The 1,108,040-nt window shown below is 43.2% G+C and overlaps 20 protein-coding genes, 11 long non-coding RNA genes, 3 other non-coding genes and 2 pseudogenes across 112 annotated transcripts; 17 read left to right on the forward strand and 19 right to left on the reverse strand.

Annotated features, from left to right (window-relative positions):
- Positions 1–360: 360 nt before the first annotated feature.
- On the reverse strand, positions 361–15,560 carry CC2D1B (coiled-coil and C2 domain containing 1B). 4 transcript variants are annotated; one of them, XM_045035835.1, is made up of 25 exons: positions 15,418–15,560; positions 13,765–13,851; positions 12,335–12,479; positions 11,435–11,544; positions 10,914–11,072; positions 10,360–10,485; positions 10,026–10,185; positions 9,633–9,814; positions 9,396–9,471; positions 9,175–9,285; positions 8,962–9,092; positions 8,676–8,748; positions 8,337–8,491; positions 7,918–8,035; positions 7,658–7,833; positions 7,137–7,262; positions 6,574–6,632; positions 6,369–6,485; positions 5,920–5,993; positions 5,716–5,774; positions 5,435–5,486; positions 4,927–5,026; positions 4,672–4,762; positions 3,331–3,460; positions 361–3,057 (listed from the first exon to the last, which is right to left on the reverse strand). In XM_045035835.1, exons 2-24 carry the CDS (start codon positions 13,828–13,830, stop codon positions 3,332–3,334), a joined length of 2,595 nt encoding a protein of 864 aa, XP_044891770.1. In that variant the 5' UTR covers positions 13,831–13,851; positions 15,418–15,560; the 3' UTR covers positions 361–3,057; position 3,331. The 4 variants fall into 4 exon arrangements, with proteins under 4 accessions (XP_044891770.1, XP_044891768.1, XP_006934803.2 ...); XM_045035833.1 differs by having other exon boundaries at positions 7,918–8,053; XM_006934741.5 differs by having other exon boundaries at positions 7,918–8,053; positions 8,337–8,473; positions 15,418–15,559.
- Positions 15,561–15,583: 23 nt separating this feature from the next.
- On the forward strand, positions 15,584–28,772 carry LOC123379608. Of its 2 annotated transcripts, XR_006584276.1 has the most exons (4): positions 15,584–15,679; positions 22,225–22,313; positions 25,506–25,701; positions 26,862–28,772. It is a non-coding gene; the product is annotated as an uncharacterized LOC123379608 (long non-coding RNA). The 2 variants fall into 2 exon arrangements; XR_006584275.1 differs by lacking the exon at positions 22,225–22,313 and having other exon boundaries at positions 15,600–15,679.
- ORC1 (origin recognition complex subunit 1) lies at positions 18,040–50,209 on the reverse strand. Of its 6 annotated transcripts, XM_045035837.1 has the most exons (20): positions 50,056–50,209; positions 49,819–49,867; positions 49,605–49,711; positions 45,774–45,873; positions 43,986–44,085; positions 43,222–43,349; positions 41,041–41,219; positions 39,295–39,613; positions 34,107–34,473; positions 32,893–32,997; positions 32,117–32,312; positions 29,579–29,676; positions 28,633–28,734; positions 28,059–28,230; positions 27,351–27,458; positions 26,914–27,063; positions 25,618–25,737; positions 21,393–21,562; positions 20,090–20,177; positions 18,040–18,380 (listed from the first exon to the last, which is right to left on the reverse strand). In XM_045035837.1, the coding sequence occupies exons 5-20, from the start codon at positions 44,078–44,080 to the stop codon at positions 18,189–18,191; spliced, it is 2,589 nt and encodes an 862-aa protein (XP_044891772.1). In that variant the 5' UTR covers positions 44,081–44,085; positions 45,774–45,873; positions 49,605–49,711; positions 49,819–49,867; positions 50,056–50,209; the 3' UTR covers positions 18,040–18,188. The 6 variants fall into 6 exon arrangements, 5 of the variants coding, with proteins under 5 accessions (XP_044891772.1, XP_044891771.1, XP_044891773.1 ...); XM_045035836.1 differs by lacking the exon at positions 49,605–49,711; XR_006584274.1 differs by lacking the exon at positions 49,605–49,711 and having other exon boundaries at positions 18,306–18,380; positions 20,090–20,155; positions 50,056–50,208.
- A 180-nt stretch (positions 50,210–50,389) lies between these two features.
- Positions 50,390–65,029, forward strand: PRPF38A (pre-mRNA processing factor 38A). Of its 2 annotated transcripts, none has more exons than XM_006934744.5 (10): positions 50,390–50,667; positions 52,965–53,124; positions 54,834–54,955; positions 56,458–56,543; positions 59,415–59,525; positions 62,330–62,442; positions 63,049–63,075; positions 63,172–63,281; positions 63,762–63,810; positions 64,624–65,029. In XM_006934744.5, exons 1-10 carry the CDS (start codon positions 50,538–50,540, stop codon positions 64,664–64,666), a joined length of 951 nt encoding a protein of 316 aa, XP_006934806.1. In that variant the 5' UTR covers positions 50,390–50,537; the 3' UTR covers positions 64,667–65,029. The 2 variants fall into 2 exon arrangements, with proteins under 2 accessions (XP_006934806.1, XP_003990153.1); XM_003990104.6 differs by having other exon boundaries at positions 63,184–63,281.
- On the reverse strand, positions 57,260–210,002 carry TUT4 (terminal uridylyl transferase 4). Of its 19 annotated transcripts, XR_006584268.1 has the most exons (34): positions 209,869–209,994; positions 183,336–183,448; positions 181,027–181,878; positions 172,540–172,703; positions 166,932–167,048; positions 149,487–149,664; positions 147,438–147,526; positions 146,301–146,352; positions 143,829–143,898; positions 141,815–141,941; positions 132,486–132,605; positions 132,104–132,316; positions 127,984–128,158; positions 124,364–125,064; positions 120,550–120,700; positions 107,636–107,722; positions 105,598–105,701; positions 102,619–102,676; positions 102,421–102,524; positions 102,048–102,137; positions 99,009–99,122; positions 93,864–93,941; positions 93,552–93,729; positions 93,257–93,304; positions 93,085–93,167; positions 85,438–85,553; positions 84,296–84,519; positions 83,445–83,545; positions 80,009–80,456; positions 75,038–75,196; positions 73,476–73,591; positions 72,144–72,261; positions 66,346–66,420; positions 57,260–57,742 (listed from the first exon to the last, which is right to left on the reverse strand). XR_006584268.1 is itself a non-coding variant. In XM_045035819.1 (33 exons), exons 4-32 carry the CDS (start codon positions 181,784–181,786, stop codon positions 73,503–73,505), a joined length of 4,998 nt encoding a protein of 1,665 aa, XP_044891754.1. In that variant the 5' UTR covers positions 181,787–181,878; positions 183,336–183,448; positions 190,361–190,394; positions 209,869–210,001; the 3' UTR covers positions 71,265–72,261; positions 73,476–73,502. The 19 variants fall into 19 exon arrangements, 15 of the variants coding, with proteins under 15 accessions (XP_044891754.1, XP_044891760.1, XP_044891759.1 ...); XR_006584269.1 differs by lacking the exon at positions 66,346–66,420; XR_006584267.1 differs by lacking the exon at positions 57,260–57,742 and having other exon boundaries at positions 64,787–66,420.
- Positions 210,003–214,645: 4,643 nt separating this feature from the next.
- On the forward strand, positions 214,646–241,381 carry LOC111561741. The gene is made up of 2 exons (XR_002744486.2): positions 214,646–215,218; positions 241,215–241,381. It is a non-coding gene; the product is annotated as an uncharacterized LOC111561741 (long non-coding RNA).
- TRNAE-CUC lies at positions 218,390–218,462 on the forward strand. The gene has a single exon. It is a non-coding gene; the product is annotated as a tRNA-Glu (tRNA).
- On the forward strand, positions 219,547–220,928 carry LOC101091387 (ataxin-7-like protein 3B). Its single transcript, XM_045035842.1, has one exon. The coding sequence runs from the start codon at positions 220,434–220,436 to the stop codon at positions 220,722–220,724; it is 291 nt and encodes a 96-aa protein (XP_044891777.1). The 5' UTR covers positions 219,547–220,433; the 3' UTR covers positions 220,725–220,928.
- Positions 241,382–260,352: 18,971 nt separating the features above from the next.
- On the reverse strand, positions 260,353–285,236 carry LOC111561740. The gene is made up of 3 exons (XR_006584277.1): positions 285,111–285,236; positions 262,770–262,870; positions 260,353–261,706 (listed from the first exon to the last, which is right to left on the reverse strand). It is a non-coding gene; the product is annotated as an uncharacterized LOC111561740 (long non-coding RNA).
- Positions 265,385–272,960, forward strand: GPX7 (glutathione peroxidase 7). Its single transcript, XM_003990106.5, has 3 exons — positions 265,385–265,593; positions 270,506–270,767; positions 272,314–272,960. The coding sequence occupies exons 1-3, from the start codon at positions 265,459–265,461 to the stop codon at positions 272,475–272,477; spliced, it is 561 nt and encodes a 186-aa protein (XP_003990155.1). The 5' UTR covers positions 265,385–265,458; the 3' UTR covers positions 272,478–272,960.
- Positions 285,237–285,316: 80 nt separating the features above from the next.
- SHISAL2A (shisa like 2A) lies at positions 285,317–300,939 on the forward strand. 2 transcript variants are annotated; one of them, XM_045035841.1, is made up of 3 exons: positions 285,317–285,498; positions 290,882–291,021; positions 300,646–300,939. In XM_045035841.1, exons 1-3 carry the CDS (start codon positions 285,317–285,319, stop codon positions 300,912–300,914), a joined length of 591 nt encoding a protein of 196 aa, XP_044891776.1. In that variant the 3' UTR covers positions 300,915–300,939. The 2 variants fall into 2 exon arrangements, with proteins under 2 accessions (XP_044891776.1, XP_011283332.1); XM_011285030.4 differs by having other exon boundaries at positions 300,661–300,939.
- A 25,203-nt stretch (positions 300,940–326,142) lies between these two features.
- On the reverse strand, positions 326,143–344,133 carry COA7 (cytochrome c oxidase assembly factor 7). The gene is made up of 3 exons (XM_003990107.5): positions 343,947–344,133; positions 340,360–340,500; positions 326,143–327,418 (listed from the first exon to the last, which is right to left on the reverse strand). The coding sequence occupies exons 1-3, from the start codon at positions 344,050–344,052 to the stop codon at positions 326,970–326,972; spliced, it is 696 nt and encodes a 231-aa protein (XP_003990156.1). The 5' UTR covers positions 344,053–344,133; the 3' UTR covers positions 326,143–326,969.
- Positions 344,134–364,123: 19,990 nt separating this feature from the next.
- Positions 364,124–364,971, reverse strand: LOC109503098. Its single transcript, XR_002161996.2, has 2 exons — positions 364,703–364,971; positions 364,124–364,496 (listed from the first exon to the last, which is right to left on the reverse strand). It is a non-coding gene; the product is annotated as an uncharacterized LOC109503098 (long non-coding RNA).
- A 9,406-nt stretch (positions 364,972–374,377) lies between these two features.
- ZYG11B (zyg-11 family member B, cell cycle regulator) lies at positions 374,378–467,093 on the forward strand. Its single transcript, XM_006934745.5, has 14 exons — positions 374,378–374,609; positions 400,582–400,747; positions 411,660–412,414; positions 420,882–421,022; positions 423,673–423,849; positions 425,206–425,270; positions 429,093–429,192; positions 429,693–429,743; positions 432,198–432,359; positions 432,465–432,512; positions 436,206–436,403; positions 436,537–436,589; positions 442,717–442,814; positions 462,356–467,093. The coding sequence occupies exons 1-14, from the start codon at positions 374,607–374,609 to the stop codon at positions 462,544–462,546; spliced, it is 2,208 nt and encodes a 735-aa protein (XP_006934807.1). The 5' UTR covers positions 374,378–374,606; the 3' UTR covers positions 462,547–467,093.
- A 9,122-nt stretch (positions 467,094–476,215) lies between these two features.
- On the forward strand, positions 476,216–560,538 carry ZYG11A (zyg-11 family member A, cell cycle regulator). Of its 6 annotated transcripts, XR_006584278.1 has the most exons (15): positions 476,224–476,737; positions 490,772–490,937; positions 506,733–507,484; positions 522,947–523,087; positions 525,624–525,800; positions 527,894–527,958; positions 534,159–534,258; positions 534,355–534,408; positions 539,112–539,273; positions 539,349–539,393; positions 544,371–544,565; positions 547,991–548,052; positions 548,445–548,542; positions 552,925–553,194; positions 554,578–560,538. XR_006584278.1 is itself a non-coding variant. In XM_045035845.1 (14 exons), exons 1-14 carry the CDS (start codon positions 476,648–476,650, stop codon positions 552,946–552,948), a joined length of 2,127 nt encoding a protein of 708 aa, XP_044891780.1. In that variant the 5' UTR covers positions 476,219–476,647; the 3' UTR covers positions 552,949–553,099. The 6 variants fall into 6 exon arrangements, 5 of the variants coding, with proteins under 5 accessions (XP_044891781.1, XP_044891780.1, XP_044891778.1 ...); XM_045035845.1 differs by lacking the exon at positions 554,578–560,538 and having other exon boundaries at positions 476,219–476,737; positions 552,929–553,099; XM_003990190.5 differs by having other exon boundaries at positions 552,925–560,538.
- LOC111562059 lies at positions 508,076–508,182 on the reverse strand. The gene has a single exon (XR_002745118.1). It is a non-coding gene; the product is annotated as a U6 spliceosomal RNA (small nuclear RNA).
- LOC123379609 lies at positions 529,811–535,192 on the reverse strand. The gene is made up of 2 exons (XR_006584281.1): positions 533,948–535,192; positions 529,811–530,730 (listed from the first exon to the last, which is right to left on the reverse strand). It is a non-coding gene; the product is annotated as an uncharacterized LOC123379609 (long non-coding RNA).
- On the reverse strand, positions 539,558–542,736 carry LOC109502316. Its single transcript, XR_002160865.2, has 2 exons — positions 542,457–542,736; positions 539,558–540,693 (listed from the first exon to the last, which is right to left on the reverse strand). It is a non-coding gene; the product is annotated as an uncharacterized LOC109502316 (long non-coding RNA).
- ECHDC2 (enoyl-CoA hydratase domain containing 2) lies at positions 555,391–574,043 on the reverse strand. Of its 10 annotated transcripts, none has more exons than XM_006934746.4 (10): positions 573,800–574,043; positions 568,145–568,212; positions 567,977–568,064; positions 564,991–565,077; positions 564,066–564,158; positions 562,575–562,634; positions 562,170–562,357; positions 558,409–558,459; positions 556,865–556,912; positions 555,391–555,989 (listed from the first exon to the last, which is right to left on the reverse strand). In XM_006934746.4, the coding sequence occupies exons 1-10, from the start codon at positions 573,930–573,932 to the stop codon at positions 555,912–555,914; spliced, it is 894 nt and encodes a 297-aa protein (XP_006934808.2). In that variant the 5' UTR covers positions 573,933–574,043; the 3' UTR covers positions 555,391–555,911. The 10 variants fall into 10 exon arrangements, with proteins under 10 accessions (XP_006934808.2, XP_044891794.1, XP_044891793.1 ...); XM_045035859.1 differs by having other exon boundaries at positions 562,575–562,631; positions 564,066–564,155; positions 573,800–574,032; XM_045035858.1 differs by having other exon boundaries at positions 564,066–564,155; positions 573,800–574,032.
- A 4,038-nt stretch (positions 574,044–578,081) lies between these two features.
- SCP2 (sterol carrier protein 2) lies at positions 578,082–703,652 on the forward strand. Of its 3 annotated transcripts, none has more exons than XM_011284984.4 (16): positions 578,082–578,270; positions 586,040–586,097; positions 586,721–586,792; positions 590,566–590,697; positions 593,376–593,452; positions 605,399–605,525; positions 617,039–617,102; positions 622,641–622,727; positions 624,092–624,242; positions 625,860–626,007; positions 635,606–635,713; positions 665,118–665,271; positions 682,159–682,252; positions 687,604–687,733; positions 699,357–699,436; positions 702,632–703,652. In XM_011284984.4, the coding sequence occupies exons 1-16, from the start codon at positions 578,202–578,204 to the stop codon at positions 702,725–702,727; spliced, it is 1,647 nt and encodes a 548-aa protein (XP_011283286.1). In that variant the 5' UTR covers positions 578,082–578,201; the 3' UTR covers positions 702,728–703,652. The 3 variants fall into 3 exon arrangements, with proteins under 3 accessions (XP_011283286.1, XP_044891791.1, XP_044891792.1); XM_045035857.1 differs by lacking the exon at positions 578,082–578,270 and adding an exon at positions 578,277–578,499; XM_045035856.1 differs by lacking the exon at positions 590,566–590,697.
- On the reverse strand, positions 611,779–613,225 carry LOC111556264 (annotated as a pseudogene).
- Positions 669,833–669,949, reverse strand: LOC111562208 (annotated as a pseudogene).
- Positions 698,164–715,176, reverse strand: LOC105260831. The gene is made up of 3 exons (XR_002744488.2): positions 714,968–715,176; positions 712,971–713,063; positions 698,164–698,368 (listed from the first exon to the last, which is right to left on the reverse strand). It is a non-coding gene; the product is annotated as an uncharacterized LOC105260831 (long non-coding RNA).
- On the forward strand, positions 713,832–738,800 carry PODN (podocan). 5 transcript variants are annotated; one of them, XM_045035848.1, is made up of 11 exons: positions 713,832–714,181; positions 721,098–721,439; positions 722,679–722,772; positions 724,329–724,393; positions 725,968–726,077; positions 727,209–727,365; positions 727,666–727,781; positions 728,555–729,299; positions 732,431–732,579; positions 733,722–733,932; positions 738,056–738,800. In XM_045035848.1, exons 1-10 carry the CDS (start codon positions 714,092–714,094, stop codon positions 733,903–733,905), a joined length of 2,052 nt encoding a protein of 683 aa, XP_044891783.1. In that variant the 5' UTR covers positions 713,832–714,091; the 3' UTR covers positions 733,906–733,932; positions 738,056–738,800. The 5 variants fall into 5 exon arrangements, with proteins under 5 accessions (XP_044891783.1, XP_044891782.1, XP_023114459.1 ...); XM_045035847.1 differs by lacking the exon at positions 738,056–738,800 and adding an exon at positions 736,332–737,326 and having other exon boundaries at positions 713,839–714,181; XM_023258691.2 differs by lacking the exon at positions 738,056–738,800 and adding an exon at positions 736,332–737,326 and having other exon boundaries at positions 713,852–714,181; positions 728,555–729,212.
- A 214-nt stretch (positions 738,801–739,014) lies between these two features.
- Positions 739,015–817,118, reverse strand: SLC1A7 (solute carrier family 1 member 7). Of its 11 annotated transcripts, none has more exons than XM_045035851.1 (13): positions 784,303–784,782; positions 779,312–779,416; positions 778,482–778,561; positions 775,902–775,979; positions 759,699–759,914; positions 751,444–751,486; positions 749,007–749,229; positions 745,293–745,392; positions 744,369–744,602; positions 742,222–742,416; positions 741,287–741,421; positions 740,739–740,841; positions 739,015–740,179 (listed from the first exon to the last, which is right to left on the reverse strand). In XM_045035851.1, the coding sequence occupies exons 1-13, from the start codon at positions 784,513–784,515 to the stop codon at positions 739,961–739,963; spliced, it is 1,944 nt and encodes a 647-aa protein (XP_044891786.1). In that variant the 5' UTR covers positions 784,516–784,782; the 3' UTR covers positions 739,015–739,960. The 11 variants fall into 11 exon arrangements, with proteins under 11 accessions (XP_044891786.1, XP_023114462.1, XP_023114463.1 ...); XM_023258694.2 differs by having other exon boundaries at positions 784,344–784,781; XM_045035853.1 differs by having other exon boundaries at positions 740,029–740,198; positions 784,303–784,783.
- Positions 817,119–818,496: 1,378 nt separating this feature from the next.
- Positions 818,497–845,023, forward strand: CPT2 (carnitine palmitoyltransferase 2). Of its 6 annotated transcripts, XM_006934753.5 has the most exons (7): positions 818,497–819,007; positions 823,434–823,519; positions 836,827–836,907; positions 838,663–838,769; positions 841,339–841,441; positions 842,124–843,428; positions 844,404–845,023. In XM_006934753.5, exons 5-7 carry the CDS (start codon positions 841,357–841,359, stop codon positions 844,733–844,735), a joined length of 1,722 nt encoding a protein of 573 aa, XP_006934815.1. In that variant the 5' UTR covers positions 818,497–819,007; positions 823,434–823,519; positions 836,827–836,907; positions 838,663–838,769; positions 841,339–841,356; the 3' UTR covers positions 844,736–845,023. The 6 variants fall into 6 exon arrangements, with proteins under 6 accessions (XP_006934815.1, XP_019692583.1, XP_019692580.1 ...); XM_019837024.3 differs by lacking the exons at positions 838,663–838,769; positions 841,339–841,441 and having other exon boundaries at positions 818,498–819,007; XM_003990112.5 differs by lacking the exons at positions 818,497–819,007; positions 823,434–823,519; positions 841,339–841,441 and adding an exon at positions 826,293–826,593.
- Positions 845,024–846,472: 1,449 nt separating this feature from the next.
- On the forward strand, positions 846,473–856,175 carry LOC109502318. Its single transcript, XR_002160867.2, has 2 exons — positions 846,473–851,065; positions 853,350–856,175. It is a non-coding gene; the product is annotated as an uncharacterized LOC109502318 (long non-coding RNA).
- On the reverse strand, positions 853,844–859,840 carry CZIB (CXXC motif containing zinc binding protein). Of its 6 annotated transcripts, none has more exons than XM_045035865.1 (8): positions 859,681–859,840; positions 859,409–859,492; positions 858,226–858,282; positions 857,777–857,858; positions 857,538–857,638; positions 855,697–855,774; positions 854,969–855,034; positions 853,844–854,104 (listed from the first exon to the last, which is right to left on the reverse strand). In XM_045035865.1, exons 1-8 carry the CDS (start codon positions 859,684–859,686, stop codon positions 854,027–854,029), a joined length of 552 nt encoding a protein of 183 aa, XP_044891800.1. In that variant the 5' UTR covers positions 859,687–859,840; the 3' UTR covers positions 853,844–854,026. The 6 variants fall into 6 exon arrangements, with proteins under 6 accessions (XP_044891800.1, XP_003990162.1, XP_044891801.1 ...); XM_003990113.4 differs by having other exon boundaries at positions 857,538–857,569; positions 859,681–859,839; XM_045035866.1 differs by having other exon boundaries at positions 858,226–858,335; positions 859,681–859,737.
- Positions 859,841–861,466: 1,626 nt separating this feature from the next.
- Positions 861,467–870,422, reverse strand: MAGOH (mago homolog, exon junction complex subunit). Its single transcript, XM_003990114.4, has 5 exons — positions 870,237–870,422; positions 868,042–868,100; positions 867,546–867,656; positions 862,818–862,900; positions 861,467–861,706 (listed from the first exon to the last, which is right to left on the reverse strand). The coding sequence occupies exons 1-5, from the start codon at positions 870,322–870,324 to the stop codon at positions 861,607–861,609; spliced, it is 441 nt and encodes a 146-aa protein (XP_003990163.1). The 5' UTR covers positions 870,325–870,422; the 3' UTR covers positions 861,467–861,606.
- Positions 870,423–870,479: 57 nt separating this feature from the next.
- LOC123379610 lies at positions 870,480–878,236 on the forward strand. Its single transcript, XR_006584282.1, has 2 exons — positions 870,480–870,716; positions 877,733–878,236. It is a non-coding gene; the product is annotated as an uncharacterized LOC123379610 (long non-coding RNA).
- TRNAK-CUU lies at positions 874,972–875,044 on the reverse strand. The gene has a single exon. It is a non-coding gene; the product is annotated as a tRNA-Lys (tRNA).
- On the reverse strand, positions 875,172–955,355 carry LRP8 (LDL receptor related protein 8). 10 transcript variants are annotated; one of them, XM_023258707.2, is made up of 20 exons: positions 955,199–955,355; positions 954,305–954,424; positions 919,452–919,574; positions 911,639–911,767; positions 908,120–908,515; positions 907,076–907,198; positions 904,099–904,137; positions 902,501–902,620; positions 902,283–902,408; positions 899,054–899,228; positions 896,537–896,764; positions 893,617–893,735; positions 893,224–893,363; positions 891,676–891,817; positions 890,056–890,208; positions 888,959–889,183; positions 886,983–887,051; positions 883,242–883,414; positions 882,022–882,198; positions 875,172–879,749 (listed from the first exon to the last, which is right to left on the reverse strand). In XM_023258707.2, exons 1-20 carry the CDS (start codon positions 955,305–955,307, stop codon positions 879,711–879,713), a joined length of 2,925 nt encoding a protein of 974 aa, XP_023114475.1. In that variant the 5' UTR covers positions 955,308–955,355; the 3' UTR covers positions 875,172–879,710. The 10 variants fall into 10 exon arrangements, with proteins under 10 accessions (XP_023114475.1, XP_023114474.1, XP_023114476.1 ...); XM_023258706.2 differs by lacking the exon at positions 904,099–904,137 and adding an exon at positions 906,155–906,277; XM_023258708.2 differs by lacking the exon at positions 904,099–904,137.
- A 254-nt stretch (positions 955,356–955,609) lies between these two features.
- On the forward strand, positions 955,610–961,120 carry LOC111561949. The gene is made up of 2 exons (XR_002745007.2): positions 955,610–955,802; positions 960,232–961,120. It is a non-coding gene; the product is annotated as an uncharacterized LOC111561949 (long non-coding RNA).
- A 66,447-nt stretch (positions 961,121–1,027,567) lies between these two features.
- LOC109502319 lies at positions 1,027,568–1,040,681 on the forward strand. The gene is made up of 3 exons (XR_002160868.3): positions 1,027,568–1,028,707; positions 1,037,355–1,037,589; positions 1,039,892–1,040,681. It is a non-coding gene; the product is annotated as an uncharacterized LOC109502319 (long non-coding RNA).
- Positions 1,040,682–1,046,692: 6,011 nt separating this feature from the next.
- On the reverse strand, positions 1,046,693–1,049,649 carry LOC101093288 (phosphate carrier protein, mitochondrial-like). The gene is made up of 2 exons (XM_045035869.1): positions 1,049,407–1,049,649; positions 1,046,693–1,049,206 (listed from the first exon to the last, which is right to left on the reverse strand). The coding sequence occupies exon 2, from the start codon at positions 1,049,056–1,049,058 to the stop codon at positions 1,048,054–1,048,056; it is 1,005 nt and encodes a 334-aa protein (XP_044891804.1). The 5' UTR covers positions 1,049,059–1,049,206; positions 1,049,407–1,049,649; the 3' UTR covers positions 1,046,693–1,048,053.
- A 13,043-nt stretch (positions 1,049,650–1,062,692) lies between these two features.
- On the forward strand, positions 1,062,693–1,071,656 carry DMRTB1 (DMRT like family B with proline rich C-terminal 1). The gene is made up of 4 exons (XM_023258714.2): positions 1,062,693–1,063,936; positions 1,065,543–1,065,748; positions 1,069,129–1,069,318; positions 1,070,682–1,071,656. The coding sequence occupies exons 1-4, from the start codon at positions 1,063,339–1,063,341 to the stop codon at positions 1,070,846–1,070,848; spliced, it is 1,161 nt and encodes a 386-aa protein (XP_023114482.2). The 5' UTR covers positions 1,062,693–1,063,338; the 3' UTR covers positions 1,070,849–1,071,656.
- The last annotated feature ends 36,384 nt before the right edge of the window (positions 1,071,657–1,108,040 follow it).

Raw genomic sequence — 1,108,040 nt, forward strand, 5'->3', positions numbered from 1 at the left:
ACTTAAAAGACTGATGAGATAATAGAGATCTTTGTAAGGAAAAAAAGAATTGCCATTGTGGTAACTTACTAAATTTTTAAAAAAAAAAATTTTTTTTTCAACGTTTATTTATTTTTTTGGGGACAGAGAGAGACAGAGCATGAATGGGGGAGGGGCAGAGAGAGAGAGGGAGACACAGAATCGGAAACAGGCTCCAGGCTCTGAGCCATCAGCCCAGAGCCTGACGCGGGGCTCGAACTCACGGATCGCGAGATCGTGACCTGGCTGAAGTCGGACGCTTAACCGACTGCGCCACCCAGGCGCCCCGTAACTTACTAAATTTTTAAAAAAATTACTGAATTCTTACCAAATGCCAGGCAGTGTAGTTTCTCCATGTATTTTTATTGACACTTTCTGAGCACTTGCTGGTCTCCAGGGCTACAGAAACTTTGCCCTAAGTTCCCATCTAATGTCTTCCATCATCCACAGTGGTTCCTGAATGCTGGTGGGCCCCAAATTTCAAAATGGATTTACTTCTATCATAACCACTGGGGAATAATTTTTGCATCTAATGTGTTTCAGTCATCAAGCAATGTGAACACTGTTTCTATAACATGTTTGTGGTAGTGGTTGCTATTTTAATAATAATGGTAATGAGATTTTTAGGGACTGAATGTGTGGCCAGAAGGGCCAAAGAATAGAGCAGGAATGATAATGCCCAGTTTAGAGCTTGGGAATCTGAGGCCCTGAGAGGGAAGAATCTGTCTGTGATGGCACTGGACCAGGTGCAAGCTTCCTGGCTCTACCAGTCTCAGCCCCACAGTTTCATCCTAAAAGGAACTACTTTTACTTAAGGGACAAAATCTTTTAGGAGCTGCCCAGAAACATTTAGAAAACATGCTCAGAATTTAGAAGTAATAATGCAGGTTTCACAATGGTGCTGTAAGAAAGGGAAGTAATGTTAAAGTCACAAAATATTTTTGCCCTTTAATAAGATAAATTTCTAAAAAAATATTTTATTCCATATTTTGTTCATTTCAGTAATTCTGAAGAAAGCATGTCTTGCGCTAGATAGGAGAATTTAAAATGTAAAGCTATCTGGGTTGTGCCTGGTTCCCAAATGCCCAGGAATCACTGATCTCTGATGTTTGGTTGTTACATTAGGACAAATCTTGGGACAAGGAGGCGGAGTAGGCTCCTCCCACTACCAGTGACCCCTGCATGCCTTGGCTGCAACAAAGGCCTTTTAAGAATCTCAGTTTCCAAGTCCAATGGGCGGCTTTGTCTTGCCTTCCTTAGCCTGGAGGTTCTGTTTTCCAAAAGCAAAGGGTAATGAAACAGACTGAAGTAGAACAGGTTGTGAAGGGAAATCCTTGAGGCACAGAAAACTTCCTATCACTTTGGAATAGGGCATTTCTAGCACAGGCCTGGGTTCAAAAATTCCTAGGGCTGGTTGTTGAAACCTTTGAGGATAAATAGCCACAGCTGTCCATGTGGCCCTCTTAGTAAGCACCATGTTGGGTGCAAACCCTTAGGGGGAGACTAGGTTGGGTCAGGAACCCTCCTGACCACCCCTCTTTGCTCTAGGTCACCTTAAGAATCCCAACAATCCTTTTTAATTCTAGATTACTGCTTGTTTGACACACAGATAGGATTGCAATGAAGTGTTAAATCTCACATCTGTGGAAATGTTGGTAGTTCACACATAGGTAAGTAAGACTGGCCAGAAAGCTTTTAGAAAACAGTCTTGTCATTCCTGTCCTGTTATCCACTAACAGCTCTACTCTTAAGGGCAGGAAGCATGGTCCAGCCCTATCCTGGGAAAAGACACATAAAAGCTCAATCCCTGAGCTGTGCTTATGCAATACTATAGTGACCAGTAAGCTGAATGTATTTGCTTCACTCGTAGCCTTTAAAAAATCTTGAGGAATGCTTTGTTGAACCTAAGTTAATGCTTCAAAAAAGGGGGGGGGAAATGAGATATTAAAGTTTATTTCTAAGAAATGCAAAATATTGCAGTTTTGAATATTAAATCTATTGTAATTTACAAATCCCTCCATCGTCTCCATCCATTCAGAAAAACAAAGCCAAAGGAGGATCTCTTAGGAAGGAACTAAGGGATTCTTCTCACTGATCCTCGGAAGACACAAGGCTTCCCCTTGCCCTCTCTCAAAAGAGGAAGCCATAGCAGCAGTTTCTGTCAATTAACAAATGTTACTGCCACTCCTGCTTTAAAAGTGACAGGGAACAGGGCTTTTATTTAGGACTTTGATGATCACTCTTCATATAGAGTGTAAAACCCCTATAATGAATTAGATCTAGTTTCTTAAATAAAAACGGCTACATAAAATTACATACATATATATATATATATATGTATATGTGTGTGTATATATATATATATATATTATTTTTTTTTCTTCTAGTTAACAGTCATTTAGTCTTAAATGCATGGACCAAACCCGAGATCCAACCTCACCCTTATTTCCCACCACACATTCCCTCCTCCTCCACTGAAGCTCTGGGAAGCAGGGAGGCGAGTGCAGCAGCAGTCAGGAACCAAGGCACAGGCACAGCTGGGGTAAACGGAGTCATGTGGGATAGGCTGCCACTGACTAAGCAGGAGTCACGGAACCCTGCCTGCACCCTAGGCAGGGGGTTTCCCGATCACCCTCAAGTTCTCCCATCCCTTAGTTAGATCTTTTAAAGGCACATCCAGAAACGTTGCAACTGGAGGCTGTGGTAAGCTCCACACAGTTGCCAAACAGGGGTTAAGGGGCTGTAAGACTCAGTCACAGAGCGATGAGGCTATCCTTGCCTTCTCTCAGCAGGAGGGGGAGGCAAGGGAAGGGGGGAGGGGACTCCTGGAATCCAGCCTGCTTTTGTGGAGGTCCAGGGAGGGGCCAGCAACAGGAAAGACCTTGATGTCTGTCAGTACTGCACATACTTAACAGATCTTTGGTGCTTGAGTAGCAGCATCTTCCTATGTACAAAGGCTTCTGTAGCCAGCAGAGCTGAGAAAAGTATGCTCCTGCACACAGTTGCTGGCCTGACTCCTCTCCCAGTACTGACAATCTCCTGCACAAGGACACAAAGCATACACAGTAAGTCTAAACCGCAGTGAATGTGCTAACAGTTTAGAAAAGATTTCCTGCGACAGACCTGGGAAGGTTAACTTCCCTTCTCAGTTCTCTTGAGGATCATGAGAAACTCAGCCCAAGCCCTACCCAACAGTTTTGCCTCCTAGTTGTCCTCACAGGTGAGAAATTCCTACGTCTTCTCCCCAGATAGGAGGGGAGTACTGGAAGGGTCTCTGAGGGCAGAAGTTTGAGGACTTAGATGGATGCCCACCTTATAGGCCTCTGGGCTCCAGGACCAGCCAGTTCTCAGTGACCATCTGCACATCCTGGCCACTCAGAGGCTCCCGCAGCCTCACTTTCACCTCCAGCTTGCCTCCAGTGGGCTTCCTTCCATCCAGGACCTGTGAGGACCACAGAGGGAGACGGTAAGTGAGATGGGCCAGGGACTGGGAGCAGACCACTCCCTATGCTCACAGGAAAGAAAGGAGCGCAACTGTCCTTCAGTGTCAACACAAGAGTCTCCATGACAATGCTGCCCTCCTGCTTTTTGGTGGTTTTAGGTTAAGTCTTATAAAAACTAACATGGAAATCCAAAGAAGTGTCAATGCTCTAAAGAGACAAGAAACCCAGAGCTCTGCCCACTCAGTTTCCTCACAGTTCCTGGAAAAAGTGCTCTGGCTTCATGCTATAGCCTGAAACCACTAAGCCCAAACCCATACTTCACAGATGGCTCAGAAAGTAGTGAATGGTAAGGCTACGAAACCACCGTGTGGCAAGGTCAGGACTAGAACCCAGGCCAAGAGTTCCTTTCCACCCATCACACTGCTCCCTTCCTTCCAAGCAGGAGCCTGGGCTGCTAGAGTACAAAGCAGGACTACAGGCTCAAGAAGTCTGCCTGTAGTTGGGCAAACACAGAGCAGACCTGGCTTAAGAACATCCCCCCACCGGGCCCCCACAAAACAGGCAGGGAGTGAGGGCAGGCACACTGTAGAGGGAAAAGCCCTGGCCTACAAATGCATCAGCAAGGATCTGGGCTGAGGTCTGCCAGGGACACAATATTTGTGCTTACGGAACACCCTTGTCACTGGACCTTAGTTTCCTCACCTGTCATAGACAAGCTCTCGGAGTCCCTGCCTATGAAATTCACGTAAGTTCATACAAGTTTAAGGAGCTGTCTGGAGCCAATTCCTAAACACAGACTAGCTGCATTCTTGTGGGCCCCCAATCTGGAACTACCTTATCAGCTTTATGTCTAGAGCCTATTCCACTTCTTCATGATGGCTAGACAACTGCCCCACCCACAATTCTGCCCCCCAAAACCTAGGGATTTATGTATGCCAAGTTGACAGCAATGATCAGACCCCTCAAGAGCCACCATACCTGGGAGCTTAGGTGACTCAGAGTATTGTGGAAAGAGTATCACTGCTTCTTGTGATGCTATGAAATTTTCTCAGATCCTCTGAATCTCTTCATTTGTGAAACAGGAATAGCACCTAGTCTACAGCGCATTTGTGGATATTTTTTCATTAATGGGCACAAAAAACCTACAGTAGGGAGTGGATGTTCAGTGAATGTGGGGTATTTGCCAAGTTGTCTGGTTTGCCCATCCTACCTCCACAATCTCTCTGATCTCACACTCATTCTCCAGTCGCTCCAGCTTCAGGTGGGCTGTGCCAACCAGCTTGTCACTTCTGAAGAAGGATCTGGAGAACCAAGAATCAGCAGGGTATTGGACTGGGAAAAGCAGGGAAGGCAGGAATGAGCTGGCCGTGCCCAATGCAGGAAGACTGAATAGCAATAGGGGCAGCAACAGAAGCCCTTCCTTCCACCCAGCCCATCTTGGCAATGTACCTGACAAGGGCCTCACCCTTTGTGGAAGATTTCAAACTTGATTCCTTTGCTTTGGATCACCCTCCTGAAGCCCCGGTGGTTTCGGTTGATGTTTAGTTTGAAGAGCTGATCAAATTCTGCAATGGGAGAAGACAAGAAGTGGCGTGGGCTCCCAGGGATTTCCTGAGAAAGTGGAAACAGAGGTCCAGAGTTGGCCTCCCCTCTCTCTGCCAGCAATTCAAAGGGACTGCATCAGAGGATGGTAGAGCATCTAGGTCCTGGCCTTGAAAGTCCACTCGGACAATTTTTGTAGTCTTATTAGACACAGATTATACCAAAATGGGATTCAACTCCCATTTCTACCACCTCCTTGCTATGGGGCCCTAGGCAAGTCCCTCTACCTCTCTGAGCCTCAGTTTCCCCAACTACTTTTATCTCCCAAGTTGAGTAAACCAGCTAAGAGAACAGATCTGAAAGCACTCTGAAAAAAAAAAATGCTGCACACATATCAGAGAATGAGAGAGAAGAGAGAAAGCGGTCCTCACCTGGAGAGTTTGTGTTCTTCACCACAGCTGTTTTGCTTTTTTGAGCCTGGTCCTAAAGCAGTAAGATGGGAGAGGTAAGGATAGCTTGAAAAAACAGCTGTATAGGGCAAAGAACTCTAGGCTAAATGTTGAGGGAAGTGACTTCCCCCTGTGAAGAATGCATCCAAGGGTCTTCAAACCGCTCCCTGTAGCCAGACCTCCCAGGGAATGCAGAGAAATTGTGCACAGGGTCCTGGATGGAAGATGGGTGTCAGGGGATCCTACCTCTCCCTGAACCTCACCGAGTTAGGGTAGTGGAACTCAAACCGCACAAAAGCATCCAAGTCATCAGGAGTCACTCCTATGAAGGAGAAATGAGAGTCAGGGTCAGAAGAAGTACCACGGAGCCCAGTGCTTGATATGGAGGATGAGCCAATGCCTCTCTATATTGACCGGGGGTGAAGTGTCTGGGCAACAGTCTGAAGTAAAGGTGGCTCTTGGGTTACCTGAAGGGGCTGGGAGGTTCATTCCCCGGACAATGATCAGATGCATTTCTGTGCTGTTGAGTTCTGAGAAGATCCTACAGCCAAGAAACAAGGAGAAAGCACAAAGTGAAGCAGGTGGTAGGAAAAGGTCCTCTCTTCCAGTGCCTGTTTGCCTGCCCAGTGGAGAAGTGGTCAGGAGAGTAAGCCCAGGGAAGCAAAGATTGTCTGGGCTAACGGTGGCAGAGCTGGTATACAGACAGATCTCAGACCTATATGACCTCCAGTCCAGAGTTCCTTCCACAGCCACCACCCAGCTCTGAGCTTCTCACAGGCAGGTAGCTAAGCCCACTCCTCCCAACCCCAGCGCCTATGGCCAGGCCAAGCCTGGGAAGCCTCACTATAGGGGCCTAAGTCTCCAGTCCCTTGTCCTATCCCTGCATGGAGCCACTGTTTCCCTTAGGCTTTGGCACCTCACAGTCTGGAATGTCTTCAACTCAAAGTGGTGGCCGGGAGGGTCAAGGCCCTGAGCCTGGGCCAGCTGCAGGATCTCAAGCTGCTTCTTACGGTCCTGAGCGAGTTTCTCAAACCTGACAGGGATGGGTGGGCATGTCAGCACTGCAGGGCTCACTTTCTCCTTCCCACCCAATAAGCCCCAGCCCGAGGCCTTGCACTTACCGGGTGGTCTCGGCCACATTGCCCTGGTGCATGAACTGCTTGGAGAATAGCAGGCATTTCTAAAAATAAGGGCCCAGAGTGACTGCAGAGCCCACAGTGGAACATCTAGGTTGGCATTTGAAGCCTGACTTCTGAAAGTCCCAACCTTCTTCTGTAGCCTCACCCCTCCTTCTCCCAACACCTACCATATCCAAGGCCACTGTTCCCAAGTTCCATCAGACTCTTCTAAGTTTTTGTTGTTTCCTTTCCTGAGGATAGCCATTCCCCAAAATTCACTTAGCAAACTCCCTATTTTTCCTTCAAAACCTAATAGAAACATCACTTCACAAGCAGACTTAAAGGCAGCAGTTCAGATAGATATACACATACAAAAATATACATCTATATCCATCTCCCTTGAAACTTTCTTCCTCCCATCTATAAAGTACTTTACCCATTGTCACACAACCAGTAAGTGGAAGAGCTAGAATTTGAATCCAGGCCTATTTGATCTGGGCCCCATAACTTTACCCAAAGGATGCTGTGGGCACTGAAAGGGGAAGACAGACCAGCAGTCCACTGACCTCATGTTGCTCCAGAAGCATTTTTTGTAGCTGGGCATATACTTCCTCAGCCTTCTGGGAGAGTCGCAGGTCCTCATGGTGAATGAGGATGAAGTCACCCTCCTCATCCGTCAAGGGTGAAGGGACCTGCTCAGGTCACAAGGCCCCTCAGGGGCCCCAAGAGTCAGATTATTCCTCTACTGAGCCTAACAAATGCAGAAGCAAAACTAAATGTTTCTCCAGTTTCTACTAACCTCCAGTGATGGGAACTCATTGCCTCCCCATTCTATCCCAAGCTTTGCTCTGCTTTCCACTAGCCTTGCCATGCCTCGTCATCTCTGACCACAGGCAGCCCGCCTGGCCTTCCCTGGTCTCTCTTCGGGCAATGGGGTAGAGCAGCATAAGCAACAAGCTCTTTCTGTCTGCATCCTATCTGCATCGCATCCCCTCCAAGCAGCTGCTTCATTCACCGCCCTGCCTGTCAAGCCTGCCAATGCCTCCTCTGCCTGAGAAGTCCAGCTGCTTAAACAAGTGAAACTCACCTTGGAGAAGTCCACAGGTCGGCCAGCTCGTCGTACCTGGGTGATCTGAGCTTCAAGGCATTTGGCTACCCGCAGATGGGCTTTGGCCTGCTCCAGGTCCTGGCTGCGCTTGGCCTGCAGGGCTGCCCGTTGGTATTGCAGTTTCCGTGCCTCTAGCAATGCCAGCTGCTCGCGCACTGAAGGGCAAGGGATAATGGTTAGAATCATGCCTGTCCCTCACTACAGTCTTCACTCTTCCATCCCTCTTCTCCCCAACTCACCAGAGGGACTCAATGATTCCTTAGAACTCGAGGCCTTGGTCTCTGGCAGGGCACGGAATGAAGGGACCACAGGCTGCGCTGGCTTCTTGGCCACTGGGGCCTGGGCTGGGAGCTTATCCTGCAGGTTCCCGGGAAGCTGTCACACAGAATCTGTTCTCCACCCAGGCTCTCCTCCTAAGGCTGCACTAACTTACAGGGTTATGTGGACTGAACCAGGGCTCTGGAGTTAGACCTGGTTTGAATCTAGCTCTGCTAACCCCTAGCTGGGTACCCTTGGCTAAGTTTTTTCTCTGTAAAGCAGAAGAAAGCATACCTACCTCCCCGGGCTTGTTAGTATGGATAACAACAGGGTCTGGGTTTACTCCTCATCTGGGGTTTCCCCCCACCAGCCCCTGGAAGTCCCAGGCCCTGAGCCAAACCTCATCCTCATCCTCATTTTCCTCTGCTGGGGCTGTATCCTCCGAGGAAGCCAGTTTCTGGGCAGCTGCTAAAGTAGCTGCCACTACATCCCCATCAGTGCCCACAATGGGCTCCAGGCCAGGAATGGGGGGGAATCCTGTGGAAGAAAAGAGAGCTGGGAGAGGATAGGTAGCCTTGGGGAAGCACAGGCTGCTGTGGGCCTTGGCTGGGTCTTCCTGGCCATGGCTGGGAGAGGTGGCTCCCACAGAGTAGAGGCAGATACAGGAGAAATCATTTCCCCTTCCCCCTTTCTTGCTCAGAGACCTCCTCTAAAAGCCCCTAGGCCAAGCCCCACTCACCTGGAGGAACAGGTAACTCAGCAAAGTCAACTCTCCGTCCTGCCCGGTGTGCTCGAATGGCATCTTGATATTGCTGCAAGGGAAGGAAGGGAGAACTTACAGTGGGCTGCAGTCTACAGGCCCCACACAGGGAGAGGAAGACTGAAAGCAGTCTTAGAAGGAAAAAGACCCCAGAGGCAGTAGGAAGTCCAGAAAGAGAGACAGATAGATGGAGACTCAAAGACCAGGACTAACTGCAGCAACAGAAGGCTGACATGGGGCAGGGGTTGTGCAGCTGTGGGCCCACCTTGGCAATGCGCTCATGCATCCGGGCCTTGCGCTCATCCCCACTGCCCCGGGCCTGGATGCCTGCCTCACGGTACTTGTTCAGTCTCTGCTGCAGGGCATCCAGCACTGTCTGTGGCTCAGCAGGGACCACTTGAAAGTATACAGGAGATGGTGTCAGTTCTGCTGCCTCTCTCCAGGTCCCCCACTCCACAGTCCCACCATCCCATCCTACCTGGGGCTGCTGGAGTGTCGGGGGCCATCACTGGCTGCACTCGCTCCACTGCTGGGGGTACAACTGAGGGTTCTGTGAGGGCCTTGGAAGCCTGTGAGAGGGGCTTCAGGTCTGGGGACCCAGAGTAGAGGTGTAGATGGGGGTCCCTGGGCAGCCCCAGCCCTGAAATTTCCCCCCAACCTCACCCTGAGCAGGCCTCACCCCACTGGCTCCATACTGACCCTCAGGTGCCGGGGGTATGGCACTCAGGTCCACAGGCTGCCCCTTCTCCAGGGCCTCCAGAACTGCACCAAATCTCTATAATAGGAAAAGCAGATGTGGGCATAAAACCAGGGTAAACTCTGGGCTGAAACCTCCACCCCTCCCTCCCTGCCCCCGACCAGACTTACTCCAGGTCACTGTGGCCCCCTATGTGAAACAAAGGCTTGAATACAGGGCCTCTGATTCAGACATCATACCTTCCCAATCCTCATGAGCTCTCGGGCACGGTCTAAGTCTCCAGCCCGCTTGGCATTCAGGGCAGCCAATTTATACTCTCTCTGTCGGGCTGACAACAGGGCCTGTGGATCTGGGTCTGAATCAGATGGGGCAGAAATGCCAGGACTGCCCAAGAGGCTTGTCTCAGGTTGGCAGGGGTTGTCTATTAAGAAACAAAAAGCCCGAAGAGGGGGCATGAGGGTCAAAGAAGGTACATACCATGGGTTCCCAGTGCCTACTGCCTACAGATCTGGTTGGCCTGAGAACCTTTCAGAGAAGGTGCATCTGATGACAATGGACAGTGTGGCAGGATGGGGAGGTGGGCCATGGGCTCTGACTCGAAACTAGGACAGAACCTAAAGGTCTCCAGATACCTGGCTCCATCATGAAGGGAGCTGGGGCATCTGCCTCAGGGTTCCTGTCAGCTGTTTCCTGGGCGGCCAGCTGTTTCTTGCCCAAAGCCACTGGAGGTGGAATCTCATCCTCACTGATCTTCCTGCCTTTCCTCACAGCAGCCAGTTGGGACTCCAGAGTCTGAGAGAGAGAACCCAGAAATCCAGCCAGCCATCTTAGCCTGAACCCTGCGTGAAGACAGGCCAGGAATCCTTCACCTCCACAAGCCAGAGGGGAAGCACCTCCCCTCTTGTTTCACCCACTGTCCTCTGCCCCACTCCACGCAGCCCTGCTCTCTGGCAAGGCCCAACCCACCTTTAGGCCACGTTCACAGCGCCTGGCTTTGGCTGCTTCACCTGCCTCCTTGGCACTGGCTGCAGCCTCCCGGTAGTTGTGGATCCGATCCTCCAGCAGAGCCTGCAGTCCCTGAGGCCCTCCAGCCTGTAGATACTTCAGTTCAGGGCATGGCCACTCCAGGGCCAGCTAGGCCCCTGCTGCTCCCTCCCTGCAAGGAAGCTGCCCCAGAAAATGGAGCTCTTGGATTCAAGGAGAAGGAAGAGCCTAAGAGCCTCAAGCTACGAGGCAAAGACTCACTGGAGAGGCCAGAGGCCGTGTCAGAGGCAAACACAGAGGCCTGGACAGTCTGTGGAAGCCAGGAAATGACTGTAGGGGGTGGTTTGGGAGAACAGAGAGGCCTTTGAGGCTGGCCAGCCACCAAGCAGTTTCTCAGGCTTTGTCTCTGCTTGGGGCAGCTGCTGGAGGGCCCTGGGAGGGGTTATTGCAGCCTTCCTATGCAAACCACGCTACATGCATGTTATACACAGACATGTAGGGGCATCAAAGGCACACAAGATCCCTCCAGAACCTACCTGAGCTGCTGGGACTGAAGCTGTTAGTAGAGCTGTCTGTCCTGGAGGTTCAATGTTTTCCTGTCCCTTCTCTTCCTCAGAGCCACCTGGGCTGGCTGTCTTATCACCATCCAGTGGCCCAGCCTCCTCACCTTCACCCAGGACCTCCTGCAGTTCAGTCTGGGGAGACACAAGTCTCAGGAGCTTGGAAGCCTCATGGCCATATACATGATAGGATATAAGAATAAAGGGCCTTTTCCCCACAGCGGTATTTCCCAATATCAGTCACTGTGCCTAAAAGTCTTTTTTACCATTAATCTGACCAAGGAGAGCCTTAAAAACAGTAAACACTACAAATCTAAAAATCCCCAAATGCATAGTTCATTCCACACACCAAAGGGGATTAGTCTCACAGTGTAGTTGGGAAAATGGGCCCAAAAAGAGCAAGGCACTCACTCAACCTCAGAACACACGAGACAAACCCCAGGCCTCCTCCACAGGTTTGACCACAGAGCCCTCAGACACAAGCCTGGCAGACGCACCAGCAAGTCTGCATCGTCCTCCAGCCCTTCTTCCTCCTCCTCCTCCTCCTCCTCCACATCCCGCATACAGTCTGCAGCCAACTTCTCGATGTGGGCCATAGGCAGGGGAGCTGAGGGAAGAGGGTTACAGAGGCTCAGGGCAACTCAGAAAAAGTCCATGAGGAGTGTCTTCAATTCACTGTGACAGCAGGACACACCCAGGTAGAAATCTTCCTTCCCTTCCACAGCCAAAGTCCCACCTGGAAAATTCCTGCTCCTCCTTTGTGACCCAGCTCAAAAGACCCTCAGCTGGGAAAGCTTCCTGGCTCCTCCAACAAGCAATAAGTTGTTCCCTTCTTGGCATTTTTGTGTTGTAGTTATTCATAGACATTCCCCAACCACACCTTTCACATATGTAAGATTTTTAACATCCACTGAAGCTTCACAACAATTATGCAAGATAAATAATATAATCTCCATTTTAAAGAGTAAACTGATAATAAAACCAAAGATAATCTTCCTAACAGTGCAGTCCTAGTAAGGGGCAGAGCGATGACTCAAACCCAGGCTCATCTAATCATCTACTTACACATTTGACACAATTTCTGTGAATTTATTATGTGCCCAATGCAGTCCATGCTGAGCCCCTCCTCTATACTGGGCCCTGGCTACATCTAAGACAGAGACCTGAGTCAGAGAATCAGACTGCTGATTGTCCACAATGGGGAGGGGGGCAGTCAGAGGAGTGAGCTTCCCTTCACACAGGGGAAGATGGCCTCTTGGTGGGAATGCTGCACAAGAATGGATATCAGAAGGACCAGGATATCTAATGGGCTCCTGCCAGTTGTGAGGAGAGAACCTCTCTACCTGCCTGAACCCATCTGGTCCCAGCACTGAGCCAGCCCAATGACACAAACTCACCCTGCCCCTTGGGTGCTGGCTTCTTGTCAGTGACCCCTGCTTCCCCTGTGAGGGCCAGTAGTTCAGCCTCCAGGTCCCCATCATCTTCAGTTTCCTCCATCCCCAGCAGCATGTCCTCTGGGCTGAATTCCACAAAGAGCCCCAGCTGAGAGCAGAGAAGGGTTCTTAGGAACCATACAATGAGGCCCAACCCCAGGGCCAGTCTCAGGCAGTCAGTGACTCCTTCACTATGTGTGAAGCCCAATGTGCAAATAGGGAAACTGAGGCCTGAAACATTAGCCTTTGGAAGAATTATCTCCCTGGTGACTATAAAGAACCCAGTAAGACTACACTGCCATTATTATTACTCACAACATAATAGCACTAGATGCCAGGCACTGTACTTAGCACTCTATATAATTATTTTCATTAATTCTCATAATCCTGAGAAGTAGGTCCTATTTTATTTTAATTGCGGTAAAACATATCTAACATACAAATGATCATCTTAACCATTTTCTTTAAAGCTTTACACCCAACATGGGGCTTGAACTCAGGATCCCGAGATCAAGAGCTACCTGCTCCACTGACTGAGCCAGCCAGGTGCCCCTCACCTTAACCATTTTCAAGCGTACAGTTGAGTGGCATGAAGCCCATTCACACTGTTGGGCTACCATCACCATCATCCATCTACAGAACTCTTTTCATCTTATTAAACAACTCCCCTCTTCCCCCTCCCCCTGTCCATTACCATTCTACTTTCTGTCTCTATGAATTTGACTACTCTAGGAAAAGGTAGTCCTATTTTTATCTCCAAGTTCAGATGAAACTGAGACAGCCTTGTAAGTGGCAGACCTAGAATTTAAAAATAAAGGTCTTATGACTTCAGTGTATGCTCTTTATCCCACAACCTCCCATACTCGCCTCTTTTAAGACATTAAGAATGGACTAAGAAGTTTCAGGACTTGGACCCAGAAGAAATAAAGGGAGATTAGAGAATAGACTTCTGTCTCCCACCTGGGCCACAGCCCTGTGTCCCTAAGCAGCAAAACTCTCCAGGCACAGTCCTCAAGCCCTGGTATCCTTGGCTAGCAAGCAAAATCATGGCAGTAAATGAGAAACCCATAACAGTGCTGACACCCCATCAGAACACCCTAAATTTGGTGGTTCCTGAATCCTCCCGATCACTCATAGGGAGATGGCCATGGCAGGAGGATGCCTGGGTTGAAACACAAAAGAGTTCAGGCCTCATCTCCCACAGGTGGGTGGCAGGGGCTAGTCACAGGGTCTCTGCCAACTGTAGGAGGAACTGCTCAAAGTCTCTGCACTAATGGGGAAGTGCAAATGACCCCGTTTGCCCAAGCTGTCTAGAGACCACCCCCCACCCCCACCCCCAACCTCAGTGGTGAAGTGAAGTGAAGAGAAGTGAAGGAGGCTGTGTGTGTCCATACCTGCTTTGCAGCTGCCACACCCTGACCACTGGCCTGAGGGCCTTTCCGAGGTCTTGGCCCTGGCATCTCGACAGCCTAGACACCTGTCTGGCGGGGAGAGGAAGAGACTCAGACTGGAGCAGCCTATAAGCCCCACCTCCAATACTGCAACCTTGTGGTAAGGTGTGGTTATAGTAAACTCCCAGAGAGAAAAGGCAATGTTTAACACCAAAGGATGAAATACTAACTCTGGAATCATAGCAATGAAGCAAGCAATATGGGAGATGGAAGGGATGGGACCCACCTGTTAATGGGTTTAAGCGGGGAGTGTGGACACACAGTAAAACTTACTGAACTGACTGACCAATTTGGATTAAACCCAAGAGGTTGAGTGAGGGGGAGTGGCATAGGAAAGTAGATTCAGGAACAGGGCTGGTACAGGCCGGGTGGGATTCCAAAAGGCTCTAAAACTGTGCCAAACATGGTAGCCATCTATGGCTTTTAACTTTAAATTAATTAAATAAAATTTAAAGTCCAGTTCCTCAGCTGGTGGCTACCACTGGCCAGCACAAACACTGAACATTTTCATCACCACACAAAGTCCTAATAGACATTATGCTCTAGAGAAATCTGACTCAGCATTCTGATTCAGAGATCTCACAACCTCTCACAGGAGTATGTGAAAATCTGTGCCGGGCACTGGGAGAGCAGGAATGAATCTGACATGTCTCAACCCTCAAAGAACATTTACATGGTGGGGACAGCCTCTTCAGTGGACAGAAACCGTACAGGGTAGCTCCAGGGAACCGGGATCCCCAGGAGTGGCCAATTATCCAGCACAGACAGAAAAGGCATCTTAGAGAAAGTGATGCTTGTGCTGCGTCATGAAAAAGTTGGAGGTAAGGAAGGGGTATGGAATTCCAAAAAGAGGGAACAACCTGACAGTGGTTCTAAGGTGAGAAACAGTGTGGTCTCCACAAGAAAGCTAAAGACCTGGGATTACTGGGGCATAAAGTGTGAGACAAGAAATGGTACAAGCGAAGCTTGTAATCTCTACAGGGGGCAAAACAGAAAAACCTGTAAGCCTAAAGGGCGTCTGGCATTATCCTGAGGGCAGTGGACGTGAAGGGACCAGGTCAACGACTCAGAAACTCCCGCTGGCGAAAGAGGGGAAGGGGTAGGAGGAGAATGGAGGCTGGAAGCCTTCTCGGTACAGAACATCTCGCAACGTTCCCGCAAAAGAGGTGAGCAAAGGGAGCACGGGAGGCAGAGAAGCGGATGGATTCCACCGTCAGAGAGTAAAACCAACAGGGCTCCGAGGTTAACTGGATGTAGGCGCACGGGATGGGGCGCTCAGGGTAACTCCAAGCGTCAGAGTTCACTGACTTAGGTGAATGGCGGGCCGTCACCTGAGCGGGGGGCACGGAGCGAGCGAACTTGGGGAAGAGACGAGGTCAGTCAGACATGCCGAGTCTGCGGCTCCGGGGCAACGGGTAGGGCCGTCGGTGTTGGGCCCAGATTCTGGAGAGAAGCGGATAGCGGAAGCCGCAGGGGAGGCGAAGCCGAGGGACCCCACTCCGGCGCGGCAGGACGCGCAGCCCTGCCCGGCCCCAGGCCTCCATCTCCCCCGCCGCCCGGTATCTCCCCTCGCCGAGGGGCAGGTACGCTGCATACCTCGCGGCGGATCCAAAACCTGCCCGGGCCTTATCCACCCGGCTTCACCTAGGGCTCCCGCGGCCCCCGGGCGGCCGCAGTGGCAGCGGGTACAGCTGCTGCCGTGACAGGAAGCGACTCTGCGGGAGACTGCTCGCGCCCTCACACGTGACTCCGCGGCCCGTAAGGCGCGCACTACGCATGCGCAATACGAGGTGGGCGTGACGAACCAACAGGTGACTCCAAGGGCGAGGTTTTCCAACGCGCAGGCGCCTTTGGGCAGGTAGGGCGAGGCTTGCGGAGAGGGTCGTTGGTTGGTGTTGGGTTGTAGCGCTGAGGGCGCAAATGCAGTAGGTTCGTCCTCTGCCTTTTGTATTTACAAGTTCCTCGCTATGCTTCCTCCCCTACTCCCAGTATGAAGCTCCTGGGCGCACTCTCCAGACCTACATGGCCTCACGCCCTCGCCCCGCCCCACTCTGAATGGAGGCGGGGCTTGTTTGCCACCCTCGTCAGTGTTGTCTTTGTAAATGAGTCTAGAGAAATAGAAATGGGGCTCACCATTTGTTTCCTAATCATTCAGCAACTGAATGTACCTTTTCCAGTCAGAAGGCGGGTTGAACACCTAAGATAAGACTGGCAGTGTCCATTGAACCTCTTCATGAAGTCGCTTCAGTTTAAAACCGAGATAACGCCTATAACCAGCAGGACGATGAAATGGCGGGTGGATGGGGCGTTAAAGAGAATCTTCATCTTAAAATCTTGCAATGCGCACCTGCCTAAATTCCAAACTTTTAAGCTATTACTGTTTTGCGGTTTGTAGTTAGAGGTTTAAAAAATCTCCCAGTTTTTTTTGGACAAAGGGCTTTTCCATCTCCTTACTGCTTTTGGGTGATTTTCCAAGGAGACCGTCTTTACCACTTTAAAACTGAAGTTTCAAAAATAAAAAAGTTGAAGTTTCACTCCCATATTTCTTCTCATTAAACGTTTTATAATGAAATATTTAATATATACACAGATCTACAATATTTGCTTGAATGCAAGCTCCATAAAAGCATAAAATTCACCCAAGTTCTCTCTGGTGCCTAGAGCAGTGCATGCATGGACATGGTAGGTACTCAAAATAAATAGTTCCTATTTTTTGTGTGAATTGACATAAATACGAGGGTGCCTACCACAGTTTAAGAAAAAAACAGTACAATAGAGTGGAAAGCTGAGCTGTCAGCATAGAGCCCGTCGTAGGCCTGGAATCCATAAACTGTGAGCTCATGACCTGAGCCAAAGTCTGACCTTAACTGACTGAGCCACCCAGGTACCCCTACAATGAACATTCTTGTACACAACTCCTGGGGTACACATGTTTTTTAGGGTAGGAGTGGGATCGCTGGCTCATAGGATTTCTGCATTTTCCAGATTAGATATTACCAAATTATGTCCAAAGTAGTTTCAATTTATATTCCCATCAGTGGGGCGTTTGGGTTCCAGTTGTTGCCTTATTGTCATGGAAACCTTCTCTAATACATGTGGAAATGTTTTGGCTTGCAAGTCTCATTTACTATGTTGCCATTTTGTTGGTCATTCAGGTTTCTTACTTTGTAGATGACTCATTTTTCCTTTTTATTATGTAATTCTTCATTCTGATACGGATCCTCCTTTATATGCAGTTATAAATATATGTGCATATTTTTTTCTGAATTGAGATTTGCAGATATTCTATTTCACTCATAAATATTTCATCATAATTCTCCTAAGAACAAGGGCATTCTCCTACATAACTACGGTATTTTCCACTCACAAAGTTTCACATTTACATAATACTTACATAATATATAGTCCATAGTTTTGTTTATAATTGTATCTCTTAAGTCCAGACCCAATCAAGTTTCACACAGTACATTTAGCCATGTCTCATTTCCCTATTCTCCCATGGTTTTTTGGTCTTTTGTGATACTATTTTTGAAGAGGAACAGTTGCTTTGTGTAATATTTTCCCCCAATTTTGATTTATCTGATAATTTTCTCATCAGCAGATTTGGGTCAAACACTCCTGGCATGATTATTACATCATAAGGAGGTTTTAGATGTCCGTTCCACTGTTGGCTGGAAATATAAATATGAGAATTGCAAAGTAACACAAAAAACCCTGCCAAGATTTTGACTGCAATAGATCTGTATTTAGAGATTAATTACATCTCTTTATTACATATATTTCTTGATACCTTATATTTTGTGCCTTCTAAGTTTATTTAAATATTTGTTTTTATGATAACTTTTAAAAATTATATTTTCTAGCTATTTGTTGGTATGGATTACTTGTCACTGGTATTATTTATTTCCAGCAGTTCTTTTTTATAAACTAAGTTTGTTATATTTACATTGTTAAAAAGATACATGACATACAGTAAGTCTTCCTCTAATCCCTGACCATAGCCATCTAGTTCTTGTCCAGAGGGAACCAATGTAACCAATTTCTTACATATTCTTCCACAACTATTTTATAGATACATATAATTGTGTATATACCACCTTACCATTAAGTAAATGGCAGGGCCACTAACAAATAAAAATCACAAGGAGGGCTTATAGTAGGAAGGATGGTTTGGTTTTATAATCTGATGTTTGTAATGTCTGCAAACTTCTCAAACACTCTAGAAAAAGCAAATTATTTAATGGAAAATTCCAAAATACATGACAGCCATTTCCATTCAGTATACTTTGCTACAATTTGATGTGCTTAGAAAAAGGAAATCAAGCTCTTCGAAAACATCTGATCACAGTCCTTCCTTGTGAAGCTCTTCACTCCTTCAGCGCGTACAGCACATCATCCTGGCTGACATTGAGCCGCACACGAAGGAGCAGATCATTCCTGCTGGACTCCACAAGGAGAAGGCGACAAGAGCCCAGATGAGAGCACACTGCCATTGTCTCTGACATGGTAGGGTACGGAAGTCCCTCCATTCTGCACAGTGCCACGTGTTGACTGTATACCTAGAAACAAAAAGCAAATCTGAGGTCAAATGCCAGAAAGTTTAAGAGGAAAGGTAGTCCTGATTCTGTACCTGATCATTTATTTCTTCTTTTAGGAAAGTCAGACACTTCTTGTCCAGGATACTCAATACCCTGAAAGCATCAACAGGTGCCCCAATGGGGCACAAATGCAGGGGCAGAATGCTATTCTGGCTTTGGAATCAGAGCAGGTCTGAATCCTGGTTCTACCATTCACCTAAATATGCAACCCTGGGCAAGTGATTTCACTTTTTGAGCTTCAGTTTTATCTATTAAATATACTGCCACATCCCTCATGTGTTAATGGATATAAAATATCTAGTAATTGTCACTCATACAAACAATCCTAGTCTCCAGGGAGAATTGAGAGTTCCAATTGAGATTTTCATAATTCAGGTTAAATTTTACTACAAGGGTATTTTCCTTAGCAGATAATAGCACACAGGTACTAAAGCATGACCTCTGGAAAAGCAGAAAGGCCCAGGAAGAATGCTGCACAAGACAGGCAGGAAGATAATGGGAAACAGATTCCTAAAGCGCCCCAGTGTGTCAGGCAAGTCTGAAGCACTTCCTGGTCACTCTTATTCTATTTATAAATCACCCCAATCCCCACTCCCATCCAGGCTGGGAGCTTCTCAGGAGCCAGGGATATTGACCAATTCAGCTCAGGGTTCCTGGATCACATCACAGGATTGACACACTGCAGATGTTCAGGAAATGTTTACAAACTGAAATGAAGGCTGCTTTCTACAGAAGAGCTGTCTCAGGCCCTAGAAGAACAACAATGGGCAAACATAACCAACACCTAAATGTTTAAAACAGAATTTAAAGAAAACGTGAAAGGAAGTAAAGAAATAGCTGGAAGGAAAATGTCTTCCTGACCTCTCCATTTGTATGTCTAAAACATAGTGACACACACACACAAACATATACACTCCCAGGTATACACTCAAACACCTTCAATAATATTTTAAGGCAGCTCATTACCTATGGACACTAGTTTTCAACAGAACTCTAAGGTACATGCCCTAGTGATTCCTTTTACTTGATACACTTGAAACTATGCTCAAAGGAGGTTTGGATTGGTCTAATTTGTTTTTAAAATGGGTCATTCTGGGGAGGCCTGGGTGGCTTAGTCCGTTAAGTGTCAGACTCTTGATTTTGGGCTCAGGTCATGATCTCATGGTTCATGAGATAGAGCACCATATGGGGCTCTGGAAAATGGAATTTTCCATTAAATTAAGATTCTCTCTCTCTCCCTCTCTCTACCCCTCCCCTGCTCATATTCATTGGCCCCCTCGCCCTCTCTCTTTAGCACATAAAATAAATAAATTAAAATTAAAGAAAAAAATGGGTCATTCTGAGAGCCTTATCCCCACCACACAAGCTTTATTAGGGCAATATCTCTTGTTCCTACTCATCTTTAAATCTCTTACTCCTAAAACAGTATCTGGCACATAGTACTCCTTCAACCTAATATGCAGAAACCAGTTGCTAAAAGTCTCTTCTCATACAACTAAATAAAAATATCACATAAAAATAGGTGTTGGTCTGATATTCTGTAACATAACAGGTTGGCACAAATAAAGACTAACTGTTACACAGTGATTGAAATTCCCACCCATTTAAGAAGCACCAAAACCAAAATCTAGAAGGATTTGGGAAAAAAAAAAAAAAAAAAAATCACGTACCTGTTGAAATGTTGCTTCTTCTAGTCCTGATCGGCGGAACTCAGCAAGTATGGCTCTCAGGAAACTCTGTTCCAGAACAGAGGAGTTTCTCAAAGAAAATGAGATGTGAATTCTCATAAGTGGCTATACCACCAGCCCAGAGAAAAGTCAAATATTAAGTTTTTCTGTCTTTAGAGAAAAGAGAAGAAAAAACTGGGAAATACTTTCTCCTATATTATTCAGCAAGTTTTCTCCTACCCCCTAAAGTTTCAAAATGATCTAGAAAATGCCACTTCGGAAGCCAGGCAACACAGCAACTGTATCTGGAAATATACCAGCACACTCATTTCATGAGCAGAGTGTATCATTCAGTGTAAGAGGACTAGTCCAATAGCACTTTACTTCACTCAGTAAGTGGTCACAGTTCTCCTGTACGAAGTTTGCATTTCTTTATTTTTTCTTTTATTTATTTATTTATTTATTTATTTATTTATTTAACGTTTATTTATTTTTGAGATAGAGAGGGACAGAACATGAACGGGGGAGGGTCAAAGAGAGGGAGACACAGAATCTGAAACAGGCTCCAGGCTCTGAGCTGTCAGCACAGAGCCTGATGCAGGGCTCGAACTCATGGACCGCAAGATCCATGACCTGAGCTGAAGTTGGCCGCCCAACCGACTGAGCCACCCAGGCGCCCCTCTTTTATTTTTTTAAAAGTTTTATTTACGTAATCTCTACATCCCATGTGGGGCTTGATCTCACCTCAAGATCAACAGTCACACATTCTTCTGACTGAGTCAGCCAGGTGCCCCAGATTTGCATTTCTATTTCTCTGTAGACTATGCCCCTTAAGAAAAGGATAGTGTCTGGGGCACCTGGGTGGCTCGGTCAGTTGATCGTCTGACTCTTTATCTCAGCTCAGGTCTTGATCTCAGGGTCGTGAGTTCAAGCCCCATGCTGGGCCGTGCACTGGGTGTGAAGCCTACTTAAAGAAAGAAAGAAGTGGGGGAGGGAGGGAAAAGGACAGTGTCTTCAGTAAATGCAGTTCTGAATGAGTAAAAGCTTAGAAACTTCTATGGCCTTCCTAGAATGTGGACCTCTCCAGAGGTTTTCCAAGGAAGGTCCAGGATCAGGAAGCAAAAGAATCTTACTTTTTAAAACACTGAATACATTTTGACATATAACATTATGCACTTTTAGGATTTACAAATGTGTTACTCTGAAACATTTGTATATTGTAATATAATTGCCTTTACAGCTATACTTATCAAGTTACATAATCATAGTACAATATTGTTATCCACATCCATTAGAAGCAACTTACTTGATGGCAGTGATATATGATGACGAAAACATCTCATCTACTGCTTGCAGCAAGTGGGCTACAGTGACCAGGCCAGGGGAGTCGGGCTTCTGGCAGGAGAACTCACAGATCTCTGTGGCACGCCTACAAATGTCCAGGCAGCGTCGTGCATCTCCAGAAAGGGCTGCTACCTACAAGAGGGAATATTTTATTCCTTGAGGTCCCTTTACCATCTCAGCCCAGGAGAAAAACCAACAGGTTCTTTGTTCAGCTAAAAAGGAAAGGCAGTGCTGGGAATGGGCTTAAGCCTGATGTTATGTACTTAGACCCAGTAGGAACCTGGTGGAAGCCCGGGTATAAATTACTAAAACGTACCTGGGACTCTTCCTTTAGTCCAAACCTTTATTTTGGGTTTACAGATAAATCCATAATGGAAAGGGCAGGGATTCTCAGCTTTATTTAAAATTTGGGATATGGGGGCGCCTGGGTGGCTCAGTCTGTTGAGCGTCCAACTTCAGCTCAGGTCATGATCTCCTGGTTGGTGAGTTCCAGCCCTATGTTGGGACTCTGTCTCCTCTCACTCTGCCCCTTCTCCACTCATGTGGCACATGCACACGTGCTCTCTCTCTCAAAAAAGTAAATAAATAAAACTTAAAAAAAAAAAAAAAAAAGAGGGAAGGGAGCCACAAAGCTGAAGGACACAGAGGATTCTGTGGTTAGATGAATCAGACCAACCCACAATGCCAACAACTCCGCTGTTGCTCCTTTCTTTCCACATGCAGATTCCCTTCACAGGGAATCCTGTACTCTGCCAAACTGACTCAGAAAGCCACTTGCACTTTAAATTTCACAGAGGGAATTCCTGGACTCTGCAGCCTGCAAGGATCTCAGTATTCCAATATCGGCCAGCAATCCCCACCACTTGCCCAACAACAATCACAGGTAACGATGTCCTGCCTGACAACATCCTGAAATGATTACTTCCTTCCAAAATTCCATGTTAAGTTTAAAAGAGCAAATTGTATAGGCATATAAATACACAACACACCAAGATTAAAAGCAGTCACTTGAGGGAAGTGAGATTATAGGAGTCTTTAATTTTTTTTTTTTTTTTCAACGTTTATTTATTTTTGGGACAGAAAGAGACAGAGCATGAACGGGGGAGGGGCAGAGAGAGAGGGAGACACAGAATCGGAAACAGGCTCCAGGCTCAGGAGTCTTTAAATGTTTTGTGTATATTAGTTTCCAGAATGCAAATTTAAGACATTCTAAAGGTCACTCTTCTAGTAACCCAAGACAAGAACAGGAGTATCAGTTTATATTCTTCCTTTCTCTAATTTCCCATTTAGTTGGTAAAGATGTCCCATGGATGTTTCCACCTATCACTTCTTCCCTCCAATCACCATTCCCACTGCCTTGTGAGGCAGCACCGTGTAGTGGCTTGTAACATGGACTCAAGAGCTACCTCAAAGAACAAAGAACAAAGTGAACAGGTGACCCTGGAAAGCAAGAAAACACCCAAAGCAGTTCTTGCCCAGTTCTTATCCACAAACTTTGATGACCATAAATCCCCCTTTTTAACTGCTCTGGGGTGCAGGAGACGAAAGAAAAGCTAGGGCCCATCCAACATGGAATCTAACAGAAGACCCTGTATAAACTTGGGCTGTGACCTCCAATACAGCCTCAGCATGAGGGTGAATGAAAGACCCATCATGCAAGAGATGGCAAGAAAAATGGCCTGTTTAGACCTTGGTGCTAGGTAGGTGTAAAAACCAAACTATAACTACAAGCCTTCCCGTGGATTTGAAGCCCAAATTTCTGTTGTGTCTCCTAAAAACCTCAAGTGGAGAATTTTGTTTAAAAAACGGTCCCAGTTGATAGTGACCCTTGGTAACTGACAGAAGGAAAAACAAAACAAATTCTAAATGAACTAATTTCAACCCAGTCCTCAATTCTTAGAGAAAGCCCTAAGGAACATGAGCATACAATAGGAAAAACAAAAACAAACAAACAAAAAAAAAATTCAAGACCCAGAAATAAGGAAACAAGGGCACATATGCAGGGAAACAGTAATCAATAGGGTTAGATCCACAAAGACTCAGGTAAGATACAGAACATAAGATACATTTGTTTCTTTATGTGTAAAGAAATGGAAGAGAGGTCTGAAATGACAGGTAAGAGTTTTGAGTAAAAAAAGCATCTAAATTCGATGCCTTGTGAAACCAAGAACCCTAAAAGGATGGGAAGCAACAGGGGGAATAGTGGCTTATAGAATAGCCAATTCTGTAAGTTGGCAGAGTAGTGGTTGACTCTGCAGACCAGAGAAAGCCAATTCCTAAGCCAGTATTAAGGAATCCAAGAACGAATCAAAGTTACACTATATATCTTCAAAATGCTCAGACAATAGTGACACTGGAACTGGAGGTAAAGGGGGATGTTTGGCTAAAATAAGGAGGACTGGTTGAAAGTTAAGAAATTGATGCCCTAGATTAGGAGTCAGCAAACTACAGCTTGCCATACATTTTTGTACATTTAAAAAGTTTTATTGGAACACAACTGTGAGCATTCATTTAATATACTGTGCATGGCTGCATTCAAGACGCAAGGGCAGAGGTGAATAGTGGTGACAGAGACCATTATAAAAAAAGCCTACAACATTTCCTTCCTGGCCTTTCAGAGAAAAAGTTTGCTGACCCTTGCCCTAGATCCCTCCCCCATTTCATGCTGCTGGGTAAACATTAGGGCCACTGAGGAAGTTTTAGGGCTCTGTAGGAAAATTTTGTGCCTTGGTAATTTGTACTGTTTCCATAAAACTCTTTGCCTGGGAGATTATCCCTCTTCTGCCATGGCATGAGTTGAGAGATTTATTCTCAAATAAAGATAAAAAGTCTCTGAACCAGGGAACACTAGGTATTATTGCAGGGGAGGGGATGTCCCTCACTAGATATAAATGGTTACTGTTTGCATGCTGGATTTGAAGACCTCTACCCTCTCTGACTCCAGCCTACCTCCCCCACTCCCAGAATACTGCCCTCCAGGCAGGACCTGGGACACCCAGTCTGGGAAATCTGCCTATCCTAATGGGAAAGAACTGGAGATACTGAAATTGGCCCAATCAGATTACCCCACAGTGAAGCTCCCAGAGAACAAGCCCCACTCATGTGCTCAACGCTCCCAAAAGCTTTTTAATCTTTACTCATACACCAGAGTGGGCAACCAAGACATCTGAGGAAAGTCTCCAACCATGCAGGACAGAGACTAAATTCAAAAGACAAAAGCATCTTGGAGGAAAAGTGAGAAGACAACCTCAAATAAACAGAACAGCATAAGAAAAAAGGACCCTTCGGAGAGAGAGAGAGAGAGGAAAAAAAAGAACTTTTAAAAGTGCATGATAGCAAAAGTGAAAAACTACCTAACAGAAAGGTTAGATGGTAACTTTGAGGATCTTGCTCCTGGAAAGCAAACCTTAGAGACAAGCACCGTATCTGGCTTGCCTCTGACCCCAGCACCCAGCTCTGAGCTGGCATTACATGTGCTGCTATAGGCACTCAGAATTCAGATCATTTCAACCAAGAAGAACCAGAAAAAAGTTTGTATTTCTTTTAAGTGCTGAAATGCTGTGGATGTGTGGTTTCTTGCACTTAGCCTGAAGCAGACATTTAAACTATTTTATTCCTCAGCAGGCTTGGAGAATAGTCTTGGTTGGCATTCTCCCAGTGAGCTTGGAGGATGTGCATGTCCAATACCTCGCACCTATCCTGGAGTGTGCACCTTACTAGGCACATTACAGACATGATCTCATTTAATTCCCTATTATTATTATTCCCATTTATTTATTATTTCCTATTATTATTTCCATTTTTTCAAAGAAAACTAAGGCTCAGGAAGTTTTTAAGTAACTTTCATATAACCTTCCAATGCCTATTAAGTATTAGAGCCAGAACTTAAACCAGGTTTGCTACCTGACTGCCTATACAACCCTTTTCATTATACAAAGCTGCCTGTTACCTGAATCAATTAATCTTCGTTTGTATATAAGCCCACCACACTCACAGCCTGCTAATTAATTATACAATAAGAAGGTTAAGGAATTGTTCCCAATTTTGTTTCTACTTTTGGTATTTATTTTTATAGGACTTTCTAAATTTCTCTTCATCTTCAGAGCACCTAACACAAGGCAGGTGCTCGGCAAAGACTTGCCGCCTGGTTTGTAGGTGCAAGTAGGAGCTCCCTGAAAGTGACTTACCTTCCTAGCTACCAGTTGGATGGCATCATCCTCAAAGGCCTTTACATGTTTGAGTCGGGATATTAGGATCTGCTGCAGTTGGCTGTGAGTATAGGGCTGGAAGGACATCCTGGTAAGACCCTGGGGAAGACAAGATAATAGACGAATAAGTTCATTAATTGCCCACTCTGACAGTCCTGCTGGACAGCCACCCTCAAGTTCCCAAACTGGTTCCCAAGTCCCATAGAACACGTGACACATTTCATCCTGGGACCGCCACAGATTCCAGTTCCTTTCACTACTGACAATGGCCAGTGGTATCCTGCAGGGCAACAGTAGTTCCCAAGTATTTTTTCATCTTGTTTAAAACAACTTTTATTCTACCAGAATCATTATTTATTTTATTTGAGAGAGATAGAGCATGAGTGGGGTAGGGGCAGAGAGAGACAGAAAGAGACAATCCCAAGCAGGCTCTGCACGGCCAGCACAGAGCCTGATGCGGGGCTCAAACTCACAAAACCGTGAGATCATGACCTGAGCCAAAACCAAGAGTCAGACACTTAACCGACTGAGCCGCCCAGGCAACCCTCTACCAGAATCATTTAGAAGTAGATGAAGGAAGAGGTGCTCTAATTACAGTGGTTGTGACCATCTTGGGCTCTACAATAAGCACAGGCACAGCTCCTGGCTTCACTCATCACCCTTGTAAGTACTTGATATTGTGCTTCCTGATGAACCACCAGGTCTGTGAGGGCAGAGGCTGTGTCTGCCTTGTTCACTGCTATGCTCCATGCTTGAACACTGCCTGGCAGGGGTGAGTGCTTATATGTGTATATACATACATATATGTACACACACACACACACACACGTGTGTGTGTATATATATAGTTTTTATTTTAGAGAGAGAGTGCATGAGTGGAAGAGGGGCAGAGAGAGAGAATCTCAAGCAGGCTCCACACTCAGCATGGAGCCTGACGTGGGGCTCGATCCCACCACCTTGGGATCATGACCTGAGCCAAAATCAAGAGCTGGATGCTCAACCAGCTGAGCCACCCAAGCACCCTGAGTGCTTCAATATTTTTAATAAATTATTAGACCCTTAGGGCTCTGTGCAGTTTAAGAGGGCCCAGGTAGAATACCAAGAAGATGGGGTTTGCGGAAAATCATGCAATGGTGACATATTTAATTTAAATGTAAGAATTTCAGAAATCACATTTTGTACTTTTCTCATTTACTTTAGTTTTCTGTGTATTCATTTTTTAGAACTCAGCTTATGGATCTGTAAGAACAGCTTGAGAACAGCCTTAGGACCTACCAGTCGGCTTGATACCCGGTTCATCATGATGCGCTCTGGCAGATCCATTGTGTTGGCAATGGTCAGGACCACAAGCTGGGCCTCCTTGTGAGTGGGCCAGTCAAAGAGATTGTACATTATGTCTTGTTTCTGAGTCCATAGAAGGTCGAGCTGCCAGTAAATGGAGAGAGATGTCAAGATCAAGCATAGACACAGAGCCAGGGCCCAGAATGAAGCTCTGTTACTCCTGCTTTAGCTGCATGTGCTTCTAGGGTCACACCACGAAAGCAGCAAGGAAGTCCGTGGATACATGCCTCTCACCACCAAAGAACAGGCTCAGATGAATGAAGGATGAAAGAAGGGAGGCAGGACTCCCCCCACAACCCAGCATTTGCCCCTGGAACACCACAGTCAAGTACCATGCCACTTTTGCGGTGCTCCCGTGGGGACCTCCGTACCTCATCCACGAGCAGCACGGTGGTTTCCTGAGAGGACCTTCGGGTGAGGAATCGCTTTGCCAGCAGTTCTGCCGCATGGTTAGCTGTTGCCTTTTGGCCTGTCAGCTTCTGCAATGGGGGGAAAAGTAGGTGTGGTAAATGGTAAGGATTTTACTCCCCTGAGCTTGATGTTAAATTTGCAATCAAGTCTGGAAGCAATTTAGTCTGAGGACTTTAGTATCCTAAACTCTGCCTTCCAGTCTAGTCTCAACCTTAACCTGGAGGGATGAGAAGGTACCAAAAGAGATGACAGAGTCCATGTTTGGAATGCAAATGAGCCACAGGCTGGTCCCAGAAGCCTCTTCAAAATCATTACGGCATGACTGTTTATACCTGGATATTACTTGTTCCAAGAAAACAACTAATGAATACGAGAGTGAGGTTCAAACTCCAGCTACCTCTAATCCCTTTTCTAGTCTGCCACAGTACCTCCTGTGTGCAAACAGTTTTTGCCATATTAATAAGTCCTGGCTTGCAGTAATTCATGTCCAGCCCCTAGACTTTAAGGTCCCTGATGTCCCTGCCTTCTTTGCCCATGCTACCTCATACAAAGGACAACACCTGGCACATCATAAACATAGAAATAAGCACAAAATTAAGTAAACCTTTCCTTTTTCATGTACCACTAAGAAACTGTACTTTCCAAAAAACCCAAACAGCTTTACTCACCTGCAAGATTTGCACATAGACTTGGTGGGGTTCTGTCAGCTTCATGCCATTGACCTCGATGTATTGAAAGGAAGGAACGTCATTTGCTTGGGCTGCCTGCTGCAGGCAGCGTATCACCTCGTGCACAGTGGCAGTCTTCCCTGTCCCAGGGACCCCGGAGATGTACATGCACCTATGGCAAGAAAGGAGGACCTGTGGGCTAGGTCTGTGCCAGCTGCCTCACACTATTGTCAGAGGTATGGGGATATGTGCTGAGGGAAGGACCCAGACCCCTAAAATGTGGAGATGGGGTCAATAAGGGCCATCCTTGGAAGCTAGTCAGAACAGGACCTGGTTATACAGAATCATTCATTCTACAAGCAATGCTGTATTTTCATTTTCTCTGAAAGACAGAATTTCTATTCCTATCGAATTACGTGGACAACAGAAGCTGCTTTAGAAGCCTTAAGTTTGAGCAACGATTTTGCCTGTTGTGACACTGGGGAGAGACCATTTGGTTGACTGTGCCACCTGAGATGGTATATGCTAGCAGGGGCCTTCCCCTGACCGTCTTATCTGCCTCAGCAGGACTCACCCTCCCGTATGGTCAAGGAGTTTGCTCTCCACAAAGTTGTAGATGTTTTGGAATTCCTGTTCCCGACAGGGAAGAGTCTCAGGTACAGCAGAAACATGCAGCCTATAATTGGTGATAAATAAAGGAAAAGGAGGACTTCAGGAATATGTCACCATATACTCAGTAACAAATGGGAAAGGATTATCTATAGTTTCCACATGAAACCCCAGTCACAAATCCATGGGAATGCCTTCATTCTCAAATCTCTTCATTTCGCCTCATAATCCCTTTCTCCACCCAAATTAGCTAACTCATAGGTTCTCACTATGGGTACATATCACATGGGGAGCTTTCCCCAAATCATAGGGATGGACCTCATCCCACAAGAGATTCTGATTTACTTGTTTTCTGATGATCCAGGCTTATGTATTTTGAAAAGTTCCCTGCATAGTTCTAAAGGGTACCAAAACTGAGAAGCAGTGTTCTGACTCATCAGTCACCTTTTATCCCTGAGCAAGTGGTGGCAGTAGACTGGAAGGTTACTCTTTCAAGAACCTGTCCACATTAGCTCACCCAGACTTGAAGGGTTTCTTCTCTCTAAAACACACATGTTCATTTTATTCCCTACCTTTATTATGTACACAAATGACTACAAATTACTTGTTTTTCTAAAAAAAAATTTTTTTTCAGTTTTATTTATTTAGTTTGAGGAAGACAGAGACAGTGCGAGTGGTGGAGGGGCAGAGAGAAAGAGAGAGAGAATCCCAAGCAGGCTCTGCACTATCAGTGCAGAGCCTGATGCAGGGCTCGAACCCAGGAAACCGTGAGATCACGACCTAAGTCAAAACCAAGAATTGGACGCTTACCTGACTGAGCTACCCAGGCACCCCACAAATTATTTGTTTTATGTGAATGAAAGCAGAGTCCCATTTCTGCCTATCTAAAAGGGGCCCACGAGCAGTGTCACCTCAGCCGGGCCTCCTCCAGTACGCTGGCTGGCTCCTGGGCAGCCAGGTTTCGGCTACGGATCTGGGGAGTGGCATGACGTGGCGTACTAGGCTTGGGCTGTATTCAAAAAAAAGATAACATATTTTAGAAGGAAAAAAAACAAAGCAAAACAGCATCTAGGACACATCAGCAAATCTGATTCCTGATGATCTGATAAAAAGAGAGGTGGTGAATTCCTCTTGGTTCCCTTCTGTATAAAGTACCATGGTTGTCCCTCTCTCCACATGGTATATACACTGTTCACAGGCCAAATACAATTTCTTGTTTCTAATTTACACATAGTATTAGGATTTGAAAATGTCAATCTAAGTAAAGACTGAATGAAAGTATGGATTAAATACTATTTAAAGTATGGACGGACTAAATACTATTAAAATCTTATCCTGAAAGACAAGTTATTAAGAAACCCTAACTACTCTGCCCAATACAGGGTAGGGTCGGAGGTATAAACCAAGTTTGACTCATAGGCTTCTCCTCTAGATTTGGTTGAAAATTTGGTCAAACTTTAGCTCAGGACTTCCATAATCCACAGACTTGGAGAGACCCCACCAGATTTTTCCACTCCAAACCCCAAGGTCACTGTTCAGTCTGAGCTAACAGCCCTAGTCTCTTTTCTTTCTTGCTACTGGCTCACTAGAGCAGGCCTGCCACCCCATCTTTATGGTCTTTCCACAAAGCACTCCCTTCTGTGGGGGCATTTCACCTACCCACCTGCTTCCCACCAGGCTGTAGGGTAATAACAATCTCTCCACCTCTTACTCAGACAGAAAGACCCTAACAGTTTTATATCTATTAAATAAATACCCCTTGTTCTGGGTGGGACCCAGCAGATGCAATGAGAACATTGCTGAGCTATTTGCATAATGAGGAACTCCAGGTAAGATTACCCCTAATCCAAAGGAGATCTACTTGATTTTCTTCCCTGGAGGTCTTTTTTGACTTCAAGCCAAGCCCAATCACATTTCTCTTGATGTGGAAAAATGGAGATCAGCTCTAGGAAAAGTCTCCGAAACAGGCATTTCCTTAAAACAATATGCTCCATGAAAAAAGTTTCCTGATCAAAGACTCACACACTAATGCTCTCTTGAAAGATCACAGTAACATTAATAAATTAATGGCCTTGAGAAGTCCTATGACAATGAACCAATTTAACTGTGTAATCCAAACATTTCTCAAACACATTTGAACATGGGAAAGACCCTCTTTTAATAGCTTTCAACATTCTGCTACAATTCCAGGAAGCGGAAGAGATGTCCATTTATCTCTTCCATCTTACTTTACACAATTCATTACCAACACTTCAGTAGTGCTCCCTGTTTCTCAGGTGAATCAGGGGGCACAGCAAACCAACAACAGCTCTGGATTCAATACCCACTAAACACCTGAAAGAGGACTGTACTGCTATTTTGACCTTATTTAGTTGTCTTTCTAGCTTATCTCTTAATGTGGGCAAAGTATCCCATGATGGTAACTGAAACTACCCCTCAAAAGCAATCAGAACTGCTCTGATGCCAGCAAGACCCTGCATGACTGGCCCCGAGACAATGATCAACCTGACCTTTACTGCCCACTTGCACTTATCCACTCACTTTTGTCCCACATTTTCCTTGTATGAACCTGTTAAGTATTGCTGGCGTTTTGGACACAGTCTTTGAGATGCTGGTCTACTGTTTTCCCAGTGTTGGCCTCACTGAAATAAATTCCTTTCCTGTTTCACCAACATTCCTCTCTCTGCCTTTGAGATTTTTGTCAGCGGCGAGTGGCTGAACCTGGTCTGTCTGGGGCCCCCGGGCAGGTGCTCTTGCACCCCTGCGTCCCAGCTACACAGATTATGCATAAAACACTCTGCTAGTGTTTGTGGAAAATGAAGATATAGAGCCAAGTCTTGTTCCTTCCTCAAGAAGTTTGGCCTTTGGCTATTTGGTTCTGTATCTTTAAAAAAGATTTTTTTAATGTTTATTTTTGAGAGAGACAGAGACAGAGCATGAGAGGGCGAGGGGTAGAGAGAGAGGGAGACACAGAATCTGAAGCAGGCTCCAGGCACCCCTGGTTCTGTACTTTAAAAGGAACATGGATTCAGGGGTGCCTGAGTGGCTCAGTAGGTTGGGCAACCGACTTCAGCTCAGGTCATGATCTCACGGTTTGTGAGCTCGAGCCCTGCGTCGGGTTCTGTGCTGACAGCTCAGAGCCTGGAGCCTGCTTCGGATGCTGTGTCTCCCTCTCTCTCTACCCCTTGCCCGCTCACACTCTGTCTCTTTCAAAAAAAAACATTAAAAAAAAAAAAAAAGGAATATGGATTCAAAATCAACTGGTTTCATTTTCAGTCCTAGGGTTCACTTAGGTCCTTTCCTCTATGAATATTCCAAGTGGAATAACTTTAGGTATGACAGACCTGTGTTCAGAATCCAGCTGTTACTAACTGTATGACCTTAGCCATCACAATTTTAAAATTAAGAGAAGGATGCTTCCTTGGAAAACAAATCTAAAAGAACCTTACAGTTTTCTTTGGTGTCTTTGAGGGGGTCTGTAAGGATGACTTCATGGAAGAGCATAGGTTCCTGGACAACCTACTGGATGTTCTCCTTGGAAGGGGTGGTGTGGAAGTCTCTTCCTCTTCACTGCTAGAGTCTGAAATCTCTGCTGCCGGCAGAAACTCATCCTCTTCTTGGTTACTTTTACTATTACCTAAAAACCTGAATGGTGGGACACATTATTTTCTGATGTTCAGTGTCTAAATAAGAAGTTCCCTAGTAGGTCAGTGTGGATTAGAAGTATCACAGTCTTTCCTGCAACCAAGTAACAAAAGATGTGCTCTGCTTCTTGGGCCCTTGCTACTGTGATACTCTGCTAAGGGCTTTATTTATATTATCTTGTTAAATTCCTCAACAACCTTGTGACTTGTATTTTGTCATTCCCATCTTGTAGAAGAGGAAACCGAAGCTTAGAAAGGTTAAGTAACCTTCCCAAGGTTACATAGTACAACAAAGCTCAGGTTCAAATCCAAGCTGCCAGAATCAAAGTTCATTCTTTTAGGCACTTCACTAAGTCTTGCTGGGTGCAATTATGAAGTCCTGGGAGCCACCTGATGCCAGGGTAGTGTTTCTTGCCGCTTTCAAATTATGACATTTATGTGAAATTAACATAATCCCAGACATACTTAGTAAAAGGTAAATCTAACAAATAACAAAAAAATATGCCAGGCTTTAAGAAATAAGATTATAGATATCATAGATGGTAGTGAAAAACATTTTCTGCCTGCTAAGGAAGTCTTACCGAAGCTGCTGCCTAATCCGATTCAAAGTCAAGAGAGAACTCTTTCTATGGATCCGATGGGGGGTAGTGGTAGCTCCATCCTGAGCCTCTGGTTCTTCTGCCTCCCTGCAAGATATTACAGCAAGATTACAAGAAATGGTTTTGAGCACTAGGAATCAGTGGCAGCATCCAAAGTAGTCAAGGGGACTAATGGGTTCCTATTCTTTTTACAGCTACATTGGAGGAACCAATAACACTCTGCGAAAATGTTTATAATCGAAGTCTGACTCAAAAACAAAGTTTGACTAAAGCTTATCATTTAAATCAGACTCGTGCCCTTCTCAACTACAGACCAGAGTATACTAATCCCAGGCAGTTTGTCTTTTGTTGATTCTGAGGTATTGATGGATTTCCTGTCCAGTCTCAAGGTTAGCAGAAATGTAGCTACATATTAAATACAAAGCATTTACCAAGCAAACCTATTATTGACCAGGTGCTGGAGTCTCTGAGCAGGAAATATTGAAATGTGTAATTTCTGTCTTGTGACATTATTTGTGCAGCCCATTATTTACAAACATTGTCTAGTGTCAAACTGTAAAGTTTGTTCTAGATGCATTATCTTCTTGTACTATATGTATTTGAGAATGGTTTCCAGTTAAAAAAAACAACAACAGGGGTGCCTGGGTGGCTCAGTTGGTTGAGCGTCCAACACTTGATTTTGGCTCAGGGCATGATCCCAGAGTCATAGGATCGAGCGCTGCATCAGGCTCCGCACTGAGTGTGGAGCCTGCCTAAGATTCTCTCTCTCTCCCCCCCTTCCTCTGCTTGTGCTCTCTCATTCTCTCAAACAACAAGAACAACAACAACAACAAATCCAACCCAACAGACTAAGAAACTGACTGTTAATATGTGGTGAAGAGCCATACCAGGACTGTGAAGCAATCCAGGTTTGGGAAATTATCTTCCAGAGCAGTGACCCCCCAAATGACAGCTAGGTATATCAGAATCATCTAAAAAGCATTTCTAAATGCAGATTCCTGGGCCTCACACTTGGAGATTCACAATGTCTGGGAAGAGGCTCCAAAATCTGTGTTTTGGAAAGGCTCCTCGGTGATTCTACAGCAGTCAGATATGAGATCTGCTGCTCTAACTTTAGCAACTCTGTCCCACACATTTCACATCATGTGAAGGATCTCAATTTGCTCTGTGGGAGGCAGGGTAACACCCCCAATCACCTCTTTTTGATGTTTTCTGGTTTCAGAACCACAGAAGGCACCGAGGATTTCCAGCCCCCCCTGATAGGGGTAAGTGTTCTTTCCTCACAAATCTCTGTGGTTTTCAAAGCTGGGACTCGGGTTCTCAGGATCCTGTGACAGTCAGGTGAAGCCTTCTTGTCATCCTTGGCACATGAGCTTTGAATCTCTCCAGTTTTCTGCGGGGCTTTCAGAGCTGGAGACGAGGTATGAAGTCTATCAGGCTGAGACCTCTTAGTAGGTGAGATGATTTCAGAGAGGGTCACTTTTCGTTTACTTCTTCCAGGAGAATCCAACGAGGCCCCTGAATTCTGCTGGGAAATCCTAGTGTTGGGTGTCCTAGGGAAACCTAATCCCAAGAGAAATCACCACAGACGATGTATGAATTTTGTAATAAGCACTATTAACACCCTCAATCTCATTCTAGCTAAATTCATCCCCTGAAGTTACACAAAGACATGCACTGTCCATATTTGTAATTACTGCATGCTTTCTTTCCCCAGGCCAGGAAGCTCTTATTATTTTTTGTCTCTCCTAAATTCCATGGATGATTTTCCTGGTTAGAACCATAAGTCAACCGTTAAATCAGCTTTTGTGATTCAGCAATTTCCCTGAAGTAATCTACCAAAACAGTGGTTCTTAACCAAGGGTGATACTGCAACCTCTTAGCCCCCATTCAACAGCATTTGAAACAATTTCTATCAGTAGCTGCATTCAATAACACCAAGGCCTAGATTTTTCTTAACTCAGATTATATCTATCCATAGAGATGAGATGGATCCCTGGGGGCAATCAAATGGGTTCTGTGAATGCACAGACCCACATTTGGATTTGCCCCTTTACCATGACCAAAGGCACCAGGAACTCAGCCATTCATTCAGATATCAGCAGAGCTGTAAAAATGGCAGGGTGTGTGCCAGGTGATAGGAGAAAACAAAAACTGAATGAAACTCAATCCTGGTCCCTATTCACAGGATGTTCTAGTCTAACTGGGGAGATGATACATGTAAATGTCTATAATATGAAGTAAAATCATCCTAAAGCACCTAAGTGCTAATAAATATGGCTTTTGAGATAGACCTTGAAAAAAAGACAAGATTTCAACAGAGCTGAAAGGGGAGGGAAGGGGGCATATAGGGAGAGAATAGATCAGACCGATGTGAGTGAAGACAACAAGGCAAGAAAGCACTGGGCACAGAGGAGTTCACTTTAGTCACAGCACATGGTTTTGTTGGGAACAGCTGCAGGTAAGGTGAAGAAAGCCATCTATACCTGTGTGATGAATATGAGGGTAACTCATATCTAGATTGATGTAAAAATGTTCCAATGTCCTGGTCTCCTTCATACCTCATTTTCCCATCTTTCTGTTAAAAACAATCTAAAAATTTTTCATCATATCCTCTCTCCTCTAATTATGTAACTGTGTCAAGTCTAAATTTCTTAACCCAACTGTCAAGGTCCTGCAAATTCAAGTCAAAAAAATACCACCATTTATTTCTAAATGGCAATGTTGCCAATTATTTCTTTAGTAATCTTCTGGTTATTTCCCAAATGTTTTACAAATTTATATTCAACTCCTAAATATAGACTGTACTAAGGGGCTATCAAGAACACAAATAACTTATGCCCAACAAACTTGGCACATACACAAAGAATTCAGGACTAATGACACATAATAGGATGAGCTCTCAGAACCGCCATGAAGTGTCTTCAAATACATTAGAAGTGAAAAAAGTAAGATGAAAAGGGATATATCCAGTATGCTACTCTACTGGATAAGAAAAAAAAAATTATATGCATGTTTTAGTATATGTGTCTGTCTGTATGTGTGTGTGTATATATGTATGTATGTATGTATGTGTACACACACACACACACATCTGATTTTTGCAAAAAAACAAAAAACACACACACAGAAAAAACAAACCAGAAACTAATAAAATTGATTACCTACAAAAGATGGAATGGAAACAGGGTACAAGGGCAAAGAAAGGAATGGGTCTTCTCTGAATACACTTGTTTTAAATAGCTTTGACTCTTATTTTACTGTTTTGCATGCTTGAAAAAATTAATCACAGGTGGGAAAGGCCCTAAAATTAAACAGAAATAAAAGAACCTAACTGCCTATCACCAATAATATAACCATCAGAGGGAAAAGAAAAAAAACAATCAAAATAACTTTACTCCCTCAGTGGGATATATTCTAAAGGCATAAAGAACTGCAAATAAATTTTGAACTTTAGTTGGTAAGTTAACTGTTGGTAGTAGTATTGGTATAGCAATCGTGAAATTACTTTGTACTGGGATTGCTCCTGAGAACCAAGGCTCTTCTTAAAGAAGGGAGATACAATTATGGAATATGGGAAGGCGAGGAAGAACCCTGTGGTATAGATTAAAAGTATCAGTATGAATTTAAGAGTTTTAAAATACGTATTTCTTATCTCCTCTACAAGGATCTAAAAGCAAGGTCATCTTAATAAGCAAAGCTTTCGAAGATATAGGGCTCAACATTACTAATCATTAGGGAACAATTATGTAACAATGACATCCCTCACATCCATGAGGCTGGCTACTATAAAAACACAGAAAACAGGAAGTGTTGGTGAGGATGTGGGGAAATTGGAACCTTTGTGCACTGTTGGTGAAAATGTAAAATGATGCAGCTACTATGGAAAACAGTATGGTGGTTCCTAGAAAAATTAAAAATACAACCTAACATATGACCCAGCAATTCCACTTCTGGGTATATACCCAAAATGAAAGCAGACACTTGAGCAGATATTTATACACCCATGTTCATAGCAATAAGTTACAATAGCCAAAAGGTGAAAGGAACCCAAGTATCCACTGACAGATGAATGGATAATCAAAATGTGGTATATATATACTATAGACTATTATTTAGCCTTAAAAAGGAAATTTTACCTCAAATAGCCAAAGCAATCTTGAGAAAGAAGAACAAAGCTGGAGGCATCACGCTCCCTGATTTCAAACTATATTACAAACCTATAGTAATCAAAACAGTAGGGTATTGGCATAAAAACATACATATAGATCTGTGGTACAGAATAGAAAGTCCCAAAATAAACCCCCACACACGGTCAATTAATTTACAAAAAAGGAGCCAAGAATATACAATGGGGAAAAGATAGTCTCTTCAATAAATGGTCCTGGGAGAACTGGACAGCCACATGCAAAAAAAAAAAATGAAATGGGACCCTATCTTCCACCATACACAAAAACCAACTCAAAATGGACTAAAAATTTGAATGTCGACCTGAAACCATAAAATTCCTAGGAGAAAACGTAGGTGGTAAGCTCTTTGACATTGGTCTTGGAGATGATTTTTTGGATCTGAAACCAAAAGCAAAAACAAAGCAAAAATAAACAAGTGGAACTACATCAAACCAAAAAGTTTCTGCATCAACAAAATGAAAAGGCAAATCTATGAGTGAGAGAAAATATTTACAAATCATTTACTGGCTAAGGGGTTGATATCCAAAAAAGACAAAGAACTCATATAACTCAACAGCAAAAAGACAAACAATCTGATTAAAAAATAGGCAGAAGATCTGAATAGACAGTTTTCCAAAGAGGACATACAGATAGCCAACAGGTACATGGAAAGATGCTCAGTATCACTAATCATCAGGGAAATGCAAATCAAAATTAGAAGACAACACGTCATATCTGTCAGAATGGCTATTATCAAAAAGACAAGTGTTGATGAGGACATGGAAGAAAAGGAACCCTCATGCACTCTTGGCAGGAATGTAAATTGGTATAACCACTGTGGAAAACAGTATGAAGGTTCTTCAGAAAATTAAATAGAAATATCATTCATTCTAGCAATTCTACTTTTGTGTATTTATCTGAAGAAAAGGAAAACACTAACTTGAAAAGGTATGTGTACCTCCAATGCAGTATTAGATACAATAGTCAAGATATGGAAGCAACTTAAGTATCCATCAATGAATGAATGGATAAAGATACACACACACACACACACACACACACACACACACACACACACACACAGAGGAATATTTTTCAGCCAAAAAAGGGATAAAATCCTGCCATTTTCAACAACATGAATGGAGCTTCAGGGCTTTCCACTAAGTGATATAAGTCAGAGAGAGAAAGACAAATATCCTATGACCTCACTTATATGTGGACTCTAAATTTAAAAAAGTGAAAACACAAAAAACAAGCTCATAGATACAGGGAACAGATTGGTGATCACCAAAATCAGGGGATGGGTGAAATGGGTGAAGGAGGTGAAAACTTACTAACTTCCAGTTGCAAAGTAAGTAAGTCATGAGGATATAGTGTACATGGAGATATAATAGCAACTATTGTTAAGAATACAGTTATTGCATATCTGAAAGTTGGTAAGAGAGTCAATCTTACAAGTTCTCATCTCAAGAAAAAGTTATCTGAACCATGAGTGGTGACAGATGTTAACAAATCATTATGTTGTATAACTGAAACTAATATAATGTTATGTTAATTACACCTCAATTTTCTTTAAAAAGGGAAAATTTGACACATGCTACAACATGGATGGTCCTTGAGGACATTATGCTAATTTAAACCAGTCAGAAAAGGGTAAATTCTGTATGATTCCACTTCTATGAGGTATCTAGAGTAGTCAAATTCAGTAAAAGAAAGCAGAATGGTGGTAGTCACCCAGGGATGGTGGATGGGGAATTGGGAGTTATTGTCTAATGGTTGCAGAGTTTCAGTTTTAGAAGATGATGGTGATGGTTGCACAAAAACAAATGTATTTAATGCCATTTAACTGTACACTTAAAAATGACTAAAATGGGAGATGGTTAAGCATCAGGTCATGATCTCGCCGTTTGTGAGTTCAAGCCCTGTGCCCGGCTCTGTGCTGACAGCTCAGAGCCTGGAACCTGCTTCTGATTCTGTGTCTCCCTATCTCTCTGCTCCTCCCCTGTTTCCTCTCTCTCAAAAAAAAATAAACATTTTTTAAAAACTAAAAAATTATAAAATGGTAAATTTTATACTCTGTGTGTTTCAACATGTGTCCAATCAGTACCTGGCCCACTGCTCAATACTATAGCACTAACTCAATACTATATGAGTTAATATTTTATCATATTCCTTTAGTCTCAATATTGCCCACTGTGACCCATCTCACACTTACCATTGAGCTCCAGTTTCTTCTTTGCCCTTGGGGTGACAGGATGAGAAGGAGTTCGGCGAGATTTGGAGGTAGAATGCCTTGATTCAATCCTTTTGATCGCATGCTCTGCTGTGGTCCTAGAAGGGCTTTCTATGCTCTTGGTCTTGACTCCCACAGGCTTCTGGCTCCTCGGGCTGCCTTCTTGTAGCTTATCAAACTCTGCAAATAGTTCTGGGGATAGTGGTCTGAATGCCTTCTCATTCCAAGACAGTTTCACAAAGAGTATCTTCTCATCTTTCAGATCCATAGGTAACACTTCATCTGGGCCTAATGCTACTACCTGAATTTAGGATGTACAGGTGAACAGGAAGAAATGTGAACCAAATGAGCCAAGGAATTCTTCATGAGAGTGATGATTAAAAATCATTTAATCTGTATCCTTACCTGGAATGTCACTCTTCCAAACTAAAGAGGCACAGACATGGCATAGCAAATTTCCAGACTCCTAGCTGACACTCCTACACTGAGCTGTTTTCTTTCCCAGTCCAATCTACTCACTCATGTCAAATTTCCCCACAACTTCTCTAAGCACGCTCCCCTGCTCAAGTCCATAATGGCTCCCAGCTCCAGCAAGATCTGATTATTAAACTGGTTTTTGGTACCTTCTAAAATCTGGCCCCACTCTACCTCCTGAGTGCTCAGTATCTTCCAAATGGCCTTCCATCACTATTTGAGCTTGGCTTGTCACAGCCCTGCTTATCCCCCACACCCCATTAGGTTCCTACCTAAATACCTTCTTCCCACTCTGCCTTTCCAAATTGACCCATTTTGCTACTTCAACTTCTATATCTGCCTTTTACTCCTTCACTCTTTTAACTCCAGAGACAAATTATTTTGAGGCATATGCTATGCTGGGCTCACAGACTGGAAAAGAAAACAGACTATGGTCATGCCATACCTAAGTCTCTTTGCCCTACCATTAAACCAACTACTTAGGAGAGCCTGGGTGGCTCAGTCAGTTAAGCGTCGACTTCAGCTCAGGTCACGATCTCGCGGTCTGTGAGTTCGAGCCCTGCGTCAGGCTCTGGGCTGATGGCTCAGAGCCTGGAGCCTGCTTCCAATTCTGTGGCTCCCTCTCTCTCTGCCCCTCCCCCGTTCATGCTCTGTCTCTGTCTCAAAAATAAATAAACGTTAAAAAAAAAAAAATAAATAAACCGACTACTTAATCACCATGAGACCTTATTTCATATCATGATCTAACCCCATTTTAGGGGCCTGAAGTAGCTCAAAAAATAATCTGTATCTTAGTTTCCAAACCAGTGTCTCAATTAATTCTACAGTTCATCGGAACCTGATTTATCACAAAATCACGTAAAATAAATTTGCCCTAAGCAACTAACACTCTTTGTACTGATCTACTCAAGGTGAAGTCCTCATTTAAGCAAGTGTATTCACCCTTGCAATGCTTTGTCTGCCACAATCACAGCTAAATATAATTTCCCACTGAGATACATTTGCTAATTCCTGCTCATCCCTCAGGTCACAACCTAAATGTCACTTCCTCCAGGAGGCTCCTAACACACAGTAAGTGCTCTCCATAAATATTTGTTGAGATAAAGTAGGCAGGTAAGCAGAAAAGATGACAAACAGGAAAAAATGCATTTCTGTAGGGTAAATTAAAGCCAGTAATATTTCTGAGGTCACGCAGTTTAGGAGGCAGCCAGAAATAAACTTCAATATAGAACTGGGTGTCAAGGCATCACCTACCTGCACATGGCCAATGATGGTCTCAGCATTAATGTTGCTATTACAGGCAGGGTAATCATACCAGAATATCTCCTGTGCTGCAGGCTTCCGCCCCAGCAAATGCCGTTTACTGACAGGCACTTCACAGAATCTGATAAACCACTGGACTCGAGCACGTTTCTTGGAATGAGGTTCAGAATCTAGGAGGGATAGGTGGAAAAGGGAGGGTTAAGAAAATGCAAGAACATTTTATTAAACACTTCCTATGTGCCAGACACTGTACTAAGCACCTGATAATACTTGATTGACATATTATTTTTAATCCTCACATTAACCCTACAAGGTAGGTATTATGGCTATCTCTCTTTTACAGGCAAAGTAATCAAGTTACAGGGACCTTAAGTAATTTGTCAAAGGTCATAGGATCAACCAGCAGCGATCTGACTCCACCAGCACCCATGTCTTTCTCATTTTGTTCCACTTCCTAATGAGGCTATCGGTCATCAAAGAAGTTACAAAAGGCATTTGAGAGGAGCAATTCTAAACACAGGCACTGAACAAATCTGGCAAATCAGGGATTATAAAGAAGCCACCAAAAATAGCAAAACAAAAATTGTGGCAAAAATTAGAGCATTAGCCACTGAGGTGACTTCCAGCAAACGTATGCTTGCATTTTTTAGCTTTATCTTTATACATTAATATGATATTAATATACATTAATATCACTCCATACCAGCATCAGGCCCAAGTGAAAGGACATACACAATCACTAGCACCACCATCATCATCGCCTCTTCTCTTCCCTCACTTCAGATAAAGACTGAAACCATCCAATGGAGCAACACACAAAGATTCTAAAATCTAATCACAAAGGCCCGTAGCTCAAATACAGAAGCCCACCGTGCCAATGTGCTCCCCCTGGTGGATGTTAGTTTCATGAGGTTTTCCTCCACATTCCTTTTAGGCATACAAACTGCCACAGGAATACCTATCCTGTCATTCTCTGCCTAGCTTTTGGAAGACACAGTTTTATGTAGTTTCTAATTGCTATCTTTCTTCTTCTTCTTGTTTTTTTAAAGTTTATTTATTTATTTTTGAGAGAGAGAGAGAAAGAGGGACAGAGGATCTGAAGAGGGCCCTGTGCTGACAGCAGAGAACTTGATGTGGAGCTTGAACTCACAAACCATGAGATCATAACCTGAGCCGAAGTTGGACGCTTGACTGACTGAGCCACCCAGGAGCTCCTGCTATCTTTAGTCTTAATTCCCCTTTTGGAACTCTGCCCCATTCCTACCTTTCTGCTTTGCAGAGGGTTAAAAGTTCAGAAAGTCAGTTGAGGGCTGTGAGTGTGGACATGCAGCCTCTGGTTAACACTACCTTCCCTTTTGTTCCTCTAGAATTAGGGGTAGTAATGGCTTTCTGCACTTACTGATCTCTGGGAAATACCACCTTTTGTTCCTCCAGCCTTCTCAACACTTATATACAAGTCCCTATGGGAAAAACTAAAGATCTTTTTGTTTTCTTGATTGAACATCAACTGACATACCTTCCCAATCCAACTTATCTCCTCCCTTGTAAAAAAAAAGTTACATTTTCAAAATTCATCACTATCTTCCTCATACTAAAATTAAAGGACACCAGGGTGCCTGGGTGGCTCCGTCAGTTAAGCATCTGACTTTGGCTCAGGTTATGATCTCGCAGTTCGTGAGTTTGAGCCCCACATTGGGCTCTGTGCTAACAGCTCAGAGCCTGGAGCCTGCTTTGGATCCTGTGTCTCCCTCTCTCTGCCCCTCTCCTGCTCACATTCTGTCTCTCTCTCTCTCAAAAATAAACATTAAAAAAAAATTTTGTTAATTAAATTTAAAGGACACGTCTGTATCATCTATTTTTTTTCCTTCCCCCTTCCTCCTGAATTTATCCTTTATCCAAAACTGCCTTAAGGACCATTTTTACCCACTCCTAAAAATAATGGAAAACCTAATTCTTGAACTCCGCCAATCCCATTTTTACCCACTACTGCTCTAGCGAGCAAAAAAGTTTACTAGACGTAACAGGGTACAGCTAGTGCTTAAGTGACCCCACCTCAGAATCTAGGGTTCACACCCTCTATGTTGCAGTGAACAGAAAAATCAGCAATCAGAAATCTTGCAGCTCCCAATCATTCATGATAAGGAATGGTTCTCATTCCAGCCCCAAACTCACCATCTTCAAACAACTCAACCAATTTAGCAACATACGGATTTTCATCATCATCCCCTTCAATCAACACGAATTGTCCAACTTGGATGTGAATCTCAGTCAAACTACCTTCTATTTTGACACTCATTTCTCTAGGAGGGAGAGAAACATGTTAGGAAATCGTTTAGGATGGGTCAACCTCTTCCGACTCTCTGGGCACAGATGAAAGTGCTCTCCAACTGGAAATCCCCGAAATAGTTTCTCTCTGATGACCAATTCTCCTATTAGGAAACCAATTCACCCATAAAGTCATATGCCAGAAGAGATGAAATGGGTTGAATCAATTGTTTCAGTGTGAATGATTAATCTAGAGGCCTTACTATGAACCCTAACTTCTCTCAGTTATTGACAAAGAACAAAGGCTTCCCAAGCATGAAAGCTGCCCAGTAACAGTATCAAATTCTTCAGAGACCTCTAGGGCTGAGAGGACATCTAAACAACATCAAATCCCACCCTATTATTATGCAGAAATACACAGAACCCACCTTAAATAGATATAACATTATCATACCTACCAAATTTTATTAATGATATAACGTCTTACTGTATCACTGCTTTATTTATGCTATCATCTTACATTAAACAAAACCCTTCCTTATAATCTATTCATATTTATTGTCCCTCAACTCTCAATCTGTAATAACTAGAACAGGCTGGATACAAGTTATTAATAGTTTAGTGTGGAGAAGCTATTATTTCCAGGACACCCAACAGAGTCCATCACTCACTTGTAGATGTGGTAGTGTAGTTTTTGATCCAACAATGGCCTGCCAACCCACGAGTAAGTTTGTCTGGTCTTCAGCCTTGTAGGGTAGTATGCCATGGCTCCTATGTGAAAGTCACTAACTGAGTTAACATGACAATGCTCTGATGGATTCTAGTACACAGTTCCCTGCCTTCGGTGAGTTTGGCCTACTCTTCTGCCCCCAATACATTTTATATCCAGATTTTAGATTTAGAAAACATTTTCTTTGATGAAAAAGTCAAGTTCTATACAGACTGAACACAGGAAATTTAGTATCATCTGTGTATGTCTTGTACTGTCTTATCTGTTCCTATGCACAGTCAATATGTAAGAAAAGAAACTATAAATATTTAGAAGTACCTACTAGCTACAATGCACAATGATAGGTATTAAACATTCAACAACTCGAAACTAAATACAGTGATACAATGGTTGTAAGCATCTTCATAACACTTATAAACCAGGTCTTAAGGCTGTTGAAGTAGCAAAGGCTCCCTACAGGGGTTTTCTGAACTGAATATTGAATAGTAAGTAAATATTGATAAGATAAAATTAAATGAGGGATTCTAAGGGATGGAGGGAAAAACATGCAAGAGGCATTTAGGGGAATGGTAATGGGTTTTAACAAGTGTATCATTACACTTACATTGAAGACAAAAAACACAAAACCTCTCTGACATTTGAAAGGGGACTTTTCCTGTGCATCTGACAGACCCTAGCTGTAAGTAGTGTGAATAGCAAAAAGAAATGCTTATGTTAAAGTACATGGGGAAAAAAAGGAGACACTTTTACTGATAAAAACAGAAATGTGAATGAAAAATCCAAGGATATCTGACAATCCTCTCTACAATTTGAGAGCTGCAATCTCTTAGTCCTAATAATAATGCCAATCTATTATTTTAAGTTTAAGTAATTAAGATAATAAATCTTTCCTCTAAATTCAATGCTTTTTTTATGAAACTAAAATTTGACAAAACTGGGGCTAAATAAAAAATTTTTTAATCCTTTTGACAGAATTACTCTGAATTACTGATAGATGGGCCAATAATTTCAGGCTGTGTTGAAAACAACATCCTGATTAAACAAGCTGGTTTCCTAAAGTTCAGTAGCATGTCCTATATTCTAACTTGGGAACATTCTGACCTATAAGATTTTCAGCTTTTGAAAAAGGTATTTTTTATGGGGCACCTGGGTAGCTCAGTAGGTTAAATGTCTGACTTCAGCTCAGGTCATGATCTCCCAATCTGTGAGCTGGGAGTCCTGCATCGGGCTCTCTGCTGTCAGCTTGGCCCACTTGGGATCCTCTGTGTCCCCCTCTCTCTGCCCCTCCCCTGCTCACGCTCTCTCTCTCCCTCCCTCCCTCTCTCAAAAATAAACAAAAAAACCCCACACTGAACATTTAAAAAAATAAATTTAAAAAAATAAAAAAGGTATTTTTTTCCTATGCTTTGAGGAAACTAATTAGCAAAAAGAAGAAAAGATACTAAGTCATTAGTAAATACACAGCTTAGAAAGGATGCCTAAATGATTGCTATTAAAAACATTAACAGTACTATATAATTCACACAATACTATTAAAATGAATCTAATTTTAATTAAGTACATCACAGAAATGAACAAATAGCAAAGACTAAGGAGTAAAAAATGTAGGAGACTTGTGCTCAAATAAAAAGTGAATTTGGATTCATTATAACCAATCATCTCTTGGTAAAAATTAGTAAAACGTTTTGAATCACAATAAATGTTAAGGAAATACAGAACACTAACTTACCTTACAATATATGTTTCTTTTAATGGATGATCTAACACAGAACTGTCAGTAGTAAACTTGGATCTTTTCACCTTTCCACAATGCAACCAGGCAAAATAGGCTACAGAGGTAACAAAAGATGCAAATAAATTACAGATCTCACTAAACCCTGTCATTAAAAAAAAACAAAAACCTGGAATATCACTGAGAGTACTTTGCAGCAAACTGGTCTCCCTGAAAACTTTCTATAATTCCCGAATAATCTAAGTGTAGAATAAATCACCTGATTTGCCACTTTGACTATAATATTTGACTCCACTGAAACAACATTTTCATTCTTTCAACCCCCAAATTGGCAAAGAGAAGGACAACCACCTATAAGGTACTCATGTATACCTAAGGGAATCAAATCCAAGCTCTCAGCTTTTTATAATACGATGATATTTTAGCTTACTAAAGCAGACATCCTCCTTCAAAAACCAATCCAAGATAAAATTTCTAGGTCATGAGCTATGATCAATGAGACCAGTATGTGGGGTGCCTGGGTGGCTCAGTCAGTTAAGCGTCCAACTCGATTTCAGCTCAGGTCATGATCTCACGGTTCGTGGGATTGAGCTCCACACTGGGCTCTATGCTGACAGTGCAGAGCCTGCTTGCAATTCTCTCCTTCTCTCTGTCCCTCCCCACCTCAAAAGAATAAAAAATAAAAAAAATGAGACCAGTATATGGGCATATATATACAAGGGTGGGTGGTTTATCCTAGGCTGAACAAACAGGGATACTGGAAGAAAGACTGTCTGGGCTTAGACATATAACCTGCCTCCCACTGCTCTATCACTATGCTTCAAGCCTGCTTTCCCAAACTTTAAGCAGATCAAGGTTGTTGGTGTCCTCAGATGTATTACACAGTTGCTGTTCTCTCTTCTTGCATATCTTTGCAGGGATGGCTCAGGTCTCAGCCCCAATAAAACTTTCTCAGATAGGCTTTCACTGATACCCAATGGAAAGTTACCCTGTTACTCCCTTATACTGTCCATCATGTTCCATTACCCCACCCTATGATCAAAGCAATAAACACTATATTAATTTCTTATTTATTGTACTTCCTATACTAGAATGTTAACCTCCAGGGGGGCCTGGGTGGCTCAGTCAGTTAAGCACCTGGCTCTTGATTTTGGCTCAGTTCATCAATTTCATGGATTCATGAGTTTGAGCCCCACATCAGGCTCTGTGCTGATGGCATCGAGCCTGCTTGGGATTCTCCCTCTTTCTGCCTCTCCCCAGCTCACACTCTCTCTCAAAATAAATAAACTTAAAAAAAAAAAAAAAAAAGAATGTTAGCTTCCAAAAAAGCACAGATATTGGGACCTTGTCTATCTTATTCATAACTGTATCCCCAGAGCCTAGGTTAGTACTTGGCACACAAAAGGTGAATGAATGAATGAAAAAACAAATTGATTTTAAAAATTGTCTGACTCTTGATTTTGGATCAGGTCATGATCTCATGGTTCATGAGCCCCATGGTGGGCTCCATGCTGACAGTGCAGAGCCCGCTTGGGATTCTCTCTCATTTCCTCTCTCCCTCTCCCCTGCTTGCACTCTCTTTATCTCAAAATAAGTAAATAAACTTAAAAAAAAAGGATTTAAAAAATCATTAGTGTCAATTAATACCAAGTGTGGTATGGACAGAGAACAGCCAGAAATCTCATACACTGCTGAAGGGCACATAAATTGGTAAAACTGCTTTGGAAAATGGGCAGTATCTACTAAAACTGAACATATGAACATCCTATGACCCAGGAATTCCAAAAGAATATACCCAACAGAAAAACATACAAACCATTGAAAGACATGAACCAGAATGTTCACAGCAGCTCTATACAGCAATGAAATTCAACAAACTATAACTGCACACATGGGGAAAATGTCACAAAGTAACAATGAACTAAAGAAATCAGACACCAGAAAATATACTATATCAATTCCATTTATATAAAGTTCAAAAATAGGTAAAAGTAACCTATGGTGTTAGAAGTCGTAATAGAAGGTAACCTAGGTGACTGAAAGGGAATATGGTGGGAAGCCAGATGTTTCTGGGACGCTGGTCATGTTTCTTGATCTGCATGCTGGTTGCACAGGTATGTTCTCTTTAAGAAAATTCATTGACCTGTACATTTGATATGTTCACTTGTCTGTAAATATTTTTCAATGAAAAGTTCAAAAAATTAATGGAGAGTCCATCTAAAGGGGCAGCATAAGATGTCAAGCCTCTTTGTACTGTTATCCCACTTTCTTACCTTATGACCCAGCATTTCATCTCATCCACCATCAGCGGAGAGATCACCCAAGAGGGGTGATGAATGGGGTAGAAAGGCAGTCAGTCTGACTTGGCCTAGCAAAGGCTTTGGCTTCTAGGAGATACCCACAACAGACTCTCAGTGTTGCAGATACCAGAAATCGGGAACATACATACCACCCAGTGCAGGGTGCCACACCCAAGGAAAACATAAGGGAGTCATGGTTGCAGTAAAAATGATAGCGGATACATATTGAGCCAATATTATGATAGAAGGTGGAGCCAAAACTCTATGAATTTATCTCATTTAATCCTCAAAATAATCCTAGAACAATGCTAGTACATATTAAGTGCACAGTAGGTACTCAATAATAAATATTTGCTGAATGAAAGGTAGGTGCTATTAGCCCTTCAAAATGATTAACTTGTCCTGGGGCGCCTGGGTGGCTTGGTCAGTTAAGCGCCCGACTTCAGCTCAGGTCATGATCTCACAGTTCATGGGCCGGAGCCCTGCGTCAGGAAGTGTTCACAGCTCAGAGCCTGGAGCCTGCTTTAGATTCTGTGTCTCTTTCTCTCTCTGCCCCTCCCCCACTCATGCTGTCTCTGTCTCTCAAAAAAGTGAATAAATGTTAAAAATTTTTTTAAAAATGATTAACTTGTCTCAATGTTACTCTAGATGGCACAGCCTTAATTAGAACCCTGAGCAGCCAGATTCCAATGAACTCTAAACCACTTCACTTTACAACACCTGTGTGAAAGTGGATACTGTTAATACATGTCTAAGAGAACTTGCTTCTGTTGTGCTTACTACAATAAGTCAGGCTTCCCAGGCCACTAACCGGGAAGTCAAATGTATCCCCATTTTCTTACCCACAACATGGGGATAATAATAGACTCTTCCTTCTATTCAACAAAAAACTTTAATCACCCATTGTGTGCCAGGCACTATTCTAGAATTAAGTGAGAAAATGCAAAAATGGTAAAAATCACTTGCCCACTCCCTAATCCCTTGCATTTATTTTTAAGAGATAGTGGTTCTTTTTTTTTTAAATAATTTGATGAACGTTATGAAACTCTCATACAATTCACACAAAATTTTGCTTTTAATTTCAGGGGATTCATAAACCTTATAAAATCCACATATTGCCCTCTATTACGTTAAAAACTGTTGCAGAAGGACGTGGTAAATTATGCTGTCACATCGGAAACCTCCGTTGGCATTCACAAGTACCCAAAAACAGCACGGAAGAGGGTACCATTTTTACGGACAACTAAAAGAGAAAACTGACACATCTAATCATTGTAGTTTCGCAGATAGTAGCCCCGGATAGGAATCTCACATCTCATGTGTCTAAGTCCAGTGCTTTTTCCAACTGTAAAAACAGACGGCCTTTCTATTCCGGGGTTAGCCTAGAGGAAGTAAAAGACGTGCCAGTAGACTTCTCTCCTAGAAAGAAGGTGGATGAGAGTCCAGCAGTTAAGAGCAACTCATCTGGGGGTTAAAAAAAAAAAAAAAAAGAAGAAGACCTGGGTAGGAGCCCAGGCCTCTTACTCACAGAAAGCGACCTAGACAAGTCTCTCTCTGGGCTCAATTGATACATCCGTAAAATGGAGTCATAACTTCTGCTGCTTTGCCTTCCCTGTGGTGCTTGGTTCACGATGGCTCAAAGGAGGAAAAGATGCAAATGCATCACAAGGGCAAAGCCGATAGAAGATATGGTTACGATCATTAAATGAGAACCTCAGGGCGCTGTGGCCAGGAATACTCACGCTTTTCTGCTGTTGGCTTCCGGTTTCCCCAACTGCAAAGTCTCCGTCCCTGAAGGAGTGGGAAGCCTTTTACAAATCGGAATGTGGAAAAGAAGAATGCTCCTAATGGGCTTAGAATTTAACAGGCGCTTAGTATATATCTCCTGAACGAATCAATGATTGAGTGCGTCCACAGAGAAAAACTTCCGCAGTCCCCCTGGCTCAGATCCCCCTCCAGCCCCGGAACTCCACACTCACCAGTTGCCTAAGCCCTCCGATTCCACCGTCTCTGCTTCAGGAGCTCGTGGAGCCGCAGCAATTCTAACCTGCCCCAGCTGGACTCCTCTTACAGTCACTGGCCGCACGCCGGAGACAAAGCGGGAGCCTACCTGGGAAAGTAGAGAAGATGGAGAAAAGAAAATTTCGCGCCAAACGTCGTGGCCCCGCCCCCAGGCTGTCTCCACGTTCCGTCACCAGCCAGCCAGCCAGCCCCGCCCACTTGGGAGGGGATGCACGCCGCTCGTCGGCAAACGTGCAGCAGCCATCATTGATTCGGTCAGCGACGCTGTTAAGCGGAGAGAAGTTCCTTTTCTTGCAGCATTTCCGGTATCAAGATGGTGGCTTCAGCTATTTAAAGACTTTCTGAACCCTTCTCCGTCCCTTTGTGGATTTTTTTTTTTTTTAAACTGGATGTGACGCATTAAAGGAACCGACGGAAGTAGAACCGAAGGAGTTCGAAAATGGCGAACCGTACGGTGAAGGATGCGCATAGCATCCACGGCACCAATCCTCAGTATTTGGTGGAGAAGATCATTCGGACGCGAATCTACGAGTCTAAGTACTGGAAAGAGGAGTGCTTTGGACTGACGGGTGAGCGGGAGCGCGCGGACTCTTTTCCGCCGCCGTGTGGCCCAGTTCTGACTGGGCGCCTCCAAGACTGGCCCAAGGGGGTGAAACAGAGGGGAATCTGTCAGTCGTTCAGAAAAATCTGAGCGCCTACTGTGTATCCAGTTTTGTGTTGATCTCTGGGGATACTTGTGAATATGCTAGCGCCTTAGTCGGAGGCATGTCTGAGTTGGGTTCTGTGGGTCTTTCCATATTTCATAATTATCTGCTGAGTTCCCAAACATTGGTAAGCTCGGGGACCCTAAAGTTCTTAAAGGAACGTTAACATACCTGATACCCAACTCATGGTCTTACTGTCCCTAAATCTGGACCATTTGCAGTATTCCCACGTTCGGATCCTAATAGAAATATCAGTTCTTCAGAGAAGAACTGGTAGTCTTTCAGTCTTTGAATTTTGGCTCCTCATTTTAGTAGCTCTGTTACCCAGTGAACCATGGCTGCTTCTTACTGTAAAATGAGTTTAATGCCCACCTCAAAGGTTTGTTCTAAGGGCGAAATACAATAATGTACAAAAAGTATGGGGCTCTCTGGGTGGCTCAGTCGGTTCAGCCTTCCACTTGGCTCAGGTCATGATCTCATGGTTCCTGGGTTCGAGCCCCCACATCGGGCTCTGCGCTGACAGTACAGAGCCTGCTTGGGATTCTCTCTCTGCCCCTCTGTCTATGCCCCTCCTCCACTCGCGCTTTCTCTCTCAAAATAAATAAACTTTAAAAAAAGTACAAGAAGTATTTGGTATAGGGGCGCCTGGGTGGCTTAGTGGTTAAGCTTCCCACCCTTGGTTTCCGCTCAGTCATGATCCCAGGGTTGGTGGGATGGATCCCCTGCCTTGGGTTCTTCCTCTGTCAGCGGGGAGCCTGCTTGGGATTTTCTCTCCCAATCAATCTGTCCCTCCCTCACCTACTGCTGCCGCCGCACCTGTGCTTTCTCTCTCTCGAAATAAGTAAACTTAAAAAAAAAAAAACAAAAAACAAAGTTACAGGTAAATATTTTAAGAAGTATTCAGCAGTGTGCTAGTTGTTACCTATGCCGTTACTGTTAACTCCACCTATGCCATTACTGTTGTTGCCACCACTGCTAACTGTGTGTCCATGGACAAGTCATATTGTTTCTCTCAGTCGCCATTAAATTTTGGAGTCATGTCAATTTTGGGGCCTTTTCTCATTACATAATTCTCTCCTTGGATGATTTCCACACTGTAGTTACATGTTATATGTAGATGCCTTCAAATTTATCTCTCCCTCTGAGATCTAAATCTCTTGATTCCAAAACATGCCAACTCGGTATATCCAAAAGTGAACTCATGATCTTTTCTCCCCCAACACTAAGATTATGTTCCCGTCATATAATTTTATGCATCCTGCATCTTCTTTCAACTGTTCATCACAATTTCAATTATTTTTTCAATGCTTTCTGCCTTGCCAGACTGTAAACTCTGTAAGAGTAGTAATTTTGTCCTTCTTTATCCCTTTACCTGTTTCTCTAGTATTTAGCACCTGGCTATAAGTTGTCAACTGTAGTGTTGAATGAATTAATACAGAATTTATCGTAAAGGAACTTGAAATCTGATTTATAAGACACTAATGGTGTCTCTCACACATTATTTGCTGTGTGTCAGGTGTTAACATTTGTTTTGTCTCACTTGATTGTCACTATAGCCCTTAAACTTTGTACCTTTATCATTCAGATTTGAACTGACAGGTTAAAAAGTAAAATGACTTGTCCTAGTTCACACAGCTTGTGTTTGCTTTTGAAAACACTTGTGAAAGATTATTATCCCCATTCTGTAGAGGACAATTACTCAGGGTTATGTAGTTATAGAGTGGTCTGTTGTTGTTATTTAACTCTTGATCTGGCAGTTTTTTGGCAAACAATGGTGACAAGCATGGACTCTGAAATTAGACTGCTTGCATGTAAATCCAGGCCCTGCTACCCTCTGGCTGTGCACCTTGAGCAAGTCACTTAACCTTTCTTAGCCCTTATTTTTCTTAGCTGAAAACAGCCTCAGTGCAGGAACTTGAGCTTGTGAAGATTGAGATTATATGAAATGCTTAGCAGAGTATCTCGCATATAGTGACACTTCAGTGTATATTGGCTGCTGCTATTATTCCTACTCAGACATGCTTATTCTCCTAATACGAAATTATTGATTAGTATGCAGGAGTACCAAAGCTTGAACTAACTTCTCTCCACTTCACACTGGGAAAAGCTGGGCCTAATGTGTCTGAGATGCCACTTTATTTTGTTTTTGTTTTTGTTTTTAGCTGAACTTGTAGTCGATAAAGCCATGGAGTTGAGGTTTGTGGGTGGTGTCTATGGTGGCAACATAAAGCCAACTCCCTTTCTGTGTTTGACCTTGAAGATGCTTCAAATTCAACCCGAGAAGGATATCATTGTAGAGTTTATCAAAAATGAAGATTTCAAGTGAGTGAAATGTTGATTAGCTAATATAAAAGCTTCAATTTCAGTGATCCAGAATTTGGCTTTGGTTAAGAAGAGTGAAAGCAATGTATCTTATTTCTATAGAGTTCCACCCTACAGACTTTGCTCCTGAGTTCTTGAGTTTGTATTTTGTTTGTTCTGATGGTTTTGATCTTCTTTACATTCTTAGTCTTGGTAACTCCCCCCACCCCCTTGCCGCTGCCACCCAAAAAGCATTTCACAAATTCACTGAACATAGATTAAGCAGAAGTGAGTGCCTAATATGTTGGTAACACTGGATGCTCAAAGATGAAGAAAACTACATTGTGTGGTAGACAAATAGGAAAACTTTCATGTAGATATAGGTTCATGTCCAGACTCTGTTACTTATTGTGACCTTGGAGAAGTTACTACATTTTCTGAGCTTTATTTATCTGTAAAATGGAGATGAGGATACCAATTCAGGATTGATATGAGAGTTAAAAAAGATAGTGCTGGGGGCCTAGGTGGTGCCTGAGCCCTGACTCATGGTTATGGCATCGAGCCCTGTGTCAGGGTCTGTGCTAAGTGTGGAGCCTGCTTAAGATTCTCTCCCTCCCTCTGCCCTTCTCCCCACTTGTGCATTCTTCTCTCTCTGAAATAAAATTTAAAATTTTATTTAAAAAAGACAGTGCAGTGCCTGTCGCATGGTAAACACCCCCAAAATGTAAGCTGCTCATACTATTTTATTATTCATTCTCAAGGAGCTCACAGACAAGTATAGGAGACAGACATGATAGCTTATTAGGTGCCACCCTCTATTCTAAGGGAGTTACATATAGGTATTTAACCTTCACAACAACCCTATAAAGTTATTACCCCTGTCATACAGGGGAGGAAACCTAGCACAGAGAAATTAAGTAATTTCCTCAAGGTCAAACAGCTAGTAAGTGGCAAAGCTGGCTTCAGTGTACACATTCTTTTGTACTTTATTCTGTTTGTCATATAAAGAAACTGCTGAGTTTGAAATGCCTACTAGTTACTCCAAGTGGAGATTTGAGTGGGTAGTTGGATACAGGAGAAAAGAAAAAGGAATTTTAACAAAACATTAACAGCTAGAAAATAGCTAACTTTTATTAGGCACTATATGCTATGCTTAGCACTGCATGCACATTTCTCACTAAATACACCAAGCCATTAAATTAGGCATTATCATCTCCATTTTACAAGGATTGAGAAAGTAAGTAACTTGCTTAATATAACAAAATCAGTAAGTTATGGACTCAGAATGGTAACCTAGATGACTTTGACTTTTTTCCAGAACCAGCCTTCTGTGCTGCCTAGCAACAATTTATATATTCACATCTATGTATATTATTTCTTGTATTGTTAGTAAATATGGATGTCCTGTTGTTAAATTCAGTATCTGATTTGATTCTTACAGCAATCCTGTGAGGTAAATAAGTTCTATCTTCATGTTACATAGACTCTGAAAGTTGATCAACATGTCCCAAGTTCCCACAGCAAGTAAATGGTAGAATGGGAACTTGATGCCAGGTCTCCATATTTTAACTATCTTTCTGCTGCCCTATGTTGCCTCTAAAATTGTAGTTTTCTCATATGCCAAAGAAGAGAAAGAACTTGTTCATCCACTACTGATATGAAAAGAGGCAGGTGTGAAACTCAAGAATTTTTTTGAATGGCCTGTAGCTTCACTGTCCTCTGTCTGTCAGGTATGTCCGCATGTTGGGAGCACTTTACATGAGGCTGACAGGCACTGCAATTGATTGCTACAAGTACTTAGAGCCTCTGTACAACGACTATCGAAAAATCAAGAGCCAGAACCGAAATGGGGGTGAGTATGTTGCCAAATGTCTGGACCTTCCTCCCTGAACCAGTTTTTATTTCACCAGTATCTCTCCCTTCACATTGTAACATACGTTGTGAATGTTCCTCTTCATCCATTACTTTACCATCTTCATTCAGCTTCTCCACCACCTGCACGGAGTACTCCATCAGACTTCCTGTTAGCCTTACCCAGTCTGTCCCTGGTTGCCTACCTTTTCAATTGCATCTTGTGTCAATCTCAGCCTTCCATCATGTGTTCCCTCCACATGTGCTCCATCCCATAAGATCTACCTTTAGAATGACCTCTGTAAAAGCCTTCCCCAAACCTCCCAAAGTTAGTTTTCCCTATGTTATATATCATTACAGTTATTTTTAGTGGTGTCTCTTCTAGCACTTTATTTCACACTGCAGTATAGATTAAGTATACTTATACTTCTGTAGGAATCCCCTGAAAAATAGTATGTCCAATGGGGGCAGCTCCATACATTTTACAAAAAGGTATTTTTTGTGGTAGAGTGGGATTCAGGGTAATACAGTCAAAATATTTTTCTTCTCACTTAGTGTCATAACCAAAGATTAGGAACATTTGCCTTTCCCTTCTAGATGTAACATTAAGCAGTAGAAAGTTAAGATTTTGGTGTTTTACTTTAAATTTTATTAACTTGTTAATTTGTTTATTGAATAAATACATAGTAACTACCAATATCATGCCAGATTCTGTGCTAATACTGGAAATAACATGGTGAACAAGGTGGACATGGTCATGGCCATCATGGAATTACTTATTTATGGTTATACTATGTTAAACTAAAATGGGGTTTCTCAACCTGTCAATGACCGTTTGATCCAGATGATTCTTTGTTGGGGGGAGCTGTCCAGCCCATTGTAGGATGTTTAGCCATTATCCCTGGACTCTACCCACTAAGATGCCAGTAGCATCCCCATTAGTTGTGGGTAGCAAAGTGACCCCTGGTTGAGAACCACTGAACTAAGGTAATGTTTACGATAAGAATCCTGAAAAGGCTATTGTTTACCATATAAGATACATGTTCTATATTTAAAAACATAGTGCGTTCACATAAGAATTTGTACTTGAGTTATATGATCTGTTCAAGAACATCACCCCTATACAATTCAGGACTGTTTGCACTTGCTTTTGTGTTGGGTCTCCTGCTAATTCGGACAGCTTTATTCATCCCTTTATCGCCTGCTCTAAGAAGAGGCCTGTTTCATAGATGGCCTCAGTAAAGGTGAACTGAATGAATGAAGATAAGTGATGACAAGGCTGTGAATGGCTATAGTTTGAGCCAGGTTTGTCAGTAATCCCTTCTCTGTAACTGCCACACTGAATAGCTTTACTAATGAATATGCAGGAAGGGGAGGCTGCAGAGGGTTTACACTTTCTATACCAAGTACTCTATATTTTACATATAGAGTCTTAAACTTCTTTTACTTGTTGGCTATATAAATTTATTTCCAAGTTGCTTAAGCTTATGACTTTTCTTTCAGAGTTTGAACTGATGCATGTGGATGAGTTTATTGATGAACTGCTGCACAGTGAGAGAGTCTGTGATATCATTCTACCCCGGCTACAGGTAAAAGATAAAGGTCTCTTATCAGAGTCGCCCTTCTCTCCCCAAGACAGGCAGACAGACAAGTACACATACATAATAAAACACCGGAGCTCTAGGATCCTAGGGGTCCTCTTATTAAGCAGTCTTACTACTATGAAAAAGGGGATTGGGAGTGAAAGGAAAACAGATAAAGTATTTGAAGAGTAGGGCTTTAAAAGTGAGTTAACACAGCAAGACTTTCTTCTTTAAAATATTATAAGGAAATTGCAGGATATAAAACAGGAGAGTCAGGAGTGGTAGACTGAGATCTGAACCCCTTAAATATCTTTATAACCCTGCTCCCTTTCCTAATGATTATCCATGTAGCACCTTTCAGGAATGGGTTTTGCAGACTATGATTTTAAACCTACTGTCATAAAGTACATAGGGAAAACAGATAAAGTAGGTTGCCTAAAGAGAAAGGGAATGGTCTGTAATGGAGAAATGAGCAGGGAATTAGGAGATTAAATTTCTGGGTTGTTGTTATAGCTGACTAGCTGTGGGACCTGGTTTTATTTCCCCATCTATAAAATAGGGAAATTAGACTATTTCAGTGGTCTTTAAAATGTTCTGTGGAACTGTTTTAAGGCTACTGAGAGCAATAAGAGGAAAAAGCCCCACATATTCAATCACAGCAACTCCTTTTTTCTCCAAGTTACATATTGGGCTTGAGAGTGAGATTTCATTTGAACAAAGACTTTTGCTCTTTTAAATGGCTTTATTATTAAAGTGTAACTGACATACATTAAACTACATACAATTTGATAAGTGTACAATTTGGTAAGTTTTGCCATATGTATACACCCTTGAAACTGTCCTCACAATCAAAAATAGTGAACATATCCATTATCCCAAAAGTTTCCTTTTTTCCTTTTGGGTAATCCCTTCCTTCCCTCCTCCCTCACCCTTAAGCAACCATTGATAGGCTGTCACAAAGATTAGTTTGTGTTTTGGAATTGATACAGTATATACTCTTCTTTTTTTGTCTTCTTTCACTCAGCAAAGTAATATTTATTTCATAATAATTAATTCAAAGTAGGGAATAGAGTGAAATGCAGGTATCTGATAAACGGGTCAGATGAGGCAGCAAATCAGCTGGATAAAAAGCAGTTGGTAGGTAAGTGCTCACATTTAAATGCAGTGAACCAATTCTTCCTCCATAGTGACCCAGTTAAAGGAACCTATAAAATAAAAATCCTGAAAATGAATGTGATATGTATTTCCTGTTATGTATTGGCTATTGTAGACTGTAGTAAAGAGAGTAAGATTTTGGGGTGCCTGGGTGGCTCAGTAGTTGGTTAAGCACCTGACTCTTGATTTCAGCTCAGGTTATAATCTCACCATTCATGAGACTGAGCCCTGCGTCGGGCTCTGCACTGACAGCACAGAGCCTGCTTAGGGTTCTCTCTCTCCCTCTCCCTCTCTCAAAATAAACAAACTCTAAAAAAAAGAGTAAGATTTCAAAACTGAAAGCATGCTTTCAGGGCCCAGTTCTCACACTTCATTATGGTTATGTTAGCAATCGTTATTAGCTGCTATCATTTTTAAAAATACTACAAGAAATGGATTACTTTCAAGTGCAATCAGTTTGTAGCCAAAGGATTGAAAGTCCATTCAGCTTTAAGCAAGACTATTGATGTAAAGAAGATGGTCTGCATAGAGTCTAGAAGACCACAAAACATGCACCGAGAGAGAAAATTGAAATCTGACTGATGTATATCACCAAGAAGTGTGGTCTGGTGTGGGCCTCTATCTGTTCTGGATGAAGTGATCCTTAACACTTTCTTTTGTTCTGATTCTGTCCTTGCTAAGTACCTCATTAATTTAGCTTCTGATGTGCCTGGACATTGGCAACAAGCTGCTCTGGGATGAATTCAAATTTCATCAAACACAAATACAATGAATTAATATAGTGATTTTAGTAGCTTCTGAGTCTTGTGAGCATTAGGGATTTGGGATGCCCTGTCTGATGCAGTCTTAGATCACAAACTGGTAATCCTGTGACTGGAGGGCCTTCTTCCAAGGAGCTCTTTAATGAGGTATTGACTTCACTGAGAGGCATCTTTGTCTCATTTCTCCCAAACTTCATAGAATTTTGTTAGGGATGAGTGAGATGTAAGCTAAATATTACTATTTATTCTAGGGCTGTCCAACATTCTTTATGTCCTAGACAGGAGAAAATGGTAAAGGGATCTTATGACCCAGCAAGTCCATTTGGCATTTAACTCATCTTTGCCTTTCAGTTCCTTAATCATAGATAAGCCTGCTAAGTCACATCTCAGAAGAAAATGGAATCAGGAGTTCCAGTGTTCACACTGAATGACTCACACTGAACTGTATAGACAGTTCTCTAAATCCTGAGTCAGGTAGAGAGTTGGTGGTATTCCAGAGCAGGACCCAAGGCACTCTTTAGTCGCCAAACTGGGCTGAGCCTCAGTGGGTCTCTTAGGGGAGATTCTGCTCTGAGCCCGTTGCAACTACCAGCCACCAGAGTCACAGCTGTGAACATACTGGTCCTTGTATATGAGGCTCCATTTTTTATTCAAGGCTATACCTATACGGCTTGATATTTCAGTGACTGGAAGAGTAAAAGACCACAGAGAATAAGCCAACAGAAAATGAAGTTGTTACCTTCAACTTTGTATTTATGTGTTTCCAGGGGGATATGTGAGTATTGGTTCCAAGTATGTTAGATTCCTTAGGAAAATCTTGAACTGTCTAGGATGTCTTTGAAATGAAATTGCCTCAGCTGTTGCTCCCTAGTCTTCCTGTCAATCCCAGAAGCCCAGTGTTGGGGCTTCAAGACATAGATGAGAGAACAAGGCCCTCTAACTCTCATTTTGCTTTCCATAGAAACGCTATGTGCTAGAGGAAGCTGAGCAACTGGAGCCTCGGGTTAGCGCTCTAGAAGAGGACATGGATGATGTGGAGTCCAGTGAAGAGGAAGAAGAGGAAGATGAGAAGGTCAGGCTCTCTGGGAGCTTAACAGTTGAAGGAGGGATAATTATGGGGAAGGGATGGGGGAATGGTCCTTTCTTGTTTTGTTTTCAGACTTTACTTTTTAACTTTCTTTAACCAAAAAATACGATATTTAAGAGTATGAGCATTGAATTAAATAGACTTTGATTCGTATCTCAGCTCTCCATAATCTTGTCCAAATTAATTTCAGTCTTTTCTTTTGTAAAGCAAGGCTAATGATACCTTTCTCTTAGGATTGTTATGGATATTAATAAAAGGATATATACAACGCCCTTAGCACAGTACTGGGACATTATAATTGCCTCATAGTTGGTAGCTATTTAAATAAATACTTAGGACAAGAATAATAATACTGTTCATAGTTGAACCTACCCTAAGGAGTAAGCCTAGTTTAGAAAAAGAAAATAGCTGAGGTGCCTGGGTGGCTCTGTCAGTTAAATGTCCAACTTTGGCTCAGGTCATGATCTCACGGTCAGTGAGTTCAAGTCCCACGTTGGGCTCTGTGCTAACAGCTTAGAGCCTAGAGCCTGCTTTGGATTCTGTGTCTCCCTCTCTCTCTGCCCCTCCCCACCTTGCGCACATGCTCTCTCTTGCTCTAATAAACATTAAAAAAATTTTTTTAAAGAAAAATACCTACTGCATGATCATGTTCTTTACTAGTTATAATGCTGAAAAATTGAAAGGAACCCAGCTGTCAGGGAACACTCAGGTAAACTATTACAACTATTAGCCATTAAAACTGTTATGAAAAGTACTGTATATGATAATGTAGAAGTATTTATGGTTGAATTAGAACAGAAGGATCTGAAACATTTGTGATTAAAATATGTATAAAAAAAAGGCTGGGCTGGGGGGGGGGGGACAAGAAATGCTGGATTATGGATTCTGACTGCAAATGGAAGTGTAGTTCTGAGCCAGTAGGCTCCCTTTAAGGTGAGTGCCAACAGAAACATTCATGAATTGAAAGCCATGCAAGGCTGAGGTGCTCTTATGCGGTGAGTAAACCAAAAGTAGGCATTCTGTTTTTCTTTTCTTTTTCTTTTAAAGTTTATTTATTTTGAGTGAGAGAAAGCACAAGCGGGGTAGAAGCAGAGAGAGGGAGAGAGAAAATCCCAAGCAAGTTCTGCATTTAATGCAGTGCCCAGTGCAGAGCTCAATCTCCTGAATGCTGAGATAATGACTTGAGCCAAAATCAAGAGTCAGATACTTAACCAAAAGAGCAACCCAGGCACTCCTGTTTTTCCACTTTTTTGATGGAAAATTTCAATCATGTGCTAAAGTGGAGAATGTGCCTCCATTTATCCATTACCTAGCCTCTATAATATCAACTCAGCCATTTTATTTCTTCTGTATATCTATACCAAATTGCCCCCACACCAATTTTCTTGACCTATATCACAGCTATCCTGTATGTCATCCGTATTTCAGACAAGGCCTAACTGTGTTACCATTAGCACCTCCAAATTAACAGTAATTCTTTAATATCAGATATTCAGTGTTGAAATTAAAACTATATGTTAACTAGAATTTAAATTAACCTTGAAACAAGGAAAAAGACAAATATTCAGGATTCACATATCCCCAATTGCCCTATATTTTTTAAGTTTGAATTAGTATTCAAAAAAGAGCCATAAAACAAGTCATGTTATTCTATACAGATTTTTACAATCTGTGTTTTTCTGATTGTGTCCCTGTGGGGTCACTTAAATTTGTCCCTTATATTTCCTATAAACAAATTCTTAGATCTGAAGGTTCAGTTGGATTTGAGGTAGAGTAGAGCAACACTCCTTTATAGGTACTGGTGTGTACTTCCCCAAGGGTGAGCAAAGTCTGGCTGTCTTTTTTTTGTCAAATTAGGAGCTATGGTGCCTAGATGATCTCTGCCTAGACCCATTAGCGGTTGTAAGATGGTGATGTTCTAATTTGTCTTTTCATCATTTGTTACCTAAAACATTGCTGTAAAGAGAAATCTCCCACATCAACACTTAATTTTTCCTAGCTACAGTTGATATAGAAAAAAAGATCAATACTTGATTATTTCTCTCTCAGTTTCTAAAATAATTAGTTGACTCCGTAGTATCCTCCCAATGTGATCAATGTGCTTTTGTGCCCGGTAACATTGTGAACTCATGGATTTAAGCAAATTGGATGTTTGGAACCATCATGGTCCTTGCTGATGCTGAAATTGTCCCCTCTTTGGCCAGTGGGGGACCCCCAACTTGACTCAAGAGACTGATATAATCATGGTAGTCTCAGCCTTCTTGCTTCTGATACATTCTAGTCATGTCTTCAAAGCTTCTGCCCCAAACCTGAAATTAGCCATTTTTCCAGGGAGCCCTTGGTTTCATTTAAAGGGATAATGGTATTTAGATACCACAGTCTGGGCACTATAAATGCTCATTGCTATGGGTTTGGTCAATATTTCTAGGTCTTTACAGTTGGCAGACCTGGAGGAAATTTTTAAGATTAAAGTACAGCATGAGTTTATACTTTAATCTTCTTGATTTTACATCTGTATCTCTTCTTTCTCATTGGAAATCCAGCTTCTTAAGGAGATAAACAGAATTACTTCTCACTAGTCTCACATTGTCCCAGAATAAAGGTACCAACACTAGAATAATAGTGGGATTATTGGAAACCATTCAGTTTATTTGGTAGTTCTTTTTGTCCTTAGGGTTCTCTGTGTATTTGTTATTTTAAAGTCACTTGGAGGTGGAATTTGGGCCAGGATGAGGAGGGGGTGTATATACTGTTCCTAAATGGTTCTGTGTAAGTTATCTCTTTTCCAGTTGGAGAGAGTGCCATCACCTGATCATCGCCGGAGAAGCTACCGAGACTTGGACAAGCCCCGTCGTTCTCCCACACTGCGCTACAGGAGGAGTAGAAGCCGGTCTCCCAGAAGGTAAGGCCCTAGTCATTGGCCTCTTCCAGAGAGACTTTTAGCATGGTAGCAAAGAAGTTTGGACTTCAAAGAAGGAAAAAATTCAGATTGTGAAGAATGTTTGCCTAGTGTATTAATTGCTATAGAACCACCACCTGCAAAACCTCTGTGGCAGACAGTAACCATTTATGTAGTTCACAAGGTTATAGTCAGTGATTTGAAGCTGGGCTAGAATAGAATAGGCAGTGTAAGTTCACTCACCCATTTTGTGGTCAGCTGTCTGTTGGCTAGTATAAGATGGCTTTTAACTAAGATGACTGAGGCAACTCATCTCTTCTCCATGTGTCTCATTCTAGGCTAAGTTAGGCATGTTCTCATGGAAGTGGTAGAATTCAAGAGCAGACAGCCTCAGTCACACAAGTTTCCTTCCAGTATCTGTTAGTATCCCATCTGCGAATACCCCACTGGCAAAGCAGATGACATGGCCAATCCCAGACTTAGAGTGGGAGGGTGTTAATAAAAAGTTACAGAACAAAGGGCATGGATACGAGTGAAGAATTTGGACAGTTTTTGGAATCTACAACTGCAGTGCACCTACTAAGGTTTTCCTCTTTTCTCTCTGTATAGGCGGAGTAGGTCTCCTAAAAGGAGGAGGTAAGCCTTCAGTTGATTTGTAATGAAAGATAGGGTTTTGGGGAAGGGGGGGTGCTGTTGTGGTGAATATATTGTCAGATAAAGGAATCTGACCAGTCATCTCCACAGCCCCTCCCCTCGCCGAGAAAGGCATCGGAGCAAAAGTCCAAGACGTCACCGCAGCAGGTCTCGAGATAGAAGGCACAGATCCCGCTCCAAGTCTCCAGGTATAGCCTTTGGGCCTTTTGCTATTGGTTGTCTTAAAGAACTGTAATTAGCCTAGTCAGCCTCCTGCAGTACAGAAGTGCCTGACTGTATTATTGCTTGAAAAGAAAAGGAAATGAACTTAGAATATGAAAGTTAAGAGTTCACATCTTGACTCTCCTTTATAAGATTTGCTAAAAAGATGATGAGCTTCAGTTTTTTCATCTGAAATTATAGGAACACCACCCAACAGAGTAGTGGTAAATAAATGTGATTTTTGTGCAATCAGCCATAAAGCCTTGAATGTATATAAAGTGGGTTCAGTTCTTCTGACCACCGCCCCCACAACACACACATTTCAGAGAAGTGCTACCAACAAGAGCTGTCTCTAGCATAAGCCAAAAAAAATATTAAGCCAATTAAAGGGATTGGGGGAAGTGAAAATGACAGTGAAGGAGTAGGTAGGTAGAATACCACTCATCCAGTGGCCCTTTTTTCCCTAGGTCATCACCGTAGTCACAGACATAGGAGCCACTCAAAGTCTCCTGAAAGGTATGGACTGATCTCTATTTTGACTTAAGAATTTTTTCTTTATTCAGAAATTAAAGCCCCAATCATAACTAAGTTAGACCTGAAATTTTGTTTTGATGGGAATATTTAGGAATTTTCCTTTATTACAGGACAAAATTGGCCTTTGCCCCGAGAATTTTTAGAACTATATATGCTTCGTGTTCATTTGTTTTTTCCTCATAGGATTACAGCTTTGGATAGTGGTAAGGACATGAGCTTTGGTCTCAGGAGACCTGTGATTAAATCCCAACTTTTAACACTTAACAGTTGAGTGACATTGGACAAAGTCACTTTCATTTCATAAATTTTCATTAGAAACCTCTATATGCTATTATACACTGTCAGGTGCACTCTTAACCTCTCAGAGCCCATTTTCTCAATGGCAAACTTTGGATAGTAATGCGTCACTCAGTGTTGCTCTGAGACAGTACACCAAGCACATTTAATAAATATTAGGTATTGGGGTGCCTGGGTGGCTCAGTCAGTTGAGCATCTGACTTCGGCTCAGGTCATGATCTCACAGCTCATGGGTTTGAGCCCCGCATCGGACTCTGTGCTAACAGCTCGGAGCCTGGAGACTGCTTCTGATTCTGTGCCTCCCTCTCTCTCTACCCCTAATCTACTCCCATTCTTTCTCTGTCTCTCTCAAAAATAAATAAACATTAAAAAGATAATACTAAATAAATATTAGGTATCTCCATCCCCATCAGTATCTGCATGCCCCTGTCTTCCTCAGAAGTTCTTGCCTAGCTCCTTTAACACCTGTATTATGATTTGTATGTGTTACCATTTCAGATCTAAGAAAAGCCACAAGAAGAGCCGGAGAGGGAATGAGTAATGGACTCAGTTTGGTTTTAGTCCAAATGGCCTCATGTGGATCTGAAGTCACCTGTCTATGTGGAAGTATCAAGACCTATACCTTAGGCAGCTATGAGAATATTTTAGCTCTTTTTAACCAGTTTCTCCACTTTTTTTTTTTTTAAATGAAAGAGGTGCTGAGTTTTGTATCGCTCTTTGAATCATAATCCACATTTGAGGGATAGCACTTCCCAAGGGCTGCTTTCGACCCCTCTGTACAACCAACCTTGACTGTACTCAACTTTGTAAGGGATTTGAGGGGTGGAGAGGATGAATGACAAGGAGAGGATGTGGCTGCATGGTGACCCTTTTATTATTAAATTTTACACATCCACTTTCCGTATTTCTGTAGTTTAGTTTTGGTTTGCTCCGTGATTAGAACTGTTCTGAGAATCCTGAGATTTGTGCTGCTGCTGTTACACTCAAAAGTCAAGTCAGTAAAACCTATTCTCTCCCAGACTTTTTTTCATCAGCACTATGTAATAAACATGAAAACTGATGAGTTAGCAGCAGCTTTGTAAGAACAGAATGTATTCAAATGTTAAGACTTCTTCTGGATCATTTAATCCAGTTGCATTGAACAGTTCAACAATGGAACTTAACACCTTTTACACAACATTCTTATATAATGTTTTTTCTTCCCCATAAGCCTTGAATTCTAGGTTATGGTGCTCAGCCTTTACCTTGAAAAGACTGTCATTATTTTCTAAGTTTAGTCGGTAGCAGTGGGCCTATAAGATTGAAAAGGAGAGTTAAGTATCTAATACCATTCACGGTTTTGACTTCATTTGCTGGCAAATAGTGCCATTTATTCACAAAGTTAGAAAGTACAGCAGGAAGAGGCCAAGCTTTAGAGGGGGCAGGTGGTGAAAGTTCTTTTGGTAGTAAAAATGATGCATTCAATTTTACTTAAAGTATAGAGACTGCTACGGTATATCTAGATAAAGCCCAGGTTGTTAGAAGTAGGAATTGGAGTTGAGCATAGTGATCTAACCCTGAATTGACAACATTTAGGTAATTGTGGAAGATGTAGAATTAAATGGGGGCTGCCCAGGAAGTGTATGTTTATGTAAGAAAAGCCAACAACAGAAGCGTAGGCAACACTCAACACTGGTGAGAGAAAGCAATGCAGTCAACCACCTGAAAATGGAAATGAACTTTCAGAAAGGTAGAAGAATTAGGAGACAGTATATCAAAGAAGCTAAGGGTTTGAGGACTTAGAAGCAAAATAAGAACTGCAAAGTGTCCGTGGGCATTGATAATCAAGAAGGTGTTGAGATCTTTGCTAGAAGAGTTCATTCTACTAGTACTTAACTTTTTTCCTTTAAAAAGGAAACAGTGGAAAAAAAGAGGGGTGGGGGGAAGTGATTGGACTTCCCACAGCTCTGGACCTACCAAGAATTCTGAAGACCAATTGCCTCATACGATCTAGTTTCTTGGGAAGCCAGATCTGGTCACAGGATTAACATTCTTTTGCTTGCTGTTGAACTGAAGGACTTTTGCAGCAATGTTAAAGCATTTTGGGAGATTTGAGATTTTACATTCTTCAACGATTCCTCACCTGGTAATACTTGAGCTGATAAAAGTCATCCATAAGAGCTAATGTTATTCATCATACAACTATATATAAGACTGCCTTTAAGAATTAAATATAAGCACCTCTATTGAAGTCCTAGAAGTTAGTTCTTTACCAAAGTGATCCGGATGGAAAGAAATGTCTTCTGGCTTAATGACCTATGGACCAACCAAGTATATTGTTAAAATACTCATTTTAAAGTATAAGATTAAGAAATTGAAAAACCTGCAAAAAAAAAAACCCACAAAAACTCGACAATCTTAAATAACAGAAATAAGCCTCGCTTCCTCAAACAAACTATAAACTTAAAGCATTACTTATTTAGGTGTATGGAGAGATCTGAACCAAATTGTAGTACAGCCAGCCTAAAACAGGAAGCAGATTGTTCCTATTCTTTTATTAGTGACAAAGAATTGCAGACGAGATGAAGTCTAAGGACAAACTTTGCTGAAGGGCCATTTCTGTCATCTGTGTGCTAGCCTACTGGATGAGGCCTTGGAACTGTAGCTTTGTAAACCTTTTTTGACTGTAGCCTGTATTAAGAAACATTTTACATTTTACCCCTTTACACATGTATTCTATACTGAAACATTTCAGGAAAAAAAACATGGAAAATGCTCCTGATATTTCCTATACAGTATTTTGTGGGTTTTTAAAAATTTTTTTTAAGGTTGAGAGAGAGAGAGACAGAGCAGGAGCAGAGAAGGGGCAGAGCAAGAGAGGGACACAGAACCCAAAGCAGCTCCAGGCTCCGAGCTGTCAGCACAGAGCCCAAAACGGGGCTCGAACTCACAAGCCATGAAATCATGACCTGAGCCGAAGTTGGATGCTCAACTGACTGAGCCACCTAGGCACCCCTTAATACATTTTTAACACTGGATGCAAACTACTAAATTGATTTCACTTCCCACAATTAATTTGGTTAAATCTTCCAATATAAGAACTCAACTGAAAGCCTCATTCCCTGAGCCCCTTTCTGTTATTTCCCGCATATAGACTGATCTGAGGTTAAATAAGCATTACTCAGAAAAGAAAGACCACAGATGCTGGTCACTCCCTGCAGAAAGTTAAAGTAACAAGTTCTCCAGACTCAAAAAAAGACCATTAACAGGATGCATGGGTGGCTCAGTCAAGCATCTGACATGATCTCACAGTTTGAGTTTGAGCCCTGCATCAGGCTCTGTGCTGACAGCTCCAAGCCTGGAGCCTGCTTCTAAATCTGTGTCTCCCTCTCTGCCCCTCCCCCACTCATGCTCATTAGCTCACTCTCAAAAATAAATAAACATTGAAAAAAAAGACCATTAACAAAGTGATGTTTTAAAAAAATGTGAAGTATACATGTTCAAAGATGAGACTAAATAAGCTTAGAGCTTAAATGATTTAAAAAACTGGACAAATAAAAGCCTTATTATAAAGCAATATAAAATAAATATAAGGCATACAAGAAATAGGCTGGAGAAAATAAAAATGGGAAATAATTTTTAAAAGACATATAAAGGTAGTAAAACACTTGAAATCCTACATATGCATAATTCACATTCCTGATGAAGAAAATTGAGCAAATTTAAATATCCAGATACAAGAAAATTTTCTTGAAATAATGAACAATCTATTAAGAAATAGCCTGATGAAGGTAAGACACAAAGAATTACAAGGACGTCTAAGCAGAGAAATCAAGTCCTGTATAATGAGGGGGAAAAAAACAAGCTGGTCTCAGATCTTAGAACAAACTTCACAAGGCAGTGAAGCAAAAGGCTCTAGGGGTAAAGTTGTGAAAGGAATTTTATACCCACCCAAAGTTGTCTTTAAAATGTAAAAAGGGGGTGGGGCGCCTGGATGGCTCAATCAGTTGAGCAATGGACTTGCTAGGGTCATGATCTCGCAGTTCCAGTTTGTGGGGTTGACCCTGTGTCTGGCTCTGTGATGGCAGCTTGGAGCCTGGAGCCTGCTTTGGACCTCTCTCTCTGCCCCTCCCCCATGTGCTAGCTCTCTCTCAAAACATAAAAAAAAATTTTTTTTAACACAAAGGGAAAGGACGCCTGGGTGGCTCAGTTGGTTAAGCGTCTGACTTCAGCTCAGGTCATGATCTCATGTTTTTGAGTTCAAGTCCTGCTCTGTGCTGTCAGCACAGAGCCTGGAGCCTACTTTGGATTCTGTGTCTCCCTCTCTCTCTGCCCCTTCCGGGCTCCTGCTCTGCCTCTCTCTCTCAAAAATAAACAGTAAAAAAAATTAAGAACAAAATGTTAAAGGGAATATGCATTCTAATCACTTAGGAGAAAAATGCCTGACAATAAAATCACCCAACAAGAAATTAATCAAATTCAGGATTTAGGAATAAAAAGCAGCAGTGAAAGGAATGGTAGTAAACATTTTAAAAACTAAATAAAAATGGGAAATAGTTTTAGGACTTGATGTGAACAAAATGTGTGGAATTTGTTTTTCATAATAGGAGTCCTACACTTCATTAAAACATACATGAAAACCAGGAAAAAATAACTCCAGCCTCTTTAATGTTTTCTATAATTGCCCTTAATTTTAAGAGGAGTCTTTTAGTGGGGCGCCTGGGTGGCTCAGTGGGTTGAACATCTAACTTTTGATTTTAGCTCAGGTCATGATCCCAGTGTTTGTGAGATCAAGCCCCGTGTCGGGCTCCACACTGAGCATGGAGCCTGCTTAATTAAGATTCTCTCTCTCCCTCTGCCCCTCTCCCCTGCTCATTCTCTAAAATTAAAAAAAAATTTTAAGGAAACCTTTTAGAACTACCATAGAAAAAAATTTTTAAGTTGAGCAGTTCATTTCACTTTTTGTTAAATCCAAGTAAAATTAATTTGCTATATTTACTGAACATAGCACATGAGCCCACTTTCTAAAAACTCTTTGTATGTATGTTTGTCTATGTTTAAGAGAGATAGTTGGGGGTTGCCTGGCTGGTTCAGACAGAAGAGCATATAGCTCTTGACTGGGGATGAGTTTAAGCCCTACATTGAGTATAAAGATTACTTAAATAACTCTGCTTTGGGTCCTCTGTTCCCCCCGCTCTGCCCTCCCCTGCTTTTGACACTCTCTGTCTCAAAAATAAACATTAAAAAATAGTAGTAAAATAGGGGCGCCTGGGTGGCGCAGTCGGTTAAGCGTCCGACTTCAGCCAGGTCACGATCTCGCGTTCCGTGAGTTCGAGCCCCGCGTCAGGCTCTGGGCTGATGGCTCGGAGCCTGGAGCCTGGTTCCGATTCTGTGTCTCCCTCTCTCTCTGCCCCTCCCCCGTTCATGCTCTGTCTCTCTCTGTCCCAAAAATAAATAAACGTTGAAAAAAAAAATTAAAAAAAAAAAAAAATAGTAGTAAAATAAACCTGAGGCGTGCCTGGGTGGCTCAGGCAGTTGAGCGTCCAGCTTCGGCTCAGGTCATGATCTCATCGTGAGTTCGAGCCTGGTGTCGAGCTCTGTACTGACAGCTCAGAGCCTGGAGCCTGCTTTGGATTCTGTGTCCCCCTCTCTCTGCCCCACCCCTGCTTGTGCTCTGTCTCTGTCTTTTAAAAATGAATAAACATAAAAAAAAATTTTTTTAATAAAAAAATAAAGTAAACCTGAGGTTTAAAAAGTATTTCTGATTGATGGATGATTTCTATACTTTGTTCCTTTATTTAATACTTTTTTTAAATGAATACATTTAAATTATCCTTCACAAGGGAAAAAATTAGTTACTCCGACTTTAAAGCTATTTTATAAGCTCACCAACACATTTGATGTATTTTTGGGGACCACAAAATGGTAACCACCTTCCTGGAGGCAGGTTGGCAATATATAGCAGGAATCCTAAAACTTCTACCTTTTTTACCTAATAATCCCATATACAAATATAAATATATATCTATATATATTCACCATGCTAGAATATATACAAAAATAGCTTTATCCCATCATCTTATATAATTTTTAATATATGAGGAAAAAACAGCAAAAATGTCCATCTGTAGGGCACTTAAATAAATTATATGGTACAAAATTAATATTCATACTTTGAATAATCTTTAATGGCAATGGAAGATACTAATCTCTCCATGTCATTAAACATACAAAACATTTCAAAACAATATGGTCTTAAGTGTGGTGTGTGTGTGTACTCTGAATAAAGATTGATAATTTTGGCACTTCCAACTGCTCTACAATGAATTTGAATTCACAATCAAAAACTTTTAAGTTTACAACTTCTAAGAGAAGTTTACAAACTTATAAAACTGAGCTGCTGCTGGTATAAATTACAAACTTAGAGTATTATTACAGTTTTCCACTTGGAACAGTTTTGCCAGTTACTGAGCACTGGTAATTGCTGAAGGAGGGACAAGTGAGATACTGAAAATTACTATATAGAACACTGTCACAAAAGTAAAGCCTAAATTACTGGGCTTTATAAAACCCCCAAAATACGTTTTTCCAGGTGATATATACCTCTTTCCTTTAGAAAGTAAAGCTGAATTAGGGACAGTCTCTTATTGGAGATTTAGTAATTTCAATACCTAACAGGGTGCTCAAACTCACAACCCCAAGATCAAGAGCTGCATGCTCTTAAGACTGGGTGCCTCAGAGATTTTTTTTTTTAACGAAAGTTTCAAATAAATTCAAAAGAACAGTAAAATGCACACTTTACATACCTCATCATCTGTTCTCCAAGACTTGAAAAAAGATTAAATACATGAACGCTATTTAAAAAAAACCTGAATGCTGAGTGTCTAGGTGGCTCAGTCAATTAAGCATCATCTGACTTCGGCTCAGGTCATAATCTCACAGTTCATGAGTTTGAGCCTCACATTGGACTCTGCTGTCATCGCAGAGCCTACTTCAGATCCTCTGTCTCCCCCTCTCTCTGCTCCTCCCCCACTTGCTCTCACTCTCTCTTCCTCAAAACTAAAAACATTAAAAAAAACAAAAAACCACCAATGTTCCAAGTCATATAGGCATACCTCGTTTTACTGCACTTCACTTACTGCCCCTCAAAGATACTGAGGTGTTTTGTTTTGTTTTGTTTTGTTTTGACCAATTGAGGATTTATGGCAACCCTGCATGGAGCAAGTCTATTGGTGCCTTTTTTTCTGATAGCATTTGATGACTTTGCGTCTCTATCACATTTTGGTAATTCTCACAATATTTCAAAGTTTTGTATTATTGTATTTATCACGGTGATCTGTGCCATGGTTTTGGGTGTCACAAACCATGCCCATATAAGATAGCAAACTTAATAAATGCGTGTGTTCTGACTGCTCTACCAATCAGCCATTTCCTCATCTCTCTCCCCTTGGGCTTCCCTTTTCCCTGAGACATAATATTGAAATTAGGCTAATTTAGAACCCTACAGTGGCATCTATGTGTTCAAGTGAAAGGAAAAAATCAATCTATGTGGCAAAACTACATTTTTGTCTTATTTTAAGAAATTGTTACAGCCAACTCAACCTTCAGCAACAACCACCTGATCAGTCAGCACTCAAGTCAAGACCCTCCACCAGCAAAAAGATTATGACTCACTGAATTTCAGCTGATGGTTAACATATTTTAGCAATAAAATTAAGGCATGTACATTTTCGACAATGCTACTGTACACTTAAATCAACTACAGGATAAGTGTAAACGTAACTTACATGCACTGGGAAATCAAAAAAGGCATTTGACTCACTTTAATGCGATACTCGCTTTATTGCAGTGATGTGGGACCTAATCTGCAACATCTCCGAGGTATGCCTATATTTTAACAAAAACATACACTGGGCCAGCTATCTCATTAACAGAACAAATGAGCAAACTCCACCATTTAGTAGGATTCTGAGAGATACTGAAGTTTTAATATGAAGAACTTACAGTAAATAGACCTGATCTTAACATTTAATAAATACCTTTTCAGGGCTGTAAATATGGCAGGAAAGCCCTCAACCTCCTGCAATAGATTTCAAGCATCTTCCAAGTTGGAAAATATGGCAAAAGCCCAGAGTCTCCTATTTAAGTAATGCATATCTGAGGAAGCAGAACAAAGATAATACACTGTCCTTAAAATACATTTGTATTTACTTATTCTGCAGATTTCCAAATAAATCTATAGGATCATTTAGTCCAAAATCCCTGTCAAATATGTAATTGGGAGGTTTAGACAAAATGACCTCAGCTCAATGGATAGTACCAAAAAGAGCTAAAATACTACTAACAACACAAGTTTAATTTCAACTATAATCAGTTACCACAACCATTATTGATTGGTAAACACCATCCTGGCAAGTGTGCATTCCAGGTAGTAACAGAACTCAGAATGGATAGTCTGGCACATACTAGTACCTCAGTAAGTAAGAAATCTCTTCCCTCCACTCAAATTGCCAGTATCAGTCTCAGTGTTTAAAAACTCTTCTTCAAAAGATCTGTTTCCATTCTCTTTCCAACATAGAAGTGTGCTACCTTGGAATTCACTTTATTGTTTTGCACCTCTGTTTTCTCAATGATGAACAGACATGAAGACAGTATATGTTTCTATCAACTTCATATGGGTGTTGTGAAGATCCAGTAAAATAAAGGACATTAAAAAAGATTCTTGGTTCTCTAAGTCTGTAATTTAGAATGCTCCATTCACTGAGAGTAAAACAAATCTCTAAATTGTTACATATCTCCATGATCTAAACAACCATATGAATTAACCAAATTTGACTCTTGTCAAAAAGATTTATTAACTTAAAATAGAATTACTTCAAATACAGACAAAAGCAACTTTCTGTTCAATTTTGAATATTTTCAATATACAAGAATGTAAAAGAAAAAATTCTGAATCTTCACGTTGTAGTTTTATTTTATTATTATTTTTTTTTTTTTTTAGCTTTTAAAAAGTTTTTGGCACTACAAGGTTCTGTAAAGAATAGAAGTGACAAATTTAAAACACATGAAAGTTTTTCCTAATTCTTAAGAACAATATATATAAAGTCTGAAGCAACCAAAGTATGAATACAGCTAATAGAAAATAAAGAATGTAATTTTTTAAATTCTCTCTTTATACAATTCATCAAGATTAAACAAAACATAAAATTCCCTTAAAAATAGGGTAATAAAATAGATGAAATTTGTATCACTCAATTTGGTGATACTAGTAAAAACTATAGTTCATATTTATATACAAATAATACAGTCTTTAAAAACAGTCTTAGAATTTAAATAAGCTATCTAAACGTGTTAAAATTTTAAATCAGGACCTGATTTGTTTTGCTTTCCATTAAATGTCACTTTTTCTGCTGAATGTAACTGACATTGAGGTACGGATACCCTTGAGACAGCAGGATTGGCTGGTTGCTGTGCATCGGTAGACCAGCTGAAAGAAAATGGACTCGCATTACTCCGACACGTTTCCTCTTGGTGGGTGGGGACAACGCTCTCTACACCGACGGGTGGCACATCTGTCTGTTGGACACAACACAGACAGGAAACTGAAAGGCTTGTGCCTATATATCTGACAACCCTTAGAATTAATAACTTGTAGCTAGTTCTCTTTTTTTCTATTTATATAGTAAAGAGGAGATAAAGCATGTAAAAACATTTCGCAGGAGAAAGAAGAGGAGAGCAGGGAAACATGGGTATGTGAAAGAAAAGAGAGATGAAGGGGAAGTACCAAAGGCAACAAATTCATCAGGGAAGAATTTCAGACTCCCCCCAACCAGCCCACCAGCCCACCAAGCCCTTATATGATTAATAATAACTTTTTTCAACCTTAGTTCTTTACTCAGAAGATTAAGTCCACCACAGTCAATGTTCTGCCATTCTATAATATAGGGATGCCCCAGCAATACACGGATAGTTTACAAAGGCTTAAATGAATCAAGCCTGAAACTTGTACCAGGGTTTCCCCTTAAAGTTACCATTTAATTAGTCAGCATTTCTTGAGTGCCTTTCTTTAATTTCTTGAACTCCTAGTTTAAGTGTCGTAAGTAACTGACTCTAGTTTTTTAATTCATAGGTTAACGAAGAGCTGAGGGCCAGACTCAGACATTCCCTATTAGAACTGAAATACCTTCGAGGCAAGTAGGCTAGATAAAATGCTACAAGTTCTCCTTAGTTTGTAATATTCATTACTTAGATCAAACCTATTATTGGTATGTCAGCACTAACAGAATAAATGAATTCTAATGTCATTCAAGTTCAACTAATTTTGACTATGTCACTATTCAACTCAAAAACTTCTATTAAATTCACACTACTTACTAAACATAGTCCAAAAAGTTTTTCATAATATGGCCTCAGCCTACCTTCTCTAGCCTCATCATGTACACATCTTTCCCATCCACTTCATCCTCTAGTCCTATTATTTTCTCTTCTCTTTTCCTCACTATGCCAGGCAAAACTCCTCGACTTTACATATATATTCCCTCAGCTAAGAATACTCTTCCCCTATAATCTCTAACAAATCTCTAGGAAAAACAAATCCTGTATCTCTTTCACAGTCTAATTCAAATGTCAAAATCTTGTGTGATTTGATCCTTGGTGTCCATATCTCCTATAAACTCTGCTAGGATAACATTTAACTGACTCCTTCTAAGTTCCTATCCTTGTCTATTTTACATGTCTGGCTCTTCTAAGTGTACAGGTTTTACTTAATTCTTGCCTGAACAAGCACCTAGCACAGTGTGACACACAGTATGCTCTCAATAAAATGTTTACTGAATGCATAAAATCTCACTCCTGGTTCCTTGCCTTCACAAAGCCACCTTTGTCCCAGAACAAAACCCACCCAGCCTCTTAATGAATTTGTAAACAACGGTACCTTGAGTATAGAACGGTTTGTTGGGCTGAAATCTGGCATTTCCCTGATGCATGAAGTTTTGATGCAAACCATAAGGCCACGAAGCTGGGACAAGAGGGAAATGGGGACGTGGTGCATGTTCCCAAGGAATTGGAGGATTTAGTCCTGGAAAGCCTGGCTCTGCATTTCAACAAGACAGGAAAGACATACTTAAAATATCAGTTTGTTCATTTAAATATTCCTTCATTCCACAAAGATTTATTGAGTACCTACCACCGGACAAGAACAATGCTAAATGCAGAGGATACCAATTTTTTTTTAGAATCAAACACTGCTCAAATTATTCATAAAAGAGACATATAAAAGGTAGAGATACAATAATAAGTAGTCATTGCTATAAGAGATTGGTGGAAGGTGCTCTAAAGAGGGAACTAGGGGGGCGCCTGGGTGGCGCAGTCGGTTAAGCGTCCGACTTCAGCCGGGTCACGATCTCGCGGTCTGTGAGTTCGAGCCCTGCGTCGGGCTCTGGGCTGATGGCTCGGAGCCTGGAGCCTGTTTCCGATTCTATGTCTCCCTCTCTCTCTGCCCCTCCCCCGTTCATGCTCTGTCTCTCTCTGTCCCAAAAATAAATAAAAAACGTTGAAAAAAAAAATTAAAAAAAAAAAAAAGAGGGAACTAGGGTGCCTGAGTGGCTCAGCTGGTTAAGTGACTGACTCTTGGTTTCAGCCTGGGTTTGGTTTGCGAGTTCAAGCCCTGCATCGGGCTCTGTGCTGACAGTGTGGAGCCTGCTTGGGATTCTCTCTCTCCTCTCTCTCTGTCCCTCCCCTGCTTGCTTGGGCACTCTCTCTCTCAAAATAAATATTAAAAAAAAATAATAATAATGAAAAATAAAGAGGGGGCTAACCTATTTGGTTCAAGGCTAGAGAAGGTTTTCCTAAGATGATTGACTAAACTAAATTTTAAAGCACAAGGAATTGTTAGGCAAAACAGGGCAAAGAGGGCATTTTAAACAGAAGGAATAACAAGTACAATAGCCAGGAAACAGGACAGTACAGCAAGTTTGGGAAGCTGCAAAAACAATCAGCAGTACCACTAAGGAGTAAAAGGAGGCAATGAAAGAAAAAAAGGCTGGATGGATAAGGTAGGATTTACATTTTAAAGAACCTTAGTACATCATTAAGGAGCTTCCACTTTTTCCTAAAGACAATGCCACTATCCTAGAAACAACTGTATCATGGTTCAAAAGACAATTCTATTAGAAACTGAAGCACTGTGGTGTAATGGTTGAGAACTTGGGCTTTGGAGCCAACCAGGTCAAAGTTCAAATCCCAGTTCCAAAAATTACTAAAGTTCAATTATGCACCTCTGGCTGTTGTGAGGATTAAATTAGATAACAAAAACAATGTGGCTTGCACAAGTTGTGGTATATAAGTAGAGACTCAAAAAATAGGAGTGCTATCCATTCTATGGCAAACAACCCCCACAATCTACTTCCCTTTAAGACAGAAGTACATCTTTCAAAGTGCATCTTTTCAAATTACTCCTAAGTAATTACTCCTAAATCTTTTGCATCATTTCTGGTGGCTTTTCTCATCCAGGGTCACAATGTGGCAGGAAATAATCTGAAAGACACTCCCCTCATTCACTAAACTTCCTAGCAGACTCAAATTAAGAGGTACTGGATAGGGAGGAGTACACAGCCAGAAAACTAAAACCCATACTAGCCATACTCTTAACAAACTCAGTCTTCTCAGGAGGTAAGCAGAAAAACAAAGCAGCTGCTTTGCTGAAAGTTCATAAAACCAAGTTACAATTAAGAGCTGAAGCTACAGGGTATATTTTTTGCTTTAAATGAGACTGGGTATATATATTAAGGTCTTGACCAACTGAGAAATGTGTTTTGACATCAAAGGGTATTTCTTAGGATATATTCCAATCTCCCTCGGCCATTTTTCACAACTAAATATTTTCATAATATATTCTCACCCAATCCTTCCATTTTCAACAAATTAGTAATTTTAGCTGTAATATTAACTAGGAGTTGTAAATCCATTCCACATATAACAATATAACATTTACTGAGTAATCATTATATAATAAAAATAATATATTATATGAATAATGTATCTACCATACATCCGGGCACTATATTGGACACGATGGAGACAGTGATAGAGAAGAAACAATTCACGGCTAATGGGTTCAGCCTAATGGGTTATGCAAACAAGTAAACTGGCAATTTCATAAGTATAAAGATATAGACATTAAGGAAACATGGAAAAGAAAAAGGATACCTAGCACAATTGGAGGACAAAATCAACAAGAGGGGTTCCTGTTAGAAAGTGAGCTAAATTTAAAAATGGAAGATGAATGAGTCACCCAAGCTTTGGAGCAAAGCAAAAGGAGGTGAGAGTAAGAAGGAGAGATAGGGAGAGGATTTTTCCAGGCAGAAGGAACAACTTTAGTAAACAATTAGGGGTAAGAGATAATACAGTATGTTCCTAGGATGTTAATTAATTAGTTCATTATGACTGACAGAGATCAACTAGTGGTGGTACTGGGAAGAATAAAACTGTAAAAACTGAGCCACTGTATCAAAGGGCAAGACACTGGGTCTGTGTTCATTATATAACCCAGTGACTATCATGGTACATGTCATAGCATATATACAATAAACATTTGTTAATGACAGAAACAGAGATCACATTAGAATGAAGATGTATGGGGTGCCTAGGTGCTAGGTGGCTCAGCCCGTTAAGCATGTGACTCTTGATTTCAGCTTAGGTTATGATCTTGCAGCTTGTAGGTTTCCAGCACCACACTGGGCTATGTGCTGACAGTTCAGAGCCTGCTTGGGAGTCTTTTTCTCCCTCTCTCTCCCCCTCTCTGTGCCCCTCCCCATTTACACTCATTCTCTCTCAAAATAAATTAAAAAAAAAAAAAAAAAAAAAAAAAAGAATGGTCATATATGCCACATATCCTTTGATCTTGGAAATCTGAATGAATTCCCATACTTTGACATTTCTGCTCAGCAAAATACATTATATGTATTGTTCCAAAGAGAGCAGAGGTACTTCTTCCATCATGGTACTCTAAGCAATAGCATATTTTTGTATAAAAAGTACTAAAATACTTGTGAAAATTGATAAAGGGAAAGAATCAAGCTTTTAGTCTTTTCCTATATTTCAGGATAATCAAGTAGTTAATAAGAAAAAGTTCTTTATAGAAGAATCACAAGCAGTAAATAGAAAATCATCATTTTACAACCCCTAGTAAAATAGCAATTATCAGAAATAATTATCAATAACAACTAAAACTATTATGTAAAAATTAATGGGACGCTTCATAATGGACAGAACACACTTATATCACCTAACTCATTGATCAATCTTAGATCACTAAAAGAGGAACAGTGAGAGTAAGTTCTTTTTGAAGTGAGGGAACAAGAAACATACAGGACCAATCAAGAGATAAATTCTTGCCAACAAAAATAACCTGAATCTAATCCAGCTTCTGGACCTAACTTCCAATTTATAGGAAATATGGGGACAGAGGTACATGTTAAATAATGCCACAAAGATACAATTCAGCCAACATCAGAATATAAGAAGTTCTACAGTTTCTTTAATAAACAGTTTATATGGGGGAAAAAATAGTGAAGAGAAAGTATTACATATTAAAGGAGACTTAAGAAATAAAATAAGCATACACTTATAATGTAAGGGCTTTGTTTGAATCCTGATTCAAATAAATCAACAATAACAGTAATTTTAGAAAAAGAATAAAAATGAACAGGTATTAGGTGATACGGGGTATGGTAATGGTCTTGTGATTTTTTTTTTTAAAGAGATACAAACAGGTTTATAAGGAAATTTGATCCAATGTCTGAGATTTGATTAAATACTAAAGCCAAAAGAATTTTTTAAATGAGGTAAAGGGGTCAAAGAATAGCAAATATTGGTAACTGTTAAAAGCTGGGTAACAGGGTGCTTGTCCTACTTTAAAACTCCCTCCTCCTGTGTACATTTCAAAAAAGTTTTTAAAATAAAAATATAATCAACTAAAACGTTGAATATTAAACAAGATTTATGGTATATGTATTTTTAATTATGCAAATATTTAAAAAATGGATGGTAACACACTTAAGTATTACTTGGCAATTATGTCTAGGAATTGAGATTATGGATTATCTTTTATTTTTCAAATGTCCTATAATGAAAATGTATTACTTACATATCAGAAAAAACTAGTAGTTTTTAATGCTACAAAGTGCTAGTAATAGCTTTTTAAAGAATTGCTCCTTACTTATTAGTAAGAATTGTTTCTTACTAGGGCAAAGAACAAAGTTTTGAAGAAAGAAATTGATCTAAAACTTGGATCTATTATGATTAATTACAAGAGCATGATAGTAAGTTACTTAACCCTACAGTTTCCTAAATTATAAAATGAATGCTAGTAATTCACCAAGCAGGATTGCAGTGAAACTTTAAAATAATCATAAAGCTGACTCTTAAAAACTGAGAACAAACTGAGGGTTGATGGGGGGGTGGGAGGGAGGGTAGGTGATGGGTATTGAAGAGGGCATCGGATGAGCACTGGGTGTTGTATGGAAACCAATTTGACAATAAATTTCATATATTAAAAAAATATATATATAATAAAGTAAAATAAAATAATCATAAAGTGACATTTATGTATATTACCTCATTTAATATTCACAACATCCCTGTGAGTTAGATGCTATTAATATCCTTATTTTACAGATGAAATCAATGCATAAAGAGATTAAGCAACTGCCTAATCCCACATAATAAATGGCAGAGCCAGGATTCAAATCTAGGCAGTCTGAATACATAGCCCATATACTGTATCTAATCCTATACTTGCCCCTCTGTAAATATTTCCTCACTTTTATTTCCCCCAGTTCAACCAATAAAACCAACCACCCAACCTTTCTATAGACATATACAAAAGAAGAAAAGGAAGGGTTACCCGAATTTCCCACTGTACCATTGTTCACCAGGGAATTTGGAGCCACAGTACGAGGCCAGTGTCCATCATGAGAGGAGTTAGGGATCGCCACAGGTCTGGCAGCAGGCTGTGCAAAGATGATGCTGGGATCGTTCAGGCCAATATTGCTGGGGGCACTGCCTGGTGCAGAGTGGATCACTGGGCCGTGAATAGGCCAGGACGGGGCAGGGATCTGGAGAGGGTGCATTGGCAACAGTCCCATATTGTGCATGGGAGAATACTGAGCTGGTGGTGACTGGGGAAAGTTATACATAGGCATCTGGACCTGATGTGGGGGCTGGGCTCCCTGCTGAGGTGGGCCAAGCTTGGGTTGGGATCCTGGCTGGGATGGAGACTGGGTAATGGCAGCTGACTGGGATGAGTTCTGTGGAAATGGTTGGGGCTGAGGAGAGTAAGATGGTGAATCAGACTGCAAAGAGAAAAAGATAACATTTTAAAATTAATTTTAAAACATCTTACTATTATAAAAGCAGAGATAATCAAAATACAAAATTATGGAGTTATTTCATTAGAACATTATAAACAGAACTCTATAATGTGTATAATAAACAATAATAGAGCCTCATTTTACATGAAAATAGAATTTTCTTCAAGATCCTCAAACTCTCTCTGACATATGTACTACCCTATAAACCCTTTCACTATCCAAAGAAAAAAGACCCCAGACGTCATCCCATCATGCAGAACCCACATTTCCAACTGTAACTAGAAACTTATATCTAAATATCTCACAGCCACTTTGATTCAGTCCCTCAACAAGTGTTGATTACGTCTGGGCATTGTTTTAGGTGTTAAAAATACAACACTAACATATATGCCCTCATGGAACTTAAAGTTTATGGGGAAAAGGAAGAAGAGCACATGAAGATTACACAAGCAATCAAAATAAATTAAAATGATTACTATGATAAAGAATGTATAATGTATAGTGTATAAGGAAATCCCAAAGCAGGAACACCTAAAAGTACTTTGGGAAGAGAGAAAGATGAATGAAAGTGGAAATCAAGGAGAGCTTCCCAAAGGAAGCTGAGACTCAAGGGTAATAGAACTCAGTCTGATAAAAGAGAATAGGGATAAGGGGAAGGAAAGAGTGTTTTGAGCAGAGAAAACAACATGACTGAAGGTCTCTAGGCTCATGAACACCTGGCTTTTTTAAGTAATGGGATTGTGAAATAAGTTTAATATTACTGGAGTACAAAGGCAGGGGAACAGCAGATTTGAGGTTAAGAACCAATGAGGGGCAAGATAATGAAGGGTACTACAGCCCTTGTAGTTAAGACTTTATCCTGAGGGCACTGGAAAATGACCAAAGGGTTTTAAGTGGGTCAGGAACACCATCAATATGTGTTTTAGAAAAAATTATTCTGGCTTAACAGGAACGAAACAGAAAATATTAGGGGGGAAAAACACTAATGAGACTGATTAAAAGGCTGCTACAATAAATAGTCCTGAGATGATGGTAAGCTAGGCTACAAAATAGGGACAGGGAAGCAAATGGCTGTGAGCTCTTTTTTATAGGTAGAAACAACAGGATTTGGTGACTGATTTGGATGTGTGAATTGAGGGAGAGGAGTAGTTCTGGAAACCAGAGAATAGCACCATTCAATGAGATGGAGAACACAGGAGCAAGAAGAGGCCAGTCTAGCGATTTGGAGAAAAATGTTACATTCCAGACATTTTGAAGTTAAAGTGCTTTGTGAGACATCAGAACAGCAGTGTCCATTAGGCTCTTATCCAAATATCAGGTAACAAAAAAGTGAGTGGTGGAAGCAAAGGGTAGAGTAGAAGCAGCAAGGAAAGTGGTTAGAGCATAGGTTTTGAAGACAGAGCCTGAGGGTTCAAGTTCAATTTACAAGTGTGTTTTGACCTCAGGCAAAAAACTTAAATCTGGTTTTTTTACCTGTAATGTATAAATAATGAACTGAATCTACCTCATAGGTTTTTGTGTAGTTTAATTAAAATACATGTGGAAATATAAACACCAAATTAAGGATAGTAGATACATTTGAGTAGCTAGGAAGGGATGGTAGGAAGGTTTTAAGATCCAATACGAATGCATAGGGATTGTTGACTATGGGTAATTTTTTAATAAATCAAAGATAACAAAATGTTAAGACTTAAAGTCTGGTGGTACTACATGAATGTTTATTATTTTCTGTACTTTTCTAATATTTTACAGGAAGAAATAGAAAAAAGCATATATACAGTACATAGCACTCAACAATGTTAGCTAATATTACCGCTGTTATGTAACATTTATGAAAATGTCAGACCCATAGTAGGTACGCAAATACTACAGGTGAGGATAGTGGGCTGCTTAATGTTCCCAATCTCTCCCTATATTGATCTTCATATACTCTTGGAATTTTTTTCTAGTGGGCGCCTGGGTGGCTCAGTTAAGCCTCCGACTCCCGGTTTCAGGTCAGGTCATGATCTCACCTTTTGTGAGTCTGAGCCTTGCATGAGGCTCTGCACTGTCTGCAGAGCCTGCTTGAGAATCAATCAATCTCTCTCTCTCTGCCCCTCTCCTGCTCATTCTAGGTCTCTCTCAAAATAAATAAACCTTAAAAAAATTCTTAAAGATTTTTTTCTAAAACACAGATATCAGATTTAGCATGTTTAATAGTTAACAGCTTTGAAGCTACACAAACCTAGGTTTGAATCTTTTAGTTTCTCTTATTCTCAGCTTCCCAATTTGTAAAATTTGATCACACTAACACCTTCTACTTCACATGGCCGCCCAAAGGATTAAGTGTCACAAACCAAAACATAATGTCACATTTAGAGTAAGCAAACATTCGATTGGTACTGAATTAATTAATTTAAGAAGTGCAAGATGAATACAGATTTACATAAAGGTAAAAAGCAACTCAGCAAATATGAAACTTGTGAATCTGAACTCTAATTCAATATTCTGCTTTCACAGGATATATTTCACTAGGTATTCAAATTAGCTATGAGAAGACACATAAAAGCTTCAAGCAAGTGCAATACCATGCATGTACTGCCTTAACAGTATTAAACCCCAACACATCTCAATTTTTGTGTCTATTTTTACAAATGTTGCTGATATTTTTCCACTAGGCAAAGCCTAGAACCTCAAAGTCATTACCTTATTTTAATCTACCAACAAACATATTAGTAGTTGTTATCTTACTTTACAAAGAAGAAGGCAGAGTCACTGAAGTTAAGTAGCTTGCCCATAGATACAAACCCAGATATACATCACTCCAAAAGTAATGCTCATTCCACCTCAGGTGACTAGCAAGAATACCACTACAAAGCACCAAGTAATCTGGATGATTGTATTTGAAGTCTGAAAGATCAACCCTATCACCCATCAAAGATAGTACTATCTTCCTGCCAAGACTAATCCATTTGCAGGTTCAGTACTTACACATTCTGAGGACTGTCTAGTCCTTACGGACTGATCACCCTGTTGCTGGGCTGAACCAGCCACTTGTTGGGCATTTACGAGGTTGCGGACCAACTGGGCTGCTAAGAGAAGACATCAGAAAGAAAATCAACAGATAATGAAAACAGCAGAGAAATGACAATCAATAAACTCCCTTTCTCTGTTAAAGAGTCTCAAATCTTAGATTTGTACTTTTAAACTATGATTATGCATGTGAAGGACTTGTAACAACATTTTTGTTAAAGTCATTTTTCAATCTTGTAAATCACTAAAAAAATATGCTGTGGAGGACGCCTGGGTGGCTCAGCTGATTAAGCTTCCGACTCTTGATTTCGGTTCAGGTCATGATGAGGTTCATGAGTTCGAGTCCCACATCAGGCTCCGTGCTGACAGCACAGAGCCTACTTGGGATTCTTTATCTCCCTCTCTGTCCCTCTCCCAAGTGTACACGTGTGCATGCACACACTCTTCTGTCTCAAAAATAAATAAACTTAAAAAAAAAACTGGGAATAGAAAGGACAAAAAGACAAATACTGCTTTTCTAAAGGAGACAATATATTTCAGAAAATACCTTCTGCAGGGCGCCTGGGTGGCTCAGTCAGTTAAGCAACCAACTCTTGCTTTCAGCTCAGATCATGATCTCACGTTGTGAGAGCAAGCCCTGAGTCTGTCTCCACCCTGGGCATGGAGCCTGCTTAAGATATTCTCTCTTCCTCTCCCTGCTCATGCACACATATACTATCTCTCTTTCAAAACAATAAATACATTAAAAATGTTATCAACACAAATGACCTTATTTCTACCAGAAACTACTTTTGGCTTGTTCTATTTACCAGCCACACTGCTATTCCTCTGACGGGCCAGCTTGACCTCTGGGCACTCCCTTCGTACATGTCCAGCATCTCCACATATGAAGCATCTGAGGTCTCTGGGGTCTCTAAACTCTCGAGTGTCATGGAGGTCTCGGGGATCAAGAAGGTCTCGGGAGTCTTTCTCCTCTTCATTCCCATCCTTCTCTTCTTCACTGTCTTTCTTCTTTAGTCTAAACAGTAAACTGCTGATACCAATAATGTGGGGCTAGGGACTTGTAAACTGAGTGAATCACAGAACAAACTAAACTATACAAGTCTCACAATAAAGGGATTAACATGCTCATGGTTTCATGCATCTTTTTTAAGGCAAAAGAACTCATATTTAAAGCACATCTACTCATATGGCAGCAACTGGGTATTCTAGTAGTTTTATAATACATTATCAAATTAGAAAAAATTTTTAGTATTGAATTTTAATCTTATAACAATCAAACAGAGGCTGGTATTTATTAACTCCATTTTACAGAATAAGAAGTAGATGCTTAGAGAAAGCATCTTCTCATTTAACAATCAGTAAATAGCACTGATGCAACCTAGGAGTTCATTCTGTCTGATAAGCTCTAAGATCTTTATATTAGGCAGGACTTGATTCCTACAGAAGGGATTTTCTTGGCCTACTAAATACAGGAAAGTATATTTCATAAATATATCCTCAGGGGGTAGAGAGAATAAATATTCCTCAAAATATGTATTATATAGGTATACCTCACAGTAGATACCTCAAACATTTAGTTAATTATATATTATAATTATTGGTTTGCATTACTGTGAGGTGAGAACCCCATGTCTCTTTTTTTTCTTGACTCCTAGCACAGTTTCCAATAAAGAAGGTATCAATAAATCCTTCTTCAATTTAAAAAAAAAGAAAGAAACACAAAGCCACAATGAATTAATGAATAAATGAACAAACGAGTATTTTAAGATACCATTGCACCACAAATAAATCTCACTCTATTAACAAAATTCCACTCCAATATACATTTACCCAACGTCCAATTTAAGCCCTGAACTTTCTCACTTAAACATATATGAACACAGTTATAGCTACAATTGGCCTCACATTTATTTTCCCTGTAATGTCAACATATAATCATTTTGCCAACCTTCTCCTTTTAGGGCAGTCTTTCATGTAGTGGCCTATTTTTCCACACACACGACAGCATCGATCATTGGGAGCCAGTTCTCCATCTGTTAATACTCTGGAATCAAAGAAGTACTCCTAGGGAGAAAATAAAAGTTTGCTAGAAAAAAACTATGAATTTTGGAATCCAAATGGAAATAAGACCAAGATGTAAAAGTGGTTTTAAAAAAAGGGAATAGCCACTTGGGTGGCTCAGTCAGTAAAGCATCTGACTCTTTTTTTTTTTTTTTTTTAATTTTTTTTTCAACGTTTATTTTTGGGACAGAGAGAGACAGAGCATGAACGGGGGAGGGGCAGAGAGAGAGGGAGACACAGAATCGGAAACAGGCTCCAGGCTCTGAGCCATCAGCCCAGAGCCTGACGCGGGGCTCAAACTCACGGACCGCGAGATCGTGACCTGGCTGAAGTCGGACGCTTAACCGACTGCGCCACCCAGGCGCCCCAAGCATCCGACTCTTGATCTTGGGTCAGGTCATGATCTCATGGTCGTGAGATCAAGCCCTGTATCAGGCTCTATACTGACAGTGCTTGGGATTCTCTCTAGTTCTCTGCCTCTCCCCTACACACACACACACACTCTCTCTCTCTCTCTCTCTCTCAAAATAAATAAACTTTAAAAAAGGAAATAAATATCAACAAATATTTCACGATAACTAAAATCATGATACGAAAATAAGATTAAAAATTATCATCAATATCACAGCTGCAAACAGTACTAATCACTTTATATCCACATTATTTCCTCATTCATTTGTGGCATCTTTCCATAATTTTTTTTTTTTTATTAAAAAAAAATTTTTTTTTCAACGTTTATTTATTTTTGGGGCAGAGAGAGACAGAGCATGAACGGGGGAGGGGCAGAAAGAGAGGGAGACACAGAATCGGAAACAGGCTCCAGGCTCTGAGTCATCGGCCCAGAGCCCGACACGGGGCTCGAACCCACGGACCGCGAGATCGTGACCTGGCTGAAGTCGGACGCTTAACCGACTGTGCCACCCAGGCGCCCCTTTCCATAATATTTCAATAAAGTAGATAGTATTTTCCAAATTTATTTTTGAGAGAGCACAAGTGGAGGAAGGACAGAGAGAGGGACAGAGGATCTGAAGCGGGATCTGCACTGACAGGCTGACAGCAGTGAGCCTGACGTGGTGCTTGAACTCATGAACTGCGGGATGATGACCTGAACCAAAGTCAGGAGTTCAACTGACTAAGCCACCCAGGTGTCCCTAAAATAGATACTATTTTAATCCTCATTTTATAGATGAGGAAATGGAGGTTCAGAGAGTTCAAGTCATTTGCCCAAAGTAAAAAAAGCTGGTAAGTAAGCAGGATTTAAAGCTAAGTCTGTCTGACTACAAATCTCATATTTTCTGCCTTACCAGGCTACTTCTAGAAAAAAAACCCATGCTCTTTACAAAAAGCTCTATGTAAATAAAGCAATCCTCTGGTTTATTTAAAATATGATTGGATTTTCTTATAACATCTCAAGAACATGTAACATTTATTATGCAAGCAGGGTATACCTAAAGAGAAGGTAGAGAACCAATACGAAGCAAGTCATTTTCCCAAATCATTTTTCCTTCATCCTAGCACCTGGCTTATTCTAAGCTTTAGCTCAGTTTTGTTTTTCAATATCACAAAGACTAATATGTCCTAACAGTACCCACATCTCTGGAAGGCAAGAGAATATGTCCATACAGCAATCTTCAAACCTATCTAAAGTCAGATATAAAAGAGACACACTTACTAGGATGGCTATCATAAAAAGAAAATGGATGTGGATGAAATGGAACCCACATATATTGCTAGTGGGAATATAAAATAACACAGCTACTTTAAAAAAGTTTGGCAGCAGGGCGCCTGGGTAGTGCTCAGTCAGTTGAGCGTCCGACTTTGGCTCAGGTCATGACCTCATGGTTCACGAGTTCGAGCCCCGCGTCGGGCTCTGTGCTGACAGCTCAGAACCTGGAGCCTGTTTCAGATTCTGTGTCTCCCTCTCTCTCTGACCCTCCCCTGCTCATACTCTGTCTCTCTCTTTCAAAAATAAATAAAACATTAAAAAAAAAAGTTTTGCAGCACCTCAGGAAGTTAAAAATAAATTTATCAAAATGACCCAGCAATTCTGTTAGATATATAACCAAAAGAAAACATACATCCGCATGAAAATTTGTGCACAAATATTCACAGCATTACTCATAATATCCAAGAAGTAGAAACAACTCAAATGTCCAACACAGGTGATGAATAAATAAAATCTGATATATCCATATAATGGAATACCATTCAACCATAAAAAGGAATGAAGTACTGATACATGAACAAACCCTGAGAACATTAGCCCAAATGAAAGAAGCCAGTCACAAAAGGCTCCACATATGATTCCATTCATACAAAATGTCCACACAGTCAAATCTACAGAGACAAAAAAAACAGATTGATGGTTTTGAGGGGTAGGAGTAAAAACAGGAGTGGGGATAGGGGTTTCCTTGAGAGAAAAACAAAATGTTCTAAATTGGATTGGGTGAAGGCTGCACAATCCCGTGAATAAACTATAAACCAGTGAATTAACTGTTCACTGTATATCAGTGAATTATAGAGTATATGAATTATATCAATAAAGCTGCATTTTAAAAAACAGATAAAAGAATTCTTCACAGTTATTATTGATGAAACCAATGTCCCTAATTAAAATCTTCATCATCATATTTTCTTCCAAGACAAAATGAAAGCCTATGTCAGTTCACCCAGTTGCTTAATGCAGAAACCTAGGAATCATCCTGAACTTGGTCTCCTTCACCCATCACCTTTAATTAATCACCAGTTGTAACCACTTTATTCTTGAATCTCTAATCCACGTTGCTCCATTCCCCCATCCCAGTTAAGGTGGCTTACACCTGAGGGTCAGCAAACTTCTCCTGTAACAGCGAGTAAATATTTTAGGTGTTGTGACAAAATTGAAGGTATTATGTACCTTCTCTCTTAACAAGAGAGAAAGCAAATTTCCACTAAATTTTTATTGAAGAATTTCAAAATATACTACTACTAATAACGGAGTTTTTTTGTTTTTTTTGTAATAGAAGTTTACTAATTGAAGAAAGTAATTCTTTCTGGGGGAGACATTTTGCCTGAGGTTCAAAATTAGTGTTCCCTATCATTAAAATCAATAGTAAATGCTCATCTCTTAATGCTAATCTGTAATTATGTTTTATGTATTTCATCTTTGAAAATGTTTTTCACAGATGAAGAGACTAAAGATTCAAGGTAAAGGGACTAACAAATGGAACTAGAATGCAAATGAAGGACTAGTCTCTGATAAAGAAAATGTATCTGTGGGGCACCTGGATGGCTCAGTCAGTTGAATGTCCGACTTCAGCTCAGGTCATGACCTCATGGTTGGTTGAGTTCAAGCCCCATATAGGGCTTGCTGCTATCATAACAGAGCCCCTCTGTTCCCCTCTCTCTCTGCCCCTCCCGTTTGTGCTCTCTCTCTCTCAAAAATAAATGAACATTTAAAAAAAATGTATCTGCAGATGCAGGCAGATTTATAGATTTACAGAAACTTGAAGGAATATTGGTCTGATACTATCTTTGTCTCTGAGGGAAAACTTCTAAGCATAAGAAGGGCAGAGGTGAAAGGGTGGACAAAACACAACAGGTATTGAATTTTGAGTAAAATAAGACCTGAATTAGTTTTTATCAAATAGGAGATATAGATAACTAAAGAAATGTAATAAGAGGAGCACCTGGGTGGCTCAGTTAAGTGTCTAACTTTTGGTTTCGGATCAGTTCATGATCTCATGTAATGGGATCGAGCCCCGCATCAGGCTCTGCACTACCATTGCAGAGCCTGCTTGGGATTATCCATCCTTCTCTCTCTGACCCTCCCTCTGTCTCAAAATAAATAAATATACTTTAAAAAAAAATGTAGGGGCGCCTGGATGGTTCAGTTGGTTAAATGTCCAACTTTGGCTCAGGTCGTGATCTTGCAGTCTGTGAGTTCAAGCTGTGCATCGGGCTCTGTGCTAACAGCTCAGAGCCTAGAGCCTGCCTTGGATTCTGTGTTTCCCTCTCTCTCTGTCCCTTCCTTGCTCATGCTCTGTCACTCTCTCTCTCTCAAAAATAAATAAACATTAAAAAAAAATTTTTTTTAATGTAGTAAGAATGTCACATGGTACCGAAAGTCTAATTTAGGCCAGTAAACATTAATTTATAGTTGTACTATATAAATAAAACCACCTAGCTTTATGACTTTTTTCCATAGTGCTTAGCTGCCCAAGCACAGACAGATGGTGGATGAGTGAATTCATGTAAGGCTGAACACATAAGGGTGCAAAAGAAAGGAAGGCCTGGGTAGCTCAGTCAGTTGAGCATTCAACTCTTGCTTTTGGCTCAGGTCATGATTCCAGGTTTGGGACTGAGCCCCATGTCAGGCTCTTCCCTGAGCATGGAGCCTGCTTGAGATTCTCTCTCTCCTTCTACCCCTCTTCCCTTGCCTGTGCTCTCTCTCTCTTAACAAAACAAAACAAAAAAATAAACAAAAACAAAGAAAAAAGGTGCAAAAGAGGACAATGGTGCAAAGGAATTGAAAATGTAGGCCACATTGGGGCACCTAGGTGGCTCAGTCAACTGAGTGTCCAACTCTTGATTTTGGCTCAGGTCATGATCCCAGGGTTGTGGGATTGAGCCCTATGTCAGGCTCTTCCCTGAGCATGGAGCCTGCTTGAGATTCTCTCTCTCCCCCATGCTTGCACATGCTTTCTCTTGCTCTCTCAAATAAAAAAACAAATTTTTTTAATTAATGAAAGTATATGGCACAGTACTGTCAACAATAGCCAAACTATGGAGAAAGCCCAAATGTCCATCAACTGATGAATAGGTAAAGATGTGTGTGTGTGGGGGGGAGGGGGGGTGTGTATACACACACACGCACATACATACATACAATGGAATATTACTCAGCCATCAAAATGAATGAAATCTTGCCATATGTAATGTGGATGGAGCTAGAATGCATTATGCAAAGTGAAATAAGTCAGAGAAAGACAAATACCATATGATTTCACCCATACATGGAATTTAAGAAACAGAACAGATGAACATATAAAAATGGGGGGAGAGGAGAAAGGGAAACAAACCATAAGAGACTCTTAATAATAAAGAAACTGAGGGTTGATGGAGGAAGGTGGGTGAGAAATGGGCTAGATGGGTGATGGATATTCAGGAGCGCACTTGTTGTGATAAGCATATGTAAGTGATGAATCACTAAATTCTACTCCTGAAACCAACATTTGCACTATATGTTAACTAAAATTTAAGTTAAAAAAAAAAAAAGGAAAAATAAAGAAAGTATATGCAAGAGAACAGACCAGGAAATCTAACTTGAATAGGAAGAAAAATGAAGACAGAAGATAGCTGACAGAATGGGAGAAAATGGGTCAGTATAGTAGAGGACCTGATGGTGTAGAATAGTTGAAGTGGGAATACATAAGTGAAAAAGATGAATAGAAAATATACTTGTCTTCATTTTCATTAGTGTAAGAATGAAACACATCTATTTTGTATACTTATAAGCCTTGTCAGTACATAGCAATCAGTACAAGTAGGAATTCAATAAATATGCATTGAAAGAATAAATTTTACTATGGCAAGTATAAGCATGAAAGACTATTTAACAAGGGTATTTTTTAATAGCATCAGTTGTAACACTGATATAATGAAAACAATCTAAATGCCTGTCAAAGGAGAACAGACTAGAATACACAAGCCATAGAATACTATATATTAACTTTAAAAAGGAAAAATTCGATCAAAAAATGGTTAGCCAACTCATAGGCCCAGACTTCTGATAGGCCCCAAACCGATATTTGACTTTTATACCAAATGATATTCAAGACCAAAGACTGATATCTGTTAGAACTGCTTATAACATACTGAGTTATTATGAGTTACTAAAATCTTATATTCATAGACTAAAGTTAGCACATTTCCAGTTTACTAAGTATTCTAATTTAATATTCTACTAAAAAGTCTGACAACATGAAACTGCTGGGTTCTATGGAACACATGCATGTATATATATGTATATACACACACTAATAATTGGAATTCCCACAATTTTCAGGTAAAATGTTTTATAAGTGCATCATCAGATTTGTTCTGATCTGACTGTGCTCTTTACTTATTGCTATTTTAATGAGTATGTTAGTAAAATTATTGTTGGATTTTCCGTTTGTTTGACATTTTTATTCTTATACAACTTTTGTGTCATTTCAAATTTTACTGTTATTTTATTTCTTTCCATTATAATTATTATCACCCCCCAAAAGGTAGGAAAAAAAATGCTCCAAGGGAATAAAGCTCTAGACTTTTCTATTTTTCTTACCCTACATCCCAAAAAAAGAGAGTGGAAATTGTACTGAACAAGATTGAGGATATTAATTAGGCAATAGTAGAGACACAGTTTCTTCTCTCTTGAGATTGCTTCTCTTGGAAGTTTCTGTGAAACTTAGACCTCCTCCCATTAGAAAGCAAGCAAAAATACAGAATGAGACCAAGAAGAATGGGAAACACTATGCCACCCAGTTCAGGTAAAAGGAATCCTCTCAGTTCCATGCCATCAAATTCAGCTTACCAGGGCTACACCAAAATTAGGGCAGAAGCCTCAGCAAACAATAAAGTATTTCTTTGGTGCTGTCCTCTCTGTTTGTATTTTCATTTAGATTTCAAGGGATAAGGGGCACCTAGGTAGCTCAGTGAGTTAAGCACCCAACCCCTGATTTCGGCTCAGGTCATGATCTCAAGGTTTGTGAGATCGAGCCCTGAGTTAGGCTCTGCACTGACAGTGGCAGAGCCTGCTTAGGACACTCTCTCTCTCTCCTTCTCTCTCTGTCCCTCCCCTGTTCTCTCTCTCTCAAAATAAATATATAAACATTAAAAAAAAAAGACTTCTAGAGATGGAAGAGGAGCAGTAGGCAACAATTCAAATTTAGGATTTAAAGGGGCACCTGGGTGGCTCAGTCGGTTAAGCATCCAACTTTGGTTCAGGTCATGAGATCATAGGTTCGTGAGTTCAAGCCCCATATCAGGCTCTGTGCTGACAGCTTGGAGCCTGGAGCCTGTTTCAGAATCTGTATCTCCCTCTCTCTCCACCCCTCCTCCATTCGAGCATTCTCTCTCCTTCTCTCGCTCGCTCAAAGATAAACATTAAAAAAGGTGTTTTTAAAACACATTTAAAAAAAAATTCAAACTTTAAGGATACTGACTCTTGAATATCTACCCTCACTCATTCAACAAATGCTTATCTGATACATCCTATGTGCCAGGCACTACGATAGGTACTAGAGGTATGACGGTGAAGAGACCTGTCTTCATGGAGCTACAGTCTAATGAGGAAGACAAAATTTAACAGATTAACAAACACACAACATTTAGCAAATAGGTATCTCATTATGGACTATGACAAGTGCAATAAAAAAACAATACAGGGAGCTTATAATCATCTCTTTCCCCTATTCCTAACACCAACTTGAAAACAGGATAAGGCTTCCTGTATTACAAAGAACAGTTCTTATAAGAAAAAATATTCAGAATTCAAATTATGTAAACTTACAGCTTCTCTGCCAATGAGTGGATAAAAGGGGGTACCAAAAAGTTTCCTTCCATTGATAAATGCCTTCATGATAAAATTGGTCACTATTGAAAAAAGAAGAAAATAATAAAGATGCAGACCTTAATGTATAAGAGAGCTTTAAAAACAGGAGATTTCTATATTTCAAACTTACTTTTCCTAGAAACTCCAGCACCAAGGTTATGATTCAAGTCAAAAGGATCTAAAAAAGAAATATTTATTTTTTAATTAAAAATTATGTTCACTATAACATAAACTTAGGAGCCATAACTAGAGTCTAATACTATATAACTCAGACCATTCAAATCAGCAAATTATTCTTTTAAAAATTATAGATTAAAAGAGGAAGAATCTTCCGAATTCTAATGTGTTTTAGAATTTCCTTCCCAAATGAAACTCTAGCTTTTTGTTTTATTTTGTTCCTCAGGTAATATCAGTTAAATGATTACCTTCAATTGCAATGCATTTGGATGTCCACTGTTTCTCAAAAGTTGTCAACAGCTTTTTCTGCCGAATGCTAATTACATATTCCTTGAAATCAAACTCTTCAGTATAGAAGCGAAGCAGTCCCAACCAAAGCTCTCCTAACGTTTCTGTATTCTTTCCAAGTGAAGGTAAACGCTTTTTCTATAAGTGAGAACAAAGAGAGAGAGATGTCAATACCCACCCAAAATATGGACCTCAAGTAAAATTATTAAATTATTCAAATCCTAACATGTATCAGTGAGCATTCTGTAACATAAAGGTTACGAAAAAATTACCAGCTCTTCTGTTTTATCAAAGAAAAATGCATTCCATCCATCAACCATTCGCTGTGGAATCTGTTTTCCATCAAAGATCTGCAAAAACAATTTTATTATCAGATTTCAAGTCATCCAACCCAAAAGCCTAAGTATTCTCAAATCATTTCAGAATGTAGCTATAAAAGACACATTAAAATACTCTTCCAAAAGGAACATGTCAGGATAGTATAATTTGATGCCAAGTTTTTAATGAATAAAATGTATCTGGAAGGTCAAAGCATGAGACTCTCCAAATTGACACATTTGATGTTATCTATTTGGCCTGTCCAAACACATCCAGCCAAAAAATAAGGAAGTAAAACTAAAGAAAAAAACAATGAAAACCAAATTTTCATCAAAGGATCATAGATGCAGAAACACATAATACCTATTGATATGTACACCCAAAAGAAATCAATGGAACTGATTGTTTTGGGGAAGGGGTCTAGTACTTTTAATCAGTTATCTGTGTCAGATGAAGCTGAAAAGTCCCTGGGCATTGATTTCTTTAGAGAGAAAATTAGGTAGATTTCCCTGACATCTTCATAAAAACTGTAAAATCTTCATGATAAAAAATTTTTTTTTATGTTTATATATTTCTGAGACAGAAAGAAACGGAGCATGAGTGGGGGAGGGACAGAGACAGAGGGAGACACAGAATCCGAAGCAGGCTCCAGGCTCTGGGCTGTCAGCACAGAGCCCAATGTGGGGTTTGAACCCACAAACCACAAGATCATGACCTGAGCCTAAGTCGGACGCCCAACTGACTGAGCCACCCAGGTGCCCCTGATATTTTTTTTAAACATGTTTTTTTTTAAGGTTTTATTTTATTTTTGAGACAGACAGAGACAGCACAAGTAGGGGAGGGGCAGAGAGAGAGAGGGAGACAGAGAATCCCAAACAGGCTCCACACTGCCAGCACAGAGCCTGATGCAGCGCTTGAACTCACAAACTGTGAGATCATGACCTGAGCTGAAACAAAGGGTCCAACACTTAACTGACTGAGCCACCCATGTGCCCCCAAAAGCTTCATGATTAATTATGCATAATAATTCACTGTCCCGACCAAGGAGAGGAAGGGGGCAGTGAGTAATGCTACTTTACTAGAAGAAAAGTATCCCATGAGATTTTTTTAAAAAAAAAGATGCAATAAAGTAGAAAGTTGCAATAGGTTCACAGTCAGCAGACTTCATTTCTAGTCTTAGTCCTGCCAAGTAGTGATTCTGGATAAGACAATTATCCTCTTAAACCCTTAGGTATTCTCAATGAAAATTAGAGATTAGATTAATTAGGTCAGTTGTCTCCTTTTTTCTTTTCCTCTTAAGCTGTAGAAACTTCTCCTAAAATGCAACCTTCCTAGGAGCTTAATAGGTAAAACAGATAAAAAGCAGAGGTACTCTGATAGAAGCCTGAGTACAGGAAACATACCCCATTTTTCTTTATCTCACTTCTCACATGTACACTAATGAGTCCCCAGAGCTTACCAGAAAATACTCCAAAACCATCAGATAAGGTGGTCCTCCCTCATCACCCCTTCCATTTTAGATGGTATAGTGATTTACAAAATTAACATGTCTGGCCCACCTAATCTCACTCTCAGCTTTATGTTCCTTGTAGGCAAAAACTGTAACTTTCCACTGGAGCCAAAATTCCTACTACATCACAGCCTGTCATATAGAGAATACTTAATACATGTTTGTTGAATGAATATATTTACTCTGAAAGCATGTTCATAAAGTGATTAAGTTTCCAGAAACTTAAGCTAATAAGTTGCTTTTTATTTATATGTAACTTAAATACAGTTACCACTTATCTACCATAAATTCTGACACTTCATAAAACAAACAACGGAGAGCCTGGCAATTACAGATACTGGTATCTAAAACAAAAGATATGGGATCTTGCCCTGAAAAAAGAAATGAAGGCTTCAAAGGAGCCAAAGTGTAATATTTTACCCTTATAGATTATTTTACCCTTATGGATACTATTATAGATATTACATGGAAAATAATACAAGCTACCACTTTAGACCTTGATTCTTTTTGATATAATTCTTATTTCTGAGTAACCACCATGATCCAAACTCAACTATGTTGGCTGATTAACACAGGAAGTGGACCCTGGGGGGTGAGCCTTGGAAGGTGTTTAATCACTGATTTGCCAATTTTTTTTATGAGCTCTCATATTCCATTTTCTAACTTTCCACTCTTTCAGCCCTTAGAAAAAGCATTAATTCTATCCTCCCTTTCTCTTACACACGCACACACTTACTCTTTCCATTTCTCTCTTCTCTTTCTCTCTCTCAACACCATCATTTTCTATTCAAGCACTCAGTACTCCCTCTAAAACTTCATGACACATCTCAATCATATTTGTACAAGGAGTGACCCTGTATGTTTTCCATATTTACTTTTATATTTAATTGTAGTATTTTAGTATCTACTGCTATATTTAATTTTTGTTTGAGAGAGAGAGAGAGAGAGAGAGAGAGAGAGAGAGAGAACGAGCAGGGAAGGGGCAGAGAAAGAGGGAGACACAGATTCCAAAGCAGGTTCCAGGCTCTGAGCTGCCAGCACAGAGCCCGACGTGGGGATTCAAACTCACCAGCCATGAGATCATGACCTGAGCCAAAGTCGGATGCTTAACCAACTGAGCCACCCAGGTGCCCCTCTACTACTGCTATATTTAAATTGCAATTTTTTTACACATAACATAATGATATGTTATGTGTACACATAACAAATACACACAACAAATGATTATGATGTAAATTTTATAAGTGTACAGTTCAGTGGCATTAAGCACACTCACATTGTTGTACACCATCACCATCATCCACCCACAGAATTCTTTTCATGAAACACTGAAAAGAAATGAAACACTGAAACTATTAAACAATAATTCCCTCTTCCTCTCTCTCCTAGCCCCTGAAAACCACCATTCCACTTTCCATCTCTTTGGATTTGACTACCTCACTTAAGTGGAATCACACAATATTTCTCCGACTGTTTTATCTTACTTAACATACTGCCCTCAAAATTCATCCATTCAATGGCAATTTTTAAGCTGATATAAGCTAAGAAAACATAGTGGTTCATAGTATCAAGTGTGAAAACACTCCCTAATTCTTTTTTAGCATTTTTATATGAAAATGTACTTTACTTACGATGATTTTCTAGAATACAGCAAAACCATTCTCTTAGGAAAGCTCCTTCTGACCTACATAACTTTGTACTGTTAACCATGAAAAATACACTTAGTAGAACATTACTTATACCCAGTCACTTCAAGTCTAGGTTCAATTACAAATGGAGTCAAAGATCATCATCTTCATTAAACATATCCTTACCCTTAAAAGTTGATCAATGCCAAAGACCAATACTTAAATGATGCCAAGAATGGACAATGGGGTCCCATATGACAAGCAAAAATGCCAGAAGCAAAATCCATATATCATCAGTTCATATGTATCACAAAGCCCCCCACAATCAGAGCTCATTATGATGGAAAACATTCCATGGACTGCCTCTCATTTCATCAAGCACTGTTATGCAGATAATGGGAGAGTTCTTGAAGTTGGCTACTATAGTCCTGCCTACATTTTCCCAGTAATAATATTTAAAAATCTGCTAATGATGATGATGATAATAAAACATGCACCATTTAGCACCTACTATATGCAAAAGCATCCGATTTCTCTGTACCTTATATCAATACTGAAATAATACTACTACATTATTACTGTTGATGAAACTCAGACTAGTGGCCGTTAGGCAACTTTTTGAAAGCCACAATGTCAGAATTAGGATTCAGATCAGGTATCTCTGGCTCCAAAATCATGCGCCTGCTCTTTCCATTATATAGTGCTACCTTAGTGGTATCTCATTCATGGGTAATGTAATTACACAACACAGACAAACCACCATGAAAACAAATTTTGTGTTCCATTTTAGTCATGGTATTCTGTCGAAGTCATAGCAAATCATAGTAAATGGCTGCTATGGTATTCCTGGGCAATAATGCATTTAAGATCCCCAAATTTAAAGCCGTTAACAATGGACTAATACAGAGAATGATCCTGGCCTTGTCAGGCCTCATTAATTCATGATAAATTTTAAGCATCCTACTGTGAACAACTTTGTCAAAAACCACATCATTCAACATAAATTCAGCAACTTAAAATTTTCTGCCAAGAAAGGATATTTGAAATTTTTGATTCCTTTCCATTGTTATCTTAAAAAGGGGCAAGGAAATGCTGCTATAAGCACATGACATTCATTAGAACTTTTTAAAATTTACTAGGGCTATCTGACATTCACCATTTGGCTTGCTTATTGTGTGATTTTCTTTTCTGCCATGATTATCGGTTTATGTGAAGTCAGAATATGTGAACTGCCAAGCAATTCTAACTGATTCTTCTCTTTATGTGAAAATAAACACTTTCCTAAGAAATTAGAACTGGATTCCCCTAATGCTTGCAAATACACATTGTGCCAAGAATGAGGAGGAAAAGACAGATGATTAAGAAATCCCTTAAATCTATAACAGAGTATAAATTGGCTACAAAAAGAGAATCCTTAAGTCACCAAATCTGAATGAAAAGGAGTACAATCTGTTTCTTCTGATGTACACTCTTACACTTACTGCAATTAACATACCCTTACAGAGATGAGGAAGAATTTCCTTGGGTTTTCTCTCAACAAAAATTCACAAAGTTGACCAAAGTATACACAAGAATATACCAAACCTCATTGCCAGGCAGGGGAAGGGAGAATACTATGGAGAGAAGAAACTTTATATTTGCATCTGAGATGATATAATGTATGAGTTCATCGATGGCTACAAGACTTTCATAATCATCTGCAATACTCTAATACTATGAAATACAAAACTGTTGCAAAAGATATTTAATAGTTCTGTTCATCTATTATTCTTTTGGTAGTCTATATTCTCCCATAATGAATTTTGCAAAAAAGTTCATTATATGATTATAACATTAAAGGAAGAAGAAAACTCAGAATTGTCCATGCTGGAAAAATTCCTTCATGATCTCATAAACTACACAAGATCTACTATGTGTAGATCAATTTTCACAAGAAACTCCTTTACACTTTAAAAACCTACCTCTTGTAGAACTGGGATAACAGGTGGTTTTCTCTGCTGCAGAAAGTACAGCACCATAAGGATATAAGCATATGAAGATAAACTTCCCCTGGAAGCATCTCCAATGTCACATCGCTAAAGAAACAGAAATATTATTGAACATAAAACTTCAGAATCTTATTCCATGCAGAAGTACTGACTACATGAAGACACTATTTTTTTAACCCATCAAAATGTCAAATATCCAAAAGCTAACAACAAACTATTATGAGGATGGGCAAACAGGCCCTCTTGTACATTACAGATGGCAGTATAAATTAGCATAAAATCTATGAAGAATAATTTGGCAATATCAAAATTACAAAAGTATATCTTACTTAACCTAGCAATTCTGTTCTAAGGATTTATCCTGCAAAAACACCAAAAAACATGTGAAATAACTTAAATTTTTTTTTTATTATAGCACTATTTTAACAGCAAAAAAATAGAAACAAGACTCATCAGTGGGGCACAGGTTTTAAAAAACTGATGACTACACTATGGAACAGGGTGTCACCATTAAAAAAGAACAAGGAAAAAAAAAGGAACAAAAAAGCTCTAGTATACTAATAGAAAATAATTTCTATCTATTATTCAGTGAGGAAAGCAAAATACAAAACAATGTTTTCAGTATATTTATACCTGTAATAAAAAGGAGATAAGAAATTTATGTATTTGCTTATACTGACATATTTATGGGAAGGCACAGAGGAACTTTTTAACACCAGTTGCCTCCAGCAAGGTGCACTGGTTAGCTAGGAGACAGGTGTGGACAAGAGATTTTCCAGCAGAAATCCCTTTAGACCTTTTAAATTCAAAACACATGAATAAGTTGACTATTCAAAACAAAATTTTTAATTGAAAAATATCATGAAAGAATTCTCAGAGACTTCCACTAAGACTTTAGCTGACATATAAAGGGAGAGGAATGATTTCTGATATGAAACACTTTTAAATTTCATTGCCACAACTCCACAAGAGTACAGACCCATGATGCTAAAATTACTTTTTTTAAATTTTAACTTGTTTTATTTTTTATTTTTTAAAATTTACATCCAAGTTATTTAGCATATAGTGCAACAATGACTTCAGGAGTAGATTCCTTAGTGCCCCTTACCCATTTAGCCCATCCCCCCCTCCCACAACCTCTCCCCGTAACCCTCAGTTTGTTCTCCATATTTATGAGTCTCTTCTGTTTTGTCCCTCCCTGTTTTTATATTTTTGTTTCCCTTCCCTTATGTTCATCTATTTTGTCTCTTAAAGTCCTGATATGATTGAAGTCATATGATTTTTGTCTTTCTCTGACTAATTTCACTTAGCATAATACCCTCCAGTTCCATCCACGTAGTTGCAAATGGTCATGCTAAAATTATTCTGTGAGGTGAATCCAAAAGTAGCCATATCAAATATGATTTGAGAATGTGTCTGAATGCCATTCTTTTCTTTTTTTAAAATTGTTTTAAATGTTTGTTTATTTTTGAGAGAGAAAGAGTGCCAGCAGAGGAGGGGCAGAGAGAGAGGGAGACACAGAATCTGAAGCAGACTCCAGGCTCTGAACTATCTGCACAGAGCCCGATGTGGGGCTCAAACCCACAAACTGTGAGATCATGACCTGAGCCGAAGTCGGATGCTTAACTAAGCCACCCAGGCACTCCATCATTCTTTTCTAAGATGACCTCTGTCCACAGACATGCTAAAGGAATATCTAAACAAATATGTCTTCCTGCTGGAAGAGTGGATTTTACTAAATGAAAATGTGACCAACTCACTCCACTACTAGAAGTCTTCCACAAACACATTCACAAAATTAACTGTTTACTGAATAGCTACCACAAAGCTGGTACGCTAAACTGGGGATACAGGTCTCCATCTTCATAGAGTTTACACACTTAGTGAAAAACAAGAAAACAGAATTCAGTTTATAAGTGTTATAACAGAAGAAACACAACATTTTATTGTTTTGTTTTCTTAGAAAAATTTATGACTAGACCCAAATCTCAGATTTCCTAACTCAGAGATTCTTACCTAACTCAGTATGATATGCCAACTCCCAGACCTGGGGCTGAAAATCTTTACTCCACTGAGAAATTTACGAAAGTATTGCACATAGGAATAGAGCACACACAGGAAAAAACTAAGAAGACTCACCCTACTCTAACAGGTATAAATTTAAACCATTTAATAGAGTGCTTCCCTTTAAAAGCTCAGATAAGTAATGAGGCACCTGAGTGGCTCTGTTGGTTGGGCATCCAACTCTTGATTTCGGATTAGGTCATGATCTCAGTCATGAATTCGAGCCCTGCATCTGGCTCTGTGTTGACAGTGTGGAGCCTGCTTGGGATTCTCTCTTCTTCTCTGTCCCTACCTTGCTACACACAAGTGTTAGCACGTGCACATGCCCTCTCTCTCTCTCTCTCAAAACAAATAAACAGGGGCATCTGGGTGCTCAGTTGGTTAAGCATCCACCTCTTGATTTTGGCTCAGGTCATGCATTCATGGTTTGTGGAACTGAGCCCCACATTGGGCTCTGCATTACACGGACACCATGGAGCCTGTTTGGGATTCTCTCTCTCCCTCTCTCTGCCCCTCCCCCACTCACTCACACTCTCTTACACAAAATAAAAAAATAAGCTTTTTTTTTTTTAATTTTTTTTTTCAACATTTATTTATTTTTGGGACAGAGAGAGACAGAGCATGAACAAGGGAGGGGCAGAGAGAGAGGGAGACACAGAATCAGAAACAGGCTCCAGGCTCTGAGCCGTCAGCCCAGAGCCCGACACGGGGCTCGAACTCACAGACCGCGAGATCGTGACCTGGCTGAAGTCGGACGCTTAACCGACTGCGCCACCCAGGCGCCCCAAAAAATAAGCTTTAAAAACAAGTACACATTAAAAATAATAAAATAAAAGCTCAGCCAAGTAAAACTGAGAAGATATTTGCCACAAGTCTGACATCCATATATATCATCTTAACTATCATGAGTATTATAACAAAGCAGATCATTAACTATTTAATAAATACCTTTGCAAACACTTTCATAGTATATCCCAAGTATTGTACTCTAGGATCAATAGCTGCATAAGTAGCTAGCATTCTTGTGTTATGTTGAGCCTGAAAAATAATTACATATTGGAAAGCATTTCAAATTTATTAAAATTAAACTCAGAAATCAGATAAAAAGATATAATACAATCCAAATAAAATATATAATTGTAAAACTTAAAATACCTATAAATGAATCAAAAACTAATCACAATGTGAAGGAAATATCAAGACGAGTCATAAAAATATTTTTGTCTTAAAATACATTTGAAACATCTAAACATAAATGGTCAGTGATCTGTAAACTTTTAAAATAACAAATACCTGGGTCTATACAGAAAGAGAAACTCACCAATGTATTATATAAACTGATATCGCCTTCTAAACCACTTCGTCTATGTTCAAATTTTACTATAGGCACTTTGGCAGTAGTTATAGGCAAAATGTTTCTTAAACCTGATTTAAGACAAACAAACACAAAAATTTCATTATGTTTTTCATAAAGCTAAAAAATATTTTGTTGTTTTAAAGCTATAATTTAAATTCATACCTGGATGTCTCTTAAGAATTTTTGCCAAATTTTCAATTATTTCCTTACAGTTTAATTTCTAAAAAACAAAAGAAACAAATAATAAAGTTTGTCTAACTCAATTTGGCCTTGTGCAAATTCTACTGTAATGAGGCATTTAATACTAGCATTTCAAATCTCCAGCTAGCTATAAGCTCTACTTATATATGTATAAGGGTATACAAATACACCCTTGCTACTCAAAGTATGTGGTCTATAGACCTGCAGTATCAGCATCGTCTGGAAACTTGACAGAAAGACAGAATCTCAGGCCCCGCCCCAATCTAGTGAATCATAATCTGCATTTTAACAAGATTCCCAGGTAATTCACATCCACATTAAAGTGTGAGAAGCACAAAGACAAGAGAATACTGTTTTCAAATATGTGAATATGTAACTAAGGATGGATATGGTGAAGGTAAAACAGTACAGTGATTAAGAACATAGGCTCTGAATTTAGACAAACAATCTTCAACTAAGTATTAACTAGCTGTGTGACTGTGAATCCTTAACCCTCGGAGCCTAATACTATAAAATCAAGATAATGATAAATGTCTACCCTACCAAGTAGTTGGAAGAATTACACGAGACATGTATGAAAGCATTAAGCAGCATGCTTGGCACAAAATAAGCACTTTAAGTCTGTGAGCTATTATTATTATTATTATTATTACTATGTTGATGAGGAAAAGTAATCCAATTATTACACAATCTACTTTTTCAAGAAAATTCTTACCCCCACAAATTGAAATATATTGATTTTTTTTAAACCAGAGACAGCAGAGTTGAAATGTAACAATAACCGTGATACAAGGAATAGGGAGATAATGGCATTATAAATTAAATGGATTAAGTTGAATGGTATATACATCAGTGCCCACACTTTCTACTAAAATCACTTTTGTATATCCCTAACGTGCTCTTTTTAGCTATAAGAGACCAGAAGCTATTACAACTTAACGTGAGGATTTCAAGGGAACCTTTAGTTACTAATTAACACATAATAAAATAAGAGATAATTTTTCTCTTTATTATGCAAGGATACAATTTATGCTAAATTATAAGTTTCAACTATGGCTCATCTAGAAGCAAATTTAATTTTTTTTATTGTTTCAACTTTCCAATGTTAATGGCACAGATTATATATATAACAGACAAACCCTTAGTGACTAGAGTCTGACTATTAAATTTTACATAGAAGGTATCTAAACCCTAACCTCTTCCCTGGGTAAAATCATTTCCTACTCCCTCAATTCTTGCTCTTCAAAATGGAGAGGGGAAGCCTATTTCCAAGTAGATGGCACCGAGCAGAAGTTAGTTAAGGAGAACTAAAACATTTACAACTTTTCCATTTTTTAAAGAATAAGATATTAAGGGCGCCTGGGTGGCTCAACTGGTTAAGCATCAACTTTTGATTTCAGCTCAGGTCATGATCTCACAGTCATGAGACGGAGCCCTGCATCAGCCTCTGCACTGGGCATGGAGCCTGCTTAAGAATCTCTCTCTCCCTTTCCTTCCTGCCCCTCCCCTACTCACATGCACACAAATGCACGCTCTCTCTCTCTCCCAGAAAGAATTAACTAATTACAAGGAAAAAAAAGAATAAGATGTTAATACTAGAAGCAGTTTCTTAGGGCCAGAAATAAGGATCAACCAGACATGTTTACTCTGCCATCTTTACTATGGTTCTGCCATCTTCACTCTGATTCTAACAATTTAAAAGCCACCTTTTGAAAAAATGTTCAGAAACCCACAGTACACGATTCTGAATTCTTTTATAATAACACTCTATACTGACACCACTACAGATGCCAGAAGCTTGGCCACACCCCAATCTTGCAAGCAGTCCCTGATCTTGAAACATAAATTCCAACAGCTATGTTCCTAAAGGAATGAGCAACTATAGGGATCCCCTCCTTTTTAGTGGCTGCTAGGAAGGCCTGGGATACTTCCCTGTCCAATCAGTCCCTTTCTTTAGTGGAGCTTGGACAATCTTGTTCCCACTACTGAAGGCTGATACACGAAGAAAGAAAGCACAAGTACCCACTCTCACTGCTGAGACTGCTCTGGGGGAAGGTCTGCTCCTGGCATCTCACAGTGAAATTCCAAAAGTAGTGATTAGGTTCTACAGTACTATTAGTACTAAATTTCAGCTACATTATGGGTTAAATAAATTACAGAGAAGCAGTGAGATACAATGGAAAGAGCATGAACTGTGGAGTCAGACAGACCTGGGTACGAATCCCGGCTCGAACATTTACTAGCTGTGTGAACTTGGGCAAGTCAGTATATCTCTCAAAGCCTCAGTTTCCTCATCTGTAAAATGGGGGAAATTATCTACCTCGAAGGTGGTTGTAAGAATGAAATGAGGCCTCAATAACTGTTAGTTCCCCTTCCCACCCAAAATGCGTTTCTTTACTAGAAGCTATCCTAGAATGCAACATTTATAATAATGCTTTATGGGAAAAAATGTCTTCTAATTGCTCACAAATTCTAAATAACTTGTACAATACAACCTACTTATAAATTAGATGCCCACCTTTATTTTCTATCTTTAGTGATACAAAGATATCACTTAACAGAAGAGATATGAAAAGACAGAGAAAGTGAGATCAATGTTCACTCGTAGTGTAGCACCAGCTTCCCATTGGTTCTAATGGAAAAAACTACAACTCTATGGTATATTAACTTCTCCCAAAAATTCAATACAAAGCACTTTTAACTCAGTGACATTGTTTTCATGATATAAAATTATTGAAACAGTAAATTTACTTAGAGATTTGAATGTCTTCTAAAATGATAGTGCTAAATGCTTTTACATTTCAAATACTACAATTGCTGATATATTTACACAAAGAATGGTACCATATATTTTTACCAATACTACATACATAATTTCAAATATATTCACCACTGGAAAAAAATAAACTTCCACATCCCTTTCCAGACACTAGCTCTTACCTCTGCATTTTCATGGCCTTCCAGGGTCATACAAATATCCAGATCACTATCACGAAATCCAAATCCATTCTTAGAAGAGCCAAATAAGCACAATCTGGCCTTTTCTAAGTAAAGGAAAACAAAAGTCAAAAGTTTTATAATTCGTAGGAAAGAGAAGTCTTTTATTACCTACTAATGGACTAACACAAGATGCTCTTGTCCACTTTGACAGCTTAAATTACCTTCCGTTGCCAGATATACTGAGAAATTCCAAAACATTCATCTAAAGCCCAGATCTTTTGCCCAAGTTCCCACAACCCATGTTTCTAACTGCTATTTACATTTTTCTACAGACATCATAAATTCAACAAGTCAAAACTAAACCTTCAACTTCACCTCAAACCTACTATTGCTCCTATAATCCCTATTCTCAGCAAATAGTATTTTTACCCAATTGCCCACATCAGAGATATATGTGTTATTCTTAATACCACTCTCTCTCAGCTTCTACATCCAAACAATCACCAAGTCCATTAGCTGCTTTCAATGTAACTAACTCATAAATTCATCCACTTTTCTTCATTCTCCACAACACTACCAATAGTAAAGTTTAATATTTAGAGATTTACCTCCTAGAAATTAGTAAACTAGTTTTTTCGGGGCACAATTCAAGTAGTTTTACAAATATCACCTAAGTACATAGAATTAATTCTCCTCCCAAAGTGAGTGATTAATCCATTTGATATAAATTATGATGGGATTATCCTTTCATATTTAGTGTCAGTCAGTAACAGCTACCACTTCAAACAAGCTGTACCTTAACTGGATTGGATTTCTTTCCATATTAATTCCTGTAGATTACACAGTTAAAAAACAAATTCTACATTTTCAAAACCTAATCCTCCAATTCAGTTCTGATGTCCAACTTGAAATTTCAATGGCAACTGAGAAACATGAAAGAAGCTATGTTCATCAGCAAATAAAAATGTGCATAAGCTAAATATAATACTTAGATTTGATCAGGACTGTATATACTAGCAAATATAATGGAAAATGTAATCTTATATAACAGATCTTTCATAATATACATTCATTCCATTATAAATCAACTCTTTATCATTTCCTAAAATATTTGGCCACAAAACTCTCGATTCTTCATCCCCATGCCCAAAACCTATTCCTTCTACTATTTTTGCCATCTCAGTTAAACAGTACCACCCAACTACTCAGGTAAAAGCTTTGAAACTGTCCTTGACACCTTTTTTTTCCTTCATATCTAACATGTAAGACTTCAGCAAATCTTATTAGTTCTACACTCAAAATATGTCCTAAATTTGACCCCCTTTCATTGACTCTTTCAGATGTTATTATGTCTCATCTGAATGTATACAACAGTTTTTAAATGTTCCACTTGCTTCTATTCTTATGGACCCATACTCTACTCTCTCAGATCATACCACTTAAGTGTTAACTTCCAGAAGCTTCTCATTAGACACTCAAAATTCAAAGTCCTTCTACCAACATCTATAAGGCCCTAATGACTCAATCTCTAGACTATGTCTCAGACCTCATCTTTCTATTACAGTCTACCTCACAACTCCACTCCAGACACACTGACTTCCTGCATGGCCTTCAAGCATACCAAACATAATTCAACCTTGGAGTATTTGTACTTGCTACTCTTTCTCTCTAGAATGTTCTCTCCTTAGACATTCATATAACTTGCTCCCTCATATTATTCATGGCTCTCTTCAAATGTGACTTTATCAGAGAACTACCATAATAGTAGAGAGAACTACTCCATCACTATCCTTTCAACTCCTGTACTTCAATAGCATTTATTATTTCCTGATATTAAATTGTATACCTGTTAGTTGACTCTGTCTATTCCTCTTAATATAAGTTTTATGAAAGCAGGTTTCACCTTTTGTATTGGTACTATATTCCCAGCACCTGTTTTAGTACCTAACCATAACATTCAATGAACACTTAAAATAAACAAAACTCTGATTGGGTGGCTATAATAACAAAAACAATCAATTTTTAACATATGACATACCATCATATTCTTTTTGAATAAACTTTTCCAAGCCAATTAAAATTTGCTCCCTGTTGTGTTGTTCAGAAAAGGGTGGTGATAACTCATCTAAAAAAAGAAAAAGGAAAAAAGTAAGGAAAACAGAATCTGAAAAAGTCATCAATTTTTTATCCTAAACTCTTTACTTAAAATTTCATTATTTGTGGGGTGCCTGGGTGGTTCAGTCAGTTAAGCGTCTGACTTCGGCTCGTCATGATCTCACGGTCTGTGGGTTCGAGCCCCGCATCAGGCTCTGTGCTGACAGCTCAGAGCATGTAGCCTGCTTCAGATTCTGTAACTCCCTCTCTCTCTCTGCCCCTGCCCTGCTCATGCTCACTCACTTGCTCTCTCTCAAAAATAAACAAAACATTAAAAAAAAATTTTTTTAATTTCATTATTTGTTAACTTCTCTGACTTTAAAATCGTAAATATTACTAGGGAAGGAAGGGGCAGAGGGAGCACAGAAAAATATTTTTTATAGGTCTATGTACATTTCACATGATCATTCCTCTATGAAATATCTGCAAAATATATTTACTTCTACAAATTATTTAATATTGTTTTCTGCAGACATTCTGCTCGCTCCCAAAAAATGCTTGTTTTTCCTACCTGTTAAATCAATACTCATCTTGTTATGCGAGGTACCTGACCCATTCAAACCTAGCAGTTCCCTCAAATACATGGTCAAGATCTTTTCTATAAACTGCTTTGCCCAACCACAGCCTTCAATGACTTCTCCTTAAATTAATTTCCTTAGTTCTCCAAAGCACTTGCCAATTTGTACTAACCATTTAATTTTCTAGGTATTCCATTTATGTTCACATTATTTTTCCACATAAGACCAAATATTCTTTTTTTTTTTTTTAACGTTTATTTATTTTTGAGACAGAGAGAGGCAGAGCATGAACGGGGGAGGGTCAGAGAGAGGGAGACACAGAATCTGAAACAGGCTCCAGGCTCTGAGCTGTCAGCACAGAGCCCGACGCGGGGCTCGAACTCACGGACCACGAGATCATGACCTGAGCCGAAGTCGGCCGCTTAACCGACTGATCCACCCAGGTGCCCCAAGACCAAATATTCTTAAGAGTACTCTTTTTCCGGGGCACCTGGGTGGCTCAGTCAGTTAAGCATCCGACTTCGGGTCAGGTCATGAACTCACAGCTTGTGGGTTCGAGCCCTGTGTCAGGCTCTGTGCTGACAGCTCGGAGCCTGGAGCCTGCTTCGGATTCTGTGTCTCCCTCTCTCTCTGTTCCTCCCCCGCTTGCACTCTGTCTGTCTGTCTGTCTCTCTCTCTCAAAAATAAATAAAGATTAAAAAAAAAATTCAAATACCAATTAAAAAAAATAAAAAGAGTAATCGTTTTTCTTTTCTATCGCCTCCTCTAGACTCATCCCCAAGAGTTAATACAGTAATAGGAACAAAGGAGTAATTTACTGTAATGATTTAAACTAATATTCAACTTTTGAAAAACAAATGTAGCATCTGTGTTTGCAAGCTGAATACAGGCATACCTCATTTTATTACACTTTGCTTTACTGCCCTTTGCAGATACTGTGATTTTCACAAAATGAAGTTCTGTGGCAACCCTACACTGAGCAAGTCTACCAAGCACCATTTCTCCAACAGCACTTGCTCACTTCATGTCTGTGTCACATTTTAGTAATTCTCACGACATTTCTTTTTTTTTCTTTTTTTTTTCTTTTTGTTCCTATCTTTGTTTTTTTGTTTTTTACTTTTATTTTTTTTTCAATATATGAAATTTATTGTCAGATTGGTTTCCATACAACACCCAGTGCTCATCCCAAAAGGTGCCCTCCTTAATACCTATCACCCACCTTCCCCTCCCTCCCACCCCCCATCAATCTCACAACATTTCAAACTTTTTCATTATTATATGTTATGATTACCTATGTTCAGTGACCTTTGATGCTACCATTGTAATTGTCTTGGGGTGCCATAAACTGTACCCACATAAGATGACAAACTTAATAAATTTTGTGTGTGTTCTGGATGCTCCACTGACCACCCATTTCCCCCACCTCTCTCCCTCTCCTTAGGGCTCTCCATTTTCTGAGACAACATGCTACTGAAATTAGACCAGTCAATAACCTTATTATGGCCTCTAAGTGTTCAAATGAAAACAAGTATCACATGTCTCTCACTTTAACTCAAAAGCTAGAAATAATAAAGCTTGTAAGGAAGGCATGTCAGAAGTCAAGATAGGCTGAGCGCTAGGCTCTTGCACCAAACAGCCAAGTTGTGAATACAAAGGAAAAGTTCTTGAAGGAAATTAAAAGTGGTACTCCAGTGAACACACGAATGATAAGAGAGTGAAACAGCCTTATTACTGACATGGAGAAAGTATAAGTGGGTCTGAATAGATCAAACCAGCCACAACATTCGCTTAAGCCAAAGCCTAATCCAGAGCAAGTTTCTAATTCTCTTCAATTCTATGAAGGCTGAGGTGAGGAAGCTGCAAAACAAAAAGCTTGAAGCTAGCAGAGGTTCACGAGGTTTAAGAAAAGCAGCAATCTGAACAAAATACAGCATCCTTTCTTGATTAAAAACCCTCAAGAAAGTAGGGATAGAAGGAACATACCTCAACATCATAAAGGCCATATACGAAAGACTCACAGCTAATATCATCCTCAATGGGGAAAAACTGAGAGCTTTCCCCCTAAGGTCAGGAACACGACAGGGATGTCCACTCTCACCACTGTTGTTCAACATAGTGCTGGAAATCCTAGCCTCAGCAATCAGACAACAAAAAGAAATAAAAGGTATCCAAATCAGCAAGGAAGAAGTCAACTTTCACTCTCTGCAGATGACATGATACTCTACATGGAAAACCTGAAAGACTCCACCAAAAAACTGCTAAAACTGATACATGAATTCAGCAAAGTGGCAGGATATAAAATCAATTAACAGAAATCAGTTGCATTTCTATACACCAATAATGAAGCAGCAAAAAAAGAGAAATCAAGGAATCGATCCCATTTACAATTGCACCAAAACCCATAAAATACCTAGGAATATACCTAACCAAAGAGGTAAAAGATATGTATGATGAAAACAATAGAAAGCTTATGGAAGAAACTGAAGATGACACAAAGAAATGGAAAAACATTCCATGCTCATGGATCAAAAGAATAAATATTGTTAAAATGTCAATACTACCCAAAGCAATCTACACATTCGATGCAATCCCTATCAAAATAACATCAGCATTCTTCACAGAGCTAGAACAAACAATTCTAAAATTTGTATGGAACCAACAAAAGGCCCTAAATGGCCAAAGTCCTGTTGAAAAAGAAAACCAAAGCTGGAGGCATCACAATTACAGACTTCAAGCTATATTACAAAGCTGTTATCATCAAGACAGTATGGTACTGGTGAAAAAACAGACACACAAATCAAGGAAATAATAGAGAACCCAGAAATGGGCCCACAAACGTATGGCCAACTAATCTTCGACAAAGCAGGAAAGAATAACCAATGGAAAAAAGATAACCTCTTCAGCAAATGGTGTTGGGAAAACTGGACAGTGACATGCAGGAGAATGAACTTACACCATACACAAAAACAAACTAAAAATGAACGAAAGACCTAAATGTAAGATAGGAAACCATCAAAATCCTAGAGGAGAAAACAGGCAACAACCCCTTTGACCTCGACCACAGCAACTTCTTACTAGGCATGTCTCTGGAGGCTAGGGAAACAAAAGCAAAAATGAACTACTGGGACCTCATCAAGTTTATAAAAACCTTCAGCACAGCAAAAGAACATTCAACAAAACTAAAAGGCACCGACAGAATGGGAGAAGATATTTGCAAATGACTTATCATATAAAGGGTTAGTATCCAAAATTTATAAAGAACTTATCAAACTCAACACCCAAAAACAAATAATCCAGTGAAGGAATGGGCAAAAGACATGAACACTTTTTCAAAGAAGACATCCAGATGGCTAACAGACACATGAAAAGATGTTCAATATCACTCATCATCAGGGAAACAGAAATCAAAACCACAATGAGATACCACCTCACACTTGTGAGAATGGCTAAAATTAACAATTCAGGAAACAAAAGATGTTGGCAAGGATGCGGAGAAAGGGGAACACTTTTATACTGTGGGTGGGAATGCAAACTAGTGCAGCCACTCTGAAAAATAGTATGGAGGTTCCTCAAAAAATTAAAAATAAAGTTACCCTATGACCAAGCACCAGTAGGTGTTTATCCAAAAGATACAAAAATGCTGATTCAAAGGGCACAGGCACCCCAATGTTTGTAACAATACTATTAACGATAGCCAAATTATAGAAAAAGAGCCCAAATTTCCACTGACTGATGAATGGATAAAGATGTGCAGTGTGTGTGTAAGTTTGGGTCATGAACCCACAGTTCGTGGGGTCGAGCCCCACGTCAGGCTCTATGCTGGCCTCTCAGAGCCTTGAGCTTGTTTTGGATTCTGTGTCTCCCTCCCTCTCTGCCCCTCCCCCACTCATACTCTGTCTCTCTCTCTGTCTCTCTCTCTCAAAAATAAACATTAAAAAAAAAAAGTGAAAACAAAAGAGATGAGTATAAGGGAAAGAAATAAAAACAGAGAGGGAGGCAAACCACAAGAGACTCCTAAACACAGAGAACAAACTGAGAGTCTCTGGAGGGGTGCTGGGGGGGGATGGGCTAAATGGGTGATGGGCATTAAGGAGGGCACCTGTTGGGATGAGCACTGGGTGTTACATATGTAAATGATGAAGCATTAAATTCTACTCCTGAAACCATTATTATACTATATGTTACCTAACTTGGATGTACATAAAATTTTTTAAAAAGAGAGAGAGGAAGCCATTTGAGTAACATAAAAGTGCAAGGTGAAGCAACAAGTGATCCACTATATCTAGCTGAGATCATTAATGAAGGTGGCCACACTAAACAATGCAGACAAAACAGCCTTATAATGGAAGAAGATACTATCTAGGACTTTCATGGCTAGACAGGAAAAGTCAATGCCTGCCTTCAAAGCTTCAAGGGACAGGCTGACTATCTTGTTAGGGGCTGATGTAGCTGGAGTCTTGAAGTTGGAACCAATGTTCATTTACCATTCTAAAAATCCTAGAGTTTAAGAATTATGTAATCTACTATGCCTGTGTTTTATAAATGAACAAAGCCTGGATGACAGCAAAACTGTTTGTAACATGGTTTACTGAATATTTTAAGCCCACTGTTGAGACATAATGCAGAAAAAAAAAAATTGCTTTCAACATGTTCCATTGACAATGCACCTGGGCACTCAAGAGCTCTGGCAGAGATCTATAGTAAGATTAATGTTTTCATGCCTGCTAAGCCAACATCCATTTATTCCACAGTCCATGGATCAGGAGTCATTTAAACTTTCAAGTCTTATCATTTAAGAAATCTATTTTGTGGGGTACCTGGGTGGCTCAGTCATTTAAATGTCATGATATCACAGTTTGTGAGTTCAGCACAGAGCTTGCTTGGGATTCTCTCCCCACCCCACCCCACCCCACCCCCCACCTCTGTGCCTCCCCTGCTCACTCTCTCTTTCTCTCTCTCAAAATAAATTTAAAAACTTAAAAAAAGAAATCCATTCTGTAAGTTTATAGCTGCCATAGTGATTCCTCTTTTAGAGCTGTACAAAATAAACTGAAAATCTTCTGGGAAAGGAATCACTATTCTAGACGCCATTAAGAGCATCTGTGATTCATGGGAAGAAATCAAAATAGAAACCTAAACAGGAGGAGTCTGAAAGAAGTTGATTCCAACCCTCATGGGTGACTCTGAGGGGTTCAAGACTTCAGTGGAGGAGTAACTAAAGATGTGGTGCAGAGAGCAAGGGAACTAGAATAAGAAATGGAGCCTGAAGATGTGACTGAATTGCTGCAATCTCATGATATAATTTGAATGGATGAGGAGTTGCTTCTAATGGAAGCGCAATAAAGTGGCTTACTGAGATAGATTCTCTGAACTTCTGAAGATGCTGCAAAGATTGTCGAAATGACAACAAAGGATTCAGAATATGACATAACTTTGTTGATAAAGTTGATAAACTTAAGTTGATAAAACTGACTCCAACTTTGAAAGAAGTTCCACTATGGATAAAACAGCTACCTAAGGGCACCTAGGTGGCTCAGTTGGCTAAGTGTCTGACTTTAGCTCAGGTCATGATCTCATGGTTCATGGGTTTGGGACCCACATTGGGCTTTATGCTGACAGCACAGAGCCTACTTGGGATTCTGTCTCTCCCTTGTTGCTCTCTGCCCCTTCCCCCACAAATAAACATTAAAAAAAATAGCTATCTAACAGCATCACATACTACAGAGAAATCATTCATAACAGGAAGAGTTAATGTGGCAAACTTCATTGCTGTCTTATTTTAGAAATTGTCATAGCCACCCTGATCAGTCAGCAGCCATTAACAATGAGACAAGACCCTCTACAAACAAAAAGACTATGATTCGCTGAAAGCTCAGATGATGGTTAGCATTTTTTAGCAATAAGGCATTTTTTAATCAAGGTATATACATTGTTCTTCTTTAGACACAATGCTATTGGACACTTAATAGATGACAGAGTAGTGTAAACATAACTTTTATATGCAGTGGGAAACAAAAAAATTCACTTAATTCACTTTACTGTGGTACTCACTTCATTGTGGTGGTCTGGAACCCAACCCACAATATCTCTGAGGTATACCTATAGCTGAATTACAGGTGATTTTTTTATTATTATTAAAGTGGTAAAACTATTCTGTATGATACCATAATGGTAAATACAGGATACAATGCACTTGTCAAAATCCATAGAACTTTGCAGTACAAAGAGTAAACTTTACAGTAGGCAAATTTTAAAAATATCATCTAGGTGGTTGGGGACTAGGATGGAATGCAGGCTGTGACAAAAAGAATCTACATGTGTAAGACAATTTCACTCAAAGTGAAACACACACTTCACTGTAAGACTAAGGGCAAAAGGGATTATGCATAAGTACTATAGTTGATAAAAGTTATTTCCCATAGGGGTATTAGATAATAGTTCTGATAATGTTATACATGTGTACTTAAATGTAACAACTGAATAAATGGGTAGCAGATGATGGGGCCAGTTTTTTCACTGTTGGAGTGGGAAATTTACAGATAAGCAGAAAGAAGAGACTTGAATGAGCCATGTGGTAATGTATTCAAGTTGGAGACATCAGTACAAAAGTCATGTTTAACTTAATATAAGATGGTCACATATAGAAATTTTTATAGATACAAGCATATATTTAAGTTAGTGCATATACCTAATTTTCTCACTCAGAGAGGGCCTAGAAGCAACAACAGCCCATAACAGCAAGCACGATAGCATCCAGATCTTGGTTTCTAACACCATTCTCCAATAAAAGGAACCAAGGATCTTTGGAGACGTATCTAATTCCAGGACTGGGGCAGAAAACATACATGATGAGCCTGGAGCATCTTGTAGTACCAGAAAGTAAGGAAGTGCTTAAAAAAATAAATAAAAAATAAAACGAACAAGCAAACAAAAAAAAACCCCGCACACTGATGGGAGTATAAGTCACAGGAACCAACTGAAAGAATTCCCAATGGCCAAATCTGGAACAATTTGAGCAAAAGAAAAAGTAGTATTAGATAATAACCCAAAGTACAAAATATCCGTGAGCTCATATAAAGACATATAAATGAATAAATAAATAAAAACAAATGTACTGTATTGTATCTTAATAAAGCTGTGGGGAAAAATGTGCCACAAACCAGCTATTCAATGCCTTGGTATTACCTAAGAGAAATCAAAATGTACATCCATTCCCAGACCTGCACATAGATATACAGAGCAGATTTATTTATAATAATCAAAACTTAGAAATGAGCCAAATTTGTAGCAACAGGTGGATGGTAAACAAATTGTGGCTCTTCCATATAATGGAACACAACTCAGCAATAAAAATGAATAAACTATTTATACACATAACATGGATGAATCTCAAAATAATTATGCTAAATGAAAGAAGCCAGGACCCCAACTCAGAAAAAGAGTACATTCTAGGTGATTCTATTTATATAAAACTTTAGAGAATGCAAACTAATGGATAGCAATTAAAAGCAGGTAAGTGGTTGCCTGGCAAGAGGGTGGGATAGGAAATAAGTGGGAGATATTACAATGGGGAACTAAATGTTATTACATCAAAAATTTTAACTTATCTGGGCACAGCAAATAATTTAAAAAAATATTTGTTGAGTGAAGGTTTATCCCAGGTTCACCATAAGTGTTTGTTGAATAAAATTATGTAAGGCATTTCCCAAAATATCTTTATAGCCTTTTCTCCCTCAATTATCTTTCTTATACTCTACCAAACCTAAGGCAATTATTCTCCCAAAGAAATTATACACCCTACACTTTTGTGTATAATCTCCTAGATCTGAAAAAGAGTTCAAGGTCCAACTCAAATGCCACATCATTAATTCCAATCCCTGTGTTCTACCCCAGTTAAAATACTGTTTGCCCTGCATTTTGTTTCCTACTACTACAGCATGTAATACATTCTGCTTCCAATTATGGCAATTTTTATACATATCATACTTCCATCTAGAGCAGAACTGTGCAAGAGCAATGCAGTGATGGAAATGTTGCCTATCTGGCCTGTCCAATTCAGCAGCCACCAGCCACATGTAACTACTCACTACTCGGGTTGTGGCTACTAAAAATGAGGAATTTAATTTTTAATTTTAATTAATTTCAATTTAAATAGTGGCTACCATATTAGACAGCACAGATCCAGAGTCTAAGCTCTTTAAAAGCAACACATAATTACAAGAAACATAATGCCAATAAACTCATATCTTTCAGTACTCACTCTAAATCTCAATGGACTAAATGCTCCAAACAAAGACATAGGGTAACAGAATGGATAAGAAAACAAGATCCATCTATATGCTGTTTACAAGAGACGCACTTTAGACCTAAAGACACCTTCAGATTCAAAGTAAGGGGATGGAGAACCATCTAATGTGTTAGTGGTCAACGAAAGAAAGCCGGAGTAGCCATACTTACATCAGACAATCTGGACTTTAAAATAAAGACTGTATCAAGAGATGAAGAAGGGTATTATATCATAATTAAGAGGCCTATCCACCAAGAAGACCTAACAATTGTAAATAGTTATGCTCCAAATGTGAAGCACCCAAATATATAAATCAATTAATCATACACATAAAGAAACTCATTGATAATAATACCATAATATTAGAGGACTTCAACACGCTACTTACAGCAATGGACAGATCATCTCAACAGAAAATCAACAAGGAAACAATGGCTTTGAATGATACACTGGACCAGATGGACTTAACAGATACATTCAAAACATTTCAGCCTAAAGCAGCAGAATATATATTCTTCTCCAGTGCACATAGAACATTCTCTAGAATACATCACATACTGGCACACAAATCAGCCCTCAACAAGTACAAAAAGATCAAGATCATACCGTGATTTTCAGACCACAATGCTATGGAACTTGAAATCAACCACAAGAAAAAATTGGGGAGGTAGCAAATACTTGGAGACTAAAGAATAGCCTACTAAAGAATGAATGGACTAACCAAGAAGTTAAAGAGGAAATTTAAAACTACATGGAAGCCAATGAAAATGATAACACCACAGCCCAAAACCTCTGGGATGCAGCAAAGGTGGCCATAAGAGGGAAGTATATAGCCATCCAGGCCTTCCTAAAGAAGGAAGAAAGATCTCAGATACACAACCTAACCTCATGCCTTAAAGAGCTGAAAAAAGAACAGCATATAAAACCCCAAACCAGCAGAAGACAGGAAATAATAAAGATTAGAGCAGAAATCAATGCTATCAAAACCAAAAAAGCAGTAGAACAGAGCAATGATACCAGAAGCTGGTTCTTTGAAAGAATTAACAAAATTGACAAACCCCTAGCCAGTTTGATCAAAAAGAAAAAGGAAAGGACCCAAATAAATAAAATCAAGAAAGAAAGAAGAGCGATCACAACCAACACAGCAGAAATACAAACAATAATAAGAGAATGTTATAAGCAATTATATGTCAATAAAATGCGCAATCTGGAAGAAATGGACAAATTCCTAGAAATATATAAACTACCAAAACTGAAACAGGGAGAAATAGAAAATTTGAACAGACCCATAACCAGTAAAGAAAGCGAATTAGTAATCGAAACTCTCCCAAAAAACAAGAGTCCAGGGCCAAATGGCTTTCCAGGGAAATTCTATCAAACATGTAAGGAAGAGTTAACACCTATCCTCAAAGCTGTTCCAAAAAATAGAAATGGAAGGAAAACTTCTAAACTCTTTCTATGAAGTCAGCACTACCTCAATTCCAAAACCAGACAAAGACCCCACTAAAAAGAACTATAGACCAATTTCCCTAAAAACATGGACGCAAAAATCCTCACCAAGATAGCAGCCAACTGGATCCAACAATACGTTAAAAAAATTATTCACTACGACCATGTGGGATTTATACCTGGGATGCAGGGCTGGATCAATATCTGCAAAACAATCAATGTGATTCATCACATCAATAAAAAGAAAGGACAAGAACCACATGATCCTCTCAACAGATGCACAGAAAGCATTTGACAAAATACAGCATCCTTTCTTGATAAAAACCCTCAAGAAAATAGGGATAGAAGGATCATACCTCGAGATCATAAAAGCCATATATGAAAGACTCAACGCTAATATCATCCTCAATGGGGAAAAACTGAGAGCTTTCCCCCCTAAGGTCAGGGAGAAGACAGGGATGTCCACTCTTACCACCATTATTCAACATAGTATTGGAGGCTTAGCCTCAGCAATCAGAGAACACAAAGAAATAAAAGGCATCCAAATTGGCCAGGAGGACGTCAAACTTTCACTCTTCGCAGAAGACAGGATACTCCATATGGAAAACCCAAAAGACTCCAAAAAACTGCTAGAATGGATCCATGAATTCAGCAAAGTCACAGGATATAAAATCAATGCACAGAAATCGGTTGCATTCCTATAGACGAACAATGAAGCAAAAGAAAGAGAAATCAAGGAATTGATCCCATTTACAATTGCAACAAAAACCATAAAATACCTAAGAATAAATCTAACCAAAGAGGTGAAAAATCTATACACTGAAAACTATAGAAAGACCCCAAATAGCCAAAGTAATCTTGAAAAATAAAACCAAAGCTGGAGGTATCACAATCCCAGAGTTCAAGCTATATTACAAAGCTATAATCATCAAGACAGTATGGTACTGGCACAAGAAAAGACACTGAGATCAATGGAACAGAGAACCCAGAAATGGATCCACAAATGTATGGCCAACTAATCTTTGACAAAGCAGGAAAGAATATCCAATGGAATAAAGACAGTCTCTTCAGCAAGTAGTGCTGGGAAAACTGGACAGCGACATGCAGAAAAATGAATCTGGACTGCTTTCTTATATCATACACAAAAATAAATTCAAAATGGATGAAAGACTTAAATATAAGACAGGAAACCACCAAAATCCTCGAGAAGAAAGCAGGCAAAAACCTCTTTGACCTTGGCCGCAGCAACTTCTTATTCAACACTCCTCCAGAGGCAAGGGAAACAAAAGCACAAATGAACTACTGGGACCTCATCAAAATAAAAAGCTTCTGCACAGCGAAGGAAACAATCAGCAAAACTAAAAGGCAACCGATGGAATGGGAGGAGATATTTGCAAACAACATATCAGATAAAGGGTTAGTATCCAAAATCTATAAACAACTTATCAAACTCAACACCCAAAAACAAATAATCCAATGAAGAAACGACATGAATGACACTTCTCCAAAGAAGACATCCAGATGGCCTCCTGACACATTAAAAAATGCTCAACATCACTCATCATCAGGGAAATACAAATCAAAACCACAAGATACCACCTCACACCTGTCAGAATGGCTAACATTAACAACTCAGGCAACAACAGATGTTGACGAGGATGCAGAGAAAGAGGATCTCTTTTGCACTGCTGGTGGGAATGCAAACTGGTGCAGCCACTGTGGAAACAATTATGGAGGTTCCTCAAAAAATCAAAAATGGAACTACCCTATAACCCAGCAATTGCACTACTAGGTATTTATCCAAGGGATACAGGTATGCTGTTTCAAAGGGGCACATGCACCCCAGCGTTTATAGCAGCATTATCAATAATAGCCAAAGTATGGAAAGAGCGCAAATGTCCATCGATGGGTGAATGGATAAAGAAATGTGGTATATATATACAATAGAATATTACTCAGCAATCAAAAAGAATGAAATCTTGCCATTTGCAACTATGTGGATGGAACTAGAGCATATTATGCTAAGCAATATTAGTCAGAGAAAGACAAGTATCATATGACTTCACTCATGAGGACTTTAAGACACAGAACAGATGAATATAAGGGAAGGGAAGCAAAAATAATATAAAAACAGGGAGGGGGACAAAACATAAGAGACTCTTAAATATGGAGAACAAAGAGAGGGTTGCTGGAGGGGTTGTGGGAGGGGGGATGGGCTAAATGGGTAAGGAGCATTAAGGAATCCACTCCTGAAATCATTGTTGCAGTGTATGCTAACTTGGATGTAAGTTAAAAAAATAAATTAAATAAAAATTAAAATAAATAAATAAAAGCAACACATAACGGACTCTGTATTCCCTTTGGCATTTACCACAGTGCTGTGCATTTAATAGGCATTTAATAAATATCTGTTGTTGGGTGTCTAAACTATTAAATAACCTGTACCAAAACAAAACGTAAGCAAACTGTTTTTAAATAAGAAAATAAATATTCAAAATCTAACAAAGAATCTATTCACAATAGCCCTAATAATAAAAGACTTACCAAAACATCTTTTACATACTAAATCAAGTATTTCCCGAAATCGATTTGTCATTGGTGGTAGAGGTTTTAGATCAATTTTCCTGAAATCCTCTGGACAATCATTTTTTGAATGGCCATCTTTTTTGCAGATGCTGCATACTATCGTTGGTGGCTATACAAATGTAAAAAAAAAAATTATCTAATAAACTATTGAGGGACTTCATCACCACTTAGAAAGCAGGTCCAAAAAGACTCTTCTATTTAACTCAATTCTGATAACCTGTGCTTTCAGGAGGTTAAAAAAAAAAAGCATATAAATAAAATGCAGTATTAAATGTAAAAAACACATTTTTGAGCAAACACTTTAATGTTTCTTCCCCACTAAAATGGTATTATCAAGATGAGATTTACCCAAATACATAAGATACAGAAAATACCTGAAGAGGTAATACATATGGGTTAATGCAAACATTTTGGTCAGCTCCCAAAATGAAATCTGTGCATTAATTTTAACCTACTAAAATCTTTTTTTTTTTTAATTTTTTTTTTCAACGTTTATTTATTTTTGGGACAGAGAGAGACAGAGCATGAATGGGGGAGGGGCAGAGAGAGAGGGAGACACAGAATCGGAAACAGGCTCCAGGCTCCGAGCCATCAGCCCAGAGCCTGACGCGGGGCTCGAACTCACGGACCGCGAGATCGTGACCTGGCTGAAGTCGGACGCTTAACCGACTGCGCCACCCAGGCGCCCCAAACCTACTAAAATCTTTAACAACGTAGACTATAAAGAAATTTCATGGTTTTTTTTTTTTATGTTTATTTAATTTTGAGAGAGAGAGACAGAGAGACAGAGAGCAAGCGAGGGAGGGGCAGAGAGAGGGAGACACAGAATCAAAGCAGGCTCCAGGCTCTGAGGTGTCAGCACAGAGCCTGACGTGGGGCTCAAATTCACGGACTGCGAGATCATGACCTGAGCTGAAGTCAGACACTTAACTGTCTGAGCCACCCAGACGCCCTGATTATAAAGAAATTTCAAAAAAAGGAAGGAAGAAAAGAAAAGGAAGAAAAGAAAAGAAAAGAAAAGAAAAGAAAAGAAAAGAAAAGAAAAGAAAAGAAAAGAAAAGAAAAAAGAAAGAGAAGAGAAGAGAAAAGAAAAAAGAAAAGAAAAGAAAAGAAAGGAAAAAAGAAAAGAAAGGAAAAGAAGAAATAAGAAGAAGGGAAAGAATGGAAGGAAAGGAAGGAAGAAATAAATTTGAAGTGGCAGTTTTCATTTCACTCCAAACACTTTCTATCTTCATAGTCAATTGTAAAACCCTCCACTTGGCTAGTTGGTTCAATTTATTACATTAGCATGGTACTCAAGAAACCAAACTGTAAGGCTGACCTCTAAAAATAACTTTGCTTCATACAAGGAATAACTCTTATGCAATAGCCACAAAGTTAACTGCAAACCCTATACCACCATTTAAAATGTATTCCAATGGTGGGGCACCTGAATGGCTCAGTCAGTTAGGCATCCAACTCTTGGTTTCGGCTCAGTTCATGATGTCACAATTTTGGGAGCTCAAGCCCCACATTGGGATCTGTGCTGGTGTGGAAGCCTGCTTGGGATTCTCTCTCTTCCTCTCTCTCTGCCCCTCCCCCACTCACTGTCTCAATCTCTCTCAAAATAAACTTAAAATTTTTTTTAAATAATAAAAAAATTAAATTAAATTAAATTAAATAAGATGTATTCCAATGGACTATCAGACAGGTAGTGAAAACAGTAAAAATGTATCCCAACTACTTGAACAAAACACATAGTGAAGGAAGAGCACCACTCCTTTCTTTATTGTAATATGCCTAGATTTCAAAGAGCTTCCTCCTCCAGGATTAGCTTAGATATTTACCTAGCCATGACCTCTGATGCAAATTACATACAAAAACCTCTACGTGTGGCAATGCTGTGCTATAGGCTAATTAACAGTACCATGGGAATTTTTCTTAGCTTTCAAAACTTCTTTTTAAAAGATTTATCAGAAAATACTAGAAAAATGTTACATATATCTAGAAAAAAATTTTAATTGGATAAATAGTTATCTTAAAATAACTGGGTGGCTCAGTCGGTTAAGCATATGACTTTGGCTCAGGTAATGATCTCACTGCTCGTGAGTTCAAGCCCCACATAGGACTCTGTGCTGACAGCTCAGAGCCTAGATAGATCCTGTTTCCAATTATGTGTCGCCCTCTCTCTCTGCCCCTCCCCTGCTCACATTGTCTTTCTCAAAAATGAAATAAAATGTTAAAATAAATAAACATTAAAGAAAAAAGATAAGTTTCCAAGGGGTATAAGAAGTATATGGGGCGCCTGGGTGGCTCAGTCAGTTAAGCATCTGATTTCAGCTTAGGTCATTATCTCAAGGTTCACGAGTTCAAACCCCGCGCTGGGCTCTGTGCTGACAGCTCAGAGTCTAGAGCCTGCTTCTGATTTTCTGTCATCCTCTGTCTCTGCCCCTCCCTCATTCATGTTCGGTCTTTCTCTCTGTCGGTCGGTCTCTCTCTCTCTCCCTCTCTCTCAAAAAAAAAAACATTTTAAAAATTTACAAAAAAAAAGCATACACTGCAGTTATATAATTCAGAGGGTTTTCTAAAAACCTGCCATTTAATCTATCCTTTCTACAGTCCATATGTCCTAAACACCACAACCTAAAAAAAAAAAAAAATGCAATATATGTATTCTTACAAAGAATAAAGAAGCACAGCTTAGTAATTAGGTTAAAAAATTTTAAGCTTGTCAATAAATAATTATTGATAAAACAATAAAACTGGGTAACTTTCTAGATTTTTTCAAAAACATTCTTCTTGGTTTACATATGACCTATATAATCATTTTTTCATCTTGGGTGCTGATATTTCAATTATGTACCCTGCAATTGAAGCAATGTGACTTAGCTAAACCTTTCTTTTATTAACAAAGTAGTCACTGCTTATTTTCTGTTATTGGGTATTTTATTTTCTATAATTTATCAAGTTGAAGTTCAGACTATCCCACTTGAACAGTAGAAAAGTTAAGACTCCATTAGTTTATAAAGGATATGCCAATATCCAAAGGAAAGCTCAAAGGCAGAGACAGAATCTGAATTCTTCACGCTTTTGGTTCCTGATCTTAGTTTCTGCTCAACTATCTTCATTAAATTTATATTCTATGTGGCTCAGTTGGTTATGAGTCTGACTCTGGGTCTCGGCTTAGGTCACGATCTCATGGTTCGTGAATTCAGGCCACGTGAATTCAGGCCCTGTGCTGACATCGTGGAGTCTGCTTGAAATTGTCTCCATCTTTATCTGCCCCTCCCCCGCTTGCTCTCTGTCTCTTTCTCAAAATAAATAAAAATTTAAAAAAAATTTTTAAAAATTTATATTCACCCACCCCATAGGGGTAAAAACCACCTTTAAAGTGGAATACTATTAGAATTTACAAACCTTATAATCTTCTTTGTGGAAGATAAAGTAAACATATACATAGAAAATTAACAAAATTTAAAATATTTGCTGCTTTTGCCAAACTGATCTTTATAAAATGCCTGATGAATCCTTTCATATGTGAGAAAGTTAAGCAAACCAACTAGTAATAGAGTACTGAAACCTTTTGAGGTTTTACATACATTCTTTAAAGACAACTACAGAAAAAAATAAAAAAAGGAAAAGTGAAAATATCAATCAAATACACCAAAATATCAATGGAAAATAACAGTCTACCATCATAGAAGCTATTTTTACATTTCTGAATCTAAAAACTATAAATACAGTCCTACAACAACCACAAAATCTTACAGACTGTTTACAAACGGTATCCTACCTTGCCAGAGGTTAAAATAAACTTATCAAACACATAATATAATTCCTGGGTGGGGTGGTTATCATCATCATTAAAGTCAGAAGCATCTTCTGTAGCTTTGCAGTTGCAGGAGGTAGCAGATGTGTCAGTGCTCACAATCTGATGTGAACTCTCTGTTTCTATATTTGACTGGCAGTCTGTACCAGAAGATTCATCTGGGTCAGGGGATTTATAACCAATGCAATTACACTGGCTGAGTTCCTTTTTTAGACAGGTTTCTGACGGTGCTAAATCATCTTGTTTCTTAATTGATTTTGGCTCTAATTCACTGCCTCCACTGGTAGAAAGAGATGAAGATTCCTGTCCAAGTTCAGCCAAATCTAGCTCATTTACCAACAAACTGTCATCTTCAGTAATACATCTCTGTGATGTACATTCCATTTCATCATATTTATCAGGTTGACCTCTTTCTGCATTTATTTTTTCTGTGCTTTCTCCATGTAGAATGCAACAACTGGATGCCATATTGTCAGACTTCACTGGTTTCTTATTGCTTATTTTTCCCTTCTCTTTTTTCATGGAATCCACTGTAGATTTATTTCCACCCTTCCTCTGAGGACAGGCAAAATACCGATAAGCTGCCCTGAATCTCTCCACAACGTATTCATAAACAAGCTGGCTGTTTAAGCTCCGTGCAACATTCCTCTTAACTGAAAATGGATCTAGTAAAAAAAGAAATGGTCAGTAGCTAAGTATCCATCAACGAACTACAATTCCAAGCTTACCCAAACAGATTGAAACTGCTATATTCTCAGCACAGTACATTCTCCCAAAGCTTTTTTAACCTAAGGTCAAAGTGAGAGTTCCTACAAACTGAGTAGGAAAAATACAAGAGCAACATCTTTTCCTTTCTTCTGTCATAAAATAAAAAATTAAAAGGAAAAGAGAGAAAAGAATAAGGTTAATTAATGAGAGAATGGCCAAAGAGACCAACTCAATAATTACACAATTTTTTTTTTAATTTATTTAAGTACTCACTACAACCAACATGGGGCTCAAACTCACAACCCCGAGATTAAGAATTGCATACTGTTGCAGACACCATGGTAATTACAAAATTACAATGATAAAACTGGCAGAAAAAGCCATGCCATTTATACCTTCCTGAACTGTTACTGAATAAAATTTTCCAAACCTCTAGGACCCATTAATAATTTTCATCTCTTATCATAACATTCTTTAGCGACATGCTCCTTGCAACTTAAATAAATGATAACCTAAAATTCTTAAAGCTTCAAGTTAAAAAGTACGGATTTTGGGGAGCCTGAGTAGCTCAGTCAGTTAAGCCTCCAACTCTTAGATTTCAGCTCAGGTCCTGATCTCTGTGAGATTGAGCCCCATAGAGGCTGGGCATGGAGCCTGCTTAAGATTCTCTCTCTTGCTCTGCCCTTCCCCTGCTCATGGCCGCTCACTCTCTCTAAAAAAAACAAAAAGGAAATACTGATTTTACCATTTAACTTCAATGAGTTCAAAAAATTAAAGAAAGGAAAAATTGAAAAGTAGGAAGAAAGAGACCAAAGAAAGTAAAAATTAAACCAAAAGTTAAATTTTTTTTTTTTTAACTCTAAGGTCTTCTTTTCTTTTTTTTTTTAACGTTTATTTTTATTTTTGAGACAGAGAGAGACAGAGCATGAACGGGGGAGGGTCAGAGAGAGGGAGACACAGAATCTGAAACAGGCTCCAGGCTCTGAGCTGTCAGCACAGAGCCCGACGCGGGGCTCGAACTCACAGACCGTGAGATCATGACCTGAGCCAAAGTCAGCCGCTCAACTGACTGAGCTACCCAGGCGCCCCCCAAAAGTTAAATTTTAATCCAGTCTAAAATGAGTATATATCAACCACATTTTCATTATTAAGAAAATATAAAAGACTTCTAAATGTTTATGGGTTTTTGGACTTTATAAACCTAAAATACAAATATGCCCCAGGAAAAAAGAATAAATAGATGAAAGCCAAAAGACAATGCACATTTTCTCCACTACTGAAGATCATGAAGTAAAAGGATTAACAGGACAGGCTTCAGATTGTTAACAGGTTTGGGCATCTGTGACTTTTTGCTGTTATCTAAATCCACAGGCTGTTCTCTACACTCAAAGGCCTTTCCTGGCCTTTTTGCTCCTTGTAGAAGAAGAAAAAGACAAGAGAAAACAAATTATGATAGTTATAGGCTTCAGAGCTCATTGATTTACTGTATGTAAGTGTACAAGATGTGAGTAACTGAGTGTATAAGAAAATTTGTGGGTTTAGGGGTGCCTGGGTGGCTCAGTTGGTTAAAGCATCTAACTCTTGATTTTGGCTCAGGTCATGATCTCCTGGTTCATGAGATCAAGCCCCGAGTCAGGCTCTGCACTTACAGAGTAGAGCCTGCTTGGGATTCTCTCTCTCCTCACTCTTCCCCTCCCGTGCTTGCTCTCTCTTTCTCAAAAACAAATAATATATTAATATCATTAACATTTTTTAATACATTTTTAAAAAATTATTTGTGGGTTGGGGTGCCTGGGTGGCTCAATCGGTTAAGCTTCCAACTTTGGCTCAGGTCATGATCCTGCAGTTCATGTGTTTGAGTCCCATGTCGGGCTCTGTGCTGACAGCTCAGAGCCTGGAGCTTGCTTCAGATTCTGTGTCTATCTCTTTCTGCCCCTTCCCCACACATGATCTGCCTCTCTCTCTCTCAAAAATAGAAAAAACATTAAAATTTTTAAAAAAATATTTACGGGTCAGAGAAGGCCAAAAGAGGACTGAGGGAACAGAAAAATATGTAGTCTAAGCAAACTAAAATGATGGACAGAAATTCAATTTCCTATCCATAAAAGTGAGTGAAATGCTGCATGATTTAAATTTTCTAAAAACCACTCTATCAATTTGCATCCCTAAAGATCTTAATATTCTTGGGATTTAATATGAAACTTTTTGTCAACATCAATTTTTTTTTCTTCAAGTCAATCTTTTTTTTTTTAATCTTTAACCATATTTAAGCTGAGGTGCTTTTTTTTGTTTTTGAAGTATAACTGACATACAATGTTACACATTATAGTTTAGGTGTACAACATAGTGATTCAACAATTCTGTAGTTAATGCTATGCTCACCAGAAGTATAGCTACCATCTGTCACCCTACAATGCTATTACAACACCACTGGCTGTATTCTGTATATATACTCCAATGACTTACACATTCCATAGAGATGAGGTTAGAGGACAATGAAAACCTGTATTTTAAAGTTATACTTTAACATGATTTTATGACAGAACCTTATAGGAATAAGATTGTTCTGAATAACTATTCTATGTGTCTATATTTTTGAAGTTTTTCATAACTAAAAAATAAACATAAAGGTATGTAATAAGCTAATAATCCTAACCAATATAGTATTTATAGATTGGAAACCTTAAAGTAAGTATTAATCCTATAAAACTATCATGGACTTGATAAAGAATTTATCTAAAATATATAATGACAACCTAGTGGTATATATAGTGCTATAAAGCCAAGGGATGTAATTTATAGCACTGTATTAGAAACAGATGATGAATAGCACACAAAAACATATTCTCTAAATGAAATATAACGTATCATCTCACCTTCAATGGCTATTCGCCTTTTAGGCCAGTTTTTGTTTTCTCTTGTTAAAATATCTTGTATCCGTACACATATGACATATTCTTCCAAAGCAAAATCCAGTGTGTAAAATTTTAGCAGCTCTAACCATAATTGTCCCAGGGATACCTGATTTGGTGTTCCCAATGTTAAAGGAGACTAGAAAAGAAAAAATACTTTTCATTTAAGCTTCACAAAACTATAGAATGATTGAATTTTCAGTGTGAAAAGACCTAAGAGATTAACTTTACAAAAACTGAAGCATAAAGAAGTAACTTGCCAAAAAGCAGTTTGTGGCCCAGCTGGGAACATAGTCCTAGTTTACCGACTCCTAGAATTTTATGTTCTTCCCAATAAACCAGTGATTCTCAACCTTGACTGCAAATCAGAATCACATTGGGACCATCACAGTATACTAAATACCTGAGCTTCATACCATTCCTACCTCCCATACCCTTCCCAAGATTCTGATTTAACTGACCTTGGCTACATACTAGATCCTGGGATTTTTAAAGCCTCCTAAGTGATTCATGTGCATCCAAGGTTGCAAACCACTGCACAGCAAATACTAAACTATTATAGGTCCTTATTGCAGCAATTACTTTAAATATCTAAGTAAATGCCCTGGGCTTTCAAAAGCTAATTCCTTCATTCGGCAAACTTTATTTAGAACCTACTATGTCCTGTGCTGAGGATATAAAAAAATAATGAGAGCTCACGCTTAAACATAATGGTCACCATGCATCATTCACTCCTTTAAATGCTGCAAATACAGTAGCTATTAATTCTAACAATTCTATGAAGTAGATACTACAGGGCAAGGATTTGACTCAGGACCACCTGGCTACTGAATTTGTTGCTAATCACTACACCTACCATACTGCCACTCAAATAAGGTGAGGTTCTCCCTTCACAGATTATTAGAAGAGGAAGAGACAATTTAACAATTACAGTAGACTCTGTGCTAAAATGGGCCTCTAAATCGGGGGGGGGGGGGTAGTTAACAAAAGAGGTAATACCTGAATTCTAAAGGAATTAGCTAGATGAAGACTGGCTAAAAGTGACCACTAAGGAGCATAAAGACATGAAACAGTCATTCACTCATTCAATTCTACAACTATTCATTGAGTACCTACTATGTGCCAGGCACTTGGGATATATCCGTGGAAAAAAAAAACAACCACCTTGCCTTAGTATATCTTACTTTCTAAGGAAAGAAGATAACAAACAACAACTTAATAAGTACATTACATAGCAAGTTACAAAAAGGAAAAGTGCTGTGGAAGTAAGAAAAAGTCGAGTAGGTTTAGTAAAAAGGGGATGGGAGTATGGAGCAGGACGTGGTTTCAGTGAAACAGAGTGGTCAGGATAGTCTTGCTCAGAAGGTATCATTTGAAGAAGAGGGAAAAGTGTTCTAGGAATAGGGAACAGATAGACCAAACACACTAAATAGAAGTGACTAGCTTTAAAAAGAAAACCATGAAAGCTAATGTGGTAAAGAAGGGAAGAAGAGAAGACGAAAACAAAGAGCTACTAAGTTAAAGAGTCAGCTTTTATTCTAAATTAAATGAGGAGTGACTGAAGGGTTCTGAGTGTGGAGAGGAGGAAGGACATGATAAGACTTAAGTTTTTGAAGAACCATTCTGCCAAGAAGTGGTCAAATTCTGAAAATATTTTGAAGCAGAAATGACAGGATTTCCTGACAGACTTGATATGGGGTATAAAAGAGAGAAGTAAAGGATGATTCCAAGGCTTCTGACTAACTGAAAGGATGCAGTGCCATCAACTGAGATGCAAAAACTGTATGTGGAGCAAGAGGAAGACCAGGAGTCCAGTTTCAGGCATGTTAAGTTTAAGACATCTGTTAGGAGGGAGCCTGGGTAGGTCGGTTGGTTAAGGGTCCGACTCTTGATTTTGGCTCAGGTCATTATCTCACACTTCATGAGATCCAGCCCCATGTCGGGGCTCTGCTGGCAGTGTGTTGCCTGCTTGTGATTCCCTCTCTCCCACTCTCTCTGCCCCTCTCCTGCTCATGCACGTGCATGCAGGCTCTCTCTAAATAAATAAATAAATAAACATTAAAAAAGTAAAATAAAAAAAAAAGACATCTCTTAGACATCTAAGTAGAGAAAGTATATAGGCAGTTGGAGATACAACTATAGAGTTCAGGAGAGAGGTTTGGCCAAAGATTTAAATTTGGGAGTATCATACAGATGGTATGTAAAATGCATGCAACTGAATGAGATCACCAACAGAGTGCAGATAGAGAAGAAAAGCAGTGAGAAGGGAGGATCGAGGACTGAGCCCTGGAGCATGCCACCATTAGGAGACTAGAGAGAAAGGGAGAAGACAAAGACAGCAAAGGAGACTGAGAAGGAATAATCTGCCATGGGTGTGCTACCCTGAAAGTTAAGACATTTTTCAGAAGGGGCACCTGGGTGGCTCAGTCGGTTAAGCGTCCGACTTCAGCTCAGATCATGATCTCTCGGTCTGTGGGTTTGAGCCCCACATCAGGCTCTGTGCTGACAGCTCAGAGTCTGAAGCCTGCTTCGGATCCTATATCTCCCTCTCCCTCTGCCTCACGTCTGCTCATGCTCTCTCCTCATCTTTCAAAATTGAATAAAAGCTAAAAAAAAAAAAAAAAAAAAAAAAAAAAATTAAAAAAAAATTCTTTTTTTCAGAGAAGAAAATAATCAACTGGTAAATATGGCTGATAAGTCCAAAGAGATAAAAACTGAGAAGTGACAACTGGATTTAGCAATGTGGAGGATAACGACATTTGATGATACAAGTTTTGGTAGACTGACAAGGGTGGAAGACTGAATGCAGTGAGTTAATAGGAAACAGAAATCAGAAATAGGGAATGTGGACAATTCTTTCAAGAAGCTGTACTGCAAACGGGTGCAAAGGAGTAACTGGGAAGGAAAATGATGTCCTTATTTTGCTTTAAAATGGTGGGGGGCGGGGGGGAAGGAGGCACCTGTGTGGCTCAGTCAAACAACTGAGTCTTGATTTTAGTTCTTTCGTGATCTCAGGGTTTGTGGATCAAAACCTTGCCCCTCACCCACCCCCCCCAACGCTGGGCGTAGAGTCTGCTTAAGATTCTCTCTCTTCCTCTCACCACGTGTTCTATCAAAAAAATAATAATAATAATAATAAATTAAATTAAATGGGAGAAATAAAAGCGTGTTTGATTCAATAAAGAATGAAAAATTGCTAACTTAGGCAGGAAAGAGAAGAATTGCTAGAGCAAAGTTCTAGTATAAACAAGAAGGGATGGGATTAAATACACAAGTGTAGAAAATGACTTTAGATAGCAACTAGGGAAGTTCCTTTATGAAAGGAGGCATCAAAGCAGACTATGTGAATGTAGATAGTAGCAGGCGATAGTGGGAGTATGTAGAAGTTCTTTTGACTGCTTCAGTTTTCTCAGTAAACAAGCAAAAGCATTAGCTAAGTATTGGTGGTTTGAAAAGAGAGTAGAAAGAAGTCTAGGAAAGTAGGAGTGTTGAAGGGACTAAGAATAAATGTTCAGGGAACTACATAAAATTCAATATAGCTAGAGTAATCATTTCAGTAATGCTTACATTTCTGTAGTAATATGTCTATTTCAGAAGACTACATACTTCTGGAGGACACAATGGCTATTCATATTTCGTTCTCAGGCCCTCAAGATAATGTCTGGCACATAGCAGGTCCTTAATAAATGAATGTTGAATGATTAAATAAGCAAGCCACCCCCTAGGGGAGGAAAGGGCCTTTATTTTTCCACCAATCTGGCAATATTATTCCCACATGCTAAAGTTTTGGTCACCGCCCAACTCCTGAAGGAAATTTTCCTTGTCTAAATGAAAAAGATACAAAGAATTACCATGACATGATTCAAACAATACACGTCTTCCAAAATGAGGTATAAATTCATTAGAGAATCTCAGTACTGAAAAACTAAACCAGATCAACCCCTCACTTTACAGATGAGGAAAATGAGGCCAAGAGGCTTACGCAAAGTCAGTCCAGTCAATCTACTATTAAAATAGCTTCAATCGAAGGCATCACAAATCCTACAGATAGAAAAGCCAAAAACAAAAACAAAAAAAAGCTTACTTTGCCATGTTTTTCCTTCATGGCATTACTTTGGTTGTCTGTTTCTGTCTTCTTGGTATCATCTTTTGGTTGGTCTGCCTTAGCTTTGTTTTCCTCAGCAATTGAGTTTTTCTCAGTTGCACTACTTGAATTATATTCCCACTTCACAAACTTCTCTTCTACTATGCCCTTCAGCTGAAAGTCATCCATTCTTTTTGGGTCAAAGCCTTCAATCTATATAAAAAGGCATTCCAAATTGGTAGTGGAAAAATTATTTACAAAAAAAAAAAAAAGATGGACAAACAGACAAACCAGAATTCCAGCTTAATATGTTTGAACAGAGCACTCTGCAAGAGCAAACTACGTATATACATGCAAATATATGTCACAAATTCATGCTTACCCAACTTCCAAGTAAGCAAGGAAGAAGAGGGGGTTTTCTTTGTTGTAGAAAAAACATCACCATTAAAGCAAAACAGTAAGAAGGGATTCCGCCATCAGTTTGGGAGTCAATATAGCATAACTGCAAAACGAAGGGGGAAAAAGTACTGCCATTTAGCTTTAATTTTCTTTGTTCCCCTCACAATAGGAGCAGCTGGTTTTTTCCTGCTATAATCACTGTAAAACGTTTAAACAATAAAAATTATAAGGAATGACCTGAAATCACACTACCCTGAGATAAAATTAACATACTGATCTTTCCATTCATTTCTTTATTGTATATAAAGTCACATATATATTTTAGTTTAATGGAATATCATACATAGTGCTTTTACTGTATACACATTTTTAAAATATTATTTTATCTTGCTTCTACTTCTGCCTCAATGTTAACAATACTCTATATACTCTTTCATGCCTTTTTCTCTATCTATACTCTAGTAATCATATACAAATATATTCCTATTTTCTATATAAATGCAGGAAATATTTTATGTTTTATGTCACTCTTACCAAAATTGTGTATTATAGACATGTCTCTGTATATTCTGTATATATTCTTCTCCCTTAATAATGTACAAAGTTCCTCTAAGTCAATTAGTACAGATCTAATACATTTTTTTAAGTTTATTTATTTTGAGAGAGAGACAGAGAGACAGAGAGACAGAGAGAGAGAGAGAGAGAGAGAGAGAGAGAGAGAGAGAGAGAGAGAACGCTGACATGCAGTGCCTGATATGGGGCTCAAACTCACAAACCGTGAGATCATGACCTGAGCCAAAACCAAGGGTTGGACACTTAACCGCCTGAGTCACCCAGGTACCCCATCTAATACATTCTTTTAAGTGCTTAAATTATAGTCTACAATCTGGATGGCTACTCAACAGATTCCCCAGCAAAGATATTTATATTCTGTTCCCAATTACTGCCATTTTAAGCAATGCTGTAATATATTTAAGCAATGCTGTAATATATTTTTATATATTCCTTATATATATTTCCTAATTACTAGTGCTTATTTATATGAGCTATATTCCCAGCACTGTGTTTACTGGATTTAAAAATGTGTGATATATCTGAATTCTAATAAATAAGATTGTTTTCCAAAATCACTACAAAAATTGTTCTTTTCACCAGTAACATGAGTGTACACATACATGTTCCAACACTCAGTATTACCACTTTTTAAAAATGCCAATAGGATGTATAAGATGTAATTATCTAAGAATTATTTCAATTTGCATTTCCTCAATGCTAAGAGATTATACAATTTTCTTAAGTTTAGTAACCATTTAGATTTGCTCTTTTCTGAACTGCCTATTGAATCTTTTGCCAATTTTTCTATTTGCATGCACTGTCTATCAATTTGTATAGATTCATTTTACATTATAGTTAATAACCCTTTATAGCTGATATATGCACTTCAACGTTATTTTTCCCAATCTGTTTTTATTCTGACATTATTTAGGGTACTTTTTATCATATAAAATATATTAATGCACATATAAATATGCTTATGTAATATAGCTTCAAGGTTTCCTATCATGGCAAAAAGGTTTCTCCAAACTACAGACAACATATACATACTCTTAAGTGTTCTTCTAAAATTTTGATTTTTCATTTAAGTAGAATTTATTTTTGCATTTAGTGTCCTAAGGATCCAACATTATTTTGTTTAAGAAATATACAGTGTGACACCACCATTTAACAAATAAACCATTGTTTTATCACTGAAATCTTTTATTTTTTCATTACATTAAAATTTCATTTACAGTAGGATCTACTTCTGGGACTTCTATTCTGTTCCACAGATCTATTTGTCTATCCCTACGGCAATGGCATATACTTGACTAAAGCAGTTTTATAGTGGTAAAGTAGGTCCCGTTCACTAGTCTTCTCTTTTTGAATTCTTTTGGCTATTCTCATTCTTCCATATTAACTTTAAGATCATTTTATCAACTTTTAAAAAAACTCTTGGTAATTAGAACTACTGTACATTTGAAAATTAAATTAAGGCAATATTACATTTTAAGGGTACCATTTCCCTATCTGAGATCTTTGTATCTTTACATTTTCCAAAATTTTTGGAGTTGTCATCAATTACTCACTTCCCCTCCACTCTCATATCCAATACCTCTACAAGTCCTACCTCCAAAACCATCCCAAATGAGTCTGCTATGCTTCATATCCATTCTAACCCTGCAAAGACCATTATCACCTCTGGCTGATATATTACAGCAGCCTGCTTACCGGGCTCCCTATTTATAATCTTTACCCCAGAAAGATCTTTTCAAAGCATAAATCACATCAAGTCATACACCACTTTTAAAACTCTTCCCGTGCTTTCTCGCCACAATGAAAATCCAAATTCCTTACCACAAGAACTTTCACTCTCACTTGCTTCATTCCAGCCACTCCTGCCTTCCTTTCTGTTCCTCACAAGCTCATTTGTACCTTAGAAGCTTCGTACTAGCTATTTGTTGGATGCTATTCCCTCAGACTTTCAAGTGGCTGGTTACTCATGCTCTGAGTTTAAATATCACTTTCCCTAACCATCTAGTGTAATGTCACTCTCATATCACATCATCTCATCTTTACAGCACTAAACTCTACCAGATATTGTGTTACTTATATATTTGTTTACTGGCTGATTCTTCCACAAATATGTGAGCTTCCTGATAGCAGGACCCTACATAATCTTGTTAGATGTTTCCAGCACCTAGAATATATCTGGCCCATAGGAAGCATTTAACAAATGTTTGCTGAATAAATGAATTTGTTCGGATTTCATTTTTACCTATCAATAATATAACTTGCTTCCTATACCCTTGTTATTAAGTTTATTCTTTAGTATTCTATAATTTGTGACATGGTCACAAAGGTAATATTTTTGTTTCCACTCTACCAGGTTATTTTTATGACAGAGAAAACCAATTATTGCATATTTAGTCATCTTACAAATTCCCTTATTAATCCCAATAATTTTTAAAAAAATTTTTAAACGTTTATTTTTGAGAGAGAGACACACACACACACAGTGTGAGTGAGGGAGGAGCAGAGAGACAGAAAGACACACAATCAGAAGCAGGCTCCTGGCTCTGAGCTGTCAGCACAGTGCCCAACGTGGGGCTCGAACCCACAAACCACAAGATCATGACCTGAGTTGAAGTCGGATGCTTAACCGACTGAGCCACCCAGGCACCCCTAATCCCAATAGTTTTTTAACTAAAGTTTTGCAGGTATACAATCATATCATTAATAAATTTTACTGTTTTTCCAATATATACATTATTTCATTTCATTTTCTTATTTTATTTTTTAAATCTCCCAAAACGATGTACAACTTCACTGGTGAACTTCTCTGTTGTATTCTTAATTCTAACACATATGGTTTGAGTAATTCACGATTTAAATGATGTTTATTTTTTTTTAGTAAACAGCCTTTATTATTAATTTCCACTACTAGTTAAGAGCTTTTTTTATGAAGAATATGTCTTTTCAGCATCCATGTTTTTTTCCACTTCAAACTGTTAATATAATAAATTATGTTAAGAGGTTTCCTGATATTAAACCATTCGTATATTCCTGAAATCCTGCATAGTCATGGCATATAACCTTTTGTATTCCACTTGTTTATATTTCATCTAGACTTTTGCATCTATATAAGTAAGATTAGTCTATACTTGGATTTTTTTTACTTTTTATTTTTCATTCTCTTATTTATACAATAAAGATAATAATCACTATAGTTTAATGGCTTAGTAAATTTAAGAATACAGAGTCCTGGCTGGATCAGTCAGTAGAGCATATGACTCTTGATCTTGAGGCCATGAGTTCAAGCCCCATATTAGGTGTATGGCTTACTTAAAAAAAAGAAAAAAAAAAGTACAATTAAAAATGAAAGGATAAAGAACACTTATAACAAGAGCTTCAATCTGGGGCAACTGGGTGGTTCAGTCGGTTAAGTGTCTGACTCTTGATTTCGGTTCAGGTCATGATTTCACAGGTTCATGAGTTTGAGCCTTGTGTCAGGCTCTGCACTAACAGCTAACAATTCCACTTGGGATTCTGTCTCCCTCTCTCTCTGTCCCACCCCTGCTTGCACACACATGCACGCTCTCTCTCAAAATAAATAAACATTTTTAAGAAATTAAATAGGGGGGGCGCCTGGGTGGCGCAGTCGGTTAAGCGTCCGACTTCAGCCAGGTCACGATCTCGCGGTCCGTGAGTTCGAGCCCCGCGTCGGGCTCTGGGCTGATGGCTCGGAGCCTGGAGCCTGTTTCTGATTCTGTGTCTCCCTCTCTCTCTGCCCCTCCCCCGTTCATGCTCTGTCTCTCTCTGTCCCAAAAATAAATAAACGTTGAAAAAAAAAATTAAAAAAAAAAAAATTAAATAGGGGCGCCTGAGTGGTTCAGTTGGTTAAGCGTCCAACTTTAGCTCAGGTCGTATCTCACAGCTCGTGGGTTTGAGCCCCACGTCAGGCCCCGAACTGACAGCTCAGAGCCTGGAGCCTGCCCAGATTCTGTGTCTCCCTCTCTCTGCGCCTCTCCCGCTCATACTCAGTCTCTCTCTCTCTCCCTCAAAAATTAACATTAAAAAAATTTTTTAATTAAATAAAATAAATAAGAGCTTCAACTATTCCACTAGAATAAATTCTCATTTCTACAGAGTACTATGAAAGGAGTAATGGCCTAATGACTAAGTCAAGTTAACTACAAACTTTTTTGCAACTGTAAGAAACTGTTAATGTATGCTGTTAACACTATTGGACATCTCACAGAGGAGTAACATTAAGGTAGTTTAAGAGAGAGCTCTTAAAACACAGGGATCTCATAGCCAAGCTGTGGGAACAACCTTAAAGTCTATCAACAAATAAAGAGATAAAGAAAAATTGGTATACAAATACAATGGAATCTTATTCAGCCTTAAAAAAGAGAATTCTCGCATTTGCAATAATGTGGATGGACCTACAGTACATTTTGGTAAGTGAAAGAAACTAAATATAGTAAGACAAATGCTTATCTCCCTTATGTGCAGAATCTAAAACAGTCAAACTCAAAGGAGGAGAGAGGTTAGAATGGTGATTACCAGAGGCTGGAGGAGAGGGAAATGGAGAGAATTTGGTCAAAAGATACAAAATGTCAGTTATACAAGATGAGTAAGTTCTGGTGATCTAATGTATAGCATGGTGACTATAGGTAATACTACTGTTAGTATATACCTAAAATTTGCTAGGAAGGTACATCCCAAGCATTCTCAACACACACACAAAAGGTAACTATGACAGGTAACAGACTGGTGATTATTTCACAATTAATACATATATCAAATTATCAAGTTGTACAAGTTGTATTTATACACACACACACACACACACACACACACACACACACACCCTGCCTAGGGATCTCTTTTTTATCCTTGTATGAGTATTTTTTAATTGCCTGTCAGCTGGGCCTCCGGAATTTTTTAAACTAAATTATAACTGACACATTACATTAGTTTCAGGTGTACAACACTGTGATTCAACAACTCTATATGTCATGCTATGCACACCACAAGTGACTATACTGACTATCGTCCCAATGCTATACCTTTCACCCATGTGACTTATTCATTCCACAAACGAAAGCCTGTACCTCCCACTCCTCTTCACCCAGTTTGCCCATCACCCTACCCTCTTCTCCTCTGGTAACCACCAGTTTGTTCTCTGTATTTATAGGCCTGTTCCTTCTTTTTTTGTTTGTTTTTTAGATTCCAGATATAAGTGAAATCATATTGTATTTGTCTTTCTTTGCCTAACTTATTTCACTTAGTATAATGCCCTCTATGACCATCCATGATATCACAAATGGCAAGGTCTTTCTTTTTTAATGGCTGAGTAATATTTCATTGTGTATGTGTACACACACACACGCACGCACACGCACACACACACACACACAATCTTCTTTATCCATTCATCTATCAATGGATAGTTGTGTCATTCCCTTATCTTGGCTACTGTAAATAATGCCAATAAACACAGAGGTGCACATGTCTTTTGGAGTGTTTTCTTTTTCTTTGAGTAAATACCCAGGAGTGGAATTACTGAATTGTATAGTACTTTTGATTTTAATTTTTTGAGGAACCTCCATACTATTTTCCACAGTGGCTGCAGCAATTTACATTCCCATCAACCTTGCAAGAAGGTTTCTTTTACTTTACATTCTCACCAACACCAGCTATTTCTTATCTTTTGATAAGACAAAGTGTAATGGCGCTTTTTTTTTTTTTTTTTTGGAATGGCGCTTTTGATGTGCATTTTCCTGATGATTAGTGATATTGACATCTTTCCATCTGTTGGCCAGCTATATGTCTTCTTTGGAAAAATGTCAATTCAGGTCCTCTGCCCATTTTTTAACTGGATTATTTGGTATTTTGGTACTGACTTGTAAAAGTTCTTTACACATTTTGGATATTAAGCACTTATCAAATACATCATCTGCAAATATCTTTTCCCATTCAGTGGGCTGCCTTTTTATTTTGTTGATGGTTTCCTTATAAGCACAAAACCTTTGGGGCGTCTGGGTGGCGCAGTCGGTTAAGCGTCCGACTTCAGCCAGGTCACGATCTCGCGGTCCGTGAGTTCGAGCCCCGCGTCGGGCTCTGTGCTGACGGCTCAGAGCCTGGAGCCTGTTTCCGATTCTGTGTCTCCCTCTCTCTGCCCCTCCCCCATTCATGCTCTGTCTCTCTCTGTCCCAAAAAATAAATAAACGTTGAAAAAAAAAATTTTTTTTTTTAAATAAAAAAAAAAAATAAGTACAAAACCTTTTTATTTTGGTGTAGTCCTGATAGTTTATTTTTATTTTTGCTTCCCTTGCCTAAAAAAACACATCTAGAAAAAGGTTGCTAAGGCTGATGTCAAAGACATTACTGCCTATGTTTTCTTCTAAGAGTTTTATGGTTTCAGGTCTCACATTTAGGTCTTTAATCCATGTTAAGTTTGTTTTTGTGTATAGTATAAGAAAGTGGTCCAGTTTCATTTTTTTCCATGTAGTGGTCTCCAGGAATTTCTTTCAGATGTCAAATACTGCTAAAATTAATTCTTTTTTTCTTTAAAATTTTTTTAAATGTTTGTTTATTTTTGAGAGAGAGAGAGAGACAGAGCATGAGTGGGGGAGGGGCAGACAGAGAGGGAGACACAGAATCTGAAGCAGGCTCCAGCCTCTGAGCTGTCCACAAAGAGCTTGACACAGGGCTCGAACTCATGAACCGTGAGATCATGACCTGAGCCGAAGTCGGACGCTCAACCAACTGAGCCACTCAGGCGCCCCTAATTCTTATGTTAACCAAAGAAAAGTGACTCTGAGTCAGGAAACTTGACTATAAAGGGCTGATAAGGCTAAATAGTTTTAAAAGGCTTTACTTAAAAACTATTTCCTATTACTGGGAGGCTAAAATTAAGAGACAGCCAGAGAATAATCAAGAGCAATTTCATTACATCAGTTACAGAATAAATTATATTCATATACTAGAATTTTTCTGAACTCTCAAATTGTGGAAAATCTGTGCTTTATTATAAAATGTACAATGTGGCTTAAAACCTCAAGATAAATAAAGCTGTTTTAAAAAAAGTCTTTGAGAGAAAAAATACACCAGGAATTATTTCTAGGTTTCTTACAATAAACTCAGCAAATGAAAACCATGAAAAAAAGCTCTTTGCAACCAACACAAGAGCCAAAAATCAGGCACACTGTTCTGTTGGATCTAATAGAAAAGAGCCACTCTTAACCAGCTTCATACTGCATTTTTTTAGTGTACTTCATTGACTAGTACATTCAGAATCAACAGAAGTTTGAGAAATCTTCTAAGAGCCACTTTAGGAAACAAAGTTAATAGACTACATTTTTTTTTTCCAAATGAAAGTAACTTGTATGAATATCATTCATATTCTTCTCACACAGTCTACCTTAGTTGAATAAAAGAATATCTTAAGAAAACGTAAACTATTTTCTAATAACTAAACTTAGGACATAGTTAAGAAGTATTATCCAAGGGGCTACTGTTTACACTTTCATCCCTTATGAAGCCACTAACCTTCCCAGAGTTGGTACACTGAGTTTCCTGAATGATAGCTATGCTTCATGTACCAGTCTCATCCCACACTCTGAGAAACCTTGGTTACTAGCGTTGTCCTCACAGACTTCACAACTTCATGGAAGAAAACAGATCACAAACAAATAAATATATGTATGGCAGGTGGTAGTAAGTGCTATGAAAAAAATAAAGCAGGGTAAAGACAGGGAGAATGATGAAGGCAATGCTATTTTATATATGGCTTCCCTTGTCAGGGAACCCTGACAAGGTAAAATTTAAGCAAAAATTTGAAAAGAGGAAAAAAGTAACCATGCTGGGTATGTGTATTAAGAACATTCTAGATGAAGAGAACAGCAAACACAAAGGTCTTGAGTTGAAAAAACCCCAACCTTAGAATCCTGACTGCTCCTCCTTACTCAACCAGCTGGTTCTGCCCCACTCCTGAGTTCAATCCTCTTATCAGAGTCCAAACAAAAAAATTCCAAGAAGAATCCTCTAGCAGTTTTTGCTCTCAATTTACTCATTTCACCACCACTCCCTTAATCCATCTTCTTTATATTAAAGACTGAGAATTTATACTCATCACTACTGTAACAAGTGATGAATACTATACTGATAAGAACACACTCAGAAAGGCTAATAAACTCTCTCTCTCTCTCTCTCTCTAGTCTTTTGGACTGATAATGGTAGTGACTTTATCACTCCTCCTTACCTCCATACCAAAGAAATGACAACAAAGGATACCGCAGCCTTTCAAAATTAATTCTAATTTAAGAAACAGATAACTGATTCTCAGCAGTTACACGAGTAGAAATTGCTGTAGGTTATCAGTAACTTAGAGGAAAGAGAACAATGTTCTGAGACAGAGACAGGAAAAAAGATGCTCACAAAAAAACCTTGCAAACCTATGCATTAACTTGCATAACCACATCTTACAACTTTAACTTACATTAAGGGTGAAAACTTGAGCCTCATTTGTTATGTGAAAGAAAATGTTTCTGTACTACATAAAAGGAGAATAATAAAATATATCAATTACTCTGTATGTCTAGGAGACTTCATTTTCATGTCCATAATCAGAACCTGCCACATCATTTTCTGTCTGGCACAGATAACTATTTTATCCCCATATATTATGATTTATCTTACATGTTAGTACAGGAAAAAGCCTGAGTTATCTTAAAGATAAGTACTTTTTTCTTCTGTTCCACTTACCTTAGCCCAGTAGCGAAAGGCTAACACCAAAGGAGTAAAAACAGGTTCCGTCTTGCCAAGAGCAGCAAGTAAATCAGTAGTGAGGCATGCCATATCATTTCCTGCACTCACTCTACAAAGTAAACCACTGTGAATGAGAAAGAAACAAATTTCACTGTATTAAAACCTTAAGAACCAGAATATTCCAAATCCTATGGTTATTCTTTCCAGTCACCGTATTTTAATACCAAGGAAGTCATAATAAAAACAAATAGATTTTAATAGATTGAGAGATAACTGGAAACGACAAATCATTTCTATCACTAGAGTTCCATAAAAAGTAAAGATGTTTTCAATACTCATTTGTACTTCAGAAATGAATTTCAACCTCACTTAGTATTTAAATTCTTCAGAAATTAATTTCAAGGGGTGCCTGGTGGGTGGCTAAGTGGGTAAGCATCCAACTCTTGATTTCAGTTCAAGTCATGATCTCACGGTTCATGGGACAGAGCCCCATGTCAGGTTCTGTGCTGATAGTGCGGAGCCCACTTAGGATTCTCTCTCTCCCTGCCCCTCCCCTGCTCTTGTGAGTGAATGCATGCACTCTCAAATAAATTTAAAAAAAAATTTAATTTCAAAAGCAGCATTAACATTCACCAAAATTTGATTTATATCAGAGAAAAGGCATTGATCTCATCAATGTCAAGTAGTGTAACATACCTTCCTGGCTCATTCTTTTTGCTCTGCACATGATAAAAAGAAAAAATGAAATACTGAAGTAACCAGCTATACTTCTTGACTCGAATTTTTCCTATCTAAGCTTTCATGATTTTACTGATATGCTACTTTGGATTAGAAAGGACGTACATATGAACCCTCAAATAATGCTTAAATGTAAGTGAAAATAGGAGCTATATTAAAGGAGTGACGGAATTATAGTAGAGATATTTGGTGGCAGGGAGAAGAATGTATCTGAGGTTCCACAAAGAGGCAATTTGACACATTGTGGATACAAAACAAAAAACAGAAAACACTAGGAGTCAGAATACTTCCATTCTGATCCTGATTTTACTCTAAATGTTGTGAATCTGGCCAAATCATTTAATCCCTCCAGATTCCAATTTTTTAATTAGAAAATAACAAAGTTGAATTAGATCTCCATAGATTCTTCTAACTTTGAATAAGAAAATATAGTACTCTTAAAATGTAAGATATACAAGTTAGTATTCAATAAAAGAACACTTAAAGAACACTTAATTACTTCTGTATTGTTTTTATGTCTCCCACATTGATCGCAAATGGGATTATCTCAGTTTCCTTTTTGACAGGCGCTTTGCTCTCAATCCTATATACATCAGACTAAAAAGGCAACATTAGTCTTCAGTGACTCATTCAATTTCCGTGAACTAAAAATTAGATTCTAAAAGATTGTGGGCTCCTTGAGAAGAGCGGCTATTTCCTATTTATGTTTGTATCCTTACAGCAAAGCAGTACCTAACATACAGTAAATGCACAATGCTGTTGGGTGAATGAACTTCTCTAAGAAAAAAATGGAAGTTCTGCCTTACTGTGTTTTGTGTTTAATTGGTAACTCTCCTTTTATGACATGCTTTTAGTAAGGTTTTATTTTTAATAGATAGTATATTAATCTAAGGAGAAATCTAAAGCAAAATTTTCTGGAGCGCCTGGTGGGTCAGTCAGTTGAGCGTCTGACTCTTGATTGCAGCTCAGGTCATGACCTCATGGTTCATGGGATAGAGCCCCAACTCAGGATTCTGTCTCTCCTTCTCTGTCCCTACCCTGTGCATGCACATTCGCATGTGTGCATTCTCTCTCTCAATAAATAAACTTTAATAATAAAATAAAATAAAATAAAATAAAATAAAATAAAATAAAATAAAATAAAATAAAATAAAATACAATACAATAAAATAAAATAAAATAAAACAAAACAAATAAAATTTTCTGCCTTGGAAATGTTCACTGTATATTTACTTGTTATTTCAAAAACTATTTTCTTTTCATTGTTACTAACCTTTTCCGATCTTTGCACACCACAACAGGAACTTTGGCATGAAAATCAGATTCCACATCTATATATAATACTAATAAGGAAAAAAATAAAACAAGTAAGCTATTGCCAACATCTCTCAAATATTTACTTTATGGTAAACATTAAGTGATAGTTTCCTTCTAAAAATCATTTGCATTGCTTCTGCGGGATAATACACACTCCACATTATAAGCATCAACCCAACAGAATCTCCTACCTCTCTTGGTGTCATTTGCTATATATCATAAATGACAGGCACAGTCCCAAATATTGTCCAAAAATTATAATGAGCTTAAGAAGGTCTTAACATCTCTAAAAATTTGAACATTTTCCAGTAAGTATATAATCTAGTCAAAGTGATTAAACCTTCAAAAATATGGCAAACAACAAACACCACTTACTTCTATTTCCAAAGGAGTCATGAAATGAAAACCTACAATGCTTTGACAATTTAGTTGTTTTAAGTTATCCATGCAAGTAAAAGGCTAACTCTGCTGGCCCCATTTCCTGTTACTATATGAAAAGCTTGCCCTAATCAATCAAAGAGCCTAAGGAAGAAGAGGGTAAAGCACACTTCCACTCTGAAGTCTTTCTCTACATCTCCCAGGAAGGCCCCATGACATAAATGTCCAATCTGATGAAAACAGATAGTTTAATTTATTTCATCTGAAGTTAAAAGAAAATCTCTTAGTAGTACTTGTTGGAATTATTAATTTATTAAAAATTCATGTGCTGAAGACTTATATGCCAGGAATTGCATTATGCATAGTGGTTATGACAATTAATTAGTAAGACACAAAGAGCTCAATTAAGGGTTTGCAAAACATACACAAATCCTGTAAATAACAAGACAGAGATCTTAAAGGAATACAATGAAGGCTTAAAGAAGGTAATAGTTTTTGAATCAGACTGAATTTTATAAACCTATGTTATGTGACTTAAGATGATCTAGTCATGTATTTAATATACATTTGCTAGGCTGATACTGTCCAGTGAATCTAAAGAGGTAAAAGCTCTATATCCATCTCTTATCTGTAATATGCTTTAGTTTTTGTGCAGTAACAGGCAAGTATTTATTACGAAAGAAAACTATATTAAAATCCCTTTACAAGATTAATTACATCGAATTATTTTCATAAAAACTAATTTCCCAGGAAAATGGCTAACAAGAAGCTGACAAATAATGGCGAGCTGACAGGGCAGAGAGAGAGAGAGAGAGAGAGAAACAGAGAGAGAGAAGGAAGTTAGAGCTGACTATGAAGTCAATGACAGGGTAAAGGAGGGTCAATAAGCGATCTTTTCTAAGCCAAACTGAAAATATTTTTGCCAGATATTTGTAACTCATAAAATTTAAGATGATAATAGGATTAATAACAACAATCACAGCAGCAAAAATTTAGTAAGAAGTCACTGCATGTAAACCAAGCACTTCTAAGCTGTGGCTTAACCCATTTCATCCTCCCAACAATCTTCTCATCAAAAAGATACTATACTGGACTGCCTGGGTAGCTCAGTCAGTTAAGCATCTGACATTTGGTTTCGGCTCAGGTTATGATCTCACAGATTATAAGCTCAAGGCCCATGTTCAGCTCTGGGCTGACAGCATGGAGCCTGTTTAGAATTCTCTCTCCCCCTTCTCTCTGCCCCACCCCTGCTTGTATTCTCTCTCTCTCAAAATAAGTAACCTTAAAAAAAACAAAACAAAAAAACCACACTATATTACTGCCATTTTATAGATGAGAAAACTGAAGCATTAACACTTCAGTAATTTGTCAAAGGATACAACCAATAAGTGGCAGAAGTAAAATTTGAGCCCAGTTAAGTCTGGCTCCATATCCTGAGCTCTTAGGCATTTACTTTTAACAAGAAAAGCAATAAATAAAAAAACAAGAAAATAATATTGTACTACCTGACTTAGGGGGTGGTTTAAGACAGATGTAATTTAAAAACTTTTTTATTTTGAAAGTATTTTTACCTATACGAATGTCCATTTTACATCAAAAACAATCCAGACAGACAAGAAAGATATGAGAAACATACTAGGTATGACTTGGTTAATGTAATATAAATGATTAATTATTATTTTAAGTGGAAAAAAAAATACTTACTCAATGCATGCAGCACACATTTTTTCCCAAGTCTCTCCTAAATCTTCCTTCATCAGTGACTTCTAATGATTACAGGTTTTCTGTCTTCTTTTACACAAGAAATGCCCATAACATTTTTAAATTACCCAATAGGCAGTACTTTTTTACATACCAATTTTAAATATACTTTTTATCTAATGACATGTAAATTTTACAGCACACCTATTCAACAAATATGTAAATGTATGTAATATAATGACTCATATATGCTACTACAAGTGTTAAACTTGGTTAGCCATATATAAAAAACACAGTGCACATACCCTCAAAGAATTTTCTTTAGAAAGACAAAAAAAAAGAAACTCACCACTTTTTTTTAAAATCCCAAGCACTTGTATCAGAAGATCTGGATGATTCATCTAAAAAAATTCAAAGTAAATCAATATACTAATTTCAAAGTTCAAGGTGCAAACATTAGAGAGAATTCGATTTCATTAAATATTTAAATAAAACCAATCTATTTTAAAATAATGAAAAAAGAATAGTTAAAATACTTTTATGGTAACATATCTTGTTCATGGAACTAGAATATAATAAATCATGTAGTGCTATTCTTCCAGCAATATTTATAGAATTAATAAGTTCTTAAAATGAGAAAAGATTCTGGAATTTCACAGCAAAATAAACAGAAAAGAAACCAGTTTGCCAAATAGCCTTCAAAGAGAAGTTGGTGAGATAGGAAATTTAAGAGATACTGGTAACTGGCAGCATGGTCAAAAGGTTTAGATTAGATACTACTTTAAAATACAAACTTGTCAAATGCTTAGTTTAGTATGTACTTTGCTGCTAAAGTATTTAATAATCATGTACTAATGGTAAGTAAATAACTGTATGAGATAAGAAATTAAAACATCAAGTTTTCACCTAAATCATTAATTTTCACCTAAGCATTAAAATTATTTAATAACATGTAAAATGTCAACCAACTATTTTAAATGTTTCATAGGTCAATAAATAAATAATGTTAGCAGTGCTAATTACTACTTATGGTAAGTACCCAGAATGTACCAGGCACACTATACAAAAATGTTTGGTATACAGCATCTTATTTAATATAAAAGTTATTATTATCCCTGTTTTAGAAATTAAAAAACTGAGTCATAAAAAGGCCAAGTCACTTGCTCATTGCAACCAAGACTTGAACACAGAAGTATGATTTTAAAGTTATTTTCACTTTCTATACTGCCTACAAGTGATAACTATTCAACACCATCAAATATGTACAAGCATTTTCCCTTTTTACTGCATTCCCCTGCTTCCTTCTTTCTCTCCCTTATTTTAATTCCACCTATATCTAGTACCTAATAGTTTCCAAAATCACATTTAATTACACTATAAACCAAAATCTTATAGTCCCCTACACCTTCTCTAAAAAGATAATCAACTAAAAATTACCAAGTACTAGTTAAGAACCACATAAAAAAGTGTTTTCATAATTACTTACCCTGGGAGGAAATTTTATATCTATATTAACATCACTACTTTTCAGAGCAAACTTAGTCAGAGATGAGCCATACAACCTAAGTGAACACTCTGGAAATAAAGGAAAAAATATGAAAGCATGAAATAGTGTGCAAATATGAGAAATTTCTTAAAAACGATAATAGGAAAATTACATATATTTCAATTCTGTGTCTTCAATTCTAGGACAACATTTACAGAAGAATGACATCCTTTCTAACTGATCTGCAAAAAAATAAAAATGTTTCTCAGTTATGGGATTCAGGGACAGAGAAGGAAGAAATTACTCATAAAAGTCCAGTGTTTACACACAAAATATTAGTAATAGTTCATTTAGGAATGACTAGAAGTATGTTTGATATTTAATATGTAACAGTGAAAATGTACTAACCTAGGTATAGCTACTGTCATAAACTACATTTATTTACTCTTAGATATTTATATTTATGTAAGAGATAATAGCACTTTAAATGGGGAAGGGATCATAGACATTGAATGCCAATGCTCTTTAAAAATACAAAATGAAGGCTCGTCACTTGATGTTATAAACCTAAACTGCCCCCCCAAGAAAAAACAAAACACAAACAAAAAACCCTGTGGTGTTTCAAGATTTCATAGACCAAAATATATAGGAATAATAACATACAACTTGTATCTTTTTCAAACTATCAAATACATTATTCAAAAATCATCGTAAGGTAAATTTTAAAAGGCTCTCACCAGAGGGCAAGTTGAAAATAACATGATTGGGACTACTCAGGCAGGTTCAGTTTCTTAGAAAGTGTGAGTTTATACTCATTTGTATAGACAGAAGTCTACTGTTCAAGTTCACAAAACGTCTGAAAATCACTGAAATCATTAACATCATAAAAACTTCCTTTCTGTCCATTTTTTAATATATTTTACTTATTTTTTTAAAGTAGGCTCCACAGGGGCGCCTGGGTGGCTCAGTCGGTTAAGCGCCCGACTTCAGCTCAGGTCATGATCTCATGGTTTCTGAGTTCGAGCCCCATGTGGGACTCTGTGCTGACAGCTCAGAGAATGGAGCCTCCTTTGGATTCTATGTCTCCCTCTCTCTCTGCCCCTCCCCCACTCATGCTCTGTCTCTCACCTTCAAAAATTAAACATAAAAAAAAAAAAAATTTAAAGTAGGCTCCACACACAACATGGGGCTCGAACTCACAACCCCAAGATCAAGAGCTGCAGGCTCTACCGACTGAGCCAGCCAGGTGTCTGCATTTTTCTTCCCAAAATAGTAAATTATTTCTGTATATAATTTAAATTAGTATTCATTATACTTTAGGTAGAAAACCACATTACAGATATAAAATGAAATGAAAATGTTTTCCATTTTTTAATTTCAATTTTATATTTTCTTATAAATCTCACAAATGGCTCTATATAAAACTAATTTGTCAACTGTCCAAAATCCCGCTGGTGGTGAGAAATAAGTTTTATTGAATAGACATTTACTTAAATTCAATATTGATGCAAAAACAGTATTAAGTGTTAAGCAAATATAATCTTTATATAAATGTCTACAATAAACCTGGCACAACTCCCCCTTACACCAAAAATATAAGCTTTCTGTAAAGAAAGAGCAGAGTCAAAAAGAAATAAAAGGGCAAATTTTACTTGTAATGACCCTACTTAAAGTAAATTAATTTTTCCCCACCATCGGCCATAAGAATCTTTTTCAGTGACTAGCTGGAATATACGCACTGAAAATAATATAATTAAAATGTCCACTCAGAAGTCAAAGATACTGAAAAATAATATAAAATATAATATTTGACCTATAAGAAATTTTCCTATATCTGACATTTTAAAACTCTTCTTATTGTCATAATTCTCTATTTTACTTTTCTGAAATATTTCCCAAAAACTCACTTATAAAATAATTAAATTCATCTACTTTTAAGATGGGAGAAACAAACAGAAAGGAAACATTAAGAAATTTACACTAAGTTTAGCAAGAAGCAAGGGGAAAAGTTGTATGATTTTACTAATTAAGCATAAAGCATATCTGTACCTGGTAAAAATGTTGTTATAACCTTTGACATTTCCTCCACAATTTCCTGACGGACTCTGAGGTCATCATCTGTTATTCCGTGTTCTTTTGCTAATTCAATAACTGCAACACTTAAAGCAGCCAAGTGGGCAGGGGAAGGAGGTGGCAGAGAACGAAGCTCACTTTCTTCCTGTTTTTCCTGTTAATGTAACATTTAACAATAACATAAAATTTTTTTTTTCTACTTTAATGTCCTTATATTTAGGATAGAAGAACATAAATATATTAACTCAACAAATATTCACCTTCTATATGCCAGATTTAATTTAAGACACCTAGGATATGGAAATGAACAAGGATATGGAAATGTTGTAAGTACTGGAAGATTAAGAAGTCTTTGGGGGGAGGTTATTATTAAACATTAAAAACTAAAACTTGTTCTACTGTACTGTCTTCATAAATTCTGAAATGCTACATCAAAGCCAAAATACTGTAAGTAAAACACTTAGCTGATAATTCTGTGGATAATTTTGCTGCAGCAAAAAGATTGTTTCAGATGGAGGAGAAAGTCTTGAATCCTCTCTGATCTGCACATGATACCAGATTAAACGGTCACAGGAAAACATCCTAGACACTATCATCACATTTGTTATACAGAATACTATTTACATTTGATTTCTTTCTGTTCTTTTATCCATCTAATACTAGGCAAAATGTCTCCCAAAACCCTGATTCTACTGAAAGTTTAAAAGCCAATTTAAACCAAAAAGCTAAAGAGAGACTATATTATATATACACGATTTTTAAAGATTGATTTATTATTCTGATTTTTAAAATTTTTTTTAAGTTTATTTATTTGAGAGACAGAGAGTGAGTGAGGGAGGGGCAGAGAGAGATAGAGGGAGAGAGAGAATCCCAAGTAGGCTCCACACTGTCAGCACGAAGCCTGATGCAAGCTTGAACCCACAAACCATGATACCATGACCCAAGCCGAAACCAAGAGTCAGACACTCAACCAACTGAGCCACCCAGGTGCCCCTATTATTTTGATTTTTTAAAAAAATACATGCTAACTGCAAAAGCTACATAAAACATAGGAAAATACAAAGAAGAAAATCATCCACACAATCTCGTCCTGTTTCCTTTACTTTTTTTTTTACAACGAAGACCATATCATTTCTTTAATATTATAATAATGGCATTTTCTATTACCACATTTTAGTCAAGAGACATTCTCTTATTTTTGATACATGTAGTTCCCAACAAATTGAAAAGTCAGAAGTAGTTTGTTCGCTCTCCTCCACCCCTACACTGCACTTAAACAAAGACTGGTCTATTCCTAATTTTATTCATTGTTACTATATTCAGTCTTAACATAAGTAAAGTTTACCTAAGGTATAGAAAATCAAACATGGCCATAAGACAGCTTCATTTTTCTTCCAAATTTTTAGTTAAATTCTAGTTAGAGGAAATAGACAACAAATAAATATATACATTCACGTCAGATAAAGCTTTGAAGAAAAATCAAACAGGGTGAGAGACGAATTTGATGGGTAGGGGGTATTATTTTAGAATAGAGTGGACAAAGGTAACTCTAAGCAGGTAATATTTGGCAGAAACCTAAAAATGAAGAACAGAAATGTTTAAATTTATGAGGGAAGAGCATTCAGACACAGAGATGATAAATGCAAAGACTTAAGAGGCAACAAAGTACCTACCTAATGTTATTTGAAGAGATCAATGTGATTAAAGAGGTAACTAAATGATGAGGCTGAAAAGTTAACTAGAAGCCAAATATTGTATGACCTTATGATACGTGATAAGGACTTAAACTTTTATTCTAAGTTGGGAAGCCAGTGAAGAGCTATAAGCAGAAAGTAACATGTTATGACATGTTGTTGTTTTTTTTTTTTTTTAAGTTTATTTATTTTGAAACAGAGAGAATTCCAAGCAGGCTCCACACCATCAGCACAGAACCCGATGCAGGGCTCAAACCCACGAACCAGGAGATCATGACCCAAGCCAAAGTCAAGAGTTGGGCGCTCAACTGACTAAGCCACCTAAGTGCCCCCACATGTTATAACATATTTTAAAAGAACAGTCGTGGCTGATAAATGAAAAAAGAATGGACTGTGGGGGGCAAGAAGGAAGGGTAAATTGGAAAGAGTCCAGGTTAAAGATGGTGGTAACTTAGACTAAAACAAAAAGAGTAGAAGTGCCTGGCTGATTCAGTTGGGAGAACATGGGACTTTTGATCTCAGGATCATGCATTTGAGCCCTACACTGGGCATAGAGACTAGTTTAAAAAAAAAAAAAAATCCCAGAGGCACCTGGGTGGCTCAGTCGGTTAATATTGGACTTTGATTCAGGTCATGATCTCAGGGTTCATGAGTCTGAGCCCCACACTGGGCTCTGTTCTAACAGCTCAGAGCCTGGAGCTTGCTTCAGATTCTGTGTCTCCCCCTCTGCCCTTCCCCCACTCATGCTCTCTCTCTCAAAAATAAACATTAAAAATAATTTAAACCCTAGGGATGGTAATAGCTTTCCACTATTAAACAAACAAGAAAATTCCAAACAGAAAGAGTAGAGTGTGTGCAAATGACTCAATTTGGAATATATAATGTTTCAAGGTAAACGCTATAGAATTTGTTAACAGTTTGAATGTGGGATGTAGATGAGAGAGACAAATCAAAGATGACTCAAAAGTGCTTGTCCAAAGCAACTGGGTAAACAAATGGTGGTGTTTCTGGTGATATCTGGTAAGTTCTGGAAAGAATTAGTTTAGTCTAAGAAAACATGCCTGGGGCACCAGGGTGGCTCAGATAAGCGTCCGACTTTGGCTCAGGTCATGATCTCGCAGTTTGTGGGTTTGAGCCCCGCGTCGGGCTCTGTGCTGCCAGCTCAGAGCCTGGAGCCTGTTTCTGATTCTGTGTCTCCCTATCTCTCTGCTCCTCCCCTGTTCATGCTCTGTCTCTCTCAAAAGTCAGTAAACATTAAAATATATGTATATATGGTGTGTGTGTGTGTGTATATATATATATATATATATAGAGAGAGAGAGAGAGAGAGAGACAGGGAGAGAGAGAGAGAGAGAGAGAGAGAGAGAGAGAGAGAGAGAGAGAGAGAAAACATGCCCAAGAAGTAAGAGCTTGCTAACGAGTCATCTATTTCCACTCTCTGGCCATTCATCCCATTCCCCTTACATCTACCAGTTAGTCTCCTACTTCAAAACGTTCAGTAAATCCTCAACAGAATACTAGCAAACCAAATGCAGCAAAATATTAAATAGATTATATAGCATGACCAAGTGCAATTTATTCCTGTAATGCAAGAAGAGTTCAACATACAATATTCAATCAACGTAATCACCATCTTAATAAATGAAAGAAAAAAAATGACTTGAATATCTTGATACAGAAAAAGCATTTGACAAAATTCACCCTTTTGTGGTTAAAAAAAACAAAAACAAAACCAAAAACACTCACCAAACTAGGAATAAAAGGAAATGACCTCAACATAATAAAGACCTATATAAAAACTCACAGCTAACATTAAACTCAGTGGTTAAAGACTAAAAGCTTTTTCTCTAAGATCAGGAATAAGTCAAGAATGCCAATTTTCGGGGTGTCTAGGTTGCTCAGTTGATTCAGCATCCGACTTCAGCTCAGGTCATGATCTCATGGTTCATGAGTTAGAACCCCACACTGGGCTCACTGCTGACAGTGCAGAGCACACTTCAGATACTCAGTCCCTCTCTCTCTCTGCTCCTCCCCTGCTCGCACTCCCTCTCAAAAATAAACGTTAAAAAAAAAAAAAAGAATGCCATTTTTACCACTTCTATTCAACATATTATTAGAAGTGCTAGCCAGAGGAATTAGGCAAGAAAAAGAAATAATAGGCAACTAACTTGGAATGGAAGAAATAAAATTATCTCTATTAATAGATAACAAGCTAATATGTAAAAAACCCTAAAGATGCCATTAAAAAAAACCTGTTAGAACTAATGAACAAATTCAGTAAAGTAGAATACAAATCAACATGCAAAAATCAGTTGCATTTCTATACACTAACAATACACAATCTGAAAAGGAAATTAAGAAAACAACTCCATTCAACACAGCCTCAAAAAGGAACACCTGGGTGTCTCAGCTGGTTAAGCATCAAACTCTTGACTTAGGCTCAGGTCTTGATCTCACGATCATGAGACTGAGCCCCATGCTGGACTCCACGCTGACTGTGGAGCCTACTGGGGATTCATTCTCTCTCTCTCTCTCTCTCTCTCTCTCTCTCTCTCTCTCTCTCTCTCTCTCTCTCTCTCCTCCCCCCACCCCACTCTCTCTCTCAAAATAAATTTAAAACAAATAATAAAATAACCTCAAAAAGAATAAAATACTTAGAAATTAACTTAACCAAAGAGATGAATGACTTTGTACACTGAAAACAATAAAACACTTAAAGAAATAAAAGAAGACATGAATAAACAGAAAGACATCCCATGTTCATGGACTGGCAGGCTTAATATTGTTAAGATGATGTCAATACTACTCAAAGTAATCTACAGATTCAATACAATCCCATTAACATGGGATTGATTTTTTTTGCAAAAATAGGAAAATTAATCCTAAAATTCACATAGCATCTTAAGGGACCCTAAACAGCCAAAACAATCTTTAAAAACAACAACGAAGTTACAGAATCCACATTTCCTGACTTTGAAACTTACTCTAACAGCCACAGTAACCAAGACAGTATGGTACTGGTATAAAGACAGATGTATAGGTCAACAGAATAAAACACATAGCCCAGAAATAGATACTCATATATATAGCCAAATGATTTTTAATAAGGGTGTCAAGACTGTCCAATGGCAAATGGACTGGCTTTTCAACAAATCATGCTAGGAAAACTGGACATCCATATGCAGTACAGACCCTTATCTTATACCAATATACAAAAATTAGCTCAAAATGGATCAAAGACCTAAATGTAAGAGAAAAATTATAAAACTCTTAGAAGAAAACAGAAAAGTTTCATGACACTAGATTTGGCAATGATTTATTGGATATGAAACATAAAAAAAAACACACAGACAAAGAAAAATTAGACAAATTGGAATTTATGAAAATCAAACTTCAGTGCATCAAACAACACAATTAACAGAGTAAAAAGGCAACCCACAGAATAGGAGAAAATATTTGCAAATCATATATATGATAAGGGATTAATATCCAGAACATATAAAGATCTCCTAAAACTTAACAACAAGAAAACAACCCAATTCAAAAGTGGTCAAAGGACTTGAATAGACATTTCTCCAAAGAAGATATACAAATGGGCAGTAAGTACACAAAAAGGTGTTCAAACTCAGTAATCATTAGGAAAATGGAAATAAAAAGGACAATGAAATACCAATTCACATTTAGTAAGATAACTATTACGAAACAGAAAAAAACAAAAGTTTTGTGAATATAGAGAAATTGAACCCTTGGGCATTGCTAGTAGGAATCTAAAATGGTGTAGCCACTGTAGAAAATAGTATGGCAGTTCCTCAAAAAATTTAACATGTATTTACCATTTGATCCAGCAATTCCACTTCTGGGTATATACACAAATGAAATGAAAGTAGGGATTCGAACAAGTATTTCCTCTACCAATATTCATACCAGTATCATTCACAATACCCAAAAAGTAGAAATGACCCAAATAGAATAAATGGATGGATGAATGGATACACAAAACATGGTACTATGGACTACTATTCAACATTAACAGGAAGGAAATCTAATACATACTACATTATGGTTGAACCTTTAAGATAAAATACTAAGTGAAATTTGCAGAAAAGGACAAACATTGTAGGATTCCACTTATATGAGGTACCTACAATAGCTAGCCAAGTACACAGACACAAAACCAGGGGCAAAGGGAAGAGGGGAATGAGGAGTTACTGTATAATGGGTACAGAGTTTTAATATGGGATGATAAAAAGTTCTACAGATGCATAGTGCAGATGGTTGTACAATCATGTGAATGTACTTAATGTCACTGAACTGTACACTTAAAAATGGAAAAAATAATAAATTTTATGTCATATATATTTTACTGCAATAAAAATCATTTTTTAAAACCTTCAATGGCACACACAAAAAAACAAAACACCTTCAAGGGCACCAATAAGATAATGCCCCATCCTTTTAATAAGGAATTCACAGCAATTTAGTTTCAGCTTGCCTTTTTAAGCCCTCCTCCAACCATTCCTCCTACTTCTGCTAAAATTTTAGGCAATATCCATAGTTAAATAGTTACCAGCCATAAAATACTATATGTGCTATTGGGCCTCCAGGTCTTTACTTTCTGTCTCTATTCTTCCTATTTTACTGATCATTCTCCAGTCTATTGGTTGCTCTTCTTCTACTAGTCCCTTAAACATTTGTATTCTTTGATCTTCTCTCCTGGTTCCTTTGGGTTATCTCACCCACACCCATGACTTCAATACGCTAAAGATTACCAAATCTGAATTTGTAGCTCCTATTATAAATTCCAGATCATTAGATTCAACTTATTGGTGGACATCTCTAATTGAAATACCCTGCAAGTGTTTCAAATTCAGTATATTCAAAAACTTTTTTTTTTATTTCCTGAGTAAATGGCACCACAACCTATAATAACACCTCAAATCAAATACCTTATGATCACTCTAGACATCCTAGGCCTCCACCTCCACAATTTTACATCCTAAATCTCTTAAAGTTCTAACCTCAACTCCATTCTGACTATCTACTCCTTCTTATCAAATGTTCATCATTGCCTGACTGGATTATCATGAGAGACTAACTGGTCTCCCCAAACCTAGACCTTTCAAAAGATTCTTTTTTTTTTTTTTTTAATTTACTTCCAAATTAGTTAGTATATAGTGCAACAATGATTTCAGAAGTAGATTCCTTAGTGCCCCTTACGCATTTAGCCCATCCCCCCTCCCACAACCCCTCCAGTAACCCTCAGTTTGTTCTCCATATTTATGAGTCTCTTCTGTTTAGTCCCCCTCCCTGTTTTTATATTATTTTTGTTTCCCTTCCCTTATGTTCATCTGTTTTGTCCCTTAAAGTCCTCATATGAGTGAAGTCATATGATGTTTGTATTTCTCTAATTTCACTTAGCCTAATACCCTCCAGTTCTATCCATGTCGTTGCAAATGGCAAGATTTCATTCTTTTTGATTGCGGAGTAATACTCCATTGTATATATATATACCACATCTTCTTTATCCATTCATCCATCGAGGGACATTTGGGCTCTTTCCATACTTTGGCTATTGTTGACAGTGCTGCTATAAACATGGGGGTGCATGTGTCCCTTCAAAACAGCACACCTGTATCCCTTGGATAAATACCTAGTAGTGCAATTGCTGGGTAGTAGGGTAGTTCTATTTTGATTTTTTTGAGGAACCTCCATACTGTTTTCCAAGCTGGCTGCACCAGCTTGCATTCCCACCAACAATGCAAAAGAGATCCTCTTTCTCCGCATCCTCATCAACATCTGTTGTTGCCTGAATTGTTAATGTTAGCCATTCTGACAGGTGTCAAGTGGTTCAAAAGATTCTTTCACACTTGAGTATGAAAGAGTTTGCAAAATACATGTCATTAAGCTCCATAAACCTCAAAATAAAATTCAGTGTAAGTATACATATTCATTCATGATCAGGCTTTTGCCTAACTGTCCAATTATCCATATATTTCATCCTCTCCTTTGTGTGCTTCAGTTATGCTAAACTACTACTTGTTTCCTGAACACACTCTGCCATTTCTTGCCTCAAACCAACCCTCCACGTGATGGTTTCTCTTCCATAAAGATACATTCTCATTTCTACATTTGGCTAACATTATTAAGAACCAGGATCAGGGGCGCCTGGGTGGCGCAGTCGGTTAAGCGTCTGACTTCAGCCAGGTCACGATCTCGCGGTCCGTGAGTTCGAGCCCCGCGTCAGGCTCTGGGCTGATGGCTCAGAGCCTGGAGCCTGCTTCCGATTCTGTGTCTCCCTCTCTCTCTGCCCCTCCCCCGTTCATGCTCTGTCTCTCTCTGTCCCAAAAATAAATAATAAACGTTGAAAAAAAAAATTAAAGAACCAGGATCATATTCTCTATTCACCTTTTCTGACTCACTACACAAACTGTTACATAAGTCCCAATCTGCTGTCATACCATATTCTAAAAACCATCTACTATGACACTTAACCACATTCTTTCTCAATCAACCATTTGCTTATATGCCTGCAAACTCCTTATGTCCACAGGTTATGGAGCTGTACTTCTTTTTACATTTCCGTAGCAGCAGTACCTAAAGCAGAAGCTGAAGGTACACAATAAATTCTTTATAAATTAAAAAAAAAATCTATATTAGTCTTTTTACTGGAAAATATAGTTCAATTATCTTTTTGGATATGCATAAAATTAGTATGATTGAGCTTTTTAATCTGTTTTTCCTGACACCATCAAGCCTTGTGCCCTACCCCAAATCTGCCCATTGTTTGGGATGGAGGCTTTTTCATTATCTTATTCAATCTTTCTACCTCTAATAGTTCAGAGGTTATACTTTTTTGCTACTCATAAAATGTATACCCTAGGTATTTCAACATGGATACTTAACCTAACAATATCTAAAACAAACCAGTATCTTTTATTCTCCTCCAAACCAGAAAATCTTTTTAAAGTTTTAATTTGGTAACCCTCTCGAAATTTACATCCTATTATTGTTAGTATTTTAGTACTAGACTGCATTTTTCTCCATGACAAACTGAATGCTATTGTTGTTGTTGTTGTTACTGTCATTTTATTCAACCGATGTATCTTTAACTCTCCAATCCTTCTTCCAACTCTCTTATTTCCTCAAAGATCATTTTTAGTCTAAAATACAGCCTTTAGAACTTCCTTTACTGAGGGTCTTTTGGAGGTTAACTCACTTCATTTATCCATCAATATATTCTGTGCTTAGTATTGTTAGATATTGTTAAGATATTGTGCTAAGATATTGTTAGATACACCTTTAAGGGTGACCCCACCTTTTCTTTTTGACTGCTTTTATAAAAAGTACTTTACTGAAATATAATTGACATAAACAGCACAAATATAAAGTTTACAATTTGGCTGATATCTGACATACATATACCACCATAAAGCCATCACTGTAGTCAACGTAATAAATGTATCAATCACACATAAAAATTCCTTCATATCCCTTTGTGACCACTCTCCCACCCTTTTACACACATACTTGAGCAACCAATGACCTGCTTTTGACAACTACAGTTTAGTTTGCATTTTCTAGAGTTTTACATAAATGGAATCACACAATACATACTCATTTTTATCTGGCTTCTTTCACTCATGTTAATTATGTTAAGATTCATCTGTGTTGTATATATCAACAGATCATTCCTTTTTATGCCAAACAGAGTAACATGGTATGAATATATACCACAATTTGTATATCCTTTCACCTACCTATTCATGTACATTTGGCTTCTCTGCATTTTTTGGCTAATAATTGCATATAAAGCTGCCATAAACATTAGTATACAAGTATTTGTACAGACATATGCTTTCACTTCTACTGGGTAAATACATAGTAATAGAATAGCTGATAGTGTATTAGGTGTATGTTTAACTTCTTTCAAACTGCTGAAGTGTTTTCAAAAGTGGATGTACTACCACATGATCCAACAATTCCACTTCTGGGTACTTACCCAAAGGAAACAAAAACGCTAACTCAAAAAGATATTGTACCTCCTCATGTTCACTGCAGCATTACTTCTAATAGCCAATACATGGAAACAACCTAAGTACCCATGAATGGATGAATGAAAAATGTGATAGATATAGATATATACTTCCCATTGTGTATGTGTGTATATATACAACAGAAATTACTCAGTCATGGGGCGCCTGGGTGGCGCAGTCGGTTAAGCGTCCGACTTCAGCCAGGTCACGATCTCGCGGTCCGTGAGTTCGAGCCCCGCGTCAGGCTCTGGGCTGATGGCTCGGAGCCTGGAGCCTGTTTCCAATTCTGTGTCTCCCTCTCTCTCTGCCCCTCCCCCGTTCATGCTCTGTCTCTCTCTGTCCCAAAAATAAAATAAAAAACGTTGGAAAAAAAAATTTTTTTTTAAAAAATAAAAAAAAAAGAAATTACTCAGCCAAAAAAAGAAAGACATTTATAACAGGGATGGATGCTGAGGTCATTATGTTAAGTGAAATAAGACAGAGAAAGAAATCCTACATGATCTCACTTATACGTGGAATCTAAAAAACACAAACTGAACTCATAAATACAGAGAACTGATACCAGCATTCTTCTCGAAGCTAGAACAAGCAATTCTAAAATTCATATGGAAACACAAAAGGCCCCGAATAGCCAAAGTAATTTTGAAGAAGAAGACCAAAGCAGGAGGCATCAAAATCCCAGACTTTAGCCTCTACTACAAAGCTGTAATCATCAAGACAGCATGGTATTGGCACAAAAACAGACACAAAGACCAATGGAATAGAATAGAAACCCCAGAACTAGAGCCACAAACGTATGGCCAACTAATCTTTGACAAAGCAGGAAAGAATATCCAACGGAAAAAAGACAGGGTCTCTTTAACAAATAGTGCTGGGAGAACTGGACAGCAACATGCAGAAGGTTGAAACTAGACCACTTTCTTACACCATTCACAAAAATAAACTCAAAATGGATAAAGGACCTGAATGTGAGACAGGAATTTACCCAAGGGATACAGGAGTACTGATGCATAGGGGCACTTGTACCCCAATGTTTATAGCAGCACTCTCAACAATAGCCAAATTGTGGAAAGAGCCTAATGTCCATCAACTGATGAATGGATAAAGAAATTGTGGTTTATATACACAATGGAGTACTATATGGCAATGAGAAAGAATGAAATATGGCCCTTTGTAGCAACGTGGATGGAACCAGAGAGTGTGATGCTAAGTGAAATAAGCCATAGAGAGAAAGACAGATACCATATGTTTTCACTCTTCTGTGGATCCTGAGAAACTTAACAGAAACCCATGGGGGAGGGGAAGGAAAAAAAAAAAAAGAGGTTAGAGTGGGAGAGAGCCAGAGCATAAGAGACTCTTAAAAACTGAGAACAAACTGAAGGGTGATGGGGGGTGGGAGGGAGGGGAGGGTGGGCGATGGGTATTGAGGAGGGCACCTTTTGGGATGAGCACTGGGTGTTGTATGGAAACCAATTTGACAATAAATTTCATATATTGAAAATAAATAAATAGATACATACATACATACATACACACATACAGAGAACTGATTGGTCGGGATGAGCAAGATGGGTGAAAGTGATTAGATGGTACAAACTTTCAGTTATAAAATAAATAAATCTTAGGAATGTAATGTACAGCATGGTGACCACAATTAGTAATAATGCATTGTATATTTGAAAGTTGCTAAGAGAGTCAATCTTAAAAGTTCTCACCTCAAGACAAAAAATTTATTATGTGTGGTGCTGTACAACCAGACTTATTGTGATCATTTTGCAAAACGTATAGTGAATCATTATGCTGTCTACCTAAAACTATGTATCTCAATTAAATCTCAATTATATCTCAATTAAAAAATTATTGAAAATAACTAAAAGTTTTTAAAAAGTGCAAGTACTACTTTACATTTCCATCAGTACTGTTTGTGACTTACAGTTCGGTGTCCACATCCTTGACAAACCTTGGTACAGTTATTTTTTTTTTATTTTTAGCTATTCTTGTATTGATTTCCCTAATGTAAAGATACAGAACGTTGAACATCTTTTCATGTGTTTGATATCTGTATATCTTTTGTAATGAAGTGTCAACTCCAATCTTCTGCCCATACTTTTATTGGACTGTTTATTACTGAGGTTTTTAATTTTTTTATTGAAGTATAATTAACATACAATGTTGTATTAGTTTCAGATACACAATATAATGATTCAACAATTTTATACATTTCTCAGTGCTCATTATGCTTATTAGTGAGCTTTCAAAGTTGTTTCTACCTTCTACATATAAATTATTGCCAGATACATGATTTGCAAGTATTTTCTCCCAGTCTGTAGCTAATATCATCATTTTTTGAATAGTATCTTCCAAGGAACTGAAGTTTGCAATTTTGAGGAAGTCTCATTAATCATTTGTGTCCTTTAGTGTCATATTTTTTAAAATTGTGACTAACCCAAGGTTATAAACATTTTTTCCTATAGTTTCTTCTGGAAATTTTATGCTTTTAGGTTTTACATTTATGTCTGTTATTCATTTTGAGTAATTTTTTTATACAGTACAACTTATGGATCTAATTATTCTAGAGCCATACATTTAGAAGACTATCATTTCTCCACTGAATTGCTTTTGAACGTCAAAAATCAGTTGTTCACACATGTGTGGGCCTATTTCTAGACTCACCATTCTGTTCCACTGATCTATTAGTCCACTTGATGCCAGTACCACACTGTCTTGATTATTGTGGCTTTGTTAAGTCTGGAAATAAAGTGTATTAGTCTTCCACCTTTGTTCTCTTTCAAGGTTGTTTTGGATCTTCTAGATAGAGCCTTTGTGTTCTCATATGAATTTTAGAATCAGTTTTTAAATCAGGATTTTGGCTGGGATTATGTTGAATCTATTCATCAGTTTAGAAAGAACTGACAATAATATTAATTCTTCTAACACCCAAACAAGACGATTTCTCCATTTATTTAGCTCTTTGATTTCTCTCAGGAATGTTTTATAGTTTTCTGTACACAAGCTTTGCATATTTTGATGCTATTTTAAATAGGGTTTTTTTTAACTTCTAGATTTCACTAAATATTCTATATAAACAATTATATTGTCTATAAATACAGTTTTGCTATTTCTTTTAGACCCTCTAATACAATATTGAATAAAAGTGTTAAGAGTGAACATTATCTTCTTTCTTCTCCAATTTTTTTAAAGTCATAAAATATACACCACATAAATTTCACTATCTTAACTGTTTAGGGTACATTTCAGTGACATTAAGTAAATTCATACTGTACAACCATCACTATCATCCATCCACAGAATTTCCATCTTACAAAACTGATACTCTATATCCATTCATGATAACTCCCCATTCCCTCATCTCTGCAAGGTTCTGGCAACCACCATTCTACTTTCTCTATGATTTTGTCTATTCTAAATATCTCAGGTAAATGAATTCATATTGTATTTGTCTTTTTGTTACTGGCTTACTTTATTTAGCAAAATGTCCTCAAGATTCATCCATGTTATAGTATATCAGAATTTCCTTCCTTTTTATCACCCATTGTATGTTTATATAACATTTTGCTGACCCATTCATCTACAGATGGACACTTGGGTGGCTTCTATGTTTTAGTCATTATGAATGATGCACTATGAACACAGGTGTACAAATATTTCTTCAAGACCCTGCTCTCAGTTCTTCCAAGCATACACTCAGAAGTGTAACTGCTGGATCATATGGTAATTCTTTTTTTTTTTTTAATGTTTATTTATTTATTTTTGAGAGGGAGAGAGCACAAGCAGGGGAGGGGCAGAGAAAGAGAGGGAGACACAGAATCTGAAGCAGGCTCCAGACTGATCTGCCAGCACAGAGCCCAACGCAGGGCTCAAACTCATGAACCATGAGATCATGACCCTGAGCCGAAGTCAGATGCTTGACTGACCCACCCAGGCACCCCAGTAATTCTACTTTTAATTTCTTGAGGAAACACAATACTATTTTCACAAGAGCTATACCATTTTTTTTTAATGTTTTTATTTATTTTTGAGACAGAGAGAGACAGAGCATGGTCAGGGGAGGGGCAGAGAGAGAGGGAGACACAGAATCTGAAGCAGGATCCAGGCTCTGAGCTGTCAGCACAGAGCCCGACACGGGGCTTGAGCTCATAGACTGTGAGATCATGACCTGAGCTGAAGTCAGACACTTAACTGACTGAGCCACGCAGGCGCCCCAAGCTATACCATTTTCGTATCTATCTTTTCTCCTAATCTTAGGGAGACAGTGAGTGTTCAGTCTTTCACCATTAAGTATGATATTAGCTGTATGTTTTTCATAGATGTTCTTTATCACATTGAGGAAGTTCTCTTCTATCCCTAGCTTTGCAGAGCCTGATGCAGGGCTTGAACTCATCAACTTGAGACCTGAGTCGAGATCAAGAGTTGGACACTTAACCGACTGAGCCACCCAGGAGCCCCTTGCTGAGACTTTTTATAAGAACTTTTTTAAATGCTTTTTCAGCATCTACTGAAATGATCAAATAGTTTTTTTGGTTTGTTAATATGATAAATTACATTCATTGGTTTTCTAAACCAAAACTGCACTCTTGGAATAAAGCCCCACTTGGTCATAATATATTTCTTCCTTAAAATTATTCTTAGATTCAACTTGCTAAAATAATTTAGAATTTTTGCATTTTTATTCATGAGGGATATAGGGCTTAAGTTTTCTTTTATTGTAATGTCTTTTTCTGGTTTTGGTATCAGAATAACATAGGCCTCATGGACTCAATTAGGAAGCCATACTCTTCTTCAGTGTTCTGGAATATGTGTACTGGCACACAAATTATCAATTATCCCAGAGTTCAAGGGTGACCTTTTATTTCTTTTTTTCAAGTTTTTTCCTCTTTCTATTTCATTTTGGATGGCCTCCATTATCGTATGTTCAAGTTCACTTTTTCTTTTGCAACGTCTGATCTGCCATTAGTCCTACCCAGTGTATTTTTCATCTTAGACCCTGTAGTTTTCATTACTATAAATTCAATTGTAATCTTTTTTATATCTTCCAAGTCTCTATTTAATTTTTGGAATATCAGGAATATAGTTAACTGCCTTGATGTCTTCCTCTGCTAAGTCTCGAGTCAATTTAATCAGTTTTTCCCCTCATCATGGTTTGTGTTCTCCTGCTTCATTGTATGCCTGATAATCTTTGAATGCCAACATGAACTTTTTTTGTGGTGATGGATATACTGTGTTTCTATAAACATTCTCAACCTTTGGTCTGAAACACTGGAAACTGTACTTTTGGGTCTTGTCTTTTAAATACTTTAGTCAGGGTCAGACTGCATTTAGTTTAGAGTTATATACTCCCCACTCCTGAAACAGAATCTTTCTGCATACTCCACCCAATGCCCATGAAGGTTTTCCAGTCTGGATAGTGGCAAGGTACTTACTATTCAAAGCCCTATGTGAGCATCAAGCACTGTTTGAATTCCATCAGATGATTCTTTCCCTGGCTCTAGGCAGCTTTCTCACATGCATGTACCAATCAGTACTGTATTGAATACTCTGAGGGGACTGTCTTTACACCTATGGATTTCTTTTTTTTTTTTTTTCTTTTTTGTCAAGTTTATTTATTTATTTTGAGAGAAAGAGAGAGAGAGCACAAGCAGGGGAGGGGCAAAGAGACGGGGAAAGAATCCTAAGCAGGCTCTGTGCTGTCAGCAAGGCTCGAACTAGCAAACTGTGAGATCATGACCAAAGCCAAACCCAAGTGGAATGCTTAACCGACTAAGCCAACTGGGCACCCCTTTCTCTTTTTTGTTTCTTCAACAAAAAAGCTTTCTCTTTTTTGTTTCTTCAACAAAAAAGCTTTCTCTTTTTTGTTATTCTATCCTACAAACTCTAGCCACCCTGGATTCCCTGGACTAAAGTTCACCTCACCTCTGGGAGTTCATTGGGTTCCTCTCCCTATAATGCAGTATGGAAATCAAACTGGAGTAATTATTGGGTTCACCTCATTTGTTTTCCATTCACTGCCTGTCCTTCATTGCTTGAAAACCACTGTTAGCTATTTTTATCCTTTTTTCCCCTTTGGTTATTTCAAGAGTGAGGTAAATCTAGTCCTTTTTATTCCAATTTCAACAAAAGCAGAAGTCCAGTACGACTGTTTTTAAGGTTTGTTTGCTTTTTTGTAATGTTCTAACATTTCCTTATAAAGTATATAATGTGTATTGGCTTTCTTTTTAAGTTTCTTGTTTGGAACTCCCTGAGGTTCCTGGAATTAATGAGTAGCATCATTCAACATTTCTTGAAATTTCTCAGTTATTATCTCCTAAACTACCACTTTGTCTCTGTTCCATTAAGTCTTATGAAGCTCTAATTAAATCAAAATAGGCTAATAAAATCTGAATTTCTTTTCCGAATTTCTGATTTTCTTCAATGCATTCATTTTTTCAAGAAAGATGTACTGAACACCTACTATGTGTCAGACACTGTCCTAAGCAATATAGAAACAAAAATAAGACACTAAACCTACCTGCTAGAATACTGGATATTGAAAGTGTAGAAGAAAAGGAGAGAAAGCAGACATGCACAATACATTCTGATCAAGCTGCTATGCAAGCACAGAAATACCTAATCCAGACTTTTTGGGAAGATCAGGTAAGAGTATTTCTCAGAGAAAACACACCAGCAGAGACTGAGACATAAGTAGATTACATAGTATTAATATTACAACTTTGAAAAGAAAAAATTAAATAGCTAAAATACTAATCATTTTTAAAAACACTATTCATATCTATGTCTACGAAATGTTCAAACAAAAATAGCTAACTAAAAAATTATGAATTCCCAAAGTCTAATCATCATAAAGCCCTACATGGTCTGGACTTCTCTACCTTCACCTCACATCATTTTCGTCCTATCTCTCTTTGCCCCAGTCACACTAGACATTTTCAGTTCCTAATATGCCACATCATTTCCTAACTTAGAGAACTTTATTCATACTTTTTTGTGTAAAATGCCCTCAGCTTACTCCTCTGTGCCATTCACCTTTCTTTTAAATTACTTCAAAGTTCAACTCAAATGACACTTTCTCAGATAAACTGTCTCTGTTGCAGACTAAGTAAAACATTCTTGTACACTTCCTTAGCACCACATTTCTCCCTTTAATAAAACTCGTTATACTTAAATTCTTTTTCAGTGTACGCCTTCACCAATACTTTAGACACTCTGAGGGTAGGAATCATGACTATCTTGTTCACCGCTGCCTAGACCAAGCACATAAAATCTCAATAAATATCAGGTGGACTGACTGTACCTGACAGTTATGTATGTATGTAAGTATGTATGTATTCATTCATGCATTCATTTCGGTTTTATTTTTAAGTTATCTATACACCCAACATGGGGCTCAAATTTACAACCTGGAGATCAAGAGTCACATGCTCTACCAAATAAGACAGCCAGGAGCCCCTCTCTGACAGTTTTAAACTTAGTAATCAACATACTTTAGGATGAAAAGACTGGTCTCTGAAAAGAACCTCCTGACCACCTAAGATAAAGTCAATCACAGTTTTTAATGCTATCATTTTAGTTACTAATATAAGACTGGACAAATGCCTCATTTTTGGTTTCATAAATAAATCTTTGATATAGTTTTACCATTCAAAATATAAATAAAATATTTTGTAAAAAGAACTCACCAAAATATTTTTCTTATGTCGTTTCTCCTTTATATGTTTATGAGCTCCCTGGATGTTTTCAATGTGAATTAAGCAAAGTTTGCATAGATATCGGCAATTGGTATATTCTGGTGAGCGCTGAAAAGTCAAAAAATACATTTTCAGAAAACAGAGAAGTAAATTTTTGACTATATATTTGGATGACATAAATATAAGTAACAAAAATAGGCATTAAAGGAATAAATTTTTAATAAACAAATCAGTACTTATATACCGAAAAGATAGTTGTCCTTTTCAAAACAGTCACCATAGGCGATTATACACTAATTTCAAACAACATGATAATGTAATATAGTCTTTAGAATCCAATGTAGGATAAAAAAGTCAGTCTTGTTACTTAGTCTTATTCCAATGTTGTCCCAAAAACCAGTTTCAAACTTTGTCTTTTTATTATAAAAATAAAATCCACCCTCAAATAGGGGATTTCAAAAGAATGAACTGCAAATATGGAAGACAGTTTCAAAAGCTGAGTTCCAAAATCACTCCAATGAATCTCAAGCTCATGGGAATAAATGGATACTCTCTTGAGTCAACTATTCCGAAGGGAACGATTCTGACACACAAAATTATCATAGTACTTTAGTCATACTTTATAAATCTACTCTTGAAATAATTTTTAAAAACTTAGTAATTTCAAAGGGCCTGTTATGTGCTAGGCACCATACTAGGTGTGTTCACATATAATTTGTCACTTTAATACCCCTAATAATCCAATTAGATTGGTATTATCTTCATTCTATACATGTGAAAACAAAAGCTCATACAGCTTGTAACTTTCACAAGGATACAACATTAAGTAGGAGATGCTGAATTTAAATTCATGTATATCTGAATCCAAAACCAGCTCTATCCATATTGATTACACAATGAAAAATTATAAAAACACAATAAATACACATTGAATTTAAAATATTATTTCTAGTGCCTTATACTGAAATTGCAGCAATGCTTAAATTTTTATCTCAGATCGATCTTCAATAGGCTGCAATTCCTGACAAAAAGATTCTCACCCCAAATTTACCAACAATCCTACCAGACTAAAAATAAATATAGCCATCATTTAATGATTCCACATTTTACTGGCAAAGCAACTAAATCTCAAGAATTAAATAATCTGTCCAAGGCAACAAGCAAAAAGGAAAATTCAGTTCGATAGTCATTTCGATTTGTAGTATAAAAATCCTTTCACCATTTGCAAAGATATGGATGGAGCGAGAGTTATGCTAAGTGAAATAAGTCAGAGAAAGACAAATACCATGTGATTTCACTCATATGTAGAATTTAAGAAACAAAACAAACGAGCAAAGGGGAGAAGGGGGGGCAAAGCAAGAAACAGATGCTTAACTACAGAGAACAAACTGGTTACCAAAAGAGAAGTGGGTAGGAGGATGGGTTAAATAGGTGATAGGAATTAAGGAGAGCACTTGTGATCAGCACCAAGTGTTGTATGGAAGTGCTGAATCACTATACTTTACACCTGACACTATCATTACACTGTATGTTAACTGGAATTTAAATAAAAACTTAAAGACAAAAAACAAACCAAAAAAACTCTTTCAAATCTGTCCTTCTTGGGGAACGAATTAAGACTTTGCAGAGACTCCTACCTCTTAGTTTCTAACCACAACTAATACTTAACTCCCTAAACCTTCTTAGCTCATACTATGTCAGACATTTATCTAGGAGCTGGGGAAATACATACAAAACAAATTCTCTGTTCTCACAGTTTACATTCTAGTGTACAGAGACATGTAATAAATAAACAAATGTACAAATTAATAGGAATATGGTGTGGGAGTATTAACTACTTTTTTAAAAAAGGGTCCTCACTTAAGATTTACTGATAAACTTAAAGGAAGTGAAGGATTAAGCTGGGTGGATATTTGGTAAGAGACATTCTAAGCAGAAGGAAATGTTAATGCTAAGGCCCTGAGGCAGGAATGTGCTAATATGTTTGAGAAACTGCAAAAAGCCTAGTGTATGACTGGCAGAGGGGTAATTGGGGCCAGGTCACAGGCCCCTTAAAAAGACCCTGGCTTTTATTCCAAGTGTGAGACACTGAAGGTTTTCAAGCAGAGAATTACAAGATCTAATCTACTTTTAAAGGGATCACTTGCCTTCTTCCTAATTCCTTCAAGAACAGAAGCAGGAAGAGCTTATTGTCATTATGAGCATACTGCAACAATCCAGAAGAGAGATGATGTTGACTTGGTTCAAGAAGAGTGGTGAATGTGGCAAGAAGGGTCAATTCAGGAGTCAAAAGCATAAATACAGAACACCTGAAGCTATGAATATTGATGAGGGAGTCATGAAATCACTTACGACACGAGTTTTCCAGCTGTAAAATATTAGCGGACAAGGACTTGTCTGGATTTTTTTTATAAGAAAAATTTGTTGTAACACTGAACGGGGAGTCAGAAAGCTTGAGATGACATCTCAATTGACCTTGGATAAATCTCTAACACTGAAAACTGCTTCTATCATCTTAGAATGTAATAATAAAAATTGCTCTCCTTGGTAAATTCAATTCTACAAATAGCTGATCTTTATTTAGTGGTTACTACATACCAGGCACTATGCCAAGAACTTTACTTGTATTACTGTATTTAGCCCTCCTAAAAGCCAATGAGCTGTTATTTTTTTTTTATCAACTCTATTCTAATGATGAAGAAACTGAGGTTTAAAGAAGTTAAATAACTTATCCAATGTTACCCAACCAGTAAGTGGCAGAGATAGACCCCATGACTCCGAAACCCATACACTTTAATCACTAAGCAAACTACCTCCAATTATTGGCTAACTTCTATGTGCAAGGCAATATATTAAGTACAACAGGAAATAGGACAAAAATGTTCTATCATGAAGCTTCTAGTTTCACAGGAGAAACAAATAAAAAAATGTTTTAAAATTCCTTTATTATAGTTATATTTTATTTTGCCATTAAACACACACACTAATAAACCTTTTTCTGGGCATGGAAATTCTAGTCAACAATACTAGTCAACTAGTATTTCCTAGTCAACATTTAACACTCACTATGGGGAAATTTACCCTTCTGATCTAAGAGCTTGGATTCATTCCTTCTTTGGTACAGTTTAAAAATCTACATCTTTACTCCTCAATCAGATAATCTATGGGTATAGTGTGAACCAAAGGACCTGATGAAACCAAAAGCAAGTAGTTAAGAATATTCTTAATGGGGGCGCCTGGGTGGCTCAGTGGGTTTCGTGTCCGACTTCGGCTCAGGTCATGATCTCACGGTCCATGGGTTCGAGCCCCGCATCGGGCTCTGTGCTGACAGCTCAGAGCCTGGAGCCTGTTTCGGATTCTGTGTCTCCCTCTCTCTCTGACCCTCCCCCGTTCGTGCTGTGTCTCTCCCTGTCTCAAAAATAAACGTTAAAAAAAAAATTAAAAAAAAAAAAAGAATATTCTTAATGAATGTCTAAAGCTGGTAAAAAAAAAAAAAAAAAAAAAGGTTAACTAAGAGTACACTCAACAACTGGGGCACCTGGTTGGCTCAGCTGTGCTGACAGCTCAGCGCCTAGAGCCTGCTTCAGATTCTGTGTCTCCCTCTCTCTCTGCTCCTACTCTTCCCCTGCTCATGCTTGGTCTCTCTGTCTCTCTCAAAAATAAACAAAACATTAAAAAAAAAAAGTACACTCAATTGAAACGAGAGGTTTTGGAGGACAAAGAGGTGCCAGGAAGAAAAGAGATTACAGACATCTATGCTGGTACTTGCACACTCATTTTATATAATTATTGCCTAAATTCAAATAAACAAATTCAAACAACAAATAATACGTCTTCCACACTTCCAAGCTTTTCTTTTACCCCAGGCCATTCTTTCCCACCACCATCAAATATCCATTCCACCCCAACTTCTTCCTTCTCCCAAGAATTGATCTTTCCTGCTTCATATCTTACCCCATCCAGTTCCCAACTTGTCTTAAAAACACATCTTTCATATTTCCTTTATATATGCCATATAATATTCACCTATATCAGCCTTCCCCAATTCACCAAGTCAATTCCTAACTACTCCTTCAGACTCCATTCCAATGTTACCTCTTTATAAAGCATTCAAGCTGGTCACTCTTTTAAGATCCCATTTTCAAACAACAATGTTACTATTACTGTTATTTGCTTACATGTTTTTCTCTAATCAGTAAACTCCTAGAGGAGAAGCATCATGTTTTTAAAAATGCCACACACGTCCAATTCAACTTTTTATCACTAGATCATGGTACATGAAAAGCACTCAATATTTATCTTAACAATACACAGATCCAGAATAGCACTAATTCCAGACTTAGGGAAAAGAAAATGATAGGAAAGAGAGGACTAAGTAAAATAGCAAATTGCAAAAGACTTCCTTCTAACTAGCTTGGGAGACTAGCTAGTACAGAACCTAAATTCTCTTCTACATTATGGGCCCCGACGCCCTTAATATTCCTTTCTATTTTCAGAGGGTGACTACTCTGTCCTATTAATAACCCAGGATCGCCTTCTTCAATTTAGATATGACCTCATTTTTCTAAACTCTACAAAATTATACCATTTCTTTCTTCCCTTTCTTATTTATCAAGAATGATTACCTATTTCCTTGTATACATATTCACAAATATCCCAAATATCTATTTATGAACAGATTGATTTATGATTCTTTCCTTCAATACCTAGCAGTGTTTTTATTAAGGCTAGGAAGGTGTATTTCTAGATTAAAAAATTAATTAATACTCAGGAACAAGATACAAATGGCTACAACAGTTCCTAATACACTGAAGATACTCAGTAAATTTGGGAGAAAAAAGAGGAAAAGGTAGAAAACCAAGGAAAAGGGGTTAAAGTGTAATACATCATAGAGTATTTACTAATTTACCATTCCAAATGGACTGTTCACTTCTAATTCATAAACTGCCACTTTCACCAATATATCCCCAGTGCCTAGCATAGTACCTAGAAAGTAACAAGCACTCCGTATCTATTGATGAGTGAATAAATCAAGGGTCAACAAACTTCTTCTGTAAAGGGACAAAGTAATACTTTGGTAAATATTTTACTTTGGTAAATATTTTGGTAAATATTTACTTTGGCAAATAATGAATATTTTATGCTTTGATAAATAATAAATATTTTATGCTTTGCAAGCTATATGCTCTCTAGAGCAACTACTCAATGCAACTCTGCCATGGTAGCATGAAAGCAGCCACAGACAATAGGTAAACAAATGGGCATGGCTGTGTACCAATAAAACTTTGTTTATAAAAACAAGGAGTAGGGGTTTTTTTAATCACAATTAAAAAAACACAAAACTCACCAACCAAAAAGCAAAAAAAGAGGATAACCCCATAGTTTGTTGACCCCTGGAATGAGAATGAATGAAGTCAGATTCACAGATATAAGGATTTACTGAACAAAGGGAGAGAAGAAAGAAGGAAAGAGGGAAGTTAGGAAAAATGAAAGCTATCTCTGCCTTAGCAATAAAAGAAAAAAAAAAAGAGCTGTACTTGGCAAAGGAAAGTTATGAAACATGCATCTTCCTCCAAACAACTAAAATGACATAGTATACTTTTTCAAGTCGAAAGATGTGATCTCTTTCTAAGCGTTCTTCTGCTTGTTTCAAGCCTAGCCTCTGCTCAGGTGTCAATGCAGATTCATCTATCACAGTAGCATTTTCTAAATAGTCCATCTCTGAAGAATTTTCTTTATTAGATTCATCATTCTTCATTTTACCTGGAAAAGGAAGCAACCACTTAGTTACCATCAGCAGAACTGATAAATTTTAAAAAAATTTAATGGAAAACATTCAATTTCTGCACATACAGAAAAAAGATTCTTATACATTCCTTAGTTGTACAAGTTGGTATACTTATGTAAGATTCAAGTAAGAGATATACATGGTATCAGAATTCACAAAGAAAAATCTATGTCATGGGTCAAATGCCTATCGTGTTCTTCCAACCTATCAAGAGAGACAAATCTAACTGACATTCACTGCAGAAGGCTAACACACTATAACCATCTTGCAAAATGTCTGAAGTATGATAAAAAGCTATTTGAAGTTCCAAAGATTAATCACTAAAATCAGTTTAGTGACTTCATCAATATACACTAGCAGCCAAAATAACATACATACTCTAGACCACAAACCCACACCAAGCTCCTCCCTCTCTCTTTGCTTTCACTGAACTCATGGATATCTCTACCATATCAATATTTCTTTCTTTGCTTCCCTACCTCATAGCTACATTGCAATCTCTTCAAGGCAAAGACTGGGTGCTGTCATCTTTTCATTTTCAGCACGTAGCATTATATACCTAGCATACAGTAGGTTCCACCATCACTGTGATTCTTCTAAATACATAATGAATCATGTTATTCTCTTGCTTAAAATATATAAGGCTTTCAAAGAGTTCAAGATAAAGTTTAAACTCTCTAGCTTATTACATGTCATTCTTGCCTTCATGAAGGCAGTAAACAGAGTAACTACAATAATTACAAGTTGTAGCAAGTGTTATAAAAGGGGAAATGCAAGTAACTGAGAAGGAGACTTTAGATATGGGAGTCAGTGAAGGCTTCTCTCAGATTTTAAACCAAGACCTTCAGAAAGAGAGCTAAGTTCTCTATATCTCTAACCTTATATTCTGCCTTAAGCAATCTTTCATTTCATTCATACCAAATGTGCTAGAATGGATCATTGCTACTTCAAGTCTCAATGTCCTTTATATATGTTTTTTCTTCCACCATCAAGGCCCTCCTCACTTCAACTAGTAATGTTTACCTGTCCTGCAAAATTCAGCTTGAGCTTAACCTAATTCAGAAGACAGTCTGATATTCTTTATACAGTTGACACTTGAACAATACTGGGGCTTGGGGTGCCAAAATCTGCATGTAACTTTTGACTGCCCAAAACCTTTACTATTAATAGCCTATTTTTGACCAAAAGCCTAATGATTAACAGTTGATAGACACACATTTTGCATGTTATATATACTATATATTTTATTCTTACAGTAAGGTAAGCTAGAAAAAAGAAACTTATTAAAAAAATCATGAGAAAATAGATTTACAGTACCATACTATATTTACTAAAAAAAAAAAAAAAAAAATCAGGGGTGCCTGGCTGGCTCAGTCAGTAGAGCATGTGACTCTTGATCTTGAGATTATAAACTGAGCCCCATGCTGAGTGTAGTGATACTTTTAAAAAAATGAAAATATTAAAAAAAAAATTTTAAGCTTATTTTTATTTATTCTTAGAAAGAAAAGGAGAAAGAGCACAAGAGAGGGAGGAGCAGAGAGAGAGAGAGAGGGAGAGAGAATCCCAACCAGGCTCCATGCTGTAAGCACAGAGCCCAACTCGGGGCTCCATCCCACGAACGATGAGATCATGACCTGAGCCAAAATCAAGAGTCAGACACTTACCCAATTGAGCCACCCAGGTGCCCCCCAAAATAATATTTTTTTTTAATTAAAAAAAAATCCATATAAGTGGACCTGTGCAATTCAAACCTGTGTTATTCAATTATACAACTGTATTCTCGTAACACTCTCTATTGTTTCACATTTGCATAATAATGTAATTTGTATTCATTTATCTATCTCCTACTTCACATGATAGGTTCCTTGATGCTAATGACTAGGTATTATTTAACTTTGTATTTTCAGATTTTAATACCTAGACCAGAGAAGACACATAATAAAAGTGTACTGAACAAATAAATTTGGATGTATCTAAAAACACTACTTAGGGGCGCCTGGGTGGCGCAGTCGGTTAAGCGTCCGACTTCAGCCAGGTCACGATCTCACGGTCCGTGAGTTCGAGCCCCGCATCAGGATCTGGGCTGATGGCTCGGAGCCTGGAGCCTGTTTCCGATTCTGTGTCTCCCTCTCTCTCTGCCCCTCCCCCGTTCATGCTCTGTCTCTCTCTGTCCCAAAAATAAATAAAAACGTTGAAAACAATGTAAAAAAAATAAATAAAAACACTACTTAAAGTAAACGTTCATGGACAACAGATCTCTCCATTCTGCTCTCAAAAGCCAACTGCATGCCATCTACAAGAACCATGACAGTCAATTCTACCTTTTGATAACATGAATTTTCTAAACAAAGAAGAAAGGATAGGCCTTTGGAAATGAAGTGTTTCCTACCACAAGGACACAGAAGTCTCTAGAGTCAGGTGGCAAACTCTTAAGATGTTATTAGAAGGATTCAAACATAAGAATTATGTTAGGTTGGCTAATTAATTCTTAAATTATTGTCAGGGAAAGACTGATGCACAATAAGTAATTTGCAATTGTATCCTAGTATTTAGAAAAATAATTTAGCTTTTTAGTAACAATTTTATGACGGTAATGTAAAATAAAAGGTAAAATTCTAGTTTTATTTCTACATTTCATGATAAAGAACAGTAGTAAGAATATTCTAACCTTTTTCTCTTTTCTATATGTACAATTTGCCAAGCACTACAAGGCAACATCAGCAAATCTTGTAAAACTGTCATTTCTGCCAATATAAATAATTATAGAAAGTTACATACCTTCTTTAAAATTCAGAAATAAATTATTTATTTTTCTAAAATCAACATGAATATAAAATAACATCTGGCAGAAGTTCCCAAATTTCTTCCATCAAACTCCAGTTCTGTGAGATGTTAATACTATCCCAAAACAACAAGAGTTCAAAACAGGTATTCAAACAAAAACCTCTACATGAATGTTCATAGCAGCACTATTCACAATAGTCAAATGTGGAAATGACCCAAATGTCCAATCACTGATAAACATAAACAAAATGTGGCATATCTGCACAGTGGAATATTATTCAACTGTCTTAACTCAGGTTGTCATAACAAAATACCATAGACTTAACAGGGATTTATTTTCTCACAGTTCTAGAGGCAGGAAAGCCCAACATCAAGGTGCCAGCAGGTTTGGTGTCTAATTAGAGCTCTCTCCTTGGATTGCAGACAGTTGCTTTCTTGCTGTGTCCTCACAAGGCCATTCCTTGGTTCATGCATACAATGAGACAGATGCCTCTATTCCTCTTCTTATAAGGTTTCAATCCCATTGTATTAGGAACCTACCCTTATGACCTCATTTAATCTTAATTACCTACTAAAAGCTCTTATCTCCAAATGCAATCATACCGGGAGTTGAGATTTTAGCATACAAAATTTAAGGGGACACAATTCAGTCTATAGCATCAGCCTTAAAAAGGAAAAGTCCTGGGGGGTGCCTGGGGGACTCAGTCAGTTAAGCATCCTACTATCTGCTCAGGTCACCACCATGATTCCATGGTCATGAGATCGAGTTTCACATCAGGCTCTGCACTGGGTGTGGAGCCTGGTAGAGATTCTCTCTCCCTCTGCCCCTCCCCTGCTTTTCCATGCTTGCTCTCTCTCTCTAAAAAAAAAAAAAAAAAAAAAGTATACTGATATATATAACACAAATGAACCTTGAAAACACGATGCTTAATGAAGGAGCCAGACATACAAAACAACATACATGATTCCATTTCTATGAAATATCCAGAAAAGGTAAATATATAGAAACAGAAAGCTTCGTATTAGTGATTGTCAGAAGATGACAGGAGGAGGGCAAAAGGATGTGAATCTTAATGAGTAGAGTGTTTCCTTTTGGGGTGATGAAAAAGTTCTGCAATTAGATAGTGGTGATGGTTGTACAACACTATAAATGTACTTAATGTCACTAAATTATATACTTTTAAATGGTTAAGACAGTAGATATCATATGACTCAGAACTCTACTTCAACATATATATCAAGGAGAAATGAATACAGACACCCACACAGAAATTTTTAAATAAATGTTCAAAAAAAATGTTCATTGCAGGGTTATTTATACTAGGCAAAAGATGGAAACAATTCAATTATCTATCAGCTGATAAAAGGATAAGTAAAACATGGTATAGCCATAAGATGGAATATTATTCAGCAATAAAAAGGAGTAAGGTACTAGTACATGCTACAACATGTATGAATCTTGAAAACATTCTGCTAAGTGTAAAAAGCCACACACAAAAGGCCACATGTTATATGATTCCCTTTATATAAAACAGGGAAATCTATAGAGACAGAAAGTAGATTACTGGCTGGCAATGTCTAGGAGGAGGGAGTAATGAGTAAGTGACTTCTAATGGGTACAGTTTCTTTTGGGGGTGATAAAAATTTTCAGGAATTAGACAGTGGCTATATCTACACAACTCTATGAATACAGTACTAAAAACCTCTAAACTGTATGTTTTTAAATGAGACATTTTGGCATGTGAACTGTATCTCAATAAAACTATTATATAAAAAGGTAAATAAGAAAAATTTTAAATATGACAAATAGTAATAAAGACTATGGAGAAAGGCACCTGAGCATCTGACTCCTGGTTTCAGCTCAGGTTATGATCTCACAGTTCATGAGTTCGAGCCGAGTCAGGCTCTGAGGGGCTGGTGCAGAGCCTGCTTGGGATTCTCTCTCTTCCTCCCTCTCTACCCCTCCCTCACTCACACTCTCTCTTAAAATAAATAAATGAACTTAAAAAAAAAATAAGACTACTGAGAACAATTAAAAAGAGTAAAGACTGTAAATTCCTCCTTCAGTGAAAAGGTGAAGGAGGTAAGGGAGCAAGCCATGTGGACATCTCAGGGAAGAATGTTCCAAGCAAAGGAAGAGCAAATGTGAAGACCATTCTCCATATTCGAGGAAATGCAAGGAAACCATGCAGTTGGAGCAGAGAAGGGGAGAGGGAAAAAATGTAGAATGAAAATAGAGAAGTGGAACAGTAGCACAGATCACAGTAGCACAGATCACATAGGGCCTCACAGGTCACTGCAAGGATGCTAACTATTACTCTAACGTATAGGAAACTAGTAAAACACTTTGAAGAGTAGTAACATGATCTGAATAATTTTAAAAGGATTATTCTGGCTGTGTAAAAAGTAAAATGAAGGGTGGTGTAAATGAAAGTAAGGAAATGAGTTGGGTTATCCTGCTCAAAAGCATATCTTACTCAGGAGCTTTTTAAAAATCCAGTATCTTGGAGCCCATGAGTGGCTCAGTCGGTTAAGCATCCAAATCTTGGTTTTGGCCCAGGTCATTATCTCACAATTTCTTGAGTTCAAGCCCCATGTAAGTCTCTGTGCTGGCAGCATGAAGTCTGCTTGGGATTCTCTCTCTGCCTCTTTCTCCCCACCCTCTCACTTGCACTGTCTTGTCTGTCTCTCTCAAAATAAATAAACTTGAAAAAAAATTTTTCAATACTAAAAGGGGACCTAGGTGGCTTAGCTGGTTAAGAGTCTGACTTTAGCTCATGCCATGAATTCTCGGTTGGTGAGTTCGAGCCCCACATCAGGCTGTCTGCTGTCAGCACGGAGCCCACTTCAGATCCTCTGCCTCCCTCTCTCTCTAACCTCCCGTTTGTGCTCTTTCAAAAATAAACATAAAATAATAAAAATTAATATTAAAAAATAATCCTATGGTCGCCTGTATGGGTCAGTCTATTCAACATCTAACTCTTGATTTTGGCTCAGGTCATGATCCCATGGTTGTGGGACTGAGCCCTGTCTCAGGCTTAGCAAGGGCTCAGCGCTGAACATGGAGCCTGCTTAAGATTCTCTATCTCTCCTGTTGTCCCTCTTCCTTGCTTGTGATCTCTCTCAAATAAAAATAAATAAATAAATCTTTAATTTAGATTTTTCACTAACTCAAGTGGTCAAACCATTATAAGTGATCTTTAAGCAACTTCAAGCATTCACAGGGGTACCTGGGTGGCTCAGCTGGTTATCAGAGCCTGCTTAGGATCCTCTGTCTCCCTCTCTCTCTGTCCTAGCCCTGCTCACATCCTTGCTCTCTCAAAAATAAATACATTTCAAAGAAAAAATCATTGGGGCGCCTCAGTGGCTCAGTTGGTTAAGCATCTGGCATCAGCTCAGGTCATAATCTCGTAGTTAGTGAGTTTGAACCCCACACTGGGCTCTCTGCTGTCAGCTCCTGTCTTAGTATCATCTGTCTCACTCTCTGCTCCTCCCTGCCAGCGCTCTCTCAAAAATAAATAAACATTAAAAAAAAAAAATCATTCATGGGGCTCCTGGGTGGTTTAAATAGCTGAGTGACTTCAGCTCAGGTCATGATCTCGCAGTTAATGTGTTCAAGCCTCTGTGCTGACAGCTGGAGACTGGAGCCTGCTTCGGATTCTGTGTCTCCCTCTCTCTCTTCCTCTCCCCTACTCATGCTCTATCTCTCTCAAAAATAAACATTTAAAAAAATTTTTTTTATTCATTCATTGGGGTGCCTGGGCGACTCAGTTGATTAAGCATCTGACTCAGTTATAACTCAGGTCATGATTGCATTAGTTTCATTGGGTTTGAACCCCACAATGGGTTTTGTGCTGATGGTGCAGAGCCTACTTGGGATTCTCTCTCTTCGCCCTTTCCCTTTGCCCCTCCCCAGCTCGTGCTATCTCTGTCTAAATAATAAACTTAAAAATTTTTAATACAAAAAATAAATTAAAAAAAATCATTCACATGTTATCATGTTCAGATTTGCTTATCTAAACATTATCAGTAGTATTATTTATTTGATACTATCTTTAAATTGACTTGCTTTTTTTGTCCTTCTCCTAAAGCATATCTTTAAAATTATGAAGTTGGTATTTTTCTTATGCATATAAAAATACGTCTATTAAAATTAAAAAAAAAAAATTCTGTCAACATACTGTCACCAGAAATAAAAAGAAACTATTTCTAAACTCTTTACCGGAGGTTCTCAAAGTGTGAAATAGCTTTCTTTTGTTATTCATATACCAAGAAAAGGTTTTATCCAACTAGCCACAGAAACATGAGGAAAAAAGATTGGTAAGAAAAATCCATTAAGTTAAACAGAATCAGGATTACTCAAAAGACATAGACAACATTTATAAGCAATTAATTAAAACTAAGATCAAAATCCCCAAAGAAAATGAATTTTATACCAATAGCTCAAGTAAATTCCAAGGGTCCTAACCAATCTGTGCTTCCATTCTTGTTCCTGTCAAAAAATTTGCTGCACTGCAGCCAAAAAGATTAAAAATATGTATCTGTATCTGATCATAGCACTACCTTACTTAAAATTCTTTAGTGTCTTCCAAAACACTCATAATAAAGTCCAAACTGCCTATCATGTCCTAAAAGGTCCTTCATTCTCCAATTGTTCTAAGACTTTTCAGCTGTATCATTTGCTACTTTTCCCCTCAATTCTTTTCCAGTCATACTCAATCTCAGTCATACTCTCCGTCTCACATTTATGTCCTACATTTTCTCAATCTAAAATCTAAATCCCTCAATTAAATCATGTACTCTCTCAACTCTTAAGTTTTTGGCACTGAACTAAACCACCACTTTATCTGTATCACCCCCCATCAAACTAGAAGCTTCCTTGAGGTCTGGGGCTGTATTTTTGGGGTTTTTCATTGTAAACATATGCTTGGCATATAAAAGGAACTCAATACATACATGTTTGTTGAATGAATGAGTTACATATTACCAGGACCACTTAAAAAGTGTTTGTGTGTGTACACATGCACATACCTACATACTGGACTATAGGAGCCACTAATTTCTATTTGCACAGGCTTTTTACCCATCTCAATAAATGTAAACGTCCTTTTTTAGCTTAAAAAGCCATATTATTGGGGCACCTGGGTGGCTCAGTTGGTTAAGCATCTTACTCTTGATTTCAGCTCAGGTCATAATCTGATGGTTGTGAGATCAAGCCCTGTGTCAGGCTCTGCACTGAGTGCAGGGCCTGCTTGGGATTCTCTTTCTCTCTCTCTCTCTCTCTCTCTCTCTCTCTCTCTCTCTCTCTCTTTCTGCCCCTCCTCTGCTCACACACGCACACTTGTGCTCTTTCTCTCCCTCTCAAAATAAACAAACATTTTTAAAAAGCCGTATTATTAATGTCCTTCTTGTAATTAAAGTAGTTAAAATCAAACTGGTGATAATCTAAACACTATTAACATAGGAAAAATCTCTCCAAAAATGTGACCCTGGGATAATCTAATTTGTACTTACTCAAATCATCTGATATGTCTTCAATTCCCGAAGCACTATCATCAGAATCACCAGTATTATCTGTACATGCTTGTTGCTTCTGAGATCGTGGTGAGTTTTCCAAAGCAGATTTTTCTCCCTCTATAACATCAATATTCACTTTGTCCAGAGAAGTAAAGGAACTTGGAATTTTTCTTCCAATCTGCTGTAATTCTATCTGTCGCATGTTTTCTTTTAAAGGTAAACTGGGTGCCTTCTCTGGTTCTGTTAGCGAACCAGGGACCTTTTCTGATTTCATCTGAGCAATGGGTACTTTTTCTGTTTTCCTCTGTGAACTAAGTGCCTTTTCTGCTGCTATTGCCTGGGAGCTGGATGTCTTTTCTGTTTTCACTGGTGAATTAGATGACTTTGGTGACTTTTCTGCTTTTGCCTGTGAAACAGGTACCTTCTCTGCTTTTACCGGTGAATTAGGTGATTTTTTTGTTTTGCAATGACTTTGATCTCGAAGGACTAATCCCAAATCTTTAGGACTTGCTATGTTGGCAGCATTTACTTTACATGATTTAACTTCTGTCTTTTCTATACAAATATCATTTTGCTTATTTTTTTTACTACTATTCCTACTTGGAGAGCTGGTCCCAATTTCTTTTATGGATTTATCATTTCTAGCTTTCAAAGTTTGATTAGATATAACTTTAACTGCTTTGCTTTCTTCAGAAAGAGCCCAAGCATTCTTCTTTGGTTCATGATTTTCATTTTTAGAGGTCTTAGACTCTTCCATTATTTGAAAACCTGCTTCTTCCCAATTGTGATACTGTAAAATGGCAGATTTCTAGTAGTTGAATTGCTTCAAGTCCAGATTAGGCAAACAAACTATTGGATTGGGAAAAAAAAGAAAAATCTGTTATTTAAAACACAAAAGCCACTTTTTTTTAATTGGTGAGACTTTCAAAATTTGTTCTTAAAACTAAAGAAATAGTAAAAAATTAAAAACTCTGAAAACCATATGAGGAGTTAAAACCCACTTAGTAAATAACAACCAAATGCTCATAAAGAAGGTTGTAATGTAATTATGGCAATATGACATCAAAACAATTTTAGAAGTAAAATTTGTTTTACATTACCCAATAAGAATTTCAACTAAAAGGGAAATAAAACCTGCAATTGATGTACCACAATTAACATAAAAGGAAATGGAACAAAGAAAACACAAAAACCCTAATCTAGGGGAGCCTGGCTGGCTCAACCAATGGAGCATTTGATTCTTGGGGTCGTGAGTTCAAGTCCCACATGGTGTATACAGATGACTTAAATAAACAAAGCTTTTAAAAAAAGAATCCAAATTTATAGGCAATATAGGGAATCAGTTTATAGAGGCCCAAATTGAAAGATTTTGCCTACATGACTTTCCTACTAAACACTACCTATTTATACTGCTAACCTACTTCAAACTTGATTTTCTAAAGATGGGGAAATAATGTCAACAGACTTTCTCCACCTCTAAAGTATAAAGGAGTTTAAATTAATTTTTCTGAGATTAAAAAATTTAAAAATAGGAACCCAGAATTAAAAAATGATAGTAATATTTTATATGATATAATGGTGGATACATGACATTACACATTATACAAAATCGATAGAATATATACCATTAAAAGTGAACCCTAACATAAACTATGGACTTTGGGTGATAGTGACATGTCAATGTAGGTTCACTGACATAACAAATATACCACCCTGGGATGATGATAGGGAGGCTATTCCTGTATTGGGGAAGGGAGTTTATGAGCCTTCTGTATTTTCTGGTCAATTCTGCTATAAAAATTTAAACTGCTATATAAAAACGAATGTTTAAAAAAGAAAGATGATAGAATACTAAAATCAGTCAGAACTCATCTTGTTCTAAAATATAATAGAAACAATTATACATTTACCACTGAGCACAAACTACAAACAAATTAAAATGCTGCATTTTGTTAAGTTATTTCTATATTAGAAATACCCTGTATACTGTATTTTACAGAAATAAGAATTTTTTTTTACTGTTCACTTTGCCCTGTATGCCTTAAATTCAGATCTATGCTTCTAAACAGATAACTAATATGAATAAAAATTAAAGTCAGCTAAAACAAAATGTAAGTGGCATCTTTGATTTTACTTAATTTATTCAACTACAAATTTGGGCAAATGAACACCTCTAATCATATAACCATACATCATATAAATGCAAAAAAATTGCCTAAAATAAAAAGTCCAAAACATCAAGTCATATCCTCCCAACTATCTATTTATACCAAAACCTATGTCCAAATTAAAGAAACTAAACTTACCTAGCTATGTCTCCACCACAACATCTTACTCAACGTGCACCTAAGTTTTATAATTCCTATTGTAGAAAGCAGTATGTATCCTCTGCCTTGATCTCTGTCCAGATTGACATTCTCTTTTATTTAAAACAAAAACAAAAACAAAAACAATTAGATTCTTCTTTCTAAATTATTTTATGGACACCTGGGTGCCTCAGTCATTTAAGCATCCAACTCTTGGTTTTGGTTTGGTTTTTGCAGTTTCATGGGTTTGAGCTCTACACATCGGGGCTCTGTGCTGGCAGCATGGAGTTTGCTTGGGATTCTCTCTCTCTCTCTCTCTCTCTCTCTCTGTCCCTCTCCCACTTATGCTGTCTCTCAATAAATAAATAAACTAAAAAAATAATTTTATAAAGTAAATTTTTCAAATTATAAAATTTAAGCCAAAAAAAAAACTTTAAGCCAAAACCATTCTAGATTTTCACCATTAATGTCTTCTGTGACTAACATTATTTTCTAGTAAAAAGCTGTAGCACTCTTAGCTATAAAAGAATGTTTATATTCCTGGTTTTTGGATATTTGAATTTATTAAATTTATACATTCTGCTCTCAATATTCTTCATAAGGTGTTTCACATAAATGTCAAAACAGTTACCAAATATGACTATATCTAAATTCTTGTAGAAACTACTGCACATTCTTAATTTTAAAAATAAAAATGGATTCTATTTTTAAAAGATTAGTTTTACCTTATCCAGAAACCAAAATATTTTAAATTTTCTAATTCTATTCTATGATGATGACTCTAATAATTTTGTAGATGTCATCTCCCTGACAAAAGCCATAATACAACAAACACTTGATTGAGCTACACTGATCCACAATTCCATTTATAAAACTTTTTAGAGGAGCGCCTGGGAGGCTCAGTTGGTTTAGCGTAGGACTCTTGATTTTGACTCAAGTCATGATTTCACTGTTCGTGGGTTTGAGCCCCATGTTGGGCTCCATGCTGGTGGCACAGAGCCTGCTTAAGAGGATTCCCTCCCTCTTTCTCTGCCCCTCCCCAGCTTGCACTCTCTCTCTCAAAAATAAACTTAAAAAAAAACTTTTAAAGATTTTTTTTTAAATGTTTATTCATTTTTGAGAGAGACAGAGCACGAGTGGGGTAGGGGCAGAGAGAGAGGAAGACACAGAATCTGAAGCAGACTCCAGGCTCTGAGCTGTCAGCACAGAGTCCGACGCAGGATCCAAACCCACGAACTGTGAGATCATGACCTGAGCCAAATTTGAACATTTAACCAACTGAGCCACCCAGGCCCCAACAGAACTTTCTAGATACACTATTCTTCCACTCAAAAAAAACTATATAAATCGGGGTGCCTGGGTGGCTCAGTCAGTTGAGCGTCTGACTTCGGCTCAGGTCATGATCTCAAAGTTCATGGGTTCGAGCCCCGCATAGGGCTCTGTGCTGACAATTCAGAGCCTGGAGCCTGGTTCGGATTCTGCCTCTCCCTCTCTCTCTCTGCCCCTCCCCCACTTGTTCTCTCTCCCTCTCTCTCTTAAAAAAAATAAACATTAAAAATTTTTAAAAAAACTCTATAAATCAAGTTTGTATACATAAATTAAAGCTACAAACATTTAAAAAATTAATGTACTTAATATAGATAAATGCTAGTTCAAGACTCAGAAAATTGCTACATTTCACTTTGATTAATTTGGTTCATGTAACTAAAAGTACATTTAAATTTTTAACAGGAACATGTTATTAAAAACAAGCTTTACTTAATTTCTAATCTTCCTCATCTTCTTATAAGAGTAACAGATGTCCTATTCAAAAAAAAAAAAAGCATGGTAATATTATACAGCAAAATTCCTATTTTAAGCTATCAACAGTATAAATTTTTCCCAAAAAAGTTGTAATTTCTAGAAATGAAGTTCTCTCTGAGGAGGTTAAGATTTTGAAAATAAGGTTCACTGCTTCCCACTGCACACTCATAGCAAAATTGGTTGAACAAAATAAAAATGTCAGACCTATGTTCTAGTTCCTGGCTACATTTCTCCAATGTAGTAAATGAGGATTAAATGAGGTTCCAACCTTGAATGCACTATTATTGTCAAGAAGATACAAAGAATTTTTAATAAATTTTAAAAAGGTGTTTGAATATAGAAAACAATAGCATTTAGAATGTATCCCATTTCATTTTTATATTATTAAGATATCACTTCACTTCTTACTTCTAGTTCTAACCATGTCTTCCTTTCTTGAATTCTTACAATGCCTACAGATACTGGAGACTGAGGGAGTTCTCAGGCCCTGAGACTTCAACTAACAACTAGTGCCAGGTTCCTGACTTTGCTGTGAAAAAGAATTCAAGGACAAGTCAGAGTGAAATACAGCAGAGGAAGCTTTACTACAAAGCGAAAGTACACACCTGAAGGAAAGAGGAGTCCGTACAGGCACACTCAGAATCTAAGTAGCGCCGGGTGGATATGGGGCTGATTTTTATTGGTGGTTATAATTTGGGGATGAAATATTCATATGGGGTTCTGCAGAATAGGCAGAGATTTCTAGGAATTCTGCATAATACTACATATGCCCTATGATGGCTACTATGCACAGGTGCAGTCTGATTTCAGGCTAACTGGGTCTTGGTGTGCATGTAGGTTAAGCAACAGCAGGATGCTTATTATCATTAGAAACCACAGAGCTATCAGAGGTTTGCTTAATCGCCACAATCTGTCAGGTATCAGACTAGGTTCCCCGTTTTTTTTGTTCCTCCTGCAAATATCTAGCACTTCCCTATTCCACCTGCCCCACTACCACAATGCTGGGTACTCAAAAGACATTCAAAATCACTACCAATTAAAATATCCATTCCAGACTGATGGCCAAACACGGGGCCTGTAGTTGTGCCTGTGCCTCAGTAAGTCTAATTGTGGCATTGAGTATTAACAAAAACTTGAAAATATTAAGTCCCATTCTCCAAAGTGCATTTTATCCATAATAAAAAAGGATAATCTAATCTCCATATGCTTCTTCTGTCTTTCCCAATTTGTTCAGGATTCAGGAAAGGAAAGAGTGCTATTTATTATTGGTCCCCGTAAGCCCCAAGAAGTAGGTAAATTTTATAAGACTCTGAATGTCTTAAATGTCTATCCTATCTTCATATTTTGTTTAATTAAGTTTAAAATTCTAGGTTAGAAATCATTCACTTAAAATGCTACAGAAATCATTCACTCAAAATCATTGTTTCAATGATTTCTAGTTTCTAGTATTACTAGGGAAAATCATGCCATTCTTATTTTCCATTTCTTTTTTTAATGTTTATTTACGAGACAGGGAGAAAGACAGTGAGAGAGTGATGAGGGCAGACAAAGAGAGAATCCCAAGCAAGCTCCATGTTATCAGTACAGAGCCCAATGTAGGGCTAAAACCCATGAACTGTGAGATCATGACTGAGCCAAAACCAAAGCCAGATGCCCGTATTTTCCATCTTTTTTACTGAACTGTTTCTTTTCTGTATGGAAACTTAGGATATTCTCTTTGTCTCGGTGTTCTGTAATTTTTTTTTCAATTTAGGTTTGAGTTAGTTAACATAGAGTGTAGTTAGTATTGGTTTCGAGTGCTCTGTAATTTCTCTTTTTTTTTTTAAATTTTTTTAACGTTTTTATTTATTTTTGAGACAGAGAGAGACAGAGCATGAATGGGGGAGGAGCAGAGAGAGAGGGAGACACAGAATCGGAAGCAGGCTCCAGGCTCTGAGCCATCAGCCCAGAGCCCGACGCGGGACTCAAACTCACGGACCGCGAGATCGTGACCTGATCTGAAGTCGGATGCTTAACCGACTGAGCCACCCAGGCGCCCCATGTAATTTCTAATTGATAAACCATGGAGCAGATATTTCTTCAAACATTTGTCTGGGTATTTAGTTGGCTGTTTTAATCTCTAACTCAAGTTCCCCAGTTTTGACAATTTTTTCTTATATTATGTCTTGTATCTTTTCCTCCCTTTCATTTTCTCCGTCCTTTTTCTCTATCTCCTATTAATTGGCCTTTATGTCTCCTACATTGATTCTACATTTATCTTACCTTTCTCTCCATTTTCTATCTCTTTATTTTCTTTCCTCAGTGATTTCCTTACCTTTATCTTCCAAATCTTCTGCATTTAAGAGGAGAGGAGCATTTTCATTTCTAAAAATGCCTTAACTCTCTGATTATTCCTTTTTACGACACTCTGTTCTTGTCTCATGATTATTATCTCTTATTTCTGAATGCTAATAGTTTTCTTAAATTTTTTTCTGCTCCCTGTAGTTTCCTGACTTTCTTATTTGTTTTCTTCTCTATCAAGCATAATAGGAATCTCAGGAGAAAAAGAGAATAAAGGAGACAGAAGAATACTTGAAGAAATAGTCAAAAACTTCCCAAATCAGATGAAAGACACAATTATACACAACCAAAAAGACCAATAACTCCAAGCAGAATAAACTAAAAAAATCCACACCAAGACCAACTACTACTCAATTTTGATAAACAATGAGAGAATTTTGAAAGCAGTAAGAGAGAAGCAGCTTTTCATATACTAAGAATTCACAATAAGATTAAAAGATGATTTCCCATCAGAAACCATGAAAATCAGAAAAAAGATGACATATTTAAAGTTCTGAATGAAAAAAATGTCAACCAAGCATTCTCTAGCCTTGTGGCAAAACTATACTCTACAAAGGAGGAATTATGACATTCCAGATAAACCTCCTGGAAATCAGGAAGTATTTAAGCTCATGTGACTTACAGCCCCCAAGGAAGGGGAGAGCTGGAAGACTATTCTACTCTTACTATTCTTCTTACTGTTCTTATCATTTACTTTAAAGGATTAAGCACTCCACCCCTTGCTTACTGTTATTAAGCTCAAAAATCCCAAGAATGGTTTAGGAGCTTTTTTCCCAGAGCTGCCAAAAGCTAGACACTAGGCAAAATTCATGATATGCAGCCCACTGTGCACTCACTCACTTCCTTCTCTGAAGTTATCACCAATAACTTATATTGTTAACAATATTGGGTTTTGTTTTGTTAAGTTTATTTATTTTGAGGGGTAGGGGGAGGGGGGAGAGAGAGGGAGAGGGAGAGGGAGAGGGAGAGGGAGAGGGAGAGGGAGAGGGAGAGGGAGAGGGAGAGAGAGAGAGAGAGAGAGAGAAAGCAAAAGTGGGAGGAGTAGATAGAGAGGGAGAAAGAGAATCCAGAGCAGGCTCCATGATGTCACCCAGAGCCCCAGGAGATCATAACCTGAGCTGAAATCAGGAGCTGGGAACTCAAACCGACAGAGCTACCCAGGCACCCCTATCGTTAACAATATTGTTAAGATGCCAACACTACCCAAAGCAATCTAAAAACTGAATGCACTATCAAAATCTCAATGGTATTTTTTGCAGAAATAGAAAACCTCATCCTAAAATTCATATGGAATTTCAAAAAACTCTGACTAGCCAAATCAACCTAGAAAAAGAAGAAAAAAGAACTGGAAGACTCACACTTCCTGATTTCAAAACTTAATACAAGCTACAGTAATCAAACAGCATGATACTGGCATAAAAAAAAAAAAAAAAAAAACCACACAGATCAATAGAATAAAACAGAGAGCCCCAGAATAAACCCTCACATATGTGGTCAACTGATTTGACATTGATGCTAATAGTATTCAGTGGGGAAAGGACAGTTTTTTCAAGAAATGGTGCTGCAAAAACCAGATATGTACATTCAAAGGAATGAATTTGGACCCTGACCTTATACCGGTTACAAGAATTTACTCAAAATGGATCAACTTAAGCACTAATTATAAAGCAAAAGACTGGAACAAAATTCAAATGGCCGATAATGCTAAATTGGTAAGGAAAACTATCACAAAATCATAAAATATATTACCATAGCAGCCATTAAACAGAGTAAGTTTCTACTCTGCTATGGAGCGATAGTGAAGACATACTGTTAAACAAAGAAAGTAATAACATAGGAGTATGCACTACAGTAAATCTATGCAAGAAAGAAGACAGTGGGGCACCTGGATGGCTCAGTCAGCAGAGCGTGTGACTCTTGATCTCAGGGTTGTAGGTTCGAGCCCCAGGTTGGGTGTAGAGATTACTTAAAAATAAAAACTTGAAAGAAAAGAAAAGAAAAGAAAAGAAAAGAAAAGAAAAGAAAAGAAAAGAAAAGAAAAGAAAAGAAAAGAATATATATACTTAAAATTTCACATACTATATAAAAACTGTAAGTCTTCAGGACTTTGGGTCTGGCAACAGCTTCTTAAGTATGACATTAGAAGCAGACAAGGGCACCTGTCTGGCTCAGTAGGTGGCATATGTGACTCTTGATCTCGGGGGTCATGACTTCAAGCCCCGACAAAAATAAATATATAAACTTTAAATATAAATAAATAAACTTAAAAAAAACATACAACAAAGAAATAAATACTGGATCATCAAAATTTAAATTTTTTCTTTGACATCTGTCTTGGCAATGATTTTTCGGATTTGACACCAAAACCAAAGACAACTGGGGGCACCTGGGTAGCGGTCAGTTGGGCGTCTGGCTTTGGCTCAGGTTACAATCTCACAGTTCGTGGGTTCCAGCCTGGAGCCTGCTTCGGATTCTGTGTCTCCCTCTCTCTCTCTGCCCCTCCCCTGCTCATACTCTGTGTCTCTCTCAAAAATAAACAAACATTAAAATATATTTTTTTTCAAAACCAAAGAAACCAAAGCAAAAATAAACAAGGAAGACTATCAAATTAAAAAGCTTCTACAGAGCAAAGGAAACCATCAGCAAAATAAAAGGGCAACCTGCCCTGCAAGAGACACTAAGGTCATGGTCTCACGGTTTATCAGTTCGAGCCCCGCATCAGACTCTGTGCTGACAGCTCAGAGCCTGGAGCCTGCTTCAGATTCTGTCTCCTTCTCTCTCTCTGTCCCTCCCCCACTTGCACACGCACACATGTGTGGGCTCTCTCTCTCTCAAAAATAAATAAAGTTAAAAAAAATTTTTTTAATTAAAAAGAGAAATACCATATGATCCAGCAATTCCACTTCTGGGCATTTACTGAAAGGAAACAAAAACACTAAGTCAAAAAGATATCTGCACCCCCATGTTCTTTGCGGTGTTTATTTACAATAGCCAAGACATGGAAGCAACCTGTGTCTACTCACAGATGAACTGATAAAGAAAATGTGATAACAGATGAACTGATAAAGAAAATGACAATGCAATATTATTCAGCCCTGAAAAAGTAGAAAACCTTGCTATTTATAACAACTTGGATAGACCCTGAAGGCATTATGCTAAGCGAAGTAAGTCAGACAAATACTGTTATGATCTCATTTACATGTAAAATCTAAAACAAACAAAAATGAACTCACAGCTATAGAGAACAGCTTGATAGATGCCATAGGCTGGGGCTGGGGCAGGGGAAGGGCAAAATAGGTCAAAGCGGTGGGGTGCCTGGGTGGCTCAGTCAGTTAAGTGACTGACTCCATTTCAGCTCAGGTCATGATCTATCTCATGGTTCATGAGTTCGAGCCCCACATCAGACTCCACAATGTCACAAGTGTGAGTCTGCTTTGGTTTCTCTCTCTCCGCCCTTCATATGCACTCTCTCTCTCAAAATAAATAAACTTAAAAAAAGTTTTTTAAAATAGGTCAAAGTGGTCAAAACATGAACTTACATTTATTAAAGAAAATAAATTCTGGGGATGTAACATATAGCATGCTGACTATAGTTAATAATACCGTCTTGTATATTTGAAAGTTGCTAATAGAGTAAATCTTAAAGGTACTCATCACAAAAAAAAATAATTTATTAACTATGTGATGATGGATGTTAATAACTAGACTTACTGTGGAGATCATTTCACAATATATACAAATATCAGAGCATTATGTTGTACACCTGAAACTAATATAATGTTGTATATATGTATATATATACATACATATACACATATGTAATGTGTATGTTAATTATATCTCAACCAAAAAAAATTAAAACATCTGTTCAGCAAGGACACTACCAAAAAAGTGAAAAAATTACCAACAGAATGGGAGGAAATATATGCAAATCACATATTTAAATAAGGGTCTAGTATCCAGAATATATAAAAAACTCCTTACAACTTACCAACAAAAAACACAAACAACCCACTTAACAAATCGGCAAAAGACTTGAATAGACATTGCTCCAAAGATAAATGGTCAATAAGTGCATGAAAAAATGCTGAACATCATTAGTCATTAGGGAAATGTAAATCAAAACTACAATAAAACACCACTTCATTCTTACTAGGATTATCAAAAAAGCAGAAAATAACAAATGTTGGTGAGGATATGGAAAGATTGGAATCCTCACGCAACTGCCGGTGAGAATAAAATGATGCAGCCAATGCAGAAAACAGTTAGGCAGTTCCTTGAAAAATATATAGAGGGGCGCCTGGGTGGCGCAGTCGGTTAAGCGTCCGACTTCAGCCAGGTCACGATCTCGCAGTCTGTGAGTTCGAGCCCCACGTCGGGCTCTGGGCTGATGGCTCAAAGCCTGGAGCCTGTTTCCGATTCTGTGTCTCCCTCTCTCTCTGCCCCTCGCCCGTTCATGCTCTGTCTCTCTCTGTCCCAAAAATAAATAAACGTTGAAAAAAAAATTTTTTTTTAAAAAAAGAAAAATATATAGAGAATTACCATATGATCCAGCAATTCTACCCATAGCATATATTCCAAAGAGCTGAAACCCGGGACTCGAACAGTTATTTGTATGCCCATGTTCACTACAACATCATTCACAATAGCCAAAATGTAGAAGCAACCCAAGTGACTAACAGATGAATGGATAAGCAAATTGTGGTATATACAAAACAATGGAATTTTAGTCAGCCATTGAAAGAAATTCTGACACATGCTACAACATGGCTGAAACTTGACAACACTGTACTAAATGAAATGTCAGTCACAAAAGGACAAATTTGGGAGCACCTGGGTGGTTCAGTTAAGCATCCGACTCAGGTCATGAAAAGGTCATGATCTCAGTTCATAGGAATCAGAGACCTGTGTTGGGTCTGCGATGACAGCAAACAGCCTACTTGGGATTCTCTCCCTCTCGTTCTGCACCCCCCACCCCTGCCCTCTGTCTTTCTCTGTCAAAATAAATAAATAAACTTTAAAAAATAAAAGGAGAGGGGTGCCTGGGTGATTCAGTTGGTTGGGCATTATGATCTCGCAGTCCATGAGTTCAAGCCCCAAGTCAGGCTCTGTGCTAACAGCTCAGAGCCTGGAGCCTGCTTCAGATTCTGTGTCTCCCTCTCTCTGCCCCACCCCACTCATGCTCTGTCTCCCTCCCTCTCTCTCTCAAAAATAAATACACATAAAAAAAGGACAAATATTGTATAACTCCAATTATAAGATATTTAAAATAAGTATATTCATAAAGACAGAAAATAGAACAGAAGTTATCAGGGAATGGAGGAAGAAGGGAATGAGAAGTAACTATTTAATGGGTTTCTGTTTGGGATGATTAAAAAAAGTTCTGGAAATAGTCGTGATGATGATATAACATTGCAAATGCATTGATGCTACTAAGTTGTACATTTAACTGGTAAGTTCTATGTTATTTATATTTTTCAACAAAAAACTTAAAACTCAAGGGGCGCCTGGGTGGCTCAGTCAGTTACGCATCCAACTTCGGCTCAGGCCATGATCTCACAGTTTGTGGGTTTGAGCCCCGTTTCAGGCTCTGTGCTGACAGCTCAGAGCCTGGAACCTGCTTTGGATTATGTGTCTCCCTCTCTCTCCGCTCCTCCCCCACTCATGCTGTCTCTCTCTGTCACTCAAAGATAAAAAAAAATAAAACATTAAAAAAAAATTTTAACTTAAAACTCAAAAAATTGGGGCGCCTGGGTGGCGCAGTCGGTTAAGCGTCCGACTTCAGCCAGGTCACGATCTCGCGGTCCGTGAGTTCGAGCCCCGCGTCGGGCTCTGGGCTGATGGCTCAGAGCCTGGAGCCTGTTTCCGATTCTGTGTCTCCCTCTCTCTCTGCTGCTCCCCCGCTCATGCTCTGTCTCTCTCTGTCCCAAAAATAAATAAACGTTGAAAAAAAAAAAAACTCAAAAAATTATAATCAAAATAATGTGCATGCACTGACCTTATGTAAGATATCATAGACCTCAAATCTTAATCACTCTCAAATAGCTAAAGGTTTTTTAAAAAATACTTTTTATATGGGTAAAATCAACTGACAGAATTTTTATGATCAAAGGCAAGTGCAAGTGTGCCCCCTTCTCCCAAAGCCAGTTTTATGAATAAACAGGATTTCCAAACTAAATTACCTATATACTCACCCAAAGTCCAATTACGTAAAGCTTTCTGGATTGATTAGTCAATCTTTTTTCCTTCTTTGTTCATCTGGTAAGCCTTTTTGGACATTTTATTATATACTAGAATCTTTACCAGCAATAGACAAAATAAATTTAAGTTATGCTTCTTTTCACAAGCAATTTGTTGGCCTCACATTGCCAACTGTTTTAGGGGTTTTTTTTTTTTCCTAATGAGATATGGAGATTATGTGGATCCCCAAATTACCCAAGACACAATTTCCTTTTCTTCCTTATAATCAAGAATTAGCACTACAGATGAAAAGTTCTGTGAAAGAATTGCCAGAGAGCTCTTGATTCTTCTATTATCAAGCAGCTCCTGAGTATTTATAATGATATACCTAACACCTTTTGAGTGGGTTTACTTGTTTACTGGGGATACCTATTATATCCCGTAGATCCAAATATCATGATGTGTAACTGTGCTGGTCCTACAAAGCTTTTGAAATTTGACAAACTATAATTCAAAATAAGCCAGGTTACACTGCAGTAACAACCTCTTTAACTCAGTGCTGATCACAACATAAATTGATTTATTAACTCATGTAAAATCCTCTGTAAGTTCAGGTGCTCTCCAAGGCAGCTGTCCTTCATGCATCAGCTCAACATTCCAAGCTGCTTAATCTTATGCTACCTCTCACTTTTAATAAAACAGGGAGAGAAAGACTAGCACTGGTTAGTTTTGCTCACATTTAATTTACCTTAACAGGTCACTGGGCTCCACCAAACTTCAAGGCACACAGCCCTCAGAATGCCTCAAAATAAAAAGTAGTAACAATTCTTATCACATTGGTACAAGGTGAAATATGGCAACCTCTTTGTCTCAATGCATGTTACTGTTTCCCTCCAATCCTTTTATTCAGGACTAATTTCATAAACATGTGATGTGTACCATCACACAGGGCTCCCATCTCAGAAAAGAAAGACTCTGTGCTTGTTTTAAAACTGCTGTCACTGCAGGGCCTGGGTGGCTCAGTCAGTTAAGCATCAGACTACTGCTAAGGTCATGATCTCATGGTTTGTGAGTTCAAGCCCTGCATCAGGCTCTCTGCTGTCAGCACAGAGTCCACTTTGGATCCTCTGTCTCTGTCTCTCTCAAACATAAACATTAAAAAAAAAAAAAAAAAAAAAAAAAAAAAAAAAAAAAAAAGCTTCTGTCACCATCTTGAAATTCTTAATAATTTTATCTTTGAATTTGTGTTTTGTAGTCTAATGGGACAATGGAACATGCATAGGAGCAGTGGAGATACATGCAAAATGCATGTCTGACATTCCTTTCTACTTCATTCTCATATAGCTTTGGTGATACACCATGAGCACAGAATTTCAGTGGATCCACAATATATGTGGGAGTTCAGCAAGACTTAAAGTGAGTGAGTATAAAGTAAGCATGCTGTCTACAACTAAGCAAGCAGTGGTACTAACAGCCGAAGAACCTTCATTTTCTATTTCAACCATAATTTGCTTCAAACACAGAACAAAGACAATGGTATTCTAAGAAACACAAATGACAGAAAAGAAAAATAAAAACCTTTTATATCTTTTCTTACTCATGTTACTTCCCTGTATTAACCAACTAATTATGCTAAAAGTGATGACACAGAAAGAAAGGGAAAGATAGAACAAGTCACAGTTTCTTCTTGTTTCAGTCCTGCCATGGTCAAAGGTAGAGCATATTGGGCCACCTGGCTGGCTCAGATGGAAGAGCATGGGACTCTGCATCTCAGGATTGTGAGTTCAAGCCCCACCACACTGAGTGTAGAAATTATATATATTATATAATCATAACATATATATTATATGTTATATTATATATAATATATATATTTTTTAAGTAGAGAGTGTTGATGGAATGTGCAAGTATAAGAAGTAAAATAAAAATAGTTGAGGGGTAGGGGTGCTGGGTGGCTCAGTTGGTTAAGTGTCTGACTTCAGCTCACGTCGCGATCTCATGGTTCATGGGCTTGAGCCCCATGTGGGCTCTACACTGACAGCGCAGAGCCTGCTTGGGATTCTCATTCTCATTCTCATTCTCTCTCTCTCTCTCTCTCTCTCTCTCTCTCTTCTCTCTTCTCTCTCTCTCTGCCCTTCCCCTGCTTGCTCTAAGTAAGTAAATAAATAACTTTATATTTTAAAAAATTAGTTGAGGGGCACCTAGGTGGCTCAGTCCGTTAAGTGTCCAATTCTTGATTTCAGCTCAGGTCATGATCTCATGATTCATCCCACTTTGGGATCCATGCTGACAGCGTGGAGCCTGCTTGCGATTATCTGTCTCCCCTTCTCTTTGCCCCTTCCCCATGCTCCCTCTCTCAAAAATAAATAAACATTAAAAAAAAATAACTGAGTTAAGTTTTGTGCAGTGTTTTCCGTGTTCTGGTAAAAATGAAATATGAATTCACAAACTATGAAATACCAGCAATTCCACATAAGAGTTAAATAGCCTTATATTTGCACTTAGAGATGACGCTACACAAAATAAAGATGAATAGTAAAACTTATGCTTAATAACTTAAATTTTTAAATTGTTCTATGTTTAGAATAACATTTACAAGTAAATCAAAAATAAGTAAATGGGACGCCTGGATGGCTCAGTTGGTTAGACGTTCAACTTTGGCTCTGATCTCGGGATTCTTAAGTTCAAGCTCGGCAGGGCTCTATGCTGACAGCTCAGAGCCTGGAGTCTGCTTCTGATTCTGTGCCTCTCTCCCACTCTCTCTCTCTTAAAAATAAACATTAAAAAAATTTTTAAATAAATTAAATACCTAAAAATTAAAGTAAATTAAAATCACCATAACAAGTTGAGAAAAAGATCGCAGAGGAAAAGAAAGAGCTTTATATTTTAGTAACTTGTTTAAGATTTTATTTTTAAGTAACCTCTACACCCAACATGGGGCTCAAACTTACAACCCTGAGATCAAGAGTGGCATGCTAAATCAGCTGAGCTAGTAGCCAGGAGCCCCTATATTTTAGTAACTTTATTACCAACTTTTTTCCTACTTTTTCAGCAAGGGCTTTGCATTTTCATTTTACATTTCGCCCTGCAAATTACGTAGCTGGGCCTGCATTTGTTCAGGTAAATAAATATAAATCTAGAATTTGTTTTAACAAAGATCATTTGCCAACATTCACATATAAGGTGCTGGGTTAAAAGCTGAAGATACAATGATAAATAATGGGCTCATGCCTGAAAGGGGAGACAGTCATATAAACAAGTAATGACAATATATTATGTGACCATGTTATGGAAAGCCTGTGGAAAGAGCCTTAGAAAAGCGTTCATCATGGAGCTAACAGTTGGGCTGAGAAAGAACTTCCCACTTAGGAGAGAAAGTGAGAAGGGATAGTCCTAATAATAAGACCTGTATATACTAAACAAAATGTATTTATAAAATTTTGGCAAGTTTTTTGGGACCATAAAATAGCACGCATAATGATGAATACAGGAGACGAACTGAGAATGTAAATTGGTGCACACATTTGCATACCAAGTCAGGTTTACACTTTAAGCAAAAAGAAGGCATAGATTTATAAGCAGAAGAGTGGCACAACTTCTGTTTTAGACTAACTTCAGAATAGGAAGACAGAGTGGAGAGAAAAATGAGATAAATCTGTAAAGTAAGTAATAGTAATTATCAGTAATAGTAAAAAGCATTCACTTATTTAGGGTCTTATCATAAGCAATTTTAGTGGGGTTAGAAAGGGGAAAAGGCTGTGTTAAAGGAGTTTCTTTCTAGAAGAACCTTTCACACTCTTTAATATGCTAATAAGCACTGCAAATCTCTAAGAGAGAGATAATTTGCAACATTTCCCAGATTTATTGGACTAAAGAAACCTCTTTTGCCAGGACCACCACTGAAGAACTGTGAGGGACACAATTTTAACATTTTTCTATTAAAGAGAAGACAGCACTTAGTGAGGAAAGCAGAGGGCAGTAGAGGGCTTAATATGGGGTAAAACAATAGGAAATGTGAGAAACAGAAAGAAATCTAACTAAAGTCCTGTCAAGCTGTATTAAGGGCCTGACTAAATATATAAAATACCAGTCTATTAATTTATACAATTAGAAAATATTTTAATTCACACTGGGTAGGGGGCTGACAGAATGAATATCTCAACAGAAATAAGGGGAAAAAAATAGTAATGATATGAGTGGGGGAAGGAATAAAGCCAAAAAGATGTTACATCCAGAGATTTAGGATAGTTCAGAAAACTAAAGAAATGAAAAGCATGCACATATCGGTATTTAGGAGAGTCTGATCAGAAGTAGAACCATTTTTGAACCACATTAATAGATGTGCCAAGGAACACAGAATTGAGTATCACTGGAATATAGAAATTAAGAAAAAATAAACTTAAGGTGTTAGATGACCTTCAATGTCCAACTGCCAATATGATGTCAAGAATTAATCCAGTATCAGGGCACCTGAGTGGTTCAGTCAGTTAAGCATCTGACTCTTGATTTCGGCTGAGGTCATGATCTCTGTGCTGACAGTACGGGAGTATACTTGAGATTCTCTTCCCTTTCTCTGCCTCTCCCTACCCTCTCTCTCAAAATAAACATTTTCAAAAAAATTTTTTCAAAGAAAATTACATCCACTAACAGTGAATATAAGGGAATAACCTAGAGGTTCCTAGACTGAAATGACAAAATCAGATAAGAAATAATAGGCACGGGGCGCCTGGGTGGCTCAGTCGGTTGGGCGTCTGACTTCGGCTCAGATCATGTCTTGCAGTCTGTGAGTTCAAGCCCCATGTTGGGCTCTGCGCTGACATCTCAGAGCCTGGAGCCTGCTTCAGACTCTATCTATCTCTACCCCTCCCTGCTCTCACTGTCTCAGTCTCTCTGTCTCTCTGTCTCTGTCTCTGTCTCTCTCAAAAATAAAATAAAAACATAAAAGTTTTTTTTAAAGAAATAATAGGCAGCAGGTCACCCGCCTTAAAAGAAGAGGAACTACAGAGAAACAGAAAAGAATAAATAGATGGGGCGCCTGGATGTCCCAGTCGGTGAAGCGTCTGACTCTTGACTCAGGCTCAGGTCATGATCTCACAGTTCATGCGTTCAAGCCCCACATCAAGTTCCGTGCTAACTGTTGGGAGACTGCTTGGAATTCTCTCTCTCTCAAAATAAGTAAACTTAAAAAAAAAAAAGAATAAATACATAAAAGTATAGGGGCGCCTGGGTGGCGCAGTCGGTTAAGCGTCCGACTTCAGCCAGGTCACGATCTCGCGGTCCGTGAGTTCGAGCCCCGCGTCAGGCTCTGGGCTGATGGCTCAGAGCCTGGAGCCTGTTTCCGATTCTGTGTCTCCCTCTCTCTCTGCCCCTCCCCCGTTCATGCTTTGTCTCTCTCTGTTCCAAAAATAAATAAACGTTGAAAAAAAAAAAAATTTAAAAAAAAAAAAAAAAAGTATAAAAATATGGATCTGGTTTCCTGGCTGTGAGGAAAATAAGCATATTCTTACAGGATTAGAACAAAGTAATGGTTCTCAATCTTTTTTCTGTTCCAACACATCTGAGAAATAGAGAATATACATTCCCAACAGAAATAAAGAGGAACAAAAGAATGAGGAAGAGGGAGGATAAATGTGAGTGGTTCCTAAGGCCTTCCAAAATAATTATAAAAAGACTTCCTAAGGAAGTGTAACTCTCATATATTGAAAATCACTAGTTTAAAACTGCTGCTACCACAGAAAACTTAAATAAAGTTCCAAAGACAAACAATTTTTTATCTGTGTGACAGAATTCAAGACGCTATCACATAAGACAAGTTCCTGCAAAAAGTCCCAGAGCTCTTTCAGTTAAAAAAAAAAAAAATTGTTTTTGAAGATACAGCATCAGCTAATACATGTCTAGTATGTTCATTCATTTATATTTACACATTTATGAAATTAATACAATCTTTTAGTATTTCCATTTTATACACTAATGAGGCACCCTAAGTTTGTGACTTGCCTAAAGTGACACAAACCAGACTGGTTTATAACTATAAGAAACAAGAGTCCCAATTTTTGTTTCAATGCTTAAGCACTAGGGTAGGTCTATTCATGTACACCAGAAGCAGTTCTCAAATTTTTTTATCTCAGGATGTGTTTATATTCTTAAAAATTACTGAAGATCCAAAGAACTTCTTTGTGTACGGATTATAACTACTAATACTCATGTCATTAGATATTAAAACAAATTTTTCACATACAAAAATACACTATTAACTCATTCTGTAAGGCCAGTATAACCCTAATACCAAAACCAGACAAAGACATCATAAGAAAATTATGGTCCGGGGCACCTGGGTGGCTCAGTCGGTTAAGTGTCTGACTTCGGCTCAGGTCATGATCTCACAGTTCGTGAGTTCAAGCCCCACATCAAGCTCTGCACCGATAGTGCAGAACCTGCCTGGGATTCTCTCTCTACCACTCTTTCTCTGCCTCTCCCCAATTCATGTATGCATGTGCTCACTCTCTCTCTCAAAAATAAATAAACTTAAAAACAAAATGTGGACCAATGTTTCTTATGAACATAGATGCAAATTTTTCAACAAAATACTAGCAAACCAAAGACAGCAACAAAGGATTGTACCCCAGGATACCAAGTAGTATGTGTCCCAGGAATGCAAGGTTGGTTCAACATATGAAAATCACTCAACATAATACACCATATTAGTTGAATAAAGGACAAAAACCACAGTCATCTCAATAAATGCAAAATGCATTTGATAGGGGCATCTGGGTGGCTCAGTCGGTTAAGTTTCTGACTCTTGATTTCGGCTCAGGTCATGATCCCAAAGTGGTGGCATAGAGCCCACATCAGTCTCCAGGCTGAGCATGGAGCGAGCGTGCTTAAGATTTTCTCTCTCCCTTCCTCTGCCCCTCTCACCTGCTCACACACTTTCTACAATAAAATTATTAAAAATGCATTTGATAAAACCTAACACCCTTTTATGATAAAACAACAACAACAACAACACTCAATCAACTAAGAATAGAAAGGAACTGCCTCAACCTGACAAAGCCCATCTAAGAAAAACCCACAGGTGACATCATACTTTACGGTGAAAGACTAGATGTTCTCTTCTCTAAGAGAACACAGGATGAGGATGTCTGCTGTCTCCAATTCTATTCATCATTGTACTACCCAGAGCAATTAGACAAGAAAAAGAAATTAAAAGTATCCAGATCAGGAAGGAAAAAACAAAACTATATCTAATTTGCAGATGACATGATCTTACATACAGAAAATCAGAAGAAATCCACAAAAAAATTTAGAGCTAGTAAATGAGTCCAGCCAGGTTGCTATCCAAAATCAATATACAAAAATTAGTTATATTTCTACACACTAGCAATGAACAATCCAAAAATGAAATTAAAAAAAAAATTTCATTTACAATAGCATCAAAAAGAATAAAATACTTAGGAATAAATGTAATAAAAGAAGAACAAAATTTGTACACTAAAAACCACAAAATGCTGTTGAAATAAATAGGTAAAGGCCTATTTAATGGAAATGAAAAGTAAGTGCACAAACATCTCATATTCACAGATTGGGAGACTTAATATTAAGATGACAATACCAGGGTACCTGGGTGGCTCATTCAGTTAAGCATCCCAACTCTTGGTTCCAGCTCAGGTCATGACTTCACAGTCTGTAAGTTAGAGCCCCACATCAGGCTCTGAACTAACAGTGTAGAGCCTGCTTGGGATTCTCTCTCTCTCTGCCCTCCCCCACTCACTCCCACACTCTCTCTCAAAATAAATAAACTTAAAAAAAAAAAAAAAGATGACAATACTCCCCAGGTTAATCACCAGATTCAACACAATTCCTTTCAAAACTCCAGATGCTCTTTTTTTTTTTTTTTTTTTTTGGGCAGAAATTGATATACTGATCCTAAAATTCATATCAAATTGCAAGGGACTCTACAAAACAATCTTGAAAAAGAACAAAGTTGGAAGACTCACACTTTCAGATTTCAAAACTCTGTACAAAGCTACAGTAGTCAATACTGGGTGGTAGTGGCGTAAGAACAAATATATATATAGATCAATGGAGAATCCAGAAACAATTGAGAATCCACAAATAAACACAGACATTTATGATCAATTGATTTTCAACAAGGATGCCAAGACCATTCAATAAGGGAAAGAACAGTCTTGTCAATTAATGGTGGGACAACTGGATAGTCACATGGAAAAGAATAAAGTTGAACATCTACCTCACACCACATACAAAAATTAACTCAAAATGGATCAAAGACCTAAATAGAAAAGCTAAAACTATAAAACTGTTCAATGAAAACAGAGGTTTAAACTCTTATAATCCTGGATTAGGCGATTATTTCTAAGGTATGACCCCAAAGCACAAATACCCAAAGAAAAAATAAATCAAACTTTATTAAAACTGAAAACTTATGTTCTTCAAAAACATATTTTATTCAAAAAAATGAAAAAAACCAACATGGCAAATCCTCAAAAAGCTAAATATAAATTTACTATATCATCAGCAATTCCAATTCTGGGTATATGCCCAAAGAGCTGAAAGCAGGGGCTCAAACAGATATTTGTATGCCCATATGCAAAGCAATATTACTCACAATAGCCAAAAGGTGGAAGGAACCCAAATGTTGATCAACAGATGAATAAACAAAATGTGGTATATAATACAACAGAATATTATTCAGCCTTAAAAAGAAAGAAAATTTTGACACATGTGACAACATGGAAGAACTTTGAAGACACTGTGCTAAATGAAGTATCAGTCACAAAGGGACAAATATTGAGGGGCAGTCAGCTGGCTCAGTCATTGGAGCACATAACTCTCAATCTCAAGGTCATGAGTTCAAGCCCCACATTGGGTGTGGAGTGTACTTTAAAAAAAAAAAAAAAAGGGACAAAAATTGTATGACTCTAATTACATATAGTAGTCAAATTCATTGTGACAGAAAGTAGAATGGTAGTTTCTAAGGGGTGGGAGGAGGGAATGGGAAGTCATTGCTTAAAAGGTACAGAGTTTTAGTCTGCAAAAAATGAAAAAGTTCTGGGGATGGATAGTGGTGACGGTTTGCACAACAATGTGAATGTACCTAATGTCACTGAATGTACTCATAAAAATCATTAAAATGGTTTAAAATGGTAAATTTGGTGTTAGGAATATTTTACCACAATTTTTTTAAGTTTATTTATTTACTTTGAGAGAGAGAGAGAGAGAGAGAGAGAGCATAGAGGAGACAGGGGGAGAGAGAGAATCCCAAGCAGGCTCCACACCATCAGCACAGACTCTGAAAAAGGGCTTAAACTCAAAAACCTCGAGATCATGACCTGAGCTGAAATTAAGAGTCAGACACTTATCCAGCTAAGCTACCCAGGCACCCCTATTTTACAACTACTAAAATTTAAAAAAAGAAATTGAAAAAACAACCCACAAAAATGGAAGAACATTTTTACAAATTATATATCTGATAAAAAGTCCAGTATCAAAAATATATAAAGAATTCTTACAACTCAGGGGCGCCTGGGTGGCGCAGTCGGTTAAGCGTCCGACTTCAGCCCTGTCACGATCTCGCGGTCCGTGAGTTCGAGCCCCGCGTCGGGCTCTGGGCTGATGGCTCAGAGCCTGGAGCCTGTTTCCGATTCTGTGTCTCCCTCTCTCTCTGACCCTCCCCCATTCATGCTCTGTCTCTCTCTGTCCCAAAAATAAATAAACGTTGAAAAAAAAAAATTCTTACAACTCAACAATAAAAAGACAAATAACCCCGGCACTTGGGTGGCTCAGTCAGTCAAGCATCCAGCTCTTGAATTGGGCTCAGGTCATGATCTCATGGTTAGTGGGATTGAGTCCCGAGTCTGCCTCTGCACTGACAACTCAGAGCTGCTTGAGATTCTCTCTCTCTCCCTCTCTCCCTTCCCTACATTCGAGTGCACACACGCTCTCTCTGCCTCTCCTTCAGAATAAATAAACTTAAAAAAAAAAAAAAAGGACAGCCTAGTTTTTTTAAATAGGCAAAGGATGTGAGTAGACCTTTCTCCAAATAAGATATACAAATGGCCAAAAGGCATATGAAGAGATTGTCAACATCATCATCATCAGTTACTAGGGAAATGCAAATCAAAACCACAATGAGATACCACTTCACCTACTAGGATGGCTATAATTAAAAGATGGGGGGTGGGGGGCACTTGGTTAGCTCAGCAAGTTGAACATCTGACTTTTGACTTCAGCTCAGGTCATCATGTCGTGGTTCGTCAGTTCAAGCCCCGCATGGGGGCTCTGTGCTGAGCATGGAACCTACTTAAGATTCTCTCCCTCTCTCACTCTGTCCCTCTTCCCCACCTGCTCTCTTCTCTCAAAAAAGAAAAAAGATGAACAATAACAAGTATTGGTGAGGATGTGGAGAAATTAGAACTCTCATACATTGTTAGTGGGAATATAAAATGGTGCAGTCTTTTAGGAAAATAGTTTGGTAGGTCCTTATAAAGTTAAACTTAAATGTAACAAACCACTCAGGAATTCCACTCCGGGGTGTATACCCAAGAGAAATGAAAACATACATCCACAAAAACTTTCACATGAATTTTCATAGGAATATTATTCATAATAGCCAAAAAAAGTGGAAATAAGCCAAATGACTATCAAATGATGAATGGATAAACAAAACATGGTATCTCCACAGAACACATTCCATAGAATGAAGTATTGTAAAAAGGAATGAAGTACTAATACTTGACATAACATGGATAAACCTTGAAAACATTCTGCTTAGTGAAAGAAATCAGGCACAAAAAGCCACACACATATGATTCCATTTACATGACATGTCCAGAACCAGCAAATCCACAGACAGAAAATAGCTTAGTGGTTGCCAAAGGCTTGGAGCAGAGGCGAATAAGGAGTGACTGCTAATGGACACAGGATTTCTATTCTTTTTTTAATGTTTATTTTTGAGAGAGAGACAAAGTACAAGCAAGCGGGGGGGGGGGGGGGGGGGGGGGGGTAGACACAGAATCTAAAGCAGGCTCCAGGCTCTCAGCTGTCAGCAGAACCCAACGCAGGGGCTCAAACTCAGGAATGGCAAGATCATGACCTGAGCCCAAGTCAGACACTTAACCAGCTGAGCCACCCAGGCACCCCCAGGATTTCGTTTTGGAAAGATGAAAATGTTCTGGAATTAGATAGTGATGGTTACAGAACCTTATGAATATATACTTAACACTATACTTTAAAAGGGTGAGTTTTATTTGGTTTTGTTTTTTGAGAGAGAGAGAAAGCATGCGGGGGGGGGCAGGCAAGGGGGGGAGGAAGAGGGAAGAGGAGGGGGGAGAGGGAGAGAAGGGGGAGGGGGGGAGAGAGGAGGACAGAGAGGGGGACAGAGAGGGGGAAGGGGGAAGAGAGGGGGGAGAGAGAGGGAGGAGGGAGGGGGGAGGGAGGGAGGGAGAGAGAGAGAGAGAGAGTGAGAGAGCGAGAGAGAGAGAGAGCGAGAGCGAGAGAGAGAGAGAGAGAGAGAGAGAGATGGAGAATATCAAGCAGGCTCTATGCTCAGCGCTTTCTGACTGGGGGTTTGATCCCACAATCCTGGGATTATGTTATGACCTGGGCCAAAATCAAGAGCTGGATGTTCAACCAGCTGAGCCAGCCAGGTACCCCTGACTGATCAATTTTAATGATAATTATTTAAACTACGATGTACAAGACAGACAAAATGCAAGCAGATTTCACTATTATGTATAATTCATTCTTTATGTTCTTACAACATACAGTAATACCTTGGATTGCGAACAACTTGTTCTGCAAGATGAGCAAACATTTCCAATAAATTTTAATGTCATAAACAAGCAACGTCTTGCAATACCAGTAGTACATGACACCCAATGTCACATGATCACAACTGAGCCAATGGTGCTTGAAATTCACTTTGATATACAAGTGCTTTGGATTACAAGCATGTTTCCAGAAGAATTATGCTCACAAACCAAGGTTTTTTTCTCACAACATATTTTTGACAACCTATGTAACTATACTGAACACCCCCTGCATATTAAATTAAAAAAAAATTTTTTTAACCTTTATTTTTTAGAGAGAGTGTGCATGCACGTGGGAGAGGGGCAGAGAAAGGGAGAGAGAGAATCCCAAGTAGGCTCCATGTTCTCAGCACAGAGCACGATGTGGGGCTTGAACTCACAAACAATGACATCATGACCTGAGCAGAAATCAAGAGTCAGCCGCTTAACCAACTGAGGCACCCAGGCACCCCTGCATACTAAATTCTGACAACCCAAGCTTGAGGTGCAACAGAGTATAGTGGCTGAGAGCTCTGACTCCAGACTCAGATACCCTGAATATGAATGCTAACTCTGAGGCAAAGTAGCTATGAAATCTTGTCCAAGATACTTAACCCTTCTGCACCTCTTTTCCTCACCCGTAAATGAGGATAATACCAAAAGGTTGTTGTGAAAACTGAATACTTAAGCTCTTTAGAAAGAGGGGCACCTGGCTGGCTCAGTTGGAAAAGCATATACAACTCTTGATCTCAGGGTCATGAGTTCAAGCCACACATTGGGTGTGGAAATTACTAAAAACAAACAAGTAAATTTAAAAATTTGTAAAAAGATCTTTAGAAAGAAATTACACATCGCAAATATGCAGTAAGTTATCTATTATCATTATAAATCAAATACCCACTTAAAACTACCACACTATTTGGGCACCTGGCTGGCTCAGTGGGTGGAGCATGTGACTCTATCTCAGGGTTGTGAATTTGAGTCCTTGGTTGAGTGTAAAGATTACCTAAAAATAAAATCTTTGGGGCACCTGGGTGGCTCAGTTGGTTAAGTGGCCAACTCTTGATTTCAGCTTAAGTCATGATCTCACTGTTCATGAGTTTGAGCCCCCCATCAGGCTCTATGCTATCAGCTGGGAGCCTGCCTGGGATTCTCTCTCTGCCTCTCCCCTGCTTGTGTGCTGTCTCTCTCTCTCTCAAAATAAGTAAACACTAAAAAAAAATAATAATAATAACAAAATCTTTGAAAATTAATAAATAAAACTACCAGACGACTGACTTACAAACATACTTACTGATTTCGTCTTGAAAGTACAGGCTACTTTGTGCAAAGATTAAGACTTTGCACATCTTTACTGATGAACACAGAGCTTGCAGGAAGCCCACACTCCCCAATTCCCCCATGCTATTGCTTTCCAGTACTAAACTAGAAAGTAGTCAACTAACCCTTAGGAGTGAAAAAACTTCCTAAGAAACTATAACAAGGTTATTTCCCCCAGAGGTATTTTTATGGCAAAAGAACCTTCTAAGAAATTTAACATTCAGGATCCTCAAAAAAACAATGTGAATTATAGCAACTACTAAGAGGAGAAAAGAGTGGCATGGAAAAGGTGGCTTGACTATCCACTGAAAACAGGGCTAAACTCTGTTGGTATAAGGAAGCTGAAGAGAAAGAAATATTAAAGTTGGAGTCAGAAAACACACTTCTAATCACAACTCAACCACTAGCTCACTTGGTGATCTCATTTGGTAAAATTGAAAGGCCTTAATTCAAAATACACAATAACTTTCACAATCTGACTACTGTTTCCAAACATTTCTCTCACCACTCTACCCATAAATCCTCAATTCCCGCCACACTGAATTTCTCACTTTTCTACTCTGAGCCCCATAACAACTTATCTTTGCATATGTTACTCACTAACTGTGAGACCATGACCTGAGCTGAAATCAAGAGTCCACTTAACCAAATGAGCCACCCAGGCACCCCTCACATATCCTGCTTTAAACTAGCATTTTTTCTTTGTTTTAGGTATTTCTGGAACTGTTCTTTTTTAGAACATATTTCTGTCTGCAGTAATGACTTTCAATGAATTTTGTAAAATTATTTTACCAATTCTAGCATTTGTAGTTTACATTAGAAAGTAACACATCTCACTGAATTGTTATATCAAAATGGTCTGATTTTTTTTTTAAGGATAAACAAAATGTACCAGTATCAGCGTCTCCGGGTAAGGCTTACTGATGGTCTGGAAACAAACTTTCTGTAGGAAATAAAGTCAAACACCATTCTCTACCCACAGATCCTGATTTGACATTCTATAAATAACACATTAAAAAAAACACACACACAAACACAGCATAATTAATGATGCTTATTATGCATGTCAAGGTTAACTCTGAGGTCAAAAAAAGTTCTCTACTTACTAAACTGAATCTGCTCTGAGAACTAATAAAAATTCTCTTTAAACAGTTTTTTATTAATCAGAAATATTAATAATTGCCATTGTAACTTGATTTTAAGTTTTAAAATTATAACAGACACTGTACTGTTCTAGTTTAATGAACTAAAATTAAATGTAATTCACGGTGTGATTTAGGAATTACAAAATTGAATTAAACTTTTAAGTGCATGATAACATCTTATAAATTTATCTGCTAACAACCTGACCTAGGACAATGAAAAGACCTTAGTTTCCCCTTTGTATTTAGACATTTGCTACACTTAAAACATTAAATGTCAATAACTTTCACTTCCGCTTCTGTATTATTTCAAGGAAGCTTTACTTTTTCATTTTCCACACTAGTCAAATGAAAAATTGAAAATAGGAAAATTTACCAAAAAGAGCTCTTTTTCAAACCAACTTTCTTTTGTTTATATGAAACGTCACATTTTTAAAGCCTAAAACGGCTTAAAATTCTTATCTTCCCAAAAGTATGATTTTTAAGAAGCACCCTTTAAAATGTGTTTATAAAAGCATCATAGCACACTAGACACTAGTGAATTCGTTAATACAGCATTCTAAATGAAGTAATATTTCATAATTTTACAAGTTGTGACTAATAAGTACTAGGATGCAATGCTGTGCAGCTATTTTCAAGGAGACATTACAGGGTGCTGAGCCTAAAGAAAATTTCAGCGTACAATCTACTCATATACAGAACATGTTGACTGACACAACAAAAAAAAGTCAACTTTTTTTAACCATCCACAATTCACCGCCTTATTATGGCACTCTCTCTAAATGGTCGTATCCAGTTGGGATTCTCCAATTTTATTAGCTAATAGTTCTCATTACTTTAAAAACAGAAACAGGATACGTTCTGTTTCACCAAGTATTACACGTTTCGCTACTACAAGACTTGGCAGGGGGAGGGGGACATTTAGGAAACAAAAGGTAATCTGATCCACTCCAGCTAATTACTAAATGCACGCCAACAATACACAATTTGAATTGCGTTTCTAGTCACTAAGAAGATCACAAAAGGAGGCTGAATGTCTAATGTGTAAGGAACTAGTTTTGTATCAAAAATATATCAAAATGAAGAAACAGGGTATACGGAAACAAGATCTCGCACAAGGTTCAAAATTCATCTGATTAAAGATCTGATAAACTTACGATAATAAAATGTTCAATTAGCGTCGTTAAAATAACAGTAATTCATCCCATTCAGGTATGACTAAAAATCCCGATGATGTGCTTCTTTCGGGTCTAAATATCTCATTCTTTTACAATCCGGATACCAAACGGACCCGAAACCTCTCGCGGAGGCGTGCAACACACACGGCTGGTGCTGTCTGTTTACAAATACGAATCTCACAGTTTCCCACGTCAAAAGCGTTCATTACCACCATTCGACTGGGGGGCGGGGGAGAGAGAAGGCGGGCAAGCAAGAAACGAAATCTATACAGGCACCTCTGCCTTCCCTCTTCCCGAAAAGGGTGAGCTTGTGTATTACAGGAGTGTGTATATTTACATGTTATATATGTACGTCCGTGTCTAAGCGGGGATGAAAGAAAAGGCATACATGACAAGGAATCGTACTGGACCCAAACGAATGCTTACGCCAATCCCGTTAACTCAAAATCCACCTCCCGAGGTCTACAGGTTTCGGCCCGGGGCCGAGAACCTCAGCCTCTCTGTGAAGTTCGGCCCCCAAAGCGCCCCAATGCCCTCCTCAGGCCGCCAGGCCGCCGCCCCTACCTCCCTTATCTCTGCCTTTCCTTGGGACACCCGAAGCCCATTCCCGCAAAGAAAGAAGTGTCAGGCCCCAAGGGGGCGACTGGGCCCCCGACACCTGCGAGGCGCGGCACCTGAGGAGGCGGACAGGGGGCCGCCTGGCCTTCCCCGAGCACACCCCTCGGCGCGGAGCGCTGAGTCGCGGCCGGAACCTCCGTACCTGAGAGGCCCGCGAGCTACAGGCGCGCGCGGCGCCTCCTCATCTCAGTGGCTCCCGCTCCCCCCGCCGCCTCCCGCTGCCGCCGCCGCCGTCACTGCCGCCGCCGCTGGAGGCCGGGACACGACGAGCTCAGGACTCCACCGCCATGTCCGCCGCGCCGCGAACTGCATTGTGGGGGGGAAGGGATGGGGTGGGGGAGGAGGAGGGAGAGGGAGAGAAAAAGGAGGACCCGCTGAGGGGAGGGGGCCGAGGGGGAGCCAGGGAAGGGGGGAGGGGAGAGAGGGACGGAATCTTGACGAGTCCTGACCCCGAGGGTTGGGCAGGGGAGAGTCGCGGAGGAGACCCTGGAGAGGAGACGCAGAGGGTTGAGTTCAGGGGTACCCCCCCTTAGTTCTGGGGGCCCGTAGGCGCCGCTTAAACCGGGGAAAGTGGGGGCGGTAAACACCAATGGGGGGAGGGGTTGCGTTTGGAGGCTTGTGGTGGCGTCGTGAAACAATAGGGAGGGGCCGAGGTGGGAGGGCAGCACACTCACACTCAAAGCCGAGGGAAAGGGCGCGCGCGCGCGCGAGGACACTCGTTAGCCCCCGAGGAGGGGGCGGGGCCCTCCAGCGTTGGGGGAGGGTCGAAGTCACCACGGGCTCGCGGGGAGGGGCGGGGCCACCGAGCCGGGGTCGCTAGGTCCCGGTACCCGCCTACCCGCCGGGGCCCCACTGGGGAGACGGAGGACGCCGGCATGCCTGCGGAGGCCCGGGCTTGCGGGCACGGCCGCGCCACTCAGCTCTAGCTCCTGGGCTGCGGGCCGCCCTACCAAGGCCCCCAAGCGAGAAGGACCAGAAAGCCGCCTCCACGCCTTCCTCCAAAAGCTGTCCCCTCACCTCACAAGGAGGCCAGGCGCTGGACGTGCACCTTGTGGCCTGGCACACGGACCCGGCCTGACCTGTGCCTCCGTGGACCCTCGGCGCCTAGCGCGGGCTTCTGAGCATCAAGGTGGAGCTAGACGAAGGAAGCCGGGGTCGACACCCGTGTATTCACCTTTGCCACCAGTCCACCAAAGCTGGAATTCTTTTCTTCTTTAAAATGCAGCCAACCTAGGAGTTAAGGAACTCAGCAGAAAAATCTCAAGAGCATCCCCCCACCCCGGGGAAGATTTCAGAATCATTTATTTAGTTTCACTTGGGTTTGCAATCAACCCATGGGCCCCTCCTTCCTTTGCTTTTAATGTGTTAGGTTCGTCTGCATAGTTATTTAAAGTCACGATCCGAGAGAACCTATGATTTAATTAGTTTTTTTTTTAAGACCCCACCATGGACATTATTTAACCAACCTCTGACCTCAAAGCTGGACAAATCACACAACTACAATCCTTGCCTTTGACACACACACTAAGCAGGAAAAGAATGTAACCGGTGGACAAGGGTGGACATGGTGAAGGAGGATGCTAAATCTTACGTGTTTACAAAATATTGCCTTGTGAAATTTCTTATAATATGTCTCAGAGGATAGAACCTATGTGTAGTCCATCTACTTCTCACTACACCTCAGAACTGGATACTTATTTATCTGTTCATGTACATAAGAATTTGAAGCTTGTGAGAAGGGACCAAGCATTGCCCAGTAAGTGCTAAGCCTTGAGCTAGGGACTTCACATATTTCACCCCGTTTAACCCTCATAACAATCCCATGTGGTCCGTACTATTGCTCTCATTTACAAAGGAAAAACCAGAGCTTTGAGAATAAGTGCATTTACCCCTACTTGTCTGATGCCACATGGCCCCAATACAGTGCAGAGAGTAGTGGATTTCAAGTCAAAAGAGCCCTGCTTGGCTTCAGAACCTAGCTGGATCACTGGACAAATGGCACCCTCTGAGTTTCCTCATCTCTAAGTTTTTAAAGGCAAAAAAGACTCTACTTCACAGGGATGATGTAAGAAAAACAGCAGGACACAAAAGTTGAAGCCTATAGAGACATGAAGATGATACCAACATGTCCTTCACTTTAGTGAGTGATACAATGTCCTTGGAACAAGTTCAGTTGAATAAAATTTCCTGATTATTTAATAAGAGCAAAGCATTGAGTTCAGTACCAGATTCCCATCTCCAAAAAGTTCACCATTAAGCAAGGAAGTGGTTCTATTAAGCTATAATAAAAGCAAGGGGTCATATGAACAAGGGCCTGGGCTAATATAGAGGAAAGCACTGTAAATTTCACCTGGGTGAGGCTGGAAGGGAAGAGGTAGAAGCTGGGCCTTGGAGGCTTGCCTGCTATGTGCCAGACACATGCTTGATTCAGAGAACATCATTTAGTATGAAGTGTGCAGAAGATAATGAGTATGAAAATAAAAGCTGGGGGCAGATTGAGAATCCCAGTACCTCTCTGTTCTTATCCCTTCCAGATGACTCTTTCTATCACCTTTCCTATTCCTCCAGACCCAGCTCAACTCCTATCTCCTTTATTAAATATACCTGATCACATCCCCTGCCTCCACTAAATGTAATCCATCCTTTCTCTAGATCCTTACATGTTACTTTTATAAGTCTGACCCCAATAGAATATAAACTTGAATACAAATACTTATATTTGTATTCCTTATAATACATACTTGCTGAGTTAAAATTTTGGGCAACTAAAATTGTATATAGTCAGAAAGTATATGTAGAACACTACATATACTTTTGGGCAACTAAAATTGTATATAGTCAGAAAGTATATGTATAAAATTGTATATAGTCAGAAAGTATATGTAGAACAAATATTATTTCTACCTGAATAATCAGAAAACTTAGTACATAAGAGGTTTAATTAGAAACCAGGATCATACAGGAAGTCACAGGCAGGACTAGACCAGTCCTGTGTTCTTTCCATTGAATCACAGCTCATTGAGAAATAAGATGGTAAATGACTGCTCTACAAAAATAGGAGTCACTGAGGAGGGCACCTGGGTGGCTCAGTCACTTAAGCATCTGGCTTCAGCTCAGGTCATGATATCACAGTTCATGAGTTGGAGCCCCACACTGGGCTCTCTGCTGTCAACACAGAGCCCACTTCAGATCTTCTATCCCCCGTCTCTCTCTGCCCCTTCCCCACTCATGCGCTTTCTCTCTCTCTCTCAAAAATAATAAATAAAAAAATTTTTTTAAATACACTGAGGACTTACATCTGGTACTTGCAAGGAAGACATTCATAATTGTGGTTAAGTCTCTAAATTTAGCCTTCCAGTCCAGAAGTTCTGGGAACAATTTCATCTAAACTCAGGTGAAAATTACTGGTAGCAAAAGTCTTATTTCATCATACATAATGAGAAATATAAATGCCCAGTGGATCAATATTCATATTATATTCTCTTCCTAGGTGATAGAAAAGCCTATAAAGCAAAAGATATATGTTCAAAGTTTAAAACTTTTGTAATGCTTACAAATACACAATACCAAAGATCCTACAGTATGTTTCCACCTGAAAGACAGTGTAAAGGATCTATTCCTTTGTCTTTTTGCATTCTTAAAATTAAATAATCTAAAATATGTTTAAATGTCTATTATATGGGTGCCTGGCTGGCTTAGTTGGTAGAGCATGCGACTCTTGATTTCAGGGTCATGAGTTCAACCCCTACATTGGGCACAGAGCTTACTTAAAAAATAATAATAAATGTCTATTATATAGTAAACATTCACCAAATGTTAATTCCCTTTCTTATTAAAATCGAGTGATAGGATCAACAAGACTTAAATGACTTATCAAATGTGTTGTGCATGTTAGAGATGAAGGCTTTCATGTGAACAAGGCCATTCTTGTCCAGGGAAGTTTCTCCAGTGCCAACTCTCAACATTGAGTAGCGGCTGCTGGTGCACAGTTTAGGAAAAGAACCTAAAACTCAATCGAGGCATAATAAGAAAGAATGATGAATAATAATATCTGCCATGATGCAGAATAGGAGAGTCCAGCACATGACAGATATTTAGCATTCCTATTGTCAGGCAGAGGAAACATAAAAATGTACTATGTGGTTTGTTTGTTTTTTTTAAGTTTATTTACTTATTTGAAAGAGAGCAGGGGAAGGGCAGAGAGAGAGGGAAAGAATCCCAAGCAGGCTTCCCACTGCCAGCACAGAGACTGATATAGGACTCGAACTCACGAACCAAACCCAGAGATCATGGGTTTGAAATCAATCATGGAGCTGAAAGAGTCGGAGCTTAACCAAGGGAGCCACCCAAGCGCCTCTGGACTACATGTTTCAAAGAATACTTATGGTGGGCACCTGGGTGGCTCCCTCAGTTAAGCGTCCGACTGTGGCTCAGGTCATGATCTCACAGTTCGTGAGTTTGAGCCCCTAGTGGGGCTCTGTGCTGGCAGCTGGGACCCTGGAGCCTGCTTTGGATTCTGTGTCTCCCTCTCTCTCTACCCCTCCCCTGCTCGTGCTCTGTCTCTGTCTCTGTCTCTCTCTCTCTCTCTCAAAAATTAATAAACATTAAAAAGAAATTAAAAACAAAAAAAATAATACTATAGCATGGGGGCCTGGCTGGCTCAGTTAGAAGAGCATGCAACTCTTGATCTCGGGGTCGTGAGTTTAAGCCCCATGTTGGGCATAGAGCAGACTTAAAAAAAAAAAATCATAGGGGCACCTGGGTGGCTCAGTTAGTTAAGCATCCAACTCTTGATTTCGGCTCAGGTCATAATCTCACAGTTCATGGGATCAAGCCCTGTGTCAGGCCCTGAGCTGAACCTGCTTGGGATTCTCTCTCTCTCTCTCTCTCTCTCTCTCTCTCTCTCTGTCCCTCTCTTCTCTGTATGCACACTCCTTAAATAAATAGACATTTATAAATAAATACATAAATACATAAATAAACAAGCATACATGTCTATTATATAGTAAACATTCACCAAAAATTAATTCCCTTTTTTTAAAATTAAATTTGTTCTCATCTGCCCCAGTTTGGATTTCATGTGCCCTTATACTCACAGTAGCACATGTGTGTACCTGCTACCCATTGATTCCATTTAGTTGTTCCTAGGATTCTATGTGTGGAATTTTAAGCTATAGCCACACCCTTTAGCTTACTTCCTTGAAGCATTAGAAACAGTCTGTTTTATTAAGATGGTTGTTTTATTTTTTTTTTTAATTTGAGTAAGATCTGAGAATTAAAAATGACAGATCTCACAATACAGTTAGATATATCAAGAACACAGATACCTGGCAGGAAATGATGCTATATAGGTAGCCTGGGACCACATCTTAAGGGTTATGTATGCCATTTCAAAAAGCAGGCCCTTATCCTGAAGTTAATGGGCAGTCCTGGAATATTCACAAGCAAGGAAGAGAAATGATCAGACCTACCTTCTACAGCAAAACTTACAGGTGATCATCCAACTTCCGTTTGAATATCTGTAGTTATAGAGTTCATTCTTTAATCTAGCTATTCCAGATGTTAGAAATTCTTCCTTCACTAAGTTGAAATCTTTCTTCTATAATGTCTTGTTGGATTTTGTTTTGTTTTGTTTTGTTTTGTTTTGTTTTGTTTTGTTTTGTTTTGTTTTGGTAATTCTGATCTCAAGAGAAACATAAGCCCTCTTTTTCTTCATATATAAAAACAAGGATGTGAACTAGATGAACTAGGCAGGAAAGGGGTTTGAGGTCTACAATTCTGACATGAACTCCTTTTAAGTCAGCTGTTTTACCTCCTTCTAAAATCATTTCTCTTTTGTTTTCTCTAAAACAAAAATGAGATCCAACTCCATTCTAACAACCTCCTTATGACCAATATAGTGTGTTAGGACAATCTGATTCATCTTTGTATCCTATGAAATGCCATGCACTCTACCCAGAAATAAACCCTCACCTATATGGTGAGGCACCCATGGCAGTAATTTTTTGGATATGACACCAAAGGCACAGACAACCAAAGAAAATAAAGACAAACTGGACTTTATAAAAATTAAATTTTTGTGTATCAAAAGACAGTATCATCAGAGTAAAAAGGCAACCGAGAGAATGGGAGCAAATGTTTGCAAATCCTATCTCTGATAAAGGATTAATATCCAGAATATGTAGAGAACTAGAAGTCAACAACAACAAAAAAAACATATTCAAAAAACGGGCAAAGGACTTGAATACACAACACTCCAAAGAAGATCTGCAAATGGCCAATGAGCACATGAAAAGATGCTCAACATCACCAATCATTAGGGAAGTGCAAATCAAAAGTACAATGAGATGTTCACCTCACATTCATTAGGATGTCTACTACCAAAAACAAAAACAGGGACATCTGGGTGTCTCAGCTGGTTGAGCATCGGACTTTGGCTCAGGTCATGATCTCATGGCTCATGGGTTCGAGCCCCGCGTCAGGCTTTGCACAGATAGCGTGGAGCCTGCTTCGTATTCTCCATCTTCCTCTTTCTCTGCCCCTTCCCCACTGGTGCACACATGCTCTCTCTCTCTCAAAAATAAAATAAACATTAAAAGAAAAAACATAGAAAACAATAAGTATTGGTGTGGATATGGAGAAATTGGAACCCCATGAGCATTGTTGATGGGAAAGTAAAATGGTGCAGCCACAGTGGAAAACAGTATAGTGGTTCCTCAAAAAATTAAACATAGAATTACCATATGATCCAGCAATTCCACTTCTGAGCAAATACTCAAAGGAATTGAAAGCAGAGATTTATACACTCATATTCATAGCAGCATTATTCACAATAACTAACAAGCAAAAGCAATCCAAGTGTCCATTGACAGATGAATGGATAAGCAAATTGTGGTATATACATACAGTGGAATATTATTTGGCCTTCAAAAGGAAGGAAATATTGATACATGCTACAACATGAATGAACCTTGAAGACATTGTGCCAAATAAAATAAGCCAGCCACAAAAAAAAAACAAATACTGTGTGATCCCAGTTATAGGGGGTACTTAAAGTAGCCAACTTCACAGACAGTAGAATGGTGGTTGCCAGAGGTTAGGTGGAGAGGAGAATGAGGAGTTGTTTAGTAAGTATGGAGTTTCAGTTTTGCAAGATGAAAAGAGTTCTAGAGATAGATGATGGTGATAGCTGCATGACCATAAAACTATACTTAGCACTACTGAACTGTACACTTGAAAATGATAAAGATGGTGACCTTCATGTTATGTGTATTTTAGCACAATTTTTTTTAATTGTAAAAAACAGGGTGCCTGGGTGGCTCAGTCAGTGAAGCATTGAGCTTTTGATCTCAGCTCAGGTCTTGATCTCAGGGTCATGAATTCAAGCCACACATTGGGCTCTGTGCTAGGTGTGAAGCCTACTAAATAAGTAAACAAACAAACAAACAAACAAACAAACAAATAAATGTAAAAACAGATATCATTCACTGATGAGTTCTGGAGCTGCAAAGCTCTCTTCCCTCAAAGAACTCTTAGAAATGTAAACAGATAATAATACAACATGATAATTGTCATAATAAGGATATGTATAAAGTATTATGAGGATACAAACAAGGGATAATTAGTTTTGCCTGGGAGAGAAAAATCATTTGTTAGGGAAAGAATGACCAATAAAGGTTTGTATAATAAATATCCTTGAAATGTCCTTATAGAGTGAAGGAGACTTAGCCATTTAGAAAAGAAAAGCAAGATTAGAGGAGAGAGGCGCCTGGGTGGCTCAGCCAGTTGATTTGAGCATCCAACTCTTGACTTCGGCTCAGGTCATGATCTCACAGTTCATGGGTTTGAGCCCCACATCAGGCCCTGCGCTGACAGCATGGAGCCTGCTTGGGGTTCTGTCTCCCTCTCTCTCTCTGCCCCCCTCCTGCTTGCTCTCTATCTCTCTCTCAACATAAATAAAACTTTAAAAGGAAAGATTAGAGGAGAAAGAGGGCAGGGCATGTTGCAGAAACCTGCAAGCTGCTGGCACACTGGAAGGCAGTGTGACAGGAGATGACACTGGGGAGATGGGCAGGACCAGATCACAAGACCTGCAATACCATGCTAACCACTTGGGCTTAACCTGAAAGATAGTCCCTTAAAGGTTTTAACCAGGAGAATGACGTAGTATATCATATTTGCATATGTAAAAAAAGATTCATCAGCAGTGTGTGGAAAAGAATAGAGATGCCAAAATTGAAGTTAAGGAAAACAGTGAGGGGTTGTTGTAGAAAATCAGGTGAGAGATTATGAAAGTTTGCAATAAGCAGAGAAGTGAGAATGGATAAAAGGGACAGATTGGAAAGATATTACAGTGATAGGATCAATAAATCTTAAATGACTTACCAGATATGTTGCACGTGGTAGATGAGGGCTTTCATGTGAACTTGTCCAGGGAAGTTTCTCCAGTGCAAACTCTCAACAATGAGTAGTGGCTGCTGGTACACAGTTTAGGAAAAGAACCTAAAACTCAACTGAAGCATAATAAGAAAGAAAAATGAATTAGTAATATCTGCCATGATGCAGAAAGGGAGAGTCCAGCACATGACAGATACTTAGCATTCCTATTGTCAGGCAAAGGAAACATAAAAATGTACTTTGTGTTTTAAGGAATACATAGGGGTGCCTGGCTGGCTCAGTTGGTAGAGCATGTGACTCTCAATCTCAGGGTCGTGAGTTCAAGCCCCATGTTGGGCATAGAGCTTACTTTAAAAAAAGAGAGAAAGATGGGGCGCCTGGGTGGCTCAGTCAGTTAAGTGGCCGACTTCGGTTCAGGTCATGATCTCTCGGTCTGTGAGTTCAAGCCCCACGTCGAGCTCTGTGCTGACAACTCAGAGCCTGGAGCCTGTTTCAGATTCTGTGTCTCCCTCTTTCTAACCCTCCTCTGTTCATGCTCTGTCTCTCCCTGTCTCAAAAATAAATAAAACATTTAAAAAAAATTTTTTTAAAAGAGAGAGAAAGAGAATACATATGGTGTATTTCCATTTTTTTAAGTTAAAGAACAGACAAACCTTTGTTGATGGAAGTCAAAATAGTGTAGATATGGACTAAGGGGGGTATAGGGGAGCCATCTAGAGTTTAGAAACGTTCTAGATTTTGATCGTGTGTATACATACATGAACAACCATTGAGTTGTACACTTAAGTTTGGTGCTCCTTATTATATGAATGGTATACATCAATAAAATGTGAAAAAAAGTTAATACGTGTTTAAGGAATGGCAAGTAGTCTGATGTAACATAGGGTAAGGAAGGAAAAAAAAGGTTAGCAGATTACTGGGACATAAAGTTGGAGAGGTAGAATAACAGTAGATTATGAAGGGACTTGAGAGCCATATTAAAGAGTTTGGACTTGAACCTGCAGGCGCTGGGGTTTTGAGGTAAGAGAAATATATGCTCATATCTCTATTTTGGCTGTAGATAATCTGGAGAGAAAAGATGCAGAGAAAGATGGAGAGAAAATTTAGAGAGAAAAAGATGTTTCTTTGACCCAGATAGGATCTCAGACCCTGTATCTTCTTGTCTAAAGGGATATCAATTTTATGACATCGAAAGGAAGAGAATCATGAAAATCATGAAAAGGAAGAGAATTCAAAAATTACCTGTGAAAGCACAGAGAGTGACTTTAATTCAAACTTCAAATATTTTTGTTATAGATCTATCATAACCACATTGTAAAATTTCAAGCCTAAAGAAAAGTGGCATAAACTACCAATAAATCCACCACAGTATTATTAGCATTTTGATATACTGAATTTCCTATGTCTTTTTTTTTTTTTTTTAAACAGTTAGCTCTTCAAGATAAGGCAGCTGGCTTATGCTGATAGGAGAGTACCAGGGGCTAGGTCAGATATGGAGAAGCATTGCCAAAAGTAGTCTCTGAGTATATTTTGGCCGGAGCAAGGCAGAATCTAAATGAAAACCAAGTCAGAAATACATGTCTAAAAAGAGGAAGTAGGGGCATCTGGCTGGCTCAGTTGGTGGAGCATGCAACTCTTGATCTTGGGGTGGTGAGTTTGAGCTCCACTTTGTCCATTTGCCAAGCCTATGCCACCAGGTGGGGTGCAAGACAAAGGGCTCTGTTCAGCAAAAGGCTGAAGAGGAAGTAAGGGGCAAGAGTGCAAAGGATGAGAAGTTCAAGAGCTAGCCTTTGCAAGAAAGCAGTATCTATAGGAAAGTCCTTTTTCTGGGCACCACTCTATATCGTTGCTTACAATGTTGGCCTAAATAGTTGTAATCTTAATTATTTTGGCCCCTTTGCACATAGCCTTAAATCATAAGCATTTCTCACGTTGTTATGTTGTCTTCATGACTACTTGTGTTTTCAAAGGCTGCTTTATTTTTAATAAAATGAAAATCAAAAATAATATTAAAAAAAAAAGCTTTGGGGGGTCGGGCTGTGTGTGCATGGAGACTGTCTGGTGTTGAATCCTGGGCCAGCCCCAGCTCAAAGTCCCAGACCCAGGGGACACCAGAAGAAGCTAAAGGACTTGAGGTTCAGGAGCAGTCCTGCTGGCTGCTGCCTCTGCTGCTCTGCCTGGGCCCCTGCCACCTGAGGACTCGGCCCTGACAGCCTCTAGGCCTAGTGTAGCCAGAGGAGCCCTACACGCTGCTGCCTGCCGGTGCTGCTGTAATATGAGCACCTTCTCCACAGTTGTTTAGAAATTAAAATGAAGGACAGTTCTTTGTCTAACCGAGATACCAACAAGCTAGAGGCCATTGCTCAGGAGATATATGTAGACCTAATAGAGGATTCTTGTTTGGGCCTCTGCTTTGAGGTACACCGGGCAGTCAAGTGTGACTACTTCTACCCAGAGTTCGAAGAAACTGGCAGCATGAAGGATTTTGGCACTCAGCCAGTAGAAGATAAAGGAGCGTGCTGCCTCCAGCTTTGCTCCCTTCCTGGAGAATCTGGGAATAGGCCCGATCAGCAGCTGCAACGCTCACCCAGAGAATTCTAGTAGCTGCTCCATGAAAGAGTCAGAGGGTGACCAGGACAATAACATAGACCGGTCCTGTGGTTTGGAGAAGTTAGGTATCTAAGTAGAAAAAGAAAAAAAAAAAAAAAATCGGACAAAAATCCCAATTTCCCATTGAAGATTCCAGCCTTTAAAAACCCAAAGTGGAGGGGTACCTGGGTGACTTAGTCAGTTAAACAGCAGACTGAGATCATGATCTCACGGTTCATAAGGTCGAGCCCCGCATGGGTCCCCACATAGGCCCCTATTGACAGTGCAGAGCCTGCTTGGGATTCTCTCTCCCTCTCTTTCTGTCTGCTCCTCCCCTACTCTCTCTCTCTCTCTCTCTCTCTCTCTCTCTCTCTCTCTCTGTGTCACTCAAAATAAGTAAACCTAAAAAAGAAAAAAAACCCAAGTGGACAATTTAGGAATTTTGATCCTTTTATATTACCTGGAATCAGCTTTGAAACCCTGGGCAGGGGGAGCTGTGCATCCCGACACCATACCATGCAGGTAATCTCCACACAAGGAAGTGCACAAGATCTATTGTTTCCCATGCACAGGTGAGCATCTGTGTGCCCGGTGTATAAATCCTTTGGTTCCTCAGGCTTTCTATCTATCTGATGTCAGGGCTTTCTGGATAACTGATAGATGAACGTGGCTGATGGTCAGGCCTTTATCATTGGGCCTCAGTGGGACTGCTCCTCTGATCTCTGAGCCTGATTCGGACTTCCTCAAAACAAATGCAAGTCAGGTGAGAGATCTGGATATTAACAGTTCCAATTTGGGAAACCAAGAAAAAGAATTACAACTGAATCTGATAAGCAAAGCTCTGTGATCTTGGCTCCAACAAGAAGAAAAGGACAATGCTACCAGTTTCCAAAATATCTAGCATTTATAGTGACTTGAACAGACTTGGGGACAAGGGCAAATTTGCTGAACAGAGCCCTTTGTCTTGCACCCCACCTGGTAGCATAGGTTTGGCAAATGGACAACTTGGTTATCTAGGCAGGTTGAGGATTCAGTTATGATCCCCTGAAGAGGCAGCAGGGGCTTCTACAACTATGTACCATCTCTTAAACTGCAAGATCATATCTGGATATATTATGCTGTGAACAACAGTTTTGTGGGGCAGTCATTTTCCTACTCTGGGTTGTTAGTTACCTAGCCAGTCCATGTGTCTGATTTGGTCCAGGTCACTACCTGCCTTCCATGCCAGGGGCAGGCCTGAATTATAGAAGAGCATAATGGCTGTAGAGACTGTGGTTTGAAAGCTGAGCCCAGAAGGGACCTCTTCCAACTGCCCTCAATGTTAATAGGTTAGTACTAGGAGCCAAGGACCAAGGCTGGGTCTCTCATCTGATGGCAGTATCCTACTGAATGTCCCTGTTCCTTGGGTTGGGCAGTCGAAGCTCTGTTATGGTGAACATACAGACTGCCACCACCTGTTGTCCCTCATGAGGGGCAGCCCCTTTCTATTCAGTCCCTTTTGAACATTCTCGACAAGAGCTGTCCTTTTGTTGTCAGAAGTCAGGTAATGGGATAGGCAAGGATGGGAAATGTGAGCCACATATCAAAACTACCTTCCACTTTACTTTCTTATCGAGGGTTTATGAAGTGTAGAGGTGTGAGAGCCCCAAAGTGAACGGGAACAGTGCTGCCTTATTTGAAATGTTTTCTTAAACCTCATTCTGTGCCCCAGTAAGGGGCCCAGCCTCGTCTGTCTGGCTTGGCCCCATGTCCCCTGCTCCACTGCCCATCTGGTGTAGCTCATGACCCAGGTACTGCCTGCCACCCTGCTTTCATACTGACCAATTTCAATTCATCTCTCTTGATGCTCCTGCTTCTGAAGCCTGCCCAGTTTCCCTTTCCTTAGCTTCTTTTAAGTTTTTCTTTTTCTTGTTCCCCGCCCCCACCCTTGTTCTTTTAGGAGATCCAGAGAAGAATCTTGCTGGTAGGTTCCTCTGTTGGGATCAAGATGGGGAGACAACCAGGGTGCCTGAGTGGCCCAGTAGGTTCAAACTCTAACCCTTGATTCCTTCCTTCAGCTTTTGGCTCCAGTAGTGGTCTCACAGTCCGTGGGATCGGGCCCTGACTCAGGCTCTGCACTGGCAGCATGGATCTTGCTTGGGATTCTCTCTCTCCTCTCTTTCTCTTTCTCTTTCTCTTTCTCTTTCTCTTTCTCTCTCTCTCTCCCCCTACCCCCACCCCGCTTGTGCTCCCCCCACCTCACTTGTGCCCCTCTCCCTCACTTGTGTGCTCTCTCTCTTTCAAAATAAATAAATAAACATTTTTAAAAATTCTTTAAAAAATAAAGATGGGGAGAGAACATAATTTTTTGTGTATGAAAGGCAGTATCATGCATAAGCATTGTTCCTATAGGACTGCCTTGCTAGATGCCTTCCTGCTGTGTCTTACTTCATAAGGAATTACATCTTCCCACCTCCATTTGGATACTGTCTCTTAGGACCTAAGTAGAAGACCAGGAAAGGCTAAATGACACACACAGGGATGGAGTGGGTACTAATCTATTTTCTCTAACCCCTGGGAATGCATCCTTCCTTACCTGAGAAGGAACTGTTTGGACTATATGGACTAATTAGTGTTACATATAGACTTTAAGGGAACCATAGTAATAGGCCTCAAGACTGTCTATTATTGTATTCTCCCCCTAAAATTGTCCAGGTCAGGGTTGAGGTGTAATTACAGACTGGTCTGTCAATCCAAGAATTGTGATCACTTCTTAGAAAGGTAAACCTTGGCAAGAGCTAAAATAATTTTGGGTGTTCTGCCCTTGACTTTATAGACATATCCTTCTAAGGAGATACAGAGGAAAAGGAGAGTCCAAGTAAATTTGGCCTACTTCCAAACAATGTCTGGGAAACAAGCTGAAAGTAAGGTCATGGTCCACTCTTCCTTCAGAGAGGGAGCTCTGATTGTGGGAGGAAGAAGTAGAAATAATTTTGAAAAATCATTGGTTCATATTAACTCCCTCTTATTTATTGTTTTTGGCTTTTGCCCTCCCATTACTAGGGCAATAGTCCTAGGCCTGTCCTGGATGGGTAAGAGGTGGGCTAGGTAGAACAGGTTCCCTGAGGGGGACAAACTAACTCCTTTCTTCTCTGGGGAGTGAATGTTCCCCACCATATAGTTTACAGTGGTTAGGAACTTGCCCTTTCCCTACCCATCTTCCCTCTAATAGCAGAATTCCTATCCTTCCTTCCTCAGTTAAGTATAGTGATCACCCTGTGATTCTATTATGTATCTGAATGTGTGTGTGTGTGTGTGTGTGTGTGTGTGCGCACGTGCATGGGGGGGGAAGGGGGTTCTTTACAAATTTTTGTAGTTTGTGACTTTTTCTTCCATACATTTGTTCCCACCACCGCATATCCAGGGGCCATTGCCTGGCATAATCACATCCTGGAACCATTGGGGAAGTGTTGTGAAACTCTCCACTGTCCTTTGTTTTGGAGATTATTATTTTTGCATAAGTAGTTGATCCTATACAGATTGCTAACTAACTGTCTATTCCCCTTGCCCCTATGGCTGCTGGTGTAAATAAACTGCATCTCCGCTTTGGTAAAAGTACTAATAAAAAATTTTTAATAGTTAAAAAAATAAATAAATACATAAATAAAAATAAAAGTTTTATTGCATTCCTTTTAATAATTTTTTTATTTCCTTTAGAATTTTATTAAAAAAGTTTTTTTAATGTTTTTTTTTTCTTCAATGGGGAAAAACTGAGAGTTTTTCCCCTAAGGTCAGAAAAATGATAGGGATGTCCATTCTCACCACTGTTGTTCAACATAGTACTGGAAGTCCTAGTTTCAGCAATCAGACAACACAAAGGAATAAAAGGCATCCAAATTGGCAAGGAGGAAGTCAACCTGTCACTTTTCGCAGATGACATACTACTCTATATGGAAAACTCAAAAGATTCCACCAAAGCACTGCTAGAACTGATCCATGAATTCAGCAAAGTTGCACAGAAATCGGTTGCATTCTATACACCAACAATGAAGCAACAGAAAGAGAAATCAAGGAATCAATCCCATTTACAATTGCACCAAAAACCATAAAATACCTAGGAATAAACCTAACCAAAAAGGTGAAAAATTTACACACTGAAAACTATAGAAAGCTTATGAAACAAATTGAAGAAGACACACACAAAAAAGGAAAAATATTCCATGCTCATGGATTGGAAGAACAAATATTGTTAAAATGTTGATACTACCCAAAGCAATCTACATATTCAATGCAATCCTTATCAAAATAACACCAGCATTCTTCACAGAGCCAGAACAAACAATCCTAAAAGTTGTGTGGAACCAGAAAAGACCCTGAATAGCCAAAGTAATCCTGAAAAAGAAAACCAAAGCTGGAGGCATCACAATCCCGGACTTCAAGATGTATTACAAAGCTGTAATTATCAAGACAGTATGGTACTGGCACAAAAACAGACACTTAGATAAATGGAACAGAATAGAGAACCCAGAAATGGACCCACAAACATATGGCTAACTAATCTTTGACAAAGCAGGAAAGAATATCCAATGGAATAAAGGAAGTCTCTTCAGCAAACGGTGCTAGGAAAACTTGACAGCAGCATGCAGAAAAATGAACCTGGACCACTTTCTCACACCATACACAAAAATAAACTCAAAATGGATGAAAGACCTAAATGTGAGACAGGAACCCATCAAAATTCTCGAGGAGAAAGCAGGCAAAAACCTCTTTGACCTCAGCCACAGCAACTTCTTACCATACAAGTTTCCAGAGGCAAGGGAAACAAAAGCAAAAATGAACTATTGGGACCTCATCAAGATAAAAAGCTTCTGCACAGCGAAGGAAACAATCAGCTAAACTAAAAGGCAACCAACAGAATGGGAGAAGATATTTGCAAATGATTTAGTAGATAAAGGGTTAGTATCCAAAATCTATAAAGAACCTATCAAACTCAACACCCAAAAAACAAATAATCCAGTGAAGAAATGGGCAAAAGACATGAACAGACACTTTTCCAAAGAAGACATCCAGATGGCTAACAGACACATGAAAAGATGCTCAACATCACTCATCATCAGGGAAATACAAATCAAAACCACAATGAAATACCACCTCACACCAGTCATAATGGCTAAAATTAATAACTCAGGCAACAGATGTTGGGGAGGAGGCAGAGAAAGAGGACCTCTTTTGCATTGCTGGTGGGAATGCAAACTGGTGCAGCCACTCTGGAAAATAGTGTGGAGGTTCCTCAAAAAATTAAAAATAGAACTACCCTATGGCTCAGCAATTGCACTACTAGGTATTTATCCAAAGGATACAAAAATACTAATTCGAAGTGGCACATGCACCCCCCAATGTTTATAGCAGCATTATCAACAATAGCCAAAGTATGGAAAGATCCCAAATGTCCATCGACAAATGAATGGATAATGAAGATGTGGTATATATACACAATGGAGTATTAGTTGGCAATCAAATAGAATGAAATCTTGCCATTTACAACTAAATGGATGGAACTAGAGGGTATTATGCTAAACGAAATGAGTCAGTCAGAGACAGACAAATATATGACTTCACTCATATGTGGAATTTAAGATACAAAACAGATGAACATAATGGAAGGGAAGCAAAAATAATATAAAAACAGGGAAGGGGACAAAACATAAGAGACTCTTAAATACAGAGAACAAACTGAGGGTTGCTGGAGTGGTTGGGGGTGGGGGTGGGGATGGGCTAAATGGGTAAGGGGAATTAAGGAAGATACTTGTTGGGAAGAGCACCAGGTGTTATACATATGGGATGAATCACTGGAATCTGCTCCTGAAATCATTATTGCACTATATGCTAACTGACTTAGATATAAATATAAAACATAAGTAAATAAATAAAAATTTTTTAAAAATGTTTATTTTTGAGAGAGAAAGAGACAGAGCACAAGCAGGGAAGGGGCAGAGAGAGAGGGAGACACAGAATCCAAAACCAGCTACAGGCTCTGAGCTGTCAGACCAGAGCCCAACATGGGGCTCAAACCCACGAACACTGAGATCACTACCTAAGGTGAAGACCTATGTGCTGCCTTTAGCATTTTTTAAAATACTGACTTTTTTTTTAAGTTTATTTATTTTGAGAGAGAGACACAGAGACCATAAGCACGTGAGGGGCAGAAAGAGAGGGAGGGAGAGAATCCCAAGCAGGCCCAGCACTGTCAGCACAGAGCCGGATCGGGCTTTCAAGAACTGAAAGATCATGACCTGAGCCAAAATCAAGAGCCAAATGCTTAACCAACATGAGCCACCCAGGCATGTCTACTTGATGTTTTATCTTAAGTATTTCTCCACATCACTAAGAATTCTTTGTAAATATAATTTTAGCAGCTCCAAAATATTACATAAGAGAGGTGCTAGCGGTGACTGGGTACTTCAGTCAGTTAAGCATCCAACTCTTGATTTTGGCTCAAGTAATGATCTCACGGTTCTTGAGTTTGAGCCCCACATCAGGGCATCCCTGCTTGGGATTCCCTCCCTTTCTCTCTCTACCCATCCCCTACTCGTGTTCGGGAGCACACGTGCTTTCTCTCTCTCCCACCCACCTCCCCTTGCCAAAAAAAACCCCAGTCTTTTCAGAATCTCTGAGCAAAGGCTATAGTAATCTACAAAAGTATTTTCCTTCAAAAAATAAATACTGTCTGGTAGCATAGAAGTCCCAGATTTAGGGAGAAGCAGGGACTTCCACACTTCACTCACTTTGATGTTTCCCAAGAACCTGAGAAACACACTTTTAAACTACTAAGTACCCCCATCTTGCAAGCCAGCAATGTTTTAGAGAGAGGTTTCCTGAAGGTTAGACGACATCAACAAAACATCTGTCTGGGTTTCCACAATTCCCCAGAGAGTATCACCCAAGATCACTTTACAGCTTTGAGGGGGGCTAGGCTCTCTAGGGGATCCCTCGAGGGATCACCAGTTCTAGCAGACAGCAAATGCAGCTTTGAGTTTTCTTGTTTGCACAGCCCTTGGTCCAGTTCCAAAATCTTTTCCCAGCCTTAGATCTCTCCCAACTCTCCCCCAGACTTTCACAACCTTGAGAGAAACTTCAGGTTTCCCATTTGTCTCTCTTGCCCTTGCCTGCTTGCTTGCTCTAGCTCCCCCACCCCCTACTCCAACCTCATTCTTCCGCTCTGGTTCTTCCTAGCCTTTCTTCCTTTCCTCCCACCTGCCTGAGTCTGTCTTTCAAGATTTTCTGTAAGTTTCTCTTTTAATGCTATTCTCTCTCTCTCTCTCTCTCTCTCTCTCTCTCTCTCTCTCTCTTTCCCTCCCTCCCTCCCTCCTTCTTTCTCCTCTGAGCGTTTGTATAACTTTCTTTCAAGATCTCTCCGTCCTGGTTTTCTCAAATTTTCAGCCTTTTCCTCTTCAATGGGGACACAGCTGACCTTCACTAGAAGCAGCCTTTCCCTATTTTGTTCCCAAACTTCTCTCCCTTGGACTTTTCTATTATCTCCAAATGGCACAAAAACATACTTAATTTTGCAAGAGTACCTCCCAGCGTCTTTCACACCAAAGATGGCTTTTTTACACCCTGTTACCAAGGAATACTCTTTAGGAATACTCTGAGCACTGTTATCCCTCTAATCTCCAGCATAACTTCCTTCTGGTATTTATCCTTATCATAAAGGCCAAGAAAGTATCACTTGTATCACACCTATATTTTCCCCTCTATCCAAATTGGGATACACAAGAGCACACATTTATAAGCATACTTATAGTTACAACAGGATAGGATATTTGAAATCTGGGCTGTCCTCAAAAATCTGGGACATACGTTGCTATAAATTCACCTATCCAGAATCTAGCTTTCAAACAATTTCACAGGCAAGAACTCTGAGCATCCTCAGAGTTGTCAGGAAGTTTGTGTTTGATATATTGCACTCATACTAAAAACAAGGTTTTCTCCTCTTTTCGTCCCCTCTGGGAATCAGAATTTTGACTGCACACGGTAGGATCTAGCCATGCATATTGCTATCTATAGGTCATACATAGAGGGATTCTCTAACTGGAGACTTTTTTCTAAGCTTATTTATTTTGAGTGGGGGGCATGAGTGGGGGAAGGGGAGAGAGAGAGAGAGAGAGAGAGAGAGAGAGAGAGAGAGAGAGAGAGAGAGAGAATCCCAAGTAGGCTCTGTGCTGTCAGCCCAGAGCTCGACTCGGGCTCAAACTCATGAACCATGAGATCATGACCTGAGCCAAAATGAAGAGTTGGACACTTAACCAGCTGAGCCACCCAGGCACCCCTCTAACTGGAGACCTTATGAAGGTCATATAAGGGTTCACTGAGAAAAACTGAACCCATACTCTGAAATGAGAGTATACAGTTCACTACCCATTGACTTACACATAAATATGTATGAAGATCTTCAAAGGTGGTTTAATAGGTTCTGGTTTAGGCTTTCAGTTCCTCCTCCTTAAAAAAAAAAAAAAAGTAATAAAAATAAAAAAATAAAAAAGATTAAAAAATGAGGGAAACCTACCAACTAACTGAATTCCTCAGGTCCGATTTGGGAACTTTCCTACTTACACTGCCCAAGTTCTGCTGATTCTCTTCTGTCTGGAAACTTTAGTCTAAATCTTCATGGTCGCAGGGTGCCTGGGTGGCTCAGCAGATAAAGCGTCTGACTTTTGATTTCAGCCCAAGTCATGATTTCATGGTTCCTGAATTCAAGCTCCACGTCAGGCTCTTTGCTGTCAGCATGGAACCTGCTTCAGATCCTCTGTCCTCCACTCTCTCTGCCCATCCCCCACTCATGCTCGCTAGCTCTCTCTCTCTCTCACACACAAAAAATAAATAAACTTAAAAAAATAAACCTTCATGGTTGCATTTGCTCAGGGTTCACTTCAAGTACAGTCTTAATCAATCCTATTTCTGAGGAAGTTTGCTTCCTCTAGTAAGTCCCAAACCTCTTCCTTCTTATTTATTCCTCATGGTCCCCTGGAACCAATGTATCTCTTTGTGAATTAATATGGCTCTGCCTAGCTCTAGATAATCCTAACTCTTTTTGTCACATAACTTGTCAGTGTTGCATTTTCCACCCCGTCCCTACAGTAAAGGGAGTATTTTAAAATTTTTTGTTTCCAGAGAAGAGTAACTTGCTGGTTAAAGGATCCAAGTTTAAAATGGACCCCCAGAAAAATAAATAAACATTTTAAAAAAATTTTTTAATTAAAAAAAATGGGGCACCTGGGTGGCTCTGCTGGTAAAGCATCCGGCTTTGGCTCAGGTCATGATCTCACAGCTCATGAGTTAGAGCCCCACTTTGAGTCTATGCTGACAGCTCAGAGCCTGGAGCCTGCTTCGGATTCTGTGTCTCCCTCTCTCTCTGCCCCACCCCTGCTCACACTGTCTCTCTCTCTCTCTCTCAAGAATAAACATGAAAAAAAATTTTTTTAATGGTCCCCCTGAGACACATGTGTGGCCTGAGACATCCTTTGTAATTCAATAAATATCCACCTCTTCCCCACCCCCACCCTTGCTGGCTATGGCAAGTGGAGAGTGAGAGAGGGGAAGGAGTTATTTTTAAGTATTTTGTGCTCAGTCTTGTGCAGGCTACATATGCTGTAGAGTTTATGCACTTTGTTCCCAAATGTGACTTTCAGCTTTTACTTTACATGCAGTTTCAGCAAGTTTGGGTATCTAGTTTCTATGTCTACAGCAGCCCAAAAACAACAACTAGTGAGTGGGTAGGAGTGGGGAGGGGGCAGAACAAGAATAGTGATTAAGAGCACAAATTCTGGAGTGAAACTGTGAGTTTGAATTTTGGCACTGCCATTTCAATGCGCTATGACTTTGAATGATGAACCTGACTTTTTGCCTCAATTTCCTCATCTGTAAAATGAGAATAATAACGGTACCTATTTCACACAGTTGTCATAAGTTTATATAGTTAGTACATACAAAGTGACTGCAACATTAAGTACTTTATGAGTATTAAGTGGAGTGGACACGCAGGCAACTGTTTTATGAAAAGTAAAGGAAATAACTTACAGAAAATGCGTAATACAGACCATAATAGATGTCCAAGTGCCCCTTGCCATTTGCTAAACATGCTTTAGGCTGGCATCCTACTAAACGTATGCAGCATGGTGCTTCCTTGGCCCGATATATCCTACTGCCTTTCTTTGCTGGCAAGCTGTTCATTCTGTGTCACCCAACTTAAATGCATTTTACCCTCTAAAGCCTCCCTTGGCTTCTTTGGAGAGAATGAGTCACTCCCTCTCCTTCAGTTTTGCAGTACTTACCCCACCACCACATTTGATTGTATTGTGTTGTAATTACTTATTTATGAATCCTCTTCCTCACCAGATTGTATGGTCTTCGTCCATGGAAGAGAAATAAGACCACATCTTATTTTCACAGCATCTAGCACAGTACTTAGCCCTCAAGAAATGTTCTGGTGAATGGATGAATAATAGCAAACACTTACACAGTGCTTAGTTCTAGGCTCTGTTCCAATGCTTTACAAGTATTAACTCGTTTAATCTTGACAACAATCCTAAGAAATAGTATTATCTTCTCTAACTTAACAGATAAGGTAAATGACACAAAAGAGCTTATGTAATTTGTCCAGGGTGACCTCAGCTATTAATTGTGGAAGCCAGGATTCAAATCTAAACAGCTGGTGTCAGAGACCGGGCTTTTAACCAGCACGCTACAATGCTTCCCAGAGAACAAGAGCACAAGCAATCACACACAAACCTGGCTTCCCCAAACATCTCACTTTCTTACGTTTTGGAATGGCTCACTCATTCATCCAACAAATATTTACATAGTGTTTTCTATGTGTACACCATCATGTTAAACACCCATTTCTAATTGTTCCCCTCTTCCCTCACTACCCTCTCCCTCCCCAGCTTCTACTAGCTCTACTGCTCTGTAAACTTTCATTTTCTTTTTTCATTTAATTTGCATTTCTTTCAGTTTCTTTTTTTTAAGTTTATTTATTTTTGAAAGAGAGAGTGTGCACAAGAAAGGGATAGGCAGGGAGAGAGAGGGAGAGAGAGAGAGAATCCCAAGCAAGCTCCCCAGTGTCAGCACAGAGTCAGACCCAGGGCTCAAACTCACAAACCCGTGAGATCACGACCTAAGCTAAAATCAAGAGTCAGACACTTAACCGACTGAATCACCCAGGTGCCCATTTCTTTCAGTTTCTTAAATGTATTGTGCTCTCTCTCAGCTCTGGACCCATGCCTGGCTAATTCATGCTTATCCTTCAGTTCTTAGCTTAAATTACTTCCTCCTAATAGCCTCCTTGCTCTAGGCTTCCCATTGTACTTTACACTTTCCTTATCATAGCATTTGTCATATTTACTGTTCTTGCCTGCTTACTCGTCTGCCTTCTGCCTTCTGCAACTGACTATAGCTCTGTTAGAACAAGGACTGAGTCTTATCCAGGTTATTAGTGAATCTGCAGCACCTATGTGATGTCCATAGTAGATGTTTGATAAGTATTTTTTGAATGACCAATAGGACATGAACAAGACAAAATCTCTGTGCTTAGGTGGCTCAGTCAGTTAAGCGTCCGACTTTGGCTCAGATCATGATCTCATGGTTCCTGAGTTTGGATCTTCTGTGTCCCCGCCCCTGCCCCTTCCCCGCTTGCAGAGCTCATAGGTGCCTGCGTGCTCTCTGTCTCAAAACTAAATAAACATTAAAAAAAAAAGAAAAGAAAAGAAACCTAGCAGTGAGAAAAAGTCTAGGGGGGATACATGAAAAACAAACCAACCAGATTTCTAATTCTACCTGGCGTAAAGTGAGAGAGGGGAGTTCAGCAGAGTTTTAAGAATGAGAGTTTGTGAAAAGGAAAGGAAAATGTAGTATAGAAGTCATAAGCAAGAACTATAGTAGAAATTGGTTCGTTACCTAAGTGGCTAAACCATTTTTCTGGATGTCTCAAAATAACATGAATCTAAACTTAGGCCTACAATTGACTGATCTAATATGAGTTTGGAAGCAATAGGAAACAACTTAAAAGGTAATATGATGAAATTATTTTTACTCCTTTTAAGTACCTCTCCTGTGAATTCCCATGAAAATCTCTTCATATCTCTATTATCATATTTATCATACTGCATTGCCATTGTCAAAGTGTCTCTATTCCACCTGATGAACTATTCAAGACCTGGGATTAAGGTACTTTAAAGTCTGATTCAATTCTATATATCCCTAGTACCTGAACAAAGCCAGTGCCAGTGAAAGGCTCTGAATAGTCCAACATGACCATAAAGTCTTAAATGAGCTGACCCCCATCAGTCTTCCAGCTTTGTCTCATGTCTCATACTTGGTGCTCTAGCCATTACACACCTTCAGTTCTCTGAACAAAATTTGGTTCCTTAAAGCCACTGGCCCCCACCCCCCCAACACATACCAATGCCACTCCCACTGTCTCTTCCCACTCATTTCTCTAGCTCTTCATCTGCCTAACTCCCACTCAATGTTCAGATTTCAACTTAAACACTACATTTGAAGGAAGCCTTCACCAACCCAAAGACAAGTTTAGACATTCCTATTACATAGTCCTATTGATGTGAAATGTTGGGGTCTGGGAGCCAATGGTCAAGAAAGGATTCTTGAGACCTCTACCGTGCAAAAAGGGTGGTTTTATTAAAGCATGGGGACAGAACCTGTGACAGAAAGAGCTGCACTGGGATTGTGAGGAGTGACTAATTATATACTTTCAAGTTGGGAGAGGGTTAGGGATAGCATAAGTCTCTAAGGAATTTGGAATCAAGGTTTCTAGGACCTTAAGGGGCTAGCTGTTTTTAGGAAAAAGTCATTTACTTCTGTCTAGTAAAACCTTCGTCATGAGACACTTCAGTTGTATATCAGTGGGCCATATGCTTGGAGGATGTATCTTGCGGGAATAGAGACAAAGGAAGTTTCCAAAGGGATTTTTACAGGATCCTGGAGATCATGCTAAAGTCAAGCTAAGGTTGCCTTTTGCCTCTAGCAAAGTATTAAAATGGAGGCAGCTGAGCTCCGTGATGAAGGTTACTCTGCCTGTCTCAAATACTTGTTAGTGGACTTTTAAGTTGTAAGGAAGTTTAATTTTTTCCTTTGCCTTTGTTCTCCACATCACTATAATATTCTATATTTCTCATTTGTATCATTTATCACACTTGTAAATACTTAATCATCATCTCTCCAGTAGATCATAAGTTTCATAATTCAGCACCTGGAACAGAGCCTATAAGATAACAGGTGCTCAATAAAAATTATTTTGAATAAGTTAATGAATAAATGAATAAAATGCTATTATTTATTTATAGCATGATTTTAGTGGCCCAGCTTTCAGGAAGCTCTGTATGGTGTTATGATAGATTGGAACTAACTAAATCAAACTAGTGAATCACCATTTAGTATTAGAAACACTTCCCATTCACCATTAAGAATCGGGATTGTTGGGGTGCCTCGCTGGCTCAGTCAGTAGACCATGAGGCTCTTGATATCAGGATCGTGAATTCGAGCCCCACACTGGATGTAAAGCTTACTTTAAAAAAAGAAGAAGAAGAAAAGAAAAAACTTTTCTCATGAGCTTACTTTTCCTATACTAACTTTCAACTCGTCTCTTGCTTCAGGTCCTTCTTCCTAGTTCTTCAAAGGCTTGCCCTAGCCAGCCAGCCCCAGGATTCACCTTTCCTCAACAGCCTTTCCCAGAGCATCAGAATATTATTGCTCCTAGCTCCAGACCATCTTACTTAGTACCTCTCCGGCTCCTACCAATCTATCCTTCTAGTAAGCTCTGGCACAAGGCATGGGGCCGGGTGGTGTGGAGGAGCCAAAAAAAAAAGACAGCTCTTGCCCCAGTCTGCTGAGGAAACAGAGGATAAATACAAAAAGCAAAATAACATAGCATACTGTATACCCTTAAATGTCAAATACTTTAAAGATCATTCATGAGGAAATTCAGAGGAGTCATTATCTTTGAGTCTTCATTCTTACTTACCTCACAATCACACTCCAAGTTTTGATATTTCCTTCTTAGCTCTTCTACCTTTCCCTTTCCCACTATCCCCACTACCATTACCTTATTGTAGACCCCATTCACTCTCCTCTGCTCTATTGCCACAGTCTCCCGGTTTAACTTCTTGCTTCTATTCTCAATCCCCATTCAATTGTTCTCTATTGTAGCCAGAGTGAGATTCATAAAACATGAATCTGACCATACCCTCCCCCACAGAAAACCTTTTAACAGCTTCTCATTGCTCTCAGGATAAAGTGCAAGCATTCAAGGTCCTTTACAATCTGCCCTCAACTCACCATTCTGGCCTCAAACCAAAGACAGGAGCAAGGGGAGAGTAGCTCAAGTTTTAGCTACTGTTTAGTGGTAAATCTGTACAAGGGAATAAGGTAAGGCCTTATCTCAAATGTTCGTTTCGGCATTGAACTCTTTCTTTCTTTCTTTCTTTCTTTCTTTCTTTCTTTCTTTCTTTCTTTCTTTCTCTTTTTTTAGATTTGATTTTTAAGTAATCTCCACACCATAGACCCCCTGGGTGGCTCAGTCGGTTAAGCGGCAGACTTTGTCTCAGGTCATGAACTCCCAGTTTGTGGGTTCAAACCCCAAGTTGGGCTCTGTGCTAACATTTCAGAGCCTGAAGCCTGCTTCAGTTTCTGTGTCTCCTCTCTGTCTGCTCCTACCCTGCTCATGTTCTGTCTCTCTTTGCCTCTCAAAAATAAATAAAAAATGTTTAAAAAAATTTTTTTTAGAAAGTAATCTCCACACCCAATGTGGGGCTTGAACTCACAACCCTGAGGTCAAGAGTCTCATGTTCTATCAACAGAGCTAGCCAGGTGCCCCTATATATTTCCTTTTTCTTCTTCTTCTTCTTATTTTATTTTTTTATTTTATTTTATTTAAGAGAGAGAGAATCTTAAGCAGGCCCCTATATATTTCCTTTTTCTTCTTTTTATTTTATTTTATTTTATTTTATTTTATTTTATTTCATTTTATTTTATTTAAGAGAGAGAGAGAGAATCTTAAGCAGGCTCCATGCCCAGCTTGGAGCCTGAAGCGGGGCTCAATCCCATGTCCCTGGAATCATGACCTGAGCTGAAATCAGGAGCTGGACACTCAACTGACTGAGTCACCCAAGCAGCCCATATATATTTCATTTTTAATGAAACATTTCCCAGATGTACAAAAAATTATAAAAAATAATATAATAAATATTGTATGCCCATGACCTACTGAAGAAATGAAACATTATCAATAAAATTAAAGCCCCTATATACTCCTCCACAGTTGCCTAGTCCTCTCTTCCCCTCCCTTAGCATCCAGAAGTATTTAGAATCATGAATTCGGTGTTTTTCATTCCTATGTATGTTTTTGTTTGTTTAATTTTATTTAAATTCTAGTTAACATACAGTGTAATATTAGTTTCAGGTGTATAATTTAGTAATTTGGCACTTCCCATACAACACCTGGTGTTCATCATGACAAGTATACTCCTTAATCCCCAACACCTATTTTTTTCTATTCTCTTCTATTTTATTAATAGTTTTTTTAATTAGAAATTAATAGTGAATTTTATCACTCTACCTCCACCCTTTATCAAGATGGTTATATGGGTTGTCTCCTTTGTCTTATTGAAATGGTAACTTACAAATAATAAACCATTTCCAAGTTGAACCATCATTGCATTCTCGGAATTGGGCCTCCCTGATCATGATGCATAACCTTGTGTTACACACCTGAATTTTATTTTTTAATGTTTTAATTAGTACTTTTGTATATAATAAGTGTGGTTGGTAATTCCCCATCACCTATTTAACCCATTCCTCCACCCAACTCCCCTCTGATAACCATCAGTTTGTTCTCTATAGTTAAGAGTCTGTTTTTCCATTTCTTTATATCAAATGATGAATGGATAAAGAAATTGTGGTTTATATACACAATGGAATACTACTTGGCAATGAGAAAGAATGAAATATGGGCTTTTGTAGCAACGTGGATGGAACTGGAGAGTGACATAAGTGAAATAAGTCATACAGAGAAAGACAGATAACATATGTTTTCACTCATATGTGGATCCTGAGAAACTTAACAGAAGACCATGGGGGAGGGGAAGGGAAAAAAATAAAGTTAGAAAGGGAGGGAGCCAAACCATAAGAGACTCTTAAAAACTGAGAATAAACTGACGGTTGATGGGGGGTGGGAAGGTGGAGAGGGTGGGTGATGGGCATTGAGGAGGGCACCTGTTGGGATGAGCACTGTGTGTTGTATGGAAACCAATTTGACAATAAATTTCATATTAAAAAAAAAAAGTCTGTTTCTTTAGTTTGCCTCTTTCTCTTTTTTTCCCCCATGCTCATTTGTTTCTAAAACTCCACATAAGAGTGAAATCATATGGTATTTGTCTTTCTCTGACTGACTTATTTACACTTAGCATAATACACTCTAGCTCCATCCAAGTCATTGCAAATGGCAAGATTTCATTCTTTTTATGGCTGAGTAATATTCCATTGTGTATGTATACCACATTTTTTTTTTTAATTCATTCATTAGTTGATGGACCTTTGGGCTTCTTCCATAATTTGGCTATTGTAGACAATATGCTGTAAACATTGGGGTGCATGTATCCCTTCAAATTAGCGTTTTTATATTCTCTGGGTAAATACCTAGTATTTAGTAGTGCAGTTGCTGGATCATAAGGTAGTTCTATTTTTAACTTTTTGAGGAACCTCCATACTGTTTTCCAGAGTGGCTGCACCAGTTTGGATTCCTACCAACAGTGCAAGAGCGTTCCCCTTTCTCTACATCCTCGCCAGCACCTGTTGTTTCTTGTATTGTTGATTTAAGTCATTCTGATAGGTGTGAAGTGATATTTCATTGTGGTTTTGATTTGTGTTTCCCTGATGATGAGTGACGTTGAGCATCTTGTCATGTGTCTGTTAGCCATCTGTATGTCTTCTTTGGAAAAATGTCTATTCATGTCTTCTGTCCATTTTAAACTTTTTAAAACATTTATTTATTTATTTATTTTGAGAGAGAGAGAGAGAGAGAGCGAGCGAGCATATACAAGCAGGGGAGGGGTGGAGAAAGAGGAAGAGGGAGAATCCCAAGAAGGCTGCACTCTGTCAGTGGGTAGCCCAACACAGGGTTCAATTTCAGGAACTGTGAGATCATGCTCTGAGCAGAAATCAAGAGTCATCATCGCTTAACCAGTTGAGCCACCCACGCACCCCATCCATTTTTAATTGGATTATTTATTTTGAGGGTGCTGAGTTTTATAAGTTCTTTGTATATTTTGGATACTAACCCTTTATCAGATATGTCATTGAAAATACCTTCTCCTATTCGGTAGGTGGCCTTTGTATGCTTCTATGCTTTTTTTTTAAGAATTTTTTTTTAAGTTTTATATATTATTTTTGAGAGAGACAGAGACAGCATAAGCAGGGGGAAGGCAGAGAGAGAGAGAAAGAGAGAGAGAACCCCAAGCAGCGTAGAGCCAGACGTGGGACTTGAACCATGAACTGTGAGATCATGACCTGAGTTGAAACCAACAATTGGATGTTCAACCAACTGAGCCACCCAGGCACCCCTAGACTTTCTTAATTTTTTTTAAAGAATCTCTTTTATGTATGATGTATGTATGTATGTATGTATGTATGTATGTATATATTTATAAAGTAAGTTTTATGCCCAATGTGGGGCTTGAACTCACCATAACCAAGTCAAGAGTTGCATGCTCTCCTGACTAAGCCAGCCAGGCACACTTGCTTCCAGACTTTCAATGCATATTCATATCTGTGAACAATATGTTGTATTATTTTGCATCTTAAAACTCTTTATTTTTTTATATTTTTAAAGATTTTATTTTTAAGTAATCTCAACAACCAATGTGGGGCTCGAACTTCCAACGCCAAAATCAAGAGTCACATACTCCACCAACTGAGCCAGCCAGGTGCCCCAATTATTAACTCTTTAATTCAAAATAATTTAACATTTTATGGGGTGCCTGGGTGGCTCAGTTGGTTAAGCCTCTGACTTCGGTTCAGGTCATGATCTCACAGTTTGTGAGTTCAAGCCTTGCATCAGGCTGTCTGCTGTCAGCACAGAGACTTCTTTGGATCCTCTGTCCCCCAACCCGCCCCCCCCCCCCGCCCCGCCTCTCTCTGCTCTACCTCTGCTCATGTTTGTTTGTTTTTCTCTCTCTTAAAAATAAACATTTAAAAATACAGTTTCAAAATAATTTAACATTTTAAATTTATAGAAGAGTTGCAAAAACAGTTTTTCTGAATATCTTACTCAGCTATGTTGTCATTTTAAATAAAAAAGCAACAGACAGACATTAAATTGAAAGAATTCAAGGAATCCAGCATCCTTCTTTAAATAACTTCTTAATGCTGCAATCCAGCTAATCAAGACATGAATGTAAGGAAAGAAAAGAAACTATAATAAAGGACTGATGATGAAAATGGAATCTACTTAAAACTGGAACTAAGCCTAAACAGCTAGATGAGTTATAGTTATAAAATAAAATGTAAATATTATGAATCTTGGCAAAGTAAAAATAATGAGCCACAAAAATTAGGCAGTAGAAGAGAGGAGATGGGGGAAGTATAATGTATTAATCACACCATGACAGACAATAATAAGTTAATATTGTCTAACATTAAAATGTGTAGTTTAAAAAAAATGACAATTCCAATTATTTTCATAATCTTTTAATAAATATAATTTATCACCTTTTTTGTTATTTTTATTCTTAAGTTAACTTCAACAAGACCTTTTTATTAAACATTTTATTTCAAATATCTTGCTCAGTATGAGCCCTTTGAAATTATTTCAGGTATTGATTATGCTGTGTAAATACATATAGAAATGTCCACAATGATTTTCCCCATACATTAAAAATGCTATTTTGAGAGTTACAATTAAGGGTGATCTGTTACTTTCTTCCTTGTGTTTTTCTGTACTAGAATTTTTTATGAGCGTGGGTCATTATTTTTTTTTAAGACTTTATTTTTAAGTAATCTTTACACCCAATGTGGGACTCGAACTTATAAGTCTGAGATCAAGAGTCACATTCTCTTGGGGCACCTGGGTGGCTCAGTCGATTGAGCGTCCAACTTTGGCTCAGGTAATGATCTCACAGATTGTGGGTTCGAGCCCCCCATTGGGCTCTGTGCTGACAGCTCAAGAGTCTGGAGCCTGCTTTGGATTCTGTATCTCCCTCTCTCTCTGCCCCTCCCCTGCTCAATAAAAATTAAGAAAAAAAAAAGAGTCACATTCTCTACCAACTGAGCTGACGAGGCATCCCTGTATCATTATTTTTAAAGCATGATAAATTTCTACTCTAAAAAAGTAAAGAGAGAGGGAGTTTGGTTCTGAGGAAATACTCCCTAACTTTCGAGAGACAGATTCTTTCAAGAATACCAATAGTAATAGTTTTATTATTGAGTGCTTATGCTATTCCAAAGAGTTTTCATACAGTATCTTTAGTACCCACCACAATTATAAAAGCTAGGCATGATAATGCCTAAATTACAGATGAAGCCTTTTGCCCAAAGTCACATATCTTGAAAAGGTCAAAATCAAGATGTGTACTCAGACCTCTCTGATTCTTTTTTTTTTTTCAACATATGAAATTTATTGTCAAACTGGTTTCCATAAGACCTCTCTGATTCTTTACATTGAACCACTTTTGTATCCATATAGGTAGGGTTAACTCATTATAATTAAACTTTCTCTTTGAATTTCTACAACCTTGGATTATTCTCTGGATGCTTGATGATGAAAGAGTGGGACACCCTCAAAAAGTCTGGAATCAAGATTGCCCCTGAAATAAAATCTACTCTGCACAAATGAAATTAATCATCTGTAGGAAACTAAGAACCCATGTGTAAAACTGTGTCTGAGAGGTTTGGGAACATTCAGAACTCCAATCAACACGATCTGGGAGTATTCTGAAAGCTGCAGGCCTAGAAACTGACTGCTGTGTAATAACTGGAAACCACATCAATTGCAATACATCTTGTTTGGAAAACATCTATGTGAATGGAAAGGAAAGATGGTCAACCATGGAATCTTGAAAAAGGAAAGTCACAGAAGTGTCTCTCCAGGCAATGTCTTGTGGTGAGAAATCTTAGCTAAGCAACATAAACACCATGATTTCCTTGAAAGACCTAGAAAACAGCCCTTTGTTGCATGTTGGACTTGCCTTAGCAGCTTTTAAAATAAGACTCCAAAACAAAAATAAGGTAATTAATTAATTAATTAATTAGTTAATTAAGATTCCTATCTGGGCTTTAACACAGAGCAACTGAATCAGAATCTCAGTGGGTCCCTGGCATGAGTGCTTTAAAAATCTTTCTAGGTGATTCTAATTTGCAATCAGTGTTGAGAAACAGCTGAAGTGAGTAGAGTGTCCAATCTCATTGACAGAGGGGACCTCTCTTGAGATTGACTCATACCCTTTGCTTTAATTCCAGGCCTACTCAGCTACTCTCCAATACTTGGCTTCCCGTGTAGCATGTTTGGAGGGAGAAAGTGCACGGATCTTCTGATGTGAGTGTTCTGGCCTGCTTTGCAAATTAAACTGTCTTTGCAAATAATTTTTTTGCAGATGAATAAATGGACTTCTGGTTTATGCATGTTACATTGAGCTTTGTTAATGTATGTTTGAGGATATGTCTCTAATCTGAGAGACATATCCATTCTTTATGTGCCACAAAATCAGGGTTCCTGAGACGGTCAGGATCCTAGACAATGGTAATGCCAGTCTATGGGAATGAGTCTGAGTGGCCATCTGACCTTCTCCAGGAACACATCCTTTGTCCTACTACAGACCTATTTTTCTCCACAGCCAGATTATAAGATCTTTAAGAGCACAGACCATGGCTTCCTTTTTTTTTTTTTTTTTTTTTTTTTTTTTTTTAAATCTCCTACTTCTGCCTAGTACACAGCTGGGAAGTTTTAGAAACTTCCAAAAGAGATTAGGAATATTAATGAAGGATAGAATGTACGTAAATACTCTTACTTGTGGAAACTTGTGTTCAGTCTCTGTTCTCAGACCGAAAGGCTGAGGCACCCAGGCAATGGTGTCCACAGTTCTGAATTGGATGCCAGGTGCCAAGCAAGGTACCTCATAGCTGAGGCTTTGCAAACAGGTGCCTGGGACAGTAAGAGGGAGGACAGAATTCCTAGCTAGCTAAAACTCCTTTGTTCTTCAGGTCTCAGACATCATTTTTCCCAGAATATTTTCTCTGGTTTCTCCTGATTCCTTTATGCTAGCCAGTTCCTCTTCTCTGTAATCCCACAGCCTGCTCTGCTTTTCCTCTATCGTGGCCATTATCACAGTGCATTCAAACTGCCCATTCACACTATACCAGACTTGGAACTCTTAAAAGCAGATGCTAGTCACTTTTGTGGGTTTTTTTTTTTTTAACGTTTATTTATTTTTGGGACAGAGAGAGACAGAGCATGAACGGGGGAGGGGCAGAGAGAGAGAGGGAGACACAGAATCTGAAACAGGCTCCAGGCTCTGAGCCATCGGCCCAGAGCCCGACGCGGGGCTCGAACTCCCGGACCGCGAGATCGTGACCTGGCTGAGGTCGGACGCTTAACCGACTGCGCCACCCAGGCGCCCCTGTGGGTTTTTTTTTTAAATGTTCATTTATTTTTGAGAGAGAGAGAGAGCAAGCGCACTAGTAGGGGAGGGGAAGAGAGAGACGGAGACACAGAATCTGAAGCAGGTTCCAGGCTCTGAGCTGTCAGCACAGAGCCCGACGTGGGGCTCGAACTCACGAACCGTGAGATCACGACCTGAGCCAAAGTCAGACACTTAACTGAATGAGCCACCCAGGGGCCCCAATGCTGGTCACCATTGTATTCCCAAGGCATGATCTTAAAAGTTCAATAAGATGTGCCTGGTTGGCTTGCTTACTTAAAAATTCTTAACAATTTTAAAGTTCAATAAATATTTGTTGGGGCGCCTGGGTGGCTCAGTTGGTTAAGCGTCCAACTTCAGCTCAGGTCACGATCTCACGGTCCGTGAGTTCGAGCCCCGCGTCCGGCTCTGGGCTGACAGCTCAGAGCCTGGAGCCTGCTTCGGATTCTGTGTCTCCCTCTCTCTCTGCCCCTCCCCCGTTCATGCTCTGTCTCTCTCTGTCTCAAAAATAAATAAAACGTTAATAAAATAAAATAAAATAAAATAAAATAAAATAAAATAAAATAAAATAAAATAAAATAAAATAAATATTTGTTGAGAATAGTGGACACTTGTAATTCTGAGTGATGCATATCTGAACCTCTTCCTTATGTTAAGAGACTCCTCAATCGGTTAAGCATCTGACCTCGGCTCAGATCATGATCTCGCGGTTTGTGGGTTTGAGCCCCCCATCAGACTCTGCTGACAGCTCTGAGACTGACGGCTGCTTCAGATTCTGTGCCTCCCTCTCTCTGCCCGTTCCCTACTCGTGCTCTCTCTCTCTCTCAAAAAATGAATAAACTTTTCATTTTTTTTTAAGTAAAAAAAAGAGACTCCTTATGTGTCTTGATGGAAGACAGAGCCTAATATAGAAGCAGAAAACACAAGATGCTTGTTTTCCTAGCCTCTCTTGCAGGTAGGCAAGGGCATGTGTCGCCCAATCAGATACACTTGCCCCAAATTTTGAATCAGGAGCTAGTGATCCAGAAGGGGCCATAGAGTATTCATTCTAGTGGCAAAGTGGGAGTGGCAGCAGGCATGCCAAGTTTTCAGGGAGCAGTGCAGGAACCAGAGAGGGCAGTGTCACTGGTCATGGCAGTGATACTGTCATCAGACTGGTCTGGTGGTGTGGTTTGAAACGTAGGCTGGTTACTCACTGCCTTACCTCTCTCATTCCTGCCTGACTTCCAAGGCTTCCCTGTGATTCTGTGAAATCCCCAGTGCCTTTTAAGTCATTTTTTCCCCCCGAAATCAGTGAGAGTCCATTTCTGTTGCTTATTACTTAGAACCCTATTATGGACTGAATTGTGTCTCTTCTCTCCCATCAAAATGCCCATGTTGAAGCCCCAACCCCTAGTACCTCAGAATGTGACTATATCTGGAGATAGGGACTTTAAAGAGGTGATTACGTTAAAATGAGGTCATTATGATAAGCCTAATCCATTCTGATTGGTGTCCTTATGAGAAAAGGAAATTTGGACACGGAGAGATACTTGAGACACACATGCACAGAGAAACAACCATGTGTAGATACAGTGAGAAGGCAGCCACCTGTAAGCCATGTGGAGAAGTCTCTGGAATAACCAAACCTGCAGATACCTGATCTCAGACTTCTTACCTCCAGAACTGGGAGAAAATAAATTTCTGTTGTTTAAGGCACCCAGTCTGTGGTATTTTATTATGGCAGCCCTTGAAAACTAATAGAAATTCTGACTGAATTTAGTGACTGATCAAACAACAAGATTGGAAGATGGAAAGAAGATTATTATATGTAAATGGAGCAAGACAAGAAGGAAGAGTCAAGGTGTGAAACCAAGCAGGACCCTAAGTAAGAATGGACTAGAAGGTACAAGCAGCAGTAGGAAAGAAAGCCTAGAGGAATTCCCCAACTCCAGTGGAAGTGTTTCTATGGGCCCCAAGACTGAGGGTCTCAGAACAAAGACCTAATCTCTAGCAGAAAGAACCTGGATTTCAGCAGCGAAAACCTGGGTTCAAAATCTCACCCCATCCTTTGCTTCATATGTGATTCTGAGCAAATTACTGCAACTTTCTGAGCCACAGTTTTCTCTTTAGAGGGAAAATGAAAAGGGGTGCCTGGGTAGCCCAGTTAGTTAAGCATCTGACTTTGGCTCAGGTCATGATCTTGTGGTCTGTGAGTTCAAGCTCCACATTGGGCTCTGAGCTGACAGCCTGGAGCCTGCTTCGGATTCTGTGTCTCCTTCTCTGTTTGCCCCTCCCCTGCTCACTCTCTCTCTCTCTCTCTCTCTCTCTCTCTCTCTCTCTCTATCAAAAATAAATAAACCTTTAAAAAAATTGTAAAGGAAAATGAAAAAAATACCTATCTCATATAGTTGTTAGGATTAAACTAAGCAAGAATGCATATGTAAAGCTACTTAGGATTTAATAAATGTTAGCGTATTTCTCCTTTTTCTCTTGGGCTAGAGGAAGAGAGAAGTAAAGACCCAGTCAGGAGAAGTCTGAATATCTTCTGGGACCAAAGTGCAATGTTCAGAGTGTGATGAGCTCAGACATGGTCTGGGTAGGCGCTTTGGGTGGCAAGAAGCTCCAATTTAGCAGGTGGAAATGGCAGCCAGTCTAGGCAGCAAATGACATTGAAAAGAGTCTGATAGGAGCAATGCTGTAGTTCTAGGTTATCATTCTATTCCCAGCTATATGCCAGCTAGTGGCTAAAATAAGGAGCAGGATCCATCTCTACTCCCTACCCAGGTTAGGATTAGCAGGATTTATGCAGGCTGACAACCCCAGGACAGGTGTATTCAGTAGGAGAACTGCAGCTGAAGACTGGTTGTACAAACTGGACCAGTCTAGCCTGTGCCAAACCAGGTCTAATTCTTGGTCCCACATGCTAGTAGAGGTAAGGCAGTCTACCCCTACATTGGTCAGGCAGGACTGGCTCAAAAACTGGGCAGAACTGATCCTTTGGCTCCAGGGTATAATGTTAATAATAGTTATAATTTATTAGTGATTACCGTGTGCCATGATTTTCACATATCTTTTCTCTTTACCTCATTACAACCCAGGGAGGTGGAACTGTTATTTCCAAAAAATATATATATTTTTTTTTTCAGAAAAAGAAATTGAGTTTCAGAGATGGTAGGCAACCTGTACAAAACTATATAGTTAATAAATGCTAGGGCCAGGAATTTAATAAATTTCAAAGTTTGCTTACTGAAGAAAAGAAGAGGTTTCAGTTGTTGGCAATGCAAAGAAATTTCTAAGGAATTTTCTAATATTCCAACAGATCCCTTACAAGTACAGTATACCTCCTAATATCTCAATATGGGGCCCAGATTCAAACCTTTGATACTTCTACCAGAAACCCACATAACAGAGGGCAGCCCTGTGGAATATTTTCCACAGGAAGCATCTGCCCAAATATTTCGGAGGCTGCAAAGTGTCCCAAGAGGAAAGGGGGAAAGCTGAGGCCAATCACAAACACCGTGGTTAAGTCCAGGTACCAGGTGGACTGAAGCAGAGAGAAAATGCAGGCTTCCTGCTTTCCGCTCCCTCTGGAAGCATGTTCTAGTAAAATAAACTCTTTCCAAGACTCAGGTTCCTAGGTTAGTGATCTGGTTTTCTTCTAATAGGAAGTGAGCTGTCTCTCAATCAGGGAGTGGAGGAGGGGGAAATTATTGCCAATTATACTAAATACGTTAGGAGGGAAGATTCAGACATCTTATGTCTTTACAATTAAAAGACCTCCACTTTATTCTTTTTTTTCCCTTTCTCCCCGCCCCCTGTCCCCCCACAACCTCCACTTTATTCTTAGAGTCAATTACCCCAGCCATAGGACAGACATTCTTTCTTTGAGTGTTTACAAGAGAATCAATTTTAAAAGATTTTTTATAATCCTTTTTTGTTTAAAGAAACGGACATAATAGAAAGGATTGAGTCCCTGCCAAGAAAAGGCTTTCTGAACCTTCTTTGGCTCAGATCGACAACACTTTAAGGTCTTTCAATAAACCAAGTCATTGGCCCCAGATAGAAAATTGCTACCAGGGAAGAAGAATTTTTGTTTAATGGGATGTCTTTGAGTTAAATTAGAGCCCATAATCACCCTGAATGTATTATTCAGACTGTTTTTTTTTTTCAGACTCTTTTTTTTAATCCGCTCCTTTTATTTTTTTAAATTGAAGTATAGTTGACATACAATGTTACATTAATTTCAGGTGTACAACATAGGGACTTGACAACTCTCTAACGTTATGTTATGCTCACCACAAGTGTAGCTACAATCTGTCACCACACATTATGACAATCCCATTGACTTTATTCCTATTCTATACCTTTCATCCTTGTGACTTATTCATTCCATAACTGGAAGCCTGTTTCTCTCACTCCCCTGTACCCATTTTGCTCATCCCCTACTCCCCTCCCCTCTGGTGACCACCAGTTTGTTCTCTGTATTTATTAGTCTGTTTCTGCTTTTTTGTTTGTTCATGTTTTGTTTTTTAGATTCTACATGTATGTAAAACAATATGGTATTTGTTTTGACTGATTTCACTCAGCATAATACTTTCTAGATTCATCCATGTTGTCCCAAATGGCAAAAGCTCATTCTTTATTAATAGCTGAATAATATTCCATTTATATACCACATCTTCTTTATCTATTCATCTACTGATGGACACCTAGGCTTCTTTTTTTTTTAACTTGTTTTATTTTTTTTAATTTACATCCAAATTAGTTAGCATATAGTGCAACAATGATTTCAGGAGTAGATTCCTTAGTGCCCCTTACCCAATTAGCCCATCCTCCCTCCCACAACCCCTCCAGTAACCCTTAGTTTGTTCTCCATATTTACGAGTCTCTTCTGTTTTGTCCCCCTCCCTGTTTTTATATTAGTTTTGTTTCCCTTCCCTTATGTTCATCTGTTCTGTGTCTTAAAGTCCTCATATGAGTGAAGTCATATAATATTTGTCTTTCTCTGACTGACTAATTTCACTTAGCATAATACCCTCCAGTTACATCGACATAGTTGCAAATGGAAAGATTTCATTCTTTTTGATTGCCAAGTAATACTCCATTGTATATATATACCACATCTTCTTTATCCACTCATCCATCGATGGACATTTGGGCTCTTTCCATACTTTGGCTATTGTTGACAGTGCTGCTATGAACATTGGGGTACATGTGTCCTTTAGAAACAGAACACCTGTATCCCTTGGATAAATGCCTAGTAGTGCAATTGCTGGGTCATAGGGTAGTTCTATTTTTAGTTTTTTGAGGAAACTCCATACTGTTTTCCAGAGTGGCTACACCAGCTTGCATTCCCAGCTAGGTTTCTTCTATATCTTGGCTATTGTAAATAATGCTACAACAAACATAGGGGTGCATATATCTTTTTGGATTAGTGTTTTCATTTTCTTTGGGTAATGCAAGTACTGGGTCATATGGCATTTCTATTTTTAATTTTTTTCTCTTTTTAATTTTTTTGAGGAAATTCCATATTGTTCTCCACAGTGGTTGTACCAATTTATACTCCAACCAACATTGCACAGGGTTCTTTTTTCTCCACATCCTTACCAACACATATTATTTCTTGTTGTTTTGATACTAGTCATTCTGATAGGTGTAAGGTTATATTTCATTGTGGTTTTGATTTACATTTCCATGATGATTAGTGATGTTGAGAATCTTTTCATATGTTTGTTAGCCATCTGTATATCTTCTTCAGAAAAATGTCTATTCAGGTCTTCTGTCCATTTTTTATTATTTTATTTTAGTTTTTAAAACTTTATTTTAGAGCAAGCAAGAGAGAGAGCATGGGGGGGGGGAGCAGAAGGAGAGAGAGAATTTTAAGCAGGCTCTATCCCATGAGCCTGGGATCATGACCTGAGCTGAAATCAAAAGTCAGACGCTCAACTGACTGAGCCACCCAGCTGCCCCTTCTGTCCATTTTTTAAATCAGATTATTTAATTTTTTTGGCGTTGCATTGTATAAGTTCTTTATATATTTTGGCTATTAACCCCTCATCAGATATATAATTTGTAAATATCTTCTCCCATTCAGTAGGTTGCCTTTTCATCACACTCATTCCCCATGTGCCAGGCATTGTACCAGGCACTGAGGAGCCAAAGGTATTAATCCATCCTGATCCTTGTTTGCCAAGGACTTCCTGTGTGGGGAGATGAAATCACACTCAGAGATAGAATGAAAAGACAATGGGGAAAGTGGGAAGGTCTAAAGGGGACTGAGCATGTAACACTGAGTTAGAGGGTTGTAAATTGGAATTTGGGGTCCCTGAGTGGGAGGCACAGTGCTTCATCTCTCAGTGATGAGGGGAAAATAAGCCTCTTTCATCTGGGGTTGGAAGGGAGTCATCTTTTCCTTGTTTTTCTTTTCCTATCCCTTCTCTTCAACCACTGCCATACACCTATCTGCCCATTCATGCAACCAGCATTTACTATGCACTGAGTAGGGGTACCTGAGTGGCTCAGTTAAACATCAACTCTTGATTTCAGCTCAGGTCATGACTTCATGGGGATTGTGAGATGAGCCCCGTATTGGGCTCTGCACTGGGATTCTCTCTCTCCCCCCTCCCCTGTCTCTCTGCCCCTCCCCTGTGCTCTCTCTCTCTCAAAACAAACAAACATTGGGGAAAAATAAAACTATGTGCTGAGTATTATGCTAGGCATGTCATACACATTTTTTCCACTCACCTTTCACAGAAGCCTTGTGAGGATGGAACTATTGCTTCACTTGACCATTGGGAAACTGAAGGCAAGGAAAGTTTAAGGTCATATGGCTAATACCTGATTCAAATGACATCTGCCCCTTGTCTGTCCCTGAAAACCTGTGCGCTCTTCACTATACTCAAAAGCTAAAGAGTTCTGAGAGATGTATTAGATAGGATCCCTGCCCCTGAGCAGCACATAGTTCAGTGGAGAAGAAAGACATATAAAGAGTTTGTTAATTCCTTCAGTCATTCAACAACACTTACTAATTGCCACTGTTTGCTGTCACAAAGCCGAATCAGACATAGTCTCCTGGTCTTTAGGAGAATAGACAAAACATTACAATTTAGATAAATGATAATATAAAGTAATGAACCTTCTAAGAAAAGACATTGTAAGGCTTCAGGAAATAGGAAAGGATGCAAGTGTCCCTGGGATAATTGGGAGCAGTTCCACAAGGACAGGGGACATGTTTGAGTGGAAAAGAGGAATGTGCAGGAATTTGCCACGAGAAGCTCCTTCCAGTCTAAATGCGCCAGGCTGCCTCTGAGCTTTTACACATGTTGACCCCCTAATTAGACCAGTTCCCTGCTCCCCTTTCCTGAACTGGTTCACCCCACACACGTTTCTGGCACCTGTTTGGAAGATACTTCCTCCTGGAAGCCTTCCTTCATGCGCCCTTTTTCCTTCCTTCATCTGGACTACGACTTATTGCCATGGTTTCCCATAGAACTGTGTGTGTGCAAATGTTAGAGAGGGACAGCACTTTTGTTTATTGTGTAAGGAACAGTGAGAAATTCAGTGTGGTTGAAGTATAGGGTACGTGGCTCAACCAAGAAATATTTGTGGAATGAATTATTGAATGAATACTTTAAAGAACTATAATTTCACCCAGAAAAGTAGGCATTATCAAATCTCTCCTAAATGTACACATCCAGACATTTGAACTGTCCCTATCACATTCCCCTTATCTTTACCTGGTCTTCTACTCATTGTTCAAAACATCCCTTTGTCCTAGAATCCTTTCCTGACAACTCTCCTCTGTTCTTCCAGTCTGAGTCAAGTGCTTACCACTCTGTTGTGCCTTTCTGGGATCAGTGAAGTCAGGAGACAGGCTCTGGAGTCCTGATGTTGCTGCTCTCTGGATCAAAGCACACTAATTGAAACTCCATATAAGAAATTGGATGGAACCTTCAAGATTATCCCTTTTCTGACAGGGAACTGGTCTCCTAGCCTTATATGTTTTGTTTGTTGCTGAAGCACCTACTCCATGGAAGGCTTTAATGGGAAGGGCAGCAATGTGACCCATGGACTCTTGGATCTCTCCACTTGATGACTTGTGGGCACCCCAAATTTAACTCGTCCAAAATCAAAATACTGGAAAGGTCTCGGGTTTTTGAATCAGAAAAACCTGGGTTTAGCTCTGCACTTTATTTGTTATGTGGACATTGGGCAAGTTATTTCAAATCTCTGAACCTTAGTTTCCTCAACTGACAGCCCAAAGGTTTTGGAATAGGGGAGTGCTATGGTCTATGCTTGTTTTAGAAAGATCTATCCTGCAGCTGTGTGGGGGATGGGCTGGAGGGGCAAAACCAGAGGCAGTTCAGAGGCTGCTGAATAGAAGTGTTTCTAATTACCTCAGCCTCGGCCTCCATTGCACACTCTCCACTGTGACCCCAGAGCCAACCTCATGCTGTTGCCTAGCAACTCACCTGCATCACCCAGGGATCTGAAGCTGGGGCCCCACTGACGATGGGGAAATGGCCAGTTTAATTACAAAGTCTCAGGGGAATCATGCATCCGTTCATTCCTCAAATACTCACTGGGCTCCCACCAAGTGCCAAGCCTTGGGCTAGCTATTGGAGATTTAGAGATTAATAAAACACTGTCTCTTTCCTCAAAAAAACTCATAATGTAACAGAATGGATAATCAAATGGCCTACGATGAGTGAAAGAAGCTAGATAGAAAAAGATATATTGTTTGGTCACAGGCTAAGTCACTGAAGAGTATTTAAACAAAGGAGAACCATGATCAGATTTTTGTGTGAGAAAGAAAGATAATTCTGGTTTCTCTGTGGAAAATTGCATTGGATTGGATGGGGAGAAAGTGGAGGCAGGGAGACCAAGGAGAAAGCTGCTCCAGGAGTCCAAATGAGAGACACTGAGGCCTAATTGAGGATAGAGGCTAAGGAGAGGAAGGGAAGATTTTTAGAAATCAATGACACTTAGGTACCTGGGTGGCTTAGTTGGTTGAGTGTCCAACTCTTGATTTTGTTCAGTTCAGGTCATGATCCCAGGGTTGTGGGATTGAGCCCAGCATTGGGCTCCATGCTGAGCATGGAACCTGCTTAAGATTCTCTCTCTTTCTCTCTTGCTCTCTCCCCCTCTGCCCCTCTCCCTGGTTCGCCTGCTCTCTCTCTCTCTAAAAAACAAAACAAAACAAAACAGGCTGGGTTGCTCAGTAGGTTAAGCATCTGACTTCAGATCAGGTCATGATCTTATGGTTCATGAGTTCAAGCCCCGTGTCGGACTCTGTACTGACAGCTCAGAGCCTGGAGCCTGCTTTGGATTCTGTGTCTCCCTCTCTCTCTCTGCCCCTCCCACACTCACACTCTGTCTCTGTCTCTCAAAAATCAAATAAACGTTGAAAAAAAAGAAAAAAGAAAGAAATCAATGACACCTATCTGCTTTACATTTTACATATACTGTTAGAAGTAAAATCCCCCCAAAAGGCAGAAATTATAGTATTTTATTTTATTTTAAGTTTATTTATTTATTTTTGAGAGAGAGAGAGAAAGCAAGAATGAGTCGGGTAGGGGCAGAGAGACTGGGGGAAAGAGAATCTCAAGCAGGCTCCACACTGTCAGCACAGAGCCCAATGCGAGGCTTGAACTCACAAACCATAAGATCATGCCCTGAGTAGAAACCAAGAGTCTGACACTTAACCAACTGAGCCATCCAGGAGCCCCTATTTTATTTTATTTTTAAATTTTAAGTGCAGATAGTTGAGGTAAACGTATTACTCAGTTGTCTTCTTTGGCCTTGAAGGCCTGTCTCTTATTCATTCATTCATTCATTCACTCATTCATTCATTCATCCTCTCTCCCCCTCTCTCTCTCTTTTTTTAGCATAATCTCTACACCCAACATGGGGCTTGAACTCATGATCAAAAATTGCATGCTCTCTGAACTGAGCCAGCCGGATGCCCCTATCGATTCTCTTTTACCCTCTTTCCTCTCCCTACCCCTGCAGGTAACTCTTTAAAGTATTGACTGTGCAACTGGTTTATATTGTTCTTGAAAAATGTGCATTTTCATATTGTGGGCACATATTTTACATTTATGTAAATGGCATCGAATTATGTATCCCACTCTGTATCTTACTTTTGCACAACACACTATATTTTTCAAGATCTATCCCTGCTGCTATAGGTATCTTTTGTTTGTTGACTCTAACTGCATGCCAGGATTTTACAATTGGATTGACAATACAATACCATAGAAAGTGCTCTACCATGGAACGGAGAGACTTCAACTATAACCTCTGCCTCTCCACCAACTTGTCATGTGAACTTGCATAAGTCCCTTCCCCTAGTTGAGTCTTAGCTTCCTCACTTGTAAAATCAGAGGTTCCTTTTATCTCTAACTTCCATTCAGTCTCTCTCACTGTATACACAGGAAACTCTGGTGCAGAGTGTGTGACTTGATCAAGGTCACACAACAGTTATCAATAGTTTAGCCTATCTATTGAGTAACAGGTATGGTGTTAAGTGTTTTGGATATTCAAACAAGTAAGCCCTGCTTAGTCCCTACTCCTAAGACCTCTAAACAGAGCTGTACTAATTTTCCAAGAGCAGGTGCAGAGATAGCCTGTGGGCACCGGTCAGAAGCAGTAGAGATATTAATAGGACCTAGCCACAGATAGAATCTAAGGCAGCACCTCCACCACCCCAATCAGGCCCCACAACATTCCTGACCTCAAGAAAAGGAAAGCGGTCGGGTACACAGCTTCCTATTTGTAAAAAGTTATTTATTGCCATAGCATTTTCCAATAATAACTGAGTTAAGAAAAAAAAGCTCTTATCTACCTGTATGCCTAATATTGTACAGTAGTAATTGCAGGATAAATAAAATTTCATTTATTTATTTATTTATTAAACATTTTTATAAGTTTATTTATTTTTGAGACAGAAAGACAGCGAGCACGAGCATGGGAGGAGCAGTGAGAGAAGGAGAGAGAGACTCCCAAGCAGACTCAGCAGTGCCCAATGCAGGGCTGGAATTCACCAACCATGACATCATGACCCGAGCTGAAACCAAGAATCGCATACTCAACCAACTGAGCCACCCAGGCACCACTAAAATTTTATATTCTGCTTTTAAAAAGTGTTTTTGTTGTCGAACAATAAAACAAGTACTGTTGATTATGTACTCTGCTAGACACCAAGCACTTTACATGTATTACTTCATTTAATCTTCATTACAATCCCATGAGATAGGAGGTACTATGATTCTATTTTAAAAGATAGGGTGGGGCGCCTGGGTGGCTCAGTCAGTTGAGCATCTGACTTCAGCTCAGGTCACGATCTCAGGTTCGTGGGCTGGAGCCCCGCGTTGGGTTCTGTGCTGAACGCTTGCTCAGAGCCTGGAGCCTGCTTCAGATTCTGTCCTTCTCTCTCTGCCCCTCCCCCACTCGCACTCTGTCTCATTCTCTCAAAAATAAACGTTAAAAAAAAATTTTTTTTTTAAAGATAGGTAAACAGAAGCACAGAGAGATTACTTGTCCTAGGTCACTGGATTTCAAGCATTGTGAATGCAATTCACAGCAGACACAGTTTATGTTGCAATCTGGATCACCCATACCTGTTTCACAACACTACACTAACCCTTACTATATGTCACCTACTCTTGAATTTGTATTCAATTTTTCCCCCGTGCTGGTCTATGACCTACTAAGGGGTTGCAACTTGCAGATTGAAAACAATACCGTAGGTGACATATATACCACAATCCTAACAAAATTACACAAATGTGAAGTCCTCATACTCTGTAATGTGAACTTTCATGTCCTGAGCACCTGCCCTGTATCAGGTTCCATGCTGCACGTTAAAGACATGATCTTACCCTCAAAGCACTCAGACACTCCTCAATGAAACATAGGTAGGTAGGCAATGACAACACAGCAGTGGTTCTCAATCCTGGCTGCACCTTAGAATCACCTGAAGGATTTTTAAAAAGCATTAATGTTGAGGACCTACCCCCAGACTTTCTGATTCAATTGGTCTGGAATGGGACTGGACATCAATATTTTTAAAAAAAAATTTTTTTTTAACGTTTATTTATTCTTGAGACAGAGAGAGACAGAGTATGAACGGGGGAGGGGCAGAGAGAGAGGGAGACACAGAATCGGAAGCAGGCTCCAGGCTCTGAGCCCGACGCGGGGCTCGAACTCACAGACCGCGAGATCATGACCCGGGCTGAAGTCGGACGCTTAACCGACTGAGCCACCCAGGCACCCCTGGACATCAATATTTTTAAAAAACTCCCTGGGTGATTCTAAGGTGCAGCCAGGATTGCAATACAGCATTAAGTACTATGTTAAAGGGAGGCTTAGAATAGGCACTCCTAACTACCTAAAGATGTTGAGAGGGGTGGGTGCCTGGTTGGTCACTCAGTGAAGCATGCAACTCTTGACCTTCAGGGTTGTGGGTTTGAGCCCCAGGTTGGGTTATTTTACTCAAAAATAAAATTAAAAAAGGAGCATCTGGGTGGCTCAGTTGGTTGAACATTCAAGTCGATTTCAGCTCAGGTCCTGATCTCAGGGTTGTGGGATCAAACCCCACATCGGGCTCCATGCTCCAAGTGTGGAGCCTGCCTGAGATTCTCTCTCTCTCTTTCTCTCTCTCTCTCTCTCTCTCTCCCTGTGCCCTTCTCCCCTGCTTGCATGCTATCTCTCTAAAATAAAAGAATTAAAAATAAAAATAATTTTTAAACAAACATTGAGAAAAGCTTCAGAAATTGTTTTCTGAGCTGGGTTTGTGTGCTGGATACCTTCTGTTTGGCTTTTAGATCCACTGTCCACCCACCGTCTGCCCAGTACACTGAACCTGTGGAGACGAGGTCAATTGGCTCCTTTGCTCTCTGGCTTCCACTTTCCACTTAGGTCTGGGCCAACACCCTTGCAGGGGATTGGTGAGAGGGAGGGCTAGATAATTAATTCCCTGACTACTTCCTGCAAGTTTCCCTTGTGGTGTGAACCGTGAACCTTTTTTTTTCTTCTAAGTTTTGTTTTTATTTATTTTGAGAGAGGGAGAGCACGTGCATGAGCAAGGGAGGAACAGAGAGAGAGAATCCCAAGCAGGCTCCTCACTGTCAGCACAGAGCCCAACAGGCTCCACGCTGGGCTCCATGGGGGGCTCCACCTCCAGAACAGTTGACATTGTGACCTGAGCTGAAGTCAATGCTTAACCTATTTACCCACCCAGGTGCCCCTGGCTGTGAACCTTTTTTGAAAGTAAGTGTCTCTTTCACGATGGCTAGATGAACAGTACTCTTGCAGTTTCTGAAATCTCTCCTCCCTCTCCCCACCCTTCAGGTCAAGGGGTGTAACAGATCACATAGTTCTTGAACTATCCCTTGTCTTCCTCTATACTCCACCCACATGTTTTAAACTAGTCCCTTTGTAAATAAACCTTTGTCTAATTGTCCTAATCTGAGTGTGTCATCTGTTTCCTATTGAGACTCTGACTGATAAAGCCTGGAAGCAAGATGGGAGCTTGCTCTAAGGATAAGGAAGGGGGAAAAATGTCAGAGAGAGCAGCATGAGTAATGCCAAAAAGGCATGAAAATATTGTATTTTTGTTTGATTCTCTTTATTGGTTAAGAACAAATTGCTAAACCCAATGTTCACTTCTCAGTCCTAATCTTACTAGATCAGCAGCATTTGACTAGTTAATGACTGCTTGGTAAAACAAAACAAAATAAAATTTAAAAATTAAAAATTAAAAAAAAACAAAAAACCAAAAGATACAAATAAATAAATAGATAAATAGATAAATAGATAAATAAATAAACGAATAAATGAATAAATAAATAAAAGCTCCATCTTGGAACAATTTTGCCACTTGGCCCCCTGATACTGCACTCTATTGATTCCTGTTCTTCTAGCTACTCTGTTAAGTCACCTCTTCTGGTTCCCTCCCACTTTTCTTTTTTTTTTAATTTTTTTTTTCAACGTTTATTTATTTTTGGGACAGAGAGAGACAGAGCATGAACGGGGGAGGGGCAGAGAGAGAGGGAGACACAGAATCGGAAACAGGCTCCAGGCTCTGAGCCAACAGCCCAGAGCCTGATGCGGGGCTCGAACTCAGGGACCGCGAGATCGTGACCTGGCTGAAGTCGGACGCTTAACCGACTGCGCCACCCAGGCGCCCCGCCCTCCCACTTTTCTGATGTCTTCTTCATCTCCCCGATGCTGAATGATGGCGTCCCAAGAACTGTTCTCAGTTCTCCCGTCTATCTACACCAACTCTCCATCAAGATTCAGTATCCTGGCTTTAAGTACTCCATATGCTATCCACTCCCAAATTTATACCTCTGACCTAGAGCTCTCCTCCAAGTCCAGACTGAGCTATCCAACCTAACTAGAGAAAGGAGTAGTGTTCTAGAGCCAATTGTTGTATTTTCAGGAATTTTTCCAGCCTCTTGTTAAACATAGTCATTACTAACACTTAAATTATGTAAACTTAAAATTAAATAAATTGTAGTATAAGGTAAAATTCAAAACTCATCATTTTCTAATTACTTTATTTTATTATTTTCTATGCTCTTGGTGTTATTTACATCTATTCTCTCTGTATTGTGGAAATACTATATAATGGTGTAGTATTCTTACATCTTTTCCTAACTCCACATTTAGTGACATTATGTTGGTAGCTCCAAAACCAGCCATAGTGAGAGTATCACACCACAGAAATTGGCAAAATACTACCAGAGTTTGCCCTATTACTATGTTGATTGCCTATACTTAAGAAAGTGATGTAAAACATATTAATAATGCAGATTAAATTTAGATTGCATTGTATCTGTAGCTATTACACTGTAAATAACATTAAAAAATTGAGGAATTATTCTTCTAATATTGAAAAACTACTATCTGAGTCAGCAAAGCAATCATGTGTGTCATTGACTAGTGAAGTTCCAACATTAGTCTTTATTGTTTCACTTTCATCTTACTATTTGGTTTTTGTTTGTTTGTTTTTAAGTAGGCTCTACACACACTGTGGAACTTGAACTCATGACTCTGACATCAAGAGCTACATACTCTACCGACTGAGCCAGCCAGGCACCCCCCCCCCCCATCTTACTGTTAATGTGAACAAATATCAACCAATATTCACCTTGGACTATACTTCTCTTAAATTTCAATTTTTGTTTTAATTCCACTATAGTGTTATATCAGTTTCAGGTGTACATATAGTGATTCACCAATTCTATACATTACTCAGTGCTCATCATGGTAAGTGTACTCTTAATCCCCTTCACCTATTTCACCCCTTCACCCACCCACCTACTCTGGTGATCATCTGTTTGTTCTCTGTAGTTAAGAGTCTGTTTTTTGGGTTGTCTCTTTTTTTTTTTCCTTGTTTGTTTTGTTTTTAAATTCCACATATGAGTGAAATGATGTGATATTTGTCTTTCTCTGTGACTTATTTCACTTAGCATTACACTCTCTAGAGGTCATTGTCATTGCACATCCTTGCAAAAGGCAAGATTTCATTCTTTTTTATGGCTGAGCCTTGAAACTATACTTGTTCAGCAATTTGCAACCATTAAATGGCTACAGATACAAGTTTAGTGAAATCGTGGTGCTTGGCTAGCTCTGTCAGTAGAGCCTGTGACTCTTGATCTTGGAGTCGTGAATTCAAGCCCTATGTTGGGTGTAGAGATTACTTTAAAAAAAAAAAAAAAGTTTGGCAAAAATCAAAACATTCTGTTAGAACAAATTTGGAATTTATGATAAAGAGCATTTTTTTAATTTTTAAAAATGTTTATTTATTTTTTGAAAGAGAGCAAATGGAGGCGAGCAGGGGCAGATCTGAAGCATGTTCCACCCTAATAGCAGAGAGCCCAATGTGGGGCTTGAACTCACAAACCATGGCCACCGAGGCTCCCCTGTGATAGGAAGTGTTATATAAAGTAGTCTTCCCTCATCCAAGTTTTTGCCTTTGCATTTTCACTTATCCTGGGTCAAAGGCAGTCTAGAAAAAGACAGTCCTCCTTTTTTTTTTTTTTAATTTTTAAAAATGTTTATTTATTTGAGAGAGAGAGAGACAAAGTGCCAAGTGGGAAAGTAGCAGAGAGAGAGGGAGACACAGAATCTGAAGCAGGCTCCAGGCTCTGAGCTGTCAGCACAGAGCCCAACATGGGGCTCAAAATCATGAACTGCAAGACCATGGGGCTCAAACTCATAAACCATGAGCTCATGACCTGAACTGAAGTCGGACGCTTAGCTGACTGAGCCACCCAGGCACCCTAGACAGTCCTCCTTCTGATGTACCACCAAAAGGTCAATTTTTGCCTAATGCTACATCACAAATGCCTAATTGTTTACCTCACCTCCTCTCATCCTACAGGCATTTTATTTTCTCACATAATCACAAGAAGGGTGAAAAGGGGACTTCCAACTACCTGCATTTTGACCTCAGTCTGTACTTTCACACATTAAGCTCTTTTTTCCAGCTTTCTCTTTTTTAATGTTTATTTATTTCTTGAGAGGGAGATAGAGAGAGAGACAGACAGACAGAATCCAAAGCAGGCTCCAGGCTCTGAGCTGTCAGCACAGAGCCCAAGGCGGGACTTGAACTCATGAACCATGAGATCATGACCTGAGCCGAAGTCGAATGCTCAACCGACTGAGCCACCCAGGAACCCTTTCCAGCTTTCTCTTACTTAACTGAAGCAAAAGACTCTGTGGGCAATGCATCCTCTGATGGGAACCCAAAATACCCCTCAAGCAATCAGGACTGCCCTGAGCCAGCAAGACCCCATGATGATTGACCTCAAGATAATGATCAACCTGACCTTTACTGCCCACCAGCAAGTACCCACCCACCATTGTGGCACGTTTTCCTTATATAAACCTAGAAGTTATTTTCGGCACTTTGGAGACAGTGTTTGAGATGCTGGTCTATTGTCTTCCTGGTGTTGGCCTCACTGAAATAAATCCCTTTCCTGTTTCCCCACCACCCTTCTCTCTGCCTTTGGATTTTGTCAGCTGCCAGTGGCTGAACTTGGTCTCTTTGGGGACTCTGGAGCCACATGCTCTTGCACCCCGGTTCCCTGGTTACAAACACAGTACAAGGGGTTTGGATAGAGAAAGACCACATTCACATAACTTTTATATCGCTACAACTGTTCTATTCTATTATTTGCACTTGTTATTAATCTCTTACTGTGCCTATTTGTGAATTAAACTCTCTCAGGTATGTATAGGAGAAAACATAGCTTTATGTAGGGTTTCAGGTATCTACTGTGGGTCTTGGAACATATCTTACGTAGACAGGGGGAGAACTACTACATTTTAGTATTTGTGAATCGTGTGCCATGCGTAAACTTTATAATACACTTATATGGGTGTATGCGCACATATACACACACACACCTTTTTCCCTTGGCGCAGAAGTTGTCAAACGTTTACCAGCATACCACTGCTAGTAAGCCACTCAAGTTTAACAGGTCCAAAACTGAGCTCTTGATTTTCCATCCCAAACCAGTTGCCTCTGTAGGCATCTTCATTTCAGTTAACAGCAGAACTTCATTCTTCCAGTTGCTCTGGCCAAAACTTTAAAGCCACCCGTGACATTCAACAATCAGGAAACCCTTTTGCCTCTACTTTCAAAATATATTCAGAATCTGACTACTTTGCACTACCTCCACCGCCATCACTTTTGTGAAGGCCTGCATTTTCCTTCACATCCATTATTGCAAGAGCCTCCTGAATGGCCTCCTTACTTCAATACTGCTGTCAGAGCGATTCTGTTAAAACATGAATTAGAAATGCCATTCCCTTGCTTAAAACTCTTTAATAGGTTCACATCTCAGATTCCAAGCCAATGTCTTTAGGATGGCTTATAAGGCCCTACAGTGTGTGCTCCCTTCCCATCCCATTACCTCCCTAATGTTATCCCCAGTTACTCCCCCCCCCCGCCCCCCACTCACTCCACTGCAGTTACGCTAGCCCCTTTGCTGTTCTCCCAACACATTATGCATGCTTCTGCCTCATGGCCTTTGTACTTGCTGTTTCCGCTGTCTGGAATGTTGCTTCTTGTTTTCCCATCGTTTGCTCTCTTTCTTCAGGTCTTTGCCCAATGCCACTTTCTCAGTGAGGCCTCCTGATCATTCAATTAAAATTGCAATCTCCCCACCCTACCACCACATTCTCCATCCCTCTCCCCAGCTTATCACCATCTAATGTGTTATATGTATGTTTCCTATTATCAATTTGTATTATTCTTTTCCCCCTGCTAGAATGTAAGTTCAAGAATTATTGTCTTTTTTGTCTGTCTTATTAACTACTATACTCCTAGACCTTAAAATGTGTTTTGTAGATAGTAGGTTCTCAACAATTTGATGAACAAACAAAACATTAAGGAGTATTCTAAATGCCCATTAAAAGCTTCTTTGAGCTTTTACAGGAGCTCCAGGAGGGAGTCCCTCACCCTTCTAGGTGTTCAGCTAAGAATTTTATGTGCATTTGTCAGTGCCCTTGGGTCTCCCACTTGTATAGATAGACCACTTGGGAATAGGTGTGCTCTTTCAGAAACACAAAAAAAATTCATAGTGGACTGAAAATAAAATGACAAAACATACACTGATGGCTAAAATCAATAGCATCTCATATCAGATTCCAGCACAAATAATGAAAGAAAGTTTATGAAAAATGAATATTTACTGAGTAGCTAATGTATACCAGGGAGACAAAGATGATTCAGATATAGTCCAGCCTGCCCCCAAGCCACAGAAATGGACAACTGCACAATATTATCATCAGCCCACTGAGAGGAAAATGTACTAGGTACAAAGGCATCAGAGAAGAGAGAGTGATTTAGTACCACAGGGGGGTGATATCTGAACTGGGTTCCAAAGCATGAATAGGGGAGAAGGGTAGGCCTCAGAAGAGAAATTTACAACTGAGAAACATTTCACCTCTAACTTTTTTTTTTTTTTTTTTTCTGCTTAGTAGAAATGCCTGCCTATCTGGATTTTACAGGAAACAGCTTGGCCAAGCTTGCAAAACTCTGTATGGAGCAGAATTTGAGAACTCGTGGTTATTAGGACATCCAGGGAAAGGCTGAGTGAAAGGGACAGATGGCAGGAAGGGAGATCAACATCTTTGTGGGGCAGAGTAAAGCGGGAGCCATTTAATACCAGAGAAGCATCACAGGCTCAAGGTTCCCACGGAGGTGGGGCGGAGGAGGGAGTAGGAAGGCCGGAGCACTTTATTCCTGTCTTGGCCCTTGTCTGGAGCACATTTTCTCTGGTCTTCCTCTTCTCCCAATAATGCTGTCTGCTCCTGAAGAGAGAGCCACACTGGCAGTACAGAAAGACTCCATGTTCTGAGTCTGAAGGCCTGGATTTAAGTTTCATTAACTGTGTAATCTTGTGCCCACCTTCAAACTTTGCTCACCACAGCATGGAGAGTGAAGTCCAAGCTCCTAGGCTTGGCACTCAAGACCCTTCTCCATCTGGCCCCCGATAACTGTTCCCACCTCATCTACGCTCCACCCTCTCATCCCAACAGCCAAGCAGACTCTTGTGAAGACTGTGCCCCTTCATAGACACTGCTCTCTCAGGCCAACATCTTTGCCCTCCCCTTGCCCAAACTGGAGAATTCCCATTCCTCTTTGAAGACATGGTTCTAGTGTTACCACCTACAAGAAGACTTTCCTGACTACTAGGTTAGCAACCACCTCTAGGCCTCAAAAACGCACAGTTTCCTTTACCTCAGCATCTAGAACACATGCACTCTTTCTCCTTTCTACCCACTCTCTTTGGAACAGCCAGAGGTACCTTTCTACACCTACACCATAGGACTCACCACCACTACTCTGCTTTAAACAACAACAACAACAAACCACCCTCATTTCTTGCCTTAAAGACCATAATCTTGACTGTGGCCTACTAGGTATTGTGTGGCCTCACCCCTACCTGCCTCACTACCTTCCCTTACCCTTTGCTCTCTCTGCTCCAACCGGACTAGCCTTCTTTGTTTCTCAATGCACCATGTTTCTCTCTCACTCAGGATCTTTGAACTTGCTTCCTTGTTTCAACCTGCCCAATTTCTACTTATTCTTCAGAATGCAGCTCAGACCTTCCTCTGGGAAGCCCTCCTAGCCTGCTTCTGCCTCTCCTTCCAGGTTAGTTTAGGTGGTACTTAACACAGCAGTAATTATAGACCTATTTGTGAATTATTTAATACCTGTCTCCCCCTGGGTAGGGACCATGCTGTCTTGTTCATCACTGCACAAGAAGCATCTAAAGCAGAACCTGGCATAGGCCAGGTGCTCAATAAGTGTTTGTTGAATGACTGTAGGAATGCTTAGCTCTTACCACATTAAATGAAATCTCCAGTTTACCTGGTTTCTCATGAAAGTGGATGTTGGCTGCCTCCATTTCGGTCTCAAATTTTCCAGTTGGGTTTTTCATCCAGTTCGTCCCTTGGCTCAGGTGGAAGACCCTGCAGGCAAAGCATCCCTGGCTTTGGGATGTGGGAACCCACACTACTTTCTTAAGCCATCAGGACTGCCCTGAGCCAGCAAGACCCTGCCTGTGATGGACTCCAAGACAATGATCAGTTTGACTGTCACTGCCTATCCGCATGTGCCTTCCTACTTTTGTCCTACATTTTCCTTATATAAACCTGGATGTATTTTTGCCACTTTGGAGACAGTCTTTGAGAGGCACTAGTCCATTGTCTTCCTGGTGTTGTCCTCACTGAAATAAATTCCTTTCCTGTTTCACCACCACTTGTCTTTCTGCCTTTGGATTTTGTCAGCAACGAGTGGCCAAACTTGGTCTATTTGGGACCCTTGGAACCTGGCGCTCTGTACCTTTGCATCCTGGCTACACTGTCACACCCAGCACCATGCTTGGCATTTGGTGCGGCTCAGCAATGTGGTGTTTAAATGGTGTGTCTGTCCGATGGGATGGGACCCCCAAATGTGGGGTGACGATAGGGTGGAAGCCTGTGGCACAGGCGGTGAAAGAATTTACCGGAGGCAGAACAAAGCAGCTAGAAGTTTATTGAATACACAGCAAGGGAGCGGCTGGGTGAACAGCAAACAGGCAGTGGGTGGGTCTGTTATTTTTGTTTGTTTGTTTAAGGTTTATTTATGTATTGTGAGGAGGGGACAGACAGAGAGAGAGGGAGAGAGAGAATCCCAAACAGGCTCTATCTACACTGTCAGCGTGGAGCTCAGTATGGGGCTTGAGCTCATGAACTGTGAGAGCATGACTTGAGCCAAGATCAAGAGTTGGATGCTTAACCAACTGAACCACCCCGGCGCCCCAAGTGGGGGCTGTTTTTAAAGGGAAAAGATGAAGAGGTATGGCCAGATATGGAATTCTCCCTTTTTTGGTAACTGTGCCTAGTTGTAAGTAGCCCATTGGTCAGTTAGGGCCCATGGGTATTTTGATGGGCCTGTCTATACTCAGCCAGGTGGTTGCTGTGGCCCTTTCTACATTCCATCCTTCAAGCCTCTTTGTCTAAAAGTGGCCTCAACAAGAACACATTTTCTGAGTGTGGGAGACATTGTAATGTGCTGCCCAGATTTCCCGTCAGTGAAGACCTGAGACACCAGCTGCTGGGAGTGCTGTCAGTGGAAAGCCTTTAACTGTCAGCCCTTCCAGGGACAGGGTCACCTTTGCTCCTATCGCACCCTTGCCCAGATGGCCTCACATCCAAAGACAGGTGTAGCAGGGATATAAAGTCTTGGCCTGGCCATTTTCATTTATCTGGGGACTACTCTGATGGGCCGTTCTAGCTCCAGTGTCCCCATGGGATCAACCAAGACTGTCCTTGGACCTGCATGGAGCTCTGGACTTGTGCCCACTCCTGTTCCCTCCCTCCCTTCCACAGGTGTTGATCCCAGGGAGGCTCCCTCGTAAATTCCTGCACTGCAACCTCTATCTCAGAATCTGCTTCCCTGGCACCCAACCTACAACAGACCCTCTCTCCTCTCTTCCTTTTCTCTGCGTCATCTCTTGCAGGGACCGTACACATTCATTCCTCTAAAATTTGTAGGCACCATTCAGCAGACAAAGTGTTTAGATGTGATGTGAGCCAGGAGTAAACGGTCAAGAAAGAATTCTTGAGACGTTTTCAGTGCAAAAAGTGCTCTTATCAAAGCACGACTCAGGACCCGTGGGCAGAAAGAGCTGCACTGGGATTGTGAAGACTCACTGATTATACACTTTTTAGTTAGTGGGGGTTAGGATAGCTTAAATCTCCAAGGAATTTGGAAGTAAAGCTTTCAGGACCTTGGGGGGGCTGCTGCTGCTATGATAAGGTTATTTACTAGTGCCTAGTAAAACATCAGTCTGGGGACTCTTCAGATGTGTATCAGTGGGCCATATGCTCAGGAGGTAATTGCAAATATATCTCGGGGCGTGTTTACAGCTATCAGGGAAAGTAACACTATTAAGAGCAAAGCTACAGAGGTAAAGCAATAAAGGAAGTCCTTGAGAGAGCTGCGGGAGTGTTAGAATTTGTAAGCCTCAGGAATTCTGCCTGGAGACTGAGAGCCGCATGAAGCCTGACATTTGTTTCCTTTTCTCCCATCAGTTTCACCTCCATTTTTTCTATTACTCCCATTCTATATTGCCCAGGTGCGTCTGGGAGGGAGGCTAGCGCCACTGAACTAATGGAGAAGCTGAAGCCCAGAGAAGTGGCCTGACCAGCCTAAGGCCACTGAGCTAATTAAAAGTTGAACTCTCAAATCGAATTTTTCACCTCTTTCCCTACCAAGTCGCTGCATCCTGAAACAAGACGGAGCCTCACTGCAACGGGTCAGAACGGTCTCAGTGGTCAGACGCCTGAACCCACGACTCTGGGGTCGGAGACGGGCGCGCAGTCCAACGCTCCCACGGTGCAGATGGGGAGACTGAGGTCCAGAGCCCCGCGCTCCACCGCCAGCGGGACAGAAGGCGAGGGGGCGCGTCCTGCCTCGCCGGCCCCCTGGCGCGGGTGCCGCCTCCGCCCGCCCCCCACGCTGGGTCCCCCCGCCTGATTTTGCCCTCTCAGAGCCGCCAGCTCGGGAGCGAGTCATGGTGGGTGCATTGGTGTTGGCGTGGCTGCTCCTATCGGCCGCGGCCTGCGCGCAGCGGGAACAGGACTTCTACGACTTCAAGGCGGTCAACATCCGGGGCAAGTTGGTGTCGCTGGAGAAGTACCGCGGTTCGGTGAGTGTCCGCCGGCGGGGCCTCGGAGCCGCCCGGGCAGGGCCTGTTGCGGGAACCCCGCAGCCCGGGACCCTGCGGGCGTGGCCCCGAGGGGGTTCCGCAGCCCTGCCCTGGCTCCCACTCCCCCAGCTATTCCCCCCCGGGGTGCGGCGCCCCCAGATCCTGCGCTGAGCCTATCCCGCGACTACGTGGCACGGCCTCGGCGCGCAGTGAAACCCGAAACTCTTCCAGCCTACGCCGATTTCCCTCGCAGCGACTTTGGGCAGTGGAGCCCGACCTCTCTCAGAGGCTGCTTGCCTCGGCTAGGCCTTTGTCAAGCACCGGTCGAAAGGCAACCCTAGCATCCTGCCGCCTTTGTCTCTCCCATCCCCCGTTTCCGCTCTGGAACTGGGATTGTTGCTGATACTGAGTCCAATGAGAACCCCGTGGATATGGATATGCAGTGCTGGGGGAGTTAGTTAAAGATGCACGGCGACCTTTACACAGATCATCCTATAGAGAGGACAGGAAGGTCCAGAGGAAAGGTCATACAGCTCTAGAAAGCACAGAGCCTGGAGAGAACTACCCATCCATCTGTGGACTTCTCTAGGCAAACTCCTAAGATGGCAGCTCGGGCTGAGATACAAGAGCCATCCAGGCTAACTGCTATCTCATTACCAAGTCTCTCAGAGAGGACTCAGAGAAGAAATGTACCTGGGTGAGTCTTTGAAACAAGAGTGAGTTTTGGCAAGACCAAGAAGAGCTTTCCAGGCAAAGAACTGTTCATACCAAGTCTCTAAAGCAAACAAACAGCAAGAAGGATGGAGGAGGAGTGGGTGGCCTTCAAGCAGATCTGCTTGAAGGAGTATAAAGCATGAGGCTGAGAGGTGGAAGATGAGGCTGATGATAGTAGGGAGGGACGGAGAGGGGCCTTGAACAGTATATTCAGAGGCCTAGATGTTACACTGTGTATAATGAAGAGCACTCTGAGCCCCATTTCTCAAGATGGCCCTAGGGCCTTAATGTGGGAAAGGTGGGGAATTGGTAATGAACACACAGGTACAGCATCCAGATTTGGATGGACCACACAAAAATGGCTATCGGCATTCTTCTCCTGGGAGCGAGTCTTTAGTGAAGAAAGTACTTTCTAAACCTGAAAATGCTCAAATATGCTGGTAGTCCTGGGGGCAGTATTCCTTGTCCTGATTGTCCCCCAAGGTATTGTGAATTTCAAATGAGATGACAGTGTGGAAGCTCTTGGTAGAGTGCTCCGTACCTGTGTTTGGTGGGCTCCAGCAGGAAACTCATCCAGGACTGAGGACAAAGAGCCAATAAGAGTAGGGCCCCTTCCCAGTTAGGCCTTTCCTTCCTTCTAGTGCAGCTTAACAGAGAGCTCCAGGTTTAGCACTTGACTAGCTCTGCTATTCATTCATTCATTCACTCATTCATTCATTCATTCATTCATTATTGAGTACCTACTGTATACTAAGTACTAGGCCAGTCTTTGGGACACAGTGGTGAACAAAAAAGATAAGTTTCCACTTCAATAGAGCCTATATGCAATGGAGAGACAATAAACAGGAACAGAAACGAACAAGGTAATTCCTAGTACAGTGGTAATAAGTGCTAAGATGGAAATAGAACAAATTTTATTTATTTTCAGAAGTAATAAGGCACCCAGGATGTGAAGAACAGAAATCCTGGAGAAAAATGACCCAGAGATTCCCAGTGATCCCAGAATTCTGAGTGTTTTCATTCTCTTGGTTACTGGTATATCCTAAAAAGCATAGGAGTGAGAAGCCAAGAAATCAATCAGAAAGAAAATGGAAAAAAGAAAAAGAAAAGAACAAAGTCACACACCTGCTAAGAGATAGAGTGAGAATTTGAACATAGGCAGTCCAGCTCCAAAGCCCAAGCTCTTAGCTGCCAGGTTTAGAGGGAAACCAGAAATAGTCCAGGGAAGCTGTAAATGATTCTGTTGAGTTAATCCAAGCTAGGACTACCACTTGGTCATTCACTGACCTGTAAATAATTACTGGCTCATTATGTATATTTTACCACTGTCTTTTAAAAATTGAAAGAGATTTATTGGCTCCCACTACATGCCTGGCACTGAGTCTAGCCCTGGAGACAAAACCATAAGCAAGATTATATAGTTTATGCCCTGTGGCTAACTGGAAGGCAGTCATTTAGACCAGTGTTGAGTATGGATGAATGGGTGACTACCTGGGAATGTGATTGTCTACGGTGTGAGCTTATATACATGCAGGCCTGAGTGTAGTATGCATGCAAATAGTTTATTTGTTTCCTTGCTTCTATGTGCAAGCCTGAGTCTGTATCTATGCTTTGATATGCACATATGTAAATTAACTATGTATATTTGGGTGTCTCTCCATCCATGCTTTGATCAGTTTTTTTTTAATTTTTTTTTTAACGTTTATTTATTTTTGAGACAGAGAGAGACAGAGCATGAACAGGGGAGGGTCAGAGAGAGGGAGACACAGAATCTGAAACAGGCTCCAGGCTCTAAGCTGTCAGCACAGAGCCTGACGCAGGGCTCGAACTCATGGACCGCGAGATCATGACCTGAGCCGAAGTCAGCCGCCCAACCGACTAAGCCACCCAGGCGCCCCGCTTTGATCAGTTTAAGGAGAAACTTTTTGGTTTCAGGTATGGAACTAGAAACAGGATTTCCCTCCTTCCAAGGGTAGGCAGACGCACAAGACATAGGTTAAAAAATAAGCAACTTTTAATGCTTTCACTGCCCAGGGATCCAGCAGAAAAGAAAGAGGAAGACCCCCAATTAAGGAAGGGAATTAAGGGTCCCAGTTTCTCAGCACCACAAGCAGAATACGACATGCTGACACAGATAGGGGAGGTTGTTCTAATGGCCTGTGGCCCCATAGAATGGGTCCTTCCTCATCTGGTGGAGGCAGGGTAGGGGAGTTATAGCTCAACAGTTCTCATCATCCAGCCCAGTAGTTCTCAACTGGGGGTGATTTTGCTCCTCAGGAGACATACAGCAATGTTTGGAGACATTTTTGATTGTCAAAACTAGACATCAGGGTGCCCGGGTGGCTCAGTCGGTTAAGCGTCCGACTTCAACTCAGGTCACACTCTCACGGGTCATGGGTTCGAGCCCCACATTGGGCTGTGTACTGACAGCTCTCTCTGCCCCTCTCCTGCTCACGCTCTGTCTCTGTATCTCTTTCTCTCTCAGAAATAAATAAACATTAAAAAAAATTTTTTTTAAGCTAGACATCTAGTGGGTAGAGGCCAGGGATGCTGCTAAACATCCTACAATGAATAGGAAAGCCCCTGCCTGCATAATAGAATTATCTGGCCCAGTGGGGTGCCTGAGTGGCTCAGTCCATTAAGCACCGACTCTTGATTTTGGCTCAATCATGATCTCATGGTTCATGAGATTGAGCCCCATCTCGGGCTCTGCACTGACAGCTGAGAGCCTGCTTGGGATTTTCTCTCTCTCTCTGCCTCTACCCCGCTTTGTGCTCTCTTGCTCTGTCTCAAAATAAATAAATAAATAAATAAATAAATAAATAAATAAATAAATAAATAAATAAATAAAAGGAAGGAAGGAAGGAAGGAAGGAAGGAAGAAGGAAGAAAAGAATGGACCAAGTGCTGAGGTTGAAAAAGCCTGTCTAGCCTGAGCAGTTTGTGCCAGTGTATGTCCAGTGCCCCAGGCTGTCTCTGGGAGGTGGCCCTCTTTATGGAGCCAGCTAGTATAATCCCAGCTCTTCCAAAAAAGTGGCCAAAGAGATAGGGCTGGGCTCCACAGACACAGGGTAAGATTTAAGAATTCTTTAACAATGTATACAGCATTGGTGCCAAAATTCTACTTGCTGTATTGTCAGCAGTTGTATTTATCAGCCAGCTTTGTATGTATCACCTAAAGGCTATAAATAAATGCATTTATTATAAGGTGGTAAGAAGTTTAAGGAATAGTCTAGTGACTCAAGAAAGTGGTATTTGTGTGCTGGAGGGAGAGGCGCAGAAAGGGATTGCCATGGGTCCTTTTATGAAGAAAACCTACGTCTGTCTCTATATCCATGTGATTGTGTATGTGTGTACATTTACTTATTCATTTAGCACTTTCTGAGACCTGAAGAGGACATGGCTCCTGCCTTCAACAGGTTCACAGTGGGTTTCTTAGAAGGGTTTATTACTCATGTAAAGTGATGAGTGCCAGTTAACTGAACCAGAAATTGAACCCAGGTCTGCCTTTCCATTCCCCCACATTACCTCCTTTTTTGTTTTAATTTTATTTTTTAAGTTTTTTTTTAATTTTTTTAATTTTTTTTTTTTTTTTTTTTTTTTTTTTTTTTTTAGAGAGAGAGCATGCCAGCACGGGAGGAAGGCTGAGGGGAAGAGAGAGAGAGAGAATCTTAAGCAGGCTCCATATGCTCAGCGTAGAGCCCGACATGGGGCTCGATCTCACGATCATGAGATCATGACCTAAGCCAAAATGAAGAGTTAGATGCTTAACAAACTGAGCCACCCAGGTGCCCCCACATTACCTCCTGATGTGAGCTCACCAGTGTGTGTGCCTCTCTGTGTAAATGTGTTGTGTGTGTTTGTGGGCATGTGTGATGTGTGCTAATATATTTTTGTGTCATGGGGCATATGCATCCCCATTTATGTATATTGTATGCTTATTCTCATGGATGTTCATGTATGTGTATGCACACATATCTGCAAGCCCCTGAATGTTTGATTTCATTTGTGCCTATGTGCATGTGTTTGTGTATTTGTGAGAGCATTGCACATTTATATATGTATACATTGTGCTCTTGAATATATGAGAAAGCATTAATTTTTGGGGGGTGGTCACCGTGTGGGCACGTCTGGCATGTGAAAGTGCATGACTCTTCACTGGGCTGTGTATGTATCTGGGTTTTGTTTTTGCCACCCAGGTGTCCCTGGTAGTGAACGTGGCTAGCGAGTGCGGCTTCACAGACCAGCACTACAGAGCCTTGCAGCAGCTGCAGCGGGACCTGGGGCCCCATCACTTCAATGTGCTTGCCTTCCCCTGCAACCAGTTTGGCCAGCAGGAGCCCGATAGCAACAAGGAGATCGAGAGCTTCGCCCGTCGCACCTATGGTGTCTCTTTCCCCATGTTTAGCAAGGTCGCAGTTACTGGCACTGGTGCCCACCCTGCCTTCAAGTACCTGATCCGTGAGTCCTGATCTGTTCCCTTACTTTCCCTCAGCTGGCTGAGGTCATGGCTCCCTGGGCAGCAGAAACTACTTGCTGATTGGGTGACCTGGGGCCCATTCCAGACTCCTGCATATAGGTTCATGGTCTGTTCGAGCACTCATCTTTGAGGATGAACAGAGAGGTATTCCTGCCTGAGGATACCTCTTCCCCTGCTGCCTTGAAGTTCCCCCTCAGGGGCACTCTAGCAGACTTCTCTGAGGTCCTGTTTTCATACACAGGGATTTTAAAAGGAGACTGAGGCCCTCAGATTTAGTCTATGTGAATTAGTCGAGCTTATGGATTTCGGATGGAGACACCAAGGGCAGACAGAGGATGCCACATGTCTGGAGAAGGCTGACCAAGATGGCTGACAGGTTATCTCCTGTCCTGAGTTAGGGGCAAAGTCCATATACCATGGAGGGAAACCTTCAGAGCAAAAATTCCAGATCTTAATATTTCAGAAATAGGTCCCCTCTGCATCCCCAGAAGCTTCAGAACTACAAAATGAGGTCATGGGCCAAGCTTATCATTATGGTCCTGTTTCCTTCCTTGGGCCTTTCTCTTCCTTTGGAGGCTCCATTTTTGCCATCTATGCTGTATATCTGATTGCCTTCACATCCCTCACTACCACCCCCCACCCATTTACCTGGAGGAGTAAATGAAAACAGTGTAGCAAACAAAAAATCCCTTACTGATGCAGATTTGAATTTTGCCCTATGGGTCAATCCTAATATTTGCTTTTTTTCCCCTGTGTGTTTTTATTAGTACCTTTCCAGTTCCCATAGTTATAGATCAAACCTAACTGTGCTTTAAAAGCAACTGGGAACTCTTAAAAGTGGTTTAGTCTGAGACCTACTGAAGCAGGGCCCAAGAATTTATTTAAGGACCTCCCCCCACCCCCACAACCAAGATTCAGATGCAACCAGTCCACAGACTAACATTTGGAAACCATTAAGATTTCCTTAGAGAATAGGCTGTAGACTATTTAGTGGTTTGAGATCATTAAGAAAGGAGGATCTGATACTACTTTATCAAGTACTTCACAGAATCCTAAAGCAGTAGTTCTCAACCTTGGGGCCATATTGGCATCTCCTAGAGAGCTTTTAAAAAAATACTGATGCCTGGGGGCGTCTGGGTGGCTGAGTCAGTTAAGCATCTGACCCTTGGTTTGGGCTTAGGTCATGATCTCACAGTTCATGGGATCGAGCCCTGTATTGGGCTCTGCACTGACAGCATGGAGCCTGCTTGGGATTCTCTCCCTGTCTCTGCCCCTCTCCCACTTGCACTCTCTCTCAAAATAAATAAATAAACCTAAAAAAAATTACTGATTCCTAAGACTTACCACCAGAGATTCTGATTTAAGTAGTCTGGGGTGTGGCCTGGGCATCAGGATTTTAAAAAGCTCTCTAGTTAATTCTAAATAATGGAACAACTGCTTCAAGGGAAGGATGGACACCGATAATGGAATTCCAGGAGAGTGGACACAGGGAAGCACATTTTGCTTTCCTTCTTCCTTTTTCTCTAGAGACTTCTGGGAAGGAGCCCACCTGGAACTTCTGGAAGTACCTAGTGGCCCCAGATGGAAAGGTAGTAGGGGCTTGGGACCCAACTGTGTCGGTGGAGGAAATCAGGCCCCAGATCACAGCACTCGTGAGGAAGCTCATCCTGAAGAAGCGAGAAGACTTATAACCACTTTCTCTCCTCTCCCACTGTCCCATTCCCCCCACCCTACACCTTGGATGGTGACCAAAGCAAACTCAGTCGTGCTCAATGGTGCTCGGAGGGAGGGCCTATGGACTCTCCTTCCTCCACTTTTATCCCATGTACCCTATCCTTCCTATGAGGGAAAAATCTGGTATTTTGTAGTTGAGTCTTAGAACAACCTTTAGGAACTCCTGGCCAGTGAGAGCTCTTGACCAATGAATCACCAGCCAATAAGCACCTCTAGCCCATGAAAACATGTGGCAAATAGAAGTATATCAAGCAATAATCTGCCTATTAAGAACTCTATAAGATGGGACCAATTCCTACCTCACAGGGCTGTTGTGAGGATGAGGATGAACAACCTATGAAAGGTGCCTAGGGCAGTGCCAGCTCACTAGGAGCATTCAATAAATGTTTTTTGCATATGAACCAAAAAATAACTTGTAATCAATAAAAACTTGCACCCAACATGAATTTCCAGCCATTGAGAATCCAGGCCAAAGATTTATTTGTTGTTGTAGTTGTTTTCCTCTGTATTATTTTTTTAATTGAAAAAGTAATCCAAATAGATTGTAAAATAATACAGGATGATAATAAATAAAAATGAAAGTATCTGGGCACCTGGGTGGCTCAGTCCGTTAAGTGTCCAACTTCAGCTCAGGTCATAGTCTCATAGTTCGTGAGTTCAAGCCCCACATCAGGCTCTGTGCTGACAGCTCAGCCTGGAGCCTGCTTCCGATTCTGTGTCTCCTTCTTTCTCTGCCCCTCCCCTACTCGCACTTTCTCTCTCTCTCTCTCAAAAATAAATAAACATTTAAAAAATTTTTTAAAAATGAAAGTATCTCCCTCGTTTTCTATATCTCACTCCCTGGAGGTAAGTAAACACTGTTAGGAATCTGGTACAAAGACTTCCTAATTTTTTTTTTATCAAGCCAATCATTGCCCAGTAAGAACGCACTGACCAAAAGTACACTACAATAACAAATAAGCAAAAGATATGAAGAGATCATTCACAGAATAATGTAGATGGATAATAAGGATATGAAAAGATGCTCAGCCTCATTAAAATTGGAAAGATTTTTTAAATGATAATACTCATAGTTGGTAAGGATGTGGGGAAATGGGCATTCATAGTAACTGTTGGTGGGACAATGAACTGACATAAGTTTTTGGATGGTGATTTGGCAGTATCTTTTAATTTTTTTTTTTTTTTTTTTTTTTTTTTTTTTTTTACTGTTTACTTATAATTTGAGAGAGAGAGAAAGACAGAGTGCGAGTTGGGAGAGGGCAGAGAGAGGGAGACACAGAATCTGAAGGAGGTTCCAGGCTCTGAGCTGTCAGCACAGAGCCCGACGTGGGGCTCGAACTCATGAGCTGTGAGATCATGACCTGAGCTGAAGTCAGATGCTCAACTGACTGAGCCACCCAGGTGCCCCGGCAGTGTCTTTTAAAACAAAATGCTCATGCCCATTGATCCATCATTTCTCATCCTAGAAGTCTCCCCAACTGTGCAAATATATATGTACAATAATATGTATGTTTACTGTTCAAATAGTGAAAATTGGATGCACCTCTATGTCCATCAATATGATCTGATAATAAATTAGTGTACAAATCCAAATAGTTCACTAATACAGTTCTTAATATGAATGAATTAGATTTTTGTCTTAAAATATTTTTAAGATATCTCTACACCCAACGTGGGGCTCAATCTTACAACCCTGAGATCAAGAGTCACATGCTCTACCCACTGAGCCAGCCAGGGGCCCCAAAATGAATGAATCAGAATTCTATATACTACCATAATAAGTTTTCGAAAAGCAAAAAAAGGGCAAGTTGTAAAACAGAATGAATACACGTGCACACACACACATACACACACACACACACACACACACACACACACAAGCCAGTAGAGGGGCACCTAGCTGGCCCAGTCAGTAGCATGCAACTCTTAATCTCGGGATTGTAAATTCAAGACCCATATTGGGTGCAGAGATTACTTAAAAAATAAAATCTTTTAAAAAATCCACTGTAAGCAACCATAATATTTTTATCAAAAATTTCAATGTTAAGTAAGAGGGAGAGAGGGAGGGAGGAATATAGACCAAACTATTAATGGTGGTTGTCAATGAGCGAGTCAGGGCAAAGAGGGCATAACAGGAGTCCTTCACTGTCTTTGTTAAGTATTTTTGTAATGTTTGAATTTTGTATATAAAATATGTATTTCGCTTTTATATAAATATAAAAAGAGGCAGCTAAAAACTGAGGTGATGAGCAAAGTCACCGATCAATAATGCACTGGCTAATAAGAATTTCATGTCCACTTCTCCCAAGGTCACTCTTCTAGAAGGGAGACTCAGATTCAAGTCCTGGCTGTGTCCCTGACTCCTAGACTGAGCAAATTGTTCCCTCTCTGTTGTCTTCCATTTTACCACTGGACAATGAAAGGGTTGAACTGTGCTTACAGTTTTTGCAGTGTCCCTTAACGGTCCTTCTCAAAAGTTACCCAGAATAAAAGAAGGCTCTCTGTAAGCCGACCACAAGTCCCTCTATCGTGGCCTCCAAACCTGCCTTTACACAACACACCCTGCTCCAAGTTCCAGGTCTGCATATGCCGTGCACATACACACACGCAACGAAATGCAGCAATCAAAGAAATGTTTGTGATGGACACCTCAGAACCACATTCTCTTCTCTGCCCCTCCCCCATGGGCTCGCGCTCTCTCTCTCTCTCTCTCTCTCTCTCTCTCGAAAATAAACATTGGGGCACCTGGGTGCCCCTTTCCCATGCTCGCTCTCTCTCATCTGATTGTTGGTTTCAGCTCAGGTCATGATCTTGCAGTTCGTGGGTTCAAGCCCCACATCAGGCTCCACACTGTTGGCATGGAGCCTGCTAAGGATTTTCTCTCACTCCCTCTCTCTCTGTCCCTTCCCCACTCACTTTCTCTCTCAACATAAATAAGTATACTTAAAAAAAATTTTTTTTTAATGTTTATTTATTTTTGAGACAGAGACAGACAGAGCATGAACAGGGGAGGGTCAGAGAGAGAAGGAGGCACAGAATCTGAAACAGGCTCCAGGCTCTGAGCGGTCAGCACAGAGCCCGACGCGGGGCTCGAACTCACGGACTATGAGATCATGACCTGAGCCAAAGTCGGCCGCTTAACCGACTGCGCCACCCAGGCACCCCAAAAAAAATTTTTTTAAAGAGTTGCACACTCCACTGACTGAGCCAGCCAGTTGCCCCCAGAACGACATTTTCAGTGGATGTCTCTCTGGCTTATCCTGCTTAGCCTCTTAGCCACATCTGACACTGATGACTACACTCTTCTCCCTGACACATTCTCTGCTTTCATGCCACTATCTTCTCTTGATTCCACCCCAATCTCTTTGAGTGCTTTTACCTTTCAGTATCTGTTAATGTCTCTTCCCCCTGCCCACTCCTTTGCTACTGGTCTTCTTTGGAGTAATAGGCTGGTCCTTTTTCTCACACCATGTACTCTTCTGCAGCCACCTCATTGTTTCTCATGGTTTTGACCACCACCCATGCTCTCTTGACACCCAAATCTCTACCTGGCATCTACACTGGATAGATATTATTCACCTATTATTCACTTGCCTACTGGGCATGTCTACAAACGTTTCAGTTCAACATGTCCGGAACTAAACTCATCATCTCTCCTGGACACACCTCTCTCCCTTCCACTCAGCCTTCACAAATCCCCAAAGCCTTTACATTCACACACCACTCACTCACTATAGTATTATTGTTTAAGTGACTGCCCTCCCTTCTCTCCATAGCACAGTGCCTGGCTCTTAGTATTACATTTAATTATAAGGTAAGCATTTTGAGCACCAGCTCTGTGCTGTCAGTTTCCCCCAAAAATTTAGAGTCCAGCTGAGGATTTTGTAGTCCCAATTAGACCTTCGTTCCTAGGCTTTATCAGCTTTCTGCTGTCCCCACGTCCCCTCGAATGTGCAAGAGTCCCAGAGGAAAAAAAATCTCACTTTAAATCCTTATCAACTGTTACCTTAATCGTCATTGACTAACCAGTATCTGCTAACAACTTAGTTTTAAATTAATCCCTTGGTAAATCAGCTATTACTTGAGTAGTTAATATTTGATTTTCTACTTACACTTTAGTTATCTTCTAACTCTTTATAAGCATTATACTTTATCAGGTTTTATCTTAGCACTTAGTGGTTTAGCTATTTGCCAAGCCTTAATTATTAATCAATACTTAGTTGGCATTTGACAATGTCTAGAGACATTTTTTGTTGTCACAACTAGGGGATGGGTACTATGGGCATCTAGTGGGTAGAACCCATGGATGCTGCTGAACATCTATACTGCACAGAACTGTCCATCACAACAAAGAATTATCTCAAAATGTCAATAGGTTAATAAATCCTGGTCTGGAGTATTGCAGAGCACGAGTCACAATCCCAGCTCTGCTGCTTAGCAGCTGGGTGACTCATGAACAAAGTACTATACCTTGCTGGGCCTCAGTGTCTCCCTCTGGGATATGGGGGATATTAATAGCATTTAATGCATAAGCCTATTATGATGATAAATGCTAATACACCCACAAACCACTGAAGTACCTGATACATAGTAAATATTCAGTAAATGATAGTTCTTCTTGTGGTTATTTAAATTTATTGTCTCCATTTAAAAAAAAACAGGAAATTGAGGCTCAGAGATGGGAACAGACTTGGCCAAGGTTAACAGAAAAGGCAGTTCCAGTCATAGGGTTGACAAATGTCACTAAGAATCTTCTGTAAATAAATGCTGAAGTTTTCTTGTGTGTGGACCTAACACAAGACACAATCCTTGTTCTCAGCAAAGTGGAAGGAAGGGGAGAACTAACCTTTCCCAAGGGCTCATGTACCTCTATCTCACTCCTATGAGGTCAGTATTTTGACTTCCATTTTACAGATGAGGCTAAGTAAGAAGTCCAAATTCTCCCAGGAAGTCAATTGCCAAGTATTGATAGGCTGATCCGGTACCAAAGTCCTTGCCTTTCCCTAGTCTCTGTTTCCTGGACTCTAATGACACTCCAGCTAGGATGGAAAGGGAGCAGTTAGGATTAGAGACATGATCCTAGAAGAAGGCAAGACATTCACTCCAGGGTGCAGAAATCTTAGAGTAAATTCCAGGAGTGGCTGATCTCAGGCTGAAAAAGAATTGTGAACATGAAAAATGCTTACTAACACGTGAAGAGCTGGACTCATGTTGAGACCAGAGAAGGAGGTAGGCAAAGGCAGTGTTTCCTTGAGTTTTGGGGATTAACAGACCTGGGACAAATCCCAGCGGGGCAAATACCAGGTTGGGATTTAAACTACTCAGGTGAGTAGTTTAACTTCTCTGAGGCTTGATAGATATATTGTCTACATATTTATATATAAAATACCCATACTTCAGAATGACTTGTTCAGTTATTAATTCCTCCCTTGAGGTACAGTTGACCTTTATGGCCATGCAGGTTTTAAAGATATGCAACAGAAGGGACAGGTGGGAGTTGAAATCTGGCCTGAACTCTAATTACCCAGCCTTACCTTTGGCATGGAGCTACATCAGGCCACGGGAAAGGTCACTTTTTTCCTAATATGCACAAAGGAACAAAGGCAGTGCAAAGCAGCAGTCCTGCCTTCTAGAAGACCCTAAGCCAACTGCAGTGAAACTAGGGCTGAAGCAGGCACTACCTCCGTCATAGAGGAGCTTGTGGTCTGAAGCTGTAATTGCCAAGTGAGATGATGACACATGGAAGGTGCTCAATGAATGGTACATATATAGTCAGGACAACAGATACTGCAGAAAAGTACAATGTCCTGAGAGTTGGCCACAGAAAGGCGTCCAGCAGAAGGGGTTATTTCAAGCCTGGCCTTGAAAGGTGGAGAGGATTTAGATAAGTACAAGGGGGGGGGGGGGAACTACATGAGCAAAAACTTGGGAGAGGGGGTTCCTTTCCCAGGTCAGACTGGTTAAATCGGAAGCTTCCTGTAGGAAAGAAGAGGCAGGTATAGTTGAAGAGACAGGGAGAGTTCAGATTTTAGAGGTTCTGGAATCACTGGGACAACTCAACAGATCAAGTGAAGCCTTCAGAAAATCTGTGAATCCAATGGGAGAAAGGATAATCTTTTCAAGGGATGATTTTCGGAACAACTGGATATCCACATATATTTTTTTATAAATAAAAAATTTATTTATTATATTTAAATGATCTCTACACCCAACATGGGACTCGAACTCACAGCCTTGAGATCAAGAGTCGCATACTCTCCTGACTGAGTTAGCCAGGTACCCCTGGATATGTGTATGCAAAAGTGAACTTCAACCATTGCTTCACGCTACACATAAAAACTAACTCAGAAGCATAAACATAAAACTTCTAGAAGAAAACATAGGAGAAAATTTTTGCTATCTTGAGGTAGGCAAAGATTTTTTTTTTAATTTTTTTAATGTTTATTTATTTCTGAGACAGAGAGAGAGAGAGACAGAGCATGAGTGGGGGAGGGGCATTCAGAAAGGGGGACACAGAATCCGAAGCATTCTGTCGGCACTGAGCCCAAAGCGGGGCTCCAACTCCCAGATCGCGAGATCATGACCTGAGCGGAAGCTGGACGCTCAACCGACTGAGCCACCCAGGCGCCCCGGCAAAGATTTTTTTTAGATAGAACACAGGAAACACTAATCTTAACAGAAAAAAAGTGATAAATTAGACTAAAATTTTAATTTCTGCTTTTTGAAAAATGCATTTAAGAAAATGAGAAGGGAGGGGCAGCTGGCTGGCTTGGTGGGTAAAGCATACTACTCTTTGTCTCTGGGTTGTGAGTTCGAGCCCCATGTTAAGTGTAAAGATTACTTTAAAAAACTAAAATCTTTTTTTTTTTGAGAGAGAGAGAGAGGAGAGAGCACATGAGCAGGGGAGGGGGAAAGGAAGAGGGAGAGAGACAATCTTAAGCAGGCTCCATCCATGCCCAGCATGGATTGCGACGTGGGGCTCCATCTCACAACAGCGAGATCATGACCTGAGCCGAAATCAAGAGTCAGTCACTTAACCAGCTGAGTCACCCAGGCGCCCCTACACCTCAATAAAGTTGACTTTAAAAGAAAAAAACCCTCAAGAGCAGCATCATCGTATAGCAATAAAAGAATTGAAAGGAACCTAAATGTTGAAGAAACTGGATAATCAATCATCACATATTCACTAAATGGAAAACTACATAGCAGCAAAATTGGATGAACCAGATTGAGCATACACATCAGTACAAAGTTTACAAACACACAACTGAGTGGAAAAAAAAAAAAAAAAAAACAGGTTCCAGAAGAATACATGCAGTATGATTTTTATTTAAAGTTTTATCACAAGTAAAGCAACTCCCTACAATTTCTCAAAGATCCATACTTATGTGATAAATGCATGAAGAAGAGCATGGGAATGATAAACACTAAATTCAGGAGAGCAGTTATCTGGGGGAGGAGAGGGCAGGCAGGAAGGAGTACACAGGGGGTTTCAAACAGGACTGATCAATGTTTGTATTTCTTAAGCTGAGTGGAGGGTACATGGGTGGTCCTTATACTATCCTTTATGTTGTTTAATGTGTCTTAACAAAAACTCTACACCTGGAGTCAGGAAAGAGTTTGGCTGGTATCAGGAGCTCTGAGCCTAGGTCCCAATTTGTCCCTGGATGTCATTTGTCCCTGGATGTCATCAAGGTGTTCCACTGTGGTAAAGTCACTTCTCTCAGGATGAGACACAAGAGCATCATTATGGACAGGAAAGGAAGGATTCGTACTGGGCATCAACGGGGAGGCCCTGAGAGGAACTGGCACTTAGAGGGAAATAATGCACCTGTGCCTCCTTCCTTTGCTTCTCCAGCTGCAGTGAACTGCAAGCTGACCCCAGAGCTCGGTGGGGGCCCGAAGGTGAGGATGGGGGTGTGTAGGGGATGGGTTCAGGGTGGGCACAGCTGCAGGAAGCAGGGCAAGGGGAGAGGGGTGCTCGGCGGTGTCGAGTGCAGACACTGCCCGCGGGGCCCAGCAGTGACTACTCAACCTCAGGTTGCACACGGGCTCTCAGCCGCTGCTGACTGAGGTCACCGCACTGCGTGGCCCACCCCAGCGAGGGGCCATTTCTTTCTAGAGCCTCTCTGAGGGGACTGGGTTCCTGGAGCAAGGGTGCTGAGGTCTAGGGGCACTGCTTTGAGAGCCATGCAGGAGAGGCTTCCAGTTATGGCTCCCTGGGTGCCAGGGGACACACGCTTCCATCTCCAGTAATATAAACTACTGCCCTAATGTAATGCACAGGCAAAAAGTGACTGACCTAAGGTCACACTGCAGGTGACTGGAACTTACTCCTTGCATATAGTTGGGCAAGCTACTTAACCTGTTTGGGTCCAAGGTGTGGTGTGTGTGTCTGTGTATCTGGAAGACACCATACCAAAGTATTTGTTTTGTGTGATGAGATTATGGGTGATTTTGATTGTTTCCTTTAACTTACTATAATTTCTAGTTTGTTGTTTTATAATGAATATGTATATATTTTGTTATTTAAAACCGGGAGAGTAATAGTACACAGGGTTGTTGGGAAGGTTAAAGGAGAGGATGAAAAGCACAGAACACAAACTCTAGATTACAGTGTTTTCTCCATAAATGTGAATTCTCCCTGCTCACCCTTCCCTCCTATACTTTCTTTCCCTTGTGGTATTGGAGAATCTGGTCCCCAGACCTCAGCTGGGGAGGAAGGAATTGATGGAAGGAGTCACACTGGCTGTGTGACTTTGGGTAAATCACTTAACCTCCCTGAGTTTCTTACTTTGCAAAATGGGAAGAATAACACTGATCTCAAAGGAAGTTTTCAAGGACTGTATGACATACAAGATGGAAAACTTCCTGATACTTAGTAGGTCTACAATAAGTGCCTGCAAGAAGAATAAGCATTACAGTAGGAGGTAGGCCAGAAAAACTAAAGGATTTTAGCATATGGTCCACAGAGCCCAGGGGGTCCATGGTTAGAGTTCAGGGCGGGGTGGGGGGGTGGGGGGTAGTCTATGAACCTGGAATGAAAAAAAATTACATCCTGTTTTCACTAACCTGTAACTGGAATTTAGCATTTCTTTCTGTCATGCAGGTAAGGAACAAGCCACAGTACTATTTATCAGTACCTGTGACTTTGTCACCAATAGAAATCCTAGATAGTTTTGTATTGCATTGCAGTAGCAATATCTTGAAATACTATTTACACTCATTCACCACCTCAAAATTACAATAGTTAATAGACCAATCTCTAGATCTTGCTTTTTAATGTTTAAAAAAGACACAAAATAAATATTTCGATAATGATCCTATATAACTAGTATTCTTGTTATCCTAAGTAATTTACTCTTTGTAGTTAAAAATATTCTTCCAGGGGGGCGCCTGGGTGGCTCAGTTGGTTAAGCGTCCGACTTCAGCTCAGGTCACGATCTTGCGGTCTGTGAGTTCGAGCCCCGCGTCGGGCTCTGGGCTGATGGCTCAGAGCCTGGAGCCTGCTTCCGATTCTGTGTCTCCCTCTCTCTCTGCCCCTCCCCTGTTCATGCTCTGTCTCTCTCTGTCTCAAAAATAAATAAAAACATTAAGAAAAAAAAGAATATATTAAAAAAAAATATTCTTCCAGGAGCGCCTGGGTGGCTCAGTCCGTTGGGTGTCCAACTTCCACTCAGGTCACAATCTCACAGTTTGTGAGTTCGAGCCCTTTGTCAGGCTCTGTGCTGACAGTTCAGAGCCTGGAGCTTGCTTCGGATTCTGTGTCTCCCTCTCTCTCTGACCCTCCCCAGCTCACACTCTGTCTCTTTCTCTCCCTCAAAAATAAATAAACGTTAAAAAAAATTTTTTTAATAGTCTTCTGAATGGGGGGGGGGGGTGGTCTATAAATCTTCATCAGACCACTAAAGGAACCCTTGGATAAACAGACACGTTTATCATGTTTATCAATGCCTGGGCCATTGACTGCTGTGTGACATTGGGTTTGTTATTTCTCACAATCATCCCTGCTTGGCTCATCCCACAGGGTTGTTGGGAGGAACAAATTAATTCTTGGCTGGAAAAGTTTTCTGGAAACTGTTGGCAGCTTCACAATTTTCCCAAAAGTCAGAGTACAGTCCTTTTTACCTTTCAGTTAAACCTCTCTCCTTTCCATGGGATTCCACTCCACCCCCTTTACTTTCCATCTGATAAATAAAGAGGTCAAAGTGCACCTTCATTAGGGTATGCCATCCAACTCCCAGTTTGCAGAGATCCATAGCTCAGTGGAAATGTTTTCTGGGGGATAATAACGATTCCCTCCAGTTTTCACATTTGACCTTATAGTGACCCTTGAGGACACTACCCCTTCCAAAATTATTCTTCTGTCCTTCAGATGGTGACCCCTCTGTGGCCATGGTCCCTACATTTCCCCTTACACTGCTCTGTCCTATGATCATCTGTGTGACTCCCCCACCATACTGTGTGTTTCTCAAGGGCAGACCCAGATCTGACCCCCTCAGGGACTCCAGTGTTCAGGTCAAAAGCATGGCACACAGGGGCACCTGGGTGGCTTAGCCGGTTAAGCATCCGACTTCAGCTCAGGTCATGATCTTGTGGTTCGTGGGTTTGAGCCCCGCATTGGGCTCTGTGCTGACAGTTCAGAGCCTGGAACCTGCTTCAGATTCTGTGTCGCCCTCTCTCTCTGGCACTCCCCCACTTGCCCTCTGTCTCTCTCCCTCTCAAAAATAAACAAACATTAAAAAGCATGGCACACATTAGCGTCTTAGAAGCTGGCCTAGATGAAGAAAGGTGACCTGAAACACAGAAAAACCAGGGAAGGAGTAGAGCTAGGGCTTGAACCCAGGTCACCTGATGCCCATGATATATCCCCCATATACCCAAAGCAAGGGATGGAGGAACTGAGGAGTTTCAAGGCATCACAATAACTATTTCCTCCTCTACCCACTCCTGTGAAAAATGAAAAGAGCTAAAGATCTTGTAATCTTGAGTTAGCCCCTGCCCATCTGTCCAGTGGGAGGTGTCAGATTCAGTGGCTTTCAAGCCTTTTTGACCTGATTCAAAGTAAGAAATGCATTTTACATTGTGATCTGGTCCATAATGCATACATACATATGTAACTGAAAGAGACATTTTATGAAAGAACACTTTTACTATCTGCAGTGCACGTTTTCTATTCTGTTCAATTATTATTTTTTAAACCTTGCTGTGACTCAGTAACTGGTTACATGCCCCACAAGTCTTTTTCAACCCCAATACCCCGTGTCTAGCTGAATGGGCATGATTCGCATATAAAATAGGACAGCTAAAGCTCAGGAGTCTCTAGTCCTGGATCAGTGTAATTGGGCAAAGCTGTGTAACTCTCAGAGCCTCAGTTTCCCCAGTGTACCCTGAGAGGACAGACAGGCAATTCCTAAGGGCCACATATGGTTCCTTCAGTCTGTGGTTCCCTGATCCTAGTGAGAATGCTGCTCTTGTAATCTATAAATAACTTCTGAGAGTAGAAAGGTGTGTTGGCTTTGCTTCCTGGCAGGGGCGGGGGTGGGAGGGTTGGGGGGTGGGGGTGGAATTATAATTTGGGACATTGTGTAGCTCCCCTGTCCTAGGCCAGTATGGCAGGGAGTCTGATCAGGGTGTGAACAAGTCAGTACATAAATTAGCTGCTCAAGGAAGGCAGAGACAGGCAAGGAAGTCAGAGGATGAAGATATTTAAAAGTCTACTGGAGGGGCACCTGGGTGGCTCAGTTGGTTAAGTGTTGGACTTTGGCTCAGGTCATAAATCTCGTGCTTCATGGATTCCAGCCCCCGGTTGGGTTCTGTGCTGACAGTACGGGGCCTGGAGCCTGCTTTGGGTTCTGTGTCTCCCTCTCTCTCTGCTCCTCCCCTGCTCGCTCTGTCTCTCTCTCTCTAAAATGAATAAACCAAAATGACTTTTTTTTTTTTTTTTTTAAGTCCACTGGAAAAGAGGCGCACTGGAAAAGAACAAGGGCTTGGGGACTAGACAGACCCAGGTTAAAATCTCAGGGTTTGAGGACTGGGGGAAACGACCTCTATGGCGCTTAGCTCTCATTTATAAAACGGGTTTGAAAATCTCTGGCCCTCCGGGTTGGTGTGACGGTTAAGTAGTGTACGAATCATCCCATACTGACGCTACTGAGGGGTCGCGGAGGCGCGCACTAGCCTGGAACTGCCCTGAGACTGCCGGCGTCGAGCACAGTGCCCAGCACCAGGCGGGTGCCCAAGCGCCAAGTGTGGAATCCACGGCGGTGGCTTCCATGCCCACCCTGCCACCCTGGACTTGTGTTGTCTGAGCACCCAGCACCCCCGTGCATAACCTGGGAACGCAGCAGGGCGGGTAAGGGAAGTGCGGGCACAGACCCGCGCCCAGGAGGCTCCCCCGGGCTGCTCCCACCTCCCGGCTCCGCCGGTCGCCCTCCCATCCGGCCCCCCCAACTCCCGCCCCGCACTCGCGCTCGGGCTCCGGGTCCCGCCCCGCTTCCAGCCGCTCTCCACTCCCACCGCTCCTCCGCCCTCCTCCTCCCTCTCCTCTTCCTCCTCCACGCCCCCTCCCGCTGCGCCCGTCCGCGTACCTGGCTGCCTCTCTGGGTCCTCGGGGAGTCTAGAGCTCTAACCGCTGCGTTTCCGCGCCTCTCGCCGCGTCTCTCCCTGTCTCGCTGCTTCTCTCCGCTTCTTTCTCCCTCAGTCTCGGTCTTTCTCAGGCTCGGTGCTGTCTCCGTTCGTCCCTCGCCCAGCCGTCTGGTGGCCCGAGGCGGCAGCGGGCCCGGCGCGGGGCGCGATGAGCGGCGCCTGCACGAGCTACGTGAGCGCCGAGCAGGAGGTGGTGCGTGGCTTCAGCTGCCCGCGGCCGGGGGGCGAGGCGGCCGCCGTCTTCTGCTGCGGCTTCCGCGACCACAAGTACTGCTGCGACGACCCGCACAGCTTCTTTCCCTACGAGCACAGCTACATGTGGTGGCTCAGGTACCGGCCGGCCGTGGCCCTAACCCCAGCTAGAACCCCACTCCAGCCCTAGCCCCTTCGCCGCACCCTCGGCCCAGCGCGGGCTAAACCCTGAGCCCTCACCCAAATGCCCACCGCGACATCAGCATGGACCCCACCGGCCCTTTAGCCCTTCAGGCCCATTCCTGACCTTTGCTCTCATCCCGTCACCAACCCAACTCCCTCAGTAACCTCTTCCTCCATTCAGATCTAAGCTTGAACCTCACCCCAACTCCATCCCTACTCCCAACGTCATACTCCACCACCCTCAAACCAGCCCCAGATTACATACCAGCCCTCTTCCTGACACCACACTGTCTTCTCCCACAATCACTGGAAACCCAAACTCCACCCTCATTCAAATGCAAACCAGGGTCCCCATCCTAACATCAGCTGGACATCATCCCTGACTTTACCCACTGCGAAATACTGATCACCAGACCCAACCTCCCCCTGAATCCTCCAGGCAACCCACCTCAGCTCTTCTTCCCAACCCTGACTCCAAACATGGTCCAGCCCTACACCCAGACCTCAGCCCCAAGTCCTACTCCTCATCTCATACTATATCCCTAGTCAATCCCAGCCCAGTCCAGGTTCAACTCTTTCTTCCCCCTCATATTTACTTATTCTTTCAGCTACCCCTTACTGAGCACTTAGTTGTGCCAGGCCCTGGAGTGGGTACTGGGGATGTACTCCACTCCCGAGCTAAAGCAGAAGACCAAGGGATTAGAGATGCCTCCAAGTTCATCAGTGGCACAATGCTACAGCAGAAGCCAGCTCAGGCTATATTAATAGAAGTGTAATTTGGGTGGATCCCCACTCGTAGGACCTTAGTTTCCCTGCCTGTTCAGGGGAGGGGGTGGGTAGGACAGCACTGACATTCCTGGAGCTTAAGTGTGGTGCTGAGAGGGCAACGGGTCTCAGTGTCTCTCTGTCTCTAAAGGCCTCACCCAGAAAATAGGACGTGATCCTGAGCCTGCTCTGGAAAACAGACATCAGCAAAAATGGCGTGGGCCATCTCAGTAGATAGTGATTTTTTCTGTTCCTGTAGGTATGTGACCGGAGGCTGCATACCCTCTGGGTGGGAAAGGACAGTCTGCTGCAGAACCCATTCTGAGCCTCTGTCTTTGCATCTATCAAATGAAGAGCATGATAAATGATTGCCCCAATTTCTGACTTGGACCAAATGAGATAGAGGTGAAATCAACTTGGCATATGCCACTGACAATTACAGATACCACTTTTTGTAGACTGATTAATCTGTAATTCTGAAACCATTTTCAGATGGCCAAGTTTTCTGATCCTGCACATTTGGCTGCTGTCTGTAACCTGAGGAATTATACTAATTTATTCTCTATTCCCCCATATATTCATTCATTCCTTATAGCCTTTGCTTTGTGCCTGGTGCAATGCTAGGCAATAGTGACACAGAAATCAATTATTCCCTGCCCCCGAGGAGCTCATAGTCCATTCAGAGAGATATGTCATGCACCTAGAGTATAACAATGGAGGATTTGCTGAAGACTGAGTGTACTTAGCACTGAGCTGGGTGCTGAAATATGTCAGTGCTGACCTCCCTTTGAGGTATAGAGACAGTATAGAACTTTGGGGATGATTAGAAGGCTGTCCAAACCTTGGCTTTGTCACTTAATAGCTATGTGAATTAGGGCAATTACCTCTGAGTGGTATTTTTTTTAAGTTTGTTTATTTATTTATTTATTTATTTATTTATTTATTTATTTATTTATTAGTAATCTCTACATCCAACATGGGGCTCGAACTCATGACCCCAAGTCACATACTGCTCTGACTGAGCCAGCCAGGCGCCCCTCTGAGTCTCTTTTTTCATCTTCAAAATAACAATAGGAATACCTATCTCGTTGAATTGTTGTGAGGATTTAGTGAAATAAAATAATGCATGTGAGAGTGACTAATACATATTGCAGATGTTCAGTAAAAGGAGGTTTCTTTCCCTGGTTCATAGGTTGGGAAAGTGAAGCTTGGAGTATCGAAGTGAATTGTCCAAGACCATCTAGCAATGTATTGGCAGACTGAGGTTTAAAGAACAGTACCTAGGATCAACCGAGAGTTAGATGAATTCACACATTCACAACCCTGGCACATCTTTTCTCCAGTTTACAGATGAGAAAACTTGCAAGGAGCTAAGTTCCTATCTGGGAATGCCCTAGTGAGAGCAAGTGGCAGAGCTGGGATGAAAACTCAGGCCTGTCTGGCCCCACGTCCAGGTCTGTCCTGTGGCACAACTGTTTAAATCTAGCCTGGCTTTCTCATAACCCGCTCTACTCAGATCATTTGAAAAGATACTCACTGACCCTCCAATTCTGTGACCTCAAGAGCAGTTGAAAGGTTTAACATGCAGGGCTGACTCTTCCTAGGCTTGGACATAATGTGGTTCATAAACATCACAGACAGTTGCAAAGTGGAGGAGAGGAACTGAGGGTCCCCAGGACATCCAGGTAATCAGTGTGCTCTAACCCCTGAAACAACCCTCTGGTGTGCTCCACAGAGCCCTACCATAGCAGGGTGGAGACCTTGTTTGGCTCTAGACTCCATTTGGCCTTTTTCATGAAAGTTGGCCCTCAAAAACATAAAAATCTCCAGGTAAACAACTGTTTCCTTGTATAGTGCTCAAGGAGAATTGCTGTCTTTAAAAGTGTGTCTCAGGAAGTGAAGACTCCCTGTGGAGAAGCAGCTGGTGCTATCACATGTCTGGTCCACTTTCCAAACACCCTCTATCAGTAGCTCCATTTTTTTTTTTTTTTTTTAACCAGAATGTGAGCCAAAAGGCAGCAGCCTTGCAGCAGGACAGAACTGGGTGTCAGGCACTGGATATACACCACCTCATTTAATCTTTATGGACACCTGGTGAGAAAGGAACCTTTACAAATAAAGAAAATGAAGGTCAAGAGATGCAGGACTTTTCAGTTTACATGTGACAGAACCCAGATTTGAACTTAGAACTGCCCGACTCAAAAACCCTACCAAATGCTAGACTACCCCTCCAATTCTTTCCTAGAGGACACAGTGTGATCTTTCAGACTTGTAGATCTGTGAAATCCTACAAGGCTAGCAGCTCTTCAGCTTCCCACCCAGGGCAGGAAACTCCAACTTCATTGAAAAGTGTACTTATCCAGGTGTTCTTCACAAACCTGTGCAATAATAGAGAGCTTACCACCTCTTGAGGCAGTGCATTCACCTGGGGACAATGCTAATCATTTGAAGTTCATCTTATACCAAGCACAGATTTCCCCCTTAGAGCTTCCCCTGGCATTCCTGACTCTGTCCTTGGGGGCAGGTTCCTCTGTTCCCAGACAGACCATCAGAGACAGTGCCCGCTCCCTGACTGACTGCTAATCTAGGATGTATTCCCCCAGCTCTCTCACCCATTCTTCAAAGGGCCCTACTTTTATTTATTTATTTATTTATTTATTTATTTATTTATTTATTTAAAAAATATTTTTAATGTTTATTTATTTTTGACAGAGAGAGACAGAGCATGAGCAGAGGAGGGGCAGAGAGAGAGGGAGACACAGAATCTGAAGCAGGCTCCAGGCTCTGAGCTGTCAGCACAGAGCCCGACGCGGGGCCTGAACTCACAGACCTCGAGATCATGACCTGAGCCGAAGTCAGACGCTCAACCGACTGAACCACCCAGGCGCCCCAGGACCCTAGTTTTAGAGGTGGCCACAGATGTCCCATGGAAAGTATAGGGTCCCAACTGGAGCACAAGCCTTCCTTATAAACAGCATATCTCAAAAGAGGAAATAATGTTTAATTAAAGTACTTATGAGAACCAAAAGGTACTGCATGTTCACTGTGGAAAATGTGGAAGGGACAAGAGAAACAAAAAAGGAAAGAAATCATGGGAGATCAGGTGTCTTAGCTTGGATTCCCCCCAAAGACTCAGATACAAGAATTTGAGGTCAAGTAGTTTATATGGAAAGGCATCCTAGAAAACATCGGTAGACGGTGGGGGAGAGAGGCGGGGAAGGGTAGGAGCAAACAATGGTGTGTCACCACTGAGGGTCACAGGAGCTTAAACCTGCTGAACTCTGCTAGCCATTGCAGAAATTATACCTCAGAGTCATCCCACCTGAGGACCAGGAATTTATATACCAGTTTATATACCAGGGTATATAGGGAATATATGCCAGGGAATCTGTATACCAGGGTATTTATATACCAATTTCTGTCAGTCACTGGTTGTGTGCTGATGGGAGAAGGGAGGCATTAATTTTCCTGTACTTATGACCTGCTTGATGTACAGACGAAGACTGTTCTGGCCCAAGAAAGCTTTCAGGCAAAAGGATGCAGATGCTGGCATTTGAAACTCTGGCCAGAATATTCTATAATTATAAGACCAAATGGGACATAGACAGGACAACCACAGCCTGCGCTACACCCAGAGAGAGCCTGTTAGCAATTTGATGTATTTCTACCCGACCTTACAGATGTATAATTATGTAAATGTTTATGTTTATTTAAGTTGGCATTATGCTATATATTTAGTAGTGTGTCCTAGTCTTTTCACTTAACATTTTCCCATCAGAATTTATTCTTGACCTTAAATAATATTTGAAAATGTGTTTTTAATGGCTCTATATGATTCCACTGCAGTGTGTTCAATAATTTATTTAGCCAGGGGCACCGGGGTGGCTCAGTCTGTTAAGTGTCCGACTCTTGGTTTCACGTCGGGTCATGATCTCATGGCTTGTGGGTTCGAGCCCCGCATCTCAGAGCAGAGCCTGCTTGGGACTCTCTCTCTCTCCCTCTCTCTGCCCCTCCTCCCCTCCCCCAAAATAAATAAATAAACTTAAAAGTAATAATTGACTAAATAATTTATTTAGCCATGGTGAGGTGAAGGAACAGCAGTGAGGAGATATTCTAGATGTGGAATCCACACTGGTGCAATGACCCACTGGAGGGTGGGTCAGAAATTACTTTGAGGCTGGAAGGACAGCTGATTTTTAACTAAGGCTTACTCTTTGTCTTGATTTTTTAAGAAACAGCATCGTGGGGAGGGCTCTTTAAGACCATCTCCAGCTCCCTGGGGTGGAAGCAGGTTGAAGAAAGTAGGGAGGGAAGGCGAACAGAAGAAGGGGAATACATATTGAGTCCCAACTACGTGGTTGCACTGAAGCATGTCATGTTACATGTATGGTGAGTACTTGGCGTATAGCTAATGCTCTTTCTCATGCTTAGGTGCAGAAAGTCTGAGACAAGTAGAGACAGAACAAAAGCTGAAGCCAGCTGATTCCTATAATATCTACAATACTTCACATCTAACAGGCTGCCTCCCAAGTCCCTTCCCGACACTCAGCTCCCTCCTGTCTTCTCTCCCCAGTATTGGAGCCCTTGTGGGCCTGTCCATAGCAGCAGTGGTTCTCCTGGCCTTCATTGTCACTGCCTGTGTGCTCTGTTACCTGTTCATCAGCTCAAAGCCCCACACGAAGTTGGACCCAGGCTTAAGCTTACAGCCTACAGGTAAGAAATAGGCCTCAGGATTTCCGTGTATTGAACAGGCTAGCACCTTTACAGAGGGGAAATATTTAGAAGTGACGTACGAAATATTTGCTTCACGAGTGTTCCTAGAATATCCTGAAGCAGCAACACGTTTTTTAAGAGGGTCATGATCTGAACATTTTCATCCGAAGCTCTTCATGTGCTCAATGTTTATCAAAATAATTTGATATAGTCAAGATTCTATTTGTCACACAAAGATTAATCCATCTTGTGGATTTGCTAAGATAATGTTTTCATTCTAGCCTTAGAGAGTGAAAACTGATTTTAATATTGTCCCAAAATAGAATTAATAAGAAAAACTGAGTTTGTTCAGAAATTAAATAGTTATTTTTCGATAATCTGAATTTTTGGACTACCCCTTCCTTCATTAGCACAGGCCATCTAAAGCCTCAAAGGGGGGCGCCTGGGTGGCACGGTCGGTTAAGCGTCCGACTTCAGCCAGGTCATGATCTCGCGGTCCGTGAGTTCGAGCCCTGCGTTGGGCTCTGGGCTGATGGCTCGGAGCCTGTTTCCGATTCTGTGTCTCCCTCTCTCTCTGCCCCTCCCCTGCTCATGCTCTGTCTCTCTCTGTCCCAAAAATAAATAAACGTTGAAAAAAAAAAAATTTAAAGCCTCAAAGGCCCCCTGCCCAAAAAACAGTATTGCTTTTTCATAAGTCTTTATTGCACACATTTTTACGACCTCTGCAAGGTACTATGAAAGATACAAGTCCCTACTGGCAAATGATCTTTCTGTATGGTTTGGCAAACAACACTCAAAATGAGTATTATTATCTCCACTTTACAGATGAGATGAGAGATGAGAGAATCGAGGCTAAGACAGATTAGATGACTTAACTCAAAGTGTCACAGCCAATAAATGGTAAGGGTGAGTGGATGCCTGGCTGGCTCAGTTGATAGAGCATGTGACTTTTGATACTGGGGTCCTTAGGTCAAGCCCCACGTTAGGTGGACAGCCTACTTTAAAAAAATAAATTAAAAAAATTTTTTTAAAAGGTAAGGCTGGAATTCAGCTCATGTTTTTCTACCTTAAATCATGCTCTTCTGCCCAACCCAAACAAGAGTAGATTTGAATGAGTGCTGAGTTAGCAAAGTTGTTGGTTGGGTAAAAGGAGGAAAGGCATTCCAGGTTAGAGTAAATAATGGGTAAAAGTGTGTGGGCAGTTCTGAGTAAGAGCTATGCAGTGACTGGTTCATTTATCACGGGGCCCCACAGGAAATAAGGCCAGGCAGGACCTGAGGAATTTAAGCTAAGCAGAAGCAAGGGCGGCAATTATCAGGGACGTAGAAAGGTGCGGAGTAGCTAAGTTTCAGAAGAAGATAGAGGGTTTTTTCAGTTGTAAAAGATTAATTTTCCAACTTAACAACTTGTGCAACAAACAACAGCACAAGAACCCTTCTCCGATCCTGATGACAATGAATAATCCTGCTGCTGCTGAGCAATGAAAAGCAGAAGGGATGAGGGTGGAAGGATTCTTCTGGCTCCCCTTGTAGTCAGGAATATGGGAAGCAGTGGCAGGGAATAGGAAGAAAGCCCTGAGCCTAGATCCAGACAGCTCAGGGAGACCAGAGACAGCCCAGGCTTCAACTTTTCCAGAGAAAGATCAGAGAAGTTAATGAAAGGCACGAAAGAAACTATCTCAGGAGATATAGCATGTATGTAGATAGGAAGGCTCAATATCATAGACATATCAGATCTTAAAAAATTAATCTATAAATAAAAATCCCAACAAAATGTTTCATGGAATTTGTCAAATTAGTTCTAAAATTAATGTAGAAGAGTAAAGGGAGAGACTAAACAAAACAATTTTGGAAAAGAAAGAAGAGGGGCACCTGGGTGGCTCATTCAGGTGAGCATCCGACTCTTGGTTTTGGTTCAGGTCATGATCTTATGGTTCATGAGTTCAAGCCCCACATTAGGCTCTGTGCTAACAGCTTGGAGTCTGGAGCCTGCTTTAGATTCTGTGTCTCCCTCTCACTGTGCCCCTTCCCTGCTCATACTCTGTCTCTCTCTTAAAAATAAATAAACAGTAAAAAATTAAAAAAAAAAAAAAGGGAAAAGAAAGAGACAAGGGACTTACCCTATCAGATAACAGACATTTTAGGAAGATATATTGTCTGCTTGATATTGGCACAGCAATTGACAGACAGAATTAGCAATGCAGTGCTAATTTGTACATTTGCCCCCCAGGGACATTTGGCAATGTCTGGAGACATTTTTGGTTGTTCCAACTGGGGAAGGTATCTCTTGATAGAGACCAGGGATGCTGTTAAACATCCTACAATACAGAGGACAACACTCCACAACAAAGAGTTATGCAACCCAAAATTAAATAGTGCCAATGTTGAAAAACACTAGATTAAAAAAAGAGTCCAGAAACAGACTGATTAAAATGTAGGAATTTGAATTAAACACTTAAAAAAATTTTCTTAAATAAGGGAAAAATTGGCAAATTTGCCTTCATCAAATCCAAATAGACATGAAATAAAAATAAGATAAAAGTGGGGTGCCTGAGTGTCTCAGTCAGTTAAGCGTCCAACTCTCGGTTTTGGCTCAGGTCATGATCTCACAGTTTTGTGAGTTCAAGCCCTGTGTCAGGCTCTGCACGGGCAGCGTGCAGCCTGCTTGGGATTCTGTCTCTTCCCCTCTCTCTCTCTGCCCTTCCCCTGCTCATGCTCTCTCTGTCTCTCTCAAAATAAATAAATGAACTTAAAAAAATTGTTTTTAAAAAGACAAAAGACATTATAAATAACATTACAAAACAAGTGGTGGACTGCAAAGTTATTAGAAACATAAAAATAAATACACACATATAGACAATCCTCATTATTCACAGATTTGATATTTGTGAAATTGTGTACTTGCTAAAATTTATCTGTAACCTCAAAATCAATACAGTGTTTTTGAGGTCATTTGTGGATGTGGACATGTGCAGAGCAGCAAAAAGTTTGAGTTGCCCATCACGCACATACCCAGCTGAGGTTAAACAAGGCTACACTCTGCCTTCTTGTTTTCAGCTCTCATACTGTAAACAAGTATATATTTAGTACCATGTTTTTTGCATTTTTGTGATTTTTGTTAATTTCACTGTTTAAAATGCCCCCCAAATATAGTGCCAAAGTATTATTGTCTACTGTTCCTAAGCATAAGAAGGCTGCTGTGCCCTGTGGAGAAAACACATGTGTTTTAAACTTTGTTTTGGCAGGAGTTATAATGCTGTTGGTCATGAGTTCAATGTTAATGAATCAACAATGTATATTAAATAATGTGTCTTCAAACAGAAACACACACAAAATAAATTCATGTATTGGTCAGATGACAAAACTGTTGTGACCAGAGGCTCACAGGAACCCAACCTAGCATTTCCCCAGGAGCAATGATTCAGTATTCATTAATTCAGTGTTTGTGATGACTTTATAGAATATAACTACTGCGGGGTGCCTGGGTGGCTCAGTCAGTTGAGTGTCTGACTCTTGATTTTGGCTCAGATCATGATCTTGTGGTTGTGGGACCAAGCCCCGCATCAGGATCTGCACTGACAGTACAGAGCCTGCTTGGGATTCTCTCTCTCTCTCTCTCTCTCTCTCTCTGCCCCTCCTCTGCTTCTGCTCTCAGTCTCTCTCAAAATAAAGAAACAAATTTAAAAAAATAAATGTTAAGAAAAGAGTATAACTACTGTGAATTATGAGAATCAACTATATATAAAGTAGAGGCGAGGTATACAGGCACATCTTTAAACAAATGAGAAAAACATAATCTACAAAAAAAGAAATTCAAATGCTCAGTACACATGAAAAGATGCTCAGCCTTACTAATAATCAGAAGAGTGCAGTTTAAGAATGAAGTAACTTTTAAAAACAATTACATTGGCGGGCCCCTGGTTGGCTCAGTCAGAAGAGCATGTGACTCTTGATCTCGGGGTTGTGAGTTCAAGCCCCACATTGGGGGTAGAGGTTACTAAAAAAATAAATAAATAAACTTAAAAAAATCAATTACACTGGCAAAAGTCCAAAAATGGATCATATTAATAGTGAGAAGTTCAGGTGTGAGGAATTGATCCCGTCATATGCGACTGGTAAGAGAATAACTTGGACAACCACTTTGTGGAGCAACTTGGCAATATCTATTGAAACTAAAAAAAATAAAATAAAATAAAATGTATATATACACACACATCCTATACTCCATAATTCCACTGTAATTATCTGCCTTAGAGAAATAGTTGCACTAGGAGGGGCTTGTAAAGATAGATCCATGATAACTTGTTATAATTAGAAACAAACTAAATGTCCATCAGTAGAGGAATAATGAAATATGATATCACAGTTAAAAGGAATGAACTAGCTCTAAATACACCATCTCATTTGCTCTTCAAATAACTGGGCAGAGCACAGATCTTATTGCTATCCATTTTACAGATGAGGATTTTACAGACTGAGGCCCAGCGTCACCTAGTGAGTGAGTGACAGAACCAACTCAACCTCCACCCTCCTTCCTCTCCTTATCCCTGTGCCATCAAAGGGAAGTCCTCACCATGTGCCAGACACTGAAACTTTATGTGCACTCTCTCATCTAATTTTCCCAAATGGGTTAATGATTGTCACCCCTTTTACAGATGTGAACACCAGGTCTCAGAGAGGTTAGATGACTGGCCCAAGGATTTACAGCTTGTAAACTGCAGAACTGGAATTCAAATACATGTGTCTTTCTGCCTCCCAAGTCCTCCTCTTTCTGTGTTGCCAGGCCAGGTGTGTGAGGTGTTCCTGCTTGTGACCTGCTTCTCTTACCTCTCCTTGTTTTATCCCCCAAACCTTTCTGACTCAAAGGAGATATAGTTCATTCTTTGGCCGTGTGAATGAAAACCACCCTCCTACTTTTCACTGCTCAGCCACCAGGTAGATTATTCAGTCCGTAGGGTTTGAGGCAGTTGTGTTCTTGCTTTTTGCTGCTGCTGCTGCTGCTGCTGCTGCTGCTGCTTCTTCTTCTTCTTCTTCTTCTTCTTCTTCTTCTTCTTCTTCTTCTTTTTTTAAGATTTTATTTTTGAGTAATCTCTACACCCAATGTGGGGCTTGAACTCACAACCCTGAGATCAAGGGTCACATGCTCTAACAGAGTGAGAGAGCCATGCGCCCCTTGCTTATTTTTAAGACGGAAAATGCATTTCCTGACCTTTTATTAAGTGATAGCTTTCAGCTCTCTTTGCATTTTGCCCAAACTCAACTCTTAGCTCCTCCCCTTCTTCATTAAGTGCTATGCTCTCCTTCCTCTGAATACACAGTGTTTAACCAGGAGCTTCTCATTTCTCCAGCATCTGAGACAGTTTAAAAAAAAAATTAATGTTTATTTATTTTTGAGAGAGAGACAGAACATGAGTGGAGGAAGGGCAGAGAGAGAGGGAAACACAGAATCCAAAGTAGGCTCCAGGCTTTGAGCTGTCAAGACAGAGCCCAACACGGGGCTTGAACCCATGAAACGTGAGATCATGACCTGAACTGAAGTCAGATGCTTAACCGACTGAGCCACTCAGACACCCCATCTGCATCTGAGACAGTTTATAAGCCCACTATCTTACATTCATCAGAGCTTTCCCCTTCACAAAGAAAGACTTTTCACTTCTGTCTCCCTCTCTGGTAGGACATGTGGAGAGATCATCAGCCCCATTTTACAGCAGACGGAACCAAGGCTTAGCCAAGGGAAGTGAATTAGCCAAGTCCACACAGCTAGTGAGCTTGTGTTGCTGAGGTATCAAGCCCAATCTCCCAGACTCTAAAGACTACGATTATTGCACTGTATCTTGGGGCCATGATATCTGACTATGGGGACATGGGCAGTGTAGGGAGTGAGAACCTTAGTAAGAGCACAGTGGGAATGGACCTGAGTTTCTGAAAATAGTTCTTTCTGCTGCTCAGGCATTCTGTACTATCCCATCACACCCACACCAATCCCATCACCCAAACTCAGGATGCAACAAAGACCGTAACTTTCTTACTCTGGTACTTTGTGAGGAACTAGCTTGATCAGAAGGGTGACTGAGTTCCTACTGTTGTGCCAGGTGCTATGCTTTAAACACCTTATCCCATTTAACCAGCTCAACTACTCTGCCAAGTGGTTATTATCAACCCTATTTTGCAGATGAGGTGAATGAGGTAAGTGTAGAGGTGATATTCCGACCTAGGTACGTTTAGTAAGAGACCAAAAAAAGGGGGGGGAAATGAGAGACAAGAGTTCAATTTTCCCTCTAAAAGTGTTGGTGGGAGATCATTAATCAGCCATTCTCATCATCCATCAGCTTGGTGTTTTCATAAAGTTAAACATACACTTACTATACGTATTAGTTTCCTACAGCCCCTGTAACAAATGACCACAAACTTGGTGGCTTAGCATAACAGAAATGTATTAATTATCTCACATTCCAAATCAGTTTCACTGGATTGAAATCAAAGGCTCCAGGGGAGAATCTGTTCCCTGCCTTGTCCAGTTTCTGGTGACTGCCAGCATTCCTTTGCTTGTAGCTGTATCCCTCCAATCATACACTCTACATGTGTCTTCATATCACTCTGCGTGTGTCCATCTCCCTCTGCCTTTCTCTTATAAAGGCAGTTGTGTTGGCATTTAGGGCCCACCCAGATAATTCAGGATAATATCCTCATCTCAAAACCCTTAATTTTATCACATCTGCAAAACTTTACCATATAAGGTAACATTCACAGGTTCCAGAGATTAGGACCTGATATCTTTGGGGGCCACCATTCAGCCCACTATACCATACAAATCAGCAATCACACTCCTAGGTGTTTATCCTAGAGAAATGAAAATGTATGTCTGCACAAAGCCTATACATGAATGTTCATAGCAGCTTTATTTGTAATTGATGAAAACTAGAAACAACCCAGATGTCCTTCAATGAGCAGATGGTACAACTATACAATGGCACATATGCAGCCATAAAAAGGAATGCACTATTGATACGCACAACAGTTAAATGGATCTCAAGGGTATTATGTCAGATAAAAAAAGCCAATCTCAAAAGGTGGTATACTATATACTTCTATTTATATAACACTTCTGGAATGACAAAATTATAGTAATGGAGAAAAGGTTGGTGGTTACCAGGAGTTAGGTTTAGGAGGAAGGTCTGACTATAAAGACATAGCATGAAGAAGTTTTTTCTGTGGTAATGAAACAGTTCTTTATCCTGACTGTGGCAGTGATTATATAACTATGTATGTGATAAACTTTGATAGTACCATACACCAAAAAACAAAAAAAACATATAAAAACTGGTAAAAATTGAACAGGATTTGTAGTTTAGTTCATCGTATTGTATCCATGTCAGTCTCCTAGTTTTGAAGTTATTCTGTGGTTATTTAAGATTTTACCATTGGGGAAAGCTAGGTGAAGGGTAAACTGCAACTCTCTACTATTTTTGTAACTTCTTATGAGTCTTAAATTAGTTAAAAAATAGAAAGGTCAAAAGAAAACAAAGGAAATCTATTGGCTCTGTGGGTGAGAAGTCCAAAAGTCAGGTGGGCTTTCTGGATGGTTTGAATAGAAGTTCACTATGTCCTTAGGCTTGTGTCTCCATCCTCTAAGATTCTCTCGGCTCTACCCTCTATTTTGTGTTGGCTTACTCCTCAGGCTGACTTTTCTTATGGTAGTAAGTTGACTACCAGCAGTCCCTGGGACCACTAGCTTTTTGTTTCCTTCTAGCCAGGAGAAGAAAGAGGGAACTATCCCTTCTTTCAAGGGGAAAGGTGTGAGCTCTACTCTTACTGGACCGTTAAGGTCATGTGTCCAACCCTAAACCAATCACCGTGCCCAGGGAAATGCTATGCACCCATTGCCAATCCATGTGGCAAAGGAATGGGATTACCCGATTGGCTCAGACCACCCAGGCCCCACAACTGGAGCTGGGATGGGGCCAATACCACCCAAATATAATTGCTATTAACAGGTGGGAAGAGGTGGGATGTATGTTAGGTAGCCAACTCCAATATCCAATACAACCTCCTTCTTGAAACTCACTCTTCCCTTAGTTTTGAAGGCATCATTCTTCCTGGACATCCCCCATCAATGGGTCTTTTAAAGCATAGGTGTTTTTTAGACAGATAAGGTATAAAATGTCATTCCAAGCAGAAGACATCGCATAAGCAAAAAACCAGAGATGTGAAGGAATGAAACTGTTTAGGGAACAATGAAAACCTTGGTAACCCAAAGTGTAGAATTCTTAAGGGAAGGGTGAGAGTAATGAAGCTAAAGAGAAGGGGGATTGGGCCAGTATGTGAAGAGCCTTGAATACGACCCCAAGGACGCAGGTAATGGGAAGACATTGAAGGCTTTTGAGAAAAAACAGTACGTGGACTCACTTGACTTTAGAAAGCTCTCTCTGGCCACAAACTAGAGGATAGATTGGAGGGGGTCTAACTGGAAGCTGTTCCAGTGGTCTAGGAGGAAGAAGATGTGACTGAGGGTGGTAGCCTTGAAGATGTAAAGAAATGGGTGAATATGGAAGATGGTGATTGGTGGAATCTGCAGGACTCACATTTCTGGCTTGAATACTTGATACACTTTTTTTTTTTTTTTTTAGTTATCTCTACCTCCAACATGGGGCTCGAACCCACAACCCCAAGATCAAAAGCCACCTGCTCTACCAACTGAGCCAGCCAGGTGCCCCTGAACACTTGATGCACTCTTTATTCAAAAAAGCAGGAATGCTCAATTGTGTTAAATGCTCCTGATAAGTCAAGGGATATAAGGATTTGTAAGTGACCATGGGATTTAGTGACAAAACATTTTGAGGCAAGTTGGGGGAAGTACCTAAGTCAATTACAGCAGAATAAGTCATGAATGGGAAATAGGGAATACTAGGGAATACTAGGGAATACTAAGGCCAAGCGAGCCTCCTTTCAAGCTCATATATAAGAAGAGAGAATAAAGCAGTAGCTGAAGAGAGTCGTGGAATCTATTCTTAAAGAAGAGAATAATGTATCTTTTAAAATTTTCCAGCACTTCTCTGCATGCTAGCTATGTAGTCAGCCTGTATCTTCATCTATAAAATGAGTTTTCAGTAGTACCTATCTTATGGGTTTATGGTCAAGGTCAAGTCTTCATTTTTCCTAACAATTGTTTATTGTCCGTCTCCCCGAGTAGACTTTAACTTCATTAGAAACACTGATAGCTCGGGGCGCCTGGGTGGCTCAGTCGGTTAAGTGTCCGACTTTGGCTCAGGTCATGATCTCACGGTCCGTGAGTTCGAGCCCCGCATCAGGCTCTGGGCTGATGGCTCAGAGCCTGGAGCCTGTTTCAGATTTTGTGTCTCCCTCTCTCTCTGCCCCTCCCCTGTTCATGCTCTGTCTCTCTCTGTCTCAAAAATAAATAAACGTTAAAAAAAAATTAAAAAACAAAAGAAACACTGATAGCTCCTAGTGAATGATGTAGTATGTTGTTAATAACTATTTGTTAAGCAAATGATGAATTTAAGACTATAAGCACAGTCCTACTCCAGGTAAGCACTCAGGGAAGTTAGCCAGGGTGGATGGGACTGTGGGGGAGGAAGGTCTGCATGAGGAAACCCCATACCTTCAGCCTGCTGTTTTCCAGACCCCAAGGAGGAGGCGCCCCCTGACTGCCAAGGTGGGAATACAGGCACTTTGATGGAAGTGCCAGGAGTGAGCGCTCTTGGGCAGAATCACCCTTTCCTGAACCCACGGCTGGACTGCAGTGAGGAGCAGGCTATGGACCCCAAGTGCTTTCTCCAGCACTGCTTCATGGCCACAGTGACTGTCAGCGACATTCCAGGCAGCCCTGAGGAGGCCCCTGTCCCAAATCTAGACCCACGTGGACCAGCCCCATAAACATCGAATAAATGTCTCTACATCATCCTTTTCTGGAGCCTCTTTTCCATGAAAGATGGGGGTGGGGATGATCAAAGGGACCTTGGAGCCCAGTGGGATACATGAGGGCTTTCCCCAGAAATCCCACCCAGGCCTTGCTTTGCACCCATTTATATTGCTGTGCCTGGACTACTGTGGGCCAAAGACAGTTTAGACATGAGTCCCAGAGAAATGGTCGGTAATAACTCCATGCAATCAGAGGGAAGCTTGAGGCCTCTGGAGGCTCAGAGGAGCCCCTTACCCAACTTAGGGAGCAAGAGAAGTCTGACTTGGTCTTCCTGTCACAGAGCAGGTATACCTAGGATGCCCCGGAAAGATGGCTGGGACCCAGAAGCAGGTGACTTCTACCTCTCCTGCAGCTCTGCCCCAAGGAACAGAATGAGAGGGAGTGTAGAGTACACGGAGCCCAGCCACATTTAATATCATTTAATTTCTTAGTTGGATGAAAGAGTGAATAAACAAGAGAGGGAATGTATGGTTAACAGACTGAACACAGGCTGCACAGTGTAGACGCAGCCACCTCCTGTCCTCATGTGGTCTTGATAAAGTCCCTAACTCTCCCTGAGCCTCAGTTCCCTTGCTGGGTTATGGTGAGTGTTCAATGAGATGATGGTTATGTTCTGCCTTCATAAATATGAAAGTGCTACAAAGACTTTTGAAACTACAGTTGGGTGTTTTTCAATATAATGAGTAAGAGCAGGGACTCTGGAACCAAATATCTGGTTCAAATCCTGTCCCTGCCCTTACTTCCTAGGTGACATTTGTGCCTCAGTTCTCTCATCTATGCAAGCAGGTATAATAGTAGGACCTGCCTTATAGAGTTTGGGGGAAGATTAAATCACTTAGTCCATACAAAGTACTTAGAACAGTGTTGGCAAATGGAAAGCACTATGTATTAGCTATTGCCATTATATTATTATTATTATTAATTTTATTGTTAAGGGATCTTAGGGGGGATGGCTGACTTCCACCCCTCTCCTGGCTGTTCTCTTTATCTTAACTTTGCAAGTGGCTTTAGGCTTTGCCTTGGGAGCACAAGGTAAGGATCGAGGAGATTCGGTGGCCACTGAAAGCAGCTCTTGACATTTCTAAGAGTGACATGAACTGCTGCTAGATTTGGCAACAGTGAAATAGCCACTCTTAGATATTTGTTCATGGGGCCTGAGCCAGCCAAGGGCACATGGTGGAGTGGCAAGGCAGAGTGAGTCACCTTCAGAAGTGCCCTAGACTGAAAGTCAAGAGGCCTCGGTTCTGGTCTTCATTTGTTGTCCTGTGTGTATGTATACACACATAGGTAGGTATGTGTGCATGCACATGTGCCTGCGTATATGTCTATGTGAGTGCACATGTGTGCATGCATGTGTATTTTATTTTGTGTATGTATGTGTCTTTTATTATTAGCTCTCTGAAGCCAGCACCTTTGTCCACTTATTGTATGTACATCCATCTATTCTGTGCCAAGAACTGTGCAGGTTACTGGAAACAAAAAGGAATCAGCCACAGCTGCTACCTCAAGGGGCTCACATGGAGAGCAAGGAGAGCACACAAAAGGGCAGTGGGCCCAATGGTGGCCCCTTATGCAGTTTGAGTGAGGAATAAGTGATGTCTGAGCTGAATCATCAAAGATGAGTCAAAGTTTCCAGGTGAGACAAGGTCAGAAGACATAATGTTCAGAGTACAACCTGTACCAAAACAGAGAGAGCCTAGCACATCTCAGGAACTGCAAGTCATATGTTGGAGCGAGCGCTTAGGGTACTTTTTTTGTGTGTGTAAGTGGGAGTGGGTGACAGACGGGAGGTTTAGTCACTGACGTTTTGTATGACCTTTCACAGGACAGATCCTGTCTCTCTCCTTAGTATCCCCATCAGTAAATTTCAGTTTTCCTCTGAACTTTCTGTGCTGGATCTTCTGGGAGGTTACAAGGGAGAATCCAACACAGCCTTTAGGCTGCTCACGGTCTGACAGGGGGACATAATCGGTAAATTCTAAAAACTCAAGTGGTCATCAGTGGCCTAAGCAGTGGTTCTCAAACTTCAGACTGCATCAGAATCAGACGGAGGGCTTGTTAAAGCACAGATTGCTGGGTCTGCCTCTCTGCCACCTCTTTCCTACCTTGGAGTGTCTGAATCTGTAGGTCTGGAATAAGTCCCCACAATTTTAACTGGTTCCAGGGGATGCTGCTGCTGCTGGTCTGGGTCCACCTTTTTGAGCATGACTGGCCAGGAAAAACAAAGAGGAATCAGCTGGAGAGATTAAGAGCCAGCCTCACACTGAGCAGGGTCCTGAAGGTCTAGGAGAACATCCCCCAGCAGGAGTCTGTATGGATGGGTTGCGGATAGGTGAAAAACAGACTGTGTGTGTTGCCTTTGCTGACCTGTACATCCCAGGCCCCATAAAGCTCTTCCCATCCCCCATGTTTAAGGTTCTCCCTTTTGAATTTAATCAATCCTCAGAGCTGGCTTTCACTGGGGTTGGCTTGTCTGAGTCTGAGGTCAGAAACAAACTGCCCACCCTCTGCAGTGGGAGCCCCCCCCCCCCCCCAGGGCAGTTGAGGAGGAAGGAAGCTGGGTGGGCTGACGCACAGACAGAAATAGTCTGAGCTCACCGCTGCTCCCAAGCACACATCGACCAGCAATTATCTCTTGTAAATTGCTTTCCTGGTTATGTTCAGAACATGTGTGTGTGCCTGCCTGAGAACAAACACTCGGAAGCCACAGGGTGAAGGTGGCTAGCTGGGGAGTGGGCTCTAAATGAAAGGGAGCCCAAGTCTGAATCTTCAGCAAAGAATTAGGAAACTGCTGAATCTTAGAACTCAGAAATACTAGAACTTTGCACTCGCCTTTATAATACTCCTATCAGTTGGTTTTCCAGCCTCTCCTCAAACATTCTCATTTGTTTATTCCTTCAACATTGACTGACAACAATTCTCTGTCAGGATCTGGGCTAAATGAAGTCCCAGTCCCTGTCCTCAGGAGCTCATGGCTATGGCATCTACAGGAGATCCCTAACACAGCTAAGGGCTTCGGGAAGCTTCTTGGAGGAAGCGATGCCTGAATTAAGTCTTGAAGCACCCAGTGACAGGTGAAAGGGGGTTTGTGGTACAAGACGGGGAACAGCATTCAAGGAAGGCACAGGGAACAGTATACACAAAGGTCCAGAGCTAGGAATGAGCATATGGTGTTTCAAGGGACAATAAATAGTTCACTTTGAGTAGACACTAGAATCAAGGTGGGATGGTGAGAGATGAAGTTGGAGGGCTATGTGGGCCATGTCCTGAAGCCTTGGCCATATTAAGGGGCTCAGGCTTTATCCTGAGGGCAAGGGAAGTGATGGCAAAGAGTTTAGCATGGGAAGGAACTTGGCACCTTATGTGATAGCTTGCTTTCATATTCTTCAAGACACTGAAGTAAAATTTGTTACCCAGGAGCTCTGCCTTGGGGGCCTATTGAACACCAGTCCCTTTGGTTCCTGAAACCTCAGAAGTGTGAAGGACAGTGATGGCTCCCATGTCCACAAGAAGTGCCTCAGGCCCTGGACTCTTATCAGGGGGAGGAGGCCATTCCACTGTCATATATGACTCCGTTCTTCCTGGTCTTTGCCCACTTAGCTTAGGGGCCAGAGCCTGGTACAACCAAGGCCCAGGCCATAGACCAGAGCCCAGAAGAGCATTGTTTTGCTCTGTCCTAGAGACCTGGGAGACTCTCATGTGCAGAGCACTAACAAGGGTATGAATGGCTCCTTGCATGCCTTCTTCATACCTCACAGGATCAAGGCCATCCAGAGTGGACAGTCCACTCAGGGAATATTGACTGAGGACATCCTGTGGGCTCAGCACTGTGATGAGCCCTTTAGGGTAGAAGATGCAGCTCAGCCCTTGGGGACTCACCACTAGGGATGAAAAGTAAGTTTCACCCATAAAACCCCAAGGGAGCAGTCAGAGAATTCAAAAGCAAATGCAGAGCTGTGGGTTAAGAGCCATTAGAGTTGCAGAGAATCTACAATAGAAGAAAATAAGCAGTCTGGAAGCCTTTTTGGAGAAAGTAGGTGTTGAGTTTGACCTTGATGGATCATGGCAATATTTGAAGGGTCTCAGTGAGGTATAGAAAGTGTTCTATAATGTCAAGTTTATATTTAAAGAAAATACTACTGGGGCAATTGGGTGGGTTAGTCGGTTAAGCATCTGACTCTTTCGGCTCAGGTCATGATCTCACAGTTTTATGAGTTTGAGCACCACATCAGGCTCTGCGCTCACAGTGTGGAGCCTGCTTGGGATTCTCTTTCTCTCTTCTCTCTCTGCACCTTCCCCACTCACACTGTCTCTGTCTCTCTCAAAATAAATAAACTTTAAAAAAAGCAAAAAAAAAAAAAAAAAAAAAAGAGAGAGAGAGAGAGACAGAGACAGAGACAGAGATGGAGAGACAGAATACTACTTGTGGCTCCCAGGGCTTTGGACAAGGTAGAACATTCACCAGCCCTATCCCAACCATAGCCATTCAACAAACATAAACTTAATATCTTTTGTATGCCAGGCCTCATCCTGAGCACTAAGAACAAGGTAACGAATCAGTCAAAATTCCTGTCCTCAAGGAGTTCTCAGGCTATTGGAGAACACTGATAACCTAAATAGACAGTTACAGTATAGTGGAAAGTGCTTTGTTCATTCATCAATTGAAAGATGGTTATGCTAACTGTATTGCTCCATGGTATTACATGGTATTACATTGTATACCATCTTCAGTCAAGCAGTGGCGTGTATTTTCCCCATCCTTTGTTTCTCGCTAACTTTGTGATTGACTTGCTTTGACAAATAGCAAGTGGCAGAAGTGACACTGTGCCACTTTTGAGTCTAGGCCTCAGGAGACTTTGCAGCTTCCTCTTTCACATTCTTAGAATGCAGTGTCACTACATAGGGAGCCTAGGCTAGCCAGCTGGAAGATGAGACCATGTAGAAGATATATGAGCTCTCCACTGAGGTCCCCTAGAGCAACCAGCTCCCAGTTGAGGGACCAGATGAGTGAAACTACATGAGTGGCCCCAGGTGAGATCAACTAGGGGAGAATCACTAGCTAAGCCCAAAGTGCCAATTCACAGTATCATGAGCAAATAAATAGTTATTGTTTTAAGCCATTTGTTTTGGGGTACTTCGTTACATAGCAAGAGATTACTAATACAGGTCTTTTCACATATTTTGTCACAATTGTGAACATGTGTATACGTCTTCTCCCTTGGTCTGTGAGCTCCTCCTTAGAGGAAAAAAACTGTCTGTGTGCTGAATATCTTCCGTTTACCACTCCAGATCCACTCTCTTCCCTTCTCCACCTTGCTCTGTACCTTAAGAGGGTTACACAAAGAGGCTAGGTTGCTGTCTGGAATTTGGTAGGGTCTGGCCAACTGAAGTCCTAGGAGAATACATATTTTCCTAGCTTCCTTCCTGAAGGTTCACCATGGGCCGCATCTCTGGACCAAGGGATGTAATTCCTGTAACAAGGGATATAATTCCAATCAGGTAGCCCTTACAACAGCTTTCTTTGTCTCCAGATTCTAGTAATTACTCCCACCCTCGCTCCTTTAGGCCTAAGGGTAGTTACCAGTGCCCTAACACGACTTGCCCTGGAGTATTTCCCTATTCCTTGTCCCTCTATTAAATAATCTCCTTATTAAACTCTTCTCAAAGGGCTCCTGGGTGACTCAGTAGGTTGACCGACTGACTCTTGATTTCGCCTCAGGTCACGATCTCACAGTTCATGAGATCCAGCTCCGCAGTGGGCTCTGCACTGAGTGTGGAGACGGCTCAAGATTCTCTCTCTCTCTCCCTCTGCCCTTCTCCCCCTCTCATGCTGTTTCTCTCTCTCTAATATATATATATATATATATATATATATATATATATATATATATATATATATATATAGTGTGTGTATATATATATATATAATACATATATATATTATACACACACACACACACACACACATATATAAACCCTTTTCAGATTACCCAGTTTGAGAATGCCATCTATTTCCTTCTGACACCCTGAATGATACTGTCTTATTCCTTAATCTATCCCCAGCTGCCACTTAATTCACAGTATATACTCAATAAATGTCATTTGGTGGAGGAATGTCATTTGGAATGGAGATTCCAAGGAATTTGCTGTTAAAGTTATACTTTGATCAGAAAGACTAGGGTCTGGATCCTGATCCTGTGGCTTCCTAGATGTATGGCCTTCAACAAATTTCTTCACTTCTCCAGAAGAGTCTGTTTCCTTATGTGTTAAATTTGGATAACAAATACCAACATTGCAGGATTGCTGCTCAGTTTATAGATAATGTTTGTAAAATGTTTGGCTCACAGTAAATGATAAATAGGATTCTGGTGAGGAGGTAGGAAGGATTTCATAGCCATTTTCCTACTTCATTCTCATTACACCACTATGAAGATTATCTATCTATCTATCTACCAATCTATCTATTTACCTATCTATCTTAGCAAATGACGACCGGGGAAGGAAAACAACCTGCGGAAGGCCACACACTGAGCTGGAGATAGTCAGAATTTGAATCCAGGTTTCTGACTCTTGGTTCAGTGTTTGTTTTGCCATACCAGGTGAGGGATGAGGAAGAGGCATGGCCTCAACACACCTCTCCAATAAGCCAACTGGGAAAGAAAGAAATAAAGTGGGACCTCTCAGGAGAAGCTGACAGGGACCACCTGCCTCACCCTCTTCTTCAACAGAACTTCCTGAGTTTTTCCAAGAAAAGGTCTTAGTCCAGCTGCATACCTCACTGCTCAGTAGGAAACTTGAGAATGAAATCATCCTTCTGGAGACAGGATGAGGAAAAGTCATACTTGGCTGGGAAGCCCTCCTCCAACAAGGCTTCCAGAACACTCCAGGCCTCAGTGAGTGAGCACTTCTGTGAGCTATCACAGTACCTGCCACAGAGTAGGTGCTCTTTAAACCCTGTGGAACAAAAGAATGAATGTGTCCATCTGCATAAATACTCGTTCTGATGTAGGAAACAAAGGCAAAAGAAAAGAAATTTCCTTACAACTTACAGCCCACTGACAAGTCCTTGAGACAGGCAGAGGACATTCCTCTAGAAGTTCAGCTGCCTCCATTTGACAATTTGCTAAGGGCAAAAAGGCAATCATAGGCTGACCCCCCAGGATCCTATGAGTCTACTTGAAACATAGAAATTCCTTTGGAAACTTCCTTTATCTCCACCCCACAAGATGCATGTTGGCAAACATACTCCAAGCATACGGCCCACTCATATACATCTGAAGAGTCTCGTAACTGAGGTTTTACTAAACGATAATAAATGACCTTTTCCTAACAATAGCTAGCCGCCTCAGGGTCCTGGAAAATTTGTTTCCAAAACACCTTTGAGGCTTGGGCTGTTCCTAACCCCCTCCCAACTTGAAAGTATATAATCAGCCACTCCTCATGACCCCAGTGCAACTCTTTCTGCCCATGGGTCCTGTCCCTGTGCTTTAACAAAACCATCTTTTTGCACCAAAATCATCTCAAGAATTCTTTCTTGTCCGTCAGCTCCAAATCCCAACATTTCTCTACATCAGTTCCACAAATACCAGTGCTCACCCCACATTTGTTGGGGTGGGGGATTCAGAGACATAATCAGGCAATGTGTGGGCCACATGGTGGCCCCATGTGGGATCAGATCACATGATCCTCATCTTAGCATTCACCATCTCCGGTGTGTTTGCTAATAGTTTCATTGAAAACTGTCAGAGCTCAAAGGGCCCTCTGAGACCTATTCCTATCAGCTGTCTCATTATACAACCGGGAAAACCAAGGTTCAGAGAAACAATGTTCTGGTACAGAGAAGGGCACCGATTAGAGGTCAGGACAGCTGGGTTCAAACGCGGGCCCTGCCAGTGACTTGCTGGCTACGCTCCTCCTCTCCCTGGGCCTTGTTCTCCAAGTCTGACAACAGGGGGCAAGAATCACGGCGCAGCCCTCGCTGAGGGCAGTTCCAGGGCCGAGGCGTGTATCTCGGCGGCCTTTCTCCGGAGCGGAGGGAGCTTCCTTTGTGAAACGTTCATTTTCAAAACCTCCAGCCGAGGGTTCCCAAGCCCCGCCTTCCCTCAAGGCTGCTGTGCGTTACCATGGAGACCGTAAGCCCCTCACAGCTCCCTGCTGTTCTGAACCCCTCCCCCTTCTCCATCTCTCTCAGCTCTTTCTTCTGTGGCTGCAGATCTCCCCCCTAACTCGCCTCCGGGCTGATAAGCCCGAACTTCCCCAGGACAGGAATTATTATCCCCGTTTGAAATCGGGGAAAACTGAGACCCAGAGAAGGGGAGAGACCTGCCCCAGGCTACCCACAGCCTTTTAGTGGCAGAATCCCAAACACACTTCATTTCCTGCACGGGGCGCACCTTGACCCTCACCACAACCACCCCTCCTATCCAGAGAGTCCTGTTGTTCCTTTTTCCTTCTTTCCGCATTTTTGGTAGTTTAACTTTCTATTCTAAGAAATTCAGAACATGTTCTGACTAAACCTGGAGTGACGTGAAGTTCAGTCTTTACATTGGTGACTTCAAATCTATTCTTGGGTAAGCTGTTGAAGTCCTTGGTGAACTGAAATAGTGCTGGATGATAAAACCTGCCAACAAGCTACTGCAGAATGTACCCGCCCTGACTATGCAGATGCAACAAAAGAGCATCACATCTTAGAGCCTTGCGATTTTCCAGAATGCATTAAGAAAGCCAGTACAGGACCATGCAGAGTTTACACAACAAACACCTGAGAATTTTGACACATTCTGCCAAGTAGTTAAGTGCTCCTATAACTTTAACAGACAAGGGTATCAAAACCTTGGCATATGGAAAAGAGAATTCATCCTGCAAAGCTGAGTTCCAGTCCCAACCTGCTCATTTTGATCTTGTGCACATTACTCAACCTGAAAGAATACCACTCCCTCCTGTGTGACGGCTGTGCTGATGTGAAAGGACTTGGGAAGGTGTGATAAGCTAAGCTCACCAGATGTGTTATTTATTGTTATTAAATGAAGGCTGAAGAAGGATCGCCTAAATTTTTTCCCAAGGGCCTCCAACTTTCAGATTGTTAGATTCTGAACTTTTCCATGATTAACATGTGTGATGCTAAAGGTCTATGATTCTAGAATCCTGAGCCTGATTCTAATCCCAGAACCCTGTGAGTCTGACATTCTCTGATTCCATGCAGGTGTGAAGGCAAGGTCTGAAGCCAGGCAGGGTGAAGACCCAGGTCAGCATTCTAGGCCCCTGGGGAGGAGCAGCTGTCCTTGCTGTCCAGTGTCTGGGCTCACCCACGGAACCACAGCCTAATTCCCCTCAGACCTGTCTTCAGCTTATCACCCTTCCTCCAGCCAACTTGCCTTGGGGCCTCATCACCTGTATGATCCATATTCATCACACATATTTTTCCATTAGGTCCAATTAAACCACTTTGCCAACACTGCAGGAATCAAGACTTCCCTCAATTAGTAGGCCCGGCAGAAGAGGCCCCAATCTAGGATGGTTCCACCTGTAGCCCCCCTTACCGCATACCCCAAGCACCATCCCCCCTATTCCCTCACACCCATTAGCATGTAGCTACAGGAGCATTCCTTTCTGCAGGTTCTGGTACATGGTGTTCCTCTCTGATGGCCTCACAGGCAGCTGGCTGCTGACTCACCCCAGGTGGCTAATGCACCAGGTTCCCATGTAGTCCGATGGGGCTGCTTCACTAGGTGCACAGCATGGGTACATGTGAGCTTATATATGTGGACACCACAAGGATACCAGCTCTGGGCCGCAGACGTGAGATCCGGCTCCCAGGCCACTACTGATAATAGGGTTACATTAAGCTAACACCTTCCTCTTTGTCTAAAGAGAGTATTATGGCCCTGTGGGCCTCACAGGGTGTTCTGAAGCTTCTGAACAAATGTATCAACAATAAATTGTTCAAGAGTTACATGCTGTGCTGTAAACTGATATCTAAATACAATGTGCTACAAAGATGTTCATGGTTAGCCCCATACCAGCACCACTGCCTAGCTATGTGACCTCAGGCAGATCATTTTACTTCTCTGAACCTTAGTTTCTGTGTGTGTGTGTGTGTGGTTTTTTTGAGTGCTTAGTATATAATGGGCATTGTGTCTGGCATGCTACATGGTTTACTCTATATCAGTCAGGATTCTCAGTTGCAAACAACTGAAACCATCCCTGGCAAACCTAAGCAAAAAGGGGCTTTATTGGAAGGCTGTTGGATGGTTTACTGAAATGATGAGGAGACTAGAGAGCCAGATAGAATTCAGGGGTAACTGGGCATAGCCAAAGTCCTCCACAGGAACTGTTTAGGACAGACTTCACCTCATGCTACTTGCCACTTGCTGTTCACCACGGCACTGCTGTGCTCTTGTCTTCACCTCAGCCTCCCGACATAATCTCTGTCCTCACCCCTCTGCCTAACTCCCACCAGACTCAAGGCTCAGGTGAGGGCATCAGCTTTGCTCAGTCCAGTCCCACATGGGTCAGGGGAAGAGTTGCTGCCCCCTTCAGCTTCTGTATAGCTTGGAATTCCTCCAAACAGACAAAAGTATCTGGATGTTGGGCAGCCAAAAACATCCAATGTCCACTAAAGCCTTTAGCAATCTTTTTTCAAAAAAATTTTTTAATGTTTATTTTTGAGAGAGAGACAAGAGTGTGAGTGGGGGAAGGGCAGGGAGAGAGGGAGACACAGAATCCAAAGCAGGCTTCAGGCTCTGAGTTGTCAGCACAGAGCCAATGTGGGGCTTGAACCCACAAACCGCAAGATCATGACCTGAGCTGAAGTTGGATGCCCAACCAACTGAGCCACACAGGCGCCTCAAGCCTTTAGCAATCTTGGAATCAGGTAATATTACATTTTACAGAGACTTTGTCTCTGAAGGGTTTATTTACTGGTCACCCAGCAGGTCACTAACACTCACCTTGCAGGAATGGAATAAAAAGAATGGATGTAGGTAGTCAGGAAATATTAACTCCCTTTTCCCCCTGAGTAGTAGCTATTGCTGGGAAATGTTTGCTCAGCCATGGGGAAGGCTTTCAAAGACTTGTTCATATTCCCTAGGATTCTGGAGTTGGCCACTAACAACACTCACAATTGTAGTTTACCCCAAGAGACGGACTCCAGTGTCGACAGATTATCATCACCATCATCATCATATTGCCTTTATTTAGTTCATGGGAGCCTCACAAAACCCTGTGAGTTAGGTATTACTTCAGTTTACCAAAATGAGAACACAGGGCCTCAGAGAGGTTTAGTGACTGTTCCAAGCTCAGAACTTGTGACTTCCAAAGCAAGTCAGAGCCCAAATCATATCCAGGTCTCCTGTTCCCAGGGTCTGCTCTAACGCATGGCCTTTATTTCAAAGGAGCAAGCTGAAAGCAGGACATTCAAGATTCAATACAGACACAAATGCCAAGGCAGGAAGAGGCCTCAAGACTCTGCAACCCTTCTCCCTTTTTATTGATGGGAAAGCTGAGGCCCAGAGAGAGGAGGTGCCCTGCCCAACCTCACACAGAACCGTCTATAAAGCCTCTGTACAAGAGCCAGGGTTTGAATACAGTTGTCTTGCCTCCCAGTTTAGTGAGCTTTGCTCACACCATTATGGAGCTCATTTTAAACTTGAGGTAACTAAAATGGACAGAAGGATAGTTAAATGGTGCACTCAGCTGTTGGGATAAGGCTTAGGTGTGGGCCCAGAAAAAAGCAGCAGGACGGCTGAGAAGTAGGAGGCTTTGAACCTCCAGAAAATCCTGTTCTCTCATAATCAGGAAATGTCTCCAAACATTGAGAGCCAGTTATCTCATCCTGGTTAGAAATGATTGACACAGACTTAAATTTGTGGGTTATTAGAATAGTTGGAGAGAGGGATCTGAAGGCAATTAGATTAGACCTGGACAAGATCAAACTTGTGTGGCCCAAAGAGCTGGACAGTCTGTGATCATTAGCGCCTTCATCTAAGGCCCACACCTAGACACTGGGAAATTTCCATGTGCCTTGGCCCTTGAGGCAGACTTCCCTCCACACAGATGCCCCTCCTCCTACCCCTCCTGACTCCATCCAGAGTCAGCTCAGATAGCATTTCCCTAGGAAAAATTTTTGATTCTCACGCTGGGTTGGAACCTACTCTGGTCTCCTGCAGCCCCTACAGCTTTCCTATGTATGTTACATCAGTGACCACACTGGGTTGTCATTGAATATGCCCCTGTCTCCTGCATTAGAGACTGTTAACTCCAGGGTATGGAAAAGTCTGCCGCAGAGAAGAGTCAGCAAATGTTAGCTAACTGAATGAATGGATGGAGAAAAAGGAGGAGAGAACACCCAGGAACGCAGCCCTCTCCCCAGTTCCTCTTCTATTCCCACTCTAAGCTCCAGGCCGAGGGATATCAGTCTCTGTTCCATCCCAACTCCTGGATTTGGCCTTTGGATCTAGTTTCTTTGATAATGAAGCCTCAACTCTCCCCCAACTAACTCTGACCTGGCTTCCCCTGCTCCTGACCGACTACAAGGATCCTGAGTTGCCTTCAGTCTAATGTCCCCAGAAGGTGAACTCCAGTAGTGAGAGCCCCATCTGCAGGCAGCTTGCTGGCCAGCAGCTTAGTCAGGCTACCCTAGAAGAAAGGACATACAGTAGCCACAGGCTGGCATGGTCTCTGTGCAGGCCCCGACATCTCAGTGTGAAGCTGACAGAAGCCCAAGAGCCAGCCAGATGCCCATAAGTGAGAAGCTCTAGCAGCCAACTAGGTCTTTACTGGGCCCTTATAGGCCACTAAGCTGGGGATATGGGAATCAGAGTCTGAATCAGAGGCTCAACACTGAGGTAAAACTAAGCAAGAAGGATGCCAGGATATCTAGAAGGCGGTGTTTTAGGGACCCAGTGACATCAACATTCCAGAACATACTAATATTCTAACACACGGATGTTCCAGCACACTACATTCTGTCACCTTGCCATTCCCTATGGATGACATTCCACCCCTGCAACATTCCTCTCTCTGCCATTCCAACATTCTGCTCCACCAACATTCCTCCATACCAGCACTCCAACATTTTCAAATACCAGCACCACAACTGGAACTTTCAATCCTCCAACTTCCTTCTACTATAACCATTTATTTGTCTCTTGGTTCACTTACACCACTGGCTCTTAAAATTTTGGAGAACACAAACTCTTTTAAGAAATTTCTTAAAATCTCTGGCTCCTTCTTCCCCAGGAAAAAAATGTACACATACATATCATTTTGTGTATCATTTCAGATTTTCAATAACCCTCAGCAGGATCCATGGACTCTAAGCTAAGAACTGCTTAATTTTACCCTGCCTTAATCCAGAAAGACATTTAAAATAAAACAAGATCTAAGTTTAAGATAGGATAAGACTGAAAAAAAAAACAAACAAACAAACATGGTAGGGACAAAGCGGAGCCTGGAATGATGCAAAAAGTGCAGAACATAGTGACCTACAACAGCTAAATTTGTATCCCACATATTTAGCTCTAAGACTTCCAGCAGCCAAGGCAAAAAGGGAAACCCGTTCACTTACACAGTTCACAGTGTTCATGAGATAAAAGCAAACCACTTACTCTTTAGGGGACATACAACTATTCTTGGTAGGAAGACCAGACAAGAGTTTCTCCTGAGATCCTCCTAAAGAATGATGTAATGGACCGTGGCCTCAACAGGGCTCCCTCACAATAGACCCAGAGATGTGTTCTGGAGTAGAGTGACCAACTCATCCCAGTTGGCCTGGCACTTTCTCAGTTTTAACACTGAAAGTCTTGTGCCCCACGAGCCTCTTTGGTCCCAGACAAACTGAGATGGTTGATTACCTTATTTGTGAGCTATTGGTCAGTCAGAGATTACCTATGGTAAGATTCTAAAGTAGCATGTATAATTGAAATTATCCTTGGAGGGGTACCTGGGTGACTCAGTCGGTTGAGTGTCTGACTCTCGATTTCGGCTCAGGTCATGATCCCAGGATTGCGGGATTGCTGAGCGTGAAGCCTGCTTAAGATTCTCTTTTTCCCTCTGCCCCTCTCCCCCACTCACTTTCTTTCTCTTTCTCAAATAAAATATTAAAAATAAATAAAATATATAAATAAAATAAATATAAGATAATATATAAAATATATAAAATAATTAAATAAATATAAAAAAACAAATAAAATTATCCTTGGAAAGCCTTACATTCATTCAAGAAGTAAAGTACAGAACCCACCTCTCAATAGCACAGCCAATTATCCCCTAGCAACAGAAAAGACTGCTGTTTCTTTGGTGGTGTATCTGAAGAGACTGCCTTGCCTTAAACACTAGAATCACATACGGTGTGGCAAAATGAGCACACACCAAGGATTTTATGAGGCATGTAAGAGCTGATACCAATGAAAGGAACAACAGATTTACCTCTCCCCTAACACACTCTTCTGGGGAATATGCTGAGTGAATGAATTAATATTTAATATGTTATTGGTCCTTCTCTTCCCATCTGTCTCTTTTCACTCACAAGTAAAATTGAATTTCTGTAAGTCAAAAAAATAGTACCTATCCCATAGGGTTGTTGTGAGAATTAAGGGTTAATATTCATAGAACACTGGAAAGAGTACCTGGCACAGAGTGTTTGCTCTAATTGCTGTTAAATATAGGTATGCTGGCACTCCACTCTATGTCCTACAGCAATCCTGGCTATAAGCTGATAGCAATTTGGGAAAGATATTCTCTGGCAGGGATGAGGGTTAGGACCCCAGCCCTCTGTAGTTCCAATTTCATTGAAGGCATACCTTCTAAACTTCTAGAGTTGCTAAGAGACTGCCTGTCTTCAGATAGTTCTTCCCAAGCAATGGATCTGAGTCTGAGGTCGTAAGTGTGAGTGGCCGTGAACATACCCTGCTGAGGGTTTTCCCCTCTCAGTCCACTCCTTGGTTTAGAGGATCCCCACACACCAGCTAGAGGATAACAGCTCACAAGCTCCCTCAGTGTCCAGACTGTACATGCCTCCCACGCAGTCTGCCCTGCCGTTGGGGGGTAGCCCTGCCCAGCTGGGGTCTGTGCAGAGGCCTGGCATGAGTACTGAGCTGTTTGCCACACAGACCAATGAATCGCTGAATGTGAAAACACTGTGCACTGTGAAGTGCTCTGCAGGTGTGAGAGACCAGGATTAGTACACAGTGGAACTGGGTTCAGAGTCCAGAGAGATGATGAGACTGGAGCCTGAGTAGTGTCCACAGGATGAAAGGAGGAAGCAAACAGCAATTATTTCAGAAGGCTTGGAGGGAGACACACTTGATACTTAACTATGCTAAGGCCAACAATCGGTAAGAAATCCCAAGCAGTAGGGTTCCTCCAGGCAGAGTGCACATTTCCCTGAGAATCTCAGAGAGAAAAAAAATAATAAATACTTGATTAGTTTACCAAAAACTCACCAGATGCCTACTCTGGTCTATGCACTGGGCATAATGGTCACCATGTCTGACCTAACTCCTAAGGGGGGGTTCTCCTTGAAACTTCCTTGACAGTTGTTGGCTCCACCACTTACCAACTCTGTAGTCAGCAAGCCATCTACCTCTTCTAAGGTTCAGTTTATCTATCTGTTAAATGAAAATAATGCTGAACAATACCTATACCACAGGATTATGCTGGCCATTAAATAAAACAATAAACACATACAGTGCTTAGCATACGTCCCATACTGTTCTAAGTGTTTTCCACATGTAAACTCATTTAATAAAAATAACCGTAGGAGGTAGGTACCATTTTTATCCCCATTTTCCAGGTGATGAAAAGAAGGCACAAAGAGGTCAAGTAATTTGCCCCAGATCATACAGCCCATCAGTGGTGGAGCCAGAAGTGAACCCAGGCAGTACATCTCCAGAGCCTGTGTTTTTTATTTTTAAAAAAAATTTTTTTTTCAACGTTTATTTATTTTTGGGACAGAGAGAGACAGAGCATGAACGGGGGAGGGGCAGAGAGAGAGGGAGACACAGAATCGGAAACAGGCTCCAGGCTCTGAGCCATCAGCCCAGAGCCTGACGCGGGGCTCGAACTCACGGACCGCGAGATCGTGACCTGGCTGAAGTCGGACGCTTAACCGACTGCGCCACCCAGGCGCCCCCAGAGCCTGTGTTCTTGACCACTCTGCTAGCCACCTTCTTCTTCTTCTTCTTTTTTTTTTTTTTTTTTTTTTCCCAATAAGCTCTATGTTCAGTTTGGGGTTTGAACTCACGACCCTAATATCAAGAGTGTATGCTCTACTGACTGAGCCAGGCAGGAGTCCTGATCCCTCACATTTTCAATGAAGTACTTAGCATAACTCCTTGTACATAGTAAGTACCCAGTTGATGTTAGCTGCCATTATTATGATATTTTTTACATCTTTAATGAGGTATATTTTAAACATTATGATTATATTTTGACTTAATATTAGGAAACACTTTCTCTCACTGAGCTGAAATCCCCCTGAGAACATGCCCCTAGAATCTCCTGAAAGCCTGTCTTCTTCCTTGTCCCATTCCAGTCTCTTAGAGATTTTCATTCACAGGCCAGACCTGCATGATGGGGCTTGGTCCGGCCTCATTCCTGTCTGTTGATGACTCAGTCATTGGCCCATAGGGGTCGATAAGCTTCTGACAAGTCCCAGGACAATTGCAGGTTGGGGGCTGCTGCTTCCCACCCCAGAGCACAGCACCTACATAAAGAAACCACATAATCTGTAGGACCCAGTGAAATTAAAATGAAAATGCAGAGGTCCTTGTTAAGAAATTATTAAGAATTTTAAGGCAGTGACAGTAGAGAATTAAACCAAGCATAAGGTTCTATGAAAATGCACAGGTGGCACATTCATGAAACTGGCCCTGAGCAGCACCTTCTAACTATGGCTCTTCACCACCCCACCCCACCTTCAGCCCATCCTGCCACGCACACAAGAAGCTGAGCCTGGAAAGCTCCTGGCACACCTGAGAAACACAGGAAGCATTTGGCACCAAGAGTTAAAGCCCACTTGAGCTCTGGAATCCATCAATTAGCTATAAGTCTACCTTGAACTTTACTGGCTGTAAGATTCAATCTGCCCACTTCCCCAATGGCTCCCTTTGTCAGAGGCAGCCCTATGGACTTAGTGGATAACAGTACAAATACCAGATTAGGTGCTGGGGACCTATCATAATCTTGCTGGGCAACTGACGGCACTTCATGTCCTCTCCAGTCTGTTTTCTTGTGTATTAAATGAAATGGTTGAATTCAGTATCAAAGTAAATGTTATTTTACTGAGTACTGACCAGGCATGTTCACATCATAATGATATCATTAAATTGAGCACTTATTTACCAGGCACCACTACCAGACGCATTACACCTTTGTACATTCCTTGGTTTAACCCTCACAACAATCTAATGAGATATTGTTCAGAACTCTAGAATTTAAACTTGACAGGGGTAATGATTTTTGTCTTTCTTTTTTTCTACAATGTATCCCCAACTACTAGAATAATGCCTGGCACACAGTAGGTGTTCAAAAGCCATTTGTGGGGGGCACCTGGGTGGCTCAGTCGGTTGAGAGTCCAACTCTTGATTTTGGCTCAGGTCATGAGCCCAGGGTCGTGGGATTGAACCCTGCATCAGGCTCTGCATGGAGCATAGAGCCTACTTGGAATTCTCTTTCTCCCCTTCTCCCTCTGCTCCTCTCCACAGATTCTGCTCTCTTTCTCTCTCTTTAAATAAATAAATAAACAAACAAAAAATAAAAATTAAAAAAAAATCCATTTGTGGAACAAATGAATGAGAAAACAATCCAGAGAGGCAGTGATGTGGTTTGTCCAAGGTCTTACAGTTAGAAAATGCCACAGTCAGGATTCGAATCCACATGTGCCTGGCTCCAAAGTCTATGTTTATGCTCTTCCACCTGCCATGTGGGTGTGAGTCTCATTTTATAGATGAGGAAACAGGCTCAAGCAAATGGAGTTGCTCTCCAGGATCTCTACTGGTTCTCAGATTTTGTGGTTCTAAGCGCCTGGGCCCACCCTGCTGGAAGTAATACCACTCTGAATGTTAATGTCATTTATCACCTCTGCCCAAGATTCTTCTCAGGCCTCAAGAACATTCTTCTTTCTTCACAAAAGTAGGGTCACTGGCATAGGCAGCTCAGGTTCAAATCCTGCTCTGCTACATACTGTTGTGACCTTGGGCAATTTCTCAGTATCTCTGAGCTCCAATTTCCTCATCCAACATCCTAGACGTCCCTGGAAAGATGTCCCCTCCTCCAGAAGGTGCCCTGTACACAGAGGGCCCTTCATAAATGTAGCCATAATTACTCGAGCCCAGAGCAGCTTCACGGTCAAAGTTTGCTGCCACTGATGTCTGGTGTCTGCTGGGGCCTCCTAGAACCTGATTGGAGGCCACCAGCCCAGGGAGAGCCGGGTCAGCTGCTATTCTTGGAGCTGATGGAACCTAGCTGGGTTTCAGGTTCCCTCAGAAAGTCGAGGCCCAGGCAGCTCGGCTACTTACGTGAGCAGTAAGATCTGACCTCAGCATGTTCTCCTGGGCTCTCCACATGGCCCAGACTGGAGAACCTTGGGGCACAGAGCATCTGAGGGAGACCACAACCTCCTGAAGCTGACCTCAGCCTTTTAACTCTTGTTCATCAGCATCTGTTTGGTGCCCAGAAGAGCCCTGGATGCTGTTTTGGGATCTCCCAGATAATGCAAAGAATTTTCAACATCTGGATGACGGGCAGCCTCAGGAAGTGGGAAAAGGAGTCAGGAAATGGGCAGGACTCCATTTTAGTCCCAGCTGCACTACTCTCTGGGTCTGTCTCTTGACAAGCCACTTTTTCTGAGAGTTTCTCACAGGGCTGCTGAGAGGATTAGAGCATCTGGCACGTCATAGATGTGAGCTCCTAAATGACAGGGAACCTGTCAGATTCAGCCCACTCTCAGTATTGGTTGAATGGGTGATGAATTATGGAGAGCACTGAATAGAAAAGCCTCACGGGGCTCCCATCTTTCACCACACAGACCTCTGACCCCAATTCTCACATAGAATTGTGGAGATCTCCGCATCAGCCCTGACAGGTGAGCATCTACCCTTGGCTTGCATATTCCTGTGATAGGACACTCACCACTTCCTAAGGCTTCCATACATCGGGCCTAGTTCTGAGGTCTGTCTCCCGGCAGCTTCCATCATCAGGCCTACTGCTGCTCTCTGCAGTTGTACAGAACAAGCCTCGCTCCCCTTCCAGAAGATAGTCCTCCAATGATTTATTACACAATGAAAATGTGCCAGCCATTGATAGCATCTCACTTTATCTCATTAAACCCTTTAACCTTCACAGTAGTCCTGAAAAGGAAACATTATCCCTACTTTAGTGATAAGGAAAATGAGGCTCAGAGAGGTAACATAAACACGTTTGTACATAGCAGAGAAGTGCTGTAAATCCAGATCCTTCTCCAAAGTGCTACCCTTTCAATGTTCAATGGATCCACCAGAAGATAGAATTTGTGCCTCAGAGTCCCTTCCCTTTCCTTCAGTAAAGAGTTTTTAAGTATCTTATCTGTACTGGTCTTGAGCTAGGCACTGGGAATAGAGATGAGTCAGACACAATACAGGCCCTTGAGGCACTTACAGCCTGTCCCAAACCATGTAAAAAAAACTGACAAGTACAAGGACTGTCAGAGCACCACAGACCCTGAGGGTCAAGGAGGGCTTCCTGGAGGAGGTGACATTGGGCTGAGTTTTAGAGGATTAGGAATTGGCTAGGCTTGTGTGAAGGGGGGCAAAACGCAGGTGTTTTGGTGGAACTGCTGTTATAAAAAGCTGAAGCTATGGAGCCCAGACTGCAGAGGGTCATGGTGCCAAACCAAGGAGTGAGGACTACATACCACTGGAGTGGGCCATCTGCTTTAGTATGTGTGAGAAATCTCCTGGGCTTTGCTTGTTTAGAATCCAGAATTTTATTTAGTACATCTAGGTGGGCCCAAGAATCTATTTTAAGCAGGTGCTCTAAGAGAATAAGGAGTAGGGGGTCACCATTGCTATAAGGGACATCTTTGAAGGATTTCAAAGAGGACAGAATTCTTGGGGAGCCTAGTGGCTCAGTCGGTTGAGTGTCGGACTTCGGCTCAGGTCATGATCTTGTGGTTGGTGGGTTCGAGCCCCGCATCGGGTTTGCTACTGTCAGTGTGGAACCCGCTTCGGATCTTCTGTTCCACCCCTCTGCCCCTCCCTCACTTGCACACTCTCTCTCAAAAATAAGTAAGACATTAAAAAAATAAATTAAGAAAAAAGAGGATAGAATTCTTAGTCCCTGTGTTTGGAGCTTCATAAACTCCTGATAAACTCATAATCAGGGACACAACCATGAAAACAAGAATTTATAATGATGACTAATTCTTAGTATTCCAAGAAAAAAAAAGTGCCAAACTTGGACTTGTGGTTCTTTAGCCATGAGGATATTGATTTATTGGCATTAAGTTTTTGAGCATGTACTTTAGGGTGCCAGGGTAGCACTCTTTTGGGTCCTTTTCCTCCATTATCTTAAAACCTTTTTTATTTTTTTTATTTTTTATTTATTTTTTTTAATTATTTTTTTTCAACGTTTTATTTTATTTTGGGGACAGAGAGAGACAGAGCATGAATGGGGGAGGGGCAGAGAGAGAGGGAGACACAGAATCAGAAACAGGCTCCAGGCTCTGAGCCATCAGCCCAGAGCCTGACGCGGGGCTCGAACTCACGGACCGCGAGATCATGACCTGGCTGAAGTCGGACGCTTAACCGACTGCGCCACCCAGGCGCCCCTTAAAACCTTTTTTAAAAAGACCCTTCCTGAACACAGCCCAAGAAAGAGTATTGATCCATCATGTGTCAGCTCTGACTTAGGAACTTTTCTTGATGAGCAGTTTCAAAAAGAATATACCCCTGTGGCTTACACTGGTCCCTAGATATGAATATGAGTCTGGGCCTGATTTGTCCTGGGGTGGTTGGAGGCTGCTAAGGTGCCACGCTATGCTGTTCATCTCAGCAAGCAGCCACTGATGGTCTAGCATGTTCCCGGCCTCATCCTGGGCACTAAGGATACAGAAGAAGCCAATCAAGTCCCTATTCTCCAGGAGCTCATAGTCCTGTGGAAAGTGGAGACCATCAACACACAGATGATAATACAGTGTGATCAGCGCTGTGATGGATGAAATTTGGGGCAGAAAAAGCCTCTAACCAGCCTGGGTGATGAAGGGAATGCTTCCAAAGTGTTAAAAGATGAAGAGCATTCTACTTAAAAGGCAGAAGGAAGCAGGGGCCCTCGCACTCTGGTGCTGGCGTAGGGGAGAGAATCAGGGGTGGGGATCCGGACTTGGGAGGGGTGACAAAATAAATAAAAATAAAAAAGTAAAAGATAAAGGAACATTCCGGAGAGAGGAGCCAGCATCATAAATGCATGGCAGTAAGAAACAGCCAGGGTGTTTTGTTGTTAATTTTTTTTTTTTTTTTTTTTTTTTTTTTTTAGCAGTGGTGCAGAGACTACAAGCAGCTCCCAAGTTAGGAAGATGGAGCTAAATATGGAGGCAAGGAGGGACTGTATCATGGGGGCGGGGAGACTTATATGTTAGGCAAAGAATTTTGGCCTTTCCTCTTCAGACAGTGGGGAGGCCTGATTTATAAACTGTAATACAATCACCATTCCTTAAGCCTGGGGAGGGGCACCAGCTGGGAATAGTTTCCACTCCAGGCCCCAGCAGGTGCAAGTCTTCTCAGTGACTCTGTCTCCACTGGGGCCATGGTGGGGGGGGGGGGGGAGGAGGAGGAGGAGGAGCAAGAGGAGGAGGAGCAAGAGGAGGAGGAGGAAGAGGAGGAGGCGGCGGCGGTGGCAGGAAGCAGGCCCCACCCCCCACCCCCTTCTCCAGGCCTGTAGAGCAGCTGTTTTAGGCCCTGAATACCTCTAGAGAGCCTCACCATCAGCTCCCTGGATATTAAAAGAATGGCAGCAAAGGGAGACTGTCTTAAAAGTTAGACACCTTCACAAGTTAACACTGACACATGGAGAGAAAACAATGACCTAATTATAAAATATGGTCCCATAAAAATCTTCTATCCCCATGTTATAGGTAACAAAACCAAGACCCATAGGTCAGATAACTTGTCCAAGGTCACAGAGCCAATAAAGGCAAAACCCAGATCAGAATCCAGGTTAAGACCTTTAGACCTAAGATCTGGAAAGAGTCTGGTACCTCCCCTCCCCAACCCTAATAATAAATTTAAAATAAGAGATCTAAACTGCAAAATCAGTATCAGAAAGCCAAAAATGTTTACCTTTTTTTCACATCAAGTGGTTATTTGATGTTTTTTAAAAATACAAAATTATATTATTGATTTATATCTTCTCATTCTTTGTTAGGTGCCCTAATTACTCATGCTTATTAGTATGCCTTTGACTAATCCAGAGTTGCCCACATCTGTAGGATCTGAAATCTAGGCATTTTCCCTCTACCATGTTGCCTCTCACAAAATTTTTTCAGGCAATTGTGTAAAACTTTAACAAATTAAAATGCAATTTATTTCTAAATTAAAAAAAATTTACTGAACGGCTCTAAGAAGTTTTTTGTCCCCCTCCTCATTTCACTCCACATCAATATGAAGGGGACCCCTCCCCCTCCCCCATTCACCCAGGTACTCAGGCTAGAAATTTGGGTTCTTTTTTAACCCCAGGCTTGATTCCACCCCCTTCTACCCCCACATTGCTCTCCAATTCGTTTTCCACAGTAGGGTGATCTAATTTCCTGCTCAAAACCCTTCAGTGACTCTGCATGACCAACAAGATAAAACCCAAACCTCTAGGCCCTCTGTCTCTGAGACTCTTGCTTCCCTTTCTCACAACACTGAGCACTGCACTATGAAATTTTAGTGAAAACACAAACCACTAGTCAATTAGGAAACTTCTTCATTAGACTATCCAGGCCAAGCCTGGCACAGAGGAAACACATTAGAAATAATTGCTAATGATGATTCGAATACCTGCTAGCCAGAGGACACGGTAATGAGTAGCTTGCTGTGAACAGAGTCTGGAAACCCATTTTCAAACCTTGCCTCAAACGTTGCACAAAAGTGAGAAACTCAACCATGCTGGCTTTTATCAATCCATTCCTTCCCAGAGCGACTTGGGTATGAAATGGCCTTGGGACCTTTCTGGGCAGTAAATTCTTACTCTTTACATTTTAATAACTTTTGTGAAGTATACATTTTGAAACTGTTAATGCTTACTCTCTTGCTTTCAGCCCCATCTCACTATGTGATCCAAGGAAGGCAGGCACCTTAGGTCCCAGGCAGGAACTGGTCCATAAAAAAATAACCCAGTACATCTGCTACCAAAAATCAAATTAACTCTTCAAAATTACAATACCAATAATTTAATTGGAAAGATGTAATTCTTTAAAAAGTAATTAAATGACAACACTATTGGGCCAAAGAATGATAGTAGGTTGTAAAGGATAGTGATGGGTAATTGTTTCCTCTGCCATGTTCCAAAATGCATTTCATGAAAACATACCGCTTTTATAACCGAAAACTTCAAACCTTGCATTAAAAAAAATTAAATGTTTACATTTTTTTATTGTGGTAAATGCACATAAAATTTACCATCTTAATCATTTTTAAATGTATAGCTCAGTAGTGTTAACTACTTCGCATTTTTGTGCAAGTAATCTCCAGAACTATTTCGTCTTGCAAAATTCAAACTCTATAACCATTAAGTAACTTCCCATTTTCCCCTTCCCCCAGCCTGTGCCAACCACCATTCTACTCTCTCTCTGAGTAGATCTAGATACCTCATGTAAATGAAATTACACAGTATGTCTTTTTGTGATGGCTATTTCATGTAGCCTGTCTTTTAGGTTCATCCATGTAGCATGGGTCAGATTTTCCTTCCTTTTTTTTTTTTTTTTTTTAATTACTTTTTTATTTATTTTTGGGACAGAGAGAGACAGAGCATGAACGGGGGAGGGGCAGAGAGAGAGGGAGACACAGAATCGGAAACAGGCTCCAGGCTCTGAGCCATCAGCCCAGAGCCCGACGCGGGGCTCGAACTCATGGACCGCGAGATCGTGACCTGGCTGAAGTCGGACGCTTAACCGACTGCGCCACCCAGGCGCCCCAGATTTTCCTTCCTTTTAGGGCTGAGTGATATTCCATTGTATGTATACACCACATTTTGTGTATCCACTCACTCACTGATAGACATCTGAGTTTGCTTCTGCTTTGTGGCAACTGTAAATGTTGCTATGAACATAGGTGCACCCAGAAATGGAACTGTTAGATGACATGGCCATTCTATGTTTAATTTTTTGAGGAACCACTATATTGTTTTCTCCCCCCCCCCCACTATATTGTTTTCTGAAGTGGCTATATCATTTTACATTCCCACCAATAATGTGTAAGGGTTCCAATTTCTCCATATCTTTGAAAATGTTTGTCTTTTTTATTATTATTATTTTTTAATATTTATTTTTGACAAAGAGAGAGAGATAGAGCATGAGTGGGGGAGGGACAGAGAGAGAGGGAGACACAGAATCCGAAGCAGGCTCCAGGCTCTGAGCTGTCAGCACAGAGCCCAATGTAGGGCTCGAACTCACAGACCGTGAGATCATGACCTGAGCCAAAGTCGGACACTCAACCGACTGAGCCACACAGGGAGCACCCCCCTTTTTTTAATAGAACAGCCGTCCTGACAAGTGTGGGATAATTATCTCATTCTGGTTTTGATTTGCATTTCCCTAATGATTAGCGATGTTGAGCATCTTTTCATATGCTTGTTGGCTTACAGAGTTTATTTTAAACCAAACAAAAACTACTTCACATTTTAAAAATAAACTCACTTTTTAAAACTTATCTGCTCCTGGGAAAGTCCCTTTCCTCCATCAACTTGAGAAACTGGCAGGCTGAGCTTACAAACCTTCATCTACATTGCATGCCTTCCTTGTAGAACAGCTGCAAAACTGGAAGCTCAGAAACAGTAGGTGGTGACAGACCAGTCCTGTTATTGCAGGAAAATGACAAGCTTGCCCCCTAGTGACGGGTTAGGAAGATAACAGAAAAGGCAAAGGTTTACCTTAAAAGAAAAAGCACAACCACCACAAAGAACATCTCTACCCTACCCAGAATCTGGAGAGAAACTAGTAACACAAACTACTAATCAATCACAATAGTTTATTCACAGAGACAGTTAAAAAGATCCAGTTTTGAGGGACAAAATGTGTCACAAAACCTTTGCTTACAAATCCCTAGATGAAGTTGCCTTGGGAATAATCTGTCCTTCAGCATGATGAGCAATGCCAGGTGAGTGGACTGGGGATGCTAATTTTCAACTGTGGATGCCTCCACTAAAGCGCAGCTTATATTTCATCCTCTTTGGCAATCCTGAAGCATAATGACCTTTAACTTTTATGCTGCACATCCCTCCCAATCTCTAAGAATTTATTGAAGCTCTGACTCTAAAGGCAAAAAGGAAGCCCACACCAATGATTACATAAGTCAGAGGGTGGAAGTCGTGACTATTTAACTGTTCTTAGCTCCTTAAGCCCTCTATTATGTAAGTCAAGACTCTGATTTTCAAGCCCTCCCAACTAAAATAATAATAATGATAATAATAAGGTCTGATTCCTTCAGGCACTGTGGCTGCTGAGTCTTCCTGCTCTTTGTCTCCCCTCTCCACCCCCCGCCCAGTCTCTACTGCTCTCTAGTTTGCCTTTTTTCACAGAGCACAGACTCTGAGACATAAAATCCCAAAAATGTGTGTGTCTTCACAGAACACAACAGATGAAAGAATACTGACTGAAATAAACATTTCAGGCTACAACCTAGTAGGTGACACTCTGGGGTAATGGGTCTATGTAACCAGAGCTACTGACATTAAGTCCCAAGTCTTCCTGCTCCAGCAGGTTGACTTTCAAGGGCTATGTAAGACATAGGAGGTGCCAGCCTCAAGCTGTGTGTTACTTAGAAGCATGGGCCACACTACCCAAATGTCAAAGGCTGGACATTTTTCTGCTGTTCTTTGTGCAGCTGCCGGGCCCGGTTTTTTAGCACCTCGGCCTTTGCCTCATCTTTATCTACACCATCCCCCAGCCTGTACATGCGGCTGGCATTGGCACAGGCCCAGACATGGCCCAAGTCACAGGCTTTCATTGAGTATTTACATGCCAGGCCCATGTCCTTGGGAAAGCCAGGGGCTCCCTGCAGGAACATGGCACTGAGATTGAAGCAGCTGGAGGCATAGCTGCCTTCACAGGCCCTTGTGTAGTAGTCTCTGGCCTTCTCCAGATCAGGCTGGCCATCTTCATTGACCTGTCCATCATGTGCCAAGAGACCAACGTTGTGACATGCCTCCACAGACTTCCTTCCAGGCTTCTCACACGCCATCAGAAAGCAGCTGGAGGCAGCTTTCAGGTCCTGGGTCAGTCCACCTGGGAGGAAGGAAAGGGAAGAAAAAAATAAACCCAACCAGGGCAGAACCTGCATGTCTGAGGCCAAAGTTAGAGACTAATTCCTGAATAAAGTTCACACATTTTGAGCTAAGGCAGCATGAAAGGAAGGTGGCCTGGTATATAGCACAAAGACTTTCCAGCCTTGGAATCTTTGTTCAAATGATATCCTATGAGGCAGACCACCCCTAAAGGAGGTGAAAGGTGGGGACTATAAGAACTACCTCATGGGATTATAGGGAGAACATGTGATCTTATAAGCACTTTGTTAAATGTTCATTAAATGTATATTGAATACATATTATTTGCCAACTACTGTTCTAGGTTCTGGAATAAACAGACACAGTCCCTACCCTTATAATCTAATGAAACAGATATTTAACAACCACACAACCTAATGTATGATTTTAAGTGTGACAAGCATTTGGAAGAAAAGTCCAGGATGCTATGAGAATGTATCATGGCTCTGACCTAGACCAGGTTAAGATCAAGGAAAGTCTCCCCAAAGAAGTGATATTTGAGATGTAACATAATGGGGAAAAAAAGAAGGAAAAAAAAATGGAGTAAGAATTGTTCTAAGCAGGAGGAATAGGATACAAAGAGAAAAAAAGCTCATATGTCTAGAACCCAGAAATCGCTAGGGAAAAAAGGCTGTAGAGACAGGTAAGGGTCAGATCACAGGTCTGACGCATCTTATTAAGGATCCTGTACTTTATCTTAGAAATTATGGGAAACTGCTAATGGGTGATTTTAAGCAATGGTGGTGACAGGGCTCAATTTTCTCTTTAGTTTTTAGATTTTTCTTTTTAATGGAAAATTTCAAATCCCTATGTACTATCACTCATTCTCAAAAAATACAAACACTATCTTTTAACATTATTTTTTAAAGAAATCACTCCAAATCTACCACCTAAAAATAACCATCATTATCATTAAGAGAATACCATTCCAGTTAGCTTTGTAGTATATATTCAGATTACATGCTGGCTGGCTGAATGGACAGCTAGATAGACGTATGTACTTTGAAAAATTGGATTGTATATGCTAATTTTATTTTTTAAAGTTTATTTATTTATTTATTTATTTATTTATTTATTTATTTATTTATTTCACATGTGTGAGAGCACAGGAGGGGCAGAGAGAGACAGAATCCCAAGCAGGCTTCGTGCTATCAGCGCAGAACCTGATGTGGGGCTCAGTCACACGAACCATGAGATCATGACCTGAGTTGAAATCAAGAGTCGGATGCTTAACCAACTGAGCCACCCAGGTGCCCCTTAACTAAATCTAAGAAGTACTAACTCACAACTATAAAAGGTGAGGATACTGGTGTCTCACATTTCCTTCCATCTTTCCTCCTCCGCCCTCTACTTTTTGTTACTTCTCTATTATTTTAATTTAGGAAGACAGCATAGCACAGTGGTTAACAGAAGCCTGGGCTCTGTAGCCAGAAAACCTAGGCTCCAGTCCTGGCTCCATTCCTTGCTGGCTGTGTGACATTAGGCAAGTTACTTAACCTCTATAAGCCTCCATTTTCCTCACCTGTAAAATAAGGAAAACAGTACCTATTTCATATGTTAGAAGCTTAAATGCGTTTTTACAAAGAGCCTGGCACATAATAAGTGTCCGGGAAACACTGTGGTATTTCTATGCTCTAAAGGTTTATATTATTTACATTCTATTCAGTAACCTAATAAGCCCAATAGTCATTCTAAATGGATTCCACTCATCACCAGTCTTTTCATTAGAGCTTCTCCATTCCTGAATTGTTTCTTTTGATTAACTTCTTTATTGGTTATCATAGATTTTTCCAGAAAAACTCATACATAGATTCTATTTCCCCTGAGTTCTTTCAGTTCTGAGAGTGTATTTGTGCCACCTTATATTAAAATAGGATATAGGTCTTGCTTTTATACACAGCCTAACAATCTATGCCTTTTACTGGAGTGTTTACTTACATTTAATGCAATTGTTGATTATAGCTGGGTTAAAATCTATGATCTTACTTATTTCCCATTTGTCCTAAATGCTTTTTGTTTTTTCTCCTTTCTTGGAATCCTTTCTTTGGAATCGTGTATTTCTTTTTTTAAAGATTTTATTTCACTTTTAAGTAATCTTTACATTCAATGTGGAGCTCAAACCCATAACCCTGAGATCCAAGAGTCACACTCGGGGTGCCTGGGTGGCTCAGTCAGTTAAGCGTCCGACTTTGGCTCAGGTCATGATCTCGCGGTCCGTGGGTTCGAGCCCCGCGTCGGGCTCCGTGCTGACAACTCAGAGCCTGGAGCCTGTTTCAGATTCTGTGTCTTCCTCTTTCTCTGACCCTCCCCTGTTCATGGTCTCTCTCTGTCTCAAAAATAAATAAATGTTAAAAAAAATTTTTTTTTAAATAAAGAGTTACACTCCACTAACCCAGCCAGCCAGGTGCCTTGAATCGTGTATTTCTTTGAATTTTTTTTAATGTTTATTCATTTTTTGAGAGAGAGAGAGAGAGAGAGAGAGAGAGAGAATGAGTGGGGGCAGGACAGAGAGAGAGGGAGACACAGAATATGAAGCAGGCTCTAGCCTCTGAGCTATCAGCACATTTCTATGCGGGGCTCGAACCCACGAACCATGAGATCATGACCTGAGCTGAAGTTGAATGCTTAGCCAGCTGAGCCTTGCATTGTGTATTTCTAATAATCCATGTCATTCTTATCACTGGTTTTTTAGTTATACTTCCCTCTTCAGTGACTTATCTAGTGAACATATAACATTAATTTATCACAATCTACCACAAATATTATACCACTTCACATATAATGTAAGAATCTTAAAATACATTTTTATTCATTTACCACAGTTCCATCCTTTGTATTATTGCTATTATGTCTTACTTATACGTATACTTTTAAATTTTACTTCTATATATAAACCTCACAATACACTGCCATTATTTTTGCTTTAACAGTCTTTTAGAGATATTAAGAAATGAGGAAAAAAGTCTCATATCTGCATGCATATTCTAATGTGCTTTATTCTTATGTATGGATCTTAGTTTCCATCTGTTATCATTTCTTTCAATCCAAACAACTTTAACATTTTTTGTGGTGCAGGTCTGCTAATGATTCATTCCATAAGCTTTTGTCTGTCTTAAAATGAATTTATTTAATCTTTTTTTATTTTTTTTAATGTTTATTTATTTTGAGAAAGAGTACATGTGCAAGAGTGGGGGAGGGGCAGAGACAGAGAGAGGGAGAGAGAGAATCCCAAGCAGGCTCCATGATGTCAGTGCAGAGCCGGACATGGGCTCGATCTCATGAACCATGAGATTATGACCTGAGCTGAAATCAAGAGTTGGACGCTTAACCGACTGAACCACCAGGTGCCCCCATCTTCATTTTTAAAGACATTTTTGCTAAAGTAGAATTCATGTTGGATAGTTTTTTCTTTCATCCCTTAAAGATGTTGTTTTGTCTTCTGGCTTATGTTGCTTCTGATGAAAAGTCAGGAGTTGTTCTCACCACTATTCCCTTCAAAGTCTTTCTCTGATTGCCTTTTTTTTTTTAATTTTTAAAAATTAAAAAAAAATTTTTTTTTATAGAGTCCACATGGGGAGACAAGCAGGGGAGAGGCAGAGAGAGAGAGAGGGACACAGAGAGAGAGAGAGTTCCCAACACGTGGCTTGATCCCATGACCCATCATGGCCTGAGCTGAAATCAACAGTTGGACACCCAACTGACTGAGACACCCGGGTGCCCTTCTCTGATGGCTTTTAAGATTTTCTCTTTATCCTCATTTTTCACCAAATTGGTAATAATGTGTCTAGGTATAATTTCATTGGTTATCCTCCTTGGGTTCAGTGAGTGCCATGGATCAGCAGACTGATACTTTTCATCAAATTTGGAAATTTTTCTGCTGTTATTTCTTCAAATATATACATATTTTGCCCCAGTCTGTTTTCTTTCTGGGACTCTGATATACATGTGTTAGGTTGAAGAATACTGACTCCTACAGGTTGAGGCTCTTTTTTTTTTCTCATCACTTCATTTTGGGTAATATCTATAATCCTATATTCAAGTTCACCAATCTTTCAAATTGTCTATTTTGCTATTAAGCCTGTCAAGTAACTTCTCATTTCAAATATTATGTTTTTCTACTGTAGGATTTCATTTGGTTCAAGTGTTAATTTCTCTAATGTGATTTCCTATCTATTCACTCATTATGCCCATATTTTATTTTAACTTTTAAAAATATTTATTACACCTGTTTTAAATTTTTTTTTAATGTTTATTTATTTTTGAGACAGAGACAGAGCATGAACGGGGGAGGGTCAGAGAGAGGGAGACACAGAATCCGAAGCAGGCTCCAGGCTCTGAGCTGTCAGCACAGAGCCCAATGCGGAGCTCAAACCCATGGACCGTGAGATCATGACCTGAGCCGAAGTTGGATGCTTAACCGACTGAGCCACCCAAGCGCCCCTATTACACCTGTTTTAAAATATTTAACTGTTAATTTCAACATCTCTGTCATATCTAGGTGTTTCTGTTGACTGCTTTTTTTCTGTTTAGCAGTTTCTTATTTTATGCTAAACACTGTACATGATACTTTGTTGAATCTGGATTTTGCTATATTCCTTTGGAGGTTGTTGAACTTTTGTTCTGGTAGCCAAAATCCCTATGGCACTTGTTTGTAAGTTTTGTTAGAGCAGATTATAGAACAGTCTTGCTACTAGGGCAATCTCAGTTGAATGTAGTGTTCAATGTCTCTCCACTCGGGCTGGTTGGAATTCAAACCACTCCCATTACTGTGAAACCTCTGGAACCTCTTCTCAGTTCACAGCTCCCCAGTAGCTTTTCAATGAAGGTCTCTCAGTCTCCCTCTATGCATGTGCTGCTTAACATTAGGCCAAAGACCTAAAAGTACTCCTATATGGATTTCTGGAGTGCCTTCTCAGTATAGCTTCTTTCTTCTCTAGCATTCTGTCCCTCAAATTCCAACTGCTTTATTCACCAGAAATTCTGACTTCTGCCTCATCAATTCAGCAAAATTGTCATGCTCTCTTTGGCTTCCATCTCTGTGATAGTCTGGAAAGAACTTCCAGGCAGAAAAAGTAACCATGGACGGGGCTCACATTTTATGTTTCCCTTTTCTTGAGGATCACAGCACTACACTGCCTGTTTTTCATACATTTTATCCAATCTATGGTTTATATTCTTTTTTTTCTTTTTAACTAAAGAAAAGGGTGGAATTTAATCTTCATTTACAGGATACTGCAAGATACGAAATTCCACACAGAAATAAGAAACCTATTGAGAAGAGAAGCTTCAGACAGTATACATAACTTGGAACTGTTCAAGTATAACTGTAGTGTAAAAAATGCTGTAATAGCAAACCACATTTAAAAAGAATTCTTGGGGGGGGGCACTTGGGTGGCTCAGTCGGTTAAGTGTCCGACTTTGGCTCAGGTCATGATCTCACAGTTCGTGGGTTCGAGCCCCGCATCGGGCTCTGTGCTGACAGCTCAGAGCCTGGAGCCTGTTTCAGCTTCTGTGTCTCCCTCTTTCTTTGCCCCTCCCCCACTTGCGCTCTGTCTCCCTCGGTCTAAAAAATAAATAAACATTTTAAAAAATTTAAAAAAAAAAAGAATTCTTGGGGCGCACCTGGGTGGCTCAGTTGGTTAAACACGTGACTCTTGATTTCGGCTCAGGTCATGTTCTCACAATTGTGAGATCTTGCTCCATGTTGGGATCTGCACTGAGCAAGGAGTCTGCTTAAGATTCTCTCTCTCTCTACTTCTTTTTTAAATTTTTCTTTAATGTTTATTTATTTTTGAGAGAGAGAGTCAGAGTGTGAGCAGGGGAAGGGCAGAGAGAGAGGGAGACACAGAATCTGAAGCAGGCTCCAGGCTCCGAGCTTCCAGCACAGAGCCCGATGCGGGGCTCGAACCCACAAACTGAGAGATCAGTTTGTGATCTGATCCTGAGCCGAAGTCAGATGCGTAACTGACTGAGCCACCTAGGCACTCGCTCTCTATTTCTGCTCCTCTCCCAAGCTTGTATTCTCTCTTTCTCTAACATAAAAATAAAGTAAAATTAAAAAATTAAAAAGAGTTTTTGGGGCACCTGGGTGGCTCAGTCAGTTCAGCAGCCAACTCTGGAATTTGGCTCAGGTCGTGATCCCAGGGTCATGGGATTGAGCCCTGCATCAGGCTCTGCACTGAGCATGGAGCCTGCTTGGGATTCTCTTTCCCTCTCTCTCTCTCTTCCTCTTCCCACTTATGAGAGCACTCTCTCTCTTTAAAATAACATAAAAAGAAAAAATAAATAAAAAATAAAAAGACTTCTTAGTAGAGAAACAGTAAGACAAACATATAGCAAACATAGTACACAACAAACAACTTTCTGCCTCAGCTGTACAATCTAAAAGTTAAAGGTTCCAGATCTGCAATCCTGAACTGAGAATGTATAGCATTTGGAGGTAATTTCTGGCACATTTTTTCCCCCTCTTCTTCTACAGAGAAATACTTCTCAGTTGAGTGCAATGAAGCTTTGTATAAAACTCATGGTTTTGTGGAGCTTCAATTTTGTCCAAACCTCCACTTTCTTCAATCATTATGCTAAGTTTCTCAGTTTCACCTACTTTCTTAGCAGCCTGAAAGATATTTGAAATAGCGTTCAGAATAACCCCAGCATCTTCCACAGTTAAGAGGTTCATCAGTGGTTCTATTATACCACAATGAATAAGATTTATAATCTATTCAACTGGCCCACCAGTTGAATAGTTGGTCACAGCCCATACAGCTTCCTTTTGTGTTTTAAAGTTTTCTTTAGAATGCCAGTGAGAAATGGGATTAACCCATGATTCGCAACTTGCTGTGTCTGGTGCCGGCAACCAGCTGTGATGTTTCACACCGTCCACACTGCTTCCTTCTGAGTATTAGTTTTGGGGCTCATTACCAGGCTGGGGAAGATGGCAAGTGCTCCCACTTCTATTATAACATGAGTCGGTTCATCTGTCCCAGTGACAATACTTCCTATGGCTCTTAGCACAGAAGTCACAATTGACAATTTAGGAGCTCTTAGAAGCATTACAAGTTGGGGCACAACTCCCCTTTCAACAACCACTTTTATCTGCTCATTTGGACCACCAGTCTGGTAAGAAATGGTCCAGCAGGTGTCTGCCAATACTTCTGGATCACCATAATGTAGGAGAAGAACTAAAATAGGAAGAAGTTGCTTAACAGCATCTACAGGAGTACAGGATCCTTTCTGTAACAAAAATTTGGAAGCGTCCAGATAAGATTACCTAAGTAACCACATGCTACAGACGACATATCAGAAACTGCAAGAAGGGCCAACAGTGGGTCAAATGTACCATACTTGAAAACCAAATCTCAGAAAACTGAACTATCGCGTACAATGTTTCCTAGAGCTCATACAGCTTGTTCGCTGATGCGAGCATGGGAAGATGTCAATGGAGAAATGAATGCTGGGACAGCACCTCTATCTACCACAGCCTTGGTCTGTTCTGATATTCTAGAAGCAATGTTAGTGAGAGCTCAAGCAGATTCAACTGAATGGGACTACAAACAATTCTGTCCAAAAAGGACACAAATTTTGGAATGAAACCAAGCCAGATGATGTTCTCTATGGGGGCTGCTTTTCCCCAGAAAGCAGTTTCTTAGCAGCTCGAGTAGCCTGGAGGTGGCTTTCCAAATTGTTGCTATTTATGCTTTTGACAATGCTATTAACAGATCAACTTACACTGCCCTGGTTGTTGTGGAGAAGTAGATTTATTAGGAAATTAGCTTACGTTTCTCCTTTTCAGCATCTAGTCTTCCTTCTTAGCTTTCCTCAGGTCCACATTAACTTCTACTTGACACCACCTCATTTTTATACTGTCTTTCCCCTTGTTCTTGAATCTGTTAAGGTGGGCAGCTGGTGAACTGCAGTGTCATTGGAAGACTGGGTTGTGACACAGAGGGAGAAAGCTACAAAGGCCGACTCAGGCTTCCACAGAAAGCACAGGCTATGGGTTGGCTGCCCTCAAAAACATCCACCACAGCTCAGCCCAAGACAGTGTCCATGGTTTATATGTTTACAAGTTCATTTTAGGGGTGCCTGGGTGGCTCAGTTGGTTAAATGTCATACGCTTGATTTCGGCTCAGGTCATGATCTCACAGTCGTGAGATGAAGCCCCACTTCGGGCTCCATGCTGAGTGTGGAGCCTGCTTGTTTGGGATTCTCTCTCTCCCTCTCTTTCTCTGCTCCTCCCCTGCTCATGCTATCATAAAATAAACTTTTTTAAAGTTCATTTTAGTTCCTTATGTTAAGAGGATTAGAGACCTGCATTAATCTCCTAACTGTAATTCAAGCAGGAGAGGAAGGTAGCTTGGCTAAGAATAATGCAGGAGAGGGAGAGAGGGCAGATTTGAGACATATTTTGGAGATAAACTGGCTATTAGCTACTACTAGAGAGAGATCCACTTGCTAAGGTGGAAGATAATGGGCATAATAAATTGGGGTGAGAAAAAATTAAGAATTCCATATCTGATTTAAGTTAAAAAATTTTTTTTGAGAGAAAAAGAGAGACAGAGTGCAAGCGGGGGAGAGGCAGAGAGAGAGCGAGACACAGAATCCGAAGCAGGCTCCAGGCTCTGAGCTGTCCACAAAGAGCCTGACACAGGGCTTGAACTCACAAGCTGTGAGATCATGACCTGAGCCAAAGTCAGACCCTTAACCAACTGAGCCACCCAGGTGCCCCTGATTTGTTAAGTTTGACATGCCTATGATAATTCTAAGTAGACAAGTCTAATAAAAAATCAGGTACGTGTGGTCTGAAGCTCATAAAAGCAATCTAGATTAGAGATAAAAGATCTGTTTGCGGGGTGCCTGGGTGCTCAGTCAGTTGAGCATCAGACTCAATTTCAGCTCAGATCATGATCCCAAGGTCATGGGATTGAGCCTCACATCAGGCTCTGCGCTGACTGTGGAGCCTGCTTAAGATTTGCTCTCTCTCTTCCTCTGCCCCTCTCCCCAACTCATGCTCTCTCATAAATAAATACACAAATACATAAATACATACATACATACATAAATTTTTTAGAGAAAAAAGATTCATTTGCAACTGTCATCAACTTATCTGAGCTTTCATGTCCTCCTCTAAAGCAATCCCACTTTTTAAATTTTTTTTTTTCAACGTTTATTTATTTTTGGGACAGAGAGAGACAGAGCATGAACGGGGGAGGGGCAGAGAGAGAGGGAGACACAGAATCGGAAACAGACTCCAGGCTCCGAGCCATCAGCCCAGAGCCTGACGCGGGGCTCGAACTCACGGACCGCGAGATCGTGACCTGGCTGAAGTCGGACGCCTAACCGACTGCGCCACCCAGGCGCCCCACAATCCCACTTTTTAGAAGAGGAAATTGAAGACTCTTAAACAGAAGGGAAACAAAAGTCATCTATTGTTACCACCACCTAGAGACCATCATTACTTAATTTTTGGTGTATTTCCTCCTAGCACTATGTAGTTTTTTATGTAGTTTTTTTTTTTTTTTTTTTTTTAAGTAATATCTGTGCCCAACATGGGGCTCAAACTCACAACCCTGAGATCAAGAGTCCCATGCTCTACTGACTGAGCCAGCCAGGCGCCCCAATTTGGTCTTTTTACATTTGTAATCATGAACCTTCTTTGCGCCCCATTAGAAACCCTTCTTAATATCTGTTTTATTGGCTGCATAATATTTCCTCAAAGACATATGTGTCAGAGTTAACTTCTACTTCTTTTCATAGGACACATAGATTGTTTCACAAGAATAGTTTAAAGTTGATTTCCCAATATGAAAACATTTGTCCAACGTATTCCTTGGATGTGCACACTCTAAGTGTGCAATCCAGAGTAACTTCTGCAGCACAACCAGACCTGTTCACGTTGATAAAACGTTTTACAATTTAACAAAGCAGTCACATCTATTCTCATTTGATGCTCAGAAAAATCCTATGAAGAAGGTATGAGTGGACCTTCTTACTCTAATTTTGTCAACAAAGAAATTGCTACTCAGAGAAAGAAAATGCCTTGCCAGATGCTACACTGTCTAGAAGTGGGTTCTTTGGCCTCCCACTCTTTCCCTTGCCCCAAGCTATCCTTGGTAAAAGAGTTATTAACCTGTCTGTGTCAAGAAAGGACACGGGGTGATTTTTTAGCAAAAAGCAAAAGCAAAGCAAAAAGCAAAAAGCAAAAGCAAAAAGACTGGAAAATTCTTTGGCTCAGAACTAGGCAGGGGGAGTCAACAGTTTTGGCTTTTAAACATGGCAGAGCCCAAGGTCTGCCAAACAGCAATCCAAAATGGCTTGAGTAGCAAAGATCAGCTAACAGGATCTTCCATGACCACTTTGGTTTGAACATCCAGAGAAATTTAACAGGATTAAGTACTGATCTCTAAACACTCTGTGTTCTTTCACACCCACATACCTTCTCTTTGCCTGAGATAACTCTTATTACCACCTCCACCAAACAAACCACACTCTGTCCTTCAAGGACCAGTTTGAATGCTGCCTCTTCTGCGACAGCACCCCCTGTGTCAACACTGAACACACACTCCCAGCACTGAGCCTCTATAGTATTTTACATATCTCTCTAAAGATGCTTCTCAAGCTCTCCCAGGTGTAACAGGTATTAGAGTCCTTCTTCCCTCCCTCTATTGGTCCATACTTAATTCATTCTCTCACTAAAGACAGTAAAAGTGTGCTCAATAAAGTAACATCTAAAAGAAAAAAAAATGTCAATATACAATCATTAATCACATCAATTTGTCTAATAAGAGAACAATTTCAGGGCCTCTTTTGTTTTCTCTAATTCAAAAAGAAATTCAAAGTCCTTGTGAAAAATATAGTAAAAAACAGTAAAAAGATTACTTAACATTAAAGGGGGTGGGGGAAAATGCCTGGCTGGCTCAGTTGGTAGAGCATGTAACCCTTAATCTCAGGGTTTTGAGTTTGAGCCTCATGTTGGGTGCGGAGATTACTTAAATCGGGTGAACGTCCAACCTCAGCTCAGGTCATGATCTTGCAGTTTGTGAGTTTGAGCCCCACATCAAGCTTGCTGCTGTCAGCCTGTCAGCACAGAACCCCCTTCGGATCCTCTGTCTCCCTCTCTCTGTTCCTCCCCCATTTGCACTCTCTCAAAAATAAATAAACATTAAAAAAAGAAACATTATTTTTTAATGGGCTAATTAACATTCCATCCAATGGAGGTAACATTATTTATTTAACTAAGCTGCTACTGTTGGCACACAGGTTTTAGGGGTTTTTTTTTAATCATTATTTTAATGAAATTGTGTATTACCTGTAAACTGTAAGTTAATGAAAATAAAATTTTGCCAGATAAATAATATTAGGGTATCTTTTCACATAACTTTTACTTGCATTTCCAGTTATTTCCTTAGGAAGGACACTAGGAGAATTATTAGGTCAAAAAAATGCCTCTCTGCTCCATCAAGGGAAGCTGATATTCCTGCTGATGCTAAACTTTCTTCAAAATAGTGACTACCACAGGCCCCACGTCCCATGTGAAAGCAGAAATAGTTCACACAACTCCAGAGAATTAAAAAGACACCCTCTTCATCAAACTTTCACTGAATATCTTTCTAACCAGGCTTGGCTGGGCCCTGGGAACAAGAGATCAATGAATCATACAATCCTCGAAAAAACAGTTGCCTGTCAAAGGTCATATTCTCTATTTGTGGTGTTTTTAAAATATGCCCATAAATTCTTTGCTATTCTTTCCTTCAAAAGCCTGGGTGTTAGTTCTCTCCTATTAGTGTGGACTGGACTGATTCACTTCTAACAAACAGAATGTGATAGAAATGAAAAACATGTGACCTCCAAGGGTAGGTCATAAAAGACACTGTGGATTCCATCCCACTCTCTTTTGGATCACTCACTATGGAGGAAAGCAAGATGCCATGTCAAAATGACACATAAGCAGCCCACAGACAGATCCCTGTCACAAAGAATGGAGGTCTCCTGATAAGAGCTAGAAAGGAACAGAAGGCTTTCCTAACAGCCATGTGAGTGAGCCATCTTAGAATTGAAAACTCTAGCTCCAGGGGCACCTGGGTGGCGCAGTCGGTTAAGCGTCCGACTTCAGCCAGGTCACGATCTCGCGGTCCGTGAGTTCGAGCCCCGCATCAGGCTCTGGGCTGATGGCTCAGAGCCTGGAGCCTGTTTCCGATTCTGTGTCTCCCTCTCTCTCTGCCCCTTCCCCATTCATGCTCTGTCTCTCTCTGTCCCAAAAATAAATAAATGTTGAAAAAAAAAAAATTAGAAAACTCTAGCTCCAGTCAAGCCTTCAAATGACTCTAGCCCCAACTCCTTGGCTAATGTCTTAACTACAACCTCATTAGAGATCCTGAGGCATATAGCTAAGCAGATCCCAAATTCCTGACCTATAGAAACCATGTGAAATAATAACTTTGTTGGAATAATTTCTTATTTAGCAATAGATAATTTAAACACTACTCACTACTATAGTGATAACTGCAGTTAGGGAATGAGGAGAAAAGACAGATGGCAGAGAATTAATAATTGGTCCCTTCCTCTGTGGCAGGCACATGCTGATGTCTTTACCTGCATTATCTTATTATACTTATTTAATATTACCTAATAGCAAGTACTATTTTTTCTCCATTTTACAGGTGATATAACTGAGGCAGAGTTAGAGTGAATGGGTCAAGGTCCCACTTCTTGCTAATAACATTCCCTAAGGTCTGCCTAACTTGAAAGGCTATGTTCTTCCCCCTTGAACTATCTCCAAATCTTCCCACAATGTGCTTGCCCACAGCCTGGCCAGTGAGGACCCTGAGGTCCTGAGCATGAGGCTCAGGATGTCATGCCAGTACTACCATCAATGACAATGACCAATGAAAGTAGGCACCACCTTACCTTTTCCGGTCACATAATAAGCCCCCAGTTTATAGCAGCTATCACTGTGTTTGTTCTCTTCACAGTTGAACTTCAATACCTTGGCAGCCTCCTCAAAATTCTTCTGGATCCCTTCCAAATAGTCCACCAACCGATAGCATCCTGTGAGGAGAAGGCAAGAGCTGTTCTTCATGTCAGGGGTTGCTGCTCAGCAGTGGGGAGGGCTGAGGTGTGGCAGGCCAGAATGTGTCTTTTATTGAGGACCAGCTTCTTTCTGTCCTCCTGAGGAGTAGCAAGGTGACCTCACCACAAAGAATGCAGGTGGTGCTCAGCCATTCCTACAATTGGCATTGTCTGTCCTTAGCCAGGGCTGAGCAACGTACAGTCTGGGGAGACAGTGGCCACTATTCTGGCTCCACCAGTCACCAGCCATTCTGGTGGAGCCCTTCTGCTCCCTGTTAGCCAGGGCCAAAGATCCACTGCCTTTCATGACTGAAACTTTGCTACCTTTGGAACTTCCTGGGAAGTTCAGCAATAAAACAACGAAAACCAAAAGGGTCCGTGGGCTAGTCTTTGTAGTAGCAAGAAAGTGGTGTTTCCCTGACTATATTCCTCAGCCAGGCTGAGAATGAGAAGCCCAAAGACTGAGTAGAAATGGTAGCTACTAAAAAAGTTGGAAACAGACTCTCCCTTTTTAGCAGTCTCTAATCCCAGTGAGTATCTTCTTAACATCTCTCCCCCCATCCCTTCTTCATTCCAAATGACACTCATGTCATTAATTTTCCTTCAACAAATATTTGAGCTTCTATGTGCGACCACGTACCACACACTGTTATAGATGGTGGGCATACAGTCACTTCCCCTCCTAAAAATTACATTCTAGAGGAGGGAAAAAAAATAAGTAGATAGGTGAGCAAGATGCATTTATATTTTTTAAGACACATTTAAACAGTAACAAATGTTATGTGATTGAAATAAACAGGGTAAGATAGTTTGTTGTGCAAACAGCCAGAATAGTTACAAGACTGGGCAATCAGGGAGGACCTAGTAAGGACTTTAATGTCTGAGCTGAAATGTGAATAACAAGAATGAACTAATGATTTAAAGACAATGAAACAGGAAGGGGGCAGAAAGTCCCAGGCACAAGAAACAATAAATTAAAAGACCCCAAAGAGGGAATAAGCTTGGTATAAATAAGGTATTATGTGGCTGGATCGAGGAGAAAAGGGGTAGGAAATGAAGAGAGAAAGATGGGGACGAAATAACGGGGCATTGTGGAACACAGGAAGGAGTTAGGATTTTATTCCAGGTCAATGGCAAATCACTGGAGGGTTTTAAGAAGGGTAGTGATAGAGGCCCCTGGGTGGCTCAAGTCGGTTGAATGTCCAACTTCAGCTCAGGTCACAATCTCACAGTTCATGGGTTCGAGCCCCACGTCAGGCTCTGTACTGACAGCTCAGAGCCTGGAGCCTGCTATGGATTCTGTCTCCCTCACTCTCTGTCCCTCCCCTACTTGCGCACGTGCGCACTCTCTCTCTCAAAAATAAATGGATATTAACAAAAAATTAAGAAGAGTAGTGATATGATTCAATTTGCATTTTTAAAAGGTTATTCCAGGGGGCACCTGGGTGGCTCAGTCAGTTAAGCATCCGACTTCAGCTTGGGTCATGATCTCATGGTTCATGAGTTCAAGCCCAGCATCAGACTTGGCGCTGACAGCTGGGAGCCTTGGGCCCTGTTTCGATTCTGTGTCTCCCTCTGTCTCTGCCCCTCCCCCTGCTCATGCTCTGTCTCTCTCTCAAAAATAAGTAAATATAAATAAATAAATAAATAAATAAATAAATAAATAAATAAATAAATAAATGTATGTCATTCCAGTATATGTTTGTATATGCCCAGATGAATATAGAAGAACAAGATGCATGAGGGGGTATACTCCAGTAATGGTGACAACCAACATGTTGTTTTGTTATTTAAAAATCTAATAAGACAGCATTTACTAGAACAAAATGAAATTTTAACTATCAGTTTGAAGGTAGATAACAGATTTTAAGGGAATGAGCATGCAAACAGAGAGGTTAGAAGGCTATTTTAGTTATCCTGGTAAGAGATCATGATGACTTCAAAAGACAGTAGGTATAGTCACTATTGCCTCCTCTCAGGCTCTATTTCTAAAGTGCTGCAGCCAGTCCTTGTATGCCCACCCTTCCCCATTCCAATGCTTAGTATACTCTCCAGAGTACATTACCATGAACTCTCTCCTCAAAAACATGTACGGCTCTTCACTGCCTACAGAATAGTCTAAATGCCTTACCCTGGCATTCAAGGCCTGACACACCTCACTCTTCAATCTTATTTAACTACACTACAGTCTCGCTTCAACCTTCCAGAAGACAGCATTCTATTCTCCCACCCTCTCCTCCATTATCAACAGTTGCCTGCTCCTCCTGACCTCCCCCCAGAAGTCTTTCCCGACAATCCTGCTCCTCAGTGACTCCAACTCCTCTTAGGACACAGGTGAGCCCTCAAAGAACCACCCTGGGTTCTTATTAAGCCATCATACTGCAGAGCAACTCTGGTTAGTTGGTTAGCTTCAAGAAATGGCTATATCGTATTCTGGAAACCAGACTGCAAGCTATTAGAAGATAAGACTAGTGGGGTGCCTGGATGGCTCAGTCGGTTAAGCATCCGACTTCAGCTCAGGTCATGATCTTGCGGTTTATGAGTGTGAGCTCCACGTTGGGCTCTGTGCTGACAGCTCAGAGCCTGGAGCCTGCTTCAGATTCTGTGTCTCCCTCTCTCTCTGCCCCTTCCCTGCTTGTACGCTGTCTCTGTCTCTCTCTCTCAAAAATAAACATGAAAAAATATTAAAAAAAAAAAAGAAGAAGGTAAGACTAGTGTCATTTTTCCCCCCTTTATAAACCACTCACCTGGTGGATGAGCCCACACCAGGCTGCTCTGGGTGACCTCTTTTGGACACCAATATCCACCCACACACTCAAGTCAACTCAATGTTCCCAGAACACAAGGGGCACGTTCATGCCTCAGGGCCTTTTCTTCACTAGATGTTACCTCTGCCTAGCATTGATCTCACAGACCTTCAAGGCTTAGTTCAAATATAACTTTCTCAATGACTACCTTTGACCCTTAATTCAAAATTGCCCTCCTCAACTCCCTATACCTCAGCCCTTTTTCCCATTGCACTAATGACTAGATTCTAACACACGATTTCATGCATTTCCTTACGTTTTATTGTCCAATTCCCTCCACTAGAATGTAAGCTCCAGAAGGACAGGGAATTTTATCTGTTCATTGATGTATCCCCATCGCTCTACCCCCAGCACCCAAGCACTTCTCTTCGTACCCGCCCCGGCCTCCAGGCTCTGTCCCTCCTAGTATGCCGCCGCTGCGATCCCCGCAGGTCCTCGAGAAACCCAACCTGTTCCTCCCCAACATACACAACATCGTTATCGTCCCATCGCGTCCCAACGTGTCCCCGGCCGGAGACCCCTTCCAGACCTCTTCCAGAGGTTGCTAGTGACCCGTCTAGCCCCCTCCCCTCCCCCATGCGTCCCCACGTGTCCCCAGGCTGCGCCGGAGGCGCTCACCGTTCGGGTCCTTCTCGCGGTAGCACTGGTAGTTGCACTCCACCTCCATGTTTTCCAGAAAGGACTTCACCTGCTCCTCGTCCTGGAAGTCCACCACGCCCGCCATGGCCCCTGCTCGCTCAGCCGACTTTAGCCGGCCGCTCCTCCCCTGGTGGTTCTGCACACCCGCCCCGCGGTCACGTGAGCCAGCGGAGGGGCGGGGCCTGGGGGCGGGCCGCGGAGGTCTGCGCTCACCCGTATCCCGGAAGGGGGGGCGCAGTGAACCTAAATCCTTGAGCTATTGAGGCCTCAAGCTGTTTGGCTGAGACGTCTCTTGCTACGTTCACTCCTTTCCTAAAACTGATGACGATCTCTGTGCAACACTTTTTTCTGAGCCGGCTTTGTGCCCTAATGATTTTCTGCCTGCAGTTACTTATTTCTTCATTCATTCATTCGTTTGTTCGGGGATCTCCAAGTGCCTACTGTGTGCCTCACCCAGGTCTTGGTTCCAGTAATACAACAGCTAGGAAGTATGGTCCCTGCCTTTAAAGAGCTTCCAGTTTAGTGGGAAGACATTTGTTGATTCTGTTCAGCAAGCATTCTGAGCATCTACTATGTGTTAGGTATAGCTGCACAAACCAATATTCATAAGTCTGTGCCATGACGTCTGGTTCATCTGTATGTTCCTCCCAGACCTATCCCCCACCTTCCACCCTCAACCTGAATGACCTAAGAAATGAATGGCAGTGGGAGATGATTACTGGAACACAGTGGCTACAGAGGTTGTAGTAATAATTCTGTTATAATAGCTACTGTTTAAACAGTGTTGAACTTTGTTCCACATTCTATTCTAAGAGATTTTATACATGTTTTCATTTAGTTCTCACTATGACCCTCATTGTGACACTATGGGGTAGGTATTATTATCCCCATTCTGCATATGAGGAAACTGAGCTCCAGAGAAATAACTTGTCCAAGATCATACAAGAAGTGAGAGAATAGTGGCATGATAAATACTTTTTTAAATAAAAGTGCATGTGGTACAAGAGGAACATATGAAGGAGATGGGGCAGAGGAGAGAAACTTCACCTGGCTTTTGCTTTGTTCTCTTGCACAGAATCATCAGTTCCATAAAGCCTAGACTGCAAGCTCTCCAAAGACAGTCAGATCCAGTTCATCTTTAAGTCCCAGACAGCCCTATTCTAGAGTCCTCAGTGGTACTCAATCCTTGGTTTCTCATCACCTACAGGAATGCTTCCCCAATGACTCCTCTATTAACCTATCCCGAAAGACATCAGAGAGTGGACTACTTCCAACCACTCCCTTATCCGGGAGCAGCTTCCTATAACTGGGAAATGTTTCTGAAGTCCCAATTTTATTTTAGTTTAGTTCTTTAAAAAATTTTAAATGTTTATTTTTGAGAGAGAGAGAGAGAGCACAAGTGGGGGGGGGGGGGAGGGCAGAGAGAGAGGGAGATACAGAATCCAAAGCAGGTTCCAGGCTCTGAGCTGTCAGCACACAGCCCGACAGGGAATCATGACCTGAGCCAGAAGTCAGACGCTTAACTGACTGAGCTACTCAGGCACCCCCAACCCCAATTTATTTTTAAAATTCTTATGATTTCACATTAAGTTCCATAATATATCTTTTATAGGAAAATACAAGATTGTCTTTTCCCAAGCCCTTCAGTAAAATTGACATTCCAAGTGATATGCCACATTTTTGTGTGGTTTCTCATATGCCTGATCACCTTGGGAGACCCCTCAGTACACATACACCTAGAAGGGAAACCCTAACCTTTGATTTTGAGCCCACCTTCCTTAGCCTGGCCTTTAAGGCCCTGGTACAATGTGATTCTAGCTTCATATCATACCTCTCTTTCCTCATACCCCACTCAACCTTCTGATCTCTGAATAGGTCCCAGGTTTGTGTCCCTGTTTACTGCTGCTCTTAAGGCCTTAACCCCCCTTCTCTGCCCAAATCAGAGGAGAGAAGTCTTCCCTGTAGTCTTCCCAGGTGCAACAGCCACTTGTCTCCCAAAGTAAATTTAAATGCGCCCATTCCAGTGTTCCACACTTTTTATTCTTGTATAATATAGTAGGAAAAGACTAACTTTGGAGGACAGATTTTTTTTTTTTTTGAGGACTGATCTTAATCAGAATCTATGCCCCATGTTTACTAAGTAGTTACCTTCAACCAATCACATTTATGAGCTTGATTCCTCTTCTGTAAATTAAAATCCTTTGTGGCTGTTGGTAGGACTAAAAGTTCATGTATACAGAATGCTTAGCAGAGTGCCTGGCTCAGAGTCATTCCTGTTCCAGAAACGTTTCTTGTTATGCCCATAATGGCATGAAAGTCCATGTCCCCCATGACACTGTGAGCTTTTTGTCCCTTGTGCCAGTCATAGGGTCAAGAACAAAGAAAGGCTTGGTGAAGATGATGTAGATAGCTAAGGTCAGGAACAGGCCACAAATGGTACTTTTCCCTTAATCATTTGCTGAACTACATTAAAAAGAGCCCACCTGGGCAGTAGAGGGTGATAGAGAGTTGGGGAAAAGATGGAAGACAGGCTGGGCCAAGTATGAAGTTACACCTTTAAAAGAAAATTTAGTGTCATCAAAAAGGTAGCCAGTTTCTTTTTTAGTCTTTTCCTTATCTCTGTAGATTTATTCCTCCTTATTCTTATAAATGTTCACATTTACTTTTTAAACTTATTTAATTATTCAAGTAATACATGAATATATGCTTCTTGTAAATTAATCTCATGTTTTTTACCTAACATCCCTTTTTGTTAAGCAGGATACAGCTTGTAGACACCGTTTAGAGTGTTGCTGAAGCTGAAGGTCAGAGAAGTTAAGCGATTTACTCTAAAACACATAGTGAGACGATGAAGGAGAAACCAGCCTTCTTAGAATCCTAGAGTTCGCAATAACCATCCCAAATCCTGGAGGGAAGAATTGAAGAATATTATAGCACTCAACTCCTGACTCTAGACTTAGATTCAACTAATATTAATTGATCACTAATTATGAGTTTAGTACTTTAGATCCATTATCTCATTTATTCTTCATTCACTCAACAAACATTCCCTGGATGCTTGCAAATGGCTAGGGCTTAAGGGATGCAAAATTGAAAAATGCAAGCTTTCAACAAGAGCATGCAACTCTTGAAAGAGGAAAAGCACTGGTCAATAAACATATGACGAGATGCTCCTCCAAATGATCAAAGGAAGGCAAACTAAGAACATTATGATACCATTTTCATCTCTCAGATCAACAAAGGTTGGCATCTAGTGTTTGTTAGAATGTTGAGAAATGGGCATTCCCATACACTATTGGTGGGAATGTAAATTGATGTCTTCTCTTTGGAGAGCAATTCAGTAACACTTATTAACATTTAAATGTGCTTATATATATTTTAGGGGTGGGAGAAAAAATTGCAAACCACCTATCCCACAATGGACTCGGATCCTAAACATGCAGAGAATTCATACAACTCAACAATAAGAAGACATTTTATTTTATTTTATTTTATTTTATTTTAAATTTTTTAAGTTTATTTATTTTGAGAGAGACAGAGTGAGTGGGGGAGGAGTAGAGAGGGAGACAGAGAAGCTCAAGCAGGCTCTGTGCTGCCAGTGCAGAGGCCGATGCAGGGCTTGAACCCACGAAACCATGAGATCACGACCTGAGCTGAAACCAAGACCACCCATGTGCCCCAGAAAACATTTATAGACAAAATATTTGAGTAGATGTTTCACCAAAGACATATGGAGAGGCAACAAGCACACAAAAAGACATCCAACAAAGGGGCGTCTGGGTAGCTCAGTTACTTGGGTGTCTGACTCTTGATTTCAGCTCAGTTCATGATCCTGGGGTTGTGGGATTGAGCCCTGCATCATGTTCCATGCTGGGCATGAAGACTGCTTAAGATTCTCTCTCTCTCTCTCTCTCTCTCTCTCTCTCTCTCTCTCTCTCTCCCCTCTGCCCCTCTCCCCAGCTCATGCACATGCTGTCTCTGTCTCTAAAAGAAAAAGAAGGAAAGAAAAAAAAAAAGAAAGAAAGACACCCAGCATGGAGAAGTGCAAAAAAAAAAAAAAATCTGCATTGAGATATCACTACACAACTACTAGAATGGCAATAATCAACAAGACAAACAATACCAAGTATTGATGAGAATATAAAAAAAACTAGAACTCTTATGTACATTTCTGATTGGAATGCAATATGCGGTAGCCAGTTTATATTTAAAAAAATTTTTTTTACATTTTCTAAAGTTTATTTATTTTGAGAGAAAGAGAGCATGCATGTGTGAGCAGGGAGAGGCAGAGAGAGAAAGAGAGAGAAAATCCCAAGCAGGCTCCACGCTGACATGGGGCTCAATCCCATGAACCATGAGATCATGACGAGCTGATATCAAGATTCAGATGCTAAACTGACTGAAGCACCCAGGTGCCCCACCACTTCACATTTTTCATGTTTTTGTTTGCTTGCTTAAATTTTATTTTATTGTGGTAAAAACACTTAATATGAGATCTACGCTCTTAATAAATTTTTAAATGCACAATATATTATTGTTGGCTGTAGGTTCAGTGTATAGTATTGTACAACAGATTTCTAGAGCTTATTCATCTTTCTTAACTGAAACTGTATGCCCTTGATTAGTAATTCCCCATTTCCCCAGCTGCTGGCAACCACCATTCCACAATGTGAGTCTAAGAATTTGACTGCTTTAGATCCCTCATATAAGTGAATTGTGCAGTATTTGTCTTTCTGTGACTGGCTCATTTCACTTAGCATAATGTCCTCAAGTTTTATCCATGTTGTAGCATATTGCAGAATTTCCTTCTTTTTAATTTTTTTTAATGTTTGTTTATTTTTGAGAGAGAGAGACAGAAAATGAGCTGGGGAAAGGGCAGAGAGCGAGAATCCCAAGCAGGCTCCAGGCTCTGAGTGGTCAGCACAGAGCCTGATGCAGAATTTGAACCCACCAACCGTGGGATAATGACCTGAGCTGAAGTCAGACTCGTAACCAACTGAGCCACCTAGGCACCCCTCCTTCTTTTTAAAGGCTGAATAGTATTTCATTGTATGTATAGTCTACATTTTGTTTATCTGTCTGCCTGTCAAGGACATTTAGGTTGTTTCCACATCTTGGTTACTGTGAATAGTGCTGCAATGAACATGGGTATGCTAATATCTCTTCAAGATGTTGATTTCAATTCTTTTGGATAAATAGCCAGAAGTGAGATTGCTGGGTCATAGTATAATTTCATTTTTAATTTTTTGAAGAACCTCCATATTCTTTTCCATAGTGGCTGCCCCATTTTGCTTTCCTACCAACAGAGTGCAAGTGTTCCAATTTCTTTTTTTTTTTAAGTTTTTATCTAAATTCCAGTTAGTTAACTCATAGTGTAATAATAGTTTCAGTTGTACAATTTAGTGATTCAACACTTCCTTACAACACCAGGTGCTCATCACAACAAGCATCCTCCTTAATCCCCATCATCTATTTAGCCCACCCTCCCTCCCCCCTCCCATTTGGTAACCACCATTTTCTTCTCTATGGTTAAGAGTCTGTTTCTTGGTTTGCGTATCTCTCTCTCTCTCTCTTTGGTTTCCATTTTCTCCCTATCCTTGACAATACTTCTTCCTCTTCTTCTTTTCCCTCTTCTTCTTTTTCTTCTTCTTCTTTTTTTTTCTTTTATTTTTTTGCATGTAAGCTTCACACCCAGTGTGGAGTCCAATGTGGGGCTTGAACTCACGCCCCTGAGATCAAGACCTGAGTTGAGATCAAGAGTTGGATGCTTAACTGACTGAGCCACCCAGGCACCCCTCAACAAAACTTCTTGTCTTGTTTTGTTTAAAAAAATTTTTTTTAATGTTTATTTTTTATTTTTGAGAGAGAGAGAGAGAGAGAGAGAGAGAGAGAGAGAGAGACAGCGTGTGAACAGGGGAGGGGCAGAGAGAGAGAAGGGGACACAGAATCCAAGAGCCTGTTCTGAGTGGTCAGCACAGAGCCCAACGCAGGGCTCAAACTCACAAACCATAAGATCATGACCTAAGCCGAAGTTAGACACTCAACCACCTAAGCCACCCAGTACCCATTAAGCATTTTTTTTTTTTTGAGAGAGAGAGAGGAAGAGGGCACAAGTGACTGAGAGGCAGAAAGAGAGAGAGAGAAAAGTGGAGATCACCTGGGGCTCCTGTTTTTACCTGAAGTGGGCCTGAGCTCACCCAATGTGGGACTCGAACTCAAGAACCATGAGATTATGACCTGTGCTGAAGTCAGATGCTTAACAACCAAGCCACCCAAGCGCCCCTCTTGTTGTCGTGTTTTTTTTTTTACATTTTTTAATGTTTATTTATTTTTGAGAGAGAGAGAGAGAGAGAGAAAGCACACGTGCACAAGTGTGTGTGCGCACAAGTGTGTGCGCGCACATGCACACAAATGGGGGAGGGGCAGAGAGAGAGAGGGAGACCCAGAATCCGAAGCAGGCTCTAGGCTCCCCTGAGCTGTCAGCACAGAGCCCAACGCGGGGCTCAAGTTCACTAACAGTGAGGTCATAACCTGAGCCAAAGTCAGACGCTCAACCAACTGAGCCACACACCCCCCCCCCCCTTGTTTTTTTAATAGCCATCCTGGCCAGGATAAGGCAATATTCATTATGGTTCTGATTTACATTTTCCTGATGTTTAGTGTCTTTGAGCATCTTTTCATATACCTATCAGCCATTTGTACATCTTTGGAGAAATGTCCTCTTGAATCCCTACCTCATTTTTAAATCAGGCTATCAGTTTTCTGCTGTTGAGTTGTAGGAGTTTCCCATATATCCTGGTGATTAACCCCTTATCGAATATCTGGTTTGCAAACATTCCCTCCCACAAACTTTTCATTCTGCTGATTATTTTCTTTGCAGTGCACTTTTTAAAAATATTATTTATTTTTAGTAATCTCTATGCCCAGCATGGGGGTGGAACTCATGACTCCAAAACCAAGAGTTGCATGCTCTATTGACTGAGTCAGCCAGGCACCCCAGTGCAGACAGTTTTTAGTTTGATATAATCCCACATGTTTATTTTTGTTTTTGTTGCCTGTGCTTCTGGTGTCATTAAAATTTATATTTTGACCTAGAAATTCAACTTCCAAGAATATATCCTACAGAAACTCTTACATAAAAATAAATATTTGCTGCACTTTTTGTTGTCGTTGCTGGGGCTGTTGTTACAATAGAAATAAATATCGAAGAATAGGGGATTTGAATTCAATGTAGACATTAACAATAAGTAAGTCTATTCATACCAACATTGAAAGATGTTCAAATGCATTAAGTGAAAAACAGGGGCGCCTGGGTGGCTCTGTTGGTTGAGTGTCCGACTTCAGCTCAGGTCATGATCTCACAGTTCATGGGTTCAAGCCCTGCATCAGGCTTTGTGCTGACAGCTCAGAGCTTGGAGCCTGCTTTGGATTCTGTGTCTCCCTCTCTCTCTGCCCTTCCTATGCTCATGTTCTCTCTCTCTCTCTCTCAAAAATAGGTAAAACATTTTTAAAAAGTGAAAAGCAAAAAATTCTATGGTACAACAATTTTTTTTTAATGTTTATTATTTTTGAGAGAGAGACAGAGAGAGACAGAGAGCAAGCAGGGGAGGGGCAGAGAGAGAGGGAGACACAGAATCTGAAGCAGACTCCAGGCTCCGAGCTTCCAGCACAGAGCCTGATGTGGGGCTCAAACTCACAGATGGCGAGATCATGACCCAAGCTAAAGTCGGCCGCCCAACCGACTGACCCACCCAGGCGCCCCTATAGCATAACAATTTTTTATTTAAAAAATAACCTTTTGGGGGGCACCTGGGTGGTTCAGTTGGTTAAGAAACCAACTTGATTTTGGCTCAGGTCATGATCCCAGGATTCTGCGCTGAGTGTGAAGCCTGAGATTGAGATTAGCTGTCTCTCTTTCTCTCAAAAAAAAAAAAAAAAAAAAAAATCTAAGGGCACCTGGGTGGCTCAGTCTGTTAAGCGCTGACTTAGGCTCAGGTCATGATCTCACAGCTCATGAGTTCGAGCCCCACGTTGGGCTCTGGGCTGACAGCTAGGAGCCTGGAGCCTGCTTCAGATTCTGTGTCTCCCTGTCTCTCTGTCCCTCCCCCTGCTTGCACTCTCTCTCTCAAAATTAAATTTAAAAAATGTAAAAATTAAAAAAAATCTAATAAAAAATAGCCTTTTTATGTTTATAGGGAAAAAGAAAAAAAGAAAAAAAACGAGGAAAAATACCCTGAACTGTTAATAGTTAACTATGAGCTGGAAAGGAGGAAGGGAATAGAGTACAGAGGACTTTCAGTGTTTGTATCCCATCTTTATTTTTATGATAATCATATATTATTTTTGTAAGCAGGCAAGATAATAAAAACATTTTTAAAGACATGATGTCTTCCCTAGACATGTTCACAGTCTTATGGGTCATTTCAGGATAGATATTAATATATCCATTTCATAAATGAGGTTCAGAGAAGTAAAGCGATTTCTTCAAGGTCACACAGCCCGCAACCCTTCCTCAAAGATTACGTATCTGAGAGCTGACAGGATTCGCCCAGGGCAGAAATGACCGGACCAATCACATTGGCTGTGAGGTCACTTTGAAGGGTTGGGATTGGTGCTTGTGACCAGCCGTCTGTCCGCCCCTGCAGGTACAGCTTCGGATGTCAGGAGGCTCCTGACGATTAGGCTTTCCGGGGTTAATCTAGGGCACCAGTTCTCTGTTCTCTGCAGGTCCCCTGTGGACCCTTAGCACTGGGTGGGTTAGCCGTGGAGGCGCCCTGCCCTTCCTGCTGTGGCGGGTCAATCCCCCAAGCCCGTCCCTGCACAGCCTACAGCACTCCCTCCCTGAATCCTTCCCACCGAAATCAGGGAAACGCCATGACAGGTGCCAGCGCTGCTCAGACTCGCGTTTCAATAGTGGTGATTGCACATCACCTAGTCCCCGCCTGACCTGCCTGGCCTCGAGCCAGCGCGATGCAAGCAAGAACAGGATTCAATGCCACCTCTCCTTCTCTCCTGTCTTTGAGGCGCCCTGGCTGTGCTTCAAGCTGGAAAGGCTCCTGCTTTATACAGAAGGGGACTGGGAGCCAGAGAGAGGAAGGGGCTTGGCCCAGGGCACAGAGCAAGTTAATGTTCCTTCAGGGAAGCAAATTGGATGGTAACCTTTCCAACTTTATCTTCTCCGCCTCCTGACAAATAACCTCTCTCCTCTCTGCCTCTGGTTTCCTCTGTGTTTCTTGCCTATATATCATCATCTGAGGCAACAAGGTTTATTAAGAATGATAAGGACTTTGGGGGGCGCCTGGGTCGTTCAGTCAGTTAAGTGCCCGACTTCAGCTCAGGTCATGATCTCGAGGTCCGTGAGTTTGAGTCTTGTGTCAGGGTCTGTGCTGACAACTCGGAGCCTGGATTCTCTGTCTCCCTCTCTCTCTCTGCCCCTCCCCTGCTCATGCTCTGTCTCTGTCTCTCAAAAATAAATAAACATTAAAAAAAAAAAAAAAGAGTGATAAGGACTTTAGAATCACACTATCTTTGAATCCCACACTTGCTATGGGACCTTGGACAAATTGTGTTACTTTTCTGGCCTTATTTTCCTCATCTACTATTGGATATTAACTTCTACTCTATTTACCTGATATGAATAAATGAGAAATTGGTATAGAGCAGTGGTTTTCAAATGTGGTCTCTGAGCCAGCAGCACCAGAATCACCTGAGAATTTGTTAGAAATAAATATTCTCTGGCCTTACCCCAAATCTACTGAATCAGAAACGTTGGGGCCCAGCAATCTGTGTTTTAACAAACTCTTCAAGTGATTGCATGCTAAAGTTTGAGAACCACTGGCATACAATGAGTAAAACCACTGGGTTCAGGTCAGACAATTCTGAGTTCTTCTAAAAGTGTCTTAGTTCTGCCTTTTACTACCTGGGAGGCCTTAAGTAAAGCATTTTACTTACCTGTTCCTTAGCTTACTGATCTGTGAAATGGGACTAATGGTTGTATTCACATAACAGGGTTGTTTATTCATTCAACACAATTTTGAGTGCCATTATGTGACAATCACTTTTCTAGATTCTAAGGATACATCAGTAAACAAACAGACAAAAATCCCTGCCCTTATGGGGTATACATTCTAATGAGATTTTTGAGGATTAAGGTAATTATGATACTGGTGTATAAAGCTTAGTACAACACTGCACATATTAAGCACTCAGCGAATGGCAGCTATTATTAATGATGGGGAAAGGGCTTGTAACAATGAAATGCTATATTAGATGAAGCTGTGGGTTTCCTGAGACATGTCTGACTCATGCCTGTGTCATTAGAATCCAACATAAGGCTTGGTGCAGATGAGGGCTTGGTATATATGGGATAAATGTATGTACAAAAGTCAGAGATTAGTGTTGAGATCTCTCGTGCCCGAATGAATGGCTTTCCTATATAATCCATGTTTAAGAGTGGGCAGCTCAACAACGAGCCACCCTCTCCAACGAGCCTTCTTCTCCCCCTACATTTATATATTTCACTCTTTCTAGCGATTGAAAGGTAACTTTCACATGTTGTGACAGGTCTGAAATATAGTTGGTGTATGATAAATTTGTGTTGAGTGAATGAATGGATGCACTGAAATAGGGGTCCGGAGGCTTCAATTCTAATGCCTGTTCTGCCACTTCTACAGTATTGGCCTTGACTAAGTCCATTTTTTTTTTTCAGATCCTCAGTCTCCTCATTTGTAAATGGGAATCCTAATCCCTACACCAGCATGATACTGGTAGGAAACAGACCGGTTGTAATACCTAAGTTTTAAAGATACTTTGCACAACCACAAATGTGTTGTCTCCTTATCTGACCCTTCAGGAAGAATTGCAGAAAGCAGTAAAAGGAGGTAATGTAAGTATATCTCTTTGCAAACCTTAAAACAATGCTAAAATTAAGTAAGATACTATTTCTAATCATGTAATCTAGAATTTATAGGTTGCAAATGATTCTAAGTCTTTCCTACTGAAAGTGTGATCTGCAGCATCGGCAGCATTTGAGATTTGGTAGAAATGCAGACTCTTGGGCCCCACTCAGACCTACTAAATCAGAATCTACATTTTAACAAGATCTTCAAGTCATTCACATGCACAGTAAAGTCTGAGAAGCACTGCTTTAAATCAGACTCGTAGGACACACCCTGAAAAGATTTTGAAGATCAGCTTTAACTCCTACATTTTACAGGTGAGTGCGCTGGAGCCCAGCAGAGAAACTTCTTTTTCTAAAAGGCAGATCTAGGGGCGCCTGGGTGGCTCAGACAGTTAAGCGTCTGACTCTTGATTTCAGCTCAGATTATGATCTCACGGTTTTGGGGATCGAGCCCCATGTCGGGCTCCTAGCTGACAGCATGGAGCCTGCTTGGGATTCTTTCTCTCCCTCTCTCTCTGCCCCTCTTTCACTTGCATGAGAGCTCTCTCTCTCTCTCTCTCTCTCTCTCTCTCTCTCTGTCTCAAAATAAGTAAATAAACTTAAAATAAAAGACGAATCTAACTATGTCATCCTCATGTTAGAAACCAATGACTCCACCACCTTGCCTAGCTCAGCATTCAAGGCTCTGTCATCTGGCCCCTTCTTAGCCTCCACTTGATACCTCCCCACCTATATTAGACAAACCAATTACTCTCACCTACTCCTCTTCTCTGTCCTCAGGCTGTTTTCTCTGTGAGGGCTGCCCTTCCCACTTCTCTTCAGCCTCAGCTCAGACTATAACAGAGCTCAGACATGAGCTCCCCCAGCCCTTGTTTAGGACACCTTCTTACCTTTACTGGTTGACGGTGGGCGGTGATTAGCCAGCTATCTTCTCCACATCCTGAAGCACTGTGGTCATAACCCGTTTTTATGTTACCTGTTTTACCAGATTGCGAGCTCCTTAAGGATAGGAACCGGGTCTCAGGCCACAAAGGAGTCAGGCACTTTGTAAGAGCTCAGTTTATCCCATGGGACTAATGATTTGTAACATGTCTTCCAGGTCTGACTTTCTGAGTTTTTAAACTGTGAATTCCCAGAGAGCAAGGACTTGATATCCTTTTTCCATCTCACTCATGAGGATCCATGTGCCTGAGCACAGTAGGCACTTATTCACCATCCAGACTGACTGGTTCAGCTGTTGCCGTTGTAGCCATTCCCATAATGTGTCCCGGACCTGGTTCACTGCAGCTTGTTCAGGGAAGTCCAATGACCCAACACCAAGAGCAGGGAAGGGATAGGGTTTCAGGGTAAATCATCTCAAGCCTGGGCTGAGATTTAGTGCCTTCTATAAAAGCTCACAGGATTTCTTTTTTTTTTTTTTTTTTAAGTTTATTTATCTATTTTGAGAGAGAGTGTGTGTGAGCAGGGTAGGGGCAGAGAGAAAACAAGAGAGAGAATCCCAAGCAGGCTCCATACTGTCAGTGCAAAGCCCTATGCAGGGCTGGAACTCACAAACTGTGAGATCATGACCTGAGCCGAAACCAGGAGTCGGACACTTAACCAACTGAGCCACCCGGATGCCTCCAAAGCTTGCAGGCTTTCAATCTGTGATTCCAAAAGTCGATTCCCGAGGCCTCTTGTCCCTGCATAAGAACTGATAGGTCCTCAGTACATGTTGATAATTGAATAAATGAATGGGTAACTTAATCTGGATTTCTAAGTGTAACTGAATGCTGACTGCCAGAAAAACAGAAGCTGTGCAGGAAGAGGGTTGCAACCAAATGTCACATAATGTTAAAGCTGAATTACAAACTCCTTACCTTTGCACACAAGTCCTGCTGTGATCTGCCCCAGCCTGCCTCTCCAGCTTTCTCTCTTCCCTTGCCATACATATACTCTTTGTGCCTTGTCCAAAACTATTTGTAGAGCCTAAACACATCATTGTGGTTTCATCCTCCGGTGCCTTCACGCACGTGGTTCCCTTTCCTCTCAATTTAGGAAATTCATATTTGCCTTTCAAAACCCAGGTCAACTGGGCTGGATGCCTCCTCTGTGCTCTGGTAGACACATGTGAGACACATATGAGTCCTGATCCTATTCTTCTGCTGTTGTCTTTTTCCCCACAAGACTTGAGCACCTTGATGTCAGGGACTGAGTCTTATTTATGTTTGTGTCCTCAGTGTCCAGCATATGGTATGACACAAAGGAGAGGTATTTACTGGGCATGTGAACCAGTGGAAAGAATGTAGAGTAAACGAGTTATTGTTAGTCAGGGAATTTGCCACCCATAGAATTCTTTCAGGTTTAAGAAGGGCTTTGCAAAGCCTCATTTAATATTTATTGAAGAATAAATTATTTGTAAATAATTTACATGCATATGACCTCCTAGGAAAGAGCTAGGACACTGAAGAGTAGATGACAGGCAAGGGTGCCTAGGGAAGTGGAATTTCATATGCACACGGCCCCCTGCCTCCTGTCCATGGCATATCATGATTTGGAGAACATGGGTAGGTGACCGTCTGCAGAAAGGTACATGGAGACAAGGCCGCAATAGTCCGATTGGGGTGAATGTTCCAAACTAGCTGCCACTTCCTCCTTTCTCCCACCTCATCCTGACAGAGTGGCAGAGGGGTTAAAGACAAGAAAATGTGTACACAAAGTATGAGATCTTGATCAGTTACCAGGCCTGGGAGTCAAGTTAATTCTATGACCTCTCTGTAAACTTCAGTTTCCTCATCTGTAAAATAGGGATAATAATACCTAGCTTGCAGGATTGTCAGGAGGATTTTATAACAATTGTTAATACTTACATAACGCTTATATCCTGCCAAGTCCTGTTCTAAGACTTTATATATATATATAATATTATTATATATAATAATTATATAATATATAATAATTAATCCTCTTAACCTTCACCAAAATTCTATCAGGTAAGTACAATAAAATTTTATAAAGAAACAGAGACACAGAAATGTCACATAACTTTTCCAGGATCATGCATCTAGTAATTATGGAGCTAGGAGTGAAACTCAGGCAGATTGGCTTGCTCCAGAACCTATAGTTCTAATAGGTTCTGTACTCTATATTGCCTCTTTAAAAAGATAATTTTGTGAGAGTGAAGGTGTCTGGCTCCTAGTAGTGTATGACAAATACTGACAATAAAAAAATAATCCAGGGTCTGTAGTTGAGAGATGGCTCCAAATAGATTAATATTAATCCATTATTAATATTACTCCTTTTACACGTCTTGTTTTTCAACTAGTACACACTGCTGCAACTGGAAGAAGGTTTTGTGTCTGAATCGTCTGGGCTATTTTAAGATGCCCTAAAGGTAAGCTGACTTTGCCTTCTCCTGAGGAACTGGAACAAGTTCCTAGCACTTCAGCCAGAGGGCATTTGAGGGACATGAGGATCCCATGAAATTAATTCCTCCAGTCATGCCATGTTCTGGGCCCTGAAAACAGAAGTAAATTGAATCCAGTCAATACTCTCAAGCTCACAGCCCAGTTGAGGATACAAGCAAAGAGACGACTCTGATATAGTTTTGCTATAGAGGGAAGCTCATAAGGGATATCTAACTTAGTTATGGAGGGTTTGATCAGGAAAGGCATTCTAGGGGAAGAGATACATAAGTCTAGTATCAAAGACCAAGGGGAAGACATATTTGAAGAAACCAAGAAAGGGTTTCTTGACAGAGAGAATGCTATAAATAAATGCACAGGGGCTTGAAATAGCAATATATATATATATATATATATATATATATATATATATATATATATATATATATATATATATTCCAAGAACTATGTGTAGTTTAGTATGGCTAAAACAGAGAGCTCAGGGACACAGAATGGACATGTTGTTGCGGGAGGCATGGACAGAGGCCATGTAGGAAAGTGCCTCAGTTGTCAAATTAAGGGGGTTGGCCCTTACCCTGGAGGAGATGTAGAGCCATTAAAAACCTCCAAACAGGAATGTAATGTGGTTTAGAAAAATAATTTGGTAGCAAAAGGGGGTTGAATTAGAGATTTAAGACTAGAGACAGGGGTGCCTGGGTGGCTCAATCAATTGAGCATCTGACTCTTAATTTTGGCTCAGGTCATGATCCCAGGGTTGTGGGATCAAGCCCTGCGTCGCTTAAGACGCTCTCTCTCTCTCTCTCTCCCTCTGCTCCTCTTTCCCACTCACACTCTCTCTCTAAAAACAAGCACCAAAGCGTGAGCGTGTGCACACACACACACACACATACATATTTTTATATATTAAAAAAAGACTGGAAACAAGTTTTAAGTTCATGAAAAGATGCTCAACCTCATTAGTCATTAGGGAAATGCAAATTCAAATCATAACAAGATACAATTTGACACCTACTAGGATGCCTATAATAAAAAATATGGGGGCACCTGAATGGCACAGTCAGTTAAGCGTCCAACTCTTGATCTAGGCTCAGGTCATGATCTCATAGTTCGTGAGTTAAGCCCCACATTGGGCTCTGCACTGATGTTGCAGGGCCTGCTTGGGATTCTGTCTCTCCTTCTCTCTCTGACTCTCCCCCCTTGTGCTGTCTCTCTCTCTCAAACTAAATAAATAAACTTAAAAAAAAATTTAAAGCTGGACAATAACAAATGTTGGCGAGAATATGGAGGAATTGGAACTTTCATATATTCCTAGTAGGAATGTAAAATGGTGCAGCTTCTTTGGAAAACAGTTTGGCAGTTCATCAAAATTAACCCAGCAATTCTACTCCTAGGCATGTACCCAAAAGAAATGAAGACATGCATTTACATAAAACCTTTTGCATGCATGTTCATAACAGTATCATTCATAATAGCCAAAAAATGAAAATAACCCAAGTGTACGTCAACTAATGAATGGATAAACAAATTATGGTACTTCCATACCATGGAATATTATTCAACTATGAAAAGGAATGAGGTCCTGATACATGTTACAACATAGGTGAGCCTTGAAAACATAATGTTAGGTGGAAAAAGCCAGAGAGAGAAGGATACATATTATAAGAAGATACCATTTATATGAAATGTCCAGAATAGCCAAATTCATAGAGACAGAACAGAGATTAGTGATTTTCAGGGCCTGGGGGTAGGAAGGAATGACTGTTGTTGGGTACAGGTCTCTGAAACTACTGGTGATGATTGCATAATTATGTGAATTCACTAAAAAAAAAAAAAAACAACAACACTGAATTGTACACTTCATCTATTGTTTGTTTTTAAGTTTATTTTTTTTAGTAATATCTACACCTAGTGTGGGGCTCAAACCCAGTACCCCAAGATCAAAGTCACATGCTCTTCTCAACTGAGCCAGCCAGGTGCCCCTGAACTGTGCACTTTAAAAGGGTGAATTTTATGGCATGTGAATTGTATATCTAAATAAAACATGGGTGGAAGAGTGGCCAGTGAGGCGACTGAAATGATTTAAGCAGCAACCTTCAAACAGAGAACCCACACCCCTGGAAGTTCATGAAGACTTTCCAGTGGGGTACAAAGCATGAAAAATTTCTACATCCACAACTTTTATGTATACACTCTCCCCTAAAATTAATCTGCCTGATAATGTGCCTTTTATTTCTTCTCTTTCACAACAATGTCTCTTTCACCTTTAAAGGAAAGATATACTTCTCACCTATGCTGAATATTACTGTAAGAGTATTGCCCTGGGGATAAAAATGTCTGGACCACCAATTTATGATGCCCTAAGAGGTAAACCTGATGGGATTTGGACAATTTCTTGACTGTAAGGGGTAAGGGAGAGGAAGGTGTCAAAGATGACTCCTAGGTCACCCTTAAAACTCATTGATTTGATTATTCCAGGCTTCTGAGGGAGAGTCCCAGAAGAGCAAAGCAAGAATGTTTGGAAAGCAATTATTAAACTGCTAATAAAAATATAGATGTCAAATTTAAAATGTGTGAGGAGAACCATAGTTTATCAGAGTTCTTTTGGAAGATGCCAAAGGATAAAGTTGACAACTGATTTTGCCTTAGAATCATCTAAGGTGCTTAAAATGAAAAACTCTAGGTTTCGTGGGACATCCAGACAATGGAATATTATTTAGCACTAAAAATAAATGAGCATGAAAAGTCATGGAGAAATCTTAAATGCTTATAACTTCTACCAAGTGAAAGAAGCCAACCTGAAAAAGCCACATACTATATAATTCCAGCTGTATGACATTCTGGAAAAGGCAAAACTATGGGGACAGTAAAAAGATCAGGTTTGTCAGGGGTTTCAGGGGAAGGAGTGATGAATAGGCAGAGCACAAGATTTTTAGAGCAGTGAAACTATTCTGTATGATAATATAATGGTGCATATATGTCATTATACATTTGTCCAAACCCATAGAATGAATAACATCAAGAATGGACTCTAACATAAACTATGGACTTCAGGTGATTATGATGTGTCAATGTAGGTTCATCAGTTGTGACAAATGTACCACTCTGGTACATCTGGTGTGGGATTTTGATAATGGGGGAGACTAGCATGTGTGGAGGTAGGCAGTATTTTAGAAATCTCTGTACTTGGGGCACCTGGGTGGCTTAGTCGGCTAAGCACCTGACTTAAGCTCAGGTCATGATCTCGCCGTCCGTGAGTTCGAGCCCCACGTCCGGCTCTGTGCTGACCGCTCAGAGCCTGCAGCCTGTTTCAGATTCTGTGTCTCCCTCTCTCTCTCTGCCCCTCCCCTGTTCATGCTCTGTCTCTCTCTGTCTCAAAAATAAATAAACGTTAAAAAAATTTTAAACAGAAATCTCTGTACTTTCCTCTCAGTTTTGCTATAAATGTAAAACTCCCCTTAAAACAAACAAACAAACAAACACACACACACACACTGTTTCTGGAGTCCCAGCCCAGTCCCATTAAATTAGATTATCTGGATACTGGAGCAAGGCCTTATAGTTCTGAAAGCTTCCTATGCGATTCTAATGTGAAGTCAGGATTGAGAACCACTGGCCTAGAGAAGGAATATTGCGACTAAAACATAGGCACCGGTGCTAGGGATGTGAAGGAGGAAGGAAGAACAGATTTGAGGGAATTACCCATAGGATTCCTGGTCTGAAAGGGCTTTGCAAGACTCAGTATTTATTGAAGAATAAATGAATAACTTATGACCTCCAAGAGGTAAAATTGGCCGAGATTTGGGTGACTTTTTGGCTGTAGGGGGTGAAAGAGAGGAAGGTGTCAAGGATGACTGCTGGGGTGCCTGGGTGGCTCATTTGGTTAAGTGTCCAACCTTGGCTCAGGTGATGATCTCACAGTTGGTGGGTTCCAGCCCTGTGTCGGGCTCTGTGCCGACAGCTTGGAGCCTGGAGCCTGCTTCTGATTCTGTGTCTCCCTCTCTCTCTGCCCCTCCCCCTCTCACATTCTGTTACTCTCTCTCTCAAAAATAAACTTAAAATTTTTTCTAAAAATTAAAAAAAAAAGGATGACTCCTGGGTCACCCTTAAAAACTCATCTGTGAGCATCTGCCTCTGAGATAGGGAGCACAAGAAGGGGAACAAATTTGGGGAAAAGATAGGGAGTTAATTTTTGGACCATTGCTATGAGACACCAGCGGGATACCCAGGTGAAGTCTGCATTTGGCATTGGATGTGGAGGTCTGAAGCTTGGGAGAAAGATTCAGGAGAAGATTTTTGGGCTCATCAGAATATAGGGCTGACCTCTCCGTGTCTACATGAAGTCCTCAAGGAATTTGTTACCATTCAAAGCACAAACTGTACAAAGATAAAGGGATTGTAATGTGTGTGTAGGATGTTTTCAGACTTCAGATATGAAGGACTTTTGAGTCTGTCAAGGTCCAGGATGCAGCCGCGGGAATGGGTGACTGCAGTGAAAGGGAGAGTCATTAGAATTGAGGATGTCAGGGAGCAAGAGGCTAGAGAGCTGAATGGTCATTGAGCTGAATATTGAAGTCACTCAACTTATAGGATTGCAATAGCCCAGTAGCTCTCAAACTTTAGTGTGGATCAGAATCCATTAGAAAGCTTTTTAAAACACATATTTCTGGGCCCTACACCCAGAGTTTCTGATTTAGTTGTCTTGGTGGCCTGAGAATTTGCATTTCTTTTTTTTTTTTTATTTTTTTATTAATGTTTATTTATTTTTGAGACAGAGAGAGAGAGACAGAGCATGAACGGGGGAGGGGCAGAGAGAGGGAGACACAGAATCTGAAATAGGCTCCAGGCTCTGAGCTGTCAGCACAGAGCCCGACGCGGGGCTTGAACTCACTGACCGCGAGATCGTGACCTGAGCCGAAGTGGCCGCTCAACCAACTGAGCCACCCAGGCGCCCCAGAATTTGCATTTCTAACAAGCGGTCTGGTAACTACCCTTTGACAATTACTGCAATAGAGTGAAGACTGGGTCAGATGCCAAGCTCTTCTATGAATGTGTTTAGTTGATAAGAGCAATGAAGGAGAGATACCAACTTGAAACAATTGATTTAAGTGTGGCCTTGGCACTTGGATGCTTCACCTGATGATCATTTCTATATCAACTTTGGGCACATACTTCTCCCTACCCTCCACAGCATAAGTTTGGGAAGCTCTTCTCTCCCCTCCTTAAGCTTTGCATCTTAGGGCTCTGATTCCTTGTTCTATGGAATATGTTTCACCTTGATGTTTGAATTAGAAACAGCTAAAGACACCTTAATTCTAAAACCAACAACTTCAGGGGAGTAAAAGAAGCCTGAACTGCCTAACCGCTTTCTACTCCCAGAGGTTTCACTATGTGTTGGGGAATAAAGAAAGGAAAAGGAAAACACTAGAGAGGTAGTTTATAAATTAAGTGAATAATAGCAGGCATATTTTTCAAAGTACCAGTAACACCTTGGTTTGCAAGCATAATTTGTTCCAGAAACATGCCTGGAATCCAAGGCACTTGTATATCAAAGTGAATTTCAAGAACTTTTGGTTCAGTTGTCATCATGTGACATTTGGTGTCACAGACTACTCATATTGTAAGACATTGCTCGTTTATCAAGTTAAAATGTATTAGAAATGTTTGCTCATCTTGTGGAACACTCGCAGAACAAGTTACTCGCAATCCAAGGTTTTACATAATGCTCTTTCTCACAGTAAACGTGTTTCGTGCCTTTATGCAACTCTCTGAAACGTATTTTACAAGCTTTAGGAGTTACCCCTATCTATTTACATTAAAAGTTGGGAAAATACAGAAAAGACTTGCAACTTACATTAAAAGACAGAACATGGTAAAAATGTACTCTTACTGGAGACCTCTGCCTTAGCCTGATTAGTTACATAAAAAGGCTTGTTTTCTATCACTAATAGGTCTGAAGAGTTTGTTTCCTTTCCGTACAAAACCCTCTGTTGGTTGTTTCTTTTTAATTAAGACAGAACAAGAAGATATTTAATTGATTTTTAACCCACATTTCTCTTCTCTGGAGACATAATTTCTAATTTCACAATCCGGAGTTCTCATCAGCTCCCCCATGAGGTCTCAGAGCCATCACGTGAAGAGGATTTCTCATGCACTTTCTGATTTCTCAGAGCTCCTGTGGCTTATGTTAAATATCAGCTACTCTGTCCACCTTGGAGGCGTGGGCACCTAGAGAAATCAAGATTCGAGCTGAGTAAGTATAGAGTCAGAATGTTACAACTGGCAGAGACCTTGGAGGTCACCCCACCTGACCACACAACGCCTCAGGACATTTTACAATCCTGATCAAACGGCTCCAGAGAGAGAGAAGAAAGATTTGCCTAAGGCCTCAGCATCTCAGGGATCTAAGTGATCTTAAAGGCATTACATCTCACCTCCCTAGTGTCACAGCTAGGGCCTTGAATTCCATCCTTTGACTACTGGCATAGTGCTCTTCAGTCTCATCCTGAGACAGCACATTTATCTCAGCAGCAGGCAAGGTGTAAAATCCTTCTGTTTTTCTGCTCAAATCATCCTCATTTGCCTTTGGGAATCTGAAAAAAGACAGTGGAAAGGAAGGATAGAGTAAGAGTGGCTCTCCCAGTGTCTTCCTGGACTAGCATCATCAGCATCTCCTAGGAATATGCTAGTCATAAAATCTTGAACCCCAACCCAGACATAATGGATCAAAAACTCTGGGGGAGGGACCTAGCAATCTGCTTTAACCAGTGCTCCAGATGATTCTAATAGACCCTAAAGTTTAAGATACCTTATAGTAACTAATTCCTCATTAGACAGACCTTCTGTTCACATGGTCTTTCCTATCCTACAGAGAAATTCCAATCTTCTCCAAAGCTGTGAGGTAGTGGAATGAGCTCTGGGCTCAGATTTAGCTCTTTCATGGCTGACTTGGGAGGTTTCCTGTCTCTGAGCCTGTGTTTTCCCATCTATCATATAGATAACAGCCCCTTCTATCAGCTCCAGGGGATTGTTACAAGGATTACATGTGAGGGTAGCAGGGTGCCTGGTGGCTGGCTCAGTTGTTTAAGCATCTAACTTTGGCTCAGGTCATGATCTTGTGGTTTGTGAGTTCGAGCCCCACATGGGGCTCTTTGGTGTCAGCACGGAGCCCGCTTCAGATCTGCCCCCCCCCCGTCTCTCTGCCCCTCCCCAACTTGTGCACATGCTCTCTCTTTCTCTCTCTCTCTCTCTCTCTCTCTCTCAAAAAAAAATGAGGGTTGCTGATAAACTGCTTTTTAAAAAACTGCTGTGACTTAGCGAGGGATTGTGAGAGTTAGTATATGGATTGCTACTTTCAGCCCTGAAAAATCTCTTTGGTACTGCTTAGCTCTACACAGAGAGTAGCTGGCCACCAACCAGGGTGGACTTTCCTAACAGGTAATGCTTATTGGGAACTTCTGCCCTGAGTCTTAGGTTCTGAGTGGTTGGAATGCAGCTCGGCACCTCACACTCAGGAGAAGCCAATTTAAATGTCATCATCCTCAATCAGTTGGTTTCCCCTTTGCCAGATTGTTAAAGAGAAGCTTGTTTATTTTTAACTGGGAGCCTTTTTCATTATCCAACGTAATACAAAAGACAGAAGACCTTTAGAATTGTCCCCTCCCTTAGAGATTCAGGGCACTGAATATTAAAAATAACAGGAAATCCTGCCCTGAAATCAGGGAGTTGAACTGAAATTCCTAATCCTTTGTTTTCCCCTTTTCCCCTTCAGCTTTCTTGAATCACTTTTAGAATTAGAAGGAACCTGGAACGTCTGGGTGGCTCAGTTGGCTAAGCGTCCGACTTCAGCTCAGGTCATGATCTTGCAGTCGGTGGGTTTGAGCCCTGCGTCGGGACCTGTGCCGACAGCCTGGAGCCTGCTTTGGATTCTATGTCTCCCTCTTCCTGCCCCTCTCCCACTCACGCCCTGCCTCTCTCACTCTCAAAAATGAACAAATGTTAAAAAAAAAAAAAAAAAAAAGAATTGGAAGGAATCTGAGCAATCCAGTCCATTTCTAAACGAATCATAGAACTCCTGTCTATCCACCTCCAATGTTCTGTCGATCAGCTACTTTTTGCACATCTTTGGTGATCAGGAGTTTACTACCTCACAAGTAGCCCATTCCATGTGGGATAGTTCTTGCTTTTCGAATGTTCTTCCTATTGTTGAACTGAAATCTTTCCTGTAGTTTGTCATCCCATTTATCTCTAGTTCTAACTTCTCTCCTTTAAAAAAAAAAATGGTTAATGTTTATTTATTTTTGAGAGAGAGAGAGAGAGCATGAGTGGCAGAGGGGCAGAGAGAGCAAAGGAGAAACAGAATCTGAAACAGGCTCCAGGCTCTGAGCTGTCAGTACAGAGCCTGACGTGCGGCTCGAACTTGGGAATGGCGAGATTGAGATTGTGACCTGAGCCAAAGTTGGATGCTTAATCGACTGAGCCACCCAGGTGCTCCTGTAGCTCTAACTTCTAAAGCAAAATGGAACAAATTGATATTCTCTTTACAATAATGACAGCTATCATTCAAGAATATGAAGAAAGTCCACATTCTGTAAATAATTGACTTTCTGGATAAAAAAATTTTCACAAGCCCTGAATACCTTAGATTCAGACTTGATTATAGTTAGATTGAGACCAAAGGCCACAAGCTCAAAGTAAAAATTTTGTAAGGGTACAAGTGTTTCTGAGAGGACAAAACACTGATTTAACCATTAACTTCTGTTCACATAGGTAAGAAGAAAGAATAGTGTACAATTATGTACCATTTTTCTTTGAATTTAAGCTAAAGCTACACTTAATCTTGCCTCATAAAGTTGAGTTTCTATGTTTATCAAAAGGAGCAGGGTTTCCCAATAATATCAAAGGTTATTTTAATCACTTCAAAGAATCTCGATTTGTAACCTTGGGATTATGAATTGTCATAGGAAACTACATTTGTCAGAATGTTTGTTTCAGAAAATGATATTTGTTCATTTAAAGTTATAAACTGTTTGCCAAAAGAGGTTGATAAACCAAACAATGATATTCACCACTTACAATGAGTAATGACTGATCTAATTCTTTTTTTAAAATTTTTTCCAATGTTTGTTTATTTTTGAGAGACAGAAACAGAGCACAAGCAGGAGAGGGGCAGAGAGAGAGGAGACACAGAATCTGAAGCAGGCTCTAGGCTCTGAGCTGTGAGCACAGAGCCCAACATGGGGCTCGAACCCACCAACCGCGATATCATGATCTGAGCTGAAGTTGGATCCTTAACTGACTCAGCCACCCAGGTGCCCTACTACTGATCTAGTTCTAATTTACTCAACAAGAATAAAAGACTGTCAGAATCTCTTAAAATTAGCGACATCAATAAAGTCATTCTTCACTGTAAAAAATTATTTTACTTGTAAAATAAATAAGTGCCTCCCAATGATTATCTTTTGAATATATTTTTAAAAATTATCTTTAAAATCTTACTTACTTTTAGAATAGATAATACATCCTCATGACTAAAAAATCAAAAGGCACAGGGGTGCCTGGGTAGCTCAGTCAGTGAAGCATACGACTCTTGATTTCAGCTCAGTTCATGATCTCATGGTTTGTGAGATCGAGCCTCAAATCAGGCTCTGTGCTGACAGTGTGGGGCCTGCTTGGGATTCTCTCTCTCTCCTACTCTCTGTCTCTCTCTGCCCCTCTCCCCCTCACGCATGCTCTTTCTCTTTCTCTCAAAATAAATAAACATTTTTTTTTAATCAAAAGGTACAAAAGACTATATTATGAAAAGTCTCCCTCCTGCTATCCAGTTGTCCTTCCTAGCAGCAATCAATTGATGATATTAGTTTCTTTTAAATTCTTCCAGGGATAATTTTTGCATATGTAAGCAGTGTATATATACATTACTACCATCACTTCTTACGGGAATGTTTGTATGCAATACACATTGTTTAGGACTTTGCCTTTTCACTTAAGAATAGACCTTTTTTTTGGGGCGCCTGGGTGGCGTAGTTGGTTAAGCGTCCGACTTCAGCCAGGTCACGATCTCGCGGTCCATGAGTTCGAGCCCCGCGTCGGGCTCTGGGCTGATGGCTCAGAGCCTGGAGCCTGTTTCTGATTCTGTGTCTCCCTCTCTCTCTGCCCCTCCCCCGTTCATGCTCTGTCTCTCTCTGTCCCAAAAATGAATAAACGTCGGAAAAAAAAAAAAGAATAGATCTTTTTTGAAATTTTTTTCATGTTTATTTATTTATTTTGAGAGAGAGAGAGAGAGCATGAGAAGGGGAGGGTCAGAGACAGAGGGAGAGAGATAGAATCCTAAGCAGGCTCTGCACTTTCATTGCAGAGCCCAACAAGGGGCTTGATCTCACAAACTGTGAGATCATGACCTGACCTGTAATCAAGAGCTGGTTGCTCAACTGACTAAACCACCCAGGAGTCCCCCTCTTTTTAAATTTTTTTAAAAAAATGTTTACTCATTTTTGAGAGACAGAGCGTAAGTTGGGGAGGAGCAGAGACGGGGGAGACACAAAATCTGAAGCAGGCTCCAGCTCTGAGCTGTCAGCACAGAGCCTGATGCAGGATTCAAACTCATGAACCCTGAAATCCTGACCTGAGCTGAAGTTGAATGCTTAACCAACTGAGCCGCCCAGGCACCCCCCCCCAACTTTTTTTTTTTAATTTTGGAGAGAGAGAGAGTGGGGGAGAGGGGCAGAAGGAGAGAGAGAGAGAGAGAGAGAGAGAGAGAGAGAGAATCCCAAACAGGCACCCCATGCTCAGTGTGGAGCCAGAGTTGGGCTCGATCCCACAACCCCAGGAACATGACCTAAGCTGAAATCAAGAACTGGACACTCAACCAACTGAGCCATCAGATGCTCCTCATTTAACAATAGATGTTGAAGATCATTCCATACCACTAAAGAACTTGCTTATTCTTTTTTGTGGCAGCAGAATATGTATTGTAGGAATACACTGGGTTTTTTGCCAGTTTATTGATAAGCTGTTTATTAATAAACATTTAGGTTTTTTGCCATCTTTTGTTATTATAAAGAAAGCTTGTTAGAAGAGGAATTTCTGAGTAAAAGGGAATGTGCATTTAAAAATTTGATAGGGGTGCCTGGGTGGCTCAGCTGGTTAAGCGTCTGACTCTTGGTTTCAGCTCAGGTCACGATCTCATGGTTTGTGGGTTTGAGCCCTGCATCAGGTTCTGCGCTGGCAGTGTGGAGCCTGCTTGGGATTCTTTTTCTCTCTCCTCTCTCTGTACCTCTCCCACTCGTGCTGTCTCTGTCACTCTCAAAAATAAATAAATAAATAAATAAATAAATAAATAAATAAATAAATAAATAAATAACTTTTTAAAAATTATTTTAAAAATTTGATAAATATAACCCTCAAGGGGCACCTGGCTGAGCTCAGTCGGTTAAGGGTCAGACTTCGGCTCAGGTCATGATCTCATGGTTTGTGGGTTCGACCCCGCGTCGGGCTCCGTGCTGACAGCTCAGAGCCTGGAGCCTGCTTTGGATTCTGTGTCTCCCTCTCTCTCTCTCTGCCCCTCTCCCCCACCTCACTTTGTGTCTCTCTCAAAAATAAATAAACATTAAAAAAAAACAAAACACCTCAAATTGTCTTCCATAGAAATTGTTCCAACTTACACTCCTAGCAACAAAATAGAAGAGTACATGTCAAATTGCCCCTGCCACTCTATGGTGTCTTTCCAGTCTTGTAGATCTTTATCAATCTGATAGATGAAAAATAGCCTTTCAAGCAAATTCCAATTCACATTTCTCTTATTAAAAGTAAGAATGATCATTAAAGAGCCATTTCTATGTTCTTCATATATATACGTATTTATATAAAGTTTTATTTAAGTTTATTTATTTTTGAGAGAGAGAGAGAGAGAGAGAGAGAGAGACAGAGCACAAGTGAGGAAAGGACATAGAGAGAGGGAGACACAGAATTGGAAGCAGCCTCCAGGCTCTGAGCTGTCAGCACAGTGCTCAAACTCATGAGCCATGAGATCATGACCTGAGCCAAGTCAGATGCTTAACTAACCGGCTGAACCACCCAGGTGTCCCTATATTTCTTTTTCTATTAGCTATCAGTTTATGTTTTTTTGCACATTTTTTCCCTTTGGATTTTTGTTCTTAATGATTTCCACTGTGTATATAAATATGAAAATTATCAATTTCCTATGATATGAAATGCAAGCATGCTTATAGTCATTTGTTATCTCGCTCTTCTTAAGGTAGTTTTTGCCCTACAAACATTTTTTTTAATTTCTACATAGTTAAATTTATCAATCTTTTATAGCATCCAAGTTTGTTTTGTAATTTTTTTAATGTTTATTCAGTTTTGAGACAGACAGCGCGAGTAGGGGACAGGCGGGGGGCAGGGGTGGACAGAGGATCTGAAGTGGGCTCTGTGCTGATAGCAGTGAGCCTGATGTGGGGCTCCAACTCACGAATCATGAGATCATGACCTGAGCTGAACTGACTGAGCCACCCAGGCACCCCTATATACTTTTTCCCCCGTATTTCTTTTTAAGTAGGCTCCACACCCAACATGGAGCCCAACACAGGGCTTGAACTCACGATCCTGAGATCAAGACCTGAGCTGAGATCAAAGGTCAGATGCTTAACCAAAAGGTCAGATGCTTAACCAACTGAGTCATGCAGGCCTCTCTTGTTCTGTATTTCAAAAGCCCTTACTCACTTTGAGATTATAAAAATTTCTCCCATGGTTCCATCAAGTACTTTTTAGTTTCATTTTTTTTTTTACATTTAAATCTTTGATGTATGAAATTTATCTTGATAAATAGTGTGAGGTGTAGATCCAAGTTAAATTTTTCTAGATGGCTATGCAGTTATTCGAACACCAAAACCAATACTACCTTTTTTTTGGTTACCTAAAAATTAACTTTATCATATAAATTCCAATGCATGTTTGGATACATTTTGGATTTTCTATTCTGTGTCATTGATTACAGATCAACTGTGGCTCCATTCTTTCTTGATGGCAGAACCCTAATTTTTTTTAATGTTGATTTTCCTCCTCTACCACCAGGTCCTCAGGTAAGGTGACTAAGGTAAGTCACTAAGGTGACTCCCAGATCAGACATAGAGACTAACTCATGATTGGCCAAAGCTAATATTGGTAGTCTTATTCTCTTTGTTATTTGTTGGTTTATTCATGGCCAGTAGGACTTTAGGGAAAGTCTATTGGGTGGCTACTACAAATAATAGAAATCAGTTAGACTTACAAGGAGAGGTGTATGGTTGGTAGTTGGACATATAAATCTGAAATTCAGAACAGAGGTCCGGAATGGAGGTGTAATTTGGGGGATTAACTCTGCATAGATCATAGTTAAAGTAATGTGATGGGATAAGATCCAAGGAGCAAGTATAAATGGAAAGGATAAAAGGTCAAAGTGTTGACTGGGGCAGTGTTTAGAGGTCAGAGAAATATGGAGAAACCAGGAGCACCAGTGAGATAGAAGAAGAACCAGGGGAGTGGAATGCCATGGTAGCCAAGGAGAAAGAAATGTTTAGTGCACATGGCAGGTCAAGTAACTGTAAGACTTGACTGTTAATAAATGATGTCACTGGTGGCCTTGATACAAGCATTTCAGTGGAGTGGTAGAGGACAGGGTCCCACAGAAAATGGGAAAAATGAAGTCAAGACATCAAGGAGTACAGTACAGGCCTCCTTTATGAGACATTTTGCTGTAAATAAGGGTAGAGAAATGGGGCAGGCTGGAGAATCAGGCTGAGAGCTGCAGGATCAAGCTGGGTCAAGAGACGTGTTTTTGTTTTTACTTTTGTTTTTTGAGATGGAAGAGATAAATCCATGTGGGTATGTCAATGGAAAAGACAAATAACAATGATATAGGAGAGAGGAAAAACTTCTGGACAGATGTCTTTGGGGAAATGAAAACATGTGGGACTTGGCATTATGCTGCTCAAAGTGTGATCTGTGGATTAGAGATGGACTGTGAACAGCTTGTTACCAGTTTATGGTAGAAACTGAGAGTAAATATTTAGAAACCTTTATTGCAAGTTGATAGAAAAAATTTAGACTGTAGGATCTAATAACGAAAAGTCTGACCTAGCATTGTCAATTTCATAGAGACAGCAAGTAGAATGGTGGTTGTCAGTTGGGTAGAGGAGGAGAGAATAAGGGGTTATTGTTTAATGGGTACAGAATTTCAGTTTTGCAAGATGAAAATAGTTCTGGAGCTGGTGGTCGGTGGTAGCACAACGATGTGAATGTACTTAGTGCCATTGAACTGTACACTTAATAATGGTGAAGATGGTAAAAAAAAATTATCTGGGCTTACATTTTGTATGTCTGCTTTTAAATTTAATTTGTTCTAGTAATTAGTCTTTATTGCATTTTGCTAAAATTAGGTTTGAGATTGGAAAAAAAAGTCCTTTATTTTATTTTTTAAATATTTAAAAATCTTTTATTTTTGAGAGAGAGAGAAAGAGACAGTGTGAGTGGAGGAGGAACAGAGATAGAGGGAGACACAGAATCCAATGCAGGCTCCAGGCTCTGAGTTGTCTGCACAGAGCCCTACACAGGGCTTGAACTCACTAGCCCTGAGTTCATGACCCGAGGGGAAGTCAGATGATTAACTGACTGAGCCGCACAGGCGCTGCCCCCCACCCCCCTCCAAAAAAAAAGTCTTCCAGCATAGGTAGTTTGAGAAGAATTAAGGAGGGTTTGACCTCAGTTAAAAGTCGAACGGTTCATGCCTACTAAGGAAAGGAAGGCAGAATGTAGAAGCAGAGTTACAGGCAGAGCAGTCAGAGGTTGACTAGAAGTCATGGTGGCTAGAAGTCATGGAGACTGGTGGGGAACTTGTAGATGTTCTCTTTTTCTTTTCTCTTTCTTTCTTTCTTTCTTTCTTTCTTTCTTTCTTTCTTTCTTCTTTTTCTCAGTGAATTGGTAGCAAAATCATCAGTTAAGTGAGGATGAGGGAGGAACGTTTAAAAAGAGATGTGAGATAGTCATCTAGTAGGCTGGGACAGTGTGTGGAATTGGAAAAATGTAGTAGTATAGTTAAACATTAAGGGTCTATTTGAGGATAATGATTATCAAATTTAAAGACAGCCAAGTCAGTATGATTCTGGATTTTTTTCCACTCTCCCCAGTTTTGCTGCAGGTTCAGGATTAGATTTCATCAGCTGAATACAAGGAAAGGATTGAAGAAATGAAGGCTAATACCTAGGCTTTTGTCTGTTTGTTTATTGAGAGAGAGAAAAAGAGCACGCGTGTGCATGCAAGCGTGAACAGGGGAGGAACACAGAGAGAGAGGGAGAGAGAGAGAGAATCCCAAGCCAACTAGTGCTGTCAGCTCAGAGCCCAATATAGGGCTCAATCTCAGGAACAGTGAGATCATGACCTGAGCCAAAATCAAGAGTAGGAGACTTAACTGACTGAGCCACCCAGCTGCCCTGGAATGATTTTCATGATGGACAACAGAATCTAAACTCAAGAACTTTCAAGGAGGGAAAGTGAGGACAGAAGGAAGGGTGAGGGAGGCCATGTAAGGAAGGGTGAAAAGATAATAGGATCAGTGGATTTTGAGTCTTGGAGAACGAGTTGAAGCAGTTTTGGAGTGGGGTATTAGAGGAAGAGAGCTAGAAATGAAGGGATTTGTGATGGGAGAGCCAGATGATTAAAATTGAGATTATAGAGGCGTTACAATGATTGGATATGATAAGATCTAAGGTAAGAGCATGGAAATGAGAGACTGAGGCAAGGGTGATCTCTAGTGGAGAAGAGCCTGAGAGGTGAGGGCATTGCCAGAATTACCTAAGAGGGCACAGATCACCCATAATTATGACAATGGTAGTAAATGACAATGAACCAGAAACGCAGGGTCTATAGGTTACAGAAACGAGTTAGTGCTCTAATTTCCTGTTATGACGTAATATTTAAAACTCTTATTTTTTAAAAGGCTAGGATTTGAGGCTCCTTTAAGGACCTAGCAGGGGGAGAACCCAGAGGTCAGGCGCGCGGTCGGGACTCCTCCGCTGAGTCTGCGCAGTGAGAGCGGAGGCGGGGCCAAGCTCAGGCTCGCCATGGGGGTGGGCCATGCGGGGGCGGAGTCTATGCTCCGGATCGGGCTGCGGCTGCGGCTGCGGCTGCTGCACTTCCAGCTTCTGAGGGAAGGAGGCCGAGGCCTGGGCCAAGCCCGGAGCCGCCGCTCCCCGGAGCCTCCTGGAGCCTCCGCGCCGGCTCAGCCTGGGGGCGGGCTCAGGCCCAGCCCGCCGCCGAACCCAGGACAGAGGCTGCACGCCCGAGGACCAGGCCGGCGCAGCCATGGTGAGGGAGCGAGGCCTGCCTAAGCTGCAGCCGCAAGCCACCCTAGCCCCCGCGGCCTGCCCCTCCCTGGCTCTGATGTCCCCTCTGCCCCCTGCCTTTACTTCGCTCCCTTGTTACTACCCCCTCGGCGCCTCGCTTCTCCTTCCCCCTGTTCCCCGGCCACCTGCTGGGGTGACATACCCCCCCCATCACCCCAGCGCTCTCCTTCCCGGTGACACCCTTTTTTATCACCTCCAGTGACAGCTTTCTCTGTCCCCTTTGCCGCCCCCTCCTCGTCCTTTAACCCGACCTTCCTTTTCTCTTACCATTTTACCTTTTTCTCTGTTTTGGGATCTCTACTCCTCTCTTTTTCCTCCCTATTTTCGCTCCTGCTCTTGGCTCTTGCTTCTTACTCCCTTTCATCATTTTATCTCTACTGCCCCCTCCTCTTCGTATCCTTTCTCCCCTTCGTCCTCTACCAGCCACATTTCCTCTCCCCCTTAATCGGATGTCCTCTCTCCCCCGCTCTCACAGCTGTCCCCATTTCCTTCTAAGGCTTCAGGGGTCTATGCAGAAACAATTCGAGGGCGATTGCTTCCCAGGAACAGTGGGGCTGGTAGATTCATAGGCTTTCTTCTTCCTTTTCTTTTTTGTAAAGGGAAAGGAGGAGATGGGAAGTATTGGGGAGAGCCTGGACGCCTTATTGCCTAATGTTATTGCAAAACCTGGGTGATAGTGTGTTTTGGAGTGAAGCATGGGGTGAGGGCTGGCATCTGTACTATGACCTTTTGAGATATCCAGCCTTTTGACAAATAATTAAACATGTTTTGAAATGTATTTTTATCTTGTGTGTCTTTTAGTGTGGAGGTACGTACAGTTTGGGAAGTTTAAAAATATTTATTTACAGGCTTGACTGTTGCTCAGAGCAAATGGTTTGTGTTTGTTTGGAGGCAGAGACCAGGGCATCAGAAAACTGAAAATCAGGTTGGCAGATTGTGACAATCTCTTTGATACCTTCTGATACCATCGTTTGTTTTGCTCTTTCTGTCTTTGGTTGGGAGACCCTGATATTTGCACATTTTCTCCTTCCTGTTTCAAAATAAGTTGAGGCTTCAGTTGGTTTTTCATTGAGTTGGGTTACACATGGTTTGCAGTACATTTAATGAACACATTGCCCTATCATATATAGCAATCTAAATTTTGGTCCCTGGGAGGAATAAGACATTCCTAATAGTCATGTTCTCCTAGGAGGTTAGTCAGTTTTTGTTTTTCCTCCATTCGTTTTAGGAAAGTGGTTTATTATAAAATCATTTAATCTGGGAACTTCCCCTAACTGACTACATTTTTAGGGTATTCTTTGTCTACCTCTACAACAACCCTTCACATATAAAACCCATCACACTATCTTTGTGTGTTAACCTGTTTCTCCCCCTGAAATGTGGGTTTTTCTAGGCAGCAATGTGCCTTACTTACTCCTGTTGTTCCCAGCCCTCAGGCCACATACATGGTTGAATGATTCACTTTGTGGCCTCGTTTTCCTATCTGACAAGTATGATTTTAAACTGAAATTTGAGGCAACTAGGGGACTACATAGAAAGAGTGAGTTTGAGAATTGTATTTTTGGTTCAAAAAATAAATTTAGTAAGATGGGATGATCACTTTAGAATAACACACCAAAGAGCTGTCCTGCCTAACACACCAAATTTCTAGGTTTTTCGAAGTGTTGGCCCTCCCACTGAAAATGAATTTATGAGAACAGAGGGAGAAGATTTAAACTCTTTTTGGGTGTTTAGGATCCAGAAGTGTCATTTGAGCTGGGCCTGAAAGATGAATGTGATTATGATAATTTGGGGAAGGCACAGAATGCTTTGTTGTGAATGTGAGTAGAAAGTAATGAGAGTATATTGTAGGTAGCAGGATCATCTTTCTTTAGCATGGAGAGATGGGGAAATGAGGATGTATAGTAGGAAATGTAACTAGAACGGTATATCAGGATGACAGTAATTTCAACTTTGCCTGTAACTAACTTAATTTTCTTTACTTGTTTAAACACATACATACAGGGGAAGGGTGTATGTCTGGAAAAAGTGAAGAGAATGCAAAATAATAGCTTATGAGCTAAGAATTGTCTTTAGAGGCTACTCTATTTTCTTGTGCAATATATGTAGTAGGCAGTGAGTAAATAGAGTTAAACATTATAAAGCTTTGTATTTTAGATTTTTCAAATTTTTCACTGTTGTGTTTTGAATAGTTGTCTAAGACAAGGGTTCTCAGATTTTACCATAAATCAAAATCAGCTGGAGGGCTGTGCCACCACTTCCTGAGTTTGATTTATCAGATTGGAATTGGGCCTGATAGTTTACATTTCTAACAAGTACTTATGTCATGCTGATGTTTCCGTTTTGTGACCAACACTTTGAGAACCTCTGGTTTAAGGTGTAGTTCTTTTTTTTCCTAATTTTTTTTGAGTGCCATTGACTGTGTTGGCACTGAGGGTATTACAAATAACGGAACAGATATGGACCCTACCTTTTTGTATATTGTGTGCGTGGACAATATAGACATCAAGCAAAAAGTAATTTTAAATGTGAAGAGTGCTAAGAAAAGTTGTGGGATCATGGTAGGGGGTAGTCAGGGCAGGCTTCTCAGAGGATTTTACTTTCAGGAAGGAAACCAAAGGATTAAGTTATAGGAGTTGTATTGTGGAAAACCACATAGAAGGAATAGCACAGTAAATGACCTGTGGTGGTACTCTCTCTTGCCTCCTTAACTCTGCATATCCTGCAGTCCTCAGCTCAAGGAACTCAGGGAAACCTCATCTGCCCCACTAACCCCTCAAAGAAAAATCCCAAGTCACAACCCCTCCATTGTGTAACCAACCCTCTTTCATAGAATACATATGAATTGTAATTATGAGAACTAGTCATAAATGCTAAAAAGTAATAAATCAGGGTAAAATATAAAATGACATTGTATAGTTGACCCTTGAACATTACCCTTGGGGGCATCGACCCCTGTGCAGTCAAAAATCCCAATATAATTTTTGATCCCCAGAAACTTTACTAATAATAGCCTATTGTTGACTGGAAGCCTTACTGATAATATAGTCAATTAATATATATTTTGTATGTTGTATATATTTTATATTGTATTCTTGTAATAAAGTAAGATAGAGAAACAATGTTACTAAGATAATCATAAGGAAGAGAAAATACATTTTTTTTAAGTTTACTTATTTTTGAGAGAGACGAGAGTGAACAGGGGAGGGGCAGAGAGAAAGAAAGAGAGAGAGACGGTGCGGAACCTAATGTGGGGCTCAGACTCATGAACCATGAGATCATGACCTGAGCCAAAACCAAGAGTCAGATGCTTAATGGACTGAACCACCCAGACACCCCAGGAAGAGAAAATACATTTGTAGTATCGTACTGTAAAAAATCTGTGTATAAGCGGACCCACAGAGTTCAGACCCATATTATTTAAGGGTCAAAGGCATATTAGTGTGTGGCAACTATTTTAGATAGTCTAGTTAGGCTAATATTTATTGAAAATTATTGTGTTAAGTACTTTATATATTTTATCTCATTTAATCATCATAGCAACCCAATGAGAAAAGTACTAGCTCTGTGAAGGTGGAGACCATGTTTTGTTTGGCTCACAGTTGTATCTTTTTTTTTTTTAATTTTTTTTTTAATGTTTTATTTATTTTTGAGACAGAGAGAGACAGAGCATGAACAGGGGAGGGGCAGAGAGAAAGGGAGACACAGAATCCGAAGCAGGCTCCAGGCTCTGAGCTGTCAGCACAGAGCCCAACGCAGGGCTCGAACTCATGAACCGTGAGATCATGACCTGAGCCGAAGTCGGACGCTTAACCGACTGAGCCACCCAGGTGCCCCTCACAGTTGTATCTTTAACACTCACATAGTGCCTGGTGCATTTTAAGTGCTCAATAAATATTTTTTAAATGAATGAATGACTTTGGGGATGATCATAAAGTCAGGCATTGTTGAGAAAGGAATGTTTGAATCGGGGGTTTTAACAAGTGGGATTTTGTTGGGTAGGAGTTTGGGAAGGAAGGCCATTCTTGGCAAAGGGACCAGCTTGAGCTTAAAAACTAGGACAGAAGCAGGCATGATGTATTCTGGGAAATATATGGCTTTACTATTGAGGGTGCAGGAGATGAGACTAGGTGAGCCTAGGGTCAGATCATGGAGGACCTTGAGTCATAAGCTCAGGAGTTTTGGCTTCACTATAAAGACCCAGAGTGCCTTGAAAGGTTTTCTTGTGTGAAGGAGTATCATAATTAAGAGATTTTGAAGGTTATCACTCTAAATCAATATGAAACATGATGGGGGGGGGGGTAGAGCTATTGCACTAGTCTAGGTGAAATGTAAGTGTATGAACTTTCACTCTAGGCTTATTGTGGTGGTGATTTAAATTGGAGGAAGGAGAATATAAGGAAGTAAAATGTGAAGATCTGGCATACACTTTTTGGCTACGTGAATTTTCCATAGAGGCATTACTGTGGAGTTGCAGAAGCACAGACTCACTAACAGCTTTGCAATTTTCCTCACTGGGCCTCAGTTTTTATATATGTTGCCGTTAAGGATTTATGAGAATATTGAAACAGTAAATTTACTCTACCAAAGACTTTATTTATGTAGAGTATGTCTTCCAAATGTCATATATTAGGTCACCGAAAGAGAATCAGTACTTCCCAACCTTATTTAATTTTTTTAATGGATTTTGTGGTATAAGAAAGGAGAGATTTTGGGGTGCCCGGCTGTCTCAGTTGGCGGAGCATGTGGAACATGTGACTCTTGATCATATGAGTTCGAGCCCCGTGTTGGGTGTAGAGATTATTTAAATAAATAGAAGATTAAAAAAAAGGTAATTTTAAGTAAAATATACTCTATTTTTAAATTATTTATGTAGTTTAATAATACATTGAACAAAACATATTAAAACAAATTTCAGCCTTTTCCTATTTAACAAATGACACGTTAATTAAGATAAAGCACCATTTGTCATATTTTAAAATGAATATATTGCAGTGTAGATTGAAATTATGTTTGTGGCATCAAAATAGATACGAAATGACTTTTTAACCTTAAATTTGGAATCCTTGCATTTTTGTACTTAAAAAATCGAAAGGTTTTGTGCTGTTCTGTTTTATTTCTAACAACTTAAAAAAAATTTTTAACTTTATTTATTTATTTTGAGAGAGAGAGAGAGAGAGAGAGACATTGCACACAAGTGGGGGAAGGGCAGAGAGAGGGACAGAATCTCAGGTGGGCTCTGTTTGCACTGATGGCGCAGAGCATGATGGCGGCCCAGACTCACAGACTGTGAGATCATGACCTGAGGCGGGATCAAGACTGGATGCTTAACCAACTGCGCCACCCAGGCGCCCCTGTTCTGTTTCATTTCTAAATGACAAAAGGAATGGTATTAAGCTGCTACTTGCAAGCCTGTTTCCACAAATAAAACATTGGAAGTATAGTTCATTTCCAATAAATGAAGAGTCAAATTGAATATAACTATTACCACATTTCTTGTTTTTTAAGTTTTTATTTTAATTCCAGTTAGTTAACATACAGTGTCATATTATTTGCAGTTGTACAATTTGGTAATTCAGCAGTTCTGAAAATCACCCTGTGCTCCTCACAGGTGCACTTCTTAATTTCCGTCACCTATTTAACCCAAACCTTAACCCTCTCCCCTCTGGTAATGGTCAAATTGTTCCCTAAAATTAAAAGTCTGTTTCTTGCTTTGACCCTCTCTCATTTTTTTCCTTTGCTTTTTGGTTTTGTTTCTTAAATTCCACATATGAGTGAAATCATTTGGTATTTGTCTTTTTCTGACTTATTTTGCTTAGTGTTATACTCTTGAGCTCTATGGCAAAGTTTCATTCTTTTTCATTATTTTTTATGGCTGGAGATATAGATATCTCACACAGTCTTTATCTGTTCATCAATTGATGGACACTTGACACTTGGGCTACTTCCATGTCTTGGGTTGTAAATAATGCTGCTATAAACATAGGAGTGCCTGTATTCCTTTGAATTAGTGTTTTTGTATTCTTTGGTAAGTACCCAGTGGTGGGATTGATCGTTGGGTAGTTCTGTTTTTAACTTTTAAAGTGATACTTCACTCTTAATTTTAACAACATTGAAAATAGTAGATATTTCAAGATTTTATTTTGTACAGAACATACATGGTATGCATGTGAATTTATGGACTCTACCATACTTAAGGAGTCTGCAGTTTGGGTCCCGCTAGTTTATAGTGGTCCTATAGTGTTGCTAGGGCTGCACAAATTGTACTGTAGAGCTCAGGTGGCAGCTATAATATGGACAGCAATGGGTCTACGAAGATCTGTATCCTGGGTACTTGGCAGTGTCTAGCACATAGTAGGGTTCAGCAAATAGTTGTTAAATGAATGTGTTTTGCATATAATACTAGGACCCTTATTATCTTTTAATCTAATGATCTAATCATTTTATGAGAAAAGTCTGCATGCTCAGTAATACTGAGTACACATTATGTGTTTTTTGTGCTTCTGAGTTTTGTTTACACTGTTCCTTTTGTCTAGGATGCTGTCTTCTTTCTTGACTTTTTGACTTTGAGTGTCTCCTTAAGACCTATCTCCTTTGTGAAGCCTTCAGTTACCTCCAGGCATCCTTGGGTTACTCCTTTCTTTGTGTCTCTCTTGTGCTTTGTATTGTTTGTTACGGAGGGTGGCTGCCTCTCCAGATTGTGAGCTCTCTGAGGACAAGGACAGTAGTGTTTTTCAACTTCATGTTTTAAGCATTTAGCATAATGCCTGAGACATAGTAAGTAAATAAATATTTGTTCAGTAAAAGAGTATGTGTACTTTGTAGAGAATTGCCTAAGGTAATGTTAACTGAGATGTGAGTTATGAAAAGGAAAGAAAGATGAATACGCTGCACAGGTCCCCTGAGAGGAAAAAGAGGTTTGATGGGCAAGAAATGTTGGATCAGATAGTTTCTCTTACTAGCCCCCAAGAGGTGCTTTTGAGCTAGAATAAATGTTTCTGTCCAGAAGAGTTCAACAGGAAGACTTGGGGAAGAAGCCAGATGATTTTGAGATGAATTGCCAAGCAATGTCTTTTTGTATAAATACTTTCCAATTATTTGTCTATAATTTGTGGAGATGCCCTTCCAGAGAATAGCATATTTAAACACAGATAGTAAAGAATCAGTTACTGTTAAATCTAGAGGGGTGGTTAATTATTTAAACATTTTGTTAGCTCTGTGTAAAGATCTTTTGTTTTTCTTTTCCTATCTTTAGTTCTCCCTTGTACAAACATTTTTCTTAGCTCTCCAGCATCTTAATGCCTGTTCAATGTCATATTCTCCTTTTCTAAGGACATTTTTTAAGCTTGAATGTTCTTGGTTATATAATGTCAGGTTTTTTTTTTTCTTTTCATAGACCTTGTAACCTTTGGCAAATCATTTCACCTGTGTATGCCTTCATTTAAAAATTTCTCAAATGGAAAAGTTGTGTTTAATCTTCTCTGTGATCCCTTCCACCTCTTAAAAAATGTGATAAGATTCTAGCCAGTTAAGGTAAGTTGTTATATAGTAGATACATTCTGTTAGCTATAGTACTAAGGGGTCAGGGTACTTGAGCTTTTAATCTCCATGAATATATTACCAACTTTTCACACCCCTTCATTCCATTATGTTAAAATTTGAATAGTACTGTAGTGTTTTAAAGGCATTTTCATATACGTCCCATTTATTCTTCATTACCATTTTGTGAAGCAGTCAAGATAGAAGTTTAGCATCAATTTTACAGGTAATAAAACTGAGAAGTTAATTTATTTTCCTGAGATCACACAGCTAGTAAGTAGCAGAGCCAGAACTGACTGCAGGCCAGTGTTCTTTCCATTATTAACCTGGCTTCTCTGTTTACCATATTATATTTCAAAACTCATGTTAGTAGTTAGGAGAAAAATAATGCTGAAGTATCGGTTTGAATTAGCGATTCCTAGGATCTATTCATATGTTCAGTGATTACTGACCTGAATTTTTGTTTTGTTTCTTAGACTGTTTTATTACAGGAGTTAAAATGGAAGAGAAGGGTATTTATTTACCTTACGAGGCCTTGATCTTTTTAAGTAGAACTCTAGCTCCTTGCCCTTTAGCACATAGTTGTTTGCCACACTGGCCAGGCCTTGAAGTGATACGTACAAGAAGCTTGTCTTACCTGTGTTTTCATTTGGCATCCAGGGATTTAGAAAAATAAGACCCTATAGTCCATGCCAAATAGTTCTATAAATCTGTACCCTTAGGCACAATATATCTGTTCCCTTGGTGTTACCTTCCTTCTTCATTTATAAAATGATTGTGTTTGGGGACGGAGAAGGTAAAAGGTTTAGATCGTAGCTAAGGTTATCTTAGATGTTTATTGCTAGAAGTTTGACTTGGTTGAATCAGTAGTAGAAAATGCAAAAAAACAAAACAAACAAAAAAACCCCAAAACCAATAAACTAAGAAGAGATTTCCCGTGGAGTACTACTAAAATAAGGAGTCAAAGATTGTCCAGTATCTGAACTTTCTTATACCTGTGGACTCAAATGACACTTGTGTGCCTTTCATTCCCAGTCTTTAATTTCAGGCCTGGACTTAGGACTTAATATTTCTCTGTGGGCATACAGTCTTTTTATCTAGGAGTTAAAATTATCTTAAGTACATCTAACAATAAATTTGTGCTTGATTGTTTATTTGTTCACTCAATAAACATTTAGTGCCCACTGTAATAGGCATTACTTTAGGCTCTGGGAATGCAGCAGTGAATAAAACAGTTCTATTGAGTTTATCATCTATAATAATAGGTAATATTTACTGAGCAGTTAATATATCAGTCACTGTTCTAAGTGTCTTCCACTTAGAATTTATTTAATTCTGACAATACTCCTATGATGTAGGTACTGTTATTGTCTGCATTTTGCAGATCATGAAACTGAAGCACGGGGAGATTAGGTACTTTGCCTAAGATTTTATTGTTTTGTGAGTGGAAGAACTGACACTTTAAACTAGGCAAGCTGACTCTCAAACCACCACTTTTCAGAACAGTATTACACAATCCTTCAGGGAGATGTCAATAAAAATTTTATTTTTAATCATAAAATTGTCAAGTTTGTAATCTTTGTAGTCACCTGGTTTTTGTCCCAGTCTTAAGAAAAAAAATCATCCAGGGATACAAAAAAAAAGGAGCACTATCAGAGCCATTTGTCTTCTCTTGGAAGATTTGTCAGGTTTAGGAACATTTCAGGTATGTTGAGCCTGATTCACATGAGTTGGAACTGAGACAGCTACAAAAAGCCAGGATCCTAAAATGTCTACACCATTAGTGAAAAGGTAGCATAAAAAATAAATGTTTGGGGTGCCTAGGTGGCTCAGTCAGTTAAGCGTCCGACTTCGGCTCAGGTCATGATCTCACGGTTCGTGGGTTTGAGCCCTGCGTTGGGCTCTGTGCTGACAGCTCAGAGCCTGGAGCCTGTTTTGGATTCTGTGTCTCCCTCTCTCTCTGCCCCTCCCCTGCTCACACTCTGTCTCTCTTTCTCTCAAAAATAAATAAACATTAAAAAAAATTTTTTTTTTAAATATCTGCTTGATGGTGTAGGGAGACAAAGAGGGTTATTTGTCTTGACATGGACTCTGCATGGGAAAAATCTCTCGAGAATTTACAACCAACAACCTGCTGTCCTACGTGTCTGAAACCTAAATTTATATTACTTGCGTGAGATCATGGCTAGTAAGAAGGGAATATTTACTGAATAATTACTCTGTCAGGCATTGTGTTATGGGCTTTGAACATACTTTCTCACTTCATCCTGACAACAGCATCATGAGGTAAGTACCAATATTACCCCATTGTACCAAGGACAGAACTGAGGGTCAGAAAAGCTAGATAGTTTACAGTTTAACACCACTAGAATTCAACTCTAGGTCAGTATTCTTCCTACTCACCATAATGCCTCTGAAAAGGGTACTTCATGTTTGTCCCTCAGCTGCCTTATCTGTAAAATAAAATTTGCAATATTTTCTCTTTCATTTCATAAGACTATTGTGTCAAATGAAATAAAGAATGTGAGCTTCCTTTGTTTACTGTAAGCCATTGTTACCAGCATCATCCATAAAGTATATTTTTCTTATAATTAATCAAAAGAGAGACCTCAATATTCAGTGATCCTGAAAGCCCACAAGTTCTGTCTTAAGGAATTAAGGCAATTTTGATACTTTTTTGTATCAGATGTTTCCTGAAGTAGTATCATTAGGAGAAATAAAATAAGTTTTGAGACAAGTTACCATCCAGTAATTTACTAATTCATTCAAGAAATAACTTATTGGATGCATTTTCTGGGGCTTTCAAGAATGAAAGAAAAGATGCCTGATCTCTTTCATTTTTTGTCATACCAGCAGTAGTGGAAGCCACAGTGCCCTCCAACAGTAGACTACAGTTGTGATAATAGACAATTCCCAGTGTCCCTCACCTTCCCACTTGGTAGGAATGAGTGGGCCACTACTTAGAATATTGAAATGCTGCTTTGCCATGACCCTGGCAACATAGTAACAGATGAAGCTTTTAAATTTATAAAACAAACCAACCTACAAAATACATAACTAAGTCATGGGAAAGGGACTGAGAATGCCTTTCCTCTAACTGAGTGTTGTATAGATGACTAAATATTTCAAGGAAAGAGAATATAAGGAAGCAAAAAAAAAAAAAAAGGAGAGATTAAAAGAAAGCCATGAGAAGGTTTAGGAAGAGCTAATGAGTGTTAACATGAGCTTCTTCAAAGACAGACCCTGTAGCTTCCAGAATCCCTTGAGTAATGAGGTCTCTTTTTTGGTTAATTACAAGGAAAAATACACTTTATGGATGTCCCTAGTAACAACGTCTAAAAATAAAATAGTATATTCATATCCTTTATTTCATTTGATTCAATAACCTTATGAAGCGAAAGGAAAAATATTATAGGTGTCATTTTGTGGATAAGGAAGCTGAGGCACAAAATAAAGTGCCTTTTCCAGAGGCTAGTAGGAGGAATACTGGACCTAGAGTTTTAAAGAGCAATAGATAAGGAGGGATCCTCTTGTTGTTGGGGTGGTATGGAGCTAGGTTCTGTAGAAATGGAAAGCCATCCAAAAAGATACACTGCTATATAAGACATATGTCTTTTATGGGGGAGAGAGAGAGAGAGAGATGATATCTCGGTAAGACATTTTCTTGCTCTTAGAAACTAGTACTTGCCACAAAAAGTAGTCAAGTGGAAAAAGCTGTTTTGAGGAACTATTCTTTTTTTCCCCTGGCTTCATTATCCCACACCCCTAGCTGTGCCATGTTCTTATAAGAAGCAGCGTTTCAAAAGCAGGGAATCTGCTTACAGGTAGTTCACGTATTCACAGACTCAAGTAGACAGGCATTTGCTCTGTGCCAGAGTAGGGGATATAAAAATGGGTAAGGCATGGATCTTAACTCCAGTCGTTTTCAATTTGTGAGACAGAAAGCTCCTCCTGATAGGTGATGAACTGTTCTAAACATCCTTTCCTAACTCCTAGGGGCTGGTAAGTGATGCAGTTCCCCAGACTTCTCATTTTTATATCTACATACGAGAGAACTACTTAGTGTGTAATTAAGAATTACTGCAATTTAGGGGCACCTGGGTGGCTCAGTTGGTTTCACGTCCGACTTCGGCTCAGGTCGTGATCTCATGGTCTGTGAGTTCAAACCCCGTACTGGGCTCTGTGCTGACAGCTCAGAACCTGGAGCCTACTTCGGATTCTGTGTCTCCCTCTTTCTCTGCCCCTCCCCTGCTCATGCTCGCTGTCTCTCGCGCTCTCTCTCTCTCTCTCTCTCTCTCACAAAAATAAACATTAAAAAAACCCTACAATTTAGTAATCATAAGCTAAAGTTACCAGATTATGAGTTAACTGAAGACTAGTCTTTAATGAACAAGTTTGACACTTGGAAGTGTTGCAAAGCTCCTACTACATATGTACAAATGTAGCTTGTTGGATTTCCTGTAATTTCTTGAAAGAGAGCTTTGTAATCAGTATATCAATAGTCTTGAGTTGGTACTTTTTTATTGTTGCTAGTTTTGTATCTTAATTATGAACTGTCCTTAATTTAACTTTATTATTGGTATCATTTGTTGTGTTTTATTTGTTAAGCTAGTGTGTGGTAATGTATATTTGCATTAATAGTACTCTCCACATAAAAGTTTCCCAATTTAGGGGCACTTGGGTGGCTCAGTCAGTTAAGTGCCTGACTCGATTTCAACTCAGGTCATGAGGACCTGGGATCAAGTCCTGCATTTGGCTCTGCACTGACAGCGTGGATCCTGCTTGGGATTCTGTCTCTCAACCTCTCTCTGACCCTCCCTTGCTTGTGTTCGTTCTCTCTCAAAAAAAAAAAAAAAAAAAAAAAAAAAAAAAAAAAAAAATTGAAAAAATTTCCCAATTCAGACTTTGACAATGTATTGTTAATCAAATAGGAAACATTCATTTTCTTGTTATTAAAACAGATATTTATAAAATTTCCTTGTAATGATACTTAATTGTTAATTTCCCCCTGGAGCTTGGGAACCAAGTAAGCTGTGAATTTTTTTTGCCCCACCTAAGTGAGCCACAAACAAAAAAATTTGAGAGCTACTAACTTTCTTTGGATTCATAGTCTAGAGGGGGAGACAGCCATCTAAGAAAAAGTTATACAATAGGTGACTATAATAGAACTATATACAAACTGTAGTGTGATTACATCTGTGTGTGTTTTGGTATATGAGGAATATCATGGAGGAGTGGGCATAATGTACTGGCTTTTGTAGAAGGAACAGGAATTTGATAGATGGACAGACGGGAAAGGGCATTCTAAGAAGAGGGAACAGCATATATAAAGAAAGGGAGGCATGGCTACCACTGGTAACATTCCTTCTCTGAACATCAGTTTCCTCAACAGAAATAATGTCTATTCTCCTTAACTCACAGAGTCATGATGATTATTTTGAAAAGGTTTTGTAAATTGAAGTGCTAGGTATAGCACTTCCTTCCTTCCTTCCTTCCTTCCTTCCTTCCTTCCTTCCTTCCTTCCTTCCTTAACATTTCCAACATTTGAGAGCCTTTTGTGTCTCTTGTAGGTAATGTCACGTCAAGACCTCTTTTGACATCCTTTCATTCTAGTCATTCTTTTCCTCTGTTTTGTTCCTTCAAGGCCCTGCTCTGTAATATCTAAACACAGGTGCAGAAGAGAAGATTTGTGTATATACCTAGCTTTAATAGTAGGAGAAATTCTTTAACTGCTTATATATAACTGTTTAAATTGTGACCTATGTATCTAGTCTTAACAGTATCATAATCCATGGACCATAATCCCCCACAGCCAAAAAGTCATTTCAAAATAAGTGTAAGTCTTTATTTGTAAATTGTGCAACATTGTGAAGTAGAAGGGAGCTCACAGATCTGCCTCTCAAAATTCTCTTTTTATTTCCTGTCTGCTTCCCTTATACATCATAGCTGCTCCTCTGCTTTTCTTCTGAAAACCCTCGTAAGGCTCCCTTTCCAACAGTCCATCACTAGCAGATGGTAAAACCTGTGGGGAATGTAAGACTACATTGGGAAAGGGTATAAGAGCAGTGGTAAGAAGTTACATTATGGCCAATTCAGGAATAATATGTGTGCCCATGCACGTGTGTACACATACATGTTATCATTCAAAATTAAAATATTGTTACTGAGTCCAATCAAATGTCTGTTTTAGTTTGAATATGAAACTATTATATTGAAAAATATCGTCTCTGATAAAATGACAGTTTCTTGGTTATTTTATAATACTCGAAAAGCAGAAACAAATACAGCTTTTTTGGTTTCCATTAATTTCTATTTTTGTCTTTTTTCCATTTTTAATAATTTGATATATTCAGAAGACCATATGAAACATTTATGTAAGTCATGAAACATAGTAAACAAATACCTAAAAACCTAGTATCCCAAGTTAAGAAATAGAGCATGACCACTGCCATTTTTTTCCCTGTGTGCACCATTCCTTTATGCCACTTTCCCTACCTTTGAGGTATCCTCTATCCTATTTTATTTCATGTCTTTCCCTTGCTCTTCTCTGTAGATATACGACAGCATATTATTTAATTTGGAGGCAGCTCTCTAATCTTCTGAAATGCTTTTCAGGCAATATAATTTCCTATGACTGTATAGATGTTTAATTAAAATCCTGCCGCATATATTTTTTATTTAACTTAGGTTAATACTTTATTCTTAGTGTTTTGCCATGTCTTTAAAATTTATTCAGAACCACACATATTGCTGTGTAATATTCTACAGAGTTGATACACTATGATTTGCTTACCATTTCCCCCTATTTTTTTTTAAAGATTTTATCTTTAAGTAATCTCAAAACCCAACGTGGGGCTCGAACTCACAACCCCGAGATCAAGAGTCATGTGCTCTACTGACTGTGCCAGCCAGGCACCCCTCCCCCTATTTTAGACACTTGTATGTGTCAATTTTTTTTTTTTTTTTTTGTCAGAAAAACTGTGATCAGTCCCTTTGTGTAAATACCTTTGTTAATATCTCTGATCATTTACTATTTTTTAGGTAAATTCTTGGATGAAGAGGTACTGGATCAAGAGTGTATATGTTTTAAATTTTTTTTTCAGTTTTTTAGTTTATTTTTGGGACAGAGAGAGACAGAGCATGAACGGGGGAGGGGCAGAGAGAGAGGGAGACACAGAATCGGAAACAGGCTCCAGGCTCCGAGCCATCAGCCCAGAGCCTGACGCCGGGCTCGAACTCACGGACCGCGAGATCGTGACCTGGCTGAAGTCGGACGCTTAACCGACTGCGCCACCCAGGCGCCCCGAGTGTATATGTTTTAAAGACTATTATTAAATCTTTCATATCCAGAAAAATTGTGCCTGTTTACACTCTGACCAGCAGTATTGGAGAAGACCAATCTGGGCAAACTTTATTTGAATAATTCACTGTGTCAGGATTATATCCTGTTCCAGAAAATACCATATTAACCAAAAAAATGTTTAAAAGAGCTGTGTTGTTCTTTCATACTGGAAATTGGTGTTTTTCCTATTTGCTATAGGATATTTTTTCAGCCATTGTTCAGGGACCATGTCATTCTGCCTGCTATACTTGTGATAGTTAATTATAGGGCTTAGTTAATCTCTACTGATCTATCACTCCCTCTGAGAATTTATCTATTCTTACCATTCAGTTGTCACCACTAGGGGATGCTAATTAAATCTGTATATTCAGTTCAGTTCTTTCACCAAAGCATTAGTTCCTTTTCTGTACTTGCCTAAGCAGACAGACTCCATGACTACAACAAATTCTTCTGAAGAAGTAATCCTTTGCCTAGTCTTGTCAGTTTTGTCAGTGAGGTTATGTGAGTATTAATCACTATTTCGTTTTTTATTTTTATTTTCTAACTTTTTATTTTGACAATTTAAGACTTATAAAAAGTTGCAAAAATAATACAAAGAATTCTTATGTAACAGTCACCAAAATTGCCCAAAATGTTAGCATTTTATTCCATGTGCTTTATTGTGCTCCCCTCTTCTTACACCACACACACACACACACACACACACACACACATTTTTTCCTTCCTGGTTAACTCCTTTAAATCTTGGAGTTGTTTTTGTTTTTGTTTTTTTTTCCTTTTTATCTCAGCTTCCCTTCTTCCTACTTCCCTTCTTCACCTTAGGGTGCTATATAAGATAAGAAAAAGGGCATAATATTTGAAATTATATACCTTGATTCAAAACTCAATTCTACCACATTCTAACTGGATGAATTTGGTCATATTCTTTCTGAGCTCTGGTATCATCATACACAAAATGTCTGTTATACCAGTCCTCAAGACTGTTGTAAGGGCTAAATGAGATAATGTGTGTCAAAAGTATGCTATATGATGAATGTTGGTCAGTCCTTCAGAGAACATTTGCCTGTTTAGTAGAGTGCCAGGCATTGTGGTAGGTACTGGGGTTCAGAAATACTTACTTCATGTTGTCAATTCTTCCCTCAAATTATTTTTTACTTTTGGTTGTTTTTTCCGTTTTCATTACCTCTACCCAAATCCACAGCATCATCACCTCATGTCTGAGCCATCGTAACAACCACTGGGTCCCCAAACTGTTTTTTGGAATTTGCATCAGTGCCAAACTAATAATTGTTCTGAGAGATGGTATGGTATAGTGGAAGAAGTATGTACTTCATTATCAACAGATCTGGGTTTGTGTCTTGGCCCTACTTCTTAGAAATATTGTGACACTGGACAAGTCCCTTTACTGGTTCTAATTTGAATCCCTTTTCTTTCCTTCCTTCCTTCCTTCCTTCCTTCCTTCCTTCCTTCCTTCCTTCCTTCCTTTCTTTCTTTCTCCTTAAACCAGCAAATGTCAGGGACTGTGCTGGGTGCTAGGAATATAAAGCAAACATTAAGGGGCATCTGGCTGGTACAGTCGGTAAAGTATGCAACTCTTGGTCTTGGAATTGTGACTTTGAGCCCCATGTTGGGTGTGGAGATTACTTAAAATCTTAAAAAAAGAAAAGCGTTAATAGGTTCCTTGAACTTAAAGAACATCATGGTCTGGTGGGGGAGACACACAGTGATTAATAACTGTGGTTAACATGGCATTGTAAAAGAAACCTAGAGTTGGAGTCAGATATAAGTGGCAGCTTGTTATGTAGTGATTAAAGCACAAAATTAACTTTACAGTCAGATTGCCTGAGGTCTAGTCCTGGCTTTGCCACTTCTTAGCTGTATCATCTTAAGCAGATTACTTAACCACTCAAAACCTCAGCATCCTCATCTTTGTAGAATGGAGATACTGATAGAATTTAACTTACAGAATTCTCATGGGAAGTAAATGAAATTATATATGTAAAGTGCTGACCATAGTTTAGGCATATAGCATATATTAACAAATAGCATGAGCTCAATAATTATGATTATGATACTGTTATAGCTTAGTGGGTAAAAGCTTAAAAATGTAGGCTGTGACCTCATTCTTGTGTTAGGAGTCCCAGTTGAGTAACCTGTTGGCCATGTAAATATGAGGAAGATATTTAACCTAAATCTCAGTTTCCTCATTTTTAAAATGCATCTTGTAATGGTGCTTGATTCATAGAAATTGAAAGAACTCATGTATCTAAAAGAGCTCTGAACCAGGACCTGAGACTTAGTGTTTCATGAAAAATAGCAGTGGTAATTTTTATTCTTGTTCTGCCATCTGCTGGCTGTTTTATCTTTGACATGTAAATTAATTTTTCTGAGCCTCGGTTTACTTACTTTGTTCAAAACAAAGTTGTTTTGAGATTGCCAGCATGTATAAAGTAGTTACGTTAGTGCCTGGTACCACACAGCTGTCATTCAGTACATGATAGCTGTTGTTATGGTGCAGTCTAATTTGTCAGGTGCTGAGAGTAAAATCTGCTCTGGAAATTAACAAAGACATCACAGAACTTGTGATGTTTGACTGAATTTTGAAGGACATGTGAAATTTTACCACATAGAAGTACTAATCTAAAAAAAAGACTCAGAGGTATCTAAGTGCCTGTCACAGTGCTTAAGGAACAGTGTTAAGTAGTAGGTTGCATTAAGTTACACATAGTTTAGTGTACCTGGTAGGGAGTATATTTGGTGGGAGAAGGGAACAGTGGAAAATGAGAGTTGAAAGGAAGGTTGGAGCCTGTTAGTAAAACATTTTGAATACCTTGCTGAAGTGTTTACACTTTATTCTTAAGGTCTTTGTTTTTCCAACTTCTTTTTTTTTTTTTTTTAATTATTTATTTATTTTGAGAGAGAGAGCGAGAGAGCATGAGTTGGGAAAGGGCAGAGAGAGAGAATCCCAGGCAGGCTCCACACTGTCAGCTCAGGCCCTATGTGGAGCTCTAACTCACGAACTGTGAAATCATGACCTGAGTCAAAATCAAGAGTCAGATGCTTAACTGTCGAGGCCACCTGGGCACCCCTGTTTTTCCAACTTCTAACAGCAGAGGAAACTAAATTTGCTGTGGGATAGGAAAGGGAATTTTTAGAAACTGGTGTTACAAACATTAATTTCTTGATAACTTCTGTTTTGTCTTAAAATTCATGCAGTGTTTGCCGTCTACATCATGTATTTGTTTCAGTACAAAAATATTTGAAGTCACGTATTGGTTACATAATTCCCTCTCTGCCATCCTCCCATACTCTTCATCCCCTCAAATAATCTTTGGATATGTTTAATGTTCTGTGATGTGCCAAGTTTATTCTCTAGCTTTAGTTCCCTGGCACACCTCTGCTGGGAACCCCTTGTATGTGTTCCCAGCATGAGAACTGTGGTTACAGATAATCTGGCACCTTCGAAGCTTTTTTTTAGAAGTAGAGTAATAGGATAAGAGCTGTGCATTAAAGAACTGGGTAGGGCTGGATTGAATAGATTGCATTTCAATTAATTAAAAAGAACTTTCCTGGAGTACCTGGGTGGCGCAGTCGGTTAAGCAATTAAACCTCAGACTCTTGATTTCAGCTCAGGTCATGATCTCACAGTTTTTGAGATCAAGCCCCCACATTGTCGGCTTGGAGCTGGGTTAGGAGTCAGTTTAAGATTTTCTCTCTCTCAATCCCCACCTAACACCCCTACACCTCTCCCCCGCTCACACTTACTCTCTCTCAAAATACACACACACACACACACACACACACACACACACACACACAAAGAAGGTTCTTTCTCGTCTCTCAAAAAAAAAAAAAACAACTCTCCTATTCTTTCTAGAAATTGTTTAGTCTTTGAACTGTGTGGATTGTTTTATGATCCAGATGAAATCAGGGGCACCTGGGTGGCTCAGTTAGGTAAGCATCTGACTCTTGGTTTCAGCTCAGATCATGAGTAGGTTTGAGCCTTGAGTCGCGCTCCGTGAGGAGGCTGCTTTGGATTCTGTCTCTATACCCCTCCCCCCCCCCCCCCCCCCCAAATAAATAAATTTAAAAAAACAACAACATTCAAATGAAGTCAGATTTGACCTCCTCTCTCTTCTGCTATTTTTGGTAGGAGTTTTGTTCTTACTCTGCCGGGGGTGTACCTAGTTGGTAAAGGGGGAAATCTCTGAGCAGGAATTTCCAAGAGATTCATTTTTTGGGCACTGAATTCTAGCTTCTCCTTTATCCTTTCTTTTTTAGTCTTCTGTGCTACTGTTATTTGTTTCAAAATAAAGTAGGGGGCATCTGGGTGGTTCAGTTGGTTAAGTGTCTGACTCTTGATTTTGGCTCAGGCCACGATCTCATGGTTTGTGAGCTCGAGCCCCGGATCAGGCAGAGCCTGCTTGGGATTCTTTCTCTCTCTCCCTCTCTCTCTGTCCCTCCCCTGCTTTCTCTCTCTCTCTTTCTCAAAATAAATAAATAAACTTAAAAAAAATAAAGTAGAAAGCACTGGTCTCTCAATACTTCTGTATTAGCTTAAATGACTAGGATTTGGGGAATCATGGGAGTTTAGATATTGGCTTAGATAACCTAAGTATAGTTCTAGTTCTTTCACTGCTTGATACATAACCTCTCTGTTCTTAAATGGGGGTGATTATCCTTGTTCATATCACAGGCCTACTTTTGAGTATAGGTGAGATACTGTATTCAACATTGGTATATAAAGTTGGAAAGGTAATATATTGCCATTGGATAAAGTTGTAGGCTCTGGAGCCACATTTCCTGGGTTTCAATTCTGGCTCTGTCCCTTACAAGCTCTGTGTTTCCAGACACACTGCCATTATCCTATGTTCTCTGGTTCCTGCTTTATCTCATTTAATCCTCACAACAACTTCCATGAAATAGGCATTATGATTATCCCTATTATAAGTGTGAAAACTGAAGAACAAAAGTTTGGGTAATGTGTATGATGTCACACAGTTAGCAAGTAAGAAGTTAGGATGTGCACTCTAGCTCCAAAGCCCAGGTTATTAATATTAGGCAGATACACTTCCCAATGGGAGAACAACTATCTGGAAAATTCTTTGGCTTACCAATTAACAAGATAAAGTGGAATTTCCTTGAAAAGGAAAAATTTATGGGGTCCAAACCTCCTTGTTGAGTATATTTTACCACTTGTTAAAGAATGATTATTTAATATTATAATCCTTCATATATTACTTCCTGAGTTTATTCTGCTAAATGTCTTGTAAAAAGCATGTACTCATAAAGTTTGATATCTTCCCTCTGACACACAACTTTCATTTATTTTCTCTTCTGCAAAATAAATAATTTTGAAGTTTACCAACTGAGGTGGAAATATAGCTTGTTTCATCTGGGGGATGAATTTTAAACATTTAGGAAAATGGTACAATGAAGAATAGAAAAAGCAGGAAGAATTCATAGTTAAAACTTGGGAAATAAGATAGGTAAAGTTCTATGTGGCAGCAGTTGAATTTGATGAATTATTTCCTTTGAAATTGTTCTAATGTGTCCTTACTACATCTAGCTGCAGAGGAAGCTGGGATGTGTGGTCTTTGTTACAAGTGGTTGTATGGTCTGGTAAAAATAAAAGGTTTTATTAACATAGAAACAGAGGACAGATATTACGGTTGGCAGCCAATAGTCAATGTCACACTGGGCCAGCCATTTATGGCTTTTATGAAGTCTGTTTCCTCATGTATAAAATAATATATTTGTTACCTTACTCAGCACAAAATCAAATATGTGAATGTGAAAGTACTCTGTAAACTGTAACATGTAAATATTTTAATAACAATTTTTGATTATAGAAATCTGTGCTGAATAGAAAGTCTGATTTTTTTTTCGGAGAAGAAAACTGGTAACATCCGCAAAATTAACTACCATTGACATTTCGATGTATTTTTTTTTTTCTAGTCTTGTATTTATTTACAGTTTCATAAACTTTTTTTTAAAAGTAGGTTCCATATCCAATGTGGGGCTTGAACTCACGACCCTGAGATCAAAAGTTGCATGCTCTACCAACTGAGCCAGCCGGGTGCCCCTATAAACTATTTTTTACGACAGTTTTTTTGAGATATAATCCACATATTATGCAGTTCACCCATTTAAAGTGTATCCCAATTCAGTGGTTTTTAATATATTTGTAGAGTTGTGCAGCTATAACCACAATGAATTTAGAGCATTTTCATCACCGCCCCACAAAAAAAGCCCTATAGCCATGAGCATTCACTTCCCATTTTCCTTCAACTCTTCCTCCACCCATCCCTAGCATCCAGTTATCTACTTTCTGTCTGTATAGATTTGCCTATTCTGAAAATTTTATATAAATAGAATTATACGGTGTATGTTCTTTTGTGACTGGCTTTTTTCACTTAGCATACTATTTTTTTTAAGTTCATTTATTTGTTTGTTGTAAGTAATCTCTACACCCAATGTAGGGCTCGAACTCACAACCCTGAGATGAAGAGTCACATGCTCCTCCAACTGATCCAGCCAGGTGCCCCACTTAGTGTACTATTTTCAAGGTCCATCCATGTTGTGTAATATATCAGGATTTTTTTTTTTTTTTTTTTGCTAAATAGTATTCCATTCTGTAGATATGCTATATTTTGTTTGTCCATCAGTTGATGGACATTTGGGTTGTTCCTACTTTTTAGTTATTCTGATAATTTTTCTATAAATATTCACATACAAGTTTTTCATTTCCCTTAGGTAGATACGCAGGGCTGGAATTACTAAGTTATATGGTAAAATGGTATACTTTTTTTCCTCAAAGTGTCCACATCACTTTATATTCCCACTAGCAATGTATGAGAGTTCCAGTTTTTCTATATCTTCATAAACACTCATTATTTGACTTCCTGATTATAGCCACCCTCTTGGATGTAAGGTATTTATTTCATTATGATTTTGATTTGCATTTCCCTGATCGCTAATAATGTTGAACATTTTTCATATGATTATTGGTCATTTATACTTATTTGGAGAAACATCTATTCAGACCTTTGCCTGTTTTTAATTGAGTTTTTTTTTATTATTGAGTTGTAAGAGTTATTTATATATTCTAGATACAAATCTCTTATTAGATATATGATTTGCAACTCATTTCTCCCATTCTGTGGGTTTTCTTTTCATTTTCCTGATGATGACCTTTGAAGCACAAAAGTTTCTTATTTTGATGAGATTCAAAGTGTCTGTTTTTTCTTTGGTTGTTTGTTCTTTTTGTGTTGTATCTGAGAAACCATTTATTAATCCGAAATCAGGAAGATTTATACCAGTGTTTTCGTCCAAGATGTTAATTAGCTATTACATTTAGGTCTTTGATCCATCTTAAGTTAATTTTTGTATATGATGTGAAGTTGGACTCCCATCTTTGTCCTTTTGTATGTAGATGTCCATTTGTCCCAGCACCATTTGTTTATAAGCCTGTTCTTTTGCCCATTTAATTGTCTAGGCATGCTTGTCAAAAATATTGACCATAAAAAAATATTTACCACTGGGGGACCTAGGCGGCTCAGTCGGTTGAGCATCCGACTTCGGCTTGGGTCAGGATCTCGCAGTTTGTGAGTTCGAGCCCTGCGTCGGGCTCTGTGCTGACAGCTCAGAACCTAGACCCTGTTTCCGATTCTGTGTCTCCCTCTCTCTCTGCCCCTCCCCCGTTCATGCTCTGTCTCTCTCTGTCCCAAAAATAAATAAAAACGTTGAAAAAAAAAATTAAAAAAAAAAAAAAATTAAAAAAACATTGACCATAAATATAAGAGTTTATTTCTGGATTCTCAGTTCTATTTAATTCATCTATATATCTATTCTATCTCAATTACTACACTATCTCAATTACTGTAGCTTTGTGGTAAGTTTCAAAATCGGCAAGTGTGGGTCCTCCAACTTTGTTGTTCTTTTCCAAGATTATTTCAGTTATTCTAGGTCCCTTGTATTTCTTTTCTTTTTCCTTCAAATTTTTACTTGAATGCTATTTAGTTAATGTACAGTGCAATATTGGTTTCAAGAGTAGAATTCAGTAGTTCATCACTTACATACAATACCCAGGGCTCATCATAACAAGTACCCTCCTTGATACCCATCACTCATCTAGCCCATTCCCCCATCCACGCCCCCCTCCCCCATCAACCCTCAGTTTGTTCTCTATCATTAAGAGTCCCCTCTCTTTTTTTCTCCTTCCCATATGTTCATCTGTTTTGTTTCTTAAATTCCACAGATGAGTGTAATCATATGGTATTTGTTTTTCTCCAACTGACTTATTTCATTAACATAATACACTCCACCTCAATCCACATCATTGCAAATGGTAAGATTTCATTCTTTTTGATCACTGAGTAATGTTGCATTGTGTGTATATACCACATCTTCTTTATCCATTCATCAGTCAGTGGGCATTTGGGCTCTTTCCATAGTCTGGCTAGATCCCTTGTATTTACATATGAATTTTAAGATCAGTTTGTTAATTTCTGCAAAAAGTAAGCTGGATTTTGATAGAGATTGTATTGAATCTGTAGATCAATTAATAATATTAAGTTTTCTGATCTATAAATATGGATGTCTTTCCATTTAGGTCTTTAATGTTTTAACACTTTTCTTAAATTTATTCCTATTTTATTATTTTTGATGCTATTGTAAATGGAATTTTCTTTTTATTTTTTTCATGTTTTATTTATTTTTGAGAGGGAGAATTAGCACAATTGGGGGAGAGGCGGAGAGAAAGGGAGACAGAGACTCTTGAAGGAGGCTCCAGGCTTGAGCTGTCAGCATAGAGCCCGATATGGGGCTTGAACCCATGAACTGTGAGATCATGATCTGAGCTGAAGTCGGATGCTTAACTGACTGAGCCACCCAGGCACGCCTGGAATTGTTTTCTTTTTTTTTTTTAATTTTTTAATTTTTTTAACGTTTATTTATTTTTGAGACAGAGAGAGACAGAGCATGAATGGGGGAGGGTCAGAGAGAAAGGGAGACACAGAATCAGAAGCAGGCTCCAGGCAGAAACAGGCTGTCAGCACAGAGCCTGACACGGGGCTTGAACTCACTGACCGTGAGATCATGACCTGAGCCGAAGTCGGCCGCTTAACCAACTGAGCCACCCAGGTGCCCCTGGAATTGTTTTCTTAATTTCATTTCAAATTGTTCATTATAAGCATATAGATATAATTGATATTATGTATTATAAATAAAACAGGTCTTATAGCCTACAACCTTGCTAAACTTGTTTTTTGTTTTTTTTTTTTTTAAGTTCTGATAGTTTTTGTTGTTAATTCCTTAGGACTCTCTCTTTTTTTATTTTTATTTTTTTTTAACATTTATTTATTTTTTAAGAGACAAAGCAGGGGAGGGGCAGAGAGAGAGGGAGCCACAGAATCCGAAGCAGGCTCCAGGATCTGAGCTGTCAGCACAGAGCCCGATGCGGGACTTGAACTCACGAACCACGAGATCATGACCTGAGCCGAAGTTGAACACTTAACTGACTGAGCTGCCCAGGCGCCCCTATTTTTTTTTTTATGTTTATTTAATTATTTTGAGAGAGGGAGAACGTGCCAGCTGGGGAGAGCCAGAGAGAGAGGGAGAGAGAGAATCCCAAGCAGGCTCCCCACTGTCAGCACGGAGCCCCACCCGTGCCTTGATCCCACAAGCTGTGAGACCATGACCTGCACCGAAATCAAGAGTTGGACACTCAACTGAGTCACCCAGGTGCCCTCCTTAGGATTTTCTTTATACAGGATTATGTCACCTGCAAATAGTGATGGTTTTACTTTTTCTTTCCAATCTGTATGCTTTTTATTTCTTTCTCTTGCTTAATTCTAGGACCTTCAGTACAATATTGAATAGAAGTGGTGAAGGCAGGTATCTTTGTCTTATTCCTGAGTTTAGTGGGGAAATATTCAGACTTTAAGTATGATACTGACTGGGTTTCTCATAATCTTTATCAGGTTGAGGAAGTTCTATAAACTATTTTTATATCTTACTTCTGTGTGTCATTAATTATGAGTACTTCTGTATGTCATTAATGTATCTTTGAACTGTACTTTTTAATGGCTGCCATTAAAATGTCACATGTATGGTATAATGCGTTTAAGATTTGTGCTCCTGAGTCAGTTTTTAATTTGAAGATATACCTTATCAGTGTGTGCAGAATGATGAGAAAGATGTTACTTTTCTGCACTAGTTTTCAATTAAAACTTTAAAAATGAAGACAATGCTTGACTACTTTTTAGAATAGGGGTGAAAGAATAAATGAAATAATGGATAATTCAAGTAAGATACTCAGCACAGTCACATAGAAAGCATGTAATGAATAATAGCTCCTATAATTGTATTTTAATTATATTATTGGGGATATTTAGAGTGTTTATTTCTATAATTAAAACCCTTACACTCACATCTTTGTGCTTATTTGATTAATTCTTTATTCCTCAGACTGGAATAACTGGTTTAACCTTTTCTATTTTGAGAATGCTAATACCTAAAGCAAATTCTTTTACCCACAGAAATTCATCTTGTTTACATTATCAGATTGGGATGGGGATTTTGTGGGAGATCAAGTTGGAAAATAAATGGGGCTAGATTTTGGAAGAACTGAGTCATCAGTCTAATAATCTAAGAATTTTGTCTTCTTCAGACACATGGAAGTCCATTCAAGGTGTGAGCAGGGAAGGGTCATGAATAGTAATTTAGGAAGATTAATCTGCTATACCTCTGAGGTCTTCCCTGACCATCCTTGACTGATTAGGGCACCCTGCTTGTGCTTACATACTACCCAATATGTCCTCTAATATGGTATTTAATGCACTTTATGTAAATACTTGTTAAAATGTTTCTCTTCTGCTTCTTGAAAACATGGGCCACCTGTTGTATTCCCACTGCCTAACACAATATCTAACATATGGTGGACTGAGTAAAAATACTTGTTGAACGAGTAAATGAATGTTTTGTTCTCTACTTTCCTAGAAACTAACTTGTTGGCTTTTGTATTCCTTTTATGTTTTTTCTGGGCTCCAAGGAGGAGGCATCTCCGTATTCCTTACTTGATATCTGCTTAAATTTCCTGACTACTCACCTTGAGAAGTTCTGTTCAGCAAGACAAGATGGAACATTGTGTCTGCAGGAACCTGGAGTATTCCCACAGGAGGTGGCTGATCGACTGCTTCAGACCATGGCCTTTCATGGTAAAAACTAGACAGAGGAAACCAGAATTATGCGCTGTTAATTAGCATTGGATTTTGAAATGCTGCTGTGGCCATTTAATTATTTTCTTAGAAAAGGCCAGATGAGCCTGATTCCAGGAAAAGGAATTCATTTATTTTTGCCTATCCTGCCACTTACTGTGTAATTTGGAATAAGCGTTTTTCTTTTCTAATCTGGGAAAATTGCTTTTTATCTTTCTTCTTCTTTTTCTTCTTCTTTGCTTTTCTCATGGCAAAAATAATTTAAACTTTCAAAATATCCATTTAGAAATTTGCTGGTATAAAATACCTTACATTTTTCCTTTTTTCTTTTGAGAGAGAGAGAAAACACACACACACACACACACACACACACACACACACACACACACACACACGATGAACAGGAGAGGAGCAGCAGGAGAGAGAGAATCCCAAGCAGGCTCCATGACCAGTGCAGAGCCCCACACAGGGCTCGATCCCACAACCCTGGGATCACTACCTGAGCTGAAATCAAGAGTCAGACACTCAACCGACTGAGCCACTCAGGCACCCCTACCTTACATCTTCATTTGGCAGTGGGAGAATAAATACTATTAGGGAGAAACTAACTTCTGCTGTTGACCTTTGAATTGGGAAAGTGTCGCTTAACTTAGTACTTCTGTTTTCAAAAACAAATTCTGAACATAAATTGGGAAAGTCTTCTCTCTGAAATTCTGTTTACGTATATTGAGGATTTTTGTTATTTCTGCTTAAATTCAAAGGGATAATGTCTTTATATATTTCTGGTTTATAAACTCTTACAAGTAGAAAATAAAACTTGTCCACAAGTATAAAATAGAATGAAAGTGTGGCGATAATAACAACTTTCATTTATGTATTGCCTGTTACATGCCAGACATTTTATGTTTTCCTTGAATTTTGTCAAAAACCCTCTAAAATAACCATTACTATCCCATTTATATATAAGCAGATAAAGAAACCTAGGTTCAGAGAAGTAACTTGTTAAAGGTCACAATGCATCAGCCTGGTTTAAATGTAAGTCTGTCTGATTCCAAATCTGTGCTGTTTTCACCGCCACACAGTCTTTCTACATCCCCCTTAGAGATATCCCTGCTCCTAGATGCCAGATAATGCTATACATTTTTGCTGTGGCCTTAAATGTATATATATTTATATACATAGTTTATATATACATAAAGTTTGAATCTAGATAATGCATTCCAAGGAAGGGTAGGAGAAATAAGGCTGTAATTGAGGCATTTTGGAATAATTTTGGAAAGAAGACGTCTGCACTCCTTTTTGCACTAGTTGCTCAAGTCTGTAGTCTGTTTGAATTCTTCCAGCCTGCCAAAAGGAACTAGGGTAAATTTCAAAGGTACTACATATGGTAAAGTTAAAGATCCCTTACAGAGCTACGCAAGAATTTAAGAGATTATGACAGTGCCAACATTTCTTTCTTAGTCTTAGTTTAATGATTATGCTTAACATACTCAATTCACATATATATACATATAACTAATCTTGTAAATCAAAAGCATAAATGTTGGGGCGCCTGTGTGGCTCAGTCGGTTAAGTGTCCAAATTCAGCTTAGGTCATGATCTCATGGTTTATGAGTTCAAGCCCAGCATTGGGCTCACTGCTATCAGCGCAGAGCCCTCTTTGGATCCTCTGTCCCCCTCTCTCTCTGACCCTTCCCCACACACAAATGCTCTCTCCCTCTTTCTCTCAAAAATAAAAAATGAACATTAAAAACAAAGAATGTTAACTAAAGTTTTAACTTTGCCACATTATTTTTGAAATATAACCACTGATAGCTAAGAATAGCAGCTAACAGTTATTGAATACTTATTATCACATACCAGGCACTGTAGCAAATGCTTTATATGGGTAAAATCATGGAAGTATTTTTAAGTGTAACTAAATAGTTATACTCCAAAGTAGTGTCTTAGAGAGGCTATATGCTTCATCAGTGTGTTTTCTACCTCTCCTTTGCAAGCTGCTATCAGATGAGGAAACTGAGAGTCAAAGAAATAACCTGTCCTCCCATTGTGTTACCCCAATGTGATTACCTGCCTTATTCACCAAAAAATGTTCTGAATTACTTAATCTCTTTGCAAAAATTATACCCACTTGCAGACAATCAAGGGTGGATACTATTCACCTGAAACTAATATAACATTGTATGCCAACTATACTTCAGTAGTAAAGATAAAAATTTAAAAAGTAGAAAGCTGTGGGAATGCAAGCTGGTGCAGCCACTCTGGAAAACAGTATGGAGATTCCTCAAAAAACTAAAAATAGATCTACCCTATGACCCAGCAATTGCACTACTAGATATTTTATCCAACGGATGCAGGTGTGCTGTTTTGAAAGGACACATGTACCCCAATGTTCATAGCAGCACTATCAACAATAGCCAAAGTATGGAAAGAGCCCAAATGTCCATCAATGGATGAGTAGATAAAGAAGATGTGGTATATATATACACAATGGAGTATTACTTGGCAATCAAAAAGAGTGAAATCTTGCCATTTGCAACTACGTGGATGGAACTGGAGGGTATTATGCGAAGTGAAATTAGGGAAAGACAAAAATCATATGACTTTACTCATATGAGGACTTTAAGAGACAAAACAGATGATCATAAGGGAAGGGAAACAAAAATAATATAAATACAGGGAGGGGGACAAAACAGAAGAGACTCATAAATATGGAGAACAAACTGAGGGTTACTGGAGGGGTTGTGGGAGGGGGGATGGGCTAAATGGGTAAGGGGCAGTAAGGAATCTACTCCTGAAATCATTGTTGCACTATATGCTACCTAATTTGGATGTAAATTTTTAAAAATTAAATTAAAAAATTATCCATTAAAATATTCAAGCCCTTTGGAAAAAGAAACTTAAAAAAATAATAAAAAGTAGAAATCTGCGGGAAAAAAACCTTACAGTACTTCTAGGCTGTATTATATGTTACATGACAAGTTTGAAATTCAACTTATGTATTTGTCAAATGTAGATTAAGAGATAATAATTAAAATATGAAAAATTGAAAAACAAGTGGATACTACTGATAATATGCAAAAGAACATACTACCAATTCTTGTCACAATTTATAAAATTGTTTTATCAGTTTTTCTGTGTATTTGAAAATTTTCATAATAAAGTGGAAGAAGTCCTATGAATACTTTTAGAATTTATAATATCATTTTTTCTAATAGCATAATGATTTTAGAAAATACTTAGCTTCTTTACATCAAAAATTCTTTCTTATTTACCCAATTCAAAGGAGTAATGATACTGGTAGCAGGTTTTATTAAAATAAGCCAGATACTGGGGTACCTGGGTGGTTCGGTTGGTTAAGCGTATGACTTCGGCTCAGGTCGTGATCTCGGTTCACGGTTCAAGCCCCGTGTTGGGCGCTGTGCTGACAGCTCAGAGCCTGGAGCCTGCCTCAGAGTCTGTGTCTCCCTCTCTGTCTGCCCCTCCCCTGCTCACGCTGTATTTGACTCTATCTCTCAAAAATAAATGTTAAAAAAAATTTTTTTTAAATAAAATAAGCCAGATGCTAACAAGTTTTACTTATGGGATCTTTGATTCTCTTGCCATAATCTTTGCTTATTCTGTGTCATGGTGCTAAAAACTTTCAAGGGAATGTGTGCATAAGAATTAGAAATCAGAATAAGAATTTTGTCATCTAATGGTAATATCTCTGTACCTAAACTGATACACCTTGACATGTTCAGCCTTCTGTTTGAGATTAAATTGAAAAGAATAATACCTTTTGAAACATTATGGATTTCATCCTTGAATAGTCAACTAGACTTTCTAGGTGACTGAGAGCTCATACTCCCAGAGTAGTACCCCACTTATCTGGAGCTCACATTGCTGGTCATCTTTGCTGTCTATAGTCTAAACCAGAAAGAAATAAAAAATGCTGTCAGGCGAAATCCTTGCATTTAGGCTTGTGTACTTCACTTCTTGAAAGAAGCGCTTGAGGAAGCTTCATTTAGAGCATATTCTTGAATGGGAGTACTGAGAACTGTGGTAGAGTAGGAGGATCCTAAGCCACTTTGTCCCATAGATACTCCTAAATAATACCCACATCAGTGTAGATAATCTTGAGCATATTCTTAAATATACATGGTTCTAGTTACCTTGGGTCTTTTTTTTTTTTTTTTTTTGAGAAAGATCTCTCTCTCTCTCTCTCTCTCTCTCTCTCTCTCTCTCTCTCTCTTTTAATGTTTGTTCATTTGAGAGAGAATGGGGAAGCAGCAAAGAGGGACAGAGAGAAATAGAGAATCCCAAGCAGGCTTTCAGTGCAGAGCTCGATGCGGGGCTTGATCCCATTGAACTGTGAGATCATGACCTGAGCTTAAATCAAGGGTCAGATGCTTAACTGAGTGAGCCGCCCAAGCACCCCCCTTGGTTCATAACAAACTAAGAATTGATCATCCAAAGGGGACAGGCTGCCAACTAACAACCCAAGTAGATAGTATGACAGTGAAGGAAGATTTAGCTTAAATATACTGTAGCAAGTACAGTTATTGGTCATGGAAAAAAGTAGGCGATTCTTAAATATGTTCATTTTTGAAAGAAGGGGAAGATAATCCAGAAAGATTTCCTTTGGATGTAGTAATGACATTTGGGTAATGCTTTCAGTTTGCAAAATGCTTTTTTTTTTTTTTTTTCCAACGTTTATTTATTTTTGGGACAGAGAGAGACAGAGCATGAACGGGGGAGGGGCAGAGAGAGAGGGAGACACAGAATCGGAAACAGGCTCCAGGCTCTGAGCCATCAGCCCAGAGCCTGACGCGGGGCTCGAACTCATGGACTGCGAGATCGTGACCTGGCTGAAGTCGGACACTTAACCGACTGCACCACCCAGGCACCCCTGCAAAATGCTTTTTATATGTATTGTCTTATTTAATCTTCATAGCAGTCCTTGTGAGGGAGACATAATTATTCCCATTTTATAGATAGGGAATCTTAGACTTGTGGAATAATTTGTCTAGTGTCAAAAAGCCAATAAATGTTGGAACCAGGACTTAAACACAGGACTGATTTCCAGATATCATGCTCTTTTTAAAAATTTTTGCTGTTAAAAAAAATAATAAAAAAATTTTAAAAAATTCTTTGCTGTTTTAATTCCATTACTATTAAATGTAGGACCTTAAACTTAGTTATTAGAAAACTTTACTTAGCACCCGGGTGGCTCAGTTGGTTAAGCCACCGACTTGATTTTGGCTCAAGTCATGATCTCACAGATCCTGAGTTCAAGCCCCACGTTAGGCTCTGCTGTGACAGATCCTCTGTATCCATCTCTCTGTCCCTCCTACCCCCTCCTCTCTCTAAATAATAAATAAATATTTTTTTTAAAAAAAGAAAAAAATTTACTTAATATAGATTGACCCAAAGAGACCAGGAGTAACTATTTTACAAAATGTATGTATATGATATCAAAATTTGACAGCACATTTTGTAATGCACGGTGATAGTCACTATAAGATTAAAATCAGTCTTAACTGAAGAGTCTAAAGTTTCATCTATAAAAGACAAAACTGACATTAAAAAATATGTGCAAATATATTTTGTGGTATAAATAGGAAAATATTGATCCTAACTCAGAATCTATTTCCATTTTTGCTTTGCACAAGGGTCCTCAACAGCAGATCCTTAACATATGTGTAGAGGGGGTTACTAGTGGGTTCAGAAGAGGCCCAGTAGAAGTAAAATGTATAAGAAGGAAGCTCCGGAGAAGAAGAAAATTATTAAACACCTGTTGTGTACCTGGTGTTATGTTAGGTATTGAGTGTACAATATTGAACACAGGAGGAATCTTGCTTTCATGGAGCATATTGTTCAGTAGGACTTGTTAACTTACTTAACTGTAATTAAGAAACAAACCAACATATGGAATTACAACTTGTGATCAATTCTCTGAGGGAAAAAGAACATGGTTCTCTCAGGGAGAATAAAAAAAGAAGGCATCTACTTTAGATTGGATGGTCAGAGAAAGCTTCTCCAGGGAGGCAATAACTTGGCTGAGACCTGCATGATGAGGAGGCGTCAGTAATGTAAAGATGGGGTCTCTCAGCACTGGCCAGGAATTCTTGAATATTTCCCTGATCAGCTACCCAGTGCTCCTAAAATTTGTTTAAAACTGTTTTCCAGAGTAGCTCTACCATTTTATATTCCTACCAGCAATATATGACTAATTCAGTTTCTCCAAATACTTGCCAGCATTTGCTATTATTACTGTTTTTTGTTTGAGTCACTCTGATAGTATTTGAGTCATTTCTTTAAGTATTTTTGCAGTCCTGCCTGCTTTCTCTTCTGGGACTGCAGCGACATAAATAGCTCTATTCACTTTTTTTCCCAGTATATATATGTTTTTCTGGTTATTTAGATTTAGGTAATTTCTGTTGTTTTATCTTTTAGTTCACTGATTCTGTTGTTCCTTACATTCTGTTGTTGAGCTCAACCATTATTTTTCATTTTTAAGATTTCCCTTTAGTTCTTTTTATATTTTCTGTTTGTTTGCTGAGGCAATTTTTCATTTCTTTTGAGCTTGCTTATAATTACTTATGAATTTTTATGATGGCTCCTTTAAAATCTGTCAAGGGATGTCAGGGGGCTCAGTCAGTTAAGCATCCAACTCTTGGTTTCAGCTCAGGTCATGATGTCACGGTTTGTGAGATCGAACCCCATGTTAAGATCTTCATTGACAGTGTGGAGACTGCTTGGGATTGTCTCTTTCCCTCTCTGTCTGCCTCTCCCCTGCGTGCGCTCTCTCGCTCAAATAAGTAACATTTTTTTAAAAAAAGGATTTAAAATCTGTCAAATAATTTTAACATTTCTCTTATCTCAGTGTTGACATCTATAGATAGCCTTTTTTCATTTTGAGATCTTATGATAAGTGATTCCTTGGTATAATAAGTGATTTTTGATTAACATCTAGACATTTGAAGTATTATGGGACTTTTCTGTTTTAGTTTGTGTCCCTGACACCATTCCATTGAGGAAGGTAGAGGCCTTTTTATTGCCTACCTTGTTATTGCCAGATTGGGGTATATATTCTGGTTCCCCTCTTGACTTCTGTTGACACCCAAGACATGGGGCTTCTCAGTACAGTTATGCAAGGGATGGAGTTCTGGTTCCCCACTAGGATTCTACTGATATCTTCCTAGCAGAGAGGGATGTGACTACCTCATTTCTCTTCCCATTTGACTTCCACTGACATTTTGGGGTGAGGTGGCCTCATTACTGTTGGGCATTGGTGAAAGACTTGACTCCTCATCAGGCTGTGTATGAGACTATCCCAGCAGGGAGGGGAAGGGCACCTCATTACTGCCAGATGGATGTGAAAGTCCAAGCTCCCTGGATGGTATCCACTGCCATCAGAGGGGAGAAACTGGTTCTTACCGCCCAACAAGGATGAGAGACCTGGCTCCCTACTCAGCCTTCTCTAACACCTTCCTGTGGGGAGATTGGGGCAACTAGTTACAGGTAAGGAGGGTAAAAGTCTAGGCCCGCTGCTTGGCATATGATGGTATGGGTGAGGGTGGGACCACAGTCTTTTCTGTGGTGGTTGGCTAAAGTAAAGTAGTTACTGCCTATAAGTTTTCTGTCCAGGGGTGCATGGCTGTTTCAGTCACGGGAACATATGACTCTTGATCTTGGGGTTGTGGGTTTGAGCCCCACACTGGGTATAGAGATTACTTAAAAAAATTAAATCTTTAAAATAAAATAAAAGTTTTCTGTCTTGTTAGGTTGCTTTCTTCCTGGTTCTTTAGCTAGAATGAACAGATTTGGGGGGGAGCTTTTTTTTTTTTGGTCCCTGTCTGCATTTCTGGGTTGCCAACTTCTTCAACTTTAAGAGGGATATATGGGGCAAGGAAAAAAACTTCAGGAACTTCATCATGTCATTCGTTGGGTCCCAAGGTCCCTAGCTGATCTGCTTTTCTTCTCTTTAAGCATGATCTAGCCCCAACTCACCTTCCCATCTTGTTTCTTGTCTTTCCCCACTTGCATGCTTAAATCTCTGAGCATATCTCATTCCTCTTCCCCTCTTTATTAGGGAAACGTAGCTCTACCCTTTCTTATGTTCAAGCAGTGTAGAACTACTTGCCATTTCCTAACTATTTTTGTGCTTTCACATCTCTGAGGTCTTTGGGAGGGCATTTTTTAATTGAGATAAAAGTGACATATAACATATTAGTTGAAGTGTACAACATGATTTGATATATGTATGCTAAGACTTTGTTTATGCTGTTTATTCTTTCAATACCACTCACCTTTCTGCATCCTTGAATTTTTCTTCATCTTTGAAGGACTTACTCAAAGATCACCTCTTCCATTGAATCTTTCTAGGTCTTCAGGCATAATGAGTTGCTTCCTTTTCTTTGTTTTCATGGTACTTTGTACTTAGCTCTGGTATACCATATACTTCAGTTTGTTACCATTGTTTGAGACTTCTACTCCATGGGATTTTGAATTCTTTGAGTTTAGGGACATATCCTATTTTTCTTTGTATATACATTTCATAGTGTTTGGCATATAATAATTGTTTAATAATTGTTCAATGGCTGGAAACTTACCATGAATTAATTAATTAAATTAACTCCCCTGAAATAGAATTGAGGTGGTTTAAGACTATCTCTAGAATGGCACTGCTCAAAGAAATACAATATAAGCCACAAATGTGAGTCATATATGAAATTAAAAAAAAAAATTAACATGTATTCCTTTTTGAGAACAGAGAGAGACAGAGTGAGAGTAGGGGAGGGGCAGAGAGAGAGGGAGACACAGAATCTGAAGCAGGCTCCAGGCTCTGAGCTGTCAGCACAGAGCCAATGTGGGGCTCGAACTCACAAACCGTGAGATCATGACATGAGCCAAAGTCGGACACTTAACCTACTGAGCCACCCAGGCACCCCATGAAATTTTAAATTTACAAGTGACCACATTTAAAAAGTAGAAACATGAAACTAATTCATATTTTTATTCAATCTAATATATCCAAAATAACATTTCAGCATATAGTCAGTAAGAAAATTATTAGTGAGATATTTTTCATCTTTTGTACTATATCTTCAAAATCTAGTGTGTATTTTACACTTACAGCATCCCTCAGTTTGGACTATCTGCATGTCAAGTGCTCAATAACTGTGTGTGCTAAGTAGCTACTGAATTGGACAGCACAATAATTCCACAATAATGGAATTCTTTTTTTTTTAAGTTTATTTATTTATTTTGAGAAAGAGAGAGAGTGGGAGAAGGGCAGAGAGAGAGAAAGGGAGAGAGAGAATCCCAAGCAGGTTCCATGCTACCAGCGCAGAGCTCAATGTAGGGCTCCATCTCACAAACTTGTGAGATCATGACCTGAGCTGAGATCAAGGTTAACTCTCAACTTACTGAGCCACCCAGGTGCCCCTGTAATTCTTAATATATAGTCATTTTTGTCCGCTGTGACAGGTAAAGGTTTTTCTTGAGTTTAACTCTTTAACCATAAATAAGTCTGCAAAATCCACTAGAAGGCAGTGCTCCCTTAAAAGAAAAAAACAAAAACAAAAAAACTTTCGTTCTAATTTAAGGGTGAGAGGCTGACCGCCCAAGTTCTATCTTTAGTATGAGTCTGCTGAAGTACCACTTAGAGTTTTTCCCTTGACTCCAGGCTATTTATTTACCTGGTCCCAACTATTCACTTACCCCAAACTATTCTTAGGCCACCTTATATTGGCATGGCCATTATTTCTTTCACAGTAAATGTTGTTTAATTGATTCATGATATTGTTGAGATAGATGTGGTTCCAAAGCATCATATACTTCTGGCACTATTAAGATCAGGTAGATCTCTAAGGGAGGTTTTTTGTTTTTGTTTTTGTTTTTAATTTTTTTTTCAACGTTTATTTATTTTTGGGACAGAGAGAGACAGAGCATGAACGGGGGAGGGGCAGAGAGAGAGGGAGACACAGAATCAGAAACAGGCTCCAGGCTCTGAGCCATCAGCCCAGAGCCTGACGCGGGGCTCGAACTCACGGAGCGCGAGATCGTGACCTGGCTGAAGTCGGACGCTTAACCGACTGCGCCACCCAGGCGCCCCTAATGGAGTTTAAAAAGTTGCTGTATCCACTTTGAATTCATCTGACGGAAAGGGGTTATAACCTCTAGATACTTTTAATAAAATTTCAGATCTAGCCAGTGGTTCAATGAGTTATAGACATGCATGTGGTAAATATATGTGTGTATATATATGTTTGTATGTATAATAATGTGTTATAGTGAAATTGAAGAATAAACTTATAATGTAGTAGTAACAAATTAATCCCCCAGATGGAATAGCTTAACACAAAGTTTATTTATACTTCACTTATGGTACATAAATGGTGCAAGTACATGGAGGGTTCCTCTCCATGGTTGCCCTTGGATCCAGGCTGATGGAGACTCCAGTCTCAGAAAACTATACTGTCTAGAACTTGAAGATTCCTCATTTGACATGCAGGAAAAGATAACATGGGAAATCATGCACTGACTCTCGGGTCCTTCAGCCTAAAGCCCATTGGCCAGAACTAGGCACATGGCCCCATCTAACGCTAAGGGTGGGCTGGAAAATGTAGTTCTCTCTGTGTCCAAGAAGGCAAGTAGAACCAGATATTAGTGAATATCTGTAATATCTACCACAGTCCTGATTCTGCCCCTTGCTAGCTCTCTGATCTTGGAAAGCCACTTTTCTGAGCCCCAGTTTACTCATCTACAAGTTGTAGATAATAATATTTTTATCTTGTGGAATTGTTAACATATATTAAATGAAATACTGTTACATGGATGTGCTTTGGAAATGTAAAGTATGCTGGAAATTTTAGCAATTCTTTAATCATTTTTTGAAATTAAGTGCTGCTTGTTTTTTTTCCAGGTCTACTGAATGATGGAACTGTAGGTATTTTCAGGGGCAACCAGATGCGCTTAAAGCGAGCTTGCATTCGCAAAGCCAAGATCTCTGCGGTTGCTTTCCGGAAAGCCTTCTGCCACCACAAGTTAGTGGAACTTGATGCCACAGGTGTGAATGCTGACATCACAATTACAGACATCATCAGTGGGCTTGGCAGTAACAAATGGATCCAGCAAAATCTCCAGTGCCTAGTGCTGAACTCATTAACTCTCTCCCTCGAAGATCCTTATGAGCGGTGCTTCAGCCGGCTTTCTGGCCTTCGAGCATTAAGCATCACTAACGTTCTCTTTTATAATGAAGACCTGGCTGAAGTTGCCTCGTTGCCAAGATTAGAGAGCCTGGATATTTCTAACACCTCGATCACAGACATCACAGCTTTGCTGGCCTGCAAAGACCGACTCAAGTCTCTAACCATGCACCACTTGAAATGTTTAAAAATGACAACTACCCAGATATTGGATGTTGTTCGGGAACTGAAACATCTGAATCATCTTGATATTTCAGATGATAAACAGTTTACATCAGACATAGCTCTTCGCTTACTAGAACAAAAGGACATCCTACCCAACCTTGTCTCACTAGATGTTTCTGGGAGAAAGCATGTGACAGATAAAGCTGTTGAAGCCTTTATACAACAACGGCCCAGCATGCAGTTTGTAGGTTTGCTGGCCACTGATGCAGGTTACTCTGAATTCCTCACCGGCGAAGGACATTTGAAGGTTAGACTTTAAAAATGTATTATTTTGTCAGGCTGACCAATGTCTTAGTTTGCATAAAACTCCACTAAGATGAATGTCTAACAATATATGGAACATGTTTGTGAAAGAGGGCATTGTATAGTGGAAAGGCCTTGCTTTAGAGTGAGAGAGTCCTGATAAAAATCCTAGCTTACTTGCTTCGTGACTCAGAGCAAGCTATGGATGTAACTTCTTGGGTTTCCATTTCTTTATTTGTAAAACAGATATTCTTACAGAATTCTTCTGAAAATTAATAGTCATATATGTAAAGTGCAAGTCCTAGTAGGCCCTGGATAAATGATCATTTTCATGCTGGTAATGTTTAGATATTTTGAACCACTGAAACATACCATTTCTAATGGGTTGCTTTAAAAAACTCCTTGTTGAATTGGTATCCATTGGGAAGTCAAGTTCTCCAAGGAGATCTTTGCTGTAGAAATGGTGGAATTTTGCTTTTCTTAAGGTTTTCCATGCCTAATAGTTTAAATTCATCTGCTTGGTACAGCTTGGGATTGAAAGATGAAAAAGATACAGGATCTGCCTCCAAGGAGCTAAGTCTGACAGGAGTGGTGATGGTACAATCCTCAACAACTGTAAAGCCAAGGATCAGTGTAATTGCTGTAAGAGTAGGAGAAATTTCTTCTAGCTGGAGAATCTGGGACTTGATGGAAAAAATAGTATCTGAGTCAGACCTTGAAGGATAGAATAATGGCAAGTTTAAGAAAAACTAATATTTTTCTAATATACACTGTATCCTCTAAATGCTTTACATTGATAGGTATTAGCTCCCCCCACCCCCATTTTATAGATGAGAAACAGACTCATAGAAATTACATGATTTTATAGTTAGTTAGAACCAACAACTGGATTTATGTTTAATTCCAGAGCCCCATTTTTTTCCCCCTACTGCCAACACTACTTAAGCAGAAGCATCTTTTGATCCCACCTGGAGCAGAGTCAGGGATGGCCTAGAAGCGGATACTGTGACCCAAATGGCAAGGTATCTTTTTTGAGTAACCAGCATTGACTCAAAAAAGGAGAAGGAGAAGTTAGTTGTAAACATCTTATGAACATCTCAGTTCTTAAATTATTTGTAAATTTAGACCTTAAAAAATAGAATGTAAAAAATGATTTTGAGTCACTCTTTTTATTCATTCAATGTTTATGTGCCTCCATGCACTAGGCACTGTGCTGGACATGGGGATTTGATGGTGAGACCAGACTGATGTGATCTTGCCCTCATGGAGCTTGTAATTTAGTGAGGGAGTCAGACAATCAAATATCATATGCCAACAGTGTGTGTGTGCTTTAAGTATATATACACACACATACACATTTAAATATATGTTTAAATATATATCACGTACATATATATATTTTTATATATACTATATATACACACACATATATATGCTTTAAACTTTATTGTGCTAAGAATCTGGAAGATACACAGTATTATGTATGAGAATGTTCAACAAACTTGATTTAATTTAGGCTTCTGTAAAGAATTAAAAAAAATTTTTTTTAATGTTTATTTTTGAGTGACAGAGAGACAGAGTGCAAGCAGGGGAGGGACAAGAGAGAGAGGGAGTCAAAGAATCTGAATCAGGCTCCAGGCTCTGAGCTGGCAGCACAGAGCCTGACATGGAACTTGAACCCACGAACTATGAGATCAAGACCTGAGCTGAAGTCAGATGCTTAACCAACTGAGCCACCCAGGTGCCCCTTCTCTAAAGTTTGTTTATTTATTTTGAGAGAGAGAGAGGGGGAAGGAGGGAGGAAGGGTGGGAAAGAGAGAGAGAGAGAGAGAGAGAAAGTGGGGAAGGGCAGAGAGAGAAGGAGAGAATCCCAAGTAGGCTCCAAATGGTCAGCACAGAGCCCAATGTGGGGCTTAAACTCATGAACTGTGAGATCATGACCTGAACCAAAATCAGGTGTTGGATGTTTAACTGACTGAGCCACCCAGGTACTCCGAGTAGGTGTAAATCTTAAGGATGAGTAGGTTGGTAGAGGACATTCTAGACAGAATAATATATGTAAATACATGTAATAGGAAGGAGCATGGTACATCCAAGGTACTAAAGAAGGCCGCTGTGGCTAGAACGCAACAGTAGAAAGTCATAAAGCAATGAGATAAGGCTGGAGAAGTAGGCATCAGGGCCAGACTTGGAAAGATCGCATAAGCCAGGTTCAGGGCAACAAGAAGTGTGAGGACCTTACTTAACAACCTGTTATGGAACAAGACAGATGTTTAGCACAGGGCTTGTTGATGAAGGAAATATAAAAATGTAAATTACTATTGTAATGTTACAAATTGCTGCCTAGCAAATTGGTCTGATGGTAAAGAATGGCAAAAATTAGAAGAGAAGAAATCCCCGTGTGCTGAGAATTGAGGGAGAATTTCCCAGAAAAGGTGAGCTTGACCTGTGTCCTGAAGGATGGAAGGAATGTGTTCCTGGTACATTAAGCTAAATAATATTCTCAAGGCAAAAATCCTACCAGAGGATCTGGTGTGATACCAGAGCAGTAAAATTTTTGCTAATTCTTTTTAAAAACCAACAGACTCTTCAGTGAATTAGCCTAAGTTGCAAAATTGAGGCTAGTAGGACATCTGTATTCCATAATGCCTCTGTGAAAACAAGTTTGATTTCACGAACAGAACAGTTATTGCTTTGAAATCTTGGCCATATGAAGCACCTACTTTATTTGCTATTATTGTCTAGTTTCTACCTCTGTAAACATTGAAGCAGTGATTCTCAACCTGGACTACAATTAAAATCATCTAGAGCATAATTATGTGAGGTGATGGATATGTTAACCAACCTTATCATGGTAATCATTTCACAGTATATACATGTATTAAACGATCATGTTGTGCACCTTAAACTTATACAGTGATATATATCAATTATATCTTGATAAAGCTGGAAAAAAAATTTAAGTTTTGTTTATTTAAGTAATCTACACCCAATGTGGGGCTCAAACTCACAACCCTGAGATCAAGAGTCGCTTGCTACTCTGACTGCGACAGCCAGGCAACCCTGGAAAAAATTTTTGATTAAAAGAAATCACTTGTAGAGCTTTAACAATTAAATCAGAACCACAGGAAAGTGGGGCTCAGTCATCAGTATTTTTTTAAAGTTCCCGAGGTGATTGCAATATACAGCTAAAGTTGAGAATCGTTTTAAAATAATTTTTTTTTTTGAAAAAAAGGAGATCATGGGGTGGGGGGCGCCTGGCTGGGTTAATTGGGAGAGCATGCAACTCTTGATCTCAGGGTCATGAGGCCTAGCCCCACATTGGGTGTAGAGATTATTTTAAAAAAAGAAACATACTTAAAGAGATCATTGGAACTTTTGCCCTTTATTCAACTATATTCAAAAATTGATGTTCCTTTTAAGTTATTTGTTTACTAATTTGAGAACTGAAAAATAGTCATGTTAAGGAAGGAGAGCCGAGATTACCAAATCTCTTTTTTAAAAATAGTCCAGTGTAGGGGCACACCTGGGTGGCTCAGTCTATTAAGCGTCCAACTCTTGGTTTCGGCTCAGGTCATGATCTCATGGTTTCTTGAGTACAAGCCCTGTGTCAGGCTCTGTGCTGACAGGGTGGAGCCTGCTTGGGATTCTCTCTCTCCTTCTTTCTCTTCCCCTCACCTACTTGCACTGTCTCTGTCTCTTAAAAGACTTAAATTTTTTTTAAAAATTGCCCAGTTAAGCAAAGTTGATGAAAAACTTGTCTGAAATGATTGTCTTAGTAGTGTGATGCTTTAAATTAGTTGAGGTTGGCTTTTTGGCTTTACGTGCCTCAGTTTTTTAGGCCACACTAAAGAATGTAAGAAATAGAAACACTGTGACTCTCCAGTATTCCTTATAAGGCATTATGTGGTACTCTGAGTTGGTGGTTATAAGAACAAGTGGTTTGTTTATCACACTTTCATGTATATTACTTAGTTGGATTTCTTGACTCTCTGAGAGAGGTATTATTGCCCTCAGTGAGAGGGAATGGCTTTAAGGGTTACAACCAACTGATACTAGAGTCTGCCTTTGTGTTGGACTATTTGATGCCAAAGCATGTGTCCTTTCCACTACATCTCATTGTCTGTATTTGAGAATCTTAAGTACTTTCCTACTTACCATAGAATTTCTATCGTCAGTATTTCCCCACCAAATTTGCTCTCCTGTCACCATCAGCTTCCTGAATCTTCCTTTTTTCCATAACTACCATCTTTTCTTTTTTCTTTTATTTTCCTTTCCTTTCCTTTCCTTTCCTTTCCTTTCCTTTCCTTTCCTTTCCTTTCCTTTCCTTTCCTTTCCCTTCCCTTCCCTTCCCTTCCCTTCCCTTCCCTTCCCTTCCCTTCCCTTCCCTTCCCTTCCCTTCCCTTCCCTTCCCTTCCCTTCTCTTCTTAGAAAGAAAGCATGAATGGGGAAGAGGGACAAAGGGTGAAAGAGAGAATCTTAAGCAGGCTCCACATGCATGGAGCCTGACATGGGGCTTGATCTCACAACTGTGGGATCATGACGTGAGCTGAAATCAAGAGTTGGACACTCAACCAACTAAGCCACCCAGGTGCCCCTCCACAACTAGGATTTGTTGGCCATCTCATTCCCAGACTTTGGGGTAATCTAGCATGCTGTGGTTCCCAGTCCCTGAGAATCACTGGAAATGTGCTAAATCCAATATTAGTTCTTAGTCTTTATCTTACTTAGATCAGGTGGTATTTGTCACAGTTGATGTTATGCTCCTTTTTTTTTTTTTAATGTTTATTTTTTGAGAGAGAGAGAGAGAGAGAGAGAGAGACAGAATGTAAATGGGGGAGGGGCACAGAGAGAGAGAGAGGGAGACACAGAATCCGAAGCAAGCTTCAGACTCTGGGCTGTCAGCACAGAGTCCGACGTGGGGCTCGAACCCACGAACCGCGAGATCATGACCTGAGCCAAAGTCAGACGCTTAACTGACTGAGCCACCCAGGAGCCCCTGATGTTATCCTCCTTGAAATACTTATTTTTATTCAGCTTCCTGGGTATCACTCTTGTCTTGTTTTTATAAAAAAACTCTTCTTCCTCTCCCAGGTCTCTAAATATTGGAGTGTTCCTTTTCTTGGTCCTTAAATCTATATGCTAGACTTTTCCCTTGAACTAAGACCCCTATATTGAACTGTAATAATCAACATTCAGTGAAGAGCTATATAAGTTTTTAGGCAGAAGAGTTGATCCATTTCAAAAAACACTTACTAAGTACTTTTATTTATTTATTTGTTTGTTTGTTTGTTTGTTTGTTTGTTTATTAAAAACCCCAAACAGCTCTTTACATGTACTGGGAAGGACTCATCTCAAAAGTATATTGTTAAGTGAAAAACACACAGTTTTGAATAGAGCATACAGGAAGCAACTTATGTAATAACAAGTACAGGCACATGTATGTATATGTTTGTAATGGATTGAATGTGTCACCCCCAAAATTCATATATTGAAACCTTAATCCCATTGTGGTGGTATTTGGAGGTGGGCCCTTTGGGAGGTAATTAGGCCATGGGGGTAGAGCCCTCATAAATGGGAATAGTGCCCTTATTTAAGGCTAGAGAGCTAGCTAGCCCTCCTTCTACCATATGAAGATATGAGAAGTCTGTAATCTGTAACTCAAAAAAGGGCCTTCACGAGAATCCAACCATGCTGGCACCTCGATCTTGTACCTCCAGGCTCCAGAACTTGGTAATTTTTTTTTTAATTAAGATTATTTATTTTGAGAAAAAGAGTGGGGAAGGGGCAGAGAGAGAGGGAGAAAGAGAATCCCAAAATGAGATGAGGGGCTCTATCTCAAAGCCATGAAATCAATCATGATCTGAGCTGATATCAGGAATCAGACACTTAATAGAGCCACCCAGGCACCCCTATTTATTTATTTATTTATTTATTTATTTATTTATTTATTTATTTATTTTTAATGTTTATTTATTTTTTAGACAGAGAGAGAAAACAGAGGAGGGTTAAAGAGAGAGGGAGACAGAGGATCCAAAGCAGGCTCTGTACTGACAGCAGAGAGCCTGATGTCAACCACGAGATCAAGACCTGAGCTGAAGTCAGACATTTAACCACTGAGTCACCAAGGCTCTCTGAACTTGGTAATTTTTTATACAGGAATCACTTTAGGTCATCTGCCATAATGAACCCCTTTCTCCCACAGCATCAATCTCCCCTCCTGGCGTTCTGGGCTGCCGTTCTGGGCTGCCGTGTTCTCTCAGTTGTAAATTCAGGAACAGCTTCAAAGACAGTCTCCTACTGAGTACTTTTTAAAGATGTCTGAGTTAGTGCCCCTGCCCTCGAGGAATTCTATTCTAGTGGAGAGGATACAGATAAACTTTAAAATAGCTTTAATTCAGTGTGGAAGATGCTATAATAGAGTTATATACAGAGTGCTATAAGAAAATTTTTCCTTAGGGGCTCCTGGTTGTCTTAGTCTGTTAAGTGTCCGGACTCTTGAAATCCACTCAAGTCATAATCTCACGGCTGTGAGATCAAGCCCCGCATCAGTCTCTGTGCTGACAACATGGAGCCTGCTTGGGATTCTCTTTCTCCCTTTCTCTCTGTCTCCCCTGCTTGCTTTCTCTCTCTCAAAATAAATAAACATTTAAGAACAAAAAAGGAAAGAAAAGGAAAATTTTCCTTAGAATATAAATTTTAATTTTACTCAGTATATTAAATATTAACAAGGCTTAATTTAGTGGTTGAGGACATTTTCTCTGTTTTAACCTGGGTGGCTCAGTCATTTAAATGTCTGGCTCTTGATTTTGGCTCAGGTCATGGTCTCATGGTTGGTGAGATTGAGATCCTGTCAGCCTGCTTGGGATTCTTGGTGTCCCTCTCTCTTTGCCCCCTGCCCCTCCCCCCCATCCCTGGCTTGCACTCTTGACAAACATACAAACACACACCTTAAATTAATTAATTAATTAATTTGTTTGAGAAACTAATACATACAGATACTTGTTTTTTATCATCTAGCATATGAACTTGACTTAACTGAAGATGCTTATAGTTTGAGGAGCCAGACTACTTGATTTGAAGGTTTATCACTGGCTAGAGAAGTATTGATCACTGAATAAAACATACATGCAGTGAAATTTGTTTAGAGTATTTAATTCCCAGTAACAAAAATTCTTTAATTTTACATTCAAAGATAACTTGAGGCTGTATTTCATATAGATATTAAAAAGTAGTTGAATCAACCAGATGTGAGTAAATCAAGTATTACTGAAATCATTGTTATACATTTTCTACATTTTCCTGCTTATAATCCTTTTTATTTCACATAATATTTTAATGTCTTTCTAAATCTAAGAAAATCTAAGAAAAAGTTTAGGATGATTAAAAAAGAACTGAACACTTAGAAATTTTTCATTATTCAATAACCATTTATATATGTGAGTACATAATCAAGACCAATATGTATGTGTGTATATTTTACATAGTTTAAAAAGAATTTGTAAAAAAACTTCCTTTGTTATTTCTACAGTCTTATAAATGCTTAATATGTGCTCTTGTGTCAATTGGCACACATCTGTCCTGTAGTCTATCTTCCAACTTAAAGAGATTAGCTCCTTGAATGACAGATAGAGGTTGTTTTTGCTTTTTTTTTTTTTTTTTTTTACCTTAATGTGAATAAGACAGATGTCAAGACCATAAATAACAAATGTGTAGCTTAAGAAGGTGCATATAAGGTGAACACACTTGAGGACATTACTCAGGTTAATAAATAGAACTTTTCAGCTACCCTGAAGTTCTGTGTGCCCCATCTAGATCACAGCTCCCTCTTTCTCCACAAAAGTAACCTCTTTCCTGACTTGAATAATATGTCCTTTGTTTTTTCAATTTTTTAAATGTTTTATTCATTTTTTGAGAGAGAGAGAAACAGAGTATGAATGGGGAAGGGGCAGAAAGAAAGGGAGACACAGAATCTGAAGCAGGCTCCAGACTCCCAGCAGTCAGCACAGAGCCCGATGCGGGGCTCGAACTCACAAACCGTGAGATCATGCTTTTTTTAAATCTCTCTCAAAAATGAATAAACATTAAAAAAAAAATTAAAAGATCAGAGAAAAAAGGCCAATGTAGCTTTAACATTGAGTTAGGGAAGTTAAGGGGTTACCTTAAGGGAGAGATAAGAATCTAATCACGTGGTAAGGCTTTATAAATAGTGTTAAATATCTTAGGATTTACTTTAGGTGCACTATAGAAAATCTTACCCATAGGCTTATAGGGGGGTCTAAGCCTATCTAACATCTCTTTAGCATATGTCCACCTTCACAGGATGACTATCCTGAATAGGTTGGAAAGTAATCATTCCCATTTGTTTCAGGCCTTACATAGTTATCCTGGGTGCCATCTATGCAAATGATGTTTGGAAAGTTAGAGGGTTGAAAAAATCCTAAAAACTAATCTTCTGGCTATGTTCAAAGGTGTCTGGAGAAGCCAATGAAACTCAGATTGCAGAAGCATTGAAGCGGTACAGTGAACGGGCATTCTTTGTCCGGGAAGCCCTATTTCACCTTTTTAGCCTGACTCATGTGATGGAAAAAACAAAGCCAGAAATTTTAAAGGTAAGAATAAGGAACATGAACATTTTGAAATTATCTCCCTTGATATAGATGATGGTTTTGTGAAGAAAATAGTGAAAATTTGCATTTAATCTTTGGACTTTGGGGGGTGGGGTGGGTAATGGGATTGATGATGTATGATTTTAATTTTTAGCCATAAATGAGAGAGAAAATAGTTGCATAAAGTTTTTGAAGTATTATAGTAGTCTCATTAAGCAACATCATTGCCTTCCACCTCATATTTAACTACCTAAAACCAGTGACCAGTGTGATATTTTTTCACCATCTATAGTAGAAAATTGAATTATAACACTAGAATTACACTACTGCATTGTATTGCTTCCATATAGACTTATTAACGAAATACAATATTGGAATTCCATAAGGCATCTTTCCATGACACTTATTAACCACCTGTGCTTTCATAATTAATTCATGTTATTCCTCAATTAAAATCTCTTAACCAAGACAGCTTTTGAAGGCCAAGAAAGTATGTTTTTTTTTTTTTAAGTAGGCTCCAGGCACAGTGTGTAGCCAAACTTGGGGCTTGATCCCATGACCGGGGGATCATGACCTGAGCTGAAATCAAGAGTCGTATGCTTGGGGCACCTGGGTGGCTCAGTCATTTAAGTGTCCAACTTTGGCTCAGGTCATGATCTCACAGTTCATGAGTTTGAGCCCTGTGTCGGGCTGTATGCTGACAATTCGGAGCCTGGAGCCTGCTTCACATTCTGTGTCTCCCCCTCTCTGTCCCTTCCCTGCTCATGCTCTCTCTCTCTCTCTCTCTCTCAAAGAATAAATAAACATTAAAAAAAAAAAAAAAAAAAGAGTTGGATGCTTAACTGACTGAGCCATCCAGGTGCCCCAAGAAAGGAAGATTCTTAATTTTAGTTGATAGCATAGGGCAGTGTTTGTTAGAATGTGGTCCTTTGGGGGCGCCTGGGTGGCTCAGCTGGTTAAGCGACCGACTTCGGCTTAGGTCATGATCTCACAGTTTGTGAGTTCGAGCCCCGTGTCAGGCTCTGTGCTGACAGCTCAGAGCCTGGAGCCTACTTCAGATTCTGTGTCTCTCCCTCTCTCTACCTCTCCCCTGCTCACGCTCTGTGTCTCTCTGTCTCTCAATAATAAATAAATGTTAAAAAAATTAAAAAAAAAAAAAAAAAGAATGTGGTCCTTTGTCCACCAGGAGTCTGGGATATTGTTTATTTTAAAAGCATATTTGTAAAAATAAAAACACAATTTTAAATAAAAAAATAATAAAAGTATATTTGTGAACCCCACTCCAAGAAATTTAGATTCAATAGGGCTGGATGAGGACAGGAATCTGCATTTTTATAATCCCCAAAGATAATTCTTATACACATTTGAAGCCAGTGAATATAGGACTGTATTATATTTGATGCCTCATTTAGTGGGCACAATAATCCCAAGAGAAAAGTTTTATCTCTTATTTTACAGATTGTGTAACTGAGGGTCTGTGAGATTAAATAATGTAACAGTAAGTTAGTGGCAGAGCCAAAAATGACTTAACCAGCCAGTTATCTTGAATTTTGAGAATGGGGTGCTTAACATTTCAATCACTGAGATGCTATTGTCCCCAACACCTGTCATCCCCTCCATATATACCAGAGGATACTGGTACTTGCTATATGAACTATCTTTTTTTGGTTTTGGTTACTATGAACCTGAGCAACAAAGGACCTCTAGTCCTCATCTAAAATACTTATTCATTGATTCAGGGAATGGTACAGAGAAATTTAAAAGAATATAGACAGTTCTTTTAAGGAATTTAGCTGCAAAAGAGCGCAAAGGAAAAAGATGATAGTTAACCGAAGAAGGAGGTTTTTTTTCTTTTTTAAGATGGGAGAAAAACAGCTTGTTTGTCCTATGCTAATATGAATGATCCACTACAGAATGAAAAATTGATATAGGAGAGGGAAGAAGAGCTGGAGCAATGTCCTTGAGTAAACAAGAAGGAAAAGATCTAGCATATAAGTGCAGGGCCTACTTTCAGAGATGAGCCCAAAAGATCCTTTATGGTAGTGGGCAGGAAGGCAGCATTTGGGTGTTTGTATACTGGTAAAGGGGATACATGTGGTAGTGAGAATCCCAAAGTCTTCTCTGAATGTTTTCATTTTCTCAGTGTAATTGGAAGCAAGGTCTTCAGCTGATAGTGAAGATTGGGAGGATTGAGGAGAGAGGAAAAGATGAGAAGTGGTTATCTAGGCCCAGAGGGAAGTGAATGGATTTTATGGTACTGTAACTTTAGCAGTGTCCTCAAGGAACTGAATGTCAGGATTTGAAAATGAAAAGTTTGCCACTTGTTTACTCTAAAGTCAGTAAAAATTTATTTAGTGCTTAGTGTATAATAGGCACTGTACTATGTCTGAAAAATACAAAGATGAGTTATCTGGATAGAGAAAATTCATTAGCCCAACAGAAAAATACCCCAACATGAACAACTTGATACCTTCCTGAACCAAGTAGGCAGGAACTACATGTTGATGAGTGACTACTATGCCCTAGGCTCTTTGCACTTGAGGATAAAAAAGATAAGACATCATAGAAATTATCATAGATAGCAAAGTAATGATGCTATGTTAAGAGGGCTTGTATTTATACTGTAAATAAAAAGAACTAATTTTTTTTCCAGCTTGTGGTTACTGGGATGAGAAACCACCCTATGAATTTGCCAGTACAACTTGCTGCAAGCGCCTGTGTATTTAACTTAACTAAGCAAGATCTTGCTGCAGGAATGCCTGTCCGACTGCTGGCCGATGTGACCCATTTGCTGCTCAAAGCCATGGAACATTTTCCCAATCACCAGCAGGTAAGCATGTGGGAATTCCTAATCAAGTAGTCCTTTTAGTATCCCCTACCCTCCTCCTTATCTCCATAAAGTTCAATTTAGTAGACCAAGACTAGAATTTCAAATGCCTTTACAGGCTGTAAAGTAATAAATTTATGGTATGACTGAGTGTAGGACAACAGAAAAGTAGAAAACTAAAGAGTGCATTCCCTGCCTAAAAGTATTTAAATCCAAATGTTGAGGGAAATAGTGCAAACCATAAAAAAACCGCATCTTCCACCTCAATCTTGAGTTTGTGATAATTTCAGCAAACAGCCATAGCCTATTTGTTCTGGGCCAGGCACTATCAAGTACTGGGATACAGAAACGAATAAGACGTGGATATTCTGTTTCTAGCAGTATGGTAGACTACATAACCTGTCCTGTCCTCAGGATGAAAACTAAAAATGTTGCTTGAATTATACTAAAAAAATTTTTTTAATTTAATTTGGGAGAGAGAGAGCATATGTGCATATATGCAGGGGGAGGGCAGGGTGAGAGGGGAGGGAATCATAAGCAGGCTTCACTCCCATTAGCACGCAGGACTCAGTCTCATGAATCGTGAGATCATGACGAGCTGAAATCAACAGTCAGATGCTCAACCAAATGAGCCACCCAGGTACCCTTATATTTTTAATTAACATTTAGCAGGCAGTTGATAAATTAATAAAAAATACTCAGAGGTTGGGGTGCCTGAGTGGCTCAGTCAGTTGAGTGTCTGACTTTGGCTCAGGTCATGATCTCACAGTTCGTGAGTTCAAGCCCCACATCGGGCTCACTGCAGTCAGCGCAGAGCCTGCTTTGGATCCTCTGTCTCCCTCTCTCTCTGCCCCTCCTCTGTCCATGCTACCTCTCTATCTCTGTCAAAAATAAATAAACATTAAAAAAAATTATGTTAAAAAAATACTCAGAGGTGAAAAACCAAGTAAAAATGACAACCCAGATTGGTGAGTGAATCATTAAAGATACCTTCCCTCATTGAGGGCAGTTGCCAAATTGGATGAACTTTAGGCTTTGGCTTTTGTGGCCTCTGGAAGCCAGGTGGACAGAGAAAAAAGCAAGATCCACCCAAAGGCCACCAGAAGGGAAGGAGATTAGCTGGTATTAATTCTGTTTATTATCCTATCTTGTCTAATGGAGACAAAAAAAAAAAAATGTACAAGTAAACTTGTATGGGTCCAGTGGAAGTTAGTCTTTCAACAATAGGTGGGCAGAATAAAAGTTGTAAGAAATCATTGGTATTTCATCAGCCACCTTTTTTTATAAAGGCTACCCCTGGTTAAAAAATAACAAAGCAATATTTCATTCAGGAATTTTTTTCTCCCTTTGGTTCTTTAGTTACAGAAGAATTGCCTCCTTTCACTTTGCAGTGACCGGATCCTTCAAGATGTTCCATTCAACAGGCAAGTGATAGCCGTAGAACTTAAAATGGGGCAAAATCTGTCTTGGGCCATTTCTTACCAGTTGGGATATCCTTGGTGTACAGTTAATTAAGTGGATGGGATTGTGCATTAACTGATGAAATGCTAACTCTACTTTCTCTAATTTAGTACTTTGACATTCCTGATAGCAGATTGGCCCCTGTTTTCATAGCCCTTTGCTTAAAAATGTGTATTTTTATATTATGGTTTTTAGAATATCCACACAATATTGTAGGCTGAAGAAACCGAGGCATTTAGATTCCATGTCTTGATCAGAGTTTTGTGTCTAGTGACTACAAGGCTAGAAAGACTCAAGCCTTCTAGTTCTAGGTCCAGTGTTCTTTTCTCTGTATCATATCTCTTATTATTACTGTTATTTGATACTGAGTTATAGAAGAAACTTCTTAACCAGAGGGTAAGGGAGGTTAGATAGTTGGATTCAAATAAGTATAAACGATTCCCTTGTTTTCTAGGATACTATGATTTGAGAGCTAAAAAGGTGATTTTTTTTGTCATCTCAATATTTTAAATATAATTTTTTAATGGTGGCATTTTGAAAAAATATATCTTATGGTTTTATGAAAAGTGTATATCTCAAGCAGCAATTTTACTGTGATTTACTTTTATTCAGGTAACAGTACACTGTTATCTGGCACAGCTGAGGAATGAGGTGTTCCATTTACTATTTCAAATAAATAGTTTGGATAAAAATATAACAACAGCTATCTCATGTAGATTACTAATTTTATTTTATAAATATTGAGCACCTGCACTGATTACATGAAGTCATATGTAGGAAGGACATAGTCACTCTCCTAAAAGAAAAGTATCAACTAACCGAAGATTTGGCAAATTTTTTTAAAGGGGCAGCAAATAATATTTTGGGCTTATGAGCCATAGGGTCTCTGTTGGAACTACTTAACTCTGCCAGTGTACCTCCAAAGCAGTCATAGACAATATATAAAAAATGGGGATTTTACTATGTTTCAATAAAACTTTAGAAAACAGGCAGCTGGACCCACAGCTATTAAAATCACTCTATGTAGGCTACAGTTTACTTACCTCTGCTCTAGCCAATGCACTCTGCTAGATTTGAGCTTCTTTGTGGTCAGAGATTGTGATTGGTTAATCTCTTTGTCTCTAGTGCTTAAGTGGATGTTTGGTGGATGAATGAATGAAAAATGAGTATAACAGAAGACAGAATTTTTCATAGAAGAAGATGACAGAATGCATTGGGCCCCCAAACGAGGAGGGAAAGATTTCATCTGATTGGTGATCATTAAAGATTTCATGTTAGTGATGGCATTTGAGATCATAAAGATAACAACTAACCTGTATAAAGCACTTCCTATTGCCAGATGCTATGCTAAATGTTTTACTTATGCTTATTCAGTCCTTACAAACAGTCTTGTGAAATCGTTACTTTTGTAATCTTAATTTTATAGATGAAGAAACAGAGGCATAGAGAGGTTTAGTAGCTTTCTTAAGGTGATAAGATAGCAAGTAGCAGAATTTAGATTTAAATCCAGAATGGCTCCAGAACCTCTACTTTTTACATCCATGCTGTGTTGCTTTGAAGATGAGAGCTGGTTGAATTGATTGTTTTATGTTGTGGGAACTGCACAAATAAAGGCACAGAAGTTGATAATAATACCAGTAAAAAATGACCTTTATCAAAAGCTTGGTATGTGCCAAGTTCTATACTAAATCTTAAGCTTTATGTGTAGTATCGTTTAATCCTCACAACAATCCTATAGAATAGATCTTATCATTTTGCAGGTGAAAAAATAGAAGTTCATAGCGATTAAGGAAATTGCCCTAGGTTCCCAAAGTTAGTAAGTGGTAGAAATGATACTTGAATCCAGACTGAATTCAGTGTGTGTGATATGCTTAATGACTTTATGGCATTGCTTCACGTGGTAAAAGAGTTTATTTTATTATATCAGCAACATTAGGTAGAACTAAAATTCAAACCCCAAAATGCAAGGAAGTTCAGAATCTGTGCTGTTAACTATCAAGCTATCTTAACTCATAACTAGGGCATGTTTGGGGACTAACAAGCAGTAAGCATAGGGTAGGCAGGAAAAAAAGATGTGAAAGTATGGGCCCATTGTTAGAGTCCAAAAATACTGTGAATACAGGAGTGACATCATAACTAAGTTTTCTGACAGATTTATGTATTACTGATGTGTAGACACAAATTGAAGGGAAAACAATGGAGGCAGAATGGCCCATTAGGAATCTATCATAAAACAATCAGAGATGGCCTTGGGAATAGAAAGGAGGCAACAGTAAATTTGATGGAATTTGCAGAGGAGTACTTTATATCACTATAATTCAGCCAGCATGTATGAAACACTGTTTGTGTGTAAAGCTCTGTAATGAGTTCTTGGTAAAGAGGGCTAAATAGGATATGGTCCTTTACCCCAAGGAACAGGTGAGGCTACAGATAACCACAGCTCTCTGACAGAGTTACAAACAAATGCTAAGGAGCAGTGAGAAGGCAGTGATAAACTTGTCAAGGAAAGCTTCTCAGAGGAAGTGATATATGAGCTGAGTCTTGAAAGATGAAATTGTGGGTAAGATAATCAGATATATTCTGTGGTGGTGTCCTGATTTCTCTCCTGTCTCACACCCCACATTCAGTCCTTTGACAAAGCCAGTTATCTTCAAAATATATCTAGAATTCAACCATTTCTCTTCACTTCCATTTCTACCACTTGGACTGGGCTAAAAGTGATTTCTGTCCTGAATCATGTGGTAGCCTCTGAACTGTTCTCTTTGCTTCTTTCTTTGCCCTCTTGAAGTTCATTTTAAACACAGCTAATAGGATAATCCTATTAAAAATATAAGTCAGTTCATGTCATATCTCTGCTTAGGATCTTTCTATGGCTTTCCATCTCATCTGGAATAAAAGCTAATTCTTTACAAAGACTAAGATCTGGTCCCCCTGTTACCTCTGACCTCATCTCTTTTTAAGATTTTTTTTAAATTAGTTAATTAATTAATTACATTTTTTTTTTTTTAATGACTTCATCTCTTGGTACTACACTTCTTGTTGTTCTCTCTGTTCTGGCCTCACTGGCTTCCATGCTATTTCTCAAAACCTCCAGGCATACTCCCTATTCAGGGTCCCTGTATCTACCTTTCCCTCTGCCTGGAATGCTTTTCCCCTAGATATCCGCATGGCCAGCTCTCTTACTTCCTTAAAAGTTTCAGTGAGGCTTTTCCTAGTTACCGTACCTAAAATTCAACATTTCCTATCCTTTTTACCTGTTTACTCCTTTTTTCTCTATAGCGTATACCATAGGTTTTACTTGTTTGGTTTATGATCTGGTGTCCATACTGCGATGTAAGCTCTATGAGAGTAGAGATATTTTCCTGTTTTGTTCACTACTCGATCTCCAGCACCAGGAACAATATCTGGAACAAAGCAGGGGCTCAATCAATGTTTGTGAATGAATGAATGAATATTTATTTCTGTTGTGCTAGGTACTGTAAGGAACCCAGACAAAACTCAATACAGTGTAGAAATCACTACAGAATAGAAATATGTTACAATCTAGAAAATGAATGCGGGATAGTTTTGATATTTTCCAAACTCTTGTTTCTTTACAAAGTTTCAGAATTAATAATGAGGCACCGGCTCCAGAGCACGAAGTATAATTGTTATTCTGTATCAGTTAAGAGGAATTTTCCCTTTCTTTCGCACCTACCTGAATTGTAGCATCAGCTCAGCTAGAGCTGTAAGACTGTGCTTGAGCCTCCAGGATTCATTCATGAAACCTTCTTGTGTGTTTTCAGGTTTGAAGCAGCCAAGCTTGTCATGCAGTGGCTCTGCAACCATGAGGATCAAAACATGCAAAGGATGGCAGTTGCTATCATTTCCATCCTGGCTGCCAAGGTACCTGAACTCCTATGATTGAATAATTTTATGTAGGCAGCTATTTCCCATTACAGTTACTACTTTCCCCCAAAATCTATATGCCAGAAAAGTTAGTACACCTCTTCGCCAGTCTGTTTGTTCAGTCTACATTCAATATTGCAGAACTGCATGTTAATCAAAGATTTTAGTCTGACCTTTAGAGTTTGTTACAGTGAATGATATTAAACTGACACTAACTAGGGGCGCCTGGGTGGCTCGGTCGGTTTAAGCGTCCGACTTCGGCTCAGGTCATGATCTCGTGGCCCATGGGTTCAAGCCCTGCGTCGGGCTCTGTGCTGACCGCTCAGAGCCTGCAGCCTGTTTCAGATTCTGTGTCTCCCTCTCTCTGACCCTCCCCTGCTCATGCTCTGTCTCTCTCTGTCTCAAAAATAAATAAACGTTAATAAATAAATAAATAAATAAACTGACACTAACTAGTGAGTTCTTGGACATTTACTTTGTTATCTGCTTGCTCACAGCTTTCTACAGAACAAACTGCACAGCTTGGTGCTGAACTCTTCATTGTCAGGGTAAGTCTGTTATACCCTCTATGCAGATCATTAGAGAGTTTTCATTTTCATTGTTTTCAGGCAGTGTTATGTTATCTTCTGGTATTTCATTACTTTTAACTGGATGTATTCACTTATTTTCATAGAGGTAGCTTTATTCCCTAACAGAGGTGGAAAGAGCCTTGAACTAGGAGTCCGATGACCTAGGATCTAACTTGTAAACTCAGTTTGTCAATTTAGACAAATTATGTGAACCATTGGAACCTAAATAAGCCTTAAGATCCTATCTAGTTCTAAAATTCTGTTATTTTGTTATTTATGAAGAAAATGTAGACACTGCCATAGGCATAAGATTGTGCTACATGCTTTGGGGGGAAAAGATAATTTAGATAACTGACAAATGATTTTGCTTGCTTACACTCAGTTGAGGAGATGATATAGTGAACAATGAAAGGTTTAAAAGCTTTAAAGAAAATAAATATAAACAGTGTTCTTGGGAAGAGTGGAGGAAAGCAGTCCACTTCAGAGTTTCCTGTTACAATCCTGTCATGATGTATGTGAACAATAATGGTAGATAGAAAAGGCAAATGAAAGACTTCCCCTTTTTAAGATTTTATTTTTAAGTAATCTCTACACCTGACATGGGGCTCAACCCACAAGAGTCACACGCTTTACCAGCTGAGCCAGCCGGGCACCCCAAAAGATTCCCTTTTTTTATGATTTACGAGTTATGTATATAATGAGAAAGTCATTCCTTTGATAAATATGTATAGGATACTTAGCAAATTTCTACCACCTTACTAGATGAGGGATTCACATCGAATTATATCTATAATTTCTGTTCATAAGAGTAGTCTGTCTATAAGAAGTAGTAGAGAAAATAGTTATGTAGACATGGTTGTAATATAATCTACTAAGTATAATAATAGCAATATGAGTGAGAATAGTCATGTAAAGAGAGGAGAATGCTGTTGATGGTATGATAGAAAGAGTAGGAATTCTGGAGTCAACATATCTGGGTTTATTCCTAATTTTATCACTTACTAGCTGTAGTTTCTATAAACTACCTTATACAGTTATTATGAAGATTAAATGAAAAGGAAATTAAGATTAATTGAAGGGGTGGTGCCTGACCGGCTGTCAATAGAGCATGTGACTCTTATCTTGGGTCATTAGCTCAAGCCCCACATCGAGCATAGGGCTTACTTTAAAAAAAAATTAAGAAGGAATATATGCTAAGTACTTAGCACAAAATACAATATATGTTAGATAAGTAGAAAAGGATGCTACTTTTACTTAGTTTTTACTATTTTCAGGAATGATATTTTTAGTTTTAAATATGGCTATTTATTGCTATGTATGTGTTTCAGTAATTTTGGCTGGAGGTATAGTTAAAGATTTTAAGGAAGTCATCCACTTACATGCTTTGGGGGAAAATTAAGCTTAGTTTAAGCGGAAATTAGTAGCAGTAGTAGTGGTAATCACTAGCTTTTTTTTTTTCCTTTTTTTGAAGCTCTTAATTATCATTCACAATTTGCAGATGAGGAATCAAAGAATTCAATTAGCAAACAAGGTTACACAGATGCAAATTCTAGTACCACACTCTTAGGCACTATGCTTATTAAGTTACATAATTGCACCTAGATGTTTTTGTTTCTTAAAAAATTTTTCCTGAATTGTATGTAACGTTAAGTAATAGTGTTCGTTAATGTTTTCTTGTATCTGTTTGAGCAGAGCACCCTTCCCCTCCCCCAAATTATTATCTAAAAATGGAGTTATGGGTGCCTTATCTAGGTCTCAAAACATTCACTTTTCAAACTTAAATTTCTTAGGGTAAGGCTATAGTAGAAATTATTTACAAAGGGAATTTCAAAGCTGTGATGTTATTCAAAGCCAATGTAGATTTTAATTCTCTTACTGTTATATGTAATTTGTCCTTTTTTTTTTCTTAAGGAAAACTTAGAATTATATAGAATTAGGTCTCCCAATTCTTATTTTCTCATACTAAGTTGACTATGATCAAATTACTTAATATTTCTCACAATTTCCTTTCCCCAAAAAATGGGTATAACAGTATTACAATATAGGATATAATTTGCTGATGTTTATAATAAATGTTAGTTTCATTTCCCCTTCTCCCCCTCCACTTTTTTTATCCCAGGATCTGAAATGAATATATGCTATCACTGATTAGGTAAGATAGTTTGTCCTAAGCTTTAATCATTTTGCGTTTTATTTTATTTACAGGGTATTAGATTTTAGGGATGATGAGAATAATAAAGGATTTCTGAAGATCCTATATATTTTTTCTTGTTGAAGGAAAAATCTGATCCAAGAAGCTGGTTGTTGTACTTATAAAAACCTTTCTAGGAAATGTTTTAAGCCACAAGACCAATCCTCATGACTTGTGATTATTACCACCAATTGTAGTAACAGCTTAGTGATAAGAAATTCATTGTATTTTCCTTCTTTCAGCAACTTCTTCAAATAGTGAAGCAGAAAACCAATCAAAATTCAGTGGACACTACTTTGAAGTTTACTTTGAGTGCACTTTGGAACCTCACAGATGAATCTCCAACCACTTGCAGACATTTTATTGAAAACCAAGGGTTAGAACTCTTCATGCGGGTTCTAGAGGTTAGAATGGGAATTTAGCCTATAGTTTTGACATTGATTGATTAAAATATTCATTTATTATATTTGATTCTTTACGTAGTTATAGGTTTTTCTTTCTTTTTACAGTCTTTCCCAACTGAGTCATCCATTCAACAGAAAGTTCTAGGACTTTTGGTAAGATATAAATATTTCCTGCTAAATTCCAAGCTGTAATTAATTATTTTTCTTCTGAGATAATACATTGAAAGTTGTTTCTCTATTTGTAAACACTTAATGACATCAGAAAATATATACAATATAATAAAGTGGAAAAAAAAGCAGGCCATAAAACAATGTATACATATTAGGATTTTCACCACATTAAAAGGAAAAATATAAATTATATCATTTTCTCTATATTTTTTGGAATAATATAAAGCTTTATAGTGGCCCAATTTTACTTTTATAATCAGGGGGGAAAATCTCATTACAAAATCTCACTAAATTGTAAGTGTTCTCACATGCTATGTTTGGTAATTAATAATTACTACTTAAAAGACTGCTTAACAAATTAGATATTCCAAGGGCACATGGGTGGCTCAGTCAGTTAAGTGTCCCAACTCTTGATTTCAGCTCAGGTCATGATCTCACAGTTTGTGAGTTCCAGCCCGGCATAGGGTGAGTTCGAGCCAGCTTCTGGTGAGCTCAAGCCCTGTTTCCAGTGAGCTCTGAGCCCTGCAGCGGGTGAACTTGAGTCCTGCTTCAGGCTGCAAGCTGACAGTGTGGAGCCTGCATGGGATTCTCTCTCTCCCTCTCTCTGCCCCTCATGGGATTCTCTTTTTACCTCTCTCTCTGCCCCTTGTTCACTCATGCTCTCTCTCTCTCTCTCTCTCTCTCTCAAAAATAAACAAACTAAAAAAAAAAAAAAGAGCTTAAATCACACACACACAAAATTTAAAAAACATAGTGAGCCCTCTAGGATTTGAGATAAAGGTGAAGGATCAAATGTTTTGTTAACTTTAATCACTGCAACATTAGAAACATGCCTGTGTGGTAAAAGCTCTTTTTAGAGCAGATCTGTGCTTTTGAGGAATTAGATCATGGGAAGCATAGATTAGTGAGTAAAATATATATACAGCAGTGTTTGTTTTATAGATGCAAGAGTATGAGATACTGAGCAATGAGAGATGGATTTTAGGGAAAGCTAAGGGCTGGCATTTAAAGAAGACCTATCTGTTCACTGTAGCTTCAGGTTAATATAAAGTAGAAAATGTAAAAAGACCTAAATTCCCAGAGATAGGGAAGTATTAAATAAATTAAGGTATTTGATTATTTTATTCAGGGTTCATAGGGATTATTAGATACAGAAGTTGGTTCACATCACCACAAGAGGAAAGGTGGAATTTATTTTAAGTATTCCATAAGGCTTTAAGAGAGCTTCCATTGGGCTTTAAAAATGCTTTTTTTAATTTCAAAAAGAATACATGCTTATTATAACTAGTGAAACAGTGCAAAAGTGTATTTGAAAAGCTTAAGACTCTGTCCCCAGACTTCAATCATTTTCATTTCCATGAGGTAATTAATATTAATACAACCTGGTGTGCTTTCGTCCGGATCTTTCTCCATTACTTTGTGTTTGAATTTTTTTTTTCAAGAACCTATTTTGAAATATTGCATCTAAATTTTTTGTGATCAGAGAACATACTTTGATGTGAGTCCTTTGGAATTTATTGAGACTTGTGTATGACCCAGAATATGATCTTTGTAAATGTTCCATGTGTAGTATGGAGCCTGCTTTGGATTCTCTCTCTCTTTCTCTCTTTGCCCTACCCCCGCACATGCACACATGGGTCCATGCACTCTCTCTCTCTGAGTAAATAAAATGTTAAGAAAGAAGAAAAATGAATGGAAATGCCTTTTCATATTTAAATATGTGAGATTAGAGAGGAGTGATGATTAATCATTGATGCTGGTGGAAAAATAGATTATACACATTCACGTAGTGTATAGTTAAACTTGTCTCTTCTACCCTCTTTTTCATAGTTGAAGAAGAAAACTTGTTAGTCATTACAGAGAATACATTTGGACATGATGCCTTTCACTTTCATTTATTATAAAATGACTTAAGCTAAGGAACAAGTAGTCTCTTAATAATCGAAAGTTCAGTGTTTTGGTTCCTAAGAGATGGAATCAACATGTTAGGAAGAAAATTATTGTTTCATAGTAGATCAAATTAAGTTTTAAGAATGAGGATTAATCTTCAGAGCAGTATGTTAAGTTGGATCTTAGATCCTTTAGACCCATAGTCTAAATTGGAAACCCCTCAGTTGTTTCCCATGCGAATAGAGGTCTTCCTTATGTACTGTGTAAGGAAGCCATCACACCCCAAGCCCAGATAAAACGTCTACCTTATATAGGCCAACAGTCAAACTTTGGCGTTCAGTGGAGGTCTAAGGCTGTGAAATTTTTAAGACACAAATTACTATAATGAGGGGTGGCTGGCTGGCTTAGTTGGTAGAGCACGTGACTCTTGATATCAGGGTTGTAGGTTCAAGCCCCATGTTAGGTGCAGAGATTACTTAAAAATAAAAAATCTTAAAAAACGATCACTGTATTGCTCAAAGGGATGCTTTTTTGCCTTCATTTTATTTATGCTCTCCACATTATTCAGAACTGCTAATCCCTTTGTCCTTTTGATACACTCACCCCTCTCTGCTTTTTTGATAACCAAACTTTCCTGGTTTTTCTTCAACCTCTGTTACTGTTGCTTCTCAGCTTGGAGTTTCTCCAGACCACACAGATGGTATAAATTTGAACTACAATCTTGCATGAGGACAGTCCCTTATTGAAAATGGCAAGAGAAGACTTTTCCTTTTAGGCCAGATCCCAGATTACAATAGGCCTCTTTTTCATTCACCTATGTCAGTCTACTCTTTTTCTGAGGTGTGATACTTTGAAAGTCCTTGTCTTATATGTGAAGTCTTAGTTCCAGTTTTTAGCCTTACTTTCTGCCTTTGCATGGCTATTAAAACCCAGTGCTCTTGACTCTACAAGTCAGTGATGGCCTGTTACTGCTCTGATTTGGTTCCCTATTTGCTTTTTATCCCAGCAGGTTACATATTTAAAGGTTGTTGGATCACCTAGGTGGCTCAGTCAGTTAAGTGTCTGACGCTTGATTTTGGCTCAGCTCATGATCAAGTCTTAGTTCATGGGATCGAGCCCCACATCCAACCTCTGTGCTGGCAGCGCGGAGCGTGCTTTAGATTCTCTCTTTCCCTCTCTCTCTGCCCACCAACCCCCTTGTGCTCACATGCTCTCTCAAATAAATAAACATTTTGAAAATAAGTAAATAAACAAACAAATAAAGGTTGTTAGCTGTTTTCCCACTATCACTTCTAAATATTTTATAGCAGGGGATTTTTTAGGTTATCCACCTCATCATTTTGCCTGAAAAAGGAACTCACTACTGTTTCTGTATTATTTTATTGTTTTGTGAGGAGAGAAAATAAATCACCCGTAAACACACTGTGCTAACATAACAAAAGTCTTCACCTTTTATGTATATGCAGATAACATGTTTTTTTTTTTAATGTTTATTTATTTTTGAGACAGAGAGACAGAGAACGCGCGTGGGCACAAGTCAGGGAGGGGAGAGAGAAGAAGACAGATTATCTGAAGCGGGCTCTGCACTGACAGATGAGGGGCTTATACTCACAAACTGTGAGATCATGACCTGAGCCAAAGTCAGACACTTAACCAACTGAGCAACCCAGGCGCCCCTGCAGATACGTGTTTAAATTGTTACAATCTCTGTTCCTTCTTAGAATACAAATGGTCATTTAGCCATTATGCATATTACTTCAATTTTTATATCTTCTTTTTTTCCAGAATAATATAGCTGAAGTGCAAGAATTGCATTCTGAGTTAATGTGGAAGGATTTTATAGACCACATCAGTAGCCTCCTGCATAGTGTTGAAGTGGAAGTCAGTTACTTTGCAGCTGGAATTATTGCCCATTTAATATCTAGAGGTGAACAAGCTTGGACATTGAGCCGTAGCCAGAGGAATTCTCTTCTGGATGATCTGGTAAGGTCATTTGGTGTTTTCTAGAAGCATACAAACAAACATTCATCGTAGTTAAGCTATCAGAGTTTCATAATGCAATAATGCAGTGCTGAATAAATATTGTATTCTTTCTTGTGTGTCTTGTGTCTTGCAGCATTCAGCTATTTTGAAATGGCCAACTCCAGAGTGTGAGATGGTAGCATACAGGTAATTAGCAAGATAATTAATATTAAGCCCTTAACCTAGTCATTTCGCTTGCTTGGAGATTATTCCTACCAGGTGTATAATGTATTTTCCCTCAGGCATCTATCTTCTTACTGGTTTTAAAAGGATTGAAATATTTTCACTTTTTTCTGTTACCTGTCATTCATCATTTCTTCTTTCATTTCACATTTATTGAAGAAAGTGCCAAGGACCTGTTCTATGCTCTTAAAATTCAAAGATGAGTATGACATGTTGCCTACATTGAAGAGGCAGAGGAGAGAATAGGTGAACTAGAAGATAAAATTATGGAAAAAGAGGAAGCTGAGAAAAAGAGATAAAAAATCCAGGAGTATGAGGGGAAAATTAGAGAACTAAGTGATGCACTAAAAGAAGTAATCTATGCGTAATTGGTATTCCAGAGGAGGAAGAGGGAGGGAAAGGTGCTGAAGGTGTACTTGAAGAAATAATAGCTGAGAACTTCCCTGATCTGGGGAAGGAAAAAGGCATTGAAATCCAAGAGGCACAGAGAACTCCCTTCAGATGTAATTTTAATCGATCTTCTGCACTACATATCATAGTGAAACTGGCAAAATACAAGGATAAAGAGAAAATTCTGAAAGCAGCTAGGGATAAACGTGCTCTAACATATAAAGGGAAACAGATAAGACTCGTGATGGATCTCTCTACTGAAACTTGGCAGGCCAGAAAGGAATGGCAGGAAATCTTCAATGTGATGAACAGAAAATATATGCAGCCGAGAATCCTTTATCCAGCAAATCTATCATTTAGAATAGAAGGAGAGATAAAGGTCTTCCCAAACAAACAAAAACTGAAGGAATTCATCACCACTAAACCAGCCCTACAAGAGATCCTAAGGGGGATCCTGTGAGACAAAGTACGAGAGACAACGCTACAAGCATGAAACCTACAGACATCACAATGACTCTAAACTCATATCTTTCTATAATAACACTGAATGTAAATGGACTAAATGCACCAACCAAAAGACATAGGGTATCAGAATGGATAAAAAAATAAGACCCATCTATTTGCTGTCTACAAGAAACTCATTTTAGACCTGAGGACACCTTCAGATTGAAAGTGAGGGGATGGGGGCGCCTGGGTGGCGCAGTCAGTTAAGCGTCCGACTTCAGCCAGGTCACGATCTCGCAGTCCGTGAGTTCGAGCCCCGCGTCAGGCTCTGGGCTGATGGCTCGGAGCCTGGAGCCTGTTTCCGATTCTGTGTCTCCCTCTCTCTCTGCCCCTCCCCCGTTCATGCTCTGTCTCTCTCTATCCCAAAAATAAATTAAAAAAAAAAAAAAGAAAGTGAGGGGATGATGAACTATTTATCATGCTACTGGAAGTCAAAAGAGAGCTGGAGTAGCCATACTTATATCAGACAAACTAGACTTTAAATTAAAGGCTGTAACAAGAGATGAAGAAGGGCATTATATAATAATTACAGGGTCTATCCATCAGGAAGAGCTAACAATTATGAATGTCTATGCGCCGAATATGGGAGCCCCCAAATATATAAAACAATTACAAAAATAAGCAACCTTATTGATAAGAATGTGGTAATTGCAGGGGACTTTAACACCCCACTTACAGCAATGGATAGATCATCTAGACACATGGTCAATAAAGAAACAAGGGCCCTGAATGATACATTGGGTCAGATGGACTTGACAGATATATTTAGAACTCTGCATCCCAAAGCAACAGAATATACTTTCTTCTCGAGTGCACATGGAACATTCTCCAATATCACATCCTGGGTCACAAAACAGCCCTTCATAAGTATAAAAGAACTGAGATCATACCATGCACACTTTCAGATCACAATGCTATGAAGCTTGAAATCAACCACAAGAAAAAGTCTGGAAAACCTCCAAAAGCATGGAGGTTAAAGAACACCCTACCAAAGAATGAATGGGTCAACCAGGCAATTAGAGAAGAAATTTAAAAATATATGGAAACAAACAAAAATGAAAATACAACAATCCAAACACTTTGGGATGCAGCAAAGGCAGTCCTGAGAGGAAAATACATTGCAATCCAGGCCTATCTCAAGAAACAAGAAAAATCCCAAATACAAAATCTAACAACACACCTAAAGGAAATAGAAGCAGAGCAACAAAGACAGCCTAAACCCAGCAGAAGAAGAGAAATAATAAAGACCAGAGCAGAAATAAACAATATAGAATCTAAAAAAACTGTAGAGCAGATCAACGAAACCAAGAGTTGTTTTTTTGAAAAAATAAACAAAATTGATAAACCTCTAGCCAGGCTTCTCAAAAAGAAAAGGGAGATGACCCAAATAGATAAAATCATGAATGAAAATGGAATTATTACACCAATCCCTCAGAAATACAAGCAATTATCAGGGAATACTATGAAAAACTATATGCCAACAAACTGGACAACCTGGAAGAAATGGACAAATTCCTAAACACCCACACTCTTCCAAAACTCAATCAGGAGGAAATAGAAAGCTTGAACAGACCCATAACCAGTGAAGAAATTGAATCAGTTATCAAAAACTTCCCAACAAATAAGAGTCCAGGACCAGATGGCTTCCCAGGGGAGTTACCAGACATTCAAGGCAGAGATAATACCTATCCTTCTCAAGCTATTCCAAAAAATAGAAAGGGAAGGAAAACTTCCAGACTCATTCTATGAAGCCAGTATTACTTTGATTCCTAAACCAGACAGAGACCCAGTAAAAAAAAAAGAACTACAGGCCAATATCCCTGATGAGTATGGATGCAAAAATTCTCAATAAGATACTAGCCAATCGAATTCAACAGCATATAAAAAGAATTATTCACCATGATCAAGTGGGATTCATTCCTGGAATGCAGGGCTGGTTCAACATTCGCAAATCAATCAACGTGATACAACACATTAATAAAAGAAAAGATGAGAACCATATGACCCTGTCAATCGATGCAGAAAAAGCATTTGACAAAATTCAGCATCCTTTCTTAATAAAAACCCTCGAGAAAGTCGGGATAGAAAGAACATACTTAAACACCATAAAAGCCACTTATGAAAAGCCCACAGCTAACATCATCCTCAATGGGGAAAAACTGAGAGCTTTTTCCCTGAGATCAGGAACACGACAGGGATGTCCACTCTCACCGCTGTTGTTCAACATAGTGTTGGAAGTGCTAGCATCAGCAATCAGACAACAAAAGGAAATCAAAGGCATCAAAATTGGCAGAGATGAAGTTAAGCATTCACTTTTTGCAGATGACATGCTATTATACATGGAAAATCCGATAGACTCCACCAAAAGTCTGCTAGAACTGATACATGAATTTAGCAGTTGCAGGATATAAAATCAATGTACAGAAATCAGTTGCATTCTTATACACTAATAATGAAACAACAGAAAGACAAATAAAGAAACTGATCCCATTCACAATTGCACCAAGAAGCATAAAATACCTAGGAATAAACCTAACCAAAGGTGTAAAAAATCTGTATGCTGAAAACTATAGAAAGCTTATGAAGGAAATTGAAGAAGATATAAAGAAATGGAAAAACATTCCGTGCTCATGGGTTGGAAGAATAAATATTGTCAAAATGTCAATACTACCCAAACTATCTACACACTCAATGCAATCCCAATCAAAATTGCACCAGCATTCTTCTCGAAGCTAGAACAAGCAATCCTAAAACTCCTATGGAACCATAAAAGGCCCTAAATAGACAAAGTAATTTTGAAGAAGAAGACCAAAGCAGGAGGCATCACAATCCCAGACTTTAGCCTCTACTACAAAGCTGTCATCATCAAGACAGCATGGTATTGGCATAAAACAGACACATAGACCAATGGAATAGAATAGGAACCCCAGAACTAGACCCACAAAAGTATGGCCATCTAATCTTTGACAAAGCAGGGAAGAATATCCAATGGAAAAAAGACAGTCTCTTTAACAAATGGTGCTGGAAGAACTGGACAGCAACATGCAGAAGGTTGAAACTAGACCACTTTCTCACACCATTCACAAAAATAAACTCAAAATGGATAAAGGACCTGAATGTGAGACAGGAAACCATCAAAACCCTAGAGGAGAAAACAGGAAAAGACCTCTCTGACCTCAGCCGTAGCAATTTCTTACTTGACACATCCCCAAAGGCAAGGGAATTAAAAGCAAAAATGAACTATTGGGACCTCATGAAGATAAAAAGCTTCCGCACAGCAAAGGAAACAATCAACAAAACTAAAAGGCAACCAACAGAATGGGAAAAGATATTTGCAAATGGCATATCGGACAAAGGGCTAGTATCCGAAATGTATAAAGAGCTCACCAAACTCCACACCCGAAAAACAAATAATCCAGTGAAGAAATGGGCAGAAAACATGAATAGACACTTCTCTAAAGAAGACATCGGATGGCCAACAGGCACATGAAAAGATGCTCAACGTCGCTCCTCATCAGGGAAATAATCAAAACCACACTCAGGTATCACCTCACGCCAGTCAGAGTGGCCAAAATGAACAAATCAGGAGACTACAGATGCTGGCGAGGATGTGGAGAAATGGGAACCCGCTTGCACTGTTGGTGGGAATGCAAACTGGTGCAGTTGCTCTGGAAAACAGTGTGGAGGTTCCTCAAAAAATTAAAAACAGACCTACCCTATGACCTAGCAGTAGCACTGCTAGGAATTTACCCAAGGGATACAGGAGTACTGATGCATAGGGGCACTTGTACCCCAATGTTTATAGCAGCACTCTCAACAATAGCCAAATTATGGAAAGAACCTAAATGTCCATCAAGTGATGAATGGATAAAGAAATTGTGGTTTATATACACAATGGAGTACTACATGGCAATGAGAAAGAATGAAATATGGCCCTTTGTAGCAACGTGGATGGAACTGGAGAGTTTATTCTGAGTGAAATAAGCCATACAGAGAAAGACAGATACCATATGTTTTCACTCTTATGTGGATCCTGAGAAACTTAACAGGAACCCATAGGGAGGGGAAGGAGAAAAAAGAGAGAGAGAGGTTAGAGTGGGAGAGAGCCAAAGCATAAGAGACTCTTAAAAACTGAGAACAAACTGAGGGCTGATAGGGGGTGGGAGATGGGTATTGAAGAGGGCATCTTTTGGGATGAGCACTGGGTGTTGTATGGAAACCAATTTGACATTAAATTTCATATATTTAAAAAAAAAGATGAATCCAATAAACTAATCTGGAAAAAAAAAAAAAAGACATGTTGCCTACAGACAAGAACCTTACAGCCTAGTGAGAGACACCAAATGTGAATCAGACATAATTCACTATTAAGCTAGTTATATACATAGGATGCTATGAAATTAAAGATGACAGTACTTAAATGCAATGGAAAATGGTAAAAAGCTTCCAGAGGAAGTAAATTATGAGCTGAATTTTGAGAGATAACTAAGTAGGGGCAGAAGATTTTAGGAAGAAGAGATAATGTCTTAATGCAAAGAGGTCCAGGACAAGATGATACACTGAAAGAACTAGAAGTAGCACCAGGTTAGTTTGGGGAAACAGTTTGTGATAATTTCTTAAAGTGCATATTGGATGCCTCACTGTTTATGACAGGTGACTTCAGAGCTAAGTTACTAATTTCCTGAAGGACTCCATATTGCCATATAAATAACATTATTGCATCTTATTTTTGTTCTCTACTTCACAAATGCTGATAGTGCCAACATTTTTGATTCCCCCAACTTATGTTCTATCTATTTTGGAGCAGAAGGCAGAGGACTGGTAGAAATTGAAAGGCTGGTATTCACTTTCGTGGTGTTCTACCAGATAGTTGCCAATTAACTCCTCCTTTTCTCAGTTTCCAAAACAAGGTCTGTTGTTCTTAAATGTTTATCTTCAATACCAAAAGAGTATTTCCAAAAAAATATTTCTGCCAGTACCTTGTTCTGATCACCTTCCAACTTTTGTACCAAAACTTTATATGAACATGATCCTTTCTCAAGTGTCTCAAGACAAGGAAATAATGCTCTATAATTCATTTATATTAGTTTAAAAATAGTTGGATGAAATTTCTAGTATGAAAAGCTCAGGAATTATTGCTTTAGAAATGACACTAAGTATAGGATGTAACTTTATTTTTTTTCTTTTGAAACTTTAGGTCCTTTAATCCATTTTTCCCTTTACTTGGCTGTTTCACAACACCAGGAGTCCAGCTATGGGCAGTTTGGGCCATGCAACATGTCTGCAGCAAGAATCGTATGTACCAAAAAGAGAACTATGTTTTTCTTTTTCAAGTGATATTCTCCTTACACAAGAAAGCCATTTCTAAATGGTATATTTAAAAAAAATTTTTTTTTACCTTTGTTTATTTTTGAGAGACAGAGACAGAGCACAAGTAGGGGAGGGGCAGAGAGAGAGGGAGACACAGAATCCGAAGCAGGCTGCAGGCTCCGAGCTGTCAGCACAGAGTCGAACGTGGGGCTCGAACTCACAAATCGCGAGATCATGACCTGAGCCGAAGTTGGACGCCTAACTGACTAAGCCACCCAGGCGCCCTTTAAATGGTATATTGAAATGATTTTTTTTTTTTTTTTAAGGACACAGATTTTAAAAGACACAATATAAGAACCTTTAGGGGTGCCTGGCTGGCTCAGTTGGTAGAGCATGCAACTTTTGATCTCAGGATCATGAGTTCAAGCCCCACCCACACTGGGTGCAGAGATTACTTAAGAGAGAATCTTAGGTTATAAACTAAATTTATTCTTTCAGAATTATCTCAGTAATACTAGATACTGAATGACAGTGATGAATGAGACACTGTTCTGTCGTCATGGAGTATAAAAATTAGGTTCCTACATGGGGTGCCTGGGCGGCTCAGTTGGCTAAACGTCTGACACTTGACCACAGCTCAAGTCATGATCTCAGGTTGTGAGTTCAAGCTCCTGTGCTGGGCCTTTAAAAAAAAAAAAAAAAAGAAAAAAAAAGGAGCCTATAGTGAGTCCATCTGCTAATCAAAAGTTTTAAGGTGAGGGGCGCCTGGGTGGCGCAGTCGGTTAAGCGTCCGACTTCAGCCAGGTCAGGTTAAGCGTCCAACTTCAGCCAGGTCACGATCTCGCGGTCCGTGAGTTCGAGCCCCGTGTCAGGCTCTGGGCTGATGGCTCAGAGCCTGGAGCCTGTTTCCGATTCTGTGTCTCCCTCTCTCTCTGCCCCTCCCCCGTTCATGCTCTGTCTCTCTCTGTCCCAAAAATAAATAAACGTTGAAAGAAAAAAAAAAAGAAAAAAAAAAAAAAAAAAAAGAAAAAGTTTTAAGGTGATCCAGTGATTATGGTACATTTCAGTGCCCAGTCCTCATCCACACAAAACTTCATTGTTTAAGACATTGCTGTCTGCACTCATGGTCTCTGGAGAAGCAAGAATTTGGATTAGATTCCATATTATTCTTTTTTGAGGGTTATGATACAACTCTTTGTTGGTTATTTATTAATAAAATTCATTCCATTAAATGATTTGAAACACTGCAGAAAAAACACTTTAATAGTAGAAACATTTTAATACAGTATAAATTAAAATATTTGAAATTAGGGGTACCTGGGTGATTCAGTCGATTGTGTCTGACTTCGGCTCAGGTCATGATCTTGGGGTTTGTGGATTTGAGCCCCACGTCAGGCTCTGTGCTGACAGCTCAGAGCCTGGAGCCTGCTTCAGATCTGTGTCTCCCTCTCTTTCTGTTCCTCCCCTACTCGTGCTCTGTCTCTCTCTCTCTCTCTCTCTCTCTCTCTCTCAAAAATAAATAACACATTAAAAACATTTTTTTTTAGTATTTAAAATTAGAGATCAGGACCAAGGAAAAATAATTGGAAAAGAAATTAAAGGTTATAGGGAAAATAGTAGAATATAAATACATAGACCATACATGGTGATTCATGTTCTTTCTGTGGCTGGGCTGCAAATAATCAGCTACATAGTTCTCTTTACATATAAGGAGGAAATACCATTCCATATCCTTACAGGGAATTAAAGCTTTTCTGGGCAATTAACTACAAATTAAAATTTTTTTTACGGAACCTCAATAGGGATGATATTATAAATGGACTCATATAGGAAGTGTGAGAGTTGTTTTTAACAATAGTGATGTAGTAAATAGCAGTAACATCTTACAAGATACCTTCTTATTCTTTGATGAAAACTCAGTGCATAATACAAAAAGGCAATTCAGTGGAAGCTCTTTTATGTGAGATACACAGAGGACAGAGGTTTAGGGAATAGGATGTGATAGAGAAAACTGCCTTGTACCCAGCTAAACTTCTACCTCGGAGCTTTTTTGTTGTTGTTAAATTTTTTTTTTTAACGTTTTATTTATTTTTGAGACAGAGAGAGACAGAGCATGAATGGGGGAGGGTCAGAGAGAGGGAGACACAGAATCTGAAACAGGCTCCGGGCTCTGAGCTGTCAGCACAGAGCCCGACCCGGGGCTTGAACTCACTGACCGCGAGATCATGACCTGAGCCAAAGTCGGCCGCTTAACCGACTGAGCCACCCAGGTGCCCCTACCTGGGAGCTTTTCTGACCCCTCCGACTATATTCCCCAGTTCATTCATAGACACTTCCTCTGGGGTGCCTGGGTGGCTCAGTCAGTTAAGCTTCTAACTCCTGGTTTTCACTCAGGTCATGATCTCATGATTTGTGAGTTTGAGCCCTACATCAAGCTCTGTGCTGATGATGAGGAGCCTGCTTGGGATTTTCTCTCTCTCCCTCTCTCTTTGCCCCGCTCACACTGTCTCCCCCTCTCTCTCTCAAAATAAATAAGCTTAAAAAAATTGAGACTGCCTCAATAGCTATATTAAACTGCCTCTGATCCAAAAATTTCCTCCTTTTATTGTCCTTACAGGTTCTGAGAACTCCCTAGTTTCTTAACAGCCTATCACATAAGTATTTATTTTTGTTATTACTTTTAAGTGTTGATGTTCTTTTAAGTTTATTCTGTGGATGATCCTCCTGAAAAATTTATTCCAAAATGCACTGTAGGGGTGCCTGTCTGGCTCAGTCAGTAGACCATGTGACTCTTGATCTTGGGGTTGTGAGTTCGAGCCCCCTGTTGAATGTAGAGATTATTTTAAAAAAATGAAAATAAACAAAATGCACTGTAATTGGGGAATGTTAGAATATTTATCTCCAACTCAAGTAGTTTAGGTTTCTATATTCCTGCTTCCCTGGCTTATCTTGTTTATATTTAAATGGAATTGACTTCTCAGTTTGCATTAAAAGTTCTAATGCTGCTTATAGCTTTTAATAATTAAGAGATAGTATAGCATAGTAGCAAAAGCACACAGGAATCTACCTGGATTCAAATCATGTTCCAGCACTTATGTATGACATCTTGAAGAAATCAGTAAGCCTGGGGCCGCAGTTTCACATTTGTTAAATGGGAATAATAATAGTACCTATATCACACATTATAATGAGTATTTTCCCGTATTTTAGAAAGTTTTTGACAACATGATTTTTAGTAATCACATAATCTTTATTGTATGGTATATTAGTTTCCTAGTACTACCATAACAAAGTACCACATGTGGGTGACTTAAAACAACAGGAATGTTTGTCTTTCCGTTCTGGAGGCTTGAAGTCTAAAATCAAGGTGTCTTTAGGGCCATACTTTCTGGGACAGCTCTAGGGAAGAATTCTTCCTTGCTTCTTCTAGCTTCTGGTGTGTGCTACCAATCCTTAGCATTCCTTGGCTTTACACGCATCACTCCTGTCCGATGACCATCTTGTCCACATGTCTTCACATCGTTTTCTGTGCATATGTTTCTGTGTCCAAATCTCCCCTTTTCATAAAAGAACACCAGTCATAATGGATTAAGGTCCACTCTAATGACTTCATCTTAATTATATTAGCAACAACTCGATTTCCAAATAAAGTCACATTCTGAAGTACTGGAGATTAGGACTTTAACCTGTGTTTTTGGGGGACATAACCCTTAATACATTCCTCTATACTTAATAAATGAACTTAGCAGTAATTTATATAGCCACTTCCCTATTGATCAACATTTAAGTAGTCTACCTTTTAATTTTAAAATTATATCCAAGCACTTGTTTGAGAGATATTCATCAGACCGTTACTTATAATAGCAATTAAGTTTAAGTAACCTAGAGGTCCAGCAATAGATAAATGTGAAGTAATGTTGAAATACCAAGACAGTGGTATATTTGTATGTTATTAGTAAAGAAGACATGATAGAAAATTATATAAGCAGAAATTTATACTTTGGGGGCCATGACAGAGTAACTTGTACCAGACTCGCCCTCTAACCATTAATACTAGAAAACACAGGGTGGGAAAGATTTGGAACAAGTCTTTCTAGACAGTAGGCAAAAGGCAGCAAAGATTCCCATCCCTGAAAGAGAACCAAGTACAGCACAGCAATTTCATTGACCTGAGGAGATAAGTTTGGTGAGATTGAGGTATCGGACAAAATGTATGGAATTTATAAGTCAGAGAGTAATGCAGAGGTGAAAGCTACATCTAGAAGAGACTCCAGAAATCTTAAATGTTTCTTGAGTTTTTGTCTGATTAGTGAGCTGTGAATGTCTAGGATGAGACTCCTTGAGGTCTGAGAAAGAACAAATACCAAAGAGTGGCTAACTGAACAACACTTGGAGCTCACACAGGGTTTGGAAATACTAGACTTCCTAACACTGGAAAGAACTTAACACCCAGGGCATTCAGTATAGATGCTAGAAGAGATTAAACTAGCCCTAAAATAAGGGCTTCACTAGGGTGACACTAACACAGCTTAAAAACAAGTTTGAAATGGTTAAGTTGCTCTGAAAATAAATTAACTTTCTGCCGGAGAAAAACTAAGCACTCTTTTAAAAAAAGAACAAAATCTAGCCTAACTCAACAACATGTTTAGTATCTGATAAAAATTGCTAGATGAGGGAAGAAGCAGGAAAATGTGACCCATAACCAGAAGAAAAATCAGACACTTGAAATAGACCCAGAAGTGATGGTGATAATGCAAATACCAGAAAAGTAACTTCAAAAAAATTTTTATAGATACGATCCAAGATTTTAAAGAAAACATGAATATTAATAGAAGAAAAAATATAAAAAAGTAAATAAAATAGAGATACTATAGCTAAAACTTTAAGTATTTGACATGAAAAATATCTGGATGGGGTGCCTGGATGGCTCAGTCAGTTAAGCACCTGACTTCAACTCAAGTCATGATCTCACAGCTTGTGGGTATGAGCCCAGCATTGGGCTCTGGCAGATAGCTCAGAGCCTGGAGCTGCTTCAGATTCTGTGTTTCTCTCTCTCTGCCTCTCCCCTGCTCACGCTGTTTCTCTCTCTCTTAAAAGTAAATAAACATTAAGGGAAACAAAAGTAGTGTAAAAACAGGGAGTGGGACAAAACAGAAGAGACTCATAAATATGGAGAACAAACTGAGGGTTACTGGAGGACTTGTGGGAGGGGAGATGGGCAAAATGGGTAAGGGACACTAAGGAATCTACTCCTGAAATCATTGCTGCACTATATGCTAACTAATTTGGATGTAAATTATTTTTTAAAAAAATTAAATTAAAATTAAAGAAAAAAATAAACATTAAAAAAGGTTCTAAAAATGAAAAAATATATATCTGAATGAACTTAATAGTAGATAACAGAAGAAAAGATCAGCAAAATTAAATGCATAGCAGTAGAAGCTATCTAAACTGAAGCTTAGAGAGAAATAAAGCTTGGGGGGGTGGTGGGTATGTGGGGTGGGAAGAAAACCAGAATTACCCTGAAATCAGTACCAGACAAAGACCTTGTAAGAAAAGAATTACTGAACAATATCTCTCATGAATGTAGATGAGGAAATTCTTAATTTTCTAACAAATGGAACTCAACAGTGTATAAAAAGGACCAGGAAGGTTATTCTAAGAATGCAAGGTTGGTTTACATTTGAAAATCAGTGTGTTCGTTTCTATTACCAGAAGAGGAAAGAAAAGCAATCTGGGGCACCTGAGTGGCTCAGTCAGTTGAACGTCTGACTTCAGATCAGGTCATGATCTCACGGTTCATGGGCTTGAGCCCCACGTTAGGCTTTGTGCTGACAGCACGGAACCTGCTTCAGATTCTCTCTCTCTCTCTCTCTCTCTCTCTCTCTGCCCCTTTTCTACTCGCGCACTCTCTTGCTCTCAAAAATAAACATTAAAAAAAAAAAAAACGAAAAGCAGAAAATAGATGCAGAAAAAGAATTGACAAAATCCACTACACAGTCCTGATAAAGGATGTCTAAGGAAATCCTATAGCTAACATCAAAATTAATAGTGAAAAATTAAATGTGAATGTTGCCCTACCAAGATCAGGAACAAGAGGGTGTCCAGTCTCACCATATTGAACATTGTAATGGAGGATTTGTCCAGTGTGATCAGGAAAGAAACAAAAGACATCCAGAGTGGAAAGAGTGAGGTAACAGATGACCTGATTATCTCTGTAGAAAAATCCCATGAAATCTGCAAAAGGGCAACTAGTTCTAATTGAGTTTAGCAAGGTTCCAGGATACACGATATACACAATAATCAGTTGCATTTCTGTATACCAACAACAACCAATATAAATGGAAAAATGACATTTACAATTGTGTCAAAAACTATGAAATACTTAGGGATGGGTGTATCTGACCAAAATGTATAGACCTGTACACAGAAAAACAAAGCACTGCTGAGAGACATTGAAGAAGGCCTAGCTAAATGGAGAGATCTACCATATTCATGAGTTGAAAGACTTAATAATGTTAAAATGACAATTCTCCCCAAGTCTGTTGTAGATTTATACAGCCCCAGTCAAAATCCCAGCAGGCTTTTGAAGAGAAATTGACAGACTGATTCTAAAATTCATACAGAAATGCAAAGAATATTAAAATAACTTAGAAAAATGAAGAACAAAATTGGAGCACTTCCACTACCTGACTTCCAGCTATTCTATAAGCTACAGTAATCAAGACAGTGTTTTGTGGCTCCAGTGTGTGTTTTCTCCACAACTCACCAGGCAATTCTCCCATTCTCAGCAACACTGACTAGATGTCCTACAAATTTAGTTTAATTCTGACACTATTAACCTGGAGATGGCATCAGATCCTACAGTCCCATAAGACTACTGCCCTACTTCAGATGCCAGTCCCAAGTCTAGGTTTTTACCTGTGCTTCTGACTGGTTATAAAGATTAGAGGTTCCTATAAGCCCCTCTTCTGTTTGATTAATTTGCTAGAGCAGCTCATAGAACTCAGGGAAACATTTAGTGACATTTACCAGTTTATTATAAAGGATATTATAAAGGATACTGATGAACAGCCAGATTAAGAGGTACATAGGGTGGGGCCCAGAAGTATCCTGAGTACAGGAGCTTCTGTCCCCACAGAACTTGGGGTGCACCGTCCTTCAGGGCATGTGGATGCATTCACCAACGTGGAAGCTCCTCATATCTTCTTGTTCAAGAGTTTTTATAGAGCTTAATCTGCACCTTCCTCACTTACCCTTTCTAGAAGTCCAAAGATGGGGCTGAAAGGTCCAACCCTCTAATCATTTGGTCTTTCTGTTCACCAGCTTCATCCTGAGGCTAAGGACTCTGCTCTGTCACCTTATTAGCATGTTCTCAAAAGGGACTCCTGATAAATGACAAGATACTCCTATTGGGAAATTCCAAGGATTTGAGGAGCTCTGCCAGGAACCTGGGACAGAGACCAAATAATTTCTTATTCTACCATGAGCCACCCCAATCTTTGGCCACAGATCCTTTGTAACAAAAAGATCATAACAGTTAACAGATACTGGCACATCATGAGAGTCCTATTCAGTCATTAGTAATCATATCATATGAAAATGTCTGCCAGGGCAAGGCCACTCAGATTTGCAGGCTTCCATTAGATCTTGTGAAGTTTCAAAAGCAGAAGTGGTCTTAAGGTGAAGCCATATATTGCTCTCAGGCAGCTGGTACAACTGAGCTAAGAGATATCTCTTGCTCTGAGCTTCTTTAGCGGTGTTAGTGTTCTCTTGGATTTCACTCATGACATGACCCATTTGTTCATTTCTGTACCTTTAGCTACTATTTTTCTTTCTCTTCATTTATACCAAACTTTTCTACCTCTGGAAGGGACATTAGTTTTGGCCACTGTGCTGATCTAGATTGCAGGCAGTAATACTAGATTAATACATGTCTCCCACTGAGTCAACTCTCATTCAGAGAGGGTAAGATTACATAGGTACAGAACTAGTGGGCTGTATTTACTTCCGGGCAGTATAATTGCCTTCACTTTTAATCCCAATTCTGTCAGATGGAACATCTCCTCTCCGTTAGGCTCTGGGGAATTCTGACAAAAATATTTTATTATTATTTACTCTTTTAGGGAGAGAGTGTATGAGAGGAGCAGAGAGGGAGAGAGAGGGAGAATCCCAAGCAGGCTCCATGCTCAGTACAGAGCCCAACTCAGAGCTTGATCCCACAACCCTAGGATCATGACCTGAGCCTAAATCAAGAGTCAGACACTCAACTGGCTGAGCCACCCAGGCAACACAAAAACATTTTAAAATACAGTTACAATTTCTTACTTAGGAATCATCCCTGCTTCCAACATGGGTAGTTGCAGCCCTGATCTGTGACCACTGCATCAGGCTGGGAATTTTTAATTTTTTTTTAAGTTTATTTTGTTTTGAGAGAGAGAGAGAGCAAGCGTGCATGTGCGCACAAGTGGGGAGGGGAAGAGAGGGAGGCAGAGAGAGAGAATCTTAAGCAGGCTTTTAACTGTCAGTGCTGAGCCTGATGCAGGGCTCGAACTTAACAAACCTCAAGATTATCACCTGAGCTTAAGTTGGATGCTTAAGTGACTGAGCCACTCAGGTACCCCTTGGGAATTTTTTTTTTTCAATGCTTGTTTATTTTGAGAGAGAGCACAAGCAGGGAAGGGGCAGAGAGAGGGGAAGAGAGGATTCGAAGCGGGCTCCGTGTTGAGAGCAGAGAGCCCAATGCAGGGCTCAACTCAAGAACCATGAAACCATGAGATCATGACCTGAGCCGAAGTCAGATGCTTAACCAACGGAGCCACCCAGAAGCCCCTGGTTGGGAATTTTTTTTTTTTTTTTTTTTTTTTTTTTTTTTTTTTTAAGTTTAATTGGAGCTCCTGGGTGGCTCAGTCAGTTAAGTGCCAGACTTCAGCTCGGGTCATGATCTCACGGTTCATGGGTTCGAGCCCTGAATCTGGCTCTGTGCTGACAGCTCAGATACTGGAGCCTGCTTCAGATCCTGTGTCTCCCTTTCTCTCTGCCCCCCCCCCCCAACTCTGCACTGTCTCTCTCTCTCTCTCTCTCAAAAATAAACATTAAAAAAATTTTTTTTAAGTTTAATTGATACAGGGAAGAAGAAGAAGAAGGGGGAAAAAAAAAGTATAGTCATTTTACCAGTATCCTCCCTTAGCAAGAATTACATAGCCATACCAGCATCCTTTCCCATTCCCTCTTCTCTGGATCCACCAGAAAAACGGAAGAATATCTAGTGGGGACACTCTTTTTAGCCCCACTCATATTGAGCATGAGCATACTCTCACAAAGGCATGGAATCTAGCTCTTCAGACCTGTTTCTCACCTCTACCCCACCCCGTTTTTATTTTTTATTTTTATTTTTAATTTTTTTTTTTTAACGTTTATTTGTTTTTGAGACAGAGAGAGACAGAGCATGGACAGGGGAGGGGCAGAGAGAGAGGGAGACAGAATCTGAAACGGGCTTCAGGCTCTGAGCTGTCAGCACAGAGCCCAATGCGGGGCTCGAACTCACGGACCGTGAGATCATGACCTGAGCCGAAGTCAAACACTTAACCGACTGAGTCACCCGGGCGCCCCCCACCCCCTTTTTAAAACAACCAATATATGAATTGCCCATTCCAGTTCTTTGAAACTGTTACCCTGAGGAAGATCTCTCTCTGCCCATTGTTGGACATTGGAAGGGAGGAAAAAGTGTTACTCAGCTCTGCCAATTTGTGCCTCAGAGGTTGCAGGAAGAATGTCTAGATTCAGCCTCTGTCTGCATTGCTGCAGTACCCCAGATCGACTCATTTCATGGACCCAGGTGGCTACCTCGAGGGAGCAGATGGGCCTGAAAATTAAACTGATGAAGACAGATTTACAGAAGAAAAGCATACAAATTTTATTAAAACTTCAAAGTTTTATATGTGGGAATCTTCAAACAAGAATGAAGCCCTGAAGTGACCAGAGCAGGAAGCTTTTATACCTTTTAGATAAAGAAACAAATTTGTGAAAAATTGACAAGACAAAGATGTTTTGGCTAGGGGTAGTAAATGGTGAAGAAGTGGCTAGGAAAATAAGAGTTAGTTAAATACAGTTTGTTTGTACAGATTCCTCAGCCCCCAATTCCAGGTCTCTGGTGATAAAATATCTTCCTTCTTCCTGGTACAAGGAGGGTGCCTTTCACATGGGCGTTTTATGACCTATTTCAGGGAAGGAAGGTGAGGGAGGGAAGTCAGAGTAATCTTCCCGCTTCTGCTGTTTTCTCAAACAACTTTAGCTTAGGATAGTCAATATGCCAAGAAGCCATGTTTTAGGGCAATGTGTCCTGAACTCCATCAACATTATACACTGTAAAATATGTTCCTTGATCAGAAGAAATGACAGTCGGCTGTCCAAATTGTTTCAATGTCTTATGTTTTGGTTGCTCTATAGCATTCTAAGCATTCATATCTATCACTGTCTGAGCAAAGCCCAGTCCAGAGTCAGTATCTACTTCTGTCAAGACCCATCTGTATCTCCCCAGGACTACCAGTGCTAGTCTGACTTGCTAGCTATGATCAGGGCCTTTCCCCCCAGGGAATTTGCCACATAGCCATCTACAGTGTCTGTCTCCTTTGCTGGCAGGCTGAACAGTTCTTGCTGGCAATTTGTGCCTCAGAGATTGCCATATGTCTACATTCAGCCCATATCTGCATTGCTGTAGTATCTCCATATCCACTTATTTCATGGACCCATGTGGCCACCCCAGGCCACCCCAGGCAAGTTCTTCTGCTGGTCTATTCCAGTTATCTTCTGAACCTACAAGGAGTTCTGATGGGTGTAGAAATGTCCTACTAGAATGCATTCTTCAGATTCCCACAGTGATTTCCATAGGGCCATGTCTCATACGAGCACCCCTTCAATTCTGTTCCTATTGCCCTTGTGCCCATCCGTATGCTCAGGCCATTGACCACTGCCCTCAAGACATTAAAAACCCAAAAAGAGCCTTTTATCACTTTTCAGTTCTTTAATCACTGCTGCGAAAACAGCATGCAGTTCAGCTCACAGAGCTCATTTGCTTTTACCTTTTTTAGTCAGAGTGCTGGCCTTTCAAACAGGATGTTTTCTGTTCACCTTGGAACTACTGTCCACAAACCAAGCAACTCTTTGTCGGCTAGTGGACAGCTGTTTACAAGGTACTGTCCAAGTGATGTTAGAATGTAGCAGCTCCTTGTGCAGTTTCAAAGTGGGTCCTAGGGAGAAAGAGTCTTCCTGCCCATGATTATACCCTCCTTGCATTCCCCAGGTAGCATTATCCTGTATAAACAATTTCCATTTCACTAGGGAACTCTCCTAGCACTGCCATCCCCATTAGAGTGTTTCTCTGACATCACCCAGAACACCATGCATATTTCAGGTTTTAAGATCATTTTTTAATCCTTCTGTCATAAGGTAGCTTCAATTAATGTCAGATAGCAAGGTAGTAAATGCCTCTTGGTTGGAAATTCTCTAGTCCAATGCCCCAGTCTGTTCTTCACATAAGTAAGGCACAGAGAATTTGTCTCTACCAGCACTTCGGCCTATATTCTACACTGCACAGGCTTGAGAAACCTTCTGGTACCCATTTAGCATGTCTACTTAACATTGCTTGAAGAGTAGATTTACATGCTTTCTGTTTTACAATGTTAGGTAGGAGTAACATTTCCTAGTCAAATAAAATGTCCATCCTTATAATACAGTTAAGTAAAAGAAATACAATCACTTTACATAAAGCCTACTCAACCATACCAGTTGTCCTACAAACTTTTAGTTTAATTCTATTACATTCCTGACTGTAGCCTTCATTAGGACTTCATCCACAGATTTTGACTTTATATTACTAGGTAGGTGAAGTGTTCCCTAGCGAGACATAATGCTCATTCCCATAAGACATTCAGGTAAAGGAAACACAGTTTCTTTACATAAAACCTGTTTAAACATTCCACCTTTCATAATTCCATCAACCCATACATTAAAAAAATTTTTGTTTAATATTTATTTATTTTTTTTTTGAGAGAGAGAGCAAAAGAGTGTGAGTGGGGGAGGGGCAGAGAGAAAGGGAGACACAGAATCTGAAGCAGGCTCCAGGCTCAGAGTCCAATGTGGGGCTCGAACCCACACACTGTGAGATTATGACTTGAACCAAAGTCAGCCGCTTAACTGAGCCACGCAGGTGCCCCTCAACCCACACATTTTTATTTTCTCTCGATCTAATTATAAGCCCACATTAGGGCTTCACCAGTGGATTTTGGTAACTTTTCCATTCCCTGACCAATTTACCCAGTCTTACCTGAAAGGCTTTGAGTCCCCAGTGAGGGGTCATGCCAAGGAATCCTGGACCTTTTATCTTGATTAATCTGCGTAACCACTGCCACAAGCAGTTGCTGGTAAGGTTTAGATCCATCTCTAAATTCTGTTGGCAACTTTTACCTTTAGTAACTGATTGCAGCTCAGCTGCTACTCCATATCATGGTGAATACCTGGCTACTCTGGAATCAGAGGTTTTTCATCCCTCTTTCATCTTTTCTCTTCCCAAACCACATATTTTTATGAGCTACAGCCATTATAGCAAATCCCATTTCTTTTTTAATTTTTCTTTTTTTTTTTTATTCTGAGGGAGAGAAAGAGCACATGCGAGATGGGAGAGGCAGAGAAAAGGCGAGAGAAAATTCCAAGCAGGCTCTGCATAGATGGTGCCGAACCCAATGCAGGGTTCGAACTCATGAACAGCAAGATCATGACGTGAGCCAAAAGAGTCAGATACCTTAACCAACTAGGCTACCCAGGCACCCCTCAAACCCCACTTCTGACATCAATTCTAACACCTGTTTTTTCCACACTCCACCAAGCAGTTTTCCAGTTCTCAGCAGACAGCATCTGTGCACACTACGAATTGAATTCAATTCTGACATTTACCTGGAGACAGTGTCAGATCCCATAGGTTAAGGGTTAGTCCCACAAGACTGCCTTCACTTCAGACACCAGTTGCAAGTCCAGGCATAGAAATAGGCAAAGGTTCAGTGGACCAGAATAGAGAATACAAAAATAGGGCTAGACATATATGGTTGATTAATTTTTGACGTAAGTTTAAAGTGCATTCAATAAAGAAATGATAATCTTTTCAACAAACGGTGCTACAACAAATCCAGCTACAACCACTGGATCTCTGGATGCAAAAAAAAGTGAGGGGTGCTTGGCTGGCTCAGTTGGAAGAGCAACTATTGATCTTGGAGTTGTGAGTTTGAGCCCCACATTGGATGTAGAGATTACTACAAAAAATAAATAAATAAATAACTACTTTAAAAAAAGCCCCACTTTAGGCATGGAGCCTACTTTAGGAAAAAAAAAAAGTGAGCTTATTCTACCTTGGACTCTACCCAGGCAAACACCCCCAAAAATTAACTCTTAATTGATCATAGGCCTACATATGAAACAAGAAACTATTTAAAAGTACTAGAAGACATGCCTGGGTGGCTCAGTCAGTTAAGCATCCAACTCTTGATTTTGGTTCAAATCATGATCTCACGGTTTCATGAGTCTGAGCCCTGTGTCGGGCTCTGCGCTAAGTGGAGCCTACTTGGAATTCTCCCTCTCTCTCTGCCCCTTCTCCACTCATACTCTGTCTCTCTCAAAATAAATAAACGTTAAAAAGAAAAAACAAGTTCTAGAAGAGGGGCACCTGGGTGGCTCAGTGGGCTAAGTGTCTGACTCTTGGTTTCAGCTTAGGTCATGATCTCAGTGGTTTCTGAGTTCAAGCCCCGTGTTTGTCATATTCTGCACTGACAGTGCAGAGCTTGCTTGGGGTTTTCTCTCTCTCTCTTCCTCTGCCCCTCCCCCTCTCATGTGCATGTGCTCTGTCTCTCTCTCAAAATAAATAAATAAACAAACTTTAAAAAAGGCTCTAGAAGAAAACAAAAAATCTTTGTGACTTGATGTTAGGCAGATTTCTTTTTTTTTTCTTTAAGATTTTATTTTTTAAGTAATCTCTACAATCCAATGTGGGGCTTGAACTTACAACCTAGAGATCAAGAGTTGCTTTCTTTACCGACCAAACCAGCCTGCCACCCTGCAGATTTCTTAAATATGCACAAAAGCATGATCTACAAAGGAAAGAAAATAGCTAAATTGCCCTTGATCGAACTTAAGGACTTCTGTTCTTTGAAAGATACTGTTAAAAGAATCAAAAGCCAGTACACATACTGGATCAAAGTATTTGCAAATCACATGTCTGATAAAGCATAGGTATTCAAAACTTTTATAAAGAATTCTCGGGGCACCTGGCTGGCTCAGCCAGGGGAGTGTGCGCCTCTTGATCTTGGGGGTGTGACTTTGAGCCTGTGTTGGGTGTAGAGATTTCTTAAAAATAAAATCTTCTTTAAAAAAAAAAAGAAAAAGAAAGAAAGAAAGCTCTCAAAACTTAATAAGAAAACAATACAAGTGAGGAGAAAATGGACAAAAGAGTTGAACAGATCCTTTACCAAAGAAGATTAATGGATGGCAAATAAGCACATGAAAAGATGTTCAACATCCTTAGGACAGACATATATATCAATGCATTAGAATTGAGAGTCCAGAAATAACCCCCAAAATTGATTTTTGACATGGGTGCTAAGACAATTTAATGGGGAAGGAGTCATTTTTTCAACAGTGCTGGGAAAACTGAGTAGGCACATGTAAAAGAAGAATCTGATTCCTTACTTCATACTGTATATAAAAATTAACTCAAGGGGCGCCTAGGTGGATCAGTGAGTTGAGTGCCCGACTTCGGCTCTGGTCACGATCTCCCAGATTGTGAGTTTGAGCCCCACATCGGGCTTGCTACTGTCAGTGCAGAGCCCGCTTTGGATCTTCTGTCCCCCTCTCTTTGCCCCTTCCCCACTTGCACACATTCTCTCAAAAAATAAATTAAAAAAAAAAAACACAACAACATTAAAAACTAACTCAAAGTAGATTCTAGACCTAAATGTAAGAGCTACATCTACATCTAAATAAGCATATAAAATTTTTAGGAGGAAAACATAGATTTAAATCACTATAACCCTGGATTAAGCAGTAGCTTCTTAGGACACCAAAAGCTTAAGTGACAGAAAAGCTAGTTTAATTGGATTTAATTAAAAAAATGAAAACTTTTGTGCTTCAAAGGACACCATCAAGGAAGTGAAAAGACAATTTACAGAGGACACCATCAACAAAGTGAAAAGACAATTTACAGAAAGGTTGAAAATATTTGCACATTATATATCTGATAGAGGGACATGTTTTCAGAATATATAAAGAGTTCTTACAACTCAATGATAAAAATAACCCAGTTTAAAAATGGGCAAAGGACTAACTAGACTTTCTACAAAGAGATCATGTGAACGGCCAATAAGCACATGAAAAGAAGCTCAACATCATTGGTCATTAGAGAAATACAAATTAAAACCACAATGAGGGGTGCCTGGGTGGTTCAGTCAGTTAAGTGACTTTTTTTTTTAATCTTTCTTTTTTAATGTCTATTTATTTTTGAAAGAGAGACAGAGAGCGAGTAGAGGAAGGGCAGGGAGAGGGAGACACAGAATCCAAAGCAGGCTCCAGGCTCTGAGCTGTCAGCACAGAGCCTGACACAGAGCTCGAACCCACAGACCACGAGACAATGACCTGAGCTGAAGTCACGTTTAACCACCTGAGCCACCCAAGTGCCCCAAGTGTCAGACTCTTGATCTCAACCCAGGTCATGATCTCTGGGTTTGTGGGTTTGAGCTCTGTGCTGTCAGTGTGGAGCCTGTATGGGATTCTCTCTCTCCCTCTGTCTCTGCCCCTCCCCCACTCGCTCTTGCTCTCTCTCAAATTAAACAAACATTTAAAAATTAACACCACAACGAGACACTAGTTTATGCCTACTAAAAAGGCTGCCTATAAACAAAAAAGATGGATGATGGCAAGTGTTGGCAAGAATGTGAAACAGCTTTCTCATTCATTACTGATCAGATTGAAAAACTGTACAGCCATTTTTGGGGCACCTGGGTGGCTCATTCAGTTATGCATCAACTCTTGATTTTGGCTCAAGTCATGATCTCATGGTTTGTGAGTTTGAGCCCTGCATCAGGCTTTGAGCTAACAGTGGGGACCCTGTTTGAGATTCTCTGTCTCTCCCTCTCTCTTTGCCCCTCCCCCAGTTTCTCTCTTTTTCTCTGTCTCAGAATAAATAAACATTTAGAACAATGAAAAAATTATGCAACCATGTTAGAAAACAGTTTGATGATTTCTTATAATGTTAAGCGCACATTTAGCATTTGCCCAGCATTCTAAGTATTTCCTCAAGATCACTGAAACAGAAAGTCCACAAAAATACTTCTGTTGGGCTCCTGGGTGGCTCAGTCAGTTAAGCATCCTACTTCGGCTCAGGTCATGATCTGATGGTTTGTGAGTTTGAGCCCTGCTTTGGGCTTTCCATCTCAGTGCACAGTCTGCTTCAGATCCTCTGTCTCTCTCTCTGTCCCTCTCCCTCCCTCCCCCTCCCCTGCTCATGTCCTCTCTCTCAAAAAATGAACATTAAAAAAAAAAAAAAAGATTAAAAAAATAAAAATAACGTAGTATAGTCAATGCAATAGAATATTTACTTAAAATACTTAATACTTTATTTTTTTATTATTTTCTTCCTTTTTTGAGAGAGAGAGAGAGAAAGAGAGAGAGAGAGAGAGAGAGAGAGAGAGAGAGAGAGAGAGAGAGAATCTCAAGCAGGCTCCATGCCCAGCACAGAGCCCAACATGGGGCTTGAACTCACAACATGAGGTCATGACCTGAGCCAAAATCAAGAGTTGGACACTTAACTGGTTAAGTCACCCAGACACCCCTGTTTATTTTGTTTTATTATTTTTTTTTAATGTTTATTTGTTTTTGAGAGAGAGAAAGACAGCCGGGGAGGGGCAGAGAGAGAGGGAGACAGAGGATCTGAAGCAGGTTCTGCACTGACAGCAGAGAGCCTGATGTGGGACTCGAACTCACAAAATCTGAGATCATGACCTGAGCTGAAGTCAGACACTTAACTGGGCCACCCAGGCACCTCCTAATATTCAAATTTTAAAAATACTTAAAAAAAAAAAAAAAACACTACCACATATACATAGCAATATGGACACATCTCAAGTCAGGCTGAGGGGGTGAGTTCCAGCCCTGCATGGGGCTCTTTGCTGACAGCTCAGAGCCTGGAGCCTGCTTGGGATTCTGTGTCTCCCTCTCCTTTTCTGCCCCTCCCCGACTCATGCTCTGTCTCAAAAATAAACAGTAAAATAAAAATTTTTAAATAAGCCATGCTGAGCAAAAATAGACTCAAAAGAATACATACTGTATGGTCCTATTTACTTGAAGTTCTAGACCAAGCAAAAGTCAATATCATAGAAATTAGAGAAGTGGTTGCCTAGGTGAGGCTGCAGAGGAGATTGCAAAGGTGCACAAGGAACCTTTTTTTTTTTTTTTTTTATTCTATATTCTGATTGTGGTGGTGGTTATACAAGTGTATACATTTGCCAAAACTCATCAAATTATAGATTAAATTGGGTATATTTTACTGTGTGTAAATTATACTTTAATAAATATGACTAAAACTAAAAATACTTTTAAAAGTGGTATATATAAAAAGAAGAAATACTTAAAAACAAGGCAAAGAAAATATTTTAAAAGAAAATTACGTGTACAATATGAATGCCATTAAATTTTTTTTAAAAAATATAGGAAATGCATAAAAGTGTAATAGCACCTATCTTACCTATGATTTGGGATCAAACAAGTTTTCTTTTCCAGATTGTCTATGCTTTAATGTTATGATTTTTATTTATTTATTTTTGGTAAAAAAATGGTTTATCCATTTCATTTTTTTGGTATAAAACACATGGGAGAAACCTATTCAACCTAACCAATCAACATACAGCCTTCCACATGGAAAGGTACTTTTATCAAACTTTGAGTCTAAGAACATACAGATGTTTCTTTTCTTTTTTTTTTTTTTAAGGACATGCAAATGTTTCTTTTACCATGTCTAAAGTAATTGTCTATGCTTTTCCATATAACTGTTTTAAAATTTCCATATGCCTCCATTATTTCATCTGTCCCAGTTAAAGTATAAGGAAAGGAGGAAGAGAGTTGGTTTAAACGTCTAAGTTTTCTACTGCCCTTTCTTTCCACATAGAGACTTGTGGATGTGAGGAACCAATCCCCCCACCCATAGCTGTGGTAGCCTTGATAAGAGAACCATATATATATGAATATGAGAATTGTATATATATATGAATTAGAGAATCATTGTTATGTGTGGAGCCTTGCAGTGTAGACATAACATCATTACAGAGGTATTTATCAAGGTTTAGCATGTATTAGTAGTCAATAGCAAAAATAGCTCAAATTTTGGGAATGCAAGCTGGTACAGCCACTCTGGAAAACAGTATGGAGGTTCCTCAAAAAACTAAAAATAGAACTACCCTCCAACCCAGCAATTGCACTACTAGGCATTTACCACAAGGGATACAGGTGTGCTGTTTCGAAGGGACACATTCACCCCAATGTTTATAGCAGCACTATCAACAATCGCCAAAGTATGGAAAGAGCCCAAATGTCCATGGATGGATGAATGGATAAAGAAGATGTGGTGTGGGGCGCCTGGGTGGCACAGTTGGTTAAGCGTCCGACTTCAGCCAGGTCACGATCTCGCGGTCCGTGAGTTCAAGCCCTCGTCAGGCTCTGGGCTGATGGCTCAGAGCCTGGAGCCTGTTTCCGATTCTGTGTCTCCCTCTCTCTCTGCCCCTCCCCTGTTCATGCTCTGTCTCTCTCTGTCCCAAAAATAAATAAACGCTGGGAAAAAAAAAAAAAAAAAGATGTGGTGTGTGTGTGTGTATATATATATATATATATATATATATATATATACATACATATATATATATATGTATGTATATATATATATATACATATACATATATATATATATATATATATACACACACTTATACACATACACACACACACACAATGGAGTTTTACTTGGCAATCAAAAAGAATGAAATCTTGCCATTTGCAACTATGTGGATGGAACTGAAGGGTGTTATGCTAAGTGAAATTAGTCGGAGAAAGACAAAAATCATATGACTTCACTCATAGGAGGACTTTTAGACACAGAACAGATGAACATAAGGGAAGGGAAGCAAAAATAATATAAAAACAGGGAGGGGGACAAAACAGAAGAGACTCATAAATATGGAGAACAAACTGAGGGTTACTGGAGGGGTTGTGGGAGGGGGGATGGGCTAAATAGGTAAGGGGCACTCAGGAATCTACTCCTGAAATCATTGTTGGACTATATGCTACCTAATTTGGATGTAAATTTTAAAAAATGAAAAATAAAATTCAAAAAAAAAGAATTAAAAAATAGCTCAAATTTTAAGTGACAAAAAGAACTTTTTTGTGTGTAGAATAATTTTTTTTAAATGTTTTAAGAAAAGCTCTTTCTCCTCTTTCAGCCTCAAGGTATTGCAGCATGCTGATTGAGGAAGGAGGATTGCAGCATTTATACAACATCAAAGAACACGAACAGACGGATCCCCATGTCCAACAGATTGCTGTGGCCATTCTAGACAGCTTAGAAAAACACATTGTGCGCCATGGGAGACCACCTCCCTGTAAAAAGCAGCCCCAGGCTAGACTAAATTGATAGCCATAAGTAATTGAATAACTGAATCACAGGAATCCTTTTTGTGATAGGTTCATTTGGAATATCTTACCCTCTGTGATGTTTTAGGGGTTTCTATGACAAGAGTCATAAGATCAGTTTGGGATTGACCGTGTAAAGTACTGCCCATGTGAACAGTCTCTAATTTGTCTTGTGATTTTTAACTTCTGAGGCAAGAAGGATCTGTTCCTTCATCATTGCCTTTTAGGAAATTTTCCACATCTTTCCGTGTTTGAACTTACCTGTGCTTGAAATTCTACAGTTTTATGATAAAGTTTGCACGAACCCTTAAGCCAGACTTTTCTGATCTTAAAGTCCCTTCCAATCAATTTGCAGCTTCAGATAAGCTGTTAACCTGATTTCTGGCACTGCTTCAGTTGTAAGTTTTATACTGCTTCTGTATAAAATGGCTTTCTTCTCTGTGTACCTTTTATAAGATGTCCTTCTTAGTGTGAAAGAGCGGAAATCCAAGTCCTGTTTGAAAGCTACTCACCAACTGGAGCCTGGGTGGATGACAGAAAAAATATATTGGAAGGAAAACTATTAAGGGGGAAAGAAATAAGGAACTAGAGAAAGGTCTGCTCTTACAATACAGTTTTTAAACTGGGACAGGCTATCCTGGAGCCCACCTCTTCTGAGGCAGTAAGCAGTAGCTTATTCTTCATATTTATTCCTGGAAGCATGGGCTGCTGCTTCCTACACAGACTGCTGGTTACTCTCTAGAAATATTTCCCGGGACATCACAGTGTAAAATATTACAACATTCTGTGTTAAAGATTAATTGTCTGAATCTCTATAAGTCATACTATTGTGAAAATGTGAATTTTTATAAAATTGTCTCTTGTTAAAACTGAGCATTATTTTCCCTCTATTTCAAAGTCATTTTATTCAGTGACATAGAGACTACACACGGTATTACCTGCTCAGTTAAATATACTTAACAACAGTAAATTTTGTCACAAGAAGTTAAATTTTCTTTCTTTCTTTTTTTTTTCCAAAATACATGTATCTTAATGTTCTCATGTTGGAGAAAGATGTCCACACCTCACTGCCAAAAATCAATGATAAGCGTTAGACTGTTGTTAAATACAATGGTTCTAGATGTAGCGTGTAAAAGGAAATATTTTTTGATGGGTTATTTTTTAGACAATTGCCTTTCCTTTTGAGATACCCGTTACAGCAGAGTAAAGAATCAATTATCATTATATCAATAATGGCAGCTGGGAGGCAGCAAGTCACCAAGAAATTTAATTTCCGTTTAAAATTTTAGTTTGTGAATAAGGTTAATCACAATTTCAGATGACTGCATTTTTTTCCATAGATGGTTAAACTGTTTTCAATAGAGATTTAAAATGGTATGTTTAAATTATGGTGATTATTCAGAGGCATTTTTATTTAGAAAAGAGCTGGCTTATTAGTGTGCTGATAGCATTTTTGACATACATATTTCATACCACTATCACAAAAATCATACTTGAATTATTTCATACTCCTTCGCAGGGATGAAAACTTAAACTAAAAGAAAATAGTTATTTAGAACCATTAAAAACCATATTATATTGTGGATTACTTCTGACTTAATTGGTTTAAGGAATTTTTATAGGCACAAGATAAATTTTCACGGATTGTCTATTTCAGGGGAAATGGAAGATTCTTTTAGCTTTCCCCCTTTTTCCTAGATTTTAATGTCTAAGGCAAAATGTAGAAAATAGGCCGGCCTGCACTAGCTTGGAAATCGCTAGCTATTTTGACTATCTCCAGGCCTCTTAGCTTGTATAGTTAGGGAAAAGCCTGTTTGAGAAGTTTGGCTTCAAGTGTCTCTTCTGTCCTGTTGAAGCAAAAGTATGTGTTCCTTATTAGGCTAGGCTTAGGTTTTTATCTTCACAAATTGTTTTCAGAAATAGCTAACAATGTACAGAAAACAATAACTCCCTTCATTGCTCAGAATAACTTGATAGATGAAGACTTAAAAATATTGAAAATTAGTTTTAAATTTACTACTTTGAACATTGGTAATGGTGGGATATTTCTGAGTCTTAAAAGCAAAATAATTGCTCACATCCCATATATAAAAATTGTAGTGCCTTTGTGGTTGGGATGGTTCTTAAAATTGTGTATCTAACTAAGGCACAGAATTGTCTGTAAGGTCTTGAATCTGGCTAAAATATAGTAGATGTATATATTGAAATTATGAGGCGTAACTGGCCTGTGTCTACAGTTGGAATCTATTAATTAGGCCTATCTTTTACATGCATATAGTAGAATGTAACAGTACTTGGTGCCTTCAAGGGTTACCTCTTCAGTGGCTTAGAGGTGCTGTTTCAAGCACAATTTAGACTAGGGCTGAACCACTCATTGCTCAAATCACTGGTGCACTCAGATATTGTAAAATATCACTACATCAGTCCACAAGCAGCAGCAAGGTTTAGATCTACCAAAGGAAATGGAATTAGACTTTTTAAGAGCATAATGCTGCATGTTGGTATCATTGAGTAAAACAAGAACAGTCTAAAATTAAAGCAGAAATCAGGCATCTTGTTCTTTACATCAAATAAGTTTTGCTCGTGGTCTTTACACTCTAAAAAATCATTTTTTCCTTTTGGCAGTTGAAAAGAAACATAAATCAAGTAGTAATAAGGGGTTAGTTTACTCTCTGGCCAAGGACTCAGTGGTTACTGATCTTAATTGAGGATTTGAAAAATCGTATCAGACCCACAGTTCTAGGAATTGACCTTAAATACTGCTGCTCTTTACCCCTGGACAGAAATGCCAGTTAGTGGCACTAGTCAACTTAATTACCTAAGGTGGAGGTGAATCACCATAAAAGGGTGCTATAGGAATTGAATTTCATGATCTCTTTTGTTTGCAAACTTCAAAGATTCGTGTTTAAAAACATCAAATCTATCAAGCCTAAGAAGTTGTTCTTACTATTGAGACCTTTTGAGTTGGCCCTTTTCCTCCCTAGTCACTTTCATTTAGCTGTATGTTTAATTATGCCATGTGTCAAGATAAGATTGGGCCTTCTTCTAGCCCTTTGGAGCACGTTTTAATGAAAATATATTTTATGTTCTCAGTTACGATACATTAATGAACAATGGTTTTGGCTTAGTGTTTTAAAATGCATGGCGCCCTCATAGAACAACCTGCAGCCAATACCTGAGACTGAAAAGAGGTCATGAGTAGCAGGGAAAACCCACCCCTTTCCTGCCCTCTCTAATGCCATGTTTACAGTATTTGTTCATTGCGCAACTTTTATTTTGGAATAAACAGTATTATTAAACTGAAGGTGTAAATTAAAGGCAGTATCATAATGTCAGCTGATATGGGCAGTTTTATCTGTATGTTACTTATTTGGGAACTTTATATGGATAGGGCCTCAGAGTAGTGTTCTAAGGCAGCCTGTAGAGAAGTTTGCAAACTTACGGTTTCCCTCTCGAATCTGTTGTAGCAGTTTCAAATGATTGTGTGGATATTGGATGTTTAACCTTTACCATTTGCTTTGTATCGACACATTTTTCATTTTAAGTGTTAACTCATGTACTGTTTACTTTAGGAATAATGCAAATCCAACCTTCATCCAGTGATGAGAATAGCAGTATGATAGGAATTTGCTCAGTGTGCTTTAAATGAGTAATTGCTTTATCTTTTTTAGTATCTGATAGACTTTGCATGACACGGTACACTCCTAATTATGCATTCTTTAGTTTCCAAATCTTAACCTAAGACATTCTATATTAACTGATGGGTAGCCTGAGAAAGAGCTTTCTCTGACTGTTTCTCCCCTCAGCCAATATTTTTGGGTAAATTATGGGAAAGTCAATGCTATTTCTCATTTCTCTGGATGAAGCGAAGTTCATTTGGATGGCACAACCAAACTTTAGAGCTAGATAGAATGACTATTAAGAATATTTAGAAAATCCAAATTTATCAAAATTACTCTATGGAAAATCATACATCTAGTTCATTAATACTATTAGCATAATTTCGAACTTCCTTTTGAGGAAACTGTTCAAATGGGTTCTTTTAAGCTTATTTTAATCAGCTTAGAAGCAAGAAGCTACTTAGCTAATGAAAGCTGAGATACACTTTCATAAAAGCAAGAAACTGTTGAAAGCATTTTTTTCTTTAAAAATGGGATGATGTTAATGTTAAGATTTATACTGAGATAATCCGCAAGAATAAAATTTTAAAATCTTAAAATCCTTGACTTTTGTAGAATTCCCACTGTCAAATTCCCACGGACTTATGAGAGAAAGGCTATCTTTTGCTTAAATTTCGATGGAAGAGTTTAACTCCTTTCAAAGGATATGAAAAATTCATTGGGAAATGTAATGTGTATACATTTCCAAGGCTCTCAAATTCTCTGGACTGAAGGCACTGTTCTCACTGTGGCCAGATGAATGGGAGTGTTCTGTACATGAATCATGCTATATTTTAAATCAGGACATCACTTAGGTATTAATGTTGTGTGTACAGAGTTTTGTTTTGGGAATTTTTTTTTTTTGCCTAAATAAATGTTATAAATTTTATGTAAAGCGTGTCTTGTCTACTTTATTTCTAGACTATTTGCTTTAATGCAAGATATAGATTCCTTAGTTATTAACTTGTAGCAATGGCTTACCAGTGGTTTTATTGCACAAGTTTCTAGTACTGGATGGAACTCCATTCATTCATTTCATTAAATACCTGTGCTAGGTCCTGTTTAAGTGTTGGAGTTTATATAATTTATAAATCCCTCAGGAAACTTACAGTTTTGTGGGGAGGAAATATTAAGCATAGAAATATTATTTTAAATTGCATTACAAGCCAGTCCACAGTGCTTATTATAGAGGCACAGAGATCACAATCCAAACTGGGCACCCATTACACAACCCCAAGAAGACTTCCTAGAGAACATAACATCTGGGTTGACATTCATTCACACAACTACTGAGATAATTAACTGATATAATGTATATTAAGAGTATTTAATGAGGGAGATTACCAAAAAACAAGGTTTAAGCCAGAAAGAAGCCTTAGTTATTTATTTCAGTTTCAGAAATTCATTTTGTAGTTGAAGAAACGGTCTTAAATAAAACGAGCTTGTCTGTCACACAGGAAGCCAGTGACAGACTGTGCGCTACAATGCTTATTTCCAGACTTCCAATCCAGTAGGCCTCTCCTCCCCACCACATTGTTACATAATAGCATGAGATTTCTTAGATTTTAGGCATTATGTGATTAAGCATCAAGTGAATGTTACAGAAAAGAATGCACCAAATGGTCACAGAAGTGGAGATAGTCCCTGAGGATGATGTTCTAGGGCAGCGTTAGTGTTAGAATGCTATAGAATCGTTAATGAATGGTCAAAATAAATATGATTGCTTCACTAATATACAAATATGAGATTAGCTGTGTTAGGATGACAGGTTTTTTTTTTTTTTTTAAGTTTTATAACTTCAAAAAGGAAAAATTGTAAAACCTTACTCCACCCTTCCCCCTCCCTCACCCTTTGTCACAGTTTTTATTATGTAGATTGACCCAATCTCTCTTGACTGAATTCCTCCTTTCTTCCCATTATCCTTCCATCTTCTATTCCCCATTAATCTGCATTTTAGGAGTCCTATGAATTGTTCTAACTCCATTAACTCCTCGAACTGAGAGGAGGGGATGAATGGTAGAAACCATGAGCACTCACATTAATCATTTTTGTTCTTATAATTTAAGATTATAATGCAGTCTCAAAATTTAGTCTTTTTTTTTTTTTTTTCAACGTTTATTTATTTTTGGGACAGAGAGAGACAGAGCATGAACAGGGGAGGGGCAGAGAGAGAGGGAGACACAGAATCGGAAACAGGCTCCAGGCTCTGAGCCATCAGCCCAGAGCCTGACGCGGGGCTCGAACTCACGGACCACGAGATCGTGACCTGGCTGAAGTCGGACGCTTAACCGACTGCGCCACCCAGGCGCCCCAAAATTTAGTCTTTACACAGGCTCCAGCCTATGAAAGAGCAAGTCCTAGGCTGGGAGTACCCACAGTGAGCTCTTAGCTTTCAGAAGTAAGCCTTTAGAACAAGTTTGGGGAAACGACACCAATAGCCAGATGCTGCAAATGAATGGCTTACTCCCATGCCTTCAGTAAGACAGCTGCTCAAAATCATCTTGCAATGACTCAGTCAAGGACCATCTCTAATGAGTAGCCCTTCTTGACTTGGGATATGACTACTAACAGCTAAGAACAACAAAAACTCTTAGCTCAGGTGCCTGGCTGGTTCAGCACCACTTTGGGCACAGGGATTGGAAGACAAAACAAAACAAAACAAAACCTTAGCTCTCCTGTCACTTCACATTAATATACATTATAAAAGGAACCATTTTCAATTACATACCTAGAATGTTGTTGTCATATTTGAATATGGAAATTAAAGTGTTTCCAAAAACATATTTTACCTAATTCTCAGTCTCATCAATTTGGCCTTAAACAAAACCCTTCAAAACTGCCGATACTATGAATGATGAGCCAAGTACTGCATTTAACTCTCAAATATCTTGTAAGGAAAGATAATTATTCCCTACCTTTACAGATGAAGGGAAGCCTAACGAGATCAAATGACTTGCCTCAAATCATAAGATATAGAGGAACTTGTAGATTAAACCTAGACACTGTTTTGACACTAGTATCGCCACTATTTGTAGAACTTTTGCTATTTTGTAAAATTAGTACTAATGATTTTCAATGCAAAGCAAAGGTATAATCAAAATCCCTTTGAAACTGATTCATGAAATAAAGCACATTATTATTAGTGGATATTAGCAGTGGATTTAAAGATTTCCCCTTTAAAGACCTATGAGACTAAATCAACCATAATTTAGGTTTTGGGGTCAATCAATTAACACTATATGCCAAGTACTATTAGAAGGGGTCTATAATTTCAAATACTACTAGTTACTCGATAGATTCCAATGACTGACTTGGAATTCCAATGTAACTGGAAAGTATATCAAGGTAAGCACTATGCTAAACCTTTTTATGTGTATTTTCTCAGTTAAGCCTTGCAACCTTATAACAACGGTGACAATTATTCCATTTTATGGATACAGAAATTGTGAGGTATTAAATAACTTTGCCAGGGTCACAGACTATTAGGTGTCATAGTCACACCTTAAGACTCAGGTCTGTCAGGCTCTGAAATCTATGCTCTTAATCACTGTGCTATACAGAGGAAAAATCCAATTTAACCATTAATGCCAATCTCAAATCCAGTTTAAACCTTTCCTGTTTAGGGCTCCTGACACTTTGTGCTCCTCTGTGGTTCCAGTTCCTTTCTTTATTTCCTAGGCAGGCTCTTTCCATAACAAAGGTTTTATTGCTGATCACAATGGGAGAAATAAACCAAAGCTAACAGACATAGATATGGGTAAATCACAGATGTTAATAGCTCATCTTTGTGTGCTTCCTCAATGCCCAGAAAGAGACAAATACTTGCTCAAAGTCACAGACCTTTTCCCTTAGAAAGCATCCTATCTATTTGAAAGCCAAAAATAACACATAGGGTAGAAGTTCTATTAGCTTTTAAGTAACTGCCCAAAGGAGAGGTGAAGTGGAATTTGAATTCAGGCTTTTTTGACATCAAAGTTCATGATCTTTCCTCTATACTTCAGGTCCATGAGGCTTAAGAGATTTTATAAAATTCTTAAAGAATGTCAACCATGATTTAAAGAGATCTTGACTACAGTTTTCTAATTTCATTTCAAAGTTTAATTTCTTTATTTTGTTATTTTTAAAGATATTTTTATTAAGTTTATTTATTTTGAGAGAGATAGAGCATGTGAGGGAGAGAGGGGAAGAAGGAGAGAGAGAGAATCCTGAGCAGGCTCTACACTTCAGTACAGAGTCTGATGTGGGGCTTGAACCCATGAACTGTGAGATCATGACCTGAGCTGAAACCAAGAGTCAGACGCTTAACTGACTGAGCCACTCAGGTGCCCTATTATTATTGTCTTTAAGTAGGCTTCAGCCCAAAATGGGCCTTGAACTCACGACCCTGAGATGAAGATAAGAGCTGAGATCAAGAGTCAGATGCTTAACTTGTGGGACCCAAGGAATTTAACAAAAACCCCCTACCCCTGGACAAGCAGAGCAAGACTAACTCCATTTTGTGCTACACCCACCATCTCATGTATAACCCCCACATGACCTACTTATTGCTTAAGACACTCCCCCACCCTAGTCAAGCCGGAGGGCACACCCTTACTGGAAACCGGCTCACATAGGAACTTGGAACCCCTAACCGCCAAAGAGTGTAAACCCCGCCTTTTGCCTGCCAAACTTGTGCGCCAATTCTGACCAGAGTGATAGGCTAGTTCAAACAGTTACTATAGGGTAAATTGTAATTCAATTGTCCACATGCGTGTGGACTAACATGACTATGCAACTTTCTGTGTGTGTTACAATCTCATTAGCCATTGGCCCCTATAAAACTGCTATGCCTCTTAACCTAGGGGTCCAAGTCCCTGCTCCGCTGTGTCGGGTATACTTGGGCCCAAGCTCGAGCTTGCAAATAAACCCTCGTGCGTTTGCATCGGTATTGGCTCCTCGGTGGTCTCGGATTCGAAATCGGGGGCATTACAAATTGACTGAGCCACCCAGGTGCACTGAGAAGTTGAATTTCTTTAAACTTCTCAGTTTATCTACATCTGCACAATCCTTCCCTACCTTTTCTTCAGAGTTGGCAGGAAGAGAGTAGGGTATGTCAGTGAAGGCTTTGTAGAGGAATTGACATCTAAGTGAGATTAAAAGGATCAATAGGAATTAGGTGGGGGGGGTGGGTAGAGCGAACAACAACAAGTGTGCAAAAGTACATTTCTGGGGGCGCCTGGGTGGCTCAGTTTGCTAAGCTTCCGACTTGGTTTCTGCTCATGATCTCACGGTTTGTGAGTTCGAGCCTGGCATCGGGCTCTGTGCTAGCAGTGCAGAACCTGCCTGGGATTCTCTCTCTCTCCCACTCTCTCTGCTCCTTTCCTGCTCACACTGGTGCATGCTCTGTTCGCTCTCTATATTTAAGAGTCTCTTATGTTTTGTTCCTGTTAGAGCACCATCTTTAAGAATTTTTTTATTCTTCATGAGATGGGAGGTTATAGGAGAGTTTTGTTTAGAAGGGTGACATGACCATTTAAAATGATCACCCCATGGGACACCTGGGTGGCTCAGTTGATTAGGCAACCAACTTTGGCTCAGGTCATGATCTCACAGTTTGTGAGTTCAAGCCCCGTGTGGGGCTCTGTGCTGACAGCTCGGAGCCTGGAGCCTACTTTGGATTCTGTGTCTCCCCCTCTCTCTGCCCCCTCCCCTGCTCACACTCTGTGTCTCTCTGCCTCTCAATAATAAATAAATGTTAAAAAAATAAAATAAAATGATCACCCCAGCTCCTGTTTTGAGAATAGATTTCAGTGGAGCAAGGGTGGAAGCTGAGAAACCAGATAAGAAGATCTTGTAAAAATCCAAGCAGGGGCGCCTGTGTGGCTCAGTTGGTTGAGTGTCAGACTTTGGCTCAGGTCAGGATCTTGCAGTCTGTGGGTTTGAGCCCTGTGTCGGGCTCTGTGCTGACAGCTCAGGGCCTGGAGCCTGCTTCGGATTCTGTGTCTCCCTCTCTCCCTGACCCTCCCCCATTCATGCTCTGTCTCTCTCTCTCTCTCTCTCTCTGTCAAAAATAAATAAACATTTAAAAAAATAATAAAAAAAAATCCAAGCAGGCAATGACAAGCTGTTGGCCCAGGGAAGAGGTAGAACATAGATAATCTCTAGATATATTTTGAAGATAGAACCAAGGGTTTCTTAAAAGGTAGGATAGGTGATATAAGAATAAAAAACAAGGGGGCACTTGGCTGGCTCAGTTGGTAGAGCATGGGACTCTTGACCTTGGGGTCATGAGTTCAGCCCTAATGTTGGACCAAGAGCCTATTCTTAAAAAAGGAGAGAGAATAAAAGAGTTAAAAATGATTTCCAAGATTTCATAAGCAACTGAAAATGAAGAAATTGCCACATATACTGAAATAGAAAAGACTGGCAAGAAAAGCAAGTTAGGGGGAGGATATCAAGAGTTTACTTTTGGACACATTAAGGCTGTTTATATAACCAGGTTGTCTATATGTTGAATAGACAGCTGGGTATGAGTCTGAAGTTCGAAAGTGAGGCATGGGGTAGACATAAAAAATAGGGATACATCAGCATATAGATTGCTTGCAAAGTGATGAAACTAGAGAAAATCCTCACAAGTAAAAGAATGGATAGAGGAGAGGTATACAAGCACTGAGTCCTGGCATACACAAAGAAGTAGAATTCTGAGTGATGAGGAATCAGGAGGATGAGAAGGAGCAGCCAGTGAGGTAGGTGGAAAAGAGAAAGAAAGAAGATGTTGGGGGCGGGGGGGGGGGGGAAGAGATGTATTCTGGAAGCTAAATGAAAGTATGTATGTATGTATGTATGTATGTATGTATGTATGTATGTATTTATTTATTTATTTATTGATGTATTATTTTTTGTGAATATATTTTAGAGAAGAAGAAATCACTTGGGTCAAATGCTGCTGAACAGTCAAATAAGATGAAGAATGAAAAGTGCATTTATCAACTTGACAAGAACTGTTTAGTAGAGTGGCCAGGGTGAAAGAAAATGGTAAGAGACACCAGGTACAGACCACACTTTAGAGAGGTTTTACTGTAAACAGAGTAGAAGAGATGGGGGGGAGTACGTTGTCAAAAGTTTAGAAGTAGTAGAAAAACCAATGAATTACCCAAGTAGTGATTAGTATAAGTTTCTTGTGCACACCAAAACCCTGCAAACCAAGAGCACTCAAAACCAAGAAATGGAATGAGGCTCAGGGGTTATAAAGCAGCTTATATAGTGAGAAAGCAGTGATTACTCTTCACAGTGGTTGGTTATAATATTAGAGTTGTCTTAAATGATAAGGAATTGATTAGTGGTTACCTCATACCAACCTTGGGAAACAGTTTAAGTTTTGCTTATTATTTTCAGAAGCATAAGCAAGAAATGACCCAGGTTAAGTTAGCCTTGCAAAATAAATTAAATTAAACTTTGTACAACTAACTGTTTTTTTCTGTTCAGGGAATTTTTGAGGGTGGTCTCCATTTGTTTTTGACTTTTACAACCTGAATAATTAGGTCAAAAGTATTTTTTTGTTTTTAATTATGGAAAGAGTATAGGCTTTTTTTTTTTAATGTTTTTTTTTTTTTTAATTTATTTTTGACAGAGAGAGAGAGACAGAGCATGAGTGGGGGAGGGTCAGAGAGAGAGGGAGACACAGAATCCGAAGCAGGCTCCAGGCTCTGAGCCATCAGCACAGAGCCCCATGCGGGGTTCGAACTCACAGACCGCGAGATCATGACTTGAGCTGAAGTCAGACGCTCAACCCACTGAGCCACCCATGTGCCCCAGTATAGGCTTTTTTTTAAATTTATTTTTTATTTTTTAAAAGACTTTATTTTTGAAGTTATTTATTTATTTATTTATTCAGAAAGAAGGAGAGAGAGCCAGGAAGGGGCAGAGAGAGAGGGAGAGAGAATCCTAAGCAGGAGTTCGAACCCATGAACCATGAGATCATGACCTGAGCCAAAACCAAGGGTTTAATGCTTACCCACTGAGTCACCCAGGTGTCCCTTAAATATTTTATTTTTAAGCAATCTCTGCACCCAACATGGGGCTCAAACTTAACAACCCTAAGATCATAAGTGGGAACATGCTGCACCCACTGAGCCAGTCAGGTGTCCCTCAGCTTGTTTATGTGCTGGTGTCAATGATCCAAGAAAGGGGACAAATGATAATTCAGGAGAAAGAAAGGATGTTGCTGGGTGATGTCTTTGACTAAGCAAGAGCGGATAAGATCTAGTGGACAAGTCCAAATACAGGAGCTGGCCTTAGGTAAGAGCAAAATAGTTGATAGTAATAGGCAGTAAGGCAAAGACAGTTTGCCCATACAGAGAGGTGGGTAGTTGTTGATGGTGAGAACTTAGGATGCTCTTTTTTTCTTAATTTTTTTTTTTTTTTTTTCAACGTTTATTTATTTTTGGGACAGAGAGAGACAGAGCATGAACGGGGGAGGGTCAGAGAGAGAGGGAGACACAGAATCGGAAACAGGCTCCAGGCTCTGAGCCATCAGCCCAGAGCCTGACGCGGGGCTCGAACTCACGGACCGCGAGATCGTGACCTGGCTGAAGTCGGACACTTAACCGACTGCGCCACCCAGGCGCCCCAGGATGCTCTTTTTTTAAAATTTTATTTTATTGCTTTTCTTTTTTTCAGTAAAACAGGAAGCTGAGAATATGTTTGGAGGAGGAGGTGTTGGAAGTTGGAGGATAGAGAAGTTATGAAATAATAGTCCACTGAAAATAAACTCCCAACATTGACTGGACTGGGAGTTAGAAAACTAGATTTTGATTCCCAGGTTTTCTGTTCATCACGTGGGTAAAATTTAACTTGTCTATTCAATCTCTCAGGTGTTCAGTTTCTCTGTGGGTAAAATGGAGATACCTACTGTAAATAACTTATTAATATTTATTGTTTATTTTTGAGAGAGACAGACGGGGGTGGGGGGGGGAAGGGCAGAGAGAGAGAGAGAGAGAGAGAGAGAGAGAGAGAGGAGAGAGACACACAGAATCTAAAGCAGGTGCCAGGCTCTGAGCTGTCAGCACAGAGCCAGACAGGGAGCTCAAGCTCACAAGCAGTGAAATCATGACCTGAGCTGAAGTCAGACAGTTGATGGACTGAGCCATGCAGAAGCCCTGGATTTTTTTTTTTTTTAATGAGGATTAAATAAAAGAATAAATGTGAAAGGAAAGCATTTTGCAAAGTATTTGTACTTGAAAAATAACTAACTTTTGAATCCACTTATTAAGGACTTGCTATGTGTCAAGCATTATCATAGTTTTATGTATGTTATCTTATTTAATCTTTACACACCAACCCTGGGCGCGAACACATTCTTATCACATTTTACTGATGGAGATGTTGAACTTCAGTGAAATTAAGAACTTTGCTCAAGGTTCACAAATTAGTAGATGGCTGAGCAGGCATTCCAATCCAGGGTTCAACTCTAAGGCTCATACTCTTAAGAACTACCCTTTTCAAGACATATTTTTACTTAAATTAGCTGAAGTGTACTAATTTACTGCTTTCACGGTTTCTTTCTTGGAGCAGGTTATAAGGATTTTCTTAGTACCTTGCAGGTCACAAGAAAGCTGAGTAAAGGAAGTCAGAAGTGTTTTTGATACTTGATTCATTCAATGTCGGTAGGAGTTGGATCAACAGAGAAGAGTGATAAAAGAGGTGTTGTTACCACAGTTTTAGGAGAAAGGTCTTTAAAAATATATTTTTTAAAGTATTTATCTATATATCTATATATCTATATCTATATCTATATCTATATCTATATCTATATCTATATCTATATCTATATCTATATCTATATCTATATCTATATCTATATCTATATCTATATATATTCTAGGGGTGCCTGCCTGACTCAGTCAGTAGACCATGGGACTCTCAATCTTGGGTCCTGAGCTGAAGCCCCACGTTGGGTATAGAGAGTACTGAAAATACATAAGTAAATATTCTATTTTCCAACTTCACAGAGCTAGTCTGTGGGCATACTCTAGAGTGGCTACAGGAGTGAGGTATCAACCCCTGAGGTGTGGGTTTAAGGCAAGTTGGTCTCAGACGCGTGAGTAGGAGTTGGGTGAGCGCTCTCCGTGGCGTTGGTGTGCCCAAAGGAGGACGGTTGGGCCCTGATAGGGTGGGGTGGTGGTCGGCACGGGTAGGCGAGGGGCGGGCCGGGCCCGGGGGCGGGGTCTGCGGCGGTCCGGCCTCCGAGGGAGGGGGAGAGGCCGCGGCGGGCGCGTGCGCGTGGTCACGCCGGGCGTTTCAAAACCCCTGCGGTCCGGACGGAGCAGCGTGATTGCTGCGTGCGCTGCCCGGGAGCGGGCGCTCCTCAGCTGCCTCACAGCGAGGTTCGACCCCTTCTCTCGCGGGATCCGGGTCCGCGCTCGACGCTCGCTCTCTCCTGCCGCCCCGCCGACGGGGGTCGCCATGGTTCACTTCTTGCACCCGGGCCTGTCGCCCAGGAATATCGTCCCTCCCGACGCTCAGAAGGATGCCCTGGGTTGCTGCGTGGTGCAGGTGAGCACCGGGGCGGGGACGCGAACCTCGGCGGGACGCCGCGCTAGCCAGGGAGTCGTCGGGGACTGTGCGAAGGCACTTGCTGGTTCGTTTGGCTGACGTGGGGTAAAGTCTGAAGAGTGAGCCGAGGCTGGGCTCCTGTCGTCGCTGGGGAAGTGCACGCTGGAAGGGAGTTTTCTGTCCCGGGCGTCCCAGCCTCTGGGCCGAGCGCTCTGACCTGGCGCCGCAGCGTTCAGGCGCGGCGAGGGCGAGTCCCCCCCTCCGGCTGACCCGAGGGCATCTCCTCCTCCGGTCTGCGATTCCCATCTGTGGAGGCAGCCGCCGTTTGCTGAGTGGTGTAAGTTCGGACGTCAACTCTCTAGGCTTGGCCGGCAGTTGACGGTGGCGCTTATTATTGTCATAATGAACCCAAATGCCCCCGACCTCGACCGTACTGCCACGTGCGTTGTGAACGTGGTACTCCGTAGAGACTGTGACCCAGCAGTCCCTAGTACCCGAGGCCTGTGCCCCGGAACTCTAGCTGGAAGCCGCTCGTGCATCCGGCGAGGGGGTGGGGGGACTAGAACCCCAAGACTTGAAATTCTTTCAGTTCACGTGTACCCCCTTCCGCCCTCCCTCCACGGAATTCCTATTAAACTACACCTACAAAAATGCAAACCAAGAGAGTGTATTTTCTGCTGTGTTAAGTATCGCGTTTCTAGAGTAATCCGGTTATCTCTAGTCTTTTGTGTGCATTGATAGTCTCCATTTTTCTGTGGTCTAGGGCAGTTGAGAACTCTAAAGGTTAGTTGATTTGCTTAAGAACCTGAACTTGACTTCGGGTGTTCTGGGGTCAGATTCCACATTCTACAACGCCCCAAGGGCCACGACTCTTAGAACTCAAAATCCACTTAAGGCTCAACCTAAAATATGGAGGGAAGGAAACGTTCGTTGAGGTTGTACTTTACGTGCAATACCTTGTTGGAAGATTGTTGTGCCCTACAACGATCTGTCCTGTACTTCTCTGTACTCTGTTGGATTCACTTTTAATGCTGCTATATAATTTGTAAATTTGTTTGTAGCAAATAGAAAAGCTGGGTTTTTAAGCATGTACTATATAGCACAGTATCTCAAGCACATTTTTTGTTGACGCTAATTGGAATTGAAACAAGATTTTTCCCTAGAAATCAAACCAACCCATTTTCTGCCTGGTTCCATAGTGTACTGCATACATTCGTTTTCTTGGTAAGATTTTATTTTCAATTAATCTTGAAAATTAACACATTTTCGCTTATATATATTTTCCCATTTACGTCATCTTTAATTTTATTTAGTAATGTGTTGTAGTTTTTGATAATAAAGGTCTGTGACATATTTTGTTAAATTCATCCCTATTTTTGATACTGTAAAAATATTTTTGAAAAACAATGCAAAGAATTTTTTGGTGTATTGCTCTTGCATCCTACAATCTTGCTAGATTCACTTTTTTTTTTTTAAAGATTTCTTAAGATTTTCGTCACAGTTATGTCATCTGCAAATAAAGACAGCTTAACTTTATTCCCTTTTAGTCTATGCTTTTTTTTTAAGTCTATGCTTTTTATTTCCTTTTTCTAAATTGTATTTTCTCTAGAACCTTTGTAAAATGTTGAAGTGGTGAGAGTAAACATCTTTGTATTCTAGATCTTTCACCTTTAAGTATGATACTGGTTAAAGGTTTTTCCATAGATGCCCTTTATCAAGTTAAGGATGTTTTCTTCCATTCCTAGTTTGTCAGGAGTATATTTAAAAAAAAAAATTTTTTTTTAATGTTTTTATTTTTGACAGAGAGAGAGAGAGAGAGAGAGAGAGAGCGCGAGCGAGCGAGCATGAGCTGGGGAGGGGCAGGAGAGAGAGGGAGACATAGAATCAGAAGCAGGCTCCAGGCTTTGAGCTGTCAGCACAGAGCCCCTTGCAGGGCTCAAATTCACAGCCTGAGCCGAGCCGAAGTCGGACGCTCAACTGACTGAGCCACCCAGGCGCCCTTGCCAGGAGTATTTTTAAAATCATGAATGTGTGTTGAATTTTGTCAAGTGCTTTTTCAGCATTTATTAAGATTATATGTTTTTGTTGTTTTTCTGTTAATGTGGTGGACTTTCTAGATTGTGAATTTAACTTTACATTTACATCTAAACCCCACATGGTCATGATGTATTGTTTTTATATACCACAGGATTTTATTTGCTGATATTTCGTTAAGTATTTGTATGCCCCGTGTTTATGAGGGAGATTGCTCTCCAGAGATATTTTATCTAGTTTTAGTATCACGATAATGCTGGCCTCAAAAATGAATTGGGAATTGTTCCCTGTTCAATTTTTTTTCCTATTCAATTTTTTGAGTTTGTGGAGGATAGATATTATTTTTTGCCTTTTTAAAAATTTAATTATTTGTTTTGAGTAAACTCTGCCCTCAATGTGGGGCTCAAACTCATGACCCTGAGATTATTTCTTCCTTAGATGTTTAATAGCACTCATCAGTGAAGCCACTGAAACTAATTTCTTTGGGAGAGCTATTCATATACTTCATTTTATGTTTTATAAAAGCATCAATTTATCGAGTCATAACATTCCTAAATATGTATGCATTTATTAATGGATTATCAGTTTTTGTAGTTATTTAAGTAATTTGCCTATTTCATCTGAGTTACCAAATTTATTGGCAAAATTGTTCATAGGATACCTTTTTGTCATTTTAATTCTTATAGGATCTGTAATGATGTTCCCTCTTTTGTTCCTGGTATTGGTGTTTTCTCTTTTTACTTTCTTTTAGTCTTTGTATCTAGGGATTTAATAATTGTTAGTTTTTTTGAAGAACTAACTTTTGGTTTTGATTTATATCCATTGCACATCTGTTTTCTCTTATTTCTGCTTGTATCTTTATAATTTCTTATGTTTATCTTTGGGTTTAACTTACTCTCTATCTTTTTAAGGTGGAAACTTAGGGCATTAAATTTATAAGTTGTTTCTAAATTTTTTAAAATGTTTTTAAATTTATTTTTGAGAGAGGCATAGCGCGAGTGGGGGAGGGGCAGAGAGACAGACAGACAGACACACACACACACACACACACACACACACACACACACACAATCTGAAGCAGGCTCAAGTCTCTGAATTGTTAGCAAAGAGCCTGATGCGGGGCTTGAACTCATGAACCTTAAGATCATGACCTGAGCCAACGTTGGACGCTTCACAGACTGAGCCACCCAGGCGACCCTTACATCTTGTTTCTAATACAAACATTTCCTCCAATAGTGCTTTGGTTAATACCCATAAACTCTGGTATATTGTTCACAATATTTTCTAATTTCCATTATGATTTCTTCTTTGAGCCATGGGATGTTTAGAAATGTATTGCTTCATTACCAAATAGTTGGGGATATTTAACATACCTTTTTTTTTTTTTAAGGGGGGGAGGGGAGAGGGAGAGAGAATCCCAAGTAGGCCCCTCACCCAGTGCAGAGTCCTTCACGTGGCTTGATTCTAGGACCTGAGCTGAAATCAAGAGTTGGGTGCTCAACCAACTGAGCCAGTCAGGCACTCCACACATCTTTTTTTTTTTTAAATTGACTTCAAACGAGGGGCGCCTGGGTGGCTCAGTCGGTTAAACGGCTGACTTCAGCTCAGGTCATGATCTCGCGGTCCGTGAGTTCGAGCCCCGCGTGGGGCTCTGTGCTGACAGCTCTGTTCTGTGATTCAGAACAGGCCGAATCTGAAATCAGCCTGCTTCAGATTCTGTGTCTCCCTCTCTCTGACCCTACCCCGTTCATGCTCTGTCTCAAAAATAAATAAACGTTAAAAAAAAATTATAAATTGACTTCAAACATAATTATTGTTAGAGACCATACTCTATGATTTTAATCCATTTGTATACATATATTTTAAATGTTTGTTTATTTTTGAGATAGAGAGCACCAGCATGGGAGGGGCAAAAAGGGGTGGGGAGACAGAGGATCCAAAGTGGGCTTTGCACTGACAGTGGTGAGGCTTGAACTCAGGAACTGTGAGAATCATGACCTGAGCTGATGCTGGACACTCATCAGACTGAGCCACTCAGGTGCCCCTTAATCCATTTACATTTATTGAGATTCGTTTTATGGCTCAGATATGATTTATCTTGGTGCACACTTATGTGCACTTAAAGATATATATTGTACAGCAATATATATGGGTTTTATCTATGAATGTCAGGTGAAGTTGGTTGATAATGTTAATTTTCTACATTCTTACTCCTTTTCCAGCTCCTTGTTTTTTATCAGTTGTTTAAAGATGAATGTTCATTTCCAACTCTGGATTTTTCTTTTTATTCTTTGAGTTTGCTTCATGAATTTTGAAGCTGTTAGTAAGTGCATATACATTTAGGAATTACGTCTTCCTGATGAATTGATCCTTTTATCTTTATGTATTCTGGTAATAGTCTCGCCTTGAAGTCTTTTTCTGACATTAATATAGTTAACTCCCTTTTCCTTATGATTGGTATTTGACGATCCTGTGTGGTTGTTCATGTTTAAAGCACATCTCTTTTTTTTTTTTTATTTATTTTTGAGACAGAGAGAGACAGAGCATGAACAGGGGAGGGGCAGAGAGAGAGGGAGACACAGAATCTGAAACGGGCTCCAGGCTCTGAGCTGTCAGCACAGAGCCTGACGCGGGGCTCGAACTCACGGACCGCGAGATGGTGACCTGGCTGAAGTCGGACGCTTAACCGACTGCGCCACCCAGGCGCCCCTAAAGCACATCTCTTGTAGAAAAGCTCTTTTATTCAGTCTGACAGTCTGCCTTTTAAATCAGAGTAAATGTGATTATCAAAATTGTTGGGTTTAAAGTCTGCTGTGTTGCTATTTGTGTTTTATTTGTCCTGTTTGTCATTTTGTTTCTTCCTTTCCTGACTTGAAAACTTTTCAAGTTTCATTTTATCTCTCCTATTGACTTGCTAGTTCTGCTTCTCTCCTTTACCTTCTTCCAGTCTTTCCCCCCTCCCCCCTTCTGTCAGTCTTTAATGGTCACTCAAAGGTAGCAGTTTTTAAAGTGTGGATTTAGGACCTCTGTGGTCTTTAAGGCCCCATTTTCTTTTTTTTTTTTATATTTATTTATTTTTGAGAGACAGAGACAGAGCATGAGCAGGGGAGAGGCAGAGAGAGAAGGAGACACAGAATCTGAAAGCACGCTCCAGGCTCTGAGCAAGCTGTCAGCACAGAGCCCGATGTAGGGCTTGAACCCGTGAACTGTGAGATCGTGACCTGAGCCAAAGTTGGACGCTCAACTGACTGAGCTACCCAGGCACCCCAGCGTGGAATTGGGTTTTTAACTTCTTTTATTTCTAAATGAATTAATACAGGTTTTAAAGATTTCTGAGTTTTAACTTATGTAGGTAACATGTTGATAGATAGAATCCAGTTTTTAAGAGTATAAAGTGGTCCTAAGACCAAGAAGTTTGAGAGTCACAGCTCTGGGTTTTAAAATACACATTTGACTTGATCACATTCTACTTTAAAATATATCAGTTTAGGGGCACCTGGGTGGCTCAGTTGGTTAAGCATCCGACTTCAGCTCAGGTCATGATCTCACTATTCGTGAATTCGAGCCCCACATCTGTGCTGACAACTCGGAGCCTGGAACCTGCTTCAGATTCTGTGTCTCCCTCTCTTTGCCCCTTCCCCACTCAGGCTCTGTCTCTCAAAAATGAATAAACGTTAAAAATTTTTTTTAAATATAGCAGTTTACCTTAAAACAGTATTCTTTGATTTTTTTTCCCTTTTGTTTTGTCCTTGGTGCTAGTGAGATAATATACCTCTTACTTCTCCATGTTATAAATTGCACAATTTATTAATTTATTTTTGCTTTGATCAGTTATTTCTTAAAGACATTAGGAAATAAAAAAGTTTTTTTCTTTATCCACGTTTCCATTTCCATTACTCCCTTTTTCTTAAATCCCAAATATTCATCTTCTTTCCTTTTTCTTCAGCTTAAAGAACATTTAACCTTTCTTATAGTGTAGATTGGTTGGCAACAAGTTCTCTCTGCTTTTTGTTTGAGAATATCTTTATTTCAGCTTTATTTCTGAAAGCTATTTTAATTGTACTTAATTTTTTTCCCCTATTGTACTTTTTTGGGAAAGATTTTGTTTTATTAAATTTTTTTAATGTTTATTTATTTATTTTGAGAGAGAGAGAGAGCAGGGGAGGGGCAAAGAGAGAGAATCCCAAGCAGGCTTTGCACTGTCCGTGCAGAGCTGGATGTGGGGCTCAAACTCAACAAACCTTGAGTTCATAACCTGAGCCAAAATCAAGAGTTGGACACTTCACTGACTGAGCCACCCAGGCACCCCTCAACATAAGAATTTTTGAGGAACACAGTCTATAGCAAGGAGTGAGGGCTAATTTTAAAGGAGTGATTTGGGGGACACAGCCCAAGGCAACCTTAACAAATCATTAACAAGTCTTAACAAATGTTAAGAATCTTGATGAGATTAGTGGAATCTTTATGAGAGAATGGAGGGAGATTTGAGACCTGGAGACACAGGGAGGAAGGCCATGTGAAGATGAAGACAGAGATCATTTTTGCTGCCTCAGTTGGGGAGAGCCAGGAGCTTCTACAAGCTGATAACAGTTTTTCCCTTGAGCCTTCAGAGGAGAATGGCCCTGCTCTGGGGACTTGTTTTCTGGACTTCTGTTCTCCAGAACTGTGAGAGAACAAATTTCTGTTGTTTTTAGCCATCTCATTTTTTTTTCTCAGTCTTTATTTAATTTATTTTTTTATTTTATTTTATTTTTTTAATTAAAAAAAATTTTTTTTAACGTTTTATTCATTTTTGAGACAGAGAGAGACAGAGCATGAACGGCGGAGGGGCAGAGAGAGAGGGAGACACAGAATTGGAAGCAGGCTCCAGGCTCTGAGCCATCAGCCCAGAGCCCGATGCGGGGCTTAAACTCACGGACCGCGAGATCGTGACCTGAGCCGAAGTCGGCTGCCCAACCGACTGAGCCACCCAGGCGCCCCTTAATTTATTTTTTAAATTTACATCCAGGTTAGTTGTAATATAGTGAAACAATGATTTCAGGAGTAGATTAATGCCTCTTACCCATTTAGCCCATCCCCCCTCTCACAACCCCTCCAGTAACCCTCTGCTTGTTCTCCATATTTAAGAGTTTCCTCTGTTTTGTCCCCCTCCCTGTTTTTATATTATTTTTGCTTCCCTTCCCTTGTGTTCATCTGTTGTGTGTCTTAAACTCCTCATATGAGTGAAGTCATATGATTTTTGTCTTTCTCTGACTAAGTTTGCTTAGCATAATACCCTCTAGTTCCATCCACGTAGTTGCAAATGGCAGGATTTCATTCTTTTTGATTGCCTACTAATAGTCCAGTGTGTGTGTGTGTGTGTGTGTGTGTGTACACACCAAATCTTCTTTATCTACTCATCCATCGATGGACATTTGGGCTCTTTCCATACTTTGGCTATTGTTGATCGTGCTGCTATAAACATTGGGATGCATGTGCCCCTTCTAAACAGCATCCCTGTATCCCTTGGATAAATACTTAGTAGTGCAATTGCCGGGTCGTAGGGTAGTTCTATTTTTAATTTTTTGAGGAACCTCCATATTGTTTTCCAGAGTTAATCATCTCATTTGTTGTAATTTTAGCCACACTAGGAAACAAATACATGTTCTAACTTCATTCACCTCCCTTCTGTCTTCTTTGAGAGTTTCATGTTGTCAGAACCAAACTGACAGCAGGGCAAGGGAATCTGTTCAGGAGATCTGCTTTATTCCAGTAGAGAGCAGGGTAGAGAAGATTAAGGAGTGAGTCTGGGTAGGAGGTAGGTGGCAAGTGCTGTAGTACAGTTCTGCTTACATAAAGTTTACAGACATGGAGAACTAAATAGTATACAAGATAATGATTGCCTCTGGGTGAAGGGATGGGAAATAGCATCAGAAAGGGACTGCAGACATACTGGTATATTCATTTTAAGCTATGGGATAAATACAAAAGCCTATTTTAAAAATATACTTTATATTATATTTTATTTTTATATTTGAAATGTTTTATAAATTTTCTTTAATTTTTTTAATGTTTATTTATTTTTGAGAAACAGAGAGACAGAGCATGAGCAGGTGAGGGGCAGAGGGAGAGGGAGATACAGAATCCGAAGCAGGCTCCAGACTCTGAGCTGTCAGCACAGAGCCTGACGTGGGGCTTGAACCCACAAACTGTGAGGTCATGACCTGAGCTGAACTTGGTCATTTAACCGACTGAGCTACCCAGGTACCCCTGAATGTTTTATAAATTTCTAAATATCTTTTATGTGGATTTAGTCTTTAGTATACTATATTTTTATTTTTGTTCTTTTCAAAAAATGTTTATTTTGAGAGAGAAAGAGCGAGAGCAAGTACACAGGGGAGGGGAAGAGAGAGCAGGAGAGAGAGAATCCTAAGCAGGGTCCTCGCTGTTAGTGCAGAGCCCTATGCTGTGCTCAATCCAACAAAATGTGAGATCATGACCTGAGCTGAGATTAAGAGTCAGTGCTTAACTGATTAAATTAACAGATTAAGTGCTTAACAGATTAAGTGCTTGACTGACTGAGCCACCCAGCCATCCCTACTATGCTATATTTTTTAAATGGGGCTGTCATGTAGTAATATGGCAAATAATGTTAGAAAATCTTAAAACTAAATATTTGGGATCAAATGTTACAAACATTTGCAAAGTAAGAGAAATCCCCAGCACCCCCACCTAATCCAGATAAAGTGGAAAACATCACTGTAAGCAGACCCTAAATCTTTGACATTTACCAATATCAATAACTTGGGATTGGAGGCTAGGCTTTTGCCAAAATCTGGTAGGGAATTTGAGTGGATACTGTAAACTATAACTATATATATAATATAAACTAATATGGGCTAACAAAGGCTGGCTTTACTTTAGTGAAATGGTAGATCTAAAAAAAATTTGCTTATGGGAAAGGGAAATGGGGAATGCTGTCAGTTTTGGCGTGGATTTTGAGTAGAAAGATACCTCCTTAAAATTTGCTACTGGGGTGCCTGGGTGGCTCAGTCAGGTATCCAGCTTTGGCTCAAGTCACAATCTCGCGGTTGATGAGTTCAAGCCCTGCATAAGACTCTGTGCTGACAGCTCAGAGCCTGGAGCCTGTTTCAGGTTATGTGTCTCCCTCTCTCCGTACCTCTTTCCCCACTTGTGCTCTTTCTCTTTCAAAAATAAATAAACAAAAAAACAATTTGCAGGGCGCCTGGGTGGCGCAGTCAGTTAATTCGTTCGACTTTGGCTCAGGCCATGATCTCAAGGTTTTTAGTTCGAGCCCAACATCAGGCTCTCTGCTGACAGCTCGGAGCCTGGAGCCTGCTTTGGATTTTGTCTCCCTCTCTGCTCGTCTCCTGCTCGCATTGTGTCTCTGTTACTGTCTGTCTTTCTCTCTCAAAAATAAATAAACATTTGGGGCGCCTGGGTGGCGCAGTCGGTTAAGCGTCCGACTTCAGCCAGGTCACGATCTCGCGGTCAGTGAGTTCGAGCCCTGCGTCAGGCTCTGGGCTGATGGCTCAGAGCCTGGAGCCTGTTTCCAATTCTGTGTCTCCCTCTCTCTCTGCCCCTCCCCCGTTCATGCTCTGTCTCTGTCCCAAAAATAAATAAACGTTGAAAAAAAAAAAATTAAAAAAAAATAAATAAATAAACATTAAAAAAAAATTTGCTACCATAGGCTTGTCTTCACACACATTCAGGGTTTTTTGTTTGTTTGTTTATTCTGAGAGACAGCACAGCTTGGGAAGGGCAGAGAGAGACTCCCAAGCAGGCTCCACACAGTCAGTACAGAGCCCAGCGTGGTGCTCAGTCTCATGAACCACAAGATCATGACCTGAACCAAAATCGAGAGTTGGACACTTAACTGACTGGGCCCCACATTTAGGATTTCTTGCTTGGTTCAGGAAATCTATAGTTGAGAAATTATCAGGGTGAGCCTTGGTAATTCCCCTGGGGTAACCATAGTTTTGCAGAATCTCTCTGATGTGAACATCTTTTTTCTTCTTCTTTTAAGTTTATTTATTTTGAGAGAGAGAGAGTGCAAGAGAGAGAGAGAGACAGAATCCCAAGTAGACTCCACGCTGTCAGTGCAGAGCCCAGTGTGGGGTTTGAACTCATGAACTGTGAGATCATGACCTGAGTGGAGATTAAGAGTCATATGCTTAACCAACTGAGCTACCCAGGCGCCCCTGTGACATGTCTTCTACCCAGGCCTCATAGGAGTCCAGTAAATAAAATCCCATTAAAAGTGCATTCACAATCTTAATTTATGAACCATGAATCTCCATGAGTAAAATTCAACAGAATCAACAACAGGATTACGTTCCAGGAAACTTAAGGAAATGGATTATTAAAACACTATAAGTATATTTAAAAGTAAAGATATAAAAGATGAAATAAGTCATGAAAAAAGAACAATATACAATTAGACTATGAAGAAATATATACCACTAAACAAAGAGATAGTGACCTGGGAGATATATGTGTGGAAATTACCCACATGAAGTATAATCTCCATTTTCCCATGGGCCTGTAAACCAATTCTGGCTTTTAAGACCTAAGTAGAAGTCTCCTGAGACTCTTTCTTTTTGCTTCCCTCAGTCTTTTGGACATGAATTCTGACCTGGGGAGTTGGAGCAACTAAAATTTTGGGAATGCAAAATGGTAGATCCACTTGGCAAGAACAGGTTGGCACTTTTCTTTTTTTAATTTTTTTTTTAAACGTTTATTTATTTTTGAGACAGAGAGAGACAGAGCATGAATGGGGGAGGGGCAGAGAGAGAGGGAGACACAGAATTGGAAACAGGCTCCAGGCTCTGAGCCATCAGCCCAGAGCCCGACGCGGGGCTCGAACTCACAGACTGTGAGATCGTGACCTGAGCTGGAGTCGGATGCTTAACCGACTGAGCCACCCAGGCGCCCCGGCACTTTTCTTATATAAAGTTAAATACAGACTAGTAGGAAGTGTGGAATCCCAGGGACCCAGGAATCCCATTCCTAGGAAACTACCCAAGAAAAATGAAACCCAGATTCACATAAACTTATATGCATATTTATAGCAGCTTTCTTCAAAACTGTCTAAAACTTTAAATAATACAAATGCCCTTAATGATAAAATTGTGGAACATGCGGTATAATACTTCTCAGCAATAAAAAAGGAACTAATTACAAAAACACAACATGGAAGAATCTTGAATGCTTTATGGGGAGTGAAATCAGATTCAAAAGGCCTACGTATTGAATGATTCTATTTATATGACATTTTGGAAAAGGGAGAACTCTGGGGACAAACACAGATTTGGTTGCTTGGGGTTGGTGGGAGGGATTGTCTACAAAGGGACATGGGAATTTTTGGGTTATAGAACTGTTCTCTATGTTTATTATGGTGGTGTGGCACATGACTATGCATTTGTTAAAATTTTTGGAACTAAGTACACCAAAAAGTAATTTTTTTGCTGTATGTAAATTAGACCTCAATTTAAAACAAAAAACAAAAAACACAGAAATGAATAGGAAGAAAGTGATTACAGTAGTCTCCCTTTATCTGAGGTTTCACTTTCTGTGGTTTCACTTACCCTAAATCAACTGTAGTCCCGAAGTAGGTCATCGTTTGTTTTATTTTATTTTATTTTTTTAACGTTCATTTATTTTTGAGAGAGAATGTGAGCAGAGGAGGGGCAGAGAGAGAAGGAGACACAGAATCTGAAGCAGGCTCCAGGCTCTGAGCTGTCATCACAGAGCCCCACGTGGGGCCTGAACTCACAGACCATGAGATCATGACCTGAGCCGAAGTCGGACACTTAACCAACTGAGCCACCCAGGCACCCCTCAGGTCATCTTCTCTTGGCATATTGTCAGAAAATCATTAGTAGTCTAATGCTGCTTCACACTGCCTGTGGCATTCACCTCACTGCTTTTCATCATGTAGGCATTTTATCATTTCATATCCTCACAAGAAGGATGAGTACAGTACAGTTAAGATATTTTGAGAGATAACATTGATATAATTTATTACAGTATATTGTTAATCTCTTACTGTGCCTAGTTTATAAATTAAACTTTATTTTAGGTATGTAGAGGAGAAAACAGTCTGTATCGGGTTTGGTACTGTGGGCAGTTTTAGGCATCCACTGGGAGTCTTGGAACGCATCTTCTGTGGATACGTGGATAAGTGGGGGACTACTGGATAGCATGTGAACTTATTGGAGAAATTTAGTTATGAAGAGGAGTAACTGAAGAGAATGTGGGTTTCGGCAGAAGGTGTTTTTGTTTTTAAGGTATATAGCAGAACAAATTATATGTTAAGAATGATCCATTTGAGGACACTCTGAAGATGTATGCATGAAGAAATGATAGGAGGGACCAAGGCAAGGGGGGATGAAGTCAGTCAGCACATGTGGAAGTGTTGGGTTTTGCAAGGAGGTACACATTTTCTTTTTTTGTTTGTTTTTGTTTTTAAAGTTTATTTTTGAGAGAGAACGCACACAAGCAAGGGAAGAGCAGAGAGAGAGAATCCCAAGTGGAGCTTGAACTCAGGAACCATGAGATCATGACCTGAGCTGAAATCAAGAATTGGATGCCTAACCCAGGTGCCCCGCCCCCCCAATATTTTCCATGTAAGAGGAAAGTAAAGGAAAGATGCATGCATTTTCCAGCTAAATTTGATGGTGAGATGGCCTCATTTTTCTCCGTGAAGTGAGTCAGATTCTGATAGCATAAAATGCATTTGAGGAATAAGTAGAAGGCATGGAATAATTCTTGCCTGATGTTGGGAGAGTACCCTGTCTTGAAGACCTTATGGACAGACAACTGTCTCAGAGCTACGGAGGGCTAATTTGAAGTTAATGATTATGAATTTGCTGTGACATGCTATGTTATGGGAATCTTCCTCCTTCCCATAGATGATTAGCTGCTGTGTGTTGCCACAAAAAACTAGTTAGTAGAGTTCTTCTAAGAATGGAGTTTTGTCTGGAGAGGGAATAAGGAGTTGAGGGTATTTGCAAAGGAGTAATTTTTACTTTGGATCATGGAAGGAACTTAATCATTTGAAAGTGGGGTGGAAGTCAAGGAATTATTCCATGTTGAAGCCTCTGACAAAGGTAACAACCTCTGTTTGACCTATGTCTATCTCTTCGTGTCTGATACAGTGCCATGCCTTTCAAATATTTGTTGGATAAACAAATGCCAGTTTCTCTTAGAGGAGAAAGAGACCATATGCCTCTTTACTCTCACCTCACTGTCAGTTCTTACTCTTCTACAGCAGCCTGGTATAGCACACTTTTACATTGTGAACAGTTGAGGGTAAGAATAGGCAGGCCTGGGGCACCTGCATGGCTCAGTCAGTTAAGTGTCTGACTTTTGGTTTTGGTTCAGGTCATGATTTCATGGTTTGTGAGTCTGAGCCCCGCGTCAAACTCTTTGCTGCCGGTGGAGAACCTGCTTGGGATTCTCTCTTCCTCTCTCTCTGCCCCTCCCTGGCTCGCACTCTGTCTCTCTCAAAATAAATAAATAAACTTAAAAAAATACACTTAAAAAAAAAAAAGAATAGACAGGCCTTATCCTCTGGGACATAGTAATCACTGAGTAATAAATATTTGTTGAGTGAATGACCATGTGATGTCTGAGTTGCCCCTGTGTTTCATTGAAGTTGTCAGATTTCTTGGTTGCGTTCCCCACTATTAGCTCCAAAAGGATTAAAATAATATTTTGCTCATTGCTGTATTTTCAATGGCTGGCACACAACAGGTGATGAGTGAAGGATTGAGAGAACTTAATTTTTTTTTCAAGATACAACAGAAATAGATAAAATCTTCCATTCAGTTAACAGTTGGAATAAGGTGGTTTCGTTACATATAAATCATGTAAATCACTACTAGGGTAAGGAGAATGTATCTTCAGATATCCTTACCAACTAGTTTGATGTCTTTTGCATGGTCTACTTCTGTGCTGAGTTTTTCTGGATGTATTCTAACAAAGTTTGTTTTCTAGGAGGAGGCATCTCCCTACTCTTTGGTCAACATCTGCCTGAACTTCCTGATTGCTAACCTAGAGAAATTGTGTTCTGAAAGATCTGATGGAACATTGTGCCTTCCAGAGCATTGGAGTTTTCCTCAGGAAGTAGCTGATCGATTCCTTGGGGTGATGACATGGCAAGGTAATAATAACACTCTTTTATTTTAATTTTTTAAAGTTTATTTCTTTATTTTGAGAGAGAGTGCACACTCGCGAGCACTCTTGGATGAGTGCACGGGGGAGGGGCAGAGAGAGAAGGGGGAGAGAGAGAATGCCAAGCCCGTGTGGGGCTCGATCCCATGAACTGTAAGATCATGACCTGATCTGAAATCAAGAGTTGGACACTTAACCAACTGAGCCACCCAGGTATCCCTATTTAATTTTTTTTGATAAGGTTTCTTTATATTGTACTCTTAAAGCATTTTACTATTTGAAGAGTGCTTTCATATCCAGTTCCTGTTTTACCTCTCACAACAAATGGATGGGAAATAGGGAAATAATTTCCATTTTATTTGTGTGGAGATTTGAATCCCAGAGCCTTTCTGGGATCCCTTGCAGGAAATTTGTCTTGTTTCTAGGTTTATCCTGCTATTAGCTTAGCAGAGTGAAGACAATGGAGAACTAAACCAAGTTCCCACTCATCTGTTTGCTCTCTAGCTTTTGAAGTGCTGTTCCTATAGTCTTGTCTCCTACTCTTTTTGTTGTGAATACGAGACTTGACTTTTCATTTACTTCCCCTTGTAGTGAGGCTTTCATAACCTCACCAAAAGTTGTTATTTTACTTTTTGATTACAGCCTTCCTGGTGGATGTGAAGTATTTATTGTGATTTTGTTGGATTTCCCTAATGAGTAATGATGTTGAGCATTTTAAATGGTGTTTAATTTATCATGTTACTGGTTTTTTTTAAGTTTATTTATTTTGAGAGAGACAGTGCAAGTGGGGGACGCGCAGAGAAAGAGAGAATCTCAAGCAGTCTCCACACAGTCTGTGCAGAACCCAATGTAGGGCTTGAACTCACAACCATGAGATCATGACCTGAGCTGTAATCAAGGGTGGGACACTTAACCAACTGAGCCACCCACGCATCTCCACTTTTTTTTTTAAATGTTTATCAGTTTTTTCTTAATATAAAGGCTTTTGGTAACAAATTACTGAGATGTGTTTCACATACTATATAATTCACCTACTTAAAGTGTACAGTTCAATGGTATTATTATTTTTGTTTTTAGCGATTTGGGTGGCTGTCATCACAATCAATTTTAGAACATTTTTTGTCACCTCAAAAAGAAACTCCTTACCCATCCCCCAATCCTAAGCAACTACTCATAGACTTTTTATTTCTGTGTTGTTGTTGTTTTTTCCTGAACATTTAATATAAATCAAATTGTATAATATGTGGCCTTTTATATCTTCTTTGGAGACATGTCTATTCATATCCTTTGCCCAGTTCTTTCTTTTTCTTTTTATTTACTTATTCTTTTAATTTAAAAAAAATTAATTTTTTAGTTTACATCCAAGTTAGTTAGCATATAGTGCAACAATGATTTCAGGAGTAGATTCCTTAATGCCTGCATTTAGCCCACCCCCTCCCACAACCCCTCCAGCAACCCTCTGTTTGTTCTCTATATTTAAGAGTCTCTTATGTTTTGTTCCTCTCCCTGTTTTTATATTATTTTTGCTTCCCTTCCCTTATGTTCATCTGTTTTGTATCTTAAATTCCTCATATGAGTAAAATCATATGATATGTGTCTTTCTCTGGCTAATTTCACTTTAGCGTAATACCCTCTAGTTCCATCCACGTAATTCCAAATGGGAAGATTTCATTCTTTGTGGTTGCCGAGTACTTTTTTTTTTTAATGTTTATTTATTTTTGAGAGAGAGAGAGGGAGGGGCAGAGAGAGAGGGAGAAATAGAAAATCCCAAGCAGGCTCAGCACTGTCAGCACAGAGCCCCAGAAATTTAAAAAAATGATCACCATGATAAATCTAGTTACCATATGTTAACCATACAAAGGTTTTACAATATTACTGACTATATTCCCTATGCTGTACATTACATCCCCATGTCTTATTTTCTTGTTACAAGTCCCTTATCACTTACATGGTTGCAATTATTTTCTTCCATTCTATGAATTCTCTTTTCACTTTGCTGATAGTGTGTTTTGACTTACAAACAGTTTTAATTTTTTAATGTTTATTTCTGAGAGAAAGACGAGTGCAAACGGGGGAGAGGCAGGGAGAGGAAGACACAGAATCCAAAGCAGGCTCAAGGCTCTGAGCTGTCAGCACAGAGCCCAACGCGGGGCTCAAACTCACAAGCTGCAAGGTCATGACCTGAGCCGAAGTCGGATGCTTAACCGACTGAGCCACTCAGGTACCCCAAAAATGGTTTTAATTTTCATGAAGTCCAATTTATCTATTTCTTTTCTGGCTTATGCTTTTGGTATCATATCTAAAAATTCATTGCCAAATCCAAGGTCCTAAAGATTATACCTGTATTTTCTTCTAAGAGTGTTGGTTTTTTCACTCCTACACTCTTAGGTTTTTGGTCCATTTTGAGTTTATTTTTGTATATGGCATGAAGTGTAAGAGTCCAGCTTTATGTTTTCCATGTGCCTATACAGTTGTCCCATCACTATTTGTTGAAAAGTTTATTCTTTCACTATTGAATGGTGTTGGCACCCTTTTAAAAAATCAGATGACCACAGAGCATTGTGTTTATTTCTTACCTTCATTTCTGTTCTGCAAAGCAATATGTCTATCCTTTGTCTGTATGACCCTATCTTGATTGCTGTTGCTTTGTAGTAAATTTTGAAATTCGAAAGTGAGAATTCTCTTTTTAGGATTGTTTTGGCTATTCTGGGTCCTTTATATTTCCGTATGAAGTTTAGAACCAGTTGGTCAGTTTCTACAAAGAATCCAGCTGGGATTTGAATAAGGATTGCATCAAATAGGTACGTTAATTTGGAGAGCATTACCATCTTAACAGCATTAAGTCTTCTGATGATGAACATGATGTCTGTTTATTTAGATCATCTTGAATTATTTTCTAATGTTTTGCCATCTTAACCATTTGAAATCTTCATGAGTTTGGGTTAACTTTCTATTAAACTGGACTTTCATTTCTTTGAACAGTGTTTTCTAGTTCATGTATATAAGTTTACACATCTTTTGTTAAATTTATTTCTAAGTATTTTATTCTTTTGATATTATTTTATGTGGAATTGCTTTCTTAATTTCATTTTTGTTATTTACATATTTATTTACTTATATTTATTTATTTTTTTGAGAGAGAGAGGGAGAGGGGCAGAGAAGAAGGGGCAGACCCTGGGATCATGACCTGAGCCAAATCAAGCTTAACCAGCTGAGCCTCCCAGGTGCCCCTTAATTTCATTTTTGGATTGTTCATTTTTAGTGTACGGAAATATAGTTGATTTTCTTTTTGAAATGTACAAAACTAGAAAATGTAAATAAACCTCAGTATATTCAACCTAAACAATTATCAACTCATGGCCAATCTTGCATCATCCACACACCTACCCACCTTTGTCCTGCCCCCAGATATTTTGAAGTAAATCCCAGGTATTATGTTATTTCAACTGTAAATGTAGGTGGGGAGTGGGGCTTGTAAAATGTATATACATAACCGTAATTTTAATTTAACACTTAAAATTTTAATATTCGTTTTTTAATATCAGATAGTGAGCGTTCATTTTGACTGATTGTCTTACAACTTTTAAAAACCTTTGTTTGAATTAGTATCTAGGTGAGGTCCATATATTGTGATCAGTTGATAGGGTTTTTAGCCCTCTTTTGATCTACAGGCTATCTTGTATTATTTTGCAATATGTATGTTATATGTGTATATATCTCTATCTTTGTGTGTGTGTGTGTGTGTGTGTGTGTGTGTGTGTGTGTGTGTGTGTGTAAGACTTTATTTTTTAGAGCAGTTTTAGATTTACAACCAGATTGAGGGTACACACATGCATAGTCTCCCCTATTGTCAACGTCACTCATTAGAATAGTACTTTTTTTTTTAACCAAGGATGACGCTACCTTTGACACCTCATAGTCACCCAAAGTCCATGTTTTAGTTTAGGGTTCACTCTTGGTGTTGTGTATCCTGTGGGTTTGGACAAAAGTATAAAGACATACCCATCATTATATCATAAAGAATATTTTCACTGTCCGAAAAATCCTCTGTCCTCTGCCTGTTCATACCTTCCTCCCATGCCTGGCAATCACTGATGTTTATATTGTCCCCATAGTTCTGCATATTTGGAATCCTGTGGTATGTAGCCTTTTCATATTGGCTTCTTTCACTCAGTAATATGCATTTCACTCCATGTTTTTTATAGCTTGATAGTCATGTCTTTTTAGTGCTGAATAATAGTCCATTGTCTGGATGTGCCACTGTTTATTCATTTACCTACCCAAGGATGTCTTGCCTCCAAGTTTTGGCAATTATTGAATAAAGCTGCTGTAAACATCTCTGTGCAGGTTTTTGTGTGGACATAAGTTTTCATCTCCTTTGGGTAAGTAACAAGGAATGTAATTGCTAGATCATATGGTAAGAATATGTTTAGTTTTGTAAGACACTGACAAACTGTCTTCCAGAATGGCTTTTGTACCATTTTGCATCCCACCAGCAGTGTATGAGAGCTCCTGTTGCTTCACATCCTGCCCAACTTTTGGTGTTATCAGTGTTCTGGATTTTGGCCATTCTTTTTTTTTCAACGTTTATTTATTTTTGGGACAGAGAGAGACAGAGCATGAACGGGGGAGGGGCAGAGAGAGAGGGAGACACAGAATCAGAAACAGGCTCTAGGCTCCGAGCCATCAGCCCAGAGCCCGACGCGGGGCTCGAACTCACGGACCGCGAGATCATGACCTGGCTGAAGTCGGACGCTTAACCGACTGCGCCACCCAGGCGCCCCTGGATTTTGGCCATTCTAATAAGTGTGTAGTGCTGTCTCACTGTTGTCTTAATTTGCATTTCCCTGATGACGTGATGTGGAGCATCTTTTCCATATGTTTATTTGCCATCTATATATCATCTTTGGTGAGGTCTTTTCAGGTCTTTGGCCCACTTTTTAATCGGAATGTTTTCTTATTGTTTTTGTTTTCTTATTGTTAGGCATTCTTTTTTTTTTAATGTTTATTTTTGAGAGAGAGAGAGAGCACACACTAATGTGAGTTGGGGAGGGGCAGAGAGGGAGACAGAGGCTTCGCACTGACTCCCATGTGGCGCTTGAACTCACAAACCATGAGATCATGACCTGAGCCAAAGTTGGATGTTCAAATGACTGAGCCAGCCAGGCGCCGCATGAGTTCTTTATATGTTTTTGGATAAGTCATTTGTCCGATATGCCTTTTGCAATTATTTTCTCCCAGTCTGGCTTGTCTTTTAATTATTTGGATATTCTCTTTCACAGAACATATGATTTTAATTTTATTTGAATTAAGTTAAATCAAATTTTGTTTTATTATACTTCTAAATGTTTATTTTTGGGTGAAAGAGAGTGAGTGAGGATGGGGCAGAGAGAGGGGGCCAGAGGATCTGAAGCAGGCATTGCACTGAAAGCAGTGAGTCCGATGTGGGGCTCAAACTCACGAACTGTGACATTATGACCTGAGCCGAAGTTGGACTCTCAATTGACTGAGCCCCACAATTTTAATTTTAATGAAGTCCAGCTTATCAATGATTTTTTTCATGGATTGTGTCTTTGATGTTGTATCTAAAAAGGCATTACTATACCCATTATACCCATAGATTTTCTTCTGTTACATTCTAGGAGTTTTATAGTATTGTGTTTTACAGTTAGGTGTGTGATCTGTTTTTGAGTTAATTTTTTTAATGCTTTTTATTTTAACGTTTGTTTATTTTTTGATTCCGTGAGCAGGAGAGCGGGGCAGGGGGACAGAATCCCAAGCAGACTCCAAACTGGCAGTACAGAGCCCAACTCGGGGCTTGAATACACAGACCCTAAGATCATGACCCAAGTCTAAATCAAGAGTCAGATGCTCAACTGACTGAGCCATCCAGGCACCCCTGTTTTGAGTTAATTTTTGTGAAACGTGTTAGTTAGGTCTGTGTCTAGATTCATGTTTTTTTTTGTTTCTGTTTTTTCATGTGGATGTCCATTTGTTCCAACGTCATTTGTTGAAGAAACTATATATTTGCCATTGAATTGTCTTGGTTCTTTGAGTCAAAGATCAGTTGACTGTATTTATTGGGTCTGTTTCTGGGCTCTCTCTTCTGTTCCGTTAATATCTTTATTCTTTTACCAGTACCACACTGTCTTGATTACTGTAGCTTTATAGTGAGTCTTGAAGTTACGTAGTGTCAGCTCTCCAACTTTGTTCTTTTCTTTCAATATTATGTTGGCTATTCTAGGTCTTTTGCCTTTCCATATAAACTTTATTTATTAAAATTTTTTTTTAATGTTTATTTTATTTTTGAGAGAGACAGAGCCTGAGCAGGGGAGGGGCAGAGAGAGAGGGAGACACAGAATCCGAAGCAGGCTCTAGGCTCTGAGCTGTCAGCACAGAGCCTGACGTGGGGCTCGAACCCACTAACCATGAGGTCATGACCTGAGCTGAAGTCAGATGCTTACCCAATTGAGCCACCCAGGCACCCTCCATATAAACTTAAAAAAAATGATTTTTAATGTTTATTTATTTTTGAGACAGAGATGAATGGGGGATGGTCAGAGAGAGAGGGAGCCACAGAATCTGAAGCAGGCTCCAGGCTCTGAGCTGTCAGTACAGAGCCTGACATGGGGCTCGAACTCATGGACCGTGAGATCATGACCTGAGCTGAAGCTCAACTGACTGAGCCACCCAGGCAAATATAAACTTTAGAATCAGTTTATTGACATTCACAAAATAACCTGCTAGGATTTTTATTAAGATTGCATTGTATCTGTATATCAACCAGGGGAAAACTGATACCTTGAAAAAAAATTTTTTTTTGTTTGGATACTTATTTATGTTGGGGGAGAGTGCAAGTGGGCAGGGGCAGAGAGGGGAACAGAGGATCTGAAGCAGGCTCTGTGCTGACAGGCTTTCAACAGCAAGTCCAATATGGGCTTGAACTCACGAACTGAGAGTTCGACCTGAGCCAAAGCCGGATGCTCTGCCCACTGAGCCACCCAGGTGCCCCTAAAAATTTTTTTTAATTCCAGTGTAGTTAACATACAGTGTTATATTAGTTTCAAGTGTGCAATATAGTGATTCAGCAGTTCCATACGTCACCCAATGTTCATCACAAGTGCCCTTCTTAGCCCCATTACCCATTTCACCCATACTCCTACCTCCCTCCAGTCTGGTAACAGGAGTGTTTGTTCTCCACAGTTAAGAGTTGTTTCTTAGCTTATTTTTCTCTCTCTCGCCCTCTCTTTCTTTCTCTTTGCTCATCTGTTTCTTAAATTCCACATATAAGTGAAATCATATGGTATTTGTCTTTCTCTGACTGACTTATTTCACTGAGCATTATAGTCTCTAGCTGCATCCATGTTGTTGCCAATGGTAAGATTTCTTTCTTTTTTATGGCTGAATAATGCAAAAAACTGATATTTTATAACATTGATATAACTGATATTTTATAACATCTTCCTGTTCATGAACATAGAATATCTCTCCCACTTATTTAGTTCTTTGATTTCATTTATCAGTTTTCTAGTTTTCCTCATATAGATCTTGTACAAACTTTTTTAGATTTATACTTAAGTATTTCATTGTTTTGGGGTGTTGATGTAAATGGTATTCTATTTAATGTCAAATTCCCTTTTTCATTGTTGGTATATAGGAAAGCTAGTCACTTTTTGTATAGTAACCTTGTATTGTGCAGTCTTGCTGTAATATTAGTTCCAGGCGTTGTTTTTTGTTTTGTTTTATTTTTTTGTGATTCTTTCTGATTTTCCATGTAAATAATATGTCACCCGTGAACAAAGAGCTTTATGTCTTCCTTCCTAATCTCTTTTTTCTCTGTCTTGTCATATTGCATTAGCAAGGACTTCCAGTACAGTGTTTTTTTGTTTTTTGTTTTTTTTTTAATTTTTTTTAACGATTTTATTTATTTTTGAGACAGAGAGAGACAGAGCATGAACGGGGGAGGGGCAGAGAGAGAAGGAGACACAGAATCGGAAGCAGGCTCCAGGCTCTGAGCCATCAGCCCAGAGCCCGACGCGGGGCTCGAACTCACGGACCGCAAGATCGTGACCCGAGCTGAAGTCGGACGCTTAACCGACTGAGCCACCCAGGCGCCCCTCCAGTACAGTGTTTAAAAGGAGTGGTGAGAGGGGACATCCTTGTGTTGTACCTTATCTTAGTGAGAAAGTTTTGAATTTCTCACCATTAAGTATGTTAGTTGTAGATTTTTTGTAAATAGTTTTCAAGTTGAGGAAATTCATCTCTATTTGTAGTTTACTTAGAGTTGTTATTAGGAATGAATGTTGGATTTGTCAAATGCTTTTTTTTTCATTTATTCATATGATCATGTGATTTTCCTTTTTGCATGTGATGGGTTACATTAATTGATGTTTGAATGTCGAGCCAGCCTTCTATACCTGGGATAAATCCATTTGGTTGTGGTACAGATTTCTTCTTATATGTTTTTGGATTCGGTTTGCTAGTGTTTTGTTGAGGATTTGGTTTACTGATATTTTGTTGAGAATTTTTGCATCTGTGTTCATAAGAGAGATTTATCAGTAGTTTTCTTTTGTAATATCTGTGTGGTTTTGCTGTTAGGGTAATGCTTGCCTCAAAGAATTAGTTAGGAAGTATGTCCGTATGTCCTCTGCTTCTATTTTTTTTTTTTTAAGTTTATTTATTTATTAGGAGAGAGAGAGAGAATGATGTGGGGCTTAATCCTATGACACTGGGGTCAAGACCAGAGCTGAAATCAAGAGTCGGATGCTCAGTCCGACTGAGCCACTGAGCCACCCATGTGTCCCTTCTCTTTCATTTCTGATATTAGTAATTTGTCTCCTCTTTTTCTTTTTCTTTTCTTTTTTTTTTTTTTTTACTTACCCTGGACTTTTTAAATAACCAGCTTTTGGTTTTGTTGATTTTTCTCTATTGATTTATATTGATTTCACATTTTCAATTTCATTGATTTCTGTTCTAATTCTTACTATTTCTTTTCCTCTGTTTAATTTGGATTTAATTTGTTCTCCTTTTTTTTTTTTTTTAAATGTTTATTTATTTTGTGGGAGAGAGAACATGCACACACGTGAGCAGGGGAGGGGCAGAGAAGGAGGGAGAGAGAATCCCAAGCAGGCTGCACACTGTGAACGCAGAGCCTGATGTGGGGCTTCAACCCACAAACCGAGATCACAACCTGAGCTGAAATCAAGAGTGGATGCTCTACCGACTCAGCCACGTAGGCATCCCTAATTTGTTCTTTTTCTAGTTTCCTAAGGTGGAAATTTAAATGATTGATTTTATTTTATTCTTAAAAATTATTTATTTATTAATATTTTATTTTTAAGTAATCTCTACACCCAATAGGTGGGCTTTATCTCACAACCCTGAGACTAAGAGTCTCATGCTCCTCGGAGTGAGCCAACCAGATGCCCCAAGATGATTGATTTTAGATCTTTCTTTTCTCTGATATGTATTCAGAGCTGTCATTTTTCCTCTAAGCACTGCTTTCACTTTATCCCACTAATTTTGATAAATTGTGTTTTCATATTGTTCCAAATTTAAAATTTCTCTTATTACACTGTAATTAACTAATTGTAATTTAAATAAAAACTTGGGAAAAGAATAAAATAGAAAAAAACCCCAAAAAACAATTTAAAATTTCTCTTGAGATTTCTTCCTTGATCCATATGTATTTTTTTAATGTTTGTTTATTCTTCAACTTTTTTTTTTTTTTTTTTTTTTGGGACAGAGAGAGACAGAGCATGAACGGGGGAGGGGCAGAGAGAGAGGGAGACACAGAATCGGAAACAGGCTCCAGGCTCTGAGCCATCAGCCCAGAGCCCGACGCGGGGCTCGAACTCACGGACCGCCAGATCGTGACCTGGCTGAAGTCGGACGCTTAACCGACTGCGCCACCCAGGCGCACCAATGTTTGTTTATTCTTGAGAGAGAGTGCAAGTGGGAGAAAGGAAGAGAGAGAGAGGAAGACACAGAATCCAAAGCAGGTTCCAGGCTCTGAGCTGTCAGCACAGAGCCCAACACAGGGCTCAAACCCATGAGCTGTGAGACATGACCTGAGCCTAAGTCAGACACTTAACCGACTGAGCCACCCAGGCGCCCCTCCATATGTTTGTTTAGAAGTGGATTATTTAATCTCTGTTTGTTTAGAGATTTTACAGTTATTTTTATATATTTATTTTACTTTTTAAAATGTTTATTTACTTATTATGAGAGAGAGAGCGCATGCATGCTTGTGAGCAGGGGAGGGGCAGAGAGAGGAAAAGAAAGAATCCCAAGCAGGCTCCCCACCGTCAGTGTGGGAGCTAGATGCAGGGCTCCATCTTAGGAATCATGAGATCACCACCTTAGCTGAAATCAAGAGTCAGATGCTTAACTGACTGAGCCACCCCAGCGCCCCCAGTTATTTAATTTTTTTAAAGAAATTGTGGTAGTTTTTCTGTAGCGTTTTCCCACAATCTGGATTTTTCCATTGTTTGACAGTGCTGTGATTTTGACTACTCCTCTGATCCCTGTAATCCCTATAAATTGAAAGTTAGAGGTAGAGGCTTGATCATATTCAGGTTTGATGGTTTTGGTTGTACCTTGTACTTCCTTAAGGGGATTAATTAAGTCTGGTTGTCCGGATGGTTTTGTGATTTTGGTGGTCATAGATGGTCATTGCCTAGATCCATTAAATCATCAGAGAATTCTTGTACCTTTGACTTTTAGTATTAATTACTCTTGACCTTTCTGACTTCAGAGTATTTCATTTTTCTGTTTTTTTCTTGTATCCTTGGTTACTCTGCCATAATTTCCTTGTATGCTCCTGTTTTTCTATATATCCCTTAAGTGTTTTATATTCCTTAAGGTTCCATCTTGGGTACCCATCTCACTTTATACACTCTTTGGGTCTGTGGGTAATCTTTTTAAATTTTTGTTGTTGTTGTTTAGCTACCACTTATTCTCCGATTCCCCAGAGTTCCCAGCACAGTACTTTTATTTTAAGTTCTAGAACCGCATGTCCAGGATGCCTCATGGATATACTGCATTTCTTCTCTGGGCTGCTCAGTCATCATATTTTTCCGGTTTTCTTCCTTCCTCAGTCGCTGTGCTGCTGATCTGTTTCCTTATCTAGCTCCCCTTGAAAGACAGTACAAATTAAAGTTTTAAGATATCTGGCTCTGATGCCAGACTGTCTAGGTTTGTACAGTCATGACTATTAGATGTTTCCTTGGGCCAGCTACTTAACTTTAGTATGCCTCAACTCATCTGCAAAATGTGGCTAACAATAATCCCTACTCATTGGGTTTTATGAGGATTTGGAGAGTTAATATATCTAAAACGTTTAGAACATTCAGCAGCTGTTAGTTGCTATTATGACTGTTATTCCTCATTCTACTGACCTTAAATGTAAATGTTTTCGGTACTTTGTCTTGCTCCTTCTTTTACATTCCCATGTTATCCATTCCCACAGTTTTAAATACTGTCTTTGTGCCAGTTAATTTCAAGTGTTTATACTTCAGTCTTGTAGGTTTAAAATCTATAGAATCTAGAATGCCAACTGATATTTTGGGGAATTCTGAAGGTGTAACAACTACTCAGATCTGTTTGGTTGTGGTGTAGAATTCTTTTTATACATTGTTGGATTCAGTTTACTAATATTTTGTTGAGGATTATATTATACCATAATTCTTCTATAATTTCTTTCAGAGAATAGAAACAGAGGACATAGTTCCTAACTCATTCTTTGAGGCCAGCATTACCCTAACAGCAAAACCACACAGATGTTATAAAAGAAAACTACTGACAAATCTCTGTCATGAACACAGATGCAAAAATCCTCAACTATTCAGATCTGTGTTGAGCTGGGCTGTGAACGCTGGACCTTATACCTCCCAACTCAGTTTTGGAAATGGGTCTGCATGGGGAAGTGGTGTGACCTTGGGTGGGACAACTGTTTGTCCCATTGGACTATAGCCAGTGTAGTCCCCATAGATGAGGGCTGTTAGCTGTTGGCACTCCCAACAGATCTAGTAGTAAGTCCTTTGTTCCTAAAAAGGATCTAGGTGTCCTATTGCAGCATCTACTACACTGCCATTTTCCCCATCTCCAAAATGACCATCTACCTATTTGTTTAGTGACATTTTTCATTTCTTCTTCTCTCCTTGGTAATATTGAAACATTTTCTACTTTCAAATATATATCTCCTTCTTTTCCTCTTACCTCCTATCATAGATACCTTTTCTTTCCTTTCCTCTGACCTCATATGCACTCTCTTCACTTCTACTTTTGCCCCTTGGCAAGCTCTGCCACACAGCAAACAGTCCTCTTAAAGTTTAATCAGATCTGGACATTACCTCTGTCACTCTTGAAAGGCTTCTCCTTGTACTTAGGATAAAAAGTCAGTTTCTTGCCCTGGTCTGCACGATTGACTCTTCTTGCCTTTGTCTCTAACCTGTCAGATGCTGGTATCCCCTCATCAACTGTGCTTCAGCCATACTGGTTTGCTCTTATTTCACAGAAAAAGCCAACCTGTTTCCCACATCAGGACTTCAGCTTTTCCTTCCATCTAGAATGACAACTGCTACCTTCATCTTTCATGTCCTTCAGGTCTCAGCTTAAACATCACCTCCTCAGCCTCCTCAGAGAGACAGAGGATTCTTGTTTTCCTTTTTCATTTCCTTACCCCTCTATCATGTTCTTGTTTGCTTCCTTTAGAACTCTCACTATATTTATTTAATTCTATTTTATTTTATTTTATTTTATTTTATTTTATTTTATTTTATTATTTATTTATTTATTTATTTATTTATTTTTTAACGTTTGAGACAGAGAGAGACAGAGCATGAACGGGGGAGGGGCAGAGAGAGAGGGAGACACAGAATCGGAAGCAGGCTCCAGGCTCTGAGCCATCAGCCCAGAGCCTGGCGCGGGGCTCGAACTCACGGACCGCGAGATTGTGACCTGAGCTGAAGTCGGACGCTCAACCGACTGAGCCACCCAGGCACCCCTATAATTTATTTTTTATTTTGAGGGAGAGAGAACGCATGCGTGAGCAGGAGAGGGGCAGAGAGAGGGAGAGAGAGAATCCCTAGCAGGCTCTGCTGTCAGCAGAGTGCCCAAAATGGGACTCAGTCTCACGAAGTGTAAGATCACGACCTGAGCTGAGATCAAGAGTCAGATGCTTAACCCACTGAGCCACCCAGGTGCCCCTTACTACATTTCAAAAATTTTTAAATTTTTATTTGAGTTATTTAACATACAGTGTAATATTACTTTCAGGTATACAATCTAGTGATTCAACACTTAACCTACAACACCCAGTGCTCATAACAAGTGTATTTCTTAATCCCCAGCATCTATGTTAACCCATCCTCCCACCCACCTCCCATCTGGTAACCATCGGTCTGTTCTCTATAGTTAAGAGTCTGTTTCTTGGTTTGGCTCTCTCTCTCCCTTTTTCACTTTGTTTTGTTTTGTTTTGTAAGTTCCACATAGGAGTGAAATCATACGGTATTTGTCTTTCTCTGACTGACTTATTTCCCTTAGCATAATACCCTCTTGCTCCATCCATGTTGTTGCACATGGGAAGATTTCATTATTTTTTATGGCTGAGTATATACACATACCACATCTTTTTTTTCCCCCCTATATCTTTATCTAGTCATCAATCGATAAGACACTTAGGCTGTTTCCATAATTTTGCTATTAATATGTAATGATTCTTTAAACATAGGGGTGTTATATATCCCTTTGAATTAGTATTTTTGTATTCTTTGTATAAATACCAAATAGTCTGATTATTGGATTGTAGCATAGTTCTGTTTTTAATTCACTCAATACATTTTTAAAAAATGTTTATTTTTTGAGAGAGAAAGAGCAAGTGAGCAGGGAGGGCAGAGACAGAGGGGGGACAAAGGATCCCAAGCGGGCTCCATGCTGAGAGCAGTAAGCCTGATGTGGGGCTCCAACTCACAAACCATGAGATCACAACCTGAACCCAACTTAGAAGCTCAACCAACTCAGCCACCCAGGCACCCCTCACTTACTACATTTTTAATGTTAGATATTTTCTGCTTGTCTGGTATTCTCCCTCTAGAGTGTAAGTAAACTCCATGATGGTATGAAGCCATGTCTGTCTCATTCACTGTGAAGTATAGCACTTTGCATACAGTGAACATTCAGTATTTGTTGAATAAATGTATGAATCAGTGTACTAAATTCTTCCTCAAAATCTGAAGTATAGGGACTTTCTTCCTCCTGTCTTGGTAGCACAGCCCAGCTCAAACTGAAAAGGTGGGAATCAGCTTAAATACCTTTTTCTCTCAGTTCTTTCCCCCATTCTGTTCAGCCACCATGTTCTGTCAGCCCTGTTTTAAACTTTTATCTTGCATTATGAGAAGCATCAATAATCTCTTGCCCCATCTTCCATCAGACACCATCCTAATTCCTTTACAGTCACATAATTGGTCTTTCTAAAAATATAATTATGACTTTTTTTTATTAAATTTTTTAATGTTTTTATTTAATTTTAAGAGATAGGACATGAGTGGGGGAGGGGCAGAGAGAGAGCGAGAGAGAGAGAGAGAGAGAGAGAGAGAGAGAAAGAGGGAGAGGGAGAGAGGGAGATACAGAATCTGAAGCAGGCTCCAGGCTCTGAGCTGTCAGCATAGAACCTGATACGGGACTTGAACTCATGAACTGTGAGATCATGACCTGAGCTGAAGTTGGACACTTAACCGACTGAGCCACCCAGGTGCCCCAATGACCATTCATTTTTCTGCTTCAAAATTGAATTGTTCCTTATTGTGCATAGGGTAAAAAAAAGTCTGGGTTTCATAACTTTGTCTACAGGCTGCATCTGCTTTTCACCTTCCTTTCTACTTTTCTTTCTAGCCATCCTTCCCTTTTACGCCACCATATTCCAGTAATGCTAATCTGCTTGGGGTCTTTCCAAGTAATCTGCTGTTCTTTGCCTCCTTGTCTTTGATAAGTTCTTCCATTCTCTCTGCCCCCACCCCCAAACTAATATTTAGTCTTCAGAACTTTTCCCAAAGTTAATCTCATCTGTACTAATTTAATACATGGTGCAATGTAATACACTATTATAATCATTTGTTTACCTGATGTGCCTTCCTAGACTGAATTCCTTGTGGTCACAGGTATCTAATTACCTTGTGTGACCATTACTTAACATAGAATGTCACACACAGAAGATGCTTGGTAAATCTCTTCTAAATAAAATCTAGTACAACCCATTCATTTTATAGATGAGCAAAATGAGGCCTAGAGTGGTAAGTGACTTGTTAAAGGCTATCTATTAATTTAGTTAAACTAATCATTGGTAGTGTTATTTGTATATTGTACGTATGTACTTATTTATCTATTTTATTTTATTTTTTATTTTTATTTTTATTTTTATTTTTATTTTTATTTTTATTTTTATTTTATTTTTTGTGAGCACGGTTGCTGTGGATAAAACTGTGGGCTCTGGAGTCCACCTGGTTTTGATTCCTGATTCCGCCACATATTTTGACTTTGAGCAAGTCACTTAACATCTTTAAGCTCTAGTATCTTATAAGATAGTAATTAATAGTATTACAGTATTATTATAAAGAGTAAATGAGGTGATCTCAGTAACGGGGTTAGAACAATTCTTGCCACAGAATGAGCAGTAAATATAGTCATTATTATTATTGGCATCTGTCATTGTTCATTGACCACAATGCTTCCTGGAAAAGGCATGAGATTTAGTTGTTATTACAAGCTGGTTCTGGTTTTCTTATAGGCAAGCTGACTGATAGAACAGCGAGCATTTTCCAAGGCAACCAAATGAAACTGAAGCTGGTCAATATTCAAAAAGCCAAAATCTCGACAGCTGCATTCACAAAAGCCTTCTGTCATCACAAAGTCATTGAACTGGATGCTACTGCAGTGCACACTGACCTCCCAATTCCAGACATCATAAGTGGACTCTGCAGCAATAGCTGGATCCAGCAAAACCTTCGGTGTCTCCTGTTGGACTCAACGAGCATCCCTCAGGATTCCAGATTACTGTTCTTTGGTCAGCTCACCGGTCTTCGCGTTTTAAGTGTTTTCAATGTTTGTTTTCATAGTGAAGACCTGGCTAACGTTTCTCAGTTACCAAAACTGGAAAGCTTGGATATCTCCAATACTATGGTCACTAACATCTCTGCACTCCTCGCCTGTAAAGATCGACTCAAATCTCTCACAATGCACTATCTAAAGTGTCTGACCATGACCAAACCACAGATTCTTGCAGTTATTAGAGAACTTAAATGTCTGCTTCACCTTGATATTTCTGATCACAGGCAACTCAAATCAGATCTGGCTTTTCATTTGCTGCAGCAAAAGGATATTCTGCCTAATGTTGTGTCACTGGATATATCGGGGGGCAGTTGTATCACCGATGGAGCTGTAGAACTGTTTGTACGGCAGCGGCCTGCGATGCAATTTGTGGGACTGTTGGCAACGGATGCTGGTTATTCTGACTTCTTTACTACAAAGCAAGGCTTGAGGGTTTGTTTTTTATCTGAAATAAGTTTGTTTTCATTTGTTTAGAACAGGATTAGGCTTTTGTTGTAAAACAGAATCTGTGCTAGGTATTAGGGTTACAAAGACAGATAAAAAATCCTTATGGAGCGAGCGTAACAAAAATGATTGTGTAGCTACCATGTGGTAGGTTGTGGAATTACAGCCTAAAGCAAGATATGGTCCTGGCGTGCAGGTCTTTAGTTTGATATGATAAGTATAGCCATTTATACATTCCTGCCTATATGCCGATGCCACTTTGTGCATGTTGTTTTCCTCTTTAATCCTCCCATTTTATAGATGAGGAAGTGGAAGCTCAGGTTAAACTTCTTATCCATAATCCTATAACTACCTATTAAACGGTAGAGCTAGGACTTTTATCCAAGTCTTTGTGACTCTAAAACTTGCTCTGTTCACCTCTATTGACAGCTAAATATAATTAGTAAGGCAGCGATCAGTGTTTTTGCTGAAGGTTTGAGAGAAGACAGTTTTGAAAAGGGTCTTAAGAAAAAAAGTTTGGAACATTGCCAGAGTAAGTTTATAGCCAATCATGATGCTGGTTTTTTTGTTTTTTGTTTTTTAAATATGGAACACTTTATGAATTTGCCTGTTATCCTTGCACAGGAGCCATGCTAATCTTTTCTGTATTGTTTCAGTTTTAGTTTTAGCTTATTGCTGAAGCAAGCACTCATGGTGCTGTTTTTAAAGCAACACACATTGGGGTGCCTGGGTTCAGCTCAGGTCATGATCTCACGGCTCGTGGGTTCGAGCCCTGCATCGGGCTCTGTGCTGACAGCTTGGAGCCTGCAGCCTGCTTTGGATTCTGTGTCTCCCTCTCTCTCTGCCCCTCCTTTGCTCACACTCTGTATCTCTCTGTGTCTCTCTCTCTCAAAAATAAACGTTAGAGGCGCCTGGGTGGCTCAGTCGGTTGAGCGTCTGACTTCAGCTCGGGTCATGATCTCATGGCTTGTGACTTTGAGCCCCACGTTGGGCTCTGTGCTGACAGCTTGGAGCCTGGAGCCTGCAGCCTGCTTCAGATTCTGTCTCTGTCTCTGCCCCTCCCTTCCTCATGCACTGTCTCTCTCTCCGTCTCAAATATAAATAAACATTAAAAAAATTTAAAATAAACATTAAAAATTTAAAAACCCACAAATTTAAATATTTTTGTTTCAGAATATTTCATTTATTTATTTATATTTTGAGAGAGAGTGCAGGAGGGGCAGAGAGAGAATCCTAAGCAGGCTCCCACAATGCCAGCATGGAGCCCCTTGTGGGGCCCAACCCCATGAACTGTGATATCATGACCTGAGCTGAAATCAGAAGTCTGACGCTTAACCGACTGAACCACCCAGGTGCCCCTAAAGTATTTCTTTTTTAAAACAGTGGTTTTCTACCTCGGTTGTACTTTGTAATCACTTGGGAAGCTTTAAAATATACTGATGCTGATGCCTGTGTCCTATCTCCCAGAGATTCTGATTTAATTGGTCTGGGACTTGGTGTGGGCATCAAAATTTTGAAAGCTCCCAGGTATTTCTAATGTGCGGCCAAGGTTCAGAACCATTGTTTTGAAATGCTTTTTAATTATACCATACGTAATTCTTTCTAGGCTGAGAGAGTAAAATGATTTGCAGTCATTACTTGTTTTCATCTATCTATCTATCTATCTATCTATCTATCTATCTATCTATCTATCTGTCTATCTATCTATTAATGTAGGCCCTACACCCACCATGGGATTGAATTCACAACTGGGAGACTAAGAGACACATGCTCCACTGACTGAGCCAGCCAGGCACCCCAGTTTTTTTTCACATTTTTAATCTTTTTTTCCTCAAACGAAAGGCCTCTTACATTTATTACTGAACCAGCCTACTGGTGCAGAAGCACAGTGACAGAAAAATCATTTCACCTATAAAACATGTCTGTTGTTCTGGTAGAAGTGATGTTTACAGAATGATAGGATATGAGCACATTACCTTCATGCAACATAAATACGTGTGCCATCTCATGTGCAATCCATTGCAGACCCAGCTTGGTTCTTCTCCAATGCCTCCTCTTGGAGCTATACCTTCTTTTTTTTTTTTTTTTTTTTTTTTTTGTACCTGATTTTTATTACCAGTTTTCTTGCGAGTCGACTAGGGAATGGAACACTTCTGCTTTTGTTTCTTGGCCAGGAATTATTTGGTCCTGAAAGTCTTATGAGAAGACATGGTGGGAGATAGTCAGCTGCATACCCCACGATGACAGAGAAAAGGAGAGAGCTGTTTTCATATTTTCATATTTTCATATTTCTTTTGATTTGAAAATAGCAATTGTATTTTGAAGTCTTTTTAATTTTCTGGCATGTCTAATGAAGGTGTAAGCCATCAATTAATTAGGCTAGAATTAGAGATAATAGTGAGAACTTTCAGATTAGATATGTAGAGAATTGTTTACTGGGAATGTATACTTAGGCCTGTTTCAGATTAATAGCATTTAGTGTCACAATGATCAAAAGACCACAGCTATCGGGAAAAATTTTTTTTAGTACACACTCTTGGTATATGCAGTAATATGGGACAAATGCTGGAATGTTCTGCAGAGGGATTATGCATGTAGTTAAGATACTGTCAAAGTGGGTACACCAAAAGAAAATGGGAAACTGTGTTTCAGTAAACTTATCTGGTATACATGTAAGTTTATTTTGAAAACTTTAAAGTATGCATTCTATACGGTGTCAGATATTGTTGGGATGGAGAGGAGAAACCACAGTCTTCCCAGTACTAAGAAACTCTAAAGATCTTAAGCCAGCCTTCTGTGGAGTGTAAGGTATGGCAAATTTAAAATTTAAATGGTTCAGAAAAACTTTATTTAATGGAAATATATATGTTTTAGATCAGATGCAAAGTATACTAAGTATCTTTGTTATTTAGGTTGATCAAAAATTTGCTTGCATTAACATGAATAAAATCAAATGTAAGCAAAGACCTTTAAACACAACAAATACGTTATTTATTGTACCCCAAATTAGAATGGGCAGCATGTACTTAATTCTTTTAAAATGGGCAGAAAGTGGGGGCACTTGGCTGGCTCAGTCTGTATAGCGTGCAACTCTTGATCTCCGGGTCATGAGTTCAAGCCCCATGTTGAGCATGGAGCTTATTTTAAAATATAAAAATAAAAAATAAAATAGGCAGAAAGGGCACCCAGTATTAGTATTAAAAGCCACACACATCTTCATTTGGTAGGAAATCCTTGTGAACCCCCTGGTGGGGTGTGGCAGGGATCCCTTCTGAAGATTGTTTTATAATGGCATCTTCAGGAAGCCAAGAAGAGAGGGTGAGGCAACAGTTATCTGGTCTTCTGCTTGGTCATGTGGTTAATCCTTTTGTTTCTTTTTCATCTCTTAGATCTGGATGGCCATAAAACTTTTTAAAAAATTTTAGAATATATCCATTGTTTTACATTTTTAATGTGGAAGAGTGCCTTAGTCCTTCCTGTCCTTTGTGACATTGATATCTTTGAAGAATACAGACTAGCTTTGTTTTGTAGGCTTTTTGGAAGAATATTCCATTTTGGGTTTGTCGAATGTTTCCTTATGATTAGGTTCTTCATCTTTGGCCAGAATTCCTTGGGAGGCATGTTGTATCAGTCTCAAGAATACAATCCTGAAGCACACAGTGTGCCTCATTAGTCCTGTTACTTTTCATCATACATTCAAAGTATTGTCCAGATATTATATAAAATATCCAGTATAGATAAAATACTATCTATATAATATTGTATTGTTTCTATACTATATGGATAGTATTTTTTTCACTTGCAACTAATAAGTGATGTGTACTTGAAGACTATGCAAATATCCTCGTCCTCATCAAACTTTCTAATCTGGATTTAGCATCCATTGATGATTCTTACCTGAACCAGTCTTGGCTGGAATGGTTGCAAAGTGATGATTTTCAAAACTAGCCCTCCTACCATAAGGAAGAGCCCTGCCTTCTGCATCTGTCTGTCTAACCCAACCTCAATGTGAACTCACTGATTCTTATTGTTTTCAGTGGTTTACAATTTAGTACTGTCCTTAATTATTTTGATGCCCAGTTTGTTACAGATTGGCCAATGGATGCTCCTTCATACTGGCTCCTGTGTTATTTTTTTACATGTCTCCATTATTATAATTGTTGTTACTATTATTATTTTTTAAGATTTTTATTTTATTTTTTAAAATGTTATTTATTTTGAAAGAGAATGTGAGCAGAGGAGGAGCAGGGGGGGAGGGGGACAGAGGATCTGAAGCAGGCTCTGTGCAGACAGCAGTGAATCAGATGCAGGGCTCAGACTCACAATCTGCGAGATCATGACTTTAGCCCAAGTTGGACATTCAACCAACTAAGCCACCCAGGTACCCCTTTGTTGTTATTTTGATCACTTCCCCACTTTCTAGCACATGAAGATATTTTAGGCTTCATATACTTTCCTGTTCCTAGCCCTTCTGGCATTTCTACTAGGAGCCCTGGTTCCTTTTATTAAGCCAATATCTGAGTACTAGGTTTGTTCATAGTTGTTGGGGTATCTTTGTTGTTGTTGTTGTTGTTGTTGTTGTTGTTTAATGTGTATTTTGAGAGAGAGAGAATGAGAGGACGGGAGGGGCAGAGAGAGAGGGAGAGAGAGAGAGAAAGAATCCCAAGCAGGCTCTATGCTGCCAGTGCAGAACTCAATGTGGGACTTGAACTCAAGAACTGTGAGATCATGACCTGAGCTGAAATCAAGAGTCAGACACTTAACCAACTGAGCCACCCAGGCACCCCTGCATATTTTTGTTTTTAAGTCCCTTTTGGGAAACAGGGCTAAGGAGATATATGAAATAAGTTTCAGAGTAATACTTCCAAATGTCCATCCTCACACCATTCTCCTTTGCCTTTCTGCGTTCTTTACTTGCATCTCCTCTTTTCCACAGTGAGAACCTTGGTTCTCAAAACATTGGCACATTTGCTTCATCCTACAGTACACGTAAAAGAGTTTTCAGAATTGGTATACCCATACTATAGTGAAACACAAGCCTGTTAAAAAGAATTGAAAATTTATTTGCAGTTCCTTCCCCCCCTCCGCCGCCAGACTGAGGGTTTAATCAAGGTACTGAGCAGATGTATTTAGGTTCTCTTATTTCCTCTTCTTACACAATAGGTAGTATATACTTTGTATTTATTACTTAACAATATGTCTTGAAAATCACCCCATGTCAGTTCATATTTCCATTCCTTTTTTCTTCTTCTTTTTTAAAAAATAATCTTTACCCCCAATATGGGGCTCAAACTCAGGACCCTGAGATCAAGAGGCACATGCTCTACTCACTGAGCCAGTCAAACACCCCTATATTTCCATTCTTTTAAGTTTTTTGGATGACAAAACATACATAACATAAAATTTACCATCTTAACCATATTTAAGTGTACAGTTCAATGGTATTAAACACCTTCATAAAGTTGTGCAACCATTACCACCATCCATTTCCATAGCTCTTTTCATCTTGAAAAACTGAAACTATGTACCCATTAAACACTAACTCCTCATTCCCCCCTCTCTCCAGACCCTGGTAACCCTGATTCTACTTTCTGTTTCTGTGATTTTGCCTAAGTACATAAGTGGAATCATATAGTATTTTTGTCATTGGCTTATTTCATTAGCATAAATGTCCTCAAGGTTCATTTGTTGTAACATATTGCAGAATTACTTTCTTTTTTAAGGTTGAATTAAGTGTGTTATGTATATACCACATTTTGCTTATCCATTTATTGTCAATGGACCCTTGGGTTGGTTCCATGTTACTTCCAGCTATTATGAATAATGCTGGTGTCAATAAAGCTATTCATATATCTTTTTGAGACCCTGCTTTCAGTTCTTTTGATACAGACCCAGAGGTAGAATTGCTGGATCATATGGTAATTCTGTTTTTAATTTGTTGAGGAACTGTCACACTGTTTTCATAGCAGCTGTACAATTTTATATTCCCACAAACAATGGGTAAACATTCCAGTTTCTCCACATCTTGTCAACACTTATTATTTTCTGTTTTTGAACAGTAATGATCCTAGTGGGTATGAGGTTGTGTCTCTTTGAAGTTTTGATTTGCATTTCCCTACTGATGAGTGATTATTAAGCATGTTTCATGAGCTTATTGGCCATTTGTTTGTCTTCTTTGGAGAAAGGTCTGCTCAAGTCCTTTGCCCGTTTTTGAATGGGTTTACTTGTTTTTCATTATTGAGTATAGAAGTTCTCCATATATTGTGAATCTTAATCCCTTACCAGAGATATGATTTGCTGATATTTTCTTTCTGTGAGTTGCCTTTTTACTGTTGATATTATCTTCTGATGCACAAAACTTTAAAAAATTTTAGGTCTTATATATTATATATATTTTTTTTCTTTTGTTTCCTGTCTTTGGTATTCTATGCAATAAGTGATTGCCAAATCCATTGTCATGAAATTTTTGCCCTGTGTATCCTTTTAAGAGTTTTATAGTTTTAGGTCTTACATTTAGGTCTTTGATCCATTTTAATTTTTTTATATATAAAGTAAGAGCCTCCAACTTTAGTCTTTTGCATATGCATATCCAGTTTACTCAGCACAATTTCTTGAAAAGATTGTGCTTTCCTTGTTGAATGATTATGGCATCCTTGTAAAAGTCATTTGACCATATATACTAAGGATTATTTGGGGGCTTTCTATTCTGTTCCATTGGTATATATGTCTGTTTTTATGCCTTTAATATCTTTTAGTAGTGTTTTGTAGTTTTTACCATATAAGTCACCTCCTGGGTTAGTTCCTAAGTACTTTATTATATTATTGTAAATGGAATTATTTTCATAATTTCCTTTGCAGATTGTTCATTGTTATTATATAGAAATGTGGCTGATTTTTGCTTGTTGACTTTGTGTCCTGCGATTCTTTTTAGTTTCCTTTATTAGTGCTAATACCTTTTTGTGTGTGTGTGGAATCTTTAAGGGGTTTCTGCATATAAGTTTATATTACCTGCAAACAAAGATAATTTTACTTTTTCCTTTGCAATTTGGATGTCATTTGTTTCATTTTCTTGCCTGATTAGCTAGGACTTCCAGTACTATGTTCAGTAGAACTCATGAAAGTAGGTATCCTTGTCTGTTCTTGATCTTAGAATAAATGCTTCCAGTCTTCCACTATTGAATATGCTGTTTACTGCAGGTTTTTTTATACATGGCTTTTATTAAGTTGAGGTAATTTCCTTTGAATTCCAGTTTATTGAGTGTTTTTGCCATGAAAGGGTGTTGTCAAGTGTTTTTTCTATGTTAATTGAAATAATTATGTTTTTTCCCTTCATTCTGTTAATGTGTGTTATACTAATCAATTTCCATATGTTAAGCCATCCTTGCATTCCAGGAATAAATCTCACTTGGCCATGGTATATAATCCATTTCATACGCTGCTGTATGTAGTTTGCTTATATTTTGTTGAATTTTGAATCACTGTTCTTTAAGTGTATTTATCTTTAGTTTTCTTGTATCTTTCTGGTTTTGGTATCAGGGTAATGCTAGCCTCATAGAATGACTTAGGAAGGGTTTTTCTTCAATTTTTAACCTTTGAGAAGGATAGGTATCACTTCTTAAATGTTTGGTAGAATTTATTAACAAAGCCATCAGATCTAGGACTTCTGTTTGTGAGGAGATCTTTAATTACTGATCCTATGTCCTTACTAAGTTACAGGTCTCTTAAAATTTCCATTTCTTCAGGATTTAGTCTTGTTAAGTGTTGTGTTTCTTGAAACTTGCCTATTTCATCTAAGTTACTCAATTTGTTGGGGCATAACTGTTCATAGTATTCTTAAAATTTTTTTAAATTTCTTTGTGATTAGTAGGAATGTTCCCACATTCATTTCAGATTTTAGTATTTTGAGTTCTGTCTTTTTCTCTTAATCCATCTGGGAGCTAGTGGTTTGTTAATTTCATTTGTTCAAAGAACCAACTTTTGGTTTTACTAAATTACTCTATTTGTCTATTCTGTATTTCATTTATTTCTGCTATAATCATTATTATTTCCTTCATTCTGCTAGCTTTGGGTTTAATTTGTTCTTTTTCTTGTTCCTTAAGTTGTAAAGATAAGTTGTTGACTTGATTTTTTCTTGTTTTTATTGTTCTTCTCTCTTTTTAAGTTTATTTATTTTGAAAGAGAGGGAAAAGTAAAGAAGAGAGAAAGAGAGAGAGAGAGAGTAGGTGCAAGCAGAGGAGAGACAGAGAATTCTGAGCAGGCCCTGTACAATGCAAGACTTGATCTCACGAACCGTAAGGTCATGGCCTGAGCTGAAATCAAGAGTCAGACACTTAACTAAGTCACCCAGGTGCCTCTTCTTGTTTTCTTTTTTCTTTTTTTTTAAGTTTATATATTTATTTTGAGAGAGAAAGAAAGTGAGCAGGGCAAGGGCAGAGAGAGAGGAGTCAAAGGATCCGAAGCGGTCTCTGTGCCGACAGCAGAGAGACCAGTGCAGGGCTCAAACTCATGAATTGTGTGATCATGACCTGAGCTGTAGTCTGATGCTTAACCGACTGAGCCATCCAGGCACCCCATCTTGTTTTCTTTTTTTTTTTTTTAATGTTTATTTATTTTTGAGACAGAGAGAGACAGAGCATGAACAGGGGAGGAGCAGAGAGAGGGAGACACAGAATCTGAAATGGGCTCCAGGCTCTGAGCTGTCAGCACAGAGCCCGACGTGGGGCTCGAACTCACGAACCATAAGATCATGACCTGAGCCGAAGTTGGACGCTCAACCGACTGAGCCACCCAGGCGCCCCTCCATCTTCTTTTCTTAATGTAAACATTTATAGCTATAAGTTTCCCTCTTAGCACTGCTTTCCCTGGGTCCTACCAGGTTTAGTATTCTGTGTTTTTGTTTTTATTTGCCTTTAAATATTTTCTAATTTCCCTGTGATTTCTGATTTGATCCATTGGTTATTTAAGAGTGTGTTATCTAATTTCCATAAATTTGTAAATTTTCCAGTTTTACTTCTATTATTTCTAACTTCATCTTGTCAGAAAAGACACTTTGTATGATATCTGTTTTTAAAAATCTGTAGAGACCTAATTTCTGCTCTGACACATGGTCTATCCTGGAAAAGTCCCACGTACACCTTAAGGGCTGTGGATGCTGGTATCGTTGGGTAGAGTGTTTTGCATATGTCTGTTAGATCTAATTGGTTTATTGTGTTAAGTCCTTTGTTTCCTTACTTCTGTCTGGTTCTATCCATTATGGAATGGGTTATTGAAGTCTCCATTATTGTAGAAATGTCTGTTTCTCCCTTTAATTCTGTCAGTTTTTGTGTCATGTTTTTGGTTTGTTTTGTTTTTAGAGAGAGAGAGAGAGAGAGAGAGAGCGAGCGAGCATGAGCTGGCAAAGGGGAGGGGCAGAAGGAGAAGTAGAAAGAGAATCTTAAGCAGGTTCCATGCTCAGAGCAGAGCCTGATGCAGGGCTCTATCTCACCACCGTGAGATCATGACCTAAGCTGAAATCAAGAGTTGGATGCTGGGGGCGCCTGGGTGGCTTGGTCGGTTAAGCGTCCGACTTCGGCTCAGGTCACGATCTCGCGGTCCGTGAGTTCGAGCCCCGCGTCGGGCTCTGTGCTGACAGCTCAGAGCCTCGAGCCTGCTGCAGATTCTGTGTCTCCCTCTCTCTCTGCCCCTCCCCCATTCATGCTCTGTCTCTCTCTGTCTCAAAAATAAATAAACATTAAAAAAAAATTAAAAAAAAAAAAAAAAAGAGTTGGATGCTGAACTGACTGAGCCATCCAGGTGCCCCTATGTGTCATATGTTTTAATAGTCTGTCATTAGACACATCAGTGTGTATACTTATTATATCTTCTTGCTGTACTGCACCTTTTATTGATATATAATGTCTTGCTTTGTCTCTTGTAACCTCTTCTGATTTTAAAGTCTATTTTGTCTGACAGTAGTATAGTCACCCCTGCTGTCTTTTGGTTATATTTGCATGGAATGTTTTTTTCCATCCTTGCATTTTCCATCTAGCTATGTCTTTGGATCTGAAGTGAGTCTCTTGTAGATAGTGTATAGTTGGATCATATGTTTAATTCATTCTTCCAATCTTTGTCTTTTGATTGTAGCATTTAATCCATCTACATTTAAAGTAATTAGTGATAAGGAGGGACTTATGTCATTTTGCTCTTTGGTTTCTATATGTTTTGCAGCTTTTTTTGTTCCTCATCTCCTGCATTACAATTTTCCTTTTGTTCAGCTGATTTTTTTATAATGAAATGTTTAAACTCCTTTCTCATTTCCTTTTGTGTATTTTCTGTAACAGTTTTCTTTGTGGTTATCGTGGAGATTACATTTAATATCCTAAAGTCACAATACTCCAATTTGAGTATCAGCTTCACTTCAGTGACCTAAAACACTGCTCATTTACATCTCCATTCTCACCCCTTTTAATCAATGATATCCCCAAATTATATCATTATGCATTTTTTTGCCCCAGAGTATAAAAATTGATAATTCAAGTTATAATAACACTAGCTTTTAGAGTAATAATTTTTTTTTTTTTAGCAAATGTATTCGTTTCTTAAATCATGTAGAAAACAAAAAGTTACCAGTTTTTGTTTTTGTTTTTTTTTTTTGTTTTTTGTTTTTTTTTTTTTTGAGTAATCTCTACACCCATCATGGGGCTTGAACTCATGACCCTGAGATCAAGAGTCACATACTGTACCAACTTAGCCAGCCAGGTGCTCCTACAAACCAGTGTTAATATATCACTAGTTTTGTTTTGTTTTGTTTTTGTTTTTGTTTTAGTGTTTATTTATTTTTGAGACAGAGACAGAACACGAGTGGGGGAGGGACAGAGAAGGAGGGAGACACAGAATCAAAAACAGGCTCCAGATTCTGAGCTGTCAGCACAGAGCCTTATGTGGGGCTCGAACTCATGAACCAGAGAGATCATGACCTGAGACGACATTGGACGCTTAACTGACTGAGCCACCCAGGTGCCCCAATATATCACTAGTTTTTTATTTTATTTTATTTAAAAAAAAATTTTTTTTTCAACGTTTATTTATTTTTGGGACAGAGAGAGACAGAGCATGAACGGGGGAGGGGCAGAGAGAGAGGGAGACACAGAATCGGAAGTAGGCTCCAGGCTCTGAGCCATCAGCCCAGAGCCCGACGCGGGGCTCCAACTCCCGGACCGCGAAATCATGACCTGGCTGAAGTCGGACGCTTAACCGACTGCGCCACCCAGGCGCCCCTATCATTAGTTTTTTAAATGGACCATGTATATACCTCTGTTGAGATCTTTATTACCTCAGATGGCTTATTACTGTCTAGTGTTACTTTATTTTACTCTGCAGGACTCCTTTGAGCATTTCTTACAGGACAGGTTTAGTGATAATGAATTTCTTCAACTTTTTTTATCTGGGAATGTCTTGATTTCTCCCTTACATTTGAAGGACAGTTTTGCTGGATATAGGATTCTTGGTTAACAGGGTTTTTTTTCTTTTAACAATTCAAACATATCTGTTTTCCCACTGTCTTCTGCCCTTTAAAGTTTTTGATTAGAAATCTGCAGATAATCTCATCAGGGATCCCTTATGTATGATGCTTTGCTTCTCTTGCTGCTTCCAAGATTTTCTTTGTCTTTAGCCTTCAAAAATTTGATTATAATGTGTCTTGGTGTGAGTATTCTTGAGTTCATCTTACTTTAGATTTCCTAGGATATTTATATTAATGTCTTTAATCAAATTTGGGAATTTTTCAGTCATATTTTCTTCAGATATTCTCTCAGCCCCTCTCTTTGTCTTCTTCTGGGATGCCCACAATGTGTAGTTTGGTCTGCTCCTTGGTATTTCATAGGTTCCTGAGGGTCTCTTCACATTTTTTTTTCATCTTTTTGCTTTTTGTTCCTCTGACTACTCATTTCTGTTGTCCTGCTTTCGAATTGGTTGATTCTTCTATCTGGTGAAATCTGCCTTTGAATCCCTCTAGTGAAGTTTTCGTTTCAGTTATTGTACTTTTCAGCTCAAGAATTTCTTTTCTTTTTCTTTTTCCTTTTTTTAAAAAAATTTTTTTTAAATATTTGCTTATTTTTGAGAGAGAGAGAGACAGAGTGTGAGCAGGTTAGGGACAGAGAGAGAGGGAAACAGAATCCAAAGCAGGCTCCAAGCTCTGATCTGTCAGCAGAGAGCCTGACGCGGGGCTTGAACCCACGAACCGTAAGATCATGACCTGAGCTGATGTTGGATGCTTAACTGACTGAGCCACCCATGTACCCCTTCTTTTTCTTTTTTATGATTTCTGTCTGTATTGATTTTTTTTCTCTTTTGCTCATGCATCATTTCCTTGACTTTATGTATATCTTCCTTTAGTTCTTTGAACATCTGCAAGACAGTTGTCTAGAAGTCTTTCCTAGTAGATTTGCCATCTGGTTTTTTTTTTTTTTATAGGGACAGTTTCTGTTGATTCCTTTTTCTTTCAAATGAGCCATACTTCCTTAATTGTTTGTATGCCTTGTGATTTTTTTTCTTGTTAAAAGCTGGACATTTGAAACTTATAATATGGTAGCTCTAGAAATTAGATTGTCTCCTTTCCCTAGGGTTGGCTGTTTTGTTACTGTGTTTGTTTTTGTTTTGTTTTGACCTGTGCCAGATATCAACCTGAAGTATAAACTTAAAGGTCTTTTTAGGTCTTCTCTGAATCTTTCTTGGGTCTGTGCAGTCACTTTGGAATTTTCTCTGTGTATGCATTTGTTTTGAATGTTTTAGTCTTTAATGTCTGGCTTCCCAAATTAGAAAAAGAGTAAAAGGAACACAAGGGGGATATAAAGGACACTGGCCCTTTAACTTCCCTGGAAGTCAGTTTGGTTGGAGGGAGAGGTGCAGCAATAGTGGCTTCTCACCTGCGTCCTGTACCCTGTTCTCAGAAGCAGCGTTCTGTGATCAGAACACATATCCCTGATAATTGGGAGTCATGATCCTTTTTCCTTTCTTGGCTCCCACAAGCCAAGTGCATGCTGCCCTGGATGTATTTCTGGGGGCTGATGGGTGGGGTGGACAGCTGTTACTGTGCTAAGAGCTGAAATAGATGGAAACGAATCACAATTTCCTGTCTAAGCCTTCTCTGGGAAATTGCAAGCCTTTGATAAACTCCTGGGTTCTGACATAGTTATATCAGACAGATAATTTCCCAATGTACTTGTTGACTATGTGGGGACACAGATCTATGATTAAATATGTTAAATGTTCACCATCTGTCCTTTTGCTAGAGTTACCTCCGTCATCTCTTGGTTACTGTATGAAACTTACTCTCTAGCAGATTTTCCAGGAAGGAGATTTGTGTCCTATTCTCTGAGTTCTTATTATTCAGTATTTTATATTTTTATAACCTTGATATTTGAAGTATAGCTTGGCTGGATACAAACCCCTTTTTTACCCTTTTCTTTCCTGGTTTCTTGAAAATTTTCCACTGTTGACTTGCTTTGTATGTTGCTTTTTAAGTTCCATGATAATCTAATTCTCTGTGTTATTTATTTGATCTTTTTATGTGGAAGCCCTGCAGATTGTTTTTTTCTTTATCTTTAAATTTAATCTTTGTACTCTGATATGTCTCAGACGATCTCAGTTAGTTGTCCCTGGTACTGGGTGGATCCTTTCAATGTATTGATTTAGGTCTTTTTAAAAATTATTTCTGGAAAGTTTTTCTAGATAATAGTTTTAAATATTAGTTTTCCCCTAAGGACCTTCAAATATATACATCTTGGATCTTCTTTGTCTTTTTTCCATAACAACACTCAGTCTTAGACCATTTGTACTTTTTTCTTTCTTTTTGTTTTAAGTTTATTTATTTCTTTTGAGAGAGAGAGAGAGAGACAGCACATGAGCAGAGGGTGGACAAGGGGCAGAAGAGAGGGAGAGAAAGACTCCCAAGTAGGCTCTGTACCACCAGCAGAGTACAATCTGGTGCTTGAACCCATGCACCGTGAGAGCATGACTTGAGCCGAAGTCAAGAGCTGGACCCTTAACCAACTGAGCCACCCAGGAGCCCCTGTACTTCTTTCTTTTTAAAAAATTTTGTTTTCTTGCATTTCTTTCCATTACTAAATTTTTATTCAAATCCACGCTTCCTTGGGTGCCTTGTAACTTAGTTTTTATATTTGATACGATTTTGTCTTTTTCTTTCCTGAGTTTAAGCAACCATTGTCTCATCTTTTCATTGAGGGTATTTTTTCATATCCCCAAATGCTTACGGAGAATATTTAATTCAGATTAGTGCTGTGTTAAAATTTTCTTCTGATTTGTTGTTGGTTTATAGGAAGAATTTTTCTCAGATGAAATGTGTAGATATGCTGCTTAGAAATTTCTTATAAATAGCTATATATGGAGTTGGCTTGAATTTTTTATTTTTTGGTATTTAATGGACATAGTTCCTACTTCAGAAGCATTGTCCATTAGTGATGTCAATCAGTGATGTGAGGTTTCTTCAGTGATAATGATATCACTGGTCATGGTAGAGTGGAGAGGGGATTGTTTTCATTTTACAAGATTCTGAATTTTCCCCTTTATTTTCTTCTCCACTACCCAGGAATGCTGAAAATTGGGTCATACTTAGTTTTATTTGCATTCCTTATTTATGTTTTGGATCATGGTGGGGGGGGGGGTGGGTACCGTTATCCTCCAGACCCAAAGTCTATATGTAGATTTTTAAAAGTTATTATTTAGGTGGTAGCAAGAAAGAATTGTGTTAATATTTAATAAATAAAAAGTAATACTACAAAAAAAGTCCTTTTCCCTTCCATTTTAGTTATTTTATGTGGACTTTTACCTTTCTCTTATTACCTAATTTATTCTATATGAGTACTTAGAAAACATATGCAGTCATGTTTATTGATTGTTTAAAAATTTGTATGCCACCCATTATTCAGTTGAAGTCTTTTTTTTTTTTTGAAGTCTTAACTGTAATATAGTTGTAGGGAGATGGCATTTCAGTTTAGCTCCATCACTGAATTGGTTTGTTAAAATTAGCACCATACTTCATCTCTCTGACCCCATCTGTAAAAATGGGATTGAGGAGACCGTTTACCTATCAGACTTAGAATTCAATAAGAGTAACTTTGTAAAGCACCAGGAACACTGAATTGAATACCTGTCATTGTTTCTAACACTCAAAACCCCTTAAAAACCTGAGTAGTGAGGGGCGCCTGGGTGGCGCAGTCGGTTAAGCGTCCGACTTCAGCCAGGTACGATCTCGCGGTCCGTGAGTTCGAGCCCCGTGTCAGGCTCTGGGCTGATGGCTCGGAGCCTGGAGCCTGTTTCCGATTCTGTGTCTCCCTCTCTCTCTGCCCCACCCCCGTTCATGCTCTGTCTCTCTCTGTCCCAAAAATAAATAAAAAACGTTGAAAAAAAAAAACCTGAGTAGTGAAACCTATTGGTAATATTTTTGTTTTTCAGGTTGCTGGAGGAGCCAATATGAGCCAGATTTCAGAAGCACTGAGTCGATACAGGAATAGGTCATGTTTTATGAAGGAAGCCCTTTACAGGCTCTTCACAGAGACGTTTTCAATGCAGGTAACCATGCCTGCGATTTTAAAGGTAACTATACCTCAGAAAGGTAGTTTTTGTTACCACTTTTTGCTTAGTTCATTAAAGCTGTTCACAAAACACTGCAATAATTTATATGCCTTATTCTATAGTGAGCTACAGTACCCTCACAGAGAAAGGAAAACAATGTTAGACTTAACTACTAGACCATTTCTCATTTTGAGCATCTGAATCAATTAGAATCATCCAGCGTTTTGATTTTACCTGAGAAGGGTCTATAGGAGCACTGTACTATTTTGCCTACAATAAGAGATATAATTTATAAACACAAAGTCACTTTGCCCTAAATGTTGTTTCTTATTCATTCATTCATTTGGTTACTCTTTGTTTTTTATTTAAAAAATAATGTTTTTTAAATGTTTACTTATTTTTGAGAGAGACAGAGACAGTGTGAGTGGGGGAGGGGCAGACACAGAGGGAGACACAGAATCCAAAGTAGGCTTCAAAGTCTGAGCTGTCAGCACAGAGCCCAACGCGGGGCTCAAACTCACGAACTGCGAGATCATGACTTGAGCCAAAGTCAGACTTAACCGACTGAGCCACCCAGGCACTCCATTTGTTTACTCTTTAAAATCTAACCTCTGGTTTTCTAAAAGAAAACATCAGTATCTCCAACAAGAACAGAGCAAAATGTAATAATTGAAGGTGGCCAAATCTACCATTTAAAGTATTTTGTGAATAAAGTAAAATTACCAGTATTGGTAGGTCTAGGCTTTGGTTTACAGAAGAATGAATTTTTTTTAATTTTTATGTTTATTTATTTTTGAGAGAGAGAGGAAGACAGAGGATCTGAAGCAGGCTCTGTGCTAAGAGTGGAGATCAAACTCATGATCCGTGAGATCATGACCTGAGCCAAAGTTGGACGTTTGACTGAGCTGCCCAGGCGCCCCTACAGAATGAATTTATTTTAAATGTTATTGGAAGTATTAAGTGGTTTGGGAAAGAAAACTGCAGTTATTTAGAGTGAAATGTAACGTGGAAATGAAGAGTCTTAAAGTCACTGTGTCTTTATTATTTGTAATTCTTTGCATTTCCTTAAAAACATGGGTATTTCTGCCTCATGCGAGATTAGATTTGTTCATAACCTAAAAGCAGCACTGTATAAAGAGAAAAAATTCTGGACTTTTCCCATTTGTAATGATACTGAATTTGGTGTTCTAAAAGTCCATTTCATATCAAAGATTCTATGATTTTTGAAAACCATGGGTTTTTTTAAATTATTTCTGCATTTTTTTTTTTTAAATGTTTATTCATTTTTGAGACAGAGAGAGACAGAGCATGAACAGGGCAGGGTCAGAGAGAGGGAGACACAGAATCCGAAACAGGCTCCAGGCTCTGAGCTGTCAGCGCAGAGCCCGACGCGGGGCTCGAACTCACGGACTGCGAGATCATGACCTGAGCCGAAGTCGGCCGCCCAACCGACTGAGCCACCCAGGCGCCCCAATTTCTGCATATTTAATTTGCAGATGATGGCAATCCAATGAAATCCTAGGAGCAGTTTAGCAATATAGACAACAGTCATTTTTTTCTCTAGTAGAATGTGTCCCAGGTCTGTGTCTGTCTCTAGGCTCCATTACTTCATGCAGCTGTCAGAGTGAGGGGCTCTGGTCTCTTAAAATCATGGTTCATGCAAGTATCAGCAGACTAGTTTCTGAGGTAGATAGGGATGATTATTATCCCTGTTGGATAGACAAAACAGATTGCTTTGTCCTTAAATGTTAGAGCAGGGGTGGTCTAAGGTTAGAATGGCACCTCCATTTTACATGAGTGTTGTAGGTCTTTCACAGTTTGTCTTCCAGTTACCTTTCTAATGTTACGCTTTACCATTTTTCAAATGCTTTCAAAATTCTGTTAAATTCAAATTTTCTCCTCCGCTAATGGATTCATCCCATCCTTGTGTTTATTTTGTGTATTTCCTTATCACCTTTCCCTTCCTTGGGAATCTCCTCTTCATTTCATCCCTACCTCCATCTTATTCTGTCCAAATCTTAGCTGCAACCCTGCTTAAATGTGCTCTCTGAATGAAGTCTTCTGATTCCATAGCAGAAATGATTGCTCCCTCCACAGTGACCTTAGGCAGCACTTTATGTATACTTCTTTTATGATACTTTCTTTTTTCCAGTTTCATGTTTTGATAGCCCTCACAGTATCCTTTGTTTACATACCTTATTTTTCTCACAAGGCTTTATGTTAAGGAATTAGGGTGTAAGTGATTCATGTTTGTGTCCCCTGTAGTGCTTATCACAATGCTTTGTATGGAGTGAGGTTCGATAAAGGATTATGAAATTACTGAGGAAACAGAAGTCCAAAGAAGGGAATTGACTTGCCTTTAGTCACAGAGCTAGTTAATGGTTGCATTTGGATTGTAAGGTATTGCTGGTGTCCTAAAATAATAAATGCTGAGGATAGGGAAAATCTGTTACTTTCTGGCCCAATGAACAGATATTTTTGCCAATTAACACAAAAACAAGACAGTTTAAAGAATGCTAATGTTGTCATATGCCACTAAAAACAAGTTCATCTTCAGCTTGTGGCTGTAGGAATGAGGAATCATCCATTGGATTTGCCAGTGCAGTTCACAGCCAGTGCTTGCGCCCTCAACTTAACACGCCAGGGCCTGGCCAGGGGGATGCCTGTTCGTCTGTTGTCAGAGGTCACCTGTCTGCTTTTCAAGGCTCTGAAAAATTTCCCCCATTACCAGCAGGTAATTTGAATTGAATACTTGATTGTGCTTCTTACTTCAGGGCAAATACATGAAAAAAGTTATTAGTATTAGTTATTATTAGTTTTAGCCCTATTTTCTTTTAATTTTTCATCCTACCTGAAAGAATGAGAGAGAGAATAAATAAGGAATTTATATTTGTTATAGAAAAAAATAGCAAATTTGGATAAGCAGTTGGGTTCAAATTTTTAAAATTTCTCAAAAACTAGTTACCCAGAAACCCATGTACTGTTAACACTTCAGTACATCGTTATAAGCTTAACATCATATGTGAAAGTTAACTTGAATTGAATCATAGATCTAAATATAAAAGGTAAAACCCTAAAACTTGTAGAAGAAAACATAGAAAATATTTGTGACCTTGAAGTAGGCAAAGTTTTCTTAGGATACAAAAAGCACACATCATGAAAGAAAAATAATAAATTTAGAATTCATCAAAATAAGCTTCTCACACACACACAAATTGACAAGGGTGAGCTGTGGGCTGGGAAAAATGTTTATTTTGTATATATGAGAAAAGACTTTCATAGAAAATATAAAAAAAAAACTCTTAGTAACACAAGATAAACCAATTTTTTTAAAAGGCAAAAGATTTGAGCACTTTACCCAAGAATACATGCAGATGACAAATGAGTATGTGAAAAGATGCTCAGTGTGTTTAGTTATTAAAACCACATTGAGATACCACTGCATACCTAGTACTGCTACACACTAGATTGGTTGAAATTAAAAGTGTTGGCAGGGGTGTGGAGCAACTGAGATTCTCATATTGATGTTAAGAATGTAAAATGATGCAATTACCAGTTTGACGTTGGCTTACAAAGTTAGACATATACCTTCTACACTACCTAGTCATTCCACTACTAGAGAAATGAAATCATATATTCATACAGAGACTTCTACATGAATGTTCATAATACCTTTATTCATAATATATCTCCTAAAACTGAAAACTTTTCAGTTGTTCAGCAACAGATGAATAGATAAATTGTGGTATGTTCGTATAGAAAAATACTATTTGGCAATAAAAAGGAAAAAAGTACTCATGTGCAATATGGATGAATCTCAAAAACATTATTTACTGAGCAAAATAAGCCAGACACAGAAGAGTAGATACCATATGATTCCATTTATGTGAAACTTGAGAAAAGATTAGTCTCTTGGGACAGTGTAATTTTCTGGGGTTGAAGCTTGTGAGGTTAAGATTGACTGGAAGGTCATGCAGTGCAACTCTTTGGGGTGATGGAAATATTTTTTATCTTAACTATGGTGATGGTGGATGGTAGTGGTTACACAGCTGTATCAATTTGTCAAATCTAATTGAAGTATGTACTTAAAATGTAAAATTTTTAAAATACAATAAGGAAGGTGGTTTTTCCTCATTAAAAAAAAAATTTATTTCTACTTTCTGTTGAGAAGTTGGAAGCTCCTTCACAGTTTGGTGTTAATTCCTACATGGAAGGCATCAGTTGGAGTAAGAACTGCCCCTATAAGAGGCCATTAATTCTCGTTTGCCGTAATTCCTACAACTGATCTGCTCTGTCACATTCAGCTCACTTCACTTGTTTGTTACTGTCCAGTTCCTGTTGGCATTTCAGGCTTGCTGGCCCTGCCTCTTAAACTGCTTCAGTCATACAGCCCTACTTATTATGGCCTTTCAAAGAAATGGTATGTTTTTCTATTCCTACAGCTTTCCCATGAGGCTTTCTCTTTCTTTGCTGTCTCTAATGGCCCAGTTTCATCCCTGCTGGTCTTAGGTAGCAGTTATAACTCTATCACATAGTTATAAGAGATCTGGTAAGGACATTTGTAGATGGCCCAGGCTTCAGGTAATTGATTTAGACTGACCCATAGTCAGGCCATTGGGGTTCAGGAGAAAAGACCCCACTTTGTCAAAAAAAAAAAAAAGGTAGGGGGAGGATTGTTCTTTAGGCAGAGGTAAATGTGACAGAGTAAGATTAAATGAACTTGGAAGTACACAGAGGCAGGTACACCGTGAGCTCTCAGTAAATGCCTATAATCTTTAGAATGGGGTATACCTTTGCTCAAAATTATTTTTCTTTATTCCCTTAAAGTTACAGAAGAATTGTCTTCTCTCCTTAACCAATTCCAGGATTCTTGTGGATGTTCCATTTGACAGGCAAGTATAAAACTTGGTCATCTGATTTTGGGGTGTTGACTAGTGTTACTCTGAACATTGTTGGCTTTGGTTATTAGCTTATTAGCAAGGGTTTGATTAAGGCTGGGCTAAGGTGTTTGAGGAGAATGTTCTGTTGAGCCTCTTCCACAGAGGTGATTAGAAGTACCCTACAGATGACTCTTGAAAAAATGCAGGGATTAGGGACACTCACACTACACCCCCGCCCGTCAAAACGCATGTATAATTTTGACTCAACCAGAACTTTACTAGTAGCTTGCTATTGACTGAAAAGCCTTAGTGATAAAATAGTCGATTAACATGTATTTTGTATGTTAAATATTATATATTATATTCTACATTAAAGTAAGCTAGAGAAAAGAAAGTGTTATTAAGCAAATCATAAAGAAGGGGCACCTAGGTGGCTCAATCAGTTAAGCATCTGACTCTTGATCTAGGCTCTGGTCCTGATCTCGCTGTGGATTGAGCTCCACATTGGGCTCTGTGCTCTGACAGGCAGTCTGCTTGGGATTCTCTCCTCTCCCTCTGCCCCTCCCCCAGTCATGCTCTCCCCCAAAATAAATAAATATTTTTTTAAAAAGAAAAAAATCATAAATAGAAAACAATACATTTATAGTACTGTACTGTATTTATTGATACCAAAAGTTTATATTATCTACTTCTAAGGTGAATCTTCTGTCAGTACCTATATCAATATCATCTACAAAACACTGTAGATGTTTTATGTATTACTAACGCTAGATATCAAAAATGAAAAGATAATGTGGGGTATCTGGCTGTCTTAGTAGAGTGTGTGACTTGATCTCAGGGTCATGGAATTCAAGCCCTACATTGGTGGTAGAGTTTACTTAGGTTTTTCTTTTTTTTTTTTTTTTTAATGTTTTATTTATTTTTGAGAGAGAGACAGCATGAGCAGGGGAGGGGCAGAGAGAGAGGGAGACACAGAATCCGAAGCAGGCTCCAGGCTCCAAGCTGTCCTCACAGAGCCTGACGCAGGGCTTGAACACAAGAACTGTGAGATCATGGCAGGAGCCAAAGTCAGCCACCCAACCGGCTGAGCCACCTAGGTGCCCCGAGTTTACTTAGGAAGGAAGGAAAGAAGGAAAGATAGTGTGAAAAATATTTATTTACAAGTGTATTCATGCATTGATAATGAAGAAGCAGCAATATGATTGCTTTATGGTAGTATAGTATAATCAATGAATTGTTTCTTGGTAGCCTAGCCTTACACTAATGAATGAATTGCTGTAAAATTTTCATGGCATAGAGTAAAGCAGTCATATTTATCATACAGTGTTGAAAACATTGTTACTTTAAAAAAAAAAATCTACTGGGGTGCCTGGGTGGCTTAGTAGGTTGAGCATCTGACTTTGGCTCAGGTCATAGTCTCACAGTTTGTGAGTTCGAGCCCTGCCTTGGGCTCTGTGCTGACAGCTCAGAGCCTGGAGCCTGCTTCTGATTCTGTGTCTCATTCTCTCTCTGCCCCTCCCCCACTTGTGCTCTGTCTCTCAAAAATAAATAAATGTTAAAAAAAAAAAACAAATTAAAAAAAAAACAACTACTTGCCTTTGATAGAAATGCAGTTTCTTCAGTTATGGCAGAGGCATATTATATGGTAATGTAATTCTTGGAAAGCAAAATTACAAAATGATAAGAAAACTAACATGTTTTTAATCTTATATTAAATATCACTTACCTTATGCTCTATAAGAGTAGGCTGTCCACTTCCATGCAAGTCTTGCATGTGATGTTGTACATCCTGAATACTTAGGCATTAATAAGGACACAGACACCTCTCATACAATTCTTGCTATACAGTTATTAGATGTTCATATGAAGATACATACACAACAGAGAGGTTTATTAACTGTAGGCATGATGATTATTTACTGCTCATTAAGTAGAATTGGATCATCATAAAGGTCTTCATCCTCATTGTTTTCATGTTAACCAGGCTGAGGAGACAGAGGAGGGGTTAATCTTGCTGTCTTGGGGGTGAAAGAGGTGGAGGACATGGAAGGGGAGGCAGCCACACTTGGTATAACTTTACTGCATCATAATCTCTGTCTGACTTCTTTGCTTTTCCATTTCTCTAGAGATATTTCTATACAGTACCAATTTTTCTTCCACCATTTGCTTTAGTTTCATTGCCCGTATTATAGAAGGGTCCATGTTATAAAATAAGTCAAAAGCAGTCTTGAATAATTGGGATCCTTCTGCCCGACTGTCTAATGTCAATCTATTATCTGGTACTGCTTCTCCTACATCTTCTTCCTTGCTGTCCAGCACTGATTTGGAAGCGCTCATCTGTATCAAATTGACATCTGTTAATTCCTCTGGTGTGGGGTCTATTAACTCTTGAATTTCTCCAAGATCTGTATCTTGAAACTTCACCCCCCACCTTTTTTTGGCCATATCTACAGTCTCTTTCATGATTTCCTTGATTGGCTGTCATAAATCCTATAAAGTCATACACAGCAAATGGATACAGTTTTCTCCAGCAGAAATTTACTGTCTCCGGCTTGATGGCTTTTATGGCTTTTCCTGTAACAATAGTTGCATCTTCGATGGTGTAATACTTCCAGACTTTCATGATGTTCTGTCGGGATTCTCTTCCAAAATGTTGACAGTCCTTCCATAGAGTACTGTGTGTAATGAGCCTTAAAGGTCCCTATCACCCTGATCTAGAGGCTGAATTAGAGACCCTGTGTTTGGGGGCAGATAGACCACTTCAGTGCTTGAAATCATGGGGTTCTGGGGGCCAGGGGAATTATCCAATATGAAAAGAATTAAAAAAAAATTTTTTAGTGTTTATTTTTTGAGAGACAGAGTCAGTGCAAGCGGGGTAGGGGCAGAGAGAGAGGGAGACCCAGAATCTGAAACAGGCTCCAGGCTCTGAGCTGTCAGCACAGAGCCCTACACGAGGCATGAACCCACAAACCACGAGATCATGACCTGAGCCAAACTGGAGGCTCAACTGACTGAGCCACCCAGGCACCCCAATATGAAGAGAATTTTAAAGGCAGTCCTTTATTGGCAAGGTAATTCCTGACTTCAGGGACAAAGTATGGAACCAATCGATAAAACGGATTCTTGTCCAGGCCTTCTTGTACAACCAAAAGACTAGCATCCTATGTTTATCTTTTCCCTTCGAGTCTTCGGAGTTAGCAGCTTTATGGATAAGGGCAGTTCTTATGGTAAAACTGACTGCATTTGTACAAAACAGTAGAGTTAACAGTAGAGTTAACCTATTCTTTCCTGCCTTGAGTCAAACCTCTTTCTAAAAAGCAAACTATCCTTTGCTGGCATTAAATTTTGCAATTTTACGGGCACCTGGACTGGCTCAGAAGTACCTGAGGCTTTTTTTTTTTTTTTTAAGTTTATTTATTTTGAGAGAGAGAGCACACGTGCCAGCAGGGAAGGTGTAGTGAGAGAGCCAGTGCAGAGCCTGATGCGGGGCTCAAACTCGTAAACCATGAGATCACGACCTGAGCCGAAGTCAACAGTCGGATACTCAACAGACTGAGCCACCCAAGAGCCTTGGAAGAACATATGACTTTTGATCTCAGGGTTGTGAGTTCGAGCCCACTGGTTGTAGAAATTACAAAAAATAAACTTAAATTTTTTTTTTGCAGTTTTAGATCCTTTCCCTTCCTTTTCCTTTAACTTGTCATATGGTCACTTTTTCTCAAGTCATATTAGAGTCTATAACTATGCTTTTCTTATGGCAATCCCTGCCCACATAAAAGCTGCATTTTCAATAAGATAAAAGGGTGTTTTGCAAAAAAGCGCAAGGTTTCATGACAGCTGGCATAGCTGCAGCAACACCTTCACCAATTTCTCTTTTCTTTTCTTTCTTTTTTACTGTGGTCTTTATTCTGGATTCATTTATGAAATGATGGGCACCCCAGCTGCAGTCTTCAATCTTTGGTAGATATCAGGCAGTTCAACTTTTTCTTGTAACGGCATGATTTTTCTTTGTTTCTAGGGAGCACTTCCAACATCATTAGTGGCATTTTTATATGGGTCTCATGGTGTTATTCAGGGTTTACAATATTTTACTAAACAGTGAAAAATATGTGAGTACTGCAAGAGATTACTTTTTACTGCTGTATGCAGTTTACTGGAGGGAAAACTGATCATGTCGAGTGATTAATGTTGCAGGGCATTTTAAGTGGATATACACACACACTTCAGCTCATTGTAATGTTAACAGGAAGTGGCTGTGAAATAATTACGGTAGTACAGTATGTAGTACAGTTAACTATATAGTTACTTAATACTGTATGTTTGTTTACATTTCTGTTGACTGGTGCTATGTATGGTCTATAAGTGTTTGTGTAAGTTTCAATAAGTTTTAACCTTTTATGGTAGATGTGTATACATTTTATGGTAATAGTAAAAGAAACCAGTAACAAGTATCTATGTATGTTTTGTATAGTTATAAATCCCTAACTTTTTCTTATTTTTTTGATATTTCTGGGCTATGAGGTTTGTTTGTGAGTTTTTTCAAATTGTTGCAAATCTGCAGAAACATTTTCCAGTGTGTCTATTGAAAAAAACTCTGTGTTTAAGTGGACCACAGTAGTTCAAACCTATGTTGTTCCAGGGTCAACTGTGCTTGCAAATATTGTCTCTCAAAGTGATTCCAGTTCAGGGTAGTAAGTGTCAATCAAGAACATGGGCTCCAGAGAGTCAAACTTACTTGAAGTTTGACTCATTTGTAAAAGTTTCCTCATTTGTAAAATAGTGACTCTTATGAGGATTAGACATAATATTTGTAAAGTACTTATCAGGGTGCCTAGCTTAAGAAGTAGAGCCTGTTTAGGGGTGCCTGGGTGATGACTCAGTAAGCTGAGTGCCTGACTCTTGATTTCGGCTCAGGTCATGATGCCAGGATTGTGTGTCTGAGCCCTGCATCAGGCTCTGTGCTGAGCTCAGAGTCTGCTTAAGATTCTCTCTCTCTCTCTCTCTCTCTCTCTCTCTCTCCCTCTCCCTCTCTCCCTCTCTCCCTCTCTCCCTCTCTCCCTCTCTCCTTCTCTCCCTCTCTCTCCCTCTCTCTCCCTCTCTCTCCCTCTCTCTCCCTCTCTCTCCCTCTCTCTCCCTCTCTCTCCCGTACCTCTGCCTCTCTTTCCAGCTTGCACTTCCCTTAAAAAAAAAAAAGCCTTTTCTAAGTATAGGCATTCTTTTTGTTACTATTTTATTGAAAAAAAATTGAGAAAATCCTCATCCTGGACTCCAAAGGGACTCCTTTTGAGGCCTTTATAGTCTTCCAGATTCATGAGCTCAGAAACATTTATAATAGTTGCTGCTAACAGCAGAAAAATTCAGCACAGGCTGGCATGAACAAAGCCTGTGGTATGTGGGTGTGGAGTGTTAGGCTAAGCCATTCTCAAATCTAATTGAAATGTGTACTTAAAATGGGAGTTGACTTTTAAAGTTACAATAAGACCTCATTAAAAAGAAAAAATTGATTTCTGTCTTGTCTTGAAAGTTAGAAGATCTTTCTCATCTCAGTCTTCATTCCTACAATTGTAGTCAATAGGAGCTAACTACTATCTGCTTCTATAAAAGGGTATGAATTCTCTTTAGCTATGTGATTTGTTTGCTATCCCATTTTAGCACTGTCTACAATTCATATTACAAATTACTACTTGTTGGGTGGGTTCTTCCCATTTTTCAGACCCATGAAAGTAGGAACTGAATGGTAAGTTTTTCCTAGGTCTGCTAATCTTACTTTGTTTAAAAAAAATTTCTTTTTTAATGTTCATTTATTTTGAAGGAGAGAGAGCATGAGCAGGGGAGGGACAGAGAGAGAGGGAGACACAATCTGAAGCAGGCTGCAGGCTCTGAGCTGTCAGCACAGAGCCCAGCAAGGGCTCAAACTCATTAGCTGTGAGATCATGACCTGAGCCAAAGTCAGATGCATAACCGACTGAGCCACCCAGGTGCCCCTGCCTGCTAAACTTACTTTGAATTCTGTGCATTTTGCTTACATTCTTATTTGCCTTCTGTCCTCTTCCTCTTTTGACCTTCTCTTCTTTTTGCCAGGTGCTCTTGATTTTCATGCCTGAGGGTTTAGAAATCCAAGATACAGGGTTTGTTGGGGAGGTTAAGTGATTTCTTCTCTCCTCATGTACTGTTTAAAACTTCATTGTGAGAAAAAAAACCTGTTTTTTCAGGTTTGATGCTGCCAAGTTTGTTATGAGATGGCTTTGTAAGCATGAGAACCCCAAGATGCAAACAATGGCAGTGAGCATCACCTCTATTCTAGCCCTGCAGGTATGTGATTGCTAAAGTCCAGATTTCTCTCCTGAATCTTGATGGAGCTCTGATAGATGTCCAATGTTTTACTTTCGGCTTTTTGTTTGCTTACAGCTCTCATCTGAGCAAACTGCACAGCTTAAGGAAGAGCTCTTCATGGCAGTTAAGGTAAGTTGATTGTCACTTTTATAACCCTTTTTTTTCCAATAAAAAAATCTATGAACATAATTTTAAAAGTATAATCATTCTAAAAGGCTTATAAGTGAAAACTCTCTAAAGACCTGCTCCCCAAAAGAAACTACTTTCTACTCTCAGAGCTATTTCTTTTGGTATTTACCTCCACATCTCTAAATAAAATGCTTTTAACTTGATTTATCAATTTTATATGTTTTCTAATGATTCTGCTGCTATAGTAAATAAGAACTTAGCTCTCCCACATGTATCTTTAAAGAATTTTTTTACATTTATGTATGTTTGTATGTATGTATGTATGTAATTTATTTTAGAGAGGGAGGGATGGAGGGAGGTATCTGCAGAGAGAGAGAGAGGGAGAGAGAGAATCCCAAGCCGACTCTGCGTGGACAGATGCATGTATTATCCAACACAGGGCTCGATCCCACGAACTATGAGATCATGATCTGAGTCAAAATCAAGAGGTGGACACTTAACCAACTGAGCCACCCAGGTGCTCCTCTCCTACATGTATCTCTATAAATTATCTCCTTTCCCAATAAATTAATATCCTAATTTTTATTCAGTAATCAGTATTAACCTTATGATTATGCTAATACTGCTCACTAAAAAATGTACATCATTGTTTTATTTTGCACTTGTTTTGAGCAAGTAATACCATCCCCCTTCCCCCTCCAAACATTTATGTTTCCTGTGAACTGTTTTCATAGCCTTGATAGGTTTCCTTTTTTTTTTTTTTAATGTTTGTTTATTTTTGAGACAGAGAGAGACAGAGCATGAACGGGGGAGGGGCAGAGAGAGAGGGAGACACAGAATCTGAAACAGGCTCCAGGCTCTGAGCGGTCAGCACAGAGCCCGATGCGGGGCTCGAACTCACGGACTGTGAGATCATGACCTGAGCTGAAGTCGGACCCTTAACTGACTGAGCCACCCAGGCGCCCCAATAGGTTTCCTTTTTTTAAAAAATTAATTTATTTATTTTGAGAGAGAGAACCACTTGAGTGGAGGAGAGGCAGAGAGAGGGGGGACGAGGTCCGATGTGGGCTCTGCGCTGACAGTGGAGAGTCTGATGTAGGGCTTGAACTCAGGAACCATGAGACAATGACCTGAGCCACCCAGGAGCCCCTGTTTTCCCTTTTGGGTTGCTGGCTTTCTTATGATTTATAAGACTTTGCTATATGTTAAGGAATTGAGCCTTTTGACTCTGATGTGAGATGCATGTATTTTCCCCAGTTGGCTGTTTGATTGTTTGTACTTTATTTATGACATGTTTTGCCATGCAGTAATTTAAAAATGTTTATAGGTTTAAATTTATCATTTTATTTCTCTGGCATTGATGGCACAGTTTGAAAGTATTTCTGTGCTCCACAGAGTATATTTTAAATTTTTCTCATGATTTTTATCTGTGGTTTCCTTTCTTTTAACATGTAAATTCTTGATTTACTTAAAGCCTTTTTTTTGGGGGGGGGTATGTTGTAAGGGTCTGTATTTCTTCTCAATGTCTGCCTCTGCACCTTTTGTTGAACAAATTATCTTTTCTCCACTGTTATACATTGCTACCTCTATCATATATTAAATTCCCTTCTCTATTTGCATCTGTTTCTGGACTTTGTGCTGTGTTAATTTGTATGTCTGTTTATATGCTGATACCACACTTTTTATTTACTAGTTTTATAAATTCCTTAATAGTTAAGATCTTGAGTTTCTTTTTTTTTCTTATGTTTTATTTTTGTGGTTTTTTTTTTTTTTATTGTTGTTGTTTTTGAGAGAGAGAGGGCGCAGAAGAGGGGTAGAGAGAAAGAGGGAGATACACAATTCGAAGCCGGCTCCAGGCTCTCAACTGTCAGCACAGAGCCTGTCGCGGGGCTCAGTCCCATGAACTGTTAGATCATGAGCTGAGGCAAAATCAAGAGTCAGACACTTAACTGACTGAATCACCCAGGCATCCCTTTTTGTTTTTTTTAATGTGAACACCAGAACTGGCTTTTCTTGTTTTAAAAAAGCTTTGTTTTCTTTGGGATTATGTTAAATTTATAGGTTTACTTAGAAGAATTGACATCTCTTTGATACTGATTTTTCCTTGTGAGAATAGGAGATGTTACTCCATTTATTTGGTCTTCTATATCCCCCAGATGTATACGGGTGTTGTCTTAATGTTGATATTCTGTATTTCTTAAATTTATTCCTAAAGTTTTTACCTTTTGCATTGCTGTCACAAGTAGAATCTTACGAGTATTTGATCTGTAGTCAGTAGGTTTGGGGGATAAAAATCAAGAGTGACTTTTTAGACATGTTAATTTCTGCAATGCTTGAGATGTCACAGAGGCAGTTTGATATGGGGCACAGCTCAGAGTATTGTGTAAGAATAATTTGAGTCCTCAGTTCTGATACGGGATATAATCACCTGGAGAGTGTGGAGTGCATATAGAGTAAAAAGAAGGACTGAAATGAGTGTGTTAGAAAGAAGAACAAGCCGGGGAAGGAGAGTGGAGTTGTGTGGAAAATGAGAAAACCAAGAAAGAGTGATGTCTGAGAATCCAAGAGAATCATTTCCAGAAAAATTGAGCAGTCATGTCAGATGCTATTGAGTGGTTGAGTGAGATGGACAGAGAGGTGCCAGTTGGATTTGGCAGGATGGAAGTCATTAGTCATCTTGTTTACATTATTTTAGTGGAGTAGTGGGACAGAGCCTGTTTGGACTACAATGATGAGCAAATGGGAGGTGCAACACGGAAGCAACTTTTTGATATACTTTAATGAGAAAAAAAGAGAAAGGAAGATACTACATGGGGCCAGCAATTGGTTTTTTCCAAGATCTATTCTACGCCCTTAAACACTTCTGAAAAACAAGGAGAAATTGATGGCAATGGCAATAAAGAGGGAAGTAATTTGGTGCCAAATCTTTGTGTGTGTGCAGGAATTGTGTATAGAACAGGAGTAAAGATGTTCGCTTTAGACTAAAGCAGAAGGGAAAGCGGGGTGCGTTGATATATGTGTAGGTAGGCTGGTAGATTTTGTCAGGAGGAACAGCAGTAGCTCGTGAAAAACTAGATGAGGTGATCGAATGAGAGGTGTAAAAAGATGGTGAGTAAAGTCGGATGGGAGAGGGAATGATGAAAGAAGAGTGGTCTTGGGAGCAAATTCATTGAGAAATCCAGTAGAATTCCCAGATACAGTTGAATGCCCTCTTCAGAGTGCTCTGGCAGATATTGAAGATGAGACTCGAGCAGCCTTTTTCAGGATTCTAGGGCATAAAGTAGGGTGTTTGAGGCAGCAGTTTTCGTCAAGATGATGTGATGGAGTTGCTGGGAATGGTTAACAGGAACAGACAGAGGTACAGAATAGAGCGAGATAGAGAGCAGGTCCTGAAGTAACACGGAGGGAAGAGCAGCCCTGTAGTTCTCGGAGAAACAATTTTGGAAATGTTACCAAAAATTCAGGCTTTAGGTGAAAGCCATGTTCAGCCACTAGTCATAAGACCTTAGATAATTTATTTATCTTCTCTGTGCCTCAGATTCTTCATCTGAAAACTGGCATCATCTGAAAAACAGGTATCTGTCATAGGAGTAATATTTTGCAGTTATTTTGAATGTCATTAAGGTAAAAATATATAAAGCATCTAACCACGGGCCTGGCCACATTCGTTATTATTGTCAGGGTCAGCCTCACTTCCCCTGCTCCCTCCCTTGCCTGGGGCCATTCACCCCATTGGGCGTCTGAATGATTGCTACCAATGCTGTGTGTCACTCTTACACTTCCCTCTTGGTTCTCACAGCTTTATTTTTGTGATAAACTCTCTCGATACATTCTCTCCTGATTGGGTAAAATTTTTCAGGTGGTCTCATTCCTCCTGAAAACAGACATACTCTGCTTTGTTCAGTGCTGTTTTATTTTATGTGTTTTCATTAGGTGGTTAAGTGAAAATGGCTATCTTTTCCCTCTCTCACAACAGTCTAATACGCTTGCAGGAAAGTGAGGATACTAGCTTCACTTGTGTCCAATATTATTCTGCTATGAAATGGGGTTTTGGAATCTCTGTTAAAGTGAGCCAATGATTTCTTTATTATGACATATGGTTGTAGTACTGGTGTTACCCTCTAGCCATATTGATCTGCTCAAGTGTGCTCAAGAACAGCACACTTTTTCTCTGCCTGGCATTCTCCCTCCCCCTCTATGTCTCCACTCCTTGCTTAACTCGTTATCTTTCTTTCTCTTCTGGTCTCATTTGTTTCAGTATACATATTACCTTTGCATGGAGGTTTCCTTTTCCTGCCTTTTCTAAAGTAAATTCTTAGGCTTTTATGTGTTTCCTTCAGAACATTTTCCCAAACTTAAAATTCTTTTATTTAGTTGAGAGAAAAACCAACTTTTTTTTTTAATCTGTCGCTCTTACCTGAGGTGTTGACTAACCATGCTCAATAAATGAATAATGGAATAGCTAATATGTACTTGATTATGAGTCTTATTAACAAGGACCAAGAACTAGATTAAGTGCTCATTAAAGCTGAATTGTTTTTTTCTTTTAATCTTCATAAAAACCTTAGGAGTTAGGTATAACTCATTATATAGAGAATAAATGGATCACAGAGCTATTAAGTGGTAGAACAACTATTGCTTTTCTTATGTTGTAATTGAGTTAGTCACTGGGGCATCTAACTCTTTGTCTCTTTGGTTTTTAGGAACTTCTAGCAATAGTAAAACAAAAGACTACTGAAAATTTAGATGATGTCACCCTCTTGTTTACTTTGAAAGCACTTTGGAATCTTACAGATGAGTCTCCAGCTGCCTGCAGTCACTTTATAGAAAATCAAGGATTGGCAATCTTCATCCAAGTCTTGGAGGTGGGAAGACAGGATTGAGTTTATATGTAAAGTTCTTTTTTTCATGGTAAAGTAACCTGTATATTCTTTTGACAGACTTTTTCAGAGTCAGCAATACAAAGCAAAGTACTTGGTCTTTGGGTAAGGTGAATTGTTTCAGTTAATTCTGATTTCTAAAAAAAAATAATAAAACTAACAGTTATGTAGCACCTACTATATGCTAGGCACTATTGTAAGCAATTTCTGTGTGTTAACTCATTTAGTGTTCACGTGATTCCCTATAAAATAATACCACATCAGTCCTCTTGCTCTGAACAAACTACAGCTTAAAACAACAGCCATTTTATTTACTTTTGAATCTGTGAGTCAACAATTTGAACTCCGTTTAGCCATACAGTTCTTCTGGTCTCAGTAATTCCAGTGGAGTTACTCATGTTGCTGTAGTCATCTGGTGGCTCAACTAAGGCGAGGTGTGCTAAGATGGCCTAACTCTCACTGTGAGAGTTGGTACAGGTTGTTAGTTGGGCCTTGTATCTCCGTGGGCGATGACTTCTCCTCCTCCCCTTTCCCTTCCTCTTCTTCTCTCCCCCTCCCCAACCCCTAGGGAGTTCTGTGCCCAATGTGGGGCTTGAACTTACGACCCTGAAATCAAAAGTTGCATGCTCTACTGACTGAGTCAGCCAGGCACCCCTGTCACCATGGGCTTGTTTCAGTTTCAGGGTAGCGCTAGAAGGCAAGTCCCACTGTGCAAGTGCTTCTTAAACCTCTGCTTATGTCACGTTCTCTAATGTCTCATTGGGCAAAGCACACTAGGTGGCCTGGGTGTTTCCCAGTAATCACTTCTCCAACTCTCAGTAACAACTGAGTATGCTCCAATTCAGTTCAATTCCTTTCTTACACTACCTACCTAAGTTATCCTAAGTTATCCAAGTTAAAGGGCTCAGGTTCATAAGACTGCCCCACTTCAGTTGCCAGTTTTAAGTCTTGGGCCACCCATACCTCTGACCATCTGGCTATAAATTAGGAGTTTCCATGACCCCTTCCTCAGGTTGATAATTTGCTAGAATGGCTCACAGACTCCAGAAGGCGTTTTGCTTGATATTGTCAGTTCATTATAAAGGATACAACTCAGAAACAGTGAAATGGAAGAAAGATATAGGGCAAGGAAGGATGAATGCATGCAGAGCTTTCATACTCTGTCTGGGCACACCACCCTCCCAGCACCTTAATGTGTTTACCAATTCAGAAGTTCTCTAAACCCATCGTTTAGGATTTTTTATGGCGGTTTCATCACATAGGCATGATTGATCATTAATTTAATCTTCAGTTCCTCTCTCCTCCTCCAGAGGTTGTGGGGTGGGGCTGAAAGTCCGAGGCTTCTAATTAAGGTTTGGTTTTTTTTGGCAACCAGTCCCCATCGTGGAGTTATTTATTTAGTTGCCTACCAAATAAAGAACAAAGATGCTCTGATTACTCTTATCACTTGGGAAATTCCAAGGGATTAAAGACTTCTCTTTCAAGAACTGGCAACAAAGACCAAATATATATTTATTATATGTCCATGGTTAAGCCCACATTAAAGGAGGTGGCCACCCCTTGATGGGAGGAGCAGTGAAGTCACATGGCTAAGTCACATAGAGATAGGAAAAGTTGTGTTATGTTCTATTTATCCTGTTACCTAAGTAGTAGGAGGCAGAATCAAATGTCAAACTCAGGCAGTCTAGCTGTAGAACCTCTGATATTAACCACTTTACCATACTTTTTTTATCAAGGTAATCAATTCTTTAGAAATTTCTTTGATTATATTGTTATACTACCTCTCAATCAGGATATCCATAATTGAGAAATTTCTTTGTTTCCAAAAGATAAAGGTGAACATTTACAAAAAGTAATGAAGACATACTGTTAAGTCTTTGCAGTTTGCCATGCATGAAATACATCCAGCTGATGGTTCTTCAGTGTTGGGGAGGTGGTGTTAGACAGGTATATGAATAATTTTCTGATTTAAGATGGACTGTGGTAAGTGCTAGAAAAGCACAAAGTCTAGTGGAAGCTTTTGATTCTAGAGCATGCACTCCTTGAAAGCAGGGACTGTGTCTTTACTTTAGTATCCCTAGCACATATAGGACTTGGAACAGAGTAGAGGGGATTAAATGATTAATATTGGAAATCTTAATATTGGAAGGTACAAAAAAGTAGAAAGATAGAGGACAAAAGAAGTAGGAGACAAAGGTCTTTTGGCTAGGGAAGATGAGAAAATGTAATCATTTAAAGGATACTGTAATAAAGAATATCTGGAATTTTGGCAGAAGTTGGGAAAAGCAATAAATAAGGCCAGAAAGGTGGATTGAAGCCTCATATATGCTATATAAAGCTAAGTGTCCTACTATTAGCTAACCTTTTCTAAAAGATCTTTTAGTTTTTTCTGAGAGCCTCTCAGAATGCTGAGAGTTTTTGAGGATGCCTCCTTTCCTTCCTTTTTCTGAGTGAAGAAGACCCACATTCTCCTGTAGCTTCCATCTCTTCTCAACATTTTGTTCATAGACTATTGGAATGAAAAAGGTACTAGAAAAGTAGCCTCTGCCAAGCTTATAAGAGAAATTGTGAGATTCATCTAAGGTGTCCTCAGTTATAGTAAGGATGCTGTCATGTTGTCTCTCCTTGTCTGGGGCTTCCATCTGATCGACTTAATGCTGAAATCCTACTATTGATGAGGGTATGTATAGATAGCTTTGGGGAAAACTGGGGGGAAATCTCACAATAGTGCAGTTTCTGCTGAAATCAATAGGGTATAGCTGGTCTTGTAAAAAAAAAACCTGGGGTAAGTGATCTCAAAATAATGTAGTTTTCTGCATAGTGCTGTATGATGCTATTTTGAACATACTAGTCTCTAGGGTATACTTTTCTGAAAACTGCTTCAGAAGGAACAGTAACTGCTGTGTTCAATTTGACTATGTGTTTCACTTCTAAACCTTTGTGTTTTCATCTGTGTGGTAGACAGACCCTGAGGTGATTCCTAGTGGTTCTGATTTCTTCTTGCTGTTCACGTCTTTGTAAAAGTCCTCCTCTCAAATGTGGGCAGGAACTGTGACTTGCTTCTAACGAATAGAATATAGCAAAGATGATAGGGTATCAGTTCTGTGATTATGTTATGGTGTATAGACAGTAGATCCCTTCCCCTTATCCATAGTTTCAGTTACTCACAGTCTGGAAGCAGGTGATCCTCCTGAGGAATGGTCCAAAGGTCAGTAGTAGCCTAATGCTATGTCACATGCTTATGTCATCCACCTTTTTGTCTTGTCATATAGGCATTTTATCATCTCCTCACAAGCAGAAGAAGAGTGAGTACAGTGAAATAGGATATTTGAGAGAGGGTGCCTGGGTGGCTCAGTCGGTTAAGCATCTGGCTCTTGATTTCAGTTCAGGTTATGATCTCACAGTTTGTGAGTTTGAGCCCCACATCAGGCTCTGTACTGACAGAGCAAAACCTGCTTGGGATTCTCTCTCTGCCCCTCCCCCCGCTCATGTGTTTTCTCTCTCTCTCAAAATAAATAAATAAGCTTTAAAAAAAAGATATTTTGAGAAAGAAACCACATTCATGTAATTTTTTTTTTTTTTTAAGAGAGCAAGAGAGAGCACAAGCAGGTGAGGGGCAAGAGACAGACTCCCAAGCAGGCTCTGCATCATCAGTGCAAAGCCCAATGTTGGGCTTGAACTCAAACCATGAGATCATGACCTGAGCCAAAACCAAGAGTCGGACACTTAACCGACTGAGCCACTCAGGTGCCCCTATAACAGTATATTGTAATAAAAGTTACATGAGGGGCACCTGAGTGGCTCAGTTGGTTAAGTGCCCAACTCATGGTCTCAGCTTATGTCATGATCTCATGGTTCATGAGTTTGAGCCATTTGTCGGGCTGTGCGCTGACAGCATGAAGCCTGCTTGGGATTCTCTCTCTCTCCCTCTCTTTTTGCCCCTCCCGTGCCCATGCTCTCTCTTTCTCAAAATAAATAAACTTTAAAAAAACAGACAAAAGTAAACAATATATTGTTATGATTATTCTATTATTGTTAATCTCTTACTGGGCCTAATTTATACATTGAACTTTATCATAGGTATGTTTGTGTAGAAAGAACAGTATATTATAGAATTTGATACTGTTTGTGGTTTCAGGCATATCCATTGGGGGTCTTAGAACATATCCCCCTCTGATTTAGGGGTACTATGGTGTTAATCCCTCTTGCTAATAGACTTGCTAGAGAGACTTTTCCATGTATTTGAAAAAGCAAGCTGCCAAGAAGTAAGTAGTTGGAGAAAGAAGCCCCTGTGGGAAGTAACTATGGGCAGCTTCTAGGCGCTAAGGGTGGCCTCCAGCAAGAAAACGAAACCCTCAATCTTAATGAATGTGGCCAACAGTTTGTAAGCTTGGAAGTAGGTTTCCTTCCAGTGGAGCCCCCAGATGAGAATGCAGCCCAGCCAGCACTTTGATTGTGGCTTTTTGAGACCTCAGAGTAGAAGAGCCACCTAAGCCATGGATGAACTCCTGGCCCACAAAAACTGAGAGAGAAAAAATGCATGTTGTTTTAAGCCACCAAGTTTGTGGCAGTTTGTTAAACAGCATAGCAACCTAATATATAAAATAAAATACTACCTGCCTTTCGTTGTTACTGTTAAATTTCAAGCTAATGTAACATATAGTAGGCCCTGAGCAATCTTAAGTATTTGAGTCAGGCCTGGATTTTATTCTAGTTCAACCAGTTATTAGCAGTATAAACCTGACAAGTTCTGACTGACAAGTTAAATCTTGCTGAGTGACTTATTTCTTGGTAAAACTATATGAAACATTAAATGAGATAAGGCAGAAAAAAGGACCTTTTTGTTTGTCTAGTACAGTGCCTGGCACTTAGTAAGTGCTCGCTCAGTGATTTGTCATTACTGATATCCTCATCATCAAGGGGTGGGATTACGGGTTTTAGGCTAAATTGAGAGGGAGGAGGATGGGATGAAGTATTCTGACTGTATCTAAGTTAAGCAGTAGGAAAGGAAGAGAGAGAATCAGACACTGATTCTCTCTCCCTTTCCTATCCCTGATATTTTCTGCTCTCTTTTACCTGTAGAACAACATAGCTGAAGTTAGAGAACTGTCTTCCAAGCTGGTGACTGAAGATGTGGTGAAACATATTAGTAGCTTGCTCCATAGCAAAGAAATGGAAGTCAGTTATTTTGCTGCAGGCATCATAGCCCACCTGACATCTGACACACAGCCCTGGATGTCCCATGACCTTCAGAGGAGTGCTCTTCTCCAGGATTTGGTACAAGGACCATTCATTCTTCTTTACAAACTGTGTCGTGATCTCTTCTTGCAGGAGACTTACTTTTCTAGTTTTAAGAATTTTACTTTATTATTATTATTTTCTATTTCAGAAAGAGAGACAGAGTGTGGGCAGAGGAGGGGCAGAGAGATGGGGGAGACACAGAATCCGAAGCAGGCTCCAGGCTCTGAGCTGTGCGCATAGAGCCTGACACAAGGTTCGAACCCACAGACTGTGATGAGATCATGACCTGAGCCTAAGTTGGATACTCAACCAACTAAGCTACCCAGGCGTCCCAAGAATTTTAGAAATACGTATTCATTGTAGAAAATGGGAAACATAATAAAAAAGTACAAAGAAAATATTCTAAATCACTCACCGTACAATCAAGCTCTAACCTCTGTTAATACTTTGTTACATTCCTCCTGATATTTTTCTTTTATAAAAGTTACACGTATAAACAGTTGAATGTGGCTTTACCAGTTCTCTTTTCCACTTTCAGCTTTTTTTCAAGCTATTTCTTTTGATATTTTCTCCATATCTAAATTACCTCTGTTGCTACTTCATTTTGCAGTTTTAGACATTAATCTGTCTAAACCCTGGAAAAAGGAGATTCTTTTTCTCATTTTCCCTATGCGTACCCTTTCCTATACTCCCAAGTATGTATATCCTTTCAGTATATTGAAATATATTCCATCTACTTCAGCTTCTTAAGACTTCTTTCCCAAAACTTTCTGTTTTCTTCCATCTGGTCTGCTTATTTGTGTATTTGCTATACTGCTGTCATTCCAGGATATTCCTTTACTGGGGATTCTCTTTACTTCTCTGGTGTTCGATTCCCTGTTTCCTGGATTGCATGCCTTCCTGGTTTTTTGGTGTACTCCCTCATTCTGTTGGATCTTATCTAGTAGCTTCCTCAGAAGAAATGCATGAAATAGAAAATTTTAGACTTTACATGATCTCAGAGTCATGAGATCCGAGCCTCACGTCAGGCTCTAGCTTCTCTCCCTCTACCCTCCCAACCTCCCCACCTCCATACTCTCTCTCTCTCTCTCTCTCTCTCTCTCTCTCTCTCAAATAAATAAATAAATAAATAAATAATTCAGACCTTATTTGTTTGAAAAGGGCATTATTTTACCTTCATATTTAGTTAGTCACATGGCTGGGTATAGAATTGTAGTTTTGGAATATTTTTCTTTCTGAATTTTTAAGTCATTACTTCTTTGTTTTCTCAGTATCACTTTTGAGAAGCCATTTTCCTTCGGAACCTTTAAGATTTTTGTTCTCAAAAATCACACAGTGGTGTGCCTGGATGTAGGTTTATTTTCATCATTATCTTGGATACTAATTGCTCTAGAAGCTTGTTTCCTTCAGTTCTGAGAAATTTCTTTCTCCCTCTCTACTCTCTTCCTCTTTTTTCCCCCCACCTTAGGGTGTTGGCCTCCCTGGACTCATTTTTCCTTACCTATTTCCCTGTTTTCCTCTTTAAAAAAAATCTTTAAAAATCTCCACTGCTGGGGCATCTGGGTGGCACAGACAGTTAAGTGTCTGACTTTGGCTCAGGTCATGATTTTGAGGTTTGTGAGTTCGAGCTTCACATTGGGTTCTGCACTGGTGGTGTGAAGCCTGCTTGGGATTCTCTCTCTCCCCACCTCTCTCTGCCCCTTCCTCACTTGTGCTGTCTCTCTCCAAAATAAATAAATAAAAAAATCTCCACTCCTATTGGGTTTTGCATTTATATTTTATATATTTTATTATATAATTAACTATTTTAATGTAATTTTATATATTTATATGGTTCATCATATAGTTTAACATATACTTTAAAATTTTTTAATGTTTATTTTTGAGAGAGAGAGAGAGGAGGACACAGAATCCGAGGCAGGTTCAGGCTCTGAGCTGTCAGCACAGAGCCCAGCGTGGGGCTCAAACTCACGAGCTGTGAGATCATGACCTGAGCTGAAGTCAGAGGCTTAACCAACTGGGCCACCTCGGTGCCCCTTAATTTTTTTTTTTTTGAGAGAGAGAGAGTGTGTGCACACACGCAAGGAGGGGAGGGGCAGAGAGAGAGAGAGAGAGGAAATCCCAAGCAGGCTCCGCACTGTCAGTGCAGAGCCCAATGTGGGACTCAATCTCACAATCTGTGAGATCATGACCTGAGCCAAAATCAAGAGCTGGACACTTAACTGACTGAGCCACCAGGTACCACAGTATATTTATTTATTTTTATAGCTTATAATGTGTTTTTATATATTATGTATAGTTATATATTTGTATTTATATATTTCTATTTTAATTTTCAAGAACTCTCTTTTGTTCTCTGAGTGCTTCTTTTTCATATAATATCTTACTCTTTTCCCATGGTTGCTGTATCTATTATCTCTTTAAAGGTAGTAATGATTAGTTTGGGTTTTGCTTTTGTTTTGTTTTGTTTAAGTTTTCCTCTTCCTTCAAGGTTTCTGTTTTCTGCAAGTTGCTTTTTCACCCTATTTTTATCGTTTATGTTACAGACTTTCTTAAAGTATATGGAGATCTTCAGCTGTCCAGTCATATTTAAGAGTGGAGTTGTTTGGCAGCTAGGTGCAGATGGGTGGAACTTGTCAACTGTGGGCCTCACCTAGCGTGATCTCTATTAGTCACTGTCATTGTCATTAGATCTTCTGTCCTGAACTGGTTGGAATTTTCCTCAAGAAGAATCTTCTGTTCTCCTGACTGAAAATGATAAGCTTGGTTCCAATGGTCTGAAATCCCACTAGAGGAAGAGAGTTGAGAGCAAGGGACTCTCAGCATTTATCATTTAGATTTTTACTTCATCCCTGTTTTTAACATGGTACTTCAACCCTTAATTGTTCACAAGGTTGCCCAGTCCAGAAATTTTTATTAGTGGTGGAAAGGAGATATGGGAGTCTTGATTCTTCGGTACTTTCGATCATTCCTCTTGTTTTTAACCCCACCTCTAATCTCACTTCCTAAAGTACTTGGTGTGCCAGATTTTTATGTCTGGGAGTTCTGTTCAAACTGGTTCATTTTTTAATCTTCTCCAGTGCTAGATCTACTAAATCACTCACCATTTTCTTTCTGCTTTGTTCTTGTTTGGTTGCCTTCTTTTATTTTAAACCATTTATATATTTCTGGTCATGGGATTTAGGAAAGGAATGGATGCATGCCAAGTCCTGCATCTTTACTCAGAAGCCCCCTCTTATTGCACTGTTTTCCACATGACTTTGTTCCTATTCTACATATTCAATGGTTATCTACTTCATATTTTGGCAGGTAGGTATACCTTAATTTGGGTGATCATTCCCATAATTTGAAGATTTGTTTTTTCATATATATGTAATTATAAATGGCATGAAACAGCCTATTATGACCTTTTAAAAAGGATGGAATACAATACTAGAATCCTGGTTTCTCTTTTTGTATAGTATGCAACCATCCAGAATTGGCCAAGTTCAAGTTGTAAGATGACAGCGTTGGTGACCTACAGGTAATCTCGTGATGGAGCAGTACTTTTCTTAAAGCTTGTCCTCATTGTACTATGTAGAGACCATGGTACAGTGATAAAATAGAGTCAGATAGCCTTATGTTCAAATCCTGTTACTTTGTGATTTTGGGAAAGTCACTTTTAGAAGATCTCTGAGACTCAGTTTTATTCCTCTGTAAAATGAGGCTTATTGTGTGCAAGATTGAGGATGAAATGAGATACTGAATATAAAGAGTGTCTAACATAGAATGTAAGTTCTTAAACGTTAGCTTCTGATATATGCTCAACAATACATCTGTCTCTATGAGGAAATGACCCTGTGGAGAGGTTAAAAATAATTATTGTATCACAGATGCTAGCCTGAATTCTAAATGAACTTCTTTGTGCCTCTTTAGATCCTTCAAGGCATTTTTCCCACTCCTTGGCAACTTCTCTCAACCAGCAGTTCAGCTCTGGGCACTATGGGCAATGTATCATGTCTGCAGTAAAAACCGTATGTATTCAAAACATAGTAGTTTTCCAACTGTTTTTCTGTATAAAGGTTAAGTTCAAGATAGAATTTTGAAAATTTGTTCACCTCTATTGAATTTAACTTTTTTAAAAAAGGAAGTTGGAAAATGTTTTTATTAGTTTAAAAAATGTCACAGAATTATAATCTATTTGGGGGTGGATGTCAAGCAGTATAGAAAGTGAAAGTTGGGGCGCCTGGGTGGCTCAGTCGGTTGAGCGTCCGACTTTGGCTCAGGTCACGATCTCACAGTCTGTGAGTTTGAGCCCCGCGTCGGGCTCTGGGCTGATGGCTCAAAGCCTGGAGCCTGCTTCCGATTCTGTGTCTCGCTCTCTCTCTGCCCCTCCCCCGTTCATGCTCTGTCTCTCTCTGTCTCAAAAATAAATAAACGTTAAAAAAAAAAAAAAATTTATAAAAGAAAGTGAAAGTTGGCTCTCACTCCTGTTCCCCACAGGCAGGTACTATTAATAATTTGATAATTATAACTATCCTTCCAAATACTTCTCTATACACATACTGTAGTTAATATATATGAATAAGGACATTTTTTTTTTTTAATTTTTTTTTTTTTAACATTTATTTATTTTGAGACAGAGAGAGACCGAGCATGAACGGGGGAGGGGCAGAGAGAGAGGGAGACACAGAACCGGAAGCAGGCTCCAGGCTCTGAGCCATCAGCCCAGAGCCCGACGCGGGGCTCGAACTCACGGAACGTGAGATCGTGACCTGAGCTGAAGTCGGACGCTTAACCGACTGAGCCACCCAGGCGCCCCAATAAGGACATTTTTAAACAAAATGGGCTCATTCTGTGCATGTTGCCCTGTAGCTGGCTCTTTTCACTCAACAGTTTATCATGAATACTCTGTCTATAGTAATATATACATCTGCCTTTTTGTAATGGTCTGGGGGAGGCTGGAGGGCCAGGAGTCAGGGGTTGTTTCCTAGCCAGATTAAATGTTTTTACATGTTTGGGTGTTGGGAGAATTGGGGACTTACATTCTTTGCTAAGGATTATTGTAAAATTTTTTGCTTTTATTATAAAAGAAATACAGAGTATAATTTTATAGTGAAAAGTTTCAAGAAATAGCTTTAGAATTAAAATATTAGCTACGAACAAAAGTATAAAATTCCCAAAATAATTTTAACAAACAATGAGAGCTCTGTGCAGTAAACTGAGAAATAATTGAGAAACCTGAAGTAATTATGAGACATACTATATTCCTAGATGGAAAGACTTTTTAAGAGACACATGTCAGATCTTTTCAGCTTATGAATATGCTGCAATTTAAATGAACGAGTGAGATGAGGGATCTGAAAATTATTCTAAAGTTAACCTGGCAGAATAAACAAGAAAGAACTGACCAAGAAAAATGGTTTCTAGGAGCTTGCCCTAACACTTCTCTTTAAATTATAAATAAGTATTGTGAATGGTGTTGGCATATAAACAACTACAGGCAGATGTGTCAGAATAGCTCTGAAATGACTTTGGTTTATAGCAACTAGAAGTTAGTTGAGTACTTTCTCTGTGCCAGGCAGTATTGCAAGGTCTTTATGAATTAACTCAATCTTTACAACAACGAGAAGGGGGTAGCATTATTATTATTATTCATCTATTACAGATGAGCAAACAAGGCACAGAGAACTTAAGTAACTTGCTAAAGTTAAAATAGCAACTGGCAGAGCTCCAGATTACCACTATTAGTTAGACTGCTCAGTATTTCTTCACTATATAGATACAATTATTTAACCAGTCTTCTTTAAATGGATATTGTTTCGGGGTGCCTGGGTGGCGCAGTCGGTTAAGCGTCCGACTTCAGCCAGGTCACGATCTCGCGGTCCGTGAGTTCGAGCCCCACGTCGGGCTCTGGGCTGATGGCTCGGAGCCTGGAGCCTGCTTCCGATTCTGTGTCTCCCTCTCTCTCTGCCCCTCCCCCGTTCATGCTCTGTCTCTCTCTGTCCCAAAAATAAATAAATGTTGAAAAAAAATTAAAAAAAATAAATAAATGGATATTGTTTCTAGTCTTTTCTATTATAAGCACTATTTTATTGAATATTAACATATTTATATACATGAATATGGATTAATGTACAATGAAAAATGATATACAAAGACTATATATCTGTAACTCTATCTATCTATGAATTGAAGATGCACATGTGGGTAATTAAGAGGACAGATGTTAGAACCAGACTGACTACCTGTGCTCTGTTCCCAGTTTCTGCCAGTTACTAACAGTGGGAACTTGAGCAGGTTACTTGACTTCACTGTGCCCCAGTTTCCTTAACTATAAAATGGGGGTGGAAATACCTACTTCATAGAGCTGTGAGAATTAAGTGGGGTGGGGTGCCTGGGTGGCTCAGTTGATTGAGCATCTGACTTCAGCTCAGGCCATGATCTTGTGGTCCATGAGTTCGAGACCTGCATTGGGCTCTGTGCTGACAGCTCAGAGCCTGGAGCCTGCTCTGGATTCTGTGTTGCCCTCTCTCTCTCTCTGTGCCTCCCCCACTCATGTCTGTCTGTCTGTCTGTCTGTCTCTCTCTCTCTCAAATAAATAAACATTGAAAAAAATTAAGTGGGTTAATATTCGTTAAGCATTTAAAACATTGCTAGCCTCATAGTATTAGCATTTGTGCATAGCACAGTATTAGTTCACGCATAGTACATATCATTTGTTAAGTGTATCATTTTGCAAGTGTCAGTTAATCTGCATAATATTTAGAATTGCTGAGTCAAAATGTTAGGAACATGATGATATTGATAGGCATTGCTAAACTGTTTTCTGGTGAGTTGATTATCAGTTTTCATTCCTGTCAGCAATGTATGAAAGCTTGTCATTCTTACACAGACAATGTTTAATCGAACGTTTTGTTCTTTGCCAATTTAAGGTGAAATGATGGTCTTGCTTAACATTTAAGTTACGTTAACTATCTTTTATTGAAGACTCGTTTTTGTTTCCTTGAATTGTCCATTGATATTCTTTATTCACTTTTTGTCTACTCTTTGTTGATCTTTTTAATTTGAAGGAACTCTTGCGAATATTTTTTCTGCAGTTTATTGTCTTGACTTTGTTCATTATGTTTCATCAGCCTTTTGTTACACAGCCTCTGGACTTCAGGTCACAGTAACACTTTCTAAAATTAATGAAAATTCTCAGCTGTTTAAAGATCTTATTCTTCCCCTATACTTTCCTTGTGGGGTGTCTGTCAGAAGTATCTTATACCTTCTCTCACTTTATTCTATCTTATCCTTAAAAAAAAAACAGTTTCCATGTCATTAGATCATTATTTCTCCCTGTGTCTAGTTGGCCTTTGGAATGATTAAGAGACTCCTTTTTAGACTACGCAGTTTTGTATTTGCTTCCCTCAGGTGCTCTAGAGGTTTTCCTGGGATTGAACTAATTTTCATATTAACTTCTCAGCTCAAGGGTTCCCAGAACATTTAGGCAGTATAAATTCAAATCCTATACCAACTCACTACTGTGGTTATGAATTCTTGGGGAGGATTTCTTCCAACCACGCCTGTATACCCACCTAGAGGCCAAATGTTTTCATTGTCTTATCCCTTCTCTCCTATAGTCCTTTGAAGGGTCAGCTTTATGCACTGATACATATTTTATTATATATAGATTGCTTCTAACTTTGTAAGTTGGAACCTAAATTCCTAGATTACTGAAACTGACAGTCCCTTTCTTCCCCGGGATAGCTGCAGATAAAGTTACATGAGCTTAGGTGCTCTCTGCAGTCTGTGTCTGGGTCCTGGACAAGTTCTTTACTTTGTACACATGAGTATACATTTAAAATTTTTTGTTATATTTTATCCAGCATCTAGTGTTATCAGGTTATCTAGCTCAGCATAACGCCTGAACTTGAAATGTGTATTACATTTATAATAAAAGAGGTTTCTATCCTTTTAGCTAGTATTAGAGATTTGAGGCATAGAGTTGTCTGGAAATAAACATACTAAAAAATCATTTATAATTGCACCACACAATCCAAGCATTATTTAAGTTTTGATGTATTTTTTTAAAGTTATTTTTATGTTTATTTTTGAGAGAGAGAGAGCATAAGTGTGAGAGGGGCTGAGAGAGGGAGACACAGAATCTGAAGCAGGCTCCAGGCTCCCACCTGTCAGCACAGAGCCCAACGTGCGGCTCGAACCCACAAACCGTGAGATCATGATCTGAGCCGAAGTCGGGTGCTTAACCGACTGAGCCACCCAGGTGCCCTTTGACATATTTCTTTTATCTGTTAATTCCTATGTCAAAGGGCTTAAACCTTGGTACCCTTTCTTCAAAAAGGTGAATGTGGTAACTTGGGAATATTTAAAATGCCAGTTTGTCCATCAGTTCTCTTTGATTTTCTTTCAGCTAGCAAATACTGCAGAATGTTAGTTGAAGAAGAAGGATTGCAGTTTTTGTGCGACATCCAGGAGCACAGTGAGGCAGATGCTCAAGCACAGAGGATTGCAACCTCCATTCTAGATGACTTCAGAATGCATTTCATGAATTATCAGAGACCCTCTCTGTGTTGAATGCCCTCCTCAGCCCCTGGGGCTTCAGAGGTGCTGTCTGTTCCTCAGTGTCAGCCCTTCTGCGTTGCCAGCAGTTCAGAGTTGAAACAAGTTATCATTGGAGTTTGTAAGTTGGCTGCCTCACTGGCCTTTATTGTTGATTTTCTGTAGGCCGCAAAAAGGTTGATTTTGAGTGATAGCCATAATCTCAAATCAAGTTGGAATCATTCTGGGAACGCTCCTTCAACAGCTTTGCAAAATCAAGCCTTGGACTATGTGGGGAGGCCTGTGAGCTTATGTTGGAACAGCTATGCCAGTTACTTTTCCTAGCCCTGGCCAGCTTCTTAACTCTGGGAGTTTCAGAGAGGAAGGAGAAACGAAAGACCTACAGGGAGACCTTGGTATTTATGTTAAATTTCATGTTTGAAAGAATATCCTGAGTTGTTATTCCTAGTGAGGCTACTAGAAAAGAAGTACATGAAAAAGTTTTGGAAAATACATGCTTATAAATGTGTTGTTTAGAAGGCAGAATCTCAGCTGGAGGGGAGGAAAAAGAGGGGAAATTTTTTTTTTTTTTTTTTTTTTAATAAATACCAAAGTACCTTCCACTTGTGGGGTAGAGGGAAGGAAAAAATATATTTTTTACAATTTTGGGTATTCTGCTTTTGGCCTCTTTTGCTCCAACTTTACACACTAAACTGAACATAACATTCTGTGTAAGTGGATGTGCTGGTGGAAAATAGTAGGACTTGATGACTGTGAGTAGAGGGTTTAGATAATGATTATATGGGCATTGTAAATCTTGATCCCTCAAAGTTTTGATTTAAATGGGATTGTGACCAAAACTGAGAAGAAGAGGAAGGGCCAGAAAAAAGACTTTGCTATAGATTTCAAGAGTGCTCTTACCTAGCATGAAGACAAGAAATATAATGGGCTTTTGAGAACCAGCCTCAACTGCAGTATAAACTATCAGAGGCTTCTGTTTGGGTCCTTTGCAAACCTCTGTGGAACAGAGTATGAATTCCTTCCTTATTATTGACAACCAACGAAATATGTTTTGCCATTCCTCTAAGTTTTCCAAAGAACGAAAGTATATTCCTTTTTGATTAGTGGCATATTTTTATACTAGATGTTTGTGCTTTAGCTGGCCAGACTTTTTTTTTTTTTTTTAATTTATTTTTTATTTTTTGAGAGAGGGAGAGAGAATCCCAAGCAGATTCCTTGCTGTCAGTGCAGAGCCTGACGTGGGGCTTGAACCCACAAACCACAAGATCATGACTCGAGCCCATATCAAAAGCTGGTCGCTCAGCACTCTGAACTGGCCCGATTCTTACTGGAGTTCTGTGTACTGTCTTTTGGAATCAAATGAGGCTTATCCTTACTCTAAATCATATTCAAAATTCTTGCTCACCAGTGAGCAAGATAAGGAGAATTTGTAATCTCTTTACTTCCACAGTTCTGAAACTGCACTGTATTTTCTTGTATTCACTTTTTTGCATGATTCCAAAAGGCTGTCTTCAGTTCCTGACCTGGGTTCCAGTATTTTAGAACATTCTGTTGCCAGATACTAACTCTTACTGATAGGAGGATGTGGTAAGTAAGAACTAGTGCCTGTTGAGGCAACCCTCTGAACTTTGTTTCATTCATGATAGTCCTTTGATATAGATAAGTTGCATTCTCCCCCATTTAACAGATGAGGAAAAGGAGGTTAAGTAACATTGTTACTTTGCTGAGTAGTTACAAGGAATGCGTGGCTCCAGCTAATGTGGTTCTTTCTGATTCTAAGGCCTGGGCTCTGTTACTATTCCTTCCAGGAAATGAGCACAGCCTTGGGCACACTTGTATTTAGCAGCACATCAACAATGTTACTGGTATGTATCCATGCCCTTGGCTTAGTATCTCTAGACCAGCCCTAAGCTGGGGAAGCTGAGATGAGTTAAAGAATGATCATAAGGCCACAGCTTAAGATGCAGCCTTCTCTTTTCCTACCTTGGTACAGGAGCAGGGCTATGAGGCTTAGTGTGCATATGTGTTTATCAGCCACCATCATTTCTAAGTGTGTCATCCTCTTGCTCACTTTCCCTCATGCTGTTTCCCTTACCGTTCCTTTCTTTGCCTCAAATGCCTATTGAACGTTCAGGCTTCACTCCAGTGTTACCTGACCATTTCCTGACCCTCCATTCTCTCCTTCAGACTTAACCTGCTCCCTTCTCAGTGCTCCTGAGAGCACTGTGTACTGCAGCCATCAAAGATTGCCTGCCACCCTATAGTTTACAAAAAGTTTTCACAGTGATGATTTCATTCGGTTCTCACAAGAGCACTGTACAGTAATAATAACTCACATTTATTGAACATGAGGCATAGGCTTTTTTGTTTTTAACAGTTTCATTTTGCAGCTGAAGAAGCTGAGGCACACAATGAATAACTAGGAGAGCTGGGATCTGCAGTCTGATTCCTGATGCCTGTTCTACCATGACCAGGGTTTCCATATTATCCCTATTGTATGGAGGAAGAAACTGGAGGGTTCTTACAACCTTTTGCTGTCTCTGGTGAGCACCTGATAATTGAGTGGCAGAGGTCAGGCCAGGCCTGAGAGTCAATAATATAAAGACCCAGAGTGGTCTATTTTAATCCTTAGTTTACCATTCAAATAGGGAGAGACAGATATTCTCCAAAGCTAACTTGACCCCAGTGGTCATCTAGCCCCAGGATAAGGAATAACGAAGGTAGCAGTCAGTGGCATGGTCAGTACCTTGGTATCAGACACCATGCCAGTTGTTTTATATCTATCCTTGTCCTTGATCTTGCCCTTGATGGCTTGCATCTCCCATACTTAAATGGGAGTCATTTGCCAACAAATCTGGGGGGCCGCTTCTCCCTGAAGGCTGCCATGCCCTCTAGCCGGTCCTGGGTGGGGATGTTCTGAAACAACAATACAGAGTATTAATTTGGGGTGGGGTGGGGGGCACAACAGGGCCAGAGGCCAATAAAGACTTGCTTAAGCTTGTCCAGCCCATGGCAAGGTCAGAGTCCAAGTCTTTTCATTGTTTCTGAACTCTGATGATGGGCCAGGCAAAGGTGTGGGCCTGACTCCTTGATCACCTGGGGAAGTTAGGCCACCTCTCTAGCATCTGTGACCTGTCACATTAGCCTCTTGCACACTGCTTACATGCTTCCAGGGAGCTGATAGTCTGCAGGAGTCCAATACGAGGCTGATCGTAGAGAATGATTAAGTTTTACAGTAAGAAATCTGGCTTTGAATCCTGGTGTGTAGTCAGTTTGCACTAGGTTCTACAAGTCCCCAGACCCCTTGTTTAGGAGTATTTTGGATATTTGTTAACCTGGATATTAGTATTTTTGACTCACCCAGGAGTCAAGGGCTAAATAAGTCAGCCTTAGGTAACCATCCTCCCCCAATCCTCCACAATTGAACACACACAGCCCGCAGGCTATAACCAAGGCCTTGACATTGCAAGGCCATCCTGGTCTCTACAGCAGCCACTGGTACAGAGACAAAAGAAGTGGCTCTTTGCCACTTACCTCTACCTGTGTGCTTTGTGACTCTCTGTGCACTAAGTGGGGCAGTATGAGCCACCATTAGATGGCTGAGGACACAGTACCAGGGACCAGTGTGGTTTCCCTAGGACCATCCCACGCTAATTGTGAGAGGGAGTGGCACAGAGTTTAACTCTTCAGGGTGGGAGGAGCCTACTAAATTGGTTATGTATTACACAAGTCTCCCCACTCTGGCCTGCCCTCTGCTTGCAAGTATGTACCAACAGACAGCGGTCACGTACCTGGGCATAGCATATCCCTTCAATGGCCATCCCTGATGCGATGTCCACCTGTGAGAAAGAAGTGGTGCCTGGATCAGCCTGACCTTCTTCCCCTCTGTCTGCTTGGGGTGCCAGCCCACCTTACTGCCTACACCATTTCCTAGTGTTCATGGATTCCTCCAGCAAAGTATTACTGAGGCTTACTATATGCTAGTCCATGGGAACAGAGATGAATATGATAAGGAATTCCCTACCTGGAGAGGGAACACCATTTGTAGCAGTGATAAAACAGTGTTTGGAACAAAGCGGGGCTGTGAGAACTGGGGAGGATTGCACTTGGCCTGGGGAGCTGAGGAGGGTGTATGGAAGCTGTACATAGCCAGTGTTCCTTCCTTCCCATGTGGCTGCCTCTCCACACCTCCTGTCACTCCTGGTAAGTGAACTTCACAGGCTTTCTGTTGTCCTGAGGAGTAAGGCCCTGGGGTTTATGGCTGGGCCCCTGGCAGCTTTCTAGTCTCTACTGCCCAGTGCTTACTGTTGCTCCCACTTATGGGCACCATTCTAGGAGAAATACCATGTGTGTATAAACTCGTTTACTTTTCACAGCAAGGGTTATTATCCCTACTATACAGCTGAGAAATCAGGCATAGAAAGGTGAAGGTCACAACTATATATGGAGAAGCAGGTCTTTGAATCCAGACAGTCCAGCATCAGAATGCCTGTGCCCCTAACTTACGTGCTGTATAGTCTCATTCACCCCTTACTCCCAGTGAAGTTACTTGTTTATACACGTCTATGCTTTTGCTCATACTCTTCCCATTTTTTTGAACCCTCATCCAACCCAAGGCCCAACCTTACAAAACATTCCCTAACCCAGCAATACCCAGCAGTAGCTCTGTCTGCTTGGTACCCACCCCTGCCTTTTTTTAGTAATCTCTACACCCATCATGGGGCTCAAACTCCTGACCCTAAGATCAAGAGTTGCATACTTTAGTGACTGAGCCAGCCAGGTACCCCTGCCTTGTACTAGTGACTGTGTCTGTATTTGTCCTGTTTCCCTACCTTAGGGGAGTGGCCATATTTGACTTCTCTCTGTGTCCCAGTTCTCAGCTCAGGTCTAGATTCAGTGTGTAATGGATGAGTTGATGAGTAAGTTGATGTCTGAGGATGGATTAGTAGCATCCAAGGCACCACCCTGAGCCCTATCCTTGAGGCCACCTTACTGACCACCAGCATAAACCCAAGAATGTGGACTGGGAGCCATACAGACTTCCATTCTTATTACACTTGTTCTGTGATCCTAGATAAGTCATTTACCCTTTTACTCAAATTACTTTCTCTCCAAGAGAAAGAGATGAGGATAAAATGTAATTCGGAATATCACTTGGCCAAATTTTCCATTTTGTGGGTGGGTAAACTAAGGCACAGAGAGAGGTCAGACTCCATGTTTGTTAGAAAAGTCTGGTTCCTGAGTTGTTTCTAGCTGTGCTCTCAGTCTGCATGAGCCATGAAAGCACTGTTTCCCAGCAATCCCACTGACTTCAGTGGACCCAGAACCTGCTTACATCCATTCCTCTGTCAATGGCTACTTTGCCCAGCCGCACAGCAATGGGTGCCTAGGGAAAAGAAAAGGAAAAACTCTTAGTTGAGGGGATCAATGCTGATAGTTGAGGGGGAGGGTTGGAATAAAGAGAGGGACCTATCTTCATGGGCGGGGCGAAGAGTCATGGACAGGGAGACAGGTCTGGGTCAAGTTCCAGCTGTTCTGTTACATTTTGTTAGTACTTTCTACTTCTCAGTTGATACTCTCTGTCTATAATGAAGGAAGCCTGACTGATCCCTGAGCCTCCCAAGTGTATCTGGGGTTCTTGCCATTTAACCTATCCCCCCAGTGTGTATAACATATGATAGTTTACAAAGTATTTTCCCACCTACAGACTTGCCTAAAGGTGCCACCCACTCTTCAAGCATGGTGCCATCTTTGAGGTTCAGGGAGGTGAAGCAGTTGGTCCTGTTTGTCCAGAGTGGTGAAGCTTGGATTTGATTCCCAGTCACCTTTCTCACTGCTGCTCTGTTCCCCTACTCATCTCGGCAAATGCAAACCTCTACTGCAAGCAGGTTTCACTCCAGCAGGGTGAAAAAAAGGTCAAGATTAGGAACTTGGGCTTTGGGGTCTGACAGGCCTGAGTTGAAATCCCAAGGGGCAGTTTACACAGCCACTGGAAGCAGGTGTATCAGAGCAGCAACCTGCGGTTCACTGGTCTTGCTTCCAATTAACTTGTGCCACCGCAGGCCTGGCAGTCTATCCCCGGCCTCACTTTAGGCAAAAAATGTATTTACTCCCTATATTGATCATATAAATTATTTGAAGTTTTTGTAAGTACAACTTTATCAGAAAAAGATTTGTAAAGTCTGTTAACATAGAGGCCATAAGTGAAAAGTCTAGCTACATAAACACAAATGACTTCATATTGGGGGAAAATACCATGAATAAAAGGCAAAAGTGAAAAACTGGGAAGATGTATTTGTGATGTTTCTGACAGGCAAATGTCCTTGATTTACAAAGAGCTGGTATAATTTTTTTACGAATATTCACAAGGGTATGAAAAGGTAGTTCACAGAAAAGGAAATATGAACACAAGGGTTATTCAGTTATACTGTTAAAGAAATGCAGCTTAAAAATCTGAGGTGCCCCCTTTCCCCTAAACTAGGTAAGTAGTAAGATGTTGGTGATGCCCACTGTTTGCTGAGATTCAGGAAATAGGTATTTGCATACATTATTGATGGAGTGAATTGGTACCATGCTTCTAAGGGCAAGATGTTAGGTGGATGCACATACCCTTTGATGTTTTAATTCCATGTAGGAATCCACCTTACAGATGCACTTCTAGAAGTACACAAAGATGTTCAGTTATGCACTCCAGCCATTTTGGTAGCAAAAAGCAACATAAAATTTCATCATTAGAGTACTAGTTGAGTAATGATGGCACATCTGTACCATGAATGAAAAAGCGTGCAGTTGTTTTAAAAGAATGAGGTTGATAAGTATATGCTGAAATGGGAAACTCCAAAATATTGGGTAAAAAAAATCAAGGGCTATACTAGTATGTACATTCTTATCTCATTTGTGTGAAAGTTGTTGGCATGACGTGCCTTTGATCTCTCCAGAGGGTCAGGAGAATGGACAACTTCACTTTTTGTTTTATACATTTCCATATTGTTTGAATTCTTTACTATTCATATTTTAATTTCATGTTTTTTATATGTCTGTTAGAACTGTATTAGCCTCTGCAAGTGTGCTCCTTGTCTTCCAAACCGTCCTAAAAGGAATTCAGAGTTCTTTAGATATGTGAGTGTAGGTGCATAATATGTATTCCTATATATACAATGAAAATTTTTGGAAGAGTATGTAAATTGTTAACAGTAATCATCTCTGGTGAGGGCTTGGGGAATCTAGAGCTGTTTGGGTGACCACCTATCCTGGTTTGCCAGTGACTGAAGGATTATCAAGATGTGGGACTTTCACTTTTAACTGAGACAGCCCTACGGAGACAAGGTCAACTGGGTTACCCTACTTGTGATTTTTTACTTTATGCCCTTATTCTTCTATTTGATTTGCTTGTCATGAATATGCATTATTATTTAGGTAACTACCTAATAAACTGATTTCTCACCAAAGAAAAGTAAAAACTGTATAGATACAATGTGTGTTGTGTGTGTGTTGAAAATGTAATTTTTTCCCTGAGTGTATGGATATCATTTGACTCCCTAGTCTTGGTGGTTTATCCACTAGAGAGCAGCAGTCTATCACACCATCCTTACACTCATCCTATTCGGGAACCCTCTCATTCTGGGCACCCAATAACTCGCCTAGAAGTTGAAGATTGGGATTAGTGAATGTGGAACTAATTTTTGGTAAGCTGGTGCCTTGGTATACAAAGCTATTTTTAAGTAATGAAATATAAGTAATTATATTAGTAGGAGACCATTGTTTCAGTATATTCAAAAATCTGAAATCTGAATCCTCTTGAGATGAAGCTCAAAGACCCAGTTATTCAGTTTATGCAAAAAGACAACCCTACAGTCCACATGTCTTGCTAGTGCAGTGAGCCACGCACTACCTTGAGTTTTTTTGTTAGTTCAGACTTCTGCTCAAGTGTAATAGAAACCTGGTAGCATTAGAATGGCCCAAGTAACATCATCAGGCTCCATTTGTATGTGATGAAGAAAAGAAAAAGAAATAAAGACAAAACAAATTCTTTCTTTTAAACCAACTCACTATTAATTTTTAAAGTTACAGTCCTTGCCCTCAACACCTGAAAGTTATGAGGGAGGATTATTTAAATTTAAGAGAGACAAAGTATTTTTTCCAAAATAAAATACTTATTTTCGTGATTAATTCAAATACTTTTTTCTGTTAATATTAAAATGATAATATATGGTTAACAGTTTTATAAGCTTATCTGTTTTATAAATGTAATTTTTTTGTGTTGGAAATGCATTAAGTATTTAAGTTTTAAAAATTTTGTATGTATTCTGCACTCTTAAGAATACCAGTTTTTATACTGTATTTTGTAGCATACAAAATAAAAGCCCAAATGCCAGTATTGTCTTTTTTTCTGATATTGCAATCACTTTTTGTGACCTTGATGAGCAAGTCACTTAACCTTTCTGGGTCTGTTGTATTACAAATACAACAGGGATAATCAACTCGGCTGGATTGTACTAGTGATTGAGAAACTCTTAAAATACCTGGGATTGTGTCTGATGGATAGGAAGGGCTCCATATGGGCTAAGTCATTATAAAACCTAGCTCCATTTCAAGCTGCTTTCATACGGAAACTTGGGACCTTCCTCCAGGGCCCAGCAGTGAGAAGTGAGAAGCCAGCAGTGAGAGGCTCTCCAGTCCTTGGAGACCCCATCAGCCAGATTCTGGCTGCCCTGCTAAAGGCTTTGGGCCTGGAAGCAGGTAGGATTACACCTAGCTGGGGTCGTAACACATGTCCTACATGATACATGGGAATTTCTCTGTGCAGTATGTTGGGAAAGATAAGCTTGTAGTTCTTTATCTGCTTTAGAATCTTGCTTTATAGTTTTGGGGACATTTTATTGCAGTACTGTCTGATCTAGTAGCCATTAACCACATGTAGCTATTAACATTTGACGTGGCGGAAGTGTAACTGAGAAACTAAATTTTTAATTAAATTTAAGTCCAGTTAGGTGGATCTTGTGTGTCCTCACAGGACGCACCCCCTTTGCCTCCCCACAGGTGTACACATACCCCCTCCCGTGGCACAGGCTCTCCTGTGCTAGGCTGCTACCTCACCTGGGGCAGGATCTCCTGGGCCAGCGCTCTTGCCCGGTGGTAGGCGGCATTGCCCTCCTCATTCTGGGGAACAGTGTGGTTCACCAACCCCAGGGCTTGAGCCTGTGCACCACTCAGTCTTCGGCCTGTGAAGATGAGCTCCTTTGCCAGGGCCACCCCTAGACATCGAGGCAGCCTCTGAGTCCCTCCTGCCAGGATGGAGTGCAGGTGGTAAATCGACATAGGAAGTGGGAGCCCAGAGGAGCCCAGTCTGGGAGTCAGCCAAGACTTCTCAGAGGAACAGATTCTGAGTTAGGATGGAAGGGCAGAGCCCAGAACATAAGGCAAAGGATGGAAGCAGGGGAGTAGCTCGGAGAGAGTGGGAATGGGTAAGTAGAGAAGGATGGGTGCTGTGGGTACAGTTACCTGCTCCTGGGAGGAGCCCTCGGGTGGTCTCAATCAGCCCCATGACAGCCGAGGAAGCTGCTTAAACAGAACAGAGTGAAGCACCCATGCTGTCCTGCAGTGCCAATCCCCAGGGAGAAGAGTCCTCTGCCCCTAGGCTCACCCCTCCAGCCAACCACTTCTGTCATGGGCTGGCCACAGCAGACCTCCCCAGACTCTGCCTTGGCAAGAGCCCTAACATAGAAGTCAGGAGGCCTAGGCCCTCATCCTGCCTCCTCCGGTGGTGGAGGTATGCATCCAAGCAAATCTCACCCTTTCTGAGCCTCATTCATAGGTGGAAAAAATACGGTTACTCTTCTGCCATCATCAGAGAGCTGCTTAGGATCAAACGAGGTACTGGTGCTTGTAACAAGGAAGGGGTTCTTGGGAGGTACCCAGTGCCTATTTGTGGGTTAATGGATTCTCTGTCTCATGGACCCTTAGCTCTGGCCTGGCCTATAGTATCACGACTCATGCTCACACCACAGTTATTCCTCCCAGCTTTTCATCAGCCTGAAAATTCCCATGTTTCAGTCCACTTCTCCTTTTGAGTTCTACTTCTCTAAGGAGCTCCCTTGTGTGTCCCACCCCACAGGCTTCTCCTGAATTCCCTCACAGACCATCTGAACCATGCAGTCTGGCAGCAGGGAATGGCCAATACTCCTGCCTATGAGGGGTTTTATAGTCACTCTCTGCCGTCTACCCAAACCCTGCAAGTTAGTTGCCCTAAACATGGGCACATGAGAAACAGAGTTGGAGCTATGATCTGACTTGGTAATTTGATACCTTCTCTTTGATATGCATCATGTAGATGCTACCTCTGTGCCTGGAGTTACACATTTCTAAATGTTCTACCTGGAGTGGCAGGAAAAAGCAGTGAAAGGAAGAGAGTAGCACCAGATAGCACTCGGACTTTCTGCCGCCAAGAAGGGCACACTAACCAGCAAGCCTGTAAGGTTAAAGGCAATCATCTTTTTCATCCCCTCCCTCCACTCTTCAAACTCAACCGCTCTGAACAAGTATTTTGCAACCCTTGCCTGGTACCAGTGAACCAGAGGGCAGTGTTTCTGCCCAGGCATGTTTGTGATTAACTGGGCTGGTGACAAACTGCCCCCATGGTTCTTTGTGCAAAACATGACAAATAAATGTGGCTTGCATAGAACCAGAAAGTTGAACAATTAATCTTTTCCTCAGTCTCCCCTCCCTGCGTTTTTGTTGATTGTCCTCTCGCCAACTGCTGTGGGGTTGGTAGAAGCATTCTGGTTCTGAAGAGTAAAAGGTACTACAGCAGTCAGTGGCTGGGCCAGGAGGGAAACCAGCTTCTCCCCAAACTTGCTCTGTATCCCTCAGGTTACATTTAGTTTTGCTGTTGATTGGAAAGCTCAGAGCAGTGGCTAAGTGCAGAATCTCCAGACTTACCCTGCTTTACTTCTTCCCTCCTCACCCTGTCCCACCTCTTCTTCTGCCCCGTACCTGCTACTCGGAGATCACAGGCCAGGGCAAGTTCCAGGCCTCCACCCAAGGCAAACCCGTCCATAGCCGCAATAGTGGGTGCCGGGAAGGCTGCTGTGGAGATGAAGAAAGGCTCAGCCTGAGAGGCCCTAGCAGGACCAGAACAGGGACTCAAGGTTGGAAAGGGGCTAGCTGGTTGGGACAGAGGGCCTCATGGGTCCCAGGTTTGGAACCTTACCTGGTGCCTCAGCCAGGTTATCTTAGAAGTTGGTTTTTCTATTGGGGAAAGTTGGGAAATTAGGTGGGCTACTGGGGTGGGGCGATGGGCTGAATGATCCGTGCTCAGGCCCGCTCTCCAGCTGGCATCCCCAGACCAGCCTTTCTGCACTTCCTCCAAGTTCTGTGTGCCAAGCCCCATGCTGGGTGCTGAAAACATAGAATTGAATAGATACGGGGAAGGCAGATCTGTAAACAGGCAATGATGACCCATGGTAATCAGTGCTCTGATAAAGAAATCTTGGAGAACCAGTCAGGGAAGGCTTCCTGGTGGTTTTAAAGAATGAGTAAAAAGTTCAGGTGGCCAAGGAGGGATATTCCAGGCAAAAAGAGCAGTAATTATCAAAGCCTGAAGGCCTGCAGCCTGAAATCTGACTCCACTGGAATAGCTGGGCTTGAACCCTGAGGGTAGAGAGGTGGGGAGGTCAGAACTAGCAGGACACAAAGGCTGAGCACCAGAGCTCCCTCCGGGAGAAATGCCCTCTGAACTCTCTTGTCCCTTTCCACCTTGTAGAATTCTTTGTGCCCTTCCTCCTGGGAGAGTCATCTGTCTTCACAGAGCTCACAACAGAAACTGTCCTCTCTTTACAGTGGAGGATGGTAGGTGTGTTGGGGCTGGGATCAGCAGGGCCCCTGAACGCCCTCCTCCAACCCACTCCAAGACCCTCACCAATCTCATTCATCAGGCCTCGGAGCCGCTGGACAAAGATCCCCACTTCCGCCTCACTCATCTGCTCCCGCTCCTTCAGGTCTGCACCTGCAGATAGTGAGGGGGTGGTGACAGCCCTTGGGAAATGACCTATTACTGAATCCCAGGTTGTTAAAGGACCCAGCAAAGGTGACTTGAGAGGCAGAGAGGAAGGCGAAATCTCAGAGAGGAAGGCATGGGCCAGGAAGCCAGGGAGGAAGGGGGTGGGGGGGCGGGTGGTGTGTCAAAAAAGGACAGGTGCAACAACAAAAAGGTCAGTTGGACTTCATTAGAATTAAAAACTTTTGTGCATCGAAGGACACTATCAAGAGAGTGAAAAGACACCCCATGGAATGAAGAATATACTAGCAAAGTACATATCTGATAAGGTATTAATATCTAGGATACCTAAGGAACTCTTAGAACTCACCAACCAAAACCACAAAGGACAAAAGGCTCAAATAGACATTTCTTCAAAGAAGACATATACAGATGGGCAATAAACGCAAGCAAGAAAAGATGTTCAACATCATTAGTCATTAGAGAAATGCAAATTGAATCCACAATGAGAAACCAACTTCACACCGTTTAGGATGGTTATTATAAAAAACCACAGAAATAGAAAGTAAGTGTTGGCATGGATGTGGAGAACGCTGGTGCATTGCTGGTGGGAATGTGAAATGATGCAGCTGCTCTGGAAAACATGTGGGCAGTTCCTCAAAAAGTTATTCATAGAATTACTATATGACCCAGCAGTTTCACTCTTAAAAGATTTAAAAGCAAAGACTCAAACAGAGACTTGCATACCAATTTTCATAGCAGCACTATTCACAATAGCCAAAAGGTGTAAACAACCCAGGGCACATCAAGATAGATAAAACATAGTATAAATACAATGGAATATGATTCAGCCATAAAAAGGAATGAAGTTCTGACATGTTCACTATGGGTGAACCTTGAGGATATTATGCTAAGTAAAAAAAGCCAGATACAAAAGAACAAATGTATGATTCCACTTGTATGAGGTATCTAGAATAGGCAAATTCATAGAGATAGAAAGTACAACAGAGATTATCAGGGGCTGGTGGGGGGAGGAGGAATGGAGAGGGATTGCTTAATAGGTACAGAATTTGGGATGATAAAAGATTTCTGGAATTGGACAGTGGTGATAGTTGCATGCCCATGTGAATGTACTCAGTGCCACTTTATTTTATACTTAAAAATGATTAAAATGTAAACTCTGTGTAATTTATTTATTTACCACAATTTAAAATATATATGATAATATTTAAAATGTATTATTTCTTGGGGCACCTGGGTGGCTCAGTCAGTTGGGCATCTGACTTCCATTCAGGTCATGATCTCACGGTTCGTAGGTTCAAGCCCTACATCAGGCTCCATGGTGATAGTATGGAGCCTGCTTGGGATTCTCTCTCTCTCTTTCTCTCTCTGCTCCTCCCTGCCCCCCCCATGCTTTCTCTCTCTCCTGCTCTCTCAAAATAGATAAACAAATTTAAACATCAAAAATGTATTATTTCTTCCCAGTTTTATTGAGAAATAATTGACATATTGATTTTTTTAAGGTTTATTTATTTTGAGAGAGAGAGTGCATGAGAGCGGGGGAGGGGGAGAGAGAGAGAGAGAGAGAGAGAGAATCCCAAGCAGGCTCTGTGCTGTCAGACCAGAGCCCGATGTGGGGCTCAATCCCACAACCCTGAGATCATAACCCAAGCCAAAATCAAGAGTCGGACGCTTAACTGACTGAGCCACCCAGGTGCCCCAACATATTACTTTTTGATAGGAGGGGTCAGTGTGGTCCAAGGAGACTACAAAGTCAAGATGAGAGAACTGACAAGCAAGTGCAGGATACAGTGGGATGGAGTTGGGAAGGACTTTGGTAAGAGTAGTACCACGGCAGAGTCATCAAAGGCCAGATGGCAGGGGGCTGAGGTGGGAGTAGGGAGTGAATATATTCTCTTCACATCTGAAACTATGGGAATTCAGAGCTGACAGCCCTTGCATGTCTTTGATTAGTCCCAGCCCCTCAAAGACAGATGGAGAAACTGAGGCCAAAGAGGGGTAGGGATTATCCCAGGATTCCAGAACAAGTCAGAGACAGACCCAGACCTCCTGCAGCCATCCCCCCAACCCCTCCACTTCCCTGTGCTTAGGTGGGATAGTGGGGCTACTGGGACCTTCATAGAGAAGGTCAGACAGGCATAGAGCTGAAGGAGGAAGCCAGGGTAGAGTGAGGCCCTCATCCAGGGCAGCTGCGTCAGGCAGACCCCTCTGCATACTTGTCGTGCCAGGGGAGACCCCAAACTGGGCACTGTGGTCCCGACAGCTCAGACCTAGAGACTGAGCCATATCACCTTGAAATTCCATGTTCTTCCTGTCCTACCCATCCATGGCCTCTTCTCACCTCCTCAGTGACTCCTGCCATCCCTTCCCCAATCACCCCAGAGTGGGTTCTTAGCTCAGCTCAGTGCATCTCTCACTCACTTGCTTCTTGTTGTGGGGATGTGAGTCAGTGTTTTGTGTCTTTGAAACAGAAGTTGGTGATGCTTGCCCTACTGTGAGGACCAAATTGTCCAGGGGCAGTGGAGAGTTTTGACGACAGGAACTGAGATCTTGTGGGTGGGCAAAGGGACACAGAGTACCTTCTTGGCCACAGACCTTGTCAATGTCACAGCACTTAGTTTCCTCGGTGAAGCGTCAGAACAGAGCATGGTGTAGCAGAAAGAATAAGGATTTGAGGGTCAGAGGGGCCAAGTTAAAATTGAATTCTATTCTACCTCTTACTAGCTGTGTAACACTAGGCAAGGCATTTTACCTCTGAGTATTTGAGTTCACATCCATAAAATGGGAATAATAAGTCCTATGCTAGAGCTGACCTTCGCCCCCAACCCCCTATAGGCTGGTGGGAACCCTGCTGAGCCCTGGGGTAGAGGCAAGGGAGGAAACCCACCTGCACAGAATACACCCTTCACTCCACTTCTGAATAGCAGAACGCGTACTTGCTGGTCCTCCCGCAGCCGGGCCAGAGCTTCCAGAAGCTGCAGAGGAGATCTTTTCAGGTATCTCCCAGCCCAGCCCTAGCCCAGCCCCCACCCACCCTGGTGCTGCCCTTTCTCACCTCACTGACCAAGACATTCCCCAGGGCATTACGGGCACTTGGTCTGTTCATCAGGATCTCCGTGATTCCTGCAGGTGACAGGGCAGCCTTGGGTAAGCCAGCTGGCCTGCTCACTCCTGGGCTGGGGCCTGGAGGCAGCCGCCTGGATTCTTGGTGGCCTCCACCCTTGATGAGCAGTGTGACTTAGAGCGAGTCACAGACACCCAGGCTTCAGTTTCCCTGACCATAACATGGAGAGAATAACCCCTTGCTCTTTCTCCCTCATAGAAGTGAAAGGGCTTGTAACCCCCATGGAGCAACCCGGAGAGATGGACAACAATGACCACTGCATTGGTTCCTACCTGCTTCTGCTGTTATTATACACACAAACACACAGGCAAGTCAGGAGGGCTTTCACATGCTCATCTGCCCCTTCTCCACCTTCCACACCACCTGTGTGCTTGCCTCCTGTATACCCAGAACTGCTCTGCATATCTGACTAGCTCAGAACTCTCCCCGGAGCTCTAAGCCTGAATACACAATTGCCCACTTGATGTCTTGACCAACCGGTCAAAAAAATGATCAATCTTTTCTCCTGTTCCCTTTGTGAGTAAATGATCTATCAACTCAGAAGTCCCCTCTTCCTCACCCATGGAATTTACTCAGTCTCCAATGCCAGTTCAACCTCTTAAATGACATCTCAGATACTTCAGCTAATATCCCTCCTTGCAGCCAGCAACCTATATGGGTTCTTTACTACATGGATCACCCAAAATGGGCCCTCCTGCCTTCGGTCTTGCTCCCCCTCCCTACTCCACATTCATTCCTCATTTGGGTCAGAGTCCTCTTTCTAACCCAAATCCAACCATGACCCTCCCTTTCCCTTTGCACCAAAATTAAGCCAAATTCCTTAATACCACCCAAAAAATGCCCCCCCCCCTCCATCCCCAATATGGCCATTGCATCCTACTCTGGCCTCAACTCACCCCCACAATCTGGGCCAGTTGTAGAGAAGAGAGACCAGTTCTGGGCAAGGGCTCAAATACTCTTGTACCTTCTTGGTTGTATCCCCTCCTGTATTTTTTTTTTTAATTTTTTTTTAACGTTTATTTATTTTTGAGACAGAGAGACAGAGCATGAACGGGGGAGGGTCAGAGAGAGAGGGAGACACAGAATCTGAAACAGGCTCCAGGCTCTGAGCCATCAGCACAGAGCCCGATGCGGGGCTCAAACTCACGAACCGTGAGATCATGACCTGAGCCGAAGTCGGACGCTTAACCAACTGAGCCACCCAGGCGCCCCTCCCCTCCTGTATTTACCTATCCTTTGGCCTCCAAAGACCCGTTAGTATTTTCCCCCAGGGTCCTGAGCCTTGTCTGTGAAATAAGCAGTATTTATTAAGATGGCATTCTCAGTGTGAGTTAATCTGAGACACAGAAGGGACAATAAAAGTTTTGGAGCGCTCAAGGGACAGGGTTTCCAGCCAGGAGTTAGAGAACTGTGGTTCAGGACAGAAATCTATAACATGCAGACTAGGCTGGCTTCCTTAGCCTCCCCAGAAACCTTCAAAGAGTTCTTTGAGCCCAACAGGTCTGGAGGTCCCACAGAACTCAGATGTCCCCAGGGTTTTCTCCAGCTCTAATGCTCCATGAAAGAAAATGCTGCAACTCTGGGGAAGGGAAACTCTGGTAGATACAAAGAAACCACATCAGAGGGATTGAGGAAAACAGTCTAGAGGTCCAACATCTTTGTGGCAGACAGGCCCCATCTTCATATCCTCAATAATCTCCTTCCCTGGAGTGTGGGCAGGGCCCCGTGAATTGCTTCTAACCAACAGAATACAGCTAAACTCATAAAATGTCACTTCGAAGATTAAAATTTAATGATATGGCAAAGGAGATGAGATGTTCGTTCCATAATTAGGTTACAACGTATGTAAGACTCTGTCTTGCTAGGGCATACTAGAAAAACTAGTGGACCTATAGAGAGGGTCCTGTGGCAAAGAACTATAGGCTGCCCCCAGGAGCTGCGAGACACCCCCCAGACCAACAGGAAGAAAACAGGACTTCAGTCCTACAATCACAGCAGGTGACTTCTATCAATCGGAGGAGCTTGGAAGCAGATCTCTCCCTAGTCAAGCCTATGAGGAGACCGTACCCCTGGCCAATTCTTGGATTGTGGCCTAGTAAAACCCTGAAGTAGAGAACCCAGCTACATTGTGCCTGGACTTCTGATCTATAGGAACTATAAGATAATACATATGTGTTATTTTAAGCAATGAAGTTTGTGGTAATTTGTTATCCTCAGGCAATATCCTGAGATTGATAGACGTTCTTCTCTCCTCTTCACTTTCCTATTCTGTCTTGCCTTTCTGGCTGATGCTCTCCCATATTTCATCTTTATCCCTTCTCTCCATCTCTATCTCCTTCTTTCAGAATACAAATGGGGTGCTTGGCTCATGTCACAGCTTAGTCATATACTAGTTCCACTGGTCTTGGGCAAGTTGCTTTACCCTCTGGTCTTCAATTTCCTGATCCATAAGTAGAAATAATAAAAAGGGGGGCACCTGGGTGGCTCAGTTGCTTAAGCAGCTGACTTCGGCTCAGGTCATGATCTCACAGTTCATGGGTTTGAACCCCACGTTGGGTTCTGCGCTGACAGCTCAGAGACTGGAGCCTGCTTCCGATTCTGTGTCTCCCTCTTTCTCTGCCCCCACCCCCCACTTGCACTCTGTCTGTTTCTCAAAAACAAATAAACATTAAAAAAATTATTTTTTAATAATAAAAAGGTTGTTATGAGGATTAAAAGAGATAATGCCTTGGGGCACCTAGCTGACTCAGTCAGCAGGGAATGCAACTCTTGATCTTGGGGTTGTAAATTTGTTTGTAAATCTTGGGTGTAGAGAGTACTTAAAAATAAAGTCTTAAAAAAAGAGAGAGATAATGCCCATAAGTGCTTAGCCAGAGTTTGTGAGTGAGCAGTGAGCAGGAAAAATGCATAGATGCTAGGGAAACTCTGGGATTTAATAGAAGGAATGAACTCCAAGCTGGGAGCTATGAGGAGCCAGACAGGGTTATGTTTGGCTTTCATTTAATTTGCACTTATCACATGTCAAGTCCTGGAGAAATAGGGAGGAATCAGCCATGGTCCCTGACTTTTTAGTCAAGCCCTGATTCTGGGAACATTGCCCTTGCTGGACCTCCACAGTAAGGATAGGTATGTACTATACCCTCCCCACTCTTACCTAGAAACTAGACCTTGAAAGGGACAGAAAATTCTTGTTCCCCAGAAAAAGTCAACAGGAACCACTGTAAGGTATTAGAGACCAACTCTTTTTACAACCCCTTACTATATAGAAGGGGAAATTCAGGCCCAGAAGAGAATGTACCTAATAGCTGGACCCACCTAGCAATCCTCACTCTCTAAGAGTTAACAACCTATGAGAGAGATAAGTTTAGATACATGGAAAGTAATGGGAAAATGGGAAGGAGGGGGTGTGTAATTCCATAAGGACTTACATAAGCAGAGTGGAAAGAGACTCCAAGTGAACAAAACAGAGGTGGGACAGTTTGAAATGAACCCAATGCGCTGAAGAGATAAGATGGAAAGGTAAGGTTGTGGTGGAGAATGTTGAACGCCCAGCTAAGGAGTTGGGCAGAGCCATAAGAAGAGCCAAGAGTGGTTAAAAAGGGAATCCCATTTTCAAGGACAACAGAAAATGTGACAATGTTGTGGTGCCGTCAGCTCAAGTGGAAGCAGAACCTGTGGCTTCTAACATGAATACCAAATGACCCCAAATCACTTTAGGTTGGTGGAAGGTGGGGGGGATGGAGGTAGGGGGTGGTGGCGGTGTTCTCCTTTGTGAGTCTCTTCCGGCTGCCTCCTCCATCCGTGGTTTCTCCATGGTTTCCTTCCCCTGTGGTTTCCTTCCTCAGTGACTTCCTCCTGCCTTCTATATGCCCTCTGGCAAGGGCAGCCGTTTAATCTGCTAATCCTTGTTATTTGTGGATAAAACATTCTGTATTTGCAAGTGAGCCCTAATTTGACATATGATAGTTTTTTGGTTTTTGGTTTTTTAAATTGATGTAGAAGTCTGTCTTTTGAGTCAATACTAAAGAAGTAGTGATGATCTAATAGTTGAGAAAACAGGTTTTGAAATCAGATCTGATTCAAACTGCCTAACCTTTGCCTCAATTTCTTAATCTGTAAAGTAGGGAGAATAATTATAACAATCTCAAAGCAAGTGCTGTTGTGCTTTGCAATGAACTAAGCATGAGAGTAAGGAGTGTTCTCTAAGAACCAACAATCCTAAGCACCTGGGTGGCTCAGTCGGTTAAGTGTCTGACTTCAGCTCAGATCATGATCTCACAGTTTGTGAGTTCGAGCCCCATGTCAGGCTCTGTACTGACAGTGCGGAGCATGGAGCCTGCTTTGAGTTCTGTGTCTCCTCTCTCTGCCCCTCCCTTGCTCTCTCTCTCTCTCAAAAATAAATAAACATTAAAAAAACAAACCAAAAAAGAACCAACAATCCCAAATGGCTAGAGGAAGACCCTTCATGTCCATGTCGGGGATGCACTCTACAGAACAGTATACAATAGCAGGGAGCAAGAAACTAGATTTATATGGCAAAGCAGCTCTTCAAAACTTAGTATCAACCAGGGAAAAAAGGAAGAAATACGAGTTATATAGTATGACACCATCTATGTACTTTAAAACTGTAAATTAAAACACAAACTATGCTACATCAAACTGAGGGAGAGAGTTGGGACTGGGGAGAAAGGAAAGGCAAGAACATGGCTTTGCCCTTATGGTAACACGCAGAGGACTGAGGGGTGTTAACGCCACTGAATGCACTTTGACATCCCCTTGCACCCCAGCAAAAAACAAAACGCCCTTAGTGGAAAATGGAGGGCTGCCTGGGTGGCTCAGTAAGTTAAGCATCCCACTCTTGATCTCAGCTCAGGTCTTGATCTCAGGGTGGTGAGTTTAAGCCCCACTTTGAGCTTAGGGCTCCGCGTGAAGCCTACTTAGGAAAAAAAAGTTCTCTGCCAGTGACCAGCACGAACTTTCTCCTTTGACTCAAAAGAGTGTAAAAGTCCGCCAGCCATGGCCAGCCACAGCAGGGCCAGAGCGCATGGAGACTTGCCCCGGTCTTTGCTCCTCCTCTGCTCTCCTCCCTCTTCGTCCCTGCATGGCGAGCCGGATTGGCTCCGCCGCCTCGGCTCCGCCGCCTCGGCGCTCTGGAAACTAGCCAGGACTCTTGGCCGACGGGACAGCAGGCCTTTTAAAGTTACTGGGGTGGAAGCGGTGAGGGGTGGGGGTCGCCGGTGCTTGGTCTATCGCTGAGCGAGTCTCCGTCCCTCCGTCACAGCCCCAGGCCTTCGAATGGGGGACTGAAGGGACTTAGACTGACCTAGAGCTCCACCTCAACTAGGGTCTGGGCGGCTAGTGACGGGGCCACCCACTTCCCCGGCCTTAGGAAGGCGTGGGGAGCCTTGACTGGGAAACCGCATATTCGGGATCAAATCCTTAAACGACCCGCCTTCCCCTTACTGGTCTGTGTTCCCGCGTGTAGTGGGCCGCTCTGGCCATGGCTTCGGCCCTGGCAGCAGCGCCGGGAGCCCGGCTCGGACCCGTCGCGTCTCCCCCTGGGCGCTAGCGCGACAGCACACTTACCTTGGTCTGGACCTGCCAGGACGCGCACTTGGATCTCCGGGTCCCCAGCCGCCCCATCGGAGGCGCAGCTGCGGGTCTGAAGGGGTCTCCAGGGGCGTGGAAGGCGCAGGGCACGGGTCAGGGCTCGCAGCATCTGGGCGCAGGCTGGGAAGGTGCCAAGGGCCCCTCCACTGCTCCCTCCTCTCTCGCTGAAAGCTTGCAGCGGCGCCCCCAGGTTTCGCAAACTGCTCCACCTATGGGCGGAGAGCACAACGCAGTTCTTCTCGCCTCTTGACTCTCAGAGCCCTGGAGCCCTGGCTAGGTAAAGCCCGGCTCCGCTGTGTGATTTGGGACAAGGATGTCAACCTCTTTAAGTGCCAGTGTTTTAATCACTAAAGCGGGGATAATAATAGTGACTACTGTCGCAGATAAAGGGGAGGCTAAAGTAGTGAGAACAGATAATGTATTACTGCAAATGGGAAGTGTCGTGTGTGAACTGAACTCAACTTCCATTTGTACAGAGGTGCCTGAGAATTTTAAAGGGAGAAAGAGGAACGAGAGAGGTGGGTGAACCGGGCTTGTGAGGAATTACAAAAATCAGGAAAGGCGTTTGGCCACGTGAAACTCATCTGTGTTAGCTAACTGGCGCCTATCCAACCTTAGGCTCCCACAGAGACTGGGGTTGGTGGCAGCGGTGACAGACAGTGGGGGTGCTGTCTTCAGGTGTTGGCTGAAACAAGCAGTAAATTCTTTTGGCAGTGCTGACCTTAAAAATAAAAGTTGTTTTACCAGCAAAAATAGGTGTCTTTGGGAATAGCCAAGAATTGCAATTTGGGACAAACAAGCCACGGGAAAAAAAACAGGCTAGTCCAACAGAGGAGGAAACCATATTTTATGGAGAAGTTGGGAGTGGTTGCTTTAAAACCAAAACCCACTGGAGAAAAGCAAGAGGTCAGAGTGATCACAGTTTCTCATGGGCTGAGCGGCTGACCTACTGGATTTCTTGTAGGAGATACAATGTACACCCTCTCCTGTTGAGTCTATTATAATTGACAATTCCTCCTGTAATTGATGTCCAGTGGTATCGCATGAGAACTCCTCTTTCTGGCCTCCTGACTGCATTTTAGTGAGGGTTTTCCTTTATTAATTTCTACAGTTGGCTTAAGTGTTCTCCTCCAGGCACTCTAAGGGGGGCCAGGGTCATCTTAGGAATGTGGCCTTGATCTGCTAGAAACTATGTTAGTGTACAAGTCATTGTAGGCCAAGGTTGAGGCCTAGTAGAGAAGTGGGCTCAGAGGGGCACGGCTAGAATTTGGTCAAGAAGAGAATCTTTGTCACTATGTCATGGTGGTATTATGATGATTGAATGGGGGTGTGTGAACCTTGCTTCTTATTCCATTTTTTAAATGTCATTTCATTTATTCGTTCTGATGTTGTCTACATTCATGGGCTTCACTGCCTCACCTCCCAGTCACTCTTCAATCATCCCAAGTTTATGCTCACTAATTAGATGGCAAAAATATTTGTGAATGTGAATCCCTAGCCTCTGCCTCCACTATCTACCCAAAATGCTTGTGCAGAGGTCATTAGTGGCCCTGTTTAGTTCATTCTGGGTGGATCAATAAAGAGTGTTCAGTGAACACTCTACCTCACTCGCCTTCCACTTGTTAATGACCCCAAAGTCACTAATAATTCATGCCTCCAACCAATGGCTGGACTATTAGGTGATCTAGAAATAAAATTCTTTTTATTTCTTTGAGAGCCACGGCTTTCAAAAAAAAATTAATGTGTATTTATTTTTGAGAGAGAGCATGAGCAGGGGAGGGGCAGAGAGAGATGGTGACACAGAATCCAAAGCAGGCTACGGGCTCTGAGCGGTCAGCACAGAGCCTGACGTGGAGCTCGAACTCACTACCATGAGATCATGACTTGAACTGAAGTCAGATGCTTAACCAACTGAGCCACCCAGACACCCCTAAAATTCTCTCTTTTCAAAGTCATTGGTGTTTGCTGAGGTCATCACTATGTCTAGTAAGGTTTAAGCAAAAATGTGCTCTCATCTCCTTCCTGGGTCTAATGGGAAACCCTAAGTTCCTCTGTGTGACCTAAAAGATTAATTGGGGTTTGTATCAGTCCTAGTCATTTTTGATCCCTTGCCTTTGCTTCCAATGAGTTAATTCAGGTTATGGATCATCTGGCCATCCCTCTGTGTCCCTTTTCTATATATTAGTGGACACAATTCCAACTCCTTCACTCCTTAAAGAATAGTAGACACAAGAATCCATGAGAAAGAAAGGTTGGGGATCAACTGTGGGACCCCACTTCTCATACTTAATGAGGTTAATGCTAACTGTTGTGGACTGAATTATGTCCCCCTAAATTCGTATGAAGTCCTATTCCCTAGTACATCAAAATATGATTGTGTTTGCAGATAGGGTCTTCAAAAAAGTAATTAAGTTCAAAATGAGATCATTAGGCTAGACATTAATCCAATATGACTGATGTCCTTATAAGAAGAGGAAATTTGGACACAGATAGGTATAGAGGACAGACCTGTGAAGACAAAGGGAGAAGATGGCCATCTGTAAGCCAAGGAGAGAGACCTCAGACAAAATCAACCTACCGACACCTTTATCTCAGCCTTTCAGCTTCCAGAACTGTGGAAAAATAAATTTCTGTTGTTTAAGCCATCCAACCTGTGGTCCTTTGTTATAGCAGCACTTGCAAACTAATACACCAATAAAAGAATTCCTTTTGTTAAGAGGAAATCTGGTGCCTGGATTTTAAGATAACAAAGTGCCCCCTTCCTCTACATTATTATTATTCCTAGGCCTCCAAGAAAGATCAGCAGAGCAGCAATGGGCATAGGACAGAGTGGTAACAACAGTATGGCCATAGGTGTCACAGACTTTGAGTCTGGAATTCTCTCTTGTCCAGCAAGGGAGCAGATGCAGAATTGAATATGAGAGAGGTTAATGTCCAGGAGGAGACAGGAGTCCTGAGTAAGGGTCCTTGACGTGTATTTATTAGGATCATCTTCACAAAACACCTTATGAGAATGTGTTGGTTTGTGAAGATTTCAAATCCACTTATGACTTACGTGCAGTTGTTCTGATCTGAGGGTGAACTTGGGAGGCCATGTGAAGATGATAGCAGAATTGTGCTGCTGAGTGCTTATAGATAGGAACATATGGAGGAGCAACTACGATATAATGGACATTTAAACTTTAAATACCAAGAATTTATGAGGACTTACTGAGAATGTTCTATTTGGGCAAGGCTACTCTTTGCTGATCAAAACAGATCTCTGAAGGTCTTGAGACACTTGCTCATGTGGGGTGGCCATCCTACCCTTGGTCCTGAGTGGTATTCAAGGCACAGTGGTCTCAGGAAGACAAAGACTTCTGTTCTGCCTTGGCAAGCCTACTCTTCCTAGGTAGTGGTCAACTCGGTGCCAGCTAGCTGTGTGCCCCAGCAGTAAGGAACCTAAGCTGGCAGCTGATTCCCAGCTTAGTTGGAAGGACTGATTTACAGAGGACCAACTAACTCATAGAAAGTACATCACAACTAAACTTGGACTTTATTTCATCTCCCTTATGCCTGGAACTATAACGTAGTTAACCTATCTTTGGTTTGGAGTATGTTATTTCTTTATGAGCTTATTAAGAGACGTTAACCGTATGCTACTGGCTTGTGAAATATTAGTATTATAAATTAAGAATCCCTACGGCAAATCTGTGCTAAATAAACTACCGGCAAAGACAAAAGCTCAGTTTCTGAGCATAATTTGCGGGAGCAAAACAAGAGTGAGATTCAGAGATTAACAAGAAAGGTCACATAGCCAGTGAAATGAAATCTGGTTGTTTTAGACATCCAGTAAAACACTCCCCATAGTCTTGTTGTACAGCTTTACGACTTTTTGCACTTGCAGTGACTCTTCTGAGTACCGACACTAACAGGATACAGAACAATTAGAACACTCCCAAAACCTTTCCTCAGGCTACGCTTTTCTGAGTCCGGTTTCAGGCCACCCTCTGCTCTCAGCCTCAGGCGCTACTCCTCTCATTATAGAGAACGTAAACCCGAATGGCTGTACTAGGTTATGAAACTTTTTTCTGATGTGCGATGTGGACTCAGATTCCCATCCGCTTGTGAGCCGGGTCCAGAGCTTCGCAGACAAAGAACTGCTGAACGCCCCCCTCCCCGAAAAGAACGCCACCACCGGCCGCCTCTGCGCACGCGCAGGCGCCCTACTCTCGCTCCACCTCGCGCCGCCGGAGCGTGCCCCCGCCCCCTCACCGCCTCCGGCCCCGCCCCTAGCTCTAGGGTGAGCGCCGGCGTCGCTGCCGCTTTGGTCAGTGAGCGCCCGCGTCGGCTGCCTTAGAGCTTGCTCTGTCGGCCTCCGCAGCGCACAGCCTGAGTCATGCTCCTTACGGCCGTAGCGCCTCGGCCCCGGCACCGGGTGTTCGTGGTGGGGGTTGGGATGACCAAGGTAAACAGAGCCGCGGACCTCTTCGCTCTGTGCCGGAGAGGCCGAGGAGTCGGGGCAGTCGGGGAGCCCCGAGGTGACAGGGGCACGGCGGGAAGGGCAGGGGCCTGGCGCTGGCCGGCGGTTTGTCCTTCCTACCGGGAGGGTGCCCCGGGCACCCCACTGGCCCGTTCCGGCTTCTTGGCATGAGAGTGGCGACTCGGATGGGTTGCGGTGCAGGGTTGTCCCTGAGGTATGGCGCTGTCTGGGGGTGGTTCCTGTGGCCATTTCTTTCCCCTTCCGCCTTTTCCGTTCTCGCTGGATCAGGCTTTGTGGCGGACACCCCAACATAACCGAAAACCCACACCTCCTTTGATTCTGAGTGGAATCCCAAGGTATGTGGCTCTTTGACGAGGCAAGATCCTCCTTACAGTGGAAAGGGAAGCAGGTACGGAAAGGGGAATGTCCCCAGCCCTCCACACCCAGGAGTACTCCCCGTAGGATTCCTTTACAGGCACAGAAGTGTGGACGAGGAGAAACGGTGATGTGCAGTGTCTTGGCACAAGTGGCAGGTTTCCTGGATCCTCCGACCCCCCTTTCTGTCCCCGCAGTGGTACTCTGCTTGGTTTTCAGGAATCCAGAGGCTCCTGGCCTCATTTCTTGACGCCCTCCCGGCTCCTAAGTGCGAGTAATGCCAAACTGCTTATTACTTTCACCCGCACTCTGTTCTGTGCTTCTCTTGCTTTCCTTCTCTTGTTCTTACTCCTTGTGCTTGGTTGACTTCGGACTTTTATTTTTTTTTATTTTATTTTTTATTTTTTTTTTCAACGTTTATTTATTTTTGGGACAGAGAGAGACAGAGCATGAACGGGGGAGGGGCAGAGAGAGAGGGAGACACAGAATCGGAAGCAGGCTCCAGGCTCTGAGCCATCAGCCCAGAGCCCGACGCGGGGCTCGAACTCACGGAGGGCGAGATCGTGACCTGGCTGAAGTCGGACGCTTAACCGACTGCGCCACCCAGGCGCCCCGACTTCGGACTTTTAAAAGACTGGTTCGGATCTTAGCTTCTCCAAGAAGTTTCTGATCCTCCCGACTTTCCCGCAGAGTCCCGTACTTAACCTTTGCTTCGGTGCGGCTGAACTTGTGGCAAGTACAGGTTGCGCCGTTTCGTTTTCACCTGTATTTCAGAGACCTGTGTTAGTGCCTATTTTCGTTAGCTGAAATTCGAAGAGGATTTTCGCTTTTAGAAAAAGGCAAAAAGTGAAAGTAGCATTCAGCATTTTTTTTTTTTTTCGGGGAGTTGTTAGAGAGGCAGTGAGCACCTTGAAGCATCAGCCAGAGTGGGACTGCCAGGCTTCTTTCCTGGAATCATGCTCAGCCTCTCAGCATGAAGCCAGCATAGTTTTGTTTGTTTAATGTTTGAAAATGTTTATTTTTGAGAGAGACAGAGTGTGAGCAGGGGAGGGGCAGAGAGAGAGGGAGACACAGAATCCGAAGCAGGCTCCAGGCTGTTAGCACAAGTCCTGACATGGGGCTTGAACTCAGGGACTATGAGATCATGATCTGAGCTGAAGTTGGACGCTTAATGGACTGAGCCATCTAGGCACCCCTGTGTGATGGTTCTTAATTTGAAAGGCTGAGTTCCCCATACAACTTGAAGTTCTCGTAATGAGATTTTATTATCAGTATAGGAAATAAGTTAGAATTTCTATGGTGGATGTCAACAGGTTTTAATACAACTAAATCACAACCACCACCTGGCTGATAGCAGCCCACGTCCCTTTGCTTATGCTGCTTACCTTCTGATATGCCCTTTTTTCATAGATTCACCTTCTGCCTATTTCAAGAAGTGGTCTGACTTCATCTGTTTGGATTGCTGTAACAGCAATACTGTAGCATGGGTGGCTTAAGCAACAAATACTCATTTCTCACAGTTCTGGAGGCAGGGAAGTCCAAGGTCAAGGCACTGGCAGATTCAGTATCTTGTGAGGTCTTGCTTTCCGGTTCATAGACAGCTATCTTCTTGCTGTGTCCTCACATGGCAGAAGGGGTGAGGGAGCTATCTGGGGTCTCTTTTATAAGTGTATTAATCCCATTTGTAAGGGCTCCATCCTCATGACCTCCTAAAGGCCCCTCCTCCAAATTCAACCATATTAGGGATTAGATTTCTTTTTTTTTTTTTTTAATTTTTTTTTTTTAACGTTTATTTATTTTTGAGACAGAGACAGAGCATGAATGGGGGAGGGTCAGAGAGAAGGAGACACAGAATCTGAAACAGGCTCCAGGCTCTGAGCTGTCAGCACAGAGCCCGACGCGGGGCTTGAACTCACAGACTGAGAGATCATGACCTGAGCCGAAGTTGGACGCTTAACCGACTGAGCCACCCAGGCGCCCCTGGGGATTAGATTTCAATATATGACTTTTGGGAGGACACAGACATTCAGTCTATAGCAAAGTACCCAAGTACTATATTTTCTCCTAGTTCTTCAACTCGCTCTAAGTTATTCTGGTCACTTTTTTTTTTTTTTTTTTTTTTTTAAATTCTGGTGCCCTTATAGTTAGGACCAAATAATAAGCACTTGATTTTTCTAATACTTTAATGTATGATAATTTCATGACTTACAGAAGAAATACATTTTACATTCCCCCCTCCCCCCCCCCCCCCCAGCCCAACACACAACTGAAACAAGTTTGCTAAAGCAACACTTATCTGGGCAGCTCTAGGTCAAATGTTCTAGGTTCTTAAACAGATACATTGAGAGGGAAAGAAAGTGGAGGAGGACCTGTAGATTAAAAGAGAATTAAAAGACCCATGGAATTTTGATAAAAGGCAAGACTAAACTGTAGTGTCTACAGATACATACTTGGATGATAAAGTAATGAAATATTACAAAGAAGTGATTGCTGTAAGAGAACGATAGTAAGAGGGGATTGAGATTGGGACGGAGTGCTTAGAGGAGTTTCTGGAGTAAAAATGGAAGCAAAGTTCAATTTATTGGTCTGGGTGGTGGTGTGAAAGACAAGGAAAGGCAGACACTAGGTAAAAGCATCAGGACATATTTCAGTCAGTAACATGACTGTGAAAGGGAAAGTCCAGTGTGAAGTGCACTCAGTTTTGATGTATACAGAGGTGACTGGGTGTTTTAAAGGGAAATGAGGGAATAGGGAGGGTGGTGAGTTGGGGCCCAGTAGTGTAGTGCTAGGGAAATGAAAACTTACAAAAAGGAGGAAGGGGGGTCTTGGTCCATGTGAAATCCACTTGGGTTTGCTAACTGGTGCTTATCCAAACTTGGGCTCCCACTCTCCCACAGAGACTTGGAGACAGGGGTCCTATCTTCTTGTGTTTGTGGGAACAAACAGTAACTTCTTTTTGGTAGCCTTGAGGCACTTTAAGTAGGGCTAGAGTCATCCTAGGGATGTGGACTTGAGCTGTTAGAAACTGTGCTAATGTTTGGTTTTTATAAGCCAATGTGGTGGCTTAGAGAAGAGGGCTCAGAGGAGCCTGGCTAGAGTTTGGTGAATCTTTGTCAGTGGTTGCAAGTGTGTTTGCCTTAGAGTAATTCATGTTTTGTGTGTGGTATTCTGTATCTCTCCTATTTACAATTAATCTTTAAAAAGGCTAAAACTTTTATTTATTATCATTTATTTATTAAACATTTATTTATTCGAAAGAGAATGAGAGAGGGAATGAGCAGGGGAGGGGCAGAGAGAGAGAGACACACAGAATCCAAAGCTGGCTCCAGGCTCTGAGCTGTCAGCAGAGAGCCCGACGTGGGCCTCGAACTCACAAACCGTGAGATCATGACCCGAGCAGAAGTCGGTCGCTCAACTGACTGAGCCACTGAGCCCAGGCGCCACTTTTTTATTATTAAAAAAAAAGTTTATTTATTCACTTGTTTTTAAATAATCTCTACGCCTAGCCTGTGGCTCAAACTCACAACTTCGAGATTCAGAGTCACATGCTCTATTGACTGAGCCAACCAGGTGCCCCCAAAAGGTTAAAACTTTTAAAAATAACTCTAGAAAAAAAATTGTACCATAGGAAATGTAATTATAGCACACAACTTGGCCCAGTAATAAAAAATATTTACGTAATCAAGTAAACAATGAGTACTGATTTAATAAAAAATTATTCAATTGTATAAGTGGGATGGAGTAAGTGTAAATGTATATGGGGGGGGGGGGGGCTAAAGAGACCTAATCCTCACTGGCCCTTTTTGGAGATGGTGATATAATTTCTGAAATTGATAAAGAAATGATAGTATAAGAACATTTAGAAATATGGCAGTTTATAAAAAAAAGAAATGTCTAAAAGAATTAAAAGTGGATGTTTTGGGAACAAGTAAGACTAGTGTGTGGAGAGTAGTGAAACTGAATTGCCGTTTTTATTAATGCCTTATGGTGCTTTTTGTTTGTTTTGCATTTCTTTGATGAAACAAATAAAAACTAAAAAAAATAGAACTTTACCAGCACCTCAGAATCTCCTTTGTGCGCTTTTTCAGTCACCGACTCCTCACCTGCAAGGATTGCCATTATCCTGACTTTAGACCTTTAATGCTATAGATTAGTCCTGGCTTTTTTATTCAGCATTATATTTGTGAGATTCATCCATAATTGTATGTGTATTTATGGATTTTTCATTCTACTTGATGTCATGTAGTCCACTGTGTGAACATACCACAGTTGATCCAGTCTGCTGTTAACGGACATTAGGTAGTTTCCACCTAACTATGCTTTTTATTTTGAAGAAATAGTGCTGTATGTGTTTATTTGCTTGGCTAGTCATTTAAAAATTACCTTGATTTCAGTAAGCACTGGGAAAGTGCAGTTGTTTCATTACATGGGTTATAATTTAATCATGAATTGGTATAACCAGTTAGAACCTAGCATACTGTTCTCTGTATATGAGTGCTCTCTGTAAATGATCTGATTGTGGATAGTGAATTGAAGAATAAGTAGGGGTGGAATAGGCAATTTTTAGGTACTGAATTAGGGAATTATGAAGGATTCCCTAATGCAGGAATTATGAAGAAATTGGATGAGACAGAATGGGAAGAAATGTTAAATGTTTTCTTTTGGTTCAAGTTCAACAGATGTATTTCAGCACTGTGCAATGAAATGTGGCATTTAAGTCAAGTCTCTATATAATACTTAAGACTGGTTTTGTGACTCACTGGGAGGTTGAAAAGTAAATTTGGTAGGTTGCTTCTAGCATTAAAAACTTGAAATCGAATAGAAAATATTTTATCAGTATAACAAGGATAAGTATTTCATGAAAATTTAGCTTCAATTATGTATGTATATATGTGTCTACTGGGTTTGTTGTAATATGTATTTTTTGTGGCTTGCAGTCAAAATTTTTTGAAAGCCAATTTTTTGCTAGCACCTCCACTGACCAGCAAACCACTCCACTTTATTTAGTTGGCCACCTAGTTTGGTAGATTTTCTTCTTTTATGTTTCTGAAATCTGTCTACTTTTTTCATCTTTTCTGCTGTTATCTTAGTCAACTCTTACTTGGACTGTTTCAGGATCATTTGTCCTCACTGCCTCCTGCCTATTCCCTTCATTCATTTCTCCACATTACATCTATAATAATCTAAAATGCAGCTCTTTTCACCCCAGTCTCTCTCTTTTTTAAAAGATAAGGCTTTATTTTTCAAAGCGGTTTTAGGTTTACAGCAAAATTGAGCAGATAGTATAGAGTTCCCATATGTTCCCTGCCCCCACACATGCACAGCCTCACTCGCTATCAGTAATCTGCACCAGAATGGGGCATTTGTTATAATCAGTAAACCTAAACTGACACATCATTGTCACTCAGAGTCTATAGCTTACATTAGGGTTCCGTTGTGGTGTTGTATATTCTAGGTTTGCACAAACGTATAATGACATGCATCCATTGTATTATCATACAGAATATGGGGTGCCTGGGTGGCTCAGTTGGTTAAACATCTGACTTTGGCTCAGGTCATGATCTCATGGTCTGTGGGTTCGAGCCCTGTGTCTATGCTGTCAGCACAGAGCCTGGAGTCTGCTTCAGATTCTGTGTCTTCCTCTCTTTCTGCCCCTCCCTCGCTGTCACTCTCTCTCTCTCTCAAAAAATAAACAAGCATTAAAAAAAAATCATACAGAATAGTTTTATTGCCTTGAAAATCCTCTGTGCTCTGCCTGTTCATCCCTCTTTTCCCTCAACCTCTGACAACCACTAATCTCTACTATCTCCATAGTTTTGCCTTTTCCAGGATGTCGTATAGTTGGAATCATACAGTCTGTTGGCTTTGCAGATTGACTTTTTCACTTAGTAACATGCATTTAAAATTCCTCCATGTCTTTTCTTTGTTTTTTTTAAAGTTTATTCGTTTGAGAGAGAGAGAGAAAGAGAGAAAATGTATGCATGAGAGAGCACAAATGGGAGGGGCAGAGAGAGTGGGGACAGAAAATCCCAAGCAGGCTCTGAACTGTCAGGGCAGAATCCAACAAGGAATTCTCTGTGCCATGAACCGTGAGATCGTGCCATGAACCGTGAGATCGTGACCTGAGCCAAAGCCAGTATTTAGATGCTAACTGACTGAACCACCCAGGCACCACCCTCTGTGTCTTTTCATGGCTTGATAGTCCATATCTTTTTAGTACTGAGTAGTGTTCCATGTGCCACAGTTTATTTATCTATTCACCTACTAAAGACATTTTGGTTACTTAACAAGTCTTGGCAGTGATTTAAAATTGCTATAAATGTGCCTCTGTGGGCTTTTGTTGTGGACATAAGTTTTCAACTCATTTGCATAAATACCAAGGATTGCTGGATTAATGTTAAGAGAAGGTTTAGTTTTATAAGAGACCACCAAGCTGTCCTCCAAAGTGGACATACCATTTTGCATTCCCACAAGTAGTGAGACTTCCTATTGCTCTACATCCTTGTCAGCATTTGGTATTGTCAATGTTTGGATTTTGGCCATTCTAATAGATGTGTAGCAGTATCTCGTTTTTTTTCCAGTCTCTTAAAAAAAAAAATCCATTGTCTTCAGGATAAAGCTCAGACGTCAAAGGAATGCATATAACGTTCCCTGAGTTGGCTCCAGAGCCAGACTGTCTGAAGTCTCAGCTTCATTGCTTATTAGCTATGTGACCTTGGGCAAATTACTTAATCTCTCTATATACCCTAGTTTTCTTACTGTAAAGTGATGATAATAATAGTGACTACCTCTTAGGATTATTGTGAAGATTAAATGAGTTAATATATGTGAAGTGCTTAGCATAATGCATAACACAGTAAGTGCCCAATTAATGTTAGTGGTTACCATCATTTGGACCTAAGTTACTCTTCTGTACCTGTCACTTGCTGTAACTTTCTTGCACTTCAACTGCTGCAATATAAACTTGTTTATAGTACCTGGATTGAGCCATATTCTCTCACTTCTAGACCTTTGTCCTAGAAGTTTTGTTTTCTTTGACTTGGCAAACTCCATCCTAAAGGACTTAATTTAAATGTCAGTTCCTCTGGGAAGCCTTTCTAATCCTCCCTCTGAACCTATCTAGTTTTCCCTCCCAAATTATTCTGTACTTATGGACACTGTAGTATAATTTTCTGTTTTCTGTTGGACTAGAAGCTCCCTGAGTGCAAGGACTGTATATTATTTATTGTCAGAGTCCAGGAACATGATAGGTGCTCAGTATGTTAGGCGCTCAGTGTGTTTTTGTGTAAGCTAATAGATGAATGAATTTCTGCAGTGCTCTGTTGTGAGAAAAATTTAACTATATTTGCTTCTGTTATTATCTCCTTCTATATTTCTAGTTCCTAAAGCCTGGACTTGAGAATTCAAGAGACTATCCTGACTTGGCAAAAGAAGCAGGTAAAATAGAAAATTTAGGTATTTGAACATTGATGTTACTGTGTAGTCTATCTTGATTGTGGAACAACCTTGCAACCGTAAAAAGAATCCTGGGTCAAGGAGAAGAACCTATACAGATAATTGCTTACTGATTCATTAGGAAGGACAAAGGGAAAAGAGCTTGGGCTAATTTTTAGCTAGATAGCCAGGGCAAACAGTGGCCTTTGATTTTATGTACTATCCAACTGTTTAGTGTGACAGCAAAGGGCTCTGTGGGCGTCCTCCCTGCCCCCCAATAATGATATTCTTTTCAATTTCGCCCTTTAGAGGTACAGTGGAGCCACAGAGATGAGTAAGACAAGGACCTTGCCACTAAGGGGGTTTAAGATTTTGGGGTTTAATATATTTATAGTTAGTATATAAGTATCATAAAGGAGGTATGGAAAAGTGATGTAGTAGCTTAGAGGAAGAAATGGTTATTTCTCAATGGAGAGGTCTGAGAGGATTTGATGAAGGTTTGTCATTTGAATTGAACGTAGACTATTTGGAGGTAGATCTACTCTGGGAAAACTCTAAACTTAATTTTTACTCACCTAAAGCAAATACTCAAAGCACTATTTGATTAAACGCTTTTGTTTTTATAGGCGAGAAAGCTTTATCTGATGCACAGATCTCTTATTCAGTAGTGGAACAGGCATGTGTTGGCTACGTTTATGGTATGTGGTAAACTATATATTCTAAAAGTGTTTCACCTAATATAGCAGCAACTTCATAAACAGTGCAGAGGCATTTGTAAATTTTAACCCTCAAAAATCAGAATTCAGAGTCTTATTCCTATCATTCCTAGATTTCCCTTATGTGTTAGCCTAGTTTAATATATGTCTTTGCCATTGTTTATTGCCAAAACAGGAGATAAATTAAAAAAAAACTGTTTATCTTTAAAAAACAAAAAATTGCCCATAGTTCTACCATATAAAGATACTGTTCAGAAGGTAAATTTTTGTTCTTTGTTATTTTAAAATTTGTAAACATTTACTTTTTTGTATCCAATAAAATTTTTTATTAAACTTTTTTTTTTTTTAATTTTTTTTTTTCAACGTTTATTTATTTTTGGGACAGAGAGAGACAGAGCCTGAACGGGGGAGGGGCAGAGAGAGAGGGAGACACAGAATCGGAAACAGGCTCCAGGCTCTGAGCCATCAGCCCAGAGCCTGACGCGGGGCTCGAACTCTGGGACCGCGAGATCGTGACCTGGCTGAAGTCGGACGCTTAACCGACTGCGCCACCCAGGCGCCCCTAAAATTTTTTATTAAACTTTTTTCTTTTCTTTTTCTTTTTTTAATTTACATCCAAATTAGTTAGCATATAGTGCAACAATGATTTCAGGAGTAGATTTCTTAATGCGCCTTACCCATTTAGCCCATCCCCCCTCCCACACCCCCTTCAGTAACCCTCTGTTTGTTTTCCATATTTATGAGTCTCTTATGCTTTTGTTCCCCCTCCCTGTTTTTATATTATTTTTGCTTCCCTTCCTTTATGTTCATCTGTTTTGTCTCTTAAAGTCCTCATATGAATGAAGTCATATGGTATTTGTCTTTCTCTGACTGACTAATTTCACTTAGCATAATACCTTCTATTTCTATCCACGTAGTTGCAAATGGTAAGATTTCATTCTTTTTGATTGCCAAGTAATACTCCATTGTGTATATATACCACGTCTTCTTTATCCATTCCTCCATCGATGGACGTTTGGGCTCTTTCCATACTTTGGCTATGGTTGATAGTGCTGCTATAAACATTGGGGTGCATGTGTCCCTTTGAAACAGCATACCTATATTCCTTGGATAAATACCTAGTAGTGCAATTGCTGGGTCGTAGAGTAGTGCTCTTTTTAATTTTTTGAGGAACCTCCATACTGTGTTCCAGAGTGGCTGCGCCAGCTTGCATTCCCATATCAAACTTTTTCTAACTAGGAAAAGAATATACACTAATTATAACAAAAAAAGGAAACAGAAAAAGACAAGAAAAAATAAATCACCTGTAATCCCATTGTCCAGTTCAGAAATTATCACCATTAATTTTTGGTGTTATCCTTCAGTGAATATGAATGCATGTGAGTATGCATGCATATACAACTTTCTCTTCAAGAAAATTAGGTCCTGGGGCACCTGGCTGGCTTAGTCAGAAGTATGTGCAACTCTTGATCTCTGGATCGTGAGTTTGAGTCCAATATTAGGTGTAGAGGTTATTTAAATAAATAAAACTTAAAAAAGAAAAAAAATAATGAGGTCCTAGTATACATACTTTTTGGTAACCTACTTTTCTCATTTTAGTGTTGTCAGTATTCTCCATTAGGTCTTCCTTTATGTTATCATTAACATTAAAAAAAATTTTTTTTTTACATTTATTTATTTTTGAGAGACAGAGTGAGACAAAGTGAGAGTGGGGGAGGGGCAGAGAGAGAGGGAGACATAGAATCTGAAACAGGCTCCAGGATCTGAGCTGTCAGCATACAGCCCGACACGGGGCTCAAACTCACGGAACGCGAGATCATGACCTGAGCCGAAGTCAGACGCTCAACCCACTGGGCCACCCAGGTGCCCCAGCATTTTTTCAATTAAGTTTTTTTTTTTTTTCTGGACTTGATGAAGTATTTACATGGTACAAAAATACCAAAGGTGGATGGTTATATAGTGGAAAATCTCACACTTATTCCTGTCTCCCTGTCTCATGGTTACCTTCACTTAGTCATCCAGTTTCACTAATTTCTGGTGTATCTTTTCAGAAGTGATTTGTACATATACAAGTATGTGTGAGTGTGTAAGTTCCCCTTTCCCCTTTTGTTACATACATGGTAGCATAATAGACACACTATTTTGTATCTTAAATTTTTTTTTCTTTTTTACTTAGTAGTTCTTGGCTACTGTTCCAAATTGTATCATAAAGAGCTTCCTTGGTCTATTTTTTATGATAGCATAAAATTCCATTGAATAGATATATCATAATTTATTGAATCCATTGCCTTTCAATGGACATTTAGAATGTACCCAGTCTTTTTACAGCCTTTTTAATGATTGTATGATTTTCTAGTCTTTGGGATTTACTGCAGTTTATTTAGTAGTAGTAATGATATCCTGTTCTTGGACATTTTCTTTCTTTATTCATTCATTCATTCATTCATTCATTCATGGGACATTTTAAATTTTTTCTGATTTCTAGTTATCATAAAAGGCTTTGGGGTGCCTGGGTGGCTCAGTCGGTTAAGTATTTGACTTCAGCTCAGGTCATGATCTCGCAGTTCAGGGGTTTGAGCCCCGCATTGGGCTCTGTGCTGACAGCTCAGAGCCTGAAGCCTGCTTGGAGCCTGAAGCCTGCTTCCCAAACTTGTGTCTCCCTCTTTCTCTCTACCCCTCCCCCGCTCACGCTCTGTCTCTCTCAGTCTCTCAATAATAAATGAACGTTAAAAAAAGTTTTTGAAAAAAGGCTATAGTAAGCATAACCGTAGGTGAGTCTGTGCGCATATCTGTGGTTATTTTTTTGAGATTTCAAGATACCAAGAGAATTCTCAAAGGGAAATTTACTAGGTCGGAGAGATACACAATGTATTTATTGAAAAGGAGGTCCTGAACTTTGCTGTTTTCCCTGAAGACTTCTGAAGAGTCTATACCTTCAGATGTTCCCATTACATTGCTCTAGCATGTCTGCCTTGGTGGCCGTGTTACTTGGCAAAGGGAGTCAAATGTGTATTCAGCTTGGATCACTATTTTTTTGTAATGACCTGCCTCATAGGATCTTTTAAACTTTTTGAAGTTGTGGAACCTTTATATGAAGAGAAAAATCATAGCCTTTTAAAATTTTATTTTATTTTTTATTTCTATTTTTAAATTACTATTATTTTTTAATGTTTGTTTATTTTGAGAGAGAAAGATAGAGAACAAGCAGGGAAGGGGCAGAGAGAGGGAGACACAGAATCCCAAGCAGGCTCCGCACTGTCAGTGCAGAGCCTGATGCTGGGCTTGAACTCACAAACTGAGATCATGACCCGAACTGAAATTAAGAGTCAGACGCTTAACCAACTGAGCCATCCAGGCTCCCTGAGAAAGTCATAGCCTTTTAATCAGATGGTATAGTTTTAAAGATTTGTAAAGAAGTATAAATGAAACATTGCTTCCTTTATCATGTAGCACTAGCCAGATTGAATTGTTCGCTATTACTTGGTCATTTCTCTACTTTCCTATTGTAACATGTAGAGAAAGTACATATCATACTGTGTTTTGAGGATTTTTCATATTTGGAGTGTAAATGATGCTTAATGCAAAACCTTTTTCTGAGTAAGATGTCAGTTTATTTATTGTTCTGCCTGTGTTGTATGCTAGGCAAAGGCATAATACTGGAAAAAAAACAACCATACTGTGGTATTATGTTGCATTGCAGCTTCATAAATTCCCATGTTGTAGATATTATAGTTTTTGTTTCTTTTTCTGTACAGGTGATTCTACCTGTGGGCAGAGGTCTATCTATCACAGTTTGGGACTGACTGGAATTCCTATAATTAACGTCAACAATAACTGTGCTACTGGTTCTACTGCTTTGTTTATGGCCCGGCAGCTGATACAGGGTGGTGAGGATTGTTTATTTGTCTACTGTACTTAAATAGACATGGGGCAATATCTATTGCCCTTTCATCATTTCTCTCTATGACCATTAGAGGGATTGATTGATTGATTGATTGATTGATTGATTGATTTTTAAAGTTTATTTATTTATTTTGAGAGAGAGAAAGCACAAGTAAGGGAGGGGCAGAGAGAGGGAAAGAGAGAGAGAATCCCAAACAGGCTCCAGGCCATCAGCACAAAGCCAGAGGTGGGGCTTAAACCCACAAACCATGAGATCATGATCTGAGCCAAAATCAAGAGTCATATGCTTAACGAGTTGAGCCACCCACCCCAGAGGGATTGCTTTTATAATATGTATCTTTTTTTAAATTGTTTTTTTAAGTTTATTTATTTATTTTGAGAAAGAGAGAGAGTGTGCTTGTGCACATGCATGCCAGGGGTGGGGCAGAGAGAGAGAGAATCTCAAGCAGGCTCTGCGCTGTCAGCACGGAGCCCAACTCAGGGCATGATCTTGTGAACTGTGAGGTCATGACCTGAGCTGAAATCAAGGGTTGGATGCTTAACCAACTGAGCCACCCAGGCACCCCTATAATGTAGATCTTTTTAAAAAATAACAGCTGTAAGGGCATCTGGGTGGCTCAGTCGGTTGAGTGTCCGACGTTGTCTCAGGTCATGATTTCACGGTTTGTGAGTCTGAGCCTCTCACTGGGTTCGCTGCTATCAGCACAGAGCCCACTTTGGATCATCGTCCCCCTCTGTCTCTGCCCCTCCCCTGCTCACGCTCTCTCTCTCAAAAATAAAAAGAAAAAGAAAACATTAAAAAAATAAAAAATAATAATTTTATTGAGATCTAATTTATGTACCATAAGTTCACCTTTTGAAACTATACAATTAAGTGTTTTAGTATAATCACAGATTTCATGTAACCATCACCACTATCTAGCGTTTTAGAACATTTTTATCACCCCAAAAAGAAACCCTGAACCTATCAGCAGTCACTCTTCATTTTCCCCTCTCCTAAACACCTGGTAACTACTAAGCTACTTTCTGTCTCTGGATTTACCTATTCTGAACATTAAATGAATGGAAGCATATAATACATAGCCTTTTGTGCCTTCTTTCATTTAGCATAATGTTTTCACAGTTCATCTGTGTTGTGGCATATATCCCTACTTCATTATATTTCATGACCAAATAATGTTCCATTGTATGGATAGACCACATTTTGTTTATCCAATTATCAATTAATGGCCATTGGATTGTTTCTATTTTTTGCCTATTATGAATAATGCTTCTATAAATATTTATGTACATTTTTTAGCGGCCATGTGTTTTTAGTTCTCTTGAGTATATATCATATTCTATATTTCCAAATATTCCAATGTATTTTATTAGGCCCTCTATTCTGTTCTGTTGGTTGATTGTTGATTATTGCTCTACTACTCCACTATTGTTTTTGTTTGTTTTGTTTTATTTTTTTATTTTGAGTTTATTTATTTATTTTGAGAGCGTGAGAGAGCAAGAGCAGGGGAGGGGCAGAAAGAGAGGGAGAGAGAGAGAATCCCAAGCACTAACAGTGTTAGTGCAGAGCCCAGTGTGGGGCTTGAACCCATGAATGTGAGATCATGACCTGAGCTGAAGTCAAGAGTTAGATGCTTAACCAGCTGAGCCACCCAGGCACATCCCTGTTTGGTTTTGTTTTTTAGAGATAGAGAGAGTGCTTGAGTGGGAGAGAGGGGCAGAGGGAGAGAGTCTTAATTAAGCAGGCTCCGCACTCAGGGCACTCAATGCAGAGCCTTACCTGGGGCTTGATTGCACAACCCTGGGATCATGACCTGAGCCCAAATCAAGAGTTGGATGCCCCACCAACTGAGCCACCGAGTGCCCGTCCATTGTTATTTTAATTGTTGGAGCTTTATAATGTCTTATTGTTTGATAATGCTTGAGTCCTCTGTGCCCCTCACTTTGTTAGGTTTCTTCATTTTTTTTTTTTTTTAAAGAAAAATTTTGGTAATTCTTATTTTGCTGTTCAGTTGAACTTTAACATCATTTTTAAGGCATCCCCTCCCTCCAAAAATAATTCTGTTAAGATTTTAATTAGGATCCTTTAAAAAATTTTTAAATTTTGTTTGTTTTAAAATTCAAAATTAGTTGTTTATAGGCGCCTGGGTGGCTCAGTTGGTTAAGTGTATGACTTTGGCTCAGGTCATGATCTGGCAGTTCGTGAGTTCAAGTGCTGCATAAGGCTCTGTGGTGACAGCTCAGAGCCTGGAGCCTGCTTTGGATTCTGTGTCTCCCTCTGTGCCATGCCCCCATTCATGCGGCGCTCTTTCTCTCTCTGTCTCGTGTGCGTGCACACGCTCTGTCTCAAAAAATGAATAAACATTAAAAAATAATTAATAAAAACCCAAAATTGGTTGTTTATATTTGTTTTCACTGAACCATATTTCCATATTAATAAAAAGTTTTATTAGCATACAAATTATTTAGAATAAAAGAAATACGTAATTTTTCCTCTTATCTGGAATCATATAAGAATTTACTCTAATTTTTCACTTATTAAACATTTTGTCAGATTATAGCATCTTTTTCAATTTTATATAAATTACTTAAAGTATTTAATGGTATTTGGTTAGGTGTCTTGAAATTTAATTTTTCTTAATGATAACATTTTTCTTTCAAGGTATGGCAGATTGTGTCTTGGCTCTTGGGTTTGAGAAGATGGAGAAGGGATCCCTTTCCCTTTCCCCTGTATCAAATGTGAGTCTTACTGTTACTCTGGAGTTGTTAATAGTACTGTGAGAAAACTTTGCCCATCTGACTACTATAAATAGAACCTGTTAATAAGCAACAGAAAGCATAATTTGGCATAGTTATTAAATGAGCTGATATATTCACAATCTGAAATGTGACATTGTATATGTATGCATAAATTCTGGTATTTTAGAACAGTAAAGAATCAGAGATAATTTGGCTCAACCTCTTTACTTTGTCAATGATAAACCTGATGTTCAGAAATGTCAAATGATTGAATTTGAGGTGACTTACCTATTTGAGAGTCATTAATTCAAAAACTTAACAAATTGAAGAGGATTAATAAAGTGTGGGATTTCTGATTCTGGGAATGGGAAGCCAAGTTATTTAAACCAGTTCTAGAGATGACAGTTAAAGTATTGGAATATAAAGAAAAAATCCTAAAGGCAAGGAAGTGCTAAAGAGAGAGGAATTGCAGATGAATGCCAGAGAGTTTGAAGTATTTGAAGCACTTTTGCCTTGAATGCCTTTGATCAGGAAGCTGTGAGCTTTAATTTTGATGGTCCCCTGGAGTGAAGAGGCAAGTAGTCCTCCCAAGATCAGAAGTTTAATACTCACTCTGCACATTAAACTGGGGCCCTGCGGGGATAAACCCTTTGGGTAAGGGCAAATCTAAAGAAAAACTGTCTTTTTTTCCTGTGAGAGTTGTCTTGGTACCGAGTGGAATAGGGGAGAAAAAAGAGAAGGAAAAAAACAAAAACAAAACACCAGAAAAACCTTTCACTGAAAAATCTTTCTTTGATATTCCTCATATGAGATTGCTACCAAAATTCTCATTACAGGACAGTTAGAGAAACCTCAAACCTTGAATTCAGTCTAAATTGGTTCCAGAATGGTAATTACCTAGGTACTTAACAGACACAAGTGTGAGTTTTCTTTTGGAGGAAAGCATCTTCTTTTGGAGGCTTTGAGAACTCTTCAAATAATTATCTAAGACATGCAGTAATAACCAGGCATTAAAGAAACAAGGCACCATAATTGGAAATATTGTAAGAATATTGGAAACTGCAAAAAGGGACATGATAGGCATGAAAAAAAAGTAGAGTTTATAGAAAAGAAAAATAAAATGATTAAAAGTAAGAAATCAGAAGATGGGTTTGATAGTAGATTACACATGACTAAAAAGAGAATTAGTGAAACTGGACTAGGTTAGAAATAATTATTTAGTATACACTCTAAAGAGAAAAAAGATAAAAAGAGTTTAGATGATAGTGTGATAAGATATAATTATGTTTAATTGGAATTAATGGAGAAGAAGTGGTGAGAGAAGATAAGGCTTGGGCATTTTGTTTATCTTCTCCAAAAACCAGTGTTTAGTTTTGTAATACCCCGATTTCGAATCCCAGAGACCGCCAAGGAGCCGATACCGATGCAAACGCACGAGAGTTGATTTGCAAGCTCGAGCTTGGGCCCAAGTATACCCGGCACAGCGGAGCAGGGACTTGGACCCCTAGGTTAAGAAGCATAGCAGTTTTATAGGGGCCAATGGCCAATGAGATTGTAACACACAGAAAGTTGCATAGTGATGTTAGTCCACATGCAGGTGGCAATTGAATTACAATTTACCCTATAGTGAACTGTTTGAACTAGCCTATCACTCTGGTCAGAATTGGCACACAAGTTTGGCGGGCAAAAGGCGGGGTTTACATTCTTTGGCAGTTAGGGGTTCCATATTCCTATATGAGCCGGTTTCCAGTAAGGGTGTGCTCTGCGGCTTGACTAGGGTGGGGGAGTGTCTTAAGCAATAAGTAGGTCATGTGGGGGTTATACCTGAGATGGTGGGTGTAGCATAAAATGGAGTTAGTCTTGCTCTGTTGTCCAGGGATAGGGGAGTTTTGTTAAATTCCTTGGGTCCCACAGTTTCATCGATGTTTTCTATTTGATATTTTGTCACATTTATTTCCACTCTGATCTTTGTTATGTTCTTCTTCTACTAACTTTGGGCTTAGTTCTTCTTTTTATTGTTCTTTGAGGTGTAAAGTTAGGGTTTTGTCATGTGGGTTTTTTGTTTTTGTTTTTGTTTTTGGTTGTTTTGGAGATCTTTCTCATTTCTCCGTATAGGAGTTTATTACTATGAACCTCCCCCTGTTAGAACTGCTTTTGCTGCATCCCATAAGTTTTGGTTGTTTTATTTCCATTTTAATTCATCTTAAAAAAGATATTTTTTAATTTCTTTGTCCCACTGGTTGTTCAGTAGCATGTTGTTTAATCTCCACGTATTTGTGCATTTTCTAGTTTTCTTCTAGTTTCATGCCATTATGGTTGGAAAAGATGCTTGATGATTTCAGTCTTGTTAAATTTATTAAGGGCCTACCACACGATTTATTCTGGAAAATGTTCCATGTACACCACAGAAGAATGTGTATTCTTTTGCTTTTGGATGGAATGTTCTGTATATGTCAGTTACGTCCATCTGGTCCAATGTTTCCTTATTGATTTTCTGTCTGACTAATCTATCTATTGATGAAAGTAGGGTATTAAAGTTCTGTGTACAATTATTGAATGCTGTCTATCCCTCCCTTTAGGTCTGTTGACATTTGGTTTATATATTTAGGTGCTACTGTGTTGGGTGCATGAAAAATTACAAATGTTATGTCATCTTGTTAGATTGACCCCTTTATCATTAGATAGATGGTTTTGAGATTTTAAACCTGACTTAAAATAATAAGACCAGACATAATTATACTTTAATAAGTATATCAACATGTGAATGTCGAGGAGAGCCAAAATGATTAAGCGTTTTTCTTTAGATTGAATATTTGAATCTTATGTGTAATTAATAGAAGTGGATTTTAGTTTAATGACCTTCTTTGTCTCTTATTATAGCCTTTGTCTTAAAGTTTATTTTATCTGATATAAGTATAGTGACCTCAGCTTTCTTTTAGTTTTCATTTGAATAAAATATCTTTTCCATCCCTCTACTTTTTAAAAAAATATTTATTTATTTTGAGAGAGAATGAGTGAGTGTGTTCAAACATGCATATGTGAGTGGGGGAGAGGCTGAGAAAGAGGGAGAGAGAGAGACTCCTAAGCAGGCTTCAGGATGTCAGCATGGAGTCCAATGTGGGGCCCGATCTCAGGAACCATGAGATCGTGACCTGAGCCAAAATCAAATGTCAGATGCTTAAGTGACTGAGCCCACCCAGGTGCCTCATGTATGTATATAATTTAAGAAGCAATTACCCTTGAAAAAAAATATATATATTAGAAATTGCCAGTGCCTGGATGGCTTGTGCTGTTAGCACAGAGCCTGCTTGGGATTCTCTCCTCTCTCTGCCTCTTTTAACCCCCTTCAAAATAAATAAACTTAAAAAAAACAAAAACAAAAACTAGAGTCATTGCTTTATTATTGTTTTTTTTAGTTTTATTTAAGTAGTCTCTACACCCAACATCTAACTCATGACCTTGAGATCAAGAGTTGCATTCTCTGCCGACTGTACCAGCCAGGTGCCCCTAAAACTAGAATCATTGTTAGAAAATGAGTTGAAGATAACTTTTAGCCTATTCATCTAAGACTTATGAGGTCAATCTGATTCAGTTCTTTCTGTTCAAACATTAAAGGACCTCTACCTTAAATTAAGTTAAATATAGGTGACAGTATCTCTTAGTAACCACAGGCATTGAAATCAACAAGAGCTATTTCCCATTTTCATTAGAGAACATTTTAAGAAAGTAGGAGATGTTAGGTTGGGTCTTAAAGACAGTAAGAGATAATAATTATATGAAATTTTTATATAATAAATATGGATAATTATAATAATATAATAAAGATAATTAAAGATAGGGAAGCATGAGATCTTTCTGGGTATGGGAGAAAACATCATGAGCTAAGTCATGGATGGTGGAATAAACATAATATAATATGTTCAGAGGCACTTGGCTGGCTTAGTCGGTAGAGCATGTGACTCTACAAGCCCAACATTGGCATGGAGCCTACAGAAAAAAGTAATTAATATGATATGTTTAGGGGACAGTTTGAAAAACTGGATTGGAGGGTGGCAACTGGAGAAGAGTATGAAATAAGATTAGGTGATGCCTAATGAGAGTACCTGATATTTATGACACATGAAAAATTGACTTTTTTTCTTAAGTAGTGAATGATAAGTATCTTGGTAACTTGTATTTGAAAATTATTAAAAACCACATCTAGGTCTGGAGTTTTCTTTATGGGAAAGTTTTTAACCTTTTAAGTTTAGTAATTCAGTTTCTTTTTTTTTTTTTTTTAATTTTGTTTTTACATTTATTTAATTTTGAGAAACAGTGTGAGACAAAGCGTAAGCGGGGAAGGGGCAGAGAAGGAGACACAGAATCCGCAGCAAGCTCCAGGCTCTGAGCAAGTGGTCAGCACAGAGCCTGATGCGGGGCTCAAACCCACGAACCATGAGATCATGACCTGAGCTAAAGTTGGATGCTCAACCAACTGAGCCACCCAGACACCCCAGTAATTCAGTTTCTTTAGTAAATATATTACTATTTATGTCATTATTTTTTTTTTGAGTGACCTTTGATATTGCCTTTTAAGGAATTTGTCCATTTCATCTACATTGTTGAATTTATTGACAAAAAGTTGATCATGTTATTCCCATAGTATCTCTTTAAAGTAAGATCTTTATTTATTTTTTTAATGTTTATTTACTTATTTATTTATTTTATTTATTTATTTTTTAAAATATGGAACGCTTCACGAATTTGCGTGTCATCCTTGCGCAGTGTTTATTTATTTTTGAGAGAGAGAGAGATTGAGAGAGCTGGGGAAGGGCAGAAAGAGAGGGAGACACAGAATCCAAAGCAAGCTCCAGGCTCTGAGTTGTCAGCATAGAGCCTGATGTGGGGCTCAAACCCATGAACCACAGATCATGACCTGAGCTGAAGCCATACGCTTAACCAACTGAGCCACCCAGGCATCTAAAATAGGATTTTTATTTATTTATTTATTTTTAAATGTTTATTTATTTTTTTGAGCCAGAGAGAGTCAGAGCATGAATGGGGGAGGGTCACAGAGAGAGGGAGACACAGAATCCAAAGCAGGCTCTGGGCTCTGAACTGTCAACACAGAGCCCGACATGGGGCTTGAACTCATGGACCATGAGATCATGACCTGAGCTGAAGTCGGACGCTTAACCGGCTGAGCCACCCAGGTGCTCCTAAAATAGGATTTTTAGACGTGTCCTTGTTCTTCCTCTGATGTTGTTAATCTTTGTCTTCTCTCTTTTTCCCATGATGAATAAAATAAAAGGTGTTTACCAATTTTATTGATCTTGTCAGAGTGCCAGCTTTTATTTTCGTTGGTTTTTCTCTATTTTTTCTGTTTTCTGTTCCATTCTGTTAATTTCTATTTATTTCATTCTGCTCACTTTCTAGTTACATCTGCTATGATCCTTAATATTTCCTTTTTTTTACATTGGGTTTAACTTGCTCTTTATTTTTATAGTCTATAAAGTTGGAGACTTAGGTCATTGCTTTTAAATCTGGCCTTTTTTCAAATGTAGGTATTTGATACTATACATTCTTTTAAAACACTGCTTAAGCAGCATACCGTAAATTAAAAAAAATTTTTTTAATGTTTATTTTTGAGAGAGAGAGAGAGAGAGTGGGCAAAAGGTAGAGAGAGAGGGAGACACAGAATCCAAAGCAGGCTCCAGGCTCCAAGCTGTCAGCACAGAGCCCAACGTGGGACTTGAACTCATGAACCACAAGATCATCACTTGAGCTGAAGTCGGATGCTTAACCGACTGAGCCACCCAGGGGCCCCCATACCATAAGTTTTTTTATGTCATGCTTTTATTTTCATTTATTTCAAATTATTTTTAAATTTCAAAAAAAAAAGGGGGGGGGGTAAACCAGGAAACACTCTTAACTGTAGAGAACAAACTGATGGTTACCAGAGGGGAGGCGGGTGGGGAGGGGGGATGTTATGATGAGCATAACAAATGTTGTATCTAAGTGATGAATCACTAAATTCTGCAGCTGTAACTAATATTACACTGTATGTTAACTAACTGGAATCTAAATAAAAACTTGAAAAAAAATTTTCCATTGTGATTTCTTCTCTCACCCATGTGTTAGAAGCATGTTGTTTAATTTTTAAATATTTAGGCATTTTTCAGATATCTTTCTGTTCTCTGTTTCTATTAAAAAGTTTTTTTTAATGTTTATTAACTTTTGAAGGAGGGTGAGAGCACAAGCAGGGGAGGGGAAGAGAGAGATGGAGACTGAGGATCAGAAGCAGGTTTTACGCTGACAGCAGGAGCCTGATGCGGGGCTGGAACCATGATCCAACCGTGAGATCATGACCTGAGCCAAAATTTGATGCTTAACCATTCAGCCACCCAGGCACCAGGCCACCCACACACCCCTATTTGTTTCTATTTTAAATCCCTGTGGTCAGAGAATATACTTTGTATGATATGAATACTTTTTAATTACTGAGACTTACTTTTTGGCTTGGGATATGGTCTATTTTGATAAATAGTCTGTGCACTTTCATATGTATTCTGATGTTATTGGGTGGAGTGTTCTGTAAATGCTAAGTCATATTGGTTGTTAGTATTGATCAAATCTTCGTATCCTTACTGATTTTCCTGTCTACTTGTTCTATCAGTTATTCAGAGGGGAAGTATTGAGATCTTCTGCTAAATCTGTGGATTTGTCTATTCCTTTCAGTTCTATCAGTTTTTGTTTCATGTATTCAAGCTCTGATATTAGGTATACTAACATTTAGGATTGTTAGGTACTTGATAATTGACCCCTTCATCATTGTGAGATAATCCTCTTTATTGTAGTGTTCCTTGATCTTAGATCTATTTTGTCTGATATAAACATAGGCATTTCACCTTTCTGTTGATTAGAATTAGAATAGTATATCTTTTCCCATCCTTTTTCCTATTTCTGTCTTTGTTTGAATTAGGCTTTTTAAAATTGAGGTGTAATTGAGATGCACAATTATATTACTTTCAGGTGTACAACATAATGGACCGATATTTGCATATATTGTGAAATGATCACCACAATAAGTCTGGTTAGCGTTTGTCACCAAACTTAGTTACAAGACTTTTTTCTTATGATAAGAACTTTTAAGGACTTTTAAGATTTACAGTCTTAGCAACTTTTGAATATGCAGTAAAGTCTTATTGACTATAGTCACCATGTTGTACATTATATCTCCATGACTTTTTAATAGATTTTATTTTTAAGTAATCCCCACACCCAGCATGGGATCTGAACTGACAACCCTGAGATCAAGAGTTGTATGCTCTACTGACTGAGCCAGCCAGGTTCCCCGCCACTGCCTCGGCCATGACTTTTTAATTTTATAACTGGAAGCTTATACCTTTTGCCTACCCTCTGACAACTACCAATCTGTTCTCTGTATCTGTGAGCCAGTTGTTGTTTTTTGAGAATCCACATGTAAGTGAGATCATATGGTATTTGTCATTCTCTGACTTATTGCACTTAGTTTTTCATAATGCATCAAGGTCCATCCATGTCATAGATGGCAAGATTTCATTCTTCTTCTTCCTCCTCCTCCTCCTCCTCCTCCTCCTCTTCCTCTTTCTCCTTCTCCTTCTCCTTCTCCTTCAAGTAATCTCTATACACAACTTGGGGTTCAAACTCACAAGCCTGAGATCAAGAGTTTTATGCTCCACCAACTGAGCTAGCCAGGTACCCCATGATTTCATTCTTTTTTATGGATGAATAATATTCTATTATATGTATGTGCATGTATGTATATGTGTGTGTGTATGTGTATATATATATATATATATACACATACAATTCTATTATATACATATACATATATGTATATGTATATATGTACATACATATATACATACATTATACATTATACATACAATATACATTATACATTATACATTATACATTATACATTATACATACAATATACATTATATACATATATGTATATATATGTATATAATATACACATATATTCTATTATATGTATGTGCATGTATGTATATGTGTGTGTGTATGTGTATATATATATATATATATATATATATATATATATACACATACACACCACATCTTGTGTATCCATTCATCCATCGATGGACATTTGGGCTCTTTCCATACTTTGGCTGTTGTTGATAGTGCTGCTATAAACATCCGGGTGCATGTGCCCCTTTGAAACAGCATACCTGTATCTCTTGGATAAATACCTAGTAGTGCAATTGCTGGGTCATAGGGTAGTTCTATTTTTAATATTTTGAGGAACCTTCATACTGTGTTCCAGAGTGGCTGTACCAGTTTGCTTTCCCACCAGTAGTGCAAAAGAGATCCTCTTTCTCTGCATCCTCGTCAACATCTGTTGTTGCCTGAGTTGTTAATTTTTGTCATTCTACAGGCATAGGGTGGTATCTCATTGTGGTTTTGATTTGTATTTCCCTGATGATGAGTGATGTTGAGCATTTTTTAATGTGTCAGTTGGCCATCCGGATGTCTTCTTTGGAAAAGTGTCTATTCATGTCTTTTGCCCATTTCTTCACTGGATTATTTTTTGAGTGTTTTGGGTGTGGAGTTTGATAAGTTCTTTATAGATTGTGGATACTAACCCTTTATCTGATACGTCATTTGCAAATATCTTTTCCCATTCTATTGGTTGCCTTCGAGTTTTGTTGATTGTTTCCTTCGCTGTGCAGAAGCTTTTTATCCTGATGAGGCCCCAATAGTTCATTTTTGCTTTTGTTTCCCTTGCCTCTGGAGATGTGTTGAGTAAGAAGTTGTTGCAGCCAAGATCATAGAGGTTTTTGCCTGCTTTCTCCTCGAGGATTTTGGTGGCTTCCTGTCTTACATTTAGGTCTTTCATCCATTTTGAGTTTATTTTTGTGTATGGTGTAAGAAAGTGGTCCAGGTTCATTTTTCTGCACGTTGCTATCCATTTCAGAGCATGTGCACATATGTGTTCTCTGTCTGTCTCTTTTTGTCTCCAGTTCCCTTCTCTGTGAATTCTAGATGGCTTGGTCTCTTTGAATTCTGAACTCTGTTTCTTCAACTTAGGAAGATTGCTGGACTCCATGTTACTCCTCCCTGTTCTTTCCAAGTAGCAATCTGGGGAAAATCATAATGCTCATCTTATTTGTTTTCCTTCTCTTAGAGATCTCTATGCTGTGATTTATACTTGTACATTGAAAATTGTTGCTTTATATATTTTGTCCAAGCTTTTAGATGGTTAAGCTAGAAGGATAAATATGTTTTCTGTAATCCATCTTGTCTAGAAGCAGAAGTTATATATCATTGTTTTAATTAGCACCCCTTTTTTACTTAGCAGTGAACATTTTCTCTTTAAAAAAAACTTTTTTTAATTTTATTTTTTATTTTTAAACATTTACATCCAAATTATTTAGCACCTAGTGCAACAATAATTTCAGGAGTACATTCCTTAGTGCCCCTTACCCATTTAGCCCATCCCCCCTCCCACAACCCCTCCAGCAACCCTCTCTTTGTTCTCCATATTTAAGAGTCTCTTATGTTTTTTTTTTTATTTTTTTTTTTAATGTTTATTTATTTTTGAGACAGAGAGAGACAGAGCATGAATGGGGGAGGGGCAGAGAGAGAGGGAGACACAGAATCGGAAGCAGGCTCCAGGCTCTGAGCCATCAGCCCAGAGCCTGATGCGGGGCTCGAACTCATGAACCGTGAGATCGTGACCTGAGCTGAAGTCGGACGCTCAACCGACTGAGCCACCCAGGCGCCCCAAGAGTCTCTTAGGTTTTATCTCTCTCCCTGTTTTTATATTATTTTGCTTCCCTTCCCTTATATTCATCTGTTCTGTGTCTTAAAGTCCTCATATGAGTGAAGTCATATGATACTTGTCTTTCTTTGGCTAATTTCACTTAGCATAATACCTTCTAGTTCCATCCACGTAGTTGTAAATGGCAAGATTTCATTCTTTCTGATGCCGAGTAATACTCTATTGTATATATATACCACATCTTCTTTATCCATTCATCCATCGATGGACATTGGGCTCTTTCCATACTTTGGCTGTTGTTGATAGTGCTGCTATAAACATTGGGGTGCATGTGCCCCTTTGAAACAGCACACCTGTATTCCTTGCATAAATGCCTAGTAGTGCAATTGTTGAGTCATAGGGTAGTTCTATTTTTAATTTTTTGAGGAACCATCATACTGTGTTCCAGAGAGGCTGCACCAGCTTGCATTCCCAAAAAACTTTTTTTTTCTTAATGTTTATTTTTGAGAGGGAGAGAGAGAGAGGGTGCAGGGGAGGAGCAGAGAGGGAGAAAGAGAATCCAAAGTGGACTCTGTGCTGACAGCAGAGAACCTGATTTGGGGCTTGAACTCATGAACCATGAGATCATGACCTGAGCTGAAGTCAGATGCTTAACTGACTGAGCCATCCAGGGGCCCCTTCTCTTTGTTTTTAAAAATTTCTTTAGAACTCTTATTTTTAAGATTTCTGTGTTCAGAGATTCACAAGACCCATTTCTATCAAAATATCATTTGGATTGTCAAGTGTTTATCATATCTAACTAAATAATTTTCTTTCTTTAGGCCTATATTTTTTCTTTTTTTTCTCAATGTTTATTTTTGAAAGAGAGAGAGAGACAGAGCATGAGCAGGGGAGGGGCAGAGAGAGAGGGAGACACAGACTCCAAAGCAGGCTTCAGGCTCTGAGATGTCAGTACGGAGCCCGATGTGGGGCTCAAACTCACAGACCTCGAGATCATGACCTGAGCCGAAGTCAGATGCTTAACCCACTGAGCCACCCAGGCACCCCTATATTTTCTTAATCAAAGAGAAGGGCTTAGCAGTATTCCCTTTGGAACTCCTTGTGGACCAAAAAATAATCCTCATTTATTCATTCAACAGGTATAGAATGTTTGCTGTGTGGCAGGCCATATGCTAGTTATTGGGTGTATGTGCAAAGGTGTATGAAAAAAGATTCCTGCCTTCAGGGAGTTCATGGTCTAGCAGGGAAACAGAAGAAACTGTTAGCTTTCCCTTTGTGAAATATTTGTGGTAGTAACTATGTTCTTATATTGTAGAACTAGGAAACAAAGGTGATTACACTCTCTGAGGTGATTACACTCTTTATCTTAGCCCTAATTCACTTCTTTTCTCAAAAACCCAAGCATGCTTCTGCCTTAAGATCTTTTTGGTTGCTGTTCTCTCTGCCTAGAATGCTCCTTCCCCAAGGTTACCCAAATAACTTACTCCTTACTGCTTCACATTCTTGCTCAAATATCGTTTTGTCAATGAGACCTTCCTTGTCTATTGTGTATAAAATAGCACTTCCTAGGGGTGCCTTGTGGCTCAGATGGTTGAGTGTCCGGCTTTGGCTCAGGTGACGATCTCACTATTTGTGAGTTTGAGCCCCACATTGGGGTCTATGCTGACAGCTCAGAGCCTGGAGCCTGCTTCGGATTCTGTGTCTCCCTCTCTCTCTGCTCCTCCCCTGCTCACCCCGCTCACACTCTGTCTCTCTCAAAAATAAATAAAACAAAAAAAAAAAATTAAAGTAGCACTTCCTACGTTCAGTTTTATCCCCTTACTTGAATTTGTTCTTCTTTATAGCATTATTATTTATATTTTAATTTAGTTTTATCTTCATCACCTTTTGTCCCCTCCCTGCCTCAGTTGTAAATGCCAGATGAGCAGAGCATACTACCTTGAGTAGTATGGGTACATATTGGATTCTTTATAAATACTTCATGAAAAAATTAACACCTCACTTGATTATTTTTCCTTTCCATGTTTCCCTGCAAAGTATTTCCTGACTGACTTTATTCACATTGCTTATTTTTGGTTTACTATGGCTTAAAATAAGCAGACGTCTTAAGTAACACTGTAATAGTTGAAAGAGACACTTAGCATGTCAAGTACTTATTTCTTTCTCTCCTCTCTTAGACTTCACAAAGGACCAATCCAGTTGATAAGCATCTTGAGGTCCTGATAAAAAAATATGGATTGTGTGCCAAACCAGTTGCTCCTCAGATGTTTGGGTTTGCTGGAAAAGAACACATGGAAAAATATGGTATGTTAAAAACATTTTAAGGCCTATTGATAGTTATATGCATGTGAAGAGAAACAATAGGAATTTATTTAGGAACTGTGGAAAATATCAGGATCTATAAAATATAAAGTGGTTTTTGAATTAAATTGAAGAAATAGTTCATGTAGGATTTAATTGTAGAGAAGGTATTTATGTATAGGATATCATATGGGAGGTACCTAGAATGTTCCATACCAAGAAATTGAAATAGGAAAAGTAACATAAGTCTTGTCCCCTATAATCATGAATTATAAATTGAGGTGTATCCATTCTGAATATGACGAGACTTAAAGCTTGCTCTTGGTAATAGGTTTATATAGCCAAATTTTATTCTTAGTGCTTGAATTCATCAAGAGTCCATCATTGGTCATTTGTAATGTTTTATGAGGTTTAAATTTCATAGTTGACTTGCATTTTGTAGGTAAACATCCTAATTTTTTGACTGATAATCAATGATTGGCTTGCCTTAGCCAGTTAGTTAAAGCATGGGATAGTACAGATAGGATTTAAAAAAAAATTTTTTTAACGTTTTATTTTTTATTTTTGAGACAGAGAGAGACAGAGCATGAACGGGGGAGGGGCAGAGAGAGAGGGAGACACAGAATCTGAAGCAGGCTCCAGGCTCTGAGCCATCAGCCCAGAGCCCTACACGGGGCTCGAACTCACAGACTGCAAGATCGTGACCTGAGCTGAAGTCGGACACTTAACCGACTGAGCCACCCAGGTGCCCCTAAGATATTTTTTTTTTTTTAATGGTATGACCCTGAACCACTGCCTTGCTATGTACTATGAGATAAGAAAGTAAGTAATCCTACATGAAGTTCAGCTTTCTTATTCTTTGCAGGAAAAATATCCCAGGTTGTTTGATAGCCAAAATCAAATAATTAGAAAGGAAAAAATTTTTCAAGGAAGAATGGTGGGAAGAACATTGCCAGTTTTTGGCCATGAGAATTTTGTTTGTTTGTTTGTTTGTTTATTTATTTATTTATTTATTTTTATTAAAAAAATTTTTTTTAATGTTGACTCATTTCTGAGACACAGACAGAGCATGAGCAGGGGAGGGGTAGAGAGAAAGAGAGACACAGAATCCAAAGCAGGCTCCAGGCTCTGAGCTGTCAGCACAGAGCCCAACATGGGGCTCGAACTCACAAACTCCAAGATCATAACCTGAGCCGAAGGCAGACGCTCAACCTAGTGAGCCACCCAAGCACCCTGAGAATTTTCTTTCTTAATGCTATTTCCTGCATTTTAAAACTCAGTCTGTTCCATTCTGGCTTCCCTCCTTTCGCAAGGCTACTATTGAGCACCATGTTGCCATATCTAGTAAATATTTTTTAATCCTAATTTAATAGACCTTAACACCATTAATCCTTTTTGACTACTTCCTTCTTGAAACATACTCTTCTCTAGGCTTTTGTGACACCCCATTCTCCTGGTTTTCCTTACCTCTTTGGCTATTCCTTATCTATTTCTTTTTCAATTAAATAATTCATTTAAAATATTATTTGGGCTGTCATTATATTCTAGGCACTGCTCTAGGCATTGGATACATCGGTATATCAGTTTGCTATTGCTTTGTAATAAACCATGCCAAAACTCAGTGATTTTAAACAATAATTATTTTATTTATTTATTTATTTTTTAACGTTTATTTATTTTTGAGACAGAGAGAGACAGAGCATGAACGGGGGAGGGTCAGAGAGAGGGAGACACAGAATCTGAAACAGGCTCCAGGCTCTGAGCAGTCAGCACAGAGCCCGACGCGGGGCTCGAACTCACGGACCGCGAGATCTTGACCTGAGCCGAAGTCGGCCGCCCAACCGACTGAGCCACCCAGGCGCCCCAACAATAATTATTTTTTACAAGTTAGGAGATTGACTCATCTAAGGAATCAGCTCATCTAAGCTGAACTCAGCTTTTCTTGTTTGGGTTAATCATATGACTATAGGATGACTGGAGGCTCTGTTCTACTCTTGTTTGACTGGGTCGTATATCTTTCTTCCTCCTGGGACCAGAGAGCCAGCCCTGGCATGTCCTTTTCATGGTGACAGCAGGAGGACAAGAGAGTAATCTGCAGCATGTAAAGCCTTGTGAGACTTCAGCTGTTGACCAAAGCAAGTTACATTGCAAACTTGGAATCAAGGGATAGGGAAATACATTCCGCTTCTTTTGTTGTAGGAAACTGCAAAGTCAGACCTCAAAGGACGTTTAAGAGGGAAAAAGAATTAAGTATATTAGTGTATTCATTCATAAGCTATAAATAAGCAGATGAAATATGAAGTCTTTGCTTACATTTCTGGTACGGGAGAGATATTAACACATGAAAAAAATGAAGATAATTTCAGGTAGTTATTAGTCTTGTGAAGAAAAAAAACAAGGGTGGGGTGAGGAAGGCAAACTTAGGGCAGTCAGTGATGGCTTCTATACTTACATAACCAGGTGGCATCTTGGATATCTGCTTGTATATTTAATAGGCGTCTCAATTTAACATGTTCAAATGCAAACTCTTCTCTTCTCCCATAATTTTAAACTTGTTCCTCCTCTAGTTTTCCTCATCTCAGTAAGTGGCACTTCCATTTATTCAGATGTTCAAGGCAGAAACATGAGTCATCTTTGACACTTCTCCCTTCCTATTCTTCTTATTCCAGTCCCTCCAGTCCCATTATGTCCTATCATTTCTACCTGCAGACTCTAAAACAAAGACTCCAGACTCCTTCCAGTTCCTTTTATTACCACAGCTCTTAACCCTAGACCAGAGTTTTTCAAACTGTGGATTGTGACCTGCTAGGAAATGATGGGATCAGCTTAGCGGGTTGAACCCAGCATTTTTTAAAAGTCAAAAAATTTGTCATTGATGGGTATTATAACTCAATACAGAGAAGTACACAAAACATAAATATACAGGTGGTGCATGGGTGGTTCAGTTGCTTAAGCAACTTGATTCTGGCTCAGGTCCTAATCTCACAGTTGTGAAATCAGGCCCCAAGTTGGGCTCTGTGTTGAGTGTGTAGCCTGCTTGGGATTCTCTCTCTTTCCTCTCTCTGTCCCTCCCCTGCTCATTCTCTCCCCCCACTCTCAAAAATAAATAAATAAACTTCAAATTCAGTTGGTTGAATGTCTGACTCTTGATTTTGGCTCAGGTCTTGATCCTAGGGTTGTGGAATCAAGTCCTTCAGACTCTGTGATCCTGCTTGAGATTCTCTCTCTCCCCCTCCCTCTCCCCCTCCCTCTCCCCCTCTCTCTTCCCCTCCCTCTCCCCCTCCCCTGTCTGCACACACACACTCTCTCTCTCAAAATAAATAAACATTTAAAAAAAGATAAAGATAAGTTTTCTTCTACCTTGGGTCCCTTCTGAAACAGCTGAGGGACAACATTCTTAAGCTTCTTGATTCTTTGATTGAGAGGATTTGTGAGGCACAACCTTTTTTTCTTTAGAGGGCTTTTTGTCTGTTTGAACTATATTCTGAGGCGTCACTTTTGATATTTCTGAGATCATAGCAAAAGATTTGTCATACCTTGGGCTTCATCCTTGTACCATTTTTTACAAGCAGTGCCCTGGATTTGCTCAAAGACTGTTACTTAATTTTAGCATCTTTTCCCACTTTGAGAGGCTTGAACTTTCAATGTCATCAGGTCCTGAATTCTTTTTGTTTAACAGCCCTTTCTTCAGTATAGCAGTATAGATTTTTTACTACAAATAGCAAGAAGAAATCATGTGGCACCTTCAATATTTTGGTTATTATCTGATTTTCACATAACTGCAGATAATAGTGTTACTATAGTGTCAGCAAGCACTGCAGCAAGGATCTCCTTTCCTCTGTTCCTCAGTAAGGTTTTTATCGTTTTGTAAACCCTCACCAACAGCATCCTCACAGGATCTGGAGGCTTCTACTAATAGTTTCTTTAAGGCACTTTATTTAGGCTTTCACTAGCAGTTTCCTTAAAACCCACTTCCTTGTTCCAAAGCCATTCATGTATTTTACATTTTTGTTTAGTGTAACCTCAGTTCCAGTATATTAGTCTGCTTGGGTGCCGTAACAAAATACCGTAGATTGGGTGGCTCAAACAACAAAAATTAATTTCTCACTGTTCTGGAGGCTGGGAAGTCCGAGATCAAGGTACAAGATAGATTTTATTCTGAGGCCTCTTGTCTTGGTTTGTAGGTGGCTGCCCTTCCATGTGTACTCACCTGACCTCTTCTTTTGTGCAGGTGCAAAGAGAGAGAATGAGAATGAGAATGAGAATGAGAGAGAGAGAGAGAGAATGAGACAGAGAGAGAAGGAAACATCTTTCTCTTCTCCATCTTGAGTATTGTTTTTCTTTTTTCTTTTTCTTTTTTACATTTATTTATTTTTGAGAGACAGAGAGACAGAGCACAAGTGGGGATGGGCAGAGAGAGAAAGAGACAGAATCCGAAGCAGGCTTCAGGCTCTGAGCTGTCAGCACAGAGCCTGACGCGGGGCTCAAACTCACAAACCATGAGATCGTGACCTGAGCCGAAGTTGGACGCTCAACCAACTGAGCCACCCAGGCGCCCCTTAAGAGTATTGTAAGGGCACTAATCTGTCATGGGGACCTCACTCTCATGACCTCACTACCCTAATTACCTCCCAGTAGTCCTGTTTCCAAATACTATCACGTTGGGGTTTAGGGCTTCAACATATGATTTTTGTCAGGGACACAGTCTGTAGCATTTAGGTGCTAAAATATGTATTCATTATTTGTTATTGTAAAACAATGAGACTCTGTATTTTAAAAAATAATTTCTTGTTGTTTTCATTCCCATTGTTCTGGCCTTCTTTCATTGTCTTCAGTAAACCAAACTGTTTTCTGCCTCAGAGTCTCATATTCCCTTTGGCTACAGTGCTATTTACTCCATTCTTTCAAGATTGGCTGTCCTCATCCATTAGGTCTTAAAAAAATCCTGTCTCATATCTCCAACACTTTACCAAGGTATCTCCACTTGGATGTCTATAATAGGCATTTCAACTTTAATAGGTCTAAAACTGAAGTCCTAATTCTTTCTCTGAACTCCCCCCTTCTCCTCTGTTCCTCCTGAAGATTTCCCCTTTCAATACTTGGTAACTCCATCTTTCTATATCCTATATCCTATATCCTATATCAGCTATATCAGCACTTAACAGTCTAAACCCTGCTTCAGTGCAATGTGTTTAAAATATAAGCCAGATGAGTTCACTCCTCTGCTCAAACTCTCCATATGTTCTCATCATACTCAGATTGAAGCTTAGATGTCTTATTGTGGCCTACAAACTTCTGCACGATCTGCTCCCCCACCCTCATTAGTGTTCTGACCTCATCTGTTACCATTTTTTCTTTCACCACTCTACTCCAGCCACATTATCTTTTCTGTTTTTCAAAACAGTGAGCACATTCCTGCTTGAGGCAGGGCCTTGCTGTTTCCACTTCTGGAATGCTTTACCCTAAGATATCATTGGTGCTAGCTCCTTTATTTCCATCAGGTCTTTGCTTAAAAGTTGTCATCTGCTTCTTTGATCACCCTGTGTCCTGGAACTCCCTATCCTCTGTGTCTCCTCTTGAATTATTTTATATAACACTTATAAAACCTGGCATATATATTTTTTCTTACTGATTGTCTCCTCCAACTAGCATCTAAGTTCCATAAGGCCACTCACTTTTGTTTTATTCCCTGTTCATTTCTTGTTACCTAGAACAGTGCCTGGCACAAAGCAGGTATTCTATAATTAATTATTCTCCAAAGAAAGACTGTCCTTGGCCATTCAAATTGAAGCAGGTCCCTCCTATTATTCTCATTCATAGATAGCCCCCAATTGCTTTCCTTCATAGCATTTAGCACTATTTATATTCATATATATATAAACGTGTGTGTGTGTTTGTGTGTGTGTAGTTTTACTTGTTTAATTTTTGTCTTCCTCATTATTTTGTAAACTCCATGAAAACAGGATCCATGTCTGTTTTGTTTACTTTCAATATATCCAGCCTAGCACAGTGCTTGGCATGTAATCTAGATAGAAGAACATTGTTGTTTTTTTCCCCTTTCTCTTCTACAGTCCCTACCATATGTAAATAATAAATATTTGTGTGTTTTTTCTTTTAAAGGACATGTTTATTCAGTATCATGATTAAAAAAACCCTTTGTTGGAATGCTTTACACTTTCCACAGAACAGAAACTAAAATAACCTGTTGTACAGGTCACAAATACAGTCCTCGAGTTTTTTGACCATACACATGATTATTGTCTAAAACATGTCTTCTTTGTATCAGCTATGCGTGGCTGAGTTCACAAATCTGTTGTAACCTGTAGGTTCCCTGTCACTTCTCTGGCTTTCCTCTCCTGCTAAGCTTTGTTTCCTTGCAGTAATTAAAACCTTCTGCCACTGCCATAGCTACTGCTGCTGCTGGAACTGCCATAGCCACCTTGGTTTTGTGGTTTGGCAAAGTGGCCTCCACCACCATATGGGCCAGAGCTTCTGGCTCCAAAATTTCCTCCTTTCATGGGTCCAAAATTTGAAGATTGCTTGTTGTAATTGCCAAAATCATTATAGCTTCCACCACCTCCAGAGTTGCTTCCATCGTTATCAAATCTATTATAGCCATATCCACTGACACCATATCTACCACCACCTTGACTGCCACCGAAGCCACCTCACCCACTGAAGTTTCCTCCACAGCCAAATTTGTCATTCCCATCAAAACCACCTCTATGACCACCACTGAAGTTTCCAGAACCACTTCGACCTCTTTGGCTGGAGGAAGCACTAGCCATCTCTTGCTTAGATAAAGCTTTCCTTACTTTACAGTTGTGCCCTTTCACAGTATGGTATTTTTGAATGACAGTCTCTCTCTCTTTTTTTTTTTTTTTAATTTTTAACATTTATTTATTTTTTAGACAGAGAGAGACAGAGCATCAATGGGGGAGGGTCACAGAGAGAAGGAGACACAGAATCTGAAACAGGCTCCAGGCTCTGAGCTGTCAGCACAGAGCCTGACGCGGGGCTGGAACTCACGGACCGCGAGATCATGACCTCAGCCAAAGTCGGACGCCTGACCGACTGAGCCACCCAAGCACCCCTGAATGACAGTCTTGTCTACAGAGTCATGATAGTCAAATGTTACAAAAGAAAAGCCTCTCCTTTTGCCACTGCCTCGGTCAGTCATGATTTCAATCCCTCCAATTTTCCCATACTATTCAATCTCTTAGATGATGTTCTTCAGTATTTTCTTTAATGCCATCGATAAAAATCTTTTTCACAGTTAAGTGGGCACCAGGTCTTTGAGAATTGTCTCTTGACACAGCCCTCTTTGGTTCTACAACTCTTCCATTCACTTTGTGTGGCCTTGCATTCATGGCTGCATCCACCTTTTCCACAGTGGCATAGGTGACAAACCCAAAGCCTCTGGAGCAATTGGTGTTTGGATCTCTTGTTACCACACAGTCTGTAAGCGTTCCACATTGCTCAAAATGGCTCCTCAGACTCTCATTGGTTATTTCAAAGCTCAGACCTCCGATGAAAAGCTTCTGCAGCTGTTCAGGCTTTTTGGGAGACTCTGACTTAGACATGATGGCAGTGCGAGGGGAGACTTTAACGATGCTTACTCAGCAGCGTCTGTGGGCAGAAAGCACTCAATAAATACTTGTTGAATGAGTAAATGAATGAATGAATGAATGAATGACTTTCCATACTTATATTATCTTATTCAATTTTCACAACAATCCATTACGGCAGATGTTATTATCCCATTAAGTAAGATGCTGGCTGATGGCCTCAGGATCTTTTATATATATAAAAGATATGTAATATAAAATTTTTTATAATTATATATATATATAGTATAATATATATAATTTTGTTGTGTTCAGAAAGCATCCATCAGTTGTTTTCTTGAGTTTTTTTTTTCTTTCAGGAATGGGTATTGAATTTTGTTAAAGGCTTTTTCTAGCCTCTGTTAATTGCACTTAGGTCTATTATTAGAATATTATATTACTGGATTCCTGGTATTGAACCAACTTTGCATATCTCGAATGAATGCCAGTTGGTTGTGAGGTATTGACTTTTTTTTAATGTGGGGTTAGATTCTGTCACTATTTTATTTTATATAGTACTTTCAAATCAACATTTGTAAGTGATTTTATGTTAATTTCATACTTGCTTTATAAAAAGAAATAGGAAGCCTCTCCTTACTTTTAATGCTTTGATACACTTTATGGAGCATGGAGATTACCTAATCTTTGTAGGTTTGATGGAATTCCCTGTGAACTCATCTTGGCCTGTTTTTTTTGTTGTTGTTGGTTTTTGTTTTTTTTTTCCTTTTTGGTAGTTGCTTGGTTTCCTTATATTTAAATATTCTATCTTCACTGAGGTTATTTTGGGTAGTTTATGTATCTCTAGGAAATTATTCATTTCATTTAGATTTCCAAATCTTTGTATTGAAGTCTGAAAAGTAGTCTTTTGCAATTTTACAATTTTTTCGATTTCAATGATATTTCCCTCTTGTTATTTTTTATATTTGTATATTCATGCTTTGTCCTTTTTTTTTAAATGTTTATTTATTTTTGAGAGACAGAGTGTGAGCAGGGGAGGGGCAGAGAGAAAGAGAGAGACACAGAATCTGAAGCAGGCTCCGGGCTCTGAGCTACCAGCACAGAGCCCGATGTGGGGCTCGAACTCACAAACCACGAGATCATGACCTGAGCTGAAGTCAGATGCTTAACTAACTGAGCCATCCAGGCGCCCCGTTGCTTTCTCCTTTTTAAAATTAAATTAGGTATTTGTCTATTTTGTTAAATTTTTTTTTAATTTGAGAGAGAGAGAGAGAGAGATGGAGAGAGCCTGCATATGAGCAGGGGAGAGGGGCATAGGGAGAGAGAGAGATTCTTAGCAGGCTCTATGCTCATGGCGCCGAATATGGGGCTCCATCCTGCAACCCTGGAATCATGACCTGCGCTGAAATCAAGAGTCAGACGTTCAACTTACTGAGCCACCCAGGTGCCCTTATTTTGTTAAATTTTTCAAAATAACAGGATCTTGATTGATTATGTCTACTCTTTTTATTTTTTCCGCAATTAATTTCTGCTTTTATCTTCTTTGTGCTTTCTTTTGGTTTACTTTGGTTGTTGTTTTTCTAGTTTTTGAGTTGGGAATTTAATTCATTTTCTTTTTTTAATGACAGCTTTATTGAGATATAATTCACATACCATAAAATTCACCCGTTTAAAGTATACAATTCAGTGATTTTTAATATATTCAGAGTTTTGCAACTATTACCACTTTCTAGTTTCAGAACATTTTCATCACTCCAGTCCCACCGAAAATTTTCATCACTCTAGTCCCACCAATGGTCACTCCTTCCATTTTTTGGGTGATTCCAGTTGTTACAGCGGTCTTTTCCATGTTGAACTCAAATCTCTCTCCCTATAGTTTCCATCCATGGTCTTGTTTCTGTCTTCTGAGGCTCACAGGAGGTGAGCCTCTTTCTATAGCTCTTCAAATATCTGAAACCTGCCAGACCTTGTGCTTAACTTCCTTTTAACTGTTTCTCACTTAACTGTGTAACTGTTCTCATTTGACTTATTTCATAATTCATCAAGTCTAATTGCGGATACTGGGATCACATGTAAGCATTTATGGTAGTTGCGTCACACTATTAAATCATATTGAACTTGTAGTCAAACAGAACCTCAAGAGCATTTCTCATAGTTGCTGCTCCTTTTCCCAGATTGTTTTGGGGATCCAGGAATAGAATTGGTCATTTAATTTGAATATATTCTGATCCATCCCATTAATAAGCTTTGTTGAATCTATTTGGATTCAATATTATAGCAGTCCTTCCCACATTCAGGTTTGGTGAACATGCCTTTAATTTTCTAATCCAATTTTTGGTAGACATATTAGCCAGAGCATGGCTGAGGTTAGAGGTTAGCACTAGAGACTTTTCTGCAGGTTAACCTATATTAGTCAATGTTGGTGGTTTCCCAATATGTGTTCTGTGGGACAGTAACCTGATAAGATTCTCTATTTCATGGGTCAGGTAAGTTGGGAGATGCTTCAGATTCTTTAACCCCTTTTTGGACAGTCATGATACACATATAATAATAGTAAAGGCTCTGAATGTCTTGCCATAAAGAAACCTGTTTCACTTTGTTTAACCCAGTATTATCTAAACGTATTTGACAGAATCCTCATTTTTTAAAGTAACATCATTGTGCTCCCCCCAAACAAAAACCAAAACCCACAGTATAGTATTTCCTTACCTTGTCCCAAAAGATGTCCTAAAAAATTTAATTGTCTTGCTGATAATCAGATACTATGTTTCATTTGATCTCCCAGTCAAACCAATGAAAACAGGTATTAATCTTCTATGGCTTGTTCCTACTGAAGCCATATTGGCTGCCACCTGATTATCACTCTTCTTTGTATTGAGATCACTAGTGTGGATTCTGCCTTCTTCCTTTTTCATTAGAATTGAGACAAGATTTGCTCAATTATATGTATGTCATTTCTGCTCTGAAGATCATCCTCCTGACAGAGATGATAGAGATGAAACAGAAATGGGGGCTCTTCATTTTCCTGTGCCATCATCTATTAACATAACATTATCAGCTGCTATCGTGTTCCTTTTCCTTCCTTGGCCTTTCTGGCTCTCAAGCAGGGTTCAAAACCTATCTTATGCTGCTTTGTCTTTTTTAAAGTAGTAAAAACTTTTTGCGTATTTAACTTCCTTAATACATGCTTTTGTTTTTCTGACACTAATCTTTAAACTTTCTGTTAAAGAATTTAAAAACATACATATTTCTTGTTAGGCTATAACTTTTCTTTTCTTTTTTTTAAACTTTAAAAAATATTTATTTATTTATTTTTGAGTGAGAGACAGCATGAGCGGGGAAGGAACAGAGAGAGGGAGACAGAGAATCCCAAGCAGGCTCCGAACTGTCAGCACAGAGCCTGATGTGGAGCTCAAGCTCACAAACTATGAGATCAAAACCAAGAGTCATATGCTTAACCAACTGAGCCACCCAGGTACCCCTAGGTTATAACTTTTCTAAAGACTCTTCTGCCTTTTCGTAAGGAAGGAGAAGGACCAGGTCCTGGAGGGTGTGGGTTGTAAAATTCACTTAGCCCAGGGGCATTGGGATACTTTGGCAAACTCCTTAAAAAATTGCTGGCAGTGCTTTCCTGCGCTATATCCACTGTGAATCCCAGGCTATATATTCTGGTTTTTGAAACTGGACTCTTACTTATACTAGATAGAATTAACCAGTTTGAACTATTTTCATATTCAGTGCTTTTCATATTCATATTCATGTGCTTATTAGTGGATTCAACTCATGAAATATACACAAGTTTAATTAAATATTTATGTGAGGGATCAGTTGTTGACATGATCAATATTGACAATCTGTGCAAGGGAAAATGCAGAAATATTTGGCAGGACACTGCGTACCATTGCAACATTTAATAAGCAATATGAAAGCACTTACTTGTTTTCTCTACAGGAACAAAGGTTGAACATTTTGCAAAAATTGGATGGAAAAATCATAAACATTCAGTTAATAACCCGTAAGTATTTCAGAAATATGAAATTGTAAAAATCTGAGTTATCCTGCTATGTAATATACAACTTCATACTTAAAAAGTAAGGGGAAGACCTCAAAGATATTAACTAGAATGTTTTATTATTTTTCTTATAAAAGGCCTGTACCCAGGTAAACTTTTAACTACAGTTTTAGCTTTGGGTTTGTTTATATTTAGAATGTCATTTATTTAAGCTTAAGAAAGAATGTGAATGATTGCTGATAAAGTTTTAGTGAATTTTCATTGCTTATATGATATAATAGAAACTCCTTCATATGAGATAATAAGCTTGTTATAATTTGGCCCACTCTACCTTGCCAGTCTTATTTCCTACTACTTTCTGGTTATTTACAGTCTCTAGCTTCACCAGATCACTTGTTTTTTCCCAAGTGTAGTATACAGTACTCACTTCTGTGTTTTTACTTAGAAGTGGGTAAATAGGTACTTACTTGATGGGTAAATATTTACTTGATGGGTAAATAGATATGTCATTCCTTCTCTAAACACCTTCCAAATGTCATTCCTTCTCTAAACACCTTCTTAAAGCTTCCTGGGCATAATTTTTTTTTTTCTCATGAGTTTCATTGCACTGTCTGTATACCTCTATTATAACACATCACCCTATCCCACTTAGTTATTTATAAGTCTTTCTTTGATCATGATGGTCCTTGAGCAGAGATTTTGTCTTATCTTGTATCGTCAGCATCTAGCAGGGTATTGGAACATAGTATATGTTCAATAAAACTTTGCTGTTACTGAATAGTAGAGTTGGTATATGTGCTGCCGAAGCAAGCACCTGTATAGTAGAGTTTGAATAAGTAGTCTTAAGCCCATGAAGATGATCTAGAGCAAATTCTTTGTCCTTAGAACTTGGAGAACCATGCAAATATCCTTTTTATTTCCTAAGTGGTAAGGAACTATACCAGTACATTGAGGAATTGACAACACTGCAGTTTCTTGGCTTTGAGGCTTCAAGGAGTAGCTCTTAACTTTCTCTAGAGAATCAAAGTCTTTCTCTTACTTAACACCCTGCCTAACCAGGCATCAATTATCCACTCATTATAGCATTCTTCTAAAGGGAATTCATTCACTCAACAAATATGTATTCAGCGGCCTACTGTATGCAACACACCTTTAGCTGCTAGTGATACAGCAGTGAACAAGATAGATAAGTTCCTTGTCCCCAGTGGCCTTCCATTTCATATTGTAAATTCTCAATTATGTTGAATAGGCAAATGTTATTTCTGGATGTCAGTTTCATCATGTAAAACTCTTTGAAACAGTCAAGAATAGCCTTCTAGGTTTTGCTCAGAAATTTCAGATGCCAACTTCTTGCACTAGGTTTTCCTTGGCTAGGAAAGAAAGAGAATTCTGTGTTTGCTCACTAGTTGTTATAGATACCCGGTTACATATTTCTAAGAAGGTTGAATTATAAAACTCTTCTCAAGTGTTTCCTCACAAATTATAAGAATACTTAAAGGCAGTGAGAATCTGTGATAAGCAAGTGTCGAATTAGGGATAGTTCATGCCACTTGAGCCCTCAGACCTGTGTCTATAACTTACTCCTAGTTGTCTCTACTTAGATGCTTCGTAAGTGCCTCAGAGTCAACATGGCCATACAGAATTGATCATTTTTTCTCAACCTTATTTTTACTTTAGTATTCTTCATGAATGACATCAATATATACCTAATAATAGAAAACTAGAAGTCATTCTTAACTTTGCTTTCTTCCTCAGTGTCCCATATGAATTGCAGATGAGTTGAGGATGAACAGAATGCTGCGTCCTTACTGTCTCTTGAACTCATCCCTTCTTTCTGTCTTTAACTTCCAATTCCCTACTCTAGGCCCTTAGCATTTCTTGCCTTAATTATTGCTCTCATCTCTTAGTTTAGTTGCTTTTGATAATGCCCTTCACCATCCCTTTTGTGTACCATAGCCGCCTTGTTTAAATACAAGTCTGATTGTTACACTCCAGCTTAATATCCTTTAGTAGTTCCTCAATGTTTTTAGTGTAAAATGTAAATACCATATACTGGCCTTTCATGGTCTGATCTTTGTTTATTTCTCTTGCTCCATCTTTGTCACCTTGTGACTACATTTCCTCCCAAACTTCATGCCCTAGCTTCAGTGAGCTACTTTAACTCAAGAGGCTTTGTGTATCCTGATTCTTTTGCCAGTAATTCTCTGTCTCCTCCTTCCTCTTATTTGCTAACCCTAGAGGGAAAGCTCCCTCTGGTATCTGGGTCTGATGCTCATCCTGTGTGCTCTCATGGCACTCTGTATAACATTTCTGTCGTGGTATTTATCATATTGTATTTATTTGCCAGAGATTCATACTGAGTTCCTTGAGGGTAAGGACTATGCCCATGTCCCACATGCCTACCACAGGATCTGGCACAAATTAGGTGTTTTATGGAAGTTGGTGATGATCAAAGTTAACTTTAGAAGAAAAGGTACAGATACTAGTATGCAGATCTAAGTTACATGGGCTTTATTTCTAAACATTTGAATTGCTGTTCATTTCCATACCAGTTGAAGTTTGCTTATAGACTCTCCTTTGTGGTGTCTACTGCTTCTGCTATTTTTGCCAGAGCAGTTTCTGAAATCATCTCATTTTATTGTTAGAGGAGCCAAAGGGAATAAAAATAAGTTTCTTCTTTGCAGTGGTTAAGTTTCTTCTTCACAGAAAGGAAATGTGTTTTGAAGTATGCAGATAATTTATTATAGGTTTTCTACACGTATTTAAGAACTCCATTAGCCTTCATTAAAAGTAATTGTATAATATCATCCCCACAAAAGGCTGAATTGCAAGTAATTTTGTTTTGCTCTTAAGGAACTAGTATTTAATAATTCTCTAGGTAGTGGTGGTGGTGGTGGTGGTGGTGGTGGTGGTTGTGGTATTACATTTTAACCCCCAACTGATGTGGCACCAACTGGGTATACTGCAATTCAATTCTGGCACTAACCACCCGAGTTGATGCAGACCCCAGGAATTAAGAACTTAGTCCTCCGCAAGACTGCCCTCACTTAAGATGCCAGCCATAAGTAGGGTCTCTGACCAACTGGTCAAGTACTGGTCAAGTACTTCTGACCAACTGACTATAAATACAGGGGTTTCCATGACCTCTCAGGTTTGATAATTCACTAGAGTTCCTCACAGAATTCAGGAAAGTGCTATACTTATGATTACAGTATTATTATAAAGTATACAGCTCAGGAACAGCCAAATAAAGAGGCACATAAGGCAAAGTCTGAGAGGGTTCCTAAAGCAGAGCTTCTGTACCTTCTCCCCATGGAGTCAGGACACATTACCCTCCTGGTATATGAAGGTACTCACCAACCAGGAAGCTTCAGCAAGCTTCAGTGTCCAGAGTGTTTACTGGGGCTTTATGCAGACATACTTGATTAAATCATTGACACAAGATTGAATTCAATCTCCTGCCCCTCCCTTCTCCTTAGGGGTCAAACTGGCTCAAAAGTCCTAACCCCTATATTCACACAGTTGGTGTTTCTGGTGACCAGCCCCCGCCCCCCATACAGTTAACAGGGGGCCCACTATAAGTCACCATATTAGCATAACAAAGACACTCCTGTCACTCAGGAAATTGCACAGGTTTTAGAAGCTCCATGCTAGGAAGCCAGGATGAAGATTAAACACATTTTTATTTTACAACATATTGTATTTTGGAGTTCAGATTTTTAAAAAATTCAGTTCAAACAACTTACTTATTAAAGGTTGAAACTTCAAGCTGTATTACAAAGCTGTTGTCATCAACATAGTATGGTACTGGCACAAGAAGAGACACATAGATCAATGGAACAGAATAGAGAACCCAGAAATGGACCCACAAACTTATGGCCAACTATCTTTGACAAAGCAGGAAAGAATACCCAATGGAAAAAAGACAGTATCTTCAGCAAATGGTGTTGGGAAAAGTGGACAGCGACATGCAGAATGAACCTGGACCACTTTCTTATACCATACACAAAAATAAACACAAAATGGATGAAAGACCTAAACATAAGACAGGAAGTCATCAAAATCCTAGAGGGGAAAATAGGCAACAACCTCTTTGACCTCAGCCACAGCAACTTCTTACTTGACATGTCTCCAGAGGCAAGAGAAACAAAAGCAAAAATGAACTATTGGGACCTCATCAGGATAAAAAGCTTCTGCACAGCAAAGGAAACAATCAACAAAACTCAAAGGCAACCAACAGAATGGGAAAAGATATTTGCAAATGACATATCAGATAAAGGGTTAGTATCCAAAATCTATAAAGAACTTATCAAACTCCACACCAAAAAAACAAATAATCCAGAAAAGGAATGGGCAAAAGACATGAATAGACACTTTTCCAAAGAAGACATCCAGATGGCTAAGAGACATGCAAACATGCTCAACATCACTCATCATCAGGGAAATACAAATCAAAACCACAATGAGATACCACCTCACACCTGTCAGAATGACAAAAATTAACAACTCAGGCAACAACAGATATTGACGAAGATGCAGAGAAAGAGGATCTCTTTTGCACTACTGGTGGGAAAGCAAACTGGTGCGGCCACTCTGGAACGCAGTATGAAGGTTCCTCAAAAAATTAAAAATAGAACTACCCTATGACCCAGCAATTGCACTACTAAGTATTTATCCGAAGGAAAGACGAGTGCTGGTCCAAAGGGGCACATGCACCCCAATGTGTATAGCAGCACTGTCAACAATAGCCGAAGTATGGAAAGAGCCCAAATGTCCATCAATGGATGAATGGATAAAGAAGATGTGGTATATATATACAATGGATTTGGCGATCAAAAAGAATGAAATCTTGCCATTTGTAACAATGTGGATGGAACTAGAGTGTATTATGCTAAGTGAAATAAGTCAGAGAAAGACAAATATCCTATGATTTCACTCGTGTGGAATTTAAGATACAAAACAGATGAACATAAGGGAAGGGAAGCAAAAATGTTATAAAAACAGAGAAGGAAGACAAGCCATAAGAGACTCTTAAATACAGAGAACAAACTGAGGGTTGCTGGCAGGGGGTTGGGTCGGGGGAAGGGCTAAAGGGGTGAGGGGCATTAAGGAGGACACTTGTTGGGATGAGCACTGGGTGTTACATGTAAATGATGAATCATTAAATTATATTCCTGAATGTATTATTACGCTATATGTTAACTAACTTGGATTTAAGTTAAAAATAAATAAAAATTAAAAAATAAAAGAGAATCTTATATTAATAGAACAGTCAAAATATATTAAATGAAAAAAATATATATTAAATGAAGATGCCTATAGTATTACCAGTTTTAGCGTAGCACTTATTATATTACTCATAATAACCATAATAAAAAGTTAATATTTATTGAAAAAAAAGGTTGAAACTCTTCATAAAAGCCTATCTTTTGTTTGTAAAAATAATATTTACATATTATTCTCTGACTTCTGGATCAGAACATTTTCAACAAAAATTATAACTGCTACTTCGTATTCTGTAACTACTTATTTTGTATTTAGGAATTCCCAGTTCCAGAAGGAATACAGTTTAGACGAAGTGATGAAATCTCGAGAAGTTTTTGATTATTTGACTGTCTTACAATGTTGGTAAGAAAACCACATTTTAATATTTAATAGAAGTAACTGCTCCATCTGGGTATATCTGTAACTGTATCTGCTTGTATAGAGCTCCTACTAATGAAGTCCTCACTCTGGCGCGCCCTTACTTCCTATTCCTTTTTTTTTTTTTTTTTGAGAGAGAGAGAGAGAGCGAGAGTGTGCACGTGTAGGAGCAGAGGGAGAGAGAAAGAGAGAATCTTAAGCAGGTTCCATGTTCAGCACTGAGCCTGAGCTCAGCATAGAGCCTGAAGTGGAGCTTGAAGTGGGGCTCAGTCCCACGATCATGAGATCATGACTTGAGCTGAAATCAAGAGTCAGATGCTTAACTGACTGAGCCACCCAGGGGCCCCTTTACTTCCTATTCCTATCTGGAGACAGACTGTCTTTTCTCTTGGAAAATTATGTACTTCATTTCCTTCATTCTTGAGTTCTACCTACTTTTTAAAAATTGTATTTTATTCATTTAAATGTGGCTTAGGAGGCCAGTAGAGTCCAGAGTTTCTCCTTTGAGCATTTTGTTTTCTCTACTGTATGCTTCTATCTTAGGAAATGTTACTCAGTTATAGTAGCTAAGAGTAAACATAAAATAGGAAAAATGAAAACAAGAAAAAAATAGCTCTAATAATAATAATAGTTGCATCTTGAAAATTGCTTGACAATATCTGTTTCCCAGAAGGTTGAATTGGTACTGTATAGCTCCTGCTTATCACCTGGAAGACCCTGGTAGGATGCAATTGAATAAATGGGGTCAGCTTTTATCTGTTGCAATATGAAGGTCTGCCCATTTATAAAGTCCAGCTGAACTCAGAGAAGTCTTCTTGTGTTTGCCATTTTCCTTCACAGCTTTGCTATAAGGAAAAAAATCTATTTTGAGGAGATCTCTTAACTAAACCCCACCTTCTGGTTTGGACTTTCTGGTATTTCCTATTCTGTCCTTTCCAAGTTTCAAAAGGATTCCAAGACTGATTATTTGGAGATAACAGTGTTAGAGCTAGTTAGGCCCATAGTAGATTTTTATTGTACTAGAATAGGAAAAACCGTGTTGACTCCTCAGAAGTCACCAGAAGATGCCTTATGCATCTGCAAAGGTAAATTCAGATTCTTTGCATTAAGAATGTTTTGGGAGAGACCCTTACAGACCAAGCAGTGGCTGATAGTGTTTAAGTTCTTGATAGAGATTCAGTTCTCAGGTGGGAAGCATGTATAATTTTTAACTGTAGATTTCACAAAGAAGACAGTGCAATGACCAGCAAGCATAATCAGCTTTTCTTTCCACATAGAAAGAACTCTTGGTCTGAAATCCTAAGATAGAGGTGCACTGGATGTAAATGATTATTTTTACCTCCTCTTAGTCCCACTTCAGATGGTGCTGCAGCGGCAGTTTTGGCTAGTGACACATTTGTACAGAAATATGGCCTAGAATCCAAAGCTGTGGAAATTGTGGCACAAGAGATGGTAACTGATTTGCCAAGCTCATTTGAAGAAAAAAGCATTATTAAAATGGTATGTCTGAGATTCTATTTTATTTATCAATTGAGGGCTTTCTGTTTTAAAATTTCAAGGTGACCTCATGTTGTCATTAGCTCTGGAAGTTATTTACTTGAAAAAAATCAGTCCAGAATATTTAATATTATAATCCATCCTTAAGAATCTGTTAAGGGAAAATAACTGATGAGAACATATGCTTCTTGTGGTAGAGCCATAAATGCACTTTTAATTAACTAGACGTACTATTTTGGTGGTTTTTTCTTTTTTTTTTGAGTTGACTGGATATGCCCAGAACTCCTTTCTTACAGAGTTAAGGGAAAAACAAGGATATTTTCAGGGAACTTTCTTGACCTTAGCACTTTAAAAATCTTGATTAAAGATTGAGTAAATGTGGAAGAAGTTAAAAAATGACAATTCAGACCCAGAGTTAGTTGAATATTTGAAGATATACACATACATATTTAAAAATGTACCCGTGCACGTATACACAAATGTATAACAATGATAAGGTAATTAGAGTTTACAAAATGATTTTACAACAATGCTTTGAATTTGAAAATGTCTCTATAACTTGCCCAAGATCACAAAGCTGGGATGTGGTTGAGGTGGAACTTCTCAGGTTTTCTGTGTAATACATTTACACCACAATTTTATGCCTTGGAGAGTTTGCTTGTTATTGTCTGAGACCAAAGGGGGGTTAAGAGCATGGGTTTGGAAAAATGTTATCCTATATGATTTTTTAAAAGAAGATTGTTTGTTGTCACATAGAAATTCCTTATATTTTTAGTGTATCTGAATCATAATTATCTATTGCTCAATCTCTTCAAACTATCTACCACAACAACAAGTTGTGGTTTGACTGAGTTTTTATAACTGTGCAAGATATGGCCTAAGGAATTTTAAGTCCTTTTTATATATTTATTTAAAATTCTGGTTTTTGTTTTGTTTTGTTTTGTTTTTTCCGGGCACCTGGGTGGCACAGCATCCAACTTTGGCTCAGGTCATGATCTCACAGTTCATGAGTTTGAGCCCTGCGTCGGGCTCTGTGCTGACAGCTTAGAGCCTGGAGCCTGCTTTGGATTCTGTGTCTCCCTTTCTCTCTGCCCCTCCCCTGCTTGCACTCTGTTTCTCTTTCTCTCAAACATAAATAAACATTTTTTTAATTCTGTTTTTTTTTCTTATATTTTTTTAAGTTTATTTATTTATTTTGAGAGAGAGAGTGAGAGAGAGCAGGGGAGGGGCAGAGAGGGACAAACAGAATCCCAAACAGGCTCCATGCTCTTGGTGAGGAGCCCTGATGTGGGGCTCGAACTCACAAACCATGAGATCATGTCCTGAGCCAAGATCAAGAGTTGGATGCTTAACCGACTGAGCCACCCAGGTGCCCCTAAAATTCTGTTTTTTATAGTATACAATTTAATATGTACATTCTCCATCCTGAATATTCTTTTATTTAGACTTTCCATGTAATAGAGAATCATTCTAAGATTTGATTATTAATCTCAACTGAGATTTTAATTTGCATAGTCAGTTTTCAACTGTAAAGGTTATACATGTTAATCTCTCAGAAATCGTATATAAAAGTCCCAATTTTGATGCCCTTAACTTACTTATATGTGGTTTTGGTTTTAGGTTGGCTTTGATATGAGCAAAGAAGCTGCTAGAAAGTGCTATGAGAAATCTGGCCTGAGACCAAGTGATATTGATGTCATAGAACTTCATGATTGCTTTTCTGTCAATGAACTCCTTACTTATGAAGCACTGGGACTCTGTCCAGAAGGTAATATCTTTGGTGAGATGCAGATTAACTTAGTAAAGTCACTGAGGACATTTCAGTTTTACCATTAAAAAAAGGAATTCACTAATTGCCTTTCCTTTCATGTTGACTCTGCCATACTGTGCAAAGTAAATGTAAGCTATCCCAATACTGGACTTTTTAGAGCATGTAGTCTTGGATAATACCACCACTGAGGTAATAGGTTATACAAATAATTTGTATTATGTGTATCAGAGGAACTTAGAATGAATTGTTAAGTAAAAAAAAAAAAAAAAAAGGATAAAAATTACATATGTACTTCCAAATATTTCATATTGTATTTTTTTTTTTTTCCCAGAGAGGGAGCATGAGGCGGGGGAGAGGGGTAGAGGGAGAGAGAGAGAGTATCTTAAGCAGGCAACATGGTCAGTGTAGAGCTGGACATGGGGCTGGAGCCCATGACCCTGGGATCATAACCTCAGCCGAAATCAAGAGTTGGGCACCTCAACTGACTGACCCACCCAGGTGCCCCTTGGTTCTTTTTTTTTTAAGTTTATTTATTTATTTTGAGAGAGAGCGTGCCCATGCATGAGAGCTGGGAAGGGGCAGAGAGGGAGGGAGAGAGAGAATCGCAAGCAGGCTCTATGCTAATGTGGAGACCAGTGCAGGGCTTGATCCCACGAACCCTGAGATCCTGACTTGGGCCGAGATCAAGAGTTGGATGCTTAACTGACTAAGCCACCCATGTTCCCCCATATTGTGTTTGAATAAAGACTTGCAGAAAGGAAAATGTGAAAACTAGTTGGTGAGATCTGGAGGATTTTTTTTCTTTTCTTTTATAAAAAGGTTGTATTATTTTTCATTACCATAAGCAGTGTATGAGAGTTTGAGTTGCTTCACATCCTCACCAATATTGATATGGTCAGTTTTAAATGTTTTAGCCACTCAAAAGAGTATGTGATGTCCTGCAGCATTCAGATAAAAAAAGAAATAAATGGCATCCAGATTGGTAAGGAAGAAGTAAAACTGTCACTATTTGCAAATGACATGATGCTATATATAGAAGACCCTAAAGACTCCACTAAAAAAAAACTATTAGAACTAATAAGTAAACTCAAGAAAGTTGCATGATACAAAATGAGCATACAGAGATCTCTTGCATTTCTATACACTAATAATGAAGTAGCAGGAAGAGAAATTAGGGAAACAATTCCATTTACAATTATACCAAAAAGAATAAAACACCTAGGAATAAATTTAACCAAGGAGGTGAAAGTCTTTTATACTCTGAAAATTATAAGACATAGAGGAAAGAAACTGAAGATGACAAAAAGAGATATACCATGCTTATGGATTGGAAGAATGAATATTGTGAAAATATCCATAAGAATATTCCCAGAGGAATGTATAGATTCAATGTAATCCCTATTAAGATACCAATAGTATCTTTCATAGAACTAGAACAGATACTTCATTTTTTTAATGTTTATTTTTATTTTTGAGAGAGAGAGAGAGAGAGAGCACAAGGTGGGAAGGGACAGAGAAAGAGGGACAGAAGGTCCAAAGCAGGCTTCTTGCTGACAGTGTCAAGCCCAATGTGGGGCCTGAACTCACGAACCTCGAGATCATGACCTGAGCTGAAGTCAGACGCTCAACCAACTGAGCCACCAAGGTGTACCTAGAACAGATCATTCTAAAATTTGTATAGAACTATAAAGGACCTCAAATAGCCAAAGCAATCTTGAGAAAGAAGAATAATAGCTGGAGGTATCCCAATCTCTGATTTCAGGATATACTACAAAACTGTAGTAATCAAAACAGCATGACACTGGCATAAAAATAGGCACATAGATCACTGGAACAGGAGAGCCCAGAAATAAACCCACTTCTTGTATGGTCAATTAATCCACAACTAAGGAGGCAAGAATATACAATGGGAAAAGACAGTCTCTTCAGTAAATAGTGCTAGGAAAACTGGACAGCCAAATTGGACCACTTTCTTACACCATACACAAAAATAAACTCAAAATGGATTAAAGACCTAAAGTTCAGACCTGAAACCATAAAACTTTTAAAAGAAAACATAGGTGGTAATCTCTTGGACACATTAACCTTAGCAACATTTTAATGGATATGTCTCCTCAGGCAAGGGAAACAAAAGCCACAATAAACTTTTGGGACTACACCAAAATAAAAAGCTTTTACACAGCAAAGGAAGCTATCAACAAAACAAAAAGGCAACTTCCTGAATGGGAGAAGATATTTGCAAATGATATATCTGATGAGTTAATGTCCAACATATATAAAGAATTTATACAAGTCAACATGAAAAAACCCAAATAATCTGATTAAAAAATGGGTAGAGGACCTGAATAGGCATTTTCCAGAGAAGACATACAGATGGCCAACAGACACATGAAAAAGATTGTGAACATCACTCGTCGTCAGAGAAATGCAAATCAAAGCCGCAATGAGATACCACTTCCCATCAGTCACAATACCGAATATCAAAAAGACAAGAAATAAGTGTTGGCAAGGATGTAGAGAAAAGAGAACACTTATGCACAGTTGATGGGAATATAAATTGTTATAGTCACTGTGGAGAACAGTATGGAAGTTCCTCGGAAAATTAAAAATAGAGGGCACCTGGGTGCTTCAGTTGTTAAGCATCTGACTTCAGCTCAGGCCATGATCTCATAGTTTATGAGTTTGAGTCCCACATTGGGTGAGCTTGAGCTCTGCATTGGGTGAGCACTAGCCATGCTTTGGGTAAACAGGAGCCCTGCTTTGAATGAGCCCCACTTCTCTCTCTCTCTCTCTCTCTCTCTCTCTCTCTCTCTCTCTCTCTCTCTTCCCTTTCTCTCTCTCTGCCCCTCCTGGGATTCTCTCTCTCTGCTTCTTGTTCACTTGTGCCCTCTCTCTCTCTCTCTCAAAAAAATAAATAAATAAAAAAAAGAAACATCATGCAATCCAGTAACCCACTACTATGTATTTACCCAAAGAAAGCAAAAACACTAATTTGAAAAGATATATGCACCCCTATGTTTATTGCAGCATTATTTACCACAGCCACAATATGGGAGCAACCCAAGTGTCCATCAGTAGATGACTGGATAAAGATGGTGTGTGTGTATGTGTGTGTGTATGTATACACACACACACATATACGTACATATGTATACATGTATACATATATATACATATATATATATGTATGTATATATACATATATATTTACAATGGAATATTACTTGGCCATAAAAAAGAATGAGATCTTGCCATTTGTGACAACATGGGTAGATGTAGAGGGTATTATGCTAAGTAAAATAAGTCAGACAGAGAAAGTCTAGTTTTCTTCTTTTCTTGGTTTTGGCATTAGAGTTACGTTGGCCTCATAAAACAAATTGACCATTCTATATTTTCTGTAACCATTCTATATTTTCTGACAAAGTTTGTGTAACCTAAAGAATTTACCAATGTAATCAAGTAGTTTTAAGTTTTCTTTTTGGGAAAGTTGTTGATAAAAAATTTGTTAATAGATATGGGGCTCTTCAGATTTTCTGTGTCTTCCAGTGTCTATCAATTTTTGTAAGTTGTATTTTTAAAGAAATTTACCCATTTCATTTAAGTTGTCAAATTTGTTGTCTGAACTTGTGTGAAGTATTCTCGTATTATTCTTTTTTTTTTTAAGTTTATTTATTTAAAGAGAGAAAGCGCGAGAGAAAGCAACCATGAGTGGGGAGGGGCAGAGAGAGAGAGAGAGAGAGAGAGAGAGAGAGAGAGAGAGAGAATCCCAAGCAGCTCCATGCTGTCAACACAGAGCCTGACTTGGGGCTCTATCCCACAAACTGTGAGATCATGACCTAAGCTGAACTCAAGAGTCAGATGCTTAATCATTTTAAACATTTAAAAAATTTTTTGAACTGAATAATTATGAAATATATCAAATTTTGTAGAAGGTAGCTAAAATACTGCTTAGAGGAAAATGTGCAACTTTAAATATTTACATTTGAAAAGGAGAAAGATCTAAACTAAATGACCTAAGGTTCTCTTGTAAGAAACTTAAAAGAAGAAAACCAAAGTAAACCCAAAGTAAGTTAAAGAAAGTTAAAATTGAAGAGCCGAAATCAATGAAATGGAAAAAACAGACAATAAAGAAAATTAACAAAGCCAAAGCTGAATCTTCATAAAGCTCAACAAAACTGACAAACCTCTACCTAGGTAGATCAAGAAAAAAGAAGAACACCAATCTCCAATACAAGGAATAAAAAAGAAGTTATCACTATAGATCCTATAGACATTAAAAGAATAATAGGAGAGGGACACCTGGGTGGCTCAGTTGGTTCAGTGTCCAACTCTTGATTTCGGCTCAGGTCATGATCTCGCATTTCGTGAGATTGAGCCCCACGTTGGGCTCTGTGCTGACAACATGGAACCTGCTTGGGATTCTCTCTCCCTCTCTCTCTGCCCCTCCCTCCCTCAAAATAAATAAATAAACATTAAAAAAATTTAATATCCAGGTATTTAGAATTTTCCTGGATATATTACTGTTAATTGCTTTCTAATTGTGCTATAGTAAGAGAATACACTTTGATTTTGATCCTTTCAAATTTATGATTTTTATTTTATGGCTCAACATGTGGTATATATTGGTGAATTTATCTATCATTGCACTTGGAAATTATGCAGATTCTGCAGTTATCAGATGTAATGTTCTAAACATATCAATTAAATTGAGATGATTGATAGGATTTTTCAGATCTATGTCTCTAATGATTTATTTGTTTTGCTGTTATCATTTGCTGAGAGGGGTGTTAAAATCTCCTACATAAATTATGGAATGGTCTCTCTCCCTTCTAGTTCTATCAATTTTTGCTTTATTTTGCAAGCACAAGCACATTTATAGTTGTATATCTTCTGTTTTTTTCATTATGAATATCTTGCTTTATGTCTGGTTATAGTCTTTGTTTAGAAGTCTCTTTTTGTCTGACTAACATAGTTGCTCCAGCCTTTTTATGCATACTGTTTGCATGATATATATTTTCTATTCATTAGCTTTTAATCTATTTATGTTGTTTATCTGTATAAGGTATATCTCTTGTAGGTAGTAGTGTATCATTTTTTAGCCTTTGTCAATTTCTACCTTTTTACTGGAGTATTTAAATCTGCTCTAATACAGTAACCATTAACTATATGTAATTATTGAATCCTTGAAATGTGGCTGTTCCAAATTGAGATGAGTTGTGTGAAGTACACACTGGATTTTGAAAACTTAATATGAAAAATAGAATGTAAAGTATTAATTTTTTTACTGCTTACATGTTAAAATGAAATAGTTTGGATATATTGGGTTAAATAAAATGTATATTAAACAAAATATATGTTAGAAAATTTTAAAGTACATATGTGATTTGCATTATATTTCTGTTGGACAGTGTGACTTAGATTATTAAGATCATTAACTTGACCACTTTTATCTTTTACCTGTTGTGCTCTCTGTTTTTTGTTCTGTTCTCCCTCTCCTGCTTTCTTTTGGATTATTTGAATATTTTTATTTTATGTTTTTATTTTTTGGTTTTAAATATATATTTTTATTTCTTAAAGATAGTTTTTTTAAAAAAGTTTATTTATTTATTTTGAGAGAGAGCGAGCACATGGGGAGGGGCAGAGAGAGAGGGAGAGAGTGAATACCAAGTAGGGTCCACACTGTCAGTACAGAGCCTGATGTGGGGCTCAAACTCAAAACCTGTGGGACATTGACCTGAACTGAAATCAAGAGTCAGAGGCTTAAATTCCTGAACCACCCAGGTGACCCTATTTATTTCTGAGAGAGAGAGAGAGAGAGAGAGAGAGAGAGAGAGAGAGAGAGAGAGAATATTCATGCGTATAAGTGGGGGAGAGGTAGAGAGGGAGAGAGAGAATCCCAAGCAGGCTCCACACTGTCAGTGCAGAGCTGGATGCAGGGCTTGATCCCATGAATTGTGAGATCATGACCTGAGCCAAAGTCAAAGGTCAGATACTTAACCAACTAAGCCACCCAGGCACCCCTATTTGAATACATTTAGTATGACTTTTATTTTGTGTATTGAACTTTGGCCATATCTCTTTAGTTAGTTTCTTTGTTTTTTAATTTAATTTTATTGTATTGTATTGTATTGTATTGTATTGTATTGTATTGTATTGTATTGTATTGTATTGTATTGTATTTTCAAGTTAGTTAACATACAGTATAGTCTTGGCTTCAGGAGTAGAACCCAGTGACTCATCTCTTACATATGACACCCAGTGCTCATCCCAAGAAGTGCCTTCCTTAATGCTCATCTGCCACCCATTTAACACCCCCAGTTTTTTTGGTTTTTGTTTTTGTTTTAGTGGTTGCAGGTTTCTTAACCTCAATGTTGTTGATGAATTAGATTATTCTTGGTCTTGGGGGTTGTGTATTGCAGGAAGTTTAGCAGCATTCCTGGTTTCTACCCACTAAATGTCTAATACTTCTAATACATAGAAATAAGGGATCCTCTTCTCTGCCTCTCTCCTCTGTGAACTTTCTCTTTTACTCTCTGACCTGTATGGGTTTCTTTTCCTGGTTCCTCTGGTTAGAAAGATGGAGTTTCTGTTAGAGTTTTGGCTACCTATGCTTCCCTACTGCCAGTAATGCTCCAGGATGGTGCTCACCCTTGGAACAAAGCTGTTGAGAAAGCCTAAAAAGAGAAAACTTGGAATTTACCCTTGTATAGTGGCTTCTCCAAGTTTTAACTCTCCTTGATTCCCCTGCATTTGTTGACTTTTCAGAGTCTTCAAGTAGTTGTTTTTTGTATTTTATCTAGTGTTTTATATTGTAAACAGTGGGAGACACAGGCTATAGTGAATATATATGCTATGCTGCTTTAGTAGAACTGGAACATAATCTCAAGGTTTTAAATATATATACATTTTGATATATGATGATGACTTTCAAAATTATATCCCTAGCTTACACCACTTCCCCTGATCTCTAGACTTATATGTCCAGCTGCCTATTTTTCAAGAGTTTTTTGGATGTCTCATTAGTATCTCAAATCCAAGTCCAAATTGAGTTTCTGCTGTGACCCAGACTTCCTCCTTCCTCAGTCTTCCCCATCCTCCTGTTGCTCCAGTTCCTCTCTTTCTTTCATAGCCCCCTTTGAATCCATCTCTAATTCCTGGTGGCTATGGACTCTGCCTTCTAAATATATCCAGAATACAACCATATCTTACCACTTTTTATCACTACCAGCCTAGTCCAGACCACCGTTATTTCTCACTTACATTATTGCAGTAGTCTCATAACTGGCACCCCTTCTTCTGCCTTGTCTCCTTATGGTTTATTTCCTATAATGAAGCTTTCATGGTCCTGTTAAAAGCACACAGCAGATCAATATCATTCCTCTGATCGTCTCGTTCAGGAGTAAAAGCCAAATGTGATCGGTCCCTTTTATTGCCCTCTCACATCTTTCTGACTTCTACATCTCCGACTCTTTTACTTTGCTGCAGCTGCATTGGGCTCTTTCCTCAAACACTCCAGACTTACTTCTAGCTCAGGGCCTTTCTTTGTTCCACATATCCATATGATTTGCTCCCTTATTCCCTTAAGGTCTTTGACCAAATGTCAAAGTGGAAGACTTCTCCCATAACTTGGTTTAAAATGTGAACTCCTTACCCTGTCTTTTTGGTCCCAACACTTACTGTACCCCCTTTCCTGCCTTTACCCCACCCCATGGTGCTTATCACCACTCTGTTATATATCTTACTTTCATTACATATTGTCTGTCTCTTCCTTACACCTCTCCTGACAGTGAAGTTAATTCCATTAGAACGGGGATATTTGCTTCATTATTGCTGTATCCCCTAGTTTCCAGTGCAGTTTTTGGCACATAATTGCTTTCTATTTATTTTCTTATTGGTGGCCCATAAGAATGGTTGTTACAGTACTTTCATCTCTGGATCACTTTTAGTTGATGGGCTCAAGATATTGCCAGTGGAATCTTCTAATACTTAATAGGTTGTATATATTATAAAAAAGAAAATGCAGTGAATTATTCCATTCTTGGGGTTAGTTTGTATTCAGTCTGCTATTACTTGGTATAGTAACAATATTGAGGAGTTCTAAAAGCAGTAATGGCAGGTAGAATACCTGTTATGACCAGAGCCTTGTATCAGGCTCTATGTCAGAAACACCAAAAAATAAAAGAATGCCTCAGTGGATGGTTTTTAATCTACAACCTAGATTTAAAGTGAAATTAGAAGTGTTAGTCATAGGGGTGTCTGGGTGGCTCAGTCAGTGGAGCATGTGACTTTTGATCTCAGGATTGTGAGTTTGAGCCCTACATAGGGTGTAGAAATTACTTAAAAATAAACTCATAAAAAAAAAAGAAGTGTGAGTCATAAAAAATTTTGTGATTAGTGTGTTTCATTTTACCAATAGAGAAACTCTTTGGTTTTTGAAGGCAATAAAATATATTGGTTAAGAACACGGGCTATGAAGCCAGGCTGCCTGATGATTAATCCTAGATTAGTCCCCTGCTGTTGCCTTGGCTAGTTACTTAACATCTATGTGACTGTTGCCTCATCTGTAAAATGGGAATGATAACACGTACTTCATAGTGTTGAGGATTAAATTATGTAGATATATGTAATAATTAGAACAAGGCCTGACACAAAGGGAGTACATAAAAGCTATTAGCTATCTCTGACAGTACCATAACCACCATCTTTCTTTGGAGGTTCCACTTCATTATCAGAAATACCAGCTGGAAGAATATTTTATAGCCTACATGGGTTTTTATTTACTCCTTAACCACCTGGAAGAATGACCAGAGAGTTGATAGAAATGTTGAAGCCACCAAGCATGTAATTTTCATTTTCTTTTAAGCTTATGCTTATGGCTCAACAGTATTTTCATCTACTTCATTTCATCCCTTCATTTCATGTCCCATGCTCTCCCCTCGGCTTGCTGGGAATGTTTATAGATCACATAACAGTGCAATTGAAAATAAAAATGAATACATTGGGCACAATTATGGATTTTTAAAGCTGATGCAATTATTTTAGTTATAGTATTGGATCCACTTCCATTCTTCAGGGTCTTTGAATCTCTGTTATATTTGTAGCAATTTTGGAAGCCAGAGAGCTCTTAAGAAATTCTAAATAGTAACTCTGTTTAATGTATGAAATGTTCTTAGAATATAAATCTTTATTACTCAGTATTTATTATGTAGCTTTTAGAAGTGCTTATATCACGGGGTGCCTGGGTGGCTCAGTTGGTTAAGCATCCAACTTCGGCTCAGGTCATGATCTCACTGTTTGTGGGTTCAAGCCCTGTGTCAGCTCTGTGCTGACAGCTCAGAGCCTGGAGACTGCTTTGGATTCTGTGTCTCCCTCTCTTTCTGCCCCTCCCCCATACTCTCTTTCTCTCTCAAAAATAAATAAACATTAAAAAAATTTTTTAAAACAGAAGTGCTTACTTATATCAGTTTGATATTAGTTTGAACTGTTAAGAAATGTTTACTATAAGAAGATCTTGGCTATACTGAAATTAAAAAAAAAAACGTATCACTTGGACCAATGTTATTTTTAACCTTTGTGAATATTATTTTTCCTTTAGGGCAAGGTGGACAACTGGTTGATAGGGGAGATAATACTTATGGAGGAAAGTGGGTCATAAATCCTAGTGGTGGATTGATTTCAAAGGGACATCCACTGGGAGCTACAGGTAATACTACACACACATTTCCTAATTTTTTTGTTATCATTTTTTATATAAGTGTGAATGGTTTAGCCATTGATTTGAATGAAGGATTGTATTCTCTGAACCTGGTAGCCAGTGCTTTAAATGATTATTTAGTCATGTTATTTTAAATTTTCCTTTAAGTATAGTGCATTTTAATAATCTTAACTGATGAAAATTTGAATTACATGAAACTCTAAATTCAACATACATATATTTTTTAAAATATTTTTTTAATGTTTATTTATTTATTTTGAGAGAGAGAGAGAGAGCGAGCGTGCAAGCAGAGGAGGACTCAGAGAGAGAGAATCCTAAGCAGACTCCACACTGTCAGTGCAGAGTCTGATGTGGGGCTCGAACCCATGAACCATGAGATCACAACCCGAGCCCAAGTCAGGCACCTAACTGACTGAGCCACCCAGGCGCCCCAACATACATATATTTTTTGAGTTTGATTATTTTCAAATAGGTGTACAATTTAAATTAAAATGTTCCAAATAAAGATCTTGCTAGACCTGCTGGATGGATAAGAATAACTTGAAATGAGCACATTATTTGTATATAGTTGTTTATGTGGTTGGTGTTACATGGAAATTTTTTTCTCTGGAGAATTGGACTAGAAGTTATGAAATAAGAATTTTACTTTGACTTTAGTGCTGATTGGCCATGTGACTATTTTGAGTAGTTATCAGTCAATTAATCACTTTGAATCTTAGTTTCCTTAATTGTAAAATGAAATTATACCAAAAAAGTTTATAAAATAATTTAGTACTAAAATCTGGGATTTGTTTTTATGAAGATAGCTGAGCTTTGTATTTTTTCATATTGTCTTATATATTAAATATTTTATAAATTATTACAAATTCCAAAATAGAGAAGTTAGAATTAACAGTGTATTCATTATAGCAATTAACTGGTTTATTTTTCTTTACCACTTAAATTTAGTAAGCTTATTATCTAGTGAATAGATACTTGTAAACAGAGAGTAAGAGCTAGGTAGACAAATGTGCACACATAGATAGTTACAGTATAAGGTGCCACCTTGTTATTTATTTTGTCTGGTTTGTTCTTTGGTTCTTTTCTCTTTTTTGTGCTTTTTGTTCATTGGGTGTTTTTTAGTATTTTATTTTCTCTTTTCTGTTGAATTATTTCTTTTTCTTATTTCTTAGTGGTTGCTGTAGAATGTGCAACATACATCTTTAATTTAACCACAGTCTACCTTCAAATAATGTTATGCCATTTTACATATAATGTAAGGGACTTTTACTACAGCATATTTCCAAGCACTTCCAAAATATTTGTAAACCCCACAGTATACTATTGTTATTATTGCTCTGAACAATCCACTATATTTCGAAGTAATCTGAAAATGAGGGGAATGAGAGTGATATCACTGGGAGTGACAGAATAACAATATCTGACAAATACTCTCCTTTATAAAAGTACTAAGAACACTTGCAAAAATTATCAAGACTGGGGTGCCTGGGTGGCTCAGTTGGTTAAGCCTCCAACTCTATCTCAGCTCAGGTCTTGATCTCAAGGTTGTGAGTTCAAGCCCCACATTGGGCTCCGCACTGGGTGTGAAGCCTACTTAATAAAAAAAAAAATTGTCAAGATCAAGTTTTTACAGAACTCTGGAAATTAACCAAAGGGTTGCAACAATCTGGGGGAACATTTTTAAAAACAGTCTGCTGAATCTCCATAAGAACACTAAGCTTTAATGGCGTTTTGACTTGCTCTAATACCACTCCCCCTTGCCCCAGCTCCATGGTAGTCTTGAAAGCAGTAGCCTGCAATCATGGTAGAAACCAGCAGCCTGGCCAGCACTGGAGGAGTCAAAATGGAATTGGAGTTCTTTCAAAGCCCCATTCTTAGAGAATTGTCATTATTTGACCTGACAGTTCCCTGGTAAACCATTCTTAAAATGCCTGTCTTTATGTAACCTGACACAGAACTTGCAGAGTATTTTCTCCAGAATCACTTGTTAAGAATAATTAACAACAATTGGCTTAACAACATAGGTGCCTGAGGTGCTGATAATTGGGACAAAAGACCCAACCAAAAACCTTAAAAGAAAAAACCGGGGAATGAGATGTCTATTAAGGGTCTTTGAAAAGATCTGACATGTCCCTAAGAATCTAGAACACCCAGTATATACATGAAGATTGTATGTATGTTCAAGGCTTTCTGCATGCTCAGAAAAGACCTAACAAGATCTTAAGCTCTTACCTCTGGCTAACCTTGGGGCTCTGCGCAATTGGGAAGTAGAGGCTAAGGTGAAGTTGTAAACTGCCTGGCTGAGTGCCCCAATACACACACACACACACACACACACACACACACACACACACACACACACGCAGCTTCAGCAAAAACTGGGAGACTTATTAGTTCCAGACACTTAAGAAAATCTCTGTCCAGCCATTAGCTAACCACTAAGGTAACCAAGAAGAAAATATAATGATCAATTGTGACAAAGAATACAGACTTTACAGAATCAGTTTGGAAAAGTCAACAACAACAAACTCTGAGAAAGGGGAAGAATCTGATTTCTAGAGTTGCCATGTTGTATTATATAAAATAGCCAGTTTTTAACAAAAAAATGTGAGACATGCAAAGAAACAAGAAAGTATGGCCCATACATAGGGGAAAAACAGTCAATAGGAACTGAGGTAGCCCAAGCTTTGGATTTACTAGACAAAGACAAGCATCTACTTAAGTGTGTTCAAAGAATTAAAGGAAGCTATATCTAAAGAATTAAAGGAAAGTGTCACAACCAAATAGAAAATATCAATTACTAGGTAGAAATTATAGAAAAGAACCAAATATATTCTGGCATTGAGAAGTATAGCAACTGGAATGAAAAATTCACTAGAGGGTCTCAATACCAAATATAAGCAGGCAGAAGAAAAAATCAGTAAAAGTTTTAGGTAGGTCAATTGAAATTATCCAGGCTGATGAACAGAAAAAAAAAAAAAGAAGAAGAAGAAGAAGAAAAATGAACAGAGCCTCAGAGACCTGTGGGACCCCAGCAACACTAACAGCATAAACGTAGTGACCTCAGAAGGAGAGGAGAAAAAGGGGCAGAGAGAATATTTGAAGAAATAATGGCTGATAACTCCCCAAATTTGAGGAAAAAACACTTATATGCATATTGAAGAAGTTCAACAAACTTCAAGTAGGAATATCTCAAAGAGATTTACACTTAGACACATCATAGTCAAACTGTTGGAAGTAAAAGTATATTGAAAACATCAAGGGAGAAGATTCATCATGTACAAGCATTCCTCAGTAAGGCTTAACAGCTGATTTTGTTTCAGAAACTATTGAAGCAGTGTGATGAAAAAAAGTGCTAAGGAACAATTCTGTTTTCAGTGAAACTACCCTTTAAAAATGAAGGAGGGGGCACTGGGTGGCTCAGTCAGTTGAGCAACGGACTCTTAATTTCAGTTTAGGTCATAATCTCATGGTTCATGGGATCGAGCCCCATGTCAGGCTCGGTGCTGACAGCATGGAGCCTGCTTGGAATTCTCTCTTTCTGTCTCTCTGCCCCTCCCCGACTAGCACATGCACATGTGTGTGCATGTGGGTGCATACTCTGTCTCTATAAATATTAAAAATAAATGAATAAATAAAAATGAAGGAGAAATGAGGACATTCCCAGATAAACAAAAATTGAGAGAATTTATCACTAGACCTCTCCTATAAGAAATCCTTTATAAAGAGATAGTGAAATGAAAGAACACTATATATAGCAATCCAGGCCTTCCTAAAGAAGGAAGAAAGGTCTCAGATACACAACCTAACCTTACACCTTAAAGAGCTGGGAAAAGATGAGCAAATAAAACCCCAAACCAGCAGAAGACAGGAAATAATAAAGATTAGAGCAGAAATTAATGCTATTGAAACCAAAACAAACAAACAAAACAAACAAACAAACAAACCCCAGTAGAACAGATCAATGAAACCAGAAGCTGGTTCTTTGAAAGAATTAACAAAATTGATAAACCCCTAGCCAGTTTGATCAAAAAGAAAAAGGAGGGGCGCCTGGGTGGTGCAGTCGGTTAAGCGTCCGACTTCAGCCAGGTCACCATCTCGCGGTCGGTGAGTTCGAGTCCCGCATCGGGCTCTGGGCTGATGGCTTGGAGCCTGGAGCCTGTTTCCGATTCTGTGTCTCCCTCTCTCTCTGCCCCTCCCCTGTTCATGCTCTGTCTCTCTCTGTCCCAAAAATAAATAAACGTTGAAAAAAAAAATTTTAAAAAGAAAAAGGAAAGGACCCAAATAAATAAAATCAAGAATGAAACAGGAGAAATCACAACCAACACAGCAGAAATAAAAACAATAATAAGAAAATACTCTGAGCAATTATACACCAGTAAAATGGGCAATCTGGAAGAAATGGACAAATTCCTAGAAACATATACACTACCAAAACTGAAACAGGAAGAAATAGAAAGTTTGAACACACCCATAACCAGTGAAGAAATTGGATTAGTAATCAAAAATCTCCCAAAAAACAAGAGCCCAGGGCCGGATGGCTTTCCCCGGGGAATTCTACCAAAGATTTAAGGAAGAGTTAACACCTATTCTCTTGAAGCTGTTCCAAAAAATAAAAATGGAAGGAAAATTTCAAAACTCTTTCTATGAAGCCAGCATTACCTTCATTCCAAAATCAGACAAAGACCCCACTAAAAAGGAGAACTATAGACCAATTTCCCTGATGAACATGGATGCAAAAATCCTCAAGATATTAGCCAACTGGATCCAACAATACATTAAAAAAATTATTCACCACGACCAAGTGGCATTTATACCTGGGATGCAGGACTGGTTCAATATTCGCAAAACAATCAATGTGATTCATCACATCAATAAAAGAAAGGACAAGAATCATATGATCCTCTCAATAGATGCAGAGAAAGCATTTGACAAAATACAGCATCCTTTCTTGATAAAAACCCTCGAGAAAGTAGGGATAGAAGGATCATACCTTGAGATCATAAAAGCCATATATGAAAGACCCAACACTAATATCATCCTCAATGGGGAAAACTGAGAGCTTTCCCTCTAAGGTCAGCAACAAGACAGGGGTGTCTACTCTTGCCACTGTTATTCAACAAAGTATTAGAAGTCTTAGCCTCAGCCATCAGACAACACAAAGATATAAAGGCATCCAAATTGGCCAGGAGGAGGTCAAACGTTCACTCTTTGCAGATGACATGATACCCAAATGGAAAACCCAAAAGATTCCACCAAAAAACTGCTAGAACTGATTCATGCATTCAGCAAAATTTCAGGATATAAAATCAACGCACAGAAATCGGTTGCATTCCTATACACCAACAATGAAGCAACAGAAAGAGAAATCAAGGAATTGATCCCATTTACAATTGCACTAAAAACCATAAAATGCCTAGGAATAAATCTAACCAAAGAGGTGAAATATCTATACACTGAAAACTATAGAAAGTTTATGAAAGAAATTGAAGAAGAAACAAATGGAAAACAAATGGAAAAATGTTCCATGCTCCTAGGTAGGAAGACCAAATATTATTAAAATGTCAATACTACCCAAAGCAATCTACATAGTCAATGTAATCCCTATCAAAATAACACCAGCATTCTTCACAGAGCTAGAGCAAACAATTCTAAAATTTGTATGGAACCAGAAAAGACCCTGAATAATCAAAGCAATCTTGAAAAAGAAGACCAAAGCAGGAGGCATCACAGTCCTGGATTTCAAGCTGCATTATAAAGCTGTAATCATCAAGACAGTTTGGTACTGGCACAAAAACAGACACTCAGATCAATGGAATAGAATAGAGAACCCAGAAATGGACCCACAAACATATGGCCAACTATCTTTGACAAAGCAGGAAAGAATATCCAATGGAATAAAGACAGTCTCTTCAGCAAGTGGTACTGGGAAAACTGGAAAGTGACATGCAGAAAAATGAACCTGGACCACTTTCTTACACCATACACAAAAATAAACTCAAAATGGATGAAAAACCTCAATGTAAGACAGGAAGCCATCAAAATCCTCGAGGAGAAAGCAAGCAAAACCTCTTTGATCTTGGCCCCAGCAATTTCTTTTTTTTTTTTTTTTTTAATTTTTTTTTCAACACTTATTTTTTGGGACAGAGAGAGACAGAGCATGAACAGGGGAGGGGCAGAGAGAGAGGGAGACACAGAATCAGAAACAGGCTCCAGACTCTGAGCCATCAGCCCAGAGCCCGACGCGGGGCTCGAACTCCCGGACCGCGAGATCGTGACCTGGCTGAAGTCGGACGCTTAACCGACTGCGCCACCCAGGCGCCCCTGCCCCAGCAATTTCTTACTCAACATATCTCTGGAGGCAAGGGAAACAAAAGCAAAAATGAACTATTGGACCTCATAAAAATAAAAAGCTTCTGCACAGCGAAGGAAACAATCAGCAAAACTAAAAGGCAGCCGACAGAATGGGAGAAGATGTTTGCAAATGACATATCAGATAAAGGGTTAGTATCCAAAATCTATAAAGAACTTATCAAACTCCACACCCAAAAAATCCAAAAAATAATCCAGTGAAGAAATGGGCAAAAGACATGAATAGACACTTCTCCAAAGAAGACATCCAGATGCCAACCGACACATGAAAAAAATGTTCAACTTCATTTATCATCAGGAAAATATAAATCAAAACCACAATGAGATACCACCTCACACATGTCAGAATGGTTAACATTAACAACTCAGGCAACAACAGATGTTGGCGAGGATGTGGAGAGAGAGGATCTCTTTTGCACTGCTGGTGGGAATGCAAACTGGTCCCTTACTCTGGGACACAGTATGGAGGTTCCTCAAAAAATTAAAAATAGAGGGGCACCTGGGTGGCTCCGCTGGCTATGCAACTGACTTCAGCTCAGGTCATTGTCTTGCGGTTCGTATGTTCGAGCCCCGCGTCAGGCTTTGTGCTGACAGCTTAGAGCCTGGAACCTGCTTCAGATTCTGTGCCTCACTCTCTCTGCCCCTCCCCCACTCACACTCTGTCTCTCTCTCCTTCAAAAATAAATAAACATTAAAAAATTTAAAAAAATCCCCAAAGGCAAGGGAATTAAAAGCAAAAATGAATTACTGGGACCTTATGAAGATAAAAAGCTTCTGCACAGCAAAGGAAACAACCAACAAAACTAAAAGGCAACCAACGGAATGGGAAAAGATATTTGCAAATGACATATCAGACAAAGGGCTAGTATCCAAAATCTATAAAGAGCTCACCAAACTCCACACCCGAAAAACAAATAACCCAGTGAAGAAATGGGCAGAAAACATGACTAGACACTTCTCTAAAGAAGACATCCGGATGGCCAACAGGCACATGAAAAGATGTTCAGCGTCGCTCCTTATCAGGGAAATACAAATCAAAACCACACTCAGGTATCACCTCACGCCAGTCAGAGTGGCCAAAATGAACAAATCAGGAGACTATAGATGCTGGAGAGGATGTGGAGAAATGGGAACCCTCTTGCACTGTTGGTGGGAATGCAAATTGGTGCAGCCGCTCTGGAAAGCAGTGTGGAGGTTCCTCAGAAAATTAAAAATAGACCTACCCTATGACCCAGCAATAGCACTGCTAGGAATTTATCCAAGGGATACAGGAGTACTGATGCATAGGGCCACTTGTACCCCAATGTTTACAGCAGCACTCTCAACAATAGCCAAATTGTGGAAAGAGCCTAAATGTCCATCAACTGATGAATGGATAAAGAAATTGTGGTTTATATACACAATGGAATACTACGTGGCAATGAGAAAGAATGAAATATGGCCTTTTGTAGCAACGTGGATGGAACTGGAAAGTGTGATGCTAAGTGAAATAAGCCATACAGAGAAAGACAGATACCATATGGTTTCACTCTTATGTGGATCCTGAGAAACTTAACAGAAACCCATGGGGGAGGGGAAGGAAAAAAAAAAAAGAGGTTAGAGTAGGAGAGAGCCAAAGCATAAGAGACTGTTAAAAACTGAGAACAAACTGAGGGTTGATGGGGGGTGGGAGGGAGGGGAGGGTGGGTGATGGGTATTGAGGAGGGCACCTTTTGGGATGAGCACTGGGTATTGTATGGAAACCAATTTGACAATAAATTTCATATATTGAAAAAAAAAATTTTTTAAAATTAAAAGTAGAACTACCCTACAACCCAGCAGTTGAACTACTAAGTATTTATCCAAAGGATATAGGTATGCTGTTTCGAAGGGACACATGCACCCCAATATTTATAGCAGCACTATCAACAATAGCCAAAGTATGGAAAGAGCCCAAATGTCCATCAATGGATGAATGGATATAGAAGATGTGGTATAGCTATACAATAGAGTATTACTCGGCAATCAAAAAGAATGAAATCTTGCCATTTGCAACTATGTGGATAGGAACTAGAGGGTATTATGTGAAGCGAAATTAGTCAGAGAAAGATAAGTATCATATGAATTCACTCATATGAGGACTTTAAGGCACAGAACAGATGAGCATAAGGGAAGGGAAGCAAAAATAATATAAAAACAGGGAGGGGGACAAAACATAAGAGACTCTTAAATATGGAGAGCAAACAGAGGGTTACTAGAGGGGTTGTAGGAGGGGGATGGGCTAAATGGGTAAGGGGCATTAAGGAATCTACTCCTGAAATAACTGTTGCCCTATATGCTAACTAACTTGGACATAAATTAAAAAAAAAATTAACAGCAGGAATAAACCCATAGCAAAATGAGAAAGAAAAAAAAAAAAAGAAAACACTAGACAGTGGAATAAAGAGCATATGAAGAAATACAGAGCATTAGTAGTAGCATTAGTAGTAGGTGTATTTGTAAATATAAAGACAATAGCAGTACATTATTTTGGCATGTTTCTCCCCTCCTGTCCAGCTGCATGAAGCAATAATCTGAGTTGATAGACATACAATGCATAAAAATGTTATTTGTATGACAGTGACAACACAAAGGAGGGTGGAGATAACATAGCTGACCATTTTTGTATACTATTGAAGTTAAGTTGGAGGGGCACCTGGGTGGGTTAGCCAGTTAAACGTCTGACTTGGGCTCAGATCATGATCTCACAGTTCATCAGTTTGAGCCCTGTGTCTTGCTCTGTGCTTACAGCTCAGAGCCTGGAACCTGCTTCGGATTCTGTGTCTCCCTCTCTCTCTGCCTCTCCTACATTCATTCTCTATCTCTCTCTCTCTCAAAAAAAATAAACATTAAAAACAAAAGAAATTATGTTGGTATTAATTCAAACTAGGTTGGTATAAATTAAGATGTTAATTGTAATTCCTAGAGTAACCACTAAAAAATAGCTTTCAAACATATAGGAAAGAGCGCCGCCTGGGTGGCTTAGTTGGTGAAGTGTCCAACTTCAGCTTAGGTTATGATTTCATCCTTCGTGGGTTCAAGCCCTGCATTGGACTCTGTACTGACAGCTCAGAGCCTGGAGCCTGCTTCGGATTCTGTGTCTCCCTCTCTCTCTGCCCCTCCCCTGCTTTGCTCTCTTTCTGTCTCTCAAAAATAAATAAATGTTAAGAAAAAACATATAGGAAAGATAGTGAAAAAATATATAGTAAAATGACAAAGAATGAAAATGGTATACTAGAAAATACATATTTAATACACAAGAAGGTAATAATGGAGAAATAGAGGGATTAAAAAAGACAAAATTTTAAGAGAATGAGAAAATAAGCCAGACTGAGAGAAAATATTTGCAAAAGACATATCTGCTAAAGGACTATTATCTAAAAGATACAAAGAATTCTTATAAAGTAAATAATAAGAAAATGAACAATATGATTAAAAATTGGGCAAAAGACCCGAACAGACACTTCACCAAAGAAGATACAGAGTGTCAAATAAGCATGTGGAAAGATCTTTAACATCATATGTCATTAGGGAATTGCAAATTAAAACCATAGGATACCATTACATACCTATTAGAATGTCCCGGATCCAAAATGGTGACAACACCAAATGCTGGCAAGTTTTTACAGAATGAAATATTCTCTACACTTATCATGAACACTGAGTAATGTGTAGAATTGTTGAATCGCTATACTGTGCACCTGAAACTAATATAACACTGCATGTTAACTATAATGGAGTAAAATTAAAAACTTAAAAAAAATGAAACATCCTCCACCATACAATTCAGCAGTTGTGCTCATTGACATTCGCCCAGATGAGTTGAAAACTTATGTCCACATAAAAATCTGCACATGGATGTTTATAGCAGCTTTATTTAAATTGCCAAAACTTAGAAGCAACCAAAATGTCCTTCAGAAGGTGAATGAATACATAAATGATGGTGCATCCAGACAATATAATATTAGTCATTGCTAACAAAATATTAGCTATCAAGTATTGAAAAGACATGGAGGAACCTTATGTGCATATTACTTAGGTGAAAGAAGCTGATCTGGAAAGGCTACATACTCATATGATTCCGAATGTATAACATTCTGGAAAAGGTAAAACTATGGAAGTAGTAGAAGGATCATGTGTTAGAGGAGAGGGAAGGAAGAAGGTATACAGCATAGAGGAAAAGGGCATGAGACTGTTCTGTGTGATACTACAGTGGCAGCTACATGTGATTATACATTTGTCAAATGTATACAACACCAGAAGCCAGGTGGTGAGCTTAGCTTTCAGGGCAATGGAACTATTGTCGTGTCTAAGACTGCTAAACTAGCAGAACCCAAAGTTTCAGGAATGACAAAATTTTCCTAGTAGATTATTAGGGATAACAGTGAGAGGAGCTACTCCCTTTTCCATCTTTTGATCCTTTTTGTAGTGACTATAGAGAAATAGCACCACTAATTCAAAACATGTTCCACATTTTGGAGGGTGTGACTCCAGCACTACAAAGTGCTGCTGGTACCATTATAGAGTCTTCAAAAGGCTTTTACATTATACTATCAGATTAACTGCTTCAGGGCAATAGACTACATTGTAAGCCCAATGAATGCTGTGAATAGGTGTTCATCCCTGTATTCATTTATTGAGGCTTAAATGAGCTTCTTAACCAGAGAAAATACTATTTGGAATACCATGTTGGCAAATCCAGCACAAAGATCAAGAATAAAACCCTAGGAGATATAAAAATTAAAGGTATAGGTGGAGAGGAAGATACATGTAAGAATAATAAGAATATATGGTCAGTTATTCAAGGGAGGAATGTTTCAAAAGTTAAGTCATCAGGCCAGAAAAGTTAAATTGATAGAGTGAAAAGTGTCCTTTGGATTTCACTATTATCAAGCCATTGGAAGTATTGGAACAATTTTATTGAAATGTTTTGCTAGAAACACATGGGAATGCAGAAATAAATAGAAGTGGGAAAGTAGCAACAATAGTGCAGATTAACTTTTAGGAGCAGTGGCTGTGAATGGAAAGGTTGATGTACCTCAATTGCAGGGGTGTGTTCTGTATGACTGAGTCTTGGATTTGATCTTAGCCTCTTCATTCTTTTCAGTATACAGCTTTGTTGCTCCTAGTTTTTGTTGTTTTTTTTAATATGTAAAATGGGAATAAATAAACAACCTATACCTACCTTACAGAGTTGTTCTGTGGATTAAATTAGGAAATATGTATATGGGAAGTATATAGCACAGTTCCCAAAATGGGGTAGAAAAACAATAACTGCTAGTATTCTCCTCCTACAATTTCTGTAAAAGGATGCCATATTGGATCTAGGTAACTGTTTGTAGCTGGTAATAAAGTCATTGTTTGTATCACAACATGGAAAATGTATAACTATTTCAGGAGAACAACATTCTTTAATTTGTAGAGAAAGTAATTTTTCTTCTAGTATGACAGCCTCAAGGCATTAATTTCTCTATATAATTATTTTACCCAGTACTACACAGACATTTTTATTTATTTTTTTATATGAAATTTATTGACAAATTGGTTTCCATACAACACCCAGTGCTCATCCCAAAAGGTGCCCTCCTCAATACCCATCACCCACCCTCTCCTCCCTCCCACCCCCCATCAACCCTCAGTTTGTTCTCAGTTTTTAACAGTCTCTTATGCTTTGGCTCTCTCCCACTCTAACCTCTTTTTTTTTTTCTTTCCCCCCTTCCCCTCCCCCATGGGTTCCTGTTAAGTTTCTCAGGATCCACATAAGAGTGAGACCATATGGTATCTGTCTTTCTCTGTATGGCTTATTTCACTTAGCATCACACTCTCCAGTTCCATCCACGTTGCTACAAAAGGCCATATTTCATTTTTTCTCATTGCCACATAATATTCCATTGTGTATATAAACCACAATTTCTTTATCCATTCATCAGTTGATGGACATTTAGGCTCTTTCCATAATTTGGCTATTGTTGAGAGTGCTGCTATGAACATTGGGGTACAAGTGGCCCTATGCATCAGTACTCCTGTATCCCTTGGATAAATTCCTAGCAGTGCTATTGCTGGGTCATAGGGTAGGTCTATTTTTAATTTTCTGAGGAACCTCCACACTGCTTTCCAGAGCGGCTGCACCAATTTGCATTCCCACCAACAGTGCAAGAGGGTTCCCGTTTCTCCACATCCTCTCCAGCATCTATAGTCTCCTGATTTGTTCATTTTGGCCACTCTGACTGGCGTGAGGTGATACCTGAGTGTGGTTTTGATTTGTATTTCCCTGATAAGGAACGACGCTGAACATCTTTTCATGTGCCTGTTGGCCATCCGGATGTCTTCTTTAGAGAAGTGTCTAGTCATGTTTTCTGCCCATTTCTTCACTGGGTTATTTGTTTTTCGGGTGTGGAGTTTGGTGAGCTCTTTATAGATTTTGGATACTAGCCCTTTGTCCGATATGTCATTTGCAAATATCTTTTCCCATTCCGTTGGTTGCCTTTTAGTTTTGTTGGTTGTTTCCTTTGCTGTGCAGAAGCTTTTTATCTTCATAAGGTCCCAGTAATTCACTTTTGCTTTTAATTCCCTTGCCTTTGGGGATGTGTCGAGTAAGAGATTGCTACGGCTGAGGTCAGAGAGGTCTTTTCCTGCTTTCTCCTCTAAGGTTTTGATGGTTTCCTGTCTCACATTTAGGTCCTTTATCCATTTTGAGTTTATTTTTGTGAATGGTGTGAGAAAGTGGTCTAGTTTCAACCTTCTGCATGTTGCTGTCCAGTTCTCCCAGCACCATTTGTTAAAGAGGCTGTCTTTTTTCCATTGGATGTTCTTTCCTTCTTTGTCAAAGATGAGTTGGCCATATGTTTGTGGGTCTAGTTCTGGGGTTTCTATTCTATTCCATTGGTCTATGTGTCTGTTTTTGTGCCACACAGACATTTTTAAACTACTTTTCTGCCTTTAGTAATTAGACTAAACTCTTTCCTTTATCCCTCCAAAGAGGTAGGTCATACGTCAATGTTGACTTTTTGCTAATGGGACATAAAGAAGTCTGAGTGATAATAAGTATTTCCGTGGTGTGGTCATTGAAGCCCCATAGAGTTGTAGTTTGCACTTCTGGGAAAGATGGTGAAGTAGAAAGACCCTAAGTTCACTTTGTCCCATGGATACAAGTAGATAACACCTACCTTGGTGTAAATAACCCAGAAAATGACTTGAAGAATGACAGAACACACTCTCCACAGCTAAACATAGAGAAGAGGCCACATTGAAGAGCATAGGAAGTGGGCAGATGTGTTTGGAAGCTAAAGAGATGTGCAGGACTGTCTACAGGAGGGAGGGACACTGCAGGTGCAGAGAGGAGAGAGAAACAGACCTTTGTACCAGGCATCTCAGGCATGGGACTCCTGCATGGTGAAGGCAAATCCCCATAACATTTGGTTGTGAAAACCAGAGGGGTCAAAATTTTCAAGTTCTTACAATTATCAGGGCTGGAATTTTAAAAATCAGTGGGCTCCGCTCTGGGAGAACTGGGTTGGTCATGGCAAACTGAGTCCCTGCCCTTATAGAAATAGCACAACACACATACCCGTGGAGATACAGCATAGAAACAGTGGTCTGAAAAAAACCTGGGGTATATAGGAGGGAGATTTGTATACTCATCTCAGAACATGTGCTAGAAGGGCAGGGATCTTTGGGAGACTTCTCCAAGAACAAAAGAGCTAGCAGGTACCATTTCCCTCTCCTACCCCCAGCCTAGACACATGGACATATATGGGAAACAGCACAGTGCCAACACTTTCCACCTAGCTTGCTAACAGCATGCCCAGCCTCCACAGGTCCACCCCCTGCAACCTGGCTGGCATCTGTAGGAGTTTTACCGGGCAGTTGCAGGTCCCCTCCTGCAGTGGACCAGCACAGACTTTGCTGCCACTGCATGCCCTGCCCCCACATTCTCCTGTGGACCAGCCTCTTCCCATATACCTTTGGCTGGAGTCAACACAAAGCAGTGCCACAAGCCTGGCAGTGTGCAAGCATCCCCAAGAGGGGTTGGCACCACTCCAAAGTGACTCTTGCCCTGGAGAGAAGGGAAGATACCCACATATACCAATCCAGCTGCAGTTGCAGCAGTGGGCTGGGGGCATATACCTGGTCTCACTATAGTCCTTGCCCACCAATGAAAGCTTCTCAGGGGACAACACAGGAAAAGTGCCAATGTTCTGCTGTTTGTTGTTACTGCATCTCTAGCAAATGCCTGATCTGACTTACTCAAGCCCAAGGCAGCCCCAATCTGGCCCACTAACAACACAGGGACCAAACACTATCTGCAACAGGCAAAGAGAGCCATTGCAGAGGATGGGACTGAAGGCAAAAGCAGCTCAGGCACCATAGTAGGATGCAAGCAACACACATAAAAGGCACCCCTGAAGTGCCAGGTTCAGGTGAACAGGGGACATTGCATTGCAGGGCACTACAGGACCTCTTCTTCATAAGGCTACTACTTTCAAGAGCAGGAGACATAATTGACTTTCCTAACACATAGACACGCACAGAGGGGTAGACAAAATAAGGAGACAAAAGAATGTGTCCCAAATGAAAGAACAAGATCAAAGCACAGTAAGAGAGCTAAATAAAACAGAGATAAATAAGTGGTATGCCTGATAGAGAATTAAAGTAATGGTCATAAAAATACTCACTGGACTTGGGAAAAGAGTGAAGGACCTCAGTGAGACCCTCAACAGAGATGGAAAACAAAAAAAAAAGAACCAATCAGAGATGAATAACTCAATAACTGAAATTAAAAATACACTAGATGGAATCAACAGTAGACTAAAGGAGGCAGAAGAATGGATTAGCAACCTGGAGTACAGAGTAATGGAAAGCAATCAAGCTGAACAGGAGAGAGAAAAAATAATAATACTAAATGAAAATAGGGAACTCAGTGACTCCATCAAGCATAATAACATTTGCATCTTAGGGATCCCAGATGGAGAAGAGAGAGAAAATGGGGCAGAAAATGTATTTGAAGAAATAATAGCTGAAAACTTAACAAATCTGGGGAAGGAAACGGAAATCCAGACCCAGGAAGCACAGATAGTCCCCAACAAAATCAACCCAAGGGGGTCCACATCAAGACATGTAGTAATTAAAATACAAAAAGTAGTGATACAGAAAGAGATAATTTTAAAAGCATCAAGAAAAAAGAAAACCAGGGGCGCCTGGGTGGCTCAGTCGGTTGAGCATCCGACTTCAACTCAGGTCACGATCTCGTGGTCTGTGAGTTCGAGCCCCGTGTCGGGCTCTGGGCTGATGGCTCAGAGCCTGGAGCCTGCTTCCAATTCTGTGTCTCCCTCTCTCTCTGCCCCTCCCTCATTCATGCTCTGTCTCTCTCTGTCTCAAAAATAAATAAAAATGTTAAAAAAAAAAAGAAAAAAGAAAACCATTACTTACAGGGGAAATCCCATAAGGCTGTTAGCTGATTTTTTAGCTGAAACTTTGCAGGCCAGAAGGAAATGGCATGATATATTCAAAGTGCTTAAAAAAAAAAAAGAAAACCTGCAACCAAGAATATTCTATCCAGCAAGGCCGTCTTTCAGAATAGGAGAGATAAAGAGTTTTCCAGAGAAACACAAGTTAAAGAAGTTCATGACCACTAAACCAGCCCTATAAGAAATGTTAAAGGGGACTCTTTGAGTAGAAAGGAAAGACCATAAGTAGGAGTAAGAAAAGTAGGAAGCACAAAAGCAGTAAAAATAAGTATACCTATAAAAATAAGTCAAGAGATTCACAGAATAAAGGATGTAAATTATGACACCCTATATCTAAAATATGGGGTTGGGGAGGAGAGTAAATAATAGGTTCAAACTTAAGTGACTATCGACTGAACATGCACTGCTGTATGCATAAAATGTTACATATAAACCTAATAGTAACCACAAATCAAAAACCAGTAATACATAATGCAAAAAAATAAAGAGAAAAGAATCCAAGTATATCACTAAAGCCAGCAAACCGTGAGAGAGCAAGAGAAGAAAGGAACAGAGAAGAACTACAAAAACAAACATAAAACAAGTAACAAAATGACAATAAGTATATACCTATAAATAATTACTTTAAATGTAAACGGACTAAACACTCCAATGAAAAGACAGAAGGTGATGGAATGGATAAGAAAGCAAGACCATCTACATGCCGCCTACAAGAAACTGAAACGCTAACTTGAAAAGATAAATGCATCCCTATGTAAATTGCAGCTTTTTTTACAGTAGCTAAATTATGGAAGCAGCCCAAGTGTCCATCAATAGATGAATGGATAAAGATGTACTATATATAATGGAATATTACTCAGACAAAAAAAAATGAAATCTTGCCGTTTGCAACAGCATGGATGGATCTGTAGGGCATACTGCTAAGTGAAATAAGTCAGAGAAAGACAAATACCATATAATTTCACTCATGTTGAATTTAAGGAAAAAAAATGAACAAGGAAAAAGACCAAAAGGAGATTCTAACTATAGAGAACAAACAGATGGTTACCAAAGGGTAGGTGGGGTGGGGGGTGGGGGTTAAATAGGTGAAGGGGATTAAGAGTAATCTTTTTTTTTTTAAGTTTATTTTGAGAGAGAGGAGAGAGGGAGACAATGAGCAGGGGAGGGGCAGAGAGAGAGAGAGAGGGGGAGAGAGAGAATCTGAAGCAGGCTCTGCACTGATAGTGGGGCTCACAAATTGTGAGATCATGACCTGAGTCAAAATCAAGAGTCAGATGCTTAACTGATTGAGCCACCCAGGTGTGGCAAGAGTAAAATAATATTGATGAGCATTGAGTAATGTATAGAATTGTTGAATCATTATATTGTATACTTCTAACTAATACAACACTATGTGTTACCTATACTGGAACTAAATTTTTAAAAAGACAAAAAGTAGCAGTTTGCAATAGAGACAGTGATTTAAATTCTCCTTTCAGACAGCTTCCTCACTCTCATATAAAAAAAACCTCCTTTTTCTTTTTCTTTTTTTTTTTTTGAAACTTTTTTCATCCCAGAGATGAATGTAGCATTTCAGGTTAATTGTGTGGTTTTTAAAAAAAAAAAAATATTTATTTATTTTTTGGGTGGGGGAAGAGCAGAGACAGAGGGAGATAGAGAATCCCAAGCAGGCTCCACCTTGTCAGCATAGAGCCCAGTGTGGGGCTTGAACCCATGAACTGCGAGATCATGACCTGGGCTGAAATCAAGAGTCAGAATTTAACCAACTGAGTTACCCAGGTGCCCCTCAGGCTAACTGTTTTTATTGACACATAACTTTTTTCTCCTCTGAAGGAACATATTTTCATTATAATTAATTTGTTTGCCATTATAATTAATTTGTTCTGCTATTCACTGAAACACTCAGAAATCATGCTTTGTAGTAACAATATGATTTTTCATTCCATATTATATCTTAAAATTGAGGTATAATTTTCATATAATAAAATACACAGTTCTCACAAAAACACAATTGTTTATAGCAGCATTATTTATAATAGCCAAAAAGGTGAAAATAACCTAGATGTTGATCATCATTTGATGAATGAATAAACAAAATGTGTTATATTCATGCAATAGAATATACTTACGCCACAAATTAAGTATTGGCAGATGCTACAACATAGATGGACCTTGACTTCCCTCAAACATCTTCCCCATTCTCCAAACTCTTCCCCCTCAATCAGGCTAAGACTGATCCAGATTTTTCCTGTATCAGTAGTTCATTCTTTTTTATGGCTAAATTGTAGTCCATATACCAGTTTGTTTATCCATTCTCCTGTTGATGGATGTTTGAGTTTTTTCCTGCTTGAGGGCATTATAAATAAGGATGCTATGAACATTTTTGTACAAGTCTATTTGTGGACACACCTTTTGCATTTCTCTTGGGTTAATAAACCAGAGTAAAATTGCTCAGTCAGAGGGCAGATGTATGTTTAACTTTATAAGAAGCTGCCAAATAGTTCTCTAAAGTGTTGTCATGGTTTGTAATATTATAATGGGATGACAAAGTTTAACATTTAGCATGTCTTTCTCTTTCTTCTTACCCTTAGTTCTATTTTTCAGAGTCAACCTCTTTTACAGTTTTTTTGATATTCTCCCTCAAATTGTTATGCTTATACAAGTGCATATTTAAATGTGTGTTTATACAGTCTTTCTTTTTTTGTTATTGAAGTATACTTGACACATTATGTTACATTAATTTCAGGAGTACTGCATAGTGGTTGGACAAGTCTACACATTATGCTATGCTCACCACAAGTATAGGTACCATCTGTCACCCTATAATGCTATTACAATACCATTGACTATATTCCCTATGCTGTATCTTTTATCCCCATGACTTACTCATTTCATAACTGGAAGCCTGTCTTCCACTCCCCTTGACCCATTTAACCCATCTCCCTACCCCCTTCCTCTGGCACTATCAATTTGTTCTCAGTATTTATGGATCCATCTCTGCTTTTTGTTTATTCATTCATCTGTTTTGTTTTTCAGATTCCATACATAAGTAGAATCATACGGTATTTGTCTTTCTCTGACTTATTTCACTTAGCATAGTACCTTCTAGGTCCATCCATGTTATTGCAAGTGGCAAGATCTCATCCTGTTTTATGCCTGGGTAATATTCCACTGTGTGTGTGTGTGTGTGTGTGTGTGTGTGTGTGTGTGTGTGTATCTATCTACATACCACATCTTCTTTATCCATTCATCTATAGGTGGACATGTGTATTGTTTCCATATCTTGGCTGTATGCAGCCTTTCTCTTTTTTTTAATGTTTATTTATGTGTTTTGAGAGAGAGAGAGAGAGAGAGAGAGTGCATGCACATGAATGGGGGGGGACAGAGAGCAAGGGGAGAGAGAATCCCATGGGCTCCATCCCATGAACCATGACTTGAGCCAAAATCAAGAATTGGGTGCTTAACCGACTGAGCCACCCAGGCACCCCACAGCTTTTCTTTATGTATGTATTATATATGTATATTTACTACATTGCAGACAGCTTTATTTACTTACATATTAAAATCTTTTTATATTATCATTTATAGATATTCTTTATTCTTTTTAATGCCTGCACAGTATTCTCATTATAAGAAATTTACCTAACATACCTACTAGACATATGTGATGTCAATTTTGCTACTATAAACAATGCTGCAATAAGCATCTTTGTGTCTTTGTACACTTTTGTATGTATACTCAGGATAAATCCAAAACAATGGCCTCACTATGTCAAAGGATAGTATATCATTAAAAATTTGTAGACATTGCCAAATTTTTTTCAAAAAAGATTATACCAATGTATAGTCCCAACAGCAGAATGTGAGAGTACTTCTTTTTTTATAATCTTGTGTGCAACACTGGATTTTAAAATATTAAATGTATAAACAATGTTGTCAATCTTGACAGGTCATCTACTTCTTTCCCCTAGCACTAAAAAGCTAACCTAAAATACCTCAGGAAGATAGAATTTACTCGATTTTTAAATACTTCAAAGAGTGTTATACCTTCTACAATATCCTTTGAAAACCCTCTCCAATATTTTAGTCTACACTGTTGGTAAAATTTTCCTGTTATCATCAGTCATTAGGAATAATGTTAGTGGTGGGGTAGCATTTTTGGGGAAAGACTTACAGATCTTGATAACTTGATTGGTAGCCTGAATAGGGATGAGTAATTATTGAAGTGTAAATGTTCACCTGCTACATATTGAGAATTTGGATATACTTAAGTAAATACAGAGCTATTAGCTGTAGCCCAAGAAAGAATTCAGACTCCTGGAAAATATATCAGGATGATAGCTCTGAGCAGTTTAAATATTTTTGCCCTGGTTACTTGGATAACAAATTGCAATAGGATTCTAAGTGAATCAGAAAATCGTCAAGTGCTTCCAAAACATACTGACTTATGATGGACTGGGGAAGATGGAAGGTTCTCTTCTACAAATAGTATTAGTTTAGTTGTAAGATATTGTTACTTTGGTGGAAACTCAGTATTGGAGAATTAGTTTTAAAATTAAAGCTTCATGATATAGTTTCCAATTTTAACTTGTCCAGATCTGCATAAAAAAAAAAAAATTCTAGTTGCCATAACAGGACCTGTAATAGAAAAAAAAAAAAAGATTTAAGCATTTGAAGTGAATATTTTATTTACTGTCAGTTTAAAATCATGAATTCCTTTCAGAATTTTCAATTAGAAAAATCACATTAAAACTTAGATTTTTAAATTATTAGTGTCTAAATAATAGTATCATTTATTTATTTATTTATTTATTTATTTATTTATTTGTTTGTTTATTTTTACATTTTTATTTATTTTTGAGAGACAGAGAGAGACAAAGCACAAGCGGGAGAGGGGCAGAGAGAGAGGGAGACACAGAATCTGAAGCAGGGTCCAGGCTCTGTCAGCACAGAACCCGATGTGGGGTTTGAATCCACAACCCATGAGTTCATGACCTGAACAGAAGTCAGCCGCTTAACCAACTGAGCCACCCAGGCGCCCCTCATATTTTATTTTAGTTTTTAATGTGCTTTCACATATATTGTATTAACCCTTACTGAACGCTATTTAAAATGAATAAGTGGGGTGCCTGGGTGGCTCAGTTGGTTAAGCATTTGACTCTTGATTTCAGCTCAGGTCATGATCTCATGGTTTGTGAGTTCGAGCCCCGTGTTGGCTATAAGCACAAAGCCTACTTGGGATTCTCTCTTTACCTTTCTCTCTGTCCCTCCCCCACTTTCTCTCACTCTTTCTCTCTCTCTCTTTTTCTCAAAATAAATAAATTTTAAAAATAGATAAAATGAATAAGTAAAATTTCATTTTAGCTTATTAGCTATTTCCAATTTTTGAACATGCATATTAATGTCTGTGATCTCCTGAAAGAGCATGAAAGTGATTTGAGATAGAGTTCCTTACAAGGGATTGTTGTTTTGAAGCTGGAGGTTGGTTATTTAGTTTGGCCTTTTGTGCCAAACTAAATTAAGCCTAGCATTTAGTGCCTTTCCATTGTGGCTTCAACCTGGTTTTAGGTCCTGATCTTCAGTCCATGAAAGTTCAACAAATGCTTATTGTGTGCAGACTTTATCATTAGGTGCTGTAATTAATTGACTCTCAAACATCATGTCTATGTGAGGTACTGATATAGAATCTCCTATAGCTTTTAAAAATGTATATACTCTTGCCTTCCCTTGGAAATTCTCTCTCCTAGGTCTAGTTGAGCCCAACAACTTACATATTTTTAAGATCTTCCAAGAGCTTCTCCTGCACAGCTGGGTTTGGGATCTAGGGCTAGGATATACAAGAAAACATTGCCCTCCTGAAGTATACAAGTGGCAGATAATGTGATAATGCAAATAGTTACTATGCAAACTTATAGATCTTACAGATGTTGATGACTTGATTGGAAGCCTGAATAGGGATGATGAATTATTGAAATGTAAATATTCACCTGCTACAGAAACTCAGGCAAAGAATAAACCAGAACTATGAGAAGAAAAAGGGAAAGAGAAATGGCAAGGTGAAGATTTATTACTTCCCTACCACAGGCGAGGGTCTGTGCTAGCATTTATATCTAGCTGGGTTTTGGGTTTTGGATGTGGAGATGCAGAAATGGGAAGAAATGTTTAAATTAACCTGAACTGTTTGCTTTTCCAAGACGTCTTTAATTCCTTCTCACCTGTGCAAGCTCTGTCTTTGATGTTTTCTGAATAACAACAGCAGCAAACATTTACGCAGCGCTAAGTGCTGGGCACTGTTCTAAGTATTCCTCATTTAATTCTCATGTCCATTTTATATTTTATCAAAGTGGAAAATAACAGCACAGAGTAACTTGCCCAAAGTCACTAAACTAGTGGTAAAGCTAGGATTCAAACTCAGGCAATGTATTTCTAGAGTCTAAGCTCGTAACCATTACCCTCACTACAAAGCTTTTTCCTCAGGAGAAATGCCCATCTTCAAGGTCCATTTCAAGTATTAGCTACCTTATGAAACTTTCCCTAATTTCTTCATCCTTTCCACAGATTGGATTAATCTTTCCCTTTTCTGAACTCATGACACTTTCTCAGTGCTTCTTTTTTGACATTTATACTTATATAGTACATATGGTAATTATTTATGGCTTTTAAAGAAAAATCTCTCCATTTGACTAAGAGCCTATAAAGGCAGAATCCATATTTCATTTGTCTCTGTACCCCAAACAGTGCTCAGTACAAGAGTTTGTACATGTAAAGGGGATGGTTGAATTAATTGTTCTTTTAATATCTGAAAGGTGATATGGGGCAGAGGGGATAAACTTGTCTCCTATGGGAAAAAATAGGAAGAATTCATGGGAAGCTTGACTTTGGGCCGATATAGGAAATTACAGTCTAGGCTATGCACAAAAAATACAAGTTAACAACATGATGGGAATGTCATGGGGGATTGCTCATTTGTTAGGGCCTTAGATGTGATGAGCTCTTAGAGCCTTTCTTTCTTTTTTTTTCTTTTTTTTTTTTTTTTAACATTTATTCACTTTTGAGAGACAGAGACAGAGTGCAGGCAGGGGAGGGGGGTTGCAGAGAGAGAGAGAGAGAGAGAGAGAGAGAGAGAGAGAGAGAGAGAGGATCTAAAGCTCTGAGCTGTTAGCACAGAGCCTGATGCAGGGCTCGAACCCACAAACCGTGAGATCATGACCTGAGTCGAAGTCAAATGCTTAACCGACTGAGCCACCCCTCTTAGATCCTGTCTAATCCTAAGATGCTTGGATCCCCAAATGTGATATAGTTATTTCTCCTCCTGAATTTGCATTGTTCTGGATGTTTTTAATGGTACACATACTATTCTATCATGTGATTTTTCTTTACATGTTTTAATACCTTTATAGGTATTATAAACATAGGCTCTAAAGATTTAGGTGAAAATGAAATGAAAGTAAATGGAATTTGAGCCAGGGGACCTAGCATACTCAAACTATGGCTTGCCTCTTTTACTCTGTAAGAGGTCACTAAAAGAAATACATCCTAGGACAATGACTGGCAAGAACTAAATCTAATAGTGACTCTAAAAAGTCAGTAAGTCAATAAAGCCTAAATAGCTTTTCACCAGAGCATCTATTTTACCTCTCTTCATATCCTATAGGCCACCTGTCCTCATTCCCATTGCCTAGAATTTTGACTTTTGCCACTGAGGTGTGAGGAGAGGTAAGTTTAGTTGTTGAACCATAATGAATACTCTCCAGTGCCGGGAGAAATGGAACCCAAGTGAGAGCATTTTCTCTTGATACCTATTGGCAGGTAGAGATAGGTAGGAGGAGCAGGCCCTGGCTTTTATTGTTCTTGCTAAGTAAAAAGAAGAGAGAAGGAAGATCAGGCCTACATATCTCATATTTTATTTTATTATTTTAACAGCTTTATTGAGGTAAAATCAACATATAATCAACTGAACATATTAAAATGTGTAATTTAATAAGTTCTGTGAAACCATTACCACAGTCAAGATAGTGAATATATCCATCAACCAAAAGTTTCTTCATATATACGTGTGTGTAATCCCTCCTTCTCATTACTCCTCACCCCTCATCCCAAAGCAGCCATTGATCTGCTTTCTGTCACTGTAGATTAATTTGCATTTTCTGTAGTTTTACATAATGGAACCCTATAGTATGCACTCTCTTTTTGTCTGGGATGTATCCATATTTTTGCATGTATCAGTAGTTCATTCCATTTTATTGCTGAGTAGTATTTCATTGTATAGATATATCACAATTTACTGTTGATGGGTATTTGGGTTGTTTATAGTTTTGGCTACTACAAATAAAGCTGCTGTGAACTGTGAACATTCATGTATAAATCTTTCTATGAATATTTGGTTTCTCTTGAGTAAATACCTAGGAATGGAATGACTGGATCATATACTAGGTGCGTGTTTAACTTTTTTGTAAAAGTTTTTATTTAAATTCCAGTTAGTTGCCATACATGTAATATTAGTTTTGGGAGTACAATTTAGTGACTCAACACTTCAGTATAACGCCAGGTGCTCATCACAACAAGTGCCCTCCTTAATCCCCATCACCTAATTAAACCATCCCTCTACCCCCCTCCCCTCTGGTAACCATCAGTTTTTTCTCTATAGTTAAGAATCTGTGTCTTGGTTTGCCTCTCTCTTTTTTTCCCCTATGAGCAATTGTTTTGTTTCTTAAGTTCTACATGAGTGAAATCTTACGGTATTTGTCTTTCTCTGACTGACTTATTTCACTTAAGCATTATACTCTCTAGTTCCATCCATGTTGTTACAAATGGCAAACTTTCATTCTTTTTTTATGGCTGAATAATATTGCATTGTATATATACCACATCTTCTTTATCCATTCATCATTGGATGGACATTTGGGATCTTTCCATAATTTGGCATTTAGGAAATGGTCAAACTGACTTCCAAAGTGGTCATACCATTTTATATTCCCATAGCAGTGTAGGAGAGTTCTAGTTCTTCCACATGTTCATCAGCACTTTGTATGGTCAATCTTTACATTTAGTCATTCTAACCAATGTGCAGTGGCATCTCCTTGTGGTTTTAATTTACATTTTCCTGATGGCTCATGATGTTGAGCATTTTTAAAGTGCTTATTTGCCATTTGTATACCTTCTTTAGTGACTATATTTAAAGTGCATTAGCATGATTTAGTTGAGTCTTGCTTTTTTTCTTCTGACAATCTCTGCCTTTAGAATTGGGGTGTTTTGACTATTTACGTTTTATGTGATTATTAATAGGGTTAGGTTTGAGTCTGTCTTGTTATTTGTGTTCTCTTTGTCCCTGCTAATCTTTATTTTCTCTTGCCTTTTTTTTCCAGCCTTCTTTTGGATTACTTTTTATGACTCTATTTCATTTTTATCTTATCATAGTCTATTATACTACTTAACATATAGTAAAAAACAAAAACAAAAACAAAAACCTTACAATTGTATATTTTCATTTCTCCTGTTCAGGGCATATAATACTGTTGTGAAATTTTTTACATATATTATAAACCCCATAGGAAATTATTTTTGTTTAAACAATCAATTATCTTTTAAAGAGATTTAAAAAGGATGTAAATTAAAAATAAATAAATAAGGAGATTTAAACAATTAAAAAGAAAACCTTATCCATTTACTCATGTAGTTACCACTTCGAGTATTCTTCATTCCCTCACATAGATCCTTTTTTTTCTATCTGCTACCATTTTCCTTCTGCTAAAGGACTTTAACATTTATACAGCATCAGTGTTGAGTATGGTAATGAAATATTTCAGCTTTGTGTGTCTAAAAATTTCTTTATATTACTTTTTTTGAACTATATTTTATATTATATTCTAGATTGATTACTTTTAAAGGGAAAAACTGCTCTTACATAAATACACATCTTTCAGTGCATGCTGAGTCCATTAAAGCTTTTTGCTCTTTGAAGCTCAGCAAACCTTTTCTTTCTCAGCCAGGCTCCAATAATAGAAAACCATGCTTTTTTATGTTGTTTATGCTAAGGCCTTTAGATGTCTAATGTAAACTGAAGCTGAATTATGACTTCTTTGTACTTGACTGTCTTAATGGTATAAGGAATAATGATGGGTTCAAGGAAGCAGGAGAAAGAAAAGAACTCAGGTAGTATCTCAAGATGTTTTTCCCTGTGGTTTTTCCACTCTGAGGTTTTCCATTGGACTTAGTACTTTATCTTTATTAGCTGTTTATTGGAGTGATTGGTACATGTTTGAATGGTTTATTTTCAGTAGCAACCAGACTATAGGTAGTAGAGTCCTAGGCTAATGCTTTTGTAACTGCTGTGCCTTCTTGGCAAATGGATTTCTGAGATCAACATTTTTTGTTTTTAGTCTTTTTTTTTTTAATGTCTGTTTATTTTTGAGAGAGAGAGAGAGCGAGCTAGGGAGGGGTAGAGTGAGAGACACACACACAGAATCCAAAGCAGGCCCCAGACTCCAAGCTGTGAGCACAGAGTCTGACGCAGGGCTTGAACTCACCAACCATAAGATCATGACCTGAGCCAAAGTCAGATGCTTAATTGACTGAGCCACCCAGGTGCCCCTCTGAGGCCAACTTTTGACTTCTGCCCTTTTTAGATCCAGATTCTAGAAATGTAAGAAACGCCAGTTTGTTCTGAAAGTAGACAACTGGAAAGCTCAAATAATCAGTATGCTCTCTTACTAACACTCGTCTTTTATTGAAAGCAATTAAATGGCAAGACCTTTTTCTCTTTCTCCAGCTCTCTCCCTCTTTTTGCCTACCTCCTTAGTCCCCACCCCCACGGTAGCATTAATGTAATGCTGCTCCCAATGTAGACTGTATTGTAAATGCCTGCATCTTTATATCTCAAGAATATCTGCTTCCTGAGGGAACAGACTATGCCTATCTTGTTTTTGCTGGGTCTTCTGAGCCTTAAGCAGTGTCTGGCACATAATGGGCCATAAAGTATTTGTTGGATGAATGGGTAGATCAGTAATGATGAAGGAGCATGGGGCAAGCTGAGGGCTAATAGCACCTCCTGCCCTAGGTGGGATATGTGTGATATTCTTCATGCACTGCTGGCTGCCCAAGAACGGGGGAAAGGAAAGAAAGCAAATGGTTGACTGATAGAGATCACAGTCATGAAGGATAGGAGTCTCCTTGAGTTTACGATAACTTATTAAAACTATAAGAAAAAGGCAAATTTATTTATAGCCTAATCTCCAGAAACCTTAGACTCTGTTTCCTGAAGCCCTAATATTGCCCTCATCAAGATGTGGGGGTTTAAGTTCTTGCCATGGTGATGTTGGAAGCAAAGGCAAATGAAAAATTAAATTCCCTTACTGCCTAGAGCCCACTGACAAGTCCTTGAAACAAGCAGAGTGACCTTTCTCTAGGAGCTCAGCTGCCTCGGTGATGACACTTTGCTAGGAGCAAAAGGGAATCTTGGCTTAACATTATCCTGACCCCCCAGAATCCTGTGAATCTCCTTAAACACATAAAAATTCCTTTGCAAACCTCTTTTATCTTTAACCCCCAAGGATATGTTGGCAATTATACTCCAAGCATATGGCCTCTGATACACATCTGAAGGGTCTCAGGACTGAGGTTTTACTAAACAGTAACAAATGGTTTTCCTAACACCAGCTAGCCGCTCAAGGTCCTGGAAACCTTGCTTCCAAAATTCCTTGGAGACGTACGCTGTCCCTGACCTGCCCAACCTGAAAGCATATAATCGTCACTCTTCACAACTCCAGTGCAGCTTTTTTCTGCCCACGGGTCCTGTCCCCATGCTTTAATAAAATCACCTTTTTGCACCAAAGACGTCTTCAAGAATTCTTTTTTGGCCATCAGCTCCAAACCCCACCATCACTCCAAAACCCCATCAAATATTGGCTCCTTGCATTTTTTATGAATATTACCTATCATAATAGTAATTTTCCTGAATTTAGTTAGACATTTCATTAAACAGTTAAAATAGAAACATAGTGCTTTATCATATAGATACTTCATAATTTACGTAACTATTCCTCAGTTCTTTCACTTCTAGATTATTTAGTTTTTCACTGTTACAGTGTGATAGAGATTGCTTTGTGTGTAAAACTTTACCTGTGCTTATTTCCATAGAATGGTTTTCAAGGCATTTTCAAGGCTCTTAATTTTGTATATTACTTTCCAAAAAGGTTGTACTGATTTGAACTTTCACCAGTACTGTATGGAGGTGGCTGTCTTGCTAGTCTCCCCAGCATATGGATTATGCTTTAAACATCCTTACCAAAAACAAAACAAAACAAACAAAAAAACATCCTTACCAATTTCGTTAAAAATGGCATTTTTCTATTTAATCAGGTGAGGTTGAGTATTTTCTCTAATATTGTGAACTATGTATATTTATTATTTTGTGAAGAAGACTAGCTGTATTTTCCTGTCCATGTGTATATAAGACTAGTGTGAATATTTTTTGCCTTTTTCATATTCATTAAATGGTTGAGCTTTCTATATGGCAGATTTCTAGTAAAATTAAGTGCCCCAAAGTTTCACTTTGATCTTCTTCATTAATATTCAGAATGTTCGTAGTTCAAAAAGTCATTAATAGGTTGTGGAGTTACCTATTTTAAAACAGTGCTTAAGATATATATTCTGTAAATATATACACACTGCTTGGATATAAGAAGTAGGAGTTATATTTCTCCTACTTAGGGTTTGTTAAATAACAAAAATTCAACTGAGTAAATTTTAAAGACCTGATAGGCTTTATTAAATGATTCATGAATTGGGCAGCATCCCATCTAGACAGGGATTCTAAAGTTGACTCTGGAATTAGCCTGCTTTGTGACCATTCACAAATTATTTAATCTTACAGTTCCTCAGTCTGACATCATTAAATTCCTTCCAGTTCTAAAAACCTTTGATTTTATTATACAGGGGACAAAATGCTATTCTTATGAAAATCTATTCTTGTTGAGAACTGTTTGGGGGAAATCATAGGAAAATTCCCCATACTAGCTAAATTTTTTAGGAAAAGTGAACTCCCAAATTTAGATTTTTTTTTCTTTTGATACATTAAAAATGGTAAAATTAAATTATTTTTATGCCATTTTACCTGGGTTAGAGAACTGTATATTCAGTGTTTTCTTTTCCAACATTGCCAAAAAATGGCAGGTTAGAGTTCATGGAATTTCTTAAGCCTGGGTATTGTCTAAATACAGAGATTAATGGGGTTGTGGGAGGGGGAATGGGCTAAATGGAAAAGGAGATTAAGGAATCTACTCCTGAAATCATTGTTGCACCATGTGCTAACTAACGTGGATGTAAATTATAAAAAATAAATAAATTATATAAAGTAAAAATAAGTAAGTAAGGAGATTACTTAGGAAGGGGGAAAACTAGCTGCAGAAACCCTCTTGCCCTTTAAGAGAAGTTATTTATGCATGTATTTTCTTGACTTTAAAAGTGGGCTTGAGAAAGCTGGTTGGGGCAGCTTTCTAACGCAATGGAATCTGATTGCTCTGTGTTCGATTTGTTAGGTCTGGCTCAGTGCGCTGAACTCTGCTGGCAGCTGAGAGGGGAAGCCGGAAAAAGGCAAGTTCCTGGTGCAAAGGTTGCTTTGCAGCATAATTTAGGCATTGGAGGAGCTGTGGTTGTCACGCTGTACAAGATGGGTTTTCCTGAAGCTGCCAGGTAAGTGGCATTCTGGGTTTTGTCTGTTAATGAATCCTGACTTTTCATAGCTGATGACGTTGTATATGTAAAAAGTCCAAATTTTATTGCTTTAGTACTCAATAAGTATATCATAACATTGCTTTGATAGCTTGGCTTTAAAACCTTAAAACTGGCAATTAGCTTTTGAACTTAAACAGCCTTAGGAAAATTTTGTTAAAAATTTTTGTTCAAAAGAGGAGGCAGCATAGTCAAAAGAGAGTGCTGAACTAAAAATACTTGTCTTAGCCCGGCTAACCTGAGTGATTTTAATTTAGGCAAGTCACTTTTTTGGTCTCCTTTTTCAGAGTTTGCTTTCTCTGTCTGTACATAGCCTCCCAGGCTTCTGAGGTTGTTTGGAGAAAGTTATCAAATACGCTGATTGGATCTCTGCACATGTATGTTTCAGAATCCAGCTAAGCCCTCACTGCTGCTAGAATTCCTTTTATTTGTCTCTTGCTGATTTTCTTCCTGTCCTTATCAAATTCCTCTGCTCTTCAAATCTCCAAGTGCTTTCTGTTCCAAGCCTTTCAGGATCCCTCAACTTCCTTGCTCTTGTCTCAGAGAAGTGTTCATTCTTCTTCCCATAGGCAAAAAGGCCCTCTTCCTTTCCAAGGCCAGGCTCTCCTCTTTGAATGCTTTTGTTACCAACCACTTTTTGTAACTTTGTTCTAAATATTAAGTATACCTTCTCCCTTTAGAGTCTTTTCATCTTTGCCTTTCTATTGACTCCTGTCTGTTAGCAAACATGTTCAGATGATAAACATTTATTTTTGCCTTTCTATTGACTCCTTGTCTGTTAGCAAACATGTTCAGATGATAAACATTTATTTTTCTTATTGCCTTATTTTCTTTCATAATGAGCCTTTTATAATGGGACACTTTTGTTTATCTATGCTGAAATATTTGTCTTGGTTTTTGACTTCACCCCTGAGGTCAGGTAAAGCCAAGAGCAATCTAATTATGAAATATTGTCTTTATTTTGTTGTTACTCTCTCTAACCCTGATGTAGCTGTCAACACTAATTGGCTCCCTTTTTTCTCCTGAAATTCTTGGTAATTATTTATTTTTTCTTTCTTTTTTTAATTAAAAAAAATTTTTTTTAATGTCTATTTGTTTTTGAGAGAGAGAGAGAGCACGAACAGGGGAGGGAGCGGGGGGCAGAGAGAGACGGAGACTCAGAATTTGGAACAGGCTCCAGGCTCTGAGCTGTCAGCACAAAGCCTGATGCTGGGCTCAAACCCATGAACCGTGAGATCATGACCTGAGCCGAAGTCAGATGCTTAACCAATTGAGCCACCCAGGCACCCCTAATTTTTTTTAATGTTTATTTATTTTGGAGAAAGAGCCAGAGTGTGAGCAGGGGAGGAGCAAAGAGAGAGGGAGACACAGGATCCCAAGCAGGCTCCGGGCTCTGAGCTGTCAGCACAGAGCCCGACATGGGGCTCAAACTCATGAGCCATGGGATCATGACCTGAGCTGAAGTTGGACACTTAACTGACTGAGCCACCCAGGTGCCCCATCTTTCTTTCTTTTTTTAATGTTTATTTATTTTTTATTTTTATTTATATATTTAAAAAATTTTTTTAATGTTTATATTTGAGAGAGAGAGAGAGAGAGATAGTGCGTGAGCAGGGGAGGGGCAGAGAGAGAGAGACAGAGACAGAATCTGAAGCAGGCTCCAGGCTTTGAGCTGTCAGCACAGAGCGTGACATGGGGCTTGAACCTGCAAGCCATGAGATCATGATCTGAGCCAAAGTCAGACGCTCAACTGATTGAGCCACCCAGGCGCCCCTTTTTAATATTTATTTTTGAGAGAGAGAGAGAGAGAGACAGAGCACAAGCAGGGGAGGGGCAAAGAGAGAGGGAGCTACAGAATCCAAAGTGGGCTCCAGGCTCTGAGCTGTCAGCACGGATGCAGGGCTTGAACTCACAAACTGCAAGATCATGACCTGAGCCAAAGTTAGACACTTAACCGGCTGAGCCACCCCCGGGCATCCCTATTTATTTATTTTTTTTTTCACACTTTTGGTTCCACAAAGGATATGTGACACACTTCTTTTCAGAATCGATTATAATTCTTCTGTTTTACAAGCTCTTGAGTCTCTTCTATCTGTCCTTTCACTTTTCTTTCTCTGTCTGGAATATCATTTCTGTTGTGAAAATTCCATTGTTTTTAAGGCCCATCTTGAGTACCGTCTCCCTTTAAATATCCACAGCACTTTGCACCTCCTGCACCCTTATCTAGTTTTGGTTTAGTTGTAGTATATCCACATTTTTATTCCCCTCATATGAAATCTTTGAGGCCTAAGACTGTGACATCACTCCACTCCTCTAAGGATCTCTGTCATAGAGAGTGAATGTTTCTTGAATTGAATCACATAAAAAGGTGTTAAGATGTTGAATTTTTTAGTTTCCTCCTAAATGTGATCATTAGTCTGTACTGTCTTCTGGAATTCCGTCCAGTTCATATTTGGAGTTGAAAACTCTCAGTAAAATCCAAACTTTAAAGTTACTTTATAGCTACTTGAGTCAGCATATTAGTGTAACTCTCTAATTTGCTCTGATTAGAAGGTTATGAATTTGGGGAAATAAATTCTATTTTAAACATGGAATTCTCATAGTTCTTTTAATTTCAGGAGACTAAGTAATTGGGAGATTGAATTGTTCAAAACAATTACAGTGATATTTCTGGGAAAGCAGAAGTATGAACAAATCCAGCTGGTGTACAGGTTTCCCTTGCTATCTAAAAGTAAAGCATTCCTATGAAACTTTTTAAAGCCAAAATGGTATAAAGCAAAGAAGCAATTACCATTACTTTATATGGAAAAATTCTTGAGTATTCCCAGACCCCCCAAATAACCTCTTTTATGCTTTTCTGATACCTTAGGACACATCTTACTAACAGATGCACAAAATAAATTGAGATAAAGCACAGGTGTTCACAGATACAGTTCAAAGCTGTGGTTCCCTGCTGAGTGTAGTTCTTGGGGAAAGAGCTTGGGGACAGTGCCACTCTCCACACATGCACTGCCTCTGTGATGGCTTGCTGCAAAACAAACATTGAACTCTATCGTCTCTTTTTGCTTTTTCTTTGGTAAAAGCCAAAATCCTCTTTGGATTTCTTTTGGTTAGCGAAAACAGGTACTAATGTAGGTCTTTTGTAGAAGCAAAATGGCATAACATGGAACGTTTGAAAAGCAGCTATACCTGTACTAGTGACTAATAAGAATTAATGACTAATAACAGAGAAGGACAGATACCATATATTTTCACTCATATGTGGAACTTGAGAAACTTAACAGAGACCATAGGGGAAGGGAAGGGGAAAAAATAGTTATAAACAGAAAGGAAGGGAGGCAAACCACAAGAGACTCTTAAATATAGAGAACAAACTGAGGGTGAATGGAGGCTGGGGGAGAGGGGAAAATGGGAGATGGGCATTGAGGAGGGCACTTGTTGGGATGAGCACTGGGTGTTGTATGTAAGCCAATTTGACAATAAATTATATTCATAAAAAAAAAGAATGACTAATAAGAAAATATTGAAGGTAGTACTGATAGTTTTAGTGATCCAACATAACTCACGACAAAGGCCAAAGTTGGGAAAACGATTCTAAATCTGATGGCACAAATATATAGTTTTAAAGCGAGGTTGTGGTTTCACTTGAAATGAAGTCATTTTAAGGCACTATTTTAGGATTCCTGGACCCAGTGGGAGCTCCCACTCCCCATCCCTAAACACCAAACAATTCTTGGACACCAGTAGGTCTGAATTCAACTCCTCTGACACCATCTACCCAGAGATAGTATCACATTCCACAGCTTAAGTGTTAGGTACCACACTGACCCACACCCACCACTTCAGATGCCAGTCAAAAACCTCAGACTGGCTACAGTTTGGAGGTTTCAATGACTTCCTCCTTAGGTTTGATTAATTTGCTAGATTAGTAGCAAATTGCTAGGCTCACAGAACTTAGAAAAACACTTATATTTACCAGTGTATTAAAGGATATGATAATGGATACGAATCAACAATAAGATAAAGAGATAAATAGGGCGAGGTCCCAAACAAAGGAGCTTGGGGCCTGGTTGATTTGGTGGTATGAGGAAGGGTTCTGGTTTCCTAAGTGTGGAAGTTCTCTGAAAAGGACCAAAAGCTGTCCTCTTGGGTTTTTATGGAGGCTTTAGTACATAGTTATAATTGACCAAGTCAACAGCCATGGGCCAGCCTCCAGCTCCTCTCCCCTCCCCTATGGTAGTGGTGTGTGGTGGGGTCCAAAGTCACCTTCATTAATAATAAGACACTCAGTTTACCTTTATGACTTTGAAGCATTTTCAGGAACTGTGGATGAAGACCAAATCTATCTGAGAAATATATTTTAGTCATCTGATGACCAAATAATATTTCTTATAAATCATTATATTGCAGATACCCATTGTACATGATCTGATTTAGTTTCTAATTTAGCTAACTTTGATGGAGCAATTGCTACATGGTTAGGCCCCCAGAATGGTCCTCTGTGTATGTGGGGAAGGCAGACATAGGTTTTTCAAAATGCTGTAGAAGCCCAGAGGAAGAAGTTATTATGAAGAAGGTAAATTTAAACTGATAAGAGCAGATACTACACTTGATCTTAGCCAAAAGGTCGAGAAGTGATGAAGAAGGTAAATTTAAACCAGATGACTAGGATTGCCCAGCAAAGGGTAGAGAAAGGATATTCCAGGCAGGTACGTAGATGGGTACAGAGAGTTGAGATACAAGGTTTGATGAGTAGTTGTACTGTGTGGGTGCAGAGTAGATTATTTTGTGTGTGCCTTGGTAGATGGTCAGAGTCAATAGTGTGTAGGTGACAGAAGATACATTTGTAACTAGACTGGGTATGGTTTTGAAACCTTCAAATGCTCCCTTCAGGAGTTTGGAATTTAGCCCACAGAATTAGTTTTAACAGAAGATCATGTGATTATATTGTGCCTTAAGCAGATCAGTCTGGCATTAATTTGAGTTGATAGGTGGAGAGACCAGAGGTCAGGAATCCTCTCAGGAGGCAGTTGCAGCAGGGTGGATAAGAAATGGTCAGTGCTGGGGCACCTGGGTGGTTCAGCCGGTTAAGTGTCTGCCTCTTGATTTCGGCTCAGGTCATGATCTCACAGTTTGTGAGACTGAGCCCCGCACTGGGCTTAGCACGGAGAGGGGAGTCTGCTTGGGATTCCTGTCTCTCTCCCTCCCTCCCTCTCTCTCTGTCTCAAAATAAATAAACATTTAAAAAAAATGTTCAGTGCTGCAGTAGGAACTGAGAAAATGAGAAGTCATATTTAAGGGCGGTGACCAACTGCATTTAATTTATAGTTAAACTTTTCTGTCTTTTAAGTTAGATCAATTTTGAACAGTATTTTTCTTTTCTGCTATTACATTCTGGTTTTGAGCTGTATCTTGCATAAATTGAGGTCTGCTGTCAGTCTGTTCAGGTTGCTATAACAAAATTTGTCCTTGGCCCCCAAAATTCATGTCTTTATCATGTCATCAACTCAAAAGTCTTAAGTCCACAGTGTCATTTAAATATCTAAATCACATATGGATGAGACTCAAGGTGTGTTTCATCCTAAGGCAAATTCTTCCCCAGCTGTGAACCTGGGAGATCAAACATGATATGTGCTTCCAAAGTAGAATTCCGGGACTGGAACAGGATAGACATTCCCATTCTGAAAGGGAGAAATAGGAAAGAGAGAGTCCTGAGCAAATCCAAACTCCAACAGGGAAAACATCATTATACTTTAAGGTTTGAAAATAATCCTTGTCTCCATGTTCTGCCCTCTAGGTACTTTGAGATGAAGGTCCTGCCTTCTAAACACACTGGGGTGGGGTGTGGGCCCCCAAGGCTCTAGGCAGCCCTGCTCCTATGGGTTTGCTGGACACAGCTCATTTTGTGGCTCTGATTGTCTAGAATTGCACATGGGTGACTTTGCTGGTCTGGGGTCATGGACATGGCTTCACCCCCAAAGTTCCATTGGGTGTTGCCCTAGTGGGGACTCTCAATGGTGGCCTCACTCCCATAGTGGTTCTCTGCCTGGACCCTGAGGATCTTGGAGGCATCCCTAGAAATTTAGGAGGAGGCAGTCATGACCCTACAGCTTTGCTGGGTGCAGCACATGCTTCACCAGAGCCTGTCAGAGCCCAGCCTAGGGTGGCAGAGGAATGGGATGTTAGAATGAGGGGGAGCAGAGCCCATGAAGTGAGATGGCACTGGGCAGTGGTGACTCTTCCTTTCTTAAATTGTTCTGCCCCTAAGGTCCTTGCACTCTGGGTTTGTGAAGGGAGGGGTAGCTCTGATGATCTCCTTGCCTTTGGAGTCATTCTTCCATTGCCTTGGACAATAGGTCTTGGTTTGTGTGAGATAACAGAAAGCATAAATATTTGGACTTTGACCCTGTTTCCTGACACAGGGCTACTGAAACCCTTGTAAATTCTCAAGTTCACCAGAAGCATCTTTTGTTTAGTGAGATAACTCTGGGTGGGCTCCTACATGACCCTGGTATGGGGACTGGTCACCAGAAACACCAAGCCTTGATTAGAAGCTTGAAACTTTCAGTCCCACTCCCCATCTTCCAGAGAGGAGCTGGAAATGCAATTAATGATCATGCCTACTATTAAGAACAAAAGTTCAACTGAGTTTATTAAGTGATTCATGAATCAGGCAGCATCCCATTAGCAAGTAGAGGGAAGCTCCTTAATTTAGACCAGTTTTGAATATGAGTATTGACTTTGTATTATAACACTCTATTCATTTTATGTAAGTTGAGAGCTTTTGCAATACAGATGGAGGATAGATTTGCATTCTATACTCTGTTAAATAAAACCTATGTATGTATGTATGTATGTATGTATGTATGGGAAAAGCATGAGCTGGGAAGGGCAGAGAAAAAGGGAAAGAGAGAATCCCAAGCAGGCTCTGCACTGTTGGCACAAAGCCCCTTGCAGGGGCTTGATCTCACCAACCATGAGATCATGACCTGAGCCACGATCAAGAGACGCTTAACCAACTAAGCCACTCAGGTGCCCCAATGAAACCTATTTTTAAAACCCAACTTTGTTTTTTGTTTTTTCTTTTTTTTTTTTTTAATTTTTTTTTCAACGTTTATTCATTTTTGGGACAGAGAGAGACCGAGCATGAACGGGGGAGGGGCAGAGAGAGAGGGAGACACAGAATCGGAAACAGGCTCCAGGCTCTGAGCCATCAGCCCAGAGCCTGACACGGGGCTCGAACTCATGGACCGCGAGATCGTGACCTGGCTGAAGTCGGACGCTTAACCGACTGCGCCACCCAGGCGCCCCTGTTTTTTCTTTTTTTAATTAAGGTATAATGTACATATAGTAAAAGTCACCTTTTTAATGCATAGTTCTGCAAGTTTTGTCCAACATATACATTCATGTAACTACCACTATAATCATGATACAGAACAGTTCTATCACTTCCCAAAATTCCTTGTTCACCTTTGTAGTCAACCCTTCCCCCTCCCCTCCAGCTCCTGGCAACCACTGATCTGTTTTGTGCCCCTGCAGTTTTCCCTTTCCAGAATATCATGTGAAAAGAACCAAAAAGGCTTTGAGTCTGGCTTCTTTCATTGGTCATAATTCATTTGAGATTCATCCATGTTATTGCACATACTGGTAACTCGTTCCTTATCGATGAGTGGCAGGCATTCCATTATATGGATGTACCACAGATTGTTTATCCATTCCTTGGTTAAGGGTTTTTAATTTAATTTAATTTTATTTTAATTTTTTATAATTTGACATAAAGACTTTTTTTTTTTCAATATAATTTATTGTCAAGTTGGCTAACATAGTGTATACAGTGTGCTCTTGGTTTGGGGGGTAGATTCCTGTGATTCATTGCTTATATACAACACCCAGTGCTCATCCCCAACAAGTGCCCTTCTCAATGCTCATTACCCATTTTCCCCTCTCCCCTGCCCCCCGCCTCCATCAACCCTCAGTTTGTTTTCTGTATTTAAGAGTCTCTTATGGTTTGCCTCTCTCCCTTTGTAACTATTTTTTTCCCGTTCCCTCCCCCATGGTCTCTGTTAAGTTTCTCAAGTTCCACATATGAGTGAAAACATATGATATCTATCTTTCTCTGACTGACTTATTTCACTTAGCATAATACCCTCCAGTTCCATCCATGTTGTTGCAAAATGGCAGGATTTTATTCTTTCTTATTGCCAAGTAGTATTCCATTGTATATATAAACCACATCTTCTTTATCCCTTCATCAGCTAATGGACATTTAGGCTCTTTTCATAATTTGGCTGTTGTTGAAAGTGCTGCTATAAACATTGGGGTACATGTGCCCCTATGAATCAGCACTCATGTATCCTTTGGATAAATCCCTAGTAGTGCTATTGCTGGGTTGTAGGGTAGTTCTATTTTTAATTTTTTGAGGAATCTCTACACTGTTTTCCACTGTTTTCCACTGCACCAGTTTGCATTCCCACCAGCAGTGCAATGGGAATTCCTGAGTTGTTAATTTTAGCCACTCTTACCGGTGTGAGGTGGTATCTCCTTGTAGTTTTGATTTGTATTTCCCTGATGATGAGTGATGTTGGGCATCTTTTCATATGTCGCTTGGCCATCTGGATGTCTTCTCTGGAAAAGTGTCTATTCATGTCTTCTGCCCATTTCTTCACTGGATTATTTGTTTTTCGGGTGTTGAGTTTGTTAAGTTCTTTATAGATTTTGGATACTAACCTTTTATCCGATATGTCATTTGCAAATATCTTTTCCCATTCCGTTGGTTGCCTTTTAGTTTTGTTGATTGTTTCCTTTCCTGTGCAGAAGCTTTTTATCTTGATGAGGTCCCAATAGTTCATTTTTGCCTTCAATTCCCTTTCCTTTGGAGATGTGTCAAGTAAGAAATTGCTGCGGCTGAGGTCAGAGATGCTTTTTCCTGCTTTCTCCTCAAGGGTTTTGATGGTTTCCTGTCTCACATTCAGGTCCTTCATCAATTTTGAGTTTATTTTTGTGGATGGTGTAAGAAAATGGTCTAGTTTCATTCTTCTGCATGCTCCTGTCCAGTTCTCCCAGCACCATTTGTTAAAGAGACTGTCTTTTTTCCATTGGATACTCTTTCCTGCTTTGTCAGGGATTAGTTGGCCGTACATTTTTGGGTCCAATTTTGGGTTTTTTATTCTGTTCCATTGGCCTATGTATCTGTTTTTGTGCCAATACCATACTGTCTTGATGATTACAGCTTTGTAGTAGAGGCTAAAGTCTGGGATTGTGATGCCTCCTGCTTTGGTTTTCTTTTTCAACATAACTTTGGCTATTTGGTGTCTTTTGTGGTTCCATACAAATTTTAGGATTGTTTGTTCTAGCTTTGAGAAGAATGCCTGTACAATTTTGATTGGGATTGCATTGAATGTTTAGATTGCTTTGAGTAGTATTGACATTTTAACAATATTTATTCTTCCAATCCATGAGCACGGAATGTTTTTCCATTTCTTTATATCTTCTTCAATTTCCTTCATAAGCTTTCTATAGTTTTCAGCACACAGATCTTTTATATCTTGGGTTAGGTTTCTTCCTAGGTATTTTATGGTTCTTGGTGCAATTGTGAATGAGATCGATTTCTTGATTTCTCTTTCTGTTGCTTCATTATTGGTGTATAGAAATGGCAACCAATTTCTGTACATTGATTTTGTATCCTGCAGCTTTGCTGAATTCATGTATCAGTTCTAGCAGCTTTTTGGTGGAATCTTTTGGGTTTTCCATGTAGAGTATCATGTCATCTGTGAAAAGTGAAAGTTTGACTTCTTCTTTGCCAATTTGAATGCCTTTTATTTCACTTTGTTGTCTGACTGCTGAGGCTAGGACTTCCAACACTATGTTAAACAACAGTGGTGAGAATGGACATTCCCTGTCGTGTTCCTGATCTCAGGGGGAGATCTCTCAGTTTTTCCCCATTGAGGATGGTATTAGCCATGGGCTTTTCATATATGGCTTTTATGATGTTAAGCTATATTGCTTTTATCCCAACTTTCTTGAGGGTTTTTATTGAGAAAGTATGCTATTTTTTTGTCAAATGCTTTTTCTGCATCTATTGACAGGATCATATGATTCTTGTCCTTTTTTTTTATTAATGTGATGTATCACATTGATTGATTTGCAAATATTGAACCAGCCCTGCAGCTCAGGAATGAATCCCACTTGATCATGGTGAATAATTCTTTTAATATGCTGTTGAATTCAATTTGCTAGTATCTTGTTGAGAATGTTTACATCCATGTTCATTAGGGATATTGGCCTATAATTCTCCTTTTTTGTGGGGTCTCTGTCTGTTTGGGGAATCAAGGCTTCATAGAATGAGTCTAGAAGCTTTCCTTCCATCTCTGTTTTTTGAAACAGCTTAAGAAGGATAGGTATTAACTCTGCTTTAAATGTCTGGTAAAATTCCCCTGGGAAGCCATCTGGCCCAGGACTCTTTATTTGTTGGGAGATTTTTTTGTTCAATTTCTTTGCTGGTTATGGGTCTGTTCAAATTTTCTATTTCTTCTTGTTTGAGTTTTGGTAGTCTGTGGGTGTCTAGGAATTTGTCCATTTCTTCCAGGTTGTCAGTTTGTTGGCATATAATTTTTCATAGTATTCTCTGATAATTGTTTGTATTTCTGTGGTGTTGGTTGTGATCGCTCCTCTTTTATTCATGATTTTATCTTATTGGGTCCTCTCTCTTTTCTTTTTAAGAAGTCTGGCTAGTGGTCTATTAATTTTGTTTATTTTTTCAAAAAACCAGCTCTTAGTTTCATTAATCTGTTCCTCTGTGTGTGTGTGTGTGTGTGTGTGTGTGTGTGTGTGTGTGTGTTTGATTCTATATTGTTTATTTCTGCTGTAATCTTTATTATTTCTCTTCTGCTCCTGGCCTTGGGATTTCTTTGCTGTTCTGCTTCTAGTTCCTTCTAGTGCACTATTATTAGATTTTGTATTTGGGATTTTTCTTGTTTCTTGAGATAGGCCTGGATTGCAATGTATTTTCCTCTTAGGACTGCCCTTGCTGCATTTCAAAGGATTTGTACTGTTGTGTTTTCATTTTCATTTGCTTTCATATATTTTTTGATTTCTTCTTTAATTGCCTGGTTGACCCATTCATTCTTTAGCAGGATGTTCTTTAATCTCCATCCATTTGGAGGCTTTTTCTTGTGGTTGATTTCAAGCTTCATAGTGTTGTGATCTGAAAATATGCATGGTATGATCTCAGTTCTTTTATGTTTATTGAGGGTTGTTTTGTGACCCAGAATATGATCTGTCTTGGAGAATGTTCCATGTGCACTCAAGAAGAATGTGTATTCTGCTGCTTTTGGATGAAAAGTTCTGAATATATCTGTCGAGTCCATTTGGTCCAGTGTATCATTCAGGGCCATTGTTTCTTTATTGATTTTTTGCCTAGATGATCTGTCCATTGTTGTAAGTGGAGTATTCAGGTCACCTGCAATTACCGTATTCTTATCAGTAAGATTGCTTATATTTATGATTAATTGATTTATATATTTGGGTGCCTCCAAATTGGGTGCATAAACATTTATAATTGTGAGCTCTTCTTGATGGATAGACCCCATAATTATGATGATATGATGCCCTTTTTCATGGTTGAGGCATATTTAGATTGCTCCAGTTTTGTTGTTGTTGTTTTGTTTATGGAAAATTATCTAAATTAGCTTGAAAGTTTAACTCAACGTGTGAAAACCCTAAGTGATATAAGAATTTAAAAGTTAGAAGTAAAGGTGTATCCATGTAATGATTACAGCTGTATATATGCTTGTAAACTAGAAGGACCAGAAGAAGCAATATGGAAAATTGAGTATAGGAAACTAGTTTGAGTGATAGGATTATAGGTGATTAGCTTTTTCATTTTCTAAATTTTTATTTTAACTACAACCCTTTATTTTGACATAATTGAAAACATACAGGGAAGAATTATAAGAATAGTACAAGGAACTCCTATATACCTTGTACTCAATTTTACTATTTGTGCTTACATTTTGCCCCATTTGCTTTTTTTTTTTTTAACATTTTATTTATTTTTGAGAGACAGAGAGAGAGCACAAGCGGGGAAGGGACAGAGAGAGATGGAGACAGAATCTTAAGCAGGGTCCAGGCTCTGAGCTATCAGCTCACAGCCTGACGCGGGGCTCGAACCCATGAATCGTGAGGTCATAACCTGAGCCGAAGTCAGCTGCTTAACTGACTGAGCCACCTAGGCGCCCCTGACCCATTTACTTTATCTCTTTTTCTCTACATACATTTATATATGTGCATATTTTTTTCTGAAGTAGTTGGAGGTTGGAGACCTTATGCCCCTTTATCCCTAAATAATTTTTTTATAAATTTTTAAAGTTTTTATTTATGTATTTTGAGAGACAGAGCAAGTGAGGGAGGGGCAGAGAGAGAGGAAAAGAGAGAATCCCAAGCAGGCTCTGCACTATCAGCGTGAAGCCCAATATGGGGCTCAAACTCACGAGCCATAAGATCATGACCTGAGCCCAAACCAAGAGTTGGACGCTTAACCGACTGGGCCACCCAGGCGCCCCATACTTATCCCTAAATAATTTAATGTATGTTTCTAAAAACAAGGACATTCTCTTAATCACAGTATAGTTTTCAAAATCAGGAAATTTAATATAGATAACATACTAATAATACCTAATCCAACAAACATATTCAAAATTTGACAATTGTTCCAATAATACTTTACTTCCAATAGTATCTTTATAAAAGATACTATAAACTTCATTTTTTTCTCCTTGTCTAGATTCTAACCTAGGATCCTGAATGCATTTAGTTGTCATGTCTCTTTAGCTTTCTTTAATCTGAAACAACTCCTTAGCCTTTCTTTGTAATTCTTGGTATTGACTTTTTTGAAGAGTACAAGTACCTTCCTTAGGAGTAGAATGTTTCTCAATTTGCGTTTGTCTGATGTTTCCTCATAATTAGATTCAGATTGTACATTTTTTTTTGCAAAAAAATACCACTGAAGTGATGATATCCTTCTTAGCACATCATATCTGGAGGCAAGATAAAGAAGTTTCCCCTGCTATCTGAAAATAGAGCATTCCTATGAAACCTTTCAAAAGTTGAAATGGTGCAGAGTGAAGAAGCAATTACCATGTTGTAGCAGCTAAAATCCTCTTTGGGTTTTTTGTTTTGTTTTGTTTTTGGTCAGCAAAAACAGAGATTAATGTTGGTCTTTCATAAAAGCAAAGTGACGTAAAGGGAACCGTTGGATAGCAGAGGATACTTGTATCTGTGGCCTGTGGGAGCTTGTAGTCTGGACTCTGCTCCATGAAGTATCAAGATACTTTGTACACTGAAAAGTGCTACTTATCAGTGTATCAGTTAGTATTTTATCATATGCAATTAGGAAGTGACAAGCTTAGAAAAGGGCATAGTGATGATTAAAAGTTGCAAAGTTAGACAAATGAAATGGGCTTGTGGAGGACTAGTTGTGGCCACTTTATATGAGGTCATTCATTCAGACTTTTGACTGGAAGATAGTGTACCATAGATAATTCTGCTCTAAATGGAACAGGAGAACATAAGAATTTAGGTAAGGGAGAGAATTCAATGTAATTTCACTTCCATTCAGTCACTGTTTACCAATTGTATGCTGGGAACAGGAGACACAATTTTTTATTTTATTTTTTAAATGTGGTATCTGCTCTGGAGAAGCTGTCATTTAGTAGGGTTTTACAGAAGAGGAGTTTCCTGGCCTGGATCTTGAAGGATAAAATGGAATTTGCTAAGACAGAGGTATTCTAGATACAGGAAGTAGCACTGACAAAGGCATGGAAGTGTGGGGTAGCCTGCCATGCTCTAAGTACTTACCGTATGTATCTCAGCATGGCAGGGGTGCAGGTTCCATTCCTCATTAGTGATATTAGTATGATTCCTCTAGTAGGCTTGCTTTTCGGCTTCTTAGACTTCCCATACCTACTTGTTCACTCTTATTCTCAACTGATTGCTTTGCCTTATACATTGTTGAAAAAATAGAAGCCATTAGACCAGACTCCTTCATCTTCCATTCCAAGACCTAATCTAGAATTGCACCCATCTGATTCTCTTTCTTCCATTGAGTCACCTCTTCTTCTTATCATAGGCCCCTGGATCTCATCCTCTCTCACCTTCTCAGGTCTTTTGTTCTTCTAGCTCCTTTTCCCTGGTTCACTACCATCAGGCAAAAATGCTCTGATATGTTAATCTTAAAAAAGAAAAACAAAAAGCACATTTTCCTTGATACCGTAATCCCCTCCAGAGACCACTCTTTTTCACTGTTCCTCTAAAAGTAATATCTCAAAAGAAGCACACTATCTGTATTTCTCTCTCCTATTCACTCTTTAATTCACTATAATCTGACTTCTGCCTTCCACTACTTCTTCAGATTGTTTTGTCAAAGTCATCTTTACTCTCCATGGTGCCAAATCCAGTGGGTATTTTACCTTTGGCAGCATTTGACATGGTTTACTCCTCCCTCCCCACTTCTTTCTCCTTTCTCAGCTTCTGCAACACCTCTTGTATCATTGGCTGCTGCTTCCTCTTCTATAAATAATGGAGTTCCATAGGATGTTGTCCTGGCCTTTCTTCTTTGTCTATAATTCCCTCAAGGGAAGCTTATCAGTTCCCATGGATTTAAATACTTTGATTATGTTGATAGTTATTCCCATTTTATATCCAGCCTCAACCTCTCCTCTGAGCTCCAGATTCTCATATCCAACTGCCTTTTTGTCTCACAGACATCTCCTACTTCATGTGTCTAAAATGCAACTTCGATCCCCTCTACTTCCACTGCTTTCTTCCTTTTATCCATATGTGGCACCGCTGCCCCCTCAGTTATTCAGGAACACCTGAATATTCATGTCCTTTCCCCCCACCCTTAGATCCTCCTCATTACTCTTTGGTAGCAAAGCCAATGGATTCTGTCTCTAAAATGTATTTGAATGCACTTCCTTCTCTCCATTTCCACTGGCAGACTGCCTTCACTGGGGTTCAGACCACCATCACTTCTCACCGTTAGTGCAGAGCCTGTCGTGGGCCTCGAACTCACAAAACTGAGATCATGACCTGAGCTGAAACTGAGAGTCAGACATTTAACCATCTGAGCCACCCAGGTGCTCCATCTTCCTCATGATTTTATTTTTTTTTAATTTTTAAAAATATTCATTTTTGAGAGAGACAGAGTGTAAGCAGGGGAGAGGCAGAGCGAGAGGGTGACACAGAATCCAAAGCAGAATCTAGTCTCTGAGCTGTCATGTCAGCACAGAGCCTGACATGGGGCTTGAACTCACAAGCTGTGAGATCATGACCTGAGCCGAAGTTGGATGCTTAACTGAATAAACCACCCAGGTGCTCCATCTTATGATTTTCTTAATGTCACCTTCTCTTCTGTAGCTCACTTTATTGTTAAGAATACAGAACATAATACAAATAACATACAAAATATGTGTTAACTGACCTTTTATGTTATAGGTAGGGCTTCTGATCAACAATAGGCTCTTAGTAGTTGTTAAGTTTTTAGGGAATCAAAAGCTCTGGAGAATTTTCAACTGCACAGGGGTCAGCACCCCTAATTGCCACATTGTTCAAGGGTCAACTGTAGGTTGCTTGGTGATAGTTCTTACAACAGTGTGCAGAATGAATTGGGGAGGGGGGAGGCGAGAACAGAGGTGGGGAAAATGGTTAGGAGGCTGCTTGAATAGCCCAGTTTATCTTTACATGGCTAGCTCATTTACAAAATTTACAACCTAATTTAAATATCACCCCCTCAGAGAGGCCTGTCTGACCAGACTATCTAAAATAGAACACCCAACACACACATATATAATTTATCTTTATCTTCTTGACCTGCTTTATTTTCTTCTTAGTAACTATATTTCACATTTTTTTGCTTGTTCATTATCTCTCTCCCCAACTAGCTTCGTGAGGGTAGGTTTCTTTGGTTTATGTATTTTTTTTTAATTTTATTTTTTATTTTTTAAAATTTACACCCAAATTAGTTAGCATATAGTGAAACAATGATATCAGGAGTAGATTCCTTAGTGCCCCTTACCCATTTAGCCCATCCCCCCTCCCACAGCCCCTCCAGTAACCCTCAGTTTGTTCTCCATATTTATGAGTCTCTTCTGTTTTGTCCCCCTCCCTGTTTTTATATTATTTTTGTTTCCCTTCCCTTATGTTCATCTGTTTTGTCTCTTAAAGTCCTCATGTGAGTGAAGTCATATGATTTTTGTCTTTCTCTGACTGACTAATTTCACTTAGCCTAATGCCCTCCAGTTCCATCCACACAGTTGCAAATGGAAAGATTTCATTCTTTTTGATTACCGGAGTAATACTCCATTGTATATATTTACCACATCTTCTTTATCCATTCATCCATCGATGGACATTTGGGCTCTTTCCGTACTTTGGCTATTGATGATAGTGCTGCTATAAACATGGGGGGCATGTGTCCCTTCAAAACAGCACACCTGTATCCCTTGGATAAATGCCTAGTAGTGCAATTGCTGGGTCATAGGGTAGTTCTATTTTTAGTTTTTTGAGGAACCTCTATACTGTTTTCCAGAGTGGCTGCACCAGCTTGCATTCCCAGTTTGGTCTATGTATTTTTAAGGGCAGTGCCTACCACCTAGTGAGCACTAAATATTTGTAGGAAAATGGGAAAAAAAGCTTAATTATTTTATGGGCTTAATTATGGTTTTCTTTGGTAAGAGCCACAACATCTCTATTCTTAGGACTTTTGAAAATTACTATGGTTAACTATTGAAAAACCTAATATCTGCATGACTCCATGGGTTGAAATTGATTTCTTTTCTCCAATTCTTTTAGAACTCATCAAATTGAGGCTGCTCCAACTAGCTCTGAGTTTGATGGATTTAAGGCAAATCTTGTCTTTAAGGAGATTGAGAAGAAACTTGAAGAGGTAAGTAAGATTTGTATAAAATACTACCGGGAGGACCTTGAGCCTAGAGCCTTGAGCCAGTTGTTGCCATGAAAGGGTACAAGTTGAAAATTTATATGATACTGTCAAGTATTGAGTGTATTTTAGACTTTTTTTCTTTTTTTTGTTTTGTTTTATTTATTTTGAGAGAGAATGACAGAGCACAAGCAGGAGAGAGGGGCAGAAGGGGGGGAGACAGACAGAGAGAGAGAGAGAGAGAGGGAGAGAGAGAGAATATCTCAAGCAGGCTCCATGCTCACTGCAGAGCCTAATGTGGAGCTTGATCCCAGGATGCTGGGATCATGACCTGAGCCAAAATCAAGACTTGAAGCGTAACCAACTGAGCCACCCAGGCACCCCTTGCATGTATTTTAGATTCCTGAGTGTCTATTATAGTTTCTTCTTAATTCTGGTAAGACTATATTTCAGAGATGTGTAAATCTCCAAACTTGAGTAATATAAAGAACCTATGGTAAAATTCTGTTAAAATCTGAACTGTAGAGGAAAGGCTAATAATATCCTTGTCACTCTCCTCAGTTTTCTTTTTCGGGGAGATAATAATTTTGGACAAAGTTCGTATGTAAAGAGATTCTAATTTATTTTGGTGTGATTTCTTTCTGAACTAAAAAGAAGAAGAGAGAGAATCCCTAGCAGGCTCTGTGCTGGCAGCACAGAGTCTGACATGGGGCTTGATCACATCAATTGTGAGATCATGACCTGAGCAAGATCAAGAGTCAGATGCTTAACTGACTGAGCCATCCAGGTGCCTCAGAAAGAATAATAAAGTGTATCTTTAAATGTGCCTAATAACAAAACTCTTTTTAAAAATAAATCTTTTGTGCTTGAGCTTTTTCAAAGTAGGTTTTTCTTGTAAAAATAATGCTAATTTAAAAGAAATTCACGCTATATATAGAAAAGAAAAATTAAAAATCCCCTGCATTTCCAGGGGTGCGTGGGTGGCTCAGTCAGTAAAGTGTCCAACTTTGGCTCAGGTCATGATCTCATGGTTTGTGAGTTCGAGCCCTGCATTGGGCTCTGTGCTCATAGGTCAGAGCCTGGAGCCTGCTTCTGATTCTGTGTCTCCCTCTCTCTCTGTCCCTCCCCCAGCCAATTCTCTGTCTCTCTCAAAAATACACACATTAAAAAAAAAAAAATTAAAAAAAAATCCCCTGCAATTCCATTACTTTGAGTTCACTAAAATGTTAACAGTGATTGACATTGTTTCAGACATCTCTCTATGTTATACAGTGCTACATAACTAGGAACATATAATATGTGTTGGGTTTTTAAAATTATACTCTGTATACAAATCTATTTTTATGTACAATAATTAGTTCTTAATAGATACTAATCACACTAAGGCAATTTAACTAACTTTTTTCAAAAAGAGCTATTCTTTCTCTCTCTCTCTCTCTCTCTTTTTTTTTCTTTGAGAGCTATTCTCTTTAGATGGGATTACATATTTACTTCATTGTTTCAAAACTAAAGGCATCTTGGGATATCATTACTGATATTAAGTTTCAGACCAATAAGGCACAGTTATAGCCACAGCCACACAGTTCTAATTAAACATCTATTAAGGTGACCAAAGTGGGTTGAAATAAAAGGATTCAGAAAAGTTAAAGTGTGTATTTCATTCATGCTACAGTGTGAAAGGCACACATTGTGCATTTCTCCTCTTTATTGTAGCACAAAGAACTTATTAACATCTAAAGTGATTGATTGAACTGTGGGTGGGAAAAGAGTCAGTGTGACTGGTGTTTTGACAAAGGTCCCTGTATTTCTAAGATTTTCATGATCAACAACCTTCCAGAGGTAGATAGAGAGCAAGGTTTGCTGGTTCTGAGCAGGCAGGCACCAGCCCAGGAGCCGCAGACCTGTCTTGCCACCATCTTGTGGGGATATACCTGCATGGGGTGGTGGGGGGGTGGGGGGAAATACCTGTTTTATAACCCGCTTTTTTCTCTTAACAGTGTGTTCCATGCCCATACATATAAATCCTTACCATTAGTTTTAATGGCCACCTAGTGCACTTTTGAATTTATGTATCATCTATTTAACTAGTCTCTTATGATGAACATTGGTTGTATTTAAATTTTGCAAGTAAAATAGTGAGTGGTATAGTAAATTTCCCTTTTTAACTCATCTTTAAATACATAATGCTGGGTGCCTGGGTGGCTCAGTCAGTTAAGGGACCAACTTCAGCTCAGGTCATGATCTCATGGTTTGTGAGTTCGAGCCCTGCTCGGGCTCTCTGCTGTCAGTGTAGAACCTGCTTCAGATACTGTGTCTCCCTCTCTCTCTGCCCCTCCCCTGCTCTGTGTCTCCTTCTCTCTCAAAAATAAACATTTTTTTAAGTTAAAAAAATAAGTACTTGACACCATGATCACTTTAGCATAAATAATTAAAGGGGGAAATTATTGGTTTGGATATCTATTTTGCATTTTGGTATATATTGCCAACCTATCCACTGACCAAAAAGAGGGCACTAATTTACAAACAACAGTTCATGGGTGTGACTGTTTTTTCTTCACACCTTCTCTAGTACTATGTTGGCTGGTTTATAAAAACCAATCTAATAGGAAAAAATATCTTATTATTGTTTTTTTTTTTAAAGCAATTTCTTCCCCCAACATAGGGCTCGAACTCATGATCCTGAGATTAAGAGTTGCATGCTCTACTGATTGAGCCAGCTCTGAGGCCCCCCCTCTCATTACTGTTTAATTTCTTTCATTCTGTATGTCCACTAAACTGAGGTTGGACTCTATAAGGGTTCAACTTGAATTTTTTTTCTTGCCACCAATATTTGCCTGCAGAGCAATCCATCAGATAATTGCTTCTCCCAAGTTACCCCATTTTTTCCAACTTCATTCTGTCAAAAAAATCAAATAAAAATAATTAGAGAGTATCTGGTATGGCTATATGTCAATCACTGAATACTTCATTATTGAGATGAACAAACCAGTGCTGTTTTTCCATTTTTATTCCATCTTCTTTTAACTTTGCAAATGTATTCCTCCTGCTCCCATTTTAATCCTTTTCTCCTCCCTCCATAACCTCACTTGCATGGACTTTGTCCCCTTGTTTCCTTCCCACGATTGTAAGTTTCCTAAATGTTTGTAAGGACTAGAAAGAGTGAAAGTCTTGAAATCTTTTGTCAATTCATGCATTTTCTGCATTAGCAAAGGAAGTCTGGCAAGAGATTTTATTTCCACTTTTGTCGTTGTTAGCAATACCCCGTTGCCCTTCTTTGAATTCTGTCTTAACTTTTTGTTCCAGTTAAGTTTGAGACAGGCCCTACTCCTTGACCTTTTGCCTACTCAGAAAGAAGTACTTTTCTTCACTCAAGGACACACTTAGTAGAACTTTCTTAGTATTAATGATCTTTAGTTTCACAAAATGTGTATTTTCTCCCTTTTAACTCTCTCCTGGTCCATTTCCTTACTCTCTCACGTCCTCTTCAGTGAAAAATGTTATTTTATCAGAGGATCAGTTGATTCTTAAAAGTAACAACAAGTGCAAAATCAATCGACATCTGTTTTAAGGAGGCAGGTGGAATTTCTCTCCAAGTATGTTAGGTAGAATTCCTAAATGTTTGCTGGGGTTTTCCTGCTCTGACTTGTTGGTGTCTGTCATAGCTCTATTCCTGAGGCATTATGCAAGCAGATGGCATGGATGCACCTGGAAATAGTCATTCATGAGCTGTTGGCCCCAAGGGAAACCTGGCTCTTGGGTGGCCCACTATATCAGGATTATTAACTCCCTCTTCTAGATTGTTTTCACAGAAACTTGAGAGATAAAAGATCTCAAGGAATGTGGAGAAGACTTGAACTTGCTTTTAAAAAATTCCTTTATGGAGACAGAAACTGCTTTCATAGGCTAAAGTTGGAAATATTGATGTAACCTACTTTGTAATACAGTATGGTCAAACGACAAGAGCCTTGAATTTAGAATTAAACCAAACTGGGATTGAGTTCTGGTCGTGCAGTTTACTAGCCATATGTCCCTGCCCCTCAGGGAACAGCGTTTAGTGGGAAGATAAACATGGAAAAATTTTCCCAGGGGAAAAAAAATAACTGCTTTAACTAGAACCATGGATGCATTGGGCAAAGGGCTATCAAAGTGTCCAGTAGAGACAGAAACGCCTTCCCAGAAGAATTAGCAAGTGAGCAGAGACTTGATGAGGTTCGTGTGAGAATGTGACTAGGAGGAGGTGAGTGAGCTGGGATGGGGCATGAGCAAAGGCATGGAGGCACATGTGGTTATGGAATTCAGGATGATCAGTGTTGTTAGAACATGAAGACTGAGGAGAATGAGAAAGTAGCTGAAGCTAAGAACAGATAAACATCCCTCAGATTTTGAAGAGTTTTGAGTGATACGTAAAGACAGACTTCATCCTATAGGGTATGGGGAGCCACATTTAAGAAATTCCACTTGGACGTGTTAGATGGCTTATGTTAGTGTTAGATGAGTTATATTAGGTGGATTACCCAGCAGCCAGATAGAGCATAGTCTGACGTGTTCTTAACCTTTATGAATCTCAGTTGTTTTTTTCTTTTCAATGAGCTGATATTAATACCTGTCCAACTACTTACAGGGGTTTATGGAGATTAAGGAAATAATGTATATGAAAGCACTTGAAAACTTTATAGCCCTGAAAAGATTATTATTGTCATTAATAATTTCTCCTAAATGTAACTTAAAATAACTTAAAATAACTTTCCAGCTTCATTCCCCCAAGATCCAAAAGTAATTGGTGGTTGACATATTACTTGTATAATTCTCTATACTAACCCAGAAAATAAGTTGACCCCTCCACCCAAAAAGACTTTGCTTTCAGAACCAGTTATGTTTAAGTTCTAAGTGTGGAAAACCAGAAACACAGGTAAAGGAATTTATCTGCAAAAAAAGAAAAAAAGAGAGAGAGAGAGAGAGAGAGAGAGAGAGAGAGAGAGAGAGAGAGAGAGAGAGAGACTGGGGTGTGGGGGGGGGGGGCAGTATTTAGGCAGGCCAGAGTGAATCTTTCCGAAACTATGACAAAGGAAAGCTGCTTCAGTAGAACATGCTACTGTGCCCACCCCCATCCTCCCTTTCCTTCCACCAGTTGTATCCAGAAAGCCATTGTCAACAAAGGATTTGGCAGATGAGGGAGTTGTTGCCTGTTGCCTTTCAGATTTTTCTGGGTAAAAGATCCTAAGGGAGCTTGGGGATTGCGGCAGGCCTGGCTGTTCACATCATGTATCTATTTAAACATTTAATTTGGGGAAAAAGCCAGAGAAACGAACTTCATATAACTCCCAGAGTTTGTTTGTTTGTTTGTTTTTTCTTTACAGGAAGGGGAACAGTTTGTGAAGAAAATTGGTGGTATTTTTGCCTTCAAGGTGAAGGATGGCCCTGGGGGTAAAGAAGCCACCTGGGTGGTGGATGTGAAGAATGGCAAAGGATCAGTGCTTCCTAACTCAGGTCAGTGAAGTAATGACTTCATTTACAGGAGCACTGACAAGTTCACAAGGGAAAATAGGGGTCTGCTTTGGTGTTTCCTAAAAGGGGTGGCTGTAGAGGTATAGGACCTTGTTAAAGAACCAGTGAACCCTTGAGAACAGGAATATGTCACAGCTGCCTCCTCCCAAAGATTGGGAGGCTCCATCACGGAGTTGACAATCTTAGGCTTTAGAATTAGACAAACTAGTGTTGGGATCCTGGCCTTACCACTCACAGATTGTGGTTTTGGACAAATTATTTAACTTTTCTGAGCCTTGGTTTTCTGATCTCTAAATGGGAATAATAAATGGTACCTATTTCATAAGGTTGATGCAAAGATTAAGAGAATTATCTTTTAATTATCCTATAAAGCACATGTGGTAGTGTGTGGTTACATGGCCTTGAAAGTTCTGTCTATACCCAATCACTACCTCCACTTCCTCTCATCCCAGTCTTTCTTGAACCCACTCCATTCAGCTTGTATCCTCATCACTATTCCAAAGCTGCTCTTGTCAAGGTCACCAGTGACCACCATATTGCTAAATTGAGTGGTTCTCAGTCTTCATGATATTACACTTCTAGGCTTTCCTCTTATCCACTGCCTGTTCCTTCCTGGCCTCTCTTCCTGTTTTCTCATCTCCAAATTTCTAAACATTAGAGTGCTCCAAGGCTCAGTTCTGTCTCCATTCACTCCCTGGGGATCTCTAGTCTCATTCTTTTAAAACCATCCCTACACTGATAACTCCCAGATATCTTCACCATGGACTCATCCACTGAACTCCAAGGTGTATATCTAACTGACAAGTTTACTTGGATACTTGGTAGGTATCTCAAAGCTAACATGTATAAAACTGAACTTCTGACACCTGGGTGGCTCAGTTGGTTAAGCATCCAGCCTCAGCTCAGGTCATGATCTCACAGTCTATGAGATTGAGCCCCGCACGGGGCTCTGTGCTGACAGCTCAGAACCTGGAGACTGCTTCGGATTCTGTGTCTCCCTCTCTTTCTGCCCCTCCCCCTCTCAGGCTCTGTCTCTCTCTCTCTCCGAAATAAATAAACATTTAAAAAATGAAAAAAAAAAAAAAAGCTGAACTCCTGATTTCCTCCTACTCACCTTTAATTATGTATTCCTCTCACCATCAACCCATCTCCGTAAAAATTGCTTCTCTGTCCTAGCAGTTCTTCGGTTCAAAAACCTTGGAGTCATCATTGGCTCCTCTTTTTCTCACACTCCACAGTCTGATCCATCAGCAAATTCTTGGTCTAAGCTTCCATCATTGTTTTACTTGGTCTCCCTGTTTCTAACCTTGCTCCCTACAGGTTCTTCTCCACATACCAGCTGGAGTGATCATTTTATTTATTTTTATTGCTATTGTTATTATTACTATTTTAAATATTTATTTTTGAGAGAGAGACAGAACATGAGCAGGGGAGGAACAGAGAGAGAGGGAGAGAGAAAATCTCAAGCAGGCCCTGTGCTATCAGCTATCTGGTAGCTGAGAGCGCAGAGCCTGACTCAGGGCTCATTCTCACAAACATTGAAATCAAGAGTTGGATGCTTAAATGACTGAGCCACCCAGGCACCCTGGAGTGATCCTTTAAAAACTTGAGTTAGATTGTGACCCTCCTCTTCTCAAAACCATCCAAAGGCTTTCAGCTCACTCAGTAGAAGCCAGAGTTCTTATACTGGCACCACATGATCTAGCCTCCGTTTTCTCTGTTCTACTACACTTTCCCTCACTTTGCTCCAGTCATACAGGAAGGATACTCGTTGCCATTGTTGACATGCGGGTGTTCCCAATTCAGGGGCTTTCTACTCTGTTCCTCTGCCTGGACTCGTCTTCCCTTAGATATCCTCATGGCTTGTTCCCTCATTTTCTTTGGATCTTTGCCCAGATGTCACCTTCTCAGTGAGCCCCTTCCCTAACCATACTTCATACCTTTACCATTTCCTCTTGCCCTTTCCTGTCTGTCTCTTTCTTTCTTTCTTTCTTTCTTTCTTTCTTTCTTTCTTTCTTTCTTTCTTTCTTTCTTTCTTTCTTTCTTATGAAATTTATTGTCAAATTGGTTTCCATACAACACCCAGTGCTCATCCCAACAGGTGCCCTCCTCAGTGCCCATCACCCACTTTCCCCTTCCTCCCACCCCCCATCAACCCTCAGTCTATTCTCAGTTTTTAAGAATCTCTTATGGTTTGCCTCCCTCCCTCTCTCCCCACCCCTTCCCTTCCCACATGGTCTTCTGTTAAGTTTTTCAGGATCCACATAAGAGTGAAAACATATGGTATCTGTCTTTCTCTGTATGACTTATTTCACTTAGCATAACACTCTCCAGTTCCTTATTTTTATTTATAGCACTTACTGCCATCTGATATACCATATAATATTTTACTTATTTGCTTATTGTCCATCTCTCCCACTTGAATTATAAGCTACATGAAGATAGAGCTTTTTGACTGTTAGGTTCACTGCTGCATCCTCATTGCCTACAAGAGTATCTGATATATGGTTGGTCTTTGATAAATAAATACAGTAAAACCTTGGGTGGCAAGTAACTTGATCTGTGACTGTTCTGTAAGATGAGCAAACATTTCTAGTAAATTTTAACTTGATAAAGCAATGTCTTGCAATACAAGTAGTATGTGAGGCCAAACTTCACATGATTACAACTAAGCCAGTGATTCTTGAAATTCTCTTTGATATACAAGTGCTTTGGATTAAAAGCATGTTTCTGGAATGAATTATGTTCACAAACCAAGGTAGTTTTAATTTAATTTAGAAACGAACAGCAGAATGAATGATGTAATTTAAAAATGAACAGCAGAATGAATGATGCATAGTACGTATTCAGCAGGTTACATTTTGTATGTTGTATGTTACACACCTCCTGTTGGAAAGAGCCTGGTGTACTTAAGAAACCTGATGGATGGAGACTACCTTTCTGGAGAGCTTCAAATACCATGCTATGAACTTTGAAAGTGACTTGATATATAAGCAATCCAATTAAAGCTTTGTAAGTAAGAAAGTGAAAGTTAGGGCTGTGCTTTAGAGGATGAAGCTGGTGCATTAGATCTGACAAACAGCAAAGGGAGAAATCAGAGGTAGAGAGAGCAATTGGGAGGATGGATGTTGCTACCATCTGAGCAAAAAGAAGAGCCTCAGTGTTGGCAGTGAGAAAAAAAAATGTTATGTTGTAGTTGCCAGGGATATTTGGGGTGAAATTGATGGGACCTGGAAGCTGTGTAGGAGAAGGAAGTCTATCAAAGATGGGAGAGTTTCCTTACTAGTACCTTATTGAGGAAGGTCCTGGAGGAGTAGATGACATCAAGAGCACAGGAGGAAGGAAGGTTAGCTTTAGCAAGCAGCAAGGAGGGATGGATACTTCCTTCTCTGAGAGGGTAAATATTCAGGGGCATTTTGGGGTAGAAAGGAGGTTGGCAGAGCTCTTGGAATAAAGTTTAGAGCTTGGAGACAGGAGAAAATGTTAAGAGTAGCACTGTTGAATAAGGAATCAACTAGAGATTCATGATGGAAGAACTGAGGCAGTAGTAAGAGCATCTTGTGCAGGCAGCATGGTGGCGTTGTGGAAAGTTTTTGAATTATATATAGTCCCTTTTTTTCCTCAAAATGAGTAGGCAGAAAAATAATGATGTGTTTGGATTCTATGAGCTGCCACTCTTATGTTGTATAGGAGGAAAAACTAAATGCTTCATCTAGATTTCGGCTTATAGAAATAAAAAGAACTTTTGGAAAATAGCTATTTCAGGATTATATTTTGATATGCCCAGGCAGGTGATAAGGTGATATTTAAAAAATTTCTCCTGTATTTTGTTATCATTGTTTGTCATGAAAGATAATATGCTTATGGAAAGCTATTGCATAATTTCAAAAAACCTTACTACCTGTGTACTCTGGCAGTGAACTCTCCCCATATTAGGTGCCCCATCCCAGACCTGAAGGGATTTCACCCTGGGGCAAGGTAATTTCTGCTGAAACTGACACTTGTTGGCAGCTAGGAGTAGCGTTGAAATATGGACTTACCCAGTAAAAGCCACCACTGGAAATTGCCAGCTCCTATTACATCAGCCAACAAGTGCCCATTTGTTAGAGATCAGCTATGTTAAAGCATTAATAACCTGTCCTAGTTTGAACTAGCATCTTAAAGAGAATTGCTAGGTTTTTTGGCATGTACAGTGTTGAGAGTTTTACTTACTGTTGACAAAGTAAGATTTCCTTAAACGTATTTCATTTGCTTATATTCTAAGAGTTTGATAGTGATTATACAGATGACTATATTAAGGACCTTTAGATTTTATGCATTTTCCATAATCTTTTCTTCCTGCCTAGGTGCCTTTGTCTATGAATTCTGCCCCTCCCTTCTCTCCTTTGAAACAACTCACATAGCATATCTCTAGGAAGCCAACTTTGATTAATCTAACTTGACCATTATCTTTCATTCCTTTATTCTGCCCTCTCAGCATCTACTTGAGTCCTCAACCCTGCCCCTTTGTGGGGCACACGATATAGCAGGCCTCAGAGTCTCACATCCCCCAAGGTACAGTAGAAACAGCATTGCCTTTGGAGACACCCAAACTGGGTTCAGACCACAGCTCTGTCACTTACTGGATATGTACCTTCCCTGAGTCCAGTTGTCTCATCTAGAAAATGGTGAGAATAATTTCTGTCCATGGAGCTGTTGTGGGGATTTAATGACATAAATCATTAAAGTGCTTTAGCATAGTAAGTGCTCAGTTGCTTCCTCCCCAACATATATTAAATAATAGTTTTGCTTGAACACATGGGACTCATCTAAGACTGCAGAAAGGCTTAGGGAACTGTGAAAGTATCTAGATTCATCAGATACTGATGAACTCGTGAATGCCCAATTAAAACTGAGCCACTGAATGTTTGAATCCTTCCTGTAACAATAGGAAGCCATAGCGCTTAGCGGTTGGGAGTGTGGGCTTTAGCAGCAGCAGGAATCTGCTTTCAGATCTAGCTCAGCCTCTTATTTAGTTGTGTGATCATGGGCAAGTTTTTTTTTTTTTTTTTTTTTTGACTTCTCTGATCCTTATAGGGTTGTTATAAAGATCAAATGAGTCCATGTATGTGAAGTGCTCAGCATAGTGAAAGCTCAGTAAATGCTGATATTACAGCAGCAGTAGGCTTCACTTTATAAACTTACTTTTCAATGACTAAGAGTCCTTTCTTGGAATCTTAGGATCAAATCCAATTATAAATCAAGTCCAACAATCTCGATTTGCTAACTTTCTTTCTCCCTGTTCTTTGGTGATATAAATCTACATGGGAACTAGATTTTCTAGACTGTAAGTAAGTCCCTTCATTTTCAAAGCTTCACACCTTTTTTTTTCCAGTAATAAGAAGATTTAGTCAGAAGCAAAGATGGAATAGCCATTGAATATCAATCTTTTTAGGGGCTATCCCTGAGTTCTAACACATATAATAAAAATTTTTAACTTTCAATCTTGTTTTAACTATTTAATAATAGTTAAATAGTTATTTATAATAATAGTTAACTATTTAATGGGCATGATGTATTTTAATAATTTACCACTATCTTAGTCCATTTGGGCTGCTGTAACAAAATACCACAGAGTGAGTAGCTTATAAATGACAGAAATTTCCTTTTCACAGTCTGGAACCTGGAAGTCCAAGGTCAACGTGTCAGCCTTGGTCAAGGCCCTCTTGCTGCTTTATAGATGGTGCTTTCTTGCTGTGGGTTCACATAGTAGAAGGGGCTGGGGGCCTCCTTGGAGAATCTTTAAAATAAATTTTTAAGGGGCGCCTGGGTGGCGCAGTCGGTTAAGCGTCCGACTTCAGCCAGGTCACGATCTCGCGGTCTGTGAGTTCGAGCCCCGCGTCAGGCTCTGGGCTGATGGCTCGGAGCCTGGAGCCTTTTTCCGATTCTGTGTCTCCCTCTCTCTCTGCCCCTCCCCTGTTCATGCTCTGTCTCTCTCTGTCCCAAAAATAAATAAAAACGTTGAAAAAAAAATTTTTTTTTAAATAAATTTTTAAGTATTTTATTTTGAGAGAGAGATTGAGAGCATGTGCATGAGCGGGGGGAAAGGCAGAGAGAGGGGGAGAGAAAGAATCCCAAACAGGCTCTGCACTGTTAGCCCCTGGAGACTTTTATAAGTCATTAATCCCATTCATTAGGGTCCACCTCCTGACTTCCCCACCTGCTAATATCATCACATAGGGCATTAGAAGTTCAACATAGGAGTTTTGTGGGAACATTCAGACCATAGCATCCTCTAATCTCTTATTAAGGCACAGATTATCTTATTAGCTATTGGGCCATGATTTGACAATCTTTTGAACTCTACATAATCTACTTATTATTCAGCAAGTATTTATTGATTACCCTTTATGTGTCAAGCACTCTTCAAGAACCTGGGGATATAGCAGTGAACAAAACTGACAAGGGCTCTGTCCCTTGAAGTGTTTATTCTAGTGGACAAATACAGACAGAAAACACCTAAACAAATAAATAAGGTAGTTTCAGATAAGTACCACAGAGAAAAATAAAACAGAATAACAAGCTAGAAAATGACTTGGTTTCAGGGAGAGGCCAACTTTGAGGAGGAGCCAGCCATTAGAGGATTATTGTTATATTAATTGTCTAAAACACTGAGTGCTGGCAAATATTTTTCTGGGTGAATTTTTTCTTGAAATTTTCTTGAAAATTCTTATTTGTCCAAGGTAGACATGGTTGATTTAGCAATGAGATATTAGAGTCTTTGTTATACAGTCTTTTTATTCATTGTACTTTGATATTAAAATTAATATTTTTAAAACTTTCTATTATAAGTAATATGCACGTAGTGTAAACAAAAATTAGAAGACTCAGAGAAACAAAATGGAAAAATTACTCTCCTGGAATCCCACCATCTGTGTCAGGGGTTGACAAATGATGTGGGCCAAATCCAACTCACCACCTGTTTTTTTGTTTGTTTTGTGTAAAATTTGTATTGAGGTCTTGTAATAAAAAGCATACATCTGAAGTGTATAGCCCGATAAATGTTTACTGATGAATATGTATCTCCCAGATCAAGCTGCAGAATGTTGCTAGCATTCTGGAAGTCTCTCTTATGCCCCCTGTCATCACTGTCCTCTCCCACAAGAAACCACTATTCCAAATTCTGTCACCATAGATTGATTGTATTTATTTTGGAAATTTATTTACATGGACTCATACAATATTTATCTTTTAGGCCTGGCTTCTTTTGCTCAGCATCGTAAGATTTTTAAATTTGTTATATGTAGCAGTAGTTTGTTTTTACTGTGTGAATGCCCCAGAATTTATTCATTCCATGGTTGATAAATCTTTTCAATGTTTCCATTCTGGGGTCTTATGAATAAAGCTGTTATGAACATTTTCATATGGGTCTTGTAGTGAATGTATGTACTCATTTCCACTTGGCATATAACCAGTAGAAATACTAGGTCATAAGGTACAATATAGCCCGTTTGTGCGCGTGTGTGTATGCTATTTTACATTACCTTCCACATTACATGAGAGTTTTATTTGCTCCACATTTTTGACAGTACTGGTTACTGTCATTGAGCTATAATTTAATATAATAAAATCTACCTTTTTGAGAGGTATCATTCTATCAATTTAGGCAAATGCATATATTTGTGTAACCATCACCAAAAGTCAAGTGATAGAATATTTCCATCACCCCAAAAAGTGTTCTCATGTCCCTTTGTAGTCAATCCCCTTCTCCCACCCTCAGGCCTTGGCAACCACTACTCTGATTTCTGTCCCTTTTCCAGAATGTCATAAATGGAATCATATAGTATGTAGTTTTTTGTTTTGTTTTAAGGTTTTGTTTGTTTGTTTGTTTGTTTGTTTTTAGAGAGAGAGCAGGAGTAGGGGACAGGGGCAGAGCACAGGGCCCGTTGCAGAGCTTGATCCCATGACCCTAGAATCATGACCTGAGCTGACATCAAGAATTGGATGCTCAACCAACTGAGCCACCCAGGCGCCCCTTCAGATTTCATTTTTAAGTAATCTCTACACCCAAAGTGGGACTTGACCTTACAACCTTGAGATCAGGAGTTACACACTCTACTGACTGAGCCAGCCAGGTGCCCCAGTATATAGTTTTTTAAGCCTGCTTCTTTCACCAAGATTCATTCATGTTGTTGCATGTAACATCAGTAGTTTCTTCCTTATTTTTCTCCCTAAAGGTCAAATAATTACTGTTTTATATTGGAACAATACATTTCATATCAACCAAAAGACAAAAATGCAGTTTAACTTAAACACAGAAAATAATGGCTTCTCTGAAATGCCTTATTTCTAAATCAGACAAATAAACAAATTCTGTTCCCTTCCCTCCCCCAATGCAAGCCCACAGACTTTGCCCAAAGTCTTGTGTTTTCCATGCCATATGGCATCCAGCATCTTGGACTTGGGAGGCGCTTGAACATAGCAATGAAAACACTTGAGAGGCCTAGCAAATGGCATTCAAAAGGGACCTCAAAGTGCAGATACATCTTTTCAAACGTGTTACAGACTGAGCAGCTCTTTGAACACTATCACTGTGCTTAAATTCAAGAAGCAGGCTTTAAAAATGCAAAAGTGGGGGCTCCTAGGTGGCTCAGTTTGTTACGCGGTGGACTCTTGATCTCAGCTCAGGTCTTGATTTCAACTCAGGTCTTAATCTGGGGGTTGTGAGTTCAAACCCTGCATTGGGCTCTGTGCTGGGCACGAAGCTTACTTTAAAAAAAAAAAAAAAACGCAGGGGCACCTGGGTGGCTCAGTCGGTTAAGTGTCTGACTTCAGCTCAGGTCATGATCTCTCAGTCTGTGAGTTTGAGCCCTGTGTCAGGCTCTGTGCTGATAGCTCAGAGTCTGGAGCCTGCTTCGGATCCTGTGTCTCCCTCTCTGCCCCACTCCTGCTTATGCTCTGTCTCTCTTCATCTTTCAAAATTGAATAAATGTTAAAAAAATTTTTTTTAAAAATGCAAAAGGCATATAAGTTGTATTCCAGTGCAGATCTTCAGCTGATCATTGGAAAAGATTACAACAATAAAAAAATCTTTTGTGTCACCTGCCCCTCCCTGCACCCAAAGCTGGAAATGAAGGATAAAACAGAACAAAACAACAATGAGAATTACAGATGGCTTTAGAATCATTTAGGAATCCACTACCTCTGATTAAAAAATTTTAGAAAATTGTTTTTAATGTTTATTTTTGAGAGAGAGAGATAGAGTGTGGGCAGGGGAGGTGCAGAGAGAGAGAGGGAAACTTAGAATCTGAAGCAGGCTCCAGGCTTTGAGCCTTTAGCACAGAACCTGACATGGGGCGTGAACCTACGAACTGCAAGACCTGGGCCTGAGTTGGATGCTTAACCCACTAAGCCACCCAGGTGCCCCATTGATTAAATTTTTTTTAATGCATTAGGGAATCATTAAAATGAAAAAACACAGACGTAATTTTGCTTTGACTGCTCTTCATGTATAAAATGAGCTTCCGTGTAGAGCGCATTTGAACTTCAAGTTGTGTGGAAGGTGGGTGATGTGAAAGGTGGAGTTGCTGGAGGCATTGCAAGGCTTTGGGAGAGAGGGGTTGTTTCTTTTTGTTGAATAGTTTATCCATTCACTAGTTGATGCACATTTGGGTTTTTTCCCCAGTTTTGGCCATTTGAATAAAGCCACTAGGCACATTCACATAAAGTTTTTTGTGTGGACATACGTTTTCATTTCTTTTGGGTAAACACCTAAAAGTAGGATTCTGAGTCATATGGCAATGTATGTTTAGCCTTCTGAGAAACTTCCAGACTGGCTTTTAAAGTGGCTGTTCCATTTTACTGTCCCTCCAGCATTGTATTGACCTTTTACTTGCTCCTCATCGTAATCAGCATTGGATATTGTCTTTTTTTTTCCTTTTTGGCCATTCATTCTAGTAGGTATGTAGTAGTATCTCACCCATGCTTTTATTCACGTTTCCCTGATGACTAATGAAGTTGAACATAGTTTCATGTGCTTTTTTGGCCATTTGGAGATCTTTTGTACAGTGTCTGTTTATTATTTGCTTGTTTTGGTATTGGATTATCTAACTTTTCTAATTGAATAAGAGGAATTTTTTATATATTCTGGATACAAGTTTTTTGGTCAGATCTGTGAATTGCAAATATCTTCTTCTCTGTCTACTACCTGTTTTGGAAATAGTTTTATTGGCACACAGCCACACCTCTTTTGTTTAGGTATTATCAATGGAAGCTTTTGTGCTACAGAGGCAGAGTTGCGATAGAGACCTACTGGCTTAAGGAGAGTCTAAAATACTTAGTGTCTGATCTTTTACAGAAAAAGTTTGATAACCCCTGATATAGATAACTCTACTCATTTTTTATTACTATATCTCAAATTACCACAAACTTAGTGGCTTAAAACAACACACACATTTATTACCTCATAGTTTCCATGGGTGAGTTGGCTGAGGACAGCTTAGTTGGGTCCTCTGCATAGGATCTTATAGGCTGCAGTAAAGGTGTTGGCCAGGGCTGGGTTCTCATCTGGAGGCTTGACTGCAGAAGGGTCCGTGTCCAGGTTTACTCAGGTTGCTGGCAAAATTCATTTCCTTGCAGCTATGGAGAATGAGAACTTTAGTTTTTTAGGGGTAATGGGCCAGAGTCTGCCCTCAGCTCCTAAAGCACAGCACCCTGCCACATGGCCCTTTGCTTATGCACTTCACAGCATAGCAGCTAGCTTATTTGAGGCCTGCAGGAGAGAGTGAGTCTGCTAGCAGGACAATCTTACATAACAAAACAAAATCACAGGAATGACATCCCATCTCCTTTGCCACATACTGTTGGCTAGAAGCAAGTCACAGGTCATGCCTACACTCAAAGGCATACAAAGGCATGAACACCAAGAGGCAGGCATCACAGGGGACTCCTTAGAGTCCAGGTGCCACAATAACTATTATTAATAAATTGGTATCTAAGTTTATAGATGTTTTTTCCTATACGTATATAATTGAATGTCAGGGTTTTTTTTTTTTTTAAGTTTATGTATGTATTTTGAGAGAGCGAGTGAGTGGGGAAGGGCAGAGAGAGGGAGAGACAGAATTCCAAGCAGGCTTTGTGCTGTCAACGCAGAGCCTGACTTGGGGCTTGAACCCAGGAACCATGATGTGAGATCATGACCTGAGCCGAGATCAAGAGTCGGACGCCTAACTGACTGAGCTGCCCAGGCACCCTGAATATCTGTTTTGAAGCAAAAACCAGACCATGCTCATAGTTTGTTTTGCAACTGGCTTGTATAACAGTATCATGAACAATATAACAATAGCATTTTTTCAGGTCAATAAATGTAGATCCATATCACCTAATGACCGTATCGTATCCCATTAAATGAATATGATAATCAGTTCCCTCTTGTAAAATATTGAGTTTGCTTGTAATTTATGCCACCTTTTACCAGGCTGCCACAGAAGAGTACATGAGTACTCTTGCCCACACTACTCCAGTACTGGATGTGATCTGTTGCTGTCAGTGGGTTTTGACTAAAATGTACACATGAAACTGAATACTCTCCCTTTTTCTCCTCTCTCTTCCTACATATCTGTTTTAGATAAGAAGGCTGACTGCACAATCACGATGGCTGACTCCGACTTACTGGCTTTAATGACTGGTAAAATGAATCCTCAGTCGGTAAGTATGATGGGGCTTATTTCCTCCTAGTAGATGGGTCTTTTAGCCCATTCCATTTCATCTCCCACCTCAGCCTCATACCATAAAGTGCAAAGTGGTCAAACCCACAAAACTCAGTGTTCCCTAAAATGTTCACTTAACAAATGACAAACATTTGTGGAGCAGGCTATGTGCCAGGCACTGTCTTGTGTGCTGGAAATACCCAGATGAATAAGAAAGAGTTCCCATGCACAGGGCATCCACAATTTGGTATGAGACAGACCTGCAAAAGAGTTAAGTATATCCAAGTATCCATGGTGCCATGGCCAGCTTGTGGACAGGGGAACGTGGGGGGATGGTGCACCCATGTCTTCCTGGACCAGCACAGAAAGCCTCACAGCAGAGGAAGTGACACTTGAACTGAATCTTAAGAGTGACCAAAAGTCAACTGTGCATAGATGGAGAGTAGGAGCAATCCAGGGGAAAGGAGCAATGTGAACAAAGGCATGACCTCGTACATTCCGCATCTTTCTTTGCCCCATGCTCTTTTGGTCTGAACTACCTTCCCTGACAAACTCCTTTCCTTTCAAAATTAGCCCAGATGTTATCCCCTAAGACCTCCTTACAAGTTGTTGGGGAACCATAGCCAGTCGCTCTTCCTGGCCATCTACTGGAAGCAAGCTTAGCACTTGTCACATTATATTAGTCATGATGTGCCTATTTCTTCTCCATTAGATCGTGAGTGTCTCAAAGGAACAAACCATGCCTTATTCATCTTCATGTCTCCAGAACTTAGCGTGATGCCTGACATTTTTAGGTTATCACTAAACAATTGCTGGATTAAACTGTATTTGTCTAAAATGTATTTATGCCTTGTGTAGATTTTCCTGGTTCCCAAATCATCAAGGGTCTTTTTATACTCTTTAGTCACACAGTGTTGAACAGACTTGATACACTAAGCTTTCATTAGACAGAGATAACAAAAAGAAACTGATGCTTCTTTCCATTGTATGTTTTTTTTGTTGTTGCCTCAGCCAGCTTTGTTTCAGGTCTTATTCCTGCAGCCCCCTGGTAATTCAAAAGATTGGATAAAACAACTGAGTCTGACTCACACTAGTATTCCTTTTTAAAATGTTTTCTCTAAGCAACTAAGCCTGTTTCAGTTGATGCTTTGACAAGCGAGAGACTCGCATCTGTGACGTTTCAGCTGATTACACACCATTGGTACTGACATCTCCTCCCATGGAGCCTGCTCCAAAAATCTGGACAAAATAGAGACCACCAGTATAGGAGCTGGCTGTCCTTGTCCTTCCCACCCACTGCTCCTCGTTCCACTGTGCACTCCGTGCACCTCCTCGGCAGGGTGATCAGACTTCACTTGTCAGCTGCCTCCATTCTCAGTTTATCTGTTTACCATCCATTCAGGGAAGCAAAGTATCCTTCAGCCTTTTGTTTTGTTTTGTTTTGTTTTTGAATTTTTGAACACCTGTTAGCACTCAAAGGAATTAAAGATTAAAATGGCAGGTATTTCTATTAATATGCTAATGGCCTTCCGTTATGCTTAGAGGATTTGATTGGAAACCATTAAATGCACTGGAAATTATAATTTCAGTGTTTGGCTACAGTTGAAACAAAGCAGTGTGCTCTCCAGTGTAAAGCACACATGAAGAACACCTAGGGTTCAGATTAAAGCGATCCTTATGCTTGGACTCCCTAAAGGGTGAAAATTCGTGTTTTCTCTATAATACTCAGTAAATAAAAAGTCATTTTCTCTTTTAATTGAAAAAAAGGAAAGATGGTGAGTTTCTCTGTTAGGTACTACTGGTCCATATTTTTGAGGACATATGTTAAATATGTTGTATTCTGAGACACTTGACCTTTAAGTCATCAGACAGAAGGCTGTGTGCCATATAGAAAGGAAATATTTAGTTTGTCCAGACAGAGGAGGAGAGAAAAAGAAAAGGAATTAGTCACCCTTACCAGAAGGTGTAGAAAAGGCAGAGCTCTGTGCATTCTCATGGATAAGGCAGAAGAGCTCCTAACTTCTTAATGGACTTGCTTAGAAAGCTAAGACTACCAGGAACTTTTTTCATCTAATCTAGCCTTTCCTTATTTTGACAGTTTTGTTAAAAGAGATCGTAGCAGGAAAATCATGCTATGTTCCCAATTTTGCTATTATTTCTCTTAAGTTTTCCTGGGATTTTATTACATGATAAATTTAGCAAACATCAAGTGATCTAATCCCAGGCAGTTGTTAAATGGAACAAATTGTGGCTCTGCACTTCCGGGTTGGTTTGATTCTTCTTCTTGAGCCAAAGGCTAACACCAGCACCTCCGTCTCAGCAGGCTGCCTGGCCTCCCTCTGTAGGGGTAAATCCTTTATCATGCAGACCAAAAAAAATTGGCGACATTTCATCCACATTGTATCAAATCTCACAAGTATCTAAGTGATACTTAGTGTTACGCATGTGTTTTTTCTCCCAGCAAACTACTGAAAATTTTAGTTCATATTCTTTTTTTTTTTTTTCAAGATTTTAGTTTAAAATAATCTCTATACCCAGTGTGGGGCTTGAATTTATAACCCAGAGATGAAGAGTCACATACTCTACCAACTGAGCCAGCCAGGCACCCTCATTTCATATTCTTGATCATGTGTGATATTTTAAAACAAAATCCATCTAGTATGAATCCACTTTGCTTACTATTTGGAAAAGATACCTTCTGTGAGGAAGGCAGATAAAGGTAGACTCAATTTCTAAGAGAAGACATTTGGGAAAGATGGGCCATGTGACTGCTCTTTGTAGAGCATGCCTTTTACAGAGCCTTCCTTTTGAGGAATCTAGATTTTTTTTAAAGTTCATTTTTATTTATTTTGAGAGATAGAGAGCTAGTGGGAGGGGGCAGAGAGAGAGAGGGAGACAGAATCCCAAGCAGGCTCAACCTGTCAGTGCAGAGCCCTCTGTGGGGCTCAAACCTGTGAACCACGAGATCATGACCTAAGCCAAAATCAAGAGCCGGAGGCTTAACTGACTGAGCCCTCCAGGTGCCTCAAGGAATCTAGTTCTAAATCTATTCCGGAAAGCCAAGTTTCATATTTTGAATAAAGTTTAAGAGACCTGGACAAATAAATGATCTCAGGGCTGGATCATCTAGAAATATCAGCAATCTCAAAACAAAAAACATCAAGTAATAAATTTTCTTTCTTTTTACTCACAGGCATTCTTTCAAGGCAAATTGAAAATCACGGGCAACATGGGTCTGGCTATGAAGTTACAAAATCTTCAGCTTCAGCCAGGCAAAGCTAAGCTGTGAAGAAGTCCCTTTGCCTATCTTTGAAAATTAAGATGAGATATATAGATACATATCCATATATTTCATTGTCAGAACTTAGATGGAAACCACACACTGGCAAATAATGTGTTTTTAAATGGGTGTGACCAATCCTGTTTTTCCTGAACTCTGGGTGAATAGAGCCTGCTGGTGTACTGCTGCTTTTGCTGAATTGCATACAACTGTGCATTACAAAGTTAATATGGTAATTATGGTTTGGGGTAAAATTGAGTTTCAGAATAAAATTAGGAACAGCAAGATCTAAAAACTATGTAAACAAAAGCTCTCATTTTGCTTATAAAGTATATTTAAAGAGCATTCTGCTGAAAATTGACTTTAAGTTTTCCTTGGGAGAACTAGGGAAGAAACCGAATACCAGTAGCTGGTAATTAGTGTTGTGCAGTTAATGAGTTAACCTATTTTGCATTAATAGTTTTTAATTCTGTACTGGGATGTTTTAAAAAACTTGAATTTTGCACTTCATGCTATCAAAATGGTATTTTCTTCCCAAATCAAAATAAATCTGATCAGAGCTGGGGGCAAAAAATCTATAGGTGAACACAGGCCTATTTTTAAAATAAAAATATTTTTAAGATGAGTTTCCTTCTTGAAACATCAGTGTATTAATCATAAAATGCTGTTGTTAAAAATAATTGAACAAATAAAGTTGGCTTTGAGATGCACAGTTTTCAAAGTATAATCTCATTTAATTAAATTTGTAAAGCTCTCAGTCCTTTGTTATAATTTTCCTTTTTCATGTAAGTTTGGTTTAACTAATTAGCCACATTTAATTTATCTTTCTTCCTGATTTTTCTAATGCTAATGTTATTTCTTATAACTCAGTAAGATACAGGGTAAAATGCTTTTGGAAGAATGTTTGATAGAAAATTAAAATAACTCTTCCTGATCTCCTTTGTTTTTATTGTGTATGTTCTTTTTGTTCAGCGCAAGTCTTATTGATAGAGAGTAAGAGAAACATTGGGGGATTGACAGTCTGGTTATCTAGGTGTGCTCTGCTCGTTACTTTGATGTGATCACTAGGTCTTGATAGAGGAGGCAGTGTGTTGTAGTGGGAAGAGCACTGGACTAGGGGCCAGGAGTCTTGTTTCTCCCAGGCAAATAAATAGCAGCCTGCTGGGCCTGTTAGAAAACTTTTCAAAGAGGGGATTAAGTAGGGGGTCTCTAAGGTCCTCTCTGCTCTGATAATCCTGGCCACAGAGCCCAGCAGAAGTGTTCTAGGGGTTGTATACAGGCCTCACCTTTCTTTTGTTAACGTGTCTCTTCACCAAAAGGTGGCCAAAGGTAAAAAGCCAGGTTTATTGGCTAGATGTTTGGGTCCTGTGCTAATCAAATCAGGATTATGGGTCAGATCCCCTTTGACCATTCAGCTTTGCATGCATGTGCTGTGACCAACAGAAAAGCATCTGGTGACGGGGGAAAGACAGTATATTAAACCAACATAAATTGGTCTCAAGTTCCATAAAATGAATTCAGAACAGAATTCAGACCTACTTCCTAATCATAGTAGCTTCTTACCCTGAGAAGAAAAAGACTTCCAAGAAAAAAAAGTTCCAACAGAATACCTGTTGTTTATCTGTAGTTTGGATTTACTTTATCATTCTGCTGTTACTTGTGCCAGATAACAAAAGATGCCTGAAATAGGCTTTAGGATGAACCTTAAAACAAACAAACAAACACCAAAAAACAAATAACACCAAACACAAAAGAAAACTAGCTCTTGGAGCAGAAATATTTTCATATGTATGCAATTTATATGTATAATAGATAATGATGAAATATTATTAGTAGCAGTTTAATTTCTAGGGAAGGAAGCATCGTGGTTTGGAGGAAAGGTTAACAGGTCTGGGTTAAAACTGCTGCTGTTAGTGGTTTTGCTATTTGAGCAGGTTGGGTCTCAAGTTGCCTGATCTATAAGTGAAGATACTAATATTTGCCTCCTAGGATTATTGAGAATCTAGAGACAGAACATATGTAAAGCACCTAAATTAGTGTTAGGTACATCAGTCACTTAGTAAACGTGAGTTTGCTTACTGTTCCCACAACTACTGCCTCCTCTTGCCTCTGTGATAGGTGATATGAAGTCTCTATTATTTTCTTATGTCCCACTTTTGGAATCTTTTTTTGTTTGTTCATTAACAAATATTTATTGAGTGTCTACCAAACAGGGTAATATATTGAAGGTGCAATGCTGGGCACTGGAGGTAGTGGTGAGCTTTTCCCATCATGGTGTTTACAGTCGAGAGGGAGAGACAGTTTACCAAAGAGATGGATGACTGCTATAGACAGTGATGTGCTATGCAGGAAATGGTCAGGGTGCTGTGATGAAGAATCACAGTGAGGGGCCTTCATTGAGACTGGTTACAGGAGACATCTCTGAGCAGGTGATATTTAAACTGAGATATAAAGGTGCAAAGAACAGTGCATGGAAGGGTGGGAAGGGGGCCAATGTGAGTGGAATATAGTGAGCTGGAAGGATAGGTCCAAGATGAGGTTGGACAGGTAGATACATAGGAACCAATTGTATTGGAATTTGTTCATTATGGTAAGGCACTTAGAATCTTTTGAAGATGTGGCTTTCCATCCATTTATTTCTCACTCCTGCTGCCTATCCACTTTGCCATTATACCCTAAGTCTAGGACCCAGGTTAATGCAGCAGCTGTTATCTGGAGCATTGTGGTCGTCAAGGCAGAGGAAGAGAAAAAGGCAAAATGCACTTTGGCTCTTAAAGTTTCCACCCCAAAGTGATACATATCACTTTTGCTCCCATTTATTTGTCCAAAGAAAGTCACATGCTCCACCTAATTTCAGAATCTTACCAGGTACCTGGAGAGAATGGAGTTAGAATATTTATGAAAGACAGAATGGCCATATGCAAGGGAATGAAAGAACTTAAACTGTCACTGTAGTTGTTGTGTGGAGAATGTACCCCTTTACTGGGGGGAGAGGGCCAAAGAGTGGGTATCCAGGTGCAAGAAGATGGTGTCCTGGACTAGGGTGTTGGTGGCAGATGTGGATGTGGATGTGGAAAAGTAGGTGGAGGGAGAGCTGACAGAATTTGATGACTGGACGTAGAGGCAAGAATGACTTCCAGGTGAATGGTGGGTCATGACTGGTATGACCAGGAGACAAAGGGATTTTAGGGACAGTCACTGAAATAATAAGCTCCACTTTTGAACTTACTAACTTTGAGATGCCTGAGAGATTTGCAAGTGAAGATATCAGAGAGGCAGTTGGATTTACAAAACTGGAGCTTAGAGATGAGGTCAGCTTAGAGATATACATTTGGAGGTCATGGGCATCTGGGTGGTATTTAAAGTTATAGGAATGGCTGATATCACCTGGGGAGGAAAGGAGGGCATGGAGTAAGCCTTGAGGAACTTCAGCTTTAGAGTTCAGGTGGAGGAGGAGGATCTATCTGGCAAAGGGGATGAAGAAGAGGGGCTTAGAGGTTAAGAGAAGTTTCTCTAGAGAAGAGTATATGTAGTCAAAGGGTGGGAATGGTCATCTATGCTTTGCTCTGTAAGGTCAAGTAAGATGATGTCTGAAAGTGTGTTTTGGATTAAATTTGGCAACATGGAAGTCACTGGTGATCACTTACAAAATTAGTTTCAGTGGAGTAGTAGGGCTAAAAGCTAGATTGGAATTGGTTTCATAAAGAGCTATGAATAATAACAGAAAAGTTCCATTTGGTAGTGATATGCTCAGTTTCCAAGTGATTAATACAGAGCAAGCACATTAGCTAATACTTTTAGCTCTAAGTTAGGTCATCTTGCATAGCACACATTTTGCAACAACAACATCTTGCTGTTCTCTGTGCCCACCCTCACCATTTTCTCCCTGCCTCCACCCCAATCCACTTGGCAAATTCCTTTTCATGCCTTAGCTTTCAGGAAGCTGTTTGCCCCAAGTTGAGTTAATCATTCCTTTGTAGTAATTTGTTTCTGTTTCCCTGAACAGAGACTGCATCTCATGCATCCATTTTGATCCCCCCAGCACAGAGTCTTGGCTTGCTGTCATTAAGTAAATGAATGAGATAAGTTGAATAACAATTTGAAAACAATTCACAGGGGGTTTCTGAGTATAGGAAGCTTGTCACAGAAATACATTCTCTATTACAGTGACCTTCTGTTGCCCTGATGATGAAAGAGAACATTAAAAATTCTCCTTTAGCCTGACTTAACCTGCTCTTTTTTGAGAATATTTGCAGCTTCTTAGAATAGTCTTTCAATTTAAGATTGAAGCAGCTCGAGTAATAAGAAAAGTCAGTTTGTGGTTTTATTACGTTTTTAAAAACAAATTGGCCTAGTAGGTTCTGTGTGCATGAAAATCATTAACCCTGTTGCTGTATTTATCCAGATGAATTCAGACTCTCAGATTTCTACAATCCTTGTTGAATATGTAGAACCACAACAATGGAGAACACAATTAGGAAGCTGAATGTGGAGGTCGGGGTAGTGTGGAGGAGTCACTGAAGTGTGATCATAAGAACTTGGATCAGGTCCTGTCTGCCTCTGGGAAGCTAAGTTAGGGTAAGGCACTTAAATCTCACCAGTCTTTGGTTTCTTCCTCTGCAAAAGGGGGGCACTGTTAATTCTTTTTTAATAGTCTCATTGGACTGTAAACATCTTGAGGGTAGAAACTCTCGGTTATTCATCTCTGTGTCTCTTGTATTAATACAGTGTCTACCGGAGTAAGCATCAATAAAGTTTCTCAAGTATTAGGCAATGATCATTAAAGTTCTTTTTAATATTTATTTATTTATTTTTGAGAGAGAGAGAGAGAGAGAGAGAGAGCGCGAGCATGAGCAGAGAAGAGGCAGAGAGAGAGGGAGACACAGAGTCTGAAACAGGCTCCAGGCTCTGAGCTGTCAACACAGAGCTTGATGTGGGGCTCAAATTCACAAACTGTGAGATTATGACCTGAGCCGAAGTCAGACGCTTAAGCAACTGAGCCACCCAGGCGCCCCATTAAAGTTCTTTTTAAGTTGTAAAATCCTTTTGAAAGGTTCAATCACATATAAATATAAACCCCTTCTGTTTTCCCTATATATGTCACCTTAGAAGAAAGAAGTAATGAAATTAAATCCTGTAATTAATACCTTTATCTTCTGAAACTTTAGAAAATAATACCTTAGAGCAGCCTGGTATAGGAAACTATGGGCCCATCAGATGTGGGTTTGGGTCCTAGCTCTGACACTTAAACAACTTTGGGACCTTGAGCTAATAATAAGTAAGGACTCTGAGCTTGCTTCTCCTTTTGGAAAAGGAATAATTATGTCCACCTTGCTGGCTGTAAGGATTAGCAATTATAGCTGTAAAATGTCAAGCCACATAGTAGATACTCAATAGATGGTGCCTAATGTTATATGAGACATTTTTTAACAGGAAGGAATTTATTCATTGGAACATTTTATGACAGTTTTTTTGAGTTCAGATATTATGCTAGCTTCAGGACTGGGGACAGTTTCCTTATTTTTTTGGACTGTCCACATCCTTACATTTTCTTCTTCAAGAATCACTAAAATTTAATAATCTCTATAACTTAGTGAATGGATATAGAATATTTAGTTTGACTTTCAGAAGGTCTGCATTTTCAGCCAAAGATTACAGTTCTAGCTACCCCATGGCATAGTTGCTTTCTGAACACAAAGAATTTGCTGGATGTTGTTGACCAGAAAAAAATGGTAATCATCCAGATTGTAAATTACTGGGTAAATTACTCTGTGGGACTGGTTTTGTTTAGAGACCACACTGATGTGAATTAGGAATTGGGGGTATAGTACTACACTTGATCTTAGCCAAAAGGCCGAGAAGCGATTAGAATTGGGGGTATAGTACTAAACAGCTAATAAGAGCCCTGAAAGAATTACGTGCTATCAGGAACCACAGCCACGTCTAGCCAAATTTTAAGAGTTTTTCTCAATAGAGAGTTACAAAATCTACTGGAAGGGTCCAGTATTAATATCTATCTGGAGACTACTGCAAACAAACAGCTCTTTAGTTCTTGGTAAGAACAGAGAATATTGGGCCAGATTTCTGGCCCTTACAAATGTGTCTGATTCTATTTGGCAGGGAGTTTAATCTGGTATGGAATTTTAGCCAGACTTCTTGGAGAAATATTTTTTTAATGTATCATATCCAAAATGTATTGCAAAACGTGATTCCACTTAATCTTTTCTATTAATACTCCTTTAAATATTAGCTAAATATTCACAGTGCTGTTTTCAGCAGCATGTAGTGTTTGACCTTTTAGTTACTGAATTTGTGGCCATAAACTTTTATGTAAAATTGGGGGAAATTCATTGTTATCTGCTACTTATTTAAATTGCAGGCAGAGAAGCAGTAGGTGCTACAGTTTTCTAATTAACTACCAAACAGTGGCACATTTCCTTTTTCTTTATAGATTATTGTGTAATTCACCTTTTAGAATACAGCACTTTTATCGTGTGTACAACACTCTGTTCAAGATCAGACACCTCATTTGAACAGAAATATATGGAAAAGTTCAGATGTGAAGATGCAACAGTATTAGGGAAAGATTGACCTAGGTGGGCAGAAAGAGCCTTCAGCTTGGCAAAGTGATACCCAAGGGCAGGGTGTGATGACAGTTCACAGATATTTATTTGAGAGATGGAAACACCAACGAGAGGGAGGAATTATTTTGCTTAGTTATTAGAACTAATGGGTAGAACTATAAAAGGGGAATTTCAGACTAAAAACCAGTTGAACTTCTTGACAATAAAAACTGGTCAAGAGTGGACTAAAAGCTCCAACACAGAGACGTTCCTAAACCAGGCTGGCAAAACAGGGCATCTGTGAAAGGTGTACTTTAACAGTGGCTAGAAGAGCATTTGAGTGGGAGAAAATATTTCATTGGCAGCCACTCTTTTGAGGATTTTTCCTTTTGCCATTTATCAAAATCTTGTTTCTATGTGTCAAAAAGAAGATTTGATTTTTTTTAAATAATATATTTACTTGTTTATAACTTGACTTGTTCTGCGACTTACTAGCTATCTTTGAAAGAAACAGAAATGAGTATTCAAAGCTTTTCAGTTTTCATAGCGTGAAAGCTGCCTGAGAGGTTTCTGTTGTTGTTGTTTGTTTTAGTCTTTTCTTAAGTCCATTTTTACTTAGCTTAAGACAGTAGAGCCTTAAAGCCACAGAATGGCAGCTGCCATGGAGGAGACCACTCTCACTGAAGTTGGAACCTGAGTGTGAATTCTACCTCGAGTACTCATTAGCTGGTCACCTGAGCAAGTTACTTATCCTCCCTGAGTACTGGTTTCTTAAAATAAGGGGACAGTAATACCATCATGCTTGTTGAAGATTCAGTGAAGTGACATCTGGGAAAATGCTATAGTACCCCGTACAGGTTTTGGTTATTAATGTTTGTATTACTTTTCTATTGCTGCTATAACAAATTACCATAAATGTAGCAGCTTACCTCCACATGAATATATTATCTCACAGTTCTGTAACTCGGGAAGTCTGGGGGGGTGTGGCTGGTTTCCCTGCTCCGGGTCTCATGAGGCTGAAGTCAAGGTGTTGGCTGCCCTGGGCTCTTATCTGGAAGCTCTGGGGGAGAATCTGCTTCCATGACCACTCAGGATGTTGGCAGAATTCAGTTCCATGCTGCTGTGGAATTGCATATCCCCATATCCTTGCTGGCAGCCTAGGGTTCTCAGTTTTTTTAATTTTTTTTTTTTTTTTTTTTTTAGTGTTTATTTATTTTTGAGACAGAGAGAGAGACCGAGCATGAGTGGGGGAGGGGCAGAGATAGAGGGAGACACAGAATCAGAAGCAGGCTTCAGGCTCTGAGCTGTCAGCACAGAACCCAATGTGGGGCTCAAACTCACAAACCATGAGGTCGTGACCTGAGCTGAAGCTAGACACTCAACCGACTGAGCCACCCTAGGGTTCTCAGTTTTTAGAGGCTGCCTACATTTCCTCTATCTTTAAAGCTGGTTGAGTCTTCATGTTTCACATCTCTCCGATCTCCCCTTCTGCTGTATCTCTCCTACCTCCAGCCAGAGAATGTTCTATGTTTTCAAAAACTCATGTGATTAGGTTAGGCCCACTGGATAATCCAAGATAATCTCCCTATTTCAAAATCCATAACCTGAATTACATTTGCAAAGTCCCTTTTGCTTCATAGTGTAACGTTCACAGGCTCTAGGGATTAGGGTATGGGTATTTTTGGGAGTTCATTCTGCCTACTACAGTAATGGTATTTGGGGCTGGAAAGGGACCTTACAGAAGATGAGATGAGGTTCTTGCCCTGGATGGTTTACAATCCAGTGGGGGAAAGAGATGAAAAACATACAGCAAAAAAAGTCCAATAATAAAAAGGGTTTGTATGGGATGTTCCAGGAGCCCAGAAGACCTTTTCTGTATCTGACTTGGCCTGTAGTTCTTCCATAATACCCTGCTTGTTCTTTGATGCTGTGTCTTTTATCAAAAGCCTTCAGATGGAAGGATTATGTGTCCATATACACAAAATAACACGATGCGATTTGATTTCTAAATGTCTGGAAAATCAAGCTGCTGTCATATCTCCATATTTGGGACTCTGCTACTTAATAAGGAAAGGTCTTGAGCCCTCAGCTCAAAGTAAGAGGAATTTTCTTCATCTCTGATGATGAAGTATTGACACCACCTTATCTTCCCTTATCTTGTTCCTTATCTCCCCTTTTTCCTCATCAACCCCCCATGAGAACCCTCTTGTCTTTCACTCCTAGCTCTCTCTGGTCACATGTATGTCTTTACTCCCCTCTTTTGAGTTTTCTTGTTTCTTATTGTTTTGAATTAGAAGGCACTTAGCCTGGATAATGCAGAGATTTCTGTTTAATTCTTGCCGCTTGACATTTCTATTTTAATCATGTTTTATAGATGTTTGGTGACAGTTTTGTAACAATAACAGCTGCCATTTATTGAGCACTTACCATGTGCCGGGTGCCGTGCAGAGTTCTGTACTTCCATTTTTTCATTTGCTTCTATTTTCTCATTTAATTTAGACAATCTGTGAGGGTATAGGTACTATTTTTATCTCCATTTGAACCCAGCTGGGGTTTGAATCCAAATCTAAGTCCAAAGCTTGTACTTGACAGCATGCACTACAGTAACATTAAACAGGAGCAGAAAATGAGGCTTGAAGGAGCCAAAGCAACACAAGTGGATTCGGAGTCCTCAACTCTTTATAGCTATTCTGAAAGAGAATTTCTTTCTTTCTTTCTTTCTTTCTTTCTTTCTTTCTTTCTTTCTTTCTTTCTTTCTTTCTTTCTTTCTTAATTTTTAAAAAATGTTTATTTTTGAGAGTGACAGAGAGACAGAGTGTAAGTGGGAGAGGGGCAGAGAGAGAGGGAGACACAGAATCCAAAGTAGGCCCCAGGCTCCGAAATGTCAGCACAGAGCCTGATGCGGGTCTCAAACCCACGAACTGTGAGATCATGACCTGAGCCAAAGTCGAACCCTTAACCTACTGAGCCACAGGTGCCCATAGAAGATTTCTTTCTAGAGCACCAGGGTCACCTCCATTTTCCACCAGAGATATTCAAAGTGATTGCTAAAAATTCTATTTCAGACAGGTGATGTTAGTGTGTCTACAGCTCCAGAGAGCTACAGAGTATGTGTGAGCACTGGTTTGCCGTTCCATAGAAGAGCCTGTTTCTCTGGACGGTAGGGAAGATGTCGTGTGCCCTGTGGCTGGCCCCAGCAGTTACCGGTAACAGAAAATACCTTCCCCAGAAGGTTGGGATGATTAAGATATTTAAGGATTTAACACAGTGCCTGGCACTTAGTAGGTACTCGGTATGTGCTGGTTCTCATTGTCCTTCTAGAAGATTTTCTTTAGTTCCTGGGTATTCAAGCTAGTAGAATCTTATTCTTCTAGCTCCACTTGAATCTATGCTCAATGTTAAGAGATGCATCTCTGAGTTGGCCCCTGTCCAATCCTGTGAATCATAGCAGCTTTCAAGTTTGAGCTCAGAGAAAACTAAAATCTGAGGTCAAAGAAGGCAAAATATTTCCTTTTCCTCTTGTAAGTTTTTGAGTTATTGATGTAATGGAAACAGCTCTGGGTTCAAATGCAAGCTCTGCATTTGCTTTCTCAAGTTACTTGCCTGTTTATATCATGGAAAGAACTCAGGCTGTGGGGAAGGGTGAAGCTGGCCATTTTACTCAGTTAAGCACTTCTCAACGGCCTTACCTGGGAATGGCACCAGTAGCAGCTCTTCTCCTGTAGGATTGTCAAGCTCAGAGTGTAATGTATGTGGTCCAATCAGGTTGCAGTAGTAGAAGCCTGTGAAAGATCCTTTACATGAGCCATTCATTCATTGGGGCATTGGCAATTAGGTTGAGCAAGTGGTCCCAAGTTTGAGTTATTTATCCTTCTTCCCTGTCCGTAGGAGGGCAGCCAGGTAACATAGTTGTGGATGCTCTGCCCACAGGCTAGAGCAGGTATGGGGAGAGCTTGTATAGGCAGTGGAGATGTCAAGTACCACCTAAACCTAGCCCCACCACATTCTACGGCCAAAGCCCCTGGCGCCAAACAGTGTTGCTTCAGCTGCTAGTAGTTAATGCTCCTTTACTTGGAAACGTTTTCAGCTCCTGGGAGCAATATGGTGCCGCCAGGGCTCACTCCTCACGCGCCTTGTCTCCCTGCGACTGGGGTCCGCATGCACCCTACTCTCAGCCCAATTTACCGTCCTTCAAGGCTCACCAGGGTCAACGTGGGTGTGGGGGCGGGGGATACGGGGAGGGCGGAGAACTTTTCCGGGAAGGGGCCCAGCAGGGTCTTGGCTGGCCGCCCTGTTAGCCACGGCCCAGGACCCCAGGGTGGGAGAGTGAACGGAAAGGTACTCGTGCCTGGAGCGGTTGCAAAATCCTCAGTCATGAGGAAGAAACTGGGCTCAGAGGCACTTGGGTGAAGGGGCCCTTTCCCCAGCCCTCCTTTCAGGTGCTGGGGCCTAAAGGGGGTCCAGTTCCACTGCGGAAGGCGGGAACTAGGAAGCGTTGCGGGCTAGACACCCCGCCTTCCCAGGCTCTGGGTGGAGGGGGGTGGCCTGGTACGGCGGCCCCGCCGCGGCGGAGAGGGGGAGAGGGGTCGCTGCGGGGGCTCTGCCTCCCGGGAAGTGGGGCCGGGCCAAGCCCACGAGCGGAGGGGGCAGGCCCTCTCCCCTTCCCCGCGCCTGTGGGGACCCTACGCCTGTGTCCGGAGGAGGCTGGCGTCCAGCAGATGCACGCGGTGTGGAGGGGGGAGCGGGGGAGAGGCGGGGAGGAGAAAACCCACAACAAAACTTGCGTCGCCGAGCTCACGGCTCGACTTGAATGGAAGGAGCCCGCTCCCGCGGAGCGCAGCGGCGAATCGGGACAGCGCGTACGGCCGGCAGGGCGCGGCGCGGCGCGGGGGCGCAGCAGGTACCCGGCGCGGGTGGGCCAAGGGGTCCGGGCAGAGCCTGGGCGGCGGACTCGGACTTCCCGCCTGGTCCGGATGGTCCCCGCAGCTCCCCCCGGGCGGGGCCGCGGCATCCAGTCCCCTAGGTGGGAGCCCTGCACCGGGTGCGCGGCCGAGAGTTCTACCTTGGGAGTGCGACCCCTACGCGATCGCGACCCGGGCAGGGGCCTTGTCTCCTCTCTGGCCACTGGCTGGTCCCAGCCCTCGCCCCCCCCGCCTCCCCGTTGCGCACATCTGGAAAGAATCTGAGGGCGGATGGGAGGGGAGTGGGGTGGAAGGACGCGGGCTGGTGACCGGGAATGTGGGGGCAGGTGGAACTGGGGAGGGGCGTAGACCCCTGTATTTAGAGCCCAGGAGCGCGTCTTACTATATCAGCTCACCCCAGTTAGTTCTCCCTTCGCCCTCGTCACAGACAGAGAAACTGAGGCCTAGAGAGGGGCAGAGATATGTTTCCAGGAAGGGCGGACAGGTGAGGCAGAGCCCGCGCGACAGCCGCTCGGACCCGCTCGGGGCTTGGTTCCCCAGCCCAGCGCCGCGCACTCGCCAAGCCAGAGCTCTCAGCTGGCACCTGGTGTCCGTCTGTCTACGCGGCTGTCTGCCCGCTGGGACAGCTGGACTGAGCGGGGGTCGGGGGTGGGGGGGGGGGGCGTGGAGCGCGAGGAGAGAGGTCGGCGCCCTCCAGCGAAAGCGGCGGAAGTGCCAGGTTGTAGGTCTTGGAACCGCCAGGCTGGGGAGGGGGGTTAGAATACCTGATGCGCCGTCAGGTGGAAGAGGAGGTGGCGGCGGCCGCGAGCTCTTGGCATCAGCCTGGTCTGGGGGGTGGGAGTCGGCAACCGCCGCGACTTAGGGACAGAAGCAGACGCGGCAGGAGAATGAGAGCGGCGCTGACCGTCCCGGGTCCCCAAGGCATAGAGGGATGCGCGCCTGGCGCTCGGAGTGCATCATGGACCTGCTGAGGCCCCCCCGCAACCTGAGTAGCTGCTCTTGGACTTGGGCAGGCGGGGGAAGGTGAAGCAGTGGTTTAGCAGCTCCAAGAGGCACCACTGCTATGAACCAGGAGAGCCTTCGGGTGGTCATGTCCCCTTTTAAGGACCCAGTCTATTCTAGTCTAGAGTGCAAGTTAAGTAAGAAATGTTAGATTCAGGAAGACTTGGTGGCTCAGTCGGTTAAGCGTCTGGCTTCAGCTCAGGTCATGATCTCTGGGTTTGTGAGTTTAAGCCCCGCGTCAGGCTCTGTGCTGACAGCTCAGAGCCTAGAGCCTGCTTGGGATTCTGTCTCCCTCTCTCTCTCTGCCTGTCCTCCTTCTCTTTCTCTCTCTCGCTCTCTCTCCCTCTCAAAGATAAACATTTAAAAAAATTTTTTTAAAAAGACAAATGTTAGATTCAAATGGTTGTTTTCACAAAATCTTGTGGGAAAATACTTTGTGCTTTGTATCTGAATCTTAGGTAAGGGGTGACTAATGGTGGCACCTTTAGGCCTAGTAGAGTCATACTAAGACCTCTGACCATGACCTGCCTGGTGCCCTTGATGGCTCCCTATCACCAGCACCTTAGCATAGTGGCTGATGCCTTTGGAGACTTGGATCTCCGGTCACATCCTCAATCCCCTGCCCCATCCAGTTTACCCTTTATTATTTTTTAAAAAATGTTTATTTAATTTTAAAGAGAGAGAGACAGAGCACGAGCAGGGGAGGGGCAGAGAGAGAGAGGGACACAGAATCCAAAGCAGGCTCCAGGCTCTGAGCTGTCCCCACGGAGCCCTACATGGGGCTGGAACTCACGAACTGCAAGATCATGACCTGATCCGAAGTTGGCCGCTTAACCAACTGAGCCACCCAGGCACCCCTGTTTTCCTTTCTTTAAAGGCACCTCCCTCTTCTCCCATCCCCACACTGTGCCTTTGCTCATGTCCTTCCCTCTGTCTGGAGTGCTTTTCCTCCTCTTTGTCCATCTGGAGAACTCCTACTCAGTCTTCAAGAGCAGTTCAAGGCTCTGGGCAGGAGTCAGAAGACACAAATTCTAGTCCTGGCCTTAACTTGAACATACTAATCTGTGAACTGAGGGGGTCAGACTAGATAATTTTGCAAATCTTTTCCAACTCTGCCTTTCACAAATTCATTTCTTCGTTCCACAAACATTTCCTGAACACTCACTCCATGCCTGGGGAGTCAGGAAAGGCTCAGCTGAATCTTGCAGGATTCAGCAGGCCAGCGGTGCTGTGGGAGCACCAAAGAACTTCCTCACCCAAAGGGGAGCAACAGCTTCCCAGAGCAGGGGCGTTTGAGTAGGAGTTTGATGGGGATGGGCAGCTATGGGAGCCCCTTTGTGCTTGAGTTTCCTATCAGCAGAGTAGGAAGATTATGTCTTAGTTTTGGGATTTCTATTAGAGGCAATAAGATGCAGCTATCTTGGGCTTAGCACCAAGTGGGGGATTAGTGAATTTTTACTGTATTTGAGTGGAGGAAGAAGGTACCGCTAGGGGCTGAGGATCTGTGTCCTGATTTGGGTTTCCCTTCCCCTTCCTTCTTCTAGTTTTGCCTTAATCTCCACTTAAGCGCTTCTGGGCCTTAAGGTTTGGTTCCCTAGGGGAGGTAGGTGCGGTGAGAGGCAGCTGGTCCCAGGGACTTCCTCAGTAACAGGAACCCCATGTGTGTTGCACTAGCCCGATGCCAGCAACAGGTGGACATGTCATTTCATTTAATTCTCACGAGGAGCGCCCATCTCCATTGCCTTATCTCATGAGGAGTGCCCATCACAAGGCTCAGGCGGTGAAGTGGCCTTGTCCAGACCCACATGGCCGACAGGAGTGGAGCCCATGCCCTTCTGTTGCTAAGGCGCTCCCTGATAGAGAGCTCACTGCAGGCCGAGCTGCCCCTCTAGCTGGCCATTTGCTGAACCAGCGGTGTAAATTGTGCCTCACCAGGGCCTCCTCACTCAGGACACGAAGAGGCCAGGGGCCCACTCTCTCCTTTATTCTTCCCTCACACAGCTCCAATGTGGCTGAGCACACAGAAGGGGCTTTAGGGGCTTATCTGGCTCAACATTCTTAGAAGAACAACAACAACAAATCGAGACTCAGATGGGCCAGGATGTGGCCAAGGCCACACAGAAAACCAGGTGGTGGAGCTGGGGCTGCCCAGGATCCCAAGTTGCAGAGGATGAGGTGGGACTCTCTAGGCCCTGTCTGTTCTTCCTCCCTCTCTTGTCCATCCAGCTCATCCTCTCCATCCCAACACGTCTCTCTGTCCAGACCAGGCTTGTGAGGCCTTGCCTGTACCGTTGCACAGCCTCAGAGAGCTCCTCACCGGTCCATCCATAAACCTGCCCATGCCACTCTCCTGCTCTTCAACGGCTCCTCATCTTCCCTAAGATCCTAAGATAAGGATCCCTCTCCCTAACTAGGCTTTCAAGTCCCTTCTTGGCCTGGACTGCCCACCTGCATCACTCCCTGTCCCCAACACCCACCAGACGCTCTAGCCAGCTTGGTGGAGGTCACCACATGGGCTCTTTTGCACCTGGGCCTTTGTACATGCTGACCTCCTTGCTTATATCACTCTCTCCCTTTTGCCTGATGTTCACCCTTTATGGCTAAATAAGGCATCACTTCTTCTGGGAAGCCTTGTTGGCCCAGGCAAGGTTAGGTCTCCTCGTGGCCCCTGTGGACTCTGGTTTCCCTCCATCACACCTCTGATGACACTGGGATTATAATACTCAGTTTACCCCTATGTCTATTACATCCATGCCAGCACTGCCTGATAGAAATATAACGTGAGCCATAAATGCAAGCTGCGTACGTAATATGAAATTTTCTAGAAGCCAGGTTAAAAAAATAAAATGTGACAGGTAAAATTAATTTTAGTAGCTTATTTTATTTAGCTAGTTTATCCAACATACATAATTAATATAAAAATAAATGAGATGTTGTGTGAGATACCCTAAATATTCGTGATATTCTACATCCTCTTTTGTACTAGTCTGTGGAATCCATATATACTACGGATTACACTTCTAGCACCTCTCAATTCATTCTAGCCACGTTTCAAGTGCTCAGTAGCCACATACAGCCACTACTTTGGACGGTGCAGGTGTGAGCTTCTTAAGGGCGGGAGCCCAACCCGAGTGCTCTGTCTGGGTCCTTAGTGCTCAGCTGTGCTTGGCCCAGTGAAGGGGCCACGTAGCATTGTGGTTAAGGCCCTGGGCTGGGAGCTCGGCTTCACCATTTAACAGCTGTGTTACATTGGCCGATCCCATTGGGCCTCAGCTCCCTCATCTATAAAGTGATGGTGATAACATTTTCAATATGGTTCATACTGTTAATATAAACAGATACAGTTTTATAGGTCTTCACGGATACACACCGAAGGGGAGGGAGGAAAAATCGCTGGTCTGGTGAGTGCACAGGATATGTGGGGAGGAACCTTCTCCCTGGCCTCCTGCCCTGGTTGATTTGGGGACTGTGCCCACACTCCCCCCTCCCAGAGCCCTGGTCCGCAGTGGGGTCACACACTGGTCTAATGCTGGTGGCTCCGGGGACTGAAGGCTTTTGAGCTAGTGAGGGGGGAAGGGGAGGGGAGGAGTTACAGTGTGCATGGGGATGATGGTCTGTAGACTGGCTGAGGATTCATTGCCCGTTTGGTCAGGGGATGGGGAAGCAGGGGTGTGGTAGGGTGGGCATAGGGCCAGGCTGTGGCAAGTGATCCTTACTGCTGCCAACCGACCCCTGCGGCCCGGGAGCTGTGCGTGTGCTAGTAGGCCCCCTGGTTTTCTGCCGGGCCAGCAGCTGGGGTCTGAGTCTGCTTAGACCTCGTAGACCTATATGGAGTCAGATAAGCCTGGCTGCTGCCCCTCTTCTCTCTCCTCACACATCTCTTTCTCTGTCTCTCTCTCTCTTTATGGCTTACCAGGGCTCACCCAGTCTGGGGTGGAGGGAGGGGCAGTAGTTATTGAATTGGGCTCTGCTGCCCCCTCTAGACTGAGAGCAGGGAACTTTGCCACCTCACTTGTGTCCCCTGTGCTGGCACAGGGCTGAGGGCAGACAAGACCTCATCTTGGAGAGCTGGCTGAGCCAATGAGTGAGGCAAAGCAGTGTCTGAAATACTGCAATGGCCACAGGGCAGCAGGAATTCGTAGGAGGCTGGAGTCTGTAAATCTGCGCGGAGGTGGGCCTGGGACCGGACTGAAAAGCACAAGCAGGATCTGGACAAGAGAAGAGGAAGAAGCAGGGGGTTGTGGGGTGGGCAGTGCCCATGGATCAGATATTAGTGGTAGGAAGAGCTAACATTTATTGAGCACTTAGGGTATACAGTATGTGCATCTCACTGACTCTCATGGTGTCTCCACGAGGGTGGACAGGTGAGGAAGCTGAGGTTTGGTGGGTGACAAAACTTGCTCAGGGTCATACAACTGAGAGCCAGAGCCGACCGCAGCCCTGGCTAGTTGGCTCCAGTGCCTGCCTTCCTAACCGGACATCGGCAGTGGTGGCCAGCTCCCAATTTACCCAGGCCCAGCATCTTCTAGCCGTGTGGGGTGTGGTCCCCGATCTAGTGCCTTGGAGAGAGCCTCAGACTGGGGCAGGGGTCCCCTGGGGCTGAGTGCCTGCCACGTACCTGCACTTGTAATTGCTGCAGCAGTGACAGCAGCACCGCATCACCCAGGAGGTATCAGGTGCTTCACATCTGTCACCTTGCTGACTGCTCCCGGATGCTGTGGGTTTAGATGTATTATCTGCCTTGTAAGGTGAGGAAATAGGCCTAGGGGGGGGGGTCAGAGCCACTAAGTGGTGGAGAGGGATTCAAACTGGGGTCTGTGGGACTCTAGAGTCAGCATACCTGAGCTATGGCCTGTCACATCATCCCAGAGATGTTTGCTGAGTGCCTTTCTGTAAAGAGAACTCCAGAGACCAGCCCAGAGACCAGCTAGGTCCATGGGCTGCTAAAGATGGAACCCTGCATCTTCCTCATGGCCTGAGGCCATCCCCAATGCCCCACCCCTGCTGCTCTAGGGGGCTATGCAGTGCTCGGGAGTGGTCCCTTGCAGGTGGCAGCAGGCTCTGGTGAGGCCAGCTGAGAGTGCAAACATCAGGAAGGGACTTGGAAGGGATGGCAGCAGCACCATTCACTGATGCCTGCCCTACGCCTGGCTCCACCCAGACACTGAGAGTGGCTCACAGCCCTACATGGGAGAAAGACACCTTCACGTATTCACAGCCCAACCCAACTCATACCCTGGGGGAACAGTGATGGAGGGTCCTGGGGCAGCTCAGAGTCTTCCCAGGGGACACATCACTGGTGTTAGTTCTTAGAGAAGTTGCTAACTGCACAAGAGAGGGAGAGGGCTTCCAGGCAGAAGGAACAGCATGTGCAAAGGCCTGGAGAGAGGAACTTCTAGACAGACCTGTATGACTGGGGTGTGGGTGCTGGAAGAGAGACAGGGTCAAGCCCTGAACACCCTAGAACAGCAAGCCGAAGAGCTGGGATGTGCCCCGCTGCTGCTGGCCCACCATGGCCTGTGGCTCTGGACGAGATACAGGGCCTGTCAGCCCCGCCTGTGCCAGGGCAGCAAGAGCTCCACAAAGTCCTGGCCAACGCCTGCAAGTCACAGTTCCTCCTGGGCCACAGATTCCCCTTCTGTGAAGTGGGTGTCCGGTGCTCAGAGCCAGGACTGGTAAGGGCTGCTGGAAGTTTTGCAGACTTGCCTAAGGACAGGGCTTCACCTCTTCCCTCCAGAGGGTAGCCCTGATGAGGGGGAGGTGGGTAGGGAAGGGAAGGGGGCAGCAGATCGGACGTGTGCCCAGGATCCCTGGGTAGGCTCTGTCTTGTGCCTAGGAGGGCCCTAGTATGACTTCCATAGGCCCTAGCCCTGTGCCTGCTGTCCCTAACAGGTGAAGTCTGACTCACCCCCTCCTGCAGGCACCATGGCCCGGAGCAGGGCACTGCTGTTCCTGTTGCTGTTGCCATCGCAGCTGCAGCTGGGACCGGTGAGCACGGTGAGGTCTCCGGGGTTTGGCCGAGGTGGTGCCCATAGCCTGAGCCCTGAAGAGAACGAATTCATGGAGGAGCCAGTGTTGGTCCTGAGCCCTGAGGAGCCAGGGCCTGGCCCGGCCACCATCAACTGCCCCCGAGACTGTGCCTGCTCCCAAGAAGGTGTTGTGGACTGTGGTGGCATTGACCTGCGTGAGTTCCCGGGGGACCTGCCTGAGCACACCAACCATCTGTCTCTGCAGGTGAAGCCGCCATTGCAACAGCAGTCACCAGGGGCTGCCCTCTACACTTGCAGCTCCTGGCCCAGAACCCCCAGTTCCTGTGGCTCCCCAACCCCAGACACAAGGTGCTAGGGCATTCCCCCCTCTGATGTCCCAGTCACAGAGTAATGTGATATTATAACTGCTTTGTTTTGCTTGGAGGAGTCTGGGCTGAGGGAAAAAAGGACACAGATCTGCCTGGCAGCTGACCCTCTGAATGGATGGGGTGCCCAGACACCATTACAGGCCAGGAAAACAAGAGAAAGTCGACCCTGATTGATGCTCTGGGGGCTCAGAGGATAGAGTATTCTCCCCAGCTGAGGTGCAGGCTAGATTTTGAGAAGTGGGACACAGTGTTCCAGATGGGGGACTCTGGGAGTGCTGGTGCACCCAACTTTGTGTGGCCCAGCAGCTCTGGAGGAGAGAGAGGGGCTCTCATACCCACTTCCAGAGATCGAGCCTAGTGAAGGAAAGTGATCTGCCCAATGGTCACTCAAACTGATGGGTCTAGGGTGATGGTGGAGGGAGCCCGCGGCCAGGGTAGCCCATGAGGGAAAGGGACAAGTTAAGGACAACACTTACTGTTGGTTCATTCACTCATTTATTCATAAAAGTCTCCCGGGTGCATGCTTGATACGTCTGGTGCTGTGTCAGATGCTGGGCGTGTAGAGAGGACTTGAACAGCCTATGGGGGAGGCAGAGATCTAAACAGGTAAAGACAACAGATGGAGACAGAAGGACTAGTGCTGTGGGGCCCATAGCAGTTCCTAGTCTGGCCCCAATCCAATTCAGGAAGGCTTTTGGAGGAAGGTTTTAAAGCATTCCAAAGGGAGTGAGGACCCAGGTTCCTCCCCCCAACCCGAGAAAGGGAGCCAAAAGTAGTTTCTGGCTTGGGGTGGGGAGAATGGGCTGCGGATGCCTGTCATCCAGTGGGAACATGAAGGGAGCGGGTCTAGAGGGGAGGCGGCACTCCAAGTTTGAACCACCTGGAGATGCTCCCATCTGGGCTCCTAGAAGGTGGGACCTGCATGCCTGTTGTGGTCACTGCTCTGCCTCCAGCGCTGAGACCCGGGCCTGGCCCAGACCCAGGGCCTGTCTGCATGAGGGTGAATCCCAAGGGAGGTGCCCAGCAGAGGGACTGGCTCCTGGGACTGGGACTGAGGGTGGGGGCAGGCCTCTAGTGAGCCTGCCTCCTCACCACCCCTGGCCCTTACTCCCCAGAACAACCAGTTGGAGAAGATCTACCCCCAGGAGCTCTCCAGATTGCATCGACTGGAAACTCTGAACCTCCAGAACAACCGTCTGACTTCCCGAGGTGAGGGATCACCCAGAGCCCAGGAGAGGGACACGAGGGGGTGGGGACTGGTGCCCATGGGAAGAGCTCCACCCTGCAGATCCTGGGATACGAAAAACAGCAGGGCTGGGCTGGCAGCAGGGCCTCACGGCCAGGGGTTCCCTGTGGTTGCCTAAGAGTCACCCCTGTGGGTTTCTGAGACCTGGGAGTTGGGTCAGGGGAAAGGCTGAGATTCCCAGGACCTTTCTCATAGACTCTTTATTTTTATTATTATTTTTTTTAACATTTATTTATTTTTGAGAGAGAGAGAGAGAGAGGACGCGCGGAGGAGGGGCAGAAAGAGGGGGAGAGCCTGAAGCAGGCTCCGGGCTCCGAGCTGTCAGCACAGAGCCTGACACGGGGCTCAAACTCATAAACCGCGAGATCATGACCTGAGCAGAAGTCAGACACTTAAGCGATTGAGCCACCTATGCACCCCTCTCAGACTCATATTCGCAGAAGGCCTTCAGAATCAAAGATGCATAGAACACTCACATTGTAAAAAGTTATTTTTTTCTGATGATGAAAATAATTTATAACAGAAAATTTGGAAATGTAGAAAACAAAATGGAAAAGAAAAAACCCACTTATAATTCTGCCACGTGGAGTTAATCACTACTAACGTTTGGGTATGTTTCTTTCTACTTTACTTATATACTGTAAGATTCACCCAACATAAAAGTACAATTTGACGAGTTTTGGTAAGTTTACATAGTTGTACAACCATCACCACAATTCAATCTAGTCTCTTTTCTTTGTGTTTTTTCATTTATAGCTGAGCTTACAGTTTAGATATTATAACTGTCATAACTGCTCTGCTCCACTTAGCAGTTAGCAAAGCAGCATTTTTCATGTTGCAAAAACTCTCAGTGGCCATCATTTCACACAGCGGCAGCCGGGTATTCCACAGAGGGACCCTGCACGGTTTATGTAACTGTTCCCTCTCCTTAGATGCTTGGGTGCGTCCCAGCATCTGAGGGTCTGGGAGCCCGGAACTGAGTGTCAGAGGCTGGCCTCAGGACTGGAGAAGGGCCAGTTTGGCTGGGCTCCCAGCAACAGCCGAGTCCTGACACTACAGCTGCCAGCTGGGACAGGGATGGGCCAGATGGTGGCGGGGGTGGGGGGGCACAGGGGCCACAGCTCTGCCCTGCAGAGGTATGAGGAGGGTCTCTGATCCTCTAGGGCTGCACCTGAGGAAAGCACTCCTTCCTGATGGGGAAGGGTGGGGATGGGTCCTCTGCCCCATGGCCTGACCTTATGAGGACCCATTCCCACGTGGGTGCCCCCAAGCAGGTGAAGAATTGGTCATTTGTGAGTAGACACTGTCTACCTGCTCCTCTGAGCCGGGGCTCCTGGGAGCAAGGGGAAAGAAAACAGGGCTGTTGGGACTGGTTGGGAAGGGATCAGAACCCAACGTGCCTCAGGGAGGGCCCTCCTGGTCCTGGCAAGTGGGGTGGGCACTGGGGGGGTCGGTGGTGGTGTGCTCCCTTGTAGCATCTCCTTCATCCAGGGCTCTGACCGATGCCTGTCCTTTGAAGGGCTCCCGGAGGAGGCGTTTGAGCATCTGACCAACCTCAACTACCTGTACTTGGCCAATAACAAGGTAAGGGGTCCCCTGGTGTTGGAGGCTGAGCTCAGGTCGCTGGGTCCCCATTGCTGCTCAGACATGGTCCCGGTGAGACCTCACACCTCACTGCAGGGCATCAGAGTGGTCAGATAATGAAAACGGAGGCCAAGGCCTTACAGAAGTGCAGGAAGGTGATAGCCACTTGGAGGGCTTCCTGGAGGAGATGGCATTTGAGCAGGGCCATGAAGGGTAACGGGATTTCAGCCAGGGGCCCTAAGGGGGAGGCACTGCCAAAGAGAGAGCATGAGAAAAGGCACGAAGGCACTCAACTTCAAAATATTTGGTGTGTCCCAGGGCTCTGTCCTGGCCTCTTCTCTCAGGTCTCTCGAGGTGACACATCCCCTCCCCAGGCTTTAGCACCCATCTACATCATGGCCATGTCCAGTGGCAGCCCCCAGCCCTTTCCACTCCTCCCACAGGAGACTCAAAGATCCACCCGCCTCCTCGATATCTCCCCTAGATGTCTAATGGAACTAGAACTCTGCTTGCCTCCCACAACCCTGAAAGCCCAATTCTGCGGCCTTCTCCCCCGCCCCCCATAAAGGTCATCTCCAACCACCTACAGCGCCGCTCAGCTGAGCCACAAATCCAGGGCACTTTGCTCACCCACGCCTAGTCCCACTGCATGCCCTCGGCTCCCCTCCGGCCCCGGTCCACCAGCCTGCACCACGATGGCCCTGCTTCCCTGTTTGCTCCTCCTTCTCCACAGAGAAGCCAGAGTGACCTTTAAAAATCACACCTGCTTCTACCCCGCCAACCCGCCTTCCCCATCTCAAAGCTCCTGAGGCTTTACTTTCCACCAGAATGAAAGCCACACTTCTCCCCATGGCAGATGGCCTGTGTGTGGGCCCGCCTGCCTCTCTCAACTCCTATTCCCACTCACTCCCTCTCCTCCAGCCCCCAAACCTGGCAACCCCCAGGTGGGGCCTACACTCGCTGCCCCTGCTGCTGTGGGTGCTCTCCCCTCAGATGGCATTAACGGTGCCTTCATGCCTTAAGTGTCACCTGTTCCCCGAGCACCCAACCCAGTTATTCCGTCTTCAGCCTGTTTTAACTCGCTATCACACTTGGATACTTTTGTGCCTTGTTTATTGTCTTCTCCATTGAGATGTAAGCTTTGGGGGTGGGGGTGGAGGCACTTCTCTGTCTTGTTCCTCAGGACACGTCCAGCTCCTGGACGCATGCCTGCAGTGTTGCAGACTCAGGGACTACTGTTGAATGAATGAAGGCTAGACACTGGGCAGGGGGAGGGCGTGTCTGGAGAAGTGGGTGCTCACTGTAGCTGGACAGAGGGTCTGTGTCAGGGAGCGATGAGGGGAGAGGCCAAGAGGACAGGCAGGGCAGGGGACAGGCCTAGGGGGCTTTGAATGTTTAGGGCTGTGGGGGGCCATGGAGTCCTGTTTTTGCACTCTCAGGGGAGTGGGACGGGCTTCCAGTTTAGAAAGATGGCTCTGGTTGCAAAGAGGAGCCCAGATGAGCAGCAGGCAGTGGGACCCAGAGCTGGCCTCTGCCTGCCATTGGTCTTTCTGCCCCAACTCTTCCCTTTCCAGCTGACGTTGGCACCCCGGTTCCTGCCAAACACCCTGATCAGCGTGGACTTCGCTGCCAACTATCTCACCAAGATTTACGGGCTCACTTTTGGCCAGAAGCCAAACTTGAGGTCAGAGGTCAGAGGTCAGACGGGGGCCCTGGGCTCAGGCTGGGGAAGGGGGAGAAGCTGAGACACTCCCAGCCCCAAGCCAGGCAGAGGACAGGCCCTGGAGGAGGGGCATGCTGGGCAGTGCAGGCATGATGCCCTTGCTCAGGGCTGTGGTGAGGGATGCCCACGGGCTGCAGGGGCACAGGATCTGAGGAGTGAAAGCAATCAGTCCAAGAGGCAAGGACAGAGAGTGATGTCTGTGGAACTGTGGGGAGCTGGGCGGAGGGTCTTTCCCTCCTTCCCCAGCCCCTGTGGGAAGGAAGCATCTTCCAGCAGACAGAGCTGCCCCTCCCCAAGAGCTGCTTTGGGAAGAGTAGCACAGGTGTGTGAGCAGGGCAGGGTGGTTGGGGGGGGGGGCAGGTACTGACAATCCCTGGTGCTGCTTCTGCTTCCGTCCCTGAATCTGTCATCTCACTTGATTCTCTCCATGGGGTCACTGTGCATGGTCCCATCCTACAGATGAGAAGGCTGAGGCCCAAGACAGGCCACACAGCAAGAATGAGTTCTTTTATGTTTAGAATATTTTCTCTTATTTTTGATCTTTGCTCCTTCTAGTATGTTAGTTCCATGAAGGCAGGGTCTTGTTGGTTGTGTCCACTGCTTATATCTTCAGAGTCTAGAACAGCCCTGGCACATAGGGACAATCACTATATACTTGCTGAATGAATGAGAGTTCACCTCCTCTGAGCCAGGCCCTGTAGTGGACACCTGAGACAAGGAGGTAGTGGGGATAGCCCCCATCTGTGGGAGGTCCTGCAGAACTCAGAGCCAGCTTCTTGGGGTTGGCACGCAGGATTCCAGGGCTGCAACAGTCAGGCAATGACTGAGAACCTTGAAGGGTGTGGAGGAGCACAGACTGGGGGTCAGGAAATCCTATTTCTGCCACTGACGTGAGGAGGCAGCCTCTGGTGGGTCCTTGGTCTCCTTGGTTGTTTAGGAGGGACTGGATTAGGTGGGGTCTGAGGTCCTTCAAATGGGAGGAGGGTGCCCTGGGCCCAGGCCCAACCTGAGCAAGGTCTGAAGGCTCATCAGATGAGCTGGTTGGAAGAGGGGTGGGCATGGGTGGGTGAGGACCTGTGCCTCATCCCCCAGGTCCGTGTACCTGCACAACAACAAGCTGGCGGATGCCGGGCTGCCGGACAACATGTTCAACGGCTCCAGCAACGTCGAGATCCTCATTCTGTCCAGCAACTTCCTGCGCCACGTGCCCAAGCACCTGCCACCTGCCCTCTATAAGCTGCACCTCAAGGTGGGAGGGAGAGCATGGGGAGGGGCGGCAAAAGAGCAGGGTCCTGCAGTGGAGGAAGAGCCCAGGCCCACACAGGCACCGTGGTAGGGCTGTGGGGCCTTGGGCACATGCCGGAGGGCACAGTGTCCACTGTGGAGAACCAGGCAGAAGCCTGGGTACCTGGCTGTCAATATCACATGCAGCATGCTCCAGGCCTGTGCCTCCTCGCATGGCTCCCCTAGACCCCCCTCCACATCTCATCCAGGGCTCCGCCCCTGCCCCTCAGCTGTCCCTCATACTCCCCACCATCCCACCCCTCAGAACAACAAGCTGGAGAAGATCCCACCAGGTGCCTTCAGTGAGCTGAGCAATCTGCGTGAACTGTACCTGCAGAACAATTACCTGACTGACGAGGGTCTGGACAACGAAACCTTCTGGTGAGCCCCACCTGGGCCCTCCGTGTGAGCACGGTAACCGGGAAGCTGCTCCCTGGGCCCACCCTGCCGGGTCCTCTCACACATGCCTGTCACCTACCTGTCCCCCACCAGGTTCCTGGAGAAGGAACTTTGGGCTTGTGCCTTTGCTGACACGTCTGTCCCCAAGAACAAGTGATATGTCTAGAGAAGGCCTGCCCCACTTCCAGTGAGGCTGGCTTCTTGGTACAAAGTTGAAACTGGAGTATACTTGCTGAAGGCAAATATGTTTTCATTTTTTAGGGCCCAGGGTAGCCACAAAAAGCCTTAAATAATTGACTTCTTTTTTTTTTTTAATTTTTTTTTCAACGTTTATTTATTTTTGGGGGGACAGAGAGAGACAGAGCATGAACGGGGGAGGGGCAGAGAGAGAGGGAGACACAGAATCGGAAACAGGCTCCAGGCTCCGAGCCATCAGCCCAGAGCCTGACACGGGGCTCGAACTCACAGACCGCGAGATCGTGACCTGGCTGAAGTCGGACGCTTAACCGACTGCGCCACCCAGGCGCCCCTTCAAACTGACTTCTATGTGTCAAAAACCATGCTAGATTCTTCCTTCACCAACGTGTCACTGAATCAACCCAAGGACCGGCTCCAAAAGGACTGAGCTCCCCTAGTGAGCTAGTCACAGAGCTGCGTTGAGTTAGAGGCAGGTCCCTCACCATCTCCCTTGGGAGTAGGGGTGGGACCGAACACCGTGGGCCTCGGCCAACCATCCTAATTCCTTCCTGCCACAGGAAGCTGTCCAGCCTGGAGTACCTCGATCTGTCCAGCAACAACCTGTCGCGGGTCCCGGCAGGGCTGCCGCGCAGCCTCGTGCTCCTGCACCTGGAGAAGAACGCCATCCGGAGCGTGGACGCAGACGTGCTGACGCCCATCCGCAGCCTCGAGTACCTGCTGCTGCACAGCAACCAGCTGCACGCGCGCGGCATCCACCCGCGGGCCTTCCAGGGCCTTAAGCGGCTGCACACGGTGCACCTGTACAACAACGCTCTAGAGCGCGTGCCCAGCGGCCTGCCCCGGCGCGTGCGCACTCTCATGATCCTGCACAACCAGATCACCGGCATTGGCCGCGACGACTTCGCCACCACCTACTTCCTGGAGGAGCTCAACCTCAGCTACAACCGCATCACCAGCCCACAGGTGCACCGAGATGCCTTCCGCAAGCTGCGCCTGCTGCGCTCGCTGGACCTGTCCGGTAACCGGCTGCACACCTTGCCACCCGGGCTGCCGCGCAACGTGCACGTGCTGAAGGTCAAGCGCAATGAACTGGCAGCCCTGGCGCGCGGAGCGCTGGCCGGCATGGCCCAGCTGCGCGAGCTCTACCTCACCGGCAACCGGCTGCGCAGCCGCGCCCTGGGCCCCCGCTCCTGGGCCGACCTTGCCCACCTCCAGGTAAGGGGGAGGGGAGAGCGGCTGGGTCATGCCCGCGTGAGGTGCTACTGGGATGGCTGCCCGAGCCCACCCATCTTCTGGGCCCAGGTGAGGGGTGGGTAGGAGGGACTGGCAGTGAGGGGGGTGGGGGTGGGGGTGGGGCGGCTGGACGAAGGAAGTGGCTGGCTGGCATGCCAGGATACAGCAGTGATGGGCTGGTATGGCCAGGCTGAGCTCAGCACCTGCGGGTACAGGCTTGCAGAGGGCTGTGGGGTAAGAAGTCATGGCTGCAGGTAGGGGGCCCACGGTTCAGGAGGACAGGCAGGGGAGGGGGCGGGCAGGGCCAGTTCAGGTGGCACTGGAGAGTCAGGCTCACCCATCTGAAGGCTCAGGTACGGGTGGCTGGGAAAGGCTGGGCTTGGGGCAGGGGAGGGGGTGAGGCCTGGGAGGCAGGCTGACCTCATCGGGTCTGCAGAGGGCCGGGGGAGCCTGCTTGAGGCGTGCTGGGCTGCTCAGTGGGTGTGGCTGCTGTGGCCACAGTTGGAGTCAGGTGGGATATCGGCTGTGAGCGAAACTTCCCACTCAGTGAGGGCTGAAAGGGAACTTGAGAAACCTGGGAGGCAGGGCCTAGGTGCTGCGAGGTCAGGAGCTGCCCCCCACTCTCTGCCCTACGGGACCCCCTTCCCAACATGTCCCCTCCCTGTCTCTCAGATGTCACCTCCTTGGGAGGTCTTCCTTCACCACCTATCACCCTCCTCTGCTTTGTTTTTCTTCCTGATCCTCATCCCTCCTGGGCATTAGGTCATCCATCTGCTTGTTTGTTGCCTGCTCTTTTGCTGGAACCCGCGGCAGGCATTTTAATCTGTCGTGTTCGCAGGACCTCAGTGTGGTAGGCTCACAGTACACGTTTTTCGGGGGAGCTGTCAGGATGAGGATGTCTGAGGGAAACATAGGGGAGAGCCCACAGAATGGGGGGCAGGGAGGTGGGGGCCCAGCCCCGAGGGTAGGGCAGGGGTAGTTGGGGGTAGGCAGCTGGCCTTACAGGAGCCGCTGTTAGCCGGGGTCTCTCCTCACCCAGACAGCCCTGCTGGGTGCCAGACACCAGGATCCCGTTACCTGTGTCAATCCCTCTTGGTTTTCCTCAGGAGCCCATTCTCAAGGAGCTCAAATCCCATCGTCCTCCCCTCCACACTTGCTCCTCTTGAAGTGTATTTATTTTGAGAGAGAGAGAAAATACGAGCAGGAGAGGATCAGAGGGGGAGAGAGAGAGGGAGAGAGAGAATCCCAAGCAGGCTCTGCACTGTCAGCACAGAGCCCGACGTGGGGCTCGAACTCATGAAGCATGAGATCATGACCTGAGCCAAAGTCAGACACTTAACCCACTGAGCCACTAGGTACCGCTTTGCTGCATTTCCTAACTCACTGAAGGGGGTGCCCACAGGAAACCTGGAAGCTGCCCTTGACACCCCCTTTTTCACACCACGTGCCCCCAACATCCATTGTTACTAAACTCTGCCAGTTCTACCATCGCATCTCTCAACTCCCTTCTCTCCACCTCTGCTTCCCATACCCCGAGCCACCCCCCTTTCTCACCTGCACCCCGGCTCCATAGGAGCTCTTCACTCCCTTATTCTGTATGCAGTCGGTAGGTATCTTGAAACCCATACACTCACCTTACACTCCTGCTCAGAACCCTTCTGTGGCTCCCCATTGCTCTTAGACCCAGACCAGAATCCTTGCCACAGCTCTCAGGGCTGGCCTGCCTCTGCTCCTGGCTGAGCTCCTTGGTTTCCCAGCCACACTGGGCTTTACTCATACTGGCCTTGCTGCTGGAAGCATAGCACCCTGGGAACACCTCACTCATTCATGCCACAGTTGTCCTGGGCCTCCACCACGTAAGACACAGCTCTAGAACTGAGAACCTGACAGGGAGTAAGGTAGATGGTGGGTCACTACCATCCTAGAGCCTATAATATGCCTAGGACTTAGTTCAGGTGTCATCTCCTTCAAGAAGCCCCCAGTGATGGGCAGGTATGTGAATTCAGTCAGGGATGAGGTGTCTGGTGGGGGGATTCTTCCTTACACTGTCAGATCTTTCTATAAGCAGCTGCCCCCACTGCTTCAGAGCCCCTGCCTGTGCTGGCTGCTGTACTCCCCTGACCCAAGCCTGGGTCGAGGCCACTCCCCTGGGCTCCCTCAACACAGCCAATTCCACCAGCTGTCATTGTCCGATTCTGTGTGCATCTCCTCCGCCACCCTGACCTCCAGTGCCAGAGGCAGCTTCTAGTGGATTCCATCTCCCCAGCACCTGCGGGCATGAGGATGTTCGGAATGAATGAGGAAGTGCCAGAGCTGTGTGGAGGGGACACAGTGGGGAGCAGGGAGCCCTGCTGGGTAGAGGAGGTGACCGGGAGGCTCCCTAAGGTGTGAAGCTAGTTTTTCCCCTTGAATCTTGAATCTAGATTCATGGCCCCCAGTTCCTGACCCTGAGCCCCCTCCTGTCAGGGTGAGGAAGGGAGATTAGAGATGATGGAATCCCACCTGTGCCTACACAGGTGTGTGTCAGAGCGAGTATGTGCAGACAGCCCGAGGGGCAGGCAGTGAGCCGGGCCCATGCACGTCCAGGTCTCCTGCCTGCTGCATGTTTGCTCTGCTTCCTGGGAAAACCACCCCATTTCCCTGCCCACCTGCTTCCTGGACTCCAGGCATGTGGTGATCCCAGGACTGACCAGCCTAGGTCAGTGGGCCTTGAACCCTTGCTCTTGGCCCCTGCCCACATGGCCTCTGAAGGCCACAGATGAGCAACCCCACCTGTATGGACCCCACCCCCACCCTCATCTGGGACCAGTGTGGGAATATGCAACCACTGGAGGACCCCGGGCCTCTGTCCTTCTGGGATCTTCAGTCTGATAGGGGTGACAGGTGTACTAAGGAGGAAGGACTGTGACACTCAGATATCTTGGCTGTGAATTCATGTGGGAAGACAGAAGGAGCTGGGTAGGACATATAACAGTTAGAACAAGGGTTTGGAGTCAGGTGCTTTGGGTTCCAGCTTCATACAGGCTGTGTGGCCTTGCACAGATCTCTTAATCCATGTGAACCTCTGTTTCCCCTCCTGGAAAATGGGGACAGTTAAAGGCCCCACCTCACAGGGTTATCATAAGATTTAGATAGGCCAGGTGGTTGGTGGGATCTTTGCAAGATGTTAAGTGTTTTGACTCCCCTGGTCATCTATATAGCTGCTGGACATCGCTGGGAATCAGCTCACAGAGATCCCTGAGGGGCTCCCTGAGTCACTCGAGTACCTGTACCTGCAGAACAACAAGATTAGCACTGTGCCTGCCAATGCCTTCGACTCCACGCCCAACCTCAAAGGCATCTTTCTCAGGTAGGAGGTCCCCTGGGGCAGTGCACATGCCCCTCTGGGTTCAACCCTGGCTCTAGTGGGATAGTTGAGGCATGTGGGAACAGCTCCCAGGTAGAGGTCAGTGTTTGAAGCCTGGTTTCACTGCTGACTGGCTCTGTGACCCTGGGTACATCACAGAACCCCCCCCCCCCCGCCCGAGCCTCTGTGTCCTCAGCTCTCAAGGGAGGGGACAGTCCTGGCCAAGCCTGGTAAGGTTTATGAGTTTGTAAAAGGGCTTCAGGAACTTTAAAAGCAGTGCATGTGGACATTATTGATGTTACCGTGGCAGGAAGGGAACCAGGGAGCACGGATGATGGCTGTGCCCATAGCTGGCCAGGCTGTTCCCTGGGCCTCAGACCCAGCAGAGCAGGTGCTCAGGCCCTTGCTGAGCTCTGGGGGTTTAGAATGATTCTAATGGGGGAGCCAACTCCCCCAGGAAATGAGCTTTGGTACAGTAGAGTCAGGGTGGTTCTTCCCAACACCCTACCTAACCATCCCTTCAACTCAGGGAGAAGGGACAGATCTGAGGAGGCAGAATGTGCGCTCCCAGGGGAGTTGTGGCCCAGAAGGCCCCAGGCTGGGTTGGGGTGGAGTGTGACCTATGCCTGGGCTCGTGTGGGGGGATGGGGACCAAGGCACAAAGAATCGAGGGGGCCTGATATCAGAGCCCAGCCTCTGCCTCCCTTCAACCCAGGTGTGTCCCTGGCCCAGCTTAACCCTGGCCTTGCCTGTGTGCCACTCCACACCAGGCTTCAAAGTAACCCCAGGCTGGCAGCACCAGAGCCTCAGGCCTTGGGGTTGATCCCAGAGGGAGGTAATCCCAGGCTGAGAGGAGGCACCCGTTTCCGCCACTCCTAAATTTTAGAGCATTTGCAGACAGGGACCTTCCCCTTTTGGATGAGTGGCCCAGCGTCCACTCCTGCCCCGCCAAGCTGTAGCCACACTGAATAGCTGGGACTTTTTATGACACACCATGCTTCTTAGCAGCCCCCCACATCTTTTATGCTTCCTGTGCCATCTTCCTGGAGAGCTCGTTCCCTCCCCTTTACCATCTAGGCTGGGTAAGTGTGGGGACTCTGAGGGTTAGGCCTCTGACACTGACCCCAAATGGGTGGCCTGCACAGGTTTAACAAGCTGGCCGTGGGCTCCGTGGTGGAAAGTGCCTTCCGGAGGCTGAAGCACCTGCAGGTCTTGGACATAGAAGGCAACTTTGAGTTTGGTGACGTTTCCAAGGACCGGGGCCAGTTGGAGGAAGAGGATGAGGAAGACGAGGAGGAGGAGGATGAGGAGGATGAGGAAAGGCGATAGTGACGGGGTGAACCGGATTTGACATAGGTAGGTGGTCTGGGGGGGGTACACTGACCTCTCCCCACCAGCTTCCTGTCCCTGACCCCGGTATAGGCCCTGGGTGAGAGGCTGGCAAAGCTGTGGGAGGCCAGCACAGGCTGGGGAACTCTCCAGGGCGATGAGCGCCCTGATGGGACTGGCACAGGCACTGGGATGGTGGAAGCAGGGCATGGATGTGGGGGCCTGGAGGAGGCTACTGTGGCGATCCGGGCCAGAGGCGATGGGGGTGGGCAGTGAGGTGAGCAGTGAGGTGGGGGTGAGCAGAAGGCCTGAAGGGATTTGGGGGAGCGACAGGCAGACTCCAGAGGCCAGAGTATTCCTGCTGGGCCAGGGTGAGGGAGAGGACAGGCCCCCAGGTCTAACTTGAATTCCAGATGGACGATAGTACTAGGGGAGCAGATTTGTTGTGGTGGGAGTGTCGAGTTAGGCGGGCCTGGAGTGTGCTCGGGAGCTGCCCAGAGGTGGGCCAGGTATGTGGGTCTGGGGCTGGAGGTTGAGGTCTGGGCTGGAGATGGGGGTCCAGACATTATCAGCCTGGAAATAGTCATGAGGCCACAGGAAGCTCGGGGAGCTCGCTTGGGGAGAGTGACAGGCCGTGGCCAGCTGCAAGGGAGCCTGCAGAAGGGGCTGACACAGAGCGGCTATGGAAGGAGGTGGGACAGAGGCAGATTATGTGCATATGCAACACAAGCACCCTACATGTGCACACAGTGCACCAACCGACATGTACCCGTGCTCACATATGTCCAAACATGCATACGTGTGCATGGATAACACACACTCAGGACACAGAGCACACACAGACACACATACATGCACTCCACGACACATTCACAGGTGCAGGACGTGTGCATGCTTGCACGCACTCGCGCATGCATGTGTCTACACCCGTGCATCCCCACGGCTCTGGTGGAGAGAGTAGCTGTGTCAGTGCTGCTGAGAGGCAGGTGGAGGTGAGCACTATCAAAGGCCTGTCAGATTTGTCCACAAGAAGGTTACCCGTGACCTTGTGGGGGAGCAGCCTCAAGGGCAGTGAAGGTGGAGAAAGTAGCTGGCAAGGAGTGGACCCAGGGAGCATAGACAACTCTGTCAAGAAGTTTGGCCATAAAGGGAGGAGATGAGCGGGTGGCACGGGGAAGAGGTGTGAAGTTCAGGAGGGACTCTGTTTACTTTGCACCCTTTTCAGAAACAGAGTTGATGGGAGGGGCTGGCCCGGAGGGGGAGTTAAAGATGTAAGAGAGGAGAGCAGGGAGAAGCTAGCCCTGTGGACACAGTAGGAGTGTCTGGCTTTGGCAGGAGGCTCAGTCCTTCCACTGTGTCAGGAGGGATGAAGGCTGCAGTCACACACAGGACAGTGGCTTGGTGACTGAACATGAAGTCACATCAGCCCGATGCCTTCAGCCTTCTGTTTTCTCTGTGCAGCAGGAGGTGCTCAGCAGACCGGGGTGGGTGTGGAGAAGATGGACCATTGGATCCATCCATGGCTGGGGTTTTGGCCAGGTGTGTGGGACAGAAGGGTAAGGAACAAGGACGTTGAGGGTGTTGACAAGAGAATGGCTGCAGTTGTGGACCCCGGGGGTCAGGCTGGGAAGGAAGGAGGTGCAGACAGGAGGAGTGTGGGTGGGCAGGGTCTCTGGAGAGGGACGTTGGAGAGTGGGCACAGTGTGGTGAGTAGCCAGGAGGAGAGATGTGGTCAGAAGGGAATATCAGAATGAGCTGAGCTAGGGGTCACAGGGTCAGGCTGTGGCCATGTGAAGGGGCCCTTGGGCCACTGTTAGGACACTGAAAGCAGGGGCTTGGGTCAGAGTGGAGACTTGAAGGTGGTGGTGAGGATCCCATGGGTGGATGACAGAGGGAGGTGTGGCTGACAGAAGAGTGTGCGTGGGGCGGTTATCCCACCATGGAGAAGAGGCTCTTGGGAATCCCCTTCCTCTGTTCTCGGAGCCCAGGAGTATGAAGTGGAGATCCTTCTCTCTAGGCATTGTCCTCAGGCAGAGTCAGGGGTCAATGATGGGGGTGAACAGCTGTCCAGTGAGGATGCTATATCCCTCACTGAGGGGGATGGGGAGTCCTGGGATGGGAGAGAATCTGTCCTCTCTGGAGGACATTGGCCTCGGTCGGGTCTGTTGAGTGGGGCCTTGGGAGAGGCCCTGGGGAGTGGCCAGAGGGACCTAAAAGCCCTCTAGTCAATACTAGGCCTGGTCACATCAGCAAGAACACCTCTCAGTGGGTGGCCAGCTGGTTCTGGGCTCCCAGGGGCAATTCTGCCTCCTGCCTGCAGTCGCCTGGCCCTCCCAGAGTCCCCTGGGGGGCCCCCAGCTCTAATCCACCTTCCCAAAGCTGGCACTTCTGCCCTGGCCTCCCTGACTCTCCCACGTGTTCTACAGGACACCGGACCGCCAGACCCCTTTCTGCAGCACGTACCTGTGCCCTGTGAGCCCCACTCTGCCATGCTCACAGACACACCGAGTGCCACCCTCACCAGCCACCCTGCACCCCACTGCCACAACACAGGCTGAACACACAGTCTCCCATTCCCCCTTGTTCCTGTAGTGCCCCACGGCCAGACACGTGCAGGCAACATGACACAGTCACACACTGCTGGCTGCACGGAGCAAGCCCACCATACAGTTCCCCTCTCCATCCCACGCCCTCCATTGCCATGCCCTTGGACTCCTGCAGACTCAGGGAAGGGTCTGACCCTGCCCTGGCACTCACGGGCGCCTGCTCCCTTCACCTTGGACCCGCATGTGCACGCGTGCGTGCGCACACACACACACACACACACACACACACACACGAGTCCCATGAAAACAGCCCTCTATGGCCTATGCCACCGACATATCTTGCCCCAGCCAGAACTGGCCAGAACAGCTTGCCACCTGCTCATCCGTCTGTTCGTCCGTCCACTGGAGAAGACAGAGTTATCTTGGTGCTCTCTGTGGCCAGGTGTCTGCCACCCTCTGGAACTCACAGAAGCTGACTTTTGTTCCTTTTCTTCCCTTTGGGGACAGGAACCTTTGGGACTGCTGCCCTGGCCTGCCTGCCCTGACTCCCAGCTGCCCAGGCAGCCACTCCCTGCCAGGCCCTGTCTCCCATCAGGCATGTCTGTGATGGGAAACCCCATTGAGGCCAGAGGGAAAGTCTCCTGGGGTTGCTGGGGCCTTGGGCAGAAGTCAGGCGGAAGAGCAGTGCCAGGCAAGGAGGAAGGGCCCAGCAGCCCTGATGACATACCTTTTTTATTCTTTGGGCCTGTGGGATGTTCTGGGTGCCTTGGGTTTTTAAATTCTTTTTTAAGAAAAAAAAAATGATAAAAAACAAAACTGATTTTTCTTGTTATAGAAAAACTAATATAAAAGCATTACCCCTTTCTGGCAGCCTATGGCCGTGTCCGTGTGTGCTTCCTGCCAGGTGCCAGGCCAGTGCCTGGCTGGGGTGGGCAGGATACAAGCACCTGAGAGCCTTTCCAGACCAGCAGGAGTTGGCACGAAGTTCAGTTCTTGGGCCACAAAGTAATCACACAGGCAGAGGTCCAGAGACGCAGGGTTTAGTCACAGGTGAGGAGGCGTGGAGGCACGTGTGACCGTCAGCTTGGTGGGGGTCAGCAGGTCCGGCCAGCACCACCACACCGGGCTTGTGAGCTCACTCCGCGCTTCCAGAGGCTGAGCATCTGAGCTCACCCAGAGGACCGCCTGTGCACTGAGTGGGCACTACTGATGGGGTTTGTCCCCAGGATGGCTGGGGTGGGAAGGGGACTAGAGGCAGGCCTGAGACCTAGAGCAGGGTCTACTTGGGGGCCCAGGTCTTTGCAGGCCTGCCCGGGGAAGAAGTGACGGACACGCCTAGTGCTCCCACCACCCCCAACAGTGCCAGAGTTGGAACTGGAAGGCAGCCCCCGGCTCAGAGCACAGGTGGTGAGATGCCCAGGAAGCATGACCTCCCACTACCGGAGGTGTGTAAGCGTGCTCCTGTCAAAGACCAGATTCCTGCCTTGTGGTGGGCCAGGCTTCGTTGCTAAAAGGGCCTTAGAGATGTGACACAGGGAAGGGACGTTTAAGCCGGTCCACACCACTGTGGGAATGACTGATAGCTTGACTCTGACCTCTCTTAGGTGATTAGGCCTGAGTGAAGGAAGGATGCTCCCATGGTGGACCCCACAGCCCCCAGCCCTGCAGCGAGACGGGGATCCTAGGATCGGGGCCCTTCTTGGACTCCTCAGATCATGGCCGTGCGAGGAGGATAGGAAGGAGTTCAGGAGCGGGGGCTGGGAGGCAAGTGCCCTCCTGGTTCTCTGAGTGACTTTGGGAAGCCCATCCCCTCCCCCAGCTTCAGTGTCTTCATGGGCTCCTCTGTGCAAGACTCTGGAGCTAGATGTTCTCCCCAAAGCACATTCAGAACAGGCAGTGTGGCCACGGCTCTTCTGTGTCCCCTGGAGCCTCCTGGAGGCACCCTGGGGCCAAGGACAATGAGGGAGAGAGTCTGGAAATGTCCTTGGGCACATCCCCTCCTTAAACAAAGCAAAAGCCCCCGATTTACACTCTGCCTCCTGCATATGACAGGTCAGACAGGCCTGTCCTCATTCCAACCTCCAGGGACAGGCTCATTTGCACTCTGGCTGCCCAGGCAGGTCTGTCCATACACTGACAGGCCAGCTAGACCTGTCTACACTCCAGCTACATGGACAAGCCTGTAGATTCTGGCCACCTGGGCAGGTCTGTTCATACGCTGGCTGCCCTGTCAGGCCAGTCTGACAGCCTGTATGAGCCCAATAAAGAAATGCTGGCTGGGGGGCCTGGGTGGCTCAATCAGTTGAGCATCATCAGACTCTTGATTTCAGTTCAGGTTATGATCTCACGGTTTGTGAGTTCGAGCCCTGTGTTGGGCTGATGGCATAGAGCCTAGAGCCTGCCTGGGATTTTCTCTCTCTCTCTCTCTCTCTCTCTCTCTCTCTCTCTCTCTCTCTCTCTTTCTGCCCCTCCCCTGCTCGCATTTCTTCCCTCCCCCCAACCTCAAAAATAAGTCAACATTAAAAAAAATGCTGGCCAGGGTATGGTCACCAAGCCCACAAAATTGAAAAACAAAACACCTTTATTTAGTTATCACTGATTTTGCGAACACAGAAAGGAGTAGAAAATCTAACACCACTTCATCACACAGGCTCATGGAGAGTGCTGACCCCAAGGCTCCATGGGCAGCTTGACTAAAGCATCCCAGGCAAGCCTGCCTCCCCAGTCCTGGCTTGCCCACCTGTCCTGTGGGAGACTGGCCCAGATGTGTCCAAGGGCCCCTGCAGCTCTTCTGAGGCCATGCTGTCTCCACACGGGCTGAGCTTTGTGAGACACCTCTGGTGAGACTGATGGGAGACGGGACAGGCTGTGGCACGTGGCAGGCAGCGGGCCTTGGCCTAGGGCTGGGCCGTCCTCAGGGAGGGCTGTTTGTCTGAGGCCACGTGTTATGGGGCAGGGAGGGTGACCGGCCTGGGCAGGGACTCAGCTGGGGCAGAACCAGAACATCGCTGTATCTTCATAAACTGAAGGCAGTGGTGGCTGTTGAGCTCCTGCAGAGGGGCAGAGACCCTTGGCATCTGGCCCTGCAGGCCCCTGTCCTCCAGGAGAGAGTGGCCAGGGCCTGGAAGACTTGAGTTAGAGTCCTGGCCCTGACGTTACCTGCCCTGAGACCTGGGGCAAGTGTTTTCAGCTCCCAGGGTCTCAACTCTGTGATCCAGAAAGTGGGACCATATAGCCCCTGCTGCCACCCTCATAGGTTAACACAGTGGAAATGTCATAGCTGGGGCCTTGGCTGTGCCAGGTCATAATTCTCCAGCTGGGGCTCCCACATGCAGTCTTTCCCTTTCTGAGACTCTATTGTCTGGCCTGTGGGGCGAATCCTGGCCTCTCAAGGGTGGGAGGAGTGTGTGAGCCTGGCTCCTGTCGAGTGCTCGGAAAAGTAGTGAGTTGAGATCCTGCCCTTGGCCCCTAGACCTGGAGGCCTCCCCTGGCCCCTGCAGCTCTGCAGGCTACACATTGGTCTCAAGCTCACTGATCTCAATGGTGCAGTGGTCCAGAGAGGTGGCAGCTGGTTCCTCGTCCTGCTCCACCTGGACAGGGATGTGGTGGGGACAGGCAGGGCCCAGGGTCAGCTCTGAGGCCTCCGCCACGCTCTTCACACAGCCATTCTGCTGGGTTGCCACGATCTCCTGGAGGCTCACTGGCTTGGTCTCACGGGGCGGCAGTTTCTGGGGAGGGGAAACAGGCCTTGGTAGCAGCAGGAGGGAGTGAGGTTAGACACCAGGGAAGACTGAAAGCAAACCACGTGATTGGTTTTCCTACAGATGTGCTGTGGGACCTTGATATGTCACACACAGCCTCTCTGGGCTCCAGTTCCAATCTGTCCTTCCTTTTGAGGTTGTCTTAGTGGAGAAGTCCAGTGAGGGAACTGGTGGGTCCCCTGCCTGTCCACCCCAATGGGAGTGGGACAGCCTGTTACACATAGTTATTGCCACGAAGCCCTGTGCAGACGTACAAATGTTTGTATATTGTCGGCAGGATAGAGCGCACCCCCACACTAAGGTACAGGCTCTCTGAGGACAGGGTTTATCTTTCTTTGTTTGCCACTGCTCCTCCCACGATGACAAGTGCTCAACAGCTAGCTGCGAGAGGAATCGGTCACCCCGTGTCCAGATGAGGAGGCAGGGAGGGATTGGCAGAAGGCTGCCCAGCTGGTGAGAAGACCTGCACCCCCATCCCAGCTCCACCCTCCCAACGGCCAGGCTGGGAGGGAGGCACTGCTCTCACCTCCACGCCTGTGTCCTGAGCAAAGTCCTTCCGGCAGATGTGGGCCATGATCCCTGCCGCCAGCGCGTCACCCAGCACGTTAATCATGGTGCGAAAACGGTCCCTGGTGAGCCAAGGTGGGCAGTGAGTGGTGGGCACTATTTTTGGTAAGAGGAGCTGGCAGCAGGCAGGGCCCAGCCCAGCAGCACCTGCAGCCGGCAGCCAGGTTGGAGCCTGTGGCAAAGTGCCTTTTCGGTCCTCTCAAGCCTACTGCCCCTGCTCGGGCAAGGCCAAAGCAAGTTGATGCACGGCTGGATTCAGGAACATGTGGACTGTGCCCGTGCTCAAAAGGGCCTGGGCTTGGTCTGATGCTCTGCTCTCACCCCCTTGAAATTCTTTATATTTTTGAACAAGGGTAGGCACATTTTCATTTTTAAAAACTGGGCCCCACAAAGGCTGGTGTCAGTGAGCAGGGCACCCCCACTGTGCCAAACCATGGCAGTTCTCCCGGCCCACCCTCAATGCCTGCTGCCTGGGGGATGAGGCAGGTAGGGGGCAAACCCACTCACAGAGCCCAGTCGACAGCGATGATGAGGGTGATGTCGTCAGTGGGAAGTCCCACGGAGGTGAGTACGATGACCATGGTGACGAGCCCAGCCTGGGGGATGCCAGCTGCCCCGATGCTGGCCGCTGTGGCCGTGATGCTGCAGGAGGGGCAGGGAGAGGAAGAGGAGGAGCAGGAGGGGCAGGCCTCGCTGTTGGAGCCCTGGCTCCAAGAAGGAGTCCAGAATGCCAGGGCCTCTGGGGACAGCCATATGGGGCAGGGGTTGTTAGGAATGCCACATCAGGAAATTCTCAGGGTGGGGGGCACGTCCCTGCTCAAGGTCCTGTGACTCCATGGGCCTCCATCTCTGGTCCCAGTGGAACCTCCTGAGGAGTTTGTAGAAGAGCATGTGCCTGGGGCCACTGCCTCTGTCAGGTTCCAAAAAGCTGACCAGAAATTCAGGTCGTCCACCTGCATGGCTCTGCCCAGCCTCCCACTGGGCCTGGTTCCTGGGGCCAGACTTGTGCCCTCAGGCTGGCACACAAGGCCTTCCCCACGGCCTCTGACCCTCACCCCAGCACCCTTCCCTCACCTCCAGCCACACTAGCAGTCACCCTCCCCCCGTCCCCTCATCCCACCCCTGGCCTCTGCTCACCCTCTGCCTGCCTTTAGCCCCCTCCCTGCCCTGCATGCCCAGACTGCAGGCCCTCCTCTGGACCTTAGTTCCCATCCTGCTCGGAGCTCCCCCTCTGCAGGGTGACACTGGGGAAGGAGCCCTGAGTCATAGAAGCCAGGCCACATCCCAGCACTAACTTGCCGTGTGGCTAGGAAAAAAGCCCTTGCCTCCTCTGCACTTCAGAGACCCCATCAGATCTGAGAGCTCAAGAATCCTGAAGGTCCTTCCGGTGCCCTCCTCTTCCCCGGCCAATCCACCCTGGGTATGGGGTGTCAGGTGTGTACCTGATGGTGATGATCTGGCCGAAGTCCAGCTCATAGTTGTTGACCTGGGCAATGAAGATGGCGGCCACAGCCTCGTAGAGCGCTGTCCCGTCCATGTTGATGGTGGCGCCCACGGGCAGCACAAAGCGGGCAATCCGCCGGTCAATGTGGTTGTTTTCCAGCAGGCACTTGAAGGTGATGGGCAGTGTGGCTGAGCTGTGGGCAGAGGGGCCAGCGCGTGCCTACCACTGTCTCCCAGGGTACTCCGGGGCTCTGGGCTGCCTGCGTGCTAGGGATGGGAAGCTCGCCCCCACCCCAGGCAGCCCACCCATCACGGGGAGGACAGGCTGAAAATGGTCTCAAATGGCATTCTTGGCAAGTGTGTGATCAGTGGCCCAGCCAGACCCGCCCAAGCCTAGGCCCCGGAGACCCCCCACCAGCCGCACAGGTCAGGAAAGGAGCCACCATCAGCAGAGCACCTACTATGCGCCAGGCATTGTGCTTTACACACGCTCTTATCTGACCCTCACAGCTTCCTGTGAGGGAGGGGTTTTGAGTCCATTTTACAGATGAAGAAACTGAAGCCCGGAGGGGAGGAGGGGCTGACCCGAAGTCATACCACTGTGCCAAGCATAAAGTGGCTAACAGTAGGGCTCTGGGGCCGGCCTTGCTGGATTTAGATTCCAGCCTCCTACTAGCCAAGTGGCTCTGGCGGGTTCCTTAACCTGTGTGTGCCTTAGTTTCCTTATCCAAAACAATACCTAGATTACAGAGCTATTAGGGTGATGATTCAACAAGAAAGCGCTTAGAGAAGTATCTGGCACATTGCAGGCAGTCAGTGGTAGCCACTACTGTCATTGTTACTGTCTCTGTTACTAGAGCTCCTGGTGGCCGTGCTGAGACCTAAAACTCAGGTTGGTTTGGCCACAGTGCCCTTCCTTTCCCACAGGCCACTGCCTGGGGAGCCCACGTCCATTTTCCAGAGCCTGCGATGATCTCCCCAGATGTGCTGGGCCCGTGGCTGTGGTTTCTGCCAAGCAGGAGGTGGCCAAGGGCTGCTGGCTCCAGCAGGGCTTGGCCTGTGGTATGGGAGCTGGCAGCCATTGGGACTTTGCCTTTCCTTTCCACCTCCTGGCTCTGCCCTGTGTGGAGGTTCCTGGACGAGGCTTCTGGGGGCTTTTCCTCACTGGGGCCCTGCTCCTCCTAAGTTCTGTGTGAGGTACTTCTGCTGCCAAAGGTGGGGGCCCTCACTCCCATTTGACAGATTGGGAAGCTGAGGCCCAGAGAAGAGAAAGCAGTAAGGGCTGGAAGGGAGAATGAGGCTCTGAAGAGACATGGGCCTGAGCTCAGGCGAGTCCTCCACATGGAGCTTGGACATATGCTGTGGGGAGAACCACCCTTTCTTCACAGAGTATGTAGAGCACTTTCTCCTCCTTGGTAGACAGACGGGTGGGTTTGCATGCCTCCAACTCTCCTTCTGCACTCAACTGTGGGCCGGGATCCTTGAGAGCAGATGCCACCTCATAGGCTAGCCTTCGTGCCCCTAGTGAGTTATCTCCACTAATTCCCATGCAACCCTTAGAGGCAGAGACCACCCTGATCCCCAAACTGCATATGAGGAAATTGGTGCCCAGGGAGGTTAAGTGACTTGCCCACAGCCACACAGCCAATGGGCAGTGGAACCATGATTCAAATCCCCACTGGTGAGTTACACTGTCAAGGCTGGGACAGGGCATCCAGCCAGGATGTCCCTGCAGCCGTGGACAGGCCAAGACCCTAAACAACACAGGGCCTGACTCCAACGGGAGCACCGTATGGCAGCAAAAGGCAACAGCCATTGCAGATTCATCCCCCATCAGCTGTCCCGACCCCAAGATGTGTGGAAGCCACCACCATGTGGACTGAGTGCATCTCAGGGATGCAGGCAGCTGGGGAGGGGAAGGCCTTAAGAGGCCATAAGGGCTTTCTGCCATTCAGGCCGGTGGGGCCTCAAGCAATGCATTTCAAAAATTGGTCTCATTTACCACTGTCCATAGCTACCCCCAAGTTTGTGAAGTGGGCCATACTGAACTTTCCATGGTTCTATGGCTATGGACAAGTGATGGCTGGACAGATGAACGGAGTTCAGCTGCCAGCATCACTCCACCCTGCCCGTCACCCAGGGCTACCTGGAGGAGGTGGCCAGTGCAATGAGCAGGGCCTGGAGGACGCCTCGGATAAAGACAATGGGGTTCTTTTTGGTGATGAAGAAGTAGAGCAGGGGCAGGATGAAGAGGCCATGGACCACCAGCCCACACACCACGGTGACCGCGTAGAAACCCAGCTTCTTTCTGACTGCCGTGGGGTCGTCCATCTCCAGGATCTTGCCGGCGATGAGGAACACAATGCCAAAGGGGAAGTACCTGGGGGCAGGCGGCCAGTTCAGTGCCGGGCAGGCCTGGCACGGCATCACTGCCTCCTGGCCGCCCGGGGATCCTGTGAGGACTGAATGGGACTCTGTACCAAGGTGCCCAGTACATGTGGCCTCATTAATACCACGACGCTCAACCAGTCCAACCCGCACAACCTCTGGCCCCCCTCCTTGCCTTCCCGTCCAGGTCTCTGAGGAGGGCCCCCGCCCTCAGCAGGCCCTCATTTCAGCCCAGCGGTGCCACAAACTTCATGCGTGACCCGGAGTGGGCCTCTGCGTTTCCCCATCGAAACTGTACAAGGTCGGACTAGAAGATTCCTAAGGTCTGAGCTCTGAACCAAGGAGTGGCAGCTGGTTCTCACTTCCAGTGTTTCCCTTCTCCAAAAGCTAAGCTGATGAGACTCCATGGGCTGGGGAAACTGGGCCAGGAGAGCAAGGCCACGCTTAGCTTGTAACTGTCCTCCAGTGGGCCTGATCGGGCCAGAAATGGCAGGCCCGGGGCTGGAACTAGACCTGGTCAGGGCTGGGCCGGGGGATGCAGGGCAGAATGTGGCCAGGGCTGAGCCTCCAGGGCAGGAAAGCAGTGGAAGGGGCCGTGGTATCCCTCCATCTTCCCAGGGCAGGGCTGAAAGGGGGTGGGGTGAAGGTGGAAGAGGACACTTCTGCCCCCAGTGAGGCTTACCACACAGCCACCGCCACAATCTTCATGACGGACTCATTGAGGCACTGGCAGAAGCTGACTAGAGGGGTCCCATTGTCCCCCATGCGGCCCAGCATGATGCCTGCAGGGGCAGAGACACACAAGCATGTCACAGAGGCCGCACACCGAGGCACAGGCACGCACCACAGTGGCATGTGCCAGCACACGCTGGAGGCCCAGCAGGGACAGACCTGCGCGCACATGTGGGCCTCGGGCCTTGGCTGAATTCCCAGCAGCCTTGGATCAAGCACAGTGCTTCCCTGCACCCTCTCCTCTCCTTCCCCTGGGCCTCTACTGCTGGACCAGGGCTCTCATCTCATCCTCCTCTCTAATCCATAAAAATGTTCCCTGCCAACCCCCCACGCAATGACTTCCTGAACACTCCCACCATAACCAAGATCCCCCCTGCTTCAGGCCCCGATTGATCTGACCTCTGTCAACACCTCCCACCTCCATCCGGCCCTGCTTTTCACCTCCTCACTATGCTCTGGCATCACTGGCCTCCTTTACGTTTCTAGAATACGTCAAGCTTTTCACTGCCTCAGGGCCCTCGCCCATGTAGGTCCTGGTGCCTGAAACCCTGGCCGCCCAGCTCCCCACATGGCCTGGGGGCCCGTCCCCCTCTCCCCTTGGCAAACTCTCCATTTATTCTTCTCTGTATCATGTCTTTCTGATCCCTTTATATCACTTATTACAACTTATAAGTGTTATTTTCCGGTTGTCTGTTATTATTTTTTTTTTGTTCTGTCTCCTCCAATAGAAGGTTAGCTCCATGAGGGAAAGAACTGTATCTCCTCAGCTGGCACGTTGTAGGTGCTCAACAATAATCACTGAATGAATGAACAAACGAATGAATAATAAAGGCTTTTCCGGAGCCCCTGTCATTCTCTTACTTGGGGAGTGTTCGTGTGTGTACTATTCCCCAGGTGAGCTCTGTGCAGTTGGGCGCCATCAGGCCACTCCTGAAACGGTGACAAGTGACAGCTGTCCCTTCTGGTGACACAAAAATGGAGAGCAAAACACACTCTGTGGCTGCCCTTAGAAAGCTTACCGGCAGTGTGCTTGGAGGGGCTCATCACCTGACTCAGCCAGGGAGAAGCAGGGAAGGGATTTGAACCCTGGCTCATGTGACTCCAGAGAGAGGCTCTTTCCTGCCCCAGGCAGCCCTGAACTCACACTATCCGCAGAACAGCTACCACATGGTGATGGGACGACATGGGGGCCCTGCTGGTATGGGCAGGAGAGGCCCAAGTTGAAGGTGATACAACCTAGCCCTTGCCCATAGGGCCTGTGGAAGCCTGGCTGAGCTGAGACCCAGGTCCCCTGCCAGCTCTGTCCCTCCTCCCAGGCTATTCCCGCCCGAACCAGGAGACACATAAGGGCTCAGGCTGGCTGGGCACCTGTGTGCCGGGGACCCAGGGTCTGGTGGCAGGCCTCCTGCAACAGTCCCGGCCAATGGGGCCTTAGTATCAGCCGCGTCCCAACACCAGGGACGAGATGGGAAAGGAGGTTGTGTCGTGGGGACCCAAGAAAGCCGCATTCGGAGCAGCTGTGCAGGTGTGTCTGCTCACACTCAGATGTGGGCACACACAGATGCAGGTCCAAATGGAAGTGGACACACACAGGCATAGGCACGTGCTGACTTGGGCACACATACACGAACATATACACACTGACACATAGACAGTTACACACATCCAGGAAACAGTGAGTCAGAGGGTCTCAGGGTTTCTTTTGCTCTGCCAACAGAGGTCCTGTTTATATGTTCCCACCCCTAAGAGAGGCAGTGGCTGGGGAGGAGTGGGAATATCCAGTATTGGGGACTGATTGCCAGATGTGCTGTGAGAGCCTCCAAACACCGTCCTGTCACATGCTCGGGTCCCTGAGGCCCTAGCCCCTCTGCATGCCCGACATTTGGGCCAAGACGATTAGAGCTCTGTTACCCACTATGATCAGTCCATTCCCAGCCATCTACCCATCTCTCCAGCAGGTTTTCCTGCGTGCCTCCTCTCTCCAGTCAGTGTGGTGGGCTGTGGGGATAAATGGGGAACAAGCCAGGCCCGTCACTGCCTGCATGGAGCTTACGCCTGCTTCTGTGTAGACGCTAAACAGTTACAGAAACAGATAACTGCAATGCGGTCAAACGTTTAAGGAGTAACAAAGAGCACCTGAGCAGTCTGGGGGCGTTAGGAAGACTTTCCCGAGGACGTGATGCTTGCGAAGACCACAGTCCCCCTGCAAGGAGGGGAAGGTGCAGGGGGAGAGGAGGGGGCAGGGGCAGCCAGGCTGGGGGAGTGGGAAGATCTTTGGAGAGGCCCCTTCCTGGAACCGAAAGGCAGCATGGCTGGGGGAAGAGAGCAGGACCAGAGAAGCCGGGAGGCAGGCCGGTCAGATCACACAGAGCTCTGCAGGCCGTGTACAGAGTTCGGGACCCCTTTCCAAGTGCACTGGAGAGCCACTGCAGGACTTTGTGAGCCCGTGAGGAGGACACACCAGGACAGGGACCCTTCAGGAGGCTCTTGCAGAAACCAGGTGAGAGGTGAACTGTGGTGGCCCCGAACTGTGATGCTGGCAGCGAGCAGAGGGAAATGTGGGCTCGGAGAGAAGTTTCGGAAGCAGACCTGACAGATTTGGATGCAGGCCAGGCAGAGGCAGAGGCAGAGGCAGAAAACAGCCCCCAGATTTCCTGCATGAGCAACCAGTAGGACAGTGAGAAGAAAACCTTGTGGACAAGTCAGAGAGGGAGGAGAGGCCCTCACCAGGACCTTGGCCAGGGCGAAGAGGGAGGTAGATGCCAATTTTAGAATAAGACTCACAATGACCTTTGATAGCCTAGAAGGACAAGACAGGGACTGACCAGCTAGATTGTTCTGGATGGCTTGTCTCCAAGAAAGAAAAGGGTTGTGTGTGTGTGTGTGTGTGTGTGTGTGTGTGTGTATTGGTGATGGTGGTGAGGGCACTGTTGGCAGAGGCACAGCCATAGGTTTTGTGGGATCTGAAGCTTATACTATTTGGGGGCTCTCTTTAAGAAAAAGAATACTTTTTTGTTTTGTTTTGTTTTGTTGTTAAAAGGTACAGGAAGGCCTTTGCTAGTGAGGCCTCACCACTTCGTGGTGATAGCCTATGGTTGAAGGTCTTGGCAAGAAGAGTAGCAAAGGGGAGGGTGTGGTCAAGGAGGCCAACTGTGGGCCCTGAGAAATGACACACACTTGTCTGAGGACAGAGTTGACCAGTGGGGAGCCCCTGTGGTTGGAAATGGAAGGGAGAAATGAGGACTTTAATGAGACAGTGATGGATGGTAGATTTTCAGGTTTTTCCTGTTCTTTATTGTAACCTCCCCCCCCCCCCCCGCCGCCCGCCACCCTGCCCTAGTATCCCCAGACCTCAGTAAAATGGAACAGGCTGCTGGGAGGAAGCCTGAGGCATGGTCTTCTTTAAGACAGAGGAAACTAGCACCCAGGAGTGGAGAATTCCAAGTGAGGAATGCCAGCTTCGACTGGTGTGGGGGAGGGCTGGAGACACCCTTTGGTAATGGAATAGGGACTTGAGCCACTCTACTGGGTAGGAGAGAAAGGAATCACCTGGAAGATGGGAGACTCCAGGTTATTTAGATTAGTGGATGCAGGTTGCAGAGAAGGGTAGATGCACGAAGGGACTGGCTCCTGGCCACTGCCGGGGAGGGGAGGAAGCACATACCCATGGTGGCAGAGAAGATGACGATGCCCAGCACGTTCATGCCATCGATGGTGTCAGGCTCTGACTTGTAAACAACCTCGGGTGGCGGGGTCAGGTCCAGGGCAAAGTTCTGAACATGAGAGCCGTTCTCTTCCTGGACCCCGTAGATGAGGATCTGCCGAGGAGGGGCCTCCTCTGATGCCATCTTGGGGGATTTGACAACGGGGGTGGTCTTGGTACGGTACTAGTGGGCGACACCCCAACCAGGAAGGAGTCAGGACCAAATATTGCTATTAATATCATCAACAACAATAATAATATCTTGGAGGCACATTTGTATATAGTCGAGAACTATTTGATGGACGATAATCCTGTGAGGTAGGCAGGAGTATCATCAAGATTTTACCAAAAAGAAAACTGGGATTCCGTCATCCAAGTACGCCCTACCCAGCCATGCTTCTATTAGTCCCTTCCACCCTCTCCTTCCTTCTATGCATCATCACACCCATCTGGGATCCCCTCTAACCATCTCCTCTTCTACCCAGATAATTTTCTATTCACCCAACTATCCCTTCCAAACATCATTTTCCATCCACCTAATAGCCAGCCAGCCCTGCCTGCCACTGATGGAAACTTGGCCCTTCTATTTGAAAAGCTCAGGTTGCCCCAAGCCTTCTGGAGGAGAAGACGTCCCAGCTGCAAAGCCCTGAGCCTCCATGCTGTCTACCTTTCCTCCTCTGCCCCAGGGAATCCTCATTCCTCAGGCACTGGGAGTCCAAACAAGGGAAATTTCTAGCCTCCCAACACCACAGTATCAATAAGGTAAGCCTTCTGGGGCACAGGGTGGTGTGGAGAAACCAGTTAGGAAGTATATGGGACCAGAAGTTTCTGTGCTTCAGTTTCTTCATCTGTAAAATGGGGGTCACAATACTATCTGGCTCGTTTGAATAAATGAGGCAACACACGTAAAGTGTTTACAGCAGTGCCTGGTGGCCTTATGTGGCCATTACTGCTGTTATTACCGCCACCACTACCGTCAGCATTCCAACATTGGACTTTCTGTGTTGGATGCCAGGGATACGAAGATGAACCAGACGTGAATTCTGCTCTGAGAGCTTTGGGGAGGGAGTGACTTGCTTTGCTTCAGAGGATCAGACAGCTTCACAAAGAAGGGGATATTTGAGTTGGGTCTTGAAGGATGGGTAGGAGTTTGCCAAAAGAAAAAAGGGCATTCCAGGCAGGTATGAAGCAAAGGAACATTCACTCTTTCTCTCTCACACCTTCAATAATTTCCCGTCACTGTTGGAATAAAACCCAAACTCCCTGGCCTACCGTTCGGGGCCCTTCACTATCTGGCTTATTTCGTAGATAAAGACCCAGGAGATTAGGAAAGATAGAGAGATTAGCTCAAGATTTCACCACTCCTTATTTTGGAGCCTCCTATCCAACCCTCAACCTCCTCCTTTGTGTCCCCAGTCCCCAGTCCCCACTGCAGGGCCTAGCACAGGCAAGGGGGTCAGGAAATGCTCGCTGGATTGTCAACTAAGCAGCCAACGTTTTACAAGGGGAAAAGCATTAGAAGTTATTAGAAAGGCAGACAAAAATTTGTGCACAAGGATATTTACCATAATTTCTAAAAATGGAAAAACTTTGAAAACAACCTAAAAGCCTACCAAAAGGGGGCATGGTAATAAACTATAGCCTGGCCTTATCACAGGCTCTTGTCTCACGGCAAATATTGTATTTTAAACAAATGCTTAATAACCAGGGAAAATGCTCATGATGTAATGGGAGTGGGGAAAAGCAAGACACACACTGTCTATGCACCATTAACCTAATTTTATTTTTCTAAAGCATATTTATGCAGAGAAATAAGACTAAAAGTGTACCAACTACTGTCACTGTTGCTTGGTGCTGGAACAAGAGATGATTTTATTTTCTTCTTTGTATTTTTTAGTATTTTCCTAACATTTTACACTGAACATCGTTACTATTCTTATTACGGGGGAAAAGGATTCTTTTTAAAAAGAAACAGAAAACAGGCTTAGAAGCCAGACAGACCCGGGTTTTCCTACCAGCGCCATCATTTACTGGTGGTACAACCTTGGGCAGATCTTTTAATCCTTCTGTGCCTCAGTTTCCTCATCCGGGAGAGGGGCTGGCACACTGAGGGCAGGGTTACTGTGAGGACTGACTGAGACAGTGGGTGTGAGCATGGGTGTAAACCTAGAGCACAGTGGCTTCCCCCCACCCTTGTAAGTTCTCTTCGTCAGAAGCTGGAACCCAGGGCAGGGGTGTGGCCATGGGAGGCCGTGAGGATCCAGGTCTCCCCACCTGCCCTCCTCTCCAGCATCCGGCCTCCAGGAGGCAGGGAGACTTGCTGGGGAAAAGTGTCCCTTCCCAGCCTGGCCCAGGCTGGTCCTGCCTGCCCTGCTCCATCGCTCTGGGATCCACTTACCTGTTTGAAAGTGGCTTCCACCAGGTTGGCTGGGAACATGTTCCTGGGAAGAGAGTCAGCAGTTGAAGAATTCCACAACCCAGCACAGGAGGGCCTGCGGGGTCATCTGAACACCCCGCTTGGCAGGCAAGGCTCTCCGTGACCTAGCCCCACCTCCCTCTCCAGTCTCATCTCTTCCCCACCCCCCAGTACTCAAAGCTCCAAAGGCAATTGCATCCAGTTCCCTAGAAACACTGCACACTTCTCCAGCAGCCGGCCCTTCATCTACACTGTTCCTTCTGCCTAGAATGTCCTTCCTGCTTCTCTGGCTAACTCGTACTCCAATTAATCAGAGGCCAAGCCTTCTCTGATTGCTGGCCGACTCCGTGGGCCTTCCCTTGTGGATCACCTGTGCTCCAGCCTGCTGCAGTGTGGCAGCAGCTCAGGGGTCTGCCTCTCCCACAGATTAGGCCTCCTTGAAAACTCAGTTGTTCGTATCTTATCTGTGCTGCACAACACATGACTTGGCACATGAATGAGATCATAATTCTTGGTAACATTGTTTTCATAAAGCTAAAGGAGGAGGGTGCTTGTCCTATCAGCTATGAACACCTTCTGTAAAGATATAATTTTAAAGTGCAGTATTGGGGCGCCTGGGTGGCTCAGTCAGTTAAGTGTCTGACCCTAGCTCAGGTCATGATCTCGTGGTCCGTGAGTTCGAGCCCCGCGTGGGGCTCTGTGCTGACCGCTCAGAGCGTGGAGCCTGCTTCGGATTCTGTTTCCTTCTCTCTCTGCCTCTCCCCTGTTCACACTGTCTCTCTCTCTTAAAGTGCAATATTGACACAGCTGTCAACAGAAAAACCAATAGAACAGAACCTATAGCCCAGAAACAGAACCATCTAAATACTTCATTAAAAAAAAAATAAAGTGTATTTATTTTTTTTTAAGTAATCTCTACACCCAACATGGGGCTTGAACCCACAACCCCAAGATTAAGAGTCCCACACTCTTCCAACTGAGCCAGCCAGGTGCCCCTAAGTACTTCATTTTTGATAAAAATTGCTTCACAGATCAGTGAGGAAAGGAAGGATTTATTAGAGAGCACTGTGTGGCCAATCAACTATTAAAAGAAAACAACAACTTAGAATCCCTATTTATACTTTGCACCAAAATAAATTCCATATGGGTTAAAGAAATAAGAAATTTAAAAAATGAAAACATAAAAAGCTAGAAGAAAATATAGGTTAATATTTTTCAGATATTGGAATATGGAAGGACCCTCTAAGAAGAAAATGAGCAATAAAAACATCAATAGATTTTACTACATAGAAATTAAGAATTATGTGGGAGGGAGGGGAAAGTAGGGGATGGGCTCCCCACTGAGGAGGGCACCTGTTGGGATGAGCACTGGGTGTTGTATGGAAACCAATTTGGCAATAAATTTCATATTAAAAGAAAAAAAGAAATCCACCACACACACACACACACACACACACACACACACACACACAAAAGAATTTCTAGGGGCATCTGGGTGGCTCAGTCAGTTAAGCATCCGGCTCTTGATTTCAGCTCAGGTCACGACCTCATCATTCATGAGACCTTGCCCTGTGTGTGCTCCATGCTGACTGTGGAGCCTGCTTAGGATTCTCTCCCTCCCTCTCCCTCTGCTCCTCCCGCTCTTGTGCACGTGAACACGCACACACTCTCTCAAAAAATAAATTCATTAATTAAAAAAAATTTTTAAAGAAAAGAAATTAAGAATTTCCTAAGAGCAACATGGTATCCTGGGTGGGATTCTGGGGCAGAAAAAAAAGACATTCGTGGAAAATCGGTGAAATCCAAACACAGTCTACATTTTAGTTAATAGTGTTGTACTAATTTAATTTCTTAGTTTTGACATCTGTGCCATCATTCCGTACTTTGCTGACTTCAGGGAAAACTGGGTGAAGGGTATGTTTGTAAGTTTTCTGTAAACTTACAATTATGCCAAAATAAAAGGTTAAATAAATTGAGAATTCTCTGAGACAGATTCACATAGAAATAGAATTATAAAGCAAATGACAAACTAGGGAAACTATGTGACCAAGCGTTATCGTCCTAAATCTGTAGAGAGCTTTTACCAATCTTGTCTTTGTCTCCTTGTTCCTGTCTCTTCTCTCTAGAACATCAGCTTCCTGGAAGGCAGAGATATCTCTGTTTAATTCACTGCTGTGTCCCCAGCCACTGGAAGAGTGCCTGGCGCATAACAGGCCCTCAGCAAATATTTGCTGCATAAATAATTTGACCGCAAAAATATTAATACCTCAACAGAAAAACGATCGAAAGTCATGACCAGGCAATTCACTTTGCAAGAGAAGGAACACGAGTAGCCCAAAAAAGCTTTTTAAAAATGCTCGACTTCATCAATAAATTAGACTTCCTTTTCGCCTATCAAGCTGGCAAAGGATTTTTGAATGACAATACTCTGTGCTGAGGAGGTTCGGTGACCCAGACACCCCCACATGTTTCTGGCAGCAACCTTTCTGTAAAGCAACTTGCAATTCCACCTGAGGGTCTGCAAACTATTACACCTTTGTCTTGACAACCCACCTCTAGGAATCTTTCCCAAGTCGGGGATGCTAACAAAGATTTTTGTTCACATGTTTGCATCTCCTTAAATTTTTTTTTTCAACCTTTATTTATTTTTGGGACAGAGAGAGACAGAGCATGAACGGGGGAGGGGCAGAGAGAGAGGGAGACACAGAATCGGAAACAGGCTCCAGGCTCTGAGCCATCAGCCCAGAGCCCGACGCGGGGCTCGAACTCACGGACCTCGAGATCGTGACCTGGCTGAAGTCGGACGCTTAACCGACTGCGCCACCCAGGCGCCCTTGCATCTCCTTAAATCGGCCATGTGGACTGACCTTACCACCCACTCTTGTTCTTGGCAAATCTCTTCTTTTTCAAGACCCTGCTCATACATACATGGAATTCTATACGAGGACACGAGTATGCATTGTTCCTTAACCTCACATCGCAGCAGCCACTGTTGGAAGCAGAAACTATCATTTTTTTCCCACAGTCGTTAAAATATAGGTTCCGTGTAAGCATATGGCAGGAGGAAGAGACCTTAGAAGGAGCTACCAAGGCAGAAACTGGGAAAGAGTGGTCATGACTTTTCCCACTAATTTCAGCTTTGTCACAAGAGAGAGAAGGAGCAGGGGTCAGGGGCCGGGATCTCAGAAGCTCAAATGAGGCTTTTTTTTTTTTTTTTCCAAGTTATGAGCAGATTTCTGCCAACAGAATAGTAACTGCCTGCAAAGGCTTTTGACATCAAGCAGACCCAAAGCACCAAAGCCAGGGTTAATGCCGGGGGCTTGCCAGACACAGAGCTGCCAGAATGCAACGGTCCACTGGGCCTGGGTTCTCATGACCAAAAGGGAGGATGCCTGTGCTGTGCCAATGGTTAATAGTCTGAAAATCTCTCCTGGGCACAACCCCAGGAGGTTCGAGTGACTTACAAGGTAGTTTTCTAATGAAACCTAGAGGGAAGGCTGCTTTAGTCTGAAACTAGGAACTTTCAAAAGTTGTAAGAGACCGAATGGAACTTACACCTCGTATGTACATTTCTTTACAATCTCCTTTAAAATTAGAATAATTGAGGGGCGCCTGGGTGGCACAGTCGGTTAAGCGTCCGACCTCAGCTCGGGTCACGATCTCGCGGTCCGTGAGTTCGAGCCCCGCGTCAGGCTCTGGGCTGATGGCTCAGAGCCTGGAGCCTGTTTCCGATTCTGTCTCCCTCTCTCTCTGCCCCTCCCCCGTTCACGCTCTGTCTCTCTCTGTCCCAAAAATAAATAAACGTTGAAAAAAAAAATTAAAATTAGAATAATTTAAAATGTGGGTTGTGGCAGGGTTACCTACCCAGTCTCTATTCTCTCCTTCCTTACCGACAGGTGCCCTGGCATGTTACGGGACCAACAGGGCTTTGCTGTCAAACCTTGTCTCCCAGCCTCTCTTGCCAAAGGGGTGGCCAGTGAGAGAAAGTAGGAGTCATTGGGTGGTGCTTCCAGAAAACTCTCGAAAAGGAGCCTACTCAGCCAGGACCCTTTGGTCCTTTCCTCCCAGTGTCTTCTTCCTGCTGGAACATGGACATACTACCTAGAGCTTCAGCAACCTTCTTGGACCATGGGACCCACTGATGATAAAAGCCAAGTGATAAATATGATAGGGGGAGCATGGGATCCTGATGACCATGAGCTGCCTACCACTGGACTATTGATTTGGGAGAAAACGAAAGCCTTTACCACAGTTAAGCCTCTGCTGCTTCAGGTTTCTCTTAACCAGCAGCCTACAGCGACTCTTGACTAATACATGTGCTCATACTAGTAATCAATGAACTTTTCCTGTAGTCTTTAATGAATTATACTTTTTGATTCCTGAAGAGGAAAATGGACAATATTTTCTTGTGGCTTTGAATACCCATGAGAAGTCTTCCCATTTGCCCCATGAGGCCTGGGCTCCTGGTGGCATAAATTCCGACGTAATGTGCTTGGGAGACATTAGTAGTCACGCCCATCAAGTATACACGGGCCCCGGCCTTCCTGCACATCACTTGGGGCAGGGCCACAGTCTGTGGCGCTTCTCCTTACTTACTCTTTCTAAGTCCCCACTGCGATGTTCTAAACTTGCCCTTAACCCCATGTCACCAACCCATGCCCCAAGGTGGGGATTGTTCCTTTGCAAGCACAGCCCCTGAGAACTTCATCCAATCCCTGAGAGGGTCACTGGGAGCTGTAAACAGAGCCAAGTCATTAATTCATCTCTCTGGTGTTTTAATAAGATTGGAAAAAAACGAAGGGCCCCAGCTCTGATTAGTGTTCCTCTTGTTTGGGTTGTTTTCTGTGAGTTTGCACTGTGAGAAGACGTCAGTTTTCTGGAGCCCTGGGAAATGAATTCATGTCTTGGTGAGTCGTCTGGGGATGTGGCCTGTTGTGTTCCTCTGGAATCATCTTTGAGAGATGGAAGCATGTCTTGCCAGCCCTGAGTTATGCTGCGTCCTTCTTTCACTGTTCAGGTGGCCCCTCCAACCTTCTGACTTCTCATCTGTCACACCTGTCCCCACTTCCCTGTTCCTTGCCCTGGCCATCCGTGTTCTCGGTCAGTTATCAACGCCAGATAGCTACCTGCTCTGGGCCAGAGCAAGGGTGAGGGGACCCCTGGAAGCCTCCCTCCTGATGTTCTCATTTGCTGCACGGCCTCCCAGAACATCAGAGCTAGGAAGGATCTCCAAGAGTGGCTCTCCAGTTCTTGTCTGTCTGTCCTAAAACAGAGGGCAGCCTGCTGCAAGGACTTGCATTTGCCCCCTCCCCAGCTCTCAGCACCACGTCTTCGCCCAGAGCAGGTGTTTCATAAAGGTGGGGCGGAAGTGACTGCACCCTAAACAGAGCATCCCCTTGCCTCCAGTCACATCCTGTCCACTCTGCCCTGCTCCAATCGATCCTTCCCAAACTCACCAGCTTCCTGTTTCTAAAGCCAACCCCTCGCTTCCTGTTTCTAAAGCCAACCCCTCAGCCTGGGTTCAAGGTCTTCAAGGTTGGGTTCTGCACCATCCTCCCAACCCCATCTCCCAGAACCCACCTCCGGAAGCTTGTGCTCATGCCCTGCAGCTTCCTCCCTGGTTTGTAGGCCTCTGTGTTTCAGAACTACTGAGTGAGAAGGGATCTTGAAAACCAATGGGGAAACTGGGGCCTGGAAGGACCACACAGTGACAAGACCTCACATCCCCAAGGTTCTGGTTTCCTGTCCCAGGAAGCATGTGACCTCTCTCTGCAGTCCCACTCTCTGACTAAGAAATGGCTCCAGTGAGGTCCAACCGCTCAGCTTTGCAAAACAACTTGCCTTGGGGTTGAGAGCAACTGGGGGAAAGCCTAAAACCAGAAGGATCAATTTTCACCACGTGAAAAGCAACCAAGAGCAGGAGCCACTCCTGGAACATTTGACTCTGACACGTGTGTCCAATCCAGAGCCCTCAGCCCCTGAGCAGGGGAGGCAGTGGTGGGGAGGGCGGGGACTCCCCGAGCACCAACTCCTTCCACCACAAGGAAAGGCTGTTTCAAATCATAGAATCCAAGAAAGGATGAATCATAGCTGCTAAATCTTAGAAATAATGGATCTTAGAAATGAAGCTTCTCGAAATTCTTCTTCCCTTGGCTTCTAGGACATCTGTTCTCCTGGTGTGGTTCCCCTCCCTTCCCTCTGCTTGCTCCTGCTCTATCAGCCCTACACAAACCTCTAATGTGGGTCAAGGCTCGCCCTGGGCCTCTGAGCCACACACTTGGCACTTCCTCCCTGTACCAGTGTGTCTCCTCACGGCTTAGACCCCAGCCCCACTGGCGACCCTGTGTCCTATGTCTGTATTCAGCAAACACCGAGCACCTCCTCTGCGCTGTTCTAGGCTCCAGGATACAGCAGGGAACAGATTTTTGTAAAGATCTAGCCCTCGTGGAACATATTTTATTCCGGTGAGGGAGTCACAAGGAGAACTAGAAAAAGTACACAGACAGGATAATGTCAGGTGGTAATAAAGGCTATGCTGAGAACAGACCATAGGGAAGCAGAGAGAAAGCAGGGTGACGAGGCTGGATACTCTGATGAGAGGTGATAGTGGTCTGGGAGATGGCGAGAGTGACAGAGGAGGACAGAAGGGACAAGGTTTGGAGTTTTGAAGGTAGAGCTGACAGAATTTGCCAACAAACTGGATGCAGGATATGAGAAAATGAGAGTCGGTGGCCCAGTCTCCCAACCTCCGTCTCCCACTCGGACTCTCCCAAAGACTCAGATCCAGCAGGCAACCATCCGCTGACGTCTTCCCCAGGATGTCCACACCCGCTCTGCCATTGTCCTGTGACTCGGTGAGCACACCGCCATCCAGCTGGGTGTTCAGGCCAGAGGCCCCAGTGCCCTCACAATCAGCACCGCCCACCTCCTCCACCCCCTCCTCCCTCCTGCTCCTGCCTCCCTCCTGTCTCCTGCTGGTCTTACTGTCCGAGCAATCCTCAGTCTGCGGTCTCCCCGTGCCCATGGCCACCACCCTGGCCCCATCCCTGCCTGTCTTCCCTTCCTCCTCCTGCCCCCCTCCACCTCCACTCTACAGCCAGAGGGAGACTTCCAGATCGTGCCACTTCTGTTTTTCAAACCCATTTCCTGTGGCCTTTAGGACGAAACACAAGTTTCGGCCTGGGTCACAATATCCTTCACACTGATGTCCACTCCCCTTTCCCCTGGTGCCCCAGCCACGCTGAGTGGGTGAGGATTTTTCCCTGCACTTTCCCTCTCTGCTCAGGACCTTTGCACAGTTGTTTCCTTAACCCGGCGTGGGCTCCTGGCTCCCCTGCCTTCCCTCTCATCCCACACTTTACCTGGGGCACCTTTGCCGCCTCTGAGTCTGCTCTCTGCACTCACCCGCAGCCTGTGCTTCCCTCGTCACAGCCCCCACCCCCATGTTGTCCCTGTCTGTTAGTGGGCCTTTCCCTCCTCCGGGGCTAGGGCCAGGCTTGAGTGCCCGGTCCAGGGTGGCCACTGGCAAGAGAGTGAATGAGTGATGGAGAGGAGAGGGGTGGCCCATATGGAGTCTTGGGAAAGGTGGGGGGATCAGATGTGGATGCATCTCTGGGTTTACAAAGCTTTCCTGGGAGGAGGGCTCAGTCCCTGGAACAGACGGTGAACAGCATCTGCGTGGCTCAGGCAGAGCACCATGGGGCAAATATCACTGCCCGTGGAGTTAGGCCCACATTGAATCCTGGCTCCATGACCTGCCTGCTGGATGACCCTGGAAAAGTCACGTCATCTCTTTGAGCCTCACTCCCTCATCTGTGAGAAGAGGACCGACAAGGAAAAGGCAGGGGGGGCGTGGCCACTGGGGAGGCTGGGTGCACACAAGCAAGCTCGGTCAGTCAGCAAACACCTGCTAATGCCCGCTCCGTGCCAGGCCGCCCGCTGGGGCTGGGATCCCAGGTAGCTGACCCCGTTCTGCCCTTGAGGTGCTCCCAGTCTCTTGGAGGCAGACAGCGCAGTGTGACCCCAGTGGGTGGCATAGGGGCTGAGGGAACAGAGACACTGTTTGCGTGGCCTCTGTGGTGGCTTCTCGTTACCACAGTCCTCAAGAGCAGACCTTGAGCACCCCTCTCCCCATGCCCTAGCCTGCCTCTGGTAGACATGTGGGGCCAGGCTTGTGGAGCCGGTGACCCCAGCCCAGGCATGGCGTCCCCAAGTAGGGTATCAGTGGCAAGAATTACCGGATAAGGTCCAGCAGGGCGTCGGCCGAGCTCATGATGGGCTTCCCGCTCTGCTCTGTCGTCTCCTTCTGGGCCGCGCCCCCCGGGTGGATGATAGAGACCATGATGATGCCCACGATGACTGCCACGAAGGTGGTCCACAGGTAGTATGCCACGGTGAGGATGCCCAGGCGGCTGGAGGTCTTGGCATCCAGGGAGGCGAGGCCAGACATCAAGCTGCGAGAGCAACGTGGGTCAGTGTCTGAGGGCTGGGGGGGGGGGGGGGGGACGGGCACTCAGGTGTACCCACTCACACCCCCTCCTGGCCCTGCCCAGCACCCTCAGAGTGCTGGAGGGATCATGCAGGCATGGGGGACCCCCTAGTCATCCAGTCCTATGGCCCCTCCATCCTGGGTTTCTGCTCTGCTCTCTGGCCCACACCTAGAGTCACCAGCCACAGACTTTCACACCTCCAGGCCCTTGCCAGCATGTTTCCTTTGGCTGGTGTCCTATCACCAGATTCCTCCACTTCCTGAAGTGCTACTCACCGGATAAGACCAAGCTCAATGTCACCTCTCTGGCGAAATCTTCTTGGACTCCCTGCCTCTCCCCCAGAGTTAGGAGCTCATGGCCTCTGTCATGACCCTGGTTGTCACTGTCTACCTGTCTCTCTCATCAGGCTGAGGACACGAGAGAAGAGGGGCAGGTCTGACTTCTCTCTGGGTCCCCAGTGCCTGCACAGAGTGAGCTCTGGGCACAGGTGGTTGCTGCAGCCTTGCTGAATGAATTCACGAAGGAGAGTGAGTTAGAGCCCTGGGCTGAGTCCCCACCCTGGCTCTGCCAACCGGCTGTGTGACATCTTTGGGCCTCAGGATCCCATCTCTAAAGTGGGGCCATGGTTTCTCCGAGATGTGCCACCCTGTGGCCATCCGGGTTACCCGCTGGGCCCAGATTCCCCTTCGTCACTGTGGGAGGCTGTGTTGAGGGCCCTTGTGGGTCTCCCCTCGGCTCCTCCCCACCCCTGCCTGCCTGGCCCTGGGCTCTCTGCCTGCCATCCAGGGCAGTGGCGGGGTGGGGCAGAGAGATTAGTTAAGGAGATCCTTGTGCTTTGCTTTGCTGCCAAAAGGATTTTTCCTCAAAGCCCTTTCATTCTTTCAGATAAAGGACGTATTTGTCTGGTTTCAATCATGTAAACAAGAGTGGATAATCCCTCCCCATCCCACTCCTCTTATCGTTAGACTACTCGCAGGCAGCATCCAGGGTCAAGGTGAACCTCTCCCCACCTCAGGCTGTAGCTGCTGCCTTGAGTGCCCAGCTCTTCCCCGCTCTCTGTAGCAAAGGCTCGCTCTTCTGTTAAGATACAGTTGAAGGCTCCTCCAGGAAGCTTTCCCTGATGACCAGCTGGAGCAAAGGCTCCTTCCCTGGGCTCCCCCAGGCCCTGTGCTGGCCTCTGCCCCAGCCCCCACCTCACTGAGTTGCTGACTGTTTACTGAAAGTGCCTCCAGCACTGGGCCCGGGTCGGACTCAATGTGGGGTCCACAGAGCCAGGCACGGGGCCCGGCCGCAGTGAGCTTGGTAGCAGCTTGCTGAATGAAGGAGGGAATAAATAATGAATCAATGAATGAATGTTTACAATCTCTGTTCATCCCTTGTCAACCAGTATGCCGTATGTTAGTGATGGGCTTAGGGTGGGTCTCGGACATAAATCCTGAAGGGCTCGTAACGGGATTGTGCGGGCAAGGGACACGGGAGGTTGCTCTGCAATTATTATCCATGGGAGCCATTATCCCTAGACTGGAGCCAGCACATAGGCGCAGGGCCAAGCAGTCCTTTGACCACAACAGAATCCCCCCAGCCAAGTCCACAGGGAAGCCGTGGCCCTGAGGGGGAGACCTGCCCGAGGTCACACAAAACACTAGTGGCCAGCTGGACCAGAACTCGGGCCCCAGCTCCAGGCCTGTCCTCTTTCCTTCACGTATTTATTCAAACCTTTAGCACATGCCCACTCTGTGCCATGCCCTGTGTTCACAGAAAGAAATCAGAATCGCTCCCCAACCTCAAGTTGCTCCTGGTATCGGGGGCAGGGTAGGGTCAGGAAGGAGACAGGCGGGGACACAGGCACAAGTGGACTCAAGGAACCAGGAGACAGGGTGGCTGTATTAGTAGCATAAGCAAGGGGACAAGGACGTACTGTCTTTATTCAGGGGAGGGAGGGATCACTTCTAGCTAGGAGAGTCAGGAAGGGCTTCCTGGAGGAGGGAACATCTGAGTTGGTTCTTGTGAGGAAGAGGAAGATTTGAAGATGGGGCCGATATCGCGGGCAGTGAGACAGCAGAAGCCAACAGGGAGGCTGCCAAGGGTGGGCACACTGGGCTGTTTAGTGTGGTCAGAGCTCAGGTCACATTAGAGGCATGGTGATATGGGGGACACACAGATAGGGCTGTGCTCAGGAGTGGGGGTGGCCTTGAGTGCCAGGCCAAGGGGGACAGGAGGGAGAAGTGGGGTCCAGTACAGCTCATCCAGCAGAATTTCCTGGCTGCAGAACACTGAAGTGGTATTTGTAAGAGCAAACAGCTGGGACTAACCCAAGAAATCATCAGTACAGAATTAGATTAAAAGTTACAGCATATCCATGCAATGGAGTTCTAAGCAGCCATTAGAGGTGACGGTGGCAATGGAAAGATGTTCCTGCTTGATGTTAAGTGGAGGGGCGCCTGCAGGGCGCAGAGCCTCCTGTGACCGAGATCCCGTTCCAGAATGTACAGTCCAGATACGGACATCCTTGGTGCAGGACAGGGCGTACATGACAACCGGATTTCAGAAAGGAGCAAAGGGCCCCTGAGAAGGCCACCCTCAGGAAGAAGAGGTCTAACTCAGGGGTGGTGCCAATTCGGGGACAGACCAGGATGTGGGAAGGGAGGGGGTGTGGGTTCTACATAGAGCAAGAGGGGACCTGACGCAAGCGCTCTGGAAAGGAGAGGGCTGATGGATAAAATGAAAAGGATCCCGACACCTGGGACCCCAGTCAGTTCCCCTCTGGAACCTCTGGGAAGGGTTCTTCTCCTGGCTGGAGAGAGAGGTGAGCCATGGAGAGGGGAGCTCGCGGGGAGGAAACTGCTGGCAGCAGCCGACAGAACAGCCAGGCTGGTGCGGGCAGTGCAGGGTGACCGCAGGTTAGCGGAGGGCAAGAAGGTCGGGAGGTTAAGTGTGAGGAAAGCCCCGGACTCCGCGTGTGGCAATGGCCACTGCAGGGACTCACGGTAACGAGAAAGGAGGTTCAAGCTGATAAAGTGACTTTTCCATAAACAAACAAACAAATGATAAATAATAAATAAAGCGACCTTTCTGAGAACCTACAGGCTGGGGTATGGAGGCTTTGTGAGGACTCACATGGATATGCACAGAAGAAAACTCTGGAGAGTTTAACAGTAGCTATCTTTGAGTGGTGGGATTATGGGCGATTTTCATTTTGTTTTACTGTTTATTCACATTCTCTATTCTTTCCAGAATGAGCATGGCTTGCTTGTGTGAGGGAAAACACAATCCCTTGAGTAGCCGGCAGCCACAGAAACCATAAATTGTCTGGAGCTTAACTGTCTGCAAACACTGGAACATCCACCTCACTTGATCCTTAAAAAATATTCTCAGCATTGCCCTATAGAATCACCATGTAGGCCACAATTTTTAAAAATTTTAAATTTCCTAGTAGTCACATTTTTATTTTTTAATTTTTTTAATGGTTTTTTTTTTTTTTTTTTTTTTTTTGGAGAGAGAGAGAGAGAGACAGAGCACAAGCAGGGGAAGGGCAGAGAGAGAGGGAGACACAGAATGTGAAGCAGGCTCCAGGCTCCAAGCTGTCAGCACAGAGCCCGATGCGGGGCTCGAACTCATGAACTGTGAGATCATGACCTGAGCCAAAGTCAGATGCTTAAGTGATTGAGCCACCCAGGCACCCCAAAAATTTTTAAAACTGAAAAAAAGGTGAAATTCATTTTTTGTGAAATTGATTTTAATAATTTAGCTTTATTTAACCCAGTATATCCAAAATATTATCATTTCAATGTGTAATCAATATAACAATTTCTACACTGCTTCAGGTTTAAAATTTTTAATTTAAAGTAATTTTTTTAAAAAGTTAAGTTCCTCAGTTGTAGTAGCTGCATTTCAGGGGTTCAATAACTACTTATGACAAGTGGCTACCTTACTGGACTGCACAGTTTGAGTTACAGAGAAGGGAAATAAAACTCAGGGAGGTGGAGATAATTGGCCAAGCCACCCAGCTGGTAAGCTGTAGAGTCAGGCGTGGAACAGGGGTTTCTGATTCAGAATGCTGTGGGGCTTCCTCCACTCTCATTGTCTCTCCACGGGACAGACTTGGTTTAACTCCTGGGGAAGAAAAGTGTCTTCTAGTTTTGGCTGACCATGATTTTAATGTGATACAGTCCATATAATGCGTCTGTAGTTCAACTCTCAGTGCTGACGACTTGTCCCATGGTAGATTTGTGGTGGTGAGCTTCCCATCTTTGGAAGTATCCAAGTGGAGCTTGGATGGCCACCTGTTTGGATGCTAGATCGAGGCTTCTAGACTGAGTGGGAGGTTCCTCATGAGGCTCCAATGTCCTTTTTGGCTCTGTAATTTACAGGGAGGGGAGAACAGGTAACCTTACCTCACCTACTCCCAGCCTGGCTGGGTGCTCCGTGGAGCATGATCCCTGCAGGCCCTGGGGAAGAGCCTCACGGAGCTGAGAGGTCTGGGATTCCCTCTCGAGCCATCTGGCCACCACCCAGAGCCCAGGGATTGTGGATCAAGAGATTACACTGATTGGGAAGCAGGCTGGGCTCAAGGGCCCAGCCTGTTTCAATCTGGTAACTGCTTCACTTGCAGGGGTGGGGGAAGGGAGGAAGCAGCTGCCAGGCTCCTTACTGAGGAAGCAAAAGGCTGTTTACTGACCCTCATTTGGTTGTAACGCCAACTGCTAAGGTAGGTATCGTGACCCCTCTTGCCACCAGGAGGCACCCACTGCTGCCCATGCCCCGCACTGTGGACAGTGGACAGACTACCTGGACTGCTGGGGGGACAGGAGGGCCTCCCCGTTTGAAGTCCTTGGTGGCTCCCCACTGCCCTCAGAACTGTGCACACTCCTTCACGCCTTGGGTCCAGTGTGGCCTGACTCAGTCTCGTGCTCCTCACCTGTGCGCTCTGGCCACCCTGGCCTCCTGCTGCTCCCTGAAGCACCTTTGCATGGTTATTCCTTCAGCCTGGAACTCTCTATGCCCCCTTTTCCACCCCACACACATTTCCCCAACCTGATACATTTCCACCTGCCGTTCCACAGTCAGCCTAGATGTCACTTCCTCTGGGAAGACATCCTTGAGGGGTCACCTCACCCTCTGCGCCAGGGAACCCCGCGCTTCCCAGTTTGTTACGGGGCACTTTGCTGGTATACTCACCTCTGACTCTCCAGGGCCCAACCGACAATCCAGCATACGACAGGCTGGCAGGGAATGAGTGCTAGAGAAGCAGTGAGGAACCCAGTCCCCTTGCCCCTGCCCCTCCCACACTCCTTTCCTGTCCCCTCCTACTGCTATTCATCTTTCCAGTCTCCACTCGGGCACCACCTCTCTGAAGGGCCCCTTGAGCCCACCTGGGTAGGCTAGGCAGCTCCTGTATGCTCCCACATTTATCCCTCAATAGCCGGGAGCCTTTGTCAAGTTCCTGAGCCTCTGGGTGCCTCAGTTTCCACTGGAGGATAAAATGGAGGTAAATGATGGTTCGTTGTGAGGGTAAATCTAGGTTTAGAACAGTGCCTGGTACATAATAAATATTCAATACGTTGCAATTATTAGCATTTGCTCTACAATGTCATTGTCTCTTAAGTGACGGCCTGCCCCAGCAGACTGTGAGCTCCTCCAGGGAAGGTATGAATCTGGCTCAGTTCCAGGTCCTCGAAGCCCAGGACCTGGCTTAGCCTGGGTGCAGCTTTGCTGATGTGTGTGATGTCAAACCAGGGTGCAATTCTAGACGAGACTATTAAAAGGGCGCCTTAGGTCTGATGACCATAAGCATCCATTGTGGGTTCCCAGCTTTGGTCCTCTTGCCAGGTTTAGGGGATGCCTCTGGCACTGTGTGTCTGTGTGATGTCAAGGCAGTTGGCACCAGAACTTTTGGGAACAGATGGGAGCTTTTGGGAGTGACTCTCTGAGGCAGTGCCCTCTCCTGAGTGAAGAGACTCTGAGAGGGTCCCTGGAGGTGTGCTTCAGGGCTGTTCCCTCTGCCTCTCCTTCCTGGTCATTTTTATCAATGGCTTGACCAAGGCCACTGACAGCATGTGGATCAGATTTGTAGACGACAGCTAATGTGTTGGATGAGGGAGTTGGGACTAAGCAGACCCCAGCAGGCTGGGACCACGGGCCAAGTCTGACATGATAAAACTGAGCACGGACACGTGTTGGGCCAGACCTGGCTTCCACAGCTTGGGAGAGCACAAACTCTGGGCGGGATTTGGGGGTGGGGGTTGTGGGGGGTGCTGAGCCGCAGCAGCAGCAAGCGGGGAGGGGACTTTGGGGTGTGTTTGCTGCTAGCTTGCTGAGTCAGCCGGGGAACGGGGCTGCCGAAGGGCTGGTGGGCCTCTGGCTGTGGGGTCAGAAGCCTGGGGAGCTTGTCGAGAAGGTCATGGACTTGCCCTGAGGTGGAGACCCACTGGGAAAAGGACAGGGGAGGGAGGTGTGTGTTACAGCTGGGGTAGGTGGCTTTGACAGAGATGCAGGCCTGGGGAAGCAGCTGAGGGGGCAGGGGCTGTGGGGGGGAATGCTGGGACTGGTGGGGAGAGCTATAGGGAAGGAGATTTCAGCTCAGCACTAGGAATAACTTTCTGCCCTGGAATGGACCACCTTGAGAAGTAGTGAACTCCCAGTCACCGGAGGTGTGCAAGCAACTTGCTAAGGCCACCCAATAAGTAGACAAAAACCCTGGTCCACTAGTATGACAACATCCATAGTCACAACAGCCTGGCACTAGGATGTCAGAGACAGGAAGCCCCATGGCAGAGTCCTTGGGCTCTGGCCTCAGCTGACCCAGTCATGGAGGCTCCCCCAAACAGGCCCCAGGATGCAGCTGCAGGGAGTCTATCAGAAAGGCAGCTGGGAGGAGGCATCTGGGGGTCCATGACAATCCCTTCAGCCCTTCCAAGCATCATGCCTTGCTGTTTCCCACCCCCCAGAGCAGATGACAGGCCCAGCAGCTGACAGCAAGTGCCACGTTAGCGCCGCGTTACTCTTCCCAGATGGCTCTGCCACACCCTCACCCTCAAGCCAACTCCTTCTACGACCTGAGGCAGGGTGCCCAGACTCCCACTTGGCTAAAGATGGGATCATCTGGACCTGGTACCCCCTACCAAGGGCACAAATTTCTCTACTGCCTCTGCCTGTACATTTCCAAGGACAGAGAACCCACTACCTTCTGTCAGCTCCTCCATATGGGCTAGCTATGCTTATTAGAAAGTCCTTCCTGGTGTCAGAATGAAATCCACCTCCAGGGAAGAGAATTCCCCATTCTGGGCCCAGCTCTGTCCTCTGGAGCTACACACACCAAAGTTCTTTGGTTCCATTTTAGATGCTGTGAGCTCGGAGTGCAGAAGTGGGGTGGGAAAAGGACAAGGGACCGGAGGCGGGCAGGCACAGAGCCAGGCATGGGTCTGTGTCTAGTGGGACACTGCTGTCTTGTCATCCCCAACTGCCCTCTGAAGGTCCCTCCTTCCCAGGCCCCTGGGCACCAGGACAATGCTTAACTGGGGCTTGCAAATAACATGCTCACAGATGATGTGCAAATAACAAGCTTCAACTGAATCAAAAGTAAAAGCTGGAGGAGCTAAAGCTGCAGCCCTCAGAGCTCACGGTCTGACCATTGACCATTCTCAACCACTTGAGGAAGGCTGTATTCCCAAGTGTAATAAGGGTCAAGTCCAGTTCCTGATTCCATGAGAGCTGAACTCCTACCCCTTTCTTTCCACTAGGCAAAGAATGTCAGGTGTGAGGGAGCCAGAGTGCTCCCGTGGAGGATGACTACTCTGCTCTACCATTAGGAACAACTTCCTTGGGATGCCTGGTTATGACCGGTGCCACTTGCCATGGTAAGGAGCCCCACTCCAGAGGAAGGAAAAACCACCCCACACCGCAGAGTAAGGGAAAATAGGTCTCCTGCCTCCTCTCCCTCCACCAGGGGGGCTCCTGGTGTCTACCCACCGAGGACTCAGGCTGGGCAGCCCAAATGAGGCTTTCTCCACGTCGAATGAGACCCTCCAGTGCGACAGTTCTCCACGAAGAAGGATAGTGGGAGCTTTTCAAAACCTCCTGCACATCCCCAGACTCTAATATGTTCCCAGCCTGCCCCATGTTGAAAACTTTCTCCGGGTGTTCTGGTTCCCAGAAATGAATGAGGTGAGTTTCTGGTCCTCAAGGAACTCCATCCAGTTGGTGGAAAGACCTCCATCTGGACAACACAGAACCCTGGGTCATGGCTATGATTGGTAGGGGCCAGACGCAGGATCTGGCCTAGCCTGGGAATCCAGGCTTCCCAGAGGAGGTGGCTGCTGAATGGATCCTTGCAGGATGAGTAGGAATTCTTTACCATGAGGGGGAAAGACAAGAGAGTCTGCGATGGGTGATAAAATTGGGGAGGTTTTTGGAGTCACCAGGCTTATGGTCTGACCCCACCCGCAGCCCACAGCTGGGCCATGTTCCCCTTCTTGATGAGTAAGGCGGTCAGCTGACTGGGCAAGAGGGCCAAGGACAGAATCCCAGAGCTCCCATCTGAGAGGTCAGCTGAGCTCTGCTAAGAAAAGTTGCCCCACGGCTTGAGGGGAGGAGCCAGAACACAGGCTGCCCATTCCTCCAGCCTCCCTCTCACTCGCTGTGTGCTGGGGAGCCCGGACAGCTGCCCCCTGAACACCGGCTTCCAAACCAGACTTCAACAGCCGCTCGGCCCAGGACCATCTCCAATAAGTTAGAACGTGGGTGTTTGGGAGTTTTCTGCCAAGCTAGAGTTCCTCAGGAAGGGGGAGAAGGGAGTGTTAGGTTTCTTTGGCCAAACATGATTTCCTGATTCTAAGAAAAATCAGTTTCAAATTTTTACAAGAAATGGAAAGGAAAACAATAAATACAAAGGAATGCACATGCACACACATACATGCACACCATATGCACATGTAAAGACACACACCACACAGTCACACACAAACCCACACACGCACTTGGATTTCTTTGCTGTGATGTGAAGCCTACAAAACATTCTGCCATGTTCAGCATCAGTGAATCACAAACACATGGATTCAGTTTCCCTTGAATGATGCCTGGTTTAAGAAATTGAAGGATGAGGGGAGAGGAGGGTTTGGCAAAGAACAAACAGAGAATTGGAGGCCCTCGCTGGATCCAGATGCTGGGCTGACCCACCCTTGCTTTCTGGTGTTGCCTGTCTGGGGATGTGTGAAAACAAGGCTCAGTTGACTCCCCAAGCTTAGAAGCAAACGGTGGGGCCTTGATGGGCCACCAAAACACAAAAATAAGAAAGCACCTGCTGGAAACTGTTTTGTAAATTTGCAGGTGGCATTGTGTCTATTCTATGGCCGAGGCCAAGAGTGTGGTAAATAATAGAACTCGAGGTAACTCTGGAGTCGTGGGACACAGTGATGCCCCAAAAGGATATCCAGCAGTATCCTAAGTGTCAAGTGAAAGGAAAAGGGCTTCACAAACTCTGTTCCAGCCCAAGTGCAAGATGAAAACAAGATTATGGAGATGAGGGTACAGCATGGACCATTCTTATGACATCACATTGAGTGAAAAAGAAAAAAGAAGAAGCACCTAGATTTCTTTTTGCAGAAAGTAACAGTAAGGTATCCTCCAAGAATGTAAAGGAACAGAAAATTGCCAGTACTCTTTGAGATAAACTGTATATTAAAAGGAAAAGGGATCGGAGTAGTGACAGGTGCTATCATTGAGAGGAAACAGGAAAGGAAGGCCCCCAAGGCTCCAAAAGCTTGACTTTTCTAGTGGAAGAGGCATAATTCACATGGGATCAATCAGCAGTGGGGCACAGAGAAGAGTGCTGAGAGCTGCAAAGCCCTCAGGACCTACCCAAGCACCACCCATGGGAGGGGAGCCCTCATTCAAGGGCTTTGACAATGCTGTGGCAGGTCCTAACCATCAGACTATTGCTAGGCCAATGTGACGGGAGGCGGGATTTTCTAAATTTTGTCTGAGGCTCCTTCTATAGTCTCCTTGCAGCTGACTTAATTTTTGGAAAACATTTTCAAATGGCAAATATAAGGTGAGAAGGCACACTTAGTCCAGGGGAAAGGAGAGATTTTGTGGGTTGACGGACACATCTTAAGACCTTGAGACTTTAAGAGCTGCGTGCAGAGCTATGAAAGGGTGCATCAGTTTGCATGAGAGGCCCAGGAGCCTTCTGAGAGAAAAGAGACTAAGATCCCAACCCCTGCTCCCTGTGATTTGAAGTTAGGGTCAGGGTATACCAGGGTGCCTATGACCACGATCTGCTGGCACTAAAAGCCCCCAGGGCTAATGCAACAGTGGGAGAAAAGGGACCAGAGCTCAATCCCAAGGAGCCACGCTCAGGGCATGGCTGCCTTGAGGAACAACGACTGGGCACTTCAGTGGGTCTAGGAGCCAGAGCAGGAATATGCACCTGCTTATTGTGCTGACTTGAACCAGACCATGCAGGACCTGTGTTCAACAGCGACACCATGCGGTAGGAACCAGAGCAGCAGGGCTAGAGGTAAGATCCAATGTTCCACTTCCATCTACTTGGCTGGAAGCTCACCAAAGCTGAGTTTGGCCAATGGTACGAGCCTCAAGAGGAAGACACTGGGCTTCCCGCTGTACAGAGGAGTAGGACCATATTCAGCACATTCAGTTCTGAAGTCAGTACATAAAGCAAAAACCAAGTATAATTAAATTTGCCTTGAAGGTCCCTTAAGTTGCCCATGAAGTTGAGGAGGCATAGTTTTATATAAGTTCACTCAAGGCAGTTTTCTTCCCGACTTGAAATGGGTTTGCTGTTTCTTTAGGTGAACACCAGCTGAAGCAGTCTGAGTACACTCAGAAGCCATGATGTAAAGGGGAAAAAAACAAACCCAATCTCCTCTTCATGCCCTAGAATCACAATTGCTGCAGGGAGAGGCTCACACTTTGAGAGGCACATGGGGACCAAGACTGGCTTAGTGCAAAGCACACCCACCTCAAGAGCACAGCTCTTTGAATGGGGGCAGCCTCCTGCTCCTTTAAATTATTTTTCTCTGTTTCCCACAGCATACGTAACTGATTTTTTTTTGTTTTTTGTTTTTAATTTTTTTTAACATTTATTTATTTTCGAGACAGAGAGAGACAGAGCATGAATGGGGGAGGGCGTAACTGATTTTGTTTAAGTTAAATGCACATATGATGGGGCTCCACCAGGTGGGACCCAGAAAATAACTAAAGTGGCAAACCTGAAGTCACACTGGTTTTACAATTAAAAACTCAAATCGTCCTGCGGGCAAACATGTAACCAGTGGGTTCCCCAAGTGGTGAGGCTACAGGGAGAAACGTTCTGGCCAGACTGTGCGCACCTGTGCTCCTTAGCAGTTGTATGTATAACCAGTCATATGTATAACTTTGTGAATGAATAAATTGGCATTTGGTTTATTTGGTTGCCTCTTGTCAGCATCAGAGGACTGGCCCAGCCAGTGCAGGGGCTCAGATGAGGGTGAGCTTCTGAAGCAGTCAGCCAAGGACTACACCCTACACCCTGGGCCTCATGATTCACTACTAAGAATAAAAGCAAACATTTATAGGGAAAAAAGATAACAGTGGCAGAATTAAGACTGAAGGGTAATGGGGGATTTTTTCCCTCAATTATCTAAAGTGCCTGTAAGTATAGAATTTTATTTATTTATTTTTAATTTTAGACACACAGAGAGGGAGCACAAGCAGGGGAGAGGGGCAGAGGGAGAGAGAGAGAGAGAGAGAAAGAGAGTGAGAATATTAAGCAGGCTCCATGCTCAGTATGGAGCCTGATGTGGGGCTCGATGCCACGACCTGGAATCGTGACCTGAGCCCAAATCAAGAGTCAGATGCTCAACCAACTGAGCCACCTAGGTGCCCCTACAGAATTTTTTAAATACAAAAAAATATTTAAAGGCAACTCCTAACCATCCTCCAAGCGTCAGTTCAAATGTTGGTCATGAAACTTCCCAGAATTCTGCCTTAGCTGCCCTTCCACTGCTCTTAACCCATTTAATATTCATTTATTAGGTACCTACTCTATAGTAGGCCCTGGGATGTTCCTGTAAAAGAGATAGAGAAATTTATTTTCTTTTCAAAAAAATTTTTAACACTTATTTATTTTTGAGAGACCGATCACAAGCAAGGGAGGGGCAGAGAGAGAGGGAGACACAGAATCTGAAGCAGGCTCTAGGTTTGAGCTGTCAGCACAGAGCCTGATGCGGGGCTCGACCCCATGAACCATGAGATCATGACCTGAGCTGAGGTTGGATGCTCAATCGACTGCACCACTCAGGTCCCCTGAGAAACTTATTTTCTTCAGAATTATTTTTATAGTAAGAGAGTTGTCCTTGTTTAGAAGAAATTCCTCGATAAGCTACTTGGACCAAGAGCTGAGCAGCACCCCACCCCGCCCCAGTCCAAGAGCAGGGCATGCGTGGAAATGACTTGTAAAAGACGAGGAGGACAGGATTTCTGGCTGGTCTTGGAATAGGGGTAGAGAGAAGGGAGGTGGGGAGAGAGAAAGAAAGAAGTGGCTACACCCTAAACTGACCCTCCAATGATCCACACCCTTGTACACTCTCCCTCCCTAAGTGTAGGTGGGATCTGGAACTTGCTTCTAACTAATAGAATATGGCAAAGGTGATGGGATGTCCCTCCCATGATTATGCTATAAAGGACTGTCTCAGAAGACTGGAGAGTGAGGGATCCTCCTTCTGGCCTTGATGAAGCAAAAAACTATGTTGGGAATTGCCTTTGGAGAGAGCCAGCAGGCAGAGAACCACAGGGAGCCTCTAGGACCCAAAGGTGGCCTCCAGCTGATAGCCATTAAGGAGGGGGGCCCTCGGACAAACAGCCACAAGGAAATGACTTCTGCCACCAACTCAAATGAGCTTGGAAATAGATTCTTCCCCAGCCAAGCCTTCAGAGGAGAACACAGCTCAGCTTACACTTTGCAGCCTCATGAGACCCCGAGCAGAGGATCCAACTAAGCCATGCCTGGGATTCTGAGCCACAGAAAGTGGTAGATAATAAATGGGGGTTGTGTTAATTGGCTAAGTTTGTGGTAATTTGTTCCGTAGTAATAGATAACGAATGTACAGAGAGAGAGAGAGAACCACGAGATGGCTGAAGGGCTTACACTTCTCAGTGTAATCCTTACCTGTGATCTTGCTCCCAACTGTCAATGAAAATTGCTAAATTTACGTACTGTTTGAAGCAGGGATATGTGTGTGCATGGGAGACTGACGAAGGCTGTCCCCTGACTAGTTGCAGGAATGCGAGGGCAGAGGAGAGCCAGAGGTAGTGAGCACTAGGGTTCATGGAGGATGAACCCTATCACACGGGAAATGGCTCTGGGCACAGGTGACGTGTGTGTGCCGTGTGGACGTGCATGGCACCTCGTCCACGTGCCTGGGAAGGCTGCCATGAACACAGGTGCGCAGGACTCAGACCTACATGCAGGTCTGTATCAGTGTTCCCAGGTGTGCCTGAGTCGAGAGAGACTTTCCAGAGAGAGTGACACGTAAGCTGCAGGTGCTAAGTGAAAGCACGAAGGAAGAACAGGTCACCCAAAGGGGTTGCCTGCCGAGAGCAAAACGGGTGCAAAACAGGTTCATGAAACATCTCATCTGGGCCTTGGAGAAGCCTTAATAAGTTAGAGAAAACATGCTACATTCATAATATATCAGGAGCTATGCTGGGTGCTCCAAGTACATGATCTTATTTCATTCTGAGAATAACCCTGTGAGGGAGGTGGGTGTTGTCCCCATTTTACAGGGAAGGTCACTAAGGCTCAGATGCTGGGACTTGATTAGGGTCACACGTCCAGTAAGTGCTCTTCCCCTGGAGTCTCCTGCAGATTCTCAGCCACACCTACCAGTACTGTTTGCTCACCTCCCTCACTGCAAATTAGGAAGCCACAACTGGCCAAGGGGAGGTTGCACTCAGCTGGGCTATGGCATGCCTGTCTGAGGAGGGGGCTCAGGCCAGGTGCTGGTTTGGAGTGGATTCTAGAGACAAGATGTCCAAGAGCTGGAAGATGCTAGACTGTGGGAAGACTGACTGAGCTGGGCTCCAACCCAGGCTGGCTCGAGTTGGGCGTCCTTTCTCTAAAACAAAGTGTTTCTGTGACTGTCCCCTTTCCAGATGGTGAGACTCCTCAAGGCAGGCATAGGATCTTATCATCCTTTGTGTCAACTGCCCACCATTACCACCCATATTTCTTTATACCTCATCATCCCTCTTTGCTCGTCTATTCATTTTCTGTCTCCTGCAAAAATCTGTTACACTGACCACCACCATTGACATGGGGGACAATGAACCCGACCCCCCTCCCAGTATCTCACATAAAAACACAGTGATGCACACGGTCCTTCTCCATGGAGGGGTCACAGCGACTGGTGACCTTGGCAGAGGGAATTCTTGGCCTAGGAGTGGCTCATCCAGATAGGAATGCTGTTTCACTACTGTACAAAAAAAGGGGTCTGTACCCCATCATGCTGTGTGCCAGCTGTGACTGTGAATTCATTGAACTAACGATACTGAGTACACCCAGGGTTATGAGCAGCACCTGTGGTGGAGACCGGTCATCATCAATCGTTATCAATAAATAAAGAGCTGGGAGAACTGCACACGGCACCTTGAGCTGGGTCTTGCACGCAGAGTGAGGCTTTAATTGGGAAGAGAAGAGGGCATTCGTGGAAGGAGGAACAACGGGAGCAAAGGTATGGAGGCAGAAAAGCATGCGGCCCATTTAGGGGCTACTGACGTAACCAGCCTGATCCCAGGGACGTGGCATAGGAATGGGGTGGCAGGTTCTGTTGGAAAAGAGGTGGCCGGGCACCCAGAATTGCAGGTTATCGGACCTGGGAGCAAATGTGCCTTAATGTGTATCCTCCCACTGCCCTGGAGCGGTTACCCTGCAGAAAATCCCTGACCTCTGAACTGTCGAGGCAGCTCTGGTGATTTTGCTCTGCCCTGAGTGGTAACACGGGAGTGGCTGCTCCTGGAGGACAGGGGTCACAGCCTTGAAGTGGCCAGGAGCAAGCGCTCGGGGAACTGTGGGCGACCGATGGATGGATGGATCACAGTTGAAGCTAAAGGAAGGTGAGTTCAAGGACAGAGGGTTTGGGGCTTAGAAATGTGTCATTTTTTTCCCCCTTAAGAAGGTTCAATTCTCCCTTGGTAGGAGAATACGAAAGCACTTCCATTTTTCAGTGACACGGTTGCTCTGCACGAGCCCAAACCGTATAATAAACAAAGGAAATGTGTGAACACACACTGGCTTTTCTCAAGTTAATACCGCATTCCATTCCAAGCCCAGAGAAAGCACTTCTGTCTAGTGAGAGACAGGACTTGGAGAGCTGGACAGGCCCTTAGTTGCTAGGTAAGCTGGGTAAACCGAGGCCCAGAGTGAAGGTGCCTTACCTAAGATCATGTGATAATTTGTGGTAGCGGCATGTCTAGGTCCCAGGTCTCTGACTGACTCCAGGCCTTTTTAAAAGTCAAATGACTTGCCCAAGATCACACAGCCAGAAGCCAATAGCGCCAGGGTGGGAGCCCAGGTCTGTGGGACTCCAAGTCCATGCAAACCCTCTGTCTTTGAGGTATTTCTGTTCTGGGTACGCGGTGACACCTGGGCAGTAAAGGACGGTCATGGCAAAGGACCGTAAAGCCACCTAACAGGATTCCTGCGCCTTATATCATAATAAATCCAGGGGAAAAGGAGAAAAGAGAAGAGTCCTCTGCTTCTTCCATTGACACACTTACCTAGCTGTCATGTAACCATCTGTTTTCTCCCTCACAGCCTGTGAGCTCCGCCGGGACTGACCCTCACTGATCTCTGTATGTGCAGCACCCAGGACAGGGCCAAGTGCCCAGAGAGCACAATGCCTGATTGTTGAATTCCTTCACTGATTCACTTGACAAGTATTAAGGAGTACCTACTATGTGCCAGGCACTTGGCTAGGTCCAGAGTGGAACCTCAGCAGACTACCGTCTCTGCCTTTACAGACTTTACAGTCCCTGTGGGAGATCAAGAAACAAACAAACAAGTGAATACATACAGGACAACAGTGGATGGTAAGGGGTGTGCTGGGAAAGGAATAGGGTGTGGTGAGGCAGAGTGAAGGTGGTAGTGAGGGGGGATGGGTGGGGCGGGCCTTTCTAAGGCAGTGACGGTGACATGGAGATCTAAAGAAGAGGAAGAGGAGGGGTAAATGGGCGATGGGCCTTGAGGAGGGCACTTGTTGGGATGAGCACTGGGTGTTGTATGTAAGCATTGAATCACGGGAATCTACCCCCAAAACCAAGAGCACACTGTATACACTGTATGTTAGCCAACTTGACAATAAGTTATATTAAAAAAAAAAAAAACAGATCAAGAGGAAGAGATATGAAGTGTTGGAGGCAGAAGGAACAGCATGTGTGGAGACCCTGAGGTGGGGGAGGGTTCGGTCTGGTCTAAAAGGCCAGTGGGACTGGAGTGAGTGGAGCCTGGCATGAGGTGGGGTGCAGGCAGGGAAGGATCAGGCAGGGCCTCTGAGATCAGGGTAAGGGCGGGAGAGTTTGTTCTAGATGCCATGGAATGTCATGTTCGTTCAGGTTAATGAATGGCATGGCCCAGATGGCTTTTCAGGAGGTCACTCTGACCACTGGGTGGAGAACGGGTAGGAGGGGAGCAAGGACCAAAGCCAGGAGGCCAGTGAGGTTGCTGTGGAGTCTGGCCCCGTGTGGTGGGGGTGAAGCTGGGTTGGCACTGGGAGGCAGAACCAGACGCAGTCACTGGCAGACTGGCTGGTGGTGGGGATGGGACGGGAATAAGCAAGGAGGTTTGAATAGCTGGGTGGACGGAGCTGCCGTGTAATGACAAGCAGAAAACAGGAGAAGGAACTGGTTTGCGGGGTAAAATCTCAGGCTGGTGACACTAAATTTGAGACACCTGTTGAACATCCAGGAGCGATGTCAAATAGGTAGTTCAAGTGTGGTGCTCAGATGAGAGGTCTGGGGGGGAAATCTGTACTTGGAGTGTTGGGCTTCTGGGTCGTACCTCAAAGCCATGAGAATGGACGAGAGAAGTCTCAAAAGCGACGACATTCAGAGTGGAGTAGAGGAAGAGAAGCTAGGATAAAGGGGCAGAGAGCAGGCAACCACAGAGGCGGGGGGAGGGGAGCACCAAGAGGAGGATTTCAAGAGGGAAGGGGGGGATCAGCTGCTCTATTGAGTGTAGCAACTGCTGTGGAGAGAGAGGTCACACAGAGCAGGAACTGAGAGTGTCCTTTGGATTTAGCAACATGGAAGCTACTGGTGACCTTGACAGATTCACTGACCCAGTGAATGACTCAAAAGATGCATAGAGAGGAGATGACAAGCAGAGTGGGTTGGGGAATCAGGGAAAGCTTCTGGAGGGAGGGAAGCTGCGTTTCAGCAGAGTCTTGGATGGGATGGAGGCTGAGTCCTGAGAGACCTGAGTGCTGCCTGCAGGAAGTCGAACTGTACTTGACAAAGCGCCCCTGCGGGGAGTAGAGAGGGCCTCCCCACACTAGAGGGAAAGGGGAGAGGAGTTGGCTCATGTCTCAGGGCTCAGCAGCAGGGAGGCTGCGAAGCGATGACCGTGCCCTAAGGGACAGAGCCCACTACCCTCCTCCAACACACACATACAGGTCTCAGAGATGTGTGCACCTCCCTCCCTGCGGAGAAGTCCTGGGAGGTGAGGATTCCAAACCCACAGCCTCAGAGCAATGAAGGGCTCTTAGACACCACCTGGAGCAGCCAGCTTGTTATAGGTGGGGAAATCTGAGACGCAGAGAAGGGCAAGGACTTGCTCAAGGCCACACAGCATGCCATTGGTAGAGACAGGTGATCTCCAGTGATTTCCAGTGGTCCTCCCCCCGTGAGTAAAGTCTGAATTCTTAAGCCTGGCATACAAGGTCTTTCATGCTGGGGCAAGAACCTCCCCCCAACTTCAGCTCCCACCACCCTTCCTCACACTCTGTGACCCAGTCCTTCGAACATCTAGCACATGCGAGTATATAGTCTCGTACAGTCCTTGCAACAACCCTTTGGAGTAGGTGCTATTATTCTCATTGTATAGGTGAGGGAACTGAAGCTCAGAGGAGTTTGGGAACCGTCCAAGGTTGCAGAGCTGAGCCAGCATATTAACTCATGAATGTCTCCAAAGCTGTCTTTTCCCCACACCCAGCTGCATTCACCATAAAGAGCCCCTCTGCTGGGAAGCAATCCCTGAACTCCCTGGCCCTGAGCTACCTGGGAGCCAGGTCACGTCCTATGACACCAAGTCACTTTTTTAAGTCACTAAAAAGTCCACTGAATGGGACTGAAATAACTGGTGCCACTGAACGACCCAGGCTTCAGCAGCCCGTGCCACACCCGAGTGCCCATAAAGACCCCCAATCACAGTTTTCAGGCCAGCCACCCACAGCAGGAGCAGGGCACCTACTGAATCTGTACAGAATCTTCTCCCCTCCCAGCCCTGGCCTCCCAGCCAAACACCTGCCCCTCCCTCACCTGGAGACCACCAGTGGCAGGATCAGCATCTTCAACATCCTCATCAGGAGCTCTCCAGGAAACTGGAAGTAACTAATTTCCTGAAAATGCAGGAAGAGCTGGGGTTATAGCAGGCAGTACCAACCTCACAGCTGCTCCATTCTTTACAACGTTCAAAGCCCTGATTCACCCACCCTCTCCTGTCCAGCACGTGGACAGCAGAGTCCACAGAGGAAGCACTGGCTTTGGAGCCAAACAGACTTGGGTTCTAATCTTGACCCCCTGTAACTAGCTGTGTGGCCTGAAGCTAGTTACTCGATCTCTCTGAGTTTTTCTCATCTGTAACAAGGGTAACAACTACTTCATAGGATCATTTGGAGGCTTAAATGAGAGGAGGTACATAAAGTACCTGGCAGAGTGCCTGGATGAGAGTAAATGTTCAGTAACCACAGTAAATGACAGCTCTCCTCCACCTCTGCACCATTCATCTGCCCATTCATGGTATAACTCATGTAGCAGATGGTAAGTGGCAAGAGGACAGGGCCATATACTGTTCACACGTTCATTCAGCCCATATGGCCGAGCATCGTGCTGGGTACCCCAGAATGAATTAGGCACAGTTCCTGCAATGGAATTCCAGTCTAGTTTATGGGGAGACTGACTCATCCACAGAGCATGACATTCTTGAGTCAGTTTCTTCTTCTGCATTGGGCCCATTCTCTGGTGCCTCCCCACCCCCAACCCATCCTGGCATCATCATGCGTTCTTGCCAGCCTCCTGGCAAAGGAGAGAGAATCGGGTTGGTGGGACACCATCCAATATAAAGAGCCCCTACCGGGCAGAGTTCTTACATTGGCTTCCTCACAGGCCGCTGGGTCTAGCCTACCCTTGGGGCCTTGGATTAGGTCTCCTCGCCCGTCAGCTGTCTCCAGAGTCACATGTCCAGAACCTGGCAGCTGAAGTAGAAGCGGTCACTAAACCCAGTTGAATTTCATATGAATTTCGTATGAACAACAAATAATTTTTTTAAATGTTTATTTATTTTTGAGAGAAAGAGAGTGAGTGAGAGAGGGTGCTACTGGGGGAGGGGCAGAGAGAGGGATACAGAAGATCCAAAGTGGGCTCTGAGCTGTCAGCACAGAACCTGATTCCAGGCTGGAACTCACAAACTGTGAGATCATGACCTGAGCCAAAGTCGGACCCTTAACCAACTGAGCCACCCAGGCGCCCCAACAACAAATAATTTTTGTTGTTCACTTGAAATTCAAATTTAACTGAGTGTGCTGTTTTTAAGTTTTTTTTTTTTTAACGTTTATTTATTTTTGAGACAGAGAGAGACAGAACATGAACAGGGGAGGGTCAGAGAGAGAGGGAGACACAGAATCTGAAACAGGCTCCAGGCTGTCAGCACAGAGCCCGACGCGGGGCTTGAACTCACGGACCGCGAGATCATGACCTGAGCCGAAGTCGGCGGCTTAACCGACTGAGCCACCCAGGCGTCCCTGTTTTTAAGTTTTTAAATTCAATTCAATTGTTTTGCTATTTCTAGCAAACCATGCTTGAGGCCACCTTCCTGAGGGTAAGGGTGTGGGTGAGGCCGGTACAGGGACTTTCAAGCACCATCCAAGTTAAATTTTTGTACTTGGAACCATTTTTTTTTTTTTAACATAACGCTTGGTTAATAGCCTGATACTTTGAAAAGCCCCAACTCATAGAATTTTGGTGCTGAGAAAGCGGTTTTAAAGATCTAGTTCAGCTGAGCCAAGAGACGGAGGGGACTTAGCAGTGACTGTGCAGGACCAGAAATCAAGCCTCCTTGTCCCGTTCTACTGTGGTTTCCAATGAGCCAGAAAGTCTTTAAAGAATAAGGGTGAATGGGAGAGAAACTTCTGAGTCCCATGAGCATGAACAAAAATGCTTTATTGTACCCTTATGTCCGATAGTAGTCTGGCCAAATATAAGATTCTTAGTTTGAAAGAATTTCCCTCCCCCTTGTCTTCTAGATTCTAGAGTTGCTTATGATGTTTGGAACCATTCTTCCTATCCCTTAGCTGAGACTTGTTCTATTCCCTCAGATCCATTGAAGGAATATCTGTCAATTTCCAGTTTTCTGTAATTTTCATGAGGTGATGTACCACAGGACGAGATTTTCTGATTTTCTTCTTCTTTTTTTTTTTTAATTCATAGTGGGGTGCATATTTTTTGCTTCTGAGAAAATGTCTTATATTCTCTGTGAAATTTTTCTCTCCATATGTTCTGCTAGCTCTCTCTAAAACTCTTATTAGGGCGTTGGATGTTGGACACCTCTGACTTCCTTATATTTTCTTTTATTTTCATCTCTTCTTGTTTTACGTTCTGGGAGATCCCTGCAACTTTATGCTAGCTACTGACATTTTTATCTTGGTTCATAGATCTTTAATTTCAAAAACTCTTTTGTGCTTTTAGATTGTTCTTTCTTTTTGCATCCTGTTCTGTTTTACAGTCACGATATCTTCTCTCACATGTCCAAAAAACTTAAGACAAGATTTAAATGGTTTTTCTATTTCCTGCATTGTCTCTGCTTCATAGAGACCCTCTTTTCTGTTTGTTTAGTCTCTTTCTGTTAGATGCTTTGACCTTGGCTTCTGCTCATATGTAAGTGTGAGGCACTAAACTTCTGTGTGCATGAGGGAAGCTTGTCAAGTGATGGCTCCTCAAAGGAAGGTAACAGGTGACAGTCTGACTTTTGCACTGGGGATAGGATGGGATGGGGAGGAATCCCCCTGAGAGCAGAATTTGGAGACGTTTTCTCTGAGGCTTCAGTTAGAAGCCTCTTCCTAACTCCAGCTAGGGGGTGAGGGTGTGTCTAAGCCCAGGTGACAGCAATCTTATGGGGATCCCGCTAATTGGTGGGACGCATGTGCCTCATCGCCTCCCCTCTCCCAACACACACAGGTGGGCCTGATATCCCTAAATCAAGCTTCTCTGGCTCTTTGGGACAGGCAGGACAGTAGAGATGGGTGGAAAGGAGTCTCCCCATTACATGAACTGGAGGGGACTTAGGGGCCTAATTGCTCTGGTTAACACAATTCCAACCAATGCCCCTGATTTCACCTCCATACTTCACGTGGCCTCCTGCAGCTCTGTGCACTTTCAAGTGCAGAACCTTTCTAGAGTCCTCTAAGCCAAAGTGATGTGGCATCTACTTCTACAGACACAGGTTTTAGCTTTCTGTGCTCCTACTAAGTGCAACCATTCAACTCTATCCACTTCCCTTCTTGCCTAATTTATTGTACTCGCTCGACTTCTTTTCTCCACTGTCTCCTCTCATATTCTCCTGGGAGTTTACTTCTTTAAACAATTCCATTACTATAATTTTAGTGGGATTCCAGGAAGGAAAGGAAGATGGCTGCAACTGTAAATTCACCGTGGTTTCACCGGAACTCTGAAAATAATCTGTATTTTTTTAATGAGATACTATTTCCAAAGAGAAAACCTGTGATTTTCTAAGTCCTTTTCACAAGTAGGACATTCTTCCGTTGTGCAAATTGTTTATGACTTTTGACTGTTGCATAAGCTGACAAAATAAGGGTTTCGTTTCTGAGTCACTGGCAGAGATCACAGAAACAACTCCTGGATTTCAAAGCAAGATGCTGAGAAAGCCAATTCCTGCCAAATAATTGTTCTAAGACTTCACATCCTTCAGTTTATCTGGCAGGTTAATCCAGACCGGAACGCATTTGCATTTCCAAGCAGATGGGGCAGGCCGCTTTGGCAAAGGAGGCCCCGGAGGAGCTTGGCTTTTAATGAGAAGCATTCCAATTTGTTTTCACAAAATAACCTTCCTGCAGGAAATATATTTTTTGTTGCTCAGGGAAATTAAAGCAAGTAGATTGCAGATTGTTTGTGCCATTGCCAGTTCAATTCGGCAAAGAGTCAAGGGTTGTCTCTGTGACAAGCACTGAACTAGACTCACATTTTGGCTCGTGGAAGCCCATGTGATATTCATCAAGTTAAATTCTGATGGGAGGGATAGACACCTGCACAAAGGGCTCTGAAGCAAGGCGGCTGGCAGCTGGTGACAGCAGAAGGCTGAGCGTGGCATGAGTGTGGGAGCAGAGTATTAGTTCAGAGTGAGGCAGGTCTGGAAGAACTTTTATAATATATGGAATATGAGATGGTTCCTGGACATAGGTCGGACTTGGACAGGTAGATAAGGGAGAGGGGAGTGAAGGACCAGCCACTCAGCACCGCTGTAATTCATTCGTTCTTCCACATGCTGTATGAATCCTTGTTTATTCTCAAAACAATCCTGGTGGACCTACGGTGCCCCCCACTCCAGATGAGGAAAACGAAGCCCAGAAAGGAGACAGCATTTTGCCTGCCACAGCCATTTACTAGTAGAGTCAGAGTCCGGGGTCTGGGAGCCACCACTGCTCCCAGAGTCCATGCTTCTCCCTAAATAGCCGAGAGTGGCTTAACAGTGTTACTGCTGTAATAGGGGCTCAGTTCTCAGGGACGGGGTGTTTCCCTTTTCATGGGGGACCAAATCTGATGCCTTGAGCCCCAGGTGTATTGACCCCTGGTATCCGTGAGCTGCAGGAAGAGGAAATTTATGAAATAGGGGATCTTCCAAGAGCCCATCAGCAAAGACTCCTTGCACAAACGCGAGACGAGCTACTTTAAGCCCTTTTTCGGCCAGGCCTCATCCTTAGCCTTGTCTTCGGCCTGCCTAGCCCAGTTATAGCAAAAATCCTGCCAAGTCAGTTTAGGGAGAATGCCCCCTCTTTACCTTCAGCAAGAATCCTGCTAAGTTGATTTAGCAGGAATCCCTTCACCCTCCATGTTTCCTCTTAGCAATTTTCTCTCTGTTGGCCCCATACCATGCTCATTGGCTCCAAATCCTCAGCTGTCTTTGTTGTGTTCGGACTTAAGCCTGATCTCTCTCTCCTATTCCCATGGTCCTGAATAGTCCTGAATAAAGTCTCCCTTACTGTTACAACAAGTGTCAGAATAATCTTTTCTTTAATGCCGTATGAGTGTCCTTCCCTGTCCCGCGGGAGATGGGTGCCGAGAGGGAAAGGGGCCCTTGCTCAGGCCGTCACACAGGCCAGAAACCTGGGGGCCTGCCCTGATTTCCTGCCCTGCATCCAATCCGCCACCACATCCTGAGGGCTCCTCTTTTGGAAACAGGTCTCACAAGTGCCCTGTTCATCGTGCTGTAGGTCTCACCCCTGCAGCCACCCTCTCATTTGGTCCCCTGCCTGTATCACTGCCTCAGCTTGCACTCAGCACCAGAATGATCTCTCCAAGCTGAGATCTGACCATTTCACTCTCCTGCCCCAAACTACTCATAGTTGTCCCAGGCCTGTGCTTGGTGATGGGATCCAGAGGCCCGATGGCCCCTGAGCTCCAGCCCCTGCCTCATAGTGTACGTTCCAGCTGCCATGAACAGCCTGCTCCATACATGCCCAAATCTTTCATGGCCCTGCATCTCACTCCTGCTGTTACTTCTGCCTGGCGTACCCTTCCTGGCTCTCTGTTCATCTGAGCTGCTGTAAGAGGTGTTCTCTGATGCCTGCCTTGCATTCTTACACGTCCTCATTCTTCCTGTTCCCATGCCTCGTGGCCCTGTGGTTCTTCTAAGGAGATGTCCTTGCCTCTCACTCACCTGGTGATGCCATTTGTAACCACTTCCCGCACCATTTTATTGGACCTCACTCCAGTCCTGCAGTGTTACATCACACCCGTGCTACAGATGAGAAAACTGGGACCCAGAGAGGCAGAGTGCCTCACCCGCTGCCATGTCACCAGGGAGTCGGGGCGTGGGACTGTGATTCCCAGGTCCCTCAGGCCCACATACCCCTCCTCGATGGGGACCCGGTGAAGCTCTGGGTGGCTGACCTGTGGTGATAGGCGACGGGTCCTCAGGAAGAAGCCGAGAAGGCAGCCCACGGTGACAGATAGCACAGACAGGATGAGCAGTCCGTTCCGCTTGCACACATCCCTCCCTCGTGCCAGGACGGCGCCTGGCACCATGGTGAGCCCAGTCTGCTGGCACAAGGCACAGCACCATTCCATGCACGTGAGGCCAGCCGGGGGCTCGGCGTCCCAGCCAGGGGCACTGGCTGCTCAGCAGGCAGGTGGTCAGGGTTGCTAAGCACCAGTCGCCAGCCCCACGGCCATGGCCTGTGTGTCTGCCCCAGAGGGAAGCCACAATCCTATTACCGGCTGCGTCATTAGGAGCCAGGAACAGATCAGGGCCTGGGAAATTAGAGCAGGCCACGTGGTCTGGGGGTTTGGGCCTCAAAGCCAAGTGCACCTCTTAAACAAGGGAGGGGCCCAGAGACTTGCAGGAGGAACAGAGGGACGCTTGCTCGGTTGGTTTGATTTTTAACCCCACTTCATTCCAGGAAGAACTGGAGGCAAAGCAAGAGGACACTAGCAATTGCTAACATTAATTAAGCATTTACCACATAGCAGGTGCTATTCTAGAAGCACGTTACTTGCAATAGCGCATTTAATCTTAATACCGATTCTGAGATGTAAGTACTGATATGTATCATTTTACGGATGAGGAAACCGAGGCAAAGGACATGTGTTGTGCGCCGGCCTGTTCTAGTCGCTTGACTTATGTGAATCATACGGAATCACCCAACAACCCTAAGACTCCACCCTTCATTTTACTGCAATGGAGACCCCAGGAGTGAGAGTCCCTTGGTCATTTTCACAGAGGCAGCAGTAGCAGAGTGGAATTCAGGCCTATGTTGGTTTGATTTCCACCACATGAATAGATAGATGGCTTCAAAAGTGCTCAGCCGTATTATGGGGGCTACAGGACTTGAACCCAGTGGATCTGGGTTCAGACTTGGGGCCGGCCGTTCTCTGTGATGTGTATCCCTCAGGTTGCTTTAAGCCTGAAGCCGGGAACCCTGTCAGCTCTCATAGACTATTATTTTTTAAAATGACACAGCCCAAGGGACCTATTCAATTCCCAGCTCTGCCGTTTACTAGCTGTGTGGCCCTGGGCAAGCCATATAAGCTCAGGGTGCCTCAGTTTCCCCATTTGAAAAACAAACATAATAATAGCACCATTAACGCTGGTGTGACTTCCCATCCAGAGATTACGTGTGAAAGCAGGGGTGAACTGCACTGTGCCGAGCAGGGCAAAGTGCTGTTAGGATCATCGTCCACATTTAGCCATTTATGTGAGCAAAGTTTTCTTTTTGCTCTTTTTTTGTGGCCCGGCCTGCCCTTTAAAGCTACAGAGAATTAACGCTAGTCTGTCTCACCAGGAGTCTGTAATCTCATTAGGGGCAGTCAGGCAGCAGCAGGGAGAGCATGCGTGTGCACAAGGGGTCCTCCCCTGACGAAGGGGGGAAGGAGGAAGATGGAGAGGAGAGGGCGAGGAATGGCAGGGAGGGCTGGGGGGTCCAGGCAGAGGGGGCTGGGGTGCAGGCCCTGAAGCTGTGAACAGAGCTCACGACTGGGAGGGGGACCCCTGGATGTTGGTCCCAACTTAACCAGCTCTGTGACCTTGCCTTTTTTGGGCCTAGCCTTGCCCTCCTTAGAATGAGAGAAATGGCAGGGTGGGGGCTGTTAGGGGTGCGGTGCCTGTTTGGTTCAGTCGGTGGAGCATGTGACTCTTGATCTCGGGGGTTGTGAATTTGAGCCCCACTTTGGGCACGGAGCCTACTTTAAAAAAAAATTAAAAGTCTCAAAAAAAAAAAAGGATGAGAGAAACATCTTCTGAAGGGCCTCTCTTTGCCAGTAGCTTCGGGCGGTGAGAGTGAGGTGGCTACCAGTCTGAGAGGTGTTTTTTCTCCAACTGTGATTCTTAAAACCAGGACTTTCCCGATAAACCTTCAACTCCAATGAATGTCTCATTTTCCAATTAACCAGACGGTACAGTTACTGTTGAAAAGAGAAAATATTTGGAGTAGAGATTTGGATTTGTGTTTCAGTCAGTGTCCTGGCCTGGCCTGTAGCCAAGGAACTCTAAGAAGAACTAATTCACACTAAAGTGTAAGTGACTAATAATGAGCTTACTAAGGATATTTGCAAATCAAATCCAGAGTCCAGGATGAGAACGCTTTATTTATTTTTTATTTTTTTAAAGTTTATCTATTTATTTTGAGAGAGAGAGAGAGAGAGAGAGAGAGAGAATCCCAAGCAGGCTCCCTCCCATGCAGGGCTCGATCTCACAAACCCTGAGATCATGACCTAAGCTGAAATCAAGAGTCTGGGTGCTTAACTGAGCCACCCAGGTGCCCAAGAACCCTTTAATAGCTCCCTGTTGCCCACAGAATCAATTGCCTTACAATGTTACTAGATATGCAAATGTTTTCCATAATTAAAAACAAGTTGGGAAATTCTGGATGGAACAAAGTTAAATTCTTTAGGACAGCTCAAAGTCAGACTGTTCAAGTTCAAACTTGAGGTCTATTTACTAACTGTGTGATCTTGGGCAAACTTCTTGACTTCTCTACAAAATAGGAATGATACATACAATAGTGCCTGGTTCATAGAGTTGTGATGTGGGTCAAATATGGTGATGCATGCCAAGTGCTCAGAGCATCACCTGCTGCCTTGTAGACACTCACAGGTAGTTAGTATTAGTTATACTATTAAGTTTTACAATACTAATATATGTTGGAGGAAGTCACTGAGTAGGGATGCAGAATCTTAGCCCTCTTCTGCAGCAGAGAAGTCCATGGGTCTGGTGTTTGGGAAACACAACTTCGGAACATCCCAGTCTCCCGGATGAAGTCCTTGCTTCTTAGGGAAGGGTTTGAGGGCCCCAGGGGCTTGCATTGGTTCACCTCTTCAGGACACCCCCTCCTCCTGCTCGAGAGACCTGGAGCTTCTATAACACCAACCACTTCAAGTCCCTTAGCCCTGCATTTCTCTTAGGCCTCTACCCCTGTGCTCATGCTATTTCCTCTGCCTGGAATGTTCTTCCCTCTGACTCCAAAGATGCAGGTCCAATGCCCCATCTTCCTTGAAGCCTTCCCTAATTATCCCAGATACAACATTCCTTCTTTCCTCCTATTCAGGCCCTTCTGCCGTCACCACCTGAGCATGAACCCTGGTTCCCTTTTAAGTGGCTCAGACAAGGAAATAAATATCTATGAGAATGGAGTGAAGTCTCTGTTACCATGTCACTTGAAAACACCTTGAGGGTTCACCTTCAAAGTTGAAGGCTTAGACTAGGGGCTCAAGGGGCACCCCAAGGAGCAAGGAGTTGCCCTCCAGAGCAGCTGAAACTGATGGGCAGCAAGAAGCCTGAGAGATGCTTCCTGGGAGACTTGAGCTGCACAGATTAAGATGCTATGGGCAGAGAAGATAAAGAATGTTGTGAAAAACGAGCCCAATCCAGTTGAGTGGAAGTGTAATGCAACGTAAAGAAAAATGCAGCCCATGTGAGCCGTACTCAAGTACAGCTGCTCTACTCCGCAGAAGGGAGTTTGCAGGCAAGCCGTTGCCACTGTAACAACTCTGCGTCGGGCGTGGTGGCAGGCACCAAGGTGGATTTATTTGTTAGTGATTGATGATTCTCCAGTGCCAGCAGAGGGGTCAATTCAGCCCGGGGTGGTGGGGGTGAGAAGGCTTCCTGGAGGAAGGGTCATTTAGCCAGAGGCCTGAGTAAACCACGAGTTAACCCAAGGAAGGGGGTGCTGGTCAAGAGGGAGACAAGAGGAGAGCCTGCTCTGAAAGAGGAGCCCAGGCGGGAGGTGCAAGAGCTGGCTCTGGAACCTGCAGGGGAGCAGTGTGCTGGGGTGGCCAGCGGGCCTGGGGCCTCACCCCTTCCTCCATGTATCGAAATGAGTTTGGGTTGAGCTGTCTGAGCTCCTAGCTGGGTTATGGTGATGACAGCTCTGGGCTTGTTGGCTGCTTTTCAGAGACATACCAGAGGTGCCTTAATCTCCTCCCTGAGAAGCCTTCCCAGCCTAGTCTAGGCTGGGTCCTTCCGGGAAGGTTTTCTGTGGACAACTTGCCCATCTTGGTGTGGATTCCTGTGAGTGTTAGTCACTGAGAGGCTGTCCTGACCTCTGCTGAGGCTGGTCCTTTCCCATGTTTGCCTCAGACAGTGGAGTAACGTGACTCTTATGTTGCTGTCCTTCTTCCCTTTACAGCCACTCCTTTCTAGACTGTTCATCTATAGAAATTGGGCCTGAGCACCCATGAAACCACTTAGCTGCTGTTTGTTGAGCACCTACTATGTGCCAGGTTCTATCAAAGAGCCATGAACCAGAGGGAACCAGTGAGCAACTCAGTCCTGCTACAAACACTCGCTGAATCAGTCAGGTATTGGGGTTACAGGGTAAGGGCACACATTCTGGATCTGCGCGGTCACACTATATACATTCAAATTAATGAAAATTAGATGGTTTAAAATTCAGTTCTTTGGTTGTAGTAGCCAAGGGCTATTCAAGGGCTATTGAATATTTCAAGGGCTCAATAGCCACATGTGGCTAGTGGCCACCATACTGAGCAGTTACAGAACATTTGCATTATCACAGAAAATTCTTTTGAACTTTCTGGAGTCACAATGAGCCAGATTCAAATCTCAGGTCATTCCCTTGGAAGCTATGTGACTTTGCCCAAATTTGTAAACCTCTCCAATACCTATATATTGCATTATACTTCCGTTCATTTGAATATAATAGCTGAAGCAAAGTGTAAAGTTAAAACCCTTAGCAAGTTCAAATTCCAATTCCAAATTAATTAGGACTCTGGTTAGAAAATAACAGGAAACTGGGACACCTGGGTGGCTCAGTCGGTTAAGCGTTTGACTTCGGCTCAGGTCGTGATCTCACGGTCCAAGAATTTGAGCCCCGCGTCGGGCTCTGTGCTGACAGCTCAGAGCCTGGAGCCTGTTTTGGATTCTGTGTCTCTCTCTCTCCCTGACCCTCCCCCATTCATGCTCTGTCTCTCTCTGTCTCAAAAATAAATAAACGTTAAAAAAAATTTTTTTTTAAAGAAAATAACAGGAAATTAAATCAAACTGGCTTAGGTAAAAAGGAAATTTATACGCAGGCTGATGACATGGTTTGTGAAGCCCAGTGCAAAGGGAACATGTGGAGATTTTTGTTCAAAAAGCAGGAAAAAAGTGCATTAAATGCACTAAAATATGAAGCTTTTTCTTTCTTCCACAGTCTCTCTCTCAACTTATTATGGTGGATTTTTTGGTTTGTTTGTTTGTTTGTTTGTTGTGTTTGCTATTTAATGTCATTCTGAAATAATAAAAATTAAAAATTTAAATTATTAACATGAATTTTCCTGTTCACCTTTATATTTGCAGCTCCACTCTTTTTTTTTTTTAATTTTTCTTCAACGTTTTATTTATTTTTGGGACAGAGAGAGACAGAGCATGAACGGGGGAGGGGCAGAGAGAGAGGGAGACACAGAATCGGAAACAGGCTCCAGGCTCTGAGCCATCAGCCCAGAGCCCGATGCGGGGCTCGAACTCACGGACCGCCAGATCGTGACCTGGCTGAAGTCGGACGCTTAACCGACTGCGCCACCCAGGCGCCCCTGCAGCTCCACTCTTAAATGCAAATAGAGGAGCATTTATCTTGTATGCAGAGTCACCAAAAGGACACAATTTTTATTTAGAAACCCATACATGTATATATATTTTGTTCTTAACCGGAGCAGTGGAAACACCATACAAAACGAATTCAACTGTCTTTGTCTCTTGACACATAAACATTCTACCAGTTAGTACATTCTCTATCTTTGGCTTACGGGTGAGGAAGGACTGAAAAGCAAAGGAACTATATGGGTATCCCTTTCTCTTCTATATCATTTTCAGTATCAGTGGTTGGCCAGCACAGGGAAGTTACACCAGTAAGAAAGGATATGATAAGGTTCCTTGACCGTTTGCCTTTCTTAATAACACCACTGTCTCCTTTCTGTGTTCAAAGCAAGTTCTGGTTTGAGGAAAGCATGGGTTTTCATGGCTGACAGCACCCCTGCTTACTCTGCTATAGACATAACATGCTTTCCTTGGACTTGCTTTGAGTCTTGCTGAACGTCCGTGTGTGGCCAGCTTACCAGAATTCTGAGCTCATGGGACACCACATACACTAACACAAGCAGAGGGGCAAGAAACTGGACGGGGTTCATTATACTGCACACATCTTCTCTGCTCACATCATGCTCCACGGGCCTGTCCAACTTTGCTTATAAAACACAAATTCAAAGATAAATTATTAAGAATTCAGAGATGGTGGCAGCAGAGCATTAAACCAAGCACAGGACCCTTCAGATGCCCATGGAACTAATCCCGTTTATAAGACTGGATGGTGAGGCCTTCATAGAACCCAACGGCAAGAGCAGAGTTGGGCTGCAAAGACCATATGAACTCGGTTCTCAATTGTTGACAGAATTCTCTCTCTCCTTTCTGCATGATTGATCCATTCATTCATTCCTCATCAACATGTTTATTAAGAGGTGGTATGAATAGTGATTAAGAGCACAGCCTCTGGAACTAGATGACTTGTGTTTGAATCCTGGCTCCCAGACCAACTATCTGTGTGACTTAAGACAGGATACCCTGTGTCTCAGTTTTCTCATGGAATATGGGGATAATAACATCCTATCTTCTAGGATTGTTATGTTAATTAAGTGAATTACATGGGAGAGGCACTTAGGACACTTGTCTGATCATAAGGACTATATACATGGTCCTTTTATTATCACTATTATTACATGCCACACATATTCAAGGGATAAAGCAACAAACAGAAATAGACAACAATCTCTGCTCTCATTGAGCCTACATTGGTGATGATATTTGTGCTAGATTGTTCTTTCTCTAATGGAGAGATGGAGCATTTCTGCTACTGTGCTGATCCTCGTGGAGGAAACATGGCTACCAGCAGCTCTGTTTCACTCCAAATCCAAAACTCCCAGGGAAGATTCTGATTGGCCCAGTCTGGACCAATCACCTGTGGCCAATAGGGGCAGGGGGTAGGGTCACATTGTTTAAAATCGCCATTTCTATGGTAACCCTGTAGCTGTGTGTGGGAGCAGTTAGAGAAGTGGATATACTGTGCAGACACAGCAAAATATCTAGTACATCATGCTAGTCACTCACCTCTTGGCATATCATGCTTAACCTTGGGTTTCTTTTCTTTCTTGTATAAAATGCTCAACTTCTCCTGTAAGGCTGCTCCAGAGCTTGGGACCAGCTGCTCAAGATTCACCATTGCTCTGCCTTCTCTGATGTCTACCCTTCCCCTGCATGGCCCATCCTGCCTCACAGCAGGCATAGAAGAGACTGCAGACCACAGCTGGTCCAGGTGATTTCTCACTGCTTTCCAGCCCGCTCCTTCTCACTTGTTTGGGCCCACACAGCCACCAAAATCAGGGATCAAGGGTTCAAAACCCAGGGTTAAAGCCCACAGGGAGCCCCAGAGATATTCTGCTCCACTCTCTGAGGCTCAGAGAAGGAAAGAAGACTAGGCAGGGCCACTTGGAAATCAGGTGCCAAGTCAGGAACAGAACTGGAGTCTCCCCCTTTCTACTCAGTTCTCCCTAAACCCAGAAACACTTCTCAAAGAATCCTGTCATTTTTCAGCCTTTATGGTGCAGAATTGCCTCCACCTAGGAGGCTGCATGGCAGTAATTGAGTAGAGCCTTTTGGGGAGCAACACCCTCCACTACCAGCACTTCCTGTACAACCTGATCAGGCTCTTGCTCTCTGCTGCCTCTGGCTGCCAGATGATCATGTCCTTTGGGAAGGTGCTGAGGTTAGCAGTTGCTGAATGGGAGAGGCAGGATGGGGGACACAGGATAGCTGTCTGCAGAGCCATAGTGGCCGGTGACTGGGGAAAGGATGATCTTGGGCAGATGGGACCACAGATGTTAGGGAATCAGATTAAGGAATTGAACAAGAAATGGACTGAGCTTTGGTTTCTCAAAAAAGTCAAAATATAAGCGAGCAATGCACGGAGGCTCTGGGCAGAGGGTGCATGTTCTGACACTGAGGAATGCTCTCAGTAAGTCACTTGACCTCCTTGAGCTTTTGCTTTTTCAACTCAAAGATGACTCCTTCCTTCAAGAGGCTATAAAGTGCTGCAGAACAGGCAAACACCACGGTGAAAGCAAGGGCTTTGGTGTCAGACAGACCGGGATTTAATTCCTAGCCCCACCTTAACTACCTGTGCAACTTTTAGGCATGTTGCCTCACTGCTCTGAATCTCTACTTCCTTGTCCATGAAATGAGAATATTAATTATACCTAACTCATAGGGTTTGGGGGAAGTTTAGAATCTTACATGAAAAATAATTCATGAGCTTGGCATGTAGTAACTGCTCAATAAATGGTTGCAAGATATAGAGACCTCAATTAGGAAAACTCAAGCAGAAAGAACAATTTATTCAAAAGCTTTTCTACCTTCCCTCCTTCCTGCCACATCACTGTTTCTAAGGCCTAACTCCTCAGCATTTTGGAATCTGACAACCATAAATGTTTGAAGATGCAATGGTCTCCCTCTAGAAGTAGTAAACTCCTTGTTCCCAGAGAAAAACAAACAAAAGCTAGATGACACCTTGGGGGCACATAGCAGAAGGGCTTCAAGCAACTGATGGGATCAGGGTGAAGGGAGGAAGGCACTGGGCTATAGGCCCTCAACGATCTTTTCCAGACCCTCTCTCCCATAGTGGGCAGTGACCACTGAAAAGTCTCATGTGGGGAATGCTAAGAAAAATCCTGCTGAGAACTGGTCCCCAGGAAAGCCCATGATTAACAGATCCCTCCACATCATCAGGAATGTTTGTGTTCAGATGATTTCTCCTTCTCAGAGCTGAGGGTGGGGGCTGATCCTACAAGAAAACATGGTGCAGATAGCTGGCGCAGAACCCTTCAGTCAGAGCCTGGTTAAAGAGGGATCTGCAGTGATCATGGAGAACCTTAGACCAGAGACGGGCCTTTGCAAGGGCAGGAGTGAGAAGCTCAGGAGAACAGCCCATTAACCTTCCCTCCCAGACCTCACCCAGCTAGACCAGTCTCCAGAGCTGGGCACAACCACAGACCAGTCATCTGATTAAGTGATCCTCTACTCTAGGAGCGAGGGGATGCAGCACAACCCCTTGGGGGTAATGGCAGAGCCTCTGAGGAAGTTTTGCTTTAAAAAGCATGGTCAAGGGAAGCCTGGGTGACTTAGTCAGTTAAGCTTCAGAGTCTTTGATTTCAGCTCAGGTCATGAACTCGCAGTTCATGGGTTTGAGCCATGTGGGACTCTACACCAATAGCGGGGAGGCTGCTTAGGATTCTCTGTCTCCCTTTCTCTCTGCCCCTCCCCTGAGTGTGCACTCACTCTCTCTCTTTCTCTCTCTCTCAAAATAAATGAAAAAAAAAAAAACACAGTCAATATCCTAATTTTATTTTTGGAAAATAAACACAAATCTTCTCTTTTTTTTACTACCTGAACAACAGAGTTCAACAAAATGTTCTTGACTAGTGAGGCTGTTTCTACCTAACCCCACCAGCCATGAAAATTCCCAAGGTTGGGGGAGAGGAGACTATTCCCCTGTAAGGTTCACATCATTATCTCTGGGAAATGTGAAATTTTTCTGTTCCTCTGAAAAAGGTATGTGTTCAAAATGGTCAAGTACTCTAATCTAGACTAAGTAATATTTTATAGAGGGGGGAAGAGATGCCAGCAAAGGAAAGGGACTTACCTAAGGTTAAAAGTAAACTGGCTCTTGGGGCATCTGGGTGGCTTAGTTGGTTAAACATCTGACTCTTGATTTCAGCTCAGGTCATGATCTCACAGTTTGTGAGTTCGAGTCCCACGTCAGGCTCCATGCTGACAACATGGAGGCTGCTTGGGATTCTCTCTCTCCCTCTCTCTGCCCCTCCCCTGCTTATGCATATGCTCTCTCTCTCAAAATAAATAAACAAACATAAAAAAAAGTAAACTGGCTCTGACTTGTAATTAAATCTCGTTTTATCTCATTGTTAAGTCCAGAGCTTATTAATGCCTTGATTGGTTGATTGATGGTGAATGTGGCACTTGAGGATGACAATATGGGCAACAGTGCTAAGAACTATTAGTCATTAGCTTAATGATCAAGAGGTCAAGATCAGGGATTGACTCCTGTTGGGGTGAGTAAGGCTGGCTTGACTCTCTGACCACTGATGGCATCCAAACTCTTAGGAGGGTTCTGAGTCAGGGCAATTTTGCTCTAGCAAAGGGATGTTGTGTTTCCCTTAGCCCCAAGCTATAATCAATAAAATCTAAGGATGCCACAATTAAAAACAGAGGTCTTGGGGTGCCTGGGTGACTCAGTCGATCAAGCATCTGACTTCGGCCCATCTTGCAGTTTGTGAGTTGGAGCCCCGTGTTGTCAAGCTCTCAAGATTCAATGCCGTCGAGTATAGCTGTAATTTATTTTTTAATTTGCTATAAAGCATTCTGTGTTATGAATGGAATATTATTTATTTATCAAGCCTTGTTGATGGACATTTATGTTTTTTTCCAGTTTTTGATTACTATGAACAATGTCACGATCAACATTCTTGAATGTTTATATGCACATGTGCAAGACTCTCTCTAGGTTACATACATAGCAATGGAATTATTAGGTCATAGGTTAGGCAGGTGTTCAACTTTACTGGGTAATACCACCTGTTTTCCAAATGACTTTTACCAATTGATGCATTCATCCACAATGTGTGAAAGTTCCCATTGCTACACATGATCTCCAACATTTGGTATTGATTAATTTTTAACTATTGCTAATCTGGTAGGTGTGAAATAGTATTACATTAGGGTGTATATTTGCATTTCCCTGATTACTGAAATTAAATATATTTTAATGCATTTGTGAGCCATCTGTGTTTCCTCTTCAGTGAAATTTCTGTTCATTTCTTTTGCCCATTTTTAATTGGGTTGTTTGTCTTTTCATATTGTTCTTCATACAATCTGAATATTTATTAACACATCATTTATATCTGTTTCCTGTTTATGGCTTATCTATATCTTTAGGTTTGTCTTTTAAAAATCTTCTGGGGCGCCTGGGTGGTGTAGTCGGTTAAGCGTCCGACTTCAGCCAGGTCACGATCTCGCGGTCCATGAGTTCCAGCCCCGCGTCAGGCTCTGGGCTGACGGCTCAGAGCCTGGAGCCTGCTTCCGATTCTGTGTCTCCCTCTCTCTGCCCCTCCCCCGTTCATGCTCTGTCTCTCTCTGTCCCAAAAATAAATAAACGTTGAAAAAAAAAATTAAAAAAAAAAAAAAAAGAAAAAGAAAAAAAAATCTTCCCTATCCATGGGGTGCCTGGGTGGCACAGTCCGTTAAGCGCCGGACTTTTCAGCCAGGTCACGATCTCGTGGTCCGTGAGTTCGAGCCCCACGTCAGGCTCTCTGGGCTGATGGCTCAGAGCCTGGAGCCTGTTTCCCATTCTGTGTCTCCCTCTCTCTCTGCCCCTCCCCTGTTCATGCTCTGTCTCTCTCTGTCCCAAAAATAAAAATCTTCCCTATCCTAATAAATTTACTTTTCAATGTAAATTTCTAAGAGTTATGTATTTTTACTTTTCTCATATATATCTGACCAACCTGGTTAAAGACTAATGTAAGAGTCAAAAATTATGTTTCCCTTAGGGTAGCAAATTATCCCATTACTGCATATTGAAAAATCTATCCTTTCACCTTGAACTAAAATGCCTTCTCTGTAATAAAAAATCAAGTTCTTTGTATATTTGAGTCTGTGATACCTTTGTCAATACCACTCTGTCTTAACTACTGTAAGTTTATAATTATTCTTGATTATTTGCCAAGCAAGTCTCTTTGTCTTTTTCTTCCTCTTCAGGAATGTATAGGTCTTCAAAAAAGTCATGAAAAATTTAGACAAAAACTTGTCAAGTTCCAGAAAAAGAAATTCTGATTTTTATTATAATTGCATGGACATTATTGATCAATTTGATAAACTTGGCATCTTCATGATACTGAATCTTCCAATTCAGGAACCTGTGCATTTATTTAGATATTGTTTCAATTGTCTTTATCATTTTTCTCCATAAGTGTTGAATATCTGTTTTTTAGATCTAGTCCATAAATTTTATAGTTTTTGATACTATTGTAAATAGTATCCTGTTTTATTGCATTTTCTGTTTATGGTGGATAGAAGTAAATTGATTTTTATACCTGGATTTTGTATCCTGTTGACTTACTAAATTCTCTTATACTTTAAGATGTTCTGTGTACACAGGCATATTATGAGCAAATAATGATAGCTTTGCTTCTTCTATTCAGTCCTTATACATTTTTTATCTATTTTATTTTATTTTATTTTTATTTTTTTATTTTTTGTCTACTGCCGTGGTTAAGACCTCTAGTACAAAGCTGAATGAAAAATCATGATCTGCAGGCATCCGTGTCTTGTTCCTGATCTTAAAGAGAAATATTTTCAACATTTTGGTGTTAAGTATTATTGTTATAGGTCCTGTTCATCAGATTAAGGGAGTTCTCTTTTATTCTTAGTTTGCTAAAAGGGTTTCTGGTTTTTGGATTTTTTACATGCATGTTTCTTAACTTCCCAGCATAAGGTTTTCCTATTTATCTTTTGTTATTTTTTTGAAAAGCTTTACTTAGGTATAATTTACATACTGCATGATTCACCCCTTTAAACATAACAATTCAATGGTTTTTAGTAAATGTACTAAGTTGTGCAATCATCAGCACAATCCAATTTTAGAACATTTCCATCATCCCCAAAACACCCGTCATGCCATCTTTCATCAATCCTCATTCCCATACCCAGCCCCAGGCAGATACTAATGTGCTTCCTGTCTCCATAGATTTGCCTTCTCTGTGCATTTTATATAAGTAGAATCATACAGTAGGTGGTCTTTTTTTCATTTGACTTCTTTCATTTAGGGTAATATTTTTGAAGTTCATCCATGTTTGGAGCATGTTATCATGTAGGAGTTCATTCATATCAGTAGATCATTCCTCTCAGTGGTGAGTAGTATTATTTGTGTGGACAGCATACATTTTGTTTTTCGAATTAATGTTGCTATGAACTCTCATGTACAAGTCTCTCTGTGGACACATGTTTTCATTTATCTTTAATAGACATCTACGAGTCAAATGACTAGGTTGTTAAAAATAAATTTGTTTAACTTTCAAGAAACTGCTAAACTATTTTCTAAAGTGGATGTACCATTTTTAATTCCTGCCAGCAATGTATGAGGGTTCCAGTTTCTTCACATCCACTCTCACAGCTATTATTGTCTTTTTTTTTTAAGTTTACTTGTTTTGAGAGAGACAGAGAGAGAGAGAGAGAGAGAGAGAGAGAGAGAGAATGCCAAGCAGGCTCCATGCTATCAGTGCAGAGCCTGATGTGGGGCTTAAAATCACAAACCATGAGATCGTGACCTGAGCCAAAAATCAGGAGTCTGATGCTTAACCAACTCTTAACAACCCAGGTGCTCCTGTCTTTTTGATTATAGTCAACCTGGTGGTTTTGAAATGGCATCTCCTTGTGGTTTTCATTTGCATTTTCCTAATGGCTAATGATGTTGACCACCTTTTTAACATGCTTATTGGCTATTTATATATCTTCTTTGGTGAAATGTCTATTCAAATCCTTTGCCTATTTGAAAACTCGGGTTGTCTTCTTCTTGAACTCAGTTAAGTTCTGTATATTCTGGATCTAAGACCTTTATCAGAATTATGAATTGCAAATATTTTCTCCCAAGCTGTGGCTTATCTTTTTATTTTTTAATAGTGTCTTTTAAAGTATAAACATTTATTTTATTAAGTTTGATTTATCAATTCCTCCTTTTATGAATCCTTCTTTTAGTGCTACATCCAAGAACTCTTTGCCTAATCCAAGGTCAGGAAGATTTTCTCCTATGTTTTCTTCTAAAAGCTTTATAGTTTTAGCCTTAAATCTTGTCTGCTCCATTTTGAATTGATTTTCGTGTGTGATGTGGTGAAGGGTCTAAACTCATCTTTTTGAATGTAGATATCCAATTGTTCCAACACCATTTGTTGAAAAGCTTATTGATTTTTAATAACTCTTGTGAACAGAGAATAAAGAGTTATGACAGTAAGCCTTTGAGGTTTGTAGAGATGTGCTTTATGACCTGTTTGATTTTCATGTTCACATTTTCACGTATTTGGGAAGGATGCATATCCTGCAGATGATGGTGCCATGTTATATGTACATCTATGAAATCAAACTTGAGAATCCGTTAGTTCAAATCTTCTATATCTGTACTTCTTTTTTGTGTCTGTTTGATCTATCAGTTACTGATTGAGGCATGTTAAAATCTACTGATGTGATACCAGGTTTGTATTTTTATTCTTGTCCTTTCAATTTGTAATTTATAAGGAGTGCCTGGCTGGCTCAGTTGGTTGAGTGTCCAACTCTTGATTTTGGCTCAAGTCATGATCCCAGGGTAGTGGGATTGAGCCCTGCATCAGACTCTGCACTGGGTATGGAGCCTGCTTGGGATTCTCTTTCTCTCTCTCTCTCTCTCTCTCTGTCTCTGTCTCTCTCCCTCCCTCCCTCTCTCCCTCTGCCCCTCTTCCCTGCTCACACACTCTCTCTCTCTAAAATAAATGAAAAAATTGTAATTTATAGATCTTAAGGCTGTATTATTAACTTTCATTAACTTGTAATCTGATCATTTTGTCATTAGGTGGTGACCCTTTTTATCTCTGGCAATATTTGTTTGCTTTAAATTCGATTTTGTCTGATGTTGGTATCTTTCAGGGAGAAAGTCCAGGGACTGTACACTTGGAAGCTTTGACTGGTGAGATAACAAATACTGCCTAAAACATAGTTAGCTTCTCTGCACAACACCTTTCCTCCCTCCCTCCCTCCCAGCCAGGCTCACATACTTCTACTAATCTAGGGGCATCTTCATTGCAAAGGCCGCATCTTTCCCTTGGGATGCCAGAGAACACTAACAATTTTAAAAGGTCATTCAAGTCATTTGTTGTTTGGTATAAGGAAGCCAAACATGACAGAGAGAGAAGGTTCTGTCTTTTGAAGCCAGACAGAACTAGACAACTTCAGTATGCCAATAGAGGTAGGCATATGTCCTAAAGGAAGGTGAAACATTTTAGATTCTAGATTCCTTGTGTATGGCACAATATCTCCACATATGTAGAACAGAAAGCACAGAAACTGATGGCCCGGCCAGCTTTTCCTGCAATCCAACCTGGACTCAACAGAAAGGCATGGGCCGTCATATTTAACAGACTCTGAGGCAGTCGGACAGGTCAGGCAAATGGGAGTGAGACTTTCTCCCTACCCAGACGTCATCCCTCACATATCTAAGGAAAGAGCACCTCCTTCTCCTCACTGGTGGAGGCTGAATAACTTTCTTGGGCTTGAGAGGAGACATCTGTACCCTGAGAGAAATAAAATTTCCTAGTGTGGATGAAGGCCTTGGTCTCAACCAAAACACCAATAGAAAACCCACTTATTCAGCACTCATTCTGTGATGTGTCCTTGGCATACATGATTTCCTCCAGTCTATACAGCACCCCTGTGAGGAAGATATTATCATCATTATTTCACAAATGAGAACACTTAAACCTGTATAAATCAGACTTCCAATGGGTAGTCAGCCAGTAAGCTGACCCTAGTCAGCAAACCCTAGTCAGCCAGGGTTTCGATCCCAGCACTTCTTACCTTCCTGTTTGAAGGAGAAACCAGAGCACCTGGCTTCTGCAGAGAAGAGTTTTCAATCGACAAAGAACAGCCAGGAGGGCAGACTGGGGAGGGGATGGAGGTGTGGCCACCTTCTCTCCTACTTCCTTCTGAGCCAGGTGCTTGGTACAGGTACAGGGGACATCAAAGTGGCATAGTGGGCTGGGAGTGATGGGAAGATAGATATAAATCCTGCTCCACCACCTTACCCCCTATCAGCTGGATGACACTGGGTGAGTCACTTAACTTCTCAGGAGCCCAGTTTCCTCATCAGTAGGATGAGGGTTACAGTTAATACAATAACAGTAGGATTAATAACAGTTCCTGGTTCAGAGGGTGCTTATGAACATTAGACAGCACTGTGCACGAAAAGCACTGTGTTCTATGTTTCCTTAGATGCTGTATTTATCTATTGGGCATCCATTCATCACAGGGCCGACTACATTAACTACAGTTTCTTGTATTCTTGATGCTCCAGCATTTGGGGGCTTTACAGATGCAGGAAGACACCGCTTGTCCCAGAGCTAGCTAATTCCTAAAGACGACGTCAACCTACCCATAAGCTTGCCTTTTATAAGCAAACCAGCGAGTCCTGAGTCTATTCTCCATTACCCACCTCCTTATCTAACCCTCACACGCCAAGCCCTAAATCATCCTGGGGCTGGGTCCCAGGCAACTAGAGACCACCCTTATAGCCCAGAGCCTGCTAGAATTATTCAAACTGCTTACCCTGCCTGCCTTTCCTGAAGAAATCCCAATATAAAGGCTCTGGCCTAGACTTTTCCCCCACTCCTGTCTCCTGACCAACACTGGTTCTTTCCCAGTGGCCCTGCCCTGCGCCATGCAGTGGCCCCCTCTCTGGGATCTGTGAGCGTAATGAACATCTTTCTTTCAAGCCGTGTTCTTGTTTCCTCCTGCTGTGGCTACATGGACCATATACAGCATGCACATTCTTAGAACAGGTTGGTGGTTTCGGGCCTGTGGCAAACTTTCAATAATTGTTAGCTGTTACTGATACTCTTACTGTTATTATTCTAGGCCAGGTCTCTCTCTATTAATTCTGTGACCATAGACCTTTCTGAGCTTTAGTTCCCTCAGGCTACCAGTGCGAATTCATGATACCCCAACCTCCGTGGGATGGTTTTGAAGATCCAATATGTAAAAAGTAAATATTAGTTGATTTTCTCTTTTCTTCCTCTTTCTCCTTCTAGAGGCTTGAGAGAGAGAGAAAGGGGTTACCTTTATTTTTTCTTAAGGTTTATTTATTTTTTTTTGAGACAGAGAGAGAGAGAGCACAAGTAAGTGAGGGGCAGAGAGAGAGGGAGAGAGAATCCCAAGCAGGCCCTGCACTGTCAGCACAGAGCCCAACGCAGGGCTCGAAACCTGCAGGATCATGACCAAGAAACCAAGAGTCAGATGCTTAACTGCCTGAGCCACTAGGCATCCCCAAAGAAGGGTTATCTTGATCTCCCAGAGGGTTTTGTGGTCACAGCAGGTCTCCGAGCTATAGAGGCTGGGCTGGATGGCCCGGGGCATGAGGAACTCTGCACTCCAAGACTGGTTCTCGGGCTCTGGCCAATCATCTGCTTCTCATCTGCAGGAACTGGTCCCTCCCAGGCCCAACAGTGCAGGGGGGTTGTGACCCAGAAGTGACAAGGGCCCCGCTTTTCAAGGCCCAGGCTTTGGAGAATAGGTACATAGAAGGACCCCAGACCATGAGAAGAGCATGGGCACAGGTGTGGGCGCTTACAGATCAGATGCACTTAGGCCACCTTCTCCATAACCAATCAATTAGTAATTTGTTCTAGAAGTATTTAGTGAACACTGTGGGGGACCTGGTTGGTCTCTGCCTTTACAGAACTTACCACTGAGTTGTAGACATAACAAGTACCAAACCACTTATATGGAACCTGGGGATGGGCTGCATTCCAGAGTTTCAGTGGTAAATCAGTGCTTAGTTCTTACAATAATTTGTTCTTTGGGGGAGTAAAAAAGTTATACCACACTCTATGTTGTATTCCTGGCCCCATCCATGGAAAAATATTTAATCCATTGGATATATATAGTGGCAAATATTTGTAATGAAATATTGTAGGAAAAAATATACAGCTCAAAAAAATAAATAAACCACTTTGTTCTTGACACACAGTAGATAGTACATAAATGTTTTTATACAAATATGAAAGTCTAACTTTTTTGGGTCTCATTTTTCTTCATCAGGACTTGGTCACTTGCTTCTGACAGGCCCCAGTGAGTTTTGTAATTGATTTTGGATGAGTTACAAAAGTCGGATTTTCAGAAACTAAATGTTAGGTTTAATTTTTAAAATTAGAAATGAAAGTAAAACAAACAAGCAATAAAATCTCCATAAAGTCAAAAGGTAAGTGACAAACTGAGAAAAACTATTTGCAGTTCATATCAGAAAGGATGAATTCCCCCCCCCCCCCACACCAGTATATACAAAGCTTCTAGAAATGGAGGAGAAAAAGACCATCAATCTAATAGAAAAAGGTGGGCAAGAGGTAAGAATAGGTAGTTCACAGATGATCCTTAAACATATGTAAAGATGGTCAACTTCATTCAAAGTAGGAGAGATACAGATTAAAACTATACCAGGCTACAATGTTTTACCTAACAGATTGGCAATAGTCAGACACATTTTGTTGGAAATTTGTGGTGACACAAAACATCCTCATCCACTGCAGATGAGACAGCAAAAACCTCTGAGCAGCAAACACCACCTATGAAATTTCCAAATTCATCTACCCTCTCATGTTACATCTTACCTCTAGGGATTCATCCTCTGTCTGGCACCAATGTGAAATGGCACGTGCACAGGGTTATTTGACTGCAGAATAGCAAACAGTAATAGCAAAAGATAGAAATAATGTACTGTCGTCAAGTGGGAGCTGGTTAGATATTCTGTGGTGCATCCACACGACGGAGTGGTGAGAATGTATAAGAACATAAAGAACTTTGCACTTGAATGGAATGATTTCTGGCATATATTAAGTAACAAAATTAAGATGCAGAATGGTCATTGTGTAAGAAGGGGGAAAACAAAAATGAATATTTGTGTTATGAGTATTTACAAAAGAGGCGCTGGAAGGATACATGAGAAATCGAGAGAAATGTTTAGTAATTAGACTAGAGCAGCAGTTCTTAAACATCTCAACCAGCATCACCTGGAAGGCTTGTTCAACACCGAGTACTGGCTCCCACTCGCAACGCTTCTGAATCAGTAGGCCTGGGAAGGAGCCCAAAACTCCTTCTAGCAAGTTCCCAGGTTGCCAATCACAAGTTCGGAATTTGAGACCCACTGGGCCAGAAAATGGGATAGACAGAGGCTGGAGCAAGGCTCTTCCAGGTATATCTTTTAAAATCATTTTAACTTTTTAAAAGATGTGAATGTATTACTTAGTCAAAGTCTTTATTTTAAGATGTGTTCAATAAAATAACCTCTCTATCACTTTCTATCCTTTTAACCTGTTTTATTTTTCTAACAATGATTATTATACCTAAATTGATGCTATGTTGTTTACTTGCTTTTCTCTCTCCCCTCACTAGACTAGGGTAAGGGTGTTGCTTTTTCATTGCTCACTCTATTTCCAACACTAACATTATGTCTGGCACAGAGCAGGTTCTCAAGAAATAGTTGTTGGGTAAATGAAGTATCACTCAGTTCTCTTAGGGTATGCTAGGTCCAGCTCCAGATGCCTCACTGAAAGGATACCCTAATGCCCAAGACCCTCTTTTAGGTGAGGACCAATTCAGGCGTTGAATGTTGGAACACAGTTAACTTTAACAGTCTCCATGTAGGTTTCCCCCTTGACGTTTTAGTTCCGCAGTGAAGCCAGGGGACCCGTGGGCTCAGGTGACACCGTGCTGCAATCTTGCCACACTGTGAAGGCGCGAAAAGAGGTTGGGTTTGGAAGTCACAGACACATGGCATCCAATGTCACCAGCCACTCACCAGGTCTGTGACCTTAGGCATCTCTAGCCCTCAGTTTCCCCAACTGTAGATTCTTATGCCTATCTCTTGGGATGGCTGGGAGAATCAAATGCTATAATGCGCACGACCCTGGCACCCAATTAACGTTAATTATTTCTTGGCTTTTCAGCTGGTTTATTGCATCAGCTGTTTTCATAGTTCTGCCCCCTATCTTGGTTTATTAAGTAAGAGTTGTAAAAGTTTATAAGTCCGATTGGCAGCCTGCACCCTTGTTTTGATTGGCTCTCAAAGTGTTTAACAAAGATCTGACTTAATTGCCAACACTTAGTAACTAGAGATCCTACATAAAAATCTGGATTTGTGGCTTCATTGGAAACATCTGCATGACCGCAATCGCTGGCGCTTGGCGTTGGCTTCATTTCTGCTCACAGTTCCCGTGACTCTTCACCTCCTTCCACCTCACCACCCCGTGTCGCCCTGAATAGCTAGCCACTACAGGCTTCGGGTCCCTGCTTTAAACCCCCCAGTTTATAAAGTGGTTCCACTTCTCTCACTTGAACTTCACCCTTGAGGGAGACGTTACCATTCACCCCTGCGCCCTGACCTACCGGGGGTTGTTAATATTAGCAGCAACAATAAATAGCTAGCATTTGTTGCGTATTCAACACATGCCACGCATTATTCTAAGCACTTTACATGTCTTAATTAATTTAATCCTCACAACAATTTTTTGAGATATTTTCATTATCCCTATTTTACAGATAAGAAATTGAGGCAGAGAGAGGTCAAGTGACTTTTCCAAGGTCACACAGCTAGAAGGCTCAAAATGAACCTTTCTATTCCTCTTCTGTGTCCTTATCTGCATTGTAAGGCAGTGCAGTCTTTCCTTGTTTTCTTTCTTTCATTCATTCTTTCTTCTTTCTTTTCAAATAGGCAAACCTATGGATGCAGCTTCTGGTAAGATTTTGTAAGGGTTTTTTGGTGGGGGGAGGGAAGATGGAGTTACATTTTGTAATATTTGTGCCCTGCTGTACCCCCATCACCCAGAACAATGCCTGGCATGTAGCAGAAGTATATGAAATATTGAAAGAATATAGCAATAGAGGCATTCATTATCCATTATCAGCTTTCAGTACCCCTGGGGTCTGTTAATTGGTTAGTTAATTAGCATAGAGATGACGGACCTACTATGTGGTCATATGATGGGTTCTCTGCTCTTGAGTAGCTCAAGTTCAGGTGAAAAACACTGACAAAATTCAAATACAGGATATACACAGACATGTCACTGGCCAAGAAAGTTACATTTCCCCATCACAATAATTGATTTTCAATAAAGGCTAAAAATGGAGTCAAGTCAGTTTCGAATGCTAATTATCTCATTGAGTTTCTATTTTCAGTGGTGAAACTGGATGCCTGAAACAGGAAGACCTGGAGTCTGGAAAAGTTGTGTGATGAAAACCCAAGACAAAATGCAATTTGATAGAATGTCCTGCTACAATATTCTCCTGTTGCTAGGGTAGGCTCACTGGGATCCAGCAGAGACAGTGAAGTTTAATGTGTTTGATCAGACTGATTTCTACCAGTGTTTCCCCTATGAGGGTTTCTGGAGAGTCCAGGCAAGGACTGTAGACTTCCAGCCTTTTGTTTTCATTTTTTCTGGTATTGCTATGCCCTGGACTTGGCTCTCTAGAAAGCTAGTCACCTACCATTGTCCGTGTCCCTTTCTCCCTCCTTCCCTCTCTCAACCTTTATCTCCCTTTTCTTCCCTCCTGTCTCGCGTCCCAACCTCTTTCCATCTGTTCATCCTTTTCCCTCCCTCCCTCCCTTCTTTCCTTCCTTCCGTCTTTTCATTATCCATTATTTCACTTTCTCCCACAATAAGCCTACGAAGTAGTCTGGTCAGGGATTATCACTGCAATTTAATGAGGAACTTAAATCGCAGAGGAGTGAAGTCATTCTTTTAGGATTATCCCCACCCTCCCCCCATGGATCTGACTCTCAGGTTGTGTGCCTTCCACCACACCGCAGCTTTATTTCCCTGTGAGAACACAGCCTCCATCAGAACCTTTCTTCTCTAACCATGACATAATTAAATAAAGATACAAGATGGAAAAAAAAACCCCACCTAGACTTAGGATCCTTCTCCCTTTTTTAGGACAATAGAAACTTGGCATCATTTTCCAAATGGGGTGGAAACTCAGCTGCACACCTCGCTGCAAGACTGGGTATTCTCCATCAAGAAACCAGCTTCATCTCAGGTAAGAGATGAGTTCTGTTCAGCTCAGCTAACCCAAGCTTTTACCCTGGCTGGGCACCGGGCTGGGCACCGATGAGACCTGACACTGCTTCAAGGAACTCACGATCTGTGTGACATAAGCTACGTAGAGGGGTCTTGGGAGACTAAAAAGGATCTCCAAACACAGGTGCTCCAAACCCCTTCTTGGAGGAGGTATCAGCTGAGTTTAGTCTTGTTGACGAACAGATGTTGTCTTCTGGTGAAAGTGAGAAAGGGAGAGACAACTTATCATATGAGCAAAAGGATAGAAAAAGGCTGAATAATATCCCATTGCATGTTTATGTCGCATTTTGCTTATCCATTCATCTACCAACGGACACTTGGGTTGTTTCCATCTCTTGGCTGTTGTGAATAATACTGCTATGAACATGGGTGTGCAGGTATCTGTTTGAGTTTCTGCTTTCAATTCTTTTGAGTATATATGTAGAAGTGAAATTGCTGGATCACATACATATTGCTGTTTTCTTTTTTCCATTTCTTTTTATAAAAATTTCCCTCGTAATCATTTTTAAGTATACGGTGAGTGGTATGAAGTACATTCATCTTCTTGTGCAAATATCACTACCATTCCTCTCTAGAACTCTTTTCATCTTGCACAAACTGAAACATTTTACCCATTAAACAGTGACTCCCCGTCCCCCTCCTCCAGCCCCCAGCAGCCACCATGCTGCTTTCTGTCTATGAATCTGACTACTCTACGAACCTCAGGCGAGTGGAACCATACAGTATTTGTCTCTCTGTGACTGGTTCATTTCACTTAGTGTAATGTCATCAAGGTTCACCCATGTTGTAGCATATGGCAGAATTTCCTTCTTTCCTTGAATATCCACTGGAAGTATATACCACATTTTGCTTATCCATTCATCTGCCAGTAGACAGTTGGGTTGCTTCTATGTTGTAACTATTGTAGATACTGTTTCTTAATATATTATGAACATCTTTTCCTATGAATAACAAAATTTCCCCTTTTTTAAAACAAAAGGCGGGGCGCCTGGGTGGCGCAGTCGGTTAAGCGTCCGACTTCAGCCAGGTCACGATCTCGCGGTCCGGGAGTTCGAGCCCCGCGTCAGGCTCTGGGCTGATGGCTCGGAGCCTGGAGCCTGTTTCCGATTCTGTGTCTCCCTCTCTCTCTGCCCCTCCCCCGTTCATGCTCTGTCTCTCTCTGTCCCAAAAATAAATAAACGTTGAAAAAAAAAAAGGCTTTTTTTAGTGCCTTATCACTGTCCCACAATTTAGTTGACTAGTCCCTGATAGTTGGAAATTTGGTTTATTTCTTAATGTTTTGCTATTATATATAGTGCTGGAAGAAATACTCATGAATAGCATCTTCGCATGCCTGACTATTACCTTAAGATAAAAGAGTGTGCACTGTGTTCAGGCCTTCTGTACATACTGCTGGGCCCTTGTTACCACCAGCCTCCCTCCCTCCTATGCCCAAGCAGTAGCCTAAGCCTGAGCAGGCTGCTGCACAGGCCCCCACCCCTCAAGGCCAGAGAACACCATGATGTCCAGGCATCCCTGCACCTCCTAGGGGTGAGCACCAAAGGGCTCCTGTAATAGAAGCTGATAAGGCCTCACGCCTGCTCACCTGTCATGGGGTTCTTGGGTGGGGCTTTCCCCACGAGGTCAAGTGTGTGTCATGTGGCAAATGGTCTTTACCAGAGAAAACTTGGCTAAACAGAAATATTCTCAAACTAGCTGAAACTAAAGGGGGTGATTTGTGAGAAGGGAAATGGAGAGCATTTAAAGGGCCTGAAGATAAGGCCACTTGGGCTTCACAAGGGTCTAGAACCAAGAACTGAAAAGTCAGGAGTTCAGATTCCTTCTCTATCCCTCTAGAGTGATCTCCTCTCTCATACCTTCTTCTCTTGTTGCATCCCTTCAGTCTTCTCTCTCTCTCCCTCTCTCTGTACAGATCAAGAATCTGTCTTCCAACATGCCATGGTGGACCACTTGTCCCACACCCAGCAGTAGCTGACCTCTCGGTTTCAGCACCATCATGAGGAATAGCGGTTTCTGGGTCCCAATCCCAAATTCCTGGGAGAAGGTGTCTCTACCTAGAAGAGGTATCTATCTGGGGAAAGAAGACAGTGTAGCTGAGCCCACACTCCTCATGTAGAAGTCACGGCTGAAGGACATAACAGAAAGATTTGGAAAGGTCTGCATCCAAAGGGATCCCACACCTGCCCGGCAACTCTTTCTTGCACTTCCAGATTTCAGGTTTCAAAGGGATCATTCTCTGTCGAGAAACCTTTGAACAGTACAACCATTCTGCAGGAAGGAGACCTGAAGATTAACTCAAGAGAGAGCATGAGGGTGCCTAGGGAGGAAAGGGCAGAGTTAAGGGAGCCAACCAGGGATGGTGAAGCACTCTGGGACCAGAACCAGGAGAACCAGTCCCACCCACACATGGGCCTGAAGGCAGAGAAGCAGGAAGCTGTCATTGCTGAAACCAGAGAGGACTGAAGTCAGCAGCAGAAGGTCAGAGGGGGAGGGACACAGCCACTGTCCAAACTGCAGACAGAGCAAGAAATAACTGGCCACTCTCTCCTCCCACCCAATCTGAAGCCAGAGGACAAGGCACTTGGGTGATGATGGGTTTATAGGGTTCAGCCTCCCAGATCACAGAGCAGGGCAGAGAAGGATGCAGAGAGGACGCAGCTGGGGTGGCACAATAGAAAATACCCAGTCCAGGAGGTTACGGCATACTTTTTTAGAACACGATAGGTGTTTAACTCTCAACTTTGTCCTCTCACTCCTGGGAATGTAGTTTGAAGATGATGCAACTTAAAATTTTTATTTGTACTAACTTTGGGAGGCAGTATGGCTTAATGACAAAGTGTGGGTTTGGGAGGCAAAAAGGTCAAACTGCAGACCAGACTCTCCTATTTCTTAGCTTTATGGGATTTGGGGGCATGTGGATTGACATCTCAAAGCCCCATTTTCTTCATCAGTAATACCTGTCTCCCCATGAAAGAAGTTTTCTTTTCCTTCCCTTCTTCTTTCTTCTTTCTTTCTTTCTTTCTTTCTTTCTTTCTTCTTTCTTTCTTTCTTTCTCTTTCTTTCTGCTTCAAATAATTCTTTATTGAGAGGCTTAACTACAACCTTATAAAGTGAAGTGCGTGAGCATGAGGCATCATGGACACACCACAAATGGTTCTTATTTCTATGATTTTTTTCACTATAACATTATCTGTAACAAAAAGTTTAAAAAGTGTGAAAATAGCCTAGCTACCTAACAATAGCGATTAAATAATCAAAGCTTGCCATCCCACTCTAAGAACCACAACCATGACTGTCATGGTGAAGACAATGAAACCACAGGGGACAATAGCTCCATTGTAGAAATGACTGAAAGGGAAGCGTGGCAAATACTAGGTTTACAATACTTGAAAGTATAACAAACACAAGAGAACATGAAGAAATAGAAATCATCAAAATGGTGAGTATTTTGTCTGTTGAAATAGAAATAATCAAAATGGGTATTTTGTCTGTTTCTTTTGAAAAAATATGTTAGGTGATTTTAACAGTATTTATATAAACACAGTATCAAAAATCACACAATTATTTGACCTGAACAAAAGTAACTCCTTCCTAAGGCTGACTGGACTCATTTCCTGTGGCTGTTGTAATAAATGGCCACAAAACACGGTGGCTTAAAAAAACAGAAATCTAGGGGCGCCTGGGTGGCTCAGTCAGTTAAGCGTCTGACTTCGGATCAGGTCACGATCTCGCAGTCCGTGAGTTCGAGCCCCGCGTCAGGCTCTGGGCTGATGGCTCAGAGCCTGGAGCCTGCTTCAGATTCTGTGTCTTCCTCTCTCTCTGCCCCTCCCCCGTTCATGCTCTGTCTCTCTCTGTCCCAAAAATAAATAAACGTTAAAAAAAAAAATTAAAAAAAACCCCAGAAATCTAGCTTATAGTTCTGGAGGCTAGAAGTTCTAAATCAGGATGTCAGCAGGGCCATGCTCCCTCCAGAGGCTCTGTGGGAGAATCCATTCCATGCCTCCCTCCCAGCTTCTGGTGACTGCTGACAATCCTTGGCGCTCTTTGGTCTGTGGCCATGTCCCTCCAATATCTGCCTCCATCTTCACATTGCTTTCTCCTCTGTGTCTGTGTGGTCTCCCTCTGACTCACTCTTACAAGGACACTTGGAATTGGCTATAGGGCCTGTCTGGGTAATTGAGAATGATCCTATCTTAAGATAACATAATTATATCTGCAATGACCCTTTTACCAAATAAGGTCACAGTCACAGCTTCCACGGATTAGGATGTAGACATACCTTTTTTTTGGGGGGGAAGGAGGGGAGAGGGTACCATTCAACCAATTAAGAGGATTCAGAAACTGGAGGAAGGGATATTCAGAAACTTGGAGGAAGAAGCCAGCTGAAACATCAGAACAGATGGTGGGTATTGGAGGAAGCCTCATGGAGGAAACACAAGACAACTTTTCACACAGAAATAACAAATAGAAATATTTGTTGGGTGAACAGAATGAATAGAAAGGAATTGAGGGTGAGCCATAACAGAAGTCTGATATTCTGGACTTGTCTCCCAGCCTCAGTAATAGAACCATGGACTCCAGTGTCTGCTGTCTGTCCATCGTTGTGCTCAACTCCACTCCTCACTTCTTAACCCAGTGTTGCCTCTGGCTTGTGTCCTGTTTGATGAACATCTCAAATAGTGTGAAAATGAAAATGAAAATCAGGGATGTGTGTGTACTGAGAGACTGAATATATAAACAGACAATGGCCAGACCATAATGACAATGGAAGTCTGACCTACAACCCCAGCAGCAACAAGTTTGGTAAGGAAAACCACAAACCTCTACAGTAACCAGCCCAGGACAGTCAAGCTTGGTCAATGACAGTCATCTTTCCTATTCTTTGCCCCTACTTCCAACTCAGGTTAGCCAGAGAAAGCCAAAGACATTCCCAAGCCAATCACATGCAGATGCCCTGCTTCCCTTCAATAGCCTCCAGGCAGAGCACCCTTGAAGGTCTCCTTTTTATTTTACCATAAAGCTTTCCTGCTCAGTGCCTGCCTTTGAATCTCTACCAAATGCAAATGATGGGGGCTGACTCCTTAGGTACAGTAAGCTCTAAAATGATAGCCTCTGTTCTCATTTGGGTCTTTGTTTATTTCCATTGGGAAGTCTCTCCATTCTGCTCAACTGAGTGCACTTAGGTTCCTACCCCTTGGTTATGAGGTTTAACCACTAAACCAGTACAGTGCTTGGCACATAGTGGACGCTAAATAAATCAAGTTAATGAATAGCCCTCTAAGTTAAGGTGAACTGCATTGCTGCAACTCCACGTTCTTAGATTAAGTTTAAGAGAGTAAACTTATTTTACTTCATTTTAGGGAGATTCCAATGAACTCTCAGTTATTCTGAATTCTTTGAAAATGGAAATTTTTAGTTAATAGAACTTTCTGGTTGACTCAGTCAGAGAGTCTAAATGCCCTTGAATATGCTCCTCATTGAAAAGACCTTAATCCTTCTTAAAGATGCAGATGTCATGCTATCATTTCATAAATGGTGCTGTGAAAGTCTCAAGTGCCACACAGAATGGGCAGAAGTTGGATGGTGCTGGCTGTGGGGCTACACCCACGTTGGGGGCTATTGTTGAACTAACTCCCCAACTGGAGTTTGTTTTTTTATTATTTATTGCCAATGGAATGGAATGCAAACTGCTTTCATTCTCATTCCTTGATTCTTTTGGTTGTTCAGATTCTGGGTAAATAGGCTGTCAGGCTGTTACTGAGGACTAAGGTTGGAGGCAGCAGAGGTGAGAAAGGCAGAGGACCTGCAGGGAGGGGCCTCAGAAAAGGCTTCTGAGAGGCTGTTGTGCCCATGAGATGCTGGGGCCACAGGACCCTCCACTTCTATTAACTATGCAAGGTGGTAGGCACCATTTCCAAAGCATAGAGAAGACAATTTCTCTGAAAACAGCAAAAAGTTTTCTGACTCTTTTTAAAAAATATTCAAAACATCCTTTTCAAGCTCTCTTTAGCTCTGTTTATAGCTGTGTTTAGAGTGCAGGGCCTTTGGTTGGTCACTATATATTCTGAGTCTTGAATACAATTCTGACTTTCACATCAGCAGGAATTCTGACATGAGAATTTATTTACCATAAAATCCAGAGAATGTTCTTGTCTCCATCTCTCCTTACTTTCCCTCCCCTTCTCCCTCTTCCCATTGTCCCACACGTGTACTAAAATTCTCTTCATTTCCCTGGCATGCTTCTGCCTGTTCTCGTCAGTCTTTGCACATGCTATTCCCACCGCCTGGCACACCCTCTTCTTTCAGTCCACCCCATGAACCAAACAATTCTTTAAGACTAAACAGAAAAGAGGGGGTTCTGGGAAGATGCAGCAGTAAGAAGCATGAGGAATCTGTCTCCCCACTGAGACAACAATTGCACTGGAAGAATCTGTCTGATGTAACTATTTTGGAACTCTGGCTCTGTTCAAGGCTTGCAGATTCCAGGGGAAGACTTGGACAGTAAATTGTAGTGCATTTTGATCAATTTTAGCTCTTAGCACAGTAGCAGCTGCCCACCCCAACCAACCCCCCCCCCATCTCCAGCCACATGGCAGGCAGCTGTGCCTGTGTTTCTGGAGGAGACTGCACACAACTTGCAAGAGCCAAGGCATGCAAAAAGTGTCCTGTCCCCCAAATATCTGTGCTCTGACACTGACTGCCGCTTCTTATCACAGAAGGTGCAAAGAGGTGGCTGCCATTGCGGTTACACTTCCCCCCACTGTTGCAAGTCCCTCCCCCTCCAGCTGAAGTGATTTGCTGGGAATTTTATGCATTGCTGCCCACCCCCCTTCATTTTTCTCTTCTTTCCCTTTTGGGAGACAGACATTAATGACCGGCTTGTTCAAAAACAACTGAAAAAAACAACTTTCAAGGGAAATTAGACAATGCATGCACAGACCCAGAAAAGACCTGAGAAGGTGTGAAGTTTATGCCTCTAGCTGAACCTCACCACAAAGGCAGCCTACAACAATCAAAACAACAAAAACAGTAAATAAAAACAATAACAAAACCCAGCACACCCTGGGGGAGGAGGAGAATCTGGTTTCCAGAGTTACCAGATTATTAGATTCAATTGTCCAGTTTTCAGCAACAACAACAAAATCGTAAGACACACAAAGAAACAGGAAGGTATGACCCTCAAAGGGAAAAAAATAAATCAACAGAAGTGAGCCTGAAAAAGACCTAACGGCAGGTATGCTGGACAAAGACTTTAAAGCACCCATCATAAAGATGTTCAGAGAACTAAAGGAAGATGTGAGGAAAGTCAAGAAAATGATGTATGAAGTGAAAATGGCAGTAAGGAGAAAGAAAACTTAAAAATCAAAAAGAAATTCTGAAGCTGAAAAAAGCAGTAACAAATGAAAAAAATCACTAGAGGAATTCAAAGTCAGATTAGAGCTGGCAGAAGAAAGGATAAGTGAACTTGAAGCTAGGCCAAAAGAAACTTCTTCCTACGAATATGTCCTGGCCCCGGGATAAGAGGACAATGGATGGCATGGCCTATGTGGGCAATACAGGGCTGGACACATTCCCTGAAATTTTTCCCAAAGTGACCCTGTTGGAGTGTGAAAATAACAGAGAGAGAGAGAGAGAGAGAGAGAGAGAGAGAGAGAGAATGTCTCTATTGCAGAGGGACTACCCATGTCAGGAATGAGGCTGTTTTCTTAGAGTACTGTGATGGCTAATTTAATGCATCAATTTGGCTGGGCCATGGTGCCCAGATATTTGATCAAACATTATCCTGGATGTTTCTGTGAGGGTGTTTTTGCATGAGATTAACATTTAAATTGGTGGACTTTGGGTAAAGCAGATAGCTCTCCATAACATGAGCGAACTTCATCTAATAAGCTGAAGGCCTAGATAGAACAAAAACTGATCTCCCCTGAAAAAGAAAGAATTCTATCAGCAGATGGCCTTTGGACTTGAACTGTGATTCTTGCCTGGGTCTCTGGCTGCTGGCCTACCCTGTAGATCTTTGGACTTGCACCTCCATAATCATATGAGTCAGTTCCTTAAAACAAATCTATCTCTCTGTCTCTCTCTCCCCTTCCTTCATACACCCCCCCACCCGACCCCTACACACACGTATATATACATATTGGTTCTGTTTCTCTGTAGAACCCTGACCAATACAAGTACCTTGCAGGCTAAGAAGTCAAGATAGGAACCAATCAACCACAGCAGAATGTCAGAAGTCCCATTTGAATAAATATTTGTCGACCCTTGTGCAAACATGGTAAACTATCCAAGCAGGAAGCCAGTTCAGGATGCAGCAGAATGCCATCCCCAACTCCTTCCACGAACCCCTCACCCCATGCAAATCCATTTAGCGACCGATCCTTTCTTTTTCCTGCATTTCATCTCTCCTCCTGCTACCACCCTAATCCGAGCCATCCAGACAAATCCCCTGCCTGTTACACAGGGCCCTTGACATCCTAAACACTGCTGGCTTCCAGCTTTGATCCCTGCCGATCTCCTCACCACTGCTCATGTGGTTCATGCTCTTTTATGCCTCTGTGTTTTTCAGTCACCTCACACATTTCTGATGAGGACTGCCCTTGTGTACGACCCTGTGCTAAGAGCTGACCACGCAGTTGTAGGCCTCAGGCACTCTAGTCTGGGGGAGAGACGGGCCTGGGAGCATGTAGGTGCAACCTCAGGCTGCCAGGGCCCGAGAGGGGCCCGCACAGGCTACAGATGGAGGCAAAGCAGCACGGAGTACGGGCACTTCACAGAAGGCAGGGACATCATAGTGTCACCCACACTTCCCTCTGCTGCCTGTGCCTCTTGCCCAGGGAACTTGTTCCACGGCTCCGTAGCAGTTACGTATCATCTCTGCTCAGAAGAGCCTGCTGTGGCCTCACTGCTCTCTCCAGGGGCCATCCACTCTCTCTCTCCTGGGCTCCCTAACATTTCGTATTTACCACCTTCCTCACTTCCCACGTTGAGTACTCATACTCAACTGCTCGTCGAGCTTACTCTGTGCTGAGACGCTGCTGGCCCAGCAACCACCCTGTGCAGCAGGTACTGGCGTATTGCCCTCCGCTCACAGGGGTTACATTCCTTGCTCAGTGGCTCGTGGTGCGGGAGCTTAATCATTTAAGGCCCCAGGGCTGAGCACCCTTTCTGGGACACGGTAGGTAGTTAGTAAATGTTTGTTAAACGGAACTACAGTACGTCTTTCCAAGTGCACGGCTTTGCAAGCTGAACGGAACGGAATAAAGTAAACTAGACGTATGTTTCAGGAAAGACTTCAAAAGCAGAGTCCGTTTGTTGTTGTTCTTTTCTGCCATCACTGACATTTCTCACTGGCTGGGGGAGGCCCAGGAGAGAGAAACCAGATCGCCCCCTCATTGGTTCAGGTCACCGCACCTTGCCACCACCAGCCAAAACGGTGTGGAATTCTGCAGCTTCGGGAACCGCCCTGGCCAGAAACACTCCCTGGCGCCAGGTTCCTCCCCCTTCTGTGTGCCAGCTGGGGTCTCTCCTGGCTGGAGCTGGCCCCGCTGAATGCCAGACATCTGCAGACAGGATTTGCAAACAACTGGCTCAAGGTTCTGAACTTTTGTGATCTCATCCAAATGCCTGACTGTGGGGGGCAGGCTTGTTTTCCTAGGCTACCAGCTCCAGAGGGGTGGGGGTGGGGGTGGGGGTGGACATTACACTAGACTTGGGCCCAGAGGCCTGGGGTTAGTTCTCAGCCCTGCCACTTTACAGCTAAATGATGCTGAACCTCAGTTTCCTTCACCATAAAGTGGAAATGGTGACTGTTCCTACCTCACAGGGTTGTTAGGAGAAGTAAGACGATACATGTGGGACATGATTTTGACTGCTTTTTGCTGTAACGTGCAAGGGATCGTCAGTAATTCAAAGAAGCCAGAGTTCCTCAAGCCACAGTCTCAGGGCGACGTACCCACCGCGGCGAGCACGCCCTTAACAGCAAATGCCAAGATGTCTAGACAACCCAGTCGGTTTATCTGAGTTCATTACTGAGATCCGCATAACAGAGAAACTGCTTGTTGAGTTGATTGGACCAGATTTAGTTATTTATAGAGGCGCCTTGGAACTGGACCAGGATCTGGAGGCAGAAATACTGGAAATGAATCCTAGATCCCCAATTTCTGTTTGTGTAATTGTGAGCATGGTTTTTCAGCTCTAAAATTGGGACTATAATCTCTACTTTGCACGCACCCTGTGACCCAGCAAGTCCGCCCTTTATTTCCCACGGAAGTTCTCTTACAGGAGAGACAGAAGGGGATGTCTAGGAGGATATTCATCGTGACGGTGTCTGTGGTAGCGGACAGAAGAGGTACTGAAGGTTTTCCCTGCCAGAGGGATGGACAAGTAAGCTGAGGGGCCAGCAACTGTGCGGTTTAGACAGCAGGTGAGGCAGTGGACTAGACACACATACAGCAACGTGACTCTTCAAAACAGTGTTGGGAAAAAATGTAAGAGGCGGAACATATGTATCACAGTACCATGGAGAGAAATACAAAACACAAGCACGCACAAAGCAAGAGGACATATGTCACAAGAATACCTGCGTATGTATAGAGATATCAAAGACGTGAGACTAGATGCCTATGAGAGGAGATGAAGAGGGGTGGCGATTAGTGAAGGGGGTTAGGGGATCAAACCAGAAAAGAGCATCGCACAGACCAATGACAACAACGGGCTACTCACCGAGAGGCACGATCAACTCAGCTTCCTGCATCAGAAATTAAAAAGAAATCCCTCCCTCTTAAAAACTGAGAACAAACTGAGGGTTGATGGGGGGTGGGAGGGAGGGGAGGGTGGGTGATGGGCATTGAGGAGGGCACCTTTTGGGATGAGCACTGGGTGTTGTATGGAAACCAATTTGACAATAAACTTCATATATTGAAAAAAAAAAAAAAAAAGAAAGAAATCCCTACCAGCACGCCTGGGTGGATCAGTCAGTGAAGCGTCCAGCTTCGCCTCAGGTCATGATCTCACGGTTCACGAGTTAGAGCTCCTCATCAGGCGCTGTGCTGACAGCTTGGAGCCTGCTTCGGATTCTGCGTCTCCCTCGCTCTCTGCCTCTCCCCCACTCGTGCTCTGTCTCTCTCTCTTAAAAATAAATAAACATGAAAAAATTAATTAAAAAAAAAAAGAAAAGAAACCTCTACCTCGAAGTGTTGTCAGCATTATACATAATGTCCACATACGTCCCTGGCTCGGTACTTGACCTATGGGAGATGTCCAGCCACTGCTGCTGTTCTTATTATGCACTCATTGAACACCTAATATACCATGTATCTACTTCGTGCTGGGTGCCGTGCAAGGAGCTATGGAAGAGACAAAGACTGGGTGTCTCTCAGGCACTGGAGAGATCATGCTGTCAGACCCCCCTCACTTTCCAGAATAAGGCTACAAAAAGTGACTTGCCCAAGGTCACACAGCAAATTAGTGACTAAGTTAAGGGCAACTGTCCAGGTCTCCAGGGCTCTTTCTCGAGCTTCATCAAAGCCAGGACCTCTGAATCCTCGACCACTGAGAGGCTTGTATTGCTTGTTCTATCACCCCGACAATCCTCCCTGAGGCTCCTCTTTTGTTTATATACCCAGGGGTGTGTGCGTGTGTGTGTGTGGGGGGGGGGAGAAAAGTAAATTAATAAACTCTTTTAAAAATGCAGTTTGAGGGGTGTCTGGATGGCTTAATCGGTTGAACATCTGACTCTTGATTTCGGCTCAGGTCATAATCTCATGGTTTGTGGGATCAAGCCCTGCATTGGAATCTGTGTTAAGCATGGAGCCTGCTTAAGAGTCTCTTTCCCTCTGCCCCTCTCCCCCGCTCCTGCACTCACTCTCTCTCTAAAAAATAAATAAAAATAAAAACGCAATTTGGTAGCCAAAACCTTTTAGGTCTATGGGGAAAAAACAGAAAGGTTCTGAAGGCGGGCAGAGACAGACCTCCAAGAAGTCCCTCCTGCCCTCCCTCCTCTGGGCCTGAACTGCTGCGTTAGCAGGTCCCGGGTCAGAGTCTCCCAATCAGAAGCAACCTCCACCCCCCAGCCCTCAAACTGGCCCCGTTAAATCCTTCCACTTAAATGCTGCTCTGAGGAGAGGGAGAAATGTCCTTGTAACCTGATTTCCTTTCTCACCCTTTTACTCATCCTTAAAATATCCTGTTCCCCAGAGACAGCAAGAGAGCCTCCAGAGAAGTCTCTAATGGAGTGCAGCTCCCTGAGGTTTTGATGGAGGGGTGGGGAGAACTCTTGTCCTGGCTCATGGGGTGCTGTGGCCAGGGATGTGAGGAGGTGGTCAGAGAAGCCCAGAGGAGACATAGACATGGCAAAGGAGAGGGACAGGTCCCTGAAGACTCTGCCAATGTCTTGCCAGCCTTGATTCATGGGGCTATAAGAGACTTTCCTACGATTTCAGGAAAATTCAAGTTTTCTCATGGATTTCAAAATAAGATTGGCAAGGAACAGAACAACACACTGATTTTCCGAGAAGACATGGTTAGTTTCGTGTCAGATATGAATAGAGATGAAGAGGAAAGAATTCTCTCTGTGATGGGAAGTCTCCATCTCCCGGGGATCTGGCACAGCCCCATGGCATTGCTGAGGAGGAGAGGTGAGGCTAACATTGAACGAGCACTTACTCTGTTCCGGGGACTGTGATAAGCCCCTACTAGATCGCTGCCATTTAGCTCTCACACAGCAGCGCTGTGAACCAGGCACTGCGGGGCGCGCATTTTTCTGATAAGACACAGAGAGTCTTATCACACTGCTGGGAAGTGGTGGGAACAGGATTTGAACCCAGGTTGCCTCACTCCATGGTCCATGGGCCTAACTGCTAAATGAACCAGCAGCTAGGTCATAGTCTGGTTACTAGAGATCTCCCAGCATATGGCCGAGAATGTGAGATAAACAAACCCTTTCTATTCAGGGCAGGGATCCCAAGTGCCCCCATCACTCACTGCTCATTTTCCCTGAAGAATGCTTCTTAGGGAAATGCATTCTAGGAAAACATCAGTCAACAGCCCTCTGGAGAATACTTTTGCTTTATATTATCTCAGTATTATCTCTAATATTTTATGGTGTGGTCTCTGCTAATGAACAGCAGAGGATATCTCTGGGTGTTACACAGCTAATCCCCTTTATTGTAATCAATTCAGTAGCACTACTGCTTATGGAATGTCTGGATGACACTGTTATAAGATATTTAAAGAGATTTGAAGGCACAAAAACGAAATAAAAGCCACCACAATTACTGGAAGAAATTCTGTAAACCACAGCCTAGTTCAGACAATACTGGTAGGACCCAGCAAGGATTTCCGTTTACTGGCTAATGTGGCGCCACCGTGTGGCAGGAATGTAAACACCAGTCACACTATATCCCCGCTTTGAAATTGTGTCCTAAGTTTTTTTAATTAAATTAAATTAATTTATTGTTGTTATTATTTTTTTTTTTTGAGAGAGAGAGAGAGAGAGAGAGAGAGTGAGTCAGGGAGAGGGACAGGGAGAGAGCGAGAAAGAATCCCAAGCGGTCTCCACACTCAATGTGGAGCCCAATTCAGGGCTCAATCCCACTGTTCTGGGATCATGACCTGAGCGGAAATCAAGAGTCAGAGGCTCAACCGACTGAGCCACCCAGGTGCCCCCTGATTAAGATTTTTTTTTTCATTCCAGTGAGTTGCATTATTTTAAAGTTGTATACATAAAGTCAAGCTTTATTATTATCTCATATTACACTATTATCAAGGAGCCTGTAAAGTACAACATGGGTGACCTGTAGATCACGGTTCAAAATTGCTCCTCTTGCATGTTCAACTGATTAAAGAAGCTATGTGAAGTAGATGAGAATTCTGATAATCTGACATTAGGTGCATTAGAGAGGCCTTGGCTGCACCCCATCTGGCAGGTCCTCAAAAATATGGTAACAAATTAACTTAGAGAAGCACTCTGAAATTGAACCAAAGAACCTTGGGATTTCTGGGCCAAAAAGAACGTGTCAGACAATATGGTGACCCTTCAGGAAGGTACATGTTAATCACGTGACTTTCTTCACAGTCACAAGCTTGCTCTGGCTCATTCAGCTGTCTTTAAATAAATCTCATTTGGGGCACTTGGGTGGCTCTGTTGGTTAAGTGTCTGACTCTTGATTTCAGCTCAAGTCATGATCTCATGGTTCATGGGATCGAGCCCCACATAGGGCTTTGTGCTGACAGCACGGAGCCTGCTTGTGATTCTCTCTCTCCCTCTCTCTCTGCCCCTCCCCCGTTCCTCCTCCTCCTCCTTCTTCTTCTTCTCTCTCTCTCTCTCAAAAACAAAAACATTAAATAAATCTCATTTGGGAGCCCATCCTGGATGGATTTCACTGGTCAAACTCTTAGAGTTCTGGGAACACTTATTGGAACCACATATAGATACAGTGCATGGCGTAGGGTGCAGTCAATACTTTTTGGTTTCTTTTCCTTTTACTAGTTGAAGTGTGCTTTGTAAATGACAAAGTGACAAATGTACAAATGTCATTGACAACCGTTCCTGGTTAGAATGAGGTAGGTGGTACTGGTCCAATGGAAGAGACCAGTGTTTCTCAGAGACTAATGTATCTATGACTCACCTGGAGATCTGTCTACCCTATGCCTCCACCATTTACCTTCAGTGTGTCATTACCATCTGTCTATATCATATCTCTCTCCACCTGTCAGTCATTCACCTACCTATCCCAACAGCTCTCTGCACCCAGGGGTCTGTCCCTTTACCCTTTCTCAGATAACATTGTTAACTGTTAACTATGAATAATTGGAATGTGAATATTGGCCAGCTCTTTTATTTCAAATCTAAATTGTTCCAAATGCCATCATTTTATTGGCCTGTCTAGAGATACTTCATTATCTTGGACGGGAATCTTTGCATTTCCTCTGGGTCACTGTTAGAAAGCACTGATCTCACTGTAAAGCTGGAAATTGTGTGTGATTTTTATTTTAAAAACATTTTTAACATTTATTTTTTTGAGAGAGAGATAGAGGGTGAGCAGGGGAGGGGGCGAGAAATTGGGAGACCCAGAATCCGAAGCAGGCTCCAGGCTCCGAGCTGTCAGCACAGAGCCCGATGTGGGGCTCGAACTCACAAACCATGAGATAACGACCTGAGCCAAAGTCGGACACTTAGTTAAGTGACACTTAGTTAGTTAAGTGACTGAGCCACCCAGGCGCCCCTGTGTGTGATTTTTAAAATGCCAAATTCTTGACATCAGTTCTTTGTCAGTTTGTTCTTTTCTCGTGTAATCTTAAAAAAAATCTGACTGAGGTTTCTGTGTGGTTGAATTCTGTGAAGTTTTTACTAACCCAGAGCACACACACACACTCCCATTAAAGTTCTTGCCCGTTGAAATTGCCAAAGGGGTACAAGAGAACAAGGCCTGAGGACACAGTGAGGACAAAGATTTCCATTGGAAAATGGTCTTGTATAATAATCCCATCATATCGAGGAGATAGGACAAAGCCATTATTTTTGTGCCTTGAGACTCACCTTCCCTCTTTCTGCCCAGTGCTGACTTGGGGCTATGGGCGGAGAGGCCTGCTCCTACCAGGGAAGTCCACGAGCGAAAACGGCCACGGCTGGAGGAGGCTGAAGTTGAGCTTAATCTTCCTCACTTTGGAAGAGCTGAGTGCACACAGGAGTGAAGCAGAAGTCAGGAATCTATTGCCACAGGGTCCAGAGATGGGCAGGGCTTCCTCAGGAGGTACTCTCAGCTGTGGGTGAACGCTCCACCTCGCCCCAGCCCAACTCTGGCCCCTTCGTAGCCACATTCTCCATTGTATGCTTGTAGCCAAGGACCCGGAGGCCTGCCAGCTCAGATGACCAGAACCCATGTCTCAGATGCATGAACTTGGTCCTCTGGACCCCGCAAAAGGTGCACCTTCTACTACCTGAAGACTCTGCAAGGTCTTTACGCTCTGGCCCTCTGTTTTTTCCTCCAGTAGTTCTGGGCAATGCTTCAAAAAGTGGATGTCAGGTTAGTTATAAGTTAAAAGGGACAGGTTTTTTCTTCACATACCACGATTCCTCACTCACTGGTTTAATCAAATATCTAGTGTACTCACATATGAGTTTGTTTGTTTGTTTTTAAATATTTATTTATTGGGGGCAGGGGAAGAGAGCAGAGAGCCCAGTGTGGGGCTCAAATTCACAAACCATGAGATCATGGCCTGAGCCAAAGTCAGACCTTTAACTGAGCCACCCTTTTTGTTTGTTTTTTTACAAAAAGTCCCTTTTTGTTTGTTTTTTAAGTTTATTTATTTATTTTGAGAGAGAGAGGAGAGAGCGGGGGAGGGGCAGAGAGAGGAGAGAGAGAATCGCAAGTAGGTTCCACACTGTCAGCGCAGAGCCCACCGCAGGGCTCCAGCTCACCAACTGTTCATGAGATCATGACCTGAGCTGAAACCAAGAGTTGGATGCTTAGCCGACTGAGCCACCCAGGTGCTCCCTCATATGAGTTTAAAAAGTTTTTTTTTTTTGTTTTGTTTTCATGAGCGTATTATTCAGGGTTCTCTGGAGAAACAGAAGCAAAAGAATATATATAGATATACAGAAAGAGATTTATTATGAGGTATTGGCTCACAAGATTATGGAGGCTGGAAGCCCAGGAAAGCTGATGATGTAGCTCCAGTCCAAACCTGAAGGCCTCAGAACCAGGGGTACCGATGTTCTTGGGCAGGAGAAGATGGAAATCCAGTTCAAGCGGATAACAAACGTACCCTCCCTCTGCCTTTTTGTTCTGTCCAGACTGTCATTGGATTGGATGATGCCCACCTGCCCTGGCGAGGGCAATCTTCTCTACTCAGTCTGCTGATTCAAATGCTAACCTCTTCCAGAAATCCCTTCACAGACACACCAGAAGTAATGTTTTACAAGCTACCTGGGCATCCCTTAGCCCAGTCAAGTTGGTGCATAACGTTAACCATCACAGTGGAGCAGGGAGTGTATTTTTTATACGTGGGTTTCAATTTCTTGTACTTAAATACTTTCTCACATACTGTTTCTCTTTAAAGGTTTGGAGTTCGTGATGACAAATCTCTCTGTGAATTTTTGAGGGCTGGCCTGTGACTTTCCTTATTTCAGGCAACATTTGGTCCAGGTAAGAGCCAGCAGAATTGAAGAACTCGGGACCGCCAGGCCAACTCGAGTTGCTAGTTCCTGCCATTTCTTTCAACACCTAGATCTCTTTTTCATTGAAATGTGAAACCTTCTGATGCTTATTTAAAATTCATTGTCCTTAAGAATTTTGATTTTGAATAAGAATATTACTTAAAAAAAAAAAGAATATTACTTTAACCTGGCCAAGTTCTGCTTTTTTTCATATTAATTTGAAGCAAAGCAGAACTCTGGGATTACTTCAATACAAACAATTTATTCTTCAGGATTTTTCTCTAAGTAGAGGAACTTTCTTGACTCCTACACAGCAAAAGTTGGTGTTTCCAGTCTTCCAGCTCAGGGGTACCCTTGATGTGATACAGGCACCAAGGCCATCCTGAAGAAAAGCATATCTCCATGATATGCCTGCGTTCAACACGTGGGTACATAAACAAAAACAGGATCCCTGCTTTGGAGGACCTCAAAAAGTTTACTGTGAGAGATGAACTATTAATTAAATGAGTCAGGTTTCACATATATGACAGTAAAGGAGGATGAAAAGTGCTGTGGAGCCATAGAGGGAGGGATGTGTTCTTGTGGGAGGAGGAAGGATGAGGCTTGAGAAGGACTTCATAGAGGTTGTGTGTTTTGAAGTGGCGTTTGAAGGATGTTGAGGTGTACTAGGCAGAGAGGCATGAAAGAATATTCTAGAAGGAGGCACAGTTAAACAAAAGGCCACGGAGTAAGGACAAGTTCTGGGAATGCTGAGCCTTTCAGTGTTACTACAGCATAGGGTCCTTGGGGTGACCCGATGGGCTTAAGAAGCAAAAATTCTTCTCCCCTTCAAGGTCCTTCTAGCTGGACTAAGAATCAAATTGATATGAGATAGAATAACAGGAGTAAATCAGATTCAGTAGTGTACATATGGGGAATCCACGCAGACATGGATATTCCAAAGGCAGTCAGGCGAAATGAGGTATGTACATCATCCTGAACTAAGGAGAGGGGGCCTAGGAGTCTGGGGCTTCAGAGGAAAGAAATACACTTCACAGGACGATAAGAAGAAGAACAACAGATGTTGGCTAAATTCGACGTTTGCCCTTACAGATGGGTCACTCAGATAAAATTTATCTCTGCTAATAACCCTTGTTCTGGGACCCTCTCTGCCCCCCGCCAATTTAGATTCTTTTATGTAGTTAAAGGAGAGGTAAAAGTTACTCTTGAGTCTGCAGGGTCTCAAATGCCTTCAGCTCGAAATAATCTTCATGCCAGAGTGGTCCATCTTGGGGCAGCCTGCCTTTGACTCTACTATGGGGATTGGAGAAGCAGGTGGGGACCAGAATTAGAAGGCCTTGGCTATTGGTGTGAGGGGTTAGATTTGTTCCAATCAGCCATGCACCCACAGAAGGCTTTTGAGCCACTCTTTCAGCTGTTATATTGGATGAGCACTATTCCTTAGCTCTCTGTCTCTAAAATGTTTATTTTGAGAGAGAGTGCATGCACACACATGCAAGCAGGGGAGGGGCAGAGAGGGAGGGATTCTCTCAAACAGGTGCCACACTCTCAGAGCAGAGCCAGACGTGGGGCTCAATCCCATGAACTGTGAGACCATGACCTGCGCCAAAATCCAGAGTCAGACACTTAACTAGCTGAGCCACCCAGGCTCACCAGTCCTCTGTCACTAGAAGTAAGCCACTGTCCTTCTACTGGGTCTGCAGTTTCTTCTGGGTTCTCTGATCTCCTGAGCTCTACACAGCTCCTAATGTTTGCTTCAGGTTTCAACGCTTTCAAAACTGTCTGGATTTGATGGAATGTTCTAATTTAGAAAAGAATTTATATTCTCTCTCTGGCTCTATACACTGTAGGCAAATGGCACTGATGTTTTAGGTTTGGGTCAGCTCTGTCTGTTGACCTTTCAGGGAAGGAGGATTAGACATTCAGTATCTTTGAGTTTCACGTTCAGTTCTTAAGGATTTGTAGTCACCACCGAATGAATGAGTGTTAGAGCTGGTTAGTGATCTTCCTGTTCAACCAGGGGTATGGGGTACCTAACCAGATTAAAGACAGGGCTGAGACAAAAACTCAGGTCTTTTGACTCCCAGTCTAGTGCTCTTTCTGATGTGCTCCGGCCACTGCCACTGTTTATAGACAACTATGGGGCAGACCAAATGTACCTGGCTACTTCAAACACACAGGGCCGTGTCTGACAGCTGGAGCTAAGAAAAGGCCAAGTTCCCAGAATGGAATTCTGTCCCTCAAGCCAGCCAACACGGTTTTATGTCTTTTGATACCTTCCTTTCTTGTGAAATGGGAGCAGAGCCTACTTGATCCTTCAGCTGCAGCTGAGAGCAGGGGTTAGACTGTGGTTGGGGTTATTTGTTTTGTGAGGGACAACAGGTCTCTGTTCAGTTGTATCATCTTAGAGTCAGGGATGGAAGGAAAGCTGGAGGTGATTTGTGAGAAGAGGCAGCCTCCTGTAGTCGACAGAGCATGGCTTATCAGATTCTCAGCGCTTTCTTCGGCTTTTCTTTTCCTTCCGCTCCAGTTTCTGTATTGCTCCAAAACAGAAGGGAGTGGCTTCGGAGTTCCGTTTCCCGCCGCCTCCGGAGCAGCAGGGAGACAAGCAGGGAGAACAGTAGAGAGACCAGTTGAGCAAGGAGGTAGCGTCGCTACCCGCCCAGCAGCGGGCCGGAACCCCGAAGCCAATGGTGCGCCCATGGGCGGGGCCCGCTGGCGGGCGGGGCCGTTCGTGGGCGGGGCAGGCGGCTGGCCCTTTCGTGGGCGGAGCTGGAGGGCCGGAAGTAGCTCGGCGGACAGACGCTAGCCGGACTCACGGCGCTGATCCGGTGACCTGGGGACCTCGGGGTGGCGGCCTTGTCTCTGTCCCCTCAAATCCCCATCCCCTGCCTTCTCGCCGTCCGGGACGATGGTGGCCCGCCTGCTGCTGCGCGCCTGGCTCCGGGGCCCTGCAGTTGGCCCGGGGCCCCTGTGTCGGCCCCTTAGCGCGGGCTCGGGGTCCGGCGAGTACCTGCAGCGCAGCATCGTGCCCACCATGCACTACCAGGACAGCCTGCCCAGGTGAGCCCGGCTTCCCGGTCCCCGCTGCCCTCCAGGACCGGCCCCAACCTTCACTCCCGTCAGTCACTCACGACTCTTATACTGGACCCGCTTCCACCCGAACCCCCTCCCTGGGACGCTGTCGTAACACGCAATCTGGAGATACTGTCACTTTGAGAGTCTCCTGGTAGAGGAACCTCAGTACGTTCAAATTCTCTACCAGAACCCCACCCCCCACCCCTCATTGCTCGCTCGGATTCTCCATCTTGAACCCTTCTCGAATTCTTTCTCCAGTAACCCAGCTTCCATCCTGATACCGAAGAGTCCCTCATATTTCTTCCTGAAAAATGCCCAACCTGCATATCTCCAACACCACCCTTACCCCTCCAACTAGGGTGTCCCCTGAAGTACTTTCATGACTGCCCCGCGCTCCTGCCCAGAATATGGACAGGCCAATTCCTGATACATAATAGTTACCCTCCCTCAACTTTTCCCAGCACTCCGCCCTCAAGCCTGTTGCTCAGCCCCACTCTCTGTGCCTCCAGTACTCTGCTCTTATAGCAGCTCATCCAATACCCAGTACACTCCTCGAGTGTTCACCTTACCCTCCCCCAACATCAGCACTCTTCATCCCTTCCAGACCTTCCTCAGCTACCCCTAGGTTTCTCCCCCTAAAATATTCTTTCTAACCCACATCACCCTCTTCAACTCCAGGCCCCTGGTAGAATTCTAGACACCACCCTCAGTGCTCCTCTCAAAGTCTTATTCAGCTTAGATCCAGAACCTACCCCAATTCTTCTATTCTTCTGTATTCCTCCTCACCTTAACTACCTTCTCCACCTTCTTTTTTTTTTATATGAAATTTATTGACAAATTGGTTTCCATACAACACCCAGTGCTCATCCCAAAAGGTGCCCTCCTCAATACCCATCACCCACCCTCTCCTCCCTCCCACCCCCCATCAACCCTCAGTTTGTTCTCAGTTTTTAACAGTCTCTTATGCTTTGGCTCTCTCCCACTCTAACCTCTTTTTTTTTTTCCTTCCCCTCCCCCATGGGTTCCTGTTAAGTTTCTCAGGATCCACATAAGAGTGAAACCATATGGTATCTGTCTTTCTCTGTATGGCTTATTTCACTTAGCATCACACTCTCCAGTTCCATCCACGTTGCTACAAAAGGCCATATTTCATTTTTTCTCATTGCCACATAATATTCCATTGTGTATATAAACCACAATTTCTTTATCCATTCATCAGTTGATGGACATTTAGGCTCTTTCCATAATTTGGCTATTGTTGAGAGTGCTGCTATGAACATTGGGGTACAAGTGCCCCTATGCATCAGTACTCCTGTATCCCTTGGATAAATTCCTAGCAGTGCTATTGCTGGGTCATAGGGTAGGTCTATTTTTAATTTTCTGAGGAACCTCCACACTGCTTTCCAGAGCGGCTGCACCAATTTGCATTCCCACCAACAGTGCAAGAGGGTTCCCGTTTCTCCACATCCTCTCCAGCATCTATAGTCTCCTGATTTGTTCATTTTGGCCACTCTGACTGGCGTGAGGTGATACCTGAGTGTGGTTTTGATTTGTATTTCCCTGATAAGGAGCGACGCTGAACATCTTTTCATGTGCCTGTTGGCCATCCGATGTCTTCTTTAGAGAAGTGTCTATTCATGTTTTCTGCCCATTTCTTCACTGGGCTATTTGTTTTTCGGGTGTGGAGTTTGGTGAGCTCTTTATAGATTTTGGATACTAGCCCTTTGTCCGATATGTCATTTGCGAATATCTTTTCCCATTCCGTTGGTTGCCTTTTAGTTTTGTTGGTTGTTTCCTTTGCTGTGCAGAAGCTTTTTATCTTCATAAGGTCCCAGTAATTCACTTTTGCTTTTAATTCCCTTGCCTTTGGGGATGTGTCGAGTAAGAGATTGCTACGGCTGAGGTCAGAGAGGTCTTTTCCTGCTTTCTCCTCTAAGGTTTTGATGGTTTCCTGTCTCACATTTAGGTCCTTTATCCATTTTGAGTTTATTTTTGTGAATGGTGTGAGAAAGTGGTCTAGTTTCAACCTTCTGCATGTTGCTGTCCAGTTCTCCCAGCACCATTTGTTAAAGAGGCTGTCTTTTTTCCATTGGATGTTCTTTCCTGCTTTGTCAAAGATGAGTTGGCCATACGTTTGTGGGTCTAGTTCTGGGGTTTCTATTCTGTTCCATTGGTCTATGTGTCTGTTTTTGTGCCACTTCTCCACCTTCTAAAATGCTTCACCGAGTGCACTTCCCTATGAAAACCCAATAAATCTTCCTCTCCCTTTCTCACCCAGTATTTTTTTTTTACTCAGTATTTTCTTTTCTTTTTTCTTATTTATTTATTTATTTATTTATTTATTTATTTATTTAGAATGCATGAGGGAGGGGCAGAGAGAGGGAGAGAGAGAGAATCCCAAGCAGGTTCCTTGCTGTCAGCACAGAACCCTACGCAAGGCTTCATCTCAGGAACTATGAGATCATGACCTGAACCAAAACCAAGAGTCGGATACTAAACCGACTGAGCCACTCAAGTGCCCCTCACCCGGTATTTTCTTTAATATAAAAAAAAAACTTTCGGTTTTCCCAGCCTTTCAACTCCCAGCCTTAATCTCAGCTGCCAGGACTCCTTTTTCAATGTTAGAGACTTCCTGAAGTTCTTTTACCATCTGAAACCAGATTTTAACTTCTCTACTCGCTCACCGGTTAGTTCCTGGTGCCAAGTTCCAAATTTGTCTCAAAGACCGTTCTCGCTTCCTCTCTCACCAAACTGCCATCGGGGATCTCCCAGTCCAGGAGCTGGAGGCCAGGGCTCCCCATCCCATGAACAGAACATAGATTGTATCACAGGTATCATCCCCAACTACTAGGTTGCTATTTTTCTCCACATCCAGCAGCTGTTTAACCCGTTGTTATCCCTGCTGCCCACCCCCGCCCTCTCAGGAATATCATTTGAGGTGAAATAACTGTGCAGACATCTAAAGCAGACTAAAATGAGATTATCTAGCCCCAACCCCAGTGCTTAAGTTTGGCAGGAGGAAGGGAGAGAGAGAAAGAAAAAGTGGCCTTTGTGCCTGTAGGCGAATCCTATGTAAGCTGAGCCCGTATGTGGGGGAAAGGTGAAGAATGACAGAAGCTCCCTTCACTTGCCAAGCCCAGTTGCATCTGACTTTCAGGCAGGCCTGGGCTCCAGCCCGGTTTAAGATCAGAGGGATTTTCTCCATTAGAATTAGAAAGCTGAGAGTAATACTCCAGATCATTTCCTCCAACCTACAGCAGAAAAACCTGTCGGAGTCATCAACATCAATGCATAACTTTCAGCAAGGACACCCAGGCCTCTGTTACCTCATTTGTAAACTGGTGGTTAGATAAGATGAGATTCCTTTTACCTCTGAGATTCTAGGCTGGCAAAATGTATTATCTGTGACACTCATTTTGATGTCCCACTTGGTGAAGAGCCCTGGCTTTGAAGTCTGGTAGAACTTGGCCTCATATGCTAGATCTGATGCTTTTGTAACTTCAGGCAGTTCCGCTAATTTCTTTGAGCCACGGTTCTTCCCTGCAAGGTAGGAATGGAACACATACTTCATAGCGCTAATGTGAGGATAGAGTGAGGTAAGATGCCCAAAATAGGGAACTATTTTAAGCCATTGGCCTGGGGAAGGACTAGTCCCTTTGTGGTGGTCCAATTGGATCCCATTCCCTCCCTCTTCCTGTCATATCACTGCCGCCTTATGACCCAGTGGCCTTGGACTCACTTTCCTCCTAAGAACCCTGCACCGTCATTTGTTTGTTTTTTAGGTGTTACGATTTTTTTTCTAGGCTCTTCTTTAGTGTGGTCAATATACATTGCATAAAATTTAGCTTTTTAACCATTTTTAGATGTATAGCTCAATTAGGTGTTATTTTTTAAGGGCTCTATTTATATACACTGAACAGTTAGCCTCAGAATATAAAACTGCAAGCCCTGAGGGGACAAAGGGTGGATCAACCTGACCGACTCATTCACATTATTAATTTGAGACACATTTATTGGTATGGATTTGGAGACCAATCAGTCATGGTGAGGAGTGTACATATGGGGAGGGGGCGGGGGGGGGGATTTGACAGATAGTTAAGATATAATGTGATAAATGGGAAGCAACATTTCATCGTGGTTAAGATTGTCAACCTGAAAATAAAGAGCTGCAATGAGAGGCAGATGAGCATTTCTTTGGGATTAAAGAATTGCAGTGTGGGGAGCACAGATTCAAGTACATACCCAAATAAGATTCCCACTTGTAGGGTGAAAGCAACAGGTTTATATGAGGAAGAGATAGGGGGCAGTTACATGAGTTGAATTAAAAGGGGGAACAAAGGTTGCCTATACATGCTTACAAGCCAAACTACTCCAGGGTATATATTAACTGCTGACTTTTCTTTTTTTTCTGGAATGTCCATAGCCATCAGTCTTGTGATCATGATGTTTGTTCTCCTGTTGACTTCTCAAACAATTGTTTAAAAACAATTACCATTTTGTCCAGAAGGTTTTGGCCAGTTCAAACAAAAGCAAGTAAGGCAGTTTTTCTACAATGGCTGCTTCATCTCCATTTTAAAATGGCTCTAGTCCTGTCAGTTTTTCACAAGATCTTGAGGCAGGAGTTAGATCTCATTATTGTTTTCAAATATTTTTTTAAGTTTATTTCTTTCTTTTGAGAGAGAGAAAGAGAGCATGAAAATAGGGGGAGGGCAGAGAGAGAGAAGGGGACAGAGGGTCCGAAGTGGGCTCTGTGCTGACAGCAGAGAGCCTGAGGTGGGGCTCGAACCTGTGAACCGTGAGATCGTGACCGGTGCGGAAGTCAGATGTTTAACTGACTGAGCCACCCAGGCATCCCATATGTTATTTTTAATCCAGCTCAACTTCATACTAACTGCACGGGTATAAGCAAAAGTCATCTAACCTTGAACTTGGGATGATAATGTTATCTTTCTCTCGGGATTGTTAGAATTAAATACCCTCATATAGTGCCTTTAATACAAATCTGGTAAGTACTTAGTAGATAATCATAAGTACTATAGCTGCATTAGGCACACATGTGTTGCATGTATAGGATGTGCTTGGTGACAACTATTGCGTCAGTGTGGAGGTAGGAGTGATGGTGCCTGGGCGAGTAAGGGAAGCTTCACAGAGGAGGTGACGTTTGCAGAATTTGACGATCACCAAGTGAGAGAAGTGAGGGAAGGATAGAGCAGCTAGTGCCCAGGAACAGAAGCCTGAAAATGCATGACATGTTCAGAAATGTTGAGAAGTTTATGGAGAGCCCAGCCCAAAGTAAAGAATCACCATTTGGGCCCTAAGTTATTAGAATTGGGCTAGGGGTGTGTGTGTGTGTGTGTGTGTGTGTGTGTGTGTGTGTGTGTGCACGTGCACATGCATTGGGGTAGGGATTGGGAGAGACCCATTGTGTCTTTAAAAAAAATAATATCGGTCAGCATTTAAGTTGTATAGTTGATTCACAATAAATGTCAATATTATTTTGTCTTTTAACCCCTAATCATTTTAGATGATAGTTGATGTTCGAGACAGAATGGGCAGGTTCTCTAGAATTCAGACAGGGAGGGAGATGAGGCCAGAATGTCCAAGGTATGGAGGATAACAGGTAGAAACAGTAAGGTTCTGGGTAGGCCCCAGGGGCATGTCCTTAAAATAGATCGGCTTTATTCCAGTGATAACTAGATTGTGTAAAAATTACAAAGGGTTTTTTAGCTGTGTTCTTGGCAGGAAGAACAGTGAAGTGCCTGCTGCTTGGAAGCTGGGTAATGATAGCAGGTCACTTACACAGAGTCATTTCCACAAGGGATAATTAGTGAGATATATCTGCTTGGTGTTTACTTTTATAACAGACAATGTTAGATGGGGATTCTCTAGATTGCGGGTGGGGAAGGAGAACCCACGTGGTTAAGATGGAACTGCCAGGCATCTCTCAAGTCCCTAACTCTACCTCTTTCAAGGCACCTGATGAATTACATCACAGGCAGCACAAGAAACTACAGGTGTGCAAATGAAACCCCTCTTGGTATTTAAGGAGCTGCCAAGAGTCTGGGGGTGACCTTGCGACTTGATTTCTAAAGATAAGACAGGCAATGTTGCCTATAAGTGAACACTTACTGGCCTTTGTGGTAGCAAGTTACCGAACTAAACTGGCCTAAGCAAACAAGTATAGGGACTCACAGACCTGCAAAATCCAGGTTGGATTAAGGGCTCAAATGATGTCATCAAGACTCTTTTGCCTTTCCACTCGAAGCTATTCATTTGTGTGATTCCATTCTTAGCCAAGCTCTCTCCTTATGGTGACAAAGTGGCAGCCACCACTTAAGAGACCCCAACCTTTTAGTGATCTCAGCTAGTAGAGATTTGCCCCTCCTAACTGTGCAAAAAAAAAAAAAAAAATCCTGTAATTAAGTTTTATAGGTTCACCCTGAGTCTCATTGGGTCTGAACCAGTAAGCTGTAAGCCCACTCCATGGATTTGGGTTGGAGTCAGCTCCACCTGAACCAGAGGGACTTGAGTAGGAGGGGTGCTGTTACCAGAAGAAGAGAGAATACATGGAAGGCAGGCAAAACAATAGAAATGGTGAAACGTTGTGCTGAGCACTGAGGAAGAGGTGATGAGCTAGTTCCCTAGGGATGTGAACAGTCTAATGGCAGAATTTGGATCTATAGGACTTAAGGACTGAGTAGATTAAAAAAAACCTCGTATTTAATTGAGTGCTTACTAGGTGCCAGGCACTATTCTAAGTCAGTGACATGCATTGCCTCATTTAATCTGCACAGAACCCTAGGAGGTACATATTAATATAAAATTTTTAATGTTTATTTTTGAGAGAGCGGGCATGTGCATGGACACAAAAGTGTGCATGAGTGGGGGAGGGGCAGAGAGTGAGGGGGACAGAGGGTCTGAAGCAGGCTCTACACTGACAGCACAGAGCCCGATGTAGGGCTCAAACTCACCGTGAGATCATGACCTGAGCCAAAGTCAGATGATTAACTGAGCCACGCAGGTGCCCCTAGGAGGTATGTACTAATATTATCCCCATTTTATAGATGAGGAAAATCAGGTACAGAATGAGTGGTGTGCCCAAAGTCACATAGCTGTGAATGATGAAACCAGATTAGCCACTGCAGCTATGCTGGCTTGTAAGGGGAAGAATCAATGTGACTCCTGAAGTTACAGTCACAGAATTGTAGAGGGGCCTTAGAGACCACCTTTTTCACTTCCGTTATCTTACTAAAGACAAAACTGATCACCAGAGGTGAAAAGGGACTTGTTTTAAAAAATTTTTAACAGCTTTGTTGAGATATTGTTCACTTTGTAAAAGTGTACACAGAGATTTTTTGTGTATCACGAGAGTTGTGCGACCATCACCACTGTCCAGTTCATTTTCATTCCCTTCTGTCCCCCGCAAAAAACACCCGTACTCATTAGCAGTCACTCCCTGCCCCCCTCCCATCCCTGGTAACCACTGGTCTATCTTCTGAAAAGTGACTTGTTTATAACTAAACTCAGGTTTGTCTGGCTTCAATGCTTATGCTTTTCTAGCATACCACACTGTCCCTAGACAGAATAAATCTGCAGTCGGCAGGGTCATGCTCCCTTGCATACGTTCCATTTTGCATCTCAGTACCTGCTTGGAGGAGCCTGTGTGTCAGAAATGAAAGTATCAGAGCAGAAAGGTTAATGACAGAGTAGACAGGGGAGGGCAGAGGACCGAGTCTTGAGAAAACATGCACTTTTAGAGAAAGAGGACGTAGGGAAAAGAGACTCAGAAGATGATGGAAAAAACACTAGCAGGGTGGGAGGAGAGAATTTCTAACTCCATCTTTGATGTCCTTAAGGATCTCACAGTTTGCAGTCTTATGGGGGAGAGGACACAGTACATAGCCCACTAAATGTGATGGAGAAGAATCAGGGCTGGGGGAGGAAGGGAAGGAGTAATCAGTGCCTGTTCTCTGGCAGCCCATGTGCTGGTGGAGGTCAGAAGTTTCAAGGAAGGATCCTGATAAGTGGCGAGCTTCCCTCTCTGTGCATCACTGTAACCACGAGAGCCAACTCTGCAGTTCTTCCCAGCTCCACATTCAGTGGCCTTGTGTTGGTAGCTTGAAATTTGCCTGGTGGGAGAGTTACAGAAATTGGTAAATACTAAAAATCAGGGCTTCACCCCTTCCCACCCGGGAGCTGGTTTACTAACCCACCCCCCCTTCAGAGTAGCAAACAGATGAGGATGGGGAGAAGGTGGTATACTTGGCTTTGAGAGGAAAGAGACTTGTTTAATGCAGGTGATGGGGGTCAGGAGGGTGCTGGTCCTTCCTAGAAGTTGAGGGGCGGCTTTCTTTGGAGAGAAATCTGAAAGCAAATGGTGTTTTAGAATAGTCAGATTTTTTTTTTTAGTTTGTTTATTTAGAGAAAGTGTGCGTGCAAGGGAGGGGCAGAGGGAGAGAGAAAGAATCCGCGTGACAGCGTGGAGCCTGATGCGGGACTCGAACTCACGAACCATGAGATCATGACCCGAGCCGAAGTAGAATGCTCAACTGACCGAGTCACCCAGGCGCCCCTAATAAGGACTATTTTTCTAAAACTGCTGTTGCCTCTAATTTAGAATTTTGTTTAAAAGAACTTTTGGGGGCGCCTGGGTGGCTCAGTTGGTTAAGTGCTGACTTCAGCTCAGGTCATGATCTCGCAGTCTGTGGGCTCGAGCCCCACGTTGGGCTCTGTGCTGACAGCTTGTAGCCTAGGGCCTGCTTTGGATTCTGTGTCTCCCCCTCTCTCTGCCCCTCCCCTGCTCGCGCTCTGTCTCTCTCTGTCTCTCAAAAATAAATAAACATTTAAAAAAATTAAAAAGAACTTTTGTTAATGTCCCTATTGTAATAAAACAAAGTCGAGAAAATTAGGTAGATAACTATGAGTAGATAATTATGAGGTAGCTGAGATAGTATTTGAGATTTTCTGTGTAGGTCCACGAATATAAGGACAATAATTGATGGCGTTAAAGTGTTATGAGTAGTTACTCAGTGCAGCTAAGTCCATAGTGACTGTAAATAATTCAGATTAATTTTGACATCATGTTTTTGATAAACATGCATTGAAAAATAAACTGAAGAATCACAGTATGTCTTACATATAGTAGGCTTTTAAACTGTGTTTTGCGGATAACTTCACAGTTTTCCAAAATGGCTGCTATATTTAGATATTTTGAATATATTAGTGCTGATTTTGAGCTGACAGAGGTAACTTCGCAAACCACGATTAAGTTTTGGTATTATAGGACATATCATTTAATAAAATTACTGACATGAAAGAAAGTACACCCCACTCTGCTGTCCGTGTGTTTTCATTCCACTGTGGACCAGTAACTTTATCACCATAGCCATCATTGGGATTGTACTGGTAGAGAATGATGAGTAAGTACACACACAGGAAGAGCTGGTTCTCCTCAAAGGACTCTTGGTGGCTAGGCATAGCTTGACGGTCAATCCCATATTTGGCTGGCCCTTGGGCAGGACTGTGCTTCATTTCTGTATGATTTTCTCTCATAAAATGCACAAGGAAAGTTAAAAAATAGAACTTTCTGTTTTCATCTTGGGGAAGAAAAGTGCAGTTGTTCCAATAAAGAGTAGGATTGGGGCGCCTGGGTGGCTCAGTTGGTTAAGCCTCCGACTTCGGCTCAGGTCATGATCTCGCAGTCTGTGAGTTCGAGCCCCACGTCGGGCTCTGTGCTGACCGCTCAGAGCCTGGAGCCTGTTTCGGATTCTGTGTCTCCCTCTCTCTCTGACCCTCCCCCATTCATGCTCTGTCTCTGTCTCAAAAATAAATAAGCGTTAAAAAAAAAAAACGAGAGTAGGATTAAAATCAGTACCAATACAGGGTTAACACAGGTGTTGTAATTGTGACTAGGAAACAGGAATGCTTCAGGCGGCTTCCACTTCCCCATTTTGAATCTGTTATTTGAATATTTATTTCGCCTATGAAATTCACCATTAAGACATTAGAAAGTTCTTATTTTACCTTAAAAAAAAGTTACTATTGATACTTACATTAGTAAATCCTTCTATTCTGATTTGTTTGTGGATTCCCATTATTGGTTTTTGTTTTTTGTTTTTGGAAGGAAATTAATTATCTGGTAATTAGTTATTAGTTTGGGTTATGAAGCTAATTGACCCCTTCCACATATTGTCACACTTATACTTAGTTTCTTTCCAGGCTGCCTATTCCTAAACTTGAAGACACCATTAAGAGATACCTCCGTGCACAGAAGCCTCTCTTGGATGATGGCCAGTTCAGGTAAATGCAGAGAACCCTGAATGACCATGGTTGGGTGGTTCGAGAGAGGCTGGCAAGTAGTAGTTTCATGAAGTGTCTGTGATCCAGTTGGGTCTCCAGAAATCTGGGACCTCGTCCTTACGTTTTCAAGTTTAGGAAATAGATCTTCACTCAGAAGGGGCTGAGCAAGCCCTGAAGTGACATTGTGTCTAACCAGACTCAACAGGCAATGGTTTATAAGGCAGAATGCCAAATTTATACTGTATCTTGTCAGGTGGACCTGGAGGCTAGCTGGTAATGGTCATTGGCAGAGGGCATGTGCTGTTGGTAGGGAGTTCGTTGAGGAGAGCACATGGCAGACCAGCAGTTTGCTTGTTGAGCATGTGTACTGAGCTGGATAGGATGCTGCCTTCCCCCCACCCCAATCCATTCCCTTCTGGGAACCTTAGTATGTGACTTTATTTGGGAATAGGACTGTTGCCGGTGTAATTAGTTGAGTTCATACTGGAGTAGGGTGGGTCCTTAATTTCGTATGACTGGCATCCTTATAAGAAGAGGAGAAGAGACCCAGAGACGGCCATGTGATGATGAAGGCAGATTGGAATGCACCAATAAGCCAAAGAATGCCAAGAATAGCTGGTAACACCAGAAACGAAGAGAAAGGCATGGAACAGAAAGAGAATACGGCCCTGTCAACACCTTGACTTTGTACTTCAAAGAACTATAAGAGAATACATGTCTATTGTTTTAAGCCATCCAGTTTGTGGCATTTTGTGATGGCAGTCCTAGGAAACTAGTTCAGCATGGAATTGGAAAATAATATTGGATATTGTCAAAAGTGGGTTGCATTAAGTTCTTCTATCCCACTTTTCCATAATGGAAGGTTTTGTGCAGATAACTGGCACTGTCATTAGAATCACAGAGTCCTTCACTGAACAGTGATGGAAAATGTAGATGAATTGTTCATAATCTAGTCCTCTGCTTTTAAATATTCCATATTAGTCACTTGAAGCTTCTCTTGACATAGTTATGATTTAATAGCTACCAGTTACTAAGTATTAGGTTTAAAACTATCCTGAATCCTTAGCTTTAAAAATACTTTTTTTTAATTTTGTAAGGTGGTATATTATTTCTGTTTTACACATTAAGAGACCAAGACTTAGATCAAGTCACATGTCCAGGGTCCCATAGTTTGACAGTAACAAAGCTCGAATTAAAACTCAGCTCTTCTTGGGGCGCCTGGGTGGCGCAGTCGGTTAAGCGTCCGACTTCAGCCAGGTCACGATCTCGCGGTCCGGGAGTTTGAGCCCCGCGTCGGGCTCTGGGCTGATGGCTCAGAGCCTGGAGCCTGTTTCCGATTCTGTGTCTCCCTCTCTCTCTGCCCCTCCCCTGTTCGTGCTCTGTCTCTCTCTGTCCCAAAAATAAATAAACGTTGAAAAAAAAAATTAAAAAAAAAAAAAACAAAAAAAAAACTCCGCTCTTCTTGACTCCAAAGCTTATGTCCTTTTCTCCATACCAAGCTGCCTCCTAGATTATAGATTGTTGTGTGAGATGTCGATTGATCTTCCCGATCAGTTATTTTAAGAAGATATCCTAAATGTATCTGTTTGGGATTGGTGGCTGTTCTTCTTGCTCAGAGGGACTTCCTGATTTCAGTCCCAGGTTCTAGGGATATGCTACAGGGGCCCCACAGCTCTGTAAGAGTTCTTGGCCATGAATCTGGAAATCATGTATTTCCTGCCATGGTTTGATTCTATCTTTTCTTGAACATTTCAGGAAGACAGAACAGTTTTGCAAGAGCTTTGAAAATGGGATTGGAAAACAACTGCATGAGCAGCTAGTTGCTCAGGACAAGCAGAATAAACATACGAGCTACATTTCAGGTAGGTGGGCTGGGCTGTGGGCACGCTATTCCTGGAGCCCTCCACAGTGGAAAGTAAGGCATCGTCTGTCCTGTTTTGGTCTCAGAATATTTTTGGTGAGACCAGCCCACCAGAGTAATGTCTCATCCTCTCTTTTTCTTTTTTTTTTTTTTAATTTTTTTTTACACTTATTTATTTTTGAGAGACAGAGTGAGACAAAGTGAGAGTGGGGGAGGGGCAGAGAGAGAGGGATCGGAAGCAGGCTCCAGGCTCTGAGCTGTCAGCACAGAGCCCGACGCGGGGCTCGAACCCACAGACCGTGAGATCATGACCTGAGCCGAAGTCGGACGCTCAACCAACTGAGCCACCCAAGCGCCCCTCATCCTCTCTTTCTGAGGTAAACATGAAGGCCGAGTGAATTCCTCCTCCACTAAGATCTCACCTGGAGTCAGTGCTGAGGAGCAATGTCTTGCCTGCTCTGTAGGTAGGACCGAGACAGAGCCTGATCATTGGTTCTGTTTGAAAAGGATGCAGGATTAAGTGCTGTGTCCTGCATATATCATCCTAGACGCTTCACACTCTGGCCTAACTGCCCTCTCCAGCCTCATCCCTTACTCTTCTCCATGATAGTCTTATGCCTCAACAAAACTCAACAACTCACTGTTTATTTAGTCTTTCATTCTTCTGTGTCTTTATCCATGTTGTTCCCACTACCATTTTTTAACCTGTCAAATTCTTTCTTTAAGACCCAAGTATGTGGTTGCCATTGATGGCGGGGGGTGGTGGCGGGGGGACAGGCAAAATGGTCAAAGGGGGTCAAAAGGTGCAGACTTCCAGTTATAAAAGAAATACGTCATGGGATATAATGTACAGCATCGTGACTATAGTTAATACTACTGTATATTTGAAAGGTGATAAGAGTGCAGATCTTGAGAAGTGTCATCACAAGACAAGAAGCTTTTATAACAGTGTGTGGTGATGGGTGTTAATTAGACTTACTGTGGGGATCGTTGTGCAACATATACAAATACCGAATCGTTGGGTTGTACACCTGAAAGTAACACAGTGTGTTATGTCATTTATATCTCAATTTTAAAGAGAAAAGACAAAAAACATCCAGGTGGGATGATTTTTCCAGGAAACCTTTCAGTTCTCCTCCCTCTCCTTTCAGAGTTTGTTTTTTCTGCCTCTGTTCTCACAGAACTTCTTTTAACTTAGTTTATATTTTCATAAGGTTATACATGCACCTAGTTTACAGAATCAAATGGTTCTACCAGTCTTGTTTGGAAAAATGGCAATTTCCTGACCCTCCCCTAGTTTCCCGCGTCTTACTCCCAGCTGCTCATTCTTCTGCCGTCTACCCCCATTCTGCACATCACATGCCCGTTATCACTGCTTCTTAACTTTTTCAGTTGTAGGCATTATCTGCTGACGTCTCACTGTGGAAGACCAGAACCGAGCAGTCGCTCATGTCCCCACCACACATATAGTGTACATGCACACGTCCCATTACCTGATTATTGCAGTGTGGTTGTTTGTCATTTTGGTTTGCTCGATACGTAGTGTTTATACTAAGGACCACATATACCCTATTGTCAACTGAGTCGTGGAGCATACTGAGATTGTTTTTCCTGTTCCTGTGTGAACTTTTTTCCTCTTAAGTTAATAATGGTCTTCTACTTTATTTTGTTTCGTTTTCTATATGCTTAATAATTTATTGGGGAAGTTTTTTTCTCATCTTCCTTCGTAGTCTGTCTCCAAGTTGCTTTTTTCTCTATTTGTTTTGCCCGCTTTTCTTTCTTCAGATCCTTCATAATCCTTCTCTGTTGCCTTAGATTTGAGTGAGATATTGAAAAGCTCTGTGGATGAGGGTGGGGCTGGTCCGTCAGAACTTCACTGTAATGTGACCCGGCTAAACCATTTCCTTGGGGTGCCCTTGTACTAATGTCTCTGGGTTAGACTCCCAAGAAAGGCTTTTCCATTAAACTGCCAAATGGTATGTTCCCCGGTTGCTACTGTTGTAGGAGTAGAGTAAGGGAAGAAGGCTTGAGATCTCACCTATGACTTCTGTCCCTAGTTTTACTTTCTCCAGAGAAGAAAACTTAAGTCTGCCAAATACTACGCATTCTGGGGGTTCTGCTGTGTAAATCATGTTATCTCTTGGCTTTCTCTGCCACTGGCTTAAGGTTGGCTTTTTTTTTAATGTTTGTTTGTTTGTTTGTTTATTTATTTATTTATTTATTTATTTATTTATTTTGAGAGAGAGAATCCCAAGAAGGTTCCTTATTGTCAATGCAGAGTGCAACATAGGGCTCAAACTCACCGTGAGATCATGACCTGAGCCGATTTCGAGAGATGGACGCTTAACCGACTGAGCCACCCAGGCGCCCGTGATAGACACATTTTCTGATAAAATATTGCTTCTGGAATTTTTACAGGTGAAATATCCACAGGAATGTAGAAGGCTAGTTTGGATGATCCACACACACTGGCTATTATTTCTAATTGCTTTTTGAGCATTTCTTAAAAGAGGGAGTACACAAATGTACAGCGTACCCAGACTGATGGTGAATACTTTCCCCCACGTTAGGTTGACAGCCAGGTGTGAATGTTGTCCCTGAAAGGAGATAAAACAAGAGAAATCCAAGGAGATGGGTGGGAACTAACACCTGTTCGTTTGAGCGTGAATACAGGTGAGATGTTACTGTATTTCTTTGAGAGTCAAGAAAGGAAATAGAATGAGAAAGAAAAAGCAATAAACCTAGGGAAATGCAAATCAAAACCACAATGATATACCCACCAGAATGGCTGTAGTCAAAATGACAGACAATAATTAATGTTGCCCAGGACATGGAGAAATTGGAACCCTCATGCATGGTGAAAATGGTGCAGCCACTTTGGAAGACAACCTGGTAGTTCCTCAAAAGATTAAACACAGACTCAACTACGTGACCTCACAATTTCATTCCTAGCTGTTGCCCTAGGAGAATTGAGAATATCCATCCACACAAAAACTTGTACACACCAGCATTGCTCATAATAACCAAAAAGCGGAAGCAATCAAAGGTCAGTCAACCAATGAATGGACAAACAAAATGTGGCATAATGGAACATTACTCAGCAATAAAAAGAATGAAGAACTAATACACGCTACAACATGGCTGAAACTCAGAAACATAGTAAGTGATAGAAGCCACATGCAAAAGATGGTGTACAGGTCGTGAATTATTGCAGATCGGAAAAATAATTAGGGAATTTCACCCTCTGGAGGCTGATGTCATTTTTCTCTGCATATGCTTGTTTTTCTCTCTCAAATTTTATCTTTAGGGACTACATTAACTTTTTATGTTGTTCTTTTTTACTTTTATTTTTTAGGCCCCTGGTTTGATATGTACCTGTGTGCTCGAGACTCCATTGTCTTGAATTTTAATCCATTTATGGCATTCAACCCCGACCCAAAGTCTGAGTATAATGACCAGCTCACCAGGGCAACCAACATGACTGTTTCTGCCATCCGGTTTCTGAAGACACTTCGGGCTGGTCTTTTGGAGCCAGAGGTTTTCCACTTGAACCCTGCGAAAAGTGACACTGATACCTTCAAGAGACTCATACGCTTTGTGCCTTCTTCTCTATCCTGGTATGGGGCCTACTTGGTCAATGCTTATCCCCTGGATATGTCCCAATATTTTCGGCTTTTCAATTCAACCCGTTTACCCAAACCCATTCAGGATGAACTCTTTACTAATGAGAAGGCTAGGCACCTCCTGGTCCTAAGAAAAGGACATTTCTATGTTTTTGATGTCCTAGATCAAGACGGAAACATTGTGGGTGCCTCTGAAATCCAGGCTCATCTGAAGTACATTCTCTCAGACAGTAGCCCTGCCCCCGAGTTTCCCCTGGCGTATCTGACCACCGAGAACCGAGACGTCTGGGCAGAGCTCAGGCGGAAGCTGGCGAGTGGTGGCAATGAGGAGGCCCTGAGGAAAGTGGACTCTGCTGTGTTCTGTCTCTGCCTAGATGACTTCCCCATTAAGGACCTCATCCACTTGTCTCACAACATGCTGCATGGTGACGGCACAAACCGCTGGTTTGATAAGTCCTTTAACCTCATTATAGCCAAGGACGGCACTGCTGCTATCAACTTTGAGCATGCTTGGGGCGATGGGGTGGCAGTGCTCAGGTTTCTTAACGAAGTGTTCAAAGACAGCACTCAGGCCCCTGCTGTCACCCCACAGAGCCAGCCAGCCCGCACAGACTCTTCTGTCGCCGTGCAGAAGCTTAACTTCAAGCTGAACGATGCCTTAAAGACTGGCATCAGCACCGCTAAGGAAAAGTTCGATGCCACCGTGAAAACCCTCACTGTCGACCTCATCCAGTTTCAGAGAGGAGGCAAAGAGTTCTTGAAGAAGCAGAAGCTGAGCCCTGACTCGGTGGCTCAGCTGGCCTTCCAGATGGCCTTCTTGCGGCAGTATGGGCAGACGGTGGCCACCTACGAGTCCTGTAGCACTGCAGCATTCAAGCACGGCCGCACTGAGACCATCCGCCCGGCCTCCATCTTCACCAAGAGGTGTTCCCAGGCCTTCGTCAGGGAGCCCTCCAAGTACAGTGCTGGAGAGCTTCAGCAGATGATGACCAAGTGCTCCACGTACCACGGCCAGCTGACCAAAGAAGCAGCAATGGGTGAGATGGGGTTGGGGAGCATGCCCTTGGGTCGTGTTGCCCTCAGCTCTGGGGTAAGCCTCAGTAATATTCTTCTACTCCCAAGTCTGATTTCCACCGCTTTCCCAGTTTAATCCATCTGCCAACTCCCAGATGATTATTATTTTCTACTCTAGCAGTCTAAACAGTCAGACTAGCACTAGGGATCAGAATGTTCTTTTCCTCCTAAGCAGGGTTGGAGAAATGCATCTAACTTCATCCTCACTTAGGGTCACTTTCAGCTGATTGTCTTTCTATTATTTATTATTATTTATTGGCCATTTAACTTCTGACAGTTCAGGATTTCTGATTCTGCGGCCTCTCTTGCTTCACCTCACTTGTGTGTTGGCTCCCTATCAATAGGCCTTCTCCAAAGGTCTTCCCAAATCTAAGTGTCCTCCTTCCTTTGCCTCTTTGTGGTAAAATCGAAGACCCGGAAAGAATTTGGAGGACCATATAGTCCTGTCCTTTTCATGCAGCCAAAAGTCCTGGAAGTAAAAGGGATCTCCCAAGACATTCTGGTCTCATCCTTCTCCATTTTAGGGGTAGGAAACTGAGGCCACTGGCTCAGCATTGCACAACAAATTAGCAGTAAAGCTGAGATTAGAACTCTGGTCAAATACCCTTTATATTTTATTCCAGTGACTCAATCTTGTCTTTTACACTTGACTTGGACTTTGGGTTTTATTTTGGTTTTTGAATTCATAGCTCTCTTCATGCACTTTTCTTGACTGCTTGACTAAACTAACTCAGTTTCAGAATTTTAAAAATCATACTTTAATTTTAGGCCCTGCTGCAGAGGTTAGTGAGTTGGAGGTGCACATGTGGAGGCAGATAGACCCTTCTTCCACTCTCAAAGATGCCGTGAAGGGGACTCCTACTATGGCTGGGAGGTTTTACTAAGGTCTCTTAATTCCGGGATTCTGAGACTCTGGTTTCCTATTTTGTCTTTGACAGGCCAGGGCTTTGACCGACACTTATTTGCTCTGCGTTACCTGGCAGCAGCCAAGGGGATTGCTCTGCCTGAGCTATACCTGGACCCTGCATATGGGCAGATAAACCACAACATCCTGTCCACGAGCACTCTGAACAGCCCAGCAGTGAACATTGGTGGCTTTGCCCCTGTGGTCCCTGATGGCTTTGGCATTGGGTATGCTATTCATGACAACTGGATAGGCTGCAACGTCTCCTCCTACCCAGGCCGCAATGTCCGGGAGTTTCTCCAGTGTGTAGAGAAGGCCTTAGAAGACATATTTGATGCCATCGAAGGCAAATGCATCAAAACTTAGCTTCTGAGTGAGTGAAAAACTTCCATCACTTCATGGACATGAAAATTGGTGCCTAATAGCCAGTAGGTGCTAGTATAAGAACGAAACTAATCATGAGGTGCCTAAGCAGCCAGTGCTGTAAGACTTGAGCTTTAAGGTCATGGTTTTAAAGCTAAACATATAATTTCCAATTAAGGGTAATGTGAGATTTCAATTTTAAGGACATTTGATCAGAAGGTGGGATTTGGAAAAATAACTCTCAGGTGTATTTATTGTTGAAGCAGAAATAAAATTTAATTGTTGCTTGGAGATGGTATCTTTCAGTTGTTGTTTAACCTAATTTCCTAATCCCCACAAAGAACATTAAGTTCAGGTAACAGTAAGTTCCCATGGCTCCTGGCTCTTCAGGTGAGGTGGGAAGCACTGTTTCATCCTCCCTATGAACTTGTCTCTCTTTCCTGGGGACATCTTCTCTTTGATTTTTTTTTTAAACATTTATTTATTGTTGAGAGACAGAGTGCGAGCAGGGAAGGGGCAGAGAGAGAGGGAGACACAGAATCTGAAGCAGGTTCCAGACTCTGTCAGCACAGAGCCTGATGCAGGGCTGGAACCCATGAACTGTGAGATCGTGACCTGAGCCGAAGTTGGAAGCTCAACCGACTGAGCCACCCAGGCGCCACCGGAAGATTTAAAGACATCTTCTCTTTAAAAGTCCTTTTCAGGGGCGCCTGGGTGGCTCAGTCGGTTGCGCATCCGAATTCAGCTCAGGTCACGATCTCGAGGTCCGAGAGTTCGAGCCCCACGTCGGGCTCTGGGCTGATGGCTCAGAGCCTGGAGCCTGCTTCCAGTTCTGTGTCTCCCTCTCTCTCTGCCCCTCCCCCGTTCATGCTCTGTCTCTGTCTCAAAAATAAATAAACGTTAAAAAAAAAAAAGTCCTCTTCATTTTTCTAGTAAGTGTTCTGCTGGTGCTTCATTCTGATAGTCCTGCAGCAGTGAAGGATAGTCCAATGGATTTGGGGAGTGCTATTTGACTATTCCAGCCAAATCAAGATTTATAATTGGTGGTGTATTTATTTTAACCAGTTGAATCTAGCGTGCTATCTGTGGCCTAATGTACACATGATCACTCAGTACATTTTGCACTTGAAATCTCTGGTTTTGAGTGAACACAGAATTTTATGTTAATCTATTGTTATAACACCACTGTAATATGAAGGGTGTTCTGTTCTATCTTGTGTTTTGAAAAAGAAGGGTTTTTGTTTGTGTTTAATTTCAGCTGCATTCCCAGTGGATCCCCCCAGTGACTCACTGGACAGCTGGGATTTGAATTCCGGGACTGGCCAGTCACCCAGCACTTCCAAAGCATCATCTCACTTAATTCTTCTTACAGTTCACATAAACATGCCTGCACCCCTTCTTAGTCGATTCCACCCTTTACTCAGTAATCATTTAGTGATGACCCAACAGGTACCAGGTCCCCTGTATTCCGTGGTTTGATTAGAGAGGGCCATCTGAAGGCTGCCAGCGCACGTGAACATGATGTTGCTCTCACCTGGGAACTATCAAGAAAACCTGAACTAGAGCCTCTCCGTGCCCGTGCCAACCCGGAAGCACTTGCCGAGGCCCCGCCCTGCCCGCCCTCTGCTCTGGCGCTTCCTCTGCGTGGTGGCGGCCACTGTTTGCTTTCGACCGCGGAACGCCGGTGGGTTCGTGCGTCTGTACGGACAGCGGAAATGTTTGACAGGATGACAGGCAAGTTCAAAAGCAAGTTTAAAACCTATGCTATCTGTGGGGCCATTTGCAGGGTGGGTGAGTTAGACGACTCTATTTCTCCGACTAACCAAGAACGAGGGCCTCGTCTCAAAGAACTTCTAACTGGAGAGGATCCTGGATGTGTACTATTTGTCATAAACAAATAGTGACACCGCTCCCCCCCCCCCCCAAAACACCTGAACTCCTGGTATCCTGGTTCTACCGTGTCCTCACTATGTGACCAAAGGCGAGTTATTCTGCCTGTCTGCTGTGTGAGTTTCTCTTCATAGAATGAGGACAGTTCCTATAGCACGGGGATGTAATGAGGACTGGATGTAATGATAGAGGTAAAGCATCTGGCATGTAGTTGAAGCTAAATCTGTGTTTTCTTGCTGCTGTGAGGTCTCTGCTGTTCCATTCCTTATCAAAGCGAGTTGGTTCCAGTCACTTGCATAGCGAGTTCCCCACAGCATAAGCTCTTAAGACCGAAGCTTTGATTGGAACTTGCAGGGCTGAGATGCCTGTTTCATGCATATGTTCAGGGTGAATGGACCCTTGGGTAGTACAGTGTTCGGCATTCCTATTTACAACTTACCCGACCCTTCTTTCTGGTCTTGGGTTCATGCTTGAATTCTTTCATTCAACATCTGAAACTAATTGACCTCCAAACTCAGGAGAATGATGAACTTTGTTAAATTAATCCCTGCTCTTCCTGACCCTAAAGCCGCTCCCATGTGGAATTTCCTGTGTGAGGAGTAGGCTTTGGGAAGTCAACAAGTTTTGTCCAGGTGGCTTTCTCTGTTCATGACTCTGGAATGAGTGTGGCTCATCTCCAGATTCACAGCCATACCAGCCTCTCTGGAGATTATTTGCTTTTCTTTGAGATTCCCCCTGGACCTCCTGAGTGAGTTTTGTGGATATCATGTAGTTTATGTTTTTTTTATAGCTTTATTGAGACATACTTCACACATTATATATTCCACTTATTTAAAATGTATCATTCAGCCATTTTAGCATATCCACAGTTGCACAACCATCACTACAATGAATTTTAGAATATTTTCATCCCCCCAATAAATGCTGTACCTGTTAGCAGTCACTCTCCTTTTCCCTCAACTCCTCCCTCCCCACCCACAAACCCTAGACAAACACTAATATACTCTTTGTCTCTCTAAATTTTCATATTCTGGACATTTCGTATAAATGGAATTATGCGATGTATGTATGGCCTTTTGTGATTGGCTTCTTTCACTTAGCATAATGTTTTCACCGTTTACCCATGTTCTAGTATGTATCAATGCTTATTTTCTTTGTATTGCTGAATACTATTTCAGCATATGGATATACCACATTTTATTCATTCACCAGTTGATGGCTATTTGGGTTGTTCTACTTTTCGGCTGTTAAGAATAATTCTGTGAACATTTGTGTGTAAGTTTTTGTGTGGACATGTTTTCATGTCTCTTGGGTATAGATGTAGGAGTGGAATTGCTGAGTCATGTAATAGCTCTGGTCATTTAGGGAACTGCTAGGGTGTCTTCCACTGGACATATTTTACATTTCCACCAGCAGAGTATGAAGGTTCCAATGTCTCCACATCCTCACCACCACTTATCATCCGTCTATTTTGCATGTGGTCATTGCGGTGAGTGTGAAATGGTATCGCATTGTCGTTCCTACTAGCTTATGTTTTAAGTTAGACCACATCAAACATGCTTTCCGAATCTAGCGACACCTCTCCACAGTTATCCTCATGTAACACGATGACAAAGAATGGCTAGAATTTGAGGAGGGGGACACGAGACAGTGGCGGGTGGAGAAAGTGAGGGAGGTTAGGGTGTCGCGGGTCGTCCCTTTCTCCATTCTCCTGCTGCTCCTAGCTTTGACTTCTGTTTTAGCCAGTAAAGGGCCTGACACATAGTGGGTTATTGCTGGAGATGTCTGTTCTCTCCTAGCACCCACACCTTTGCAGGGTAGCCTTGCAGCTTCTCCTTTCAAGAGGTGGAATCTATTTCCTCACTCCTGACTGGCCCTCCTGACTCTAGACTTCACTCATTCACTCCAGTCCATTCTTCCTCCTCACTGTAGCCAGTGATTTTTTTCCCTGTTTCAAGCCTGCTTGAAATATCCCTGCTTAAAATTCTAAAACGGTTTTTCACTACCTTGCAAAGAAGTCCATACCCCTTAATGTGACAGTTGAGTCCCTGAGGGGGCTGACCCAACTGATATTTTCAGCCTCACCTATCTTAACAGCTTGCACATCCTCAGGGATGCCATGCTATTTGCCATTGCCTCTGCTTGGAACATAACCCCCTCCCCGCCCTTTTGGCCATCTTCTGCTCGTCTTTGAAATTTCAGCGAGATTTCACTTCCTGTAGGAAACCTCCCCTCACCCTATCCTGAGACTGAATTAGTGCTCCTGAGTATGCCCAAAACGTCCTGACAATTTGACCTTTCCCACAGCACTTTACAGTTTCTGCAGTTGTCTCCATTGCGAGGCTGTGGGCAACTGGAGGGGCCCAGGGCTGGTTAAATATTTGGGAACTGACAGAATATCCGCCTGAAGCCCCGTGCTGTGATTGTTCATCTGTCCCAGCAAGCGTCTTGAGGGCTGTACAATCGTCCCCATGTTCAACACAGTGCGTGGCATCTGAGCCTTTGTAGTCCGTGGAACAGCCAGATGGTCACTGTAGGTAGAGGTTCTGAGCTGGGCAAGAGAGAGTGGACAACAGTGCTTACAGTTCAGTATGCCGAAGGTACTGAAGCAGCCTCTCCATACTAACTCCAAGCAAATCAGAAGAGTGGCAACAACCCAGCGAGAGCCCAGGTTTTTCAGGAGAGCTAGCGCATTGAATTACATTGGTTGCAAATTCATTTTCCTCTTCAGTTATTGTTAAAACTTTGTCATTAGGATATTTCAGAAGAGAAACAAGTTTTTGGTTTTCTCACCGACTAGCCTTGACAGTTGACAGTTCAACTCCATATATTTGTCTGTAGTAGTGATTCTTAAGGTTGTAAAATTCCTAGTATTGTCTAGCCCAGTAATTCCTGCCTGGATGCATCAAAATAGAAATTCTGATGCGATAAATCTGGTCTTGTGTTAAGTTAGAGGCCTGAATCCTCATAGTCTTTTCTTGAAAGCCTCCAGGGATTGGGAGCTCATGAAGTAAAATGTATCACATTCCAATTCTGGATAGACATTAGGAGAGTCTCCTTTATATTGAACTGAAATCCCCCTGAAACTCTACACTTAGTGCTAGTTTGCCCCTATGGAGTATAATTTGTCTTTGCACTTTTCCATATGTCAGTCCTTCAGCTCTGTAGAGGCTGATCACCTCTGCCCCTTCCCCCCAACCCCCTTCCTAATGTTTTCTCCTAGAGAAACCTCTCCTGTTCTCACACTATACCTCACAGGAATGATCTCCAGGCCTACTGAGTTTTGTTTGTAATTGCATTAAAGAGCAGAGCACCAAATGAGACAGTTCACCACAGCATGGACTAACCAATCAGGGGCTGAGAGAGGGCTTGCTCTCATCCTATTTCTTGCCATTATTTCTTTTGATCTAGCCTGTGATCACTTTTAATTCACAGTGAATTTGCAGTTGTCATAGGGTGAGCTTATTATGATTAACCCAAAGCCAGGTCTTTTCTCACCTGTAACTCAGCCCATGTCTGCTATAAATCTAAGTAATTGGCTTTTATAAGCAACAGCTGGTGTTTGTCTTGTTAGATTGTGTCTTTCCAGTCCAAACCAATCCTTTCTAAGCAGGAAGCGATAGGCTCAGAAGAGGGAGCTGTAGCAGCAGTACAGTACTTGGGGAACTAGGGCAAGGTTGGCTATCTACTGCTGTTTCCCAGTTTAGGGAGCAGCTCCATGTGGGTACTTAGTCATTAGAGAACAGCCCAGACTGTCTGCATTTCTTTATCGTTTATTTACTTATTGAAAGAGCATGCGTGCATGTGAGAGCAGGGGAGGGGCAGAGAGAACCCCAAGCAGGCTCTGTGCTGTCAGCACAAAGCCCAACAAGGGGCTTAGTCTCACAAACTGTGAGATCATGACCTGAGCTGAAATCAAGAGCCCACTTAACCGACTGAGCCACCCAGGTGTCCTAGACTGTCTGCATTTCTAACAAAATTGGAACTGCCTCCATTTCTTCCTGTGTGTGGTACCCCCGACATTGTGCTGAACATGTTGCCTTCATTATCTCATTTAGTCCCTGCAGCGGCCCAGAGCACATCCTGCTGTGAAATCTCTTCTAGTGATTCTGGTGGTCTAGAAACATCAGATTCATCTCAGGTTTTAGCCCAGAGATTCTAATTCAGTGGGAATGACGTGGAGCCAGGAAATTTACCCTTTTCAAGTAATCCCAGTGATCCAATGCGTATGTATGTTTGGCAGTGACTGTTTTAATTAGTGGCTTAGTTACTTGGCTCTCGAACAAGACAGCGTGGGTCTGATTCATCTTTCTCCCTCTAGAGCTTGCTGCAGCAGAAACCCTCAGGGAAGATGGCCGAATGAAAATTCAGATGCATGGTTAAGAGTCAGGAGAGTGAAGATGTCCAGTGTTGTGGGTCCTGAGCTTTCTGGAGGCCAGCCAGGTATGCAGCCTTCTCTGGAGCTCTAATGGCTAATGAGGGAAAGGGCTCAGTCCAAGGGAACTTGGCTCACACAGGAATGGGGACAGCACTGAGATGATCACTCAGGCTGCCTAGCCAGGCAGAGATTCTGGGTGACTTTGCCCTTTCTGGGAAACAACAGGAATGACTGTTGTACACGAGGATGCAGCCTAATGTTACCCAACCTTCATCTCATTGCTATTCACAAAAAGCCAAGTGTTTACACACACATGCCTAGTTTAAAAAAATGCTACTGGATAAAGATGGTACCTTTTAAACAGCTGTTCAGGGATCACATAAGAGCATACTGAGGACCTTCGCAGAATGTCCAAATTAAGATGGTAGGGAACTTAGGCCTCAAATGGTCTCATCTTCCACTTGTCCCCACATCTGGCTGCTTTAACTTCCACTACCTGGACAGGAGACCACAGTCCTGGAGTGTGAGGCCAGGAACTAACTTTCCTGGTGGTGATGAGGAGCAGGCCTCTGACATGCTGCCACCATTTTGACTAATCTTATTGAGCAACAGAATGTCAGAGGTCAAAGTGCCCTTTTCTTTTAGATGGAGAAAATGGGGTCCTGAGAGGAAATGTACTTCCCCAAGGTTTACAGTAAGGAAGACACTGAGCCCAGGATTCTTCTTCTACCCAGCATAATGCTGTATCAAAGCACCCAAGAGAACTAACCTTGGAATAGACTTATATGCCAGTGAAATAACATCCCAGTTTCATTTAATGGGCAAATGTAAACAATTGCCCCAGCACCACTTATTGGCAAGTTAATAATTTCCAAACTGGCAATACCACCTGTCTTAAACCATGCAGTTTTCATACATGCAGGGGTCTGTCTACTGTTCCACTGGTCTATTTGTATATCACAATATACAAATACTATATCATGGAGGCTGCCATTGCTTTATAACTACATCATGGTATCTGGTAGAGGGAGTATCCCACCTGCGTCATATCATGGATTTCAGAATTTACATTCTGTTAAAAAAGTTGAGATTACAACAAGAACTTTATAGATACATTTGTTGAGAAGGATCTTTATAATTTCAAGTTTTCCTATCAACAATAGCATAGGTCTCTATTTAGGCTTTAGCACCTTTCAGCAAAGTTTAATAATTTCGTCCAATAAGGTCATGAACATTTTTGATAGATTTAGTTCCTACTTACTTTTGGAGGTATTTTTTGTTGTTACTATTATAAATGGCACTTTTTTCTTGAATTAGATTTTGCATATTGCCATCGTACTGAAATGCATTTGGTTTTTGGGTATTGATCATAATTCCAGTACCTGTTCATGCTTTTGTGATTTTCCACTTAGAAAATCCAACCTGTGAAAATGAGTTGTTTCTTCCTTTTCGAGACTTACCCTTATTTTCTTTTTGCTGTGGGACCTCAAGCACAAGGAAGAGTAGCAGTGATCAAGGGGATCCTCATCTTACCATGACCTTGCATGGAATACTTCACACATTTCCTTTGCTCTAGGTTTTCTGTAGATCTCCTTTGTGAGATGAGGGTAGTTCCTTTCTACTTGTGGTCTGCTAAGAGTTTCTGTGGTTTGTTGTTTCTGTTGAATCGGTGTTAAATTTTACTGAATATTTTTTCTGCATCTGTTGGCATAATCTATTTTTCCTTTAATCTGTTAGTGATCATTTGGTTTCTTCTACCTCCCTGAGAAATGAGAAAATAATCTAAAATATAAAGAAAACCTTGAGATCCTTTTAGTGTTTGTTTTTATGAGCGAACACACACTGGATATTACAGAGGCCAAAACCTGGAAAGGCTGCTTACTCAGGCTTCTTCCACTTATTTGCTTTCATGCCAGGCAGTGGACTTGGACCCTGTGGGTGACACACTTCATAGACCTGCTGAGGGAGGGCCAAAGAAGCCCTGCTTTATCAGGTACAAAAAAAGAGGTCCAGGGGCCAGGAACACAGAACCTGGAGGAAACATGATGTATGTGCCAGGCTAGAGAATGGACAAGGTAGGAATCTCTTCACCACCCTTGGATACAGCCAGCTTTGCCTGAAGTCTGAGGTAGTGCCCCCCACAACCTGTCTGGAAGTGGGCAGGCTCTTCCCCTATGGGCCTCTCAGAAATTGCAGTAATTTTTATTGCAAAGAATTCCTGGTTCCAGCAGAACACTAGAGCAATAAGGTCTCACAGCAGGTTTTCCAGATGGTGGATTTACCAGGGTGAAGGCACGAGCATGTCCTCCTGACCTTACTGTGCACTGAACTCCTCTTTCTACTCTGCAGGGGGATCTTCAGACCTCCACAGGGCTGCATGACCACACAGGGACAACCCAGGACCAGCAGGAGCTGCAGGGAGCACAGAGGCTGACTCAGCAGAAGGAAGAACTTTCATACTGACTCCCCTGATGGGAGAGGATTGCCCCATCACAGCAAGTGGGCACAGACCTGATGACTGTCTGGCAGGAATTTTACAGAGCAGATTCATGCCAGGACTGGACTGTTGACTCCAAAGTCCCTACCAGCCCTGGAACATGAAGTGACACCAGCTAGAGATGCCTGGGTTTACCTGAGAGCAAGGTGGTCAGTGCACTGTTTTGGTTCAGGACGTAGGTCCTCCGGGTTGACGTGCCCCCTCCCCAAGAGCTGGAGAGCCCTGAGAAGTACAGAATGGATCCTGTACTGTGGAAATGTGCCAGGAAACAATCAGAGACTCCCAACATGAATTGTCATTTGTGGAGGGAGTGGCTGTTACCTGACTCTGTCTTCATGCACCAGTGTAGCACAAACAGCAGCTTTATTGGTGATGCTTGGGAAGCTGTGGCAGAGCCCAGCATGCAGGCTGTGTGGGCTCAGACAGCTTCCAGCAGACAGGGGATGAGGGGATTAGCCTCAGTGGGCTCTGCTGCTTGGGGCACATTGTCCCTTCTCAGTTCTTTGAGGCAAGTGTGCAGGAAGAGGGTTCAGCACTTCACAAACTGGTGGGTGACCTCGTAGATTCCCACAGATTCCTGAGCTTTTTCGTCATAGTCAGTCCAGTCCTGTGGGGGAAAATGGCCGTTATTAGCCTCACGAGATGGGACAGTGTGCACAGTGGTCACGAACTGGGACTTCAAACATGTATGACCCAGAACAGAGCCAGACTCCGTTTTGGGCAAGTCACTTAACTTCTCTGAGTCTCAGTTCTATTAAAAGGGTGGGGGGGGGGGGGGGGGGGAGAACAGTAGCAGACCTCCATCTTGAAAGAATCAAATGAGGAAACACATGTAAAAGTATTCAGCATAGTACTGGGTGCATATAAGAGCTCAGTAAATTTCAGTTACTGTTGTTATTAGGTGCTATGCAAACTGAAGTTTCTGTTCTTTTGAAGCCTGACCACAAGGCCTATGTAAGACAGTAATGTGGCCAGTAATACAGTTGATTCTTGTTATTCATGGTAGTTACAATCTACATAATCACTACAAACACTGAATTAGCAAACAGTGAACCACTATTCCCAGGGAAAATATAAGGTTAGGTTCTCAGAAGCATCTGATCACATTTTCTTCAATCAATATATAACCTTGTTTTGGGTAGGTTTTTGTTAAAAACAAACAAAAAAAAAAACACCTTATTTAATATATATAGTTGATTCATTAATATTGAACTCCTAGCTGACAGCACTATTACTCCTGCCTAAACAAAGCTGATCTAACATGCATTTTCTCCATGCATTTTCACCCCAGACTTCTTGCTTGTGGAACACTAGACAGCACTTTAGTACTACACTTGGGGCCATTTTAAACACCAAAATCATCAGCAAAAAAAACGTGGAGTCAGCTTTGTATTGATGATCTTTGTTCACTAGAAGGGTAATTCCCACCAGGTACCCTCCAGCACCCTGCAAGACCCCCTAAGTCCTGTACCTTCTCCTGAAGATTAATATCACTGAAGACCGTCCCCGATTCCACGCCCTCGGCAGCAAACCCAGCCTGTAGGTGACAGGACGGCAGCTGTTAGTCTGGGGAAAGGAGGCACCAGTCTGGCATGTGAGGACAGAGATGCAGCGGGGGCACCTGCTCTAGAATAACTACTGCACTTCCAGGGCCTGGCAGCTGCCCCAGGAGTATAGTAGTTCCTCCAAACTAGAGCCTTGGACCAGAGGCAGGAGGTGTGGGGTAAACCTTTGCATTACCCAGTTTTCTGAGATCCTAGGCACGTCACTCCCCTATCTGGACCTGAGTCATATTGTTTATGAAATGGGGATGACAAGACTGTCTCATCTCCCTGCCTCACAGATTTGTTGTGAGGTCAAAATGCTGCACAACTAAAGTGGGATAAGCACTGGCTCTGGAGTCTGACAGACCTGGGTTCAAATAACAGTACCAGTGTTTATGAACTCTGTCACCCTGGGCAAGTTGCAAAATCTGAAATTCTTTCCTTGTCTGAAAGATAGGGTGAATAACTTCACAAGGTCACTGTGAGGATTAAACGAAGTAACACGTAAAAGTGACCAGAACGTGCCCATCATATGGTAGGCACTTAATAAATAACAATTATTATTCTGAGAAGGAAGTCCTAGTCCATGGTCTCTGCATGTCGCTTTCTATATGCCCTCCCCAAAGATACAGGTTCCCTGGGAAGATACACGCACCTGAGGCTGGAAATCAACTGGTTCAAGGCCCCGACACTCAAACTCTACAATTGTCTTGAACTTCTCATTGTCTTCAGCCTAGAAAGGAATGTGTTGAGGGGGCAGGCCCAACTGGGCCCTTAGGATGATCCCACTGCCCCTGCTCTTCCTGCCAAGTGGGCCCAACTGCCCTTGTGAGCCCAGAATGGGACTCAGGAGCAACCCATTCCCTTCTGGAAGAAGTCTGCACTGGTCACCTGCTCCCCATGAGACCTTCTTGTACACAGATGCTGTAGAAGAAACACTGTGGGTTCTACAGTCAGCCTGCCTGGATATGAGCTCAGACAGAGCTCTGCCTTCTGCCTCTCTTCCCATCTAAGATGGTCAGACTGGGCTGAAGAAACCACTGCAGGTTTGTTGTGAGAATCTGAACTATGTGTAAAGTGCCCAGCTATAGTCCCTGACTATGCTCAATAAATAAAATTCTCAAAAAATATGAACAAGAATGTTAAGCTATAAAGTCTCCAGATCTTCCAAATGGCCCAGTACACTTAACTGCAGCCTTTTGCTAACCATCTGCCATGCTGTGAGACAGGAGGCTTGGGAGGGGTGCCCGGGTGACACAGTTAAGTGTCTGACTTTCGATTTCAGCTCAGGTCATGATCTCGGTTTGTGAGTTCAAGCCCCTCACTGGGCTCTGCACTGACAGTGCAGAGCCTGCTTGGGATTCTCTCTCCTTCTCCCTCTCTGCCCCTCCCCTGTTCATGTTCTCTCTTTCAAAACAAACTATAAAAAAAAAAAAAGCCTTTGAAATGGAATTTTCACATGAAGGTGGCACCCTGAGAGGGGTGGGTTAGTGAGGAAACTCATGCCTACCTCACCCACGGGCTCAGAGATGCCAGGCACCACACCCACACATTCAATCACATTGTGTCATTCACTATAAAATCTATACATTAACCATGTGCCTAGCACTGATGAGACACTCTGTTGGCTCTGGTTTGTTTTTGTTAATCTGTCTCTTCCACTATATTATCAATTACTTGGAAGCAAATCCTCATGACTTCTCCCTTAAACTTCAGGAAAAAGCTGAGAATTTGGCAAAAATCAGACATGTTTCAAAAATATTAAACAAGGGAGGGGCACCTGGGTAGCTCAGCCTGTCAAGCATCTGACTTTGGCTCAGGTCATGATCTCATGGTTCATGAGTTTGAGCCCCACCTTGGGCTCTGTGCTGACAGCCTGGGAGTCTTGGAGCCTGCTTCAGATTATGTGTCTTCCTCCCTCTCTCTACCCCTCCCCCACGCATGGTCTCTCTCAAAAATAAACATTAAAAAAATTTTTTTTAAATACTAAATAAGGGATAGATGAATACAAGTAACTACCTTTTAAACAGAGACCCAAAGCACACACTCCCCTCCCTCCCCTTTAGACTACTTCGTTAACACAGTAATGCATAACTAGTTATAATGTCAATATCAAGGATGGGATGCACCAAAGGACTATCCCACCCATGGTTTCAGAGAAGGCTCACTAGTCCCCCAGGGTAGACAAAGTACTCTCAATGATGGAAACTGAGTGGCCAGGTTGCGTCAGATGTACACTGAGATCCACAGCCCAGTGCTTATAAAGAAAACACTGTAATAGCCTGTTCATGAATCTCTTTCTTACCAAGCATTCAGCCAGTATATCGTGAATAGACGACTAATACCATGACAGACTGAGTGAATGAGTGAACAAGTATATGAATGAATGTCCCATGGCAAGTCACTCTGGTACAGACAGAACTCTAGAACCCAGGCCTCTTAGCTTCCAGCTTAGATTTAATCCCACCACACCTGCCACCACAGCAGGAAACTTACATTGTAAGATTTGATGGTGCTGCTCAAAATCTCTGAAACATAAGAGAAGACAAAGTTGACGGGTCCATACCCTGGCCCTGTCCAGGTGCCCAGATGTGGCTCTGGGAAAAAGAGTCTGCTGCAGTCGCTTGGGCACCTCAGGCCTGGGTCCACCCACAGTAACATGAGCTTGCCTTTGGTCTGGTACCAGGAAGATATGGGCCTGGTTGGGGGAGCTCAGGATTCACAACCTGACCTACCGATGGAGTTTTCCCTTGCACACAGCTTGCACTTCTGGACCATGGAGGCGCTGCCACGACCTCCCTTCAGTGCCACACTGTCCTGGCAAGGGTAAAAAGAACCTCTAGTCAAACATCAATTAGTTGTAAAGGTCTCAAAGAGACCCAGTCCTACCACTTACTAGCTAAAGAGACCAAGATCGAGAGAGGGAGAGCCACCTGCTACAACAAGAATCCTGGGGAGGCTTTTTGAGACTGAGAAAAAGACTCTTTTCGGTTTTGAGCTCTGCCTCACATCCCAAAGAAGCCTGGTCTTCCCAGTGTTGATCACACTAGTGCCTGCCCTCCCAAACTACAGAAAGTAGAGTGCAAAGACCTGTGAGATTAGGGCCACAGGTTCTCTCCCTAAATCCCTGCCCAGAGGCAGATGTGTGTTTGTGTTTGGGTATGGTGGTAGGGGGAGTAGTTACCATCAGCCGAATATATTGCCACTTCTCTGAAATCTCACCACAGTTGCCACATTTCATCTTGGGGGAGGAAAAAGAAGATCAGTAAAATAGCTGGTTCAGCTGGGCAGACACTAAAGGAAGGGTAAGAACAGTGAGAGGTGGGCATGTTCAACCTACCCTCTTGTCCACAGTCTCACCTCATCCTTACAACCGGCCCCACCAAGGATGTAACTGAATTTCTCTCCGGGCAAAGAACAGGTCAAGTGTTTTTCGTGCTGGCATGCACCCCTCCTAGAAGCACCCAGTCTAGCTGGAAACTCAAGGCTAATATATAGTATAGAAATGGCTTCAACAGCCCTCACCCCCATCCCCTCGTTAGGTCTGGAGCTTTCCCTGTGTTCTCACAGGCCTGGTAGGTTCCTAGTAAAAGTACTCATCACTCTGTCGTTACTCTATTTCTCTGTCTCCTTAACTAGACTGTGTGCTTTTTGAAGCAGAAGGGCATCAATTCCTCAGATAAGCTCTGGTACTCGGGCTTCAAAGTATTTGGTAATAAGGGTGCCAACAAAGCTTCCTGAAAGAGACAGAGCTTTTGCCAGGTTCTGAAGGATGCTGGGATTTAGACAACGAGGGAAATAAAGCAGAAGTTCTGAGATCTGGAAGAGTGAAGGACCTCAAACTGCTCAGGTAAGAGGGGGGCCTCTGTAGACCCAGTCACCAGAGTACCAGATTCACCAGTATAGGGTAGAGAAGGAAGGGGGAAGCCACGCACAAAATTAAAACGCTTTCACGATAAAGCCTAATCAACGAATAAAACAGCGAAATTCTCCTCCTTACTAAATAATCCCAAGCCCTCTTGAGGTAGTCTTTCGGTGTTTACACAACATGAAATATTTCACGGAGAGAAAATTACCAAAGGAACTCCAAAAGACTACCAATTAAGAATTAACCAATACATTTTAAAAAGCGAACAAAATTCTATCCAGGAAAATAACATTTAACGGCTACATATTTCCGATCTTGCTGGACACAAAGCTCCCGTTGGACCGGCACTTCGGGACTGGAAAACTATCCTGGGGATGGGCCTGTGGCGCCCCGCCCCCTTCCGGAGTCGCTCCGGGGCCCGGAACCTCACCGCGCCTACAGCCTCAACGATGCTCCTCCCTTCTCCCGCCAAGGCCCCCCCCCCCCCATCAAGCTGTACCTTCAGGTACCACCGGAAGTCCTCGCCCAAGGGCCGGAGGTTGGTGACATTCTCCAGCGTGGCTTTGAGCTGCAGCGCAATTTTCTGTGAGGGAGGGCCACCGCAATTGCAACAACGGCGCCTGCGCCGCCCTATCTAGCCCCAGTCCCTCCCCTCCCGGTACGAGCCTCCCCGCTCCTTCCTAGCGCGGGCCCACTTCTCTCATTCCCTCCTGGCACAAGCTCCCGCCACCTTCCCGTCCCTGTCCCGGCGGCGGTCCGCCCTCGCCTTACCCCCATACTGGCCCGGCTCGGCCCGACCAGGCCCGGCACTGGCTGCGGCCGCTACTTTCCGGCCCGTCGTAAACGGTGGGCGCCGCCAGCGCACCCGGGTGCAGACCTCCGGCGTGCGTGGGGCGGAGCGGAGGGCGGGGTCTTCACGCGCCGCGGCTTCCGGGCCATGCCGGGCTTTTTCTTCGATTAGGTGGACCTGTGTAGGTGTCGTGAGTCTGCAATTAGCCTGAACTCAGACCCGCCGAATCCTTCCTCCAGCAGTCAGCAATTTGCTGAACGCCAATCTCGTGCCAGCACTATGCTAGTTTGAGGGATACCGTAGCAAACAAGATAGTCCCTACCCGAAATTTCGGCCAGGGCTTTTTCCTGCTCCTCAGTTCTTTCCCGGCTCCTAACTAGTCTGGTCTTCTCTCACCCAACAACCACTTGGTTCCTGCTTGCCTTTTGAGGCTTTTTAGATCACGTCAGTTCCCCCTGCCCACAGCCAGCTTCGCAGATTTTGGGGGATGGAGCCTTTCATCTCTAAACTGCTCTTTCCTCTTTTCCCCGGAGACCTGCCTTCAGAAGGTTGCCCCGTGTACACGTCTCTCACTGCAGTCTCCAAGGGGGGCCACTCCCTTTCAAGGGCTCTTCTCTGGGGTCCGTGTACATTTATTGAACCTTGCCTTAACTGTCCTCTTACCCAGGGCACATCTGAGACCATACAAAAGCTGTGAGTGTCCCAAGGAACAGCCCAGCCCATTTGAGACTTAGAGCCTTTGGGGTTCTTATGACCATTTAAAATTTGGAGTGACTGTGCTTGGCTACTTTACCACCAACTTGATTCATTGCCCTGGGGAACCCTTCTATAGTGGGGGTATACACTGGAGTTAGGAGCCCTGATATCTCTGGTCCCAGGTCTGCACCTAAGTTGCTGGCCCGTAATCTTTGAAGGAGGCACTGTGTGTGTTGGAGGAGGGTTCAGGCGCCCCGGTATTTCTGATTTTAAAATGGATTATTGGAAAACTTTTGAGACCAGGCATTTTATCCCTTGTAATGTATTAAACCGAAATGTTTTACTCCATACTGAAATACCTGCAGATGTATCTATAAAAGATGATTTAAAAAACCCCAACCTCAATTATATCTCAATAAATCTGGAGGAAAAAAATACCACTTCACACCTAAAAAATTTAGCAATACTTCATTAATATAAAATATCCAGTGTTCAAATTTCCTCAATGATGTCAATTTTGTTTTTTGAATCATGACCCAAATAGGGTCAAATAGTGTACTAATTATGTGGTTTTTTTTCTAATGTGTGTTTATTTTTGAGAGAGCGTGAGCGGGGGAGGGGCAGAGAGAGAGGGAGACAGAATCTGCAACAGGCTCCAGGCTCTGAGCTGTCAGCACACAGCCCGTCGCAGAGCTTGAACTCACAAGCTGTGAGATCATGACCTGAGCTGAAGTTGGATGCTTAACCAACTGAGCCACCCAGGTGCCCCAAATTATGTGTCTCTTAAATCACCTTTAATCTCCTTAAACCTGGTTCTCACCCCATCTCTATTTTATGTTTGCAATTTGTTTATTGAAGAAACCAGATCTCTGCCCTGGAACTTCCTCTGGATATTGGTGATTGGATTTCTATTGTATTTGATAACTTTTTTCTCTATTCTCTTATTCCTATAAATTGTTAGTTGTATCTAGAGTTGATTAGATTTTTGGCCACACTTCACATACGATGTTAGTATTTTAAAAAAATAACAGAAAAGTTCACATGCTCAGGTCTTTATGAAAGAATAAAAAATTGCATTTTGTTAATGTATTTATTAAAGACGTTTATAGTTTATAAAAAAAATATTGCCCTGATATACACAAAAATTTCCTGATAATGGTAATTAAAAACAGGTACTCCCAACCCCCCATGTGTCCACACCGATATTCAATCTAGATTGGCTTAATCTTGAAGTGTAATCCAATAAGACTGAAGACCAAACACTTTAGGTCCTGGACAAGATAATAAAATACTCGTAGGCCTTCTGGATCCCTATAATGCAAGAGGAAAAATATGTTTAAAAAGCTGAAAAAACTGGCCAAAACACCCCATGCATTAAAAAACCCATATTATTTATGTACCAAGATATTCTTCATAAAGATGTATACAAAATTAAAACTTTAAAAATAACCAAGTGTTATTGAAGGAAAAGGCTATGTGTTATATATTAAAATGGACTATTATGAGGTCATTTAAAATGTTAACGTTTTTAATAGGGAAATATTTATATTAAATGAAAAAAATCATGATTAAAATAGATTGTTGATCTCAAATATATTTTTTGTATTTTTTAAAATATAGTTTTTAATGCACAGAAAATAGACAAGAAATACTTCGAGATATAATGGTTGTTTAATTGGTAAGTTTATGGGTGGATTTCCCCCTTATTTTTCTGTATTTTCTACAGTGAGCATGTATTACTTTCAGAATTAGGAAAACTTTTTAAAAAAGTAGTAGTACTAAGCAGGACCAAAAGGCTGAAGATTACTATGAAACAACTAGCTAAGAACAAGAGGACTGTCCAAGGGAAGACAGTTATGCGTGACATGTACTAAAAGTGAGGCATATATAATTCTAAATCCTCAAAACACAGGAGCCACAGAGGTTGCCAAATTCTAAGGGCTCTTTGTAGCATACAAACTCATGTCTTAACTCTATAATTTGCCCTACTGACAACATGATTTTTAAATTTGTATTCTAAACAGTTGCAAGTTTCACCATAGACTGTAAGATGTGCTAGTCTGAATGGCCAACACTGAGGAAGGTGTTTGGATCGATCCACTGACTGTACAGTTTATCTCAAGCTCCTTTTTGGTATATTTCATTTTCTGTTCTGGCCAGATTCCTACCTACTTTGGCTGCTCCTATGACATTACTCCATTCGTGTCACTGAGAAGCTGTATGTACCAATGACTCAATAAAACATCAAAAGCAACAGGAGCAAGCCCCTGAAAATAATTTGGAGTCTCTATGAGAACAAAGCTGACCCCTTCTGTATTGCATCTGTACAAGGTCTTACCATGATGGTCCCAATTTGGTTAAGGCTTCTTATCAATCTGCTTAAAAACAGACACATCTGGATATAAGGATCATGTACACTTACTTGGATTGATTGACATCGATAAGAGAACCAATTTTTGATGTTGTGAAAGAAATGTGTTCATCTCCAATGACAATTTCAAGCTCCTAGAAACATTTAAAAAAACTAGGTCAAGCCAAGTTGGATTTTTCATCAACCCCGCAGAAGATGCATCATCTGTCAAGTCATACAAACTCGATGACAGATGGTCACATAAACAAGACCAGTTCACTCTGATCACTAAACTGTGCTGGGTACTAGAAACAAAGAAATTAAATACTGGTTTCATCCTTGTATGCTCTTGGGTCTCAATTTCTAAATAGTGAGCACTGTAAATCTTTAAAAACTATCTATGGGGGAATGCTCACTGTGTGCTAGCTATTGTTCTTGGTGCTTGGGACAGATCAGCAAAACCAAACAAAGGTCTCTGCCCTTGTGGAATTTACAATCTAGTGAGTCCTACTTCTTTTTTCTTAAATTTTTTCTATTTCTTTTGATTTATAGTTTTCAATTATGAAAAGACTTCGAACAGAAAATATAGAAAACTATGAGACTGAGGTTATTAACACCCAGATGTGAAAATGTTAATAGTATGTCAAACTTGTGTCAGATTTTTTTTTTTAAAGAAATAAAACATTACACCTACAAAGCTTAGGTCCACCTCCCCATTCCATTCTCCTTCCTGCATCCCAGAAGTTGAGGCGTATTCTTTCCACTCATGTTTTTTGATTTGGTGGTATGTTTTTACATTTTTACGTAAATGATCATACTATATGCATCTTTTTGCTTTTTTCATCAACACTGTTTTTGTATGTGACCTAGTTCATTAGTTTTAAATGCTTTAGAATATTCCAATCATAGCCCTATGGAAGCAGACTTAAGTTCCCAATTTATTTTACTATAACCAATGTGGCAAGAATATTCTTCCATGCATCTCCTTATATGTATGTGAAAATGTCTCTAGGAAAATTCCTAGAAGCAAGGTATAAGGTTTTTCAGTTTTGCCAGATACTATCAAATTATTTCCTAAAATGCCTGTACTGATGTTATTCCCACTACCATGTAAGATCTTTTTCTTTCTCATATCCTTTTTTTAATTACTTTATTTATTTTGAAGAGAGATCACATGCAGAGAGGGAGAGACAGAGACAGAGACAGAAAGAATTCCAAGCAGGCCTGGCACTGTCAGTGCAGAGCCCAATGTAGGGCTTAAACTCAGGAACTGTTAGATTATGACCTGAGCCAAAATCAAGAGTCAGACGCTTAACCAATTCAGCCACCTAGGCGCCCCTTTCTCATATCCTTTTTAAAACTTGATGCCTCCCTCCTTTTGCCATTCCAATGAGTCTGAAATGGCATCTCATTGTTTTCCTAATTTTCATTTCTCAAAATGAAACTATAGATATTTTCATGTATTTATTGGCCACTTGTTTTTCCAGTTCTGTAAATTGTCTACTCATAACCTTTACACATTCTTATCTTTTTATTATTAATTTGTAGTTCTTGATATATCCTGGATATAAAAACCCTTTACCAGATGTTTTGCAAACATCCTCCTTCAGTCTGTGGCCTTTCAACTTTATCATGATGTCTTAAAACAGAAGTTTTAACTTTAAAGAAGTCAAATTTATCAGTCTTTTCCCTTGAAGAATTTAAAATATTCCTTCTCTACTCAGAAATAAGAAGATTAAGTTTTCTTTTATGTTTTACAATCTTGCTTTGTTTCTATAAATGGTCTAACTTAAAAATATTCTGTAAACATACTGCAAATTGTACCGGTATAACTGTTAAACAATCCATCCTACTTCTATTAATTTTCAAAGCTCACCTCTGTTGTACACTGTTCTGAGTTCCCATAATCTTCATGGGTTTTTCTGGGCTCTATTCGTTCCAGTGGTTTACTGGCCAATTCTGAGGCAATACCACAGTACAAATGACTGTACCTTTTCAAGAAATCTTTAAAATTATCTTGGTTACTCTTGTCCCTTTGATCTTCCATGAATTTTTTTTAATGTTTATTTATTTTTGAGAGAGAAAAACAGAGTGTGAGAGGGGGAGAGGCAGAGAGGGAGACACAGAATTGGAAACAGGCTCCAAGCTGTCAGCGCAGAGCCTGATGGGGGGCTCGAACCCATGAGCCATGAGATCATGACCTGAGCCGAAGTCAGACACTCAACCAACTGAGCCAAGCACCCCTGATCTTCCATGAATTTAATGCTCTCTTAGGTCTTAGGAAAAATCCTGTTGTGATTTTGATTTGAATTGCAATGAATTTATAAATTATTATGATTTTTTGAATTTATAAATTTTAATTAAATTGATACAATATTGAATCTTTCCGTCCATAAAAATGATACATATTTTTGTCCTTCATAAAGCCCTTTCCCGTAAGTTTTATACATCTTGTTAAATTTACTAAGTTCTTTTTTTTTTTAATGTTTATTTGTGAGAGAAAGAGAGTGTGCGTGGGGGAGGGGCAGAGAGAGAGGGAGACACAGAATCCAAAGCAGGCTCCAGGCTCCGAGCTGTCAGCACAGTGCCCAACGTGGGGTTCGAACCCATGAACGTTGAGATCATGACATGAGCCAAAGTCAGACGCTTAACCGACTGAGCCACCCAGATGCCCCCCAAGTTCTTTTTTAGAGAAAGCATGAGAGCATGCGAGCAGGAGGGCGGGGCAGAGACAGAGGGGGACAGAGAGAACCCCAAGCAGGCTCTTTGCTGTCATCGTGAAGCCAGACGTGGGCTCTATCCCACAAACTGTGAAATCATGACCTAAGCTGACATCAAGAGTTAGGTGCTTAACTAACTGAGCCAGCAGGTTTAAAAAAAGAAATTTTTAACAAAATTTTTTTACTCCCAAGTTCTTTATAGCTTTTGCTGGGATGACAAATGGAATTTCATCATAATTACCCTATCCGACAGGTTGTTGCTAGTGCCTAAGATGCCATGTCCTCTTCACAGGACTACTGTGATTGTTCAATGAGTTAATAGAGCTGAAGATGTTATAAATGGTAAAGCAAAATATGTACATATGATTCTACTGAGATCCTATGGACATAAATTAAAAATCAACTTTAGAAATTAACGTTAGAAAGTACTGAGGATTTTTTTTCACTCTTCCTCAAGAGCTGCCCATCATTTTGAGGTGATTTATGAATGAACTTATCTGGGTTTTTATATTAATTTAATAAATGTAATTATTACTGAGCTTTTACTACACACTAGCACTACTTTAGTCACCAGAGATACAGCAGTGACAAAAAAATAGGCAAAATCCTTGTACTCAAGGAGCTTGTGTGGGTATATGCGTGTCTGTTGTAGTGGGGGAGGAAAAGGGATACATGACAGCAAACAAGACAATTTCAGACAGTAATAAATGCTAGGAGGAAAATAAACAGATCTTATTTTTAAAAAATGGGGAGGGACATTTTAGATTAGATGGATAGGCAAGACATCACTGAGGAAGTGATGTTTGAAGCCTGCAATAATAAAGACAGTCTTGGATAGAACATTCCAGATAGCATGTAGCAAATGCAAATGTCCTAAATTAAGAACAACCTAGTTGTGTCTTGAGGAACAGAAATTAGGTCAGTAAGGTCTGAACACAGTAAGAGATTGTGTGAATGGTCGAAGATAAGGCAGGAGTTTGGATTTTATTATTTATTTACTTAATAAATGTTTATTCATTTTTGAGAGAGAGCATAAGCAGGGGGTAGGGAGAGGGGGACAGAGGATCTGAATTGGGTTCTGCGCTAACAGCAGTGAGCCTGATGCAGGGTTCAAACTCACCAACTGTGAGATCACCACCTGAGCCGAAGTCGGAGCTCAACCAACTGAACCACCCAGGTACCCCTGGATTTTATTTATTTAAAAAAAAAAATTTTTTTTTTAATATTTATTTATTTTGGGGAGAGAAAGAGAGACAGAGCATGAGCAAGGGAGGGGCAGAGAGAGGGAGACACAGAATCTTAAGCAGGCTCCAGGCCCTGAGCTCCCAGCACAGAGCCCCACGCAGGGCTTGAACTCACAAACCGTGAGACCATGACCTGAGCCGAAGTCGGACGCTCAACTGACTGAGCCAGCCGGGTGCCCCCCGTGGATTTGATTTTAAATGGAATGAAGGCAGTGGAGAATTTAAAATTAGTGGAATACATACATTTACATTTTAAAGATTAGTCTAGCTTCAGGATGGAAAAATGGGCTATACAGGACAAGAAACAAGGAAATCAATTAGACGTCTGGATTAGGAAGGGAGCAGCTGAGGCAGAGAGAAATAGCTTTCCTATTAACACAGTCAAATATGACACTGGCTTTTATTTTAATTACCATAACAGTCTTCAGAATAAATGTATAAGCCATAAATTTAAACACACATACTTAGTTTGCTGAAATAGCCATGTTCTATTTATCTTTGTATCTTCACACTGCTTTGTCCATAGTCGTTACTCAGTAAGTGAGGTGGGCAGTGAAAACTCTGAGAAGGGCTGTGGGAAGAGTTACATGGAGAAATCCAGGGCTGGGCTCTAGTTGGTCAGAAACACCACTTGCTATCTCTGTATCCTCCCTGTGGGATTACTGCTTCCTTAGACAAAGTGCTGGTAATCTGCTTTGTGTTGGGCTCCATAACACACACACACACACACACACACACACACACACACACACACACACACCACAGCTTCAATGTCATATGCACAGCACCTTATTTGTAAGATTTCTGCAATACAGGATAGTTGCTAAAACACTCACCTGCCGGCCTACTCGGTCAGGAGGAGGCCACAAAGCATCATCCTCTTTGGTAATTTCACTGTCATCAATTATTCTCTTCAGTTCCTCCATTACACTTTTATGTACATAAGCCTGAAAGCAAATTGAAAAATGGAATTTAAGTTGCAAGTGTTCTGACTCATCTGACTCTGATGAAAGATTAGGCTTACAATAAGTTAAACAAAATTGTGTGTAAAATACCAAGTGCCATGCCTGGCATCTAACATGTGTTCAATGATGTTAATAAGTAGCAGATTCAGAGTTTAAACCCACACTTGCAAGACTTTAAATGATTACCAGTAATTGATTCAGCACTGTGCAAGAAAATATAAACTAAAAGAAGATGTGAGAAAAACTTTAGGTGTCTATAGATATGTCTACGCTTCTCTATTCTTTTTCAATACTACTCCCAGAAAGAACAAAAATAAGACAAAAGGCTAAACTGCAGTGAATGAAAGGCTCTCAGAAGGCTCATTACCTCTTTTCTGATCATGACGTCATTTTTGTAATTGCTGTTGTTGGCATATCTCAATTTCCCTGTGAGGAGTAAAAAACATTCAATGTATAATAAAAACATATGAATAAAGCATCGTTAGCTCACCCAGACTATCACCTGTTGCTTAAAATGTATACCACCTTTCCCTTCAGTGTCTAACAGATTTACTATTTATATTTTTGGGGTTCCAACAATAGCAGTCTTTTCAGTTCTTCACTTTAGGCTATTTTAGATAGCCTCAAAGCCAAAAATACTGCTGACACTGAATTATAATTCTTGCAAAAGGCGGCTCAAGTGTGGTAAAAGAACACAAGCAAATCCTATCTCTGCAAGTTAATGTCCTCAGCTGAAAACAGGGATAATAATTGGTAATTTCCTTGCACACAGGGCCTCCTGAGGCTCAAATGAGTCGAAAGCAGCCTGAAAACTGTAAAATGCTGTTTACGTATAATGATGTGACCATGCAACATTCTGATCTACTCCCATGATGGAAAAGTTGTGATTTTATTATTGAGCATATTTGGCATATAAGGCCCTTTGTGTATATGTGCATCCAAAAGACTAATCGGGGTATATGGTGGGAATGAAGGTTTTGTTTTGTTTTGTTTTTACCTATAGAATAGAAGGCACACATGTAAAAAGAGCCAAATTAATTGATGCCTCACTGCCTTGTCTCTCTTTTGGTTCAGTTCATTCTCCATACAGTAGACAAAGTGATGAAGTAACAGACCAATCTAAATAGGCTACTCTGGTACTGACAATAGTTTCTCACTGCCTTCTTGATAAAATCCAAATTCTTCAACATGGCAAACTGCTAAACTGAGCCCCTGCCTGCCTTTCAGGCTCACTCCTGCAACAGCCCTCTCTTACATAGCTGGAGTTAATCACACTGCTTGGTTTCTGCTTAGAACATCCCATGCTCTTTTTGGTTTTCAGCCTCTATGATGTTAATGCTGTCCAAATGCCTTGACTCATCTGCCTAACCAACTCCTACACAGTACTCAAGACTAACACTCCCCCTTTCATCGAGTCATTGTATGCCGGAAGCTTCCTCTGACTCTCAGGCTAGGTTAGGTGCCTTCTTTCTGTTCCAGAGTCCGATCTGTTTCTACCACAGCACCCAAAACACTGTCTTGTCATTGTTTGTTTACAACTGGGGTTTGTCTGATTCATCTTTGTGCCCCCCTTTAGTGGGAGTTTTCTTTCATTTTTGATTCCTTTTCCTTCACCACGGTGGCCCTTCTCCCAAATCCTATCAAACAGCCACGTCCTATTGGTTCTGCCTCCAATAGTATCCTAAATCCTTCTGTCCACATTTACTAGCACCCTAGTCCCAACCAACATCCTTTTGTCTGGAACACGTAACTGTCTCCTAATAAGTACCCGTTTCCATTCCTGCCCATAATTAGAATGCTTTTTCAGGAAAAGATCACATCTCTTCTCTCCTTAAATCTTTCCAAATGCTTCCTGCTGCATTTAGAATAAAATCCAAACTCTTTACCACGGCCTATAAAGACCTACATGGTGTGCCCCGGGCTACTTATCTGACACTGTCTCCTGCTCTTCTTTCCAGAGCTCTCTACTCTTCAGCCATGCTAGCCACCTGAAACATGCCTAGCTCATTCATGCCCTGCAGCCTTAACACTTGTTACTCCCTCTGTCCAGAACTGCTCATTCTTCCTGAGCTTCACAAGGCTGGCTCCTTCCTGTCAATCAGAGTTCGGTTTAAATATTACCTTTTCAGAGAGCACGCCAGTGGCCATCCCGCTTAGAAGCAGCCCACCAGCAATTATTCCATCATTTTATGTTCTGACCAATCTGCCACTATCTGGAGTCTCTTTTATGATATCTCTCCCAGCACCAGAATACAAGTTCCACGAGAGGAAGCTTGTCTGTCATTCACTCCTATCTCCCAGAATGTGAAACAGAGCCTGGCAAAGTAGGCACTCAATCAATGTTTGCTGAATGAAGCATTCTGGGCAAAAATGTCACCAAACAGAAGTCCCTGCATATGGAAAGAACCAGCGGAGCGGACACAGGAGTGATCCTTTCAGATCCGAGCCGCAGGCAACAGTCCCTTCCTCTTCTAGCTCCTCGCATGTTCCGGAATCCCGGCCTCCCCATTCGCCCGACCCCAGGCCCAGTCCTCGCTCCCGGGGGCCAGAGGCCGCTCTTACCGTCTGGTCGGAACTCAAACTCCAGGAACTCGTGGCCGAACTTGCCCTTGTGACCCACGTAGTAACGCAGATAAAAGTCACTCTCCATGGCTCACGAGGAAGCAACCAAACTTTACCCGCAAACCTCACCGCCACTGTTTGCGCCCAACACTGACGTTTACCAGGGAGCGCGGAAGTGACGTAAAGGCAACGCGGTCCGCCTTAGCGCAGCGCCTCGGTCGCCCCCCAATCCCGGAAGTGAGGGCAAGTCTGGCCCGTTCCCCAGCGGAAACAAGGCTTCTTCCACCTGCCCCGCCTTCTCGACCAGAGGCGGGAACGAGGCTGAGGCTCGCTTTCCAGGGTTTTCTTAACACCTCGGGCCAGTAGCAGCTCCAGTGCCTCTGGGTTTCTGTGGAAGGTGTGGGGGCGTTGTTTCGATTTCGGGCTGAGCATCCCGAGTGCTGCGCCCTTCCAGGCTGCGCCCTTCCAGCCTCGACTTGTGTGAGTCGAACAATCTATTCACCATCTCTGGATCTAGGTCTCCGTAGTAAAACGTGGTTAAACGACCTGACTCCCTAGAATTCACACAATGGTACATGTGTCAAAAGTTGGCTCCCTTGGGGCGCCTGGGTGGCGCAGTCGGTTAAGCGTCCGACTTCAGCCAGGTCACGATCTCGCGGTCCGTGAGTTCGAGCCCCGCCTCAGGCTCTGGGCTGATGGCTCGGAGCCTGGAGCCTGTTTCCGATTCTGTGTTTCCCTCTCTCTCTGCCCCTCCCCCATTCATGCTCTGTCTCTCTCTGTCCCAAAAATAAATAAACGTTGAAAAAAAATAAAAAAAGTTAACAACAACAACAAAAAAAGTTGGCTCCAACTGAACTTTACTGTTCACGGACCAGTTCAAGAAAACCGTTCCCAGAGACGCTTTTCCAGAATCCAGGGTGGAGATTGCCATTTCCCTGGAACTAACTTACCTCCCATTTTATCTCTTAATACTTTTATTTCTTTTTATTTCTACCTTTCCCTTTCTACCTCACTGGCCTCTAGAGAAGGTGCTGTGAGTAGAACTTTAATTTGAATATTTGATCTCCTACTCTTGTTTTCTATACATTTTTTACCCAGCAGTGATTCTCAACCCTGGCCGTGCAATGGAGTCATTTGGGAGCATCTAAAAAATACTGATGCCTGAGCCCCACCCCAAACCAATTAATCAAGCTCTCTCACGGTAGACATTGGTTTTTTTTTTTTTTTTTTTTTTTTTTTTTTTTTTTTTTTTTTTTTTTTTTTTGCAAAGCACCCCAGATAAGCCATGTCTGAGGACAAATGCCCAAAAGGCCCTTGTCTCTTCAGGTCAAAGTGGTTGACCTCAGTGAAAGTTTTCTGGCTGTGGAAAAATTTTCCTCCGTGAGTAGGCAAAGGACAATCAAAATCCTAATTATTAGAAGCCTGCTTAGGCTCATCTAAGTTCCAGCCAGAGAAGGTAATGAAATCTGTTCTAGAGACAGTGCTGAGATGACATCATTCTTGGGACCTGGCTACTATAACTGTATACTATTCTGTATTCAGGTAAGGGTCTCTGATTCTCATTCCCAGTCTTACCATTACTCCCTTTCTTCCTGAAAAAAATAATCCGCAGCCGAGTATAGAGTGCGTGGGATGGGGAAAAAATCACTGGAGGCTTGTGTTAATGACTGTGATTCACTGTGACTGAAGGCGAACCGATTAACTTTTTGGACCTCAAGCTTATTTTTTAAATAAGCAAAATAATGTTTTACATCTGGCAGGACTGTTGTAAGGATAGGAAACAATATTCTGGAAACTGGAAAAATACTTTGCAAACTGTAAATTGCTATAAAACCGTAAGGCATTTTCTTAAAAAACACTGGATATGGGTGGTAACAAGGGAATTGTATAAAAAAGAGAAAGACTGGGGCGCCTGGGTGGCGCAGTCGGTTAAGCGTCCGACTTCAACCAGGTCACGATCTCGCGGTCCGGGAGTTCGAGCCCCGCGTCGGGCTCTGGGCTGATGGCTCGGAGCCTGGAGCCTGTTTCCGATTCTGTGTCTCCCTCTCTCTCTGCTCCTCCCCTGTTCATGCTCTGTCTCTCTGTGTCCCAAAAATAAATTAAAAAAAAAAAAAAAGAGAAAGACGGGCTCCGTTTTGACAGCTCAGAGCCTGGAGCCTGCTTCAAATTCTGTGTCTCCCTCTCTCTCTGCCCCTCCCCTGATCACACTCTGTCTCTCTCTCAAAAATAAACATCTTTAAAAAAATTTTTTTAAGGGGCGCCTGGGTGGCTCAGTCGGTGTCTGACTTCAGCTCAGGTCATGGTCTCACGGTCGGTGAATTCAAGCCCCGCGTCCGGCTCTGTGCTGACAGCTCAGAGCCTGGAGCCTGCTTCCGATTCTGTGTCTCCCTCTCTCTGGCCTTCCCCTGCTCACACTCTGTCTCTCTCTCTCTCAAAAATAAACAAACATTAAAAAAAATTTTTTTTTAAATAAAATTTTTTTTAAAAAGGCGGGGAGCACCTGGATGGCTCAGTCGGTTAAGCAACCGACTTCGGCTCAGGTAATGACCTCGCAGTGAGTTCAAGCCCCAAATCTGGCTCTATGCTGACAGCTAAGAGCCTGGGGCCTGCTTCTGATTCTGTGTCTCCTCTCTCTCCCCTCCGCTGCTCATGCTCTGTCTTTCTTTCTCTCAAAAATAAACAAATATTTAAAAAAAAATTTTTTTAAAGAGAAAGGAATCACCAGGTATTAAGCACTTAATAAATGTGAAGCCATTAATAAGTGCTTGTTCTTTGCATCCTCACAACAATCTTGAGGTGGTAATTGAAATTAAGTATATAGAAACATCAGGTAGGGGCGCCTGGGTGGCGCAGTCGGTTAAGCGTCCAATTTCAGCCAGGTCACGATCTCGCGGTCCGTGAGTTCGAGCCCCGCGTCGGGCTCTGTGCTGACAGCTCAGAGCCTGGAGCCCGTTTCGGATTCTGTGTCTCCCTCTCTGTCTGCCCCTCCCCTGTTCATGCTCTGTCTCTCTCTGTCTCAAAAATAAATAAACGTTAAAAAAAAAAAAATTAAAAAAAAAAAAAAAAGAAAAGAAACATCAGGTAATCACCATGAGGTTATTTTCCAAGAGTGAAATTATAAAAATTATAGTGTAACTGCTGAATCCAGGCATGTGCAGATGTGGTAAATAACAAAAGTTTTGAGAAAATTTAAAGGACACTGGACTCCAGTCAGGCTGTAAAGTGATCCAGGTTTGGGGGCATGAGACAACATGGTGTAGCTCAAAGAATAGGGTCTGTGTATTTGATGTGCCTGAATTCAGCATGATTCACTGAGCATTTACTGTGCTATGTGCTGGGAATACAACAGTGAGCAAGACAGACCTTTATAGAACTTGCAGACGAGGCAATTAAGGAGCATACGAGTGATTATTATGTAGAGATAAAGGTTACAAACAGGGGAAACAGAATACTATGGAAGCACATAGGATGGCTCCTAATCCAGTCTAGGGGCTTAAGGGCTGCCTTCCTGAAGGAAATGTTGCACACAGAGGGCCCAGAACTGTGTGGTTAGAATACAGAATGAGAGGGGCGCCTGGGTGGCGCAGTCGGTTAAGCGTCCGACTTCAGCCAGGTCACGATCTCGCGGTCCGTGAGTTCGAGCCCCGCGTCAGGCTCTGGGCTGATGGCTCGGAGCCTGGAGCCTGTTTCCGATTCTGTGTCTCCCTCTCTCTCTGCCCCTCCCCCGTTCATGCTCTGTCTCTCTCTGTCCCAAAAATAAATAAACGTTGAAAAAAAAAATAAAAAAAAAAAAAGAATACAGAATGAGGTTGTGAATATAGTAATGAGGTTGGAGACAAGACAAATGGCTTACAAGCCATATTAAGGAGTGTGAGCTACAACCCAAAGGTATTGGATTTTAATGCAAGGGAAACCGACGAAGAGCTTTAAGCAGGGAAGTAGAAAGAAAGGGTGGTGGTGACACAACCTATTCCATTCTAGAAAAAAATCACTCTGGCTGCAATATTGTAGATTGGAAAATGGAAAGAATTAGAAATATGAACTTCAGGTAAGTAGTTGTTAATCTACGATCATGATAACCCAAGATAATGGTGACCTGTACTCAGGTAGTGGCAATGGAGATAAAAGCGGATGGATTTGAGACAGAATACCATAACGGAAAGGGTAGGTAAAGGAGAAGATGTGGCCAGGGAAAAACCAGGAATATGCTGTCATGTGAGCCAAAATAAGAGTGATCCAAGGAGTGTCAGCAGTGTTATATAATGCTTCCAGGTCAAGGGAGATAAAGACTGAGAGTATTTATAAGATTTATAATCAAGGAGGTCCTGGGTGACCTTGGTAAAAGCAACCTCAGTGGCCTGGAAGCAGAGGTGGGGCAGAAGTATTGGTATGCAAATAGGCAAATTTGTTGTGGAAGCCTAACCCTAGGAGTTGGGTCTAAGAGAATGGAGAAAGGTTTGTGGAGGAATGGTCCTAAAAGGAGTATCAAGGACAAACAGGAGTTAGCCAGATGAAGAGGCAGAGAAGGAAAATCTAGGCAGAGAACGCCATGTGTCCAGAAGGGCTACATGTGCTACATGTACTTTGGGGATACTAAATGTAACGGTGTGACTTTAGGCAGTTCCTTCACCTATTTCCTCATCTATAAAATTAGGATGATAATATTGATAGTATTTATCTCACAGGACTTAAAATCATTTTTAAATGTATTTTTTATTTTTTAAAGTAGGCACCATGCCCAACATGGGGCTTGAACTCACGACCCTGAGATTAAGAGTCTCATGCTCTACCAACTGAGCCAGCCAGGCAGCCCGATCTCACAAGATTGTTGAAGTCTAAAATAATTTGTGTAGAATACCGGGTACACATTAGGGACTCAATCAATGATAGTTCACCGCCACCCCCCCCCATTAAAGCATCACCATGAAACAATACTTTCAGATTTTAAAAAATGAATTTAATCTCTCTCTAGAAACAGTGCACCCATTTTACAAATGTTCACATTTGGTTTTTCGTTCACCAAGATGATGTCAGTACAGCTAGTGAGATGCAGCACACCACCCTTTGCTTCTGGAACAGAAACCAGACTGCAAAGGGCACTGGGCACAGAAGCTAATGGGACTCGGAATGACAAGACAAAAAGAGCAGAAACGGTTAGTGTGACCCAACATTCTAACATGCCTGTTACATCAAATATGGTCATTCGAGGGGGGGGGGGGAAGACAAACGAGGAAAATTCATTTGGGTACAATGTGATGCAGTCTGCAAACCAGTACTTCACCCCCAAATTAACAACGGCTGTATAGAACAAAATGCTATTTTAAAACACATGGTTTGTACAGGTATGTTTTCTCTTGTAGTTTTTGTAAAAAAGTATCAAAACCTTCATGTCTTTAAATATATATATATACATATACAGGTGGCTTTTTTAAAATTACTTTTTATAGCACAAAGTGTTTGCAAATGCAGAGGGTTTCTGCTGATTCTTGACTATGCACATGGTGCATAGCCTGAATGAACAGAGCTTCCTGATTTCTTATATTAACTGAAAATTTGAAGCTGTAATTCCTCCACCTCTAAGTTCTCTGTGTCCTGAAAATCCCCAATACCCTAAAAAATACAGCGTGAGAAGACTCCGATACTCTATCTTCATGCATTGATGGGAAAGGAAGTTATTTACTCTGAATGTTTAATTGCTAACTCATTTAAATTCTGTGAAATAAAGAGTGTGTGGCTGGAGTTAGGGAGAGGAGTGAGGCTCACATTCCTGTGCTCTCTCCCGACTCCCACCAGCGCCTGACTAGACAGTGCTCGGGGTTCCCTCCGCAGACTACACATCTCCAAAATTTCATTTTCTCACTGTTGAGAAAAATCTCAGAGGCTCTTGACAACATGGAATGCTTCTGTGACAATTCCATTGCCCTTATATTCAAAGAAAGTCAACTCAAACGTATGAAATGCAGTCACTATTTCCCTTTGGCCACTGGAAAGCTTGAGGCTAAAGACTGTCCTGTCGGCAAAGTGCTGGCGATGCATCCTGATGAATTTTCCATGGTGCACTTGGTGCCTCGTACACAATAAATGTCTTAGAAATGTTTGCATAATTGAATCAGAAATTAAACATAAGTATTCTATAAAGTGCTTACGTTGAACCTGTCTTTCCATCCAGCCTCATTTCTTGCTAAGTCCCCCTTGAACCTTTTGCTTTTTATGATGAATTACATGCAGCTCTGTGAAGTCCCCGTGCTGTTTCATGCCCTTGTGTCTCCTCTGCCCGAAGCAGCCTGGACACCCCTATTTAGTTTTCAAGACTTAGCGCAAGGTCACTTCTACAATGCCCTTCTTGACCCCATTCCTCATCTCCTTGTGTAGAAGTGACCTCTCTCTCCTTTGTGCCTTAATAATACTCTGGAAAGAATCTATTCTTTTTGTTTCCGCATGACTTACTCTATTGTTACCGCGAACTCCTCCGTAAGGACAGAAAACATCTGCTTGACCTGTACATCTGCAGTGCCTGGCACTTAGTTGGTACCTAGCAAATGGTTTCAGTGAATGAATATACTGCAATCACAGAGAAAACTGGAAGGACCGATAGTACTTATTGCCATAAACTGAATTCCCATCTCATCTTGAGGTTAAAGGTCATGTCAACCTATTTTATAAATAATCATACTATCAAGAGTAAATAAATAAAATTTTAGTTTTCTGTTTCTGGAAGGCTCTTTCTGCCAGTGTCTTCATAATTCCTCTGGAAAGATAGGCCATAAGATAGGTAGCAGGTTTGGTATAATATTCAGGCAGTTCAAAGTGGTCTCTTGGAGAAGGAAAAGGCCTGGGACCAGTTTCTTTTAAACAGAGAAGAAATTGTCTGATAAATCTTCTACCCGCCTGGCATTATCTCTAGGCTTCCTTCCAGCTCTAAAATCCAATGACTCTATGATCTGGGTATTGGCTGTAGATACATGGTAGCACTGGGGCAAAAGGCAACAGAAACGCAACTACACCTCAAAATGAGGCTCAGAAGCCTCCAAGACTAGAGAGGGAGGACGGACATGACCTCCTCAGACTTCATCTTATTGACTACCATCCGACACGTGAGGATTCTGCAACTTGTCTTCTGTAGGTTGCTCCCACGGGCGTCTCTTTCAAACTGCACTTGTAACATATTCAGGAAACATGGATATCTCTGAGAAAGTTGTGTTTCGCCATCATTTTGAAGTCTCGGGCTGAACCATCCTGACTTTTCTCATTTTGTGTGTGTGTGTGAAGACCAGGCTCTGACTGAAACTACGCATCATTTCCCCAGGAAATTGTTTCTTTGGAGGCAGGCTATTGAACAAGTTGCTTGTTTCGTGTAAGTCTCGATATTTCTTGTCATTTTTATTCAGTCAAAAATAATTTTACTTTTCATTCTTGAAAGAGTAGTAGTGACTAATTAAGCTCCATAGGAGTTGGCCACCTGTTTTTAAAATCCTATTTGGTATTGGTCATTCTAGGTCCAGTGCCTCTCAATGAATATTTCAGGACTATCGACGCATGCTTATCATGAGGAAATTGCTTGTTTATGCAGAGCATGGTGCCGACGCTCCAGAACACAGCTGTTTTTGTCAGAAGTTAGGAGACCGTGAGTGACGTGGAGAAAGGTCCTAGGAACAGGGTTCTAGAACTCCAGAGTGCCTGCCTGGAAATTTGAAGGGTATCACGCTGGTAAGACATCCAAACTTCACTGAGTTGGGGGCAGCTGGGGGTGGGTGGTGTCAGAATTTGCTTACGTGTCTTGTCCCTGGCTGGCTGGTGGGAGTGACGTGGCAGAACAGCAGAGTTAAGAAAAGATCAGACCTTGGATAAGAGAGCCAGTGGGGACAGAATTCCTCTGGGACTATAGGATTATGTTTTCAATGGTAGACCCCGCAAAGAGAAAAGAGCATTTCTCCCGCCTCTCCCAAGGCCCAGGAAAAACAAAGAAAAGTGTCCATGATGAAAAAAAAAAAATCTATACATATACCCAGAGTTTTTCCTTTTATTTACAAAGCAGTAAACCAAATCCCTGTTTGAACATATACATCCAATATACTATAATGTTGTGTATGCCATGTCTCCCTCAGTAGGACTTCAAGTCATCGATATGAACACATGATGGTAGCAAACCTATGTTGTATTCCCCACCTAAAGGAAATGGTAGAGAGTAAAGGAAGGGAGAAATAGAGATGTAACAAAACCTATTCCACTGTCCTTATCCTTGCTCACAGCATGTCTCAGAGGCTGAGCATATCTCGGTGCCTGAGCCGGTCTCTACAGTAAACTTGGGCTGTTCTAGAAATGTCTCCACTTAGCTCTCTACAAGTAAGGATGGCATCCTAGGAGTGCTTCAGAGGAAACATAATGAAGTCAACCCAAGCATCCTGAAGGAAAATGCAGTTACTTGAAACGCTGAGCTTTACAACAAGGAGTAGCCGAGGTTCAGGCATGTTCTCATGTGAGCTCATGAGACCTCCTGGCGCCGTGCAAAGCCTGTGCACTGGCCTCAGTCACAGAAGAGAAAGCCCAAGTGGGAGTCACGGCAGCCACAGGTGAACTGCAAGGCCTTTCATGACTGACTGGGGTCCTAGAAATTGCCAGAGGTGGAAAAGATCTGCCTCTCCCACCACATGTTTGCCCAAACCATGGCATCTGTTTTTTGAGCCAAATTTCCAAACGCTTCTCTGAAAAACCACAGATACCCCTCTGTGGACTGTTTTACAATATACTTATCTTTATGTACTTGAACAACAGCCACAGGTGCGCCTCTTCTCTACGGATTTCTCTCTCTCACACACATACACATATAAACGTAAATGCACACAGAGTCTGTATGGTGGGCCAATCATACCAAAAATAAATACTCTCGTGTCTCTAAATTATTTATAGAACTAATCTCCTTTTTGAAATATGTTAATAAATAATCTAAATGGGGGAGGGAGTTGAAGTATTTTTTTCTTCTTCTTCGTCTTTTTTTTTTTTACTTATGTTGATGGATAGCCACAAAGCATAATCATTTTATATGCCAAAAAAAAAAAAAAAAAATCAAACCCCAAACTCCAAAACCTAAAAAATCCCCCCCAAACCAAATACCCTCTGTAAATATAGTTTTAAAATGATGAGTAAGCTACTGGACCGTCAGCCCCATTTGGTTATGTACATCATGTTAGTCACTCAGCAGTAGCCATTCCATGAACTCCTCATGGGTAGTGCAACCAGTTAAAAAGTGTATAAAACATTATACATATAAAAACTCTCACATCCTTTGGATGTTTGCAGTTCATCATAACTTTGTGGTTACCTTTCTGCAACATAAATTAAAAAAAAAATTACACATACACACACTCACTCACACAGACCCATATACAGAAAACCCTTTCATCCAGGCATACACCATCCAGAGAGTGTAGTGCATGGGACCGAATTCCATGAGGCCCGAAGGGAGTGGTCCCATCCTCAGGGCAGTCCATCATCTTCAAGGCTTAATGCCACTCGCTGGGGAGACAGAGCAAAGGAATCACCATTAGACCCACAGGAGCTATTTATTGAGTGCCCACAAAGCACCGGACATTCTATTACTTTATAGGCATTAGCTCACATAATCTTCATACTACCCCAAGAGACAGGTTTGTCATATTTATTTTATAGATGAGGAAACTGAGACTCGATGAGCTTTAACAACATTTGTCCTGGATCACATAGCACATGGGTGAACTAAAATTTGAACTCAGATCTGTGTGAATCCAGAGTTGTAGCTTTTGCCTCTTTGTAAAGGATCCCTGCAGAGATCTCAACTTTCTCGGTCCTTCCTTATAGGATTTTAGATTTGTTCAACTTCAGTGGCTTAGCTTTGGCAAATGTTTAATCCCAGGCCATTAGCCACTTGTCTCTAGCTTGTGAGTCACAATTAGGAAGGCAATCTGTCGCACCCCTCCTGATTATACAGAATCAGAATGTGATACAAGTTGATTACATTCAATCCCTCTTTCCCTCAACCTTACTTTCTAGTCATTAGATAGGCTAGACTTAGCTAGACTAGTCTAGCTAGACTTACCCGCCCACAAATGGCTGACTGTACTGGGCTGAACCCATTAGCCCCTGAGGTGGTCTATTCCATTGGAACAGTGGACAGTGGACTTAACTTCTTTCCTATACTGACATGAAATCTGTTTCTTTAAATATTCTAATATTCCCTGATTCTCTTAGACCCAGAGGGTTCTATACAGACAACCCTTGAAATATGCGGATAGTGTTTGAGTTCTCTTCCTTTCCTTCTGAGTGTTTTCTCCTCTGGGTTACGCATCAAGCTTTCCCCAACTGGGCCTGATGTAATCCTGCTTGCCACTCTTCCATTTCCTGGATACACTCCTTGGGCAGACCCCAGTGTTTTGCTATCTTTCTCATAGCTAAGTGAATTTGGGCTAACCACTTCACCCCTCAGAGCCTTGGTTTTCTCATCTGTCAGATGGGAATAACAGGACCTACCACATAGAGTCGTTGAGAAAGCAGATGAGGTGATGTCTATAGAGTGCTTAATACAGTAACACACATGAGGTCTAGAGTATTCTAGACCAACTTGACCAGCAGAATAAAATAGAACCAGACTAGCATTTCCCATCTCTGGACAGCCAACAATCAAAAGTGACCCCCCTGCCTTTCAGATCATCTTTGGGCTTTGCAAGAATACCATGGCCTTGCTCTACTAGCACTGACACTTGAGACTCTCTTCTGGTCCTGTTATCCTCCCACTCTCTCCAAGACAGATCTCTAGGCCGAAGGTAGGTCCCAGAAGTGATGGTGGAGTAAGACAAGGACAGGGGGGAGAACGGGTTGTTGAGGATACTGAACAAGATTCCAGGCCATCTGCCCTATGATGTAAGTGGAAAGAGCACAGACTTTTGTGTACATACAGACTGGAGTTTTTATCCTGGTCCTTCTGCTTCTTAGTTGTGACCCTATGCCAGTTATTCAGATTCTCTGACTCTCAGTTTCCCCATCTGCAAAATGCAGCTAATCATATCAACTTTATAAAGTTACTGTGAAGACAATACAAGGAAGTGTATGTAAAACACAGAGTAGTGTCTGACACACAGGAGGTCTCACTAAATATCTCCTATTTCTCTGCAACTGGCAAGAGCTTATTCCTCAGGCCCTCGAGGCATCAGGAATAGCTCCTCCAGAGTGGTTATTTGTTCTACACATCTACTTTACGCGTGTAGAGTGCTTTATAACTCACAAAGCTCTCTCACGTGAGCTGTCTCACCCGAACACTATGAATTTAGGAGGCAGACAGAATGGGGGTTATCATTCCAATTTTACAAATAGAAGTGAGCAGAGAGAAGTGACTGAGACCACAAGGCTACAGAGCAGTGACACTGGGAGCCACCTCCTCAGGCTAAGCTCAACGCTTCGTCCACTGTGTCCCCCACCCCCGCCCAAGTCTATAAACTTGGTCAAACACCTGTTTGTATGATTGGCCAAGGGGAAGGCTCAAGGCCATCTGCTGACCCTCCTCACTTGCTCAACTTCATTTCCCATGTCTCCCTTCATGAACAATGTACAATGCACACTGCCCTGCCCCATACTTGATGATTTCTTCCACACACCCTTTCCTTGGTCAGCAACGAGCTCATCTTTCCTCTGCCCCGACACCCAGCTTACAATTTGCAGCCTTCCAGGACCGGAAAGCCGCCTGGGATTGGCTGCACCTGCCTAAGCTCACGCCCTCACTCACCAGCCCCTCAGACTCAAAGTGGCACTGCCCTACCTTGCACTTGACGACAGGCAGCTCGGAAAGAGGGTTCTTCGGGAGTTGGTGCAGCTGTGACCTTGGTTCCCCCGGCAAGACAAAAAGCTCCTTGAGGGCAGGGGCTGGGTCTTCCAGTTCTCTGGTCTCCCCAAGACAGGGCTCTGCCCACAGTGGGTGATCAAAGCTGCTGATCGCCTGACAGGGGGATGGACTGGATGACCTATGAGGTCACACTCAGCCCCCTGACTCTGCTATACAACCATGACATCTGCTCCAGACACTTTGCGGTCCTTGCTCCCCCAACAAGCCACGCCCTATTGTACCCCTCAGCCTTTGCACATGCTTCTTTCTGGAATGCCATTTTTCTCCTCCTCTCGCTGGATAATAGCTATTAACCTTTCAAGGACACAGTTCATCTGTCACAGCCTCTGTGAGGCATTCCCCTGCCTGATCTCCCAAACCGAATGAACAGCTCCCCTGTTGGTGTTTCCATAGCATTTGTTCAGCAAATATGTACTGGGAGCCACCTAATTCTGTGCTAGGCACCAGGGAAACAGATTAATCAGACAATCCGGCCCTCAAGGAGTTCCCGGTCTAGTGGGGAGACCAATGTGCAAAAAGACAAGTTGACTACAGTGTGACAGGTGCTGTGATGGACAGAGGCTGTGGGAGAACAAAGAAACCAGGGAAAGCTTCCTGGAAGAGAGACTCCTGAGCTCCACCGTGGCATGACACACACAGCCGTACAATAATAAGTGACTCTCTCTCACCCCCCACCAGCAACTTGGAAGAGAGTACGTTCCTTTCTTACTTGTGAACATGTCACATCCAGTGTGGTGCTTGGCTCACGGCCAGCATACAGTGTTTGTTGAAACAAATACATTTGAATTGCACGGCCACAGTTACCCTTCCAGGCCAAAGGTTCTGAAAATGTACTCAGCAGAAAGAAAGACATTTGGCTTCTTTACCCTAAAGAAGGGCCTCTAGCTATAAGGTGGCCCTTATACACTTCTACCCCAAACACCTGTCCCAGCATTTCTGTGTCCCCAGGGCCTAGAGGAGTGCCTGGCACATGGTAGGTTCTTGATAAAGTTGGAAGGAAGGAAGGAAGGAAGGAAGGAAGGAAGGAAGGAAGGAAGGAAGGAAGGGGAGGAAGGGGAGGAAGGAGGGGTGAGGAAGGGGGGAAGAGAGGGAAGGATGTAAGGAAGGAAGGAATTCTTCCAGCAAGGGATACTTACTGCAGGATAGACATGGCCGATCTGAGCAGTCCTCCCTATGTGGAGCTCATCTTCTTCTTCTTCTTCTGTTGTTTTCCTGTACACTGGGTTGTCAAAATTCATGCTTTTGGTGTTCTTCCGCTTCCAGTTTCTCCAGATCAGGTAGCCACTCATGCACAGCAGGGCTATTACCGCTGGAGGAAGGGACACATTACACTGAACTTCCAGCAGGCTCTAGCCCACTGCTCAAACGTCAGTACACTTCTCGCCGCCTCTCTAACTTTCCTGCCCCTTGTTGCTCAGGCCGTTGTGCTGTGTTCTTCTGCTGCTTGGAAGCCCTTCTCCTATCTCTTCCTTTATTAACTACTCATCCCTTGAGATCCAGCTCAAATGTGAAGTCTTCTCAACTTCTCAAGGAAGAGTCAGTTGCTCTCTCATGTGTGTTCCGAGCCTATGGTACTATACTTTATATATCTGTACCCCCAACTAGATTGTGCTCTTTGTGGGCAGGGACTGTGTCTTCTTTATCTCTCTATGCCTGGTGCCTTGCTCAGCAACATGTACTGAGTGAACGAGTGAATTTCTTCACCACACCTTTGTCCTAATGCTGCTGCTTCCTTGGATTTCTCTGAGAAAACCATTCTCTCCTCCAATGGAGGGTGGATGGTGGGGGTGGGGTGTTTCTTCCCAAAGCTGGGACTCTGCAAGAAGAGAAGCATCTCTAGAGGGGGACACAGCGGGAAAACACAAGCTCTGAGTTGGAATCGATGAATATATTAATGAGTAAAGGAGGAACTTCTCAAACAGAGCTGGGCAAAACGGGCGCAAGCAGCTTCATAAGAGAGTAGACAATCACCATGAGCATTCAAGTGGAGGCTGATGGCAGCATCCAGGACGCTAGAGAGGGGGGTTTTACTTCAGTTAGACTGTAATAATCAAGACCCATTAAAGATAGGAACAAGGCAAGGATACCTGTTACCATTGCTAGTATTTATTATCCCAGAGACCTATCTATGCAGTAAGAACAGATAAAGAATTGAAGGGTACACACAGGGGAAAGGGGGAACACCAAACTTATCAGTTTTGTATGCTTAGAAAATCTTAGAAAAGCAGATGAAAAACTATTATAAATAACTTTAGTTCATCAACAGTTCATATAAGGGGTGCTGGGGTGACTCAGTCAGATAAACATCCAGCTCCTGGTTTTGGCTCAGGTCATGGTCTCATGTCTCATGGGATCAAACCCTGGGCTTGAGATTTTCTCTCTCTCTCTACCTCTCCCTTGCTCATGCTCTCTCTCTCTCAAAATGAATAAAGCTTTTTAAAAAATTAACAAAAAGTCAACAGCTTTCTTATTAATGAGCAATAACCAATTCGAAAATGGAATGGAAGAAGAACCGAACACATTCACAGCAGCCCAACAAAAACCATAAAATACCTGGAATAACCTAGCAGGAAATGTGCAACTCCTATATGATCTACAAAATTTTATAAAAGGACACAAAAGACTCAAATAAATAGGGAGATGTGTTAAGTTCCTGGATGGGAAGCTTCAATATTGTAAAAACATGAATTCTCCCCATATCAATTTATATATCCAAAGCATACGATTCCACCATAGTTTTTATAAAGATGATTCTAAAGTTCATCTAGAAGAGAAGTTGGAAAAAACAGCTAAGAAAATATTGCAAGAATAACGATGCCCTATTAGAAGCTAAAGCACAGCACGGAGTTGTTCTTCTGGTACGTAGGAACAGAGAATAAAGAGGCTAGCAGCAGATCAAAGTCTAGAGAGCCATGTAGTTTAATATAAAGATGACAGTTCAAGTCAGAAGGATGAATTATTCAATGAGGGTCTTGGGAAAACTAAACAGGCCTATAGAAAAAAAAAATAGTTCAGTCTCTACCTCACACCATACTCTATAATAAATTCCAAATGGATTGCTATCTAAATATAAAACAATGTTTAGCAGAAGAATGTATAGGGAGATATTTTAATAATTTATAGTGAGGCAGACCTTCCTATGTAAAACACAAAACCCGGAAGTCATAACACAAACGATGAACAGATCTGATACTTAAAATTTTTAAGTTTATGCATGGCAAAAGATACCACGAACACATTTATAAATCAAGAGGCAGTATGGGAGAAAATATTTGTCACATGTATTACAAAGGTTTAGTATTCATCATGGCCATTAAGCTTATGAAAGGATACTCTACCTCATAGGGAAATATCAGGGAAAGAATATTCATCTTTAACCTCTCAGATGAGCAGAAATTAAAAATATTAATCATATCAGAGTGTATTGTATCAGGGAAGGCGCATATACAAGCCCTTCTATAGAACAGAATGTCAGGAAAGGGCTTGATTTCTCTTTCACTAAGCAACCTTCAGAGTATTTTCCACTCACTCTACTCCAAATCGGCCTGAAGTAGTCTCTCCATCATCTTTAGTGTTGAAGACTTTCAAGGCCAATTCAAATGGCATCTTCTCCAGAAGTACCATCCCCTCTCCTCTGCCGGGCATCGCGCTTCTATTACAGCACATTGTGATACGTGTTAACACCTCTCTTGTATCACTTTCTATGACTAAGTCTGACTAAAGACCGAAAGCTCTTAAAGTCTTTTTTATCTTTTTCTTCCCTGGGCCCTTGGCACTTGGCACAGTCCCTTGCCCAGAGTAGAAGTTTTTAAAACATTCACTCACTGGCTCACCACCATACTGAGGACTCCCAGGATAAATGGGCAAAGTCCCTGTCCCTGAGGTGCTTGTGGGCAAGCCAGGGAGATCAACTTGCGAATGGACAGTTGCAATTCAAAGATCCCACCAAGAGATGAGACTGATATAAGACACGGCATATTCAGGATGCTATGTGAACAGCGGGAGGCGAGAGAATAAATCGGCCTCCGTGGTTCTCCGTGAGGTTTAAATGGTATATTGTGGCCATATCGAACTTCTAGTTCCAAACCCACTCTCTCCCCTCCCCATGCTATTTCCCGGTGCTGGTTTTACTTCATGCTGTTATCACTGCTCAGGTTGCTCTGGATTCTTCTTCATTTGGCTGACTCAGCTCACATTATCATTTCCACTAGGAAACCTTCCCTACCGATTCCAAGTTAAGCACTTCTTCAGCACTTCCACTGGACCACATATGGCTTTGTTTTAGGACTTCCCCTGACATAATCAAAATTATCTGTTAGGTGTATCTCTCCGACAAGACTAAACTTTTGGAGGACAAGAACCACGTTTTAGTCATTTTTAATCACCTCCCTTCCACCTCACAGAGGCTGGTACCTCGCAGCTGCTTGATAAACGTTTGTTGAAAACCAAACAGAAAGAAAGCAAAATAGCATGATCTGCTAAAGGAATGGCAAGCAGCTCTCCTCATTCATTCAACAAATACTTTATTTCCTACCACGTGCCAGCCACTGCGAGCAGCTGGGGAGAGTAGCGAGCAAGAGAAGCTCCAGCCCTGTCCCCATGGAGCTTACAGTCTGCCTTCACATGGCTGGCATGCAGAGTGTGAATAGTGGGGAGCAGGGGTGCACTGGGGGCTGCCTGGGGTCAGGTCCTGAGGGGCCTTGTGTGCCAAGCTAAGAAACCAAATTATAGGACTGGGAAGTGGGTGGGAAGGCTGCCGGGACAGAAAAAGTCAATGAGACAGGTCCGTGTGCTAAGTGCTTGGCCTTTCTAGTGCTTTTCCCCAGACCCTGAGCATCGGTTCTCTCTTTTCCACAGTAACTCGGGGCCACACTCACCCATGGGCACGATGATCCCAATGACAGCAGCAGTGACTGTTGAGCCCATCTTGCCACCTTCATTCCCATCTGCAAAACACAAATGTGCAGAACGATGCTCTGTCACCCAAGTCCTTGCTGGCCTCACGCTGTAAGAATTGCCCAACTGCTTCCTGCCCTCATTCCAAAGTGATGATCCTGGCTAATGCCGAACAATGTAGTCTTTCCAGATCCTATCAAAACTCCCTTGAGGTGAGCAGGACAGAGGTTATCTCCCTTTCACACATGGGGAAACAGAGTCTTACTGGGGTTCTAGGGACTCAAGAGAGAGTGACTGTCCAGCAGAGCTGGGACCCAAACCCAGGACTTGTGCCCCAAGTCTCTTACCCTTTCCACAGTATCACAGTGTAGGAAACTGGGGGGTGTGCCTGGCAGAGTGAGCACTTAGGTCTCCATGTTGCTGACCGACTGGGGCAACTGCCTTTGCCAGCCGGTATCTGTTCCTTGGTCTCTGTTGTTTCGGTGGTCTGTTTGTCCATCTGCATTGCCAGCTTATTTTCAATAAGGAATTAAATTGGGATGCGACATAACAGAGTGGAATCAACGGCACAGACTCCTGGGTTTGGGCAGGTTACCTACTGGTGTGGGCAAGTTACCTACCTCCTCTGGATCCTGCGAAGATTAAGTGAGAGAATTCATGTAGAATCCTTACTTAGCACAATGCCTGGCACAGCCTTGCCTCGTTCAAAGTGGGTGGGGGTTAGGTGGGGGATGTTTCGAGGCCTAAATAAGGTATATAAAAGCACGTTCTAAACTGAAAAGGGCTCAGAAAATGTACTGTATTTTTAAAGTATGCTGTGCCATCTTTTCCACTCTTAAAACTGTCTTCATGATAACATCTCTATAGCACTTTTTAGTTTACAAAGCAGTTTTTTCGGATCCACTGACGGCCCTCTGAGGTGTGAAGAGGGACTTCACCAGCTACACTCGCTCCAAGAGGGCAGACGATTGTCCCGGCAACGGCCCGGATGCCACCCTTGCGGCGCGCCCATTTCTCCAAGTTACTCTAAGGCAACCTAAGTGTTACGGGGAGAAAAGGGGGGGTAGCACAGCTTGGAAGGGCCGCCACCCCCTTGCTGCACATGAGCAAGCGCCCGACGGCCACAGCAAAGCCCAGAGCGGCGTGAAGCCAGTGGGGAGACTCTTTGCTCGGAGGCTGTGCCCCAGGTGACAGGAACTGGAATTCACCCAGGTGCCACGTGCCTCTCCAAACTTCAAGATGAGTGCTCTGCTCTGGAAACCCAGCTTCTGCCGGCAAAATGGGTCCGATGAGAAAGGTGCTGCCGAGCCGCCTGGCTTCCGGGCCACGTGTGGGATGAGAATTTAAAAGATGGTTTATCTTAAATGAACTCCCCCTGGCAGGTGACTCAATTAAAAAGGTATTTGCTGGCCAATGAGACAGAACGTTTCTAGCAGTGACAATTACTGCTCCCAATGATTTAATAAGTGCTAAACTTACTTATTTTCATGCCAGGGTTTGGAAAGAGGCACAAGCAGACCATAGTTATGGATATTACTATCTGGGGAACCTGCCGAGAGGGCTAAGAACCGAGACCAGAGCTTCTGAGGTTTCCAAATCTGGGGGACACCCCCTCATACACGTCAGCAACGCATGAAACACACACCCAGTGACAGAAGAGACTGTGTACGTGAGCACTTCTGTTTACACCGCCTTCTTTGTCTGTCCTAGTGGTCTTGTGAAGCATGTAGGGTAAGGGTAATTATTCTTCCCACTTTGTAGGTGAGGAAACTGAGGCTCAGAGATAGGAAGTGGCTTCTTGCAAGACCCTCTACAAGTTAGTGGCACCTAAGACTTTTAAATTGTAGGTGGGCACCTCCACCTGCTTCCTCAGTGAGGTCCAATATTCTGTTCTGATATGATCTCATCTTCCCACATATCCCCCCATCATGAAAGAACATAGAACTTATTTACTTACAGTGCTGGGAGTGGTTGCTGGTCGCAGGGCTTGGGGTAGACGGGCTGATGCTTGGAGCCCTAGGGACACTAACTGAGCTGGGGACCACAGCTGCCAGGCTTGGTGTCTCTGTGCTGTGGTTCTGGGAGGTGAGGCTGTGGACGGTGGTCCCAGGGGCTCTTGCAGTGTCGGCTAGTGTCCTCGTTGTGGTAGGAGCTAACATCGTAGTTGAGGTAGATTGAGGTGCTGGAGGGGAAACACCGTGGAGGTCACTTGGACAGAGAGTTTTTGTTGCTTTATGTCTAACTTTTTGCCTCTATGAATTATACTTATGAACTCATCCTCATGGCTCAGCTCAAATGCCACTTCTGGGAAGCCTTCCCTAAACCTCCTGAATGGACTATGACCTTTTCTTTAGCTGAATCCCAAGCACTTTGGGTTTATACTACACACTGATTTGATGAAGACAAATCATTAAAGCAAGACTATAGAATTAGGTGTGGGAAGACCACTGTTAAAGATTGGGAGTAGGGGAAATCACACAAATCTACAAGGATTTTACATGCATATTACTACCCTGCTAGGTCAAAATTCTCACTCCACTTTAAACAAAGTGGAACATGGAAATCCCAAATGATGCAGCAGATTTATGTTCAAACAAAAGGCCTTGGCCCTGTGTCAAGACTGAACGTTGAATATAAACTTGTATGGCCGAAGTCATGACTATTAGTCTCAATCATATCACAAAAGGGCTTCTTCTTGTGTTAAGTTCTAGGTGAGGAAGAGGCAAGCTCAGAGTCACCTGCATATAAACAGTAACTGAAGCCATAGGGGTCAAGGGTTCTTAATTTCAGGTCTTTAAGGGGTTCCAGAAACCCCCTGAAACTGAATTTAAAATGTCGTATGTATACATGCATTTTTCTTGGAAGTAAGAGGAGAGAGCCTCAGACGGACCCTGGGGAAAACCAGCATACAAGGAAGGTAAAGAAGAGACAATAAGTAGCCAGAAAAGACAGAGGAAAACCAGGAGCATATGTCATCCCAGAAGCCCATGGAGGGTGTTAGCAGGAGGGGGTCTCGCACTGCCAGGGGCCAGCCCTCCTGGTAGGTCTGCTTACCTCGGTAGCACCTCTTCATGTCTGGGCCCAGCCACATTGTGTCAGGACAGGCACACGTGTACTTGGGAGAGGGGCTGGAGATCTGAGGAGCAGGAAGGCACAGGTACTCACAGCCTCCATTGGGCTGGGCACTCAGCTCACAGGCATCTGCAGCTAATGGCACAGAGACAGAGACAGAGTTGGAGCAAAGGTAAGGCATGCCAGTTCCTCCCTTCTCCTGAGGATGAGCCCCTTCCCACTCGGCTTGGTCAAAAAGCTTTCTCTCCTTTTACTGGGCACCTTCCAGCAGTGTGTCTGGTGTTTTACCCCCACACTTTCATTCAATCCTGACAACTCAGAGAGGTGGGTGTATGCCCCAGACTGACAGATAAAAGACACCCAGTTTCAAAGAGAAAAAAATCGTCTAAGTTATAACTCTAGGGATTTTAGAGATAGGATTTAAACTGAGGTCTATCAGGGTGCCTGGGTGCCTCAGTCGGTTGAGCGTCCGACTTTGGCTTAGGTCCTGATCTCGCGGTTTGTAGGTTCGAGCCCCGTGTCGGGCTGTGCCGACAGCTCAGAGCCTGGAGCCTGCTTCGGATTCTGTGTCTCCCTCTCTCTCTCTCTCTGTCCCTCACCCACTCATGCCCTCTGTCTCTCTTTCTCTCAAAAATGAATAAACATTAAAAAAATTTTTTTAAATAAATAAACTGAAGTCTGTCAAATTCCAAAGCCTGTTTCCCCCCTCTGCCACATGCCACGTCTATTTCTTTTTTTTCTTTTTAAATGTTTTATTTATTTATTTTTGAGGGAGAGTATGTGTACAAGCAGGGGAGGGGCAGAGAGAGACAGAGAGAGAGACAGAGAGGGGCACAGAATCTGAAGCAGGCTCCAGGCTCCGAGCTGTCAGCACACAGCCCGATTCAGGGCTTGACCTCACAAACCGTGAGATCATGCATGGTCTGAAGCCGAAATCGGATGCTTAACCCGACTGAACCACCCAGGCGTCCCATGTCTATTTCTTACTTAAATTTCTAGGTCTAGAATCAGGCACCAAGCTTATCTCCTTTCCCCACTGTGCCTTCCCACTGTCACCTGGCACCCACACCTCAGTTACAGTTAGACTTAGTACTATATCCTAGTGATAGAGGACGGGACAACCTAGTAGCAGGATTCCTGGCTTCTATTCCCAACCAACAAGCTGGACTGCTATGGCCCTAGGAGACGTTAGCTCACACTACTGCAAAATGGGTACACATAATAAATGAGAAGCAATGTGTTCCTTCATGGCAGAAGGAGCTCTTGAAATCAGATAGACCTGAGTTTGGGTTTCAGTTGTGCCACGCGCTAAAATTATTTTGCCTCTCTGAGCCAGTTTCCTCCGTTGTTAAATGGGAAAAGTAATACCTGTTCTTTGTAGGCAAAAATAGGGCTTTATATATTTTTTATGCCCGGCCTTATTTCACCAAGAGCTGAAGGAAATGAGAGAAAATATGTGACAGCGAAGCACTCTACCAATGAGAGGGACTGTTGCTATACCTTCTGGGTGTGCTGAGACATTACATTACACGAATGTGAATGCAGCCTACCTAGGGGAGGGAGAGGACAAGGGCAGGGGACCTGGGACCAGGGAAGGCTCACCTCTTGGCTGCTTCAGCTCATGGAAGATGACAATGTCATGTGGGTTATTGAGGTTCTCAGCTAGGATGGAGATTTCCAGGCCATTGAGCCGATTTGCACTGAAAATGGCCTCATTCTCCAGGTCTGTCCAGAACACCTTGTCCTGTAGGGTACAGATGCAGAGGATGGGAGGCTAGAGTGTAACTCTGAGGGCCTGGCCCCAAACCGCAGTCACAAGAACTGCCCTGCCATCTCCCCTGAGTTCTCCTGCCCACAGATTCGCCTCTAGTCTGTGGCATATACTCTGGTTCCCTTCTGTCACAGAGGGCTATTTGTTGATTCTGGGCCTTGGCCTGGAGACTGCTCATTAATGCTGAGCTAGGTCTGCTTCCTGGAGTCCAGAAGAAACCGAAGCTTGGGTCTTTATAGCTGTTACCATTACTGGGGCCTGGGACCAAGATTGGAGGGGATGTATGAGCTGCTGAGGACTTATTCCCTGCAAGGCTGTCCTACGGCTTCTGGTTATACACACATACACATCCAGTGCTTAGTTCATATAAGACTACAGGTGCATCTGTAGGCAAATCCATATTTATAGGTATAACCATGCAGCCTCATGCACAGATCTGGACACATACCCCTATGTTCATCTACACACACAAAGGCACGCTTGTACCTACATAAACACTTAACTAAGTATTGGTATACATATTTACATATTCACAAGCATGAGCACATAGAGAAAGGCACAATTTTAAGTGGATGCATTTATGTATACGTATGCACATACACCATACATGTACATGCCACATATATACACAAGCACGTACATGTCTGAACACACCTGTCTTTCGAAGCAGGGGCTGGACTTGAAGGTGGGGCTTTGCCCACAATTTCAGAGCAGTGCTGAGTGAGGTCACTCCAAGCAGATATTGCCAATGCCCACCATAGACCAGTGTCCCCTTGTTTTCCCTCCCCTTGGTGGCAGAATTAGTTTAGGGGAAGAAATAGGTGTGTGAGACCTCGGTTGGTTCTGGCTTCCTCGTTCCCCGAGGAGAAAGGTTGTTAGGGTCAGAACACAGGTTCAGGAGGGTCTTGACTCTTCACCCTCTGGGGAGCTTTGCGAGGGCCGAGATGGTGTCCGACTCACTTCTGTGACCCCAGGGCCCAGCAAAGGTCAGTGAAAGTGTGCTGAACTGAACAGCACCTCTCAGGCTATTTCTAACAGTAGGTTTTATGGAAATGTATATTCCTTCTTCCCTCTCTCCCTTTATTGGGTACTTCTGTATATGGGGGTTACAGTGCCAGGTGCTGAGGGTACAGAGAGGAAACACACATGGTCTAGCAACTTACCCATGAGAAGGGCTCTGAAAGAGGTCTTGGGAAGGGAGCACAGGACAAGAGCCTGCGAGGCCTTTGTCTGCAGGGAGCTCACACATTGTGTACACATTTGGCTTCCCTATCCCTTTGTCTCCATTTAGATAAGTCTCAGAGAGCTGATCGGTTTGAATAAGCCTTTTCTAGGCTTCAGTTTCCTGATAGGGCCACGTCTCCTGTCACGGGGCTCACCTCAAACACAGCTATCCCAAAAGGGTGGCTCAGGAAGTCAGGGGAGGAAATCAGCATCTTTCTGTTGCCTCCGCTGAGGTCAATGCTGGAGAGTTGGTGCAGCTTGGAGTCTACCCAGTATAAGCGCTGGTTCAGCAAATCTTGGGGAGGAGAAAGGGGACAGAGGATGGGGTCTTGAGTTTGGGACCCCAACCAGGATCTCTGCTTCTCTGTGCCCTCTTCCCTACCCATATTTCTGGGCCGGCCTCAGACTGAGGCCAGCCTGGGGCAACCGTCAGGAAATACAGGCACTGGCACTATTAGCGGGTACAGAAACAAAACCCATGGAGCTCCAGACGGTGGTCAGGATCAGGTAGTAGGACAGGCCCCCAATCCAGGGAAGGCAGGGCTCACCCAGGGTGATTCCATTGGGCCATTCAATGTTGTCTGACACCAGCGTTTGCCGGTCTACACCATTGAGCCCAGACTTCTCGATCTTGGCCTGGTACCCCCAGTCAGACCAATACATGAACCTAAAAGAAAGAAGAACTCAATTGTGCTTGTTGTCAGGGGACAGGGTTAGGGCTGTCTATGTCACGGCACTCAATGACCCACTGAATGTTGAAGATTGCGCGTGATGGGAACTGGGAAGGGCTCTGAAATCCACCGGAACCATCATCAAATCTAACAGGTAGCAGATGCGTTAGCTTCCCCTCATCTGAGAGCCTGGGGAAGCCTGTATTCACGGAGAGCTCATCCGGCCTCCGTTGCACCCCTGTGAGCCCCTTTCTCCCACTTCTGGCAGCTCTAACCAGAGTCCAAGAGGCCAAAGCAAAAAAGGCCCTTGTCAACCCTCTCTTACTTTCCCGGTGTGCAGAGGAGAAAGTGGACCGCTTACCCAGGGTCACACAGCTAGAACTCTGTCCCGGGTTTCTCTCTCTTCTTTCTTAAACATTTATTGAGTACCTACTCTGTGCCATTTATGGAGTACCTACTTGTGTGGCAGGCACTGAGCTGAGTGGTTTCACCTCACATACTTACAAATGCAGTCATCACTGCCCCTCTAATCCAGTCCCCACAGAGCAGGCAAATGAGCCTTCAAAAATGGAAACAAGTTGTCACTCTCCAGTTTTTAAACTTTACGGCGGCTTCTCCTATTGCCCTTAAAATAAAACCCCAAATCCTTACCACAGCTGACAGAGCTCTGCATCATCAGGCCCCTGCCTACCTCTTTGATTGTCTCTTCTGCCATCATCCCCACCTTTCCAAACCCCACACCTCCCCACGGGGCTCCTTAGTTCCTCCAGGGCAGGAACTAAGCTTCTTTGTCAGACAGGCCATCACAGAGCCTCGGGCCTCCTCCGCTCTTCCCCTGGTTACTTCTCAGTTACACATCTCTTCAGTACAAAACCTTCCTCTGTGAGTAGGCTTACCCTGTTATTATCTCTCAAAGCACAGGATCTTTCCTTCCTAGCACTTACCCAATCAGTTTATTTATGTACACATTTGAGTAGTTTGGTGTATTTCACTGTCTATTTTCCCCACTAGTCTGTAAGCTCCACCGAGGGCAGGCTCGTCTGTCTTGTGCCTCATTGTGTACCCGGCAGGTGGCTCATGCATGATACAGAACAAGCTCTTATTTAATATTTGCTGAATAAAGTAATGTTTTCATTATTAGTTCCATTTTATAGATGAGTAAATTGTGGCTCAGAGGGGCTGACTTACCTCGGATCACACTGCTCATGAGCAGTGGAGCCAGCCTTCACATTTAAATACAAACTCAAGTGGAACTCAAGAGCCTGTGTGCTCAATTCTCCCCAAAACTGCCTTTGCTGAAACCAGGTGTCAAGCCAAGGCCGACTCTGGGCTCGGGGGGCCGAGTGGTTGCCCTGGATATTTTCTGTCAGCCACTTTGGATTCGCTCTTCACTCATCCCCGTTCTGCTCTGTACACCAAAAAACTGACCCATGCGCGAACCACATCAGTGGGCCTGGCTCCCTAGCCTCCTGGCTTCCAGGTGCATTCGGCAAAATATTTGAGCACAGGGAGGGAGACACTGAGATCAGGATATTTGCTCTGGACTCCTCTCTACAAAGTTGCCTCCAGCTGGCTACTGCTCTGAAGGTGACCCTCTTTCCTTCCTGGACCAAGTACTCCTCCCTGCTCCTGCCCCTCAGTGCACTGTTAGGGACAGTGCATTAGATCTCATCCATGCCTCTGTAAAATAATTCCCTTGTTAAGCCCTCCTCAAATGATCTTAATTTGAGTATGCGGTGGGTTTCCTGCTGGGACCCTGACAGATCCATAATGGGCCGGAGATGAGCTGGGTATAACTATGTCGGGGGGGAAGCATACAGGGAGCAGGGCTGAAGTGGGGGCTACGTGGGACAGCTGAGCATCTGTAGGGTGCCTGGTCCTGTGTGGGGTCCACCTATGCGTGTTCATTAAATGGCGGCTGTCAAGTCACTGCCGGGGCCTCACACATTCTCTCAAGTGGCCACCCTGGCCCCCAGACGTCCTCACTGGAAGAAGAGGATTTTCTTATCCCTGTTTAACAATTAAGGAATCAGTAATTGGAAGAAGCTAGTGATCCTTGTAAACTTAATATGACACAGCTGCTGAAAACCATGCCCTCTCAGGACATCCCCACTGAGGAAGGGAGGGAGGGGGCCTGCTCTGCTCAGAATCTCTACCCCCAAAAGGGAGGTGTGGCCAGATCAGGGCAGCCTGGGTGGTGAGGGGCCCAGGGCACTCTGGGCACAGGGGTGGGCAGCCTGGAGCAGAGCAGACCCAGTGATCGTGGTCCTCCTGTCTTGCTGGCTGTCATGCAGGGCAGGGAGTAGACGTGTTTGATGTAACTCCAGAGGCCAATGCAGAAAGCCAAAGTTAGGCAGATTTGGGAATGTGAGAAAAGATCCGAAACACTCCAGTGGGCAGAGCTGTCTTGAAATGAAACAGCCCCAGTGGGAAACCCTGTTCCTGGGAGCAAGGGAGCAGCCACCAGATGCCCACCTGTGGCATGCAGCAGCCTGAGGAAAGACTTCCTGCCCCAGGAGCTTCTACTAGGCAATCTCTGGAGCCTGATTCTGCTCTGACATGCTCTGATTCTATGATATGATGGGCAAGCAGTGGAGTCCAGGAGAAACCTGGGACCGATGCCCAAGGAACCCCTGGTCAGGGGTTAATAGTCTGAGGGACCCACATGGGCTTTCTTCCCTTGGGCTGTCTGAGCGGCTCAGGGCCGTCCAAAGTCTTCAAGAAAGCTCTTGTGACAGACACACCAGGACTCAGTGCCACTGGTGGGGGAATGGGAAGTCTGGGTGGGGACACTCACCCTCTCAGGGGGTCGACCGCGATGGCCCGGGGTTCACTGAGGTCACGGCTGAAGAGAGTACATCGGCGGCTTCCATCAATTGTGGCCACTGAGATGGTCTTGTTGCCCGAGTCAGTCCAGTAGATGTGCTTGTGGACCCAGTCCACCGCCAGGCCCTCTGGAGAGTGCAGCTGCTTGTCAATGAGGACCTCCTGCTCTGCCAGGTCGCTGGCCTTGTCCATGTAGGCGCTAGGAGCAACCAGAGCTGGCCGTGGGGCAGGTGTTCCAGCCACGGGTCCATCTGGAGCTGCCTGGGTGCCCTCTCCCTCTCTCAATTCCCTCTAGGCCATGGCAGTGGATTTGAGAGGAACTTGGCTACTTCCTATTCAACACATTTCCTGGGCCACCAAGGCAAGCATACAGGCTTGAGTCAGCCACAGCCTCTGGGCTGGAGGAGCTCAGGTTAGTGGGGGACGGGAAGTTACAGACAGGTAATTACAGTGCAATGTGACTACAGAAAGCATCAGAGACTAGAGCAGCAGAGAAATGGAGACTCCATGATCCTGGAGGGCTGCAGAAGGCTCTGTAGTTGAGTCCTGAAAGACTAGTTCGCTAGGAGCGCAAGGAACAGAAAGCAGAAGGAATAGCATGTTCAAGTGCCCAGAGGTATGTGTTCTGGAATAGTGAGGTATTCGGTGGGGGTAGAGCTGAGTATGTGGGATACAGACTGGAAGTACATGTGGGCAGGGGCCACAACCTGACAGGCTCTGCAGGCCATGCTAAGCAGTGAGGATTTTATTCTGGAGGGAGTAATTGAAAAGGTCAGAGGACATGGCCAGAGAGGCATGTTAGATCACTGTGGCACTGATGCACTGGAAAGGGAGGGAGTGAAGGCAGGGAGACTGGCTAGGAGGCCATTACAGCATCCGGGTGAGACATGAAGAGTGTGCAGAAAGGCTGTGCCAGTGAGAATGGAGAATAGGGGCTGAGAACACAGTGGACATTCAAGAGGCAACACTAACAGGACTCTCTGTCTCCCAAATGCTGTTCTTCCCAAGGCTCTCTTCTCCCCCATGTCCTCTCTCTAGTTAATTAGTTCCATAGTGCCCACTGCCACCCAGAACTCTGGCTCTCCCATTGTGACAACTCTCTTAAGCTCCAGACTATAAAGGCAGATGGCTCCTCTCAGATGTCCCATGGACACCTGGAACTCATGTCCAAAACTGCCCACCCCATTCCCCTCCCCTCAGCCAGCCTGAATGGGCAACCCCCCCAACCCCACCCTCCTCTACTGCTAAGATCTCAGAGAATGGCATCACTGCCCACAAAACCTTCCAAGCCAGAAACTGGAAACCCCCAGAATAGGTAGTCTGTCATCAAATCCTGCCTCTTCCAGGCATAACTGTTGGGCAGGCACAGTTCTAGCTGCTTCTGTGTGTGTGAACTGAGTATGTGTCTGTATGTTGGGGGTGTGGTAGGCATCAAATTGTCCGTGAGTAGGAATTGATAGATCTGCCTCCATCCATCCATCCATCCATCCATCCATCCATCCATCCAATCGTTCTTTTAACAGTCTACCCCATGCCTGGTCATCAGCAGTTCTGCCATGTGGATCTCAGGACAAACAAAGGACATGACGTCTAAAGGGGAGCCCAGGCATGCAGGGAGGCAGGCTTGTGGTATTTGAGAAAGACCTATGAGAGGACCTCCTCATGTTGTGTGAGGACTTCTGGAGAGCCAAAGTCCACTGACTATGGCATCAGACTGGGGGTAGTGCCAGCCAGGAAGGGTTCCCTGATACCCCCTATTGGGTAAGAGGCCCCCCTCTGTACTATTCTCTAAAGATCACCATAATAGACGTCACAATGTTATGGGTATGATCCTCCAGGCAGGACCAGGTTGAAGTCATCTTTGACTGAGTCAACCTCAGTCATCCCCAGAATCCAACACACAGATACACGAGTTGCTTTTAAAAGTCCTCACCAGGGGCGCCTGGGTGGCTCAGTCAGTTAAGGGTCCTACTTCAGCTCAGGTCATGATCTTGCAGTCTGTGAGTTCAAGCCCCATGTCGAGCTCTGTGCTGACAGCTCAGAGCCTGGACTCTGCTTCAAATTCTGTGTCCGCCCCCCCTCTTTGCACTTCCCTGCTTGCACTCTGTCTGTCTCTCTCAAAAATAAATAAACATTAAAAAAAAAAAAAAGTCCTCACCAAAGTCAGAAAGTCTTCCTTTCTGCCCCAGTGGAACACTTCCTGTGTCTTGCTCTGCCCCACCAGGCCACCAGAGGTCAGTCAGGCCCAGGTGCCTGGGGCTCTGAGCTGCTCTCCCCACAGAGCTCTCAGCCCAGGCCAGCCCAGGTCAGCCCAGGAGAAGGAGAAGGTCTGGCAGCTCCGTATGCATGGTGATCGCATGTCCTTTCCCAAGTCCCAGTCCGTCCTGAGGGATACTCAAGGTGAGGGGGGGGGGGGGCGGGGCACAGAGGCTACCATTCCTCTCCCTCTCTCAGGCCCCCACTCCTGCCCAGGCCTGGCACTGCTCACCTGTAGATCTTGCGGTAGGAGAGGTCACACCAGTAGATGCGATTGGTGGCAACTTCCACATCCAGCGCCACGACATTCTTGAGCATGGGGATGAGGCGTGAGTAGTCCCGCTTCACCAGATCGATCCTGCGCACTTCATGCCGGTTAGTGAAGATCAGGGACGGGCTTCTGCCGGCTGCCGTGCAGGAAGGTTGAGAGAAACGGTCAGTGCAAAAGGCAGGGAACTGCCACTCGATGGCTTGGGTGAGGCCTAATTTTCCTATAAAACGGGGCGAGGGGTGCAATCCCTGCCTCACAGCTCAGAGGAGATGAAATATAGGTATGAAGAGCATAGGTACAAAGTGCCATGTATAACAGAAGGATTTTCCTTCTCTTTATTAGACACAAACGCCCCCCAAATCTTCTATGACTGCCCACTTCGTTAGGCTCACACTGAAGGCCTCCTGTGGTGCGACCCCAAGCAACCCTTCCAGCCTCATCAATCACCCCCTAACACACCTCGATTCCAGCCACCAGACCACCCGTCATTACCGAGCCATGGCAGAGTTTGGCCACCTCGGGCCTTTGCTAAAGTGGTCCCCTCTACCTAGCACACGCTGCTCCCCAACTCCCCTGTGAAGGGCCCCACTGCAATAGTTCAAGGGGCAACATGAGCATTAAGTGTTCTAGAAAGAAGACTGAGGCTACAGTGTGAGGACAGACGTCAGAACTAGGGGGAGAGTTGGAAGAGGTGAGACTCGGGGAGGTCATCGTGAGTCTTCAGTTTAGGCACAGTGTGTGTGGGGACGTGGCAAGAGATGAAGCTTCAGCGCTTGCCGGGGGCCAGATTTCGAAGAGTCCTGTGAGCTGGGTGTAGAGTTTGTACTTTATTCTGAGCCGGTAGCAGGGGTGGGATGCGTGTTACGGCACAGATCATATACGTGCAACAGAGACAACACATGACAGCCCGTGCACACACAAAACCCATTTTTAGATTTAGGATTATATTTTAGGAAGCTCGCTAGTGACCCAGACATTACTGGCTACTCAGTGTGAGGACCGCTGTGCCACAGGCCTGTTAGGACTAGCACCTAACTCTGGCTGCCACTTCTCCAGCCTGTTTTTAGATGTATCCGGCCACTCTCAGGTACCAGCACTGTCTGAGCGGCAACACGTGTCCCTGGAGTTGCCGGGGCCTTCTCCCTGTGTTTCAGCTGACACTTCTGCAGGCCACCCGGTCCCTGTCACTGTGCATCTGTGCCAAGCTGATGTGTTCCCTGGGGGCAGGGCAGGACTGGCACGGAGCCACATGGGACCTGGGCCCGTGACCCATGTGTGGATGGAGTGGGGTGGGAGTGAGAGGGAGGGTGTGGTACTGAAAGAGAGCGCAGAAAAACAGGACTCCAGGTGCAGGAAGGAGAAAGAAGGAAAGCCAACCTCAAGGCCCTGCCATTGACTGTGCGATTTTCCTCATCCCAAAACGAGAGCAGGGGCACTATGTTGCGGAAGGCAGGAGCGGGCTTAAGGGGTTATCTTGAGGCGATTTTTACTGAGAGCTGCGTCCGTGACAGGAATCCAGTGTGCTGATAATCTGAGTTTTGTGTGACTTCACTTGAGATGTTCATTTGCGGGGGTCCGTGATTACACGGCAGTTGGGTGGCATTGCCACTGCACGTGTACAATTCAGGGTGTGGGTTACGTGCATCCCACGTGGGGTGAGAACAGGCCGCACGTTACGTGTGATGTGATGTGCGTGTTGCATACTGTGCAGTTGGGGCGGTATGTTTTTGGGTTTGCTGGCTACAGGTCCATTACCGTGGCTGCTGTGCTGTTACAGTCTCTACACCGTGCATCGTATTAGTGCTTCTGAACTCCAGACTCCTGTGTCCAACTGTCTCCTCACAACCTCTGCTTAGATGTCTAAGCAGTTTTCTTACCCTTAACATGCTGAAATCAGTCTAATATTCCGAACCTGCTTCTCTCACCATCTTTCCCAGCTCTGTAAATAGCAGTCCTGTTTTCCCAGTTGTTTGGCCAAAAACCTCAGCGTCATCTTTGACTCTTTTTTTCTCTCACGTCCCACATTCGATCGGTAAGTCCTGCCGTTCCAAAGAAACCCGGACCTTCAAGGTATGTCCAGTCTGTCGGCTTCTCGCTATTTGCACTGCAACATCCTGGTCCAAGCCACGCTCACCTCTCTTCTGGGCTATGGCAAAACCCACTTACATGGTTTCCCTGCTTCTTCCCTTGCCCCCTACAGTGTCCTCCTAGCACAGCAGCCAGAGGAAGCCTGTGAAAGCGTAAGGCACACCATGTCCCTCCTCGACTCAAACCCCTCAAAAGCTTCCCCCAGACTTGGACTGAAATCAAGAGTCAGCCCTTACAACGGTCTAGAAGGCCTTTGTGATGTGCCCCGAGTCACCTCTCCAAATTTATCCCCTATGCTCCCTGCTCTACCTGCACTGGCTTCCATGCTGTTATCTGAACACACCAGGCGTGCTCCTGAATTAGGGCCTTTGCACTTTCTGTTCCTTCGGCCTGAAATGCAGTTCCTGCAGATACATGCATGGCTGCTTCCTTCACCTGCTCCAGGTCTTGACTCAAATGTCACCTCCTCATGAAGCAGAGGGCGTCCCTGACCACTCTACCTGAAACTGTAACCCACTGCCCTCCTGGGCCTCCCTCCCCCCTTCCCCACTTCGTATTTCTCTTTCACTGGTAGCCCCATCTGTCACGCACTGTATTTACTTATCAGATTTCTTGTCTGTCTCACTCACTAGGATGTAAGTCCCATGAGGGCAGACAGGGATCTGTGTCTGTTTTGCTTCCTGCCAAATCCCCGATGCCTACAAGAATGTTAGGTGTTCACTATAAAGAATGGAATAGGATGGATTCAGCTGGCTGAGCTGACCCACGGGTAGCTCTGCCCAGGTCATGCTCTTTGTGTGGACAATCCCGTGTTGTGTGTGTAGTCTGCATGGTCCAGCTTGGGTCTATACGTCGTGAGTGGTGCACGTGCAGTCTCTGTGGGCTACACTGGGTGGCTCTGTGCGGGGTCTGTGTGGGTGTTAGTGTGGAATGCGTTGTGTGGATGACGTATACTTACAGTCTGAGCACTGTGTGTGTCACCTGCTTTCTGTGTGTGTATATGCACATGTGTACCCATCTGCTCCTCACATATGTGCAAGCACGCTGCTTTCTGTATCCTCGCAGAGCTGCCCCCTTGTCCCCCACCTTAGGGTGCCCATACCGACGGCCTTGCAGTTCTTGGTCAGCGTGTCCATCTCGTAACCCGGGTGGCACTCGCACTTAAAGTAGCCTTTGTAATTGACACAGATCTGGCTGCAGGCGTCTGGATCCTTACACTCGTCGATGTCTGTGGGGAGGAGCCCAGGTCAGAACTGGCAGGAGGATCTGCCTCCGCTCGATGAGGCGGGGGGGGGGGGGTGGGTGACAGGAGGGTCTCACCGCCACAGGTCTTCTGGTCCAGGAGCTGGTAGCCTGCTGGGCACGTGCACTCAAAGCCAATCTTGAGGTCAGTGCAGATGTGGGAGCAGCCGCCATTGTTGTGCAGACACTCGTTCAGCCCTGGGGAAGGGACACAGGCTCCTGAGGGTCCAGGAGCCCAGGCTAGGGTGGGGGCAGGAGAGGGGTAGGGCCTAGAGCTGAAGCAGAGACTCAGGGCAGCGGGACTCCCACAGAACCAGGATGCTCTCCGACCTCACTGAGCCTCAGTCTCATGAACCGGGTGACTAGGGAAGAGGAGGCTCAGAGAGGGGGCAGGTCCTTGGTCAAGGCCAGACACAAAGACAGGGACAAAGTGGAAGCAGAACGCAGGTCCTTTGCCTCCCAGACCAGAGCTCTGTCTACCAGAGGCAGTTTGGCTGCCTGAGTTCTTTCCTTTCACAAACACGTTTCTTACAAATCCTTCTTCCTTGTGACCTCATCGTACATGGACCACATCCAACTCTCAAGATACCCCAAGAACCCCTTCTGAAATGCCCTTGCTTAAATATCTCCAGCCTCATGGAGCCCACTTTCCTCCTAGGTAGCTGGTTCCACCTGGAACAGGCGATTATAAAGCTCCTCCTCACTGGACTGGCCTTCCTGAAGCTTCTGCTTCCACTCCAGCTTTACTGGGTGGGATTGGCCAGAGTCTGACGGCTCCCTCAGAATCTCCTTTAAAGTGCTAATTTGTGGGGGTGCCTGGGTGGCTCAGTCGGTTAAGTGTCTGACTTCAGCTCAGGTCACGAACTCATGGTTTGTGAGTTCAAGCCCCATGTTGGGCTCTGTGCTGACAGCTCAGAGCCTGGAGCCTGCTTTGGATTCTGTGTCTCCCTCTCTTTCTGTTCCTCCCCACTCTCACTTTGTGTGTGTGTCTCTCTCTCAATAAAGATTAAAAAAAATTTTTAAGTGCTAATTTCTGGTGTCCTGCCATTCAAGCGCCTTCCTCTGGACACATTCCCTCTGTCCATGTCCCTCCCTGGCAGGGCCCAGTAGTTTGCCGTCCAGAGGGAGTCTGAACAACAAAGGCTGCCCCTACTGAGCTTGTGGTTATCTAAGACCCCAGGCTTTTTCTACATAGAGCTGCTGCTTGGTCACTTCTCTCCCACCATGAAATACAATAGATTATTTCCACCTGCTCTCCTCTCAGCACCCGTCCCTCTTCCTACACTTAGCCACAGGCCTGGTCCCAGGAATACCAACTGCTACAAAGGGTGAAGGGATGCCAGGAGGTCACCTGGTCTCCTCGTCCTCCACCCCCTCATCCCCTCTGGCAGAATCCTAGGGGACGTCAAGGAGGCCAGGACCAAGGCTCACCATGTTCTCATAGCATCTTCTGAGCTTTGGAATCCCAGAAGGTGAATTCTGCAAGCCAAGAGAAGGTGCCATGCCGCCCTTCTACCCACCAGGCTCGTGCACTGCCGCTCCAGCCAAGCCAAGCAGAGCTGAGCCCGCCATGGCCATGCACATGGCTGGTCTGAGCTGCCCACCCCAGGCCATGCACAGCTGTGGGTGCCCCCGCTCCAGCCTGAGCCATGCTTAGGGAATAGGGACCCCTTTACCCCTGGGCCTCCTCCTGTTTCCCGGGGACGTTGGTGGAACTGAAAGAACAAGATGACAGCAACCCCATGACTGGAGGATCTCGGGGTGACTCAGCCAGGCCCAGCCCTGGGAAGGCCCAGCCCAGTGGGGTGGGTGGTACCATGGCAGCTTTGGGGTGGTCTGTGTGGAGATCCACCCCCGGGAATCTTCTGTCACTCCAAACCTTCCCTGCCCTCTCCCATACCGTATTATCCCCCCAGTGCTGTCCATCCATCTGCTCACCACTCACCCACTGCCTCATCCATGCCCCCACTTGCTGCCCCCCTCTCCCTCTCTAGGAAGCTCCAGGCAGCAGCAACTCAACAGCTGTATTTACGGAGCACTTGCCAGACTGGCATGTTGTCGGATGGCCCAGAAAAGGGAAAGCTCAAAGTGGCTCAGGCTTCTATGAAAGAGGAAAGCACAGAGTCCTCCAGGGCCGAGGTGCCTGGGGGCAAGAGAATGGGTCCTGGGTCCGGACTCTATGGCCCCTGCTCTGGAAAAGCCAGAGCCGAGGCGGAGGCTGAAGGGCATGTCTGGGCCTTCCCCATTCTATCTAGCCTGGAGGCGATTGATTCTGCTGGGGACCTGCAGGGGAGGAGGGGTGGTGGTCCAGAGGCCTGAGTGGCATCTGAGGCCCAGCAGGGAAGGAAGGGGCAGTGTCACCTTCCCCAGCACGTGCGCCTACCTGCATGCTCACACGCACCAGCTCATGTGCAAAGGCACCGACAGGCCCATGGACTCCACAGACACATTCACACAGATGCGGGGACACGCAGAGACACGAGATGCGGTTCCCTTGCCTCACTCAGAGGAGGAGCCACGGACACAGATACTGGCCTCTCACCAGCACAGAGACACAAATACATGCGTACACACTTCTCTCAGGTATGTCATGCAAAAGACCAGAAAGAAGAGATTTAGTAGGTTAGCGTCCCTGGTGAACTCCCAATCTGGGCGGGGTGGGGGGTTAGGCTCCGTTGCTCCCACTTCTCTATCCTCTTTTCCCTAGGCTTCTTCTTCTGGAACTTTACCTGGCAGGGCCCTTGGCGGAGGGGTGGGGGCAGGAGGGCCCGAGAGGAGAATCTGTCCTGCAAGCTTAGGTGGAGCCTGAGTGACCTTCACCCAACCACTCTTCCATTCAAAATCAAGTTTTAAATCTCAAAAAGGGGTGGAAATATGCCACTCCTGGGGAGTTCTAGAGAATGAAACCCCCCTGAGTGCCCAGGATGGGAGATGCTGGGTAGAAATGAGTCTGCCAGGAAGGGAGGGTCCGATCTAGGCTCTGTCCCCCCAGGAACTCTCTGTTCAAACCCCTGACCTTGGCAATAAACCCTCCTGGAGCCCACACTGGGTTTCCAGCATGTTCAGTGGGATGTTCACTTCACCTACAGCCCAGACCCTCCTGTTCTTTTTAGCTTGGAACACACCCTGACAGCTGTAGTTATTAGGACCGTTGCCTCATTCTGCCCCTCACTTACGCCCAGCCTGTTAAGTCTTGTCTCCCAGATTGTCTGAGCTCCTCCTCGGGGTCAGGTTGGTGCCACCTTCTGCTGACTGGTCTGCCTTATCCTCACCCCAGGCCTGGCCTGAGCCAGGTGGCCCTGGGATCCACTTCAGTTGGCCACCTGCCTGCTGTCCCCTACCTCTCCCTCTGCAGGGGGCTGGCTGGGAGGCCTCAGAGGCCAGGGCCCTGGCTAAGTCAGGAGGGCAGAATTACTGAGGAAGAAAGTTTCAGAGTGAGCACGTACTCAGAGGTCTGAACGCGGAAGGAGTGAGGAGGAGAGTCCGAGTTTGTGAGAGGAAGCATAATTGAGCATCCGGATTGGAAAGAATAGGCAGTTCGATTTGTAGAGATGCAGAACGAGGCCCCAAAGGCAAAGAGCCCCGTCTGAGGCCACAGGACAGCCCACGAGTCCAGAGAGAGGGTGAGAACAGAATGTGTGCAGTATGGCAGGCACAGGCCTCCACCGGGATGCCAGGAGGGGGTGGGGGTGGGGGGTTAGTCCAGCATCCAGAAGTAGACAGGTACTGTACCACACTCTTTCAGAGGCTCATCCGACCAGTCCTGGCAGTCCCTTTGAGCATCACACACTTTCCCGCCGTCCACGCACTCGCCACTCTTACACTGAAATCTGCGGGGACCCTCACATGTTGACTCTGTCGGGCCGGACAAGAGAGTGGACAGGACCTGTGAGACCTTGGGCAGGGAGGGCTGGGCTGGGCTGGGCCAGGTCCCTGGGAGGTGAGCAGAGCTCCAGCCCCAGTCCTCCTGGTCTCTACAGGGCCCAGGACAGACAGTTGAATACAGGGCTGGTGGGAGCTCTGTTCATAGAAGTACAGGACCCCAGGGATAATCAGGACGCCTAAGTGTCATCTAGCTGGGCAGAGCCAGAAGGTGGCGGTGTCTGCACCTGATCTGGCAGTACTGGGGCCCTGAGAGGGAAAAATGGGAGCCCTGTGGAGATCCTGGGGGCTAGACTGACCATCTGAAGGAGACCTGTGCCCTAGAGACCCTGCATCGGGGAGGCTGCCTCACTGCCCAACCCTTTATCCATTTCCCCAGATGACCCAGGGTCAGGGTCCCAGAGAGTCATCTGAGAATTAAGGAGGCTCCCAGCAGGGGACTGAGCTTCTTCTCACTCTGGGAAGGAAGCCACTTGGAGGCTCGGGTGTGGACAAATGGTGGGGGCTGGACTTCCTGCAGTGTCTTTTCACATGCCCCTAGGCCTCTTTCAGCGTTTTGCCAAGTCCAAAATCTGCCAAAATCTGGTTCTGGGGCCAGTAGGCCTCCAGGGAGTAAATCTGGGTAATTTAGGGGGCAAGGGATGCTCCGAGGGAAGACACAGTTCAGGGACCAAGGGGAGATCTCTCCAAACTCTACTCTCTCTGGAGCCTGGGAATGCTCAGGCCTCTTCTTCAAGGAGGATGTTCCCCTTTGCCCCCAACTCCACGCACCCTGCAAGCAGCCAGCTTCGTCACTCCCGTCCAGACAGTCCTGTTCCTGGTTGCAGCGCTTGATTGTAGGGACACAAGTCCCATCCCCACACTGGAACTCATCCCCACGGCAGGTCCCCAGTGCTGCCAGGAGAGGGCAAGGAAGGAGCGTCAGGGCCAACATGGTGTTGGAAAAGCTCTCCTCCCCCAGCCCCAGCCCCCATCCATCCCTGGCAAGAACAGAACAGGTGGCTGAGCTTGGGAGTCCTGACAGGACACCTGGCCAAGGCACTTCCAGTATACAGATGGGGAGACTGAAGCTCAGAGAGGGGGAAGGCCTCACCCAGGATCACACAGCACTCTGGCTGGCAGAGCCAGTCTAAAACTCAGGTCCCCTGTTTTCCCATCCACTGCCTCTCCCCAGGGCCACCCATCTACAGCCGACACGTGGCCTTCTTTTGAGTGTTGGTGTTCACTGGTTAATGATTTCATCCCTTCGACAAACCCTTCCTGAGTGCCCACTGCAAGCGGGGCACTATGTGGGGTGTGGGGAACCCAGAGACTACTGAGAGGCTCTCCATCCTCTAGGAGCTCAAGGGTGCCGGGGGCGGGGCTGAGGAATGCACAGACGACATCACAGAGTCGGCCACGCTGTAGGATAGGGTGGTTCAGGGTAGCCCAGGGGGAGAGACCCAGCCCAGCTGGGAGGATTGAGACCTTGAAGGACAAGCAAGCCCAGCAGGTAAGGAGGGTTGGGGGAGCTCCTGAGTGTATCAAGGTCTCGGGCATTGGAGCCAGCGGGCAGGGAAGGGCAGGGGTGGGAGGCATGACAGGGAGGGCAAGACCAGAGAAGACCCTTGACCTGTGGGGTTAGACCTGAGCCGCGCAGCTTTAGAGCCTTGGGGACCTCAAACAAGACTCCACCTTCCCCAAACCCACGCCCCACCGTAACCCAGGTAACCCGGGCGGGCGGGGCAGGCGCCCCGGAAGCCCGCACATCTGGCCGGCCGGAAGAGGGCGGCGGGGCCGCGCAGGGGCCGCGCAGTACGGGGGGCGGGGGCTTACGGCAGTCGGCCTCGTCCGACTTGTCCTTGCAGTCGCGGTCGCCGTCGCAGCGCCAGCCCAGGTGCACGCACTCGCCGCTGCGGCAGGCGAACTGGGCGGCCGCGGCGCAGGAGGCGGGCGCGGCGGTGGCCCCGGGGCCCGCACGGCCGCAGAGCTCGGCCGCCTCGTCCGAGCGGTCCTCGCAGTCGAACTGACGGTCGCAGACCCAGCGCTCAGGGATGCAGGCGCCGCCACCGCCGCCACCACCGCCCCCGCAGCGGAACTCGCGGGGCCCGCAGGCCGGGTCGGCGCAGCCGCGCTCGTCGCTGCCGTCGCCGCAGTCGTCGTCGCCGTCGCACACGAACACGGCGGCCAGGCAGGAGCGGTTGCTGCACTGGAACTCGTGCGGGGCGCACACTGCGCGGGACAGAGAGCCGGGTCGGCCCGGCGCCCCGGCCCCTCCGGCCCCGCTGCAGGGGCCCTGACCCTCGCCCACCGGCCGCATGCGCTCTGCGGGGCCCGACGGTGGACGTGCCGTCAGGGACTGCACAGGGGGCTTCCAATCCGGGGCCATGCAGGGGGGTCTTGGGCAACACGCTTGCCCTCCCTTGAGCCTCCGTAGCCTCACTGGGAGCGAGAATTCCCGTCCCGCCTCCAGCATGGCGGTGGGGCTAGGAGCGCTTCCGCGGCAGGGCACTGCCTGCCTTGAAGGGCCTTGGGATGTTCCTAGGAAATACCTAACGTGACACTGACCTTTCCCAGGTAACGAGGTCTGGAGCTGTCTCCTAACAGCACAGCTCCAGGCCCCTTCCCCCCCACCCCCCTCCCTGGCCCGCACTATCCCAGTTAAGTCCCCTGGCCTGGCATCCAAGGTCACTGGCACGGAACCACTGCTCTACCCCAACACCTCACTCCTGCACACACCGTGGCTTCAGCCATACTAGACTATCTGCCCACCTGCTCACCTCCAGGTCTTTGCCCAAGCTGTTCCATCTGCTGGGTGCTCACCTCTTGCCCACCACCGTCTCAATTTCACAATGAGGAGTTCTCATCGTTCAGGGGCCCCAATTCCACCTCTTTCACAACACACTTTGGCTCTCCTACTTGGGAAGCCTCCCTCCACCTCTGCTTTCCTTTCCGGTGCCCTTCACAGCATGCTCAAGTGTCTGGGCCTGATGACCTTCTCTGTCTCCCTTGTGACAACCGCATGGACAGGTTCTGAGACTGACCCAGCTTCGTCCTGACGGCCTGGCACAGAGCTCCGGGCAGTGCACGGTGTGGAGCAGATGGATGCTGGACCAGCCCAGGTGTGAGGGGTAACTAAGGGATGTGCGGTAGTTAAGGGCATAGGTCACTGGCCCTGCCTGGGGCCCTGGGCTTCCTCTCTCTGGTGAACTGCTCGGTTCAGAGCCTGGGAGGGCCTTGGAGACCACCAGCCCAACCACTAGTTTACCGATGGGGAAACTGAGGCCCAGAGAGGAGCAACTTGCCCAGGGTCGCACAGAACCAGAACTCAGGTTTGGGGCTCTTCTCTCCTACTCTGACCCCTCTCAGCTTTCTGGTTTTCTCCTCTTTTCCTGGAGTGTAAGCTGTTTTCCAAGCAGCGACCTCTTCACCTTTGCCTACTTCATTCCTTACACAGAGGCCATGAAAAAGCGTGGGGACCCAGGTGGGACATGAATGCAGGAGCTATGGCCTTGGGTAATGTGGTGGTGGCAGCAGCACCAGATCTCTCCACATGGGGGCGCCAAGAGTCTGTTTTAATTTTCTGATAGAAAAACGTCGTTTTTCATTGTTACTGGACATAAAATAGAATGATGTCTTCAGTTTCACAATGTAGGCAGCTCCTCATGTGTTGCTGATGGCTCTATCAAGTTTCTGACAGTTGCTTTTTTCCCCCCTTCTGGGCTTTTGGGATGTTGGGGCACTGGTGGGAAAAGCACACATTACCTTGTGGTGTCTGCCCCTCAAGATTACTCAGATGCCTAGATTAGCTCCCTTCTTTCCTGCCAGACTCAGCTTGCACATGTCTGGGGGGAAGGACTCACTAAGTTTAGCGTTCTGGGAAGATGTGCTTCTTTATACTGAGTTCTCCCTGAGGTTCAAAGCTGACAGCAATATCGAGAGCCATATTCTCAGATCTGCATCCAGAGACCCCACTCCCAGCACTCACAAATGGAAGCAGCTCTGAGGGAGGAGAGAAGGAGAATTCTTCCTCTGCCCAGGTGGTTGGGAGCTATAGCAGAGACACTCAATGAGACCTTCTAACCGCTCCCCCCACCCCCCCATCTCCCTCCCAAGATGTGCCCTAGTTGGAGATACTCCCACCCTGTGCAATAGGGGCTGATGGCCCTTAGAGCTGGGGAAACATCTGATTATGGGTGGGTAAGGAGGGAAGTGGATTTTCATTGGCCAGCGAAGCTCCGCAAAATCATCACAGCTGAAGAAACAGGCCAATGCCATCACCAGGGCTTTGAAACTGCTGGCCCCAGCCAGGATCTCCCCCCCATACCCAGATGCTTCCTGCTTCAGACACCTCAGAACTCCAGACTTGGAATCTAGAATGCTGTGACTCAAAAGGCTCCAGAGAGCTGGCATTTCCTCTGGGCTAGGGAGGATGGAGAGGATGTAAATATAGAGGCTGGTGGAGGAAGTGGGGTAGGAGGCAGTGGTGGGTAAGTGCCTGGCAAAAGCCCCCATAATACTGCAAACCACCCCTATCTCAGCCCAGCCTTGCAGCCTCGTTATCGACAGCCAGTCTGTCTCCCCTATTAATCATGAGCTCCCAGAGGGAGGAGTGTGTAGGATTCACCTCATCATCCTTTCAGAGCCTGGCTCCAGGCCTGGCACACAGGAGGTGTCCATCGAATGGAAACAAGCATAGCCCCACTGGCCCAGGACCTGCTGGCCTGCTCCCTGGGAAGGAGATAATCCTGTGTTTGAAGCTCAGTGATGTGGAACTACCCCAATGACCACTTCCATCTGTCCCTGCCGAGGCTGCTGGGGATGTCTTCCCTGCCCTGTGACATTCGAGCTCACCAGTCTGAGATTTCAGCATCAGACGTCCTTCACACTTCAGGAGTCTGCCCCTCCCCCCGGCACCACCAGTGCCCTGGCCCAGGCGGCCACCATTACTTGCCACGTCCCGGTTCTGGCCCCCTGCCCTCGCTCGGAGGTTGGTGGAGACGGATGGAATGGATGAGCAGATGTCAGATATGGTAGAAGTACTCCTGGGCTTGGCTATCGAGAGCTGGATTTGAATCTCAGTTCCATCACTCAGCCTCAGGTGCTTTTCCTCACTTGTCTGAGCCTCAGTTTCCTCACCCGTAAAATGGGAATGATCATGGCTGCTCGTGAGGTGGTTGTGAGGATGAAAGCAGGAAATGTCTCTCCAGAGCGCCTGGCCATTACTAGTGTCCTGATCGTTACCCTTTGCTCTCCACCCACCGAGCCCCGGAGAGAAGGCCCCTCCCAGAAGTGGCTGCTGCTCCCCAGTGCTGCCTGACCCCCTTGTAGACCCCGCGACCTAACCCAACTCACAGGTGGCACAGCCAGCCTCGTCCGCTCCGCTCTCACAGTCCTTCTCCCCGTCGCAGCGCCACGAGGCGGGCACGCACTTGTGGCTGGCAGGTCCACAGCTCAGCTTCTCTGCGGGACACACCTGTTTGGCTGTGGAGACAGACACAAGGGCATGGCTTAGGCAAGGGGGACACAGGGCATGGCGCCAACCAGTCCTACTGCCTGACTCCGGCCACCTGGCCTGAGCCCCTGGGAATCCATCAGGGCCCTCCGGCCCAAGGTCCTGGTTTCTTCATCTGAGAAGCAGCCACTGTCTGCCCCTGAGACCCTCCGAATCCTACATCTGATCCCACCACTCCCTGTCTAACGCCCTTTCGCGGGCCCCTGGCCCCTGGCACTCAAGCCTCCCTGACTGCCTCACCAGCCCCACCTCCCTCCCTCCAAACCTCCCCTTTCAGCTCCAGCAACGCAAAGCTGCACGCTTCTCTGTCATCTCCCCTCTGTGTGCCCTGGGGTGAAATATACTCCAATTTAGCCTCGGTTTGGCTTCCAGATCAGTGACTCGGCGATCTGAACCTGTGGATTTGGAGGGCTCACCAAAGCCCCAAGAGCTCCCTCGGTGCAGCCCACCCCCTCCTGGCTGCTCCCCCAGCAGTGGTGCCGAGCCCGCTGTTGCGAGCAGTGCTGTGCGGCAGGGCCCAGCGGGACCACACAGCTATAATTACTGCAGCCGCAATCAAGGCTGACTCAATCAGGGGCCTGAAGCCCCAGGGTTGATTCTCAATTTGGAAGAAAGAATGAGAACCCTGATCAGGGCTGGGGACGGCGCTCATCCTGAGCGTCCCAGGATGAGCCACGTGACAGACCCAGCTGTGGTAGATGCATTTCGGACCTCCGTGGCTGGCTCCCTACTACCTTCCAGGGTGTAAACTCAGTCGTCTCTAGGATGTGCCAGGCACCGAGCTAGGCACTCATTTCATCTTCACAAAAACCCAGCAGGGCGAGGATTATGTCGAGGCCTCCAGCTCGGAGGTCGAGTGCATGGGCTCCGGAACCTGGCTTGCTGGGCATGGATTCAGTCACTCACTGGCTATGTGACCTTGGTCAACAGTCCTCACCTCAGTGCCGATAGATTGGGGAGGATACTATTCCCTGGCCCATAGGATTGTTATGACTCCCAAGTTAATGTCTGTAAGGCACTTAGAAGCACGCTCGGCCCAGTGCTCACTTATGATTATGCACTCTCCTCCAAATGAACAGAGGAGCACTTGTCTCTTCACTCAGCGAGTATCTATTGGGTGCTGCTGTGTACCAGACATGGTGGTAAGCCCTGGGTGCTAGTCACACAGCTGGTAAGAACTGAGCGGGGACTCAAAGTCAGCTGTGTCCGATGCCGGGCACTTGGCACAGTCCACTGCACCTGTAGGCAGAGGTCACTCTTGCCTCCCCCTTCAACTTCGCTCTCTCATCCCCGACCAGGTCCCCTTTCTCTGCTTCCCTAGCAGGGAGGAAATGGCACAAGAGATGGAGAAAGGGGCAGATAAGATGGGAGAGGGGGCAGCTGTTTGAGGAAGGGCCCCCAGACACTACTATACCAAGAGACAGGAGTACCTTGGACCCCAGAGTTATCCGTAGGAATAGATGTCATGAAATACGAGGCACCCTGCTGGGAACACAGGATTCACAGGTTTCATTTTATGGAAATTCCACTTCCCAAATAACTGTTGCATAGAGCCCTAGAGAGCGCTGACACTCAGATCTTCTACAAAGACTGCCTTGCGGGGCGCCTGGCTGGCTCAGTCAGTTAAGCGCCCAACTTCGGCTCAAGTCATGATCTCGCGGTCCATGGGTTCGCGCGTCGGGATCTGACAGCTCAGAGCCTGGAGCCTGCTTCGGATTCTGTGTCTCCCTCTCTCTCTGCCCCTCCGCCACTCCTTCTCTGTCTCTGTCTCTCTCAGAAATAAATAAACATTAAAAAAAAAAAAAAAAGACATTCTGCAAAGGCTGCCTTGGGGCAGGGTGTAGGGTGGTGAAGGAGGTCTGGCAGCTGGGAGGTGGGGCCCTTCCGGAGCACCTCTATCACCCCTGCACTGTAGGACCCCAGTACGCACAAGAGGGAGCTGAAGCCGACCAGTGTTTCCCAGATTCCTGACTGTAGGGTGGGGTGTGGGGGCTGTGGGAAAAGCAGGTTCCTGGGCCTGGCTCAACTTAGGCTGAATCCAGACTTTGAGGGCAGAGCCCAGGAATCTGCGTTTCAGTAACGCTCTTCAACCCCTGGTGATTCCCATGCACCCCATTTGAGAACCACTGGGTTAACATTCTGCAAGTCTAAAAGATATAGGATATGTTATCCGTTTTAAATTCACTCCTATAAAGGCGATAGAAGCATTCTGTATGCGTGCAAGCTCCCCAGAGAGCAATGAGACAGAGGCATGAGGTGACCGTTTACCCCTGAGCCAGGCCTCAGGAAACAGAACTTCACGGGGAGCTGGAAGGAAGCCGTATTTACTGAGCACCCACGGTGTGCCAGGCTACTTCATTTTCTCATTTCACCCTCACCCTCCCAGATGAGCAGACCCTGCAGGATAGAGGTGCCAGCTCCAAGGACGCCATTCACAAAGATCTTCATAGCAGCACCCCTGGGGTAGAGCAGGGCAGCAGGCCTTCAGGTAAGCACTCCATTCTGCAGATGAGGAAACGGGCTCAGAGAGACCAAAGAACTGGCACAAAGATGCACAGCAGGTGAGAGGCAGAGGCAGAGAGGCTTCTGACTGAAGCCTGCCCTTTCCATCAAAGCCTGCACGCCCCTGTGGATGGAGAGGTAGACTGAACCGGCCCCAAACTCTACACCCAAAAGCCCAGGTGACTGAAATGGCCCTTGACCGTCCTCCCTACCTCTCGGGGCCTGGTTCTGCATACCCCAGTGCAGCAGGCAGCCGCTTGAACTTTTAATGAATATTTATATAGTTAATTGCATAACCTTTCAGCAAGGACAATGATTAAACAATCCGTCTGCTTCCTTTCTTTATAATTAATAAGACATTTGCTGTGTCCTTAAATAGACAGCTCTAATTATAGGCTCTAGAAGATTCAGCAGTGCCTGACACCAGCCCTCGTACCCTCAAAGAGCCAAGACACCGTCCTGGAATGCTAGGACCCAAGAGGTCACATCGAGGACCACCCACTATAGTGACAGCAGTCAGAGACCCAGCGAGCGGAGGGACCTGCCTAGGCTACTGAATATCAGGTATTCCAACCACCTCTCTCTCCTAGAACCTTACTGTCTCTGTTGTAATGCAGCTCTTCCCTGAAGCTAGCAGGCGAACCTCGCTTTCCAGGCTCCTGGGTCAGGCCTCCTCACTGCCTAGCCCCGGGAGGCTGGTCCGGGCTGGCGTACAATATCCCCTTATGAGGCGAGTGCTCTTACCACCTCCTCCTTACAGACGAGGAGAGCAGAGCCCGGAGAGGGTACGTCGTTGGCTCAGAGTCTTGTGGAGAGAGGCAGAGATGGACTTTGAAGCCAGGTCTCTTACCTCCAGACACACTGCTTAACTTACTGCACTTAACCACTGCCCGTGAGAAAAGCAGGCCCCATTGGTCCCCACCAGCACCTCTGGGCTGGAGAGGGATCACCAGAGGAAGGAGGCTCCCTGGGCCTTTCCTCAGGTGGGGACCGCAACATGGCCACCTATTGTCCACTTTCGGGATAACTGAAGCCAGAGTTCCCCCCCCCACCCCGCCCCAGGCAGCACAGTGCAGGACAAGGAGCATGAATGTGTTTTGGAGTCGTGCATACCTAGGTCCAAAACCATCTATTAACATGAAGCAGGTCAGCAAGTCACTTAACCTCTCTGTACCAAGGTTCCACCTGAAAATAGGGTAACATAATCCCCTAGAGGTGGTAGATGGTTTAAATGAGGAAACATGGAAATCTCTACACTCAGAGCCTGGAACAAACTCAGAAACCAGTTGCCCCTGTTTAATGAAAGGCAAACGCACGGTGCCGGGAGGGCCCTGGTCTCGTTCCTGGGGGTGCACATCATCAGAGTCCACATGGCCCACCACGATGACGCACTCTACCCAAACGCCTCTCTCTGAGAAAGATGCCCCGAGGAATGCCTTGGCTTGCTGTCAAGCGTCCCAGAGGTTCTGAGAGGCAGGAGGAAGAACCCCCCCCCCCCATCTCTCAGATACCAGGAATCCTCCAAAGCCGGCAAGGGCGTGAAATTGCATGCTGGAGTGGCTGTAGGCATTATCAATTCCCAGAGAATCCTGCCCCAGAAATCCAATCCATTTTAATTTATGACTTCACAAATTAATAAAAAGAGAAATGTCTGTCAAAATAAAAGAATGAAGGTGTTTGATGGCCGCTTAGTGAGCGAGACGTCTGTGGTGTCAGGTCATGTGAGGCTTAGGGGCAGACGACCTCCAGATGGGGATGGGCAGCTTTAGGAGGGCCAGGGACTAAGGGGGTGGGGGCTACCAGTGTCCTGCTGCTGGCAGGAAGCAAAGCATGGGGCCATCCCGTCATGCAGGAGAGGTCACACCCATGGTCCTTCCCATGGGCTCAGGTGAAGTCCTTCTAGCTGGTCAGCCTCTAACTTGCTAGGTGATCTCCAAAAACCTCCAGGCCTCCACTTACTGATCTATGGTAGGAAAGTATACTTGGTTCATCAGTAAGGTCCCCCTTCCAGTGGAAAGGTTCTAAGACGATGAACAAAATCCCATTTTCAGTAATCAGTACCCAAAGTTGCAACTCACTCACCTTGGACCAACTTCCCCACCCCTACCCTGTACCCCTCCCATCATGTGCCTGGAGGTGGGTGAGAAGCTGTCTCCAATCAAGTGAGCTATAATTAGAGCTAAAATGCTACTTTCATTAGGCAAATGTCCCAGGCTTTCCTACTGTGACTCTTGGCCGTATCTGATAGACACAAAACCCAGAACCAGAAGGAAGGAGAGCCAGGAGAAATCCCAGCCAGCTAAGGGCAGATGACATAGTGGGGGAACACAAGAACATGGGGACCTGCTCCCAAATGCCTTTCCCTCTCTATGCAAACCTCCTACTTATTCTAAAATGTGAAACTGGTGTATGTGGGAGAGAGAGACTGGGATCAAGATGCAGTAATAAAAGTAGCATTGCCGTTTACTCCAGCACTGATGCTTTGCCACATTTTTTTCATTTCATCCGTGTAACCCCATAAGGCAGGTGCCATCACTCCATTTTACAGATGAGTAAACTGAGCCGTAGGGAGACTGGACAACCTGCCTGAGGTCTCACAGGACCTGGACCCAAATATATCACACAACCAAACCCACTATACTTTACTATTGCCTGGAATCTTTCTTTGAGCTGGCATAGTCCTTAGGAACCTGGTAGGCTATAGAGGCGAACCTGGTAGGCTGTGGAGGTTGCTATGGCAACACCAGTTAAATGAGCAGTGGGTCAGCTACCAAGTTCCCCATTTGGTGGGGAGGCAGTGAGCAAGCCTGCTACCAGGTCCTGCTGCCCCCAATTCTGCCTGTCCCTTGAAGTCCCACTCTGGCCCACCTCCTCCAGGCAGCCCTCCTTACCCACAGGCCTTGCCTGCCCCTGACCAATGTAACTTGGCACAAGAAGTGGGATCCTGGGCCTTGTGCCCCGGCTGGGACAAGGAAGGTGCTAGGAGTCCAGGAATCTTAGATCATGGTCTTTGGAATTATGAGACGTTAGAAATTGAGGCCCGAAGAGGGATGGGAAAGTGTGCAGGATCTCACAGCAAATTCACTGGGAGAGTCCAGAGGAGAGCTGGGCCTCCCAACTCCCAGGGTGCAGCCTTGAGTCCTGCTCCCACGGGCACTCCGTCAAGCCTGAGAGCCTGACGAGCCCACTCGTCTCCTATCACAGAAGGCCGACCAGCCACAAGCAACCTGTGCGTCCTGGAAGCAAAGCCCCCAACTTCTCTGGGCCTCTAGTAATTCAACTGTGGGTACAAAGCAGAGCTGGGAGGCAGGAGGGGGGAGGCTGGAGAGCCCCTGCCAAGGGATAGATAGGAAGGCAGCAACCGCTAGAGGGAGAAAGCCAGAGGGAAACGTGGGGCAGGGCAGGGAGGAGAGGGAGGGCGAGAGGGAGGATGAGGAGAGGGGCAGGCAGAGGAGGGAGGCGGTCCGAGAGAGCAGGGGTGGAGAGGGCTCCGGAGATAGAGTAAGGGAAGATGAAAATGTACACTCACACAAGGAGGCAGAGACACAGGGAGAAGGGGGAGCCTAGCTCTCAGGCAGCAGGACAGACCCCAATAATAATGGTGATGAAGCTCCCCCCAATCCCCCTGCTGCCTCCTTCGTCCATGGTGACTGCTAGAGTGGGTTGGGATGGCCCGAATGGCTGACTACAGTCCCCCTGCAAAGCCCCCTGTGGCCACAGCCCCTTCCCCACACACACACTCCCAGCCATATGCAACTCTGCCCCTTGTTAGCCAGGCAGCCTCCGGCAAGTGGCCAAACCCATCCTGGCCTCAGTTTCCTTCTCTCTAAACGGGGATCCGAGACTGCGCTGAAGATGAGAGTCACAGTGGGCGTGGCTAGGCTTTGTTCCTTCTGCAGCTCAGGAGGAAGCTCAGGACAAGCTCCAGGACAGGTTGGCCGCGTGGGGAGTACGAAAAGGATAGGGCGGATGGCCTGGCCAGGGAAGGCAGAGGCAGCCGCGCAAGGAAACGAGGGAGCCTCCTATCTTGGGCCAGGGTTGCTCTTGCTCTCCCTTTCTCTCTCCCTTTCTCTCTCTCTCTCACACGAGGAGACCGCTAGCTCTGTTGCTAAGAGACGAGGAAACTCAGTTATCACCAGCCACAGCCCTAGACAGGGACAGGACGCAGGCCTCCACTGTCCCCACCTCTGCATCTGGGGCAGATGTGACCCCTAAGGAGTGTGACTTGGGTGTTCACCAGCCCTACCCTCCTCCACGTGCTCCCCCCTCCCAACCTTTTGTCTCAGTTTTACTCTGCTGAGGCTCTGCCTCGGGACCCCTGGGTCCTTCCCCGCCCCCTTCTCATCTCCTTTTTAATTTAACAAATGTCACGGAATGACCTGCCGGGCGTGAGTTTGCTTTGAGGATTAGGGCCTGGAAAAGAAATCACGGAGAGACAAAGCCCTGAGTGTGGGAGGCGGGCCTGGCGCTTGTCTCTGGCCCTCCGCCTCACCCCTGGTTGCCCCTGCTGCCACCCAGCCTGCCATGGAGGCCAGGGCTCCTGGGTTCAGCCAGCTCAGGGCAGAAGAAAGAGCAGGGGCCTCAAAGTCCTGGCTGGGTAGTCTTGCACAAGTTTCTCAACCTCTCTGAGCCTCAGTGTCCTCTTTTGCAAAGGCTGCTGCGAGGAGAAGATGAATTAACGCACACTAAGCGCCTAGCACACAGTAAACATGTAATAGGCTCCTGCTGTTACCAGTACTGCTAGAATTATGATCAGAGCCCTCCAGAAAAATTGTGTGTGTGTGTGTGTGTGTGTGTGTGTGTGTGTGTGTGTGTGTGTGTGGCAGAGAGCCCCTGAGGATATGCTCTGGGTACTTCTGGGCAGAAGGGCTGTTTCTAGCTCCTGATGCTCCAGGAGCAGGGCTCAACCTGCAAGAGGCCTGTGAGGAAGTTACCAGAAACTAGCACTGGATACACCTGGCTCTTTGCCAGGGGCCCCCCAAGGGTGTGGCAGAAGGTCGGTGTGGAGTTGTGTCTGACAGATTGCCTCACTTGAACCTCCCAACCTCCCAGCAAGGAAGCTCTGATGAGGAAGCCGAGCCCCGCCCCTCTCCCCAACCCCAACCCTCCCCACATGCAGCCCCCTCCCTCAGCCCTAGGGCCAGGACTCACTGCACGTGGTCTCTGCCTCATCGGAGCCGTCCGGACACTCCTCCTCGCCATCACACTTCCACCTCTCCGGGATGCAGTGGCCGTTGCCACAGGTGAAGTCGCTGTCCGCACAGGTCTTCTTGGCTGCGGGGCAAGGAAAAGAGCGTGAGGGGCCTGGTGGGCACAGGTTTTTTCAGGATACAGTCAAGTGGCACTGGGGTGCCCAGGATGTGCTCTGTCTGAAAGCAGGACCCCATGACCTCCCACCACCCCACCAGGCCACGGAGTGCCTCGCCTACCAAAAGAGGACAGGAGAGAAATGCTTAGTCATTCCCCAGGTATCTGCTGAGCACCAGGTGGAGGCAGGTGACGCCTGGCCCTGCCTGCAAGTTCAGGAGCTCAGGTCCAACAAGGGTGACAGGACCTATCCACCAAGGGACTGCCTGTTCCCCTGTCATATTCCTCTTCCCCCAAAGTCCAGTTCCACTGCCACCACCTCCAGGAAGTTTTCCCCCATCACCGATGGCAGTTACAGTCACCCCTTTAGCCATTTCTCAGTCCCTTTACTGGCCTGTCCTGCTCCCCCCAACCAGGCCCCTCTGGAAGCACCAGGGAGCTGTTGCTAATGAATCCTAAAAGCAAATGATTACTCTGAGACAAGATTAATGAGGTATGTTCTGTTTGGAGTGATGAAAAGAGCATCTACTGGGTAAGAGACCCAAATCAGTCTCCTAAGAGTAAGAGGCACTTAGACACTCTGGAAGGGAGGCTCCACATGGGGGTCTGAATCCCAGCTCTGCCTCTCTCTATCTGTACGACCTTAGGGGTGTTACTTAACCTCTGAGCCTCTGTTTTCTTAATGGGAAGAAGAAAACAAAAAGGCTCTGAGGAGGAGTGACAAGCTACAATGTGTGAAGCATATGGAAAGAGACCCTGGCACAGAAGGTGCAGTAAGCAGCAACTACTGCTGTTTTTATGGTTTCAGCCTTAGTTCGAACAAGCTAAGGAAACAGGTGTTCCGTGCCCTCGCAGGGAACTTATGTAGCAGGCTGAGATCTCACAGCTGGTAACAAAACTGGGATAAGAAGGCAGGAACATGGTTTGCCTTCCTCCCTGTCCCTCTACTGGCCTGATGTTCCTCCAGGGTAGGGATGCTGTCATATTCAGCACAGGACCCGACTCAGGGTTGATCTCAGTGGGGACAATGAACTGTATGGGAACATGGCTCCCACACCTCCAGGGCCGGGACTCACCTGCTCCCAGGGACGCTTCTTCCCAGTGACCAGCGTTGAATTATGTAAATCCTCCCAAGGGCCCTCTGGCTGCCTCTGGGGCCATGCAACTGCTTCGCCTGGCCTGAACAGCCTGGCAGAGATTTGGGGACAGACCCTGGGTCTCTTGAATCCATTGTATTTCTGCCTTTCAGTGGAATCCTTGCAGTACATCTGCATTCTGAGATGAATTTTTTTTTCACCCTTTCTTTAGAAGAATACCTCTGTCTGTGCAGGGCTAGCAGAAACTAGAGGAATCAGTCTACCTACAGATTGGGCGGAGGAGTGGGGTCTGAGGCCCAGAGAGGGAAAGGGGCTGGCCCAGGGAAACATAACAAGGCAGGGATCAGAACCACCTCTCCTGGGGCACCAGGGTGGCTCAGTCGGTTAAGTGTCCAAGTTTGGCTCAGGTCACGATCTCATGGTTCATGAGTTCAAGCCCCACATTGGATTCTGCACTGACAGCTCAGAGCCTGGAGCCTGCTTCAGATTCTTTCGCTCTCTCTCTCTCACGCGCTCTCTCTCTGCCCCTCCCCTGCTTGTGCGTGTGTGTGCGCTCTCTCTCTCTCTCCCCTCAAATAAATAAACATTTTTAAAAATTTAAAAAACGAAAAAAGATGGGGCTCCTGGGTGGCTCAGTCGGTTGAGCATCTGACTTTGGCTCAGGTCATGATCTCACAGCTCGTGGGTTCGAGCCCCGTGTCGGGCTCTGTGCTGACAGCTCGGAGCCTGGGGCCTGCTTCCGATTCTGTGTCTCCCTCTCTCTCTGCCCCTTGCCTGCTCACACTCTCTCTCTCTCTCTCTCTCTCTCTCAAAAATAAATAAAAATTAAAAAAATAAAAAATTTAAAAAAAAAAGAAAAAAGAAAGAACCACCTCTCCTGCCTCCCAGTCTGGATCCCCAGGCAGCCCTCCCTGAGCCCCGCACCGAGGAGCTATTGTGGGTAATAGATACCAATGCCATGGCCTGAAATAAGTACAATTACAAACCACAGCACGTGGGGTATTTTGTAACATGAACACCAGAACATCCCTTCCACAAGAAGCTCAGCGTCCACAGAAGAGAAGAAATGTATATACCAATGTCTCCCTCATCCTGTTCAAACCTTCTCCAAGTGCATTCTGTGTGCCAGTCTCTGTGCTGAGGAAATCGTGACACAGAAGTGTTAAGTACATGCCCAAGGTCACATCTGAGTGGGAGCAGGGCCACAATTTCACTTCAGTCAGATACCCCTCTACCTTACCATGGCTCCCCAAACAAAACACTCAGCAGCATCAGATTTGGAAGAAAAGCCTCAAACTAGGTGGGAAAAATCCCATGGCAGCTTTGGCTTGGCATTCAGTGAGCCTGCCTCTGCGCCAGGCTCTGCACTGAGCACACAGAAGAGAAATCAGCCCAACCTGCCCCCCGGAAACTCAGTGCGGGTGAAGAACGGGCAGAACCCAAAAGAGCAAGGTCAGCTTGATGGAGAAGGTGATAAAGGGGCTCTGTCGCTGGCCTGGACCAGCCAGACACTATCCAAAGACCCTTTCCTCCCTCCTTGCTGGGAGCCTGGGAGCGAGCTTGGCCTCCCACGGTGTGCCAAGCCCTGAAGGCACCTGGCAAGGAGACCAGGGCAGCCAAAACACCATCATAGTCCTGAAGGGCGGCCTTGAGACCAAACAGGCTCAGGAAGGAAGTGGCAGCCTCAGGAATGGATGACTCCTGGCATGTTCTGGAGAACAGATTTGTTCACTGTCCTGACTGGTTTGGACAGTTTTCACCCTGGTGCTCTGGCCCGGCACCTTTCACCCAATATCCCAGTGACTCCTCGCATCTATCCTGGTAGTGCTGTTAATCCCATTTGACAGAAGAGGAACCTGAGGCTCAAAGAGGTGAGGGTGGTAGGTGGCAGAAGTGGGATTTTAATTCCATGAGCCAAAGCTTGAGCTCCTTCCACAGGCTCTTTCTAAGGCCCTCAGGCTCAGAGGACCCCAGAAGAGCAAATGCAGTGTGATCAATGAAATAAATAGCTCTCGGGTCCCCGGGGCCACAGGACAAGGCAATGAGGCAGATCAGGCACACAGATGAAGTATTCCCTTGGAATGTGCCCAAAAGTGTATGCCAGAATAACTGTGGGCCTGCGGCAATCTGTCTCTGCTAATGGACCACCCTGGGGAAACTGAGGCAGCATGACCACTTTCAGGTTGGGGACCAGACTAAATGCCCTAGTGGGCCACATCTCTAACCACATGGAAAGATTTGGAACAAGAGCTGAGACTGAATGCTGGCATGGCCCCCTCCTCTCTGGGTGACCTTGGGCAAGTTCCTTCCCTCTCTGGGCAAGTGAGGGGTGGGGAGGGTGGCTTTCCCATGAAGCACTACTACAAGAACAAAAGGCAAAAAAGGCTCTCCCAGGGGATCCCAGCAAGCATCCCAGTGTTGGGTCATTCAGTGTAATGAGCCCGACAGTCCCTCGTCAAGAGGCTACATCAGCCCTGCCAAGGCATGCCCGTCAGAGCAAGCCATGCCAGACCCCCATTCCTAGCCTTGGCTCCAACTCCCAGGGTGATTCCCCAGCTGGGCTTGAGGCTGTGGCTCCCTGTTTCCAGGGATTTATTTCCTTCCATGCCAGTCTGCCCCTTGGACAATGCCCACCTCTGTGAGCCCCTGTACTCCACAACCCAGGAGCTGTACATAGTCATCCAGGGTCTGCGACATCATAATCTGGTGCCATGGCAACAGATGGGCCGCCACAAAGGATTTGGGATTCCAGAGGGTGGCGGGGAGGAGCTGACCCCAGGGCAGAGTTGGGGAGAATGGGAAATCCAGGACAAAGGAGGGAGGCGTTGCTACTTATAACAAGAACACAGGCAGAGGAAAGCATCAGACAGTCCATGGTCAGACAAACTCTACTCTGCTACTTGGGCTGTGTCACCTTTTGCAAGTTACACAACTTCTCTGAGCCTCACTTTCTTCACCCACATTCGTAGCTAATATCCTTGCTTCGCCAAACACACAAGGCTGTGGGAAGCAAATGGGCTGAGGATGTTATCAGAGCATTATAACTGAAAAGCGTAAAGGTGCAAGTTTGAGGCGTGGGAAGTCAGCAGCCCCAGCTGCTGCGTGTGTGTGACATCGGGTCCATCAGTCACATGGGGCCTGCCTCCTCATTTGGAAATGGAGGTGTGGTGCTGACTGAATCTTAAGTCCTGCTCAACACCCAGAGTCTATGATCTTGTGCAATTATTATGATCACGCAGCGCCTCCCAGCTTCCCCACCCCCGGAGGCCTCCTTCCCTGAGACAATAAGATCCTTCCCACTGCTGTTCCCCACCCACGCTCACCCAGCAGCCCCAGTGCAGACAGGGGGCTTCAAAACAAAGATCGGTCAGGGCTGCCAGGTGGAGCGGCTTGGTGTGGATTCCTCTTGGCAATCAGTGCTCTGTCCAGGCAGAGCCCAGGGTCTCCAAGGTCCCTCCCTCTACAACTCTCCCATTCTGTAAGGCAGAAAACCAAGGCCCGGAGAGAGGGGGCTACTCAAGGTCACAGCACATGTTTGTGGGACGGCTGCACTTGAGCCCTGATGTATTCTGACTCTGTGGCCAGGAAGCCAGGGGGTGGGTCACCTGACCCAGCCCAGGCATTAAAGACTTCCCGAAGGAGGGGACTATGTTCAAGGAAGAGGAGTGGGCCAAATCACCCAAACCGCGGGAGTGAGGAGAGCGACAAAGGGCATTCCAGGAGGTGGGATAACGGCCTGGGGTGTGGGGGAGCCAGCCGAATGGCAATCTGGGGCAGGAGAGGAGGCAAGTGGCAAGGGGCCTGGGAGCGCTACCATGCCAGCACCAAGCTGCCCCTCAGAGGCCCAGCACAGGGGCTTTACTTTCTCTGAGCTCACCCAGCCTCTGCTGAGCACAGGGGCCTACTGCTTCGCAGCCCACAAAACCCGTGGCTCCAAACTGCCCGGGCTTCCTTCAGGATTTGGTGAGACTGTGCGAGATGGATGACTGGCCCCTGGCAGAGGAAGAGAGAGGCAAAGGGGCGGGAGAGCAGGGGCAGCCATCCACCCAGATGTTTGTGAGAAGACTTGCTGTTTTCCCCCTTGGAGATGCATGACGCCCACTGGCTTACTGAAGGTCCTGAGAAGGCCTGCAGATATCAGAATGACTTTGTTTCCTCCCACACTTCCCAAACCTGGTTAGCCAAGGGACATCCTTTGCAGGTGCCACTGTCTATTAATTTTCCAAGAAACAAATGGGCCAATAAACGACACCCGAGGGCATACTGCTGCAGTGCCAGCCCCTCATCCTGCAGATAAGAAGATGAGGCCCGGGGAGGGGAAGGACTGGCCTATGGTCACACAGCAGAGGCTGGTACCCAGGCTTCTGTCTCTGGACCAGCTCCACCAAGCCATGAAAAAAAGGAGAAGGTATTCACAGACACTTGGCCGAAGCTACGGGAAGACCCCAGGCCTCAGAGCGGGGACCTACCTGTGCAGAGAAGAGCAGGAAAGGGGGGATTGGGTCCAGGCCACATGGGACAGGTTGATGAGAGAGATGTCAGGGATACTGGCCCTCAGGTTTCTGCAGACAGGCTGTGGGCCCCAGGGAATATTCTCTGAGGGCAGAGCAGAGACCCATAGGCAAGGTGGATTCCAGCTCAACACGATTGCTGAGGCACTTGGGTCAGTCCCTTCCCCTCCCACGGCACAGAGGGACTGGTGTGTCCCCATTTCCTCTCCCAGGCCTGGACCAACACCGGATAGCTTGGCTCCGGCCCTGCAGCCCAGCCCTAAGGCAGCTGGGCCCCTTGTACCCGGGTCGGGGAGATGAAAGGGCTGCTCCCCCCACAGTTACACTACTGCAGAGCTCGCCAGGCCCCAGCATTGCCAAGACAACCGCTGCCAGCAGAATGAAGATCCGGGGTGGGGGCAGGGGGCGTGCCAGCCCGCCCCTGGCCTACTAACCTGGCAGGCAGATTTAAATGACAGCCCAGGAAGCTACTATTAAACTGTCACCCCAGTCAACGGGACGACAGACCCGGAGTGTTCTCCGGCTGCAGCAACAACACAGCAGGAGTGAGAGGGGGAGGAGACGGTGGCCCAGAGCAACCTGCACCCCCTCCCGGGAGGCCCCCGTCTGCCTGCCCAGTCACCCGCTGGCCAGAGCCACCCTCTCGGGCTGTGGCGAGTCCTGGCACGGAGCTGCAGCACAGCACGGGGCCTGGAAAACTTTATTTTGAGGCACAGGAACCCTTTTACCAAGTGAAACCCCAACATATAAAACAGACAAAAATAGAGGTGCAGTACTTACTGGAAAGAGGGCGAGGGGAGACCCCATCGGCTGTTTCTCCATCATCCCCTGGGCTCACAGCCCATCCCCAGCAGTACTGGGTTCAAACCCCAACCCCTCCCCGGATGTGTGATGCTCCTAAGAACCCTCTGTTTAAAGACTCCATGGGTCTAGGTGCCTGGCTGTCTCAGTCTGTACAGCATGATTCTTGATCACGGGGTCTTAAGTTCGAGCCCCATGTTGGGTGCAGAGATTACTTAAAACTAAAATCTTAAAAAAAAATAAAGATCCCATGGGTCTAATCTAACATTTAGAACAGCTTCCATGGATTTAAGATTGTAACTCTCTAAGGAGCCAAGGTTCTAAGCACATTGTGATCTGCTCACGCTCAGCCCCGTGACGGGACTCCAGGACAGTTATAGCATGAGTCACGCAGGTCCATAAGCTGTGGATGGCCTCCAATTCCATCCTTGCAAGGCACTGTGTCTCTCAATCCAAGCGTCCACACGCTGACAATCAGACTCAAGGCTCTAGGCGGTGCTGGAAAGGCAAATGGTTCCCACAGTGTCCCAACACCCACGAAGCGTGGTGGGCGGGGCTTGGCTCCCAGCTTTGTGCTGCCCAGCAGGCTCCAGGGCCTGGGGCCACCACCATCCATCAGCAGGTGACATCTGAGTGCGGTTCTCCCCCCCACCCTCTCATCCCACCTGGGGAGAAAGAGGAAATGAAGCAGCAGCAGGTGCTGGGCGGGGGGGGGGGGGGGGGGGGGGGGGGGGGGGGCCGGGAGGGGCGGGCATGTGAAGGGTTTGAAGGAAAAAATGAAAGAATGGAGCAGTGAGCCTCAGAGGACCGCTCTCTGGTGAGGGCATCTTTGCTTTTAAATTGGGCAGTTTCCCTTAAGATTTTCCAGGTTCTCTCCTCCTCTTCCAACTCACTACACGAAGAGGCTGCACATTTCTTAACCGGTCCAGATCATAAGACAAGACCAAAATACAAGGTATGGAAATGAGGTGTAGAAGGTTGGGAGGTTGGAGGTGAGACTGGATGAGAGGCAGCCACAGAGAGGTCTTCTTGGAGGAGGTGATTCCCTGGCAGGAAGGGCAGCTGAGGGTTAGGGTTAGGGTTAGGGTTAGGGTTAGGGTTAGGGTTAGGGGAATACAGGACCGGTGGAGTATCCCCCGGTCGACTGTGGCCAAGGACACAGACGTTGCTCATGAGCTGTCCATACTACCTTGTTTTAAAATGGAGACACAGGGTCTCCATACTACCCTCAGCTGGGGGGTCCTTGGAGGGGCATGCCATCCACTAGGTGAGGATGGAGAGGGAGCTCCAGATCGGGAGAGGGGCTAGAGCAAGACTTCCTGGCTAGACTTGAACCCTAGCCCCTTCTTCCCCAGTCCAGGGCTCTTGCCTCAACATCCTTAGCCCAGGTGTTCACCTGGATGCACACCAGTGCTTCCCCATCATTTCCTTCATCTCAGTGATCGCCCCACACAGGGTCTGGAGCCAAGTGGGTGCTCAGAGAATATCTATGGCCCCACTCCTCTGATGGGCCATGTGACCTCTTCCCACTCTGCACGTCAGTTTCCTTTGTGAACAAATCTTTTTTTTTTTTTTTAATTTTTTTTCAACGTTTATTTATTTTTGGGACAGAGAGAGACAGAGCATGAACGGGGGAGGGGCAGAGAGAGAGGGAGACACAGAATCGGAAACAGGCTCCAGGCTCTGAGCCATCAGCCCAGAGCCCGACGCGGGGCTCGAACTCCCGGACCGCGAGATCGTGACCTGGCTGAAGTCGGACGCTTAACCGACCGCGCCACCCAGGCGCCCCATGAACAAATCTTTAAGGACACCCTCCAGCTGAAATTCTGGGCCAGTGACTCTATGACATAGGTGTTGCTGCCCCTCCAAAAGGATCACCTGGGACTTCCCACAGCCGAGTCCCTCCTCTGGGCCCCAGCACATCAGAGCTGCTCTCAGAAGCTGCCGGCCACCCCGGCCCCACCGTCACCAAGGGAGGTCCAAGCCCTAGCTGGGGTATGTGGGACTCCCTGTCGCCACGGGGAAGATGAGCGTCTCCGAGGGACAGACGACAAAGGGGTCTGTCACAGTGATTTGTGGACACAGGAGGTATTGAGCCAGTGACAGCTATAGGGGGTGGCGGAAGATGGGGGTGGGGGAGAGGGGAAGGGGATCTGCAGGGGTCCTTGGCTGGTGCCTGCAAAAGGACCAAACATTATAAGAGAGGTGCTGCTTAGATGATAAGGTGGCACTCAGCTCAGGCCCCAAGCCCTGGCTGGTCCCACCCTGGATTTGGGCCACCCACCTGGCACTGGGATTTTAGGGCCCAAGCAAACAGCTGGAGGGAAACTCATGGCACCCTCAGAACAGAAGCCTCCAGAGGGCAGGAGGTGTGGCTGGGAAAGCCTCTATGACCACCAGCCAGAGTCCTGCCTGGCTCCCAGCGGCATACTGTCCCTCCAGTCAGATGGGAAGCAGAGAGCTGGCCCCAGTGGGGACTCAGCCTCCTCTGACCAGAGGACTTTCCTGTCTAACCCCAGCCAGGCCACCTGAGCTGGGGATGCACAGCTCTGCCTCCCTTGGGCAGACTTTGGAGCCTGCCAGGACACCCACCTTCTGGGCCCTGTTCTCCTGGTACCAGCGCCCTGCTAGAAAGAGAAGCAGTTCTTCTGCCTCTTCCTTTGCGGCTGAAGAAAAGGCTCTAGATCCCACTCCAGGCAGGCTCGGCCCCCAACAAGCTGCGTAGCACCCGACAGACTGCTCTGGGCTCCGCTACCTCTACCCACTTTGATTTTAAGTAGGAAACCTAGGGCTCCCCAGGGCAGAACTCTGCAGCCAGGGGCAAGGAAGCCAGGCCAGAGGGGTCGGAGAACACACAATGGGCAGGCACCGCCTCAGGCAACAGCCTGCGTTGGGCTTGCTGGTGGTCAGGGAGTGAATGATGGAGTGGAGACCCCTGCCTGTCTGGGAGGGGGGCAGTCCCTCCACCCACCCCTCAGGCAGTCAGGGCCCTGCCCCTGCAGCAGTGTTGATGCAGCACCCTCTGCCTAGCAGGCAGTGGCCGAACACCCTGGGAAGCAGCCCTGGCTAAGTGGAAATGCAAATGCTTTTGCCAATTAGGCTGCTAGGAGAAGCACTGCCCAGGAGGTCCCCCACTGGGCCATCCTGGTGACAAATGGGCAGCACATCTCCCGTCTCTGGCCTGGGGGGTCCTGGCTGTATTATGTGACCTTGCCTACTCAGTGCCTTCTCTCTTCCTCCATGACATGGCTGGATTGGATAAGAAGATATCTACGTGCTTTCCTTCAGAGGTATGGTGTTATCCACCACAAGGCCCAGAACAAGGCTGATAGATAGAGGGAACTGTGGCTCTGTCCCCAGGCCCCCTAAGCCACTCCTGTGGCTCCAGGTGGGGGGCAATAAAACCAGAGCCAGTAGCCATTGTCCTGCTGAAGGCCTCTCTGTAATCTGAAAGCCATCTTTCTTTCCTTGTCCTGCCAGGTTCCCATCTGCCCCAGGAGATGACCAAGTGTCTCAGTAGGGTCCTCACGGACACCTCAAGCTACACTGCTAGCTGCTCTGGCCCATCCCTGGCTCCCATGGGCTTCCACATGCACTCAAAGGTCATGGGCAAAACCGTGGGCTTCCCTCTGGCTACCTTTACTCGTGCAGCTCCACCAGGCAGGAGGTGCTTCTTCCGTCTCCACCCGGCAAACTCTCCCCACTCCTCAACACTAGCTCAAGCATCTGCGGTTGATGGGGTCTGACAATGCCCTCCACCTCCAATAAGGCAGAAAGGAGGGGAGGCCCAGCCTGGGGTGCCAAGGGAAAGCATTCACAAACTCCATTCCCACAGGCTGCTTATCTGGCTGCCATATTTTTGGCAGGCTAGATCTGGGCAGTGCCCGGAGCACGCCCTTCCAGGCTGCACCCACCTTGGCAGTCAGTGACGAGTTGAAGATCTGCAGTCCTGCTGGACAGCATTCATTTCCCGGTTGGGGCTCTGGGGAGGCCTCCCCTCCACCAGACTGGAGCAAAGTAAGCTCAGTATGTCATCCCAACGGCTCCGTCGGCCGATGACCGGTGGCTCAGGTACCACCATGAAGTCAGTCTCAGGGAGATGCAGACCCTTCATGTCTCATGGTAGCTGGGCCCTTAGCTACAGGAAGGCCCTTCACAGGGCTTCTCTGGGGGAGCCCCACAAACCCAGGCCTCGGTTGGGGGTGTGGGGAGGAGCCTCTGAGTGGTCTGGGCCTTGGAGTCCTGGGCACACCTCTCCAGGCTTCCCTGGACCTCTGCAGTGACCTTGGAAAAATCCCTGACACTTCCTGTGCCTCAGTTTCCCCATCTAGACATGGGAGGAGAAAGAAGTCAGGTTTTCCATGTGTGTCATTCATGGGCCTGCCTTGGGTACCCCGCCAGGTCAAGAGTGGAAGGGACAGATGAACGGCTCTCTAGGCATGTGGGCAGGGCCGAGTGTTACTAGCCCAGTGTTATCAGCACCTGATTCCAGGAGAGGTGGCAGGAGTGCTGCCGCGTGACGAGGACAGCAGAGGATGTACGAGGTTCTGGCTAGGTGCTCCATGTGGGGAGGGGAAGGACCTTGAAAGTAGGGGCCACAGAGGAGCTCTGAGAGGGGGAACTGCGGGCTCCATTCAGGAGACAAGGAGATGTCTGGCTGGAAACTCAGCAGAGCCTGGGATCCTGAATGGGTGTGGTGTTGACGGCAGGTTCCAGATCCCTGCCTCCCACCCCCCAGCTCCTGCACCTGGCTCTTCACAGCAGCTCTAGAGGGTGGGCAGTAGGGGAGGGGGGCATCACTCTCTTTGAGAGATGAGGAAGTCAAACCCTTGAGAGGCAATGGATTGTCCCAAGGTCACAGGGCTTGAGAAGGATCAAACCCAGTCATCTTATCCCTAATGCTCTACAAAGAAATTGAGGGTGGTGAGGGTACTGTGTGGCCTCAGACAGCCATCTCCCCTTGCTGAGTCTCAGTGCCCCAGCTGAAAACAAGGACACTGAACTTGGGAGTCTCAGCTCTCACCAGCACCTCCTCTCCTGCAAGTGGGGTTGCTGGTGGGGCAGAGGGGATAACTGGAAGCCCAGAGCTGGACCTCAAAGAAGAGGTGATTTTGGCTGGCAGCAGTGGGGGCGGGGGAAGCCCACCCTGAGAAATCTTGTTTCATCCAGAAGTAAAAGGTAGATTCTAAAAGCAGATGGAGAAGGCGGTTTCCTTTTTGGCTTTTTGGTGCATCTGGAAGGAAATGGGGTCCACTCTCTGAAGCCCTTCAACATCCCTGGGGTTGGGGCCGGCAGGAAGTGGGAAAGTGCAAGCCACAGCCCTGCCCGGCAGCAGGTTCCTGGGACAGATGACTCCAGGGTCCCTGAGCTCCCTCATCACACTGACCACCTTGGCTGCTGCTTCAACTCCAGCCGGCAGCCAGCCTGCAGCTACACTAACAGCAAGCGACTCGGTGTCCTGGAACTGCCGGTGTGACTACAGGTGAGTTACTTAACCTTCCAGAGCCTTAGTTCCCTCACCTATAAAATGGGGCTAACAATCAATAACTAGCCCCCTTAGGAGGCACAAATCATGGGAGACTGTAGATGTTGAACTTATGGTGAACAGTACAGCCCACAAAGGCACTGGAGCTCTTGTTAATGATTGTTTTCTTACCATCACCTCCACACCACTTTTCCTTGCTGACAGTTTGGAGGAGAGCTCAGTTGCTTTCCTGCTGGAAGAGGAGAGGGCTCAGGACAATTAGACAAGGGGAGAACATTCTGGGTCCCCTGAGGTGCCAGGAGGTGGCCAGTACAGAGGGGGCAGTGGGAGATGGGGGTGGGTAGGTAGGCTCAGAAGGAGCCAACAAGGACTATAGGCAGAACATACCTGGAAGTCAAGTCCTGGAGGCCATCTGGTCCAACCCTTACCTTTCATAATTGGGGAAACTGAGATCAGAGGGGGCCTACACTAGCCTCCCAAGGCAGCCCCAGCAAAGCAATTACACTCTTGCGCAAGACCCAGACATGGAGCAGACTGCAGTTTAAGAGGCTCACAGAATCATAAAATAGCCTTAGAATCACTGCATAGAAACTTCAATTCAAGGAGATGACCTTAGAATCTGAAAACACACAGTTTAAAAGTACTTAAAACCAAATGGCCCAATGTTAGAGCTGTGGATGCACAGAATCTGTCCAACTTTGAAATCACAGAGAGAAATCTTAAACTCACAAAGAACAGAACCCTAGAAGGTTCTAATCCAGGCTCCAGGAGTGGCAAAAGCCTGCCCCTTCCCCCCACCAGTGCAGGAATCCTCTGTTCCCAGTGCTGACATATGGCCATTCTGCCCTCTTGAATGCTCTCAGCAACAGGGGACTCAGTCAGCGGTGCCCGCTGGAGGCTGGACACGTTCCTTCCTCTTGAACAGAGAGGGAAATAAGTTCTCAACAGGAGATCCCCACCTTGTACAAATGGGTTTTTCACCCCTCCTTGTTCTTTGGCTCTGGTCAGAAAGATTCCTAGGGAAGTGGAAAGGAGCCAAGAGCTGCCACAAAATGACTTTAACCACCAGACAGGCTGGTAATAGGTTTCGGTGGGAAAAAAGGAAGGAGAGGGGCGATTAATTCCAGCTTGCTATGCGATAAAGGAAATTAAGGCATAATACTGAGGAGGGAGCAGTTCTATTAACCTGCATGGAATACCAATGACTCCGGTCTTCTCAAAATTGCTAGAAATAAAGAGAAAACCCCAAAAGAGAATGTGATTGTGGCCCAGGGCTCATCTGGATTAGGCTGTTTGTTTGCCCTGGCACCCTAATGATGGGAATGAGGGAAAATTCCCCGTTTCCTGGGAGACGGCCGTGCCTGAGTCGGGGAGGAGAGGCAGGCCCACGCGTTGCCACTGGACCGCTTGGCAAAGAGCTCAGGGCAGAGGGGGTCCCCAGGCACCCTCCAGGGACAGCTCAGTGCAAAGGCCCTCAGGGCCTCTCCTTGTCCAGCATACTCCCTTGGTCTTGTGTTCTGGGGGGGGCCAAGGGAGGGCCAACCTTCTGATGACCCCCCCATTCTAACTGGAAAGTCTTAGATCTCTGCTGCTGGAAGCCAAAAGAATTAAGCAGGGGGCCTACTGTACCAGGTGTCCTGCCAGCTGCCGGCAAGCCCTGCAGTTTGGTAAGACCCTCAGAGTTGGCCATGTCTCAGGGTGCTGGTCCTGCAGAGCTGGGGCTCAGGGCCCTGAGACCACCTACATATCTGAGGCCAGCCGCCTGCCTGAGGGGCAGGCAGCATGGGCAGAGTTAATAGTCATGGGCCACAGCTCAGTGCCTCCAGTCAGTGGCCCAGCAGGGCAGCTGTGAGGCCTCTGAGCCAGATCTGGACAGAAGGAGGTAGACGGGGCTACAGGAGACAAGGGCAAAGAGGGAGCAGGGCAGGTGCCCAGCAGACCCTCACGCCCCAATGGTGCCCTGGCCCAGACCTTGGTCACGTTCGCCACTTCTCAGAACCCCTCACCCTGAGATTCTGAGCCAGCATGGTAACTCGAACAAGATAGATCCCAGCACAGCTTAGGTGAAAGGAGAGAGCCACTTCCGAAACAGCCTACTCTGGGAGCATCCCCCCCTGCCCTGTGACTTCCACTCACGTCTGCCTTTCCTTCAAGTAGACATACTCTCCTAGCACAGATGTTTGGCAGATGCTGGTCCGTTGCCCACTATGGCCCTCCTCCCACCAGGAGCAGGTTAAGGAACCAGGGCTCAAATCCTGGCTTTCTCCCCTTAGTAGCTGGCAGGTAACTTGACCTCTCAGAGCCTATGTTTTCCTCGTGCAAAATTGTGATGGTGAATTCTGACTTGCAGGGTAGTTGGACGTGAGCTATGTCTATCAGTTGGGGCCTGGCACTTAGAAGATATTCAGAATATTCTAATATTCCAGAAAATAGAGATTAGAAAATGTTCGCTGGTGGAACTTCCAACTTTTCTCAGTTGCTCCCCCACTCCATAGTAGGCCCTCAAAAAGTTCTTGTTACAGTTATTAAAGGACATCAGGAGGCCTGGCCTCTTGTCCTGGGCCTCTTGGTTCTTCCTAATTTGGTTTTTCCATGTATATGTAGAAGGGCTGTTCCTTGGAAAGCTGCATAGGGGAGGGGGGCTGGAAGGTGTTCCACTGCCCATCTCTGGCTGAATCATGAGCCTGTCCAAGGTCGAGCCCATGTGAGGCTGGGAGGCCAGAGTGTCCTGTAGGCACATCCTCCTCATTCTCTGGGAGTCCCCTGCTCTACCATGAAGTCCAGGACCCCACCTCCTGGCCTTCTCTTTAGGGTACCCGGGGGACAAGTGTGAAGGCCACTTCTGGGCCAAACTCTCATCTGTCCACTGTACCTTGGGGTTTACAAAGCCCTTTGCATACACTTCCTCATTTAGTTCTTACAAATACCCTGTGAGGCTCAAAGATGGATGGGATGGGCCCAGGTCACATAGCTTTCTATCTGCCCAGTGTTCTGCCCTGACACCACCACCCTAGGCCGGCCCAGTGGCCTAACTGCCTCCTCCACAAAATGAGAAGGACACAGGGTCTGCAATGCAAGTCCTGACCTTGTCTCCCCACCAACCCAAGCAACCCTGAGAAATGGGGGCGGTATTCTCTCAAGAACATCTCCGAGCCACCATGAAAATCTAACAGCGTAAGAGATGCCAAAGGCAAGAAACACTGGCCAGTGGAGCAGAAAGAGCACAGCCCAGGGAGCCCCAGAGCCTGAGCTCCAGTCCTGGCCCTTCCACACTTTGGCTCTGTGCTTGGGCAGGCCTGGGTCTCCCCATCTGTCAAAGATGAGACAGGAATCCTTCCCTGCCTGCCCTCTGCAGGCCAGCTGTGCACTTGCCAAACCTACCCTCCTCCTACCTGTGCACAGCGTACCTGTCTGTGATCACCACCTCAGCCAGGAGGGGTTGAGAGGCTGCCCCCTCTCTGTACCCAGCTCAGCTTGACCCATGCCCCCAAAAGCTAGGCCTGCAGTGCGTTCAGGCAGGCATGCTGACCCTCGGTGCATGTCCACAGCGTGTGTTCTTGCACACGAACACACATGCACACAGAGGCACACACGGCCCACTTGCATGCTCAGATGTGCACCGCGTGCCAAATATACTCGGACGCACAAGCCGCACGGTGCACGTTCCACAGCACATGGACCACATATCCACACGTGCGCAGGTGGCTTAGTATGACATTCGCACAGTACAGACAAATATGCATAGATTTTCCTGCCTCTCTCGTGACAGCCAGATGGTGGGATTCTCCCACAGGGCTACCATTTAATGCTCTAATTAATTTAAAAAAATTCTAGGTACGCGGAGTCTGGGTTTGTTCCAATGTCCCAGGCAGGGCACAGTGCAAAGCCAAGGAGGGAAGCAAGGCATAGGGGGAGGGACTGTGGGGCCAGGGAGTGGGAGAGGCTCCCACTAAACTCAGGAGAGGCTATGCCCTTACCTTGAGGGTTGATAACCTAGCCTAGAAAGGGGGGTTGGGCTCAAGAGCCATCTGCCCAGACGTGGGCCTGATCCTGGTTCCAAGAGTGCCCCACAACCCAGGATAGGGAGACACCCCTTCACGGCCTCCTGGCAGGGCTGTCTGGCCTCAGCAGACGGGGAGCTGGTCCCTGTGGAGGATACTGGGCTGCTGTCAAATTGCACTGCAGTTCTGGGGCTCACATCCAGATCCGAATTCACTCTTTAGGGGCCCTACTGTGTGACTTCAAGGCTCTATGGGAGGAAACAAAACACAGAGCCACCACAGTCTGTGGTGTGAGATGGATGAGGTGGAGATGATAGGCAGGTCCAGAGGGACTTGCAATGTTCCCTGCCCTCCTGCTTACATGCCTCCAGGGACGGGGTGCTCGCTACATCTCCAGTAGCCTTCTCTGATTGGCCCAGAGTCCATCCTCTCCCAGTGAGCCCTGGCTTCTCTGGGCTACAAGGCCCAGGTGGTTCAGGCTGGCAGAAGCCATACAGCGCGCGTCCCCAGGCCTTTCCTCTGACTTTCCCAGGGGCACATTCTTTGCTGCTGAGTGTTTGGGAAAACGCAGCAATAAATTTACCACTTCACTTATGAATAATTTGCTGTCAGGAGCTCTGCGTAAGCAGAGAACTGAATTAACGAGGCTTAATTAACATTAATGTTGTGACAGATCTCAACCCTAGTCGGAAATCCCCCACCCTCGCAGCCCAGGCCCTCGCTTGCCGCTTCTGGGCCCATGTGGGAGGTGACAGGCCCAGGGAGGGTTCTGGGAGCTGCTGACAGACCTGATGGGGGCGGAAGGGGGCTGCCTCTTTCCCAGGATTAGGAGGGATTTGGGAGCTGGGGGCTGGAGGCTTGCAGGAGATCAGCACGGGAAGCCAGGAGCCTCTGCGATTCCAATTCCAAAGGAGCTTTCAGGCTAAGTCCTTCGTCCCTGCTTGGCGCAGTGGCATGGGCCTCAGAGTCTGAGCGGCCAGGGCTCGAATTTGCCACTCACATGCTGACTCACCCCACCCCTCTGTTAGCAGAGGGCCAGGGGTCTCGGGGGATTCATGAGGTCACTCGTAGAGAACAGAGGTGTTCTGGGATCTTCATTCCCGCCATCCCATCCTGAGCATGAGAGCGAACGTGCTCATCATCTCATCTAATCTTCCCACAGTCCTTTGAGCAAAGGATTGCTATAACCCCACTGTACAAATGAAGAACCCAAGGCCAGCTTTGGGCAGCAATCTGAGAGGGGCAGTGATCTGCCCGAGGTCACACAGATAGTCAACAGGAATGAGGGGACCATAGCCACCCACTACACTCCCTGGAGAGCAACTGAGGATCCAAAGAGCCAAGGTGAGGGGCAAGTGCAGGCCTCAGAGGCCATGCCGGGGCAGGGGGCGGGGGGGGGGGGGGGGCACAGGGCCCGGCAGCCATGTTTGTGGAATCAATCTATGAATGATGGAGAAAGGGGAGGAGTGTGTCCCACCAGAGGGGCCCACGTACCTGTTTCTCAACCACGAAGATTTATTAAGCTGCCCCCTGAGTGCCCAACCTGTGACAGGCTCTGGAAAGAGATAAATGCAGTGGAAGGTACCCACCCTCTCTCGGGATTGGTACCACAGTCTACTCTTGGCTTTCCCCCAGGGCACCCGGCTGCGGTCTGGCACAAGGTGAACACGCCATAATTTATCATTAATGATTGCCATTATTAATATTAATGGGGAGGACACTTCGACCAGAACCAACTTTAAGGACCAGCAGGAAACCCAGCTCCCATCCACTACCCTGCCTTCCAGGGTGCTGGCCATGACCCCACACGCATCCCAGGTCACTGACCAGGAAGGGCCATGGTAAGATCTTTAGGCTCCAGCCTGGTCTCCAGGTGGGGATGGGCTCTGGGTCTCGGGAACCCACGTCTCTCCTGAAATACTGGCCAGTTGAAGTTTCAGTGTTAAGGATCTGATTGTGAATATTATGGGGAGGAAGGCAGGGATGGAGGCTGGGCCAGGGGCAGATCTGCCTCCAGAGTGTGACCCCTCCTCAGCCCTGCCAAGCCCCACATACCCCTAAACTCTGCCACAACACCCTGCTCCGGGAGGTCTTCCTGGCCCACCCAGCCACCCCTCACCTCCTGACTCACACATCAGCCACATGACCTTGAGGAAGCCGCTCACTGTCTTCTGCCTCATTTCTCTCCTCTGTAAGACGGGGGATAAAACACGACCTATCTTACGGGGCTGATGTGAGGATCCAGTGAGATACCACCTGGCACTGAGTAAAGGTCAATAAATGATAGATGTGATTACTGATAACCCAGAGATTAGTGCAGTGGAGACCCAGCTCTGTCAGGTGCCAATGAGGAGCTAGGTGGGCTTGGGGGTGTCTCTGGTCTACAAGACTGCTCTAAGGTAGCAGGATCATCAAGGGGGCTCTGTATGGCCCCTGTAACAGAACTGGGACCCGTGAGGCCTCTCAGGACAGAATCAGAAAGAACTTTGTTTCTGGAAATAGAAAGAATTGCTGTATGAGGAGGTTTCCATCCCAGGAGGTATGCAAGCAGAGGATCCATCCATTCATTTAACAAGCATTCACTAGACCCTGCCTCTGTCCTGGGCCCTGTGTTGGGCATTGGCTGGTGGGGGGGTGGGGGGATGGGGAGGGGGGTGCTAGAAAAGAGAGCATGAGACCTAATGCTGCCTGGAGAAACCCACATTCCAAAAAGGGATGCTGAAGGTGTCGAACCGACCCCGGAGCGGGCCTGCCCACCCTGTCAGAGCCTAGAGGAAAACCAAAAGGTCTTTTGCCATGAAGAAGCCTTGGGAAACCCCTGGGCAGCTCAAAGAGGGGCTGAGCTCTGGTCCTGCAGATGTGAGGCTGGACCCCACCTGCTCTGAGCCCCCCATGGCCCCAGAATCCCAAAGGCATCCAGGTGCCCGTGTTCTCCTTGCCCTGGTCCACACTGACCACAGCTCAGCCCCAGCCCCCAGAGCACCCGCCCAGCCCGACACCCAGTGAGGGGTGGGTAAGAGGTGTCCTTGGGGGGAGGGCCCTGCGGCACAGGGTATGGAGAAGGGAGGAGTGGCTGACTCTGCTTGGGCAGGAGCAAGGGCATGATCAGTCCCAGGCAGGTGACAGGCTCACCCCATTGCCCATTTTCCTGCCCAGCAGCATCCACGCCCCCCTACCACCATGGTTCCCGGGGAGCGGGTTCCAAGGAGCCAGCAGCCAGACCACCAGCTGCTGCCCCCTCCCCATACAAACCCTGGCCACAAAGCACCCTCTCCCCCAGCTCTGCCCGCCTGCGGTGACAGCCTCTTGGCACTAGATCTCCCCTTCCCTCCATCTGTCAGGAATTGGTGCAGACAGACTGTGAGAACCACAAGAGGAAGCAGCGGCTCTGTTTGGACCCCTCCCCCTCCCCCTGCCTCCCCAGCGCCCTCCCCCTACCCCCGAACCCCATGGCCTTCCTCTTTCCCCCTCCTCCCTGTGTCTTCCTTTCCCTTCCATCTGTCTCCATCTTTTCCTATTGATGAAGACATTGACAAAGTGGGAGTGGGAGGGGAGAGGACCGTCCAGCCAGTGACCCCCACACAGCATGGCCACTCACTTCTTTTCAGCCCTTCATCCTGTGGGGTTGTGGGCTCGGCGTCTCCAACTGTACAACTGGTGCAGTAAATCCTGCCAGGCCCACCTCCCAGGGGACACTAGGAGCCCCGAGGCAACACGTGGAAAGGGCTTTGTAAACTGTAGAGCCTTGTGCAAGTGTTTGGTGTCCCCAGCTTCTTCTTATTTAATGTGGGAATGCTCATCTTGGGAGTAGCGAGGCCAGAATGGGACATAAAAAAAAAAAAAAAAATGGGAAAATGCCTTGAAGAATATAAATGACAGCAGGAAGGCAAGTCAGGGTCATCAAGGTAACGATCCTCACCGTACTACTGTGAAGCAAGCGAGGAAGAGCTGGGGAGACAGGCTCGGAGAGAGCAGTCACAAAGCTATGTTAGAGTCAGGAACAGAACAATGGTCATGCCACCCGGCCCTGTTCACACCAGCACCCCATCCAGGATGCCCCAGCTCCTCCAGACCTTCCAAGGGGGCTTTCTCCTCCAGTCCTCCCCAAACATGGGAACACTCAGCCTTTTCCTTGATCTCAAGTGAGCCCCGCCCAACTGGCAGCAGAACCCGCAAGCAATGGGGCCGCCCTGCTGCAGACCTGGAGGGGCTTCGCAGGGTGCAGGTAGCTTGGGGCTTTTAGTTGTAAAACCAGGACGCTGGTGAGCAAACCATCACCCTGGATGGGAGTAAGCTCTTGGCAGCTTCCAACTGCTGGGCAAATGCAGGCATGGGTATTTCCCCTAAAAAGAGAGCGAACCCATGCCCACTCCTACCCCATGAAGTCCCCAGGGGCCAAATGTTTGTGGAATTGTTCCTTCCAGAAAGGAAGTTCTGGTCTAGCCACAGTCTCAGGGCCTGTCTAGCCACAGTCTCAGGCCTCAGTCTGGTCTAGCCACAGTCTCAGGCCTCAGTCCTACAGGGCCATATCGGACCCCAGCCACAGCACAGATGTGCCTGAGAGAAAGGGGAAGTGTCTTGGGCCCTCTGCCCCTTTCATAGCCAAAGTAACTTGAGGTTCAGAGAAGTGAAGCTGATTACTTGAGGTCACACATTGAGTTAGGCAGCCAACATTCAGAAGACAGGGCCTGCTTTCCATCTACAGATCCTCCCGGGTCCTGGCAGGGTACTGGCACAGAACACCCCTTTGGCGAACACTGGAGCTCAGACTCTCAGAAACACCGATGCCCCACACATACAACGTGAGGGGTACAAACAGCTGGCAGGGGCACTGGGCATATGCAAAGCCAGAGAGCACCCCATGCCTTCTTCTTCCCTTCTCTCCTCCTCCTCAGGCTCTGGCCAGATCCCCCTGCCCCATCCCCCTGAGGCCTGTGGTCTGGTGTCAACCAGACTCTTAATCAGACCATCCCGGTGCAGAGTGGCAAGGACAGACAGAAACACAGGGATAGACAGCCCAGAGGAAGCCCAGACCCACCTGGGGCTGGAGGGAAAATGTCCCTGGAATCAGTGACTCTTGAGGTAAAGAGCAGTTGGACAAGCAGAGAACCTTCCAGGCAGAGGGAACTATATATAAGAGTACGATGCCCTGTGATATTGCTCCTCATTCTGGGTACTGCTGGAGCACAGAGTCATGGCATTTGGGGGGCAAGTAGATGGTGAGGTCTGGGGCTGCAGAGAAGCCAGGTGCATGTCTTAAAGGGCCCTGAATGTCAGTCAAGCAGACTTGATCCTCTTGGTGGTAGACGTCACTGTAGGATGCTGAGCAAGGATGGGACAAAGCCCTGCATGCTTGACAGCATTTGGCTGCTGAGCAGAGAACAGTTTGGAGGGGAAGAACAGATTTAGGTTGTCACTGCTGTACTGGTGGTCTAGGGATAGCGCAGTGGGATGGGGAAAGGCCCTGGACTGGCAGGGCAGGGGAGGAATCTAAGGACTTAGCGACCCTTAGCAGTGAGGGGACAGGGGTGGTGCTGACCCCTAGGTTCCTAACCGAGGCTGGAGTGGTGTCCACGCTGTGAACCAGTTCCAGGGGGCAGAAGAGGCCCACCATAGCCCGGAGTGCTTATGGGCTGGGTTGCAGGTCACTGTGGGGTCTGGGAACTGCTGCCCTGCTAACTAGGAGACCAAGATGTCTGTAGAGATGGCACTTTACATCTAGGCATGGCACACCTGTCTTCACTCTCCACTTCCCTGGGAAGCAGGTCACAGTCACAGGAGGTGGCCAGCACTTACAGAGCCCAAGAGCGTGCAGCCTGCCAGGCACCAAGAAGCAGTGGCCCAAGAGGGGAATGGGCCTTACCTCAGGTCTCATAACATGTCAGCTGTCACAGCTGGGAAGGGACGCTGAGCAGGCTTGGGGGGTGAAGGGGTGAGACAGTCTCTTGGAGCAGAGGCCTCAGAAATAGAGCTGATCACAGGCGGCAGGGCTTGTTTTATTGAAAAGGAAGACAGATTTTCTAACAGGAAGAGCTATCCAGGAACAGAAGAAGCTATCTGGTCAATTAGTGTGCTCCCTGTCCCCGGAGGTATTCAGGCAGAAGTTGGACATCCCCCACTCCAACCTCCAGGGCTGCTGAGGGAATCCCTGCATCGGCATGGGGTGGGAAGGCTCCTTGGGCCAAATGAGGCTGCAGGTCTAGCCCCAGGAGCCACAGCTCACTCATTGATTCACCGAACATACATTCACCAAGGCCTGCTCTGTGCCAGGCTGGGGACAGCGGGTACCAGCAGTGGGCAGAACAGAACCAGAGAAACCTCTCAACCTCCTCTACCCCTACCTGGAGCGGAGGTGGTGCAGCTGGAGCCGGGCAGGGGACAGAGAATGGAGGCCCTGGCTGCCCATGCTCCATGTCTTGGGTCTGCACCCTCCCCGCTAACAGAACAAGCACCCTTATCTTCCTGGGCACATCTGGAGCACAGGGCCAAGGGCTGGGCAGGGTCAGACACAACGCAGCCTCCTCCTGCGCCCCACCCCTCCCAGAGGTCTCTGAGGCTCTGGACTCATTTCCTAATGAAGTCCCTGGAAGGACTCTTCCTAATTAAATTAGGACAGTAAGTTCTGGCCTGGGGCCACCGGGAAGAAGCGGGGACAAAGGAGCCTTTTTGGGGGGCTCCCTGGCTCCTCCCATTCCATACGACAGCGCAGCAGCCCGGCACAGGAGGGGATTCCTGAAGGACCGACAGGAGATGGGAGCTCAGAGCAGGAGGTCAACATAAACCTAGCAAGTCTTGAACTGAGCATTGACCACTCTTCGTGTTCTCCCTAAATTAACTCACACAGTCCTCCAACCACCCTGTGGGGTAGGGATCGATGGCTCCATTTTACAGATGAGACGAGGGCTCACAGAGGTGAAGTAACTTGCCCAGGGTCCCCCAGCTAGGAAGAAGTGAAGTACGGACTCGCCCCCAGGCCGCCTGGCTCAAGGCCCTGCTCTTATCTGTGTCACAGCGGAGCCTCTCACGGATGACACAACGCACGCACGCAGGAGCCATCAGAGGTAGGAGGGCCTGAGGAGTCTTCACATCCGTGGCTCCCACCTAGTTGCACAGCACGCAGAGGTCTTGGTTAGGCCTGGGCCACGCCAGGGAATCTGAATTTCACAAGCTGCCCACAGGAACTCAAACTCCAGATCCAACCCTAACTCTCTCCCAGTACAGATGGGGAGACTGAGGCCCAGGGAAGGGCAGAGACCTGCTCAGATCACTCAGCAAGTCAGTGACAAGGAGAGGCTCCCTGGTTCCTAGTGTGGTGGCACTGAGAGCCTGGGGGGGACTGGCTCTCAACAGGGTTCAGTAGACTGACGGAGCCCTCCGCTCCCAGGACAGAATCCGCAAGCGTGGGCAAGGCCAAAGGCCAGGGAGGGGGAGGCCGAGGGTCTGAGAGAGGAAGTGGCAAAGAGAACAGGAACTGTAACCACACAGGCTGGTAGACCCCTGTGCTGTGGTGTGGCCCAGTTCCTGGCTCTGTGGGACCCAGTGAGGTTTCAGGTGCTGTGCAAAGGCCAGGGACTACTTACTGCTCAGTGTACGGAAGTCTGAGGTTCAGGTTCAAGGGGCTTGCACCAGGGCCCCCAACCAGGATGTGGAAGAACTACAGGGGAAACCCAGGTCTGGCTGACACTGGGTCAGGAGGCATGCTTGTTCCCACACCCTTGAGAAGCAGGCGGCTGTGGCAGGCAGGGAAGGGGAAGGGGAGAGGAGACCATCACCCATGTAGCTGATATGAAGTCTGTTCTGTCTAGCTCACAGGTATTAAAGAATCAGTCCAGCCACACTCAGCAGGAAAACAGACAGAAACTCCCAAGTGGCTGTAGTATGTTTTCTATGGTTTAGGCCACGTCCCCTGTGGGAGGCGTTGGATGTCACAGCCCCTGCTCTGGAACTCCGGGGCCTCAGGAAGGGGCAGCTCCTTGCGACCCCCACACTGTGGGCTTGGCCATGACAGACTCCAGCTCCTGTGAACAACCTGGCTCTTAGGGGAAAGCAAAAGATACCCAGAGAATTGGGTCTGAGAGGGATGCCCTACTCCTAATGAGCAGAGACCCCAAGAGAGGCAGGTAGGAGCTGGGGTGGGGCAGAGGTGGGCCTGGCATCTGGGTCCGAGTTTATATCAACCTCAGCCTTCGGGGTGGGGGTGGGTGGGGGTAGGTGGGGGCCAGACAGAGGGCTGCAGGCTGGGGCTTAGCGGGGAGAGGCTGCTGTGGCGTGGCAGGGGGCAGGCTGGGAACAGAGACTGCTGGCGCCTATCCAGCTACAAATAATTCTCCGCCACAAACACCCAGTGGGGGACTTTGGCCTTGGCTTGGCTCGGCTGTCTTGGCGGGCGTGGGAGGAAGAACGTCACCCTGACCCCGCAGGCTTCGTATATCCAGAAGCGTCACCTCCCTCCCGGTGCACACCCCCTCCTGGAGCACGCACATCTATACACACGTGTGTTGGTGCACATGGCTGAGAGAGGGCTCTGCGGCTGATAGGGGCAGCAGGTGGCAGTTCGGGGTCCAGGAAGTAAAGGAGGGAGGGACAAGCGCTGGCCTGAATGTCCCTGGATTCGGGCCACCAGGAAAGCCCACCCTTGGCCTCCAGCTATTCACTCGAGCAGCTTAACCTGGCCCTGACGGGGCCTTCCTGCCTCTCATCAGCTGCCAACTCTCTGATGTTAACCTGGCCTTGTCGGTGAACTCAGGCCCTCTCTGGATAACTAACCATGCCAGGCTCGCTAGTTAACCAGTTCTCCTGGGCCCCTCTGCTTGGCCAGCTCCCTCAGACCATACCGGAAGCAGTCGCCCTGGGGCCCCCAAAGCAGATGGGAGCAGAGTGGCCGGGTTCCTCCAGACCCTCCCAATCCGAGAAGCTGCTACACTTCCAGGCAGCCGAGTTCTCCCAACTGGCCAGTTGACCTACATCTCTCCCGCTACCATTCCAGGAGCTGCCCCTCTCGTGTCCTTGCTGGACGAGGAGGGGAACTGCTGACAGTCCCTCTGCTTGGCCGTTCCCTCGGCAGGGATCACAGGCTAGGGAAGGGGAACAGGGATGCTCAACTTCAGGGCCAGGTTCTGAGCAGGACATCAGCCCACACACCTCTGAGACGTGGGCTTATTATCCTGTTTCCCAGACCAAGGATCTAAAGCTCAGAATAGAAGACCCACACCAGGGACCCCAGCTAGTCACGGGGCTTGTGGGTCTGTTTTTGTCCATTCCGCCACTATACCCAGCACAATCACGGGCACAGGAAAAAGGGCAGAAGGGAAAGTGGCCCGAGGAGCCTGGGCCTCGGGGCTGAGTTCTGGAAGGAGATCCTACGAAGTCCACTACCCTCTGTCTGCCTGCCCAGAATCCACCCACCAAGCCAGCAATGCTCCTACTAACCCTTCCCAGGCAGTAAGGAGCTCGAACGCCATAGGTCCCCCACCCCCAGGCCAGGACGGGCCCTGAGCCAGCTCCAGGGAGGAGGAGTCTGCTCAGACTGCTGGTTGCAGGGCAGGTGGAGCAAGGAACAATGGGTAAGGGGAAATAAGTTCAGAGAGGGAGAGACACTGGCCCAGGGTTACTCAGCAAGTTACAGGCCGATACAGAACAACGATTACAATGATGTGGGAATGGAGTCTACAAATATCTGGAGAAGAATGAAGACTGGTTTTGTTCCCTTTTGTTTTCTTTGGTGGGGGTGGGGAGTCCTTGAGGCCAGAACATGGTTGTCCTTCCTCTTTGCTTTGCTTTGAGTGGCCCAGATCTGGCTACTTTGTCTGACCCACGGGGCGGAGATCAGGGGGCCCTGTGCTCAAGGAGGTCCTGCGGGCCACCTGCCTGGCCGGGAAGGGCTGTGGGGATTTGGGGGTGTGGCAGTGAGGAGGGAAAGCGTCACCTCGAGAGAGCACCATGGTAAGGACGGAAATGGATGTGCTCGGCAATGTCTTTCCTAAGAGTTCATCTTAAGGACGAATGCACAAAGGTATACAGTACAAGGATGCGTATCCCATGGCTGTAGACAACAGGACAAAAAACAGAAGCAACTAAACACACGTCTATCAATAGGAGACTGTATAGTTAAGTTATGGAAGATTCCTGCATTGGATGACTGACTAGCCCTGGGAAACAATGATATGACTCTACTGTTATTGACAAAGAAAGTCATGCTTGACGTGGGGAGAAAACAATTAGCATTAACATAGCCTCATTTTTGTTAAAAGAAAAAAATACGTGTGTTCATGCACACCCGCTCACAAGCAGAGAAAATCCTCTAGGAAGAGATGCTGCTCACGTGACGGTATAACCGAGGCTGACCGTCACCTTCTTCTTTTTGCTTCTCTGTATTGCTTGTGTTTTTCTTGAAATTACAAGTAGAAAATTACTTTTATATAATCAAAGTAATTTCCACTGGAAAGATAAATAAAATCAACTGAGTTGGGGGGCGCCTGGGTGGCTCAGTCGGTTGAGTGTCTGACTTTGGCTCGGATAGTGATCTCACGGTTAGTGAGTTTGAGCCCCACCTTGGGCTGTGTGCTGACAGCTCAGAGCCTGGAGCCTGCCTCAGGTTCTGTCTCTCCCTCTCTCTCTGCCCCTCCCCTGTTTGTGCTCGGTCTCTCTCTGTCTCTCAAAAATGAATAAACGTTGAAAAAACAAAGTTTTTTAAAAAGAAAGAAATAGTCTCCAGAGTGTCTGGGATAAAGTTCCTTGTGGCACCTCAAGGTCAGTGACCAGGGGAGGATGTTGGCCACACGACCATTCCCACAGACCCAGACTGGTAGTTCCCAGAGAGGCTTTGGGCTGTCTGTTCGGCCATGTTCCAAGGGGCAGGTTACATGTAGAGGGCATGAGTGGTCACAGGAACTGGGAGCCTCACATCCCTGCCTCTCCTGGGGGACTCTCCCAGTCACCACAGGGCATCCTGAGGTGCCTGATGTGTGCTGGGCTCTATACCCCCAAAGCGGCTAGCCTGTGGGCATCTGGGCTGGGCCCTGCCAGGGACACAGAGGTCACACTGGGTGTAGCAGGTGAAGAACTCACTGGGTTCTTCACTGGGTGTAGCAGGTGAACCACTCGGGCTGAGGGGCTATTCCTGGGGTCTGTGACATTCAGCAGCTTATGAGAGGTGCCAGACAATCATGGCTGGGGATTAAAATTGCCGCTCAGGGGCCCAGCTCATGCTTGAGGGCACCCGGGGGCCAGAGCCGCTCAGGAGGGAGCCAGTATACCCACTGGTAGGGGCTGGCAAGCGGGATGCCTGGGGTGCGTGGGAAGGAAGCAAGGCCCGCTGGGCCACCCTCGCTGTTGTGACTGGGATGTGTGAGCGCATATGGCTTCCTTTCACTTGTGATAGACTGCAGCCGGACAGGCGTGGCCCAGTCCTGCCACTGACCAGCCGGGCTGCCCGGAGCAAGTGACCTCATCTCCTGCAGCCTCAGCTCTTTCCTTTGTGAAATGCAGTGATGATCCTTTACGGTACTGGCTGTGGGAGGTCTTGCATGAGAAAGTCCTCAGCAGCAAGCACACTCATTAACTCCTATTATAATTAACATGATTTTAGATGAGCAATTCAGGGGCAGGTAAGGCCCAGGGTGGGAGCCCCTAGCCGCTTCTTGTGCAGAAGCCTGTGCCCAGCCCTCATCCTGAGAACACCTTGTTCCCTGATCCAGCAGGGAAGAGAGAGGGCAGGGGTGGCAGGGGGAGGGGGGAGCATGGCTGTCTTGATTCAAGTCCAGCCCAGGGAGTGAGGTCACCCTGGTTCTGAGAATGGGTCCCTGATGACATCTAGGGCCGATTTCTGGACACCAGGGCTTTGGTTTCAGTTTCTGAAGCCTAGGGCTGGAAAAGCACCCAAGTCTGCAGGGTGGGCACTAAGAAGCCCACACGCACATGCAAGGAGGCAGGCCAGGCCCTGTGTGACTGCCAATAAGCCACCGGCACTCTCTGGGCTTCAAGCAACCCAGCTCCCTTCCTGGTCCTCAAGGGCCCCCCATCTGACCAGTATCAGCTTTTCACCCTCAAAAGTAGGTGACGTTTCCTCGATCATGTTCATTCATTCACATGCCATCCTCCAAACACTTCCCTTGTGCCAGACCCTGTGCGTCACCTCAAATTGCTCAGACACTCCCTAGTAACCTGGACTTCCTATGAGGGGCTATGACAAGGGTGCACAAAGCCATGAGCATCCAGACACAGAAGAGGTTAAAAAGCTGGGGAAGGCTTCACGGAGGTGGCCATGAGCTAGGTGTTGAGGGATGGGTGGTCATCAGGGAAGTACGTGCAAAGACCTAGGATCAGGGACTTGCGTGGGAGGTTCAGAGAAATGAAGACCACACTCTGATGTCTCGATGGATGGTCCTGATGACTTGGGCTCTTGAACTTTCCTGGAGGAAACATCTTTCCACTCATAGAGCGATGCACCTGTATCAGTGGCAATTTGCCAGGTCCTCAGTTTCCCTATCCGTACAGGTGGAACAGTAATCTCCACCTCACAGGCAATGGCCAAGAGAGGCCTTGGAAACTGTGGAGGGTCACACCCGTGGGAGGCTGCACAAGGAGCACCGTATGTTCATGCTCCATGGGCGTCTCCAGAAAAGAGTCCCTGCCAGGCTAGAAACCTGCAGCCTGGGACATCGCTGCTACTAACCCACTTCCTCTACATCCTCTGAGCCCCAGGCTCTCTCACCCCCACAAGAGCAGAAGAGTCCTGGGGAGAGGAAGAGTCTGAGGAAGCGTCCAGGCTCCAGAGCAGACGGACTCGAATCAAATCCTGGCTCCACCACTTCAGCCTCATGACATTGCCAAGTCACTTCTCTTTGGGCCTCAGTTTCACCATCTTTAAAATGGGAATAATAAGAAAATAGCCCTCACAGGGTTGTGAGTAGCAAAGCTAACGAATGCAAATTGCCCAACGCGGTGCCAGGCATGGGTTAAGTGGCCAAAGTCTGTTGTGTGTAATTTCCTCTAGGGAACTCCTTCTTTCAGAATCCCTAGTGCCCAGCATGAGGGTGGCAGAACAGACAATGTAGAGGAGGATCTGAGACTGAGGGAAGAACAAGGACATGTTGTAGGAGCTCAGGAACAGGAGAGCTGGAGGACAAGGGGTCAGGGAAGGCAACCTGGCCAGGGGTGGCCTCTCCACCAGGCCTTCAAAGACTCAGTGATCTGGATATGCAAGATCTCGGAAGGGGGGGGGGGCAGGTGTTACCAGCGCTGCTTAGAAGTGGGGCCCCAGGTCTGGCTTCCTGGGGTCAGAGCTGGCCCAGGGCTCTGACTACTAACCCTGGAGCCAGGAGAGCTGGATTCCATTTGGTTATATGGCTTGAGGGGGTACAATCCGGTCCTATACTCTCCTGCTCCCTATCCTCTCCCCAGGGGGCATCTCTCTGGCTTCACCTGCTGCTGGTATTTCCCCAGGGTGGGAAAAACCGTCAAGCCAGCTGCCCAATGACAACTAGGGAGGGTGGAGCCAACCAACCCTGAGGCCTACTGCCCCTGGGGGGTGGAGGGCGGGAGGGGGCTGCAGTCTTGAGAAAGCGGAGGGACAGAGCACAACTCTGTCCAGGGAGGGCCTGTGGAAAGACCCTGAGGGAGAGTCTTCAGCAAACGCTCCCAAGGCTCACAGGGGCTGGCCCTGGGGGCACAAGCCTGGATCTAGAAGACAGGGAAGCTTGGGGCCTGCTGGGCGGAGCTATGGGGGCTGTAGGGTTTCCTTCCTTTAGCAGGCACAGCCAGGAGGAAAGGAATACAGGCCAGACAGGACGGAAACCAGCTTGGGGACCAACACAGGGCCTGAGGGCAGCCATCCTCTGCCTCTCCCAGGGCCCCAGGCCACTCACCCACTGAGACCAATCAGGCCTGTTTGGCTCATTTCTTCCCTCAACCCCTCCTTGGGTACCTTTCTGCCACATCCAGGTCCATTTAAATGGCCTTGGCACCACATCCACCATTACCGGGAAGCCCACTGGCTGAGGCAATCCCCAGTGCAGGAACCTTCCGACATCTGGCTAAGCATATGGAGGCAGGGGAAGCAGGGGGCTCTTGGGTGACCTGCAGAGACCCCAGCAGTCAGGTTCCTAGAGACTCAGCGAAGCTCCTGCCTCCGAGAACCATCACACCTAATACCATTCATTGAACACCTGCTGCTCATCTGGCACATTGCCTCATTGGCACACAATCCTCAGAATATCTTTGGGAAGGAGAGACTATCGTCACCCCCAAGGCCTATCAAACGAAGGTCCCAGCTGGGATAGAAAACTATGTGTGTCTGATTTAGGGCCCCACTGAGTTACAATTTCAACACGGCTCCCTAAGTCCCTTCTCACTCTCTTCACTCCTGTATCTTGGCCTTGGGAATAGAGGGTAGCAGGGAGGGCTTCCTGGAGGAGGGGACACCCACACTGAATCTTCTAAGATGGCAATAAGAAGGTAGCCAGGTGAGGGAGCAGAAACAGCGACCCAGGCAGAGGAAATGACAAGCACAAAGGCCTGGAGGTGAGAAGCAGCAGGAAGGCCAGAGTCAGAGAGAAGCTACAGCTCAGTGTTGCGGGCTCAAAGGAAGAGGCTGGAGGGGAGTGGCAACAGGAGCCAGTCACAGAGAGCCAAATGCAGAGAGGTCTAAGCTGACTTTATCCTGTGGGTACGTGGGAGCCTCAGGAAGGCTGTGAATGGTGGCGTTGCCTGGTCACATGGAGGTCGCAGTTCAGAGGGGAGTAATACTGTCTCTCTGATGAGTCCATCCAAAAAGGGGATGAAGCGGGGCCTAGGGTCTGGGGTGTGAGACCGGGGCCAAGGCCAGGCAGCCCTCTGAAGGCCAGATGCTGGCTGCAAGCCCCAGCTGGGAGCTGTGGCCGAGCTTTAATTATTTACAAGGCTGCTTCCCAGCAAGCCTCAGTGCTCCTGCAGCCTGGCCTTGCCCAGCTAATGAACTCTCAGCCGTGGGAGACCTCACTGCGGCCATTTTTTATTAAACCTAGGATGGAGGGCTGATGGGGGCTGGGAGTACAAGGGCAAGCTGAAGAAGCATGAACAAGGTGGAAGAATTTGAGCACGAAACCGGTCTACCTGTACACGCAGTCCGGCCCCAAGGAGGAGCACAGAGCTGCGGGCATGAGGGAGGGGGTGGGGGGAGGCTTGACGTCACCTCAAGGGAGGAAATGGAGATCTGGGAGGTCCTGCCTGAGGTCATCAGCTGGTGCTTGGGGCAGCACAGGTGCCATAGTTGGCCGCCTGCATTCACACCTCAGCAATTTCACTTAAACATCAAATACCCATGGGCCAGTTACTTAACTGCTCTGTTCCTTTGTAAAATGGGGCTAATGCAGGTACTTCAGAGACTTGCCCCATTTTACAGAACCGAGGATAATGAGGTGACGCGTGTGGAATCTCGGCACAACGCCTGGGCCAATGCAAGGGCGCGGTAAGTGTTCACTGTTGCTGCTGTTACTCCGGGAGCAAAGGGCTGGCCAGAGACCAGGCCCCTGTCTCTGTCCCCAGACACTAAAGAGCAACAGGAAACTGAGGCCAAGGAGCCAACTGGCCTACGTGACCCAGGTCCACAGTCGGGGATCCCACCTCACTTTGCCTGCCTGGGCCGCCTCTGGGCTTCCTTGAGCATAGTCCTCAGGCTTCCAGCCTTTTCCTCCGCTTTGAAGCTCTTCTGAGCTAGGAGCTGAAGCCCCATGAGCGCTTCACTTCCCCATCCTCCCGGCTCTACCAGTGTCTCCGGTAAGTGCCAAGTCCCACCCACTGTGGATGAAGATCAGGACTTAGAAGGCCTTGGTCTGAGTTCTTGCTCTAACCCTGAGGAGCTCTGACTTCCCGGGGCGGGGCAGTCGTTTCACCTCTCTGAACTCTTGTTTCCTCCTCCACAACATGGGGACCGCACCACCTATTTTTAAATGGTAAGCCTTGAGCGAATGATACTAGTTACCATCGTTCAAGGCCTGGCTTAGCTGTCTCCTCCTCCAGGAAGTCTTCCTTGGCCTCCTCAATGTAAAAGCTTCCTCCCTCCAGCCTCCATAGGGTATTGGTAGTCGCGGGCTGCATCCTGGCCCTGTTGGGAGCTTGCACTCATTCTGTCTCACACAGACTTCACTGACAGAGGGCAAGACCCATTTCGCAGGCCCAGAGAGGTCCAGAGGTAGGGTGGCTCAGGCTCTCTCACGGGATAGAAGGGTTGGAGTGACAAAGAGGGGGTCAGGTTATAAGGCAAAGAGACTGCTCAGGGAGGAGCCAACAGACTTGAGGGGAGGGTACTTCAAGGAAATGCAGATTGGGCAGGCGGCCCACAGTGGGGGAAACTCCCCACACGAGGAAGCAAGGAATGACGAAAGACCATTTTTGAACACGTAGCCCGACAGTCACCCAAAGCCCCCGTCCCCACTCTTCAAGATTTCTCTTGATGGCTCCTGGAGTCCCTTTCTAAGGAGGTGTAGACTCCTCCATTCCCTTCCGCCAACCAACCCCGTCTGAAGACTTTCCACGCGTATAACCTATGATGCAGGAACAGCTGCCCCCACTTGGCAATATGAGGAAACACGCTCAGAAAAACTAAGCCAGGAAGGACTGATACTTGATACTAACAACAGAGCCCCCACCCTTCCTACTCCAAGCCCTCAACCTCATTTGCTTTTATGTTCACTAACTCTTCACCTGCGACTCCACTCCATCCACCTCAGAAGAAAATCAGGAGCCCAGGTTGGCTGTGAGAGCTCTCCTGGTCCCATCTAGGGTCACCCGGCCACCCGTTACTTCACTCCTCCATCTTCCCCAGAGTTTCACAACAGGCCCAACATTCAGAGCATGACTTTCCAGCTCCTGGGTCACCTTTTTGGGTCCTTCTGCACCACACTCCCCACTGCAGCAGGCAGTACTCCTAAGCTAGGAGGCACGTGGACATCCTGACCAAGTTCTGTCACTCTCAGCTGTGTGACCTTGGGCAAATCACTCAACTTCTCTGAGACAGCATCCCTATCTCTACAAACGGGGATGACAAGAAAAACCCGCACAAGACTGTTGTTGTACAGAGCCAGGGAGATAAGGTAAAACCAACCCAGACTCGAAGTTTCCCTTTGCTTGCCTCATCCTTGGCACTCCCGCTCTAAGGGGAACCACAGAACAGCTCCCAGGGAGGACACTCACTGCAATATTTTACTCCAGCACTACCATTTTCATTGTTTCAATAGCCCTGGGAAATAAATGGTGAGGGTTATGACTGGGCTAAGAATTAAATTCAAGCTCTTACTTAGCAGCTCAATAGCTCAACTTAATCTCTCAGTGCCTCAGTTTCTTTAGTCTGTAAAACAGGGCTGTTCAGAAGATTAAAGGAGCTTATGCGAGATAAGCACTTACCACGGTGCGGGCACACAGCTAATGAATGGTCAGCACATGTTAGTCTCCTTACTTCCAATTACACGAAGAGAACTGGTGTTCAAATACAGGGCAAGAACGATTAGTCCGAGTGGTCAGGTGAGGAGATGGAGACAGGACGGAAAGGGCCAAAACACAGAACCAACTCTGGGTTGGGTCTGAGAATGAATCCAGAGGCTGACTGGCAAACCCACGGTAAAACAAACAAACAAACAAACAAACAAACAAACAAACACAAAAGCCTCAAGGACTCAACACACAGTGTCCGTCCAGGTGTCCCTCTACCCATCCTGCCACTGTGTGGTGCTGTGGATCTGTCCACCTGTTGCCCTCCTGCGGAGCCTATGGGCCTCCCTGGCCTGCAGGAGTGGGCCTGTTGTCCAAAGTGCCCCAGTGCTGGCACAGAGCAGGCATTCAGTAACGATGAATAATGACCACCTGCGTCTGTTTCTAAAGAGCCCTGTTTTTCTGTTCCTGGAAATACACTCCTTCACGGTAACTGCCGGCGAACTCACTTCTGTCCCACAAACACCCCAGGAAAGAACTTGCAAAGCTGTAGCGCCCAAGTGTACAAACACCACACTCAGCAAAGAAGGCCCGCCACGTGCACACGGCCACCACGGAGGGTTCACGCGCAGCCTCGCAATCCTCGGGCGCTCTCCAGGAAGCAAACCGTTCCTCCCGGCCCCCTCCTTCCTAGTCTGCCCCATGACTCATGCCCGAGCCGGGCTGGCAGTAGAGCCCAGGGTGGCACAAAAAACTCTCCACCGTGACTAGGCAGAAAAGAAGCGGGAGCCAGCGCCAGGGCCTTGCCAGCTCTAGCAACCCAAGAGATGCACGCGGAGGTGTGGCCGGGGCGGGGCCGGGGCAGGGCCCCTGCACCCTGGGCGCCAGAAAACTGCACACCCTCCGGCTCCACGATTGGCCGCTCCGGCCACGGGGGCCTATGGGGTGGTCCTCGCCTAGCCAATCAGGGGCCCCGGGGAGCCCATTCATTCACAAAAAACCAGCAAGGAAAGGAGCCTGGCGAAGCCCGGAATTGCCCGGAACTTTGAAACACCGGTGCGTTCCGTGGGGCCGACGCAGGAGTCCAGGAGGACCCGATCGCAGGAAGCTAGACGCGTACAGGGACGGTCCCGTTCCGGCCCAGCAACCCGGGCGTGGCGCGCCATCCTCCTGGGCCACACCGACTGGGGCTCCGCCCCCGACCCCATTAGGACACGCTGGACGCCCAGCTCACGCTGGGTCGCCAAGGGCCACCCAATCCTAAGGAAGGCGGCGCCTGGGCAGCTTCCTGGCAGTGAGATCCACGCAGGTGGCCCAGCGGCGGCTGCAGCCACGTGTGCGTTGAGCAAGGAGCCCCCCGCCCCCGCCCCGGTGCCTTCCTCCCCCGCCGGCCACTCACGGCAGTCGTCCTCGTCGCTGTTGTCCGAGCAGTCGTCGTCCTCGTCGCACCTCCACACGGAGGGGATGCAGCGCTCATTCCGGCACCGGAATTGGTCTTCTTCGCACTCTTTGACCGGCCCTGCGCGGGGGAGATGGGGGCGTGAGCAGGGTGGCGGATAGCGCAGTCCTGGCTGGGGGGAGGGGTCTACTGGGGTGCAGGAGAGGGGGCGATGATGGAGCCAACGACCTCGGGAGGCCTCGGGCCCCCTCGATCCGGAAGGAGGGGAATGGTAACGGGATGGCGGGCTACTCCGTGGCACGACGAGGCCAAGCACACTGTCCGTGTCACACGATTTGACTATACCCCCCATTTAGAACACTCACTCGCACTCACGGCCCATAGCCAGAGATCTACGCAGACATGGCCCACAGGGAGCCCCCAAACACACCGCGACGCAAGCACTGGGCGATGCGGGCACATCCCCCTCGCACGCAGCCCCTCTTTCTCCGCTGCGCGCAGGGGTCGCCGGAAACGCATTGTCAAGCGGGGAAGTCTCCCGGCTCAGCTCTCACCGCCGCCGCGAGGCGTGCGTGTCAAATAAACCCCACTGGCGAGATTCACGCAGCCCACCCCAAATCATCAATGACCACCCCTAACCTGCAAAGTTCCCGGCCCGCCTGGCCCCCACGGGGCCCATCCCCCAGGAGCAGGTGCCAGAGGGCAGAGCCAACAACACCGGGAGCCGCGGGGGAGGGGGTCGAGGGCAAATTGAAGGATAACTGGGTCCCGAAAAGCCTAACCCACCCAGGCCCGGGCTCGGGGCCCCAGCGCAACCCGCATCCCGGTCCCCGGGCCGCGCTTTGTTGGCGGCTCCGGCGGCTCAGAGCCCGGCCAGGGACCAGCCTCACGCACCTTCGCCGCCGCGCTGTGGATCTGCCGCCGCCGCGAGATGCTGGAGCTGCAGCAGCAGCAACAGCAGCAGCGCCAGCGGCCGGAGCGCGCCCCGCTCGGGGCGGCCCATGGCGGGCCCCGGGCTCCGGCCGCCGCGCCCCGCGCACCCCGTGCGGCTGCCGCCGCCGCGCCTCAGCCCGCCGAGTCCTTGCCGCGGCGCCGGGGCTGCCGCTGCCCCCGCCGCCGCCGCCGCCGCTGCCGCCCGCCCCGGCTCCTCGGCTGCATTTCAAGCAGGTTCCGTGACGCTCGGCGGCGGGGCGGGCTCAGGCTGGGCGCGCGGCCCCGGCCCTGGGCGGCCGCCGCCAGCGCGCGCGCCCCCTCCCGCGGCCGCCTCCGCCCCACGCTCCTCCCGCCGCCGCCGCCTCTCCCTCCTCCCTCCTGTCCTTGGTCCACTCCTCCCTCGGCTGGCTCGCGGTGACCCTGCTGAGGGCCCGCTGGCGAGTGGGAGCCGCAGACGCTGGAATGAGCCGGGCGAGGCCCCTGCCCCAGAGGTAGCAGACAGGCCAGGGAAAGCAGCCCTGGCTGCCTGGAGGAGGTGACAGGCTGATAGATAGGAGGCTGAGGGGTGAGTAAGAAAGAGTGAACCTGGGCTGGATGGGAGATGATGTTCCCTGGCGCACAGGCCTGTGCAGTGTGCACATGGGACAGAGGTGGTGGTGGTGGGTCAGGGTCTCCATACCAAGACGTGTGAGATCAGGAGAAGCTGGGGGAGCTGGACTGGACCTAAGCACGCCTCATCCGCTCCCACCCAGATATGATGCATGTGTGGAACTGGTTAATGTGCCCATGTGCCTCTGTGCATATTACATGCTCATGTGACCGTGGCTGAGGATGTGAGGCAGGTGGCTTCAGTCTGGCACACGGACTTTATGCATTCATCCTTTTCAGCATTCTCCATGGCGCCAGGCAAAGGGGCAATCGGGGGGACCTGCAGGGACAACACCAAATTCTTTGCTATGATGGACAAGGGAGGGGACTGTGGCGCTCCACAAAAGGAATGTGTTATCCCTGCCTATAGGGGACACACACCCAGGGCCTCTGTCCACCCTCTGTATGAAGGAGAAGTTCCCGTCTCTGGAGGGTCCTAGTCCCATCTCACCCACGCCAGGGTGCAGAGAACAGGCTGGGAACTAGATTTTAGCTGCCTGCTGGTAAGTGAGGCCAAGCCCACACAACCTTCTTTGGAAAATAAGGTTTGAGGGCATTGGCCACTAAAAGAGACAGACTGGCAGATGTCTAGGCCCAGTAGAAATCCCCCCCCCCCTTCCATTTCCCCCTGCCCCTTCTCCTCCATGACAGAGGGGCAGAAGAGGGAGCTTCAGGAGCTGTTAGTCCCAGGCCTGGAAGCCACTGTCTCATCAGCAGCCCTATTACTGAGCCATATTCCTTCCCACAGGGGGCAGCCCCTTGGCAATGGCTGTGGCCACCTCATAGGAGAGGGGCACAGACTCCAGAGAGCCCAGCAAGTGCTCTTGCCATTACCCCTTTTATCCTTTGTTCATTCAGTCATTTAACAACTGTATCCCAGCCCTGCTCTGTGCCAACGCTTTCCTGGGCCGAGGGGCGACAAGGTGAATCAGACATGGTACCAGTCCTGGTGAAGTCCCTGACTGGTGGGGAGACAGGCCATCAACACACAATGAAATGCGTGCACACTTTCCACAAAAACATATGGAGCACCTACTCTGTGCCCGGCATTATCTGAGGCCCAGGGATACAGTGTAGAAATAGAGGAGGTCTCTCTTTGTTCTCCTGCAGCTGACATCTTCCTTGGGAGAGGAAAACACAAAGGCAAGAAAACAAAAAAAGATAATTTCAGATCATCATAACTACTATGAAAAAAAGTAAAACACGGTGATGTGAGAGTGATGGGAAATAACAGGTAAACAGAGAAGGCATCTCTGAGGAGGTGACATTTCCCTGAATGGCAAGAAGGATGCTCTAGATTGAACGTGTGTGTCCTTCCAAAATTCATATGTTGAAACTTAGTGTCCAGTGCAAGGGTATTTGGAGGTGGGTCTTTTGGGAGACAATTAGAACGTGAATAGAATTAGTGCCCTTATAAAAGAAGCCTCAGAGGGATCTCTGGGCCCTTCTGCCATGTGAGGACACTGTGAGAAGACAGTCATCTGTGAACTAGGGAGTGGGCTCTCATCAGATACCAAATCCGCTGGTGTCTTGATATTTCGGTGCCTTGATCTTGGACATTCAGCCTCCAGACCTGTGAGACTTGAATTTCTTTTGTTTATAAGCCACCCAGTCTATGGTATTTTGTTATGGCAGCCCAAATGGACTAAATGCCCAACAACATGAAGACCAGGTGGAAGGGCATTCCTGGCAAAAGGAACAGCATGACAGGGCTGGAAGCTGCTGGTGAGGAGAAGGTGGGTGCATCAGGTGAGGTCAGAGGGAGTCAGGAAGGCTCTGATCACATGAGGGCTTTGTAGGTCACAGCAAGGAGTTTGGGTTTTATTCCAAGCATGGTGATGCCTGCTGTGACAACAGGATGCCTGGGACTATGGAGCCCAGGATGGAGTCCCTCGTGTAGCCCAGACTGACCTCTCCAAGTCAGCGGTTCCTCCTCCACTCTGTGATCTTAAGAAAGTCAGTCCCCATCGTTAAGCCTCAGTTTCTCATCTGAGAAATGGGGGAGATGGGGAATTTCCAAGGTAGATTCTAGTTTTAAGATTATTGTGTGGATTGCAGTTCAGAGGCAGCAAGGTTAGAGAGGTTAAGAGCATGGGCTCTGGGTTAGACTGCCTGGGTTTAAATCTGTTCATTCCCTTCCTAGCTATGTGACCGTGGGCAACTCCCTTAACCTCTGTAGCTCAGTGTCTTCCTCTAAAATGGGAATGATGACAGAACTCATCTCACAGGGTTGTGAGGATTATATTAGATGAGATTATGTATGCACAGGATGAAGTATACAGTTGGCGCATATTAACCATTATTTATGTTACTATAATTCAAACACAACTCCCTTTTCAAAAACCCCCAGTGACTTCCCAACACTCAAAGAATAAAGATTGAGCCCAGGCATTCACTGACTTCCCCTCCCAAGGGAGATCTTTGTTCATATGGTCTCCCCCAGATCCAGTGGCCAAGATGGGCAGCTCCTTGTTTCTCAACAGCCCACATCAGAGGTTTTCTAGGCTCCCCTCAGTCCACAGCCAACTTGGGCCACTTCCCTCTCTCCCTAGTCAGCCTGTGACCTCCCTGAGGACAGGAAGCAACTCTCCTGAACTTCTGGGTCTCTGGCATGGGGCCCATTTGACCAATATTTGTTTCTGCCTTGCTGAAGTTTTCTGTACCCCCAGGAGGACTATGTCATACTCATCCTTATTTTCAGAGGATAAGTACAAGGCCTGCCGCACAACTAGCATTTGATAAATGATGCTTAACAGGTAAACCATATCAAGTAATGATAACAGCTAATTCTTACAGTACACTTGCTGGGGGCAAGCACCATCGAAGTGCTTTAAATGCTTTAACTCATTTAGTCCTTATAATATCCCCCCTGAGGCAGGTTGTGTGTTTATCCCACTTTGCAGATGAGCACGTTAAGGAATGGGGAGGTCACACAGCTAGTAGATGACAGAGCCAACATTTGAACCCAGGTGGCAGAACTGGGAAGTTTTCAGGGCACGTAAGTTGGCTAATTCCGGGGAGGGGCAGTTGGAGAAAGCCCAGCCCCTGACAGACACCAGGCACCAAATGGACACTGGGGTACAGTTTTTGCTGCCTGGGTGATTTGTCCCCACCTGTCCTCTCTCTCCATCCTGGGATGACTCAAGGAAGCGTACAGGCCGTGTCTGCTTTTGGGTGTCCGAAGAAAACCCTCAAACCCAACCCCAAGCGCAGTGAGTTTGCCACGAGAAAGAAACAAATGTCATTCTACCTGCTGTCAGCACGTCACTCTGCCCTGCCCAAGCCTCCATGTTCTGCCTCCAGAACTGCTGGGGCCCAGCAGCTCACCCGACGCAGCTCCACTCCCTCACCTTTGCCCCACAAGAACTGGAGCTTCAGGCTTTTGCCAGTCTGTACCCTCTGCCTAGAACACTCTTGCACTGTCTGACTTCTATTTCATCCTTTGAGCCTGAGCTCAAATGCCTCCTCCTCTGGGAAGCCTTCCAGCCTCATCCAGAAAGGTCACAGCCAGAGCCTAAAGGCTTTCTGCATATATCTCCCCAGACTTCCTTGACTGGACTTGTGCTAGGTGAGGCACAGATGAGCAAGACTAAGTCCCTGCCTTTGAGGATCTCTGGTCTGGGGGCAGACAGTGACAGTGCAGGGTAATAACCCCTGGTGGGGCTGCTCAGGGGGGTCAGATTCCCACGCCCAGGTACCCAAGGCTATGTCACCCACCCAGCCAGGGTAACAAACCAACAACCTGAGAATCACAGCTGAGCTGTAAGGGCAGCAGAGCTCTCCCACTGTCCATGGCCTTCAGTTTACAGAAGTCTAGCCCAAGTCTTTCCCGCTGTACTGTGAGCCAATTGCTAATTTCTCTTTGCCACTTTTCTCTGTATTTTTTCCTCTTACTCTCTCTGGCTAGACAGAATATCTTCATTCCTGTAAAAAAGGTATTCTCATTCATTACATGTACTTATATAGGTCCAAACTGCCAAGGTTTAAATCACCTGCTAACTGTGTGACCCAGGGCAAGTTATTTGAGCTCTCTGTGCCTCAGAGTTCTTATCTATAAAATGGGGATGACAATGTTACCTAATAGTATTAGTTATCTATGACTGCATAACAAAATACACCAAAACTTAGCAACTTAAAGCAACAATAAATATTTATTATTTCTCACAGTGTCTATGGGCCAGGAATTTGGAAGCAGCTTAGTTGGGTCACAATGTTAGTGGTGCTGTGGCCTTCTGAAGGTTTAACTGGGGCTGGAGGGTCTGAGTTGTCTCACTCACATGGCTGGCAAGTTCTTGTTGGCTTTGACAGTAATGACTCAGTTTTTCACCACATGGATTTCTCCACAGGACTGCTTGAGTGCTCTTACAACATGGCGGCCAGCTTCTCCCACAGTTACCCATTCAAGAGAGACAGAGAAAGCAAGGAGAAAGTCATAATGTCTTTTTATGATCTAACTGTGGAAGTCGTACTGCATCATTTCTGCAATATCCTACTGGTTACCCAGGTCAGCTCTCGTCCATGTGGGAAGGGACCATACAGGAGCATACCAGCCAGAAGACATAAATCACTGTGAGCCTCTTGGAGACTGGTTGCCACACTCATAGAATTGCCATCTCATAGAATTCGTGAGGATGAACGAAGTTAGTATACATAAAGTGCTCAGAAGAGTTTTCGATACATAGCACACCCTGTATAAGTGTTGGTATTGTTGTTGTTTCTGTGAGTTAAGAGTACAGAGTAAGCCTCCATAACAATTATCTACAGTTACCATGAACATCATTGCTATTAGCTGCAAGGACCCCTTCATGACACAGATGGAGACACCCAGCAACTGAGAGGATGAAGGCGTTTCACGGTTTCATAGCAGACCACAGGCAGAGCAGGACCAACCCCGCCTTGGTTTCTTGCCTCCTGGCTATGTACTCTCAGAAGAGCTGGAGTTTTTTTAGTAATCCTACACCCAGTGTGGGGCTTGAACTCAGAACCTCAAGATGAAGAGTCACATGCTCTTCCAACTGAGCCAGCCAGGTGCCCCCCGCCCCATATTTGCTCTTTTATGATTGACTTGTTTCACTTGGCACAGTGTCTTCAGTGTTCATCCATGTTGTAGTGTACTATAGAACTTCCTTCCTTTATAAAGCTGAGCAATATTCCATTGTGTGTGTATTTCACATTTTGTTTATGTATTTATCCATTGATAAATAAATAAGCCCATTGCCACTTGGGTTGCTTCCATCTCTTGGCTATTGTGAATAATTCTGCTATGAACATTGGGTGTACAAATATCTCTTCAAGATCCTGCTTTCAGTTATTTTGGGTATATACCCAGGAGTGGAGTCGCTAGATCATATAATGATTCTGTTTTTAATTTTCTGAAGCACTTCCATACTGTTTTCCACAGCGACTGCACCATTTTATATTTTCACCAACATGGCACAAGGGCTCCAATTTCTCAACATCCTCACCAACACTTGCTATTTTCTGCTTTTGCTCTTACTTTTTTGACAGTAGTCATTGTAAGGGTACGAGGTAGTATCTCACTGTGGTTTTGATTTGCATTTCCTTGATGATTAGTGATGTTGAGGATCATCTCATGTGCTTCTTAGCTATTTATACATTTTCTTAGGAAAAATGTCCATTCGAGTTCTTGGCCCATTTTTTAAGCCAAGTTGTTTGGTCTTGTTGTTGAATTGTAGGAATTCTTTATATATTCTGGATATTAGCCCCTTATTGTATACATGATTTGCAAAGGTTTCCTCCCATCCCATGAGTAGCTTATTCACTCTGATGATTGTGTCCTTTGATACACAACTCTTATTTTTAATATAGCCCAATTTGTCTATTTTTCCTTTGTTGCCTATGCTTTGGGTGGCATATCTTGGGAGGATTTTTATGTGATCACAACAAAATAAATGCTATTCCCAGTGTGCCATGATGAATTTTTTTCCTGCACAACTTTGTGTTTTTCCTGGAATTAATAATTGATTCTTTTTATTTTTATTGTTTTATTCTTTGCTTAATTTTCTATGTATTCATCCCTTATTCATCCCCAAACTCTCCCTCAATTTGTGTAAATCTCCTCTTAACACAATCACCCATATTAAGGACTCACTGACTCGTGTGGAGGAAGTCCTTGCAGATCTCTGACGACTCTATCTGGACGGGTGGACGGCAGGGCCAGCTGCTCAGCTCTCGTCCTGGACTTTCCCTTCACGGTCACCTGGAGGTTTCTCTGCACTTTTCTCTTATGTCAAATCCCTTGCTTCCCACATCCCACATCTTCCTCTTTTTTTTTTTTTTAAACTTTTTTACATTTATTTATTTTTGAGAGACAGAGTGAGACAAAGTGAGAGTGGGGAAGTGGCAAAGACAGAGGGAGACACAGGATTGGAAGCAGGCTCCAGGCTCTGAGCTGTCAGCACAGAGCCTGACACGGGGCTCCAACCCACAGACTGTGAGATCATGACCTGAGCTGAAGTCGGACGCTCAACCGACTGAACCACCCAGGTGCCCCTCACATCTTCCTCTTTTTATACTCACATCTGGATTGGGGGGAACACCTACCCACAGCTTTCTAGAAGGAGGTATTTGAGGTATATTTTTGGAGGCCTTGCATTTCTAAAAGTGCCTCACATTTACTCAATAGCATAACTAGGTATTGAATTCTAAGTTGGAAATCATTTTCCTTCTGAGTTGTGAAGGCTTGCTCCCGTGTCTTCTAGTTTCTGTCGAAAAGTTCAATGTCATTCTGTTTCATCATCTTTTATCGGAGCCCTACTCTTTCTCTCTGGAAGCTTTTAGTCTCCTGTGTCCTCAGTGTGTCTTGGGGTAAAATCTATTTCCATTCATTGTGCCGGGCACGCAGTAGGTCATCTCGTTCTGGAAATTCATCTTCAATCTGGAAAAAATTTTCTGGAACTACCTCTATAATGATTTCCTCACCTCCACTTTCTCTTTTGTTGTTGTTTTTTCTTCTCTTTCTGACTCTCTTTAATTATTTCAATATTGGCCCTCTGGACTGGTCTTCTACATTCTTTTATTTTTATTTTTATTTATTTATATTTTTTAAGTAATCTCCACACCCAACGTGGGGCTTGAACTCACAACCCTGAGACCAAGAGTTGTAGGCTTTACCGACTGAGCCAGCCAGGCACTTTTCTACATTCTATATATATATATATATATATATATATAATTTTTTCCCCCCACCTCTTTTTGTTCTCCATTCTGGAAAATTTCTTCAATGACCTACAGAGTTGCTTTTTTTTTTCCTTTTTCTCAGCACATTTCCAAGAGCTCCTTATTTGTTCTCTGACGACTGCTTTTGTGTAGTATCTTGTCTTTTTTTTTATGGATGCAGTGTTTTTCTTTTATTTTTTTGAGGATGTTAATGTTAACAATGTTTGTTGTTGTTGTTTTTGTTAAAGTGTTTATCACTATGCATAGTCTCTGCTTCCTCCAAGTTAATTTTTTTCTGACTGTTGAAAAAGCAGGTTATAAATTGGGAGGATGTATTGAAGCACACATAACAAAAAAGCATTACTACTCAGAATCCATAATGAATTCTTTTTTTTTTTTTTTTAATTTTTTTTTTCAATGTTTTTTATTTATTTTTGGGACAGAGAGAGACAGAGCATGAACGGGGGAGGGGCAGAGAGAGAGGGAGACACAGAATCGGAAACAGGCTCCAGGCTCTGAGCCATCAGCCCAGAGCCTGATGCGGGGCTCAAACTCACGGACCGTGAAATCGTGACCTGGCTGAAATCGGACGCTTAACCGACTGCGCCACCCAGGCGCCCCCATAATGAATTCTTACAAGTTAATAAGAGAAGACAGCAACTCAATTAAAAAAAAAAAGAAAAAGAAAAAAAGAAAAAAAATAGGGGCACCTGGGTGGCTCAGTGGGTTAAGCGTTTGACTTCAGCTCAGGTCATGATCTCATGGTTTGTGGGTTCGAGCCCCGCGTCAGGCTCTGTGCTGACAGCTCAGAGCCTGGATCCTGCTTCAGATTCTGTGTCTCCCTCTCTCTCTCTGCCCCTCCCTCTCTCAGTGCTCTCTCTCTCTCTCTCTCTCTATCTCAAAAATAAACATACAGTAGCAAAAAACTTCAAAACCAAGCTGGTGTCTTTAAGCAGGAAAATGAATTGATAAATTGTGCTATCTCCATATAATGAAATCCCACACAGCAGTGGAAATGAATCAGATCTAACTGCAGCCAACTATGTGAAGGAATCTTAGAAACATAACACTGAGTGAGAAAAGCTTGTCACAGAAGACTCCGTGCAACACGATCCAACACTTTTAAGGTTCAAACACAAGCAAAAATAAACTATGTTGTTTAGGTTTTCATACATATGTGGTATGTAATACAAGTGTTTTGGTTTTGGGTTTTTTTTCATTGCGGAAGCGATTCATACAAAATTCTAGATAGCAGTTTCTTCTGTAGGGAAGGCAAGGGAATGGGGAAAGGATGAAGCCCACGTATTAGTCACGCTCTCATGGTTTTATTGGGTTCAAAGGTTTTCATGATTATGCTTCATATCCAGGGTGGTCAGACATCCGGTATTCCCAGATTTACACCTGGTGTCCCAACATAATTATTCATCACAACCTCTTTCTCAGAAAGGTTCTGACTTGGATAATAAATTACATAATTAGCCTATTTATTTCTTATAAACATGTGTCATACATCCATTTTGTATGTATCTACTACTACATAATATATGCAATTTTAATGCCAGGGCCATGATCTGGCTGCAATGTAATAGGGTATCTGTGGTTTGGCCTGGGCATTCTTCTGAACCAGTCTGGGTATCTGTCCTTGGGAACTCGGACGAACCCCTCTGGCCACTCTGACCTCCCTACGCCTTGGTCCTCACCCCGCATCCTACCCCAGGTCCCACTCTGCCCTCTTCTCCCCCTGTCACTCAGTATGGGATGGTCCTCTAGAGGTCCCTAAAATTTCACTCACAGTACAGGGCCACCCAGGATCAATGACACCCCCTCTGTGCCAGGCTCTATGCTGAGCAATGGTAGGGACCCAACCTGGCCCTGCCCTTGAGGAGCTGTCAAGTTTCAGGTGGACAGGGAGACTGTGTCAGTCCAGCACACCATGGTAGTGACATAGTCTGGGGTGTGGCCCAGCAAGGGTGCAAACATAGCCCAACCCAGGGACCCAGGGAACTGTGGGGAGCTGGGTGGGACAAGTGGGGAAGAGTGGTCTCAGCAGAGAAAACAACATGTAGAGGGCAGTGGTGGAAAAGAGCCAGCCGGACTCGGAAAAGGCAGTTCACACAGGTCAATCTAAGGGGAGCACAGGGCACAGGGCAGCACAGGGGCAGGAAGCAAGCCTGCAAAGGAGACCTTCTGGGGGCCTTGAATGCCGAGCCTGGGACCTGGTCCATATCCTGAGGGTGGGGAGAAGGCACTGAAAGAATCGGTGAGGCTCCGAGAACTATGAAGTCAGGAAGAGTTGTATCAAATGAGGTTAAGGAGAAAACTGGAGAGAGTCAGAGACACAGAAGGAGACAAAGCAATAAAGAGATTTTACTGTTCTGCTAGGTCTTGGAAGCCCACCCCAGCCCAGGCTCCCCTCCTGCATCCCTTGTGGCCACCCGCACACCCATGCTGACACGCTCTGCCGAGGTGACACGCTCTGCAGGAGTGCTCAGTGGTCTTGTGTGTGAGCCCTGGGTTCCCATCCCAGCCTTGCCAAGTTCTACCTGTGTGACCTTGGGCAGTGACTCAGTCTCACTGTGACTCTGGTTTCCTACTCTGTAAAATGAGGATGAAGAACGTATCTGTCTCATGGAGGCTTAATGGAATCATAAAGGGGCCGGAACATAGTAAACTCTCAATGGGCATGAGCCATCCCTGTTCATGGAGCAGAGGCAGGCGGCTGCAGGGACGAGACTTGTGGGCCAGGACTCAGCACAGCACCAGGATATACACCCAGATGCAAGGACTTTGGCGTGTCACTGCTCTACCCTTTACAACTAGAGCAGTGACTTGTTCAGTGAATAGATGAATGAAATTTCAGGACTCCAAGGTACCCCCCCTTAGAAATAAAGCCTAAAAGTCTCTCCCTGTCCTTGCCTGGAGTGGGGGTGGGGGGTGGAATGTGTATAATGATGCAAAGTGCATTCCCTGAAGCCCAATCCCCCCACCTACAGTTTCCAGTTCCTTTTGGATCCTCACCGCACCCCTGTTGGCAAAGTATCACTGCCTCTACAGATGAGGACACCGAGGCTCTAAAAAGTGTGTCGCCTGCCCAAGGCCACACAGTCAAGGACCAAGCTCAAGACTTTTGGCTCTCACTGCTCCACAGCTGTCTGAATATAGAATCCCAAAACATCAGAGCTGGGAGACCTTGAGAGAAGACATCTTGGATGTGGTTTTTTAGTCGTAGAATTCTTTCTTCAAGAAAAATCTGGGGGCACTGGAGCACCTGGGTGGCTCAGTTGGTTAAGCGTCTGACTTCAGCTCAGGTCATGATCTCATGACTCATGGGTTTGTGCTCTGCTTCAGGCTCTGTGCTGGCAGCTCAGAGCCTGGAGCCTGTTTTGGATTCTGTGTCTCCCTCTCTCTCTGCCCCTCTCCTGCTCATGCTCTGTCTGTCTGTCTGTCTGTCTCTCTCTCTCAAAAATAAATAAACATTAAAAAAAATCTGGGGGCACCTGGATGGCTCAGTCGGTAGAGCATGCAACCTTGATTTCAGGGTTGTGAGTTCGAGCCCCACGTTGGGCATAGAGCCTACTTAAAAAAATAAATAAATAAATAAAAATCTGTGTGAAACCTCCAGATCTGAAATCTATCGAAGAACGTATTAGTCATGCTAGTCTGGTCTCTACTAAGGTAGCAAATAAACCCCGAAATCTCAATGGGGTAACACCATAAAAGTTTATTTCTTGCTCACACAACTACAATGTGGGTCAGTGGCTCTCCTGAGCATCTCTTTTCCACGTGACAACTCAGGAATCAGGTTCCTTCCACATTATAGTGCCACTGTATATAATGTGACTTCACTGCACTGCCACGTGGGAGGTAAGGGAGAGAGCAAAGAGTGTCACGCTAGCAGTTTTCTAGCTGGGCCTGGGAGCAGCATACATCACCTCTGCCAACACCCTTTTCAAAAAACCCCAGCTGCTGGCTTTTGTCACCTTGGGCAAGACCGCAAGAAATGCAGTCTTCCTGGGCACCCAGGAGGAAGAAGTAAGTCTGGCGAGCCCGTGGTGACACCGCGTGCTTCTGTTGCAGGGCAAAGAGGAATCCCAGGGGCCCGGAGCTGGCATCGCTCCACCCAAGCCGCCTCCCCAACGGGGAACATAGTCTGAAAGTCTCCACTTGTGTCCAGCAGCTGGAGAGGCTGCGGCCCAGAGAGGGGCAGGATTTATCTGTCCAGCCTCACTCTGGGAGTCCCCACTCTCCTGGGGGGAGAGCCCAGCGCCCAGGCTTCTTCTAAAGCTGCTCTCTGCTCTGGCTGTTTGGCTGAATTAAAGGCAATCAGCCTGGTGTTGAGGTTTCCTACCTTTGAACTTTTTCTGCTGTCATCTCTTAAACCCTCGTGCCAGGTCCAGCGGTCGTCTCGCAGCACCTGGGACAGCCTGAGACACTCGACTCCTTCAGATCAGGGGTTGTAAGAGCCTGGGGTTGAACCTGCCAGGGATGTTGCCTCCACCTGGTAACTGGGCCACCGCCTGTTAGGACCCGGAAGTGGGGCTGGGAGACTAGGTAGCAGGAGCCGCTGCTGTTCCACTGACGCCTAAGGTGTTGAGGCCCAGAGCCCCTATCCTGGCATGTCCAGGAGGTGGCTTCCCAGAGCCAGAAAGGCCACACTGCTCCCTAGCAAAATCTACCCAGATCCAAAGAAAGACGCCCCCCCACCCAGAGGTCTCCCTGCCTCTGCATGGCAGGTGAGGGCTCGGGGGACCCAGCACTGGCCTGGGGGGCCCAGAGACCTGGAGCTCCCTCAGGAAAGGTGGCCCATTTCTGCACCAGTGGTGTCACTTTGAGCAAGTCCCTTCACCTCTCTAAGCCTCCGTTTCCACACCTTTAACGTGAGTAGGACGATCCCACCTGTCAGAGGTGTCAAGGAGGCTTGAGATGTCAGTGCTGTCAGGCCCAGGACCAGGGGGAGGCCTTGGAGGCCCCTGGGGTGGAGTTCTCCCCGTTTGGCCTTGTGTTCGGCAAATGCTGCTAAGCGTTTGTTCTTACTATTTAAAGACAAGATTGCCGCGGGTGCCTGAAGCAACAGCTGGGGCCTGGTCTGGGGGCAGCAGCTTGCTGGGCCCGAAGTGGTCTGAAAGCACAGCGGCCAGAAGAAAACGGGAGCTGGGAATCAGCCCAAGAGGACCCCTCCCTCCCAGGACCCTCCACCCAGGAGCCCAACACACACATCATTTATCTTCCTCTCCAGGCCTGAGCTCCAGCCGGAGGTGGCGGCCCGGTTTCCCAGGCCCCGCTACGTGGCCTCCAGCCTGTCTCCGAGGAGATGTCCTCCCAGCCTCGGGCCAGAGCCGGCCAGCCCACCCTGGGGAATGACTTCAGTGTGTGTGCACGTCAGCACATCCGTGTGTGATCCCACCGCTGGGTGGCGGTGCGTGTTTCTGCATGATTGTATACTGGCGTGTGTGTTTGGGAGTGTAGAGGCTATTTCTGTAGGTTCTGTGGGGGTAGCTGCGTCCCCATGTGCTTGGACGTGTGCTGTGAGTGCGTACACGTGGGTGTGCGGGAGGATATGTACATTCACAGATGTTACCCTGTTGCTTGCTTGAGTGCAAGCATGTGCACGGGTGCCTTGGTTAGGGGGTCACAGATGTATGCATGTGCCTTTGGTAGTTGGGGTTTAGGTGCCTGGGTGTACCCTATGGAAGAGAGCTGTTGTACGTTCCTGTGTGGCTGCATGTTTCTGAGGGCGTTGCTGTGTGTTAGGAGGGGATTATGTGCTTGTGTAAAACTCTTAGGTACATAGACCAGAGTTTTGAGATAGACACACAGTCATGATGGCGTGTGATGGGAGCATGACAGAGGCTGTGAGGGCCATGGGATTCCAGAGGGAGGTGGGACAGACTCTGCTCACAGGGAAAAGAAAGTCTTTCCAGAGGAGGAGGCTTCAGGCAGAGGGAATAGTTCAAACAGAGGCTCAAGCTTGGAAAGGACATGTTGGAACAATGTCGTAAAAGTGTCTTCACTTAAGAGGATCTGGAGGGGGCGGGATACAGGACAGGAGAAGGCAAAGGATGTGATCTTGCCTCCCATGGGCCCCCCTGTAGGGTTACAGGCCAGGTTCAGGGAACTGAGTGGAGGGGGAGGCCCCAGGATGGAAAACAGGAGGCAAATGCCTCCTTCCTGCATCAGCTGGGCCAGCCCGGCCTCCGGTTTCCAGGGAGATGGGTGGCATCTCTCCTGCACTGTTCTCAGCCTGTTAACTCTCTGTCCTGGTGGTTATGGCCTGTGTCCCCAGCCAGTGCCTGGGGCGGAGTAATGGCAGTCAGAACAGTCTGGGACAGGAATCCCCGGGGCCTGTGTCCATAGCCCGTATGGGTTTAGGGTCCAGCATGTGATCATGCATGGTGCTCTATGTTCATAGGGTAGTGGGGCAAAGGGGTTGGGCACAGGCTGCAAGGTGGCAGCCTCCACTCACCAGCTGCAAACCCGGGGAAGGAATGGAAGAAGCCCAAAGTGCCAAAGCCCAAACTGTGGCCCCAGCCCTCTGCCCTGCTGGCCTCCCTGCCCCTTCCCAGAGACCCTCTCCTAAACTCAGTCCCTCATCGGAAACCCCTTCATGGCGGTTGCCCCAGCTACAGGAAGTCACGTGTTTCCCATCTCGAGAATCCTCTCACACTTGCACTGTGACCTTGGGCGGGTTTCAGCGTCTCCCAGCCTCAGTGGGTTCATTTTTCACCACACGAGCTCGTCGCTAGTAAGAGTCCCTGACTTGTGTGTTGATGACTAGCACTTATGAAGCACCTGCTGTGTGCCAGGCTCTTTCCAAGCACTTTCCCTGTATTAAGTGAATCCTCCCACCAGCGCTGTAAGTGGTATACTGTTCCCTTTTACCCCTCCACCCCAGGGCAGAAGAGGTCCCACGTCATAGGGCCACATGAGGAACAAATGAGATCACAGAAGAAACTTACTTTGCGCTGGGGACCTGACAAGTGCTACATACGTATTTGTTGTGACTATGACTCCCAGAACCTCAAAATTTACAAAACACCAGGACCCCCCTTGTGCCCCTCTAGGAACAGGGAATGGGCATTATTATTATTACCATTTCTTCGGTGTTCATTTCATTCATTCATTCATCAGCCCACCACGCATCCGATGACCAGGCCTGGGCCAGGAACTCTGGGAACCATGAGACAAGAGCCTGGGGTCCCTAACTTGACTCAGGCGTAGAGAACCCACCAGCTTCCAGGACTGGTGTGGCCTGTAGGGACTGGAGAATGCGACTCACTCCGGTGGATTGTTTTCCTGGAAGAGGGGGGACCCACAGAGGCTGGATCTGATTTTTCAAAAAAAGTGAAAAATCTAGATTTTTGTGCGAAATTCCCTGATCTTTTATATTTTAAGTGTTGCCAACGAATTTGATTAAAACAAACAGGAACATAGACTACTCTACAGGCTGTGTCCTGCTCATGGAATGTTCAGACCCTCTGGGAAATTGAGGCCCAGAGATGTAAGGAAGCCTGCTCAAGGTCCCACAGGTGGGGGCAGAGCTGGGAATCTTGAGTCTGCATCCCCTTCACCAGGTCCAGAACATGCAGAATTGGTGGGCTTTGGTCGTTGGCCCTCCAGTTGTGATCGGCCGCCTGAAAGATGCCACCAAGACCCAAAAGGTAGAGCCCCAAGCAGTGGGGAAGGACAGGCTGCCCGGCCCTCAAGTCACATTAAGAAAAGTGATGTCATTAAAAATTTTTAAAATCAATCCACGTTATGGCCTCTCCCACTTCCGGCTTGGACACCTGTGCTGGTGTGTGCAGCGTTTGCAAGGGCAGGACTGGGAACAGCACTGGGAGCCATAGGAATTCCAGCTTCCTGGTCCCCTGAGAAGATCTGACTAGCAGGTGGGTGTCCAGAAGCTGGGGGCATCATGGTAGCCAGGGCAGGGAGGGCCCAGCTGATTAGACAGTGGCCAAAATTCTTGGACACTAGTAAATAATGTCTTTGGTCCAATCCTTCAAGGACATAAATGTGACTTGGGCCAGTCCCATTGACCCTCTGGGCCTGGATTGTGGGGTTGATGGTTCCAGGGCTATGTGATAGAGACAGAGCAAATGTGGCAGTCTCTTGGCTTTGCGGAGCCTCAGGCCCAGCTTGAGGAAGGGGACTCTGCTTCTGAGAAGGGGTATTTTGGGAGCCTGGGGCTGGGGCAAGCCTGCCCCTCGGCTCAGGCCTTCCTACACCGTGAGATACCTGGCTGGAAGGGAGCCCAGAGATAGCTTGCCCTCTCTTCCCCTCCCCTCCCCTCCCCTCCCCTCCCCTCCCCTCCCCTCCACAGAGACACTGACGAGCATTCACTCTGCCTCTAACTGCACAATCTGGGACAGGCCACTCACCCCTCCCAGGCAGCCCATCCATCGCTGAGCTGATCATAAACACCTTTTCCGTGGACCTTCTGCCTGGTTCCTTTCAGCAAGTAGCATGGTGGAGTGGAAAGCATAGCCCTCAGTTACTTAGCCCCTCTGGGTCTCAGTTTCCCCATCTACAAATTGGGAATAATATCACCTGCTTTGCTGTTTGTAAGGATCAAACACATCTAAAGCATCCATGCCTGGCACATAGTAGGTGCTCAATCAGGATAGTTTCCTTCTCCCATGGGGCCGCATACCCAAAGCCTTCAGGAGCCAGGCACTTTGCATCGGCTCAGCTTCACCCGCTGGTTTAATTTGCCTCTTCCACACTCAGCATGGCAGGCACTAGGTCAACAGTGCCGATCCAGTTTCTTGCCATTAACAGAAGGTGCTGTGGATCCCTGGAGTCCAGGCTGGAGCCTCCAGCCCCCTGTGCCTGGTGGGGCAGCCCTTTGGGTTGGGGCTTGCCAGGCAGACCAGGCTGGGGGCTGGCCAGGAGGACTGCAGTCTGACAGGCCATTCGCCAGACAGCCGGTCAGGCCCCAGCCTGGTCCTGGCCTCCTCTTCACTCTCCTGATTCCACCACGTGTCTCCCCCCATGTTGCCCACTCCAGGCTAGGTGCCCACCTTCCCTCACCTGGCTTATTCCCCGGCCTCCTCACTCTTCTCTTTACTTCCACTCTTCTCTCCCCTAGTCCTTCCTCTCACTCAGCCAGAAGGGTCTTTCTAAACCTGGATGGGACCTGTTGTTCCCCCATCTAACACCCTGCCATGGCTCCCACTACCCTCTAACTGTTGGTCTGGCATTCACGACCCTTCTCAGGTTAGGTCTTCCTTTCCCCACCTGGCCTCTTGATCTCACTCCTGGAATCTTACATTCAGTAGCACCTTCTTACTTCCCCACCCTTTCACACCTCCAGGCCTTTGCATTTGCTGTGATCCATTCTTTGTTTAACTAATCTCTGAGGCTACTGCTCAGAGGTGCTGCTTAGGCACGGAGATATGAAAGCAAACAAAAAAGACAAGGACCCTCCCCTGAAATAGCTTGCATTAGTGAGAGAGCCAGAAAATTAACAAATAAGCAAATTTAAAGTGCATCAGATAGGGGGCATCTGGGTGGCTCAGTCAGTTAAGCATCTGACTTCAGCTCAGGTCATGATCTCATGGTCTGTGAGTTCAAGCCCCGTGTAGGGGGCTCTGTGCTGATAGCTCAGAGCCTGGAGCCTGCTTCAGATTCTGTCTCCCTCTTTTCCCCTCCCCCACTCACACTCTGTCTCTCTCTCTGTCTCTCAAAAATGAATAAATGTTAAAAAAAAATTAAGTACATCATATGGCAATAAGGACTGCTCTCCAAAACAAAAGTAGGGAATGGGGAGGATGGGGACTAGATGTGTTCAGGCAGGGAGGATGCTGGAATTTCACACAGGGTGGCCATTGAAGATCTTGCAGGGCCCAGCTCAGGACCTTTCTACCTCAGGAGAAGCCCCTGTGCCTCGGAATCAGGAGGCTGAATCCAGGCCATTCCAGCAGGGCTTCCTGGAAGAAGTGTCCTGATACTGACCTTGAAGGATGGGTGGTTACCATGCAGGTATGAGAGTCCCAATAGAAGACATTCTTGGTGGAGTCTGGGGATTAATTCTCCTGACCTATTGGATCCCAGGAGGCAGCTCTGACCCCAAGTCGGGGCCTTGAACCCGAACTACTGGCTCAGGTACCTCACCCCCAAGAATGCCTTGACTCCCACCAGACCTCATTCTCCTGGATTAGGAACTGGGGCTGAGCCACCCAGGGAAAGCGTGTCAGACCGGAACACAGCCTGAGCGAAAGCCTGGTGCCCAGGCTCTGCATGGCCTGTGGGGAAGTCAAGCAGACATGGTGGAGGGGCAACCCTGCTAGCGCCCGCCGAAGGTGGCAAAGGAGAGTGGTTTGTGGCAAAGTCGCCACAACTGAGTCTTATGAACTTAATTTGTCCTGCGCATCACACTGACAGCTCAGAATCAGGCCGCTGTGGGGGCCCCTTGCCTGGTTCCTTTGCCATAATTCTGTCTGTGCTTAGGCAAACCGGGCCGTGGTGTTTCTTTGCTGCTGGGTTGTGCCTGAGGTCTTTGGGGATGGGGTAGTTCAGCTGCTATTTGCAGAAAGCCCCTGGGGCTTGGAAACCTGACCTAGAATATCTTCTTATTCCTGGGCTCGGACCAAGCTCACTGCCCCCATTTTACAGGTAGGGAGGGCAAGGCCCAAGGTTACACAGTGACTCAGAATAGCAGAGAACCCAAGACTGCTGCATGTCAGCTGGAGCACTTTCCACGGCCTCAGCCAGCTCAGGATTTTGTCAACAAGGCCTCCAAGCCAAGAGGAGGACGTTCCCATCGCCTCACCCGTAGGGAAGCGTGGGGAGGGAGAGAAACTGTGGGGCAAGTGAAGAGCCCACGGGACCAGAGCCTGCTGGGAAACGGGACAATTGCTCAGAAATATGCATAATGGGGGTCAGGAGAAAGCAGAGGGTCCTTGCCCTCCCTCAGTCCCTGGCAGGCATCCTGTGCTAGGCAAAAACTCCCTCCCATTTCCTCAGGGAATTTCATTATGATTTGAAATAAACATAAGTCTCAGTTTTTGAAGGGATATTAAAAAAGTCATACCTATGGAAACAATCTAGAAAGAAACCTTCACATGTGGTCACCTCTCAGGAGCTCTCCATCACAGAGGTTCCGCAGACAATGGCTGAATTACCCCTGGTCATTGGCACCAGGCCTGGAGTCTGAATCTGAACTCCAAGCCACTGGTTCATTCATTCATCTGTCCACCCAACAGTCATTTATTTAACATATATATTTGTTAACGTTTGTTTATTTTTGGGACAGAGAGAAACAGAGCATGAGTTGGGGTAGGAGCAGAGCGAGAGGGAGACACAGAATCCGAAGCAGGCTCCAGGCTCTGAGCTGTCAGCACAGAGCCCGACACGGGGCTTGAACCCACCGACCGCGAGATCATGACCTAAGCCAAAGTCGGATGCTTAACCGACTGAGCCACCCAGGCGCCCCAACAGTCAATATTTAACACGTGCTAGTGGCAGCTCTGTGCCAGGCATGGGGGTGTAGCGCTGAGTAAAGAGGCACATGTCCCGGCCCTTATGGAGTTGACAGACTGGTATAGAAAACAGTGTCATGGTTTGAAATGCTTTGAAAAGTGCGTCAGGTGAAACAGAGTGGGGGCACAGGAGCTGGCCTCTCTGACAGAGACCTCTGAGCAGACACCCAGTTAAAGGGAGGGAGGGCATTGGCACGCACACAGGAAGAGTGTCCGGGCCCAGGGAACAGCCAATGCAAAGCCGTGTCTACACTGCCCACACTTCCAACTCAGTTCAGACAGGATGTTCCTGCCTTCCCCTCCCAGACCCCAGCCCTGTCACCACCAGCCGTGGTGGGTTCGGGTGGCATCCTTGTTGAAAATAACCATGGAGATCCATAGAGATCCCTCCTATTGTAAGGCCTGATTTTCCCACTATGTGACAGTCATACCTGGAGGAGTGCACGGGGTGACTTTAAAGGAGACGCATGGGCAGTTGTCTCCTTATTTTCACAGTAATGTATTTATTTTTTAATGTATTTAGGAAAAAAAACAAGCACATCAAGCCTGGTATTATTGCCAAGGACATATGGCGAAAGGTTTTGTTGATTTCCATTCACAATGGAAAAATCCACAGAGAGAGAATGTTAACAACTGTTGAATCTTGGAGAAGGATGTAGGGTGTTCATTTTCTAGGCTTTCACCTTTTCTATGTAATCGAGGAATTTCAGAGTACAAACTTGGTGGGGTGGAAATAAAACCGAGGAGACCTTCCCCCTTTAAAATTGCCCCTGCCTTCTCTGCTGTCAGGAACAGAGCACAGCATTTGCAAGGGCAAGGTTGGGAGCCCGACTGCCTCAATGTGGCTTCTGCCTGTGGCCTTGAACCAGCTCTTTAACTTGCCGCAATCTCTCCATCTGAATAGTGAGGTAATAATAATACCCAGTACCTTGTTAGATTGTCTCGAGGTTCTGATGAGCCAATCGATGCGAGTCGTAAGAGCGACGCCCCACTGGAGGCCGGTGCTCCATAAATGCTGGCTGTGCTACGGCTGACCCCCTCCTCCGAGGACTCTTGGCAGAGCCATTGATGCAGGTCACGGTGGAAAACCACCTGATGCCTGGCCATGGCCTTGTACCGTGAAGGGCTTCACATCCTGCCTCCTCTTCTGTCTACACAGAGAGCCCGGCCAATTCGGCACAGAATGCATTTTAATAAATCAATCAGATTTATTGGTACTTCTATTGGGCTGTTAAGTTTTTATTTCAATTTTTAAAATTTAATAACACTGTTTTGTTTTCACTATTCATTTTTAAGATTAAAGTCTACGGGAAGCAACTCCTGCTGGTTTTCCATTTGCAGGAATAACGAAAAGTTTCCCTTTAACGTTTAAGAAGTGAGTCGATCTCTGAACTACTTTCACAATATTTCCCAAAACCAAAACCTGTTCTAAAATAAAAATCTTCTTGTAAAGACCCAGATTCAATTCTTTTAAAGCAAATTTTTACAGAAAAGAGAACTGATTAAAGGAAAATGCTAGATTCTGGGCTCTGGTGATGTGGAGAGACCGACGGATGGACAATGGCTTTGCAGGGAACCAGTTTGATTAGCCAGCTTTGCCGAAGAAAGCAAGCAGGTCCAACAGGAAGGGAACCAGGCAACAAATCCCCAGCCTCTCTCACCTCCCACCCTCCCAGCTGCTGCTGCTGTTTCCCACCCGTGGAACCAACCAAAAGTCAGAGGGCAAGGGACCCTCAGTGATGCAGTAGGTGGAGCAGAGAGAAGGGCAGAGAGTGAATCTGCAGGGGCAAATGGAGATTTGTGCAGTTGCGGGTGAGAATTCTGCTGCGAACATTTAGCAGATTGGTGGAGAGAGCCAGGGGCCCGGGTCAGACTGCCCACGCTTCACACCTGCTGTGCAGTATAGGACAGTCCCTCCTCTCTGTCCACCGGGGTAGCAGACGTTCCCCCCAGGAGTGCAGAGAAGCTGAAGTGAGTCAGTGCAGACTAGGGGTTATCGGGCACACAGTAGGCTTGCTGGTCAAACCAGAAGATCATCTGCCCTTTCTAAGAGAGGATCCAGCCCCTCCCCTCTCCTCCCTGCTCCACAGGCCTGAGCCTGCTCTTCACAATCATTTAGGATAACCTAATGTCCTCGGCATAGCCATGGTCAGTCCTCCCCTGCCAGTTTGTTTACACGGTCTCCTTGCTGTCTTAAATGCCACCACACCCCTTCTCACCTTGTCCACCCTGCTGCGTACAGACCAGGAGCTCGAGGCCCAGAAATGGAAGCAACTAGTCCAAAGCCACGGAGGTCGGTTGGTAGTTGAGTGGATATACAGGGGCCTGGTTGGCCAGGACATCAGCAGGGAGGCCCTTTCCCTGGCACTGGCCTGATTTCCTGGCCTGCCCACCCCCCCCACCCCAGGAGGCAGGGAGTCCTGGTCGAGTTTCTGGCTGTCTATAATTTTCTAGCCTAATTAAACACCTGCAAATCCATTTGCTGCTAATGATATAGAGGGAGCCCCAGGGAATTTTGGAAGAAAACAATCATTCAAACTGAAAGAATAAATAAGTGCAGTTCTGCAGGAGTGTAGGTGCCAACGGGAGTTCCGGTGATTTCAACCCCCCCTCCCCCCATATCCAGCAGGCCACCCCTCCCCTTTCTTTTATGGATAAGCGATGGCCTTTTGGTCTTAAGTGAAGGATTGCAAAAGTATCTTCAAGGCCCCTCTTCCTCCCATGGCTTTCCTGGGCCCAGCAAGGAAAGCCCCGGTTCCAATCTCTGCCTGGACAAACTGGCTGTGTGGCCTTGGGTGGATGCCTACCCTCTCGGGGTCCCAATCTTTCTCACCTGTATAAAGGAATAATGGTCTGTCTCCTGTTGTCCTCATCCTGCCAGCCCAGGAGATGGGAAAGCACGCAGACTCAGCCGTTCTCATCTCTCTCCCCATCTTCTGACAGCCTACCATACTGCAGTCACACTCGACTTCCTGCCACTCCCCAAATATACCCCATGAGATGGAGGTGTATCAGTTAGATTTTGCTGTGTAAAAGCCAGCTCCCAAATTCAGTAGTTGCTTTAAAACAATAAGCATTTACTGGTCATCCGGGCTGACCTGAGTTGGGATTCTCCTTCTGTGGCAGACCGATTACAAAATTGGCCCCAGTTCTTCATCCTTGCCCCCCATCCCTGTCCTTTGCAATATGACTGTACAATTCATCCCATCAAGTGGGGGAGGTGGTTTTTCTACCCCATTAATCTGGCCTGGCCTTGTGACTTGCTTTGATGAATAGAAGGTGGTAGAAGTGATGATGGGCCAGTTCTGAGCTTTAAGGGGCCTTAAGGGGCCTTGCATGCTTCTGCTCACTCGGGACCCCTGTCACTGCCGCCGTGAGAACAACCTCGGCTAGCCTGCGGGGGACTGAAAGACACCATGAAAAGAGGCGCCAGCCATCTTGGCCCCGGCCAGCCTGGACCCGACAGCTCTGGTCATCCAGGACTACCGAAGGTCTCAGTTTGAGGTGTTTCACGGCAGGCAGGTCTTGCAGCGATGTACCTGGGACAGTTCCAGGTACATCAGCAAACCAGGATGGTTGGGCCCTCTACAACTGGCTCAGCAGGTGTCTCAGGTGGAGGAATAAGCCCGTCTGGGATTAGAAGCAGCCGCCAGCTGACGTGTAAATTGTAAATGCTTATCATTTGAAACCAACTGCTGAATTTGGGAGGTGATTTGTTATACAGCAAAATCTAATTGGAGGACCTTCTCCATTTCTGTGTGAAGAACTCAGAGCTGCTGCCCGTGCACGGCGCAACTGCAGGGGGAGCCAGTCACAGGGACTACCTCGTGAATGGCAGTGCTTGGAACTGTGCAGGACAGAGCCCCGGATAAACTCTTCAAGGCCCCGGTTCAAATGTAACCTCCTCTGTGAAGCCTTCCGAGATTCCCCTGGATTTAATTTATTAGGGAAAAGGACTCTTTTGTGCTGAAAGAGTATAGGTCTTGGAGTCAGACAGGCCTGGTTCAAAGGCCCCACCCCTCACACCTCGGGCAAGTTACTTTAACCTCATTTGGAAAATTAGGATGACGATAACTGTCATCCGCTGGGGTTGTCAGGCGGCGTGGCTGCGTGCCTAGTTCCCAGCCAACAGTGTGTGCTAAGCCGGGTTGTATCATGAAAGACTGAAGCACAAGCTTTTCTCTCTGACTCCGTTGCTGTTGCTCCCTCCCCGGGCTCTAAGAATTTCTTTTCTTCCAAAATACAATCACCTCCTCACTGGTCTCCTGGCCTCCAGGCTTGCTCTGTATTATGCATTGGAGCCAAAGGGTAGCATCTTGTTTTTTTGTACTTAACATGTTTTGGAGATCGATTCATATTTGTAATAATTACAGTCTACACATACTTACCATGTGCCAGGCACTGGTCTAAATGCCTTAAGACCCGTTTTTGTTGTTGTTGTTGTTGTTGTTCTGTTCCGTTTTGTTTTGTTTCACTCATGTACCCTCAACATAACCTTTTGAGGTAGGTGGCATTATTATTACTGCTACTAATCCCACTTTAGAGATATGAAAACTGAGGCACAGACAGGCTAGGTAACTGCTTAGGTAACTGGCCCGAGGTCACACAGCCAATAAGCAGCAGAGCTGGGATTAGGACCTGGGCATTCTGACTGCAGAGTCCACGTTCTGAGGCACCACATTAATCCACTTTGGTACCCTTCAGGCAGTTTCATGAAATTCCATTATATCCAGACATGGTCGTTTATTTAACCAGCCTCCTCTTGATGGGCATTATTTGCCACTGCGAACAAGGCTGCACTTGTATCTCCGTCATTTGTCTTTCTGGACATGTGGAAGTGTATCTGTTGGATTAATTCCTGGAAGTTGAATGGCTGGGTCATAGGGTATGTGCAGTTTTATATTTGATAGATATCTCCAGATTGTCCTCCCAAGAACTGTAACCATTTATACTATGGTCAACAATGCATGAGAAAGCTTGCTGCCCTACACTCCTACCAACATGGGACTTCGCGAAAAATTTTGGTCTATGTCATCTAACAGGGGCAAATGGTAGCTTGATGTGGTTTTTATTGGCATCTCTTGTGCTGTAATTGAGCGTGGACATCTTTTCATATGGTTAGAAGACACTTGTATGTTTATTCTTGAGCCATCAGCCCATGTCCTGTGCCCATTTTCCTTTTGGATTATTGATTAAAAATGGACCCGTGGTCTCATGTATACATAAATGCTTGGTTATTTTAATTTTATTTGTGGAAAATTTTTTCCAGTCAGACATATTCAGTTTTAGAGGTCACGCTCATATTTTCTCCCAAGGATTCTGGGTTTGCATCATTTAGAGAAACTCCCAAACTCAGAATCACGAAAGAATTACCCATGTTTGCTTCAGCACCCTCACAGTTTTGTTTATTTACCTTTAAATCTTTGACCCATCCAAAATTAATGTTGGCATAAATAGTGACATGTGGTTCCAAGCTGCATTTTTCCAGTTACTTCAATATCATTTATTAAATAATCCATTTTTACCCACTCATTTGCAATGACATCTTTCTCAAATTAAAGTTTCATATGTGTTTGTGTCTAATCCTGGATTCTTTTTTATCTTCTTCCCAGCTATTCTTTTTAGGGTTTTTTTGGTGGCATAATATAAATATAATAAAATACACAGATTTCAAGTGTTCAGTTCAATATATTTTGGAAATTGTATATATGTGTGACTACCACTCAGAATAAGACAGAACATTTCCATCATCCCAGAAGGTTCCCTCATGCTGCATCCTCGTCTCCACACCCACAGTGCAAGAGGCCACAACTTCGCATTTTTTTTGCTGTGGAGCTGTTTTGCTTGTTCTAAAATGTCACATAAATGGAATTATGTGGCATCCACATATTTATGTAAGCCTTCTTTCGTTCAACATAATGTTCTTGAAATGTATCCAAGTTGTTGTGACTATCAATAGTTTGATCCTTTTTATTGCTGTGCTGTTCTATTATATGAATATTCCAGTTTGTTGAGCCAATCTCCTATCAATAGACACCGGGGCTATTTCTAGTTTGGGACTACTGTGACTAGAGCTGTTATGAACATTCTTATGAAATGTTTTTTATGAATATATTTTTTCATCTGTCTTCAATGGAATTGCTGAGTTGGAGAGTAGATATATATTTAGTTTTATGATAAGCTTTCAGACTTTTTTTCAAAAGTTGCTGTGCCATTTTGCTTTCTGACCAACAATATATAAGAATTTCAAGGGGGCCTGGCTGGCTCAGTCGGTAGAGCATGAGACTCTTGATCTTGGGATTGTGATTTCAAGTCCATCCTTGCTAATAGTTGGTGTTGCCACTTTTTAAAAATATGGGGGCGCCTGAGTGGCTCAGTCGGTTGAGCGTCCGATTCTTGATTTCAGCTCGGGTCATGATCTCATGGTTCGTGAATTAGAGCCCCACATTGGGCTCCCCACTGGTAGTATGGAGCCTGCTTGAGATTCTCTCTCTCCCTCTCTCTCTGCCCCTCCCTGATTGCTCTCTCTCTCTCTCTCTCAAATATATAAATAAAACATTTTTAAAAATTAAAAAATGTTAATTATTCTGGTGTGTGTGTAGTTGTATCTTATTGTGGTTTAATTTGCATTTCCATGATGACTAATGGTGTCAAGCCCTTCCTCATTTGCTTATTGGCCAGTTGCATATCTTCCTTTGTGAAGTATCTGTTCAAAATTTTTGCTTATTTAAAAAATTGGGTTGTCTTTTTTATTATTGAGTTGTGAGAGTTCTTCATATTTCCCAGATACCAATCCTTTTTCATATATATATATGTTTTGCAAATATTTTTTTTTACCAATCTGTGGTTTGCCCATTCATTTTCTCAGTGATGTCTTTTGATGGCAGAAGCTTTTAATTTCCAAGTCTAACATCAGTTTTTCAGTTTATGGTGATTTTATGTCCTATTCAAGAAATCTTTGTTTACCTCTAAAGTACCCAAAAATATTCTGCTATGTTTTCTTCTAGAAGCTTTCGGATTTTGATGTTTCCATTTAGGTATATAACCCATATGAAACTAATGTTTGTGTGTGGTGAGTTTAGTATTTTCTCATGTGGCTATCCAGTTGTTTGTTCCAATACCGCTTGTTAAAAAACAAGTTCCTGGGGCGCCTGGGTGGCGCAGTCGGTTGAACGTCCGACTTCAGCCAGGTCACGATCTTGCGGTCCGTGAGTTCGAGCCCCGCGTCAGGCTCTGGGCTGATGGCTCAGAGCCTGGAGCCTGTTTCCGATTCTGTGTCTCCCTCTCTCTCTGCCCCTCCCCCGTTCATGCTGTGTCTCTCTCTGTCCCAAAAATAAATAAACGTTGAAAAAAAAATTGAAAAAAAAAAAAAAAAAAAAAACCAACAAGTTCCTGCTCCAATGAGTTGTTTTGTGCCTTGATTGGAACTTATATAAGCATATATGGAAAGTCTATTTGGATTTACTTTAAAAAAAATATTTTTTCATGTTTATTTATTTTGAAGGAGAGAGAGAGCCTGAGCAGGGGAGGGGCAGAGAGGAGACACAGAATCTGAACTGGGCTCCAGCTCTGAGCTGTCAGCACAGAGGCTGAACCCATGAGCCGTGAGATCATGACCTGAGCCGAAGTCGGATGCTTAACCAACTGAGCCACTCAGGTGCCCCTAGAAAAGTCTATTTGGATTTTCTATTCTGCTCCTTTGATATATTTGTCTATGCTTACATTGATACTGCATTGTCCTAATTACTATAGTTCTAAAGTAAGTCTTTAAGGCAGCCAGTATTAGTTATTCAGACTTCTTCATTTTAATATTGTTTCAGTTATTCTAGGCTCTTAAATTCTCATATGAACTTTAGAATCGGTTTGTCAACCTTTCAAAAAAGCCTACTGTGGTTATGATAGGGATTGTGCTGACTCTATCTGTCAATGTGTGGATAATCTTAATTATATCAGGTCTTCTAATCCATGGTGCTTGTCTCCATTTATTTCATTATTATTTCATTTCTTTTAGCCATATTTTGTAGCTTTTAGATATAGGCTTACACATATTTTATTAGACATATTCCTAGTATTTGATGTTTTCTGATGACAACATAAGTGGTATTTTTACAATTTCATTTTACAATTGTTTTTTTTTTTGCTAACATACAGATATTAAGTTGATTTTTATCAGCTTCCCTCATACCTATAACCTTGTCAAATTTACTTGTTGGTTCTAGTAATTCTTTACAGGTCCCAAAGGGTTTTCTATGTAAATAAGGTATCATTTGTGGATTCCAATAGTTTAACTTATTCCTTTCCGATCCTTATGCCTTTTATTTCTTTTTCTTGTTTTATTGCACTACCTAAGACTTCCACTTCTACGTCAAATAGAAGTGGTGAGAGTAGACATCCTTGCCTCATTCCTGTACTTGGGAAAAACTTCATATTTCCCCTTTGCTGATAGTTTTTTATCATGAGTAGGTTTTGAATTTTGTCAAATGATTTTTCTGCATCTACTGGAATGGTCGTGTGAGTTTTTCTCCTTTATCAAATATATATTTGAAATGATTCACAAATATATATTTGAAATGATTCACATAATGTGAATCACATTAATTGATTTCTGAGTGTGAAACTAACCTTGCCTTTCTGGAACAAATCTCACTTGGTAATGATGTACTATTCTTTTAATACATTGCTCGAGTCTACTCATTAATATTTTATTAAGGATCTTCACATCTATATTCATTGTGTGCAGTTTCTTTTCTCCTAATATCTTTATCAAGCTTCTGTATCAGGAATATGCTGGTCCCATAAAATAAGTTGGGAAATACCCATATTATTTTCTCCACAGATGATAAAATTCAACATTCACGGCTGATTTTAAAGCTCTATTTTCTGAAGGTGTTTGTATAGAGTTGGTGTTATTTCTTCTTTCAAAGTTTCATAAAATTCACGGGTGAAGCCCATATGCACTCTGAGTTTTCTTTGTGGGAAGGATTTTTACTACAAATTCTATTTCTTTAATAGATAGGGGCCTATTTAGGTTTTCTATCTCTTCTTTTGTCAGTTTTCCTAGAATTGCATTTTTAGAGACCTTCCTTGTCCGTTTCATCCAAGTTGTCGAGTTTTGCATAAGCTTGTTTAGAATGTTCTCCAGCTATTCTTACATGTTTTTCATGTGACCTTTAGAATCTGTCCATTTTCCCATGACAAAGAGTGCTTTGAACTCAATTCTTCTATTTCCTGGGCACTCATATAGACTATATACGCTAGCCTTTCTTGTAAAAAAGGTGGTCATATGACAGAGCTCTAGCCAATGACATGTGAGTGGAAGTGATGTGTACCACTTCTAAGACTGGCCCATAAAAATTTCCCATATTTAATCATTCATGTTTCTCTGCCAGTGTCAGGCAGATGAGCGTAGTTACTTTGAAAACTATATGTTGAAAATAGCAGGGCCAAAAATTAAAGAAATCTGATTGAGAGAAAGACACACACACACACACACACACACACACAGATATCCACTGACCAGGAATATCTATTTTGGGCTTCATATAAACTAGAAATAAACACCTATCATTTTCTAGCTATTATATACTTGGGTTTGTTTGTTAAAGCAATTGCTCTACACTAGTTAATATATACTACTAAGAACTCTATTTCTAATTTTATTGGAATCATTTCAAATATATATTTGATTTCTTTTCACTGTCTTCCTATCTAAGAACTGAGTATTTCTTTCCATTTATTCCTGTTTTGTTTTAGGTGTCCAGTAGCATTTAAATTTTTTTTTGTAGAGATCTGGCATTTTTCTTATTAAATGTGTGGCTAGATATTTGATCTTTTTAATATTTATTTATTTATTTTGAGAGAGAGAGAGAGACAGAGAGAGAGAGAGAGAGAGAAAGCGAGTGAGCAGCAGAGGGCCAGAGAGAGAGAGAGAGAGAGAGAGAGAGAGAGAATTCCAAACAGGTTCTGCACTGTCAGTGCAGAGCTCAATGTGGGGTGTGATCCCATGAATGGTGAATCATGACCTGAACCCAAATCAAGAGTTGGATGCTTAACCAACTGAGTCACTCAGGTGCCCCAATATTTTATCCTTTATATCTTGTCTTCTTTGCTATTTTTGTAGATGGGATTTTTTCCTTTAATTATTTTTTATAATTCACTGTTAATGTATAAGAAAGTTATTAATTTTTATATTTTAATTTTATACCCAGTAATCTTACTGAGTTATCTTATTTGAAACAATTATTTCATTTTCTTGGGGTTTTCAAGTGTACAATCATAGCCTGCACAAAAACAATACTTTTGTCTCTTTCTTTCTGATATTATGCCCCCATTTCCTGTGAAATTATAGTGGCTCGTATCTCCAGAGTAATGGTAAACAAGCTTGGTGAGAGGGAACATCCTTGTCTTGCTTCTGAATTTATTGGGAATGCTTCAAGTTGTTCACCATTATACAAACCTATGGCTTTTGCCAAATATATTTTATCCTATTAAGGAAATATCCTTCTATTTCTATTTTATTGAGAGGTTTTTAAAAATCAGGAATTAATGTTGAATTTTGTCAAATTATTTTACAGCATCTATACAGAAAATAACATACTTTACTTCCTCTTTTGATCTACTAATGACGACAGTTTATAATATTATATTCTTGATATTAATCTACATTAGTAGGTTTTCTAAAATTGAACCACTCACAGATTAGTTACAGACATGTGCTATTTTCTTAATATGCTCTGGATTCTAAACTATATTCCCCTATTAGGGTTCTCCAGAGTAATAGAACCAATAGGATGTGTGTGTGTGTTTGTATGTGTGTGTAGATGGAGATAGATATATAGGGATTTATTATAAAGAATTAGCTTATGCAGTTATGGAGACAGAAAGTCCAGAACTGGGAGAGCAGATAGTGCAGCTCCAGTCTGAAGGCCTGTGAATAGGACAGCTGATGATTTAAGTTTCAGTTCTAGTCTCAGTCTGAAGGCAGGAGATCAGTGTCTCATCTGGAAGACAGAGAGGAAGAATTCTCCCTTCCTCAGCCTCTGTTCTACTCAGGCCGTGAACAGATTGGGTGAGGCCCACTCACATTGGAGGGGGGTAACTTGCTTTACTCAGGCTACTGATTCAAATGTTAATCTCATCCAGAAACACCCTCATAGACACACCCAGAATAATGTTTGACCAAAATACCTGTGACCCAGTTTTAAGTTGACACATAAAAATAACTATCACATATCTTTTGTTCCCCAATTTTTTATTTAAATTCTAGTTAGTTAACATATAGTGTAATATTGCTTTCAGGAGTAGTATTCATCACTTACATACAACAACCAGTGCTCATCCCAACAAGTGCCCTCCTTAATACCAATCACCCATTTAGTCCATACCCTGCCCACCTCCCTCCATCAACCCTCAGTTTGTTCTCTATTGTTAAGAGTCTCTTATGGTTTGGGGCACCTGGGTGGCTCAGTCAATTAAGTGTCTGACTCTTTTTCAACTTTTTTTTAAAGTTTATTTTGAGAGAGAGAGAGAGAGTAAATGGGGGAGGGGCAGAGAGAGAGGGAGAGAGAGAGAATCCCAAACAGGCTCTGCACTATCAGCGTAGAGCTCTGATACAGGGCCTGAACTCACAAACCATGAGATCATGACCTGAGCTGAAATCAAGAGTCAGACACTTAACCAACTGAGCCACCCACCCCAAGTGTCCTATTCTTGATTTGGGCTCAGGTCATGATCTCACAACCTGTAGGATAGAGCCCCAGGTCAGGCTCTGTGCTGACAATGCAGAGCCTACTTGGGATTCTCTCTCTCCCTCTTCACTTCCCCTCCCCCACTCTTTCTCTCTTTCAGAAATAAACTTAAAAAAAGAGTCTTTTATGGTTTGCTTCCCTCTCTCTCTTCTCATATGGTCCTCTGTTTTGTTTCCTAAATTCCACATATGAGTGAAATCATATGGTATTTGTCTTTCTCTGACTGACTTATTGCACCTAACATTACACATTCTAGCTCCATCCACATCATTACAAATCGCAAGGTTTCATTCTTTTTGATGGCTGAGTAATATTCCATTATAGATATATCTTCTTTATCCATTCATCAGTTAATGGACAGTTAGGCTCTTTCTATAGTTTGGTTATTGTTGATAGTGCTGTTATAAACATCGGGGTGCATGTACCCCTTTGAATCTGCATTTTTGTATCCTTTGGGTAGATACCTAATAGTGCAATTGCTGGATTATAAGGTGGTTCTATTTTTAGCTTTTTGAGGACCCTTCATACTGTTCTCCAGAGTGGCTGTACCAGTTTGCACTCCCACCAACAGTGCAAGAGGGTTCCCCTTTCTCAGCATCCTCACCAACACCTGTTGTTTACTGTGTTGTTAGCCATTCTGACAGGTGTGAGATGGTACCTCACTGTGGTTTTGATTTATATTTCCCTGATGATGAGTGATGTTGAGCATCTTTTCATATATCTGTTGGCCATCTGGATATCTTCTTTGGAAATGTGTCTATTCACGTCTTCTAACCATTTCTTCACTGGGTTGTTTTTTGGGTTTGGGTTTGATAAGTTCTTTATAGATTTTGGATACTAATCCTTTATCAGATATGTCATTTGCAAATATCTTCTCTCATTCCATCAATTGCCTTTTAGTGAGGTTGATTGTTTCCTTCACTGTACAGAAGCTTTTTATCTTGATGAAGTCCCAGTGGTTCATGTTTGCTATTTCCCTTGCCTTCAGTGATGTGTCTTAAAAGTTACTGTGGCCGAGGTCAAAGAAGTTGCTGCCTGTTTTCTCCTCTAGGATGTTGATGGTTTCCCCTCTCACATTTAGGTCTTTCATTTGTTTTGAATTTATTTTGGTGTATGGTGTAAGAAAGTGGTCCAGTTTCATTCTTCTGGATGTTACTGTTCAATTTCCCCAACACCATTTGTTGAAAAGACTGTCTTTTTTCCATTGAATATTCTTTCCTGCTTTATTGAAGATGAGTTGACCATATAGCTGTGGATCCATTTCTGGGTTTTCTATTCTGTTCCATTGATCTATGTGTCTGTGTTTGTGCCAGTGCCCTACTGTCTTGATGACTATACCTTTATAATATAGCTTGAAGTCTGGAGTTTTTATGCTTCTGGTTTTGTTTTTCTTCTTTTTAAGGATTGCTTTGGCTATTCAGGGTCTTTTGTGGTTCCATACAAATTTTAGGATCATTTGTTCTAGCTCTGTGAAAAATGCTGGTGATATTTTGATAGCGATTGCATTAAATGTATAGATTGCTTTTAACCATCACAATTCTTAACACTCATTTTACTTAGGATAGTTGTACGCTCAGTATTTACATGAGACTGATTTATCGTTTTCTATTTTGTACTTTGCTGTGTTGTGTTATCAATGTTAAATTACCTTCATGAAAATAATTGGAAGTTCTCCTCCCTCTATGCTCCAGAACAGTTCACTTGGCATTGGTGGTATCTATTTCTTAGAGGCTTAGAAAAACCCACCTTTAAAACTTTTAGGGGCACCTGGCTGGCTCAGTCAGTAGAGAGTGCAACTCTTGATTTCAAAGTCATGAGTTTGAGCCCTACATTGGGCGTAGCATTTACTTAAAAAATAAAATAGGGGCACCTGGGTGGCTCAGTCGGTTAAGTGTCCAACTTTGGCTCAGGTCATGATCTCACAGTTCGTGAGTTTGAGCCCCATGTCAGACTGTGCAGACGGCTCAGAGCCTGCTTTGGATTCTGTGTCTCCCTTTCTCTCTGCACTCCCCTGCTTGCGCTCTCTCTCTCAAAAATAAATAAACATTAAAAAAATGTTTTAATAAAATAAAAATATTTTGAATAAATAAATAAGCAAATAAATAAATAATAAAACATTTAGAGGATGGTAGTTTTGGAGACTAGCTCTTTAACAATGTCCCTAGTTTATTCTGTGCTATTTGGTATTTTAAGATTTTCTTTCAAGAAAGGCAAATTTGATCTTATCTCACACCTGCTTAGACTATAACACCTTCAGTGACTGTACCTCAAGGTAACCTAATAGTTAATGAAGGACGTTTCTCATTACAGAAACATTTTAGCTTAAAAAAATGATAAAGGAATAATAGAATCAGAGTATCTTTATTTTCCAAGCCCTAATGAAATGATGGATTAGGTCTCTGTTAATCAATGACTGCTAATATCACAAAATGACAACCAGGCATTTTATTCTTCCTGATGGAAGTTCACAATACTACCTATGAATTATTCTTTCTAGAAAATCAGTATGAAGATGATCAAGCCTCTACTTCTAATCATCAATTTACAGGAAATACAGGAGACAGAAGAGCATGTTAAATAACGTAACTGGAACACAAACAAGAAAAATCCAGATGGCAGGGGGAAGAAGTAGGAGAAACCCTCAGATTAAGAGATTTATGAGATCCAGTAATCTAATGCAATGTGTGAATCTTATTTGGATCTACATTCAAACCAACTGTGAAAATCATGAGACAACTGAGATTGGATATTTGACAATATTAAGGAATTCTGAGCAATATTTTAGGTGTTATAATAATACAATAATATAACAACTAAATAAATAAATATAAGCCTTCCATAGTTTGTTCAGGCTGCCATAACAAAAGACGACATTGAGTGGGTAGTTTAAACAACAAAAATTTATTTTCTCACGGTCCTGGAGGTTAGAAGTCCAGGATCAAGGTACCAGCAGGATTGGTTTCTTCTGAGGACTCCCTCCTTGGCTTGTAGATGGCCGTTTTCTCCCTGTGTTCCCTATCTTCCTCCTTTTGTGTATGTCTGTGTTCTAATCTCCTTTTATAAAGACAGCAGTCATAGCAGACTAGAGCTACTGTAATGGCCTCAGTTTAACTTAATTACCCCTTTCAAGACCCTATTGCCAAATACAGTCACCTTCTGAGGTACTGGAAATTAGAGCTCCAACAGATGAATTTGGGGGGACATCAATCAGCCCATAACAATTGTGATTATGTTTTTTTTTTAAGAATCCTTACTTTTGAAGCTTTACACTAACATTTTAATGTATTAAATGATATACCATCCAGGGTTTGCTTTTCAACAATCCAATTTGCCGAGGAGGGTGGCAGTGGAGGTAAAAGTCAAACAAACTTGGCCATCAGCAAATAACTGTTGGGAGTTGAAAGATGGGTACATGGGGCTAATTATTCTATTCTCTGTATTGGTATATATATTTGAAATTATCTATAACAAAACTTGTTCAAAACACACTAACCTTCAGTGGCTTCCCATCACTTGCTGAGTGAACTCCAAATTTCGGACCCCAGTCTCTTTCATTCCCCCCTCCGCCTCCTCCCCACCCGCTTCGGCCTGCAGCTTCCACCAAACATAGCAGGCCGGTCCTCATCCTCCCACCTTTGTTCCTGTTTTTCCCCTTGCTCATGATGTCCTTCCCCTGTTTTTCTTCTCCTCCAGGGTCCCCTCCTCCAGGAAGTCTTCCCTGATCTCCAGGCTGGGAAGTTTCCCTCCTCTGGGCTTCCCATGCCCATGTTTCCTGGTGCTAACCCACCTTTGTCGTGACCATGGGTTTCTTTCTCCCTTCTTCCTCTCCCCTCCACTCCCTGACCCCTCCTCACCCCACCCCCGTCTACGTGAGGACACATGCCCCCTTCACCACACACACACACACACACACACACACACACACACACACAATGAGCTCCTTGAGGACTGGGACTCATCCCATTGTTTTCTGGGCCCAGGAAGCGATTAGCAGCAGGGAGTGGGGGTGACTGGCAGTCACAGGCATTTCCTAGGGAGGCTGCCAGCCTCGTGATAACACAAGATGGTCTTACTTCAGCCCAAGGGCAGCTGCTGAGTGCTGGGGGTGACTTTTAAGGAACATGAGTCTGCGTAGGAGGGAAGAGGCTGTTCCCTGCCTCTGACAGGGAGATTCTGGCCAGGTGCCAAGGCCTGGTACCACTGGAATTCCGGTTTCCAGAAGGCTGTTCTCATAGACACGTGTGGAAAGTTTCCCAAGCCCCTCCTTTTCTCCTTGGGACCCTCTCCCAGTCTGTTCCCCTCTCCCTTGTACAGATGAGGAAACTGAGGCTCAGCAAAGAAATCACCTGCCCATTTTCTAGCTGTGTGCCCTTGGGCAGGGGCCTTAGCCCCTCTGAGCTTGGATGTCACCCTAAGTAGTCAGGATGAACAATAATGCCTGCTCCCTGATGACTGTCCCTCTCCCCACCAAGGATTAAAAGACCCATCCTGGATCAGTGTTCTCGGCCTGCCACGCCCTTCATTAGTTGTATAGCCTGGGGGAAGTTCTTGCCTCCTGCCAGCCACAGTGTTCCCATCTGCCAAACGGGCATTCCTGGGGCTTGCTGGTCACCGTCTTCCTCTCTGCAATTCTATTCTGAAACCTGGCTAGTGCGAGGCACCCAAGCTAGAGAGCATAGATCGAAGGGCTTCCGGGTCTGCTGCTACCTGAAGCAGTTGAAGGGTTGCATGCTAGAACTGAGATTTCTGCAGACTCGTGCCAGGAACTAATTAGCAGAGAGAACTCTGCAGAAGCAGGTCCTTGATTATCTCCTTTGGCCACTTCCAGATGACTTAAGTCTGACCCCAAAGCCTTTTGGCAGCTGAGCTGGTCCCTGATCCTTGCAGCCCTGAGTGGAGCTTCCTGCCGGATCATAGCCTCCCCCCAGGGTCTCCAGCCTACCCCTGTCTAGAGATTCCCTGGCCAAGATGACCAAGGCAAAACTCTTCAGCCTGGTTGCTGCCCACTTGTGGACTCCTGCCAGAATCTCATTTCTACCAGGCCCTGTGTAGAGACTCCAACCCACCATGTCTGGTCCTCCTCAACCCTTTCGTTCAGGATGCTCGGCTCACAGATGACAGCTACCCTTACCCTCTCCTGAAGACAGTAGTGTAAAGCTTTCAAAGACAATTCATGCATCTCTCTGCCATCACCTCCAGGAAGCCTCCCCTGACTACCCTAGCCCACAATAAACTTTCCTTCCTCTGACTTCCCTTCGTGTCTTAGCTACTAGACCGTGAGTGCCCTGAGGGTAGGAACAGGGCCTGATTCAAATTTGGGGGGTTGGCAGGGGGGTAGAGGTGGGGGTCGGTGTCCCAGTACTCCAGGGAGGCAGTTTGGCCAGATTGGGTTTAAACTGCATCTCAGCCGCTTTTCAGAGTTTTGACCTCTCTGAGCCTCAGTTTTTCATCTGAACAATGGCCACAATATGGATGATTCTGTCCCAGATTGACTGCCTGCAGGGAGATGTACTCCGTGAACTCCTTGAATTTCAGCCACGCTCAGCAAAGATTTGGGCTCAGAGCCTGGCTCTGGATATTAATCTGTTAATCCTCACCCCTGTCACTGAATTTTACAGTTGCTGTCTGTGAAATCCCCTTATCACCTTAATCTTCCTTAGTCTGCCATCCCCTCTCTTCCCATCCCCCCCGTCCCCATCCCACCCCCATTCTTCCATCTTCTAACACCTCCCCCCTAGAGAAGGAGGGAAGCCTGCCTGGTCTTGGGTCCTGGGTGAACCTGGAAGGAAGCACCGTGCCTGAGAGCTCTCCCTACTGTGCCCCAGGGGAGCCAGAGTGGGAGAGGGTTTCCAACCTATACCCCCAAATGTCCTAACATGAAGAAATGTGCTCCATCACTTACAAATTCCCACGGGCCTGTGCTGGGCACTGGGGACCCTGGAGTAGAGCCCTTAGGAAGCTCACACACTGCTAGAGATGACGCCTCCTGCCCCAGTACTCCTGAGGGACACCCAGCGGCTGGGACCTATGGGATGATGGGGGAGGGATGCACCAGGAGGAGAGGAGTAAACAGCACAAAGCAGTTGAGCTGGGCGTGGGGTGAGGGACTTGCTTCCTGCAACCTGTGCCCTCAATCAGGGCCCCAAAGTCAGAGGCGTTAGTGCTCTGCAGCCATCTTGAAATACACATTTCAACAAGGGGCCCCACATTTTCATTTTGCACCGAGCCCTGCAAATTACGTACCAGTCCTGCATGGGGTGAAGCTGAGACTACCACCTAAGGGGCCAGAGAACGGCATCCCACAGAGGGAGGGCAGGATTGGGGCATGACTTATCCCTGACACTGAGTGACCCTGGACAAGTTCTTTTCTCCCGGCTGGGTCTGTTTCCCCATATGAATGTGGAGGAGAGCAATTAGGTGATGAGATGTAAAGATGTAGAAGAGGGTGGGGAGGCAAGAGCCGGAGAGTTCAGAGGGAAGGCCTTCTCCTAGCCCACTTCCTCTCCCCACCTGCCTGACCAGCCCTCCTGGACCCTCCTGGCAGCTAATCTGATTACAGAATCCTGTGGAATGTGCTGATAGTGCCAATGGACTACTGTTTTCCTGGCAAAACCCTGATTGCATTGTTCTGGGCTCTTAGTTCTTCTGAGGACTTGCTGGTCGCTCCAGTACCCTTCAGGCTTGGGGGATAGTACCCCTTCCTACCTTTCCATAGCCAACCCCTCCACAGAAAACCAAACTTTCTTTAAAGATCTCCCCCCTATCTGGGGATAATGAGGTGGCCTAAAACTTCCCAGACCCAAGGCTGGTCCAAGCAAGCTTTGAGTAAGCCCCTACCACCCCACCCCTGGCTTAACTGAGCCCTGAGGCCCTGGATCCCTAGGCTGCCCTTCCTATGGCCTGGCCACACCCACCGATTCCTCCATAACCCTGCAGGACTAGTGGGGGCCCAATACCCCTGGGGTGATCCCCCCCCCCCCATAGAAGTCCTCTAGATTCCATCCCTGTGTGCCTGAGCAGGGCTCCAGGCAGGTGGTGGTGGAAGACGAGTGATCTCAAAGGGTGCCAGGGGACCACCACAAGAAGCCAGACCATTTGGGATCTAACCTCCAACCCAATCTCTCATGTGGGGGCTGTTTGTTAAGTAGGTAGCTTATACTACCTGAAATGGATCACAAATGGAATTTTTCATCCTCCTGAAACCCTGTTCCTCCTTCTGCGTTCCTCGTCTCCGAGGGGAAACATCCGTCCATCAGGAGCCCAAGTCAGAACCTAGACCTCTCCTTCTCCTCACTGGGTGCCCCCATCCCTCTCTACCCTGTTTTGCACTTGCCCTCTGGTTTCCAGGTGAGTTTGGCCAATGGGAGGTACCATCTGCAGTGGGAGGTAAGGTTGGGGTATTTGCTGCCAGACTTCCTCCCTGCCAGGCACCCTCTCCCACAGCTACCCTGTCCTGTTCTAAACAACCTTGCCCTCTCTCTAGGAAGGGGAGGTGATGGCTCCCAGATGTGGCCAGCTTGGGCCCCTGCTAGAAACACCCTCTCCCCTCTCCCACTACCACCCCCCCCCATCACAGTCACCAAGTCCTCTCAATTGTACCCTGTCACTCCCAAACCCACCCTCTTCTCTTGTCTTCCCCACTTGTTATCTGACATCCTGGTAGCTGTAGACAGGTTTCTTCACCCCACCCTGGTTCCCCCAATTCATCGTTCACTAGCAGCCACAGTGGCTTCTCAAAATGCAAACCTTTAAGGAAATATTTTTAATATTGAAAACATTTTCTCATGAAAGAAGGACTTGCTTATTGTGCAAAGTGTCAAACAGAGAGTTATAAAGTGAAAAGTAAAAATCACCCTCCCCTCCCCTGGCCCGCACAGCATCCCCTTCCTCAAAGCCGCCATGGTTGAGGGTTCCTTGTGGATCCTGACACACAGTTTCTATTCATACGTGCATATATAAAAGTACATCTTTTTTCTTCACACAAATGGAATCCTATCATAAATAAGAGACTGCGAGTACTTTTTCATTTCTAACACATCTTGGAGGACTTCATCTATCACATGCATAGATTTACCTCTTTCTTTTAGCTGGTTGCTTAGTATTTTGTGATATGAATCTACTAGTTTTCCCATCCATCTCCTTGTTAGTGGATGTTCCCTTATTTCACATTTTTGATGGCTACCTTGCTGCCACAGGCATTCTTGTCCAAATATCACTGCGACGCTGCGTGGGCATCTCTGAAGGGTTGACCTGCTGGGTCAAAGATAATGTGCATTTAAAATTTGCGTGGATGGGTCACATTGCCCTGCCAAACACTGTCCAACCTACGCGTCCACCAACAGAAGATGAGGGTGTCTATTTCCCCCACATCTTTGTCAAAACTGGGTTTTAAGAGGAAAACCTAACCTTGTGAATTTCTTGCTTAAAACCCCTCACTCCTCAAGGAGGTGGAGTGTACGTCCCCAGCCCACACTTGTGGGCTAGAAACCCACCAGAAACTGCCTTCCAAAGAGTACAGTATGGGAAGCAGGGGAAGAGTAACTTTACTGTTACAGTAGGGAAACCTGACAAACCTGACCTCGGCCAAGTGATAAAGGTTAACATCAACATTCGAGAAGTCGTGCTGACAGTAAGTACTCTTGTTACACTGTCATGAAAATGGCCCTTTATGTCTGTCTTCTTTCTCCCCAAAACCCATAGCCCCAGACTAATCATGAGTAAAGCATCAGACAAATCCCAATGGAGGCACGTTCTGCAAAATAACTGACCAAACTGTCAAGGTCATCAAAAGCAAGGAAGGAGTAAGAAAGTGTCACAGCCAAAGGGTTGCCTACGCTGACTTGACAACCAGGGTATCCTGGATTGGATCCTGAGACAAGAAAAGGACATTAGGTGAAAACTAAAGAAATCTGAATAAGGTATGGGCTTAATAATAATGTACTGATATTGGTTCGTTAGTTATAACAAATGTACCATACTGATGTAAGATGTTAAAAACAGGAGGAACTGGGATGTGAGGGCGATCTGGCTGCGACATCTGTCACCCCATTGATTGCCAGGGTTGATTCGGCTGATCTGGCTGGCTAGGCGGGTGTCCCCTTCCTCCCTCACCGCTCCATGTGCGTCCCTCCCGAAGCTGCGCGCTCGGTCGAAGAGGACGACCTTCCCCGATAGAGGAGGACCGTTCTTCGGTCAAGGGTATACGAGTAGCTGCGCTCCCCTGCTAGAACCTCCAAACAAGCTCTCAAGGTCCATTTGTAGGAGAACGTAGGGTAGTCAAGCTTCCAAGACTCCAGACACATCCAAATGAGGCGCTGCACGTGGCAGTCTGCCTTTCTTTAAAAAAAAAAAAAAAAAAAAACAGGAGGAACTGGGTGGGGGCACCTGGATGGCTCAGTCAGTAGAGACTTCTGCTCAGGTCATGATCTCACGGTTCGTGAATCTGAACTCCACATCAGGCTGTCTGCTGTCAGCACAGGGCCCGCTTCAGATCCTCTGTCTCCCTCTCTCTGCCCCTCCCTGACTCACTCTTGCTTGTGTTCTGTAATGTGATAAATATTAAAAAATAGTTATTTTTAAATAGGAGAAACTGGGTGTATAGAAATTCTCTGTACCACCTTCACAATTTTTCTGGAAATTTAAAACTGTTCTACAATATACTTTTAGTGGGGCGCCTGGGTGGCTCAGTCGGTTAAGCATCCGACTTAGGCTCAGGTCATGATCTCACGGTTTGTGAGTTCAAAGCATGGAGCTCAAAGCATGGAGCCTGCTTCAGATTCCGTGTCTCCCTCTCTCTCTGCCCCTCCCGCCCACACGTGCTCTCTCTCTCTCTCTCTCTCTCTCAAAAATAAACATTACAATTTTTTTTTCAAATATACTTTAAAAAAGCAAGCATCACGTGAGCATCAGGGGACCTCTGAGATCAGGCCCTTGCCTCCTGTTGCGTCTCTCTCCTCTCTCCTTCCAGTACATCCCACTCCCACCATATCTCCAAGTTGAATTTTCTAGAAAGCACCATGATGATCAATTCTTCCAGGGAAATGACATTCCTCTCCCTGGCCATTCTTTTCCCTTCCCTACCTGATGAGTACTTCCTACTCAAAGTCAAAACCCAAAGTAAAGAAGACCTCCTCTGAAAAGCCTGCCTCTCTCTTCTGACCCCACCCCAGGCCGGCATAGTGCATGACCCCAGGGGCCTCCAGGGATTTCCAAGGGAGCGGGACGGGACCTGGATGTGGGGCCTGTATGCCTTTCCTGTGGCAGCTGTAACAAACCGAGTGGCTTAACACAACAGAAATATATTCCCTCTCAGTGTTGGAGGCCAGAAGCCTCCAATCCCGGGGATGGGGCAGGGCTGCACTCCCTTCAAGGGGCTCTGAGAGGGGTCCTCTTTTGCCTCTTGTGAGGGCTACCAGCGTCCTTGGCTCGTGACAACATCGGTCCAATCTCCACGTGCCCTTCTCTATACGTGTCTCTCTCCTTCCATCTCATTGTTACAAGGACAGTTGCCATTGGATTTAGAGCCCACTTGAATAATTCAGGGGGATCTCCTCGTTTCAAAATCTTTAACTTATATATCTGCCAAGACCCTCTTCCCAAATAAGGCAAAATTTGTAGGCTCTGGAGATTAGGGCATACACATATATTTTGGGGAGCTACTATTCATCCCACTACGGGTCCCAAAGTGGCTGGCCTCCAAAGCCCTTTCGTGGCCTAACTGGTCCCTCATTTCTTTAGATTGGTCTTTGCTCCACCTTGAAGAGACCACTGTCTAAAGGACTGGCCTCTGAGGCCGTGCTTCTCACAAAAGCAGTCTGGGGGCACCACCCAGGATTTAGGGTTGTCATACAGACTGGAATATAAATGAGCCCTGTGGCACGAGGGCTTGTCCAGGAGCGGACCCCAAGATGGACTTTGATGCAGAGGATAGTTATTAGGGATCGACACTCGGGGAAGGGAGGAGGCAGAAGCAAGATTAGAGAAGTTGATGGGTGATGCTGGTCTAAACAGGGCGTCAGCCACCCCTGGAGCCTACACAGCCCCTCTAAGTTATCTCCTAGTGGGTCAAAATGTCTGGGCCTTTACATGCTGGCCATGACCAGGCACCTGTTTGCCCTTCTGTGAAATGGGGGTAGCGGTAGCTCCTCCCTCCTAGGGTGGGAGGGTTAAATGAAAAGCCCTGGGTTCATACCTGGCATCTACAATGACCCCAGGAGGCTGTTCTTCACATAGAGGGAAGCCAACGCTCAGAGAAGGCAAGCAACTTCCCGGGGCCACCCAGCAAGTAAGGGCAGAGCCAGGATTCAAACCCAGATGTGCTTAATGCCAGAGCCCAAGCCCAAGACAACTGGCCCAGCTGACTCCAGGAGCCCCATGGGTTCCTGCCTCCATACCCAGCTCTGCCCTCTCACTTCTCCAGCCTGTGCCCTGTTCATCTTCCTCTCAGCCATCCCCCTTGGCCTTCCTGTGCTCTAAACCTCAGAGAGGCTCTCCACTCCCCATGGGACCCCAGCAGGGGACCACCTTCCTCCCTAATCTCCAGCCTCCCGGGACACCTCACAATTCTCAGAGCACTGCCTTGACCGGCTCTGCCTCTGTGCTTTGCTGCCATGGCTGAAATGCCCTCCCTTCATCTTGCCTTTTAAACTGGTGCACAATGTAAAAGAGAATAAATAAAAATACAATAAAAAAATTACAAATTCTTTTAAAAGAGCAGGAGGAGGCGTGTGCACCTGGCCTGGCTGTCTCAGTCAATAGAGCATGTGACTCTTGATCTCGGGGTCATGAGTTCAAGTCCCATGTTGGGGGTAGAGTTTACTTAAAAAAATACAGTAACAAATTACAAATTCTTTAAAACAAACAAACTGGTGCACAGCAGTCCAGATGTCCCAGTCAGACACCTTCTCCTTCTTCATGAAATTCTCTTCACTGGCACTCCCTCCTCCGTGTCTGTCTCCCAAAGGAATCGGTTTACATCTGTCACAGCTCCGTTGCCTTGGGCTGGTATGAATGTTCCCCCAAATGACTAAAACTTCCAGGAGGGCAGAGAATTGCTTCAGGTTAGCTCTGACCCAGCCAGCGGTGTGACCTGGGGCCAGCTACTTCCTCTCTCTGAACCTCAGTCTGCTTACCTGTAAAATGGAGCCAAGGGCCCCAGCACGTTGCCAGGCACAAAACAGGTGCTCCCTAAATGCTGGCGCCAAAGGCCGAGCCTTTCGCCTTTTTACAACTTTGCACCACCTGCGGGGCCTTCAAAGCCCGAGCACACGGCTGCCTCGTTTGCTTTCCGTTGTACCTTTTCTTTCCGCACTCTCTAGCCCTCAGTGTCTGTTCTGCTAAATGGGCCGGTAACAACTGCATGCTGCAGGTTCTTGTGAGGGTTAAATGAGGCACAGGTTTGCTGGGAGTGGTGCTTTCTCCTTGTCACTCTGCCCACGGGAGCCAGGCGGGCCCTGACGCTCGGCCTCCCCCACGGCACCAGCTGCAGATCCCTCCCAGGGCAGCGGGTCCTCTTCACCACGAAGCACTTGCTGGGTTCTGGCAGGAGGTGGTGACACAGGTCTGCATCTTGACTGGGCGTGAAGAGGAGGCTGCGGCTGCCTGCTGACAGTCTGTCCTCTCCCCCTCCCCCCCCCACCTCCTATCCTCCCGTCCCTCCTCCCCCCTCAGTCCCAGCCACCATGCCAGCCGCCTCCGTCCGTCCGTGGGTTCATCCTCCTCCAGGTCCACTTTGAGGGGGCAGAGCGGAGCTCGCCGCCAGGATGTGGGGCCTTAGCAAGTGCTGCCGGTGTCTGGGTCTTAGAGGGTGCCCAGGGCCAGCTTCGGCAACCCCAGACCTCGGAAAGCAAATCCTTTCCATTCCTCCCCGGCCGCCAGCCCGCACTGTGATGGTTAAGGGTTGACTCCGAAGCCAGCCTCAGCCACTGTTAGACACTATTGGCTGTGCCTGTGGGCCAATTAGGTAACCCTCTGTGTCTCTGTGTTCTCATCTGTAAAGTGGGGTAATAGTACCTACCTCACAGGGCTGTTGTGGGGCCTCAATGGGTTATACCTGGATGGCTCTCGGGGCAGCAGACCTCCAGGAAGCACCGTGTGAGGATGAGCTGTTATTGTTGTGTCTGTGCGCCGTGAGCGCGCAGGGCAAGGACTATGATCCCCGCTGACAGAAGGAAAACCGAGGCCCAGGAAGGGGGCCACAGCTTCCTAAGATCACACAGCGGCACAGACTGTGGCTGGGCCTCACTCCTGGCCTCCTCGCTCTCCAGACCACCATACCGGCTCCCTACCTCACAGTCCTCTGGGGCTCAAGAACACCTGCTCTGTGCCGACCGCTGGGGGGACTCCCGCCAACCCGACTGGACAGATCTAGGGCCACAGGAGGAGGAGGGTGATAGTGCTTTACATTAAAGTTATGCAGGAGATGGTGGAGGCTCAGGGAGGTCAGAACACTGGCCCAGGTCACACAGCTAGCTCATGGCAGCTAGATTTTTAAACCCATTTGGCTCGAGTCCTTTGCCTCAAACAATCTCCCAAACATAAACTTTTCAAGGACGCCTGGAACAGAACCCACCCGCTAGGCACCTTCTTCCCCTGAGACTCAGAAAGAAACCCAGGGCTCAGGGGCCCATTCCCTAGCCACGAATCTGGCTCCTCTCACCAGTACTCCTGTCCGGGGCCGATTGGGCCGTGTCCCTCTCCTTGCAGCCACCAGGCCACCCTGTCACCCACCTTAGTGCAGAGGAAGAATGAAATTTTGGCAGCCCTAAAGGATGCTGCTGCTCTGGGTGATTACAGAGGGCAGGAATATCATTCAGGAGACTGGTTTATGTCTTTCCCTTGGTATTTCCTTCCACCCCGTTCTGGCTCAGGGCAGGTTTGTGGCAGGGCCCAAAGCAGAAGTTGCCTGCTAGACACAACCCTTCCTGGTTTGGATTTCAAAAGCTCCTAGGGAAATTGTTTGTGAGGGGGCCTCTGAGGGAAGCTTGGGGAGAGGGAAGGAAGGAATTTCCACAGAGGGAAAAAACAGAAGCCCTCACTGGGGGATATATGAGCCCTGAAATAACAGGACCTCAGGCAGGAATGGGCACGTGGTTCCAGGCCCTTCAAGTCCTGAGGACCCACACGGCCAGAGCCCCGGGCCGGCCACCAATGGGAGCTGGGGACTGTAGGACTGGGCAGTGACAGGTGTGGACCAACCTGTGCTTCAGCCTAAGCCACAAGGCCCAGACTAAGTGGATTCTTAGAAAAAACCAGGAAGGTACTACGCACACACCTGGGCCTGTGGGCTTGGCCCTGGCTCCACTCAGCGGTCACCAGGGTCACCAGGCCGTGCTTTACATCACCTCCCCATACTGGGTGACCTGAAGGGACTGTGCCGTTATCCTCCATGGAGAGGGAGCAAGTTACCTGCCTGCAGGCCCCTGCCCTGGTTAGGCCCCCATGCCAGGTGATGGCAGCCTAAGGGCTGCTGGCATCCCATAGGCACACCTGGGTCCCAGTGGTGACAACCCCAGGTTTCTGCCAGGCCCAGCCCTATTTCTGCCCCTAATTCAGAGGTGTTTCCTATAGCGACAACCACATCTCTGTAGGAAGTCCTCCACTCTCCATCCCTCCCTGCACTCCTCTCCCCCAGGGGCTCTCCATCCTGAGTCCTCTGGCTCTGGGCCAGCCCTGTCTGGATCAGGAAACTTTTCCGTTTGGGGGGCTTCTGGGGGACTCCCTCTGGTCCTCCGAGCCTGTGACCCCGGCCTGTTCTCCCTGTTCGCCCACGGTTCTTTGAGCCCAAGAGTGGGGGACCATGGCCAAGCGGCCCTCCCCACCTCTCCTGCGGGGGTTTAATTAACATGCTGACGCTGGGGGCCACCGAACCACCTGCAGGGGGCGGAGAGCGAACCATCACGGCCAGCGCGGGAGCCCTGAATCTCCCCTCCTGCCTCCCCACCCCCACTCGGTTATCAGCCTAGAGTTTCATCCCCGCCTCGCGGAAAGTCGCTTAAATAATTTATTCGGACGTTATCACAAACCCACTCCTGGCGCAGTGGGAAGCGCCCGAGTGAAGGAAGCCTGGGCTGGAATGACAAGCAGGGCAGGCCCGCTCCTCCGACCCCGCAATGCACCTGGCCCTGGCGGCGGGGGGGGGGGGGGGGGGGGGGTGCAGAATGCCGGGAGAGGGGGAACCCGGCGCTAGGATTCCAGGGCCCGTGCGTCCCTCCCCAGGCTCATCTGTAAAATGGGCAAAGCCACACGTGTCCCATTCCTCCGTTGAGATGGAGACTCCACGGGCTGGGGCACGATGGGTACATGCGGTGTCCTTCCGTCCCCTTCACCCGGTCTCTGGCTGGCGAGGCATTCCCAGCGGCACCCCAGCCCCAGCTCGCAGAGAACCTGCTTGGTCTGGCATCCTCCCGCTCTCCCTCCCTCTCTCCTCTCCTTTGGCAATGCCCGGCGTGAGCATGCACACTCGGTGGTCAGCGGTGAACAAGCTAAGGCCCTGTTCCCCTGGGCTCTGAAAATCAGAGTAGACCTCAAACAAGTAAACGGCTAAAAAAGGATTCATTGAGAAATTAAAACAGGGTGCTGGGGTGGAGTGAAGGGGACGGGGCAGGGGGGCCACCTCAGCCACCAGGGCTGCCGGGGGGGAGGGGAGACTGAGAAATTACTGAAGTGTGCGGGGAGGGGGTTTCAGACAAAGGAAACAGCGAATGCTAATGCAGAAACACAAAGACATCAGAGAGCTGGGCCAGGGCGGATTAAGCAGGGCCAGGTAAGGAGTTTGATTTCTATTCTAAGTGTGAAGGAAATCATTAGAGGGTTTAAGGTAGAGGAGAGGAGTGACATTGGGCTCCTCTTAGCATGTCTGATCTGACAAGGAAGGAACGGAAGGAAGGGGAGAGCCGGTGATGGTGTGTGAGACGGTCATGTGGATATGACGTTACTGTTATCACCACCATGATGAACACCACTGTGACTAAATCCATACACTTCCTTGATTATTTTTACAGAATACGCTCCTAGAAGTGGGGCCAGTTAGGATTCTTGGGACATGAGATGGCATGCGGGAGAGAGTGCAGAGTGGGACACATCTCCAGAAGGCTGCCCAGGGTGATGAGGTGGTGACCCTTAGACAGACAGGTAAGTCCTGGCCTCTCCCCTCGGCCCGTGGGTAGGGCAGGTCTTCAGTCTTCACTGGGGCCCGGGACCAGGCTGTTTCAGATGGCCTCATCTCACAGCTCTATATTAGTGTCACACGGCTAAATGTGTCCCTGAGGGCCTGCTGACTTGGGCCTGCTCCACCACCAGCCTCTGTGCTATATCACCCCCCAGTGTCCCCCACAACTCACTCCTGTTCTCCTGCCAGGCTCTTGTCACCCGGGCTTTGGCGCTCCATAATGGGTGAGACGTTAGATGCCGGCTTGAGGTGGCAGTCCTCCTCTGGGAAAACAGGGTCTCTTCCTCTCAGCGCCATGACTATCATGTGAGCCAGGTCCTCTGGCCCCAGGAGTTTGTCTGTCCCTCTCCCCCTGTAGCCAAGGCTGGGCCAGGAGCAGGTGCTGGGACTGTGAGGCTGGAGCCAGGCCAGGAGGAGCCTGGATACACAAGTATGGAGTCCCAGGCAGACCCTGACTCCATGAGCCTGAGCCTGGGCCATGGCCATGGCGTTCATGTCCAGCTCTTGATCTAGAATGAATGGTCAAGGCCTGTGGCCGGCCTCCTGGCTCCTTAGCCAAGTCTCTGAGCCTCTGTTTCCTCATCTGCAAAATGGGAGTAATGATTGTGCTTCCCTTATAGAATTGAGATAATAACTAACAATAACAAATAAATAGTAGCATTTACTTGTTATTATTATCATAGCTAACCCTTTTATTCATTTATTTTTAAGTGGTCTTCACGCCCAGCATGACTGTGAGATCAAGACCTGAGCTGACATCAAGAGTCAGATGCTTAACCGACTAAGCCACCCAGGCACTCTGATAACAAACCCTTTTAAAACACTATGTGCTAGGCACTCTTCTAAGAGTCATTAAAAGAGTCACTGCAAAGTGCACAGCGTGGAGGCTGGTACTCAATAGGTGCTTAATAAGGGGTGAGTGATCACACCTAATGAACATTCCCATTTTCCAAGGACGAGCCATATACTCAGACGACCACACATGGAGCCTGTGTGCTCCAGGGCTTTGGCTGGGTGTAGTGGACCCTGTCTTTCCTTCCCACCCAGATGGCAGGATGCTGTTGCAGGCGGTCAGATGTGCGGAATCAAAGAGTAAATGCTGAGGCTGCTGTAATTCGGATCATTATTGTTTTAACCTGCCTTCCCCACAGTGAGTAGCTCTCCACAGACAACGACCACATTTGTCGTCTGGTGGCCAGGCCTCACACCACTTTGGGTACTGCAGGAGGGGAGGGGGCTCGTTTGCTCCGAATATGGCTCACTGACAGCTCAGCACACTCTCTGATCAAATATTTAGGCCCTCAGGAGCCCTGTGTGCAAGATTAATGTAGCTGGTCAGAGGTCTTGGCTGTAGCTAGGCTGAGGGATGGACTTCGATAATGAACAAGGTCCTTGCCCAGAGAAATGTGAGCCATTCTGGCCCAAGAATAGGACAAAGACACCACAGTAAAACATCTGAGATGACCACCCACACACCAACTCACACACTCAGAACCTTTCCGTCACAGACGCCAACAGGGCATTTGGTAACAGGCATCCAGAGACTTTTTAAAAGTTTGTACAACTTTAGCCGTGGATTTTCCTCTGTCTCAGGAGATGGAATGAAGGAAATAACAACAAAGTGTGGGGAAAGCTTAATGTTTACTTATTTATAATAATAAAAAGTTAGAAATACCCCAAATTCTAAACCATGAAGGAATAGTTAGGGAACTAATAGCATGGGAAGAATATTTGATGGCCGTTAACGACCTGGGGACATGATCATGATGTGATTTGGCGAAAAGGACGGAATAAAAAAATGCCATATGCAGTATTAATACAATTGTTAAGATAATGTTTAAACTGGGGCAGGGGCGCCTGGGTGGCTCAGTCAGTTGGGCGTCCGACTTTGGCTCAGGTCATGATCTCCTGGTTGGTGAGTTCGAGCCCCGCGTGGGGCTCTGTGCTGACAGCTCGGAGCCTGGAGCCTGCTTTGGATTCTGTGTCTCCCCCTCTCTCTGCCCCTCCCCCACTCACCCTCTGTCTCTGTCTCTCACAAAAATAAATAAACATTAAAAAAAATTTTTTTAACTGGGGCAGATTTCTTCATCCCTCAGGGCCTCTGTTTCCTCATCTGAAAAATAGCTACAATACCTATCACATGGCTTGTGAAAAAGAGTAAGATGACATTTGGAAATGGTCTAGGACAGTATCTGCAGGAGACCAGCAATTCATGGGTCTTGCCGTAAAAATGTAAGCAAAAGGAACCAGAAGACATTGTCCATTTTGTTTTTTGCTTGAATGAGCTGGGATCTCTGCCGGGATCTGAGCCTAGGGCGGCTGTGATCTGATGTGGATCTGATCAGGCTCGTTCTTGACGCTAATCTGAGAAGAGACTGTAGGGGACAGGGGAGAAGCAGAGACCAATGGGCAGTAAGTATCCAGGCCTGGGTGGTGGGGGCTCAGCCACAGTGGGAGTGTGGAGGAATACCAGAATCTGAAGGAGGTGCCACAGATCTACCCACCTGGATGTGGATGGGAGAGACAGAGTCTTCCAGAATGATCCCAACATTTCTGGCTTGGGCAACTGGAAGGAAAGGCTGTCCCTGCAGACATGGATCAGGAGAAGAGGAAGGAGATGAGTATATTTAAAAATAAAACAAGGCACAGAGAGAGAGAAGCGTTTGATGTGCAAGGCTCCTGGGGTGAAAGGAGCCAGGGGAGGACCGGACCCAGGTACATGTGGATCTGGGGGCAGCCTGGGCCTGGTGAGATATGGAGGAGACTCAGCCTTTGAAGAGGAGAAACTGCTGGCAGCCAGGATGGAGACAGTTCTGTGCTGGGCCACTCTAGGATTCCCAGGGGGACCCTTTTCCCCAAGGTAGGCTTCCTCTGTTTCAGCGAGAGTAAGGCTGAGACTCTTCTAGAATACCAGAGTCCCTTTATTACAACTTCCACTCAGGTGGGACTTCCCACTACAGCATTCCTGGTGGCCAGTCTCTCAGCCTGTGCCCTCACACCACTGGGGACAGGGGTTGGGGAGGGGGGGCTACCTTGGTTGGAGTAGAAGGAAGTCAACTGCCTCTGCCATTCTCGCCTCCACCACTCACCGCTCCCTGTGGGCCCCCCAGGCTTCCTGGAGACGGGCCCAGGTAAAGGCCTCTCCCGCCCTTGACTAGAAGCCCTTTGGAGCTCAGACTGGGGAAGTTTGGGAGAACACTATGCTGCAGGGATGAAGCCTAACTCAATCTCTTGCTATTGACTTGTGGCTTAACCAGCACCTTCCAGATTCTTCCCCTTCATTGTCCACTGCCCTTCCATTCTCTACTCACCTGTCTATTGGCATTTCCAAGGCCCATCTAATTGTCCTCTGTTTCCCCATCCACCCACCCCAGCCTCAGAGCAGGTCTAAATATTGGCTTGGCCACCTCCTAGTCTTGTGGCTTAGATATGCTCCCTGCCCTCTCTGGGTCTTAGTTTGTGCCCCTTTAAAATGGGGCTATTAATCCATATCTACCTAGGAGTGGTTGCTGGGAGTGTCACATGACACTTTGTGAAACACCCTGCACATATCCGGGAACAGCTGGCACTTGGAGGTGACATTTCCCTCGCCTTCCATCCTCCCCAGGGTGGAACAGCCAGCTTCCTTTGTGGCATCCCAGACTCCCCCCACCTCCCATCCTGGTCCTTTCCCCCCAGAGGGAGGCCCCCAGCTCCCCCGACGCTCCTCACTAAACCTGCCCACAGCAAAGATGGAAGGCGAACGGCAGGGTGTACGGAGGGCCCTCGCTGGGGAGCCACCAGCCGCTGCTTCTGCTGCTTCTCCTCCCAGAGCATCCCATCTGGAGCCTGCAAAGTGCTGCCCTCTGGGAAGGGGCAGGGTGGGAGCGACAAAGGCTTAGGATAAAGCACCTGGAGTCTCATGGTGGAATCACAGACAGCAGTTCATAGGCGAGGGGAGAATATTAACCGAATCGGATTCCTGGCAAGAAAAGGGCCTTTGTTAACCGTAGAATGGTGTACACGTGCAAGCATTGTTACGATTGTCATGACTTCTGCTTGTTTGATTCTCAGAATTATGCCGGGAAATGGGAGAGGCCATTGCACTCATTTTAAAGAGGAGGGAACCAACGCTGGGAACTAGTAGCGGGCAGCTAGCACGCGTCCTTCAGGGCGCCTCACCCACCTCCACCTGTGTCTCTGTTGACGGCTCGGTCGTGGAGCCCCCCTGGCTGACGCACTCGGCCCTGGGCCAGTGCCGTGGAACAGCAGCCAGCTGCTGCTGCTGCGGGTTCTCATGCCAGGCAGCCCCAACCCTGCCTGCTCGGAATAGAGATCGCACCTTCCGAATGTCACTCATCACAAGACAGTGGCTCCCCCTGGACTGCCTCCCGCCTGAGTTCATGAAAAGCAATTTACTGTGTGTCAAGTGACCACAGGAGTTACAAGGAAGGCCCCGCCCTGCGCCGCCTTGGGCATCTTGCTGAGACGGTAGGCTGCCAAGCAGGGCAACTTGCAGCCTTTGATTAAAGCTGGGAAGGAATGGTGCCCACGGGCCCAGCTGAGATGAGAACCAGAGACCCTGAACAGCTCTGCAGATTTGAAGGGGTCCAGAATCTCATCCCACTCACACTTGACAGCAGGAGCCTTCCCTACGTGCCTCAATCCGACTGCAAAGCAGGGCCCCTGACACCTCCCAGAGCCATCCCTGCCCTTCATGGGGCCCCCTGCTATCCCCAGCTCAGGGGGTGGGTGCACAGGCCTGGCTGCAGCGGTCCTGAGTGCTGAGGTAAGGGTTTTGGACTGGATAAGGCAGAGCAAGGTGAGAGGTGTGTCTGGATCTATGTAGTCCTGCTGAGGGGTTTGGGAAAAGTTTAGGGAAGTTCTCTAATGGTGGCTGAGTAATAGGGTACTGAGGGGAGTGGGAAATGTCACCTTGGAGATTGACGTCAGGAAGGCCAAACTTGGGCTTTCTCAAATCCCTGCTTTGATGTTCTCTGTGCCCCAAATAGAACCTATTCAGCTATCCTTCTATCTAGCCCTTCACCCATCCATTCATCTACCTACCCATCCATCAGTCCATCCATCCATCCAATATACAGTATACATCCTGAGTCCAGCCAAAGACTCTGTGAGCCTTAGCCTGGAGGCATCACAGCAGGCCCCAGGGGGCAGGTACAGCATCCTGTGTCTGGACAAAAATCATGACGATAACTGTCATGTTTCAAGTCCTAACTGGGTACCAAGAACTCTGCCAAGTGTCCAACACATGTTCTCAGCATGGACACAACAACCCCACGAGGTCGATATCATTAGCCTATTTACGAATAAGGACACTGAGGCTGACAAAGATTAATTGCCTCCTCCGAACTCCCATCATTCATAGGCATTGGGGTTAGGACTCCAGTCCAACCAAGTCCATGTGACCCTAAAGCCTATGCTCCCAACTCATTCTTATGCCTAAAACGTGATGGAGCTTTGGAGAGAAGGAGTGTGGATATGGGCCTGGATGTGTGCTTGACGTATAACTTATAGACCGACTGTCAAGTGCCCCCTCTGCCAGATTCATTCTCGTGTTCAGTCCCCACAGCAGGGTCCCAGGGAGGGGGGAACCCGGCCCTGGTGTGTGCAGAAGCTCCCATGGGAACCACTCCAAGTCTTGAGAAAGACTCTTGGCATATTGTAGCGTGAAGTGGTTCTTCAAGCAGCTGGGTTTAGTGGTTCCCTGGTTGGAGAGAGGCAGACACGGCGCATTAAAAATGACAGCGAGGAGTGTAAATTACCAACCGTGGCTGCTCAGGTTTATGCACTTTGTCCGTAATTCTTGCTCCGTTCGGGTGTGGTCAGAAATGAAATACGTCCAAGCTGTGCCGGTTACCATGTGTGGGGCTGGTGTCTTTTGGCTTATTTATCCTTCCCTGGCAATTTACAAGCCCCCTAAAAAGCCACCCTGCCACGCCTCGTGGATTTCTTCAGCGGAGGGTCATCTCTCCTCCCTGCCTGCCAGGAAATAGAGGAGGCTAAGAGGTCACCCATCAGTACAGGGAAGCACGTTGGAGGGCACACAGTAAACCCCAGTACAATCCCTCTGTGGTCTGTTTCCTCTGTGTCTAAAAGCAGGGAGTCAGGAGATTAACTTGTTAAATGACCTTCAATGCCTCTGAGCCTGAGCCTCCATTCCCCAGCCAGGGATAGGACTTGATGACTCCAGGTGCCTGGGATGGCTGCCTGGAACGGAGTGTGGACATTGACTCAGAGGTGCTCCAGGTTCATGCGGAGAGATGCCTGTTTGATCAGGAATGTCTGCCGCAGTCAAGGGCTGGGAGAAGAGACACTACATCTGCCATGTATTCCCCACCCTTAATAGATGCCTCTAAGGGCCTTCCTGCTCTACCGGGGCCTCTGTCATGCTTCTCTGCAGAAAGGCGGTGATAATATTTCTCTATTTGTAAACTTGAGTGTTAGATGCTCCTGTAGCATTTTGTACATGTTATTGTTGGCTGGTACATGTCACATGCCGGACTGGGGATCTTGAGGGCTGGCATCTGACTCACGTCTGGGTTCCTGGAATCCAGTACAGGGTTTGGTACAGAGCAGGCACCAGTGAATGTTGGATGAATGGATGGATAGATGAGTGCATATATAGAAGAATGAATGAACGAATGAATGAATGACTTCCAACCTCACAGAGTGTTCATGAAAACTAACCCCGTGTTGCTAAAGGTCATGGGAATGGGACAGGGAAATGGAATGTGCCAGATAAGATGTCCAGATGTCCAGAGCGTTCAGGGCGGTGAGGAGGAAGAACAAGGACACAAAGCCAGAGTGTGGAGGGAATATGCGTGGGTCTGCCCCCTTTCTGGGAGATGAGCAGGCCTGGGTTCTGAAAGAGGACACCTAGCAGGTAGGCTGCTTCCATGAGAGGGCCCGGGGGATGGGACACAAGCACTGGTGACTAGGGTTTTGTTTAGCAAAATATAATTGCCCTCGTTGCTTTCTCTGATGATGTATGTAATACATACGTACTCCTGGTAAAAATATTCACATAGGTAAAGCGAGCAGAAAAAATAAAAAATCACTCCAAATCTCACCACTGCGAGGTAACCCACTGGTACGATTTAGGTGAACCTTTTTCAGACATATTTGCACCTAAATACATATGCATATATTAATTAAATATGAATACAAAGCTGTGAAAATGAGACCCCACTCTACATGCTGTGCTGTAACCTAATTTTGTCACTCAACAGCATGTTAACACATATTCATCCGTGTCATCATTTTAAAGGTGAAGAAATTTCAGCTCAGAGATGTGAGGCCCTTTGTTCACATGTCCACCCTGTGGATTCTCTCCCACCCTTCCTCTCTCCCTCCTTTCCTTCCTTCTTTCCTTTCTTCTTCCCTCCCTCCCTCGCTTCTGTCCTTCCTTCCTTCCTCCCTCCCTCCTTCCCTCCCTTCCTTCCTTCCTCCTTCCCTTCCTCCCTCCTTCCCTTCCTTCCTCCCTCCATTCCTCCCTCCTTCCCTTCCCTCCCTTCCTCCCTCTCTCCCTTCCTTCCTCCCTCCTTCCCTTCCCTCCCTTCCTCCCTCTCTCCCTTCCTTCCTCCCCCCTTCCCTCCCTTCCTTCCTTCCTCCCTCCTTTCCTTCCTCCCTCCCTCCCTCCCTCCCTTCTTTCCTTTGGTGTTTGCCTCTGTACCCCAAAAGCAGTCTGAATGGACCTGTTCTGCTGCTATGCTGCTATGCATGTGTCTGTCTCTTTTCTTCGGAAGGACCCCAAGCCTTAACTGAAAGCACAGCAGTGCATCCCCATGACGTGGGAGTTGACCGATGTGATGCAAGCAGGAGCTTCAGTGTGCTTTGCCACGGGGCTTGCGTGCCCCGCCACTGCTTGGAAGAGGACGTCCCTGGCCTGCTGTCCCAGCTGGGGATGATTCACGTGGGGCCACCGCAGCGCCCCCCACAGACTGGTGAGGGCAAAAGAAATGTTCATTGTTTTGCAGCACTGAGCCGGCGGGGTTGCTTGTTCTGTGGCAGTGGTTGACCGTTGACTGGGATGTCATGCTAAGTCACTTGAGCTCTCTGGGTCTCAGTTCCCTCATCTAAAAAACAGAGATAGTAATGACCTACCAATAGGGCTGTTGTAGGAGTCAACACGTGGTAGTGAGTGCCCAATTAATATTAGCTATTATTAATGTCTGACCTTACAGTGATGTTTTTCAAATCACACAACCCACCAATGGGCCATGAAATCAACTTAGTGCGTCACCATTAGCAGTTTCTTTGGCTAGAAGAGAATTGAATAGAAAGTCATCACAATACTTGGCAATGAGAAAGGGTAAATATTGTTTTGCAGGACTGTTGTTTCCGAGCGTTTATATAAAACAAATTTCTTTCTGTGGGTCATCGTCAAAAGGATTGAAAAGCCTCTGCCTGAGCGCGGTCAGGCTGTTCCCTTCCCTGGCGGCTGGCTGTTGCAAGTGGGGCAGGAGGGGAGGTGTGAGGACACCGAGGGCACTGCTACACCCCGTGTGCCTCCCTTGGGCCCCCCTTGGGCCCGCCCTCTGGTCGCTGAGCGGCCAGGTCAAGCGAGCACTGAATGTGGATGAAAGCAACCCAGAGGCTGCCCCAGGCTGACCTCCTAATATCTTTTTCTCAGCGACTTGAGTGGGTTCCACAGGCAAAATTAATACGGACAGGTCTGGCTCCGGGTTCTCCAGCTCTCTTCTCCCCAGGCCTCCCCTAGCACTTAGGTAGGGTCCAGAAGGGGCAGGATTGAGAGTCAGACCTGGGCACAGAGCCCAGCTCTGCTCTGCTAACAGAGGACACTAAACAAGGGGAACATTCTCCCCCAGATCAAATGAGGCCCTGTGGCTCTTACCTCTGAGGGGTGTGGGGGTGTTATTACAGGAGCCAAGTATCACTATCCTCATTTTTCGACAGATATACAGTGAGCTCCTCCCAAGTTGGGGAATTGGGCACATCTGGCAAACAGTAAGCACTTAATAAACGGCTGCCTCTATTCTCAGTATTATTGTGCTGTTCCCCGCAGTTTTTAGTTTTCACTTGTTCGTTCATTTATTCATTTATTTGCTTATTCAAGAAGCATTTATTGAGTGCAGGATGCCGGGGACATCAAGATGACCCTCTATTCAGAGGCTGGTCTTTGTTGACTGACCTACATCATCGTGAAGGATTAAGAGCTCAGAGTCTCCACTGGACTGCCTGAGTCTGAATCTGGGCTCCTTTACCTACCAGCTGTGTAGCCTTGGGCAAGTTCCTAACACCCTGTGCCTCCTCCATAAAATGGGCCCATCAGTAATACTCATGAGTCGTTGGGTGGGTTAAGTAAGCATTCACATAGACTGGCCCACAGGAAGCAATAGCAAGGGGCTGGTGGCTGTTACTGCTGCTCTCAGAGTTCAAGTGTGTGACCAGGAAGACACCCAGGAGGCTCTTCTAGCCCAGCGGTGGCAACACACTTCATCTCAAGTGCCAGTCGCCTCAAGTGCTGTGTTGAGAAGGATTCTGAGATCAAATCTGGGCTCAGTATATAAACCCTTGAACAATTAGAGACATGGGCCCAGGCAAGAGAGGGCAAACTAGGGGTGCAAGGTTCACATACTCGCTGCCCCTGACCTAGCCTGACTTCTTATCTTACAGATAGGGAACTAAGCCCTGGAGAAGGGAAGGGACATGTCCTGGGTCCGAGCTGGCTTTTGGGCCAGGACTTTTGGCCCCTGCTGACTTTCCCTCTGCCCTGGGGGGAACCAGAGCAGCCAACCAGCCTTTTCCAGGGAACTACTGCTGTAGTATCTCCCTCCACACCGCTCTGCCAGGGTTCAGGAGCTCGCGGGAGGCCTAATTGGGCTTGGGAACATCTGAGGCGAAACACAGGCCTGTGGAGAGCGCTCGCTTGAATGGCACTTTTTGCGATGATGAATGTGCTTGTTTGGATTTGAATGAGGCCGAATCAGCAGATACGGTACTGCGCTGGAAACCGAAGGGGTGGGGAACTCTCCTTTTTTCCCTTGAAAAAGCATGATTTTTTTTTTATTGCAATTAAACAGCCCTTTGGGCTGATTTTGCTTCTCTGCTGCTGACATTGAGAAATGCCAAACAAAGATAGCAGCTCTGCTCTCCTTGAGATGTGACTCCAGGGATGGGGAGGCATCCGCCGCCGTTTCTTGGGAAAATGGGGTGAGGGAGGCTGACACCATCTTGAGAAACATGGCTTCCAGCCTGTAAGGAAACGGCTCCTGGGTATCTGGGGGACCCAGCTCTATTGTCCCCACGAAGGACCACCAGCTCATGCTCCAAGTTACCCACTCTCTCCCAAAAGTCTGTGTGCCTAGCTCCCCACCTGGGGGCCTAAAGTTTTGAGGGCTATACACAGGAAAGTCTTCATTAGGAGTCATCTCAGTCCTGTAGGGGCCATTGACCTTTGAGGATTAGCCAGTACCTGCAACACCTTCCATGTGTGGGGGAATCTTAAGACAGCTGAAATGCAGGGCCATGCCTGCCATGCCTCTGGCAGAACAGATAGTCTCCTCTCCTCTCCCTGACAGTTGGGACATGGACTTAGCTCAAAACTCCGCTGGGTCCTTGGCTCCCAAAGAAGGGACACAAAGCAGGCAGACTATCAGAGATAACGGCAACAAAACCAACCATGGTTATTCAGAGGCGGGCTCCAGAACTAGCCAGCCAGATGGAATCCTGGCTCTTCCATTTACTGGCTGAAGATCTCGGGCAACTTGCTTGGCCTTACCATGCCTTGGTTTCCTCATCTACAAAATGAGTTGCACCGGCCAAGCATTTGGCACATGCCTGGGCCTGGTGAGGGCTCAGTGAGGTTAACTGTTACTGTATGATATCTTTTCAACAAGCCCCTTTCTTGCTCAAGTTGTTCAAGTCCGTTTTTATTGTCCTTAACCAAGGACCCTGAAGGGTACACGCCATACTTAATCCACAGAACGGTTTAGTGGAAGCCTCAATCACTTTGTTTGGTCAGGGCGGCCTCGGATTAAGAGTGTGATATCCGTTATCTGTCTGATCCTCACGCTCTCCCCCCCCCACCCCCGCCCCCAGAGGGACAGAGCGCCTTCTGTTTTCTACTCACTAAGTATTAGTAGATGAGATGAGGGACACAAAGGCTCTAGATAAATACAAAGTTTTGCCACCAGTGGGTCATATTTCAGCATGGTGTGACAGGATCCTCAGCAAACCTCTGTTCAAATCCTGTTTCCTTTGCTTTCTTTGGACAAATTATCCCCTTACCCCCTGGGCTTGGTTTCCTCATCGATACAGTTGGAAGAACAATACCCAGAGAATTCCAAAAGAGAATCCACCGCACTGGGAGTGTCGATTGGCAGGACAGTTGACCAGCCTCACTAAAGAACTTTCTGGTTCTTTTAGAGCTCAGGGCAGGAGAAGGGCTCTGGGGCTTGGGGGCAGGGTGTGGGCATGGAGGCAGGAGAGACCTGCGCGGAGCAGAGGACTTACTCAGGCCACACGCAGTCAGTTCCCAGGACTACAGGATTCCTTGAGGCTCAGTATTTTTCAAGCTACCCCAGTCACCGAAGCCCCTCTGGACATCTTGGGACAAGGTAGATGGGAACTGGGGGTTGTGAGAGGCTTCCGTTAGCTAAACAAATCATAGTGGTTCAAAGCAATGTTTCTGGAGCTAGATTGTCCAGGAATACCACCAACACACTGTGTGACCTTGAGCAAGTTCATTCACTTCTCTGAGCTGTAATTTCCCAGTCTGTCCCCCACAGGGTTTTTGAGGATTAAACACTTAGCACTGAGTCTTAATAAATGGTAAAATTAGTATTACTCTTGCTGTTGAGTTGATCTTATCAACCTCCTCATAAGGTACTCCCTGTATCTTCTCCACCAGGGTGTCCACCAGGGTGTCTGGGCTCCTGGAGAGGTGTTCATGGGGTTCACCAGTGTCTGAAGCAAACCCAGCTCTGGTACCCAAGAAGTTGCCTGCTGCAGAGACAGTGAGAGGTCCCCAGGCGGGAGCTATAGTTATTATTATTTTGGGCACAGGGCCTCATTCAGAAAGTGGATGAGTTTAATTACAGGAAAATCATGAATAATGTGATCCTTTCATTCCTGTAACTGTGACTTCCAAACACCTGCTCCATTCAAAGAAAAAAAATAGGTTTAAATTGAAAAACGCTTCTTCTGCAGTCCTTAATCATCACCTCATTGAAGTTTGTGGTACAGAATGTGTTCTGTTAGGAAGTGCGTCAGAGTGATGGGCAAAGTCTGAGGAGGGAAGGCAGAGACCCTGCTGTGCAAAGGACCACACCTCTTCCTACTTGGCAGGGCTGGGGATTATCCAGACTTAGGGGCAGGGTCAATGAAACCTGGCCATGCCCTTGACAGAATATTTTGCATCTCTCACAGTGACATCTGTGGAAAGTTTATGATCTCATGAAAATGCTTATGTTAAAATGCTGAGTAAGAAAAAGAGAGAATTCTGACTACCTAAAAACAGTTCTCGTATGAAAAGAAGAACTTTGCATCCACCCAAGATGGAATAGCAGGGACCAGATTTACCCTTCCGCCTAAAACACTAAACAAACACTGGACAGAATATATGAAACAATGGATTGCAGACATTTCACAACAGGCAGCACAGGACATTGGATCCCTGGGAGAAGAACTACCCTGAGGAGTGAGCCTTGATTACCTCAGTTTTCTGCCTGGAGAGCATGACCGGGCTGTGGTATGGTTAGGGGAGTCCAGGTGGAACCTGGTCCCCTGAGTTGAGGAAACAGAGTACAGGGAGTAGTGACACTAGGATCCACTGGCAGAATACCAGAGAGGAGGTGCCCAGAGAGAAAGCTCTGGAGATCTGCTTTGCTTGGGCTTCAGCTGAGAACTGACAAGGGCATGTGGTGTGGAGACAATCCGAGGCTAGGGACAGAGCCACCCACAAGGAACAGGGGACACAATGTTTCTCACATATGATAGGGAATCGTTTGTGTCCCCACCAGCCATAGTTGCAAAATTCTTACAAAACTTTCCCAAATGGAATACAACAATATATATATAAAAAAGATAGCATATCTTGACTATGTGGAGTCAATCTTAGGAAAGTAAGGAGAGTTTAATATATTAATGGGCTGAAAAAGAAAAACATATGATCTTTGTAATACAAGAAAAATATTTTGACAAAACCTAGTCTCCACTCATGCTCTCCGCAAACTAAGGACAGAAGGGAATTTTCTCAACCTGATATAAAAGGCATCCACAAAAAGCCTTCAGCTAATATTATACTTAATGGTAAAATCTGAGTGATTTTCTTTTTATTTGAGAGAGAGAGAGTGCATGAAATCAAGAGAGAAGGGCAGAGGGAAAGAGAGAGAGAGAGAGAGAGAGAGAGAGAGAGACAATCTTAAGAAGGCTTCATGCTCAGCGTGGAGCTCAACATAGGGCTCGATCCCACAACCCTGGGATCATGGCCTGAGCTGAAATCAAGAGTCAGATGCTCAACTGACTGAGCCACTCAGGTGTCCCAAAGTTTGAGTGATTTCTAAGAAAGCTGAATACCTTCTAAGATCAGGAACAAGGCATTGATGTCCACTCTATCGCTTGTGTTCAGCATTATACTGGTGGCCCTAGCCAGTGAATAAGGAAAGAAAAAGAAATAAAATGTTGACAGGTTGGAAAAGAAGAAGAAAAATTTCTTTATTCACAGATGACATGATCGTTTATATAGAAAATTTTACAACCTTGGGCGCCTGGGTGGCGCAGTCGGTTAAGTGTCCGACTTCAGCCAGGTCACGATCTCGCGGTGCGTGAGTTCGAGCCCCGCGTCAGGCTCTGGGCTGATGGCTCAGAGCCTGGAGCCTGTTTCCGATTCTGTGTCTCCCTCTCTCTCTGGCCCTCCCCCGTTCATGCTCTGTCTCTCTCTGTCCCAAAAATAAATTAAAAAAACGTTGAAAAAAAAAATTAAAAAAAGAAAATTTTACATCCCCAACAAAAAAGCTACTAGAAATAATAAGGGAGTTTAATAAGTTTGCAGAATACATGGCCAATGTACAGGAATTAACTGTATTTCTACATACTAGAAATGAACAGTTGTAAATTGATATTTTGAAAGTAATATCATATCATAATTTCAAAAATAGGAAATTCTTAAGGACAAATTTGTCAAAAGATATTCAAGACCCAAACATTGAAACAATACCGAGAGAAATTAAGACCTAAACAAATGGAGAAATAGACCATGTTCATGGATCAGAAGATTCTATATTAAGAAGTTCTCTCCCAAATGATGTACAGATTCGATGCAATTTCCATAAAAACCCATCAGGCTTTTTGGCAAGTGTGCAGAGATTGACAAGCTGATTCCAAAATGTATATGTAAATGCAAAGAGTCTGGAATAGCCAAAACACTTTTCAAAGAGAAGCACAGGGGTGCCTGGCTGGCTCAGTCAGAAGAGCACCCAACTCTTGATCTCGGGGTCATGAGTTCAAGTCCCACTTTGGGTGTAGAGATTACTTAAATAAATAAAACTTTAAAAAAAATAGAGAAGAACAAATTTAAAAGATGGGCACTACCAGGTTTCAAGACTTATTATAAGGCTACAGTAATTAAGCCCGTGTGGTATTGGCATAAAAAATAGATAAATCACAGAATAGAGAGTCCAGAAAAATACCCATGCATAGATGGTCAATTGATTTTCAACAAAATGAAAAAGGCGAATGGATGCTCTTTTCCACAAATGACGTTGAAACAATTATAAGACCAAAATGACAAAAAAATAAAAATAAAAATGAACATTGGCTCTTACGTCATGCCATATACAAAAACCAAGCTGAAAGGATTATAGACCTAAATATAAGAGCTAAATCTATAAAGCTTCTAGGAGAAAACATAGGCGAAGATCTTCATGACCTTGGGTTTTGCAAAGATTTCTTAAATTAAAAATTACAAAAGAAAAATAAGCAATAAATTGGACTTCATCAAATTCATAAAGGTTTGTTCTTTGAAAGAATCTGTTAAGAATATGAAAAAGCAAGCCACAGACTGGGAGAAATATTTGCAAACACACATCCAACATAGTGATGATCAATGCACAGCTTTGTGAATATACTAAAAGCCACATTTTAAAAGGATGAACTTTGTGGTATGTGAATTACAGCCCAATAAAGTTGTGAACAAAGACAACATATATCCAACAAAGGGCCTGTATCCAGAATATATAGAGAACTCTTACCACTCAATAAGGTGATAAAACCTCAATTTTAAAAGTTGAGCAGGGGTGCCTGGGTGGCTCAGTGGGCGAAGCATTCAACTCTTGATTTCGGCTCAGGTCGTGATCTCACAGTTTTGGGATCAAGCCGAGCACATTGAGCCAAGCCCCGAGTCGGGCTCTGAGCTGACAGCACAGAGCCTGCTTGGGATTCTCTCTCCCCACCCCTCCCCTCCCCTGCTCTCATGCCCTCTCTCTCTCTCTCGAAATAAATAAATAAAAACTTAAAAAAATGTTGAGCACAAGATTTGAATAGATGCTGCACCAAAGAAATTAGAGGAAGGGCAAAAGAGTGCATGCAAATACCTTCCAGCTCATCAGTCAGTAGAGGCACACCAGTTAAAACTACAAGGTGACACCACACTTACACGATGGCTCTAGTTTCAGTTCTGTTATGTCAGCTCCCAGGCAGTGTGGTCAGTTTGGCTCACCAGCTCCCTGAAGTTAGGAGACTGTCTGCCTCTCTTCTCCACCTACAGCTTCCATCCCAGCATCCCAAATACCCACCATGTCCGGAAGCTCACTTAACCTATGCGGGCTGGACAGTGCCTGGAGCCCAGGCAGGGGTGGGGAAGGAGAGGGAATAATAAAGGCAACTTTGGTGAATGACAGCAGCAGCCCCTGTGGTCTACGGGTCTAGGGATGAGTGTGCAAGTGAGAGCAAGGCTGGCTCCTGGCTCCCACCTGTGGTGTCATGGAGGGGCGGGGGAGGGTTGGGGGTAGAAGAGGAAGGGTAAAGAATGAGTGCAAGCCAGACAGAGTCAAGGGTCTGAAGTCAGGCAGAGACTGAGGAAGAGCAAAGTGGGCAGATCTGAGAAGAATTTAGCAATAGCATCAAAGGGACTGGATGAGTAATTGAATGGTGGTGTTAGTAGGGTTGGAGGACAAAGAGAGGAGTGAAAGATGACCCAGGGGGCCAGGGTCATGCTAGTCACTGAGGCGGAGAGTACGAGGGAGAGGAGGGGGTACGTGGAAGGACACCAGTTTCCACTTTGCAAGTGTGTCGTTTGGGTGCCTGTGGGCAGCTGGGCACCTGACCAGTGGGCTGCTAGCTGTCTGGGTCTGAGTAGGCACCGCGGTGGTCAGCAGAGGGAAGTGTCTGTAGAGGAAGAAGTCGCCAGGGAGAGGGGAGAGGAGGAGACAGGAGCCGGGGCCAGGCGCCGGGAGGCACCTACGTTAAGGTCAGACCAAGCCCTTGGAAAGGAAAACAAAAGCAAGTGGCCCGTTTCCCTGCCAGCCCCTTCCTGGCTGTGACTTGAGGTGACATAAGGGAGAGAGGGAGGTGGGGGAGGACTCTGGCCCTGAAATTGAAAGAGACAGGCCCTCTCGGAGGTGCCAGACACAGTGCCCATCCCAAGGAACAAGCCAGCCTGGTGTCCTAACGTCCCAATCTGATTTTTTTTTTTTTGTAAGAAGTGGGACCAAATTCATATCTATAGTCCACCAGCCCCGCTGCTGTTTCCTCCTTCCTTCACGCATTCATCCAACAAGCAGCCACCCAGCCCCCATCACACACCAGTGTAGGTTGGTGCTGAGGATACACGGTCTTCCTGTCTCCTCTTCCCAGCACTGTCTCCACTCTCAAGGCTTCCAGATGCTCCCCTCTGCTGACCACCACGGTGCCTACGCAGACTCCCATGGCCAGCAGCCAACTTGACTGCCCATGGACACCCAAGCCACACATTTGCAAAGTGCAAGCTGGTGTCTTTCCATGTACCCCGCCACCCCCACTCCTCCTACTCTCGGCCTTGGTGAATGATGTCAAAGTTTCAGAATTAGCCAGCATAAAACCAAAGAACCACTGAAGTCACAATTAGTAAAAATTTATTGTGTACACATCAAAAAAGATAGTTTGCAAACTGGGAGCACTCAGACCAAAACAGGGAATGAGGCTCAGGGGTATGTTGTTATAAAACAGCTTATCCTGGTGAGAAAGCGGTGACTGTGTACTCTTCACAGTGACTGGTTATAATGTTAGGATTTTCTTAAGTGGTAGGAAATTGGTCAGTGGTTACTTCATATCACCCTTGGAAAACAAATTTTGCTTCTGATTTTCAGAGGCATAAGCAAGAAATGCCCCCAGATCAAGTTAGCCTTGCAAAAGAAACTAAATCTAACTTTCCTTGTATGACTCAATTGGTTTTGTCTGCTCGGGAAACTTTCAAGGCTGGTCTCCATTTGGTTTTGATTTTAACAATAGGATGACCCTAGCCCCCAGGCTCATCCTCACTCCTCTCTCTCCCTCTTCCAACAAATCCATTCATTCAACAAACCCATTGATGATGTCCATTGAGTTCTTCTTGAATCTATTCACTTCTCTCTCTCCCTTGTACTTGTCCAAGTTCAGGCCCTCATATCTGACTGGTTCCCTCTCATTCCCCACCTATCTTTCTCTGGCCTTAAATTCCTCTAATGGGTAGTAGACAGGAGATTTCTACTTGCAAGTCGCATAAACCTAACTCAAATTGGCTTAAAGAAAAATTTGAATTCATTGGCTTTTGTAACTAAGAAGTTCATAGTGACTTCAGGCATGGCTGGATCCAGGAGATCAAATGATGTCAAAAGGACCTGGTGTCTTCTGCTTGTGTAGCCCCTCAACTAGTATAACTTGGGTTGACCTCACTTTCTCTACATCAAGGACAGCAGAAAGAGAGATTTCTTTCTTCCCTACAGATCTAACCAAAGTCTAAAGGTTGAGTTGCATCGACTGTGACTGGGTTGCATGTCCATTCCTAAACCAATCACTGGGGCACAGGTGCGTGCAGTGTTCTGATTGCGCGTGTCTGGGTCACATGCTCACTCCTGAGGTTGGGCATGGGCATAGCACCACCTACACTACAAGGACTGCAAGTAAGCGAAGGAAGGTTCCAAAAGTCGACGTCTCTGTCAGGGTGGGTAGGATGGGCATGAAACTGGTGTCAGGAGGAACCATCACCTCTACTTTAGACAGGGAAGCACTAGCAGAGGACAGGAAGCCATTCGAAGGTTTGCTGAGCAAAAACAGCATTAATTACAGTCATTTACGTGACACATTTTCTATTTTCCAGTCATTTACACGACACATTTTCTATGCCTGCCCAATTATAATGCCGCACAAGCACACCACACGTGGCTTTAGGTAGGCGTGGGATTAACTTTGTTGCGTGTAGTACTTAATTACAGCACTGAACTCTGCTTGTCTGAGGCTTACTTGCATAGCACACTGCACACTCCTGAGCCAGGCTGCCTGCTCTCACCCTAAAATAACTAAAGAAGACCTCCTCCAGCTCCCACCCAGGGCAGTTCTGGGCTAATCTTGGAACTGACTTCAGGATGAACCCCACCCGAACCCTTGGCCTCGGGTCAGAGCCCAACCTGCCCAGTGTGGGTATTGTGGGGGGAGGGTCCCAAGATTCTGACACACCCCCCTGCCGCTCAGATCCCCGAGAGTGAGGGAGCCTAATGAGGGAACAGGTTAAATGGGCTCTGAGAAATCGCTCTGGTGAATGCTAACAGGGGCCCCTGGGAACCTCTTCCAATCAGCATCCCCCCCACCCCCCGCCCCAACCTTCACTCTCTGATCATCTGTCCTCCTTCCTTGATGAATGGGACTGACCAGTCATCTTGGAAAAGCTTCTCCTGTTGAGAAGGGCTTGGTCCAAAGGGGCTGGGTGGTAAAGAGTGTCAGAAGGGCTTGCCTGAACATGATTTACTAAAGACATCTGACCATCTGGGCTTTGGGAGGAAGAGGAAGAGCAGGGACACTCTGCGAAGGACACGATTTCTGGGTGACGCTTGTGGGCCCGTCCCAAGAAGTCATCAGTCCTGGGGCGCCCCCTGCTGGTCCTAGCCCCAAATTGCATCTAGGTGAGCTCAGGCCTCTGGACGGAGGTTCAGAGGGTGGGTGCAGCCCTGCTCTGCTTTTCAGGCCTGGGGCCTTCCGGGCTGGCCTGGCAGAACTCCTGGGCACGGGCGGGGGCACCCCAGGGGAGAGGGCTCAGGCTTTGCCGCCTCTGACGGCACCCCACGACTGAACACAGAAACGTGGGTGTGACATTTTCTCCTCTCCCTCTTTAGCAGGCAGCGTGAAAAGGAACGTACTCGGCACCAGCGTGGGCCCACCACAAAGTGACTGGGAGTCTGGGAAAATCTCTTCCACCTGTGAGATGGGCTTCAAACACTTGCTGGCTTCACAGGGCTGTCTGAGGTGGGTCATCATAACCTTACATAATTTACAGATACTTGTACTTGAGACGGTGCTCACACAAGGCCCCGGGAGGAGCTGTGCATGTCTTCGGTGTGTTGGCTGCGGCTCATACAAATCTCCTGCCACGAGGATTTCCCCACGGCGAAAATCTGACCACGTTGCTCTCCACGGGCCTCACCACTACCTCAGGAGAGTTCAAAGTCCAAGGGGCTCCAAGCCCTCAAGACTCCAGAAGGCCCTTACCAGCTACCTCTCTTGTCATTCCCAGTAAGAACTAGTTGCTGTCCCCTCCCCCAAATCCCTCCCCAACGCCAAACTGCCTCATGCTTGCCCTGAATCATGAAGTTCCCCGGCCGATTTACCGGCTAACTCCTCCCCACCCCTGTCTGGGCCTAGCCGGAAAGTCGCTTCTGCCAGGAAGCCTTTCTGTCAAGATGGGCTGCTCCATCTCCATCCCAAGAGTCAAGGGATTCCCTCTGTCTTGCCCTGTCAGAGCTGTCTGCAGCTAGCTCCCCCACCCCCACCAGAGTGTGAGTGCCTCCAGGGAAGGGTCCTGTCCCCAGCACCTGCACCGGGCTGGGCCCGCGGAGGGGCTTAGTGGGGGTTGGGGGTGAGGGGAAGCAGGCAGTCCTCGGGAACCCAGCCAGGACCGCATCTGGCAGAGAGCCTGCTGGGCGGAGGCCAGGGAGTCAGAGATGGCCCTCCCGGCGGAGCGGTCTCTGGATTCATTCATTTACACGTTAAGCGTGAGTGCCAGTGGGTCCTGGGACGGGGACCCAGCCGCCACCAGAGGTTGCCACCCTTCATTCCTCCCTCCCTGCCTTCCTTCTTTTTAAAACTTTCTTTTAAATGTTTATGTATTTTGAGAGAGTTTGAGAGGGAGCAAGTGCAGGGGAGGGACAGAGAGAGAGGATGGGAGAGAACCCCAAACAGGTTCCAAGCTAGGGCTCGATCCCATGAACTGTGAGATCATGACTTGAGCTGAAGTCAAAAGTCTGACTTTTAACCGACAAAGCCACCCAGGCGCCCAGTTCCTTCCTTCCTTCCTTCCTTTTTCAATCAGTTGTACTGAGGGATAATTCACATACAATAAAATTTACATACTTAACACAATTGAGAAGTTTGACAAACAAACTTAGAGCATTTCCATTGTCTCCAGAAGTCCCCTGGGGACCCTTTGCCATTGATGCCCTCCCCACCCCCACCCCTGGCCAGGCTGGTCCCTCTATACTTTCTATCACTGTAGCTTTACCTTTTCCAGAATATCATAGAAATGGAGTCTTACAGCATGTGTCCTGAGATTCGCTTCTTACACTTCGTATATTCTTTTTGAGATTGGGGAATATTGCTGCGCGTGTGGGTGACTCACTCCTTTTTATTGCTGAGTAGTACTCCATGGGAAGGGTGTGCCATTCCCAGTAAGGGACCACCCCCTCCCTTAAGACAGAACAATCAAAAGCCCTAAAGAACTGTGTAGATGATGCGGTTCTGGGAGAAAAGGGGTGGTAGGGGCCCCTTCCAGAGGGGACAGTCAGGCTAGGCCCCCTCCCAAAGTCTTGTCTAATGGGGTCACTGTCTCCATTCCCAGCAGGGCTGTGGAAATGATTTTTTTCCTGGCTGCATTCCCAGATCCGATCAAAAGCCTTCCCCAACCGAAGTCTTTTGAGCAGTGCATTCATTAATTCTCTCGGTGCGGATGTCCTTTTTTGCACTAGGCAGGTATTAAAGGTTGTTAAAACGCTCCATCCACTCTCCTGGATCACACCTGCCCCTCCTGAGCCCAAGAGAGGAATTGGGGTGTCAGCTGGGCGAGCTGACATGTGAAGATCTCTGCTTGCCCAAATAGAGGCGGCTGCAAGGCTCTCTTTCTTTGCCCTGTGGAGGCGGCTGTGGCAAGAGGGCCCCCTCACCCCCAGCCTGAAGCCTGGCCCTGTGGGAGTCAGGGCCATGTGGAGGAGACAGAGGAACAGGACCGGAGAGACAGAGAGACCTGGAGCCCTGGCTCTGGCCAGCTGTGCCCTCAGCAAGAGTCTCTCGGGGTCTAAGTGGGGGACTCACAGTTGTTAGGGAGTTATGGGCAAGTCCCAGCCTGTCCTCGCTGTGGGCCCCTGGCCAAGTTGTGCCCCTGGCACCAAATCTTGTACACTTGACTGCATTAATAGAGTTCTTAAACATGGAACGTTCTTTGATCTTTTTTGGGTGCGCTTTGATGTTTTGCCACATGCATACCTTCGGCGGCACCATCTCTGGCATCTGGAGAGAACATACCTATCGCTCCCCAAATTTCCTCTTGTCCCTTTAGAATCACTTCCTCCTGACCCCTCCCCATGACCCCCTTCCTCCAGGGAGCCATGGGGCTGCTTCCTGTCACGATAAATCAATCTGCACTTTCCAGGGTTTTGTATGCACCCTTGTTTGGTCTGGCGTTTTTCGCTCAGAATAATGATTTTGAGATTCATCCATGGTGTGGGGTGCATCAAGCGTTCGTTTCTTGGAATCTTCTTTGAATTCCTGTGATAAACCCTACTTGATCATGGCCTATTTCTCATACCCGGCTAGATTTGGTTTGCTAATAGTTCCCTTAGGACATAAGCATCTGTATCCGTGGTGAGGGCAAAGAACCAAGATTTGGATCCAGAATAGAACAACCAGCCAGCCAGAAAAAAAAAAAAAAAAACCTGATTTAGAAGCTGCAGGGCGTGAAGAAGGAAAATTTAGAAAAAGCTGTGATGTCATGACCCTGTGTCTATGTGCAAACCCCACACGCAGTGCAAGGTGGCCTCCTATGGTGGTCCCATGGAGGGACCAGCAACAGGTTTCTTTCGCTGAGCACAGGGTGAACTCATGCTGAATTAACTGACCCGTCTCAGTTTGGGGCTTCCTTAGAAGAAGGGGAAAAAAAAACCAGTCTTTTTTTTTTTAACTTTATTAATTCCAGAGAGAATGTAGAAGGGTGAAAAGCCAAATAATTATTATAAAATACTTGAAAAAAGCAGCCTCGATCCCTGACAAGCTGGGAAGAAAGCCTTCATGTGGTCACCGGAACAAAGCAGAGACTCAGGCTTTTTATAACAACTGAGAAACATTCTTCCTGGTCATCATGTCTGAGAAAAAGGTGGTGTCCTCCGGGCAGATACCTAAGCAAGGTGCCACGTGGAGAGTGGGGGACCTGGGAGAGAAAGGCAGAACAGAGACAAAAACAGGGCAGAACAAGAGTGGGGGGAGGGGGAAGAAAAAAAGAAAAGAGACAAAGGGAGGGAGAGGAAAGGGACCAGGGAAAGAGAAAGATGTTAGTCATTTCAAGAAGTATTCAATAAGGGAAGCCAGTCAGCGCCCTTTTCTGAACCTCTCTGCAAAATAATGACACCCAAGTCGCTCTGAGATCAGAAGGGCAGGGGATAAGGAGAAGAGGTCTGCTGTGGGTTGAATTTTGTCCCCCAAAAAGATCGGTTCAAGGTCTAACTCCCACTACCTGTGAATGTGACCTAATTTGGAAATAGAGTCTTGCAGGTATGATCAAGTTAAGGGTGGTCATACTGGATCAGGACGCATCTTATAAGGAAAGGGGAAGTTTAGCTACAGACACCCCTAGAGAGGAGAGTGCTATGTCAAGTGCAGGCAGAGAGGGGAGTGATGCTTCTACACGAGACCTGCCGCTGACGAAGGCCACAGAACACTAGAGCGGGGAAAAGTAAAGAGCGAGCCTCTCCTAGAGCCTTTGGAGACAATAGGGCCTTGCCAACACCTCAATTTCAAACTTCTAGCCTCTAGAACGGTGAGGAAACAAATCGTGGTTCTTTTAAGCCACTCAGTCTTTGGTAATTTGTTAGGGCGGCCCTAGGAAACGAATACAGGGTACCTATAAAAGTAAAGATTCCTGTTAGGGGCTGAATTGGGTGCGCTCAAAGTTCATTCGTCGAAGCCCGAACCCACCAGTATACCTCAGACTGCACCTGTATTGGAGATAAGGTCTTTAATGAAGTGATTGAATTAAAATGAAGTGATTAGTGTGAGCCCTAATCCTCTTCATAAGAGGATATTTGGACACAGACAGAGGGAAGACCATGTGAAGACAGGAGGAGAAAATGACCATCTACAAGCCCAGGAGAGGAGCCTCGGAAGAAAGGAACCCCATCACCACTTTGATCTTGGACTTCCTCAGGGTTGTGAGAAAATACATTTCTGTGGTTTGAGCACCCAGCCTGTGGTACTTGGCAATGGCAGCCGGAGCAAACTAACATGCATCAACCCCAGCATTCACCGGCCCCGCCGGATGGGCCGGGCTGCAGAAACTTTTCCAGTGGCTTCTTGAGGCTGGCCTCCATGACTGCCGCAAGCTGGCTCAGGTTGGGGTGGAGGAGTCAGCGCTTTGTGCTGTGGGCTCTGCCTGACACCTGCCCAGCCCTCCCAGGAGCACAGAGTCCTCACCTAGTGCCCAAGTAACCAGCCCCAGGCGCACCTCTCAACCGCCTGCTTCCCCAAGCCACTCTAGAGCCAGCTTCCCTGTAGAACTTGGCCTGGGTCCTTTCTCCCACGACCTGGAGCTGCCCACACGTGGCTTTGGACACTTCTCCTCCCCCGCCACCAGCATCCAACATGAAGCGAAGCCTGGAGCTGTGCATCACAGAGGACTAGATAATGATGGTGACAACTGGGGTTTCCATGCCTGAGTAACCAGTTTTTATGTTTCAGTTCTGTCCCTAACCTTTCATTTTCTGCCAGGTCTGGGGATTCATCTTTCAGAGCTGCCTGCTGTTGAGTGGACTCCTGTTCCTGAGAAGAATGTCAGAGCAGAAAGATCCAGCCTCCTGTTGTTGTTTTTGTTTTCTTTTGGACAGATGAGGAAGCCAAGGCCCAGAGAGGGGAAGGGACTTGCCCCAGGTCACACAGCTATTTTAGGGCGAATCAAATCCAGAACACCAGGCTCCTGCAGCCAGGCAAGCCCGCAGCATGCTCAACAAAGCACCCATGAATTCTCAGATAGTACAATTAGGTCACTCTTTTTTCTGCCTAACAGTCGTATTAAGATTTGGGATGGGCTGCAGACGTTTTTTTCCCCAATTTTAAAAGCACTTCAGCATCTTATTTATTACAGCAAAATCCAGTTCATGTCACTGTTACTAAAACTGCACTTTAACAAAGGGCTTTTATTACAAAAATGAATTCCTGTAATAACTGCTCAACCAGACACTTTGCAATTAAAAATGAAACTGTGAAGTAAAGAGAAATGCAATTCACAATAAACGAACTTGTTCCCTCTCCCCGCCCTCCGCCCGCCTGGGTTCTGCAACAGTGCATCTCGATTTCCAACCATTTCCTGGCGTTAGGGTGTTGAGTAGTCCTGTTCTGTTCCCCAAATGATTAAATGATCTCATATTTTTAGCTTGAGACTGATTCCCTAACAGACAGTCACATGTCCTTTCGGTCAATAACCGGCTCTAACAAGAAAATAGGAGCCGGCGACACCCACCCTCAACGGCCTGTCAAAGGCAACACACCCGATGCCTACGTGGCCGCTTGAGTGTATCTCTTTGCTTAACGTAATCCCGAATTTTGATCTCATTGCTGTTTAAGACGAAAGCTCGGAGTGTGAGAACCCCAGTGCAGTAGTCCGTTTGGGTCACCATAACAAAATACCGTAGACTGGGTGGCTTAAACAACAGATCTTTATTTTCTCACAGCTCTGAGGAGGCTGGAAGTCCAAGATGGGTACAGTTCTGGCGAGAACACTCTTCCAGGCTTGTAGACACCTTCAACTCTGTCTCACGTGGCACAGAGAGGAAGCAAGCTCTCCACTATGCCTTCTTACAAGGGCACTAATCCCATCACGGGGCCCCACCCTCACGGCCTCATCTAAACCTAATTACATCCCAGAGGCCCCATCTCCGAATTCCATCACATTGGGGGTTAGATCTCCAACATATGAAGGGGGGGGGCACAATTCAGTCCATAGCACCCACCTACTAAAATAGCTGACTGGTTATTTGTACAGTGCTCATGTGCAAATTTGCATTTGGAATCGTATTAGTGGGAATAGTTGTTCCTCATGCATGTCTTCTACGCAAAAACTTTGTTTTCCTCCAAGCAATTCCCCCTTCGGTATGCTGGCAAGGACAATTGAAGAGGAATGGACCAAGTTAGAATCCCAGTAGTTGGAAGCAGACGGAAGGGTTAATGGCTCTTCACAGCTCTGGAACTGCTCGTTTTAGCTGTACAGGCTCTGAACTACTGGTAGTCGGAGACCCCAGGGATCTCCGATAATTTCCCCCTGATTATTGTTGTACTAATTCTTCACTCCTCCAACCCCTCTGTAGTTGATGGGTGAAATAGCTCTTAAAGCAGCAAACAAATTAGGCAAATGCGTTTGATCATAAGTGCAGATAATACACACCCCACAGACTCTCTTTTGTGGCATTTTTCTATACATATTGACACAGCTGATCTTTGCTTCTGCAGCATGTACATAAGTATTATCCAAGATGACTGGCATATGGTGCTGTTACGTGTCTTTTAAGAAAATCTCCAACCGAACCCAACATTTCCCATGTGGCACCTGATATGCAGTGGGCGAGGGGTATTTATAGAACAGTAATAATGATATTTGAAAACACTGTAATGTCTAAAGCCTCTATTTCTCTGCAAATTTCATCCAGAAGGCTGCATTTTGCAGACACAAGCTCCCGCCAGCCATTCACGGCGATTGCTGGAATGTTGAACATTGTTGAGATTCACAAAGTGGCTGTTTGGAGCGTTAACTGCCTCTGAACCCTTCAGAAGGAAAGTCACCTTCTCACGTGGATGGAAATATTTGCAGGTAAGGGCTTGCCGACTGACTTGGCCTTCCAGCGCTAATCTTTTGCCCTTCAGTAGAATTCAGTTTGGGATGCATTTTCCCTTAAAAACCATAGTAGAGCCTCAGGCTTCGTATGGTAGTTCATGAAATTGTAGAATCAGAGAATCTCAGCATCAGCTAATCTGTGAGCTGGGAGTGAATCTAGTTACCATTTTAACCAAATCTTCCCCCCCTTTTGTAAACCATTGAGGACATTGGTTTGGCGACATAGTTGGCTAACATAATTGTGTCACCTAGTGGATTCGGGCCTATTATATTTAATACATGTGTATTAAAAAGCCTACTGGGGTACTAACTTCCACTTTTAAATGCCTACTGTGTGCAGACGCTCTACCAGGCCCTTATCTGCATTCTCTCACTCCATTTTATCAGAACCTTATAAGGCAGGCATTATCATCTCCATTTTCACATGGGAAAACCAAGGCACAGAGAGGTTGCCCAAAGTCCCCAAACTAGTAAGTGGTTGAGTCAGTATTGGAAGCTGGGACTCTTTGGCCCTGTAGCCCTGTTCCTGCCATCAGATTTGAAGAGGAGCCGAAGGTGAAGCTGGAGATAGGGTCCTTCCACGTGAACAGGATCTGTTATTCAGTCTGGCCAGACCAGAGGCGTGGGCTTTGCATATTCACATTCCTGCCTGAGCTCCATCACAGGTCAGTCACTGACCGCCCACCTTGTGCCAGGCTGGGGGGCCCACAGGCCAATGGAGCGTGGCCCCTTCCTGGGAAGGACACTCCAGCTTCATGGGAGGTAGATGTACAAACAGACGGCAGTGGCCTGTGATCCAGGCTGGACAGAGGGGGTGATCGGGGGCTGTGACGTTAACCCCAGAGGCTGGGGATTGCCCCAGGAGGCGGTGACGCAAAGGATCTGGGTCTGGAAGGATGGCAAGGAATCAGTCAGCTGAGCGGGGGGCTGGGAGGGGAGGTGGGGCCGCCAGGCAGGGGGTTTGCATGAGGAGGCCCCAGGAAGTAGGAAGGGTAGAGCGGAAGGACCCTGGCTAGAGTGGTTGGAGGATACCAAATCACAGAGGGCCGTGAAAGTGTTGCCAAAGTCAGGGGTAGACCCCACCCAGGGGGCCAGGGGAGCCCTGGGGGTCATGGATGGGGAGGGAATCTGACTTGGACAGCTAACCCATTCAGGTTCCATTCTGAGTGAGGGGGGCCAGGCTGCCCATGGAGGCTAGGGTAGGAACCCAGGCCAGAGGTGACAGTTGCCACGGGAAGTGAGAAGAGGTACCTGCCGGAAAGAGCCTGAGGGAAGGGAGAGGGAAATCAAGGGCGACTCCCGGGTACAAGGAGAAGGGGTGTGGGGGTTGGTGGGGCCAGCAGCTTAGAGAACATGGAGGCTGAGATTCCCCTGAGAGAGACCTGGAGCCAGAGGATGGGGGAGGGGGCTCAGGAGAGGGGCAAGGGGCTGAGTTGCAGGTTGGCTGGGACAGGGAGAAGGACAGTTGGGAACAGCCCAGCAGTGCTGAGAACCCAGCAGCGCTCCGTAGCCTGGGTAGGCACAGAGAAGGGCAACTGCAGGATCGTCCTTGGGGCGGGTTTGCCAGAAGGTGGGGGAAGGCCTGGGGCACAGGTGTGTGGTAGTGTCTGGGCCTGGCAAGGAGAGGAGTGCACTCACAGGGCCTAAACTTCGCAGGATCTGAAGAAAGCCACGGGGAAAGGTCACGTGAGCCTCCAGACAGCGGTGCCAGGGCGACCCGTGTTCGGCCTTCTAGGAGGCTCCCCCAGGCAATAGTGGCCAGACCCCAAAACAGCCGCTTTAAGCGCAGCATTTGCTGCCCACCTTCCTTCCTGCACAAGGCAGGCTGCATTGCCAGGGCACCAGAAGCAGCACATCTGAACAGAGTTTCCCTGGCAACCACACTTCAGGACACGCATGCCCAGGGCAGCATGGGGAATAGAAGGAGCACTGGACGGGGAGTCCCGGGATGTCTACCCACAGCTCTGCCACAGTCCTCAGTTACCCCATCTGGGATCCAGATGGTCCCTCTGGTCCCTTCTGGCTCTTTGAAGTCATTAATGCCAACTAAGAAAGAATGCCCGCAAAAGGAGAGGAAAGTGCTTTGAAGAGAAGCACTTATGGGCACGCCTGGGTGGCTCAGTCGGCTAAACATCTGACTCTTGGTTTCGGCTCAGGTCGTGATCTCATGGTTTGTGAAATTGAGCCCCGTGTTGGGTTCTGCACTGACAGCGTGGAGCTTGCCTGGATTTTCTCTCTCTCTCTTCTCTCTCTGTTTGTTTGTTTATTTAGAGAGAAGCACTTATAGGGTAGTTTGCAAGCCCTCTCACAGACCAGACCAAGCTAAGGAAACCCAGGAGGAATTTGGGCCCTCATCCCAGGGCCTAGGTGGGGGGTCTAAATACAGCTAGAAAGCTCAGTGAAAGGAGAAGTCTCCTGCCCTTGGGAGTCCCTCCTGGCCCATCGCCAGGCGGGATGTTTCTGACTTAGTGCAATCTCTTAAATGGCACATGGGTGGCCGTCGTAAAGATCTTGACCATAAACCAGTCCAGTAAACAGGACACCTTGAGTGTGTCAGGTTCCACGCCCCGTGCTGTGCATGTGCACTTGTGAACCTCACGACAACCCTTGCAGGTGGGTATTATTATCCCTACTGTGCGGCTCAGATCGGTTAGGGACCTTGCCCTGGTGGCTGTGTTAGAATCTGCCTCCAGCTCCATCCGTCCCACGAGGAGGCCCAGGGACCTCAGGAGAGTCTCATCGGCCTGTCCAGGCAGAAAACGGATCGCTGCTCCTGGGCCACTGAGGTTTCAGGGGATGCGCTGCGAACCACAATTCACCCTGACGGGCCGGGTGGCTACCCTCCGGGAACTTACAGTGTGAGCAGCAACCTTAGAGCAATTTTTAAGGAAATTGCTTTCATGGGGTTGAGACCCTTGAGAGAGGCAAGCCCAAGCGAGCAGCAGCAAGGTCTGCCTTTGCAGCTGCTGACAGACCAGCACCCCCCACCCCCGCCAAACATGGCCTGGCAGCCACCCCACTGTGGAGGCATCTCAGCTGTCCGACCACGCACACATCTGCCCAGCAGCTCTGCTGCTGACAACGGCGTGTGACAGATCTATGCCCGAGGGAGTGTGAGCCCGACGCGTCTAGGAGGAGAGGCAGCGTTTAGCTGGGGGGGGCTCCTCCTTTCCTCCCGCCGGGCCCCCCAGCACCGGATGCGTGGACCTCCATCTGTGCTGGCATCGCTCATCTCTAACGCAGCCTGGCAGGTGCTCTGGCTGAGGGGAAGTAGGATAAGAGTCTGGATGTGACGTTGATTCATTTTTGTGGCGGGAGATTGATGAGATGTTTGAGGGTGACTGGATGCACTCTGGTTTGCCGCCTTCAGGAAAGGATTAAGCTGGTGGAAACAAATTCAATCATTCTGATTTAGGCAAAGGCGTCTTGAGGCCTTTCCCTTCCTTTTTGTATCACTCCTGGAGTCTCTCTCTCTCTCTTTTTTAAAAGATTTTATTTTGGGGGCGCCTGGGTGGCTCAGTCTGTGAAGCGTCCCACTTCAGCTCAGGTCACGGGACCATGAGTTAGAGCCCCGAGTCGGGCTCTGGGCTGATGGGAGCCTGCTTCCGGCTCTGTGTCTCCGTCTCTCTCTGCCCCTCCCCCGTTCATGCTCTGTCTCTCTCGGTCTCAAACATAAATAAATGTTAAAAAAAATTTAAAAAAAAAAAAGATTTTATTTTTGAGTAATCTCTACACCCAACATGGGGCTCGAACCCACAACCCTGAGCTCAAGAGTTGCACACCCTACCGATCGAGCCAGCCAGGCGCCCTGCTCCTGGAGTCTTAAATCCTCAGTTACTTTTTTATTCAAAACACATTTATTTTTAAAGTATTGGCTCATTGTTATTTTAGAAACTTTACCCAGAGTTCAGTTTAAGGAGTTTGTCGGGTATCTTTTTTTTTTTTTTCAACGTTTATTTATTTTTGGGACAGAGAGAGACAGAGTATGAACGGGGGAGGGGCAGAGAGAGAGGGAGACACAGAATCGGAAACAGGCTCCAGGCTCTGAGCCGTCAGCCCAGAGCCTGACGCGGGGCTCGAACTCACGGACCGTGAGATTGTGACCTCGCTGAAGTCGGACGCTTAACCGACTGCGCCACCCAGGCGCCCCTGTCGGGTATCTTTTAAAGACAACTTGGGACTGCAAAAGACATAGTGCACTGCATATATTTTGTTTTTAGAAGGATGGATTTAACGTTCAGTCTTTATCTATCATGCCCACTACAATTATGGATAATTATCATGTCTTGCTGAGAAATCACAGTGGGATAGGGGGCTATGCCGAAGAAGACAAACTCACACACACGTTCCTGCCTGATAGATTCTAAATCACCGTGTTTAGACTTCAGTAATGGCGTGGAATACAAGGAATTCTCTCATGCTGTGTGTGTATGGGGCGGGGCGGGTGGGGGGGGACAAAAATTATTTCTTAGAAAAAAAGAAGCCCTTTCCAAGAGTGCAAGTGGAGGTAATCAGTAATCTACAAGGAGGTAAGAAATAGGGAAATAAATAAAGGACTAAAAAATTAGGATACTTTAAGACTGAAGATGAGGCTTTGTTTGTGACATGCTCACACACACAAAAAAGTCAATCTTTCAGTAAAGGCTGTCATTGCCAGAGTGACAGGCCTCTGGTTCTTTCCTTGATGCAGCTGATATTGATTAGGGGACCACCATGTACCAGATTCCAAACGTATCGATTTTAAAAAAGTAATAGAAATCCCTGAATGTCAAATTGTGTTGCTATCCATGCTATGATCACTGATTGATAAGACAGTTTTTAAAAAACATAGAAATATTAGATTTATGAATGTTAATGTGCTCTTTGCTGTTCATGATTCAGATCCTGGAACAGACCCTCATAAGGACGGTTTTTAAAACATAGAGGAGGAATTTCTCATATAGAATTAATCATGGCATTTTGTATCCTGTATTTCGGATTTGGGCCACGTACACTTCTGAGCCAGGAGGGGCACTGCACAGACAGCCGTGGGTGAGAGGGTGGGGGCAAGAGCCTGGATGGACAATGGACACGGGGTGGGTGAGGGAGTCGGTGGGCCTGGAAGTAAAGCAAAATGGGGCAGAAAGAAGGAGAGGAGGTAAGAGGCAGGAACCGGGGGAGGCTAGCTAATAATATGTGAAAGACTCGTTTTTGGCCAGGTTTACATACAGCTTCCAGGACCTCTACAGACAATAACTGACATCTGTCTAAACCACCCCGTGAGACTTGACTCCCAGTTCTGTCACTTCTTAGCTGTTTGACCTTGAACGTGTTATTCAGTTTCTTGTGCCTCAGTTTCTCATCTGTGAAACGAAGCCCTATCTTCAGTGTGAGGACTGAATGAGTTCATCCCTTTAAAGTACGTGGCACGGTGTGCAGTAAATGTTAGCTATCGTTATTGAGGGCAGTGAAATGGACATTTTTCATCTTTTGACAGCCCAACATCCAAATCTCCTCTTGTGTGGGTCCCGGTGGGAGGCAGGGCTTAACTCTGCAAGAAAGGAGGCAAGAAGGTGGGCCTGGGGGGCAGCTAAACACACGGCCCCTCCTGGGGTTTTAATCCTGAGGGTTTAATCCAGAGGTGCGGGACCACACTTGGCAATGATTTGCAGAGCTGGGAGCTATGAGGAAGCAATGTCTGGGTTGCTGTGCTGGGGGCAGCCGGACTCTCCCTGTGGTAACTTGGCATAACCCCGGCTGCCTAACCTCCTTGACTCCTGCCCCTGCTCTTGCAATAAATTCCTCTTCTGCTGAGTTAGCCAGAGGTCGTCCTATAGGTTTGCAACCAAGAACTCCTAGAGGAGCCACGCTCCACGGAGTTGTCCAATACCACTCCCTTGGACTAGGGAGAGAAGACAGCTCTAAAAATCCACCACAGAATCCAGAATGACCTCAGAGTTGACCGGCAAGACCCCAGGGCAGATATCCCTCATAGGGAGAACTTGGTAGACTGCCCGGAAGGGCCAGAAGCATCATGACAGAACCCCCAGGAGGGCCAAGACCGGGAGAAACCACACACCATTCCTGGGAACTTGGAAAGATGGCAGGGGCTGGGAGGCCGGGGATAGGGGAGATGAGCAAACATTTACCCAGGACCTAAACCACGGTTTTTGGAGTCTCTAATCCTTTATTACTGCTTTTCTGCCAACTGCTTCCTTGCAGGGAGCATGAGACTTTTCCTGCAAGTGGGGCAGGGATGTGTTTATCAGCTACTTGCAAATTACATGGTAAACACAGCTCCCCCTGGTTGAGGCAGTTACTGAGTCTCTTTGTTAGATTAATAAGATTACAACAATCTGGGCAGACTTTCAAGTGTTTATTTTCAAAACCTTAACTTCAGAGGGTGGTAGTAACATAGTACCAGACCTGACTGGATTCTGTGTATTTGGATAGAGGGTGTCTCTATTCTAAGTGGTTATTTTTCCACATATGGAGGGGGGGGAAAGAAAAGGTCATTAACCCTCAACTGCTACCAATTTATAATCAGTACCCTTTAGCCCATTTTGTGATCAACAAGTTAGTGTTTATTTTAACACCTACATGGTGGCTGGCCTTGTCCCGCAGACTTCAAAGGGCTTTAAAAGGGATAACCGTTACAGGGAATCATTTCCTGCAACTTTTAAAGCATTTTGGCAGACTTTCCTTCAGTTTGTAACTGTGTGCATTTCAGCAAAATTTACTCAGAGTGAAATTCTGTAACACAAACCCTATTTTCCTGTTGACTTGCCTTACTACATTGTGGATGTCGCAGCTCCTTGGCAAAAAACATACCACCCCCACCACTCAGTGCCAGGAAGGAGGGCTGGAGACTCGGGGCACAGCTAGGGTGGTGGCTGGGGTGGGGGTCTTTCCTGCACTTTAGAACTTCCCATCATGGTCCACCCTCCGGACTCACTGCTCAGCACCGTGCCCCACAGGTCCCGAGAACCATGGGGAAATCAGAGGGTCTGAAGCCATTTCTGATCTTTGTGTTCAAGGAGCTTTCAGGAGGGCGGGGGCCGTGGAGCCTTCTGTACTAACCCAGCACGCAAGTACTGAGAACCTTCACCCCAGCCCGGGGCTGCCTATCCAACCTCTCTGTCCCCGCTGCAATTTCCCCAGGATCACCTCACTCCACTCTCTTCTTTAAAGCACAGCCCCAGGCGGGGCTCCTTGGCCCTCACTGCAGTTCCCGACACCCTAAGCAGTCTGACAGCCCCCCCCCCCCCCCAGGGCAGGTTGACTCAGTTCCCTCCACCTTCCACGCCCTTCCCCACCTCACCACATCCTTCTGGACCCAAGAACTGGGGCAGCAGTTCTGAAATTCATCCCTAAGCTCTGGGCCTTCCCCTATTCTGCAGCACCCAGTGTGGTCACAGAGTTCCCCACCTGGTGTTTGACTTGACTGCCTCCCTGTCTGATTCTTCCCTGAGGCTCTTTGGGAGCATTTCAAATTCATATTGCTATCCCCCATGTTGAGCTTAGGATGTACCAAATATTGGGAACTTAATGTTAAATAAGTGGATGAATGCATGAAAAAAATGATGAGTGTGTTACTAGAGATACCAATAATAATGAGCTTTATCTAAAGGGCTTTTCAGTTTATGGGAGGATCCTATTCATCAGTTTATAAGCCTCATAGCAAGTTAGAAAGGTGGTTACTATTGCCTGAATTTCACAAAGAGGTTAAATTATTATAACAAATAATAGCTCTAATGTCTGAGGACACTTAATAAACATGCTCGGTTGATAATCTGAGAACAGCTGGGCCAGGCAGGCAGTCATCTTTTACAGTCGGGGAAACTGAGCCTCAGAAACTTGTGTAAAGCCAGAGGCAAGACTGAAGCCCACTCTGGGGACTCTAAAACCTTTGTTTAGTCCCTGACACAATGCTGGCAGACGGAGGACGGAGCCAACCCCACAGATAAAGGGTGCTTGAGCTAAATCTTAAAGGACTAAAGTGAAAATCAGTAAGGGATGGACAGCCTGGTCAGGGGGACTGACGTGGGCAGAGGAGGGAGCAGGAAGCAGGTGGGCCACGCTTGGGGCCTGGACCTGAGAAACAGGGTGAGGGGTAGGTAGTGGAGCAGGAAGCAATCAATGCCAGTGGCGTGGAGGGGGTGGGGTCGGCTGATAGCAAGCCTCAAATACTCTGGGTAAGGTGCTCAGAATTTATCCCACAGCAGTGTCAGTGTGTGTGTGTGTGTGTGTGTGTGTGTGTGTGAAGGTGGCTTTTGAAATATTCTCATGTTATTAGGGGAAGAGACCAAGGGCAACAAGATCAGTTACAAGCCACAGCAATAATTTGGACAAACTATAAGCTGACCTGACATGGGTAATGGAAATAAAAAAGGGGAAACAAATGCATGAGCTCTTGAGAGTATTTCCCATACCTCTCCCCTTCTCTGTTCTTAGGCCAGAGAAATTTCCCCAGTGAAAGCTTCCCCACCCTTTCCTGGTTCAGGGCCCGGTGCCTGTGTGCTTCCTGTTCCTTCTGCCTCAAGTGCTCTCCCTCCCAACACACCCCTACCCACCTGGAGAATACCTATTCATTCTTTAAAACATTTCATAGAGGCAACTCCTCCAAAATCTTTCCTCGCTGCAGGCGTGATGGAGTGACTGATCCCACCTTTGTACGGCCTCTGTACATCGCACATGCTTCTGCGGGGACATCGGTGCCGGTTTGTTTCTGCATCTGCGTCCTCTAGTAGACAGCGAACTCCTCAGCGGTTGTGACCAGTTTGGTGTTTATGTTCCTGCGCCTGCGGTAATGCCTGATGCGCACTGAGCGCGATGTTGAATGAACGCGATGTTGAATGAACAGACGGAAGCGCGTGGAAGTGAGTAAATGAATGAGCGAAGGTATTGTTCTCCTCCCTCATTCCCAGTCATTCCCGATGTCCGATAGAAGTAAGCTAACTCATCATTCTCTCTCCGATGAGGTACTTTGTTTTCAGAAATGCTTCCAATTTAAGTTTTGTTTTTGTAAAATCAATGAGTGTCTCATTTGGCCAGTTTGAAACATCCAAAGCTAGCCAAAAAAAAAAAAAAAAAAAAAAAAAAAAAAAAAAAAAAAAAAAAGCTTGGGTGAAAGAGACAGGAAAGAAGAGAGAGGGGGAACATGGTGGGGCCATCCACTGATGACAGGTGCTGTTTTTCCTGAGCGTGATTGAGAAGCACCGAACACCCAGGCCTGGGTCCTTTGTTACGAGTGACCTCCGACAAAATTTCTCCTCACAAGAGGAGCCAATAGGAAAAAACTTTGAGAGTAGTAAGGAACACCGTGAAAAAGACGTATTATTTTCTGCCTGGATGGTTAAATATTGCCTTGTGAATTAAGAGCTAGCTTCCCGTGTTCCCACCCTTAGAAAGGGGGTGATTTTAATATTAAAGGTATTTCTTTCACTTGCTAAGACATACATTAATTATGAGGAAAACGTTTCCAAAATATAAACTTACATCTGTTAATAAGCACAAATCTTCCCAGAAAAGGAGGAAGCAGGGGAGACCAGCAGCCTAACCTGGGATGAGAAGCCATCTGTGACTTTAGAACAAGCCCTTTTACTAGCTGGTGGTGGCACTCTGTTGTGAAATGCTAAATTAAATACCACTAAACATTATTACGGTTTCAAAAAGTAGTTACAGGCTTCAATAAGCGCACTTTTATCACAAGAACACACAACCTAAAGCCAAAATAGTTCAGTTTAATGTGCCAAAAATACGCTCCCCCCATACATTGTTAGAAAGAGCAGTAGCAAAAGAAATCTAAAATTTGCTGCTAATTCATCTGACGGCAGCCAACATCTCCTATCTTCCTTGGCAAGAGGGCCATTTTTCTATGTTGTATTTTGCACACAGAAATCTGCATAGAGTGATTTGCATACCAAAAACACATTTGTAAAGGAAACTGTTTGCATAGAAGCCAGGGAGAGATGGGGTTGCCACTGTTGGCTTTTATACACACAACGCCCCCAGGCTACTTGCTTTTCGTTTTCCTCTACGCTGCATTTCCCACAAAGGGTTATGTACTTTATGATGCATTAAAAATTAAAGCAAGTATATCTTGTACGTATCCACGAACAACCCTAAGAACAATAACAACACAGGCTAAATTTTTCTGTGCCAACAGATGTCCATGTTTACAAAGGAGCTGGTGGTAATAATATAATAATAATACAGGGAGCTTTTATTTTATATCACGTGTTTTATATAAATTACTGCTAATTCTCCCAGTCTTCAAGGTCGGTGCTGGGGTTCCCCATTTTACCTATGAGGAAGCTGAGGCTTGGGGAGCTGGAGGTAAGGTAATTCGCCAAAGCCGCACAAGCCAGCACTGGTGAAGCCAGGTTGGGAAGCCTGATCTCACCTCTCAGCCCTTTCCTGCCACCCCCTCCTCCTCACTGCCTCTCTCTCTCTCCCCCCGCCCCCCCGCAGTTTTGCTGCATACCATTGTTTCATTTCCAAGGGCCGAGCCTACCAGTCTGGGGGTGGTAGGGAGTCCTGCTGGGAGAGGTGCACCCCTTGGGTTTCCTGGCATTTGTTTTCTGACCAGAGTTTGGAAGCAGGACAGCCAGTCTCAAGGCTCAGTGAAGGTGCCCAATACACTAGCTCAGTGACAGACACGGGGTGAATGGGCAATGGCCTGTGATTCAGAGGGTGCCGGGACGGAGGGGGGGAGACGGCTTGGTTGCCACACAAAGAAGGTACATGGTAGTTGAGATGCGATGGGAGCCTCCCGCTCGGTGCCCGTGCGCTGTCGCCGATTCAGTGCCAGCCCAGCTGTATTCTTGGAAACACAGAATGGTTTTGTGTGTGCTTAATTATAATGCTACTTACAGAGAATGTATCAGCAGCAAATCAGATGCTTGATGCATTTCTTAAGGAAAAAAGGGGTAGTGGCACTTTGAAACGTGTTCGTCTGATGAAGCCTTTGGATTCTTCCGGTAGACAGCATTTGACAGAACTCGGCCGTTTCTGGAAAGTCAACAGGGGGAAAAGTGCAGAAGGAAAAGACCGAGGATGGTTATAAACATCCTCGTTTGCTTTCTTTTAGGAAGCTTCTTTGTGTGTTGTTGCTCACCTAGTTTCCCTTTCTCGGGACATGACAGCAAAATTTGTATCTAATCACATCTCCTTCTCCAGGATTGCCGCTGTCCAAAGATCCCCGGCTTCGAGACTTCACTGTGATGCGGTCACTGTTAGGAGGCAGTTTTTCGGACACTTTCAGTAATAAATCTTTTTTGATATCATCTATAGTAGCTCTGCCTCATAGCAAGTTCCAGGCTAAAGCAGGTAAGGGGACAACAAACTGCCGTGGAGGCAGACAGACCTGGCTTGAGTCCTGGTTTTGTCACTATGGGTTTACCTCAATCTCTCGGAGCCTCCATTTCCTCATCTGTAAAATAGGGGAGAACGTAAGGGCAGAGCCTGGTTGCCTGCCAACTATTTCACTCCTCTTCTTGCTGACGGCAACGACGACGACAAATCCTGATTTTGTTTAGCTCCCGATATGCCCAATCCCAGCAGATGCGCTGAGACGACCTAAGGTGTCCATTCCTGCTACCAATGGTTGGTTGGTAGGGTCCGTAGGAGAGCAAGTGACCTAATTCTGACTGATGAGGCCAAACGGGACATCTGGCAGAAGCTTCCCAGAAAAGATTTTCCTCTCTGATAAGTGACACATGTGAAGAGAAAGCCCATCTGCCTTCGGCCCTCTTGCTTCCTGAGCCAGATGCTGTTGTGGAGACATGATGTTTGGGGTAAGAGCAGCCATCTCTTCAAAACAAACGGGACCACCACTGACGCATTAATGATGGCAGAGCTGAAGGACCCGAAGAGTGTAGGTCCTTGGAGCAACACTGATCTATTCAACGAAACTTGGTCTACCTATCTCCAGATTTCTGGTCAACAATAAATGTCTTTTATTGTTTAACCTGTTGTGTAGGGTTTTGTGTTTATTGTACCCCCCCCCCAAAATCCTAACTTACACAAATATCAACCTCACAGGATGGTTGTAAATACGTGATACGTTGGATGTAAAGTAGTCAGCACAATACCGGGCACAGCGAATCATTGCTGTACATGTTAGTAAGGGCATTAATCAGACACAGGTAAGGATCCAAGAGAACAAAAGTTTCCAAACACAACAGATGAATCAAATGAACGGTACGGATTTAGCACAACAAAAAAAGCTTTATATTTTTGGCAAGGGCTGGGGGAGACATTGAGGTCCAAGACGATGACTACAGCGACAAATCCTTATATCTGGGAGTAAGATGTAACTACAGCCAGAATGTGAACGCTAATGGAGATGAAAGGACTGTGGTTCTTTGCCAGGTTTCCATCCACCCTCTTACAAATGGACAATCACCCTGTCAGCAGCTCTGATTCATGTCTGAAGACTAACAATTATGTGTATGTGAATTACCAGCCTTGCAAAGGGGCAGAGTTCTTTCAACCCACAGAATCTCTTTCCAGAATACCAAATTTTACTAGTATTTTCTAAAAACACATTTTTCCCCTTTGTGGCAGGAAAGATAGATATAGTGACATATATTAAAAATATAGTAATTTAGGAATATTTCCTTAGATATAGCCTACCATTTTGGAGCCGTGGGATAACTCACAGGACTACGTATAGTTTACCGATGAAATCACCAGTTTTTGAAACAACCTACTAGAACACAAAGTAGGCATATAGTCAGATAACATGTGAAAGTACCTGGCATAATAGAGGTAATATCAGATAGTAGATATGTAATAAGTAATAAGTAATCTTCAAGTAAACCACGTTTCTTCCTTCACTGTGCTTTAGCAAAGGAGCAAATGACAGGGTTTCAAAGTAACACAGAGGATTAAACACACACGTACTCACAGCCATATCCACTTATGTATAGGGTCCGTGTACATCCATCCAAAAGCCCTACACCTTCTACGGCTAGACAATAAGCATTGATTTTCATAACTGATAGCCATGAGGCTTTACAATTCCCTGAATTATTAATCATATTTAATATATTATGAAAGAGAATCAGACATGTAGACAAAAATTCGTCAAGAATTGGAGATAAAAAAGAATTTCTCGTTACCTTGCAGTTCATTAAATAGAACCACCAATTCTTGAACATGTTGGTTAATGGAGATTCTTTTGTATATTATACGCACATCTGCTTTTCTCAAAATCCATCTGTTCCTCTTTCTTTCTTACAATAAAGGGCAAAATTGTTGGTGGCTTAACAATTCTCCAAAATTAATGATCTCTGCATCACTAAGAGACGAAGATATCATTCGTTCCTTAGAGGCAATTTCCAGCCTTTACAACGTGGTGCAGTTTGTCCCTACTCCTGTGTATGGAATTTAACATGACAATGACACAGCTAGCAGTTTACTAATGCGCTGTGGTCTTTTTTTTTTTTTTTTCCACACAAGGTTTCTTATTATTTAAATTGAGGTGTAATTGACACATAACATCATATTAATTTCAGGTGTACAACATAACGATTTGATGATTTTGATGTTTGCATACACTGCGAAATAATCACCACAATAGGTCTAGTAACCATCCTTGCAGCTGGAGTCTTAACTCCATTGAGAAAGACAGAAAGGCTGTATTTCAAGGAAGAAAAAGATGTGTGAGGTGTATTTTATAGTCTCAAGATATTTTTTCATAGCTTTATTGATATCATTCACATACCATGAAATTCACCTTTTTAATTTTTTTTTTAACGTTTATTTATTTTTGAGACAGAGAGAGACAGAGCATGAATGGGGGAGGGTCAGAGAGAGAGGGAGACACAGAGTCTGAAACAGGCTCCAGGCTCTGAGCTGTCAGCACAGAGCCCGACGCAGGGCTCGAACTCAAGGACCGCGAGATCATGACCTGAGCCGAAGTCGGCCGCTCAACCGACTGAGCCACTCAGGCGCCCCAAAATTCACCTTTTTAAAGTGTATCATCCAGTGGTTTGTAGTATAAAAATTGTGCAACCATCACCACTAATTCCACAATACTTTCATAACACCAAAAAGAAACCTTGTACCCATTAGCGGCCACTCCCCATTCCTCCCTCCCATCCCTGCACCCCCACCCCAGCCCCTGGCAACCGCTAATCTACTTTCTATGAGTTTGCCTGTTCTGGACATTTCATATAGATTAATGCATGCCATTTTTGGCTGTCTGGCTTCTTTCACTTAGTATAATGATTTCAAGTTTCATCCATGTTGTAGCATGTATTGTATTCGTGTGTTTCTTTTATGTGAAATAGTATTTTATTCCTTTGTATGGTGAAAACATTCCATCGTATGGATATACAACATTTTTAATCCATTCATCAGTTGATGGACATTTGGGTTGTTTGCACTTTGGAGCTAATATGAATAAAGCGTCTCATGATATCTTTATCGAGGTGAAATTAATTTAACACACAATTAACCATCTTAAAGTGTACAATTAAATGCCATTTAGTGTACTTACAAGGTTGTTCACCCACCACCTCTCCATGCTTTTAAAACCTGAGAAAGATACTCCATATCCATTAAATAATCACTTCCCATTCCCTTCACCCCAACCCCTGGTGACCACTAATCTGTGTACTATCTCCATGGATTTGTCTATTTTGATGTATTGTAAAAAACGAACCATGCAATATGTGACCTTTTGTGTCTGACTTTTTTCACTTTGCATGAGGTCTTTGAGGTGCATCCAACTTGTAGCTCCTGTCAGTCCTTTGTTCCTTTTTATGGTTGAATAATATCCCTTTGTATGTACATACCCCAATTTATCCATCCATTTATCCACTGAGGGACTTTTGGGTTATTTCCACCTTTTGGCTTCTCATGATACTTTAGTGTCCCCACTGTCATCATAGTCCAGGTCACCATAAAGTCTCTCTCACCTGGATTATAGCAGCATTTTAACTGATCTCTTCTCCCTCCACTCCATTTCTTTCCACACAGCAACCTGAAGGTCATTCCATGCTTATAGTCCTTCATGGGTTTTCCAATGGCTGTAAGAACACTCTAAGAAGCCCAAATTTTTTAACAGGGACTACAAAGCTTGGAGTGGCCCTCTTCCTTTTTACCTTTCCTACTTCATTTTATACCAGCCCCTCTACAACTGAAAGGCTCCAGCCAAAATGAACTTCTCTCACTTCCTCAAAACCATCAGGCTTTCTCTTTCTTCAGGGCAGGTGCACATGCTGTACCCACTGCTATGTATCTTCTTTTTGCCAGTCTAACTCCTGCTTATCCTCTAGGTCTCATTTTTGATACCACTTAGATGCCCAATCTTACAAACACCCTCTACTTCTCTGCAGCACACTATGACTGTAAATTGCTTTTCCTACTAGACTGTAAGCTCCTTAAGGGCAGGGACCATGCATCATGCTCATCACGAAAACCCCTCTGCCTAGCACAACACTTGGTATATGATACATGTTGATCAATAGTGTTACAAACTGGGCATGGGCAGAATTACCAAATTGCCTCAAAAATTTTGGATACTCTACCACTGAATGTCTCAAAATACGTTAACTAAAATGGGCACACATACCCACAAATCTTAGTTGTAATTGCATTGTTGAAATTCTTCCTACCATTCACAAAAGCAAGACAAAGCCTTCTAAATAATATTAAAATTTAATTCCCTTTCAAATAGTTCTTTGCTTATGATTTAAAAAAAATTGATCTTGGAGCGGCTGGGCAGCTCAGTCGGTTGAGCGTCTGACTTTGGCTCAGGTCATGATCTCATACCTTGTGAGTTCGAGCCCTGCATTGAGCTCTGTGCTCACAGCTCAGAACCTTGAGCCTGCTTTGGATTCCGTGTCTCCCTCTCTCTCTGCCCCTTCCCCGCTCATGCTCTCTGTCTCTCAAAAAATAAAACATTAAAAGATTAAAAAAATATATTGATCTTTAAGATCACACAGAACAAACATACTATAATTGAATGGCTGCCTATCAAAATGTGATCTGACTTCAGTGATCATTCTTGCCTTTGAAAGGCTCAAAAGAAATACTTTCTAAAGACACATTTATACAGCAAGGACAAATACTCGAAACATTAATACCTTGATTCTTTTCAATCTTTATCAGTGTGGTTTAACGTGTAAATATGGCCTTTGTTTTTCAAGATTTTACCTACTCTCTTTATTCACTTCTCAAAGGATGGATCAGTGGATGAGATTACAGCTCCCTATCATGAAATTAATTTCATATACTTGAAACACCTACTTTGATCACCACCTGGGGGAAAAGATAAATAGCCTAAGCCAGCTTTTTTAGCTATAGGAATTAAAGATTAGAGGAAAGAACTAGAAAATGTGATAAAATAAAGCCTCGAAACTGCAGTACCACAAATTAGAAAAAAAGAAGAAGAAGAAGAAGTAGCACTGTTTTTTAATATCATCAGGCCCTTCAAGTTAGGACTGAGGCACTGACCTGGAGTGGAAAATGATTTAAATATTGAATTACATGTATTTAAATATTTTGCAGTTTGATTACTTCTAAGCAATTATGCCATAGGTTTTCCCCAATCGAAATACATTATAAACTTTCCATTAGTGTAAAATTAGAAATCTTTTTTTACAAATAGAAATTTAAAAAATATTCTTGAGGCACTATAAAAAGCAGTTTATGAAAAGAATAATTACTGGTTATGTCAAGGCACTGAGCTTGAGTAATGAAGAAAATGTGGACTCTGATTCAGACGATCACTTACTAGCTATATGATGTTGAGAAAGTTATCCAGCCCTTGAATCTGTTTCTTTATATATATAATGCGCTTTATCTATAAAACTCACTACTTCAAGGATTGAGATTATGAGAAAATGCATATAAAATGTCTCATAATGCCAAACATATACTATGGCTTTTCTGATCCTAACGGATTTGCATGATTTCACTGAGCGGTAATTACAAAGTAAAACACTGAATAGAAGTTTAAGTTGTACCAAAGGAATAGTTAACTAGGGAAAAAATCCCCAATGACTCTGAATGTAAAACAGTCATTAAGTTACTTAATTAAGTTAACTTGTATTTATTAGCCTTACTTAAATTGATTTACTTATTGACCTTTATTAACCTTAATTTTTAGTCTTTATTGTCAGCTACTCTGGCCCCTACTTAGACAGACATTTGTAAACTAGCAACAAAAAAAGAGATGAATAGAAATCTAGGAACTAAACAGGAAAACTGCCAACCCAAACTAAGTAAACCCATTTCCTTGACCATGTCCACGATAGTCAGAATCATGCCAAATAGTTCTCCTTAGATTATAATTCTCAGGGTATATTACAGAAATTATCTGGTGTTCTCAACAGAGCAATCATGAAGTGCCACAGAGCAGAACTAGTGGTATGTTGAAATTCCAAAGATTTTGTAGCAAATCCTTAAATCATAGTACTTATAGAAAGAACTTATTAAACTGTTGACCAAAGAAACTTCCCACTAACATTTTACAAGGCAGCACTAGACAGAAATATATTTGTATTAAAATTTTCCTAGTAAGAACATGCACAAGTTAGTCCTTTGAAATTTATCACTCTCCTTCATTGAGAACTCTTTTCAAAAACCTGGAAGCCAACTGCCTAAGGAAAGTCAATGTCTTCATAATACATAGTATCCTGGGGGTGCCTGGGTGGCTCAGTCGGTTAAGTGTCCGACTTTGCTCAGGTCATGATCTCACAGTTGGCAGGTAGGAGGCCTGCATCTGGCTCTGTGTTGACAGCTCAGAGCCTGGAGCCTCCTGCAGATTCTATGCCTCCCTCCCTCTCTGCCCCGCCCCCACTTATGTGCGCGTGCGCACATTCTCTCTCTCTCTCTCTCTCAAAAATAAACAAACTTTTAAAAATTAAAAAAAAAAATACATAGTATCCTTCCCATGCATCTTCCCAATAATAAACAAAATACAGGCCCTAAATATACATTTCATTCTAGATCATTCACAAGTTCTGATTTTTTCCTCCAAGTTCTTTATTATTCAGTCAAGACAGTTCAAATATACTTACTTAAATTTAGACACTTTTAAGCTTCTGTTACCCTGTGTAAACTTCAGTTTACACTGAACAGTTTACTATTACATAGTTAAAACATCAACATCTTTTAAGTTTGCAGTCTTTAATACAAGTTAAGGCAACCGTGTAACATTCGGGCAAATTATAGCAAATATCACATTGAAGTTTATTTCTTGCTCATATTCCACAAACATCTCTAATTCACAGAATTTCACTAATTTTATAATTTCCTCAGGCAGAGATGTGAAGGCCACAGAAAAGTGCAAATGTGCCTTATAACTTCAGTAAATTTTATGAAGCTCAACCATTGTAAAGATCATGGAAACATGTACCAAATTAAATGAATGGCATTTGCGACATTAAAAGTGAGATCTTCCTTCCAAAGTCACCAAAACCATTCTTTAATATTCAACAAAAAATTGGAATTTGCAGGGTTTCATGTGTGTGTTTTTAAATGTCAGGGTGGTATGATCCTCTTTGGATGTGGGGCTGTTGAAAGCTGAGTTGTACAAAAGAAATTTTTAGAGAACAGAGGCTTTTCTTTACATATTTATTCTCAGAGCCTGCCCTTCATCTCATTTTGGTTTTCCACATTGATCCAATTGTAGCACTTCCTGGAGAGAGCTATGTTCTAATCAGCAACATCAGGAAGAGAATTGGACAAAGCAAAATGAGAAAATGCAGATCTTCTCATGTCATGTCTCTTTGAAAACAGAGAATACATTCTAAGGTATCAGGCAATACAAGTCACAATTTGACTTTTAATAATTTTTACCTGTAATGGACATGAACAAGAAACATGGTATGAGTCCGTCATCTATTCAATAGGTACACGACTTCTACTGAGGTGAATGCCTTTTAGTAGAATTTTACTTTGTTCCCTGTCCCATACAGTTGTGCTGACCTTAAAACCTCATTAGTAGGCTATTCAGGAAATCTCCACCGAACGGTGGATCAAGGTAGAAACAAACTAGAGACCCTGAATTACCTAACATGACTTCCCGTTAAGGGTTTTCTCCTTACAGTGGCTCAAAAGCTACCGAGCTAAAGCAGCCATGCCGACTCCCCAAAGACAAGGGTCCGGACCCCTACATGAAACGGCTGCAATCCTCTTGGATCGCCGAAAGAGAAGCAATCAATCCTTTAAAGAGAACTCGGACTACATATCGTCACCTCTCCCAAACCAGAAAACCCAACATTTTACACGCTAGCACTGCCTGGACGCACCCCACCCCCACCCCCCTCCCACGGGATGGCCTTCCGGGCGGACGGTGGCCACAGGGGCTGACACACCCACGCCTACTTCTGCTTCTTCGGGGATTTGGGCGCTTGGGCGACCGGGGGGCGAGGCAGCTTGAAATAGACCTTGACCGAGTCATAGATGAACCACTGCAGCGCAGTCAGGGTGCCGATCATGATGATGCGGGCGAACAGGCCCTTCCACACGCCCGCGAACCCCAGTCTCTGGAGAACTCCCAAGGCCGAGCTGCCCTTCTCCTTGTTCAAAACGGACACGACCGAATCGGCCGGGTGGGACACGACGGCGCAGAAGACGCCGGCGATGTAGCCGGCCACGAAGGTCACGGCCAGCTGCTCGGCCTTGGTGCACTGGCTCTGGGGCTTGGGGACGACGTGCTCGTAGAGCGCCTCCACCGTGCGCTCGAAGCAGGCGAACTTCATCATGGTGTAGGGGATCGGGCGCAGCCACAGCGGCGCCACGCCCTTGTAGAAGGCCCGCGGGCCCTCCTCGCGGTACATGCGCGGCGCGGCGGCGCGCAGCGTGCCCGCGAAGCCGGGCTGCGTCTGGATGCGCACCTTCACCGCCTCCATGGGCGCCAGCGCCACGTCGGCGAAGAACTCGGCGCCGGCCGACGCGGCCAGGTACAGGCCGGTTCTCCACCGGTACGCCTTCTCCGGGCCCAGGAGCTCGGCGTAGCGCATCTTGAAGACCTCGTAGAGGCCGAACTTAAACAGGCCCTGCAGGGAGTAGCCCAGGAAGGTCGGCGCCCAGCCTCGGGCCAGGCCGCGCAGCCCGTCGTCGCGCACCGTCACGCCGAAGCCGCTGACGATGCCCTTGTACTTGGTGGGGTCCACCTGCATGCGGCACTTGACCAGGTCCAGGGGCACGACGGCCGTGTGAGTCAGCCCACAGCTCAGCATGCCGCCCAGGCCGCACAGCAGCAGGTATCTCGCGGAGCCGTACTCGTAGCTCTGCTCCTTCGCGGCCGCCGCCGCCCAGAACCTGCCCTTGAGCGGGCCCAAGCTTCCGGCCTGCGGGGCCCGGCAACCGCCAGCGTCACGCATGACCGCGCTCCGTCCAGCCCCACACCTCCCTCGGCCGGAGCCCGTTCCTCTCGGGGGCCCAAGGGCAGGTGCGCATGCTTCGTGAGCTTCCCGCGCGTGACCCCAACCGTCGGTGTCCGTAGGGTTTCTGCCCGCCCTCGGCACGCGCCTGCGCAGCCCCACAGGTCGGGTTAGCTGGGGGCCTGAGGCCGGCCCCCAGAGGTTTAGGGGGAGCATCACCCTGTCCCTCACCGCCAGGACCGCCCTCCGCCCCTCCCTCACACCTTCAGCCCAATGGGCTTCTGGTAGCGGCAGGAGCCCATCCCCTCAGCCCTCCCTAGCCAATGGGCAGTGGTCCCTAGATCTCACCTTGAGCGGTAGGTAAGGCTCAGCGTGCCCAGGTGGCTTCTGCCCAGCTCAGCTGCCTAGTCCTCTACAAAGACGCTAATAAAGTAAATCAATAGATACAAACATGAGTACACACAGGAATAGGCGAGCAAATAGATAAGGAGTTGGGCTAGGGGGCGAAGAGTCGCCATGCACCGTTGCTTTCCTGAGAGGCCTTTCTGGAGGTCTCACCTAATTGTGCCCACTTAGGGCAATAGTCCTCTCCATGGCAACAGAGTGTTCTATGGAAGGAATGGGCAGAGAGAACCAGGAACATGGTGTTGGAGGCCAGCCAGTCCTGCGGCTTCTAGCGTACCATTCTCATCTGGCAGATAGGGACGCCGTCTCCCCCCAAGCACTCACACTCCACTCCTGTTTCCCTCCAAGAATTGCAGTGAGGGCTTAGGAAGCATGGAGGTACTCGCTGAGTTGGGGGGGGGGGGGATTCTGTTGGTTATTTTCATTCATTAGGTATTTTTTCATTGACTACTGAATCCCTGGCATAATTCTGGAGATCACAAAAGTGAGGCAGAAACCCTCACTTCCCCTAGGGGGACTGCAGTCTCATTGGCTTGGAAAGTGAGAATTGAGTGACTCCACGTGTAAATCACTAGCATTCACTCATTCATTCACCCACTGTGTGCTGGGCCTTGTGCAGGGTTAGGGATTTAAGAAAGAGCTAGACTGGGGCACCTGGGTGGCACAGCCAGTTGAGCATCTGAATCTTGATTTCGGCTCAGGTCATGATCCCAGGGTCATGGGATTGAGACCTGTATGGGGCTCCATGCAGAGCATGGAGCCTGCTTAAGATTCTCTCTCTCCTCTCTCTCCCCTTCTCCCCAGCTTGTAGTGCGTTCTCTCTCTCTCTCTCTCTCTCTCTCTCTCTCTCTCTCTCTCTCTCAAAGAGGAGCTAGATATAGTCCTGCTTATTTTTAAACAAGGGGATTTAAAAATCAGCCTTGTGTGGTATTATGATAGGGGTTTGATTCAAGTTCTGTGTGAACAATGAGGGAGCAACTAATTCTATCTCATGAGGTTGAGAAGACTTCCCAGAGGAGATGACCATGCAGCGAGGTCTTGAAGGATGAGTAGGAGGCTGTCACATAAAGTAGATGGAAATGGAAGTCCAGGTTAGGGGAAACATGAATACATGAAGTACTGAGGAGGGGTGAGTAATTCAACATGGTGGAAACTAGCAAGGGTTGAGTCTAGAAAAAGAGAAACTGGGTCAAATTAGGGAAAGCTTTAATGCTTTATCCAGCACTTTAACATTTATCCTGTAGGGAGGCTAACATTTCTCAGAAGTGTGATCCATAGGCCACCTGCATCAGGATCACCTGGAATGCTTTATTTAAAATCTAAGATCACACCCCAGACCTCTGAATGAGAATCTCTGAGGGCAGGAGTATGCAATTTTAATAAGCTCCCTCGGGTGGATCCTTCATTAAAGTTTGAAAACCACAGTATGTAGATGATGGGAGGTCAAAGATTTTTTTTTAAAAGGTTCTCTGATTAAAAATTTTAGTACTTTATCCTGTGCAAATTCATCAAGCTGTACACTTAAGATTAGTGAACATTAGACACTTTATGTATGTTATATCATATTTTTATTTATTTATTTTAATTTTGTGTGAGAGAGTGTGTGTGTGTGTGCACACGGGGGAGGGGCAGAAAGAGAGGGAGAGAGAGAATCTTTTTTTTTTTTTTAATTTTTTTTTTCAACGTTTATTTATTTTTGGGACAGAGAGAGACAGAGCATGAACGGGGGAGGGGCAGAGAGAGAGGGAGACACAGAATCGGAAGTAGGCTCCAGGCTCTGAGCCATCAGCCCAGAGCCCGACGCGGGGCTCCAACTCCCGGACCGCGAGATCATGACCTGGCTGAAGTCGGACGCTTAACCGACTGCGCCACCCAGGCACCCCGAGAGAGAGAATCTTAAGCAGGCTCCATGCTCCACACAGAGTCCTACATGGGAATCGATTTCACGCCTCTGAGATCATGACCTAAGCTGAAATCCAGAAGCGGACACTCAACCGACTGAGCCACCCAGGCGCTCCTAACATATACTTTTTTAAACTGGCGGTATAAAAAAAAAAAAATAGAATTGGGTCCTAATTACAAACTTAGGATGATGACCTGATGGAGAGCAGAGGCAGATATAGATTTTCTCAATCAACAAGTCTTACTGAACTCCTGTCCTTATTGTAGTCTTTTTTTTTTTTTTTTAATGATTATTTTTGAGAGAGAGTGAGTTGGGGAGGCACAGAGAGAAAGAGGGAGATACAGAATCGCAAGCAGGCTCTGCACGGTCAATTCAGAGCCCAATGTGGGGTTCAAACTCACAAACCATAAGATCATGACCTGAGCTGAAATTAAGAGTTGGATACTTATGGGGTGGCTGGGTGGCTCAGTCAGTTAAGCGTCCGACTTCGGCTCAGGTCATGATCTTACAGTTCGTGGGTTTGACCCCGCGTCAGGCTCTGTGCCAACAGCTCAGAGCCTGGAGCCTGCTTCGGATTCTGTGTCTCCTCTCTCTGCTCCTCCCCTGCTCATGCTCTGTATCTCTCTCTCTCTCAAAAATAAATAAATTTTAATTAAAAAAAAAAAAAAAAAAAAAAAGAGTTGCACACTTACCGGGTGGCTGGATGGCTCAGTCAGCTGAGTGTCTGACTTTGGCTCAAGTCGTTATCTCATGGTCTGTGGGTTCGAGTCCCCCATCGGGCTCTGTGCTGACAGCTTAGAGCCCGAAGCCTGCTTCAGATTCTCTGTCTCCCTCTCTCTGTCTCTCTCTCCCCCACTGGCACTCCGTCTCTCTCTCAAAAATAAATAAACATTAAAAAATTAAAAAAAAAAAGACTTGAACACTTAACTGACTGAGCCACCCAGGCGCCCCCTTATTGTATAGTCTTATACCGTGTTAAAGTAGTTAAACAAGGCAAATAGACTAAGGTGGACTTAATGCTTTAGCAGTCTATGGAAGGAAACCAAAATGTAATCCTGCAAATGTTAAGAAATTGAAAACTAAGGACAGCCAATCACAAATGGCCAACTAGGCTTTTCCATATAAAGCAAAACGCCAATCAGATAATTTCTTTGGTTTGCTTTGGGATCTTCTCGATGAAAGTCTGTCCCCTAGTTCCTGTCCCTGGAGGCTTCTAACTACTGCCCATTTGGTGCTGCCCAACTGGAATTGATCTTTGCTCAAATAAACTCTTAAACTTTTAATAGGTCTCAGTTTATCTTTTCACATCAGCAATACAAGTATGAAAGAAGAGATTCTCTCTTTGACTCATAAGAAAACAAAAAGTGTTAAACTAAACTATCTCATGCGGAATAAATTGGGGTTCCCAAAGTACGTTCCTGGGAATACTGGTCCACTTGAGAAAGGTCAGTGGTGGGTCAAACACATTTGAGAAGCATTTCATGCCAGAGCCTGCATTCTCAAGTGAAGCAGTGTCATCCTCAAGGGGGCAAAAATTAGTTCACAGGAGGCAAAAACCCCTTAATACAGTGGCTTGGGGCCCCCCAAACTCAACCTACTCACCAAAATCTTATTCCTTAGTATTTAATTTGGGGGAGGGGCAGGTGGATGGAAAGGAGTGATTAAGGGAATGTCTAAAAAGGCTTCAGGAAACGGAGGGCCAGTAATGAATAAAAGGTTGAGAACACAGCACTAGAACTTCCTCTTGGAGCTTCATGGGGCACATGAACTTATTACAGAGTGAGAAGTTTCAGAGGGAAGAACTTTAATGTCTTCTGACTAGCTAACTTAGGCTATCCTCATTTTACTGGATCCCAGAACCCCTTTCTTACCGGATACCTATTCTCATTTCACAGACATAGTCTCCCATGGAGTGTATTTTGGGAAATGCTGAACTCTTGGAGAGCTTGGAGAAAATGAGGAGTAAAGAAGGCTACAGTAATAACAGCAGGTACCATTTACTTAGGCCTCTATGTCCTGAAGGCGTAACTTGGATGTTTTGCCAACATGTAGCATGAGTCACTGGCCACTTCATGAAAACAGAAGTTAAATTAATTTATCTCATTCATAGGAGATACTTCTTCTGTACCATTAATATATCGCTCAAGAAAATGTACAAGTTGAAGGAAACAATTTAGGAGGCTTCTGTACCAGATTTTTTCACCCTCTTTTCCAGCTCGATGACCTTAGCCATGTTATTTAGCCTCTTTCTGAACTTCATTTATTTATTCCTTTTAAAAATCTGTAATTAAGGTTAATTATAGCTACCTTTAGAGTCGTTAAAAGAAGAGATAATCGCACAAAATACCTGGCCCAGTGCCCTGAACATTAGTAAGCATTCCATGAATGTCAGTTCTGTGACTCACCCGCTTTTTCTGGCCCTCATTAATCCTCACAGAACTCATGTTTCCGTGATGCCCCAGTCTCTGCTCTTTCTCTTCCACTCGAGCGAATGATTTATTCAGTTAACTAAATTCCAACTGACTGATGATTTAGGATGGGAACTGAAGAAATCATAGCTGGCAGAAATGTGAACTTCTTTGACAATGCCCCAGGATGTGTCACAGAATAAAATAGGACAGAGACTGCGCACCTGTGGCACAGCAACCTGGGCCACAGAGAGGAACAGGACAGACAGACAATTGGGCAGCCTTCCTCCCTCCCAAACAGACCCTCCTAGCCTGGTGCTTTATTCAGTTGAATTCTAGCTAGGGCAACCAGCTTGTCCCAGTTTTGCCCCCCAACTTTCCCATTTACAGCACTGAAAGTCCAGTGTCCCCAGAACCCTCTCAGTCCCAGGCAAATCAGGATGGTTGGTCATGATACTTTTAAGAGTCTCAGCTGTGCCCAAGGCCTCCAGCCACTGCTATCTTGCCGCAACATAAGAATCAGTGGCTTGGGAGCCAGGCACACCTGGGTCCAAATCCTGGCTCATTCCATTTCTAGTGATGAATCCTGTAAATGTCATCTAGCTTTCTTGAACCTCGGTTTCTTTATCCAGAGATTTCATCCTATTCTTTCCTGAATTTGTGATAAACTTCATATTATGGTTAAATTAAATCACAGTGCTTGAGCAATGTCAGCCCTCAATGAATGTTAGTGGGGGGGGGGGGTTGTTTTGTTTGTTTGTTTGTTTTCCTTCCTGAGCTCCTTATACTTACTAGAATTTCATTATCTCCTGGGGTACCATGTGTTTCGGGGAAGGGAGGTGGCCTTCGGGCAGCAGGGGGCACTGTTGTCACGATTCCTCTACTCACACCAAAGCAATAAAGCTTTAGTAGGCCACTGATCAAAGATGGCTAAACTCTAAACCCACACTTGGTTTTAACTTATCTAAATGTGTCCCACATGCCTGCAATAATGTTTGGGGTGTATCTGGATGATTTTAAATCTTGTACATTTAATTTATAATCCTTCTCACTCCAGGAGGTTTATGATGTGCCAGGGGGTCAAATGTTTATTCCTAGAATTATTTAACCTCAATCAACTAATTATTCTGATGAACTGTATGCCTTTTTTTCTTTTTGCTTGACCAGATTGGGAACAATGACAGGCATTCAACTCAGATTTACTGTAAAACTTGAACAGATTGGGAATTACGGAGTTCCTTAAACTGTCTCTGAAAATAAATATTTCTGATGTATCTGGCAAGTTGAAGGGGAAAAAGCAACAATCCCCAAACTCATTAAACTAAGTAAGTCTAACCATGTTTAAAGAAAATGTTGTGGGAGGTAATAATCCCTATATGCTTAGATGAAAACCGTTCATAACAAATCCTCATGCCTTTTGTTTGCTTGTTTAAGGAATTATTTGTGCAAAGCAGCACTAATGCTCCTGGTGGTAGTAACTGTTTATCTGGGGTGAGTTCTGGGGGAGAAGGGCATAAATCAAATACTTTTTTATTAAACTTCCAGAGTTCCTAACAATATTACATGTCCAAAGGACTCCATTTATCAAGCAGCATGTACATAATTGTCCATGCCCTCTGGTTGGGATCTTAGGAGAATCTAAAGGGTTATGTATCTCAGGAATGGTGTAAGCTTAGTATGAAATAACACGCTTCTTTTCTAGTTTACGTAGTTTTTATTACTAGCAATTTATACCTACCAAGAGCAGTATGAAAATATTCCTGTAAAAATAACATCAATACATCTGAAGGTTCAAAATGCAAACTACGGTTTTATTAGAATCTTCTAGCTGACATATCCTAATAGTCAGATAAATATTTCCAATTCTAAAGCACGAGACAGAGTTTTGATTCCATTAGAAAGGCCCGAAATGACACAGAGTAGGTTCAAGCTAGTGAAGGTCATGTGGCCCACGTGAAGAAGGGGTGTGTCAAAGTGGCATACTGTTGACGGTGGTGTAACAGCGTAAATTTGAGTTACTGTTAAAAACCTACTCTTTGGAAGTGGAAGAAGGCCCGCGTAGACAAATCTCTTTCAGCGCTATCCGGTAGATATACAAGGTGAGACATATACGTAATTTGAAAATTTCTGGCAGCCACATTAAAAAAGTAAAAAAACACATTAAAATAAAATATGTTATTTAACTTAATCTACTCAAAATATCATTGTTTCAGTATGTAATCTCTACAACTTATCAATGAGATATTTTACATCCTTTTTTGGACTATGTCTTTAAAATCTGGTATTTTATATTTTTAGCACATCTTAATTTGGAGTGGCCACACTTCAAAGTGCTCAACAGCCACACGGGGGTAAAGCTATGGTGTCAGTCAGCTTGGGTTTAAGCTGTGCTTGGAGAGCCTGAAGCCGCCTGGAAAGATTGAGCAGCTGAATCAAATCTCCTGGTTGGAGGTGGAGATATTATTTCTTTCTTCTCACTCCCTATTCCCTTGCCCTTCCTCCTCACGGATACCATGTAATGCCTGCTAACCATGTGTCAGATACCAGGCACTGTGCTGGGCATTCTAAATGCACTATAATCCTGCAAGAGTCAGAGATCTGCTTTTATAAAAAAAAGTAGAATGTAAATGAAATAACTAAATGATGGCAACGATAGCATAATGGTTACGAGAACAGACTTGGAAGCTATTCATACATGTTTCTGCCACTTCCTGTACACCTTGGGGAAGAATTTTCTTCACTTCTCTAAGCCTTAGTTTTATTATTTGTCAAATGGACATAACAAAAGTACTTCCCTTGTAGGTGTTCTGTGATTTAAATTTTTTAATGTTCATTTATTTTTGAGGGAGAGAATCCAAAGCGGGCTCTGCGCTGACAGCAGAGAGCCCAATGCAGGGCTTGAACTCAGGAACTGTGAAATCATGACCTGAGCCAAAGTCTGAACGCTTAACCAACTGTGCCACCAAGGTACCCTGGGATGTCCTATGATTTAAATGAGACCATGCCTATGTTGGAGAGGAAAATTTTTCCTTTATCTTTCAAAGATTCTTCTGGCTGGTCTAAATTAAATTGACATGAGACAGATGGACAAGAGAAAAACAAATTTAGTTTTGTAAGTGTGGAAACCCTCACATACATGAGACGTTTAATAACGTTAAGGTTAAATGGCTTATATTTGCCATCCTGAGCTAAGAAATGGGATAGGGGCCTGGGGCTTTAAAGGGGAGGAGGGCAATTCACAGGCCAATAATAAGAAGGGCAGGTTGGTAATCAGATGTTTGCCCTGCTGTACAGATAGGTCATTAAGATAAAACTTATCTCTGATAATAACTCTTACGCTGGCAAAACCCCTCAATTCATATTCTTCTAGTTAAGGAAGGGTGGAAAGTTTCTCTTAGGCCTGCAGGGTCTTGATCGCCTTCGGCTCAAAATAGTCCGTATGCCAAAGTAGCACATGTTGGGGAGACTTGTTCTGAACCCCTTCACCTGCAAAGCTGTGGGCACATTCATTAAATATTAATAATACTATTTGGGATAAATGTGGGGTACTTTGGAATTTGTAGCACATTAGACAAATATCACTTCTACTGCTGGTATTACTATGGTGCAAAGAAGTTACGTGACCTAGCCATGGTAACACAGCTAGTGAGTGGTGATCAGGTTCTCACCCAGTTTGCCTATCTCTAAAGCAGTATTTGTCATGTGTTTACAGTTACAATATGGACTGAATTTATACTGATGCCATGACATAAAATGAAAAGATCTCTTGAAAGATAAATTCCTGATATCTGCCTGCCATTCTCATAGAAGCAGAATTCAGGGGGAAAGTCTGCGTTTTGGTAAGTAAGGATTTACTGTTTTGTTTTGTTTGGATAAATAAGAATTTACTGTTTTAAGAAACTAGACAATGAATATACATGTAAAGGAAACTTAAATTTAATTTTCTTTGATCCTTTCTTCTTTTTGACTCTCCTTTTATTCAGAAACAGTGCCTTGCATATATTGGCATTAAATTCATGCATGTTGTGGGTGCCTGGGTGGCTCAGTTGGTTAAGCAAGCATCTGACTTCGGCTCAGGTCATGATTGCTTGGTTTGTGAGTTTGAGCCCTGCATTGGGCTCTGTGCTGACGGCTCAGAGCCTGAAGCCTGCTTCAGATTCTGTGTCTCCCTCTCACTCTCTGCCCCTCCCCCACTTGTGCTCTCTCTGTCTCTGTCTCTCAAAAATAAATAAACAAACATTTTAAAAAATTCATGCATGTTGTGTTAAACAAATTTTCATTTTACTAAAGGAGAGTGATATTGAGGCTTTTATTCCCTATTAACAATGTGTTTATAGGGATATGTGCCTCTCATCTTTTAAGACAAAAAATAGTACTATGAAAGTACATGTAACAGTTATATGTGAAAGTTTCTGTGTGTAAAAATATTTTTTTCATCAAATTAGCAAGTGAAAACAAAACATTAGCCCCAGCGCTATTGGGTCTAACTCAGTTAATTGTACCACCTTGAGTATGCCCTCTCTGCCCAGATCGTGTACTTTCTGCACAGAATTGTTTGTTCTGGGCTTTACCTACAAAACCTTTTCAACTGCTTTCTGTTTGATTTCATGTCACTCTCTTTTTCTGTCACTGTTTTGTCTTCCATCGCGGCTGCTTTGTGACTCTTAAGAGATTCCTAGGGGAGGTCACATGAACCAGTGAACGGGGCTGCAGGCATAGGATAAACAATCCTGGCTAGCATAGTGTTAGTTCAGAGCCATGGCTAGCCTCAAGTGCGTGCTCCGCCTGGAACAACCACCCCAAAGAAAACCATACTCAACTTCATTTTAATCTTGCAATACCTATGTGAGTCCTGGTTACTTATTATTCTACTTTCTGGAAGAAAAACTAAGGGCAGGGACATGTCTAGATGTGTGGGTTCTAGTTTGGGCTGGCTCTGCTATGTCATTTCCTCTACTTAATCTCAGATAGTGACACCCATAATTTGTCCCCAAGGACTCCCTCCACAATCTGGCTACTGTTTAACTTTAAAAAAAAAATTTTTTTTTTTAACGTTTATTTATTTTTGAGACAGAGAATGAATGGGGGAGGGTCAGAGAGAGAGGGAGACACAGAATCTGAAACAGGCTCCAGGCTCTGAGCTGTCAGCACAGAGCCTGACATAGGGCTCAAACTCACAGACTGTGAGATCATGACCTGAGCTGAAGTCATGACGCTTAACCGACTGAACCACCCAGTCGCCCCTGGCTACTGTTTAGCTTCTATTCCTTATCTCTGTCCAGTCTCCTGACTTCACTCTACCATAGCCACACTGCAGGCCTTGAAACATGCTATTCCCTCTGTCTGACACACCTCTCTTCTGCCCCTGCACCGGACTAATTCCTACTCATCCTTTCAGCCTCAGCTTGGAAATCAACCCCTCAAGGGAGCTGATTTCTTGATTCAGGTTAGGCCCTCATAGGGATTCCCATAGAATCCTGGTTCTCTCCACATGCCCCCCACCCCCCACTATTCCCCAGCTTTCATCTGGAATTATCTGCCCAGCTTGCCAGCTAGAATGTATGCCTAAAGGTAAGGAGCCTGTCTTTTTTATTTACTTTTTTATTTACTTTTTTATTTACTTTTTTATTTACTTCTGTAAGGTAAGGAGCCTGTCTTTTTTATTTACTTTTTTATTTACTTTTTTATTTACTTTTTTATTTACTTCTGTGTCACTTATACTTAGCACACACTTGGCACTCAATAAATATCAGCTATGGGTGAAGAAAAGCAACTAATACGCAGGGCATCTTAGGAAGCTTCCCCAGATTGATACTTCCTTCCCCCCTTTTGCCCCAGTTGTAATGGGATATGTAATAAAACAAACATTTCTATTCATCACTAAAGTTTTCTTGGGGAGAGCACTGTGTTAATTTAGAAGAAATATTAATTAGCAGATATAAGAATATGGACTTTGAGGATAGATTTTCTGGTTTTGAATCATGGCTCTGCCACTCAATGGCTGTAAAACCCTGGGCAAGTTACTTCTCCAGGCCTCAGTTTCTTCATGTGTAAGATGGGGGTGAACATAACAGCACAGCACACCTACCTTAGAGGACTGTTGTGAGGATTATATGAATTAATACACACAAAGAACTGAATAATTACTGCATATATCAACAGTAAGTGCTAGCAACGATTATTTCTTTTATTAAACCATTAGAGGTTGGGGGGTGAGCTCACGGAACCAAAGTTGATCACCAAACAATGCTTTTCAGGAGAGTGATCTTATTCATCGTGGGTTTTCTGTTTTATATGTTTGAGGAGAGTTGCTGAAGCCAAGCCGATTTACTGTGCCAATCAGAGATGAGATAATTTTGACATTGGCAGGAGAGGGAGGCAAGATCCATTTGTACATTCAACAAATATTTACCGAATGTCTATTTTGTGCTAGACATAGAGGAAAATAAGATAGTCACAGCTGTTACAGAGCTCCCAAAAAAATCAAGAAAGAAGAGAGAAACTAGAGAGGCTGGGGACTGGGAGTGGGGGGTGGGGTGCTGGGGGCAGACCAGTTTCTCTCCGGTGGGTACGGCACAGTAGAGGAGGATGTTGAGAGAACAGAAATGCTAAGGCAGGATTTTAAAGCGTCTGCTATAGGATGTGTTATGTAAATCCTCCCCTCCATCCTCTACAATATCTTCAATAAAATTTTCATTGCTCACTCAAGAGAGCCTGAAGAAGGGGAAGATAGCAGATATCTGGGTTATAACTGTTAGGGGAAATAAGCTATAGGCAAAAAAAGGCCTTCCTGACTCCTGTGTACTACCAGTAAGGAGGCATTACAGTGCATGCAATATTTAATGATTATAAATGATACCTCCATGCACTGTATAACACAAGACTCTTTACAATGAATATAAATTAAACAGTACCAATAGCAGTCATATTAACTGAAAAGAAGAGGCATTATTCAAGACAGGAAACTTGGGACTTCCAGGGAAAAGGAGCCTTGGACCTGGGAGTCACATATGACCACCAACCAGCCCCTCTGTGCTTAATTAGCCAAACTGGTGATTCATTGGTAACTATGACTTATTTTTTTTTTTTTAATGTTTACTTATTTTTGAGAGAGAGCGAGAGAGAGAGCGAGCGAGAGAGAGCACACTGGGGAGGGGCAATGAAGATCCAAAGCAGGCTCAGATAGCAGCAAGCCCCATGCAGGGCTCGAACCCATGAACCGTGAGATCATGACCTGAGCCGAAATTGGATGCTCAACCAACTGAGCCACCCAGGTTCCCCAATGACTTGTTATTTTATAAACTACTGCTTACAAGGATGCAGCCTTTCTTAAACATAAGTATCCTAAGGTTTAGGTGTGAGGAAAGAAGGGGTCCACTATATACTTAAGGCTCCCATCCTTTTCTGACTTCCAGTTTTTCACTTTTACCATCCTTTAAAAATAACAATTTCAGGAAATGTATATATTTCTTTTAAAAAGCAGCAGCCGAAGAAGTAATCAATCAGTCATCACACCAAATAAAACAAAACTATCAGTTTGCCTGAATTTCCAAGAGTGAAATAAATAAAGCTCTGTTGGAATTTACCTACACAAATTGAGACTTTCCAGGGAAGAGAGAAATAAACTAGAATTTTTTTCTTTCTCTTAGATTTGTTTACGGTGTAAACCCTGGGGTTTTTGCATCTTATAATGTGACTACTGATTAAAAAGATATATGGTTGTTTATTAATGTTCTCAAAGCATGATGCAAATTCACATCACCTTGGGTATGTTTTGCCCCTAAAGCTATGAAGTAAATATGGAAGCATTTTGTAGTTAACGAGAGCAAAATATGTTAATTCAAATAGTTTGGCTTTGAATAGGATTTTCCTTTAAACCATTAATAGGAAAATGAAGAGAGCTTGGGTGGTCAAGCATGAAATGTAAATGAGAGCAGTTTTCTTTTTTGTCTCATCATCCGATGTTATTTGATGTTAAAATTTAAATTTGATAATGCGGAATATGACCTTATCATGAAACAATGCAGTTTATGCCCCAGATTTTTTGACAGCAGTACTGAAACTATGATTTTTAAGGACCATTTTCAAATGACAAGTGCAGTGAAAAAATTAGACATGTTGAATTGGTGGAGTCAGAAAAAGAGCTTGCCTGTCCTTTTATATACAGGATCATATTTTTTAAATCAAAAACAAAGATAGAGGGTGTTAAAGCAAAGCAGAGACAAATCTCGATCTCTTTAAATGGCTATAAAATTACCAGTGGAATTCCTGAAGGGCCAAATAATACAGGAAGCATATACTTTTGCCCTCTTATTAAAATGAGGAATATGTTTCTTTCAAGCAGAAAAGGGTTTTACAAACCTCTTTTCTGCTTTCGGTATCAGCCTCAGAAGGGCAACCATTTCCTATTGTCTGGAGGCTCGCCAGAAGTGCAAAGGACAGCCACTACCACGAGCTCAGGAAAATCAAGGTGGACACCAGGCCTCGGCTTCTACCATTCTCCTACCAGAAAAAGAAATTCAGAAAAAGGTCAGTTTAAAACACACACATTTTAGTCAGGTTTTAAGTGTAACTATCTCCTTAAATATGACTGATCCTATGATTATAGGCTTTTCAACTTAGGTATTAGTGACCCATTTTTTTTCCCCTATTTTAGGGGCCTAAAAAAAGAAAAGAAAAAAAGACCTCAGAGTGGCATAAATTTCTATCAGACAAGAAAATGAATTAATTTAGTAGCACTGTAAAACTATGAAATTTTTGCCAGTTTTCAGGTGTCCCGATATTTAGGCTGCTTTATAGGGATAGCTAAATTCACTGGCAACGTTAAGAAATGGTAAAAAACGTTAAGAAATGATAAAAAAAAAAAAAAAAAAACTCATGCTAAAATATCCTGTCGCAAATACGCTTTACTTTGGAAGGCATCCACAACAGCAATGTACCATCTTCCAGAAAAGCATTTCTATACCAATAAGAGTCTTCCTCTAAGGGCAGACCCTTGCACAACCATCACACTGCACGGAGCTCTTGAGAATATTCTGGAAGCATGACTGTGAACCGTTGCTTCTCAGCAAAGAGAGAGAAATGAAATTCAGCAGAAGCAGCAACTTTTGGGAGGAGAAACACGGTTTCCCTCTTAGAATGCTTTTCTCCTGGAATGGGTTTACTGAGAGCTCGGCTTCTCTGGTGCTTTAAATCTGTGGACCGTTGAATGTCACTCCGCCTTTTTTGAAGTTACAAAAATACTTTGCGGTGTGGCGGGAACAGAAAGTTTGGAAAATTAACTGCGTAAGACTTCAGATAACACAGAAGACATACATGCAATAGCATTCCACGAAGAACTTAATCAACTCAATCCCTTGCATGTAATTAACCAAGGCACACAACGACTCCAAATTCTGCACTCCAAAAAAGGAGGGAAAATGCAAGGGTCCTGCAGCAGTTCCCGGGACTACGGAGAACTGCTTTGTTACAAGTGTATCCAAAGTCCCCAGCAGCAGAGACTTGTGGGGCGCCGCTTATCCTTGCCGCACTCGCTCTGCAGCTCCCGGAGGTGGCGGTTGTGCTATGAAGGAAGACCCTGCCAAGCTGGCCGACAAGATGCTGCGCACCCCCAAGTGCTCCAGGTGCCGGAACCATGGCTTTCTGGTGCCGGTCAAGGGCCATGCGGGCAAGTGCCGCTGGAAGCAGTGCACCTGCGAGAAGTGCTACCTGATCACCGAGCGCCAGAAGATCATGGCTGCGCAGAAGGTGCTCAAGAAGCAGGCCTCCGAGGAGGAGCAGGACGGGGCCTTCGTCGCGCAGGGCCCGGAGCTGTTGACAGGGGCCGCGGCCGCGGCCGCAGCCCTGGGCGCAAGCCTCCGCCAGCTGCCTCTGCTGACCGCTTCGGGAGACTGGGAGCCAGGCCCCGCGTGCCGCGTGGCCGCCGGCTTCCCAGAGAGGCCCCCACGGGGCCCGAGCCCCGGCCCGAGCGCCTTCCAGCCAGTTCTGGGCGGCCACGGCCGCGGCCGCGGCCACGTGGGGCCGAGCGGCGATCGAGCCGCGGTGGTCATGCCCGGTTCGGTGGGGCCTCAACTTGGGATGGAGTTGGCAGGCAGGGGGTGCCCTGACCGCCTGGGGCTGCGCAGTCCGTTGCAGCCCCTGCCCAGCCCGCCGTTCGACTTCGGTAAGATTCCCAGGCCCTGCGTGGCCTCGCCCCGCCTGGGATTCCTCTCCAGTGCCTTACGCTGGCAGCCCAGGCCATCCTGGATCCTGCGGGGATGGACCCTCGGGGTGGGGGTGGGGAAAATGGTTTCCAGAGGTACTCTTGCTTTGGGAAGCTTTCCTCTAAATAGAAATTTGGGTTGGGTGGCATTTTGGAAAAAGGTGACGGGAGAGAGTTAGAAAGGAACGGGCGGTTCTGACGGCCGTTAAAATGTTAAAATTTAGCTTCTTGCTTTGCCGTCTAGCAAGAAAGAAAATGGCCCCCAGACGCCTTGGCTGTGGGTCCTTCTTCAGGAAGACGCTCGAGAGGCGGCCTACTGCGCTTGCGCGCTTCTTCCCGCCTTTTTCTTGGGCTGGTGGCGCCTCCTTCAGGAGGCCACTGTGGGTGGGCCTGCGCAGCCCTGACTGCGCCTGCGCACTCCTTCCGTTTCTAGAAGCTGGAGGCTCCTCCCAGCGGACTTCCCCTGCAAGGGCCCTAGCCCATTGCGCCTGCGCACCCCTACGCACCCTTTTCCCGGGCATGGGGATGAGACCGTTTTATGTTCCCCACTGGAGAACGGTTGAAATATTGATGTTGCTTCTTTTTCTCCCCACCCATCACATGCATAAATTACATGGTTCTCTATGTCTTGTGGTTTGCACTATTAAAAGTACAATTTCAAGTCATAGATTGGAGCCTCTTTAAAATTTCAATCGCAAGTCATATGTAGATTTGACGCTCTTTATGGGCAGAGACACGCTCTTTTTTGGTTTTCCCTATGGCAGTGTGGTAGGAAGAGCACAGGAGGCTAGGGGAACTGCTCAGTCACCTTGGGCAAGTTCCTTCCTTCTGTGGCAGCCTCTCCCCTCTACGCTAAGGGGACCGGCCTGGATGCTTTCTGAAGGCCATTTCTGTCTTCTGGGACATTCTAGTAAAATGTGGGTCCCCAGGAAACTAGATGGGGAAGACAGACCTGAAATAGCAATTCTAGAAGATACCTTTCCATAGACACAGTGCCTTTCTTTGTTCCATCTCAACAGGGGCTGAGCATTTAACTATGTGCCATTCACTAGTGATGAAGAAGTGAAGAGGGCAAAGGCACGTTTGTTGCCTTCAAGGATCTTGTTTTGTGGGAGGGACAGCACCGGTCGAGGAATCACACAAGTCAATGTAAAGAGCTCTAATAATTGATGGGCTCGCTGTGGTCTGAAGGAAGAGTAGGAGCTGAGGACTTCCAGAGGCACAGTGGGATTAGGGGGGAAAGTCTTCTAAACTGAGGGAACAGCATCTGTGAAGGCCTTGAGGTTGATGAGAAAGGGGAAGCTGTTGGGTTATAGTGCATGCGGAGGCTGGAGTGGAGGCAGGAACCAGCCCTCATGGGGCTTTGTGGCTATGCCAAGGACTTTTTCTAAGAGCAGTGGGACGTGGCTGAAGGGCTTAAAAAGCAGGGAGCATCAAAAGCATAATGGACGGGGGAGATCTTTGTAAGTGGATCTGAGTGTTGTGTGCTGCCTTCGCACAGTGATGTGATGCTCTTTTTCCTAGCTCTGTGTTGTTTTAACACTTCCGTCATTGCTTACCTTTTCAGGGCTCCCTCTGAACATCAGCCCAGATCATGTGGTGGGGCCTGAGCACCTGGAGAGACAGCCTTCCAAGCTGTACCCCAGCTGCTCCAACATGCATTCCTACTGTCCATTCCCGCTGGGCTACCAGGATGGATCCCCGCCTCCGGGGATCCCCCTGCAGCGGGGCTTCCGGCATGTGTCCTGCAGCCCCTACCATGGAGGAAGCTTGGTAAGTCCCCTCCTCACTCCTTTCCTGGTTCCTCCTTATCCCACATGCCCTGTTGCCATTACGGATCCTCAATCCCAGGAAGCAGACCGCTGTGCCAGGCTGTGCCAGGCCCTGAGCACTGGTGGGATGGATATAACATTGACCTTGTGCCATGTACACCTGTGGGGGTGCACATGTGTAGGCAAGTCCATTCGCGTGTAAACAAGTTGGCCTGGGCTGTGGCATGTGCTTTTCAGAGCTGGGAGCTCAAGCAAGAGCGAATGCAGACACATCTCAGATAAACCTGGGAATAGCCACACAGTACCACCGACCCGGTGAGTGACCACCAGCCTGGACTCACGGGATGCTGATGTTGGAAGGGTGCTTCATTTTGCCGGGTACCAGAAAGGAGGCATCACTGTCCTGGAACCACATAGTTGAGGGCGGAGCCAGGAGCAGACGTAGGTCCCCCGCCCAAAGGTATGGGCCGCTTGAGACTGCAGAGGGCTTTCAGGAGGAATTTAAGCTGAGTCATGAAAAATATGGAAACATTCCCCCGACATAAGCCTGGAGTTTTGAATACTGAGTATGTAAGAGTCAGGCCATCCCTGTTACGTGAGGTACGAGTCGGGGTGATCAGGTTTTGTGGCCTTGGTTACCAGCTCCTTCCAGACCAGAGTGGTTAAAAGCCCTTTCCCTTTTGGGAACGCTGAGACCTGTGATGACTGCAGGGTAGAGGCCTGGGTATCCAGTCCTGACTTTGGGCCCATGAGGCTGGGCCTGTAGGGAAGGTCCACTCCAATGCAGCTCAAGCTCACGGAAAAGTAGACCCCTATTGCCTTTCCTGCCTCCCTCAGAACTAAAAGCCTAACTCTGGGTGTTAGATGTTTCTCTTGGGTGGAGGGTAGAGAAGAGCGAGGACAGAGCAGGCTTCTTTGTTTAACGCGGAAAGTGACTGAGAAGGAGGAACGCCTGACATGTACGTACCGAGAGTCTTAGCTGCGGAGTGTGGAGCGGTGAGCTTCCAGAGGTGTCCAGGCAGGTCAGGCACCCAGGGCGCTGGGTCCCCACTCCTGCTGCAGCCCCAGCAGCATCTCTGCTGTCTGTTTTAGATACTTTAGATACTGATAAGTCCTTTTCCATTGATTCAAGGGGAAACAGTTTGGAAACCACTGGTCTTGAGAATTTCTGGGGCGCCTCCTGACCCTTATGTGAGCCATCAGGGCACGCTGTATTACCCCACTGTAGAGTGGAGGAAGAAGACTCAGAGAAGCTAAGTAGTTGCTCATGGTCACAGAACTGGGGATTCAGATTACACAGCTGCTCAGTAACAGAGTGGCAGTCACCCCAACTCTGGAGCCCTGGCACTTTGTGCCGCCTGAGGTGTGTCTGTCGTGCAGAGGAGGAGCAAACGTGGCCCTTGACTCCCCACCACCCCTGAACTCTGTGGGCGCTGGCCACCCCCTCGCAGCCCAAGGAGAGCACGGTGCCTCCAGCCTTCACACAAAGAGGGGGCCCCGGCCAAGTGGAGCACGCACCCACCGTCTGCTCACACAGAAGCTTGGATGGAGCCTGGCGTCCAGGGTAGGGCTCTGATTGACAGGCTTGCCAGACGGCCTTTGTTAAGAGTGTGATCTCAGTTGGTTTATCTGGGCCTGAGCTGCCACCACAGGCCCCAGGCAGGAGCTGTGATCCAGGGAGAGACTTGGCTGAGCAGCTTGGAATTAAAGCACTAATAATCCCCCTTCCCACCCCCTCCACGTCTGGATAAAGGATCAGGCGTTTATTTGTGAAGCTGTTTCAAACCCAAGAGCCTATGAATTGCTTTCATCCTTGTCCTGCTGCACCCTGCCCAGGCTCTGAGATACTCTCCGGAGAGGTCTTCAGCCTCCTATTCCTGTCCCTGCCCCATTTGCTGCTGCTTTACTTCCTCTGTCTCTTCCCACAAAACAGCACAAGCTTGGAGCTCGACAGACCTGGGATCCAATCTTGCCTCCATTGTTTACTAACCATATGGCCTGGGGAAGTCATGTAACCTCTGAGGATCTCACTCAGGTTCTCGGTCTGTATAGTAGGGGTAAGAGTACCTATCTCACGGGGCCATTGACAGACGGAATAGGTGTAATGCGTGGTAATGTGTGCCTGGCACAGGGTCTGGCATGTAGCAGGCACCTAAAGGTGGGCTTTCTTCCTTTCCTTGTGGTTAACGAGTTAGGAAATGATTTTTGCAGATTGTCTCAAGGCTTTAACATGCTCATGTGTGACTCACCAGTGTGGGGGCAGTGTGTGGGGTTTCTCAAACTGCCTTAACAAAGACCACTTTTAAGAGCACATCAGATCTCTTCTAGGACATTAGGATTCTCTAGAACATGGCATGTAAATTGCTGCTCTAAAGGATCTGGATGGAGAAGTAAATGATAGGAACTACATCTGAAATTTATTATTATTTAAAATTTTTTTTAATGTTTATTTATCTTTGAGAGAGAGGGAGAGAGACCGAGAATGAGCAGGGGATGGACAGAGAGAGAGGGAGACACAGAATCCGAAGCAGGCTCCAGGCTCCGAGCTGTCAGCATAGAGCCTGACGCAGGGCTCGAACTGCCAAACTATGCGATCATGACCTGAGCCGAAGTTGGACGCTCAACCGACTGAGCCGCCCAGGCGCCCCAATGAAATTTATTATTATTTTTTTATTACATTCATGTCTTTCTGGGTTAAGCTCCAATCTGTGTAGTCCTCACTCCAGATGCCCCCACTCCAGCCCTGGGGTCCCGTGGCATGAGCTCAGCTTCCATGTTCTGAAGAAGGAACAGAAACATGGAAGGGCTAACTGCTGAAGTTGCTTTGCTGAGGTCCCCCAGCTTCCCTTGCCTCTAACAGCTGCACCACACGCTGTTGTATTGGAACAGGGCCTCCAAAGGCCCCCGACTCTCAATTCCAAGTCCTTAGCTATACCAGAAAATGGGGCCACAGGGGGTTGGGATGCATTCAGCACAGAGCAGTGGAGTCCGACAGACTTGGGCTCCAGTTCTGCCTCTGCACTTACCAGCTCTGTGGCCCTGGGCCCGAAGCTTCACCTCACTGACACTGTTTTCCATCATTATAGTGAGGATGACACTAGAACCTCCCTCCTAGGGTCATGAGGGTGGAGTGAGGTCATGGATCTAAGCATATACAAAAGGGCTCACCTGAGATGTGCCGGTATTTGTTCTTGCCTTCAGTTATTCGGTGGGTATTTGCTGAACACCCTGTTCCGAGTGCCCTGTGCCCAGGTGTTTAGGTCAGAGAGGTGAATCGACCTCTTGGGGAGCCCCCCATTTAGAAGTATGAGACCTGTTTGATCAGCCCATCTGGCTAAGCCTCCTCCTCTCTGGCTTCTCTGCCGTGTGTGTGCTGTGCAGGTGTCGGAATCGGTGGGAGACTTCCAGCCAAGCTACTACCCGCCGCCTCCGCCTCCGCAGCAGCCTCAGTTCCTCCCGCCCGGCTTCCTGTCTGCGCTCCACTTCCTCCCACCGCTGCCGCCGCCACCGCCGCCGCCACCAGCATCTTTCTCTCTTGCTGTCCTGTCTGACACAGACAAGGAGACCACTGGTAAGTGACCTCTAGTCCAGCTTCTGGGGGAGCCAGGAAGACTTTCTAGAGGAAGGGGGACCTGATCTGAAGTGGATGTGGAGAGAAGGGAAATGGAGAACAGAACTTAAAATGTATCAGACCCTGGGATAAGCTCTTTCCTTATATCCCTCCCTTTATTCCCTATGCGAGCATCTAAGAGAGGGGGTCCCCAGTCTCAGGTGAGAAAACCAACAGCACCCTGAGAGCTTCTCGCATACGTAAGTGGCAGATGGCAGAGCTTAGATTTCAACAGAATTCTGTCTGGCTCCAGGTCCGCTGCTAATTCCCTCCCCTTCCCAGGGCCTGTGGGCAGAGACGTGGAGGGTGGCATGCATGTGGTGTGTTCAGAAGACCAGAGGTGCCAGGCTTCTCTGGCTCGGCTGGGGCCTCTCTGGCTAGGGAAACGGCAGGTGCGGAGCCTGGAGCAGTAGCTGGAGCTGGGTTGGGCCGGCTGGGGAAGGGTCCTTTACCCCAGGCCACTTGTAGAGAGAAACAGACCAGGAGCTTGGGACCCTGTCCTTCACAGCTCTGCCACTGGTGCGCTGGGTGACCTCGGGCATTCATACCCTCTCTAGGACTCTGTCTTCTCATCTGTAAAATGGGTCATGTCACAGGGTTCCTGTGATAGCTGAAATTTTGGATGTAGAAATGCTTTGGTTTTCCTTTGAGACTCTCGCAGCTTTAAAGGTTCTAGGGTATTTTTTTCCCCTTTCTGTCCTTCCCTGAGTCGCCTTAGGAAAAGAAACTAAGGCCTGTCGCACACTTGGCTGTGTGTGCGATGCCTAGATCCACAGGATGGGGAGACGGGACGTAGCTTGAAGCATGCCAGCCCCGGAGCCAGACAGCCTGGGTATTGGTCCTGGCTCTGGCATTTACCAGCTGCGTGACCTTGGGCAAGTTAATTCACCCCCTGGTGCCTCAGCTTCACCTTCTGCAAAAGCGGACTAACAATGGTTCCTACCTCACGAGGTTATTCTGAGGATTAAACAGAACCTAGAACGAGGAAGGCATTAGCGTTCTGTTTCCCCTCGTCCTCTTGCTGACCTTGATGTTGCCAGGTAGCTCTCTCATTTGACGGAAAGAGGCTGAGGTTCAGAGCTGGGGAGTAGCTCGCTTCTTGTCCCCCAGCTCGCACAGGCAGAGCCGGAGTTTGAACCTGAGTCTGTGTCATGTGGCAGGGGGCTAGACTGCCAGTGTCCAGACTAGCAAATGAGAGGCAAAGTCCTTCTCCACGGGGACCAGGAAGGGTGAGAATGCCTTATAGAAAGTTTACATCTGAAGGTAGGTAATCTTCCTCCTAGTGAATCCTGTAAACCCAGCCCCTCTTCTTTGTCCTTCACAGACGACCAGGATGTGAAGGTGCCAGCACCGGCGCCGGAGGAGCCGCCCGAGGTGCTACCCGAGGAGCCGCCCGAGGTGCTGCCCGAGGTGCCGCCCGAGAAGAAGGAGGAGGGGGAGGAACCACCGCCTGAGCCCAGCCAGCCGCCCTCTCAGGAGCAGTCCGACTAGGTCCGGGCTCTCGGGCCAGCAGCGGGGGCGCTTTGGGGGTGTTACAGCGATGATGTTCTTGTTTGAGTTCAGGGATGGGTAGGGAGGAAGGATAGTAGTAGGCTTAAGAGAGCAGTTAATTTCCATTTCAAGACAGGAAGAAGGAGGGTGATTTCTAGGGTCCTCTCAGTCCCGGGCTGGGGGACTGAACAGGACGGAGGATGGTTAGCAGGGGAAGGCCAGGGCTCTGAGGATCGGGGGGCTGGTGGAAGCTCACGTTTAGGAATGAATTTAACCGTGTCCAGGTTGTGCCGCTGTCAGATTCACTCCCAGACGCGGTCTTTGATTTCCTCAGGCCGGGTTCCAGGACAGGAGGCACATCTATTTCAGCCTTCTGCTTCTGCCTCTGCTTGGTCCCAGCTGGGGGCACAGACACCAAGCTTCCAGCACATCCAGGTGGCTGGTGGGAGCAGCAGGGGCCCAGGGCGTTGACGGCAGGTTCTGCAGCGTCCTTCCTTGCTGCTCGGGCTCCCGAGGGCTGCCTGGCCACTGCCCCGCGCCCCTTCTCCAATGGGCTTTACTGAGCATTCTGACCGCCGGGGCTCCCATCCATAAAGTTTAAGCCATTATAGGCATCATTTCTGGTTTAAAAAAATCTATTAAAGTTTGATTATTTGATATTTTTATAGTGATTGCCAACTTTAAAAAGTAGGCTGTTTGTAAGCACGGATACAGTTCTCAGACAATAGAATGGTGCTTCTAAATCATCTGTGGTATCCGTTCCTTCTCTGGGGACAGCTGACTGTTGAAATAAAATGAGCATTGGAAATTCTTGTGGAAGGTTTATTCTCTTTTTAAATCCTTATGGAAGGCAGTGTTGGGTTGGGGGTCAGGGGCCTGGCAAGCCACTCCCTAGTCTACCTCCCCTTTCCCTTTCCCTCTGTTATCAAGTGAGACGCTTGGGCTAGGCTACTAGATTTTTAAATTATTATTGTTACTGTCACTACCTTTTTCTTAAGCAGTGGAGACCTTTTGAGGAAATCGGATTCAGACACATAAAATATAAAGATTTCTTCTAGTTTCCCTTCCCCGGCTGTGTGGGTGGGCAGAGATAGCCTTCTGGAGAAGTTGGGGCCTCGACCACGTCTTAATTTTTTTTTTTTTCAACGTTTATTTATTTTTGGGACAGAGAGAGACACAGCATGAACGGGGGAGGGGCAGAGAGAGAGGGAGACACAGAATCGGAAACAGGCTCCAGGCTCTGAGCCATCAGCCCAGAGCCTGACGCGGGGCTCGAACTCAGGGACCGCGAGATCGTGACCTGGCTGAAGTCGGATGCTTAACCGACTGCGCCACCCAGGCGCCCCTCGACCACGTCTTAAAGAGCACTTGGGGCCTCGACCATGTCTTAAAGAGCACGAGTGAACTAGGTGAAAGTAGGCACTCCCGGTAGGGGGTGCAGAAAGAGAATAGGGCACCTGGAGTGAAGGATTCTGGGTGAGAGACCGTGTCCTGTTCTCTGTCCAGGGAAGGACTGGTCTTCAAGAGAACAAACTGACCTGCTTCCTGCCTGACCTGTAGCATCCTCACAGGACAAGTAGCAGGAAGATCACCGAGAAGTGATACTCCATGTTCTCCCACCATTGGTGTAGCAGCTAGGCCTGGACCTGTTCTGTTAGAAGGCACTGGAACAGGTACAGTCCTAGGAATTTTTCAGTTAGTGCTTTACAGACAGTGCTTTCAGCAGGGCAGACCCAGCCCTGTAGGCCTATAGGTCAGCACTGGCTTCAGTCTGGGTTTGGATTAGCCTGGCTTTGAGTCGGAAACACCCCCTTATCCCCCCCCCCCCCCCCCCCCCCGCCACAGTCCTGTCCTTGGGTCCACAGTACTGCAGTGGCCCTGGATTCCCATTGGCCTCTCTCACCCTGCCCTCATTGGACCCTGACCTGTCAATATGGCCAAGTGAGGCTGGATTGGTGCCCCTATTTCTTTTTTTTTTTTTTTAACGTTTATTTATTTTTGAGACAGACAGAGACAGAGCATGAGCAGGGGAGGGGCAGAGAGAGAGGGAGACAGAATCCGAAACAGGCTCCAGGCTCTGAGCTGTCAGCACAGAGCCCGACACGGGGCTCGAACTCACTGACCGTGAGATCATGACCTGAACCAAAGTCGGATGCTTAACCGACCGAGCCACCCAGGCGCCCCAACCCCTACTTTTTCAATACACTTTGTTTTATCTTGGACTCCATGTTTTGAAAGATTTTTCGACCAAGCTACATTAATCAAAGCATTTTTGCTGAATGCACACAGAAGTGGGAGAGTCTGACCACATGTACTCTGTAACATTCCAGACCAGTGCAAGGAAACAGGATGTTTGGTTAGCCTGTGAGGTTTGAGATAGGAAGCTCTGGCCTACTGAGAAGTGCAGTGTCCTGTTGCCAGAGTCCATGTCCACAGGACTCTAGGAAGAGGAAGGTTGCTCAGTTCTATAGGCCTGTGATCTGAAGATTGTCTGAAGACTGGTTAGCATCTTTCCTGGAACCTTGAAGGTGCCTGCTGTGGTGAAAAGACCAACTGTGGGACAGGGTTGGAGACCTGCCTTCCTCCCTTACCCCTGGTGTGAAGCCCAAGTTTTGATAGCCCCAGCTTGTCCCTTCCTGTGTATTCACACCATGCTTATTTACCTTGGTGGTGTCGATGGACCCCTGCTCCCTGTAGCCTTTCCAGTCAATCCAATCTTTGCTCCCTGAATGCCCTGTTCCTGAAGCAGCTTCAGCATGAGCACTGAAACACAGCATGCTGCCTTGCTCACACACCTTCTATGGCTCCCTACTGCTCTGAGGCCAGTATCTGCAACAATCTGCCCAGCTTTCCAGCCTCTTCTCTCACAGGCTGGCCCAGCCCAGGTTTTGCAGGGGTGGATTCCGCGAGGTCCAGGCGGAAAAGGATGGGAAGCAGAGAGACCGGCAGCCAGCGGCAGCACTGCTCATCCCTAAAAACCGAGGCTTGGCTATGAGCTGGGAGAATCTTCTGGAAGGCAGCTGGCTGGCATTGCCAGACGCCGGAGGTACTGTCAGGAAGCCGCCAGGAGAGGGCGCGCGGGGAGCAGCTGTGGGCGGGGCCTGTTGCCTAGCGACTGGCCTCAGAGACACGCGCAGGTCCGTTGCCAGCTGAGCTGGAAGAATAGGTTTCCGCAGCTCAGGGCTTGAAGCGCCCCCCAGAGACCTGGGATCTCCCTGGGAAATCAGAATGATGAGCCTCTAGGCTGGGCTGTGTGATTGCCAACTGCTCAGCAATCATCGTTGCTGTGCCTGTGAAATAGATACCCTCCTATATTTCAGACACCAGCCCCAATCCCAGCCCCGGCGTCCCATGGCTTATTCCTCTCGCTCTCTCCTTTCTGCACTTTTGCACGTACACCCCCTCATCTCCTACTTACCCTTTCAGACTTAGCTCACCTGCTCCCTCCTCCAGGCCAACTCAGCCTGTCCAGGCTCTCTGTAGCCCTCTATCACATGACCCATCCCACTGAATAGATGCCCCTCTCCCAAGTCTTCAAATTTCCTGGAGGCAGAGACAAGGTCTCATTTGTCCCTGTAGTCCCCAGCTCCCAGTGTGGGCTCAGCATTGGTTCGGCAAGTAGTTACCGAGTGCCTGTTGCAGAATGAATGGCTGCATCTCAGGGCCATCTTGGGGATTTGGGGGTGAGGAGTTGAGATGCCCCGCTCTCGCCACTCACTGCAGCATCTTTTGCCTTACATTTGTGCCCTGTCTGCTGGGGTCCCACACAGGGGCAGACGGACAGGGAGTGAGCCTTCGCTGAAACTATGCTGTGTGCTGAGCACTGCACCCCTCCCCTCATTTAATCCTCACAACAATCCAGGGAAGAGGTGCGTTATCATCCCTATTTCACGAAGGAAAGCGAGGCAAAGAGAAGGATAGCGATTTGCCCAATGTCACACAGCTTCTAAGGGTGTGCAAAGGGCCACATACATCCGTGGGCACCAGTTACAGAGTTTTTAATACCCATTTTCCCCTGAGTTCCTATCTTCAGATTTTTTTTTAACCATATGAAAGCTCCCTAGTTTCTGAGCAGATTCTAGCATAGTATAGGGAGAACAGCCTAAGGATCTTTGCCTCTGGAAACCACTTCCCACTCTACTGACCATAGTACACAGAGCCTCCTGAGAAAATGCTAAAGTACGCATCATGGTGATGGGTGTGGGAAGGGCCCTCTGGGCCTCTGAGCCAGAAGGCGGTCAGCATTTCCCGTTGCCTGAGCTCCCATCGTGGCCTGGGGTTCACCTAAGCCCCACTGTGTGAGCCAGGATTGATGGAACGCTTGTTCTTGTGGCTTGTGCAGAGCAAGGACGTCTGTGTCCTTGTGTCTTCTAAGGCTGCACAAATAGGTTTGGTTCCTCAAACCTTACTGGAGAGAAGCTCTCCCACCGTGATGCCCCCAGTTTTCCCGGAGAGTCGGGTGGGGGTGTTCTGCACCCTCCTGGAGACGAAACACACCCCTCTGGGCCCAGCGTAGGGGATGAGACCCTCTCCCTACAGCTCTGGGGATCCTCACAGCTCCTTCCGCTCCTGGGTGCTGTGGTCTTGGTGGACCTGGGCCTACGTTCCTCTTACTGGGGCTCAGAGACCCTAGATGGGTCACAGCCTCTTCTCATTGGCCACACCCCAGGGGCTCCAGCTCCCCACCCCTTGCCTCCTCTCAGCTGTGTGTTCTTGGGCACGTCGCATCTCTTCCCTGAGCCTCCCTTGGCCCCTGTAACATTGGTTCAGGGGTGTGCTGAGGATACAGGAAGCTCTTGTATGAAATGCTGCTTCTTTTTTTATTTTTTTTTTTAACGTTTATTCCTTTTTGAGAGACAGAGACAGAGTATGAGTGGGGAGGGGCACAGAGAGAGGGAGACAGAATCCGAAGCAGGCTCCAGGCTCTGAGCTGTCAGCACAGAGCCCGACGCGGGGCTTGAACCCAAGAACTGTGAGATCATGACCTAAGCCAAAGTCAGACGCTTAACCAAATGAGCCACCCAAGCGCCCCTGAAATGCCACTTCTAATGCCACCTCTTAATGTACAGTATATGGTACCTGCGTCGTCGGATGGTTGACAGAAGCCTCTTCTTTGAAACCGTGTCAGGAGATTAAGAATTGCAAAGCCCACTAGCTGAGGCTCTTTACTGCCGGGCGCTCCCCATGTGCCAGGCACTGTACTGAGCACTTTTCACAAATGCTCTCTGCGAATTCTCACAGCGACGCCTCCAGGCAGGCACCATAATACCCCTGACTTACAGATGGCAAGACTGAGACCTACAGAGATTAAGTTCTTGTACTTGGCCATAGTGCCTATAAATGGCAGAGCCGGGATTAAATCCGAGTTCCACCTGAGTCTGGAGCTAAGTTCCTAACCACACTGTGCTTTCCTGCTTCCCAGAAAGGGAGGGCTATGAGTCTTGGGGAAGTCGTGGTGCGTCTTGGGTCTTGCTGCCTGACTGCAGTCCCCCCAGTGCAGCTGGTTTTCAAGACGTGGACAGGTTGAATACAAAGAGCAACCCAGCTCAGGTCTTACACAAGGAATGAAACCATTAAATTTTTTTCCCCCCCAAACCCTTTAAGTTCATTTTGAAAATGAACAAAGAAGCGTGAAGTCAGTTTTTAAAGCGCTGAGTATTAATAGCATATTAAAATTGTAATCGAAATCCTTTCACAAGGTTGCTGGGAAATTGATCAATCATAATGCTTGCAATTCAAGTGTAACCTAGGGAATAGGTTTGATTTCTTTTCATGCTCATTTCTTTCTCTCTCTCCGGGAGATGTTTGTTTTGCTTTGAAAATAATTAATTGTGAGGGGTGCCTAGGTGGTTCAGTCGGTTAAGCGCCTGACTCTTGATTTTGGTTCAGGTCATGATCTTGCGGTGAATTTGAGCCCCCAGTTTGGGTTTCACACTGGCAGCGCGGAGACTGCTTGGGATTCGTTCTCTCCCTCTCTCTCTCTGCCCCTCCCTCAGCTCACTGTCTCTCTCTCTCTCTCTCAAAATAAATAAATAAACAGTAAAAACAATTAATTGTGAATATAAGGAATTCATGGAAATTGTACACAATTTAAAAGCATAAGCCAGAAACAAGAGTTTTCCCCCACCCCTGTTGTCCTTTCTCATTTCTCTCCTCGGTGATGTCCCCTCTTTTTTGTGTCTCCTTCCAGAGATCATTTGTACAAGCTTTATTTTGTTTAATGAGTCTTTAATTTTGAGATAATTATATATTCGCTTGGAGGTGTAATAGATAATACAGAGGGGCGCCTGGGTGGCTCAGTCAGTTAAGCATCTGACTTCGGCTCAAGTCACGATCTCACAGTTAGTGAATTGGAGCCCCGCATCGGGCTCTGTGCCGACAGCTCAGAGCCTGGAGCCTGCTTCGGATTCTGTGTCTCCCTCTCTCTCTGCCCCTCCCCGCTCCCGCTCTGTGTGTGCCTCTCTCTCTCAAAAATAAACAAACATTAAAACAATTTTTTAAAAAAGAAATAATACAGAGGAATCTCATGGACCCGTGACCTAGTTTTCCCCAATGGTTACTTTACGCAAAACTATAGCATAAGATCGCAACCAGAATATTGAGATTGACACAGTCCACTCAGCTTATTCAGAGTCCCTTCTACATGTTACGTTCAGTTTTTGTAATAAGGTGTGAAGTTTAGGTTGAGGGTTTGTTTTCTCGTTTTTTGTTTTTCATTGTTTTTTCCTCCTTTGCCCATAGATGTCCATGAGCTCCAGCGCCACGTACTAAAAAGACCACCCTTCCTCCACTGAATTGTTTTTATACCTTTGTCAAACATCAGTTGGACCTACTCGTGTAGGTCTATTTCTGGAGTTTTTAATCTGTTCCATTGATCTGCTTTTTTTTTTTTTTTTTAAATAAACCCCACAAATGGTAGCATATGAGCCACGCTGTTCTGCACATTTCTCTTTTCATTAACACCAGATCAGGGCTTTGGAGTCGTTTTTGACCCATGGACCCCTTTGTCAGTCTGGGAAAGCCTCTGACCCCTTTTCAGAGCAGTGCTTTAAATGGATAAAATAAAACACAAGGTTACAGAGGAAACCAATTATGTTTAATATACTTGTCAAAATCGAGAAATACATTTGTGGTTTAGTAATACATGTATTTCTTCACTAATGCATTAAATAACAAGATCTAGTGGTGGGTGTAATCATTAGGAATAGTTTCAAAGTCGTGATGTAATTGATATTTTTGAGATACCTGCAGCAACTGTAAAGTGATATGAGAAAAATCTGTGACTTCTCTGGTGATCATGTCACTGCTAATTCTTCTGGGCTTTGTGGCCTACGTTCCTAATTGAAGGAAACACTAAATTACAGTTAGAGGTTAGTGAAAATCAAGATGTAATTCTTCCCCAGCCAAGTTCACAGAGCCCTTAATTCTCTTCCCAACCCCAATCATGAACTTCTGCATCAAAGTTTGGAGGGCCTCCCAGCTGCCTCATTCTTGTTAGCAGCTGTGTAGTATTTCATCGAATGGATGCCTCTTAATTTATTTCACAGGGCCCTGCTATGAGACTTTTTAAAACATTTTTTTTTTAATTTTTTAAATTTATTTTTGAGACAGAGAGAGACAGAGCACAAGGGGGGGAGGGGCAGAGACAGAGGGAGACACAGCATCCGAAGCAGGCTCCAGGCTCCGAGCTGTCAGCACAGAGCCCCGCGCGGGGCTCGAACCCACGGACCGTGAGATCATGACCTGAGCCGAAGTCAGATGTTCAACCGACTGAGCCACCCAGGCGCCCCCCTGCTATGAGACTTTTAGGTTGTTTCCAATCTTTTGCTACGAGTGTTCACTTAATTTTTATAAGTGTTTTTTCCTACTGAAATGTTCTTCTCAACATTGGCCCCACTGGGGGCCATCCAGAGGACCCCGCTGCCTTCAGAGACCCTTGGCTGGTGACGCATCCATAGCGGATCTGCAGAGGGAATCTTGGCCAGCAGGCTCCAGCCCATGCTCCCCTCCTTCTGGGGCTGACCACTCTCCATCCGAGGACATCCATTGCCCCTGCCCTCAAGCCCAGGCTAGGGTTTCCACCCTAAGCCTCGGTGAATCAGCAGGTAGGCAGGCTGGGGAGGGTTCCCCAAGCTGTGCGGCATCCTGTGAGCAGATGCACAGCACCTCTGAGCCTTTGTGCTACATTTTATTAACAGCAGATAGTAAGACGTGAACATTCTATCATGTCAGCTCTTGCGTTTGAGCTAGTGCAGGCATTGGCCTGTCAGTAATTAGCTGCTGGGTGGTGCCTTTTCTTCATCTTTTTTCTTTTTATAATTGGAATCAGAACATCTTTTTTCTTTCTTTCTTTCTTTCTTCTTCTTGGTAGTAGATGCAGTCCATGGAACACTCTGTGTGGACTTGGCTGTTTTTCCACATTCATGGGCAATTAATTCCCAGCTATAAGCCAGTTGCCCGGCAAACCCTGAGTTACCTCCCAACATTGTCAGCCATTTGCTAAAGCAATTCCTCCCCCCACATCCCCCCACTTGGGAAAATAAGCGATAACACCTCGTTGTGAAATGTGTGAAACATACCTGGTTTTGAAACCCTGGCCATTTCACTGTCAGTCTTTAATTAAGTCAGTGCTTTTGAACATCTGGCTTTTCGATCTTTTTTTTTTTTTTTCCAATTTGGAGTAAATTTTTTACTACCGCAGTATATTAACATCAGTCATGGGGTGATGTCAGCCACCATCTTCAGTATTCGCAACAGCCCATGTTCTGTTCCCAGAGTCAATAAGCATTCGTCAGGCACCTACAATGGGCCTGGCCTTGTACTGCACCTACGATGAGATGGGTGTTTCCCTCCCATATCCTGACCTGGGCATCCTAACACCGCAATCTGAGTACTCCCCCACCTAAGCCCTTCTCTGGCTCCCAACTGCCCCAGGACCGAGGCCCAGCTCCCCAGGCTGGCCTGCAAGGCCTTTGAAACCTGCAACCCAACTGATTGTTCCAGAGTCTTCTATGCCTCTTAGTCCTCATTGCACTGGAATTTCCCAAAATGCCTCTAGGCTGTGCTTGTGCAGTGTCCCCTGCCTAGGCAAGCCCTCCCTCGAGCTCATGGACACCTCTGAGTAGCCTGCTCAGAGCCCTGCGAGGGGGTCCAGCCTTGCTCTCCTTTGATGCCTGATGTGCCCGCATGTCTCCCTCCAAGACTTCACGGTACTTCCTTGTCTCTTTTTTGGGTTCATCACAGGTAAGGACGACATCTAGCTCACCCACTGAGGTCACCAGTGATGACCGTTTGGCCAGTCCTGTGGTCAGTTCTCTGTCCTCTGCTCCCTTGACCCCCTAACATGTTTTCACCCATTTCTCTAGACTTCCGGAACACTCTTCTCTCCTCATTCCTGTCTCATGGCTGCTCTTCCTCTACCCATTGCCACTTTTGCCCCTTCTCTGCCTGCCTTCTGGAGGCTGGCGCTCCCCAGTGGGTCCCGGACCCTCCTTTCTGCTTGTCAGTGCTCTTTCTCTAGAGTGGCTCATGCAGGTCCGTGTCCTTACCCTCCATCTAGTACGTGGTAAGGGCTAGCCTGGGCTCCGGACATGTGACACCTTTATCTACATGACCTCTCTAACTGCATGTCTGACAGGTTTCCTGGCCGTGAGGGCTCTGGTAGGAAACAGAAGTCAACTTGGAAGGCTCACAAGTAGTGTTCCCCGAGTGCGCCGAAGCCTGCTGTGGTCATAAAGGGATAGAACTTCAGCCCAAAAAAGTAGGCCAGACCATAGAGGGACTAGTTAGAAACAGCCCTGCTTTGCTCTCCTCCCGCCCTCAGACCTCCTGCGAGTGTCTTCCGTTGGCCAAACCCAGCCAGAAGCTGGAGGGCAAAGGAGCCCGCGTGATGCTGTTTGCAGCCATCTGGCTCGGCCCCTCAGCACAGAATAGGGCAGAGAAGGGCAGAGGATCGGCTGGAGAGGGGCAATCAGAGAGTCACTATTGCAGTCCACCCCTGTGCCCCTCCGTGTCTTTGCTCTTCTCTCAGGGCAAGAGACGTTCATCTTCAAAATGGGGGGGGGCGAGGCAGGAAGCGCATCAGCTGCTGTATCGCCACGGAGTGCTGTCACTCGGTCATGCTCCCACCTGAAAGCTAAGCTAGAGCACGAGCTAGATGGCAAGAAAGGGGAAGGAAACTGATCGATCAACGTACGATAGTGGTTGCAGTCACCATGTCTGTAGTGGATTGAGGGGCAGAAGTCAGGAATCATTACTACTTTCTTCTAACCCCCATTCTATGTTCCCCTATGCTCTGTAAGGGCTGGTGGGAGTTCCGTACGTGGTAGGGTGACCCGGTTCTATACACCGCCTCCCCTTCCCGCCCCCCACAGGGCCTGAGTCCTCGATCATCCTGTCTTCGTTGCATGTTGCAGCTTCCCCCCAGCTGCCATTAGAGGACATGGAAGCACCTCTCCTTGACCGCAGTAAGTACCCAGGCGGCAGGCAGACGTTCCTTTTCCCCATGTGCAGCAGAGCTCGGTTGCCTGTTGGGAATCAGGACCACCATCCACCCCCACCCAGGCCAGTATGACAACTCTGCCTGTTAGTTCTGTAGATCGCGGGGGTCAAGGTGGCTAAGAGGAAGCCTAGCTCCTAATTTAGTGGAATCATGGCTGTGGTTCCCAGTGGAAACCGCCGAGAAAGGCTACTGAGAAATAGCTCCCCCAAACCTGCTGAGCCAAAGGCTGCTGTCATGGTGTGGATTCCTCAAAAGCAGACCCCCCCACCAAGGTGAGGTTTGGGGGAGAAGTGATTTATGAAAGAAGTACTCTTGGGGGAGACCAGGAAGGGTGAGTGGGGAGGAGGACAGGGAAGAGAGAGAAGCCAGGCTGATGCCATTTCAGGTAAGCGCTCAGCCTCAGTGTGACAGCTCTGGAGTATACATTATGCCTCCAAGTTATCTGGATGAGGTCAGAGAATCGGGCTTTTGCGCCCCTCTGCCCTCAGTCACTGGTTAAGGGCTGCCCTGGGGGGTGATGTACATGCCCAGGCACCTCCAACCGTCTGACCTGTGGGCCAAGCAGGTTCTGGGAGCCCAGGGGATGGTCTCTGCAAAACAGCCTCAGATCCATCTGTCAGACGCAAAAACACACCGAAGCCAGGAGGGGCCCAAACATGGAAAAAAGGAACCTGAGGGAATCTGGGCAGGGTTCGATATGATCTGCTGTGTTGCAAAGATGGGAAACGAGTTATGGCCGAGAGTTATGGAGGTGTGAGAGTGAGCGGACTATGGCGATGGTTGCACAACTGGGAATATACGCTAAACACCATCGGGCTGTGCACATTGAATGGGTGAACGGTACGGCATGCGAATTCCATACGAGAAAGCTGTTATTTCAATTACAAAGTGAGCGGGGATGCTCCTGGCGGGAGACAGCACCATCCACTGGTCACTGATTAAGGCACACTTCCCATCCTATGTGACAGATCTGCTACCTCCCCGGGTGCTCCCTTCCCTCTGGTGCTGTAAAGGAAACTTCAGAAGGCCGCCCTGCCGCCCCTGCAGGCTAGCTGCTAGGTGCAAGCCCACCGCCACGCTTCTCTCCCTGTTAATTGCAATCCTGGGTTGGAGGCAATACAATGTGGCAGGCCCTGGTGGCGGATAAAGCATTCTGCAGGGTCACAGATGGTGGTGCTGGCAGTTGTGTCCGGGAGAGAAGGCGACTCTATACCCAGATTCCATGAGGATTCATGGATGCACTCCTCATAATGGAAGACGCCCAATGTGATCAACGTGCCATCATCGTGGCTTCCTGGGGAGCGGTGCCCAAAGCGGGCAGCGTTGGCCCGAGTTATCGGCAGGCTGGGCGCTCAACGGCGGCAGTCGCCAGATCAGCTTTGGTAGGGGGAAGTCCATGCTGCTGAGCCTATGAAAAGCCCCCACCCTTGCCATTATGGACTGAATGTTTGTGTCCCCCAGTAATTTACATATTGGAGATGGGGCCTCTACTGAGGAAATTAAGGTTAAATGAAGTTATACAGGTGGAGCCCCGATCTCACAGGAGTAGTGTCTTTATAAGAAGAGACACTGAGAGCTCCCTCCCTCTTCCTCTCCATGCACACAGAGGAGAGGTCATGTAAGCACCCAGGAAGACGGCACCACCTACAAGCCAAGAGAAGAGGCCTCAGAATGAAACCCGCCTTGCCGGCACCTTGATCTTGCACTTCCCAGCCTCCGGGACTATGGTTAGTGAAATTCTGTTGGTTAAGCCACCCAGTCTGTTATGGCAGCAGCCCAGGCAGACTAAGACACCTGCTGCCATGGTCGCTTTGCTCATGAGCCCATGGAGCGAGGACAGGACTCGCTGGGGAGAAAGATTCACTGACATCCCGAGGATGGGCCATCTTGTTCCTCTAGTTCGTGAAAGCCTCTTCTGCAGTGGTTACATGTACATGGGAGATGGATGTCTTCACGCACGGCCTGTTTCGAGAGGCTGGTCCACATACCTGTCTCCTTGTCCCCAGCCTCCCAATCTTGTTCTTTCCAAGTTACTGTGCAGTCAGCTAACCCAGGAATCTCTGCCCACGAATCAGTGTGGACCCACACCTCGGGCTCTCTGTTTTTCCACCGGAGGGGGCGGTCAGGTACCACCTGAAGTTCTGCCCGCGGGAAGCTCTCCCTTCACGGCTCTCTTTTGAGGCAGCCCCGAGTTGGGGCTGTAATGCAGCCTCCACCCACTCCAACGCACACTAATTTGTGCCCCTGCCTCCTAGTGGTTTCTCTTCTGCTAACTGGTGGAAGGGAGTTCCCCCAAGGGGTTGTCAGAACAGCGGCACGAGGTTCCATGGGCATCAGGGCCACGTGTTCTTTGACTGACTTGTCTCAGGTTGGACGCGCATCTGCATCGAATGCAGAAATGCTGCTGCTGGCACCTAGCTTTACAGTTCGGAGGAGCAGATCGACATCAGCGCGTTCCTTTGCTATCGCTGCAGCGTGACCAATCGCTACGGACTCCGTGGCTTAAAACAACACCCACTTATGTCCCCACAGTTTCTGTAGGTTGGAAACTGGGTTGCTGCACAACTGGGTTCTCTGCCCGCTGTCTCACCAGGCAGAAATCAGGGTGACAGCCAGGACCGCGATGTCATCTGAGGTTTAGGGTCCCCATCCAGGCTCATTCAGGTTGTTGGCAGAATTTGGTTCCTGGCAGTTGCAGGACTGGGGTCCCCGTCTTCCTGCCGGCTGTTGGTTGGGAATCACTCTCAGCTCCTCCCGGCTCCTCTCTGGCCCTAGCCACATGGGTCTCTCCCAGCATGCTAATTTCTTCTTCAAAGCCGCAGGAGATTCTTCAGTCAGCTAGGACAGGGTCTTATATAAGGCAATCACAGGAAAGACGATTGCATCATACTTAGACTCAAGCGGAGGGGATTACACAGGACACATACACTAGGGGGCAGGATTCTTGGGGTCATTTAAGAATTCTGGAGGCGCCTGGGTGGCTCAGTTGGTTAAGCATCCGACTTCAGCTCAGGTCACGATCTCACAGTCTGTGGGTTCGAGTCCCGAGTCGGTCTCTGTGCTGACAGCTCAGAGCCTGGGGCCTGCTTCAGATTCTGTGTCTCTCTTGCTCTCTGCCCCTCCCCCACTCGTGCTCTGTCTCTCTCTCTCTCAAAAATAAGTAAACACTAAAAAAATTAATACAAAAAAAAAAAAGAAATCTGCCTACACACCTATCATTTCATAGGGTTCCAGCTAGAAACAGCATGCTCAAACTGAGATCATTTAAGGGGGAGGTGTCCATAAGGGAACTCATAAAAAGATCTGGTAGGCAGTAGGAAAGTGCATAGGTTAGCGCAATGAATAGGAGCTTCATTAGCATCCCTAGGGCTGAAAGAATGAGGGACAGAGCAGCTAGTGGGACCTGGAAGGAGACAGTCATGTAACGAAGTCTGCTATGACAGAGCAGTGACCTCTCCCAGAGACACCCTGGAGGAAGGGAGCTGGGAGAATAACTGCTGTGCCCCCCGCGCCACTCCCACTCCCCTCTCCAGTCTCCTGCCGGGGCTCCTCAGTGGTAAGCTCAGCCAGAGGCCAGAGGGCAAAGGAGCCCCTTAATACAGTTCCCACAGGTCGGCCTCCTGGGGCACAGAGCAGGGGAGAGGACAGGGGACAGGGAAACGTGGGCAGCAGGAGGACAACCAGCCAGCAGCTCAGGTCACATAGCCCTTTGGTGCCCCGAGGCTGTGGGGTCCAGTCTCTCCCAGAGCAAGTGGCCAGGCTGTTTTTCTAATACGGAAGAACTGCCAATAAAGGAGAGCAGGCGGGGCTCCAGGACCTCAGCGGTCTGTGCTGATGCTGTGGGACATGCCGGGGATCCCACCCCCGCCGCACCCCCACAGTCCACGGCCCGCCGGATCTGCTGGGCCACGAGGCCTGTGTGGCAGGGCAGCTGGTACCATAATCTGGACAAAATGCAGAGCCCTCTCCTACTTCAGGCCCATCCCAAACTGGCAGCTTGCTAATTCCCCAGTCAGTGGGTCAGAGCTGGCCCCCAGGTGTGGTGTAGACAGCTTCCCAAATCCAAAAAGAGTTTTCATTTTAGAGGTCTTTCATTTTAGAGGTGATATTCCAGATCCTATCTCCTCCTGGCCTCCGGTCTCCTACTGAAAGCCAGAGAGTGAGGGAGCCCAGGAGGTGCTGTCTGCAGGGGTCAGCCCCTGTGGACACAAAGCAGGGTGGACAAGGGATCTGTGCGTGAGAGGCAAAGGGAGAGCAACCAACCCACATCTCAAACCTGAGGGGCAAAACAGAGCTCTCACTTTAACAAGCACTGCTTGCCCCCACCCCCCCAGATCGCGCCACCCCCCCCCCCCCGACAATGGCTGTGGCCTTCTAACTGGCTGGTTTGCCTCCCTCTCCTCCCCACCCCTCACCGTGTTCTTCATACACAGCTAGAGTGATCCTTATAACCAGGAATCAACTCAAGTCACTCCCCTGCCCCAAACCCCACGGTGGCTGTCGTTGCTCTTCAAGTAAAACCCCAACCCCCGCGCCTGGTCTCCGAGGTAGGTTCTAGATCAAATGGCTCCCACCCAGGCTGGTCCACGAGACAAATTCATCATTGGTCCATGCATGAGCCACTCTGATTTGCTCGCTTGTTTTTAATCATGTGATAAGTACCCATGAATCCACTGCTCCAGACAAAAGCCCTCCACCCAGCCATCTGGTCCCCAATCCCGCTCTCACCTCCCCCATCCGCGGTCACCAGCATCCTGAATCCCAGGGCCTCATTCGCTCGCTTTCCTTTTTTTATTTCATCACATCCATATGTATTCCTAAATGGTTGGCTTTTTTAAGTTATTTTAGGCTATTGTCTTTGGAGCAAACTTTTTTCACTGGATATTATATTGCTCACACTCATCCATGTTGTTGTGGGCTGCTGTGGCCCATTTGTTTCACCCGCCGCGTGACATTCTTGTGTGGCGTCCCGGGTTTCTCACACTCTCCCTCCTGCTGGCACTCGGGCGTGGGGGTTCGGCTGTGGGGCAGTGCTGCTGAGGACATCACCACCCAGGCCCCTATTGGTCTACCTCTCCCCTCCCCTTCTACCGCTCTTCCCCTCCCGCACCACATGCCAGCCATGCTGGCCTCTTGGTACACACTCTGAGCTCGTCCCTGTCCCAGGGCCTTTGCACCTGCTGTTCCCTCTTCCCGGAATGCTTTTGCTGGCCCTGCTTTTTTATCTTTCTGGTTTCAATGCAATGTTGCCTTCTCAGATGCCTTCCCTGGCTCACCTGGGTCTACAGCCCTCCCCTCCCAGGAACAGTCCCCATGGGCCCAAAGTCTTGGGCAGCTCAGAGAAGGATGGCTGGAGCATGGGGGCACAGTGTTGGGGTAAGAGGTGGGCCACAGACGCTGTTTGAGAGCGATGCAGGAAGGCCGCTAGGGTCCTCCCCCAGGCCTCTGAGGAGGGGCAGCTACCATATATACTCGAATATAAGGCAAGTGGGTTTCCCCCCAAGTTTATTCCTCAGAAGAGAGAGGGCTGCCTCATATTTGCATCTTTACGTAGTTTCACACTTATCGGGCCCTTGTTCAATTACTTTATTTTGAAAACGCAGGTTTTACTTGCGAAATGCACATTGGACTAAACAAGCTCCAGCGTTTCTGACAGTTCTGAGGATTATCTGGAGAAGCGGTAGAAAAGAGAGATGGGGAGAACCTTATCACTGGCAGAGTGCCATTCAGAGGGGTGTGACCTGACAATCTTCAGGAGGGGAAACTGAGGCCGGGGGAGGTGGGTGACTTCCTGAAGTGCAGACCCCGGCCTAGAATACAACGTCCCTGCTTCCTAGACCTTCAGGCATTTCCAGGACAGTCTGGATGGAGAACAGCATCTCAGGCACAAGGGACGCAAAACCTCTCTGCTTTCTTGGCCTTGAAGGCAGGAATGAAGTTGTGTGCTTTGTAGCCAGGAGACCTGAGTTCTGATTCCCAGCTTCCTCGATACCCAGCTGCGTGACTGTGGGCACGTTGGCCTCCCTCTTGGAGCCTCGGTTTCCTCCTTTGCTGAACAGACACAATGGTCGTGCCCTGTCCTAGGATGTCGTGAGGGCCCCGTTTGCAGGGTGGGGAGCCATGGACCTGAGGGGACGCTGGGTGAGGAAGCCGTGGCCCCTGTCTCCGGCAGTCCGAGGGGCAGGGTGGGGGCCTGCTCGGGCGTATCTTCAGTGCATGGAAGAACAGGGGCAGGATCGGGGCTGGGGGCCCAGCAGGTCCGAGAGGTCTCTCCATGGGAACATGTGTTTGCCACCACAGGCCCTGAATGTCTTATAAAACTCACAATTTGTTCAAAAGAATAAACAGCATGAAGGGGGGGGGGGCGGTGCAGAGCCTTCATCCAGGGCTGGTGGTGGGGCGGGGAGCGGCTCGGAGGCTGGTTTCCATTTAAACCAGATTTGGAGGCATCTGTTCTTGCAGAGCTCTGGGTCTGGGAAGCCCTGCCTGGTACAGCCTGTGTGCTTGATTCTGGCCCTGGATGAAGGACGCGAGGCCTCACTTTCTCCATCTGGGAAGCAGGGATCACAATAGGATTATTCTATACACAGTAGGATTAATATATGCATAGGGCTTAGAAAGTGCCCAGGAAGAGTGAGCTGTTATTCTTACAGGCGACAGGCATGTATGTGTTCTGTGACGCCTCGAGGGATAAGTGCTATGACAGAGGAAGCTGGGACCTGAGGGACCCGGGGAGGCCACTGGCTGGCTTGAAGACAGACAGAGGTTTCCTGGAGGAGAGGACACCAGTTTTCCACACATATAATGGGGACAAGGTGGACAGAGATGGGACCTGGCAGATAAGCAGCACATGTAAAGGCTCTGAGGTTGGAAAGAGGTTTTCACACTTGAGAAACCAAAAGAAATTCCCTGGGCCTGAGACATCCAGGAGCCAGGTCACAAGGATCATGGGCTGCCCTTAGAGGTTGCCAGAACCAGCCTGGGACATCACAGAAGCCTTCCTAAGGGAAGCGACACTCAGGCTTGGTGTTGAAGAATGAGAAGGTATTAGTTCGTGAGGAAAGGAGGGAAGGGTGTTCTAGGCAGAGGGAACAGCATGTGCAAAGTCCTGGAGACCCAAGAGAGCAGGGCTTGGTGAGGTGTGAGCCTGGCTAGCTCATTGGGCGAATTGGATCAAAAGTGTCTACCGGGCTCAGGAACAGGAGGTGATGGAGTGGGGCGCCTGGGTGGCCCAGCCGGTTAAGCATCTGTTTAGCTTTTGATTGCCATCCAGGTCATGATCTTGTAGTTTGTGAGTTTGAACCCTACATCAGGCTCTATGCAGACAGTGTGGAGCCTACTTGGGATTCTCTCTCTCTCTCTCTCTCTCTCTCAAAAAAAAAAAAAAATGTGATGGAGTGAACGTAAGGCAGGAAGGGTTAGTGAGTGAACACTTGTCTTTTAAAAACTGGGCTCTGAAGGGAGGACAGAGATAGGAAGTAGCTGGTGAGGGCAGGGGGTCTGTGTGTGTGTGAAGATGAGCTGAGAACTCTAAGTGCTGATCAGAAAAGGGTGGAAGAAAGGCTGCAGATGGAGGGGGCGGGAGGTAGGGCGTGGAGGAAGGGGAGGACCAGGTTTTGCGGCCAGTTGTCACAAGAGGGTCATCAGATGGTGGGTCTGGGGGAGCAGGAGGAGAGGCCTGTGGCCGGGGGTCTGGGAGACAGAGAAGGAAGATGGAAGAAGGCTTGCTGTGAGCTCCAGTAGAGGCTGTCGCCGGCACCTAGACAGGGTTGGCCCGTGGGGGTCTCTGCGGTGTGAGCCTTGAATGGGTGGAGGGGTGTGGACCTGGGGGAGGGGCCCCGGGCCCCAAGACTGGGGCAGCCCTGGGGCTGGGATGTGAATCCCAGCTGGCCCTCAGCCTTAGTGTCCGTCCTGGCGGTGTTGGGGGTCTGGGGCAGGAGGAGCAGCTGGCAATCAGGCTGTGGGGAGGGAGGATGGTGGAGGCAGTGGGGAGAGGGGGGGAGAGGGGAGTGGCTGACCAGAGGACTCTGAGGCCCCTGGGGCAGGGGTAGGGGGTTGGTGAGGGTGGCTCTGGCTTCTCATCTGGGTTCCCTGGCTCTGGAAGCCCCCTCTCCAGGACCAGCCAGTGCAGGATGTTGCACCCTCCCCAGCACCTTTGCATCTACTCCCCGGGCACATGTCACACCTGCCTGGCATCTCTAGGCAGCCCTGTGTTCTTGGAGTCCTGAGTTGGGGGGAGATTAGTAATCTCCAAAGTCCCTTCTGATGAATTGGTTTGGTTGTGTCCAAGAGCTTGTCCAAGGTTTCCGCGTGAGTACAAGGAGGTCCAGTCCTCTGGCCCCTTCCTCCACCAGGAACAGCACCCCGCAGCCTGTCTGGGCCCCCCAGTCTCTTGCCACCAGCGCTTCCAGGGGGGAAAGTGCCTGTGGGAAAAGCTGAAGGAACAGCCACTAGGGGGCGCCATGACCCAAGCCAACCAGCTAATTCCAGCGAGAGTGCTTGTGGTCTTTATTATATATTTCGAAGGGGCTGTTAGCTGCAATGAGAATTCTTAACTTTATCATGGTGTAGGGTTTCTCCTGTCCTTGAGAGGAGGCAGGGGGCCCAGCTCCGTTCCCAGCTCTGCCAGAGGCTTCGTGCCAGTCCTACGGAGGGCTCTCTGCGCCTTTTTCCCCTGGGTCTACCGTAGTATCTTACTCACTTGGGTGGGTGAGGGAAGGAGAGGGCCCGGAACTGCCCGTGCCTCGCCGCCCTACACACTGCAGTGATCTTGTGCTTGGCCCCACCCACCCACTGCTTGTGGAGGCCTCCATTCTTGTGTTCTTGGTCATGAGGGTGTCTTCAGGCTCTGTAGTGCTCTGGGGTTTGCTGAAAATGTTTCTACACTGGCCCAACCCTCGCAACCCTCTGGGAAATCAGGGCAGGAGTCCTGACTCTGCTGGTGTGGAAACTGAGGCGCAGGGAACTGAAGCTTGAATGCTTTCAAGCTCACCTGCCTGAAAATGCCTACAGCTTTGCACTCTGGGCCTTGGGCCCAGGGTGGGCTCTGTTTCTTCCCTGCTTGCTCGGAGTGCCCAGGAGGCAGGAATCCCTTAGCACCAGGGTTAGGCGCCACAAAGATACTCATCACACCAGGAGAAGGCTGCCCCAAGGAAGGGCACTGAGCCCAGACATAGCCCTGGAACATGGAACATGACCGTCAACCTTAGAGAGCCTCCGAGGGGCCGGGAATCCGCATTTGTAGCACTTGCCCCAAGTGGCTGTGAACCAGAGGACTGAAGGCCACCGAATGAGAAACCACTGCGTAGGTGGACGTAGCTTGTCCACGGGCACCAGGCCGGACGCACCTCCAAGCTCAGCAGTCACACTTCAGTTCCTTTCTTTTTTCATTCAACAAGCATTAACTGACACTCCCCCACTGACCCGGCCCCTGGTGAGACCACCCCCGTGCCAGCGCACTCAGAGAGAAACCGCTGCCCGCACAGCCTAGGAGGGAGCCGCCCACCTACTACAGACAATGCGGGGCAATGTGACTGGTGCCGTGACCTGGCAAGTCCAGGGAAGAATGTTGCAGACAGAGGAACAGCACGGACAAGTGCCTGGAAGCAAGAGGCAGAACTGAAAAACGGGAGGGGAGAGTGTGATGGGAAGAGGGCCAAGGAGGACCTCTGATATGGAGGACCCGAGGCCTCACGAAGGCCTCTGAACTTTCAGCTGGGGGTAGGGGAGCTTGGATGTCTCTCACACTGGTCTGCAATTGTCTTTTCACTCGGAAGTCTCCCGTCACCCTGGGGGCTCCCATTGCTAACTGTGTGAGCCCACCCTTGGTACCCCCAAAACTCTGCCCCCTAGTGCTGAGCTGTCCCCATTGGAATGCAGGCTGGGAGGGGGCAGTGGAGTTGGGGGGGGTGGGAGCTGAGGCTGCCAAGTAGGCAGTGAGGTGAGGGTGGAGGGGGAAGTGGGGAGGGAGGGTGGGGAGCAGCTGATTTGTTTTAGAGCGGGAGGCTCTGTGCTGCTTTCCTAAACTTCAGCATCAAAGGCTGCTTGGAAACGTGTATAGAATAAGGTGGAATATTATGGAAATGGTCTCCTCTGCTCTGTGGCCTGGGAATTCACGGTCATTGAGAAGAATTTCCCCTGGTCCCATATTTCCCCTTCTTTGAAAGTAAAGCTTATGGATCAAATAAATGTAAATTATGGTCCTACATTTCTTCTGAACTCAACTGACTTCACTAGCCATAACATAAGTGGATTGAACTTTTTTCAAACCATCCTTCCAGCATTGGAGGGTCAAGCAGACTCGCTTCCAGATTCAGTGCGGTAACGTTCCAGTTTTCATCTTTCCTGTGACCATCACTTGCAGTCATGGGCACCCGAGGGCTGCCTGGAAGAGGAGGCCCTGGCTCCTGCCCTAACTTGGCCATGCTAGTTCCTTACCCAAGTGTCAGTGTCTTCTAAGCTTCATTGTCTTCTCCTACCAACAGGGATTAATTATACCTCCTGCTCATTCACTTTTATTTTTCTCAAAGTAATACGAACACATTGTTTCAAAGAAGCAAATAGCACACCATGTATGGGCTGCAAACAAAAATCACCGGTCCCCACATTATCCCGCTCGCCCAGCCCCGATCCCAGTACCACCACTTTCCAGAGGCAGCTCCATTCAAATCCTGATGCCATTTTTTCTTACTCACTTTGATAACTTCAATACATATTATACATGTACCAAGGCAAGCAATGTTAACTGCTTGTTCTTGACTCCTCACTTTGAGGTATTTCTATTGCCTTCCTGGGGAGGGCAGTGATGATCTTTCTTCTGGTGCTCCCACCACTTCCCTTGTCCCCAGGCTCCCAGTAGTTGGGGCACATACATTTTCATTAAATAGATATTCTGGATTTATGTAATCATGACCGTGTAACTGTACTCAGCTCCTCCAAGTACTCAGCTGTACTCTGATGGCTTTCTTTTTCTCCTACTTTTACCGTTTTCTGGAATAACTGCCTTGTTTTCTCATTTGTCTGGTTTTCTTTTTTTTTTTTATTTTTTTTTAACGTTTATTTATTTTTGAGACAGAGAGAGACAGAGCATGAACGGGGGAGGGGCAGAGAGAGAGGGAGACACAGAATCGGAAGCAGGCTCCAGGCTCTGAGCCATCAGCCCAGAGCCCGACGCGGGGCTCGAACTCACGGACCGTGAGATCGTGACCTGAGCCGAAGTCGGACGCTTAACCGACTGAGCCACCCAGGCGCCCCTGGTTTTCTATGTTACTAGTGCTAATTCTTCCCAAACCAAACCCTCCTTTTAAAAAAAGTTTTATGTATCTAAATAATCTCTACACCCAATAGTGGGGCTTGAATCGCAACACTGAGACCAAGAGTCACATGGCTCTTCCGACCGAGCCAGCCAGGTACCCCTTTCCCTAACCCTTCTGATAGCCACACACACCCCCTCTCCTGATCACGTGTCAGAGCCCCAATTCAGCCCTTGACTCCCCCCGCAGCCCTGCTGCACTACTGTCTGCTTGGCCTTCTCCTTGACAGTCACTTGGATTGGACCCCCTCTTGGTAAGATCCCATGTCTTCTTGTCCTTGTTTTATTTTCTCAGTTTAGTGGAGCTCATTCTCCAGTAACTTTTCGAAAAATAGTCCTGGCATGTCTGAAAATATCTTTGTGCTACACTTACCCTTGGTTAATAGTTTAGCTGGGTGTAGAATTCTAGGTTGAAAATTGTCTTCATTCAGAGTGTTTTAGACTTTTGCTTTCCACTTGTCTATCTTCCAGTGTTGCTCTGAGAAATTCCATGCCATTCTGATTCCTTATCTTTGTATGGGGCTTTCTGTTTCTTCTCCATCTACTCTTTTTAGGGTTATGCCCTTTATCTTTGGTTTTCTGAAGTTTTCAAATGATGTGCCTTGGTGAGGGGCTTTTTCATCCATTGTACTGGGCATGCAGTGAACCCCTTAAGCTGCCACTCACATGCTTCTGTTCTGGAAATTTTTCTTATGTTTCTTTGATTACTTCCTTCATTTTCTCATTTCTCTCTTTCTGGAACCTTTATTAGTCAGATATTGACTCTTTGGATTGACCCTCAATCCTTCTTATTTATTTTTTCCTATTCTTGATTTCTATGTGTTTTTACATACTCTGAGCAATTTCCTTCATGTTACCTTTCAAGATGTCTATCAAAGATTTGATTTCAGTTATCTTGTTTGTTTATTTGTTTTTTCTCTTCTGCCTGCTTGACTCTGTTTCCTCCAGGGTTTCCCCCCATGTGTTCTTGCAGGCACTAAAAATCCGATAGGAAACTGTACCTGATTTCAGTGGGGGAGGAGCACAGCTGGTTGGCTGTGGGCTTCACTGGGGTGAACTGGTGGTGAGTCAGCTTTTTCAGGAGGGCTCCGAATGCCCATTTCCAGAGGCCAATTACTCCAGAGAAGATTCTCCATCCTCCTGTCTTCTGCGGCTGCTTGGGTGTTTCTGGGCCAGGATCCCCTCTGGTTTGGTCTCTGGAGAATGACCTTCATCTACCAGTCTCCTGGGAGTGGCTGTGCGGGTTGGGAAACGAGGTACCAGGGAGTCTAAGTGCTCCTACACTGACTTGCCATCAGCCCCCTTCTTTTTAATCCTGCCCCTTCCCCCTTCCTCAATATCTGGTGCCTGTGAGTCCTGAGCCATTCTGGGGCTCTGTGGGCAGCCCTGCTCATGTCTGGCAATGCTCCCCCCACAGACATGGAGCTGCTTCTGGCCCACTGGTTCGGGCTCTGCTCGCCACCAGCCGCATCTTCCACTGGCAACTCTCCCATTCTCATGGTCTTTTTGATTTCTGTGCCGTCACCTTCACGGCGTTTTAGAAGGAGATGAGATCAACACTTATGTCTAATTTCTCCCCATTATTTCAGTTAGACTTTGCTCGTGTCAGGCAATCCGAGGTGCCAAAGAAACGTCATTGTCATTATAACAGCCAGTGTTTGTCCAGAGCTTGCTCCATCCCAAGAGCACTATGAAGTATGTGACCATTTGTTGTCTCATGGGATTCTTACTAACCCCTAGGAGGGAAATCATACATGTGAAGCTGGGCTCAGAGAGGTGGGGGACTTGCCCAAGGTCACCCAGTGAGGCCATTCAAATTCCTCAGCCAGAGTCAGAGCCCTGGATAGGGTCCTGGTTTGCCGACCTCTCCAGCCTCCTACCCACCCCCCCACCCCTCCCCACTGCACTGGACTGAACCATGTCCAGTACTCTGCTCACCCCACATTCTCTCTCTCACTTCCACACCTTTGCACAGGTGGTTCCCCTGGAAAAGGAACAAAAGACATTGGGGGATAGCTTGCTTGTAAGAATAAAGATTACCTCCTAAGGCAGGGGTGAAAGCCCTCAACACACCTCCCATGATCCTTTGTGTCTATAGGAGCACCTCTCCACAGCCTTTCTTTGTGGTTTCTCTAGAAATAAAACCTTTTCCTTTAACAATTTTCATTTGTGGGGCACCTGGGTGGCTCAGTCAATTAGGCGTCTGACTCTCGATTTCTTGATTTCTGTTCAGGTCATGATCTCACGGTCATGAGGTTGAATCCCAGCTTGGGATTCTCTCTCCTTCTCTCTCTCTGCCCCTCTCCTGCTTGCTCTCTCTCTCAAAATAAATAAATAAACATTTAATAATAATAATAATAATAATAATTTTGATTTGTATAAAAGGTTTGTATACCCTTCCTAGTGATTCCTTTTTTTTTTTTTTTTGCACTATAGGAGAGATTTTTTAAATTAATTAATTAATTAATTAATTATTGAGAGAGAGCAGAGTGTGAGCAGGGGAGGGGCAAGAGAGAGGGAGACACAGAATGTGAAGCAGGCTCCAGGCTCCAAGCTGTCAGCACAGAGCCTGACACGGGGCTCGAACCCACATACTTGTGAGATCATGACCTGAGCCAAAGTCAGCCGCTTGACTGAGCCACCCAGGCGCCCCAAGAGTTGTTTTTTTTTTAAATAATTTGTGCCGGACCTGTTAGTTTTCTGTCTCTGAGGTGAGACAGCTGACCAAGCAAGGGAAGGGTTACATACTGATGAGAAACACAGTGCCAGTGGGAAAAGTCATAATTAGTCATTTGCTGCTGCCAAGACAGTCACTTATTAGACCGCATGGACTTTGTCACCATTAAGAGGTTTGTAAGAAATTCAGCACACAGACGCTCTCTTTTTAAAAAAATAATGGCTTTATTGAGATAATAATTTACATATCATACAATTCACGCATTTATAGTGTATGGCTCACTGGGGGGCCTGGGGGGCTCAGGTGGTTGAGTGTCTGAGGGGCTCAGGTCACGATCTCGCAATTCGTGAGTTCGAGCCCCACGTTGGGCTCACTGCTGATAGTGTGGAGCCTGCTTCAGATCCTCTGTCCCCCTCTCTCTTTGCCCCTCCTCCACTTGCACTCTCTAAAATAAATAAACATTTGAAGTGTAAAACTCACTGATTTTTATTTTATTTTTTAAAATGTATTTATTTATTTTGAGAGAGAGAGAGAGAGAGCACGAGGGGGATAGGGAGAGAGAGAGAGGCAGAGAGGGAGAATCCCAAGCAGGCTCTGCACTGGCAGTGTGGAGCCCAAGGCAGGGTTTGAACTCAGGAGCTGTGCGATTATGATGTGAGCCGAAGTCAGATACTTAACCGACTGAGCCACCCAGGGGCCCCACCTCACTGACTTTTAGCACATTCAGGGGTGTGCAACCGTCAGTACAATCAATTTTAGAACATTTTTATCACCCCCACAAGAAACCCCATACTCATTAGTGATGACTCCCCATTCCCTCTCAAGCTTACATTCCGGGACAAACATGCATCTGTTTTCTACCGCTATATAGTTGCCTAGTTGGGACACTGTGTATAAATGGAATCACACAACACGTGATCTTTTGTGACTGGCTTCATTTCATTTCGCGTCGTGTTTTCGAGGGTTGCCCATACGGTGGCAATATTAATGCTCCATTTCTATCCACTGTGGAATAATATTCCATTGTATGGATATACCACATTTTATGTTTACGATGAGCATTTGAGTCATTTCCACTTTTCGGCCATCGTGAGTCATGTTGCTGTGAACGCTCACGTACGAGATTTTGTCCATTTTGTACATTTGTGGGCTTGGGTTTTAGTTTCCCTTGGGTTTTTATTCCACCTGAGAGTGGAATGATTAGGTGATATGTTAAGTCTAGGTTTCACTTTTTCAGGAGCTGCCAAACTGTTTTTCAGAGCCATCCTGGTGAGTGTAAAGTGGTATCCCATTGTGGTTTTGATTTGCATTTCCCTGGTGGCTAATGATGTGGAGCACCTTTTCGCGTGTGTGTGTGTGCGCGCGTGCGCGTGTGTGTGTGTGTTTCCATGTGTAAATCTTCTTTGGAGCAATGTTGCTTCAGATCTTTTGCCCATTTTTTGACTGGGTTGTCTGTTTCTTACTGAGCTGTAAAAGTTCTTTATAGACTCTAGATACAAGTCCCTTACCCTTACCAGATATACAAATTGCAAGTCTTTTCTCCCATTGTATGGATTGTCTTTTCATTTTCTTAATTGCATCCTTTGTTTTTGTTTTTGTTTTTGTTTTTGTTTTTGTTTTGAGAGAGAGTGTGCATGAGCAGGGGAGGGGCAGAAGGAGAGACAGAAAGAACTTAGGCAGGCTTCACTTCACACCCAGCACAGAGCCTGATGCGGGGCTCGATCTCAAAGCTATGAGATCGTGACTTGAGCCGAAATCACGAGTCGAACACTTAACCTACTGAGCCACCCAGACGCCACTTAATTGTATCCTTTGAAGCACAGTTAAAAAAATTTTTTTTAATGTTTATTTATTTTTGGAGAGAGAGAGAGAGAGAGAGAGAGAGAGAGGGAGAGGCAGAGAGAGAGGGAGACAGAGAATACAAAGAAAGCTCTGAGCTGTCAGTGCAAAGCCCTACGTGGGGTTCTAACCCATGAACTGTGAGATCATGACCTGAGCTGAAGTTGGACCTTCAACTGACTGAGTTACCCAGGCACCCCTGAAGCACAAATTTTTTAACTTTAGTGTAATTTATCTTTGTTGTGTTATGTTGCTATGCTTTTACTGCCATATTTAAAAAAATATTGCCTGATACAAGCTCATGAAGATTTACTTCTACATATTTTTTCTTAGAGTTCAGTAGTTCTAATTCTTTCATTTAGATGTTTGGTTCATTTGAAGTTAATTTTTGTATATGATGTAAGATAGGGGTCCAACTTCATTCTTTTGCATGCGGATATCCATTTGTCCCAGCACCATTTATTGAAAGGACTATCCCTTCCCTCATTTGTCTTGGCATCCTTGCCCAAAATCAATTAACCATGAATGTGAAACTCTGTTTCTGAACCCTCAAGTTAATTCCATTGATCTGTATGTCTGTCAGTACCACATTGCCTCAATTACTATATAGCTTTGTAGTAAATTGTGAAATTGGGACGTGTGAGTCCTCCAAATTTGTTCTTATTTTTTGAGAGTATTTTGGCTGTTTCGGATTCCTGGACGATAACATGAGTGTTATAATCAGATTGTCAATTTCTGCAAAGAACCCAGGTGGGATTTTGAAGGGGACTGTGTTGAATCTGTAGGTCAACTTGTGGAGTCTTGCGCTTAACAATATCAAGTCTTTTGATCCATGATGATGGGTTGTCTTTCCATCTATTCAGGTCTCCTTTCATTTCTTTCTACAATGTTTCATAGTTTTCAGAATACACATTTTGTCCTTTTGTTAAATTTGCTACTAAGCAGTTCGCTCTTTTTAATGCTATTGGACATTTTTTCTTTTTTTTAATTTTTTTTTCAACGTTTATTTATTTTTGGGACAGAGAGAGACAGAGCATGAACGGGGGAGGGGCAGAGAGAGAGGGAGACACAGAATCGGAAACAGGCTCCAGGCTCTGAGCCATCAGCCCAGAGCCTGATGCAGGGCTCGAACTCCTGGACCGCGAGATCGTGACCTGGCTGAAGTCGGACGCCTAACCGACTGCGCCACCCAGGCGCCCCATGGACATTTTTTTCTTAATTTCATCTTTGGATTATTTATTGCAAATGCATAGGAATTCAATGAACTTCTGTGCATTGATCTTGTATCCTGCAACTTTGCTGTACTCATTTATTAGCTCTAATGGTGGATTCCCTAGGATTTTCCATATACAAAATCATGTCATCTGCAAACAGAAGTCGTTTTACTTCCTTTCTAAACTGGATACCTTTTATTTTTTCACCCGATAGCCCTTGCTAGAACCTCTAATATCCAGTAGAAGTCAGTTAGGTCTACTGGTTTATAGTATTCTTCAATTCTTCTATTTCCTTGCCAATTTTCTGCCTAATTCTATCCATTATTGAAAGTGAGGTAGTCAAATCTCCCCCTATTGTTGAATTTATTTCTCTTTTTAATTCTGTCAGGTTTTGCTTCATGTATTTTGGGCTTTGTTGTTCAGAGCATATATGTTTATCATTGTTATATCTTCTTGATGGATTGGCTCTTTTATCACATGTACCCCTTTGTCTCTAATAACAATTTTTCAATTTTGTTTTAAGATTGATTTTGGACAGATGCAAAAAAGACGTTAGAACAGCAACTTCTTCCACGGGCTCCTGCCGGTTCCAGGCAAGGAAAATAAGAAGCCTATCTCAGCCTCTGTCAAAGGGTCACTCTCCCCTTTTCCTTCTCCCTCGAGCAATAGCTCCCAAGCCTCAGTGTCTTCTCCTTTAAAATGAGAGGATTGGGACCTAGAGTCGCTAAGATTTTCTTCAGCCTTTTTTGGACTCTAGCATTCTGTAACTAGTATTATTCCTGTGTTATTTTTAAATGTTTACTCTATCTCTAGCACTCTCAGATGTCTCATCCCATTTATATAACTGCCAGGAAGGTAGACATTTTTGTCCTTATTTTATAGCTTAGGAAATGAAGGCTGAAAAAAAAAAGCTGGAGTAAATTTGGAAAATAAGAATAAGCATGAAGAAGCAATAAATGTCACCATCAACCCCATCTTCCAAAGATAAACCACTCTTAACCTTTGGAAGTACATTTGTCTAAACTTTCTTCTGGGTGCGTATATGTTTTTAGGAAATTGTTTTTACACCACATATACTGCCTTATTTCACTGTATAATGTACCCAAAATATTGAAGGAAGGATTTCCTCACAGTTGGAGCTGAACAAAGATGAAAGAGACCCCCTTATTGGTAGTAAGCACCTTATCAGTGGGAGTGTGTGAGCACAGCACTTGGTTCACACACGGGGACAAGGACTCTAATGGGCTGTTTATGAGCCTGTCTTCTCCCCAGGACTGTGAGGCCGCCCAGGGCTGGGACCAGACTGACGAATCCCACTTTCCTGTGCCCAGCTCAGAGAAGACGTGGAGACAGTTTGATGAATTGATCGGCACGAGCCAAGGGACGCAAGAGGGAAATGAGAAACAGCTGAGTCTAAAGTCTCTCTGGGCTGGATCTCTTCAGGAAAAGGATTTGTGACAGAAGTGTCCCGACCTGGGCTCTACACTCAGGGGCAACTTTCCCACCTACCCTTTCTGTAAAATGGGGATTGGCCTTTCTGAGATGGCCTGGGTGCAACTCTAGGCCTTGCTGACAGACGGACCTTAGAGACTGGAGACTCGGGAGTTGGGGCCATCTCCCAGGGCGGGGGTGGGCGGACAGGGGACGACAGCTGTGTGGGAGTCTCCAGCCAACCTGTTGGCATCTACGCCGTGTGACATACTGAGTGCTGTGTGGTGTGGATGGGAGACTTGGGTAACTCGACCTAGAACAACTCCCTGTCATTGGGAGATGAGATACCTCAAAAAAAGTTAGGGAAAGGCTGACCAGCTGGGTGGGGCCGTGGGAGTCCTGGGGCCCCGGCTAGGTGTCTGGAGACCTGTGAATCCAGCCTCTACCCCTCTTCCACTTGCTGAGTGGCCTGGGCAGGCCCCACTTCTCTCTGCCTCTCCTGGTCCCGAGCCTGTGACCCTATGAGCTCATCCTGAGACCTTGCACACCATCCAAGTGGATTGCTGAGCACTGACTATGCTCTGGAGGTCGTAGCTGCAGAACTGGACGAAATAATGAAGGTCAGTTTGGAGGAAATAGGATTCAGAGAGGCAGCTTGTCCTGGTAAAAAGAAGAGGGGTCTCACGGTCCAGTGGCCCTGTCTGTCTGGTGCTCTGAGACTGGATTTCCTCTTTCTTTCTCTCTAGGTTGTTTGAAGAGAGAATGAGTTAACATAGGTAGGTGGCTGGAACACAGAGGTACTTAATAAACAGTTCTAACGAGCAAGTCTTGGAAGTTATCGAGACCGAGGCAGGCACTTTCTTGGCCAATGGGAGGGAGTAGGTGGCACGGACTGTAGAAGACGTCTTGACCTTGGAGCGATGGCTTTGCCTTTGTGGGCAGGGTCACATTCTATCTGTTCCTGCAATGGCATGGTTTTTCCCTCCCCAATTATCAGCCTATGCAGGGAGATGCTAAAAGCAGTGCCCATTTCTGGGCATATGTCCAAATGGCCATCAAGAGGGCTCCATGGAGGAAAGTCTATTTCAAGAGCACATTAAATGCACAGAGAGAAATTGAGAGAGAAGGCAGACATTCGCAAGCTACGAGAAGGCAGGTCGTGTTGGGGGCACTTCTGGGTGCTGGGCCCTGAAACACGTTTAGAGAAGCCTACCTTGTTGGACAGGTAGATGAATTCTTGAAGAAGCCTCAAATTCTTCTTTAGAACAAAGTGAGGTAGAATGAATTACTCACTTGCTGAATTGATAAATTGATAAATGAAGGCCACCTCCCTTCCCCCAATACTGTGGTTCTTCATGGTCACCAGATGCTGCCACATCTGGTTTCTTATCTCGTCCTCAGTACAGCCCTGTGTGTGACCATGGTTTTCCATTTCTCAGGTGAGGGCACGGAGGCCCAGAGAGAACATGTGACTTGCGTAAGGCTGCAGAGTCAGAATTTGAATCAAGGTTGCAGGACCTGACTAGACAGGCTGGGGTGTTCTGACCCTCGAGGCCTTTGCCCAAGATAGCATGGGATGTTGTGAGCACTGCCCTGGGAATCCTGAGATCAGATCCATTGCCAAATCGCCACATGTCCCCAGCCAAGCAGACCATCATCCTGGGCCTCAGTTTCCCTACTTGCAACATGAAGCTTGGTTTAGAATTATGGGGAAAATACTTGGGGCTTTTGTCTTAACGGGCAGTCCTAAAACGGAAGCAACACGGTTATATTTCTCGTGCACCTACTATGTGACAGTATTGTCCCATTTAATCTGCCTCCTGAGGGAGGGCCATTGTCTCATCTTACAGAGCAGAACCACACACCCAGCGAGGGGACCTGTCTACAATTCTGAGCAATTCTGGAGACATCGGAATCCCTGCTGGCAGCACTCTGGGCCTCACCATCTTTTGAGAGCTACAAGCTTCCTGAGCCTCAGTTTCTCCATCAATAAAAATCGAGAGGCGTCTGCCTGTCACATTCCAGACCTCTCTGGGGCACGGAACCACCTAGTAAAGCTGATCTCCATGGAGATGGCTGCACAACACCCAGCGTCTTGCTTGGCCTGGCAGACACCTGGTGCAGGACTTAGTGACTTCACCCCTTTGCTCCCTAGCAGAAGACCTGATCCCCCCCTGCCCTTCTTTTCTGGGTGATCAGACTCCACTCCCCCTCCAGGTGTGGCCTCAAGTTGCTCACTGTCTGGCGGTGGCATGACCGACACGGAGGAAACCTCAGGTGAGGGCGAAGTGCCAAACTTGGGTGAAAACACCAGCTCGCCTGGGCACAGCCCTGCACGGCCCACAAGGCCGTGGCTCCCGTTCCAATAGAGCTCTTGATCCCCCAGGTCGTAACTGGGAACTTGTCGCCCGATTCTGGGAACTTGTCACCACTTGGCATCCCAGTGCACTGTCGGGAGTCTAGGGACAGCAAAGTGCTGGGGCTCCGAGGTTGGCCAAGGGCAGGGTTTTGCAGTCGGGAGGACAGGAGTCTGAAGCCTGGCTGGGCAGTGTGTGAGGCTGGCCACCTCTCTGGCCGTCAGTTTTCTCATCTGTCAAATGGGGACGGTAACAAGACCCTCCCTGCAGGGCTGTGTGAGGGTTAAATGATTAGCACGTGTAGAGCACTGACATTGCCTGGCCCGTAGCAGGTGGAGCCTCTGAACCAGTCAATGCTCCCAGCCCTCCCTGGGCACCTGCCGGGAGTCCTGCCCTCCCTCAGAGAGCGGATTCCATTGCTCAGAGGCAGGATCTGCGTGTGGAGGTGTGGAAACTCCCAGATGATTCTAATGTGTAGTCACCGGCGGTAAGAAGACGGTTCTGCTTTAGCTACTCATCCTGCAGATGGGTAAGCTAAGTTGTCTGGGGCACAGCCTTTCCTTCTCTGCGACTTAATTTCTTCTCTTGTAAATAACCACCGTCCCTCGCTGCCCCCACCCTTTGGGGCCAGTCTGACCTCTTGAGCCTCGGTTTCCCCATCTGTGAGGAGAAATGCCGGTGAGATGCTGTCCCACCTGTGGACTGGCCGCCTTCCAGACTCCAAAGACCGACAGAAGCTCACGTGCTCCAGCCTGCAGCCCTACATCAACACCGCTCTTCCCCTGCAGTCTCCAGACAAGGTTTAGTTTCCTAACGCATGGGCTCCTTGTTGGGGAAACATGAGAACAGAGGCTCCCATCATGGCTGCCCCTTCCTGCTGTCCTGAGCTGCCTGGGTGTGAGGTCTGCCAGCCCTGAACCTCTGAGAAAATATTTAGGCAGTAACCCAAGCCTTGGCCACCTGCTTTCCCTGCAAATGCGCAATTAATCACCTGGACACGCTCTGCCCTATGTCCAGTCTCAGGAACGATGCCGGCATGGCGGGCCCCACTGCTGCCTGTGTGGGCATGAGACAGCTGCTGTCTCAGCTTGGGCCTGAGAAGCCTTTGGAGGTTGTGCAGCCCAGCCCTTGACCCAGGGACAGGACTGCTTCATAGCATCCTGCCCACTCTTGCTTGCACACCCCCAGGGATGGGGAGCTCGCTTCATCCCAAAGTAGTCCATTCTACTTTAGAGGGCTTTGCCTTTTAGAAATCTGAGATTTGCCCCTCAGCCCCACTCCCTGGGGTCCCAGCCTCCTTGGGGGTCTCCCAGTACTGTCAGCACCCTCTCTTCAGGGCATTCTGCTGAGCTCTGGGGTTGTGTTCAAGGTCCCCCCCCCCCCCACCCCGCCCCCGAGTCTCCCGTACTCTGCAGCCACCTTCAGGTGTGAGGTGAGCAGACTTCTCCCTGTCCTGGCCCTTGTTCTGCGCAGACTTTCATCTGTCACTGGCAAATTAACCCAAAGAACCAACTGCGTTCCAGGCCCTGTGCTGGGCCCTGGGGACATAAGGCCTCCAACATAGGTCCTGCTGTGACAAGACAGTCCTATGGCAAAGGTGAATTTGGGCCCCAGACCGTCCTCTAGGGCGCTAGCCTGAACTTGCCTCCTGTACCCATCTAGGCTGCCAGACAAGCAAGAAAACCCCAGCCTGGCCACACTGGGGCTGGGTCAGCTTTTTTTTCTGGAAGATTTCAAACATACTTGAAAGTACAGAGAATATAATATAACGAGCCACAGAAAATAGTATAATGGGCCCGTCCTCCAGCTTTAGCATTGTCAACTCGAGGCAAAGCCTGTTTCCATCCCCTCCATGCACTCTCTTCCAAATTATGCTGAAGCCTGGTTGCCCCAGTTCTTTGCTCTGCCCTAAAATCACCCACTGGACCAAGTCCACCACCGTGTCCCCCGCTCCCTGGCCCTGTGGGAGCTCAAGCAGCTCCCTCCCTCCTGCAGAGACTGGGACACATCTCCTGGGTGGTAAAGCCTGGCACGTGGCTTCCTGGAGGCCTGATTCCTCACCAGCCCCTTGACAGGCCTTCTGCTCGGCCTGCTGCACCACAGGCCTGGGGCCCCTGGGAATAAATCGAGTTTTGGCTCCAGAGCCGCAGGGCTGACGAGAGCGGGCCTTTCCTTCCTGGTTCACGTTCCGATTGCGTTTCCCTTCAGAGACACGATCCCTGAGAAACCTATAAATCCCTGGCAGGGCTGACGGCCCAGGCGAGTATATAAATCAGGACTTGTAAAAGCCTAATGATTCCCCCCGGACGGTGGAGAAGGGAGTGCGCCAAAACTCCTCAGGCTGCTCCCCTGGACCCCAGTCAGCAGGGGAGGGTGGGCCGGGCGCTGGTGCCACAGACCTGGTCTGGAATTCCAGTTCTGCCCTCACTTTCTTGGTGGCCTCAGTTCTTTCCTCCGCAAAATGGGCTTAATCGCACGTACCTTGTGGAGTGTCATGATGATGTCATGCAGGTTCTCTCGGAGCCTTAAAGCACGGGATGCTGTCATTTTTCAGGCCGGCTGACAGGAGGTGGTGGACACAGTGTAGGCTGGGGACCAGGGAGCTTGGGTTGTCCCCTGCGGGTCACTGACCTGCTCTGTAACTTTGGTTGTGTCACACTCTCGGGGCTTGTCTTCTCGCTTGGAAAACAAGGGGTTGGACGGGGTGGGGAGTTCAAAAATGATTGTTGTGGCCCTAATCTGCACGAGGTTCTGTGCAGATGGGCCCTGGTTCCCTTGCTCCCGGCTCTCACGCTCCACTGATGTATTCAACAAACAAGTACGGAGCACCTACTATGTGCTGCGGGGGCTGGGCAGTCAGCGGTGAGGAGGGCAGAGCAGGATCCACCTCCCGGGGCCCATGGTCCAGGGGGAGCTCCCCCTGCCCGCTCCCTTCACAGCAGCAGGCGGAGGGCGTCCTGAGGGATAAAGCGGGCATAGCAACCCCAACTCCCCCTTGCTTGGTGTCCCATTTTCCATGTCCCCTGGGTTTCTCCATCCATGGAGTGAGAGGGGGCGGTGCCGGTGGCCTCAGTGGGCTTCTTAGTTCTGATGGTCTGGGTCATGGGGGACCCCAACGGCCAGCAGCAACAGAGACTCTGGAGGCAGAGGGAGTCCAGGCAGATCCAGGAATGGGGAATCCCTGTGCCCAGCATCAAGGGACCCTGGGCCTGGTCATGAAGGGCAGAAGGGGAGGTCTTGAGACCCACTCTCCCCAGAGACCCCTGGCAGGTGGCTGAGGAGGGGGTCAAGTGACCACAGATCCCTGCCCCAAAGGCCTGTCTCACCAGCACTCTTCCCCTTTTTGGCCTCCCCTCCTTGTAACCACTAGGGCTCTATGTTGCCTTAGGCCCCAGACAATGAGGCAAGAGTCAGTGAGGAGGGGGACAAGGCAAAGAGAATAGGGGCACAGAAGACAGACCTGCAGTTTAAAGAGGGAAAGGGAAAGACAAACAGAAGAAAAAGAGACACAGGGAGTGAACTTGGAGGGGCAGAGGAAGGGGGGAAGGAGAGAACTGGGAGGGGGACAAAAGGGCACAGCAGAGATGGGGAGACAGAGGGAGGGCTGGAGGGGCAGAGAGCTGCTAGGGGACCAGGGGTAGCAGTGAGGGGGAAGCAGAGAGGAACAGGGAGGAATGGAAGACAGAGGTACAGGGAATAGAAGATAGAGGGACAGGGGGACAGAAGACAGAGGGACAGGGGACGCAAGACAGGACAGGGGGAGATGGAAGACAGAGGGCCTCTGATGGAGATGGGGACAGGGCAGGTGGGGGGCAGGCCAATAATAGCCTGGACTGGACGGAGGGCAGGGCTGCAGGGGCCGCCTGGAGTGGCCGGGCTGGAAGGGCAGTGTGGTCCCCTGGCAGGGCTGGGCACCGTGCCGGTACCCTGGGTCCCCCTTTAGGGGCTCTCGGGCAGACTTAGCTCCACTGCCCTACAGACCCTGCAGGGCCCAAAGCCTTGGCCCATCCCCCAGGGCCTCTCCAGGTAAGAAGTGCCACCTGACCCAACGCCCCCTGTGTGAGGGTTGGCAGTAATCACCCCGCCCTGTGACGGCACCGCACTCCTGGCTGCAGTCCCTGGCACTCGGGCAGAGCTCAGGAGGGGCCTCGGTGCTCAGTGCTTTCTAAACAAGGGACGAAGCAAGCATGGCTGGGAAGGGAGCTCGGATCCAGTCTCTCGGCGGGTCCTGCCCCAGGGGCCCACCGGCTGCTGCGCCCACTCGACCAGGATGGAGACCTGCAGGCATCTGGGAAGAAGGCCTCCTGGCGCCAAGAGGAGGAGCGGAGGCTCAGAGGAGACCCCAGCGGGGGAAGGGAACAGTCACACTTACAGCTCAGGGGCACGATAAAAGCTGCTATGACTGAATCCCTACTGTGTGCCGAGCCTTTGTCTCCAGCTCACTTGTCTGTCTTTTTCTCTTTTGTTTGTCTTTGCCTTTGTCCCCCTTTCTCCCTCTCTCTGTCTCTCAGAAACTAAATGGGATCCAACTGCTGGCTCCCTGTGTGTTCTCCTGCTCACGGCTCAGCCCTTTCATTATTAATAGAAATATGTCCTCATTGTACAGCTTAATTCTGCTTATCTGGAGTGGATTAAGTGCTTACAATGACATGCAGTATTGATTCCTGAGCATCCCTGTTAAAGGAATTTTGCCACGACCTAATTAGTTCCATAAAACCAGTGGAGGATGGGACGAGGGGGCCCGGGGAGCCTGGGAGTCGGGAGTCCTGGGTCCTCATCCCTGATGACATTAGGGATGCTGTGTGACATGAGATCAGAATCTCCCCACTGCAGGCCTGGACTTGGGCTGCTCTGGGAGCCAGAGGTGGGAGCCAGGTGCCCAGAGTCCTCCAGGGTAGGAAGTGCGGTGGGTGAGAGCATGTGCTCCGGAGCCCGATCCCCAGGTGTGAATCCCTGCTCTCCCACCGCTGGCTGTGTGGCACGGACACGTTACTTCCCTTCACGGTCCCTCAGTCTCTGCATCTGTAAAGTGGGGTAGCCGTCAGGCCCTGGCAGGAAACAGATGGCCCTCTGAGTGGGGCGGTTGAGGAGGGTTTAAGGAGAGGACTCCGTATAACGGTGGGGGCCGGTGGCAGGCAAATGAGGGACAGTGCGGGGTCTGACTTTCCTAAGAGTGGGAGCAGCTCCAGCCCCAGCCCATGCCTGAAGAGGGAGGACAGGGGGCCACTGCTGTGACCTGCAGTGTGGAGAGGGCCACCTGACTGGAGCCGGGACCTTGAGTGAGAATGGGGCCTGCCCAGGGACTCTTGCTCTCCGCCCGCACCCCAAGCTGGGCTCCTCATTGGCTGGAGCCAGCTGGGAGCCAGAGGGAAGGGCTGTAGACACGGAGTCGCACTCGCGGCCTCCCTCGGTCGCGGGGAGAGAGCAGGCACGCACACAGGGTGCAGTCTTGGTTCTGTCACCACTTGACTGGGTGGCTTCTCTGAACCCCAGTTTCCCACTATGTAAAGAGGGATTGGCTAGATCGTTCCATCTGGTTTGCCTACCTAACCCAGCCACACGGAACCCAGAGGTGTTCCTTTGACCTGGCTCTGAATCCTGACTGCTCGCCCGCAGCTAAAGGGGGCTAGGAAGATCCTCGTGGAGCTGCCGGAGGAGGAGGGCCCGGCACGCAGTAGGCATGCAGTACACGTGACTTCCCTTGTTTCATTTCACTTCGGCGGCGACGAGGCAGAAATTTTCCTGGAGGACTTTCCTTTTACCAGGTGACCTTCAGGGGGGCACGGTGAGATGCAGGACAGCGTCCAGGCCATCTGCACAGGCCTGGATGATGGGGAGGGAGACGGGCAGGGGGTGAGCCCT

This window comes from Felis catus, chromosome C1, assembly GCF_018350175.1.
Source record: "Felis catus isolate Fca126 chromosome C1, F.catus_Fca126_mat1.0, whole genome shotgun sequence".
In the NCBI taxonomy this organism is placed as follows: Eukaryota; Metazoa; Chordata; class Mammalia; order Carnivora; family Felidae; genus Felis; species Felis catus.

Coding starts and splice junctions, on each gene's coding strand:
- CC2D1B (XM_045035833.1), bottom strand. CDS start 13,830: ATGCCAGGGCCAAGACCTCGGAAAGGCCCTCAGGCCAGTGGTCAGGGT. Junction 11,073..11,434: donor AGGACGATGCAGACTTGCTG/GTGCGTCTGCCA, acceptor GTGTCTCCCCAG/ACTGAACTGCAGGAGGTCCT. Junction 9,472..9,632: donor AGCTCATGAGGATTGGGAAG/GTATGATGTCTG, acceptor TTCCTATTATAG/AGATTTGGTGCAGTTCTGGA.
- ORC1 (XM_045035836.1), bottom strand. CDS start 44,080: ATGGCATACTACCCTACAAGGCTGAAGACCAGACAAACTTACTCGTGG. Junction 27,459..28,058: donor TCTATGTGCAAATCTTGCAG/GTGAGTAAAGCT, acceptor CCCCCATTGCAG/AAGCTGACAGGCCAAAAGGC. Junction 18,381..20,089: donor AAGAAGCAACATTTCAACAG/GTACGTGATTTT, acceptor TTTTGTTTCTAG/GTATACAGTCAACACGTGGC.
- PRPF38A (XM_006934744.5), top strand. CDS start 50,538: ATGGCGAACCGTACGGTGAAGGATGCGCATAGCATCCACGGCACCAAT. Junction 53,125..54,833: donor ATCAAAAATGAAGATTTCAA/GTGAGTGAAATG, acceptor TCTGTCTGTCAG/GTATGTCCGCATGTTGGGAG. Junction 59,526..62,329: donor AAGAAGAGGAAGATGAGAAG/GTCAGGCTCTCT, acceptor TCTCTTTTCCAG/TTGGAGAGAGTGCCATCACC.
- TUT4 (XM_045035822.1), bottom strand. CDS start 181,786: ATGGAAGAGTCTAAGACCTCTAAAAATGAAAATCATGAACCAAAGAAG. Junction 172,704..181,026: donor AGACATATCAGATGATTTGA/GTAAGTACAAAT, acceptor TTCCTTTTCCAG/GTAAAATGAAGAATGATGAA. Junction 105,702..107,635: donor TATTCAAAAAGAATATGATG/GTATGTCATATG, acceptor TCCTTTACTTAG/AAAAGGCCAGATTGTGCTTA.
- LOC101091387 (XM_045035842.1), top strand. CDS start 220,434: ATGAAGGACAGTTCTTTGTCTAACCGAGATACCAACAAGCTAGAGGCC.
- GPX7 (XM_003990106.5), top strand. CDS start 265,459: ATGGTGGGTGCATTGGTGTTGGCGTGGCTGCTCCTATCGGCCGCGGCC. Junction 265,594..270,505: donor TGGAGAAGTACCGCGGTTCG/GTGAGTGTCCGC, acceptor TTTGCCACCCAG/GTGTCCCTGGTAGTGAACGT. Junction 270,768..272,313: donor TGCCTTCAAGTACCTGATCC/GTGAGTCCTGAT, acceptor CTTTTTCTCTAG/AGACTTCTGGGAAGGAGCCC.
- SHISAL2A (XM_045035841.1), top strand. CDS start 285,317: ATGAGCGGCGCCTGCACGAGCTACGTGAGCGCCGAGCAGGAGGTGGTG. Junction 285,499..290,881: donor AGCTACATGTGGTGGCTCAG/GTACCGGCCGGC, acceptor TTCTCTCCCCAG/TATTGGAGCCCTTGTGGGCC. Junction 291,022..300,645: donor CTTAAGCTTACAGCCTACAG/GTAAGAAATAGG, acceptor CCATACCTTCAG/CCTGCTGTTTTCCAGACCCC.
- COA7 (XM_003990107.5), bottom strand. CDS start 344,052: ATGGCGGGCGTGGTGGACTTCCAGGACGAGGAGCAGGTGAAGTCCTTT. Junction 340,501..343,946: donor CCGCGAGAAGGACCCGAACG/GTGAGCGCCTCC, acceptor TTCTCCTCACAG/GATGCTATCGGTTGGTGGAC. Junction 327,419..340,359: donor TTATTATGTGACCGGAAAAG/GTAAGGTGGTGC, acceptor CCTTCCTCCCAG/GTGGACTGACCCAGGACCTG.
- ZYG11B (XM_006934745.5), top strand. Junction 400,748..411,659: donor TCAGACCATGGCCTTTCATG/GTAAAAACTAGA, acceptor TTTTTTTTCCAG/GTCTACTGAATGATGGAACT. Junction 436,590..442,716: donor TGTGAGATGGTAGCATACAG/GTAATTAGCAAG, acceptor TTGAAACTTTAG/GTCCTTTAATCCATTTTTCC.
- ZYG11A (XM_003990190.5), top strand. CDS start 476,648: ATGGTTCACTTCTTGCACCCGGGCCTGTCGCCCAGGAATATCGTCCCT. Junction 525,801..527,893: donor ATTTCCCCCATTACCAGCAG/GTAATTTGAATT, acceptor ATTCCCTTAAAG/TTACAGAAGAATTGTCTTCT. Junction 544,566..547,990: donor GTGCTCTTCTCCAGGATTTG/GTACAAGGACCA, acceptor CTTTTTGTATAG/TATGCAACCATCCAGAATTG.
- ECHDC2 (XM_006934746.4), bottom strand. CDS start 573,932: ATGCTGCGAGCCCTGACCCGTGCCCTGCGCCTTCCACGCCCCTGGAGA. Junction 568,213..573,799: donor CCTGGCAGGTCCAGACCAAG/GTAAGTGTGCTG, acceptor TGTCACCTGCAG/GAATCACGGAGATCCTGATG. Junction 556,913..558,408: donor CCATTGACAGAGGAATGGAT/GTAAGCAGGTTC, acceptor TCTTTCTCACAG/GTGGACATCGCATCAGGGAT.
- SCP2 (XM_011284984.4), top strand. CDS start 578,202: ATGCTCCTTACGGCCGTAGCGCCTCGGCCCCGGCACCGGGTGTTCGTG. Junction 593,453..605,398: donor CCCTTTCCCCTGTATCAAAT/GTGAGTCTTACT, acceptor CTCCTCTCTTAG/ACTTCACAAAGGACCAATCC. Junction 687,734..699,356: donor ATCAGTGCTTCCTAACTCAG/GTCAGTGAAGTA, acceptor TATCTGTTTTAG/ATAAGAAGGCTGACTGCACA.
- PODN (XM_045035848.1), top strand. CDS start 714,092: ATGGAAGGAGCCCGCTCCCGCGGAGCGCAGCGGCGAATCGGGACAGCG. Junction 724,394..725,967: donor TGTACTTGGCCAATAACAAG/GTAAGGGGTCCC, acceptor TTCCCTTTCCAG/CTGACGTTGGCACCCCGGTT. Junction 727,366..727,665: donor TCTATAAGCTGCACCTCAAG/GTGGGAGGGAGA, acceptor CCCACCCCTCAG/AACAACAAGCTGGAGAAGAT.
- SLC1A7 (XM_045035851.1), bottom strand. CDS start 784,515: ATGGTGCTGTGCCTTGTGCCAGCAGACTGGGCTCACCATGGTGCCAGG. Junction 741,422..742,221: donor GGCCAGATCATCACCATCAG/GTACACACCTGA, acceptor CCCCTCCTGCAG/CATCACGGCCACAGCGGCCA. Junction 740,180..740,738: donor CTCAGGACACAGGCGTGGAG/GTGAGAGCAGTG, acceptor TCCCCTCCCCAG/AAACTGCCGCCCCGTGAGAC.
- CPT2 (XM_019837021.1), top strand. CDS start 826,221: ATGGTGCGCCCATGGGCGGGGCCCGCTGGCGGGCGGGGCCGTTCGTGG. Junction 826,594..842,123: donor TACCAGGACAGCCTGCCCAG/GTGAGCCCGGCT, acceptor TTTATTTTTTAG/GCCCCTGGTTTGATATGTAC. Junction 843,429..844,403: donor GACCAAAGAAGCAGCAATGG/GTGAGATGGGGT, acceptor TGTCTTTGACAG/GCCAGGGCTTTGACCGACAC.
- CZIB (XM_045035863.1), bottom strand. CDS start 858,572: ATGGGGGTGAGGGCTGTTGAAGCCATTTCTATACTATATATTAGCCTT. Junction 855,775..857,537: donor GCACCATCAAATCTTACAAT/GTAAGTTTCCTG, acceptor ATTCCTTTCTAG/GCTGAAGACAATGAGAAGTT. Junction 855,035..855,696: donor CAGTTGATTTCCAGCCTCAG/GTGCGTGTATCT, acceptor TGTCACCTACAG/GCTGGGTTTGCTGCCGAGGG.
- MAGOH (XM_003990114.4), bottom strand. CDS start 870,324: ATGGAGAGTGACTTTTATCTGCGTTACTACGTGGGTCACAAGGGCAAG. Junction 867,657..868,041: donor ACGTCATGATCAGAAAAGAG/GTAATGAGCCTT, acceptor ATTTGCTTTCAG/GCTTATGTACATAAAAGTGT. Junction 862,901..867,545: donor CTGACCGAGTAGGCCGGCAG/GTGAGTGTTTTA, acceptor AAATGTTTCTAG/GAGCTTGAAATTGTCATTGG.
- LRP8 (XM_023258706.2), bottom strand. CDS start 955,307: ATGGGCCGCCCCGAGCGGGGCGCGCTCCGGCCGCTGGCGCTGCTGCTG. Junction 906,278..907,075: donor CGAAGCTGGCTGCTTGCAGG/GTGCGTGGAGTT, acceptor CCGGCCCGACAG/AGTCAACATGTGAGGGTCCC. Junction 899,229..902,282: donor CAAGAACTGCAAGGCCGTCG/GTATGGGCACCC, acceptor CCTGCACGGCAG/CCGGCAGAAGCCCGTCCCTG.
- LOC101093288 (XM_045035869.1), bottom strand. CDS start 1,049,058: ATGCGTGACGCTGGCGGTTGCCGGGCCCCGCAGGCCGGAAGCTTGGGC.
- DMRTB1 (XM_023258714.2), top strand. CDS start 1,063,339: ATGAAGGAAGACCCTGCCAAGCTGGCCGACAAGATGCTGCGCACCCCC. Junction 1,065,749..1,069,128: donor CCTACCATGGAGGAAGCTTG/GTAAGTCCCCTC, acceptor TGTGCTGTGCAG/GTGTCGGAATCGGTGGGAGA. Junction 1,069,319..1,070,681: donor CACAGACAAGGAGACCACTG/GTAAGTGACCTC, acceptor TGTCCTTCACAG/ACGACCAGGATGTGAAGGTG.